The sequence below is a fragment of the Coturnix japonica genome, chromosome 8, assembly GCF_054131305.1.
Source record: "Coturnix japonica strain WE chromosome 8, WE-NBRP24, whole genome shotgun sequence".
NCBI classification, from domain to species: domain Eukaryota; kingdom Metazoa; phylum Chordata; class Aves; order Galliformes; family Phasianidae; genus Coturnix; species Coturnix japonica.
The window spans coordinates 30469134-31567521 of record NC_140670.1 but is presented as its reverse complement, the minus strand read 5'-3'; the positions used below and the strand labels follow the sequence as shown (position 1 = coordinate 31567521).

General features: G+C 43.1%; 16 protein-coding genes and 9 long non-coding RNA genes across 73 annotated transcripts in view; 9 read left to right on the top strand and 16 right to left on the bottom strand.

The window, feature by feature from the left end:
• LOC146760025 (uncharacterized) overlaps window positions 1-24323 on the bottom strand; it is a 47044-nt gene extending 22721 nt beyond the window's left edge. Inside the window, exon 1 of the long non-coding RNA XR_014948993.1 lies at window positions 23890-24323. This is a non-coding gene — a long non-coding RNA (uncharacterized LOC146760025). The remainder of the gene's footprint in view (window positions 1-23889) is intronic.
• Window positions 24324-44580: 20257 nt separating this feature from the next.
• LOC146760024 (uncharacterized) lies at window positions 44581-57116 on the bottom strand. Its single transcript, XR_014948992.1, has 3 exons — window positions 56858-57116; window positions 45877-45965; window positions 44581-44766 (listed from the first exon to the last, which is right to left on the bottom strand). It is a non-coding gene; the product is annotated as an uncharacterized LOC146760024 (long non-coding RNA).
• Window positions 49422-55834, top strand: LOC107316234 (uncharacterized). Its single transcript, XR_001556247.3, has 4 exons — window positions 49422-49589; window positions 51260-51352; window positions 54089-54217; window positions 55578-55834. It is a non-coding gene; the product is annotated as an uncharacterized LOC107316234 (long non-coding RNA).
• Window positions 57117-107473: 50357 nt separating the features above from the next.
• Window positions 107474-127979, bottom strand: MKI67 (marker of proliferation Ki-67). Of its 7 annotated transcripts, none has more exons than XM_085555373.1 (16): window positions 127797-127979; window positions 126459-126572; window positions 125433-125514; window positions 125234-125349; window positions 124881-124950; window positions 124022-124082; window positions 121108-122559; window positions 120562-120800; window positions 119274-119697; window positions 117408-117523; window positions 116444-116615; window positions 116172-116300; window positions 114011-115386; window positions 112805-112880; window positions 109228-112290; window positions 107474-108137 (listed from the first exon to the last, which is right to left on the bottom strand). In XM_085555373.1, the coding sequence occupies exons 2-16, from the start codon at window positions 126548-126550 to the stop codon at window positions 107986-107988; spliced, it is 7620 nt and encodes a 2539-aa protein (XP_085411499.1). In that variant the 5' UTR covers window positions 126551-126572; window positions 127797-127979; the 3' UTR covers window positions 107474-107985. The 7 variants fall into 7 exon arrangements, with proteins under 7 accessions (XP_085411499.1, XP_085411497.1, XP_085411498.1 ...); XM_085555371.1 differs by having other exon boundaries at window positions 124022-124100; window positions 127797-127953; XM_085555372.1 differs by having other exon boundaries at window positions 124022-124085; window positions 127797-127910.
• A 399-nt stretch (window positions 127980-128378) lies between these two features.
• Window positions 128379-193067, bottom strand: PTPRE (protein tyrosine phosphatase receptor type E). Of its 5 annotated transcripts, none has more exons than XM_015867561.3 (20): window positions 192931-193067; window positions 155725-155834; window positions 150774-150876; window positions 150442-150515; window positions 149189-149325; window positions 145273-145363; window positions 144501-144577; window positions 144341-144377; window positions 143893-143990; window positions 143164-143283; window positions 142324-142484; window positions 140187-140322; window positions 139538-139687; window positions 137451-137544; window positions 137094-137170; window positions 136216-136350; window positions 135133-135258; window positions 134447-134607; window positions 132345-132480; window positions 128379-130885 (listed from the first exon to the last, which is right to left on the bottom strand). In XM_015867561.3, the coding sequence occupies exons 2-20, from the start codon at window positions 155825-155827 to the stop codon at window positions 130811-130813; spliced, it is 2091 nt and encodes a 696-aa protein (XP_015723047.2). In that variant the 5' UTR covers window positions 155828-155834; window positions 192931-193067; the 3' UTR covers window positions 128379-130810. The 5 variants fall into 5 exon arrangements, with proteins under 5 accessions (XP_015723047.2, XP_085411501.1, XP_085411500.1 ...); XM_085555375.1 differs by lacking the exon at window positions 192931-193067 and adding an exon at window positions 192581-192603; XM_085555374.1 differs by lacking the exon at window positions 192931-193067 and adding an exon at window positions 175520-175962.
• Window positions 193068-197994: 4927 nt separating this feature from the next.
• On the top strand, window positions 197995-206081 carry CLRN3 (clarin 3). The gene is made up of 3 exons (XM_015867624.3): window positions 197995-198351; window positions 203187-203366; window positions 205369-206081. The coding sequence occupies exons 1-3, from the start codon at window positions 198120-198122 to the stop codon at window positions 205641-205643; spliced, it is 687 nt and encodes a 228-aa protein (XP_015723110.2). The 5' UTR covers window positions 197995-198119; the 3' UTR covers window positions 205644-206081.
• A 14322-nt stretch (window positions 206082-220403) lies between these two features.
• FOXI2 (forkhead box I2) lies at window positions 220404-226788 on the bottom strand. Of its 4 annotated transcripts, none has more exons than XM_085555368.1 (3): window positions 226352-226788; window positions 226114-226275; window positions 220404-221209 (listed from the first exon to the last, which is right to left on the bottom strand). In XM_085555368.1, the coding sequence occupies exons 1-2, from the start codon at window positions 226758-226760 to the stop codon at window positions 226115-226117; spliced, it is 570 nt and encodes a 189-aa protein (XP_085411494.1). In that variant the 5' UTR covers window positions 226761-226788; the 3' UTR covers window positions 220404-221209; window position 226114. The 4 variants fall into 4 exon arrangements, with proteins under 4 accessions (XP_085411494.1, XP_085411496.1, XP_085411493.1 ...); XM_085555370.1 differs by having other exon boundaries at window positions 226151-226275; XM_085555367.1 differs by lacking the exon at window positions 220404-221209 and adding an exon at window positions 225312-225639.
• A 9333-nt stretch (window positions 226789-236121) lies between these two features.
• LOC146760023 (uncharacterized) lies at window positions 236122-247059 on the bottom strand. 3 transcript variants are annotated; one of them, XR_014948990.1, is made up of 3 exons: window positions 246598-247059; window positions 237646-246192; window positions 236122-236440 (listed from the first exon to the last, which is right to left on the bottom strand). It is a non-coding gene; the product is annotated as an uncharacterized LOC146760023 (long non-coding RNA). The 3 variants fall into 3 exon arrangements; XR_014948991.1 differs by having other exon boundaries at window positions 246052-246192; XR_014948989.1 differs by having other exon boundaries at window positions 236122-246192.
• A 965-nt stretch (window positions 247060-248024) lies between these two features.
• On the bottom strand, window positions 248025-262561 carry LOC107316221 (uncharacterized). Its single transcript, XR_004307832.2, has 5 exons — window positions 262210-262561; window positions 259205-259244; window positions 252050-252217; window positions 251373-251447; window positions 248025-250217 (listed from the first exon to the last, which is right to left on the bottom strand). It is a non-coding gene; the product is annotated as an uncharacterized LOC107316221 (long non-coding RNA).
• A 2676-nt stretch (window positions 262562-265237) lies between these two features.
• Window positions 265238-271481, bottom strand: NPS (neuropeptide S). The gene is made up of 3 exons (XM_032445532.2): window positions 271129-271481; window positions 268096-268177; window positions 265238-266332 (listed from the first exon to the last, which is right to left on the bottom strand). The coding sequence occupies exons 1-3, from the start codon at window positions 271368-271370 to the stop codon at window positions 266123-266125; spliced, it is 534 nt and encodes a 177-aa protein (XP_032301423.2). The 5' UTR covers window positions 271371-271481; the 3' UTR covers window positions 265238-266122.
• An 18819-nt stretch (window positions 271482-290300) lies between these two features.
• On the bottom strand, window positions 290301-516224 carry DOCK1 (dedicator of cytokinesis 1). Of its 3 annotated transcripts, none has more exons than XM_015867551.3 (52): window positions 516106-516224; window positions 500375-500458; window positions 498378-498418; window positions 496053-496108; window positions 494508-494604; window positions 491887-492035; window positions 489092-489227; window positions 487965-488122; window positions 487342-487423; window positions 486788-486923; window positions 486561-486633; window positions 484188-484330; window positions 482137-482262; window positions 480835-480959; window positions 480488-480586; window positions 479311-479383; window positions 477813-477916; window positions 477146-477329; window positions 472452-472549; window positions 469874-469963; window positions 469601-469701; window positions 467657-467791; window positions 465246-465354; window positions 457502-457572; window positions 456555-456661; window positions 451725-451852; window positions 449619-449714; window positions 392097-392198; window positions 386765-386859; window positions 360729-360807; window positions 359869-359969; window positions 357614-357672; window positions 352303-352451; window positions 343524-343609; window positions 343174-343330; window positions 340083-340123; window positions 338752-338842; window positions 335658-335777; window positions 328853-328942; window positions 326280-326384; window positions 324849-324990; window positions 324597-324675; window positions 324169-324253; window positions 322572-322658; window positions 318766-318942; window positions 318042-318125; window positions 313605-313742; window positions 312078-312223; window positions 307649-307847; window positions 303204-303357; window positions 299621-299766; window positions 290301-291638 (listed from the first exon to the last, which is right to left on the bottom strand). In XM_015867551.3, the coding sequence occupies exons 1-52, from the start codon at window positions 516149-516151 to the stop codon at window positions 291543-291545; spliced, it is 5655 nt and encodes a 1884-aa protein (XP_015723037.2). In that variant the 5' UTR covers window positions 516152-516224; the 3' UTR covers window positions 290301-291542. The 3 variants fall into 3 exon arrangements, with proteins under 3 accessions (XP_015723037.2, XP_015723038.2, XP_085410995.1); XM_015867552.3 differs by having other exon boundaries at window positions 484188-484267; XM_085554869.1 differs by lacking the exons at window positions 290301-291638; window positions 299621-299766; window positions 303204-303357; ... (20 more) ...; window positions 386765-386859; window positions 392097-392198 and adding an exon at window positions 435802-435917.
• On the top strand, window positions 408899-445853 carry INSYN2A (inhibitory synaptic factor 2A). The gene is made up of 4 exons (XM_015867553.3): window positions 408899-409264; window positions 420649-421753; window positions 436240-436311; window positions 442755-445853. Exons 2-4 carry the CDS (start codon window positions 420654-420656, stop codon window positions 442936-442938), a joined length of 1356 nt encoding a protein of 451 aa, XP_015723039.2. The 5' UTR covers window positions 408899-409264; window positions 420649-420653; the 3' UTR covers window positions 442939-445853.
• Window positions 515596-632889, top strand: C8H10orf90 (chromosome 8 C10orf90 homolog). 4 transcript variants are annotated; one of them, XM_085554871.1, is made up of 10 exons: window positions 515596-515700; window positions 552235-552340; window positions 602904-602992; window positions 605066-606146; window positions 619561-619851; window positions 621792-621985; window positions 622426-622612; window positions 630484-630547; window positions 630964-631063; window positions 631976-632889. In XM_085554871.1, the coding sequence occupies exons 4-10, from the start codon at window positions 605120-605122 to the stop codon at window positions 632012-632014; spliced, it is 1902 nt and encodes a 633-aa protein (XP_085410997.1). In that variant the 5' UTR covers window positions 515596-515700; window positions 552235-552340; window positions 602904-602992; window positions 605066-605119; the 3' UTR covers window positions 632015-632889. The 4 variants fall into 4 exon arrangements, 3 of the variants coding, with proteins under 3 accessions (XP_085410997.1, XP_015723099.3, XP_085410996.1); XR_014948800.1 differs by lacking the exons at window positions 515596-515700; window positions 552235-552340 and adding an exon at window positions 576669-576944 and having other exon boundaries at window positions 619561-619856; XM_015867613.3 differs by lacking the exons at window positions 515596-515700; window positions 552235-552340 and adding an exon at window positions 576679-576944.
• Window positions 632890-642571: 9682 nt separating this feature from the next.
• ADAM12 (ADAM metallopeptidase domain 12) lies at window positions 642572-791681 on the top strand. The gene is made up of 23 exons (XM_015867592.3): window positions 642572-642854; window positions 653042-653175; window positions 680110-680183; window positions 722843-722921; window positions 726307-726383; window positions 735018-735195; window positions 739245-739310; window positions 740179-740250; window positions 741144-741313; window positions 742615-742699; window positions 747286-747434; window positions 764910-765087; window positions 769828-769917; window positions 770451-770646; window positions 777283-777391; window positions 777514-777712; window positions 779099-779176; window positions 781153-781261; window positions 783659-783794; window positions 784448-784556; window positions 784692-784874; window positions 788309-788436; window positions 790360-791681. Exons 1-23 carry the CDS (start codon window positions 642749-642751, stop codon window positions 790421-790423), a joined length of 2769 nt encoding a protein of 922 aa, XP_015723078.2. The 5' UTR covers window positions 642572-642748; the 3' UTR covers window positions 790424-791681.
• Window positions 759468-780782, bottom strand: LOC107316295 (uncharacterized). Of its 2 annotated transcripts, XR_014948803.1 has the most exons (3): window positions 780634-780782; window positions 779871-779996; window positions 759468-762091 (listed from the first exon to the last, which is right to left on the bottom strand). It is a non-coding gene; the product is annotated as an uncharacterized LOC107316295 (long non-coding RNA). The 2 variants fall into 2 exon arrangements; XR_014948802.1 differs by lacking the exon at window positions 759468-762091 and having other exon boundaries at window positions 779451-779996.
• On the bottom strand, window positions 786875-793764 carry LOC146760022 (uncharacterized). The gene is made up of 3 exons (XR_014948801.1): window positions 793592-793764; window positions 789717-789812; window positions 786875-788707 (listed from the first exon to the last, which is right to left on the bottom strand). It is a non-coding gene; the product is annotated as an uncharacterized LOC146760022 (long non-coding RNA).
• Window positions 793765-799357: 5593 nt separating this feature from the next.
• Window positions 799358-810366, bottom strand: LOC107316251 (uncharacterized). Its single transcript, XR_014948817.1, has 3 exons — window positions 810260-810366; window positions 800171-800280; window positions 799358-799781 (listed from the first exon to the last, which is right to left on the bottom strand). It is a non-coding gene; the product is annotated as an uncharacterized LOC107316251 (long non-coding RNA).
• Window positions 810367-812698: 2332 nt separating this feature from the next.
• On the top strand, window positions 812699-828351 carry DHX32 (DEAH-box helicase 32 (putative)). Its single transcript, XM_015867512.3, has 11 exons — window positions 812699-813116; window positions 814796-814989; window positions 816114-816486; window positions 817171-817416; window positions 819352-819451; window positions 819537-819695; window positions 824093-824284; window positions 825019-825168; window positions 826156-826346; window positions 826612-826793; window positions 828021-828351. The coding sequence occupies exons 1-11, from the start codon at window positions 812847-812849 to the stop codon at window positions 828211-828213; spliced, it is 2250 nt and encodes a 749-aa protein (XP_015722998.2). The 5' UTR covers window positions 812699-812846; the 3' UTR covers window positions 828214-828351.
• Window positions 825694-826268, bottom strand: LOC146760021 (uncharacterized). Its single transcript, XR_014948799.1, has 2 exons — window positions 826148-826268; window positions 825694-825834 (listed from the first exon to the last, which is right to left on the bottom strand). It is a non-coding gene; the product is annotated as an uncharacterized LOC146760021 (long non-coding RNA).
• An 87-nt stretch (window positions 828352-828438) lies between the features above and the next one.
• On the bottom strand, window positions 828439-831834 carry BCCIP (BRCA2 and CDKN1A interacting protein). The gene is made up of 7 exons (XM_015867515.3): window positions 831694-831834; window positions 831422-831496; window positions 831227-831307; window positions 830593-830688; window positions 829895-830082; window positions 829277-829451; window positions 828439-828837 (listed from the first exon to the last, which is right to left on the bottom strand). Exons 1-7 carry the CDS (start codon window positions 831808-831810, stop codon window positions 828667-828669), a joined length of 903 nt encoding a protein of 300 aa, XP_015723001.2. The 5' UTR covers window positions 831811-831834; the 3' UTR covers window positions 828439-828666.
• A 4-nt stretch (window positions 831835-831838) lies between these two features.
• On the top strand, window positions 831839-839684 carry UROS (uroporphyrinogen III synthase). 13 transcript variants are annotated; one of them, XR_014948797.1, is made up of 10 exons: window positions 831839-831902; window positions 833785-833874; window positions 834109-834192; window positions 834655-834751; window positions 835101-835175; window positions 835280-835354; window positions 836980-837063; window positions 837603-837788; window positions 838376-838474; window positions 838921-839684. XR_014948797.1 is itself a non-coding variant. In XM_015867517.3 (10 exons), the coding sequence occupies exons 2-10, from the start codon at window positions 833812-833814 to the stop codon at window positions 839065-839067; spliced, it is 810 nt and encodes a 269-aa protein (XP_015723003.2). In that variant the 5' UTR covers window positions 831839-831902; window positions 833785-833811; the 3' UTR covers window positions 839068-839684. The 13 variants fall into 13 exon arrangements, 10 of the variants coding, with proteins under 10 accessions (XP_015723003.2, XP_085410992.1, XP_015723004.2 ...); XR_014948796.1 differs by having other exon boundaries at window positions 831839-831969; XM_015867517.3 differs by having other exon boundaries at window positions 837703-837788.
• A 2374-nt stretch (window positions 839685-842058) lies between these two features.
• On the bottom strand, window positions 842059-862323 carry EDRF1 (erythroid differentiation regulatory factor 1). Of its 8 annotated transcripts, none has more exons than XM_015867505.3 (25): window positions 862183-862323; window positions 861636-861847; window positions 861026-861092; window positions 860196-860321; window positions 859585-859709; window positions 859031-859190; window positions 857739-857840; window positions 857322-857443; window positions 856266-856377; window positions 855466-855613; window positions 855282-855390; window positions 854986-855097; window positions 853387-853647; window positions 852611-852682; window positions 852348-852498; window positions 850865-851053; window positions 849713-849913; window positions 849113-849331; window positions 848598-848821; window positions 847881-848039; window positions 847469-847618; window positions 847049-847202; window positions 846677-846792; window positions 845620-845783; window positions 842059-842894 (listed from the first exon to the last, which is right to left on the bottom strand). In XM_015867505.3, exons 1-25 carry the CDS (start codon window positions 862246-862248, stop codon window positions 842723-842725), a joined length of 3693 nt encoding a protein of 1230 aa, XP_015722991.2. In that variant the 5' UTR covers window positions 862249-862323; the 3' UTR covers window positions 842059-842722. The 8 variants fall into 8 exon arrangements, with proteins under 8 accessions (XP_015722991.2, XP_015722992.2, XP_085410974.1 ...); XM_015867506.3 differs by having other exon boundaries at window positions 861636-861844; XM_085554848.1 differs by lacking the exon at window positions 852611-852682.
• TEX36 (testis expressed 36) lies at window positions 862247-865397 on the top strand. Its single transcript, XM_015867519.2, is given in 7 exon segments — window positions 862247-862370; window positions 862485-862669; window positions 863218-863349; window positions 864533-864613; window positions 865152-865278; window positions 865281-865345; window positions 865347-865397. Coding segments are annotated over 7 exon segments (759 nt in total). The 3' UTR covers window positions 865392-865397.
• A 115777-nt stretch (window positions 865398-981174) lies between these two features.
• Window positions 981175-1068866, top strand: CTBP2 (C-terminal binding protein 2). Of its 3 annotated transcripts, XM_015867513.2 has the most exons (10): window positions 981175-981253; window positions 1030244-1030403; window positions 1062095-1062249; window positions 1063183-1063327; window positions 1064872-1065078; window positions 1065721-1065935; window positions 1066170-1066300; window positions 1066408-1066535; window positions 1067007-1067124; window positions 1067417-1068866. In XM_015867513.2, the coding sequence occupies exons 2-10, from the start codon at window positions 1030346-1030348 to the stop codon at window positions 1067595-1067597; spliced, it is 1338 nt and encodes a 445-aa protein (XP_015722999.2). In that variant the 5' UTR covers window positions 981175-981253; window positions 1030244-1030345; the 3' UTR covers window positions 1067598-1068866. The 3 variants fall into 3 exon arrangements, with proteins under 3 accessions (XP_015722999.2, XP_015723000.2, XP_085410980.1); XM_015867514.2 differs by lacking the exons at window positions 981175-981253; window positions 1030244-1030403 and adding an exon at window positions 1042493-1045426; XM_085554854.1 differs by lacking the exons at window positions 981175-981253; window positions 1030244-1030403 and adding an exon at window positions 1059924-1060109.
• A 1882-nt stretch (window positions 1068867-1070748) lies between these two features.
• ZRANB1 (zinc finger RANBP2-type containing 1) lies at window positions 1070749-1097804 on the bottom strand. Of its 7 annotated transcripts, none has more exons than XM_085554855.1 (13): window positions 1097530-1097804; window positions 1095406-1095560; window positions 1093201-1093312; window positions 1089801-1089898; window positions 1088185-1089035; window positions 1082194-1082381; window positions 1080357-1080510; window positions 1079988-1080059; window positions 1079244-1079442; window positions 1077201-1077321; window positions 1076240-1076369; window positions 1073007-1073236; window positions 1070749-1072308 (listed from the first exon to the last, which is right to left on the bottom strand). In XM_085554855.1, the coding sequence occupies exons 5-13, from the start codon at window positions 1088996-1088998 to the stop codon at window positions 1072090-1072092; spliced, it is 2127 nt and encodes a 708-aa protein (XP_085410981.1). In that variant the 5' UTR covers window positions 1088999-1089035; window positions 1089801-1089898; window positions 1093201-1093312; window positions 1095406-1095560; window positions 1097530-1097804; the 3' UTR covers window positions 1070749-1072089. The 7 variants fall into 7 exon arrangements, with proteins under 7 accessions (XP_085410981.1, XP_085410982.1, XP_085410983.1 ...); XM_085554856.1 differs by lacking the exon at window positions 1095406-1095560 and adding an exon at window positions 1092068-1092132; XM_085554857.1 differs by lacking the exon at window positions 1095406-1095560 and having other exon boundaries at window positions 1088185-1089083.
• Window positions 1097805-1098388: the final 584 nt, after the last annotated feature.

Here is a 1098388-nt window from a genome sequence, read left to right as displayed (position 1 = left end):
CAAGATATAACTTGACGTTTCCACACCTGGGCAAAGAATGGAGCTGACTGAAGAACTGCATTTGATATCCCAGGCAGCAATGGGGCAGCATTCAAGCACTGAACATACCCAGGCAGCCCACCCAGCATAAGACATGGCTCGTGCTGAGGCAACCTCTTCTGAGGTTGGGAAAACGCACCTCTGTGCTCACAGACCATTGCACAGGAGGCTGGAAAGTGTCCCACAGGTGGGTTGGATCAAGAAGCCATCTTCCCCCTGGGGAAAATGGACTTTCTCCCCTGCAGGAACTGTTCCACTTGGGAGCAGCAAGGCGAGCACTGACAGCCAGAAGCAGCTGAAAGCAGACAGAGGCGATAAAGCAAAGTAGCACAAAGCCTTGATGTTCACTGCTGCACAAAAACAAGAGTAATTTACACATGGAGGGGTGGAACTGGACTTATAATGGGAAAAGCAATTAGCAGAAGTATGCAGAGGGAGGAAGAGGCCCTCCTTATATTACAGCCTTGCTGTCACTCGCCTTCCTTGCTTATATACTGCTTCTGGCAAGGCTGGCCTGAGGAGAAAGGGATGTGCTGACAGTGGTTTGTGAGCCAGCTGCTTGAAGTGAAGTTGAGACACTGGAGTTTTCTTTATTCATTCTCTTTTGGTGCAGCTTTCCTTGCTGTTAACTGTTTCAGCTTAGTGGGTCCACAGACAAATACCCTGCACAGCAAGAAACAGTCACAAACCAATCACTGCTCTGTTCCTTTTCCCCTAGTACATGGACATCTACTGAATGATTTCTCCCCGCTAGCCTGCCTTAGCAGCACAAAACCTAAGTGCCTTTTCTCCTTATTTTTCCTAAGGAAATGCCACCATATGAGCAATATTTCCTATGCTTCTTTTTTCCAAGTTTATAAAACTCAATGGCATCAGCCAGGCTAGAAACAGAAGGGAAATGTGTAGAATTCTGCACAAAAAGCATACTTTTAGATAGGAAAGTCTTGCACATCACACCATTACCAAGGGAAATGTCATCGATTCACTAACAAGTTAAATGGATTTTATGTACCTATCCCATGTGTTAAATACCCAGCAGCCCAAGAGGACACTTCTCCTGCGGGGAGGGAGAGTCACACCCTTCAGACAGGCACAAACACACCTGCAAATATTTCATCGTGTTTTAATGTGAAATGCATGTTGTTGTGAGTTATCTACAGGCTGCTGATGCCAACAGAGAACCTATTGCCCACTTTGGCAGCCTTATTGATGGCACAAAACCATCTCCTCAATTCCTCTCGTCCTCTCCATCAGCCCTGCCTCGAAGCAGTGAGCTCCATGCTCAAACCTCATGGTTCAGGAACCCAAGTACTAAGTAACATCCTAACATGCAACTTCCACTGTCCGATGACATGATTTTTTAAGTCACGCCATTGTCAAACTTTTCTGAGCATAGGTGCATCATTTTCATTCTCAAAGTGACTTCCAAGGAAAGAAGAGGTGCTCTGCAGCATCTTCTGATACTTGGTATAGATATAGATGGTATATACCCCAGGAATTCAGGGGGAGTAACTACCCAAATCTGTTCACAATACATTCCCTCTTTCTTAAAATCACCATTTCCAACACACCCCTTGGTCCTTGCAAGCATCTGTAAACATTTGCACCTTGTAACCAAAGCTCTCCAAAATGGTTTCACCACTCTGCATTTGATTTCTACCTCTAGCCGTGCATTTCACTTAAGCCCTGGTCACATGCCAGCACCCATCTGTGTAAATATGCAATTTTTCTAGCTGAATTGCACATCCACCGCCACGACTCAACCACAGAAAGATCATGTAAATAATGGAAGCTGACAGCATAAGTAATTTTTTTCATGTCTCAGACGCCATGGTTGACTGCTGAACTGTGAGATCTGCTGTTTTTAGACAGTGCTAAGTTCTCCCCTTTCACCCCCAAAGGTTCGAGACTAACGGATGAATCTCGAATCACATGGCTCGCGTGTTTTTCTTATCACACAGCTCAGTCAGTGCTCGCTCACACACATCCCATGACCTCCTCCTGCAGGAAGCAGTGTCCTTCTTTACCTTCCATGGCCACTTAGGATAACAGTAGGCAGTGTCACTGGGAGCAAAGGGGGAAACCACCACACACCACAGCACTGGGAGCCAGTGGAAGGAGCAGCTAGCAAATGCCCAAGCCCTTAAAGAAAGAGTTAAGGGAGAGGTAAGTAGCACAGAGCTTTTAGCATTTCTGTTTTCTGATGTTGCAAACATCTCATTAAGCCAAGAAATCTGCCTCGAAAACAAATACAAGAAATTAAAAATAGAGAGGCCAAAACCACAGAGGAGCACGAGGCTCTGCGCTTAAAAGAGAGCGCAGGTCTATAACACAAGGGCCTGTGTAATTGGTTCTTCTGAAGTTTCTAATCACTTTTTGTAAGATCAAGTGGAAGTGACAAGTGAGGCTATCGGAACAGTGACTCCATACAATGGTGGCACATGGGACCCGAACCAGTTTGTGTGGTAATTGTTAATTGTTTGGGGGCTTCCTTTAAGAGCCAAACGTATCTGAAGAGTTACTATTGAAAATAAATATCCTTCCAGCATAAATTATCTGGTCAGTATTTCAGATCTCATACAAATCATTTGCCTGTGAAAATGTTATCAAAATATGAGCTACCCCTTTCAAATATATTTTAAACAATGTTAATGTATTTTCACATGTCATCAGCTGACAGCTCCACCATAGTCGCTCGTCAGCCACCAGGGAAATTTACATGCATTTGAATTCACCCTGCCAAGCACAGGCAGCCCGGACTGACAGCCCATTTAACTAGGTGATAAGTTAATCTGTACAACATTTGATAGATTTCTGTCTTTTACCTAAGCAATAGTTTGTGAAAATGATTCAGCTTCCAAATTTGCAAAGCAGCCGTGTGCCCGTGCTCAGTCTCAACAGGAGGCATTGCATTTCTCCATGTCTAATGAAGAGTCTCCACCCCAGCTGGCCGTATCAAGCCAAACTAAACACTGTCCCAAAAACAGAGATTCATGGTTTCCATTTCTTACTCCACAAATGCAACTTTTTATTTAGTTAAAGCTGACTTTACTCATGGAATTAGAGATGATTTTACAAGGATGGCCAATGGTCTCAGTCTACCATCTCATGCTGACTGCATGCTGTTGTCTTCTTGCTACAACAGCTCTGTTGTAGCAGCATGGCTTGCTTGATTTGTAATAGGTCTATCCTGTTACAATGCACTATGATGTGGCTGTTGCACATTCCAGCACTGAAAATTCAAACAGGAGGTAACTCTTATCAAAGCCACCCACAGAACCCCAAAAACACAGTCCTCTGATTCTCCCAATCAAAACAATTAAGTAATAAGGCAAATAGGTACTGCTAGGCTTTAGACAAATCACTTGCATTAACAGGACTTTGCATTTAAAATGACACACCATCTCCACCAATGATTTACATCTCTTTGCAATATCTATAACTATTGCATTATCTGTGATATTCATTAGCAAGGCCATCTGAACAGAAGTCTCAAGTTTTCTAACGGGGCTGTACATTTAACCACAACATAATGCACAGCACATTTTGCTGCTTGGAAACGCCCAGGAGTTTTCTATTTACTCTCTCTACAGAGTGCATTACCAAAGCCTGGAGAGTCACTAGTCAGCAAGCCATTATTTATTTATTCAAAACATCTTACATCTCCTGTGATGCAGTATGTTATTTACAGGGCACATACTGTCATTACATGAAGTAAACATCACCAGGAAGATTAAAACCAAGATACGCTGCCCATCATGAGAGATCCTGATAATAACACTTTTCAAAGTCTTGCTAAAATGTAAGTAAATATCCTACTGCTGTCAGTAGCAAATGCTCTGAAGGGGCAGTCAGGCCAACAGCGATGCTGCCATTGGTAGGTGAGTTTAGTGAATGAAGTTTCACATATAGAGCCCCTGCACCAAACTTGCTGAAGAGCAAGAGCTACAAAAAGCTTTGGAAACAGAAGTGGTTTACTTGTGCTCAGCCACTTGTTCAGATGCAATTTCAAATAAAAGACATTTGCTGCATTTGGGAAGGATCTTTTCCTCTTCAAGGCAGAGGAGCAGCCTTAAAATATTAATTAAATAGAACTCAAGACTATGTAAACCTTGAAAGCGGATGCCAAGAAACTAAATATATTGAACCTAAAGGTAGGCTAAAGCAGAAATACCCATGGGCAAGCTCCAGTGAAGAAATGTAGGTCAGGAGCCTATTTCACAAAACGCATTGCCCGTAACATTCCCTGCTTAAAGTATGGAGTATTAGGTTAAGAGATGATCAGATTTTACATGCCTTTTGTGTATATAAATCCTTGATGTGAGCAACCAAGCTTTATCCTTCCTGCAGTATTGTCACAAGTCCTTCCTGATCATTGCAAAGATATAAAAGCTGATCCAATCTAGAAAACCTTGCCTGAAGAATTTGCACTCTGGTCCCACAGTATGTGCTTACATCAGTGTTTCCTGCACTGGCATAGAGACGTGAGTTAAACACCCATCTATCCATCCATCCTTCCCAAGTATTGTGATACAAAGCAACAGTCATCGTCACCTCTTGGCCACAAGATCAGACTTCACCTTTGGAGATGCCCAAGGGCCAAAGCTATTTGCAACGCTTCACCCAAAGAGTTTGCCAACAACTCCTGCAGGAAAATAAATACATCAATCAATTCTGCAGGATTTTCACCCAGGACTAAAGGTACAAAGTAAAACAAGCCACAAATGCTATGTTTTGAAAAATATGAGTGATGTATTAGGACAATTAAGGCTTCACTCTCATTTCTTTGAGAGCAAGAAAAACAGTTTCAAAATCCTTCCTTTTTCTCCTAACGCTGTTAAAAGGCAGCACTATAAAAATAACACACATATGCACACACAGTGACATTTATAATATTTTTTCAAACGAATAACCACCTTGATATTCAGGAAGGTGAAGAAAGCCCCTCTCTCCCACCAAACAAAATCCACTATATCAAGCTGTTATCTTCTGAAAGGCAGAGATTGCGTGCACCACATTCCCACATGGGTACAGGAGCACACACCCCCTGCACGGTGACTCCAGGCAGGCACGTGGCCCCGCTCCCATATGGCACAGCCAGCCCTGCCAGCGCAGGTAGCAGAAGGGGCACAAAGAACACAGCCTGACTCAGAAGCACATGAAGCATGGAAGGGTCACACCGTGCCTCATCTGCTCCCTTTGCAAACGGCACAGAACCAGAAGCACTGGCATCTGCAATCCAGAACATCATTTGGCATGGTTTTAAATTTTAAAGTAATTTTCAATTTGTTTCCTTTCTCCTCCCACCCCCCCAGCACCACGTGGTGATTTTTGTCCTTTGGAGAGCCAAAGGCAAACACAGGCATGCTCAACAGACACTGTCAAAGAGAGAGGTTTCCTAGCAACAACACCAATATGAAAGGAGCTGAAGTTTCCTTTCCAATCCCTTACGTGACATTAGAGCAATTTGTACCTTAGAGGGAACTGGAGGAGAAGTATCTAAGAAATTTGGCCTTGCAGCATTACTCAAAGAGATAAGCAAATCAGCTGTCAAGCTTTGCCAGCTCCCATCAGGTTATATCTGCAGCCCCAGTGCAATGCAGCAGGAGTTGAGTGACAGCACTAGCATCTCATTGATGTGGTCTCACCCTAAGCCTGGCCCTGAGCTGGCTCTCCTCCCACACAAGCCCACACAGGCCACACGATGAGATTTGTGATGATACCTGGTAACATCTTTGATACCACTCCTCTTTTCAAGAAGAGGAAAGAACACCCCCTCCACTCAAGGAGCTGCAGTTGAGATACCCACCAGTAGCCTTCAAAACTGGGTTTAATCAATTGTGTGTGATAGGTTCCTAGGTAATCCTCTTTTCACACAATCCAGGAGCTAAAGTGCTCAATGAAGAGATTGATTTTAAACACTTAAATCTGTAGGTCTGAGTGTTGAGCACTGCTCTTGCCAAGGAATCCTTGACCCTGCTTATCTACATCAGGCACAAACATCCCATACCTATATCTGACAGTGTGATCCAGACTGTAAATCAAGGAGAGAACACCCTATACATGTGATTTCTACAAGCAGATTTTGGACAGTGGATGCCCAGCTCCAGAATTAGTGGCCCACAGTGAGCCACTGGAGGCAGCTTATTTACAGGGCACGGCACGTGACATCTGCTCAGTCTGGCTTTGCAGCTAAAAGGGGATTTATCTTTGGCAAATCAGTTTTGTGGGTCAGGAGCTGGTTTCATTACAGTCCAAGCATTTGGCCAGCACTTAGTTTTGTACCTTCTCTCAAGCACTCTACAGCAGAGACCATGAGCAACCATCCAAGGAGATCCGCTGCTAGAAGCAATCTGATTAAATAGAAACAGCTATGTGAGAGGCGCTGATGCTTTTGACAGATGAGTGTTAAAATGCTTTGTATGAATTCAGCAGTGAGCAGGAAATCATCAGAAGTATTGCAGGAGCAAGACCTGACCCCAGTGTCCCACACTTGGCAGACTGGACCATATCACCATTGCTGTGTGTCACCAGCACAAGAGCACATGGGCACAGCACAAGAGCAAACCCAATTGAAAACACTGCTAAACTGGATGGAAATCCTAAAACAAGTCAGAAGGAAATCTGGAGGATTTGTATTTCATCTTTTTCACACAATATATGGCGGTATTCCTCTTTAATGCCTATTTTCTGCACATGTCCCTGAAAGAAGGGACAATAACCCCACTGCCTCATGCACCACTGCACATCAACTCTTCCTCACCATGCCAGGAACCAAATCCAGTCAGATACAAGACCATACCACATGGCACACCATGGCACCAGAATCCCAATAATGGGAATCTTCAGGCATAGAGGCACTTATTTTTAAGTGAAAAACAAACACAGTCAAAGAATCTAAACATTTCCTTTAACGAAACATTCACATTCATTATCAGGAGAGATACTGCAGACAACTCTGAGTGACTGAATTTAGTTGAAGTTCTGAGCTGTGTCGTCTAATTGACTGCGCTGACCAGCTTCAAAACCACATTAAGACTACTGATTATTTGTCATAAAATGCCTGCACAGAGGGAGAGACCTAATTGTCTGATGAAGATCCCCAACCCCTGTGGGTATCACAGCATACTGTACCTGTAAGAGTCAGGGCTCATTAGCCTAATCACAAAGAGTAATACAGGGAACAGAGCTCTGCAAAGCTACCGATTCGTTTTTTAACTTCCTGTGAGTTTCGCAGAAACACCCTTTTTCTTTTTTCCACTTTGGCGGGGTTCTTTTTCTTGCTATTTCCATCTGGCAGCAGCTATCCACAGACACCAGCACGCCCCAGCCCTGCAGGACCGCAAGCGTTCGGCGTCTCCTGCGGTACCTGATTGATCACAGCCTTCCTCCCACTGCACACAGAGCCACGCAGAAGCCTGAGCAGAGGAGGGTGGTCAGCAGATGTGCGGGTGGCAGGGCTGGAGAGAGATCTTTTATTTTGCATTAATCTTCCACCTATAGGCACTGATGCAGCAGGGATTTTGCAGTCCCTGTAATATGCATCACTGATGAGAAGCTTCCCCGTTATGCTGCTTTGGAATACAGATACAAAACCATTCTGCCTGTGCCTCTCTGCATTAACTTCTGAGTTTTGCCTGCAGATTCATCCAGGATTGCATTCATACCCACACGTCTAATTTTTCTGCTCCCCTTTTCTGCTGTCCTTGTTCCCTCGCCTCCACAAGGCACTACTGAACAGAGGTGACAGCGACCTTTCTCAGTAAGAAGTATTGAAAAGATCGTCTAATCAGGCTGACTATGCATGTCTATGTAGGAAAACCAAGATCTCATTTGGCATCCTTTCCCTCCGCCGATTCACACCTTACGAATTAAAAAAAGATCTACTTGCTCATCAGAACCACCAAAAAGAAAGCAAGTCCACCAGATGAGAACAAACCTCTCTCAGTTCACCACTCCCACTTGAAATCCAGTGAGAAGAACCAAGGCTTGAAACCAGACACAATTATGGCACAAGTAGCCAGCAAACACCACAACACTGCTCAGGACACAAAGACACATACAGACACACAGTGTCCTGATCCCAATCCTGTTTCTAGTAACTGAAGACTCCCATCAGTTTGGGCTGAGATCAGTGTGAAAACCACTATGAAAACTAATCAGTGATCAGTACAATGGTTCTAACAAGCAGCTGTTTCTGTTTCCCCAGAAACTCATCCGCATTACAAAATAGGAGATGCAGTCACAGCAGATGTGTGTATCGGTGGGCACCAGCTGGCCCAGCTCAGCCAGGACAGCAGGATGCTGATGGGGCAGACCTCAGTGAGGGCCCATGATCTGCCCTGGGCACAAATGGCCTCGGTCACAACTTGTGCAGAGGGAGCAGATTGCTGCACAGGAGGGGGCACTTTGGGGACAGCCTGGCACTGCCCCAACTACCACGGAAGGTGCGAGCCCAGATCCCCATTTGCTGTAGCGCAGCAGTAAGTGTCCAGTCTGTGGCTTATGCTATTTCTTAGCCACTCACTTCCAAGCGCTGTTTCATATTCAAAAGCAAAGGGAAGAGCTGGTGTGCTATTCATGTGGAATCTGGTGCTGTCATCTCTCTCAAGGCACATATACGTGTGCCAGGAGCACAAGGGCACGCTGTTAGCCCAGCCCCTGGAGATGCAATGAGTACCTCATGCCAATGAGTATTACATTCTTCTAGCAGAACAGAGACCGCATAATGCTTGTTTAACTCCCAGTTAATCCCCAACAACGCTGTTGGTCCAGTTAAGTCCACAAAAATGAAGACGTGTGAAACTATAAAACTGAAGTTCCTTGGCTGGTGGCAGGGTTGGAAAAGGTAGAGAGAGCCCATGTGCTTTTCAAGTTACATGCTTCCTGACCATGCAGTGTTCCCTGCTCACCAGGCTCCTTTGCATAGGAGCCGACCTGGCCTCCCTGAAGCATTAGCACAGAGCCAGCATGCTCCTGCCCTCCCCTCTGAGTGCAGTTTGGCACTGCAACCACCCAGTGAGCCAAACCTCTCCCTGGCTGCATGTGCAGCCACGGCTGTTTCCTTTGACTTGCTCCAGAGCCGTCTCAGAGGCCCTGTACTCTTGCCAACAGTCCATGACATCACTCACATTATTATTAATTACTGTATATATGGACAGATGGACACTCATATCACAGAGTTGGTTTTAACATCAACACCTCTCCTTTCTCATCCCTCCTTCTTACCTTCAATTTTTCCCCTCTTTGCTTATCCATTCCCTCCTAGGGAGGAGCAATCAAGGCTGCTAGTGTAGTGAGTTAAGAGTTCTCTTCCTCTTAAATATACAAAACAAGGTTAACTCAGATGACACTTTATTTCCTGTGCCAAGCTCACGTTTGCTCACTACACTGCCCATATTAAAATAATGTTACTGAGGAAACAACAGATCCTGGTTCCTTGCCCTATCGCCCTGCTTACAGAAGAAAGAATCTCCAGAGAAAGCCTTGCAAAGGGAAGTGCAAAGGAACAGCTACACACAGCCCCAGTCTCTTCCCCTGCTGGTCTGAGATTTTTCCCAGTAGCTAGATGTATGCCAAGTCTTTGCAGAGCAAACAAGCAGAACGAGCTGACTCCTGCTGGGTCATAAAGAGTCTGGTTCCTATTTTTATGATGTGGAAAAACATGGGGAGCAGAGGGTTGGAAGAAGCAGGGAGCAATGGAGTGAACGTTACACCACGATTCACAGAGAGAGTACATGCTTGCTTTGAAAGTTACGTTCTTTTGCTTCCTACTTCTGCTTGGCCAGAAAAACACTGGTTTCTAGGAGAGCCAAGAGCAGTGGGGCTGTGGGTGGTTTCACAAATTGCTCAGAATTTCTTTGCTGGATGTAATAGAGAAATCAGCACAGTTCAGTCTCAGACTGTCACTTCCAGATGCATAAAGGCATTTAGTACAGAGAAGAGCAACAACTGATCCAAGGAGGCTTAATGCATCACCCTGGTGATGTCCTGGATCTGGCTTGGAAGACATGAGCTGAGTTCTGCTCTCCTGAGCACCCAGGAAATGCAGCTCCACTTGTGTCAGGAAAGGAGCTGTTAAGTCAGGTCCCACTCAGTCTTGTGCTGGCTCCTGGAGACCTCCACTTCTAGAAGATGATTAGTGGGAGCACGCAGTGAAGTAATGTCATCACTGCTCATTGATGAAAGAGAGATCCTATAAACCTGTATGAGCTTAGCATAAAACAAATTGTTTTGTTTTGTTTTTCCTCCCCTGAGCAGCTTTTGTTGTCAAAAAATGAAATCTTGCATACCTCAAAAACAAAGAAACAAACATCAGAGTCACCTTGAGTTTTGGGGGTGGGGTTTTTTGCCCTTTAGCTACTGCTATCAGCCTTACAATTTTCCCAAAGCATGAAAACCAAGTAAATATTTTTTGTAAAAAGAAGTGGAGACAACTTCAGATTTGACAAAGCTCTTTTTCTTGGCATCGACAAGCAATCATCATCTATCTTACAAATGGGTACTTGCCTCACAGCACATTTGGGCGATCACTGGATTTCTAATCCTTTGAGAGCCAAGATAACAAACGAATCTTCACCTGCTCCAGCGATTTCAAAGCTAATCAGAAGATAAAAAGGCTGGCAGGACTGCTGACAATACATCAGGAACCAGCAACAGATCTTTGCAGGACATTCATGTATTCAGATTCTAAGCATGGGGAAGCTCAGATACACATTTACAAATACTAGGTAGCTAGAGCCAAGTGAGGCCAAGCAAGCAATGGCACAGCACAGACAGCAGGAAGACACAGATTCTTTGCCCAGACACCATACAGCCACATGAGGCTGTGCCACAAAGATGGGACTCACAGTACAGCACCAAAAAGGCCACATCTGCACCCATATTGGTAGATCTCTCAGTGCAGATTTATGCAGGAAGGCAAGAACAGCAGTAAGGAAGGCAAATCCCAAGAACCTGCTGTAAGGGAGGAAGGATCTTATGTCCAGCATGTTTGCAAGTTGTATCAAAGGAATAAATCATGTAGACCTCCTCGCTGTCTAAGGGAAGATTATGAATAACAGCTTGGATAATAAATTGAGAACTTCTCTGACTTCATGAGACACAAGACACTTCCCTGATCCATAACTTCCTTACACAGACTATTTCTCATCATCTCAGACCCAAAAGTTCCCTGCTTGTTTTCTCCATAGGACACCCAAGATTTGACTTAAATGAGGATGAATGATAAAATCCTGGTTCTTAACCAAGCAATTCTTTGCACTTGTTATGGAAGCACCAAACACCTTAGCATTAAGCCAAATTCCCATCAAACTGGCTCTATGAAAAACAACGTACTGAATCTCAACCTCTCTGCCAACACCAGTATATGGGACTTAATCCAATTTTTCGTGCCAAAATGGTCAAGTTAGATGTTCCAAACAGAATACGATGGACAATGGTATGAGTAGTTAAACCTCTGCATTATTTGGTTCTGTCTCTGTGATGCAGTTGGGAACCATGACAGCAATAGGTCAATAAGCTGATCCAGGACACCTTGAGGAAGTAAATGTACCTTCAAGGTCTTACCAGAAAACCTCTTCAGTCTACTGATAGCTCAGTCTTCAAAAGTTTGCCCTCCAAAGCAAATGCCTACATATGGCTGACCTGAAATATGGTAATCTATATATAGATACCAGCCACTGAAAGTAGTTACTCCAGTCTCCATCCAATAGAGGCACTGCAAAAGAATTGCCCGTATTCCCCAGCAGCAGTGTCAAGAGGCTGATAATAATCCTCTTGACTCAGAAAGGAAGCCCAGAGAGAGGTGGTTAGGGCATTTGACTCTGCCTTTGATGAGGGAGCAGTTGCAGAAGAAGGACGACGATAACCTCCTGACTCCAGAAAAATGTTAAAATGTGGCTCTGCAAGAATCACTGATTGTTTTACTTTACCTCCTGACTCTCTAGTTCAAAGCAGCCAAGTCATTTTGAAGACAGATGAATATATTTAGATTTTGGTGACTGATCACAAGTTTGCAAAAAAGCTTACATATTCATCTCAAGGGAGAAGAGATCACTGAGGGCAACTGTAATTGGTGCGGGGCATTCTGATTATCTGCAGATTACCTGTCTCTTGATGCAAAGAAATAGCTGCCAATTTGCTGTGTGGGGCTTGGGAGGATCTTCGGTGGGAGATCAGATGTCATTATAAGACCTACTGACACAGACCTCCCCATCATGGCTACTCAGAGTCACTCCAAGGTGCTGCCATGGGGCTTCTCTAACTCTACTCTGACTAAATCCCAGCCACTAAAAGGAAAATAAATGGCATATGAGCCATTTATTACCCAGTGCAGCATCCCTGTGGTTCTCCTTGCAAGGGTTGGCACCTCAAAGCTGCCAAAAACATCTCTGAAAGCTGCAAGGGAGATAAGGGGGAAATCAGCCCCATCTTCTACCTAATGGCCACTCCAATCTGTTGCATTTCAGTCTTTGGTCAAGTTTGAGGAAACGACTGAGCAGTGAGTTTCCATTACTACATACATCATCTTATCAACCTTATTTTTTGTGATATTTTGTAAATTACAATAAATTTGCTTTCTTCTGAATATTCAGATGCTTCAAAAGGTACCCAAAGGATGCAATTAGACCCAAGGGAAATATGCTATTATGTGCACATATCATATTTTGCATAGGCTTTCCAGCATCTACATAATTTATGTTTTTCTGCATAATTTCCCCTTTTTATGTTTCCTATGTGTTTGTGAGATAATGCAGAAGTCAGTTCTCTACCACCAAAAATACAGAAAGAACTTAAGTCAGTATTCTTACTTTGCCCAATCTGCTTTACTTCCCTGCAAAACCCTTGGAAAAGCCCCTGGAGAAATCCTTTCATATGCACCAAACATCAATGCCCGAGGAAAAACCCAGAAGGTCGAGGCAGCTCTCTGAAAGGAACCAGAACCTTGTCCACTCCTGTATTCATCTGGGCATTCAGAGGGGCCTCTGATGGATAACATTGAAATGGGAAAGCTTTTAAACTGTTTATAATCCTCGCTTCATGTTTGAACCGTACAGAAATAATTCTCCAAAACTTTCAAGTTGCTTTTTAGCTTTCCATGCCAGTCGTTTGCATGCAAGTTTGCTTTTAATAAAAAAACAGGAATAATAATAAAAAGGAGAGTGCTCAGTTAGGATGTAGTTAGAATTGATGCCTATGGTTCCTTTTCAACTCTGTTGGCTGGAGGGTTTTTTGTTTTTTTTTTAAACTAGTGGATTTCAAATTTCTTTTTCGATACAAGATTAAAACAAGGGTTCAGGGAAGACTTTGTGCAGGTGATCTTCTAGCCTGGCCACTGGCTGAGTCCAAGATTTCCTCAGCTCACGCTCTCCTTTTCCCTGGGATGTGATTAATGCCTGCTGGGCTGGAAGAAGTTGCTGAATGGGTCCAGTTACATTTTTGCTGCCCCATCCCAAACAGCAACCAGGGACACCCCTTCACCTGGAGGAGGTGGGTAGTCAGCAAGGGACCCCTCATACTGTTCTCCCTGAGCCTCACTGCTCCTCTCAGATCCCAGAGTCATGGAGAACAAGAGAAACTTCCTTAGAAATAGTAATAGTAAATAAGAACTTGGCCTTCATCTTTGCACACATGCACTCAAACTCAGAAGAGTGAACCCTTCCAACTCAAAAAAGAATTAAAAACACTTGTGAAACACAAAAACTCATCAACCTATTAAAAGCACCCCTCTTTTTGTAGAGAAGGCAACGAGAGCACTGTCCTGCTCCTGCAGTACACATCCCCACCCGGAGGGGGAAGCAGAATCATAGAACCACCAAGGTTGGAAAAGACCTCCAAGATCATCCAGTCCAACCATCCACCCACCATCAATATTCTCCACTAATGCATGTCTCTAAGTACAACATCCAAATGTTCACTGAACACCCGCATGGTTGGTAACCCCACCACCCCCGGGCAGCCCATTCTAGCACCAGACTGCTCTTTTGGAGGTGAAAATTCTCTCAATGTCCAACCTGAATCAAAATCCCTTTGTTCTCTGAAGAAAATAAGAAACATTATGAAAACTTCCATCAGCACCAGAGGAACCTCCTCATCCCTTCGCCTCCAGAAAACTACACCTGCTGCAAACAGACGCTCCCCAATGCAACACCCACCAGTGAAACTGGCAACCCAGAATATCACAGGGTAATCCACTTCTTTAAAACTCACTCCGAGTCCATGTAAATTCAACCATAGAGCAGCACTGAGACACAGCAAACATGTTTTTCCCTCTGCAGCTCATGACAGACTTTAAACCACCAACAAAAAATACATCTCATGTGAATTAAAAAATATTTATGTTGGGGAACCCGTGGCGTGAAACAGCAGGAATAAAATAATCTGGTAAAATTTAAAGAATAGGATACTTTGTAGAATACATAAGAGAACACCTGCTGCTTTCCTTATTTTTTATTTATTATAATTAATATGCTCAAACTAAGCCGTATGCAGATGTATAAAAACAAACAGTTGGAAAAAAAATAATGAATACTTTTCATTAAAAAGTTCATTTGAAGTAGAGAAAATGTATGATTAATTAATCACAACAGAATCTGCTTACTTAAAAGCCTATTGACATATGTTTTCAAATCATTCGTGCCGTCCAAGCCAACCAGAAGTGAGGAGCCCATTGCGCCCAGCTCTGGGACCAGCTGCAAGCAGGCTCAATTTAAGGTTAGATGCACAGAAAATGAGAAAAAATGGTAAAATGTGAGCCTTAAATATGTGTAATTTAATTGTCAGAATAAAGTCAGCTCCAGGGTAGTTCTCATACTCTAGCTGTACAACGCTGTTGAGCACAGATAACAAATTTATGAACGTTCCAAACGATCAAAGAACAGCCTGGGTTGAAAAGGCCCACAACACTCATCCAACCCCCTGCTGTGTGCAGGGTCACCAACCAGCAGCCCAGGCTGCCCAGAGCCACATCCAGCCTGGCCTTGAATGCCTGCAGGGATGGGGCATCCACAGCCTCCTTGGGCAACCTGTGAACAGTGCGTCACCACCCTCTGGGTGAAAAACTTCCTCCTCATATCCAACCCAAACCTCCCCTGTCTCAGTTTAAAACCATAAAACCATAAACCATGGGAGCATAGAGGAGAGGGGTAGGATGAACTCTCAACCCCTCCAAAGACTTTGTGAAGAAGATACTCACACATCTCCCAGTCAGCATGCAGAAGTAACCAGAGACTAATTTCTCATGACCAATCAGTATCTATAAGAAATACCCTAATGACATGAAGGAGGTCTTGGAAAGGAAGGTTTAGAGGAGAATCTTTAAGAAAGCATGGATTTATTCCAATGGAAACAAAAATGTGTGAGGCAAGGCCTGGGTTTGATTGGGCTACATCAAAGAGAAGAAATAGTAAATAGTTAAAATTAATTTATTAACAAACATGGCAGGCAGGTTGGGTGGAAGCAGGGTGTACAAGCACCTTCAGGCCCTTCTGCCCCCACCTTCACACCCCCAGCCCAGATTTTCTATGCTAGTTTTTAGAATGCCTCTCTTCACACAACATGCAAGAACTGCCTTCCTCACAGCCATGCCCAGCATCTCAGGAGAGCAGAAAGCTGTTTATGCTAAAACTGTTTGGCCTCACCTTTGCACCTCTGTAAGATGCAGTGCCTGCTCATGAAAACATTGATCCCCTCTTGTTTCTATGATATTGCTCTAATCTAAGAACATAAAGGGGCTTGTGTCATACATATATTGTAGCACGTCTCCCAGTGGAGCAGAGAAATTAAAACAGAACCACAAAAACTCTGTGGGATAGAGTATCTGTCCCAGCCTTCACGCAGGGGATGAAGGTGGGTGCCCATCACAGAACCCCCCCCCCACCAACCAGGATAATCTCTGTTCACCATCAGTCCCACAGCAGAGCTCAGCCAATCACAGTCTGACCCCAAAGGTGAATAAATTAGAATTAATTTTATAGAACTGGGCAAAAAATAATAATAATAATAGAAACTACAAAGGAGACCCCAAAAGGATGCTCTTATTTCCATCCCTCCCCTTCTCAGAGCACTTCGTTTCCACTCCTCCTACTGCAGCGTCAGCATTCAAACCCAACCTCAAGCACACCACTGTAATGCAAGAAGACAAACAAAACAACAACAACCCCCCCTTACAAATCCCTTTGCACAAAGTAACATGAATTTCAAAACAAACACTTTTGTCTTGTAAGCACCACCAACTTCACCAGAATGTAAAACATCCCTTGAAGGAAAAAATATAGATGCAGTCAGCCCAGACAAAGCACAGCAGCAGAGCGTATGGTGCTCCCTGCTTCTCCAACACCTGCTCTTCAAGTGCCTGAAGTGGCATTGTTATCCTGCAAACTGAGATGGGATGTTTGGCACCAAAGTCCATCTCAGCCCATTCCAGCACATGGAAGATGTGCAGGATGTGCTTGGGTCTTGCCTGTAAAATGAGTGGGATCTGCTTAAGACTGAATGTGCTATGTGTAGACCACTGTCCTGTCCCTGGAGGCATTCAAGGCCAGGCTGGATGTGGCTCTGGGCAGCCTGGTCTGGTGGTTGGCGACCCTGCACACAGCAGGTGGTTGGAACTGGTTGACCATGATGGTCCTTTTCAACCCAGGCCATTCTATGATTCTGTGATTCCTGGGTTGTTTCATTTCTTATCATCTCAGTGCACCTTATTAGCACCCCCTGCCTGAAACGCAGCCTTAAGTAGCTGCATGTACAGCACAAAACTTAGCAGCAAGAATTAAAAGTCAGTGACCAAGTGCATGTGCTGTTGAAACACCTTTTAATTAACTTTGCTGTACTGAGCACAGCTCAGGAGAAGTTCAGTGCAAAGGGTGCACAGGGCCCTAAAGCAGCGCCCTGCTCCCATAGTACTGCTTTATGCACCATTATGATATTTTCCTAATGCCACAATACCTTTCCCTTGGCAGCTCTTGCTCTATCTGGCATTACTGCCTCCCTCATCTTACCAATTTCGAAGTATTTTTTAGGATAAAGTTGTTTTGAATCCAGAATTATATTGAAACTAAAGAAGAAAAACCTTCGGACAACTCCAATTCTTTCCGTAAGCGAGAAGATTTATCAGAACTGACCTTTCCCTTGAAAAATCCACTTCAATAAACCATAGAGTTTCAATCTAACAAAGCACTTGTCCAAACATTCCCAAGCAAAAAGAGTTAACCTTAAAGCACATATAGAGATACGTCAATGTGAAAATGCGATGGCCAAAAACACTCGTGGACTTTGTTTTTAAATATATATATATATTTAGCATATCATGGTCAACAGAATTTATGATGCATGGAGGAATACTTATGCATAAGTTACAGTATACACATATAAGAGCAGACCCGTTTGTGTTGGGCAGGCAGCAGAGCCATCCTAAGCAGTTCTGACCTCTGCTATTTGCAGAGGCTGTGCTCCCGACTACAGCAAATAGATTGTTTTCTCACTCCAGTTTTTATTTAGAACATTACCAAAATAAATGTGACATGTTTAGGGAATGCATCATGCCTTCGAAAACTCAACCAAGATGTATTTTGGACTTGTTATTTTTAAGGTTTGCACTCTTTAAAACCAATTCCTGAATGGTTTTCTGTTTTCCATATAGAAGAATCTACTCCAGCACTCAGTTTTTATGCAACTTGTGTTGGAATCTTCTTTTATGAACCCTGGGGATCCAAGAACAATGCTGAAGTTCCCTTTTATAGTAAAGAACCATCTCAGCATCTCTGAAACAGACGTGGCCAATGCAGAAAGGTGATGAAGCAGTAAATGAATTACGTTGCAACAGATTCCTGAACACTGCCCCAGTTCTGAGCAGGCAGCAGTCAAAAACAAACCAACACAAAAGAACATATCAGAGCTATTTAAATAAGTACTTTCTGTTCTATAAGACAACGTAGCTGCAACCAATTCCCCTGCTCCATAAGGAAAAGCGTTTCACCCTTAGGTCTCAAGCTCAGCTTCAGCTTGCTGAGATGCAGCAGCTCCTAAAAGGCACAGCAAATATTACCTTCATATTTAGGGCAATTTTTTCCTAGAGTTCTATGTAATGTAATTTATGTTCTAAAATGGATGTAAGGAAACTAGTATCATGGCCTCCTCTGCTCATTCTCACTAGTGACAGGGCGAGGGGATACAGCCACAAGTTGTACCAGGGTAAGTTAGGTTTGATATCAGGAAAAACTTATTCACGTAAAGGGCTGTTAAGTACTGGAATGGGCTCTACAGGGAGGTGTTTGAGTCATCATTCCTAGATTTGTTTAAAAACCACTTGGATATGCTGCTCAGGGACCTGATTTAGTGGAGGACTGTTAGAGTTAGGGTAGGATGGTCAGGTTGCAGTTGGATTTGATGATCTTTAAGGTCTTTTCCAACCTGAGCAATTCTATGATTCCCTCTCAGGGATTCTAAATCATCTGCCACCAAAACCAAGTTTTCCATTGGCTGTTCCCAGCCTCAAAACTTTGGGTCAGGCAGCACAGACTCACCCATCACTATTGGTAATGATGCTACAGCCATGCTCACCACACCCGGTCCTTCAGGAAGAAGTCACCTGCAGTCACCTGGTAACTTCTCATCTATAAATACGAGGTGGTTTGTAGCTGACAATGCAAGTGATGGAGAGTAGCCCCATGCACTTGGGTGCTGGGAAGCACACTGCCCACCGCTGGGCTCAAGGCCTACCCTGCACAGAACAACTCACCCACCTTCAATGTTATCACCAGAACCGCTCACCTGAGCTGGCTGGAATATGGGAGCACATGTGTATGGAAAAAACAAAATCTTATAATTGATTATTTAGCGCAAAAAGGGAGGGAAATTATCACAGGTGGTGATGGCAGATGGGACAGCCCAGGATACTTGGCAAAACACAGAGCATATTTGATTACTGATATGGATGCTTGTATGGTGCTGACAGTCCCGCTCCTGCTAAGCCCTTTCATTACAGATGAGTTGTACATAATACAAAAAAAAAATAACAGTCAAAAAGTTTACTTTTTTTCTCCCCCTTATTTATTTATTTATTCTTAAACCACTGTGATCAATAGCAACTGCTGTGTGATATTAGCTGGCTAAGGAAGGCTATAAAACTCCTTCAGTAAAACACTGTCAGCAATTAAACATTTAAAAGCTGATCATCACTGTCAGAACTCGAAACGGATGCAGAGCCTCATGAAAGACAGCAGCCATACTTACCATGGCATTGGGCCAAAGCTACTATATTTCTAGGCAGTGATTCTAAAGGACAATATTACAGTTAATTAGTGAATGCTAATTAATTATTATGATTCCCCCCCCAATATTCAAATATTTTTGCCTGGTTTGGGAGAAACTGGTAGTGACTCAGTGGGAAGCCACCCCATGCAGCCCATCACCCCAGCCCCTGCATGACATCAGAACTCAGCTCCCAGCATCAGCCCTCTGCAGGACCTGCACTCGCAGAGAGATGCTTTGGCACACAACCTTCCATAATGTGATTCCTACTGCCTATCTGCAAGCCATTCAATACCTGCATTCCTCCTTCTCCTGCAAACACATCAGAGAAAGGGGGTGGATGTGTGGTGCAATAGCTGCAGGGAGAAACCTCAGTCTCCCCAGCATCTCTATTTCCCAGAAGCTTCTACAAAGAAGCTCTGTATTGAACAAGAAAAGATGAGCCAGCCATGCCAACCTCTAAATACAACACAGAGCCCTTCATGATAAGGAGCAAGGTACAGAGACAGAAGCTAAAAGAACATCAGCCTTTTCCCCCACCCCTCTCTTGGACAGACACCTTCATTCATGAGATTCCTCTTTATTGTGATGGACACTTAAAAAAAAAAAAAAAGAAAAAAAAAAAAGAGAAAAAAAGTCAGTATCAACTGAGACTGTTGTTCCACCTTTCATAGGATTCATGGATAAAGAAGAATTATGAGGCAGAACAATGATACAAGTTAATTGCTTTCAGTAACAAGCATTTTTAAGGCTGTTGGTCCAGTCTAATTAATTTATCCTGTGTACTTTTTATGTATCTGCAAGTGAAGAGCATGTAATCATGAAGGATTTGTGTTCATAATGTATATATCATTGAACAACACCAGTGCAGTTGCTCGGAAGGAAGCTTCATTGATGCATGGAGGCAAGAAGAATGGGGCATCCTGCAGTGGGAAAGATTGGAGCAAAGCAGGATGGGAGCTGGAGAGAGGCAGCGGGCTGAGGGATGGGTGCCATGTTTGCTTCCTTCATCTGTCTCTGCCTCTATTAAGAGCAAACAAATTGTTCCTCATACAACCCCAGCCTCACCCTTCACCTCCTGATCAAGAAAGAAATATGCCCCCGGTACCCAGGACAACTCCCATGGTGGTTTATCCATACTAGGTTCAGCATTTTATTTTTCATCTCTGAAATATAGTCCAGATATGAGACCTTTCCTCATACAAATCTTCTACAAATCTCCCTTTGTTCAGAGCCTTTAGACAAAACAGAAAATTTAATACTGTAAATCTCCTGGGAGAAGGGGAAGGTGGAACAGTTGGAAACAGGCAGAAAATAAAGCGATTTCCAGTCCATATTCCCAGGTCTGTGTCCCCTTTAACACAGAGAGCTGCCTACCTGGCCCCAAAGGGCACTACTGGGCAAGATATGTGGACAGGAACAGACAAACAGCACTGCCGCAAACCTACCAATACATAACTGGCCCAAACATCACATAACGCCCAGCACTGGTAACGCTCCTGTTGCAAGAAGTAATAAAATGGCAGTAACATTCTTATTCAGAAGAAATATTAGTTCAATGAGCCATCCTTCCGCCTTCAAGCGATCAGGATGCTTTTTTATGATCCCGTTTTTTCATGCCACAAATTTGCATTCTGTAGCCTGTCTAATTCAAGGGTTCTTCCTGTTTTTAATTTAAAATCTCTGTGGTTGGTGAAGTAGTTGGAAAGGGAAAATACACTTCCCATATTCCACGTGTGTTCAGCATACTTGATTCTCCAAGGGGCAGATACCACACACCTCCTGACTTGCTCTAGTTTTCTCTTTATGGACAGAAATAAAGGCCTGGCTCAAATCCCTTATTCTTACAGCATCACTCATTTGACTCCAGTTGTGCTTTGTTTTACTGGATTTACTCACAAATAGAAACACCCATAACTTCAACCCATCACCCACACTCAGCAAGGAACCTGCTCTTCATTTTTACACCAACGCTTCATCAATGAAGCAATAAAGGACACTTTCAAATCCCAACTCCCCAGATGCTGAATCTCAGTTCCAGAGCGATAGTTGGCCAAGTTTGTCCCCATCCTCAGCCTGGCCCAGCCACCAGCAAAGCCTCACACTTGGTTTGCTATGGTGGTTTTCCCAAGCTGAGGTCACAACAGGTGAGGGGAAGGTGGAAACTGTTCCTATATGCAGGCAATCATCAGTCACATTGCCACCATTTGCTCAGACATCAAATAAACTATAATCAGCCCTTCAGCCACTTCACTGTGTGATTGTTTTCCCCTTATAGCTGAAGCCCATCAATGGTGTAATAAATGAGGCATTTATGTTCCCTTGTGTCTTCTGCATCCAGGGCCTGCGCTGCCTGTCCTGTGGGTTTCAATGTCAATGGGGAGAAGAAGGGACAGGGCAGGGGCTTTCCCACAGAGACATGCTTAGAACTGTAGGAAGGAGAGCCCTCCACCTCCAGCTGCTCCTCTCCCCATCCCCACTGGCATTGGAAGTGAGGTCAGTAAGCAGCTGGATTCACATCTCATCACCAACTGTCCCAGTCCTTACTGGAGGCACTGTACCTCAACAACACCTTCTTTGGATTATGAGGATTAAACCATCCTGAGCATCCTGCAAAGCATGCAGGAGAATACTGAATTCAAAACCTCTGCAGCCCCATTTCCCTGCTTCACTGTGGCAAGCGAGAAAGCATTTTTAGCAAATGCCTTTAATTTCAATTCAATTTGTGCTGAGCAAGCCTTATGACCCCATTCAAAATGCAAGCTGGGAGCACAGATCAGAGCTGCCCACCTCAGAGCAGTAAGCCATCCTGCTTCATGCAGAACTCCTGCTGTCCTTTGGCTCCTTTGTTCAAGCGTCATTCAGAGAGTAACACTGAAACAGTGGCTCTGAACAAAAAAGGTCTTCAACTTAGAATCATGGAATAGAATAATTTACAGTGGAAAAGACCCTTAAGACCATCAAGTGCAACCATCATCCTGACTTACCAGTTCCCAACATTACACCATGTCCCTAAGCACTTCATTCACACATCTTTCCAGTACCTCCAGAAATGGGGACTCTACCACACTCCCAGGCAGCCCATTTCAATGCCTACCACCTTTGCTACAAAGAAATCCAATCTAAACCTCCCGTGCTGCAACACGAGGGCATTTCCTCATGTTCTATCTTTCATCATCTAAGATTCACCCTTGTCACTTGAGAACTTACCCCTATACAATGATCACCTCTAGTTATAGCACCAACCGTAATGAACATTCTTCTGTCCTTTTAGCGCTGGGGATGGGTTCTGGATTGCAGTTATAGGTGATTTTGCAAGTCAGAAAATGAAATATAGCCAAGGATAGAAGTATCTGGAAGTTATTTGCCTGCTGATAGTTGCGTAAGCTAGATACTTCTGCCGTCTTTCAGCAAGTCTAGGTTGTAAACTAATATGGTTGGCACCCCTAGATGGAAGCGGAGAGGTCAGAAATAGGGAATATACCAACGGAGCCCTAAGTCTTCAGAAATGATCACAGCCAAATTCACTCATTCATCTTCAAACATAAGAGGACCAATTGCCAAGCTACAAAAATGAAGTAAACAATTCCTGAGTTGACTACATTTGTATACATGTGCATATAACTCAAAGACCTTCCATTACCAAGTATGACGTTTGTATTCTTGCAGCCAAGAGTTATTGTGGGCAAGTATTTGGAAACACCCCAAGAGATACATAACTGCCTCTCCCAGAGGTGGCCTCCTCAACTCAACTTGGGCCAAGAGTCAGAGGTCCCAGACCAGATGCATCTGATGGAGGCTTTAGGACTTTATGACCTCTCCAATGTGCAAGCATAGCACGCAGCATCTTTGACTTGCATAAAAGAATAAAGCAACGCTTGGAGCAAGTTGTGTATGATGAACACAAGAGAAAACTGACAGTAGTCCAGGAACGTGCAAACAGCACAGAAAAACATTTAACAGTCTCAAAATAATAAAAAAAAAAAAGAAAAAAAGTGAGGTTTAGTACACAGATAACCACCAAGCACTTGAATTTAAGAGTCGAAAAACTGTAATTTTAATTATTACTGAGCTAAGCATTCATTTATTTTCATGCTCATTTAGTATAATAACCCCAAAATGGCATGACACATTTTAATTAAAACACATTTATGTATTGACAATTAGAACTATTCAAACAGTGCCTAATTTTCAGTACCTTGAGCTGTTTTCTTCAGTGGTGAATGACAGATCAGAAACAGAAATCGGAATAGCTCAGATGTGTTGCGTCAATTCTTTCTGATACATGCTATGCAATATTTCCTTTTCTTCGTGAGTTTCCTTTCTTAAAACTGTCTCTTCCTCTATAGCTCCAGAATGATAAAATTTGCTCTGCAGAGTAACGCAGCAATGATCTTCAACAGCCACTAAATAATACATGCTTCTCCTCTACTCTTTGTATAATTTTTGACTTTGTTTCCCTCTCTGCCAGCCACATAAGGGAAATTCACACCAGCCTTTCATTTTTTCATCAAACCAAATACGTGAGCTAAGACAAACTTCCTATAACCCTCATTACCCTTTTCCAGGTCAAGCTCACCATTCACAAACAATACTTACAGGATGAAATGAGCGGAAGGAAAAGCTCTTTCTTCAAAAGACACGTAGCAGCACCCATGAAAAACATGAGCTCTCCTCAGTACAGCCCTGCTTAGAACATCTAATTCATGGGAAGCTTTGGGTAGGTGATGGAAAATATAGGGCCTACAGTCAGACGCCAATCATTAACAAGAGCTCCAGCAACCACAGCAGCCAAAATGACAGAGACACTCACCCACACAGCAGCTGATGCTGTTACTATAGTCAGGGGTTCACACAAACCCTACCCCTCTATCAGCTGTCTGCCTTCAGAGTGTTGGGTATTTTATAACCTCAGTTATACGGAGAATAGCTTCAACCCAAAGCAAAAGAACCAAGCTGAGCCTAGCAAGGAGTTTCTCTAGAGCTGTTCACACAGTCCCTTCTGCTTTCTCCTCCACCAGCTCCTTAGTGAGTTTCTCCCTCTCTCCAGTCAGGAATCTATTCTGAAGTTTCTTTCAGAGCACACAAAGGAATAACTTTGACTTCTAGCAGAAAAGCTAAACAAAGCATTTTTAACAAGATATACAGAAAAAACAGAAGTTCATCATGCCTTAGCTATAAATATGAGAAATGGGAAGATCCAAAAGAATTTTTACAAGGTTTTTCCCAACATGTTATAAAGTGCTTAAAATAACTTCAACAAAAAAAAAAAAAACAAGAGTCCATTTAACTTGAAAGCCAGCACACACACACTCATAAGAATCCTCATTGGTCCCCAAGGAAACAAAAGCTGACCTCAACATTGTCTCCTTTAACTTGAAGCCACAAACCAGATTTTAACAGAAAAAGAAAAAAAAAATAGTAATTAAAAAACAAAGAAACAAAAAAGCAACATTTTCCTGCAAAAAATAAAGAATCGTATATTCCCCTTTTGAACCAGAAAAGGAATAAAAGTAACATCCTTACCTCATACACATCACAGCCACAACACAATCCTCCCATCTCCGTTGGTCCACCTCCACAGGTGTGTTTGGTCTCCTCTAGTTAACTTTTTCCCTTAATTAAGGCACCCGCTAGCTTGCCCTCCTAGGCATTCCTAGCCAATCATGGTAATGAGCAGATCCTATCCCTATGCTTGGATGGTGGTACAAGAGCAGTACTGCTGTAAGACCATCAGCTCTGTGTTGCATTTCATAATGCAACTTTATAATGCAATTTCATAACAGCATGCGTTAGATTTGTAGATCCAGAACAAGCATCTTGGACTCATACATAAATGGCACAGTTAAGGCCTCGTGGGCAAATGAGCTTCTTATGACTAGACCAGCACATCTTGTAGTTACCCTCATCATTAGGAGGTGCTAATTGCAACCCTTGGCCTTCTGGTGTGTGCAAAGATCCTGGACCCAGCAGTTGTGTTCAAGTCTGATGTTAATAAAATTTACTCTCAACTCATAATGTTTTTCTAATAACAAAATTTTGATCACCTCAAAAACTTGCTTTTCTTGCTTTGTTCCATTATTTTCTTTAACGTGTTAAAATGGTAGCCTGACATAATGAATGGGGTAATCATGTCCATGAAAGTTTGACTGTAAAAACTTCTGGTCTTCCTGCTAAAATTCCAGATAAAGTGCATTTGGGTTGCAAACATCTTCATTTTCTTTGGATAACAAGGTTACACCTTGTGTAGTTCTTTGTATCACATGCATTCCACTTTTACATGGTTATTTGCAGGGTGCTTTGGTGGCCCCAATGAAGCCTCCACCCTTTGCCCTCCTCCTTCATGCCTTCCCCAGCAGCAGCAGCAGCAGTTGTGTGACCTTCCATGTAGACTGAAGGTTTATCCTGCAGGGAAAATGCTGATGAAATGATAGAGCTATTCTGGGATAAAAGCTAAAATATAACTTCCCAGTGACTCACATAGTCTCAGCCAAACTTGTCCTAATTAGGAAGCAGGTAATTGTATTTGCTTGAGAGATGATAGCTGTGTCATAAGGCCGGAAATGCAACTTGCTGCAGTAGCTGCAAACAGTTCACCCTTTCTACTCCTGTTCCCCTGGAGAACATTTGGGAAGCCATAAAACAGGCACACATGTGGAACATACACACATTCCCAAGGTCCAAAAGGTGCCTTTCTCCAAGATGATCACAGGTCCACTGTGTACCTGGCAGTGAAAGCATGCAAAAGGAGTGTGATGCTACAGAAGCCTCTAAAGACATCAAGGAGAATAGCAGCAGTTTTCCAGGATGATTGGCAAGAGGTCAGTTCTCTTCAAGCTGTTGCCAAGGACCGGGGCGTAATGAGATGTCAGGCACAATTCTGTGGCTGCCACCCACTCTTTGCTCTGCTCCAGTGCTGGGTGCATTGCTGGGGAGCATCAGGAGCGCAGCATTGGAGTGAGATGGGAAATTCTGCCTCTAGGCACTCATTTCAATCTGCTCTTACTGATCCTGTGTCCTGGGGGTAAATGCACAGAATTTAGAGTAAGGGTAAAAAAAAAAAGAGAGAAAAAAAAGAATGAATAGAACATAGGGGGAGAGGGGCAAGGATATAGAATGTATTAACTCTTGAGCTTTGCAAAGGGGGAAGTGAGAAGGCTGTACCCTGGCTGCTTCTAATGGCACAGCAGTGCTCATCAATAGGTTTGTGAGTCCATTCTCTGCGTATGGCCTCTTGCCAAGGAGCCATAGAGTGAAGCAGGACGATGTGTTTGGGACACTGCATTTCTGAATGGAAGATGTTAATATACGAATGCATGGCAGCCTAGGTCTGGTGACTGGCGACCCTGCACATAGCAGAGGGGTTGAAACTAGATGATCATTGTGGTCCTTTTCAACCCAGGCCATTCTGTGATTCTATGATTCTATGACTCTATTCAAATGTTTCCTTTGAATTATGAATGAAAATTATAATGCAGGACATGCTCTTCTCCAGGGCTTACTTCATGTTAGTGTCTCTGCAGTCACCAATGCAGACTGTCTCCAAACACACTCACAGTGCTGAGCCACTTGGTTGGGACTTGCAGGGTCCTCCCATGCAGGCTCCAACTTCTGGCCCTTCTTCAAGAGCAAAGTCTTCCCATAGCGCTCTTGTGGGAGGTTGAATTTCCTATTCTTCAGGCAACCTCACCCGAGGTTCCTTCATCTTTGCCCTGTTTTAATAGTCATCTGAATTCCAATAAGATATCTGGGGTAATCCCCCCCGCCCTGATCTCTGGAGCTATTGATGGAGGCTGGGGGGCTCCTGTCGTACTGCTCCAGATAATATTAACTCCAGAGTGGATTAGACTCCATTTATATTCAAATGAAGAGGTTATTAAAGACACTGTTCTGCAGGGAAATGGAAACAGGAATTTCAGACCCATCTGAAGATGAGCTTACTGGGATTGCACTGGACACGGAACCACGGTTGCCCAGGGGTTGCTGCCTGGCTCTGTAACCTGGGTCACATGCAATGGACGTCTACCATAGCACAGTGGGCAGGAGGCAGCCTGGGTGCTTGTGTGGTACAGGGACACACATGGATAAAACAGAAGTGCCTGAAAGCACTGTTTTGGTTCCCTACTACTGTACTCTGCACTCCCTTTCAGAGTCAAGCTGTCAGCTATGCAGTTCTGTGCCAGTTGGGGAAGGGACATCACTCCCTTTTGGCCAACGCTCTGCAAACCACTGGGAGCCTTTTACCTTAGTAACATCTTTACCAGAGCTCGGCAAGTATTCATGCTTTTTGTGCTGTGCAAACACAGACTGGAGTGCAGCCCTTCTGCTGGTTAAAAGTTGTCTCCAAGCAACGAGCACTGAAATGTTTTCGAATCTTTTTTTACTTAACCCAAGATTTGTGCTGAGTTAGATGAGTAAATACTGGCATGACGTGACATTCTTGTTATTTATGTTCCATCCAAATAAGTGGAAGATAACCTAGGCAAAATTCCATTATCTAATTATAAAAACCTTCTCATATTCCCATGAAACTAATTTTAATTTGATGAAAAACAGAAATCTTGGAAATGGATTTCCTATGATTTGAGTGATAAGATTCTTTCTCAGTATGTTCTCAGTTTACCAAAGGCTCCAAAATTGGAGATCTCTATTAATAAACACTGCTGGCTGCTCATGCAGTGACATTATGTTATCGCAATAGAAAAAAAAGAAACAAAATAAAGAAGGAGAGAAAGGAAGGGAGGAAGAACAAAAGGAAGAAGGAAAGGAAGGAAAGGAAGGAAGGGAGAAAAGTACAGATTGCTGGATTTAGCATCAGCTGGGGGAAGGATGAAGAGACTTGATTTCTGGGAGAGAGCTGAAGGGTCCTGCAGAAGGAAGGTTGGATATCAAGAGAAATCTCTACTTGGAAAGAGCAGTCAGGTGTTGGCACAGCTGCCCAGGGGGTGGGAGATTCCCCATCCCTGGAGATGTTCACACTCGCAGGGATGTGGCACTGAAGGATGTGGGCAGTGGGCATAGGGGGGATGGCTGGTGTTGGGCTGGGGGATTTCAGAGGTCTTTTCCCTCTTCTTCTGCCATGACACAGTGCGCAAAGTGGCCATAACTATTGAGCAGAAGGAGGAACCTCAGCTCCATAGCTAATGTGCAGCTGTTCAGGCCCAGGTCCGACTGCTTTTCCTGAAATCTAAGCCACGCAACCCCCCGATTTCCTGCGAAATCTAAGAGGAAGATCAATTTAACTAATGATGTGGGGGTTCTGTGTCCCCACAGACCTCGCACATATTATTTATAGAATGCATTAATATTTCATTTTTCCCATCCCTAAACAGTCTTTGAGGACGAAAAAAAAGAGATAGCTTGAGACAGGTAACATTTTAATTGAAATTAATGGGATTGGTTTGATTTCACCTCTGAGAATATAAAAATCATTCATTTTTTTTTGTCATGAAAAGAACCTTAAATCTCTGCGGTACCCTGACAAGCACGACGAATGGTGGGTCACAGAGAGAATCCACCTCCTGCCTCTCCCTAACCTGTTCTATCCAGATCATCACCAATTAATAAGAAACCAGCATGAAGAAAAGAAATTGTGTAGATCGTGAAAACGTACAGCTAAACCTGTGTCTTCCCTTCCGTTTTTAATATTGGTGGTGGTGGTGGTGGGATCAGGTGGCGTGCGGGCAGCTGCACTGCAATCTTTTCAGTGCTGCCTGTCAATGGCTTTACCCTTTGACCGCGAGCAGTACGTATAGGAGGTCTTTATGCCACCTCTGCGTTGAGATAGACCTGGGCAGCTCAATGTGCCAAATTAATGTGGGACACAGATTGCTGCTCTCCAAAGGCCTCACTGAAGTGCCGTTGGACCGTTTACAAGAGGTTTGCCAAATCACTGCAAAACTGAAGTGTTACCAAAAACGAGAGTGCCGGCCAGTGGCAGGAATCATTTCATTATGATCCTTTTATTCGTTCTCCAAACAGTGATGCGCTGCCAAAGTAGGCACATGGATCTCTTTGCTTTAATTTATGTTATCAGTATTTATTTTTTTCTATCAAGCGCTGGAAGGGGGTGGTGTTTCCTGCAGCACCTAAGTTGCTCACGAGCACAAATGCACCGAGATCTTTGCTTTGAACACATCTGTGTGCTTGTAGTCCTGAGTCAATGGAGTGCACTTCAGGGCTACTCAAGAGTCTCCCTAAAATCCTCCCATAAGCTCCTAATGGGAGTCAAATGGATCACCACTAGCAGCGCTGTGCACCCCCAGCTCAGTCCCAGCTCTCCGAGCACCTTCTTTGCTGTCCATTATGAAATAATTGTCCTTTCTTCTTGAAAATCTGCTCTGTGAAAGCTTCTTAGCATATACTTTGTAATAATGTCTAACAGCTCTGATGGCCAGTCTGCCTGGTCCCTTAGCAGAGGTGCATCGCAGATGGGAATTCAGTTCCAATACCGAGGATAGTCTTGGAATTATCTATCTACCAATGTGATGTGCAAATTATAAAATGAGAATGAGAAAAAGCTGCTAGGGGAGAGCAGGCAGGCAAGTCAAATTCAGCATTCTTCTCTTAGGAAGTGTAGAATGCTGCAAGATTTACTCAAAAATTGTTTTTATTGCCAGCAAATGAACTGAGTAAAAGATAGAGTCCTGTAGGGTTTCCTTTAATCCTGCTTCAACCTTTTTCTGTTTGGGAAAGCCCTGGAAACATGCACGAAAGACCTTTCATCCCCTCAGTTACCCTAACGCATCTCAGTCGAGCCAGAGCCAGGGCACACGGCCACCTCAGAAAGCAGGGTCAAATGATGGAACAAAGACACTCTGCATATTTCTTCCAGTTTCAAGCCAGAGGTCAGGTCAGAAGATTTACCTTCAACAAATTAATAGGGTACAACATCAATAAAGTGCCTGCTTCTTAAGAGGAAGCATGACCTATATTCCAGGTAGGGAAATACTCATCACAGTGACGCACTGGAAGATCCCAGCATTGAAGGCTCTGCTAATAGCTGCTTGTATTATTTTTCATATTGGTGCCCAAAGGAACTTCGATTTCTATTCATGCCCTGTACGGGGCCACCTTTTGTTACAACATTAAAACCTACTTAATATATTTTTTTATCATCTCACATCACAGCCGCAGTAATTGTACCCTCAGGAGCAAGCCTTCTTCCTGTGTCTGCCTTTCAATATTATTGGCGTCTTCCTCATTTGGGGACCTGGAACAATCTTTTTTGTATTTTCACCGTGAAATGACAAACAGGGCTGGTGGTGGCTCAAGCACTATTTGGAGCATGACCCCCTCGGCTCCTGGTGTTATCCAAATTAGATTTTGATCTTTGCCAATTAGGCTTTGCCACTGTGGACCTGCTGTGCCATTATCAGGAGAATCACTGCCGGGGTTGCAAAGTCAGTGAACTTTGGAAGCATTTCTGCCACCTTTCGGGGATGCAGCATTTACAATTAGCACCATGGGCTTTTATTGTTATCGTTCCTATTTTTTCTGCCCACATTATTTCTGGCAACACTTGCAGTGCTCGTTCCTACACCAGGAATCCCTTACAGCACAGAGAGCTCTGCTTTTGCATAGCAAAACAAAACAAAACAAAAGCAAATCAAGGAAAACAAAACAAAATAAAACCCACCACTGTTCCCTTTAAGCAATTCAAGCAATTTGTCTTTCCTTTTCCTCCTTTTAATGTTCCTAGCTTTGTAAATCTACCCTGCACTGGATTTGTCCAGAGGCCAGATATGCTACTGGGGAAAGCTATATAAAAAAAGCACCAAACCCAACAAAAAAGAACAACACCAAGAAACCTTCTCCCATTGTCAAGCTGTGACGTTGCAGGCTCACCACCCTGAGACGCAGCGCTCTTCTGTAGAGGCTCCTGCACCCGTGGCCTGGCTGCTGCCCACTGTGCATCACCTCTGCAAGAGGTGCTGCCCTTCACACAGCTGCAGGTCCTGGGCAGCCTGCCTGGCGTCATCAGCATCAAATCTGTACAAAGAATGGACAGAAAGTAAATGCAGTGGGGAAAGAAGAACAATGGAATATGGGTACAAACTAAAGTCTGGTAGGAGAGAAAACAAAAGTGCATGAAGGGATAAAATGAGAGAAAACATATCAAATTGTTTAAAAATAATATGATGGAAAGGTAGCACTGCTAACACAGCAACTAGGAGCAATACAGCACAAAGAAAACATCTCCAGTAAGAAGAAAACAGTCATTTTCTAACTCCAGAAAGATATATGATTTTCCAAATCGATCAAACTTACTGTGAAACACTGGGAAAAATAGAAAGCAGATATAGAAAAGTACATAAAACATTGCAGTATCGCAACCACATAAACCGTATAAAAATAAATATGTCATATTACTGTATTTACTTCCTTGTCCTTCTCATGCTGGCTGGTTGAGTTACACATTGAATATGGATGAGCAAGAAGGTAACATATCCTCAGATTTCACACATAAATATGTAGCTGTAAAACATGAACAGCCCAAGAGCACATATGCCATCCACCTGTCTTGAAGAAGTAAATATGTCCTACAAATATATGCTGCTTTTGCGTGACATTTCTATCTTATGAGGGGAAATGGCCTGAGTCTTTCTTCAGAGCCTGGCTTTGGGGTGTTCAGAGGCAGGACACACACTTTTTCATACACATTCAGATTGTCATCAACTAGTTCTGAAACACCGGAGCTTGAGAAGGTGATATTTAGTATAACAGCAAAGACCATGCCAGGTCACATTTAGAAGGAAGCTAGTTTCTTATTGAGTAGGGTATTAGAATCAGATCCAATGCACTTTCACATTGGAAAGTTTTGGACCAAGAACTTGAAAAAAGTGCTGCTGATAGTCTTCTACTTCTCAGCTTACTGAGCATGTTTAAGAGCATGTACTAAACTGGCCTGACTACAAATCAGCCCCACAGAGAAAGGCGGTATGAGATTTTAAGGATATTTTATTGTAGAGCTTGTCTAAGAAGTGAAGCTCAGATTATGAAGTTCATACATCATTTTTCAAGATTTATGTTTTTTGTTTGTTTTTTTTTTTCTTGGTAACACAGCTCCAAAGTCCAGAGGCCAAATCCTATAGAACTCAAAGTCCATAATTATGCCACTGACTCCAGTGATGTCAGAATTTCAGGCTTGGAAACTAAGTTCTTGTTTGTGGTTTATTTTCTTCTTTTGGCTGCATTTTTAAAGCCCTTCCAAAAAGAAATCTCTATTAAAAAAAGCTATAATGAACATTCACATGAATGGTATTCCCAACACATGAACTATCAAATAGCAATGTATCAAAGAAACTGAACACAAAACACATTCAACCCCAACTTCATCATCTTGGTTTAAACATATTGCACTTCTTTTTTCAAACTGCCAACTTACTTACTTTAATACACAGCCCCATTTTGATGGTTTTATTTGTTACTGACAATCATAAAATCACCAAGGTTGGAAAAGACCTCCAAGATCAATCAGTTCGATCATCCACCTACTGCCAGTATTTCCCACTAACCCAAGTCCAACTAATGTCCAACCTGAACCTGCCCTGGCGCAACTTGAAGCCATAGATATGACACTGTGATATCTATCACACAATGCGTGATATTAAAAATCATTCTGTAAGATCACACTTAAAAATTAAAGTATGTCCTGCCTTCATAGCTAACTTCAGCCAACAAAAGCAGTCACACAGGGTACAACACATGCCTCAAATGTTTATGGAAGGCTATTGGTGCCCCAGATTGTGCTCTGAAGTGAACAGAGTGCCTCTTGGTGGCATTTCCTAAGGACCACAGTAGTCAATGTGCAGTGCAATCCCCACTCAGCATCGCAGCCACAGTGGAATTAATGGGGTAAATGACTTTCCAGATTTAGACATGGATGGATGAAAATAATAAATGCAGCATGTGAGCCATTAAATGTAAAGCTTGTTTTCTCACACACCTGCAAATACTTCCATGGATAAGTTCTGGAGAATAAAGCCAAGTTAAAGGCAGCTTCCAAATAACCAAGTGGAACTAGTTAACACTGAGGCCAAGACTTTGTCAGTGGTATGTAAATTGAAAGACAAGCACCTCATTTAATGGAAATAAAGCTTTATTTTCATTTCACATGTGTTTAAGATATGAGCAGCTGAAAAGAGATTGCACTTCACATAACAGACGCAAGAAAAATGAATGTTAAGAAATTAAGCTTGGGGGTCATTGGCTACCATGCTCCGCACTAAAACCCCTTCTGACCTGCTTTGATAAGTGGTGTAGGAAGTTCTTTTGATGAGTTTTGATCTTAGATATTGAAATAGGCATCATTTTAATCTCCAGAGCATTCTGCTTGCATCGCCATACAGATTGCGGGTGACGGCGATTTGCAAGGACAAACAGGCCTCTCCATGTATGCATTTGTAACTCTGCTGGAGGCCCATGGTGTTGTTACCTAAGTCTGCTGCAACTTGTACACAATTTCACACTGGCTGTGACAACAGCTGAATTTTCCAGGAACAGCAGCTTCTGTCTGAATAAAAACACAGCTTGTTGTGGTAGACTGCTTTGAAATAATACCAGCATAGAACAGTGATGGATGAGTGCAGTAGCACCAGAATCCCCATTTCACCATTGCTGGTTCCACAGGCAATTTCTGTTCTCAGACACTGGCCATTTCCCATTGTCATCAGCCTCTTCTGTCAATTTGCCTCAGTTTTCTCATTGGAAACTGGAAGCTGTAACATCATACTCAAAGAATGCTTTCAATGCTTACTTATTTATTAATATAAAGTGGTGTTTTTAGAAAAAGCCAAATATTAGCCATCTATTTAAGTCCCAAATAGTGTCAATAATACGATTCCTCACAGGGTGTTTATGCACTCAGATATAGATACACGTTTGTGAATGTTTTCTATTCATACATGTATGTATGTGCATGTGTCTACAAGAACATATTCCAGTCTTCATTAACCTAGAAGTACACCAAAACATAGGTGGAAGCTCTAGTTCTAATTCTTGATTAACATTTTGCTGACAAAAAGGGCTGAGTTCACTCACGACCACTCAAACACAATGGCTAATCAGCACCAAAACCAGTTCTGGACCTGCAACACCACCTGCAACAACAAACCTAAAAGGACCCAGTGTTGCTCCCACTCACCTTCTGGCCCATGCTGGGTGAGAGCTGACTGCAACGAAGCCCAAATGTCAGGGTAAGCCCTTGGTCCCACAACTTATTTGTGCGATGTACAGAACAAATTCCTCTTGAGAAGATAAGGAAAGCTCGTGGAATTTGAGACAGCCCAGTTCTGCCTATGCTGACCTGCCAGCCTAATCAAAGCTCTGTAAGAAGAAATGTAATATTATACAAATATATATTTTCTCAAATGACTCTACAAACCCACAGGAAATTCTTTTTCTTAAATAGAGAGGAGAAAATCTATATCTTGGAGAGTGAAAAACAAATTAAAGATTCTTGAAGAGTGTTTCTTAACATTTACCAGTGTTTTTCCCCATGGAAATGATGAAAAATTAGCTTGAACCCTAGAGCTTTTGGTCTTTTGTATTCCTCTTTTTTTTTCCCCCCCACAATGAATATAGATTTTTTAATCCTATATATAGAGATTTCACATATTTAGATCTGAAAGCTCTCTTATCGCTCTATGAGAGTGTTTTAAATTAAAAATGCATACAAGACTCACCTGTGCAACCAAAACATACCAGCACACGGGCATCTGGAAACACCCATGGATCATTCACCCAATTCATTCAAATACGTGTAAACTCCCCTGGGTTTGGTACTTCCTTTTAGCTTGGGTTTTGCAGTGCTCCTATTGCCATTAAATGATCCTTGTTGTGAATTTCACCCAATGGTTCAAATAGTTGAAAAGAGCTACAGTACATCCTCCTCTGACCACCAGACATGTCCTCTGAGCAGCGTGTATGTGCCTGGAGCTGCTCCCCACCACAGTCACCAGGAGCACATCAACACCGATGCTTGGAGTTAATGGACAGTATTTGGGAGCCATTTGGCAATACTGAAAAGAGATGCAAGATGAGACCTGTGCAAAAATAAAGCAGATTTTTTTTTTTCTCATTTTTTTCTTATGCATTATTAAAACTGAGATTTTAAAAATTAAAACTTAGGGGTTTTTTTGTTGGTTTTTTTCCTTTAAAAATGCAACAGATGTGTGCAAAGGGAAAGCCGATGCCCATGCTACCTTGTGGAAGCTGCTTTGTAGCTATGCTGAGCAGTTACCGGAGGAGAGCACAGTGAGATGACTGCATCTATCTGTCATATGTTAATTAGGGGAATCTGTATAGAGCCAAGTTTTATAACCTTGTTCAATTTTAAGAGGTTTTTACAGTTACTGAATGCATTAAAAAACAGAAAATGTTAAGGGGATTGTCCATTGAATTCCACACACTGGAAAGCTCACTTGTTGGGCCTACAGGGAGAGCTGGTTTAGTTTTGCTATATAGCCATATGAGTACAACAAGCAAAACAATGGTATAAAACTGCAAAGCAGAGTCAGCCTAAACCACAAGACACTACGCAATAAACCTTAATTTGACTGCAAAAAGCAATTTATAAAAGAGAGCTCTTGAACATCTCCAGTTCCTCTAATCACATCTAATTAGGGATAGATACATTCTATATGCAGAGCATCGGGAGACACGTTGCAGCTCTTCAAGTTGCAATGATAAAGCCCTCACTTGGGTGAACTTCCCTTGAAAACAGTCTGTGTCCTGCCCAGGAGGGCAGGTCAGGCCCTGAGAAACAGATTTTGCTGAAATGTGATGGATAAGCAGCAAGACTGCCCTGCTAGAGAACAGCAGAGAACAAAATGAGGTATTTTTATTGTAGTATTTAGAGTCTGCAGTAGAAGTGATCCCAGCCACTTTATTTTACTCATAGGAGCTATCCTCTAGTCAATGGGACCACTGCCCCTGCTCACCTGCGAGGCATGCAAGTACCCATTCTCTTCCATCTGAGCAGTTTGTTTTTGTAAAGGGCAGGAGTCCACCAACACCATCACCACCACTACCAACAGCACTATGAACACCACCGGTACCACCATTGGCACCACTATCACCATCATCATTACCACCTTTACCACTGCCACCATCACCAAATAGCATCACTGAATACCTCCCCGAATCACAGCTGAGTCAGTCACACATTCAAAACAAACATTTAACCCCCACCTGGAAACTGGGGCTTTGGAGATCAGGGCAGAGGCAGGAGCTTCTCCCTGGGTGTGAGCACAGGATGCGCTGACAAACTGTTGGGGGACAGCAAAGAGGGACCCTGCTCAGGACCAACAAGGCTGGAGGAGGCAAGAAGAAGCAATCCCAAACCTTGAGACTCACTGCTCACTCCTGGAAGGCCACAGATGTAGGGGACAAGCAGCATCAAGCATTGCTAGCAAGGAAGGAAATGGACGCAGTGTGAATAATCACTGCATAATTCCCAGAGTTAATAAAGCTGTGGCCTAATTAAACCTCATCCTTCGTTCCCTCCCTTCTTCTCAAGACAGTGTGAATCTGTGCAGCTTTTATATCTGGGCAGGGAAACCCACATAATTTTCCCAGAAAAAAAAAATTCCCGTTAAAGTCTTGCTGCATTTCTGCTAGACAGGCCCTGCTCTACCTTCAGGTGAAATACTCTCATTAAGCAGAGAAGATAACAATAGGAAAGCCAACATGGGATCAAATTTTTTTGTCACGCAGTTATTCAGTAATTACATCAGAAACGGGCCAGGTTGCCACGCCTGCATTGTCCAATTAACTCCATTGAAACTGCTCATACCAGAATGACAAACGAGATTTGGCTTAGCATAAATTTAAAAAAAAAAAAAAAAAGAAAGAGCAGGGTTGAATACACAAATCAGGATAGTGATATGTCATGGAAATTTCATATATCTGCATTATATTCACACGACACACACAGCAAATACAACCATGAGATTTGGCGCACAACCTTGATTTCAGAAAATTTAAAACGTAACAGCCACAAATTATGTGTTTTCCACAAGGAAAATGTGAATGAGCAGCACGATCTGTTCCCAGTTTTCACAGGCAAAGTCACATCTATTATAATCTCACTTTTCTCAACCATAAACATAGTGTGAAAAAAAAAAAGAAATGCATGTTGAATATGGTTATAGTTATTATTTCCCTTTTGGGGATTTATTAAGCATGTGTTAGGAGTTTAGGTATAAAATAAAATTGTTTTTTTGCTACATGGATGTCTTCCGTGACTATCTGTAAAATTTCATTAAGGTGGTAGACTTGATATTGCAGATCAAAGTAATCCCAAGAGATTAAGGAGACCCTGCTAATTGACTAAGGTCATGTACTGCACTTCCCACTGGCACTTTGGCCTACACTGACAACAGAGGAGCAGTCCCATCTCAAAGGACCGTTCTATAAAAATACCCTTTTCTTTATCTGTAGTCCAGTTTTCACACTGCTACGATAACAAGGGATTTCGTAACTCCAGGTGGACTGATTAGAGTTTTGAGTATGTAACTTTCTGAGTAAAAAATATACATGATACTTTTGAACAATTTTGACATTTTATCTTACCCTTTAAAACTCACGGGAACATATTGCACATTAGGTGTTTAAGAACAAAAAGTGTCAGCATCTATAGCAAGTTCCATCATTCAAACTTGGCACTAAAGAGGATATTGAAAGTGTTGCTGCAGACCATTAAAACCAGCTAATTTACAACCACGGACTTTGTTGCATGAAGTGCCAACTTGGTCAATAATTAGGCCCTCGAATATATATCCAGCTCTGACAAGAGAAAGTTTCTCAAATCCTTTCCCTGTTGATCAAAACATACAGTCATATATTGCTCTCAATTGGACAGTCAGAGTTAGTTCCATATTGTGACATTATTGAAAATTATGGACTATCAAGGGGGCGTGGTAAGGAATTATTGCTGCTGTCAGCAAGATTTGTGGACCCATTGCTGAGATGCGTGCTCCCTACTGGATCCTACACTTGGAAATGAGAATGTAGGAAAAGTTCGAGGGAATTTAGAAAAGAACGATAGGAATGCAGCGTGATCTGGAAAATATGCCTCTTTTCTGTCAGCATCATGGGAGAACTAAGGAACTCGTAGCCAATTGACCAGAAGATTAAGGGTAAGATTCACAGTTGCGTGGATACAAACAGGGGAGCTCAGATTATGCAGCTCATTAATTTAGCAGACTATGAATAAGGACAACTGACAAGAGCAAGCTGAGTGAGGAAGGTGAATGAGAAATTGGATGTCATTTTCAGCTCCAAAAGTTGTTATATGCCAAATGATTTTGTCAGTGCTCTTCCATGAAATGTCTTAGAATCAAATGATTATTTTTAATTGTTTTTTTCTTCATATTTATATTTTCCCATTTTTTAGAATTTGATTAACTGCTTGTTTTTTCCTCAAGTTTATTCAAGTTCTTCTCGAACAGAAGATTCAAACTTGAGGCAAAGTCATATGCAAAGTGTTTACCGGGTATATTTTAATGATGCTAGTGGATCAGTGGAACAAGCAGCCTTCCATTCACTGGATGAAATCCGCATCTATGCAGAAGGGTAGTAGAAGGCTTATGACATACATAAAATGTGTGTCGTTTGCATGGAGATGAATTTCAGACTTCAGAAGCCAACAGAATCACATTTTCCATTATGTTCACCCAGCAGAACGGATTTCATTAATCAGCCTATCATCAATGGCTAAGTCCTACCACATTACTCATACTAAGTAATACCTAAGATGCAAATAGGTCCACTAAAGCAAAGGACGCATCTGGAGAAGTTGTGTCATTCTGGAAGTAAAGGTACTTTAATGAACTTTGCAATATTCTTAGCTTCAAATCTGAAATTCTCATACCCTTCCAGCTCTACAGAAAGGCCTTGAATAAATAAGCTATTCAACAGAAGTATTTAATCACCTACTGCACTAGAGAACTATTAAAAAGTTAGACTGTTGAATGATGTTTCTGATGAAAACAGATAAAATTTACCATATACTACTTTGTTAGCTCAAAGACATTCTTAATTCCCTTTCATTCAGCAATTGACATTGAACTCTTTAAGCTGCCATTTTGAATAAAGTGCAGGTGACTGAAAGTCCCAGCAATGTGAAAAGGCACGGCTTCCTTGACTTCTGATTCACTGGAATTCAACATGTACCCAATATTTTTAATGCTTCAAATAGCCATATTTCTTACATTGGCTGGCTGTATAGAGTGATAACTGATATCAATTTTAATAGAAAATTAGGTATTTGTTTTCTATCTACCTCATTCAAATTTTCCATTTTGTTTATTGTAAAGTTTGAATGAGCAAACTAACCAAAGGACAAAACACAGGAAACCTTGCCTTTGGTGTCTGCATCCCATCGCCCTTTGGTAAATCCCACCAAGTTTTTCCTCCTGGCTTTTCTCCAAATACAAATCAAAAGTAGCAAAACTTATTCCTCCAAGAGAATTGGGTATTCGTGTATGATTGCTAACAAAATGCCTAATAGATGTTATGTGCCATTTATACCTTTTTGTTTATTAAGTACATTAGCTGTGGCAAGTGAATCTTTGAAAGACTCTTTGGGATAAAATGTGGAAAAATAATGATATATTTGCTAATTGTTGTTGCCTCTCTTGCTGTGATCTTTGGCAACACCTGCTGGTGGCAGCAAGCAGTGCTGTAGTCACTCTACACAAACACCTTCAACGTATAGACCTTCAAATGGCATCACAATTTCTATCCAACCGCAAAGAGCACAGACACTGTGAGCGCGCTTAAAATGATGATGCCAAGCTCGTGAAAGTATTTACACGGGGTTTACAGGCTCAAGCATTATTTCATATTAAAATGCACCTGTTTTGTTTATTAGTGCATCTGCTGTGATTTATGAAAGTTGGAATTTTGCGCTAACTTAATCCAGAGAAAATTTTGTACAGATCTTCTGTGTACCTCCTAGTGATAAGGTGTTCTGAAAGGCAAGATTAATAGCAGACATATGTCTACTAAAAAATTGTATGGTTTGGTTTTGTTTTTGGTCTAAAATCCTCGTTTTTACATAGTCCGGCAGCAAAGCCCTGCATTGTAGGTGAAAGTCTGTAAATCTGCAGTAACTGAAAAATAACAGAAGGCGCAGCAGCATTCTTTATGTTAGTCTATATTGATCGGCTCTAATGAGCACCAGTGGAGCTGTAGCTAATGGTGGTATGTCTGGTGTTAAGGGCAAATGTGGGAGAAGATTATCAACCCAAGGGGTTTAACAGTTGCTGGACTGCCCTCAGCCCTCAGGGCAATGATGCACTTGAGAGGTCACTGTATCAAATGAGGGAAAAGATTCAGCTTGTGCTGCTGGAAGAAATGCAGCAGGAGCTGTATTTTAGCCGAGACTACAGGCATCAACAAAACAGTTACTGCTGCCATTCGCTTTTCCACTCTTCTTTCCCTCGACCACTGCCTACCTTGTGTTGCATCTCTAATTAAAAGCCATAACATCAGCGATCCAGTAATGAACAGCACAGAGCTGCTCCACATTACTGAGGTTTAAGCATGCACATGGGCAAAGTGGGCACCTCAGCACCACCGTCAGCACAGGGGGCATGCACAAACCCAAGGAGAATGACATGTGGCGGTGCTGAGTGCTCCTGCACCTGGAGCCTGTTTATTACCTGAGGGTCACACCACTATTTGATGTGAATTTGCTTGATATTTCATTCACTGTGTTGCTTGCCACCCCCTTCCGAGATCTGAGAAGGGAGAGATGAGTGACCACCGGAGCCGAGGAGGCCACTGGGCTTCAAGGGGAAGTTAACTGGCAGATACGAGAGAGCGCTCGCAGTAAAATGTTAGTGCAGACAGGAAGCTACAGGTATTCAAAAAGATAAAAATGAGCTGAGAAATGCCTTGAGGTGTATGGCGTGTTGCACATTCTATGCTTTAATAGCGTAATGGAATAATTTTAACCGTGTGAGGCTCCAAAACATACCAACAAAGTCTATAGAGAACTGAGCAGTGAGATTTCAAGTATTGATCAGAATAAATACTGCCAAAAAAAAATAAAATAAAAATAAATAAATAAATAAGGAAGAAAGAAAGAAAAGAAGCAAAAGAAGCATAATATTTACTTAATGCTGTAAATAAGCAAATTAAATATTACCTTAGCTCCATGATGCCATGGTACCCCGTGGTTATGGCAAATTATTTATTAGGTCTTTAAAAATTCTAAGACATGGATTCCTGTTGTTCCTTAGAGACATATGATGGGTCAGATTATTAAGAAAATCCTCACAGATCTAATTTTTTTGCAATGTTAATATGCAACACGGGTAAATCCAGCATTCTTTGTTCCAGTCCAGAATTTCAACCAGAGTTCTGCCTCTGTGAGAATGGAGAACGTCAGGATTTGGTCAAAGGTGAAGAATATTTACAAATATCATTAGCAAAAAAGAAAAAAACAAAATAGGCTTTTGGCTGTTAGCAGGATGCTGATGCAAAAATACCTGAAACAAGTGAAGCAGACGCTGCAGCTGGCATGCACACTCACTGGGAGCAGTGATGCTGGAGACGATAGGTAACATTTTCTGCAAGGAAGCAGGAGCTGACAGATCAGACACTGGCTGCTGATGGGCTCCAGCTCAGGGGTTTGCCTACTGCTGGCTCCCACACTATCCTTTAGACAGGCGCCCACGCCAGGGATGCTGCAGCCACAAGTGACACTAATGTGCTCAACTGTCAACACTGGGGAACCCACAGAAAAGTGTGTTCATAGCCGTGGCTGCATACACAGCTGAGAAGTGAGCCCACCTGGCACAAGAGAGCAAGAGAGCTCATGGCCATCCTGTCCTCGCGCCTAGTTAGCACTGAAATTTCCAAATATCTCAGCAAAAAATAACCCACAATATTTGTAATGTACATCCTGCATTCCATCGCCTGCTGTAGCTTGAATTTGCTCTTGGTTCAGGTAACATCATGCTGTTTGTGTACAATATGAGCCTGTGAGTGGATTATGCATGGCAGATTCGTGACAATGTGTTTTCTAGGGATTTGAGTTCATAAGCAGCTTCAGCAGGCTCTCTAAATTCCAGCAACCATTGAGACTTCTTCCAGTCTGAAACACTCTGTTGCTACAAGTAGTATAACACAAGCTGAAGACAGCCACCTGAGCTAAGTAATGTTACATAAATGCTGTTGTCGAACAAGCCAGACTTGTTCTCAGCAAGGCCAAGGCTGGATTTAGATACTGTAGAGAGAAGAAAACGAGATTCCCAACTCAAAATGAAGCAGAGAGACACACAGTGTGTTTCACAGAACCATAGAATCACCAGGGTTGGAAAAGACCCTCCAAGATCATCCAGTTCAACCATCCACCAATATTTCCCACTAACCCACATCCCTCAGTACAACATCTAAATGTTTCTTGAACACCTCCAGGGCTGGTGACTCCACCACCCCCTGAACAGCCCGTTCCAGCACCTGACCACTCTTTTAGAGAAGTAGAATTTCTTGAGATCCAACCTGAATCTTCCCTGGCCCAACTTAAGCCCATTCCCTCTTGTCCTACTGCTTGTTAAGTGGGAGAAGAGGCTGACCCACAACCACACCACAACCTCCCTTCAGATTGGACTTTCATGATACTCACAAGCAACTTTACCCTCTTTGTCATAGACTATATTATAGTTTGGGGCACATTTCATATTAAGAAGAAGTCATCAGAAAACTTACAGACGCCTTTTTCCTTCTAATGACAGAATCTCAATCAATTCCTATCCTTACAGTGGCAAACACCACACACAAGGACCAGTTTTGAATCAATATATTAAGAAACTGCTGCCTACACACGAGTGTAACATTCTGGCAAAACATTTCTCCAAAAGAATACTTTGAATAACAGATTTAGAACAGTTCCATGACGACTTTTTTTCTTTGGCAGACATTGGAGTTTTGTTATGCGTCATTTATTTGTTTCATATGTTGTTCAACCTACTGTGCCTTTGGACAGGCAAAGGTCTGGGACTCTGCAGCAACAATTATTGGTTGATCTAAAATATTAACTAATGCACAGGTAAGGAAGAGATGTTGTTGAATCATTTGTCACTTGTCTTTCAACAGTTCTCTTTCTCTGTATCTCTTTGGTTTTAGACCCCTTGAGCATGAGAGCGCTCCTTCCAGCCCATAGAAGAGTAAAGAGTAAAGCACCTTGCAGCACTGGCAGGACAGTGGGTCTACTTTGGGCTTACCTGCTATATTTTCCCATATTGAGGATATTAATTTCAAACTCTCATTAATCCAAAACGCCCTTGACAGAGCAAATAGAAAAACGTAAACAAACCCAATCATTAGCACTACCAAAAAGCCCAAACGTATGACTGGCTGATCATGACATTTAGCTGGCGGTTTTAGAAGTCATCAGTTCCCTGCGATTTCCTGCAGTGACAGGTGTGTAAGGGTAGGATCTTGCTCTGACATGTCTACAACAAAACTTCCTTGGAGTTTAATGATGTGGGAGCCCAGCTAAGGGACCTAGCTATTTTTTTTTATTAGTCAGTATTGACTAGTCATTTTGAAATGTTTGCTTTGAAAAGGACACGCTATTTATTTTTTCTTTCCATTTAAATATCAAAAATAAAAGACCACACTCTAGCTCTAAACAATAATCCATACAATGAATAACCACCCAGCAGCATAACAAGTTTCTTCATTCAAATGAAGAAATATTTTCAGCTCTGGAGATTAAGTAGCCAAGAAGTCAGACCCTTTATCCATCAATCCTGACAAATCCTACCAAGTCATTATAACCTAGGGAGTAAATAAAAATCTTCTAGTATATATATATTTATTTTTTTTTCCCACAAACATTTCGACCACTTACATGAAATGCAGCTATTTCAGGGGTTTATGGGAAGTGTACCTTATTTTCTTTGCACTGGAGGATTTCACTTTGCAGCATCCTCACCTTCACCCCTTAAACACAACTAAATCCCATAAGTGATCCCACGATGATGCTGTTTAGCACAGTACTATTATTTTCAGTGAAGCAGCAAGTGCAGCTACGTGAGCATTTGAAAATCCAGGAGTCTTGCCAGCTTGTAAGAGGAACCCAGAAATAGAGCCTTGAGCTTTTCAGAGAAAAACAAACAAAAACCAACTCCAAAATAATAATAATAATAAAGTGCTTCTTTAAACTACTTTAGAAATTAACCAGTGTTGTCATAATAAAGACTGCCTCGTTTGCACAGATATAAGGATATCCCTTCCTAAGGAATCAAGCCCTTTGCTACTTACTAATATCCTCTCCGACTGCGTTAGCTCGTCTCTGCATCCTAACTGTCTTCCTGCCACCTCCTGGGGAATCTCTCTGCAAGGACCTTCCCATGCGCTTCCCTTCTGGAATCACATCCATCATCCACGTCAGCCCTGGTGGGGTGAGAAAGCTCCCCGGTCCCAACACTCCTACTTGGAGCATCTTGCTGATGGCTGAAAAAAGTAAGGTGGTAGTTAAGCCATTCAAATGCAAAACAGCGTAACTAGCTGTAGCTTTGCAAAGTGCTTCTGCCATTTACTGCAAGAGGTGCTCGGCTGTATTTACAGCACATCACCCCATCATAAGACTGTGAGTTCCCTGGGTGGTGAAAAGTATTCAGCCCTAAGAAGTTCTCAGAGTTTATTTGAAGAATATTTAGTAGCAAGTTTCTTTGTTTGCTATTAGAATGAAATATCTAAAAAATGCTTGATCTGATCTTCTCTGTGAAACACAACCCAATCAATACTTCTAATTCTTTTGGCTTCATGGATTCTCTCCTCTCTTTTCAGTAATTGTGGGTCTTTAGATCTGTGCAGATCGAGTCCAAGCTCAGCACAGAAAAGGAATCTTCCTAATATGGTATTTCCTAAGAATCTGAATGTATTTATAGGAACTCAGTGAGGTCTTTTCAGCCTTGAGAGCTCCTCTGTGGATGATGGTTTCAGTCCAGGTCTGCTGTGTGTCAGCTCTGCTGATCTGAACAGAGCTTCACCAAATTATATGAGCAAAAGGCCTCTCATTCAAACAACAATCCTGACTTAATTGAGGACAAGATAATCACAGTAGAGAAGATGTATTTGCCTGTCAGGATTCCCTTCCTTTCTTTGGGGTCAAAATGTTAAATATTACCTTATCTGAGGCTGGCAGAGCCTGCACTTTCCACAGACTGTTTTAGGGACCACAGTTTTGGTCAGACAATGTGATACTCCTGTTTTCAGGAATTCTTTCCATTTGGATTTCACTCTCATGGCCAAAAGGACAAGGTTTGGTGTATGTATTAAATCTCATTGTAGACAGCTTCTGTTAACAGCCAGCTAAATGAAACTATCCCTGCTGCATCCCTCCACTTGTTTTGACCAACAGCCTTCTATCTTAAGACTTACTCCTATTGTTATCCTTCCAACCTGTTTCTCCCTGTTCTGTGGATCCATCTCTACAGTGCTTTTGCCTCTGCCTGTATCATCTCAGTTTCTGCCTTTGTCCTCCTTTTGTCCTCCATCACCATTTTTCAGTAAATAACACTAAAATAATGGTGCTCTGTATTATTTACCTGCATTTCTTACCAGTCTCTTAATGTTCAGTCTCCGTTTTCGTGCCCACTGCCAAGTGCTTTGGTCATTGTGCCTCTGAGTTGAAGCAGCTCTTCATTTACCTGCATTTACCAGAGAAAGAGGTTTTTATAAATGAAGTTTCCTTCAAAAAATAACCCCACAGGCTTCAAGCATGTGCTCGACGCTCTTCCAGAATGCATACTTGATTCTCCAATATAGAAATGCAGTGGTACCTAAAACTGAAGTGCGACTGTTTCCTATCTAAAGAATTACCAACAGCGCTATCATTAACAGTGCATCGATGCAGAAAATAGCAATAGCTAATTCAATATGGAGAAAAAGTTTGTCGGTGGAAAAAAACAAAGAAAAATATCTTTTATTTACCTGATCCTATAACATCGTTAGCAGTCAAAGGATGGCAAGGAAAGAAAAATCAAGTGCTGAATCATGAAAAGAGTCAGCAGATCAAGGTCTTTCTTCGAAAAAAAAAAAATCTTTAGCAGGAAAAAGAAGAAACAGTGGATATTATTTCCAATTATTTCTCAAATTGGAACAGGGAAAGGAAAATAAAAAACACACACACACACACAAAAAAATCTCTGACTTGGTGCTACTGGAGTTTGTAGCTGGAAGGAAAGTCCTTGCTTATATTGAAGTAAAGTTCTGAAAATAAGCAAAGAACAGATTTATTGATTTTTGGTGAAGTCTGGGTGTAAAAAAGAGAAAGAATAAAGAAGTGCTCTTTGCCCGCTATGTCCAAATGACATCCCCAGTGGCCTTCTTAATGGTGGGGGAGGGGAGGGGGCAGGTGCCTACCCCGGCACATGGACACAACTGCCCTTAGGCTAGGGCTAATGGTATTGGCTGAGCCTGCTGTAAGCCTCTCTTTTCTAATAGCCAACTTTCTCTGTGCGAGAAGACAGACAGATATTGATTGGTCCAAATGCCCTTGAGTTGACAACATCTGAAATGAAAATCCACAAGGCTAGCACAAACTTTCTGCAAGTTCAATTTCTGGAATCTGATTATGAGCCTGGGCTGCGAAACCGTTCATACATATAAAAGCTCTCCTTTTTGTCGCAGGCTTTATACGTGCCATTATCGGGAGGGAAGCAAAGTCGTCAGATTTGCAAGACAAATGGCAGCTTTAAGAGGCAATTTGTGGGTAATAGCGTTCTCGTTAAAAAGAGAGAGGAAACCATCTCCACTGCCATGTTTACCGACAATGGATCTAATTCGCAAAGACACAGGTCAAATTCCCGAGCTCTAAGTAATAATTAGATATAAATATACAAAATAAGCATTCCCTTTTCATCGGCTGCGACAAAGGAAGCTTTCAAAAGTTCCTCAGCGATGACAGAGAAAGCCTTACCCACCTGAGAGAGTTCACCTTCCAGTTACTTCATGCCAAGGTTCAGACTCATGTGGACTATGAGCAAGTCCCGTTTTATTTTCTAATGATTTTGCTGTCCTGAAATAATATACTGAAGATACAGCTTGCAAACACTAAGGATGGGGACCGGAAAATGCTGGAGGAGTTTATTTGTATCTTATTAAACATTCCTTTTTATTCTGCAAATTCCTCCTAAATCAATACATTGACAACTATTGTCTAAAGCTTAAACAAAGCGTTATTAAACTGGAAGCAGTGCTCATGTCTTAGTGGGCTATTTAGAAGCACAAAAGATACAGTCTTAAGAATCAGGCTGATGCCAGGTAAAGTACAGCTGGAATACGCATTAAATTTATTCAGTCATTGATTTGTTATGTTGATCCTCCATGGCTTCGTGTTTCTTTTCTCATTAATCTTAGTTAACCCTCTCAAAACAATGCCAGCGCTGGTGTTTGATGTATCGAAGATCCAACAGGCAGTGATGCTGCTTTCAAGACTACGATTCCTGCCATCAGTAGGGCTAACATCACAGAACCAGAGAATATTTTTTGCTTATTTTTGTGTTAAACTCAAAAAGGAAAGTCTCCCCTCACATGGAGAAACAAAGAGGTTGCCATGGGACAGGACATCCAAATGATCTGGTTATGGAGTACTAATAGATCTGCAAACTTCCTGGTGTCTTCACCAAAAGCCATCTCCAGAAGAAAACCACCATAAAGGAAGGCAGAAAGCTGCAAAGAACGATCTTAATCTCAACATTAAGAGCTCTGCCTGTAAGCTGCCACACTTTGATTTGAAACAACTCTTGCTAAAATATTTCCACATTCTACCTGCAGATCTTTCCTCTCCACCCCAAAGGAGCACTTCTGTAGAGAAGATGAACAAAGAGGAGAAGAAGAGATTGTTTTTGGAGGAACCAACAGCAAACATGCACCAATGTGCAGAGCCTCGGGAGCACAACCACTCTGCAGGAGGTGGCACTCGCCATGAAACCCCATCTTCTTCCAGGGGCCTGATCCAGGCTTAGCCCAACACTCCCGTAGACTTCAAGTTGGACAGGTAGAAACTGAAGTGCTATCATTACTAGCCATTTCTGGAAACCTTTTCTGGTCCCTCTTGTCTAGTACAATATGTTTGCTACCATATGTCACGAGATGTGACCAATAACAGCTGTTCAAACTAAATGGCCTACCTTGCTGCAAAGTCATAGCTGGGTTCATAGTCGTTCCTGAGGATGCAAACAATTCTTTAGCTGCACATCAGCTCTATGGGCTTTTATTTTTTGGTAACAATGCACTGCCAATACAAGAGAAAAATGAAATAATTTCCTAGGCTTCCATTTTGCTGATAATTATTTACAGACAGTAGGAGATCAGGACACAGATGGAGAATGCATGTCCGCATTCACATCCATGGTAGTTGCTCTTAGCATCAAGGGGGAAGTGTTTTAGCCAAGGATGGACTAAGGAGTAAACATTAGTAGCAAATGTGAGTCTTGTTTCTGTAAATCCATCCCTTGAAACTGTTTCTTCCTTCACTACCAGTCTTTCTCATCTTTTGTCTTTTCAAATAGCTGTGATAATATTAAAACCATGCTTCACGGTAAACAGCATTTCTGGGATTTTCCTAAGAGATGTGGCGTTGGATAAGAAAGTGCAATTGAGTTAAAGCAGTAGGAGAGCCCGGAGTCCGTGGGGTTTGTTGTGATCAGTTGACCACTTCCCAGTAGGCATCTCCGCAGTCGCTGAGAATTACTAAACACCATTTCAGGGAATATAGGTAATTCATTCAAGCAAAAAAAAAACCCAAACAAAATAACCCCAGCATAAAATACATTTTAAAAAACCCTACTGGCTTCTGAAAAGTGGAAATCTGTCGAGCTTGCTTTGAATCCTTCCCGGTGTACTCAGCTAAGAGAAAGTCAGATGGACAACATTTCTTCATGTGTGCGTGGATTACTAAATTAGTGTAACTGCGAGTACTGAAACATTTTCTAGATAAAGAAAAGCTGATTTTATTTCCTCCACATATACATAGAACCTATCACTTCTTTCATGCACATATGTCACAGCACTTTAGGGAGTAAATAAGAATTCACTATTTGACACAACAATTCAGAACAGACACTGCAGCTGAAGCACTTCCTCGCTGCCAGATAGAAGTGTGTCAGGTTTGCCCTGCATTGAGCACAGCTCTCTGAGGCCTGGCGGTGATTTTTGCTGGATTGCCAACAAAAAAAACTTCCTAATCCCTGCCACATTTTCTCCTAATTTTTCACGCTGACTTGAAGGGAGCCGATAGGAGCCAGGACAAACAGCTGAGGAGCCCTCAGGTACAGCTAGAGCCATTCTAACTCCCCTTTCTTTTCACTTAAAGAGTCCCTGAACTAACACCAAAAACAAACAAACAAACAAAAACCTCTTAAAATTTTCTCTACGGGACTTCCATAGCCACTACTGCCTCGTAAATGCATTTATATATGTCCATACAGATGCCACATGCTTTCCTAAAATACCGGGGCATGCAAAATGGACTGAGCACTCTCTGCTCTTATTTTACCATTATTGCACTTCTAAGACAATACCGTGCTACCTCTACAAAGAACGATAGGGCAGGCAGGCTGGAGTAGCTGCAGGGGATCCTATGCCTGTTGACTGCCAAAGCTGCTTACTACTTAACAACTGATCAACTGGCCCCCAAGGCAACAGCTTAACAAGCCCCAGTAGAAGTGGACTCAAGATTTCTTCCTCAGCAAAGAAAATGAAACCATTTACCAGGTATGACCAATATCTAGGAATCAAGGCTAGCCACACCAACAGCACTTCAGGTCCTGAGCTCTTTAGGAACAGCAAGGTATTTTCAGTCTGAATTCCTAAAGCCAAGCGTGGATTACTGCTATCACAGCGGGTTGGGGGGCTGCTGTCCGCACTGTGCCCCTGACCCAGGGCCAGGAGGGCAGCTCGGGGCAGCGCTGTGCCTCTGTGTCTCTCAGCAGAGAGACAGAAAGGGGGGAATTGGGCACTGCAATGCAGCCATTCCTCTGGGGTGAGATGTGGCAGCTGTTTACCAGCGCAAAGCAATTCTGTGCAGCAGTTCTGGAGAGGAAATGAAGAATGCTGTACTCGGCTGGAACTACAGGGGGGATTTTAGGAAGGCAGAATTTAATTACCCAAGCTGGATTTTGGCCAGGACACCAGGGCTCACACCTCTGCTCTCACAAACAGTGCCAAAGGGTCTTTAATAGCAACAAACAGTCAAGATTTGGGGGGTAGTGTTTCACCTCAACGACAGTGGCCTCAATAACAGATTCTCCTTCACAGAGTGCTAACAAAACTTTACCCAAAAGTCTTCGGTTGCGCAGTTCTGAAGCAGACATACAGCGAAGGACAACTTTTCATATGAAATTCCTATTTATCTCAGGGCCTTCTAGGAAAAGCAGCCTTCCAACACTTCTTTAGGGCCACTGCAGGAAATGAAAGCAGTATTTGCCACTTTCAGGCAGGGTAGGCCTCAGAGACTGGCACCTAATATATCCAGATTAGCTGCATCAGCCTTATAATCTACCCATAGCCCAACACATTTCCTATAGCACCTACACCCCGGCTCTTCCACCCCTCAAGTCATCAACATTCATCTTATGAGAATTTTTTTGGGAATGTTTCAAAAGGGAATGTGAAGGTGGATGAGGGTTGGTATTTCTCAATTTATTTCTTTTTATAGTTTTAATCCTGCAACCGTCAGGAGAGGTGTGAAGGAAACCTGCAAGGACAAACTGCATTTGCAAATTGGAGTGATCTGTTGACAGCCCTCCATCCTGCACACAGATTTATTAGCATATGTTACTAAGTACTTTCAGTGCAGTGTTACTGCATGACTAAGCAAGAGTCCTCCACTTCAGATCTGCTCTGTTTTCAACCATTTCTTACTTAGCCCTGCTCTCCAAATCAAGCCTGCAGCTTTTATAATGCAGTTTGATTCATTCTTCCTGCTCTTCATTTCTAGATCATTATTCACCGTCTCCCTTTATGAAGTGAACTAAAGAACTTGACAATAACGAGTCTGCAGACTGCCGAGATGTCTGTATTAAGTTAACCAGTAAGTGTCACATCATTTCTCTCTATTTTCTACTTCTAACAAACCTCTCTGCGCTAAGATAGGAGCAAGAGCTGGTTTCCATTCTGTGCTTCCACGCTGCTTTCTACAGAAATACTCATAAACATTTTTGTGAAAATCAAATCATTACTAACAGTGTTTATAATGAACAAGATACCAATCCTGCAAGCCCAGAAAGCGCCCAGACACTCTTCCATTCATAAAGCCTTCTTTGAAATAGCGAGGTTTTGAAATTCTGGCTAAGTTAAAAATGCCTGTGATGACTTCTGTGATGTTCAGAGTCCTCCAGAAGGGAAAACCACATAGTTTGGGGGCTCTACGCTCTTGGGAAGTGCTGTGCCATGTTTCAGAGGCAGCTTTTGTTGTTCAACAAGCTTCAGCTTTTCTTACATGCGTTCAAACTTACATATCCCAATCAAGTTTGCAAGTAAACCCTATCCCAACACTGAACCTGCAGGGAGATATAAGGATCTTTAAGATCCCTCTGAGTAGGATCTAATAAGCATAAATAGAGCTTTAAAAGCAAAAAACTTGTTTCTGATAATACTTAGTATCACATGAGAAAATGGATGATGTGCTACATACACATGATCTTGGTGAAAACAAAAAATTCGTACTCAACAGAAGCATAAATGAAATCTTTACATTCTAGGCATGACTGCACAGTGATGCTGCACCACCATGTGAAATGTGAGCTGCACGTCTGCCTGCACCAAGAGGATTTCAATATCACAAGTTTTAATGATTTCTATTGCCTCATTGTAGAATCCTCTAAAAGAAAACACAGGACTGGATCAATGTAGTCATTGACCGACTCTGTGTATGTATAACTGATGCACATTAATATGGTCTGTATTCAACTGGAGTGTTCTTCAGAATTGAGACTAGAAGTATAACAATGCAACATTCACCTTAACCTGAGCAACAGCTGAATTGACTTTTCCAGCTCTGTTTTCAGTAAAAACTGCTGACTCCATTGCAAGGCAGAGTTGCAAGCCCCCAAGCACCCGCCCCATAAAATGTAGTGAATCTTTGGGTGAATTAACCCCGCTAAACAAACCTTCATAGAATGCATCTGCACCATTTAAAAGTACTTTGCACTTCTAAAGCACCTCTGCAGAGCATACTGATCTATAGGTGCTTCATATAAACTTTTAAACCTCACAGGAGATGGTATGAGATAAGAATCAATATTCACAGTTTATAGACAAGCAAGCAGATTAAACGACATACCAAAGGCTACAGATTTTTCTACCACGTGGCCATAAACTGCAATGCTATTCCATTGCTGGAATACATACAGGATAGCCTCCTAAGCTATAAAACCCATCCTCCTCTCAGGCAACGTGAACCTGCCTGTAGCATGTAACTACTCTCCAACTTTCCAGCCTGCTTCTTTTCATCTGTTTGTTTTACTGACCCTCTGCCTCACCTCTGTAACATGGAAACCCAGACAGACCATCAAGTCCTGCTTTCTGACATGGCAGAGCATGGGGATTAGAGAATAACAGTTGAGCCTGTAAAAGTAAATTACACATACTGTACACGCCATAGTGCATTTTATGTGCTGCAGAAGAGATCTTGTCAGTGCAGCTGAGGGCTGAACAGGGTCCTAGGTGTTATGCTGTTTATTTCGATGGGAAGGTGACCAGACAGAGGAAATCCCCATGACCAATAAAATTAACACCACAGTTCACTGGCACCCAGAGGGCAGAGCAAGCCTGGGGGATGGATACCTGGCAATACATGCTCCATTAAGCCAAGATAACTACTCAGAGTAAACAAATACAGAATCTCAAACACAACCATGAATAGAAGTGAACTGCTAAGAAGTGAACTGCTAAGTATCTTCCTGAGCGCTCCTCTTGAAGCTAGATTCCTTCATTGTTTGGTCCATTTTTATTTTCTTTGGCACAGAAAAACAAGCAAAAGCTACTTCTGTGCCAGGGGAGTATTTGTAAAGAGCAATAGGAGTAAATCTACAGAGAATGTTTAACCTTTGAACATCTGGAATACAGAAAATAGGAGTGCAAACTGGGCTTCCATGTCATTGAGGCACAGCTTTGGAAGTTAGTTTGGTATGTTTCAATAGCAAACCTTCCTTCCCAATGGGTGGAGGGAGGAAATAGACAGGGTGATGCAAAATGCCGTTACCTGTGGTACAGCTACTAACAAAGGTACTGCTGAATGTAGTCTTTGGTATATTCCTTCTATATTGATCGATGATGTCTTTTAACAAATAATTAATAAGTACGTGCATCAAACTAATGTGAAGCCTTGAATATGAAAAATCTGCACTTTTATTTTTTTGCTTGCTTCTCCTTTATTGAAACTAATAATTCTAGTGTTACCTTTGGAAACCAGATCAATCATGGGAGTCATTTCTGCCATATTGGGTCATTCAGGAATTTAAAGCAGAGATCATTGCTTTTTGGTGCCATGCCACACGAGATCTACCAGGTTTAAACAAATACATAGATAATAGTGGCATCTACAAGCCTGAAACAGAACTAAGAAATATGCATTTAAGATTCGATGTCTAGCTATTTATATGTATGTTTGTGCTTTTGCCTCTGTGTCTTCCTTCAGGATGAAATACTCGCTAGGTTGTCTAGACTGATACCTTGAAACTTTTTGAAGGTTTTAATTCTAGCCACCCAAATGGAGTTCACAAATATTTTCATGTCTAAGGAGTATCCACAATTTTTTCTTTTCCAGTGAAAGAATTTCGCTTAACATCATGGGTCAATCAAGTGTTTTAGTCTCAGGAGAAAGTGGAAGAAATCACTTGAAAATGGCTGGAAAAAATCTTAGTTCCAGAAGGAGTTTTGAAAAGGTGGACTCAAGGTCAGCAAAGTGCTAAATGCTGTTCCCGACTCTTGCCAATCCCTTGGTGCTCCCGTTCATACAGCAAGTTGATTAGAACAAGCAGAGCCGGCTGCCTTAAAGATGCCCTATAATTGGCCACAGTGCATCTGTTAGACTCGTAAAAATAAGGTATATCTTATGGAAAAGGAAGGCATATGTCTTCATGTTTAAGAAGAGGAAGAGCATACGGCCTTGTGTATTAAAAGACATAAATATACAAGCTGTGATTCAAGATTCATAAATATGTGGGGGTTTTTTTGATCCCTCTCAGTTTCCTTTAAATATCTGGAAAATGATGCAACTTATTTGCCTTGTCAAAGTAAATAGAGTCTTTTCTATGACAAATCTATTGTTCCAAAGAGAATTTAATTGTAGAACAGAAACATTTCTGAGTTTTGTTAATCTTATTCTGTTAAGTACGTATGCATAAAGTACAATGATCACATTAATGACTGTCATAGCATTTTGGAGGTGACTCTCCTATCCAGAAAGCAAATACTGCTATTGACCTGAATCCCAATAACTGACATTATTATGTGCCAACCAGTCATTTTTATATTAAGAATTAGCTAGTACATGCAGAATTGATTATAAAAGCCAAATGCTCTTGGGATCCCCTATGCTGAAAATAAACTCAACAAGCTCCCAGGAAAGCTAAACAAACTGCACAATGTATTTGTTACCCTTTGATAACGTTGTCTGAGTTTCACCAGGAACTTATTTTGCCTCAAACAGAAGAAAACCAACAATCTAACGCTCACCCCTTTAGCAGCACTAAAGATCACTGAAACTGCAAATGATTGGGCAATAACTCTGTTCCAAATGTACCTGTGCCAAATTTATTTTTCCATGCTCAATTGGAGCTTCTGTATTTCTATAGATTTTCCATCTAACGAGATTTTAAAAACCACCAAGTTACCTGTAAGCTTTTTAGTTTCTATGGATTTCTTCTGAAGAAGCATGAATTACTGCACTGGAATTCCATGACTGCTCATGCAGAAGGCCAGACTGGGTGACCACAATAGTAGGTCTTAAAATCTGTGAGTCAATTAATACATGAATCTGGTACAGCGTAGAAGCTTGTTTTCATAGATTCACTTGAGATTAAATGTAAATGCTAAATCCTTAATTATTTTAACATCTGATATCTGTCAAGCAAATTACCTCAAAATCAAACCACGACTTTCCATCCTGGTGAAAACATTTAATTACACTAATTGCTAGTAAAATTACACTAACTACTAGTTCAGTGTGGTCTGAAATGCCTTTGGTTAGCGTTAAATACTGACACGTCTACTGATCATCCCTCTGGGCTCCAGCACTCAGTAATGTTTTGCAGTTCTACCAAGGAAAATGCCAACTCATTCACCTGCAACAGAGGTACTACCACCACCAACCTGCGCCTTGTGATCCCAGAAGCATCTCCAAAGAGCTGAAGAGTAATGAACGTGAACATTAAGCATGCAAGAATGCAAGGACCTTTCAGAAGAGCTACCACAGAGTTTAGTTTTAAAAGCTTAAGAAGTTCCCTAAAACGCCCTCAAAAGAAAAACTCTAAATCAATAAAACAGCTGTCAGTGACAATATACCTACAAAGCCTGTGGTTACATTCAAATAAAAGGAAGCAATGCTTCAACACATCACCAACAGAAGGTATTCTGATCAGTGATAAATCCACCTTTCTGCTGATCACCTGACAGGTTTTCGGTACCATGACTCACAAGGAGGTGTTAGGACCAAGAGAACCCCATTTTCTTTAGGTGTCCATTTTCTTATGGCTAGGGTTAGAGTTAATGTTATGGTTAGGCACCAATACTCCTTCAATCTGTTTTCCTAACTGCATCCAATAATTTCTTTAGAAAAATTCTTCTGCAGTGCAAAGAATTTTTTTGGATGTGGTCTCACAGCAAAGTGATCCAAGAAACAGAAGATTGTAATTGTCTGCAAGGATGCAGCGTTGTTCTAAAAAAAGCCATTGCAAACATCAGTGTTAAGTTTCACTTCCAGTTATTAAGGTGAGAGTGATCACAATAAGTTGAGGTAGCATTATGTTGTTCCCATTTGGTTGTGTTCTACATTTTCATCGTGACAGTAAAAACAGTCCTCTGGAATTGTTCTAACTCTGCGTATCTGGGAGTAGTAAGGTGAAAAACAGCAGAAAAAAACCCAACATTCAGCCTCACAATGTGTTACTGAACACTGTGATAAAAACTGGCTCTTACTTCAACAAGTTCACATATTTAAGAATCACACATTCTGCATGCATAACTCATTCTTACACTCTGAGTCTCACTTATGCAGGAAGGCAGCCTGCTAAAGCCCTCTTTTGAACGTACATTGGGATAAAAACAAGTATCTTTGCTTTAACAAGAAGAATTCAACAGTCCCTGGTCCTGCTCAGTCTATTACTACCTGAGTTGCTGTCTCCAGCTAAGGTGAGTAAGATACAGAGATAATTAATTGATACCTGTTCAGAACTGTCTGTGCAAAGAATCTTAAATGTGATTTCACCAAAAGAAAAGAAAGAAAAAAAGTGCATTGTGTTTATCTAAAAATCAGTATGACATGGCTTAGTTAGAATTTAGAAGGGGAGAGCTCAGGCTGCAGATGTAGCCTTACCTGGAGAACTTCTCCCTGCAGAGATTTCAGCAGAAAAACATGCTGGTAGAAAGGTGTAGTCAAATGCAAAGCGTTCTTCAGGCTGGTAGTTCTGATCTCCTCTAATCTCCCCCTCTTGATTAACAGTAAAGGCTTCTGCAAAGGACAATTGACACGGTGCAATAGGTCATTTTCCGGTCCCAACCTTGACAGAGTAATCAGATACATGGCATGCTTAATAGAGGTCAGTTAATGCAAAGATTAAAATTAACTAGAAGTCAATAAGGGAATAATAAAGGGAAATGATCATCCTGTTGCTCCTACTTTGAAAGAGTAAACCTTACATTGCAGGCCAGTAGTAAAAAATGTAGTCACAAGTGATCCGATAGGCCTTCATAAGCCCTCCAGCAAACAATTTAATGATTTCAGGTACCTTTTAAACTAAGTGGCCAATCACTGTTAAATCCTTTGGTATTCGTTGTAATAACATTGATCATGATGAACTCTTTTGGTATTAATGTGGATGTAATATATACCTTTTTAATTATAGAACAAGAAAATCCAATTACCCCTTTGCCTCATCGAAGTTCTTTGCTAGCTGTGACTATTTAAACATACATTATGAAACATTCAAACGGAGAGATTTTTGTGCAAAGCAAGGGCTAGATCCTGCTGGTTACTAATCATGGGCATTTCAGTGCCAAGCACCCCAAAAGGTGCATGGTCCTTGACAGCATCAGGCCTCCATAGCACATGGGAGGATGGAGATAGTAAGGAGCAGCTGCAGGGAGATCCTGATTGAAAGGGCAGAAAGCATTTGTTTATGTAATGGGATGGAAGCTGTTCTGAATAGTTAACACAGCTGGTTAGGATACAATTTGTTCTGCAGGAAAGGATGCTCAGGGACATGATTTAGAAGTGGGTTGTTGGGGTAGCATGGTTGGGTTGCGGTTAGACTCGATGATCTTGAAGTTATTCTCCAACCTGTGCAATTCTGTGACTCTGATTCTAGTCTATGATGTACTGGGCGTATTGGTGTTGTTTTACTCCATGCGCCATGGGCAGAACGCTCCATGTTTTTGAGCTGGCCACAGGAAATGATCTGTGTTCCAGCCCAGGTCAGTGGGAAGCAGCAGCTCACATCTTGAATGACACTAACCCAATACACAGCCCAGCAGCCCACGTGAACTCATCCATCTTCCTGGACAGAGATCTGCTCAGCCACCTACCTTGCTGTGTGGGCAGGGACTGCTTACATGTGTAAGACCTCCAGGACTCTCCACTCAATCAATAACCAGAAAGAAATATCCAGAGAAAAACATAGATATCCCTTCCCAAGAGGACAAGTGCTGTGTTGTTATTCAGTTCCTACTTTTGGGGAAACTGACAAGCTGAGCACAGAGTTCAAAATGGAACTGTTGGGAAACAGGAGCAAAATATATAGAACTCTGGAATTAAATAACTCCTTTTTCAGTTGATACTCTACTGTAAATTAAGCTAGCTTCAGAAATATATAATTACACCGTGTATTACTCAAGTTCCCAAGTTCACAGTGGGAATCAACCCTTTTGAAGCATAAGATCACTCCATGTCTAATGATTACCCTTCATTAGCTGATTAAACAAGCACAGGGGTTTGTTGAAATACATTCAGAATTGTCCCTTCCTAACAACTGGCCAATCAAAACTCAACTTTGAGAATTCATATTCTAATGCTTTGTGACCAACCGATTATTTCAGTCCCATAGAAGCAATATTTACCAGATCAGGTCCAATAGAACTTTTTGCTTCGTGGAGTCCCTAGGGCAGAGTAAGAAATATTGGAGGAATCTGCAATGGAAACCAGCAGTTTGGTATTTTCTCTTTGTTCAGTTCAAACCCAATCCAAAATCAAGCAAACAAGAAAATATCATGGCTGCAGTAGATTAATCTAATGAATATGACAGAACTGCCTCCAAAATGGCAAGTTGTGATGGAGGAGGCAGTAGGTAGGTACTCTGTCTGGCTGGGGATCAAGTGAGTTGCATGCTATGACATAAAAGTACCTGAATATATACAATGCATACCTTAACATACCTAAACAATATATGATTTTACAGCAAAAAGACTTTTAATCGTGTCTGACTGTAATTTGCAACTTATCATTGAACATTTATGAGCTTCTTTGCAGCTAGAACCCACTAATCCCGAAAGCGGCATTCAATACCAGATTTTCACAATGCTTTAGTGCTACATGAGGCAGTATAGGATTAATAAAGATATTTTCAACTTAGAAAGCCTCGCTCCTTCTTTAAAAATTACATTCTATATTCTTTTCCTAAAGATTATTTGAATAAAGCCTCATTACTCACAGTCCAAAGAAGTTCATTAGGAGGAGATCACTTTGGAAAGCATTCAACTAACTAGCCTTTCTTCTCAGCAGTGAATTACATTAGCTACTTCCTAGTTATTTAAATCTTGAAATAAAAGATGTAAACGCTACAGTGACATCTTAAGATCATTGGTAAGGCAGGTCTTGCATGCACAAAAATGCCCAGCTGGTCTGGAGATAAAACAGATTGATAATTAGTTGCAAAATGTAACATTTCATCAGGAATATTTTGAGTAATCCAATTTATCTTTGTCAGATATGCGGCTTTTTCTTTTTTTTTTCTTTTTTTTCTTTCTCTTTTTTCCTTCGGAGACTCTTTGTTCTTTAACATAATATTATAATTCCAGCCTCCTAATTAAAGCGCCGGTTGGCCGGCCCTGCCTTGGTGCCCTGCCGTGGATGGCAGGCTGGCGGCACGGTGTGCAGGGAAGGTGCATGCCCTGAGCCACACGCACCCGCTGCCTCCACCACCCCGCGGAGCCAGAGCCGGTGTGATACCAGGAGATCAAAGCTGGCTGGGTGGCAGGGAGGAGGCCTGGCTCTGCGGCTGGGCTGCACGAGCAGGGCTGGTGTGCAGCAGCTGGGACTGCTGCTTCTTTGCGCTCTCAAAGCCTGGCTATATGGGATCCTTCTGCCACGGGTTTTCTAATTAACTGATGGAAATGCTCTGTCCCTCCCGGCTGCCTGCAGCAATGATGGGGTCCTGTGGGATGTGCCCCAGCAGGGATGTCCCCCTCCAATGGGTGAGGGCTGCCTGGGTCTGCCAATGCCCTCTCCATGTTGCCCGCTGGTCTCACTGCCCCAACCTTTAGCCCCAGCGCAGCAAAGGGTGTTCCCAGAGCAAACACTGCTCTTTGATGCACTGTAGATGCTGCAAAGACATGGCAAGAATCCCGCAGGGGTTCTTGCAGAGCCACCAAGTGCCTGTTGGGAAGCCCTGCCCAGCTCATTTCTCAGCCATGAACAGTGAGTGGCAGAGAACAGCTTGCAAATGCCAGGATGCATTTTCAGCCACATTTTAGCAAAGCTGTTCTCTCAGAAGCAATCCAACAACCAAATATCTCACCCGCTACAAACAAGGCTGAAAGGTTTTCAATTGGCTCTTACAAGCAGCACAAGATTTCCTTCCATGAGTGCCCGTGTAACGCACAATGCTTGTGATCTGCAACAAGAACTCATACCTATCTCGTGTTCTTGGCTATTCCTTGTACAATTCTTGAAACAAACTCTTTTTCACAGACAAGATTTTGACTTTCCTAATTTCAACTCATATTTATGAAAATAAAATTAATCTGGGGACCTAGATTAAAGTTTCTTGCTCATCCTTTCCCAAACTACCTTCAAGAAGCAATGGAAGTCATGTAGCCTTATCAAGCTGCACCTCTGATATGATAATGATAGCTGTACCGCCCAGAAAGTAGGTCACAGTAATTCTTCATAGCAGTTTTTGTAACCTACTCAGGGACTACAAGGCCAGCTATTTTAAAGATAATTCTGAATTTCTTTAATAAGATTTTATTGGATTCAGATAATTGATCCGATTATTGAAACCTGGGGAAAGTGCTATTGACCTGAATATATAAATCAGTAGTTCTATTTCTTAAATGAATGTAGGTCATTAAAAACTTATTGCCTCTGCTTAGTGTTAGGAAAGATGCCCACTGCAGACCCAACAAAGGGGCACAGGTCTCACTCCCAGACAAGTCTCACAGCCCATCCTGTGTCTGCCCGCAGCCTCCCAGTCACACGGGCAGCTCCTTCCACTCAATCCCACCATGGACTGGGGGACTCAATGCCTGAACCTGAAGCTCATTACAACTGGTTTCATTTATGACAGTGAGCATTGTGGATTTTGCTTTCTTTAAATCTTTTTTTATAGTTTTGGTAGGCGATACCAGATGTCCAAGCCTCCACAGCTCCTTGTCATCTCATTTCCAGCACAGCATCTAATTCTGGCAATTCGATGCTAGAAAAACCCTCTTTCTTTTCCACCTTGCTCTTTGCTTACTTTCTGTACTCTTATCTATGAGATTTTTCTTGGTCATTTTTGAAATATTTGTTTCCGCAGAATCTAGCCCTATCGTCCTTCCACTTGCATGATGCTCTGTGGCCTTGAACACACACAGACAAAGGCTTTGCCTAGGCATTGTGGAAGGAAAAAATCCCATTTCTCCACTTCTTGCAGTTTATCAAGCCTCGATGTGGAATGACCGGGTGCTCTGATTGCCAGAGTACGCCCTGCTGGCCAGGCCATTGCTCCTTGCTTTAATGCAGTGCACTTGATTAGATCTCACACACCAGATACAGCACTGATGGCCATGATAGAAATACACACGGAGACAGAAAGCTGGAACATCCTCATTCCCACTGGTCATATATAACGTTACTGAAATTATTTGTACAGCGTGCCAGGGACATGCCTCTATCATCCTGGATCAGTTCCTGATGACTGACCTTCTGCAGGAGAAGTGGACTGCATTCATGAGGAGTCAGAAAAAAGACACTTGGTTTTTTTTTCCAACTATAATCAGCTGTATAGTTGTAGAAACAAAACTTTCTTTAACCTTAATAACCCCACATTTAATTTGGCTATGCAGAGTAACTTTTTTTGTTCAACTTGGATTTTGCTTTTTATGTAATCTTTTCCTCTCTTGCAAACTCCAGGCACCACTTCTGCTGCTCTAAGTGTTTTCTCTTCTGTCCTGAAGCAAAAGCCTATCTCCAAACACTGCCACGTCAGCTCCAAGCCTATGGCAATGCACATCATTGGTCTATGTTCTCAATACGGTGCTAAGGCCTCCTCCATTCCTGGTGACCGGCTTTACTCAAGAATAACCCTAAAGACCACTTGGGAAGAGTGACCATTCTGAACTCACAGCCCTTCTTCTATTCCTCAATAACCAATCTGTTCAACAGTGCTTTGCTGTGATTTCCCCTTTGTTGCCACTGTTTATTTTGTTGTGGAATTACATGCTCTAATTGCGTAAATAAACAGTCAGAAAACCAACCCAAACCGCTGGGCATCCTGAGGGCTTTCCCTTCCCTGCAGACTCACTGCCCATTTCCAGGTTCCCACTATCTTTGCTTTTCTCCTTTTGTTCCTTCTTGTACAGCCTAGAGGGGAAAATTTGTCACCGAGTGTGAGGAACGCTCCAGCTCCTGAGAAAACCATAAACAGGCTGCAGTCCCTCATGAAAGGGAGGAAAACAAATGTGTGAAAGGCAAAATCCAACATCTTTAATTTATTTTTCATTGGAAAGCTGATTGCACTCATCCTCAGAATCATCAAAAATGCCTCAAAGTGTTGCAAAGCACACAGGTGCTCAGGCCAACCCCTAGGACTCACAGGCAGGATCATCAGCTGCATTCAGTGCCAACGGAGATGATGACGCTATCTGCTCCATTCCCAGTGAAGCCCCAGGTAAGGGTGCAGGTCCCCATCCCAAAGGTAGGGAGCAACACACTAACACAGCCCATGTCAGGTAAGATGTGAGAAAAACAACTTCCCACAGGGTCACATTTTTTCTTAAAGCCTTTCAGAAGACAAACAAACAAAAAAGACTTTGGAAGAGCCCTGTAGCATTCAATAAATGCAACTACTTAACGCATCTAAATAAAAGTATGAATAATTCCTATAGACATTGCTTTAAAAACAAACAAGCAAAAAAAATAACCAACAAAAAAACCAAAAAATAACCAACAAAAAACCACTAAATGATAATCTTACCTGGGATTCGTATTAAGAAGTAATAATAATAATAATAATAAAAAAACAACCTGAAAAAAAACCACCAAATTTCTACTGTAAGATAAAACCCTCGATTAAATTTTACAGTCTGGAGTAACAGCACTGCATAAGGGTTGTTATTTTCTATTAACAATCTTCTTTTTCTTTAGGGCTCTCGCTAGCTCAGCAGGGTTTTTCTCAGACCTGATTTAAGACAGCCAGAGCTCAGCCCGAGCCAGAGAGGCAGATCTCCTGAAAGCCAAGGGAAACACCAGGTCAGAGCAGGAGCACCGGCACGGCACGGACGATCGTTTTCCCTTTCCCTATTCCCAGTCGGACAGCACAAGGACACACAGAATCTGGCCCTGGCTGTGGCAGCTCCCAAAGGAAAAAGCAGTACGCCCAACATTAGATCAACTTAGAAAATGCAATAAAATGCTGGTAGCATCTTCTGCAAATAGTGGAGTCCAAATAGGGGACTGTATAGGAAAAAAATAAATGAATACCCAAATGGGAAGATAGATGGGAAAAAACAAGAGTGAGGAATTGCAGAGGATGGCTGAGATGGTGAGGAAGGAGGAGGCAGCAAACATGCAGCCCCTGCCTGCTGCTCCATGGTCATGTCCCAGGGCTTGGTGCCCATTCTACGCCTTCAAGCTCCTGAATGTGAACAAAGACTTCTTGGGTAAATTTCTGTGTTAATTTGCACAGTTTGGTGGTAAAAACACGTTAACAGCATTCTGTATGCCAATCTCAGGCATATTCAGCACAAAAATTAGTTTCTTGTCTGCTTTTGTCTATATATTATTTGGCTGTAGGTTTCTTAGATATTTACAAATATCTGATTCTGAAACATGGGTTTTCCTTTCTTTTTGTCTGTCCTTTCTAGTGAAATAATTGCAAGTATAGTTAAGTGTGTGTGTAATCAATATCCTCCTGCTGAGTTATGGGGAAAGGCGATAGCATGAAGACAGTCCCTCTCCGAAACAAATCACTGACACTCACTATTAATCATTTCTGAAGGCGAACTGTGTTGTTGTTTTTTTACCAAACCCAATACAAGCAAGGAATGTGATTTTTGTACACACCATCATCAGGTGATCATTTGAGAGAGCTGCAGATTCTCTGCGTGTAACACAATCTCTCATCACAGGTTTATGCTGGACGGGCCACAATGTTTTATGCAAACTGTAAATGGTATATAGCTCAGCTGCATGTAGAGATGTATCAGTGAGCTTGAAGATCAGCAAAGTCAGCGCATGAGTGGAGGAAAATACTGCATTCTCGTCAGATAGAAGCCATCATCTTTCCACAGGCTGAGTAAACATGCTATTTCCAATCTGAAAACCACCATTTCAGCAGGAGCGCAAATAACAAGGTGCTGCTAAAAAGGTGTCTGCAGTATTGGGATGTCTCAGCATCCCTTTCAAAGTCCTTTTTCTCCCTGTTCAAGAAACAAAAGAAAACACTGCTTTTGCCCAGTAGAGGTGACGTATAGATTGTAACACATATTAAACTTGCAATCTTGCATTAATCATAAGCCACAAGTAAGATAAAGCCAGGGTAAAAATGAAAAAGTAATAAGGAAAGGAATACCTGAACTGAAGAACCCTTTCTCTCCAGCAACTCGGTCAGCAACTGACTGTCATCAGGGGATAAATCAATTTGCAGCAGCTGTGGATCACTGTTTAAGTGTGAGCCCTGAATAGCTTAAGTGGAGAAGTGTGTTAAAAGTTGAAGGCACAGTCACCTGCAGTTCACATTATACTTACAGGCATCTTGTGTGAGTGTGGTACTCGCATGTGGTCTTCAGAAAGGTTCAGTCCTGCAGTCACGGCACGCTCATCTCTGCTGAGCTGTGAAGACCCCAGATATTGCTGTTAATTTATTTGCAGAACTTTCTCAAACGAGAAGAGAAAAAAAGACGATGCTGAGAGGACTGTGGAACAGATTTAGAAGTGAAATTGTAACTTTCAAGCAGAACTGGTCCTGTTTTGTCCTTTGAAGACAGGGCAGGAGGTGGGAGGGCTGTTGGTGTGGGGCCAGTTCAAGTCAGACAGGCAGACAGACAGCATTGGGAAAGATCCAGGTGATCCTGCGAAGACCCTAGGAAACACCTCCCTCAGTCCAAGAAGCTCATGGACAGTGAGATTTTACACCCATAGCTTATCTAAGGCAAGTATTGTTAGCCAGGTCTCTAATTGCTCACTTCTAAACCCCTTACCCACCAAACTTCAGGACATCTTGTGGCAGCACATCCCACATCCAACCTAAAGAATCATTCTCCTTTCATCAGCCTGAGACATGGTCCCTGTCACCTCCTTTGGCCATTCCTGTGTTCTTCAGCAAAAAGGGAGAATAAAAGGGCATCCTCAACAATTTCCTGAGTGCTACTCATTATTTGATACCTCTTCACCATTTTCATTCTTGTTAGCCATATAACTCTTCTCCCGATCCTGACAGCCTCTCATCATGCATGAATCTCACCCTGTGTCTAATCATTTCCATCAACTGTCTACGAACTTTTATATTTCAGCTGTATGGTTTTTGAAATGGAAATGAATACAGCGTTCAAGGCAAAGGCACATCACCCCTTTATGTAACAGTATTCAAATACTTCAGTGCTATTTTCTCTCCTGTATTTGCATGCATCCTATACATTTTTATCAGCGGGACTACACACAGAAGGTTTGAAGAAAGGGAAGGCAATGTGCAGCCAGCCTCTTGGACTTGGTGGTTCGGAGTCATCTGGTTCTCGCTCTTGTAACCAAGAGGTGGGTCATTCATTTTCTCCATAGCAGATTTGTCCCCAGAATGATAAATACTGATAGAAAAGAATTCTGGGCACTTCAGGGTACACTTATCACCTGTCCTAAAGAGAATTAAGTTGCTTTCTGCAAAACCAGCACCTACCCTGACGTTCTTGAGAGTCCCTCATGGGAAAACAGCGCTTAATGGCGTTAAAAGTTGCTTCTTTACTCATGAATGGAAGTAACAAAACAGTATTATTTCTCCAAATATTGGAATCTCAATAATATATCACACTAATCTCCTAGCCACAAAGGTATTTTATAACTAAAGCAGGGTGTTTTTTATGGGTCAGATGTTGTTGTCCTACTGTACCGCAGCTTGTATCCTCCTGACACCACACATGTTTGTTCTCTACTTAATTTTTAATGTATGAATTTGTTTTTATATTAAAATTCAATAAAATTTTAATTATAAAACATAATATATCATGCTGAAGTATATATATCTGCAGAGACACACATCTGCAGTTTTACAACAGACGGGTGTATCTCTGCAAATATTTAAGATGCAGATTTTGCTAGCAAAACGAGCACTGATCCAGCGTGATTACAGCTGAATATTTCAGGTAGGCCCAGGTTGAAGGCCCCTAAACCATTCCTTTTTGAAATGGTCACAAAGGCACGAAGCAAAAGGAGCCCCACTGTAAAAAATAACACGATGGGAGAAGAATGGGGCCCTGAGGAGAGCAGGAACACAGGATTTTTCAGAGCAGGATGTTTTATCATTAAACCTGTATGTTCCCAGTTTTGCTGGTGCAATTCTGGTGCAGATGGAGTGCTCCAGATTTGCACTGAGTAAGTAGGTGCTAAACTGGGCTCATGACATGCGGGAAGGCTGCATGGGAGGCAACCCAAGCCTGCCCCACGACAGAGCCTGCCCATACCACTGCCACTGGGGCTTGGCCGGGACTGAGAGGCCTCCGAGAGGTCCTTGTTCAGCTCCTTCATCTTCCTTATCTCACAGCCAACTTTCAGCTTCTCAACTTACGCTTTCAAATTAGATCTCGGAATATTTAAATCCTCATCTGAATAATAAATATAAATAAATCCCAATAAATCATCCAGAGGAGCCTACAACAGCGCATGACGGCTTGCTCTGTGGGGCCTCTTAAATTGGCATCTCACACTTTGCTGCTCCAAGCGTTACCAGCCTCTTCTTTAAGGACATATAAAATTCAGTTCCTGAAATGCAGTATTTTCCCATTCATTGCCCACATCATAAGGCTGACCCACAAAATTTTAAGTGAGAAACAGAAATCTTAACCAAACCCCGCAGAGATTACACGCGATATTGTTTTAACTCTTTGCTGAACTCTGCCTATTATTATTTGTGCTTCATTTTGGGGAAATAAAGTGAATAAATAATTGTGTTTCACCTGGGAGCACGAAATTCTAGCAATGAAACCATTTTTTTCGGGAGGGATAAGGGAGAAATTCGAGTCTGTGAGCAAGGTCTGCAGGTTGTCTACATGTTTAAAATATTAATCAGTTGGCAACCTTTCTCCTCAGGAAGAGGGGGAAAAAAAAGGAAAAGAGAAGAGGAATAATAAGGAAAAAAAAGACACATTACATCGAGCCAGTAACACTCACAACTTGAGAAACTGCAAGATGATCCTTTCCTCAGAAAAAAATCCATCACCAGTTTAACTCCTAAAGCGGAGCACGTTCTCAAGATTGCTATTTTCAAACAAATGAAATAGCTGTTCGTTTTCTTACAAGTACGAAACGGCCGATGCTAATGATGAGTTTCTGCCATAATTGCCTCAATCTGTCATCCGCGAGAGCTCGCAGCTCAGAGCCTGCATTGGCAGAGCTGTTGGACAGTGCAGCACAAGAGTAAAGCCTTCCATGGCAAACTTCTGCAGATGATGTGGATTTATGCTGTCTGATAGACTCCAATATCATGCGTCGTCTTTCACCTTTTTCTTCCTTTCTTAAAAAAAAATCCTTACATTAAGAATCTCCTTGGCACAAATTCCTTTTTAAAATGATGACTGAAACTAAGGTATTTAACACCATAAATAAACTTAACCCTTTCTGCTTCAGGAATATCCATGCTGTTGTGAGGAGCTTTCCCTTTCTTCTTGTCTTTTGCTTCCTTCAGAGAGGACCTAAACCCACAATCTTCTTTCAAATATGACACAGAGATAGATCTATTTTTAAGCATCTATTTTCAGATACAGAAATAGTCTCTTTCCTAATTCGTGACCCTTTTCTTTGCAGATATTATGGGAAAAAAGCCCAACATGACATTCTCCTCCTTCTCAAAACTCTCAGCAGTTCATTTGCTGCCCATACTGGAGACAGTGGGAGCTCCAAATGCTCAGCCACAGCTAACTGGGCCCAAAGTTCAGCCTTGCTCTACCATGATGACAAACTGGGCTTTGGCACATTGCTCAGCCGCGCACAGATCACTGTCTGATAGGTGCCACACTTTTGCAAACCATCATTTTTATATTTCTTTTGCTTATAAGAGTGAAAACTGGGCCCTCCAAACCCTTTGTAATTCAGCCTGGCATCCACGCAATACAAATATTTCCGTAATCCAAGTAAGAATTAAAAGTCAAATTACTTTATGGATTTATTTATATTTGTACACCAGGGACATCATCAAAACAGACCTCCAGAGCTGAAAAACAATTTTTTTCTTAAGCACAGTTTTTCTCCTTCAGTGTTAGGTTAACAGGTTCAACTTTGAGATATTGCAAGCCAAGAAGGGAAAAGCAACTGTACTCAGTGAATTTAATGAATCCGATACTTGTGGAACAAGGCATCTAAATGTGTGTGAAAGAAGCGTGAACGTGTTACAACAGAGCTGTAGTGAAAAAGCACTTCTTGGACTCATCGGGACAAGCGCGTTGGTGAGATTTGCATGTGCTGTACCATAGCCCTGGCTCTGCCCAAGCTGGTGGTGATGAGCCCAGTGGGCTCCATCCCTGTGCCATGGGGACTGAGGGGCCTGGATATGTTCCCCTTTGCTACTGCATACCTTCTGCATGAATTTAATCACGGCTTTCTGGTGAGCTTGCTTCTTTTCAGTAGCTCGTCTTTCGTATTTGGGGCCATCTCGTCTTTGTGGCATGTGAAATTTGGGATTCTGTTAGAAAAAAAAAAAAATATATATATATATATAAATTGACCTTTGGATGCAGTCTACAAAGTACTCTCACTAAACAGGCAATAAGTGAATCTAATAGACACCCCAACCCACGCCAAGTCCCATAAAATCAGGGTGTGAAGCATAAGGGAGAGAGGGATTCATATTAATAATTCATTCCAAGCAACCCCCTGGAGCAGTTTTACTATGATATGCTATGCAGAATGCTTCAACACACTAATTAATATTTTCAAAGTGTTCCACGAGCCCCTTTTAAAAGCACTTTTGCCATTCATTGAGCATTCTGCATTTTCTAAAGGAAAGATGAGTTCTGCCCCCCAAACCAACTGATGAACTGCCCCCTTCAACTGAGACTTTCAGAGCAGAGGAAAGCGCTGCAAAGACAAACATCCATGCCAAACCTCTTACATTCACTGGATTAATAGCCTGTGCCTCTTTGCTCTTCAAACCCAAAATTAACTGGAATAAATTATGCTCCCTTTGCAACGCGTGTAACCGAAAATGCAGGTGACCTCAAGAGATACCTCATAATTGCAGTGAAGAGTCCCTGCCGCATTCCCCTCCCTCACTAATATGGAAATAAAAGCTCTGTAAATAAACTTGGTATTGAGACGGCACCAACTTCTTCTTGTGCACAGCGGCGATTGTTTTTTGCAATGAGTTAAAATGTATCTGCTGCTTATTTACAAAGCAGCACAGTTCCCAACTCCAGGTAAAGAGGAAATACATGAAGGTATTATTCTATGACCGAAAGAAAGGAGTTTTGTGAAGAATGGACTTAACCCACTATTTGTACATGAGGAGAAAAATCTGTCCTAACCAGCACAGCAACAGCAGTGCAGGTCTCCTTATCGTATTTCTATTAAATGCACTGTAACACATATAATAATAATAATAATAATAATAATAATAATAATAATAATAATAATAATAATAATAATAATAATAATAATAATAATAAAAAGCTTGGGATGACTCGTGACCTGCTCACGCTAAAAAATCATAACAAAAGAATTTCTTTAGCAAAAACGAGGCAGAGGATGCCATGTGAGTGAACTCTGCCCAAATGGTTTGTTCCCGTTTTGTACAAATAACCTCTGTTTTAATTAAGCGTCAAGGACTCAACGAGGAAATTATTTTTAACCCCTGACATGCCATAGAGTATTTTGAAAAGGTTGGGGGATGATCCTTCTGAAAAATGAGACACTAATCTGGCATTGGGTAAAGTTCCTTCAAAAACTGATTGGCTTTAGATGGACAAAGTTGAGAATTAAGCAGGCCAAGGCACCTAGGGCTGCAGGTAACACATGCACAACTCTCTCACATCCATGCAAAATTCAGGCCCCCTCTGACATTTGAAGATCCAAACGCACAGAATCACAGAATCCTTAAGGTTGGAAAAGACCTCTGAGATCCCCAGGTCCAAACCCAACCCATTCACACCATGTCCGCTGACCACATCCCTCAGTGCCACATCTCCGCAAGAGGCCATCATCTCCCATTCATCCACACAGCCCTTTAGGATGGTGAAGCAGTGACTCACTACTATGTAGGTCTTAGCAAAGGGTTGGTAAGACCTACTGGAGAAGTTTGGAGTTCTGCATCCAGTTGGTAGACGATACCTTCAGGTGAAGAACGGAACAAAGGAGCAAGATCTAGTGCTTTCCCTGCCAGGAAAACACAGCAGGTCAGTGACCTGCACACAAACCCAGGGCAAGCTGCTGGCTGAGCAAGCACTGGGAGGCTGCAGACCCAGAAAATCCCTCCAGCCCCTGACCACAGCCCCAAACCCACCTGGCAGGCAGGGGGAAAGGAGCAGAAATTGCTTCCACGGCTGTGCTGGTGTGCAGTGATGTGCTGACTTTTCAGACAGGCGCACACATACCTCCCAGACAGGGTGATATAGCCATCAGGGTAACTGCGCAGTGCACAACAGGATCTACCCCCACCACCCCTCCACCTCCCTTCCCTCCCACACACACTTTAATATGGAGCAAATTTAGCACTCTGAGAAGTTGCCAGATTGATAGCAATGGATTCTTGTTTATAAAAGACACTTCATAGCTAAAGCTGTGCAAGAAAGCAGCCCATGCTCTGACTTTTGTACAGCTTAGGCAGAGCAGAACAAGCTACAACACAAGCAGCGTGACCTTTTTCCCCCATAAGCATCCAAATAGCAGCCAGCTCTGGGGCTGCTGAGTTTGTGGCCCTTTTGCCACACAGAAGGGTGCTTTTGTTTTTACCAATTCTTTGAGTGCATCCAAACTCACGTTCCTGTCACCTTTCAGCCATGCCAGGGCTGTGTCCCCATGTGGAGCTGTGGGCCCAGCATGAGGGGCTCTGGGGACAGCACAGGACTCCATGCTGTGTGCTGTGTCCTCCCCCCCAGCTCCTTTTTCTTCACTTTTGGCAGAGGAAAAAACCCACTACATTTCACATTAGATGCAGTTAAATGAAATTGTTTGAAAGCTTAAGAGTGCCATCGTGTGGATGCACAGCTGGCAGGGCCGGCAGCAGGGTCATTTGTTCGCCCCCAGCCCCATTCGTGGGGTGCAGCAGTGAGAGCCCTCCTGACATGGCCAGGCTGAGCCCAGGTCCCCATCAGCAGCCATCCCACGTGTAACAAAACTCCTACCAGGGTCCCCCCAGCATCCCCAGGCCGTGCAGCTTAGGGAGGAAGGGATGTGAGCATCAGCAAAATCTCCCCCTGCCAGGAGCAGAAGGATCAGGGCATAAAGTCCTCACAATCTGTCAAAGTGCAAGACGTGATTTGAGAGCACCAGTGCAGCGATTTCCATAGGAGCAGCTGGGCCTAAGGGACACAGAACTGTTCCCAAGCCCCCTCCTTCCCTCACCAAACAGAGCAGTCTTTAATTTCCCAATGAACCTGTTTTGGGGTCCCACTGACTCGCCCTTCCTGCCCTTGTAAATACTCCTCACTTCTTTTTATTCTTATTTTTTTCCTATGTGGTCATCGTTATTTTTTATCGTCATTGCACTTCATTACCAGTTTAACCTTTTCCCTTTTTTCCTTTATAGGACGCACTTCGTCCTGGCACAAATCACATGAAACTAAATAAACCACGTTACAAGGAAGCAAGAAGAAAATAAATGTCTTCATTCCGTGGCCATTTCCTTTGTGCTTTCAGACTACTTTTGCACCACAGAATTCCACATTGTGCTGGATTTTACCACCCAATTAGAAAATAAAAGGATAGGCTGCTATTTGTACCTTTGGTCTTGTTATGTAAGAACAATTATACTTCTGATATCTGTGAGGTTTTAAAGTCCCTACGTCTTTAGGAAATCTTTGTTATTTCCTTCCTGAATGCAGACCACATCTGCACAAAGATACAAAAGAAGCAGAAGGACCTTTTCTCCTTCAGGTTGGAACAGTCAAAGGCAACAAAAGTCTCTTGCTTTTGTCAGAGGGATTGCTATTAATTAATGAAATACCGTTAACAAGATATTGACGAGCATGGGACTGATCCATCACTGAACTTAATGGTCCAATTCCTTCTCTATTCAGTAGGTCCGGGATAAATATCTGTGTTTTTGTGCCAGGGAAGGTTTGAATCCAAGCCCACTGAAGTCATTGTGGTACCTCAGGCTGCCCCGAGGGGCAGGAGAACACACTGTCCTTACAGATCCACTATTAAGCAGCCAGGCCCCATAGTTGACTTACCACAAAATCACTGCATTCTGGCCAAGAGCAGCCCCTGGATTCCAAGTATTTCCTTCTTTCTTAGAGAACTTCCAAACTCAAACACTGTGGGGGGGGGGTTGCTAAAAAGTCAACTCACTGTCATGGGGGCACATAGAAGCAGCGCCATATGGACTTAAGTCCACCTGCTGCCCACCTCCTGGGTGTGATCCCACCTTCTGTGCCTCACCTTAGGGGGAAAAAAAGCAAGGAAAACATGCAGCACTTTGCCCAAAATGCTTCCTGGGGGTCGGCAGGCACCCAGTGGCCTCTCCTCCCTGTCACCTGGTGAGCACTACCCTCCTCCCTGCTCACCTATCTGCTGTCAGCACCCAAACCTTCCTGGTGCCCAACACCTCCATGGTGCCACATCCATCCCCCCCAGCACAGGGAGCAGCACAGCCCAGCACCCAGCCTCAGAGCTGGGGGTCCCCAGAGGCTGAAATCTCAGCTCCCCACCTCCCTGCTCTGAGCTGCAACGACGCCGAGCAGAATGGAAATGGAGAATATCAGGGTGGAAAACTGCATCTAATTTGTTTTAAAATCCACAGAAGCCTTAATCTTTTGGGACGTATTTTTACTTTACATATTTGTTAATGCAAAATGTTCTCGTTGCCAAATACGGTTAATATGCAAGTGGAAACCAATTCTGCCTTCACCTCCTTACTCTTCCTAAAACGAGAATAAATCTGCCCTTGCACTGCACAGATTTCCCTCAACCACCCATCCTTTGGACTGCCAGCTGGGAAAGTATGAGCACGAATGTCACCGGGAGGGTGGGATTTTCCTTTGTTGTCAGCAATGTTGTGTCAGAACATTCCTGCACCCTGCTTTTCTAAACAGATAATGTTGTGGCTTCGGAAGGAACGGTACAAAGCTTTCAGCACGGCACGCGTTTCCTTCGAGTGTTAAATCTCAGCAGCTGAACGTGGCTCCTACAAACTTCATTTTCAAAGCAGCGCAGACGCGGGCCATGGCAGCCCTGACATTGAATAATTCATATTATTTGCCATCATTTAGGCAAGCTGCTGAGCGCCAATGAATAAATATTTTGAGAAGTGCTGAAACCCGTCCTTCAACAAGAGGGGAAGAGAGACGCGCCAGCGGGGAAGGAGAGAAGCATCTCTGCGTCACACAAACACGTTGTGCTGCACAGAGGAACAAGTTGGGGAGCATCTGCCCAACACTGCAAGCTGGAAATCCTCAATTGACAGCAGCACACGAGGCGCCGTCCCAGCAGCACAAATGAACCCACCTGGCATCAAGGCCAGCAGCTGACCCAAAAAGCAGCACCTGAAACTATGGGACTCATCGTGCCCCATCCACAACACAAGGCCTTTTTGGGGGCTGGAAGGAGCCCTGCCTCACCTCCATTGCTGCTCACGCCGCATTTGTCATCAGTCATATGATGGTAATAAAATTTGTAACTGTTTCTCTTACACCAGCGCTGCGATTTACCTAGTCTAATAGACAATGCAAATGCTAAAAGGCACATATACATCTTCATTACATAAGCTGGTGCCTGAGTCATTTGCCTCCAGAGACAGTTTTATTCATTTTTATACAATTTGCCTACTGTACAGTGCAGATGGTTTCTATTAAGTAAAATATCTGTTTGCTTCCAAATTTTTACTTTTTGTGATTAAATTACTTCAAAATGACTGTACATTATTGTATGATCCTCTCCCACCACTTAATTCCGTTGCTTCGGCTCAAGTCAAAACTCCAAAACCCAGCCCAAAAAATGGCTATTTCTGACCACACGCTGAGAATTTCTTAGGCCTGGTTTGCACTTGCTGCAGCCTGAAGTGTTAAGGATTATTTACTGCGTGTGTGTCTTAACAGGGGATTCAAACCAAAGCGTCGGGCAATGTCACAGGGAGAAAAGAAAAAAAAACAAGAGAAAATTAAAAGAAGGAAAAAAGAGAGAAATGAGGGGGAAGCAGGGGGGAAAGAAAATATTAAAGAAAAAGGAAAAAACAAGGAAAGGAGCCGCGGCGTGTGGCGGTGCTGCCACCGGGTGGTCGCGGGGACGCACTGCACGCTGCCCTGTCGCGACAGCCCCAAGTCTGCCACTCACCAACACCGGGGAGCTCCGAGAGCTCCTATCACCTCCACCTCATCTTCTTCTCTTTTATTTTGCACGAATCATTGTCTTCACCAAACCAGTGCCCGTTCCCAGCTGTGGGGCAGGGATGGGGAGCGCTGAGCCTCGGCAGGGGTCCCCTAGTGAACCTGCTGAGATGGCTTTGGGGCAGCAGAAAACCTGCTGGGATGAGAGACTGGCAGGGAGAAATAAATAAAACAAAGTGCAGCATGCCTACAGCCAGCCCTCGGTGCCAAACGTGAGCTAAAAACAAGTTAACAGCGCTTTCAGGCGTGTGTACAGCTCTGCTAAATGCCAGAAGAGTGGGTAAGGCAACCTGGTAAGGGAATAAGTGATCCAATTCCGTGATCTGCAGTGTCAATAAAAGCTCCCTCACAGGGATTGCAGGATGGAAGCAAACCCTAAACAAGTGGCAATCCCCAGGAAAGCTGAAACAGCTCTGGTGGCTCACACAAAGGGCAGCGTAAGCCCATTCTGTTCCCTGCCCAACCCACGTATTCCAGGATGAACAAATTTCTGGAGGAAGATAAAAGGAAGAAACGCACATCTGTAACAAGTCTCCACGACGCCAAGTAAAAATCCATTATCAGTTCAGATAATCTACTGGCAACAGCAACGTGCAGTCATAAATCAGACAAAGCAAAATGTTACTTTCACATCCATTTGAGATGGTCACGGAAATAAGGATCTCATCTCCTTAACTGACACCAGAATTATCTGTTACATCATAGAAGACAGGTTTTGAATGTCAGCAAAAGCAACAAGGATGTCCATTACATTCAGCTTCTCCTCAATAGCGCCCAGAAGTAAAAACCTACAGGAACATATAGCAGCTAATATCCCGGTCAGGGTAGGACACATAACAGCCATTGACTCCCAGTGGGTCTCCGGACAAGCACCCCACACCCCAGACGCCATCTCAAAGGAGCTCAGCAGCACCAGCTCAAAGCTCCACCAGAGTCTGTCTACAGAGCGCCAGAGACGCAAAGCTGGAAGTCCAACACTTCGCTCATGTCTCAAACTGGCACCAAAGAATGGCAACAAACTGCTCCACTGAGCATGGGTAATGTCTGCACATGCACAGAAGAATAGGGAGCAACCACTGGCACAGATTCTTGCTACAGGTTTTAATGTAGCACTGTTTGCTCTCTAAACTTAGAGATTTGTTGAAGATCGGAAGCAGCACATTAACATGTACAACATGCTGGGTATCAATGAAACGTAAGATTCTTGTTTTCCCATCTGCCACTTCTCAGCAGGGTAAAGAAATTCCTCTTACAACATACGAGCGGTCTTCGACTTTATAGCTTTTCTATGGAAAACAAATAAAACCTCTCCAACTTTGGATTTATCGCAACCATCTTGAAGCAGTCCTTGGAAAGCCATCCTTTCTGAGAGCTGCACCAGCTGCACTGAGTGGTGCCAAATCACTCATTCACAGATAGCCAGGAGGTTCAGGAGGTAACCGGAGCACCTGCCATCCAACTCCACACGATGACTACATGCGGTGGATAACACAGGGAAACGCGGTTGCCAACTGAAACAATACTGCAAATGAATTGCAGGTAACCAATTTAAGCAAAGCCAACATTTTTTCAGGATTAAATCCCACCGTATGATAACCACAGAATAAAATCATTTCCTGGCTCCAACATAAAACTTCATTCTCTGCACTGGATTTGTTGTGAGCACCATGCCTAAAATACGTAACCATTAAACTGCCATCAGAAGGATGACATCAGGCTTATAACCAATGTCCAGTGTGAACCACATCACTAAAAAGGAGCAGGCTGTGCTGAAGGAGGATTCATGTGCGGTTAGCAAGAAAAAACTTTGGCCTGAAATTATGAAAATGCCACTCAAAGGTTTTCATACTGTGGGGCCTTTGAATATTTCTGGTCCCCAGAGTCAGCAGCAGGTTGGATTTAAGTTCAGCAGAAGGAACACACAAAAGAACGTATATGTAGACTAAAAGGAACACACTGAGCAAGCTAAGTGTTGAAACAGCACCATAAAGTGTAAACAGGATCAAAATCTTAGTAGATGGAACTCTTGGAGAAACACTCAATAATTTCTTAGGGCAAGAGAAAGGAGAGGAAAGCAATGCAGTACTTGAAAAGATGCACTGACGCAGCTCATAAGCAAAATGATGACAAACAGAAGACAATGTCCCATCAATAAATGCATTATGGTCATCCATAGGGTGTCAGCTCCTCCAGCCCAGGATCACCATTCTCTATGCATAAGGGATACCACAGAAGCCAGATGTGAGAGCACAAAATCAGCAGTGTACATCGAGAACAGAAATATTACATCTCTTCTGGAACCTACTCCTCTATGAAACACGGCATTAGAGAATAAACCCTGATGGCAAAAGGGAATCATGCCATCAGATGCTTCCAAAGGTAGGAAAGGCCAAAAAAGTCAAACACCCCATCATCCCCCTTCCCCAGAGAGAAAAGAGAGGCTCACAGCATGCTGAAATCCGAGCAGAAAGAAGTTCTTACCTTGAAAACGCATTGGGCTTCTGAGCAGAAAGTCAGCAACCCACTGAACTTAACATGGACCAAAGCAGGAATGATTCCTCCTGTTCAGTTCAAAGAGCAGAGAGTAGAATAACTGGCCAAGTGTTAGTGATATAAACCACGGTCACATCAACAAAAACTCTTCCCAACAGAAGCACTTTACCCAGAGTTGCCTCTAACATTACTGTCATTTCACCTCAAGTGTTTTTAACACACAATAGTTACTTCAGCAGGAAGGAGTGCTGTGATTTAATGCCACTCAGAATAGATCACATCAGGGTGACAGCCCATCCTCTAATGAAGACCAACACTTATCCCAAAGAACAGTCGTCATGCTGAAACTGTACCATGAGATGTTGTATCATGATAAAGGTTTGGGGTTATAATGCATAAATTGGAATATAAATCCGATATTCCAGTGGTAGAGGAGAAAAACTGAAGAACAGATGAAGGAAAAAGGAAAATGAATCTCTTTGTGGGGAAACTGAAAAGGAAAAGAAAAAAAAAAGGGTTTCAAAGAACTTTAGTAGAATCCATATCTGAAGTCAGTGGTATCTAACAACATTCCCCTCTGCAGATGGTGAGGCAGTGAGTTAGTCCTCAGTTCAGAAAAACACCTACACCATCACCTCAAAAAGACCATCTGCATTGCCTTTGAGACCGAGTTCTGAAAGGGGAATTAAGTCTTGATCACAAGGCCTTGGAGTGTCAATCCAAACCAATACTCTTCAGGCTCTGCTTCAACATATGTCTCGAGCAAGTACTTAGGCACTCTGTGCATTACAGCCACAAAAAGCAGCTCGCTGCTTCTGTGTTTAAGGTTAAGACTGCCTGATCACTGAGATGGTCTCTCAGTAGGTTTGTAAGGCATCTTAACCATGGAGAACCCTTCTTTGGTTGAGACTGCACTACAGAACAAAGCTGCTCACGGATGTCCCCAGATCAAGGCCTATGACCACATGTGAAAGTAAATACATACCTTTGTTCACTGAGGTTAACCTAGATGTCCATCTCTTGCAATGGGGCTTTGCCTTCAGCCAAGTGGCCAGTCCTGAACAAGGAGCATACTTCTACATGTCAGCAGCAGCCATCAGACCTGATAACAGGCTAACACTTCCAGCAGTCAGGAACTTGCCAAGAAACTCAGGTTCCAGCTAAATGAGTGGATCCATCCTGGCTGTGGGCCAGCTGAGAAGTAGAAAGATTTATGAAAACACTCAAGAAAACATTTCAAACAGCTGCAACAGAAAGGAAATCCATGCAGGCTCTGAATCACAGAGTTATTACCCTGCCGCTCCGTACAGTGTTACCGGGGTCCCTCCAGCAACTACATTATTTAATAGACCATTTAATAGACTATTACAAATCCAGTTGTCTTCATTACAGCAAACAGGCAAAATGCACAGATAGCGGAGCTGTTTTGTGAGGGGAACAACTGCTTGGAACAAAAGGTGAAACAACACCAACAGAGGAAGCTCACAACTGGCAGAAGCCAGAGCGCATTACACAGGCGGAAAAGCATAAAGCTTCAGATGCTAAACAGCTTCATTCTTATGCTATCTTAGAGAGCGAGCAAATATAAATAAATCAATTAATATGAATGGGAAGGGGGAGGCATGTGGTGCTAATTACCTGATATACATCACGTTTTTAAAGTGCTTGCACAGATGTTGACCATTTTTTAGGATGAGTCTGCTTCTTCAGGACAACCCCAACATCTGCAAACAATCAAGGAGGAGACGAGGCTCGGCGCTTCATGTTGCTCTTACCAAACGTGGTGATTTAATATTTGTAGGGTCATGATTCAATCCTGAAACCGAGCGTGGATGAGCCAGGCTGCATCTGATATGAGGCGGTACCAAACGTATGTGGGAGAACAGAGAGAAGCATGTTGGGGAACACGCCGAGCACTCAGCACATGACAGCACCAGCTCCTAAATCAGCCCCACCATGGGCAGGGCTGGAGTTGGCCACACAGAGCTCAACCAAAATGCTTTTCCATGATGCAAAAACTATTGAGATTAAAATAAAGAGTCCTTTTCGGAACTTTCAGCACTTGCCATGTTTGCAGCCTAAATTGCAATGCTTCCCAAGCCTTGGGGTGAAGGCTGGGTTCTACAGCATCTCTCTGGTGGTGAGTGCAGATATCCACCATCCCACACCCGGGCACAGAGGAGGGTTTTTCATTGGCGTTGTTTTTACAAACAGCCTTTCCAAACAGTTCCAGGTGGTTCTGTATTGCTGGGAGAGAAGTAGCCACTAATCTTGCTTTCCTGCTCTCCTTAGTGTAAATTAAAGGTCCTCCAGGACGGTTTGCTCCAGAAAGACAACTTGTGGCAGTAACAAGCCATTTACAGCAATGAACCCGAAATAAACAATTTGGACATTTTGATTCTCCACACACTTCAGCTTGAAAAAGAAGTAAAATAAGCATGTGGACTTGTGGCTCTGCCCATGTGCAAACAGTTTTAAAGACAATTAACCTTTCAGTTGTTAGACTAAAATATAGCACTGTGTTGGAGCCATCTATCGTGCTTCTGCTTACATCCAGCAGCTCTCCCTTCTCAAGGTAACTTAGAGAATAAGTAAATCCACTCCTCCAGAGCTCCTGCTGCGTCCTGAAACAAACAGGAATCTGCTATTATTCGCGTTAAGCATGCTAATGGAATCTGAACAGAAAATTGGATCACTAGGAAAAATAAATTCATCTATGAAAATTTTACCAGAGCCATCATTAACACAGATCAGCATGTCTAATGTAAAGCGTGTGCTCCAGTGGTCTTAAATACAAGAAAAAAGTATGTCTTGGTAAATTAGTTCTCTGGAGGCCAAAGTTGAGAACGGAATAAGAGCATATCTTCATTTTCAGCAAACATCAATTCTTTTTCATGGTAATATCATTAAACAATTCTGTCAGCGCTAAATTTCTCAGGGAGCATTCCAGGCCAAAAGTCCCTTTTCCTCTGGGCTTTTTCCCATACCGAGCAATCGACTTTTCAGCAGTGTTTCACCCATTAAAACGTGAGCCTTGCTGCATTGAGCGGAGGATAACGTGCCCTGGGTTGTTGTCACCTGGTGTGACACCACCTCACAGCAAGGCTTTCACTTTATCCTGGTCACTAGAAGATAAAATCATTAAAGAGGTGTTAAGACTGAATTTGTAACGCTATGTGGGATGTTTTCCTGCAGTCATACTCAGTATTGAATATGGGAAGGATGGGGCTGTGGCAAACAGATTGGCTGGAAGTGTGGGAAAGCAGCACTCATGGCCAGACCTTACTGCATCCATCCAACCAGGAAAGCATGTTCCCATCTGGTCATGAAATAAGGAAGTGAACCTCTGTTCTGAGTGAAACCAACATCCACTGTTTACTATGCTAGCTGCATTAACTGGGTCTTGCATTTTTAATCTCACAGTGCATCAATACAGACACAAAATGCTCAAAACTGGCCTTCCAGTGTTTGAAAGGAGTGTTTAAACAAGAGGGGAAATGGCTGCTTACGAGGGTGATAGGACAAGGGGGAATGGTTTTAAACTGAGACAGGGGAGGTTTAGGTTCGATATGAGGAAGAAGCTTTTCACCCAGAGGGTGGTGACGCACTGCAACAGGTTGCCCAAGGAGGCTGTGGATGCCCCATCCCTGCAGGCATTCAAGGCCAGGCTGGAGCAGCCAGAGCTGATGACAAAGCTCCAAAGATTCTGAGAATAACCACATTTTTTCAGCGAAACTTAAAACCCAGTAAGTGCAACATTTGTACCAGCATTTACAGCAGCACCTGGAGAGGAAAAAGGAGAAAGGGAGGTTCATAGGGGAGATTCAGTCTGCCCTGGTTGTACGAGACTCCTCACCACACAAAAGAACATCAAGAGGTGGGTTCTGAAAAATATATACATTAAAAGGTGTCACCACCTGCATGTAACTAAATGAACTTCCTTACCTTGTGGCGCCCAATAAACGTTGAAACTTTGGCTTTTATTTGTCCCAGTTGCACTCCATGGAGTGCTACCACGTTTCTTGAACATCTGGGACTCATCTTATCTCCGCTAATGACTCACTGGTCTGCAGAAAGGCATGCTGAGGCGCAGATGTGTGGTGTCACACAGGCTTAATGGCATGCAAAGGGAACAAATAAAAAGGTACGTGTTAACGATGAGGGGGGTGAGTGCACTCAGTTCAAGAGGTAGAGGATTTACATGACGAGAGGGAAGCAAGCAGCAAAGCACTGCAATGGGAAGCACTGCGGGCTGCTCCCTCACTTAGGCACGGTTGTTGGGCTGGGGAATGGGCTGCCACCGCCATCCAAAGCAACGGGATGCAAGGACACATCAGTTGAATCCTATTTTTGCTAAAGAAGACGATGACTTTTCACAAGTGGTTCATTAATACAAATTTGACTTTGTCAAAGACGTGCATCTTTAAACCACAGTGCTGAAGAAAAGCTATTTCAGCAAGTACTTCTATGCTAAATACAAGGGGATTCACAACCAGAAAGGAAATTGTATTTTGGAATAAATTCGTGTTAGGATTTTATTACTAATTCATTACATTCTTAATCTGAAAAATCCTGAAGCAGCACAACTACTTTAGAATTATCATTAATAATTACACTGATACTGAATTCTTTTATGCAAATAGTACGGTAGACTTAGAGATAGGACCCTTTGTAAACCTCCTGAGTGTTTGCAGGAAGTTTAATTCATTTCATATCTCCTCCAGTTTGCAAATGAGGTGTGAAACAATTGTCTGTTTCTAGGAGGTGTCAGCATTAGAGTACACACACAGCGCCGTTAAGTTAATGGATCGGTATACACCGCCACCCAATATATCCAATGTCACGCAGCCATTGGGTGAGGTCGGCCAGATACTATTAATTACAATCGTTGATTGAGTGCTGACAGTATGCACAGCACGGTGTGGCACCTTGCAGCGAGCCCAAGCTCTCCAGCTGCCCACTGTCCCCACGGGGACCGGCACTGAGGTGCACATCACCATGGGATGGAGACTGGGACAGTGCCAACGAGACAGGAATCACTCGCTCCCATCATTAGGAACTCCTCCGCTTTCCCCAAGGAGCTCCTGAGCTCATACACATCGGGATGACTGATTAATGAGCGGCTGCAACCAGCCTCCCAGACACCTTCTTTTTTTCTTTCTTAAAGGAAGACATCCTGTTGCCAAATATTTCCGCGAAAGAAACAAAACAATTTTGCTAAAGATATTTCATTTGAATATGTTGCGCCTGAGCCTCATCCTGGAGTATCTCAGCTCTTGCATCAGTCTCTGCTAATGAGTTTAGCTCCCTGGGTAATATGTGTCTGGTAAATTTTTCAAGAACTGATCATTAGCAATGTTTTGTATATTTTATTTTCTTGTTTTCACTGTATATAGAGTTGTCATTTTTAATTCATTGCCCACTGGAATTTTATGAAGGAAAACTTACATTCTTTTAAAAATAATATGAGCGTGCTGGCACAGATTGCAGCAGAAGCGTGCTGTGCTGCAGGTGAAATTGTCTGGTTCTACTGTAAGTCTATGAGAAACCAGGCACCGAAAGCAAGACCGTGCTGAGAAATTGCAGCCATTGCAGAGAGCAGCAACGTGCTCATATTGCCACGCCAGGTCAGGAAAGAGTCCTTACCCTCCTATGGCCACAGCAGCTCCTGAAGCACATTGCTGCTTCTGCCCTTTGCCATCAAATTACCCCCTTCCCCATAAATCAGGTCTCTAACAGTCTTCTTACTGTAGGGTATTTAAAAGCATGTAATAGAATCATCAGGTAGTTTAACCTAATTTAGCTCTTTGTTAAATTTCTAAGTTGAGACTAAATATGCTGCTGTGCATAACGGCTCGAGGAAAACTCAGGCAAAGAGTTACAATGGAGTATTACAGTGCACTACAGAACTCACTGTTAACACATTCCTACTATGCCACCGTGTCAGAGCACTGACATCTTTGTGTATTTCATCACACAGACCCTATGTTTGATTCCCACTGCGTTCTCCCAGGTTGCAGCTGAGTCCCTGCAGTGCGCAATGGGATCAGACCTCCACTGCCACCCAGTGAACTTTCAGTTCAGAACAGGCTGCACGTCCCAGGAGGAAAACTACCTATTAGAATCATAGAATGGCCTGGGTTGAAAAGAAATACAACAGTCATCCAGTTCCAACCCCCTGCTGTGTGCAGGGTCACCAACCAGCAGCCCAGGCTGCCCAGAGCCACATCCAGCCTGGCCTTGAATGCCTCCAGGAATGTGGCATCCACAACCTCCTTGAGCAACCTGTTCCAATTTCCAGCTTTCTTCACCCATTTTTCCCATGGAGAAACACTGAGCTCCATGGGAGCACCAAGCTCTCCAACACCTTGCTGTAACATGGAAGACCAGAGAGGTCCCACCAAGGAATTCTAAGTCTACAACTATGAAGCAGAGCAGCTGGCAGGACTCAGTCAGCTCTTCCTTCCCCCAAATAAACACCACAACCACCCCTATCTCTTCCACAGCCTGGCTTGGGGATTTCACTGTCTCAAGCATTCCAGCAGAGCAATGCAAATCAGCTGCTAACGCATCCACTCCGAGCCTCCTCCACACAGAAAGAATCCAGTATTCACGTCTCGGGATGTGTCACAGATTAGACAGAAAGCAACCAGAGCACCTCTTCTTGTGACGCTCATTGATGGTGAGGCTGAGCATTTAAAACACTGCAGCAAAACATACTGACAACTGCGGTGCCTCTCAAGGAACAGAACAATGTGGACGCGTCGCTGAGAACTGTGCATATTATATGACAGCATATTTATCTGCTTTTGTTCGCCCTTTGAAAACACGTTTTATTGTGATTAAAGAAGATGGATAGTCAGAATAAGTTATTGGGTAACCGAGCCCAGATAGCGGAGGACAAGGAAATATTTGACATCTTAGTGGTAATTTTTAATCAGAAGGCCTGCTCAAAAAAGAAATGAATGCATAATAAAATGATTCCACAAGAGAAAAATGTATGACTTCAGTCTTACCCAAAACATTATAAATGGATTTTGTCAGCCTACAGTCTTACAAAGCTCACTGATAGTAAATTAAATTTGGTCAGTTTATAAAGGTATTGCTTTCATGTTTCTCTCATAAGATCTCACATTCCTCGGAGGTTTGGAATCACCTTGCTTCTCCTAGCTTGTCTCCTGTCTTCTATTCTTCATTACACAACAGATGACCTATCAGATATTCTTCTTCTACTCCAACAGATTTCCCGTTGCCAACCTTCAGTGAGAATAAAGCCTGCAAGCCTTTTTATCTTCATTCTGCTGCTGTTTCCATCCTGGGTTTGTTGTTTTTTTTTCTTCCTAAAGATCATTTGCCAGCAATGCTTTCTCCGTTTTACCCAGTGGAACAAGCAGCGCCTTCTGAACTGACAATCCTGACTTTTTGCAGCTTGTGATTTTTCTAAAGCATGACAACTTCTTGCATGAAGACGCGGCAAACCTTTTCAGATAAGGAACTCTTTAAGAAAAAAAAAAGAAAGAATAAAAAAAAAAGAACAGTCTTTCAAAGAACAGCGGTGGTTACCGCGGAATGAAACGAGTCTCTCATGTATTAATTTAATTCAGTCATACCTTTCCCATGACAAGAACAATTAGAATCGTGGTGTGGGTGTGTTTTGTTTTTTAACACGCTATGTTAAATTGTTTTCTTCTTCTGTTAGGAAAAGTGCATTATGACACACAGTACTTCTTTTTTTTCCTGGGTAAATTATGTAATTCTAATATTGTTTGATACACTTTATTCTGTACAAGAAACATCACAGAATGGCCTGGGTTGAAAGGACCACAGTGCTCATCCAGTTCCAACCCCCTGCTGTGTGCAGGGTCACCAACCAGCAGCCCAGGCTGCCCAGAGCCACATCCAGCCTGGCCTTGAATGCCTGCAGGGATGGGGCATCCACAGCCTCCTTAGGCAACCTGTGAACAGTGCGTCACCACCCTCTGGGGGAAAAACTTCCTCCTAAACCTCCCCTGTCTTTAAAAGGCTCAGGTTTAAAATCTGAACATGCACTGAAATAAATGGGATATGGATTACTGCCACTACATTGCAAGCACAGGCAAGTGTGGGGCAACATTTATTAAAGTATTATTCACTGTGGATATCTCCTCTGCCACTTGGCATGTTAATTATTTGTCCATCAGCTGTCATAGGAGGGCAGGGATGGATGCCACTTTATTTCTGTGCCCTGGCTTTGCTCATGCAGAATGCGTTTACTCCTGATTGCCCACAAGGCCAAATCAGAAAGGCCAGTTTGCAAAGAAATTCCTGTCAGGAATAGCAGAAATAGTGCTTGTTTTGCACGATTCTCAATGCAGTTGATAGAAGTTAGGGGAAAAATGCTAGATTCTTTGTGCAGAAAAGGCATTACCCACACCTTTACCTCTGCTCTTCAGAGGGATTCTCATCGATAGTCTGCCAGGGCGGAACGCTATTAAGACGTATGGAAGTGAGGACAGCAGCTGCTATAAATGCAGCTGAAGGAGGGTAAGTCAATAGATCTTTACCTACAGAAACAAAACTATTTTATCCTTCTTCCATAATGGGCTGGGAGAGCAGCTATCAGATTATATTATCTTATTGTAAATGTGAATGGAGGCAAATAGCCTTCTCCAGCTCTAATTTAACAGGAAGATTGAATCAATGTATGTGAGAAGATGAATCAAGTGTCCATTTCCCCTAACTGATAGCAAAAATAATGCGATAAAACAGGAAAAACCCTACTCAACCAGAACTGACATTTAGCTATGAGGTTTTCACTCAGCACCAGAGGACAGTGAGGCCCTTCTGACGTGGGAAGCCTAAAAATGAGAGCTGATGTAAAAGGAAATGAGCACTGTGATTTCAACTCTTCACCAATAACTTCAGCTTGGTAGCAAATACATTGGCTTGTTTGCTTTTCCCTTCTGCCAGACTGGAAGTAGTTCAAAACAGACACCTTAAAAACATTTATTATCACATCTGCTATTGCCTGTTCACACTGGCAGCATCTCCACCATAAGCACCGGCCCTTTACCAATTCCTAACTGACACAGATTTTCTTCTGACAGCACATTGAAGAACCTTTCCTGAACACACCAACATGTGATATAGTACAGCTATGACCTTTCCCTTGCACTTAAGTTTAGCTTTCCTTAAAAATACAAAGAGAAGAAAAAAATACCTATATGAGTAATCCTTGGAATCCGCTTAGCCTTTCAAATAGCTTTATCACACACTTACTGAGCCCTGCAATGCCACCATGCAAGAACTGAGGTTGGGGGGTACCTCTGGAGGCCGTCTAATTCACCCAGAATAACAGTTCTAAGCTTTCATTCACACTAATACAACTGTACAGTACATTTGCTGCTGGTTACTCTGAAATACTGCCCAGAACATCTCAAGTCAAGTCTATTCTGCCACACATATGAGAGAAGACCTTTTTTGTCTCCAGTTTTCATCTTTCTTTCAACCCCCATCTATAACTTTCCTCTTTTGCCCTCTTCACCCGAGTGCTGAATGTCCCACAATGGACACTGACTTCTCCTGACATTGAGGTTGGTGGCCGAGCAGCCATCCTACAACAACAGTGCAACGTCCATTTTTACACAAATGACTCTCAGAACTACCTCTCTGGTCACATTTTGTCTCTTTCATTGAGCCTTGCCTTCCACTCTCTCTTTTGACACCTATTCATGAACATCTCCATGAAAATTCTAACTTAAAGCGACCAAAATTGGACTCCTGATTTGACCTAGGACAAGCTCCTTCCACAGATTCACGCTATTAATTCATGCTATTAACAAAGAATGAACCAGCAGAAAACTCGAATTTCTTCTAAAACTCACAGACACTGCAGTCCCTCCCAGGTTTTCTGCTTCTTTTCCTTGCTACAACAGTTTTTTCAACATAACAGTTACTGACTTCGACTGCCAGACTCTGTCATGTGGAGAAGCGACATGGCTCTCCTCCCGCCGCACGGCCTGCTGCAGCTCACACATGCCTTCTGGCTGTAGACGCTTTCAAGATCCCCCAAAGGCTTCCTCACTCTGTCAGAAAATAAGTGAGCATCTCCTTCCTGTGCAAGACATTGGTGTTTTTTTTAACTTCTTTCGTGCTTTTTTTTGTTTTGTTTCCCTTTTTAATTTAGGCTCTGGAACAAACAAAGGCATTGTCTTCAAATAGAAAAAGCATGCGCTGCTGTCTGCCAGGTCCTGAAGCTGTTTGAGGAGCAATGAAAGTTGCTCTGGCTGAGTTCAATAGTGATCACTCAGTGCTCACAGTGGGCAGATTCCCCCCATGAAGGCACTAATGGCAGGTTCTCCATATCATTCCTGCAAAGGTATTTATTGTAGATCAGACAAATTAAAGCCTTTCTCAACTGGCTCATTTATTTTGATGTAAATCCATCTAGGATGATCCAACTGATCCCAGAGGATGGAGATGGCCTGGCACTGCTCCCAGAGAGCTGTGCTACCCAATCAATGGAGGTACCAAGGCCAAAGATGGGCTCTGGGAGCCTGAGCTGGCATTCAGCCCATAGCAGGGGCTGAAGGTCATAGAATCATAAGGTTGGAAAGGACCTATAAGATCATCTGTCCAACCATCCTCCCATTACCATTGCTACCACAAGCCACTAAACAGTATCTATAGCTCCTCATCCAGACACCTCTTGAACACTGCCAGAGACGGCAACTCCACCACCTCCCTGGGCAACCATTCCAGTGCCTAACGGAATGGCAGTGCCATTCCAATTCAAGTCATTCCATGATTCTATGATTCCATGACTTGTCATATTTCTTATTAAAGCAAAGAGTGCATCCCACGTTGCCGAATGCTAACTGATCAGGACTCACATCTGGGCACAGGGACTCCAGCCTGCCCCTGTGATCTGTTTGATTCAGATGAAGAAGCACAATGGTGGCATTTGCTAGATAGAGATAAATAATCTGACCACACTGGTGCTCTTGATCTCTCATACCTCGAGTAGAGAAGTTTCAGCAGAACTGGACTTTCCGGCTTTTCTTTCAGGTGGGCCTTTACCACAGGGACAGGGAGGAGGCAGTAAAACAACTTCGGGCAGGTTGGTTTCAGGAGATCTAAATAAAGAAATAAATCCACTTTCAGGCTTAATTGCCTTCTGCCAATATTTGGTCTCCACTACCCCCAGGGCTCATCCCCTTCAGTCCTGCACAGACAGGGGCGAGGATTTGCTTGTTCTGACTTTGCAGGCACCCAGCAGTGCTGTCGGGCTCCCAGCAGCAGAAGCTAAAAGCCAGACACCGAGCCTGTGTGCTAAGGAGCCCTTGTACTGTGTTGCAGTAGGGCTGGTTGCTTGTATGCCCTGGGGTGGGTCTGATGTTGGAGGAGAGCAGCCCATAAATTCACGCTTGCAGTTTGTTCCATATCAAAGCTCTTTGATTTACTTAAGAAATAAAGTATCTTCTGTTGCTCCATTCAAATGTTATATACAGATTTAATCACAAGCCCCATGATACTTTGTGTTATTCACAAAGCTGTGCCTCTGTACATCTCAGATTCCTTTCTTTTTTTTAAGTACCCATAAGATTAAGAAGAAAAAAATAGACCATCAACAGAAAAAAAAATACAGGGATGCCAATGACATTTTCCTTTTTACAGTCTTATTCTTAAGCCAAATGACATGATCTGGGGGACTCACCTCAACTCCTTGGTGCCTGGGATTGCTTGTGCATCATGAGACATGCTCTGTCACTGGCGTACAGCACTTCATAAGGACTAGAACACCACAGGTGGCTTCATGCTGCAGTAACAAAAAGGTACGCAGTCTGCTGGGTAGGGGGGAAGAGTAAAACAAGAAAGAAAGGAACAGAAGCGAGCACCTGGATTCGATTTAGGAGAAGAAAGGGGTCCCTTGAAAGCAGGAAGAGCTTAGGAAAAAGAGTGAGGAGAAAAACCTTGAAAGATTAAGAGGAAAAAAAAAAAAAAGTTGAAATAAAGACTTGAAAGGGTTATACTTGTATAAAGATGCTTATCTAAACCACCAAAGCTTTGTCAAGGCTGAACTTCTCAACCTCCTGGCATAACGAACCCAGAATCCACTTCCCTGTCCCAAGCCACATCCCCACACTCCCCCTCACACTTTCTCAGTTCTCCCTGATCACCTGCTCCCCAAAACATTATGGGTATGGGACCCAGCTTACCCCTAGCCAGTAGGTGTCCTTCTGCACCACAACCGCAGCTGGGCAGCTCTGTTTGGCCAACTCTGCCTCTTTGGACAATGTTCCCAGACACTGGGTCTGGATTTGAGGATGTTCTGTCTGGAGCCAGAAGTTGGACCCAATGGTCCTGGTGCATCCCTTCCAGCTCGGGATGTTCTGTGGTTCTGCAGTTCTATAGTGGAGGCTGGTGAGCAGAAGCAAGACGGACAGTAGCACAATGCAGATAATAGGCTACGATTAAAGAAAGAATTGCTCAGCACCCCACAGAGGGAAAGGCAGACGTACCCTTTGTTCCTAAGTGGAAGTAACACCCATTGTATTTGTTATTTTAAACAGCTTTGTCTTTCTTCGGTGTCTGGCCATAGCCAAATTCAGCCCTGCTCTAATTAGCACATCATTTACCCATACATTTGTTCAACGGTAAGCAATTCTTCCTGCCAAATGTCTATTCCTAATCCAGTAATGACAACCATGAAGAAAGAAAAACAGATTTATGGTATATACCACGTTGTACCGACTTTTCCCAGTGCAGATTTGCAAACCAAAGTCCATTTCCTTTATGTGGCAACAATAATCCTCACCTTCGTGCATTTGGGGAGGGACTGCATCTGGATCAACAAACTTGCAGGTCAACTCTACACCCATTAGAGAGATGGACACCCACACTGCCATCACAAATCAAAGCCAGCAGCAGGCAGGTGGGTGAACAAAGCTGTCTGTGAAGAACAGGAGAAGGGGAGAGGCTGATCTGGTGCCAGAGGGCACTGCTGGGAATTTCCACACTTGCTCTGGAAGCCAGCTGGGTCGAGCATTAGTGACCACGTGCATGGCATGCTCAGCTGCCTCGTGGAGAGCTAAAGCCGAGCTCTGATACAAGGACACAGTCAGCTTTGGAAAAATGAGTAATGAAAACGATTACTGCATCCTTCAGCAAAAGCATCACGGGAGCAAAGTCTGGCTTCTGGGCTTCAGTAACTGTAAAAAGTCAGGGCAGATGCACAACATGGGCTATTAGTGCTTCAGTCTCTTCTCTGTTTCACCTGGAACAACAGCTACACCCCCCTGCATGAAAGCACAGTGCAGAACGAGCAGAAGAGAAGCCAGGAATCCCTCTGTGCTTGCAGAGGGGTCTGGTTAGAACAGGGCCACATGACCGAACCAGGTTCAAGGTATAAAAACCAAGGATTGAAAACTTTGCTCATATATATTCTTCAAGTGGTGTTTAATACAGCTTCTTTTGTTTGTTTTGACAATGGATCTTATCTTTTGGTAAGGGCTGTGTTCAGGGCTATTATTACCCTATATAAAAGCCTCATAGTCTTTCTTTCCACTTGTTCAGCACACCAGAGTGGCATAGCAAATTTAATCGAAGAACGCAGCTCCAGGGAGAGCCTTTTGAGACTCTCCCCTTTTTCATAATGCTGTTATCTCCTCTTCCTTGTGTTGGGGATGCATAAAAATCACAAAAAAGTCATTCTGAGTATATTCTTCCCGATAATTATTGTCAGACTCCGAGATAAGTACCCTACGTGATGTAATGTGTGTTAGAACCGACTCTCTGAATGCAAATCCTGCCACTCTTATAGGCCCAAACAATGGTCGCCCTAAACACTAGGGCCTAGTATTTTGCCACAGACAAGAGAGAGCTTTGATTTTTTGTGTTTTGATAAGGCACAATCTGGGTGCCTTTATCTCAGCTGTTATATTTAAAGATGACATTCTAGCCTTGCCGCCTCGCCTATTGTTTTGACCCTGATTATCTCCAAATGTTGTTGTTTAGTCAAACTCGCCAGTTTAATGAAAGGCCTGCTCCCAATTTAAGGCAAATTATTTAAATGCAGAGTATCCTATACACCGCGGTTTCGAGAAGAACTAGGCGGTTAATCAAAAGTTAATTGTATAATTCTCATGCAGATTAGGGCCTCTTGCAAATGAATCCCAGGTTGTGATTATTAAAAAAAGGGAAAGTGCTGGAGTAATGCACAAGGGTCTTCAGTCTGGTAAACAATCAGCTAAGGTTTAATTTGTGGTAAACAAAGTGCTGATACACTGGGGGTCTCCAAAGGAGACAAAAAGGTGAAAATAAATTAAAAAACAACATACAGATATGATCTTTTTGTTGTTGTGGGCTTTTTTTTTTTAGGCATCTTGCAAAAACACCAGCTAAATGAATAAAAAGTAACCCATTAATATTGACTGGCAGCATCCTGGCAACATACAAATGTTAGCAGTCGTATGATTATATCCCAGCCCTCGGACAGGGATCCTGGCCACAAAATGTTCGTGCCACCTCCAATAAACACCTATGTGGTGCTCCCAGGTACAATAAATAGCTGTAATGAACAGTCTGATTAATCACAAACTGTTTCTCTATATGCCGATGAACAGCGTTGGCAGAAAAGAGCACAAGTGGTGTGTTTACAGCCCACACGTGTGCTCTGAAGGTATCTGCGCTAAGGAATGAGCCAGCAACGCTTACAGCAGCAACAAATCCTTCCTAAGTTAAAAGAAAAAGAGCTGCTGAAGTCAGTCTTTGAAGCCTTTTAGACTGAAGTGGTGAAAAAGATATTGACCGAATGGTTGGATTCATTTGTGACAGAAAGTAACCTAGCATCTCAAGACCATGACACAGAGTTTGAGATCACTGTTTCTTATAACAGAGGAGCTCCAGAATAGCAGAGACCTCTTAAATAGAGCTGCCTGTGTTACAGGTGAGGGTAATGCTGACTTCCCACATGTTTCAATCAGACCATTGCAGTTACCTAATGAATCTTGCATCAGAGGAAGACTCCTGAAACTAAATTGTTTGGTAATAAGCATTTTCAATCTAAACACAGGGGAGGCTTTAAAAATTCACTGTGCGTAAATAAAATACTTGATCTCTCTGACTCTTATTTTCCAAACCCTTACAGACACTTCATCCTAATATTGACATTAAACTTCAGTATTGATGTAGGAATGATGAAATAACATCAGGCTCTTGGGGGCACATGGTTCTTACTCAAGCAAATTAGGTGCCTGCTCAGCACGTGAAGTCAGTCTCCACAGCATGCATTACTTTTTTTCTTGGAAAACATGGAAAAATTTCATGTGGTAGAACTGTCATTAATGGTTGGACTAGATGATCTAGTAGGTCTTTTCCAACCTTGATAATCCTGTGATTCTGTGTCTTTCCAGTCAAAATCCACATTTAAATTTAGGTGTGTTCCCTCTTTGTGGAGGAAAAAGCACACGATCAGTGCCAACGTGACAAAAAAAAAAGTGGTATTTAATCTGCTTTAAAAACAGCAACAAAATCCTTGTAATTAGAGCCAGGTTGCTGGGGAATCATTACAGAAGTCAATATCCAGCACCAGGAAAGCATCTACGAAGTACCAGATGGTCACCAGTATAATAAAGAACACCAGAACTAAAATACTACATATCAGGGAAAAGAAAAAAAAAAAATTAAAGAATAACTTTCCTTAAGGGAAAACAGAACTAATCAGAATTAAATTCTTTCATTTTGTTGTGAGCTTGTTACGCTGCTCAATAGCTGAAAGCAAAGCTCCTCCTGACAAGAGAACAAACTTTGAGCTACACAAACAACGAACCCAAGGTGAGATATCTCAAAATCCAATGTTTGAATGGGACAAGGAAGTACTTGGGGCACCTGGTAGTTTATATCTGTAAAGAACTCCTCGGTCTTATGCAGTTATTTCAAGCGAAGCTTGAGAAGTTTGTTCCCCAATTAACCTGGCATGACAAAATTAACCCAAGAGAACTCCTCCCCATCCTCCTGAGAACCTGCTCTTCACACCATGCCTTTAGGTATCCCACGGCATCCAGCAAAAGACTTGTGTTTTACTGAAGAAACAGGATCCAAGAGCAGCCAAAGAAAAGCAGAGGGTCATTTTGCATCCCCTTATGCCTACTGGTGACATAGGGCTGAGGCCTTTCGCAATCTCTAGCTTCATATACACTGAACCACAAATAAGCGTACTGAGTCAGGCATGAATTTTGCATTGGCTTGGATGGTATCTAGATGTCACCTGAGCAATCAGAAGCAGCCAATACAACTGGTATTTCAGCTAAGGGATAATTTCATTACCTAGTAATTAACAGCTGGACAAACAGGAATACCAAGCACCCTGCACAGTACCAAACGGTTGTACCTATAAAATGATTGGACTAATTGTCATGAATTTATATTTATCTTAGGTTTTAAGGCACTGAAGTCACCTATGCAAACTCCCCCCTATTATTAGCATAAGTGCAGATGTACTGACCTGGTAATTTATACTCTTCCATGAATCAGTCACAGAAACAGTCAACGGCTGCATTGAGAAATGCCAAGTCTGCAAAAAACAGGGGAAACGGCAAATATAAATTAAAATTATAAAGCTTTCAGTGATTAATCTCTCTCTAAGATCCTGTTCTGACTTGTATAATATGTCTGCCATTGATTAGATAGCAGGTCACTATTGCAATGAAACCTGAAACACTTCTAAACTCATACAAAATAAAGTCAGCCGTATTAACATCATGGATGCTCCGTTTTGAGTAACAGCGTACAGAGGAGCCATATTTCATCTTTAATTCATTCAAAGTAAAGTGACTCCATGACATCACGTTGACTTTTCCTGAGACGGTAACAGCCAGCTGATGTCACTCGCGTTCTAAGTAAATACGTTGCAATATATGAGCTACTATTCTTTTTCATCTGGGCAGCGATCAAATTAAGTCAACAGAAAACAAAGTAAGATGGAAGCAAACATTTCCATTTCTTAAAGTCGGTCTCGAAAAGGAAAGAAGAAATTATTTATAACACTGAGAATTTTACATGCAGGTAAGACCTTCTCTTTAGACTGCAGGAAAAAAAAACAAGGAAAGTATTACAAGCAAGCTTATGTTCCAGCCTGCACCAATCCAGATTTCATAGGTGTACGAGCCAAGGGTCCCAGAGGACCACGATTCATAATTCTATCTAGAAATGGACTAAGTATCACTTCTTGTTCCAACGCGAACATCACAAGAGCCTGGGAACAATACCAATAACTTCCTCTGTTGCTGTTTTCACAGAGGCAGACACCGTTCCCTGTCTCTCATCCCAGTCCCACTGTGAATCACATAGACAAATGCTGGCACTTCTCTGAATTGCATTCCACCCAAGCCTAAAAGGCAAATGGCAGTGACTTTGCAAACCTACCGAGACTCGTTCAGCGCTTTGAATCTCTGTCAAACAGCTTGCTGCAGCTTTAAATAATAAATAACATTTTCCACGTTATTGACACATTTGTCACACAAACAAATGGTGGCAGAGCTGTGCCCATCTCCGTCCCCACAGCCTGGAGGTTCCCAGCCCTCACCTGTTGCACAGCAGCGAGGTCAAAAGCCAAACTGGTACTTAGTGGAAAGCTGCTGTGTCTTCATCTCCCTTTTTGTGTTGGCTTCATGCCTAATTTTGCTTACAAAGATGAAGCACACCACAGCCCTCACGCCTTCGCAGCAATAGCTGATGCTGTGCAGATTGCAGTGACAGTGATCGTGGCAGCTCAAGCTGAAGCACAACTGTGATTACAGCCCTCCTAAGTCAGTTGCTCTTCATTTTCTCCAATTCCTGTGGGGCTGAAATGTTCCATGTTTGCTCTCTGCCCAGGGGCAGACAGTTTGTTGCTGAAAGAGTCAACAGAACCTGTTTTGCTTTCTGCAAATGGTTGGGGAAAAAAAGGAGTCGTCTTCAGCTCTGCAACTGGGAGATGCTCCCCTGCAGCTCAGGATGGTGTTTGTGACCATTCCCTGGGTATTAATATGGCCATGAGGAATAAAGAATGTTTGAAGTACATAACGTTCATAGATTGGGGATAACTCTTCTCACAAATAGAAAGTCCATTTGGACTTTTCAGCTGAGATCTTTGTTCAAACCACAGTTGTGAGCTGCAGTTATTTGGAGATCTGCTTTAATTATTGCTGACAACAAAAGGCAGAATACACAGGCCCTTCAGATAACAACCAGAGGAAGGAGAAGTGGGAAGTATTACCACCATTTTATGGTGCCCAAAACAAGTTGCCAAGCATAGAGACCTGGTGGCACAAGGAAGCTCCGTCCTGTGACAGACATCCTAGAACAAGCTGCTGATCGAGATAAGGCGATGCCAAAGCCAAGATCAGAATGACAGCTCTTGGGCAACATCCAGTGTGCTGACCTGGGTCACACCTTCCCATGCACACATTTGCCACCTATAAAATGGATAAAATAACCTACCTTTACTGCTTTCTTGTTAACAGAAGACAACAACCTTCCCTCTGTGTACTCTGCTGCCCAACCTGCAGACAGGGAAAAGGTGGGTGAGCTCTGAGCACCTGTAAAGGCTGATTCCCCATTTTTAGAAGGGTTAACATTTGCAGATGCTAATGATACAAGTGAGCATTCTATGATTCTATGCAGAAGTATATGCTACAAAAACAACGTGTGGGTTGGCAACCACAAGTTTTACAACAGGTGCCAAGTTATCCAGGTATTAAACATGCAGAAATGATGCAGTCCTCACACAGATTAAGAGATATCTTAGAGATTCAGAGACCGGTGACAGGGAACCAAACATCAGAAATATCAAACCAAACAGCTCTGGAAGGTCCAGAGTCAGCTTTTCCTTTGCTCTTAGATCAGAACCAAAAGAAAAATGCTAAGCAAGTGAGCAATTCCATTTGCATTTCGTGTGGCTTCCTGTATTTCTTGCAGTTGCTTGCATTGGACATCTCCAGCGGTGGCTTCTTGCATGGGACAATGCATAGCAATGCTCTGACACATTGCTGTTCTCTATCTAGTCCTGTTTATTAGGATATATCACCAGGATCTCAGTTTACACCAAGGCATGGAGACAGTACGTATGGAAACAATTAGAGTTTAATTTAATGACTGCAATTGTCCATATTTCACAGCCACGCAGAGGAGCAGTGATGACAGCTTCCCTGTAGATACATATTGTTTGAAGGTGGCTACCGCTTCCATCCTGTGTATTCCTTTTGTGTCCCACATCTGCTCTGGTTTTCCTATTTTCTGCATGGTTTTATCACCCAGTGTGCCATACCTTGAGATAACAGCATTTATCTACAGGTCCTACTCCTGCATTAACAACCCTTCTGTTCACAGAAGCCATTTTGGACTTTGTGACTGGACTATTTGAATTGTTATTTTTATTAACTGTAAAGGACATCATCTGCATCAGTAACAGACAGTATTCAAGACCACTATATGGAACGAAGTCATTTAAACTGATGGTGGTGCTCTAGAAGGAATCTGTAGCCTGAAAATACCATACACAACACCATGAGTTCACTTACATTGATGTAACTATTTAAGAAATAAGTACCATGGGTAACAGGATGTAGTTTATATTTAGGTAAACCAATTTGTTTCGCATTCGTACTTTCAAATGTCAAATATTTCAAGATGTTACTGAATAAGAACAGAAAAAGAATGACTGGCTTTGAAAGAGATGAACTAAGAGAACTTAAGTGAATTATCAACTCTTCCTTCCCACTTCCCCAGGGTTATTACCTTGTTCACAGAACTCCTTCCTTCTCTACATGATCCTTTGCCCCCACAACCACAAAGAGATCCATCTCTCTGTGAATGCCCATACCCACCGTGACTGCCACTGATAGTCTTCAGCCATTATTGATTTCTAAAAGCAAGGCTAGGGAGGGGACACCGCAATCATCGTTCAATCCCCTGTTACCAAAATAAAAACCTATCTGCAGAAATCACATTTAAAATACATAAAAGATAGCTAGCAGGAGCTCTATTAGCAATGCCATTCAACTGCAACTCTGGGCTTTCTCTTTCTCTGAACTCTAACCCATCCTGAACTGTAGACAAGGCGCCTAGTTCTTCCCTGGAGGAAAAGAGAACAGCTGCCCCAAAGAGCAGAGCTGGCTTTGACCTGGATGAACCAGGCTTGGAAACAGGCTCGGAGTGTGCCTGGCTTTGTGATGGAGCTCTCAGCCTTTTCCCACCAGTAGACCTGAAAGAAAAGCCTGCTAGGAATATGCAGCGGATGTACTTATATCAGCAAATTGTGTGCCCCTCAAATAAAGCACACGGCCAAACATCAGCGGAGTTACACAGGAAAGCTAAAGATCCATGTAAAAATAAATTAAGAAAGCTTTAATCTACTTGAATCAAAGGTCAGGAAAGACTAAATGCAATCAAGATATCACAAAGGAGATGGAAATAAGCACAGAGGAGGTAATAACAAGGACACGAGCTTAGAAGATAAAAGATAACATAACAAGCTACTCATCGTCCACACTCTCTCTTTCACTGGGCACCTCAGAGGAAGCAGGGCATGAAACACTGGTAATACATCTCCGTTAAATATAAATAGAGGCGATATGTCATCATATTACATGTACAGCAATGATTAAAGAATTACCTAGCAAAAACGCTTATGGCATGCAGAAATTTCAGATCTAAGTTTGCATGTGAACCTGGAACATCTGGGTGGTGGAAAATGAAGGTTTACAGATAGCCAGAAACATATATGACATTTAGATGCACATGCAATAGAATGACACTTAGATACCATTGAACACCATCCTGTCAGTGGTCTCTGCTGACCAAATCAGCACCTTTCAGGGCAGCTGGCAATCCTTACCCTGTGATGCTAAAAGAACTGGAGTTAAATCAAAAACTACTGCTATAGAGTAGGGAATAAACATCAGGAGAGCAGTAATGTAATCCCAAGAGATGATTCCAAAGTAACGCTTCTTTCCACATATGCTTTTATTTGCCCCTCCAATAATACTTCCAGTAAACCAGAATATTTGTTTGAGTTCAATCCCAACCTCTGATTTTACTGCTGCCATGACTTTGGGGTTTGGCTTTAACTGCCGGATATGTACTTGCAGTTAGTAGAAGGACAACTCTCACACCTATCTAAAAATAATTAAAATGCGAATGGTTGGGTATTCACAAGAAGGAGCAGGAGGTGGTATGCAGCAACTATCAATGGCAGAAAATAACCTGCAATGGGAAGAAGGGTCTTGGGAAAAGGTTATGAAAGAGTTCAGTCTGAGAACAGCAACATAAGGCATCCAGTGCTGCACTTTTCAAGGTATTCCCCTACAACAAGATCACCTATTTCACTCCTCACTTCCAGCCCTCTTCACAGAGGGATATTTACTTCCCTGCCTTGACATAACCTCTTTTCACTCAAAAAAGCCATTCACATTCAAACACACAAAAACATTTGTGCCGATAGCACGCAGAGCCACTTGTCCATCAACTGCCTTCCACCCCTACAGTACAGCAGCACCTGTGCTAACAGCATCATCACGGTATTAACCACGAGCAATAACCCAGCTGCCTGCTGCCAGAGCCTGCTACACCCCCAAAGCCACAATGTGAGCAGGCACCAGGAAACAAACTTCCCTTCTGCACCCCTCAGCTCTGCATGCTAATTGTCACGCTTGTGCAGCTGAGCAATTACATCACGCTCCTCCATGCTGCTCTGGCAGCACGCGCCAGCCCTGCCCTCCTGCAGCCCCGCTCCTCCAGCCTTTGCCCTCTCTTGAGCAGACACTGCCAGTTGAGCTAAATTGGGTAGTGGTTTTAGAAGTGAACAAATTGGGACTAAGGAAAGACCCCAAGCTCATTTTCAATTTTGTTCTGAGCTCCTATTTGAACTCGAGTACTTAGGAAAGCAATAAATAGGCCAGGGCCATAGGGGAACAGCACTGGATGTACATGTGGGTCAGGGGTTACCACTAGGACTTTCCTTAGGAATTCAGATGATAATATATTAGAAAATAAAATAAAATTCAAGCCACAAAAAAGTTTTGCAGGGAAAGCTTCGGCTATTCATAGGCACAGGTACTGCAACAACAGCACAATCAGCACCTGAAAACAAATCAGAACAGTATTTAGAGTAACATTTGTTTTACTGTCATTTCCACACTGTAAATGGAGCTTCCCACAACATCCACTTCAAAACAGGCACTGGACACTGATTACACACAGTTGCTATGGAAAGGCTGATGGAGGCCCTATGCTTCAATCTGACTTTAGAAAAACATGTAGTTTAACTTGTAATGCGTCAATAGTTTCTTTATAGCAAAGTTTCAGTCTCTACCATTATAAAATAGATGATTAAACGACGCTTATCTTTATACAGCCCAAAGTTCCTATAGTGACACCATACAACAAACCCACAGATCTGCCCACACACTGTTTGTTCTTCTCCCTGGTCCTCCAGGTGACCAAAAAAACACATGCTGATGTCAATTAGGTGGTTTACTGTCAGTGAACGTGTTATTATACCTGCTCAGTGTTTTTTGTTGGCTATTCAGTTTGATTTTATCATACTATCCTAATGCAGAAGTATCCTCATGACCACACAGGACAACATGCGGTGTGAACTGGTCTCACATATTCCAGAGCTGGAGTCATCCAAAAAAGAGGATTTCTGCTTTAATTGTACCTTTGTAGAGATATCATAATCTAATTATGTTATAGGGCTCCACCTGCTCCTTCTTTAAAGATCCTTAGAGTATAATGCAGAACTAATACTACACGAACCATCTTATGTCCATTGTTGCTATTATTTTGGAATCATGAAGGGGATATTTCAGTTTCCGTATGAATAGTTTTGATTAATGCCAACACTGAGCAATCAGAGTTTGCACTGACATCTCTCTTCTCCAGCATTGGACAATAATTATTACTACTGGTTTCTGAGTGAAAGAAAAAGATAAAATAGTCCTTCCAATGGAAGGAATCATTCAAAGAAATGACCAAAGAATTCAAAATCAAGAAACATCCATCTTTGCTAACACAGAGCAAACCCCCTTTCCCTTTACCCTTGGGGCTACCTGCTACATTTCAATGCATACTGGTTTGCACAACAGTTTGCCACAATAGTTTTTCAGCCCTACTTATTACAGTGAAAAAAAGACCTCAGAAACTTATTCTACTTACTTGGTCAGGAAAGGGAGCCAGAACTATCTGACCGGGTTCTGAGTGGTTCCTGAATGACATATAAAAGCACAACAAAAGTCTTTCAGGTCTACCTCCAACCCAAACCTTCCTATGACTGGATGACTATGGCAATATCTCAGCATTTGGTAAACAGTTCTCCTAAGGAGCCTTCAGGTTAATGTCAACTGCCTCCTACGTGATTTTCACCAGCCACACAGTGTTAATGGCCCTTCCAGATCCCCATCCTAAGCCAAGAAGAGAAATCTGGGGCTTGGAACAGTATGGACAGGCATTCAGCTTATATCACAGCCGCACTGCACTGGAGGTCTGACAGCTAGCAAGGGCTGCCAAAAATAACCTTTATGGCAGTCCTCCTCATAAACTTACTTGGTGTTAAGGGCAGCGTGAGGTACAGAGTCCCAGCAAATAGACAACCAACAACAGAGCAAACGCACAAAGTGTTGGCCATGGTTGGCAGCCAGACGGAGCACGGAAACTTCCCCATGACGATACGGTCTTCTCAGCGATGGTCTTAGAACAGCAGCACAGACACACACCTGCAAAGAGATCCACTGCGAAATATAGAATCATTAAGACTGGAAAAGACCACGAAGATCACCCAGACCAACCCCTACCCACCCCCACCATGCCCACGTCCTTATATGTAAAGTGGAAATACTTCAAAGATGGCACCACTGAACAATTAGGAGCACACAGGATGCATTAAACCCTTTAGAGGCCTGCTACTCCAGATTCAATGACAGGACAAAAACTTGCAGAGGAGAAAAGGACACACCACAACTTTTCTAAGTCTTCCTACAGCTGCTTATTAACTTTGTGTCTTTGCATTTAAGCTTCAGTTGCAGCCAATAAAAAGAATTGGATAAAAATTAGTGGCTGCTTATCAATCTGAATGCAGACATCTGTTATTTGAAACTAATGCACTCACATGCAGGTGATGTCAGTGACCGTCCTGCTCTAATGCAGGTGTTGGGAATTGGAGGGTTTCAGTTTAACAAACCAATGCCCGGAGCACCCGGTGCACGCAGGTACTGCACAACTGGTGCTCACTTCAGCCTCTCATTGACTTGGACAGATTTAGCTCTGGTTATATCTTCAATCTGATATTTGAACAGATTTCTGGATTCTAAACTAATTCAATATACACATGCTTTGTACACCAGAACAGACTTCTCTGTCTCCATTCCCCAAGGCAAACGTACTTCCCTTTTCCTTCTCCTTTTCCCAAGGGTCTTTTCAAAACATTAAAACTGCTTAAAAAAATTGGGAAAAGGATATCAGTTTGAGAGAGGTATCAGAAAGCTCTTCACACACGCACACTGTAACAGCGTGTCCTCATTCCTAGCTCTGCTCTGCCATCGTTTCGCTCTGTGCACCAGGAAAGGTGGGAAAGCACAAAAAAAGGAGAACAAACTAATACAGAACAACTCCAGGAGCACATCAAAAGTGCAGCTCAGGGCATGGGTGTCACCCAGCAGGCAGGGCTGTGGGCAGCCAAGGTGCTCTGCTGTGCTCAGCACCATTGAACTCACCGTCATAAGGGATGGTGATGGCAAATGTGGTTTGGTCGTGCGTCCGATTCTGCCCAACTACTGGTGTGAAATTTTAATCAAATAAAAACCCACAAAAAAAAAAAAAAGCCCCACAAACCAGAGAAGCTCATTCAAAAAAGAAATTAGTGGGGGGGAAAAAAAAAAAACTTTGGTCGTCTCTCATCAGTGAAAACTGATTTAGTTATGCAAATTACTGCTATGAATATTAAACCACTGATGAAAGGTTTTTAATGAAGGGATCTTTTGTTTTGGAAATGCAAGGGTATATGCTTTAATTTCTTGCTAATTTACTGTTCTTTGATAATGTTCGCATTTTCCCCAAAGTGACTTCACTGATGGGTTTAATACTGTGAATAGAACTACAGGCCAACAATACTGGTTTTGACAAGCCTTCCCCTGTGTAACTATAGATCATGATTTGCAGCCCCTTATGCACAATTCTATTAGGGTGAATTTTGTCTACAGGGCTTTCCATGAAATGAATTCTCATTTTAATGTTAGCCTCCTGCAGTTTTTAATTTTTAATCTGTAATATGAAATTGCAAATTTTACAAACATCATTTGAAAAAGCCACTAGGACAGAACCGAATGCCAAAGTTTACATATTGCCTAATTAGACTGTTATGAGAAGCAGCTTATCAATGTCAAGCCAAAGATCATCAAAAAATCCAATTACTAATTTGAAAAACACATATATTTATAGGTTCATTTTGTTTAATTTGCATCCGATTAGCTTAATAATTGTTTAAAAATTGTATTAAGGTTAATGATTGTGGTGCAGCTCGCAGCACACCTGGGCTGGGAAGGCGGCGTAGCAAATTAGCCGGCTGCCCTACCTAAAATAAAACTCAGCTGCAATCTCTTCCATCATAAAGCACAGTGAATTCATTACTCAAATGACAAGGCAGTTTTAAGCATGAGAAGATATTAAAGCACTCGCTAGCTGTCTCTGTACAGCTGCAGTGCTGGTCAGGTGCTAAGGAAGGACGCACCCATCAGTATGGGCACTTCTGAGCCTTGCTGAGGAGTGCATCTTATTTACAACACAGTGTGCCATGCCCTGGGAAGGACAGCTGAGATCAGCTTTGTTATACTAACACAGCATGGGGGGGATCTGGGCTCTTAACAGATGGGATTAAAAGCAGACAGCCACTCGGCTGGGCTTTATGAAGCTGAAGAGAAACTTTACAAGTTTGGAGTTTATTATTATGGCAGTGGATAAGTCTACAGAAAAGAGGCCTGTTTGATACTACGCAGCAGTTTTGATTTGGAGCTCACTCTGCCACTACTGAGTTTGCTTGGGTGAAGTCAACAGCACCCTGAGGACACATGCAATATGCCAAGAGGGAACAGCCACAGGCACCACCAATGCCATACATGGGGTTGGGGGGCTCTGAGCTCCACGGGGTGACGTGAAGGGCCCCATTGCACGACTGCCCACTAACTGCCTTTGCCCTGAAACTCAGAAGTCAAACTCAGCCCACAGCTTCCTTTATTCAAATGGGAGCATGGCTCAGAAGGGCCATCTTTTGCCCGGGGATGCCTGGCTTTCCCTTTAGTTAATGGAAAAGAGGAGGCTTCTCTAGAGGGCGAATGGGAGCTGGAGCCTCATCCAAAGTGCCCTGCAGGCAGAGCTGGGTCTCCACTGACTGTGTGGGGCTGTGGGAGGCAGGTCTCCAGGTGATCAAATTAGTCTTTGTGGCTGCCTCACTCCCTAATTGCCATTAGATACACCAAGTAATGAGCAACGTGTAACGATAACAAAGGGAGCACAGATAGAAACAGGAGAAAAATTAGCCTGCGCTAATTGGTGGTCTTGGCCAACTGTAATCACACACCTTTTAAAAGGAGGGCTACAAAAGAATACCCAGCTCCAAAAGACACTGCAGAACCTCACAGTGAAATGACCTTATCTTGGTAGTGAGCACCAGATGAATGCTGATGGTATTTCACCTGGTCCAGCTCCCAGACCACTGAGAGTCCCAGTGATGGCTGCAGGGGGTTGGCAGATTATGACCTAAGTGCAGTGGTTCAGTTAAAATGAATTTGGCCCATCTTACACATGATTTCTGACTGAACCACCCCTTGTCCTTCTGAGAGGGTTTTGCCATTTCCCTTTATTTAAAAACAGGTCATTTGGAGCTTAATGAGCGTGCACAAAATGTTATTAACCACAAATTTTCTGCAACGTGTGCATCTAGTGAGCTTGTGGAGTAGCTCTCTCAATGAAAAGCAGGGAGTGACAGCAATGTGCTTTGCCTTACACCTCTGCACTGTCAGCGTACCTTTAGGTAGCTAAGAGCCCAACCTTTAAATAGATTTCCCACAGCTTCCCGCAGGCTGCAGAGGACTCTTGAGTTGTAGAACATCCCCATCTCCACTCCACCACAACAGCACTTCTTAAACTGTCTGCTCCTACAAAACATGGTCCCCTCGCAGGAAACAGTAATAAAAGAATGAAATATAAAAGTTTATCACACCTTTACCTTCCTTTCTTGGAAGGGACATGTTGAGGGCAAAGAAAGAAGCATTTTGTAGAAGCACATAGCTGCATAATAGGGCTCAAATTCTATTTGAGCTGGTTAGTTATCAACACAGTTTTTATCTGTTTTCTAGTTAGACGAAATACTTACAGTGATAGACAGCTGAAAGTTTTACTCACACTGCTGCCATCTGAGCTGAAGAATCCCCAAGCATCTGTTTCTATGTTCATTATCATAGAAGAGTCCCCAAGGAGACATGGCAATGATAGCAGCGGTCACAGGCTGGCAGCTATTAGGGACCTGCTGGGTACAGGTGCTCAAGTGAGCCAGAAAAGTGCATTAGTATCTACCTGGAGCGCCATCCAGAGCTATCAGGTGACCCGACATACCTGGCAGCTAATATTCTAGTTGGATTTTCATTACCTTTTTAATCCTACAAAAGGATGTGTTACTTCATGAGACGTTCTTCAACTGTTTCACCTTCCAAGCGCACGTACCTTTAATCACCGCTTGAGAACGTTTACCAGTAAGGACTTCTGGAGCTGCAAATAACCTCATACACAAGTTCTTAAAAAGGGCCTTTTTTTCCCCTCCAGAAAAGAGAAGAAACTATCCCTGTGAGAACAGCAACAGCACATCAAAACTAAACCTCTCTGTTTCCAAGCTCTGAAGACGAAAACTTCAAAACATAAACAAAACACTTTGGTTTAAAATCCTGTATAAAACCTCGAAAGTGATGTGTAGAATTACTGCTCCTATTACATGAAACAGTCACAGGTAACACCTTAAATCTGTCCTGAGATAGACGTAGCCTAGCATGGCATTGCTTCTGTTAGTCAGGACTAAGCTGGTTTTGGAGTAAAAGCAAGGACAAAACCAACAATAATCCTCACAAGGGCATTTCTTGGACTGTCCCCAAAGGCTGATAGGACCTTTTGGTAAGTGACATTGTTTTCTGTTGGCTCTCAACAGACACAGCTAGCTGTTCGTTATGGACTACAGAAGTCAATTTCTTTATGGTGGGTATTAGCTGCTCCACAGAAAACAAACACAAAGCAGTTACTTTGCTGCAGGCTGAAGCTCAAATTAATAAACCTGAGCAGCTGCACATGCAGAAAACTCAGCTAGACATTGTTACAACAACCAGGTACCATTTTTTTCCCACTAACTAAAATATCCCCAGATTTCACTGTCTCACTGATACAAATTCCCTCTGAAGGGAAGTCCCACATCCACTTGTTTCAACTAGTCAAGAACAGGGAAGCAATTTCTCATCCAACTATCACACAAGCAAAGCGTCACTGCAGGATTAGATGAAGACATAACTGAGAGTAAGCAGATTCTGACATTGCTCTACTGTATCTATTGCCACAGAAAGCCTCTTCTCTGGATGTATATCTATCTGCAGGTCTGTTATCTAAGTAACTAAGAGCTCAGCCCTGTTGGTTTCTGTTATTCCAGAAAAAGCAGTGTTGGTGTTTACCTCAGGACTTTGACATATCCCCAGGCCATAAATAACTGCCTTAAGTAACAGTTGAATAATGCTAAAGATGGAAAAGAGGTACAGACACTTATAGGCACAGAATCTTTAAATCAGATGAAAATTTCCAGATAGGAGCACAGAAACCCACAGGACTATGTGGCTCACCTGGAAGGCAAAAGCCTCAAGAGCTTAAAGCATTCTCTCCTTCCTCTTCATTCACATTTCACATTGAAAGCCACCAGGCCAAACCAGTGATCATGCAGTCAGGACAGACAGTAAGAAAAACTTTAAGGTAACTTTAACTAACATACGTGTGAAAGCCAAGCAGCAGCCATGCAGAAATGTGAAGGTCTAAGCAGCAGCATTCCTCCAGATGGATCAATAGCAAGCAGGGTACCACAAGCATGTAAGTGATCTCTGCAGGAGTGTAATGCCAAAGAAAATGAGAGTACTCCACACAAGCGTCCTCTGCAACATAAGACACATACATTAATGCAACAGCACATACATAAGCAGAGCACAGCAGTGCCCTCCAACCTTGCAACCATGTTCAGCATTAAACTCTTTGCACACTGTCATTTATTAACGTGCATCATCTCCCCTCTTCTCTGCTGAGATCTAGTCATCTTCAGCAGAAAACTGAGCCAGAAGATAATCATTCCCATTCGAACATCCAGTACTAGGCAAAACAGGGTAGGAAGTGATATGACATCAACACTATCAAGAAAATCTTCCTTTTAAATAGTATAGCATGTAAACCTACAGCAATGCCCGCAGTACTTCAGTATTTTTCCTTCAAACCTCAAAACATATATCACTATGGTTATGGGTTTTTGACAAACTGATCCAATGTACACAAACTTCAAGGGGTTACAAACATTAAATTACTTTGTATTGTTTCCCTTCTGTGAATAGCTTCATAATAAATAAATAAATAGAGGAATACTTCTAAGCAGCAGCCAGCAGGGGCTGACACAGGATCAGGTTAGTGAAATTCACATTTCCAAGTCTGTTTTGCAGTCAGGTAGACAGAGAGCCACAAACCAAGCAGAAGAGCCAGGACCCAACACAAGATGCTGTCAAATCAGTACGGATCTGAATAACAGATTAGTAGCCCAGATCTAATGCTTCAGTTGGGACAACACAAAGCTGCATGAGTTAGAATTCTGGATGATCACAAACGCTACATCAAAAACCCAGTGACACATTTTGTGAGAGGTTCCTCACACCTGGGAGGCTAAAACTGAAACAGCAAGAAACACATCTCAGTCCTACAGTGACAAACGCAATAGGCAACACATCTCACAAACAAGAACTCACCCAAAGGGTCGTTTTCATCCTCAAAGTGCTACCAAACGTCAGAAGGTGGAATGCATTTGCCCCTCCCATTCCATTTGTCCATAGAAATGCCTGGAACTCCTCAAATACTACATAAAGATGAAGGTTCTCAACTCTGCTCTTAAAAACACAGTTAGATGCTGAAGCTGGATTTCCTTTCTACACATGATATGGTAACAGAAGTAAATACACACTCTTAATTATTTCTAAGGATACAAAGCACAGAAGACTCAAATTGTTTACAAATTTAATGAATTACAAATCTCCAAAAAAAAAACAACCAAATATGAAATTCTTTTAAAAAACATTTCAACATAGCAGTTTTACTAATAAATCTATAGTTCTTTTTTAAGGAATATTTACAGAGCTTCAATGAAAAATAAGACTTAAGCGCATGAAACTACGCAGAAAATAGCTTACAATTAAATGGACAGTAAAGTAGCATGGCTTACTGACTGCTGTACTGATCAGCAGAAGGGGATAAACAATGTTAGAAAGGATTAATTTTTGTATTTGCCATTCTGGACAAGCACCGCACGGTTTAAGAACCGCTACACAGACAGATCTACTAAGAACAGGTATCTATGCTGTATCTGTAAATGCATCGAGAGAATTACTTTTGTAACATCATTATTGTTTTACAAAACCTGAAATGAAAATCCGAGTGCAAATCAGTTCACGTTACAAACTTATTCATTCAATTACTGAATTGTTTTAAAAACTGATTCTGAAACTGCGAAGGCTATTTTCCTGTTCTTGCACTTGCTCTTGTGCTTGATCTTGTTCTTCTGTCTTTTCCTCCAGGATTCTGAGTTGCCTTTATGCCCCCTCTGTCAAGTTCTTCTTTGGCTTTGTTTCTTCTTCCTCTTTTAGGTGATCTATTTTCATCATTATCTATTTGTAGACAGAAATATCAATTGTAAATTTATATCATAAACGAAACATTTCATACAAAGTCAGTCTTCAGTCACGTTGTTTTTTAGGATGTCCCCAGTGACCGCATTCCAAAGATTACATCCATGAATTCGACAAACCAGCTACAAAGCCCACATTTCTGCACATCCAATATCCTTTAAGATACATCCCCAAGGACTTAACAGCTATTTCGGAAAGTAGGTTAGCATTAATGAGAGCACCAAAACCAATTAGCTACCATTTCAGCTATGTAAAACTAAAATACATCCAATGCTGGAGAAAAATCCAGCAAAAATTAATATATAGGAAGAGTTGTATGGTGCAACTTCAGTTAAATCAGGCTTCTAACTATAAACAAAAGGCTGGATACCTATGTAAGAATCCAGGGAGCAGAGAACAACGAAGCTGCTCCAAGAGATGAGCATCAAGCCAAGCAACATGCAAGGAAGCCATCATTAAACCCAGATGGGAAAAGACAAACCTTCCCAGAAGAGAAACTATCCAGGCAGGTAGAAAAGCACCAGAACCAGTCTCTCATTTGGGAAGTATGTATAGCAGTCAAGAAGTGGAAAATAGTAAATACGTATAAGCCAAGAGAGAAAGAAGGCAACACTGATAAGCATGTTACATAAATGTTACCCAAAACCTATAGATGTAGGAGCAGGAGCTCAGGTGGTATTTAGGAGAAAACAAGCATGAACGATGGATCCTAAAGATGCAATGCTCATATTCTGTCATTACCACCTACTCCTGCAGGTCAGTTAATTGCTGTATTACTCTAAATTCTAAGTTGCAGACTGAGAGAGAACGTGCACAAGGGCATTTGAATATCCCAGAGGAGGAATATAAGCATCATGTACCATAAAAATCAATTCATTCCGCTTAGGAAAAGCATCTTGTTTGAATAGGGTAACATAGCTGCTCTTCATTTAAGTATTCTTACTGTATTAAAGAACTCTTTATCTACATTAGCCTATGGCAGCCTACAGTAATAGAACTTTGCACATATTGTTCTATCTATTCCTAACTTACCCATACATACAAAATAGAAAGTAAATTGTTGCCTCACCTGATTTTAACTGTTTGGGTGCTAAGACATCTGCTGGCAACTGACATTTTCTTCGACGAGAAGTGGAGGTTGGCTGCTGAGCAGGGTTAACCTCTTTTCCAGACTGCTTATTTTTTTCAGAACCAGTGGATGCCAAACACTTATTTTGAGTTTCTGAATTGTTATCATGTTTTGACACGTTGCCCTTATCATGGAGAGAAGTAGAAGTAGCTGCCTTTGATTTGAATTCTACTTTTTCCCTCTTATTTCTCAGCTGCCTACGGTTTTCCTGGGATGAATTATTTTCCAGAGATGCACTTTCATCATCATTAAGGTTTCCCTTTTGACCTCTGTTGTTGCAGAAGACGCGTTTTTCCCTGAGAAAACTGGAACTGGTATCCTCAAATTTGAAAGAAACTGTTTTTTTCCTACCCAATCTTGATGGATTCCCTTTTGAAGATGGAGTTGTTTCCAGAAGCGTACTCTGCTGAGATTCATTCTTACCATCTTCTGGCAAACCCTGAAGAGATCCAGAGCTAACAGGCTGAGAAGTGCTATTTTGTTTCCTGGAGTCACCTTTTGAAGGATCTATTTTTTCTTGGGAAGCAGATTTTTCAGAAGTCAGGTTTTTAGCTTCCCTACGATTATTCTTTCGACCACTTTCCTTTGATAAGCTCTGTGTTCCCTGAGCAGAACTTGTGGCTTCCGGCAAGAAGGCCACTTGATTCCTCCTGCCTCTTCTCAGCTGATTTTCTTTCGGAGATGAAGCAACAGTTTCTAATGGAACATTATCCTCTTCAGGAGCATCTTCCTTAACACTGTCTGCTGGCAAGCCACGTTTTCCTCTAAGAGAAATTGAATTAGTTGTGTGTGACGCCAGAGCGGCTTTCCTTCTGCCCCTTCCTAATGGGTTCACTTCTGTGAGGGACACCGGTTCCAAAGGCATATTTTGTTCTTCATTAGCATTCACCTCTTTATCACCATTTTGTGACAAGCCACACTTCCTCTGGAGAGAAGATGAACTTTTTGCCTCTGCTGCTAGATCGATCTTTTTTCTTTTGTCCCTTGCTGATGCATTTGTCTCTGCCTGCAAAGTTTTATTTCCCAAAGCTGGATTTTGATCTTCTTTCGCAGTCATCTTTTTATCATCACCTTCTTGCAACCCACGTTTTTTTCTGATAGAAAGAGAACTCGTCTCTTGTGATGCTACAGCAACCTCTCGTCTTTTTGCCCGTCTCGGTGGATTGTCTTCTGTTGAAGAGGGAGTAGCTTCCAAAGCTGGATCATGGTCTTTTACAGAACTCTCATCTTTACTATGATCTTCAATTAAGGTCTGCTGTTCTGTAAAGGTAGAATCAGCCGCTTGTGGAATGGAATTAACTTGCTTTCTTCTGCTCCTCCTTACTTGAGAAGAAGGATTTTCTAAAGTCTCTTGTTGACCAACTTTGTAAGTCATTCCTTCCTCGTTCCCAGGTGAACTCCTTTTTTGCCCAAGTACTTTGGAACTGGATGGTTCAAGTTCAAAATTAACTTTTCTAATTCTACCTCTCATACGCATAGCTCCATTGTTTTGTGGTTGATTCTCTTGCAGAACTTCAGTTTCCTTTGATTTTAGTACCTGTTTATTTTCTGTCTGCTTTTGATGGTGATGAGCATCACTGTCACTGCTTACAGCTCTAACTGTTGTGGCAGATGTGCTGTTCTGATCTCCCATTATTTTGTCTATCTTCTTTTCATCAACACAGCCTGAAGGCTCTTTGGGAGGAGATTTCTCTATTTCTGTTTCTGACTTGAGTGTTATTAGCTCTGAGCAGTTTACATTTTTAGCAGATTCATCAGTCTTTTGCTCTGAAGAGTCCTTCTTGCCTCTCCTGCTCCTAGTTCTGCTCGTTTCTTGCACTAAGCTGTTTGATTCCAAGACTAGAACAGCAGTTGGCATTTTCTTTGTTTCTCCAGAATTTTCCTGTGATCTTAATCTCCGAGATGCTTCTGTTGTGTTTGCCTGAGTATTTTCAGTTTCATTTCCTAGAGATGCTTCCCTCTCATTTTTGGTGGCTGATCGTGTTTCAGCAACAGTTTCACCCAGAGTTTCCTTGATTTTCTGAACATTCGGTGTATTCTCAGGTTCCATCCCATAAGTCTCTGATTTTACTTCTGTCAATTGTTTTCTAGCATTTCTTGAACACTTAACTCTTTTTTGTGTTATTTTCATTTCAACTGCAGTTCTGTTTCCAGATTCTCCTGCTGGAGCAGTCTCTAAAGTCTGCTCATCCTCTTGTATTATCTTTGCAGATGGTTGTTTACGAAGCCTCCTTGCTGTTGCATGAAGCTCCTCTGTAGAAGCTTGCTTGACTTGGTCATTCTTAGCTCTCCTTTCTCTTTTAGGTGCAATCGGTTCTTCTGTGTTTTCTGCTTTCCCCACTTCTCTAGCCCTCTTCCTAGGCAGTAGAACCACTTCTTTACTGTCTCCTGGACTGGCCTTGTTAGATGTATCTTCAGAGTATTTAAAGTCTGTCTGCAGTTGACAGTTTTCATTTTGATTGTTACTAGATAAACTTTCTGCCTTCACGTTTTGAAGGTCGTCTTTTATTACTATGTCATTGATAATAAAATCCTGCAAAGCCAGTTTCATAGTTGCAGGTTCTTTTTGTAACACTGAAGAATCTTTGCCACAAGACTCAAGGTTCTCATCTGGAAGTTTTAACTCCTTTGCTTCTTTCCTTTTACCTCTTCTTGGTCTTTGAGCAGCAACAGGAATCTCCGAAGTTGAAACAGTTTCAACTTTTTTCTCACCATTATGTTCTGAAATGTTTTCTTCTACCACGCAAGCGTTTGCTCTCCTTCCTCTTCCTAGATTTTTAGCCACCGAAGTTGAAGTTCTGACCTCTCCCATCTCTTCTTGGGAGCTCTTTTTCTCCAAACTTTGTAATTCTTTTAAATTTAAATCCTTTTCAGTCTGCTTTATTGAAGCAGGATGTACAGTCTTCCTCAATCTGCCCCTGGTTGGCCTCTGGGTAGACTGGCCTTCACTAGTTGACTTCCTCTGTTGAGGATCTTCACCTTGTGAAGTATTTCCTTTGTCTTCTAAAACAGTTTTTTCACCCCATACAAAGTTTTTACATAGAAAAGAGCACAAGCAAAAATTACTCATTACTATGCCTGAAAAAAGTATTTGTGAGTTTTCCTAGCAGAGTGATCTTGTACATTTAATATTCTTAATTTTTAAAAAAAAGGAGAGTGTGGTGGTATTTCAATAGATTCTGGCCAGCTTGCTGCAAGAGGTGTTTTATTTGATACTGATAGCATTCATAGCTTTCAGATGAGTTACTGAAAGCCTTTGCTGAGAAAGGTCATTTTAAATGGAGATCTTTTCATCAGTGTTTTTATACGCTGGTGTATGTTTGGAGATGACACCATCACTACATCAGAACAGCACTACACAGTTTCCTTTCCACCAACAGAACTTCAGCACTAGGAATTACTGTACAAATTTCATGAGGTACCTGATCTTTGGAGTTTTTAAAGCACATGCTTAAAACTTCCTAGTACTAACTATATTCAGTACAACTATTTTTAAAATATAAGTATTTATACTTACCATATCCACGACTGCAATTAGTAGAAGGATGTACAGAATCTTCTTGCTTAGGATCCATAACACTTACTGTCTTGTCCTAGGGGAATAAACAATAATCAATAAATTCATGTCTGACAGGATAGGAAATAGTGAAGTTAGCCAATATAAAATTAAAATACTTGGGGGAAAAAAAGTCTTACTGAGTATTCTTCTCATAAAACAAAGTTAATTTAGTTTAACAACTGTATCCATATACAATACCAGCACACAAAACAACCTTAATATTTGTCATCTGAGTTAATGTTGCAGTTTTTAAAGTGGAAGAACAACACTGCACAGTTGTCTGTTTGTTTTTTAATGCATTCACTAACTTGGCTGAAAAGTGTCAAAATAAAATCCCAAAAGAAGGGATATTGAAGCTGAGTCATTCGATGTTTTGTAGTGTTTTATTGCAGTTCAGCACAGACAAACACTCAGCCCAGTGTTACTCAGTGTTTTTTCTATGGATTCAAGAGCTTACACAAAAATCAATGCTAGTAAAATGCACAAACAACAAGAGCCATGAAGCCATGTAAAATCAGAATGGTAGCTCAACATTATTTCAGTAAACACATGGACAGAGCTCCTTTAAACAAAATGCATACTAATACAAGCAAACGTATAGCATTATAGTTTTCTCTATAGAAATAGGTGTCCATTCAACAAGCAATGAATTAAAGACATATGGGAATAATGAGATACCAAACAACCAAGAGGTATCACAGTATTTTGGCAAAAGCTCAATACTATTTCACGTTTAAAGAAAAGAGAGCTTTAATATTTTATCTAGAGGCTACGAGGAAGCTGAAGAACAAACAAAGCAGCATATACACTTCTGAAAACAAAGGTATAGTAAGAACTTGACTATAATTTGTAAGTAATTTAAGGGTGCTATAAAAAGGAAAAAAAAATTACTCCTTCAGATCTGTACTAAGCTACATCTTGTAGAAGGGGGTCATGCACCTGTAAGAAGCTTCCAAGGAAAACATTGGTTGCAATCTTTACTCTTCCCATATCACCAAGGTATTTTTCATCTAGAGGTTGTGTGCACAATATGCTTTTATGAAAACATGATGCAATAAAGCACGAGGTAGTATTAATGGTTCATTTCAGCCACAGACTCCAAGTCTAAATAAATTCCTTTCCCCTTCTCCCCCCCTCCCTAAAAAAAAAACCAAACATCTTTACCTTCATTTTCTCCGGTGTATCAAATATTTCCTTAACTCCAACATAGTCCAATTCATGCTCAGAATTCTTCCGTCTGGGTTCTGCCATAAGTCTGCTCAAACCCACAAAATCATCAACTGGTTGAGATTTCTCTCTGGGAGTCTTCATTAATCTACTGATACCAAATACATCTTCTATGGGTTTAACTTCTTCCTTTGGTGTCTTGAAAATACGGCTGATTCCAACCATGTCTTCTACTGGTTGGGATTTGAATTTTGGAGTTTTCTTGATTAAATTAACTCCTGTAACATCTTTTAATGCCTCTTTTTTTTGTATTGGAATCTCCAGCAACTTTTCAGAGGCATTTTCATCTGTAATGGGTTCTGACTTTTGCGGTGGGCCCAATAGGACCACTGCTGGCTTCAGCTTTTCTTCTGGGGTCTTCATGAGCTGCTTGATACCTGACAAGGGCTCCACAGGCTCTAACTTCTGCTTTGGGGTTTTCATGAGCTGTTTGATGCCTGACAGGACCTCTGTTGGTTCCAGCTTCTGCTTTGGCGTCCTCAAAAGCTGCTTGATGCCTGACAAGGACTCTACAGGCTCCAACTTCTTCCTCGGGGTCTTCATGAGCTGCTTGATGCCTGAAAGGACCTCTGCTGGTTCTGACTTCTGCTTTGGGGTTCTCAAAAGCTGTTTGATGCCCGACAGGACCTCTGCTGGTTCTAACTTCTGCTTTGGGGTCCTCAAAAGTTGCTTGATTCCTGACAAGGACTCCACAGGCTCTAACTTCTGCTTTGGTGTCTTCATGAGCTGTTTGATGCCTGACAGGACCTCTGCTGGTTCCAGCTTCTGCTTTGGTGTCTTCATGAGCTGTTTGATGCCTGACAGGACCTCTGCTGGTTCCAACTTCTGCTTTGGGGTCTTCAAGAGCTGCTTGATGGCCGACAGGACCTCTGAGGGTTCTGAATTTTGCTTCGGTGTCTTCATGAGCTCCTTAATGCCTGACAGGGACTCTACAGGCTCTAACTTCTGCTTCGGCGTCTTCATGAGCTGCTTGATGCCTGACAGGGTGTCTGCTGGTTCTAACTTCTGCTTTGGGGTCTTTAAAGGCTTCTTGATGTTTGATACAACTTCAACTGACTCCAGCTTCTGAGCTGGAGTTTTCCTTTTACTTGATGACCTCACTTGAGATACTTGTTTCTCTGGGTTTACTGACCCACTATCCATGCCAGTATCTTCCTTCAGCACACTTTTCCTCTTTTCAGGAGTTTCTGTGGATACTGCATCAAACGCAGACTTCAGAGACTCTCTCTCTCTCAGAAAGTAAGAGATGTCTTGACAATCCTGTTTCTGTTCTGCAACATCTGAAGCATTTAATGGTGACACCATCATCTCTCCTGAAATGAACAGTAGGTTTATACAATTTAAAAGAAACAAGAACCAAATAACAACAAAAACAATAAATCTAAGCACACTCACTGCTGTATAACTAAGCAGAAAACAGCCTCAGTCAGACCCAGCATTCTAAGAAGCTAAAATCTGACAATATGCATCAACAATCAGTTCGGTAATTAGCAACAAGATAATCAGTTCCTAAAAGGCACAGCATAAATCTAAAACAGTAAGTATAAATTATAAAAAAAGAAACAACAAGGTTTTTCAATCTGATATAAAAAATCATTTTAAAAGTGCCTCTAATATAATATCGAATTATTCATACCTATTTTTTTTTTTCCTTTTCTAGATGCTTGTCTTGACTAAATTCTTAACAAAACAGAATTGAACAGAACTGTAGAAAATACTAAGTTATACAGGAACACGATGACTGCCGTGCAACTATAAAATGCACCTACTTCCTGCTGTAAGATGTTGTCAATGGACAAAGTCCACAAATAACCAACTAAAGAACTGCCATCCTTCAACAAAAGATTTGCCTGAAACTATAGTTTATCATATAGAGACGTCACACCAAATCCAAATGTTAAAAAATTTAATTAAAGCCTACAAAAAATTACTGAAGCTACAAAACGTTTTCTAAAACATTACAGATACTAAAAACCAGTTGCAAGATATTTTCTCTCTACATCAAGCCTGTCTAACTCAAGACTGCTCGCTGTCTCAAATAACTGTAGACACTATTACCTTACATGCACACATAAGTCTTCCATTCCAAACAACATACCAGTTTCTTCAGGAGTATGCAAATCAGAAATCTCCATTGCAGTGAGTGTTGGTGTAAAATCATGAGCAGTGGTCAAAGCTGATGTTTTTCCACCCTTATTATCTGGAGTTTGAAACATCTCGGTCAGTCCTATAAAACACAATTTTAATTAAAACAAAAAAGCAAACATGCATGCTTTGAAAACAGAACACGTGAAACCAAACCAAATCAGTAACAAAAAACCCCACACAGTTGACAGAAGCAGTAACAGGTTTTAAGATTTCACAACTTACCTGTCAAGTCTTCATCCATACTCATGTTTCTTTTCAAGACTGGATTTTTTACCACTTTAGGGACCTTTCCAGCTATTTGGACTGTGGTGGAGTAAGCTCTACCTACAACTATTGTCGCAGGTGACTTTGCATGACCTGTACTAAAATGACCTTTTATTTTTCTTTCTGGTGTCTATAGCAAGGAAAAAAAAAATAAAAAAATTAGTAAATAAAGATTCTTTATATTTAAAAACTAATGAGAATCGTTCAAAACTGCCACACATTTGTTGGTCTTGTTCAGTGAATACATACTGTTCAGCATACAGAAGTGGTTAAATTGCAGATAATTTAAAGGGTTGGCTCTTTGTGAAATACATCGCTTGTATCTTCTTTTAAAATCTGAGGGACTGTGCCCAATGAGCCGTGTGACAATTACTGTTAGCTTTAAGGAATGCTCAGAGATTATCCCAACAGTACTTCAGTCACAATCCTTTCTTAATCTTCACAAAATCATCTATCTAGGCAACCTATTCAAGATCATCAAGTCCAATCATCAATCTCATCAACAAGTGTTAAAACTAAAAGACACTCATTCAAATGGCAGTACAGTTTGACTGTAGGAAACAAATACTTAATCCATCTACCCAAAGCATCTTGTTATTTAGATACACTCTTAAGATGCTTTGACTACACTAAGTTCACTAAGTTTCAATTAATGAAACTGGTTACCTATTTCACATGCTCAACACATCACAGTATCCAGACACTTACCTAGTCCTTAACTACTGCTAGCACCTATTCTTTTCATCAAAAAGAATAACCAGATGTGATTCTTGAGTGCTTCCTACAGGTCACAATATTCTTACACATCATGAAAAAGGCACCGATACCATTTAACATCTTCCTAAAAACTTAAAAGCTTCCAGCTTTTGTAACAAAACACCTACAATCCGTTACCCTCTAAATAGTAGTTTCATATTCATACCTTTGGTGTCCGGATGATTTTCTTTGCTGGTCTTCCTTTTTGAACACATTTTTTGACAGCCTTTGCCTGTGGTCTTGCAACACCTAATTTAACCACTTCTGCCCACGTTTTTGCAACTGGAAAACAAAACAGGAATAACAACCTATATTCTCAGCTGTGTAAATGGGAGTTCATAACAATTCCTTTATGATTCCAGAGGATTCACTACAGTTAACCATCAGAAATTAGTAGCTGCATCATCTGATGGCACCTATAGTCAAATGCATTGTGAAAACACTTCCAAATGAAGATGTTGTTTCAAGCTGAAGCTTAACAAGCATCCAGTATAGTTTTCTTTCTGCAACCAAAGAACAGAAAGACTTACACAATGTCATCACTACCGAACCTGAAACTGAAGGCTGACCCAATTCTGTCTTCACATTTTTTGTCAAGGAAATACTTTCCTCAGTAGAAATTTGCCATCAGCTTCTCAGCCCAGCTCATTATTATAGCTGAACTTTTCTTTGGCAGAACATGAGGTTTAAAGCCAAAGAAATTATTTTTTCAGTAGAAACGTATTGACTTTTTCTTTCATCACCTATCTGAGTAACTGTGTCGTCATGAAATTATGCATTTATACAGCTTAGAGCATTCAGGTATACATAGAAATTCTGAAACCTTTCCTACACCATTTTCATCACATGCCTCTGAAAAGTGCCAGGGTACAGCTATCATTCTGTACACAGTGATCAGGAAATTAATCACAGCTGTGTAATAAAGCTGTCAGCTGACAGGAGACCTGCCTCATTTACTGCAGAAATGACAAGGAGAAGGTGCATAAAATAAATGATTCTTTTTATAAGAAAAGATAAAAAAATGGGAATGCCAGTTCTGAAGATATTCTGAAGCTATTATTATTTTCTTGCCACAGTTACTCTGCAAGTTCTGGAAAGCTGGCAAAACAAAAATCAAAAGCTGTCAATACTGGATGTGCAGAATATAAAAAAGGAAGCCAACCATGCAGGGAAATATCTAAATAAAAGAACCGGGATAACAAAGTTTCCCCAAATCACACATCCAAAACCAAAAAAAGATTGAAGATAATGGTGTTATTTTCATTGTACAAAAGGTACTAAAAACCACTTGCATACCAGAGATGGAGTGAAAAAGCATCAAATGTTTGTGAGGAAATCTTGCTGACAAGTGAATGAAACAGACAAAGCAACTAAAAAAAAAACCATATTTTGCTAAAAAAAAACACAAAAAACAACCACAATGATATGGCTTTCAGCTGCATTAACAAGGAGGGCCTGTGATTATGCCTCTCCATTTAGTGAGACAATCTCTGCTGTACATAAGTGTGTAGCTCAAGCTCTAAAAATGGTGCTATATAAAAATATAGAAGAGAATGAAAACTACCAAGTAAGAGTTGGTGGGAAACTTTAAATTTCACCTTGAAAGAGTCATCTGGACCTACTCCCTTAAATTAAAAGGACATCCTGTCTTAAAAGTGTCTTCACAAAACATTTTAAATGAGTGAGTCTCAGTCTTTCCAATAGCACTAAAACTGTTTCAACCAGCACTCAAATTTGAAGGACTCGAAGGCTCATTACAATTAGCCTATCAAAACCTTAACTCTACCATTTATAAACCTTGGAGTATCACGATTTACATTCTAAAGCATTTACTGCTTTAGTAACTTATTCTTTATATGTAAGGGAATGCACGATTTTGCAATTTTTTGCATGTTTCAAAAAATCCAAAGTCAGAATACATGGCAATTGTTGATGTCATGGGTGTAATGAACTAACAACAGGTCTAATTCAGTCTTGCTACTACTTTCCACAGTACTTAAATTCATATTAAAAAATAACTGCAGAAACAAACCTAGTAAATTGGCACTAGAAGCACCACTCCTTCTTTTTGCACTGAGTACTGCCACTGCCCCACTTCTCCTCTTCATAGGGGTCTTCTTCAAAGAATGCTGTGATCTTCTGGTTAATCTGTTAGGCGTAGTCATCAAAAAGGTTTTCTCATCTTCGTTCACATGAGAAGATTTAGGTGTTTCCACTTGGCCAGCACTTTTCTCCTTCGTATTTATATCTTTCACACCTGTGTTCTGCTCTTCTGCAATGGGGGATGGAGTCGTTACTTGAGAAACAGAGAAACGTCCTTTTGTGTAAGGTGGTGGAGAGCTTAAAGTAAATGTGGGTGTTGCTTTTCCAGAAGCAGGGGATGAGGCAGGTGGGGACTTCTGGGCCAACACGCTTTTTGGTGACATTTTTTCTTTCTGCAAATGAGCACCGAGCTCCTGGTAGGAAAGAATAGAAGGGAAAGACAAGTTACTTGTCATGGTTTAATAATTTTGTAATTTTGCTATCAGTATTCCACATCATAACATCATATAAAGCATGAATAATTTTACTGAATCTGCAACTTACAGAAGAAGACTACATCTCCCAGAGAGCAACACGATAGGTCACGGGACCTGGACTCTATATTAACTCTGTCGCAGAACAGACTGACGTCTTTCGAGTTCTGGCGTTCAGGGGAGTGTGTGGGAGCCTTCAGCCGTTCGCCTAGATTTACAGTAGGCCTCTCGGTTACGGGACTCATTCTCTCTCCTATTTTGCTTGATTCGTTAGCTCAATTTTCAATTATATTATATTATATTGTGTTATCCGGTATTTCGATATAGTATTTAGTAAATAAGTGTGCCTCCTTAGATCGTTGCCGCTGTTTTCTTTTCCTAATTAACTTTTTTTCCTTTCAGCCTAGGGCCCCTCCGGGGCCCACGGCCCCTGTCACGGATGCAGGTGGATTTTTCGTTCAAACCGTGACATTACTGCACAAAGCTTAACTACAAACGCTCCTCTACATAACCAAAAAGTAAGTACAGTCCTACAAAATATCATGAGATCATCTGAAAATCCTTAATGTTACTCTCTAAAAAACAAAACATGTAACAATATTTAAATTTCAGAAGTCCCTTTCAACTTAATCAATTAACCAACGTCATCATTCAATTCAAAGCAGGTTTATTCAAATAAAGCACACTACAGATTTTCACAGTTTTAAAACAGCAGCAAAACTGGCCAAGCCACATGATTTGGCCAGAATTCCATCCGCATGAATTAGCTTAGCAACTTGATTAGCATTAGCATTTGTCATTTACCTGGACTGCAAAGTGTTTCAGTCCCTGCCCCTTTTTCAGTACTGCACGTGGTGAGTTTCCAAACGGTAAACTCAGTCTGGCAGGAATGGCTCCTCTTTTAATGGGTGAGTTGGGAGGCAAGCTTTTATCAAAGAGTTCTGGACTCAGATGACCACCAAAAGACACTCGTTTTCTTTTTCCTAAGGGCTGAGGTAACAAATCACCACTTGTCCTCTTCTGAGATATCCTTTTGGTCTTACCTATAATAAGTAACAATAGCTGAAAATAACCAAGAATCAAGGAAGTCACCCTTTTAAACAGCATAGAAAACAGAGCTCATTTGTGCATTCTGGATTTGGAAACTTATCAGATGGTAAATAATTCAGATACCAAAATTTACCCAGTTGAACAACTTAGTGTGTAATTTTAGGGTCAACTACAACTATGTGATAAACATCTTAGAACTGACATCCCAGCAACTATATATCGCTAAAGCAAAGGCATTCTCACTAACACTAGAATTCCCCCAGTCCAGTTCTAACAAGGCACGAGATTAAACCTGTTTACCTGGTTGCTCTTCAGTTGACGGGCCAGAAGTATTTATTTCTGAAGGAGTCTCATTGTCCACCGGTACAGTAGCACTTCCAGAAGACCTCTTTGATGATAATCTATGAGGTCTTAGAATATGGGTATCTTCCACATCCTGTCTCTTTTGACATCCCTCAGTGGCCAGCTCCCGTTTAGCTTCACTGCCTTTTGTGTTTGCAGTCTCATAGTTGTGTTCTTGAACTGCAATTGTCTCCAATGCTTTTTCAGTTAATTGCCCAGAGGTCCTTTTCCTTCCCCTTTTTCTTCCAGAGCCAGATTTCGGACTAGCAGGTGATGCCAGCTCTGATGTGAACTCTTCTGAAGTCGATGTTTCTGAATGGATGCTTTTGTTTGTTAACTCATTACTTTGCCTGCTTTTTCTTCTGGGACTCTTAGATACGGCTGGAGATCCAGAATCTCTCTTTTTCAAGTCAATGTTTTTCTGATCACAAGTTTCTGTCAACGCTTCTTCTTTCACCGACTTTCCTGGTGTAAGTTGTTTACTATTTCGCCTCTGTTTTAAGCATTTATTTTCTGCCAAAGGCAGTTGTTGGAGGCCACCATTTCCACACACTGCATCTTCTGAAACTGCTGAAAAAGACTCATGTTCCAACAATGCAGCTCCTCGAGTTGCTGGAGTCCCAGTACTTACAGAATCTGTACCATGTGCTTCTTTGGCAGGTGATATGAAACCAGATTGAAGACTCTTCCTCCTGGACCTTGGTGTAGACAGAACACATTTATCACCTTCTGAAACACTCCTCAAGTTAGCTGCCTGTGTTAGCTTCTCCACTACTACTGTACAGCTGTTGATTTTACCTGCATAACTCAAGCACGCCTTCAGAGATGCTGCATTTCCATCGCTCTCCTTGTGGAGCTTGGGTGTAACTTCAGGACCACTCAGTTTCCCTGATGTTCTCAATTCCTTATGATCTTGCAATTGACTTCCCTTAACACTATCTTTTTTCATCTCCTTTGAAACAGAAGCTTGAGGAGTTTTGGTAAGACTCTTCCTGGTAGCACCTCCTACAGTTGAGCTCTTACTCAGCTCTGAGCTGATCACATCTTCATTCATTTTACTTTTTTCAGTAGTTTCATTTATACCCATTTCTTTTTCTTTAGTTGTGATTCCCAGATCATTAGCACAGCTTGATGAAATCTGAGCATTTGGTTCCAGCAAAACACTCTTCCCATCTTCTTTTCCAGTTTTCTGAAGTAAATTTCCGTCTTGTAGAATTTTTCTCCCTTTAACCTCATGTTTCAGCTTTTCATAGAGTTTACTAAAAGGAGACATTTCATTTTCCTTTTTAGTATTTCCTTGTATTTTGCAAGACTTGAGTGTTTGTAGCTTAGCTGGCATGGCTTTGGAAATGCTTTCCTGTGTACTTTGTTTGTTTTCAGCAGTGTTCTTTTCTTTGCACTCGGCATTATCTACAGTTAAAGCAAAGCACAACGAGGAGTTACATAGAAGTTGCAGAAACACAACCACAAGTTTCTTAAACATAGATGATGGTAATCCCCTTCCTTTCCTCCTCCAAGAATATCAACCAGGGTCCAGGACACAGTACTGTAAATAAAGCTCTGTTAACAATAGCAGTTCTCTGATAATGCAAATCACTGTTGAAATGTTTAACAAATTTTCTGCTGTAATCTGGACCTTATTCCATTAAAAGATAAGGTAATCTATATTTTCTCTTTGGTAGTTGATACACACAACATTCAGGGCTGCCATGTGACAAATCTCTGAGTGCAGAATAAAAGCATCATTTTGATAGGCTTAATTCGCTAACTATTCTGTCTTGTGTTGACAAAGGTGTTGTATCACTTTAGCTGTACCAACACTCCTCTGGGGTAAAGCAAGATAATAAAGGAGAGCTAGAAGTTCCCAGATGAGACACAGCAAGCAACTTGCTACTTCAAGACTCCAGCATGTAAGCATGATTCCACAGTGTGTTCCTTTGAACACAGGACATTCTAGATTCTATGAAACCTTCTATCTTCTCATGAAAGTATCTTTACTGAACACAGGGAGAATGGGAGGTTCTGGCATTTGACCCGTTTAAGGGCTATCATTACTCCAAATTATCACATCTAGAATAAAGCTACTTTGTACTACACCTACATAAAATAGACTGTGAGCTGTGACTTAGCAGAGCTAACTGTCTCTCTAGAATTATAAATTTTACAAACTCTTTTTAAGAAAGAATACCTGACAACGTTCTTTTGCAACAACATTCGCTCAAATGCAATCTGTTAACATATCTTAATCACAAAAGTGACTTTGTGGTGTTACAGTTGTCACTGGAAAGTAAATGTAGTAATCAATGAAGTTTCACACATCTGTTCCAAATGTCATTTTGCATTGCAGCTTCAAAAATGGTATAATCTTTATAAACCAAACCTGCAGAAATCATTTAGAGCAATACAAACATATCCTGCTCGTTCCAGTTTAGCTGTTTTGCCTGTTTGTCAGGATGCAACTATGTTATTTCTCCTGATGGGACTCTGTTTTGGTAAATCACAAACTACAATGAAACAGTACACAGGCATACAGAGGCGTACTGTACTCAGACTGAAAAGTCTTTAAGAATAGGTGTGGGTTTCCCTCTTTCCCTTTTTCAGCGTTGCTTTTTCCTCCTGATACTCATAGAGTAAAATTAGGTTGGAAGAATCACAGAAGGATTGAAAAGGACCACAAAGATCAACTTTCAACCCCCTGCTGTGTGCAGGGTCACCAACCAGCAGCCCAGGCTGCCCAGAGCCACATCCAGCCTGGCCTTGAATGCCTGCAGGGATGGGGCATCCACAGCCTCCTTGGGCAACCTGTTCCAGTGCCTCACCACCCTCCTCATGAAAAATAATATAACCACCCCCCTCTAATACAGGTACAAACCTGAAGAACAAAGACTTTTAGATCCTGGAGTTTGTTTGGATAACAGCTCCACTTCTGCCACCTGCTGAACATGAAGAACCTGTAAATTTGTACAATATTACAGCAGAGCAACAAATGTTTATTCTTCACCTTTCTACTACACACAGAAAAACACTGACTTTATAAACATTGTTAAGCACTGTTTACTGAACAGCTTTAAAAGGATTCAGTTGAAATCACTGAGCATTGCCCCAGTTTAGAACACTGATAGTGTATATAGTGAGAGTTCAAGTGCTGTCTTAGCACTATCAGCTCTGAATGCACCTGTAGCAGATGAATATAAACAGCACATTCTAAGCTCACTTCCTTAGCAGATGTCGTGAAATAGTTTCATTCAATCTAATTTTACTCAATTATTTTGTTCAAAAATGGACTTATTCTGACACTTACAAACTCCAGCACTACCGTAATGAAACAGCACAGAGCAACAATGATTGTTGAAGCATGTTTAGGCTCTAAGGCAAACCTCCCCATTTAATGCACAAGGATACTGAACACCACACTCCTCATTTCAGCTCAAGAGCTCCTTGAAAATGCTAAGGATTAATTTTTAATAGCTTACCTGTATTGCTAACATCACAGATCATTATGTATTACCAGAAACTGGCAACTCTACAATTAATAAATCATGTGTATTTTAGGAAGTATTTCTCTAAAGGAGTTCATTCACATTTCCAAACAGAAAGCTTGCCAACAATTGAAAAATGATTCCAACTTACAAAGAACAAACACAAAACCCCTCAACAAAACAAGGACACAGAGTCCAACAGCAATACTAACACTTGTACTTGCAAGAAGCAACCTACTGCCTCAAAATTACCTGCAGCTTTTCATCTTTTGGAGATCTGGATCGTCTCTTCTTCGGAGTTGATTGCAGAGGATATTCAAATCTAGAGAAAGTATTTAAAAGTAAAATAGAATCATAGAATGGCCTGGGTTGAAAAGGCCCACAATGCTCATCCAGTTCTAACTCCCTGTTATGCGCAGGGTCACCAACCAACAGTCCAGGCTGCCCAGAGCCACATCCAGCCTGGCCTTGAATGCCTGCAGGGATGGGGCATCCACAACCCAATGCCCCACCAGCCAGAGCTTGTGCCATAGAGCTCTCAGCACTGCTGGCCTGCAGAGCACCCTTGAGGACCAAGGCATTCACAGCAGGTGCTTGACACTCACCTGAAAGAACGATCGATAATGGTTAACACATCTCCATGTTTCAGAGCCACAGGATGCTGGAAATAATCACCATTCAGCTGCGTGGGATTTACTGTACTTAAATTAGTCAGTATTGCCTAAAAAGAAAGCAAACGCGTCAGAATCGCAGTGAGATGCAACAACACAACGCAAATGTCACTAACACACAGGTGAAACTCACCTCCTTGTTCTCATTTACTTCAATTTTACAATGTTCTTTTGAGACCTGAGGCAAATGGATGCGAATATCACATTCTGTTCTCCTACAAGTTAAAAGGAGAAAAAGAAAAACAGACAGATGGGATTGCTGAGAAATTAGGATGTCCCAAATTCCAGCTCATAATCCAAACAGCACAATGTTTGTGCTTGGCATCCTGCACACAGAACAAGCAAATCCTATATTTAGTGCCGACTTCAGTGATGCAAAGTAGTGTGAAAAACTGAACTAAAAAGGATAGAAAAAGAAATGAAGCAGAAAAATACACAATCTAAAGGTGTCTCAATCATCTTAATAGCAAAACATGACATTTCCAGAATCTATCCAAGTGCCAACAGTACTCAGATAAAAATAAGGGGGCTGAATGTGTCATGGCTAAGCACAAGCCAAGTGTTACCTAACTGGCACAAACATGAAGCCAGAGATTATCATCAGCATCTCAGAATCACAGAATGGCCTGGGTTGAAAGGGCCTACGATGGTCGACCAGTTCCAACCCCCTGCTGTGTGCAGGGTCACCAACCAGCAGCCCAGGCTGCCCAGAGCCACATCCAGCCTGGCCTTGAATGCCTGCAGGGATGGGGCATCCACAGCCTCCTTGGGCAACCTGTGAACAGTGCGTCACCACCCTCCGTGTGAAAAACTTCCTCCTAAGTTCCAACCTAAACCTCCCTTGTCTCAGTTTAAAACCATTCCCCCTTGTCCTATCAGTATCTCTGTTAATAGTGTTCAGTTCATTCATCTGAACTGACACCGGACATTTCACCATAGACTTTCACCAAGGAATCTGATCAGCAGTTTTAGTGAGGAAAAGGCACAGAGAGCAGTGACACGAGTTCAGCCCCAGCCCCACAGCACCGTCCCACCCTCAAACTTCACCCACAAATACATAAACACTGATTTTACATAATAAGCATCAAGGAGATTCCACCAGCAGGAAAGACGCTATTAGTACTATTCCAATGCATTCCAGTACACAAAACGTGCTCACCTTCCAAACAAACACGAGCTGGCAGTGAGCGGAAAATAAATGCCGTCAGTCCCATTCCGTTTGATGATAATAATTTTCCCAAAGAGCGGCATCTTCACACGAAAGGAACCTTACCTACAGGAGAACGCCAAGACAACTCATCTATACCATGCTTTATGTGCTTAGGACAGTGGGTTGAAAAGGACAACAATGATCACAGAATCACAGAATGACCCGGGTTGGAAGGAACCTCAAGGATCATGTAGTTCCAACCCCCCTGCCTGGCAGGGCCACCAAACATACACCTTTCCTAGATCAGGTTGCCCAGAGCCCCGTCCAACCTGGCCTTGAACACCTCCAAGGACGGGGCATCCACAACCTCCCTGGGCAGCCTGTTCCAGGACCTAACCACTCTCCTAGTGAAGAACTTCCCCCTAACATCCAACCTAAATCTTCCCTCTTTTAACTTAAAACCATTTCCCTATGTCCTGCTATTATCAGCCCTTTCCAAGAGTTTACTCCCCTCCTGGGTGTAGGCTCCCTTCAGGTATTGAAAGGCTGCAGTGAGGTCACCCCGCAACCTTCTCCAGGCTGAACAAACCCAACTCCCTCAGCCTGTCCTCATAGGGGAGGTGCTCCAGCCCCCTGATCATCTTCCTGTCCCTCCTCTGGACCCTTTCCAAAATCTCCATGTCTTTTTTGTACTGAGGGCTCCACACCTGGACACAGTACTCCAGATGGGGCCTCACAAGAGCAGAGTAGAGAGGGACGATCACCTCCCTATCCCTGCTGACCACCCCTCTCCTGATGGAGCCCAGGATCCCATTTGCTTTCCGGGCTGCCAGAGCGCACTGCTGGCTCATGTTGAGTTTCTCATCTATCAGGACCCCCAAGTCTTTCTCTGCCGAGCTGCTCTTAAGGACAACTCCTCCCAGCCTGTACAGGTGCCTGGGGTTCTTCTGGCACCATGTTCACCCAGCTCCAACCCTGCTGTGTGCAGGGTCACCAACCAGCAGCCCAGGCTGCCCAGAGCCACATCCAGCCTGGCCTTGAATCCTGCAGGGATGGGGCACCCACAGCCTCCTTGGGAACCTGTTGCAGTTCATCCCCACACCCCGCCCGTCCTGACGCCCCCCCCCCGCTCATCCAGCTCGTACCTGCGGTTCCCGTTTCTCCCCCTCCACCTTCGCGCTGTGACGGACCGACCCGCACTGAGCACGGCCCGTCCGCCGCCACCGCCGCGTCTTCCCGCGCGCGCGCCAGCACGGCCGCATCGCACCCTCGCACAGCCGCGCGTATCACTACGCCGAGCACCAACGAGTACCAAGAGCGGCTCTTAATGCTCTGGAAGCAGCTTACCGCCTCGCCGCATTCACCTGCAGGCAGCCGCCATGTCCGGCTGGACTCACTCAGACCGTTGGGTTGCGGCTGCCACCCCGCTGCTGTGGAACTATTTTCTCTTTCCCCGGCGGAAGGAGAAAAGAAAAACGCGTTTAAACTTCCCGCAACAACTTTCGAAAAGGCGCGCGGCCGCCCGCGATTGGTTGAGCGGAGGTCACGTGGAGGCGCGGAACATCCAATAGGAAGCCAAGGAAGGGTTTGATTTCAAACGGGCCGGGCCGAGCCGTTCCCCGCCTCAGTTTCAGTCAGGACCTGAACCAGAGCAACGCCTCCAAACGAGGGCAGATTATAAGTATTAAGAAGTCACTGATGTAGATAATGGGTTTCAGCCCTTCCATTTAACCGAGCACACACACAGGAATACAATGAAAGGATTTAAAGAGAGTAATGCGGCTGGAGAGTAAAAACAAAGCTCTGCTCTTGCATTGGGATGTATTAGATCCTGTGTTTTGCATATACAAAGAATTCAGCAGCACTCACCAGCATTAAAAACAGCGAGATCTAATTAGAAATGACATGAAATAAAACAATAGCCCAAACTGGATGATATACGGACATATATTATAAAGATTTGACATATTAAATACAGTTAGGTTACACAGAGTTCCAGTAGCTTTACATTACAAATGGTGTCGGGGGGAATGGAAACAGTTTGAGGCTGGTTTTCAAAGTTTAAAAAAAACCAAGAAGTAAAAATAGCCTAAAAAACACTGGTATAATTACAGACAGCATTCGTCATTAAGGCCCAATTCAGCAAAGCACTTAAGGGATTGCTCCGGGTACAAAGAGCCAATGGACGGCGGGTGTATTGGAAGAGATGGCAGCAAGCAAATGCTTAAATGCTCAGTGAACTGGAACCTACCTTAATACATGAGAACAGTCAGTCCAGTCACACAGTGACCAAAACCACGTTACAGATCAGAATGTACGGCTTCTAATCGACTATTTGGCGTTTCCAAGGTCATTCCATGCAATGGAGGAACATTACCAACAAAATGCAGGTGTGTCCGTGTTGAGCCACGGCTCCACAGCGACAGGGATGCTGCAATGGGCAGCCTCGCCATTACTTGTCATGTGAACCAGAAAACAAGCTTCTCAAATCATTAGAAACATAAGAATCACTACGTAGCTCTGTTTGTGACTATATTATTGGTGTGGGTTTCTTCCTGTTAGCAGCTACAATCCCAGTACACATTGAACAGCTGGAACATCAGCTCAGTGCTGCTCCTTGCACCTGCAGCCTAAATGTTTGCAATGGGACCATAAGATACACTACTTTGGAGAGCAGCAAACACTTCTTAGACTTATGTTCTATCATCACTGAATACCTGCAGGCATTCAAGGCCAGGCTGGATGTGGCTCTGGGCAGCCTGGGCTGCTGGTTGGTGACCCTGCACACAGCAGGGGGTTGGAGCTGGATGAACATCGTGGTCCTTTGCAACCCAGGCCATTCTATGATCATTTAACCTCTCTTAACCAAACCTTTTCCATTCAGTATGAAGGTGAGGAGAGGCAGAAGGGGCTGCGGTCTACTTTCAGTGCTGCAATACGTGATGCTCCTTGTTAACAGCAGGGAGAAATGCTCACAGGAGCGGTGAAAGGATCCACTTCAGTCGCTTCATTTTAAGTAAGGCTTTTCCGTTTGCATTGATAAAACCCAGCCAACTGGATGAGACAGGACTATTGCATATTAGTTAGGGAACTCAAGTACATATTCACCTGTTTTGTGCTCATTGGTTCCTATGCATGTTCTAAAGAGTGGAAAATAAAGACTTTTCATTTGTTCAACATTCAGACACCCTGCGAGTTTTGCACTTTCTAACCCCCAAGCACATCCCGTCCAGGGATGCAATAAAGTCTTCTAAAACATATTCCCCCCATTATATTATCAGTAGTACTTTCATTAAAAATACATCTCTATACACAAACGTATCCCCCTTCTGGCTAAAGGAAGCACTTCTTTGCTGATAACACACATGGGAAGATAAGAACATAAAGCAGTTTTTCTTCATGTTGCTTGTGCTACACTGTTCTTCTGTTGTTTCCCAGTCTTGTAACAAATACCCTTGTTGAATCTAAGTCCATCTTTACTACTGTCCTCTGCCTCTTCTCATGGTGGCTGGAGGTTATGCACATGTAGATGGTGAAGCTCTATATCCATGGCCAACCAGGGCTGTAATGCCTCTTGAGTTAGACAAATGCTAGATACACACTCCTGATACGCTAAATCTCCTTCAATAGTGACAAACTGATGTTATTGTACTTACAGATTGATTCAAGCTGGTGTCATATTTAGGAAAGAATAAGTGAACTTACAAAGTCACGTTAATTTAAACAGCATTTCCAATCTGCATTTCGAATGGTTGTGTCCTATTGGCAGCAGGACTCAATACAGAGCTGCCACCCACGGGGAGGTTCATACAACCAGCCTTTAGAAGCAATACAGAGGGCTGTATTGTGATACCTGGGACAGCCCCTTTGCCTTTCAGTGAGGCCTTGAGATCAATCCCAAACACGCAGCAGCAGGTTATCAGAACACAGCCCCAAATAAACACCCCTTTTCATTTTCCTATTGACTTCTGTGAAGGCTTATGGCCGAAACATGGTTCCTTTAAACAGATGTACCACAGCTCGCTACCTCAGTATGAAACGTAAATGTAATGGCACTGCTGATAAATACCTGTAAAGTGGCAAAAGGAAATAATCAAAGAAATAAATCTTCAAGAATTAATTTACTGCTCTTTAGAATAAAGATCTCTTTACCATCTGATAGCGATATACTCTATATGAACATTATACTTTGCTTTAGAAGATATTTATCTTTCAGAAATAACTTTGTACAGCAAATGCAACTTTTAGAGCAAACAGGGTCTTATTTACAGTCCAAAGTCGACAAACCAAACGCCGTGGAATAAATTAATATCATATACAACTCTTTATACAGACAAATTAAAAAATAAGGCAGAAGGTTTTCATTTAAAGTTCGCATAGTCGGAAAATATGTCGATGAAATCTTGTACCACTCTGTAGCAGAATTCATATTGTTCCTGAAAAACAAGAAGACAGCACAATGTACTTGAATTGCATCACATCTTATGAATCACTGTTATGTAAATGGGAGGGGTAAAGGCAACGTGTTCTATCTTGAAGCTCACAGCAACAGCCATCAGTTCAACCTCACCTTCCCCCATGTCTGCTCATTGCCCCACAGTTCCATGGTCTGTTCTCTCTGCATCCAACTTCATCACTGTGAAGAGCTCTGTCACCATGGACAAGTGACCAAGAGACCTCAGCCAGCAGCAGAGCCCAGGTTCAAGCACTGACCTCACTTCTCTCATCTTACGCACAACCAACTTTTTGTACCAGGTCAATGAGAACACCCTGACCCCACAGAACCACGGGCCCGGCAGCACAGCATCCCCCCCTTCAAAGCTGTCAGCTCCCCCTTCATGTGCAGAAGCAGCTGAGGATGAATCCATTCTGATTTGTTTCTTTCATAAAAGCAGTGGTGCCTCTCTCTTGTCAAACAGGCTGATTCTTGCCTGTCACTTAACACGATTTCAGCTTTCTAGGGGATAATTCTTCAAATGAACATCACTTCTTAAACCTGTCTCCTCATTCAGGCTGAGCTGCTGATGGCACCGGGCTGTTCCCATCGCTCTTCCTGGGCACCCCAGGGAGCCTGTCTGCTTAACTCCAGGCTTTAACAGCTTCACAGCAGAAACCGTGTGACAACACAACTTCAAATGGAGAGAACATGAATAAAAACAACTTCCCAGTTCACTTTTTTCCCTCTGAAACGGAGCTCCATTGGTAAACGCTGTGTGTATGTATCCACACACACAGTTATCCATTGGTGACATGAGCCTGCCGCCTAGTGCTGTGCGTCCCAATGATGGGACACAGCCAGAACCCCAAAAGAAAGGTTCCCTCCCTGCTCATAAACCCCAGCCCACAACGAGATTTCAACCTGGGAGAGCTGCTCTCAGATAACTGTTTCTAAAGAAGTTTCTAATGGAAACTGTTACCAACATAGAAAGTATCAGCATTTCTATGTATTCTCCAAAACTATGTATCCAAAGGTGTTCTTTATTCTGTAAGGAAAACCCTCAGACCAAGTCAGCCTTTCTCCCTATGACAATTGCAAACCTATTAAGCCCGGACATTTGGATTTAAGAAAGAAAAAAGCTGAGCTATGGGGAAACAGCTTAAAAGCCATTTACTTCTTGAGCTTTGTCATCCACAACCACAAGATTTTGGTTCATTTAACTGTCACCGGCTCCTAACAAAGCATGGGTTATTTAGCCAAGCTCTATTTTCAGAAAGGCCGTAAAAAAAACCACCCAAACAAACCTGGAAATGATACACATTTCTGATACCTTGTACATACACAGCCGTCATCCATTATTTATTTCAACCCGCAACAAACCCCCTTTGTTCTCCTCCCACAAGGATATTTACAAACACACACCCTTTGAGAAAGATTCCGATTGTTAAATACCATACCAGTGTTTGCACCATATGTGGCCTCTGCAGTCTTAAGCTCTTCACAGCTTGAAATACATCTAAGAGCCCCTCAGCCTTCACTCGCTCCAGAATATTGCTGAGTGCAATGAATGTACCTGTCCTTCCAGCACCGGCACTGCAACACAAACACATGCACATACAGCAGGATAAAAACTGCTAAGACAATATTGATAGAGAATACCCAAATACTAATAGCATCTGATTTTGGTCAGCCATGCTGAAAGGGAGCCACAATGAATCCATATGAATTCTGAGGCAGGCAGGAGCTGGAGTCCCTGTTATAAACAGGAGGGGGAACAGCTGCTCATGAGGGTGGACAGTGATAGGGCAAGGGGGAATGGTTTCAAACTGAGACAGGGGAGGTTTATGTTGGATATGAGGAGGAAGTTTTTCACCCAGAGGGTGGTGATGCACTGTTCACAGGTTGCCCAAGGAGGCTGTGGATGCCCCATCCCTGCAGGCATTCAAGGCCAGGCTGGATGTGGCTCTGGGCAGCCTGGGCTGTTGGTTGGTGACCCTGCACACAGCAGGGGGTTGAAACTGGTAGACCATTGTAGGCCTTTTCAACCCAGGCCATTCTATGATTCTACGGTTCATTCTATGATTCACCATAATTATTATTCCAAAGCAATGTGATGAACAGCGTCCAACCCAACAAAAAGATTGTAACTGCTCACATGAGCTAAATGATTCCTTTTCAAACAGGTAAGCTAATACAAGGAAAATCCATGTAAGTCTGCATGCAGGGTGATACTACATACAACTACATAGAAGTGACTGCTCTGCCTCTAGCCTGATTATAGCAAGCAACCAAATGTAATCCCCTGTTACTGAGGTTCCTTTTGTTCCAGCATGCTTCACCCAGGATATTTTGCCCTTTTCTTCCCTTCAGACCACAATTCCATGTCATCAAAATAGATTTGAGTGACTGCTACCTGACTTACGATACCTAACATCAGAGCCAAAAAAACCCACAAATTAATTGCTTTCTCTAATTGAAATGTGGCTCATGTGATACACACACAAACACAACCAAAACAATCCATCAGCAGTGGCTGTGCACTGCCAGGCCAATGGCTCTGATAGGGAACAGTCCCTAAAAACAGGCTGGAATTCAGCACTCGGTGGTAAGTTGAAGTAGAAGGAAGGTTCACTGGATTGCATAACAAGGAGAAACACAAAATAATTTATTAAATTTAAAAATTTAATGGTTTTTTTTAATAATTTACAAGCAGGTGAAATGTAATCACGTGTCGTTGTTCTACTTTATTACCATCAAATAGAAAAACATCTGATAAGCACAGCGCCGTGAAAAGATTCGGTGCAAGCGCATGTATCCTCAGCTGGAGGAAAAACAAACAGGAATCCTTCCCTTCTGACAATTACTTTTATCAGACTAAGGACAAAGGTGAAATCTGACAGGGCTGAGGTTTATTCATCCTTAGCCAGTCTGTAGTAACCATATGTGGCTTTTAAAGGAACCCACGAGCAATGTCCTTCATCTACTGCTCCAAAAAGAGGAGGAAAAAGATATGGAGTAACCCTGGATGCACAGGGTGCTCAACCACACACTGCTCTCCCTGTGTTTACATTCACACTCCTCATGCTGAACACTCACTTTCTTTCTTCCCAAAGCACATTCTCAGCATCTCTTTAAAGAGTTTGTTTTACGTCGGCTTGAGAATTTTTTGTATTGAGGAATGCATTTGAAATACCACAAAGAAGCAGATTTGTTTCAAGGGAACACTCTTTTCATACCCACTTCTCTCCCTGCACTTCTTCCAACCATTATCTTAAGGAAAGATAACTTTTCACTTTGATTCTCAAGCTTCTCTTCTTGAGACAAGTTCCAAAGCCAAGGAAATGCAGCTGTTCCATTACCTCACCTGTCTCTTGTATCTAATCCATGTATATCAAAGACAACAACTGCTTTTACTTCTTATTTTATTATTATTCTATTTCTTCATTTTGGGGGGATGAAGCCCATTGGCTCACAAAGGAGAGCTGCCCTAACAGCAGCCAGATGGGACAGAAAGAAAGCCTAGCACTTAGCTGACTGTGGGAAGGAGAGGGAGCCTCACCTGCAGTGCACCGTGATTGGGTGATTCCCTGTCTGCTGCTGCTGCTTTTGGACAGCTGCAATCAGGTCAATCATCCCTTTTCCTTCAGCAGGAATTCCGATTTCTGGCCACCCATGGAAGTGGAACTGCCGAACCAGCCTGTTTTGCTTCTCTTGGTTACCCTATGCGAAGAAAAAAGGTAAAAGGGGTTATTTTCAACTTGGTCTGTTGAGAGCTCTGTTTCTACATTCAAAGTGCTGGTAAGCCGCCTCTAATTTTCTTTTCCATTTGCACAGCTGTTTCATTTGGGTAATTCTAAGGATGCACTTAAAGTTTATGCATCCTGAGTGCCAGTGGCTGAAAACTTACTGTGTATCAAAGCCAAAGCGTCCAAAAGTAAGAAGAGCTTAATGAAATTCATTCCTCTTTGCACAACACAATTTCTTAGCTTGAAGCTAACATTATTTGTCTTGCCTTTACGTCTGATGATTAAAAGCAGCCCTGAAAGTTCAAGTGAGCATTACCACCCTGCCAATTTTGCCAGGCAAGCTGAATGTTCTGTCATTATTCTATACGCAATTAAATAGGATGTTTGGGAATAGCACTGCCTCTTTACACCTTATCTACCATTCTCCTATTTAAGTTACATCATCACATTTATGAACTGCTTAGGACAAACAAACAACTCATATAATTAAGAACAGTACCTGATTATACGTAACTACGAAGTCTCTTACACTTATGGCATCTAAAAGGCTGTCATTCTTGATTTCTACAGTTATCTCTCCGTGAGTTACTGAGCCCTCTGATGGCCAGTACTGGCAGCACTTCTCCTGCAAGATGGGAGAGAGAATTATAAGTATTCATTCATTTTTTTTCCAGTTATCTACACCACCATCAACTTCGGATACAGTGACAAAGCATAGAGTGGGGTTCTGGACAATTTGCAATGAAAAAGCTAAAGCCCAAGAACACAGCAGTAAAACATTACTGTAACATACAGAATTAAGATGGAAAGGGAGCAGATGTCATAGCTGATAAATGCTGCTTTATAAATAGACCAGAAGAAAACCAAGTAACTCTTACAAGCAGTGCAGGGTTGTTAAAAACACACAATACAACAACAGAAATCATTTAATGGCACTAAAGTACAAGGTGAACATTGCAGGGCAGGGAGATGCTGTTCTCTTCGCTAATGAATGACAGAGGATGCAGAGAAGAGGTTCAGAAGCTTACAGAGACATACAGGGAGTGAAGTTTTCAAGAAAGCATTGTCTGGCTCTTCTCAAACCCCAGAGAGCTCTTTCAGAGGTATCCACATCAAGCATCCCTAAGAGTTGTGCTTTAAAAAGCAAACTGAGCCCTCTAGAAACCATTTCTGTAGCGTAGGTGTTTTTGCCTGACAAATCAAGCAACAGCAGCAACACTGGCCTACACCTACTAGTAAAGGAAGAGCTCATTTAGAATGGCCTGGGCTGAAAAGGCCCACAATGCTCATCCAGTTCCAACCCCCTGCTGTGTGCAGGGTCACCAACAACCAGAGCACTAGAGCCACATCCAGCCTGGCCTCGAATGCCTGCAGGGATGGGGCATCCACTGCCTCCTTGGGCAACCTGTACTACTGTGTCACCACCCTCTGTGTGAAAAACTTCTTCCCGATACCTATAGAATCACAGAAATTCAAGAAAAGGCAACAAGTCTTATATTGCTGCAATTTGTAGGCAAAGTTTTAATCTTGTGTGAAGACTCATATGTACTGCATTTATAAAATGGAGCCATGGGACACACACCTGCTCCCTCTCCTGCACCTCTGTGAGCATGACAATGGTGTGGCACTTCCACTCCCACACCATCCGCCAGAAATCCTCCACGGTGTGGGGCAGCGGTCCTTGCGTGGCAATGAAGTAATCCTTCTGGCGATAGCCCTGCAGAGAAAGGCCAGGGTGTGTATATTGTATATCATGGCAGCAGAGACAGAAGTCGGTATTTGGAGAGAGCAGCAACAGCCTCATTTCGGCTGCTGTCCACACGAGACATGCTGTTGCACAATATGAGCATCACCCAAATCCTTCACACGCTCTGGGGACACAGAGTCCACTTGGTTCTTTGCTCACCCCCCCAGCACTGAAATGGACACGTGCAGACATGAGATGTGAAATACTTTTGTCTATGGGTCATAGCAGTAACACAGAAGCAGCCCCAGTGACATCAGGGGCCCAAGACAGATTCTGGCTTAAAGACAACCATCAGCTCCTGCTGCTCACTGTCCTCATTAGTTCACCTTGTCTCAGAAATGAAGATTCATGTATTCTTAAGTCTTACTTTATGACTTTTTACAGTCATGGCTGTAGGAATGAAGTTCTGCTGTGAGCCCTGAAGGTTTTCACAAGGAGATTATTTAACAACTGCACTCATTACCTTTACTGTGGAACGAACATTAGACTCATTTTTTGAGATATGGTTCTATTTCCATACTGATGTGATCACACTAAACTGGAGTTCAGAACACTGAAGATCAGGAATTCATTTGGGAACTCCCATAAGCCAAGCCCAAACAAAACTAATGCTCTCCATAAGCCAACTTGGCTGAAGCTCTTCAAGAAGACTTGCAAGAAGCAGTATAATATTTGACTTGTAGCTTAAATACATTGACAACATTTATACTTACATCTATGAAGGAAGCATTGATGTAGTCTGTGTACTCTTGCCCTCTCTTCATTGACAGAATAACTCTGTTAAAATCATCTGGAAGGAAAAAAACACCACAAACATTCACTCATTTTTATTGCCAACCGTATGTTAACCGTTCCACTGTTACACATGTGGGACAAGGACAAACTGCCCATCCAAAAGCTGGACGAGGTGCCTTAAAGTCTGTCCCTGACTTACCCAACACAGCCACATTCTGATACGAGGTACCCAGCCACCAGCATACAGGCATAACTTAACGTGCATGACAACCTCAGGATAACCACACACCTGTTTACAGCACCTGTTTCTATACATACAAAGTCAATCATCTTACACGGGATAATCTGGATGACTCTCGCTTTCTTCATATTTGCTGGAAGATTGCCAGTTCTCATGTTCTCTTTCATTATTCGAACGTTTGTTAATTTCTGTAATGAAGCACACAAACAAGGACGAGGATTAATTAAAACAGAAATGGTTTTTATTTCATTATATTCCTCATAACCTGTACCCAGAGGATCGCTCGTTGGGTATAGACCAGTAGCGCAGTCATAATTAGCTGACCATTTATGAGTGGTGAGGTGCTGGAACAGCTGTCCATAGAGGCTGTGGTTGCCCCGTCCATCCCTGGAGGTGTTCAAGGCCAGGTTGGATGGGGCCCTGGGCAGCCTGGGCTGGTATTAAATGTGGAGGTTGGTGGCCCTGCCTGTGGTGGGGGTTGAAGCTTCATGATCCTTGAAGCCCCTTCCAACCCAAACCATTCTGTGATTCTGTTAAAGCTGCTTTGCTGCCCTGTATGTACAGATATAATACAAAAGACCACTAACATCATCGTGTCCAACCAGCAGCTCCACACGCTCAGCGTGACCCAGCAGCCTGCTCACTCACACGCTCTTCTCAAGTTCTACACCACTTCCCTTTGTAAAACCTCCACTTCCCCTATCACTGAAACACACACTGAACTCATAGGTGCTCATATTCCTCCATTCCTACTAGCAATCTTTTATTTATTTTATTAACAATCTTTTTTTTAGATTATTAGAACTCTGTGACACACCGATGGGCACCAGAAGGCTGAACAAGCTGAGGGGCTGCTCACCGGGCTCCACGTATCTGTGCCTTCACTGCTGCAGTGACCAACACCCTCTGTTTACTCAGTGATGACAGCACACAGTGTACACAGAAGACAAGCACTGCCTTTGCCCCACCAATTTGTAACAGCAGACCTTACACACATGCATGGTTGTGCCAAGTGATCTGACAGCAACCAGCTGCTTGTGCTGGGGGGATTTACCAGGTAACCACCACAGTGACAGGGCTGTGTTTCAGCAGCTATTTCACATAACATCAGTTTACATTAATTTCAATTTAATTTGCCAACTGCAAGCAGTTTTTCAAGCAGTTTTCTATTCACCAGGCGGTTCAGTTTCAGAAGCACATCCTAATTCCTTGGTAAAAACCCAAGTAGCACCAACAAGCCACTAAAAAGAAATTCCCACGTCCCAGAAATGACTTTTCAGTTACCGTGTAACACTGCGGTTAACAGAGCGTGTGTCAGAGTCCCACACAGGTTAAGGCGCTCTTCTGTTCCTCACTGTGGATGAGCTCCATGCCCCTGGGCCATCTTAATGCTTTCAGAACACACAGCAGAACTGGACATTGCTCTGCAAGCTTTCTGCAAAGCCTTTCTAGCACAGTGCACAGCAAAAAACAACACTGAGTATTCTAATCTTTGCAGAATTCCTATGTATTTGCTTGCCTGTTTCCCCTCAGAGTGTCAGACATCTGAACTGTTACTTCATTTTCTTCTCCCACTTCCCAATATCTGATTAAACTGATCCTTTAAAAGTAAAAGAGAAATGCAGCAAACACTGAAATCACTTGACTGAATGGCTGAAGTGATTTAATGCTTTAGATCTACAGTAAATACTTTAGCCATCACATCATTTGTTTCTCCATTAGGGGTTTCTCCATGAAGCACTTCTTTTCTCCTTGTTTCCCCACTTGAAGCTGTGAGTGTTCAGATCAAGATGTGAAAATTCTCCATAATTCACTCTGCCAGCAGCAGTGACTGAGTTAACATTTCTGCTGACACGTCAATTAGGTCAATGTAAATCCAGCTCCATCCTCCAGCTTTATCTGATCTGGCATCCAGTTCAAGACCAAAAGAATAATTCCATTTTTCTTTTTATAAGGAAATCAAACGCATAGAGGAAAATGCCCATCAAATGATGCAGGCCTGAATGTGTCCCCATCACTGAGTCCATTGGACCGATTCACAGCAAGCAGAAAATATAACTGGCATCTCAGTTTGGACAGCCCTCTTCTTTTAAGGCTGCACTTGTTCTGGTTCTGAAGTGTCTTTTTGTTTTGAATATTTTGCCACCTGAAAGTCTCAGAGCAAAGGCCTTTCCTACTTACCTTAAATTCTTCTTCCAGCCCTATTTTGACAAGGTTTGGTGCTGCACTGTGTGATGTTTGTAGATGCTTTTCCAAGGATGACACATCTAGTTCTGTGTCACCGTAGAGGTAGTATTCAAGTAAGGCTTGATAAATGAAGGAATACTGCATCTGGAACAAACAACAGGCATATAAGCATCCTGTGAGGCAATGGAGCAAAACAATCTCACATCTGGCACTGTCATCTGTCTCATTCAGTCCACACAGGCTACTGATGACCAACACACACATAAGACTAAAACTGAGTTCCTGTTACATCATTCATGTTCTTTACAACTCCATTCCATCATGCAAGGAGAGAGCCTGGACATACCATAAGATAACGTGCCTCATGGTGTGATCTTTATTGCTAAGGCCTCCATTTCCTTTCCCAATGCTACCTTCCATAGAATGGTTGGGTTGGAGCAAACTTAAAGATCACCCCCCCATTCTCTCTCTGCTGCAGGCAGGGCTGCTGCCCTCCAGATCAAGGAGACTTTGCTCCTGTTCCAGTTATCCAGGCGTGCAATGGAACAGGGCACACTCACATACACATCACAGTGGAGATGTACATTATTTGTGTTGATGAAGGCTTGAAACTTGGAAAGCTGTAATTCCGATGGCTACTTACGTCAGTCTGAACCATCTGCGGCCGCTGATTACGTATTCTTGAAACAAACTCAAAGACATCAACTTTCTGCTCAGCATGCATCATGTCTATCATGGCATCTATAACGATAAACGTGCCTGTTCGGCCCACGCCAGCGCTTCAAAAGGAAACAGAAGACAAAGAAATCCCTCAGTTGAACAACAAAGTCTGCAGGAATCGCTATACCAACAACAGAGGTAGAACTTGTGCTACTCCCAATGCACTGAAATACTCTTTTTACCTCTTTTCTGCATGGCTGCTATTCCACACCCCTTACCATACAGTAACTTGTTATGACTTCTACCGTTCCTAACACTGCAATTCCAATTTTGATTTTATTCAGACATCCTCCAAAAGCCACAAGAGGGAGCAAGATTCCCACAAATTACATCACTCCAGCGACTTCCAGTTCTTCCTTTCAGAGGAAAAGGGCATGGCATCCTGTGCTAGGCATTCACAGCTCTCCTTTGACCTTCTGCTAGCTTACTTCATACAGCCATTGCTGCAAGGTTCCAGTCGATGACACACATCTCTCCCTCCATCCCCATGTGCCCAAAGATACTGAGCTCAAATCTCAGCAAGGAAAAGTCAGGCTTTAAATAATATCAGGGAGCAAGCAAACAGACAACACCCCACCAATAATCTCTGCCTGTGGCCATTTCCTACCGCCAAGCCTCCCTTCACTCTTGCTTCCTTTCACTCACATGTGACCTCTCCATGCTGCCGACAAGCCCCACATGTACCCACAAAGGCTGCTCACCCTACTGACCCTCATGCTTTAAAGTCCCCTGCTTTTCCCCACATGACCCTCTCTGGGCCGCCCCTCACTCAGTTACATCTTAGGATGACTGGATGGTATTCTTGTAAAAGCTCACTGAAAAAAAAAAAAAAGCACGGTTGCTCACTATCGATGAGTTTCCCTTTCCTTTTCCCAGCAATTCAATAGTGTCATATCCTGGCTGTGATGGAAATCAAGTGTCACCTTCCTCACTCGTCACCTCGAGCACACACTGCAGCTCCGCACTATCGCCCAGCCCACACGTCGTGGTATCACTGTGCTGGACAGGCTGCCTGAAATCTCTGAAGACTTTAATGAGATATTTTACACTTATCTCTATTTTGGCTCAAATTCTGTTGATTAAGTTAAGCACAGGATTTCCTGCTTGTGCAAAGTAATGCTCAAACCCAGCACTGGTCTCCACAGAACATCACTGCAAAGGGGTTTCCCTAAGGAAAGGCTGTGTGACACTACTACAGATCTCACTCCTTCCAAGAGTTTTCCTCAAGACTCCTATGTACGACACATGAGGGAGAAGACAAATTCTAGCCCAGAAAGGTCAATAGAGAAAACCAAGAGAAGCTGAGCCAGGCAGGACAAATGGGCTGCTTCCAACAGCACAGTGACTCTCCAGTGTCCTCTGGACATAAGCAACAGAAAAGAAAGAAATACATCAATCTACAACCATTGCCTTGAAAACAAAACCCAAAAAGACAAAGGCACCATTCTTCCCTTCTTACTTCAATCTCGATATCATAATTGCTCCTAAAAAGACGCTTTTACAACTCTTTTTAATTGTGGTTTCATTAACATCCAATTTCAAACACTTTCCAGAAACTTCTAATGCAACAAGTTCATGTGTTGGCAACTGAAGGAGTGGGAGTATGTTCTGCATTGGTATGTGGTACATTTCTCCCATTTGCAGCATTTAAATCTCCTAAATGCAAGCCTTTATTCCAAGATTTCTCGGCATTTAACAATTTACACAGCAAACTGATTTTGCTGTGGGAAAAGTGGAGGATGAATTCTCAGAGGAGCAGTTAATGGCCAAGGTCACCGACTCGTAATGACGAGGTTGTATTCTGACAAAGGACATATTTATACCAAAGATCACTCATGGATAAAATAAAACCTTCTGTTTGAATATTAGAGTGACAGCAAAGACGGATCTTTTGGAATTGTTCATATCCCCAGCTCTAAGAAAGCTCAGCATAGTATCATATGTACATAAGTGCACACAAACTTCATAGCCTGCTAACAGGAAATACATCTTTAGCTTCCATGCTCTGCCCCCCATCTCCAGGCCAGACAAGCAGAAAAGCCCAAAGAACACTGACCTACCTGCAGTGAACCACAACTGGCCCAGCAAGGGCAGGATTCAACGCTTTGACTTTCTTCAGGAATTTCAGCATCCCAATAGGTGTGAAAGGCACCCCGAAATCAGGCCAGCTGGTGAAGTGAAGCTGCGTCACGAGCCTCAGCGCCTTACAGCCATCGTGGAGCTGAAGGGAACATGTGGGCTCTGAGTTGGACTTCCATTCTCCACTCAGAGGTTTAGAAACAAGTTCTCAGGATTATTTATGACTTACATTCCTGCAACACCTGGATCCTGACTTTACACCGTGCATTCAATATAAACACCCATTAACACACATCATTGTAATGCATCTTGGCAGAGAAAAGGAGTGATCCCAAATTAGGGTATGTGAAAAAAGAGATTCACAATTTATCACACATGAAGAGTGAAATTCAAGTATTACCATAAGGCTGTGTACAGTTTATCACCTCTCACTAGACACACTGGCTGAAATTAACATTATGGTTGAACCTGATGACTTCAATCTGCATCAGATTATCACTACATTAGGAACAGCACAGCCTTTTCTTTAAGGAGCAAGATCTACAGGAACTTGTACACACACAAGGCAAAACTACACAGAATGGCCTGGATTGCAAAGGCCCACAATGCTCATCCAGTTCCAACCCCCTGCTGTGTGCAGGGTCACCAACCAGCAGCTCAGGCTGCCCAGAGCCACATCCAGCCTGGCCTTGAATGCCTGCAGGGATGGGGCATCCACAGCCTCCTTGGGCAAGAACAACACGGAGCAGAGCCTCCTGCAGTTCATCCATTGGCTGCAGACACAAGGCGTGCTAAGATGGAGCACAAGGACTGTATCTTACCGACTGGATGCAGAACTTGCGAATGGTGTAGTCCACGAGCACAATGCAATCTTCCACTGACACACGGATGTTCCCGTAAGTCCAGCACCCTTGATCGGGCCAGTACTGATAACATTTATCCTGCGTAAACAAACTGCATTTTATAATGCTGAGCCTGACTTCATTACTGGTCACATATAGAACAAGGAAGTTACTTGAAAACAGCATACGTAAATATGTACAAGTGTATGTGGAGCTGATCATCTGACAGAAGACAGCTTTAACACTTCGCCAGTGCTACTGATGATTAAATTTATGCACAGAAGGCTGTGAATATGGCTTGGAAACATGTTTTTCTTAAACTATCCAAATCTGAACAGCATGGGAGCAGGGCTTTCTGGTGACAGAGAGGGAACTTGATGTCTCGACCCTTTAATTTTAAGCTTTAGGTGTTCTTGGTGAGAAATGTGAGGGTGTCTTTACATAAGAGTCAGCAGGAGCATTGAGTTTTAACAGTTGTGGCTGCAAGAATGTGCCTGTGGCTAAAGGCTACACAGCACAACATCAGTTATCAGGTTTATTCCTTGAGATCTATTGTACAAAGTCACATTTTTAGAAATTAAAGCTGCATTTATTAACAGGTGCTCATATGTGCTAAGAAGGGCAAGAAAAGAAGGCAGATGCTGAGCAGCCGCGGCTGCTTTTGGAGCACACCTCCACATACCCCCAGCTGTGCTGAAAGCCATTTACCTCTTTCCTTTCTTTCAGGTTTGTTAACATGACAATAACTGCAGACTTCTGCTCCCATATCATCCTCCAGAAGTCGTTGACTGTTTCTTGCTTGGGTCCTGCACACAGAACACAGACCCAGTCAAGAGATGTGGCACGGTGCTTACAACACATTTCTTAACAAGAAAAACAATATTAACTACAAAAGAAACCAACTTATTTCTTTTTATCCAATTAGTTTTCCTCCCCCAGCTCCCCAGAAGAGATAAAAGAAGCAAAGTGAAAATGGAAGTGGTGGAAGCGAGTGTCCAAGCTGAGAGCAGTATTTGTGGGTGGAAAGGCAGCTCGCCTCCCTTTCATTTACATTCTAACCTTCACATTTGGCCACCACCTGCATCTGAAAATAACCCTCAGAATACTTCTAAAATTACTTCTGGCTACAAAATAGAGATGAGAATAAACTGGTTACCTTGTGCAGCTATAAATTTATTCTTTTCTTTATAACCCTGAGGAAATAAATATCACAGTTAAAAAAAAATGAAATGCCAATGTGTGCTAGCATAAAAATAGCTATTTAATATTAATTCACAGGCAAAGTTAGCAGTTTGGCTAGCAGAGAAAAAACTTACGTCTATATATGATGCATTAATGTAGTCTGAAGGTGGAATTCCATCTACTTGGGTCAGAATCACTCTGGAATGATCATCTGAAAGAAGAAGCATTACGAGATCGTTTGCATTTGAATCATGTGCACTAAGTTTCCTCCTTGCAGACACTGGGAGACAGCTGGTGCTAAGCCCATCCTAAAACACAGGCTGGACACCAGCTGGCTCACAGGGGCTCCGATCAGCTCCAGCCAAACCCACTGACAACACGGATGGGTTTTGGTGGCCCTCCCCCTCCTGCTGCCAAAGCCTGGAATGGTGAAAGCTGCAAGGGGCAGCAGCTGCCTAAAGTCTGTGGCTGTGAGACCTGCAGCTGGAGGAGGAGCACAGCACTGCCTGGTCCTGGGCTGTTTCCAGCTCTCATTCAGAAACTTCCCCCACAGAAGCACTGTTCTCATGCTTGAGAGTTACCAGGACTGCATCTCTACAACAGCTGAAGCCCAAACTGAACTGCACTGTCTCACCCAACTCTAACCTGGAATATCAGTTTGATGCATTGTCATTTGGTAGAACACCAACTGCTAAAGGTTCGTGTAACAACACCTGATTAGCATTACACAAAAGCATCATGTAAAATGATCAACAGCTAGAGACACACCATGGCAAAACAAACAGCTTTTACACAGAGATATGAAGAACATCCGCAACCAATGAAATCATATATGAACACCATCAGTGCACTCAATGCCAGACTGATGGTTAAGGGCCTGGCTTAGAAGGAAAGGTAACATCTTACATGGGAGGATGTTGGGATATCTGTTTTTCTCCCTGTTTTCTTCCTTATTTGCCATTTCAAACGTTCCCTGCACGTATCCAGGTGTTAAAGACTGCAAGAAAGAAGAAGACACAAAGAGTCAGTGCATTACATCAGCTAAGGGCTGACAGCACATGGCATAGGACAAAGAGCGTTCATCCATCATGCCTCTCAGCCAACAGAATCAAACACATTTGACTTCTATCAAAAATAACTTTCATTACTCCAAAACAGGAAACCCGGCAGATTTCACATCTGAAAACGAGTTCAGCACTTTTAAAATCTAAGTAATTTTCCCCACCAGCGATGGTGGTTATTTAGAAGACTGTTACAATTTGAGCTGCTGCCTGAAGATGCCATCTGCCGCCATGATTCACAGCACCACGACCCAGCCCTGCCGATACACCACTCTGCTCCGAGAGCTACTTTTAGTAGGAGCAGTTGGTTAATAACAGGAATGGAGTTTGATTGTTAACAGCTCAGTGATGAGAATGTTAAATATCAAATATCTTTCCAAAATCTATAGGTGAGGACCCAATTCTGGCAGGAAGGGAGGAAAATAGCAGTGGTTCCTTTGCTGAAGCTTGCTGTAAGAACACAAGTCAAAATTCTGCTCGTAATCAGTAAGATCTCAGACTGCAGATAAATTTAGTCCAGCTTCAGATAAAAAACAGGCTTGCAGAGCAATCAAACTGAGAAAAGAAATACAGAGGGTGAGGATGAAAGCAAGGAGGAGCCTGAGGTGGGAATGCTGCACATCTATGGGCAGAGCTGCTGAGCTGCACCTGCCAAGAGGTTGTGAGAGAGGGATGCTACTGGGAGGGGGCCATGGAAAAGCAAAGGACTCTGCTCATTCAGAGGCATGGGCTTGTGCTCCATATGCATTGAAATGCCCCACTCACAGCCAAAGGTGTGAATGTGAATGGAGAATCTTCAAGGTTCTTCTACTGAACATCTAGAACAGCATTAAGGTGTTGGGTAAAACCACCGCTCTCTGGGAGTCAGAACTGCCTTCTCCCACCCAGACCTGCTCCATCTGCTCTGAATCACAAAGAGCAATGGAAAATTGGGATATGACTGCATTGTAAGTGGCACCCTAAAGAAACTGCCCCTGCCTCCTGTCAGAAAGCACTGTTCAGTATCTCTCCTTAGAAACAAATTGGTGCTGCCAGCTTAAAAAGGAGGGAAGGGGCGGAGGGGAAGGAAGGAATTCCCCACCACCACCACAGAAAGAACAGCAACTTGCATTCGTGGCTTTTCTTTTCTTTCATTATCACTTAAACTTCTGAATGTAAGCAAGAGAAAGGAGAGATAAGGTTAAAATAAGAGCTAGGAGTCGAAAAATGAAAGCTACTTTCTGTAAGCTGCTTGATTCCTTATTTGATTGAAACCAGCGTCTTGGCTAATTACACTTCTTAAAATGCATTTACAATTAAATAAAACACCCAACACACCTCCCTGCCCCTTCCCCACGTGCCGAAGGGGAACTACCACCTCACTGCTCCCACCCATCCATCCCCAGAGCAGAGGATGTGATTCACCACAGCTGCATTGTGGCCACTCCGTCCCCCTGGGCCCCACGAGGAGCTGACGAGTCAGGGTGGCACTGGGTCAGCTGCCACAGCACACACTGCCTTATCTGCTTCCCCTTCCACTTCCGTGAAGCGATGGAGGGTACGGCCTATCCCAGCATCAAGGTGCTTTCTCAGCTTTCCACCATGCAAACCACAGGGACATCTGACAGCAACATTCAAATTTCCCAAGGAAATTCAGTTCAAAAATCCTTCTTTCATCTATCTGAAGATTGAAGCAATGGCCAGGCCACCTTACAACTCCACAAACAACAGGCTTATTTTACTCTATTGACAATAAGCAGAGCCGAGGCTCATCTGAGGGGCCCATGCTGGAAGGCATGTCTTTGGGTTCTGGCACTGTTTGTTGCTCTGTTTTGCTGTGAAGAAGAACAATGCTCCCCCTAGTGCAACATTTTCACCAGTAAATGAAGAAGTTGCTACTCTGGTTACTGCACAAGTGCAATTTAGGGAAACAGAGGCTTTGAGTGTAAAACAGAAAGTACTGACACCACAGTTGGGACCACAACTCTAAAAGAACTGTCCATCCTATCAACGGGGGTAAAGAGCGGCAGGACAAAGGGGAATGGTTTTAAACTGGGACAGGGGAGGTTTAGGTTGGATCTTAGGAGGAAGTTTTTCACCCAGAGGGTGGTGACGCACTGTTCACAGGTTGCCCAAGGAGGCTGTGGATGCCCCATCCCTGCAGGCATTCAAGGCCAGGCTGGATGTGGCTCTGGGCAGCCTGGGCTGCTGGTTGGTGACCCTGCACACAGCAGGGGGCTGGAACTGGATGAGCACTGTGGGCCTTTGCAACCCAGGCCATTCTGTGATTCTATCAATTGCTGCATGTCTTTGCAGAAAGGTACTTGCTTCGTTTTCCTTTTCTCAGAAACCTCACAGGCCCAGCTTCTCTGAATGGCCAGTGCTGAATCACAGGAGTGCCAAAACACCAATTTCAGCCCAAATCTACTTCAGATCTGTAGGGGAGACCAGGGCAGGGCAGACCCTACCAAGCAGATGTTACAAGCCCTTGGCCACCTCCAGGCCTGCTCTGTGGATGTCTGTCCACTTATGGGCACTGGAGCACGGCCTTCAGACATGGAGCCCGTGTGCAGGCAAGCTCACCCGCTCATAGCATGGTGCAGAAAGCATTCCAAGCAGAGCAGGTTTTAAAACAAAAACAGATTGCTTGTTTCAATCCTGACTGGGGAACATATTAATCAGGAGAGTCAAAATTCACAAGCGTGCATCTTGTCAAATGAATATTCACATTCATTTTGTCGACTTAGATAAATATCTCCACAATCCCCTCCCTCCCGCAAGGAAAAGAAATTACAACTTTTAAATATATCGTCAAATAAATCACAGCTATAAATATGCTCCCAATTAAGAAGGTAACATAACAGACTGTCTAATCAACGCATGTATTGGCTTTCAGAACTCTGTATTTGACATTTAAGCTACCGCTCTGTGCAACTGGCTTCTGCTGCTATGGAAAGTGGGGAGAAATTGAAGTTGTAGGAGTGCAGTTCTATGTCTATCCATGGGCTCTGCAGCAGCTCACCTCAGGCTCTGGGTAAGACTCATCACCACGACCACACGCAGCTGAAGTTGGGTTGAGTGCAGGAAACAAAATCCCCTGTCTGACCAAGGCAGTGCTTCAAAGAAAAGCCCTCACAATTGAGACACTCAATGGAAACGCTAGGGCACCAAGCCTGACTAAAAGGGAAGTGATGGGATGATAAAGTGCAGAAAGTCAAATCACCAGAAAACCCTCAAACCTCATTAGGGTGATATTAAGGCCACTCTCTCCTCCTATCTTAAGTACTTCCCATAGAGGTGAAGCACCCACTTGTAAAAAATGCTCCTTCCACCAAAAGCATGAAAAATCAATGCTAAAGATATTCCACTTTCCTCCCTTTCAGCTTTCAGACAAACATTAAAGATGCCAGTGAGTGGCAAGGAGTCCATATATTCCAACATTTGGCATCACAGTGTCACACAGCTGTTAACCTTCCAGACTACTGCCAGAAAGAGAGAGCACACATGACAGCAGGAGTAGGCATGTAGAGGTGTGTGAGCACTGGGCTGGAACATCTCCCCATCCAAACGCCTCAAGCAACCTAACACAGACAGCAGCTCTGCCTCAAAGCTGACCCAGCTTAAGTGAGTGTTAAAGGATGACACACCGTACCAGGACACTCACATAACACGCGTTAAGGCTCTGAGACAACAGCATCACACACACAGAGTTTTAACAGATCGGTTTTGATTTGCCCCCTCTTTTTCATACGCTGCTCTTCACTCTAAATATGAGGACTTACATTAAACTCTTCCCGGAACAGTTTCCCTTCATCTGCTGATCGTATCCTTATTTCCTCTTCGAGATTTTCTACTGGAATAGGGAAATACTTCTTGGGGCCCGAAGGAGACCTGCTGAGCAGCATCACCCTTTGCTGTTCTGTCAGTTGAAGGAAAAAATCAATGTTAAAACCACGTTCAGAACGTTGCCATAAATTATTTAAAATGGCAAATTCATATGCTGAAAGATGCCAAAAACGCACCTCTCAAATGAAACTCCAATTAGTTATAGAGCTCATTATAAATGAAATAAAGAACAAAACCACAAACTAAACGACCTCTTGACTCTATGATATGCTGGTACAACTTCCAGAAGCCAAAGTCTGACACAGCCACACCAGCAAGTCAGGACCCCGCACTGATGGGGCACAGGAAGCTCCTGGCAGGTTGCCCTGGGCTCATGCACAGAGCAGGAAGTCTGGGCTATGTATGTTTAGCAGCCTGACTTTCTCAATGACTGTCACATTACTTTTAACCAACTCCTCCATTCAGATGCAGCATCACAGAGTTGGCTGAAAGCACCGAAATAATTCTCTCACATTATTTTTTTCCTCTTTGTTTTTTAAAAAGAATTCCTAAGCAAGAAATGAACAGCTCCTACACACATACTAGGCTTGAACTTCCCGAGTCCAACCAGCCCTGAGGGCTCTGTGCTCAAGGAAGTAAAAGCAGCACGTCCAAAGAGGCGAAGGGAACGTGTTGATCAGTTCCTAGGAGCACTTTATTTTGGCACAGCTGCCTCGGACCACTTCTCTATCCCATCCTCTTGCTTCTCTCTGCTTATGCACAGGGACCAGCTGGTACTTTCATGCAGTGAATGAGGGTTTCGTCCTCCTTTTAAGAAGAATCTCTGCAATCCTTTCTCCAAATCCAAAGATCACAGTGCCAGAAACTCAGTCAGCATCCAAACAAAACAATTCTACACAGCTCAAAGAATGTTTACAAAGAAATATTTGCTGCATCACAACATAAAGCGTAAGGCGCTTAAATCCAACAACTGGAAGTTAGCAGATAGATTAATAGATAAGACAGACAAATGGGGACTCCTGGTGTTTCTTGTTGTCTCTTCACCAAAAACACTGGAATTTACATTATGCAATATGCAACAAATACAATTAATGACTGAAAAACTGAATTCTTCATTAACTAAGGAATGTGTGCACACAAACACAACTCCCATAGGAAAGAAGAGCAAATCTCCCCCCCGCCCCCATACCTTGCTCTTCTAAGATTCCATTCGGCATCTTCTTGTCACCAGAGCTCACCACAGCCTTCCTATGTCTTCGGAACCTTAAACACACACACCACGTTAATCCAAGAAACTACATTTAAAGGCAACTGGTGTTTTTCCAGCCCAGCCTTTACCAACCAGGTAAGCCTGGAGAAGCTGCTCCTGTTCATCCTCCCGCTACCAGCAGCCATGAGCAGCACTGCTCGCTCCCTGCTGCTATGAAGGATGTGCACCCCACGCACGCGTGCTTTCACTTCCTCATTAGATCAACCCAATGCGAGGCTGAGCAATGTGAGCACAGCTCCACACAGACATACCTGAAAAAATAGCCGGCCAACAGGATGAAGATGATGAACACCAGGAGCAGGATGAGCATGGAGGTCAGCAGGTCCTTGTGTAAGCTGTTCTCCTCTGTAGAGTCTGCAAATTGAAACAGGGCTGATGTGAAGTGCTGCAGATGCAGGCTGCCTTGAGCAGCACAGGCAGAATCAGCTGGGGATATCAGCCATGTCTGGTTCTACACAATTATGTTCTGCACTTACTAAATGCATCACAAATTATTTAATAGAAGTCAACGGAGCACAAAATGCTGCTGTGTTGTGGAGGTTTCTGGCCAGTAAAATCATGCTCTGGGTTGAAAAGGCCCACAGTGCTCATCCAGATCCAACCCCCTGCTGTGTGCAGGGTCACCAACCAGCAGCCCAGGCTGCCCTTGAATGCCTGCAGGGATGGGGCATCCACAGCCTCCTTTGCAACCTGTTCCTGTGCATCACAAGCTTAAGGAGTGCATGATGCTAAAAGACGCTTCAAGCCCATTCAGGAGGTTTCCCTGTGCAAGCATCCTGTGCACAGCAGCTGCTGCTGTGGGTCCTCCTAAGGACAGCAGCCATGCACACAAAGGTGCTTTTCCACATCCTGAATGAACACCAAAAGGAAGCGGTCAGATTTAAGACATGGGTGAGAGAATGGGAGGCAAGTCAGAGTGTTAAAAAAAGAGGGGGAACGTAAAACCTGGAGAGATGTGAGGTTACACTATAGCAGACAAGGGCCTGGAGTCGCTTGCTTTAAACCCACAGGGCACACAAGGAAAGCCTTTACCTCAGTCAGAGTTACAGGATGAAGAAGAGGAAGGCTACAAAACCTGATGTTTCACTGGTATACAGTGAAACCGAACAGATGCTGGTGACTGAAGTGTCACCAGGAAGCAGCACTTGAGAGCCTTTGTAGCAAGGAGTGCCCAGATGAAGCACAGCACACAGGGCTGTGTGCAGCAATACTGAGCCCTGTACAAAAACAGCACTCCAACAAAGACAGAAACAGAAAGTACAGACCGGTCCATCACAGGCACAACGAGCCGCCTCTGCTGCTTCCGACTGAATATCTCAGATCCTCTCCAGCCAGGGCTCGGGGATTTCATGGGTTCTTATAACCAGTTCAGTTGCAAGGCAGCCGAGATGAAGAGAAATCCAGCACAAAGTCTGAGTCACGGGGAATTACGTTTTCCCTCCATTCCTCACACAATGCAAAACCCCCTGCCTCCTTTCTGAGGAGCTGACACATCTCACACCCTATTTCTGAGGCAATTCAGAGATGTACCTCCAGGCAGCAGAGCCCGGGGCAGCCCTGCCAGCTGTAGGTGCTCAGCACCTTTCCTATGGGGAGCTGAGCTTTGACACCACCACATCATCCTTCCTCCTGGTACACGGGCACATTTGTTGAGGTTCTTTGGCCTTGCAGGGGCACAGAAGGGTCTTTGTGCTGCAGAGGCTGCACATAAGGGATGGAATGTTTTCAAGCAGTTGCATGTATTACTTGTGTTTTCTTCCATATTTGCCTGGACTATCTTATTAGCATAATCCAAAAGTTGTAAGAGGAAGCTCTGATGGAGCTTAGGCCACTATCGATTCACAGACAAAAAGCCCTTTGGCCCACAAAACCCCCTACATATCCAGTCTGATTTTAAAGGGAAACCAACTCACAGACCTGAAATATTTCTTTAATCAGTTCTGCTTCAGAAGCTGACAACTGAAGCATCAGTCAGAACATGGAGGAAAAGCTGACAGCTTCTGAAGCTGCTCCGTCCTACAGCCACCACAAGGGAAACACCCCAACACGAGGACTCAGCAGCCCCAACCCACATGGCTTCCTGCTCACAGCAAATAGTGCTTTCCAGAAATGCACTGAGCTGGGGGATGGCATCCCGGCAAGGGGTGAGATGGGCCACCAGAAGGACAGTGACACCCTCGTGCTCCCCCACCACCCACAGCTCTGCCCCATGCGCCCCCCACCCCGCTGTCACAGTGGCCATGTGTCATTGCTTCCTCCAGGCTTAGGATGTTCCCAGTTTTAATGTGCCAGCCCCGAAAACAAAACCAACCACAACAAAAGGGAACTAACAGCAGCGCCTACACAGCACAAAGCATCCCGCCCTCCTTCCCTGCTCCCCACAGACTTCTCCTTTCCTCATCCCCGGATCAGTTCCCTCACATGTAGCACCGGGGCTGTAAAGTGGCCCTTGAACCTAAGTGGGATTAAAACTCTTATTTTTTTGTTTCCATTCCACAAAGACTCAGCGATGCAACTTGTTCTAGATTAGCAAGTCAGGTATCTGAAATGACTTGGGGATTTGACAAAGAACAAGCAGGACATCATTCATCTGAGAGCAGGCTCCAATTATCCACAGCTCTCAACCTGCAGGCAAGAAAATACAGATACAATCCTCACCTCTCCACAACTCAAAGTTAACCACTCTCAACAGATTGTGTTACATTTCAAGTTCCTCTTCTTGTTGTGTTTCAGGCAGCGTCAGAGATGCACAACACAGATCTTACCCATCCCATGGTGTACAGAGCACACAGCCTGAATAGCGTGCTTGCTCTGTACAATTAGGGATGAAGCCTCTGGTTGAATTTTAACGGAGCTGCTTTGTCACCTGCTCCCACCATTGGCCTCTCAGGAGATTGAATCATGATTGACTCTCAATAATTAATCCTCCTGCATGTTACCGTGTGCTTTACAGACACTGAAAACCATGAAACCTAATGCAATGAAGGGTGAGCTCTAATATTCACATAGTGAGGCTTCACTCTTCCTATACACTAATCATATTACCTTTAGTACAAGAGGAACACACCGTATGTTCTACGTTCAAGAGAAGTCTATCACAACGATCAAGGAACTCAGGCATCCCTCCCAAGAGGCCACAGATCTCAATCTCAAAATATCAGCAGAAAACAGGGCAACAGAAGTTTTATTCACACACATTTATTATCCCTCAAGCTCTGCTCATCTGATAAATTCATTACCCATACATGTTAGTACGTCTCTTTGGATCATTCTGCAAATTCACATGCAAAACAAAAGCCCTTCTCAGTTACCTCTATCCATTCAAGAGTCACGTTAATACTTTAAATAGAGTTATTTTAATTAAAATATGATGTTAATTCAGTGGCTATTAAAAATATTAGATAACCCTACTGTCTTGCAATCCTCTACACAGCAGTGTATTTTCCATGTGCACATATCTGTTTAATCAGACAGCACAGTAAGGAAGGCTCTGAAAGTTCTAAAAAGAAGTTTCATTGTACTGATCATTTCTAACTCGTACCACTCAAATTAAGGTTTAATTAAAACACGGAAGACAGGATTTCTCTTACCCACATTACCATACTCCTAATCAACACGATATTGACTGAAAACATGAATCAAAGAACCATAGAACAGGCTTGGAAGGGATGATGAAGCTCCAACCTCCTGCTGCAGAGGCAGAGCCACCAACCTCCATATAAAATACCAGCCCAGGCAGCCAAGGGCCCCATCCAACCTGACCTTGAAGGTGAACACAGCATCTATGAGGAAACTCCCTTTTAACTCAGTTTATTAAAACATTCTCAGAAGCAGCAGAGCTCACAAGCTGCTCCTTTTCCCCAGTTCCCACATTGTTACATAGTCAGACAAGTACAAGCATCTTGCTCTTACATTGCTCCAAGCGCCAGAGAAGAAGCGAGACAAAGACAACCACTTGACAGCATCACAGCAGAGCTATTTACTAGCAATTTCATATTCAGCCACATTCATATTTATATAAACATTCTACATAATCTCAAAGCTGTAAGCAAACAGCACAGAGGTTTTCTCCACTGCTGCTTGAACCCCTTGCCCTTCTAACCAACCCTAAGCTTTGCTGGTGCTCAAAGCTGATGCTGGTGTGCTGCACTCCTCAACTACTTGCCAATGTGGGTCATCCCATCACCAGCCATGCCTGGCATTGGGCTCCTGTTTGGCTTCCTGGCCACGCAGCCATAAAATTCTCATGCAGAATGAAAAGAACAAAAAGAACACAACACAGAAATGCCCTCCTAGAAAAACCTGGCATCAACAACAAGACACTGAGAAGTCACCACGATTCCACACGCTGTTTAAATGGAACACAGCCAGCTTTATTTTCCTTCAGCCCAGGCCGTAGGGAAGCTACTCATACCCAAATCCACCTCTGATGTGAACACAGTGTCACACACAGCCAAATCCTCAGCACATAACTGCTGTCAGACAACCAACACCCAGCAGAGCATGGGCACATGGAAGGCACCAGGATAGGATTGGGGAGCATAAGGGCAATAAGCAACTGAAATCTGACATCCAAATACAGAACATAACAGTAGCAACAGTGGTCTTTCTAATATATATATCTGTCCTGAGCCAACCCCTCTATGGGACTGCAATGGGTTAGGACAGATACTGGAGGGCTTGAAGGAAAAGGAAGATGTTTTAAGGAGAAAAAGCAGTGAGGTGGAATGGATGTGGTGAACTGGTGAGCAGAAAATCACCCTTAGGCCTTCAAAAAGCCTGTTCTACTTCCACCTAAGCTCATCTTACACAGGGTGCTGCGCTCTTATCCATCTCAAGTCTTTCCTTAGATAGCTCATGTGACTGAAAGCACAGAATACACACAAAAATTAAGAGTTGCTCACGATGTTTAGCTACATCACCTTCTTATTCAACAATTACTTTATTTCATTACATCAGTGTCCAGGTCCTGTCACACTGACCTCATCCGTCAGTGTCACGCTGTGCCCTTCCCTGACATTGGAAACAGAAAGTAAAGTGTACAGCACCAATAAAACACATTAAACTGACGTCAGCAGGCAAGATTGGAGCGTTAGTGGTGTCAAAGTCCTGGAAACACATTCATGATGCCACTGCAGGGACATCACCCAAAGCCCCCTTCAACACCTGTTCCCATCCTTGCAAATTAAATGCTGTCCTTACTTGTGGTGCTGGTGGGTTTTGGTAATTCAGTTCCATTCGGTGGTAAAGCTCGCACGAACAGAAAGCTAACACAGAGCAGCAGGCACGGACAGGGTTGTTCCATCCTGGATCTGAAAGAAAACAAAAGCACACGATAAATGTTGAGGTCAAATTGCTGCTCATTTTTACTTTGTTTCAGAACCACAATTAAAAGGAAACAAATCATTGCTGACTTTGCCCCCTGAGTTGATGTATGTCAACTTATGGCTTTTCCAACCTTAATGACCGTATGATTCCATCAGCAGATCGGACACCTTACACCCCTCACAGCACATCTGGTACCAGGGCTTTATGGATACATGTGCTGTGCCAGACAACTTGCATCTGTTCTCTTGGATGCAATGAAGTGCAACTTGGTTACACACTTAGGGCCCCCAGATTGGTCAGAAATAAATCTATCTACACGACAACGCAATCTGGGATCTCCTCTTTGTCTGAAACCATGATTAAGTGTTCTGCATTGTTGCTTGCTGGAGGAGGAAGGATCAAAGCTGACAGCAAATATAGCAGCAGATGTAAGGGACTGAGATGCGTGTGTCCGGGCACTGGGCTCTGCAGAGCACCCTGGACCTCTTGTTGCACTGCAGTGGATGAGGAGGTCAGCAAGTTGCAGGAATACATAACAATATGGAGCACTGCTGGACCATGCACAACAGAAGCCTCTTGCTGATAAAATCAGAAAGGAAGAAATAGGGAAGCGAGGTGCTCGCTGCCATTAGCACAAGGCTTCCAGGCAGCCCAAGGCTGTCAAGGCACAAAGCTGCCTCCTGCCTGCAAAAAGGAACAAGGGCTGCTTTGGGAACTGCACTTTTGTTTGCTGATGTGCCTCTACACCCAGTCCTTACTTCATGGATATTCAGCTCAGGCGCTTCAGAATCACATTTTTGTATTACAGGATTATGAGCTATTCCTGATGAGCTGAAGCTTCAGAAAGGCGGAAATCTGCCAGCAGCTCCTGCAACAATCACAATTCTCACAGCCTGTACTGTTATAGAAACAGGATTCTAGGTCCCACTCAATAGCATGACAAAAAAGTATAATCACTGTAAAACTGCACAGCAAACACAAACCCTTCATGCTTAACATGAAGATGCCACCCTAACATCAGTCTGGCTCAGAACCCTGCAAGGACACAGAGCACTGCCCAGCACTCAGTCCAACTCAAGGCACCAGGAGCTCAGTGGGTTCTGCCCACAGTTACTGTCTGTTCCACAAAGCCCCAGGCCAGGCCAGTGCTTTGGAGGGCAGAGCACCCACCTGGGGCAGCACCCAGCTACAACTTCAATTCCATACTCACCGTGTGACTTCACTCCTGGTTGGACTTTATTGCTCCATTATGTCATAATGCTGATAAGGGAGTCTGAGCGCTTAGAGCACGGTAAGGATGATTATTCATTGGATTGCATATTATAATAACCTGACAAAGAAGTGCACCTTCCCAGCACAGATGCATATTTACTCTGAGAACCACACCTGAGAGATCGGCACAGAACAGATGAAGGGCTCGCTAAATGGCAGGGTATTCCAAGTGAAGAACAGAGGACTTGCTTTGAAACCCATCACCAGGGATTTGAAGGCAAGGGATGTCCTCCTTGTTTGGGGCATCTTCAAACAACGCTGCTTAACCTGCTGGTTACACCTTAAGCACCAAAGGACAGTTTGATAGCAGGCTGCCTCAAAACTGAAAGCAACATCTGGCTGCCAGCAGCAGCTCGTGCAGATCCCAGCAGAGGGGGCAGGATATATAACACTGGAAATACAAAGAAATGCCTTTAGATACATAAATACAATAACATCTCTACAGTGCGCACACACAGGCACACAGCTCCTCACACAGGCAGTGCTTGCTAAGTTCTGCATGAGCCGATGGGGCCGGATCCTCTCTCTTGCTGTAAATAACACCCGGAAGCAAAAAAGCACAATTAAAGACTGCACTATGAACCAAAATTAGCAACCTGAGCTACTCAGAACGCCTTCAATTTCCCTCCCAGCCCTCACTTCACATGACTAAGCTCATTTCTGAAGTGCCAAATGAAGCTGTGATGGATCAGCATCCAGCACAGCACAGCAAGGCTCTGCCACAGCCCCAGTGCTGAGGGAGCACACAGCCACACTCCCTCCCTCTGCTGCTCCTCAGTGCCAGCTTACAAACAATTTCACCCTAAAAGCCCATCTGTTCTAGGACGGGGCTGCCTAGAGCACACTCATCATCATTTGTGTTGTATATAATATATAAATACAGGTATTGCTACAGAGCTCTTCAGAAATAGCACAAGAATGGAGGGAATAAATACCTAACATGTCGTATCAGATATAATACAACTGCTCACAAAATCACATATGACCATAACAACTCCTGATGTGTATAGAATAGGTGCAATAAAGGGCTTTTAAAGCAGACTGAAAGAATCAGATTAAAGACTACAAATTAAAGTAAAGCCCTAAGTGTGGAAGTTATGATATATTCAAGCCATTTATTACCTTCATGGTAATAATTAATACATGAGGTATCACTAATCAGCATGAAGTCAGCAAACAGTTACAGCCTATAAGACAGTGCCATACGATGACACAGCAGCTAACACAGTTTGTAGCTGTGACACTTACAGCTGTGATAAGCATTTATGCTGTCTCCCAAAGCTCTAAAACTATCCCAAGCTGGAAGGGACCCATAAGGAGCACCAAGTCCAACTCCTGGCTCCACACAAGAGCACCCAACCATTAAACCATACACCTGCTGACCCAACGTTAACACAGTGATATCACCTTGCTTACCTGATAGACAAACAAGTGTTTAACAGCCTCCAGCAAATAAAACTCCTGTAGATCCCCCCATTATAAGGAATCAACCAACCAAGCAAAACAAAAAGCTCACCATACCCATGTCAACTAAGGATCCTCTAATAGTTCTTCAATATTCGCACCCATTAAGTCACAAACAGAGGTTTTAAACACAAAGGAGGAAGTTTGAGCAACTCCTATCTCAGACTAAGTGTAAAGTCCCACAATTTCAGTGCAATTAACGCAATGAGTCATTTCTTATATAGGTTTGCAAGAGGATTAGAATCTAAATATAACTGTGCTAGCTGCGAAAGGGTTGAATAGTACAGCTGCAAAAGGTTGAATAGTACAGCTGAGCTTCTCTGCAGGAGATCCATGGCAGATCACCTCTGACACTCATGACAAGTGCATCAGAATCCCAGCAGCACCACACAGCCCTCAGCTCTGCAGCTCAGCCCTTCACCTGTCTGGTTTTCCATATAGGGTTAATTGCTGCTCTCAAAGCACGGTGCCATCAGGCTATTATTCCCTGTCTTGCTTCTGAGAAAGCAAATGCCTGAGGCCAGGCTGAAAACCCCACTACAGCACCTATGGGAGCTGCAGGACTGATTGCCACACTGCACATCATGGTGTTTCGTGAGGCTGCAACGTCAGCTCTGCAAAAACAGAAGTCTCTCAGAAACCAGAAACTTCACGAGAAGTCTCTTCTTCTCACTTCAGAAATAGGGAGAAATGCTGTTCCTCTCCTGAGCTGGAATTCACAGTCCTTCCCTCTAAGCAGCAATTCAGCACAGATGCTCCATACAGCAGCAATAACTCCATACCAGGCCATGCTCTCCTGCATTACAGCTGCAGACAGAGGCAGAGAGGCAGGGGCTGGGTAGTCAACTAGCAGGTCCGTCCATGCCATCACTGCATCCCCTGTGCACACCCCAGCAGCCACCCAGGACTGAACTAAGCAGCACACTGGGTTCATACAGAAATGCCTTACCAAGAGCAACTTTATATACAGAAAAGCCAAGAGGCAGCCCTCCCTTGTCCTGTGTTTGCTTGCAAAAGGAGCATTCTATCAGCATTTTGATGAATATTTCAATAACCTCAGCTTTTGGAGTGGACAGAGAGGAGTGAACCTACCCAAAGACAGCGTGGGAGGAAAGGTCGGGTCTTATTTTTAACAGAGAAGGTTTAGAAAAACCCCTGAGACATCACTTGTGCCATCATTCCCCCTGCTACCAATAGAAGTTCTCCACCCTTTAGAGGCCAAACCCTAAGAGACCAGTTCAAGTGTTGGGACAGATACTCAACAAGGCACAAACCATAGGCAGATAAATGAGTTTTCAAGTGAAAACCCCAGGCAGGCCGAGGGTGAGGAGCAGCCATAACCCTGGCCAACAGTGCCATTGGTACCAGAATAGCCTGGTACCAGAGCGGGGCCCTACCATGGAGTTCTGAATTGACATTCAGAAAATGCAACAGTAATGAAAAGTACTGAAAGCAAAAGAAGAAGCACTGGATTATTTCAAACAGTAGATGCTGTCTACCATTAGGTCCACGCCATGGCCATTTCACAGCCCTATTTCATATCCAAATGCATGTCTCCTGCTGCATCAATATTCACTATCTATCCTTCTGGGTCTAAATTTAGATAAATAAAGATCTCTGCAGCAAGGCTCTGATTTGAATATTCACTGTTTTACCTGCAAAGCTCACAAGAGGAGTAAGCTCATGAGCACACAGAGACGGAGAAGGAAAGGAGACCACTCCAGCAGAACAGGCCCATCAGAGCACCAAGCAAACAGGCAACATCGGCCAGCAAAGGCTGATGTCTGTATAAAATCTTACAAGCACAAATACTGCAGGATAAACACTCTGACCCACTTTAAACTCTCACTAATACCTCCAATAACACTAAGCAGTTGCTACCCACAGCCCAAATTCATTGTGCTTTATTAAATACACATACAGACCCTTTGCAACAAGCACCAAAAATTCTGCATTATCCATTTCTGCAGCTTCTAGTATCTCTTTCTTCCCCATAGGCTTGTACAGGAGCTTGAAGTGACAAATTAGGGTCACCTTTCCCCACGCATTGTCAGCAAATCAATTTGCAATGCCTTTCAGACGGAGTTCATCCATAAATTAGGCAGTGTGCAATTGATTCACAGAAGAAACCCCGGAGCAGCGGAGTGAAACACCAATAAAATCTTACAATTAACTTGAGAAGTTGCCTTTTGTTCCATCCCAGTGGCCCTTTTATTCTTCAGATGCAGAAAACATATCATCATACAGACGCTCCCTTGTACCAGATCCATATGAATATTTAAAATCAGTCCTTGAGAACCGAAACTAATTACATACAATGGGAAACGGGTAGAGGAGAATTATATGCAGCGCAATGGTCAGATGAAACCCTTGTGTTTCAACAGCAAAGCGTTTTATTTTGGAGGAAAGGAGAGGAGGAAGAAAGAAAACAACCCACAAAAGCAGAAGTGTTTGCTCAGATGCAGGAAGGTCCCCCAGTGCAGGATGCAGCACTCACTGCTCAGACCCGAACTCCAACACTCCCCAGCAGCACTGTCTGCCAAATGAGATGCATAAGGAACAGTGACAAAGCCAATGGAGCAGGCTGTGCCAGATGTTGAACTTGTGATACAGACAGTTCCACCTAACACCTGTTTTGTGACTGCTGTCATACCTTAACAAGGCAGCAGCGTGCACAGGGATTCAGCCAACAGCTGCTGCTGTAGTTAGGTGCTGGCTGGGCATGTAGACAACCTGCTCCTCCAATTGTTTACATGAAAGACACAGCTGTAATGGGACAGACAGCTGCAATGGGGGCAGGTTGTAGCTTGGGGTCCTTCAGCTCCCACGTTTTAAGTCACAGCAATGGCTGGGCTGCTCCCTTGGCACTGGGGCAGCTGCAGGCAGCATTGAGCACTTCTCTTTCCCTGCACCGTTCCCTAAGTTAGCAGATGTATTTACTTTATGTAGCTTAATTTATAACAAACAGCAGCATCCTTGATTTAAAAATCAGGCTTTGGGACATTAAACACATCTGAATTTCTCATCCGTTACTAAGTCCTTTGCCTGCTAATAGGCCATTTCTCCCAGAGAGATCATCCCCAATGCAAATATCTAGGGATGCTCAAGTCCTCTACAGACTGGAGCCTCAAAAACAAACAGAACCACACATCTACAATTTAAACTAGCAAGTCTCTGAGATGCTTGAAACGTTAAACCCACGACCCAAGCCTGCAGCTTAGTCTGTGTGCTGCACTCAGGGATAATAAGCACTGCAGTGCAGGAATCACTTCTCAGGGCAAGTGAAGGTTTCCTGGGAAGGAAGGACTTTGCTCTAGTACTAAAAAGAAGAATCTGTATGATAAAAGAGGATCAAGAAATAAAAGTTAACTCGAGAGCAAAATAGAGTGGGAAAGCCACCAGGCAGACAGGGGCAGCAGCTCTGCAGTGCTGCAGCAGAAGGGTCCGGTGCTGCAGGAGCTTCTCCTCCTTCCTGCCTTATCACCAGTGATGCAAAGCCCCAGTGCTGTGCCACATTAACCCCTCCAGCCCCCCAGGTTGAGAAACACCCAGGGCAATGCTGATGCAACACTTCCCCTCTTCTAGACACACGGCTATGCAAGGAGATGGCAAAGAACTGCAATGCATCAATGGGATTTCTCTGTTTATGTAGGTAACCCAGATGCAAAGTTTAAGTAAGCATCACCACAACGTTTCAATAGGTTGTGCAATGCTTCAGCAAAATGCTGTGACCCTGCTTCCTGCACAGATGCACCCATGCCACAAAGCACACTGCTCACTAATTGCCCTTAGAAGACTCAGAGAGCAGCGGGGGCAGGAGCAGCTTTCTGTCCTGTTAGCAAAGAGTCTGCATGATAGAGCCATGACTTAGGATGACAGCAAATACGACCCCAAAGCTGCTTCCCTAGTGATTCAGAAACGTGCTTCAGCCACATCTATTTGTGCTGCTGCTCACAAGGAGGGATGCAGGACATCCAGCAAGCTTGCTTGCAGGACCAATCTGACCACTGGGCTGTTCCAGATGCAGGATGTCACTGCATAGCAATGCTTCTGCCCCAGGAGCACCCGAGAGCCACACAGACAACTCTTCCCCCATAACTTCTACCTAATTTCAGCTGGATTCCAATTTTTTCTTCCAAGTAGAAACATAAATTACATTACTGGAACATTATTAAACTTCTCATTTCTTAACCTCTTCTGAACGACAATAATTCACTCTGAAAACAGAAACGACTTCCATCCAGGCTCACATCTGCCTAGACGTGCAAGTGGAGAGGAGCTCCCACAGCACGAAGCACAGACAACTGGTTACTCCAAGCATCTTCCAGGTGCTCCCGTCCTTGCCTCTTGAACAGCCAGATTTACACCTGTCCTTAATAACAGCTTGCAGCAAACAGCATGTGGGTCACCATCGGACCCAAAGCAGCTTCCCATACATCCCCACCTTCCATCCATCCAAAAACACAGCAGCAGCATCTGAGCATCCCACACACCACCTCCACCTCTTATCTGCAAGAACTTCAGCAGGCAGTAATTAATCAGAGACAAAGCAGAGCAGTAAAACACAAGCTACGCAGTGTGCTGTGAGTACTGGAGAACCACCTGAAGTTTATGATTTATTATGCAAGTAAACAGGAAGCTTTCCTTAAATAACTGCTGTCAACTGCCCTGTTTTTACTTTTTCTCCTTAAAGTGAAAGGACAAAATGTATGTTCCCAGATATACGCCTCTGCTCCGCTAACATCTGTACAATGATGGATTAACTCCCACACTATTAGAGATAGAAGTACACTTCTCCTTTACGTGCCCCCCAAGAATGCTGCCTATGTGCTCTGTGGTACCTACCAGGGTGCACGTCTGTAGCCTCTTTAGCATGCCAGAGATGCAACTTGCAATAGTGAGAAAGCCAGGAAATTCTATATACTCTTCACAGTATATAGAATTATCAATTGCACTTGTTAGCAAGAAAAAAATGATCTAAATTTGCTGATCTGGCACTTCGGAGCCTTAAAAAAAACATTTGAACTGATTCACACAGATAACGTTCTCCTCTGAAATATAGAAGTGGTGAAAATGAGGTAAAAGTCTGACAGAGCACTCCTTAAATTGGTTCTGTACCCACATGCCGCTACCCGCACGCTAACAGAAAAGACAATGATAAATTGCAAGAGAATTAAAGGCGATAAAAAACTGTGTAATAAAGGAAGTCCGTGCAAATTTTATCAGGTGCTATAACCCCTAAAATCACCACAGCCCTCCTGAGGCCGAGCACTGCGATGAAGAAGGCTTTGATTTAAAGGCTTCCCTGTAACGCAATAGCTCTGGGATAAACACGTATGTAGGTCAGGGCTTCCCCGTGCTCTCCAACACACGTTGCTCATCCCAACTGCACCAATATCTCTGTAAGAGCTGCTGCAGCTTCTGGGACATCACCCACAGACACTTCATTCACTTCACTGTTGTTGTTGGTCTAAAGATTTCTATCAGGATTTTTCTGTCTTTGGTGCCACATAGAGAGTGGTCTGTAATACAGAAATAAGTTTCCTGGTCAACTGTGGTGTTGATTACGAACTAATAACAAGGCAACTTCTGCAGCAAGATTCTTTTGGTAAACCTTAAGGAAAAATCATCAAGACTGCTTAGAAATATATATAGAAACGAGCACATATTTATGGGATTTCACAAACAAAATCTGCAGCATTAGGCGCCTGCAGCTTCAGGGCTGCGCAAGTCCCACATTGCACTGCTTTAGCGAAAGCAGGCTGCGTCCTCATAAATATGCAAGATAACTGCAGAGCCTTCCCAAGACTTCAGTTGTCTGCAGAGTCTGAGAAAACAACCTGGTTCAGGCTTTCTTCCAAAAACCTTGTTTTGTACGCTACGCTGACTTTTACCCATTTAATGTTTCCTATTGCCATGACAGCGCGCTGTACGACGCATCCATAAAGGACAAAACTGTGTCAAGAGATGCAAATCGTCTGAAAAGCACATATCTATGAAGGAAAAGGTGAGGAAGAGCAATTACAAGCACCGACAGCATGGCCAGCCTATAGGTACCTTCACATTTACCTTCATCTTCATGTGACTGCAATCCCGCAATGCTGCCGGACCAACCCATCCAAGAGATTTAAATAGCAATAACAGTAAAAACAAAGGTGCTCCTGGGGGGGGGGCTTGAAGGTCTGCTGTGCAACAGCTGCTGCTGCAGCCTATTACTGCTATCCTCCTGCAGCTCCCACTCCCAGCTCCATCACAGACACAGAGCACTGCACGCACCCCTTCTGCTGGCAGGCATTAAACACTGCTAAAGATCCTGATTTGATTTATGCAAAAGGAGCACAATGAGCATTTGCATACGCACGTGGCCAAATTTTAAGTGACAGCCATTTCTGCAAGTGCTGCTGCTTATAGAAAGCTATGGGTAAAACACTAACGCTCAACGCGGGACTGAAGCCAAGCTTGCAGGATGCTGGCCATGCAAAGGCTGAACTCCAAAAGAGAGGTACAGCTGCAGAGCTGGGTAGATAGGGGCATGTCCCCACCCTTGTTCAGGCCACCTCACTGCCCATGAAGCCTCAGTTCATCCTCACAACCTTTCAGTAGTGCAGAACAGTGTTAAGTACATAAAACGTATTCACAGCCTCCACAGCCACAAATTAGTTCCATCGCTGCCTACGCACTCCGCAGTCACATTCACCACTTCAGAAACACGAACACAAATCGAGCTTTTCTTGCCCCAAAAGCGAGAAGAGAATTATAAATCAAATATCACCACTATAGTTAGAAAATAAGCTCTCTCTCCACTGTGGTTATAATTACGGAAGTGTCAAAACAGCTTGAGCTTCCTGGGATAAATAAGTATTATCTGCAGCAAAAACATTTAAGCAAGGCATATTCTCACCTACATTAACAGCTGGTGCAGGTCAAAAAAGCCCCTCCCATGAAAAGCCTGTGTAAGCACACGGCATCAGCCCCAGCTCTCACCCCTGGGCTGCTCCTCCAGCGTCCCGGCACACTCCTGAACCCAGCCATTTCATACCATCACAGAACCCTTCAGTTAGAAAAGCCCCCTGAGATCCCTAACCCACTCCCCCACCACGCCCAATGCCCATGTCCATAAATGGAACCAAGGGGTCATTAGGGTTGGAAAGACCTCTCAGATCCCTCAGCCCACCCTCACCATGCCCACATCCCTCAGTGCCACATCTCCACTGCTCTTGATCACCTCCAGGGATGGCAATCCCACCACCTCCAGGGACCGCAACCCCACCACCTCCCAGCTCCCCACGCTGCCAGCCCCAGTGAATCCAGAGAACTGTGTGTGTGTGTGTGTGATGGCCCCATTCGATCTGACAGGTTTACAGTTGACTTTTTATTTTCCTTCCTGGGTATTTACATCCTGTTGGCTCCGAATGCTGAGCAGTAAGATGTGCATAACTATCCCCTCAAGGGAGGCCCAGACCCTTCTGGATGCACACCTGTGATGTGCAGTGTGCAATTTTCCCCTTTAATCAGAATGACAGCGATCAGAGATAACTGCCAGCATCTCTGCTAAGCCACCGTTCCAAGCAACATTCATCACTTTCCGTACTTGACTATTTATCAAAAGGATTCGTAGCTCAAACACACCAACAAAAATCGATCCCAAAGAAATTAAACAGAATCCCAAATGTAACAGCTGCGAAATGTAGAGCACTAAAGATGTGAATCTCAACGTAAGTTACCCAGGAAAAAGCAGGATGCTTACATGTCATACATGGATCTCACAGCACAGATCTGTGGCTCAGTTCTTCACAAAAATGAAAACTACACACAAAACAAGCAGCGTTTATATACAAACAACTGTCAAAGAACACAAGCCGTGAGGCAGGAACAGTCAGTTCTGAGATCTTCAGGTCTTTTCCTTCTCTTTACATACTCCTACCACCTCTCATTCCTTTAATCAACATGAAACACACTGCTCATCTGAAAGCAAGCGGGTCCTTATTTGGCAGTAAGGGAGGCATCACCCATACCAGAATGCATGGCACCAAGGCAATCCATCAGGCAGTGCTCAGAGCAGAGCAGGAGGCTTGGCATCCTCTAATACAGTCACCTTCATTGTGACCACACGTAAACTTTTCAGCTATTTTTATTGTGACTTGAGGAAACTGGCAGATGTCTTCATTTTGGAACGTTATCTGCTGGAATGCAATTAGACATACCCCAAAGCAGGCATTGCCTATGTGCAACAGGTCCTTAATGGAAGTCTTTGCTTATGGCAATGGAAATGGTAAGCCTGTAATACTTTCTGCTCTGCTCTTGTTAACCAAGGGATTACAATCCATTCACATCGCTGTTTTCCCAGCCACTTAAGCTCAAACAGCCGATTCACATTTATTGAAATTCCTCAAGCCAACTCAGCAAAGCCCTTCAAATTCAACTCCACAGCATTTAAAATAGCTTTAAGTATTAGTTGGGGCTGTTTTAGCTGCGTGTTTAATATAGGCTCGTCCGTAATACTATAATCCACAATACTTAGGAGGACTTAGTGGCGAATTCACAGAGCATTCCCTGATATGTCCAAAAAGATCTAAAAATGTTCCATTTTGATGTCAACTCGGGAGCTGTTCTTTGGAACAAAAACAATACTTCAAACACTCGAGTGAAGTTTGAAACATACCGCTAACACACTCGTTAAACGCCCTTGGAGCCCTGAGCAGATGCAGCACAACCCAAGATCACAGCAATCATGAGGCAGCTCTCCTTTACAAGTGCAGACAGAGGTTCTCTATGCATTAACACAGGAATGCATACAGCAACACCAGGTAGGGTCCTTCTTCTAATATCACAGTAGTGATGAGAGTATTTAAAATAACATATTTGACTGAAATGATGTATAGATAATACTTGGCCTATCTGCACAGTTAGAAAAGCCAGGAAGGAAATGGAGCTAACCTAACCAAGCGCAATATTTTTTCCCTGCATAAACAGAGGAAAGCTATTGCAGCCCTCAAACGTCAATAGTGGGAGGAAAGGAGGAGAGATCAGCAAATCATTGCAAACTCCAAGTTCTCCACCCTAGGGAAGACAGACGTATTGGACCAAAATACATCTCCCAGAACAAACAATTCCAGGATTGCAGTTAGAAGACGTTATTACGCCTTTTCCAAATAAAGAGTGTTCATTATTTCCCTGAATTCTTGGTTAATCTTGGAAATTGGATTTACACACTACTGTATATGACGTAGAAGGTAAAAATATTTCGGTAAACTCCCTCCAACTTAAAAGATCCTATGAGAAAAGAAGTTTTCCCATAGATGAGCATCCACACCTACAACTTAAATCCGGCTCATATTCACTTCTAGATACCTTAAGCATGAGCAGAACAGTACACAGAATCACAGAATGGCTTGGGTTGGAAGGGATCTCAAGGATCATCAAGCTCCAACCTCCCCACCACATGCAGGGCCACCAACCTTCATATCTAATACCAGACCAGGCTGCCCAGGGCCACATTCAACCTGGCCTTGACCACCTCTAGGGATGGGGCATCCACAGCCTCTCAGGACAGCAGGTCTTGGAATCAGATATAAAGGGAATTGGGAAAGGGTAACAGTCCTTCATTGTAGGTGTGAAGTTTGGTACCGCTGTACTTAGGAAATTTTTAATCTGGAAATTTTTGCCTCCTTTAAGAGCCTCAATATTGACAGACTTAGGGTTTCAAGTAAAAACACTCCAGTATTCTGCATAAAGCCAGAGATCAATTCAAACACCAGCAACTCAGAGAAGCAGTGCTATGACTTGAAGAAAAATAAAAATCACTTTAAAAAGAGTAAAATATCCAAATTAAAATACATAAGACTTAATTTGTAATAGATCACAGAATTGTAGGGGTTGGAAGGGACCTCTAGAGATTATCGAGTCCAACCCCCCTTAGATAAGTCAAACAGAGTCTTCATACATCACAGCCTGCAGACCCACTGCCACAGCCAGCAGCCTGAATACAGCCAACTCAATGAGAACTGTGCATGGAAAAATCACTCACCTTCCCTTCAACCAGCGCTTAATAAGGCAGCAGTCTCAAACCAGATCAAGGAGAAAAGCAGCACTGGATGCCAACCAGAGCCACTGACCGCATGCACACCTGGCTCCCTGCAGGTGGAGACTGACGAGCCAACCCAGCTTTTAATTAGAAATGGGAAGCCTGCTTTGAAATTCTACATTTTGCACTTAGTGCTTCAGCGAAAGCGAAGTAAAACAGGCGCTATTAAAGCGCCATATGTAATATCATATGGTATTTTCTTAAATAGTTCGGTTTCTTAGCTAAAGAGGACATGAAATGTAAATTCAGTGCAAAACATGCTCTGCCTTAACAGCACGCTGCTTGCCTAATTATCAAATTTACATTTTTATTTACATCTTTTTAAAGGTTTTTTCTCGATAGTTTTAATAATTCAGTAACTTCCTGACAGATTACTAATTTTATACAGATTCTATGCGTAAAGAACCAGAGTGAACCGATGCCCTGAGGAACAGCAGAGGAGCTCAGTATTAAGAACACATTTCTCACTTCAGATCAATGTACAATGGGTCAATGTACAGAACTGAAGATTGGAGCAGAACTCTTATACCTTCTCATCCTGAACTTCTCAGCTTTGTGAAGTGTGGACACTGTCATTGGGTATTAGTGACTTTCAGATATTAATTACATATTACTAATAATTCTTGGCTGTTGCTAGACTTGAGCTTTCTGGCTCCCCAACAAGGGCCCATATTTCCCTTGGTTGCCATAGAGCTCTGGAAGACACAGCTGGGCCGTGGCACAAACCCATTGCTCCAAGGCAGCAGCTGTCCCACAGCAGCAAGCCATGCTCCGGGCAGCAGCAATGCTGAGCAGCAGCTTCTGACCTTGCAGCACAGAGCAGAGCTCTCACCAGATAGGAACAACCTCATAAACCTCCAAACAGATGAAACTAAAACACCTTTATTTGTTAGCCTTTAGTTTCCTACATGTAAGGATGCTTCATCCCCTGTGGAAGAGGGGTAGAATGTCGTCTGATTCACTGCCACATTTCGATGCTCTTTAATGGCAACACCAAGCAATAGCAGCAGAGTGCAGGTACCAAAGGTCACATCACTGCATCCCCACCACAATGTGTCCCAAGTGCCCAAATGTGTGTGTTGAAGCACATAAACCAAAAGAATCCAAAATGAAAAATAACAGTTTTAAAAAGCAATGAAAAGCCCCCAACAAGCTGCATTCTCGTTTTGTTCTTTCCCTTTCATAACAATGCAAAGCCATACGATAGCAACAGAGTAATCCGGAGAATAATTAACTGTCTTAAACCTGATTACATATTCCTAATGAGCTGTTTTGCACATGCAGCTCTTTGCAGCAACATGTCCCTTCCATCAATCTGCCACCCAACAGCCAAACGGACAGCAAACACCCTTTGGATACGAATGCGATGGGAGCCGAGCAGACAGACAAAGAATAAAAATGAAGAAAGCTGCTTCCCTCCCATTACTGCTCATACTTCAGAGAAAAACAGGGGTCAAAGCAATTTAGCTGAAGCTGCACATTGTGGTTACCCAGCAAACCTCACATTGGCAGTGTGATGAGAAGAGCGAAGATTTCCAACAGGAATCCCAACTGAATGAGGTATTAATGCAGAAAAAGCGATAATCAAACTTCAAAGCTTTTCAAAACATACTTTTTTCTTGAGTTCAGAGCAACCAGAAGCATTTCAGTGATGGTGCACAAGGCACAGACGACGGGAGCTGACCATCTGCTGGAGGATGTTCCCTTTCCACCCAAACAGGAACGGTGCTGCCAGTACCTGCTGAGACAGACACCCAACTGACCTCCGAGTCACGGGGTGTAACATATGGCAATGGAGGAAAAGCCATAAAAACATCACAAAAGCCATGAAAGGAGCTAAAGGAAAAGGAATCACCAGCACGGAAACAAAGCAAATGCTGAATCAGCCCAAGGGAAGGCTCCGGGGCCGCTGCCCCACTGCCAGCACACAGCAGCCAGCTGGAAATCATTGAGGTTTCCACCTGCAAGCCAAGCTGACAGCAAACGCATGCTCCAACACTGCCAGCCCTGACAGTTAAAGCCCAATGAGCTATTTTCTAATAGCTGAAATATCTCTGCTCGCTGCTTTTAGCCTTCACAGGAAGCTCTTGCTTTCCACAGTTCATGACACTTCTTCCTTCCTTTTGCTACAGTCCCTTTTTTGCCTGACCAGATTGCTCTGAACAACCACCGCCTCGCTGGTTTCAAATTAGGTTTGAAGAGACTGAGCTAAAACTACAGCATAGCATTCAATTAACAGATAAATTCTAACAGTAATTTTCAAGCAGTGAAGTAAAGATGAAAGCATTGCTTCAAATGGAAGGAAGAGGAACTGGCAGATACGTGGTAACTGAGAAAACATGATGAGAAATAAATCAAGAGGTGATGAGGTGTCTCCTCCAAAGCAGAAGTGGAGGCTTGCAGTCAGGATGGCAAAGCTTTCCGGAACACCAACTGCAATGCACTGGGATTTGATACCCCACTGATCCTGCAATTGCAGGGCTGGAAGTGACCTCAAGAGAAACCTGTAATTCCTTCAGGCTTTACTGCTGATATGATATAGAATCATAATCATAGAATCACAGAATGGCCTGGGTTGATAAGGACCACAGTGCACACCCACTTCAACCCCCTGCTATGTGCAGGGTCGCCAGCCACCAGCCCAGGCTGCCCAGAGCCACATCCAGCCTGGCCTTGAATGCCTGCAGGGATGGGGCATCCACATGTAGTGGGGATTTAAGCCCCTGACAAGGCACTGAACATCCACCCCCAGTCAGCACTCCGATTTTTATACATTCCTTTCAAGAAGTGATACTTTTAAAAGCTGTTACGTTCAAACACTCTTACTAAGGAACAGAAGAAAAGGACTTGTCCATGATTAACAGTACAATAACTGTAATAATACAGAACGTTCTCCTGGGATACATTTATCACAAGTGCTTCTCTTAGTACTTACAGCAGAATTTGCAATAGCTCACAAAAACATGGCTTTGGAAGGATTTCTTAAAGCACTTATTTCTCTTCCTTACACTCCAAGATAACGAAATGCTTTTCTTTAAGGAAGGGGATAAAACAAAAGTCACTGTGCTCTCCCATCAATCCTTGACAGCTGTCTATAAAAGACAGCACATGCAGAACATCCCAACTGCAGTCCTGGTTGGAACCCTCTCAATGTGTAATGCACAGCAAGTCGGAGATACGACCATTATGTTCTGAGATGTTGGGCTATTTCATCCAAAAATACATTTTGGTGGAAAACGCCTGCTGGTCAAATCTGGGTCGTTACTATGGGGATAACAGTTTGGACTGAAACTGTATCCCGGACCTACGATCAAATAGAGTTGTATTTCTAATCTGGAAATAAAATAGTTTATTCGTTTAAAAATAAGAACCCAGCACTGGGACAGGACAATCAGTTCCCAGACTGCAAGCTTCATTTCCACAAACACAGGAGCAGAAAACAGCAAGAGCAGCACCTGCAACTTTGCATGGGGGAATTGGGAGGTGGGCACATCCCCCCTTTCATAGAATCATAGAATGGCCTGGGGCTGGAAGGGACCTCAAGGACCATCAAGCTCCAACCCCACCCCACCACAGGCAGGGCCACCAACCTCCACATTTAATCCTATACCAGGCTGCACACAGAGCACCATCCAACCCGGCCTTGAATACCTCCAGGGATGGGGAATCCACAGCCTCTCAGGGCAGCTGTTCCAGCACCTCACCATTCTCCTACCAAAGAACTTCCCCCCAACATCCAACCTAAATCTTCCCTCATTCAACTTAAAACCACATCTCCTTGGCAGCACCCGTTGAAAAACCCACTGCTTTCTGAAGGACAGGAATTATTTATATTTATTTTTTTAAGATTCCTTTCTTTTTTGCCCTAACGTTTATTATGGCAATCCATGAAGAAAGAAGCTGGCCCATGTGCCCACCCAAACCATCTGCTGGGCACAGAACCACCCCACACACTCAAGGCTCATGGGCCATCTCCTCCCTACATATTCAGCTCCCTTATTTCACGTGGCCCATTAAATAGAGCATGGTGAAGAACGTGATGCTTTCACAGCAAGCCTCATTTGATAAGAATTTAGATGGGTTTATATGTATCAGAATAGTGTGCTCCCGTTACTTCTGACATAAAAATAGAGACTGCCAGGATGACACAGCTAATTAAACAGCTACTTTTTAATAAGGCAACTATAAAACCTGCAGATGAGATGAGATTCCCTTAGACTACAGAAGCACTTAATTGACATCTGTCAGATACAGAACCACCCCAGAATTACTGAAATGCCACTCCCAGCTTCAGAGATGAAACAACAGCGGCCGACCTTTCTTCTTTTTATAACACTTTCTGATGAAACAAGTTTAAAACAGCATGTCAGAAGCCTTCAATATGAAAGCAGTACCATTTACACACACTCTGGCACTAATATTTTACTTGGATTTTTTTTTACTTTTAATTTTCATCTTGCATTTTGAGTCATTTATTACACCGCTGTAACAAATGGGTGGCCAACAACATCTCCCGTACTTCCCTTCTGAAGCCCCAGAGGGGGCACAAATCTAATCTACATACACATACAAACTGATTTTATACATTACAACTGATTTCTTTTTAATCTTCCTTTTATTTACCTGTTTTGCAGCCAACTCAGAACCGCTCGAGATCCACCACTGCTGCCCCACGGGACCCATTTTGCCAGCTCTCCTAATGCCAATGTGCGTGAAGTTCTTATCTCCAAATAAACCAGCCAAAGGAAGGACGAGCTTTTTTATAGGCAGCACGCTCTTGTAGTCCCACCCTGGCCTTGGAAATTTGGTTACTGAATATTTGGCTTGCAGCTGTAGCATGTGATAACTGCTCATCCCAGGGATTCAATGGAACAACCCAAAAGGCTGTGGCCATGCTAAACCATTAACATTTTCCCCCTGTGACTGGAAAAGGGAATTCCAGGCAGATTGAACACTGCCTAAAGGTACAACAGACTGAAATCCCCTTTTTTTTTGCAGAGCAGCCCTACTGAGAGCCTGGGAATGAGCACACACAGTTCTACACTGGGAAACAATGAGCTGGACTAGATGACCCATATGGATCCTCTCCACTTGGGATGTCCTCTGATACCCCTAATCCAATCAAGGGCATCTACTTGTGTCAGAAGGAAAGGAAATATTCGATATCAAGTCCTCACCACATCCCACCCTCTTTACACAGAGAAAGGAAGGGGAAGCTGCAGAATCATTCCCAACTCCTCTTCCCTGTACCACTGCCTAGTGCTACAGGGGAAACCTGGCTTGTAGAACCAGGACACAACTCCCTCACGCTGGGTTAGCAACTGCTCACACTGCTCGTGTGTCCCCTTCCTTCCCCTCCAATAATAATAATAATAATAATAATAATAATAATAATAATAATAATAATAATAATAATAATAATAATAATAATAATAATAATAATAATAATAATAATGAATTGGGGTTCTCTGCATGCCTGAGACACAACCACCAGCCTGTCCCTATTTCACACACTCTTCAACAGCAAATTATTACACACACAGCACTCCGCAGTGACGGAACCAGGCTACATTTATGAGCAGCTCTGCAGATGTGTCTGAAGCGCATCCCTTTCTTCCCTATCACATTAGACATTCAGCACAGCAACCTGCCCCGTGGCATGCATATTTTGCGCTTATGATCGTATTTTCCAGCTGAAGTCATTAATGTACAACTTAATGCAAGTTAGCCGTCTCGTAAGACATATCTTACCCTTATCAGAAGTAGCACCAGGGCAATTCTCTAAAGAAATCACACACTAAATTCTTCTCCCTTATACTCAGATACATCACATATGTTTCCTGCAAGGTGGCCAAAGAGCCATGGTTACTGTACGGGGAACAGAGACAGAACAATCAGGTTGTAACTCACTTCCAGCTGGTTTTGTGCCCGTTTCACCTTTGTATTTTTTATTCCATACCATAGGAATAAGCAATGTGAAGATTTAAAATAATATTTTAAAACATCTATAAAACAAATTACCAAGAAACGCAATCAAAGCTAAACTTGGGTCAATTTCTGAACGCTTCCCATTCTTGCCTTGTTATTTCTACTCTTACAAAACCCAACATACACAGTCAAAAGGCAGTGGCTTCCAAGGGACCTTTGTGCCACAGGCTGAATAGGTCAACTCAGAAGGAAAGAGAAAGCATATCTGTGGGAAAGCGTATCAAGTTATAAACGTCCTATGAAACAGAACCCTACCATGTTTGAAAACAAAGTTTCAGGCACCCCCAAAACTGCCATGAAAGCTTTGAAACTGCACAGAAGCATGCATGAAGCAGTAAGCCCAACTCCCCATTTCTCTGGGTCTCATGGACACCATGCCTTGGTCAGGTCACTGATCCAAAAGTCCTGCTGCTCATTGCAGATTCAACAGCAAAGTGGTGCTGTCCCTGGCAATGCAGGTCTGACCACAGCAGGGCTGACAGAGCTACACAAAATCCTGAGCTACGCTCAAGAGTTCTGTTCTATGACAAATCCTCACTGTTTCAATGATTGACCTCCCATAACTTTGCTCTCTCTCACAAGCACAGATACAAAAAGAGCTTTGATTCCTCCCAGGAACCAACCGAAGGCATCAACTAAAAACAAAAACAGATCGGGTTAAGCATCTTCCTTCAAAAAAAATAATAATATTCCTATTCCACAGTACGCTAATTAATAAAACAGAACCAATATTTTCATATCAAGATGAAGAACCATTCATTTTCAGCGTTTTTCTAAAGAGCAGATCAATTTAAGATGCAATTACCACCAGTGCAATTATCTGGCAATTTGCTCGCTAAATGACTTCCCAACACGCGTTACCTCGATAAGGCAATGCCTCCTTTCAAGTGACTTTGAGCTGCTGAAAGATGAGCCCGCGGGGAACGTCTTCCAAAGAAAGTACGTCTTGATTCTTCAACAACAAAGCAGAACTTCCCACTTCAAGGAGTAACATACAGGCACACAAAATGTACGGATCAGCGGGATGGGATTTTTTCATCCTTATTGCATAAGCAGCAATAACTATGAATGCTGCAATGGAAAATACATCAAAAGGATCTTCTTAGAATCCAATTATGCCCAATGCAAGCTGGTAAAACACCCAGAACGTGACCTGTACACCCAACCAGCCGCCTCCAATCTGACCAGGTAGAAAAGAGCTCACAGACATTCTGCAATCTCTATGACCCTGAAACAGGATGCAGAGAACTTGACCCTCAGGAGAAAGCCTGGAAGAACTAAAGCTTTGAGCCCTCCTGGACCCCAAAAAGCAGCAGCTCTCGGCTCAGATCTGGAGGCCAACTCACAGCGCCCAGGGCTCAGCATAGCACTGAACATAATTATCTGCCTATCTTCACGTAGTTTCCCAATCTCCTCTTTCTATTAATACTGAAACCCACATAAAATCGTGCTGACACTTGAAGCTTGCAGAGCTTCCTCCTGTTCTGCAGAGGGGAACCCTTTTCTGCTTCAACCGAAGAAAGTCATTAATGATCCACAACTTTTAACAGACTGTGACTTTTAATTAGTGCATCCTCATTCAGATATGCAAAATACAGTACATCTACTTTTGTGGTTTCAGAAACGTAAGGCAAAACATACCAGCTTAACCAAAGCCAACCACCTCTCTTTCAATACAGAAAATCCTAAACAGAGCAGAATTACTGTTAGCTACAATATATGTATCTTACCTCATTTACAAACTGGTCTGGGTTTAAAGGGGGCTGGAAAAGCACTATTTTATAAATACAAATAGTGTCAAATGGCATTGATCAAGATGAGCTCTTCCCAGAGAACAGGGGGGGGTGACTGACCAGTATCCTCACGTGTTATCTTTCTATCACAGATTTACTTCTGCATTTCTTTAATTATTGTAAACTACAGACTGCCACGATGCCTTCAGCAAATAATTATCAGGTTTGCATTACAGGAAGACCCCCTTTCCGGGGCTAAACAGTGCTCCCATTTTGCCCTCCAGACTGCTATAAGATGGATATATTTTGATCATTACATAGACACAAAATCTTGCTTTCCTCTGAATTGGTAGAACTGGTTTTGATTTCCAGAAGTATACCAGCTGACAGCACAGCTTAAAATAGGAGCACGGCAGTACATCCAATCCATGAAAATTAATTTAAAATCATGTATTTCTATATGCAGCAAACGTTTTAAAGCCGTGCATTCCCACAGAACAGCACGCACATCTGCAGTGATAAGATGAACTGCTCCATCAGTACAAACTCTGCACATAAATGATAAACACTCTCTTGAAGTGGTCACAATTATCAGCAATAGCAGACCTCAGTGGGACAGGCACTGGTGGCATTCCAACCAAGGGATGCTGAAGCCTGGCAGGAGCCCTGCTCCACGCTGCACCCACTCTCACATGGGATTTTCCTCCCACCATACAACCAGCTGCAATTTCTCTTGCCCCTGCACTGGACAAGCTTGGCTTCTTTCACTGCTGCCCTATAGGCACCTGAAGGCACCTCAGGCCAACCCTGCAGCCACCCATCTCTTCTCCAGCCTTTCCTCTGTGTCCTCACACTTAGCATTAGCCAACACCAGGAGGTTCTCCAAGACTCTCCATGCCCTGCACAGCATCCCTGCCCTCCCAGCCAGCCCATCTACCAACCTGCTGAGCTTTCACTTCACCCCATCAGCCAGGTCACCCACAGGGAGGCTGCATGTAAACCCACAGCTGACTATCACACAGCAGAAAGTGACATATACAGAACTTTGCTTTCCTGTTTGTTCAGATTAAGTGAGGAACAGCTGCTGTGCAAGTGTGATTTCAGCACTTGCTCTCTGCTAGAATGGCAGCAGTCATTTCATTCTGATTCCATGTGGCTGCAGTGATAAGAAGATGCTATCACACAAAAGCCTGAATGATCCCCTGGAAGGCCTGGCCTAATCCAAACATGCAGAGCATACCAAGTTCTACTACCTGCCTTCCATGAGCTTCCACAGATGTTAACTTATTTGGTAGTTTTCTTCATGACAGAATAAATAGTTTTTCTAAGGGTCCCAGCCAACATAAACAGGAAAAAGCTCTGCGTTCAAAGGTCAGGCTGTGCATGACTTCTGTGTTTTTGATGTACAGAGGATGTTTGTGAGGATGTTTTGGATGTATACAGAATACAAAATCAGGAGGATGTTAACTAACATCCAACTCATCTTAAAAAGCCAGCAGAACTGTTTCTTGACGAATATGCAATGCTTTAAGAGCAGCATTTACCTTAGCAGACCTCAATCGCCAGCATTTGGACCATTTGCCACAAGCACTCAAGAAAGACAAACTCACAAATGTCACTGCATCTCAATGCAGTCAGAGCACAAGCAGCTCAACCAAGGCGTCTGCTGACAGCTGTGCAAGCACACCTATCCCAACGTGCTGCTTCCTCTCCCTGCGCTTCTGGATGTGGTAACAGGGCTCTCCACCCCCTCTTCCTCTGTCTCCCAAAAATAGGTTTGCATTGGCCCCCCAGAGGCTTCCCCTAAGCACACCAACCCACGTGAAATCAATTAATTAACTGCTAGCCCTGAAAGCAAAATACAAGTGCTTTTAAAACTGACCACAAAAGCTGACCGTGTCAGACAATAGCTGATTTCTGTGGCCAAGTCTTTCTCAGACAGAGATAGAATGATTTCCAAGGTGAAACAGCTCATTAAGGTTGGCTCTGTGGGATGCTGATAAAGCTGACCTCTTGGTCTGTGCACTGTACTGCCATTTCATAGGATCACAGAATGGCCTGGGTTGTAAAGGCCCACAGTGCTCATCCAGTTCCAACCCCCTGCTGTGTGCAGGGTCACCAACCAGCAGCCCAGGCTGCCCAGAGCCACATCCAGCCTGGCCTTGAATGCAGGGATGGGGCATCCACAGCCTCCTTGGGCAACCTGTTCCAGTGCATCACCACCCTCTGGGTGAATTCTGTCTACACCTTTCATCCTGAAGCAGCACATGAGGGCGTTACAGTTCATCTCTTCATTCCAGCCTCTAGCCCTGTGACCTCCCTGCAGCCAAAGCAAGAAGGGCTCATTCTAATTTCAAACAGAGCAACAATCTGCATATTTACGTAACTCCATTCAGTCTTTTCTCTAACATCTGTGCCTCAGTGGAACAATGAAACATAGTAGATGCAATACAGATGGCAGGCAAAGTCCTTTAAAATACACAATTCACATGGTTTCGCCCTAAATGCATAAGCTGGCACGAAGTCCATCACCTCAACATCCCCAAGTGCCACAAGGAATCACCCTGCAGCATGTTTCTTGGCCTCAGATGAATGCAATCCCAAAGAAGTCATTTATTATAATCTGTTTACAATGCAACAGAGAGCGGCAGTTTCACAAGACGGCCACAACCACCTTTCGCAATACAGCCCCATGTCTAACTCAAGGTTAAAACAAGTCAACCAAACACAAGAAAAAGAAAAAGGAAGGATTTTTTTTGCCATTACTTGACAGCTTTCTTATTGCCTAACCTATGCTTGTAGGAGCCCAAGGAACCTCAGGCCCACCTTAGTGAGCTGTTTCATCTCAGAAATCAGCCAATCCTCGCCTAAAAGAAAAGACTCAACCCCCAGAAATTGGCTGTCCCATAAAAAAAAGAGGGGGAACAGGACTCAAACCTGCCCTCGGGAAGCAGGTATGCTGTCTTCGTCACTGCTTTCCCATATAGAAGACTTCACACCTTCAGTCGCTTGTATTGACCAGCTCTACCAGAAAACATGACCAATGGATGGAGAAGAGGTTTGGGAAATAATGGTGGACAAAACACAAACAACAACAAAAAGCCCATAATTATTGAATCACTCAACTGTTAAGAAGGGAAATCCTGGAAGCCAAAGTGCTCTGGTCACTGGGATCACTCCATCCTCAACATGCAACTGCAGCCTCCACCAGCAGTGCCTGGGATTGTACTATAGGCAGCAAATGGGCACTTGCATCAGACTCTTAATGCTACCCACCAAATAGTGTTTGGGAGCTCGGAATGCTGGTGTAGCTTAAGCAAAAGAGAAAAACCCCCTCAAAGTGCTGAGCGCAGCCCTGTCCTCGCCTGCCAGATCCTGGGAAAGTTGCTCATGAATAACTCCTCCATGCAGACGAACACTGCTGTATTCATTTAGAAAACAAAAAATGCTTTATATGAAAATATGCTGCTCACAATTTGGGTGTAATATCCTCGAACAACAGCGTAATGTTAAAAGTGACATTTTGCTTACCCTAATTTGAGCAGTGAAGTTTCCCACTCTCTACAAACCAGCAGCATTCTCCAGTATTCTTCTACCATAGGAGACTCATTTCTTCAAGACCCAATTTTATTATAAAGACATCCACATCGCTTTTACTGACTTTCTGCTATTTTTCCACTTTAATCACTGCGTCTCAAAGTCCTCGTACAGTCAGAGAATGTGTACAACCACATTGAGCAACGCATCACAAACTTCTGCCTCCAGCAAACTGCAGTTCCACTATGAAATGTCACCATGTTCACTTAGAGCTGCCTGAACTCAGCAACACAAAAAGAAGCCCCACTATCTCTGCCATCACAGCCTTCCAAAACACAATGAGCAAACCCAAGACAAGCTCTTGGTTTCCATGAAGATCCCACAGGTGCCTCATGCTTCTGCCAGTTCCCAGTTTAATATAGTGCTTCACTGCATTTTGTTTGGGATTCTCTGTATCAGATGCAGATTTCATTTTTATTTTTATTTTAAATAAGGTATTTTCATGACTTTTTTTCCCTCCAACTTAGTGAGGCTACTAAAATTGAGCCATTTAAATACATGATTTGTATATATAGATAAGACATATATATGGATATATATATATATATATGGATATAGATAAATTATTATTGATGATTATAGATAAAATACTTCACAGAAGGTCAATGCTTGCATTTTGGACAGCAGTGCTATAAAGCTTGTGCTATAAAGGTGAACTGAGGCTTTAAAAATACTAAGAGGAAAAAGGAAAGTAAAACTCATTTTCATCCTTCAACATGGAACCTCGGCACCGCATGAATATGCATTTTGCATTTTCTGTATATAATCACAAGTTTGTGAGGTGCGTTGGGACTTTTGAAGAAGGCACAGAATAAATGAAAATCACTTTAATTAAAAGCAAATTAAAGGGCCTCCTAATCCAAGCAGCAGCACCAAATCCACAGAGACTTCTTGAAGAATATAGATCCTTGAAACTGCATTGCTTATAACCCTCCCTAATTCCAGTCTCCTTCCCTCACTTCCCCCTAAAGAGGCTCTGAATCTGTAGGAGATCAGGTTTATTATGAAAATTCTGCTCTAGTTTCTAAAAAAAGGTTTTGCTCTACTTTCTGAGTGGCCAGAAGCATCAGAATCCACACGGAGCAAATAAAAACAAAGACGTTTTTCCCAGTACAAGGGGAAAAAAAAGAGACACGATCTTATTTTATACTTCCAAAAAGTCATTTCAGCACTGATTTTAAAAGACGGGGTTCTCTTCTTTGAGAGAAAGCTCTTTAAGTACACCTCAAAAACAAACCAAACAAGCCATATGCTAATATGCTATCACAGCAATGGCCTCATGCTAGAAATCACAAGGTAGAAGAATGTGCAGATACAAAGTAGATATCATAATGGTACACTCATTTGCTACTCCTAGAGCAGGAAGGCATTACCCATTAAGCAGAACCATAGAATCACGAAGGCTGGAAAAGTCCTCCAAGATCCAACCATCTTCCTACCATCCATGTTCGCCACTAAATCACATCCCTGCTCTTGCTGGCAGGACTATTTCTGACACAAGCCAGGATGCCATGGGCCTTCTTGGCCACCTGGGCACACTGCTGGCTCATGTTCAACCAATGACCCCAGGTCCATTTCCCCTACACAGCCTTCCACCCACTCTGCCCTAAGGCTGTAGCGTTGCTTGAGGTTACTGCAGCCAAAGTGCTTCTTTTGTGCTGTATTGCATTTCTAGCATATATCAGGGAAGTTGAAGTCCCCCATGAGAACAAGGGCTGGTGATCACGCTGCCTCTACCAGCTGCTCATAGAACATCTCATCTGTCTCTTCATCCTGGTTAGGTAGTCTGTAACAGACCCACATCAGGATGTCTGCCTTGTTGGCCCTCCCCCAATCCCTACCCATCAGGATTCAATGTTATCAACTCCAGCTACAAGCTCAATAACATCAAAACACTTTCTAACATAAAGCCACACCACCGCTCCTCCTTCCTTGCCCATCTTTTCTGAAACCATCCAATGCAGCACTCCAGTCATGGGAACAACCCCACCATGTTTCTGTAATGGCAATTAATTCATAGCTTCCCTGCTACACAACAGCCTCCAGCTCCTCCTGTTTGTTGCCCATGTTGAGTGCACTGGTGTAGATGCACTTCAGCTGAGCCCCTTGCCTCATCCCAACCCCATCATCAGTCCTCTAGGCTCATTTCTAGCAGGTCTGGTTTACCCCCTTCCCACCTCATATCCAGTTTAAAGCCCTCTCCACAAGCCCTACCAGTTCCCGGGCTAGGATCCATTTCCCCCTGTGAGGCAGGTGAGACCCATCAGCATCCATCAAACCAAGTGCTCAGTAAACTGCCCCACCATCAAATAAAAACCCAACTCTTGCAATTGCACCAGCCTCTCAGCCATGCGTTTAGGAGCAGGAGAACCCATCTCATAACTCTCACAGGTCTCTGGCTCACCCCTACTTTAAATAAATAAAAGAATGTATTTATAAATGCCACTGAAAAGGAAGGGAAATCTAAAGCCAGTGATAATTATCTTCATTCCCATCTGAAAGGCACTTTACACATATTTGTGTCTTTAAGCTATTAAATGCCTCCATTAAGAGAGAAGTATAAATACATCCCAACCTTAAGGGGAAAAAAAACCCTTAGAAACTAATGAAGAAGAACAAAACAAAACAAAAAGAAAAGGAAGTGGGCAAAATGCCTGGAGAAACACTTCTTTGATTCTGACACATGGGAATAAATGGCAGAGATATTCAGCTAACCCTTCTGAATCAAAACATCTCCCATCTCGTGTGCAAATTTCAACAGCTGAGAAAGCATCCTACTCAATCTCCCCAACCTGGTGTCAGCATGTTTTATGTAAATACCAGCTAACGAGGGGTGTGTGTTTGAGGGAAACATTTTCGGGTTCTATTTAGCAAGTTTGGGGTTTACTCCAATTGGAGGAAAAATGGGGATGCTGAAGATCACAACAGGACGCAGGACACAGAGGACACAGGACATTTTCCACACTGTTTTTAAACAGACCAGAAGATTTACTTGCTATCGAAGAGTTTTAAGCAGTTATTTAGGAAATGAACAGGAGGAAAGGCTTGATGACTAAGCCCCACATCAATATGCAGCAATGTATGTCTTGGAAAACAGCTTTGTCCAGAAATAACGCTAGTGTTTGAGAACAGAATGGATCGCTATGATGATGATAACATCCCCACGGGACAACCAGAGAAGTGCCAAATGAAGCTAAACAAGAGCACGCTCTCAAACATGGCAATCAATAAGAAACAACCAACTGAAGCCATAGGTTTGGGTTATTAAGCACCACCAGCTCCAAGGGCAGGATGGGCAGCACCTCAGATCACTGCCAGGGAAGGGGCAGCTCCTGCACAGCCATCCCTGCTTCTAAAGACACACAGCTCCCCAGCACGTGTTCCACACTGACGTGCCAATGAGGCTATTACTCTTATTGCTCAGTTCCTCTGCTTTTCCCTTTGCGTGGCATCCTTAAGACGTGACCACCAGCTGCGATGCAGCCATCTAAGCAGCATACGGTCACAGGGGATCTGCTTTCCCAAGCTATGCTGAAAGGAAGCCCAGCTCACAGCACTGGGAAAACAAGCATGCAGCATGTAAATGAATGCAGAAAGCGTGACAAACAAATGTCCAAGGCCACATGTGAAAAAGGAGGCTTGAAGAGTATTGGGTAATAGTACAGTGCTTCTGGGTATCACAGTGGGGTTCAGGCGATGCGATTCATTTTCTGGGTTCACCAACTCATTTTTATTTCTGAATTTATTTTTACTCTGTAGATCTATTAAACCACCAAGTGCTTCATAGTGTGGGTACACACACGAGCTTCAGTTTGGACAGAAAACAAGAGAGAACCATCGCAACCACTCCACAGCACTTCACTGCTTGTGTTGGCACTGCTCTGTGCTGTAAAACCAACCAAGAAACCATCCAGGTTACAAAGAAGGACGATACGAAAGCAGGATCCTTCCAGAAGGAAGCACTTCCCTGATGTGACTCACAGCCCAGAAACAACAACGTTATACATCACAGTGAGTGGCAGCTCAGGGGCATCCATCAGAAGTCGGGGATGGGCAGAAACCTATTCACAAACCTACGCTCAAAGATGACATTCATAGAACCACAACATATTTCATTCAAAATGACAGAACAGGAATATTCTTAATTCATTGACTTCAGCCTTTGTTTGCCTTCTGTATTTAGTTTATAACTTTTCCTGTCCAAAAACTCCTTCACATAACAGCTTCCTGGAGGCAAAAGCAAAGACAAACAGACCGGACTCCTCTGCGGGAAGCAAACCCCCAGCTGAGCTGTGCAAACAGCCTCCACTCGCAGGTCCTGCAGTCACCTGCAAGTGGTGCTCAGGTAGATGCTGAATCACTGCTGCAGAGTACAGTACAATAACTGTATTGGCAGCAGAAGAAACCCACATGCTAACAGAGACCCATCCCAAAGCACTGCTGCTCCTGGAAGCAGAGCAATGCTGCCAGATCACTGATAGGAGTTAACAACTTACTTCCTTCCATTCCCTCTTCCACCGCCTGTTTAATTCGACTCCACTTCACCAACTTGACAAATTGCACTAAATATTGTCTAAAGAACGTGTTAGTTCCACTGGAGTGCCTCAGAAACACTATTCCAAGTGAGACAGCACAAGCCAAGGGATGAGGATTTCTATTTTTCTTCTCCTCTGAAATCCAGATAAGTGCAACAGTGCAACACAGAGTCTGCAGAGCTCCTGCTGCTGAAGCACTGCCCTCAGGGAGCATTTTGTGTTTGCATTCATACAAAGTTTCCCCTGCTCTGGGCAGCATGGGCTGCTGGTTGGATACCCTGCACATAGCAAGGGGTTGGAACTGGATGAGCATTGTGGGCCTTTGCAACCCAGGCCATTCTATGATTGCATTATTTAAACATGCTGGATAGGTCCTACAGGGACCTGACCTTTTTGCTTGGCTGCTGCCATCCCAAGGCCTTCTTGCAGAAGCTCAGAACTGCTATTTGCTTCACACAGGTGATGAAAAACAAAAGACTGGTATACAATTCATTTACTTGAGTTCTTTTTCCATAGAGTTAACCAAAAAGCAACAGCAAACACCGTTCCTCCTTAAGCATTATCACCAGTTCCAGAAGCAGGTCAGATGTTCATGTTTCAAGCTTGGACAAACAAGTAGAAATCCAGATGCAAAGCAAAAACTACCAGTGGGAGAGCAAAATGAAAACAGATAAACCTCCTTTCAACAACAAGAGATTGCATATGGAGCCTCGCTGCTCTGCAAACTTTACAGGATGGAGTTATACAGCTCCAAGCCAAAACACATAATAAATACACACATGGGACCTCTGGGACTTGCTCATGGCTGAGGACAATGATGGGTACTCTTGACTTGTCCAGAGTCCCATAGCTTTCACTGTGTACACTATACACATTTCTTCAGAGTGAAGTCTACAGGACTGGTTTTTTGTTTGACCGCTTAAGTCAAGAGGCCTTGTAACTGCATGGCTCTCCAAGGCTTCTATCAACACACCAATGTATGAGTAAATACATCATATGCATCAGATGCTTCTGAACTTTCCTTGTTCGAGGAGGGTGGGGGTTAGAAATGACAGATAAGAAGATTCTACACAGGCTCTCCTGCTCCTCATCTCCTTCACTCCTTAAGCAGCAGACCAACACATCCAACCACTGGCAGAAGCCATCTACCCCAAACAAACCATAGGGATGAAAAGAGAATAACCCTCAGAACAGCACCCCAGAGCCTTCAAACTGAAATGATGGCACAAAAGCTGAGGACAATTAGCAAGTCAAACCCCCCTAATCATTACAGTTTTTTTTATGTCCTTTGGAGATGTTCCACAAAACATCCAAGTCCCCTTTCTGATAGCAGTGAGTACACCTGAGTGTTAACAAAATGCAGCAGCAGCGAGTTTCCTTTCTCTCTCTCATTCTTCCTGCACTTACTGCCAAGGCCAGGACCTTTCTGCAGCTCTCACACAAAGCCTATGCTTGCCAACAAGATTGCTTCAGCTACGTGGCAAATTATGCATGCGACCATGAGAAAGGATGTCGTCATTTCCTATGTGACAACCATCCTTGTCCTTCTGGCACTTGAGCTATGTACACATACCTTGGTTACCACACTGTGCTTCACTCCAAACTGAAGGAAGCTCCTGCACGAGCTGACCTTGTAGGGCTGCAACACCAACAGCAAGGTAGCAAGAAGCAACACATTCCATATAGTATTATCCAAGGGTGGAAGGAGAAACAGTCTGGATGCAATGGGCCACAAGGCAGTGCCAATGCAATGCAAAACTATCAAGCCTCCTCATTCATTCAGAGGCAAGTGAAAGACTTGAAACTGGTTATGAAAAGCTTTATCTTATCTGCTCTTATCAGGACACTCTGAACGAGGTTTATCATCTAATGCCATACTCCTGTAATGCCATTTATTTGCAGAGCTTATTTTCCCTTCTCACTTTCTGTTTTACCTTCTGACAGGACATTAAATCAGCATTAGTTGCTTTGATCCACGTTCAGAACTAAGCTCTCGTCTGGAATTTTCCTTTCCTGCTCAGGATATCGGGTCAGAAATAGTAAAAGCTCTTTCCAAAATAAAATGCAGTGCTGAAGTCCCAGAGGGCCAACACCAATATCCCCCCCCATTGTCCTGACTCCGTGTGCTTGGAAACAAAGAACACAAATGATTCTGGCACTCAATAAACTTTATAAGCAGGCAATGTCTCACATGTCCATTACTACTGCGGGAAGACACAACAACACAAACCTCTCCCATACCTGCTGGCACACCTTGGAAAACAAGCAGACCAAAACCAACTGCAGCTACCAGGCAATGCAGAAGCAAAAGGGGCTGTGGGGATTCAGTGCAGAGAAATCTCTCGTTTGGGGTCCAGCAGCTCTGGGGAATCACTGCCACAAAAAACATCCTTGCCCAATCACTTTGTTTAGCCATAGTTAAATAGACTTGAGGCCCTTCCTCAAGTCTATTTAACTAAGCACATCCCTGCCCTGCTGCCTGGCTGCAGCAGGATGAAGCAAAGTGCTGCCACACATGGCCATTTTCCTCCTGCTTTGTTGTTTCTGACCCAGAGGAAGATCCCAGGCTCTATGTGCACAGCCTGCTGCCAGCCCCCTGCATGGTGCCCTGAATAGCCCCAGTGTCAGGCTCTGCATGAACAACAGGGTTTTGTGGTCCTGTGATCAGGGCTGAGCACGACGACAGATGTGCTTCCATCACATCTGCTTTAACCAACCCAAATAAACACAACAGTTCTTGGAACAATTCAGCTTTCTTCGCTCTCAAAACCTGCAATCGCAACCATTGCAGCCATAGAGAGCCCCAAAGCAAAGCACCAGCAGGGAACTTTTTCCACATCAATTCTTACATACCGTAAGGATACATTTACATTTGCAAGGTGGTTTCTGGATTCAGGTCTTTCAATGTCAAATGCTAACCAGGAAGGCCCAGCTTGTTGGGTGATGGGTACAATGCTGGGTGGTGCACATACCAAAGTTTATACACTGGGAAATACAAGCTCTTAAAATTCCAGTAGTACTAAAATAGCAACAGAACTACATTCCTGGAGGCTTTATTTTTGCAGCGTTCACAAACAATTTGCCTTTGAAAACACATGAATACATGAAATTAATCTTGGGAAAGCGCAGTAACGAGCAGAGTGTTGAATTCTGATGAATGCTTTAGCAGGAGCACACAGATATAGGAGTGAGAACCTTTCTCCAACCACATTTCCATCCTGATCGTGGCAAAAGCAGCACCCTCAGAACACAACCAATGCAACTCATGCTTCTTGTAAGGAAAGCAGGAGCTCTGCATGCATAAAACACAAACACAAGCCAAACAGAGCTGGGCCAGAGCTGGGCTCTCTCAACTTGCAAGCCCAGGGGGGGCAACAAGGCACAGCTTCTCACTTGTGGGCTGGCTGCCTGTATTGTAGGGGAAACAGCTATCACACCTGTGACTCACTGACTTGGGATCAGTATGGGAGAGCCCCATTCAGCAGCAGGCTGAATGAATAAGTGGAGATCCACCAAATTCCTTGCTTACCCGTGAGCCATACCACAGAATCATAGAAAAGGACCTCAAAGATCATCAGAGGAAGGCAAAAGAAAGCCTAACAGCCAGAGCTGTGCTGTCCCATCCCTGGGGATCCATGGCCATGACTGGGCCCTGGGCAGCCTGAGCCGGGGGAGGGGGACAGAGAGGCTGTAAGGTCCTTTCCAACCTATGCCATTCTTCTACGATTAGATGAAAAAGCAGAGTTTTCTCTTGCTCAGCTACTGCTGGAAGATCCAGTGCCGTGTGCCTTTTATCTCATTTTGCAAGCAGAATAATTCCCACTATAAAAAAACTACAGCCCTCCCACCAGAGGGAATTTCCTAATAGAATCTTCTCTCTGCTTTCAGTATTTCGTAACCAGCTGCTTTAAGTCCCATTTAAATACGAGTGCTCCGAGCAAAACCATTCTCAAAAAACCTGCTGAGAGCCTGAGAACACGGGCAGCACCATGCAGCATCCCTGCACTGCTCCTCTTGAGCCCCCCACCTCTGCTCTAGGAGGACCAGGAGGTCTCCCCACCACCAACAAGGGGGGACAGCCAGGAAAACACCACCTGAACAGCACAGAGTACATGAGGAAAGGAGCTCACTCCTGCAGGTGTGAAAGAGACTGGGAGGTGAAGCTGGAATGAGTAGCAAAGCGTTCAGAAAGAAGCAAGCACAGAATCTGAGTGCCTGGAGCTGCATTCCCAGGATCAATCCCCCCCAGCATCAACATGGGGGCTGGGAGGAGCTGTGAGCAGCTTAGGCTTCTGTTTGGGACCAGGCAGTAGGTTGTGACTGAAAAGCAATTGGGGACAGTGAGCAAAGAAGTTTAACCTGAAATTAATGAGCTTTTGACAACTGCAAACAAAACACTAATGAGGGTCCATTTACACTAATCCCAGTACTTAGCAGGGAAAGCATATATCATTTTAACTTGGTTATACAAAGGCTTTCCTTCTGCTGTTTTGCCACCATCCAGCTTCCAGCAGCAAACTTTGCCCAACTGTACCAAGTGAGCAGAACGTATCACAGCAGATGCATTAATGCTGTTGAATGATCAAATATTTAAGCAACCTCATGTATACGTTCATGGAATGCAGATCTAACCTACAGAACTTGAGAAGTGTGCAAGATACCTGGATGCTCAGTGCCATGAACATGCAGTGCTCACTGCCTGCTGAAATCCAAAGCTCATGGGAGCAGAGCTGCAGTGCCAGCAGCAACTGCAGCACAGAACAACTAGAGAAAGTTGGTTGAAAAGGGAAACGGCCCCTCCAAGAAGCAATTTAAAATGTACCCATGAATGAGTGAGGGCAGCACTGAAGCTGAATAACTACAGCCCTCTGCTAAGCCCACGTATGGAAACCTCAAGAACCACAACAATTAAAACTCATTTGTATTGAAAGAATGAGATTATCGTGATAGTGTAGTTGTAGGTTCCTTTCTGAATTATGTTCCAATGACTCGTACAGCAAGGAAATCCAGGAGGAAACCTCTTAATTCCCAGGTGAATTTTGCATCTCACCCTGCCTCCAGCTGATTTGCAGCTTTGTTTTATGCCTTTCCCTGCTCCTCTTACTGATAATTTCTCCTCTTACCGATAATCATTACTCAGCACTCAAAGAAGAAAATCTATTGTAATATGAATCAAAAAAGTTTGAGTTGGAAGGGACCTCTGAAAGCCATCAGGTCCCACTCCCTGCAGTGAGTGGGGACACCCACAGCTCCATCAGGTGCTCAGAGCTCATTCCCTGACCTTGGGAATCTCTTGGTGCCTCACTGCCATTATTACAAACAACTTTATTCCTTACACCAGGTCTGAATCTCCCCTCTTTTCATTTGAAACCATTCTCCCTTGTCCTATCAGTTTCAAGGACTGAATGTTTGTTGCTGCTGGCATAAAGGGGACAGCCAAGTCCACGGCTGAGTCATGCCACACTTCCCTGTGACAATAAACTTCCACCTGAAGCAGTAACCTACCCCAACAGATTTACTTCCAGTTTTGTTTTGTCCCTTTGCCAGAAGTCACCACTGATACCAGATCTGTGACTGCTGCACTCCAAGCCTTATGTCGGTGCCCAGACCCTTTCACTTCGCTGCTTCAGCAGTGAGCCAACAACAGACAAAAGGCAAAAGGGCATTTTTAGGGCACTGCTGCATCCCCTAATAGCACACAGGGCTTTGCTTCTCTGGTACAAAGCACATCAAACCAGCCCCAAATCAGGCCCTGCGCACAGAGCTCTCTCGCTGTAGGTAATCAGTTGGTGGCTCACTGTGAAAGCAAAACCTCAGCACACTGCAAATCCAATCACAGTCCAAAGGTATCCCCTTCTCCTATCAGCAAGGCAATCTCCCACTCATTCTTCCAGTCCCTGAAGGCACCCATCCTCTGTGGATATCAACACAACACGTTCTGGCAGCCAAAAGGATTCATTAATGGAAATATTACACCTGCACAAAGTAAATGGAAGTAGAAAGCACAATATTGGTCATGTATCTTAAAAATACACCCCACACTTAGAAAACAAATCCTGGACAAATGCTTTAGTAAACTGCTGATGCAGGTTCTCTCCTAATCTCTGCCACAGCAGCATCTCACTGCAGCTCTGACTCACACTATTCTTCCAATCTGTTGTATGCATTTATTTAAACAATACCTACAGCTTAGCAAAGAGTTTGGAATAAGTACAGGCCACTTTAAAAATAATAGTAACCCTCCCAGGATTTGAGACCAGGATAAAATAGTTATTGGAGAGGACAAAGACTACACGCAGATGGAGTGTTTGCAGGGCAATGCAAGAGTGCTGTGAGCAGCGCTGCAGGGAGCCTGCAGGCAGCAGCCGGGTGGTCACAGCCACTTCTCCTTGCGCTGGAATTCTGCTGCATCACATCAGCCACAGCCACATCTGAATCACTCCCTGGGACCACACCGAGCCCACACAGCGAGCATCGCAGGCAGACGCTCAGAAACTCAGCTCCACGCAGAACAGGCCATTAGAACTCTTTAATAATGCATCGGTTTAATTTGTGACACGTTCAATTGTGGGGCACCACGTCATGTTTCTGATTAGTTTTCCTTTATACTGTGTCCAGAGAGCAGTAAAATAAAACCAGGTGCCAAAAGCAGCGGCGATGCTGGGGGCTGGATCTGCTGCAGACCCCCACACGCTGCTCAGGCAGCAACTTGCAAGCAGGTGCTTCCCTGACACACAGCCCAGCATCCAGAGCAGGGCCAGGCCATGCGGTCAGCCCTGAACTCAGCACAACACCCACCTTCTGTTCTAAACAAGCACTGATTTCTTTCCCATCTCCCCATCCGCTCTGAGCGCATCGCTCTTGTAACCCTGACAGAGCTCCCAAGGGCCCTGTGCAGTTTGACTTTATTAATAACACATAACAGGACACGGCACAGCCTCCTCTCCAGGCCCAGCAGTAATGATGGAAGATACATCCCCCACACAACTTCCAGCTGATGTTAAACCCACCCTGAAGATTATTTTGGAAACAGAGCTTCACATGAGGAATAAGGTTTACAAAACATCAGGAACATTCAAAGGGGATACAGCCATAACCCTCCCACACTTCAAGGAGTTCAACAGCTGCCCTGCAGAGCAACTCAAAGGAGGAAGGCGAGGCAGGTGTCTTGCAATCAACAGCAATGGCTTAATGAGCACAGCTCTCACTGTAATGATGCTCAGACCACCCTGTAAGAAAGATGGTGAGAAAACACAACCTCTCCCAGCCCCCCTTCTCCCTTAAAGCACATAAAGGTATCATATAGAAATGGGGAAAAGAAAGTGAGATGCAGACCCAAATGTGCTAAAATAACAGCTGTGCTTCACAGGCTCGGGATAGATTACAACAGCCTAAACATCACAGATGTGCTGATTGAGGTATACAGAGATCTATGGATCTGTTAAAGGTGTCTAGGAAGCTTTTAAACAAGGAATCCAGCGCCTATTTCTTAACTTGGTAAAACACACTGCATGCATTTACTGATACAGCATCTGTTACCCAGAGCGCAGCCAGCACAGATGGCCGGTGCAACAGAACACAGCACCTGTGCTGTTCCTCTATTAACAGGCAAAGACAAAGCAAAGGGAAGGAATCAGGTAGCACAGCCATGGTCCACAGCAACACCAGGAGCCCCAGGTCAGCCCCAGCAGGAACAGTGACCCCGAGGCCATAGTGATGCAAATGGAGCTCCCAGTGACCCCCATGGAGATCTATCCAAGATGACACCGTGAGCTTCCAGCTGAACATCACTCATTTCCATCCAACTTCACCTCCGCATTCATGTTTACGTTCCCCCAAGCTCATCATGCCCATGCAAATAACAGCACTTCCCACCATAGAGCATTTCTCAATCCTCAGCCTTTATCTCCGCTTCCAGCACCTGGGAACGCAGCCGGGCCATCGCTTTCAGCATCACCCCGTTACCAACCGCTATCACGGGAGGAGAGCACACACTCAGAGCCATCAGCTCCCCGTGCTATCACAGCTCTGTCTGTCAGACCAGCAGCACATCTCACCGAAGTTATCCTTGCTGATGAGCGCTCGGGCATTATTTTCTCCCAATTTTAAGCAAAACCCGCAAGCGGGGTGTGGAGTTCCCACCAAGGGCCCGTTCCCACCGAAGCCCCGTGTTATTTTCTGCCATCAGCCCCACGTAAAACACGAAGTTCGCGGCGGCTCAGAACCCACCGAGCAGCCCAAGGGCCGCTACCGGCACGGACGGAGCGCTGCGCTCCGAGCCGCATCCCAACCGCGACCACCGCGCTATGGGGGCTCCGTACGGCCGCTATGGGAGCCCCGCCCCGCTCCCACCCGGCTCCCCGCGACGCCCACCTACTCCCACGGTCGCAGCCCACTCCCCACTTACCACCGATGCTCCTGCCGGCTCTCAGCCCTCCCGCCGGGGCTGCCGGGCCCCGGGCGCCGGACCGCGGGACGCCCTGCCGGTCTCCGGCGCTGGGCAGAGGCGGCGGCCAGGCAGGAAATTTCGCTCCGCCGCCTCCTCCTCCTCCTCCTCCTCCTCCTCTCAGCGGAGCCGCCTGGCGGATGCTGCCCGCATCGGCCGCTCCGATCCGCTCCGCTCACCTGGCGGAGGGCGCTGTCAGCGGGACCGAGGGACCCCAGCACCCAAACCAACGACCCACCTTCATTTCAGCACTCCCCACCATCAGCTGCAAGGCAGGGCTGGGGAAATCAGAATAGAAACATCAGTGAATGTCCGTGTCTCCTGCACAACGTGGTCTCATAATCAACGTCCCTTTGGCACCACGTTGAGTGGGAAGCAGCGATTTCAGCTGTGCAAATGGGCACAGCACCAGGAAGGCGCTGGTTTTAATGAGCCCTTTGGTAGATCGAGTGGTGCGAGTCAGCAATTTGCTCACGAGGAAATGTTTGCAAGAAATGGTGTATTCATTTGAATGGCTGCTTTTATCCAGGCGCTCAAATAGGTGGAATTATGATGGTTTTAAACTGAGACAGGGGAGGTTCAGGTTGGATATTAGGAGGAAGTTTTTCAGCCAGAGGGTGGTGACGCACTGTTCACAGGTTGCCCAAGGAGGCTGTGGATGCCCCATCCCTGCAGGCATTCAAGGCCAGGCTGGATGTGGCTCTGGGCAGCCTGGGCTGCTAGTTGTCATAATAATAATTCTACCTTTTGACCCTGAGGGTTAAAGAAAAATGACAAACATCTGTATGCTTTCTAAGTGTTTTTAACTTCTTATTTTACCCTAATGGGCTGCACTATTTATTTTCCCAAGGGTTTCAAGAAGCAAGCCCAGCCCTGGGCCTGAGCATATGGCAAATCCCATGTGGGCACAGCAAGTGGGGACACTGCTGAGCATCACTTCTCCACTGAGATGAAGTGAGTTCAATCATGAGGCCTTTTGGAATCTGGGTAGCAAATACATGACAATGATATTTGGGAGCAGCACAGCTTGTGCATGAGGATATCAGAGGAAACACCAAACAGTGAAACTGAAGGATGCTCTTACAGCAGGTGAGCATTTTAAAACAGAGTTTCCCATCATATTTGTGTTGATACCAACGCAGTGGCTTTGGGACCTTCCTTCCTTCCTTCCCTTACCAAAGAGAGTGGTGAGGTGCTGGAACAGCTGCCCAGAGAAGCTGTGGATGCCCCATCCCTGGAGGTGTTCAAGGCCAGGTTGGGTGGGGCCCTGGGCAGCCTGGGCTGGTATGAAATGTAGAGGTTGGCAGCTCTGTGTGCTGTGGGGGGGTTGGAGCTTTGTGATCCTTGAGGTCCTGTGTGATTTATGATTCCTCCTTTTTCTCTGTCCAGGTGGAAGCCAACATTCACTGCTTCTGGTGGCTGCTGCTCTGCAGGCTTGAGGGGCAGTGCTTACCGATACCCAGAGCCAAAAGTCAATACCTGTCCAGTGAGGAGATTTAGCCATTTTATATGAAGAAATCCAATCAGTACTTGAAACCTGTTTCTTTTTTCTTGCAGCAGCATTCTGAAAAGGATCGGAGCAATAGAAGAACGAAGCTGTAAGATGCAAGAGCACAAATCCACTGCACAGCAGCGCTGGGAGCAGATACACAAAATGTTGTGATCACATCCAAGTTTCCCAGGCAGCTGTTGCAATAATTTGGCAGTTCAGCTGAGCTCTGGATTTCCATCTCCACCTACAACAAAATTCACTATGCTTTACCTGGTTTCCTTCAGGCAGCCCAAAGGACATCAGCAGATTTGCATTTCCATCCCCACTCAGAACACTGGCTGCAAAGCTACCAGGGAGAAAAAATCAATCTCATTCTTAGTATTCTCTATTACACTTCCAGCAAGTTGTTTCAATTACCTTCTATCCAGCTTAGAAAAGGTAGAGATAATTAGTAATGCACAGCCTCCTCCTGCAATGCTGTGCACACGTGGATGATTATTGACCCCTTTTTGGAGCCAAGAGCAGCTCAAGGACTTTGCCTTTTTAGCTCTCCTCTGTGACTAGATGTGGAAAATGGAAAATAGAAAGGATGTAAAGGCTTTGTGAGATCTGCAAGGGCTCATCGCAACGGTGGGCTCCCAGGAAAACAGCATATACCTGCCAGCCAAGCACGATGCTAAGCTAACTTACCTCCTGGTGTTTTTCTAAGAGAAAGGTTTTAACTAAATATGGGATCTTGTAAACTGCTGGTAACCATTGCTAAATGCAGATAATTTCACCTTGAATTTTCCCTGGCTGCAGGGCATGGGTGAGCACATTGCCTGCAAGCTGCTGCGCTGTGTCTGCATGGCTGGGTTCTTCCTTCCAGAGCATGCGTGCAACACAGGAAGAGAAATCCATGTGAAATGTCATAACCCACCATAGGAGAATGACTTTGGACCAGCTGTGAGGCCATTCAGTGGTCAGTAGCAGCACAGGATGTGGCCTGTCTGAATCAGCAGCAGGCTGGGACGTTCCGTTTGCAAATAAAACTTTCATTATATACATATTTATATATATATATATGTTTGTTTTACAGCAGATCTAGTTGCCTAGAGCAAACTTGTACATAAATATGAGATAAATACATATTCCTCCTTTAAAAATACGAGGCTACGAGTGATTTTATTCCACACCTCTCTGCTGTCTGGGTCCCAGTGAGTTGCTCTGATTATCCATTTTGACTGCTGTGTAAGGACTGCAGCATCACTAGCTGGAGCAGAGCTGGTAAATTACTGATGGAGACACATTTTATCACAGCTGGATGAAACCCATCTCTCCTCTTCTCCCTGAAGCGATGAGGTGTGTTGTGTCAGACCGGATTTCCATTGAGTGCCTGATCTGGAGCAAGGCATGGAAATGCTGCTGTTGCAGAAGGGAGCTTGACACATAGGGCTCCAGTTTAATCATTAGGATTTAGCAGGAGAAACATATTGGACAGTGACGGCTGTGCTCTGGAAATGCTTTTCCAAATACAGGAGATGCGGTGGTTTTTTAGGCAGCTATGGGAAGAAAAGACACAAACAATCGTGCTATCAACAGAGAATGGATTATCTTCAAGGTAACAAGGAAGAAAAGGGCAAATTATGGGCTCGTTTACAGGGCCACTCCTTTGGCCTCAGGAGAGTTTCAACAATTTGAGCCACAAAAATTTGAGCCCAGTCACTGAAAACTGAGAATAATTGAATAAGATCGCTTAGAAAGGAACTACAAATTACACCCTGTAGCTCTCAGTCTCTGCTATTTAGAGGTTTTTCAAGGTACAAATGCTTGGCTCGCTTTATATTGGATTCTCTCAAGTCTGCCAAAGGAGATCCACTGAGCAGCTGCTGAAAAAGTGCTCCCTCAAATTCAGTATCAGGACAAATATTAATATTTCAATGTATATCTTGTAAATGTATTTCACAGTGGGTCAAGTGGCACAGCTGAACCAGGGCAGAAACCTTTTACTGCCTGTACTTCACCCAGTAAAGGGAGAAGCTCTCTGGGAGAGGATCACTGACTCCTCCCCAGCAGCGTGGAACTAAAGGGTGGACAGACATAGCGGTGATCATAAGGAAGTTTATCCATCCTTCTGTGGTTAAAATTTAACTGAAGGTCCGGAAGGGAAATGGAAGGCAGGTCTCCTGTTCCTCATTTGTTTAGAGAGGCTGAAATCTTCCCTTGGGTCTCCAGTGCTTAAAGCATGCATGCATTCAAACTGTCTATGAAGTATATGCAAGGTACATAAACAAAATGTATACATTCATAAAAGCAATGGCATCAAAAATATCTTTTTAATCCCATATAAAATGAAAAGAAACATGAGATTGTATCACACAAAATACCAGCAATACATCTCAGAAATAAGATGCACTGATTTCAAACATGATTTCTACTGTAACATTTCTCCTGCTCAATCGCCCAGGGCAGATTTCCTTCTGTATTGCCTCCTTTACACATTCACCAGCCCACTGAAATGAATCCCTCTTTAAGGTGTTTGTTTCCTCCCTGTAGAGCAGTTAGGCAACCAGCAAATAATGCATATTTCATGTCTGAGCTGAACAAGAGCTGAAGGCTGAAAGCCCCATTGGTGAAGTGCAATCAAAGATCATTACACATCTAAAGCAAGTGATGCTTAGAGAAATTGACTGGAACTTAACAGAGCCCAAACAAGCAAAAAAAGGAGGAAGAGGGAATAGGCATTGTGCGCAAATGTATGGAAGTTAATAAAGATTTATAGCATTTCCTTAGAAAAAAATAACTTTTTGATACTAGATGGAAAGTCTTTAACCCTGAAATGGCTCAGAGTAGCCCAGTCCTGTCACAGACAGCATCAAGAATTTGAGAGGGCCCAAAAGTGGAATGCAGCTGTTAAGAAAGATGGGAGTCAGCAGAGCAAAAGAACACCCATCCATCTTCACTGTGAGAAATCAGAATCTACCACTTGCTTCCAAAGGGGGCTGGGTGTGGAGATAGCAAAAACTGTTTCCAGGCTAAGTACCAACCTTCCAGAAGAAAACACATGAATAGATTCAGAGAGAGATTAGAGTTGGAAACCACCTCTCAGATCCCAAAGCCCAACCCCAGGCCACTCCAGATCCACAGTGCCACATCCCCATGGCTCTGGAACGCCCCCAGGACAGTGACCCCACCACTCCCTGGGCATCCTGTGCCGGTGCAAGAATAACTTTTCCTGATGCCCAAGATGAACCCCCCTTGGTGCTAGTTGAGGCCGTGACCTCTCATCCTATCAGTAGTTACCTGGGAGAAGAGAAACCCAGAAAAGTTAGTCAGGGAGCTTTATTTGGGCTCCAGAATTGCTCAGGAGTCGGGAGGGGAGCCGTGGGAATCTCCTCCTTGGGCACAGCTGCATTAACAGTAAGTTTTGTGCTGGCAGTGGCTGCTCCCTCCCCTCTGTGTCAGGGCTGTGTGGGTACAGCCATGGTAACGCCTCTTCTCCAGATCAAAGTTCAGTTATTTTACGTTTTTATGATTGCTGCTGCCTGCTTAAAGTTTACCAGGATAACTTGAAGCTTGCACACAGAGCAGGTTCCAGGGAGCAAAGGGAGGAACAACCTTATACCCAACAGGGCCGAAGGAAAGAAAACCTGAAACTGTAGAAAATCCACCAGCCAAAATGCCAACCAGACAGAAAACACTGATGTATGGAGGTGCTTTTTTGACCAGCGTTGCATCCTTTGTCATCATTTGTGCCGTTCTGGGAACGCAGGGGTGGATGGACAGCGAGGTCAGCTTCTCTGGAGGAGAGAACTCAACCACTACTGTCAGCCTCACATATGGGCTCTTCCAAGTGACCTGCGCTCAGGTCATCAATGAGGGGCTGCAGATCTCAGATAGCAATTTCCAAGGTAAGGAGCAGTGCATGGTGGTGGGTGACAGCCTGGGTGGCACCAGGAGTACAGGGGTTGACTGTGGGATCTGAGAGGTCTTTCCAACCCTTATGACCCCATGGTTCCATTTAATGACATGGTCAGTGTGCGTGGTATGGGATGGGGTTGGACATGGGGATCCTAGAGGCCTTTTGCAACCTTAATGAAAATTTCCATGAAAATATCTATAAACCATCTCAAGGATTTGAAGTGGTGTGAAATAAGACCCAAGATAGGCAGTCAAATGCTGGAGTGTTGCTACCAATGGCAACTCCTGGTGATCTGTGGCCTCAGCCAATGCCTCCAAAGGAGGAAAGGATACAGGATCAGAATTTGTGTCACACAGATTTTAATTTCCAGAAGCTTTCAGCGACAAACAGGAAAGCAACACTCTATTAGCGTTTCATTAAAAGCATACAAAACTAATTTGGCTTCCTTTAAATTTCATTACATTGAATTAATCATTTGATTTAAAACATTTTGCCTGCCTATGATCAAATTAACATCATTTTTATAGAGATAGGTTCTGAAATCGCTCAAGGGAGAAGGGCAAAACACATAAAGCTAATTTAGACAGAGACGGTGTATATGTATCTGCCAGGCCTGAACTTGAAGGAAAATACTTGTTTCTTTCAAGAGAACCCCATCCCATTCCTAAGTGATATTATTGAACTGAATATCCTCGCTCATTTCTTTTAAACACTCATGTGTGAAGTATGCGTTATGACGTAGCTTGTCACCTTTTATAAGTTCCCCACCAAAGGCACAGGTGACCACACCTTTTCCAGGTGGCTCTTTGGCTCCGCGATTTTAGACTGAGAATCCTAAATAGTACTTCAGCAAAAAGCTGTTGGCTGGTCATAATTTGTTGTTATGTAGCCTTGCTTAATATTTGCTGTTCTTGGTATTTATCCTCAGTGGTAAAATTAAGACCAGAAAGAGAAAAATAATAAAAATGGTTGAAAAGTTACATAGAGAACAATTGAGAGACAAGGGAAAAGAGATGCTACACGGGAAAAAATAAAGGCAAAAAATTAGGGGAAAAAAAGAATAGGGCTTACCTAGCAAGGCCTTGGAGAAAGTTATTACTCAAGTGTGGAAAACTTTAGTATGAGAAAGGAAGCATGAGAAAAAGCAGAACAGCAACAAGAAGTGATGCATACCAAATGCAACCACAGGCTGCATACTGATCTCAGTTCAGCACAACTACCTCTATGCTCAAGGAGCTCTGCTGACATTAAGGGGAGGTTCAGGCTGGATGTTAGGAAATACTACTGGGCTGCCCAGAGAGGTAGTGGAGTCACTGATCCTGGAGGTGTTCAATGAATGTTTGGACATTGTGTTGAGAGATATGGGTTAGAGAGAACTATTGGTGATGGGTGGATGGTTAGACTGGATGATCTTGTAGGTCCTTTTCAGTTCTGGTGATTCTGTGATTAATATTAATATTCATAAAAGCCCAATTGAGCTAAGCCTGGATGCTGCTCTGGAGTACAAGGATTTGCACTCAGTTTCTGGGTTTTAAGCCACAACACTCACACAAGCACACGTGAGAGAGCAGAGAAGGCAGTCAGAAGAAACACTGCTGTCTTTTGGAAGAGTAGGTCAAATAGCTTTGAAACCTGAAGAAGGCTTTCTGTCTTTTGGTAGGCTGTGAGATGTCCCACCACCACCAGCAGACAAACCCTCCCAGGCAGAGCACAGCTGATCTAAACATCCAGACAGTTCCCAGTTCTCTCCCACCTGAACTTAGTATAAAAATCACACCTGAGGCACCCAAATTAGCAATGTGACAGAGCTATACTGTGGAATTCAGTTCACACTGCAATTATTGTGTTGTAATGAAAGAGGTGAGTGCAGCAGCATTCCATGCAGGCAGGCTCTTTTTGACTTCTATAGGGTGCTGCATAAAGCAGGACTCTGCCCATGGGAGCTTGGCAGGGCCAGCAGAAGGTGCAGGCTGGCAGGAGTTTGGGGCATGTTTTGCCTTTGCCTGCAAAGCAATGGATGCAACCAAACCCCAGGACCTGGGCACTGCCAAGCAGCCCTGTGGGATTTCAGTTTTTTGCACAGTCCATATAGGTTTAGTTGTCAGTGTTGTTTGTCTTCCTTCAGATTTAAATCTTTGTGCTCATCATTTAGGAAATGTCATCGGAGTTCTCACATATACACCATTTATAGATGGGTAAATCAAGTTTGCTTCAGGAGCTGCTCGTTGTTTTCAACAGCTGCTGGGAAGATGCTTCCTGAGTGCTCTAAATATGGACATGCCTGCATCCCTCACTAGCTACGTTGGGCACGTCTCCAAGATAAAATGAGCTCATTTAGAATTAATTCTTAGGTTCTATACTAGACATGATTGCCATGTTTTGTATTAAGTAGGATTCTGTGCATTCCTAAAACAGGAGAGATGCTTCACAGACCTGCATACATACTAATTTTAAATTTAAATCACAGAATGGCCTGGGTTGAAAAGAAGCACAATTATCATCCAGTTCCAACCCCCTGCTCTGTGCAGGGTCACCAGCCACCAGACCAGGCTGCACAGGGCCACATCCAGCCTGGCCTTGAATGCCTGCAGGGATGGGGCATCCACAACGTCCTTGGGCAACCAGCTCCTATAGGACCATAGGAAATAGGTTGTCCCAAGACAGTAGGATGCCTCTCATTTGACACTGAGCCTTTGCAAAGACAATATTACCATTCAGATACCACACCATCAAAAGGAAATTCAAAGCCTGAAGATGAAAGACAAACAAATATGGATTCTACAAGCACAAAGTGCATGATGGATAAACTCAACAAAGCAATGAAATATCAGGGCTCATCCAGCGGCTCTGGGGATGCTCAGAATGTGGCCAAACACAGATATTATATCTAACAACTTCAATCCTTAGAGTCTCCATCAGTTGCTTTAAAGATTAACCTCAGAAAGGAGCCACCTTTTCACACAACACAGTGACAACCGTGCTTGTTTCCAAGTCAGACCCACAGAGCAGTGAGCAAGGTGCAGAGGCACACCCAGAGCCCAGCAATGAGCAACCAGCAGCACTCCAGGAAGTCTCTGAAGTTCACTATGAGACAGAGGAATTTATTCATTTTCTACCTTTTAAAATACAGACCAAACACTTGAAAGCTGCTGGCACTTGGTTATTCAGCAAAGTTCCCATCAGCTTCCAGGGCTCTGGTGGGACCCTGTGCCAAGTGGAAAGTTAGGCTGAATTCCTTTTTTCTTCTTTCTTTTTTTTTTTTTAAGTGAACAATTCATTCTGTGTTGTGATGATAGAGCTGTGAAAGCTGCCAGATCAGCTCTGCTTGGAACGGGCCTCAGGGCTGGCGTGGAGCCTTGAGGCCATTCACACACAGCTCTGTAAAAGTTTGGGAAATTCAATCTGACCATACTAGATTTACAGGAAACGGGGTTGAGGAAAAGGAGGTACAGGGAAATCTGAAGGGCTTTTTGGAGGCACAGCCCTGCGCTTTCGCTCTGCACTCAGGCTGTTTTACCCTGATACAGAGGGTACCTCTGTCACATTCAACCAGATCAGCCACTGGGAAGTCCTCTAGTTTGCACAGTCTTGTTTGGAACAACGTCTGCAGCCACAAAAGTTGCATTTTATTTCAAACCTCCTGCAGCTCTGTGCTGCTGCAGGAATGCTTGCAACAGGTGAAGCCTGGCAGAAGTACATCTCCTGAATGGTGGCTTACCATCAGAATGAAGGAGCGCAATGAGAGGGTGCAGCCATCAGCTCTGGAGATCTTCCCAGGGATAAATTTAAGGGATGCTGCCAGAGGGAAATCATACACAGCTGTCTGCTTCTGGCCCAGCCGTGTTTCTCATGGTAGGCAACAGCCAGCAGCAGTAAGGCTGCTTCAGCACACGCACCAGTACAGCTGCACTGCGCTCACCTCCATTTCCTTGAGTGATGCCTCCTGAATGCCTGTCTTTCCTTTTCTTCTAGCAGAACTGCTTAAATTTGCATCTCATTTCCACAACGCATGCTTACCTGCCATTTGTTCAAACCGAAATTAACTTCTACTAAGAATAAAACACTAAACGAGTTGAAAGCTCTCCTTTTAATTTATTTCCAGCAGCTCTTCTTTTTGCTCCGAATGTTTATTTCCTTTTTATGGCTGTTTATTACGGTTTTGTTCTTTTTACTGCTATGATTCCCCCAGTCTACGTGGTAGCTGAACACTGTAGTAATGGCTTTGCATGAAGAGCAGCACAAAGGGAAGTTTCCCTGCAGATGGCCGTCTATCACAACGCCTCTTTGAGCAGAGCATGACAGCGCTGATGTCAGATCTGTTATAGGTTCAGGCAGCCTCAGGCGCATTACAGTTGCCTTCTCAAGCTTTAAATTGAAAGGAGGATACTATGCTTCAGTGTAGCTCTACTGCAATTACACTTTGAGTGTGCTGCATTATCAGCATAGGTACCAAATAACTGGAAGGATGTAGGCAAAACAATAAAACTAATTACAGTCCTGAAGAGACTGACTGCATGTACCAAGGGCATTTGGCCAGCTACAGAAACAGCAACAACCTGCACAGAAGGACTGCAGCAATCTGGAGCTTGCTACCTAACCCAGGTTAGGTTTGTGTGCCAGATGGACTAGTAGGCATAGACTAAGATACCTCCATCCCATTGCAGATTTGGGCTCATATGCTATAGCCAAACCTATTGCTCCTGCTGTATCTCTACAGCTCAGCCAAACCTCTGGTTATTAGCTTTTAATTTCAATTAGCTTGGTGTCAATAACCCTTGATTTGCTGGGCACATTTAAACACCCTGGGCACCTCCTCTTTCCCAGTTGTGGATGCTCTGAGAAGCAGTGGAACAAAAGGCATCAACACAGCCATCATTGTGCTTCTGGTTCTCATCTTGCTGAGCTCCCTCCTGAGCGCCGGCTTTACGTGCACCAACACTGTGAGCAACCCCTACCAGACCTTCCTGGGACCCATCGGAGTCTACACCTGGAACTCTATAAGTGGTGAGTAATGTGCCCACGCTGACTACTTTGTGCTCACCATGCAGATAACTCTGTATTCTCATTAAGAACTACTTATAAAATGAAACAATTGAAAATGTGCTCATAGGACTGAGTTGGAAGGGACCTCTGAAGGCCATCTGGTCCAACCTCCCTGCACACACCAAGGAGAACAGAAAAAACTAACAAATCACGGACTCATTGAATGGTCTGGGTTGAAAAGGGCCACGATGCTCATCCAGTTCCAACCCCCTGCTGTGTGCAGGGTCACCAACCACCAGCCCAGGCTGCCCAGAGCCACATCCAGCCTGGCCTTGAATGCCTGCAGGGATGGGGCATCCACAGCCTCCTTGGGCAACCTGTGAACAGTGCGTCACCACCCTCTGGGTGAATGCAGAATTAAAGCAGAACTGAGAAGTGTCCCTGCTGGATGTGACTACAGAGCAATTCGTAAAGCCTTAAAGGCTCTGTGCCACTGCTTCATGGTATTTACAGCATAACAGTTCCTGTGTTACCTGCCTAGTGAAATAGGCCTCTAAGGTCTCATCAATAGGATGGACTGCAGCTTTGTGTCTGAAACCTGTGTTGAACCAAATACATCTAAAACAACATTAACATCAAAGGGAAGATGGACAGAGGGGTTGAGTCACAGTAAAATGCATTTCATTCTCTAAAAAAGCACTTGCAGAGATCAAAATTAGCTTCAATGTTCCCTAAGAAGAAAGAAATAATAACGGTGGAGATGCTGAGTTTCAGAGCCATGAACTCTGCCAAACAGCTCCTGGGGGGCACAGCCCCCAGTTCCCTGCAGCTGGCTCCTAACACACCTTTCTGCAGTTGCAGGCTGTAAGCCTTAACCCAAAATGGAAGAATTATGGGATTGCCAAACTAAGTATTAATGAGAAAGTAACCCACATGCAGGCTGAGGATCGCAGTTACTTCTGACTGCACTCTAAGAGCTACGACCTAGAAGCTGATTTTGCCACAGGCATTTTTTGATGAAAAATCACGCATCGTTTGTTGTGTGTCTTGAAGGCTCTTAATCTTTGCACCAGATGGTCTGAAATCCCAGTGCCCTCCCTGTTAAATCCCGACCCAATGTCAGCAGGAGCATTGGTAATATGTGATACCTGGAGGGAAGGGTGGGAATGCTTTCACCAATGGACATTTGTTATATCTCTGCTAGCACTACAAAAGCAAAGAAATAAAAGCAGCATTTGGTTAAATGTCAAAGTGGCAGAACTCAACATACATTAAGGAGGCTGTGGGAAACAGACATAGATCCAGTAAGAGATCTCATTTTGGCTCATCGCAGTCATTGAAAAAGCTGGGTAGGAAAGAACCATAGGTTGCTAAGCCCAAGGTCTTGCACGGAGCACTGCCAACACTGAGCCCATAGCAGGTTGCTCAGGGTCTCATCCACTTGTTGCACCATATATCCCATGAATTTGGGGTCATACCAAGTAAGCCACCTGCAAGTCACCTGAGGAATGAACATATTACACGCATCAATACTAAATTCAGTGAAAAAATGACATTCACTGACCTTAGCTAAGGATTGCCAGCATGAATCCATTAATTTTAGCTACCAACAGCACCGGGTTCTTTCATCAGATAGTACAGATGTTTTTTAAACACCCTCAGATTTTAATAACAGAAAAATACTGGATTCATATTTATATGAACACAGGCATTCACACCAACATAGGGAGAATAGCAGTCCTGGAACAGGCTGCCCAGGGAGGTTGTGGATGCCCCGTCCTTGGAGGTGTTCAAGACCAGGTTGGACGGGGCTCTGGGCAACCTGATCTAGTAAAGGTGTATGTTTGGTGGCCCTGCCGGGCAGGGGGGTTGGAACTACATGATCCTTGAGGTCCCTTCCAACCTGGGTCACTCTGTGATTCTGAGAATATTCCTAAGTAGCAACTTACAGAGCTGCTCAATGCAAGTATTTCTAACATAATCCTACAGATCCACCTCTAACAGTTGTGCTTTTCTTTCCCAGGAATCCTCACTCTTTTGGTTATGATACTTTTTCCCATCAACGTAGAAGGCAATGGCATGTCTCGGGAGCTGGCCATCAAATGCATTTCTCTGGAGCTGGGTGACGTCGGATCTAAACACAGGTACTCCTACTCCTACTGGATCCTGCTGCTTAGCATCATTTTCAACATCGTTACTATCGTTATCATCTATTTCTATGACCATGCAAGATATTCTAAGAAGAAGGAACAGGAAAGGCCAATTGAAAACGCATCAAAAGACGTCATTCTGTTTTAAGGACATCGCCAAAATGATGGTCTAAAATAAAATGACTGTTTAATATGGACAATCCCGACCGATCTTTTGTGTTCAGATTGAAGTTATGTGCAGTGCTGCAGCAGCAAGGCAATGGCCCATGCAAGGCAGCAGAGCGGCCCCACATCTACCTTTTTAATTTGCAACATTCTGCTCTGTGCACACAGTCCTGGAGATGAGCACCATGCAGAGCAGCCAGCACTTTCTGCTCCTTCTCTCCTACCTCTGCAGCTACAAGAACAATGTTTTATTGCACAGTTTTCCTTTGCAATAGGACTGTCACAGCCGTACTTGGCATCTGGCCTATGATGCAAGAGATGCTCACACGTGAAGAAAAGCATCTCTAGGAGGAGATGCAATGCAAGAGGCGACTTCTCACTATTTAAGTCAAAAGAATAAAGCTCCGGGATTAAAGCATTATGCTTTTTTACTGCTTTGCTCTTTCAAAGTAACCAAAGAGGAGGATCTTCAGCTTTTATCCAAAAGCATTATGAGGGCAGAGCAGAGAAACACAAAACAGGGATTGTAGGACCTGGGGAATGGGGACAGGTCAGTGCCATGAGAGCCATTATCTGCTCTCTCTGACAAGAACCATGCCTAGAACGGCTTTCCCTGCTGTAAACATTTCAGTTCAAGTATCAGATGTTTTGCACCCACGAGCTGAGCTGGCAGAGAGTCAAACATTTGCCAGTTTTGCTTTGGCTGCAAAATGTTTCACACGGTTTCAGCATGCATCTGTCAGTGCTGCACCACGCCAGCGCCCATCAGGCAGCGCACTTAGGCTGCCATCAGGCACTTGGCTCGAGGAGAAATGAAGTCGGTGGAATAGAGCAATGTCAGAGGTGACTCCTGCTGGGAAAAGGAAAGGATCTGCAACACTTCGGGGCTCCTGTTGTGCAGAGCTGCTGCCTGCAGGGTGCTGGGGCGTGGGAAGGAGCGCTGCTGTCTGCATAGAGCCAGGCAGATCAGGTGTCCATTACCTGAAGAAAAGCTTAATAAGAGGAGATGATGCGGGGGCTGACACTGCACTGTTAGACGGGAAGGAAAAAGAGAGTGCAACACAAGCCAGCCTTGTGTTTTGCTTTTAGGATATAAAGAAGGAATGGGTCTGGCTCTTGCCAGCCAGAATGGGAATGAATGGAGCTGTTTGGCACATTCCTTCTCCTCACAAGAGCAGATTCTGGCACTTACCCTTAGGTTAAGAAGCAAAGGGCAAGCACTGTCAGCACCAAGCTCCCACCTTATCTGAACAGAGTAGCTTTACCCATTCATCACCTGCCAGCAGTGGAGGTGCAGTGCCAGGCCAAGGGAAGGAGTGGGGCAAATCCCAGCCCTGCAGCCAGGGTGATTTGGTAGCAGGTGATCACCTGAGCAGCTCTGTTTCCTGCTTCTCCCAAATCTCTTTTAGTCCCATGTTTCACTTAAAAGTTTCACCCTATGGAGAAGTTCTGCTGCAAAACTGCCAAAAAAGCAGCAGCTTTTTCCTTGGAAAGCACACAAGATCCTTGACATGCAGTAAATTACCAACCACCTTAACAATTAGCAGCAACAGAAAAGAGTTAATAACACACAGTATAACGCCTGATGCTGACATCTCTTAGTGACAGCGTGGTCAGAGCCCTCAGCAGCAGAAAGCAGAGCACAGCACCGCTGTTCAGCACTGCTACCAGCCACAGCACAGCCCATAAAACCAATTCCTGTCCCCCAGGAGCAGTTCTGCTAAAGAACCATCCAGCTTGTGCTATTTAAAACTGCTGCACGTGGGGGAGCTGCAAGAATTAACCACCACCATTCTAAATCAAGAGCCACCGATGCGGTAATGGCTTTTATTACAGAAGTGTCAGCATTGAAAGTCAGTATCAGCCTTTTGGCCATATGGGGCAGAGCTCCAAACCAGCACAGGGAGAGGTGGCAGCGTATCCCCAGAACATCAGCTCTGGTCACACCAATGGGGATAAATGCACAACCTCTGTGTGTCCTCTGCAAATGAGACCTGTGAAGTCTATTTGAGTATAAAGGCAGCTTGGGATCTGTGTGGTGACAGACACTCCTATGAGTAACACTGATGTTCCACAGGGAGCTGAGCTGTGGGCAGCAAATGCTGCTGGAGAACACACTGTGACAGCAGCAGCCGAGCAGTGCCAAAGCAGGGCTCACTGATAACATGCAGAACCCTTCCATATTCTTGCTTTTAGAAGAAAACTCGCCCTTTAGGACTCCTAAAATCTGGGTGAACTGGCTCATCTCTGAGCCCCTCATACCTTTGGAGGGGGCTCAGCCCCTTCCCCTGCTGTGCACCTCGGAAGCCATAAGAGGGCAGCAGTCCCCTTCCCAGCCTTAAAAACTGCTTTTTTTTCTCCCCTCTTCTGTAGAACGAAATAGAAAACCTGGATGAGACTCTGCTTGGCAGAGCTCAGAGGGTTCTCTAATGGCCCCATCCACCACCACATCACCTCCAGCATTGCCAGAGCTCTCCGAGTTGCACCTTCTTGAGCCTTTTCCCAAATCTTAACACAGCTTTCACTCTTTCTGATAGAGAAGGCTGTTAAAACCCCATGACAGAGGTCTGAACTGCTGTGCTTGCACTGGGAAAATCATTTCTGCCCGTTTTATGCAAGCAGTTGGAAAGAACAGGAACTTTCATTGACTTTAGGGAGCTTTGGATCAAGCAGTGAACCAATTAACGTGACAATGGCGTGGAAACTCTCTGTGTTTACCCTGCAAGCTGAAGCTGGTGGGGATCGAAATATCCTCACTAATCTCTTCCTTCCCCCAGCAGCCTCCTCTGAAGAAGAGAGAGAATAGATTAGAGACTCCAGAGCAACAGTTGCTTCAACCTCTATATTCTCCTGGGCACTTGTGCATGTTCTGAAGTGTGTGTGGGGGAGAAAGCAACGGAGCTAATTCCTACATTACAGTCATCTAAACATTAAGCACCTCTTTGTAGATATTATATCTAATACCAGACCAGGCTGCCCAGAGCCCCATCCAACCTGGTCTTGAACACCTCGAGGGATGGGTTATGTGCTACGTTCTGATGGTGTGACTGAGCCCTCAGCCAGCAAGAGGGAACAAAACAGAAACCACACTAAACATGCACTGGGATAAAAGTGCTGCTCAGTAACACCCGTCAAAGCAGAGCAGGCTGGCAAAACACACTTCTCAAGTAACACTTTAATTGGTAAATGTTGCTCGGGTCATAAATTACCATTTTCCTGGCATGACATCCGACCTGCTACATTGCTGTAGAAGCTGATGAGAAGAAAACTGATAATTCATATTCATCCATCTTCATTTGTCTTTTGTGAGCAGTGGAACACCATTAGGGGCCCGGTTTCAGAGCATCAGCCTTTAGTACCTGATACCATCTTGGAGGTGACTCACCTCCATCCTTCCCCTCACCCCTCAGCCCCCACTCTTGGCATCATGCTCCAGTGACCCAAGTTCCTTCAAAATAAGGCATATTTAGTCATAGAATCACAGAATGGCCTGGGTTGAAAAGGGCCACAATGCTCACCCAGTTCCAACCCCCTGCTGTGTGCAGGGTCACCAACCACCAGCCCAGGCTGCCCAGAGCCACATCCAGCCTGGCCTTGAATGGCTGCAGGGATGGGGCATCCACAGCCTCCTTGGGCAACCTGTTCGAACCTATTCCTCCAACAGACGTATTTCACGTAAGAAGAGAGAAATAACAACACAAGGGGACAGCATCCAAAACAAAGCCTAAATGGGTATACATGTTAAGTTTTAAATGCAATTTGCATCCTCTTGTTACCAATGCCACAGTTGTCCCTGCAGATCAAAACCGCTGCATGGTATATTGGATTTTAAAAGAGTCTCTAGCTTTAATATGAGACAATGAATGAAATATGCCCACAGAAATCAAAGGGGCCTGCAAGCAGGTGTGCACTCAAATTATTTCACTGCAGCCAGAGGGTGAATATTTCTAATCTGGAAATTATTTCTATAATTGGAACCAAAGAGGAAGAGTTGCTCCTGGTTAAGTCTAGGAAGCTTTTCTATGATGGAAACCAGGCTGACAGTACTTCTAGGCAGTACATGACTGAGCAGCATGACCAGTGCCAGGGAAGGCTGATAAGAAATGAGATGTAAGAGTCAATCAGTCCTTTATCAGAGCAGAGTGCAGATGGTGAAAGAAATTGAGGTATAAAAGAGCTGCACTGGGTTGCAATGTTTGTTACTCAAAACTCCTTTAATAAAACAAAGAAGTGAGGGAGCAGGGCACTGACTTGCTCTGTAGATACCACTCTTCATCCTCACTATAGAAAGAAGGATGCTGCGAGTCACAGTCCATGGCACAGGCTTGAAAGAGTAAGGCCTGGAGTCCTTACACATGGCTGCATGGTGCAGCCTGGGCAGGGCAGCTGGCATCCTCCTCTTCCTCCTCCTCCTCTTCCCTCCCTGTCAGGTGCTTTGCTGATCAATGGGAGTGAATTTGCCTGAAGGGCCATTGCTGCCCCAAATCCTTTTCGGAGGTGGATATTGAAGCCAGCACATTCCTTTATAGAAACAGCAGGCCAGCCTTAGTTTGAAAGCATAACAAATGGAAGGGCTCCATTTGTCAGTGTCAGGATGGGGCAGCGATCTCTTCCCTGGGAGCAGCAAAAGCCCCCCAGCAGCTCATGATGCTCAACAGAGGGGGATCATACAGAGAGACTCACCATTAAAACAAGAGCCACTTCAAAAAAGTCACTGTGTTCAGAGAGAATATGGCAAAGATACTATTAATATATGATATAATAACATAATAACCTTATATCTCACAGCACTTTTATTGGGCTGTTCACAACACTTCCTGTGTCACTTCCCACACATCCAGCACTTCTGACACCTGTACTGACTACGTTTTCCTACAGACAGGTTACAAAACTGAACAGCCCTAAAATCACTACAGCGTTCACCAATGGATGTATGCTTCAGGTACCTCCCTGCCTACAGGAGTCTGTGATGAATGCAAGAGAAGTGATGTGAAACAAAGAATAAAGAGATCACAGAGGTCACCAAGGTCTGGAGAAGAGGTGAAGGAGCACAGGAAATTATAGAAGGGAGTAGAAGCATGGAGGAATGCCAGAAGGTCAAGACTTGAGGATCCCTGTGGTAAGTGCTGCCCAGCAGAGCTCTGCTTGCAAAAGGATGGATGAAGTATTTTAACTATGCACTGCCAGAGGCTGTAACAAGGATTTGAAGTTTCATTAACCTATAGGCCCTCCTTTTCTTTCTTGCTCCCCAGCCTGTCCTAACTCAAAGGAAGACACCTGCAATGCATTTATGATCACGTGGAAAGCTAGATCATCTCTGCAACGACCAGAAAGCCACATTTTGTGCCAACAGCTATGCTCTGCTGTTGCCTCAGGTATCATGAGGGACATCTGCAGTGCACCCAGGGAAGGTGGCTCCCATGAGTTGCTGTGCACACCCAGTGGCTGCAGCCAGCGCTTGCTCCTTGCAAAGGTCCATGTGATGTTCATATGGAGAAGAGCAGCTCACTTCTTTCCACTGCCCCAATGTATCATCTCCTTTTACATAACTCTCCATCATACCTCAGCTTTTGAGCTCAGCAGGAGGTGGGCTTCCTTGGTCCCAGCCAGGCAGCTCTGTACCAGAAAGAATGGGGATAAATTTTACCTTTTCCCATTCCTGCTCTTGACTCAGATCCTTCAGTTTGCCCAATCTCTGCAGGTGTAGGGGGAAACCACCTGCCTTGGTGAAGTGGGGGATGGTAAGAGCTGAGTCTTTAAGGCAGGAGCAGTGATTCTGGTGCCTCAGTTTCTGGCATGTGAGCCAGAATGAGGGAGATCCTGTGTGGAGCCAGGAGTTGGACATTCTGTGATTGTGGTTGAGACTCTGTTCTGGGTCTAGGCTTGGTCTTTGCATAAGACCTTTCTATTGATGGGACTCAGTAATTTCTTGCTCTTGGACAATTATTGGTTGCCTGAGGAACTTTCTTGGATTTGTACTTATCGAGACAGTTATATTTTTCAACTCCTTACAAATACACATTCATGCTCTGCACTATAATCCAACTTATTAAAATACCCACTGTGTCAGTGTCTGCCATGGACTGCTGAGCGGTCACTGGCAGAAAAAAGCAAACCAGACCTCACATGCTAAACTAGAACCACAAGTACATGCACAGCTGTCTCCCTCCAGCTAAAAAGTCACAAAGGCTTCAGGAAAAAGAGTAAGGCTTCCCATCCTATTCACTCATTGCTGATAAAATTAGAAAATGGGAGCAAATACAAATGGTTGTGGAAAAAAGCAAGACAAGGAAAGCATGCAACTCAGCTGTGTGAAGGAAACTGTTTGAAATATGGGGTTTCTAAACAAATAAGGTTGTTCCTCTGACCTTCAGTGACACCAACGAGCTGCTAATTACTGGGCTGTTAACTCAACCTGGCAAAGGATTAATTAAGTGGGAAACTGACTGGAGAAAGAACTCTGCTAAGGAAGTTAGAAACTGAAGTGGCTTGCAAGAGAAATGTAGATTCTGTAATAGAAGATATGCAGTTCTTTAGGCAGCTGAGATAAGGAAACTTACAAGCTATTTTAAGATTAGGAGTTCAGAATGGAAGAAATCAGTGGGGCTGGAGAAGGCTGCTTCTTGGTCAGGACTCAGCCAGGTTGGCTGTGATTTTGGGAAGCAGATCTCAAGCCAAAAGAGGCAGTTTCTCCTGCCAGCTCAAGGGTTTCTTTGTGCTCTGAGATGAGGGGACACCAAAGCAAGAAGCTGGAAGAAGCTGAGAATAAAGTCTTATTTGGAAGGATTGGGCATGGGTGTTCAAGTTGACATTGAAAAGGAGAAGAGTCCTTTACCCTGAAGCAGAGGAGAGGGTGGGACCACAATAATGTAATGGGGTTACCATAGCTTATGTGGTTAGAGCCTGCCAGGCAAAGATATCCTTCCAAACATCCATCCACTAATGCAACCACTGGACATGAACTGCAAGGACTGGGAACACAATGGGCAGCAACACAGATACTTCTGCTCCGAGATGAAGATTTGGCCCTATCACCTCTTAGTGTTACTCTTTGGCTTTGTGGGTGTTGGGCCTTGTCCTTGACTGATCTCCAAGTGACAAAAATAAAATGTAAGGGCTTCATTGTAGCAGGTAACCTCTTCTCCACTTCCCTGAGATCAGCACTGCTGTTCGGATGCTCCCATGGTGATGAGGAAATAACACCTCAAGCTGGCACAGGTACAGCAGCATTGCATGGCAAAAACAAAGACAGGGGAAACAAGAAAACAAGCAGAGGTTCTTGTAAGAGTTCTGGATGGGGCAGAGGACTAAAAGTCTAAAACACATGGACTTATGGAGCACAGCTCCCAGAACAGAGGTTTCCCTTCCCATTCCTAACATGCATTTCACCTCCTGGTTACCAGGTATGAAATTATACACTCTGTGCAGAAACTCATTTTTCAGCCCATGTGGGAAACGTTTGGACAAATGTATTTTCTGCAAGAAAAGAAAACATTTTAAGAGCCACAAGTATTTCGCCTCAGGTGATTTCCCCTTAATCTTCCCAGTGACTCCTCTCCCAGACGCTTCCCAGCACTGTGAGCTGCACAGCAGCAGCTATTCCCAAGGTATTTAGTTTCTCCCCACAGGTTTTTGCAGCGTTTGATCTGAAAGGCTGCTCTTCTCCTTAAGTGACAGATAATTGAGCAGCATGAGGCTGAGCGAAGCTGCTTCCTCCATAGCAGCTCTTTGTGCCCACAGAGACAGCAGAGGTGAGCGCTTCTTTCCTCCAACCTGGGTGCAAATCTCAGCCACATTAAAAAGAATATTAAGCAATAAAAGTACAGCCCAGTCCAAATCTTTCCTTAGACCAATAGACACAGCAAAGAGCATTGCAAACACACACAGCAAAGTGCTAAGTGTGCAGCACAACACTGACTTCTTGGGACCAGTCCATTTGCATGGGATCATAGCAAGGTGTGGGGGTAAATGTGTGGGAACAAGGTTTGCTTTTGCTGATCAGCCCTGCATGCCACTAACTTTCCAGTGTGCCACAGATATCTGCAGGCTCCTAGGACAAAGGTCAGTTCTCTTAGTACCGGATTCTAAAAGCACTTCTCATACTTGCATTCACTCTGGCTTTAGCTAATCCAGTTCAACATCACATCATGGCTGTGTTAGTTTTATCCCCAAGTGAGAAATGAGAATGATGCTTCTATCACAGCCTGGTAGCATACACAGACCACTGCCTGTTCTCAGCTCCACACCTATCAGATGAACAAACCCAAATCATGTAAGGAGACAGCAACCCTGGAGTGGAAGCTTTATGGAAATAAGAAGATAGGCTTCTAAAATAGGAAATTAAAAATATATAAAGAAAAATCTCTTTTTAACACATTTTCTCATGTTCCTTTCCCCAAATTAGCCTCTGTACCAAAAAACTATCTTCACCTCTTCCAAATTTCACCTTAACAGCTGAATTAAAAGACCAAAAGATTTCTGGGCATTGCTGTGTTCTGATAGTGAGGGAAGGTCCTGATCTCAGTATCACTGCACTCAATTCATGTGGGCCATCAGAAACGCTCTACTTTTTCTAATCAGTCCCAAAGTCCCCAGCACAGGAGACTGTCTGTTTCTAAGGAGATAGGAAAGCCAGAAGACAGTGAAAGTCTCTGCATTGAGGTAAATTAAACAGCTCTTTTATGACAGTCATTTATCAGAGCTTTGATCGACCTGCACCCTATGAGTTACTGCTTGAACTGATCACATCAACAGTAAGAACTGCAAAAACAAAGTAAGGCAGGAGGGAGGGCACAATCTGGGGCACAGACACAGCACGCTATGCAGATAGTGCACTCCATAGCTGAGTGCCTGAAGAGCAGAACTAATACAGAGGTGTTTAAATAGCATTTGGCACAGCCAAACCTGCCAGTGAAGGGCCATTTGGGAAGGATTATTGAGTGCCCAAGGGGCCTTTTGTAGCCTGCTTGCTTTAAACTGCGAGGAGCAAGCACCAGTACTTCCTTACATTGACAGAAGTGCAACTTAATCACAACATCTTATTCTGAAGAGAGCAGGAAACAGAACTGTTTACACTGTGTGATCAATAGGAGCCATGAAATAGTGCTGCGGGACACATTTAATCAAACACTGGGATACGTCAGGCAGGATGGATTGCAGGCTTTACATCATTCTGGAGAACCACAGGGTGAGAAGAGCTGTCAGGATCTCACCTGAAGTCTTCCAGCTCAGCGATGTGTTGGAGGGGCAGAGCTTTGCTTGAGGCTCTGCAGTGGATGGTACCTTGTCTCTTCGCAAGGTTGTCTTTTATCCCGTACAGATGGTGACAACATCTACTTTGACATATTGCTTCCATGATGACAGCAAGTTGGCATTTGCTCAGGGTTTACATTTAAAATAAGCAAGACATAAATTCTGCCTAAGACAACTCACAGGTGCCTTCTTTTAAAATCAGAACAGCAAGGGGGCAAAATATAAGTGTGTCCAAGTATAAGGAGCAATCCATTAAACAGAACCTTACAGCATCTCCACAAGAGATTTTCCAACAATTCCATGCAACTTAAATTGATTTTCCCTTTGACTTTTTTATTGCCATTAAGTTTCAATGTATTTATGCAAAAATGAGAACCAAGAAAACAAGAAATTGATGTGTGTAGTCTATTGGTCTAGACACCAACATGTACTCAGGAGGGCAGCCATGAGTGTGCTCCAAACACAGGAGTTTTGGAATCCTTAGTTTAGGTCACTCAGAAGGGATATAGGCAAAATGAAGCCCTTGGCTTGGGTGGAACAACACTGATCCCAAAACTTAAGACTTAGAAGGATCTATGGAAGCCTACTACTAATACAGGTATTGTTCAAAGCTCTTCCACCAGTTAACAGCACAGAAGCAGCGTTAAGTCAGTTCTATCTCAGCAAAAAAGTAGCCACTGCCCAGCTGTGACCAATCAATAGTAAGAAATGTGATAGAAACTATATTGAGAACACCAGAAAATGCAGCTCCCTCACAAAGAGCAGCTTCTAGCACTGTCTTTCAAACCAGCAGAGCTACCTTTTCCCATCAGTTCTTTCCCACAAGCAGACAGATGACAAATCACCTTCCCTCGCAGTCAGTGGAAATGAAAGGGGCTCAGTACTTTACAGCCAGACTCCAATTGCCCAATGGGTGCTGTATTATACTCTATTTGACTACTCCATACTCACACTGCTCTGATCCTGCCTCCCAAATGTACTTTCTTGAGGAAATAATGCAGTTCTGATTTATTCTTAGGGCAGCAGAAAACTGATGTACTGAATTACTCATGGGTAGGCTGCAGCATTATTAGCATTCATTAAAAGCCCAGAGAACAAATTAAGTTGTCCCCATACAGCAGGAGCAGACCCAGAGCCTGAAATCAAGTCCCAGCCTCATGGTCTGCGTGCATCACTGCAAAACACGTGGGCAGTTCTGCAATGTCCCATCACAGGTTTTTTCTGCTGTAAACTCCCAAGCTAAGAACAGGAGGAGAACATATTTCAGCTTCCTTCTGGAGGCAGCTACAGAAGGACTGCAAGGTTTCTATAGTAATAAATAAAACACAGTAAATTAATTTTTAGGGCCCTGAACTACCGTAACACACCAGGCATTTCATAAGCAACATTAGAACCATAAAACATCCAACAAAAAGCACAGGGAATCAGGGGAACATAAATACTTAACATTTTATCACTGTGCCTTTGCCAAAAAGGTATTAGAGGCTCACAAAGAGAACTTGGCACTCATCTCCAGGTATGTAATCCTCTCCACTGCCACGTGAGCAGTGCTGAGATGCTGCAGCACTCACAGCTGCTTTTCCATCAGACCAAACCTGAGGAGCAATTTTCTCACCTCAGAAGGGATGAGGATGCTCAGGAGGACACTGGGATGACAACACATTTTCCAGAAGTTATGCAATTGCCAAGATTTTGCCACAAATAAATAATTCACCATAAAGCATCAAACTAGAAAATCCACCTCTTTCCGTGCCTGGTCTGAAGGCTGACACAAGCATAACACGCCAGTTATTCTGCACCAAAAACTGCCCATCAGGTGCTCAGAGAAGTGCTTTAACTCATTTTACACCATTCCTCTTATCACTATAATGAGAGTTTTGCAAATACAGGAAAGAAGAATCATAGAATGGCTTGGGTTGGAAGGGACCTCAAGGATCATGAAATCCCAACCACCCCATCACAGGCAGAGCCAACAACTACCATATCTAATACTAGACCAGGCTGCCCAGGACCCCATCGAACCAGGTCTTGAACATCTCCATGGATGGGGCATCCACAGCCTCTCTGGGCAGGTGTTCCATCTCCTCACCACTCTCACAGGAAAGAGCTTCCCTCTGATATCCAACCAAAACCTTCCTTCAACTTAAAACCATTTCCCCTCATCCTGCTATTAATTACCCTTTCAAAGAAGGAAGGCACAAATACAACAGAGCACATGTACTCACCTTCCCCAAAGGTTTTGATTCCCATAGTGAGACCACAGCAACACCACATTCCACAGCAGCATGGTTTAGTTTGGTCATGGAACTCCATCACAAAGAACCCCACTACCATTCCCCAAAGCAGCCAGCCCAGGCTGATTATTAACACTAATTAGTACTTGATTGGCAGCATTGGATTTGAGGGAAACAGAACTGTAGCCACTCTCCTGGCAGGTGGGAGAAGGCTCATCATTAATGGTGGGATGAGCACAGGTTGCAGGGAAAAACAAATTGCATTGAATCACAGCTGGCCCTGAGCTTAGAGCTTACTTTTACACCTGAATCCTAATTCACATTTTTGGGTTTGTAACATTTACTCCAGAGCTCAACCAGCAACAGGAACCTAACAAGTAAAATAAAGCTTTATGAAAGCAGTGGAGGTGACTGTTGTCCAACTTGGTGATCTCAATGCACATCTGTGATGGAACTAGCGATGCTGCAGGTCCTTTATAAGCCTGCCATGCACAGGCAAGTTAAAACAATGTGGATAAAGTCCAAATGAATTTGTCTTTTGAGTTCAATTTATTTAGGAATAAATCTTTGCATCGATGTATGCTGCACAGCAATTGTGCAGGCTCCAGCTGCATTTGCAACTTAGCAACTTTGCAACATGCAACCTAGCATCCTTGTGTAGAATAAGTAAATGCAAATGATACCACGTTCCATCAAGACAGGACATGAACAGAGAGGCAATAATTTACCCTTCAGAGACAGCACAGGCTATTAAGGAAAGCAACATACATGGAAAGGTGGTGCTGAGCTTAATTAACAATGCAAACTCAGGAAGCTAATTTAACTCAAAGTATGGCCATTAGAAGTCTTTGGTGAGTGTAATTTATCCACAGCAATTACTGGTGTGTGCTCATGGAGATAACTCAATGAAGCATTGCTTCATCAGTGGCGATGGGATGCTTTCAAGGGCAGTATTTATTTTAAGACCAGAAGCTGTGCAGAGGGAATGCCTTTACCTCGGTTATCTTTAACCCCCATCCAACTACGAGCACAATTCTGCTGTTGAGATGAACTTGGCCTGAAGCACAGACACAGCTTCCTATTCAGGTAGATCTGAAAATGACTGGACATCGAAGATCCTCTGGGGACAAGGAAAGTTAATTAACAGTGTATTATCTTGAGAGTGTCTTTCCTAAGCCCCGGAGGTGCCAGCTAATGCCATTACTGCCTCATTTATAGTGACAGCCCTCTCGACTCTGCTGTTGCTCCCTTAATTTTGAGGGCAGAAGGAGTCACTTCCTCATTAAATATTTGTATTTTCTTCCGAGTTCCTTTGTTTTCCAATCCCTTTCATTAAGAGGCCTTCATGACACACTTACCCTGTGAAGAATTCAATCCCTGCTGCTGGATAATTTTTCTTCCACCAAAATACATCAAGATGAAAACATTACATTCCTATTGGGACCACCGTAATACCACAGCCACTAATCAGCCTTTAGCTGACTTGCTTTTTTTTTTTTTAATACAGCCAAATGCTTTAGGGATATTCTTCTCATTGCCTCTTCTCCACTCCCAGTGCTAATTTTTCCTCTTTTTTATTCTTTTTTCCCTGTTTTTAGGACACTCATTTTACTCTTCCCTCCCAGTTTCCTCATTCTCGGTTTCACTGGTGCCCACCAGCCACATCTCCTGTGCAAGGCATAACCATCCAGGTCTCTAAAAAGAATGGCATTGCCATAAGCTGTGTGACACAAAAGACCTTGCTCTCAATTGTAGCATCTTGGCACTGCTATGGGTATAACAGCAAGGGAAACTCAGCTGAGAGACTTATGTCAATAAAACATAAATACAACAAAACATACCATGGATTTCAGGAGTTATTCCTCTCTCCTACATCACATCACCTCACTGAGCGAAAGGCGCGAGGAACGAATATAATTTCCACCTGTATTTCTTTATGAGATGAATTAATGAGTTTCTGCTGTCATTTGCGGTGAGAAATATGGAGAGCGCATATTATTTTCAGGATCTCAAGAGTGTGAGAAAACTTCAGAAGCATGAAATATCTCCCCCCTCCTACCCCCCTTAGCAAACCCTTTTGTGCAGTTGTTTTATAGCCAGCAGGAGGAAACTGTTGGAACTTTCTCTGAGAATTGATGACTGCTGGTAAAAGAGATCCTAATGATTTGGGTCACTTTGAATTATAAAAGTCATCACTGTACTTTTGACTGTGAGCTTCTTGCGGAGAGCAACGTTGGAGTCGCCATCCTTGGAGATGTCCAAAGATTGTCTGAACACTGTCCTGGATAAACAGCTCATGGTTGGCAACACTGAACATAGCAGGGTGGTTGGGACTAGATGAGCATTGTGGTCCTTTACAACCCAGGCCATTCTGTGATCCTATGGTTCTTTATGCGGTGCTCATTGTGCAGGATGGTTGGAGGAGATGGCCTCCAGAGGTCCCTTCCAAGTGCACATCACACTAAAGTAAAGGGGGAGGCACCCCAGGATTTTCCCAGAGCCGTGTGATGCAGAGGGCTGAGGCATTTACACTGACTATTCACACATTAGCTGGAGGGAACAGCCCCAGATACCAGCCAAAAAGAGGGCAAAATGTTTATACAAAGTCACTGCCTTCCTTTCAGCACAGAGCAGCGCTTACGTGTAACAGGAGGGAGTGCCAGGGGAGCCCTGCTTTGTGCATCTTAATTATACTCAGTTTCTTCATTATTTCTTTGAAAGCTCTCACTTCCAATTACACATCAAGAGAACGAGTTCTGTGTCCTCCTGGCAAGATGTTGCTAAAACCAAAACCCACCACCTCTCCTGCAAACAAACAAACAAACAAAGCACGCAAACCAGCTTAATTGGGGGAAGGCAGCTTTCCACACACACAGCTAGAACTGTTGATGCAGAGCTGGGCAGCCCCCAGCCATGGCCAGGACCCTGCTGGCTTTGCCGCATTTTCTTCATCAAATATATTCATAGAATATAACTTTGTTGTGACTTTATGAAGGAGAGGAGTTATAAGCTTAAACATCTTGGCAGCATTGGGCAGAAGAGGTCATTTGTACAGCACAGACCACAGTGGTGTAAGAAAACAAAGTATGGAACAATGGTAATAGTTGCTAGTGGAAAAAAAGTCCCCATTTTGAAGAACACAGCAAGGAAATTGGAGGAAATTGGACACAGAGATGTCCATGGAGCAACACGGATCTCCCTGCTGCACAACTCTGAATGGACAAAGTGTAACAGCGGTGAGAAAACCACAGGTGTGGTGCTTGGCATGGAAGAAGTTTTATTTAAAGTAAATAGGATTACAAACACCTTCAGTCCATTTTCCTTCTCTTAGCACATAACACTGTGTGCCAGAATGTGTTTTATCAGCAACTTGTATCAATACAGGAACAAAGGGAAGTGATGTGATGTCAGAAAGCCTAACCTAGATTGCACCTGTTAGCAGGGATGTATTCAATCTTTTTCAGCCTTTGTCCAAAGTCCCTTTCTTTTGGATTAAAAATGACTAACCTGGATGTATCTACAGTCAGGATTTATAGGATTAAGCACACCCAATGGACATGTTTGCACCCAAAGAGTCACTGACCATGAGCAGAGTCTTTAAAGTCTTTTCCAACCTGAGCAGTTCTATGATGCTATGGTTCTATGATAAAGATGAGAGCTAGCAGGGGACACCAGAGGAGTTCAGGCTATTAACATTTGCAGACAAAAAAATTCCTGCTGCCTTGCTTGTGCCTTTCCATTAATGAATTTTGACATATGGAGGTCGAGTTTTCATTACCATGGTGTAATTTAAGGAGATCTCAGCAAGCAGCTTGCTAGAGCCCCCACTCCGACGTTCCTTTTGCTGCAGGCAGACTTTTCTCCTGCACGTGCAGTGTTTTCTTTAAAAGGGAGAACGAACCAGCAGTTCTTTGAATGGCCAGTCAGTGAACAACATCCAGTGCCAATGAGACCTCGCGCTGCCTGGTGCTTGTGTCCTGTTCCCCTGGTTGGATCCGAGCTGTTTTATAGCTCTGTTCTGCAATCATCACATGGGTTCCAGCTCAGCCACCTACCACTGCACCTAGTCACAATAAAAGCCCAGTTGAGGTAAAGCTTAGAGCAACTCCTTGACTTTAAATATTGAAATCTAACCACCTCAGTGGGAATTAAATTAAGCACACGCTGTTCTTAATAGGTATGATTTTCTGAACAATTTCTTCCACTAAAAAAGGACAAAATCTCTCCTGTAAGGTTGTATCAAGTAGTCAGAAACCATGATTACCTGGTTTGCCGTCCTGAATCACCAGCTTCAAAACCTGCTTTCATCTATTGTATCTTAACAAACCGTGGGCTGTTTAATCATCTTATTATAGAAGCAGAAGAGTGAAAAAGAAACACAAGGGAAAGCCATGAGCCTGGTCAGGATTACAAGGGGAACCTGAAGGGTTGACTCCAATGAATGTGAAACCTTTAATTAAAGTATTAAAAGTCTTCATTCTGAAGGCTGTTTCTGTCTTCATGGCAACCAGAACCCATCAGCCCCAAGGCTTCCCATGTGCTGGGTTAACACACAGCTTGGGCAGCCCGGCCATTGGCTCTGAGCCGTGGCAATGCTCACCTACACACCTGGGCACCATAAAGAACTTTTAAAGAGCCATTAATTATATTCAGGCTTGAGGAAAATTGTCTTTATGCAAATGAGAAGCTCCAGAGTCGAGTTGTAGGACATTTCATGAAATCTCAGATAAAATTTATTGATCTTATGGAAAAAGCTTCAAGGGAAAAACCACCTCTGAGCAAACAGAAAAGGACTCTGCTTAGTGTAAAATATGTAACTAAAGGGAGTTTTAGATTGGATATAGAAAAGGAACTCTTCACTATGAGCACAGCACTGGCACAGTGTGAACGTGGAATGGTGGGAGGTGTCCCTGGTTGGGTACTGAGTAGCCTTTAACATCCCTTCCGACCTGAACCTTTCTGTGATCCTGCCATCAGTGAAGGATCTGTGCATATCATCCACTGTATAGTGATCAAATAAGCTTGCTACTGTGATTATTAGAGGGCTGGAGCACCTCTCCTGTAAAGAAAGACTGAGGGAACAGGTTGCCCAAGGAGGCTGTGGATGCCCCATCCCTGCAGGCATTCAAGGCCAGGCTGGATGTGGCTCTGGGCAGCCTGGGCTGCTGGTTGGCGACCCTGCACACAGCAGGGGGTTGGAACTGGGTGAGCACTGTGGGCCTTTGCATCCCAGGCCATTCTGTGATTCTATGATTCTACCAACCAGCTGTCAGCAGCTGATACATCTGTATTGACTTTTGTGAGGCTGAAGAAAAATTAATGAGTTAATCTTAGCAAAACACTGGAAAATGCAGAAGCTTAACATGTGTTTGGACCCTGCCTGAACATCAGCACTGTGCAAGCTAAGATCTCAGTGAAAATAAAACAAAATGTACCAATTCTGTCAAAATCAGACATTCATAAACAAACTAAGATGTTGACAGAGACAGCAGTGTGAAATCACTCAGCAAGCACAGCAGTAATCGCGCTCAAGTGAAAAATCTTCCCTTCTCCTGTCTGAGTATCTGGGTGAGAAAGAAGTGCTGTCTCTAAACAAACAAACAAACTATATGATAAATAGCTTAGTCATGTATTGTCATTTTGAAAGAAAAATGTTACTATGAGCTGCTGAAAAGATCAGATTCATGCTTTTAGGTAGATGAGGACTGGCACACATGAAGGTTACACACTGTTGTAACATTCACACACCGCAGCAGAAAGGACTAAGGAGACTGCAGTCCCCATTGAGACCATATCACCACAACCAACACCATTCTCATCTTCCCTTCTGCTCTTATCTGACTAAGGGGAAGGCAGTGGCTAGAATATGTAAACTCAAATTCAATGTAAAGATTTATTTGTGAGGAAGGTATCTTTATCATAGAATCATAGAATCATAGAATGGCTTGGGCTGAATGGGACCTCAAAGATCATGAAGCTCCACCCCCAGCCCCCCCACCACCCCTGCAGGCAGGGCCAAAAATCTTCACATTTAATACCAGAGCAGGCTGCCCAGGGAAAGCCCACCCAGTGCTCTTTAATCATAGGAGAGGTAAGAAACCCTGAACGTGTAGTTGCAGAGCCTGGATTTAGAACAGAATAAAATCTAGTTTGATAAGTGTTGATTTCACCTATACAGTCCAGCTGTACAGAACCTGACAGTACCCACTCTGTTTTGCCAAAAAGCACTGGGAAGTTGTAATGCAGTAAAGCATAGGGGAATCGTAATGGTTAGTAACGATGGGTTGCACGCAAGTGCAAGATCTGATGGAAAAGGGAATAAAAAGTAGAAATAAACTTGATTTACCACTTTCGGGTTGTGTTCATTATGGACTTCTCTTGGTAAGCAACAGCCCCTCTAAGAATAGAGAATTATTGCCTTTGGTAGAACTAATATTAAAACACAAGGAATCAGACTCAGTAAATCAACACCACAGCTGAGGATTTGGAAATATTCATAGGAAATGAAAGCTTTCTCTCCAGCTCCTGCTCTGCCCTGCTCAGACAGCACAGGCTGCAGGGCCAGCTCCGATAGTGTTGGCAGCTCACCAGGCTTTTCCATTCCTCCCATTAATTCAGCAGACACCCCACAGGCACTGCTTGCACACAACTGAAATTGCTTGCACCCCTGGGAGAGGGAGGGAGGTCACTGTGCCCTCCCAGCCTTGCCCAGTGCCTTTCATCAGGGAGAACTGCCAGGGATGAGAAGCAGATCACACTGAGCTGTTCTTTGTGAAGATGGCCATTGCTGCCAGGAGCAGCTCCTTCTTCTACACTGACCAATGTGCTGGCCAAGGGTAAAGAAATGGTGTCCCAAAGTTGGCTGGATAAAGCCTAACCCCTTGGTTTTATCTCTCAATAGCACATCAAAGCTGTTGTCACTTGTTGCCAGTGCTAAAGCACCCTCTGTGAAAAGCACAAGATAGGAAGCATAACACAAACTGGATGAATAATTATTTCAAGCCACCAAGTATGTAAATTCCTAACATCTCCATTGCACATTAATGTAAGTCCAGGTCTCCAGTGTGCTCTGGTTTAACTGCACCACAAACACTCAGTCTTGTTCTGTGTGGGTCATCCTGTGTGGGCTGCCTTGTTGAGAGCACTGGAACAGGTTGCCCAAGGAGGCTGTGGATGCCCCATCCCTGCAGGCATTCAAGGCCAGGCTGGATGTGGCTCTGGGCAGCCTGGGCTGCTGGTTGGTGACCCTGCACACAGCAGGGGGTTGGAACTGGATGAGCACTGTGGGCCTTTGCAACCCAGGCCATACTATGATTCTATAATTAAGCACAGCCTTGCCACCTGATGCTTTTGCTTTAAGGCACTGCTACTTCTCCTCCCCAAGCAGACTGAAACCTATTCTTATTTTCACCAAGAAATTCACAGATTTATAACATCCTTTTCAGTTGCAAAGACAAAAGGTTCCTTCCTTTTTGCTCTCTGCATGACCTGCTCAGCACAACCCTCAGCCACCTGGAAAAAAGGAACCTGAAATGCAGCTGATCACCAAACTAACATCCCTTGCTCCCTCTCATGCAGGAGCTGGAGGTTACCCAGCTGAAATGGGGGCTTCAAGTCTCAAGCATCATTCTCCAAAGAATATAGGAGTCACAACTTAAATGTCTTCTTACTGGATAGCCCTGGAAAACAACGACATAAACAAGGGAGTTATACCTGGAATGCCTTAATGTCATGGCTGGTGAGTTCAGTTTGCTATTTCCTTTAGTGCAGGTGTACAGAATTTGGGTATTTGTAAACCAGAGGTTTTGGAATCCCATTTATTACCAAACGAACCAGCCAAAACTCTGCTCACACACCCAACTGCATCCACTGCAGCTGCAGACCACGTCGTATTGTGCTGAGGCTTCATACAAATACAGAAGTTCTGTGTATGTGTGACAAAGTGGGTAAACCAGAGGCATTTTAAACAAACAGCCTGGTCTGCATGGGGACACGCACAGCACAGGCTGCCAGCACCCTGCAAGGACTCGACGTGGGGGCCAGCAGCAAACTCAGCAATTAAAGGGCTCCTCAGCAGGGATCCGGCTTCATTTTGGATGCTCGATTAAATGTGAAATTCTTCGGATAAATTATCATCAGCTCCACGGGCTGACACAAAGATGATCTTTTGTGGTTGGGAAAATAAAGGGGTTTTATTCAGAAACGCCACAGAGGATTGGGGGGGTGGGGGCCATGCCCAGCTCCAGGGTCATGTCCCGCTGTCCCTCCCCACTCAGGGAGCCCATCACCACCCCAACATATCCGAGAGCTGTGCCTTGCAGTGAGGTCATCCCAGCTGCACACCTGGACAGAGGAGAGGAAGGCACCTTGGGCATCCATGGGGCAGGAGGTCAGCAGGAAAGCTGGGACAGGCTACTCTTGCAAGGGGGAGGGAAAGCCACCGTCCCCACCCAGCTTGTCCCGTGGTGATTCCTTTCAGCACCTAATAGGGGGCTGTTAGAAAGAAGGGGACAGACTCTTCAGCAGCAGTGTCTGTTGTGACAGGTCAAGGGGAAGAGGTTTCAAACTAAAAGAAGGGAAATTTAGACTGGATATGAGAAAAAAGTTGCATACAGTGAGGGTAGTGAGGCACTGCATGGGCCACCCAGAGAGGTGGGGGTGGTCCCTGTAGACACACAAGGTCAGGGATGGGCTCACAGCACCTGATGGAGCTGTGGGTGTCCCTGAGCATTGCAGAGGGCGGCAGCAGCCGGCCTTTAGAGGTTCCTTCCAACTCAAACCATTCTATGAATGCTCCGCCATTCCTTGTGCATTGGATGCTTTCAAATCCCAACGGGGAGCGCCTCCCACAGCCCTCCCACCTTCACTTCACCCTAAGCACACACATCCCACTCTTTCTCTCATCTCTCTATTTATAGGCCTATAAAATTGTACAGTTACACATTACAAAAATACTCCTTCCTCCACCTCAGTGCATCTCGCCGTGCCCGGGGGCTGCACTCACACAGGGACCCCCAGCGGCTTCTCCGCTGTCTCCGACCTCCAGCCGCCTCTTCCTCTTCCTCCTGAAGTTGCCATTGTCGAACATTTTCTCGCAGTTTGGGTCCAGCGTCCAGTAGTTGCCTTTACCTGCGGGGAGATGGATGGTGCAGCGCACATCGCTCCGGCCCCGACCCACCCGCCCCGACCCCACTATCCAACTTACCCGGATCATCCTCATCCCTCGGGACCTTCCTAAAGCAGTCGTTGAGGGACAGGTTGTGTCGGATGGAGTTCTGCCAACCCGCCTTGCTCTTCTTATAGAAGGGGAAGTTCTCGGCCACATATTGGTAGATTTGGCTGAGGGTCCGCCGCCTGCCCGGCGCGCTGTGGATGGCCATAGCGATGAGCGCTGAGTACGAGTAGGGCGGCCGTGCCGGACGCGGCCCCTCGTGCTGCGGGACCGGGGACCCCCAGCCCCGCTCGGTGCACGGCGATGGGAACGGAGCAGCGGGAGGGTACGGGGCGGCGGGGCCGCCGAGCCACGCGTAGGGGCTGCCGGCGGGCGGTCGGAGAGCCGCGTCCAGCAGCTCCCGAGCGAGGGGCGGCTCTGCGGGCGGCCCGAAGGGGTGCATGCTCCGGAGGCACCGAGCTGCCTGCCCCGACGGCGCGGCCGCCCCCCGCCCGCTTTAAATAGCGCCCGCGGCCCCTCCGGCAGCACCGCGCTGCCCCGCGCCCGGCTACGGGAGGGCCGCCCCCGCCCCACGCGTGTCCGCTCCCCCGGCCTCGCAGAGACCCCTCCTCCCTCCGCTCCCGGCCCGCAGGTGCGATGGGGATGAGCCCGGAGCGCCGCACCCGGCCGTGCTCCTGCAAGGACTACCACGAAGGCACAAGCGGTCCGGCATCCACATGTGCGCTCCAAGTACTGAACGCTGCCGAATTGGAGCGAACTCCTTTTCCCACTTAGAGAAAGCCGCAGGTGCCCAACACACCAATGAACCTGTCTGCTCACCCTGCTGGGAGAGAAGGAACGGACGGACCGCTTTCCTTTTGTACTGCCGGTATTAAACTTCGGGTAGAATTTGTGCTCTGCTTTGGTCGATATCAATCCACACGTCTGACAACCTATAAACACTTCGCTTCTGCATCTCTTATGCTCCTGTGAAAACATCCTTTTGGGTTATGCTTTTCCTACCGATGTTAAAGCAGTGAGAAGGAAATAATCTGCATTTGTTTATCATTGACAGAAGATGAAAACTGATGAAAACCCGGTTTTCAGTTGCTTTTCTGAACATTCTCTCATGCTAGCATTATAGCCCACTTTAAGCACATATACAGGTATGTAGGGTTATGCCAAGCCTATCTGCAAAGTAAAGGACCTGCTGGTTGATCCCACAGAGATGCACAGCTCCAAAAGGCTCTCAGGGCTGCTCTCATTTCTCAGGCCCTGTGTTCCATATCACTGCTACAGAAGCTCATTACCTTCTGCCTTTCATGCTAAAGCTGACACCACAGAACATGAAAATCCCAGTGTGTTTGGTGGCACTGACTTCTTGTTTCACAAAAACTCTATATCAGGAAGCAGCAGCCTTTGCCAAACACCCAAATGTAACTTCTTCACTGCTTCATGATACAGAACCCATAGGGAAGAAATAGTTCTTGTTATGAAAAGTGTTTCATTTTACAGCTTTGGCTCTTTGATTTCTCCAGATTTTCACCAAAATCACACGATAAAAAGTGCATGATGACAAGTGACCAAGGAGCATCCTTGGCTGTTTTGTGGTTATAGTCAATCTCGGCTCTAAATCAACCCCCAGTTCCAGCCCTGGCCCCATTCCGGTCCCCATTCCCATCTCCAGCCTCAGTCCCATTCCGATCCTCCGTCCCATTCCCGTCCCCATCCTCACGTCCCCCCCTTCCCGTCCGGTTCTCTCGCTGGGGCTGGTAACGGTGTGGTTGCAATGCCATCTAGCGACCACGGTGGCTGATGAACATCAGGAGCTGTTTTTCCCCTCGATACTCCCTGCTTTCCTCTCTGTTGCCGCCTCCGTAACATCCAATTAGGCGGCTTAAAGCCCGAGAAATGAGGTGGGCTAACAAGCAAGCGTGAGAGACAGGAGTAGTGCTGACCTCGTGTCGCTTGCAAGCTGTGTAGTACGTCCTCATCAAGTAGCACGGCTTAATTGGCTTCCTAAAGGCATCGCTACTGCCAGGTGCAGCCTGCTCTCAGGTGCGTGGGGTGGTGGGTGACAAGTGCTTGTGGCCACCTGGTCACCTGCACTTCCATAGTCACTGTTGTACGTGGGCACCACTTGCCCCTTATTCTCTTAGTAAGGTGGCTTGAAAGGTCGCACATGTGGGGAGACTGAAACAGGGATTCACTCAAAGCATTCCTTCATTTTCTGACATCTCCCTTTTCCATCACTCACCTGGTCTAAACAGGAGATGGGTGTCAAACATGGGCTGTCCTGTAGCTGCTCGGCTGCAGAAGGGCCAGTACATTGGGAGCATCTTGTTCTGCTGCAATCAAGTGTGAAGAAACCCTTTAAGAAGCCCTTCCTATTTTTTTGCTTCCATTACTAAGTAGGCTATTAATTACTGCAAAACTCATGTTTAATGGAAAGACATTGCAGAGCATGTCTCCTTGAGGACCTGCTTTGTTTTTGAAAGCCTAAGTGTTTACATCATGCTCTGTGATTTATTCTCAGATTGGCTGAGACTCGCTGTGCTGGACTGTGGACAAAGCCCATTTATTTCCCATGCTGGGAAGGCCATCCATCAAAGAGAACATGGGGCGTGTTGCCAGCCAGGAACCTGACACTAGGTGGTGAGGGGAGCTGCAGGCTGCTCAACCATCCCCCTTCTGATTTCATCCCAAAGCTCAGCAAAATAATGGGAAACTTCTACTTGCAGGGGACTGGGAGAAGCATCCTTGGCTCTCTGTCCTTTCCAAAAGAGCAGTTGGGCATTGGCACAGCTGCCCAGGGACTGGTGGGGTCACTGCCCCCACCTGGAGCTATTCTAGAGCCATGGGCATGTGGCACTGAGGGATGTGGGCACAGTGGGGTGGGCTGCAGATCTCAGCACACACTTCCAGCTTTGATGACTCTAAGATTCAATGGAAGGGCACTGATGGGAGACTTGCAGGCTCCTGTCCTGTAAGACAGCTTCATTTCCTGCTGGCTGTTTATGTTTCCTTGAAACATACAGGCACTTTAGTACCAAGCAATTGCTTTCAAATGGCTGTGGATGTTGCTTGGAGCCCAAGCTCACCTGCTTTCAGTAGGCAGTATCAAGTTTTATGCTGGTCCTTTTACTGACAGATTTGCTTGACAGTGTTTGTACTTGTAACTGCTCACCTTTAAGTCTTCATTTCCAAGCTGTTATATAAACAAATCAACATTTAAAGAGTATCCAACCCCACTGACACAGAGTAATGCCAGCACTTACAAGTTCTCAACCTTCCACTACCAGCTGCCCTGTCTCTTAATACATCACTAAGGGGGATTTGTTGCCTTGCAAAACCCAGCCTGCTCCCATACAAAGGTATCTGACCCTGAGCAAAGCCTCAATTAAAGGAGATTTTTGATACTGCACTTTGCACTTGTTTGGCACATTGTGAACAGCTATAACTCGCCAGCCAAAGCACAGGGAAGGGATGACCAGGCACCTGAAACTCAGCTGTGTTTTAGAAGGTGGGCAGCTGTTGGATGGTTAGAAGCTGTGCACAAGTGAAAGCAAGCAAGGGGCTAATCAGACTTGCTTAGGGCTTCAGTATGTTTTTAGGTGCTCTATTACACTTTTCAATGCGATAAAAATACAAGTTTAAATTGAAAAATAAAAATGAAAAGGATGAATAAAAAATTTACAGTCCCACAGGGCAAAGTAAATTAATATAATGCATTCTGCATTTACTGTACCCACAAAGATTCCAGTCATAGAAAATCACAGAGTTGCAGGGGTTGAAAGGGACCTAAAGACTCTTGTCCCTCTTCTTCTCCTACACCAGATACTTGCAGCGCTGGAGCCTGAGAGAAAGATGGATGGAGAAAGGCTCGGGATGTCGGCACGCTGCTGCTCCCAGTCACTACAAGCAGACTCAAAGTCACAGGTCCTACGTCCCATTTACTTTAATGGGTTTTGTTCAGCCAATTAGGCTCTTTTTCCTTCAGATCTCATCCACACAAAGGACAGCGTTAATACTTAGAGCCTCGTGGGACTAATTGCCTGTGAAGTCACTTTGAGACCTTGGAGAGAAGCGCTGGCGATATTAATTATTATTATAGGTATTATAACATTAAACATAAGTTCATGCATCTATTTGGAAAAAATATATATAATAGATCAGAGTCAAAGGACCTAAAGCCTCCCCCAGGCTGTTCCATTATATTATCACCCTCCGTTTGAAAGGAGGTGCCTCAGCTCATAGAGAAAGCTCATAGAGAACAGTGGATACCTGGGCCTAGAAAGAAGCTGCTCTGTACTAAGAGTGTTCCCTATGGTAACTAACCACTAAGTGACCAGCACAGATTTAAAATGACTCACTGCAGATAAGGAGAACATTCACCACTAAATGAACAGAAAGCCCATTTCTATACTGGTGATCCCAACCCCAACTGGAAAAGCAGCTCCCGCTGTATCCTGGGTACATTGGCTGACTTTCTTGCCACTAGAAGTCAGCCAGCAGCCTGTAATTAAACTGAATATCTTCCTGGAACTTTGCTTCCATAAACGGTGCCATCTTTTGAGTAATATATCATTGGTATGCCCTGCTCGGATTATTACACTAATATATCATTAGAGCAACATCTTGCTTCAGTGATGGATTGGTGTAACACGGTGTGAGAGCTGCAGCTCGCTCAGGTAATATACGATGCTTTTGTACTGATGTATGGCCAATGTATCTCAGAGAGGAGCTGCTGGGATGATGCATTCCCCAGTGGCAGCTCAGCCCCACAGTGAACAACATGGGCACACTGCAGGAGGATCCTCCATCTCAGAAAATCTTTGCTTTACAAGCATAAGGGCTGATTTATCCTGCTGACAAGGCAGGTAGATGGGGATAGCCCTGATGAGTTTTGATGTCCTACAGGACCAAGGGGCCTGCAGGGGAGGGAAGACTTGGCACATGCTTGTGCCAGAGAATATGTCAAATTGAATACAGGTCAGAAAACACCCTTGCTGTGATTACCCTCAGCATCACACCGTCTTGAGCCCAGAGAAATCCATGGGCAGGTAGCTATTTACCCACAGAGATGATGAAAAGCTTTGAGATTACTAACAGAGCTTAAAACACCTCTCAGTTTACAGAAGAGAGAGAGCTAAATCTAATGCATCCAACCCTTATTTTGCAATCAGTGTGTGATGGAAACCCAGTTGGACGTGGGGGCTTCCAAGTCCAGTAGTGTACTGCATATTACCACTGTAAAGTTCTACATAGAATCCTAGAACAGCCTGGGTTGCAAAGGCCCACAGTGCTCATCCAGTTCCAACCCCCTGCTGTGTGCAGGGTCACCAACCAGCAGCCCAGGCTGCCCAGAGCCACATCCAGCCTGGCCTTGAATGCCTGCAGGGATGGGGCATCCACAGCCTCCTTGGGCAACCTGTTCCAGCGCATACATAAGGAGTAGTTACTGCTCTACCACCTTCCTGAGAGCACCAAGGGGTGAAAAACGTGACAGCTGACTTCTGAACTGGGAAATATAAATCTTTACATGTGAAAAAGTGAAAATGTCTTCCTAGATTTCAAACCCCCCCCCCCCAACAGATTTTGAGCAACTCCTCAAAAGAAAAACACGCCCCCAATTGCGCTGTTTTCCCTCACACAAACCCAAGCAATCACCACCCATAACAAAAGCACACAAAACAGCTTTCTGGCAGAGCCCGAACTCATGCTAGCTAGAGCTCAAAAGGAAAATATTTGCATGATATGACTCAGTGCAAATGGTTTACCTACTGTTCTTTTTCCAGCTTTAATTACTGTGGTTGTCACCAAGAAACCACTGAAATTCTACAAGGACACGCAGAGGTTGTGTTATGTTTCTCTTTCATCATGACAGCAGTTCTGTTATTCCAACAATGTGAAAACATCTAAAATCATCAACAGTCACTTCAGAAGGTATTTCTTTTATAAACAAGATGATACAAGCTGTAATAAAGCAATCAGCGATCTCTGTAATTTGTTTTGTTTCCAGACATTCACCTGACCTCCACCTGGTCCTCCTGCCAGCCTCTGGCACGGGAATAATGCTGTATCCCATCCATTACATGCATGGAAATTAAATTGAGTAGTGGGTGGAAAAGAGAATTAGATTTAGTAAGTTAAACAATGCATGGAAATTGATCTACGCGTATTATGCATAACCTTCCTGACGCTGTTCTATTCAGTGCTACTAAACGCATTTCAAGGGGCAGCACTAAGTGAAATGATTGCTATTTACCACACGGGATGCTTCTCCTTCCTCCCCCCCTCTCCCACCTGCTGAAGCTTTGCACAGTTAAGATAAAGTCCTATTGTTCATCCTTCTCCATGCCACAAGGAACAATGTCCACTAACTTTGGCCCCAAGTGCCCTGGCCAGGGCCTGCAGAAGACAACTTCAGAGCACCTACAGGGCTTGCAAAAGCTCAAAGGGAGTTTTGTGCATGGTTATTGTAGGAACTGATATGTTTGGAAGTGCTGCAATGTAATACTATAACAGGATGATGATAGCAAATGAAAACAAGCCCAAATGCAGCAGCCACAAATACAAACATGAAAGAAAAAAGCTTCTTACCTTTAGAAGGCCACAGGTAGACAGAGACCTCCAACAAGAGATACCTTCACCTCCACTGCCAAGCCTTAAATGAGGTCTGGAAAGAGGTGAATCCCGGCTCCAGCTCTTCCAGTGACTCAGGTGCACTGTATTGCATTGCATGCACCTGAGCTCCCCTGGGCTGGCCCTGCCTTCCCACCAGGTGCTCCATCACTGCTTCAGGCTGTGACTCAGCATTGCCACTACATGTGATTTGATGTTTCGTATTAACTAAGTTCCCCTATTTCATCCTCTCCTATCTGTCATACGAAAAGGGAGTTCTCTATGGTGAGTAGTAGCAGTAGAAGCAGTAGTAGTCCAGTTTGTTTTGTGGCTGCCTGTACACACCAGTGACTGCTGGCACCCAGAACACATACCCTAAGAGTTATAGAGGCACAAAGGAAATAATGAAGTGATACTGGGAAAAAAAGGGAGTTACTTATCGATATCCCAGAAAATGAGATAGAAAGGGGAAGTACAGAGGGCAGCGAGGTGATTTTGCAGCAGAGAACAGAGCTAGTTTAAGGACATTCAGCAGCAGCAGCCAAGGTTGGCACCGTTGACTGGATGAGTGCAGGCACTATGGCCCCATGCTGTGACAGAAATGATAGGCATATGGATGGAACTAGGCCAGAAAGGCCTTGAAATGAAGATATATTGTTCATGTTTGCTGTGCATACAAGATAAAAGCAGTACATGTATTCAGAGTAGTAAGACACAGGTAATGTAATAAGAAAATGCAGGAGGAGTTTAAGTGGTTGGATCATGCTGAAACAGCCAAGGACTACAAGCAAAAGCCTCCCAGCTGATGGATACCCAGAAAGGCTGAATACATAATGTTATAGAATTCCTGCTAGATTGTGGCTATAATCCACCCTCACAAAACAGTATCCCAATGTATTGAGCTAGCTGAAACACAAGCAAAAAACCTTAATATTAGACCAGCTGAATGGAGGCACAGTTAAGGCAGTGGGATGCCTGCCTCTGATCACATTGGATCTCTTTTTTTTTCCCTTAAATTCTTCAGGACTTTTAAAACCAGTGAGAAGTTAATACAAATTTGGGGCAGAATATTTGAACTTTGGTGTACTGATCCCCTTAATTTCGTCATTAGCAATTCCAAGGTAATGTGACCTCTAATTGTTAGCAGAATGTGATGCTGGAAACCTGAAGGTGAAAACACAGAGTCTCAGGGTTGCACTTTGTCTGGTTTTGTCCCCGTTAGTTGCCATAAAAATCTTCTTAAAAGTGATTAGAAGTTTGCTTATGCAGGGCAATTATGTTGCAGATTGCTTCTTCTTATTATGGAGCTAATAAAAATAACAGCAATGTATATCTTGGCCCAAAGAGGTTGGGAGTTTATTAAAGTTGTAAATTATGGATTCCACTAAAGCGGGATAATAAGATCAAGCAGCACAGCGTGTGCAGTAATCATTCTCCTATTTTCATCTAATATTGTGCCGTTATTAGACATTTTGTCCGTTATTAATCTTCCTTGACCTTTCCCCCCCCCCCCCACAAATTCTCCTTCCTAAAAAACTGAATAACTGCTGAGTTATTGCTCTGTTTCACTGCAATGCTCTACGACTCACGTGCTGCAGCAGCAGAGGTCGCTGGTCCCACAGCCCAACGGGAAAGGCTGATCCTCGTCCCCAGGTGACAGCATCGTGTTCTTAGCCAGGCAGCAGGCAGGGAAAGGTGCCCTGACACCAGCACTGCACTCACAGAGCTGCCATCTCCTGCTGCTCTGCACCCCAGTGGCAAAATCCAGTGCTTGGAGCCTGCAGAGCCCCACGGTGTGCGGTCATGAACAAGGGCAGGCACAGCAGGTGGCTGCCAACACCTACTGAGCACCAAGGGTGACTATTTGTAATAAAAATGCTCCATTTGGAACACACTTTTTACAGCAGGTGGCTAAAGAGTGTTTTCCCAGCATGGGGAATAACAGCTTTTAAGGACTATTATGATTCTTTTATGCATGCAACAAAACAAACAGACAAAAAAACCCCAAAGAAAAACCAACGGCAGCAAAACACCCAAATCCACCATTTGTGTCACCTAATGGGCTCCGTGTGAACACTAAACAGAAGGAAGTCACACAAAGAAATAAAATGCATGCACTGTAAGCAGCAGCAAACCATTATCCCTCCATGGTGTCTGCTGCAATCCAGCAGGCAACAAGTAGCGATCCCAGCACAGAGCTGAGGAGATCACAGAATCATATCATGGAATGGCCTGGGTTGAAAAGGACCACAGTGATCATCCACTTTGAACCTCCCTGCTATGTGAAGGGTTGCCAACCATCAGACTAGGCTGACTAGAGATCTTTAGGACCTTGAGTTTTTGCTCTGAGCTGGTTGGGTATTTAGTGCAGGTATTTCTGCATGCAGCAGGAGGCTGTGAGCCTCAGCCACACCAATGGGCACATGGACTTCAGTGCTAGTGCCACTGGGAGGCCAGGTAGGGCAGGAACTTCCTTGGCTTCATGCTTGGCCAAAGAGCTTATATTTCATCTGTGTGTTTTGAATTTAACTCCCTCTGTGAAGCTTTATTTACTTTGGACACATCCTGTGATGCTTCTGCTCTTACAGTCAGCACATTTTAAACCTTGCTGGAAGATAGACTTGATTTCTGCACAGAGAAAGGGGATGGCAAAGACAGTGAGCTAACCATGCTGTTAAGCCACACCACTCTACACTTACCACCATTATGGCACACTGTTCACCAGCAGTGCTCCTCCATTTGATCATTCTGGGCCTGTTTTTATTCCCTCCTGAACAGTGGATGGTGCTGTATTCCACTGATCAAAGCAGGGGCCATTCAGGAAGCCAGGCCGAGGGCAGGGATGCTGAAACCAAGTTTTCACATATTTTTTTATGCTCTGGGACAGATTCAGTCAGGATGAATAGAGAGCTCCTGGTGTAGAGGCCATGCAAGAGGTGTGGGAGAGGAGCAGCCCTGCTGAGATGCCTGGCTGCATGCTGCTCAATGGGGTGCTTTCCCAAAGACTCACCTCATCTCCATGAACAATTCCTCTGCTTTTTCTATAAATAAAAAAATGTTTGTTTTGTTTTTGAATTAAAATCTAAAGCGCTTTGAAGTGCAGAAATCATTAACTTCAATATCCAAGCCGCTGCTCTGCAGGAGAATGCCTAAGGGTAACAGCGGTGAATGCTAACATAAAGATTTACATTACTGTAATATTAATGTGTTAAAAGCTTTTAATTAATACGAAATAATCAGAAATAAGCAAGTTTCCTTCAAGCTGCTTCACTACCCATGAAGCTTCTTTCTCACAGACTTCAATAATGTCATCTGCAGGACAACAGAATACTCATCATCGTATCTAATTAAGAGGCTCGAAAGACATTCTTATCACAACTTTCCATATGTTGCAAACGATGGCTATTGTGGACTGCTTTCACAGTGGTGATGCTTCAAGAGAAGGTCCCACCATGCTGGATGCTGTCCAAATACACATCCTTGTCCAAAGAGTTTACAATCATCCGAGGCCAATGGAGCCTGTAGCAAAAAAAAAGGGGACGACAAGACAGTGATGGAGGGATAAGCAGTTTATGCTCACGAATGGTGCTCAGAGAACCCAATGCGTGCTATGAAATTAATGAGATAAATATATGAAACAAAATTGCAGCACATCCTCATCTACAGAATATTTTCCAGCCCATTTACATAATTTTAAAGGCTTGTTGGTCTATTAGCAACCAGCACAAACAACTTCTGGGTGTTGACTTTTCCCAGCCTGACTTGTATGTTTTATGCAGGCCAAGACCCCCAGTGTTAACAAGTGTGTTAACTCAGGGGCGGTCCTGCTCTGCATGTCACATCAATTCCAAGATAATAAGGCAATGCCCGCTATAAATTCTGCAGGGTTTTGTCATCTGGATTTCACATGCTCCAGTTTGTTCGTGGCAGTAAGGAAATCAGGATATAAAAAGGGTTGTATTTGTCCCGGGGTTATGTAGCAGGGAAAAGTGTTAGGAATTAAAATTGGTTATCCAGGTGGGCCAGGCACAACTCTCCATGCTGGTGTTGTACTGTCCTGTTGTTGTACACACCCATGTACACTACCTACCTGCACCTTTCTTTGGCCTTTCTACATGTATTTGTTCAAGGTATCAGATGTGCGATAGCATCTGTTTAATCATTCTAAACTTTAACATTCTGTAGTACTTTCTTATATCATAGAATCATAGAATCACAAGGTTGGAAAGGACCTACGAGATCATCTAGTCCAGCCATCCTCCTGTCACCATTACTAGGCACTAAGCTATTAAACCACATCTCGTGGCACCTCATCCAGACACCTCTTGAACATCACCAGGGATGGTGACTCTACCACCTCCCTGGGCAGCCATCCAGTGCCTGAGCACTCTTTGAGAGAAGAAGTTTTTCCTTATATCTAATGTAAATCTCTGTGGAGAACCTGGGAAAAGAGGCAAAGAACCTCCTCATCACAGCCTCCTATCAGGTTGTAGAGTGCAATGAGGTCTCCCCTGAGCCTCCTCCTCTCCAGTCTAAACAACCCCAGCTCCCTTAGTCACTCCTCATAAGACTTGTGCTCCAGACCCCTCACCAGTATCATTACTACTCAATATAGAATTTAGATAGTCAGTGCCAAATTTTAGCTGCCATTGGTATCATCCCCTCCAAAACCAAAACAAAACAAAGACAAATACAACAAAAAAATATTATTTTGCCCTTCTTACCTTTTCATCTATTGTGCATTTATCACCAAAGTCACCTGGCAGATTCCAGTATGCAAAGAGGAAATCTCAGATTTCAGTTGTATGTGAAGAGTAATTCTCCATGAACACTGACTCCTAAATGACATTTACGTTAGTGCAAGACAAAAGAATATGCAAACTATTAAGAGCCTATTTGTGTAAGATGAAGCATAGAAAGATTCTACATCAAAGTTGACTGCACTGGAAAGTTATCCAAGTAAATCCATAACTTGGACCATATTGGTCATTGCCAACTGTGACAATTAGTAGACACACGTTTTGCAAAGGAACTTGGGGTAGAAATCAATGAAGGGTATTGGTAAGACACTGGTAGGACAGCCCAGTGCATTTCAGTTCTGCTTCCTGATTTCAATGGCTTTATTTATTCATTATCTATTTTTACGTATCGCTAAGATGGTAAATGGAAATGCATGGACAGAGTTACTAACAGCGAATGCACTGGCAAAAAAAAATCTTTAAATAAAGGTTCTTTTATTTCAATAATTAGGCTGACGTGACTTTATTAAAAAAGAATTTTTATTAAAAAAGAAGATTGAAAACTTTGTGATGTGAAACAGTTTTAAATGGAAACACGTTAAATTATTTACTATGGTAAAATAAGTATTTAATGGAGAAGCGTTTAAAATTTAATTGACTGCTGAGATTATCAGTTGAATTATGTGAGGCACTGACATGATGTACAGCTTTCTCTTGTAATTGAAAACACCAAGGAAAGCATTTTTATAAATCTATTTTGAAACACAGAAAAGTTAATGGAAGATTTGTTGTAAAATGTTGTGCCGTGTTATTACTCAAGTCGCTGGAGATAACCAAAACTGAGTGATTTAGGGGGAGTAAGGGACAAGTGGGGCAGTGCTTATATTTAGATGACTATGACTACAGTTTGTGTCTGGAATTTTAGATGGATAATTAAATAACTTAATCAAGTCCTGGTATGCAAAGTAAGTTTAACTGACTTAATAAAAACTCTTAATAACACAGACTCCCTTTTTGTCTTTGTATTTACCACCCACTCGTACCCAATACCATCAGCCATGGCATTGCAGAATGAGAAAATATGTTCTAAAGAAGGACAAGACACCAAGGAGAGGTTCTGCTGCAGCTCGCCGTGCTCCCAGAACCCAAGACATGAGGTAGCAGGAAGAAACCAGCTCATCCCCTCTCCCTGCAGTTTCCATGTGCCATATTATGGAGCTCTGTCCTTACCTTGTCCTTCCTTCTTCACGTGCCCAGAGGAAGGCAATGGCAGGAACAGAGCCAGAGTCTGAAAAGTCATTGTGTGGACCTAAAGGTCTTCCTCCACATCCCACCAATAACGTGAGCCAAAAGCAGCATCGGGACTCCAAGCTTCTACACATCTTCCACACACACCCGAGGTAAGGGCTGCTCCTGAGCTGGAGAACTCACTGTACACCGTGTATTCACATAATAACCATCTCTAATGGCAGACACCATTGACTCAGAGAGCTCCCCATGCATCCGCATTCTTCTCTGGATGAGATATTTCACATTGTCTTTCTTACCCATTAGCAATGGTTCCCAGTGGATCCATGCGGCACTACCTTAACAGTGGATGTCTCCTGCTTTATAAGAATTAATGCTGTTTCAAAATTATAAGAAATAATGGCAAGTTTTAAAAAAATGACTGTGTAGTCTTGTATTGATGAAAAATCACCTAGGAAGCACCAGCTGAGTCCGCCATTAAATGATAATTCCAGGCTATTTCTGGATTATTTATAACACTTGACAAAATATTACTAATATTAGGCATTGCCAAGCAATGTGTCAGATTGCCACTCTAATTACTCCACCAGCAACAGAAATCCTTTAGCAGCCGATCGCATTTGGATATGTTTGTAGCAACCCAATAAATTCTTTGTGTTATTTTTAAATTGTTGTAATTTCATTTTAAACTCCCTGGCAGTCGAACGCCAGCACAGGGCTGTAACTATTCTTTTCATCACAGCACACATCTCACTGACATTTCCATCTATCCAGAGACTTCTCAAAAACATTATTATTATTATTATTTTAGATGAGCATGTTTAATACATTCACACTGAAAAACCTTTTGGCTCACAGCTTAACTGGTGATCTGTGCTTAGGATGCACAGCATGAAAACAATGCGTTATTCTAGAAATTTCTGGTTTTTTTTCTTCTTTCCTTTCTTTCATGCATTTGTGGGAGAAGGAAAACTCACTCAGAGCAATTAAAGGCTTTAATGTTTTTAACTTCTTAGCGCTGTGTAAGAACCGACTACATGTACCACAAATGAACATAAGGACATGGAGAGGTATTGTGTTATTACCCCACGAAGGACGGAGCAGCAATGAGTGTATATTGGAACAATTAGTCACCAATAATAGGACCTTAAGATCTGTGGTGATGTATTAATTCTCAATGTGCAGTGGGAGCTGGACTATTTCAGTTAACATCTGTGCTACAACAGCCACTGTCAGTTTGGCATCATCTCCATTGGACGCCAAGGCGCGCTGTTCGCCTATAGCACTCAATGGCAATTTGTGCACCAAGCCACTGCAAGGAAGCAGAAGCTGTCCCTGCTGCTCACCCTGCTCTGCTCCACTGAGAAACAGGCTGCAGACACAGCCCATGCATAAACCAGGCTTCCCTGCAATGCTCTCTTGAGCTGTGCCTGCCTTCTGGACTTGATGATCCCTTCCAAACTGTGAGATTGGATGACTCTATGATTCCATGCTCAGGCTTATGCGCACATCTAACTGCTATCTGCACCTCTGATCTTAAAAACCTCTGCCTTAAGGAAGTCTTCTTTCCAAAGCAAACAGGAAAGGCACTGAAAGATATTGGCTCCCACAGTGCTATACAAATACTACCGCGGGATCCAGTAATATGAACCATCCACAGTGTTTTTTTCTTTTAAATGTAGTAATTAAACTCAGTCTCAGCTGAGAATCAGGATGTCAGATTTCAGCCCAAGTGAAAACAAATGATTGAATTATAAATCCCTAAAAATAGAAATTCAGAACGCAATCACTGACACAACCTTCATTTGGGCCCCTATAGTATTATAAAAGACATTTAGTAAACAACAAGGTAGCTAATGATGCAGTAAGCATTTTCATACAGCACTTAGAGACAACTCACTACACATAATTAGAGCATTACTAGAGTCATCAACTGTCTAGTACCTCTGATAAGGAAATGTCACCTGCCTCAAAATACGGCAGCATTTCCAGCTGCCTTCTGTGCAAAGCTTTAAAAATCAGAGAAAGAAGACGAGAGAAACAAAGCTAATGACACGGCTCACATCTTGCTGTTTTGAAGCAGCACGGAAAATTGGAAGTGAAAATCCTTTTAATCAGCGTCATTTGCTGAACTTTGTAATAAGCTCTTCCTTTGAGATTAATCAACCATCTAAACCAAATCTTCTGTCCATCAGTAAGCAAAGCTGATGGCCTGAGCTGAGGGATGGGTCAAGTTCCTGCATGGTGTGTACAGGGCTGAGCAATTGGTTGGATTTGTCTTGCTCCAGGTTGACTGCCCAAACATGGAGCATATTTGTAACTCAGGCTTTTCTTACATGATGCGGTGATGGATGTGATGCCAGAGGATAATTCATCCTCTTGAGACATGACTAAGGTGGGTTGAAACACCCTTAGGCACGTTGGCCTCTACCTCCATTGTGGAGGAAGTGAGACTGTTTAATCAGACATCCAGCTCTTAAATTATTGGAGTAGCAAATGCTGTTTGTTCATGAGCCTGTAAGCCTGGAGCTTCCACCACCAATCAATAACACAACCAGAAAAAAAACCATGTTAGCATCTTGTCTTGGGGTGCAGTCAGGCTGCCGACCGAAATGCTACTTCTGTAGAGTTTTCTATGAAGATAGATGTGTCCAAGTGCTGAGATCAGCACAGCACCGCTTCCATGTATTTTTAAACAGTCATGAAGGCGACAGGAACTCAGCAGGCAGATTAGCATCAGTGATGTGGAACCACAACATGAACATAAATAAAGTATTGAGTGAACAGCGAATAACTCCAGCACTCCAGGAAAACAGGATCTTTGGTAGTAATTGAAGGGTTTTAGTTGTTGGAAACAAGCATTTTCTACCCTCCTAAATTAATTCACTGATCACTTTTAGACATGGGGATAATTTAGTGTGGATCCAAAAGAATCTTTTTTTGGTCTGATCTTACTCAGTGTTTTCATTTGGATACAGGGATAGAGAATGTCAGAAAACAGGAGGAAAAACAACAAAAAAGAATACAACTGAACTTAGATAAGGCAGGAAATGGTATGAATTCAGACAGGAGCTATTGAGACAGAGAGCATCCTTCATCACAGCGAGACACGAAGGTGTGGTGGGAGTGGGAGAATGACGCATCGAACGTGAACCAGCATTCTGATTGACCGACCAAACCTTCAAAGAAACAAACAAACAAACAGAAAAAAAACCCCAACCCAACCACAAAAGACTTTTCTTTAAAAAGCTTAAAGATCTGATATTAATCAATAGCAGGAAGAGGAGACTGAGGGAGGCTGTTTCAAAGGAGGAAACCAGCAGCCAGCCCAGCTGCTCTTTTTGGACACTGAAAATGAGGCAAAATGAGATCGACACAATGGAAACAAAAGACAAGTGAAGAATTCCTAATTGATCTTCCAGGAGCAGTCTAGACAGACCAGACCTTCACATTTCCAGTGGCACCACTGGTGCTTTTTGCTGCTCCCACAGCAGGACGCTTACCTCGCTTGCTGTTGAAAGGAACATGGTTTTGCTCAGAGGCTACACAAGATTAGGGGCTGAACCACCTCTTGAGTCTCTTTCAGCTTTACATCCACAGGGTAATTTCTTTCTCCTGACTCCTAACATCAAAACTCCCCATGTTTGTTCATTTGGTACTGTTGCAAGTCAGGCAAGAGCCACTTGGGAGAAGGAGAAACCTCTTTTGATGCACAGTGTGCTAATGGCACAATGAAGACTGCAGATGTCCCCTTGGCAAGACTGGCCTGGATTAGAAGGATGTAATGAAAACACACCCTGTGTTTAGTCATTGGGAAACAAGTGGTTTCATAAGCCTGTATTTTCCTTTCTTCTCGTTATTTTTTTCCCCTCAGGGTAGTTCTTTCCCTCTTTTCTGAAAGGCTCGTGTTACCATGGGAAACATGACAGAAAGCAGCAGGCTCTGTTAGCCTGGGAGGTCTTGAATAATTTTTATGTGAAAACCTTTTAATTCCTAAGGTATAATTTTAAGGCGCTGATACAAATCCCATTGTAGCCCACAAAAGGTTTTCCTCACAGTTAAATACGTAAGAGTTAACTGATTATTCCTGCACTAATCCCTGCAACGGGAACAAAAATAATGCTCTGAAGAACACAGAAATAAACTCTCCAGAAGGGCGAAAGAACTGACTCCATTAACAATGTAGAAAACCTTTGATTGAGTCAACACAAAGCATTTTTCAATGTGCTTGGCTTATACAATCCAGAAGTCAATTCACTGTCAGAATATTTGTTCTGGACTTGTCAGGAATCTATTGTACAAGTACCAGCTCTGTTTGCAGAAGCCTCTGCTAAATGCTATCACCATTTCTAATGCCCTCTCACAAGCACGTGTAACCCCTCATTCCTCCTAAACACGGAGATATTTCCTTGTTCCACTTCTGAAGCTGACTGCGGGTGTTTTAAAGCTGACTTGGGGAGATAAGTCAACTTAATAACGTGATGCTTAGCTGGTAACCTGCTAAAGTGCAACACAGAACTTCAGTGAGCACCGCTCTCATTTTTTTGCATGAGAAGGTTTCGCAACTGTGTAATGTATGCAAACATTTTTAAGAGAGCCAGTTTCATCTTTTATTCTATTAATTCATTTACCAAAAGGGAATCAGAGCCTTTGGGTTTATTTACATCTTATCATCAAGAAAACAGTGCAATCTAAAGTAATCCTGAGCAGAAATCTGCCAAGAGCACTGGGGAAACAGCTTTTCTTGCAGGTGTTAATGTGCTGAATCAGAAGTGAGGCTCCAGAAACAGATATAGAGAAAATAAAGATATTTGTAATGCCTGACATGCTACAATCTTCTTTTTTTTCCAGGATGAGCTTTCCAAATTGTACCCTAAAGTATCTGTTTGAATTTAACTGAAGGTCAACATATTCTCTTTGCAAAATGAAAACTATCCAATTATTCAGTACATCAGGGAGCTAATGCAAGGACAGTTAATGAGGTCTGTACAGAAAGATGAATATTAAACAGTCAATATTGCATAACTTGTGTTACTGCCGTGGGAATGGATCCAAAGCCCACTGGGATCAGCCAGAGGATCAGTCCACTCAACCCAAAGGGCTTTGGTTCAGCCCCGTGCATGCACACACTCTCTGGGCAGACTCACAATTACAGTGAATGGAAGGATACAGAGGGAGGAGGAGGATGTTAGCATGATGATGCAGAAGAGCCCAGAGGTGCTTCCAAGTCTTCAGACTAGGATGTGGTCTTCCTGGAGAGAAAAGTGGGGCTGGAGATGGCTGTTCCAGCCCAGCCCACATGAGCATGTTCCCACCAGCGCATTGCCTTTGCTGTGGCACAACATCTGACTCTTCTCATCAACTATCTGCATGTGCAGAGCAACCACAATCCATCCCCCCATATCCCACATCCATCTAAGGATGCTCTATTTCTTCTGGCAGACTTTCTGATAATTGTAAGTGTAATTAGCATTACTAGGTAGCTCATAATAAACTACTGTACAGCGTAGAATTCTCAATGCAGATTACATGTGATCTGTAGTTTAGAAGATATATATACACAGACAGTCAAGAGACTCATGCAAGCAAGCACTTAAAAGTATAATTACCCTCAGCCATTTCACAAGCTATCGAATAGCTCAGAGCCAGCCTAGCTGTCAGTATCCAGCAAAATAAAGCAGTCCACAACATCAAAATGCACATATCTGCCCCAGTCTTACAGCTGGTTGCATACACACACACCTTCAGCTGAGATTCAGCCATTTCATATCTTGTGTTAGACTTTGGCTGATTAACTGAATTCAAATATTCAATTATTTTTTGTTGATAAGGAAAGCTCTAATTGAATTGTAAATTCGGAATCCAGAATGACCTCTGCAGATGCTGGGAATAGGTGGGTGTCTAAATAACTCTGTGCAGTGACTTCTACATTGAACATCCTTTTTGTGTGTGTGTTTTCTTATTGTGTAATTATGAAATACATTTTCTTTGCCAAATCAGACATGGATCCTTATTTGAAATCTTTATCTGCCAGTTCTCAGTAAAACTATTCATCTGCACCCATGCCCCCAGTGCAGCTCCAACCAGCCTCAGTGAGCAGTGATAGATGGGAGCAATACTGTCTCCAGGGCAGCCAGAAGACACGTTCATGATCCTGTGGCCATCCCAAGGTTTTCCAACACTCATAGAGAATAGAAAATGGAAATATCCCCCCCTATAGATCTGCCTCCCCTAATCCCCAGTGCTACGGCCATGTCCGCTCAGGCAGTCTCAGGGAAATCACACGGCTGCTCAAAGTCAACAGTATTTTCCAAATTATACTAAATCTCTGTGTGAAGTCTGTCACTCGGGAATAGAGTGACCTTGGTTCACTGTAGCTTAATCCTCCTCTAATCCTCCCCTCGAAGGCAGGATTACAGCACAGCAAGCTGAGATGTCTCCTCCTGGACAAGAGCCTCCAGGCAGGGTGAACGTGCCTGCACCCTGCAGTGCCTCTGGTGGGCACCTACAGCATCCCCAGAGCCACGGGACTGGAGCCAACATCTCTGGGCTGCCTTCTTCAAGAGGGCTACAGAAACTAATGGGACTATTGAACAAACATGGCTTCCTCTTGATTAGCAAGTAAAACTTAATCCCAGAGGAAAATTGTCAATGACACCAACTAATCTGCTCGTATTGTGATGTCCATCTATAAGAAGGGATGGTTCAGTTTGGAGAAGAGGAGGCTCGGGGGAGACCCCATTGCTCTAACTCCCTGAAAGGAGGTTGTACCAAGGGGGTTATGCCTCTGCTCCCAGGTAACAGCAATAGGATGGGGAGTCACGGCCTCCAGTTGAGCCAGGGAAGGGTCAGGTTGGGTATTAGGAACAATCTTCTCTGAAAGAGCCATCAGGTGCTGGCACAGCTACACAGGGAGTGGTGGGCTCACCATCCCTGGAGGTGCACAGGGAAAGGGTGGATGCAGTACTTTGGGACATGGCTTAGTGAGCAGCATTGGCAGGTAGGTGGGCAGTTGGACTAGATGATCTTTGGCATCCCTTCCCACTTTAATTACTCCATGGTTCTATTTATTATGCTGTTATTACCAAACTGCAATAGTCTACTTTGGCATTTTAATAGATATGAAGAATAGCAAACACTTACTTAGGTGTAGAAGGTGCACATAGTTATAATTCTGGGATGTTTTAAGGTACCATGCCTGCTGTCAGCTCACAACAAATCAGGTGCCAAGGAGGTCCTCCATGGGCAAACCGCTCTTTAGCAACAACAGTGTTTTAGTGCTGCCTAATGAGATATTGGATCATTAGAGAAATGTTAGTTTCCAAGGAACAACAGGAGCAATTAATTTGGTCTCACATCACGGAAGGTTGCAGCACATGCTTGTTTGGGGAGAATAATACATCACGAGAAGCCCTGAGCAGGACTTGTAGGCTGTTGGTTTGAAACCATAATGCTTGTAGAATACTTGGGATCGCTTAATAATTTATCACTACCTCTTGTTAAAACCAATAACATGAATTATTTTAAGCCTTGGTACTGTTAAGGTAAGAGGAAAAGCTTGGCAAAAACTTTGAGTCTATGCAGAAAATACTGAACTATCCTTTTATTTCTCCCCCAACAAATGGCTCATGTATCTAATTAATTTTAAAGGTGTTGAGTTTTACATTGGTTTATGCTCTTAGTACTTACCCCCTCTAAGGGAAGATCAGTCTCAGACTCACCTGTAATAAGAACATATAGACAGAACATAAAGATCCCAGTCTATGAGTATGAGTAGTAAATATTTTTAATGTAAACATGGAATTACTTTTAAGTGAAGAGAAGTAAGAAGTTGACTCATGCTGAATTTCTCCCTTAGGGTACTTAAAGGGGGGAGAGCTCCTTTTGTAGGTGCCTCCCTTTCAAGCCAGGATATCTGCAATATCTGTATATTACTTATATGGTTCAAAGTCTGGCCTGGTCCTTAGCTGATTCAGCTTTCTGCTGCCTACAAGTGGTATGAGATTAGGCTTAATGAGCTCTCAAGACAATCATGTACAGCTCAGATATTAAGAACAAACTTGAGCTCTGGTACAGACCAACATGCTTATCGCCAACTTGTTTTTAGACATCGCAGTCAGTGATCTGCTCCTCATTAAGGCTGCCCCTATGGGGTAACTGCATTTTAATGATTGATGAACTGACTTGGAGGGAATTTCAGTCCTTAGCCTATAGGTGGGTAGTGATACCTGAGCCCCAGGTGTGCCGGATCCTCAGTCCTTTGCTTTGAGAGACCTCATCTACAGCTTTCATCCTTGGGCAGAACATTGCTTTATCTACAGGAGAATTTACAGGTTTAGATCAAATTGCTGAAAGATCCATCTCAAGACAGGAGGGGTTTTCATTTGTTTTTGTTTACTTGTTTCAAATCGTTGCTCTGCTTGTATGCATGTTAAGAAGAAAAGGCTGTTTCTATTGCAGTGTTTCTACTGTGATATTGACATGCAGAAGAAATCGATAAAAGACTCTTCCACTGCTGGCTGTATAAAAGAAGGAGTTTCTGTTTTGCTCGTGAAGGGGATGCAGCATCTCCCCTTCGTCTGCCAACACAGCTGGGAAGTGGAGCATCACACCGACCCACACCCAGGCTGTGTTCCAGTACCCACATCCAGTTAAGCAGTAAATAAATGCTCCATGGGTAAGCTTTATAGATCATTCCAAACATGCTCAACATACAGAAGGGGCTGGTTTTCTTCCTGCTCTGGAAATGATGCCTCCTTTCACAAACTAAAACCATCACCGGCCCTTAGTTCTAAATGAAATATGCCTGGAATATGGGAAAACTGAGTGGAAGCAGAAATCATTTGTAGTTGCAGGCCTAGGGAAAGGAAAGGTGCAGGAGATGGGAAGGTGCTGCTGCTATCCCATTTCTGAGACCAGTGCAGGCTGTGTTGCCCAGCCTATCTCCTCCCTTCCCACCCAGCTGCAGCCTCAAAAAGCCTTTAAGCACAGAGGACAACCTCCTGCAGGCACCAGCAGTACCTGAGGTCTGGAATTCCTCATGGCCTCAAAGAGCTGAAAGAATTGGAATAATAAAAAACGACTGCCTGAAGCCTGGAGCCAAAAGAGATCATAAGTCAAAGTGTTGTGCTGCAATATGAAGCACATCTCCTGCAGGAGCGGTGGCTGAGCCTGCAGTGTGTTCCCTTTCTTGGACACAATATCGATTGGGAATCCCACTGGAGCACAGAGCTGTGTCCGCAAACCACAGCCTCTATTTACCAGATATCTCTTCTCCAAGATTGTTATGGCAGCTCTACAAACGTGACATGCATTCTGTCTGCAGAGAACCTGAAATGATTGCTTAGGGTACATGAATCGTCTCAAGCAGAGGTATAAAAACCAACATGGTAACTGAAACATCAGCACGGCTGCCATCTCTGAGCCAGCACGGATATTATAGGAAAATAACAAGGAAAGAGCTGATGACATTTAGGGCATCATCCAAAAGTCCTGGTGCCAAATGTTGTAACAGCACTATATGCAGCTGTGATGACATTCAGCCATCAGACCTTCCAGCCCCTGTGAGCCACCACCACCAGGGACAAGATCCCCGAACCTGAGAAAGCAGAGCAAACTGATTTCCATCCATTTAAACACCTCAGTTATTCCTATTTCTTTTACTCCTGATTTTGAATTAATCCCTTACAAACCCTGCAGTTTGTGACCTAAGATACCCCACCCATCTCAGCTGTGGATTTTTCCTGCATAAAACCCCAATCAAAGCCATGGATTAGCCAGCTGGTGGCAGTGTTTTCATTAGGAAAAGATAAAAGGTTTCGTGCTCGCTTCCCACACAGTCCACTCCATCAGCTATTAAAGTGAAAGAATCTGACTTGTTACTTGGTTTCTTCCATTAAAATTCTAGGAAAATCCGTACAATAAAAGCACTCAGTCACTGCAGCAAAGTGCTTTGCTTTTAATAGGTTACATAATGGTAGGAGAGCACGGATATGGGGGTTTCATTCCCTTTTGAGCTCGGCTGTTGTTTATGCTGCCAGAATGCTGCTTTGTTAGAGGGATCTTTGCTTTTCTGAGTAAGTTTGTTTGGATTTCAAGCCGAGATGTTAAGAACAAGATAAAAGCACGACAGATTTAATACCGGTCTCTACCCACTACGGTGAGCTGTGTTTTGGAAGAAAGCAATAGGAATTGTTTCTCGCAAATGAGAGCCCTGCAATATTTCCCTGCTCTCCCCACACATTCAGCAATGGCGTGTTCCCATCACTCTCCTGAATTTTAATTTAAAGCAGGTTATGGCTGTGTGGAGGAGAGCTTCATCTCTCCCCGTGATATTTATTAAAAAGATATAGCAATTAATCAGCATTTATCAGAAATAACTTCCAGGATATTGAATGCCTCATCTCCAAATACCACTCAAACACCGGTCCCACCCAAGCTTCCAGTAATGAGCCACGACATGTAATATTTGCAGCTTTTTCTGTCCTGAAATAGCAGGTACCAAGAATGCTAAGTGATAAGTGAGAGCACTTCTGACCCTCAGATCGAGAATAACATTGCACTCCCACTCGAAGGAATCAAACACTCCTTCCCATATGTGATAGCCATGCCATCTGCACAGGCTCCATCTGCTAGCAGGCATCTTAAGCCTACACATATGTACCCCAAACGGATGCCAATGCATAGCAGAACACCTCCTTTACGTCTGGGAAATCACACCATACTATAGCTAAGATGTGAAAAAAAAATAGAACAACCCAAGAAAGAAATACTTACAATAATGCACAAGCACCTTGAGCTTTATTCAGCCCCTTGGGTGCAGAGCCAGCATGACCATCAGCTGCAGACCCCAAACCTTGTGCCCCTGTGCTCACACTGGCCCTGGATACCCCACCAGTGCACCATGTTAGAACAGCTGCAGGGTTAACAGGACATGAAGAGACATAGGCCAGACTTACAAGCCACCATCAGTACCTGCACTGACATCTGCGAGCAGTCCATCGAGGAGGAAGTTTCTCACCCAGAGGGTGGTGACGCACTGGCACAGGTTGCCCAAGGAGGCTGTGGATGCCCCATCCCTGCAGGCATTCAAGGCCAGGCTGGATGTGGCTCTGGGCAGCCTGGGCTGCTGGTTGGTGACCCTGCACACAGCAGGGGGTTGGAGCTGGATGAGCACTGTGGGCCTTTACAACCCAGGCCATTCTGTGATTCTATGAGGCAGCAGCCCTCCAAGGCTGGGCACTTTGTTCTCTTTTTATGGTATCTTAGCAGCTTGAGAGCCCAGCTTGCTTTGGATTATCTCGGAATCACTGAAATAAAAAGAATAAATACTTTTATTAACTTAAATAAGTGCACCAATCTTTTAGACACAGGAACTTGTGTGCATCGTTACACTGGGACAACCTGCCTATAAATCACAGTCATTAGCTTTCAGCTTGCTTGGCTGCTCTTCTCTTTTACGGATGACCAGAAACTTCAGTGCAATGAATTTTGAACCTAGAAAGTACTGTTAAGTGGCAAAACAGAAGAAAGATGCATAGGATGGGTATCTGAAGTTCAGTTCCTTGTTGCATAGAGGGTTCCACGCCAACATGGGGGCTCAGATGGGCGGTCAGCATGGATCCCTAACCTGAGGGAGCAAAGGAGGGCCTGACAGGCTGGCTTCTCCCTTATGACCGCATTGAGATTGATTAATTCTTCTCAGATCACTTCATATTTTATGATCTGGAATTTCCAATGGAAAAACAAAGGTTTCTGGTTAGCCTCTCTGAAACCCCTTTGGGCCTTTGTTTCATTTCTGGCCTTTTTCAGTTCTTGACGAGCGCACAGTTTTTGCATAGAGTGCAAATGTTTGGCATCAAATTTCCCCGCAAAACCCCCTTAGGATACACGATTCATTAAATTATTCCTTTCTCAACTTACAAAACACTGTAAATATTTTTTTCCGTGAGTCAGTGATTGATGTTTCAATCATGTCTGAATTTGCATCCACCTTGGTGATCTTTCCCTGTGAATATTCCTACGAGCTGGATGAATGATCAGAAAATTAAGCACCGCAGCCAGGAGTGCAGAGGGAAACACGTTTTATGTCAGTTCCCCAGATACCCCTGCATGGTTTGGTACCCATGGTCCCAGGTTAAGGACCAGCATTGGTCCTCACCCCCATCAGCCAGCAACACAAAACCAACTCAGAAACATGGGAGCAGACAGCTCTCAAGAAGGCAGAAATGATGATGTGGATGTAAAGAGAGCTGGAGTTCCAACTGTGATTCATGCCTTGTCTTTAGTAATGATTCACTGGCATGTATTAATTCAAATGCTGGTTAGTATTGTTTTTTAAATAATGTTCTTAGGGTAAACTTGGTGAAGTAGGAAGCTGTATCAGATCCAACAGGCGTTCACTTTGATCTGTGCATTGAAAAAGCTGGCACCACAATAGAAAATATTTGGTATTTGGAGCCTACCTTCTCAGGGATCCCACCTTTTCAAACACCCACGTAGTAACACAATGAGCTCTGTTTGGCATTCTGAAGGGTTTTCTGTAGGAATACAAGGAGATACAGCAGCTTGCAGCAACGGGATAGTTGCAGAACTTAGCAAATCTCTCTAAAAGACCTTCTGACATTGTCCGCCAAGCCCTTGCTAGACCCTGCCAAGACTGAGCCAGCTCCTGTTTCCCAAACACAGGGTTGTGTTGTGGTAATCGTGATACGCCAGGGTAAGTTTAGGTTGGATATCAGGAAGGACTTCCTTACAGAAAGGGTTGTTAAGCACTGCAATGGGCTCCCCAGGGAGATGGTTGAGTCACCATCCCTGGATGTGTTTAAAAACTGTTTGGATGTGGTGCTCAGTGACCTGATTTAGCGGAGGGCTGTTAGAGGTAGGGTAGGATGGTCAGGTTGTTGGTTGGACTCAATGATCCTGAAGGTCTTTTTGAACCTGAGAGGTACTATGATTCTGCTGAGATATCTGCACAATCACAGACCTTTTTTCAACACCAGAAAGTCCCGGGGGGGCCTTTATTCAAACTGTTTTCACCCTAGTGCTGGCACAGAGCAGTGCAGTTCTGGCTGCATGCCCTTCAGTGCCCGCTGACTGTACTGCTACAACGTGCTGCTTCCCTCCCCAAAATACCACCCACCTGCAGAAGTTGAGGCCCATTTCAATCCTCCTCCACATCCCTTCGCTGCATTTCAGCCCCTCTGGTGGCTCTGTTGACGTTAGAGGGCAGTCTTCCATTTTGCTGCTTCTTCAGACGCATTTTAAACAGCGCTTATTGTAACGCACCGGACTGAAGCACTTGGGCAGGCTGGGGGTGAGAGGAGAAACGCATTCTAAACAAAACGATGCCGTTTTCGTTTAAAAACTACAATTCTGCAAATATATTCTTTTAAATACCACATTTGCATGATCTTTGTATAGCAAGCAGGATGCACGCATATAATGCATGTGAGCTGCTTCCCATTGCAGCAGCTATCTCCGAGGATGGTGATTTCCCAGCAGGAGCTGCAGTGCAAGGAATATGCTCTGTGGCATCACAGGGCACGAGCCTAGAGGGGGGAAGGGGCTCCTCTGTGTCTAAGTGTGGGGATTCATAGCTCTAAAATCCTACGCTCTTTTAAATTCACTTCAAGGAGCAGCCTGAAATCAAAGGCAAGCCAAAAAGAAGGGGGAAATAAAAAAAGTCAGAGACCAAAAGTCGCTATAAAATTCATAGGAAATGTATTTCTGAATCAGAGACTAAGAAATGTCTCACAGTCATAAAGCCATAAAGCATCGATAATGCCATTCCCACATTCAAAGCAGTAATATTCATATATCAAAGCTGCGGCGCCGTCAGCTTCCAACTCTTTTAGGATGGCATTCATCTTTATGACAAAAATAATTACGGAATGCTAACCTGCAGCAACTTCAGGCTTTGCAAGAAATCAGAGCCACGTCTTCCCTCTCCAGCCCCACGCAATTAAAACAGCGAACCCTGTGAACCCAAAAATGAAGAAAGGGCAGAATATCCATATATCACCCGCTTTGATCTCTTGGATAACTTCATGTATTATTATTTGGGCTTGAGTGAGTCGAAAAGAAAGAAAATCTGAAATGGCTCATGGATCCAAGTGGAGCCTGACCTCAAGGACAACGTTATATCTTCTGGATGTACAGCCCATGTGCCTGCCCATGAGGGTGCAAGAGGTGATGGGAGCTTGCTGTAGGGGGCAGGTGAAGAGTGAGCAAAGCCTCAAAATGGTGGTAAGGTAACATTTTGCTATAGAAAGGGAAAGGGGAACTTCACAGAAACCAAGACAAAGGGTAACTGTACATTTAAATGTGCAGGGAAAGGGGGAATTACAGACACTTAGTCAAAATAAAGCCAGAGAAGAGGGCAATAAAGATAAGAAGAAACTGTCCGGAGACCTCTGACAAGAAGGATTAGATCCCCCCCCCCCGGGGAAGATGATGCCGACATGGGAGAACAATAACAGCAGATAACACCAAGAAGAAAACAGAAGAAGAATTTCACCCCAAAACATCGGCAAGGGTCACGGGGAATGGTGTCAGGGGGAATGAGGGAATGGGGTCGCAGGGAACGGGGCCATAGGGAATGTAATGAATATGTAATCAAACTGAGGAGGAGACTATTGATTATGTATTAGCTTAACCTATATCTGTAACACACTTTTCTCTTTACGGTGTGCAAGTTTGGAGGAGCTATCCCCCTTGCACCCGGCGCTGCGCAACGCTGGAATAAACATACCTGCTTTATAACCCATCTCTGGATTATAGAGTTTGATTCCGCAAGTCAATTTGGCACCCCAGATGGGACCCTCTCTGTTCGGCTGCAGGACCAGCTGAGAAGGGGGACGCCTTTGGCGCGCCCCGAGATTTCTCGGAAGGACTCCCCTCCCTCATCTGATCACTGCAGGAGCAGACAAGAACCATCTATCGGCGGACCAGGTATGTGAAATGGGGGACCCATAAGTCGTGAGGAGACGTCCTACGCAGGGCACAGTGGAGTCGGCGTGCTCCCCCCCAAGGGACGTGAGCTCACGGGTTAGGTTAGGTTGCCGGCTGGGTTAGGACTCCCTAGGGAGTGCCTACAAAGGGGCCAGTAAGTCGTACGCATGGTAAAAGAGCTATTGCTCACATTCAGGTGATTGCTAATTGGGCAGAGCTTGTCTGCTCTCTGGTACAGGGTGATTTGGGTAATCCTGGGATAATTGGTATCGTACAGCGCTGTTTATATAGGTGACCTAAGTCAACAACTAGCACCGGTGTTCTTAACATCTTTGGTTAAGCTTAACAAATGATATATTGTAATTCTGTTTGAATTGTCGTGTGAGTGTGGTGTGAGTGAGACGCAGCACAGCTGCGGGGCGAGTGCGGAGTCCCGACCCGCGGTTCCGTCCTCCCGCGAGGGAAACGGCCGGGGACGGACGAAGCGAAAGTTGTCTCCAATACTTGTTTATCTATGTTTTAATACGTGTTTATTTTGTATTATTAATTACTGGTTTTTGTAAAGTATGTGGTCATAAGTCATAACAATGCTGTCGTGTCAGAAGTGGTTTTACTTATAAAAGAATACGGTGGTTTATATTAAGTTACAATGGGAAAATCACAGAGCAAAGAGGTCCCTGCGCGCTCACCCCTGGGGTGTATACTGGCACATTGGCGAGATATCGCTGGGGAACCAGGAGGAACCCTGAGCCGAAAAAAAAAAAAAATTCTGATTAAATATTGTAATCAGTGGTGGTTGATTTATAAGCTAGAGGACAGGGACAATGAACATATAGAGGAATGTCTGTGTGGAATGAGCATCAAGCCATTTATGTGATACTGTGTTCTGCCTGCGAAGAGGTGTAAGGGAGGTGGGTCAGTCAGTGCTGGCTCTGTGGCGAGAGGTGTATAACTGAACGATATGGATTGCTAAGGGAAAGTTATAAGGTAGTAAGAGTGTTTATGGAAACTGAAGAACTGTGTTGTTTGATTTGTGGGTTTTGAAGGGAATGGGACAAACTGTTTGGCTGGTATAAGAAAGTGTAGTTGTTAATGTCATACGGAAGTATTGTTGAGGGTACGTGGAAGTGTAAATGAGGGTACAAATAGTGGAATAGTGTACAGAGGAAAAAGGGTTAAAGAGAAAGTGAGTTTATCTGTGCTGGCATGAGAACAACCCCCCCGCACCGTTCCCCTGCAATCAGAACTCTCAGAGTGGGAGAGGGAGCCAGGGTCAGAGACTGCTGCTGTAAACAGCAAAGGGGAAGGTGGAGAGGACAGGGCACTGGAAGTGAGAATAGCCTTCATGTGCAGAGATCTGGGAAATCTGAAATCTGGGCAGCACTGGATGGCTCTGGAGAGGAGGTGAAATGTAATGATTAGAGTTTGGAAAGTGAGAAAGTTTGGGAAGGACAAAAGTTGAGGAAGGCAAAGATAAAAACAGGGATGTCAGGTCTGAAGAGAGGTGTACAATAAGAAGAAAACAAACAAACAACAACAACAAATAACAAAACAAACACCTGATTGAGAATCAGAGATGTTCAGGGAATTGAGAATAATAACAGCTGTTACTGTTGTGGTGCTAGAGTAGGGCCATAGGACCCAGGGATCCCCCACGAGGAAAGGGGGGGGAGGGAGGCTTGAGGAGCCCAGGGAGGGCTCTGCCCCGCTGGAATGAAAGCAGTGTGCAAATGCAGTGGGACACTGGTAGAGAAATCCGACCAAGCTGAGTGAGAAGGAATTGCCTCTGATTGCAGAACTGAACAATGAGAACTTGGGAAGTTAACCCTAGCAGATACACCGATGAAACTGCAGCTAAGGAAGCAGGATAAAGTAGTTCATTTTCTGATGGATATGGGAGCTTCTTACTACCCATAGATGGTTTTGTAACAGTAGTAGGTGCTACTGCCCAACAAGAAAAGGCTTACTTTTGGAATTAATTAAATATAAGCTAAGAAAACAAGTAGGAATACAGAAATTCTTGTACCTGTCAGGTTACCCTGGCAAGAAATTTAATAAAACTGGAGCTAAGGGTCAAACAATATTGGCTGATTAAGAATTGTAAGTCTGACTATTAACACAAACTGGGAAAAACAATGTTATACCCCCAGGAGCCACAGCAATCTCAATTAAGACACACTTAGGGGTGTGGGCATCAGGGCCAAAAATTAAGCCCTAAATACAAGTTAAAAGCAAGAGCTCACCCACTCAGGGTAAAGTGGTGCCCTTTGAGGATATGTGACTGTAGAAGGACAAAAGAAATAATAGATAATTTTTTGAGTTTGAATTACTAATTGAATGGGAATCCAAGTACAAAACTCCAATTTTGCCAATTTGCTAGCTTTTCGGATAGCAAGTGCTTTAGTTTGGTAGAAGACATGAGGACAAGTAATGGAATTGTTGAATGGATACACTCAGTGATGGAAAATCCATGCACTTTATCAACCAAGTTAAGGAATGAATAGGTGGAGTTTGCCTTCTGGATTTGAGGGATGTCTCTTCTGCCTGGTTTGACTAAAGGAAGCCTAAGGTTATTTGCCTTTGAATAGGAAAACCCTAATAGAGGGAGAAGAGACTCAGTTAACCTGGACAGTGTTACCCAGGGTTGTGAGAACAGCTTAATGATCTTTGAGAACTGGTCAACTCATGAGCCTGAGACCTGGGATCCTCCATCCTAGGGTGGAACTTTACTGGAGCATGTGGATGCCACAGCAACAAAAGGACTGTGTACAATAGACTGAGAGTTTGCTGAGTTTCTTGGTTTACAGAAAGCACAAATAACTCAGAAATTACAGCTGGACTTTGGACCTTAAGGACTGCCAGGAAAGAAGCCATCTGCTAAGCCCCTGAGCTGCAAACTGCCAAGGAACTCCATACGTTCCCAGGAATGACAGGAGGGTGCTGACCATGGATACACAGCTACGGACTGATGGTAAACCTCAAACAGCTTGAAGTGAGTAAGGGATGGTGCCTGAGGGCAGTGGCTGCACTGGTGTTCAATATTCAAGAAGCCTATAAATCTACACTGGGCCAAAGGACACCAGTTTTAATATCTCATACAGTGTTTACTGTATTGGAGGCAAAAGGGGGACATTAGTTCATTGGCTCTCACCCCAAAGATTCCTGAAATACCAGGCCATCCTGGTAGAGCAAGATGATGTAGAAATAATTGTGACTAATACTGTCAACCCAGTATCTTTCCTTAGCGGAACTCCCGGAGAACCAGTATTACATGACTGCTTTGAATCAACTGAAGCTGCACATTCCAGCCGGTCAGTCGAACCTGAAGGACGAACCCTTAGAAGATGCAGAAGACACCTGGGTTACCAGCAGCTGCAGTTTTATGAGACAAGGAGACTGTAAGGCAGGACATGCAGTAACTGCTACTGACCAGGTAATCGAAGCACAACCACCAGCTGTGGGGACTTCCCCTCAGAAGGCTGAAATAACTGCCTTGACAAGAGCTTCAATCATATGGACAGATGCTAAATATGTGCCACACGCTCATAGTACCATCTGAAAAGAGCAAGGATTGCTCACACACAAGGAAAACAGCCTGATTTAAATCTACCAATGGTTATTATATGTTGTAAAAGACATCAGAAATGTAACACTGTACAGGAAACAGAAAATAAGATAATAGATCAGGTGGCAGAACAGGCAGTTGAAGAGGGCTTCAATTCCAGACGGTAAACTTAAAATCTCTGAAGCCAAGTCAAAACCTGTAAAATATTCTAAAGAGAACAGGAGTCCAATTAATGATTTAGAAAGGAATAGAGCAAGTTGACAGATGGGTGCATGCCCAAATGGACATTGTTATGCCCTTTAGTATTTTATGGAAATTGGTTATAAAGGAAGATAAGAGAATATATTGGGCAAACTAACACCACAAAGTACAGTCCCAGTACCAGGAACAGGGCACAAGTGGGCCTCACGGGAGAGGGCCTTCCAGGGCAACAATGGCAAATTGATTTCACAGAACTCCCAAGAAAAGGGGGGTATTGCTGTATGAAAATTTCTGTAACCTTAGAAACAATTGAGGATGCTGCTGCAGATGCCTGATGGACAATCCAAAAGGAGGTATCCTGTTTATCCAAAGATGCATTGCAACATGGAGTAGGCAGGGATAACACCGATTGGGGAATAGTTTTCTCTGGACCATGGGATAAACTTACTAGTTGCCAAATTTAGGATGACTGAAACAGTTTTTCTTAGCCTGCGTCACCTTGCTATTCTTGGTGTGTTTTACTTGTGTTGTTATAAGATGCCTTTTGTGTCTGCACCAAGGTACTGGAAGGGAATACGAGGTTTGGAAGAGACATGAGCTGAGACAAAAGGTAGAGAGCGGAGCCTATTTTGAGACCCATTAAGAATCTAGCAGGTAAAAGACTGCTAGATTAAAGAAAAGGGGGGAATTGAAGAGTGAGCAAAGCCTCAAAATGGTGGTAAGGTAACATTTTGCTATAGAAAGGGAAAGGGGAACTTCACAGAAACCAAGACAAAGGGTAACTGTACATTTAAATGTGCAGGGAAAGGGGGAATTACAGACACTTAGTCAAAATAAAGCCAGAGAAGAGGGCAATAAAGATAAGAAGAAACTGTCCGGAGACCTCTGACAAGAAGGATTAGATCCCCCCCCCCCGGGGAAGATGATGCCGACATGGGAGAACAATAACAGCAGATAACACCAAGAAGAAAACAGAAGAAGAATTTCACCCCAAAACATCGGCAAGGGTCACGGGGAATGGTGTCAGGGGGAATGAGGGAATGGGGTCGCAGGGAACGGGGCCATAGGGAATGTAATGAATATGTAATCAAACTGAGGAGGAGACTATTGATTATGTATTAGCTTAACCTATATCTGTAACACACTTTTCTCTTTACGGTGTGCAAGTTTGGAGGAGCTATCCCCCTTGCACCCGGCGCTGCGCAACGCTGGAATAAACATACCTGCTTTATAACCCATCTCTGGATTATAGAGTTTGATTCCGCAAGTCACAGGGGTGGCCCCATTTATTGCTGCAGGACCCCACGCCGGGCTCTGCATCGCCAGCTTCTGCCTCCGCCGCTCAGCAGCAGAGAAATATTCACAGAGAGAGAACAATCTCTTCACTCTCCCCCACTGACATGTGAAAGTCATTGCTTATTTATGGGGAAATTGAACCATTTCCTGAAGGTCAAGAATTTTAGAAGTAACTCTCAGAAATAAAGAGTTTTTCATGCACTCCAAGCCAGATCCCTGGAGAGCGGCGGTGTTTGCTGTTTCTTGCCAGTGATGTTTTGTTAGTCATGAACAAGTGCTTACCTTGCTGTTGTTTCCGACCATTGCTGTATTTAACACGGCACTGCAAGAAACATAAAAGTGAACTGGGGTCATTCCAAATAAACCCAAAGGAGGGACACAAAGCTACTGAAATATCAGTCACTACGACCGCTGGTAAAAGCCCTCCATGCTTCCTTATGGCAAATATAGACATCTTCAGACAGGAGACCCTTAAAATGGCATTCTTTAAAGAGGACTTGGCAAGCTCGCCTATATGACAAAATATTTTCCATCATTAAAAAAGGAAATAATTGACTATGTCTTCCCAAAACATCTACATCAGTACCTAAAACTCTGTTTCTCATTTGAAGGACTTCGTGCCTATGACAACTATTGACGAAGCAACGCTGCAGGCTGAGATACAGAGTGTGAATGCCAAAGATGCAGGGTGTGCCAAAACACCTGAGTTCATCTTGAGAGCACGCTGATGATAAATGTTACTCATTTCCTTAACACAAGTATGTAAATGGCACCTTAATTGTTGTTCCTAAGGAGCGATTTGTAAAGTTCATATACCTGAATATGCCAGTTGACACAGCGCTTCACATGCAAAAGAGCAAACTGTCCCACCTGGCTGTCACTGAGCAAACCTGGCCATGCTGCACTGCTGCCATGTGCTGGGAAGAATATGCTGTGTGAAGGCAGCACCGTGTGTCAAAGGCAGTGGGACAATGGTAGAAATTTGGAGCAGGATTAGGACAAGAGGGAATGGCCTCAAGTTGCACCAGGGGAGGTTCAGGATGGACACTAGGAATAATTTCTCCTCAGAAAGAGCAGTGATGCAGTGGCACAGCTGCCCAGGGAGGTGGTGGGGTCACTGTCCCTGGATCTGCTCAGAGCTGTGGGGATGTGGCACTGAAGGATGTGGGCAAAGGGAATGGTGGGGATGGGCAGGGGTTGGGCTTGGGGTCTGAGGGGTCATTTCCAGCCTGAACAATTCTATGATGCTACAAATTGCCATCTTGACACAGAAATAGAGAAGCTGGTTGGGCTTTTTGCTTGGTGCATCCCCTTGAAATGGGGACTGTGCCCTGGCAGTGATGTGCCCAGGCATCGACAGAAGAGCCCAGCTGTAACATCATATTCTGTATGTACACAAGAAAGGAAAATATTATCATCATCCCACCTTCCCAAGAAGGAAAAGAACATTTTTGGGGTTTCTAAGTATCTTTTCATACACCGATTGCATCAATTCCACCCACACAGGTCATTTATCTTCTTTCATTTAAGGTTGTTTAAAGTAATCAACAGGATCTCCATGCGTCAGTTAGCATACTTCATTATGTTCTGCAATCAGGACTTGGCCTTAAATTGCTCCGTGAGCTCCTCCAGTCAATTTTCCTACGTTGCCTGAAGTGGCTATAAGGAACCTCATTAATAAATGGACATGGTTAGATCACATAGCCAAAGGTAATCAAAGATAAGAGAGAATACAAATAGTGAATCAAGGAAAGTTTGTGCTCTCCTAACTGTGCTATTTCATTTAAAGGTATAGAAATACAGCACTTGTCATTCTGCTGCTCATCAGGAGGGCAGAGCAGGGCAGCGGGGCCCAACTTGGATACCTACATTTGAGACTGAGCCAACACAAAGCAGCCGAGCAGCTCATCCCCTTGACTTCCACACTGCTGCTTTGCACTGCAGCGCACTCCAGCCAGCACCAATTGCAGCCTAATTAAGTGAATGACTTAGCATCCTCCCCAGCGCGCCCCAGTGTCTGGTGCAACAAGAATTTTGCCATATTTTTGGCAAAATTCAGAACTGAGAAACGTGAAATGAAGTGGCATTTCACGGGATGAGCTTTGCTAGGCATCACTGGACAGCAAAAAATACACTTGTGACTGCGCCTCTCCCATCACACAGGAAGCTAACAAGATACACATTGCCAGCAGGAAGGAATAATTTGCAGAGCTGGCTATAACTAAAAAGCAAAAAGACCAGCAGAGTTAAATACATCCCTTGCCATAGCACAGGGAAACCAAGAGGCACGTCTGGCTGAGAAGCCTTTTACAGAGCAGATTCTCTTATCCAAAACAGAAGTGTAGCAAAAGCCCTCGTGACTTCAAACTGAGAGCATCTGATATCTTTAACACATCTCTGCAAACTGGGGACTCTTCCCATAAATACCATTATTATTTTCCCAAAGTCATTTAAGAAGGGCTTCAAGAAAATCATTAGCAGAAACAGTGGGACCCGGTTCAAAATTAAGACAGCTATATTTATGGCCAGAGAGTAAATGTCTAAATGTGAATTGAGTGCTTCTCCTCCCACCACAGCCAGCTGGGCTCTGCTCAGCACGCCCAATGCACTGATGGATGCTCACAAAGAAGCACACAGTGCTGGGAAAGGCCTCAAACACTGCTGTTGTGGTGAGCATGAAGCCCTGGTGCAGGCAAAGAGCCCCATCACAGCAGGCTCACACTGAAAGGTTTCACTGCTCCAGGCTTCTGTTTGCTGCAAACATACTCTGAAACAGCACTGCAGAGGATTATCAATGAAGTCATCACCAAGGGGGAACAAATACTACTACCAACATTCTTATTTTCAGTTTGCATAATTACCAAATATACATATTTCAATCAAGTTGAGTTCCATTTTCCCTTTCATTTACTTTGCGATATTGCTTGAAAACAAATGAAACTCCCAAAACACACACAGAAAACCATCGCCCACTTGCTAAGAGAAAAAGGTGAGGATGGAAACCACTGCAATAATATTCACTCTTACATTTACATCTCTGTGCTGGATGCTAACCAAGATGAGGAGCCAGGTGCAGCACCCAGTGTTTATCTGGTTGTGGTTTTGAAATGCTTGCAATGGTATGGTCCCCAGATTGAGATATGGTGGGTTAAGGCAGATGGGAAGAACAAGCCACCCAAATCAATGAGAACGCTTCCTGGCAAGAAAACTCTATTAGAGCACACAGCTCTTGTGAGGTGCTCCAGGGTTGCCATAGAGACTCACCGGGTGAACGCAAATACTCTTACCGTTAATACGCCGAACGTCTGATCCAAAGCCCACTGAAGACTCTCAGTAGCTTTCTGTTGACTTCAAGGAGTTGGGGATGATGTCTCAAGAGCAGCACTCGATAGCTCATTTCTTATCGCATCGAGCCCTTTTATGTCCTCTGGAAGAAGATTCGTGCTGAAGACGTTCAGAAGCCAGGTCTCAGTCGATCAAGCTTTTAAGATATGTTTAATTTTAAGCTTAATCAACTCAATGACTTCAGATCCTGTAGGGTATTAGGGGAAAAAAATAAAAGTCTTTCAATCACCACACGGCAGAAAAATCTCCCCTGACTCGAAGCATCTTACGAAGCCAAACAGAAAAGTGAACAGCCTGATGGACAGCTCTGCCATTTTCTCAGCCAACAAGCTTTGGTTTGACTTGGATCAGGTCAGGTCAGGACAAAGAGCCCCCACCTCACCCTGTTAAAAACGCACTGTTTTACTCCTAAATATAAATTCAAATATAGTGAGATCATCAGTCAAACTAATGAAAAAACCCATCTTTGGCATTTTTTTACCTCTTCTTCCAAACTCTTCAAACACTTCAGCAGACAGCTCATCGGTGACATATTGCATCAACGCTTCGCTGTTAGAAGTATTTTTTCATGACAAATCTTTAAAGTGTCAGAATATCTGATAAGTTTTTATTTTCTTTATATGGCAAATGCTTAGTAGTTGTCTTACAGTCTTTCTGCACTATGATTTTTATCTGCATTTTATTACGGTAATAACAACATCTAATATACTCTCTCGTATCTGTCTTGTTCTTTGTTAAGGTCAAAACTATATCCAGGCCTAAAGCATCAAGACAGTCCCTCTTCCCAGTATTCTAAGGTAATAAATTATCATCTACAGGCAAATAATAGCAAATTAGGAAATCTAAATGGGATATATATACTTTAATATACGCTTGGTAATTGGAAAGCCAAATATTGGTATGTCATTACAACATATAATTTCCAATCTCACAAGGAAATTAGATGCTATTACATCAGGTGATCTAAATGCCTTTTTTGCCAATAATCTGTGAAGAAGAATAGATGTTAATTCCTCCTTCAGTCTCCAGATAGATTTTCCACCTCCAGTTTTTATTGGGTCTACTCTGTTCATTTTCACCCGGCGGAGAACATCAACCACCTTGTTCAAAGGCACAGATCACTTGCAGGGGGCAGAGAAGCAGTGGCCAATCTACATGGCTATCTGCCTGTCCAACCCATGGTCATCCCTGCTGCTCCACACAAGGGCGTTGAGAAATCAGCATAGTTCATTAGCAAGAGCAGCCCTGTGCCAGCCCTCGAGGTACCCACACCTCTTTTCTCCCCACTTCCATGATGCACACAGAAGATAGGAACATTGTGCACGGTAGCTTTGCAATCAGAGCACAAAGGGCACAACCAGGATGTTGCAAGGAACTTAGATGTTTTTATACCAGGTGATCCAATTGTCCAAGTCTCCCATTGATGGACACTTATGTCCAAGGCCTCCAAACATTAGAAGAAAGCAGGGTAAAACTCCCTCTGATTAGCTAGCAATGCTATGTTTCAGCTGGAGAACTGGAAGAGAAATGAAGTGGCTCACCTGAGGTCCCAGCCATCAATGCCTGGTATGGAGTGAAGCATTTCAGCTCCTCAGCCTGGTCCTCAGTCCTAGATGTCACATCACCCTGCCTGCCCTCTGGTCTGCTCTGTGCTTTCTCTTAGTTTAACAAAGAAAAAAGTAAAGAAAAATGTCAACAAAATGCCTTTTCAAAGCAATGACAGAGAGCACTGAGGTCTCTCTCGTTTCTTATAATATAAAACCACCTTTAAAGTTCAGAAAGGAGTTTAGCATTTTGTGCTGAAGGCAGCACCAGTACTGGATGAGGTGAGAACAGACCACTGACAGCAGAACACTGCTACAGGGCAGCAGGATAATCCACATTTTTGAGCACCCTCTGCTCAAAGGCAATCACCAAACACTGCGTAGGTCGGTTGCAGACCTGCACCAAAAAAGAAAAGTCAGTTGATTTTCAGAGCTGTATGTATGGCTATGGAGGATCAGACAACCAGGTTTACCACGTTACCAAGGCAGGAACATACTTTGTTATATAGAAATGAAGTTTACTATAATGGATGTGAAAGCCTGACAGAAAGCTAAATCTGGAATTTTTTATTATTACTTTCTGTCTCCCTGCAAAAGAAGCCAGGTGGTGTTGGGAGCTGCAGGGTCAGAGCCCCTGGTGTCTACACTGCAGCAGGACTGTGCTGCTGAATGCAGGCATGCACAGATACAGAGTACACTCCTAACATCTGCACAAGGGAATAATTCCACCCCAGTAACTTCCTTAATTAAAAGGCCCTGAAGTAGTGCTGAGCAGGGGAGCACCTCTCCTCTTGGCACCTACTTGTCATAGGCCAGGATACCCACCTCACCTTCATGTTCATGTGGCCAAATCACTGCCATGCAGCTTCCCAGGCTGGGAGAGCGTGGAGTAAAGGGTCTGCACCAGCAGGGCATTTGCAGCCTCTGAAATCACAGCAGCCAGCATGGGAGAGGGCAAAAGAAGTTCAAGTGCTTAAGCAGGTTGTAAACGTGTGATGTTTCACTACTTCAATACGGACATGGGCAGAAAGGAGTGGTTTTTAAATTAGAAGTGGGGAGATTTAGGTCAGATGTGAGGAGGAGGGCTGTGGGCTTTACTCAAAGGCCAGTGAGGTGCTGGCACTGCTGCCCAGAGCTGCGGCTGCCCATCCCTGGATGGCCATGCATGGATGGGCCCTGGGCAGCCTGTGTTTGGGGGGGGGGTGGAACCCAGACCACAGCAGGGTGTGGGGCTCAATGAACTTGAAGATCTCTTCCAACCCAAACATGCTGGGATTCTCTGATTGTACGACAAAGCTCCATAGGCTCATGGTGTAAAATGCAGGAGCGGAGCTGCTGGCATTGGAAGGGGGTGATGTGCCACCCAGCCTTATTTTGATGGAACAGCAACCTCCCGCATTACAATATTTAATAGGGAAATATTAGAAAGGGTCCACACACTTATTTATTTGGATTTCAGCTCAAAATGCACCGCACAGATAATTTACAACATTTTCCAAGCAAGGTTACAGCCTGGAACATTGCATTTAGAAGATACAGCCACAAGGGAAACCTTATACAGCAGACAGCCATTCCTACACACAGTGCTTACATATTTACAGACCAAATGAATCTTATATGAAATTCTTTACAGGGAACTAAGGAGAAGGTTGTTAGTTACTGTGCCACACCTGCAGCCACAAGCAGAAACACACTGCATCAGATGTGCGTTTTCTACACAAGTCAATTTGCTGAGGCAATGGGAGCTGCTGGTACCCTGCCTCAGTGTGACTTCCCAGGACTCCTCTGGAAATGAGATCACACATCTGAAGGCATTATTTCCCAGCAAAGTTATGTTAAATAACGACATTACAAAGAAAGCAGGAGCTGCAAGCAGGGCCAGACTCTGTTTCAGCCGTGGCCCTTCACGCCTTTCAGAAATGAGAAATTAAATGCCCTGTAGATCTGTGTGAATGCTGCCACAGCAGCTGGCAGCAATGAGAGGGGTTGGGACAGGACGGCTGCCTTTGTGCTAATCAGGAGCCGGCTGATTGAATCTGTATCTTTAGAAAGCAGGGGAATTAACCAAATGAAAACATTCATTTCCATACAAAACTTTATGATACTGTAACTCCAGAAAACAAAGCCCGTTCTGAGCGCTTCCATCTGCTCCACTTGGCTTGTGCTCTTTGAAATAAACATCTGTTTACAAGATGAAGACACGGGGATATTTGTCTCTGACAGTTTTATCAGAGAGAAGCATGAAGGTGATTTTGAAGCACAAAGTTAGGCACGGGATGCTAAAAGCGAGAGAAGGGTTTGGAACATTTGCTTATGACTTTGCTCTTCGAAAGGAAGTTTTTTTAATACCCGATCCCACACCGTTGCGAAAGGACCTCTTGTTGAAAGGCATCTCCAGGTAGGGCTTCAGGAGAGCCAGCTCTTCGCTCCTGCCCACCTTGGCTAAGCAGCTATTCAGCAGCACCAGGCAGTAATCAGATTTTCCGTACAGCTGGCAATTCAAATAGAAAGGATTGCTGCTCTGAAGAGAGGGAAAAAGAAAAAGAGAGAGATAAGGGAAGGTAAAATTATGGTTTTGTGCGGCTGACGGGGTTTGTTCGGTATGAAAAGCAAAGCAGAAACACACAAACAATTTATGCTTAGAATGACAAGTACGAACTGCTGTTTGCTAAGGATTTGTTGTACTCAAAACCAGATGTTCTTCATGGCTTTACAGAACACATAACTGATGCATCTCAGGTTTAAAACACTGATGCTGCTCAAATGATGGTTAGGAAATGAACTGTTTCCTGTGATGCCGGCCTGCTGTGACATGCAGCATGGTTTCCCTAGAGCATCGTGAATATTATTGCCATAAAATGAGATTTCTTTCAGTTAGCAACGTAACAGCATCTTGTTAGCACCTGTGTGAAGTCATTCCAGCTCCAACAACAGATAAGAGAAAATGAAAGTAGCTGTAAAGCAGAGGTCTGAGGGAGGAAGCTTTCTAGTAGTTACGACCAGTTATGATGGTAGTTGCATTTAATAATGACAACATGGTAATAGGAACTGTAAAAAGCCTGGATTACATTCCACATAGGCTTAAGTACAAGTTCCTTTTACTGCACTTCACATCATAGAATGCAAACAACCTAAAAACCTTAACAAACTCAAACTGCATTTAAATTAACATTGAAATTAAATGGAAATATTTCTTGGTGTGTCTCTAGAGGTTGTGAGCATCTTTCATCATGCCATGATTTACACACTCATTGATGAGCTGCTGAAAATCTGTGTGCTCTGTGCCATCCCTTTAAACCTCTCACTACTGCATTCTTGTTTGGGAGATGGTTGCATGATCAGAAATGAGAGGTGATTCAGCACTGACACAAGTCAAACATACAGAAGAAGCAGGCGATAGATAGATAGATAAAATCTAACAGGAACGTCACAGCAATAAAATAATCCACTGCAAGAGCAGCCAGTGTTCCTACCAGAGACAGATCTCCTTAATGAAAAGGCAGTGATGCACAGCACAGTGCAAGGAAACCAGAAATGGGAGCTGTGACTCCAAGAGCTGTTTCACAGCACTAAAGAAACAAGTCTTTGTCCAAGGCAGGAATACTGGACATCATTTGAAATAAAACTCTGCATTCCACATTGGCAAAGCCTGATTGAAATGGTGTATATCTAGTTTGACCAACAGCCTGTCACACTGCCTTGGTTGAGATAGGAAGGGTTATTAGCACTGCTCCCTTTAAACAGCACACTCACTTTGATTTCACCATTTAGGAAAGTTAAACAGTCCATAATATCAAAATGCTGTCACCGATTCCATAGAATAATTCCCTAACTTGCTATTGCCCCTTTACCTGCACACATGAATAGCAGTGACTAACAAACTTACACGTTCATAATTTGCCTTTCAACAACTGAAATAAACACACGTTATTCTACCTACTGGACGTCAATGAGGAACTGAAATGAAATGGGGGGAGACGGATGATTCCCTCTTATCTGTGTGATATTTCAACACCAGCAAAAGTTCTTCATGCCCAACATCCAGCAGATGCAGCAGATTTCTTACACGACAATTTTAGAGGCGTGCAGACTTTACTTGTAACTAAGGCAAAAACAAGCTTTGTTCCAGATATTAACCAGCTATTATTAGATAATACTTATTCAGTAGCCTCAATAGAAGTTCCTTTTGTTTAATAAAAAAAATTAAAATCAAACAACAACAACAACAGCTACATAAAATAAATGAAGCATCTGATCTTCCAGTGACCAGGGAGCTTGACTTACCATGGAAGGGCCAACTGGGTAACCCGAGCACACAAACATCGCTGAGATCCAAAGGATGAACAGAAGGTTTAACCTGCATAGACTTCAAAGACAAATTGCAACCAGTTAAAATGTGGAACAGAAATCAAGCAAAGCTCTACGTGTATGTTTAAACACAGAAACAGCATTTCTTCCCCAAATAGCAATTAAATTGCTGCAGCTTTACCCGATCATTTTTTGCTCCGCGGTGTGTATGTATGTATGTGCAGTTATACCACCAAATTCCTCACATATCCTTTCAGTTCTTTCTTAGATGACCATTTTATACCAGAGTTCAGGAGTGAAAATGTCATCAAAGCTGATTTTATTGTGACTAATTGGTTCTTGTTTGGCCTTTTCTTCTTGTTAAATGGGAAAATGGCAAGAACGCACCTTCAGCTGCCATTATGAAAGCACCAATTGATTTCATTTAAGGTGTTCCATGGAAATGTCTTTCAAGTGGGTTTACTGTTAAGTCTGTATCATCACAGCAAATGTGGTCAAAGGTCTAAAGATTTCAAAAATACACTTGGAGAATTTTTTACCTCCTCCAATATGTCGTATTTAGATCTTTAAAGCCTGTCCTGCCAGGGAAAATGAGTAAAAGTGGATTTGAAGCAGAAATGTTCTTCAAAGAAGCTTGTTATAATCCAAGAAGATACAATGCCCAGCACAATACATTACAAAATACATAGCTTTCTTATTCTACGTGCTTAGCTTTTAATTTTTCATTTTAGCCAATTTTAAATGTTCTTCTTACAACTGAAGTCAGGCTTATCCAATAAAGTCTTCTGTAGTATTAATACATTCCACTGACATACATCAAAACATGATTTGTTGTCTAAGAGCACTGCTTTTTGCTGCTACAAAACTACAGGTAGTGCAGCATTTTAAGGGATCTGTTGGTTCAGATCTGCAGAGTGCTGTTAAAATAGTATGGGCTCTGCAGGTTCCTTCAATGTTAAACCACACCACTGAGGCAGCGCTGAAAAACAGTATTAAATGAGTTTCTTTTCCCTTAGAATGAAAATGCTAGAAATCTTTCTTTGACTTCCATGCGGTGGCAGAGAGGTATGTGCCAGTGACTCAGCAGCCTCCAGTGTTGCCTTTCTTTTGGTGCATACACTGAAAAATCAATGTACAAGGGCTCCAGATGGGAACTCTGCGAGAGCCTTTGGGGAGACCTAAGCTTTTATAAATTATGGCAGCTTTACCTCGAACACTGGGTTTCCTGATGCAGTTGCATTTGATTCTAGGAGGCACAAAGTAATAAAGTCCACAGATAAAGCTGGAAGAAAAGCCTTCTCACATCACTGTTATGAAGAGAAGGAACGAGAACAGCTTGTGATTAAAGCTCAGGATTTCTAGGTTCAGCGTGGATCTGTACCTCAGATATCGCTAGGTAACCTTTGGTGCATTACTGAGTCTGTATTCTCTATGCCCACCTTTCTCACTTATCTGTAAGTGTATAAAGTGGGTTTGGTCACATTTCTACCTGACAAGCTTTCTCCATAGGGAAAAGGGAAGTAAAGTTTGGGTTTTTCACACTTGCACCTAACTTTGAGTTTATTTTTTTTTTCCCTAGGTATTCTGGATGCAATGTAATGCACCACAGCTGTGATTTGCATGCATAAAGCATATGTGGAAATTTAGATACATTCAAGATACTCCCACTTCAGGTTCCAATGAATCAGGTTTAACAGAACAAGTGGCAATTGACATTTCCATCTTCCACTCAGTCTGCAAAGCACCCAGCCTGAGGCCTTGTCCCCAGGTAAGGTTCGCCGATAGATACCACAGGTTGTATGAATCATTAAGAAACATAATACACTTTCAGCACCCTTAAAATTTGCATTTTGTGAGAATAAATTAGCAGCAATAGCTTCTGCTTCCTGCAAGGCCAACAACAATCATCTGTTGATCTATTAATGGGATAATGTATCGCATCTAGTCGTTCCCCTTCTGCTTCTCTCTGAAAAGCAGATGAAACACAATGCAAAGCTTTCAGGTAAAGCCATCATGCTTATACAGTTAATGAGATTAATCGGCCTATGAGAAACTGATATTTCTCTCCTCCATCACAATAATAAATCTGAAGTGTTTAAGCTGGCACTTCACGCCTCTGCTAAGGGATCAAAATAATAGAAGTGAAAGCATACACGGCCCATTAATACAACCCCAAACATTGTAAAACCAGACTAGGTTCTTCTTCCCAGAAGAAGCATGTGCCAAGCTGACACCTTGTAGGGTGAGACCTGTAAGGCAAGTCCCCATCTCTGCTGGAGCAAACTGCAAAGGGAGAGTCTCCATGTTGAGCACTGCAGCCCCTGCTTAAAAGATGCACAGCTCCTCTTTAAAACGTTATTGTCCACACAATTTGACTAGGACTAAGCCCATGTTAGCAGTGGGTAAGCAGCTCACCTTCTGACACTCAGGTTTGATCTATGAGGAGAAAGATCAAAAAGGCTTTACAGTCTCCCACTCCTCACGAGTATTTTGATCTGCTGGCGTTGTGTGGCAAGATGCTCACCAGTGAGGAGGTATATAGAGAACATGGGGTGGTGAACTACATGAGGAGATCATAGAGTCACAGAATGGCCTGGGTTGAAAAGGACCTCAAAGATCATCTAATTTCAGCCCCCCTGCCATGGGCAGAGTTGCCAACCACCAGACCAGGCTGCCCAGAGCCACATCCAGCCTGGTGCAGGATTTACAGGCAAGCAGTGATGGGCACCTCAGGTCCAGGTGGCCAAATGACTTCAGAGAGCTTCTGCATCATCAGAGCCAGGCATGTCACAGCTAAAGGGATGGAGCTGCTGCCTGATCTCCTGTGCCAGAAGTAGAAATTAGCTTTAAAGTCACATTTTCAATCCTACCTCCGACAGGAACTCTTGGCTGCGTCATCGTCACCATCCTCAGCATTTTAAAGTTTAAATCACCATCTATATTTATATTCCTTTTCCTGGTTGAAGTACACAGAGATGATGTGGGCAGAGACAGCATGAGTTTTCTTACCCCAATCCCATTTCCCAACACAGGGCAGATCCGACGATGACATCAAATTGTGCAGTGATGCGCCAAACGTCACCGCCACCCATGGGTGGCTGCACATGGCACCTCGCAGGTGATCCACAAACATCCCCTCCCCGTCTCCAGACACCACCACCTTCACGCTTTGTATGGGAAACGACAAGAACAGCGCTTTTGGCAAAAACATCTTTAAGCATGGCAGAAAGTATTTTGGGTTTATAAATCATATTGCGTTTTTTTTGTCAGCTCCCTTAGCGTGCCTTCAGAAATAGGATCTGCATGAAGAGCAACAACATGAAAAACAAGCTCTCATTATTCTGAGCTCACCATCGCCAAATGTTAAAGTCATTTGATAATTAATCTGGAGAAGCAAAGAAAAAAAGAGGGGGGAAAAAAATAAAAGCAAAAAGCACACCAGACAAAACTTGCTCAACCCATTAAGGAGAGACTAGGCAACTAAAAAGTGGCAGTAATTAACATTTCTGCTGTTCTTCTTTGTGCGTGCCAACGTAATTTATGCGTTCGGAAACTTCTCAAATAGATCCTGCAGGAAGTTGCAGCCTAAGAAAAGATGTCAATGCTGAGCTAAAAAGACACCTGTCAAAGCTGGAGCTCCATTTCTGCTCAGATGCAACAAAGATTTCAGTGATCTAAGAGAGTATGAATAGTTGTTGAAGTGGAAGCAAGAATGAGAAACGGGCCCAGAACGACCAGAAAAAGGCAATGTTTTCTGGTAGCGGTGAGGAAAGGACATAGGAAATTCTGATGTGATTTAAGAAGAAGGGATCAAACTTTAAAGAGTTCAAACTTTAAAGGAAACAAGGAAAGCAACTATAAATAGTATAAATAGTACTGAATAAAGAGAAAGGGTTAGGCAGCTTTAAAGGCCATCATTTTTATATATTTTATTCACTCTGTCCCAGGGTTCTCCAGTTGGTAAGGCTGAGAAAGACAAGGAAAACATTCCAGGTTTTTGTATTCATTTAAGATATCAAATGTAAGCTCACCAGGACAGGAGGGGCTGGACGGCTCACACCTGGGCAGATTTTACTCTGGAGTGGCCTTTGTGATGGAAACAGGTCAGCTGGATGTGAAACATCTGACAGTGGTCTCATTTCCTCTACAAACAGTCCTGGTCCTCCTTTTGTTGGGAAGGCTTGGAATTTACTTCCGTTTTGGCACACAATTATGAGAAAATCTCAAAGTCACAACTCAGGAGCACCTCTTTTCCTTCTGAACAGGCAGTATTTGTGATGGAGAAATCTCAGCTGCTCCACAGATCGGCTCTTGGCACTTGTGAGAAGGGCCGCAAGGCAAAGCTGTGACACAAGACCTGAAACACCATTAGGGAATAAATGGTGACATCTGGAACAACAGCAGGATGCAAGGAACACCTTTTCTTCAAAATTCAGAGCGTTTCCCATCTGCTCTTCTAATTCACCACTATTCTCCTTCTACTTGTTTGTGCCACTTAAATAAAGACGTACATTACAGCCTCTTTTGAGGAGCTGCCCTTTTCTGCAAAAGCCTTTTGATATGGTCTTCTCTGTAATGACCTACTGAACAGAATTCAAAGCCAAGCCTTTCACTGTGAGCACAATGGTGCTTTCAGATTTCTTGGTAAGAAAATAAAACCCAACTAGCATGCTGGCTTGCTCAAGAAGGGGAAGGGCAGTGAGAGGCAGAAGCCTGAGACCTCCCCAAGTGCCAGGCACTACTTCATACCTCTTACTCCATGGATGAAGGGATGGAGCTTCACTGCTTGCTCTGTGCAGCAATAATTGGTGACAGTCATTGCCCATAAAGGTTCTCAGGTAGGACAGGGTTGGAGCTGCTGTCATGCAGCTGGTTCCCACAGTGATATGCCTTTTGTCAGTGCATAAGCCACCAACAAGCATGATTTCCCCTTGTGTTCTCTCCTTCTTATCACTGATTTCATCTGAAAATATCACAAGCCAAAAGGCAGAAGATATTTCAGTTTTCTTGTTCAAAACTTGTTGCAGATGGCTGTCTGAGCCCATGATACAACTCTCTGAAAAGTTGCATCAGCCTCCTTTATTCTTCTATTGCTTGCAGATAGTACCAAGCCTATCAAACCCTCTCTTTTAACATCAGGGTCTTCAAATTTGTTTTGCATGTGTTCCTCCCACCACAGCTGCTAATTTTAGAAGTAATCAACTGCTAACTGTTAATCAAGAGCAAACACAACATCCAGTAATTGGAGAGGAGATACAACCTTGCTCTTCAGAAAATAGGAAAGGCCATGAATGATGAGGATTGGGATTACTCTCTGAGGACAAGATATGGGATGTTCTCCAGATACTCCACACAGAAAAGAGTGTGGAAGACACAGGGCATTAATAGGACCATCACTCAGTTCAGCGTGATGCTGTGTTGACTCTCAGAAGCAACCCGGCAGTCCACAGAAGATCCCTATGACTCTTTTCCTTCCAAAGAGTCTGCCTGCTGACAGCCAGTTCTTTCATTTGAGTAGTTCTACTTCATGCTTTTAAGCCCAATTCCCATCACACGAGTACACTGAAAAAATTCTCTGACAGACTTCAGTATTGCACTTTCAGTAAAGAGTGAGTGAGTCCTAACCATGAAGAGTGAAGATACGTGGGGTGTAACTTTCAAAGGGGCTTAAAACCTCTTTTTAAGAGCAGAAAGCAAAGGGCAGCTTAAGGACTCAACTACACGACAGGAAGAAGCACAACCAAGCCAACACTTCATGGGCATTACTCACCTCGTCCTGAACACTGGGACAATAACATGAGTGCAAAAGGGCAGCTGAGATGCCATCTCATCAGGGTTTATGGAAGAAAGGTGGTGCCAAGGGATGAGGTGATACTTCTATCAGCACAGGGATGCAGCACTGTGCTCCAGAGCCCAGCCCAGACCTGCACCTCTCCATCACTTCAAGAGAACTGAGGTTCTCCACACTTGTACAGCAAATTACAAACAGGTGACAAAGAAAGAGAAGTTCACACAGTTCCCAGTCTCTTTGTAACAGCAGGACTTCAATACATGTAAAAGATCCCTTGAAACTCAAATAACCCTACTGTTCTCTGCATTGCCAAACTTCATAAGATCAGTATCATCTAAGCCAACAGGACAGGAGCTAAAAATACCATGATTCTGCTCCTTGCAAGGTTCTGATATAAGGGCAGAGGCTCTCAACACATGCTCTTTGAAAGTGCTGAAGCTCCTGGCCTTAGGGCACATCTACACTACGGGCATACCAGGCTAGCTTGGATACTGATAACTGCACATCAAAGACGTGACCAGGAGTGCAACCCAAAGATTTCCCTTATCTGGAATGATTCACAGTTCAGCACTACTGTGCCTACTTGGTGCACGTCTGAGTTTCTAAACAAAATTACACACCGTGATCTTAAGCCACGCCAAACTGCTTTACAATCCCTGCAGATCTCACAAGGCATAATCTGGCTATTTCTGTTCCAAAAGTCAGAGATGGGAAACACAGCACCTGATAGCTTTGAATTTCCCAGGGCTATTTTCTGATCTACAGCCTCTGCCATAGACCCACTGACAGGGGTTGAGATGGGTTTTGAAGAAGAGCACACACTGTTCATGCACACTTCAGATAGTTGCTCTCCAACATCCTTCTGAGGTCAGTCCCATTCTACAAGAATAAAAGCAGCACAAAGAAAAATGTATTTACTATGGTTATTGCTCTGTATAAAGTGGTCTTCTGACTCTCATGGTTCTGACTTCAGCCATGGAGGAATCCTCATCTCTTGCACCACCAGCATTTCTCCTTGGACAGGGGCAGCTCCTGGCTCACCCATCCTCACTGAGTTGGGGTGCACATTGCATGGTGTTCCCTGAAGCTATCGCCTATTTGGTGTGACATGACAGCTTGCAACCGCACTGTGCATCTTTCCAACCCAAGCAGCCATATTGAAGGATATCAGGCCCACAAGTGTGTGGGGGGGTCACCTTCCTTGGAGGTGTTGAGGTGTTCCAGAGCTATGGGAGATGTGGCAGTGAGGGATGTGGGCAGTGCAAGTGGTGGGGGTAGGGATCTGAGTCATTTTTTGCAGCCTATAAGATTCTGTGACTGTATGCTGCGTCTAACCATTGTGGGGGCTTGGAAGAGAAAGAGCAAAGATGAGGAACAGACTATCTCTCACAACTTCATACTTCTGGCAGCAGTTTAAATAAAGAATCCAGTATAATTTCACTGCTTGCTTACCTTCGGTGGAAAAACAACACTGTGCTTTAATTTGTCCTGTGGGTGTAGTCAGCTCTTAAGTTAAAATCCAGCCTTAATATCTTCTGCTCATAATTTAGGTCACAGGCTGGGAAGCAACACAGGAAATACAGAGAAATGTCAAGCTCTGCAATAGATGCTAAAATTCCATTCTGTGCTCGAGGCTCCCAGGGCATCAATTGCACACAGTCCTCTTTGCTGAAAGAGCCAATTCTTGCAGCCAAAAAGGAGGATGAAATCCCTACAGGATTTAAAACCCGAGTTACCAGGCCCTGCTAAGGTCTGCCTTCAATCTCTGAGGCTGCTCAACAAGCTCAGGTCAGCAAAGCATCTGTTCTCCTCTTACCTTGGAACGCTCCGTACCCTGTAGGCAGCTTATAAAGCTGCAGAAAAGGAGAGGAGCACAGCTTGGAGCTGCACAGCAGCATTCAGCGCTGCTCTCACATGCTTTTGCTGTTGCACGAGGGTCAAACGGCTGCAAGTAGAGACATTAAAGGAATTACTGGGATCACACAATTAATGCACACAGAAAATGGAAGAGGGGATGTTTAAGCAGCAGACAACATCATTACTTTGGGTGCATCCTGGTGTTGTTTTTGGTTGTTTTTTTTCCCAAGTCTTTGGCAAGCATTCCAGCCCTTCACTTAATAAACAGCAAACACACAGCAAAGCAAAGCAAACCCCCTCCGCTCCTGCTTCTGTTACACAAACTGCAAGGTTATGTTACATTCAGCATTTCAGCTGTGGCACTGTATATCATCAGAGTTACATGCACCGTTATCATTCACTGCTCTGTGACTTTCTACAGCTTATTATGCTCATATTCACATAAACTTAATTACATTGCACAAGGCAATAAACTCCACATGCCGGAGGATGTAAGTATCTTTCCTCTTATATTTATTAAATGGTGTTTATATGCATTTTCACTAATTTATATTACGTCTTTCTTGTTAAATATAACAGTAAAGTATAATTGAATCTTCCATCCCTAATGCTGATTTTTATTGCCAGCATATATACATGTAAATCTGCGTACATCACAGAATCACTGGGAGTCTGAGGAGAATGCAGTGCTAATCCGAGAGAGACCTCTAAGTTTGTATCTTGGTTGCCATCAGGCCTATGCAGAAATTGTTACCTGTAACATAACTAAACCTTTAATGAATAAACCCATCAGTGGAGGTGCCCAATGGGCCCTTTGGCACCAAGGGAGGGGTGAGCAGGGAACTGATGAGTGCAACCCAGGGAGACACAGACATCGACCTTGCAGCCCTTCAGCCTTGTGAAAGGGCCACAGTGGGGCTTCCAAGCTTAGAAAGACTGAGCCTGGAGGTACAGGCTTCTGTCACGCTGTAGGAATCCTCTTTCAGGCTGGGCATCAGCTGCTGGCATGGCTGGGAGGGCTGCAGCCAGCCAGCCTGCGCCAAAGGCACATTTCTAAAGCAAACACGGCTTCAGGATATTGTCATGATGCAAGGATGCCAATGATGCTGCCTAACCAGCAACCCGGGGGCTTTTTTTCCTGTCCAATTCCACACTCCCAAAATCCCACGTAGCACCACTGCCAAAATACCAGTGAGGGGAACCTACCCCCTTCTGCTCACACTTTACAAGCGCTGCTCCAGAAGCACAGCCACAGCTGTGCACAGCAGTTCATTTTCTTACCTCTGATTCTCCCAAAGGCGAGAGCTGAAACATGCTGCAAGAGCTCCATTCCTCCAGAAGACAAAAAATCACCCAAAAGCACCATGAAAATGCTTTTCCAATGCCGGAGAGATAATGACTTCTTCCCCAGGAGTATCATATCCCAAGTCAGAGAGTGAAAAAAACCATCCGGGAAGTTGGATAGAAATTCTCTATTTTCACTATGAAACATTTTGTGATGAAGCTCAGCCAGCCGATGACCAGAATGTCAAATAACCAGATAAAAGACAACCACGCATTGTTGGCCAAACGCTATTTTCTTTTTATATAACCATTTTTCCTTCTCAGCCTTCCTGCAAATAAACTTCTCCACACATTTATCAGAGGGAGAGAGGCACTGAATTGTAAAGCAATCATACAGAAGCAATCCATGCCAATTTGTAGGCAGCTCGGGCTACCAGGTCAACAGCATCAGGAGCTTCTGGAGATAATTCTGGATGCCAGCTAAAAACCAGAAAACATCACAGGTTTCTTTTGCACCACATCAGTTGTTCCTCTCTCCTGCCTGGAGAGAAGGAAAGTGCTTGGGTTGAAATGCCCTTGAAAAGACTTGGTGATGCTCCTGCCCTGGGGGATGCTGAAGGAAATCTCTGTGTTCCCTTGTCTGCCTTTGCTTGTAGTAAAATCTATCAGCAATTAAGATTTCAGAACTTTGCACAGTTCTTTTATTCTGGGTTAAGCCAAAAAAAATAAGAACTGATACTGAGTTTAGCCCTCAGGAAGTATTTATGTTCCATGGCAGAGAGACTGTATAGCAACAAACATATGGACTACGTATGCTATACATACAATATGAAGCCAATGATTTTGTGAAATAGCGAAGAACTTCAGGCATTTCTGGAAGTGCCCGAAAACAGCAAACATTTATAAATTAAGTGCCTAAACGCCTGGATATTATCATTTCAAACAGTTTTTCTGTAGTATAGAGTTCTTTGTGTTCGCTTCTGACTGCGATTTGTAGTGCACTCTCTCATTCATTTTGCAGCAGTACATCACTCTTTGCAGAGCTTTCATTTATTTCCATAATTAGGATCATTGCAGTGTTTTGATTTTGTTTGTAACATTTGCATCTGTGTACTTGAAAATTCTTTGAGCCAGTAAAACTACGTCTTATACAACCCTGTCCTACGGTGGCAGAGAACCGGGAAATAGTCTTCAGAAGACTCCAGCTCATTAGTTTTAATATTAGGATGTCCTGAGAGAACCAAATTAAGTGTGTTCTTAGGATAAGGCCCATGCAGGACTCCATTCACCTGTTGTATGCAAGTATGGACCATTCATATCTGTTCACAATGAGTTACTTGCCTGACCAAAGCAATGGAGACAGTCATCTTTGCTGCCTATTGAGACTGAAGTCTACATACTGAAGTGCTTACCTTAAAAAGCAGTTTTACACTTTTCATCCTGTTTTCTTCTTGAACAGACGGTAGGCAGCTCCTGGTGCGGGAATGCCAGGTAGTCATTGGTAGCCATGACTTCTCAGGTGACTTTTGATGGGCTCCAGGTTCACTGTCCGCAAAAAAATTTGAGGATTTCAGCAGCAACCACAGGAATCCTGATTTTCATAGAATCACAGAATGGCCTGGGTTGCAAAGGCCCACAGTGCTCATCCAGTTCCAACCCCCTGCTGTGTGCAGGGTCACCAACCAGCAGCCCAGGCTGCCCAGAGCCACATCCAGCCTGGCCTTGAATGCCTGCAGGGATGGGGCATCCACAGCCTCCTTGGGCAACCTGTGCCAGTGCGTCACCACCCCCTGAGTGAAAAACTTCCTCCTAATATCCTAAACCTCCCCTGTCTCAGTTTAAAACTATTCCCCCTTGTCCTATCACTGTCCACCCTCATAAACAGCTGTGCACTTCCCACTGAATAAAAGAAGGGAAATCATAATAAAGTCAATTAGAAAAGATAAGAAGTGAAGGAAGAGTACTTTGTCTTAACCTGGTGTGAAGTGGGTGGAATTGGGGTCCTTTTATGTATTTACATTACTTTGGTTCATATGGCTTCACGCAGCTTATTGTTATCAACATGCCAAGCGTGGCAATGAGCTGAGTGCGCTAATTACAAGAAAAAGAACGCAAAAGAGCAACAGAATGTCCATAGTGATTGATTACAAAATACACCAGCAACAATAATGTCAATTATTTTAGGAAATAACATTGGCGCCTGCTGTGGCGGCGGAAGGCAGCAGTCAAACAGCACAATAAGATACCTGTGGTGACAGACAAGGGAACGCTGCAGCTTTTAATTACTTTGCTGACCGACAGCTTTCAAAGTATATGCAATGAGTGTGCGTGTATGGGAGGCTGCTGACATGGCTGTCCATGGCCATTCACAGAGATGAAAATGAGAGCTGCTGGTGCCCAGCTCGTCCTGTTTATATGCTCACTTCAAATACTGGAAGGCCACAATGAGGTCTCCCCAGAGCCTTCCCCAAGCTAAACAAGCCCAGTTCCATTAACCTTTCTTCACAGGAGAGGTGCTCCAACCCTCTGATAATCTTAGTGGCCCACCTATGGACCTGCTCCAAGAGCTCCACATCCTTCCTGTGCTGAGGTCCCCAAGCCTGGATGCTGTACTGCAAATGGGACCTCAGAAAAGCTGAGCAGAGAGGGACAATCACCACCCGCTCTCTGCTGGTCACCCCTTATTTAATGCAGACCAAAGGGAAGGGGAAAGTCAGGTGCTGCTGTTATTCATCATCTGCTTTGAGGGCCCACAGCACACTGTGAGCTGTAGGAAAGATGCCATATAACAAAGCATCCTGAGCTGTACCCGGTATTTCTGGAGGATGTGGAGGACAGCTGAAGCTGTCCCTGTCAGACAGGAGCTGTCACAAAACAGATGTCCCCAGAAATGAAGCGTCGCACAAACGTTGGTCATCACGGTAATTATATGGCAGTTTGAAGAGGAACGTTCTTAAGATCAGAGAACTGCGAGTAATGCTCTTTTCCTGTCAGCCACCAGCAAAGGGCACAGCAAACCCACAGCAGCACGCGTCTGTGTGACGGGACCTCCCTCGCTGGGAAATGTTCCTCAGCAGCAACAAGGAAAATGCCATGGGACATCAGGAGGGAAAAGGAACAAAACCTCACTGGAGAGATGGATCTTTTCCACACAGTGCCCCTCAGCAAGGAACAGACCTGTCAGTCAGAATGTGTCCATTGGGGTTTCTGATGCCCACCCGGTCCCTGCAGCCCCTGCACCTCACCTGGTGCCACCAGCAACATCTGCCCTTTGCCCAGCAATGACACTGTGGTTCACGTATACAATTTTCTTGGCAAACTGTACAACAGGAGAAGCTCTGTGCTATGAACGTGCCAACAAGATCCATGCCAATGAAAGGCAAGAAAGCAATACAATCAATGAAGAATCTGGGTGTTGAGAGGGTGGAAATGCTTATTTTCAAACCATATTTATGTCCAAAATGACAACAAACAATTTTAGCTGTTATTATTATCATTATTACTTTTTCTTTTGCATCCGAAGAATTAAAAAGTGCTCTTCCATTCAACTGGGATAAAAACACATTTAGTACAGATGCTATAAGAAAGCATATCAGTGAACTGCAAAGTGATTATGTTGTACCCCTGGGCAATAAGGCTGTCAGAAAATTCCAAAACAAGATGTGAGAATCTAGGACAGTTCTGCGGTTGGGTCACAATGTTTGCTTTGCAGTCACATCTTCTGTTTTCTAGTTATAAATTAAAATGCAACGTTTTTAGTAGCAGCTCAAGTGCTGCCATTGGAAATATGCACAGGAGAATGAGCAGATGGGAAGGAGAGCACGGGACGTAGCAGCAGGTGTCAATACTGCTCAAACAGAATCATAGAACATAATCATAGAATGGCCAGGGTTAAAAAGGACCATGATATCATCTCGTTTCAATCTCCCTGCTGTGTGCAGGGTCACCAACCACCAGACCAGGATGCCCAGGGAGTGGGGGGAATGGGGAACGTGAGCTCTGATGGCTTTAAATCAGTGCAGGGCAACTCGGAATCAGCCAGAAACAAAATCTGAAGTGCAGTGTGCACGACCCACCCGGACCTCATAGAAGCATTATAAATAATTTAAGGTGTGGGATATGCAAGGAAAAAGGCAATTTTAAACATCGAAACCTGTACCACACCCTGGAGAAACCCCTCGGTTTCTATACTGATCCCTTTATCTTTACTGTATCTTTTTGGAAAGGGAAAAACAAATAAAGAAACAACACAAGACGGAACAACAACCAATCAACCAACAATAATTGACAGGGTCTTGGTTCCATTCTAATGGCGCAGAGAAAGCTTTGAAGCCATAACGAACACCTATGCAACAGGAAATCAATTTTCTGCATCTACAGAGTAGCAGCGCACTTCGGTGCTAATTCAACATTTATGTTTTTAACAGGATAAATCCAATTCCAATATGACAAAATGAGAGGCTACATGCCTTCCAAGAGCAGAGCAGCAGCAGCCCCATGTGGGCAGGTTGGTCTCAGTTCCAAGCCGTGGCATCAGCATCCTGGCCACCAAACCCCGCTGTGCAACCAGCACGTGGTGTCAGCAGAAACGCAGCTCATCCCACAGCGAGGGGGGTCATTTCTAAAGGTAACTGAAGTCTTTTTAGTCTGCAACTGTCAAAGTGCTTTGAGAATAATAGACCTTGACACGCTGAAAGTTGAAGGAGATCAGGAGATTGATCCACCCCAGCATTTGATTTCCAACTCTAAGTTTTGCACTGCACTTTTATCAGGATAGTATTGAATAAATACTTCCCACCACATAAAGGAACAAAGGGAAAATGCTCTAACGTGTGGAGCAAGAACAGAATATTCAGCATCTGGACTTGTCCCCTTACCTCTGTCAGAATGGTTGAGTCTCATTTCTCTTAGCAGCTACAATGCACCTGATAACAGCAATGTGTTGGAGTGTTGAGGTCATCTAGAATGATAAAATCAAACCCATTTAGCTGAAAACACTTCTAAATCCACCTTATACATATGCTGCTGCACTGCCAACTTCCCTGTACTGCAGAGGCAGATGGAGCGAACTGCACTGAGAATTTAAAAGCTGAGGTGGTTGAGAGCTCTGGTGCAATACATAAGGGGCAGGAAAGGCCACGGGAAAGGCTACGAGGAAAGGGAAAGGATCATTAATGGAATTTCTTAATGAAAATATCCATAACCCGAGAGAACCCCTCCTTCTCCATTAGATATAACAGTTGCTATTCTAAACACAATTATTTATAGAGGAGCTGCCATTTCAACACTTTCATTTGTAAAGAGAAACACCTTGTTTGCTCACTCCTACTGAAGTCCCAGCAGTTTGTGCTGCCCACCTCGAGGTCGGAAACCAGGAATGTGACACCAGGTGGGCACCAGTCAGGTCAGAAGAGCTCCTCAGCTAATCAAAGGCACAGTCATTGACCCTCATGGATCCTAGATGCTGCTGAGCTCTCATCACTGATGGATGCACCAACTCTTGGCTGGCATCAAATGTTTTTCTTTTATGATTTCTACCTTTCCATGCAAATGCTGTTCCTCTTGATCTCTTCTTGTTTGACCTCACTCCAGAAATCCTGCCCTAGGTTAAAGCATGGCTCCCTGGGCTGCAGCAGCAGAGCCCAAGCAGGGACAGGAGGCTGGTAGAGATGGGGCTACCCAGCAGAAGAAGTGGACAGAATATGTGTAAACTATTTCATAACATGCATAATCCATTGAACTGCCCAAACTAGTCTTGATGGAGAAAGAAAAAATAACATTTTTAGTGCAACACATGATGCACTGATTATGCTATAGATAATTTCTGACCCATCATTACAATGGCTGAGTGCTTGACAGACCATGATGAGTTCTGGTGATTAAATGCTTTGGATAATGCACTGATGCTTTTTTTTTTTTTTTTCAGTCCATTATCAATGAGAGAATCAGCTCTTCAGCAGAAATCCTGCAAAACAAATGAAACTGTAAACTAAAAGAACAGGCTGCACAGCCCCATCCCTGCTGCCCTGCACACAGGGACTGCCGAGTGCTCACATCCCTCCTCGCAGCTTCTGCTCTGCTTTGATTTTCCACTCGCTCTGCTCTTGCCTGAAGGTGCCTTCCTCTGCTCCATCGTTTTGTTTTAAGGGAGAAGAGAAATGCAAGTGACATTCCTTTTATAGCTCCACTACAGGTGAATTATCTGGTAAAATGGGTAAGTGCCTGGCTTTTTTCCCTTTGAGTTTTCTTACAGCAAAAATAAAACACAGTGCGTGTACTGATTATTATCAGCACAGTGTAATATAAGCAACATTTGACACCGTGCCAGCATCAATATTCATTTGCAGAACAAAACAAGCTCTTCAACCCACTAGGCAGCTCCAGGTTACCCCAAAACTCAGCCCCTACTTAGACCAGAAGATTCCCACAGCCCCACATCTGCATTAGCAAAGCTCCCATGTCCGCAGCTGGGGGTGCCACTGCCAAACTGGGGGAAGGATGCAGCGCGAAGCTGTTCTGTTCTAATAATGCTGCCTCGCTAATTAATAGAAGTCAAGGGGGAGGGCAGAAGGAGAAAGAGGAGGGAAAAAAGAAAAGAACATCTAAAATGTAGACGTCAGTGTTTAAAAAAAAAGAGGAAGCTGAGCATTTGCTCACACACGGGGCTTTGCGGTCACTGGTCACTTCCAATTAGATTGTACCCTCGGCTAATGCTCGCTGTCAGCCAGGAACAAGGAGCACTGGGGGAAAACAACTTCCACACAGATAACGTTCTTTGCATGGGTACTACCATGGCCTCCAGGTGAGGACAGCATCCTCACTGCACTGGGAGAGCATGTCAGGTCCTGCTGGCAGAGCACAGCTACATCCTCCTGCCCTGCTGTGCCCTGGTGCTGTGGTGCTGCTCCTCCAAGTGGGATACTGTGGGTCCAGCCTGAACGGGAACCTGGTGTTAGCTGACTTGGAGGGAGGGAAATATAATGAAGATTTTCAGAGCACTGAAATAAGAATGTATTGCTGGAAGAGGGGGATGAAGCTGCTGAATGCAGCTGTAGCATCACGGAGCCACAGAATGGTTGAGTTGGATGGGACCTCAAAGCCCACCCACTTCCAACCCATGAGCAGGGATCCACATCAGCTCAGGCTGCACAGGGCCCATCCATGGCTGTGGGCACTGGCAGGGATGGGGCACCTACAGCTCAGGAGAGCAGTGCCAGGGCCTCACCACCCTTGTGGTGAACAACTCTTCCAACATCTCATCTAAATCTTTTAGCTTTAAGACATTACCCCTGCTTTATCACTACATTCCCTGGTGAAGTATCCCTCCTAGCCTTCCTGGCACTTCACGGCACTGAAAGGCCTCCCCTGAGCCTTCCCCAGGCCCCTAGCTGTGGCTTTGCCCACTGATGCTCAGTCTCATGGCTTCAGGCTCTATGCTGGCATCTAAACTTCTCCAACGCTCACCTTCTTCCAATCCAACATGCATGTTGAGTTAAATTCTACTTACGCTCATATCTCTCCCACCAGGGCTCACATCAGGCTCACATTGATTTTGTTGCCTGGCGTGAACAACTCCTCAAAGAAAATTTCTCACCAGCATGCAGGAATCTCCCTGCATTACTACAGTCCAGGCTGAAAAAAACACAGATGTTATGGCATCTCCTTAATGCTACCAGAGCTTCAGAAAAGCAACCTCACCCCCAGCAGCAGAAGTATTACCAGGATAATTAGTAAAGTAATACAGAAACAAAGCATGCAGGTGCGGTGGGCGCTCCTAGCCTTGTGGTTCCTCCAACCCAAGGACATCAGGTGCCTTGGTCCAAGTCTGAGACGCACTTCATCCCTTTTGGAGGGTTATGCCATTTGTATGGTTACAAACACTCTTGGCTGCTCATGTCAGGTACTGTGTGTGACATGGAAGGTCTGGCACAAGCCCTGCACAGCCCTCACCTCGTTATGGTCAACAATTCAATATACAGGTTGATCTCTTAAACCAAAACAACACACAAAACCACCTATTTCTAGCTATTTACTATCATTTTCCTCTAAGGAATGAGTTAACAATAACTTGCTACAGAGAACAACGCCAACAAATACATTTTCCAGCTGTACAGAGTGATAAATCCACGGACTGGAGTTTACAGCCAGCACACGAAGGCAGTGCTGACAACCAGATCTCAACACAGGTATAAAGAGCAGGACAGGTCTCCTTGTGACGCTTGTAGGGAGAATAAAGCTATCTCACCTCATGCAAGGATGCATTTTCTTCACATGAATGTTTTTAATTCATGGTTGCTGTAGGGTCTTTTCCTCTGCTATTCTGAGCACAATTCAGGAAAATAAATGTAATTTTCAGAGAAACAGTAATTACAGCTCAAGTGAACTCTGTGTATTCTGCAATGACTTCTCTGCCTACAAGAACGCACTTCCCAAGCCAACGTTCATAACGCTACATTTAATGTTAATAAGCATCTTTAAATTGCATAATTTATGCTAATCTAAAAAGTATTTTAGGCTGGTGGGGTTTCTTTACCTTGCAAATTGTTCCACTTCTACACTGGTCATTTTTGATTCAACACAGCGCGCGTCAAACTGTTTTAAAATGGTGTCTGGATACCTATTAATTTCCATAGGCTCTTTAATATTCTCTTACATCCTTTTTTTGTTAGTTGAGTCATTTTTGTAGTTGCTTTTCTCCTGTTTGCCGCCGCTGCCGAAGTGATCCATCATTGTTTGTAGGAATGATGGCGAAAGAAAAGCCAGTTTAAATTGGGATTACAGTGCTGAGGGAGTGAGAGCACAGCCATAGGAAAACCAACGCGGAGAATAAACACAGAACTTGGAAGAGCAGCAAACAACAGGAGCATGCACAGAAATGCCTTATCTATAGGAAAACAGTGTCACATTTGATTTTGTCTGTGCTCTCCCTCTGTGAAAGACTCCCTCAAACGCCGATGACGCCCTCTGTTTCCCTCTGATGGAAACTGGCAGGAGGCCACAGCTCTCAATAATAGCACAACAAGCATCTTTCCAAGCATCTGTTAAGCAGCCAGACCTCCTGGTCTGGAAATGTGTATGAGAGTGATGATGCTTATTCTGGGTGATATAATTAATTACGAGTACAGTCAGAGGCCCTCGAGCTTTGCTGTATGGTGCAATGCAAGGAACTGGGCTCTGCTTGTGGTGAAGGCACTTCAGCCATGACCGGTGAGGATCAGGGCACACTCACAACCTTTGGGGACCAAGCAGCCTCAAAGCCTTTTCAGAGGCATTTGATAGGAATCATCTGAGAAAGAAAATTCCAACACAATTTCAGTTTCTTGCACTTAAAGGAGAAAAAAAACCCCCAAAACATTGGAAGAACCTCATGGAAACCTCAAGGCCAGGCTGGATGGGGCCATGGGCAGCCTGAGCTGGCACCTCATTTAGTGGTTGGCAGCCTGAACTGGGTGACCTTTGAGGTCCTTTCCAAGCCAAGCCTTTCTATGACCCTATGAAATAGTGTCCATCAAGGAGCCTAAAGGTCTGGAAAAAATGCTGATATGGGCGGCTTATTGAAATCTGCCCTGGGCTCCAACTCAGCGGAAGCTCATAAACATAATTAGCAATTTATGCAAATGAAAAATAACCTGTTGGTAAGGAAAGCAAAGCTCTTCCACTGAATCCAAAGCATTAATATGCTACGCTCGGCATCCCTCCATTTATGTTCTGCAGCTCTGCAACACAGTTTGGGCTGCAAATATTTAAGTTCAACAACACAAGTGCCAAACCATGCAGTGAAAATCTGAGTGAATGGCCCTAACAATACAGATTCAAACCAAAGCAGCAATGTTTCACCATCCATAAAATCTCTGCAAGTCTGTGATGGCAGACTGAGAGTTTGGGTGGCAATGAATCTTGGATGGTCAGCTTGGATTTTGAAAGCCATCCATCACCACGTCACTGCAGCAGGATGGCGTGAAGGCTCAATGCAAAATGGGGCCATGCAGAGCCCGAACCCCATGGGGGGGCTCAGCACACGTCCTCGCAACGCACTGGTTCAAAACCAGCTCATTCCAATGGGAAATTAGTTATTTGATTCAGCAGTTTTGTTGGAATACAGCACTGTCACCCTGGAAATAAATAAATATAAAGGTCTGTTTTTTGCTAGAGAAACCTAATTTTTGTTAATTATTTGTGCCTGCAGAAGGCATATGACAAAACCAGGGGAAATTACAAACCCTATAAATCGCCCCTGTCAGCAGCTGGTCAGTTCCCATACAAGAAACAAGTATTTATACCGAGCCACACATCTCTGCATTACCAAGAACAGGTCAATTGCAAGCCTGAAATTCAGTTTAGATCCGTGAAAAGTACAAAAGCAGAATGAAAGGAAATTGAAATATTCGAGTAGCTCGACCTCACAGTTCCCATAACCACATTAATGCTGAAAGCCAGAGATACAGGAAAACCCTCAGCGTTTCGGTGTTCCACCTCACACCTGCACGTATTTAGCCCTTTTTGCACAGCCGTACACTGCATGTACTACAATTTATTGCTTCATCACAAGGCAGGGTGGAGAAATTGAAAAATGCCTTATTTGGTTTGTGCGGGGGGTGGTGGGCAATCACAGCAGAGAGGTGAGCAGGGCTGAAGCGTGGTGACTTTCACGGCTGATCCTGCGTATAAGTGAGTGCTTTTCACTGAATATAAATAAGTTGAGCAAAATGCAGGTAATTTATCAATGCAGTATGTCAAAGGACATATTAACAGTAAGCAAACAGCCAGAAAGATGTTCTGAGTTTACTTAAAAATATCACACTTTTTTTTTTTTTTCTTGCGAGAATACACACAATTTAACCAAGAGATTCATGATGGGGAGGAGGCAGTGAGAAGCTGGAAAGGGCATCCTGCTCACTTCCAGCAATGCAGCTGAAAGGCAGCAGGGGAAAAGGCTGCAGCCCAGCATAACATGCTGCTAACACAAAGACCACATCCACCACCATCCTCACCTCTGTGACACCTAACGTCACACAGCTGGAAAAAGCTACTTCTGCCACACCTTCCTCTGCTTTCAGACTGAGGATAAAGTGCTTTTTCCAAACAGCTCTAAAAGATATTTCAAAGTCCAACGCAATACGACAATCTCCAGATGGAGCAAATGATGACTACAGTTAGATACTAAAACTGGCATACATACACTTATATCTAAAACAGTTAGCTATGCAAGAAGTCTCTTTGCTTACTTCACCTGATTATGTCCAGCATTCACACAAAACAACAGTTTAGCCAACGGAACCTTTCTAAAAAGAGGTAATTTGTGAGCATCCATCATGGGACAAATGGCTTCAACGTTACATTGGCTTCTTGCACGGGATGGACCCCAGGAATTTCACAGCAACTAACACGAGAGAAGTGAGAAACTGGGCACCTCAACAAGTCAATGAAATAAGCCATTTTGCATTAAAAAACGCGTGTTTTGAATATATGCATCTGTATGTACAAATGTATACACATGTATTCATATAAATGTGTAACACAGAAACAACACCTGACTCAGGTTTGGAGACGATCCTGCTCCTCCCCAGCACCAGCCATCCAACTTGTTGTCTTCAGGAATGGGAGTTCAGCCTTTAGTCTAATTCATCCATATTCACTTTCAATCCCTTTTCTCTGCAAACAAAGACACACATCACAGATAACACTGGTGAAGAATAAGACATGCATTAAGACACAACTGAAGTTAAGGACATGCTGCAGTCAGAAATCTGCGGTATCACCAGAGACATCTTCAGTAATCAAAAATGTCAATTAGAAAAAGTGGCTTAAGAACTGACCTTTGCATTGAGCTTCCCGCTGAAAATAAATCTGATTAAAAAACAAACAACTGCCTCCCAGCAAAGCTTTTGTGGTACTGCATGGGACTGATGAGAATTGACATGTACGCCTGTGGAAATTATCCTCTCAGTCATAAGCGAAGACTTAGAGAATGAGAATTAAAGGCTCCTCAACGTTATTAAAGGACCGTAAGTTAACTTTAAGTGAGTAACTATAGGTCAACTTTCAAGAGCCTCTTGTCCTTACTATCACTGTAACCAACAGTAGGCAGTTTCTTGGACAAACACGCCTCAAATTTTGTGAGTACATGAGAATGGCAAAGAAACTGGGAGAGACACTACTCTGGGTAACATTAAATCATCTTATTTTCCTGTATTTTCTCATATCAAGCTCATTGACATGAGCTGAGCTTTGCTGCTGTGTCACAAGAAATTCATACCGCATTTGGATGTTCTGCTGCAGCACCACTGGAGGATAAAGGAAGACAATATACTGTAGGAAAAATAACAGCCTTTGCAGGATTGTTCATTGCTTAGAGACTGTAACTGAATTAGGTTCTGGATTTGCTGAAGTGCGTTTTTACAACACTTTGAGGAGGGTAATGATTCGTTCTGGCTGGGTTTTATACCACTAGAAGCCTAGAAGCTGTTAGATTGAAAAAAATGGAGACAATTTGGGCCTGAAAGTGAAGCTGAGAATCTGATTTTCAAGCCCTAATCTCAGCTTGTGAATTTGTAAAACATACATACGTAACAGATTTAAAGTGTGTAGTGCAAGGCCGATTTAAAACTGCAGCTCTTGTTTGAGAAGTGTTGCAGGGCCAAACTGTAACAGCTGCATGAGCACAGGAATTTGTTAAAGACGTGTGAAAACAAACACATAATCAGAAATACAGCTCATAACCATTCAATTAAAGGTCCATGTGAAAATCTCTTGTTGACTTCAGGATGTGAATGGAACAGGAAGGAGGAAAACTCACCAGCATCCCAACACAGTCTTCAGCACAGTAACAATATCAGCATTTAAACTGATTTTCAATTAAATTAATGACTTACAGAATTAATGTTGTAGTACACCGTTGATCATCAACAGAAAGAATCCTTCTCAGCTTGCTTCTCTTGAAAGGAGATTATACCAGTCCCAAAACAACTAGGAAAGGTAGGATCTGTAGCAGTTAATTCTGATAGCTCTCTCATTGCAAGAAAAGCATTTGTTTAGCCCAGAGTTCCAAGAAGTTTACAAGCAATATTATGAGCACATAGTTAACTAATTGAGCCACTCACAACCATTACAACATTATCACTTTGCTGCTGTGTAAATCACGCTTCTGCCTGTTAACCTACAAAAAAGAAGCAGAAGTCGGCACTTCAGTAGCCCTGCACCAAGCACAACAGTGCAGGAAGAATGGAGAACCCCAAGGAAAGGCACTCAGTTTCTTAAGACAAGTTAAAATAGTATTTTATTTCTTTTTGAGTCAGTGGTATATTTAAAACAATCTACATTAAGAGTATAAAGATTGTAGATAGCAAAAAAACCAAAAGTGTGATGACAATAAAAAAACTACAGTATAAAGTTAGTTTCCTTCCTCCCTCCCGACGCCCCTCCCCAGCACTGCCCTGTATTTTTCAGAGGCCAATAACTGCAAAAAAAAAATTAGCTTTTTTTTTTTGTTTGTTTTTACATTTTCAGCAATTAAGAAATTAAAAATACGTAAGACATTTTTTGTAGGTACATTAATTCATTATTACGTGAAAAGCAGGCAGCATAAAAATTAAAACACTCTAAAACCCCATCATATATACACATTCTGTACAGAATGATGGCACAAGGACAAAGAGATTCCATCCAGTTCACCCTAATCCACATGAAATATTACACATTCAAATGAAAACAAAAGCTCTTCTCTTACTGAGGATTAGAATGACCACAAATCTATCTGTGTACTTTGATTCTTTTCCTATACGCTCGTGCTCACTCACGGCTAAGAGGCTGTCTTGGGTTACCAGCTGATCACACAGAGGACAGCCAACTGAATGAAAATGTAAACGACTGGTTTTAAAAAGGCCATCAGCTCTCAGCTTATTTATAACACGGAAGAAATGAAAACAGGAATGACACAAATAAGCTGTGTCTGATTGCAGGGCCTGGAGATAACTGTTATTCGGGGAAACCCTACCACAGCTTCTCATTATCACAAAGCCTAATCCAACGTGCATTAAATTCACTGTGAATATTGCCATTGATTCCTATATACACTGAGATTAGGTACAAAATAACTCAGTTCATTTTAAACTCCACAGCTACCTAAATGCCTTAGGTACAAAATATTCAGTTCCTACCTTAATCTCCACAGCTACCTGCGGGCCTGAAGTTATGCAGAATAAGAACGAGGGAGGTTTAGGAAGAGGGTGCTGTCAGTTGGTGAATGCCTCCCGGGCTCAAGTAGAAATGCAGAATCCTTTCAAGTTATGGGAGGAAATATCCCCGGCAAGGGGGTTAATGTAGTGGTGTTTCCGAAACACTGCTAGAAGCAGATTCTTACCGAGTTAGAGTCATTGCACTAAATGTTAGATACTGCATGCCTGAACGAGGTAAACATGATATGCCTTAAAATACTTAGGGAAACAAATTGTTACAGCTTTATCTTTGGAAAACAAAAAAAAAGCTTCTTTATTCACTGGACAATCCCCGAGTCAACAGATGTTTGCTTCCGAGTTGTCTTTGGAGGTGGAGGTGGGGGGGTCTTGCTGGGCAGCGGAGGAGGCAGGTGCTGGAAGAAACCAATTTTGAACAAGCCATGTTATCAAACAGTGGATTTCAGAGACACTTCTCGGTTCATCTAAAACTGAGGGGGTAAATCTGTAACCCTCTGATTTGTGAAAACTTCTCAGAACTCGCTGCTATGAATACTGAATGTGCTTGGCCATTAGCTTAAAATCTACCTTTTACTTTTGACAATGAAAAATCTCTCAAGGGTTCATGATTAATTAGCTCGGTATTTCAGGGAAAAAAAGTCTCTTGAAAGCATTTTGCAGGAGTTTATAAATCCCCACTTAATAACATGATAGAATATTGATTTCTTGGCCCATGTTGATTGTCCTCGGCCCCTACGCACCACAAAGCTTCAAAGTTATGGCAAAGAAACAGCTTCATTAATTCTCCGTTATTTTTGTATTTTGCACATTTAGAACCCAAATCATTCTTAAAAACATCTCCCTTAAACTGATCCGGAATTTGCAGCTTGCTATTATGGCGTCATATTTTAAGTGTTCAAAATAGAAAACCGGGCTGTTCCGACATAAATATTTAAAATCACTTCATATATTATACAACAGAACCAGAACACCCTCGGTACGACTCACCGCCTAACTGAGCAAATAATGAAAGAAATATTCATGGAAATTAAGACTTTTTTCATCAAGTTCAGACAAGAGAAAATCTGTTTAAAAAAAGCTTGAGAACACTGCGATTTGCTCACACACTTTCATACACCTACTTCGACTTCAGTTAATGTCTTGAGCAAAATAACTGATGATATCCAACGCACTGTAAGTGGTATCTGAGCAATGGATAAGCCATGTCAGAGTGCATAAAAAATAGTCTTGTTTATAGAATCATAGAATGCTTTGGGTTGGAATGAACCTCAAGGATCATGAAGCTCCAACCCCCCAGCACAGGCAGGGCCACCAGCCTCCACACTGAATAGCAGCCCAGGGCCCCATCCAACCTGGCCTTGAACACCTCCAGGGATGGACAGAGCATCCACAGCCTCTCTGGGCAGCTGTGCCAGCACCTCACCACTCTCTGAATAAAGAACTTCCCCCTGATATCCAATCTAAATCTTTCCTCCTTCAACTTCAAACCATTTCCTGTTGTCCTGACATTATCTACCCCTGCAAAGAGTTGCCTTAGTTCCTTTACAAGATACCCAGAGTTGCTATCCCAAAAGATGAATGGTTCTGGGTGATGCCAGGACATCTCTCTTTTCTCTGTAGCAAGGCAGAATAAGTACAGACAGTCTCACAAGGCCCCTGCCATGTACTGACTGTGAAACGTCACAAAAGTGCAAGAATAGATAGAAAGAAGCATCTTCAAGGCAAATGAATGCCTTCTTCAAAGTCATCTTATAACACAGCATGAAGTTACAAATCTATATCAACTACCATTTAGACATAGGCTAAATAGAAAGAGAAGGCTGCACACTGGCAGCCAAGAAGACTGGACTTCTGTTGGAATATATATTTTTTCCTATCCTGACTGAAAGGAAACGTTTTCCATACTTTTTCTTGCAGTTTTCCATATTCTTCTGGCAAACAGGGATCACAAACTGCTGCAGGGCAATTGTGCCCAAACTCTTTCCTTCCATAGCGGTATCGCCCAGATGAGCAGCACAGAGCACATCAGGGTGCAGACACACAACACAACAGCGTGCAGACCATCTTTCTCTCCATTTCTGTGGCCTCTACAACTGTGGTAAAGCCAGTACAACAGAGTGAATGCTCTCACCTTCATCCCTGAATACAAAATGCTTCTTTATCAGCATGGCAAGCAATCCATTTCCATCTGCTGCTGGATCATGACCAAGAGCAAGGAGCTCTCTGCATGTCACCTGCTACCTGGCATGTTGCTTTTGCTGTCCCAAAGGATAAAAACATCAGAAGAGACTGTTTGCTTTGGCCTTTGGCTCCCTGTTGATCAAGGGAAACTTCCTCCTCATCAACAAAGACAGGAATTAATCTATTTGGTGATGCAGACTTTTGCATTCGCAGCCCAGCTGAGGTTTACACTCTCTCTTTTGAAGAAACAACCAGATTATTAGAAGCAGAGCTGAGCATGAAAAGGGCACCATGCAATGAAGGAAAGCCCTGCTGAGTAAGGGTTTTGAAGAGCAGACTCAAAGACATACACAATTTACTTCTGACTTGCAGTGAGGAGAGGGCACAACGCTGTCTGAGACAGAGAAGCAAGTAAACAGACTAACGTGAAAATCAGACCAAATGAGAATATTATATCAATAAAAGAAATACTGAACTTTTTTTTCTTGAAGGCATAACCCCGCTGCTGGTCTCACCATGGTCAGATGGTGAAATATTGCCTCTACTTGACCAAATATTCTTCAGCTGGTACATTAAGTTAGCTTAGAATTCCTGCTGAGACGCTCTTTTTGAGTCTGACCGCTTATGCTATTTAACCTCATACATTTAACTGAGACCTGAGCATCTCAATATCTGTAAAGAAGTGCTCGGCTGGAACTGTGTATCCAGGCATTGGCTGTGGACAAGCTGTATGACAGTTCTGATGGTCTGCAAAACATCAGCGTGCAACATGCAAGAGCTCCCTGCAGAGAAGACAGTCATTTCAGAACGAAATAAACCAGCTGCCCCTCTAAAATATATGATAAAACATAAAAATATCATCAGCCCTCTTTTCTACTTTCTTATTTATCACCAGAAAGAACTAACTTTGCTGATAGCATCATTTGTGAAAATCCATTTTGAATTTAACTAAGAGTATATTGGCAATAATTCTCAATTCAATTAGATCACGGGCATTTCTCAAACAAATGAGTTCTTCTTATTGATCACAGAACAATCAAATTACCCCTGAAAACTTGCTTCAGAAGAATATATACAAAGCAAATACAATGAGAGTAAGCTAAATATATATGCTATAAATAACAAGCACAAAGTCTACAAGAGCTTAGATTCTGCAAGCAAATTAGGCAGAAAGAAATAACAGAGATAGGTAGATAATTATTATAATTGAATTTACAATTTCCATTAGAAAGTAGGATAAATTTAGCACATGTTCATTTATATTATAAGCTACCAAGGAATATATTAAGTAGGACGTGTAATGCTCATCAGGGCAACATTTGGGGAAATTAGCACCACTAAACTTGCCAGTGTGGAATTGGTGCACTCCAAGTGCCAACAGATGCTTCCTTTTACCCACCGCAGTCATAAATGTCAGCACGTTTCCCCCCTACCATTAATGCAGAGCTCAGAAAGCCATCACTGACCTCGTGAAGTCCATTCTGCCACCTTTCCACCTAGAAACTTTGAGATACAAAATGAAGTTTCCCTTGATTTCACATTTAATTAAGAACCGCTGAGCCGAGTTCACATTTATACTACAGTTGTTAATTGTGAACCCTCCCCTTCCTAAAACACGCCTTTACTTTCTGACAGGGACAGAGACTGCGAGCTCACGTTCAAACCTATTTCGGTCAGACTCCTTGGCTCACGTGTACCTCAGGGCAAACTCAAACCTTATGTAAAAGGCACATCTGCAACACAGAAACAAGCTGTTCCTTCTGCTCCCAAAGCTGAATCGCTCCCATTTGTTTGTTTTTTCTTCCAGCTACAGGGAAAGATTGGGTTTAAAAACATTTGTCTCCGTTCTCCTCCAGAAACAGAGGACGTTACATGTCCAGAATGCCATAAGAATCAATTAAGAAAGATGAAAATACATCTGTATATATATATATACACACACATATATGTGTGTATATACATATACATATATATATGTATATATACACACACATATATACACACACACATATATATGCATATATACACAGTATTATATATATGTATGTATGTATGTATGTGTATATATATATATATATATATATATAAAAAATACTGTGAAAAGGCAATGAAAAATATACGAATGTGTTCTATTCTTTTTTCCAATCAGAAAATATTGTTATAAAGCCAACAAACAACATTTGAGTCCCACAGACAGCCCTTGCAATGCTGGGAAAGAGATGCTTCTTGCCTAACTCTTCTGCTTTGCAATCAAAAGGCCATTGCTATGCTGAGCTGTGAGATGCAACCAAAGACACTTTACTTCGAAGGAACAAAAGACCTAATCGGGCCATAAGCAGCATAAACGAGATGTAAATAGGCAACAGGGGGCTGTGCAAACACTTTCATATACTGATTTCCAAACAGCTCCTTCATGCTGACATCGCTGCATACAGGATGGAGCTGAGTCACCTGACAGCAGCAACTTGCTTATTTAACATCTGCAGTGAGAAGTAACACAACGTAAGCTCTTGCAGGAATAACACTCCCATTCTAAAAGATTAATAATGTGCTGGCTAAGGGAGAATCAGCATTAACTCCACTAATTTAAACTGAATTATAGACTCTTTAAGTTAATTGACTGCTTGAGAGCAAACTGCTGCAGAAAATACCACAGGTAACAATGTAAAATGACTGTTTAAACTCTGCTGTCATATTTCATCTATGGCTGCTTCGTTTGACTTTGAATCACTGCCCTAACCCACCCCTGATGAAGAAAGCAATTCATAGAATCACAGCATGGCCTGGGTTGAAATGATCATCTCATTTCACCCCCCTGCTGTGTGCAGGGTTGCCAACCATCAGACCAGGCTGCCCAGAGCCACATCCAGCCTGGCCCTGAATGCATCCAAATGTCCCTCTGCAGAGGGAGGCCCTGGTACCTGCTGAACATCCCACTGGAGGATGGGCTTGAAATGGCTCTCATCTCCAGCAGCCAAAAATAACCATCACATGGCAAGTCAAAAACAAGTTAAAGAAAGACTTGTTCTTCTTTTGTGAGCACATGAGATTATCCCATAGGAAAATAACTTCGTGGTATACCTGGTGTAGTTTGCTTTGCTTCAATGCATCATGTTCTATCCATCATGATCTGACAGTGACAGAACAAGCGAGAATGGCCTTAAACTAAAAGAGGGGAGACCAGTAAAATGTTAGGGGGAAACTCTTTACTCAGAAGGCAGAGAGGCCCAGGTACAGGCTGCCTAGAGAAGCGTGGGTGCCCCATTCCTATAGGAGCTCAAGGCCAGACTGGATGGATGGGTAGCCCTGATGCAGTTGTTGGGATTGGATGGGTTTTGAGGTCCCTTCAAAACCATCCTGTGATTCATTCTATGACTCTGTGATCATAGAATCATGGAATGGCTTAGGTTAGAAGGGATCTTAACAATCATCCAGTTTCAACCCCCATGCAATGGGCCTCACACTGGACCAACTTGCCCAAAGGCCCATCCACCCATCCAGCCCCTTGAGCTCTGACAAGGATGGGACAGCCTGTCCCAGTGCCCCTCATAGTAAATAATTTATTCCTAAGATCTATTCTAAATCTAAATAACGAAAAGGCTTTGGTCAGAGTGTCTGTTACTTTCACTCCTTCCAACTTCTCCAAAGGAGAATGCCAGCAGTTGCCCTTCCACTGCCCTGGGTCCAATTCCTGGCCCACTTTTAACCAGCGCTGGGGCTCCCAGGTGGGATTTGAGTTCCCCTGCAGACTCCACCAGCCCCTGCTGCTCTGGGGAAGCAAGTAAGAGGGGAGGCATTAAGGAAAGAAAGGGGACCTCTCAGAAAGCTGATGGCAACCAACTGCACACATTGCTTCGTCACCCCCACCCTCATCACATGTACTGCCAGGCTGGTGGAGGTCACCCCATCCAAACCACCAGCTGATGCTCAGTATGTCTTACAGCTGGTATCACAAATGTAAGAGCTGCTTTGTCTATTTTCTTTGAGTTTCCCTTTTTGCTGTGAATACTAAGCAGGCAGTTGATTTATATGCAAGGGTATGGATGAACCCATAAAGAATGAGAAGTGCCTAAAGGAATCCCTTGATGTAATAATAATCCTTGCAGGAGTTGCAGGCTTCTTTTTTATGTTCCCATATATTATTAAGAACATTTTTAGCAGAACAAATCATACAGTGCAAGAAAATGTATATATGGGTATCATCGTTAACAATGAATAAGAGGACAATCTGATAATCATAATTAGATGATTACTGGGATAAAAGACTTAAACAGACTAAGCTATGAGTAGACTCCAAATAATCTAAGCCTACAATCTCAGGCACTACGTGACACTCTGGCCTGAAGTTTTAAGTATTTCTTGATGAATTTATCAATGCAAGTTTCGGTTCACTAAAGCGCTTTTTTGTTTCCTCCTTCTGGACTGCAAGGCATCTAAAGCAAAGCATGTAATCATTTCTTATGCAAAGAAGGAAATCCAATCCAAATGCTGCTGATATAATATTATCTACCACATTTTTGTTTTTTTAACTCATTTTTCTTCACTGATAAAAACGAGTCTCGTTTAAAAGATCATCAGTTTACTGGGCAGAGAATCATAAAGTTATGAAGGATGTAGTTATTTGAGCCCTGAAACACAAAGCATTGAGAACTGCCCACTGGGATTTAATCACAGCAGTTATAAGAATTTACTCATCCGGTCTTTCAAGTCCAGCACTGTCGTTTTCTTTGTGTTCTTTATAGCTTCTGTCCTACAAGCTTGATGAAATAAATGTGCAGAGTAATATAGACCTAGAAACTTCTTCTAAACTTAATTCTAACACTTTTACCTGTGCTTTTGTGACAGATGTGCTTTACATTCAATTTCCAGACTTGGAAACTCTGTTATGACCTTGTCTTGGAAAGTTTCTAAGAATGCAGATGCTGAAATCTTGGACACCTGTCTAAGGAGATACCACCTTTATTTGATTAGGTTTCTAAGGATGCTCAAATCCAGAGCTCCTCCATCAGTGTGTGTTAATTGGTGGTGACTACGAGGGAGCTGGGCTTGTTCAGCCTGGAGAAGAGAAGGCTGCAGGGTGACCTTATTGCAGCCTTCCAGTACCTAAAGGGAGCTTATAAACAGGAGGGGAGCCAACTCTTTACAAGATGAGATAACAGCAGGACAAGAGGAAATTGTTTTAAGTTGAATATTATGGGGAAGTTCTTTACTGCAAGAGTGGTGAGGTGCTGGAACAGCTGCCCAGAGGGGCTGTGTTTTTTCCCCTTTTAGCCTGAAAATACTAAATTCCTGCTAGTACACAGCTATGGTTTTAAACAAGGAGAAGGCCAGAGTAGTGCTCTGTGATGCACTGTGATACTGAACATAACTGATTTCTGCAGATTTAACACTAAATTCCTGGCTTTATTTTCTGTTGAGATTAGAAGTGGTTTCCCTAATCAAACCATTTCCTGAAAAGCAAATTACTCAAACCAATGATGAACAGCAGAGAAATCCTCAAAGACAACTCTACAAAGAACAGTTATTACCACTGAGAAGCTTTGAGCAAAAGAACAGCTTGGCCAAAGTTACACGTTTCAAAGTCAAAGAAAGGAACAGCTCTTTAAACATATTTCTATCTTCAGAAAGAAAATTAGCAGCCCTTCTCAAAAGTGCAGCTTAAAAAAAAGACTGGATTGTTTCTAAAAGCTTCCAGGATGCAGGAAAACTGCACTGAAAAACAGCGTATTTTGTTCAGAAAGCTGAGATACCGTGCTCATGATGAAGAACGTTTCTGAGCTCTTTCCTCAAAGGGAGCGTGCATGTTTGCCTCTAGGAAACAAGTGGCAATTGAATGCTGACAAAACACAGCTCCAAAAGGGAAAGATGTCAGCTACATATTTTATTTCCTTCTCTGAGACAGGATTGAAAGGCTATAAAAACTAACTTGCTGCTGAGACTATATCCTGTCAGTTTAAGCTCCCTTACCAACATATCTAAGGACAGTTTGCTGAATCTTCTCCACCAGAATGAACCCAACTTTGCACCTCAAATCTATCCCAATGAGGAACATTGCTCCTCCCTACTCCAGACACCTGTTTTTAGCTGCAGAAACCTTTGGCTCTGCTGCTGTCCACTCACAGTTACACTTTGTGTGCCATTAAAAGGAACAAAGCAAAGAAAATGGCAGAAAATGATCGCTGCCTTTGTGACTCACCCGTTGATGAGGGGGAGGGGATGTTGTCGGGCTGATCAAGTCTTGACTTTCCATGAGGTTCCCATAGTCAGCCATGCTTCCTTTGAGAGGCAGAGGAGGAGGGATGTCGGCCAGGTCGGCACTAGACATGCCATTCAGCTCCAGATCTGCAAAAAACACCATTTGGTTAACTCTTCAATAACTGCAGAATCCAAAGATCCAGACTATGTCTGTTCTAACAGCACTGCTAAAAAGAAAATGATGAGGTTGATTCCCCATTCCTGGAGACTCTTAGGGCGAGGCTGGATCAAGCCCTGGGCAGTGTGATTTAGCTCTGGTGTCCCTGTTCATTGCATGGAGTTGGACTAGATGTCCTTTAAAGGTCCCTTCCGACCCTATGGATTCTTGGATGGGGCCCTGGGCAGCCTTATCTAGTATTGAATGTGGGAGTTGGTGGCCCTGCCCATGGTGAGGGGTTTGGAGCTTGATGATCCTTGAGGTCCCTTCCAACCCGGGCCATACTGTGATAGTGCTGCACAGAGAATATCTTCCTCTGCTCTGTGTTGCCTCCATAATTCTCTTCAGTTTGTGAAATGAGGGACTTCAAAGGAAAAAAGAACAAGTGAACCAAGTGCCCGATGAGGGGGATGTATGCACTGTGGAGTCAGTGTTGGGCTCATTTTTAGGGTACACTCAAAATACTTAAACAATTCCCTCTTTTTAACAAACAATGACAACAGATTTCCATTCAGATGGAAGTCACACTGAAATATACACAACTTGGCAAATATCGTTTTCCCAGCTGTAAGTTCTGCTCTTACACATTGTACTTTAATAAACAGCAGAAGTTTGGTAAGTGCAGTGAAAGAATAATTGAGCTAAGCTTTATTTACTTTCCAACAGTAAAATAAAAGCTTCTTGTTAACAGAATGCACAAATGAAAGCCTGTAATTAACTACATCTCTCTCAAAAAAAATTCAAACTCCAGGTAACTGTAATAAATGAGAAGTCATTAGTTGTTGAGTAAATAAACGCACGCAAGAAAAGGCACAAAACATTTATTAGTACTGTTTGCTTGTAGAAAATTCCCTTTTCTTAGCTGATAAATCCTAGCAGGTATGTGCTGTAAAGGGGAACAGCCTGAGGGATGATAAAGTTTATTGAAGCCTGAGTGATACATATGTTCCTGTGTAGAAATCCACCCACGGAGTATTCCAGGGTAATTCAGTCATTTGAACGCAGGCAAAACCCAGTGCGAGCTCTACGAGATGAGAAACTTCATTTATCTTTTGATCAATTAGGGTGAGCGTTTTCATTTAAGGAACGAAGAAAATATCATTTTTATTTTGCTGGAATGATTTGTAAAACCACTGGAGGACGTATTTATTCAGATATGTTTATTGCAAGGTTTCTATTGATATCTTATAAAAGTGCCCTTTTATTATTCTCTAACACGGCCTCTCACCAACACAATTTAACAGCAAGGCTGTATTGATTTGTCACTGAAAACTGTAATTTTCATCCTCCCTTTCACTCAAACTCTCACATCAGGAACAAGAATATTTTTCATCCTGGGACTGCAAACTTACAGAGGTTTCTCTTATATCAGGCTGAACAGCTGTGTTTGTCCTCCAGGCCCTACACTTCTCATCTCTTTTTCCACTGCTTCTGTTTCTCATCCTTCCTTTCCTACACAGAGGAATTCTCCACTCCACTTCATTTCTATCCATACGACTCATTCAAAATACACGTTAACAACCACCAGGGAGGTGGTTGAATCACCATCCCTGGTTATGTTTAAGAGCGGTTTGGATGTGGTACTCGGGGATATGATTTAGTGTAGGGTTTTTAGAGTCAGGGTACTGGTTAGGCTGCGGTTGGACTTGATGATCTTCAAGGTCTTTTCCAACCTGGGTAATTCTATGATTCTATGAATGCAAACAGCAGTAATTTTCACTGTTAAGCTTTAAGAGGATCTACTTGCTCAAAACCTGTTAATTCTCTCTCTGGAAGTTCTCAGCCATGGTTTCTGTTTTGCTTTCATTATTCAAGGCGTTTCATCAGACTTCGATGGTCTGAATATTTATTCTTTACTGGACAGGTGCCACTGAGAATCTCTTGGAGCTGGCAGGAGATCAGCTGGATGACTTCTTTTCATCTTAACCTAATGACCAAATTTTACACTCCATTCTCCTAAACTGCCTGCTAACAAGCAAGCAATATTACTTAGCAACCCATTAACTGCTTTTAGCCAATTTGTGCACCCAAGTAACTTTTTTATCCTCGGAATTCCACAGAATTTCATTGCTGAAACTCCTCCAGCAATTACGGACAAGTCTCATGGATTCTGCACTAACTGACTTTATGTAATGCACCTAAAACTCAAGTAAATAGATGTAAATATTCTCAGACACACACAAAAGTTTCAGGTACCTTTTTAAAGGAAGAGATTAAGTTGGTGTTAATGAATTATGTATGACAAGAAACAATCTCAACCAAGGAGTATTTTTGTGACAGGAACGCAGGGATTTTAATTCTCTGCCTTTTTGGTTTACTGACAGTTTTCAGCTACTGACGATATAAAGAGAGTGATGCAAACACCTGTTTGGGGTGTTTGGCTGAGCAAAGGTTGCACCGATTTCCATTTGCTTACCCCTCTTTCACAATATCTTTGTAACCAACAGCTTCAAACCATTTAAGCAGAGCCAGGCGCCATTTAGAGGACAGTTCTGTTGCTACAGGCATGTGGAACACACACATTCCTGCTCACAGGACATCCATCTGCAATTGGCAACAGGAACTTTCCAAAACATTTCTTATTCAAGAGAAAAGGATTCAAGTATCAGAAAAGCACAAAAAGATAAAATGACCTTCATTAAACAAGAACCTTTTTCTTGTCATCTTTTGTCCTCTTTGCTAACATTTAACCTGCTGTATTAGAATGTGGGTACACACACCAAATAGATCATTCATTTTTCACATACCAGCAAAAGAAAAGACTCCGATTTTGGAGAACAACACTATGAAAGAAATACGTGTTTCATTACACTCAGATTTGCCACAGGGTTTCCTGAGTGTGGAAGCAAAGGTATGATCTTCTACAGAAAACCTAAGAGATAGATGTCAATGTCAAAAAAAACCCACCCAAACATTAGAAAAGACCTTTATTTCCCTTGGCTTATACTTAATAAATACTAAATAAATGCTCCTTAAAGGTGCAGTTACATCAGAAGGCTATTTTTCTGATTTTACGCTATAAAATATCAAAAATCCAATACAGAACTGAGTTCAATGCTGATTTCTGACAATTATTAAAAATATAGGTAATTTTAAATGAATGACATCAGTAAATGAAAGTGAATGTTCCCAATGCAATCAATTTTGCTTTTGTAAAATGCTTAAATAACTTTTACTGGCAGCAAATGGAAAGAATGGGAGGTTAAGAGCTAAGCTGTCCTTGCTCCTGCGTGCCATGTTCCACAGTGATGCTAAAAAGAACTGGAAGAACTCGGCTCCAAGTGTGATGCTCAATGTGATGCTCAGGAAAAGCAATTCCCCAAAGGCAATTATTGTGCAAGACAATAAGATTTAATTAAAGACTTACTTGACTGTACGCTGAAGGAGAGTTTTGTCCGTGGAGTTATGGGAGGTGGTGTCACTTGGGAGCTGGAAGGTGAAGGGGAAACGGAGAAACGCCTTTCACTTGACATGACATTTAGGACCTGGCTTTTTGGTCTCTGTGGTCTCAGTGGGCTGATCTGCATGGGGACAAAATATGACAATATCAGTAGTTTCACTATAGCATGGCACACATTCTTTTTGAATGATTTTGTCATTCCACCCATGACAACAGTGAAGGAGAAGAGCACTGCAGTACTTCCTTCTGTTTCCAGAAAACAAACCCTAGAAGGGTTTGCACTGGCTGTGTCACTGAGACCCTTCTGAGAGAAATGGCCAGAAACAGGCAACTTCTCTCATTAACCTCAGTTTAACCTTTCAGAAGTTTTCCTGATACTAAAATTCAACTCCCAAAGACTCCAGAGGTTTCTTTCAAGATCCTTTCAAGTGTATTTTTAGTGGTAATTGCTTTCTCAGAAGTATAAACCTGTAGAAAAGCAATTAAGAGAAATGTATCAGCTAATCAGGAAACCCACAATGAGAGAATCAAGACAAAAAATTAATTATAACACAAAATCAAGTGTACAGGTTAACTTGCTTTATGTCTATGGTGAGGTGCTGGCATAGCTGCCCATAGAGGCTGTGGATGCCCTGTCCATCCCTGGAGGTGTTCAAGGCCGGGTTGGATGGGGCCCTGGGCAGCCTGGTCTGGTATTAGATATGGAGGTTGGTGGCCCTGCCAGTGCTGGGTGGGTTGGAGCTTCGTGATCCTTGAGGTCCCTTCCAACCCAAGCCATTCTGTGATTCTATGATGACTTTTAACTTGTATATGACTGACCAGCTTGGCTCCCTTCTTTAAGGTTCGCAGTTCTGCTAGGAAATATGAACTCTTTGGAGACAACGGATCCATAATGAACCCACTGCTATTTCTCTCTTTTTTTTTTTTCTTTTTTTTTTTCAGTCTAACAAAAGCAAGATCAATGGTGAGCAATGTTAGATGTCACTAAATCAATAAATGTACAGCCTATTATTCTGATTACAAACATAAGCTTTCAAGTGGTCTGTTAAATACCTGGCTTCAGTGTTAGATTTGCTATCAGCCTGCAGAATCAAAGAACTAACAAAGAGAATTTATGTTAAAGAAGTTCATGCGATACTTAAAAGAAGATATAAATCTCTAGAAAACTATAAAGACATTACTGATGATCTTCACATACCAAAGGCGTTTAATTTATCTTCTGATAAGATCAGAGTACTACAAGATCTCTGTAATTAGGGTTTGGGTTTTGATCAGTCAGAAAATTCATTCCAAGTACAGGAAAAAAAGTATTTAAGCCACATGACTACACAAAACGGTTCCAAATGCTGCTGCTTAAGGAAAAGGTAAAAGCTTGATGAGGTAATTCTGCACAATTGTATAATCTTCTCATGCTCTTGCAGCGAAGATTCATTTAATTGGATAGAAGTCAGTTCCTACATAAGAATGTCTACCATAGCGATAGAAATACTCATGGCATTGGACAGCACCGTATTGAGGAGAGCAGCTGATTACTGCAATCAGTCCTACATCCAAACTCACTACAGGTTCTCACTTTGCTTCAGCTGTGTCAGTGCTGAGTGTGGTTTCCCAGGTGGATATGTATCCTTCAGCATCACCTCAAGCTTCCTGCTTCCAAGGTCCTAACAGAGGAACCCAAATGCCTTTACCTCTCTAAAGCACAGCAGTACCATTGCTTTGGGAGCAATTTCAACGTCAAAAGAGGGAACTTGCACAAAGCACAGCTCATAGGAGTAGAACAATGGAAAAGTTGAGTTCTTACTTATAAAAGATAATGATTTCTCTCCTATATTATTAATAGGGAACATCTGTCTCCTGAGTGCAACAGTTTTAACAGCAGACAAATTCTGTCTTTAAGTTACTTGACGTTATCTGTCAAAAATTCCTGGTGACAGCGAGGGGAATTGTCCAATCACCATAAACCAATTTCAAACGAGTTTCTTCTATCTGCCTCTCTAGAGAAAATGATCCACATTGACACCGATTAAAATTTGACGTGGTCATTTAGGAACTCTTCTAGTCTGCAGATACTTAAAGAGCAATGCAAACTCTGGTTCATATTACAGGTCTGTGGATTTTAAGAACCTCAAAGTAACTGTGAGTAACTAATTATGGCATCTGATTTCCCTTCAGCTTTATAACCAGGGGAAAACTGCATGTAGTCATGCACTGAGGGCTCTTGACTAGAGAAGGAGAGGAAAATTCATGCTGGACTTTGCCCATTTCTTTCCTCAGATGACAGACTGGAGAGTCTGTGAGAAGCAAGCAGTGTAACTCAGATCCTTGTAGGACCATTCCAACTTAGGATATTCTGTGATTCTAAGCAAACAAACCTGCCCTTGGTAAACTGGTTGCTTCCAGTCACTTTCTTGTCTCTCATGTGCTTGTAAATGGCTTCCAGGTGGGATGCTCTGCGACAAGGGTCAGAGATAAGGTGTTTGGCCAGAATGCAGTTGCCCTAATCACCTTGCTTTGCCCTTCCCAAATCCAGATGCAGTCAGCATTTGTATTTTCTCAGTCATAAGCAACTTAATGCAACGCACAAGACATTTCAGAGATGACAGTGACCTTGCAGAGACATCAGCTGGCTTTTTCACCATCCTTGGATGCCTCCCATCTGGTCTCATGCACCTGTGCAGATCTAGCTGAGATGCTTCAAAACAAAACCTTCTACTGTGGCTTGTGCTCTTTTCCCACAGACTCTGCTAGTCTGTGCAGGGATCTGGGGGGAGTGAATGTGCTGCTGCTGCAATCACAGAACAGCTTGGGCTGGAAGGGGCCTCAAGGATCATCAAGCTCTAAAGCCCCTGCTGCAGGCAGGGCTGCCAGCCTCCACATTTAATACCAGTCCAGGCTGCCCAGGGCCCCATCCAACCTGGCCTTGAACACCTCCAGGGATGGACGGGGCATCCGCAGCCTCTCTGGGCAGCTGTGCCAGCACCTCATCACTCTCTTGGTAAAGAATCTCCCATTGATATCCAACCTAAATCTTCTCTCCTTCAACTTAAAACCATTCCACTTGCCCTGCCATTATGTACCCTTGTAAAGAGTTGACTCATCTCCAATGTGCAGGTTTAGTCAAAATATGACTGCTTCAATGTTCCTAATATCTCTAGAGTAGAATACATCGTGTCTTACAGAAACTTACAGAAACTTACAGAAACTGATGCAAAACTTATTTGCTCTCTGCAAACAGGCTAGTAATTATAGCAGAAATATCCACTTAAACAAAAGAACTGACCCAGAATTTACAGAAGTCAATGGGAAAAGTGTCACTGACTTCAAGGAAGTTTGGGCAAAAAGCCTGTGGGATTCACAGGGATTTTATGAGGTTCTGTTAAGCTAGCAGAGAACCTATGGCCATATCAAACAGAATCAGACTGGAGTCTTCTATGACATCAGGACACGTATCTGAGAAATGAAATCATTTATGGATGGAGAAGGAGTAAAATGCAGGAAACAAACAGAGGAGCTATGGCTGAGCTTCTAAGCAACACTCAGCTATAAAACCAAGCAGACGGACTCAGAGGATCCAGTAATCGGAGGCAGAGAGACAGTGTTCCCAAAGACCAACATAAATGACAGAGCCCCCCAATAAAAGACTCAGAGGAATCAAAAGTTGGCTCTACAACTACATGTGCAAGTCTTTAAAAGAGCATTACATTTATTTCTTGAGGGCATGTTTTAAACTATTGGCCTCCAAAGAGGTGCCCAGGCAGAGATTCTGAGGTTACGGGTAGTTCATGAAATCCCTGCTCCAGCTTAGAGCAGACTTGCTTTCCATTTCAGAACTAAAACTTCTCAAGTTCCCTAAGCCTTCAGGACAGTTGCAGTGAATTAAATATACGCCAAGAAGAGAAGGCTTAAAAGAGATATGCCCTGTAGTTAATATACTTATACACAGCTACCGGTGGAACTGCTTACGATTTTCTGCTTAAAATAGCCTTTCAAGAGCACGTAATTCCATGCACGAAATGACCTTGTAACATCTCCACCAAAAACCATCTTGCTGTGGTTGGCTGAAATATGAGAAAACCCATCGCAATCTACTGGGATACATCAATTCAAAAGGTTGCTACGAAGGTAGCATTATTTTCCTTCAGATGTAGCATCCGAATCTCTCACCAAATGGTCACACGTAGCTTTTGGGAAGATTTTTATAGTGCAAACCTTGATTTCTTTCAATGCTGTAAATAAAGTCTGTATGTTTGATTCACTATCAAACACATCAGCCTCAGAGCACATTCCGTTACAGTCATTTTTTGTTTGAACGTTAAAACTAAATTAAAACTAAATTGGAAATATCGACATTTTTACTTAAAACCAGAAGGAACAGCGCTCAATATTGGGTAAAGCTCCATGTTTTACATTACCGTTTCTGAGAGGATCACTGCTTCAGACTGCTGCAGAGAAATATCAGTAGACTTAAATTCTTTATCGAATATTTCCTGATGCTTGCTGTTCCGTTTCTCCTTCTTCTTTTCTTTCTTGTCTTTTTCTAGGTCATCCTTGTCCAATTTATCTTGAGATCTGGAATGCATCTTTTTTGGCAAGAGGGGCTCGAGCACAAACCTAAGGAAAAATTGTAGCTTGGATCAATAAAAAGCAATTTTTAAAAAAGCTCATTTTAATTTTCATAGTCCCAACAGTCTCACTTTGGTTACAGATGATTCCCTAATCCAGTAAACGTCAACTGAGAGAAAAGGTGTGGGCAGAAGGTCACAATAATCATAACTGTCTCCGTTTACAATTGACAGCAGAGCTGCTCCAGGACCAATAACAACAACTTCCCTGCCCTGTGGTGTATTTACTGGTCCACAGGGACACAAGCTCCTGAGTTCTGCTGCATGAGGTTTGTATGAAAATGAGCTCTGAATTCAGCACACCCATGATATGCATAGTGGCACAGCCACAGGAGTGCTAACAGAGCCCAGGAATGCCAGTGGAGATCAGCACTGCGCAAGGAAGGGTGGAAACACCACTCCTGCTACCTGAGCTCCTTGGACAGTCTGTGTGACTACAAATAGCGTTAAGGATTTATTTTAAAATAATTAAAAAAATAATAAATGGCCAAGTCCTCAAATTCCTCCTGGACAAGCTTTGTTGTTGTTATTAAAGGTATTTTTATTCCCTAGAAGAAGGTTAACATTTGAGACACCGTTTTGCAGTGATGTAGTGAGAACACGCACAACACAAAAAGCTTTCCAATGCTTGTAACTCATCCAAATTACAGCCTGTTTTCATGGAAGAGCAAAAAGCATCACACCATTCACTGCACTGAAGTATGAAATGTAGAGGTATAATTACACAAACAATAACCATTCCTGTCTGTAATAAAATAGTGTTAGGATATATACTGACAGAGGTATGCACAGACAGACTCACCAACGACACACACCGATGGGGATGAGATCATAGAATGGCCTGGGTTGCAAAGGCCCACAGTGATCATCCAATTCCCACCCCCTGCTGTGTGCAGGGTCACCAACCAGCAGCCCAGGCTGCCCAGAGCCACATCCAGCCTGGCCTTGAATGCCTGCAGGGATGGGGCATCCACAGCCTCCTTGGGCAACCTGTGAACAGTGCGTCACCACCCCCAAACATTATAGAGAACCTCAACTGTGATCATGCAGGCAGACAGCAGAAGCCAGACTACTTTCCAAGGAGTGGCTGCTCCACACCTGCAGCCGTGTGCTCCGAGTGTGCAAACACATGCAAGGCTGACACACCACGACCTCCATCTCTGCAATCTCTACAATACACAACTTATTCACTTCAAAGATAAAGAAAATCCTTAGGGGCTTCATGAATTTTTCAAGTAAAACCTCTTGTATTTAAATAGCTTTTATATTATAGTGGAAGACTTCTAAATCATATCGGAGCTCTTTTCAGTTAATTTTTTGCTCAGTAATTTAAAGGCAGCTTACTTTAATTTCAACTTTTAAAGACTAGCTTCAATAAAAGGCAAAAAAGACATTTTGCTCTTAACTAGCTAAAATATTCCTAGCTAAAGCTTTCTAAAATTCATACTAAGTAAAAACGGTATTAAAAGCACAACCCAGTTAAAGTTACACCAATGGACTTTAAGAGCACGCCACAAATCATCACATGAGAAAAAACCTTAAGAACAACAACTGAGGAAAGTTAAAAACTTGTTAAAACTTGGTGCTTATTAATTGATATCAGGAAAAAAGTGGTTACAGAAAGGGTTGTTAAGCACTGCAATGGGCTCCCTGGGGAGGTGGTTGAGTCACCAGCCCTGGATGTATTTAAAAACCATTTGGATGTGGTGCTCATGGGCAGGATTTAGAAGAGGGCTGTTAGACGTAGGGTAGGATGGTCAGGTTGTGGTTGGACTTGATAATCTTTAAGTTCTTTTACAACCTGAGCAATTATATGATTCTATGATTAATACTGGAGCATTGGGGTGCAACAACAGCCCCTGAGCTGCTACTCATATAACCAAAATCACAGGAGCTGGGAGAGAAAGCTTCAAGCTTAGCTGTTAGAGCTCCTTATCTCACAGTGTCAAAGCGCTCCAACAAACACCTTCTGTCTCAGTCTACAGGAAGGGGAACAACTTGCCCAGGGCTGCAAAGCATGTCAGTGGCAAAGCCTGGATCTGAGAGCAGCCATCCCAGCACAGTGCAGTTATTTTAGCTGCCTGATTTGTGCACCCGGGCTGTTCCTGCAGTGCTGGATTGCAGTGACAGCCACCCACGTGTGCCCCTGCCTTGCGGGCAGCTTGCAGGTTTACAAGAAGAATTGCCATTCTTCACACAATGATTAATTGCTTCCCTTCTAGGCATTACTATTATTAGTACTATTAATTATTTGTACGCAGTGTATCAGTGACAAAAATGGGCCAGCATGCCATGCTCGTACTGGAAGTATATGAGAACTTTCAAAACACTTGGGTGGAATGCGACTCCCCTTTGCCCAGCTGGTGCTGTGAGTGCCTGCATCCACGCTCCAGCAGTCCCACTTTGAGCAGTGGTTAAACCAAAGGTCTCTCTTTAAAGTAAGAGGTTTATTTATACGTAGAGCTGGGAGTTGTAGAACACATACTATGTCAATGTCTGCTTTGAGTTCTTATTGTTAAAAGGCTCTGAAATCTGGGCCAGCTGGGAGAAGGCATAAAATACAAGTTGGGTGGGTGATATGGGCAAGGCACTGTCAGCTCCATTTTTAATTACTTTTCTTAGATCTATCTCCAATCTAGGAAGAATGTATCTTGAAGAATGGGCCAATGGAAGGTAGGAAAGGCCTGATTATACACCCAGTCAACTTTGGGTAGGGACACCACGTAACTCTTTCCAAGTGAGGAGTGACAAACTACCCACAGCATTTTGATTGTCATTTGCATTTTAGAGCTCTTTCATTACCATTATTTAACTGATGATTTTTCTTCTCCTGCTCCACTGATCAAACAAATGAGCATTTTTTTCATGTCTTCTAAGTGATGATCTGTGTTAGCTACATATTCTCTACATGTATTACAGCTGCATTACCCAGGCGATCAGAGCAGGAGCTGAGCTGAACTGTGATCCTTGAGTTTTGGTTTTATGCATGTATTGAGTGGACTCATGAGATCCTCAAAATCCCCTAATTGACACCTACTTAAACTGGGATGGAGATGAAAAAATTATGAAAGAAGCATTCAGTGGAGAAAAAAAATACACAGGTAATGATTTTGAAGGGAAAAAGGGAAAGAGGCAGGAAGGAAAAGAAGTAAAGATGAGGAACAGAAGAGGAAAAAACAATTTCCTCCTGAGACAAGATGAAGCTGCCCAGTAACACAGGATGGTAGGCATGCCAGAGTTCCAGAAAGGCAACTTCCAAAGCTGAATAAGTGAAAATGCATTACTGGCTCTGCTGTCCTAAGCTTATATAAACATGATTCACTGTGCATGTGTTACAGAGGGTAATGTAATGAGATCTGAACCTCACTCTGTTTGCAGTTCATTCCCAATGTGTACATAAACTGTTTGTAATCAAGGTAAGTATCGTGTTGGTCCTTGGGTGATGTACTTAATTTTACTTGATACTTTCACTCTCTAGTCAGGTAATAACTTCCTCTGAAGGTACACGAGAGGCACTGATGTTTCCAGCACATCTCTGCAAGTTAGCAGCCCTTCAGGAGGCTTTTACAACACTGCTGCCTTGGTCAAATATTGAGTTTCTGGATTGTGAATATTCCTGGGGGGAGGAGGAGAGAGAAGGAAGTTCTGAGGCTGTGTGGAAAGCTCAGGAAGAAAACAGATTATTTCTTCTCAGGGATGTGACTGCGAGACAGGGCTTATCAACAGAATTCCCAGTTCTCATGTGAAATATCTTGATAACTCTTGAAGTACAATCTTGCCATAAGCAGCTTTCCCTCTGGCAGCATGGGGGAGAAGAAATGACTGAGCAGGCAGCTAATCCCTTCCTTCTCCTGAGCCTCACCTGTTTACTGCTACAAGACAGGCTGATCTCACCTCATCAGGTACTTTGCAAGCGATTGGTTCCAAACAATTACATTCCCAATAGTTCAAAACGAGATAACTTACCTCTTGTTCTGTTGGTGATTTTTGTTGAATGCCTGGGGGCTTTCTTTGAAAAAGTACCAAAAGCAGCATTACATTTATTTTTGTTTATATACATATAAATATATATGTATATGGAGAGAGAGAGAGAGAGAGAAACATTTCTATCTTTTTCTGTTGGCATTCTGCCTGTGGGGCGGTGACAACCCTAAAGCCTAAGGGTTGCACACCAAATCTTACTTTACAAGACAGCCCTGCATGGTTGATCCTTACTCACCCATCTGAGCCTGGCCGAGAAGGAGTGCTGTCCGAGGAGATGGATGACACTGAGGCAACTGACAGCGGTCTTGAAGATGATGGCATCGTGAAAGACCTCACCATGGACCTCGGCCGACTGCCTCGTCTGTCATCTAGGCTGGGAGGCTACGATAAAGGAGTATATGAGAGATGTGAGTTTACATTTAAAGTCATGGTGTAGCTGACATCTGGCTCCTAAAGTAATGAAGAAAGGTTCAAGGGTTTTATTTCCATGTTATATTAATTACGCATTATGTTTCACAACAAGGAGATCAATCCTAAGGAAAACTCCAGATGAAATTTTCTTGGTTTTTTTGCTTTTCAATATTAAACAAAAAACCCAACCACACCAGTAAGAGGAGCTTTAAGTCAAGAGAGCCAGCTGACAGAGTGACATTCAGGTGAAGAAGAAAATACATGGAAGGCCTATTTTTTTCACGCAGACAATTTCAGCATTCTGAATATTTATACAAGCTTTGTTAGTCATTAATAACTGATATATGCATAAAATAATTGAACTCTTTCAGTCAACAAATACAAATCTCACGCTGTTTAATTACAGGTAGATTTTCCACCTTGTCAACTACTGGCAAATTGACACTGTACAAAGAAGACAGAAGCGATAAAGCTCCATCAATCCTGACAATTCTTACTGGTGGGCAGAGCGAAATGAGGAAGATAACACCACCTGTGTGTGAATTTCCAGTCATCTCTCTGATGATGTAAACGTGTATTACTGAAGTGACTGACATGGAAGTATCATTAATGCCAGTTACTTCTGCTCTCCTAGGGAATAAATGATTGCTTGATCTTTTCTCTCCCTAAGCGTATTAGGAAGAAGTGACCTAAAGGACTACTAATGGAACAGCACGTAGGACACTATAAAGGCTGGCAAGCTCCACGTAAGATCTCAGTGTTCCAAAAGTCATTGCTATGGAAAAATGAAATCAATCTCTGAAGGAGACATTGTCAGTTCTTCCATTAGATGAAGATAAAACTAAGTCCAGCAGTCTTCAGTGCACTGCTAGGATGGAGCTCTGCACACTCAAGACTTAAAGCAACTCTAACCATTTGCTTGTTGTGTCCTGCTTATTCAAACTGATTCATACAACAGCATGCAAACTGTGTGGCTTTTGACAGAATTATCAATTACTTTCTCAGTTAGGAAGCTGTATGTTGGCTTTTGGCCTTCTTTCTCTATGGGTAACAATCAAAAGTGAAACAACACATCATTGGAAACAGGATTAACCTTGGTTTTCAAGGAGCCTATCCAGGCAATTCAGAAGTCATTCGCATGCTTGGAAATGAAAGTACCAAGGCATTCCATACATCTCATACAGCATCCATTCATTATTTAATGGACTGATGGGCTCAAGTGACGACCACAGAGAACAACCACGCAACCCTGCAACTACACTGCTTTCTTAATCAGTGAAAACGATGACTGAGAAATACAAAGTTGCCTACAGTGCAGAGAAATGCCCAATCTGTTTGAAGTGTGACTTACCACAGCTCGGACACCATACTGCTTCTCAACTTTGTCCTTCAGCTGCCTGAAACAAGCCTCCATCCGCTCATGGAACGGCCGCAGAGCCTCCGTCACCTTCTCACCATGAATGCGGATGCCCTCTGCCAGGAATGGGATCTGCAAAGCACAACACACAGCCCTTAGTGCACAGAGCCCTTCCCTCTGGTAGGTACAGGCAAAAGATTCACGTTTGTTTCAAAAGGAGGGAAAGATCTTGTGGAATAGCAGCGATAGTGTGCATGAAGCTCAACCAAGAAGTATGTCATATACGACTTCCTTTTGGATTGTTACCTGCAGTCCTTCGGAATGAATATACCCACAGTTCTGCCCCATACTCATACACTGGAGGAACAGCTGAATTTACCTGGCAGCACAACTATTCCTATTAGGCCACATTCATGAGCTCGTGTACATGCTGCACTTCCAAATGGCAAACAGATGAACGACGACATGCTGGGTTATTAAAACCCCTCCTCTCCCAGGTTCAAAGAGAATAAAACCTTGAAGGGGAAGATATTTGTGTGCTTTCTTTAGGAAATGCTACTTCTAAAGCTGCAAACAAGCAGCGTCCCTGGACAAGTATATATTGCAGAGTAATATTTATTAATAAATTATATAGTTTTATATACTGAAAGCTACATTTATCCTCAGGAAAAAATATATATGTATATATTTGATTTTATTTGGGAACAAAACAGAAGAGGAAAAATTAAATTAGATCTTTTTTGTAACTGAAAACAATCGTTTATATGCAAGGCTTCTGTCACAAAATACCCATGCCAACATGGGTTTATATAATTAGTTCACAGTGTGGAGGTGTAGCTGACCTTTTAAAATGTTTTAAGAGAGACATCTTCATTCCCACAGCAAGCCAGATATACCATTAGAGTTCTCTATCTGCAGCTTAGGAAAAATATTTCCTCTTCCAGGTCCGCTGCAGCCCACACAGTGCTCTGACTCTGAGTTAGGTATCCTCTGCAGCAATCAAGCTAAGAGGCTGCTTCTTAATAATTCATAATTAAATCAAAATACTGATTAAAAACAGATTTTTTCTCATAAGACTGAGCAGCAATCAGAACAAGTAGCTTTATTAGTAAGGAGAATAATAAAGACGGACAAACTGCAGATGAACAAACTCAAGAACTGTTACTGAGATGGCTCGCTCTGTTTGGGCACCATTTAAATGGACACCATCTTCTTTCCTAAAATACACCCAAGACAAGTCCCAGCACCGACAGTATTTTTTGCTGCTGCCACTTTGTTCATGGCTGCATGGATTGGCAGTCCACTGAATTTAAGTCATAACTTGGAAAACTTCTCTGCTCAAAATAAGTAAATGAATTTCAAGTCGCTCAGCGTCACCAGGCCCTATTCGGACCCTGCTGTTTTGAAAGGGTGAGTGGCCTCAGTGCGCATTTATTTAAGGGAACCCGCTGACTTTTCCAATGGTATTTGTTTTAGAAAATCAAATGGCCAAGATGAAGCCCAGGCGGGGTGCGAGGCTCTGGCTAGGAGCTGATTTTTATGAGCATTAATGAGCTTGTCCCAGCATCTCAGATTTAAAAAATCAAGGGATACGAAGCTGAGGTCATGGGTTGTAGTAGGGGAAAGTCCCATCCAAGGATAAACTGTAAAGGTAGTAAGCAGGGCTGCTCCTCCAGTGTACAGCAGGCTGAGGAACAACAGAGGGGAAGGAAGCAGCAAAGGTTGCACTGTGTAGCTGGACTGGAAAACAAGGAGGCAAATAAAAAGGGAAACCAGCTCAAAATCACATTTCTGCCACCAGTCTCCATTTGTAGACTTGAAAATTGCATTGCAACTGAATATTAGACCCTGATCTTTTTTTTTCTTTTTTTGTTTCTTTTCCCTTTAAAATCTTGATCTGCTGCCAAAAACCTCGCACAAGGTACATACATTTTCATTAATTAACAGCTTAAAATCTCTCATAATCTCAAATATCACACAATAACAGAATGGCCTGGATTGAAAAGGCCCACAGTGCTCATCCAATTCCAACCCCCTGCTGTGTGCAGGGTCACCAACCAGTAAGACCAGGCTGCCCAGAGCCACAACCAGCCTGGCCTTGAAACATTAAGTATGCTTGTGAAGTTCAGGCTGTGAATGCAAGATTCTTTTAGCAATATAGAAGGAGCATCGAATCTTTATGACATTGTTTTTTTACGCTGTAAACACATCAGTTAAACACTGAGTGACCAACGTCAGTTATTCATTTCATTATCATAAGCAGCTTGAAATGATACAGTTACACGGGAAATAATTTTTCAAGGGAGAAAGGACTGAGATGGGTACAAATGAACTCAGCTTTAGTAGGGATATTTATATGAAAACACAGCGGAGAGAAACAATGATTTTAATTAAAATCATGACTGTGTAATTAAAATTTATGGGAATTATAAGAGGACAGTGCATGAAATGCAAAGCACAACTGAGACAAAGGCAGGGGAAAGGCTAGAAAAACTAAATTTAAACAGTCAGCTGATAATATGACTGTCAGACTATTTCATATACCCAGATTGATTTATAGAGCATAAAGAAAATCTCTGTGTGATTATAAAACTCCAAGAACCAACATTATTGAAAAATGAAAACTCATTTTGGCTTTCAATCACTGTCAAGTCATCGATGAAAACAAACCGCTGCCTTCGTTTGGAATGTTTCCATAACAACTCGCTCATTACACCAGCTCCCCACCCTGCTCCCATCAAGTTATGATGTGTTCTGAGCACTGACATTATGTTGGAGGTATCTAAGCCTTGGGATACATTGAACGCATCCAAGACTTCCACTCAGAAATGACTGCACCTTTGCAGATAAATAAAATAGTTTCTTCTGATCATTTTGCTCCATATTGCTGCTTCTTTTTTCCCCCACAGCACTGATGGGATATTACACACTTAAAACTAGGGTTTAATTAAAAAACAAGGTGATTAGGCTTGATGTGTATTTTCAAATAGTAATACTACTTGCACCGTCACCAAAGTGAATCTGCACTGAGCGTGTGCGGAATTCATTTGAAGTGGCGCTATCAGAGGCAAAGGGAGAAGGCTGACATGAAGTCAGTCTTCTGGGATCAAATTATTTTCCTCTATAGAACTTAAAGCTCCTCAAATCTAATCTTCTGTAAAAGCTCAGAGGAAAATGAATAAATAAATATCTTTTCTTCAGACCCAAAGAGTTTCTATTCAGCGGCAGTTTTCTGGCCTTCAGAGGGTATTTTCTCCTCTTTCTTTCTTTCCTTTTTAAAATGTATCTGTTTTTTTTTTTTTCTGAATTCTCTATCTTTGGTTCTGCTACCTTTAAAATTGAATCCTATAGAAATGTAAATTATTGCCTCTATTATAAAAATAAAATTGAATATAAAAAGGCAACGATGTACTTTGTTCTTCTAAGGGAAAAAACAGTACCAGCCATATTGGTACCTCTTCTTGTTATCATAAAATTACCTTGAGACCACTGGAAAATGTCCAGCATATGACTTTGGAATATAACAGGAATTGCTTCCTGTTTGCCTTGCAAAATATCCTTCAGTACATACAAGTGCTGTTCTTTATGCAAGAGGGTTCCTGCTTTGTTTAAGGCACTGAACTGGAAATCTGCGTTCTCTTGCTGGTTCAAGAAAACATTCATCTGTGTGATCTTATATTTAAATCATTTCTACTCCATGATCACCAAGAAAACATCAGGTAATTTCACTCTATGATGTGGCATTTGTGAATCATGAATATTCTTGTATCTATATCTATCTATATTTATCATGTTATTGAATATTATGTGAAGTTATACAGCTAATGAAGCGATGACACCAGCACGTCCACATTAGTTTTACCATACTAAACATAAATCATTCTCTTTTATTCTCATATATAATATTCTGTGCTAAAAGGTACTGTGGATGTACATAAAAAGGTTTACAAACATAGAAAGATTTACAAGTAGAGAACATCTTATTGGAAGAAAGAAGTGAACTTGTGAAGAAATGCTCTACTAAAGCACGTGCATAGGAGGGATTCAGTGTTAAACTTTTAACCTGAATGTTTGAGAAAATGTTTTTAAAATCAGGCTTGGAAACCCAAAATGCAAAACCTAATTGCCATGAATGGCAACCAACGTTATTACCAAATGTTTTCTTGTTTGAGCAACATGAGACTGTATTTTGGTTGGAAAAAAAATACTAAGAAAAAAAGGGGAAATAAAAAGAGTTAAATCGTATTGGTTCCTTGTGGGTTGATCTAATGGCTAAATCTAAATCTAATCTAATTCTAAAGATGAACTTCAGCTCAAATTCTAAGTCAGTTCTACATGACAAAGAAGCAGAACAAACAGTTTGATGCCTGAATTTTCTCAACAGTGACACTAAATTGCCTTTGTATGGCCAATGAGACTTGGAATTCTTACCTGCCAAGCTATCAGGTCCTTCAGTTTTTCAATCTTGTCGTGATCTTCCGGATGCTCATGCATATATCTTTCAGTAAAAAAAGCCTGGCCAAGAGAGAAGAATGAAGCATTTTATCTCAGAAAATGAATCAACATCTACAACCATGGCAAGATTACCTGCAGCAAAGATAAATGAGTCAACCCAAAAGTTCTGCAAGAGAGCAGCAGTAGCTATAAATACAAATGGAAAACCTAGGAAAGGATGCATAATTTATTAAAGTTTTAGGAGTAAAGCATCAGTCTTTCACAATCAGCAAAGCAGGTGGATGAGCACATGGTAGACAACAGCAAATCTCATGGGCAACACCACAGAGGACTCTTGCTCAGCACAGCTGAAGTTCACACAGAAATTCCTGCTTCAGGTCTGATGTCCAAGTGCTTGAGAGCACACACTGGAAATGCCATCAATCTCACTTTGTAGTTCTAGCAAGCAATTGTCTGCCTCATCCCTATGTAAGCACTCCTGAAGCCAAACGTATCATCCTTCACTTCAAATTTAGAAAGGCCAAAAAATATATCCACAAATATCAGAAAATCATAACAAAGATAAGTTTTAAGCAATGTTCTCCAGAGCACTTAGAAGGGGAGACTCACAAAGTGTGTTTATACACGTAGACAGTGCTAAAGAAGAGGTGCAGAGCTTCCAAGAGGTGAACTGCTGCAGGACAGTTCAGTTTGATGTTACCTTCTCATAGTTGGCGAAACCTCCCATGACTGCAGGATCCACAATGCCGTTCAGTAGCATAGAGAGAGGGTTAATGGGTAGATTTGGATCATTTAAATGCTGTTGGACCATATTATTGATCTTATCATTTGTGAGCTGCATGGTTTCTATTGCATTTTCCAGTGGACTAATTTCAACCTAAAATAAAAACAAAAGGATGCTTTAATTAATGAGCAGAGTTTTTAACCTGCCATGGAACTGGTTGTCCATCAAATCACTGCATTTAGAAACACTCCCAGAAAGGTATTTCAACAGATAATTAACATTAAGGGTGGCTTCAGACACTGTCAGAATCATGAAGGTTGGAAAAGGCCACTAAGATCATTCAGTCCAACCACCGACCCATCACCTCTATTGCCTACTAACCACATCCCCACTTAAATGTTTGGTGTCTATACAGTACGTAAAATACTATCTCTGGAGATACTGAGATAACTGATAAAATAATATCTGTAGAAAAAGTTAAATGCATTTTGTTGCTGTAGTACAGATTACATCTCAAAGCACAACACAGCAAAACATTTAGAAAGGCTCTGACAAGAATCATGTGAGGTTTTGGGAGGATTATGGAGAACATCACAGATTATGGATCAGTGAGTTTTAGCAGCACGAAGAATCCAGCTTAATGTAACAGTAAGAAAGAAATGATGACTTAATGTGGATTTTCTGATGGAAAATGTAATCCTAAGAAGCTCAAAAATCAAGAAGGTATTTTTGCAGTGATTATTTTGGTACGTATCCAAGGAAATGGAGATTAACATGCTGAAGAGATGGCTTCTGCGCTATCTATGGGGTTTTTTCTCCACAGTGTTCCATTTTCTTCTCCCTAACTTAGATAATGGGAGTAAGAAATTTTCTTTTTCATTTAAGTCTACACGTTGTTAAGATGGATCCTCAGATGTCTTAATGAGGGTGAATTAGCTCTTATACTGAACAAAACTTGCTTTATTTTAATTGATGCATCTCCAACAATTATTTAAGAGATCGCTCCATCTTTCCGAATGACAGGTGAAAGAAAACGTATTAAAATATTTAAAATGTTGCTAAAATAGGCAGATTTTGTGAATAAGCTTAAAATGACTAATTAGCAGAGACCAACAATGCAGAATGTCCTCACTGGAAGCCTTAAGTCATAGCCTACTTACATTAAAAAAAATGTATGTGGTAGGAATAGAAAAGGAAGGTTAATTGAGGCCTACAAGGAAAATGCAAGTGTATATTTGATTACAGCCTCATTTACATAAATGCTACATAAACAAAGCAGCACTTCTACCTGGCTATCAGTTGCTAACCCGGTTTTGAGAAGCACTTATAATCAAATCTCTTTCGTTGTTACTCTTACACCTGCCATGTGATTACATCAAGGGTGTCTCAATTAGCATTTTTAGAGGTCTGCATGGTGGATAGTTCTGGAAGGCGGGCAGCAAACTGGGTTCCTCTGCCACAGCCACAACCCAGAGCTGAGACAGCAGCAGCTGACCACCTCTCAGAGCTGAGTCTGCCATCAGCAGCATTTGGACAGGGACAATAGAGAACCATTATGAACATTGTATGCTAAATTTAGGATTCTATCATTTTTATTAATGGGCTTACAAGGAGGAAATAATTTGTTGATGAACCATTGCTTTCAAAGCTCTTCAATATCTACAGAAATCAGCACTCATTGAGCTGACTGACATCTTTTTTAACTTATCTGTATCAGTAATCATGGCTTTCTTTCCAAGCCTTCCTTCTCTCCATGCTCCCCTCTACTTTTCCAATGCAGAGCTGCAGCTCCCAGCCTATTTCTATGGTGCTTCTGGGCACTGGACCCTCTTGAGAGCTGCTCATTAAAATATACACATACTTGTGAACTATGAGTTTTGTAGTAAAGGTAGTTTGCTATCTCTGTACATTACACCATCTATTTATGGCAAAGAAAAATGATATACTCATACACTGCAACACTTTAAAAGTTAAACATAAAAACACAGAGATTAATGCTTGTGCTTTTTAACTACGCATAATTCAAAGTACAGCTATAACTCAGTGGCTGCCTCAGCAGTTTTTTTCCCTATGACTATCTGTGTCCAGCTAAACCAAATCAGACGCGGAAGAATGAATGCATACAATGAATTCCTTGTTGGCAGCCAGCAGACTGAGATGGTTCAGTTATGAGTTCTCAGAAGTAATTAAAAAACAAAAAACGACCCACAAACAGACTAAGGGAAATTCTGCACGTTTCCATTGTTGGCGTAACACAACAAACTGCTTTTAATAAACGACTCGGTTCCCCCTTAGCGCTGATATGATCTCACCTCTTCCTTTAAAGATACTCTGGTTTGATCAATAAAATGCGAGATGTGCAAAAGCTGCTCTAATTCACTGCACTTAGTAAAACATCGATAATACTCGTATCCGTAATCCAAATGTAGCATTACAGGCATGTGCATTCAGTGGCCGTGCTTCCAGCATCTCAGCTGACAGGAATCTTGAAGGAAGTCAATACCAATTCTATAGCAGCTATGGCAGAGTTAGGTCAAAAGTCACCCCTTGCTGTCTTCCCATGTATTATTAAGGCCTATTCTGGTATCATTTTCCAACTACGTGACTAATGTGATCCATGCTTACAGAAAGTACGTAGAAAGCTCTCACATGGGGTTTATGTACACGACAGTGACAAGCACAGTGCTCAAGGTGCACATACACTAAATGCACATACACTATCAGCCTGTGCTCCTGCCTCATAAGGAAAAGAGACTTCCATCATATTTACCAGCCTCTATAAGCAACACTCTTTGCAAGGACAAAGATAAACACTGTCCTCCCTATCAGGATTATACTGAAAATACAAAATATATAAAAAATTCAGCACGTTTTATTCAGATGCCCATGACTGTCAAACATCACATTCATATTCTGTTACTATAGATACCATAGTAATTTTCTGCCTTACTTCTGATCATCTAAACACAACTGTCCAACATAACCTCAATGGAGCAATGAAAAAGGTTTTAATTAATCGTATGCAAATTGTTCTTTTCCTTTAAAAATAAGCCTCACGAGAGAGAATTTAAAACTGTGGTAACAATGCTTTTATTGCTACTTAAAAATTACAGTTGCATGAGAATAATTTAATCTTTAAGGCACTTAATGGATACATCTTATCTAAACAGTCTAAATGGTAGAAACAGAGGAACGCCTATTTTTGAGCTGCTTGGTGAGGTTGCTAGGGTGTATTTTAGCCAACTATGGAAATGAAACAAAAACAATATTTAATTGCAAATGCTAAGAACAGAAGTAACGCAGCCACATACAAAGCACTCAGTTGGTGGCCTATTTTGAATCTATCACAATAAGAATGCCAAAATTCCCCTTTCCAAAATTCAGATTGGTTTCATTTACATGTAGCAGGGTTCTCCTGCAACACCTCCATTCCCTCTTTATTTGAGGCATGTAGCTTAAGCCACAGGCTGCAATGGCTCACCTGCTGAAAGCTGGAAATGCTTTATAGAAGTACTTCAAGTACTTTATCAGACCTTACCCTAAAGGTCCGGAAGGTTTAGCATGCGCTACCCTTGTATCAGGAGTGGAAATCATTACTTTAGTCACCCCTAGTCAATAATCAGCATCCTCTGCAAGCAGGTTCCCCTTGTCTTAGGATGTCAGATACAGTCACATTGATTGCTCATTCACACAAGCACTGTCACACAGAAACATAAATGCTCCCCGGCTGTATAAAAGCCCCACTCTCCCATGTAATCTCAATAAAGCCAAATTGATCTCACCATGAAAACTGATTTGACTTCAAACCACCTCAGAATCCCTGGTAATTTGTATGCTGTCACATAGATGGTTCTCTCAATCCACATATTCTGCAATTAAAATGCACACATTGCGTTATCAGACTGATAGCCGTTATCTTAAGAAAGACTTAGAGCATCATTACCAGGCAAAAGACCTGCAATATGACAGACATTACAAAGCCAGAGGGAAACTTCAGATGAAGTCCACACATCACTTTGATGCGAGGAAAGTGGAGCAGAGGGACAGCATCCCCAGAGAGGCTGTGCCCTCCCTGTCATTGGGGCTTTCAAGATCCCCAGGGGGAAACCCTTGGGCACCTGAGCCTGACCTGGGAGCTGATCAAAATACCTCGATGTGATTTGTAGCAACTGGAATAACTGGTAGCTCCTCTCACTTAAAAATCTGAACTGTTTACTCCATCTTCTGTTAACAGAAAAGTTTTCAAAGTGAGTTAGATATACCTGATTTTTTTATATATACTCAAATCATACTGTAAATAGTGGAACTGAGGTCTGGCATTGCAGTTTCATAAAAAGAAGGTTTCTTAATCAGCTAAATCCACATAGATTACCAAATAATTGATTTTTGATAGAAAAGCCAGTGAAAGAGGCCAGGGACATTGAAGGAGTGTCTCAATGAATGCTCAGTCTGTGAGAAACCAAGTACTCAGTGCAACTTAGAAAAAACCAAGTTCTTCCCTTAAAATAATAAGTTAATGTGTCACTTCTTAAATACTGCTATTACTACTTGACTACTAACTACACCTACTGGTACTGTGAATAAATTGGTGTCCATAAAAAAGGGCAATCAAATTGATGTAGCCTGTTCTAAGCATTGTGATGAATACAAGCTGTGCTCAAAGGGAGTTTTATTGACCATTAGCTGAAACATATGGTTTTGTAAAAAACTGCATTGCTGCAAAAAGATTGTTTTCAGTAGATGCCCCGGTAGGATTTTCATAGCATAGTTTTGGCAAGAGATAGCTATTTTTTCAGCTGCATCATGGAGCTCCAACCCCCCTGGTGCAGGCAGGGCCACCAACCTCCATAACTAATACTAGACCAGGCTGCCCAGGGCCCCATCCAACCTGGCCTTGAACACCTCCAGGGATGGATGAGGCATCCACAGCCTCTCTGGGCAGTTGTTCCAGCACCTCACCACTCTCATAGTAAAGAATTTCCCCCTGATATCCAATCTAAATCTTCCCTCCTTCAACTTAAAACCGTTTCCCCTTGTTCTGCTGTTATCTCCCCTTGTAAAGAGTTGGCTCCCCTCCTGTTTATAGGCTCCCTTCAGGTACTGAAAGGCTGCAACAAGGTCACCCCGCAGCCTTCTTTGCTCTGGGCTGAACAAGCCCAGCTCCCTCAACCTGTCTTTGTAACAAACTAAATACAGCTTTGTCTGTTTTTTCTACTGCTATAAAACAAGATGTTTCTTTAAGAATTGAACTCCTATGAAACTTAATCAAATGTGAACTCTGACTATACATTTAAGTAAACAAACCATAACAAATACTTCAGATTATCAAAACACAGGGGAATAAACAAACAAAATGCTCAAATTAGGTTTTTCTTTTACCGCAAATTCATTGTCTGGGTTTTTCTCTCCCTTTCGAACGGGCCGTGAGTACTCAAACCGCTGGACTTCATTCACTCGATAGAAACTGGAAAAGGGGAAGAGCGCAATGAAAATCAGTTGGTATCTGTTTAGGATTTGCTACTTGACTCTACTAGTATATGCTCAAAATACAACCAGAAGAATCACAGAATTGCTCAGGTTGGAAAAGACCTTCAAGACCATCGGGTCCAACCAACAACCTGACCATCCTACCCTACCTCTAACAGCCCTCTGCTAAATCAGGTCCCTCAGCACCATCCAAATGGTTTTTAAACACATCCAGGGCTGGTGACTCAACCACCTCCCTGGGCAGCCCATTCCAGTGCTTAAAAACTGGTCTTAGTGCTACAAAGAAGGCCGATTAACTTGACAAAACCATCAGAACTCACCTCACGATTTGTTCCGACACCGGCTTGTGGAATTTGGGTGGCAAATCAAGCTTTGGCTTCACAGTAAAGCACTGGATATCTGAAAGGATGGGTTAAGAACTGAAAAGACAGTCTCCAAGCTGCAGCACAGGTAGTTCAACAGGACCACAGTGAAAGAGCAAGATTAACATCATGCACCAATGAAAGCGAATTGCAGCAACCTGCTGCCCACAAACACCCCTCTGCAGGAGCTGCCCTGCAACCCAAGGATACACTGGCCAGAGGAGCTTTTGATCTCATCACCCGGTGGAGACGTTGTCTTCATTTTCTCTGCATTGGGAAACTGAGTTAAAAGCCTCGCTTCAAAGTCTTCTCGCCGCTCGTACTCTTTTCCCCGGTAAATGAACACTTTGTTCTGCAAACAAATAGAGAGGTGAAGCCCCCATACCACAAGTGAACTAGGGTTTCAGATGCTTTGCCTCCAATGATGGTCAGAGAGACACTTTAACACTGTGGTATAATCAATACATTACAAATATTTCACATCTATTCAAGAAAGCACAGGTGTTTCTCCATAACTGTCTTGGTGTTGAGATTCCCCCAAGCACAGGCTTATCTTTAGGTTTGGGTAGAGTGAATTCAATGGGACCCAAACACATTATGCATATGTTACACTACACGTACTTCCAGCACCACAACCATTCTCACTTTTTTCCCATCACATCTCTTTAGCATCAGCCTTTTGATCCCATACCCACATCAGCTTACACAGCATCATGCATTTGCATCTGCTGCTGACATATGGTTGTGTCAGTTTGCAGCACTGCACTCCATACGCTGCTGGGCATTGCTGACCCTGCCACTTCCCTGCGCCCCGACTCCCTTTGGTAAGGGCTGTCTAACAGTGTTACCAGCCAAGCTCAGCTCCCACTTTTTTGTCTGACAGCCTGCACACAATCAATGCTGCACAATATGACCTTAGCCTGGGCAGCTTAGCTGAGAATTTGTTGCACTTCACAGCATCTATGAGTGGTAAAGTACACCTGCATTACAGCAACCCTGGGTATATGAAAAGCCATGGGCGTTTTCAGCTTCATGAGATGATTCAAGAACTTCATCACTGGAGTAAGTTAACCTGGAGCCAACACAGCCACAACCAGGAACTCCTCTCTTGGACAGGAAGCCTGCTGCCAGCCCTGGCCAAAGACAACATCTCTCTGAGACTATCCTGGAGCATAAGAAATCTTATCTTCAGTTTCATGAACAGTCTTTATCAACTGGAACTCTTCCACAGGTGTTTGGAGAGAGACTCTTTCCAGGCCCCAATTCCTCATGTTTAAAGAAAGATATGAGCAGAACAATAGACAGACAGTGTGTTATTTCCGTATCACAGACTGAAAAATGCCAGAGTCCAGAGACTCATTGCAGAGATGAAACTCAAAGGTGTTAACAAACACTTAAGGAACACTTACGAAGTATAAAGTATTGGGTATTTTGGAAGAAAAAGCTACTCTACTAAAATCCTACTATTCCTGGAAATAGGAAATGAAAAGCAGATGATTGTTTTATATACCTAGGAAACAACCACCAAGGTTAGGCAGACAGTAAATAACACACTGACAGCAGTGCACTTTGGGCACAGCACGGTGAAATTTCCAATGGAAGAAATCAGGCTACTGCCTGTGGATGAAGATGTGCACTTACCCTTATGAAAGTTGGAAATCCCTGGCCATAATATCCAACAGCAAAATAATCTGGTTTTGGTCTTATCACTTTCACAATGTTTTCATAGAACTGAGCTTGTTTTCTCTGGAAAATAAACAGGAAAGACTTTAATGTTATAAACTTGAAGAAGATTACCTGTACATGTCTTATTTGTAGCTCTAACTTGAAGACAAATCTCACTTGCCCTTTTCTTCACTGTTTTAAACAGACATAGAGTAATATTTTGAGATACAAAACTCTGTATCCAGTGTTTTCAAGCTCATCTGGGTGAGCCTCATTATCCCACTCTGATAATGAAATTTTGATGAAGGCCATGAATCTGCACATCAACTTGAATTCATGGCTGCGACACAGCCCATGTTGAAAGGCTGGAATGGAGAAATGCACACTGTAAAGCTGCCTTTCGATGATGCTGACTTCTGGCTTTTCTGCTGTTACATTTCATTACATTTTCCTACTAGTTCTCTTTCATATTTACAACTGTTTATTTGCACCAGAAAGCACGTGGTTGAGGACTGCAGGAAATGTAACTTTTGGAATAAATACACGCATGTCAGACACCATCTGTTTTCAAAGTGGAATCCTTCTTTATCTCAAATGATGAAATAGTAACAAATGTGCTGCTTTGGACGATCTGTTCATTAGCTTATTTTTAGTCTATTCCTTTTCATAAGAGAACAAATTCTGACTTTTGGAGAGGTTTATTACTGATCCCATTTGACAGATAACAGTAAGTGGCAAGAAGACTACAAAGACCCAGATCTGCCATACACTTCTCAGTTCAGCTGTAGCAGAACTATTTTGCCATTTGTGAATTGTCTTAGAGCCTAATATCTCCTATTGCTTGAACAAAGAAGCCAATAGGGATAACAGAAACAAACAAAAACTTGTTTATTTTCATTCTGGAACATCCCCCCACCACCTAAGGCCGGCTCACTGTTATTCAGTAGCACCAATAAGAAAAGCCTATGGGATATGCAAGACCTGAATCATATTAGAGCTTGAGTTTTCATCCTTCCCTAACCAGGGATGGATGCCTAATGTACGACTTTGTTAATTTCTCCCTACAGTTTCTCCTGTCTGACAAACAGACAGCAGATAAAGTTGCACTGGGCAGTTCTGGATTTTCCCTATTACAAGTGGGGGGAAATGTCATTTCCATACACAGATGAAACTCACTTTCCACCGCTGCCTCTCTTGTAATTACATCCCTTTATGTAATTATTGATGTATTTACTCTGAGAGAGAAGTGGTAAAAAACACCTAGCAGTATTTTTGACCATCAGCTACGCCATACAAAGTGCAAATTCAAACTGCAAAAAGTGGATGAAGGATGGTAAAGTATGGCTGCCTTCGTGACAAAAGCTGATCACATTCCCATGTGCAAGCAGAAAGGAAGGAGATAGAAAATTAAAAACAAGGGACTCAGAGCAGTTATCTACTGATGAATGATCATACCTGACACAAGAGAGTCATTTCCAGCTCAGGAGCAATCTTTACCAGATTCCTTTTATATTGAAATGCAGAATATTCTCTATTGGATACAGCCTCACTGTCAGCAGGCTGAGGAAAACTCTTCTTACCTCTCAAAGCACCTTAGAAATGCTTTCTGTTTTAATTCTCTACAACTTGGGAGTAAAAAGCAACATGGAGCCACGCTCCAGATCTGTTAGGCAGATGACTACACTCAGCTTGGCACTAAAAATAGTTTAAAGGCCACAGAAAAAGGACCATGCAAAAAGGATAAAAATTCAGGCTCGGAGAGCTGGAGGACAGAATGATGGACTGCACAAAAGAGAAGAACTGATGAAGGACTGAAGAAACTGCAGAGCTGAGAAGAGCAGCATTTGGGCTTTATCCTTTTCTCCTCACCAAATTCTCCTGGGGAGATGGCTCCCAGCCAGTCTCAAACCAAGCACTGTTGTCAGCTGATGAACAGGGCACAAATGGTGCCGTATAAATGACCAGCTAAGGTGGAATGGGATGAAGCCGAAACAATTGAATAAAAAATGGTGTGCAAAGGAAAAACGTATCAAAAATCTGATAGTCAAAAATCTTCCAAACATAAGTTTATACCGGCTCCTGTGAGCGTGGCTGAGAAGTTGGGAGGGAAAGTGACAGCTGCCATTTATCTTGTTGGGGAAGAGCAAGAGAAAAATGGTGCAGGCATAATGAATGGGTAGTGTCGGGGCAAAAATAACTGACTCTAGACATGAATGCCTGGGGATTATTCATACCTAAAAAAAGGAACGTGAATGTGGAAAGACACTTGAATGAGAAAAGCGATTTTGCCTTGTTCCCATTTATATTTAAATTCCGAATTTCCTTTTATGTTCCAAATACATCAGCTTAACACGATGGCAACATTTTTCTTTCGGCTAATTAGTAGCCATTAGTAGCCAGTTATTTAACATTTATCCCCAAAAAAGCCAAAAGCAGGCATCTGTTTTGGTATTTGACTCTCACATGAAAGATCTTCAATATCATTTTAAAACCTTAAGAACTGTATTCTGAAGAGACCATTGGATGTCCATGTTACTTAATAAACTTACCAGCAGTTCGCTGAGTTGTTCGTAATCAAACATTTCATTTTCATACTGTTCTGCGAGTTCCTTACCCAAGGCAATGGCCTCCTCCCACATCTGTTGGAACAAAGAAAAACACCCACAAAACAACAAAACTCAATTACACACCTTGGTTAAACAACAGCATTGGAATAAAATAAATCTTTATAAAACACCACAAAACGCATTGCGTCCCATGCTTGGAAACACTGTGCATCAGATGCGCCAAATAGCTGGGACAGCATTACCCATATGTCTCTGATGCAAATCAAGTACAATGATCGTATTACTTCAGAAATGAAATGATTGTTGCCAGCCCAACCAGATACGCAGCAATGTATAAACATGGCTTGGCCACAGAGCCACCCAGAACCCAGATCTACTGATAAACACTGTTAATTGATTCTAGTTCATCATCACCTCTCTCCTCCTCCATTATCTATAATCTGCATTAAACAGGTCGGGCATCTTGCAGATAATGCTTTGGACAAATACTCATTACACTTCCATTGGTTCTTTCCCTTCTCTTGTTCTCCAACCATAAAATTCAGCAGCTGTCTCAACTGACCCAAAGTAATTTAACAATACCCTTCAGCTCTTCAGAAGCCAACAGTCTTAACGAGTAGAGCACCAAACATGCTTTTAAGCGTGTATTTTTCATTTTTTCCTACTTTAAATGTAAAGAACCACTCAAACCCTGAAAGATGTTTAAATTAGCACACCAGGAGACCTAGGATCAAACCTGATGATTTGTCCCTGCTGCAGAAATTTGGCTGGCCATGCTGACCTCACTTTATTAAGAAAATGAGAGCTGGAACAAGTTATATATCAATTTGCCTCATATTACCCTTCATCTTAATTCACAACTCTTGTCCATGTCCCCTAATTCTCCTCTCTGTAGCAGGCCATGTGAAACACAGAGATGGCTGCAGCTCTACACAGCAGCAGGATGGAGGAGGACTGAGCAAAAGGACAGGACATATAGTTCCCCTTGCTCCAAAAAGACATCAGCCCTACAGGCAAGAAGAGGTTCAGTCAGAGCATCCAGCCTCCCACTGATCCATCAGTTTTCATTTCTTTTCCTAGGAAGTGGCAATTAGGAGACCAGGCAGGATGAATACTCAGCAAGTCTTCCACCTGTCACAGAAAAGCCAATTCCCAAAAGGAAGGTTCCTGCCCTGCAAACCCAAGGCTGGACTGAAAAGCTGCCCAAGCAGATTAAGGGAAGGAAGGGTTGGAAAGCAGCAACCTGAAGAGTTGCTGTTGATGTCAGAGGAGGAGAGCATCATGAGGATGCTGTAGCTGCTAGCAGGAAAAATAATTATGGGAGATGACAGGCTCTTAAAGTAAGGGTGAAATATGGGCCAGAAACTTCACAAGCAGTCGCTGGTATATCTGAGCAAAGGAAAAGGAGCTCTTGAATCCTAGAGAAAAAAAAGCCCTTGCTCCTAGGAGGAAACAGGATCCTTGGGCAAACAGGGACCGAGTGGTGATTGACTTCTGGCAATTCACACAATATTTAATCTCTTCTCTGATTTTTCTCATTTCTACAACAAGTTCCACTGTATTATTTATCTAAGAGAGAGGGCTGGAATGAGCATGAGTTACTAATGCTTGTCAAGTGCCTTGAAGATCAAAACCACATTGGAACACTAATTACAATCACCATAATGAGGGACCCATGTCTGCAAGAAATCAGAAGGCAGTTTCTACACCCTGCAACACAGCTTTTGCAAATGGAAGGCTCGCAATGTTTAATCTAATCTAGAATGATGATACAGAGCATACTTTTATCTCTAGACAAAAATTAATGTGGGCTAAATAGCAGAGGCGTATTTGCAGACATGAAGCATGCTCTCACATACTAGGTCTTAATTTTGGCTCAGAGGAGCAACACACTACCAGTGCATAGAAACTAAACTAACATTTGGCTGTTCAATAAGTCAGCAAGTGAAACCTTTCAAAACCATTTAACCTCTCTCCATTTTGACTGCTGTCGGCTTCTTGACTTCAGTCATCCAGAACTACTTCTGCACATTTTTATTTCACAGAAAATGGTGTTAAAGTTGCTCTCCTTGCCTCGGCTCTCTGCATGCCTCATATTTAACCAGTTGCTCACCAAAACTGAAGCACTTCTACTGTATTTTCCATCTTGAAAAATAGGTATATAGATGACCTCAGGCAAACAGCTTTGTAGCTGAATGAGATTTGAAACAAATGGCAATCTAAATTGTGTTAGATTTGCATCAATGCTGTACACAAACTCATTCAGTTCTTCCTTTGAATCCTGAATAAGTTCCACACATCCAAAACCCACCTGGCAAATGGATACTAACATGGCACGCCATTCAGTGCAAATTAATTGCACTGGGCCCATTTTTTTCCCCCTTCCCTCCCCTATCAGTCAGACCACAACTTCTCCAGAGCAGGGGCTGTGCTTCTATGGCTCTTACCATGAGGCAGCTCCTCCAGCCCAACCAAACCCTTCTGAGTTAGGGAATACGAACATAAGGAATGAATTGTAGAAATGCTACTAGTTAGAGAGCCTGAAGAATGAATTCTCAAATTAAATACCATATAGATTTAGCCTGTATCTTATAGATTTAGTCTGTATCTAGTATCTTTAATATACAAGCTGTAACCACACGATACTAGCATTCTTCCATTTTAATAACCATTTCCTAACGTATAAATGAAGATGAATAGGAAAAAACAGGTATTATGAACAACTGTTTCTCACTTAAATTACTGGAATTACTCCAAACATTCTCTGTAAGTTAGTTCACTAGTTACAACACTCATATTTTGTCTAGTTATTTTTAACGTAACACTTCCAAGTGCCGCAAAGAAGCAAAGCCATTCTCTATTCCACAGCAGATGCACGATAAAACTGCCCAACTATGAGAAAAGATTGCTTCAGTTTGTGCCAATACCTGGCACCTCTCCAGCCAAGGAATCCGCCTGCATCAACAGGACTCACTTTTTGTTGCTCCTGTCTCTTAAAAACCTCACTCTGCTCCAGCATCTCTATTCCGAAATCCAATTGTCCGGCTCAAACCTCCAAAGGAATGGCGAGGAGTTGTGTTATAAGACTCAATTTGTTAAATGTCAACTGCCCCGAACTCCAGAGGTCCACGAGTCAATTAACCACTTGGCTTTTCTCTCCACTGTTTGTGCAGCTGGACTACAACATCTGCAACGCCGCTGAAAATAAAACTGAAATCTGGTAATTTTTAATACGTTGTAGCAGCAGTATATTGTATAACTGTATATTTAAAATACCCTGTGAAATAGACTGAAAATGTCCTGTTTGGTACGGAGCAGATTTATTCAGGTGAGCACTGCATGGCTGTGACAAAGGATTCTGATAAATGAAATCTATACTCTTGAAGGTCAATAACTCCCCATCTGCTGCCTGACAGATTTCCTGCATTGGAAGTTTTCCCAGGTTTGCCCAGGACATGGCAGGTCTTCTGGAGGAATGAGCCGTACTGGGAGCTACTACACAGGATCTGTACGATATACAACTCATTAACACAAGAAACAATTTATCTGCAGAGTGTACCAGAGAGAGAGGTTTGCGACAGTGGGAGGAAAATGGTTTTTATACTAAAGGAATAAGAAAAATGCATACGGACTAAACTAACATGTAGACATGAGCTGCAAATTTTTATGCGAAGGACTCTGAGAATTCGGGAGGAGACCTTAGGGAAAAAGGAGCAATTTAATTTACTTCTGAAGTCCAGATTGCTTGTTGCGCCCGAAGAACTGCAGCATTCAATTCAGTTATTGAGGTTCTTCAATAACAGCAAAGGAGAATCTTAGGATATTTCTTAGCTCATGCTGAGTTAATGGTCAGTAGAAATAAAACAGTCTAGGAGAAGCATATTATCATGCAACACTGAGAGGTATGAGGGACATTCCCAGCACTGTTTATATTTCAGACAGCATTAATTAACCATCAAGAAAGCTTAAAATTTTAAATACACTATTAAAACAATATTTCTCTATTGCTAGCGTAGCATTCAAGAGGCGTAAGATATCCCATTTACTGGGGCATTTCAAGTATCTTGTTCTCTGTGCCTCCAGTAAAACAGTAAAAAGCCTTTTCCTGTGGGCTTAAGAGGTGGGAAGGATGAAGGAGAAGAAACAGGTGAGGAGTGTGCATGTACCTATTTTTTCCTCTAGAGGACCAATGCTTTCACTTTACAAAGGAGCAGCAGAAAACATTTACTCGTTTATAGACTGTGGCATCCACCAGCAAACTGCAATCACGATGTGGTTTGTACATCTTAGCGTGCAGGGGTAAGAATGCTGCAGCTTCCTATATGGCTACAGACACCACATAATCCTTCTTCAAGATGATATCTTTGTCAACAACACCAGAGAATTTCTTGGCTTCAGAAGTACATTAGCACTGACTAACATCAACTGCCCCACAAAGGTAAAATTTCATCTTGTTCCATCTTCCTTTTATTTCTGCCTCTGCTTTTCGTTCTCACTGTGATACGCTCTTGCCAAGCAATTTTCAGTAAAACCCCTGGATTAAGGGCTTTGTTGAAAATTGCCAGACTTCAACAAAACACAGAAAGAGCAAACACTTGAAGAGCAGTTCAAAGGACAGGTTAGACTGCTGTGATAGGAGCAAAGATGAAACGTCTAAGGGCAAAGGCCAAGAGAAATGGAGATGAGACTGGGAAGTACAACATACAACACAGTAAAGGCAAATAGTCCAGGAAAGAGAAAAATATACACATGCCCAACACTTGGAAGGAACAACTTTTCATTCTGGAAAGGAGGGCCTTGGAAGAGTAACAAAAAGCATTACTGATGAGCAATAAAATCCATGATGTCAAAGAACAGAAATTGCACCTGATAGCCCTAATTTCCTAATGAGGATACTTGTGGTGAACACTATTATTTTGTTCACAGACAAATGACGTTCAGTACAAGCTCATATTTGGTCCTATTATATTACAAACTTCTCAGGCACCTCTGGTCTAGAAGTGATATGTTTCTCTGCATAGTAAATACATAAAATTACAACTTTCCTCTACATACACCTCAACATACATGCTAATATTTAAGGAGTAAGCTTCATGGTTGTTCTACACTTGAAAAGTGCCTTGAGATTTCCCCTGGGGAAAACCCTGATTAAGAGAATGGGATCGTGATTGTTGAGAGGCTGAACTACATCAGCCTTTATCATGAAAATGCCAGCGTTTTAAAACCAAGGGTTATCTTTGGAGAAATCCTAGAATCACAAGGTTGGAAAAGGCCTACAAGATCATCTAGTCCAACTGTCCTCCCATTACTGTAGCTATAACAAACCACTAAGCACTAAACTACACCTCGTAGCTGATCCTACTACGCTACATGCCTCTAAGCATGGGTATATCAAGGCAGCCTGGAGTAGAAGAGGAATGTTCTCACAATAGCAGTAAAACACAACTACCAAGCTTCTTTAAGAGCCTGAAAGTAGTTCTACAATTATCCAGGATAAAAAGGGGCCATCGGTGGACATTTCTTGTTAACTTCATGGGAGAAGCAAAGTAGCAGGATCAACACAGAGCAAACTGCCGGACAGAGGCAGAAATTGTTAGTTTATCAGTACACGATTCTAAAAACACACTTAAATAATGCTCCAGATGAGCTACTGATCACAGAATTACACAGTTAAAGCAGCTGCTAAATTTGCAAACTGCACAGGTAAATTCAAGAAGTTAATTTACCCTAATGTCAGAACACCTCAGCTGAGAGGATCACCTTAATTCTTCTGCAGAAACCTGCCATTTGAAACTTCATGTCATATTTTCATATTCTCTTTGTATACTGATTTTTTTTCCTCACCGCTGCATGATACAAAGCCTTATCACCAACTCAGGGGACCAGAAAACAAGTGAGCAAAGATCTGCAGAGGGGAAAGAGATCTTTGAAAATAAATCCTCTGCTCACCAAAATAAATTAAGCAGGAATCCCAGTTATGCAAAGAAATATGAACAGGTGGTCACAGTGCTCCCCTTCAATATCGTACTTCACCAATACATTTTAAAGTGATGAAGATTCAGCTGTTTAACTGCAAGGAAATGGAGTAAATGTAGAATTTTCAGTGCTACTTCCTTTCATTTCATGACAATGTTTCTGGGACATCCCGATGAAGAGAATTTCACCTCTCCATTTTCACCCTTCAGGCATGCTGTTTCCAGGCTCCAATATGTCCCTGCATCCCTCCCTGCCTTCTATGCCAGAACCAGCATCTCTGTGGACAGGTAATGCCAACAGCCAGGTAATGCCAGCTTCCCACCTCACAACATCAAATTCCTCTTGGAAAAACAAGAGCAACAACATCTCTCAGTCTCTCCATTAACCTCTTATGGTACTAACCACACATCCCCTCTCTGACACAGTTCTTTTTGGGTGTGTACATGAGATAAAACAAGAGTAACTGAAGTACTGTATCAGTTGTTGCAATTGCTGGAAAACCAAAGGCCTGCAAGTTCCACGTATCACTCCCTTTTTATTTTCTCCATGGCACCATAGGCACATACGTTTACCTTTAACAGAGCAGTTATAAATGTAGCATTGATTTTTTTTTTACTACGATTTTTCTTTTTTAAAGTATTATTATCTTCCAAGTGCTGGCAAGGTGTTCACATAAAGCACTCCATATAACAGCTTACAAATTTAAAGCTCCCTGAAGGTCAGTTGATGCAAACAATGTTTACAATTCAACTTCTAAGTAAGTTAAAGAAAAGCAACAAAATATTTGGACTTTTTTCCCCCCTCTTTTTACCTTGCCCTTGTCAAAGTAATGGATAATTTCTTGATATAGCTGATCTTTCAGCTGTCCTTGAGTAGCAGCCTGGTATCCATCCCGCTGGGTAAGATGTGCTGCACACGCTTCTTCTGACCACTAAATCACACAGAAAGAAAAAGAGGAAAAATGGAGGCAAATCAGAATTTATGAAACATGTCAGTAAATTTGGGCTAAATGAAATATACATTCTTGATTTAAAGAAGTGGTATCACAGCTAGCAAATATTTTATTACGGTTGTGTAACTTGATTCCCTGGGTACAAGGGCCATTTATTTGCATGCCATTTCTATAATTGGAGGCTAATTACATATATCAGCTGGAAGGAAACTTCTCGAGGTGGCTTCCTCTCCTCAGTGAGTTTGATGAGCCTGACCTTGGCCTGCTGATGGTGCAACCTGCTGGATGCATAATGAACGCTAGTAGGTTTATGTTCAGAGATGCCCCAGAGCCTAGATTCATCAGCACATATGGAAATGACTAGAGGCACAGAAATTAAAGAGCTGAAATGCATTGAGAACGTTTGGAGGTGTGGAAAAGCGCAACTAGCTTTATACAGACTGCTTGCAAATAGCTGCTTGTCTGACAAATGCCTAACAGATAAACAAGGCAAAGATATTAAATGGGTCTTACCATATTAAATGGGTCTTCCCCTAGTCCCAAGATAACCATGTAATTTCTGATGGATTTCTTTATACCTCCATATTCTGGTGCCCAGTAAGGGATAGACACAGCTGAAACCTCTGGACTCCAGTATTCGTATCGCTTCTACATCTCCCTTCCCTCCTCCCCCCCGGTATGCCCTAGGACCCATCTGCAGCTGAGACAATACTGGAGCCTTCTCCCTAGACAGGATACTAATACTATATCCTACCTCTCCAATGCTATCTATTTTCATGAGGCTGGCAGGAAATTAATACCTAAGAGAACTCACAAAACTCCATCAAATCAAATCGCACATCTCCATTAAATCAAATGAAACTTCATAGATTGAAAAAGAGACAGGGACAGGTGCTCCAATATGGCTTGTTGCCTTAAGAAATGAAGTTAAAAAAAAATCTCTGAAAAAAAATTGAAGCCACTACAGAAGGAGGGCTGGCCAGAAAAATAACTTTTGGAATAGAAGAAATCTGTACAAGATTGTGCTGATGGCTCTCTTAAAGCCTTCCCGTTTTTACATCATTCCTAAAAAACACACAGTGGAACTCTCCATCTACTAATGACAGGGCAGCTCTGTACTGTATTGCCATGTTTATGAAAGAGATCTACTTCAGCAAGTCTCCACCACAAAGGCATTTTTTCCAGTTAACTAAGAGCCACCACCTTGTGTTACTGGGGTTGAAAATTAAAACTATATTATTTCATGTCATAAAGTCTCTTTTCCAAAGATGACATCATCAGCTTGCAGTAATCTGGAGAAAACAGAGTTCTTGCAAATCTACAGGGGAAATTCTTCAAAGCTCTCAGTCTTGACCTAAGACCGATCCCATTAAAATCAGTCTGATGCAACACATGAGAATGATGAGTGCCACTGAAAATCCTGTCCTCCAGGTTTGAAAGAATAGCTCAACTACTTGAAATTACACGGTGTGATACAGCTGCGTCCCAAGTAGCACCAAGCTGCTCCACCCACGGCTAACTGGTATGATATTATAGGAGACAGATCAATACACTTCTACAAGACAGTATTTCCAACCTATAAAGTGTATTTATAAACAAACATCTGCTTAGCGATGAAAGCCTGTAATAAAGATTACCCTCATATTTACCATCTTCTATTGATCCACATTATAATAAAACAAAACCAGATATTTCTTTCAAGTACATTAAAAGAGTATATTAAGATACTCATCCAGACTCTGAAGATTTTCTGTAAGAAAAAATGGAATTGGCTAAGCTCTCATTTAAGGTCACATAAAGCACACTGACCAATGAGGTAAAGACATAAAGGGCAAAAGCTGGAATGACTTTTTTGACACCATTCATTTCATCATTTTTCCAGGAAATGCAGCACGTGGGAAAGGCCATGCAGTACCTTCTCTAAGAGGTTTGCTCCTGTAAGGCCTCATAAGCAAATACCACACAATTTGGTAGTTGTGTTTTAGATCCGTAGTAGGAAGATGAGAGATCTTTATTGCTACAGACTCAGTCAGTTACATGCTCCAACTTCTACCCTCAGGTGAGAGCCTACACCTGGCTGTGTGAATGAAGATGCCAAAGCTTTCCCTCAGCTCCTCACCCCTCTGAGATGTGTCTCAGCCCAGAATATTTCACTACCAAAGTAACTGCATCCAATGGGCTGTGTCCAACAACTGTCCCCGCTTTTAATAATGCATAAAGCTTCTGCTACTGTGCTTTTACTCTCCAGACCAATTTTACTCATTTTCTCTGAGTAACAACGCTCTATCTGATTTAAAATATAGTAAATATATCTCAAAGTGTCTTAATTCAAATTGCACAAGTATGCTCTGCATCATACTTAGTCTTCTTATAGCTCGGATGCAGTTTACTCAGTTTTGAGGCACAAATAATTCCTCATACATCCTTCAGAAGAGCTTGATTTAACGTCCTCCACTTCTCAAAACAGACATTTTACACCACCAGTTCTCTTGAGATTGCTCGGATTAAATGAAAGATTGCTAAGAACAATTCACAGCATGGAATGAGATACACTGCCATTACAAAAGGGGTTACTATTAGCACACTTTCTGTAATAATACCTATGGCTTACTCAAGGTTGTCATAAGAAACAAATGCCTCCACACACTGCATAATTTTGATATTTAAAGGAAATGTATATTACAGCTTTTACAGTTTTTGATGTGTGGTCTTTACTTGACTGTGCTTCCATTCATACGCACACATCTATACATACACATATACTAACGGCAGAGGGTTTTTTTTCCTGCATGTTGAGGAATTAATTAGACATGTAAAACATTAAACTGAAACAAGAAACAGTGCACAGATGTTAATTGGTTTTAAATACAGATTGCACGACTGACAAAAATTACTACTACTTTTATTACTGGTAGCATGAGTTCCAGACCTTGCAATGTATGTCAGTGTTTACCTTAAGAAGCTTTGCATGCAGAAGTAACGTGTAGGCAGCTTCTGTGTAGTTATCACATTCTTTGTGCAGGTCACATAGTTTGTACAGGTATCTGAAAGTAATAAAAGCATTCCTTCTTAGAACAGGTTGGCTATCAAAAGTTACAAGTTAATTCAAAAGAACTTGTTCTGGAGAATACAACAGTTCATCCCTGTTTAAACATACAAGTGCATCTGGGATTACTTCTCATTGCTCATATTTCTGTGTTCAGAACCATTTAGGACCACCTGCATTCCCACTGAGCTTTTCTCCCAGTGACTCGTGAAGAGCAATGAGTTCCATACAGAGGACACTGCTCTAATTGATCAGTTATAGAAACAAGCAAGTCCGATTCCTCAACTTCAATATCATTGAACCTCTGAAAGGGGATTATCTTAATTTGTTTGTCAGCTGTTTTAAATGAGAAATTTAAAAATATCTAGATATCTTTGATAGAAGTTTGTTAACAGAATTATGAGAGAATTTGAGTGGGAGATGGACAGTGAGAGCTCATCATCACATCGATGCCAAGGAGGGCAACCTGCTGTTCAAGACAGACTCATGACTTAAGGTGCACGCCCAGTTCCCAATCCTGCCTTCTGCTAGATATTATTCATTTTTGCACTTTATTAAAAGCAATAATTAAAACCATTTAAACAATAGGAAGCGAGTTTACTAGAGACAAGTCTTCCAAATAGATAACAAGCATCTGAGAATGAATTCATGAATAATACTTAGCTACCTAAAATAGCAGTCAAAGAAAAGCTTCATCACTGCAGCACAACAGTCTAGCCAATTTTAAGCTAAAGCACAAATAGAGGACTAGGAACCCTGAGGTTTACAAAAAGCACAACAACATATTACCATTTTCACTTTCTGTGAGAATAGATTTTGAAGGATTCCTAAAAGCTTTAAAGTAAGTATCAGTCATCATTATTATTTAATAGCCCATTTTACTCAAGTCACATACTTTCTACCTTACTAGGAAGGAAAATTGTTTCTTCAGTCAGTTTTCTTTTGACTTACTTATGTTCCTCGTGCGATAACATTCATGCCTATTGACGTGTTCATCATAATAAAACTGAAGAAGTTGGAAGAGGGATACAAAAAACAATCTCATGCATTTAACTACAAATGCTCACTGTTCTCAGTGAGGATAAGCTTCTGAATGTCCTGATGGTTCAGACAAAGGATGTTTTCCATTACATCTTTCCACTGCATCCCTCCATTCAGCCCCCAAGTGACTGCTTAATAAGATCTTAATTTTCTTCAATTTTGCTACAGACAAGCAGATTTTTGTCATGTTTACAAACCTTATGTACATTTCTTCTCTCTCAATTTCCTTGTAGAAATTCTGAAAAAAAATTAAATTAAATAAAATTGTTACAAAGTTTTTGATTTCACAGTAAGAAATACATAAGGAACACAAGATGAATAAAAAGTTCATTATTGGACGGCATCAACCTCCAAACAGCAAAACAAAATCTGCCTCTAGTGATAGAACCCAAGTTATTTAACTTACGAAATCCAACCCTGATGCTTTATGATGTACCATATCAGGGCTTCTGCCTTACTGCAAAGGTTAAGAATTTGCAAGAGCATTACCATTACATATTTGCTTCCGGCATTTGTGAGCCACACATCATTATCCATTTCAGTTGAAATTCTGTAATATATAAAACCCTAATTTTTAAGAAACAGTTGTTCTACAGATTTTAAATTCTAAACCTTAGCTGAGCAATACATCACCTGCCCTTGGATTCTAATAGCTTCCTTTGAAATAAAATGTTAGATTAGTGTTATTTATCTGCCTTCATTCTCATCATTCCCTTCAGAAATGTCTGAATGCCTCCGGTCTTGAGATAAACTAGTTAACACTACAAATATTGTAAACACAGGATATGATAAATTGGGCGAGATATTAAAGGCTTTTCTGAATCTAATTTAAAGTTTGCCTTCAAAAGTTAGAAAAATATCTAAGAAAACAAATTACAAAGAAATTTATGCCCTCCACTGAATTACTGTGTATTTCAGTGCTAAATTAAGCCAGTGTAAGCAGGCACTAAAACATTCACAAGCCCAACAACAGTACATGCATAAGCCTGATACAAACTCATCCCCTTCAAGGAGATCCAAAATATGTAAAGGAATCAACACTGTTGCAAAAGAGCAGGTTTTTAGTGCATGTATAATTTCAGATGAGTCAACTCTCCATTTTCAGGTTGAACTCAAAAAGACAAACTGAACCAAATGAAACGATGCTCCCCAGAAAGTCCTCCTCTCCTGCTCTGCTTATCACTTTGTCTTCTCACCATCCCTCCTCTGGCCTGCCCGCTCCCTTGGCTGCACACATGCTTTGCCAGGGCTGGCAGAGGTAGGAACAAGCAGCCGAGGGAAAAGAGAGGTCTTTTATTTTTCCTTAACATCAGCATTGGCTTAAACGCATATCAAAACCTCTGACTTAAACTATAGTCGATACAGGCAAACCTAATCCTGTGAAAGCCTGTGTATTATTAAAGGCCCAATTAAGAACTCTTTTGAGACCTCAACTGGGAATTACGCTGAGCGCTGGCCCTGGGTCAGATTTTGCAAAGGCATAAATTTCACTTCAGGTGCATGGAGAATGATGAAAAGACTGTATTGGCCCTGGAGGGCAAACAGGACTTTCAAATCAACCTCAGGTTTTAAATCATGCCTACTGAAAGCTAAGTGAAGTTCTGCCCCACGACGCTTTCATCCATTTTCTGCAGACTTGGGTGGCAGGGCTGTGTGTGGGTAACTCACTGTGATTTAACTCGACAGCAGTACATCACACACAGGATTTATCACCTGCAACCACCTGAAGAAGAATTCCAATGGCAGAATCACCATCAAGAGACAGAGAAAACAAAACCAAACCCTACATGTGCCATCGGTTCCCCTGTGGCCGCTACAGCAGGAATTACTGGGAAGGCTCTCATGAGAATTACAATGAAAGGAAAGATGAATCCATTCACCTTCCTTAGGAAATTTCCCTCGTTTTTTACATTGTCGTCGTGCTTCAGAGCATGTAGAGCGCGTGATATTTTATTTCCTATCTTGCCTGGTGCTAACTGCAGCTTTCTGTAACTCCAGTTCTGCTCAGGAGGACACTGTGCCTTTCTGCAGCAACCCAAGGGCACTCGCTGCATCAACAGCCGGTGACATCTCTCCGAGTTCCCCCTCCCTCCCCATTTACTAAACATTCTGATGCTTTTTGATGTGCACAGAGAGGAAAAACAAACTAAAAATAAAATCCCAATCCCCGACTTGATGTCTCTATACTCTCTCTCATTTCGTTTACAGCTTGCACGACACTGCAGCACAAAGGCTGTGCTGCATGAGCTGAGCCCGTTTGCAGCAATCCCAAGTGCTAAAGCTACAAACTATTTACTGAGATCTTTCCAGCCCAGCCTGTATGAAATCTATCAGCCACAGTGCATTAGGCAATAAGCACTGTCTGTACCCCACACACTGAAATGAAGCATGTGTTGATAACGTTACGCAGATAGTGGCTGTGTTTCCCTAACTGCTTGCAGTTTAGTACTGAGCCCTAATGAAAAACATCAAATCTAACCGGCAGTATGTTAGAGGTCTCTAAACTTTAACACAATTTTTTTGGATGTGCTGATTTCGTGCTAATAAAATCTCATACCCCAATGCTTCCAGCAACAGGCACAAGCAGTGTACAATGAACCAAATCCTGCTCTTCCAGCTCTGACCTCAACAGACCAAGGTTTGTAGCACAGACCAGACACAGCAGAATTTCTCAAATGAAGAGAAGGAAAGTTTTGTATCCATAAAAAAAACAAGCTGCTTCTGTTTCCCATGAACTAATAACACTCACTCAGCAGGTGGCGACACACTGGAACAAGTTGCCCAAGGAGGCTGTGGATGCCCCATCCCTGCAGGCATTCAAGGCCAGGCTGGATGTGGCTCTGGGCAGCCTGGGCTGCTGGTTGGTGACCCTGCACACAGCAGGGGGTTGGAACTGGGTGAGCACTGTGGGCCTTTGCAACCCAGGCCATTCTATGAGTCTATGATTCAAGACTGTTCAAAATTTCTGAATATAGGAGCAGAATACAAATGGGACTGCAAATACATGCATTCAATAGAAAACCGCATATGACTCCTTTGTTCCTTATGTCAAGGGCTCTTTTCCATGAAGTTATTCATGCACAAATAGTAAATATCAATGAGTAGCCCCACAAAGACCAATCCTGGAACACTCCTCCTTCAAAGTCGCTCAAGACATCACCCATGTTAGCTCTCATTAAGTATAAAAAGAAACTAAACTTGAATGAAAATCTAAACACAACGAAACAAACTGTTTTGCTAAAGGGGCACAACTGAAGTCATCAATTCAGGCAGGACGTTCCTGCTTACCAGCACGTTGACGGTGCAGCTCATGCGGTTCTCCTTGTTCTCGTCGTGCATGATGGTCCTGTAGTCCAACAAACGCTCCATCAGGCGGACAACAAGTTTGACAAAAGTTTCTCCGCTCTTAGCGAGGTATTTGTGCTTCCTGCAGTGCTCCAAGAGACTAAAAAAAAAGCCAATTACACACACCTTGTTAACCAGGCATAGAAAAAAAAACCTCGACTCAGGTGCGACTTGAAATATCGCGCACCATTAACAGATTTTAATTATTTCTGGGCTACAAAGTTCATTGTAGTCTAATTGCCCTCTCTCCTGACTTCGCCATGACATCAATCTCGCCGCTGATCAACACTTACATTTTGTCAAATAACACTTTGTACTGCTCATCTCCTCTGCCTCCTTCCACTTCGTGATCCAGTTTTGTGATGATCTCATTTTCAAACTATAATTAAACAAAGCAAGCGTAAATAATCAGATGGCAAATATTTCACTTTATGGCTGCAGTCTCAATGGTTCACAGATTGGTTGGGCATCTCAGTGAGATGTTTCGCCTCTATTTTAAAGCTTGATTGACTTCAAGAGTTTGCAGTCTCTGGTATTAGACCATCCATGATGATCCGCTGCCCTACAAGGATTTTTTTTTTTTATTGAAGAAATCATTGGTCAGGTTGTTAAATGAAGCTTAAATATTTGCATTAGGTAAAACTAAATAAGGAGCTTAATGACAAGGAAGGGAAATAAGGAAGGAAAAAAAAGACACCATGTCCCTCGCAATAATGACAACAGAAACAATGGCAAAATAAGGGAGCTGAGAAAGCTCCAGTGGAGATGACTGATAACACCAAAGGCTGCTCAGGCTGTTGGCTCTGCCAGCTGAACTCCCCAGCACTGGGGACATCCCGTCCCTTGGTAGCATACAGGAATTGATCCTACTGTGGCACGACTCAATAAACCCATTAATAAGGCATTGCAGAGCAGGACGGATCTGTTTCAAACAACTTAAGAGTAAATATCCTGATTGGGGAAATAACGCAAACTTAAGCAGGCATTAGAAACCATTTTAAATGCAATCTGGGTAATTCACAGTTTTAATGACTACAGAGGGTTTGACTGCTGCTGCTCTTTTGCTAGGGCTCAGATTAGGAATGAGTTCAAACTATGAGCAGAGGAAGGATCACTCCAGGTCTATTGCAATGTGACAAGTCAATCTCATCATCTAAATCGTACCCCTGCATTAAAGAAGTACAGACATCCACATCAGCAGTGATTCAACTCATTGCCAAGAAACCTCAGCACAAGAGCCAGGGTGAAAAGAAGAACCTTCTGCAGGTGACTGTGACCCCATTAGTCAGAGCAGGGATGTATTGACAGAGCTGTTGGCTTCAGGTTTTTCATTGTCACTTGTTTCAGGAATACCTGACTACTCAGAGGAGAAGCAAAGGGCCACCTGTGCAAGAACAAAGTGTACTAACATTTGGTAAATGTCAAGAGATGTACTTTGCATCTCCAGTTAATATTAACAGCATATCATGCACAGATGAAAACAGAAGACTGCCCAGCGCCACAGCCTTCCAAACTAAGGATGCACTACCACAATTCCAGCCATGAGCTCTCCTTCCCTGTGCCACAGGTCTCCAGCACCCTAACCGCATTTCTTGCTCTTCATAAAGTGTTTCCACCTCACAGGACATCTACCTTATAGTGCCAAGAGTCCTAGCTCCTCTGCTAAAGCCACTTCCCACTGTTCATCAGAATGGAGCTTTCTGTAACAGTGAAAACAGGCTGCTGCTACAAGTCTGAAGGTAAAATTTGACTTTTCTTTCACCAGGGACACAAGCAAGGAGGCAACAAGCACAGCTTCGAGAAGCTCTGCAATGGAGGTCACATGCAGAAGATTTAGCTGAAATCTATGCTGAAAGATAAAATCAAAAGCCATGTGCCAAGAGGAAAAATCTCTGTGGAGCTTCCTGCCAGCCCAGCAGTCTCTGCAGAGGGCTGGTAACTAACAAAAGGGCAGCAGAGACAGCAGGGGATGGATATTTTCCTTAGGGTCAGACCCAAGGGAAGCTGGGGAAGACGAATTGTCATCTGCAGCCAGCAGCTGGGTTTGGTTTGATTTTAGAGGATGCTGCATTTTTCCAGCCCACGATACAAAGTTCTGATGGCATATTAATTTCAGCAAGGAGTGTGAGACCACACACCCCTTGCCAAAAGACTTGTGTCACGATGAAACTCTGATGACATTAGAGCACTTTTATACCACCTTAATTTATATCACTTTGAGGAGGTGCACCTCCATCCACCGCCAGCCCTTCTGCCAACACACTGAATCCTGCGCTCTGCCCACGCAGCCCTTCCTCTGCCAGCAGAGGTTATCATAACATCTCTGTCAAATATCAAGCAGTCGCTTGACCTTAGCTCTGCCACAGCACCTTGGTCCCAAAACAACTGCTGTATGTACATGGTGAGGTAACTGTGAGCCTCCATTTCAAAACCCTCCACAGTTTCCTCATCATCAGCCTCACCGACATTCAGAGCCTCCTACCTTCACAGACCACCCCAGAGTTTTTATCCTCTGCATTTAAGCTGGGAAAGTTATTTTTCCATTCTGAATGGCAGCCTGCCAGAATTGTCTTAAGAACAGAGAAATAACAATCTCTGCTGTGAGTTCGGCGGCTATGAGCTATCATGATGAGTAACTGCAGAGAACGTCCTGCTCACCTACTGCTCAGAGCAAATCTGGGATCCAGGCTAACAATGTGCACAATTCAGCCTAACTGCGAGCTGTCAGGAAATCCTACCTTGAGACTGCATTGTGCACATAGAGATAAAATCAACTAAGTACCCAAACAACAGATATTCTACCCTAAACAGTGTTTATTATTACACTTGACTGTTTTGGAGATGAAAAACCAAAAGGTCAGATTATTTAATCTCAAAGGTGCTCTCTCTACACCCCAAATCATCCCCAAAAAGCCTCGTAGGAACGCTGACTGGAACGGATCTCAAAGGTCATCTAGTCCAAACTCCCAGGTGATGCAAAATCATTTCCAATACAGAACAGGCCAACTGTAACTCAGCCAAGTCCTGAAGATCTCCTTGGATGGCTGATTACAGCCTCTCCGGGTAACCTGTTCCACTGTTGCACTACTTTATTTGTGAAGGAATGAATGGAAAGTGAAGTGAAATAAGGTTTTTAATACCATGAATCCATAATTCAAAAATGACAGGAAAATGAGAACGGGAAGAATAATGCAATCCACCTCCTCTAAGAGGCAACCCCAAGCTGAAACACGTTCCCACAGTAAAAGGATGTGTCAAATAAAACAGTGAAGCAATGCGCCGATGAAACAGAGAAGTCACAAAATTCATGTTCTCTAATGAGACCAGAAAGAAATTGACTTTCCATACCGATGTGAAAAATGACACTTGCTGCCAGCAGGAGCCCTGTAGGTGATGTATTTTTTAGGAAGAGATTACTCATATGAAGAAGAGCAATTACATTTGTCACGCAGGACCATGACTATTCTTCTGATATCAATTTTACTTAAATCTCTGTAAACCTGGGCTCTGTTGTGCCAGCCCTCTTGGGTTGAACTGAGCTGTGGTGTTTTGAGGTTTTTAAGGGAAAGGACCATTAACAGCATCCCTTACTCTGCAATCATTCCTCACACCTATCAAGGAGATGATGTAGCTCAGATCACTCAACCCAGATGACTAAACGTTGCTTAACACTGTCAGGATCCCTTCTTCTCTCCACAAAAGAAGGCGTCGCTGGCACACAGCATGGTTCACACAGCTATTATCTTCCACAACAGGGAAAGAATGGGGCTATGGAGTCACATGAGCACATGGCTCTGGGATGCTGCATCTGGCCTATGATGAAAAAATCTCCAACTTCCCTTTTCTTATAACACAAGATAACACAAGTTAGGGCTGCAATTATAACAAAGGAATTTACTGGCCTGGGTTGCAAAGGCCCACAATGCTCATCCAGCTCCAACCCCCTGCTGTGTGCAGGGTCACCAACCAGCAGCCCAGGCTGCCCAGAACCACATCCAGCCTGGCCTTGAATGCCTGCAGGGATGGGGCATCCACAGCCTCCTTGGGCAACCTGTGAACAGTGAAGAAGCACTATATTCTCCATGTTCCTGTTAAAGACAGTGACACTTGCTGAGGTTCCTTCTGGAGACTTAAGGGATATAACTGGTACTATCGATGAGCTGGATTTCTATCTTTCTGTTGGCAGCGAAAGCTTGAGGGGTGATGCTAGGAAGATTATAGGAAATTATTATCAACTTTTCCTTGTAGCTGATCGAGATCTCAGCTTCCCTTTAGGATACGTGCATGAACTTTAGCATAGAGTATATCCACTGCTTATCTATCTGTTACAATCTCTCATATTGAGAAAACAGTGCTTACAAATCAATGTAAGTTATCAAGCATCTTCAAGTGTCTGCTCAGCTAATAATTTTGGGCTCAGGTTTACCTAAACCTAAAGTGTGGGCAGGCTGTAACTGCAGCACCAGCTGACAATTTAATCTAGCTGTAGATGAGGAGGTCTTTCAATCCTCCAAGCTGCTATAAATTTGTTTAGATACGGGATAATAATGAATCTGCCATATAAGATTCAAAGGACAGATAACACCACTGGGAATTAGTCCTAGCTCAGAAATAACACAAAGACCCTTTGAAACTGTTAAAAGGCCACTATGAAGGTTGTGGAAATTCCCATAAGCTTTGCCTGTTCCATTTCCCATTTTCCCAGAGCATCATGGTCAGCAAACAGGTCCAGCGGCCATTTAATACAAAGGAATTTGGGATGTTCCTGGACTCGCTGTATCAGATTTTTCCCTTGCTTTTAGATGAATAACAATATCCTGAAAGAGCAGAAAATAAATAAAACTGAAACATTTACACTTCAATCACTTCTGTTCTGTCCTCAACTCCATAGCATGGAGAGGGTGAGGCTAAAGCAGGGTTCAGAGCTGGTATAAAGAAGACCTACAAGGGAACTACAGGTTGTAAAATGCGATAGATACTCGAGTAAACCAGCTAACTAAGAAGAATTATATCAATTTGAAACTCATTGATAACCAACAAGAAATTACAGAGCAAATTAAAATGCTGGTATCACTGCCTTGATGACACTAAGATTTATTGTTAAATGCTGGAAATGAATTAAAAGGGTTTTCCCCTCATTTCTTCCCATCTTTCCTCATTTAATTCTCTTCACAACAGAACATTAGCTCGAGGTACTTTAGATGCAGCCGTAGTTTTATTTTAGCAATCATCTGTATTATGCATTCATTGATTATGCATTTCTATATGATTTTGCATTATGCATTCATTCATTATGCATTTCTCTATCATTTTTCTATCTTTTTGGCAATGGCTCTATTATGCTAAGTGGCTTTCCAATTTGTATCAAATGGAACAGATGTGTTGTTCTGGTTTTGGGGCTCTTTCCTCAGACCATTACTTTCACAAAGCTCCTTATTCTTACAGCAGAAGAACACAAGCTGTATCTTGCATGCTTATAACTCTGACGGTAACACCACTGGACACTTTGACAATCCTCCTTAATAATGCTACTCAGCCTGAAAACCAGACATATGGGACTTGTAACTTCAGCATGTTCACTACAGCAGAGTGGGGGGGTTATTTTGGATGTGAGGGCTGTTCCTTTGTTATTCAATATGTCATAACACTGGAGAATAAAGAGAAGGGCTTCTGACTTAACTCCTTACCTTATTAATTAGATACTTTTGCATCTTCAAATAATTACTTCTACTCATTTATACGCATCTGAACAATGAAAAGTAATCATATGGTGATGCAGCGCTATGAGATGTAATCATATTGTGATGCAGTGCTATGAGATGTAATCATATTGTTGTGCAGTGCCATGAGATTGGGAGAACCTGTTGAACGCCTCCCTTTGCCAAAGACAAGCACCTCCCTCTGCCTCCTGCTTTCTCCATGGCGTGCTTTTCACCACATCCTACACTTGCACCTCTCTACAAACCAGCTCAGCTCAAAATGAGAATTAAATCAGCCACGACGGGTTTATAAAAGGCAAGTTAAAGTCTTGGATAGGCAAACAAAGAGGAACGTTCATAAGAAATGGAACTAGAGGAAGTGACAGATGGAAGGAACAGGCAGCCAAAGGAAGGGGTTGAGGCTTTCAATGCTTCAGATTCCATACTTCAGTGAAATGACTGTATCATGACAAACCTCCTCCCCTGCTGTCACCACGGGATCCATCACGCTCACCTGACCAGGCCTTGAACAATCAAAGCAACATTCCTTCATGGCTTCTGCAGCTCTGACATATTCCCTTTGATCTGGAAGGCTTACTAGTAAAACAAGCAAAGGGGAAATAGAATAGTGGAGAAGGAGGCATTTTCTTCTACAGGAAAGCTTCGGTCTCACACAGACTTTAGTATCAGACTCATGCTTTGAGGTACAGGCTACTTTGAAGCCTATATAATGCTTCAAAGCACCATGAAAGGGAGAGGACAGAGATGGGTAACTCCAGCTTTTAATTCAGTCAGCCTTTAATTTAGAGGAATTTATCTTCTGCTTCTTCTCAGGGCTATATATAGCGGAAGAGCAAAATCCCCGTCCTGCCTGTTACTGGTTTTACCAATTCATACAGAAATTAAAACAGCCATGGGGAAAGCTGTCTGTTCAAAAACACGAGCCATCACGGCATCATAGAACTTCTGCAAATTCCTCCCACACGCATCATGAGGTTTGCACATCTGCTGGAGAAGTGGAGCCAATTTAAACCCTTGCTGATGTGACTAATAAGGTTAGATAATTGGATTTCTGGCAGATTAGTTTAACAGCAGCCAACCATTCGGTTTTGAACTTCTCTTTAAAAGCAAGACTAGACAGTAATAATTGGTAGTTGCACACACATACTGAAACACTGTATGTTACATTGGCAGATTAAGTATGAAAGCTTGCCTAGGTACTAGTAATACTTAAATTATTTTACATCTATTTCCATCATTCAGAAGATATCAAACACTACTGTTGACAAACAAGTTATTGCCTGAAAGACAGATGAAACAATCAAAGTTTGGGAAGCTGAAGGGAATTGCATTTGTTTGGTTCTCTGGATCAGTTCCAGTCATACCTCAACCTCCATATGGCTGCAGCCAACTTGGATTGACACCGACTTGTGATGTTCACAGTTCCAGACCTTCAGCACTAAGCCTTACCAGGGTCTGTAAATGGATGCTATAGGGAATCTCTTAGCAGACAGACAACTCTTATGGGGTTTATACGGCATTTTGGACACATCCTCTGCTGGCTGCATGCAGGTGGCTTAGAGACATCAGACAAGGTCTGATGCTGAACCGAGCTGACAAGTTACACCTAACGAAAAGACTGAAGGACCAAATGCCTTTTCTGCCTCGCAGATAAGGTCAGCCCCCCTGCCCTTGTTTGGAGAAGCAATGAGGATGTAAACAGTGACCCAGTAACAGCGCACCAGGGATGACTGCCTGCAGAAAAAGGATGGATGCAAGTTTGTGAGAGCTGGAAGGGTGCAACCCTGAAAACAAAGGAAATTGCTGGTATCTTCATTCCCCAAACACCCATCTCAGAGCCCCAGCACGTATACAACTTCATTACCTGCAAAATTATAAATGGATAGACTGATTATTCCATCTGACATCAGGGTTCACTCCAAATGCAATAAGAAAAGGCTTAATACCGCTGTACCTGTCACATCAATGTTACGTCCATAAAGAAAGCAGCAGTACTGACACAAGAAATACATGTTGACTATCTATAATCCAGGACAGCTCTGACTTTAGCACCAGGCATTTTTCTTCTCAAAAGGCAAAAACAATTGTGTGAAACATTTAAGAAGCTCATTTCTTAAAATCACCCAAACATTCCACACAGAGCTGGTTTTCTTCCATCAAGAAAACACGGGGCCATAAATTTAGCCATAAAGTTACCCTCGGATTATTCATGATCCATATAATTGTACAAATAAAACACGGCATGTAACAAAGTGAGTGTCTGACAGGAAACAGTTTAAATGGCATCCCAGCGAGCATTTCAATCTTTACAGTATCATCAGAGTCAAACATAAGAAAGAATGATTATGCAGTAATTGGAGGGATCCAAAACACAGTTTTCAACCTTTCCATACAGCATCCAGCGTAAAACAAATCAAAGTAATAAAGCTGATGCAATTTCCCCATGTTTAAATCTCTTCACGCAGGCATTCATTTATTTTGGCTACAGATTAAGAGCTGGTTATGAATAACTGCTCACGAAAAAATACAGAAAAAGATAAGAATTCCCATCCAAGAAAGAAAAATGCTAAGAGAATGGAAAAAAAGAACCTAAGCGATGCATCAAACTGTACTGCAAAGTTTTCAAAGTCATCCTGAATGGACACAAATTTCCCTGTCTAAAGTAGCTGTGATGGTTTATGTTACAAAACTAAGTGGCTTAACCAGTTTTACACTCAATCTATAAGTTCAGGTTTCAAGGGAAAGAAGGTAAAATGAAGAATCTCAAGAAACTCCCCTTCATCTTATTTGTCTCTCAAAACCTTCTGCTATCAGCATGTGCTTACTCAAGGACTTCCTTTAGTGTGTGAAATGAGAATAGGATAAAATACTCCACCAGTAGTTTGGATGTTGCATTAACTATCTAGCAGGAGGATAAGCTGCTACTGGTTGGTCAGCCCCTTTTCCTCTTCAGAACAGTAAAAATGAGGTTAATACAGTCAAAATTGCACGATACTAGAGATGATGAATTTGTATGCATTATAGCTTCTTTTGTCACGTTATCAGGCTTCTCTTCACGTCCAACTCAACTGAGAAGCAAACCCTTTCCCTAAGTCACAGTGAAATTTAAGACATCTGTCTTTGCTCTCCTGCTGTAGCATAAAGAAAGGTTTCATTTACCTCGTGCAAATGTTGCCTTCAGTGAGAATTTAAAACCTTCAGATTAAAATTCTATAGCTATTCAGAGTTATAGAAAACAAACAAATCCATAATTATATTTTTCTTGCAAAACAAATAACGAAGCAACAAAAGTTCATACAACGAACAGCTAAATCTGTCTTCTGCCTTCCAATAGTCGTTGCCTACTGCTTACCATCTGGAAGCTTCTGGTGGAATGAAATTCACACTGCATCATATCGAAGAAGATGGGGATCGTAGCTTTTCGAAGCTCCGTTTCGGGGATAAGCGTCATTTCCAAGATAGGTCCCACCATTTCTGGGATGAACTTGATTTTATGCTGACCTTTAAAAGGAAGAAGAAACACCACATGTCAGAGCTAATGAATGGCCACCGACTTGGTAGGAGATAATTGTTCTAAAAGCCATAACCATAAACTGTCATACAGTTCACATGCAAGATGGCATTTCTCAAGATCAGGCTTTCCTGAAATATGTGTTGTAATTTATCTCTCAAGAGGTTAAGTACGGGATATTAGAATCCCAAACTAATGAAGAGCTGCTGAACCAATAATCAAGCTGAAACTTGCTGTGTTTTCCACAGATCACCAACACTTACACACACATGAAATTTTAGGGTTTTCTTTCTATTTTACAGAGAAGGCAGCTAAAAGGCACATTGCTTGTATTAACTTATTTAGACTTCTGTATCTTCCACAGCGTACAAAATGTTCCCTGTGTCACTCTATCAAAATGTCACCACGAGTTCATGCTTGCACAGCCCCGAGACACGAAGCTACATCTTACCTAAGCTGACAATACGTCTCCCATCTCCAGGAGCTGATCTGACTGGCTAACTTTATTTCACATTTACCTTCCCAACAGAAAAGCACACCTCCCCCAGTGCTCCCTGCTACGTGCTCTGCACACAGAGCAGGAAGGAACACTTAACAGCAACACACAGCCTAATAAATACTGGACTTGTTAGGAGCACGTAGTTCCTGTTCTTTTGTTGGATGAAGTGTATAGGATGGAGATTATACAATCTGCAAATGACCTGCTCAGCTTCACCATAGAAAGATGCCTGCACAGGGCAGTGTGAGGGCACTGGGGAGTTCTAGGCACAGGACTCAGCGGTGGAAGTTCAGAAAACACAAAGATTCCGACCAAGACTTTGTAAAAGCCAAATAACCCCTCTGGGCATTCGTTTTCTCTCAGCTGTAGCAGATGACACTGCCTAAAACAGAGCAGCAGGAACAGATTTATTCTATCACAAAATGCAAAGATTAATATGTGGAAGACATTAGAAGTCCAATACCTTAAAGCTCTGCATTGAACCTGGAACGTTATGGAGCTCATTTGGTTTTGTAATAATAATAAAAGAGTAGAAATTCACACTGGCCTGTGCACCTTGCAGGGCATTCAAGTTTCAGTGGGTGAAGTTTCTTACAAATAAGAGGTTAATGGCTGCAGGTAACAGAGTGCTTTAGGAACACCTCTATGCTCCCACTGCTGGTGGGCTGGGCTGCTTAGAGCTGAGCTAACTGCAGGAGCCCCCAGCCCACCCAGCTTTAACACTCTCGTATGTCACTGCAGCTTATCGGTGGGGTACACAACACAAACACATCTTAATTCATTTAGATTCCATTGCACTATGCTGGCATGGCAGTAACTGTGGAAGTATTTAATTAGCAGTTTCACTTTTGACCAGAAGTAACATAAATCTGAACAAATGCAATCAAGAAAAAATCCTTTAAAGATAAAACAAAGCTGCTGCCTCTTTTTATTTTATTATTAGAGATATAATTTATGTTACTTGATTTGGCAGACTTCAGAATCCCATTAGAATTAACAATGCTATTAGGGTGAAGTCGACCAAACTCACTCCACCACGTGATGCCCCAATGCTGGCTGTTCTCTGCCTTCCTCAGAGCAGCATCACACTCAGCATCCCAGGTGCCAGTTTTCTTGCATCATGCCTGAGCAATGTCAGAGCTGAGACTTCAGGAAACAAACAATAGTGACACAAGGTATTTGTCAGGCATGAATTCAGTGTCCCAAGGTTCTCTGTAGGCCGCAGTGGTTTTTCACTGCTTCATGTGCAGGGCCCCTCCTCAGAGAATTAACAAACCTCTGTTGAAATTTCAATGTGAAAAATGGAGAATTTGTAAAGGATTATTATTTTCATATATTTTTTTAAATCTCTGCCTCCCCCTTTTCCTCTTCTGAAGTGAAACATGTGCAGTTCCCCATCAAAAACAAACAATTGAGTAGCACAGCACCTCAAGGAGGAAGGGATGATCCGAATGGTGATCACTGACCCCATATGCTGAAGCACCCACAGGATGTGCTCAAGGCCCAAAGGACCTTCCACCTCACACAGACCTAACAGCAGCGAGCCCCACTTGAGAGAGCCAATATGCAAGTGCTTTCTTTAGCCGCATGATTCTCATTTCCCAGCTTCTTCTAACCTTCCTTTGGACCACTGAATAATTTGCCAGCAACGTTACCTCTGACTTGGGTCAGCTGTGCACACACACAACAAGTTTAGAGTGTTATTAGTAAAGACTCCTTATATAATGCTCAAAGTTCAGGTCTATTTTTAACCCTGGCCTTCCCTTCAACATTAACATCTTTGTCCAGTCCATTCTTGGTGTCAGGACTGTGAAGGGAGAGCTGGGCTGGTGATCAGCCCACTGCATAACAGCACCACTGGTTTATTTCACCTTCAGGACCTTCACTGTTTCTTCAACTTTTTCCTGTTGGAAACATTAACCATTGAAAACTGGTACACGTGACCCAGCACCACACTCTGTTTTGTATATGCTGAATTGCTACCTAATGCTTTTCAGTGCGTGCTGTTTGATTCCCTGTATTTACATCAAGACAGCCCCCTCTATGTTCCCACCATATTCATCCAGGTCTGAGGTGCCTCAGTCCTACCCAAACAGTGACACAAATTAATGTATTGTTTTAAAGTTCAGGCTGTGATTTGGAAGGAAATAAGCCTACAGCTACTAATATGCATCGCTACTGGTGCATGCAGGAAAATAAAAACCTCACAGCACTTTCAGAAAGCCAGCACAGCAGGGGCTCTGCATGCTGGGACTACACTCCTCAAAGCCATTCTCACTGCTACTGCATCACAGCGCTCAAACCTAAAGCCTTCATGATCAAATTGAGCAAGGTATCAGACAGGACAGCTACAGCAAGGGTTTATGTGGGAAAGCTGTCAGTCTGGATCTCTCATACAGGGCTCCCTGTTTAAAAAGAAAACCTTTACTCCTAAATCACATTATTTAAAGTGTGTATGCACAGTTACCTATTATACATGGTCCTTTTTCTTTCTTTCTTTTAAATACAGCCACTACCGCACCAGAAAAACACAAGCAAAAATAACCTTTTAGAGTTTGTATTTTACTATCTAATTTCAGACAATAAATTATACTTTTAAATGTGCATCACAACTGAAGGTCTGTCTTGTTCCCAAGTTTTAACTCCACAAGTATTATGTAATAAATTTCTAAACAAAAAGTGGTAATTTGAGGTTTATCCACTCCAATACGTAAATCAAAAGTCAAAGTTATTTGTCTTTATCGATTCCTATATACAATGGCAGATAGTCATAAAAAATTATATGCTCAATCATATGCAAGAATTACAGCTTTCTGCTTTGGGTTTTGTTTCTGAGCATAGATATTAATAATTTGACTAATGTAGTGAAACTCCTAAGATAAAAGTGTCAAACGCTCTACAATCAATTCCTCTGCAGTGGTAAGTCAGTATTCTTTCCTAATTGATGCTGTGACATACATGAGATTGGTGGAGAGCCAGAAGTTAAACACGATCAGCATTGACTATCTGTATCACAAAGAAGTTGAGAGAAAGAAAGATTCTCATTAGGAAAAATACAAAGGCCTTGTTGGATTGGGGTCCTGGCTCCGATTTGCTTTTCTACTGCAGCTTTTGTTACCAAGTGCAACAATTTACCAACTTCCCCAGTGCTTCAAATCTCAGAATTAATGATCCCAGTCACTAAGGGAATGCAGAGACATCAGAACTACAAGAGGTCACAGAGTCACCTTCCTGAGTGATAATGGTCTGTAAAGAAGAAACCTAAATCCTATCTACAACTCTATCATAAATACAATGGCTTTCATGATAGCACAGAAAGAAAGACTGAAGAAAACACTGCCCCTCCACACATGGTGGTCAATTCACAAAACACCAGTGGAGATGGTTAGCGTCTCCCTTGTAATGGTAAAAAACAGAACTCAAAGGCAGATAAATAGCCTGCACAAGAGCAGTCGGTAAAGCAGTAAAAACACAATGCACTCCACTGTCCCATGGCTGAATAAAATGGCCACATGTAAGAAAAGCCACCTCTACTTCCAGTCTGCTAAATGGCAGGGAAAATACACCAGGTTTAAGAATCCAAAGGTGCCAAAAAAAGTAGGAAAAGTAACAGATATGTGACTGTAAGCATAAAGCAGTGAAGGATTTAGCTAATAACCAACAAGGAGGCTGCCAGCATCCTGAGCCGGCTGACCCAGCATCTGTTATGGGGCCGGAACCATCACCTGCCTGTCATTTCCCACATCAGGTGAACATTACTGTGTGCAAATCTGTTCTCCAGATTTATGAAAGATGCTTCTAATAAAAAGTGAAATCAGCTGCTCTTGGAAGGCTTTTTTTTCATCATTCCAGCAGAGTGGATGATACTTCTGTGATATCAAATAATTGTGTGCCCCGGTAGCCCCTTCCTTTATATATGCTTATATATTTTTTCAAGCTTGAGCAACAACAGTTCAGCTAGAGATAGAAGTCAAGTGGCAGGTGCATTTATTTCTGATAATTTAAGGAACTTTTGATAAAACTCAGAACAGCTGAAGTGTCTCCGCTCTTAAGCTCAAGAAAATGAAATCTGGCAGATGAGTACACTCAGTTCACAGTAAATACTCCACTGCTCACAAAATTTAATCCCCATATAGCTAAATTATACCCACAGGATATACCTGGAGCTGAGAAAGATGTGCCTAATTTACCCACAAACTCCGAGGCTGTCCGAGTTCCCATTCTTTGCTGATCACCCCGAGTCATTCTGATACAGCCAAACAAGACTAAAAATCAGGCATGAAGCTGAATTTCCAGGTAAGGCTACTGGTAGCCTTCAGATATGTTCATTTTGCTACAGAACACTGGATTCTATGTAAACATTTATTTTTATATCTGTATATTTACAGAGAAAAAGCGAGAGCGCAACCTCTCACTAGAGTTGTTCCTATTTAAAATGAGGTTGAATGCCATGAAACAAAACAAAGATACATAAACATTGACTGGTTATGTATCTTCCCAGATGGTGAATCAAGTATGAAGAAGAGGCTTTATTTCTTACATCACTTGCTTCCTAGGTGCCTATTTCAGGAGAAAGTAACCTTGTTTCATCTGAACCTCCTTTAAACAAACACTGGCTGAAAGCATTAAGCAACAGGTGTAGATGCTACTTACCCAGATTATACCACATGTCCCTGATCTCAAAACCAATCTGCCTTCTCATATCACCGTATCTTAAAAAGAGAACAGAAAACAGTATTAAAAAAACCCCAAATCACATATATGACCTATCAATAAGCAGAGAAATTTGGTCTGAATATCTGACCAGCATGCAGCCCCCAAAGGCCGCAGCTCACCCCATACTCTGTGATGCCCCTTGGAGACCACTGAGTTTCCATTATGGGTTTCTACTTATTTTAAAGGGAGAACACCAAACATGTGCCATGTTTTTGGATTACCTAACTGTCCTCTGGGACACGTGGGTGTTTGCAGAGATTAATTGTGAGCGTTTCCTACTTTTCAAACAGCGATGGCTGGAGGAAGCGCGGCAGAGAGCTGCACGGCCTAAGGCTCTGTGTTATTTTTACACACACTCTTAGCATAACGTTGTCCTAGAAAATAAAACCAGGAGCACCAGGTGACATCTTGTGTGAAATCAGAAAGGAAGAGCTTCTGTGTTGCGCATTATGGGGATGAGGGGTCAAAGCAGCACAGACGTGGATGCTCCTTTGCCTGGCGGCCCAATGTCCCCCGTTCAGCTCTGGTGGCACCTTTGCCACACGTCCTCCAGCAGCGTTGATGCCAGGAAGGCTTAATGAACACAAAACCCCCCCACTGACTTCATGAATTACCAGACCAGCACCACAACCCATCCTCCAAGCCCACGTAAGGAGCTCAGACAACCTATCTGCTACACAGATTATATATTGAAGACCATTAATTAAATCACAGGATGGGAAGTGTGTGGCAACTTGTGGGGTTTTTGTGGGTTAACAGCAAGATACCCTGTCATTAATAAGGATTAATGATATTTCTCTGTATCGTTCACTCTGTAATTACCTAATGTTTCAATGCAACTTGTAGTAAAAACTGCAAATTACAATAATTAAATTAAAAAAACACATTGGAATATGTACTTAAAAAAGAAGGCAAGTGAAATTGAATGAAGGCATTATTTGCATTCCTTTGGCATTGAAGTGATAGTTGTTTCCCTGCAGCAATGAAAGTCAGTGCTTCCAAACACTTACTGCATCTGAAGAATTTACTGTCTTGATTTTTGTCCCCCCAAACATGATTAAACTGAAAATAACAACTTGTAAAATCATTATAAACAGAGATTTACAATTCAGCAAACCTCATTAAGTATCCACTTCAAATGACTCGCTCTGTTTACTGATCTCAGTAGTGAGTAATGTCTGCATTTCTCCAGCTCAGTCAGTGAAACAGGCTGCCCCACTTGATGCCAAAACCACTTCACCACCATAGAATCATAGAATCACAAAGTTGGAAAGGACCTATAAGATCATCTAGTCCATCCGTCCCTATTCTATGATTCTACCCATCCTCGCTGCGGTATCTCGCATCACAGTAACACACAAAAAGGCTTCAATTTAGAAATACAAAATACACCGTATCTCTCTATAGATAGAATATATATTACACATAGAAGAGGTTTGCTCAGGGACTCAGAGCTTTGAAACTTTTTTTGTGCATTAACTGTGGAAACCCAATTGAATATGGAAACAAAATGTTTTTTGCAGGCATTCTTTACAGATACAACAACACCAAAAGTGAACCTGCACATATAGTCTCAAAATATTCAACTGGCTTTGTCAATGCTTAATCAAGGACTGGGCTTCCAGTGCAGAGGACCCTAAGAACTTGGGGGAAAATGCACATATTAAAGTATTCACACTGAAGCGTTTTTTTTTTTTTTCTTTCTATCTGCTGTGGGATTCTGAAGTGAAATCACAGCCGGTCAGAGGTAGGCAAAGCACCCCCTTCTATAAGGGGAGAACAACACAGCTGCAGCTTGACAAAGCCAGTCCTTAGGGATAACACAGGGAAGTCCACCCTAAAAGGCTGTTGGGGATTAAGGAATAAGGAATGCCCACAGAATGAGAACGATCACAAAGCTGAAGCTATTTAAGAATGCAGCTTTATAATATGTTAATACCTCTGAGAAGTCTTGACTTCATGAATATCCTGCAGTATAAAATACTGTCTTCATCAGTAATGAATCATGTAATTTAGATCTTGATTCAAGGGTAGAAACACACGCAATGCTTGATTCATGTTTTTAAAAACCAGCCTTTCATTATACCACGACCGTGTCTCAACTTGAGTAGACTTAGCTAAGAAATTAAACTAAAACTACGCTAACAGACCTCAAGTTCTTGTCCATGATTTAGATGACAAATAGGACTTACTTGTTAAGTATTTTTGCTCTCTTAGCACTTGAAAAGTTCTCCAGTTGTAAAGACTCTTGTGTGAGAAAAGCAACGGCGAGGTGGAAGTAGTTGTTCCAAAGCTGAAAGGCCCCAGAACAACAAGAACAGGTACCATTAATTCTCTGAAATGTTTTTCTGCACGTCTACAAAACACCTTAGAAGAATCGAAGTTATTCACATAAATATTTAAAGGTGAAAATAACAGACACTACACAGACATTGTTTCTTGATGTATTTAGTACATCTCCTCACTGTGTTCACACTCCCATGAAACATTTCCCGTCTACAAATCCTCATTGATTGCATTTGATTATTCAAGTAAAATAAAATATGACCACATAGAAACAGGGAAGAGGATCCACACTCAGGGCCCACATTCAAGTCAATAGATCTACTAAAGCATCTCGTAATGGCTGTTTACATGGGTGAATAGTGATAGGACAAAGGGGGAACGGTGTTAAACTGAGACAGGGGAGGTTTGGGTTGGATGTTAGGAGGAAGTTTTTCACCCAGAGGGTGGTGACGCACTGTTCACAGGTTGCCCAAGGAGGCTGTGGATGCCCCATCCCTGCAGGCATTCAAGGCCAGGCTGGATGTGGCTCTGGGCAGCCTGGGCTGCTGGTTGGTGACCCTGCACACAGCAGGGGGTTGGAGCTGGATGGGCATTGTGGGCCTTTGCAACCCAGGCCATTCTATGATTCTATGACCTGTCTGAGAAAGGGAAGGACACCCCCTTCTGCAAGTGCTGAGGACAGAATGACTGAATGGAGCTAACTTGGATTCCAGGGTTTGTATTACATCCCAAGACACTGTTTGGTATTTTGATACATTTCTCTTACCTGCAACTCAAAGTTGGCTTGATCAAGAAATTTTTTGTTGAGCATATCTGCATACTGATTAATTGCTCGCAGGAAGACTCTGAAAGATCAAGAGAAAATTACATAATTACACACTCTTCAGTGGCACCTTTGTACGTTTGGCATTCCAATTAGACGGAAACCGGAGTCTGTCTGGGAAGCGAGATTTGTAGCTGTTAGTTGAGGAGCAGCGCGATCTCAGCACTGTCGAGCATACGGAATTATATGCAGATGTTCTCAAAAATTAATCAAGCAAATTCGCAGACACGGAGTAAAGAAACATAAGGGATGTTTTGGATAAAATCACTTGTCTTTAAAATATCTCATGATAATCAGGAGATCATTAAACATTCAGTTTATTAGAAAAAAATAAAGTTGCTTCTCCCCCCCCCCCCCCACCTTCCTTTAAAGTGACAGTGCCTTAATGCTGGAGCTCTCCAGAACTGAAACTGGCTCTATTTAAACTTGCAGGTGAAGCAAAACGTGTTTTCAAACACAAGAGACAGGCACTATTTTACTTATGGAACAAAAACACATTAAAAAGCTGTTGAAGGACAGTCTTCAAAATGTTGTGCAATGTTCTACTTCTAAAATGCTAATTTAATACCCAGTACAGTTTATTGCTTCCCTAAAAAGGTTGCTTGTTAAATTGCAATAGGAGTTGGCTTGACAAGCTTTAAAAATAAAACCAAATGGTACAGTATAAGTAGGTCACTACATATTCATGGTGCTGAAAAGTAAACATATTATTCTCCGGTATTCTAATCTCTATTTCCAAAATAAACATTAGATTCCTCCTGAAAACTTTAAATTTATGCTATGGAACTGCCAGCTAATGCTCAGACAAATGAGCCTGTCTTTGGAGGAGGCTGTGATACAGATTTATGTTCCCTTAAAGCTCCAGTAACGATGAAGACCAATCATAACAAGCAAAACCTTCCTTTCCTTTTCCCCAAAAGCAATCTTTAAGAAGAGATCGGCCCTATTGGATACAAATAAGGAGGTTAATCTTTCTACAGGCTGGCAAAAAACAAATCAGTTGAAGAAGTTAGAACCTTTATTTGAATTTAAGATACTTACTGATCTGTCCTGAGAAGAAAAAAACATCTACCTGAATGCATGGCTGCCCAAATGAAATCAAACCTCACACCGAGATCAAGATGGGAGCAGAGGTTATTCGCATGTATTATATTAAACAAAACAAGGCACTAATTGCCACACAGCTGGGATGTAACCATGCTATAGAATCATATCACTCCCACATCAGGAGAAGGCAAGTATCCAAACATGAACAGAAAAATTATTATTTTCTGGTAAAGGTACCAAAGAAAACATAGATCATGAAAGAATATGTTAAATAGGAATGAATATGTAAAAAAGAAAGATATATACATGCACACATAGATAGGTTTAAGTGTTTAAACACATAAGAAAATACACATAACCATATGTGCATACATATGTTTCATAACATTGCGCTTTGCACCTAAAAAATCTCATATGCATCCCTGTACTCGTACCCAGCACATGCAGAGATGCATTTCAAGAACAGCACTTCCATGCATTATTCACCATATCTTTGTCACTGTGTATATTTGGAAACAACTTCATTAAGAGATTTCATAAATGAGATGAATTCAGTGTACACCATAACACGCTGTGGACGTGCTTTAGATCTATGATTCAATTACTGAGTTGCAGCACATACAAAGATTGAATCCAAAGTTATCCCTGTAACCAGAACACCACCAATTCCATATGTAGATTTATGTCCTGTTTTGTTTTGTGCTTTTTAAGGTCTGACAATGCTCTGAGATCCATAACTCTTCCCAGAAGGATCAGCAACGTACCAGTAGGAAGAGCTCACTGACATTCCTCATGCTACCAAGATAAAATCAGTTCCAATACAGGGAGGATTATGCCTCCAATTTAATTATGTTGCCTCAAGACATCACTGTAATGTATTCAATCTGCTCCATCTAATTAAGCTTTGGAACAATCTCATTACTTTATATACCATTATTTTTCTTCAAATCGTAGCTCTCATTTTTCCCCATGTTCATTCAAGTGGCTACAAATAAACAACAAACAGTGCAGAATCTACTGTACATAGCAAGAGAAAAAAGGACCAAACCACAACACATCTATAAAACTGTAATTGTAAATAAATACCACCACTCACTCGCAGCCCATATGCTATCATGTAACTAGAGTGCTTTGGGAACGTAGGCATCCTCCCAACCTCCTACAGAAGAGCACAGAAAAAATAAAGAAAAGAAAAAAGTGGAGACTGAAGTGCTGATTTTTTAATTATTCAAGCCCCATTTTGGTTTTCATTTAATTTGATGTTACACTCAATCCTATTACCATAAAAAGAGAAGTCATAAAGCGGAATAATCACAGACCAGTTCAACTACTAATACCTCCTGGCACCCTTAACGTCACCAAAATGGTTTCTGAGCTCGTAGCGTGTTCCAACTTCCCTATTACAGGATCTCCTAATGTCAAGAGAAAACGAGATGTTGATGACTTCACCTCATGAAGATGATTTTAAGAACATGACCATCAAGAAGAAGCACGTCACACAGCACACCTGGATAACAAGGTCAGATAGATTTCATCCCACCTGCACCATGGATTGAAGTTTGATGGTCCTGAAGCTCACAAAAGAAATGCTGAATGTAAGCAATGACGTAGGTCAATATTGCTTTCTGGTGTCATCGTTGACTCATGACCACCTTAAGTTCATTATGACATTACGACCTTATGACACACTCACACAGGAGTGAGGAGCAACGTCATCCTGAAAACAGTATAGAACAAATGCTATGATTTGGTTGCTCTGGGCCAAGAGAAGTCACCAAAAGCATCTCCCACATTCGGATGAAGAACATCAATCCACAGGGGCACAGCTTATCTCGGTGTAATTAATAACAAAGATTAGCGCTTGGTGCTTGTGCATAAAAAGGAGTGCTTCTCTCCAAGTTCAGCTTCTACTAACAAAAGAATGCATTATCCACATCAGGAGGAGCCATGAAAGTTAAAACCTTGAGAAACAGAGAAGTTGAAAGTTGGCTGGAACTGCTCTCAATGTACTTAGTTATGATACTGAGAACGGTGCATGCAGCAACAAAATCTAACGCTAATGTATTGCAAAAGATTTGTTAGACAAAAGACTTTATCAACCCAATTAAAAGAAGGAAATTAACATTTTTCCACAATGTGATCAGAATAGAAAGGATACGATTACAGAGGAAAATCACTTCAGGAGATGTGAAGGGAAGAAAGAATGGTGCTGAAGGGCAAGTAACCAAACTAACTTCTTAGAGAGATGAGGTTTGACACCCTGTTCATTTATTTCTTGATAAGACACCTTATCAGTTCTTCATACGTCAGGTGGAATAACCACTTGCACCAGCACATAGCAAGTCAAACACCTATGCTGCAGCTGGGTACCACTCACCTTGCTCTCCCTGCCCTGGGCACAAGGACAGGTAAGTCCTCATCCCTCCCATAATTTCTCCTCCCTTACAGCCCTCCACCCAGAGTCAATAAGCCCACCCAATATGATGCCCGCTCAAGTTGTAAACATAACTTCAATTGCAACCACTGCGTATTTTTATCACTGCTAATTCTTAATCACATCCAGTGATCTCACAGGGGGTCGAATGGTTTGTGGAAACACACCTAGAGATTGCTAGAGCAAATAACACCACAGATACTACTGCTTTCATTCTCTCATTTTACCTTTGCAGAGAAGCCCTACAAACAATCTCACTGAATCCAGGAGGCTGGTGCTACTTGTCACATCCAGGCCTCCACTAGCAACAATAAACGAAGGAAAGACAAAGAGTGTGCAAGTGGAACAGCAGTCACTGTGCTAAACAACACCTTTTTTCTTCCCTTTCTCAGGTACAGCTGGTTCTCCATTCTCTCTTATAATTAATCACATGCCCTGATTTGCTTGTTCTCTCTGCTGAATGTATCTGTGCCCTGTGTTCACTCAGCCTCTCCCACCACTAGAAGGCATTCGCAAAAGCTAAAGGAGATGAGCAGAGCTGCATCACACCCAACTCACCAAGTAACACACATGTGAAGATCAAACTGACTCTGCACAAAGTCTTTTTCTTTACTGGAGAATGATACTCCTGAAGTAGAACCTCTCCTGCAGTATATCCTGTTGTGCACAGTATCTTGTCAGCTTTCATGTCAGGTTTATATTATAAGCACTTGCACAAAACACAAGAAAACCTGAAAACAGTGCAAGCTACAAATGTAGTCCCCAAAGCTCTGAAGAGAACATGAAAGAATAAGTGCAGAAGAACCAAGGAACCAAAGGATGAATGGTTTCTGTAATGACAGCGTAACGACCTAAACAAGAACATACACACACAGCTTAAAATAATTTCAGTTTAGCTGCTAATTCAATAAAAGAGAGAATTTGAGAGACGTTATAAAAGGGCCTATTACGCCATTTCAGTTAATTTAGATGGAGGGATAATGAATGCTTTATTACAGCTGATCGGCCTTCCTGCACATTACCATGCTCCACATGCTTGTGATTTTGCTGCTCAGGGAGACAAACTTGCTGTGCATATATGAGACAGACCACTCTTATCTTGTCAGACTGTGTACGAAACAACAGACCTAGACCTTGAAATCCCCATGCCAAACCCAGACCTGAACAAATGCTCGCTAACACATGAATACCAAAGTCTTCTTTTAAAGAGCAATCGCATCAAATACCTTCACAGTATTTCTCAACTTGTCATCTGCAGAGCAAAGTTTTAAACAACTTTTCACTTGCATATAAATTAGAATGCTTATTTTAATCCATCCCTGTAACAGCTTTTCTCTTGGCATCACACACAGGATGACGATTCTCCAGTTATTACGACCCCTGAACACAGAGAATATGTGACACTCTGATACACCTCCTGTGTATGTCAAATAAAAGGCAAAATCATGGCAATGTATGAGCACGAAGGCACGTGTCCTCCTCCCATCTCCCCCCAGTTGTCTCCCATCCCAAATTCTCTATTCCTTCCTTGTGATATTATTACTATTAACTTCTTTTCACACCTCCCAACCTGACAGCTGCTCAGCCCACATCAAGGTTTCCAAAATCCTTTTCATTTTACACTTCTCTATGCGATAGTTCTCTGCCCAGCCTACTTCTCACTTATTCTTTTCTGTTGCTGTTGTCGTTGAATAATACCTTAAAAAGAGTCCTTGTAATATATTCCTTCTAATTCGTCAGGCTAAAGAGCAGCCAAAACTTGGGAAGAAAAAAAAAAGACAAGAAAGAAAAGAAACAAAACCCTTGATCATTTGCTTTCTGTTGAATTACAATTCCTGGGCTGACCGCGATAATAGCACAGAGTAATCCCAATGAAGACTTGCTGCTAAATACTTACATTAGCATAATCTTCTCATAACGTCTACTTCACACCAGCACAGGTGCGTGGTGTCACTTTATTAACCTATTTTCTAATAAATATTTCAGAAACAGTTTTAGCATATTATCTATAATCACTGACACCTCCTTCCTCATTTATATTCCGTGCTGTGCGCCCTCTAAAACAACGGGGACGGATGGATGAAAAATAACTGCAAGTTACAACGTTCTGAAGGACAAACTTGCGCTCTGACTATCAACGACCACATCCACAATGCTCTGCTTCACAAACCGCCCCTGCAGCGCTGCTGTCTCACACCTTAAGGCCTATTATTGGGACAGAGAAGTGCTCTGACGCCGGGCAATCAAACAATAAATGTTAACAGAAAGAAACAACACAAAGGAAAGAAGAAAGTTGGGATTTCTTCTTCAAAAGCATTCTGTCTCAAGTAATTCCAACTGCCATTTAGCTCCAGCCATGGATTGAACCTCATGCGCTACATTTCACCTCCTAGAGACTTTCCTGACAGAGAAATAAAAGCTTTAAGTGGTGTTTTCTAAGGGAAATGCTAAAAGACAATGCAAAGGCTACAACACTGGGAAGCCAACATCTATTGCAGGTAGACAGCATCAGTGCTCCACTCCCCAAAACCTACAAGGAAAGTACAACCACTGAACTCAAACCTGACTATTCCCATAATGACAGTCAGCAAAAACTTGGGACGGATCTTGTAATTTAGAACAAAAGTAATTTCTTGAAGCACCGCTATAAGAAATCTCCATGTTCAGCTGCATTAATAAGTAAGCAGATTTCATCTAAAGCAGCGCTCAACAAACTTTGCTATGGAGCAGGTATCACCACCTTCCCTTGCTGAGTTTATGTGCTGAAGAACATCACTTCCAAGCAGTTGCATTTCCAAACCAAGAAGGAAGAGCATGTTTGCAATAGTCCCTCTATACAAGATGCCTAAAGGTCACTCAGCAACACAAAAACGCGGTGTCTTATAAGAAGTAAATCTTGGCCTTAGAAGGGAATACTCCCTCAGTATTTTACATTTGCTGCAGTATAAGACATCAACATCTGCATGGAAACACAGCAACAAGGAAGTTTTTAAAGAGATAGTTGCTACAGAGCAATCTATGACCACCCACACAAGCCATCCAAACAGCCCCAGCCATCCCAGCCCTTGGATTCTGTTGGTACCAGCAACAAGATTCAGCTCCCAGGAATGACCAACCCCAGGGCAATTCAGTTCAGCTCCCCACTATGTTATACAAAGGAAGCAAAATACAGAACCACCTTTAGGATGGTGTGTTGAACTCTGACAAATAGAAAAACCACTGTTTATCTCCTTACCATGCTGCTTTTGAAGGAATCTGGCCTGGAAATAACAGTTAAAAAGAGGGACTGAAGCCACGTAAAGCACAGCAAAGGACACCAGGTAAATTGTCCTGTAGAGTGTGAATCTTCTGATTATGAATTTGGAAAAAAATCTATGTTTCAAACACATGACAGCACTGCACCAGCAAGGGAACCTCTATCCTTTCCAGCCGACAGCACCGTCCTGTGCAACACATGCATTTCTGCAGATACCTTGATGTGAATACAGATTAAGGCTACTTGGGGTAATTATGGATAAATCAATAGAATTGATTCACTGCATTTCATATTCTTTGACATTTCCATCAATTGTGCAATCAATTGTTTAGACAATTGCAGCTGGATAAATTCATCTCCTAATGTCTGGAAAATAATCCTAATTTTTCCTGTGGATATTTGATCAAAGTCCATCACGGGATACAAGTGGGGAAAAAGCAAGTAACCCGCAGAGCAAGGTGCCAAGAGATGCACCACAGGTTAGTCCAGCAGCAGACCAGTATATTATAATACACACACATATTAGATATATTTATATATACCAGAATCATAGAACAGCCTGGATTGAAAAGGACCATAGGGATCATCCAGTTCCAACCCTCTGCTACATGCAGGGTCACCAACCAGCAGCCCAGGCTGCCCAGAGCCACATCCAGCCTGGCCTTGAATGTCTCCATGAGGCAACTATAACAGCTGCTCCTCTTTGCTGTTTTCATGCACTGATGGGGTTGGCAGCCTTGTGAAGAGATCACTAATGCTGGGAAAGAATTGAAAAACCACCACAACAATATAACCACTTTTCTGGAGCTTTAGGTAAGGCTGCATTTGATCTTAAAAGTTGCTCTCAGATATTGCTGTCATACAGTGTTTCAAGAAGGCAGTGGGGTATGCAAGGGGAGAGCGAAGTGAGACAAGAACACTGCTGGTCCCTTGCACAGACAATTGCTCACACAACCCAGCTATTAACCTCTGGACAAGATCAGTGCTTTGCTCTTCTTTTAATTTCTCTTGCAGGCTCCTGTCTGCTATGGTTTGCAGCAAGACAACGGGACTGGAATGAAGGCCTTGATGTGATGCTTCAGTACCTCCAAGTCCCAGGGATCTTCCCAGCAAGTGCCCACCAGGAGCCCAACCCCTCTGCAGCCAGCAGTGGGATTTTTGGTTCATGTATAAAGAGGTAAACTGCATGAGAAGTCTGCATTGCAGGGGACATGATAGCAAAAAGCAGTGGTGTAAAGTTAAGGAGAAGGAAGGGCTCAAACATGGAGGGATCAGGTGGTTAAGGTACACAGGGGGAGAAGAAAGGATAAGGGAAAAACCATCTCCTAAAGCCAAGAACAACATGAAGGTGCCCATGGATCAGAGGGGAAGCTGAGCCTGGAGCTGGCCCATAAGCTCAACCCACCATCCATCTGGTGCTTGGTTCTGTTGGTGATGTTTGGCTTTGGTTTTATTCTTTTTAGTTTTTATTTTCTATGGTGACTTCTTCTATATCTCCCCAGAGCAGTCATTAAGCTGACAGGTTAGCGGGGAATTACGTGCATGGCTGGGCTCTGTAGCTCAGTGAGAACCCAGGTCTCCAAGTTATGCAGCAAACACTGGCCAACATCTGACCTTTCAGGGTAAGGCAGGGATCTCTGCTCCCTGCAGTGGATCCATATTGGAGCCACTGCTCTCAGCCCCCTGGGTTGGTTATCAGCACGGAGCAACCCCACACCATTCCCCTCATGCACATCCCCATACATCTATAACACTCTTTTCAGCTCTGCTCTATCCCTTCTTCTGGGGAAGCCCAGAGACGCTGATTACCTTTGACTGCCTTCAGCATTAATTTCATCCTCACCAGGCATGTGCTTTCTCCAATTTAGAAGAGCTAAATAAGGCTGCAGATAGAAATGAACCGCATTATAAGGAATCGCAATGGAATTGCCCAATCAAAACCATTTTTGTTCATGTTCGTAATGAGCGTGCAGCATGTGAGGAGAGCTCTGGGTCAGCAGAGGGGCATTTCTGACACCACAAACAGCTGCTTCTGCAGAAAGCAATGTGCTGTGACACAGCATGGCTGCACTGCCTGAATGTGCTCAGTGCCCTGGAGGACCAGGCCTTTGCTGTGCCCATCCTCCTGCAGCTGCCCAGCAGCTTCTGACTGCTGAGGGCAAAGCCTGAAAGGCAAATGCAATGCAGGACACTGAAAAGAAAGGGAGGGAATCCTTCAGCATGGAATCCAGTTTGGTATAACTTCTTTTCGGCACAGTGTGCTCAGAGCAGAGCTCCTCACCTCTCCAGGCAGCACAGATGGGCATCGCTTCCCACATCAGCACAGCTGGAGTCATTGTCCCGGGCTGCCTCAAAGTGCAGCTGGCATAAATGCAAGCCTTTTGCCCATGTACATTTATGTACCATTCATGCTCCTTTTATGTTCTCCTCTGGCCTGAATTACACACTCTGGCTATCTCTATAGACTGATAATTTATAAAGCCAATGGCCCTGAAGCTGAGCAGCTTCCCTATGAGCAGACTGTAATTATTTTATGGGCTCGTATGGGTGGTAGGAACAAAGAGAAGAGAAATCCATATTAGCCCCAGAGCCAGCAGCTTCACCCACCGAGATAAAGCTCAGCAAAACATGGTCAAGTTGATTTTTTGTTTTTAAACCAAGAAAACCACATTTGTCAAGGGTTTATATAAGGTAAGAAGGATGGTTTTCTGCGTTGTTTCCATACCCTAATGGACAAAACCAGAATGGCACACACTTTGTTCAAATATTACGTATTCCCATCTTGAAAACCAGTAATACACAAACTGTGATGGCTGAGAATTGATGCCCTAAAACGGTGCTTTCAGTCAGAAGTTCTCACATGACAGACAAAAGCTATAAGGGTTCTGTCTGATCACACCAACAGGCCAAAAAGACAACGGAACAAAGGTGCTAAAGACACAGGAGATGTTAAAATAGAACCCAGGCTGTTAGAGCTTTCCTCCAGGTCTCTGGTAGAAAACAGCATTTTAAAGGACAAAAAGCAACACGTTGCTCGTGTGTTATTGCTAAAACAACACCCCTTTTTTCCCCCTAAACATATTAACTCAGAGATTAAGAGCTTCTCCCCCCATGTTTTAGGAAGCTTCTTCCTTGAGTTTTATTAGACGGAATAACACCTCCCCACCACGCTATTCAGGCCACATAATTCAAATTTTACTGGGGGAAATAATGAATATATTTTTATGATTTTTTTTTTTTTTTAAGCTCTATCTACATTAATATTTCATTTGCTACGCTGCAGTTGTGAAATTCTCCTTGTATGCATATTTAAAAGTTATGTATTTCCTATTGCCCATGCACTGTATGTATGTAAGGAGCCTCAGCTCTTGGCATACAACCTGCTGTACAGAACGAAAACAGAATCACAGCACAGTTGGGTTGGAAGGGCACCCACAGCCCTCAGTCCTCCCATGTGCAGTAGCCCCAGCTCAGGCCCAGCCATGGCCATGGGCACCTCCAGGGATGGACATCATGCCTATGGGAGCAGTACCAGGGTTGCACCACCTCCAGTAAAGGGTTTTCCTCCTCACATCTCCCTTCATTTAAAACCACTCTCCCTTATCGCTATCCCACAGTTATAAAGTGTCTCCTTCCTGTTTATGAGCTCCTACACACAGTCACAATGAAGCTCCCCCCCAAACCCAAACACAACACCCAGCTGCCACCACCATCACCAATACTCACCCACCACATTCTAACAGAGCACTGCAGACACTTTTACACTTGCATTAAAAACTCTGCATTTCAGCTCAGATACAAGTAATTATTGCATTGATTATTTGCTCCGTGCCACACTCGGAGAACATAATTGTGCAGACATGCAAAGAGGAAAAAACAATTTCAAGTCCAAATTAACCCTACACACACAACTCGTGCAGGAGAGTGCCTTAATTGCAATTACCCATTCAAAGACCAACGCAACGCTTTGATCAGTATTTTTATGTAGTGTGATGAATAGGTTTTAAATTAGTCAAAAAAGTAAACATTCGTCTGTGACAAATCACAATTAGTGCATGATCACAGCTGTATAATTACTGGCTGCTAAGAAGTTTTCAGCTGCAATAGATACAGACTTCTTTAAGTCACTTTGTAAGCATGAGAAGTTGCGGCTCACCTTCTCTCACTCAAAGTACTTAAACAGGTGTTTAAAAAGGACTTTAATAGGTCAATGAGGTCAGGCCTAGACAAAAGCAATCCTGAGGAGCAAATGACTTTCTGCCTTGAAAGACCAACCCATGGCCTTTCCATGGTGTTCATGTGTTGTCTTTGGCTCAGAGTTGGAGAATAAGTAAACACTGTGTGAAAACCTTCTACATTAGTGGTTAAAGCTCCAGTAGCCTGTTTTCCCCTCCGAACAGGATCTTACAGTTGATAAATCAGTTCCCAAGTTTCAGGCATTATGGAACTGCAGAGAAATGCTCTGCTAGGGCAGCAAGGTCTCCAGCACTCTGTTCTGCAACAAGTGGGGCACTGAAGAGCCTTAAATCACCAGGCTGCCCCTTTCTCAGCTATGTGACCACTCCTGTGGCTTTGAGACTTCAGCATGAGAAATCTTTCTCTATGGCAAACTCAGTAGCTGCAAGCAAAGCAATTTAAACACTTTAGGAGAGTGGTTCCTACACATGGCTTCTGTTACAAATGACTTGGCTCCAGCATTCACAAAACATGCAGTTTAAATAATACAAATAGGTTATGAAATTATTGTGATGCAAACAGCCAGAAAAGTTGTTTCCTATCAACAGATCTATTATAAAAGAATGGTAATGCAGGGTTATTTATCACAGAATTATGATAGAATCACACAATGGCCTGGGTTGTAAAGGCCCACAATTGCTCATCCAGTTCCAGCCCCCTGCTGTGTGCAGGGTCACCAACCAGCAGCCCAGGCTGCCCAGAGCCACATCCAGCCTGGCCTTGAATGCCTGCAGGGATGGGGCATCCACAGCCTCCTTGGGCAACCTGTGAACAGTGCGTCACCACCCTCTGGGTGAAAAACTTCCTCCTAATACCCAACCAAAACCTCCCGTCTCAGTTTAAAACCATTCCCCCATTATAATATCACTGTCCAAAATCTTCTTAATTCAGCAGAACTAACCTTACTGTTGTCTTGAACCCAATGAGGGAACGACAAGGTGTGATGCAGAACTATCCCAGAGGTGATAACCTCAAGCACAAATATGGGAAACCAGACATGTTGCTTGGGCAAGACTTCCCAGAAGCACAGAACTCAATGGGCTGTTGGTTGAATGTTTGTCTGTACCTACGCTGTGTTTGAAAACAAGGTATTGCACCAATGTTCTTCACTGTGTACGGATCTGAATTACACTCCCCATTTACACACTGGAGATGGGAATTGTTCTACTTTGATTAGACATCAAAATGGAACATGAAAATAATATATGATACAAACTCCACTCTTCGCTGCTGGTTACTCACTGCATGAGCACAGAGAAATTACTTAATCCCACTATGAATCAACTCAAACATCTGTAATGTCAAGAGAACACAGATGATCTTCCCCAGATACTCCGAGTTTCTCACAAAAATAATTCAGATCACTATTATTGCAGCTACATAAAACTGACACTGTAAGTCTTACTTTAGGGCAAAGAAGGCAGCTTCGACAGAGGCACCCCTTCAGCAAAGATGAGCTAAAGAAGTTGCTGAAGTTTAATTCACCCACAATACTCAGCTGCTTGAGTGATGGATCTAAAACATCTCTTCTCAGATTAAAATGGAAGATCTATATGGGTGGGCACCTGAATATGGGATCCAGTTGGGCCAGTCTGCTAATAATACACACATACTTTGATGAGGCCCAGTGGCTGTTATCTCAGAACCACTTTTGGTTTAGGTTCCCATCAGCCACTCTCAGAGGTGTGGGAGTTTAATGGCCCCACAGCCACACATTGCTGGGTACCCATCACACAGCAGGAAGAGCACATTCTTTTCCCCTCTCCACCCATATCTGGAGTCACACGTTGTGTACAAACTGCCTCCGCTCTTTTGAAAAGCTGCCCTTTAATTTCCTTTTTAATATACGAACTGTCTCCAATAAGATATAAATAATCAAAATGCATATGCCAGGTGTTTCTCCCTTAAATCAATGAGAATGAGTTGCACTTTTTGCAGCTCCCCGCACAGTTTCACAATGCCCAGCAGATCCTCAGCCTCTATTTCCCAGACAGCACTCATGGAGCCAGACAATTTACGATACGGGGATAGAAGGAAACGTTCAAGGGAACTGCTTTATAAGTTGACAGTGGTCAAAGCAATCGCAGCCAAGGAGAGCTGAAGGGCACTCCATGATGCCCTGGGAGACAGGAACCATTTCTCCCAACTGAAACGTGAGGCAGACTTGCCAAAAAGCATCATTTTCATACCCGTAAATGCTTAATTACTCTGTCATTTAAATCTCAGTTGAATTATGTGGGAGGAAAAGAATACCTTAAAAGTCTGTGTTTGAACGTTAAGTCTGTGCAAACATCAACAAATAAAGATTAACCACGGGAAAAAGTGGCATGACAAAGCTTTAACTCATGATATACTTTTTGCATTTTACAACTCGAGACCAAATATAAATACATATAAAAAAAAACCAGCATTAAAAGTTAGCAATGAGCCAAGAAATCCTGCCCTCAGAGAGTTCCACATTCAGACCAGATGCAGCCTTGCCCCTTTGCTCCTAACAAACCCGAGCTGATGGCATCCTGTATTGGAAAAGCTTTCCTGCTTCTGGTGCATCCTCAGCCCACAGGACTCCGCTGCCCACAGCCCGTCCTAATGAGAAGCCTTTCCATTTGTCAGCATTAACAGAATGATCCCAGCGTCCCCGTTAAATCAAGGCAACTGCTGGATTTCATCTATCAGCCTCACGCAGGTAAGGGCTCTATGTCAGAACAAGAGAGCAACTTCCACACAAACACCTAAGTAAAAGAGATTAGATATTTTACAGCAGAGAGAACAGCATGCTCCAATTCAAAACTCCCCGCATGGAATTGTGCAAGTTTACAAATTCAGACCAAGCCCTGATCAAACAGGGAACAGAGGAGTCGGTGCTGTCAGGAAACCAAAGCAAAACACACGGGGCTGCAATGCAGGAGTGGCTTTGCCACCAACCTCAGTCGGGTCACTTTTTCTCCCTAACTTTCCAAACTAATTAGCAATTCACGTTACAAATGTTGCAGGTTACAAAGTTCTTTACTGTGAGAGTGGTGAGGTGCTGGAACAGCTGCCCAGAGAGGCTGTGATGCTCCATCCCTGGAGGTGTTCAAGGCCAGGTTGGATGGGGCTCTGGGCAGCCTGGTCTAGTAAATGGGGAGGTTGGCAGCCCTGCCTGGCAGGGGGGTTGGAGATTCATGATCCTTGAGGTTCCTTCCAACCCAGGCCATTCTGTGATTGTGATTTGTTTTTCTTACACAAATAATTAGCTTAAAATCCTGACTCGCAATGAATGAAATCCTTCTGAGTTAGGATGTCTAACATGTTAACACCATTGTGGGTCAAATCTAGAGCACTCTGTTGGGTCAAAACACACACCAAGCTACCAACAGCTTCAGTCTATTTTCAGACTTATTAGCCGCACTGATGTTGGAATTTGAAGTACATTTTATATGCAGGATGAATAGATCACATATGCCAGCATAAATTTTTCATGATTTCTTCATAAAGTCCTCGTTTCTTGTCATCAGTTGTCTTGGCAGAAACTAAAACGCATGAAGCTGTAAAAACATCACTCTAATTAAGACAACTGTCTACTTCCAGTAAGACCTGACAGCAGCCCTGTCATGCATCACCCAGCACACACCACTGCCAAATGACCTCTTTCAAACGCAAAGATTGGAACTAGTGTGCATCACTTTGTGTGCATCACCTGTGTGCAGCAGGCTATCAGCTGAGCAACACCCACCTGCACCTCGTGAGGCCCTGAGGGTTCACATTTTAATGCTTCTTTCCCATTGATAAATTCACACTGGTTATAAGCTGTCTTGTTTCACTTCAGCACTGAACGAGAGACTGAGATATTCAACTTCTTTGAAAGAAAGAAGTTTACTGGAGGTTACTGGGATTTTTCTATGGGTGTTTATTGGTGGGTTGTCAGCTGCACTTTGTTTCTTGGACAAAAGGAGGGACTTAAGGCAAAACACCTGAAGGAAACGAGTCCTTGACCTGTAAGGGGAACAACATTAAAGCTGAGCCCATGTTTTCCAAAAAGAATCAAGCTCTTATTTCCTTCCTTGGCAACCTGACTGCATCAAATCACAGTCATGGGGGGAGACAACCCAGGAAGGTTTGCTCTGCACTAGTGGAAGTGTTATTTGAAGGAAAGCCAAACTCAGCACACATTTGCATAATGTCACTGCTATGCTTAATACTCCAGCACTGCATTTGGCACTGAACCCTCCACACACCTCTGATCAGTATTCACCTGCACAAGCGTATTCACTTCTCAGCACCGCTCCCAACAGTTGCACAACTGGGTGAGGGATAACTCCTAACAATAAGTGAGGGAATAAAACCTTTAGATGCCATTGAAAACACTAAAAATTACAGGTCTAGGAAAACTCAGTGGCTAAAAAGCTGTAACTTCTGGGTCACAGCGGCAGGTGTTGAATGCATGCGTGGAAAACCCAGGAAGCACTTGTTAATTTACAAAGTAAGGAAGGTAAATCCCAGGTTCCTTATGAAAACTTTTCCCAGATAAAAATATGACTTAGATGGTTGTGGGAGAAGCCCAACATAAAACACAGTCTGATAAATGAGAAAGCAGTCAGTGCTGAAGAAGAACTCACATAAAACACTCCCGGCCGTGACACTTGGCAATTTTACTTTGATTTTTAAAAATTAAACATGGTTGCTGGCTGAAAAGATGTGAAACAGCCTGGCAAGAACATGAAACAAGAGTGTGGGAGGGAGAGGGAATACTTCAAAACCACAGCATTGCACTGTGCTGACGAACCACACCGCTCAAATTCAGTCCAGAAATGTTTGTTTGGATATCTTTGTAAGTCAATTGTAAGAAAACCATCAAATATCTTTTTTCTGTATCTTCCTCCTTTTCTCAGCCTTGTATTTTTTCCTATGCCTCATATACTTGCAGATACGATTGAGCTTGCAAAGGGTAAATCACAAAGTAATTCATTTTATCAGTCAAACATGGAAGGGAACAGAAACAGTGATTATTGAACACCTGAGTTCTCAGAAGGAGCATTTCAGCATTAAGAAATAAGTACTGTCACAAGGGTACATAATTTTCCAAGTCTCATTTTTAATATGGGATCACCTGTTCTTTCCATAGAGCCATACCAGTTGGACAGCTACAAATATATATATATGTAATTTTCAGATGCAGTGTGAGAACTACTGAAGAGAGAAATAAACATCATGGAAGGGGATGCTCCTGTTGCAGCCTCCTGCCTTTCATAGTGCATGCCCTTGGTGCACCAAATCAACAAGCAATGATTTCCATGAGCCTGAGGAGCTCCCACTATGCAGATAACTACCTGGTGGGTTAAATTCCTCATGTGTTTGAGAATAAAATGCCTCACCACATGTAGCAATGCATCTAAAAGGCTATATGTTAGCAGATTAACAGGAAACTTCTCCATTCCCATAGTATGCCTTCCCTATCAAAGCACAGAGCAGCTGCTGGCCACAAACTTACCTTGTAATGTCACAATGGATTTGACAAGAACCTGGATCAGAATCAGAGCTGATGTCCTACAAGCACTGGGTACCCCAGTGATGCCCCATGGCTGATGAACACAGCACATAACTTACACATGGCAGTAACACCAGAGAGAAAACTCTGTGCTCTGTGCTGGCACCTCTTATTAACCACTCCTGGCTCCCACACTGCCAAACCACAGCCCCTGTGAGCACCTGGGCTGCAGCACAATTAGCCTCAACAGCTTTAACAACCCACCAGCTGTAGCTCTTGACTGTAATATCCCCTCCATCCAGAAGGCCATAATGCATGTTACTAACAGAGCCCCTGCTCTGCTGTGACTTACCCAACACATATGTGCAGTGGTGAGCCATCCCCATGGACAGCAGCTGGAGAAGATGGGCCACGTTTGCAGCATGCCCAAACATTGCATGTGTTTTAGGGATATGAGATCAATGCTGGGATACACAGAGCAAGGTTCACCCCTACCAGCATCTTACTTGAGGCCATGCTGCCCATCACTTATGTATCCTACACCATCAGAACCCATTGGTATGGGTCAGGGAGGCAAGCACAGAGCTGGAGGTACCCCAGCACATAGCATACAGCACCGACACCAGCCTGAGAGCAGCCAGCTGCCAGCTGCATGAGGCCAGATGACACCTGAGCCAGCATAAAGCCTGCCAATATCAATTAAGCTGTCAAAGAATTAACTAATTTAATCAGGCAGGTGATTTTGTGGCAAATCAGTGCTTTGTGTTCCATAGGTGTGGTGGTTCCCACCCTGTAGCAGTAGCTCTAAAGTGAACTTCAGTCAAGCAGTCTCAGTGCAGCCTGATAGGTGTCCTAGGGATCTGAAGCTCCACAGGCATTGGATGCATGTATACAGAGAGTGAATTTAAAGAAGGAAAACGTTTACGTTTAATATCTTTTAAACTATTGTTTTAAGGGCCTCAAATGAAAAAGATCCAAGGAGACCACTCCAGAACTGTCAGCACATTGCTGTGCCTACCTGTAACTCAAAACCTCATAATGAAAAAGGAGGAACACCTGCTAACAACAGCCTGTTATGCTATGTAGGTGCACAAGCAGCTTCTTAGTTCTCTTATCTAGTACTACCAACTTTCACACAGGTGGCAGCCAGTGACCTGGTACTTCTTTTCCTTCTAAATATACTTGTAGTACTCACTGTTCTACAATCATGCATGACCACGCAATCTGTTATGTCACAGTATTAATAGTTTTCCATTCTTTTAGCCCTGGTTAATGACTAACATTGGGTAAAGTAGCAAATCCCACTGAAATGGTGACTTACTGACCCCCAAAGACTTTTGTCACGAAGAAAACCTCATAAGGATGGCTGTCAAAGGGTTTGGCATCCAGAGAGGTTGAAATTACCCTACCAGAATTCACGTGGCACTCACTCAGACCCTATGGCTCTATACAAACCCAATGGACCACCAGCACCATTCATTTTTGTTCCTGTATCTCAAAAACCCGATTGATGAACGCAGCCAGGAAAGATAACCTGGGATGTTAAGGACGCTGCTTTGACTATGGGAAGTACAATGACTGGAAATCATGCAGTCACTTGAAAGCCAAAGCCATGGAGCTCACCATCCGGTTTCATAACAAACCTCAGGAATCTATGTTAGAGAATAAGAGCCAAGGGAAGCAGTTAAGTCTGAACTTCCATTCATGAGATCATATTTTCTTGCTCCTGAAGGACGAAACGTTTTGGTGCTTTGTTTTAAATGATATTACAGGAAAAGATTAACAAAACTCAGCTGTGGAAAAGCAGCACGTCTTTCACTCACTGACTATTTTAAGACGTGTAACAGCATTAACCTAAATGAAGCGGATACAGAAAAATAACAATTATAAGTGAAAATTGCTACACCTTCAGTTTTAAAAATAGGCGTCACATGGCACCAACTTCTCTGGTTAGCAAAAAATGGAGAACTGCTAACGTGCCTTTTGATTCAACACCTTCAGCTTCATTTAATTGCCCGCTTCATGCTGCTGCTTCCACAAGGATCCAGCATTCACGCATTCTTGTTCACGCTGGGCATTTCGTGCCAGAAAAATGAAGGAGCTTTGCAGTTTTAGCTGCGATGTGGGCAGTGTCTCATTGTTTCAGTATGCAGAACGCATCGATCCAGGCAGCTGACCCCGAGCTGCCCTGCTGGGGTACCAGGATTTAAGGCAATAAACAAATCAGCACATCAAGGTGGGTTTAGTATCCTTGTCCACACGCACCATGAAGCTGTTTGCAGGATGGGAAGGCAGCACTTAGACTTGCAAATTCAAGAGCACAAAATGTAGCAAATACCAGACCTGAGGTTAACCAGGCATGTGCAACTGATGACTCAACATGAGCACAAATGCATCCCCAACAGGTTTCGCTGGGTGCACAGACTGGCTGCTGCTTGAACCAAGGAGCTCCTTGGTGACACCCAGCACCTCTTGTTCCTTGTGTTACCTGACTCCTCTTGTTCCTTGCATACTAACCAGTCAGTAGTGGCCATGACTAACACACTTACCATCACAGAATGGATCAGGTTGGAACTTAAAGACCATCCAGTTCCAACACCTCCCAGTAGCACCGGCTGCCCAGAGCCCAACTTCTTAATGTTGTATGTAATCAAGTCATTGAAAAATACGTGCAAGTACACAAAATAATTAGTTTATCTTGTTAAAAGCAAAAGAAAACAGACATTTATAGCATACTCTGATAATGGCTCCAGAAAGGGAAGCAGAAAAACCTATTTGAGATGTTCTCTTGCTTTTGTTTATTGTAACCACCGAGCAAAGCTGCTACTTTCGCTCGGTTGCATATAGCTCAATGCCTTATTTTCCTTCTAAAGAATCGCATTTGTGAGCCACTTCTGAAAACGACAGACTGTGAGGGGCCTCTCAATTGCTCATTATGCTTTGCAGAACAAATATTTAAGAGCTGGTAAAATATATCAAAGAAGATGACCAGCAGGGCAAACTTTTGGCTTAGCAGCTACCCAGCAGTGACATCCCATGCACCATCTTGTATGTAAAACCCACATCAGAAGTGCTGGATGCCCACTGGATGAAGCATTACCCTAAATACTCACATCTCTTTACAGCTTTCCAGCATCATAAGGTAGCAGTAAGTACTGGAAATGTCTTGAAGGGATTAAATCTGCCACCACCCCAAGGGGGACAGGCAGTTAATGAACTGGATCATTTCCAGGTCTAAACCTGAAGATCGCTCTGTTACTTAAAACTCTGCAAGGAGCCAACAATAGCGAGGCCTGGGCACAGAAGGAAATGGATATAAATCTAAGAAAGCCCTTCTTCACTTTCTGTCCCTTTCATATACAAAACTCCCACTCGAGAACATTAGCAGTCAGGTCCCTTTATCCCTGTGTGCTCCTTCCTAGTTCAGGAGGAGATGTTCCCCAACACACAATTCCTTTCTTTCAAGTTGCTGTAATTTTCTCATGGCAAACAGAAGGTTGAAATGTCACGGAAAACATTACAAGTATTTTTCTGAAGACATTAGCTACTGCTGAACAAAGAACATCTGCATATTGGTCTCATGCTCCGCACTGCTATTTCTGAACGAGCACTGAAAAAGGATCGTTCTTCACCAGCAAAATGAAACGCAGAGCCTCCCCTGTGCTTCAGGGTGAAATACGGCCACAACAGCCTTCACCTGATTTGATAGAGATGGCAGGGGACAGAGATCTATGCTCCCAGGAGGGCAGCAAATCCCATCCACACTTTAGGGACAGAAAAATAAGTTTGTCAAGGGATGCATAATAATAAAACATGTAACAAACAGAGTCACAGCGGATGCGTGGCACAGTCCCACAGCCCAAGCCCACCTTCAGTGATTAACACACACCTCCCAGCACGTGAAACCCATAACTCAGACCACGTAATAACAACTCCAATGGCAACTGTTTTAGTCCCAGCCATCCTTACGCCACCTGTAGACCCCAGAAGTGATTCATCATGGGCCCGAGCAGACAGGGGAGTCCCCAGGGGAGCAGCAGATGATTGTGGGGACCTGGCAGGGTACGCGCCATCTCACCCTACACCTGCAGTACAGCACCAGCACCAGCACAAGGGCTGCTATGGAGCTTCTCCATCACAAGTTATCGCAGATTACAGAAACAGAGGAGAAAAGGCAGATCCATTAAAAGCAGCAGACTGCCAAGAAACCGACTGTTCATAAATTCTCACAACGGTGCTGTTATCAATACAGCACCTCTGCCAGGCACAACATTTCTACCTCGGAACGGCTGGGCTAAAATAACCCACTGCAGAGGATGCTTCTGCCCTCCCACCAGGAAAGCAGCGAGTGCAAAGAGCACCTCCTGGAGCACTTTCCTTCTTGGTCTCTGAAGCAAGAAAAAAAGCCTCTGTTATTTTCGACCTAGCCGAGTGCATTTGTTTCATTCCCAGATCCAGTTAATTTGACAGGTGCAACACTAAACCAAAAATCCTGCAAGGTCTTTGCTGAAAAGGTCAGTACGTTATGCAAGGAGGTTTTATGGACAATAAAAAGGTCCCCTCCTTATGCAGAAACGAGTCTGCAGTATCTTTATGTCATTTATCAATGTGCACCCATCTGTTTTATTTATAAATGCAGAACGAGTTTCTGGACACACCAGCTCATTCTGAAGAGTAGATCCTGAAATGTTCATCCTCAGTCCATACTTTGCCCATAGAGTTCTTTGCCACTCCTTTGCCTCTATAGAAAAAAAAAACAACAAAATAGCTCATATTGGAAGGGTTGTTTCATTGCATCCCCAAATGGGCTTTAGTTGTTAAAGTTGCATGACCGATGCCCAAAACTTTCTAAACAAGTCAGTCAATTTTAAGCCAGTCAGATTTTAAGCACAGGCTTTTTCCCTGCACCTCGTCTGACAGATGTGACTTGACTGCTCCATTACGTAAGGGCAGAAGCGGATTTCCATCCAGTCACTGCAAAACACACGTGTTTTCTTTCTATATGTCTGCACAAAGCACAGCAGATGATGGCGTAGCTTCAATAATTAAGCATCGCTTTAAGAATCTACGCAATGATTTTATTTTAGCTGCAGCTCACTTGCCAGTAAGAACGATCTCAGGCCACTGAAACCCACAATACGCATCAGGGGTCACAGCTACATGTGACATTCTTCAGTTCACAGCCTCACCTGAGCTGTCACACTATGGATGGACAGCCACACACACGGCCAAGTGAATTCTGAAGGCGCAGTGTGGATCTGACAGGTACTGCTATGACAACCATGTAGCATACAGCCTACATTTCCCAGCAAGTTCCAAAAATACACACGTACGATCCATGCCAGCAATGGCAAAAAGGTACACGTTTACCAGCCATCCCTCCCTGATCTCTTCCTCCTCCTCCCAAGGCTTTTGTTGCTGCTGATGTGGAAAACCAGCCCTGGTTTTCAGGAGGAATCACCTTCCCCTGCTGGGCAGGGAGGTGTGGAGCAGAGCAGGGCACAGCCTCCGTGCTGCATCATCGATGCCAGATGTGTTTCCTCTGCAAGAAACACGTAGGCACGAGGAAGCTCACTCACACTGAGAAACATCTCATCCCCCTCTCTGACTTCAAAAGAGAAGAAAAAACCCACTGGATTTTATGTAAATACAGACATGAGACACACACACACAAAACAGAACAGAAAACAGCAAATTCATTTTTCATAGGCAACGCAGCTTCCACTGGAACAGCTGCAGATGAAAGTACCAGCTACAAATGAATATATCATAAGGTCTACCAGAGGAACTGAGCGTCTCAAATGTCGAAGTAAGAGCAGAGATTACTTCCATTTACAAAATGGTGAGGAGGTGCTGTTTACATGCTCTGAGTTACCTGCTTAAGAGGTAACCTAAATTTAAGTTGTCAGCTTACAACAAAGTTAAAAGAATTCCTAAAACAATCCCAAATCATTTCTAAGCAAATCTTAGAGGGGAAAAAAAAACTTCCCCTCCAAGTTACAGCCCAGAATCTGCCAACAAACACAGGCAGAGCCAAGCTCCGACAGCTCTCAGTCCATCATTTGGGCCATTCTCCCCTCCCTAAATCACAACCAGTGTCTTAACAGATGCTCGTCACACTGTGTTTCAATACTTGTGCTGCTGGAGACCTTGCAGCCGCCCCGAGCAATCCATGCAGTGCTTGGATTGCTTGAGTGCTTCCCCAGCCTCAACCTGCACGTTCCTGGCCAGCTGATGACCAATATTTCTTAGCAATTCAATGTGGCTGAGAGAAGACTGCTCCCATCTGCTCCACTGTATGATTATATGTAACTGACGAATATTTATCTACTTCCAGCCCCTCTGTCTCATCCCTTTCTTAAATGTAACTGAGAGCAATGGCCATTTCAATTCAATAAATGGATTAAGACTTAATAATTAAATACCATTTGGGTATTCTTTATAACCAGTCACCATCAAGCACCGTCCTGGTATGGGTAAGGCTGGTGCCAGTATGTACTGGCCTGTGAGGCTGCCTGTGTGTCTTGGTTGGAGAACAGCCTCTTGCTCTCCTCTTAGAAGCAGCTGTTTCAATCAAATGTGCTATGCTCTATTATTCACTTCTGCCACCCTGTCTTCAGTTCCCCTTTTCGTCTCTGTTGCTTGGATATTGTTGTTTACCACTGAACAGCAGCTGATCCGGACCTAAATTTGACAGTGAAAGGAAAAGCTGTGTTATCAGTTTGGATATTCTCTCCTTTTCCTCCCTCTGACACCTTCCTCAGCACAGCACCTGAGGAAGCTGAGCTGTGATTACCACAGACACCGGGTGGCAACTGAAGAACTGCACGGTGACAGCACATCAGCACCACTCCAACCTCTGACACCTGATTAACAGGTTTTGCTAAAGCAATAAACACTGTTTTGACTTAAATTAAAGAGGCCCATAAACGAAGCATTAAGCGACACATCTAAGAACAAAAATTAACCGTCTCTTTGGATATGAAGGCTAATGTTCATTCCAGCACAACAGGTGGTAACACACAGCTACCTGAAATGAAGGCTGAGCACAGAAGTAGCCCTGTGTATGGCACAGCATGGGGACAGGAAAAGCAAAGCACAGAACCAAAAACATAACAGCAGATGTGGCATAAGAGCAATTTATGTGATTGGGTGCATAGCTATTAATGTACAGTATGGTTGAACAACTTTGTTTCATACTACATACATACCTGAAGCAGAGGAACCGATGGACTCACAACCATCCTGTGCATAGCTACGAATTACTTTGCTTAATTTGGCTCGTGCCACCAAAATAACGTGCAGAAGTATTATGCCAGAATGAAACCAAACCGCCTGCTCCGAGTCCTTCCTACTGAAAGGAGCATCAGAAACACAAAACCTGCTCTGATTTTTCTCCTAGTTAAAAGTTTTCTCCTAGGTAAAAGTTCATAGGTGTGAAAATAAACAGAGCAGATGGGCAGAAGTTCGTTAATAACGCTGCTTCTCGTTTTCAGAAGCCGTATTAATCAAAGAGAAAAGAAAAATGAAAAGCACTCAAATCAATTCAGAAGCATTTACAAATGAACCGGTGTAATGGCAATTAACTTGTAAATTAAGAGATGAACAAACCCCTGGCACTGCTGCAGATATTCATCAACACGAGAAAGACTTGAAAAAAATTAAAAGCAATGACAACAAAAGGTTTTACATACTAATGAGATATGTAGGGTACTGCAGGCACCCGGGAAGGGGCATGGAGGGCACCACTGCCAGTCCTGCTCCTTTGGGCCTTGCAGTTTGGCATGGGAGGAGTCACAGAACTGTATGGGCTGGAAGGGATCTCTAGAGATCATCGAGTCCAACCCCCCTGCAGAGCAGGCCCCCTACAGCAGGATGCACAGGTAGGCGTCCAGGTGGGTCTTTGAGTATCTCCATACAAGGAGACTCCACCACCTCCCTGGGCAGCCTGTTCCAGTGCTCCGTCACCTCACCACGAAGAAGGTCCTTAAGAACATTTGTGTGGAACTTCTTATGCTCCAGGAAGGAAAGAAAGACCAGACAGTACTTTAAGAAGCATAAAACCAAAGTGCTGACCCTAACTGAGGGCCTGTGTGCCATACCAGGCTTTCAGATGAGAACTGCCTGATTGGAGTCCCTTTGTGCTTTAAGGAAAAATAAACACGGAGCAGGGAAAGGCTCTTTGCCTTCACACATGCATTTCTATGACCAAAATTCCTCAATTAAAAAACAAACAACTACAAAAACGCCATGGAGGTTAAAACTGCACCCAACTGAACACTGTGAAGTTACCTGGCAATACTGCAAAGACAATCTAAGGAATACCCATCTCCATTAGACCTGTGGATAGAGCCGCTGTGCCCGCGCTCAGTCACAGCGTGATGCATCGCTGGCACTGCCAGCAGCCAAGCACAGACCTGCCTGCTCCTCTTCCAATCTCCAGCGAGGCACAGAGGTGCTCTCTGTTTTGAAAGGATGCCGATAACATCCGCTGCGAGGGTTTCCAAAGCACCTGCAACAAATCTCTCCAGAGAGCTGGGAGTTCTTGAAGCAAAACCACTTTCAAAATTAAAAAGAAAGAAAGAAAGAAAGAGAAAAAGAAAAAAGAAAACCAACGGGCTTTAGATCTTCCTCACCAACCAACCTGGAAAGCCTTCTTCATTTAGAGCAGCAAGTGCTTTGCAAGCTGCAGCCTCATGGAGCGTGCATCCGCAGCTGATGGATCCGAGAGCAGGCGGCCCCTAACTCATATTTATTAGGAGTGGGTTTTATATGGTGGTTACGGCAAGTTCAGAAGCCAGGATTAAAGTTATGGCCAATTTTTATAACGAAAGTAGGAACTGTAGTAGAGGGTTTTATGTAAGTAAACAGTGACAACTTTACAGCCACGGTACCTACCAGTAAGCACAGAAGAGATTTCTCCAGGCAACCAGTAAATAAAATGCTTTTACTCATACTTCCATCATAGTACAAATAAAAGCATTTGACATGTTTAATAAATGTCACGAACACAAAATATTACATCAAGGCACGTTAAATAATGACAGTGCTGCAATTATTGAGCAAAAAAACGGGGATTAGAAATACTGGCAGCTTGTTTCTTCATTACCAGGCTGCTGGAACCTGGCTCTAAAACGCCCTCTCAGTTCTGTCTGATTAATCCCACTGACAACTTTTGAGCACACAACTCCCCGTCAGCACACCATAACCACCGGTTTTTGTGGTCAAACACAAAACATATCATTGATCTCCGGAGAAATAAATTCGTCATCACAAGATACGTACAGACCCCTCCTGCAGCCTGTTCCAAATTACAGCTCTTTGGATGATGCCACCCATCATTTGCTGTGTCCCAAAACAGGTCCCTGAAACACAGCACTGAAAACTCCAAAGCCCATATTTAAATAATTATTTGCATCACAGAAGAAGAAAAACTCCGAGCTGCCGCATTGTGTTTTACTGTTTCCAAGCAACACTGTTGTTTCAGATCAAACATGAAACAGCCATCTCTGAGCTGCAGTGCTTTCCTCTGTACTTACTTATTCTGCATCATGTTCATTATAACCCAGTCGAAGGGATAGACATTCTTCCCAATGAGATTCTTGAACATGATGAATGTTTCCATTAGGAAATCCTAAAACAAGAGAAAATATTTGGAAAAGACTGCTCTTATAGATGAAAAACCACAAGTGATAGTGTCAGTTATCTACGACTAGATTCAAAAGGTACTTTATTGGCCCGCTTCATAAAAAAGCAATTATTCATATAAAACATACATAAGTGCTACTAAGTCATATTTACATATGATGTACGCAAGTGCTACAACGATTCTATTTAAGCCTTTCAGAAGCAGGATCAAGAGCAATCCTACAGCATAAACAACTCACTGCATCGCTCAGGATTGCCAGCTATGAAAAGGGAGCTTCTTTAGAACAAAATGCTTTCTTTCCTACAGCAGAGGATGATGGACCAAGGCCCTTTTTGTGCACACTATATTCCAGCACACAGATCAACACATTGCTTGCCCCAAAACAAGACAAAGTTCAAAAGGAATAACAAATAAAAGTAATAAGAAGCTAAATATATATGTAATAATGGGATTCAGGTAGGCGTTGAGGTACGCAGTAGCCATGACCTCGAGTAGGTGGCAACGTTGGCTCTTTTTTGGCTACCATGAAACTCCAAAAGACTTTCTCTCTCCCTGAAGGGAGCAGCAGTAATTGCTTCTGCCAGCGAAAACCTGACCCAGAACAAAGTTAATTTAGTAGCACAAACCAATTTATTTCTACACAGATATAAACAAACATCTTTTTGGAACAGAAACCTGATGTAGTTTGCAATGTAAATCATCTACAATTTGGGAATCTGTAATTGCTATCTAACAATTTAAGTAATATCAAATGCTCAGAGAAAGACAGAGAGAGGGGAAAAAAGACAATGTAATGCACAAAGTCCTTGATCCACTTCCCATGGAGATCAAAGTGAACTTTTATTCTTGACACAGGTAAGAATACTTTGCTACAGCTCTTCCATATCTGCATGTATGTTGGCTATCTTTAAAATGTCAGATGTTTTTTCGGTAGCAAAAAAGACTGAGATAGGCTTTGGTAGACTTCAGACTAAGGTTGTTGTTTATGTAACCTTTCCAGTGAGAAACAAATACAAAGTTATTGCACTCCCAAGTATTTCTCAATGTGTGAGAGCCAGCACCTCGGCCAGATTTTATCTTAGGATCCGTTGTTCTTTTGCAAGAGTTCCCTTGGCTCAGACATTTATTACTGGTTCGAAGCAGGGAGCTGCAGAGATCCTGAAAACTAGGAGAGTGGTGAGGCCCTGGAACAGGCTGCCCAGGGAGGTTGTGGATGCCCCGTCCTTGGAGGTGTTCAAGACCAGGTTGGACGGGGCCCTGGGCAACCTGATCTAGTAAAGGTGTATGTTCAGTGGCCCTGCCAGGCAGGGGGGTTGGAACTACATGATCCTTGAGGTCCCTTCCAACCCGGGTCATTCTGTGATTCTGTGAGGACGCAGCATGGAGAGAAGCGATGTGAGCTTCCAGCTCTGCCCTGTGTGCGCCATGAGGGCCTCCTGGGGCTGCCTGAGCATCCTCACTCCTCAGGCAAAAAGGGCCAATAAAGCATCGACTGCCACTGGGCATGTTCTCACCCCAAAATCTATGGTATCCGTAAAGCAACCCGTGTGCTCATTCTCTAAAGCCATTCCCAACAAAACAACACCAAAAAAAAAAAAAAAAAAAAGACATTTTGACACTACTAGTACTGGGATAAAACTTAGAACTGCTTGTGGTTAATGAGATGTTGCTGTTGCATAAAGCAAAATGCATCCCAGACACACACAGTAAAACGTGTCTTCATTTCAGGGCTCAAACCACATCCTTCCCTGCCCATTTTCCATGCACTTTGCTGAAAGGGTTACATAATCCCTAATAATCACGCTGCGTATCTTGCAGCCCAAGCACTGCACCGCATTTATTTCATGGAGCACATGCTTTTTTCCTGCTGCACATATCGAGTGATTTTCTTACGGATGCTCCTTCACAGCTCAATAACTGAAAATTTCAGTGGAAGCGGCACCATGGGAAGGGTCATCACCCAGCCAAGAGAACAGATTTGAGCTCACAGTGCTTTCTTTCTCCCTTAATATTTTATGGATACAGATGTATACTCTCTTTTAGCTGTCACTGGTCTCAGCTGTTGAACCTCGGTATACTTTGCTGATCGAGCTGCATGTGACAGCAGATGAATTTCCATACACTTTGTTGATGATTCACGTTTGTTAGTGACCCTGAAGGTTGTGCCAATACAGCTCCACATTTTAATCTACTGACACTTACATTTTAATAGTTCTGGTTTCACAAAGGTACTTTAAATAACGCACCATAGCAACTAAAGTAATTATTGATCAACTGAAAGTGCACGGTGCTCACCTGTATGCGTTTACGATATTAGTGCAGTTTAAATTCTGCTTTTCCTACAGAGAAGGCAATGGTTTGTAGGGCTTATATGGAGCAAAATGTGGCTTTTTGATGGGGAATGGGAACGGCGGGGGGAGCGATCTGTTCATGCTGTGCTGCTGTAGAACCTGTTTATTTTCAGTACACCCACAACCGGAACAAACTACTCTGAACATCTGAAAAATGATTTTTAAAGTGTTCTGAAGGAACAAGGCATTAAAGTCCTGACCTGTCCCCAACTACAGCTATAGGTTATGTTCACTGTCCCAAGGAAGCACAGCTCAAAATAGAGGGGACCCCTTTACCATCCCCATCCGACTACAGGAAGAAACCAAAGCAAGCTCAGCATTGGAGCTGAGCAGGCTGTGAGAGGCTCCCCCACACTGCTAAGACTCCCACACCAATACCACTAATTATATTTTTCATAACTTTGAGTAAGAGTTCAAGATTTTATGAATAAAAATAGCTAGCTAGCTAAAATATATAGGAACTTGAAATGGAAGGGAGGAAAAGCAATTAAAAAATAAGCATTTCTTGCGCCTCTTTAGGCCAAGCTGATGAAAATTTCAGCTTTATTGAGTTCTGAGTTATAGTCCTAAATCAAATATGCTCAGCTACAGCTTTTCATTGCAACAACTCAACCCCCACTGAGCCCTGAAGCTGAGGCTGCCTTGTGAAGTCCAGCATCCAGCACCACAGCGGGCTCTGGCTCTGCGGGGTCCTGCACTGCAGGCATCCATCTCCTACAACTCCAGTGGCACACACACCCTGCAAAGACTGCTTCAGCTGCACAGTCACAGTACTAAGCTTCATGGAATCACAGAATGGCTTGGGTTGGAAGGGGCCTCAAGGATCACGAATCTCCAACCCCCTGCTGCAGGCAGGGTCCCCAACCTGCACATCTAATACCAAGCAAAAACTAAGTTAAATCAGTTAGCTCCAGAAGTAACCTCGGTGATCTTGGATGAGGTCTCATCTCAGGATGACAGGAGGTTTGACAATAACAAACTCCTTTTTGAAAGAGATACCTTAATCTGAACAGTTTCTAAAATTGAACTAGACAATATATTCTGCTGGGAGAGATAAGACTTAGTTTTATCACATTCCTCCTCATCTTTCCTACATTTTAAGGTCAAGAAAGACCATTATAATATCTAACACAGGCTTCATCTAGCAGTTCCAGAACCAAGCTTGTAACTTCTAGCTGAGATAGAGCACATGGTGAAGGAAGGGCAATGAAGCAAACACAACCTCCATTACATTCTTCACATAATTATAATTTAGTTATTATTATATGTAAGGGGACTTGGGATTCAAATGAAATCACTTTAGATCTAAACCCTCAAGAGCAAGACAAACAGGAGGCGATGCTTTTGGGAGAGCTAGTAAATACTATACTGGACTGGGGTTCCAGTTAACACTGAAATCTCACAAATGAAGAAATACCTATGAGAACACTAACTTTCTACACCAAAAAAGTGACTTTTAAATAAATGCAGTTAGAGTAATCACAGATTCTCTAAACAATTTTCTCTCTTCATTTTGTCATTAAGAGTTGCAAGAGCAAATTGCTTTTACCTTTTTCCAGATAAAACTCTGTAATCAGTTTGTCTTTTCCAGAGCTACGTGCTTTGAGCTTGTTTTAAACCATAAAAACATTTGCTATATTTAACCTGGAATGTTTTTTTAAGCCTCTTCTATAGGCTAAAACCACTATTTCCCTGAGCTAGCTGCATTTAACTAGGGAATGTCTCAGTATTGCTGCAAAACCAAGTGGGGGAAAAAAAACACCCTATCAAAGGGAAGGCTCCAAGAACTCAGAGCTGACTGACTGGGAAGCAACCACTTAACATCACTATGTCCTTCTGCAGATCTTTGCAGTGGACTTTGTCTTCACTGTCCTGAATCATCAGCATTGTACTTAGTTCTTCCAGATCAGGTGCAAATACGTTGAGTAACAGAGTCAAGCATCTTAGCTGAAAACTGGCACAGGGCAAAGAGCTCAAATCTCACAGAACGAGAGCAGAGATAAAGAGAACAAAACCTAAGACAATAGTTTTTGTTCCGCTGGGCACAGAAGGAAGAAGAAAATCTAAATAAAGGGCCCTGTGAAGATTAAAGCACAGATGAAAGCTGCCTAAAATGCCTGACAGAATCCCCAGCAGCAGAGTGGGCCACGTAACGCTGCTGATCAGACTTCAGGTCATCCGCTAATTGATGGATCTCAGCCAACAAGTTTGGTAGCTACTTTGCAGCATGCACTTGCCATATGGCAATGATAGTTTCAGGTCATTAGAGAGTTTTCTCCTTAGCTATAAACTCTCTTCTATTATGCTCTAATTAAGTTGTGCTGTAGGATTAGCTAGGCTACCGAACGGCTCCGAGAAGACGAATTTCAATTATTATTGCTTATTTAACAACTAAGGGCATCTTTAAGGTTAAAATGCTTTGTATAAATTTTAAAACTAGCAGGTCTGCAAGTAAAAGCTATTTAAACAAATGAACAAAATTGGGACATCTGGGAGATTTAATGATGGAAGTTCTTTTCCTCAAGCTTTTTTTCCTTCTCTCCCTTTAAACAAAACAGATTTTTAGTAATGACTTTGAATTGCTATTTCCTAATACTTTCTTTTAATTACTTTAAATCCAAGTCCCAGAGCTTGCTTTGATAATATTGAACAGCTCCACAGCTGAGCTGCATTCCTGCATATGGCAGGAAGGTTAATTTGGTCCTTTGCAAATTCCAAAAACATCATACTGCTTTATTAATTATTGTAGATTACATTTGGAACTTGAGACGTTTTGTCTCATTTCATAAATACATTTAAGAAATAGTAACAGGGGGGAAAAAAAAACACACAACAAACTAACTGTGGATAGCTGAAAGTCGTTACACTTACCACAACATCTGACCTCATCTTGCCAAAAGTCTTGATTAAATGAGCGTAGTGATAGTCTTCCATTTGCCTTAAAATGGCCGTCATGCAGGCAACAAAACTTCCCTATGGAAACAAAAGTGTAAGCAATTATTGCCGATGGGGCAACATACCACTTGTTATCAGAACACAGCAATAGCAGCCCTAAATCATACAGCCGATAGAATTCTATCATTTAAATTCATGACTGGATATGCAAAAACCTGGCAAGGAAACTGACAAAACCCTTGCAATATCTCTCTGTCCAGTTTCATGGCTTTATTACCATCTCCACTGAAGATTTTGCAACATACTCTCCATATAAAAATTGCTCAGGCATTAAAGGCTTTGGAAGGTAATAAGCACTGCCAAAAATATCACGCGATATCAGTATTTGCATTTGAGAAGTCAATACTACGCTCAAGGAAGAAATCTCTCCAAATCATTATGCTGAGAATCACAGCCTAACCCTGAGTTCTGATTTATTGAGTGGTATTCTGAGATACTGACAAAAAACCAGTAACTTCCACAGAAATGGGACAGCGATGCCAAACCCTTCTCTCTCAAGCCACAGCAAACCTAAGAAGTGAAGAGGAAAGCTTAATCTTTTTTCCCTGGCACATAAAACTATCATATCAGGGCTCAAAAGCCTATTTCTATGAAAAACCACTTCTCTTGCTACTGGAAACTCCAACCCCTAAGTGACATTTCTGCTGGTCCCTCCTGCTAAAAACACATTGGCTGGTTATGGTAATAGCAGCCACCCTTTTTCTGATCTTTAATGAAGAAAAACATTGTTGGGAAAAAAAAATAATAATCAAGAGAACCGTTCAGAAAACAAATAATGGTCTTTATGGTTCGCTGGAACTGTAAATTCACCTTTCCGTGCCCTATTCAAGGTTATTCTACGTCACACACAGCGGGACAGAACACACAGTACATTTTGATTCTTTCTAAGCACAGCACGGACTTTTTATTGTTTATTTTTAAGATCTTTATTATTTTCAATTTAGAATATTTATTGCTACATCAGCCCAAGTAATTGAGATCAAACACAAAATGACATTAGGTTACCTGTGTGCATTATGAGCCCTCTTATTTACTCTCCAATCCCCCGAACTCCACCAGATAAGCACTCCTTCAATATGCTTTCCTCCTATGTCCTCCAGTTTATGGCTAAACTCCTACGTAACTAATTTTTCCATGTGCAAACATTATTTTTTCTAGACAAAGCAACCATCTCTGATGAGAGTTCTTTAGGCACATGCAAATGGATACATCTGAAAGTAAAGGGCCGCCAAAGCTATTGTTCTATGACATCAAAAGGACTTTATGTAACACCACAGCAGGAATAGAAGCAGTGGATGTATAAAAGATAATGTTTACTACTATGAAATGTAAATCAGACTGGATCACCTCAAAAGAAAAACATTAGTTGTCAAAATGCTGTATAACCAGCACGCTACGTAACTGACACTGTGAAAGAGCTTATGCCTGCAAGGAGATGTTCAACTGCCAAAATTAAGGCCTCCTTCCCTTAATAAGGTCATCGCCAAAGTGAGGTTCTGCTGAATCTTATTTGTTTTTGACTACTTAAGCCTAATTGTAATTGACTACTTAAGCCTACAGCCCAGCTGTAACTCAGCCCATGGCTCCCTACCAGGTTCCGGAGATGGTCCCTAAGAGCTCAGCCTTGGTTTTGCTCCCTGTGCCTTTTTATGGATGCCCATTCACCCAATGAATCCATAAAATCCATTGCTTTGCAAACACATAAGCATAGATTTCTTCCACGTGGAAACATTATCCACACACTCACAAATGCAACCTCTGCTTTTTCACAGGGAAGTACTTTCCATGGCCATCTAGCACCATTGATCATATTTCTGTGTTTATCTACTCTTTTGATGTGTAATGTAATACGTGCATCTATAACAGCCAAAAGACTAATTTTGTACCCAAGCAAATTATAATGGTAGCCTTGCAGAAGAATAAAGTGGAAGTGGAGCAAGCACAGAACTTCCATCTCTATCTTAACATCCATTTTCAGCCACAGCAGCAGCCAGAGACAGCTTTCACCATCATTCCTGAATGGTGAGAATTGCAAAGGACACCTGAAAGTTTGATGTCAGGTCAGTCAACACCCCGCATCTACTGTGAGTGTGAAAATGGAAACAGGAGAGCGTGCCGATCACCTGGAATGTTTGCAGCAGGATAAACACGGAAAGATAAATGAGGTTGGCATTACAAATCAAACACGAAGGTGGGGGAATTCTGTAACACGTTAAAATGATGGTTCAAGAAAGAAAACAACAAACCAAATACTAAATCAACCACAGAATCTTGTTAAACGTTGTCATGTCAGAAGTGATTCCTACCAGAACGCCTCGAGGTCCTCAGCAATTTAATCACTGTTATTTCTGATTCCCATGCATAAAACAATGTAGCTTTCTCCTCTTCTTAGTACTACCTTGCTAACACAAAACCTTCCTTCTGTAGTATGGAACTGTTCTGTTCACTGGAGCACAACTCTTATGAATAACAGCTGAGGGAACTGGGATTGCTTAGTCTGGAGAAGAAGAGGCTCAGGGTTGATCTTATCACTCTCCACATCTACAATGAATGGTGATTCCATGATTCACACACAGAGTCCATTCACACATTTCCCTCTTGGATCCCTACCTGCTAAAATGGGACAAAGGACTTTCTGGTTAGGAAAACCTGCTTATTACCAGGAAAAGTACATGACTCATATTGTTTTGAGGTATCAGGTGCAGCCAGCATGCTCTTAATTACAACACTAATAAAAACTTGTAATTATTTATAGGCAATATTTGTATTGTGGGTGTTGTTTAATGCTGCTTATTAACTATTCAGCAATAGCTAACAACGTCTTCAATTTTCATCTTTAGTTGACTTTTAATTTTCACATGGACCCAACGACCACTGCCATCTCCTGCTGCTCAGCACTCCAAGCAATGCAAAGACAGAAACCCGAAAAACTAATTCCCCCAAAAAATCAATTTCAATTTTAACTTTAGAAGTAATTGCAAACCTACATTAATACAGCAAGTACTGCAAGGGCAACGCAGGGCTTGCCATCGCCCCGCGTGATTATTAGCTATTTATTCACTGAATTGGTGTCAGAGCTCAGACTGAAGACCCTTTCACATCCTTCCTTAGTTTGTTAGAAACAAACACTGGAGATGAAATATTCGGGAAGAAAAGAAAGAGGGATAAAAAGACCAAAGGTGCTGATTCTTCTTCAGAAAGAATGCATTATCATTCAGACAACAGAGTGTACATAAGATGATGTCATTCCAAAACACAAACTTACTTCTAAGTGCAGAAAATACACTTCCAAATGAAAATCTGAAGATGGTCACGCATACTCAAAAAGTAGTTATTTTCTTATATTATTTTCATAATAAAGTATGCAAACGTTCAAAGGGCTCTTTATTATATGTAGAAGGGAAAATTTTAATGTAAAATAATCCTCGCAAGTAATAATAACACCGAAAAAATTTATTTACTCCCTATAGTAGATGCAGCACATGTCAATGCTTGCTTTCTGCAGGGGGAAAACATCTCATTTTAAAAAGCCTGGTCCCTTTTCTTCCTGGAAACATAAAGCTCTTTACACACGGGGAGAAAAATCAAAACTTGTTCAGAGATTTTTCATTATTATTTCTTTGTTGCAATCCAGGCTGGATGTGGCTCTGGGCAGCCTGGTCTGCTGGTTGGTGACCCTGCCCATAGCAGGGGGCTTGGAATTGGATGAGCATTGCAGTCCTTTCCAACCCCGGCCACTCTGTGATTCTATGATCAAATGAAAGAAAACCACAAGTGGTTAAGCCATAAATAAAACTGTTACCAGTTCAGGACTATGAAGATATGCACCTACTCTTATCAGGTTCCAGTTCTTTTTTCCAAGGCTCCACCCAGGTGCCTGCAAGAGCTCTGCAGTGCAGCTCCTGCCTGGCAAAGCAACCAAAGCAGTAAGCAAGCACATCCTAAGATACATTTTCAGTGGACCAACACTCATGAAACTAATAAAAAATAGACTCTGTGGATGCAAAGCAAATGTAACAAAGGAATGTATTGCACAGTAAAAAAACTATCCCTATTGAAGTGCCTTAATTATGTGTGTTTATTTGGGAAGGCACCCCACCTGGGAAGGCTGGTTCTTAGCAGTATTTTGCTTCCAAAGAAAGCCAGGTCCCAAACTCTCCAAATCTACCAAGCAACACAGTGACAGCAAGGAGAACTGAGCCCCCAGGCACCTGCCCTGGGTGGATGCTGAGCCTCTGATCCTACTTTAAAATCAATTCTGGATGAACAAAATCATCCCAATTACTGTTTCGTTTAAAGGAGAGGAAGATCCATGCAGACTGGAGAGGAATGGAGGAAAAGAAATAAACCCTGCAGAGAAACCTCTTTGCCAAGGGAAGCAAAAAGGATCGTCACACAGATCAAAACCCAAACACGAGATCACGTTGGCTTGGCTGGAATTCATTTTGCAAAAGGATTATTTATTAGAACCTTGGTGACACACACAATGAGAATATACACAAAACGCTCTCTCGTCTGAAAGTGCTTCGTGCTAACTTTTGTAGAAGGCAAGCAAAAAATTAATGAGATATTTTAGCAGCACCATTTATCATTTTTTTTCTAAGGCCCTTTTTCAAAGAAGTCCATTTCAGCCCCAAAAATGTTTCATTTCAAAAAAAAAACTCTAAAGAGTCTCGGTGTTAAATAGTTTGCCCTTCAATTGAAATCACAGTGCTTAAGATTTCTGAAGGTCAGCCCACTTATTTTTGGTTTTCTAACTGCAATTGCCTTTCCCCACACTACATTACAAATGATTTCACTGAAAGTCTACAGAACTGCCCACAGATCCGGTTGAGGCGTCTTATCTTATGCTTCTATTAATGCTAGAGAAAATAGATAAAGGAACAGTATTTATGGGCAAGGTTAATATTCAAGAAGAAAGAAAAATTAAGGAAGAGACACAGAAAAATCAATTTTTATGGAATTCTGCAGACACAGCACTTAGCACAGCCTATAAAATCCAAACAGAACCATCATGGGATTTAGAATTACTCATTTTTAACGTAGCCAATGCTGTTGCACAATGCCTTCCATCCCACTCGGGTGCAAGCAGGATGGAGCTGCAAAGCAAGGCACAGCAAACAAGACCTGATCTGTCTGCGCATCCCCCCTCTGTTTTAGGAACTGCTTCTGTGCAGGAGCAACCTCTGAAGAAGGCCTCAGAGTTGTGATGGATACCTACGCCAACAGGTATGGGGTGCACACCTGAACACATGAATACAAATTACACCGCAGAAAGTCAGCCCTATGGCTACAGTCATGGGAAGAGTACGGGAAGATTCCCTATTAGCTTCTAAATGAAGACAGGCAATCCTGCTTGATGAATATATGCCTAAAAGAAACAGCCATTTCTAAGCCAAGTTATTCTATTTTTGGTGCTTTTCATTTGACTGTTGTGGTATAAAATATTTAACAGCTGGTTTATTGAGGGACTCAAAAAGCTTGAAAGAAAGATCAGAAAAATATGCAATCAAAATTTAATTGATAGAAACATGCAGATTAGATATCCTTGGGTTAAAAAGGAACTTGCATGAAGGGGTCTCTGGGGAAGCTTTTGGAATTTCTGAACTAATTTCTGCCTTTGGTTCATAACCACATAAACCACCACACTGTGCTACAACACTGGCAGGACAGGAACAGGCAGAGGATATGGGAGGAGGTTGTACAGGGAGGAAATGTGGTGGGGACTCGTTTTGGTTCATCTGAGGGAGATACAGACCTTGAAGATAGAAACTACAGCAATCCTCCTCAGTGTTTAAAAGAGGACAGGGCTCTCTTTACATGTAGATGTTGTACTGATGGACGTGGCTTAGTGTGGAAATATTGGTGATAGGTGGATGGTTGGATTGGATGATCTTAGAGGTCTTCTCCAACTTTGGTGATTCTTGATTTGTAGGGTCCATGCTCTCATTCCCGTTCCCCAAAAGCACAAAAACTGATTCAATAGACAAAAACAGCACTGTTGAAGCAGTCAGGCCCTTGATTAAAGCTTTCTGATTTTAACTTTCTGCAGTATTATTTATACAAAACCAGAGGCCATTACGGGAAATAAGGAAAATACAATTACAGAAGTGTTTGCATTTCTACTGGACAGTTTTCTCTTTGCCATACATCCTTTAGGCTGTCTCTCATGCAGGCTATCTCGCTTCATCTATAATTCCTTCAGTTTGCTCTGTTTTGTAAATGCATGCCAAGTTTTTGAGCAGCAGCAGACAAATTCCTATTAGACAATGAAAAGCAAGAAGTTCAGATTGCAATATTTTGCTACAGGCGGTGCTGGAGGCTGTCTACAGGTATTTACAGAAGCCAACATATTTAATAAGGATACACTATCAAATAGCACAGAACGATGGAGCACTTTGCATTTAATTAAAGAATCCAAGAAACAACAACAGTTCAATGAGGACTTGATTTAAAGCAGGGAGGGACTCATGTGCAGCACCTGAAAAAGTTGACATGAAGCTTTGTGTCCAAGAACGATACAATTCTTCCTCATAATAAGATTAAATGTGTTATTTCTTACTAAACTCAGAGTAACGCAGAATACCCGGTGGGATTATGTCAGATACTGCTAAACAACACGCAGTATCAAGGAGATCTTCAAAGCTCAGGGACACACCAATAAAAGAATACAAAATCAATCAAAAACACGCAACCTAAGAAAAAAAAGGCTGAAAATCTATAACAGCTGAACATCTATATGGAGAAAAACTCAATTAATTTAAGTTCTTTTTCCTTGCTGTTTGGAATGATGACCCATCAGGGTCATCCCCAGCAGGATGTTACAGATGAACAGTCCCAACACATTACCTGCTGCAGGAAGTAAGGCACCTGAATGCAGCAGAGATCCAACACCAGGGGCTTATAGCACAATATCAGCTTGGTGAAGGACAAACTGGGCGTTATGTCTGAGCTGGAGCCAGTCACTGCATTCAGTAGCACAGGAGGAAACAGTGAACTGCTGGTGGAGCACAACCAAGTGTGTGCAGGGTCACAAAGCCTGAGCTGAGCAATCCTCCACAGACCTGCCCTGCTGCCAGGTTTGCAAGCACCCTCGTCCTTCCAGGGCCAAAGGAGCCACGCTGTGTTGTTGGAGCAGAAAGCAGGGCAGAAAATAAGGCAGCGTGCAGCAAGCATCATTGCAAAAACAGCACTTGCTCAGTTCTGGGCACAGGGTAATGGAAGGTGATTTCTGCTTTACTGGCCTTCTTGACAATTCCCAGGGTAAGAACCAACAGTAAATGGGAGCAGCACTAACTTGTAAATACAAGGGGTGAGTTAAAAGTGTTAAACTGAAATACATTTCCTGTACTCTAAGTACTTTTTAAAACAGAAGGATGACAACTTGAAGAAGCAATCAGTTGGAATAATCAAAACTTTAAAAGCTTTTCTTTTTATTCCTTCAAGAAAGTCAAACGAGAGAACTGAAGCAAGTAACCGGGCAGCGCAATGCTGACATCCTTCTGAGTAATTAAACCAGCTTACGGCCACTAGAGTTGCTTTTGCAGGCACACAGTTTTATACCAATCTTCAATTCAATTTATTCCCTTTATTTCAGATTGGTAACTTACAGGGAATGTTTCTGTACTGAATAACTCAGAGCGACTCAGGTAGAGAACAAGTTGTGATAATTTTTCCTTGCGATACCCAACACGCTCAATATCTTCAAGTAATAACAATGCATTTGTAAATGCTAGATTTCCACCGCCGAAATAAATTTCCATTTCTAATTGAATTCCATTTTCATTCCAACACCATCCTGGCAGAAATCATGAGGGAAAAAAAGTAAATCCCCTCACTACGAAGAAGTCATTTATCATTTCCTAACGCGGTAACACTTACAAACTCAGAATAGGATTAGATGTATATTCAACTATGTAATTGCTTTAATACACATACAGCGTATGCGCGCGGTTAACAACAGCAACTTAAGTTTGGAGATCTTTTTTAATCACTTACCCGCACCTAAATGAGAATTAATCTCTCTTTGAAAATGCAATTACAATTAAATCCGAAATGAGATTAAAATCAGTGATTTAAAACATTCCAGGGCCAAGTTCAGCTCTGTTTTTCTTTTCATACACATCCATACAGCACTACTGAAAGCTGTGGGTCTGATTCTGACCTCTCTCCACTCACCTGCATGGCTGCTCCAGATGAACAGCTGAGTCTGAGATCAATGCTAACAAATCTGGCCATTAAGCCCACATCAGCACTGATGCACTTGTGCTAAAACTAAGATGGTTCAGCTGTTAAACAAATTGGGAAGAACAACAAGAAAAGGGTGTGGATAAATGTTTACAAACGTGGTGTTTTTAAGTGGAAAGTCTAAAGACTTTTGTAGCTCTTTAAAACATACAAAAGCTACCAAAATGGAAACAACAGTAAACGTCACTTAAAGTAAAGAGCAGGAGGTTCTAAATGGAAGAGTTTCTCTACTGAGACAGAAAATACATGAGTAATCTGAGCATGCATTCAGCTCATGTGCATGTATACAGCCGTCAGGTCCCCAAGTCCATTCAAAGACAAAAATTAGCTTGAGTTTGGAACATTTTTCTCTGCACTGAATGTTAAAAAGTCGCTTCGTATTACCACAGAAATCTCATGAGATGCATAAAGAGTTAGACACAAATCATACTCTTCTGCCTTTATGTGCTCAGATCTGTGCAAAATACTGAGTAGCCTTTGCTGGTTAAAGGAAGCACAAGTTTATTTCTTCTTCATGTTTTTAGCAAATAACTCCCCAGAAGTAAATTGCAAACAGGGGCAACTGAATCGTCCCACTCAGCACACACATGTCAAAGAAGGCTTATCTACTCCCCCTTCTCAAATCAGAAGCTTGCAAACTGCAGTCTGACCCAACACTGGATTACTTAAGAAAGCTCATATCGTGCTAGAGTTTGCATAATGATAACACTGTGTAGCAGATTAACTCATCTCTTTGCAAGGAACAGCCCTGAACACAGCTGGACGGCGGGGATGTGTGAGGGGAGAAGGCTGCACTGAGGCGAGATGTTCACTCCTGTATCTGAACTCCATTTTATCCTAATCATCCACAAACAGTTACAGGAAGCTAATGTTAAGAAAACACTGGTTTTATGTTCGGCTCAAAACACTGCTCAATCTGGTATATCACCATAAGCAACTTCTTCATAATACAGGCAACAGAACTCCTTCCTTTTGGGGCAGAACATATGAAACCATAGCAGAAAAGTAAACTGACCCTGATTTACGGTGCAGCCTACAACATTCACACCCACTCTTCCAATTTGGCAAAAGCAAGTCTTGAAATCGCCACAAAACTTTGTCTGGAATGGCTGAATATGACTCATTATATATCGAGATGGTAAATGTAAGGATATATATTCTGAATAGCTTTAAAAACGTCTTAGGAAACGTATAGAGTAAGACAAAATGTATTTCAGGGCTAAGGAAGTCAACTCGATTAGGCCTATTCCTATAAGGACTATACCATAGGGTATATGGACAATTTCTGCACAGAGAAAGCACAAACAATACCCAGAGTCATTAGCCAGAAGGCAAAAATTAACATGTTTGCAATTCAAACCAAGTGATAAATATACATAAATAAAAGGAAAATACTCATCGTATCCTTGTGAGTTATTAAATTGTATTTTGCTCCCTACTACATGAACAGACCAACAGGCACAAGCTTTATGCTTTTCCCAGTACCTGGCAGTTCCCTATTAATTAAAGTAATTAATTAATTAATTAAAACTCTATGAGGGCAGCACAAGCCGGGATTATCCCCCTGTCCCTGATGGGGCCGCACTGCCACCCACTCGGCATCCCTCTCAGCCACCAGGACCTTCCCCAGGTAATCAATTGCTACAGAGCTTATCTGTCACCTTCTAATTGGTGTGAAGTAACAAAATTACTCATCAAAACAAACCTCATTAGCTCGGCCTCCCAAGTTAGAACTCAGCTCACAAATAAAGCTCTGGTGACGTTCATTATGAATCAAAGATCCAAGATTATCTCGCAGAGAAAGAAAAATGACTTTGGTAAATGAGCGCGGCCCCAAAACTCGAGGGAGACACAACAGAGAGTACAAGAGGAGCGGATGGAGGAACTGCTCCTAAGAAACACTAAGGATTTCCTGAGCAAGTGACGAAGGGACTCACCTCACCTCTGCTCCAGCCCCCAGCAGCACAACACCAAACCTGCTGCTCCCTTTGTCACACGGGCTTACCAAAAAGGAGCTTCCTCAGATGTAAGGAGCACGTTTCAACTGAGACCTTCAGATTTTAAGTGACCTTGTCTCTACCCGGTTGTATAAAGAGAAGAAACGTGGAGTAATTACCCTTAGGTTAACATTGACATTCTCTCCTGTTGGAGTTCTCTGGAAGAAAATGAAAAACCCTGTAGTCGTTGGCTGCATTCCAGTGGCATCTCCAGCATCTGCCCACCTTGCTGCTGTGCCTCACCAGTGCTCTGCTCCAACAAAACCTGTGCCCCTCGTGCTGCAGCTCTGCGGGAGGATTCCCCCTAACAGTAATTAATTCCCCTCCCTGTTTCAGCTGTTAGTGCTGAAACACAAACACTGAGCTCCTTGGGCACACAGAACCTCAGAGGCTACAAAATGAAGCACTCCAGATGGTCACGGGAACACAGCAGGGCTGAATCTCCAAGAGAACTATTCTGAAAGTACCAATCTCTGCGTGTTATCCTGCATCACCAGCTGAGCCCATGGCTGGGCTCCTCCTGCCCCACCAACCCAGCACTGGGCTCAGCACTGACTGATACCTCCCCAATTTAATACATGTGCCTATCACACTCCTCAACTCTTGCTAAGTATCAATATTTCAAGTGCTGAACTTGATTAAAAATTTAAGGAAATCAAAATGTGGTGCTACTTTCAATGGTTTTTAATGTAGTATCCCAGAGATCATTTTTCATAATGGACAGAGCCATTTTTATTATGCTGTATTTGAGGGACTGACTATTGGGACTAACAAGGACCTCACTTTGCCCCTGCTGTCAACTGCATGCTCATTTAGCATCGTTAGTGAGCTTCCCATATTTATAATCAGATAATCACAGAATCACAGAATGGCTTGGGTTGAAAGGGACCTCAAGGATCACAAAGCTCCAACCCCCCACCACAGGCAGGGCCACCAACCTCCACATCTAACACCAGACCAGGCTGCCCAGGGCCCCATCCAACTTAACACTGAACACCTCAAAGTTCTTAAGTTCTTTTCAGTGCTCAAATGCGACCTGCTCCTATAGGACACTGCATTTATAAGTAATGTTTCCATAAGGTTTTGGACTGAAAATGACCAAAACCTGCTTCTTCCTATCCACTTACAAACACTGCCATTACCCCTCTGCCATGCACCCAAATTACTGAGGCTCTGGTGCCCACATATGGATTTTGGAGGCAGTATTAAAGAGTTCATTTCTGAACACTGCAGCCCAAACAGTTTTGTTTTAGACTCGTGGAACCAACAGAGATGGAGCACCTGATTTACTTCAGGCTGTTTGCACTGCTCACTTCTTACTTCCCTCGCATCATTCTGTATGATTTTCATTTCTCATCCGTTTTATTTTAGCTGGTTTTCTCTGTTAAGCACCATGCATTAACACCAAGGTGCTATCTGGGCTTCTAATGCTAAAGGAATATGTAAAAGCATGCAAAAGCATGTATTTTTATGCTTTATTGAAATATTGAACTATTCCAAATTTGAATCAAGAAAACCTTACCGAGGGCTTGAGATTTTACAGTACCTTATAACATTTAATGGGTCTCCAGCTTGACAGAAAAGTTACATCAAATCCTCCTTCTAATGAAATCAATGTTGTATAAATAATATATTGCTCCACCAAAGAGGAAATACGAAGCAGACGAAAGTAATCCCATTATTTGTTACATTCACCTTCCTTTCGTCAGTAACTTGAATTCTAAGATGGAATTCAAGCTCATTCCAGATTTCATTAGGTGCTTAAATCTGAAGCCATTTGTTTGAAAGCAATCAAAAGTATGATAGGATTTCTTTTCACACCTTTTCCTTTTAAACAGGGCAGTATTTCTCCCTTTGCCATAAAGCGGTTGGAGACAGATCCCCGCGATGTGAAAAGATAAGAAAATAAACAAGACCAAGCAAAATATTAGCAAACTTGGCATGAAACTCCTTTAGAAAATGCCACCCGCACTTAGGGTTTCTCAAGACATCTTAATAAGAATATAATTCCACATTTGTTCTTACTGAGCAAATCAAACTTGGTGATTCATTATTCGGATGGGCACAGAGGATTTCTGAAACGCAAAAGGAAGGCCCATAAAAGCACAAATCATCAGTAATGAAGACAAGCTAAACTGCCTTTCAAATATGAACAAAATGTAGCCATTTAGGGCATCATACATCACGGTCTCCCGGACCCTCATTTATTTCCCAACCATACAGGCTGAATGATAACTCAACCAGCGCAGGATTCTGCATCCATGGAGTACATCTTGATGAGGTGGTGGTTCACAACTCCTACAAACCACAGGAGAATGATTATCTCAGGAGTTTGAAGGTGGGTCCTCTGCGTTGTCTGGGTCATGGCGGAGGTGTGACTTTGGAAACAGCCGGTAACTGGCACCGTCGCATCTCTTCTGCTGTAGAAGTAGAACTCTACACCTGCACTCTCATGCGCTAACAGAGGTAGAGCTAATGAACGCGAATGATGCACAGCAGATTCTATCACGTGCCCTTTCTTGTAATCTCAGCACAAGAGAGTAAGATTAATGGTAGTGAAAGAACAAAGTGCAAAACTTCCTTCGTGGTATTTTCTACCAAGCTTCATTTAGGGAATTCTGTTTAGTTAGGTCTATGTTTGAGCAACCTGGTCTAGTGGGGAGTGTCCCTGCCTACAGCAGAGAGTTGGAACTGGATGATCCTTGAGGTCCCTTGCAGCCCAATCCATCCTGTTATTCCTTAATTTCCAATTACCAGTTTACTCCCCTTCCTAAAAACATTCATATCCTGGACAGGAACTTTCCTGAACTACAGACACGGTGAAAAAAAAATCCTACCCCAACAAATTGGGGTCCTCCTTCCTCATCTGAAGGATAAACTAACATCCATGGCAATCTGGATTCCTAATGAGACAGCGTTCAACCTGAAGTTGAAATCTGAGCTATAGATGCTAAGATTTATTGTGCTTTTCTCTCAAAGGGAAATTACGAGGGGTCCAAACCCTGCTCATATTTATACCAAAGAAGTACAGAAATTACCATGACAGCTAATGATGTTACTCAGCATTTTCGTTCTTCAAGCACAACACCCACAAACAGCAGTTCAATTCATCAGCTATTTAATATTTCAGCTGCACGCAGGTATTATGGGTACTATAATCTTAAATCCCCTTTATCTTCAAAATGTTCCCCTAAGTTAACAGATGTGCAATTACTTGCGCTTCAGAGATAAAGAACCGACATAAGCATTGTCTCCGATTGAATTGTCCAAGCTCATGGAATAAAAGTTACCCTGGAGTAAGACACCCAATTAAATGCCTTGAATTGTGCCAAATGAGAAGGCTCTGAGAGACCTGATTTCTTTGTCACCGCGGCCATATCCTTCCTCAAAGCAGGGAGCACCTCTCAGGATGGGATTGCAGGAGGATCTGCTTGAAATTCCAGCCAAGTGTGCATTCGCCTCAGCTGGAGGAGAGCAGCATATTTAACGCTCCTCCATTTTAATTCCCCTGGCAGGTTCAAGTAAATAAATAAATAACGGGTTCAGTATAGAACACATCACAGCTCTCATACACAGGCTTGGAAGTAACAACCTCCTTCACACAAACTGAAGCCTCGGTGATATGAACACGTGTGCTTTTGCAATGATGGAATGACGGTGTTGGTCCCAAACCACTCAGAGTCAAAAGGCAAAATGCTGTTCATGCCTATCTGCCTCGAGTCAAACAAAACTCACCCATCTTTTAACCAAAAAGAAGGCTGAAGGGTCCTGTGATAGATTAACTATCCTGCTGCAGGGCCAAATCCCCTCCATCATGGGCAGCACCACAGATCCACAGCAACAGAACCCAGAGCACCGGGCTGATACCCTCAGCCACAGCCAGCACCAAAGTGTCCCATGTGAAATGGGAAGTCCTGCACGAAAGGAGCAGGCTATGGCACTCTCACTCTGTGCCAGCAGCTGCTCTCCCGTCACGCACTTGTGCATTTGGCACTGGATTATTTTCATCTTTTCCCCTTCTGATGGGACTCTGAACTCCTTCCAGGATCCGGACCTCAGCATATGATACACATTTATCCTAGGGGAAGTCTAAACACTGGCTTTAAAAATGCCTTTGGTGTGGGTGATCACCTTTTCCATGCTGGCATCTGCTGAAATACCTGGCAGATAACTAGGGCTGGCCACCGCTCACTTCTCCCTGAGCTGGGTTCAAGCTCATTTCCTCAAGGACTGACAAGAACTACACGGACTGTTCCAGAAAATCCCATCTTAGCACTGCAGTGTGCAGCTGGAATGAGCGCAAGGAGCCTCTGCTCCAAATGCTGGCAGCCAAAAGGGCACGTGCTGAAATCTTTGAAGGCTTTGAAGGCACATCCACATGTTAGGACACTGGGAAGCACTCAGTTTTTCCTGCCAAGCGCCCAAAGAAAAAGGCAATATGTGAAGATTGGACACTCCATTAAAACAAAATGAATTTGTACTTTAAAGAACAGCAATAAATCGTCTTTTTTCTTTGTGCCTTTATGGTTTGAAGTTACAACTCCCTCTGCCTATTCAAGAATAATTTTGACACCTTTCATTACAGCACGGTTGCACTCAGCATCTTTTAAAGGCTGAAAAATTGGCAAATGGGATGACGAAGCATCTCCATTTTCCCAGCACATTTACTTCTATCCACACCTACAGTGACGCGGAGCATGATAATCAGGGAATCACGTCATTTTTCACAAAGCATGATTAATTGGAACCCGTGTACAACTTAGCGATGCTTACACCAATAGTGCAGGCAGTACGCACACAGCACTAACAGGAATATGAACTGCAGCTGCAAAGACCCTCCTGATCCTCACAACATCTACCCAGGAAGAAAGAAAGTCATTCAGTTGCCTACCTTTATAAATGAGACATACAGGTAATGCGTAATGCTGTGCAAGAACAACCAGCACATTTAGAGGCACAAAAGCCTCTAAATGTGATGGTGGAGAAGATAATAATGCTCTTTTAACTGACAGATCAGAGGGGTTTCCCCTTCCAGCTGCTAAGGTTACACAGCCACAGCATCTTCAGCATTCCCAGTCTGTGGGATGCAGGCTGTGCTGCTCACGTGCCCAGCTGGTGAATAAGTGACAGTGTCTGCTCCATTTAAAAGGTGGCCACCACACCACTTAATTTTACCCAAGCTTATATACTGGCTACAGTCAAAGCCAATTGTATTTCAGAAAGCTGCGGAGGTCTTGGAATAAAGCATATCAGTGCTGATAAAAAGCAAAACAAAAAAGCACAGTGTTTGTTGCTCTTTCAAGCAAGCTGGTATTGAAGTTCTTCCCACCTATCTCTTCTGGATAAGATCCCTTTTGAGAAACACAGGGAGATCCCAAACCTCAATCTTTGCTGTGCTATGAGCTCCAGGCCCTGTGGTGTGGCTGCAGAGCTGTAAACTTGCAGAGCTGAGGCACAGAGGGAGGAGGGCTGAGCAGCACCGGGGCAGGTAGAGGATAAGGAGCAACAGAACTGCCCTCTGCTGACTGTGTGCTGCGTTAGACCTTCCTCTGCTCCGGCCCTGAGCAGCTAAATCCTGATTGAAAAGGCGAGGGTTTCTGCGAATCCACCTCCACACTGATGTTTATGTGACAAATGGGGCTGTGAGGATTTCTGCACCCACTGCCGGGCTCTGTCCCTGTGCAGAGATAGCAGAGCTGGCACAAATACGGCGCTACAGCAGCATCGTGCGCTCACTGGTGCAATGGTCTGCTCCAGCTAATTAACTCTAAAAAGATGTCCAGGACTTGAGCCAGTGCTTCTGCTGCATCGCACTGTGCGGCTGCACCGCCTCGCTGGGCACTGAGGTTCATGCTGTGCTAAAAGGAGAGAAAAGAAATGAGTAGGGAACAGCTATAGGGATGCTCCAGAAGGGAAAGCGCTGCTGCCCAGGCTGGGGAATGCTGTGGCATCCTCTGATGGGCAGACCTGCCTCCGTGCACCTGACCCCTTTCCTTTCAACGCGGTTTTCTCGTGTCTCTGATAAGGCCTCTGCAAGGCAATAGTGATGTTTGAGGGCAGAGGAAGAGAGATGGGACTGAAGTTGTAAGAACCCTGTCGTAATTGCCTTTAGCTCACCTTTAGAAATCACCTTTAGCTCGTACCCCATTTATCCGCGGTATTAAAGCAGACAGAAGCCCAGCCCTCGATGCCCCACGGGCACAGACAGCGGCAGCCCCGCGTCTCCCCGGCGCTCCAAGTGCCACCGCTACGGGGGACCCGACCAACCATGGCGGCACCGTACGTCGCTCCCGGCCCCATCCGTCACCGCTGAATCCGGCCCCAATTACGGATTTCCGAGCGCACCCCCATCCCCACCGCCCCCCCTCCCTGCTCCCCGCCTCCCTCCTCCCCCGCTCCCTCCCCGCACCGAGGTGACTCCCCGCCGCCGGCCCGGCCCCCGGCTCCTCCCTCCCTCTGTCCGTCCCTCCGTCCGCCCATCCCCGCGCATCCCGGCCGGTCGCTCCGCGGTCCCGCTCAACAAGTTCCCCCGCCGCCGCCGCCGCGGGCACCTGCCGGAGCGGCCCCCCCCGAGCCCCGTCCCCGCAGCGCGGAGCAGCGCCGGGCTCCGATGAGGGCAGCGGGCGACAGCGCGGCGGCGGCGGCTGCCTCTAGCGAGCGCTCCGGCGGCCGCAGCTGAGCCGTGCCGAGAGCCGCTCGGGGCGGGCGGAGCGCGGCCAGCCGGGGGCAGCCTGCGGCCCCAGCCGCGCTGCTGCTCGCCGCCAGCCCGCCCCGGAGCACGGACGGAGATGCGGCGCCCAGCGAGCGCCCAGACCCGCGCCCGGCTGTAAGGAGCACGAGGTAAGGAACCCGCGGACAGACCGAGCCCGGCGTGGGGCTGCCCCGAGATCGGGCAGCGCCGAGGACGCCGCGTGTCCTCGATTCTGGCAGAGAAACTTCCTCGGCTGAGCGCGGAGCCCCGGCGTTACGCAATACGGAGCCGCCTGAAAGCTGCTGAGCGCCCCGAACTTTCACGGCGGAGAAGGGGAGATGGGCACCGAGCGTGCCCGTACCAACGCTATCCGCCGGGAAACAGAGCGGGGACAGCCGGCTGCACGGCGCGGAGCAAGGCATAGGAAGGGATGCGATGCGATCAGATGCGATGAGATGCCGCTGCTCCTTCGCTCAGCGCCGAGAGGTCCCCGCGACCGTAGCGCCCAACTTGCGGTGTGGCTGTTTGGGGCAAGCAGCCCTAAAGCCGCCTCACTTCAAGGCCAGAACGTGCCCTTAACGCTTCGAGCCCCCGGCACCGCTCGGTGGGAGACGGGGTGGGAACGCAGCGGGCAGACGGGACTGCGAGCACCAGGGTCAGGAGCTGCCAGCAGCGAGGGATGGAGGTGGCAGGGGGGGATGCAGAGAGCGCAGCCTGAGCTCGCACTGCCGCACCCCAGGGCCTGGCCCCGGGTCCCCGCATCGCCATGGGACCTGGAGGTGGTGGAGCGCTGGGTTTGACCTTGGGGGACTCAGCAGCTACGGGCAGGGTTTCACTCATGAGGTCTGTGGTCAGGAAGTTTGCACCGAGCTGGTTTTCCAACCCCTGAGTAGCATTATTTTTGCTGTGAAACATTGCAAAGTAGTGAGAAAAGACAAAACGGGTCATGCCTAATAGACAGAGGAGATTTATCCCCCTGCTTAAGTGCACGGTGGTGATTACTGCCCGTAGTCACGGTGCTGACAGCAGTGCTGTATATATCAAGGTTAAAATCTCGCTGCTGGATGAAGAACTCCTCACTGAAATCACATGGCTGTCACCGTCCGAACCATGCGCTGCATTTAATGCAACCCTGCAAACAAACACCTCTAGTAGAAACAGCTGGCGTGGAAGAGAAGGAGCATATTCCAGAGGCCGAGGGGTGTCCGACCAGCATATGCCTGTGCTGCCTTCTCACTACAGCCATTCTGTTCCCCAAGTCCTAAAAGCAGGTGCAAGTTAAAGGCTGCATTTTGTTCTGGCATTCCCAGTGCACACAAGCAGCTGGGATGGAGATCTGTCAGAGCTCAGACATCGCTACTTTGTCACCCACAGCCTTGTGCCATACAGTGGTGGCACAGTCCTTGGCTTGGGTGGATATACACGCTGTACATTGCTAATCTGAGTGCTCCTAATGAGCAGCTGTAAAATAAAATTACCGCCCTCGAGTTTAAGGTGCTGTTGCACTGCATTTAAAGCACGGTGCTGCCCAGGATGAGCTCACTGGAGAAGGCTGACACTAAATAAGCTGCTTTTTTTTTCCCTCTGTTGGTAAGGACATCACAATGCCCTTGATGGGAGATGGGTTCTCTAGGGCTCTGTAATTATTAATGCTGTATATATATTTAGGAGGATGCTCTGAACGTTTGTAATGTGGAGTGAAAGCGGTGCCTTTCCCCAGCCTGACCGCACACAGACAGAGCCAAAAGGCAGCGGGGAGCAGCACCATGGCTCAGTTACTTACCGAGGGACAGCACTGCACCCTTCCCACTAATAAAGCACATGAACAAGTAGCTCCTGAGATCACTGCTGAGCTTCTTTCCCAGTTAACTATTGCAATGTCAGAAGTCTTTCCAGATGCAGAGCATTCATAATGAATTTGGAGGCAAACAAGCAGCTAAGTTGATGCAGATGAACATGTAAGGAGAGTAGAGCTGAGAGCTCCGGAGCCTACACAAGCAGCAACACAGCATGAGAGCTGGCTCCTGGTGTGCACTACCAGGGACTGAACACTACTGGTCAGCACAACACTTCTGTGCCAGAGACCCACCAACAACACAGGGAGACGTTAATGTTTTGTTTCTCCCGTGCTGGAGAATTTCAGAGCATCCAAGCAGGGCTGTGAAACACCAGCTCCGTGCTGAGGCCGATGGGGGAGTGAGAGCTGGGGAAACCTATCAGCTTGCCAAGAGCCTGTGCTAAGTGTAAGGATACCTCTGCAAAGCAACGGAGCTGCATATCGCACGGCAGCTCCTCACCCAGCTCCAGTCAACTTGGCAGGGAGAACTTAGGATGTTACGGTCACAACATTCACAGTGCTTGAGGAAATTAAACACAAAGAAAACTTGCTTCGATCAGATATTGAAAAGGAATTGTTTCACGTCTCGTGACAGCCGCTATTTGAAGCACTGCTGAAAATCTGTGCAAGGTTAAAAAACAAGCTAGCAACCAATCTGTACCTGTTTCACAGCCCAGTACTGCCTTACGTCTTGTCTATCTTTGTGGATTCAGAAGGCTTGAAGGAAATGAGACAGCAAACATTTTAAGTAAGAATAAACCACCTCAGCGTGGTGACTGCGGTGGGAGTTCCACATCCAGCCTGTTGAAAAGCAGTGTTTGCTTTTGTTCTGCTCAGAGCAATGCTGTGTAACCTATGGCTGTACACAGGTGTGACTCCCTGGGTACCAACAGTCTTAAATGATTATTGACTACACGGAAGATGATCTCAGAGCATTCTCTTATTTTAGTGGCACATCACTGCTTTGAAGTCAATTTACTACAAGGCTACTACTTTCAGGCAGAAAATAGGTTCTCTGCTGGATGATCCCGTAATACCTCAGAGCAGTTCCCCTTGTTTGCAGATCTGCAATGCCCTCTGCCTTAAGTCACCTGCTTTCAAGTTATAGATAGGACTGGCAGCCCCACAAAGAAAGATATCTGTTGTAACAGTAACAATGCAATGTTGCATCAGCTCCTTCTGATGTCCTCCTCTTTACCTACTTCTTTTCTTTCAGTGGCAGAAGAGCATGGGCTGATTTTAGTCTAGCAATAATTAATGTAGCCAAATCCATGCTTTAAATACAGAAGCATAGAAGGGAGTAAGGGACATTTTCATTGCCTGAACAACATAGGATGGATGTAAAAGCCCTGGCTCTGGAGGCCTCCAGGTCCTGCAGCACTTGGATGCAGATCTGAACTTCTTAAACTCTCATTACAAGAGGAGATCCTTGTCCTAACAGGGAGGTGCTGAGGTTCCACCACATTCCCAGCTCTGGGCACCTTGCTGGCAATGGTCTCAAACTCAGCCCACACCAAACTGCTGTATTAAACATCTCTGTAATGCCACCAAGATAAGGCTGCATCTCTCATGCTGCAGCCACCAGAACTACGAGCTGGAGCAGCCCACCTGTAACCAGTTATATGCTGTCAGGGATTTAAATGTATGGCTTAGTGTGGACAGGCTGTATATGAAACTAGACTTTGGTATTCATTGCCAATACAAGAGTCACTGCATTATCTATGCCTGCAGAACAACTCCAGCTTGGTTTCTAAAATCCCCTCCTAACAAACTCCAGTTTCAATGAACGGGTTGGAAAAACCTGCAGTCAGATGATGGACCCAGGAACACAAATGCACTTCTGCAACCAATTTACCAAACACAAAGAGGTCATCTTCCTCTGTGTGCATTTACTTTTACTTTCATTTGCCCTGGTGCAGTGATTCCTTATTATTGGTACTGAAATACTACGAACTGAATCCCAGCTTGATCTCAATGATATCCATGGGGGAGAGAAGCAAGTGGCTCCTGTTATTTTGTTGCCACCCATGATCGCTGTGACACATTTGTTACAAAACTAAACAGTTTTACAAACAAAAGCAAAGGCAGGTGAGCCTGTATGGCATGGAGAGAGGAAGAGGCAGCAGTTAACAAGAAGCAGAGCACAGAGCTGCCACCAAAGCTCAGCAGCAAAGAGCTCGCACCTGAGCAGCTCTGGCTTGTCAATGAGTCCATGAGGTCAGAACTGCAACCCAACCAAAAGCCCCTCATGTTTGAACCATGGTGTGACTTAAAATAAGAGCCTCTATTCTGCTTAATATAAAACTACGTAAGCATGTTTGTGGTTTCAGGACTGCGCTGTAAAGTTAGAATGTGGAAAGTGGTTTGGGGCTTGTTAGCTTCTGCTCTCCTTGGGAAAAGGAGGAAGAAGAGAGAATTCAATCAGATCAATAGCATTTGTGATTTATATGTAAATAAGAAACATTTACTGCAAGCCCATTCTCCTTCAAATCATTAGTAATTGGTTGTTCGTGCCCGTTTTGTTGTTACATTCATTATTCCTTTCTGCAAATACAGTCAGAATTGAGAGAGCTGCAAGTAAAGACATTTAAGTTGTGGATCAGTTTAATACATTTTTGTGTATCGAGGCCATCAGGAAATAAAATACTGCAGTATCTCTGAGGGCTGACAAAGGAACAGACAAAACATCCCAATGCTGAAGAGAATAATTCAGCAAGAAATTCTGCTTGAACTGCCTGTTAACACGGAGCACACAGATCCCTTCTATAGGCTGGGCCTAAGTTGCTCCATTCAAGGTGAATGTGTGTCTTTTAGCCGTCCTAGCTGCGCAGACTGGTGAGAAAAATGTGTGATATTCCTGCATTCACACTTTGTGTGAGTATAAAAACACACAAAGCCCCGATAAAAATGATGCAAATTATCTGACTAGTAGGCAATTCTGGTGCCTAGAGCGGTATTCAGGCAATTCCGATTAATAATAGGGGACTTCACAGCCGCAATCCCACAGTTCTAGATAAGCAGAATATATAACTCAAACTGACAAAGGGGCCAAATAAATATCCCTAAGAGGATCTTTAATTATTATTTTAGTGCACTTCCTAATCATCCATACCACAAACAACCCATCCTACAACACCAGGATGTTTTGAAAGCTCTTCCTCCATGTTGTCTCACAGGTTCATGAAGCCTGGAGGCAATTTACATCTCCACACCATCCACGCGTGCCCACATTGCTTTCCCCTTCATTCTCCAGCCAGTTCTCCCCATACTGAACCAAACTCAGTTTTTCTTGTGATCTGGAACACCTGTGCTGCCCACAGGCTCCACTCGTTCCACATTACTCATGTCTGAGGAGAATTTGAGACTCTGGGATTTGAGATTTGGGGCTTTTGCGCTCACGTTTGAATTTAACGCAGCTTCACCTCACATCAGAGTTGAGCTCTTCCCTCAGGTTATTTCAGAAGCATTGTAGAACCAGCTTTCATGAAAGCAAATTTATGCAGCTCAGCAATTAAGTATCACTCTTCATGTAGCCAGTGTTCATTTTCGCACCATCCTTTCCTGCTGCAGAAGTCAGACTGATTTGTGCCCCTCTCTCCTTTCCCACCGTCAGCACACTTGGCTCTAACTGCATGCTGACAATTTACAGCTACAGCAGAGCCAGAACCAGAACCTGCTTGAAACTAAAAGCTGCTCACAAGTGTCCTGCTCGAGAAGGTGAAAATTACATGGCATGTATTTCCCAGTGACAGCACTGGAGTGCAAGTACAAATCTCCTAGACTGATGTTATTCATCAATTAATACCCTGCTAAAGGTGTCAGGTTTTAGCCCTAAATTACCCAACCACATCCTCCAGCACCGCTTCACACCCTCCTTACACTTGTCTGCATGCAACCGTAATCCAACCAGAAGGAGCTGACAGTGTCCTGATGCCTTGCAACTGCTGACCTCTGTCTGTCATCTCCCATTCGTATGGGAATACACAACTGATCTGCCATGCATTGAGGTTCCCATTGCGTGGCACCCAACCCTCACCCTGCAGAAGGGAGGAGGTAAGGCTCAAGTATGGAGATGGAATCCACTTCCCTCTTTCCATCTTTATGTATCCAGCAACCTTTGAAAAGCTAATATGAGAAAGAAGACAAACTGTATTTGGTGTCGATGCTTGCAGCCAAGGCGTTCCCAGTGCCCTGGACCCAGATGGCTCTCTGGAGGTCTGACCATTTTGCAGACCCATGGGCTGGAGCTGAGGAACAGAACTGCTTTTTCCTGTCATCATTTGATGCATTTTATCTTTTTCTTTTCTTTTTTTTATCCTCTGAACACCCACAGAAACTACTGATGTTTACTGAGAACAATTAAAGGTTTGTATTAAACAATAATGCAGATAAGGAACTGTCCTTAAGTTCCTATTTTAACAGCTTGCTGCTTAAATTATTGAACAGAAACTGCCATAGAAATGAAAAAGCCTTGCGGTGAGAGCACACTGGCTTTTGGACTCCTGGAAGACAGTACTGTATAAGCAGAACTATTTGCAATTCTCCTAGCAACACATCCTCAGCAACATCCTTGTACTACGAACATCAGCTGTAACGCTGAAAGAGTCACAGATTTACATGGCAAAATAATGCTAATAAACCTTTCCTCAGATTTTTATAGTAGCAGTAGCTGCATAATAGATGAAGAAAAATAAGCATCATTCTTGTAATAGTGCTGTTATTCTTTCCAGTACAGTAAATTCTAGCAAATGTTTGATATTGGAACAACTCTAAGAATGCTGTGAATTGACAGGGAATATCTTTGGACATTGAATTTGTTCCAATATGAAGTAAATAGTTATTAACTAAGGCCACGGGGGTCTGCATTATGTAAGTGCAAATCTCCCATTAGCATTAATATTCATTGCACAAACATCTTAGGGGTAAATCCTGTACATCTTATTGTACAGAATTCTATCACCGTGCACAGATAACTCGATCTTATGCATGTAACAACACAGGAAGCATCAAAAAGTATCATTAATGAGCTGTCTTCAGAACTGGTAGCAGACATCAGAATTGCAGGAGATAACACACATCAGTTTGAGCACTTTGTCAGGACATCTGCAATAGTTTATCCTGCAATATGGAACTTTTCTATCTAAAATTCCACAGGCTTCTTATATCATGTGTTTTATTTGTAGCCACTTAGCTGTAAAACTGAAGCCCACAAGAGCATTTAAAGGCATTTGCAGTCTACTTCAGCCATTAGGTGGGATATTATTTTTACACGCCATTCGTACAGAGCCTGCCAGTGAGTGGGAGAAAAAAGGGAAAATCAAATGCCACGTGATGCTGCTTACACCAAAGGATGACTTTCAAGGCAATTAAGAAGCCGTCACATGTCATCACTGAAACGAGATGATCGATAGATAGAACAGTTCAGTTGGAACAGACCTGCAAAGATCAGAGTCCAACTGCCTGCTCTGCACTGTGCTAACAGCCATCACAGCGCTACCAAACATCAGCTCAAAGCTCCTTCCAAGAGAATGCAGCTAAAAAATAAAGCATCACTTTAATGCAGTGCAGTCTCAACTCTGTTTCGGTACAACCTTCAAATCTACAAACTAATTCTGCTATGAGCACACATAAGGTTTCTCATCAGTCACATAGGTGGAAAGTCTCAAAGCATCTCCAGACCACAGAGTAAAAAACCCGAGTTAGGCAATAGTTGGTAATGCTCTGTAATTCACTGAAGTGGTACAAACTTCTCCAAACAGGAAGATTATAAGGCTACGGCAACGTGCCCTCTACTTGATAACATACGGAATATATGAAAGCAGCACTAAGGCTGCATTCAGCACTGAGCAATGACTAAGGAAGTTCAAGAGAGAAAATTCAAGTTCAATGCTTAAGGGGGTTCAGAACAGAGTTTAAAAAAAAAACAATATTAGTTTGACATTTAGCAGCATTGCTAACTCTATTATTCTACATGAACTATTCTGATAAAGGGAAGACAGACTGCACTGCCACGTCACTTCTCTATGTCATAAGGCGGAGCGGTTTTTTCCCTAATAGCCACTTGTACTTTTTAAACCACAAAAATGGGTCAGGCCTTCAATGTATCTGGAAGTCATGTTTTATCCTCATACCTGGAGATCAAACCTCCATACAAATTGTAACGTGGAAAACATTTCTGCAAACAGCTTCTAATTGCTAAGGTGGTTAATATTTCCCCACACATTTCTTCTTTATCAGCCCAGTTTTGCTCATCAGACTGTACTCATGTAGCATTCAGGTCATTGTCATTGTATTTCTTAAGCTTGTATCATAACAATGTGGTCGGTTAATAACAACCAGATTCCTTTGAAAAGAGTGGAAATGCTCCTGAAAAAGCTGAAAGTTGTAATGTGTGACAGTGAGAGAAGTAAAAACATACCAGCAGAGGTAGTCTATTAAAGTCCAAATTGCTGCAGTATTCTGATTACACATACAATATCTCGCTATCGCCGGTCTACACAATGCTGCGTTTACAAGCTACCATGAAAACAGGCTTCCATCTTGCATCATAGTTACAGGAAGTCAATCCAAGTTTCTTTCTGATGTCCATTTTAACGATGGAAATAAATTAGAGACCATGTCTATACTTAAAAACAACTTACAAAATAATTATTTAAAACCAATTATATACTATTGAATTTTATGACAATATTTACATGCATAAAAACAGTACATAGGGCAGGATTTCTCATGAGGAGACACCACCTTCAGAAGCCTGAACATGCTGTGTATCACCAATGAGCTTTCCTATACACAGTAAAGTCCGATCATTTGCAACCCCTTGAGTTATTTTTTCTTTTAAGCTGATAAATACATCCACATAAACCTTTGTGCTCTTCATATGTAAGAAAGTGTCAGAGTTAGGGTACTATGGTTAGGCTGTGGTTGGACTTGATGATCTTCAAGGTCTTTTCTAACCTGGGTAATTCTATGATTTCTATGAATATATAAACTTTTCTGTGTTAAATGACCAACTCACAATCAACTCTTTGCTCAGTCGTTTTGCTTTTCAATGTTCACCTTGGAAACGGACACAAAACTGAGCAAAAACGTAGTTCTTTTGGTTGCTATAATTCTTAGTCACAGATATTGATGAAATTATTAGTCCAAGATACCAGAGCTCTAGATTAGCTAAATCAATCAGGCCTGTGCTACTGAGAAACAAGCATTTTTGAAGAGTCAATTATTGGTTGTTGAAGACATGCTTAAAATGAACTGCAGCACGAATAAAGTGCCCTCTTTATCTATTTCTATGCTGTAGAATATCACCAGACTCTTGGTGTTGTCTGGGTTAGAGACCCCATTAATTCTGCCTTGGGATCCACCGTTCACCAAGACAAAGGGGTAAAGTAATAATCTGAACATGGAGACAGTTTGGATGTGTAATGAAATACAAAACTAGTACTTTACAATATATTGTGTGTTATTTTACAGTAGGACCCAGTAACAAAGTGCCAGCAAACCATCTGCTCCAAGAATGCCATATTACTTGAAGGTATCTAAGTTATGTCTGCTGTAAATGACTTCCAGATCTAACAACCAATTTTTGTAAGCTTCTTTTCTAGGTAAAAACGTGTCCTCTTTTCAGCCACAATTCCTGTACTTCACATGTATTTCACACCTTTCTATTACATCATCTTAACAGTGCAAAAAGTCACCAAAAAACTACTGGATACAATGGTTCTTGCATTACTGTATTCATAAAAATAGGCGTATAACTTCAAACATTAACATAATAACTTCTGCAAGCATAATATAATTAAAAGAGACCCCTAAACAGTTAGTACTGGATGCTAACATTCTACATACAGCACGACTGCACCCTTATTTAGAGTTTAAGCTGGAACTAAAAATCCCTAACATTCATATATAGTTCACTTTTTTCCTGCAAAAATGTCTCCATCTTTGTATATCATTTATTACAGGCATAAGGACAGCTGACCTTATGCTCAGATACCCCAGCACAAAGTAACAGATCACTGTGACACCAGAATCAGCTTCAGTTTCATCTTCAGGCCTCCCTCCAGCAGTTCCACTTTATAATCCCATAACAAGAAGGGCTTGGCCATGCTGGTATCATATGTTATGCTTACACATATGTATGTATTTGCTTTGAAAACTCACATATATCAATCTAAGATCCCATTATTTGAATGGCTGTGTTCTGAATGTTCTCCCTTTTTGTCCTCTTTAAGGACTTTCCTCTGCCTCGCTCAGATTCAAATAGAAACCTACCCTTCTAAAAGGAGCACTTCTCACTCACTGCCACCTGAATGTGACAAATGAGGTAGCGAAATGCAAACCACAGAGAATGCCTCCTACTTGTTTGCAAATGGCATAAACCGGGGAAGCAAAATAATGATGAAAGCTTAACTAATGACATGTTTGCAGGAGACTTTTGCAGGCAATTAGATAACCCAGAAGCCCAGCCTTGCAGTATGCAGGTTGTCTGCCATGCATTCTTGAGTGTCTTAGTAACTCCTAGGGTTACAATTACTTTAAAACAAACAAAGAAACCATCAACATTCAATTTACCATTGAGAATGGCCTCTCTATTATGCTTTCTTATATTAAAACTAATATAGCCTAGTCATAAGGATTCACTCGAGAGCCGATTTTGTAAAGCACACCCCATTGCGGCAATTAGCTCTTCAAGTTTCAGGCTTTTTATTTAAAAGAGTAATTGAAATCAAAAGTGTATTTCAGATACCATACCTGAAAGTCCCTATATTTGTTTTATATTTTAATCTGGGTCCCTCTGAAGGTACATCAGCGTTGAAACAGGAGATACGTGCAGAATATTTGGATTAAGTGAGAATTTGCTAATTCAGTAAATCTCAGCGTAAGGGAGAAATTTGTGCAATAGGAGACTAAAAATGACAACTTCAAATGAAGTGTAAAAATGAGGTCTTAACCATCCAGTGACTACAGATCCCACATGATCTGTGCAGAGATAGAGCTGTTGGGCTTTTTTACTCTGTGCTGTATGAAGCAGTTGAAATCTTTTCATCCTTGAGGTGCTCATATTTCAATAGAAGATTAAGTCATTGCTGTGACTCATCACAGGGTTTGTTGTCGTTGTTTGTTTCTTATTTTTTAGTGCTTTAGGATCTTTGGGGATAAGAAGTTCTATTATAAAGGTATATTAGTGCTTCTGGTTAAAGCAGGTTGTTTTGCATTTGAAGCTAAATTAATTTACACGCTGCTGACTTCTTCCACCAACTTCCTGAGATCATAAAGTTTACACATGCAGCAATACCAACCACTTGCTGATAATTCATCTACACCCAGGCTGTAGGTTTAGCTATGAGGTTAGACTTAATGACTTAAAGAAGATCCAGATAATGACACGTGGGATGAGAATTTAAAGAACCCCCTTGCAAAGATGCAGATGGTATCACACAGACGAACCGAGAACAACTCACCTTGTAAGCGAGCACACTGTAAAAAGCAATGCCAGTTCAATGCTTCTAGCGAACAACCAATATCTAATGTGAAAAGATGTGACTTAATTAAGGGAATGGAGCTAAAAGGGTTGTGGGTGCCGGTCATCCCAATCAGAACACGGGGACACAGCTCACATATTGGAAGCTTTGTGAGTAACTGGTATTTCTGTTGTAACAGAGAGCTTTTCTTTTTGAACTGTTTTTAATGCAGGCATCATGGTGAGTAAGGAGCCCAGCAAATGCTTACTCACCACCTCGGAAAGCGAAGTTGAGCCTGCAGCTTCGCTCGCTTTGGAGATGAAATATGCACTGGATCCCAACCGGCAGATAAAGAAACGCAACAAAGCCCTGCAGGTGAGATTTAAGGATATCTGCGAGGCCCAGAACGAGCAGCGGGACAAGCAGCTCTCCACCACCCAGGATACAGACAAAAGAGAAGCCAAAACCGTTTCCTACAAAACGGCGTATCGCAAATACATGACGGTGCCTGCCCGGAGGTCCATCCCCAACGTCACCAAGAGCACAGGAGTTCAGACATCCCCCGATCTCAAGAAGTGTTATCAGACCTTTCCTTTAGACCGAAAAAAAGGGAATATCATTAAAAGCGCCTCAGCTGTTGACACCTTTAAGAGTGAAAACAACGGCTTCCTGATAGATATTAAGGAAAAGGACAGCAGGAGCTCGGAGGACGGCAGCCGTTGGGGTAAGAAGGCCGGCAGCCTGCAGACGGCCGAGTTCATCTCCCACGTGGGTGAGCGGGCGAGCACGGGGCCCGGCGCGGCCTGGACCTGGCAGAGCGCTGAGCTGCACGGCTGCGGCCTCCTCAACGCGGCCGAGTCCGGCAAGGGAAAGCCGGGAGCTGAGGAGACGAGCCAGCCCCTCCACGGGAGGGTGTTTAAGACAGAAGTGGCCACTGTGTACCTACCGGCGGGCGGCCCGGACGCCTCGCAGCCTGAGCCTGACTGGTCACTGTGCCCAGCAGGCGAGGAGGACAAAAAGAGGACCGTGCACCTGAATGGCGTGCAGGCCCAGGCGGGAGACACGGCCGCCTGCCCGTCGCAGGCGCAGTGCCGGGCAAGTGAATGTAGTGAGCGGGGCCTGCAGGTGAACGCGGCGCCCATGGAGGCTGCGCAGCCCTGCCAGGCCACCGTCGCACTGAGCGAGGAATGCCAACAAATCGTGCCTCACACGGAAGTTGTGGACTTGAAAGCGCAGCTTCAGATGATGGAGAATTTGATCAGCTCGAGTCAGGAAACCATCAAAGTGTTGTTGGGTGTTATACAGGAGCTAGAGAAAGGAGAAGCTCACAGAGAAGGGTGAGTACAAACTGCTTTAAATGCCTTCTCCTGTATGTGCTGTGGTGGATTTTGCTCGTGTCGGTTCCCATCAGCATTCCCGAGCCCTTCCTCATAGCACAAGGTTCCTATCGCTCAGCTGTACATGCTGGAAGTCCTAAAGAGCCTGCCAGCTGCAGGAGCAGATTTGCTATCTGCACATCACAGCAGAATGTCCATAGGTAGTCATGTAGGGAAAGGCTTACACTGTATCTCTTCTGCTCAGAATACTTGGGGATGTAATGAGATGAGGCATAGACTGGCACCGAGCTCCTGCACAGCTTTCTCACAAGCTCAGAAGCAGCCCTTCATAAGCCAGGATTTAAGGCAGCAACATGATGTGGCATGAGGAACAGGAGGGAGAATCCTCACTGTGTAAGAACTTACATTTCTACCAGACAGGGAGAGTATTACAACTCCTGATATAATTCCATTAATAGTGTATGAATTCTGTTTGCTTTGCTTTCACTTCTGGAAATGTTTACGGAAACAGAATAAGAACTTGGAGTATCAAGTCTTTGTAGCATTAGTATTATTCTATACATGATAAACTCTTAAGGACAAAAGACAAAGTTCTGTTTACCCCTAACTTATGTAACTTCCATCAACTCTGAATGCATCACAAGCACTAGTTCCTGTAACACTGCGCAGTCCTTACCAAGAGCTCAGCCTGTCTCTTGCATTCTCTAAAACACTTTTCAGACTTAGCTGCTAATAAGAGGTCTTGCTCAAATTAAAATGGTTGCTGACATCTTCAAACCATCCCTCAGCAGCTGCTAACCAGACAAAGCTGTAGCCTGTACTAGCTCTAAAACAGTGGGACTACCTGCGAAACCCAGTTCTTCACCATACAGTATTGCCTCTTACATACAGATTTCAGTGTAAGAGCTTGCAAGGCTGTATTATATTTGATCAAAAAGCCTATTTAGTAGCACTCCTTTACTTTTTCCCCATTGGTTACTTGGCAGTGGTGAAATGGTCCTTCCCCACCACCCAAAGATACATCATGTTTTGAACTCATTTCTGATGTGTGGAAAAGGCAATTAAGATGTTTTACTGATTCTTTGATGTTAACTGCAAATCACAACCAGTGGCAGTTACACCAGCAGCGGAGGTTAATTATAAAAACTGGAGGCAAAATATCTACAAATCAAAGTAAGCCTTCAGATGGAGGTTTGTTTTAAATAGAAGGGCATTCAAACGTATTGCCTCAAAACTTACAAAGAGCAGCAAAGGCTTCTAGCTCCCCCTGTGCATGCCCTGGGCTTGTCCCAGATGTGCCTCCTCACAGCCAGACACCCAAAGGGTGTGGGGATGGTGAAGGAGGAAAGGAGAGAGATGCATACTCGTACATTTTCTCCTGCTTTAGGAATCCCTGTATTTTGGATCTATTTAACTTCTTAGCACCTGGGAGGCCTACAAGGAGCTGCAAAAAGGAGCCCAGCACTATGTCTGGGATGCTTCTGTTTCCCACTGAACGTATTCCAGAGCTGAAAGAACCGTCTGTTCTCACACAAAGAACCAGTGCATTATTAACTCAAAGAGTATCTTTATCCTTATTTCCCTCAAATTAGGCAGCCATTTCAATAAGAGGTACTCTGCCCTTTTTTGCCAATAATTCTTGCCTATTACCACATTCACTTCTACAATGTTTTGCCACCAAGACCAACCGCTGTGAATACAAACCATCTCACATCTACTCAATTTCAGAGTGTTGACATTTCTTCCTTTAATAGCCCCTCGCTCCTGTTAGGTCAGTTTATAACAAGAAAATGAAAGAATTACTACAGCTTCATCTCTGCTTCCCTGGCAGACACATATATGTCTGCCAGGAACTAAAACAAAAAGCAGTGTTCTGTGTTTATGGCTCTCTACTTGTTTTCTTATGTATATTAAATACCTTACAACACACAGCAAGAAACATGTGCAAATAATGCACTGCTGACCAAAAAGAAGGAAAGAAAGAAGAGGGAAAATATATACAGGATATAGTTAATTCTCTCAATCAGATTTTTCTCCCTTCAAGAAAATCAGTGTTCTTTAAGTGCTGTTGTGCCATGGGACTGGTGCTCAGTAGATTCATTTTCACTAATATGCTGTAGGTCTTGAACTGCTATTACTGCAATTCATCACTAAACGAGTCTATGCCAGCAAAAGTGTATCAGCATCTCTGAAGATAGCGGTATCATCCTTTGGGTGAACATCATCCATGTATACTTTTCTAAATGTCAGTATTATCTGCAATTAGCAGCAACATACAGCACTTAACTCTGATGAAAAACAGGTAAAAAAACAGGAGGAAGAAAGGAACATCTTGTCTTAACACTTGACAAGAGGCAGAGGGCTCCTGCTGCCCAAACCTGATGCTTCGAGCAGGCATCATGGCCTCTCTTGTCTGAGGATCACGCTCCAATTTATTGGTCACAGAATGCAAAGTTGGAGCTGTCAGGAAACACAGCTCTTACCATCATCTGCAATGTAACTTTGATGCATTAAATCTACCTGAACAGCACGGCACAGACTGAAGACAGGTTAGAAATCATTATGGCTGGCTTGTGACATCCACACACCCCAATCAGAGATGATTATTCAAACTGTACGTTTCTTGCATGCATCATTATTTAATAACATCCTGGCAAAACGGTGATTCTGTCTGGGAGGTCTCAACAACAACAAAAATACATCATAACCAAAGGCATTAAACAACCTTTGGCTTAAGTCATGCATGAACAGAAGCTACAGCTTCCTTCAGGCTTCCAGCTCCAGGTGGGAGAAAAGAACTATTACATGATGCACTGTGCAGCTCCAAGACCCCAAACAAGTCACTGGCTCTGAATTATGCTTGCTTTCTCTTTTAGTCAACTGTTAGCACTCTATAACAGCTGTAGACATGCCTGTATTCAGACACACTGCATTCAATTAAGGCAACCAAAATTCTGCTCTGTTTACCTGTATGGAGCTGCACTAAGTCAAGAGGAGTAAGAACAAAATACAAGGCACTAATTTCAAAACTTGGCTGATGATGGTACTGCATACAAAATATGTAACAAGGGAAGGACTCAGAAGATGAACAGATAACTGAAAATATCTTACAGCTGGAGAACTCCAATGACCTACCCATTAAATCCTCACTGTGAGAAGGAACAGTAATCAAGGCCCTTCTTATTATGCAATAAATCAGTAATTTTAATAAACAAAGCACTCAATTTGCCATACAAAAATGAACCACAGTGTTTTGACTCCGCCAGGCCAAATGCTACATATTAGACAAGAGTTAAATGAACCTGTTTCAGCGATCATTTATATTCATTTGTTAGTACGCAGTGGTTCAGGAATTTAAAGAGCTCTCAACAAACATGAAAGCAGCAGTCCCAGACAACACCAGCAGTTCAGAGAGCTCATTCAAAGAGGCTTTGAAAGAATATCATCTCATGGACGGATTTTAAATGTCATTCCTTCCAATGAATACAGGATATTTGGGTGTCCTATTATCATTTCTAAGCAGCAAAGCAAAGCGAAACTGTGTGTGTTTGCATGGATGTTAAAGCAGAGAGGAGAGGAGGGCTTCATCCAGCACAGAAAAACAGCAGCCTTACCCCAATACTTTTGTTCTCACAAATACTGCAAGCGATCACCCTCAGGATCACAAGAGCTGAACATAAACTTATCCTGACTCAAGAACGATGAAAAATGAAAGTCAGATAGCCAAAGCAATTATTGCCCAGTTTGTTTGCTTTTCTCCCTTTTCAGAAGCTACTCCAAGCATAGTCCGGCTATTCAGCTCAGGCAAAGGGGAGAGAGCAAATAAAGGCAGTAACAACCTCTGCTGTCTAACTCAATCCACCCACGCACAACGCCAATACTCTTACAGGAGAGTTCTTTATTTCACCTAAGGAGAACGGTAAGCTCAGAAAGCTTACAAATATCCAACCTCTTTGGTTTGCGCAGCCTTTGGAAGTAACGCGCGGGCTGCAGCAGTGATATGACACGGTTTTGTTTGAGATTGGGATGGTTTTTTTTAACCTCTTTGGTTTCATTTTGCTTTTTCAATTACAAACATAGCATGGGTAAAGTTTAAGAAAATTGTTTCTAAGAGAAAGCCTGGAAATGGAGGGAAGCAATCTGTTGATAAGCTTCAAAGAAGGCAACAGCTGCACTGCAAACAAAGATAGGGAAACCAGAAAGAATGCAGCCAGCTTTATCTGTGATGCACTAATTACATCATATTGTGCACCATGTTAATACAGCCAAGCTTCAGGATGCAATAGCAACAGCCCTTTGGAACGTGGAGCTGTGATGGCCAGACACAGCTTCACCTATAGATCTTCACGTATATCTGTTCTGTTTGTCCACTGGAGCTGTCAGAGCTGTTCTCGCTGCTACTCTGCCTGAGAGCATCCCCTAAATTTCCTTCTGATCTCTTCAGCATGGCTGCATTTGTCGTATTTCAGAGTTTATAAAGCTTTCCTGAGCTAGATGGACCACAGCGTCTTGCAGGTTGTAGCAATTCACCTCTCTTCAGGCTCTTCAGAAGCATTTTCCATAGTTAAGGAAAATAACTAATTTCTGTCACATGGGTGCTTTGCAGATCTTGCAATTCGAAACAGTAGTTTTCAATATTTTAATATATATGTTATAAATGCATAGAGGAAGTGTGTTATATATATAGGTATAACTTATTTTCTCTTGTTGTTTCCACAATGTCTTAAAGTGAAGCATCCTATTACTGCCATGCCAGCGCACAGTACAGGGAGGAGCAGTCTGTGCTTCCTAGTCCCAACACCTTTCTTTTCTTCCTCTTCCTTTTCTTACAGGCACCCATGTCACTACTCCCCCCTTTGTAAGCATGCAGCTTATTCTAATTATGAGCTTCTGTCATTGCCCCAATGGTGTATCACTATAAACTCTGAGCCACATTCAAAGTGCTTTCCATGAAAACTCAAGACTTTCCCAGTGTCAGCTTGCTGAAGGAGTTTTAAGACTAATTCTTTGCATGCATTACTGGTTCTCTCTCCTCAGCTCTGTGCTCATTTCATCATTGCAGCTCATCACTCTGACGCTCACTTAGCCTTCCTTGAAAGCCAGATAAGCACCAGAACCCCACAGAAGTCCATTTTCCTCCCTTCATAGTCGTGGTGCAGCTGTAGAGCTGCAGTGCAGCCTTCCCCTGTGCTGTGCTGTGCTGTATGCAGACACAGCTCACAGCTCCACTGCTCACAGGACAAATTTCCTTATAGGTCAGAGCTGCAGATTTCCTAGATGAGGCTGTTTCAGTGCTTGCTTCCACCCACACAAGCGTCCTTAAGCCCTCCATAGCTCCAAATGAAAACAAACAGAAGCCTGACCATCACATGGAGTGATCATTCAAGGAGTAACCTCACATTACACTTCCGAATTACATCACTGAAACCAATCTGAAGCTGTTACCTGCAAGGGCACGTAGCGTGTATTTCATGAACAGCATGACTGCATTTCACTGATCTTCCAAACTTGATGGAAGTCTTATTTTGCGTAGGATTTTTTTTTGGAAGAGCTGGATGACTTCATTCTATTGCTCATAACCAGAGCTTCAGATCACGTTGTCAAGGTGGATATAAAGCAAGGTCAAATGGATCACACACACCATGGATGCTTATGGAGCGCTGCATTAAGTAGCCCAACCATAATAACCGCCTTATGGCAACTAAACATCCTTCATTAGAAATACAGCAACAGCAGATTTTCGTCAGGCAAACAGTGACGAACCAAAATGAAAAATGAACTGTTAGGAACATTCACTATGTAGGATAGACATAAAGCTAAAATAAAAACACACAACAAGAAACCAACAGAAATACCTTCAGAACAGAGTTATTCAAACTTAACGCTTATACTCTGCTCTCTGCAGAAATGACAGTGGGAACATTTGAGTTTCAGAACACATGCATCGTTTTGCTAAAAGTACCAGCTGTTAGTTGCACATACTGCTGCTCTTCCCAACTGTGCCTGTGCATTTCAAGTGTTCACGATGGCTGCATGACGTCTGTCTGCTCGCTGCTCACCCTGCTTTTAGAACAAGACAAAGTCTCACTTGCCACCTCACCTCCCCATGTCAGCGGGGCTCTGCAGCTCTGACCTTACAAAGGAGGTTCAAATGGCTGTACTGAGTGCCACCAAACAAACTTCCACAAGTCACACGTGGAATCAATCTTACAGTGAATGATTTTGTTTAAGTGTAAGCAGACTATAATGTTCTCACTCAGTATATCCACATGAATTACTGCAGATCTAAGGGAAGCTTTTCCAACTGTCACCGAGCTGTCCAAACTGCATACCTGCAAGGAGAGTTTTTCAGCTAAATTAGTCTTTAGAAGAGGATGCTGTTTAGGTAGTGAATTACCAGTTTTCACTTCACACAATTAGAATAATCCTTTAATAACAGCATTTTCAATATCAGTAGTATCAAAATCCAGAGAGAGAGCAGTGAGCAACAGATCTATCCAGTCATGTAAGAACGAGACAAAATGAGCTTTATCGTGTCAAATTTGTCACTGCTGTCAGTTCTCCAAGAGATTAATCCCCAGATTTCTAATTGACACCTACTTGTGAGCCTTCATGCTTTACCCAGCGCTATGGTTATCTTTCATCCTGATTGGAGAAAAATGCCTTCTGACTACAGTCAGTTCCAGCAGAAAGGCTCGTCCAAAGAGAGGTGCTTCATTTTTATCTTTGGAGCCTCCTGGCCGCCCAGTTCACTGTGGTTGTTTGGTTTTGCCTCCCACTGGGGACAGGGCCTGGCTGTGTCATGGGGCAACTGAAGGAAAGCTGTTCTCCTTCCTACATGACACTGAAACCCCTTTAACCCCCCAGCTCTCTGTATGCATAAAACAGGTGCAGATTTTTTCGCCACGTTACTTGTTGCACAAATAGACTAGAAGAGAACAGAGCACTCTATTGGGTATAGCACTTTTTTTTCCCCCTATGAAGATGGAACAGAAGCTGAGTGTGGTGTAATAATTCATCAGAAAGACCAAACTGCAGAGATGAGCAGAGGTATTTGACATTAACAAGGCAATTTACACTCCACAATAGTTCAACCTGGCACGACTGCGGTCATTCCTTTGGTAAATGAGATTTGTTTACTTCACCGTCGTCTGTGTGAGCTCAGAGAATATTCCTAGGGATGGGATCTTGCTGAGCATCCGTGCACAAAGCTCAGGCAAGTGCAGAACTGCTTCTCTATTGATTCTGCTGTACTGCAGTGAAATCTGAAACTACTGTTATTTAGGGAAATGGAAAAAAAACAAAGCACTGCGAACCTGCAAAGACTTCTCTGAGTTAAAACAGAAAGAGTTCTGTGCTTCCAAGGTCCTTCCTTCTGTTTTTCCCAGCCTGTAAGATCCCCCATCTTTCTCACAAGCACTACACAAATAGCAACAACACTGGCCAGCCACTGTACTCTGTCTTTTTTGTGTTATACTGCTGTGCAATACACTGAATTTTAAACAAGCCTTCAGTTTGCAGCCAGTATGGCTCGTTGCAATACTGTAAGCCAGCACTGGTTTATACCTGTAATGCACACAAAGTATTTGAGCTTGCACTGAAATCTCAGCCACTTTGAAATTATGACGGAATACCAGAGATTCATTTCTCCTGTGTTCCCTCCTGCATGGAAACACTGCATGTTAGCATCCTTCCTCATTGAAAACTATGAGTCAAGCAAAATCCGAGGTGCTGTTTTAATAGCTGTTCACCCAGAACCATAAGATCAGCTGCTCCCCATGGGATTCCCTTTGCTCCGAGTTGAGCCTGCTGACATGAAGTCTGTGCTGTGATGGTCTGTGCATGAGGGCTGATGATGGGCCACAATGCAGGGAGCTCAGTGAACACCCAGCAGGGATGTGTGCAGGTACAAGCTACAGGCATGGAATAATAACAGGGAGCTCAGGCAAATCACAGAGGGGAGATGCAGAGTGCAAGGGGCAGAATCCCAGACCTCAGCGTGGTGTCAGGGCTGGAGGGACGGGCACTCAGAAACCTGTGGGAAGCATCTGGCTGGATGCTCAGCCCCAGCAAACAAACTCCCTCAACTATTCTTAATGCACAGCTGACATTTCAATGATCCCTCTTGTTTTTTGATGACATGACAGGGGCACAAAGATATCCAAGGGACAGGCCTCAAATGCCTCTGGTTCTTTCTAGATTTTCTGATTTCACTTGAAATAACTTCAGTTCCTTTGATTCTCAGGTGTTGGGCTTTTTAATATTTTAATCATAAGGCAAACCCTGGTAAAATACATTCATTAAAAAAACAAAACCCCACAACAACTCTCCGTTTCCTGACTAACCTGAGGATAATATAAAAATGTATTTACGGGGTGAAAGCGCTTGAATTGCTGTCTCGGGAGTTCTGCCATACGCCCACAGTGCAAATACCTCAAAAAGAAAATTAGTCATCTGCTTCCAACTGTCAGGATCCAGTAAAAAACAACAAACTACTGTCTTGGAAACAGCCTAAAAATCTCACTATTGAGCTCCGGTACATTTCCAAGTACTTTCAGAGACCAACTGAATAATGCGAGCCCTGTAATACTAAGACCTAAACATGTAAAGAAAACTAAAGTAGAAAATGATTCTGATATTCCCCATCAGTTAAAAACAGCTTTCAAAAATGAGTTACTGGAATTGGGCATGGTTTCTTTGGCTTTGTTTTTCTTGTTACTGCTTTTTTTCATGTTAGAACATTGGTACCCAGCGTAACCATGGCCTTCCCCAGCATTCCTATGGCAGCCAGAAGCAGCAGGCTGCAATCTGGTCTCCCTTCCTGCACTGAAAGGCCGCAGTGAGGTCTCCCTGGAGCTTTCTCTTTGCCAGGCTGAACACTCCCAGCTCCCTTTCTTCACAGCACAGGGGCTTCAGCCTTCTGAGCATCTTCATGGCTCCCCTCTGGACCTATTCCAACAGCTGCCATGTCCTGCTTGTGGTGGACGTCTGGCTGGGGTCTCACAGAGGCAAATCAGAAGGAGATAATCCCCTCCCTGCCCTGCAGTCACCTGTGTGTCATCCTATGCTATGGGCACAGGATGGCCACAGCCCTTTGGGGGGCTCTGCATGGAGCTACATGGAAAAGCTGGCCTTTACTCATAGCACATCCAAACTACTGCAAACAAACTTAAACTCAACACAAATCAACCCCCCCAAAAAAGCATCTCTTTTTTCTAGCTGCTCTAAACGTTCCAAGAGCTCCCACACTGCTGGTGAGACTAACCTCTACTTTGTCACACCTGGCTGCACCTCAAGCACTGTGAATGGCTTAGGGCCCCTCGCTACAAGAAAGACATGGAGGCAATGGAGTGTTTCCAAAGAGCTGTGCGGGGTCTGGAGCACAAAGCTCATGTATGGGGAGCAGCTGAAGGAACTCAGTGCAGATCTGATTCCAGAAGAAATGTGACTTTGCTGACATTAGTGTGTTTAGATGAGAAAGCTTCCCAACCCGACATCATGCCAAGTCTTTCCTACTTTAGACTAAGACTCCATGGCTAAGCAAGATATATTTTCATCTGCAAAACATATCAAGTAGTTTGCATTGCTAGAACATGGTTATTCAAGTCATGAGGACAATACTTAGAACACAGTGAAGCCATCTATTCAGCCAAAAGCAAACTGTATCGCTATTAAGTACGGGTGATGCTCTCCTGAAGCACAGTTATTAGCCGTATTAGTGCTTTACAATAGGAAACACCACGTTTGAGAAGTTCACTACTAGACTATTTATTTTGAAACCATCATTCTGCACACAGAGGTAACATCAGTGTGCTTAACTATATGCTGGGCAGTGCATGGGAACACAATACCCATTCATACAAAGACTTAAGGAGGATGGTGGTCCACGCTTCCCCAGCTATTCAGTGCTGCCCAGACCTGTCACTCAGAACAACTTCAAAGGCCCGCTGCCTTCTTATCATCATTTGTTGCAGTGTATTTTAACATAAGCATCAACAACAGCAAAAATAATCCTTGAGGTCTGTTCATCCTCCTCGTTGGCAGTAGTACATAAAAGCATGATGAGCATCAGTATCATCTAACGAGCAGAGCCATCAGAGCATAAACTCACTCTGAAGCACAGCCACTTCGCTAAAATCATGCCATTAAGTAACTCAATTAATATGAAGCATTCCCTGCATCCCTGAGGATAATGGAAGACATCCAGACGTAACAGAACTACCCTCACAAATTGTTCTGTGAGATTTTCTGTTTGTTTTTAATAGTTGCTCAGCACACGTGAATTAGTGCTTTCTCACTACCAAACAACAGAAGGAATCCAGCACATACGGTTCTAAGCTTCTCTCTCTCAGCTCAGGGTAGTCTATAATCTATACCAGCAAAGACTTACTCCCATGCAAAGACGGTTTTGATGTGTTACAGTTGGTATTTGAAAGGGTGCCTCAAGCGGGTGCCCAAATTCTGCATTTCACAGGGATTTAGGAGGTGTAATTCCCTTTGGCTCCTCTGAGAAAGGCAGCCTATTATTAGTTTCTGCCAGTCCGTGTCAGCAAAATGGCTGCTCTTCATTAGAATATTTTAATACTTGGAAGTGTTAATTGAGGTTAAGTCCTGCTTCTGCCAAGAATGCTGAAAGAAATGCAATAAACGAAAGCCTCCTGCATGTAAGACGCAATGGAGATAACAACCACGTGTGAAAAGCTAAGCACGGAGATGAGATACCCTTTGCTAGGTTACTCAGCTAATCAGATGCAGCCACAGCAGTGCAATGAGCCTACATCCATGGCTCCCCAAGTATCTGGACCATACTGCACCACTTAATGCACGAGGCTAACCAGGCCCGCTCGCTTACACCCATACAAAAACGGAATACAAGATGTAAGGTGCCCAAGAATGAAGCTTTGGGAATAACAACTTCCTGTTGGTGTGTATGAAAAAGGAGAAATTGGCTGTTCAGCACCCACAAAGGATGAGAATACCTGAGCATCAGCAACGGTACGCAGATGAGCTCCAGTCACAGACATTATAGAATCATAGAATTACCCAGGTTGGAAAAGACCTTGAAGATCATCAAGTCCAACCGTAACCTAACCAGAACCCTAACTCTAACAACCCTACACTAAATCATATCCCTGAATACCACATCCAAACGCCTCTTAAACACAAGCAGGGATGGCAATTCAACCACCTCCCTGGGGAGCCTATTCCAGTACATAACTACCCTTTCTGTAAAGAAGTTCTTCCTAAGAAGGTAACAATCCTATCACAGGAACCATAATCATGGAATGGCTTGGGTTGGAAGGGACCTCAAGGGTCATCAGCTTCCCCAGGAGGCCAAGTTTGGAGTCTGCCCACATGAGGTACAGGGCCTTCATCTCCAGCCAGTAGGGCACATTTACACAATGAAATCCTTGGGATAAAAATGTCCCTACGATTATATTTTCAAATGGGTTTTCAAATGAATGTAATGATCAATCAACCTGTGCCTACCACTGTTTCATTTCTCTTGCTATTTTTTTTTTTTCTATAAGAAAGGATGAAAAAAAGGGAGACTAAAGCATGTTATGAAATGTTCTGCTTCTTAAGCTTAAACCAATGCAGCAGTCCCAAAATCACAGCATTATAACTGCAGAACGAGCTGCAAGGCTGAACACTGAGTGACTCTTGAAGTAAAGCACATCGCCAACGGGAGCTCCCGGCTCCCAGGCATCTCACTCAGCGCACAGTGAAGGGCTCTGCTTTGAGCCTAGAGCAGACCAAAGCCAACCTTCAGTTCTCTACAAAGAAAACAAATGTTCTGTAGCAATCTTTATGTTCTGGGAAAACCTCACATTTTACAGGCTTCAATAAATACTGAAAAATACCCGTGAGTTTACCAATGAAGGAAAAGCTGATTGGTCTGTAGCCTGAGCTCCTTCAGATTGGAAGAAGGGGTTCAAAATACTCCATCTCCCACAGCACAACATTGCTCTCCTCACCCCGACACCAGCCTGTGTTCAAACACTGCTGCACCACTCAGCACTGAGGATAACCACCTTTACCAGATCTATTTTTCACTAAGTCTGCACTTAAAATCCAACCTCGCTGCATGGGATCGACATACAAAAGCACTATTCTCATGGTAAAATCTCTGCTGGCACAAGGTAGATGAATTCTGTGCATGTGTTTATGTAGATAATTACATAAAAACAAGTAAAAGTCCAAAGCCCCGGGGTAAAAACAACTGAATTATTTTATAAGCAGTTTAGTTTATACGTAATTGAATTCATGCTGGAGTGACACTTGTACAACACAGAACTGGCTGCAGAGCTGTCACACTGCCTCACAGAAACCAAGTGCTATGAGGCCAGGCAGGGAGGGCTCCCTATGAAGAAATGTAAGGCAACATCACATCATCTGCTGTGTGAAAGGAAAATCATCTCTGAAAAAGCCGAACGTATTCCATAAGGAAAACGATGCTTTAAGAAAAGTTTATCATAAATCATATCAGAGGAGGAAAAAATGATTGTACGCAGTGTAGCTGGTGAATGGCAATGAGGCTAAAAGCAAGCAGAGCCAAACACGCCAGCTGAGAACTCAGGGTTTCAAAATGATCATCCAAAAGTCAAATCATGTTTAATACTTATATCCAAGTATCATTTCTACCAGGTTGAGCCTGCCAAATACCATCAATTAAGACAGGTTTTTAAGTACTTGCATGGCTGGGATTACTGTGCATTTAAGGATCAGCACATTCAAGAACCATGGAGACGTGGGACATGCTCAGAGGACATGGTGGGGATGGGCTGGGGTTGGACATGGGGATCTTAAGATTTTCTCCAAACTTCTGCTAAATAAGCAACCAGCCTGCAAACGCCATTTTATGTCTACGAAACCAGCTCAGTAATTAAGGCAGTGATCATACGCATACGTCTTTATTACAGAGCAAACGAAGGGTAACGATTCAGAGACATGTTGTATGATTTTTAATATGGCAATACATTTATTTGAGACTGATTCCATGATGCTGAAGCGTTTCTAAGCCCTGTGCTAAAAGCCAGACTTTGAGAAACTTCTTAAGCTCCTTGTTCCCCAGCCCAGCAGCACAGCGCAGGAACAGCAGAGCGGTGCAGAGCAGGAGGTAGTTAGGCTCTGAAGCAGCTAATTACCTGTATATTAAAGGGTACTTTGCAGGCTTACAAAGAGGAATTAAAACGTCCCAACTGACATCTAATGAAAAAAAACTGGCACCCTACGCAGCATGTTTATGTCTTTATCTATAAAGAGGCATTCAGACAACAGTGCTGTATTCCTCTGAAGGCGATTATTAACTACCATTTATGTCCCCGGTAAATAAAGGCTTTCAACAGCTTATCTGTAAACTTGAGGTGTCGTGTCCTTGCTAAGAGTTTTTAGGATTTGATCAATAGCTTGAAAAAATAATTGTACAAGTCCAAGTTTAACGCCGCAGTGACAACCTGAATGTCTGCCTCCAAGTAATCAAAGCACAACTGAAAAACAGAAATGGCTTCACCCCTGAGAGCACAAAAAAGTACAAGCAAATGCAAAGCAGCGCTGCTTTTTCCCCCATAAGGAATGGTAGCTCACAGAGTTCTACTTGCAGTTCTTTTGCTGGTCTGCCTTTGTAGTTGTGTTCAAATCTAGCAGTGCAGTTAATTTCAGCGTATTCCTCTGGATCAAAATCATTTCCAAGGGCACATTATTCCTTGGTATCATGTCTTAAATCCAGATTGTTCATAAAAGAGAAGGGGAAACAAAAACTGAACCACCAACAACTGGAACAGCAACAACTCTACTTTGCATTTTTCTTTCACAGGGAAAAAAATAAGCCTATCTTACAGAAGCAGTGGATTCACCCTATTAACTGCTGTGTGCAGCACTGCTGAGCAGCTCCATTCCCATGGCAGAGCGCTCTGCCACGATGCTGCCCCACGCCATTTATAAACCCCAGTGCTCCCAGTGGCCAGCAGTGCCTCATCTAAGCCAACCCCACATCCACTCTCTGCCTTCAAGGTCACACTGATACGTTTCTTGCCGCTTAAAAACATCTTGACGGGATGTCAGCTGATGGGATGATGTGGCCCCAGGACCAGAATCAGGCTTTCACCCTCAGGTGGTGACACACTGGATCAGGTTGCCCAAGGAGTTTGTGGATGCGCCATCCCTGCAGGCATTCAAAGATGCAGGACGGTGATTTTTAAATGCAAGATTTCCTTGTTGTATCCCATCAATGTACAAAAATATAAGTGAAATGAAGCTTATTTCCTCCTTCCAACCATCAACCACTTGTTGTGCAAAACAATCATCCGCCCCAGCAAAGATGAGTACTGTTATCCCATTTTCCTTATAGCTTGATTTTGATATTAAGTAGTAAAGTTAAAAGAATAATAATCATCCCTGAAGTTCTCATTTCTACAAAAAGCACCCACTGAGGGCAAAAACACGCTGAATGCCATTTTAAAGACCTCTTGTTCTTATCTTTGCAGGCTTTCATATCGGACCGGTCAAGACACGGCCAACTGCGACACGTGCAGGAACAGCGCGTGCATCATCTACAGGTGGGTCAGAAACACCCCCATCCTGTTTCCTATGGGACGAGAGGTAACGATTTATTTTCACATCAGAGCTGCAGATGATTACGGTCAGCACCACTGCTGCAGGCCTTACGTGTGAAGCACTGCAAGTCGCCAGCCTCATTTTCACATCGCTACAAATCCTTAGCATTTTCTGTTCAACAACTCAACATAAATTGACGTTTATAGCAGTAAGCACTGGACTGGGGAAGCAATTCCACGAGATTTTATAGCAAACATAACCAGACACAGATTCAATCCAGGCAGTTTAACCAGTGAGATGATATTACTACCCAGCCTTTTACATACTTCCACATTTATAATGCAGGAATTTTATCCTACTGGCCAATAACCAACACAAACAGCAGCTCTAAGTTCTTTACATCAGACATCCTCGGTCTTCAAACAACACACAGACCTGCTGCATTCATACAAACACTCATTCTGAAGGTGCATGATTCTGTTACATGAACACAGGTCTGCTCATTGCTGTCAAACCAACAAGCAATTACAAACGGCTCAAAGCTGGAAGGTTTAGTACAGACTGTTTATACCTGCTAGAATTTCTTCTGTAGAAGGAAAGACTTGGAGTTCACTCACTAGAAACTGATCAGGTGCCAAAGGTAAAAGGACCCGCTTCATTTAGCTCTAAAGCAGAGGTTCCTCTCCTCAAGTTTATCAGCCAAGAGGCTTCTTTTTGCCATGTATTATGTAAGGGAGGAATAGCAGATAATCAGTGGGCACGACTTGAAGCCATCAGGAGCCTGATGATGTGTTTCATACTGACAGCTTAATTGCCCTCCTCCATTACATAGAGGCTTAAAGAAAAGCAACTGCGTATTTACATATGTTGCAGGTAAGACGAAAACAAATGTAACTCAGATTATCATTTCAGCAGGGATTTCTTCTCTTTGTTATACAATAGAATAAAATGTTCTGAAAAGGAAACACGTCAGGAAAGTACTGAAGAACATTAGGCAGTATAGTACAAAAGAAAACACATAAAGATGGCTATTAACTACAGATACAAACTACAATGAACGTACTATTGCTGACCAGGTCTGAAAAACACAAGATTTTCCCTTCCTCCTCCACGTTGCTGCACTAGATCTCTGATTTAGGTACATCTGCACCTATTCATACAGTAGCTCCTGGCTTCCTGGCAGTGAAGGAACAAAGGACGGAGAATTTCAACTCCACCTTTTCTCCTTGCCGACTAACTTGGAAAGAGACAGATGCTGTTCTGTGCAGGGGAAGGAACCAATTGATTTATTTCTCCTTTACAGCAGTATTTAGAAGCACGTCAATACTAAAGGCCAACCCTGCCTCCCTGCCTGCTCATCCCCAGCAATTTCTTTCTCAGGACAGGCTGGAAAATTGCCACAGAGCACGCTGCCATCAGAGATGCTCTTTTTTGTCTCGTTAACTAGAATCCAAATCCAAATTGAATTATTATTTTAAGGTCTTGATTTCTAGTCAGCACAATTTAAATTAAGGAACTTCCCAGTTCTTACCTCTTAGATTCACTGCAAACGATGCAGACTGGAAGTGTTTCCCTGCATTCACATTACAGCATTTCCCACCTGAACAGCCGCTCGGGCTGCAGTTATCCATGCTGGGCATTTGCCTACAGCAGTGTTTCCAGGGGAAGTTTTAGCAAAACTCAGCTCAGCTTTTTGTCAGAGCAGGAGAATACACGCTGCAGGCAAGAAGTCTAAATGCAGAAGACGGTGCGAAACAGGGGAACTATGAGAAGCCTGAATTACTCTGACAAGATAAGTAGTCAGAAGGGATAGGAGAGAAACTCTCTGATAAAACTACCACTAAGACAGATTGCCTTGTACGATCCTCTTCTCCTCCACAAGTCATACTGCAGTGCTGGAACCTCTGAGAGAAATGAAGCCTTTCACAGAATCACAGAGCCATAAGGATCAGAAGGGAGCTCTGAAGATCCCCCAGTCCAACACCTGCTAATGCAGCTTCCCCACAGCAATCACACATGGGCATCCAGGTGGGTCTGGAATCTCTCCACACAAGGAGACCCCATCACCTCTCTGGGCAGCCTGTTCCAATGCTCAGTTTGTACCCATTGCCCTTCCAGTTGCTGGGGACCACCAACAGGAGCCCGGCCCCATCCACTTGTCAAAATCATCCATCATTTACCAACTAAAGAGCAAAATTAATAGACAAAGAAAGTTTGCACGTATCTTTCACAAACTAATGCAGATTCACCTCTGATATTTTTAAAAGCAGACGAATCCTATTAAGGTACATTATCAGCACAAAACCAACTGAAATACAAGCACAGCCTGAGCAAAACCTTCTTATTAAAAAGGAATGGCACTGATCTGCAGAAACTGGACCAAACCCATCACAGCCAAACCCACGTGCACTAAAAATCTGCACGGGTGGTTTTCATCTGTGATTACCTTCTAGTGGAACTGCCCTTCCTGCTTCTGTTCAATCTCAATACACCATTACAGGTTAAAATCATGGCTACGTACATCAGGGAGGCAACACAGCAACACATGGAAACCATTCTCATGAAGAGGTTACATACAGTGATTAGGAGAACATAAAGACAGCATGCAAAGTAAGCTAAGTAGACATAAATTCCTAAGATATTATCAATACAGCAAAGGCAGGTAACCAAATGACCAGAAGAGCAATATTCACCATCTTTTTATTTCCTACCCACATCAATGGATTTGTGCTCTTCCTCATAGAATTCTTATCTCTAGACTCTAAGATTCTTTGTTGGGAAATGGATCTTAGTGGCTTGCCAGCACTGACAATGCTTTGGATTCTGGGCATTTGTAATATTCAGGTTAATATGGGAGTTTTTAAAGAGATTGTTTAAAAGTGTATTAAGCTAATTTTCAAGTTATTAGTGCTTATCTGGATCCCGTTCTTCCAAGATGCAGCATGCACTAATTCCATGTCATCCTATTAATGCAACCAGGAGGAGACACAATGATACTCCTTAATTCCTGCATCACCTAGCCTACTTCAATGCAAAGAGTTAAGCTGCTCTACAGACGCTTGTAGGATTTGGGCCTTAACACTGCAAACTAGGTAGTAACAAGGTAAGCAGAGGCAATGCCAACTGAAATGAGGAAGGTTTAGGTTGAAGAGAGAGAAAAAGGTTTTCACCTTGAAGGGGAAAGCGGAGGGACCAGGTGCCCAGAGCCTGGACAAACTCTGTCCTTGGTGCTTTCAAGAAGTGACCGGATAAAGGCCCCAAGCAACACAGTCCTGAATCTGAGTTATTCTGATTCTGCAGTCTGACAAATAAGCAACTCATCAGATTGTTGGTTATCCAGCATCTTAAAATGATGCATATTAATAACGTGTGACTACGTTAAAAAAGCCCATCCAAACTCCTGAGCTTGTTGCCAGATATCCTCCCACATTCCATATGTTTAAAACCAAGTGGTTATGACTCCTCAAACTGTTTTCAATCCCGTATACAGCAACAGAATTAGAAAGAGCTCACTCTAATGCCAGCATGCAAAAAATAAACATGCTCATTAACATATACTCTCAAATCATTAAAAAAAAAACCCCACGAAGCCAAAAGCAGAAAATCCAGTACAGCGATCCCTAATGCACAGCGCTGAGATTCAGAAAATGGGATTAAGCAGAGAATAAAAGTCTGAGGGAGCTCTTGGCTGTGATGTGTGTGTGCCTGGAGCCAGGTGGGACATCCAAACTGCCCAACTGGCTGCAGCTGGGAAGGCTCTGTATTGGTTCCTTTATCCTGCAGTGGGCCGTATATACAGACATAGCCCTAACACCTCTGAAAGCACTGAGTTTAACCCACACGTGCCATACGTGGCTGAGCAGCTGTTCAGGATAGTTGGTGTTCTAACTCTGTACAGAAAAGCACTCCGAGTTTATCCTGCATGACTCGGATTGAGTCCACGCTGCTTTCAGAATGCACAGCTTCCATTTCACAAAGAGAAAGCAGAGGCTGGAGAACACCGAGCCCAAAGCAAAAACAAACACGGAAACCCCACAGAGGTTCCCGCTGACTACAATACTGAAATTAACACCACGGAGTGAGAATAATTTTCAAGGCAACGCTGCCTCGCTCGCTGCAAACCAAACTTGCACAGCAAGGGAATGGTGCTTCCTATGGACAGAGCAGACCCTGACTCACGTTACTGCTGGGCTCCAGTGCCCACAGACGCTGTGCAGTAAATAACAGCAGAGCCCAGGAAACAGGGAAGGAGAAAAGAAAGAATGTGATCACACGTTGGGTTCTGTCTGTGCCAATATCAGCCCTTGTTTTCCTAGGGTTTATTCATAATCGCCAATCTAACTATTGAAAAATACATATTCTGACATCTCAATATGGAAAAGCACTTCTGAAACCAGTAACCTCCATAGTGAATAATGCCAGAAGAACACACGGCCCTCACTAATTCAGTTGATGGAGTTATCACGAGGGCACTCGAAACGAGGAAAACAGACGGTTTGAAAGTGGAAGGAGCCACACGGCACAGAGAGCGTCTCAGGGAAAGGTCATTGGGAGAGGAAACCTACAGCTACATGGGATATAAAAATATCAGCCAGCAGAGCGAAGCTGTCAGAGCTGTGACAGGTGACACAAACAAGTTCATGAATGCAAGAATTGGGAAGACAGGGGGAACGGTCTGTAGGGAACACCCAGCACTACGTAACAGAGCCACGCAGGGGGCACACAAAGACATAACAGCAACCCGTATGTATGAGAGAGTGTTAAAACCAAAAGTGAAATCAGCAACAACTGGGTCAGGAAGAGATGAAAAACTACAGAGTAAGGAGGCTTTGGTCTTATTTCTGCAGCACAAACAGCACACTTGCATCCCAAGCTCACAAGCAGGCAAATCATTTGCCTCAAAGGAACAGTTCCATTAGAACACCTACAAAGCTAAATAAATTGATCCTGATAGATAACAATCAATTCTTCCACTAAATTTACGCAGCTGTAAAATAATACGGCTTTCTTTCATCCTCTCTCTACTTCTCAGAAGAAAGATTTTTATGTAAATGGATGGGGGGAAAAAAACAGCCTCCAATGAGCTGCAAATACAGAATGATGCAGCAGAGGATTTGTCTGGACTAGAACTGAGAGTTCTCCTCTTGAAGTCTGCCTTCAATAGAAATCCATGCTGAAGGAAGTTACTCTGTTCCAAAAGTTGTGGGCTTTTTGTTTGTTGGCTTCCTTCAGGTATTTCTCACACCAACTTCGTGCAGCTCTTCAGAGACCCTCCCAGCTGAATGTAAGAATAACACTGTGAATTGACCACTATCAAAGCCAGGATCTATTTCATGATGGGGGTCCTGCACTGCATTACTGGGAGCATTAATGCGCTGGGATGTTTACAATTGACTGATGCCCCAATCATCCCACAGAGTTCACATCACAGTTCTCTAACCAAAGGCTTTTTGTGAGCTAAACTGGAAATAGGAACGTGTTCTTCAGTTGGAGGTTGCACTGTTCCTTCATTAGCACAAACACGACATTCAGTGGTCTTAGAACTGACTTTGTACTAACAGGACATTCAACTACTGCAAAATTCAGTACTTATAGACGCTGCTCTAACATGTGCAATGTCCAGGCAGGATGAAGAGTCACACTCAGCCAGAGGTTGACAAACCAAATGCAACTGAAACTGTGACATTTCATGCTATATAAGTAGATTAGATTTGGGTTTTAAGTATCAGCCAGATGTAATGTTTTAATTAAAGTTCACATTGTGTTTTGTTTTATTAGCTAAACTTGAATCTCTAGCTCTGCCGATTGAAATAAGAGTTATAATTTCACCCTTATGACATTCCTTAATTGCTAATAGGTTTTTGTAGTCGAGATTGCTTAGAATTCAGGAGTAGTCTGGTTCTGAAGTACACATTTTGAATCCAAACTTAGGATTAAATGAGTACTTCCCTTATTTCTGTGTTTAATAGCACATCAAAGAAAACAAGTACACACCAGCTAATACTGAAATGGGTTCTACCCATTTTACCTATGGATCTAATCTAAATAAACAGACATACACCCATAGATATTTCTGTCCCAGCAGTGGCTACGTAGGTTTAATGTCACTATCCTTCCTACAGGGCTATCAGCATAAGGAGAAGGTTTACAGCATACAGAATTAAGTTCTTAATGTATCAGTTTTCCATAGAGGGAAACACAACTGTGACAGACACGTAGTTAAAGAGTTAGTTTGGTGAAATTAACTCATGGTAAAGCTTGAACGAGGGCAGAGCTCAGGAGCATCAGCAGAGCCCTCCTGTACAGGGAGGACTGAGAACAATCAAGTGTTTATTTTCTATTCTATTATATTAAGCCTTTCCATAGTGTTGTCAGATGTTGCTTTAATTGAAGTAATGCTGCCATCCCCATGCAGTAGCTGATTGCCTTTTCTTCTCGTTTTTAGTGTGGAATTGGATTTTAAGCAGCAAGAAGATAAACTACAGCCAGTTTTGAGAAAACTTCATCCCATTGAGGAAACTCAGGTTGCACCTTTGCCTTATTCTCAGGAGAGCTACTCCTCCACTCCCAAGCAAAAATCCAAAACTGAATCAAAAAAGCATGGAAGATGGAAACTCTGGTTCCTTTAACCAAGTCTGTTACCTGTGGAGTTCAAGGCCTTCTCTGAAATACATTTGGAGTTCTGTCAATCATCTGCAAGGGATCTCGGTACATTGCTCCGTGTCACCGACCCACCTTGTTCTGACTACTCTGGCAACGTTCAGTTCTCACCCTATGTACCAAAAAGGCCTTTGTACCTACAAACTCATGTTCAGAACCAAGGGGTTGTGTGACACCTCGTCAGCTTTTATTTGCGGTTCACCAATGTGGGATGTAAAACCTGAATGGGAATTTATACAAAGGTGGAAAGGAAAACGATTCCCTCCCCCTCCCTTAGATCTGAGAGCATCACATTCTAACCTGTTAAATTGTAGGCTGTCATCCTGCACACAGCTAAATATCACTCTTGTTTTAAAGCCTTTTGGGGGTTTGGTTTATTGTCTTTAAATAACGAGGTTGGGGGGGGGGGTGGAAGCAAGCAAGCCTTATGTTTGCAGGTCTTCAGTTTTACAGATCCATGTTGATCGGGGAGTGCAGTTTTCAGCACATCTATCCTGGACAAAGCACAATTTTTCATGTGGTCCAAGACCATGAATACTCTCTGAGATGTGACTGTCTGTATATTTGCCTTCATGTGTTGTAGACTTCAGCCAAGCTATCACATTTTGACAGTGCACCATCAGTTCTAATTTAGCTGTGTCCTCACCACCGGGCAAACAAGGCTGCTGCCCATCACCAGCAGGTGGGCAGTGAGAAATGTCCCAAGTCAGGACAAGCCTTTAACCTCACCAAGCTGACAGGGTCAAGGCTACGGGACCATAAGCCGTCCTAAATCTCACTTTTAATCTTTTGCTGCCCCAAAGCTCTAAGTGACACCTTCTGGCACAGGAAAAACCCAAAAAAATACAAAATGAACAATAAAAAGTTCTACGGATCGCTGGCACTTGCCATGATTTAATATCTTTTTCTAAGGCAGGCTTTGGAAAACCTCTACATTACTGCAGAAGGCACCATAAATTTTATAGCACGCGTTATGCTGTGAAACCTGTCTGGAAGGAACAGCAATTTGAGAAGCTGTTTATTTACCAAGCTTCTCAGATGGGTTTCCCAACCAACACATTGCAGTTTATACCCATATCTATTAATTGTCCTAACCAACCAGCACTCTCCTAGGGAGGAAATCTTTGATTATTTCTCCTATTTATTTATTTATTTATTTTTATGTTGCTCTGAATTATAAACTGAAAACGTTTCCTTTAAGTACCTGTTGCTGTCATTAAGTTCATATCTAGAACGACCGCATCTCACACTGGAAGTGGGCAGGGACTGGGTTCGCTGCTGTGTTGAGGCCTTGTTAAGGAGTCATACGGAGCTACATGGCGGTCTGGTTTACTAAGGCTTGAGATTTCACACCCTGCAGCATCACTGAGATAGGAATTCCTCAGTCTTTAGGTGGTAGAAACACCACAAGCAGCAGATGAGTTCGCTCATACAACCAAACTTGAGATGTCCTCACTGACAGCTTTTCTCTGAGCTCAACATCCAACCCGTAACTACAAGAAAACCTGAGGAGAAACACATGCAGTTTGCTATGGGGAAAAGGTAAGAAAAGGAAGTTAGAATGGGAACAGATGTGCAGAAGATGTCAGTGTCCACCTCAAAATGACCTTCAGCTGATAAAGTCACTTAGTAGGAAACTTTAAGAGGGCTCAGAGTTCCTGTACATACACAGACAGCACCCTGCAACACTCTGAGAGCCAAAGGATCAGTGCAGTGCCCGGACCCTGCGTACCAGGAAGGAAGTGCAATTGTTTCATGAGGAAGAAACGTGTTTTGTGTATTTAATACCGTTTTTAATTAAAGATCCCATCTCATATGCTCTAGAAACCCACCCAAAGAAAATCTATTTCTTTCCCCCCCCTAAAATGAAATATCAAACATGGGTATAACGAGGAGATACAACAATATTCAGTATTTCAAAATAGTGGCAATCATTTACTAATTTATATATGCTAACACGCCATTTAATTAAAGGAATTAAATCAAGCATCTCTCGGTGGCAACCAATTACAAACCGTTAGCGTCACCTCATCAGCAGCTTTCCCCATCAATCAACCCTAAACGTTCTCATGCACAGGGATGGACACAAAGCTCAGCTGCTCTGTGTGTGGTTCCGACCCATCCAGAGCCCAAAGTTCTGCATGTACGTCACACCACAGGGGAAATCTCACGGGAGGAAGACGTGAGAGCTGCAGGTCCACGTCCTCACGGCGCGTTCTGGACACGTTCAGGCTATTTTCTTAAAGAGTTGCAGATTTTTAATTTTTTACATTTTTTTAACCAAAGGACAAGCCGACATACATGTAGTCCTGCTTCAACTCTCATATCGCGTCCGAGCGTTCCATACGATGTAATTTGTAATAAAACGTTTTTGCAAGTGTGTAACAAGTATCATATTGTATTGCATTTAGAACCGCTCAGGCTCAGCCTAGGAACCCAGAGAGAGCCCTCGATCTGTAGAGCTTTGGTTCAATGTGACACGATGCTCTTTTCACCCTCGTGCAAAAAACCTTCCAACACTCAGCTCCGAGGGGACAGCAAAGTTCACCTTCACTTTCAATATCACATGGCATCACTCTGCCAAACTCACCCACAGCATCACACCCTACACGCTGATTTGCTACATGCACTTCTATCATATCACGCTGAAACTCATTCTTAGTCAATAGATACTGCAGTGACTTTATATTACTTGCTATTTCCCAGGTCCGTACCATTCCCATTAAGCAGCAGTTCTTTGTTTTAGAACTCCCAGGATCCACTATCCATGTACTTGTTTTCTTAAAGGAGGGGAAAAAAATCAAATCACTGTAAAAATAGTTGAACCATCAGGATAAACTGAGGAAAAATTCATGATTAAAACTGACAAATCCTACCATCAGAACCAAGTGTTTGCTTTTTCTTGCTTCAGGTGCAAAACCGTCTGTGCTGGTCATTTCCCTCTGTGTGTTAATGGTTCATCACCTATTTAGGATCTGATAGATTGGTTTCTCAGGAACCCTCCCAACCCCAAACCACTGTCAGCCTGCCCCATCCCTGCGCCCCGCACACACTGTGTATTGCTCCTGGGATCCATTAACCAGGTTACCTCCATGAGTTACCACACAATTCTGTTCTTAAAGAGATTGCACCAAACAATCAAAGGGATTTTTCAGCAGCCCTAACACAGAAGTGGGGCTCATTAGAGTCAATGGAGAGCTGGAAATGAGCTGCTGAGCAGTACAGGTGCATGCACCTGGTTCAGATAAGCACTGGCACTGGACAGCCCAGACCCACTGGCTGCAGGAAAGCAGCTCGATATCAATGACAGAACAAAACCATTACCACTATCTGCTTCAGTTTGCATCACAGAATCCTTTGAGGTGGAAGGGACCTTTTAAAAGTCACCTAGTCCAACTCCCCTTAAATGAACAGAGACAACACAGCTCCAGCAGGTTACCCAGGGCCTGGCCCAGCCTGGCTTCAAAAGCCTCCAGGGCTGGGGGATCCACCGCATCTGTGGTACTCCAAACACTGGAATAGGCTCCACAGGGAGGTGGCTGAGTCACCATCCCTGGATGTGTTTAAGAGCTGTTTGGATGTGGTGCTCAGGGATATGATTTAGCAGAGGGTTGTTAGAGTTAGGGCACTATGGATAGGGCACTATGGATAGGGCACTATGGATAGGGTGCCGTTGGACTTGATGATCTCTGCAGTCTTTTCCAACCTGAGTAATTCCATGGTTCTATGACCTCTGGGCAGCCTGTGCCAGTGGAGCAGGTTTTGTGACAGAAGTTTGCAACACCATTTCAAATGTTTCCACAAGAAAAATACACAGTTCAATAAAGCAAAATACTGTGGGTTTTTTTACTCCCTAATAGTCCAGTGAAGAAAACAAAGTTTCCTGCTTAACATCTTGGGATGCCAAGCATTGTTATCTGTGAAGTTTGGGTTTAGAAAGGTAGCTTACATCCTCTAGCTTCAACTCATAAACAAGGTAAGCTTCAGAACGCTCTTGTGACCATCAGTAACTCAAATTTCACTTCTGGAAAGGCATCCCCGTCTTGAAAAGACAACAGCCAGCATCCACTGCTGCCTTTCATCTATTATTTGCATCTTCCCTCCTCACATCAGTGCTGTGCTCTGCTGTTTTACACCTCTTGCTCCCATGCTGTCATCAGTTCCACTCCTTCCCTTTGCCCGGTGTCATTTCCACCCTGCAGAGATTCTCTCCCACCTTATCTGTGCAACACCTCTGAACCTTCCATTAACATCAGATGGCTGCAGTCCTTCACATTGAAACCTCTACTTTCTGATCACTTCTGGAGCTCTTTAGTTTTTTGTTTCACTGCATTCTTTTCCAAAATACAGCAGGAAAGAGAAGCTCCATGGGAAACACTCCACCCACTGCTAGAGCCACAAAGTCCCCTCCTGCCCACTGCTACCCCATCACACAGCCCAAGGGAATTTAGAGGCTCAGCTGATTTCTCACCAGAGACCCAATGATGTTCAAAGCTCCTCAGACCCCCTCACAGCCACTTCTTACCACCTCCAATCTACATCTTTACTCTAGCAAAATGGGACAGGGCTTGTTCCACAACGTAAAGGAACTCAGACTGTCTGCTCAATAGACAACAACCCTACATCTGCACACATCTGCCATCTGAGGTGTCTTTCCAAAACTGCCCAGGCACTGATCCAAAAAACCCCATCTGGGTGACCTCTCTGAAACCAGAGTTTGGCTTTCTAAGCTCTTCTGGGCTTTGTAAGCGAGCAGTGCTCCGAGCTGCTGACCACATGGAAGCTGAGAGCAGTTGTGATTCATCCTGCACCTACCGTGGTCAGTGCTGATTTACTGGAGGCCACAAAACACTGACTCACACGGAGCGCTGCGTTTTTGGGAAAGGCAAGAGATGATTTAAAATCACACTCACAGAAAGAGCCAAGGAAATACGCTCGGTTTCCCTTCCTAAGGCAACATGTGTTGGAGGAGGAAAGGCTTCCTGATCTTGCTGATGAGTTCCCAGCGCCCTGCAGGCTGTGCACACAAAGGATGGGGCAGCCCAAAGCTCACAACAAACAGCTCAGGGCTGCTGCTGTGCTTCCACCCTTGGCACAGATTGCACTGCACTGCTCTCCAGAGCCAGAGATTATTAAAGAGTGGGGCAAGAATGGTGCCAGAAGGGACGAGACATTGTACAGGAGGCAAAGTTCTGCTCCTTCCGATACCCAGGTCACTTAACAAGGCCAAAATTACCTTTTCAAACTCTAACTGAGTAACCAGCTGTAGTTTTGATGGGAATTGTGACAAGTTGAGCCTCACCTTTACTGAGAACAACTTACTCAGCAGCTCTGCTTCTGTTAGCAAACAGACCGAGCAGAATCACCCACGTGAGACTCCAGAACAAAAACCACACTCAAGAAATAACAAGCACTAAAATGGCGACCTGACTTTCCTCATCTTGAAATCCATTTGATGTGGCCAGTGGGGAACAAACACTAATTTCCAAGCCCTAAAATTCCCTGCTTTCACCAAACCAACCTGTGCAGGTGGCCAGAAGCACGAAAACCTTTAAGAGCTTTGTACCCGTATTCGCATCGAAACATAGCAAAGGTTTCCTGGACCAATGAGGAATGCTGGTAAATCATACAGAGAAACAAATCTCACCACGTTTCCATGTGGGTTTCCAAGCAAACGCCTTCAGAATTTACCCCTAGTGACCACACAGTCCACACTACTTATGAAAAAGTTATTATATCAGATGTGTATCACATGTCAATATATCAATATGATATATTCAGTATGTCATGTGCCTCTGTGATATCACTCATCTTTAAACTCCTTCCTTCTCCTCATCCTGTTGGGGCAATGCTGCAATACGAACTCTGGGTACAACTATTGTGGTAGTGATAAAAGAAAGACAATTTCAACCTGACTCTAACCTGGGAAGGCTCAGGTTTCCACTTGCTCATTATTGGCTGCATTTAACTCTGCCTTCACAAAACTGAATTATCAGTTGATCACGGGAGGATTCCTGCAGCAAGGCTGGATTTTAAGCTCAATACTTTGTGCAAGCACCCAGGCCTGCTAAAACTCATTGCATAATTACAGTGTGCGGAGATAGAAACTGCAAGCTGCATTCATGATCACTGCCCATACTTCTAACACAACTGCACTTAGCTGAAGCATGCAGAGGAGAAATTTCAAGTACTGTTCATTAAAAGCACAAGGAATAATCAGCATTTCAATACAACTCAGCCACGTCCATCAAAACAATAATTCACAAGAGAGATCAGAAGAAAAGAAGGTGCCAGTGGACTCCCCCTGGAATAGCAGATGGGTGCTTTGTTGTTTTAAAGAACAAATCATGTCTCCAAGTGGGCTTAATGACAGCAACAAATCAATGCACTGTACTGAATCCAAGCAGCTCCAATGCAGAACACGGGGTGAGCCGCTCAGACAGATGGGAAACTCAGTCTGGTTGGACCAGAGCTCTTCCTCTCCCCTTACACATGCTACAAACTACAAGCCAACGCTCTATTGCTTACTGAACACACACAGTTCCAGAAGGTTTTGATTGCTTTGGCTCACTTGGGATTCAAATCCTATTACATTCAGGTTCGGAAAGATGTGACAAAGGTATTTAAGTTTACATCAGCAGACACTTACGATGAGCTCTGAATCGCGTCCCATGGAAATGACTGTTCTATTTACTGTCCTCAGAAGCTTCTCCATGATTATCTGGACGTGTCGTTGTGTTGGTCCCTATGGAAAAAAGAATGAACCAGTTTCACCTATGTACGCCAACAGAAAAGCAAACATGTGAGTTCCAACGACCTCTCTTGTGAAAGACAGATAAAGCAGTACTTCCATTGAGCAAAAGCAGAATATTCAGCTCTGCTTGCAAAGTCTTATTAACATATTTTATTAATAAATGTATTAGTAGCACTGTTACAGTTTTCTAAATGGAAAGTAAGTCCCTGGAAGCAATGACCAGGATATTTAGTTACCTGATTTTATTGGCCTAAGTCATTTTCCCACAGTTACCCAAACAAAGCAGCATCTTTGTGTTGCTTCTTGACTACTATTCAAACAGTCTGATGATCCATTTTCTTTCTTGCCCTTGGATCCTATCATTTGACTATGCTTAATTACCAAAGGTAAGCTTGCACATATGAAGAATGTATTTGCATAGTCAAAGAGTAATTCATCATCTGTACATCCACACAATGACTGCTCCAATACGATTTTTCTTCCACTGCTGACAGATAATGTCTTTGGGATAGAGCTTATAATTCTGGTACAAAGAGCATAAAATCATAGAATGGCTCAGGTTGGAAAAGACCTTAAAGATCATTGAGTCCAACTGCAATGACCATCCTACCCTACCTCTGCCAAATCCTGTCCCTGAGCACCACATCCAAATGGATTTTAAACACATCCAGGGATGGTGACTCAACCACCTCCCTGAGGAGCCCATTGTGGTGCTATTCCTATTCCAGATGCCACTCCAGCATCTCCTGAGACACGTGCATCTCAGGAGCCTGCTCTACCTTTCGGCTCTCCCTGGTCTCAAAGATCCTCCTCCTCTCCACACGCCTTGCACTTGTGCTGTTCCCATCTATTTCTTGTTTCACTTTGTGTTTCTCTTTGCTTGCAGTTTGCTTCCTTTCCCTTCTCCCTTAGCAGCCATGTGGGGCAGCTCCGGGCTCAGCTCCAGAGACAGGAGGGCTGCAGTTTGGCTGCTGCCATGGGAAGAAAGGCAGTCAACAAGGACTGATGGGAAGCAGCCAGGCTGTCAAAAACAAACCCACTTTTGAAAATAACCCACCCTACGAAGCACTCACACAGCAATGCTTCAAAAAGAAGAAATAAAATCAGTTTTTGTTTCTTTTTTTGCTTCCCAAAAACCAGTCAAACAAGATGCTATGTATGTGATCAGGTGAGCCCAGTGGGCCTTTCCAGCCAAAGGAGTGAATGCTTCCACACAGGGTTGAAGATTCAGGCAGCAGCCTCAGCTCCTTTAAGACAGCATCAAATGATTACAGCTCTCCAGCAAAGGAGAGAAATCTGCATATTCGTGCAAAGTCAGGAAGAGACAGAAGGGCTGTTATGCAAGCTGGCACATCTGCACGCCTGCCCGCAGCACTCACAGGTCTGCAGGTGCAGCTGCCTGACATTCCTGTTCTAAATGGATAAGAGCACCCCATTAGCTACAGCACTCATGCAAAAGCAGTCACCTACCCATAGAATAACCAAATACCCTGAGCTGGAAGGGATGGCACAAGGATCAGTGAGTACTAACCCAGATTATTTCTTATGAAGGTGTAGAACTCTACTGTGTAACTCTGAACATCGCTTTAAGACATTAAATAAGTTTGCTAAATTCATTAAACTAAGTGTTCATGTATGTATATATGCACCTTCAGGGCCACCTTCCATATCATTCAAATGTGCATTACCCAAAATGCTTGGGTGGATGGGGGTTTCAAGTACTTCCCACCAGGCACCCTGTAAGAGAGGTGTAGCTCTCAATCACATGTATCCTACAAGTGTTCTTTGGCTGCAGTGGTGATTGGAGTTGCTTCAGAAACAACACAAAACCTCACAAGATGTCAGGGCAAACATCGTCATTGCATAGCTAAAAAGAAGTCTTGAAGAGATTGGTAAGGGGACAGAAAAGAATTTAAGTCATCAGGAGTTACCTGCTGAATCAGTTCTGCTAAGATTCACTTCTTTTAAATGCTAATCTTCACAGAAACATGAGATACTAACCACATCTTTCTTGTAAAGCACTTCCAGGATGTTACTCAGCAATTGGCAACAAGCCTCCAAATCTTCCTGTCTTTCCAAGTGATACTTGAGCTGATCTGTCATCGTTGGCAGCAAGATTTCCCTGCAGTCTGCACACAAGACATAAGATGACATACACAGCAGTAAATAAATGCACCGTGTTACCTATACAGCCAACCCGCTCCTGTAATTGCTTAAGACAAAAGAAAAGTTAGGAAGGAGATATATTTCAGCTGCATTTCAATCCAAAGCATAAAAAACCTGAGGAAAAGAATATATTGACAGCAATATTACAAAAGCATGCCATATATATATATATAAGCAAATGAAAGTTAAGCTAAGAAGGCTCAGACAAATGCTTCCTTCCCATTTCTGCCACAGCTGAGCAAAGGGCTTGAACAGCCCCATGGCCTTTAACTGCCCCATGGAGTTTAAATGCCCATGCTCAAAACCAGCAACTACCCAGAGTCACAAAACCCCAGACAACATTTCATACAACTAATGAAAGTATAACTTGCAGACATTGGGACATTGCATCTATTCACTACAGCCTGCTCTTTCCTTAAGGAAAGGCATGTACCCTTCATGCTCACAGGAGCTCCCTTCATCCCCAGCCCAGCACTTCCATGACCAAAGGAGGAGAACCTGGAGCAACTACCAGGAGCCCATTAATCCAGCGAGACCCCAAAGAAAGGACAGAATTCTGCTCTCACAAACTGCACAATGGGGAAAAATAATAGTCAGTGGCGTAAATAAGTAATCAGAGAAACACGCTACAATGCAGCACAGAGAGCACTTCATCTCAAGGAGATGTTAGAGAGGAACTAAAACAGCAACATCTTTATCCTGCCTTGTAGGCTCGTGCTTGCAGAATGAGAACGAATGGAGTACAAGCACATCCAGCTTCAGCAGTTCAAGAGAAATATTCTTCAGCCTCAAGTGACTGCAGCACAGAGGTGTTCACTAGGGATGCACAAGTGGGCTCTCATTCTAAGAAAGGACACTTCCAAGAGTCAGTTTCTTCAGTGTGGAATTTTTCCGTCTAATTACTTCTCTGTCATTTAATCACCAGCTTCGTAACTCAAAAAGAGCAAAACCATCGCGTGTTGAGTTAAATTTTTCCCTCAAGAAACAGGCACTAAAGCCTGTAATGTACTTACATGAAGAAACCCATCTAGCCAAAGCATCACATCATCTCATATTCATTTCCATTATGACTTACCCATTCCAGAGAAGAAAACTGGATTATAAGAGGAACAAATCTAATTTTAGAGAAACATCATCAGTTCCCATTATGTTTACAGCTTTATTATTCATAAATCCATAGAGATATTAAAAGCAAGGAGGTGGTGACCTCTGTGGCTGAACAGAACTGACCCACACAGCACTGGGAACTGAGATAAACCCTTAAGATTCCACCGGTAGCTAAAGGCATAAAAGCACAACAAATGGCATTGAGTGAGATTATTTACCAGGATGTTTATTAAAGAATCACATCTACAGCTACTTAAACAAGCACGAAGTCTCTAAACCATCCTAATAAGACAGACAACGAAATACAGGCATTAAACTGAAAGGGATGCTGAAGAAGAACGAAACTTCTGCCTCAGATGGAAGCTGCTGCAGCCCCTGACCATTCCCCCCAACCCTAAAGCCATTCCCTTCCTTGTTTCAGTACCTGAGCCACTCTTCAGTGACATAAATCACCAGACAGACTCAGAAAGAAGCAAAGGCAGATTTATGCTGCCCACTGCAGGAGAGTTGCAACTTGACATCTCTAAGATCCCCTCCAACCTGAGCCATTCTGTGATTAATTCTGTGCTTCTAAGAAAAAACAAGAAAAACACAGTGGTGTAGCACTCTGCTTCCACCAAACACAAGGGAAAGACAACGTTCTGCCACCCAGTTGCTAAACATCCCAGCAAAGGCACACTAATGGGGCTTGGAAAAGCCTACAAGGTCAGTCAACATTTAATAATTTACTCATATCAATAATTAAGACATTCATGTTCCTGCTACATCCCACTAGTAGAGAATGGTCAAAGATCAATTCAATATCTACAAGCAGATTCTTCTCAGATTAAGAAAAATAAACACCCAAGAGATGTGTAAAGCACCAAGACTGTGAAACCTTCCTTGAGTTTATTGGCCCTCTAACTACAGGCACTAAAATCCTGAGGGAACTCACCAACACACAGCTCTATTTATGTACATGCACACACAGGTAAATATTTCAACAAATCCACTACTACGGTAATTCGCTCCACGCTGAGACAAGATTTTAAGTACCTCCTTTGCCATAAACAACTTTGAAAAACACCATGTTGACCAACTACTTCGAGATTATTTACAAGCAGAGCAGAGGAGAAGTTAACCTTCCTCACCCCGCTGGTCACAAACACCTCCTGGCACTGATTAATGGCGAGGCCGGAGAAATCCGGAGCCTGCAGCATTAGTCTCCTGCTCAAAAGCCAGCTGTGAAGATAGCTCACAAGTATGATGCACAATGATTACAGACAGCGGTAATTCGACATCTGTTCATTCTCTGCTGCACAAGTCCAACCCCCAGTGATTAATGACACAGGAGCATGTGGCGAGAATGAAATATTAATCTTTATAAAAGGATGCTCAGGAGGCAACATCAACTTAGGAGCATCCAAGCAAAGCTCCAGCGAAACACAAGCATGGAACAGTGAAACACTCTGCTGAAGCTAAATACACACAATAAATTGTTGTCAATATAAAATATTTCATTTAGAGGGATGCTGATAAATGTATTTCTTTGCTTTATGGTTCGTTTAGTTTACGTGGCCATCCCCCCCCTCTGCTCAATAACCACGCTTCCAGTGGAGCGTAACCAGCATGGAGTGGAAGACTGTAAGTGTAGTCATAATTAAAGGGTAAGAACTTTTATAAATGCTAGACGCTCTCCACTAATATTTAGCAGCCAAACAATTTCCTAATGGAGAAATCACTCGATTTCCTGGCTATTTAATACAGCAGCCACACAGCTCACTCGGTAATTAGCTGCAAGTCATTTGTAAAACAAAGCAATTGAGAATACAAACATCTCTACAGGACAGAACAAATCAGATAAATCATTATTTACACAAAACCAAAAGTTTGACATTTCCAAGGATAAGACACTTCATTAAGCTGCAAACTAACTAGTTTTAGTCATTTAGAACTGAGAACATGCATTCGGTTGTTAGGAAAGTTCTGTGCTCTGGATTATACATTCACACATGCATTTAAACATACATTTAAGTTCTTTGAACTACATTTTTAGTTACAAAAACTCAGATCCACAGAGGAAGGAGAGTCCAGATTTAACCACTGTGACTATTGGCTTAATTTATTCTCAAGTGTTTACGAAAGGTTTCTGGTCCAATCCATTCTCCAGGCGTAAGTGTTAGACAGAATTATCTGTGGCACAAGGAGCATTAAAGATAATGCTTTGTTTATTGATGCAGGAGACTACATGAGGACATGAAGAAGCACCTGGGAGAAGGGCAGTGCACAGACATACGCTGCTGGATGGTGGAGATGGCACAGCCTCACTGTAAGACCCAAAAGCCATTCAGAAGTGCTGTTCCATCAGTAGAACCAGACTGGGTTCAGACGTGATACCCTTCTATTACAGCTGAACCACCCACCTTCCCTATGAGCTCTACCAGCTATTCACGCTGGACAACACCATTCCCTGCAGATGGCTGAGTCTGAGAGCTGCATATAATAAACCTTCTTCTAATCATTGCTTTTTATCTGTTTTCTCCTATCCGGAATGGTCAGGTGTAACACCTCCTGTCACTGACTTCGACTCTGAAGATTTTATATTCCAAAAGCAGCCAGAATTAAGAAAAATTACTACAGAAAGCTGAGAACGAATGGCAGAAATGATGCACATTTTATATTAACACTTGATGCACACATAAGGAAGAACAAACATTAAAATGGTACTGAAGAGATGTACCATTTCATGCAACACCAGCAATTCCATCTGCTTTCTGCCTTATTACCCTTGCAATTCAAAACAGATACAGTTGTGTCACACTTTTGTTGTGGCAAATAAGAACAGAAAAGATCTAAAATGCGAAGATCAAGCTGCAATGCATTTGGAGCTGCTGGTGCAGCTGTGGTGATACTGCCAGCAATTCTAGTTCACAGAAGAGTCCTTTCATATCTCCCTTATGGTTGAACCATTGCCTCTTTGCTCCCTTATTACCCCCTCCTGACAGTACAAACCACTCGGTTTATGGTAGTTTAACCTGCAGTCATCTAGAAAGGAATAAAATGCTTCACTGAAAATGAAGAACTCTATAATAGACACCAGTCAAAGTTATCTTCCACTGTGTATAAGGAGAAGAGGAGAAAGCATGGAGGAAAGGTTTGTGCTGCTTTACTTCCACTAAGGTTCAGCTTACAGGGAAAGAAAAGTGCTTCAGAATGGATGGACACTGAGAACAGCCACTGCTTCTGTAAAACTTCTCTGAGCACAAAAGCTGAATTAATAGATTTTGATAAAATCAATGTAGTTAAAGTCGTAACACACACCAGTAACACCGGATGCTTAGTGCCCTCTTAAATGAAAAATTACAAGTGTTTGCTTTCACTTCTTTATGATCTCTAACCTGCAGTACGTGTCAATTAGCATTTCCTCACTTACTTCAAATCTTCTCATCCCGCTAATGGAACAACCTTAATTGGGTGCAACCTCCGCTGCGTTTCGCAGCAAGGACAGAACTTCCAGCAGCACAACTCTGGAGGCAACGAGTAACGTGACAATTTCAGAGTCACAAAGCTGCTGCTTACCGTGTTGTGTGAAGAGGTCACTGTGAACTATTTCGATCAAGCAGTAGAGCTTCTGAATGGTCAGCCGGCTCACGGGGACGTTGAGGATGAATTCAGTAAAAAGTTTGCTAGATAGAAAGGGACAAGTAAAAAAACATGGCAAAACTCGCCCAAAAACATGTAAAACAAAGCAAACAGCACGACTAGACAGCACAAAACTGCACAGACAACTGCACACCTCAAGATTAACTTTTTTACCCCAAACAATGAAGTCTGAAATTGCAAAGGCAGTTCACATTTCTCTGTTCATTCTTTTCATCTTTTCCTTTTGCCCTCCCCTTTCATCCCAGTTTTGTGCTGTTTTCCCATCTTTCATTTCGGATTCTGTATTTCAAGTTTCAGTTGTTTGTGCCGTGGCCTCTTCAATTCAATCATCACACATTTGGTTTCCCTATGGTCTTTTTGTTCCCAAACAATTTTCTATTACAGGAATGCTCTAAATTGTAAATAGAAAAGCGTATTTATAAGCCACTGAAATGTCCATCCATAAATAAGGCTCAGTGAACAAAAGCAGAGTTATTATTTACATCAACTTTGTAATTCAAACAGCGATGCATCAAGCTTAGAGTTTGGAGTGTTCTGTTGTCAGTTATTGACTGATAATTCTTGATGTCTTGTTATATGGCTTTAGTAGTCAGGACTGCAGAATTTGTCAAGACGTGTCAAACCTCAATGCCACACATTACTACCAATGGGATTCTCTGCACAGCCCAGCAACTACTTGTAGGAAAATGGTGATAAAACGTCTCAGGCCATCATATTTCATTGCCTCCATGCTTCAAGCCAACAGAATAGTGACAAAATAATGCATTAAGAACTACACATTTATATATATATATATATATGCATTATTACACAAACTAGTCCTACACAAACTGTGCTACACACTCAATTAATACAATACTTACCTAAGTTCTTTTGGATCAAATACTAATTTCACATCATTGACAATAGCTGGCAAGTATTTAAGTGCTGCTCCCTGAAAAAGAAAAAAAAAAGAGAAAAGGAAAACTGAAATTCATGCCTCATTCCATCTGATGGGAAGACAGCAAGAAGAGAATCACATGTGTGTAATTGCTTTGGCTTAACCATACCCTGTGCCTTCAGCTGAGCCCCGTAACTCGCTCTCAGCCTGTTCTTCCAGAGATAAGTCACTCAACCTCACAACTCAAGGAAAATGAAAATGTTAGGATTGAATCAGCCTAGAAGAGGGAAGGAGCAGGAGAAGAGCTGGGAAGACTGATAGCATGTATCAAACTGAAGATGGGTGAGCTCTCAGCAGCCCATTAAGGAAACTCCTCAGCATGCTCGGACTCAACATTTGTGTTACATTCCCTTCATCGCTTCTCCCCATCCTCTATGGAGCTGGACATCCCGCTCAATAGCCATGCTGTATTTGTTTGGGTTTAACTTTCCTGCCAGTGCTTAAAAATCAAACAAAATCACATCACTGCCATTCTTCCCTTCTTTGTCATCACTAAGGAATCTGGAGGTCGTTAACTTCCCCTTGATCTTGCAGTAGTTGTTCCATCTCTCCTAAGACACAATGCCAACCAACACAGATATTAAATACTTTCACTATTCACAGTCATTCCAACCCATTTTGTTCCAGGATTTTTTCAGAAGAAGTCAGTAGTCAATAACTTATTCCTATTGCAAACGTTCTCTTGAGCCCATCAAGAGCAGAAACCTAGTCAGGAAAAATTAGAGCCCAGCAATGGAACATAACCATAGCAGAGCATGTTTTTGGTTAGACAGCAGTAAGCTGCCCTCCAGTAACACCAGAGCCAAAATTCACATTATCTAAATAATGATTAAAAAAAGAAGAATTTAGTTTTGCTTCACTTGCAAATTATTTCATCCTGCTCCCCTCTTCTCACATGCACCATGAGATGCATTTCAGCCTTTCTTTAATATTAAAGATGAAAAAATATTCTACCTGGTTTTTGGTTTTAGTCCTAACAGCTTATCCACGTGCACTATGCTAACCAAGGCTCCCCAGCTCTTGCACCAGGCCAGAAGGAAACACAGTAATTCCAATACGACCCACAACTGCCAGGCTGCCTTTGCTTTGCGTTTTATTGATAACATGAAGAGTGATTGCAGATGTGCTGTTGCCACAAAAGGGGGAACCATTAATTCCTCATCAGGCATTTCTGTGCTTACTGCTCAGCATTAACAGTTTCCATCCATGACAGCACCATGTAATCCCTCCTATCCTTTTGCATTAGGAAGGAAGCCTTTATGCATTTCCCTACCAACTCTTTTTTACTCTTGAGGATGCGACGTGATTATGGCATATAACCCCAAGGTCAGACAAATGCAAGAAACAGAATACTTGTGTTTAATCAACAGTGCTTGATGGTAGGAAGAAGAGCACGAGAAAACAAACTTGAGGAGAACTGCCCTATAGGTGCACACAAAGCTACCTGTGTTTTCAAACTACTTCGCTTTTCTGCTGCAACATTAGTAAGTAAAGCAAATTATACTGTCCTTGTTTGCAGGTCAACTGATTATAGTCAGGAGAGGCAGCTCAGTCCCAGCTGCTCAGCAGAAAGGGGAAAAACTGTTTAGAACCCGCTATCAATCAAATATCTTAATCGTCTTTCCAACTAAAAATACGAACAAGTACCATTAATGATTAATACGTACTATTAAAGAGTGAAGTTCAGGTATATTATACTGTATAATTATTTTAATTAAATCATTTGCATATCTTTAGATAAGATTAGAAAGAGGTATCACTGATACAAAATGTCATCTCTTGAATATTGTATGAAGCAGTTGTTCATTTACATATTTCCCAATAAAAATGCAGACTAAAAGGATTTTGGTTAGATGGTGAAAGGAGGCCTTAAACCCGCATACCTGGAACACAAGGACAGGCAACCTTTCCTCTTTGGTAATTAAGCATTATCAGGTTCCTTAGGAATTTCTAGACATTGCTGTTCCAAAACGTGGCCACGTGGCTGCAGGTGACCACAGAACATGGCCTTGGCAATGGCAATAGCAGACATGGGGAGCAACATACCTGGTAGTAGTGGCTACATACAAACCAGGCTAAAATACTGCATTATGTACGCTTAAGTGTTTGCTATGCTCATCTTCTGATCAGCTCATAGCTTCTGCAATGTGAATATACAGATCTGATTTCCACTTAGAGTTCACTGTCGAAGAAATACTGACAGCAGGGCAAAAAAAATTACAGAGTGAAGATTTTATGGCCCGTGCTCAATTGCGTCCTCACATCCAGTCCATCAAGCAGGACTGAGTCAGCAGCCAGCACTGCCCACCATCAACCCGCACCTACAGAACCAGCTCTTCACGAAGGGATGACATCTGTCAGACCGTCCCAAGTGACAAACAAGGGATGTAATTTCAATGCCTGCTGACTGGTTTTACATCAACAAAGAACACTGCGCAGGTTTGGACACAGATCTCAAAACGTTCCCCTTCCTATTCACAGCCCGTTCAAACTGCTGAGCTCGATTGTCAAACACTTCCACGTAAGCTTAAAGGACTACTTACATGCTCAGAAATCAAGCTCATAACTGTAATTATGCAAATAGTCCCATTATGTACAGGCTTATGTGTTTTGATGGATGAGGGCTCTAATGACCAGTTATAAACCGCAGCCATCGCTCTGTTTTTATTTGCTTATCATTCAAATGCATGTAGCAATAAATGTTTAGTAACACACTAAAAAAAAAAAAAAAGAGCTTTCATTTTATATCTTCAATTAAAACTGCACACTGTGCGGGCACAACCATTAAAATTAACACTTCAATGACTTAAACGGAGCACCGTTAGGTGAAGCTGTTTAAAACGTCAACTAAAAGCCTTTAGTTACAACAATCATCGGCCCCTTTGTTCTGCTTTGTGGACAAACTGATTGAAGTTCAGCAACTCCAAAACTTAGGAAAACCAAGCAAACCAGCAAACCATGAAGGACACATGAACAGAAGCACATGCACTGAGATACATGTTTAAGAAGTACAAGACTAGAGCAGCTACAGCCCATTTTGCATGCCGTGTGGAAAAATACCCTAAATACCTCAGCTCCAAGCTGATGCATTAACACCAATACACTAACAGGACCAAAAGCACGGCACTGCTTTGCCTCACAGCATCCTTCTGCCTCTTGGCATGACACAGTCTGCATAAACACTCTGTCCTCTCAAAGCACGCTAATATGAGAAGTGGTAGTTTTGCTGAGGACCTGAAAGTCGCTTCTGATTTCATTTTGGGTAATAGATAAAAACAGATGGAAGTTTTATTAACTTACTTTCATTTTGAAGTTGGGAGTGCTGAACAATCCAGTCATTAAGACTAAGCAGAAACGACTGCTGCAATAACAAAACCAGCCTGTGATATACAAATAAAAACAAAGCAAATCCCATCTTTCATCCCACTCTGGGGCTTATACTGACACAGCATTTAAAATCAATTTAAGAATATAGTAACAAGAGCCTCTTTACAGTAGCAGGTAAGGAAACTGCAGCGCTAACTTTACGATGCCATTAGACTGAACAAATGGTATTTGCAAAGTTTTAAACCAAAGGCATTCAGAGCAGTGTACTACAGGCTCCTGTCTTGGCTATATCTCTCTGTACTATATAAAAGCAAAAATACCTGATATAGAAGTGCCATTTGTAAAGTCATTCATTTCAAACAGTGCAGCTATTGTCAGCTATTCTCAAAATTAAGCATAAAATTTCTTTGCCAAATACAGTATAACTTTATGAACTCTTCTGTTTGACGAAGTAATAAATTTCTTTTATCTATGCAATCTGTACATGACTTTAATGTTAATTTTCCATCTATCCTGTCACTGAACAGAAAGCGTATACCTTCTCCACAAGCATTATCCCTGCCTGCAGATCTCATAAATGCAGCCAAATTAAGCCTGGTCAGCAGCTGGATGAAACCATTTCCAGCAATGCCTGAAATCTACTTTTGGATTTGCCTGAGTCTGTTCGTTCCAAGCCACAAGTGAACCCACGCCTCTGGCACAGTGTAAAACAGCATAAAGCACCATCATGAGATCAGCGCATCAGTTACCAGAGGAACAACAGACATCCCCATACAGGTCCCTAAGAAAAGAGAAACCTTTGTCCACGGATGCATTTTGGCACTCAATTCATTTTAAATGATGGTCATACAGTATTGAACCTGTTGGAAAAGCCCTGCAGCTCAGCGCAGCCTGTTTTGTTTTATCCTGATGATGAGCACAACCTGAGCAGCCTGGAATGTATTTCTCCATTTAAATATTTTTCTGTGGTTTTTGCTTATTATCATGGAAAAATAAACCATGGATGCTAAGAAACATGTACTATTTGTTGAAAGCGACAAGCGTTATAGAAACCACACACGCACAATAGAATTCTCATTAGAGAAAAGCTATCATCTTCTGCTCCGGTTCTCTGTGGTCACATTAGTGGATAATTTTTATATACACACCCACTTTATCAATATCATTTAAAGCACAGAACTAACTTGCCTGCCCGCCTGCATTTTAAATCCTAAAGCACAGCACAAAGCCACCAAGAACAGGGCAAATATTCAAGCAAAGTGCAAGACCCCTCAGCCAAACACTGCCTACAGCAGACAGTGCCCATAAATCCAACGCAGCTGATTCGACTGCTCTTGTTTCAAAGAGATGCAAGAACAAATTGCTAGGAAACATTTGCATATTTATCTGAACTTACAACATCGTGTTAGGCTTCGGCTGAGCTCACACTTAAACAGCTAAAGGTTAAAGAAATAATTATCATGCACCAATTAGCAGAAAACAGGAACAAAAATCAGGAAAGCTCTCTACACGTGTAACCATTAGAGGTACATATAAGCATCCAGATCCCAATACATTCAGCAAATAGTTCCTAAAGATCAAACTGATACGTGAGAAAGCAAACAGCTCAATGTACAGGGTGAGTATTACTGCAGCCCACTGTCACTCAGTGTGCCAGAAAGGCTGCAGTGAGATGATGGCCTGGAACATCTGTCAGCTCAGATCAGTGTTTTCATTTCCCTTTCCAGTTTGGACAACTGCACACCTAAAAAAACAAGGAGGAAAGAGAAGGAAAGGTGGCCCCTGAATGACTGCCTCAGCTATGGCCAACGCTGACACTAAAGAAAAGAAACAGTCTACTCTGGTAACTGACTATAATAAGATTCATAATAAACACGAACTTATACCATACTTGGATCAATCACTCATAGCCTAGGATGAAATATTTTCTTTTAATTCATTCTTACCTCCTAGTGTTTTAATTGCAACATATTTGAGGACTGGGGATCTGATAAGTGTTTATAGATATCTAAAAGGAGACAAGAGGCTAATGGATGAGGCCAGGCTCTTCTCCTCACTGATGTGTGGCAATAGGACAAGGAGTAACAGTCTCAAACTGGAACACAGTAAGCTAAAGACCCACAACTCAATTTAAATCATTGGCAATGCTTCTAAAACACTATTTTGCCATAGAAACTATTAAGGAACTGAAGAGCTGAGCAACAGTCAGGAACAGCTCATCAGCTTCCACAAGGACATAAATATTTCAATAGATAAAGAGTAATTCTTCCCAGGAACATTAAGGCTCTGGTCATTCATTCTCCCCCATACAATGTCAGCCTGAAGGCTGCTCCCTTCATTTATACACTGGGGAGAAACAAAATATAACAACAAAAAGAGATCAGTACAGTCAATCCAAAGATAAAAGTTGTAACCATCTCATAAAAACACTGCAGTGGAATTTCTGCTTCGTGTCGATAAACTATTGAGAAGCATTAAAAGGAGAAACTGAAATATTCAAGTCTGGGAATTAAGTACCTGCGATGCACTGCGATACATCTGCCTACCCTGAAGCTCACCTCGGTGTGCCCTCAGTTCCACGAGGTGCTCCTGATGTGCCTCATTGCTGCCACAGTACTTACCTCCCCAGCCCAGGTCACTGATAGCAGTACAGAATGAAACCTGCTTTCCATGCTTACTGACACTCTCCTTGGGCTCCAGCATGTTTGTCCAGCAGCAGACTGCTTTGCAGAAGCCATACTCACTCCCTTTCAAATACACCACCCAACAAAGCAACCACGTTATACACCTATTATTTGTAATGGAAACACAAAGTTCTAGCTGCTGAAAGAACTGCAGCGCTTCAGTGGATACTCAAACATAATAAGAGCAATCTCGCAAGCTGCAAAAAGTCAATACTAACAATTACATATTTTAAGAGCCAGGTAATTAGAGTCCCAAGGAGATGAAAGCAGTGAATGAATAATAAGTGAAGGGCTGTGGAGGATGCTGAAAGGCACCCACAAGTACTCTTCTCCCTCAGCCACTGATCTGTGGCTGCCTGTGGTGTAAGCACCTTCATGCTTACACCATCAGCTGCAGAGTGGGTGCACCCTGCACAAGCCTGCGGCAACCTGGGTGCAAAGCACAGACTGGGTTGGACTCTGATGCAGTGTGATTTCTGTCCCTTTTGCTAAGAAGCCTGTCATCCTTCCCCCCCAGGTGAGCACAACAAAGTTGACTTGGGGAGCACCTCTACTTCTAATACTTCATGCAGCTAACTCGAATAATGTCACAACCCTATTTTGTTATCAGATATCAGTCTGAGTTCTCACTTGCAAACCAACATATTCCAACTCACAGGCCTTATTTCCCACTGTCTGTTTTTGCCATGTCCTCTGCATTATACCACAAGCCTGAGAGCAGCTATAAAGGACCAAGTGTTGAACCAAGTGTTTTCCCACTCCACACTTCACAGCTCCCTCTTGCACAGGCACTGTGCTTTGACACTGTTTTCTTTGCCTCCTGGCTGCTATATTAAATTCTTCTAATATACAGCTACTACACACCTGAGCAGGAAAAGTCACTTTATTCCCACATTCAGTCCCAGTTCTTAGCTCCTTTCTGATCATCTTCTAACTGATTCAGCACAGTTGGGTCAAGAGGTCCATCCTTTTATACCTTCTGTTAGGGCTCACAAGGAGAACTTCAAGGTGCAGCTCATCAAACGTGTTTACTACAGTCACGAAACTTATCCAAAGTGAAAGAAATTCACTGAAAAAATGCAAGACTGGTTTTGACTCACTGACCTCTGACTGCTCTAAATTACAGGACTGGAGGATTTACCTATTAATGGTTCTGCAACATTAATAGCCTTCCCATTAAAGGTCAGAGACCACATGCCCAATTCCATGAGCCAGCCAACTACTCTACCACAAGTAGGCACCATATTAAAGGGAAAAGGTGGAACCAGAGGCAGAGTTTGTGATCTGACTCGTTCCTGATTTGCCACATCTGAAGATGCACCAAGGCTTTCAAATGCTATGTTCCTGAACAGCCCAGGATATAAATAAGGGGCATAAGGATACATCAGTACCTGAAAAACAATGACTTAAAAATACCTTAAAGATAAGGCTATCCATTTTACCTGATTTAAACTGAAAGTGACGTATTTGCAGCAATGTAAGTAAACTTGTTAGAAACGCATTCTTTATGCAGTCACAAACCCTCCATTAGAAGCACTAAGCATTAATTAAGTTAGAAGTAAATACTTTTGGGCACAATTACAACACACACTTTATCAACTGTCTAATTACAGCTGAGGATACAAAAGCCAAGATGGAGAGCCGGATCCCACATACCTTCACTATGACAGTCTGATCAGAGATGCTGCTCATCATCTCATTGATGGACTTGAAGAGCTGCAGCAAAGACTCCCTGAAGTCTGCTTCTCCTTTGTTTTCATAAAGTCTGAAAAACAATTGTGCGTGTCATAAACCAGAAATGGAAACGCATGGAAATCTGTTCCAGGGACTGGTAAAGTCCTCACATCACCTTATTTTCATTTACTTGAGTTTGCGAATGTTTCCACATCGTCACACTGCACCAACAGAAGAAGCAACCAGACTGGGGCAGCCATTTGGTTCAGATGCAGGATGAGATCCTCACAAAGCAGAAAGGGGAGAGAAGACCACTTGCTCCACACCATTCCTTAGTAGTTTTTATTCTTTTTCCCCTCTTTGACAATAACTCACTTCTATTTCATACAGAGTATCCGGTTTCACAAAACTCAGCTTAATGAATTATACATACAGAGTTACCATGACCAAAAACCAACAATGAGCACTTTTCCATTCACATCCAACCTTTACAGCTGTGTCTGAACACATCAGATGGATGCTCTCCCCTAACTCACTCCATGTATGCCCATACATCTCTGCTTGCCCCCAAGAACCCCTATCATCAGCCAGCAGCTTTCGAAGCTGCCTGTGGTCACACAAACTCCGTCCCTGAGCTCATTTTGCACCAAGACCCCTTAGAGCAGCACTCAACAACACCTCACCTTTATTTTCCTGTTTAATTCTGCAAAACCCAGCAAGAAAAGAGCCCTGAGCATGGAGTGCAGCTCAGAAGGAGCAGCACACCCAGGCTCTTTCTCTGCACAGTCTCAGGGTGATTGTTCACACATGAAGATAAGCAAGCTGTACTAAGAGTTCATTATGAACTTCTATTAGAAGAGAAGGAGGGCAGTATCATCTTAAAATGCATATGGAGATCAAGGTGTTTTTGCTGCTTTGCCCTGAAATTAATGCGTATCATTTTTAATACTGTGTTCATAACCCTTTGGGAACCACGGGCATTATTAAATGCCGTGTAACAAATACACAGAGGAAACAAATACTACAGAAAAATTATTAAGTCGCGCTATTTTGTTGTGCAAGCCTTTATTCCACTTTCAGGTTAAAACCGGGGGCTATACAGGACAAATTACGTGTTAACTCCCAATTTCAATTATGCATTTCAGTGTCCCCTTGAACGTATTAGAGAGGTGCAATGTATACTAATATAAGGAGTAACTAAACTTGGCAGTCCAATAAATCAAATTGCTTCAGACAAAAAGCTTTGCATTTCCGAAAGGAAAGCGTAATAAAAACAAACAAGTCAGAGTCACAAATACGTTTCTATTGCCAGCTATTTAACATACCTCTCTTTAATACACCTGGTAATACACAAAAGCACAGCAGCTCTGAGAAGAACATTATTACACCACGGCAGCATTTCCTCCGCTGCCTTCAAAGTTTAAAGGCTTTCCTACACTGAGCATTACAATGGTGTCTGTACTGAGTAAACCAAGTAATGATTTTACTGAAGTTCACTCAATCCTTTGCCCTTACAGACACTGATATACTGCACAACAGGACTTGCCATGCTTTAGTTAGATGAACCAAGCTTCTACACATTATCCAGCCCCGAAGCTTGCCTGATATTACATTCCCCAAATGCTATGTATATTGTCTACCATATTCCTATTTTAAAGTTAAGAATAGGCTTTTTGTTCAATAAAAGGTCCTGCTTCCTCGCTGAAATTTCTCTGTAAAATGCTACAACATTACCATCATTTCAATTGCACATTTCAGGCGGGATTTCAGTCCCATGGCAGAACAAATTATGGTGTCATTCAGCATTCAGAGGCTTTTCCAATTAATCCCCAGTCACTGAGAATTGCAGCTCCACAATGCTGAAGTACTTCAAATTACTGCTTAGCATGAGAAAACCCAGCGGCCACTACTGAAGGGTCAGACTGTCTGTAAATCCAATCTGCAGCAAGATGATTATTTTTCCCCCCCATTTTAAAATGATTTGTAGGAGCTGTAACGGTATAAATGACATTCAGTATTTTATGGGTATCACAGTGAGATCCCTAAATGAGTAAATTGCACTTTGTCATTCACAGAAAGGTTGATGGAGCCAGTGACTTCACAGCTCCACATAAATCCCTTGCAATACGTTTCAGTCCTTTCACTCTTGGTCACAGACTGTATCTTAATTGAGATGAACACATTGACTTGCTAGTAGCGTTTTTCATATTTGGGGTAGAAAATGAAGTTCTAATGCCAAAATTCATTTTAAATGATTATTTGTACTTTATGGACAGACAGCACCATTGAGCTGTGGTGCATGTCATGGCTTTTGAGGGTACCCAAGTGATCCCTTATAGACAATCCTACCCATTTAAAGGATGGGGATTCCCTACCACCACTACCACACTTACTGATTGAACAGTATCCTGGACCGGACTATGAATTTGAAGATGTACTCCAGCGCTTTCATGGCTTTGAAGAGCTGGTCAGTGATACCACATTTCTCAGCGTTATCCACGTATGTTTTTAAAACTTTAGTCAGTTTGCTGTTTCAAAAACAGAAACACAGAGAAGTTATAAACATATTCACAGCAAAGAACTTCAATGCGGAGAGAGTGAAGGAAAAATGGCATTTCAAGTAGAGCCCTCCACAGTACCAAATTAATTATGCAACTAATAAATACACATTATGAACTCGCTTGTGCTGATTAAGTAGCTGCAACCTGTTCTTGGAAAACACAGACGGCATCACTCAGCACACAGGCAATGCTGAATGTCTTGGTAAGATTCTTGTTATGCTGGATATTCAAGGATGCCCCAGTTAATAGGTCATCATGAAGGTACATCTACCACTAGTAGTCAAAAAAGAATTAAACACAGGTACCTTATTAAAATTAATGCACTCAAAATGGGAGCGTCTTGCTCCGTTAAGGTCTCCCCTTTATGTAGCTTTGCCTGTCAATTTTGGGCTAGAATTTGGGAAATGTATCTCTTAAAAATGCAGGAGATGGCAGCCAAGAATGTGGAATAATGGAATTTCCAAGTGTGTCAGATTTGGAAGTAACACCATTTTAAAAATAGCACCATTCTGACTCCCTCATTTTGAATGAATATAAACCACTTACATAAACACAACTACAAGCAATTCTCTATTAAAATGTCCTAGCTACAGTGCATGCTTTAACATGCACATTAGAAGTGAGAATGTATAAGCACAGAGTCATAGAATGGCCTGGGTTGAAAAGGCCCACAGTGTTCATCCAGTTTCAACCCCCTGATGTGTGCAGAGTTGCCAACCACCAGACCAGGCTGCCCAGAGCCACTACATACAAACACTATATGCCACTAACAGACAATGGCATTGTATAGATAGACATCTTGATGTACAAGCATCTCTTTTAATAGGAATTAACCATTTGAGGATTTCAGTAGCCACATAAATATTCCTAAGAACTTCCCTTAACGTAGCCTGGTGCAATAAAAGCAGAGAGGCAGCAGGGATCTGTCACAAATAAAGCCACCCCTGCCAGGTCTTCCCAGCACCCAGAGCTGAAACCTGCTTCTACATCTCCCCATTTAAAGAAGGGATGGATGGTTTCCCTGCCTAACAGCAGAAAGGCCAGCTCCAGCTCCAGCAACAAAGGCAGCTGCTGCAGGATGCTCCATCCTTTGTGTGCTTCCACCAAGGCAGCAGAAGTGGCAGCAGCTCAGCACAGTGAATGTAATATCAAAGTTGTGACTAAAGGCATCACTTCTTCACTATTTTAAATCAATACTCCTCAAACCTTTTCTGCTCACAAAACAGAGTCTATACAACAGCAAAGCATACAGCCAGTCTGCCTGCCTCAATTTTTTGCTTCCTAACACCAAGAAGGTATCCATTATGTATTTTTCTCCAACAAGAACAGTCTGAAGCAGCAACAGTGGACCTAATGGCCAAGAAATACCCAAAAAAGCAATGGATCTTTCTTTGTTCTTCCCAAAAACGACAGTAGTACACATAATATAAAAGACATTAATTTAATACACCAAACAACACGTATTTGAAGAATCTTAAATAGATTTTACTTTTCAAGTATGACTCAGAAATGCTTCCAAATATTTTCTCCACAAAACAACAACTGAAATAGTCAATTATCCCCTCATTCAATACAACAAAGTCAAAATTTTCTCCTTGTAAATACTTTTATCGCTGCTGTTTCAGAAGGGAAAGACATATTATATTCAGCCTTCCACACACCAAATTCTATGATCAAATTCCTAATGAAACAAATAACTAAATAACGTTACCTGGAATAAAACATGTGCAAGTCACATTATATCCCCAGTTCAAAAAAGGAGTCTTGAAGACTTACGTGTAGGCTAATGTAGCACTGAAATGCTTCTTAATGTACGTTTCCAGGACTGGATTAAAATGTTGAAATTTTCTGTCAGCAATCAGCCCAATGATAAACACCTGGAAAAAGAGAATAATGACAAATCAAACATTTTTAACCAAAGATGCAAACTAGTTCAATGCTTATAATGTCTGCACCGATAGCAAACTGCATTCTAATACATCAGGGTCACTTTGAATAAAGCATAATTACAATACCTATAATTTTAGTCCATGAAGGACACAAACTTACCAAAGCATCAAACACCAGCGTGTCAAAGGTCTCACTCTCTGAGTTCTCCATCATTATGTTAAAAAGTGCATCTAATGTGTCTTGAAGGAACTGCAAATGAATACACAAACCAACACATTAAAGAGGAACAATAAAAATCAGGTTTCACATAGGCTTATGCAGACACGTTTGCTTTCGTTTATGTAAGACGTCTTTGAAAGTTAGCTGAGAAAGGGCAAATTTAACATTGTTTTTCTGCAAATTCTTTTTAGTTCATTACTGTAAATCCATGTCACTCAAAAATAGGGGAAAAAAAAATCATATTTGGTACTTGAAGAAAACATTTAATCTATTTATAGTAGACAAACAAAATATATTCCAAAACTCCATATCAACATACAGCCAACAGGGTCATGCAGTTTCTGAAGACTGATGTTTCATAGCACAAACCAGACAAGCAACTCAGGCTCATGCCAAACCAGTCACCCTGAGCAATATGAGAAGTGCACAGCGTATGGCTTTTCACAGCTGCACAATTCCAAATGACAGCATACATGCAGGCATGGGACACAGAGCACACAACCTCCTGCCCCAGCCCAAAACCTACAGGTCTATCCCTGTACAGAGGAAGTCTTCACTAGCCAGCTGGCTGGACACCCTGATCTGCACAACACGAAAGTAAAAGCAGATTAGTGTCAGGGGACGCGAGTTGAACAGAGTGATAAAAGCTGTTTTACACGTATTTAATTACAGCATTCCTTCCCACTGACAGCAAGCACCGCATTGGTAAACCAGAGATAAATACATCCAGTCCTGTCAACACAGGATTCTGCATCTGTGTATCCTCTGCCATCAGATGACAAAAGCAACATGGGGTTCTCCAAGGCAGAACTGTGCTGCCCACCAGTTGTTTTGGTTGATAGAGAAGAGGTTTAACCTCAGATTGCTCTTGCAAATTTGTCTCAAGACAGTTAAAATAATAAAAGGAAATGTGTGTGCACATCTCTTTATGAAATCATACCTGCTTCATATTCTAACAGGCTATAGAGTTTGATTCTGCACATCACCTGGGCCACAAGTGATTCACTTGAACTACCTGATAAACCCAGAGGTAAACCTTGGGAGCTGACCTCCATCCAGAAGCTCGCTAAATACTAATGAATACCCAGAATTTCAGCATTTAAGCACCAGCAGCTCAAGGAAACAGCACAGCATTGTTAGAAGAAGTCTGCTTTGATCTGAAGAGTTCTAGCAGGCCTAAAGCACTGCCTGCTTAGGTCTTAAGTCTTCAAAAGAAACGATGGTCAGAAGCCTGGGCCACAACTGAGGAAGCCTTGGTTTCACACTGAGACATCATACATGGCATTGGTACAGTTCAAGTTTTACATCTGTGTGCAAGGACTCCACGTAGCAGCACAAGGGATGCAGAATCAGTGCTGCTGCTCCCAACAAGGAAACAATTCTCAGGCAGGGAGACAGCCTACACAGAGACTTTCTGAGCCTCGCTGTAACAAATAAAGCATATCAGTGGTCTACAAAATAATGGAAAAGGTTTAAAGAGCAGCATGAAGCATTCGCTCTTCTGTACCACGTGCAAATCAAGTTGTGCCCCAGTTCCCACATGGGAAGATGCGAGTAAGGCTTTGTCCAAGTCCCGCAGCAGTGCAGGGAGATGGAGTGCAGGAGAACTAATATTGCTGTTAGTGGAACGGCGTTTGCACAGCATTCTGATGCTTCTAAAATCACCAGTATCCATCAGGCGCTGATCTGTCGTGCGCCCTCTGATGCTGTTTGGAGAAGAGTGAAAATTACAAATGACAGCACTATGACAACGCTCGTCAGAACCAAGTGCCGGTGTCAAGTTTTGAGCTGTCCAATGATCCATAACAACACAGCAGGAAGGAAAACCTTCCCAAAAAACAGATCGCATCTGAGATGCTATTCTCCCCACACTCAATAAAGAGAACAAGATCAGCAGCCTCATATATTTTAAGTCACTTTAAGATAGGCATTCTTTAATATTTCTATTAAAAGCATTAAAATCCAAATGAAGCTCAAACACTCCAGGCCCTTAAGGGTCATCTGTCCCCAGTACGGTGCATCTTTTGACACGTTATTATATTTGATTTAGTAGAACACATTCAATAATGTCTCAGCCTACTCTTTTCCATAAATAAATCTGTCTTTATGTAGGTCTGTGCAATCACTCAGTGGCCTTGGCAAATGTAAATAACTTGGCTCAGCTCAGTATTTTCAGGAGAAAAAACTTCACATCCATCTATTAAAAATATATTAAATAACACAATGTGATGATTCCAAGATCTTGCAAAGAAAAACAACCTTTGCCTTACTGTGTCCATATATAAAAGTCACAGGAGTAACTACAGGACACCAACAGAAATCTGTACATTAATATAAATGTGCAGGTTACATCTACTTTTAACACCTGAAGTGTGCTTGGAGGGAAAGAAGAGCAGCATCTCAAAGGTAAAGAAACACCTGGCTACCATTCCATGTGTACATACACGTGGTAGGGTTAAGGGGGGGAAAGAATAAGGAAAAAAACATCAAATGACCAGTTTTGAAATCCACTTGTTACCTTCACAACTTCACCACCATCAACTTTCATCAACTGCTTCAAATTCTGCTGCAACAGGTTCGTGTTCGATCTCCATTTCAGAAGTCCCAAGAGATCAACTAGAGATTGAAAAAGAAATACATTGTGATATTATGTGGGACATTAACTTTCACTCATACACTGTAACCGGATTCAGAACAAACAGGTTTATTGCGATATGTGAGCCATTTTCAATGGACAGTAACACATGTCTAACGTACCTCTGATGCTGTAGAAACCCAGTAGCACATCTCTGCTCTGAAATAACAGTGAAAGGCTCTAAATAAAAGCAGCCTGATTGATTTTGAAATGTCACCGGTAAAATCTGGGCCGAGGAAGCCCGATCCCTCATTTCTAATTTGCTGTATACAGCAGTTGTGCGTTTAAAAAAAGATGCCAACATATAATTAGTCATCCACCAACACAGTGATATCCACGCAGCTGTGATTCTTCCAGCGTGAACATTTCTAGCTTCTCTGCTCTCTCTGAATACCATGAAAGCAAAATACGACAGCACAAGCCAAACAGTAGCAAACTAAGTTAATTCAGGGGGAACGCTGTCTGCTTAGTAACTCATAACACCCAAACCTGCCTGCTTTCCAGGGATGGATTGGGGCATAGGTTGGATCATGAGAAGAATCAACTGTAAGCAGTCATGTCCCCATATTCTACATCCCACTGTTAAGATGGTGTCACTCCATCCTTCACTGGTAACTAGAAAACACAGCAGTCGTGCCCTCTCTCTTACTAGTCATGAAGAACCACAGCACCATTTTTCAATGAGACAACTCACAATCATGTTCCATCTGCAAAACGAGCCATAACAACCACAGTGCAGCACCAGCAAGCTATACCCACTGCTGCACCTTTCTGAGATGCAACCTGGAGCTGCAAACCAACCCAGAAGTCCAAGCTCATCATCATGCCTTTGCCAAACTAACACCGGGGAAAACTTCCTTCCAGTTTCACTAAGTCAGTTTTCAGCACCGAACAAACCATCTGTAAGTCATCCTTGGTAGAAGAGACCAAAGATAAAACTACGAGATTTTAAGATTGCCTTCAGTTTAGTGACTGAATTATGAATGCATACCACTAAATACCATAAAACGTGGCTGACATTATGTGACTTCTGCCAGGGTAACTCTTAAAACAAAAAGACAGCATCCCCAAACCAATCTCCCTCGTGCTTTAATCAACCTCTCAAAGCAACCAACAGAATATTTGCCAAGACAGGCATCTGTAGAGTCTACGGTGCAAATTACACAGAGACCCAGAGCAGCTGCTTGATGTTCCCAAAATCTTTCACTCTATAAAAGGAATAAAACTGTCTCCAGCGCAATTTTGGTTGAGTAATTTCCCCTCTTAGCAGGGCACAGACTAAAACAAGCTTTCTCTTTCTTTGGAGAGCGTTCCTATAGCTGAAGTGATGTACTACAATAGCTGTAGACCTCCATTTTCTTATTTTTAATGTATTCTTTGGGTAGTCTACAGGTCAAAACCAAAGTCCCAAAAATTCAACATCAACAGAAAAAGTGTTCCTGGAAGCAAGTTGAAGATGTCTCTAGGAGTTAAGCAAAGCATTTCATGAATACGTTTATATCAGGTTTCTAACACTGAGCTGAGTTTCACTCGGACTTCTAAAAAGGCACCAGCTTGACGAAAGAAATGAGCTGGACAAAAGCCAACCCACATCTTCGGAATGGAGTCGTGCAGTGCCCCAAGAAAACAAACTCGTGCACTCTCAGTGTGATGGCATAGCAAATGCATTATGAATATACATGTGTGAACTGAAAATGTCAATGTAGTCCGACACCGAGAAAGAGGAAAATAAGTTACAGTGTACAGAAAGAATGCGCCTTCACTCTGTGACCGCGAGCATTAACCCCAGCAAAGCACCAGTCAGCCACTTCATCCCACTCTCTCAGTAAGCGCAGGCATGAAATAATACAGTAAGTAGAACAGGGTAAGTATGTAAACTGCACTTATCCTATAGAAAATAGTAATTACTATAGGTTCTCTAGATCAAGTGAAATGTGTAGGATCAGGAAACACCAGAGGAAGAAGAGGATTTTTGATTGCAAAGCATTAGAATAAGTACCTAGCCTGCTTGTAGCCAGTAACAACTTCAACAGCTTAGCACATTTGATGCTGTAAGTTAAACACAAAGATCATCTTTTACATCTTAATTAACAATAAGAAGCAAATGGCCCAGTGTCCTGATTATATTCTTCCCTTGACTCATATGCATGCAAAGGTTTCCCTTCACTGATGCATCAACAATACATCAAGTGACAATGGTGATGTAGGACATCACCTGAAAACACCTCAATAGTTCAAGGATCTCACACTGCCTTAAATTTCACATTTTTAATATAGATGCTCCATTTTCTTACACCAAAATGACTTTGATATTTATGTCCAAGTTCAACTCATAAAGGACATATTTGTTACCAAACCATCTTCAGAGCAGAATAAAAGTAGAGGTATATGGCAGCTGAATCCTCCATGTCTGGGAAGGACATTATTTTCTTCCTCAGATGGAAGAGGAATAGAACATGTGGTCAAGAGGCAAAGCCATGACAAGCAGCAGCATCTGATGCCTCCAAGAGCTCACTCACCCCCAAGGCAGCTGTGCCTTTGCTTGGTGTTGCCCTCCATTATTATTATTTTAAACAGACTGTTCACCTTATATTTCTCTTCTTCCTAAAAATTAAACTCAAAATCTAAGGAAAACATTGTTCCTACCAATGTGTTTTGCTAATAATGCTGGTTGCAAAAAGCCACATCACCACTTTGCAGTTCATAAAGAGCAGAAATCCTATGAGTTTTAAGAGGAGCTATACACAGCCCGCAACATCAAACATAGCGCAGAAAGAACCCTATGATTTATTAGCACAACTTCACAATTATTTAAAATGAGTTTTAAAGCCAATTTTGGGAGAGCAGAGAAAAAATATTACAGATGACCAAAAGGAGAAAATTACTTTGGCTTTGGTAGCTGAGAATAATTGCAGACTTTTATTTATTGCTAATTAAGGAAGTTAAAGAAGCAGTACTATCTCATGGTTGTACAGAAGTTAATATCAGCTTCAGAAACTATATGCTGAAGGGCACAACCGACTTGTAGATGAAAAAATGATATTTGAGGAGTTCAGAAGTTGTACGCTTCCTTCATAAATTGTCTAAGAATACACAGCGATCTCCTTGAATATTTTAATACCTTCAAGAAGCAGCTCTGGCAACTTTGGGAAGTTGCACAGATAATAATATTACCTGCAACATGAAGTGAAAATCAAAGTTCAAGGCATACTGTATGTGAATGAAGCATGAAGTGATGCTGAGTCCCAACTTTAGTAATTTCAGTAAGAGCTGTTCTTTGAAAGCAGTCAACATACTGACCACTATAAAATATTTCCAAATACTACCAAGGTCTATGAAAGACTGAGAAAGAAAACAAGCAAACAAAAACAAGTCTAACATTACCAATCACAAACCAAAAGCAGCAAGTAGTTGCATTTCACATGCTGGTTTCTGTATTCTACAACATCCCCAAATCACCGTGTTACTGCTGAGCTCTGATCCTGTATTCGCGATCAAATTCCAAAAGTCATTTCTGCATTTCTTTGCTAAGCATCCTCTCAGGCTATAAGACTGCCAGACTGCAGTGAGTCTGATGTGCTCTGAATATAAAACACTTAGGATGTGCTTGGAGAGAGATGTCCCTGGAAAAGACCGCAATAGAACTGTGAGTTGACTAGGAAGTCGCAGAGTAGTAACTTTCCCCTTGGACAGAGGGGTGACCAAAGAATTAATTAACGTGACAACTCCAAGCACAGTTCCCCCATCCCCACCCTCAGCTCCTGGTGACTCAGGGAGGAAGGATGCCACTGCCCGGCATGACTCACACCCAGTGACCCACCCACACTCCCAGCCCACCATCGCAGTGAGGGGAAGCCATGGCAACCAAGCACAAAACCTAAAGAGAGGGCACAGTCTGGGAGTGTGAAATATTTGCTTCAGTGGCTGCCACCAGACCTGGTTGCTGCAGCCTCTGGATGCGGCCAGGCAGCTGACAAAAATATATATAAGGTGGTTTTGAAAAGAGCAAAATACACCGACTCCATTCCTGGCTTTCCACAAGAATATGTCAACAGGACAGCGGCCTCCACGCAACACATCCTCATGTACAAAACTGTGTGTCCAATACTAAAGAACGACAGAGCTCTCTTTGGGCACAGCATACAGAAAATACTGGATGCTACACCTTGAAAACAACACAAAATAGATTATTTTGGAGCACAGCCATGATATTATCTCCCCCTGAAAACAAACTCACCCTCTCTCTTAGAGGCACTGAAATGTCACAGGGCCTGTTTTCAGTGTATTTCAATAGAAAAGTCTCAACTAAGTGGCAAAAAGAGGTACCCTGGGTTAAATGGATGCAGATATATTCTGTTTACTTGCAGACATATTCCTCTAAAATAGCATGGAGAGTGCATAGTTGAGATACTAAACGGTGAGTGGATGCTTTCAGAGCACCCTGGCAACTTAATCCAAAATAGGGTGTCAAGCCATCCACCATCCCACTAAGAAGACTGAGAAGACTGCATGCAGGTCAGTGCATACAGCTCCACTCAAGCTGCAACACAGAAACTCCAGCATTTCTATGAACTCACCATTCTGGGTAAGCTTTGTGGAACAGACCAAAGTAGAAATCTGGAAAGAGTCTTTGCTGATGGTGCAGCTACCAAGGTTTTGCATGCTCTTCCCCGTTGCAGAGTGTCCCTTTTCCTCCAGCTCTATTTTAGTGGAAGGCAGACTTAAATATGTGGAGGCATCTTCCAGCTTCTTTGCTTCTGCCTGCAGCGGAGTTTTACATGCAACATGAAGAACAATTTTAAGAAAAATAAGCAAGAAATGCTCATAACAGTAAAATTTTATTATTTACCCTGGAATTTCTTAAGAGTTGGCTTCAGAATTGGAGTTATCCAATGAGCCGTTAACAATTGCACTAACCCATCTACAGCTCAGAGCCAAGATCTGATATTTAAAGAGCCAGACAAGTAGCTTGCCCCCCAGCCATGAAAATCCACAGAAATAAAATTACAAGCCTAAGAAATTCAACAATTAAAACATGCCTGAGAAAACAGATCCCAAGTTTAACCATCAGTCTGCCATACTGGAAAGCCACACAGTGCTTGCTAATTAGTTGCTTGATCTACTGTAACATTCCACAACAAGATGCTTGTTGTGTATATCATTATGTAACAAAGTAGTGCACTGGAAGTAAGCAGGCTTACGCTTAGCCACCAACTATGGGAAGAGTATCTCAAACTTCTGTACCTTATAAACTATAAGGTCATGTTCTCCATCTCTCAGCGTTGTTCCATCGTATCTCATGAGCTTCACAAAGGCAAGGGCAAATATTTTTTCAGATTTATCTTTGGCTGTTAAAAAAGAAGAATCACCCATCATTAAGCATTCAACATTAGTAGTGACACTTCATTTAAAGCATAAAAAAAAAGGACAACCTGTATGTGAGTGACATCCTAAGAAAGGCTCTCAGATGTAGAAAAAGGTAAGAAAAAAATCCAAGTCTTTTATGTGTAACAAAGAATCAAAAACAGGGGGAAAAAAACACATCAGTGTCTGGCCATGCTAACCCACTGTATATTCAATATATACTAACTAATGCATTAAGTATTCTCTCATTGTTCAACACCTGGTATCGAAAAAATAACAACAAGGCAGCCATGATTAACAGCAAATACAAAGTAAATTACAAAATAAAACCAGAAGGAAAGTGCAACCAACTTGAGATGGTCCAATGAGCCTATGAAGAAGCACTGAGGCCCTAAAGCACAGGCTGTAATTAATATTTAAACCACGGCTGACTTAAATGTTTGTACCACCACATACTATTTACTTTTTCACTCTAGTAGTCTGCAGTTCACAACTGTAATGTGGACACCAGTGACACTGATTCTCTGCACACTGTTTTCATTAGTAGGTACTAGATCTCGAAACAGAGAATCTCTTATTAATGACCATATTACAAAGCATACTGCTTTAACTAAATAACCATTATGGGATAGTGAACTCCACACTACACAGATGAGTATACATAAAAAGTACTGCATACCTTAAAATGCATCCAGTGGATGCCACCTGATTAACACTTTGGTCAACACATGTATGGTCAACACAACTTAGAAAGGTGTTCTTGTCCAGTGAGGCAGCCACTGTCATTACTACAGGGAATGAATGTTATCATAACCCACATTTTACTGGAGATCAACTGGTGACAAATGGAAGATGTCAAGAAGGATTGGCTGGATGCTCAGCCTATGAAAGCATCTGAGCTGCCAACGTTACCCAAAAGCTGAGGAGAACCACAAACCCTCAAGTATCACTTACTTCAAAAGAACCACAAGTCAGCTTGAAAACCAGAAACGGAAACCAAGTTTCTTAATAGCTTCTACTACTGATCCTAAGCCTCCTGTCACTTCTCTTTCACATTCTTATTTCATATGTGAGGTGCTATTAAGCATCTCACTACCAACTCTCAGTTCCTAACTGAAGGATTTACCCACTAGCCCTTCAATATGGTGTGGAGAAATGACTGGACAGGAAAAGAAAAGGCAATGCCGAAGGTAAAATCTATAAGTTGCAAAGAGAAAAGAAGTTGAAAAGCTAACATAAAGCAAGCAGGCAAAAAGCTTACCCCCACAGCAAAACCAATTGTAACAGTCAATTATGGATAAGACATTTTATGCCTGTTTCAGCAGATATTGGCACCAGACACTGACAAGAATCACAATGAAAAGGCCAAATTACTCACAGTCCTGTGATGATCTGTGTCGGAACGTGAACCTCAAATGACTCCGGTTCACATCTTCAATGGGGATTGCGACCTTCACGTATTGTGGGAGAGGATGGAGAAAGGAAACAGTCAGGGCAGCATCTTCAAACATATCTCATCTAGACATTACCAAATCTCATCTAGACATTTTCAACACCAGTCCTGGCTCTTTACAAAGCATTAATGCTAAGGACAAGTTTCAGTTGGCCACCAAAGACCAACAGTCACAGATTCCCTAGGAAAATCAACAATTTACCCAGCAAGTTACCCAGCAAGACATGGAGATGCTAAGGCTGACACAGCCACAATGGTTGAAACCTCAAAGCATTCCCTGTCAATCCTCCCAGCTCAGGAACGAGCCCCCCTTGACTATGACTGGCAGAGGTGAACTCTGTAAGATATTTATTACCTATGCACCACTTGCACTACACAAACTATTAGTGCGTCACTGATCCAGACATAACCAACATGCACAGATGTAACTACTCTTTGCCCCTGATATTTTCACTCCAGTTGCTGTATTTCCTCAGCTGTGTGCACCAGCAAGCTCTGTGCTGCCTGCTGCTCCCTACCACATCTGGGGTTCTGAGACCCCCCAACAACAACTTTCTGCTGCCACATGCATTGAGAGCTCCTTTGACTTGAAACCACGGTGCAGAGAGATCCGAAGAGCCTCTTTTCTTTGATATGCATCTACTGTTCCCACTGACTACAGAATATTTCATTAAGCTAACGCTGGCCTCCTACACAAAAATCAGCATTTAAGCTAAAATGTTATTATCCAAGCAGCTCCAGCAAGCTTGCAGTACAATCAGCCAAGTCCCAAAACAACGATGAGTTCAACAGTATAGCAATTATGTTTTAATCTCAATATTCTGCTTTTGCAGGTCAGTTTCATGGAAAGAGTAAAAATTGTTCCCAAACAGATGGTGCAGTGCCCCCAAAACAGCCATCTTGACCAGAAGGATGAAATACAATTTTTATGCAATGAAAGACTAATCCATTTTCCAGCCATCTTTGAAATGCCTCCTTTTGTTCTACTGAGAATGGCTACAAGCATTCATGTTTCTAGATTTGCTTCTCAAGACTTTCCACTGAAATCTATATTAACTTTGTATGAACACCGATGGATGAAATTATTATAACATGTTCGTACCTTGACAGTCTCAAACCAGCGAGGCTGCTTTACTTGGTAATATATTACTGATTTGTACTCTGAGATGGCTTCATCACCAGCACCAGGAAAAATAACACTCTAGGAAACACAAGCAGGAGAGAAAATGGTTATGTCCATCTTCACCTCTACTTTTCAATTCGACAAATAAAAGATAAATCAGCAAGTAGATCAAAATATGACAGAACACATGCACTGATAAAGGAACTGCGAGAAGGAGAACGTTCTGTTGTAAACAAAAATAGGGACTGAAGTTGAAAATATCTAAAAAGATGTTGAAGAAACGTATACATATATATAAAAAAATAGAAATGTTCGCTAAATAATACCTCTAATCTTTTCCCATCTTCATCATAAACAGACACTGTAACTTCTACATTTTTTGCTGTTGTTTTACTGCCTTTGTCAAAATCTCCCTGAACCAACGTCACATAGATATCATTGCGAACATCTCCTACAAGAAAAGGAGCACAAAGTTTGAAGCAACGCATAGAATCAATGACCAACATCACTAGTAACAAACACACACATATATACATGCAGGACAATGTTTGAAAGCCAGCATATTTTCAAGACTGAAAACCAGCAGTGCTGAAAGCAGTTATGATTAGCTAAAATTGACTTATGGTTTGTAAACTTGAACTACCAACTCATAGAGTTGAAGCTAACAAATAAACAGAACAACCAACCACACAATTACTCCTGGACTGAAAGAATACATCCTCATCATTAAGATTATGTACCGTATCATTCCAGAAACACCTCAGTTCTCTTGTTGGCTCTATCCTTTATTTTCTTTATTAATTTGAAAGGATACATTTCAATTCCTTCAACTTATCTCACATAGTTGTTTTTACATGACGGTCTATGGAGGTCTGCTATAACATTGCAAGGGGAGATTTCTGATGTTTTTGTTGCCGCAGGTTTCAGGGGAGGACTACATTTAGCTTTAGGTCTCAAAACGCTCTTCAGCCTCACCCCCACTGAAGTAAAACTTTGAAATGAACTGGGAAACAGGATTTCCAGTAATTCCAAGAGGCAGATGGTCTACGTGCCAACATACCATCATAACAAGCAGAGGTGCTGAGGCACTCAGAACATATTGGCTATATCATAAAATATCTGATAAATGCAGTCTGCAGCCACAGGGTGAGAGCTGGAACCAGCTCGTTTCTAAAAGTATCTGATGGCTCGAAGTTAGCACAAACCCTGATAGACCTGCTATCTCTAGATCAAAAGCCTTTTGCTCTGAAAAATCTTACCTGCTTTCAGGTTTGGATTTACCTCAGGAGATAAAAGTTTTACATCTGCCCATGCTAAGAAGACAATATGAACAGTGCATTTTGTATATATATTCCTTCACTGGAAACAGGGGAATTTCCATTGCCATCTCAATATAATGTCTCTGTTTGTGGTGGGCATTATCATTAATTTCTGCAGCATGTGTGGCAAGTATATGCTTATCTCCAATCTATATTTAGGGACAAGATCATCAAGGTTGGAAAAGACCCCCAAGATCCTTTGATGATGTCCTATTTGCAGGTTCTTTGATCCCCAAAGCATCTTCGCATACAGGTACTTAAGGGTGGTTAAAAATTAACAAAGCAGAGTGCATTCACACAATGGCTTACCAGGCATAATAATCTCTGGAAACCCCATTTTCCGAGCCACAGCTGTTGACCTATCCACTAAGTGTGGAAACTCTTTTCTAATCTGATGAATATCTCCTGGAAGAAGTTTCAAAGTCACCCACAAACCTGTTGGGTAAAAATCACTATTATTAAACTTGTGGTTTTTCTAGTTATTGAAGACATTTATCCATTTAGGGGACACATCAAGGAACAACTGCATACAGCTTCTCACAGACAGGCTGACAAAGCCCAGTTCTCAGTCATGACTTTGAACCTTCACTACAACACGTCTTTACTGGGGCAGCATCCAGACACACTGGATCCCTTCACATGCCACCATTAACACCATTAGTCCTCCTGGCAGCATCCTGAGAACCAGACTTGACTCACTGCTCTTGTCTTACACACAGGGCCTTGTAGAAAGGCAATTATTAAGCTATTAACAGAACAGCCTCAAGCTTTAAGCTCTCAAAAGTTCTTTCTAAGGGAATGTTTATCTTCCACAGGAAGAAAGAGAAGCAGCACATCTCTCCATTCAAAGCAAGGCTGCATTTCACAGCCAAGCATTATGGATACACCAAGGCAGCCAGCACCAACAGCTGACAAATACCCTGAAATGGTTCAGGCCCACCACCCCCATCAGCTGTTTTCAAGGCACTGAATACCCAAATCTACAGCACCAGCTTTACACAGTCAACATTTTCCTCTCTCTTCAGCAGCAGAAGCAGCCACTAAAGCCAATGCTTGCCAACTAACATCAGGCATGCTTGTTATAGGGGGGAAAAAAAGATACTAAAAAGAAAGCATTCCATACTTGGTGAAGTGACTGCCAATTACACTGAAACATGAAATAATTGCAGCAACGATTTTCATAAAATTCCAAAATTAAAAACCATGAAAAGAATACCCCAAAAATATTCATTTCTAAAACAACTGTGTGAGTAACGGGATAACCCACAATTTAACTATGCATTTGTTTTGTATATATCTGGCAGCTTTCTTTTTCTTTTACTCAAATCTCTCACAAATGGCTCTGATCTGACCGGTTGCCAAAGGCAGCCCTACCAGCTGCTATTTCATTAAACAGTAATGTACCCATAAGGACTGGCCAAGCCACAACTCTTTGTCCTCTCTGGTTTGCTGAGGGTGGGCAGGGCCTGGCTTAGGGAAAGCACTTGGAATGAATCAGTTTCCTCCTTTCTGATATGCATAAGTGAAAACTGGAGATGGGAGGAAATCAGATTCAAGTTTTAGTTAAAAAGAATTTATATATACATGAAAATTTATTTTTACTTACTGTAAGTCAATTTTAAAAAATCAATTAAAAAACAAACAAACAAAAAAACAGCAAAACAGCACATAATTTGTCCTGGGCCAGGCCTATTTTTCATATACTCAAAAGCCAACTGTAAGCAGTGAGCTCTGTACCAGCCTGTCTGGAAATACATTAATTCAGACTGAAGAAAGATAACAGCTAATACTATAAACCAGAGCCACACAATTCACTTTTTAGCTGGCAGATACATTGTAAGTGTTGCACACAACAAAGGCAACCCAGAGGAAACAAGAGTTATCACTGGGGCTGCTTTCTCCTGCAGAGGCATCCCTGTGGGTTCTGATGGGAGAAATCCCTTTTGCCTGCTTGATGGGAAGGCGACTGCTGCAAATGCGACTGCAAAGCAAGGAGAAGGAGGGGAAGGAAAGGACTATTCCTTCCTTCAGCACGAGGAAGACAACATCTGCAGCTCTGGGGCACAAGGGCAGACTTCCTGAAGCAGTTTTCAGCACAGAAATACAGAGATATCCCAGCAAGGGACACTGAAGATAAAAGACAGAGGGTCTGCAGGGCTGACAATAGGGGCAAAAGATGCTGAGCAGAAATAGCAAAATCAGCCTTGAAGGAGAGGAAACGTAGCACAGTTGTATCCTCTGGTGCCAAACAGCAGAGTTGGTGATATTACGCCCCCTTGACTCCATGGTTATAACAATCCCATGCTGAAAATCAATGAGCGTTTTTACATACACCAGTGTATAGAAAGAACGGTACGTACCCTGACCCTTGTGGTTAACTTCTTTAGCAGCAATCACTTTGTTTATAACAGTCTGAAGGAAATCATTCTCCCCTGCCACCCTGGGTGAAAAACGGGATGATATGTTCAGCTGCTTGTGTCGAATGGCGTCATCCAACGCTAGCCTGGAGGATGCACATGACGACCAACACCAGGAAACAAAGGGTCACAGAAAACCAGAAGTCACAGTAACAAGGAAACACAAAAGATCATATCATAGTTGTGACAAAGAGTATTTATTAGTCAACGCAAGACAAAGGACAGGAAAGGTAACAAGAAAGAGGAAGACCATTAATCAGAAGAACGCTGATCTACCAAAGAGAAGTACAGCAAACTCGTGTTGTTACTTCTTCCTTCAGGAACATGCACAGCCCCCGTAATTCTTTATTAGGATTGGAAGGGCATCTCCCGCCCGAGAACCCCCAGTTAAGCAGTGAAAACCTACACAGGTAGGTTCTTGTTTTAAATGGGAAGCCACAGAATGGCCCCGCTCCACCTCCAGGGTCACTGCTGGGGTTCCGTAAAGGAAGCAGCAGTGCATACGGCCTGAGGGAAAAGCTTCTACCCATCTCACAGAAATGGCAGAGGACAAGGAAAGCAGATAATCCAAACATTCTGTTAAACTCGATGAATAAATGAAAAGATGAAACCTATAAATAAACACCAGCATTAAGTGTCATTTAAGCAATCCTGCCAAGTGCTTTTGACAGCCATTGTGTTGGTGGCTAGTGAATGAATACAAACAAACAAAGATATGAAAACAGAGTTGCATGTGGTACAACAGAAGCGAAGCATGGGATGAGAAGAAAAATGTGCCTCATATAGACAGCCTAAGTCTCCATTAGGAATAATGACACCAACATTCATCGTGTGCTTTCACATTATTCGTGCTGTTTGAAATACACTTTTTCTGAAGCACGTTTTAATTTAGTGCAGCAAAAAGAAAAAAAATCACATTCTGTATCTTTTCAAGTACCTGATTTATACACACAGAAAAAAAAAACAGATCCATTTTAATGGAACTAGATGAAAACTAGATGTGCCATTAGCATCCACTTTGACACACACAGATTCATTTTCACTGCACATTTCCACACTTGCTACTGTTTGCCATACAATAAACATATCATGAAAGCGCTCTTCCCTAACGAAGTCTGTTTCCCTTGAAAAACAGAGTTACACTTATGATTTTCACAGCAACGGATGCTGCTTCATACAAACAAAACCATTTTAGACATTAGGCATACGTCCATTCCTAGCAGCACCATGGTATTCTATCTATACCGCTTCATCTTCAAACATGAGGACTTCCAAAATAAAGCCTTTTTACCAAAATGAAGTTTAATTTGTGACCACATCATTTCAAGTTCTTTTGTTTGGTTGGTTTTCTCCATTACTAAAACCCCTCTGAATACCCATTAGCGTATTAATCAAGGAATTTTTGGTTAACGTTACTTTATCTTTCACAGTATTGAACAGATGGCAGCATAACATTTCTTAGAAAGAATAAGCCAAGCACTGCAGCTCTACACACACGCATTTGACTTATATCTTCTATCCCTTCTACCTTTCTACACTTCACATAATAAAAAATAGAGACCTCCATGAACTGCGGATAGAAGTGAACTTTTGCCACAGTTCTCCCCTGTTAAAATGGAAAAGGTCTGCAGGTTCAGGAGACTGAAACCAAGACCAGGACCAAGCAGGATGATAATCTCCATGGTCCCACATCGACTATAACATGCACAGCAGGCAGATCTCCTTCAGCATCCAACCATTTAATGGCTCTGGTGAAGGGTCATATGAAGGCCAAAGAATAAGAAATATCCCAAGACATCTATCAAGCCATCTTTCAAATTCTCAACGTTTATTTTTACAACTGCTTTTACAACAATTTTGTTTACTGTGCCATTTCATCTCCTACCAAGAAAAAGATGCGTGCTGTCATTAACTCCTTTCACAGAGGTCACCTGGATTGGATGCCTTTTTCAGTCTTAGCCAGCACTGAACCAGCAATATAACTACTTCAAGCACTGCGCTTCTGAAGTGTGATAACCCTGACATCTTCATGTTTAAAATAAAGAAATAAATAAAAGGAAAACAGGACAAAACCAAGAATGTACCCTCAAAACTCAACTGAAAAAATTTAAAGCAAGTTTTTGGTGCTGACGGTACCATAACTATTGGGAAATTGCCAAGAACAAAAATTAAAGTAATGCTTATGATAGGCTATCAGACTGAAATAAGTCAACTTCAGAATACTATAGAACACACCTTGCAATCAACATTTAAACCTGTAATAAAAAATCACAATCTTGAAACTTCCGCTTATTCTTTAAGCAATTCGTTACTTACGGTTGAAATGGTATGAAGTGCTGTTTGTCCTCATCATCAACTTTTCCATTAATTATGTCGGTAACATCCATTACTGAAAACAAAAACAAAGTACGTTGAATTTAAGGATAAGTGCAGGAAGAAGAGTGGTGAGGAGACACCCTGAGGGGCAGGAAACAACAGTTATTAAGCACAGGCTCAGGCAACCATGCGATGTGACACCTAGGGATGCTGCACACAAGAATTACCTGCTACTCCAAAAGGCCGCCGGAGCCCCGAGGTCAGCTTCCTCGTGTTGTTGTCCCTCAGCTCCATTCTGCCCACCCGCACAATCTGACAGACAAAACTGATTTTCTCTCTTTTCAGGTCTTTGCTGCCCAGGTCCTAGAAATATAAAGTTTTGTCAGACTGTTTTGTCATGGTGGAATGAATTACAAGTTCCATTCAGTACATTTAGAACATTTGCCTTCGTCATCGTAGCACAAGAACAAATCGTTCCCAGAATTTTAAGCATGTTTCTAACGGTAGTTACGCCTTATCTTGACTTCTGTGTGAATTAGTTGCTTAGGAAGTCAAGTCATTTCTAGTAAATTAAACCTTCACGGAGCAACTTCACCCTTGTGTTTAAAAGTTTTTAAAGAGACATTTATGAGAAATGTCTCATAGGAGCCTTCAGCAGGACTGTGACTGGCAGAGCCAACTCCACCATTCACACTGAGGTTAATAACTCCTCAGTTATTCACAGAACGTGAGAGAAATCCTTTAGGCTCCGCAAACTGAACCAACCCCAACCCAGACTTACAGTGAACACTGCTCGGAGGTTGTGCAACCTGTCGATGTCCTTGGGGAGCCCAGAGCTTGACCACCTCACCAAATAGTTTTCACTGAAAAAAAACAGCATTTTGAAGAATCTTTTTCTTTAAATGGCTTCACTGAATGTACGGTTATAAAATCAACTTACAGAAGAATATCTTAAGCCCAATCTATCTACTAATCAAATTAATATTTACTTAGTAGGCAGCTGCCATTTTCCTTTGCATGTATCACTCAACAAGAAAAGCAGCTCTTCTGCAAGGAAGCGGGGGGTGCAGGAACAGCTCACAGTGATGTCAGCGCTGCTGCCAAGAGAGCACACACAGCCTTGCAGGTGCGTTCATGTCTCATTTAAGCTCTGCACTTGAGGAACCAAAGACATGGTGTGATAAGGAAGAGCACGACCCTGAAATGTACCCAGGGTGAAGGGACTTGCCAGATGCTGTGCTGAATACGACTGAAGTGCTGCTGCATCATTACTTCCCAGATAAGCCTGTCCTGCACATTTCACAGAAATTTGACTTTCATAAGCCCTGCACCATCCTGCAGAACTACCACACTGCTGTGACTGAGGAAGAACAGAGAAGGGAGTGGACTCAGGAGTACACTAACCTGATGAATTTTGATTCATGGGGATCATAGAGAGACATGAGGACTTCAGCATCTTCCCCTATTTTGCAGACTACATTCTTTAAATTTACAAACAAAGCAAATGAAGGAGTGGCAGCAAACTTGGCTTGTCTGTTGATATCGATGTTCTGTTTCTGGGACTGTAATTCAAGAACAGAAGAAACTTAAATTTAATTCAACCTAACAAACAGCCAACTGTTACAGAATCTTCCTGAAACCTTTAAGACAGTAAAAGGAGTTATCTGCTGTGTGCCTGCTCTTGCTGTCTTTGTTTATATTTGATCAAGAAAATGCAGTTTGTTGTAAATTCTATCTTAAAGCAGGACTCCATAAGGAATAACAAAATGAAATAAATTAAGATGCCTTGATGCACTCACTTATTAAATAAAAGGAAGCGAGTCAGATGGAGAAAAGAGCCTACGCTGCTCCTAGCAAAAAAGCAAACTTTTCTGTGTCTCCCATGGCACGTTCAGAGCACCAGGACAGACAGGAGAGCCAGCAGTGCTGCTCTACAGCCAACCTGCCCACCCTCCATCCATTAGCTCCACAGGACTTTCCATGAACGCCTCATCTAGGCTGGAGGGAGAAGCACACATAGGACAAAATGGAGATGGGAGGGAGGGCGCTGGAAGCAGACTCTTCTCATTGGCATCAAGCTGCAAAGTGGCCCCAGTCCATCCCACTCCGGGTCCCGCTGGAGTCGCAGCATCATTCAGCCAAGTTTCTGCACGACAGCTGATGTTCAACAGCAAACTACAAACTTCAACAAATTTTCCACTCTTGGTAAACATAAACCCCACAGACACGAGGGTACCATTCTATGCGACACTCCAAAATAAACCCTCAGTAAAACCCAGCACATACTAATGTGCTACCTCTGCATCTCCACCATTAGGCTACAAGCACAGCTGATTTACTGATGCAAACTTTGGTAAGTCTTTTAAAGGAAGAAAAAACACAACAGTTACTTCTTATAAAATATTTAAGCCAGATAACTCCTCATAAACATATCAAATTCTTCATTACCAATGCCACCAGTAGCAATAATCTAGTTAAGATATAGTCTTATGTTTCAAAGGGAAAAGGCACAGCTGCACAGCAGTTCTTACTTTTTCCTCCAGCAGCCTCTCTTCCACTTGCTTGGAAGCTATTTCATGTGCCCTAAAAAGGCTGATTGTGCTCGTCTGCTCTGGGTCCAAAATATTGCCATCTTCATCTCTAACGACCAGATCTAAATCAAGAATCCTGAACAGAAACAGAACATGCTTGTGAATATACTCAAACAAATCCTTAAATAACACCTTGAACATGGTTACTGTTAACGGCACTTGCTCCTGATGTGTGATACTAATAATCATTAGATACTTGGTAGAAGTATTTATCATGTTACCAGCCCAGGAGATAACCATCCCTAATTTGAGGACACTTTTTCCCACCAGCACAGGAAGAATTGATGCACGTGAAATAGCAGAACAGCTGGGGAAGCAGCTTCTTAAACAACTGAATTTGCAGGAGATGTTTGTTGGAAGCATCAGATGAATCAGAACAGACATCTACATTCACACCACACGCAAACTGGTCAGTTCTTCCCACTCTATATTCTCCTCCAAAGCATATTAATCACGGTTTAGTGAAAATCTGCAGAACACACAAAGGCACAAAATGTCTCTATTTAAGGCAGAAGCCAGGTTTCTGTCAGCAGGGGAGTTAACATCCATGTTTATCTTCTGCAGTAAGGAAGGCTTTTGCCATAACCATGCTTCTGCGGAACTGCAGTGCTGACACTGGAACCAAGGATAAGGAAAACTGGAGTCTAAGTTGACCTTATTTCTCTATTTGTCTTCTCTAAGACTTATCTCCCCATCTCCCTGTCAATACAAGTGGACCCAAGCATTACCATCTCTAATTATGTAGTCATCTCTCATGATAGAGCTGCTGGAACTTTGCCCTTGACATGTTTGATCACTAAGCTTAAATCAAGCCTGCGGGACCTGAGAAGCCACAGAGAGGTTCAGTGTCTGAGTAAATCCCCTTTGGACAGGACCCAGAGTCACTTGAAGGCTTGAGCTGTAGAGAACTCCTTGCCCTCCTGACAAGGGGGAACCCAAAGGTTTGGAACAAACCCCTGAGCTTCCTGAGTCATTAAAGAAACCTTCTAATTAATTACTCCGAGTCACCTCAAAGGGGGACACATCACTCAAACAAGCCACAGAGTGCAGGTCATTAATAAACACCTCCTAAGCTTCACTCCAAAGTGCACCTAAATATCTTAAGCACTCCAAGCAACACACAGGTGAACTTGGTCCAATGAACAGAGGTGAAGACCATTTTGGTTTAATTCTTTGGTCTTATCCATTAACTTGCATTTGATGCACAGGAAAAAAAAGAAACAAATTTCTCCTTAAATGTCCCAGTTACAGATTTTTGCAACTGAACAAGAAGGATGTTTTTGCAACAAAATTATCTGACCCAATTTCAGACAAACAATATAAATACAACTTCATAAGAGGACTTTTTCACTTTCTCGGTTATTTTGACAACACGCAGCAAAACTGTCATCTTTATTTATAGGAATATCTTATTTACAAATCAGTATTTCACAAAACAGGAAAAGTTAGAATACGATTAGATCAGAAAACACTTATAAAATGCATAACAAAGTCTGACTGTCTGGATGCGACCTTCCAGTACTTGAAGGGAGAGGGTGGATAGTAATATGACAAGGGGGAATGGTTTTAAACTGAGACAGGGGAGGTTTATGTTGGATATGAGGAGGAAGTTTTTCACCCAGAGGGTGGTGATGCACTGTTCACAGGTTGCCCAAGGAGGCTGTGGATGCCCCATCCCTGCAGGCATTCAAGGCCAGGCTGGATGTGGCTCTGGGCAGCCTGGGCTGGTGGTGCACATAGCAGGGGGCTGGAATTGGATGAGCACTGAGGTCCTTTTCAACCCTGGCCATTCTGTGATACCAAAATTATTGCTTTCACAGGACAACAATAAGAAGCATATAGGATCCGTTCAGTTGTGAGCATTTACTCAGAAATTCCAATTCACTTTCCTCCCATATTCTACAAAGAATGTTCTGATCACTTAATTAGTCCATCAGAACATTATGAATATAAAGCATGGCACAAGATGTTCCATTGTGTTTGAACACTGAGCATCTGGAGGTTATTCAGAGTAACTTTAACCATCTCCTCAGACAGATGGTAAAATACAGTAGCCAAACAAACAGTATCAACAACATCTGGGCAATTGTCTATTGGGGTACAGCAGTCCACGTCTTGGATGATACATGCAGAAGCAATGACTGAATGGGCTTATTGGTTTATTGTTTCATTTCGAATTGTGGCTTTTGCTGATCAAGGGCATGAAGAGGAATACTGCAAGTTTGACAGCTCTCAAAGAATGAATCACACCGAGCTGAACTACGATGAGTTATTTACATCAAGGGGGATTCAAATACTGGTTTGCTCAACACTTTTTCAGTCTCTGGTGCACAGACAGTACTACAATGTTCTCTTGGTACTCAAAATACTCCCTTGCATTTTTTATGCTGCAGAATAGAGTTTAAACGTCATCTTGAACAGAGGAAATACTTGTGATTTTAAATTGACTTTAATAAAGACACACAAACCTTCATACTAATCTCAAATTGATTGCATCAGCAAGCAAGGAAGAGTTGTATAAGGATTCCTTTTTATATTGCAGTTTGCTCTGTACTAAAGAGATGCTGTACCAACTTCATTCTTTATGATGCTATAATAGGACTTTTAATATACCACTATTCCATCTGCATAAACACAGGAATAAAGATACTACAAGACATCATTGACAGCTAACGTGTAATACAAAGCTGATTTGTTTTTATGTCTCAAACACTTGGAAAATACTGTTCACAAACCTGTTTCCATAGTCAATTTTGGCAGTCACCTTCTTTTTCAGTTCTTTGAGCTCATCTTGGGGGAGAGTCCCAGATAGTATTTGAGATCTCCACTCAATAAGATCATATATCATGTGCCGTACGCTGCGAAACATCTCCCTGTTATCTTGCTGTTTGGAGGGAAAAAAATGAGTACAAGTTAACTCTGAAGTCTATTGAATATCTTTTAAGTACAGAAAATGAATTATAATTGTAAGACAGGAATTTAAAAGTATACAAGTCTACAATTAGCTCTCACATAGAGCCTAACTATCTACAGCATACTGCTACAGATAGAACAGAGAATACATATGTACACACATATATAAATTCACATATATTCACATGTATATGCTCTCTCTATATATCTAGAACATTGAATACAAGGAGTTGTACACTCTGCTTTGGGTACCTAAAGAAATACAAATGTTTGTGCTTATTCCATCTGAAAGACTTAATGGTTTTGATAATGGCTTTGAGTTGATGTTTTTTCTAGCCCTCAAAATAATCCTCTTCCTAGCCCATAAAATCTAGCCAAGCCATTAACTCATTACAGAAGAAGACACCTTCCTAAACACCCTATACCACCAAATTATTTAGGCTATGCATACCTGCCCTTCATTCAGACTTCACTCAGGTCTTATTGGACTGAAACCAACCAGAATAATTAAATAATTACTATGAAGTTAAACCAGGCTGCTATGTCTGGAAAATGAAAACCTGCAGAATGTGCAGAAAAATAAAACAACGTCTGAGAGGCTCAGGGAATAAATATATCTAACTGTGAAATGTAAAGGCTTCAGTCTGTTCAGATCATGGAAAAGCTGACTTGATTACAGTGCGAGAACTTCCACAGAGAAAATACCAGTTATTAAAAGCTCTTTAATGTAGCAGAGAAAAACACAACACGCTCCTGTGGCTGGAAGCTAAATGCAGACAAATTCAAATGAGAAAGAGGCTTATGATTTTCAGTGCTGCAGGCAATCATAAACCAGTGAGACAAAGATCATGCCACTTCCTCCACCATCTGCAAATCAAAACCAAATGCCTATTCAATACCCAAAAACACTAATTATGGGCTGAATAAAGGGATAAGTGTGGTCATTTAATGAGCTTTGATATGCATCATGTGGATAACACACATCTCTCCAGCCTGAAAACTGAGTGTTTTGAAACCCGTTACCTCCAGACAACATAACCCCCTTGAAAAGAAGGGATCCCAGAGCACCAGCCCTCTTAGCACCAGACAAACACATGCATTCAATCTAACCTTTACTTCCATGGACATGATTTGAAACATCTTAAGACTTAAAATCCCTACAATGGGCTTTAGGACAGTTGCTCAGAAATTCTGTTTTCTATCCCACCTTCGAATATCCTTTAACTGTACACCAAGTATAAACCATGCACATAAAGACAAGAACTTCATTTCCTGCCACATTCAATTTTCCTGTATTAAGAGCAGTTGTCTTTAGCAATAGCTTGTGTTCTCAGTAATATCGCAGTATTCATTCCTCATTATACAGCCTCCCCTTCCTGTTACAACTGAAGATTTCAAAGGAACATTTATAAGGGATAAACATTCCTCATTAAATCCTACTTTAAAAGTAACACTTGCATTTTCATACAACTTAGTCCTAATGCTCTCATACAGTGAAAGCATGAGAAGTCAGTGCAAGGGTATCTAAAACCAAACACCGCAGTGCTGGTTTACATTGGAATTGCTTTTTCAGCTTTATGTTTGAATGTTACTTGCACCCTACTTACAAATACTTTCCTCTGCTGTTTCACAGATGGTGTATCTGTCTATTATTACATTTCTCTATTTCTCTGGGCAGCCTCGTCTGGTGGTTGGTGACCCTACACAAAGCAGGGGGACTGAAACGAGATGATCACTGTGGTCCTTTTCAACCCAGGCCATGCTGTGATCCTATGATTTACCCATTTGTGAAACTTATTTACTGCTGTAAAGTTACCAGCAATGTATTCTTAAGTGCTTAGAACTCCAGCATACAAGAAAGAAAGCAAAAAAGTGATTTAAGGCACAGAATGTAAGGTCAATACATTTGAAGCAATCAATCAAGTACAAGAGCACTGACAAGCACAAGGCCTACACTGATGAATCTCCATAAGGTTGAGGTTTACACCAAGGAATTTGACATCGAATATAAGAATTTCCCCAAGACAAGTAGCCTAAAAAATTTTTCTCTGTTAAACACAGTTGCCTGCAGATTGGGAAAGCCTAATATATATCTATAAAAACAGTGTATTCTGGATAATAACGCTTCATAAAAAAAGGATTTTCTGTCTAGTTAGTCACAATTGCTCAACAAGTTATTACTAGAACAAGGTATCACTCCACAAAGCTGTCTCTGCACAAGAAATACAAAGTATTTTATAAAATATACAGGCACACTTCTGAGTTTCCAGCCTTAACACAGAGGATGCTGAAGAGCTATTCCACATAAAGCAGCCTTCAGAAACCTTAAGAGGGGGAAATCCATTACCATTTTTTCCATACTTCTCACTGTACCTGTCATAGCATCCCTTTTTTCCCCACAAACCTCACAATATTGTCACTGTTTTATGAAACTGGTACTTACAACGTATAATTGCCGCCATATTATAGACCATTCCCGTAGCGTTGTGGTAACCTCCTGAATCAGGGGCAGCTCGTTGGGTATAACAGTTTCATGTTGCCTTAAAAGAAAAAAAGCTTGAGTTAAGTAATATGGGGTATGACAGCAGAGCTGTTTCTAAAAGGAACCAGTGGCCATTTCCAAAACCAGCCCAGCAAGGACAGGCTTCAAAAGAACACCACTTACTGCATATTGAGAAGTTAACAAAGAATATATCATCCCAAACACAGGGAGCAGTGCACACCAATACCACTACATGAGGTAAAGAATATCTCTAAGAGAGCTGAGGCTACGCTATTATTGAGCTCATGCATTTCTCCCTGATTCTGTCTACACTCATAAGTTATCAATACATACCTCACAGCACCATTTGTTATTGAGAGGCTGATTGTACAGCAAGCAACCAAGACGAAAGCCAGATACAAAGCCCATGCAGTGCCACGATACCAATGTCTAACTGCTTTTCGAATTATTGATCATACAAAGAAAATGGAGCACGCAGGTCATTACCACTTCGTTTCTGTCTGGTTTTAAAACTGTGCCATCCAAGTACAAAACAGCAGCCAGACCTTTTAATATTTCAAAAGTAGTGCACTTAAAAGTAGTTTTCTAATCAGCAAGAAAGTTGTCATTATGCAGCAATCATATGATTAGTCGTTTTATCATTTACATATTTAATAGTGTATAAAAATAAATCAGGCACAAAGGAATAAAATAGCTTAATCCTGTTACACTCCGTTTCATACCTAGCTAATCATTTATTAATTTCATTTCGAGTTTTTATCATTTCCTGTTTTTCTCCCCAGCTTTTTAATTTTTTATACCAATGTTATGAATTTTAACAGGCACAGCCAGCAATACTGGTCTGATACGTAAGGATCTGAGTTTTAACAGCAGCGCCAGCTATTTACAGCCGCATCAGACAAGGGAAACAGGAGCACCATAATACAAACCATCTCTCACTGCACAACAGTGCTCCAGGAGGGCAGGAAACTTCACAAGGAGGTTAGAAATGATGTCTGAGCAATAGCTACAGTGAGGGGTCCAGTTTACAGGACTTACTGCAGGGGTAATTCAGTGCCTGAAATTTCATCTGTCTAAAGAGGAAGGTATCTCATATCAAAAGCCTCTTAATAGATTAGACAGAAGCGTTAAGATTTGAAGGTCAAATGATAAACAAAGCTGAAATCAGGAATTAAAACAGAGATGGACTGGAAGAAGTTCATGTAAGTAGGTATGTGTCAGGGGATCCACAAAAGCTATAAAGAAAATAGATCAATAATGAGTTCTTCCAGCTTTCACATCCACACAGAGCAGCTCAGCTTTGTGAAGATGCAGTCAGGGATGGCACCACTGGCAGCAGCCCCTCTGCTGCTGCACTAACACACACTGCTGGCACGAGCTCCTTAAATAGCAGAAAACAAGTGCAATGTATCTGATAATGCATTGAAATTACATCCACACAAATATAAAAAAGGATTTTTTGTGGTCTTTTCAAATGAAACTCACCCTTTTCCTTCAACTATTGCTTCCTTAAGGTGAATATAGGAGGCAGGAAATATACCCTTTGAGAGGGAGAGAGAGGAAAAAAATTAGCGTTGCACATAATATATTTATCACCTAATAACTAAGATACACTGCCAGGTCTGCATGGAGCCATTCATGACCTTTTAAGCATCAGAGTATTTTATTTTAAACATACATTTAAATGTTTTAACTCATGACCTGAAGTGTTACTGATCTCAAATAGGTAACTCAGTGTTGTGGAGCACCAAGTTCTTACAAGCTGGATATTCTATGCAACAGAGAAATCATGGTTGAAAGATTATACCACTGAACCCATCCACATCACATGATGGAGACTAAGAGATGCTGCTTCATTTAGTGAGTATAGTGGTGATGGGTTCATAGTTGGACCATGCATCACACTGGGCTGCCTGGTTCAAGTGTGTGACATACATACAAGTGCATGCACACGCAGAACGCAGCCATCCCACATCACAACCAGAGCTTACATACCATACTGTCGTTTATCATCAACATACTGTTATTATAACAAGCCAAAACACTCTTCAGCAGACAGCACTGCAAAAGAACAGTGCTGCTTTTCTTATAATAACAGTTCTAAATTAATCTCAAGATGTTAAATGTAATAATTGGAAAATAAAATTAAATCATATTTTAAAATATAATTCAAGTCAAGTTGAGCAAATAACTTCCTACCAACTCATTCATAGTGCTAGTAGTTCCATTTTCTGTTTGGGAATGCAAAGCAGTTCTTAGAAAGCTGAGTAATTCCTTCCTCAATCTGTGCTTTGCTTCCTACATCCTTCTCAGCAGAGCATAGCAGAAGTCTCTCAAATGACACTCAACAGCAGTGCTCTTTTTGTGTCATAAAATTATGTCTACTCCAAATTAACTTAAAACAAAGCTGTTTCTTGCAAAGATAGATGAAAAACAACCTCTGCAGGAGTCACTGTAAGTACCCGAGCTCTCAGCTGCATTCCCTGTTTGAATGTGTGGAGAGTGAGGTCAGGGAGGGAGCAAGTAAGAAGTAAAAGGAAACAGAAAGCACCACCAAAACCAACCCACCCAGCAAGGGGGGGGAGAACAGCTTCAAGGGAGAAAGAAGGTGGCACAGGTCATTCAGGTCACCACAGCAGGAACACACTGCTGACCAGAAGGTCTGTTGTGTGAGCAAGATCAGCTGTATCAGCAATCTGGATGATACCTGCTGCCCGTCCTTCTTAATTTCTATGTGCAAGCATATCTTCCATTGCTTTTCAAAAGTATTCTACCAAAGCTTCACATTTTAAGGGTTGAGACTCACTACGATATCACGGGACTAGTTAACTTTCATAAGTTTCTACATTTAGCTGCAGTTGGACAAACACAGCAACACCAGGAATCGATTTAAGCCAAGAAGAATGCATCGTTTCTGCATAGGCTGAATGGGGCACGCTCACAAAATATGGTTTGTAAGAAATTTAGCACATCTCTGAAAAAAGCAAGTTTTAAAATAGAGTAGAACTAAACACAGAGCAGGCCTGGATAAAAAATGGGTGGGATGAACCACAGAGCTAACTCGGTACTTTAAGGCATTCAGAAACAGCAACACTGCATGCAAACATGCAAATTTTAAGTGTTTTAATTTAAAACTTAAAGAAAAAAAACACATAGATAAAAGCTGTGTAATTTTGGTTAATGACTGCAATAAAATAAAGCTAAAAAATAAAAACAGAATGCAACGTTACAAGCAGCATTTGTGTTGTTTCCTTTTTATTTCAGAAAAGCTGCTATAAACAGCAGCCCTTCATGCATGCTTCAAGCCGAACAACCAGGCTAAATTGCACTGCAGGAGATCACTGCCCCTCTCATAGAGAATGACTGAAAAATCACAATGTAGATCTCATCGCTTTCCAAGATGCAATTGCACACTGTACAAGTAATGTGTTATTTAACAGACAGCAGAGCAAACTGTCAGCCTGGAAGCAGATCAGCTGGGATGTGAAGCTCTTAACTTTCACAGAGGTGAAGGCTCTGGCACACACGTTATTGCAGAACACAAGGCTAATGCACATCAAACTATCTGGAGTAACTGCGAATGCATACACTTAAATTGAGAAAAAAAGAAACAGATACACAAGTTTCTAGGTCTCATTACAGTAAGGTCCAGTTAACTTGAAATACTCCCACTGAGTCCAGGGTTGGCAGTACCCCAGTTCTCAGAGATCACTACCATACAGCAACATAACATGGCCAAGATCCCTGTTCAGAGCAGACCCCCATAGGCACCACCAGGCCATGTCATATAGAAAAGCGAGCAGCACTCACCTTCTTGGATTTCTTCCTCAGGGTATAACCCCTGTACCAACCTGGGTGAAAAAGAGGAGAGAGCATTAAAACCTTACGGCTCCCAGCAGTGACTCCTTCCCAGCTCAGCAGCCCCTGCCTTGTTTGCACCAAAACACAGTGAGCATCCCAGCTAAAAGAAAGCCTTTGAAAGTGGTAAAGCTGGAGATGATGGGAAAACTGAAGGAGAAGGCTGTGTGGCACAGCATAGTATTCCACACAATGTGTTTAATTGAGATTCATTTCACTTTAATTTATAATATACCAACGTGAACAAAATCAACTTACAAACATCAACTTCATGATACCTACAGTTTGTCCAGTTTGATTTTAACACCAGACTGGACAGAGCCATAAGCTCTTCTTTATGACAAAGAGGGTTTAGAGAAGGAAGCAGTTACAGCCCCACAGCTTTCCAAACCCTACCACAGCCCCATAGCCAGCAGCCCTCCAGGCAGGTGTGTGAGCACAGCTGGACATGGGGCACCTGCAGACACCAAGGCACCTCCTGGGGCAATCCTTCCAAAGGGCCTGAGAAGGAACCTGAAGATCAAAGAGCTCAAATAATTACCCAATAATGGCAGCTCTGTGAAGAAGAGAGGTAAGAATTACAGCAGCTCATTTCTCATCTCAGCGGGGAAGTAATGAGTAACCACTGTACAAAATGCTTGGAAGAACATTAATTTATTTGCATTTATTTTAATGTAAACTCATCCCTGTCCAACAAGGATGCCAAAAGCCCAAAACCATGAGTGGAAAGCACAAAAGTCTTTCTGTTATTTGAGTCAAGGGGAAAAGCAAGTTATCTCCACCACCCCTCTAAGTTACCAGCAGCCATGATTTGACATGGTTTCATGCATCCTGTGCAGGATTCAATGCTTCTCCCACATTCATGAAATAAACCAATTTCAATACACAAATCTGCTTAATATTTAAATCTTTCTACTTGCTTTTATTTGTTATTAATTTTTACTTTTTGCATTACGTTGTTATTAAATCATATAACTTCAGATAACAGAAGAGTTACTTTGCATAGCCCAACTTGACATTCCACCGACAACCTGAACCTTACAGGAAATGCCAACCTAAAAACAAAGAGAAAATTAATTTGCATGCAGTGATGAATCAAGCTCGTTACGCCTGTTGAAATAACACTGTTTAAGTAGCTGTAACTATAAAGAAAAGTCTGATTAACCCAATATCTAAACCTAAATTAGCCCTCAGATGGACCAAAAGATCTATGTCTACAAAGTCATTCAAAACACTAAAGCAAAGGCATTTTCAAAAGTTGAGTTATATGTTGCTCATACCCCTCCAGTCTGCAGCAGGCCAGACAATTTACAATCTAGGACATAATACATTTTATTTGGCTTGCTACTGGATCAAGGAAGAGGAGAAAAGTGTTCTGACAACTTTCACATTCTGTTGATCATCAAACTCAGCATCCTGATTCCCCTTTTCACAGATCAAGGGGGAAGGATTTTGCTACACGTAGTGTTTGTACGGTTTCATATCAAAATAAGGAAAGCATCTGAAAGCCTGAAATCGGTCCACAGCACTGTAGCACATGTATCCATCTTACAAGAGAGACATAAATAATTTAGGGCCCCAGTGACTTTCAAATTCAGATTAAACTTCTTTTAGCAGCAGGTTCCTTCGCATTACCCAAGGGTATCCAAAAGCATCTATCATCTCTCTAAACGTAGGACAGATACCACAATCGATCCATACAAATAAAGCTGTGAGAGCATCCATCTTTCATAGACAAGGAAACGGTTATTCACCAGGTATTGACCACACGCTTCTTCATTCACATTTAGCATTGCTTAATTCTGTGCTCATTAAAAATAATGTGTTCTGTCCAATTGCAGGAAAGCAAGTAATTCATCACCTGATAATATGGGATGATAAAGCCACAAACAGGAAGGCAATGCGATTGCAAAAACGAGCTTTGGATGGTTCAAGTTTTGCGAGCTTACCTTCATACGTTTCTAATATGTGCACAGTGTCTCCTATTTGTAAGGAAAGTTCATCTGGTCCCCTCGCATCGTAATTGTAAAGAGCTGGACAGAGAAAACACTGCAGTTAGCACATGTAAGGCAGCACAGCTTTCAACACTGTTACTTCTCCACACAGCTGATATTATCATTCATTCTTCCTACATTCAGTCTCTCTGTGCAGCTTCTGACTACAATTGGTCAAGTTGTTTGATCCAACAGTGTGTTCCCTTAGAGCAAATCTCAACAGGCACAAACCTGCTGTGCAAAGTTAGACTGTGAACCTACTCGCAATGCTTTGCTTCTTCATAGCAATGCATTCAAGAACATCTGCAAAGGAAAAGGAAAGGCCGTTTCTCCCCATGCTTGAAAAAAGAAGTGCTGAAATTAGGAATGGCTTGAAGAATACCAGACATTCATCTCACTGCAAACCAGGTTTGATTAGGAAAAAGACATTTAACAATAACTAGGAACCAAAACAGATTCGGCCCCTAAAGCTACTTTTTGGTTTTATTTGTTTTTATGTTCCCTGTAAAAGATGCAAAGCCTTCTGATACCTGGGAGGATCTTCACAACCAAAGGCTACAGGCCCAGTGTTTCATGAGACTGAAGTTAATGAAAGCAGCCCAATGAAAGGTTCATTCATACTCCACTTGGAGATGCTACGGATTTCTTATCCTTGTATTTCCAGTACACAAAAGGCTGAGCTCCTCTGAGCGGAGATCTCTCCTTTACAATGGGAGCTTTCAGAGCACAGCATTGAAGGAAAGCTAGTTCTTTGAGAACCGAGATTTTGTTCATCATTTGCCGTAATGATCAGATTCCAATAATTCTGTTTCACTTCCACTCAAGTTATCTCTAAACTTTCAGCCATCCCTTGTGTAATCAGTGATTTCTGCCTCCCCATCGTTTCCCAGGGATACGAGCTGTGCAGCACTGCCCAGACAGGCTCCAGCTGCTCTCTGCCATTATCACTATCAGAACAGAAAGATGCAGATGCATCCCTAGTGTAAGTGAGAGCAGCCCAGCCCCTCTCACAGGAGGCCTTCACAGATGGTTAGCCCAAAACAATTCATAGGACATTAACTACAGGTAACACGCTCATTACAGGTCACCGAGCACTACCACAAAACCCTCAAAGCAAAAACCTACAGCAGAAGGCACAAAGCCACCCTTACACAGCAGCCAGGTATCAGACAGGGCACAACCTCTGCTCCCTCCAGGCCATTTATTCCAGGTGAGCCCAGCAGGGCAGCCATGCTAACAGCAACACAAGTGCCACAGGTCAAACGTGCTCAGAAGGTACTGAATCCCACCATGCACCATAACTGGCATCAGACACACGAGGCAGGTCCTCGGTTCTTTTCTGGGTGGTATATGGAACAAAAAAGGAACAAAAAAAAGCAACTGAAATAGGAGAGAGAAAACGTATGCAGCAGAGGATCCTATGGAGTTTAGGAAAGGACACTTGAAGGTAAAAAGGTATAAAGATCAAGCGGATTGCAGAGACTAATAATCACTGGTAATTAATGAAGGCTTTAGAAAGAGATACAGTTTTATTGACATCAAAACAAGCCAAGCTAGCTGTGCCCGTTTAAAATGTTTTTTTGTTAACTTTCTCATTATTAAAACAAGATAAATCCTTGCTGCCAGGTATCTGGAGCACAGTATTTCACTGCCATAATTGCTATTCTACAGGAGGAGAGCGTTCTGTGAAAAACATTAACAAAAATTAACATTTTGAACTGTTCCGAGCAGAGGAATGTTAACAGCCATGAATACATGGCACGCTTCCTAAACAGAGGCACAAGGGACGGTCTGTTTGATAACACTGAGCAGGAATTTGGTTCTGGTGAGTTTTTGGGAGTACCAGAAAGATGAAATTAATCAGTTTGCATCAAGTCTGCTGAGTTTGGATGGTTAAATCCAAACTTCTGGACTTTATATTTCTTGAATGTCACAGCTGTCACCAGCCTCAAGAGAACCTGAAGGGTGCTCCAAGTGCAGAATGAGCCCATCTGAGTCTTTGAGACCCTGATGAGTAACCTCACCATGTAGGACCAAACGCCCAAAGCATTACGACAGATTCAAAACAGTTCTGTAGCAAGTTCGCACTTCAGCAAACCGTTTCTCCAACACTTAAACTGAATAACATTAAGGATCAAAGGCAACTGTGAATAAAAGACATTAAAATTTATATCTGAGAGCGCTAACCGGTGTCTGTCACAATGAGGAGGGTCATGTAACATGAACTTCACTGTAATGACCGATTCTCTTGACTGAGGATGACAAGCAGCCATCGAGCAGTAATTACTACCCATGACAGCTCCCACTGACCCCAGCCGAGCAATGAGTGGTGGCCTAAGATGGAAGGCTTATATCAAAATAAAAAGAAAATCTGGCTTGCAGCAGCATTCATAGATGATGAAACTAACAACTGGAATAACTATAAAGCACATCCCACCCCTGTGATTATGAAACAAGGCTCGAGCTGTGCCACACACTCCTATGAAAGCCAGCAGCTAACCCCACCATGGCATACTATTTACAATGCAGTCTCTCCTTAAGTGATATACGCATGCTTGAGAAATGTTTAGAAGTGATGTCCAAAAGACACCACAAGCAACAAACTCCAGAAGGATGCTGCTTTCTGGGTCAACCAGCACGGTGCCCATCCACAGACACACCAACATTTGCTTAAAGCACTTGAGCCACTTCCCCCAGTCTGGAGAATGCTCTGCAGCAGAGATGAAGGATCAGATTCCTCATGCTCAGTACATAGGAATCAGCTTCAGGAGAGCAAAGGAGCACTCTACAAAGGGACTTCCTTCCAGAGGGCAGCTCTCCCTGTTAATACCTTCAAAAGATGAAGGGAGAAGGTTTCAGTGCTCCAGAAAGAGCTGCATCCTTCCCAGACATCTGTATCAGACCATCATTTCCTAATTACATTTATAAGGTCACTGTATAGAACAGAACAACGTCTTCTCAAAATTAAAGAGAAAGAACTAACGAGCATTCTTTTCCAGTTCCAGGCATCGTTAGCTATGATTCCATCTGGAGTTGAAGGAATCTACTGTATTTGCACAATGATACCTATGGACACATCTCCTTGACCACCCCATGATGGACATTCTTGTACTGGCTCATAAACAGACCATTTCAGCTGCATCCTTACACCTACCCTGTTTATAAAAGCCAAAGTAAACCTCAATGTGACAGGAAAGCAGGGATTTCAGAGCACACGCTGACAATAAGTAAGGTACAACTGTGGCTCTGGAAATCTGAAGTGAGCAAAACAAGCAGTGGATGGATTCAGTATGATCTGTTACTAGGCTGACATGGACGCGGAGCAGCATTCAGCAAATGAGTTAAATTTGTCAGCCAATTTGGAGTTCTGGCTCTGAGATTCAATAACCAGAACCAAAGTGGCAGGAAAAGTGCAAGCAAAAAGAATGCAAAGTTAGAAGTGACAGAAAGCATCCCAATGGCACCTCTCCTTCATACACTGCCATTCTCTGCTTAGGACAGCTATGTTTCAGCAGCAGAGATATTTCTGCTCATCAGCCGAGCTCCCATCCCAGCCATGATGACCAAGCAGCTGGTAGCAATCACTGCCTTCACACCTCCTCCTAACAGGGCAACAAAGAAGCAGATCTCCACAAAAGTACTGAAATGTCAAAAGCAAAGGATTAGTGTGGGCACAGAATGCACACATTTTCCACTCTAGGAGGTGATAAAGAGAAGAACAACGAATAGGGCATTACAGTAATTGCATTAAAACCCATTTGTTACTATAGAATATAAAACAAACACCTCTGCAGGACTGCACTCATTAATCCACGCGCATTAGAAAAATGAAGAGTGCTGAACCAGAGGAATGAAAGAGAGGTGAAAGAGGAAAATGGTAAAAAGCAAAGAAAGGTAACATCACCATGGACTGAGAAAGCTTTTCTCTGTATGAAAGCTGAGAGTGCTTAAGATGGCATCAAAATGTTACCGGGTAATATTCCCTGGAATTATTTTGCATTAAAGCCTGCATTAAACATATTACACTCTGGAAAGAAAAAAAACCAACATATTTAATATATTATCAGCTTTATTTGGTCATGTAAAAAAAAATCCAATACACACAATAATGCTTTTTCATAAAAGCAAACTGAAACCAGTGAAAAAATGATGCCTACTGCAAATCTTTACCATTGGATACACATAAGAAACCTGTAGATTCTCCTCCTTTTTATCTACACAAAAGTGTTGGATTTCCCTGCTGTAGATCTCCATTACCCACCCTGAGATGTTTCCAGTTATCACAGCTGAGGGTAATGAAGAAACAAAACAATGATTTCACAGATGAGGATTTGCAGCTAAGCTTTGCTAAGGATCACTGCCTCATCTGTAAGGCAGCCAAGCGCAGACCTTCCCACGTTACCGAAGTCACCCTCTGCTTCCTCATCCCTGGTTTCTCCAAGCTGAGATCATAGTTCAGTTGTTTTGTCATCTAAACTGCAACAAGCCGATCAATGTGCATAAGAACACACTGAATTTAGAGGTGAATCCGAGCGTGCTGGCTGAGCGAGCCAAGGGCCACCCAAGCTGTAAGCATCACTAAGTCAGGTTGTGGAACAGATGGCAGCACAGGGGAGCAAGATGTTTTGCAACACATCTGGTCTCTCATCACTACCCAGCACGAATTAGTAAGCTGAAAAGACTTTGTAAATGCAGGAAAAAAAATATAGAAGAAAAAACCAAAGTGAAGTTATTTTGCCTTCCAGAAGTTTAAGTACTGTGCTGCTGCATCCTCCAGGCAGAGCTCACGTAGGAGAGAACACGATGCTCACTTCTTTCTACATGAATAAAAATAAGATAAAGTCAAGTTCTAGACCTGTCTAAGAGTCATTCAAGTTCTGGTTTTTTCTCTGCTCACCGTTTAAGACAGACACTTGTTCTTAGGGAGCTGATGAAGATGCCAACTCCTACCAGCCTTCTCCCTCCTCCTTTTTACCTATTGATCTGCACTCTGAGTGCTTCAACCAGTAAAAGCCAAGGATATGAAGTCAAAAATAGTGTTGAAAAGAAGAGAGATCACCACTGACTGTAACATTAATCACGTGGCACATGGCATAGGTAACATAAAGGACAATCGAGAACATTTAAATTAAGTTTTAGCATTAAAAAGTCCCTTAACTGAAACACATTGTATGCTATAATCACATCAACCCAAATTCATCTGTAGTCAGGAATACTCTGACTTCAACAAGCACTAAAGATGGCCAAGGGGCAGATGCCTTGGCATGTGTCTTCTGCTAACCCAGAATCACAGTTTTGATGTTCCCGATTTTCCTATTGCTAAAAGCAATAGTGTGGCTCTCGCTATGGTGGTCAACAGGCCATGTCCTTAAAGAAGGCAAAATGGTGCCACAGCGCACCTGAAGGACCTCGGTGCTTTGAACAGCTGAAACCTGAAATGGGCTCTACCCAAAATCTATGATGTTGCTGTGCATAAAACACATCAAAATACACGCTGGGCATGAGGAAGGAGGAAATGAGTTAAACATATCCTGAGGAAACACCGGATGGAAGAACTCGTGCAGCTTACGGTCAGTGCTGGCACAGGATGCAGTCAACAGGGGCCAGTTAATGAGACTGAGGCTGCATAAGAGATCAGTGACCCAAGCAGGCATTTCTTCAGTGATAACCAATAAAAATAATAATACAGCAAAGAGAAAACAGAGAAAGCAAGAACTTGTGGCCAAGCACAAGAGGGCAACAGCATCAACTTCAGCCAACAGCGCCCACAGCCTTGGAGAAGGTCCCAAATAGAGCAGCACAGTTCACAATTACCTTTCCAATCACTGAGGCAGGTGCAAACATCCCACAGACTCCATTTTAAAGCCAGTTTACAAGAGGGATTGTATCAGAGTGAGGTGCAAAGCCCTGGTAAACCCTTTTGTCCTTTCCAGGCCAAAACAACACAAACTCCCATTGCCAAAGCCTGCAGACACTGAACCCCAAGCTACCAATCTGGTGCTCAGGCAGGACATGTAACTGCTGGGCACTAAGCTGGGTATGGGGCTGGCAGTGGCTGCTGGACACAGGCAGTTCCACAGCACCTGCTGCTTATGGGATGAAGCAGAGATTTTTATGAAAATACCTTTTTTCAGCTCTCTGCTGGTGCTGCACAAAATCCAGACTGAAGGACGTTTTATCTGCGTGAGGATTCTGACAAACAGCCCACACAACACTCCTGTAGCACCAATAGAGGCTGCCTGAAGCGTCAGGCCCATTTCCCCGTGTTTTTCCCCTTGCTATTGCAGGTCTCTATCTCACCAAACATATTTTTGTGAACAGGGTGTCTTTTCCTGAGCATTTCTGCAGCAGCGAGCTTAATGTCACGGCTATATTTTAATAGTCATTTCAATGGCCTATAAAAATCAAGTTCAACGCAATAAAACTTCTATCGCACTACTGAGGAAACAGTTAGCAAAAAAATGGCCCCTGCAAGACACTCTTCACTGCAATACGGAGCTGATGATGCAGAGCAAAGAGCCTGGAGCAAGGCGACGGTGGGGTGATGGGAAGAACTACCATTTCCTACTGTGCTTCCTCCTCTGTATTTCTACCTGGAAAAGCAAAACAACAAAATCAAGATCTCTGTGTTGTGCTCTCAGAAAAGCTTGTGGACGGGGAAGGGCACTGTAAGATTTTTACACATCAGACCTCACTCTGTTTCTGTTTACTATCAGCTTATTTGTCTCTCAGCCTTTCAAGCTGCCTCCAACAGCAAGAACTACAGGGGAAGAGCAGGGATCCACAGGCAAATAATCCCTGAGGAGCTCGCTCTGCTTTCTTAGAAACAGCAGCCAGAGAGGCAGAATTACCTGCTAAGAGCAGTTTGATCCACCAACACCTCTTTTCCACTGCAGAAATAGGAAACGTGTGGCACTTCAACTGAAGTTGCATGTAGGAATGGATGTAAAAATGCAACCGAGGACACCGATCAAACAGTGCTGAATGCATCAGAAGAGCAGCGTTTTGCAAAAACAGGGGAAAAATTGTTTTTCTCCACACCAATAAGAAACCACATGACTCATGCAGCTTTCAGAAAAGCAAGAGAACTGGCTTGGCAGCTAACGCTAACAAAGAGGTTCTGTCTGAATCACTCGGGGCTTTGGAGGCCAGGCTCTGGGCTCAGCCCCATCTGGAGCACCACGCTGCCTCATGCATCCCTGCTGAGTGGTGCTGCTCAGCCACCGTCCCCCCTTGCTGCCCAGGGACGGTGGTTTCAGCTCACACACTGATGGATGTTTGCACTGGAAGAAGCAGGGAGAAGAAAATGTAACTGAGAGGGGATTCCCATTCTTTAAAACTCTGAATCGCATTTTACTCTCTCCATAAATCAAATACACACCTCTCCTGGAAGTACAAAACAGCAGAGGAACAAAATAATCTGCTTGCTCTCCCACCTTGCTAATCAATAGGATCCCAGATTTACAGCTGTAAAGCATAACTTTACTACAGGCTAATTTGATTGTTCTTCAGCTTTTTCCAGCCTAGTCCAGCAAGTCAATCCAGCTCAATTCCATCTCAAGTGAGGTGCCTGGGCAGGTCAGAAGCAGCTCCCAGCCCACACACCTGGGAAGCCCCAGCCTCCAGCAGTGCTAGCCTGCACCTGGAACCTCAGGGTCAAGAGGAAAACTCAATGATACTCTGCACTTGTTACTCATTTGCTGCTTGGAAGGTTTTCAGTGGGCGTGTAGAAGGCAGCAGGAAGATGGACCCCCTTTGTGAGAGGTCACCCCACCTTAGGGATCAGAGCAGCCTTTTGATGGCCACCGACTTTCAGCATACCCAATTACATCCCAAAAGCCATCAATTGAGTGCTACTATACCCACAAACATTCAGTCCCTGTGTACCTAGCCCCCCATTTCATTCAGGGTTCAGCAAGAGCCAGCACAGACACAGGAAGCACCAGCAAGACTGTCAGATCAACCTGCAGCAGAGAAGCATGCAATGAATGAAGCAACGTTCACTGTTATTCCAACCAGCTGCTATAAGAAAAGAGCAAACTATTCTGGCTTTCTTTTTGGCACGTTATGTCCCCAACACCCTTCCAACTACTGGCTCCCTTTGCCAGGAACAGAGTGTGCAGCTGCCAGCAGCGCCAATGGCCAATGCAGGCTGAAGGACAACCATCCCACTCTGATGGTTTCCAAAGCAGCCTAGAAGACATTGAAGCTGCTTAAATGATGAAACTTGGTAAGCTCCAACTGTCAGCGCACCTTTGTGGTGAACTGGACTGCAAATGCTTTCTGCATTTGCTCAAGTGAGTCACCAATCCGAACCATTTAAATCAAGGGTTACCACAGCTCTGTAAATACAGAGGCCTCCTTCCTTTGCAGCAAGTTATTGATAAAAATCTGCTCATAAATCACTTCAAGAATACTTGCAACTGGAAACTCAAACACAAGCTGAACCCACACAAAACTTCTAAAAATGTAAACAATACCACAACTGAGTAATTCTGCTTGCTCTGTTTGAGAATGTGCTTACCTGGCTATATCCAAGTCACTGCCTTGATTTCTTTAATAAATAAGACTCATCACACAGAGCTCAGAGCAAATCACTTCAGGCACTCCTCGAGGCCTCACTTCTCAAAGATGTTTCAACAGGCTGCTAATGAAACACCTTCCATAAGCTGCAGCCAAAGGGCTCAATGCCCCCAGAGCACACATTACCTGCACCAGCACCTCAAGAGTGAGATAAAAGATGGACAGACTGCATCGGAACAGAGTCCAAAAGCCCAAAGCCACAACCACAGAAGTAGCCCCTAAACCCCCCTCTTGAGTTCTTAGGACAGCAGCGACAAGCATTGAAGCCACCCAGTCTAAAGTAACTGCAGCTGTTACGCTACCCACGGCAACGTCATCTTCCTTTAATCCCTACAGACTCTTAGTGACAGTAAAACGCTAAGAACAAAAACCAATGAACAAAATGTAATATTAAATACCATAAGAATATTTGGCTCTCCATCAAAACTCCAGGGTTTGTTGTTTATCCCCCTTGGAGTCACACATGATGGAAACTGCTGCCTCACAAATACCTCCGTGCCACACAAATATCTGCCCTCTACTCCCACCAGGATATCTCAGCAGCAGAATGTCCTGGGAAAAGAGCCTTCACCTACAGCTCCCAGCCCCCTGCGCTCTGTCACATCTCTGAGCTCACCCTACAAAGGAGCCAATTCCCACAAACACAGCAGCTGTCAAAGCCTTACAACAATTCTGAGCTGGTTGAGGGCACGCTGCTCCCATCACCCGGGAAGGCAGAGAACACGGTCTGTCTGTGCCCGGTGAACAGTGAACAGTGTCAGAAGAGACACAGAAGTACAGCAAAACCTTGACCAAAGTCACACGTGGACAAAAGATGGACAGCCAGCAGCAAAAGGCATCTCTGACAGGCCCAGAGCCGCACACTGCAACCAGAACAGCAGCTCTTACTGGAGGTAGAAGCCCAGATAATGCCAAAACTAAACTAAAAACACGCAGCACTTGTATTTATTCTTTGCTTTAGGTCACTTTACTGATAGCAGTAAGTGTCTCAGTTACACCATTTAGTCTCTGCACTGCAAATCTGAGAGATGGGTCTGCAGAAATAAAACAATCAACTTCTAAAGGGGGATAAAGCAAAGGAAGAAAAAAGAAAAGACCATCTCAGGTCTGATCCATCTACATCTCCCAGTCAAAGAACCGACAAGGAAGACAACCAGCATCTAGTCATGGTAACATGAAACATAAGCAGTAGCTCTGCTGGCACAATGATTCCGCCTTTGCCTGCTGTGATAAAGCAAAAAAGGCAACAAGAGTTTACAGCTGGCTACTGGAACAGAAGCAAACAGCTCAATGCAAGTGCCATTATTTTCCCCTAACTATAAATCTTGAAGGATAAACACTTCTCCTCACCAACGACAAGGGTGAAGCGGTGGTAGCTCATAAGCATTACTTTCCAGAGCATTGAATTATAAGCGAGCCAGAGACTGCTTGAAACAAACAGCAAAAATGGGAACGTTTTCCATTGCGACCACAAATAAGTAGGAACAAAAATAGAGAAATCAAGCTTGTCCTATCTCCTATTTTGGGAGAACAGCCTAAGGTTTAGTCATGACAAAGCTTAAAGGATCACCCATCCCTTTATCTATAGCTTCCCTGACCTAAACAATATGCTCAACCGTATTTCTACGTAGTCATCCAAACCGAAGCACAACCTCTCCTTTAGAGGACAGCATTTGTAAGGACCTCAATCAGCTGCAGCCATTTCAGGGTCACGATCTGTACACTGGACTCATATGCACAGCACATTTTTGAAAGCACGCGTACTTTTAAATCGTTCACCATCTGTGTCAGGACTTGGAAACTCAAATATCATCAGCTACTTCCATCTGGCTCAGCGCTGAGATATTTCCTGTCCCAAAGTCCACTACAGGAATACTTTTTACATTACCAGTTGCTTTCATTTCGCTTGGTTTCTGATACACCAAATGCTACAAGAGCAGAGACAACTTAATTCCCCAATAAAAGCACCCAGCTACATTCCCTGAGCCCACTCTGTGCTGCCAACATCTCTGCCTGCAGACCAGCTGCCACAGTGATGGCTGTGTTACAGGATGAAGCATCAGCTGGGAGGCAGGCGGGCTGCTAGAAAGGCAGGTACCAACTAAGCTCCCTTCCACTTTGCCCCTTAAACCAACTAAAGTATCAGCATCAAGAGGCAACTTATTTCTTTTGCAATTCTTTTTCTTAATTATTTTTTATTATCAACCCAGAAATCAGAGAAAACCTCTAAAACCATGTGTTCTCAATGTGGGCATGCTCAGCTCCTGGCCTGGCATCAGCACCCTTCCCTGGGAACTGGGCAGTCCCAGGGCTCAGCCACGCTTCCCATCATGTGCTGCTTTGACATGCAGGACTTCAAATCTAGAGCTGTCAGTACTTCCGTGCTTTGTTTGGAGAAGGAGGAAGATGAACACAGAGCATTTCAGAGCCGTGAGGGGCTCAGGTGCCCCGCAGCACTCAGTCCCTCTGCGTGCTGTGGTCTGTACACTCCTCACCTCCCACCTGGACTTCCAGACATCACGTGTCCAAGTGGTTCAGGAGCCATGTTCCACGCAGCTCTGCTGGCAATCAATGAGGAATTTACCATCTCCAGCACTGCATCCATTATCCAAGGAGAACAATGCAGTTTGCTGCTGCCAGCACGCAGCATTTCCCCAGCACTCCCACTTTGTGCTCCTCAAAATGCTGCGTGCGGCTTCACGTGGGATCTGATCAAGGTCTCTCCAAGCTCAATGAAGTTGTGAAGCTGGTCAGAACACAGCGCCCAGGAGCCGAGCTCCTACAAGCACACGCTGGTCATGCACACCTTTACTTTCTTCATGTCCCTAAATTACAGAGCAAACCCTCCACAGCTCACTCGTTTCTTCTTCAGGGTAACACAAAGGCTTTTTGCTATTCCAGCTCCCCTCGGTGAAATCAATTACAAGAAACCTCTGTAAACATTTTATACAAAGGTTTGTGCTAAAATAACACAAACAGCACCCTAAAAGAGCAGCGCCGCTAGGAAATACTAGACACGTTAGGAATATAGTGCAAGTGTGGTGGCCAACAGTTACTCCAGTTATCCATCTGTCTCCTTTGTTATGTGCACGGTTATATAATTGCACATAATAGTTCTCAATGTAATTATTTCATGTTAGTTACAGAGCTATATGGAGCAGAAAAAATATTTCAAGAGATAGTTCGTATTTTGCAGATAAAGCTGGAATTCCGTAACTGCTGCTCCCTGTGTCACAAGTCTTTATATCCATAATCATATTTAAGGTACCAATTACATAAACACAAGACTAATAATGCTCTAAATGTATAGAGAACACAGAGAAAGTTTCACAACCACAAACATTTATCTTTTCAAACACTCTTTTGGTTTAGATACAGCACCGTTTCCATTTGCCTCCAAGCTCAATGAAGTATTTCATTAACTCATTGAGGAACATATTAAAAATAAACCCCAAAACCCTACAGTTCGAATGCAGCTGAGGTCAGCCATCCTTGCATGTCTTCAGCTTTGAGGTGAGTACAGACATGAGATGGTTATTGCTAACGGAGTAAATGCTTTCCAACTGGATTAGCACTGGATCCTCACTGGAGCTTCGATTCATTCATCTAAGTTGGCTTCCAGCTATTTATCTTGAGTTAGACACATCCACAGGTGTTTAACAAGATGTATTGGATTTCAGTCCTCGAGGATTACTAAAGAGCTGGGAAAGGCATGTGGTCAGCAGCCAACACGGGACAGTCTCCAGAAACACAAGTATATCCCAAATATGCTTAAGCCTGTAGCTGCAAGCTGAGGGACAAGCTCCCTGAAGACGCTGTTTTGGCTTTAAATTGCATTCAGTTTACTTCCCCTATTCCTGAAAATTTGGCCCATACATAATATGTATTTATTTTACATCAATAAACACTAAATAATAATAACAACCTAAACCAAGCAGTCATCGCAAGCAATAGACAAACAGGAAAACCAAATAAACTGATAAGGTATGTACTACTTCTTCCCGTAAAACCTCGGACCAGAACCTTGTCCTACTGTTACTTCCATACCTGTGTATGATGTGAAGTGTAAAACCCCACTGTATGAAAATTTCCCCTCCTCTTCTCTCTTCTAGGACCAGAAGTGTTAATTCACAGTGGATAAACTCCCAAAGCAACCCAAAACTCAGCAGAGTCCAACCAATGCTCAGCATCGTGCCTGCAGGCAGCTGTTAGTGATGTGCTGCTCCATGCCTACAGCAGAGCCATAGCACAGAGCTACACGGTACCATCCAGCACTTAAATACAGCACATATTTAAAAGCTCTTATAAAAACTCCACGAACCTTTCAGATCACAGGTGACACGCATGAAAGGTCTGGGGTAGTTTACCATCCCTATAACATCGCATTGCTCGTTAACTCATCCCACTGCAAACCCTAAAGGTTTTTCACCTGCAGCTGTGAAGCAGAGAAATGATTAGCAATAAAGACAAACAGCTGAAGCTCACAACTGTCACAACACCTTTTCATTAGGCTGGAATAGAGGCTGGTACCTCCCTTATCTCGGGATATTTCAAATGAGGGCCAAAAGCCAAGGTGCTACAGCTAAAAATAAATGCCCCCAGTCACCACACCAGCAACCCACAAATACTGGATATTTTTTGGCACTACAACATCCTGACTTGAAAATCCGGCTAAGTCCATCCTATTTCAAAGCATCCCAAATTAGGCAGGTTTTCATTTGCCTGTTGTAACAAACCAAACTGACCAGTAACAAGGAAAAAAGTCCCAAATGAGGCAGCTTGCAGCAAAATTGGTTTCCTTCCTGGGTTGGTTTGTTGTTGTTACAGTTGTTTGTTTTCAAAAAGCACGTGTGGAAACACAAATCTTACTCAGGACATTGCTTATCTGGGCTTATCAGGTGCTGGTTGAGGACTGAGAACTGCAGACACCACCTCAAGCACCTGCACTACCCTGTCTACATGGGGAAAACCAGAGAGCAACCAGGTGAGCCACAGAAGTGCATCCACACTACATAGACAATCACAGATAGGGAAATTACTCAAGCAATGCTGGTATCTTTGATATACTTAGCATTACCATTGGCCTACTACCTGACATTGCACTTCCAGGCATCAGGTGCCATCCTGAAGTAATGCATTCAATACAGCTCTACAGCTCCAACAGGGACAGGCAGCAGATACACACAGCTCCTGGACTTCCTGATGGTCCTGCTGAGAAAGCCATGCACCCACACAGCTACCTCCATTCCCAAGCATGCCACATCCCAACAATGAGATGAGAGCCAAAAACACAGAGCTGCAATGGTGAAAGAAAACGATGAGCGGCATCAGGAGTGCAGAAAAGCTGCTGCAATTCAGCTGTTCATTTTCCTCTTTCAGGCTCCCTGTGTGTTCATCTCATACATCCCTCATGCTATTCCATCCCCACCCATTCCTCATCCCGCCTCCCCACGCTCACAGCCCCACCAGGAAGCAGAGCTGAGTCACGCTCACGGCTGCCCTCGGAGATAAGTCTCATGTGCTGCTCCCTGCGTGAATCCTGGGCATGAAGGAGCTGCTGGAACCCGGCACTGTGGGATGGGATGGGGGAGCTGAGCAGAAAGAGCATCTCCTGAAGCATCTGCATCCAATGTCTCCATAATTTACTCCCCATGCATCGCCACCAGCAGCCTTTAGGACTTGAGAAGTTAAGAGTTGTGCACAGGAACATGCTAATCTAATGGGGGGAAAAAGCTACATATGCATTACATATAAACATTTGGCTTTTACAGACACATACACTTCTGCTCTCCCCCAAGGTAAGCAGCATAACCCACAACCAACGACACCCTCCTGCTGATTGCTGCTTCTCTTCAGAGCAATGCCCACACACTCCATCAGCTCAGCCCTGCAGAGATGGATGGCAGCTCCATTAGCAGCCCTGCTTGGAGGATGCAAGCATTGCTGGTTTGCTGTCATACACCACTGTTCTGCTGTCATTCTCCAGCACTGGCTGTGGCAAACAGTTGAGAAGACAACATTCCTTTATTAGGATGTTCACCTTAACAGAGTTTTCTCCATTGCACGACTTCTGAATTGCAGGAGGAGCCTCTGCTGAGCACCCTGAGCCCCTTCAAGAGTTACTGCTCCAGCACACTCCCAACACAAACCTGTGCTCTATGAAGCCACGGCACAAATCAAAGACTTTAGTTTTTAATTATACCTACATTCACTCTCTACAAATGCACCTTCCCACACTGGATACCCAAAGCTTTTATCTCAACACATTCAGCTGCCTCCATAACGCCTTGTTCTCACACAGCAAAGCATCTCTAGGATATTATTGCCCTAAAAAGCACCTCCAGCATGAGGCATCACCCTCCAACACACACTGCATGCCCTGCAGTGTGCTCAGCTTTCCAACACCAGCTCACAATGTGGGTATGCACAACTGATATCAGCATCAGTGCAACACTGCACTGGAGTGCAAACACTCCATCTCTTATTTCCCAATGGAACACTCGGGTTTGTTATTCCCTCCTGCCGCTTTTCTCCTCCTCAGTCCCTACAAAACACTTTCAATCCCAACGAAACACCCTCCGGGCCTCAGCCCGAGAACAATCCCCCTCTGTGCAGGGGACGGAAACAGCCGAGGGCGACATGGATCCTCTGCAGCAGCGGGGAAACCTCAGCACATCGAGGGGCACGGGGAGAGGCCGGTAAGAGAAACCCGTCTAAACCAAAGAGAGTGGTGCTCGTGGCGGGGTGAGGGGAGAGGAAAAAGCACACAAAGCTGGAACTTTTTGCTCCAGGATGACTCGAGTACGGGCTGAGCCGCGCTCCCGCACTAACTCCTCAACTCCACCGGCCGGCAGCTGCGGGAAGGGCCGGGATAGAAGCTCTGGGGAGCAGCCCTATGGAGCAGCCCTATGGAGCGGCCCTATGGAGCAGCCCCGGGGCTCCGCTCTCGCCCCGCAGATCCCACCTGGAAGCTGCGGCCCCGCCGGGCCCAGCGCAGCCCCCGGCCCGGAGCAGAGCGTGGGGGGGATCCCCGCTTAGTTCGCGGAGCGCCGCAGCGCAACAGGCGGGCACGGAGCCCGAGGGGAGGCGGGGAGGGTCCTCACCTACGCCGTATTTCTCCTCCCTTTTGGTGGGAACCCAGCGGGTCATGGCGCTGGGGCGGCCGGAGCGGGCGGGGATGCGAGAACCCCGCTCCTACGCCGCCATTTTCCAACCGCGGGACGGGAAAAGTTTCTACCGACGGCAGTCATGTGGTGCGGGCGGAGCCAGCGGCACGGCCCGGCCGGGGGGAGCCGGCACTGGGCAGCCCCTGCACGGCGGAGCCGGCCCCGCCTTCGTGGCCGAGAACCGGGGGGGTGCAGAGCGCTGATCCCATCCCGGACGGGACCCAGCGGCACCGCTATGGAAAGCCGGGCAGCTCCGGAGCTGAGCGTATCCCGGCCTCACTGTGCAGGAAAGCGTCTGTCCCACTCAGAACCGGCTCTGTATAAAGCAGCGTGTTCCTCTTTATCACGCCGGACCGCTTCCCAACTCTTCCAAACAACGTCGAAGTGTTGGTTACTTTGGTTTCTGCCGTGTTCCCCGCCTGGTCAGTGCCCAGAGATGCTGCACTAACGCCTGGTATCACAGGGCATGTAGGGTCACTTTATACAACAGCACTCGTTATCGCCAGGTTTGGAGCCAAATACTTCATCCCCAACATCTGAATGAGGCTACACCTCATTCTACAAACCTTCCCTTTTCCCATCTTTGGGATCCATTGCCCAGGTCACTACCTACAAGTTCAAACTAACCTGAATTTCATTGCTCTTATCCTACTGAACTCCAGGGCTGCTGTGATAAATCCAACCTTTGCACTTTCCCACATTATGTCCTGGAGTGAAGAGATCAAAAGATTCTCCAAGTCAGCTGCCTGGCTTATCATCTTTATCCTGCATTAATGAGTAAATGATGAGAGTCTTACCAAAGACAACTTACAACAGAGCTCTTTGATTTAACAGGTTTATTTTTCATAAGATAAATCAAAGTGAATTAACTGGGATAATGGGCATACTCGTCCTGTTGCTGTAGTCATCTTTATAACTTCTTTGTAAGGCAAGCAAAAGGGGAGTGAAATGGAAAATCAGTGCAGAAATAGTAGTTATTTCTAGTGACAAGTCCTGTATGGCCACAAACTGCACCAGGGGAGGTTCAGATTGGATATCAGGAGGAATTTCTTCATAGAAAGAATTGGGTTTTGGAACAGGCTGCCCAGAGAGGTGGAGTCCCTATCCCTGGACATGGCACTTAGGGATGTAGTTTAGGGGTAGGCAGTAATGGGACTTGATGATCTTAGGGGTCTTTCCCAACCTCAGTGATTCTTTTAGTACTGATATATTCTTTTCTGAGGTGCCAGCAAGTACCTGTAGCAAAAGTGGAGAATCTGAAGGAGCTCAGACATTAAATGGTTTAAAGACCTTTAAGACTATTAATATAATAATCTGCTACAGAGAACTTGATTTACTTTCATTTAAGTTACTGATAAAGAAGAATCACTTCCATGGACACCATGCTAGCTTTACAGATACAGACAGTGAAAAAAAAAATGATACAAAGCAGCTCCGATGTTAATTTTAACCTGGACATAGTTGTAATTAGCTTGTGTGTGGCAAAAGAAGGTGGTGACGGTGTCTACTAATGAGTTACAGGCACTATAGAACAACAGCAAGTAACAAAGAAGGAAAAGTAGCTCACCTCCTCCAACAAGTAGCTATGGCTCAAGAAGAATGCAATCTCTGTCCAGGGAAAAGCTGTTTCTATGGCTGCAAACCCTTAAATGAGGATGAGAAGGGCTGGATCCTCACCCTTCCATTCATTCAGATGTATTGCTTGCACCTGAGCTCCCTGGGTTAGCTATGCTTGCTCACTTGGGGTTCACCTGTTGGTTCAGTCTGTGACCTGGCTGTTCTGCTGCAGCTTGTAAAGTGGCCTTGTGCTGTTTGCTGCCCTTCCTGGGCCCCAACATTCAAATCTGAAATTTAAGCTAGACGAGAATATTTTCCTGCATGAAAAATGCACTGCTGACACCTTTCTTCGGGTGTTAATCAAGGTTAAATTTGATTCTTCCATAGATAAGTGAGACTTAATGGAAGCATACGCCTTCACTATATGGGAATTAGGAATGCTGTGGTTCCTAAGGTAGGAAGAGCCCTGTCAGTGAGGTTGGTTTTTTTGGTTGTGTTCTGTAATTGCCTATAGCACAAACAACACAAGCAATCCCACAGCCAACATAAAGACACACATAAGGTTCTATATTCATTTTATTACTTTCCACATTTTCATTTTAATGAAAACCTGTTACGAATGCCATTGAAATTCTGATACCCAGTAAAAAATCCTCCTCCTTGTTCACAACGCATAAATATTCCAATAGTAGATTTTACAGCTAGGAACAACAACAAAAAATGGTAATAGGATAGAGCTGTAATATGGAGAGAGTAGAAGGTTTTTATTTTTGCTCCAGCAAATGTAATGTAAAGTATGCTTGTGAAGAATATTTTTCATTAACTGTAAAGTGCTGTAGCTGACATAGTTTACATACTTGGGCATAATATGTTTCTTCACACTGTGTGTGTATGCTTTTCATTTGTGAAGAGGAAACTGAAAAATGTTCCTTTCCATAAAATAGGAAAGTTTGATCACATCGCTATGTCAGCTCTTTGGATTCTCACCTTATTGTGTAATGCATCCCATGGAATTGGAGTCGCTTCTCCTGGAGCAGAGAAACATTCCTTTTCCTCAGAGTAACTCCAAGGGATCCAAATGCAGCGTTTGGCCCCAGATGAGATTTGAAAATCACGTCAGAGAGATTAGGAGTGTCTTTGGGAAGGGATGGGTGGAAAAAGAATTGCTGCTCTGAATTAAATCTATTTGCGATGGATAAGACTCTATAGACGTATAGATGCAGTTGAGTTGTATTTCATTCTTGCTGAGTATAGCTACACAAGAGGAATCTTTGTTCCATCTCTGTTCAAAATCACTTTTTAAGGAATATTAATATTCCCCTTTTTTTATTACTGTCAAACCATGTAGGTAAACTCCAAATTTACACATACCGTGCAAATTCCTCTTGGAAATATCCTTCCCTGGAGATGATGTTGAGGACTTATAAAATCTTACAATAAATGACTGTTTCGCTTTCCTATCTCTGCTGCAGATATTCTGTTGGAAATGCTATTGTTTCCTCTACAGATCCTCGTCATCTCTTATGCTGTACAACTTTCATTTGGGGTGAATGACCTCCATGCTCTCAGATCATCTTTGCAGTGAACAGCTCCCTATATTTGGGTATACATGGAGTTCTTTATACCCGACATAAAGTCACTTTTAAAGTACAGTTTTGTTACGGCGCATTGCTCTTGGTCAGAATGGAAATAAAATTAGTTTTATGGGTGTGGGCGACTAAAATGACTTCAGCCTTTTAGCCTGGTGTTATATATGCCCAATATATATATATAATTACCTAGGGAATCTCCTCCAGATGAATATGGGAGAATTAAGAAATAACATTTTTACGTATCAACTTACTGATATTTTTGGTTGAACAGCCTAGATTTTAGCCTAAAAAATGAGGTTTGGTTGTTGGTAACGAAAGCGATTTGGCTCCATTGGAAACTGCACAAAGTGTTCTTGCTATATTATGCAGAAAGTGGTATAATGAATAAGACATCTTCACATGGTTTGATGTTTAAATGCAAATGTGTGACCACCTAGTTACTCTTTATGAATACACAAGAGTTTCCGAAGTGATGTATTTTAGGAAGGGTATGATTATCATAGATAGAGCTTGGTTTATACCCTGGTATTTTATTTTGTGCTCGAGAATAAAAAGAAATCAGATGAGTTTTACAGCGCTGCAGTAAATGGCTTCATTTCTACTCAAGGGGAAAATCTGTTTTCTGATCATACCAGAGTGTAAGATTTTACATTCTTCGGAGAAAAAGCACAGGGAGGTTTTATGAGGGGTCAGCCTCTTCTATCCCCCTGCACTTGGCACAAATGCCATTTACGCTAGTAGTACATCTTGTTCTGCAAAAAGAATAGCAAGCAGCATGTCCCAGGTAATGTGTTTGTTAGACTGACAGCAAGTATTTTGGATGCTGTAGTTGTCTTGGGACAGAATGGATGCTCTGCCAATGGGAACCTTCTCAGCAGGTGTCAGGAGTGCTTATTGCATCCCTGCTTTCCAGCCTTTGCAAATCATGTTGGGAGCACGAGGAGCCGAAGCGGTGCAGTTTCTGTCCTGCCACACTGGGTTTATTCTGCAGGACCAGGGGAGCTGATGGAGCTTGGCTATAATGTTAGCAATTGCAGGTTTATCCAGCTTCATGGTTTTATACTGAGACTGGGAAGGTTTAGGTTGGATATGAGGAGGAAGTTTTTCACCCAGAGGGTGGCGACACACTGTTCACAGGTTGCCCAAGGAGGCTGTGGATGCCCCATCCCTGCAGGCATTCAAGGCCAGGCTGGATGTGGCTCTGGGCAGCCTGGGCTGCTGGTTGGTGACCCTGCACACAGCAGGGGGTTGGAACTGGATGAGCACTGTGGACCTTTGCAACCCAGGCCATTCTGTGATTCTATGATTTCCTAGTACCCAAATTTCCATTTAACCCAGCTTTAATTTTTGTCTTTCCAACTGAAATCCTGAGCAACTGCATTAGGGGCATATTGCAAGTTCCAAAACTTGATGCTTCATTCATTCCTTATAAGAACAGGACTTTAACCCAATTCTTAATAGCAATGTGCTCTTCCCAAGGAAGTGCTCAGGAACATCACTGCAAATTTTACAGTCAAGCCCAAAGCAGTTAGAGGAAAAAGTAGTACAAATCACTGTGAAATAAAGGCTAAAATATAGTTTACTGTTGCTTAGTGGCAACCTGATCCTCTTTGCAGTAACTTTAAATAACCGACAGTATAGGTTTTATGTGTGGGTGGGTTTTTTTCCTGTTCAGTGGTAGTTTTTTCATATATTTGATATTTATACACTATAAGAGGTTATGAACTCTATTTACGTACCCTTAAGCAAACTCGAAGCTAACGGGCAAAACAAAATGTTTTATGTAACAACTTAGGGAAGAATTGCTCCCAGAGACCAGTTGGTTTGCTTTATGCATCCCAGCAGATGTATGGCTTAAAATATAATGCGTTATGTTCACAGTAGTTAAGAACGTTTTTCTGAAAAAAACAGTGAAAAAGACGTATTCTGATAACCATATTCTGCTAGATTCATTTTTCTTATTGTAAGACAGATAATGATCAGATAGAGAGGAGTGTGAGCTCGAGATGAAAACATACATTATTTCTGTTAAAAATGCACTTAAGGAGCACTTAACATTTTGAAAGCACTGAACAAATATTAACTCTTTCTTGCGGGACAGCGCCCTTATCTGTATTTACAGTGGAGAGGCAGCTATGCTAAGGCCACCTTTTTAAATGTGACAGGCATTCAGGAATTGAGAACTCAAAATATCAGACCACTTCTGTCACACCTCTTGATTAGGTGATTTTCCTGAGGCCAGAAGCGACACATTAGCTGGGGCAGGGTTAGATTTTATAATTTCCTCGGTCTGCAGGCAATGTTCTCTCTCGCCTTTTGATGAGCGATATGAGACGACAATGAGAAATGACAATGTAAGAACACGATGTACTCCCACCAGCTATAAGGTCTGAGAAACTAGTTACTGAAATACGAATTAGTCGGCTCAATAATGAAAATGGTTTTTGCAGGAAGAATGCCTGTTCCTGGGGCCGGTTCACAAACACGAGGTATATGCCACACGTATACAAAAAGGTGTTAATGTTGAAAGAAAAAATGAAAACATGCTATTAACTTTTCATCCTTTTTGCCTACCCATGGGTGTTCATCCCATACCAGCTTTCCCAGTTGGACTGGTGGGTTTTCCTGCTGTACCATAACAGGGGTAGGATTGGCTTATTAAATACCCTTTTCAAAAGCTTTCTGAGATGTACCAGCTGCCCCCTTGCTTTCACTTGAGTCCCACAGCCAAACTGCTTCCGAACTGGGATGTGATGATTTTTATTTGTCTATGTTACTAATATATTCTTAGGAATTCGGATGTAGTTTTTAACAGTGAAGGTTAGCTGGCAGAGAGACAAGATAGATTGTGACCTGGTTCAATAGCACAATTCTGAACCTTACTTTGCTGTAAATATTCCTTTCTGAAATCAGCAGTGCTTTTCTTCCCATTGTGTATGACCCAGAATCCCAGGAAAATGTTGGATGTTAGGGGGAAGTTCTTCACTAGGAGAGTGGTGAGGTCCTGGAACAGGCTGCCCAGGGATGTTGTGGATGCCCCGTCTTGGAGGTGTTCAAGGCCAGGTTGGACGGGGCCCTGGGCAACCTGATCTAGTAAATGTGTATGTTTGGTGGCCCTGCCAGGCAGGGGGGGTTGGAACAGGATGATCCTTGAGGTCCCTTCCAGCCCAGGTCATTCTGTGATTCTGTGATTCTGAAAAGGAGCCATGTGCTACCTGTGCTTTGCTTCATTCCCATATGGGCGGCAGCTCCACTTACCCACACTGAGCACGGAGCTGTTTTCCAACTAAATGTTCATTGCCACTCCTAGAAAATAAAGGGAAAATTGCTTTCCTCGTGTCTAAGTTAGAAAAACATCTTTGAATTCTCTCCTGTCATTCTGGGAATATGTCACTTTTCTATTTTCACAAGGACACTTCACTAGGATGACTCAAATAGAGTGAGGGTGCTTTTTGTATTCATGAGCATGCTCCGCTCGGCCAAAACTTCAGCTTGCAAACTACTCTGAGTTGTTTGGAAACAAAGAGCTGCGAGCTTTGTTCCTCCCTCTGTGCGCTGTTTGTGTCACTCCGAGTCACCGCAGGGACGTGGACAGGCGGTGGTTGCAGAGGAAATGCAGTCTGAAAGTGAGGAAATCCTCTTCTGCAACAGAAGCCTCCGCCTGGAGAGCAGCGGTGTTCAGTTCTGAGAGCACTTCTGATAAAATCTGCCACTGTCCAGTTCCATTCTGCGTGCTCTTCATCTAACACTGTGTATGAGTATGTACGTACATCTATAAAACACATATATATCACCATAAACTGCTAGAAAATATTAATATTCTGGACAGGAATCCAATTTTATTTTTAAGCAGCACTTGCAGGAGATTGTTAAATCGAGATTGTTAAATCTTGTAATGGAATCATTGTCTAGACAGTTTTCTTGCTGGCCAACTGAATTTTTTACTTTGATTGTTTTTAATGTATTTCCTGGAACAAAAAGTCCCAATCATTTGTTTACAAGCTTTTCTGGAAACTGTGTTGGATTTATAAGACTCAGAACTGATAATAATTATTCTAAACCAAACAATATATTTCTGGAGCCTGACCATTCCCAGGGAGAACGGCTAAAACTCTCTCAGATAAAAAAGTTACTGTTGTTTTTTTCTCAAGTGAAACGTTATCAAGTGTGTTATTTGGAAAGGGGCAAAGCTTCCTCTCAATGACCGTGAGCTGTTTCCATCGGGTGATTATTATCATGCATTCCTATGTATGAAATGAGTCAGTGTATCCTATAGTGGAAAATCTCAATTATTGCCCCTATTAGACTCATTCTTGCTACAGAAGCCTCAGCATCCAGGCAGAGATCGTGGCCTTCATCCCAGCTTGCTGACACTCATATTGGCTTTGGTGGGCTGTAGCTCTGGATTTGCTCTTCCATTAGTGGTTTTCAGTCATAAATCTCAAACCAACCCATATATCACTGGTTTGAACAGCAGGCATTATGAACAGCACCTATGGCTCTTATGACTCTTCTGTTTTCGTTCGTTTTTTAATGTGCTTTAATGATGAAGCATTACAGTCTTCCACTTTCAGGGAGTGTAACTTTGAATCACATCAAAGGCATAACAAGAACAGTAGGGCACTTTAAAAGACTGTTAAAATCAATGAATGAAGCTGAGTTATCAGTGAAGGCCACAGGTTCGTTAACAACATCTTTTTTTGGTTTGATTGTGTTTTAAAGGAATTTTCCTTAACCTCCCTCCCCCTTCCATTTTTTTCCTCTTGCTCCCATCCTTTTGTTATTAATATCAATCTTTTTCGCTTCAACCCCACTGCTTTCTAAGAACCTCGGCATTGCTCACCAAGGAGGAAGTGCAACCGATCAGAGTCTGAATGACACAGAATGAGCCCTTCCAGGAAGCTGAACTTCCTACCCTGCAGGGCTGCTGTTGATTATGCTACTATCTGTCTGTCTGTCTGTCCTGCTTCCTTATGCCATGCTGAGGATGAGCCCTACCTGCAGCAGGACATCAGATGGAGCTCTATATGACTGTGGTCCTTATAGGAGATGCGCGCTCTGGGAGCTTTCCTTGCAACAGATTTATCAACTGGGAGGTATCATACATAGAATCCCAATAGCCATTAAGGTTGGAAAAGATCTCTAAGATCACCAAGTCCAACCATCACCCCATCCCTTCCATGCCCACAAAAGAATATCACAAATAGCACTGCTACACACAACATGGGCTTGTTGAGGGATGCATCACAAGGTACCACTGCTCACCTGGGGTCATGGTTTCCACGGCCACCTCCCATCTTCTCCATCTGCCTGCCTCTATGTACAACCCCAAAATGGAAAGAAATAACTTTCCAACTTAGAAAAGCCTGCTCTGAGTGTGTGACAACAATTGTCTCATTTTGATGTTTCTTGTAATGCTATGAAAACCAAACTTCTAATTCAACTTCGGAGCAAGAAATATCTTTTCTCAAAACTCTTTATATTTATATAGCTATCTGTCTTTAGATTAGACAAGTAGATACATGAATTGTCTTGTAAAGTTGTAGTTTCCCTTTAATAAGCCGCTCTGACAGGCAATTATTCATGCAGTCTGCTCTGTGCTAAATGTTTCTTCATGCTGTGCATCCCTGTCTCTTGATTGCAGGGATGTGCTCTTGTGAATTACAATTATAAGTAAATATGAACTGGTATGTATGAAATTATTTAGTAGAGCTGCTCTTGTTACATGATATTGATTCTGGGCTTCTGCTTTACAATGATACAGTTCTAGTGGATGCCATGTATTTTTTCATCGAGTTCATAGGATTGCCATTAGTATTTACAGAAATTGAAGATTCTAAGTGTAAAGATTTTCTTCTGTGGAAAATAGTTTGCTAATGTTTATATTTTGGGGGTGAAGTGTTAAAATTGGATCCTGTAAAGGTGAAGGTGTCACACATACATAAGAAGGTAAGCCCAGCCCACTTCCCCAGTGACTCTGTTTTCAGTAGGTACACATGGAGGCATTGTGGTACTGAATGTTGTCTCCACATTTGCCAGCTTTCAAAGAGAAATTCAAATTATTGATCTAACAGTTATTATCTTAATTAGATATGAAGTTTGGGTGGAGCTTCTCTGACTGTAAAAGTCTGGAGCCTACCTGGAGCTCGTCATTCAGGACAGCAGAAAGTGCAGGGAGAAGAAATCTGCAGAAAGCACTCATTTATCTCAGATGTATCAGGATGGGTTAAATCATCTCCTAATGGTGCCTATCCTTCTCCTTAACTAGACAGCCCATACAGGCTGTATAGACTGTAGACCAGACAGCTCTTCTGATCCTAACACTTAAACTACACTTACCAGTAATTGAAAATTATATGGGATGAATATATATGTATAAAATTGAAAGATTTTCTGCTGGGGAGAGATTTACGCAACCAGCACGAGTCATATTTAACTTAATAAAACCAACATCCACTCACGATAAAAGAAAATTCTGATCTCACTCCGTGTAGATCCTTACACATTTGGACCATACAGAGTAAAAATCTAAAACCATGTAACAAATGGATGGCATGGCAGTGCAATTAGGAGGGCCAGCAACTGGTGCTAAGAAGTCATTGATAAACAGCAAAATGCTGGACCCACATAGGACTTCATTAGGGTTTGGGCAGGCGGTGTGGCAGGAGGTTTCCAGCAGTACATTGCAGGTACAGTCTAACTTATTCTGTGATGCATTTGGTGTAAAAGAGAGTCCACACACAGCTTTCTGCCCAGTGTCTCCCTGCAGACTGCCTGATGGGAATCACGGAGGAGAAGAGCATTTTATTGCCCTAAGAGCTGCATGGCTAGATGAAAAATAAATGCAAGTCTCTGTGTGTCAGCTTAATGATTGCCTTCAGAGGGAACAGCAAACCTGGGTAAAATACGAGTTTGAATTACATATCAAGGAAGCAACAGGCTGTGGTGGGAATAATAATTGGCTTATTTTGCCATTTCACCTTCTGTGTTCAGTTATATCACCACAAATATTCCAGTTTGGGGTTGTGGTCCTAGTTTTCATTTTATACCGTTTTGCTCCAGTGTAAATGATTACGCAGGTGCAGAGGTGCTGAATTTGGCTCAGCAAATAAAATGCAGTTTTGATGAGCGTGATTGGATATGGAAAAAAAAAAGGGCAACCACAAAACAGGTCAGCTCTCTGGAATATAAATTAATGAAAATGAATCAAGAGCCATCTCTTCTTGCTCGGGCTGCAGCATCACTGGTCTATCGAGCAGTACAGAAAATTGTGAATATTTACCAATGTGCTCCATCAGTTATAATGGACTAAGAAAATATGGCATCTGGTAGAGGATGGAGCATGGAGACCAGAGACTGTGTGCTGCTACGAGGACTGAATGTTCTGTTTAAGCAGACTGAACCATCTCAGGGGAAGAGCTGGGATCCTTCTCACCACTGCTGTCACAGCAGTTTGGCTGAGATATGGCAGTTCCTATGGTAGTGTTTAGCCCAGGTTTCCATCTAACCTCTCCCAGAGATCACTGAAGGGAAGATAATCCATCTCATCTTAAAACAAGCTCAAAATAGGTCACATAGGTAGTAGAAGTCAACCCAGCTTTTCCTATTGCTTGGAGTTAGCCTGAACATTTACATGTAGCAGAGCTCTGCTCCAGCCAGTAGAGTTGGGTGCAATGCTTATAAGCTGGCAGTTTTGTAAGCTATCTCAGTTCTAGTTTCCATCCTAAGTGGCACCTGCTATTCTGAGGTATTGTTTCCTGTGTGTTTTTCATGCTTGGAAACAAGTGCTTTGTTTAAAGAGCTGTTGTACAGTTGTTTTCTGATTCCCAAGAGCAAAACTGTTCCACCTGCACCCAAGTTTGAGTGGGAAGGCAAAGCCCAGAGATGAGGCCTGAGCTGATGAGCAGAGATGGCAATTTCCAATTGCGGTTCTTCTAAAGAATTAACTGTCTCAGTGTGTGATAATCAAACAGCATAGGGATCTCTAATGATCTCATGTTCTTCTTTTTTATTTCTAGATCAAATAGGCACCGGCGCTGAGCAGTGTATTGTCACTGTTATGAGGAATGGCTCTGAAAAGTAGACGCTTTCCTAATTTGCTAAAAATAAGATTTTACACCTTGGTGTCTTTTTCCTTTGGATGGTTAAATATGCACCGAGATGTCAGCGTAGAGCCTGGAAAATTCTCTGTTTAAACAGTGTAGATATACATTCTGAAGTTTGGTCTTTAATCCCATTTCATATATGGTGGTCTCATAGGGAGAGTATAAAACATGAATAGTAGGGTTGTGGTCATAAAATAAAGGAAGGAAAAGGGCTTAACACTGGGACTATGAAAGCAGTTTCCAAGCAGTCGTTAGTGAAATCGGGCTTTAATCTGGTCAAAGTACAACATACATTTCCAGGAGTCTATTTCAATGGACAGAAAATAGTGTGAAATTGAAAGCTCCATCGTTTATCTGGTGCATTATTGTTTGGCTTTACGAGAATTTTGTCATTGACAGAACAAATACAGTATGCACACAAAAAAAAAAACCAAACAAATCCAGAAATAACACAATTTTTCCTCTGCCTGTCCAACCCGACAGAGCTCTGTATCTCTGCAAGTTATTTCTCTTCAGTCACAGTGATAAATGGCACTTTGCAGGGAGCAGTCATAAACCTCTCATCGTTGGCTTGTTATGCGTTGTTTATATGCGTTTTAAAGGAATATTGTATCACAGTAAATGCTCGTGAAAAATTATCTATACCAATCAGTTGTGCTAACAAGAATTTGTAGGATAAATCTCAAAATTCAGGTTCAGTAAGTGCTTTCAGTGGGTTCTGTTTGCCAGACTGTTGTGTAAGGGTGCTATTTTTTTTCCCTGTAATATTTCTTTACTTATAGTTGGGTTTTTTTTCGTACTTACTTTCCCATGCAGCATAAAACCAGATCACCCGTTGACCCATGCATCTGTCCCTCCATCCCTCCCTGCTTCCAACAGCACCAGGAGGGGCTCATTGACTCCCAGGGCTGCTCAGGTCCTTTCCACAGCAGACAAGATGGCAGGAAGGTCTGCTTGCTTGGAGAACTCACACAAGATGTGTTCGAGTTCTATGTTCTCTCTAATGAAAGTTAATCTCCATTTTCCAATTAGGCTTTTCTTTTTTATCAGTTCATACAGTTAATAATATCTACAATTACTAATATAAATTTTAGTTAATAGTGTCTATTAACAACTGACTTTATAAGAATTTATCTCCCATTTAAGTATCTGTGGTCATAATAACTGAAATAATTTAGGACTAAATGAGTTTTCAGCCTTGAGCATTTGATAGATTGCATCATTTCCTTTTTGTTATTTATACAGAACCATAGGTGTGGATGGTACTTTATCAGGAGCTCAGCCTTTAAATTACACCTAATGCACGAGTGTTTTATGGGGATCATAAACAACATCTCAGAGAGAGACAGTGTTTTTCATTCTAGTGTTCTTTCCTTTTCCTTTTTAATTTAATCACCTGGGCTGAGCTCTGAGATGATGGTCAGTACTGGAGTGCTGCCCAAGAACAGTCACTCTGCAGCATCACTTGTGTGCATGAACACCTACAGTGCTCAGATTTGAAACCTACCTATATGTCCAAATTGTGTCATTCTGTTTTGAGTGCATATCCAAAAGTCAAAGTGTTTTCTCCTGCAGCTGTTTATACTTCAGTTTCAAAGGACACTGCACATGTAAGCTTTAAAGAGGCAAATGGAAGATCTTTGACAGGACACAAACCATCCTACAGTTTGCTAAAAGTTTACAGAACTTACAAAATAAATACCCAACGAGAAGTCACATTTAATAGACATGCAAAAGTCTTTTCCATGTGGCTCTGCAGGTTCATGTCATCCTTCTTAATCTGAAATATTGTCCTTTTCCACCACCAAGTGACCCAAAGTCAGCACTGGGTGTTACATGATGATGAGATTTCAGTGGAGGATGAGGATCTCTTTTGAGTTCCTTCCTTTGGAGCATCTATGTATCTAATACATCCTATTTCTCTTTTATTTTACTTTCCATAGGAAAACCTATATGCTTACCACCCATATTCTTTGGTTGATTAAGTAAATGACTCAGGAAATGAAGTATAAAAGAGTGCCACACAGGACAGCCCCCTGAGTGCTGACACAGGCTGGCTGCTTCCACTGCCAAAATTCCCATAACCATCATTTTTAAGGGACAAAAAGAAACATACAGTGCAGCCATATGAATGCCATAATCGATCAGAAGACGGTCCATTGCAGTTAATATTTTTTGCTTTGTTGCTCCCCGTGATGGCTGGTCCCAAGCAGCACAGCCCTCCAGCTCTGGGTTGCTGATGGAGCTGTGCTGCCTTGTACTCAATGAGCATCTTCCATCTGCTTTCTGTCTAAAAGTGGGAAGAAAAAAAAACAAGGCCAAAAACTGGTGTAGAATCTGTCCTCCAGAACAGGTTGCTATGCTGAGCTCTTACCTCAGCTGGACGTGCTAAGCACCTTCAGAATGTTCTGATAGGTGCTAGATGGTTGGACTAGATGATCTTGGAGGTCCTTTCCAACCTTGTGATTCTATGATTTTATGATTTGGGTGGGTTTTTCTTCCTCTCCCCATTTTCTCTCCCCTTTATCTCAGCATTTCTTACTTTTTGCTCATTCATTACACTCCTGTTTTCACATTAGCAGTAAATGTAAACTAGATTCTTTTACATTTTCCACAATCATTCTTTCCTTTTTTTCATTGTTTATTTTTACTCTTTTTGCCAGTTTCCTCTTTTTTACCCTTTGTATGAAGATTACATTAAGCGACAAGAATAATGTCAAATAAATGAGATTATATTAATGAACAGATCTTGTCGCATTTCTGTGATTCACAGGAAAAATATTCACACTGGCTGATTTTTCAATTAAATCATTTGCTGTGTTATCTATTCAGCGTATCTCTATGAATATGCATAACTGTAATGCATTTAAATTGTCTCAGAGTCTTTGTTAACCTCGAGAAGCCACAAGCTGCCTACCAGCAAAATATGGGATTTTTTGCTTCTTATGTAAAAATCAGAATACTTTGTCTCAGCCTTGATATCTTTTTCAAGGAAGTACAGAGGATTAGATGTTTCAGAAAGCGTCTTGATTCCTTCCAGAGATAACAGACTTCTTCCTTTGTTGTCCAACCTATTTCATCTTTAAAGTATTATCTTTCTTTCCCCTTTTTTTCTTAATATTTTGTATAATATCGCTTTTTTCCCCCCATGAGGACTCTTAGCACCAGCAAATACATCCAAAAATGCCAGTGAAGAGTTTGTAGAAAATTAGCTGTAGCTTCAAAGGTACAGAAGTATTAATTTTGAAGTGAAAAGGTTGCCGTTACCCAAATATAAAGGGAGAATCTGGGAAGAGAAAGTCGGGTTTCTTGAACATCTCTTTCCTCTGTCGATGAAAGAATTGCAGTGTCTGGTGGATGGGTAATGGCATGTGCCAAGGTCTCTCGTTTCAAAGCCTGTAACAAAATATTGTGCTGTTGCTGTTCTAAAATGAAAGACTTCTATCATCACCTGTAAAAACTGTACTTTCACAGACACATTCCCGGATGACTGAAATGGCTGGAATTGCTTCTCCAGTGAGATTTAACTGCAAACAAGACAGCAGTGCAGCCTGCCAGGTGTATAAGGGGGGCCTCTTCCCTTGAGACAGGAGGCTTCTAATGCAAGGCAGTTGGGAATTACAAGAGAGATAACTTGGGCTGCTTGCTGTTGACCAAGAGGACCCACGTGATCCAGTTGTATCTCTTCTCACATGTTCACCACTCTGTTTCTTTCTTTGAGGTCTCTGGAAGCTTATCCCTATTAGGAACCACAGTAAAATGAGAAAACAAAGACGGGATTAAAATACTGCAACAGCACATCTTTAACTCAGCACGTCATTTTTAACTTTTTTTGCACTCACATGTAATATATGCTCCAATTTCATAAAGCACAGAGGGTACTGTAATAATGCACATATCTTATTAAGCTTAACGTCCTTCCAAACTTACTCTTATCTTTCCGAAGGTAAAATAAGACCAACTGCTAATGTGGGAGATGTTAATTTTTCAGGGTAAAATACGGTGCTCAAGATACTTGGACCATTCCAGCCTCAGGTATGAACTGTTCCTGTGGATCACTTTGGTTCAAATTGTTCTCAGCATTCCTCTGCCCATCGCTGACTCTTCTCATTTGATCAGAAATAAATGCAGCTCATCAATATCCTTTATTCAGCAAAATTCATTAGCCATTAATTGCTCTCCTGCAGTGCTTTCTGTGGAGCTGGAATCCAAACAGCGCTCATGCAGCACTGCTGGATGGACAGATCCCAGTCCTTTCCTAAAACGTGCTCAAATTCACTCCCTCGAGGGTTCAAACAAATAAGGTAATTAAAGGGAGAAAGACCTCCTTTTACCCAGGCTAAACACTGGAGCTATGGACTTAAAAAAACATGTTGGGAGATGCCTAACCATTGCTGGCATGCAACATAGGCAGATCTAGGTGGTTTGTTAGCTCTGTGCCTGCTTCTTGCTCAGCTTATGCCCACATGATGCATGAAAGAATCTAAGGCAGAGGAAGAAAACCACTCCTGGAAGTCCTATTACCAACACATTGGGGAAAAAAAAGTTGAGTTAGAAATTAAAATATGACAAAATATTGAGACTTACATGAAAGGAGTAAGAGAAAGTGTGCCAAAAAAAAGGAGAAAGTTGCAAGTTTGCTGCAATTTAAAGTAGCTACCTTTGAAGATTTCTGTGTTCCACTCATCTTTCCTAGTGCAGCCCGTTGGGAATCTGTACATGAGGGTTCAGATCTTCATCTTCACAGGAGATGAAAGGCACGTTGATCAGTGGTGGGAGCTGGTTTCTGGGAAGTGCATCAACCCCACGTAAGTGCAATTAAGTGACAGTACATACCATCATTGGGAACAGGGCAGCACAGTGCTCAGTGCTTTGCAAGGTAGAACGGGTAATAAATTCTGAGAACAGCCACACATCACATAACCGTGTAATGCTGGTGCTGTTACTGAGTTGTTAGTGATTAATTGGGATAGCATGCTGCTGTAAATTAAAGAGCCACGTGGTAAAGATCAGCAGCAGAGGTTAAAAAAGGGCACTTTAAAACAGCTTTCTGATTGATCAGGAGAAGTTCTGGGAAAAGATAAGAAAGTATTTGAGCAGCAAAAGTCTGTAAGCACATTCTGGATCTTGAGTCTTGGTCTTCTTCATAATTGAAGAGGTGTGCAGAATATATCTCAAACTCTGACTCACCTCGCCGTATTTTGGCTGGCAGGGAAGAAGTCGATGAGTCAAGAAATGGAAAAGTTAACTCACCCAACTGGTGCTGACAAGAAGTTTTCCTTTCTTTATGGTAAATATTATGGAATAAAAATAATGCAATAGCTTTTGTGCCACTTCTGCTCACTCACAAAGCCAAACTTCTGTAGGAACCGAGGCTATTTATTGCCCCAAAATAGCTATATGACTGCTATTTGTATCTGAGCTTCTTAAAGCTTCTTTTTCTGTTTGTTTTGAGTTCATCTTCTTCCCAATTCAGCTGCCACTGATTCCCAAATGTGGGCACTTTTCAACTCCCCATCAGCTGTGCAACATCTTGTGGTTAACTGTAGGAACTCATTGTCTGTTCAACATAAACAGGTGAAGATAAATAGAAGGAGCAAGCCTCAGCGGACATGTGAGCTGTTCTGTCTGCCTTCTGAGATCCTGCCATTGTGCTGAAATTTAAGGGCAATTTTAATAGGGATCGTATTTGGGACTTCTGGCAAATGAGGATGTGAAGATTCACACCTCCCTGCCTGCCTCGAGGTGGCATTAAGAAGTGTCACAGGCAGGGTTTGTCTTCTTTATTCCCTGCTGCAGACTCCTCAACCTTTCCTGCCACTGACAGCATTTTCAGACATCATTAATGTTGTGGTAGAAGTTCTCTCTGCATAGATCTCACAGTAACTTCTGTTAGCTTGTTACAGTGGGCTTCTCAGAGGTCAAATGAGAAAAGGAGATGAAAGAGCCAGCATTAAGGATGACTTTTCTGAAAGGGCTCTCCTGTCTCCTGATGTCCTGCCATCACATATTGTTGCCTGGGAGAACAGAGAAAAGTGATAAACCCCAAATGGGAAAACCACCACATACCTCCTGATGGCTCCCGGGAATCATTAAGTGCTGCTTAAGCATAGGTTCACTGTTTCTGGCTTTAAAGTAAAGTTTAAACACAACTTGCTTTGATTAAATATAGGGTCTGCACTCATTCATCTCTTTAGCCATCAGTCGGTCAGATGGGTTGGCACCTGGGCTGCCTACGGAAACTTGGTCAGCAGTTGAAGTGCTGAAGAGTTCAATAATTTAGAAATGGAAAAGAAGTCCTAAATTATCGAGGTAATTTCCTGAATACAAGCGTAGCTTCATTTTCTACGCCTGAAGCAAATCAGTGCCCAACATTTCCTTTGGGACTCATCCTCATGAATCTCATTACCAGAGAATTTTCCCTCATCTTCGGCCCAATTTTTCCCAGTCTTAATTTAATCCCATTACTTCTGCTTATGCTCCCTCTTGCTAGACTAACTAATTCCGTGTCAGTCATTAAATACAATTACAGATGCATCAATTAACATCTGTTGGTGGGGCTGCAGTGCGGTAGGAAGGTCTGTAAGACCTGGTCGAATGTGTGGGGTTGCACAGCTGGTGAACCAGGATGGAGAGATCCACTCATGTGGTCCTTTCAGGACCACCAACTCCTCCCCACCTCTGCTCTCCATGCACTGACTGGGCTGGATATGGCACCAGAGGCACCTGGAATGGCTTCTCAGTATCCCATGATCACCCAGCACGGTAAGTACTTAGGCTAATAATTAGTAAGACACATCACTGAAGGGTATGCGTAGATAAAAACACAGACATAAAATCATTATCTGTAAGAAATGCTATAGTTTGTAATAACGGGACTAAATGTATCACTGTGTTAACGAGAGCAGCAGGGCGAACTGAGCCAACATCATTATAGTATATATTGGTGAATTTTTACTGTTTTTAGCTTCAGCAGGATGTGATACCAGTTTGTTTATTTAATGTGATACTATTATTTTTTTTAAGTCACGGCTCTTCCTTTCATTAAATGACAACACAACGTTTCTCTTGTTTGTACTAACATTGACTGTAACACTCTGTATATTTCAACTGCTGTACAGTCAACTGGAAGAGATTGGCTCAAGTGGTTTTTATAAATATACTTGGTGCACAGATGTTCTCAGAACCTATTTTGCATGCTTGCCTGACCCGCTTTCCTTTCTGTTTTTAAGGGGGATTCCGCCTATTTTATCTATTTACAATTCTTCTACTCTCTTGCCCGTGATGAAAATAATGAAATAATGAAATTATAGGTAATGTGAGCTGATGGGGACAGAGGGAATTCAGCTGTGTCACTGGTAGTTCATTTAAGACCCCTCACAGAATCACAGAATGGCCTGGGTTCAAAGGGACCTCAAGGATCATGAAGCTCCAATGCCCCAGTGCCTTCAGGGCCACCAACCTCCATATCTAATACTAGACCAGGCTGTCCAGGGCCTCATCCAACCTGGCCTCGAACACCTCCAGGGATGGGGCATCCACAGCCTCTCTGGGCAGAGATATCAGATCCCTTCTGAGATTGGATGTGTCCCAGTCAGTGTAACAGCAGATTGGAAACGGTGGGAGCTCCTGGCCAGCACAGTGGCAGTGCTCATTGGTGTCTTCCCTGGTTTCAGAGCCCAAATCCCAGCACCATCCCTCCCTGCTGTCCTTCTCTCCATGATTGCTTTGGCAGGACTTTGTTCACCACCTGAAGTGGGTGGAAGGGAAACAGACAACAGTGCTAAGGGCTGTCCTTGCTGATGGTGTCCTGTACGCTACCAACAACATGGCAGACATCCTTCCTGATCTTAGAAGGAAGTTGCTTAAACATAATGCATTTAAAATAATTAATCATCTATTACATATGGTGAAGTTTAAGAAACAGCAAAGGGCTTTGTGTCTTCTAGCAATGAAAGGGTATTTTAAGTTCTGGGAACCTTTATATCTAATGGCTGGATTTTCCTTTGAATTCTTTGACATTTGACTAAATTAGGAAAACTGGGGGCTATGAGAGGTCAAAACAGGCATAACAGTTGAAAATCTGGGATCACACAGTCAAATCCTTTGTATTGTGCACTTGAATCAGACAAGAAATCTTACCTGATGCTTCATATGACCTTCAGCTAAAGAAAGCAGAAGGAAATGTAGCTACAGGCTGAGGAGGAGCAGGAGAAGAGAGTGCTTGGAAGATTTTACCCAGTTCCGTCACAGTCGTCCTTGCCAGAGATAGCTCAGCTATGTTTGGTTTTATGATAGAAACCAGTCTTGTTGTCATCTGCAGCTGACAGGTTCTCTTCAGGCACCCGCCACCTTTTCGAAGAACCCATTAGCTCAACGTGTTGTTTTGATTATTATAGGAGCTGTTAAAAAAGCCATTCCTCAACATCAAAAACACTGATTTCCTTGTTTTCCTGCTACCAGATCCAAACAAAAAGACCTCAGAGCACTTCTCGGCTTGATGAAAGCTTTTTCCTTCCCTGACCAGCCCTACGTCCTAAAAGCCCCAGCAACCCAGACATCCTATGGAGTCATAGCTTAAGGAGGTTGGAATATGTCATTCCTCACGCACTCCTCCATGTGAGGTGTATCGGAGCATTCTCCACCTTGCCCCAAATAGCAAAGAGCAGAACTTTGACTGAGCTTTAATATTCATCTGTGTACTTTCAAAGCTCCTTTCTTCATTAAACTGGAGTAAAACAAGAACGGAGCCAAAGTTTCCCACAAACTCACAAACTAATTTCGAATGAAGCTGGGTTTTGTAATTTTAAGACAGATTTCCTGGGAATCCCTAAAGGCAAACCTTATCCAAGCAAAAGCAGAATGATGGATGTGCTATCTAGGACACGCAGATTCACATCTGTGGATATTTTAGGGAAATCAGATGAAATGAGGAGAAACTCTGTTCTTTTTAATTTCCCTTGGGTTTGGTTAAACCTCCAGAGACAGAAGCTTCCCTAAAGGTAGAAGACAATTTACCATCTGGGAAACCAAAACAGAGCATCCACCTGTAGATGGTCCCTTTGTGGGACACCGAGTGTTGTCACAGGGTGGACCCAACACCCACACAAAGGCAACTCTGCCACCTCAGCTCCACAACAGCGTTTATCCCAACACCAGCCCCACAGGGCAGCGTGCCCGTGATGTCCCCAGCTGTCCCCTGGCTGTTCATTTACAGCTTTCTGGCACAGGAGACACAGCCGCTGTGCCATGGGGCTTTTTGCAGCTCTAGTGGTGCCGGGCAGCCCGCGCAGTGAGGCTCGGGGTGAGGAGTACAGCGGAGCCTGCTGGAAAAAAAGGCTGTAGTCATTAATATGGATTCTCGGGTAATTTTATTTTTCATGAGCTTCTTTTCTCTTTCTCCATCAGCCCCCAGGAGATGGCAGATGTTTTCGAGCATCACATGGAGAGCAATGTGTCTTTTTGGGGTTTTTTTTTTTTGTTGTTGTGAAGATTCCTTCTCACTTGAAAGGATGAAAAGAGAGGAAAATCCTTTTTCTTTTTTTTCCCCCTTTTATTTTTGTGTGTGTGTAACTCAGATTCTCTCCACCAAATGCAATCAGCATTTCTGAATAGTCTGCAGTACTTCTGCCTTGTAGAGCGTTTGCCCTTTCAAAGGTATGAACTTGTCCATTAAAGCCTGCTGCAGAGAAAGCGTGGATCTCTTATCCCCTGTAGGGGTACAGCTCATATGCAATAAAATACCAGGATCAGCGAGGATAGAAAACATTGGTGCTTTTCTCAGGTCGTACATTTATTCTATATACATTATTGTCTACTTTTCAACCTAATTCAGAGCCAAAGAGCTTATAAATCAAATCTACACTTAATATTTGAAAAATGGGGTCTAATCTTGCTGCCTGTTACTAAAGGAGGATATTGCAAATAGAATTGTTGCAACAGCCGCATTGAACTCCTCCTGGCTGAATCCAACATTAGCAATAAAACACTGTAACAATGTGCAAGATGTCAGATGAAAAGTAACGGAACATAAAATCTCCATTTTCCTTGCTATGGCATTACTCCATCCCAGTATTGCATGTACATATATACTGAAGTCGTCTGTAATTGCCCCTTCAGTTCTCCCCTGTTCATTGCTTGCTTTCCCTAAACTGCTGCTAAACTAGGGTTACTTCCCTAAACCTCCTGCATTCAGATAGAAGGGTTGCAAAAGGGACTGATTTTTTTATTCCTCTGAAGAACTGTAAAAACATCAGTGTATTAATTCATGGTACCTGTCAGGTGCCTTAATGCAGGGACACCTTCAGGGAGGTGTTTCCATGACCGACAGCCGATGGGCTCTGAGCACTCAGGGCTCTTTGCTGTGGGTTGCTCCCTGCTCCTTCCTCCCACACCTGGATTTGGCCAGAAAACACTGCTCCCTCCCAGCACGCACATGGATGGAGTCAACCAACAAGAGCAAGACAAGTGGTTGTGCAGGCCGGACTCTTGTTGGGTATTGTGTTGTTTCATGGATTGAGCTGGGAGAGAATCTTCTACTACTGGAAATGTCTGTGTGTCCTCTTGGAGCTATTATAGCATGGTGACAGTGAGTCAATATAAGTACAGGATGGTAGTGCTGGAAGAAATGTCAAAGTTCTGCCAACTCTGCTCCCTCACTCAACTTTCATTTTAGCTTAAGATGTGAGAAATAATTTACTTCTTAGCAAATATGAAGGCTGATTCATGAAGTATTCATTTCCCTCTACCTTGGTGTTTAAGGTGGCTCTGTTTTTTTCTCCTGTTCCCACAGAGGAGAACAGACAGCAAGCAGTACTGAATGAAAGATATATGAACCATAAAATTGCTGGAGAATCTCTGATGTACACGTTCAAGTCATTGGGCTCCGGTGCTTTTACAGTATGAGCAAGGACTCTGACTATTCTTGCACTTCCCTGTCAGTAGAGGGGCTTTTATTTTAAAAGACAAAAGATAAAATATCTTTTATACATTTCAATCAAAGTAAGTGAAAATGATTTATTATATTTCCTGAATCTAGTGGGAAGGCTGCCCCAAACTGGACTTGGTAATATTGGTTGCACAGAGGGAAAGATTATTAATTTTAATGCCCTTTCACATCTAACAGCGCCTTATCAGCTGCACTTGATGCTCACCAAAATAAAATCATTATGGATGCAGCAAAAAAATCCTTTTTGCCTTTCTCATACAATGAGATGCATTAGGGCCTATCAAAGTCTCCCAACGGCTGCAATAGAAGCCCCAGACTAATTTAGCAATTGATGTGTTATACAATGAGCAGATGAAACAAAGAGCTGGAAGGAGGATAAGGTGATGATGGAGCCCTTCCTCAGTATGTGATGTTCCTTTGCTCATTCCCTGGAAACAAGGGAGAAAAGTCTTGTGAAAACTGTCAGCAATATGAAAGTACATTATCTGGGGCACCAAAGAACAAAACATCTTCACTTTTGCTCAGTATCCTCTCTATTCCCTCGGTGGAAAAGGAGATAACCCTTTTTTTTCTGTTGTTTTATCGCTTGCAAAAGCAGAACAAAGTGACAAAACTGAAGCTCCCAAAAACCAGATTTTAAAATAAACTTATACTAATGATGCTTTTTGCTTTTAAGTGACCTGATGTGCAGTACTGTGTCCCCTCCCTGCTCCCATGGGGTGAATATGGGCTCCTGGGGCTCTTGGGGTCTCAGCCAGTGCTGAGCTTCTGTAAATAGGTGAGGGGAAGTTATTTAAGCAAACAGTGCAAATGAAATATATAAACTACAGGCCCCTAAACTCCTCAGTGAGAATAATTGCAGAATCAGTGGTGAATTCAGTCAGGTGAACTGCTGGAAGTGGGAGAGTGGCAGGGAGATCTCTCAAAGAGTGAAAAGCATGAAATACAGGTATGAGTGTAAGAACCGAGCTGTGTGTAAGCTCTATGATATCACAGAGCTGAGTATACTTCACCCTCCAAATAATTCAATTAAATCATTTAACCTTTTTATTTTTTACCCCCTCCAGTGGTCAGTATTCCAAAGCTTTGCACTGTGGAGGAGAAAACTCAAAGCTGTTCCCATCAGCTGACACAGATTTCCTTTGCATTGTGCCTGTTAGGGATAATATGCAACTAATAAACTTTGTGCAGTAGCTCAAAGCCTGAACGGGAAAGCTGGGCTGGGTTTCACAGGGAATCAGGCATGGCACTCCAAGGGGAAGCAGGGAATGGGGCCATGCAGCTGATCATAGTCTTGCTCACATTGTGCACAATTGGCCACACAGGAGCTCAAGGCACAATTCTCTGCAGATGGAAGGCAGCAGGACAGGAGCAGGAGGTTCCCCGTGTGCTTGTGTGCAGTTTGGTTATGGGCTGTTAAAGGTATCCCTTTGTCACTCTGAGCACTATTTATACAACTCCTGAATGATGTAGAGTGTTCCTGAATACTGAACTAAGAGAAACATCTCAGTCAGGATAAAAGTTCCCCCGGAATCTGGTTCTTGAAATGTTTTTTTTCTTGTGCAAACAGCTTCTAGGAAAGGAATAATCCCCAGAAGGGGTTTACTTTTATTCCTGCGTTGATTTAAGAGAAGGGACAAGAATTCTTCAAAATACAGTTCTTCATTTCCATAACCATTGCTCTGACATCTCTCTTGAGAAAGCATACACCCATTCCATCATATCATATCAAGGCTGACACTTCCAAGTCACACTTGGCTGTTACCCATTTTGACCCAGCGCACAGCACTGCAGGCTTGCAGTCCATAAGCTTAGCTCATTCTTCATCATATTCCCTTCCTTTGGTTATTCTTATCCTATGTGAGCTTGCAATGGGCCCGGATCAATGTTTTTAGAGCCACATTGTCATTCTGCACAGACAGAAGTTCCCCCACACTGTGTGGCAATGCAGAGATATTTCAGCCTTCGTTCTGCCTTTCAAACAACCAAGAAGCATTTTGTGAACAGGTTTCTTTGCATGGGAAGAAAAAACATTAAAGACGGGGAAGAACAAAATAGAAAGCTTGTGTTCCAGTGTTATTTTCCTCTGCTAGAACACTGCTAAACAAACAAACACGCTGCGCTGTGTCTATAATAAGCCAAAGCTCTCAATGTAAAAAGCACCAACCAGCTTTTTAGAAGGCAGTTAATTATTAAACGACCCATGAAGATTTTGAACGCATGACCGGCTCTTATGCACTTATCTGATAAGCTGAATTTCTCTGGATAGTGTATGCAGATAACGTCCATTTCTTCTCTTTTCTTAAAATATGTATGTTAAGGATTGATGTGGACAGGCGCTCATTTTGAGGGCAGCGTGCTTTGATGAGTCGTGACAGAGAAATGAGATCTCTGGAGTGACTGGATTGCAGATAATTCCACTTTGGGCACTAAATAGAGGTCAAATTCAATTATTATTAGAGGTTATTATGAAAACGCTGCAGGCAAAGTAAACACATTGGCTGGCAAATGAAGGAAAACCAGGTGCAGAACCAGACAGCCCATAAAACTGAAGCAAATTTCCACTAATGGGTTAAAAAAAGATGGCACTTGCGTGTATACATTCTCCAACTTGCTAAGCACATTTTTGAGAACTCTGGGTGGGTTTATCGCCTCTGCTTGGTGCACTGGGTCAGTTCTCCAAGCTTTTCACTGCTCTTACAAATAGAAGTGATGATACAGAGAATTTGTCTGTGTATGGTATCGCCTTATTGCGTATTGGATGATGATATGCATGAGTCTCGTGCAACTGCAAGCCTGTGTTCCTGGATATCAGCTGCCACATGCTCTGAAAACAGTGTAAACATGCTCCTTTGTATGATATCCTAACATGAAACTGGTAATTGGTTACAGTTGAGAATGAACGTCTCATTTTTGATCTTAGAGTTTACTGGTCCAAACAAGTGATTCTCTGTTCGTCTTTCTAGGCGTCTGCATTCCCTTCAAGCAAAAGTTAAAGCTGCAGTTCTAACAGGAACAAAGCCCCAGTGCATTTTTACTATGTCACTGTAAATAAAACACTGGCACTTTAATGCTCTTTAAACACTGATCTTCCTTTTAATTGCCCATTGATCCTAATGCCTAAATCCATAGCTGCTTCACTGAGGTATATCTTACTGTATATTGATCAATCTATACTTTTATGATCCGTTATCCCAAAGAAGTCCAAGTTTAATGTGAAGCATAGATTTATGCTGTAGTTGTATTTTTGCATAAATAAGACAGTCTGCTTAGCCCGCTCCTATGCTGTCACTTTGCAACCCCCTGCAGGGGTTGGAGCCTGCAACCCAGAGCACCAAGAGCTCTGCAATAGATGCTTCAATCCCTTGATCATCTTGGTGGCCCCCCATTGGACACCTAATGTTGCTGAGAGGGCACTCCACAGCCCCATGCTTGTGGTATTTAGAGCCCAGTGATGCTCTATGGGCTTTGTGCTCATCAACCCTTGGCTCCCAGATCCAGCCCTTGTGTCCTGTTTAGGTACATATCCAACTTATGAACAATATAGAGATCCTGTGATTTGCAACAAAGCCCAGTATTGGAAGTATAGTTTAAAGTGCAAAGCAGTACTCCATGCGTATTAGAGAAATGCAATTTCAGAGTAACACATGATAAAACAGCACTCGAAATCGTGGGCCATATATTCAGAATGGGAAAAATAGGCTATTTACCCCAAGGGAAAACAGTTTTCCTAATTGCAAATGGTACATACAGGACAAATTTCTAGCACAGCCATTATGAGCACCTTATATGATCAGCATCGATCCTCTAGTGTATGCTGTCCAATAATTCAGTCTTCCTGTAACTTCCCATTATTGTCCAATTTCCTGCTAGAATGACCTACCATAGCTGCATTTTATATCTTATTCTTCCAGTCAGTGGATCTATGCTTCTCCTCATGTTGTTTTTTTAATCTGATTAATAGGTCCAAGCTCTACATTTATATTATCTTGTCTAACACTTGCTTTTGTCGTATCAATCAAGACACTTAAAATAAGGTAGTCTAACAGAGTCGCTGATTCTTCTCAGCATTATTTCCTTCTACCATTTTTCATCCTTGCTGCTCTTTACACCTTATTTTCCTTTAAGGCTTATGTGGATAGCTTGTTTTAAGAAGAAGTGTTTTAAGAGCTAAATCAGGATGCCAGCTGAGTAATATTTTATACCAGCATTGCTGCTCACGGTGGAGAGCTGGCTCTCCCTCCCTGGGTGACAGGAACACCCGCACGTGGATTCTGCTGTAACCCTCTCAGGGACCTCCCTGTATGCAAACATGGAGATGAGGCAGGCAATTATGATACCACAGATGAGAATTAGAAAGGGACATTTGCAGAAGTCAGATATTCCTCTGCAAATTGGGCCTAGAAAGGCATTAACTTCTGTGATGCAAACCACTAAAATATACCCTAAGTAAAACATATGATGGATAGAATATACCAAAAATTTCAAGGAATTGGCATTAAAATGTCAAGATACCTTTTGACTGGGTATGTATTTTAGGATTTCTCCTTTCCTTGCCCAAATGGGTCACATACAACTTTTCAACACAGTGCAACATCCAATGCCATAAATAAAAACAATTTGGAACGCTGGTGCTTAAAATCATGCCTAAATTAAATGGAATTAAAGTGAATCTAGTCATCCTACCTTTTTTTTATTACAAATAAAGCCACTGTGTCCAGTGTTAATACACACAGTTCCAGATTAATCTTTAATTATATCGCTCTTGCAAGATCTAATTCTGAAAATGATAATTCTGAAATGACACGTGGGCTGAAAGATCACCAAAGCCTCTGACAGCAGACAAGGTGCAACACCAGGGCGAGGGGCAGAGCCTGGGCAGAAAGCTTGAGCCACCTCAGCTTCAGTTAATTGGCAGTGGAAATTTCCAGATCTGTATGTATATTTTTAATGAGATTGGTTGAACTGAGAGCACACACATCTGACTGAACTAACAGATTACTGCAGTTCTTACTTTGCCTCTTCATCCTTGTTCTGTTTGTTTTTTCTGCACTGTCAGGCCTGCCATTTTCCTGCATTCAGTTGCAGGACTACAAACTATTTTATTTACAATTTCTAGCTTTTGAGGTGGGCAAAGTCCATACTTATGGATATGCCATATCTCCACAGCTCAACAGTGAAAGAGGGTGGATTGTTTGGGTTTGGTTTTGGCTTTGCTTTCTTTACAGCAAACAACAGAATGCATTGCACGACTACATGTGGGTCTGTGGCAGTGGGACGCCATCTTCAGCCCCTACTTGCTGTAACTTGCTTCCTCCCATGCTGTAGTGCTGCTCACTGTGCATGGTCTTATTTTGATTAAATGTGGTACTTTTGCAGAGTGCTTTCAATCAGCTTGGAGCAACTAAGCCATTGGGAAGCCCTAATTTAGAACCTATTTTGCTCTGGAAGCAAGGTCCTTGCTGCGAGTTGGTTGTGGGGCCCTCTGAGGCCTCCAGCGGCTGCAGCCTGCTCCTGCTGCCTGCCATGCACCCCAAATGCCCCTCTGAAACCACCACAATGTTGCATTAAGTCAGAACAAACACACAGTTCTTGCAAAAACCAAGAAGTCATTGTATCCCAGCAGGCTCTGGGCAGCTTAAAGAGCTTTTTTGGCTCCAGCAGCAATTAAATGACTACAGCTGAAGGCATCCTGGTATCACAAAAAGCAGCGCTGGTAGCATTTCCTCCCTCAAGGATTCCATTTCCAACAAGGTGACAAACTATGGGAAGCCACACACCCGACCATGCCCATGAAGAACCCAGGAGTATAAAAACTGCATGTCATCAGCATTTCAAAAGAGACTAAGTTATCACTTCATGAATTCAGGGTAATCTGTTTTACTGCTGCTTAATGCTGTATTGGATCCATGCGGCCCCCTGCAGATAAGCCCAGAAATGCTGCATCACCTGCAGGGGGACATCTCTTGTAGCAGTAAATGTTAATCTCATTATAAAACAGGTTAAGAATTCACTGGCATAAATATGTGGCATGGGGCACCTGTAGCCATTTTGCCTTTTTAAATAATTCATTCTTTAAATACTTAAACGCATATTAGATATTACAAGATCTGCTGCGTTCCAAGAGAAAAAGAAGAGGTTAATTCCCAGTCAGCGGAGTTTATGTGCATTGATTATGCACGAGGAGATACATTTACTTAAATGTCATCCTTGCACAGAGAGTCCTAGGGAATGGCTGGGAAACCCAAGTGGTTCTTTGGTCCCACACAGGTGCAGGAGGGCTGGGAGGCATCACAGTGCCCTCAGCTCCCTTGGCAGCACCACGATGCACACAGGGCACTGTGATGCTGACACAGATTTCCTGAGGTAGAAGTGCAGAGGAAAAGATGATCCTATCCCCCCCGTGCCCTGATCAGAGCGTATTGAACTTGGTGAGAGGTGCATGGTTAGTGGTGAAAATGAAGCTCTGCTTTATCCTGAAGCTGCTCTTGCAGTGTCAGTGCCCATTGCATGTGGCTGTGCTGTACCAGGGCAACGCCTTTCTTCATTACAAAGTAAAACCAATCAGTGATTCGATTGATTTACTTCGCTCTTGTCCAGTATTAGCACTTGGCAGGTTTCCTGGGACAGTAGGAACATACAGATGGAGCCCGGAAACACCACCCAGGATCCGGGACATAATTAGAGCAGAACAAAGCGCTGCATTTCACGGCTAGTAAGGAAAGCCTGTCCATGAGATCAGGGAAAGCTGCAGGCTGGGAGCTCAGCATCCTCAGAGCTGAGACATCTGAGTATGCACAGCTCTTGGGGGGCACAGGAGCTCATTGACCCACACCACAGGGCTGGATAGCATGCTCAGGAACTGCCCATGCACTTCCCAGCAGACATAAGTATGATACACAGAAATCCATTTTCTCCATCTGAATGATTTTTTTTGACTGGTAAGTTCTATTTTCCATCAGTTTTCCTGGTTTTCCCAGGCTGATTTCATCGCTAGTGTGGAAAATATCCCGGAGCAGCCTGCATCCATCCCAACAGCAGCGTGCACCTGCAGCACACAGAGCATGCAGCAGGGCTGTGCTGAGTGCCAGCCTGCAGCCTGCTGCTGAATATGCTCATTGTGGAAAAACTTGTTCTGCTGCTTCATTGTATTATCCCTAATGTTTTCGCTGACTTCAACTGCTCCGATGACTCACTCACACAGAGGCAATTGGCCTCCCGGAATAAAACACTCTTGTGGCAGGGTGTTGGGTTTTTTTTTTTCCCCACATAAAAGGCAAGAGTTTCAGGGATGCTGCTTCAACAGGATTCTGCTTTTTAATTTATATAATGCATGTTCAGTGTGATCTGGAATGCATTATCCAAAAGACCTGTGTTTATACATGAGCTAGCAAGGATGGTCTCCCACTGAAGCAGTTAGGAGGAGGAGGCCACGCACATTAATAGGCCATCTAAATTTGGATGAGATATAACCGTGTCTCCTGAGACAGTATTATCTCTGTGCAGTTTCTATGGTTGCTAGTTAGGGTCATTCTACTCCTCCTCACAAAGTCTGCCTCTGTGAAAAAATGATCTTTTTCTTTTCTTTTTAATGAAATATTAGTGACACATTCATAGAAGCATTTGACGTGAAGACTGAAACTGCTCAAGCCGTGGGGCTAAATTAGCTGGATGCATCCAAACTGTGAGAATTCAGAAAGTGATGAGGAAATGTTGTTCATTCCCCTTCCTGGGGATATACTTCTGTATCTGGGTGAGTCCATGCCCTACAGCAAGCCAAAGCCCCCTTCTAAATGAGGAGATTAACTGCCAACCGTGACAGCAGGCAGCGTTGACCAGTGTCCCATTTGTCCTTAGTGCTGCACCCTCTCTGCTGGGGCACATAAGCTAAGAAAAGAGATTTTGCTCCAGTAAATCAAAGTAAGGTGTAAGAAATGTCGATGAATCCAGGTCTGGGTTTGTAGGAATACAGCTGGCCTAAAATCATGCAGGACTGTGCAGAACTAGTTATTGAAGCTTTGTTCACATGAGGCTCTTTTGTTGAAGAATCATTTTACAAAATGTACTCTGTGTAGGAAGTTGTTTTTTACCCAGATGTATATCATATTGTCTAGCAGTAGGGACGCTGCACCTACTCCATGCACACTCATCAGTCATGTTAAGGAAAAACGATGCTGCTTTTTTTCATCACAAGTTCTCTAAGACTCCAGAGAGACTCTCTGGAAGATATTCAAACATTACTGAAAAACAAGGCTGGAAAACACAGCTACTTTCTTTGCCATTAGATACCAGTTTCTTTGAAATGGGAGCACTGAGACACCTGATAGCCGTGGGACGGAGCGGTGACCCCACCAGGTAGTGGGCAATGCAGGACTGGCTGTGGTGCCACAGTGAGTGTAACAAAGAATTGATGGATTTGCTGGAGTACTTCACACTGATCACTAGTGGGGGGCAGCCCTGCCCATGGCAGCGAGTGGAACTGGGTGATCTTAAAGGACCCTTCTAACGAAACCATTCCATGATGCTATTTGCCACTATGAAGAACCCAAGCAAGGAAGCAGCCTTGCAGCTGTGTGTCATCAGGGCACTGCAGCACGAGCTTCTGCCCACTGTCACCTAGAGGTGAAACAAGGAGTTCTGCTCAAAGTTCAGCATGTCATTGCAGGAGTACATCAGATAGCATTAATTTTCACATCCTTTAAACTTTCAGAGAGAAAGTAAACAGGATCAGGAGCATAGATGCTTTTAGTACAGGCCTTTTGTTTCACTTCTACATATCTAATAGACTTTGGAATCCATTGTATGTCCCAGACAATGCAAGTCCTCTCATGTTTGGGAGAGATTATTCTCACAAAGGAGAATCGTTTTGTCAAAACAATGAGAATAAGAAAGTTTTCAAGATTAAAATGTCAAGGAGATAAACACATTACTTTGAACCCTATTTGTATTCTGCAGCTCCTTCAAACACTCAGGCGGTTATCATTCAAAAAGTAAACATGCATGAAATCTGATCAGCTCTTTATTGTACATGGAATAAATTATGCAGGGCATTGTAATAGACTCCTATATAGCTCATTTACACATCTTTTGATAAATGTAATATGCAGATTCCTCGTCCTCTGTGAGACATTAACCTCTGTGCATATTGATGCTGTTATTCTGGGAGGTGACAGGCATGCAAGGACCTCTCTGTCTCCTTGGAAGCATCAAGCCCCTTAGAGGGGAGGGACCTGCTCAGCAACGTGCAAATGAGCTTCCTTTCGACTTCACTCTCATACATTTTCTTCTCAATGTCAAAGACTTGAAGTTCTCAACTGATTTGAATAGCAGTATAAAGTGGTTGGACTGGAAGATCCGTACTTAGCGCCCACTCCCAACACCATGTGGAAGGAAGCTGAGCCTAACTCAGCAGCTGCAGGTATCACTGAGAAGTTATTTTTCTGGTGCAGAATGATAGAAATTCCCTCCTATTGAATGGATAAAATCTTGGAAGAGAAATGATTTGGGATGCTTATCTCAGTTTCAGGCACCCCGAGCAGCAATTTTACAGAATCATAGAATTACCCAGGTTGGAAAAGACTTTGAAGATCATCAAGTCCAACAGCAGCCTAACCAGTACCCTAACTCTAACAACCCTCCACTAAATCATATCCCTAAGTACCACATCCAAACGGCTCTTAAATACATCCAGGGATGGCGATTCAACTACCTCCCTGGGGAGCCTATTCCAGTACTTAACTACCCTTTCTGTAAAGAAGTTCTTCCTAATATCCAACCTAAACTGAAACTGAAGAAAATGAATTCTCTTTAAGTGTCTCAATTTTGCGCCCTGGGTGTGAGGTCACAACCTATGCTGGCAAAGGAAGCCTTGCACAAGTACCTGTGTAACAGCACTTCTTGCTATCCTTCATCTGGTGCAGCCTCAAAGCAATACGGGCAACATCCAGCTATGGGATGTTTCAGTAGCTTTCAGTTGTGCTCTTATTTAAAGTCAAAACCAGAAAAAGAAGGTGTCTATTGGAAAAGAAAATAAACTCACAATGTTTCATAACATATGTCATTCTTTGCCTGCGTTAATTGTAAGGTCAAAACACTTCCCAACATCAGCACCCTGCAGGCCGTGTTGTGTCAATGCTGAAAGGTTTGTCCCAGCTCCAAGTATCTCCAGCATCTGATGCCCCAGGTTGGATAACCTGCCCACAGAGGTCCTACCTGGGGAGTGATGCTGCAGCCTCCACCTAGGGCTGGGAGCAGCACTGTGCTCTGCTGCCACGTTATGCAGATGAAGCAGTAGGATGGCAACCCCAGCAGCACACTAAATACTTATTAAACACCATCAGCTGACCCTCTGAGCCATTTGCTCTCATTTAACCTATCGGATGGGATGAGCCCTGCATGTGTGGGCTGGGGAGTGCAAGGAGAGCAGCAGTTTGCTGCATTACATGAGCGTCCTGAAAAATTAAACAGCTGTGGGACTCCTGGAACAGAGGGTATCTTCGGCATGACAATACAATGATTATTTCACTCAATAAGATAATAGCCACAAGCCCAGGCATCTCCTCTTGGATTCAGGATTCTAGTTTGAGTCTGGGCAGGAGGAATTAGGAGGGAACCGAAGAGCTGGGGAGGGAGGAAAAGAGTAAATGATTTTTTCTCTTAAATCCTCAGAAATGCCAATAACAAAACAGAAATGTTCCAAATAAGCTAGAAATTCAAAGAGAAGAAATGTAACGGTGCTTTGTAGTAAAGGAGCATCTTAAAAGCCACAGTGTCACCAGAGCTTCATTGGCTCTGTCCTTATGCAAGCGTTGCAGGAGTTCATTACTCCACCAAAGAGCTTTTCTGCCTCATTAATTCTCATTCAAACCGCCAGGACCTTGAAGTCCTCTCAGTGCTGTAATGCGAAATAACTTCTAAGAAGCTTCTCCAAAAAGCTTTAGAAATTGATGACCACATGAAGTTCTCCTTTTAAGTCTGCAGAAATAGAGATGGCGGCCAGCTCTGCCGTGCTGTTTGATGGGAAGGAGCAATGCCTCTTTGCTCCATTTGTATGCAGCCGGTATACAGGGTCAGAGCAGTAATTCCATTACAATCATGATCAGGCCAACAAAAACAGTTACGGGTTCAAAAATCATGAGATTAGGTGTGGACAGATGAATAATAAATGAGATGATGCTAATTGCTTCCTGGCTTGGGGTGTGTAGGATGCATTTAGAAGTGCATGCAGAGCAGCAGCAGCTTGGAAGCAGCTCCTGTGGTAAAACAAAAAGAGGAAAATACAAGAAGAGGAAGGCAGAGCACAACCCTTTGGAGTGTCAACATTAGGACATATCCAACCCATGAGACGCAGCCATGCCACGGGGCTGTGCAGTCAGATCAGTGCCTGCTGGATAGAAATGCTTAAAGACTGCTGTCAATGGGAAAGGATGGACCCATGTGAAAAACAATTAAACAAACCCGCTGTTTTCCCATCCCCTGTATGTCACATTCTGGATTAATGAGGCAGATCAGCCTGCGAGCCCCCTGCCTTGGTAGGGCATTTGATAACTGCACATTTTCAGTTAAACCTACAGCTCTGTGGATGTGTTTGGTGCTTGTCTCTGAAGGGAAGAATTACTCACTCTCAAAATGACTTGCTGGCTGCTAGCGTGGAAAAATGCTCTTTGTATTTCTCTGCCTCGGACAAGAAGGCTTTCACATGTTTATTTTAGGTAGCAATATTTCCCTGTTAAATGATATATGAAGATCTGACAATCTTTTTATGGATGCGTTTTCACAGCATACAGTGAGATGAGTAAATGCGATTAATCTGTTTTACAGCAGGGAGCTGGAGCAGATTGAAACCAAGGCTCAGGTCTGTGGAGGTGCAAAAATGCCCACTGGCAATGCCAGAGAGCTCAGCTGTGGTTTTTCTTTTATTGTTTGTTAAAATAAAGAAATGAAAACAAAACCCCACTAACTCGATCTCCTATTGAAATCAAGCAGCATCCCCCTTGGTAGCTCCATCAGCAGACTGACTTTATGGAAAAGGGAGAAGAAGAATCTCCAGTAAAGGTTAAACCTCCCACAGCTGCTGGTAGATCTGATCAGAAAACCCAAACCAGCTCCAAGAAAGGCAGACCAAAACAGAGAACAAATTCATCTAATCCATGTAAACTTCCATCATCTGTACCACCACAGCTCCAGAGCAGGCAGCTGAACCCCATAATTAACTTTACACTCTTAGTTAACATCCTTCTGTATGTAATGGTATGGCCAATGAGATCTTCAGAAACCTGGAACCAAATCAGGGTATATCACCTGTTCTGGAAAGATACTTGATTTCCTTATGCAGCTCTATCCTGACCTACTTTGAAAGGTGCTTCCAAAATAGGTTATTTTGTACAGCAGTAGTTGAGTAAGCAGGCCAAAAAATAACACAGTGGTTCCTGTTTGCTTCAGCTGTGCAAACACTCTGGAAATGTGCTTACAGATAGGAAGAAATAAATTAACCCTTCCTCTCAGACAGATAAAATGCTCCATAAGAACCAAAGAACAGAACAATGCTTGATAGTCTTCACTGCTAAAGGTACCTATGACTGCTTTGAATTATAAAACAGGGCCAAAGGTATAGTCTAGGAAGAGGAAAGGGGGATGTTTGTTCTTCTGCTGATTCTTTTGGTGTAAAGTGCTCTGTTGGTAAAACCCTATGCAGATTTTGGGGTAGAGTTTTAGTAGATGCTCATTGTGTGTGTGCCTTGTGTATCTTACCCATTAAGCATTCCCACAGCGTGTGTTTTCTGCCTTCGACACGGCAGCCAGATGGGATTCCTTGCTTTTAGTTGTCTCATTCTTAGGTTTAAGATGCATCAGATACAAAAATGAGAAGCTGTGCTATCACGGTGACTAATAACTTAAGGGGAAATAAAGATACTGAAGTCCAGTTCCAGATCTGATACAACAGTTTGCAGCTCTTTTGTGAAGATTAAACCAAATGTTGTATACTGGTCCTGTTTTCTCTCCTACTCCACAAGTCTGAAGTAAAAAACACACTCATTACTTGTGGCTCCTTGCAGGCAGAGGTACAGCCTTGAATTAGGACTTCCTGTTGATAATTGATCCGTGCAGATAAGCAGACAGAGTGGCACGCTAAAGATGTACTGACAGCCAGCCTAAAATTATCACAGGGAGCAGGAAAGAAATCAATGGCCAGAACCCAGATCTACTGGTCTTGCTGACTGCCCTGGAGCTGTTTGTGTGGTGGCTCATGATGTATACAGCAATGTGAAGGTTATTCTCCAGGTGCCGAGCAGCCACTTAGTTGGAGGGTGGGCTATGGTGTGCTCTGACCTTCATGAATCACTGGAAGCTGTAAATAGGTGGAGAAGAGGGGAGCTTTATTCCAGTTCTTCAGTCAGCGTTTTCCACAATGAGCAAAAATCAATAAGGTGCCCAATCTACATGGGGGTTTGGATGGGTGAGCTGTAATAACCAAACTGAAAGGTCAAGTACAATATAAAGAGCCAAGACCACCTGGCAAGAACACACTGACTTCCACAGAGAGCATCCCTTCACTCTTCACACTGCTTTGATGACTGTAGCACGTCTATGGTAGCTTCACATGCACTGCTTGGCAGAGGGATAGTCCTTTATGCAAAACTCATAATGTAATACTTGGGGAAAATTTTTACAGCCATTTGCTCTGCTCCTGATAAAGGTGGATCTGCTGGCTTGTATCTCATCTGGTTAATTAGTAGTATCCTGCTCCATTAACTACATGACAAATTGTACCTCATTGGCATAGCATAAAGTACAGGAGATTCTCTAATGAAAAATGGAGAGCTCGTGTTTTTACAAACTGATTTCCCCCTTCTCTGCATAACAGAATCACCTGAGTTGGAAGAGACCTCTGAAGGCCGTCTGGTCCCACAGGGATACCCACAGCTCCATCACAGCTCAGAGCCCATCCCCTGACACAAGCTGAGGATAATGTAAGTGCCTACAGCAAGAATTATGAGAGAGGCAAAGATTTTCTTATCTGTTCTATTGATCTGTTATCATAGAAATATTGCAAATTATTTAAATGACCACCTGTGAAACGTGTGATTTGGAGTAGCACGGGACTGTGCTCTGCCAGAGGGCTGCTGGGATAGATGGATGCACAATGAATCTCATGGGTGATGTGAGACCAAAGAAAGACTTCTGGCTGCACTCAGACTGGCAGGAAGGCAGCCCAGGAGGAGCTCTGGCCCAAGGCTCTGTGCCTGTATCTCCCACTGCCACGCAGAGTGGCCAGGAGGGGCTTTTCCTCTAGGAGCTGTCAGGCAGCTGTCAGCTCCTTGCTGCAGAGTCTCTTCCCTATGTGAAATGCATGCACCCTCATAGTGAGGTGTAAAGCCAGCGTGGTCTGGATACACAGCCACTGGCAAACCCAGCAAAGCAGTTCCTTGCTGTGCAGCAGCAGCTTTAAATACTGATTTTCGGTCTGGCACTCATGGCTTAAAACCAAATATTGTTTTTAATAGGGACAACATTACAGTGTACATTCATAAGCAACTACAGAAAGGTGAAACTACATTGAAGTGCTGCACTGTATTGAAATAACATTCAATTATCTCACTTATAATAGAAATAGCCCCAATTTGCTTGTATTTTATTTTTATTTTTTTTAAAAGGGCAAATAAAATTTGGCTTAGTTGCAACAACTCTGAAGTGACAACATATTTACTCGTTATTATTAACCTAACAGTTCTACCATTTAAAATCAGACAAGGGATATTATCTTTGTAATAGAAGGCAATTGAGAATCTAAATGAGAAATCAAATGCTTTTTCAAGCTGATTTATTCTAGATTAGAAAAACTTAAACCAGATGTAAACATGAATTGATGAAGCATGAAAAGGGAATCACAACAGAGTGATAAATATCTGACTCGTGTTGTTATAGGTGCAGATCTGCATTAGCTAGAATAAATTGATCTGTAAGCTTTTCTAAAACTTAATTAATGCTGCAGAACAAAGCTGGAGATCAATTATCAGCATGGTATCTTGGCACAGACAAATTTGAACTAAATGAACCATCCAAAAAGGTATGTTATCAATATCATATTGAGATGACTATTGTCATAGGATAGAAAGCAATCCTGGTGCAGCCTGAACACTCTTTATACGCTGATATTGGAAAAGCACAAAGTACATCCACAGACTCGCGTTGTGCCTTTGCAAAGTGTGTGTGTTCTACTGACATAAACGAGCAGCAGAAGTCTGATGATGCATGGACTGAAGTCTTCTCCCAATCTAACAGGAGCAGGCGTGACTCTTCATACTTTCTTTTCCAGCTTAAAGTAATTTATTCTTGACCTGGTGAACAACGATCAGGTCATTTTTAGTTACTGCCACAAACATTGTGCAAGTGCTGAAATAATGAGAGAAAAATGCTGTTCCCTTATATCTGGTAACGCTACAGGTAATGTCTGCTGGCTCTTTATTTCCCCTTTTACTTCTTTAGGGTAACCATCTGATTAAGTCTGCAGAGTAATTATAATATAGAAGGTAGTGCAGTTAAATGTGTTCCATTATGTGAAAGGGATGTAGAAATACTGATTTCTTGGTTAGGAGGTTCACACACATGGGGAAAAAAAATCAGACATGCCACAAGGTGAAAAACTGTCCTGCAAGACATCCTAGAAATTAAACTCCTTATTGTACTGCAATCTCTACTTTATTTGTAATGAGGACAAGGATGAAGTCCTTTCATTCCAAATGAGATTCACAACTCCAAGACCGCGCTCTGCATAAGAAATATAAATAAGTAGCACATCAAACCCATTGCATCTGAATGTGTGCGGATCTTCACACGTTAACATGCTAGACCTGGATTTCCTGTTGCTGTTACAGCTAAAACAGATCGATTCTCTTTCCAGTTCAGTCAGAGCACAATTTGGTACACAGGAATGGATGGGAGAATGGGCGGACAGATGGTGGGTGGATGAAAGGTTCTGTTTTCTTCTTGTAGATAAACTACATCTTGTAGAAGATAAAAATACAAGAGAGGGCATCTTGTCGTCGAAGTCATCTTCTCCGTGATCCCTAATCTTTCTAAAAGCCTGACAGGTTCACCACCTCTCTTTCACACAGTTTTATTTAAAGGCAATGGATCCATTCAGAGGTGTGTTTTCTAGTGCTCTTTGTCCCCATTTTAAGAGTGCCTGGATGGCGGTGCAGGATGTTGTTGTGTGTCTCAGCCTCTGCATAAGCAAAGCAGCCCAATGGTTCTGGAACAGAAAATATCCCAGAGACGGTTTTAGATCTCTTCAATCAATTGTATTGATCAAACAGCACTCAGGTATAAATTCTGAGCCAGAGAACCCTAATTTGTTTATAAAAGTGTGTCTTTGAAGATAGTCTTAATTAAGTAGGAAAAAATAGCATATAATTAAAGTGAAGAGAGCAACATAGACAGCTAAACAAATAGCCCATCATTGGAGACAACTGGTGGAGTTAAACCTTTTCAAGCGAATGATTAGGGAATCGCTAGATATAAAGGTATTTGTCCTTTGATCAAGGACTTCTGCTTGAGTCCCAACCAGATAACAGACAGCATCCTCATTTGGAGTATTCACTGAATAGAAATGAGTGCTTGCACACAGTACACAGGAGAATTCAGGCTCCAAAGTGTAATTTAAACAAATGTTGGCATATTGCCCCACACCAGGGGCTCTGTTCCCAGCAGGGCTTCAAGTTGCTGCTTTCACTCAGAGGTCCCAGGGCCAAAAGTTCACTCTGATCCCCTGCCTGCAGCTAATACCTGCACCAAGTTAGGTTACAAATAAAACTGTATGAACATGAACGTGAATAAATAGCATTTCACCTCTCCTGTGCTGCTGCACTGGGTGCTGTATGTACACAGCCCAACCAGCTCTGTTACACCCTGTAGGAAAATATTATGGGCTCCAATTGCCCACTAACAGTTTCTTTCTGTCACAGAGCATTTAAGTCTGTTGGCTGATCTTGCCTTGTTATTTAGTTTTTACAGTTCCTTTGAAGTCATCGATATCCCAGCTTCATTTGGTGGCTGAGTTAGCTCACAGGAGAGAAGAAATGCCTCATGCATCCATTTCCACAGCTAACTGCTTATTTGGAGTCGAATCCTGTAACCTTTAATCAAGCAAAACTGCTGTCCTTAGTGGGAGAGTGTGAAAATGCTCCAAGACATTTCTTTTCCTTGTTTTCATCCTGATACTTGTTATTTGAAGATTACATATCCAGTAAGTGCAAAAATAAGGGTTTGTTTTTGTGTCTCTGCAAGAGTCATCTCATCCCAGGAAAGTAACTAAGTGGAGTGAATGCTTTTCCCATTGAGTGCACTGAGTGGTGCCCTGGCTGTGAGACTATGTTGTGGGGCTTGCATTTCCATTCTTCTTATTAACTATTAATAATGACACATGCATTTTGAAGTATGCTCAGTTTAGACATTAAAGAGCATAATGTAATGGCAATGACAATGTATAAGGTAAATCTGGATTTGTAAACACAAGTATTCTAAATGATGAAGAAGTTACAAGTGAAGCAATGCAAGAAACGACTTGGTCTCTTGGGGTGTCTCTGCTGACTTCTGGGATTACTGGAAGATTCTTAGCTAATTAGATTAACATCATAACCCACAATTAAATTGTCATTAAAAAAAGAAATCTAAGAATCATAGAACCACTGAACAGCTTAGATTGGAGGGGACCTCAAAAGCCATTCAGTTCCAACCCTCTGCCATGAGCAGGGCTGCCAACCACCAAATCAGGCGAAATTAGGATGTATTTTCATAAACAACTTTGAAAAAGATGATTGTAGTAGTGCTGTAGCATCACAGAAGTACAGCAGCACAAGTGAGATTTAAAAGACCAATGCTATCCATTCAGTCTGTCAGTGTAAATTGTTTTCAAATCAAACTTCATGCCTGTAATGAAATCGGCGCTGTGATGTGTGGGCCAAGCTGTCTAACGTGTTCACACTTTGCTATTAGGATAATGGGAAGCTTCAGTTCAGGGATTATGTCAAGAATAGATAAGGAACAAGTTTTGCTGCACAGAGCAGTGGGATTTAATGAGAACCTCTCTCCTGGCTCCATTTCTGTGCCTTCCAAGTGGGAAGTTGTTGGCCTCACATGGGAGGATATGCAGGCCCTGAAGTCTGGGTAGGGGACATCAGTCACTCTTCCTTTGTCTGCTGATTGAGTGATCAGTTACTCTCTGGGATCATTCTGCCCCTCTTGCTGCCTACCTTTTCCCTTTCACACCCCTTACCTGAGCCTCCAAGGAGCCAATATAGACAAACAAACATGCAAAAAATAAGAATTGGCAACTTCAAGTTACAAATGCCCAGGGAAGTGGTGGAGTCACCATCCCTGGAGGTGTTCCAGAGCCATGGAGATATAGTCAGTGGGCATGGTGGGGGTGGGCTTGAGGCTCTTGGTGGTCTTTTCCAGCCTTAGTGATTCTGTGATGCTAAGAATAAGAGCCTCTGCCCTGTTAATGTTCCCACAGCTGCAGCCCTGTTCTGCCAGATTCTGATTCAACAGACAGTGAGTGGATTAGGGGCAGAGAGGTTACCTGCCAGGAAGGAACTGTAGGTAGTAATGCTTTTTCTGTGTGTTTTCCTCTTTTAAAAGCTTCAGAAGCCACAAATGCTTCAAACTCGAATTTCTTAGGACAGATCAGAAAGGCAAAAAAAGCAACATCACATTAACTTCTAAGTACAGTGTAAGAAAAAAATACACATATAGTGTTGTCATGTACAATTATTTAGCATGCAATGCAAAGAGTAAACAAGAAAGCAAGCAGGGGAATACTGCAGCGAAGGAAGGAGAAAAAGAAAGAAATGGAGATGATTGTAAGCATATGCAAAGGATTTTGCTGAATTCTGTGCCACTCCACAGCTCCTAATTTTGGAAGTTTCTCAGGAATGAGCTTCATGAAAACCACCAGAATAAGTGTATGGGAACTGCTGAGACTGAGCACCTGGGGAAAGGACCCAGCAGCCCTAGGAGCACAGGTGAAGGCAATTCAGCTGTGTGATGAGAGGGGCAGAGCCTGGCTGCACCTCTCCTAGACCCCAGTTAAGGGCTGACTGCCACCAGGGAAGGTTCTCTTTCTAAAGATCCCTCCCTTGTGGAGTTTCCTGTTGTGAGCCTAAATCTTCAGAGATGAGTGAGCAGTCTTTTTTTTCCCTTCCCTTATAGCACCTTTCTATTGTGTATTGTGTTAGTTCCTCTGTTTTTCCACCTCTTGTATCACCTTTCTATTGTGTTGATCTTTCTGATTGTTACAATAAGTAAAGTTAAATTCTATTGTAAAATGTATGGATTGGGGGGAAATACCAGCATGATCCCAAACAGCATTGGTGTGAATGGTATAGAGACCATTGAGGATGCTTGGAGGAGAATTCTGAGCTGAAACCTGTAGGTATTATCCCTTCAGTAGGACTCGAGGATACCTCTGCTTCAATGCATTTAGGCAGCGATGAGCCAGAACAGGTGCAGGCTTTCTGTAGGGTTACAGTCATCCTTGTGAGTAATGGGCATGATAAGAACTTGCACAAGTAATTCAGTGAGGTCAAGATGGAAATGAACTTGGTATCCCAGTCTGGAAAGATAAATAAATCTAGAACAATGCACACACAGAGCTCACAGCACAAGAATTGTTCCTTACCATCAAACTCTGCTGTCAATGGTGAGCCTGCTTTGTACAGGGCAATTAACAGAGCATTCTCTTTAAGGTTTCATCTGTGGCTCAGCTGAAGGATCACACATGATTACTTTTTTTCTTTCATTGAGGTTAACTATGCCTAAGTCAAGTAACTCAGGAATAAATAATCTAGCACTGCTATTCCTTTCTCTATATGTGGTTTTGTTAGTGTTCGCTGCAAAATAGAGGTGGTTCTTGTTTTCTGTTGCTATGGAGGTCTTGTCTTAAGGCTCACCAGAGGAAATAGACTTATTGAAAAACGAGTAGTATTTTCTATTTGTAGATTTTGTACTGATTAAATAAGCAGTTTTAGAACAAGTGCGCAAGGAACCTCATTCTTTACATGCTGCATCTACAGCTCATTGCTTTCTTCTTCTTGTTTTTCCAACCAGTAACTGTCCTAGTCCCAGGAGAAAAACACAGAGCTCTGAACAGGCTATGAAATTATATAATAGTAATCTCCAGGACACAACAGCTATGCATCTCTCCATGCAGTCTGCCAGCTGCTTGAAGGCAGGTAGGCAGACGGATCTATCGACCAGTGTAGGAGTTGGAAACCAGTTTGGAATATTGCCTTGTGCTGCACTTGAAGCACAGCAAACTGTTCGCTCAGAACATTCTAAGGGACTATGACTAGACTTTATAATCTTCCAGCAGAAAATCTAAAGACTTTTAGCTGCTGAGATGTGTGGACCATTTGTGGCAATTAAATTTCTGTGTTATTCTTGATTAGATCAGAGTGCTGGGGTAAGTGTTGAGAAAAATGCAATTCTGGAGTCCCTCTGGTACTCAATCAGATTTATGCTCTTAAGATGCTCAGCATCTTTTATAAACGGGTTATAAGTTCCTTGGTCACTCAGGTAATGCAGCTGTTTCTTAAGAAACAGCTTAAGTCTGTTCACAGCAATGTATCCTGGTTGTTCTGAGCAGCTAGAGCCAGGCAGCAACGCAGCATGGCCTGTTTGTATGTACCTGCTGGGTGAAGCTCCTCTGCTTTCCTGCTCTGCTCCTGCCTCTGTTCTTTACTTTCCTTTCAAACTTGCATTTTTCAGTCTCCTTCAGCTCCTTGTCTGGTAGTAGAACCAATGCCACATCCATTTCAGTGAGGGAGATACCTGCTACAATGCTCTAAAACATTCTCCATGCTTTAACATGGCTTTTGAAGCTACCTACATTACCATAGACTCATTGAATCGTGGAATGGATGACTTGGAGAGACCTCACAGCTCCCAGCCCCCACTCTTGCTCAAGCTGGCCAAGGCTCATGTATGGCCATGGGCACCTCCAGGAATGGAGCACCACAGCTCTCAGCCTTCAGCTGATGCTTCTCTCAGAATCTTTTTGCTTTCTCTTGCTTATTTAGACAGGACATCAGGCCTGCAACCTTATTTTGTTCAATCACCAACATAACAAACAAGTTTTTATGCATGATTTGCTCATTAGCGGCTGCTTCAAACACCCCATCTCCCTGTATATAATCCAATTTTAAAAATAATTGGGGAAGTGATGTAGCATAATTAGCATTCAGAAATCTGTTTTAATCCATATGGCTCGAGGTCAGCTTAGGAGAAGTAATTTCAATTAGTCATTAATTGCAGGGGCCAGGGGAGCCTGCAGGTTGCACAGCCCTGTGGTGTCACTGCCCACTGTAGCCAGGCCATGCACAGGGAATGTGGTCTGCCAGAGAACACAGGTTTGACAACAATCCACTTGGCAGAGCCTTTATCTTTGATTTATTTCAGGTGGAAGGATCTGATCTTGCAGCTTTTTAAAGTTGAAGCAAGTTTAACAGTCTACTTCAATGAAGGCAAGATTAGAGCTTAAATGCTGGGTTAATGCGGACTGACACGGTTGCTGGAACTGGGCTCATTAGGGTCTCTGTGGCTCTTCCATGTGTGCAAGCATGTGTGAAAGCGGAGTGCTAATGTTAATACCTTGGCCATATACCAACTGCAGTAATGCCACATAAGTAAAATTCACCCCGAAGCCTCAGCTGGGAGAGCTCTTCACAGCCGTGACCATAATGCAGTTGATAAGTGACTCATTTGTTGCATTGCAGAAGTGGATACTCCTCCATAGGAGCTGCTATTTGTTTTATTGGGATAAGCATCTGGCAAAGAAGGACCGTTCAAAAGAAACTTCTGAGGAAACAAATCAGAGCAGACATCGTTGAGGTTAGAATTATCTTTATAAAACTGTCCTGTGCAGATGCATGGAGATTTTTATTGCTATGCAAATGATTGTAATGTGTAAGTCTAACGGGTTGCAGTGGAGATGAATCACTCAAATTAACTTAATCGCTATGTATTCTGTTAAGGGGTTATCTGAGAGTCTCGTTCGGTATCGTTGCTGATGGCTGACAAGTTCAGAGCATTGTTTTGAGATTTGGAAGTCACGGAGTTTACATCAGACAGAGAAGTAAAATCCTAAAAGCCCAACAGCCTGACGTTTTATTTTGGATCTTTCACTTAATAACTCCTTAGAGAAAAGGAATGACAGCGTTGGGATTTATCTTCTCACTTCAAGGTATTCTGCAATTCATCTTGAGAAACCGAGTGTTTTCTTAATGTGAAATAGAACGACTTAGGATTTATAAGTAAATCCATTTCTAATTTGTTCCGTGTGTACTTTTCAAGGAACATGAGGATGTTATAATTATCATGCAGTGTTGAGTTGGCCAATGTAGTAATGTTCTTCATTCGTGCCATTTAAATTTAACAAAAACCTTTGCTGAGATAGAGTGATGTTGCATAGCTGTATGGAGCAGATGAGGGAACTTGAGATGGTTCTATGTGGAGAAGAAGAGGCTCAGAGGAGACCTCATTGCTCTCTACAACCTCCGAACAGAAGTTGTAGGGAGGTGGGAGTTGGCCTCTGCTCCCAGGTGACAGCAATAAGAGGTGATGGCCTTCAGCTGCACCAGGGGAGGTTCAGTTTGGGTATTAGGGATGATTTATTCTCCAAAATAGTGGTGAGGCACTGGAACAGGCTGCCCAGGGAGTCACCATCCCTGGAGGTGTTCAAGAACAGCAAGGATTTGGCAGCAACAGTCCTTCCAACAAGCTCCCATTTGCACCTCTGCGTTGGATTTAATTGTACTGGGTGTTAGATGGATTTATTGGATCAGCTGAGCAATATTCCTTAATGATGTAAAGTAGTGTAGGAGGGCAGAGCTTGAAAGCAGGGGGTTGAGTTTTCACACTTAATGAGACAGCATGCTTCAGAATATCTATTTGAGCAGGGAGGGTTGTTGATACAATGAGCACAACTGCAAGGTCTGGGAATACAGCAGGAGATCAGGGGGTGCAAGGTAAGCCCCAAATGCAGCAGAGAGGATGTGAAAGCTGGTCACATAAGGGTTTTCCTTGCTGGTGATCACTTTGTGCTTTAAAACCTATCAAGACGTTCTCAAGTACTACAGCTGTGCTTCTTTATGGCATTAAAGCGGATGTAAATTTACATGCAAATTAGCTGTGGCCCTCCATCTCTTGGCAATTTGCCACTGCAGCCTTAAGTATTGCCCCTGAGCAGATCATTTATGAGAAAGCCATCACTCATCCCACAACTGTAGGAGGGTGATTTCCCCGCAGGAGGTGCATGAAGAGGAGGAGCACAGCTCATAGTGCTTCGCTGCTGTAAGTGGGGAGAGGGAACAAGGCTGTTTCTGGGGTCTGGTTGGGTGGCTGTTTTATTTCTAGGCCACTGAGCAACTGTAGGAATTGGATTAAAAGGGTTAAAACCAATAGTTTTTTTGGAACTGAAATTCAGCATTCTTATGTATGAGCAAGGGATTGAGATCCTTGGACAAAATATACCGTCTAATTGTGTTGCGTGCAGTCCCTAATACAAATAGTCTGATTCTTCCCACTTTGCTTGCTGGTTGAATTTACCAATCTGGAGAGAATGACACAGAAAAAGGAACTCCTGGTGCTGAGACCCTCAGAAGAAATGTTTGTCCCCACAATGGTATTTTTGAGAGGCGTTTCTATATAAGAGCAGTAAGCAATTGAAATTACTCTAAATTCCCAGTGTTTACTGCGTGTTTGCTTGTTTTGGTGAGATGTTAATAATGCAGCAGCGCCTAGGAAGAGTCGATAATGAGGTAATGGGTATTTATGGGATAGATGTCCAAGTGATCCTTAGTGCATGGTTATTTGAAAATAAATAGTGTATTGATTGAAGCAGCCATGGAACTAAATGGTATTCCAACACGTGGTGATAGCTGATAATTACTTAGAAGCCATTTTTTGTTGTTAATACAGCAACTATTCTATTTTTATTTCCTTTGCATAGAAAAGCAAGTCCATTTAGGGAAATATAATAATGATTTCCACAGGTTTCTGTGTCCTTCTGATAATTCTCCCTCTGATGAAAATACAATATTCATACATATTTCCTGTCACAGGGATATCTGCGTAGTCTCATTATAACACAGTCAATACCAATCCGAAGGAGGTTTTAAACAGCATTTAATGTTGCCCTATTATTAATACTCTATTAGTAGCACATCATCTTTTGTCTTGGGACAAATCAAGAGAACCCATCTTCAAGAGTATTTCAAAGGTAAAAACTGTTCATTGGGAACCTTAAATTTGGTATTGAAAATTCCTGCACAGGGGAAGAGCTGATATACATTATGGCAAGAACAGCAAATGGGAGGTGAAAACATAACAAAGATTAAGCTAAGATTAAGGGGGAGTTGGAGTTTACCAAAGAATTGGGGCTGCAACTGGGGGAGCTGAGGTTCACTGAGTATTCGGGGATGCAGTCAGGGGAGTTGAGGTTTACCCAAGATTTGCGATGCTGGGATGTTGTGGTTTTTTGTTGTTTTTTTTTTAGTGAAATATTTGGCATTGGTGTAAATCATCAGAATGGTAAAATGCCAAATATTTGCTATTGACTCTTTGTGATAGGATGTAACTATCGACATCCAAATCTGTTCTCAGCATGAAGATAATGATTTGCATCTCTCTGTCCTGCCTTAGAATCAGTGCTTCTATGTTATTAACACCGCTGCCTCCTAATCTGATGTTGGAGTTTAGAAAATGCCAAGTAAAGAAATCTGGGGATGTTCTCAGTCTCCAAAGCGTGGCATACCCAAGTGTAATGCAAAGCCTCCTCTACCTGCCTTTCCCCTTAGGCTTAATAGCATTTGCCAATAGGTCACAGCTAAGAAGACCACAGTATCTTCTCTCATTGGTGTTTCTTTTAAGTGCAATTGGAGGCATAAAATCTATAGTGATCTGTGCCCCTAACTCTTTTATTATTCATCAGATCGTTTGTAGTTGCTGTTCTCTACATTGCGAGCTTCCAAGCTACTGAATCATGAAGTTAAATCACATTTAATTGCCTGCCTGCAGCATCAGAAAGCAAAAAGTTGAATCATTTATTCACTTACAAACACTCCATACACAGCACTCCCACCTTGCTATGTTTAAGAACAGCTACCTTAATACCTCTTTGGGTAAAACAGCAAGGAGCCTAACACAGACTTGGAAGCATTTCTCAAACAGCAGGAGTAGGAAGGCAGGAGGGAGCCCACAGGTGAATGCTGTTGGTAATCTGAAGGGCATTTGAGTTTTTGCATAGGAAGAACCAGAGTGATAGGGCAATTGTTGGAGCAGTTGTAAAGCCAGCCCAGTTTCTGTAATTGCCAGCACAGGTCTGGCAGCACTGCCCGCAGTGGGTGCACCATCTCTGCTGTTTATTGATCCCCGTGATTCACTGGTTTTTGCTCGTAGGCATAAGTCAGAGCTTTCAGCAGATCAGCACAACGGTGGAAGGATCAATTTCTGCTTTCCCTCTCCTGATCCATTTTAATCGTGATATCAAAGATGGAGTAATCCTATCTCAAGCTAGAAAATGCATTTGAAGCTGGGACAGAACTGCCCCTATAGAAGCAAAGAGGCTCTGCTATGCAGATCAGGGGGAAAACCTCCCAGTTCCATGACTGGCCTGAAAGCAGCAGCCAGCAATGCTGAGCATAGCTTAAACTATTACAACAACCAACTCAATAAATGAAGCGGTTCACTTCTCTCACCTCTCCCTCGGCAGCAGCTGAGAGCAAACCTTCTCTGCAGGACAACGGTGCTCCAGGGAAATTATTAAGCTCAGACTCACAGCCTTTATTTTGACGTTCGAGAACAACCCAGAGTGCAGACATGTGAGGGCTGATCTCATCTGAACATTAGCTGTTGTCTTCTTTGTATTTCTTTCTTTATTATTGGCTTGTTTTTGCTGTTTTGGTATCCCCCCCTCATGTCTGTCAGAGTGTTTAGAGAAATAATTCCTTTAAAAAGAAAAGGAAAAGTAGTCTTCAGAGCACAGCTGCTGGTTGTTGTGATTAATGGAGAGGTGTAATTAGAGGCAGCAGAGAGCTGTGATAGCAGCTTGCCAGCATGCAGGAGTGCTGCCTATAGAAGAGTTGGTCTTTTTTTGCTCTTCTTTTTTGTTGTTGTTTTATTTCTTCCTCCCTTGGAGTATTGTTCTCCCTGTTTTAGCAGTGCTGGATATTAAGGTTTTCATCCTTGCCACGTGAGAGGTTGCTCTGTATTCTCTGAGGCTTTTCTGGCTGCCCTCCTATTGAGGGAGCCACTATGGGAGTCACCATATTATGATGATGATACCATACTTATCTACTATCTCACTATGGGAGATCATCATCTGGAAATCAGCTGCATTAATACAAGAGCTACAATAGAAGCATTTCCCAAGAGCAATGCAGAACTTGCCCCAAAGCCCTGACCCAGCATGGAGGACAGATGCTGTGGGCAGGAGGAGTTGGGTACATAAGGAGGAGAACACGAGCAGTTGCAACACAAGCACTTGTGTCCTGCAGCTGATGGGAAGGTGAGGCGAAGGTTCCCTGCCCTAATTAATTTGGAGTGACCTGGAGATAAATCAAGGCTGAATGCATGCAGCTTGTCTGAGCTCTGAAATTACATTCCAGGCACGTAGCTACTCAATAGCTTTTAAATGGGGCTCCAGCAGCACAGCTTTGCAGCAGAAGCACACTCCCCTGGCTGCTGCTGAGCTGCTGCTTGACACAGGTGGCACACCTGCAAGGTCTGGGACCAGCTGCCAGGTTAAATCACTGCTTACTCATGGGAACTTAGTTATCTTGATGGAAAGCCTTCCAGGGAGCCTTTGTATTTTGGTTGTTGCAGGGTGGTTTCATGCTGTGCTATGGAAACACTGGGAGATGCCAACCAAAGGTAAACCACGCCGTGGGTCTGTGGCGTGGGACCTCATTTTGGCCTGTCGTCTGAACCCAATGGCTTCATGTTGCACAGCATAAGTACAGAGAGTTCTGGGCACTTTGATTTCTCACGTTGTCCTTCAAAACTGGCAAAATGTCCTCATTTAGTTTGGTATTTAACTGAAATCACAACAGTTGGCTCTTTGGTGTTAGGGTTATTAAATTAAAAAGGCCTCTGTGTACACAAATTGGGTAACACATCCTGCCACCTCATTTACATCCACAGATGGGCAAAAATCCCAAATCCTCACACGTATGTTTAAAGGTGGCAGATCTGTGGCTGAGGTAATGTGGAGATGGGAGCACTGAGATGTAAAAGGAAGATGTGTAAATAAAGTAATTAGGAAAGAATTATCAGTGTATAAATGGGAGATGGGGGAGAGTATAGGAGAAGCAAAGCAAAAGGCAGATTCCCTGAGTTGGGAACTCTCAACAGGTGCTTGAATGGCAATAGTAGATGACTTTATGGGTCTTAGAGTGAAATGATGTCATGCTGCAGACAGAGGTAATCTAGTGGACAAAGATAGGTGCCTTTAAAAATTAAGATGTACAGAATGAGGTTATTGGAGGTGGAGCTGGCATGAAACCACAGAGATAGATGGGGGCGTATCAACAAAGAGGGAACATGTAGGAGAAAATGGTGGCACGTCATGTGCTCCCTGTGGAGAAAACTATTATGACTTTTAGATAACTTCAATAGTCCAAATACTTGAGATACTGTTATCAGGAGAAGAAGCTTGAAATACAGCACAAGATAAAGGCAAATCAGAGCTGTGACACAACTTCTGTAATAGCATCTCACCTCTGTAAGGCAATGCTGAGAAATTTAAGATTTTGATCTCTTTCCTTGTGCTGGGTTTGTTCCATCGTGCTGGGAGTCAACACGCTTTGATCCTCAGTTGCAATTGGGATTGTGTTTTACATCTAAAGCGAGGCAGCTTCTTGGATTAACGTGGTTTGTTTTTCTTTTTTTCCTTGTGGAAACAGAAATATGGGTGGATAAACTGGAAGTGGAGAGAAATGGAGTATTTTTGTTCTGATTTCTATGAAGCTCTTCTCTCTGCCAGCCTCATCTATTTTGTGCTTCTGCAGATTGTATTTCCGTGTTGTTACGGAATTATATAAACTACTTTAATGTATGGTATACTTTGCTACTTCTGCCCTTCTCCTCTCACCTAGAGGTCTTTTCCATCCTCAGTGATACTTTGATTAACTTATCTACTTCCAATTTCTCTGTCTCTTGAGAACTAAATCCTATTGTGGGTTCTTCCGTAAGTAAGGTGGCAAATTGGTCTTGCTTGTTGTGGCTGAGTCTGTAATAAATATAATCACAGAACGGTTTGAGTTGGAAGTGACCCTCACAGGCCATGTGGTCCAACACCCCTGCAGTGAGAAAGAACACCCATAGCTCAGCCAGGTGATCAGAGCCCTGTGCAGCCTGACACTGAGTATCTGCATCACTTAGCTGGAACAATAGTTGTGTCTCCCTTCTCACATTATGGCTGGATTACTCTGTAGATTTGATAGTGCTTCCTTTGGGCTGTGTTTTGATAAAGGTAGCAAGGGAAAACCAGCTTGAAGAGATGGGTGTTTTACAGCTCTAAGTGGGATGAGGTCATCCTCCCCTCCCTGTGGCATGTGCCACTCGCTGGCTGTGATTTCTATCTGTTGGGTCTGTCTCCCATTTTCATGGTGGGGATAAAATCCTGAAAAAAAGCAATGCTGAGTAACTGTTAAATGTTCATTTTTAAAGTAGTGGTTCATGTTTATTGTATAATTAATATGTAAAAGTCCTTTAATTAACATTACGAATTGAGAGAAGATTAGAGGAAAAATACCAGGAAAAATACCCTATTACTGCTTTCTCTAATCCACCCGTAATTGTGTACCAAGCTATCAGCAAAGCACTTAAAACCTAAAAAAGCCTCAGTAAGAAGCAGAAGGCAATTGTCCGCTTCAGCATCTCAGGCATTTGGGCACGGACACGATCCAGATATGGATGTCTCTTATGCTGTGCTCGCAGTGTTCTTGGCAGCCCTGAGCAGTTTGGTGGCCGCACAGCTTGAGCTCTCCAAGCCAGGATGAAATGCAGGAACCTCCGCTGAGGATGGAGGACGTTTGTTCCCCTGTGATAGCCATAAGGTTGTCCTTGGTTGCCAACAATCATCTGCCCCTCCGTATTAGGAAGGGGATAAATTTCAGCTGGTTTGCATCACTTTTTACTTAAGTTCGGAGAAGGCGAAGCTCTCCAGTGAATTAATTAATTTCACTCAGTTTTGACAGACTGCTTAAATCAGCTTAGAAGTGCTACAGCTGAGTAAACCCATCTAGGAGTTTATGATTGCTTCTTTTGGAAGGACCTGCTCAATCCCACCAGCCGCAGTAACAGTGCAGCAAGGAGAACTGCTTAATTAAATACCAGTTATGAGAGCAGACAATATATACAGCTCCTACAAGGAAACTGAGACGAAGTTTTAAAGAGTGATACGGATCCTTTTGTTTGCCCCTTTTTTTTTTGCTTAGATGTTTCTTTAAGAGCAGTAACATTTTAGAAAGCAAAGCAGCTTTTACATCTTAACAGATCCCTCGGCCTTTAAACTCTCACAGAATAAATTTTCATCTGCTGTATTTTTATTACAACAAAAAGAAAACCTGAAATGGGAATAGCACTTGCATTCTCCTTTCAATTACTCTCATGTTTTCCTGAATCTCAGTACGTAATTGTAGCAGCCAACCTCATTGACCTGTTCAGGTTTTAATTGACCTGATGCCTGCTGATGGTGTGAGCTCATCATAAACCCCCCCAGTCCTGCCAACAGAGAAACTCTTGCCATCGTCTGGTTGCTTTTCCATCTCGGATCATTTGAAAAAGGTCATGAATTTCTTAGAAAATCAGGTGACAAACCATTGACAAGTGAAGAAAGCCCTTTGTGTGCTTATATATGGGAAAGGGTGCTGTAGCCAAATAGAAAAAGTGAATCCCAACACGCTACACAATGAAATTACTTCTTGTTGCTCGTTTTTTTCAGGTCGAGCAGGTTACTATGCCTGTGAATTTCTGTCACTATGAGGCAGAGTTGATGCAGGTGACAAAGCAATCCAAACCTGCACAGCTTAGGGGAGCCTTGGCAATTTGCATGGCAAAGCAAAGATAAGACCGGATCTGTGCCTCCCAGCTGCTGGTAGGGGACGTTTCCATCAGCCCCGCTGGAGCCCAGATTTCATCCAGGGTGATTCTGAAAATCTTTTAACTAAAACAGGCCTAAAGAAAAGGTACAGAAAGAGGCCACAAATGAGAGTGCAGAATGAGGCCCCAGGCTTACGCTGATGCTTTGCATTGCCATGAGTGTTTTATTTTATTTGGGGGAAAAAAAATAATTCCTGGTTTTAGGCTATAGTGAGAACTGAAAAGCATAGGTAGCAGTAATCTGATGCTATTCTTTTATCCAGTAATTATCGAATAGATCCAAAAATAATGAGCTGGATGTGCTGCTTTGCCAGCAGCAGAGAGATGGGTTCTGCAGAGGCTCTGCCCTCCTTGGTGGTTTCAAAGCCCATTGGGGTATTGCCCTGAGCAGTGTGGGCTGTATGAAGAAGGCAATCTACTAAACCCCAACTGAAGAACTTTATGGATATTTTGAAGTCTCGCTCCTGCTTTGCATATACTACATTAATTTTTTTTCACTTACACCTGACCTCTATTGTTAGACCTGAGTAGGGCCATGGAAATATGAAGGAAAGACATTAAACTGTTATGGTCCAAAATGATCTATTTATTTTGGTGAGGCTGCCAAGCTGCAAATCGTGGCCCCATCTGTGCTGCAGCCCCAGCCAGGCATCTCAGCTCATTGGGATGGGTGTTTAATGAGAGCTGAAAGGGTGGTCATGATGCCAGAGGACTCACAGGGAAAACATGGGAGGCTCTCAAAAACTGGGAGAAACACAGTGTTACAGCGAGGCTTGGGAGCATCTTGCTTCACCAGTTCCTTACACACTGTGGGTTTGCATTTCAAACAGATGCAAAGCAGAGGTGACCTTCAAGGAAGGGTTTGGAGGTGGAAAGTCTACTCATATTGTAGAGGGAAGTTCTTTCCATCCACTGAAAGTGGCACAAATGCAGTTTGTTGCTGGGAGGTATGACACAGCAGCAGCTGGGGATGTGTTGGTAGCAGAGCAGAGGCAGAGTCCAACATCTCTGTAATAGTTTGTGTTTGAAGCAATAGGGCACAGCAGTCAGCGGAGGGCTGCGAGCAGAGGAGTCGTTTGGCTGAAGCAATGAGCCAGAAAAATGCTCTGCAAAGAGGGATGGCTGCAAGTGAGGTGGCAGGGGATTTGTGAGGGTCAGAGAGATGCTTCTGCTAGTCCGAGGCAGAGATCAATCAAGAGCAATAGGAGCGTTTTGCAGAGAGGTTAAAAAACAAAACCCTTAGATCTGTTGTCTGAGGAAAATGTTAGTAATGTTGTGCAGGGAAAGGCATGGGGCTGTCCCTACCTGCAGCAGGACTAAGGAGAGGACTTGTCTCTTCACATCTTGGTTCAGGGAAGCTAATGCAATATTAAATGGCCGTATCTGTGTAAGAGATCATAGCTTCATCTCCCTTTGTTTATCCTCACCTAACTCTTTGGGATTCTTTAGAGCTGTAATAGTATTCTGCAAGTGATGCAGTGCTGAAGATACAACCGAGTCCATCTGTATTGCTGATCAGGGTTATGAACAGCACAGCTGCACTGAATAGATTTGTTTAACTACCTTGAGCCCAATTAATACCTAATTGTTCATTAGAAATTAAATAACTTGTGTTTAAAATTTAAAAATATTTGGGAATTAAATATTTAATGAAACAGAGGCGACTACAAGTGCTCTGTCAAATTAGATACTTGGTGTGCCAATATATATTTCTATTTATTGCGAGAAAATGAAATGAGTCAAAGGAGTGAATGCTTCCTCTATGTATGATTTGCCAACAAAGTGAATCAGTGAGTGGCATCGGTGTCTGCTGTACAGAAGAGTTGCTAACACAGCTGCTAGCTGTGTTCCAGGCTGTGCAATAAAGACAGTTCTTCATAATAGTCTCTGCTACAATAAAGAAGTATGATGAAGAATTTAGGGTGCATTATTTTTAATAACAAAAAGGAAGGGATTTTTTTCACTCCATACAAAGCCTTTTGTTTCTCTCCTGTCTGTGAATATGAGGTCCCTTAGCAGTGCCCACAGTAGCGAGTCTCTGAGTAATGAATGGTTGGCAATAAAGTGATGAGGCGAACAAGGCAATGTAATCTGGTATTATCTGGTCACTTATAGAGGTGGGAGCAGGTCTGATGCTGTCTCTAAAAGAGCCACATCCAGCCTGGCCTTGAATGCCTGCAGGGATGGGGCATCCACAGCCTCCTTGGGCAACATGTGCCAGTGCGTCACCACCTGTGGGTGAAAAACTTCCTCCTAAGATCCAACCTAAACCTCCGCTGTCTCAGTTTGAAACCATTCCCCCTTGTCCTATCACTGTCTACCCTCATAAACAGCCGTTCCCCCTCCTGTTTATATGCTCCCTTCAAGTACTGGAAGGCCACAATGAGGTCTCCCTGGAGCCTTCTCTTCCCCAAGCTAAACAAGCCCCATTCCCTCAACCTTTCTTCATAAGAGAGGTGCTCCTGCCCTGTGACCATCTTAGGGACCTTCCTCTGGACTCATTCCAAGAGCTCTGCACCTTTCTTGTACTGGGGGCTGATCACTCTTTATATTCTTAAAAGAAAAAATGACATTCATCAGAAGGTATGAAATTGAAATTTAAAAGCACAGGCTGATGAATACTGATGAGAGAAAGAAGTGGGAATAATGGTTATAGAATGGCTGGAGTCCCCCAGCATGCACTTAGTTCCCTATTGCTCCATCAGCGTTTATCAGGGCATTGTTTCCTCCCCAAGCTTTTAGACAATTCTGCAAAGTTTCACTGCCACCTCCTTCTCCCTTTGCCATCAGTCCCATTTTAAATCGTCTCTTGATAAGTCAGGAAACTTCTCCTGGAACGGCTACAAAAGGCCATGGGAATTCCACAGCTGGGTCAGCAATGTGCGTTCTGAACCCCTGGTCACCTCCTGAAACTGCTCTGTTTCTGCCTATGATGAAGTGGGCTTGTGAGGGATCCAAGCCTGCAGCCAGGAGCAGCTGAGAGAGGGGCTGCCTCCCTTCATTTCCCACCAATTTTAGTGCCAATGAATGTATTCGGCATATTGTAACACCATGTTCTACTACAGAAGAAAAGAAGTTAATGGCACCGAGCAAATATTTAGTTGCTTGATGTAATGCATCTGAATTTTGAGCCAGCAAAGCTATCCCTTCAATTCACTTAATGGTATTTTTCTCTGTCTTCATAGCTACAATTATTTTCTCATCATTTCATTGGTCTTCCTTAATTTCCTGGATTACATGGCGGAACAGAAAGCACGTTCTTGTTTATTCAAGAGAAAAATTACACTAGCACTTTTATTGCGTGTCTCTATAAGCAAAACTTAAGAGGATGTGATTTCTGAAGTGTCTTCATACATAAAGGAATTATACAAAAAAAAGTACCATATATTCCTTAGCAGATTATATTTCTTCGTCTTGATTCAGTGCTGACACAAAAACAGACTTGCTCTTAGGTTTAAATTATGCTTTAATTAGGTTGTTATAAACTCACCTGTGACTTTATTAATCTTGCAAAAATAATGGTTGTTTTATGTACACGGTGGCTGGGGAATAGTAGTTTGTGTTTGTTTGAAATGCCTGTTTCATTAAATTAAGCGCTTAAAGTAATTAAAGACGTTTTTGGGGATGTCTCAAGCTTTAGCCCATTAGAGAGGAGAGGCATGAGAAGGTACACATAGATACTTCCTTATTGCTCATAAATCTGCTCTTATTACAGCTGTAAACTCTGGGATGTAGTTTTATGATTCCCATTTCATTGAAAACTGTATAGGCTATTACTGATGCTGGAAGCAGATATTTGAATAAGAGCAATTTGGAATCTTGGGTTTGATTGCATTTGATTGTGAATTATGTTGAAGCTACTGTCCTCATTATCTTAAAAAGTATTTAATTAAATACAAGCATCCAACTGTGTGTCTTTTCAAAGAGCCAAAATGTTCAAAGACCTTGAACAGAAGGGCTCTCTCTATATATGCAAGTATCACAGGGTTTGCAAAATCCTCCTCAGTTTTCTTAGAATTTTCTTCCTTTCAAGTGTTTAAGTTGCAGCTTTAATGATTGTTTTATTTGCCTTTTCTTGTGTGTATTTTGAATCCTTGAAATAATAAGCAGCAATTCCAGAATCCCAGCACAGAGAATTGTATTTGCCATGTGATCTTTGGAAGGTCCACCTTCCGAAACACTTGAACTAACAAGTGATGCAAATGAGCATCAAGGACAGGGCTCAGCTATGCAAACATCCTGGGCAGAGAGGAACATGGAGACCTGAGTCCTGTCCCACCACAGAAGGGGAACCAATCCAATACGCCCAGACTCTTCTGTCCTTTGCCACCAAGTCTGAGCTCTTTCTCTCTTCATTTTTCTTCTCTAGTCTCTCGCTCTCCTAATTACTTTTCCCTCCCTCAGAGAAATTGTCCTCCTTCCATTTTCCCTGCTGTCCCTATCTTTGCACCAAATTGCTATCAGATCCCTATCCAAATCTCTCTCCAATCACTCTCTGCAGTTTTTCACAATTATTCCCCATCTCTCCTGTCCAAACTTCTTTCTTTTTCCCTTGCTGCCTTTTAACTCACATCTTCTCTCTTGGGTTTCTCATTTGTCAGTGTCCCTAATCTTGCCACTTCTGCCAGTCTCCAGAATGAGCTTCTCTCTTCTTTCCCTACCCAATTTCTCTGGAAATCTGTCTCTTGATTGCACTTCCCTTCCCCAGTAACAGCGACTCCCAGTCTCTTAGCCATGTGTTCACAGACCATGTGAGTCTGTGCCCCCTCGGATGCACCAACACTGATCCAGTTACACAAACCAGCGAGAGCTCAGCTCCTGCCCCAGACTTCAGACGTGCCTCCAAGTTAATGACTTGAGTTAAAGAACCAGCATTAACGTTGAATTTTCTGGCTTTCGACTTTTCTTCACACAGCTTGACATTTTTGTAATGCTTTGTTTTTCTGGTACTTCAGGAAAAAAAAACAGATGGGGAATAATGTCAGAGCAGAATGCATATCCCTCGCTTTGCCATGCCTGGCACCCTGTTTCCAGCTCTTGGGGTTCATTAACAGTGCTGTCCCCAGTCTCCTGGAGCCCCTCCTGACATCATGTTCCATGAGCACCACCTCTGAGCACCATAGGACTGCCAGCTGTGGATGGATCGTCTTGGGAGGTGTCACCTTGAGTATGTGGTAGCCATGGACAAACTGCTTTGCAAAGGTGCCATTTTGGGTCACTGGACGCCATGGATGGGCCACCTTGGAGTGCTGACACCATCGTTAGGTGGCAGCCGTGGCCCCTCTGATGCTGCCTCCCAGCTGTGTGAAAGAACAGAAGTCAAACAACTGAGCTGACACTGAACGACAGCCAACAGGGAGGGGACAGCCCATGGGGAAAAGCAGAGAATTGATTCCCTGACCTCCTAGATGCATCTCACTGATTTTTTGCAGTACCTTGACAGAAACCAGATAGTACAGTGATAGCTAATTTAAAGGTATCAATAGACAGTCACATCCCAGTCTCCCGAATCTCAAATCTTTTCCTCAGTCACACACACTGTGTCCATCCTCAGCTACCCAATATGCTTAATCTCTGTAATATTATACACATCTGCTTTGAACTGTGACAGATTGAGGCCATGCAAACTGTTTCAAAGGTGTGATCCAAGTTGGTCTTTTCTAGGAATGATTTCAAGTAATTACATACATGGATGCAACTTGGCCCAAAGACATTTTCTATCTGCAGTGATTATTTGCTGAAGGGATGGAGGCTCTGCTAGCCCCCAGTGGAACATGCTGTGCTGTATCTCGCTGGTCAGGGCAAGGCTGCTTAGCTCCTCCACATCCCATCTCAAATGCCCAGAGGAAGCAAATGGAATTGAAAATGCTTTATTTGAAACTGAACTGAACACCATCATCTGTACGTTTAAAGGGAGTGAAATCAACTTGATCTGAAAAAATGGCAATAATGTAATTGGGGGTAAAAGTATTATCAAGTCCTCATCAAATGCAATTAGAGAGAGAATATTCACGTTGTGAATAGCACACCTTTAATCTTAAAGTATTTCAAAGGCTCGATATGGTTTTTCCCCTGCATTTGCAGGAATGTTCCAGCCTAGGTTAATAATATAGTGGCAGTACTTCACAATGCGCTCCAGTGTACAGAAGTAGCTATTAAACTGTCAACAGCACTAAAAGATGATATTTTGATGGCAATGGATAGGAACCCCATCTTCCTGCTTGTGCTACTCAACATTTCTGTAGCTTTCAAGCACAGTCAACCACAATTTGTCACTGACTTGCATACGTGACATTGGCTGAATAGGTAGTTTGAGCTACAACTGTGTCAATCAATTTTTCAGGCAAAACTTGCATAGCATCAATAGACAGCTGTTCCCTTTTCCTCCTCTGTAGCTCTTGATTGCTCTCATTCCTGTTCATCATCTACCTGGAGACCTCTAGAGAAGGTGCAGGACATGCCAGCTTCCTTGCTGAAGCTGTTCACTGTTATTGACCTGAATAATCCCCTCCACAGCTGCAGCCTGAGATATCATTATATACACAGGATGAAGATCAAATTCAGTCTTGGTACATCCCGAGGGGAAATGTTTCAGAGGTCTGAGTTGAACAATATCTGGTTATCTTCTCCTTTTCTGCCCCACCATTCCCTTAGCATTGCACATATCCTGAAGGACGTTTTCAACACAGGGAAGTAACGTTATTTAGGATGAAAATGTTTTATGTTCATGGTTAAAAATCCATCATGGGAAAATGTGACCTCAGCAGCGATCTCTGGATGTGCTGCCTTGAAACTCCACTGCACCTGCAATCTGGATCAAATTCCAGTTCATGCCAGCATCCATCCAGCCAATCACCGTAAGTTCTTCTGTCTCTGCCATAGTCTTAAGCTTGTGATCAAAGTCTTCAAATCCCTGTGTCACTGTATCCTACCTATGTCAGAAACCGAATAAAGTTGAGCTTTTCTCAGCCTGGAATAATAATGTAAGAGGCAAAAATAAGTTTTAGTTATCAGATTTCAGGCAAAACCCAACAGTTTCTTCTATACCAAGTTGGTTTTCATTCCCATCTTAACCAGCATGAGAATATGGTGGGAGGAACGTGTGTGCAGCTGCATTACTCCAGAAAGGCCCATCAGCAAACATTGCAAAGGCTGCCATCAAATGTTCACCATTCGGATCATCGTTGCAATGTAATGGCTGAAATCAGTGCAAAACTCTTTGATTTAAAGATTATCAAAATCACTACGCTCACCTGATAGGAAAATATGTGCTGTAGAACTACTTGAACACGATACAATGCAAAGAGCTTAAGGAATTTGTTCTTTTGCTCTCCAGATCTCAAACCTTTGCTGCTTTGAGTCTAATAACTTTGTGTTCTCTGTTTGGTGAAAGCATATCTTCTAGAAAGGCATCTGGGTAATGTGGAGGTCACGAATGCACTCAGCTGATTCTGTAGTAAGTAATCTCCCTCTCCATTAGAAGCACGTACCTCAGAAATACTTCCACTAGAGGTATTTTTTCTCTGTAAAACCCTTTGTAGCTCAGTTAACTCTCAGTGTCCTCTTTTTTTGAGGAATAAAACAGCGCTACAAACCTTAAACTACAAACTTAAAAGTCAAACTGAAGTATATCACCTTCAAACTCTGTTTCAAACATGATGCTTCTTTAAGAAGCAGTTTATGCATTGAAGTTTTTTTTCCCCCCCTTATCTCATATTTGGAACAAGGACGTTTGCAAAGCCAGGTGTTGGATATTGAGCGGTGCAATGGGTCATTGCTGAAATATGATCACATATGAATGTGAGCACTTGGAGATCTCCTCTTAACTTTGCTTGAGAAGCACTCAGGAACAAAGAGCCCAGCTTCAATATTTAAGTCAAGAGAATGAAACATTCATGTGATATTGTTGCTGGAGCCGAACGGCCGGTGCCTGCCTGAGCCTGGGAACGCGCAGCAGAATTTATGTGCCGGCTGTAAAACCTGCGTTTAGGGACACAAATTCCCACCAATCGGACTAAATAAATCAGCAGGCCCAGGTTTTATCATCACAGATAACCCTCATTAATCCAGCCAGCTTTTCCCGAAGACAAAAGGACAAAATGAATTGCTCCATTTGCTCTGCCTGAGCCGCATGCTAATGCGGGAGGTGGAGGCATGAATAATGCAGGGCACGCAGCCCGGCTCGCAGCTCCCGGCTGCTCCTGGCACCAAGCAACAAGTGGCGGCCACCGCTCGGCCATCACCATCGGCACCCGATGTTATCCGGAGGGAGCAAAGCTTTGTGCCCGCCCTGTGCCCGGCACAGCCGGGGGGAGCCCGAGCATCAGCCCCGTGCAGCACGGACCCGGGGATGGTTTGTAACTCACGTGTACGTGACCCTGAATGAGCGCTCTTGGCAGAGAGCAGCACGCTTGGGTAAGTTTGTGCCACTTGCGTTGTCCTCAGTTCTTCCCCGTTTATGGGAACTTTAGCATGCGGCGTTTTGCCGATCTGCCTGAAAACGGCGTTTGAAATGAGTTCGAGCAGCCCAGGAAGGCGTGCACTGACTTCACTTTTACCTATAGGAAATACACCAACAGCAGAGCTGATTGCCGATGGGGCAACCGAGCCTTCCAAAATTAACTCGTGTTACTTACATTTTCAAGTCCTCGTGACATGCTGTTAAATGTGTTTGTGATCCAAATTGGATTTCTTGCCACCCAAACTGAGACTGATGTAACTTAGTGAGTGTCAAAGTGGGAAACCTGAAAGAATGTTAGTTTCTCTTCGTAAGAAATGTTGGTTCCTTGTTCTTAAGGTGTGTGGTTGCTCTCTTATTCCCAGCTGAATGCTTTCCTAATTGGTTTGGGAACAGGAACTGGGACTTCTATGCCATCCTTACCAAGCATTAACTATTCTGTTGTATCATAGGAAGGGGGTGTATATTGCAGATATTGGCAGTGATGGAGTAAAGCAAGAGTCGCTGGTACTATCAATAGTTTCTGCTTTATTAATCATGATCAGCCCATCTACCTGTCATATTCACCTCAATTGTCTGCTGGAGTTTTGTTGATAGCGATGCCATGAGCAGTGCCTGGGAGCTCTCAGGTAACTCATAGTTTGGCACAGTTAGAAAATAGATATAAATAGCCAGTTCCCAGGAGGAGAGGCTGTGAACAGGGGGTATGAATACGAAATGAATCGTAAATATGTTTTGATTGTGGATAATCAGCTCTTCCCCTTTATTTCTTGGATTCTAATTAAATAGTCCAGATTCTTTTGCTGCTACTTTATTTCCTTTGTTTTGATCATAAAAGCATTTTACCCGACATCAAAAAGACAGCCAGATTTTGAAGGGAATAGAAAGTGCAGCACGGTGCTATCTGGCGCCGGCAGTAATTAAGTGCTGTACCTGTGTTTGAAGAGGTACCAAAAAAGAGGTGGAAACAGGGATGTGTAAACAACAGGAGGTATGCAAACAATGGATGTAATCCTGCACTCCTTCATCGTGGCAGTAATCCATATTCACGTAGGTAACCCTATTGGTTTCAACAGACTCACATCAGTAAGCGCTGTAGCATGAGGCCCATACTTGTCGAGGAGATAACAGTGTCTGTCCTACCTGGGTGTTCTGTAAGGTAATTTTAGCAATACGGCTTTTAGTGGTGTGTTTGAATGCATTAAAGTAATCATATTAAATTACACTTTACCAAATGGCGCTTTAGCTTCTAAAAGTATATGAGAGAAAAGTGGAATCATGTATTGGAGGTGTCAGTAAGACAGTGCAAACCCAATGTATTTTAATAGAGATGTGCTCACAGTGGAATAGCACTGCTTATCCCAGCGGCTGTAGTTGTAGGCTGCTTTGGTACGTGAGGTTTTGCTTCCTTTTGGACAGGATACAACTTTAGCATAAGGCCACTGTGACATCTAATTACTTAAAAGCTTTCAGTGCAGTGGGGTTGAGAAGTATAAATAGTCATGAAGCTCTGTGCCACCGACCTGCATTCGGTTTGTGCTGGATGCCAGTGGTGGCAGCGTGGCTCTGAATGTTACCCTACAACCACTGAGATATGATGCTCTGTGAATATTCTCTTGTCCTTACCCCGAATGGACCGAAACAGAAATGAAACAAGTATATAATGGATGATGTTTCCAGCTGATACGCAGAGTTTGCACTTAAGTGAAGCTGTTATTAAGTGCCTGTTGGCTTTTTGTTGGTTGCACTGAGATATCAAAAATGAATTGATTCTTCTCTATTTAGCTTCATTCCGCAGCATGGCACGTGGCTTTGATGCTTTATATTTGCAAATTAGGTACAATATGATTTTAGTATCTATAGGTGTACTGTACACACTGCAGGTGATAGTACAAACAGAAAGCAGAAGTTCTCTGCTGCTGAAAATGGAAATGTTCTAGCTGTTGTTTTGCAGCCGGCTGGGAGCTGATGGCAGAGAAAGCAGAAAGACTGGAAAAGCCAGCGTGTGGCCTGCACCATGTGCAGGCTGAGCAAGGCTGGGAGGGTGGCCCTGGAAAAGACAAGTGTTGGCTACAACACCTGCTTTACCAGCCCCTCGGGTCTGAGCCCCATAGCAAACTCTGTTTGGTGTTTCCTTGGGGTGGGACTTGGGTTGCATGGGAGTGGGGAGCCTTCCCTGGTGGAAGGGTAGAACAGCCCCTGCAATGTCTCAGTTTGATCTTGATCCTTATCAAAACAACAGAACCACCCTAATGATTGGCTTATAGCTGACCAGCAGTTTCCAAGTGGAAAAGCTGAGCTGGTAAGACCATATACATACTAAATGGGACAACAGCATAGATAAAACTACAGTGCATACCAACTCTAAAAGGTATTTAGTTGTCCTCCATCTGTTGTGTTGCTGTAAACCCAGTTCTGTGACTGAAGCAGAACTTGAAGAGCAGCAGCACTTACTCTGTCTGTGGTCCCGTCCAACCCAAGCTGATATCCCCCCAGGGCATGTTTCAAAGCTGTTCTCATACAACACTGCTGTGGTTTCACGTGCCCATTTGGTCTCTGTCTCTCTAGAGAGGGAGAGGTGGGCAGAGGACAACCGTAATCAAAGCCATGCGTGTGGTCCCCAGCCCAAACCTGCCTTAGATTACAATGGGTAATGTGTAACCTGCATTAATCACAGTCGTGTACGATGGTGTAATGCTTCAGACCCACTTCCCATGGCATGTGGAATTAATGAGGTGAAAGACTGATCCTCAGCTGCATAGTTCTTGGGGAATGTGTGCTTCTTCCTCCCAGCGGACTAATCAGTTAAGGAACTAACCAGGCTCCTGAGCAGTTTGTTTTGTGTGCACCCAGTTGTGACACCTGGTGGTGTCGGAGGCAGACTGGATTTATTAAGCAGCAGAGCAGGCAGGGGGCAAAAGAAGAGAGCCACAAAGTCTCTCCTGCTTGACTGCGGGTGATGAAATCATTGCAAGCTACAGAAAGGAAAGTTCTGAACCTGGATGTCAACCTTGATGTGCTTAAATGACAACTACGAAAGGTCACACTTAGAGAACTTTTTATTTCACAGCCTTCAAGAACGCATACGAGCTGGTCTGTAGTACGCATCGCAGCGCTGTGCTGTGAGTGCAATGAGCTGGAAGAGTGTGTTCATTTTCACTCATTAGTTGACAGTGGTGCCTTTCAAAACGCTCTGTGGCATCATCAGCAGTCAGTGATGGTATGCTTTCAAAGGTTAAACTATTTGATTTTTATTCTCATTTGCTTATGCTCAGAGAAGCTGTATGAGGAGCGTTATTAGTCTCCCTCTAACTATTACAGTAATGAACGACTGCTGGAAACTGTTTGATGTTTCCACGGTTTGAGGCATCAGCAGCTCCATAGAGAGAAATATCTTAACACTAAGTCTGTAGTTGTTCCCTGAGTTGATGAAAGAGTTAATCTATTACTGGCAAGATATTCACTGCACTTGTGAGTGAATCTTAAAAAGCCTTTTTAGTTGCAGTGAGAATTGAGCAATTGGTGTGAATTCCTCTGAGTAAAACTATGGTGTTCCTCTGTAGCGACCACTTTGTCATTTTTGGTGCTTTCCCATCTCTTGGCAGCACATTTCAGAGAGCTTCGTTCTTGCTGTGGAATTACAGTTACCATCCTCAATTCTGGCAGGTCTGGCACATGGGAGCCCACCAGGTGTAACCAGCAGGGAAAATCCTGCACAACTGCAGCAATGATAGGATCACAGAACGGCCTGGGTTGAAAAGGACCACAATGATCATCTGGTTTCAACCCCTGCTATGTGCAGGGTCACCAACCAGCAGCCCAGGCTGCCCAGAGCCACATCCAGCCTGGCTATTTTTCCCATCTACTTAAAATGCCTTTTTGGATTTATTTCTCCATGTTAATATCATGCTTTTACATGCAAAGTTCTCTGAATACTTTCTTTCTGCATAGTCAGTTCTTGTTAACAGATCTCTTTTCAGTCCAAACTGTTCCCAAAGGAAGGTTTAATCAACAGCCACATGGCTGATTTTTGCTTTGCTAAAATGTGGTTCAGGTGTCATTCTGCTCATGTGACTGACTGAATGAAAACGAGACACCCATTGAAATGAAGGCGGGCCATCACCTTTGTTAATAATGCTGGGTAGCACAGCGAAACCACCTGAGAACCAGTCTGCAGTGAGGGTCAGTGAAACCTGCAATAGATAGTACAGCATTTCCAAGCACCATTTAAAAAAAGACTTAGAGCAAAGAGATTTCATTGTGGTTCCTACATCTAGAATTGGACATGTATAATACAACATATTATACGCTCACGCTGGGTACGATGTGCCATTGAGTGCTCTGTGGATCTCTCTCCCATACAATTCTTTCTGTATAGGGTATAATAGCTGTGGAGAGATACAGAACTTAATGGGCGAAAAGAAGAGGCTGCATACCAGAATGGACACAGCAAATTGCTAACTGCGGCTCCAGAAGATTTAGGAGGGTTGCTATGGTTTCTGCTGAAACCTTCCAGCCGCAGAGCAGCCTCTTGCAAGCAGTGCTGATCAGAGGTGTAAGGAAGCACATTGCATGTGCAGCCCTGGTGAGTCCTCTGCTTGGAACTCAGTCGGTGTAATGAGCATTGAGAACTGCCCAGAGCTACCGGCCTTTGCTTGGTGAATAGTTCAGTGCACAGCAGGGGTTGCTAAAACACCCAAACTGCTTTTTTTCCCTCTCATGTTCTCCTCTTTTTCTTATCTTGCATTTCTGGATTTCCTAACGCTGAAGTTTTTAGGACAGGCGCTGCTTGCTGCTTCTTTTTTTCCCCTTCTTTACCCACACAGTGCCTAGAACAACAGCTCATGACCTAGTTCTGTCTTTTAATTGCTGCTGCAATATGAATTTTAATTCCAGCTAGAGTCCAGATGTATTGAGGATATGGAGCACATGTCAGAGCCGCTGCCATTTATCTTGTAGGCCAGTGTTTCTCAACCCTTTGAATTCAAGGAGCCCTTAACCTTTCTGAAGAATTCTTAAACCATCATCGTATATTTCAGTATTGTCTGGTGATGAGAAATTGAGATCACAACTGTTAATCTAAATGCTAATATGTATTTTCTTTTACAGCTTTGTTTTCCTGTTCCTTAGCTTTCCACTATAAAAATCAACGTAGATGAACATAAGCATTGGCATTGCATTCTTCATTGCCTAAGCGAGCCTGGTGACAGGTACTGACAATTGCTAGGAACCCATCTTATAGCTGGGGAACCCATCTTATACATACTTAATATTTGTTGGCATCCTGTCATAACCATTTGTAATGACTTTTGGACATCAGTGGTACAAGAAGAGTGGGTCAGTTCTGCAGGATTTTTGATCTCACAGAAATCACAACTTTATGAACAAGGCAATGGTTTAGGGTGCTCAAAAGGAATATTTTTTGGAGCAATTTCAACTTAGTTCACTTAAAGGATCTCAGCTGTTATGTACTTCTCTATGTTTTAGAACAAACACTGGCTGCACTTAGTACTTTCTAAATATCCCACGGATTTCCTCTATCAGCTGACATTTAACTGTTGTACTCAGTGAAGATTTCCCTCCTCTGCTGAGATGCATAGAGAAGGCAAGTTATCAATATGCCTTCCACAGATTGCTCCAGAAAAGGTTTAATTTTAATCATTCAGTGATTGCAGCTTGTGACAGATGTGGGAATCCTTTGGGAGGCACATATGAAAACATACGCTGTTTTATGTTAGATTATATCTCGAAATGCTGGGATACACTGTATTCAATCAGCACATAACTTTAATTGTTCCTATTAAGGAAATGGCAAAATGGAAAAATATCAGCAGCTTCTGATGTACGTGTAAGGATGCATGACCCTAAACTTGCACACAGCAGGCATAGAGGAGCATTTATTTGCATTATGACAGTGGATGTAGAATGCGGAGGAGACTAAGTGATACCTAGAAGAGGCAGAGGAGGAGCAAAAGGCACAAACAGGCACAGAAAACATGGCTGGAACAAGCCTAAGGATGGGTAATGCATGCACATCTGGGCTCAGCATCACCTTTGAGATGACAGGGAGGAGAGTCCTCACCTTCATCATCACAGTATCCATTTACCCCAAATCCACCTGCCAGACACCGATATTCTCTGTCTGCTGCCAAGCACAGGTTTAAAAGAAGCACAGCCACTTCAAATTGTTACCAGAGCAATGTATTGTAGGCACCATGTGTAATGCAACTTATTCTCATAGTGGATATAACATTGCTGCCATATGTTATCAGTGATTTTTGATACACAATGCAGCTATATTTAATAAGCAAACTAAAATGCATTTCCTGCCAAGCAGATCATAGAATGGCCTGGGTTGAAAAGGATCACAATGTTCATCCAATTCCAACCCCCTGCTGTGTGCAGGGTTGCCAAACACCAGCCCAGGCTGCCCAGAGCCACATCCAGCCTGGCCTTGAATGCCTGCAGGGATGGGGCATCCACAGCCTCCTTGGGCAAAGGATGGGATGGTGAGTAGGAAGGGAAATCACCTTCTTGAAGAAATGCCTTATATCAGAGTGAATAAAAAAAAGCAAATAGTACAAATGAGACTGCCCTTCCAAACATCCCAGCTGGTAGGTGGTTACCACAGAACAGCTTGGCCTTAACCACACATGTTCCTGTACTGCCTGGGTCTCCAGCTTGCTCTCTGCCTTGCATCTGAATTCTCTTTCATTACTTCTAATGTTGCTTCCCTTCCCCTTCGTGCTCCTCATGTAGCAGCAGTGTTGTAGCTTGTTTTCAGAACCCAGCAATAATATTCTTTTAATTTGTTGTTGTTCTGGTGCCCAACACTTCCTGTACATACAGAGCTCCCCCTGGACTCGAGAGCCTCTCTGCAGTACATGCATCTTCAACAGTTTATTTTAATCAGGGCCCCTGGAATTCTGTAATACTTCAGGCCAATTTCTACAGTAAATTGAGCGCATTCAGCACAACCAAGTGCAGCCAGCGATCAGACAGAACTGCCAACAGTTTCACACCTTCACTACGGAATCCTTGCTTGACTCCATGTTCCTGGAAACCCACTTTTGCTGTCACTGTTTCCAGCAGGAATCTCTCAGTTGCTAGGGGATGGAATTTTCTATGCACTTCCACATGAAATATTTTTAGCTTGTAGTGGAGAATTACCCATCCAGTGTTCTGGTTAATATTTTCTCTATTAAAATGGAAGGACCAGAGTGAGTGCAGTGAGAAGCAAATCTCCAGAGGCCCAGAGCCCAGGTTTGATACAGGCACTATCCAGGCATTCAGAATATGACTTGGGTCTGTGTCTGCTGCATTTATTTGGAGCTCTGACAATTACAGGCTGTCACAGGAGACTTTCACTTCTACTCCTGACTCAATTACCAAGTCTTATGCTTCTTGTAATATTACCATTGCTGTAAATAAAGTCAAATTCATTCTCTTTTTTTCTTCATTCTTGTAAAGCAAAAAAGAAGTGGCTGACTTCTAGAATCAAATTGAACCCAAACCTCCAAGGACCTCTTGGCTACATAAGAACCAAATATGTTTTTAGTAAATTTGTGGTTATTAATGCAATGAGTTCAAAAACCAAAACCTCCTGTAATTACTATTGTTTGGCAACAATAACAAAAAGATAGTAGTAAATATCCAAAAGGTTATTTACAGGAAAAACTCACCCATATGGAAGATTTCAGTCTGCTGGGAAACACAAAGGCAATCTCCACCAAGGAGCAATCTCCAAGAGATGCTGCCTTAGTGGTGGTCAGCCCTTAAATGAGGTCTAGAGGAGATGGAGTCAAGCTCCACCCCTTTCTGTAGCACAGCTGAATTACCCTCACCTGTGCTCCCGCAGCTGACCCAACACTTGCCTCAGCTGATTAATCGGAGGTTCAGGCTGTGATTACCAATTCCCCATACAACTGTTCATTCCCAAATTCTCACTAGATCACCTAGATACCCTTAAAATGTTACAGATGAGAATCCATAGCAAATGCAGTACTTTAGCATACCTTCAAATCACGTAGAATGTTACTGTGCTTTCCATAATGCATTCTTCTTTGCATGCAGTCTCGCACTTGTCTTCCTTTTTGGCTGTTACTGCATGCTAAAAAGATGTTTACATTAAGCCACTCGTGACTCCTGGTCTTTTTCTTAAGTGATTAGTTGATTGCAGCCCAATAATGTTCGAGTAGTTCAAATTAGTTCTTGCACTTCATGTTTGCAGTGATCTGATCCTGTCTATATACAACTTCTGAATTGCACCCAATTCCAGGACTCATTAAGATTGCACGTGTCAGGCAGGCCACAATTCCAGTGTAAGCGCTTGTGTTTCCAGCTGGGACTGCAAAAGCTGACTGCAGAAGGAGCTCCCCTATGTCTTTGTCTTGTCCTTACCATATCCCTATGGTTATAGCAGCAAACCCCTTCCAGCTCAGCTGTGCTTCCCTATCTCAGGCACTTAACCTGACCATCTGCAGGGCATTAGAGTTGATATATAAAGAGGCAGGACGGGGTTCCACTTCTTGATGTCAAGGAAGTTTCAAAGACTGAGGTATAGGAGTGGAGATAAGAAGGCAGGGAGGTAGGAAATGTTTTGAGGTTTTAGGTGGGAGGTATGCATACAGGTAGACTTGAGCTTCTGGGTCATGGAGCCTTTATCTTCTTTTATTTAGTTAACGTTGGGTGATAATGCGATGTTTGCCAACAAGATGGAATCCCCATACAAAAAATATGGTTTTCCAAGGCAGGATTTATTTGGTGTTATGAGACTTGGTCCCACCAGCCTAGACTGCTGCTCTAGACTTTTATTTTTCTTAATCTACTTTATTGCATTTTGTAGTGCAAAATGCATAAGCAATCCTTGGAGCAAAGACGTTCTTTTAACAGTGGACTGCCTCTCCTACTCCTTTATATTCTTTATTTTGCCCTTTGAACCTGGTGTTGCTTTATCTGGTCCAACCTCCAGCCTGGCTGTGGGTTTATTCTGGGAACAGGGAAAATATACTTCTGAAGCTCAGATCAAGAGTCCATCTGCTGTTTGTTTAGCCCCTTTAATGAATCATTTACTTTAAAACAGTGAAACTATCTGAGACACCAGGCATGAAGGAGCTGTTTTGGGCTGTGGATCCATGGCTGCAGCTCACAGGTCAGGTAGGGCTAGAAACTGGGGGAAAAGCTTCAGCATGGCACTGGGATATAAAATTGATGTATGATGATGAGAGGGAGCTGTGCAAGAGGACAGCTGCTACGTGAAGATGAACCTTCTTCAAAGGCAATGGTTCTACATAGACATCCAGCTCTGCTATGGGCTGCTGTGGGCTACGTGTTGATGTGCCAAGATACACCAAGATCCACCGAAATTCAAATAGAAAATTCTGCATTTATATGGAGATTTCACCCAGGTTCTGCTGCTTCACGGTAGGTGCTGGTGGGGAAGAGGTGAAGTCTGTGGGCAAGCGGGGCTATCGTTGATGCTTCATACTAAGAGGGCTCATTAACTCCACAGTGCCATTTGTGAAGATGAAAAGTCTTCTTTTCACAGTGTGGAAATTTTAACTGTGCCCTGGCTAAAGATTACCTTAACCTGCTATAAATTGAGCTGTTTCACTAATTGGTTTCTTGGTTCATTAACCAAATTGCGTGTATGAGGGAAATGGAAAAAGCTCAGAATGAATTTCCCTTGCAATTCTTAATTTAAATGGTGAATAATAATCACATGTTGAACAAAATACATTATGTGAGTTGCGGCGATGGAGTTAATTTTGTTACTTTGAGATGTTTTGCCACCCATAAAGCTTCCTGGGAAAATGATCCTCAGCTCATTCTGCACTGTGTGATACCAGCAAGTCACTACAGTATAATGTAGTTATGTCCAATTTCATATAGAAACACTTTGTCATGAGAAGTTCCTCCTCATATATTGTTTGAAGTAATGAGATAACAGAGATAAGCAGTAATAAACTTAAAGTCAGCTTTACTGTAATTAGTGCTAGTTCTGTATTTCCACTGTCAGTATTGAAGTAAGGAAGATAGGATGTGTCCTTGGTTTGCTCTTTCCAATGCAGTGCACACAGCTAAAAATCAAAGATTAACTCTGAGCAGCTAAAGCGAACAAATCCTACTAATTCATCAAAGCAAACACTGCAGAATTTAATCTGTTTTATGAATTTTCTGCCATTGATTGTTATGGCACGGTTGGGGCACAGGAGGTCATTTGTGAGCACTGAATTGCTAGTTGTGTGACAGTAGAAAAAGAGAAAGGTTACATTACAGAAGATGCTAGAAGCAATTTTTGGAAGACAAATGTATATCATCTAAATTAATGACAGCAAACCTCCAATTAGCTGAATGTTGATGCAGAATTACAGCTTTATAAGGTAAATACATGTTTTTGCAAGCCAAAGGGTTGAGTAAGAAAATATTTAGCTTGCAAACTGTAATAGGGTTATAGGTAGATGAACGTTTTCTGTGACTCAGGGCATGGTGACCTCATTGCTGACAAATCTTTACAATAACTGCATTACTGCTTCCAAGCAGCCATAGAGACAATGCCATTATGACCCTGTTCTCTGGAGTATCCCCCTGTTATAGGGGAGGGCAAAAATCCTGAATGTGCTGCTTTGTTTTTCAACAAACAGCTTTTGTGGTAGGACAGAAGTTTCTTCTTCTTGGCTCAGTTTATGCAGTTCTGGCACAAACACATTTAAGGTGGGACCTCTAGACTTATTTTATGTAGTTTACTTTATTGAATGCTACTGAAAATGTATGTCAAGGCTGCCCTCACTCCTTTTGCAATTTACACTACTAGAATGCTGGAATTATGGAGTTATTGGGACAATTTACTCTGTGCAGATGTTAAAATTTTCATTCAGGATGCTTTTATGTGAAAGGTGGGGTAGTTTCTCAAATGCTTCCTCCCGCAGTAAAACACTGCATTTGCTGGCATTCATGAATGCTTGCAGTTTACCTTTTGGCTGTGTGTAGGAGTCTGAAGTCTTTGTGACCTTGAATATTAGCAGGAAAAGATCTCGCTTGAAAACCAACCAACAGAAAAAGCCACTTTGGCATTTTCTGTTAAGGTCTTCTCCACTTCCTATGCTGGAGAGTACAGTTCAGCCCCTTGGTTATTTCTAAACAGCATCCATAGCATCTCGTATAGAGGCGCGGTGATGGGAACATACCCAATGCGAGGTCAGATCCAGTTACATCTTGATCCTAATTCTAGCCAAAAAACTGAGGGCAGAGAATACTGCGTCCTTCTTGGCAGACCATCCTGGCTTCCTCAGCCAGGGATCTTCCTGAGCTCGGAGCAGCCACTCCGCAGTCTTGATTAATGCCAAGGCTGGACTTACCCTCCATAAACTTGCCTAATTGCTTTTTGGAATCTGTGCTCTACAACATTGGGTTTGTCTCATTTAGGTTCACGATTTAATGGTGTTGTGCAGGGAAAAAAAGATATCTTCCAATGTTCATGTTAAACAATCTGCCTCTTCCCGAGCATCTTTGGAAAGCTGTTTGTGATCTTTATCATTTTTGATTTTAGATCTCTATCATATCACTGTCAAGGTCCAACTTATTTGTCTCTTAAGGTTTTTCAGCAGTGGTCCCTTTCCTGGGCCATTCTAGGTCAGTATTGTTCTTAACATACTTCTGTTTTAGCATGGAAATTGAGTTGAAGGAGTTGTTGAAGTACATTTTGCTTATTTATGTTGCTTACTGTATATTTTCCATGTTCTTGGCTCTGCTCCTTTATCAGCCTGGTCTTCTGCCATTTCTCTATAATTCATACTGTGTTGTTGTTTGTTTTTTTTTTTTTCCCACAGTGTCCTCTGATTAATCTTAATCCCATCATATTTCTGAGGTGGCCATGATATCATTACCTCCCCACCCCTCTTTTTAAAAATAAACAGGCATTCTGGATAATTCAGTTCTTCTATACCAAATAGAACTTGCAGAGTATTGCTTTGCTTGCTGTTTTTGTGCTGCATGTGTTGACTATTTTTTACAACTTTTCTTGTTTGAACCCATGGAATTCAATGACACACCTTTGCTTCCTATGCCCTTCCATGTCAGATGCCATTGTGTCAAACTGCTCCTCTGCTTTCATCTGTCACACAGCAACCTGTAACAGAATATTGGCTGGAAAGCCTTTGCCATACCACCAACATCCACCTCTGATACTGTGGGCCAAGGTAGTAACACAGGAGGTATTACAGCCCTTGTATACATATCAACCTTTCTGCAGGTTTTGCTGGGAGGAGGAGGGAAGGAGAGGCATTCATTGAATGGAAGCTCTTACCTTTAGGGGCGTTAGGTGTGCTGTTCTATTCTGTTGTGAATGGAGCCGTGTGTTCCTTGCAGATCTCCTTGGTCCCTGAAGTTTTCTCAGTAAAGCTTTCATCTTTCTGCTGCATTTCCCTGCACAGGGACTGCTCTGTTGGGGAGGGATTATTTTTATTATTATTTTTTGTTTAATGAAGACTTTTGTCCCGCTCTGTACCCCATAATCTCCCATCCTGTTTCTGTGATCACTCTCATTCTGAAGACTCTGAGTTGTATTTTCAACCCACGTAACCCAAGACAAATAGCTATATACGTTTCTTGACCCAGATCGGAGGCTAGACACCAACCTGCCTTTTCCTTAATACGTTTTTTCCTTGCTTTGATCCCCACTGATGTTTATTTTACATTTATAGCAATCTCCAAGACATTTAGCAAAGGCTTTGGATATAAGGTGAATTCCAAAATCCATAGCTTCTCCTCATAACGTGGTTTTGAACTGAAATCCTCTTGAAAGGTCACCTGAAGTTTTGAAATGCTTGAGCATTTAGATTGTTGTTGACTTTTCTAATGGTGATTGACTGGCCAGCAAGCTCTTCTACTGGAAACAGCATAAGTGTATTTTGTATTTTCTTTTCTTGCAAAACCCACTGAAATTCACACAGTGTGGTGATGCACTGGGACAGGTTGCCCAAGGAGGCTGTGGATGCCCCATCCCTGCAGGCATTCAAGGCCAGGCTGGATGTGGCTCTGGGCAGCCTGGGCTGCTGGTTGATGACCCTGCACACAGCAGGGGGTTGGAACTGGATGAGCACCGTGGGCCTTTGCAACCCAGGCCATTCTATGATTCTATTAAATTCTGTAATATTGGTGCTGGTGCAGCTACAGTATATGCAGATGGGTGCTCATGGAGATGACATGTATGAGTATAAATAGTTTAGAAACAATTGTGTATGGAAGAAATGACTTTGTATGCATGCATTGTAGTTAAACCACTATATCTAAATGTTTGATGACTGATTCATTTTTATAGAAGACAGGCATGGCAGCATTTAAGTTACAATAGCTGTGTGCATCCCCAGTGTCATCCCGTAGTGACTTTATCATTGGCAGCTTGTTTGTATGCAGCTTTCAAGTGAATTCGCTTGCTCATCATACTAATTACGTGGTTCTTAGTTGTGCAGTTGACTGTGGATGTGTTGTATGGGATAATTAATTCATAGCTCCAGTCTTGGTTTGATATCCTTTCACCAAATCTGGCTGAAATAAGGATCACCCGATTCATGGTTCTACTGGTAATCCCAAATAACACATAATTTTACAGGCATTGTTGATAGATTAAAACACTGAATTGACTTGAGGAGTGGTTGGGGGGGGAGAGGGAGAAGTATTACCATGTAGCTAAATCCTTCAGTATTATTCTTGTTTCAATGTTGATCTATGTGTGCATTTGATACAGTTCTAATTAGTCTCCTTTAAGCAGCATGATGAAGTGTGTGAATTTTCATGTGCCATCTTGGTTAGTGTTTTCTCTTTGAAATCAGTACATCTCTGCTGCTCTGCTTGTCCTTAAAATACTTTCCCATTTAGCTTCCAGGCTTTGCATTGAAAAAAATGCAGAGAATTGAGTTATGGTAGGAAAATGTTAATATTGGGTGGTGACTTTTTTCTTGGGAGGAGATAAATCGTGTAACTAAAGCAGTCATTGCTCAAAAGGTAACTTCAGGTTTCTGGTTTCTCCAGTACCAAATGCAAAGTCTGGTCATGAAAATGGACCATCAGAAGCACTTTTGGGAACTCTGAAGCAAAAGTGAAACAGCTCTGTGTGCCCCTATTAGAAACACCTCGAGTCTGGGTTTTGTAATGAGTGATTTTAAAGAATTCTGTGTCCTTTCTGGCAGTGAATTATCTTTATCCAAAGCAATCAGCGTTTATTATGATTTCTGCATTCAGAGAAGCAGATTTTAAGAAACCCACTATTTTGAACTTTCTGGTGTTGGCCGCAATTAAATAAAGCCTAATCTTTTGAAGAACATTTAATAGCTCTTTTTATGTTCATATTAAATGTGCTGCGGTACTGTGTAGTTTTGTACCATCTTCTACTTGGCAGCTACAGAGAAGCTGTTTACTCACTGTCTTCTGATTAATTCTCTTGCTATTCCAGCATGTAATATACCTCATTTGTTTAGAGAAAGGGAATACATTTCATATTTAAAAACCCTTTTAGTGCAGTTACTGCATCTTTGCGGATTTAATTAGGTCTCAGTCCCTTCCAAATCACGCAAGTCAAAGGTCCCGTCTTACTTGTCCCTGGGGCATCGTTACAAAATGTCCCCAGATGGAGTCTAGTTTCTAACTGATGACTTTACCATATAGGGGCTAATTATTTCTAATCTTACACATTGATGGGACTGTATTTTATATCTCTGAGCCACTGGAACTGTTAACTGCCAAATTATCCTCCACTGTAATATGAGGGTTATGTCTCCATAAAATGGACCGACTTCACAAATGACAATCCCTTCCTACCAGGCTCTTGCATTTTGAGCCGTAATTATTTCTGGCACACGGCTCCATCCGATGAGCCCTTGCTAATCGACATTATTATCTGGGATAAGCCGTTAGTGGCTGGCTGCAGGCACAGACCTGGGTCCTGCTCTATGGGGCAGCCGCCTGGCTGTGCTCAGCCCAGTCTCCAACTGCTGCCTTTCCTATTTATGAGCAAGAAGCTCCATCGGGTCTTTCAAAGAAATGACTTAACACTTTCACCTTCTGGAAGGAAAAAACTGTATTTTGAAGTCTATAATGTGTGAAGGTGTCGGAAGCCTTGGTTTGTATAAGCTGCCTTCAGTCAGCCCTCTTAAGCACTGGGGAAGAGAAATGAATATCTAAAAAGCATCAAATAGCTACAATTGCACTTGGATTTCATAGCTGTGTGTGATAGAGGTCAGTAACATAAAGCTGTTTATTTCATCACAGAAAGCAGTGCCTGCTATCAGAACTTGCTGTAGGCGAAGGTATTGGGAACTCCTCATTTAAACCACCTGCTCCATTACATCTCTTTACATGCATGGGATTCCTGCCCTGCTTCTCTCTGTTGCTTCTGCCCAAGCCCATCAGGCTGGTTTTGGGGTTGGCAACAGGGCATGAAATGATGATAATTTGGGTTTAGTATCTTCTAAGCCTTAATCCAGTAACAGCAAACCACAAGCTGCATTGGAAAAGCAGGGGCCTTGGAAGATTGGACTTTGGAAATATTGGGCCTCTGTCTCAGTTGGTTTCAGGGAAGTCAATAACACCTTATTGATTTAGAAATAACTTTTTAAAGCAATGGAGAACTAAATGACAGTGCATTCTGAGGGGGACTGAGCCTTGCAAAGCCTGGTGGTACCCAAGTTCTGCCACCTCCAGAGGCACTGACTGGTAACCAAGGGATGGAGGCATCGGTGCTTGGTCTGGGGGCTTGTTTTAGTAAAGGAAGATTGAAATGCAAAACCCCACCATGCAAATGTGGATTGATAAACTTTCCTTAAATGCTGAATGAAGTAGATAATGCTGTATTTATGTACCTATCAGCATTAATATTATGGCCAATGTGTTAATACCAATATTACTGTAACTAATGTGCTAATACATTTAGAGTAGTAGGATAGTACTAAATCACTGTGACAGATACTAGACTGACCTTCCAAAATAATCCTTTAAGCCTGGAGTATGAGCAACATCTTTGCCCTTTCATTTCAGATAACATAAATCACCTGCTGGTATTTTTGTTCATTTTCATGATAGATCACAGTCACGCCACTAATCATCCAAGCAGTGTATTTATTCATTTTTAACTGTATCTTAACTTCTTTTTTTTCTTTAAGAGAAGGTCAATATCTTGAAAGTGTGTGATTTGACTTAAGAGTGCTGAGATGTTTAACCCTAATGAGCATGATCTTGAGCATGCTGTTATCTGCTGCTCCAGGTATCTCTTCAGTGCGTTCATGTGTAGTGTTGGTGTGTGCTATAGGGTTGCACATAGGGTTTCTTTCCTGTATTTGAACTTAGTGTTTTGAGCGGTTAAAGCAGAACATGAATCTTGTACTGATCTAATGCTGGATTCAGGTGGTGGGATTTCAATAATACTTGGTAATTACTTTGTAAATACTTCAGTTGTAAAAATTGACCTTTTACTCCCAGTTCTCCTGAATAATGCAGCACTCTATAGAATCAATACCTGTGTATACACACCTGTCTATCATTCTCACTAACCAAATTACATGAATGTATCATGGTGAACAAACCACAAGATCTTTAAGCTCCAACAGGAGAATAGATGTCTGTGGCTTAAAACAAATGGAGCAGGAGAATAGATGTCTGTGGCTTAAATGGTGCTCGCCTCCTCATTGCAGGGCTGCTGTCGTTGTGCTCTCAGCACAATCCATGTGTGCCCTAGCAAAGGGTAAACTGTTCTTTGTTTTTCCTTTGGACTAAAACGTCAAATCAAGATGACTTTTTAGAGTAGAAATGGAAAAAATGTCTAATAATAGATTAAACCACTCCCTGCCCTATAAAACAATGGAAAGCAATAGAAGTAACATCAAATAATCCAATAAGGACATCTACCTGAGCCTGTCAGCCCCCAAAATTAAGAAATAAAGATTCTGTTGTTGCCCTGTTGGAAAGGAAAACATAGGGCACGTGCTTCTTGGAGAAGTGCAATCTTTTATTGCTAGAAAGAGTTATAGTACGGTCTGGTTAAAAGTGAAATGCTTCACTCTCACATCTACCTGCAGTGGTTTTGTAGTGTCTGGGCAAGGGGCAGAGAGGGCAGAGAGCTGTATTTTCTAAAGGATTCAGATTCCAGGTAGAAGGTACATATATTAACTGAGTCAACATGACTGGCAGTGAGTAACCCATGGGTACAAGGTATGTGCAGTTCCTTCACAGGAAGGTCATGTTAATCATTGCAACTTACTAACGGAAAACACAGACTGTTCCAAAGGATTTGATTTTTCCCCGTAGTGCTTTCACTTAGGCTTAGAGAAGGCAAGGGAGGGTCATGCTGTGATGGATCCACAAGGAGCCAGCCCAAAACAGAGCATGGAAACCCTGAAATACAATTTACATGAGGACCTGGGGGCAACACCTGGTACACAAGAGCCATCCAAACTGAACATCGCACTGAGCAAAGGGTGTGGGAGCTCTTAGCATCCCTTTTGCTAAGCTTGAAAATGCTCTTTAATGTCCTGTAGCTCATTCTGCAGCTTCTAGTGGGAGAGTTTAATGGTAGCTAATGTTGGAGAGGATGATAATGGTGACCAAGAGGTTTTTGAAAGCGTATTCAGCACAGTCTGCCTTCTTTAACTGCTGAGTGTGAAGAGACTCTTGGGATCAATTCTCATCCCAGAGCACCCGGCAGAAAGACTGAATTTGAGAGGGGCCAGGATTTGGCTCGGGAGATGCGATGGATGCAGAGTGCTGCTGAATTATGTAATGGCTTATGTACTGGCTACAGATCAGAGATTGTTGCTGAACGGAACAACTATAGGACAAACAAAGTGGTGGTGGTAATCATCCATGACAACTTAATTTTGCCCTTGGTAGATGGTTACTTCAACGTTTTGTTGTACCAGCTGAAGCTGTTCAGTTATTACTTCACACCACATCGTTCCATGTAATCTGCAGTAAAATGTAGCTTCCAATGCCATGTCTGTAGGTGAATTTAGGAAGACAGCTACTCCAGTTATGATGTGCTACATGACTTTAGCAGGGCAGATATTGTATGTATGTGATTATGCCTAAGGTACAGAAGTACTGAGGTCAAACAGTTGCAGTATGGTTAGGTCAGTCTTCAGTATTTAACTTTTATAGTTTTGAAAATCTTCTCAGATTCCATAATCTTAGTGTGAGCTTTCTGTATTATTATTATTTTATTATTATTTTTTTAAAGAGAATGGAAACAAAAAGATGAAATTGACAAGAAATACAAGAAAGAAGTAGTTTTGTGAGGAGCAGAGCTGATGAAGGCCATGAGTCAGTACTCAGAGTCTCCCCTTGGTGCTGCTCTCTCCTCCTTGCAGCTCCTCGCTATCCCATTTTATCAGTCTCTAATGTTTCCTTGATGCTCCTGGACAGGATTTGTGGTTCCTCTGGCACTGTGGGCGACCTCAGTGGCCAGCAGGAATGTTTGTCAGTCAGTTGTGAGTCAAAGAGAGGAGAACCAGCAGGCTTCTCACCTCTTGTTTCTGCAAAACCATTTCTTCTGTTCATTTACTTACTTTTACAGTGAGATAAGCTGTTGACCCTCCTGTTATGCTGGTTGAAGCAGCCCACGGGATCCAAAGTCCGAGGTCGGACAGATGGAAGGACTGAACGTAAATCGAGTTTGTTCTGCAAATCAAGTTCAAATTGGGTGCACATAGAGAGCACAGTAGAAAAATGATTTGTTTTTGTTTTGTCAGTTTTGTTTATGTTTTTGTTATTTTTAATCGATTCACTGGTAGTAATTCATTAGGATAGAAGACGGTTCTTCTAAAACATAGGGACAAATTTCCTGCAAGCATAAGTGTACCTTGCTATCCAGATATGCATTTATGGATGTAGGTATGTGAATGACTTTATTCATAGGAGTAGCTCCTGGGAGACAACTACAGTGAATATAACTACTCACATTTTGAAATATTTCCCAGATTGGTTTTGCATCAAAAGGTGTCGGGGAGTTCATGTGCGTGTTATGAATGTAACACCACAGCACAGGGTGTTATTGCTGCAAATAAAGCAAAATGCATTTTCTTACCCATCTGTTGCAGATCTGATGTTGCTGAACAGAATGATTTGGTAGAAAAGCTTTTAGTCGTGCACACACACAAAAAAATAAAAAATAAAAAAAAATGGCATATACAAACAATCAGGAGTTTTGGGTTGTTGCTAGGCAGCAGGTTGTTTCTTCTTAGGAAAGCAGCCAGGACCACTGGGTCTGGCTGGGCTGCTGGGGCTGTGCTGGTGCTGCTGGATCCCAGTCCCATGTGTTCCCATGCAGGCAATGCCAGCCACCAAAAGAGTCTGAAAACTCTTGAGGTCTTTCCTTGCCAACCGGTACTTAGGAAAGTTAAGGTTCAATATCTTCCAACTATGTTTCTGTTTGAATCTCTAGAATAATCTGCATTTCTAAACCTATTACAGAGGAACTCTGGAAGGGTGATGTTCATGATCAAACAAAGCGCGGCTGCATGGTAAACACACTCTATAAACAAAGATTTGTTTTACTGTCCCCTCGAAAGGCAAACTGTAGGTATTATCTCACCAACTGGAAAGTTTTATGGGGTAGAATAATTACCACCATCAGTTGTGTGAAGCCTGGTTAGATTTAGAGTTGAGGCAAGTCCAATGGCGACTGAAAACAGTGGGAGCTGTGTACTCTTAAATTATGTAAAAGAAAACTGTTTCCTTCATCAGTGAGCTAGAGCCTTGTAAGTCTAATTTTTTAGGCTTTGCACTTATATAAATCCTGGCTATTGTGTTTTTACCCTGTGAGCACTGAATTTTTCTTCTGGTTTTAGCCTACTGCATCCAGTATAATCAAGCAGTTTCTGGTGTCTGCAATCACATCAGTTAATGTGAATGACTTTCCAGAAAGAAATAATATCTCAAGTATTATACAGAACTGAATGCTTCTATTATACGAAAGTAACATGAAAAGTCTGTATTAAATCTGGCATGACTGGTGCTGCACTGAGTTTAGTTCCATTGTACAAACCTTTTAGTGTCAAATTTGGCTCATGCAAACTTCCTCTCTTATTTTTAGTTTTGTTTTTGTTTTGGAAACAGAATTGGACTCATATAGATGTCTATTGGAATCAACTATCTTGATATCTTGACAAAAGTATCTGTACCCGCAGCATCTATCACCACCGTATTAAGAGTATTAACAGGAAAGAAAATCAATAAAGCAAAGTCCCTGCAGCGAGGATATATATAAAGTCACAAAATGCATGCATAGCAGACAGAGCACAGGTTTTCTCTTGTCATCTTTACAGTTTCTTATCTTAAAATTATGCTCTTGCAAAAGCAGGTGAGATGTAAGAAATACTGAGTTAGCTCTAGCTCCTATTATGCATAAGCAGCTTTAGGCAAATGAACACAGTTTATAATTGCTACCAGTTCTGAGTAACACTGATGGAATTTTTATTTAGAAAACTCATTTCTACCATCAGATTTTGTGTGTGTTATGACCTCTATGTGAATACACATAGTAATGCTAGAATGACTGCTCATAAATATACTTTTTGGCTACAGTACTGCTTTTCCTTTGTTTGCTTATGCATATTATTTGTTATGCTTACAGTCACTGAAGAATTTTTTGGCTATCTTAAACATTCTTGTGCCTTCACAAATGGATGTGGTCACTAAAATATGGATGGCTCTATAAAACACTGGGAAAGTGACTTTGGGAATGGCAGAGGGTCCCTTCTCATACCTCTTTCTGTGTGAAATGTTTATTACTTGTGTCTTTATATTGACACACACAGAACAGTGGTACAGCAGATTCTGTGGGAAGGCTTCTCTTGGGTGGAGGAGGCCAGGGTTTCTTGTAGAGTGTCCTCATCCCCTAAGAGATGTATCTCTGTATCTCAGGTTCTTCCTTATGCTCCCATAGGAATGAATACCTGCGACGTTTATGACATCTCTTCCATTTCTACAATGCAAGTACTGAAGAAAAATAATGGAAGACTATGATTTTGCTATTATGTGATATTATCCTTCATCATCATCCAATTCTCTGTGCCTAAGATATCCTCCCCCTAATAACTTCTTTGAGCTTCCCCATTCTATTCCTTACTATATTTTATACAGATCTCTGAAGAGCTCCAGTAGGGAGCTCCAATGCTAGACCATGTTATTCAGACTAAAGAAATGGTATCTGCATCAGTTTAAATCTTCCTGTGTGCTCCCGTTTGAGTCTTTGACCTGAGTTATGCCCACACAGCTGGTCTTCAGCAGGCTTGGTGAGTTAGCTGCTGCTTCCAGGAACTGAGGTTTGTTAATGTGAGCTTGTGCTGCCAAGAGAAACCTAGAAATGCTTTTATTCCCATAGTACTGAAATTAAAACATGCCACCATCACCATCCCTCTGAAAAAAAAAAGACAACCAACAAATATAAACAAACAAAAAATCTTGGTGGAGGAGGACAAAACAGAAATGGAAAAGTGAAGAATCTGCTCCGTTAGTGTGTGTGTTTGTGTGATGGATACGCTGGGGGAGATTCCTCACTTTATTAGGTGAAGATAAAGAGTAATAGCAGTGTATAATGAAAACACGCTATTTTTCTCTTATGCATAGGTGTCGAGATATAATTCCTGTGCTCTTTCTAGCCCCCCGATGAGCACCTTGCTTCTAATGGCGTGGATAATGAGAGATTTATGACTTCTGGCTTTTTGATAGCAGACCAGAACTCATTTGTCCGTTCCATGGTGGATCCTGTAATCATCTCTGCAGGCAATCAGCTACAGCTTCAAGGTGTGCAAGCAGGGAAAGATAATTCAGTTAACAAATCTCATGATGCTGCTTCTAATAGAAGACAATCCATCCTGACATCTTAAAAAAAAATATTTCTCTGTTTTGTTTACATAATGAATCCTGTTCGAACCAAAGTGATTTCAGGCAGTGTTGCTTAGTCTGATTTGAAAACCTTCCCGGCTCAGCTACCTTAAAATACTGTTATCTTTGTACAGCTGTGTTGAAATGCTTTCTTTTGTGGCAGTGTACTTGTTTGTATTGGGCTTGGCTTTTTTCACTGCAAGAAAGATTTCAAGGAAAGAGCTGGCAGCTCCTTTCTCTCCCCTTTAAATCTCTATTGCATTTTGACCTCCATTGTGAGTAGGTGCCTGGTACTTGTAGGAAGAGTGCAGCAAAAATACTGTAACGGGACTGATGTACTCTCCCTCTGCCATTCTCTCTTGATGGGTGAGTACAGCGTGGTTTCTAGCTTTGTTTGAGCTTTCAGGATGACAACACGTGCTCCTAAAGTATCTTCACTTAGGAAAAAATTGCTGTCTATTCTCACATGAAGGTATGTCAGATCCTGAGGAGATGAGAATCAGGTGTATTTTTATGAGAACACATGAAGGAAGTAAAATCCATATGTGGTTATGAGGTCACCTTCCTTCCTGTCCATGCCTGTGCCCCATTTCACTGGGATGCTGCTTTTAGACCATCATCAACACACCACCTCGCCTCTTCCTAGGACTTGACATCACTTCTGAAGCCTTAGGATAATGGTCCTCAAAGATGGCACGACTGTGCCTATGCCAGCACCTTCTGGAGATGCATCATGCTCTCCACTTACAACCAAACTCAACATTCTCCAGCAGATCCCCTATAAACCAATTTAATATCAGCAGGGACATAAGTACAATGAGGGATTTTCAACACTTATCCATCTCTACTTTTAGTGCTGTGCCTGTGAGCTGGAGCTCGGTTGTTGGAGATTTATTTTAGAGTTGACATCTTTCTGCAGTTTTATGATATTGTTTCTTTATGACACATGAAGAAGACCGGGAGAAGCGGATTTGGTTCTGGTGTTTATTCTGACTTAGCTTTCATCTTAGGCATTTCTATAATGTCTGGATAGTTTTCTGGATGACTCACTTCAGATTTCAGGAAGTGAATAATGATCTCTTCCAGCCCTTATGGTGAAGGAAAGCAGTGAATCTTTAATGATGACTTTGTTTTCCTCGTGGCTTCCTCAGGTATTTGAATTAAATAAGCCGTAGAAAATTCAAATAAATACAGTGTTTTAAACAGAATGTAGTATAAATGAATGCCTCCAAGTAGGTTTTAACAATATGGTTTATCTGAAGATAGTTTGACGTAGGAATAATATGTACCAGGAAAAAAAAATAGGCTTAACAATGTTTTAAGTGATGCTAAAGACGTGGTATTAACTGAGTGATTGCTCTTGTGCTTGGCCCTACATTCAAGCCATCAATGTCTTTTGGCTCCCAGGTTCTGAGGGAGAAACTTGAGTCTATTTGGGTGACTGCTCAACCAGGGAGGAAGTCCAAGACTCACTGGAGGTCTTTTAGATGATGGGATAAAGATCTAGAAAAACAATAATTTTTCAGTTCTCCCCTTCTTGTACCACTGTGTATGTTCTGCAGAGCTGTTTTGTGGCATTTTTGAGGGAAGTTCAAGGAGTTCATTTTGAGGTGATGCTGGTGGCACAGATGGGTCCTCAGACGTGATCAGCATGGGGCTTTGAGCAGAGAAGAAGAGATCAGAAGTGCTGACATGAGTTTGAAATTTGTCAGCATATGAAAAGTAAATGAATAAAATATGCAACTTTCATGACAAAAGCTGGAGAGGAGGCCAGGACCAGCGCTCTAAAGTGATTCCAGCCCTTCTTGGTGTCACTCTGGCTGTCACCAAAGGCCACCCCAGCACAGCAGTCAGTGGCAAAATAGTATTATCTGTTGCTTGTTTTTGTGTATGTCTTGAAGTTTGTGCAAAATCTTTTTTGGCTGCAGACCACACTGTCCTGTGTGTGCTAAATAATGGCAGTGCACTATTTTTCACCAGCACCCTCACCTTAGCAATTTATCTGCAAGCTGAGTTCTGAGTACATATTTTCTGAATCATTATCTGAGCTGGCTGCCAGTTGGCCTGAGGCAGACATCCAGGCACTCGAGACTGGGAGAATTGGTTCCAGCTGCACTCTGTAATTAGGAAAACCCTGGTCTGTAGCCGGATGTCCAGATGCCTTGCCAAGGAGCTTATCATTAGGTTCAACAAAGAGTACTGGGGGCAGGGGACAAAAAGCTGTGAGGGTGCAATGGGACAAAGTTTGTATGCCAGTGTTTGTTCCTTCGTTCCTCATCACGTCCCTCGTTTGCAAGCTGGAGAGGTGGGTCGCAGTGGGAAGGGAAGGTCTGGGGAGGTTAAGCAAATCCTCAGGATTTCAACTCAGAAATAAGTTTCTCATGCTCCCCACAGAGATTGAAAGTATTTGAAATGCTGTTTCTTTCATGCTTTTGCATCAAGGCAAGACTGAACTTTGCATTCTTTGTGCAACAAGAGTTACAGTGCAATATGTTTTGTCAGCAATGAGAATTTCCATGAATGTTCTGCTTGGGACACATCTCATCTAAACCTTTGTGCTCCCTGAAGAGTTGTCATTACAGACACAGATCCAGGCTCTTTTGTAAGAGCTTTCTTTCTATTTTGCTGATGTTGGTTAACAAATGTAAAGCTTCCAAGATTATACTTAATATTGGGAAAATGACTGGACCTTTTGCCACCACTACCATTTATTTAGTCTCTCCCAGCAATCGCGTTGAATGGCTCACCAGAAGTCTGAGAATTTTGAAGGAGCAGAATATCTGTAGTAATACCAGAATGTTATTGCACAGGATAGGGTACAAAAGGCAATGTGAAACTCCCCTCTTGATGATTTAGCAAAGGCAATATGTATTTCCTTCCCATCTCCAGAAAAGAAGAAGCCATCACAGGAGCTTACTTTGATAGGAATAATTTCCAGTTTATACATAATAAACTGTGTGGACTTTGACAACTCGTTCTTGTTTGACCCTGTAGAATTTAGGAATTTCTCTTGTGCTGAAAATGCATTTGAATGAAGTTCATGAAAGACCATCTGGCAAAACATGGTTTTCTGGGTCTGATTTATCTCCAGCCAGCCTTGTGGATCTCTCTGTACACTATTTGATGTCCACAAGTTGATATTCTCCTGTTGTAGCTTTGCAGCTCTGTCTGAGACAACTATGGTTTTCTTACCACAGAGTATTTGAGGAACATGGTTGATAGCAAAGTTTTTGCTTTAATTACATCTGCTTTGTTTGCGAAACCTCTAGGTTCCTCAATGTCTTGGTTTAACTCAGTCTGACAACTTCTTCCTTATCCTTCTCTGCAAGTTATTTCCTATTTAGTTGTTTATAGATGTAAGGCAGCATATGTTTTCATATGCAGGTTGACACTGTGAACGTATCCTCATGTATTCACCACGGTGTTGACATGCTGGCAGTTCTCTTTCCGTAGGGGTTACCTAGCAGTTACCATCTCTGCTGCAGCACCTCCTTTTCACCATAGGAAACAGTACTAATCACATGCTTAGGGGTTGATACTACAAATATCTGAACTGGAAATGGCATAATGATATTTGTGAGCATCATTCACAATTACTGCGGTTCTTTAAATGTTAGAACAACTTAGTCCATAATAAAGGAGTCATATAGCATCCAGTCCATTAGCATGCTTGATTGTGCTCTCAGGTTCTGCAGACCAGGCAGAAGGGAAGTTTGTGAAGCCAGTTCCCATCTCTCCTGCTTATTCCATGCACTCGCCTTATACACAGGTGAACCAGTGGCTGAGAGATACAAGCTGTGCTCTGACCTATACAGGTTGTGCAGCTGTCCTCAAATATGCCTCTGCAACAGCATCCTGGCAGTGCCCAAACCCCTCTCCTGGGAATGAGAGAAACGTGATCCTTCCTGTAACCAGCTCCCAGGGCAGGCAGATCACTTACCAGAACACTCTCCCTCCTGCTTGCACTCTGCTTAAAGCCATGCTTTATCATCCATCTCCTCTAGGACACAGGTGATAACGTTTCTTTCCCTGTGTTTGTTTCCTAGGAGCAGCATGGAAGCAATGGGGCACTAACAGGACACGCACAGGCCAAGAGCAGGAGAGTGCTGTGGAGAGAAAACCAAGCTCTGCAGAGGTAGGATGAATAAATAATAGGTAGATAAGAGCCAACAGAAGGCGTTTAGATTTAAAAACAGATGCTGGATACTGAACAGTGCATTTAGACTTGATTTTGTTTCCCTGCACTCGGCTTACATAGCCAAAAAGCCAAATAAAATGATGGCTAAAGATGTTGTGAGTCAGTGTGCTGTTGTTGAGGTAGAAACCCACACGTTTTGTTGGGAAAGAAATGTAGTTAAAAACCTCGCGGGAGTTGAAATCAAGTGGTATCCCAATTACCAGGACGCTGTCTCAGATGTTCTCAGGATAATGCCTGAGGTTTTCTGTTCACCACAATTACTTGGTGTAAGTGCATGATTTTTCCACAAGATGCAGTGAGGCTTGAAAACTCCCAAAGAACATAGGATCAGTTGATCAAACCTTAAAGATTCACTTCTTTGCCAGAGGTTGGGAAGAGTATGTTTACTCAAGCAGCAATAGAAGTGAATTACCTAAACTTTGTATTTGAAGCTAATAGAGATAAGTTTTGACATGCTTTTGGACTCTTGCACGAAGCCTCCATCTGTACAGTCCTTAACAGAATAAATAAATGTCATATCAGCTGCAACAGCAAGAAATCCACAGAATAAAGTGTATCAAGGAACCTTCTTCAGGGCTCATAACAATCCTGGGGAAGCTGAGAGTTTTAGAAGTCATGCAAAGGTCTTAAACCTATAGGTAGAAGGAAATGCAGTGCAGAAAACATAAGGCAAATGTGTTTACAAAGAAGGAAGAAAATGCTTTCCCTGGGGCTGGGAAATTATTGAATTGTCAAAACCACAGGCAGCTGGTTTAAAGAGTAGATAAAATTTACCTGACGTTTCACCTCGTTAATAAACTCTTGATCCAACTCTACTTATTTGGGCTCCCAAAACAGCCTTCCTAAGAGCTACAAAAGGAGCCATTATTCTGTGTTATTTCCATGCACGGGGGACAGGAGCTCAGCTATGGTTTTTCCCTTGGGCTTCAGAGCAGGGTGAAATACTGGTTAAGCGCTGGCATTGATTAGCAGATGATATGGATGCCAAAGGGTGGCTGAGATGAATGCACAATAAGCAGGAACAGTACAGGCTAGCAAATGGGACCTATACTCTAAATTAAATTGAATGAACTTCCATTACAGAGCAAATCCTCAGATTTTGCATGACAATTCAGTGGGCTTTTTATCTGTCAGGACTGAAAAATCTAGGAACCTGTGGCAGAAGCAATGTAATCAGCCAATTTAGAGCAGCAAAGAGATGCCTTATTGCGTATCACCTATGTGACAAGCTTGGTGGATGATAATGGCAGGGGATTTAAAACTCGTGTTTATCCCTGTTAAATAGTTTTAACATAAAAGCACCACTTCTGTCCCATCAGATGAAGCAACATATGGTCTGTCAAGATGTTTACTGCCATGGTCAGAAACGTGAATGTGGGCCACGGTCAGTCCAACCTGGACAGTGTGGTTTTGCATTTGATGAGCAAGAAGGAATTGATGAATTGAAATTGTGCTTGTAGCACTGGTAGGAAATAATATCACATCAAACAGAGGGACCATGGGGAAGTTTTTCCATGCATTTATTTCTACTGGTGAGGTCGTAAAGCATCAGTGACTGATGCCCATGTGCTCTCTGCAGCACGTGATGGCACACGAGAAACTTCAGGCTAATGATCTGTAACTCACTTGAATGCATTTAAACCCTAGCAGGTCATAATGAAAGAGCAGACTTTGAAATTTGTCAGTGCCTTCGATGTGTCTGTTTTTTAAAATCACAGCAGCCCCAAATCCCACTTACAGCAGTGGATTAAATACTGCAATTAATAGTATAGGATACACATTTTTAATTCAAATATATTTATACACTGGGTAAAATACACAGCAATATATTGCCATATATCTCCGTGGCAATTCAGAGCTGACTTTAAGAGTGTGTGCTTTAAGATTTGGGGGGAGAAAGTAGTATAAATAGAAATTGAACAAGGGTTCTTGAACAAAACAGTCTAGATGAGAAGTAGTTACATATGTTGTGATAGAATATGTTGATAATTTGAATCTCTTCATTTTCAGGAATCTCTGTCATCAACTGATAGAAAATTGATTGCACCAATAGTCATTTCACAGATGATGGAGGAGAGTAAATTGAAAGAAAATCGGTCTGCTTTGCGGTTGCGGGCTGTGACCCCCCAGCCCAGCATGTGCTGCCCAAAGCAATCTTTGGCTAATGATGGTTCAGTCAACATTAACAGCACATCTGCGCTACTTGCCAGCCGATTAGAAATTCAGTCATCCTTATGTGATGCCACCTCTCCACCAGGCTGTCCCATTGCAGATGGAAAACAGTGTCAAAAGCGGAAGGGTTTTGCCTCCATAACTATTACAGCCCGGCGTGTCACTGTGGGCTCCACTGACCCAACCTGGGCACCCAGGGCTGTGCCAGAGCCCCATGTTGTGTCCTCCACCTTGAGTGAGATCCCTGCTGCCCTCCGCCACCGACTTTCTCCTGACCAAGCAAACCCCAAAGTTGCTCCATCGAGGGTTTCTGGTTATTGCCCAAAATTAAGTAAGGAGCTGCGTGAGAGGTTTTTCAGCTGCAGAAACAAGGAGAACAATGTGGGTCTTCAAAGCAGCGATGGGAGAGAGAAAGCACCACCTTCATTCATCTCATCTGTCCGCCTTCAGGTTTCTCAGCAGTGTCCAAATACCATCTATTACATAGACAAGTCGCTCAACGTGTGCCTTGACCGACCTCGAATTAAATGCCAAAAAATTTATAGATCAGTGTTGTCCTTCAATATAAATTGTAGTTCATCGAGATTAACAGCAGATGGAGTAGATGGTATAGGTAATGGAGAGTCAATAGAGGAGATACTTCAGATAAAGCTCCTGAGACAAAACAAGACTCCGCACAGAACAAATAGGAGTGCACGTTTAACAGAACATAATGTAATTAATAAACAGACAACAAACAAAGGCTATTTGGTTACTAAACGCCCTTTGACAAGAGTCTGTGCTTCTGAACTTCCAGCATCTGGGCATGTACCCAAAGGACCTTACAGCACAGCAACAACAAAGCGAGATGATGATAAGCAGCCTGGCGGTTATCGCACTACATTTTCTCTCCATCTTTCTAATTCAAGTGGTGAGGCAGGTAAGTCATTTCCATAAGCCTCAGTCTGGTGGAGCAGCAGTTCAGGCTGGAACAGACCCACCACAATGATTTCATGTGAGCAGATGACAGTAATCTTTGCTTCTGCAAAGGTGTGCTGAGTTGGAACACAACACTGACATTAACAGTTCCAGGACTACCATGAATATATCTGCCATGCTAGTGATGCATGCTGCTCACCAGGTGACACAGAAAACTTTGCCCATGTTCACAATAGGAAAGCTCTATTTAAACCTTTTCTAAGTGTAAATTATTTATTTTTCTCTCTGCAACATGCAAGTGTTTAGCCCAGAAAAGATTTCTTTCTTTGCAGAAGGGCTGAATTTTATGATGTGAGGTTAACAATGAGATGGCTGCACTGAGCTTGTTTTTGTTCTCCTTATGACTGAAAATGACCAGATTTATTATTCAGAAAGGCCATAGTCATAAACCTTGGCCTCTATGAGCAAAGTGAATGTTTAGCAAAACTTTAGCAGGACTGTTCCAAATAACTGAGTGTTTTGCAGACTCAGTATTTTCTTCACAATGTTGCTCTAGGGAAATTGACTGTAGGGATTGCTCTGTGCACAGAATGGTGTAGCTTCCACTGTGTTGGGCTGCAGCATCTACATTACAGTGCAGTTGAATAACCACAGCTGAGCTTATTGACTCACCAGGAAGGCAGCATGGATGGGAAGAAAGTCAATGAGCAAGTCTGGTTATTATCAAGCGTGCTAAGGTTAGAACTTAGCTCCCTTATATCCTGTGACCTTGGGCTATGTTTAATTGCAATTACCTTGTACTTCTACTTCCTTTTTGATCTAAGGGCACGTATATGACATAAGCTGTTTCCTAAGCTTCATTTGTACCTTTATCTTCCCAGTTTATAAATGGAGAGGGGAAAAAAAGAGAAAGATGAGGAACTGCATGGTCTCTGATGGGTGAGAGCAAGGTGCAAAACATGTTCTGCTCCATCCCTCTGCACCTTGCTGTTATCTCTGCACTTGCTGCTCTTGCAATTGTCAAGGCACAAATGGTGAGAAGGCTCTGCTTTACTCAGCCCTGCTTTACCAGTAAGAAAACTTATCAGCAGGGCCAAGGTTTTCCACAGAGAAACTTCATTGTATAATAGCCTATTATAGGCATATTCATAGGCAGTGCTGTGTATTCAGGGCTTTATTCAGTGCCATACAAGGTCTCAGTTACGTCACCAAAAACAAGGGTTAGAATAGTACTGAGATTTCATGGGCTTGGCAATGCAGTGGTGGCCATGAAAGGATGACTTTTACTAGGAGTAATTAGAAAGTGAAACAAGAGATTGCTCATGGCTCCCTAGTTTTACTGGAAAAAGGAAGTGAGGTAACTGGCTGAGAAATATTGCTTTTTTAAAAGCAACTTCCACCATTTGTATGCACAAGAATACAGGTGTTAATAAACATGGGAAGTGGTACCTTTTAAACTGCTTCCACCATTTGTATAAGCAATGATGTAGAATGTAAAGATATGTATTTCTCTTGATCAGACCTCTTGTAATGTATAAGAAGGTGTTTATCTGCTTACTACAACCTTCCTGTGTGAAATACTATAAACAGGCAGTATTATGCTTAATAACGGCAGTCTTTCTCATCGGCATCCCAAAAGTAACAAGCTCTTGTGTGGCTGTTTAGCTATTAAATGTGACATATCATAAGAAACCCAGTAGAATTCATGAGACATCCACGTTACTCATTAAAATGAAAGGCATTTGGTTTGACTTGAACCTGGGAGCAAATGAAAAATGGAATTTGCCATGGTTCCAAAGTCTATGAAGTGAGGGATAGAAGGGATCTACTGGATCCAATGTTCCATTCCAGTGCAGATCTGGTACAGTCTTACTGTCATGTTTGCTTGTTGGCTTTTTTTTCCTAGACCAGTTTTATAATGGGGCACTTGTCTTCCCATTCTGTGCTGTGGAACTTCTGCATATTCAGCTTAAAACTGCAGGACCTGTACTTCATGGTGATACTTTATGATTACATTGAAGTAACAACCCCATCAGCAAAGTCCTCTATACCACTGCAGACTCCTAACTCTTTTAATACATTTTTCCTCCAATATTTACTAGCTCATATCTATTTGTATTAAAGTCTATCATGTGTTTATGCAATTAAATATCTGTGAAATGAAATGCTTAAGAAGAAGGAAAGCTGGAAAAGAAGAGGCAACAAACAACTATTGACACCATGTTAATACTTTAATGTAATTATCTCGTGGATGAAGGGACTGCAGAGAACTCTTTGTCACATTTCTGGTGACCCAGAAAGTTTGACTTTATATTAGTTTGCAGCTGTAGGCAACAGATTCCTGCCAGCAGAAATAAAAGTAGTACTAATATCTCTGTGGCCAAAGAATAGAACAGTTACATTCAAGGCTAGACTTTTCTATATGAAGTCTGTAAATGTAGTTTCAAGAATATGTAGGCTGTCTCGCCAATACCTGTGGAGGGATCAGTACCCACATACTTCTTTTTTACAGGGCCCAGCATTGCACTTCCCTGTAGAGCCAGTTGAGTCACGGCTTCTTTGTTGTGCCTCTTCCTAATTCTTTATGTGACTTCACTAAAGCAATGGTGACTCCTCCTATGGTGACTCATACCATTTCATGTTCTAATCCTGGCATTCTGGTCTTGGCTTTACATGGCCCTGGATAACCTAATCCAAGGCCATACTTTCAGTAGGAGATTGAGCCAGGTAGTCTCTAGAGGTATATATTTTCACAGTTTGCCACATATGAAAAGGATATTTTAGCCATATTAAGAAATATAAATCTTGGATTTTGCTCATGGATGGTAGTTTTACTTAGAAATCCAAAAGTCCTCGTCTCAGTTAACATTCAAAGCCATGTCTCGTGCTACGTCATCCCAAGGACTGATTATGGCCTTGTGATTTCATCACTATGGATTGTATCTTCTACTGGCTCGATTGCTTTGGATACTTTGCTTCTGGCAAGAAATTGGACTGTAAGTGCTGGAAAATCCATATTTTGTGTGAAGTCAGTCTTCAGATGTAGAAATACATGCAGTCATAAGATGTGATTGCATTCACTTTTAGTGAGGGCTCAAGATCTAAATCTCTTGGGTAGCTTAAAGAAAGTGTACATACTAATGTGGAATGTCCCCACTAACAGCCACAAGGGCCACCTCTGAGAGATACAACTCAGCATAAGCCTTAGCCAGGCTCTATGAGGTCCGTGTCACAGGCAATCAATATGGATCTCCCAGCCTTCAGTCACAGCTTTTAACAAGCTGTCAGAACTTGCTAACACTGCTTTTAGGTCAATGTGGCAATTTCCTTTACTGTCTGCAGCTGATGTCTCATAAATACAAGGTAAGTTAAAAATGAAAAGATTAGTCTTGTTTCTGTGAAAGACGTGAGCATTTTTAATCTTAATTTCTTACCTGTCCTTCATGTAGAACGTGTTCCGCGTGAATATCTACTTTTCTATTCATCCTTTACAGTATATTACCTACTTGATGCTTGGCTGAATTATTAAAAGGGGGCAAAGAGAAGGAAAAAGGATGCATTCAAATTCATTTCGACCTCTTGATTAGACAAAACCATCATTTTACTGTGTAAGATTGTAAAATCCAACATCTAAATTTATCTATTTAAGCTTAGATCAAACGTCTTGATGCCTAAGCACCTTTATAAACCTCAGCTTTGTTATAAAATGGAATGATTTCTGATGGTACTTCAACTCTTACAACATCTGCACCTGTGTTTTAATTCTGTTGGTGCAGAGTTATTGAGGAAGAATGGCTGTGGTGGAGATGAGTTTAAATCCAGTTGAGTCAATAGGTGCTGAGCTGGCTGTCACACCCTATGCTGAGATGTCAAAAACATGGAGAATACAGCACTCATCGTACACGAAAGTTACCCCAAAGTAGGGAAATTTGGATTGTGATGTGCTCATGACTCAGCACTTGGAGGTGAGTGTGATGCAATGGGGTGTTATGACAGCAGCACTAAGTGTTGGGCACGGAGGGATCTCACAGGGGCTGCGCTACCAGCATCTCTTCTGCAAGGTTCAGAAATTGAATAGTGGTGACAGATAGCACTCAGGATGGAGAAAATGCATTTAAATCGGTGAACAAGACAAAAGTGAGTGCTGCCATTGTACTGTATTGTAGTTGTTGATGTTTTTTCACCAAAGTGACCAAGAGGTGACTTGAAAGCATAATCTAATTAAAGTAATGCAAGACAATGGATGGGTAAACTGAGATGGGATCTGGCATGTTGCATTGTTGAAGGGCCCAGACAGTTGTAAAGTTGTTTCTTCTTAAGTAGGAGTTTTATTAACAATTACTGAAGGCAGCAGCATATGCGATAAGGAGGAAGTAAGGAGATTTTAATTAGTTTCAGGAGTTTCTTTAAACTTTTCATATTGTGTCCATGTCTGTGTGCGTGTACGTATATGCTTCTATTAGAGTAAAATCAGAACGGTGGATACTGTGGGATTTTAACATGGTACTGCCTGCAAAATAATGTTTTAGTTTGAAAAATACATTGAAATCCTCTGGTATTTGAGGCATTTGTATATTGGGAAAATATTTGGAGGTCATCTTTAAACTAATGTGCACTCACAGTAATCAGAATGGGCTAACGTAAGCAGTCTTAAAACTAAAGAGTATTAGAAGCATTTACTTTCAACTATTAAATATTAATTGAAATGCTGAATTGAATCGTACCTAGTGTTCTCACCTGACCTGTTTATAGGCAAGCTAACATACAGTAGCTTAGAATATGAGATCAGCATGCATGCATGGATATATGTATTATATATATAAAACATGATATAGTTAGATGAGAGCTGTTGAGTACATTATGGAATTTATTGTGTAGAAACTTGAGGAGCTACACAGATGATGCTAATTAATTCTTCAGCCTGAGAATATGTGCAGCAGTAGCGACGGTAAGGACAGGAGACATGTGAAATATGGCACAGCAGATTTGACTTTGGCACGCACCTGCTAAACATGAGGAGTCGGATCTTTGGCTGATGTCAACCAATAGAAAAAGCTGCCTTCAGAGCAGCTATGCTGATTTACATCAGCCGAGAATCTGGCCAGGGACATTACTGACTTGGCATTATGGACACAGCAGCTGGTGCTGACTTGTTAAGAACAAAGGACCACATGCCAAAAAGCCCATTAGAAAGGGTTCCTTTGATGTTTCACTTCATCTGGTATCCATTTAAAACGGTGGAGGTTGTCAATTTTCTTCAGTCTAGACGTTTTGTGTCACTGGATCTGTGTCACACTGCAGTGTGACCTTCACATACTGTATCAGACACTGAGAAATTGAGGACTCGGTCAGTTCCATAAGGAATTGGCAGTCCTCAATTATCAGTGAGTGTAGGAAGTGCATCAGGCCTTGAGCACAGCACCCAGTCTGTGTCAAGGGCCAATAGCAGCTGCCCCTTCTTACCTTAGAGATTCTTTATTCATGTTTAGGAGGGTATACTCCTAAGCATAGTGCCTGAGTATATACCCCTGTACTTGTCTTCAGTCCTTGTTTCAAGCATCAGTTGCCACATCATCTGATGTGACAAAAGGAGGGATGATGATGCTTGTTGAGTCTGGGAGGTAAAACAAGGGAACAGTAGGTGGATATTCCTTCTTGCTCCGCTTATTTAGGGTAACTCAAGTGTTCAGAGGAGTGATGTGGCCTTCTGCCCTGTTGCATGGAAACGTAGCTGTTGTTGGAGACACAGACCATGGATGCAAGCAAGAGGGCAAGAGGAGGCTCAGAGCTGTGTAAGCCCAAGCTGCCTTGAGCTTGCCTGCAGTGCCAGGACTGACACTTCAGTGGCAGTTCATTAGACATCACAGTGACACTGGCTATGATTAGAGCACTTACAGTTTTCTATGGAGCAAATTATTCTTTAATTTTATTTTTTTTTTTCCTGTGGTTTTAGTCAACACATAGCCATTGTCTTTTAGGAGTCGTTTTTTACTATTGCTATTACTATTGTTGTTTTTTCTTGTGGCTCTTATTTTATTGTGGCTTCTCCACCCTACTCGTTTGAATGCATGACCATAAGTTAATTTGACAGGAGTTGGAGCTGCCCACCTACAGGAAGCATGTCTTTTGCTGATGAAAGGCTCAGTTGTATATTATGGGGGGTATCAGTCAACCTATTGGACAGAAATGACATCATTTCCCTTGAAAACAGGAGGACACCTGCCCTATTAATGATATTATGAACAGAATTTCCAGAGATGAAAATGATAAATTAACATTATTTTCCCAAAGGCAATCAAGCTGTTTGCTGATAACTCAAATTGAAGTTAAGCTCTCCTCGTTTAGGTACATGAAAGTTAAAGATTTGCTTTTTCCCCACTGTTCCGGGTAGACAGAAAGGAATTATTTCTGTCTTTGAGCTGTCACACTTGGTAAAAGCATGGGACACTTAGAAGTGAAAGAATTTAGAGTGGGCAAGTCCCATATCAGTGCTCAGGACAGCCACAGCCAACAGAGGTTTAGATACTAAAAGCATTAAAAATAATAACTTATTTAAAAAAGAAAGAGGTGGGCTACATGGATTCGGTGCTTGCATTACACCACCAGAGTAAAGGGCCTAATTTTCCCCTTCTTTGTGCTTGTTTTAAAGTAGGTTCAACTCTTCTGCAGTCTGTGAAATGAATGCTTGGCTCAGACTGGCTGTGGTAAATTATCAGAAGGAGCTCAACAACTAGGTGTCTTTGACATGATGAGAATACCAAGTGGTTGATACATTTCTCACCCTGCAAATCACCATTTAAATGTTGTGAATCGGCCTGAATATATTTCTTTAAAGTGACAGTGCAACAGATTACTTATGGAGTCACTACAGTGGACTCAATACAATCTCATGATGGCTTCTAAGATGACGTCCTTGAAATCCAAATGTGCATGTCTACCTCTGAGAATTTCTTGTGTGGATTTTACAGAGAATATCTCATAAGCACAGCAGCAAATTTTGAAGTATTTTCAATAAGCGTCTCCCCTGATTATTAACAGTGTGAACAGAGATCCTCTCCATCTAAGGACCCGTTGTCTGGAAGTGTTTGGTGTAGCATGGCCAAAAAGACATGACAAGAATAATGATGATTCATTGCGTGAGTGTAAGAATCTAAGACTGATTTTCTTAAATGAGAAAATAATTATCAGGTTCTTGACTAGCCTCCAATTTATGAATGATTTAATGAAAAGGGAACATTTTTCTTCTAATCCTGCCCCAGCACATAGGAAGCAAAGGGGAAAAAATGTTACCAAAGTGTACAAACTCTGTTCTCGAGCAGCTGGGTATTGGTAACACACTGGTGCAAGTGGTTGAATTAAAAAATGTGGGTGGATTATTTCCTGGCCGCTAAAATATTCTGCAGCAATCACACACTCTCATGATTCAGAGTGTAAGATGATCTCCTGCAGGTGCCAGGCAGGAACGTTTCCTTTTGGCTGCTGTAGTCATTACAAATTACGCTCTTGTTCCACCAAGCTTCTCCATGCGCCGTAGGAATCAGTGCGTCACATCCTGTCCCAAACACCACGTCGCTGTGCGTTAGCTCCATGTTTAAAGTGACATCCCCTTACCTAACACTGAGAGTGAATATTATTGGGATACTTGTGAAGCGTTTTGTGAAAATAATTTGGAGGTCACCAGAGAGGGGCTTCTTGCCAGGTGCCATCAATGAGCTGCATTTTGGGATACTTTGCTTCAAAGCCAAGTGTCACACTGCACTAATTTTGCCAAAAGCCTTCCATAAACAAGGTGCTTCTTGACATCAAGAGACTCTGCTTACTTGGAATTGATTATAGATTGGAAGCCTAATAGCTCTTAGGCACATTTGATATACTTTCTCTTTCTTCATTCTCCAGACTAAACAATCCCACTTGAAGCAACTGATAACCTTGTTTGTTAGTGATCATTTTTTTATTTATCCTCTTAGCTACCAATATAGCTGAGGTAATGAAGCCTCATCCCAGTTGGATGGGGCTGTTTGAAGATACTTTAATACAGGTACAGTGATGTTAACAGAGAATGACAGTGTGGCTGATTCTCTTCGGTTCAGCTTGCAAAGTTGTCTTGACTTCAGGTCTTGACAGTTCTGGTACTGCTGCTGAGGACAAGGGCCAGCCCTGTCCTTCAGTATCCAGCCTCAGTTCACTACTGAATGGTAATCCAAGACCTTGTTAAGTGCTACATTTTGATTAGGGAGCATGGGCACGGCTACAGTTTTGTCAGGATTTTTTACAACTCAGATTGTTTCCATGAATGTTAATGCTGAACGGTCCTGACACTGCCTCTTGCAAACAAGTCCTTTAATAAACATCTCAAGGCAGTTTGGGACATAGGTCTCACTGCTGGTCAGCAGAAATTTTGGTCAAAATATCTGAATTTGTAGCATTCCTTGCTGACTGCATCTTGTTGACTGATTAAAAGTGATGTCCCTTCCTCAGCAGTGATCTGAACGATAAATTATTCTCCCTATCTTCCATGTCTTGACAAACAGTGAAATAACTAATAATACTGTCATTGCTCTCACTGTTTCCATTTTTCTGTGTTAGGAGCCCGTTGAGATGATGCAGTCTGTTTACTTATATCTGAGATCGTACAACTTAGCAATGGTAACACTTGATACATGGCAGGAATTGAGTCATCAGTCCTTGTCATCAGGAGTCTTGGTTATTTGGATTATTGCTTGTACAGCCTATGCCTATTCATCCCTGGACTGATCTTAGAAATGGTATAAGTTTCTTCAGTTTGAGATACACTTCTGCTCTCTGCTTGGGTTGTTGGCGTTGTCAGCTCCCATCATAGGGCTCAGGGATTTCTCAGCAGCCCAGGGTTGTGGGGATTTTATATATAAAAGAATAAAACAGTAGGTGGTCTATAATGCAGAGCTTGCAGGTAGTGGTGACGTCTGAGCTCATTAAAGACACGTAGGGAATCATCACTGTGAGTCTCCTTTGGCAACCGCCTCTTGTCAGGCTTGCTTGGTGGTCATGGAGGGTTTGTGGCGTTGTGCATCTGCTAAAATGAGCTATGGCCATTTCAAATAAGTACTTTGTCATGAACTGTTAAAAATCCACAGTGAAACACTAGGACGAGTGTTATATGAAAGTATGAAAAGCTGCTTTATCCCACGGTAAAGCGAAAGGAGAAAAAAGTACGTAGTAACAATGGAAAAGTGTATGTTTGCCTGAATTGACAATGCTTCCAAGGAAAGGCAAGTTTAACCTGCTGTAATACGAGGTCACTTCCTGTTAGTGAAACCCCCCGAAGGGAGGAAAATGTAAAGAGATACTGTACAGTAAAACAATATGCTCATTTTATTCAGAGGTCAAAGATTCGTAAAAAATAAAAGTCAAAAAGTTGCACCACCAGCAAAAAAACCTGGGTTTTATACAATATTTCTTAACTCCTCCAAGATCATGTGATTTGCACAAAGTTGTTGTCTAAGAATTGAACTGTTGCCTCTTTGTTTCTTGCACGGAGGCAAAAATGACTTTCCTCCAAATGCAGTCCTGATTTGGTCCTATAAGCAGCTGAACTTTTTGAACTAGGATATGTATTCGCAGAGCTTTGCTAATGCAGTCGTGCTGCTTTCCCTTTCTTCAAGTTCTGTTCCCTTGTATCTCCCACAGCATTACACTCGCATGTCTTTGTTCATCAGTTTTAAAGTCTTTCTTCAGTTGGGATAATAGAAAAAACATATATTGCTAGTCATCCAGTTGCAATTCTAGCTATCCTCGGAGGGGAAGATATATTTCCAGTTTGCTGCGTGGGGATTTAGATATATGATTCCAGATAGTCTTAATGAGAGTAACAGCCCTAATTCCCCACACAGTATATTAAAAACGGATCCCGAATGTACAGAGTGAAATTCTGTGATCTTACCTTTCACTACCTTCGCCTTTTTCTTTTCTTTTTTTTCTTTTTCCTAAATATGATTCGCTTCTGCATTTGTTAGTTCAGGTCATTGGCAGCTGCTTTGAGGAGGGGGAGCTGGTCCTCAGGGCCCACGTCTGTGTTGCTCTGCTGTGTTTTCCTGGGAATTGAGGGCACCTGGGTGCAACTTTTGAACTGAAAGGTTAATTCAAGAGAGACTTAGAGGGAAGGTTTTACCAAACTGGCTCTGTTATTTATCTGATTATCTTCAATGTCAAACAAGAACAAGCAGCACCTTTTCTGATTGCCTTAATTAACCACAAAAAACCTAACTGTGAATCTAATGATGATTAAGATTTAGCTGTAATATTTGTACAAGATCCAAGGTAGGCTATTTTCATTCAGAAAGCGATATGCTTTTTATAATAGAATTTCTTAAGGAGTCTTTCTAAATTCATTTTTAGACATCCTTTGGTTACCACAAAATACTCAGAAGCAGCCGTCACCTCTGTGTAATTTCTGACCACGTTCCTGTGTGTTCATACCTGCATTTCCTAATCCAAGCCTGTGCAGAGAACCCCCAGACCTTGAGGGCAGAGTGCCACTGGTGGCATTTCCTTTAGCAGGGAGGGGGTGCAGTACAGAAGAGAAGGCTGCCTCCACTTGCACTGTATGTAAGAAAATTCCTGGGGCTTAATTCCCTGTTCCTGAAAGTTACAGAGCTTGCACCTGGCAGCCAACACACGCAAGCAGCTACTCTGGTAGTTAGGGATAAATGACAAATGAGTACTCCGGGCAAAAGAAAGTGTTGCTCAGATCTGTGTTCTAAGATGTCACATAGGAGAGGTGGCCAGCTTTTGGCCCTGCTCTGTTTTTTGGCACCTTGCAGCCCATCCTCACCACCCCAACGATCCACCCTGGTATTTTGGATAGCGGTGCCCAGTAGCAGCAAATGGCGAATACAGGGAACACAACTGTGCTTGCTGAACAGCCTCAGTGATGAAGCTGCTTGGGTTCACAGCACACACATTTATTGTACAGACCATCGCTAGATATGAAAGCAAATGATCACCTACTGCGATGCTGTTTTGGATGAGCAGAAACTCTTTTCTGCTTCCCTCTTTTTTCCCCTTCTCCTCTCTGCTTTCTGCTGGCCAATAAACAATTTTAATTTAAAAGATGATTTAAAGAGATAATCTGTTTTCCATTCAAGTTCTTTCTGTGGCTCAGCTGCCCTCTCCACCCCCCTATTTCTGGTATCTTGGCTGCCTTTGTGAAAAGACTTCCTTCTCTGCTGCTCTGCAGTTACTTAATGCTACCTGCTGCTTTCTTCATCTTCTCCTGCCGTGCTGCCTGCTTCTACCTCTTGCCACAAATGCTCCTGGGTGCCCATCACACCATTAATCTGTCTCAATGTCTTTTCCCTCTGTATGTCACGAAACATTTGCAGAAGCACAGTTTGTAACTGCAGGTACAGGGTCAGTCAGGGAACAGGAGAAGAAAGCGCTGTGTAAGTGTGAGCTCCAGCTGAGGGTCTGTACAGGGCTGAGTGCTTTTGGTTCGTTGTATCTGCATCAAAACTATTTTCGTCTGAGAGAAGAGAGATGAGGTTTGACAAAAGAGAAGGCAAATACTTGCAATGTGTGAAAAGCAAGGAGAAAAATCAGTTGTACCAGCAAGAAGGAGACCTTAGATGTTAGAGTCTGGGTGTGCACTTCCTTGCTTTGACCAGCTTTTCTGTTTGACTGTGAAATTGATTAGGATGGAGCTCATCTCAACGAATTTAATTAGAAAAAAGTTAATTTTTCTGCCCATACTTGTCTTCTGGGATCCCCCACTGGAGACTCCCTTAAGAAGTTGGCTCTTCCCTGTACTGGCATTTGAGTTGACAGAAGGAAATGTAAAATTACATCAAAGACTTTTCTGATCTTCATGGTGAGGGAAAGGATGAGCTGCTGTACCATAACGGCTTCGATTTTCCTCCAAAATGCAGGAAGACAAGAATGTAGTGTGAGTTATTCAGACCACTGCAGTTAATTTATTAACTACTAGAATTAGATGAAGGATAGAGAAATGGTTTGAAAACACCCTGCTTCTTCTGGCATGATTTGATATTACTTAATGATGATAAGGAATGGTCTAACATAATGTGCCACTTCATCCCTTCTCGTGGGATGGATCAGAGGACAAAGACAGAAGTAATCTTCCTTCTGTCCTCAGTCAAGACATAAGGAAGGAAAGAACATTTAGAGAGTAGAAGCTGTTGAGAATGAGTCAGAGGTGGAAGGAATTATGTAGCCACTTTAATAAAACTATTTGTCCCTGTACACCAGAAATTTACTGCCTAAAGACCATACAACCCCTCCCTGATTGGTTTGTTTTTATGGTTAGACCTGAAAGCAGTTGGTTGTCGGGCTTTGTTGCTTTCACTTCCCAAACCTCTCAGTTGCCTCAATTCACTAATTTTTTAATAACTATCAGTCTAATTCCTTCTGCATAAATCTTTGTCTCCAGCCTGCATGTGATTAGGACAGACCACAAGCAATTTTTGCACAGCATTAAAAAACAAGAGTGCTTATGCTACGTGCACAGTTGTGTGGGTGCTGGCCATTCAGGGTCCTCTGAGAATAATCTGTAAGAACATAGAGCAGCTCCCATCTGCTTTTTTTTTAATCTTCCTCCCACTTGTTGACTCTGTTGCCCTTTCCAAGCTGTCCCCAATTCTTTGCATTTCCTTTCCCAAATTCTGGGATTTTTTTCCTATTCTGGACACTTCTGTTTGTTCATGTGCCCATGCTTTTGGTTTTCTAGGGTTCTGCTGGCAGTAGTACTGGTCTGTTTGAATAATCTTTTAGGGTATGTGGAGCGTAGAACTTACCTAATGAATGCTGTTGCTTTAGGCATGGCAGCGTCCTGCAGTTGTTGCTGCCATTCGACATCCTCCTCATGAAAACTACTGCAGGATAAAGCATGTCTTGTACAAATTGGATCTTTCTGCTGCTAGTTTCCGCCATGGCTTTGTATAGAGTAGAAGGTGGACTTGAACATGTGGGAGACAGGTGGTGCTTGTGGGGCAGCCACCACACAATGGAGGCCTGAAAACACTTGGACCTTTGCTCTCTTCACCAGCCGTAACTGGACCCATAGTTTTAATTTTGACCAGGTATAACAAAGCTCTTTCTGTCCAGTGAATAAGAGACAGGAGAAAGTCAGGTGTCATACGTTTGTATTAGAAATGCCTTCACTCCTTCCACACCGTCCATCAGAGTGAATATATATTGCTTAGAAGAGCAGCTTAGTTTTATGGGGTATCTTCTGATTATGTCTATCAGTAACGTTTGGTTGCGGTGCAGCTGCATGGCAGTCACAACAACGTTTATATCAGTTACAGCATTTAAAATATATGTCTGAAAACCATTTTGCTGGAAATAAAAATGATGAGGAACAGAAGGCTGAAAATAATAATGTTCCCATGCTATAGATATTTTTTTCTTGTTTTTCACAGGAAAGCAAATGCTGTCTGGAAGCCAGAAGAAGCAGTGCATCATGGACAAGAGAAGTAAAACAGCCTCTGCTTCTTTACTGGGCACAACACTGGATGAAGCAACCACAGCTGCTACTGATGGCTCACCAAAAAAGAGTGATCCCTCCAAGGACACCTCTGCATCCAAAGAGATCCAAGCCCAGGGCGTCCTGAAACCAAAAATGTCCACCTCCAACTGTACGTGCAATGTAAAAGCTTCATCAGGAGTCCTCTTAGAAGAAAAAGTTCACAGGCAAAACCAGCTCCTAAAAAGTAAGGTACAAATCCTACTGTGGTTTTTAGGAATATGGTTTCAATAATAAGATGAGATCAGTCTCAAAGAAAAAAAGTGAAATAATGGAAAGTCAGCCCATTTTTGTCCAGCTTTAAGTACCGAGTATGAGTCATCTAGCAAGAGATCACATCAACTAATCAAACTGTGTACATTGCTATGGTTAATAGAAAACAAAATGAAAAGGAGAAAGATGGGTTTACTTTGTGAGTAGATTCAAGAAAATCCCGAGGAAACGTTACAACTGCTGTGTCACTCAATCTCAGCCCAATGGAGAAACACCGTGAGGTTATTTTACAACCTTGTTTAGTTTTACTTCTGCAATCTTCTTTTTTTCCCTGTGATATGACAGCCTGAACTATCTGGGGCACAGTCATAGCGTGAAATGTCTTATTTGGAGAGATTTTCATGGAAAGATAAAGGTTTCACAATTGCTTATCAGCAAGTTTCCAGCATTTAAAACATAATTCCTTCGAATTCAGCACTGTGTGGATGCCTTCTCATGTTTACTCAAAGAGCTAAAATGGAGATGGCGCGAGTAGTTGAATTCAGGCGTGGAGTTTTGTAGAAGACAACTGATGCAGGTTATATATAGATTTGTGTTGTTCTTGTTGGCGGTGGTTGTTTCATAGGCAGGTAGGGAAACCACGTCATTGTTGACTATAAAGGTACTAAATGTGACACCTATTTAGGTGAGAGCAGCTGATGCTCTGCTTTTGGTGCCAAAAGTTAAACCATGCCATTTCATTAGCTAGAAGTGACTGTTTTATGTGAAAGTGAAGCTTCCACTCAAGTCTGTTAGAGTCTGAAAACCAGACTTATTGGGGAGCTTAATTTTTATGTCACAGGTTTCAACTTTTTTTTTCCACGATGAGTTATGTTAACGAGAACAATCTTAGAGAGGAGGAGCAGCTCCAGCTTTTATAAGGCGGACGTACCCCAAACAGATTATTATTACATTATTTTTTTAAAGTACAATATAATATGTACAATATGTCATAAAGAGGAAAATACTTGAAGCTTATTGTAACCAAAAATTGAAATAAAACAGTAATGGGCTTTATTCCCAGATGTTTAGTTCTAGAAATCAAGTTATTTGGCAAGGAAGAACTAACTCCAGTGTGACTTTTCAGAATAGTGCATGTGGGCCTTTTCTGAAGTTAATTTATTATTTTTGATTATGCCTAATTCTGTCACTTTTTAAAGACTTGTCGACCGTCTGATTTTTTGGTTCATTCCCTCTTTTGGCCCTGACTTGTGCAAAAAATATCAGTCGTAGAGCAATAAGGCGTGATTCTAAGAGTGGAAAATCAATGTTTTTCTCAATTCGGGACTTTGCAAATGGACAGCTTTCATAATAATGTTCTATAATGCATATTAAGCCTTGGTTTATTAGTTTTCTTCATGGAGTCATTCCACTAGCTAATGAAAATGTAGAAGTGATAGAAAGCAAACCACATTATCAGCGATGTAAAAACAAGAGTAGGGTTTATGAAAACCTCGGTACGGCCCAAGAAAAATGATACGTGATTAAGGCCTACAACAATGCATTATTTCATGCCGTTTGTGCAGTATTTTGAAGTAAACTCTGAGCTGCAGAGTGATATCCTCTGCTGTCTGTGATGTAACTGTGTTAGAAGTGTCTTGCTTTTGGGAGGTGACTAACAGCAAATGGAGCTGAGCATCAGAGCGCTGCAATTACACCTCTGTGCAATGTCTGGCTTAATGTGAAAGATACTCTGGGTGTCACAGGGCAGCGAGTAGCACCTATAACCATAGATTTGATCTATTCTGCTTAATGAGGCCTATTAATAACACCTCAGCATTCTTATTTCTGAAATTGCCCCCTCTCTCTAATGAGGTGGAGAATTCAATGAAAAATTAACCGTGCACTCTTAATGAACTTTTAAATCTCTTGAAGGTGATTGCCAGTCCTGTGGTTCAAGTGGCAAAATGGAACAGCATGAGGAAGAGGAGGAGCAGGCACCAGCTAGCCAGGAAGCCCTGTCCTTAGTTTGCTGGCCAGGTATCACTCATGGGACACACAGCATCCTCCTGGAGCCAGATGTTGGCTCTGAGCCTCAGAAGGGTTCACCAGCCCCACTGACGCTGCAGGTAAAACACCCATTTGTTTTTAGCATTGGTGTTAATGCTGGGTTTGAGATTTTTATTTTTTTTTTCCTGGATGATTGTTGCTTCCTGGGAACTGGCTGTGGGCAGAAGTTGGCATTTCCTTCATCGTTCTGGGTCACTTTCACTAGTTGCTGAGACTAGTTGGGGCTGCCTTACTCATGGCTGAGATCCAGGACTGCACTAAGCCCCAGCAGCAGTCATACTTTCCTCTTGGTCCAGTGCATGTTGCAGACGAAGAAAGGTGTATGCACCTTTCTAACAGTGGAAGGGAGCAAAGGCAGATAGGAAGGCAGTTAGTGAACGTTTGTACAGACAAGGGATGATATTCATCGGGAATCTCTTGCTGAACCCAATTAGATGAATAGCGCTTTTTTTTTTTCCTTCCTTTTTCTAAAACAAAGCGGTTTCTCTGTTTTATTTAGGAAGCACTCGAAATCCATAAGCCTCAGTTCATTTCCCGTTCGCAAGAAAGGCTGAAGAAACTGGAACATATGGTGCAGCAGAGGAAAGCCCAGCAGAGCGACACACCCGTCAGCACACCCCGCAAGCTTTCCTCGGCGTCCACTTCAAACAAGAAAAAGCAATACACTGTTCCTGACCCACTCAGTGGTGAGTTGTGTTGTGACCAGTAATGGGTCTGTAGCTGTTCTTGAAACCTTGATAATATTTAATACCTAATGTTTCTGTATTGATGGGAGCAACAAAGCGTGTGTCGTGGTGCTCAGGGAATGACGTCTCTGGTTAGTGGATGTTATCTCAGGTCCATGGCGGCCTTCCTTGGCCATGTTTTGTCATTATCACCAACAGTTGTGTTCTTCAGCATGACACAAGTTGCTACTCATTGTAGACAAGCATCTTTGGCATCACTGTACCTATCATAGCTCACAAGAAGGCTGATCTGGGGAGTGGTGTTTGGGTCTTAGCAGCATTGTGTATAGTCTCACCGCTTGACTCATGAAGCCCTCAGCAGTGAGCTGGTGAAGGTGGGCTCATCTGCCCAGCAGCTGGACGCAAGGCACAAATTGATGCATCTAAACCCTGCAATTTCCTAATGATTAGGCTGCTTTATTGCCCTCAATATCCAGCAGCTCCCTTACAATAGCATCCCTGTAAATCTTCCCTAAGCACAACGTGGTAAACAAATCGCACACACTTGCTTTCTCTTTATTTTAATTGCCATCTGGATTTTCCTTAATTCAGTTAACTAACAAAAAAAAAACAACATTATTTAAACTGCTTTTTGGATTTAAACTTGTGGCTCTTTGAAGCCATGTTATTCTACTGAAAAACAAAGCATTTGTAAACATTAAATAGCCATACTGCATCTCTTCTTCCGACAAAGCATAATAGAGCAAAAGCCCACCTGAATGATCTAAAAGATGACGATAGGCAAACGATTTGCAATGACTGGTAACACCTGCCAAGTCTTTCAATGAGAAAGTGATGGAACTCCACAACGTTGTAGTCTTTAAGACTACATCAGCTCTGCTTGTACCCCTCAAAACTATTTTATTTCCCTTGGCGTGCTTTATATTGGGGAATATTATTTTCTATCACTACATGTATGCTGTTTGCTGTCACATGATGGAATCTATCTTACATACATAATGGGATTTATAGTAAGAGCTAAATAAGCACATGTAAACAAAGCAAAGATGAAGTACATTTTAAAGAGTTGATAGAATTCATTCAGCTCTTCAGTTATCCAAGGTAATTACTTTGGATTCGAATGGCTTGGGGATGCACTGCTCAGCTGCAGTCAGTTTGAGTCTCTGTGCCAGCCCAGCCCAGCCCAGCCCCTTCACTGGGAAGAGTTTGTCATTCTTCTCATGAGAAGTGGCAAGTATCTCTTTCTTTGTTGTCATCTTAAAAAGCCCCCCCCCAAACGGCTCTGTAAACACTTTGTGAAACAAAAAGTTGAAAGGTTAAACCTCGTTCTTCTTAAACGATGATTAATTTTTATGCTCATTTAATGAGCAATAAAAGCATAATATTGAAATATATTCATTAATCATTCAAGTAAATTACTATTTCCCTCTCTTAGTGGTTGGTCATTAAAGATAAATTTGTCTAAAGAGAATCTGTAGTTTCCATAACTCATCTGCCTTCCCGTAGCCAAGTGTAATTTCCTATTTGTAAGATCTTAATATTTTTGTAATGACAGAAGTGTCACAAGTCTGTTGTTGGAGCATAACTGTAATTAATGCTGTAAATCCTAGATTGCTGATAAAGCACAACTGTGTGGGCTGCAGTTCAGAGGGCTGTGTAGGAGTGTTAGGAGTATATTTAATTTGCTCTGAGTCCTGACAGCTGGTATTTTAGGACTTCTCCTCATGGACGCTATTGTGCAGAAGGATTAGTATCACTAATGAGTCCCAGAGTATGGGGTCTTTGTTTAGTACAGATGTTCCTGAACTTTTTTGGCCATGCTCCCTCTCATAGTAGTGCCAAGGGATTCCCTTTATGCTCACCAAGGTTGCTGGCTGCCTGTGACCTGCTGGTGTCTCTGCTGATGACAATCTGTCCCACTGGGTTCATGGCCCTCATGTTCCCTTCTGCCTATCCTGCAGGTAGAAAGGAATAGTCATCGTTTGTTATCATCCTTATTCTGTATTATTTGAAAGGCCATTTGAGCGTGTAAAATGTGCTTTTAAAGCAATGAAGGGCAAAAAGGCACGAGCTTCAGAAATATTCCTCTGATAGATTGTTCCATCAGCCCAAAATGTCTTTATTAATAATGTGAAATTATTAGATATCGCAGTTTTCCAATGTTTTGGCAGCATTTTTACAACTTAGAGTTTCTTAAAGGAGCTGGCATTCAGCTTCATTTCCATATGAATACCAACATCTGTGCAGCTTGCATGTACCTTCTCATCCTCAAAATAACACCGAAATCCAAGTTGTTTACCATTTTTAACTGTAATCCATGAACAAGACCTTACAAAATGCTGAAGGTATCTTAGAAAAGCAGAAATATTTATCCCTCAGAAGGCATTTCTGTCACAAGAGCACTTTGAAGGCAAAGAACCTGCAACTCTCGTGTTAGCCTTTGTGCTGGGTAATGTGTACTGCTACATTTCAAGTGTGCTAATTAGTCCAAGATAGACTACTCTACTGTTGACTATGTCGAACAAATTAGAGATCCCACTGTGACGAACTGAATAGAAACAATGTTCAAATAACTGGATTTAAATCTCAAAAACCGTAATGTAATTACTTCAGTGACAGGACTACCAGCTGTTTATAGGCCTTTAAATCTGCATAATGAACAGCCTTCTGATCTTAGAGCACACAAGCACTTCCAGAGGTTTAAAAACATTTCTCAGGCATGTATGGTTTTTTTTTTTCATACCTTCCATTTTGCTTTCCTTTGGGAGCGTGATGGTTCATTGGAAATGGCATCATAAGTGGAAAGTCAACATTCAAACCCTACTGATGTGCCTGCTGTGTTTCTTTGGATTTGCATCCAATATTATTCCAAATCCTGTATCTTTAGTAATGTGTTGGAAGCAAGTTTATACCTCCTTAACCAAGCTTCTAAACCTTTCAAAGAGGCCTTATTGTAATGGCAGAAGCCTGGAGGGTGAGGATTGCTGTTTGTGTTTTCAAAGTGCAGGATCCTCAAGCAGCTCTGCACCAAGATGGTTCTTATTTGGGCTGCGTGATCAGTGGGGAGAGAAGATGGCAATGGGAGAACTTGCACTAAGTGTACAGCTGGCAAGTCCTGCAGCTGTAAAAGTGCATCCTTGTGGCCTTCAGATGCCGTTGGTTGCTGATAAGATGTCAGCATCCACCTGCCCAGCTCTGCTTGTGTATGACTTCAGCTGTGCCATTTCTCAGGTTTCTTTTCCCTGTCGGTATTCATAGCTGCTGATCCTGTTGGCACCTGGCCACTTGGTTAAGGCTGACAGTTGTGAATAAAGATTAAGCTGCAGTCAGGTAATTGAATTAGGAAGAGGAATGACCTATTTTTATGATATTATTATTCATCATATTGATTGCGGCAGTGCCTGTGAGTCAGATTATAGACACAGGCAGCGCTTTGCAGGGTAGACATGGGTTCGGGGGACATGGGACCATCTGTGACAGCAGGGGAGGACAGAGGGGCAGTGAGTGGGGTACGTTCCCTCTATGCCCTCATCCTTGTGAACGGTGGGGAGAGAACCAGCATCTGTGCAAGGTGATAATAACAGGAGAGGAGGAGGGAAGGAGATGGGAGAGCTCAGGGAGATGAGCAAAAAGGGCAATTATAAGCAAGACTGAGGTCAAAAGCCTTTCAAAGTGTGTTAGAGCACATTGCCAATTAGTATCGAGTAGAGGAAGTCCGGGCAGTTCTTCAGAAAGCTTTTCAGGCAGATAAAAGCCCATTTTTGTGGATTTCTGGAGCTGCTTGCAATAGGGGGAGCATCTGAGAGAGGCCCCTGTGCAGAAAGGGTCCATCTCCCAAGGTCTGGTGTCAAAGAATGTGGAGATAAATTGGGAAATCTTTAAATATGAAGTTTTCTGTGTGGATAATTACAGTGTTGAAACTGTGTGCATTGTAGCGGGTGACTTACAAAGTTCAGTCAGTTTGCTGGGGGATAATTTCATTAAGGTCCTGAAGTAGCCAAATTGAAAAGTGAATTTTCAATGATGGATTTTTTAATCGAGGAGTAGAAGGTCAAATTTGATCCATGATTAGAAATTGAAACTGAAGAAGTCAAGATTGAGAAGCTGTTGCATGCTTAACCAAAGATGAAATAAACCTCTTGGTTCAGTTTACATAGTCCTGTCATACATTCTTATTAATGATGTGGCTTTTCAGTGCTACGTGAACTAGTCAAACAAGAGTGAATGAATTAGGAAAGCCAAGATGGGGTGCTAATTCATATATTTGATTCTGAAGTACATGAATGCTCAAGTATCATTTGGACGGAGCAGAATGAGATGTTGTCCTGAGGGATATGGCTAGTGGGGCAATATTTGTGGTAGGTGGATGGATGGAATGCATGATCTGGGAGGTCTTTTCCAACCTTGGTGATTCTCCCATATCGTGCCCAAAATGAATTTAGTATGAAAACTTATCATAAACCTGTAGATTTTAGTATGGGTTTTTTGTTGTTTTTTTGTTTGTTTTTAGAGATCCTAGTAGCATTTTCCACTGTTAAGACTAAAATAGTAAGGAGGATCAGAAGTCCTGACAGCTGTAGTGTAGCCCAGACATGGAGAGTTGGAAAACCCACGAACCACCTGCCTATGGCTCCTCTTGGGAGAAGGATCATTGTTCAGCTTTAGCAGTTGACAGAGATGAGCATAAAGTCCAGGCACTCTTGCCATCAAACCTTTAACTAATGGCTTATTACATTTCCTTATGAAGAATACCAGAAACTCATCTGTTGACGGCAGATGAAGTCATTTATTTCATGAAGTCATTGACACACAACATGCAAAACTCTGGGCAGTGCTTCTGGGTGTAGGCACTAGTTCATTTCTCTGGATGAATTCACAGCCAAATGCTATGGGCATGCTGAGCTGAATACATGAAGTATCTTAGAACTTCTCTGGGCAAATGGGTTTTAGGTGACTTATTTTTTTTAGTTCAGTGAAAATCAGTTTAAGTAGAGAATCACCATTATCATTCCCTGGCTTTTCAGGAGCTGCCAATATGTCCTCAGAGGATATATTTCAGCTCCTAACACATAGAGAATTCACATTTATACTAGGGGACATATATATGTATGTATGTATTCTGATAAGCAGAGTTTAGCCCTTGATGAATTTTGTCACTGTTAATAATTCCCCAAGCAGGTATGTTGCTCATCCTGTCTGTGGTGCAGTTTAGTATGAGGTAAAATATACTACACCGTTGACCCATTTATTCATTTATTTACATCCTGCTGAAGTAGCTTCTTTCTCCTGCTCTGGAGACCTTGCAGACCACTGTAGCACATTGCAACATTGGTATAAATGCTGGAAGTTCACTATTTTGACAGGGTTTGGCTAAAACACCAGTGAAATGTTTCATGCCCATCTGTCTCTACTGTTATTCTTTCTTTTAAACTGTGATGCATCACTGGAAATACCAAATGCCTGTTTTGAAAGCTCTTCTTGTTTATCCTTCAGCATAGTTTTCTCCCAAAGCATTACAGGGCTATGAGATCTGATAAGGAACTGTGATAAAATACAGCCTAGAAGGCTCTCAACTTGGGGAATTTTCGACTTTATGTCTAACTTAGGCCTTCATTCAGTAAGAAGGAAGTTAATTCAGATCTTCATGGTGTTCTTGGCAGGTTGTTATAGCTCTGAATCTCTGCTGCTCCTCCAGATGGAAATATGCGTTCAGAATTGAACACAAAAACAGCAGACACATTTAAACATGGGTTAATTTTCTCATTTAAAACAGTTTTATTAACTGTTCAGTTATTTTTAGAATTCTTATCCTAAAATCCCTCAAGGGTCAGCACCGATTTTTTCCTTGTACATGATTTTCTTTCTATTATATAGAGACCTGGGAGTGAGATGAGATACCACACAAACATTTACATATGTGTAAACTTTCTGACTCTGTACTGCTTCACAAGGGGCATATTTATGACCAAGGTAGATTTCTAATTTTTCTTGGTTTTTTTTTCCCCATGATCTCTTTTAAATCTTTCTTTCGAAACCTTTGGCATGGCCATGCATGGGCTTCCCATCCAGATTGCAGGCAGAGATGAGTCTGATGCCCTTCAGCACATTTCTGTATCATCTGGAGAGTGTTATACTGCAACTGCTAATGTGCCATTAACAGCTTTTATTCAGAAGAAAAGTAAATGGAGACAAATAACACCCATAGCAGGTTTTTGGTTTTTTGGGTTTGTTTTTTCCTGGAAATCATAGAATCATAGGATGGCTTGAGTTGAAAGGACCTCAAAGATCATCCAGTTCCAACTCCCTGCCGTGATCCTGTGCCATTGTCTGGGTTAGAGGATGCCTTGGGGAAGGGATGTGTCCTGCAATCCTGAGCTGCCAAATGAGGTTTGCAGCCTTGAGCAGCAGGGCACCGCGCTGGGATCCACACAGGTCTCAGTAAGCTGGTGCCACCAAGTCCCTGCTATTCCACCATGTCTGTCTGGGTCACAGCAGCAGTCTGCTCCCCTGTGTGTAAGGATTATTTCAGCTGCTGTAGCATCCAAGTGTTCATTCCTTTTAAATGAATGAGCATAAAAATGAGCATAAAAACAGTACTAAGTAAAAGGCAAATTATATTTTCCCAGTCAGTCGAGCACGTTGCTCATAGACATGGAGTATTAATGACTAAGTGCAGATAACCACCAAAATCCGTGTCCTGAAAATGGTGCTGGAACAGAATGGAGGCTGCTGCACATCTCCCTTTTCTTTTTGCAGAGATGCAGCAGCAGTTTCCGAGGGCACTCAGCGTTTTCCTGAGCAAGGCGGTAATCCGAGCACAGCTTTGCCTCTGGGTGTAGCCCCATCCCCTGCTTGAGGCTGTTTGGTTGCTAGGACAACTTCCATAAATATCCCCGAAACATTTGGTGTCTTCAGCAGCGGGGAAGCAGACCTGCTGGGGAAGGGGGCTTTTTTGGGTAGCGGTGGCTGGCTTTGCTCTGGGCCAGCGTCTGAACCGGGCAGCTCTGGAACAAATTATTCTCTGTATTTATTTCCTTGCCTTGATTACTGTATTTTGTCTCTACAGTGAGATGGCAGAAAGAGGCCGACGTGGTGCCTGCTGTGATATATATTATGTCTTCTAAACTTCCTTGGCAAATGGAAGTGCTTAAAGCTTTGCACACATATTTATCTTATACATATGTTCCGCGAAGGCTCTTGCAAATACCTTTGCCTCTCAGCTCACTGAGACTTGCAGGGCATCACACCCTGTCCTCTGTGCCATTAGTGTCCTGCCCAGACATACCTTCCCATTCAGAGACCATGCTAAAATTACCTATTCCTGGGATGCACCAACTATGAAGATCAGTAATTATTTCCCTGCATCCAGGGAAATGCTGATTGGAATTATCTTGGATATCCTCATATCTGATCAGCAAACAGTAATACAATTTTCTTCCTCTTAGCACTTGGCATAATTACACACCGCCCCGCAAACTAAGTGTAAATTGAAATGGAAATGCTCCTGCTCCTGGCAGACATCAGCAGGGGGTATGGTTTGCTGGATGCATGCAGTTGCCTGCCTGGGTCCTTTGGTACAGCTGCTGCCTGGCTGAACATCAGTGTACACCACTGCATGTGGCAATGACAGAAGTTGTATGCATTTAAAATAAAGGAACAATGCAGGTTGCTGTTGGCTTATCCATCCTTCCACAGGGAAGTTCTGGGATCCAGTTCAGCTCCAGATGAAGTTTTTCAGTGCCTTTCCACCAACTTACGGAGATACGGATCTGAGCTTAAGCCAAGAGAAGACTAGTCAGGAATTTCATATCACGACTGAGTGAGGTGTGAGACTTACAGGTTCCTGACTAACTTTGTTTTCCCTCTGCTAGATAACCTCTTCAAACCAAAGGAAAGATTCATTCCGGAGAAGGAGATGCACATGAGATCCAAAAGGTACAAACTCACAGAGTTCAAACTTCACTGCTACTTGCTGCTGGCCCACACTGGAGGCAGGGGATTGCCTCGTCACCTCATGGGCTATGAGGGCTAGTGTGCAGGCCACATTCTGCTTTGAACCGCGCTGCTATACATCAAATCTATTGAGCCCATTAGAAGCTTCCCCAGAATTGTGGAGCTGCATGGAGATAACCCGATCCCATCTCTCCTTATTCCTTAGTCCAAAATGAGCAGTGTTTTTCAGGTTTTTATACCATTATTGTCAATAATTTACAATACTTGTTCCGTGTTATGGATCTAACTTGAATACTTGGAGATACTCATTAATGCCATGAATTGCATTGGAGGAATTTCCCAGTTATTTGCAAGTCCCAGGGATGGTGTGTGAAGTAAACTTTCTAACTTCATTCCAGGATTTATGACAATTTACCTGAAGTAAAAAAGAAACAAGAGGAAAAACAGAAGCGGATAATCATTCAGAGCAACAGGATGCGCGTGGAGATCTTTAAAAAGGTAATGGTGCACCATGAGTGCACAGTGTGGGTCCAGAAGCCTTCTTTGCTGTATTACAAGATGAATGTCTGACCACTGATCTATAGATCATAGAATGGCTTGGGTTGGAAGGGGCCTCAAGGATCATGAAGCTGCAATCCCCTGCCACATGCAGGTCCGCCAACCTCCATATCTGATACTAAACCAGGCTGCCCAGGGCCCCATCCAACCTGGCCTTGAACACCTCCAGGGATGGATGGGGCATCCACAGCCTCTCTGGGCCGCTCTGCCTGCACCTCACCACTCTCTTGGTAAAGAGTGTCCCACTGATATCCAAACTAAATCCTCCCTCTTTCAACTGTGATGAGATGAAGAGCTCTCAGACACCAAGCCTTGCTGTTTTGCAGTGGTTGGCATGATAGTTTTTCTCTAGTGAAACCCACAGCCCTGTAGCAGTGCAGGGGCAGGTTCCTGGGGGAGGTCCATGAAGCTTAGGGAGTAACTGTGCTAGCATGTGCAAACCCTGAGAGCTGATGGTCTTGTTCTTAGCATTACAGACTGCTTAAGATGTAGAATTAACAGCTGAGCCTTGTGCACCTGAGACCTTTTGTTTTTTAAAAATGAGTAATTTATCCTAGCAGAAATCCACCTGAGCACATAATCTAGGTGCAGGTCTGAGGCACTTCCAGGTAATCCTGCTCCATGACATCTACATGTAATGGCTCTTCCTTGTTGAAGTGCTCTGTGCTCCTCCATGTAACCACACGGCTCCTGCCTGAGATGGGAAAGCTATCAGTGCTTTCATTGTGAGTAACATAGCTGGTAGATCTGAGCTCTGAGGAGTCTTCTGCCACCTCACAGCATCACTGAAGGTTTCTACTTCACCTCGTGATGTTTAACCCAATCTTAAAGCTGTTTTTCTTTCTTTCCCAGCAATTACTGGACCAGCTCCTTCAAAGGAACACCGAGTGACAAAGGGTTCTCTTGCCTGTCATCGTAATTGGATCTCCAATGCCTTTGACCGTTAGATAAGCCATAAAACTTGCTGTTATATTAATTACCTGGAGGTATTTTTCTTATTTTTGGCTCTTTTTATAAAAAGAAAGATCATTTATATTTCAGTTGAAATTTTAAGGCAACTTTCAGGTAAGCAAAGGCAGTCTGAAAAGGAGCACAGCTGTTTCAGAGCATCAACTTATGGTCAGTGCACCCAGAGGAAATAATTTTAAGAATTCTTAATGCAAATACTGAATTACAGTGGTGTTATTTATCTTCATCTGTTTCAAAGTATACATCTCTGTAGCAATAGAGCTGGGTTTATAAGACCTGGGAAACTTATTTCTCTGAAGTATTCTATTAATTGATTTCCTGTGAGTTAAATCCTTGAACTAAAGAAAAACGAATATCATTATTTGTTATGTTTAGAAACTAGCTGAAATAGCATTACCACATAATCATAGCAGCAGCAGTTTCACATTAATACTTAACATACCAAAAGGGACCAATCTTGGAGCTCTCTGAAGGACTCTATTCCTGTTTATGTAGTAAATTCGCATAGCAAGTTTACCTGGTAAGAAGCAATATTTAAAACTTCGGTCTTAACTCTTTTGTTGTTGTTGTTGTTTCTCAGTTTAATATGTAATTTACTCCACTTCTGCAAGCATTAAGTATTTATAGAAATGGCATATTAAGGAGCCGTGCCAAGAAGTGTGTTTGCATCAGAACGGCAGAACTAAAACCATCTGCAATGCTTCCTTCAGAAATATTTAAATCTTTGTTTGTACATTTTGGAAGTAAAAACAACCAATGGAATTTATTTATGGAATAAAATATGAATATAATATTTATCCAACCGTCATGTTTTTATTTGGTACTGTTAAAAATAACACAATTATTGAAAGTGCCTGAGAAGTCGCGCCACAAATCCTATGCTAAAAAATCATTGCAAGCGTTAACCTCTGTTGCACAAACACTTCGTTGAGTGTGTTCAAACAAGGCTGGGAGTCGGCCTTTGCTATCTGTGCTTTATTTGCTAATCCAGCCCAAGATGCAAGGTCAGCTTTTCTGGAAGAGCGATGTTTTGTGAGCAAAGTGCTGGCTGCCCCCTCCAGCTCCATGACTTGTGCTGGCCCCCAAGAGCCTCTCTATTGCATTGCTTTACCTCTTTGTGTTTCAGCTTCCTGGTTTGCAAGGTGGGATTAATGATGTTAATTTTTGCTCATGGAGAAGATATTTATTGAATAAATACACTCTATTCCGAATAGATTGTTTGAAGTAGCCAGCAATTGGTTCGATACATTTCAAGAGGACACATGAGGTAAGGCAGTGCTTGCTATGAGAGAGGAACTGCCAGGACTCTTCCCCAGAGGAAGTCTTCAACCAAGCCAGTAGTGCAGCACTGGGGACTGAAGTCAGGCCTGGACCACACACGGCTCCAAGCAGAGGAACTCGCAAAAAGAACTGCAAAAAGGACATCCCTCAGTGTTCTCAGCTCACCTGCATGTTGTTCTGCTCCCCTCTGGGTTCACCAATCCCTCTGCTGCCCTCCATAAGGAACGCATGGCCTGCCTCAGACAGGAGGGCCTCCACCCCACAGCGATGGGTTTTAGTAGTGAATGCACCTACACGTGTAACCTCCTAGCCTGGACCAGAAGGGTTACCTTACCATCTTTCTTCCAGTTAGAGCTCACTACAACAGCTGCAGACATTTCCTGGTGCCCAAATCCCCTCGGAGCTCAGTAGGAACCTGGTGTTTTTCCCCCCTTGGTTCTTTAACATCCAGTTTCTTGATTTCTTCAGAGAAATGCAGCTTGGTTTCATCGAGTTTGATGAATTGTGAGAAACGCTTCTTGCATGCAACCATAGGGGAATATTATATACATTTACACCTGCTTTACAGTATACATTTAAAGATGCTTGTAGTCCTGACAGCCAGAGGAAACCATCTAAAAGCAGGTAGGCTGTTGGTAAAATCTTTTGACTTCATAGAACGGTTACTTTGAAATGCTTTTATTTTCCTTCAAATGCAGTTTTTTACATGACCAATATGTAGCAATGTGAGGTGGAAATTTTCTCCTATAAATAAGCTTGGAGGCATATCCAGTGAGCAAAATGCCTGACACAAATCACTGTCTGGGAATGCTTTATGTGATATGAAACCTTTGCTTCCAAATAACAGAAGTGATCTCTGTTGTAAGCTTAATTTCTCTTTCTGGGCCTTAGAAAAGAAGGTATCTGATAATGTATCCAGAAAACAATCCTGGCTCTCATTTCAGCTCTACAATTAAGTCATTGTAATAGAAAATAGATTATACAGGAAAATATTACTTCAGAAAAACACGAGCCTCACAGGCTTAGCCCTGTACCAAGTAGGCACCAACTTAATAAACTTTAGAGCTAGGGACAAAATTGGCATCATTTTGCTTTGGACTTGCAGGCATTTCAAAATAAAGAATGCATTCACCACTGGATAGCACGCTGCACAGACAGCTCCCAGCCTGTGCTGGAGATCGCCCATGCAGGCTGAGTGTTGGAATTTTCCTTCTCTTCAGATGCAGCTCCTCTGGCTGTTGGCACACACCCCATAGCTGCAGGAGGGGCACGTTTTCCTGTGGGTACAACTATATGAGGATTAGCACCGCTGACGGTAGGCACTGCTGGTTGTTCCTCAGCTCCTTGGTGAGTTGTTTTCTCACTCCTGGTGCGTATGCGAGTGCAGAACAGCATTTGATGAGTGTTGGTAAGGGTGAGATGGTTTTGGGGTGCTCAGGCTCAACAACTCTGCCTTTTCCTTCTAAATACAAGCCTCTAAGTAGAGTTAGGCTTGGGATAGGCTAAATTTTGCACTGTTATAAATGGAGTCCACCTGTGGAACACAAGCTGTGTTGGGTGTGCAAGGCACAGCATTGGTTTGCATGTTGGCATCATTAATTTAATCTGTCAGGCATCATAGGATCATGGAATCACCAAGGTTGGGAAAGACCACCAATATCATCCAGCCCAACTGCCACCAACAGAACACATCTTAAGGGGCTGAAAGTCACTGCAATGTAAAGTGCTGATGGTTACAGTATTCTGGGGATTTATCTTAAACCCAAATATTTTCCTGTGTACGTGTGTGCAAACCAATAGTTGCTTCAGGTTTACTCAGCTGCTCAGATAGGAGACTGTCTGGGATGACTTGTTTGGCGTTTTGTTGCTTAGGATCTGAGATTGGCCGTGTCAGTGTAATGCTTTTTGTGAGAGGGCTGATTTACAAGGAAAACGGCACAGGAAAGCAGGGATAAAATTTCTGGCAGCTCTCTCTGGAGGAATCCATTCCCAATACATCTCACACAGCACGAGCTTCATGGCCAAAAATACCCCAACTTGCCTCTGCTGCGGGGCTGTTTGCTCCTTTGACTTCGGGGGCAGGAATTCCTGTGTGCTTAATGGGCAGCTAATTGTCTTTCTGGGAGCGCTGACTGGTCTCTTGTTCACTGGCAGATCGGATCAGTGCATGGGGTTGTCCCACAGGGTCAGATTTCATACGTCTTCAGCCTGTGTGATTTATTTCTCAGTGTGTTTCTTGCTGAGCAGGGCTGTGGGTTGGATGCCAGGGAGATGCCCTCCCTGTGCTGCCATCCACATTACCCATCCACATTACCCATATACCCGTTACAGGCAGTGAGGTTGTGAGGTCCCAACATTCCCAATTTGCAAACTTCTTAATGAAGACCAATTAGAAAGCGTTGCCACAAATTAAACACAAGGACACCACAGCATAAGAAAAGATTAGGATAAAATAAGGTGCTAGGATACGCTGCAGGTAGAGAAACTCAGTATAGAGATGAAAATACTTCCAAGCTTTGACGTATCTTCAACCAAGATCAAAATGACAACAATCGTTTCCCCAGGTCCTTGATCAGAGAGGAGCCCACGCTGCTTGCTGAGCAGTGCTGTCTTGCCTGCTGGTAGGGCCATGGGGCGAGTTTGCCTCTGGAAGTGAAACTTGTTTCCCCACTGAGCTAATTGGGAGTGTTTTGGGAGGTCCTGTTTTTTTCCTCCAGCAGCCTGTTTGGTTACGACAGACCTGCCAAAAGCAGCACGCCAAATGAAAACACATTTCTAGGTTGGAAATAAAAAGCATATTCTAATTTCATTCCTTTATTTCTTTATTTAAATTTGGTCAGGCATCTTATCCTACTTCTCCTTGGCTCCTTCCCAAAGCTGCAGGAGGTAGAATTACTTCATATCCATTTTAGATGACCCACAGAACAAGATAATGAGGTGTATCATCTCTCTGGCAGCTGCAAAATGATTAAAAAAGGAGAAGAAATGGTACAAATTTGGGCTGTCTAATAATACGCTATCTAACATGTTTTAAAAGGAAAGCCTTTGCAGTTCATGAAGCTGTGCCTGAGTAATGTGGAGACTTCCCATTGTATTCGATGTTTTCATGGTTCTTAGAGCTTCTGATTCCCTAAAAGAAGGGAGCTCCCCATATCTCCTTCTGGGATGACATGATGTACATCAGGTGCTCAGGGCTAGGTGGGATGGGGCCCTGGATCTGGTGTGTGATTTAGTGGCTGGCAGTTCTATTCATAGTGGGGGTTGGATCTGGATGATCTTTGAGGTCCCTTCCATATGATTCTATGATTTGGTAAAGTTTGTGATCAAACTTGAGTCAGACTCAGTGATCCTTACGAGTCTCTTCCAACTCAGGATGCTGTATGCGTCTATGAAAAGGAGGTCATGGGATTGGTGTCCTCCTGAATTCAGCTAGAAACTGAATCAGGAGATGTGAGGGGATCAGAGGACGTGGGGGGAATGATGAGGAAAGGATGCTCTACTCCATGGGTCAATCTCAAGCTGGAGACTTATCATGGCAGCAAGGCAGTGACAACAGGACCACCTCCCCTGAGTACTGCACTTCAGCACTGCAGTTATGTCCCGGAGAGGGAATTCCCTGTTATTCTGCAATGTGACTTACAGACAGATACACCACACATTAGATCCACATGAGTTCTCCGTGACTAATGTTACTGCAGTGAGGGATTGGTAATGAATGCCCGCTTACTGCAAAGTGTCACCAAGTCTATACTTAACTCGTAATGCTACTGGGAGCACATATATAATTTTTGTGTTAGTTATTATGGAAAAAGATAACTTTGAGGGCTCGATGGTCTAAATTTAATTATATAATGGCATAAGCTAAACTGCATGAAAGATATATAATTATGGGCTGGCTGTTCCATCTAATACTATTAGCTGATGTTCCAAAACCAACACTTGCTTCTATTTGTTTTAGTTCTGAGATTTCACTTGCTGTGTTTGTGAGCTGAAGCAAGTTTTGAAGGAAGTTACAATCAGAGAATGCCTATAAAAGCAGCTCTGCTTCGCCCTTCCATCCCTAAAAGATACGAGATTAGAAGCTAATTGATTTCATTCTGCCAGGATGCAAACCTCAATACTTTTGAATGATTTCTCTTAGATTTCCCATTAGAAACACTTCATTCTTTAAAAACCATCCAAAAAAATACGCTGTCCTTCTAATTTACTGCCCCAGCATTTATGATGATGGATGTTGCATTGTTTTGTGGCTAGACAGGAATGCTAAAAATATATGACTTCATAATTTTGGTCTGAGTTGAATACTGTCCTCTTGTGAGACGTGTAAAAATCTGTGGGATTCTTTTCCTTTTGTTTTCAGGGAGACACTGAAATCTGCAGCAATGGATCAAAGCGTTTATTCTCCAAGTCTGGTCTGGAGTCAGAAAAAACTTATGTAGAAAGTTGTTGTATCTGAAGGGTTTGTAGCTCAGGAAACCCTCCTGCTTACAGTCTGCTCTGTCTGATACGAGGATTCAGGCTGGATGTGGCTCTGGGCAGCCTGGTCTGGAGGTTGATGACCCTGCACATAGCAGAGGGGTTGAAACTGGATGAGCCTTTTCAACCCAGGCCATTCTGTGATCCCACTGCAGAGCCACATCCCTCTGCTTTGGGCTTTGGGGAGCACGGTCACCACTGTCTGCAGTGTTGCAGGGCAGGAACGTGGCAGCACCCCAGGGACATGCAGAGCTCTGGGGCTGCACAGCCACACCAGAGCCTGGTGATTTATGGAGATGAGAGGAGGGGAACAGGGAGGCTCCGTGGCTTGGGGGGCTGCTCTCAGAGCTCTGTGTTTGCATGACCGAGGGTTTATGCTACAGGAAAAGAATGTAACGAGGGAGAGCCTGAGGTTTGGGTCTTTGTGTTTTAACTGCTGAAGAATTCAGGGGGTTGCTGTTGTTGTGGTGAAGGTCCTGTATCCTTGGAGCGGTGGGTTTCTTTGTTTGCCCTTGCTTGAGCTCCTCGTGGCTTTTTCACCCTTGGCCCTGTTACAGCAGGCTGCAACAGGCTGTGTAGTTTCCCTATAAAGCACTATAGAGAGCTTAATCAGCACTACAGCTGACCCTCCTCCCCCGTTTTGCTGGAGAGAAGAAGCTGTTTTCCAACACGGTGTTGCAGAGCAGTGGGGCAGGGCAGGAGGGTGATGTGCTCATGTCCCTCCTGTGATACTTGAATATCAATTCCAGAATGGCTTTGGTTGGAAGGGATCTTAAAGCTCATCCACTTCCCACCCCTTCTGTGGGCTGGCTGTACCCCCAGCTCAGGCTGCACAGAACACATCCATGGCCATGGGCACCTCCAGGGATGGGGGGGGATGGATCACCAACCCCAGAGGTGTTCCAGAGCCATGGGGATGTGGCACTAGGCATAATGGGGGTGGGCTGGGGTTGAGCTTGGGGATCTGAGAGGTCCTTCCTAGCCTTAATGATCCTGTGATTCTTTCAATTCAGTGTTACAGCCTCCATGGGCTGCAGCCATCCTTGGCTCCCTACAAGGGCTCTGCTCCTTCCTGCACCCACAAGGACATCTCATAAAGAAGCAAGCTCTGCTCAACCAAACTCAACTTTGTAAGCATCCCTTGCATATGTGCAACCAAGGAGGCTCTCCATGGAATTAGGGACACCAGGTGGGTACTGGGATGGAGGTGCGGGTCAGTGATGGCAGCGGGGTGCTGGGTGGTGCTGCCTCTGCTCAGAGGTCGGAGCAATGGTGGGTGAATTCAGCATCATGGGACTTTTGGGACAGGATGTGGACAAGGCTGAGAGCAAAGCAGGGAGCTGCAAAGGGGAAGGAAGGGAGGGGCTTATCTATTGATAGCACAGGGGGAAACTTGCTGAGCTTGCATTGCATTTCATGGGCTTAACACCTCGCTTCGGGCACTCAGCACAGCTTGAGGCAGCGTGACAGCCCAGCAGGGTGTGCACACGCAGTGAGATACGCAGAATGGAAACTTGCCCTCATAGATCAGGAAATCTAGAGAATGCAACTTCTCCCAAGTATGCGCAGTATAACTACCCGGATCCATGTAACACAGCAAGTATTTCACCCCAGAGCACAGAGCGGATGGATGCTATTCCTGGGAGCTGTTGAAGCAATGGGACGGGTCTGCAGCAGAGCTCTGTGGCGAAGGGTCATGCCATAACATGCTCCATCTCCGCCTGTTAATTACAGAGCGCTGCAATCTGCCCCTGCAGTCACCATTCAGCAGGATCTAGATTCTGCAGAGAGTTAATGAAGTGAGGGAGGGCTGGAGACACAAAGTCTCAGAGGCTGGCGGGGGGGGGACGCGCAGCTTTCAAAGGGAAAAGGAATGTTTTTTGTTTTGTTTTGTTTATAATACCGAAGCAAAAAACTTCAGTCTGGAGGCCCCAAAAGTGCAGATGCCTGTAGCTAAGCCCAGGCAAGTCTTCGTGCCTTTGGGCACGTATGGGAATAGAAAGGCTTGCATTTCTGGATTGCACTCGATGCTGCAGTTATGGGATATCCGAAAGCAGATGGGTCTACAGAAGCAGCTGACTCCTCAAAACTCTTTCTGCCAATGGGAGTTGATGCTTCCCTCAGTGCATCTCCTGTTGTCTGCACTAACCCTCATGTCATGCTGTTTCCAGGTTAGTTATTCCATACTGGTCTTTTCCATACATCTCTCTTCTGAACTGACCTTTCTGGTGCCATATGAAAAAGAGCTTCTGCATGAACAAGTAATTTGATGACCGGAGTCCAAACTTATTGCCTGCATCCTGATACAGTCAGATGTGAGCTGTTAAAAAACACGTGGACTTTCTACATGGATTTTAGATGCAAGCTGAACATTAAGCTCCTCTGAGCTGCCCTTTCCAAGTGGCAAAGCGGCAGTGTGGAGGGAAAAGCCCTCTCAGATCTCTAAGTCCAATCCCAACCCATCCCCCCTGTGCCCATCACTGTGTTGCTCAGTGCCACATATCCACAGTTCCTGAATGCCTCCAGGGATGGTGACCCCCACTGCTCCATGGGCAGTCTGTTGCAATGCCTTTCAGAGACAAAACTGTTCCTGATATCCCCTTGATAACCAGGGGGAAGTGATGGAAGAATAAAGGGAAGCGATGCAGTGGGAGGCTGAGCCTTGAGCATTTGCCACCCTCTGCCTGTCCTAACAGAGGGGAATGGCCATGAGTTTGGTGATGGGCTGTAAAGATGGAGTGAAAAGATCTCTGAGCTGTTCACACCCCGCTGCTACTGTGGGGCAGCCCTAAGCCAGCACCGAGGGAAGCGCATCTGGGAGAGAATAGTTACACAGGGTTGAAGTGAAGGAAAAATAAATACAGCAAAGGAAAATACGGCCAGGCAGGAAGACAAGGAGGAAAAGAAAAAAATGAAGAAGAAAAAATGTGTAAGTAGCAAAAAGACAAAGGTAAATAGGAGCTGGGAAGTGGTGCCCCCCCGGCAGCACTGAGAACAAAGCTGCAGGAGGCAGGGAGCGACCTGCCTGCTGGGGCTGTGCCCCTTTGAAGCAGCCCCACAACCTGGATGCAATTTTCATTTCCTGCAGGGAAACTCGCCCTTGTTCTTGGTAAGGGGATAAGCCAGGCCTCGTAAAACTAATTGTGGGAGGTGGTTTGACATGAGAAAGGAAAAGTCAAGGCTCAGCCTCTCCTGGGCGCAGAGCGGTGAAGCAGGGGCACTGCAGGTTAACTTTGCTTTTCCCTGTTGGGTTGGTGTTGGTTTGTGTTTTACAGAAGGGTTCTGAGGAGGCTGTGAATATTACTGTTGTTCACCAGAGCTGTCACAATTTGGTAGGGTTCCTTTCAGTCTGTCGCTCAGCAAATATCTGGGGCCTTTTTGTGATGAACTATCAATGTATCAACTCCAACCCCATGAAATTAGTGCAGTACAATGCAAGCAACGCTTCCTTCCTTGTTATGATTTGGAGGAGGAACTGGATTATATCTGCTTCATTCATGCTGGAGAATGAAGCCACCCTGGTTGTGTTTAAGAGCCATTTGGACGTGGTACTCAGGGATATGATTCAGTGTAGGGTTTTTAGAGTTAGGGTACTGGTTAGGCTGCAGTTCGACTTGATGATCTTGGACTGCGCATCTACTTAATAAGCAATGGAGATGGTTAGTTTTGGCTGTAAGGGATGAAACCACGCTGAGCCTACCTGCTACCATGTAATTGATAATGGTGAAGCAGGGATCATTTTGCACTTAGGGACTTGAAGCCGTACATAAAATCACAGAATCTCTAAGGCTGGAAAAGATCCCCCAGTGCAACCCATGCCCGCCATGCCCACTGCCCATGTACCTACAAGGAACCATGGGGCCATCAGGGTTGGAAAGACCTCTGAGATCCCCAACCCGTCCCATCATGGAATCATAGAGTCACAGAATTGCCTGGGTTGAAAAGGACCACAAAGATCATCTGGTTCCAACCCCTGCAATGTGCAGGGCTGCCAACCAGCAGCCCAGGCTGCCCAGAGCCACATCCAGCCTGGCCTTGAATGCCTGCAGGGATGGGGCATCCACAGCCTCTTTGGGCAACCTGTGAACAGTGCGTCACCACCCTCTGGGTGAAAAACTTCCTCCCAATATCCAACCTAAACCTCCCATGCCCACTGCCCACATCCTTTCAGTGCCACATCCCCATGGATCTGGAGCACCTCCAGGGACAGTGCCCTCCCCCCCCCCCCCTCCCCCAGTCCCTGGGCAGCTGTGCCAGCCCCTCACTTTTCTTTTGAAGAAGAAATAGTTCCTAATATCCAATCTGATGCCCACCTCCCCCCGTGTACCAGTCAACATCCAAACTGCAAGACTGGGAAAAACCGACCCCAAAATAAAACTGCACTATGAAGTTCTGCGTTGGTTTGTAGGACCGGGAACTTTCTGTTGCTCTGCAGCACCGTGCAACGCGTGGGCACTCCGTGTGCTTTGGTGGCAAACCAAGGATTAGATAATCCGTGTTAGGTTATTCTCCCAGTTAGTAACGATCGTTTGAAGGTTTGAACAAATGCATCTGGCAGCTCTGCCCGTGTGTTGTTGGGTACTTAGAGCAAAGAGCTGCGGGAATGGGGCAGCAGCCTCGCCAAAAGAGAGGGAAGGGAGGGAGGGAGCGGGGGGGGGGAGGGGAGGAAATCTTGAAACAGAAGAGAAAAAAAAAAACACCAAACTTTTTTTTTCCCCTAAGAAAGCAGAGCCCAACTCATCAGCGGCTGATGCAGGAGCAGGAGGGGTTTGGAGTTAACTGCATGCAGGAAATCTCTCACATCCTGAGTCCCGGCTCGCTCCTCTCTGTAACTGTATATGATGGTGCTGCTCTCCAGCCCCAGCTGATGAAAGTTTGTCTCCCTCAGTCCGGGTTAAGATGTCAAAGCGTCTCCGTGCGGAGCGGCAGCGCTCCCCGGCTCCGCGTCCCTCCGTGCTGCTGCTGATCCTCAGCGCAATGCTCCTCGCATCACCCCGAGCGGGAGGTAAGTCCCCGAGATCCGCAGGCGGACACGGGGAGGGTTTGCAGCCCTTCCTCAGCCCCAGCTCCATTTCCAGGCTCCGCTCCCCCCGCCCGTAGCCCCGCGGTGCCGGGCGCTGTGTGTGCGGATCTCCCGCATCCCCCCCCAACACTTCGCTCCGCATTTCGCGCCCCGGGCAGGGGGTGGGTAAATGCAGAGCAGGGAACGGCTTTGGGTTCGGTGCTTCCCAACTCAGAGCTCGGGCAGGATTTTGCTTCATGCCGACTGAGCTGCGGCTGCTGGGCGACCTGCGTGGGTCGCTGCCCCGTCCTCCTCCTGCCGTTCAGCAGCAGCTGACAGTGCAGATTTCGTGTGGCAATAGAGAAGGGAGGGAGATCCTCTCGTTGGAAACGCACGGAGCACCGCTCAGCTGCGCGTGGGGCTCTGAGCGTCGGTACAAACTTTTGGTGTTTGTAAATTTAAGCTCTGTAAACTTTTGGTTGTCTCCAAGTTTATGCACGGCGACTGTTTGCTAAGTGAAGGATATGGGGACGGGGCAGGCTGAGGAAGTTAATGCATTGAATTGAGTACTTAGGATGAGAGGTGGTTGCTCGGGGGGGTCAAGTCGGGTATTAGGAACGATTTCTTCTCCAATAGAGCAGTGAGGCACTGGCACAGCTGCCCATGGAGCGGGGAGGTCATCATCATCCCTGGAGGTGCTCAGGAGCAGAGATGTGGCACTGAGGCATGTGGGCAGTGCGGGGGGGATGGGCTGGGGTCGGGGATCCTAGAAGTGTTTTCTAACCTTCATGATTCATGTTGTGGATTAAGGGGATGTGAAGCTTTGCTTTGCCTTGGTGTGGAACTGAGCTTGTGTTCACTGCTTGTATTTCTCACCTTGCACCAAAGCATTGTTGTGGGTGCACAACGGAGATATGAGCATACCCCAAAGAGGATGACCCTGCAGTGAAATTAAAGGGCAGGAGGTGGGTGGCTTGGATCTAACACTAAGATAAGAGAGAGAAACAGTGAGTGGTGTAGAAACCCCACGACCTTCATTATGGAATTCCCAAAGAGCCGAGCTGAGTTTCTAAAGCTGCATTTGCACTGATGCTCTGTGGGAAGTGTCCATCAGCTTCATGTCCTCATGGCAGGTGTTGAGCAGCAGTGATGTCTTCTGTCTGTTGTAGCTCAGCTGGATTTAGGCATCCTCTCCTTTCATAACTCTTCTTTTTTCTTTCTTTTTTCCCTTGTGGAAGTAGAGAACAGCTTCAGCCTTGCTGCTTTCTTGGTGGCAGATGTGCTGAAAGTCGTAGCCACCTGCTGCTGGGTCCAGGACACCGCCCAGCCTTTTTTATCCTTCTTCTGCCAACGTGGCATTCCTGGGCACCTCGGTAAGAGTCACGTCTAGCACCTCTGAGATCGTTACCTCCCTCGAGATGAGCCCACACAAAAGGCTGCTTCCCGGCCATTAAGCTGCTACTTCTCTCACCCTATCGTTGCCCCTGGCCTGCAAACCTTCAGACAAAAGACCTGGCCAACTTCGACCAGCAGTTGCCTGGTCTTGTCTGTCTGTGTCCTTTAGACAAAGGATTGCTCAGCCCTTGACCAGGATTTGTCCATCAGTTCTCCTCAGCAAGCTCGGAGACAAAGCTGCCAAAGAATAATCCCTTACACGTAGTGATAAGTCGAGCAGTCTGCATTGTGAAATGCCTCGAAAATCAGTTTTGAGATGTGATTGTTGGAAAAGGCAAGAGGCACAAATCCCCTGGGGCTGCCCTGGTGGCCGTTCCAATCTTGGACAGGAATAACCGAGTTACAGCCAGAAAACTTACAGTAGCCTCGCCTTTCACTTTCAGACTGAATTCCTTTTCCAAATATCCCAGCTTTACAGTTGTGTTTTCCAGCTGCCAGAATTGCCAGCTCTTGGTTATTGTTGTCCTCATGGAGAGCTCACTGCAGTGTTGGCCTCGGCAAGAGAGCAAAGCCGATTCTGCTTTGTTACCCTGATGGAGGGTATCTGGAAGGATAAGATCTAATCTCATAGGTTTAGTCAGATGCCTAAATTTCAATCTCTGTGTAATCTTCTGCAGAATCGAGGCCTTTGTTTATCTGCAGGGCAGGCAATGGAAGTGATGGTGTATGAAGGTGAGCTCCAAATCAGTGCACGTTGGGAGACCTCCTAAATCTCTTTAAGGTGTTGGGTATTAGCTGGCAGAGCAGCGGGAGGAGAGAAAAGCCTAAAATTGCAGTCTGAAATTCTTTACCTGCCATTAAAGTAACTTTTTCTGCCTGGTTTCTTGTAGTTTTGCTTCTGATCTCAACCGCATTGACCATAACGGGAACAAATTACAGATGCATCTTTCCCTGTCTCTCACTTCAGGACTGATCTCTCCGACACACTTTGAGCTCATTTCAAACACTGTCTTCTTTCACACCATCCGAGTGTGTGTGGTGGATATTTACGGTCTGTGTATAATCACCTCCTTGTCTGACGATTATCCCTATCTGCTCCCCTGCAGACAGCCTGGCACGGGCTGCCCCTGCCCGCGGGGCTCCATAGATTCCTGCCAAAATACACCAGCTGAGGACATTATGCCCGCTCTCCCCATCGTGTTCGCATCATTAGCTCTCCACTCCCTGGCGAGCTGCCGGCTTGCTGCTGGTGTTTTCTCACCTCTTGCTTTCCTTGAGATTTTTGGGAAGGTCGCCATCCAGACGCACCGAGCATCCCCGATCTCAAGGCTCCATTTTGGGCTGCTTTCCATGCAGAAGCGGGGCTGTGTTTATCTGTTGCTTCCACTGTCAGCTGCCAGAGATGCTTTTGATCATGAAATTCTGTTTTGAAAAAGCTGAATTCATGTGAGGGCCGATTTGGTCCTCCACCAGCCTTGGTCAGACCTCTCACATCCTAATCCTGACTGATTTATCACTGTGCTCTTAACACATCTCATGCTGCCAGTGCACATTTCTCAGATCCCAGCTGAGCTTCCTTTTGTCACTCTTCACATGTGTTGCCTCTCCAACATTTTACAGTGCCAATGACCTAAGTCACACCTGCAGAGGCAGATCTTAGCCCCTGCATAGTGTCAAGGGCAACTCTATGGCAAACCTGAGTGAAAAATACATGGCTTGGGTTGGTTGGTGTGTTTTAGGGCTGCTGCTGGTTCTGGAGATGATAGTGCAGCACCGAGGACAATCTGTTGTTTCTGGAGGAACAAAACACAGCAGCAGGGCTGGACTTGGTGAGAAGCTGTAGGTGCCCCATTCCTGGAAGAGCACAAGGTCAGGCTGGATGGGACCCTGGGCAGCCTGATCTCCTGAGGGGCAACTCTGCCTGTGTCTGGGGGGGTTTGGAATTGGGTGATCTTTGAGGTCCCATCCAACCCAAGCCATCCGATGTTCTTGCATTCCTGCCAACCCAAAGGCCTCTGTGATTTTCTGGACTGTATTAAATCCATACCCTTTGATAAAAGGATGACATAATAACCAAGGAGAGGTGGTGTTTTTCAGTAGACTCCTGATCCTGGAGGTTTTGTTTATCCCCAGGGTGATTTTGATGACCATAAGAAGGGACTGGTGATGCTTGTAACTCTGACCAGTCTTATATCTATCACTGTTGTTACCTCAAAATAATACTTGTATGCCTTTTTTGGTATTTTGCTTTCTTACCTGCATTTTTAAGCTTGTGATTCTATGGTGTGTAAGCTGGTGAACTTACTATTAGGAGATTCATTACTGATCTGAGTGCTAACATTATCAGGAGAATCCTCTTCTAATTCTGATATTAAATTGCAGAGTCACCTTAATGCCTGTGAATTCACACCTGGCAGCGGTACAGCAGCACCACAAGGACTGGAGGTGAACATACAGTTTGAGTTAGCAATGTGCAGCCAAAGTACACACAAAGCATTTTCTTAAGGAAAAGACATCAAATCTTGTTATTTGGCTGTTGTATAAACTGTGAAGAGCATGCATTCTCCTATCAGTAGTGGCATGACTTAAGCAGCCCTGTGGACACAGAACACCCGCTAACTGTGGGCATGTGGATGATAAAATTCAGCGACAGCTTAGTACGAGTGCACTTCATTTTCCTTTGTCCTGTATTGTATAACGCAAGGAGCAGGTATTTCCCTTACAGACCAAAACTCATGATGGATATGAGCTCCCCAGCTCAGTAGCCCCTTTGCTTGAAAAGAACCACAGATGGTTTCCCGTGAACGTTTACCTAAATTAGCACTGAAATTTGCTTCAGCTGGGTTTGCTCTGCTTTCAGTGCCATTTCCCAGAGAACATCTGAATGAGCAATTTGTGTGCATGTGATGGGCAAAACTGAAACTCCCACTCAATAATTTTATTCACTGGTGATTGTATATTGTATGCAGGATAGAACGCTCCTCAATACGGTTCCACTAAGGATTCCTTGTGTTCAGTGGGGGAGGCTATTAAATCATTGGAAAGAAAGGATTGTCCAGTACCTTCTAAAAGACTGAGAGGAAATAGTATTTTGGGGAGTAATTTTGAACTTAATTCAATGGCAAGCAGCCTTTCTTTGGAAGGGAGCAGCTGGAGAGGAATGCTGGATCTGGATTTTCTTGCAATGATGTGGACTCATCGCTGAGAAGTGAATATGTTTTCTTTGATATCAGAGCTCTGTGGCTTGGTTGCATCTGTTCTCATAAAGCACAGGTTATTATTTCTCTACCCGAAGAGGTGATACTTTAGGCACTGCCTCTCTGATGCTGAAGGGTGTGAGGCTGAGTTTGTAACTGGAGTGAGAATCTCTAAGACTGGGATCCTTTGGGGAAGGAGCAGCAGTTCAGGAAGAAGATGAAGTGTCCCAGTAATGTTATGGGGATGCTGAGTTGAGAAAGGGCATCCGTCATTGTGGCATCGTGGACAAACTTGTGGGAGAGGCAGGGTGCAACCCAAAGTATTTTTTACCTCTTGTAAGTCCTTTCCTGTTTGTTTCTATCAGAGAGGATGACCAGGTCATTTTTAATGGTGCGCATCATGACTTGGAAACGAAGTGCACTTAAGATGCGATTTCCAGTAAGAGGACAAAAGTTCCCTGAAGCCATTATCATCATACAATCATCATAGGTTATATCGCTTCCTTTTAAAAGTTGCTTTGGGTCTGAATCTAACATTTATGATTTGCCCTTTGCTGCAAACACTCAGCGCTGAGCTCTTCCATGGAGACCTCTGGTTCCCACCCATCACCTGGTGTGCCAAAATGCCCTCCAGGTCAGTGATTCTCTGCTTTTATTTCCCAAATTTCAGAATATTCTGCTCTATTAATAAAAGACAGCTCTTTTTTCAGACTGATCCTGAATAGTAATTCTTCAGTCAAACAAAATAACATCTCCAATGAGGCTGGACGGCTGTTTCCCAAATCAAGTATATGGATGTATTCTATGCACAGCAATGAAGCTTGGTTTTCACCATCCAAAATGCCCTGCAGCCTCTTTGCCCTTTTCTGTAGTCAAGGGCAAATGTTGTTCTCATGAGCCCTATTTGTCACGTTTAGTTCTGGAGGACATTGAGATATACAGGCTTCTCTCCTCGAGTACATTTCAATATGTATTTTGTGTAACGAGAACCCAAATCCTCCCCACGTTATTTCTGCTTTAATCACTCTGTGCTCTCCCAAGATTGCTTTAATCTCATTTGCATCAGCTGGAGTGACTGTGGGTGATGAGGAGTATTTCATCTGCAAACAGAGCCCGGGTGCTCGCCTGGGAAGGAACTGCCTGTCCTGGCTTTGTTACAGCAGAGAGTGGTGCAGCATCCCGATGTGGGGAGCAGACAATCAAGAATTAGAATGAACAAAAGCTATTTCTAAGGTTTTCTTGAGGACCTGTCAAGTGTGATCGTTCCCTTTTAATTTGCCAGCAAATGGCTTTTTGACATGTGCTAACTCCAGAGGAGCAAGATGCCGAGTGCAGCAGACATCATTTTGTAGTTTAGCCATGACATTGCTGTATATGAGAACTGAAAAGTTATATAGATATTACACCAATATATAAACCATGTGTGTTAGAAAGACAAGTTCAGCTCTGAAATATTTGACTTAGCTATGCTTTTCACTTTCAATTCGTGCCAAACATGTGCTGGAATGACTGATGGAGTCATACGGTTCCCCGAATAAAGCACTTTATTGTGCACAGACTTAGAGCCTCCCAACAGTTGTATTACAGAAGCTTGAAGATTAAGATGATCCAACTGCTTAGGGGGTATGTTCCACAATGAACATTTTGTTTTGCCTTTTTTTTTTATTCCCCCCTTCCATCTCTCTCTCTTTTTTTGCCTTAAACTGTGTCATTGGTTTGCTCAGCTGGTCACACGGTGATGCTGACCATGCTGCTAAGCAGCAAGTGCCCTTGGAAGCACTTATTGCTATGTTCAGGTTGCACTGATGGCTTTCCCCAGTCATTGGGGTGTCGTGGGGGAGGGGGCTGCATCTTGTTGCAGATCATTTCATTGGCAGAATGGGGTTTAGGAAGGGAATATCTCCTGCAAGAACAAGTGATGACAGGAGACAGTTCTTCAGCTTATAAAGCTGAAATGTGAAAAAGCACGTTTGTGGTGCTGTATGTTAGAGGGGTCAGTGTGTCTCAAGCTCCTGTTTCTCAGCTGAGCCATCAGTGTGAAGGATCAGGTGGGCACAGTGTGGGTACATCGCACAGCTGCACCCAACCAGCTGGACACAGAGCTGCAGAGAGTGTTGGATACAGAACAAGCTCCACACCTCGAGCACTGCCTGTTGTTTGGAGCCCCTCATTACAAGAAAGACATTGAGGTCCTGGAGTGTGTCCAGAGAAGGACAGCAAAGCTGGTGAGGAGTCTGGAGCACAAGGTTTATTAGGAGCAGCTGAGGGAGCTGGGATTGTTTAGTGTGGAGAAGGGGAGGCTCAGTTGCTTTCTGTAACTCCTGAAGGGCAGCTGCAGTGAGGTGGGGGTCAACATCTCCTTTGTATGTAGCCCTAGTGGAAATGAGTCACAGCCTGAAGCACTGATTGAGCACCTGGTGGAAGGCAGGGCCAACCCAGGGGAGCTCAGGTGCAGCTGAGTGAACAGAAGGGCTGGAGTCAGGATCCACCCCTTCCCAGCCCTCATTTAAGGGTTGGCAGTGGAGCTGAGGGTGTTTTGCTGGAGGTTCTGCCTGAGGTCTTCCACAGGTAAGCAGGTTTTTTTTCCCCCCATGGTTTCTGTGTCTGTGGTTGCTGCAATTTGCTGCATCTTCATTTTCTGCAGCCTAGGACTTTGCTACCCCACTATCATTGCTTTCCATCACATTATAGAGTTACACCAGCAATAGGATGAGAGGTTGCTCCAGGGGAGGTTCAAGTTGGACCCTAGGAGAAACTATTCGGAGTCTGAGAAAAACAGTTGATTTTAAGGCGAATTGCTCCTTCTTATATCCCATGCAAGGCTTCCTTTCTTTAACCTTTACGCACTGGAGTTCCCAGTGTGTTTTCATATTTATTGTGATATATTAGTCTAATTAGACTTACTGTTATATTAATGAGTGGCTGTTCGTTGTTAATCCCATTTCAAATGGAGCAGCTGCCATTCTTAAGGATGAGGTCAGCAGAAACTGTGAGCTGTGTCTGGACAATGTTTGGCTTCAGTAATGTCATCCCCCTCTTCCACCCTCTGGCTGTTACTTTGATTATGTGGTGGATGACATGAAGGGTGGCAGAGAGTGGGGCTGCAGGTGGGCACCGTTTGGCACTGGGGTGGGTGAGGACAGCAATGAGGTTGTGGGACCCCTTGGGGTCTTGTGGGCATTGTGTGATAGTGATGGGGATGAGAAGCATAGGTGCTGTTCCCAATGCCTGCACAGGAAGGAGGCAAATTGCCATGAGTGGGTTTTGTTGTGGTAAATCTGAACAGCTGAAGAGATGGATCAGCTCATCTCATCCAGTCCTGCCTGCACTGGGGAGTGCTCGTCTCTTTGTTTATCATAAGGAGAAATACACTGTGCAGCCTGACTAAAAGCTTATTAATTTTAAGTAGAGGGAAACTTGAAGTGTGTCTGGGCTTCTTCAGGAGGCAGTGGCCCTTAAACCGCGATGTCACGTCGCATGCATGGAGTTTGTTTTGCACAGAGCTTGAGGGAGCTGACATAGAAATAAAAAGGATGACAAGTCTTTTAACTGCTTGGCCAACGAGTCCTCGCGTGATAAAGTGCAAGGAGGAGTTGTAGATGTACACTGCAGATGAAAAATACGTAGGCAGCACAGAAGTCTCTGACAGATCACATCTACTCAACTTGCTGTTTGTACAAACTGTCTTTTATATTATCGAGAAGAAGAATGAAGGGCACTGTGCAATCTTATGGGCTGCTCCTGTTGGTGTCCTGATCTTAAAACAGGGCAAAACAAACAAACAAGAAACCCAACTGGTTTTTTTCTTTGCAATATAAGATCACCTGCAATAATTTAAACAAAAGCAGCATCCGGATAAGCAGCAAAACATTTTGCTGAAGGAAAGAATCTAGGCAGAAATTGATCTTGCATTTTATGAATGCTATGGCTTCACAAGGTTCTGCAAGCCCTAAAGCATGTCTGTTCTGCTTCCCCCAAATAAATTATCCTTCCCAATAAAGATAGAGCTGTTGCCCATAAACCTGTCTTGACGTCTGTCTCCAGACTATCAACACTTGTATGCTATGTGCGTTTTCCAGCGTGCAGATAAATAAACACGTGTGTAAGATTAAATTTGCTCATTGTAACCTTGTTCTTCATGCACCACAGGCATCGCCCTGTTGTGTAAGTGTTCCCAAGTAATAGAAGTAGGAGGGGCAACACTAAACCATACTTTGTGTAGATGTGGTTCACTTTTCACGTGGTATTTTCATTGCAGTTGTGCTTTTTGTACCCTTGTATAAGGAGGAAATAATGTATCTGTGCGCCTGCAAATGCTGTCTCCCTTTCTTCTTCTGTTTTGGATGGTGCTGTGATGTTAATGATTTGTAGAGTTAATAGGAAAGGCAATGTGGGAATAGCAGGAGGACTTTGAAGCCTCCTGATATCTAGCTGCAGCCCATGGCATAGTAGGGCTATGTGCTATGTGGAAGCGATGCAGACAGTGTGTCTGTGGAAGGGGAATTGTGCTCATAGGGTTTCTTAAAGCCTCAGCTGCACAGAGCGTGCAGAGTGCAAATCCTGTAAAATAATGGAAGGGCCTGAGTCACTCGATTCATAGAGCTGAGTCTGCTCCAGTGAGCCAAGAAAGCAAAAAGAAACTGGGGCTACAGCCAAACTTTTCTCATTTCTCTGAGATATGCTTCATCAATTTCTGCTCTGTGAGGGAGCTTCATGGCTGATCATCACAATAAGGGGCTGTGAGGATCTGTGCAGTCCAGATAGACTTAATTAGTAATAATAAGACCCTCCTGGGCTGGTGGGTTGATATCCTCTACCCCTCTGCAGGGTCAGCCTTATCTGCAGGGTTTGGGTCATCACTCCCATCCTTGATGTTACGGGTTTCTTGATATTTCGTGACCTCTTTGCATGTCTGTATAGAAACACTGAAGCCATGAAGACAAGTGAATGCTGAAGTCTTTGGCTGTATGTGGCTCAGGCTTGTTGAAATGGAGCGCAATCACACCTTGCCACATTTAGTGGAGTAAGATGACACATGAAGTGTTTGGGGGGATAATGAAATGCCTACGATTAAACCTGGTTATACTGCCAAGTGGAGTCAACCTGGAACATTCAGGCACCTGGAACAGGCTTGTTCCCTTTGTGCTCTGTGGCTCAGACTCACAAAGCACATGGACCAAGCAACTCCACTGCTGAAATAGGAAGGGTATAGGGGAAGTCTGAGATCATTATCTGTTCTTTGGAGCTTGTGTTGTACCAAAGCCAGGTTTGCTCCTGTATAGTTTTAAAGCTGGATTTCAGGTGCTGCATGGGTTGGTTTGCTGTTCCCTCTTCAGCTACTCTATGGTTTTTCTGTATCAGCCATTCAACATCTAATTGAAAATGGAAACCATCTCCACTCCTCTCTCCCTGAACCCCAGCTCTCCTATGACACTGTATAAGTTTGGACAGTAGCTGCACGGATGTGCAATGTTTTAATGCCTCATGCTTTTCCTGAATTATTTCCTTTTGAAATGGGCTGCCAGGTCCCTTCAATAACAATGTTCCGGTCATCACACCCTGCTCCCTCCTAATGTGAAGTGCTTCTCCCTCTCCTAGGTCAGAATGTGGACAACAAGTTGGAGTCCTTGAGACAGCAGATGCTGAAGGACCAGTCAAAAGATTATGAGATAACAGTTCCCTTCCTTTTGAATGGAGAACAGTGGAGACCAGCAAACAGCATTTATTCCAAGGTTAGTCTTTGTTTGGCTGTTATTTTGCTCTAAGTTGTTCAGCTGCAAGGGGGAATGAAGTGTGCTTACATCATCATAGCTGTTGTTAAGTACATGTATCTTAGTAGAGGGTCTGCAGTCTATGATTTTTACTTCCCAAGCTGAGAAATTGAATGCTACTGTAAAGTAGCATTCATATTTCTAATGGCAGAAATGGAAGGGCAATAGAACTTCTAATGAACTTAACATACATGCCTTAAGATTGCCTCATACAACAGCAAAGCAGCTCCAAAATGAGGGTGGAATACTGAACAGAGGTTGTTCTATCTTGACAGACCCTGATAAGCTTTTCTCCTCCTTTTCCTCAGCCATTGGCTGATGAAATGGGAAGCTGTTTTGAGGAGGAGAGGTCTGTTTTCTGTCTCTGAAGCTCCAGATTGTAAGACAAGCTGCTGTTGCCTTTGTTATCACCAAAGATGTCATGAGAGTCTCTTTCCCGACCTTTCTAACCCAGGTTTTTTAGGTCCGCTGTTGTTCCACTTTCTTTTTGACACTGTTCTTTTAATCATCAATGTGAGCAGAAGGAAAGTTAAACTTTTTAATTGTGAAAATAACTAAAACGCACTGACAGTAAGCATGAAAACAGCCCCAGTGACCCATTAGAAGTGACTTTCTGTACTGCTTTGGGAAGGTGTTTGGTGGAGAAGTCCTCCTTGGCTACTGCTTTGTGTCGTGCAGCTGACTGACAGAAACAGATATGAGAAGAGATTTCAGAACAACAGACCTGACATTCAGATGGATTGTCTGGGTGAAAATGTTGCTTTCATGCTCCTCTTTCCTCCCTCCTAAATTGGAGAGAAAGGCCAGTCCTCAGTCTGCATATCTGCAGTGATGAAAGGGATATCATTGTGGGTGTATAATGGCTTATCTTAGAGAGATAACACAGATGGCTTGGTCCTAGATGTATGCAACTCTATTTTTGGATCATTTAATTAGTAACAGGCGTTCTCCATACTGAGTTCTTTCAGCTACTCGCTGTAGCTCTCTGAAGGGGTTACAACAGAGTATCTTTACGTGAGTAATGATAATATGATTTATATCATTAATTTGTTTCCCAGAATTGCCTTCAGTTTAAGATGAACATTAGGGAAGATTTGTGGTTTGCTAGAAAGATCCACGTGCTGTATCAGCACTTTTTTTTTCCCCCTTTGAATACTTCTTTTCCATAGAAACTGTTATAAATTAAATACATAAAAGTGCAGATCGGGCTGTGGGAAGAACAACAGCCTTAAACTGGTAGAGGAGAAGAGTAATGAATAGCTTGTCACATAAATATTGATCAAAAGCATAAAAGCCAAATCCTGTTGTGTTCGATGGTTAAATAGGACCTATTGTTCTTCAGCTTATTTCAAAGTGTTCCTCTATTTTATTTTAATTCTAATGGAGTAAAAAAAAAAAAAGAGTACCAAGTACTGCGTACTTGTAACCAGGGGAATGGTATTTCAATAGAATATATAGGAAAATAAATAATGGAGTGGCTATAAAAATGCCAAAGTATTAAAGTTATTTGTGTATAGATAATTGCCTTGCAATGAAAGCCCCATTCTCCAGTCCTCTGATCATAAATACTCTTTCTTAACAATTAGTCCCTCAGAAACCACGCTAGTATTTAATGTAGCGTACCCATTTGTTCCTATCTTAAGGATAAAACCAGCCTTTTATTTACCCCAGGAGTCACGGTGCTATCTGCTGGAATAGCTCATTCAGAGCTTGTCAGGAATTATTATTAAGCTACTGACTTTCTTCTTGAGGGTCGTCTATGCTGTACGCTGTGCAGAACAGAAGCAAAATGGCCAGTGGTGTCTCTGCTATCACCAGTCCTGCTGACTGCCCACACAGACACCATCCTGCTCACCAGCACTGCTGAAAGATGTTACTTAGCTGTAACCTACTTCTATTTTAATACACTTAGGGCATAATTTTTCAAGGACATCTAATGATATAGGTACTTCCTAAGCATTAGGCTTCATCTTAATCACAGGAATAGCCCAGTTTTAAAATCAGGCATGTCATAGAATTGTACTTAATGGATTTGGGTTTTCTTTAGTGTAAATGTAGTGTTTTGTTTCTTTGGAGAGCCTATCATCATCAGGGCAGATCCCTTCTCTTTCTTTTTTTTGTCTCCCTAAATTGAAGTGACCAGAGACCAATACAAACACACACACACGCACTGAAACAGGCTGCCCAAGGAGGCTGTGGATGCCCCATCCCTGCAGGCATTCAAGGCCAGGCTGGTTGTGGCTCTGGGCTGCTGGTTGGCAGCCCTGCACATTGCAAGGGTTGGAACCAGATGATCTTTGTGGTCCTTTTCAACCCAGGCCATTCTATGATATATGCTTAACGTACACTCATTTCTATAGTTAAGTGTATGTTGTTTTATTTCTTTATCAAGTTGATGATTCTTAATTTTTCTGCTGAGTTTGGAAAGTACTTTTCAGCTGGACTATTTGAGTGGTGCTTGGTCACATTCCTTTATTATCTGGATATAATATTGTGTTACTAATTCTGCACGTGCTGCTAAGATTAGTGGCTGCTAATTTGAGTACCCAGTTGCTGCTGGTTGGATCTACTGATGAGTAACTCGATTTGTGCCTATCTGATGGCAAAATGCAAGGTCTGTATGTCCTTTCAAACAATAGCTGCCCATATTCTATGCAGATGTGATTTCCGCCTGTGAGGCTGTGTGTGCATTATAGGAGGTGTTGATAGGTCATTATACTTAATGGCTAGTTCCAGTTCGCTTTCCATTTCTCCTTCTTTCTGTCATTTGTTCATAATTCTGCATTTGGTGTCAGCTCTTTTCACGGTGTTTGGTCCAAACCCAAAAGAGTTGGGTTCTATTTTTCTTATTTTTTTCCAAGTTTGGAACAATTATATTTTTTTAATTGTATATTATTCAAGTACAGGAAAAAGACTCTCTTCCCCACTTGTTCCCAGCTGAATATTTTTCTTCAAACTTGGCTTGGTTTTTGAGTCTCAAGCCAAGTTTGATGAGACTCGGGTAAGTGATGTTTTAGTACACAGAACACTTTAGGGAAGATTTTCAGAGGACCATCTGTTTGGCTTCGGTTTTTATCCTCACACTCTGTTAGGGACACACAGTGGTTAATGTGTGCCAGATCCTTGCATCACAGGAGCTGAGGGGTCAGATAATGCTGCTGCCTTAGGCTGGAGTTCCGAGATCGTTCTTTGTAGGGGCACAAGTGTTAGGTGGGCATTCAGGGTTTCTTGGATCCCTTTCTGCATTTGAAAGGTTTGAATGATGGGGAAATGCTGTCTGCTGGGTGCCTCACCTTCAAGGGTAGATATGAGGTGGTTGTAATGCTTGGATGCATCCCAGTGTGATGCTGCCTTGAGCTGGCGTTTGTTCTCATGGTCTGACAACTCATTAATGAACTCAGCTCTTTCCTCTAACTGGGGCTCGGTCCAGAACATAAAATGCATGGATTTTCTGGGAAATTGAAGGCTTTTTGTGCAGATATGATATGATGAATTATGCAGGTAAATGCGGAGTCTTGAGGTCATGCTAAATGAGCACAGGTTTTCTTTCCTCGGTCTGGTGGCAGCCATCACTCAAGTGTGGCTTTGTTTTTTCTCTGGTAATGGCCGTACAGTGTCTGTAATGTCATCACCAGCATCTGCAGTGGCTCAAATATGACCACAGGCTGAGCACCTTGCACTATTTAGTCACCTGGGGTTTCCAAAAGCTTACAAGAAAGTGGGGCACAACTTTTCCTACTGGGTGATGCTCTGTGTCTTCAGTGCTCATGAGTGTAACTTTGTGAGTTTGGTCTTTGTGTCCATCTGAGTACAGTATCAGACTGCTCAATACGTGTGTATGCTCCAATCAGGCTACGATTACAATTCATTTAGATTTTAGTGTAAATTTGAGTGTAGCTGAACATGGGCAGGTGTTGAAGGGCCATGCAGAGTGAGTGAAGCTGTGTGTGGTTTCTGAAAGGCCATATACAAAGCTTGAAAGCCCTGAAGTCCATCAGGTTGCTTTGAGTTTGCAGCCTGTCAGTCCAGGCTGCTTTTGAATGATGCAGAAGGCATTGCTTCTCATTAAGCTTGGGTCATGCAAAGGGGATAATGAGCAAATTTTGCTCTGTTATTTCTTAAAAATGATGAGCGGGTGTGACTTGGAGTGAGTGTGACTCAGTTTCCTTCCTTTGGCTGCTGTAAGTCAGGTTTGCTAATTGTAATCTTAAAGAAATGATTAAAAAATAAATAAATGGAGAAGAGAAAGATGAGAAGGCAGAGTTCCTTATTTTGTAGCAATGCTCTGTGTTATATTACACTTTGAATATTAACTCTAGCAAAGAAATTCAAAGCTGAAGATGAAGGCCATCTATAAATATATACTTCGAGCATATTTCTTCTGTTTTTTAACTGTATGGTTGTCACAGCTCAAAGGATTCTGCATGTAAAGTGGCAGAATATTACCATTTTTACTGCTTAGCATGCACTGCGTCCCATTGAGCTTGCAGAGAAGCAGCTTTTCTGCCTACCTTTCTCATGAAGCATCGTGCATGGATTGCTGTCATAAACAAACATCAGAAGTCTGATTATTGATATGTCATTTTGGACACTGCTTGCTTGAATCTAATGTGAAATTCACCACTATCTTCAAAGGCATTGTGTCCTCAGATGGCTGTTAGTCAACTTTGTGATTCTCCAGATTATCAGATGTTGTGCTGGTTCTTTCATATATTTTTGTTATGACTTCACAGTAAGGGCCTAACCCAACACCTACTGAAAGTTTGTATCGCCATTGAAACAAAAACTAATTGCAAGGAACTAGTAGGAAACTTTGAATTAAAAAGTAAGAGAGTCATGCAGGAGATTTGGGAATCTACTGTAAACTGCCAAGAAAGGGCGAGCCTTACTTGTTAGTTCCCATCTTTTCTGCTCACAGGACTCTGTTTTGCCTTGCAAGCTAATGAGGCAGGTCTGCTGGTACAATCATGGATAGGTATAGAACGGCTTAGGTTAGAACAGACCTTGATCCTCCAGTTTTAAGTCCAACCTGGCCTTGGGCATCTCCAAGGATGGGGAATTCTCAGCTTCTTTGGGCAACCTGTGCCAGCCTTGCTACCCTGAGCTCTGCATGCAGGCTCCTTTCCAGCATTGCTATGAAGTTACCCAGCAGAACACCCCAGGGTAGTGGGGATTCTCCTCTTGCTGCACCTTCATGACTCCAGCACAGCGTTTGATGCATGAAGCACAGCTGAGAGCCCTGCTATGTTGGATCAGTCATGTAGTATTCGGGCTTTACAAGAGCAGACCCATTCAAGTTTATTTCATAACTGGCATAGCCTTCGTGCAAGTGATAATTGTTTATATTCCCTCCAACAGAGCCTCCTGCTGTTCTTTTTCATTTGAAATAATTACCAAAGTTTAGACTTCCAGACAATTGTATTAAGGGGAATCATACAGCGCTGCTTAAACAAGGCTTTGAAGGCTGAGAGGACAGCTTTCAGAGCTCTTTTACATGGCTGTTTTACATATCTTAAGAGAGAGAGGCATAAACAGAATTTATAGTGCTCTCCATAATTTTATGACTCATGAGTACCGAATACGAGAGGCAGCGCTGTGCATGCTGTTGGGGCTGTGTCATCAGCTGGGAATGCAGCTTGGCACAGCCATTCACATCAGTGTGAGACACTGCACTGATCCTCAGTGAAGTTCTCCAGGAGATCTGCCCCTGGGCTTTTAATTAGTAACCTGGCAGTCATTAATTCAACAGCCAGTAAACAATGTGTTATTTCTTTGGCTTTTTATTGTACATACGGCCCTGTGTTATAGGGCTGCTGTGAGGATTAATTAGTTGAGAAATGCACCATTATTTAATAACTCTTCTGCGTTTGTTTAATTCAGTAGTAGTGTGTGGAATCTATTGGGGTGGAGATGCCCAGGTTCTCCCCAACACTGAGTGATCAAATCAGCCTAGAGCTGCCCCTCTCCATTTGCCTGATGCAAGAGGGGTCATTGGAAAGGGAAACACATCCTCTTAACCAGTCCTCTCCCATCTTCATTTTCTTTAGGGGGTCTTGCTCCATCTGTACAGCGGCCACAAGTCTGGTGAATTCCTGGATCTGAGACCACCAATAAGAGCGTTTTGTTGCTGATCGAGTAGGGGAAATTCTTTTCTCTGTCTGCACTGAATCAGTGCCCTAGTTTCAACAAGATACACCAGTGTTCATTTCCTGCCTGAGACGCCTGGGCATCCTGGGACGTGTTAAGCAATTGGGATTCGTCCCAGAAAACGGTCCATTTCATTTTTAGCTTAAGTGATACAGTGTGTGAAGTTTTGTGGGATAGTTCAATCGCAGGATAAAGAGCAGATAGCGTGGAGACATGGAAAGGGGAGTCTGCAATACACAGAAAACTTGGAGCTTTCTGTTAACCGTCTGCCCCACCTCAACCCCCTCGGCATTTTGGAGCCTTCTGTAGGGTGAAATTCCCCTCTATGAGGCTGCATCACACCGGGCTGTCGGGAGGGATTTTGTCATACTTGGCCAGTGAGGATTGCTGTGATGTAACGGCCCTGGGTGAGCTGTCTCCCATACCAGCCCAGCTCCACTGCCAGCAATTGTGTGCACCGTGGGCTCTGCAGAACCATTTTCCTTGCTTGCTGCCCGTGGCCCACCAGCAATGAGGTAGTGTCTGAGATCAGGGCTTGAGGAATCTGCCTCCGTAAGGTGATGGGGCTGAGGTTCTTTGGGGGGAAAACAAATAAAGCGAAGGTTTTGATGTTAATGGTGCAGTAACCCTTTAAAGTGGTGCTGAAATCCCAAATTAAGTCCTTGCAATTAAGCAGCGTTACACTGGTTTTGTAAAGTGCTTGTACTGAGGCACTTTCATATTGAATTAATTTAGCTTATGCTTGGCTATTTCATCTCTCTTGCAACAGATCTTGTGAGAGTAAGGTATGAATTTCAGCGTTGGAGTAAAACAATGCTTTACTTTCCAGCTGTGAGCACGTGATCGTTCTCTTACAGGAAAAAGGAGAATCTCCCTTGTTCTCAGTTCTCATTGTGATTGCCCTGAGTAGAGCTGAACGCAGTGCAATCCCTGCAGCAGGCTCTCTCCCACAAAATGGGGCCCTCTGGGTGGTGGCAATAGGATCTGGGGTGTTTTCAAGGGCTAAAGAGGACCACCATGGTAAATAAGAACCATTGGCATATGCTGTGATGAAGACCCTTATCTCGGGGAGCCAAAGTAAATTGAATTGTCCTCAATGTATGTGTATGTTAGGGATGAAGAGGTAAATGTAGCCGGTAGATCTGCAAAGTCCCATTGTTACGAGCTTGATGCTTTTGTTGTTGAATTATAATTCTATTTGAATGTGATTTATCTCAAGCCCCGAGTGATTTACTTTTTCTATAGGGAATTTCTCATTCCTCAGAATTGTAACAAAAAATCGTAGAGGTAATATGCAGCTTAAAGCTTGATAAGAAAAATATAATTAGCATCGATAATAAGCTTTTTAAAGGTGGCCGTGATATGTTGACAATGAAAAGGGTTTTAAAGTGTTGCCATTTTTCAAGAGAGAGAATGGCTTCCAAAAATCCTGATAGTTATAATTGAAAAGCTACCAGAGTCTGCAGATGTGTTACTGGACTCGAATTCATCCCCACACAAGGATGTGCTGGTGATGTTTCTGGTCAGTGTAACATCAAGTCTACTGGTGATACTGGTGGTACAGGAGCATGTGTTTGCCCAGCCAGTAGAGCATCAGGGTGCTCAATAGTGACTCTGGGGATGCTGTCTGAGGAGAGGTCTCGCCACCACTCTTGTTTCACAGCAAAGCAAAACGCATTGAGCTCAGATGAGATCTGCACCCCCTGCTTTGTGATGGACCTTCCCTTCCTTGCCTCAGGTCCCAGGATGTGAGTCCGTTCTTTCCTCTGAGGTCTGAATCGTGCTCAGGAAGCTGAGCTACCTTAGGGTCAGTGTTATTTTCCTTCTGTAAAATGAACTCATTCCCTCTTCAACTCTGGCCATCTCCCTCCACCAGGAGCTACTGGGCGGCTCCTTGGCAGGCGTCTTCTTCCCCTTTGCTCTCCCCATTGACCACAGCCTTTGTGGAGCTCTTGAGCAATGCAGTGCTAAAATGGCTTTTTTTTCCTGGGTCAACCTGCCAAACCCTTCCTGGCAGCCATCACCCTCTGGAGTCATTTGTCTCCTTCTGGTGCTCAAAAATGGTGTCTCGGAATAGAAGCCCATATATAATTTCGATATTCAGGAGAACAGTATTTATAACCTGAGCCCACTTAACTGCACACAGGAGCAAATGTTTCATGTCAGAGCTGCTGTTGAGCTAGGGGAGGATCAGGTCTTCATTGAGATGCCTAATTTTTGCACACTGGTGGATGCTGTTTTCCGGTACACTTCATTTGTGTGAGTGTTGGAGATGGCAGGCTCTTTTGGGCAGCGATCTTGGATGAAATCCTACACTGGTGTCTCTCAGATGACATTATTTACTTTAGTTTCACCCATTCCATCATCTTTCCCTGGATGTTTTCACATTAAGTACATCTTGTACTGAAAAAGAGACGCTGCTAAAGGAGGTCTGCTTCGACTCCTGGCAAATGACAATGAGACAAAAGCTCAGGGATGTGTTAATGTAAACAGCCGTAGTATCCCTGCCCCAAAAAGGGCCGTTTCCTTGGCAGATCCTGCATCAGCCTTTTTCAAGTGAGAAGGGAGTTTCTGGAAATGAATCTGTTGCAGGAAAAGCCAATAAGAGGAACTGTGTGTAATTTTGTCCTCAGTTACTTCTAGAATGTTGCTGTTTTAGCCCTGCACGCTCCTTCCAGCCCACACTGACATGGTCAGGGTACAGGGGAAAAAAAGAAGTGGGATTCCTAAAGTGAGTATCTGCAACAGAAAGTGCCTTTCTCTTGGTTGCAACAGACAGAAACATTGTTTAAACCAGACTTTTTTGGCATTTACTGGCATTACTAAGAAAGAGTTGGCCAGGAAAGTTGGCAGAAGGAGATGAGTTGGATAAGCTTTAAAGATTTTTTTTTCTCCCCTATAAAATGAATATCCAGAAGCTGTGTAAATGTATTTTTCTTTTTCACTTTAAAAAGCATATAGAAAGACAACATGCGCTCTTCTTTGACTGAAATGGCATCTAAGCCGTCGGTGCCCTCCAATTCCTATTCTCTCCATTAAAACGATGAGCAACTAGAAAGAAAGAAAAGACAAAACACCTCAGGAAATCCCTAGAATGTTTATTCAGGAACAGACCAGCCTGTTACAGTCATTAGCTTGCAAAGGTATTTCTGCTATAGTCAGAGGGCAAAGTGAATTTTAACCTTTTATTGCCAAGCTGTGTCATGTTTGGTAGGGAAGGAATTATTGAGATACATCAAGGCCTATAAATTACTGTAAATTAAGTGAATGGCTTATATAAAAAACAGAATCACTGGAGTACTTCCCTTAGAGAGAAATTTGAATCAATTTAAGTGCTTGTAATGGAATACAAAGTTCTGTTGCTTACTTTCCTGAGTACCTATTTATTACTTTAACATTTCTGATTGTAAAAGGCCCTAATTGCAACAAGAAAAAGATGCTTTGAAACGTTGACCTCCATTTTTATTGTAAGTTTAATGCAGAATTGCTTGCAGACGTGGTATGTTGATTATAAAAGGAAGAAAGGGAGTAGTGCTGGACTGGTTTAAGCTCTGATCTGTGGGAGCCCTCCAAGCACAACTGGTTGTTTCCCAGGATCCCCATAGGAGGGGAGAGGAAAGGAAAATGCTGCTCAATGGAGACAAAGCCTCAAGAGCCTGGGAAAAGAATGAGTTGCAGAGGGCAACTTGAAGATGTGGATAAAACGTTTCCTTTTTCTTTCTTTTTTTAGGATAGAAACCTAAATTGCTTGCTTTGTACAGTTAAGCATCTCTCCTTTTACTGTCTTGCCCTTTTACATCTGTAAAATAGGAATGAAGTTTAACCCAAGCCATGGGACATCAATTTGATTTCAGCAATGGCCTTTTCAGATTAAAAAATGTTATTTGTGCTCATACTTGCACACTGTGCAACTTCTAGGGAGCAAGGATTTGCTGTTCTGGGGGAGAGATGGATGTCTTGCACGTGTGGATAAATCATGCATGTGTTGTCGGAACAAGGGAACAAATATTTTCAAGACTGTGTTTTCCAAAGAACAAGTGAGGAGGAGAGTTTGCAGTGCTGAGTACAGGGGTTTCAGTGTTGTAGTCTTGGAGGCAGTTTAAGAGCAGCTTGTAAGAGCTATGAAGAACATTAATTGGGATTTTTACAGCGTATGATGAGCTCCATAAATCAGTCCAAGTCCCCTTTAGCACAGTCACCTTTCTTTGATGGAGGTGACACTGACATGAAAACACTTTATTTTAGGGAACGTTTGAGAAATAGCTTTTTAGAGTATTATGTATTTTTCTTTCACGTTCACATTTTTACTGCTCTCATATGTACAATTAAGTAATCAAGCATCAATTTGTTTTTAAAACACCACTTAATAGTTGTAATACACTCGTGTGTGTTTAGAAGGAAACTTCAATGATCGAAGCTAACTCCCATTTCAGCCTTTGCCTTTGAACATCCAGAATTTAGTAATTCCTCCAAACCTGTACATTTGAGATAGGAGAGAATGATGTATGGATTTTGGTCGTTCCTTTAAAGGGGATTTCTCACTGCATTACTGAATTTCATATCATAGAATCATAGAAAGGCCTGGGTTGAAAAGGAGCATCATGTCCTTCTATATCTGTACCTTCCATGCTGTCCCATTCTGAACACAAAGTTTGCTGACACTTTGCAATGCAGAGGTACCCCTATCTGCAAACACTTGCTGTTTGTAGAGGTGCTCATGAACCTTTTCAGATGCTCCCCTCTCTGTAGTCTGCTCATAGGACCAGATCTGGTGCAATATATTATGTTTAAATAGTGCTCTGGTAAGATTATTTTTTTAAGGAATATAATGGAGTTGTAATTCAGTGTATTTAGATGCATATTTCAGAGAAAGCTTGGGCTTCTTGCTTGCTAGGGGAGAAAAAACGAGCTGAGTGTCTCAAGAGGAGCTATTGGGATGTGCTGTCCATTACTAATTCAGTGGCTGGTGTACTCCTAAGTGCAGTTGGGAGGCTCTGGATGTGTCTCACAGACCTTCAAGGCACTGAATCCATTAAATCTCACAGGAGATTGCAGCCCTGGAGACTTGTATGTGTTTCGTACTAGATCCTCATTGAATCGCTACTGGGAAGGAGAGGAGTTATTAAAATAAGTGACCGCAGGGAGCAATAAAGTGAAAGGGAATTGCTTAAATAAAGGGACGAATGATGATCTTTAAGTTATCAGTCAGTGAGGGCACATTATCACCTTTCTTCATGTTGTGCAATGCAGTTGATGAGAGACTGCTATTAGTTTTAGTAGGAGTGATAAGGGGAACAAGTAAAAAACACATAATGTTGGAAATATCCTCAATAATTTTTGGTCAGGACGGTATCTCTGATAAAAGCAGTTTTTATTCGCGATTGCAATGGCGGGCGCCCTGATGGCAGAAGCGCACTTATGGACATGATGTTACAGTTTTTATACCTTTTCTCCCAGATGTTTTCCCCTCCCATCTCCCCTTTGGTTGGGTATTACAATTTTACCCGAGGTTTGCATTTGTTAAATTTGTTAGTTCACTTGCTATCTTGTCAGTCGCCATCCTGCTGTTTCTGTCTCCAAGATGTCTCGGTACTCTTATCGTATTGATATGTTGATTGGCTTCAAAGCTTCTTCCATTCTGTCCTAGAGGCCTTTGTTAAACAAAGAGCCCGGGGAGGGGGTGATTCCAGTCCTTCCCGATATCTCTTCAGGCACATCCTAAGGTATGTCACGACTTGTATATTTTTACAATGCGTACAACAAAACACTAAAACATACATTGTTGCTAGTTTATACGGGCATATTGTTAGTTCTATTTCAGACAGCTGGACAGACAGGAGCTGCAGTCTTTGTACATAATAACTTCTACCTAATAACTACAAACTGCTTCACTTATATAATGAGACCTTGAAATAAAATATTCTTATCTTATTCTAAATGCAGAAACAACATTTGATTCCCACAATAACAAGTCTGACGGAGTGTAAGGCTGCCAGCAGCCACCACAAACCTCTCCTTCCCTGGGAGAGACCAAGTGGTCCATCAGCTCTGGAGCATCTTATTGGCTGCTGCTGAGCTCCCTATGGTTTGTGATGTTGTTCCTTTGGAAGTTAAGGCCACTGGTTATATGAATTAGTCTTCTGTAAATGAATGCCTCTATAGCTTCTGCTGCTGCATTACATGTAATATGGGGCAGTTCTCCTGGCAGATGAGATAGGTCTGCTGGATGGAGTGTGGGGAATGGCTGAAAGGCATGGCCTGTGGTGAGGAGCAGAGAAGTGGGATGTCAGCATAGATGGGAAGAGGCTGGGCAAGACATGATGGATCTTCAGGTGTGCAGAAGGCTGCAGGAAAGTCAGAGGCAGTAATTCATTTCAGTGGCACTGTCAGTTACACTCCCTGTCTAGCAGCAATGAGAAGAATGGCCTTACAAGGCAGCAAATAGGAGCTCGGTAATGAAGATAATGAGAAAAGGATGTACATACGGTGAGGAAGGGAAGCTTTGAAGTCTCAGATTGCACTTGGTTTTCAGAAACACCAGAAAAACAGCTGCTAATGAGAGAGGTGTAGTTGGTCCTGACACAGGGCAGGAATATCTTAATTCCCTTAAAGCACATTTTCTGTGGTTCAGCGTGAAGCAAAAATCATTCTTCCTCTTTTATCCAAACCTGCCCTGTGTGTTTTCACCATCTTGAGGTTTCAATGAGATTTGGGTGTTTTTACTTTTTAGATGCATGAAGCTTCATAGAAAAGACTTCAGCTTTTTTTCTGAAGATGAAGACTTTGTCGACTTTGTTGATTTTCTTTGTTGGCTTTTCTTTCTCTTCCAATTATTAGTTTGGTACAGCTTAGAACTGGGCTCTAAATAATACACAGACAACTGAAACATTAATTACAATGCTGTCCGAACTGGTTGAAGAAAGAATGTTCCAGCAGAAGTTGAACCTTTTGTTCTTTTAAGTCTTTTTCATTAACTCAAGGATGTACATTCAAATCACGGAAGCGGGTCAGGATGCCAGGGAGGTTGGGTTATTTATAACCAGAGGAGTTTGGTGTAGGGAGAAATGAGGGTCCTGGCAGAGCTTGTTATGTTTTGTGTTGTGCTTCAGAGCTCCGTTGTAATCATGATTGAGGCAATTAGCCTCTCCATGCTGCAGTGGATCATCCGTAAAATGGAGGTGGTGTTACATCTCTGTCTTGCAAATTGGTGCCATCTTACACATGGTGAGGTGCTCACAGCAGTGATAGAGGCTGCTATAAACAAGAAAGACACTTAGGAAAAAGAGCTGTATACAGCCTAAGGAAATCCTTTTCTTTGAGGCGTTTTGAGGTACTGCAAAGAGATGGATGGGCCGTTATGCTGAGACAGGTTACACAGGAACACAATGTCCATATGAACTGTTGACTATGTCATGCAGTAGCACTTTCCTGATTGCTGCTTTCCAAAGTATATGGTATAAAATACCACGAACAGAACTGGAGGGGGAAGGTTCATCTTTTGAAGGCTGGGTGAAGTCTCTTTTGTATATCTTTCTGGATTCCATAGAAAATGTGTTACGCAGAGATATTCAGGCTTCACCAGGAACCCTTCAATGGCTTTCTGGGAGTCCAGTGCCATTAAACAATGCTGGGTGGCTCCTATCTCTATCATCTGTTACTGGGAGAAGCATCGAAACTTCAAAAGATTTTCAGAAAGGGGGAAGGGAGGAGAGGATTTAACTGCAATGCATCATAAATAGACCAAATCCTGAGATGACAATTTCAACTGTTTACAATAAGCACTCAGTAACTCAAAACACGTGTCAAGTCCTTCTATTAACTCACATGGGTTGTGTTGCAGAGCTGTTTTATTTTCAATTAGCAGTGAACAGAGACATGGTGTTGGGTTTGGGGTTTGGTTGGTTTTTGGTGGGTTATTGAAGGATTATCAGAATAGAAACAGTCCAGAGCAGATTGTTAGTCTTTATTTTTCATTCCTTTCAGCATCTTTTCTGCAGCTCTGTGTTGGTAGCTATGAAACAAGCAAGCTGGGTGCCTGCAGGGGTGGGTTCCACCACCTCTCTGGGCATGCAGTGCTTCACTACCCTTATTGTGAAGGATTTTTAAATCTAGTCTTTCCTTTTTGTTTTTCCACGTAGGATAGTTGGCTTGTCATTCAAGGTCTGATGGGAAGACCCCTCTTGTGTCTAAGTGGAAGTATTATCCTTCAGTGGACAATAAGTCTGTAGTGCTGATGAGAAGTCAGTAGCATGTGGCATATTAATTGTAGAATCATAGAATGGCTTGGGTTGGAAGGGACCTCAAGGATCATCATGTTCCAGTCTCCCTGATGCATGCAGGTCCACCAACCTCCATATCTAATACTAGATCCATCTAATAATTCATCCACTGATATTAGATCTGTCTTCTACAAATGCCAAAATGCTGTGTATTATGGCCCAGCCCTGGGCACACTGACGTACTCAAGTTTCTGTAGGTTTAATATTGGAAAGAAAAATGTCTAAAATAGGAAGCAGAGAATTTGAGAGTTTCACCTTTAAACCTTGATCGGTGTGTTGTGTTTGCTGCAGATCTTTACTGCATTTGCTCAGGCAAACCTGCATCCAGTATATGGTACCTGATGATCTTTGTTATTCTGTTAGCTGTGTTAATTCACTGACTTTTGGGGCAGGCTGGCAAAGGCGAAGAAGAACTGATATTTAAAAGAAAAGGGGTTACAGGAGGAGTTGATCCAGAAGCCTGGATTTTGCACAGGCAGATCCTCAGCTGAGCTCCTGTTACATGGATAATCCAAACAGCTTGCAGCTCACAGCTGCCCATGTTCCTCTCTTTCAACCACACTGACAACTGCTGCTTTCTCCCATCCTCAGTTCATCCTACTCTTAGCTCCATTTCCCCACACCTCCTATGGGTGTTCAGCTCCCATGTCCACAGACCAGGTTGAAAAGCATTGCTATTCTTCTATTTTGTTGCTTTGGTCCATATAATTGAAGTGTTCTATGAGAGCCTTCTGCAGAGCTGACTCTTTTCTTAGCTTTCCCACCCCGTGCAGTCAGTGCAGTGGATACAGGAGCCTTTTTGCCCCCATGGCGCAGCATCTGAAGGTGACAGCAAACTTTTCTGCATGTTTTTATCACACACTGCAAATGCCTTTGAGACGCTTCTTTGTTATCTTCAGATGCTGTGCTATATTGATTTTTTGCTTTTTTTCTATAAAGGGCTGAAAATTCTGGCAGTAACCCTGAAGCCGACTGAAATCGTTGATTATCTGGTTTTGCCTCCACTTATTTACCTCATGCCCTTCAGTAGAGAGAGGGTGTGCTATTTCCAGCTGATTTAGTGTAAAGGAGAGTTGTGCTGAGCTGCAATATCAATGCATATAACCTTGATTCAGGGGTTAATTTTTAGACCTACAAGTTTATCTAACGCATCGTAATGGAGTTTGCTCTAGAAGTATCCTTTAATGGCTTTGCTTATTGAACCTATGAGCAGTAATGAATGGAACAGATTTTCTGTAAGCTCATTTAGCAATTGAAAATACTTAAGGATGTTCTCTACAGGAGGGATTAGATGCATATTCTGCATCCTCCCAGGTATCCTAGATACCACCCTAGTTATTTTACGAAATGTATTTTATCATTAATGGAAACTTTATGGTTGCGGGTTTTTTTACTAATGGTTACAGTATTTTTGCCTTTGTAGCAATAAATAGACTGGCCATCAATACTTTAAGTCTCTGGGCTATCATTCAGAACAAAACATATTTTTGTTCTATGATCTGCTTCTTAGGTGGGTTTTCAGAGCTCTCCCTGCTGCTTTACATCTTTTCTACTACTTCTTTGTACAGAAGTGGCATCCGATAGTTAATTCTCTTTCTAATTATGTAGGAAAAAAATGTGAGATGCTGCACACAGGTTGGCAATATTGTGTGCTTTACCAGGAAATCTCCAGATCATTCTTTCTCTTAGGGCACATTCCAGGATATAAAAGTGATTAATGTGTCTTGGAAGCACAGCTTTGGAAAGTTCATCAAGTTACCTTGAGTAGCTTGAGATTGGGGTGAAATCTCCCCTTCCATTAGTTTAAACAATATTAATATTTGATCTGTTCCCACATAACTCGTTCATCATCTTCAAAAGATCATCAGAGACAAATTACTGTTTGAAAGAGTAGAAATCAGACACCAACCTCTCAGTTCTGGTTCACATTCCAGTATCTGTGATGCTAAAGGGAACTCGAATCCAGAAGCACATCTGTGATTGCAATAACAAATTAGCAGAGAAGATTTAATCTGAGCCACATAATATGAAAAGATGTTTAGAGAGAATGAAGCCTGAGTTAAGGGTCTTGGCATGGGCCTGGTGCAGTCTGATTGGAGGGGAGCAAGAGGAATCCCAAAGTGAGGGAACAGCATGTGAATTAAGCCAAGTAATTAAGTGATTTAAGCACTAATGGGCCAACCTTCTGAGTTCATTCAGAGGAGGGAAATACATATCAGTGCTTCTCTGGAGACTGCTGCATTGTCAAGGCTTCTGTTTAGCCAGGATACTTACGCCTACCTATACTTGCATTTAAATAAATCACATTTTTCGTTGGCTGAAACTGATTGTATCTTATTGCCTTTCAGTAGGCTTCCTTTGCTTACAATTACTCTGGCTTCAGAATCTTGAAATCAAATAAATTAATGAAAATGGAAAATCAGACCTCTTTCCTAATTAAGAACTGAGCATTTCAAGGAATATGAAAGGATCTAATTTAGAGGAAAGATGTTTGGAGAGCATGAAATGTGGCTTGAAGGAGATACATGTGCATTTAATATAACTCACTGAGCACAGCCAGATTTGTATTGACGGGAGACAAAAAGCATCTGAAACCCTCTTTTGGAGATGGAATAATTGATGGCTTTTCTTGGAGCACTCAGAGTTGACTTTCAGTTCAGTGAAATGAGTGGCTGTTGCACTTTGGTTTTCAGTGGATGTGGTTATTTCTGTGCTTGTTGTTATATTTTTCCATATGCATTACCTGAACTGTGGAAATACAAGGAGGGATCTGTCTGAGCCCTTGGTTCCTCCCCCTCAGTGATGTTGTATGTCACCTGTATGAAAAAAGAGAGAGTTCCATCCTGGAGCTGTTGCAGGCTGTTGGGATGTGGTTGTTACAGAAGGGATGCAAAGAGTGGTCAGGTAACTCAGATAATGTCCATGATGAATGGGACAATTCCAGCCTGCTCAGCCACTCCCCGTAAACCTTGTGCACCAGACCCCTGGCCAATTTCATTACCCTTCTCTGGACACGCTTTAGGGCCTCTGCCTTTCTTGTAGAGAGGAGCCCAAAACTGAGCACAGCTCAGTACAGATGATCACTTCCCTACTCCTGCTGGCCTCACTGTTTCTGATCCAAGCAAGGATACCATTGGCCTTCTCGGCCACCTGAGCACACTGCTGACTTCATTTTCTATGAACTGAAACAGATTTCTCTTCATCTGCTTTTTCTGCAACATACATGAATCCATTGTGGCTGTGGTACCCATCTGTAATACAGCATCTCCATAAGGCATCTCCTCTACTTTTGTCTTCCTCAGCGTGCTGGAAAGCTCCTACAATGGAGAAATAATCTGAAGCTTGTATCATTTCTTATCATTGCAAACTTAAAGGTAAAGGGTGTGTTAATTCTTTTCCCCACAGTGCAAGAGGAAATGGTCTCAATTTGCATCAGGGAGGTTCAGGTTTAGATACGAGGGGAAATTTCTTGTCAGGGAGAGCACAGAAGCACTGGCACAGGCTGCCCAGGGAAGTGGAAGTGTCCCAATCCCTGGACACATTCAAGAACTGTGGAGATGTAACATGGTTGTAGGGCATCGTGGGGATGTGTTGTGATTGGAGTTAGGGATCATAGAGCTCTTTGCCAACTGTAATGGTTCCGTGATTCTAAGGTTGCAATAATTACATGTGTAGATGTGGAAAGGAGATGTTTTAAGGTTTGCTCTTCTACTCCAGCTCTAGTGAGGGCACCATGGGTGTGTGGGTGGTAAAATGGAGAGTTATTAGATGGAAATATGCATAGAGAGCATGTCAGGACAAGATGCATAAAATATGATTACAGTGGGAGCTGGTTGATGTATAGTCTTCGACAGAGTCTGTACTTGACCTTGGTTTTTTGAGCAAGTTGCAAGACCTTGATGTTGGAATAAAGTCACCAGTAAAAGGAGGTCACCTCCCCGTTGTTTTTACAGAGAGGGATTTTACTTTTAGAACTGTGCAGTGGAACAACCTACTAAACCCAAATCCACACGGCATAGTCCACAAAGGTCACTTACATTTAGAACTGGCAAATATCAACAGCTGTTCATTCACATTATAATTACCCAAATTGCAAAGGACTGTCTGCAAAATGTTCTGTTTAGTAACTCGGACTACCCAGACCCACTGCAATTACTTTCTAGCTGCCAGCTCTATTAAGTTTTGTTTTGTAACAGTTTACTATGGAAAAGACATGTTTGTTTTCTCTGCACAGCCTTCCACAAAGCATTGTTTAAGCAGCACATAATGTATTCCAACAATGAGGTACTTTTTGCTCCCATCTGTTTGATAGCAAAATGAACAGTTGTGATTCCTGCGTACAGTGTAAATATTGTATAATGACTATGGGTTTACTTTGAGCAAAGTCCAGGTTATTTCATTCCTCTGCCAGGCTTTAGTCTTTTTTTGAGTCGGGGAAGGACTTCTGATCTTTTTAGGTGCTAAGCCTACCTCTACCAGAACAACCCATCGCTGCCCAGGGCTGAAGGTAAAAGCACAGTGGATACCAGGAGGATGGGGTGCCATAGAATCCTAGCAATGAGTGGGAAGGGACCTCCAAAGGTCATATGGACCAACCTTACTGCAATGAACAGGAGGGTTGGCTGGGTCAGGTCGCGCCATCACCTCTCTGGGCAACTTGTGCCACTTCATCACTGCTTTTATCATAAAAATCTTGTGTGTCTACCCACTATCCCAGTGCTCTGAGTAGAAGTTTTTCTGCTCCATGAAGTGAAGTCAGTACCTGGATGATAACATTTGGTGGCACCTGATAGCTTTATGGAGATGATCCTTCAGAGTCTGGCCATGCAGCACTGCAGGGGGCTCTGGTTGGGATGCATGCAATAAATGAGGGCTGGCTATGAGCAGATGTGCTTTTCATTTTTGTTTTTATTAGTTGTTCTTAATACAGAATTGAGTTCACAGTTTGATGCAGTCATCTCCATTCAGTCAAAAACATATGTTGTTTCCTTTTCCTTTCTTCCTTCCTCTGTGAATCACGAGCCCAACGAATTGCCTGCTCCCAGATGCTGAGCAGACTCCTTGCAGGTCATCAGGCACGCAGGGAAGTGCAATAAATACACGCTGTGCGTTAGCTTGTGTTGGTCTGCATCCATCCTGCTGCAAAGATACAGGAAGGGCTTCAATCCCTCGCCTTGGCTGCTCTGTGCTACAGCGGGCGTCCTGCTCCCAAACCACATCCTGGAGCAGAGGATAGCACAGCTCGATCCCAATCGGCTCTTTGAAAGGATTGGCAGCACCGGCCCCGTTCTCATAACTCACTGATGTTTGTTCTCTGAGTTTTGTTTTTTAGGAATCTTTGAAAGATTTTCTTTCAAATTTTGCCCCGTAAAGAGAGCATCGATTTTTTTTGACCTATTTTTAACTGACATATTTCAGCGGATAATTGGATAACTGCTTTAAAAGCCAAGGCTGCCCTATTTGCCCTGCTTGCTTAGATGTAATTTCATAGGAGAAGAAATATTTGACTTCTTTTTTAATACAGAAAGCTGTGTAGCGCCTGCTAATCCCTATATCACTGGCCATATGCATCTAAATATGTTTTAGTGCGACTTCTGTGCCTGATAATGAAAATATGGTATAAACGTTGAACTCTGCTTTCACACTTGGCTTTCTACGGACACTGAATGCATTCATAGCATAATGAGTCAGCCTCAGAAGATGCAGGTTTCAAACTGGTTGTTTTGGATTTGCTCCTGGAATATTTGACCCATAATGTTATGACGTTTTGAACGTGTTTTAGTTAGTTTGTTCTTGAATTCAAGAAGAAATGTGAATCAGGAATACCTCACAAAAGGACTGCAGCTAAACTTTAAGCAAGCTTTCCTTCTCCCAGAGCGGTCATTAACCCTGTATTGCTGCACAGAAACCAGGAAGCTGTGTATTAGAGCTCGGCTGTTGTACTGATCTTGGTCTGGCACAATTAACTTCTCAGCTTCCTTTTTCTAGAGTGTTGTTTGCTTGAATATTTAACTCTACATTGGAATCCTGGGACAACAGCAATGGGCAGGAATGTGTTAATTTAGAAAGCTCTTTATAGAGGTTATATATAGAGGGTATAACCTGAGGCTGACTGTAGGGTAGAGGCAGTGCACCTAAACTTTACTTGTTTGTTTGTGTTTTTTTTTTTAAATTATTATTTTAACTGAATTTAACTGGTTTTTGTTTATGAAGAGAAACTGACTGGATTTGGGTTGTTTCTCAGTGCTGTTCATATTCTATGCGCATCAAGTGAGCTGCATGGTAAAATCCCATAGAGAAGCCTTAAAGAATGCCTAGGAATTTCTGGATAAAGGCATGTGAGGCCTTATCCTGTCCTTGCCTTCATGTGCAATGGCTTTTGCTGTGCCTTCTGGTGGCCAGCTGTGCACGTGGAGCTGGCTGGCAGTGCGAGAAGCAACCAAAGAATCACAGAATCATAGAATGGTTTGAGTTGGAAGGGTCCTTGAAGACCATCTAGGAGAGGATTGATAAAATTGTACTGCCATCATCAACAGGTTGGTTTGCTCTGGAAGGAAATAAAAAAATAAATAAATAGGGGGAAAAAAATATACATGTATTTTAGAAATTATGCCTTCCAGATAGAAGGATCTCGTATCTATTTGCATTGCTAGCAAGAAAGCAAATAGTACGGTCTGTATGCAAAGAGTAACTGTGTTTTAAAGTTGGGAACAAAGTCCGAGTTCTTTGCTTTTGTGCATTACTGGAGTGGCTCAACCAATTTGTTAAGGGGCTGTGATTTGTTGCTACTCAGTTAAAAATAATCTGCTGCAAACCCCTCTGCTCTCTGTGCTACCACTCATTATATACAGCCACAGGGATACACGCTTGTCATTTGACAGTAAGGAAAGCACAGCTGAGTTCACTGCCCTGAGGAACCTGCAAAAGAATATGAATTAAATGTTTATACTTTTCATGTCTGTGTGAAATATCACTTGCTTTTGGAGGTGTTTACAAGAAACATAGTGTTCATTTCTGAAGAAAAGCCAAAAGAAAGGAAGAAATATTTATTGATTTAAAACCAAAGCATGCAATCTACCATGCTCTTTGCTGTTTGCAATTAGCTTAAATGTATATACTTTGTAGGCAGCTTGCATTGCAGCTTATTGGACTGAATTCCCATTATCAAGGTAAGATCCCCCAGGTGGCTTTATTTCTTATATATTTCCCAGCTTTTCCTTCCTTGCGTATTGCAGATAGTGGAGAAGTAACATCAGCTCCAGGATCTCATCCCTATAAGCATACTCTGCAGCTTGTGGAGGCACAAGGCAGAATATCGGTGTGTGACAAATAATGGACAAAAACATATTTTCATGCAGATAGCACAAAACGCTATGGAATTTATCTCTACTGGAAATAATGTGCTCTTTTCTTGGTTATGAAATTTCTAATTCCTTGTGCTAGCTATTCAGATACAAGTCAAGGCATCTAGATTTGTGCAGAGAGTAACTATCCGATGCATCTCAACTGTCCATCGTTTCCAGAGGGATGCTTAAGAGATAACATAAACTTATTACCCTCACTTTTTGCTTATGTGTGTGTATGGGTGCTGGAATTCATCTTTTCAGAAACATAGAGGATAAAATAAATGTGATCTTATTCTTGTATTAAATCTTGGCACCTTCTGATCAGGTTAAGACTCCCTGTATTAAACAAATATCCTCATTTTTTCTCTGGGTGGAGTACTTGAGCTATTGCATCATCTACTCTCACATGACACGTGTCAAATACAACAGTCTCCAATGGCAGTCTTTGGCCAATAGGTGATATCTGCATGAATGAGCAATGTAGTTAGCTTAAGTCTAAATACATACTGAAGGCTCAGAAGTGCACTCAGGTTTCTCTGTACTTTGGAGATGTCTCTTCATTATTCATCTGTTTTTACAAACAAATGCTGATTTGCTTCTGCATCCGACTGCCTTGTTTAACACTGTGTTAAACCACCGTCCATGACAGCATTCATGGCACAACTGGGCTACTTTGGTGGGAGCTGGTCAGAACAAATCTTGATCACCTCTTGCATCCTTAAAGGGCCCGGAGCATTTCTGGCATTAGGAAAGGCTAAGTAACCTGGTTCAACCTGGAGAAGGTTGAGAGGGGATCTGATAAATGTTTATAAATATCTAAAGGGAGTTGGAGGCAAATGGATGAGGCCAGGCTCTTCTCAGTGGTTTGTGGCAATGGGACAAGGAGTAATGGCCTCAAACTGGAACATAGGAAGTTCTGCACTAACATCCAGAAGTACTTCTTTATGGTAAGGGTGTTGGAGCACTGGAAAAGGCTGCTCAGAGAGACTGTGGAGTCTCCTTCTATGGAGATATTCAGAAGCCTACCCGTGTGACCTCTTTGGCAGGGGGGTTGGACTTGATGGTCTCTTAAGGTCCCTTTCGATTCCTGTGATTCTGTGAGAATTTGGAAGGTGTTTCCTTCCAATCTTGCCTATTTCAACCCATTTCAGTCTAGGAATGACCCACTAGTGAGGAGTTGGGACAATTCATGCGAACAGTGTCCTAATGTATGACATGGGTCAGGCTACAGATGTAGGTCAACTTGCTGGCACATACAAAGTCATCCTCATTGTGAGGTTGGCTTTAGCATAGTTAGCAGCAGTTCTGGAGGGAGTGGAAACCACTTGGTTGGATTAAGCAAATCCGCCTGTTTCAATCTAGCATGTAAGGACATTATTTAAAACTTTATTTGAAATCAGAGAAACAAAACAATCCCTTTTAGTTCTATTTCTTATGCTGATCCCTATTCTCAAATACTGGATTTGGACATCTGAGACAGCTGAAAATGCATTCGCCTTTCCAAAAGAATTAATGCTTCTGCCTTGAGTTTATTTACATGCTTTGTCTTGTCTTGAGGTATTTCCTTTTATTTCTATCATGTGGTTGCTAGAGTATTTTTTTCTCTTCAATGTTGCATGTACTACTTGAACTCATGTATCCTAATCCAGTGAAACCCATTATAGAGAGGAAGGTGTAAAATCATATGCACCACGATTGTCCACTTCATCAGTTTTCCCTCTCTGCAGATGTAATGAGAAGTGACTCAAAATATTCTATCTCGATCTCAACTGTCGGTGTCAAGGGAAAAGCTAACAACACTGCAGCATGATTGCAGTGCGTGCCAAATCCACAGCCCAAAGGAAGAGATGATCCAGCAGTGATTAAGACTTTTTCCTAGATTAATGTGCAGAAAAATATGCTCAGTGACATCTACTTTGAATTGAAATTCCAGAATGGGCATCCCACCAAGGTGAATGAATCTACTCCAAGTTCGTTGCTACTAGTCTTTCAGGCATAAAAATTGAACATTTTTTGGTGGTTATTATATCAATGTTATTAGAAAGTAATCCATGAAGGCATTAAAAGTTCAAGACCTGCTGCTGAGATTCTGGGTTGATATTCATACTGATGCGATAAAACCTGAGCAGCTAAGGAAAAAACTTTATTACTATATTGCTATTTTTGAGCTACTGTTCCTGTAATGCCTTGATGCCTTCACCAGAGGGAAGGTGCTTATCTGCTCACCAGTGTGTTCAGGCAGCATGCTTTTAAAACATAGAATAACCCAACTTAAAAGAGACCCATTAGGATCACCAAGTCTGATTCCCAGCTCTACAACAGTCTACATAGCAAATAGAGAAAGACAGGAGGGTTAAAACTTGTCTATTTTGTAGAGGCCTGTTGGAAGAAAGTGGCAGAAAGGGTAAGCAAAGTCCTGTTTGCTAAGCAGCTCCACTCATCTGGAAGTTGCCTGCTCCCACAATATAGTGTGGGTGCCTCAACAGGACCATTGGGACACCATCACCGGGTGTCCACAGACCATCCCTTCTCTTCTTTTTCTAATTAAAGATCCTAGAGATGGATGTGAATTGAAGAAGGGTGGGAACACTTAAAAGTGCTTAAAGACAGTTTAATTAATATATGCTTTTACTTGTGTGTATTGATTTGTGTTTGTTGTGAGACAACAAGCAAACAGCCCCGATTCAAATAGGCTACGGCCTCACTGGGCTCCTGTTGTCCAAGAAAGCATTTATTAAAGCATTTATTATGTGCTTTATCAGAGAGAGCTTTTGGCTTTAGCTAGAATTGTATCACTAATTTATTTCAGAACATTGAGCAAACCTCACTTAATGGCAATTCAAATCAGCATCCCTTAGTGAGGAGCACATTAATGGGGGAAGTATCTTTATTTCTCCACTGATAAAATTTGGTGAGGACTGTGGAAGTAAATGCTCTAAATAAGACCAGAAGTATTACTCCAATCATCCTCAAGTCTGTTCTGCCTCTCAAGGATATCAAGGAACAACTTGTGTGCTCTGAACCACTTCCTTGAACCTTATTTCTAGTATAAAAAAGGGATCCAAACCTGGATCTCATGCAGTGCAGTCCAGCATCCCTGGGGCATTGTGCTGGATAATGAGAAGTGTCAGCTTTGGGAATAGTTTTGGTCCTGTAACAGTCTGCCTTATTCTATTCCTTTCTAACTTTACAACTTGGTAGCATCAATAGACTGTCAGTGAGTACCAGTGAGGATTCATGAATAAACATAGTTATCATTTACATGCTAACAGAGGGCCTTCAACTGAAAGGAACCCATTTGTGCTCCTACAATATCTTAATTATTTACTGTGTTATATTGTAATTAATTGTATCCTACTCTCTCAATATCCTACTCAAACTCAATAGTGTGTATATCTTACGGGGTTTGGAACCAATGCACTATAATATTAAAGTGGTAATCAACATCGCCTCTAAATATTCATGCCAATAAATGGCTCCCATGTGTTTGCTGCATGCCAAGCATCGTCTGAAGCTTTTATTTAGCATTCTAGTGGGATCTCGTTGCTGCAAAGCTTACGGAGATGCGGAATTTCAATACTGTTGTTGTTTTGTGTGGGGGAAGGAAAATGTGATTTTGCACGAGCAGCAGAGTAGGACACTTGGAAGAAAGAGACGGTATTTCAGTCTCAATCTGTGCTTAGGAGTGGTCAGGTCCTGGCACAGCTGCCCAGGGAATGGTGGGGTCACTGTCCCTGGAGGTGTTGTAGAGCCATGGGGACGTGGCACTGAGGGGCATGGTGGGGGTAGGTTGGGGCTGGGCTTGGAGGTCTCAGAGGTCTTGTCCAACCTTAATGATTCTGTGACTATGATTAATAACGCTTGAGAAGCACTGGGGAGTTGTCAGCTATTTTTTATTGTAATTTACCATTTTGTTTAGTCTGTGGTAGCCCCCTCATCATTTCACTTTTTAATAAACACTGATAGTTTTTCAAACCGCTTTCAAACCCTGGCATTGCATGGGCTGGTGCTCCAGCAGCTCCACAGCTGGGGCTCCATCACGGCACTGCTGCAGCAGTCGCAGATTCCAACGCATTTCTCAATAAATCAACTAAACACAACCCCCTAAAGACTGGACAGCCTCAGTTCTGCAACCGGCTGGCGTAGATACTCATAGAAGTGTACTGAGCTTGCAGAGGAACAACTGATTTATTGAGCTACTGTAGGATTTCAAAACAAGGAAATACTGTCTCGCAATCCAGTAAGTTTGTTTAATGAAATGGAAGTTAAATGTAAACAGTCTTAACGTGTATGCGAGCGGAGACTTCTGGATGAAGGGTAACACATATGGTAAACTGTGCCTTCTTGTTTCGTGCATGAAGGGCCTGTGTAGGTACACGGAGGGGTGGCCCCTCTGCCCGGGCTCTGCCGCTCTGCCCCAAGTGAATCCACCTTCAGACAGTGGAGATGAAAAACAACTTGTTTGATGGTCAGAGTGCAGTGATATGAAGATTGCATGTGGTTGTGTTGGGGCTGGAAATGCAATCCAGATGTCCTGACCCTGCCTTGTACAGCGTGAACTGGGATTTGCGTGTGCTCTGCTGCTGACGGCTTGTTTAGATGACTCTCTTGCATGTCGTGTATATGCAAGTACCTTGTGTGTTGTCCTCACAGTGATACTTGATATTTTTAGCCATAATTCTGACTTCTCTAACACCAATTCTTTTAGGTTTTACAAAATATGAGTTATTCCTTCTGAAAAGTTATGCAACACATATCAAAATCTGTAGGTGTGCATAGGGAACAAGTAGTTCAGTATGAGTGTGCTTGTTGTTTGGTTTCCAGGAGGGTCTCAGATCTGTGTTGCTTATGGGTCCCTACAGGACATACTAGGAGCCATCAACTCCCAGCCTGGTCACTTAAACCAGAGACGGGCAGGCAAAGTGCAAGCCTGATTACTTCTGCCTTACTTTAAAAAGAGTCACAGAAAAACTTAGCATTACTAAGAGTTTATATCAATGTTTAATCTCGTGTTGTTATATGGAGAGAAAAAAAGAGAGGATTCCCAAACTGTTTCAGATACCTTGTGGAAATGGAAGTGGACTCTCAGCTTGGGCTCAGCCAGCTCTGTTTTATTCTTGCAGGACCACCCATCCCTGCTGCAGTTGGTGGTACAAGCTGAAGGGGAACGTCTGGTCATCCACCTAGAGAGAAACGAGTGAGTACCTCTGGTGCATGTTCATTCTGTACTGGCATTTCTAGAGAGGGATTGTAATGCTTACAGTAATGTTTTAAAACCAGCCCCCAGCCAAGTTTGCTCCTTGTCCCTAAACTGAATGTTGTTTTGCAGTTTGGGTTGTGTGTATTCGCATTAGGACCAAACCATGAGCTTTCTTAACGTTCTTTTCAGTATTTCTTTATCATTCGTTTCCTATCCTTGAAGGGAGCGTAGATCCCCGATGCCTAAATTGCTCTGCTTCGGCAACTAGAAGAGGATTTAATTCATTTAGTAAACAGGGATTTAACTTTATATTCTTGTAATCTTTGTCAGAGGGTGTGCCTTCCTTCAGGAATGTGAAGTATGCAGCAATTGAGGAAACTATTTGCATTCCATGTCAGCGATTAAAAGAACATAAAACTGCTAATATGGGCCTTGCTGAACACACCAAATTCTCTTGTACCTATAATAAATCAGATCTAGAAAATTGTAACATGCAGTCTCCATCTCTTTTAAAAGTAGGGGATGACAGGACTGTAAATTAGCTCTTATGAACATCTGTTAGACTAATCTAATTTGGAGATTTCTGAGCTCTACTACTTAAGAAATACAATATCTCTGAATGGCTATTTTCTAGTTTACCTATCTCTGTGATGGGATGCCCCTCGAAAGGCTTGTGTTCTAGAAGAGCTCTATATGGTGATGTCAACATGAGGTTCAGCATGCTATTATAAGACACTGAGGTTAGCCTTGTCTGTGCGCACGAGGCAGTTTACAAATCCCAAACCATGGAAGCCGGTCCTGGCTTTGCAGAATCATCATTCCCTTTTCTCCAGTTAGTATTACCTATCCTTGTTTTCAAGACAAATAACTTTGCAGAGCTTGCACATCAAAGCAAGGCAGGAGCTGCTGTGCTGCAACCTGCTCCATCTTCCTGACATTGGAACGAGCTCAAATATCTTGAAAGCCACGATGCTGAGCATTGGAGCAGCCATTGCTTTAAGTGCAAGTAGTGTGCTAAACACAAGCATGTTTTCTTGAGTAGTTAGTAGACAGCACACATGAAGCTCTGAGATGTGTGCTGTTTTTTTACTATAGTTTCACGTAAAGCTTGTTATTCCTTGGAGGGTGGTAGGGGTGGAGGTAGATGAGACCCCTAAATTACATTATTTCTGCATTGGATCATGCAAAAAAACACACACACACACAAAAAACTGGATATGTTTTTACATACTTAGTAGAAACAGCTGCTTTGAGTAGCCTCGACATTAAAATCCATTTATTGAAAACCTTAGAGATTTTCCCAAACCTTCAGTTATATTTCAAAACATGATTCAGATGTATTAGGCAACCCCAAGTGAAGACCGATGTGTTAAACCATCTGTTATCTATGGAAATATTTAATGTCAGTTTGGTGTTCTGGTTTTTAGACTCAGCAAGATGTGTTTGTAGTTGTAGGGCAACATGTTTGTTCTGGGGGGAGGTTCCTAGTGCCTAACTTCAGCTTAAGGTTTGAAAACCTCTCAACGTTTTCCAGCTGTTAAGTTGACTTTTGTTTTTAATCGTTAAATAATCCAGTGATTAATGTTCAGGCGCTGCACGTTTGTAATTGCAAAACCTGAATTATTTGCTTGGAATTTAGCTTGTCAATCGTCGAAAACGGACCAGCGAGCTTATGTTGCAAGCACACTTCTTACTATGATTTATTTGCAAAATACGATTGCACTCTTGAGAACCTCGAGCTCTGTAGTACCTAAACTGTTTTAGAAACACTTGTCTTATGGAGAGATTTCCAGAATCAGCAAGTCATCTATCAGCTGCAAAGCAAACCACCCCTAGCAGCAGCTGGCTGACTGGCGTGCATCGCAGCCATGATACCGATGTGCTTCTGTGGTGCAGGGCAGGGGAATGTCTGCTCAGGGCAATTCCCTTCAGGTTGGTGGCAGCATATGGGCCTTAGAAAAAAGTTGTCCTAATAGCGTGTAAGTGAAATGAAACCCCCGTGAGATTAAATCTGAGTTGGAGAGGAGAACAGCGTGTGACTACTGGCTGCTCTTTGCAACTGGAAATGTTTTGCACTGTCAGAAGTGGGTCTGCATGCAGCAAGGCACTTAAGTGTTCTTTTAACTTTAACCATATGAGTAATCCAGGTAAAGTCAGCGGAATTACTGATTTTCAAAATTAATTTCACGCTTTAATGATTTGCTGACAAAGGTCGTAGTTATGGATGTCAAAGGAATATAACTTTGAACAGATGTTAGCGAGCTCTTCCAGAGCCACGTAGGCTTGCTTGAAGGGCAAGGAGGAAAAGCTGTGATACTCTGAGGGTGCGCAAGAGGCAGCTTGGAGGTGGGATGGGTTGGCTCCAGGGCTGTCGGCAGTAGTGCATCCTTCAGTGCATCCCGGTTCCTTCTGGTGGGAGGCAGCAGTGGGATGAGGGCTGGGCTGGTGCTGTCAGAGCCCAGGCAACCCCAAGTGGAACCCAAGGTATCTTCATGCACAGTGCTAAGCTGAGCTGTCTCCAGTCAGGCCATCATGTTCAGAAATGGTTGTATTTCATTTGATTGGAAAAAAAAAAAAGAGAGGGGAAAAAATACTCTCTCTTTTCTTCCTGCCTGACCTTTTTGAATAAGAATGCTGACTGGCATGCAAGTGACATTCTAGCTTCATTAATTTAGCAGGAAAACAACCCATTTCTACTGCTGAAGAAAATAGCTGACAAAATCTGTTAATGAATTGACTTGCTTATATACAATCAATGGCTACAAGTACAGATAGAGGAAACAAAGCTAAACAAACACAACTAGGGAAGTAGGACCTCTCTGGATGTTCTATCTGTGCTGTAACTTAGCCAAAAAACACTGACCCCTGACTGTGTTATCTACCAACATGGGGCCAGCAGTGTACTGCAGCACTCCATTGCCTGCTGACAGTTGGGGATTGTCATTAATTGATGCAAATGTTTCAGTTCAATGGCAGTATCAGTTCTTCCTTTATGACCCGGCAACAGCTTTCTCCACACCAAAATGCAAAGATTCAGCCACTGCAGCTCTGGTGATGTTGGTATTGAACTGTGAGACTAAGGGAGAGGCATTCAGCGTAGCTTTGTGGTATAAGGATGGCGTAATAATGGCACTGAGATTTGCTCAGGCTGGTTTCTGTAGTGGGAATCAGTGTTGTGTGGTTGGGGTGAACTTTTGCAGTGTGTTTTTGGAGCTGTGTGTTACAGTGAAAGGGTTCGGATCCACCAGGGGAGAAACTATTGTTTTCTCGAGCTGTTTTTCCTCTCCTTATACAAATATACCAAAAGAAAGGAAAACAAGAGATGTTTATATACTGATACAATATGCTGGAAGTAGAGAGGTTGGAACTTTGTATTCTTTGTTGAGGTTGAATGTCATCATCTCCAGCATCACTAACTTCTCTGACATGTCCTGGAAAACAGTGGGCAATGGGAATCGCCCCCTTTCTCAGATGGAAAATCAAGGTGCAGTAGAATAGCAGCAGTAGAATGTGAACCGTTTTAATCTCCCCGTGTACTGAAGCATGTGAGGATCTCAGCATTTCATTCCAGCACCACTCAGCTGAGATAGGGGTGAGGGCAATGGGACCAGTGCTGCCTGCTGGAGGTGGCTCCATTGCAATTGTACTGAAAACACAGGCAGAATGTAATCATCTGTGACAGCAAAATAAAACATTAGGAGGGAGACAAGAGAGAAAACAGCTTTCTAGAAAGCCTGTCATCTCCCACTGATGGTCATCAGCCAGCCCATGTGGCACAATTGAACCATCACTGCCCATGGAGCGATGGCCAAGTTGCCTTGCTGGCTGGCAGGCAAAGCAGGGCTGTGTCCAGCTGGACCTGGGCTTTGCTCAAAAAGCTCCTGGTGTTCCTCACACATTTCTGCTATCTGCTGTTCAGGAATGTTTCGCACCACTTCTGTTTCCTGGGTTTCTGTATGTGTTCCTAACAGGAGTAAGCAACGTGTCAATAGCAGTGAAGAGCAGATCATTGCGTTCTTCTGAGCAGCATCATGTGGCTCATCATTACCCAGGATGTCTGGTCTTCTTTTCACAACGTGTGCTATGAAAACCAAGAGGATTCTCCTGCATTTCAGAAACATTTATGAAAATGGCTTCAGAAGGACAGGGAGGACTGGGGGTTGGAAGTGGGTGATCTTTGAGGTCCCTTCCAATGTAAGCCATGCTGTGAGCCTATGATTCTATGACTGTAAATGGGTTTTCAAGTCAAAACTGACACTGAGCCTCCTCTTACTGAATTCTCTAATGGACATTTTTACTTTGATGCTCAGTCCCAGGGGTCTGGTGCCTTTGGATAAGCACAGGTATGTGATGGTATGTCTAATGTCTCAATAATTAGTTTTATTTTCTCATCTGGTGGCATTTTGCTGTCTGTGTAGGCCGCCGTCCCATCCCTTTGTTTGCCCTCTGGGTGTTAGCTGGTCGGTGGAGGAGGCAAAATGGAGTTACCATAAGGAGGGGATGAGCCATGTCCTGGCTGTGCATGTCCATGTCACTGCAAACTGGGAAAAAAATCACCGTGGTAAAAAAGTGCAAGTATTGGAGAGACTTCTTAGTATTCTTTTTTTGTGGTACTTAAGGCTTCTATCACAGAGTCGTAGAATAGCCAAGGTTAGAAAGATGTACAAGATCATCCAGTCCAACCATCCACCTCTCACTACTAGGTCTCAATACAGTGTTCCTTAAACACCTCAAGGGTCAGATACTTCAAATTTCCATCAACGGGGCATGGCAACCTTCAGTGTTCTGAGCTTTCCCTTTGTGTCCAGGGTGCAGGGGCAGGTATCTGAGTCCTCACTTCTCAGCAGCTACAGGGAAACAGGAGGGCTGGTGGGAAGGAGAACTGAGTGCCCCTTGTTGGCAGGAGCAGAGTGCTATGGGGATGCTTCCTGGGGCAGCTCCGGCTCAGCCCCACTGATGTCACAGTTCTGTGGCACTTTCAGAGCGATGCTGGTGAGTCAGGCTGCAGGCATGTCTGCAGGGCCTCTGCACTGCCTGGCTTTCCTCTTCGGGATAACAGAGGAGAAGAGAGAGAAAAAATGCTGGGGGGGGGGGGGAAGAAAGAAAAAGTTGAGAAAGAAAGGAAAAACCCAGACACACGAGGTATTTAAGGACAAGAATCTCCTGCATGGAGCTGGATTCGGAGAAGCAGATACTTTCCTGGACGTGAAAGCCCAGACTCTTTCCAGAAAATGTCAGTTCCTGTCCAAGTGACAGCGCAGATTCTCGGGGCGGCAGAGGACGGCTGAAAGCACTGCAGGAGATGGTAGGCCCAGCTCAGTGCTGTGGGCAGCAGCAGGACATGCAGCCCTGGCATTGCATCGTGCCCTGCTGAGCTGTGAGGGGTCACCCATCCTCATTCTGTAGGTGAAAAACGGTGTGCAAACACTGAGTACGGCTGTATTGGCCAAGTGGGATGATTCAAAAAGCAGAGCCTATATGAAGAGTCATACTGTGGAGGAAATACATATATGGAAACATGAGCTTGGCAATACGAGGCTTTTCTTTTTTTCCCCTCCTTTGATGTCTAGCCTCAGTAATCCAGACAGATTCCTTCAAAATTTGGTCCAACTTATTTCTGTGCTTTTATCTCACTACCTGCTACTTGCTCGTTGAAGGAGCTGTGAAAAAAAAGCTTGCATACCTGGCTGCAGTGTAGAACTGTGCTTTTTGCATGAATAAGGTAACTTGAGTACACTGCAGCACTCCCCATAAATGGGACGGCTCTTGGCAATTCACACTTCCCAAGTCCTCTTGGGATGAGAGCAGAGCCTGCCTGTTCCTCCATCTGACCCACATATTTGCACTCTCTCAGTGTGGTTCAGTCCAGTAAAAGCACACACTGCCCTCCTCCTATCTGATGCTCTTTTTTTTTTCCCCTGGGGGAAAGAATAAAGAGTTATGTTCGGTTACAGCTCTACTTCAGGGTCAATTTCAGTGCTGTCTCTATTGTGGTACGTATTTTATCAGACCAGTGCTCTGGAATCTGCACTTTTCTAGTGCTTGTGATGAAATGGTCATATCTGATTACAGTTTCTCTGTAAGAAGGAGGGAAAAGAAGAGGCGTGCATCTCCAGCTTTCAGATCTAAATAAGTAAACTTCTGGCTTCAGAAAAGTTGTACGTGGCACTTATAAAGATGTTAAAGCACACTGCCCTGTACAGCTCAATCAGAAATGCCGGTATACAGCCTGCTGACTTCAGGGGATGGCTGTGTGGATTGAGGAGAAGGATATGATAGATACGAACGTTCTTTTCTTGTAGGTGGTAGAAAACAAAACCAAGAATTGGAATTAGAGAGTGGAAGTGGAGCTATTCTTACAATTCAGCCTTGACTGCATCTCTGAGGACGATGGAAATAACAGCACTCTTTGCGTTTAACACAGCTCCTCAAATACAGGCTAGAATGTTTCTCCACTTTGTGATATATGGTTTGCAGACAGGTTCTGCCTTTTCTTAGCATGAGTCCTTGCCTTTTGTACTCCCCATCTCTTCTCTTCCAAGAGATTGGTAAAGCAAACTCTATTTCTCTCCTCCTACCCCCAAAATCATTTATTCTTGCTCTAATATACTACTAAGGCAGCAAATGCCTTATCAGTTTTGAAACAGCGATCTGGATAATTCTAAGCAGATGCCTCTCTTTCTCTAATCACGTCGGATATTTCTTGGTCAGTCTTGATTAGCTGATTCTTACATAATGAGAAAGTACAGTTAATGGCCACTTGTGTGTAGGGTGAACATGCTGAAAAGAACAGCTTAGCCCCTTGAGAACAAGAGGCTGATGAGCCAGTAAAATCAAGCTACATGGAATGAGTCTTCATTATGAGTCATTAGAAAAGATGACGCTTTGGCTAACAGATGAAATATCTTTGATGAAGACCAGTTGTAAAAGCACAACTTAATGCTTAATAAATGTATTGGGGTGACTCATAAATTCAACGTACACATTTGTTTCTTTGCAGTACGTGTCAAGTCCGGTGCAACACCATTTCCTGTGTTAGATGTGTCCCTTGCCTGGATACAGGCCTTAAAAAAGACACTCTTAGAATCTCTGGGCGAAAGACTGAGCAATAACTTGGCGGAGGATTCAGAATGAAAATAAGAGTGATCAGGCCCACTGCATTTGGCTGGAGATCCGGCATATCTCCCATCATAGACTGGCTAATGCCTGTTAGGTGTATCATAATTTGATTAGACTCGTAACTCATCTGTATTGAGATTGGTCTGGATTGGAGGAAGCTATAGCAGTTTAACTTGTTCCATTAATCCGTTGGGTAGCTTATGCAGTTTTTGATGAACAAATAAAAGTTTAATTTAACATAGAATCATCTAGGTTGGGAAAGACTTTAAGATTACCATTCCATCCTTCAATGTGGCCTACTGAATTCCAGCACTAAGCCCATCTCCCTTAGTTCCACATCCATACCACCAGGGATGTGGACTCCTCCTCCTCCTTGGGCAGCCCATTCCAGTGCTGGAAACACTCAAGATTCGAAGTGCCACTTGGGAGGTGAAAAGCAGAACACATCTCCTAACTGGATATTAGCAACATCTCCATTCTTCTCAAAATGTAAAGTGGATAAAGCCATGTTGTTGGCCTTGAGGTAGCGCTGGGGAAGCGTGAGATGGCACTCAGAATCAGAATTGGTTCCCAGAATATTTGGGGAGGAACGTGGAAGGAATTTTCTGTTCTTTGTTTATTTTTGTGCCTTGTTTAAGAAACTGGTAGTTCTTAGTGCCTGCTGAAAGCGCAGCATCCGAAAGCGTGGAGCTGCTGTTCTCATTTGTCCTTTGGTTTAAATTGAGGTGCCATCTCTGCTCATAAAGGAGTTGCAGCATCTTTTAAAACCCTCGTCGCTTTATTTAGTGAATGTAAATTGCAGCAGATCGATGTTTTTCCAAACTGTTTGCAGGAACGCTGCTCAAATACAACAAGCACTTGACATTTTTGAGCTCAGAGCTGATGAGCCCCACTGCTTTTGGGGTCCAGCACTGAGAGCCGTAAGGCCGGCAGCAAGTAAATAAGTGGAATAAGTGATGAATTCACTTAGTGGGAAAGGGCAGGGTAGAGAATAAATTGTTAAATAGATTAATGTGAATGTCTTTTATATTTTATAAACCTCCCAAGTCCCTCGTGTGCTGAGCCAGGTTTTGTTTATGTGCATGGAAACGTGAAATCTTTTCCAGTCCCTGTGCAAATAACATAGAATTGGACTTCATTACCTCGGCTAATTTAACAAGTCCTATGGGGCTTTTTGTTACTCGGTAATAGAGGAGGAGCCACGAAGCCCAGAACTGCTGCACCAGCACAATCTCTTTGAATGAAATAATCCTCCTTACTTTGTGAACTGCTGGTGAAGGGTTTGCTTGGGAGGCCCGGGTTCACAGCAAGCACAGATTGGGTCTTGGGGTCCTTTGGGGCCACCTGGAGCAGCAGGTGGGAGCCCTGGTGGCCAGCTCCAGCCCAGCTGTAGCGTGCTCTGATAGTGGCTTCCCAACACATAGTTGGCAACAGCCAATCTTGGTGGAGCTGGGAGCTTTAATCAAGGATTTAGAGATCTTGTCTTCAGAATAAAAAGCCTTAATGTTCTAAACTAGGGAATTTCTTTATCTCTTGTAACTAGTGGATAATGATGCGGTGCTGAGAAACGAAGCATTGCAAACTGCTGATATTATTTCTGTTATGCCTGTTAAATAGAACTAATGCAAACACTGCATAAATATTTTAATAGCTCTTTACTGTATTTCTTTAGAAAATGTTTGAAGAATCACCTAGTGTCAGACAGAGACACTTCTTGTGTAAACCCCTGTTAATTCTCCTTTAATGGCTTTATTAACAGTATTTAATTGAATATTGATGCGTTTAGCAGCCCTTTAAGCAACCCGATCTATTGAAGTTTTACCCTCACGTATTGATGAGTGGCACAATGTTAAGATCACTGATTAATTGCGTCTTTGTTTAATTCTGTTTGAACTATTTCAACATGAAAGATAGAATGTAGGTACAGCAGGGCTCTCATTTTCAATGAACTTTCTGTATCTCATCTTCATAGTTTGTACCACTTAATTTAACTCGTTTTGAATCCCAATATGACCAGTTAGTTATGTTTGTGATCACACTCACAGTGCTGGGGGGAGCCTAAATCTTTTACTCTGTCTGATATGTTCTGTCTTTTATCTCTCCAGTCATGAATAATTTACTTGTTGGTACATCCTCAGAATGGAATCCTGTTCTGCAAAAGCATAGGTGTTTTACTTGAAAACAGGAAGCATTGGAGGGATATTAGCTTTCTCCTTGGAAACTGTACTTAGAATATGAGAAGTCTGCAGAGATGGTGGATACTGGAAAGCTGTGTACTACACAAACACTTCACTACCATACATATTTAATCACAGCGTGGTTGCTTTTCTCATCTCAAATATTCTTCTTTATGCGTTATTCTTATGAAGTTCAAGCAGGGTGAAAATCTGGAGTAAAGGGACTGTATCAGACCGCGAGCTGTACTGAAAACACATCTCCAGGGTTTTGGCAGTGTGGGATTTCCACGTGGGCTTTCTGCAGTGGGGTGAATTTTGCATATAATATAGATAGTCTATATGTAATATAGACTAATGTTTTGGTAAGACAGCTGGAGGGGTAGTTGTTTTATTCAGTTCTTTTTTCATGCTTACGCCCATTCTGAGTTAGCTGAAGTCATAGTTTCCTCGCACATAGTTTCACTGGATAGGCTTTGAGCAGTCTGTCAGTGTTTGAGAGTTAAAAGAGAGGCTTTATCCTTACCTAGTCTCAGTTCAGCAGGAAAACATCCCCAGTTTTGGCAACAGAGCTGAAGGAGAAAATCTCTCTTTTGTTGGCTTTCCCATAATCCTCTTATTAAAAAAGGTATGGATTTTCTATACGGGTAGACTATGGGGAGAGTTATCAACATGCAGAGCTACATGTTTTGCAAGAGACTCCGACCCCAAGGTCTGATCCCAGCTCTGTGGCTTTTGCTCCATTTCCTGAAGATCATGCAAGGGCAGCACGTGATGGTGGATATCTCCAAGAGCTGCAGGTCCCTACAATTTCACATTACTGTTTTTTTCCCTTGTCTTTTTTTATTTTTCTTTATTTTCTGTTTGTTTGTTGAGAAATCAATGAGTTCTGGTTCATGAGTTTGCATTCTACAACCTGATCTCTTCCTTTCCCTTAAGAAGGAAATAAATCTTAAACCTCCTAACTTCTTGGGAGCATCTTTCTTGTGCAGACAGGTGGCACAGAAGTTCTTTTGGTGGAGGCAGTGTCACCATGTGAGCCTTTCAAGTCAGAAGATCACGGATGCATTCAACCAGGCTGCTGAAACTGGCTTTGGTTTTCACTCCCAGAGGTGTTCTAAGAACAGAATTTATTAAGAAAGGATTACTGCAATCCAGAGATAAGGAGAAATTAAGATAACACCTTGGCCCAAGCAAATGAATAACGGTAAATGTGTGATTGACGGACTGGTTTTGTTTCTTGAAGGGGAAGCATCTCCGTTTTTTGTGTAAAAATAGACTAGAAACATAAGATTTAGGATAGGATTCTGTCCAATGGAGCATACTCAGGAGCCCTAGTATCCAATAGCAGTTGAACAAATAATGATACAGAGATCCGGTCATGGAGAAATTAAGAGCCTTCACGCTTAAAAAAAAGAATTATAGGATGCAACATAATGTTAACTACTAAAGTAGCCCAGTTTGGAGCTTGGGTACGTTGGTGCTTTGTATTAACTGCATGAATTTGGGTCAGAGAACAAGAGCTCCACTCAGACACACTCCGAGAAGAGCTAATGTACTATTCAGATATTTTAGCAAAAGTCAATTCTAATTTATTTCTGTGTATTACTAATGTCATTGCATGAATCACTGCGAAAGATATGGAGATGGGAATCATAAAAAAAGGTTAAATTAGAAAGGCCTAGTATTTTTCATATCTTGTCAGTTATGACATTTAATCTTAATTGTTTCTGAATCTGACTGATTTTCCAATTGCCTGAGTTTAGCGAGAGTATGTTGTTGCTAGGACACAGCTAATTGATGTGGTACATCTATCATCAACCTCAAAGAAAACTTTTTAAAGGCTGATTCTTACATTTATGCTTACGAATATATTTTGAGCAGTGTTGTCCTAAATGCAGAAGGTCCATAACACTCTTAATTTGAAATAAAGGCATCAAGAGACACTTAAGAAATGTTTTGAGTCCTCCCAATGGATCAGTAGGAAAGAGGGTCGTGCCTGACCCTTACTCTTATCTCCCTTGATCCCTTAGCTGTGATTTGTTTATCATTTTAATGTTCTCAGAGGTGAATGTGATGTGTTCTGTTTCTATTCTGTTGCACGCGAGAAACATAATAGCACCATTTGTTTCCTCCACTGATTTGTCTTACAGTTTAGAAAACAACCCATTACTGTTTAATAATGGTCACAGATACTCTTGGTTCTGTATTCCTGAATCTTTGTATCTCTGAAAGTCTTTTTTTTGCACGGAGTAGTTCATTGTATGTGTTTATGTGGAGTCCAAACTATAAATGTAGTGATTTTATCCTATGTTTTATGTTCTAATTGTATAGTGGTGACTTCCAAGGCCCACTTTTGTAAGAGTTTCAGTTGAGTCTGTGGTTTTCAATGGGAAAAAAGAAAGCTGAACGCCTGTGTCAACAGCACTGAGTTCATTTCTGACTCTATTACCCCTGAAAGACCACAATAAAGCTTATATAATGATGTTGGAGTTACATATACTGTATACTGATCAGACTTGTGACATCCTTGTCATATTTGATTATATCCCAGAAGTAACCTGTAGCTCAGCAGGGAGCATGTGTTTGTCCTTGATAATGTGGAACAGTAGGCAGTGAATGGCTTCAGGTTGCTCTAGGAGAAATTCAGGATGGATGGTAGGAATAACTACTCCCAAAGAGTGATCAGGTGCTGGAATAGGGAGTCTAACTGTAAGGAGTTTGAAATTTACAATAGAAGGAGACAGTGATTGTTTTACTGGAGCCATTTAGAACTGTCGTTTGCATGAAATTAAAGATGTTCTCTTATAAATTTATGTATGAAGCTCTGACAATCCACATCATTTTAGAGGCAAAGATTTAGAACATGATACCAGAATAATGTTTGGTAGATATATCGCCAGATCAAAGTCTGCTGATATTAATGTGAAATCTCAGTTTTCTTTATCTTTTTCTCTTTTCCTGGAGCAGCCTTCAGTTATCAGTTCAGCAGGATTGTAGTGTACCCATTTGGAAGGGTAATGCACTGTTGTAGCGTGCTTTGGTGCTGGATGTGCTTAAAAGGTTTCTTCAAGTGGGAAAAAAGCAGCTTCTCTATCCACTGTGAAAGTTTGATATGTCAAAAGAACAGATAGACATTTGAAGACGTACAGAGAAGCTCTTGTGCCTGAAGGGTGGAGCAGTATCTAAGAACATGATTTAAATTCGGTTGCTGTGAAAGTATGTAAGCAGTAATATTGCGAGCCAGGAAAAATACATGGATTATGTTCTACTACTAAAAAATGCTCGTGTTATCACTCTTGGCTCGTGTTGCTGACTTAGCTCGGTTCTTATATTAATTATTGAGAAATTTGGTTTAGTGCTCCCCAGAAGAATGCTTTATTATTACAAGTACAGCTGACATCTCGCAGCTGCCATCACTCTTTTTAACAAATTCCATTTTCTTCCACTCTACTATAAGGTAAGCTTCAGCTTGACAGTGTGACACTGTATTACAGTCTTGGACAGCATGGCGGGGGCAGACAAAGTATGTAGCACAGGTTGGACAGAGCTGGAAAATAAGACCAATTAAGCCAATAGAGAATATCTGTGATTGACATAATTTGGTGTAGGGCCACTGGTTTTGACTGAGCTATGTTACAGTAGATGGTAATCTCATGCAACACATATTAGAAAAAGCAAATTAGAGTGAACAGCTGTAATTGCTTAGCATTCAACATTAACTAAGTGATTAATTGCCCACCTTTGCTTAATAAATTTATAATCATGATTTCCAAAGATGTCCATCATATCACGGTCCGTAGCCATGACAGGCAGTGTCCCACTGACTGCAGCATTGCAGTGTGAGTGCTTTCTTCATGCCTATGGCTGTTATTCTGGTCACATTTGAAGATTGTTGCATCGTGACATCACCACAAAGAACATGTTTTAAACATCGAGTTTCACTCCTATAGCAATTAAAAGCACAATAAATTATAGGGTGTTTACAGGATGTAACTATCGCTATGGTTATGGAATGTAAGTATAGTGAATGATTTCCAGAACATCTGGATGGACGTGGGTAATGATACACAACTGTACACTTATCTGGGTGGAACTGTACTTAATTTATGAGGAATATTATACCTAGAAGGCCATTATCTAGATTGTTTGAACATAATATTTTTTTATTATCTTATTAAGCTCTATTGATTTCGGTAGCCAGTAACACGAGTTCTCCTTTATAATACAGAAGTAGATAAGTACAAATGTCTGCAGGCAGATCTGGTTGTTTTCAGCCAGAAAACGTGCTGCTGATGGAAGGATGTAAGATGGCAGTGGTAAAGCTTTGATCCCTCTTGCTGTTAAGTGGCACGAGAGGAGTTGTATGGCCTGAGGTTTGGAGGCTTTTGGTTTATTATGAGATTCTGGGAGTTTTTCAGTCTGAGATGAATCAAACTGAAGTTACGTGCCCTCTTCTGAAGTCAGTATTTGATACCAAATGGTTCCTTCCAGTCCTTCATTACTGTGATTCTTTCGTGATATAGTATGTCATGTGTCTTTATGAAGCAACAGCATTACTTCATTTATTTGAGAAGAAAAAATAAGTCAATATTAGCTCATGTACCCAGGATGTTGGGTGAACTTTTGTCATCTCTGGTGAGGGACATCATGGGCTGCATGGTCAGGAAGTGGCAACTCAGACCTTCAGGCTATTGAATTTGAGTGGAGTCAAAGCACATAAATATGTTGAGGTCCCTGAAAGCAAAGCTACGATCCATTTGTAATAATTAATGAGGAGGTCTTATCAGCTCACTAGAAAACAATACTTTATCAATTTCGAATTATCTGGAGGCGATGTTTTATAATATCTCTGCTACAAATGGTTTGGTTTTATCAACTTGCCTTAAACTTTTCAGAATCTAAGGACCTCTACTTGCAAGAAAAGCTGTGTACAAATCTGATTAGTATTCCAATGTGGATCAGTACTAATTGTGTTTGTACAGGAAGAGAAGTCAAAATAAGCATTAAATTGTTCTTGCATTTGTGTGCATGCAAGTCTTGTGTAGCACAGTGACTGATTTCTTCAGGGGAAAATCTTTGAAGATAGCGTTGGGCCAGTTCCCTGCAATCTGTCTAAGTCAACCCTCTAACATCGTTTTCAAACATGTTTCTTTGAAGAAAACACTTGACCTCATAAATCATCATATTTCACTGTCACAGTGATCATTCCCTTGATAATTAGCCAAGTTTATTCGATTTCAGGCATTCTGCTGTGCTATTTGTCATTTGTAGGAAGCTTGGAAATGCAGATCCAGCAGGGGATTTTGTGACCTCTGAGGCAGACCTGCAGTCCAAGTCTACCTGCTCTTTCTCCAGAGGCCTCTTCAGAGGTGGGTTTGATGGAATGAGAAATCACCCTGAGGGACCACGTGGAGATAGAGCAGGGAAAGCAACCTACAGTGCAAAGCATGCTCAACAAATCACAGCATTGGAGAGCCCTCCCCATGCTGGTTAAGTCTGAATTAGAATGATGCACTGTGTGGTATGGCTTTATTGACAGGACACTGGGAGTGACACTTCACTGCCTATCAGCAATGTGACCAGCTGGGCTGGGGTGGACAACTTCTATAAAGGTTTTGAAAATAGGCATCTGATCTCCATGACAGCTTTGTGATGGCTTAAGGAGATTTCAGCAGTTGCATTCAGATGCCAGTCTAAAGTGGTATGGATTCCAGTGTTTTAATTTGTTCCTTTAGCTGAAGAGTTTGTATAACTAAGCTCCGGCTGGACTCTGGAGCATGAGAGAAGGCATAGCGTGAAAAGGGCTTGGAAGGAGACCCAGCTGTTTAGCAAGCAGTCGGAATCATCAGCTGTGAATCCTACAGAGGAAATAATATCAGATTAATAAATGAAGCATTCAGGGTCTGGCTGGGAGGCGTGCAGGATCGAATAACACACATTCTAGGCAAAGACAAACTCGGACTGTAAATGGAGCTAAGAAGCACTCCAAGTCTGAGCAGCGTGGGCTGTGTTATAACCTGATTTGGTCAGGGAATTAAGAATTGATCCTTTTAGGGACTGACACCGAACCGCTGGGGCTCTTATGTGTCTTCCAGCAGCTCTTATACCTATGTGAGATGTTGCTTTGCGCACTCAGAAACCTTCATCTAAAAGCCTCTCACCATAATGTGGGGCTCTTCATTTTCTTTAAAGGAAAAGTATTACAGTGAGACGGTCTGAAAGGCTGGAACGGTAGCAAAGATGCAGTTGCTGTTTATTTTCAAGTATCAGTCAAGCTCCAACGCTGTAAGATTCTAGAGATTCTTTAAAAGCCCAGGGAGGGCAGTAAAACTGGCTTTCCTGTCTTCCTCGTGGAGACTCGGAATTATTCGTCTTTCTCTGGGGATCACAGGGAATCAGTGACAGAATACAAAGGCAGTGCATGAGATTTTCCAGCGCTGACCTACTTCTTTTCTCATTAAAATCACTTTGAGTTCTGCCATGGACTTTTCAAGCAGAGTCAGGCCAATACTGTGTGCTGATGAAATTGCTTTCCAGAAAGCTTCTCCAGTAGTTGTGTCTGACTACTCGAAGCTGTGGGTTTCAGTGTGATTTCAGCAGTACTCAGGAGCCCGTCAGCATTGTCAGATGTGTTTCCTGCCCCTGGAAGGCTCAAATTTGTACCTTATAGGTTGTGGTAGGAGGCACAAAGCACACAGAGGGCTCAGTTCAGAAACATCTGCTTGTGCATTCACCTCTGTGGTCTCCCTCTTTGGATCTTGATTTGGAACTGGGCAGAAAGATGTAGTGGAGCTGCTCTGTTATAAACCGTCCTACATGCTGGAGGGGGGTAGTACATAAGACAGATAGTCTGGGACTATTGACTATTGCTGACTATCAGGTCAGCACTAAATATTTAAGAGGACTTGTTCAGTGCATACCCTTACATAGGAGCATTACCTGGATCAGGATTTTCCTTGAGTATCTAGAGGAAATGCTGAGTAAGCATAAGAGCCTGAATGGATGCAAGCCCCATTTTCCTAATATTGAAGGTAGAGACAGAGCCAGGGATTTGGTTTTGCTCTACATGAACTTCAGAATATAAAGCTGAGACCAAAAGAAAAACAAAGTGTTAAGCTGTATGCTTTAAAGTTAATGAATAGTTACACTGTCTGGAACTCTATACAGGAAATAAAACCTCTGTTTCTTTTCGTCTTTTTATTTTTAGCAGTTCAGGGTTGGGTTTTTTCTCACACAATTTAGTAGTCAGAGGTCTCTAAAAAGAAGACTTGTGTTTTCAGGTAATCTGGGGGGAGAAAATGCCATTTTTCCAAACGATAAAATGATTCCCTTTCCAAAATATGTGATGAGCAATAGTGGAAGCCTGTGAAAGCAGCAACAGTGTGCCCTCCAGTGACAGGAGCTGCTACAGCAGCACTGATGACAGTCTCTTGCAAGCTCCCCGGGGACCTCTGTGCACAGGGAAGCTGGAGATGTTAAGATGCATTAATCAAAAATACAAAGTTAATACAGTCTAAGTGAAAATATCTACATTCCTATCGCACCACCCAGCCTCCTGGACATAGTTTCATTCAGATGTGAAGTGCCCTTAATTTACTGTAATCTTCATACCCTTGGACATTTACAGTGCTGTTTTTGGCTTGCAGACTAAAATATAGCAGAAGAAAAAATGTAGTTTCCGTATACATCTGTAGCTGCAGTGTACTCATTTGGTTTTCTTTCCCCCATTGAGGCAGTGTTGTGAGTGTCGTTATAAACTTTATTGCAAGTGTCATTAGAAATATGTCTTCATTTAGGTTTTTAGCACTCGAGTGCCCTCAGGGTATTCCCAAAAGATGGGCAGTCAAAAGGTGAATAGAGATGTATTTGGTTAAAACTCTTGTGGCTTCAAAGTGAAATCTCATTCTGTATGGAGGGAATATAACCACTGAGATGTTACTGAGAAGGCAGTCAGGCACTGGGAGAGGCTTCTCAAGGAGGTGGCCACAGAGATGCGTGGTTTGACTCTTAGATTGCCCTGTGTGGAGATAGGAGTTGGTTGCACTGGAGGATCCTCATGGGGGTCCCTTCCAACTCAGAAGGCTGCAGCTGTGTGATGCAGCCAACCTTTGCAATACTTACTTACCTCCTCCAGTTCTCCTCCAAAACTTGTTGCTCTGCAAGAGGGGCAGGTCAGAGGTGGCAATTCTTTTCTGAACCTTATTTTCTATATTATGGGGGTTGATGTGAGAGTCCCTTGGCTGTGCTTTCTCCTTTTCTCATGCACATACATCTGTATGCAAAGAGAGAGAAATCCCAGAACAAACAGGAAACCAAGGAAAGAGAATGAAACCAAGAAAGCAGAACTGAGGGCAGTGCTTTCGAGAGTTGTGTTTTGTTGATTTGGGTGATACAAACAGAGATTTATAGGGTTGTTTGAGCAAGAGTTGAACGGTGTGTCATCTCTCACTGCTGAATAATCACATTACACACAGTTACTGTCTCAAGCACATGAGGAGGGAAATCCTTTCTCTCCAGTGAAGTGAACCGATCATATGGAAAACAGATGGAACTGAATTTGATGTTGAATTAATAAAATAGTATTTGTAGAGACACCACCTTACACTGCAATGGCACCACTTTGGAGTGGCACTCAAAGTAGTCATCAGGGAAGAATCACCAGATTCACTTGGGTGCCTGGATTTTACCAGTGTTTTTATGGGAGGCTTCAAGGATAAAGAGACTGAGATTTTTAGGATTCTTAATTTAAGTTTTTTGTAGCATCCAGGAGAAAATTACTTTATGTGTACCACTTTTCCTTGACCAAATTGGTTGATGTCATCAGCACATACAACCCACTGAGCTCAGAGGATCTGCGGTTGTGCTTATCTATACGTTCAGTGCACCTCGCGTTATGTAGTTCTTAATTCACATTCCCAACTTTGCAGTCTGATTGATTCATAGCAGTTTTTCACTCTTTATAATGTCATTGCGTTGACCAAAGTTCAGGGCTGATCTCAAGGTGTGTGGGTGAGGCCATAGAAGCGGAGGCATTTGAATGCATCTGTAAGAGAAATGGCTCTAAAATCTTAAAACTTTCTAAATAGGGAAAAATTTTGCTAGAGAAATGGATTTCTGCTTCAGTAGCATTTCCAAAGTGAAAATGTCCTATTCCATGTTCGCTTTAAATTGATTGAGCCACAGGACAGTTCTCTCATTTTAATTTTATATATATATATATATATATATATATATATATATATATATATAATTGCTTTAAAAGGATGATAAAAGAAAAACATAAAACTAAGATTGTACCAGACATGATAGGGCTAGTAATTCCTGATTAGAAATCTCAGCTGCAGTTGTTACTGCTGTAGATCAAATTTACAGCTGTCTGAAGGTGTTATATTTAGTCCAATTTCAATTGGATGCCGTTATCGAACTTTGAATATACTTTGGTCTGGGTTGTTTTTTTCTTGCTTTTATTCTTTTTAAACCTTATTTACAATCACCGTGTTGAAGCAGCTCCTCTTCCTGCTTTCCTTGTCTCCTTCCTTTTTTACGTTGTTAGGGCTGCAGACTTTTTAAAGCAAATTTATTCATTACAGGGGAGGACCGTGCATAATGTAGAGTTCATGCTATTTATCTAAGCCTGAAAAATAATTATGGAATTTGTGCATGGAGAAATAGAATTTACACATGTTAGTAGGATGATATTGTTGTTTACCCACCAGAAAAAATTTGTTTGCCTAAGGCTAAAATAGTGTAGTATTTTGCAAGACTCGCTTATCAGAAGCCTACACTAACCTTGTCTGGATCCTGTGGATTTGACTGCTGGCCATGCTCTTCTCTGAAAGAAAACAAAGTAAAAATAAAAGAAGAGCCTTTGGTAAAACATGTCTTCTTTTCAGTGGTTTTTGAGGTAAGCCGTCTCATTCTGACCTCTCAAATAATTGCAGGGATCTTTCCAAGAGGAGCTCATCCTCGTGGCTGTGCAACTCAGCCGGCCTGGCAGGGCACCGAGCAGCTGCTTTGGTTTGATGGGGCTGTCCTGAAGAGAAATGGCTCCGTCTTTGGTACATGAAAATTTTAAATGCACGTTAGACTGAATTCAGTGGAGGTTTTGTTATGAAGATTTAACTACAGCTCTAATTATGTTGCCTTCGTGAATCTGCCTTCTGAAAGTTGCCGTTTGAAATCAAGTCTTTTCGACTTGGTTGCAATTGTGCTGTGTTTTATTTGGATTTGTAAATATTTCAGAAACTGAGAGTATTCCTAATTTAGCTAATTCCCAAATTATACAGCAGAAGGTTTTAGGCCAGATCCTCCCCTCCCTCACAAAACACGAGCATTCCCAAACAATGAAGCAAACAACAAACCGGCAGCCCATGGTTAGCATTGGATGGGTGCTGCAGACATTACATTTTGCCTTTGTAAATGAGCACAGTTTTCAGCGGTGTTCATTCAGTAGGAACAAGTAGAAAGAGAGAAAAGAGTCATATATAAAACCCCTCACCCCACCTGAATAACTTCCATCTGAATTAAATCTCTGTAGACTTTGGTTGCAGTGGACATCATCCCACATGCATCTCCAAAAGCATGAAAATTAATCACCAGATACTCTTCCTTCAGTTGCTGTCACTGGGGAGGAAGCTTCGATCCAAGTGTTTGCATTTCTTTGAGACAAAACATACATACAGCCTTCTAGTTGCACGACAGCTAAACTGAAAACGAATACAAAATGGTATTTTATGGCTTATGTAACCTCCGGCTGTTTAGCTGAAAAATATATGCTATTTTATGCAAGAGCAATTTGGAATGCCATAAAAATAATTACTTTTAAAATCCATACTGCACATATGCAGATGGTTAACAAACTCTGGCTCGCTCACCAGATGAAAATGATATTGGGAAAGTCCTTACTCTAGAGATAGTGCCATTTCATTATAAACGTGCAAAGTATGCAGAAACATTACATATATACTGCTTTTCGGAACAGAGTGTATTTTAATGCCAGATGCTTTATTCTTTGCACATCTTGTTATAACTTCTCAATTACTGTATTTTGAGTTTGTCCAGGCTAGGAAAGGAAATGTGGATTCTAGATGTCCTAGCTGAGGGCTCATCTGGTGCAGACAGAAGGAGTTTTATCTGGTCAATATATCCGCCAGCTCTCTCCTGGTCCTTTGTATTGCCTAAATAACACTCCTTTTTATTTTTTATTTTATTTTTTGGCCCATGCAAGTGCATGAGTGCTATTAGTAGCACCGCAGTGACCAAGCTTCTGAGGACAGCCATGGGTAGAAAGTGACTTAGGTACTAGTTAGTTACGTGATGTGCTTCTGCTGGCTTCACTAGTCCTGTTGGTTCTTGATGCAATATTTACCTGAATGAAAGTTGTCAGTGCTAGCAAAGACCGCTGAAACATTTGCCTTTTGTTATAGGGACCCAAGCTTTAGACGTTACTGAAATTTGTATCGTTTTATTTTAATCGATGAGATGTGATTTTAGAGAAGATTAGTATCCATATTCCACAGAACTACTCAGTCCTTTGGAGCCCTCTTTATATCTTCCCTTTATATGGGATCATTGCCAAAGGGAGCAATAGTGTTTCGCTCTTCCTATGTGCAGCGTCGCATATCAGACGTTTGCAGCTATCCCAACAGTCACATTTTTCAGTGAAATCAAGGTTTAAAAAAATCATTTGTTCTTTTAAGGCCGAATGATAAGCAGTAAATTTCCCATCCTTCTCTCCTGGAGACGGCCTTTCCCAAAGTTTATATAGAGCACAAGTCAATTCTGTGGCATACAGAGGGATTTTTTTTTTACCACGAGTTTAAATCTGTTTCAGTTGTCATCATTTACACATTGAGTTACTCAATTAGTAATTTCTGATGGCAGCCATAATAGCTGTCGCAGGTATTCTAGAAGAGTCATTAAAACTCTCCGTGTTAATGCAGTTTGGGAGTTTGGTTAGTTTTCCAAGCGTTCCTGTTAAGCTCCGGTGTTTTGCCCACAGTATTTCATAATTGAAGGAAATCTTTCTTTAAGCAAGTGAGGACTGCAATTGTAGGAGCCTTCTCAACTGCAATACGTATTCTGCATAAGTATGCGTTAGGGAAAGAATCTAAAATATGGTTTAACAAGCATGTGACAATAAATTAAAGAAATACATTTTGATATGTGAGAAAAATTGGTTTCCACAAAAATATTCATCTCCTCCTAGTCACAGCTGTGACTTTTGAATATGTATTAAGCTCCGCAAGGATAGCTAAGCTAGGAATTTGGCAGTAATAGTATATTCATAAATATACATGAAAAGTGAAAAAATAGTTTACAGAATTGAAAGTGAACATTGGAAAAGAGGAAGCATACATACCTTGCGATAAAAATTGAGATTCATTGCCAGCATATGATGCCTTTGCTTTTAACTTATAAGCGTTATAGTATCATTGGATTTTCTCATATATACTGCATTACTTGTAATTGAATAGCGCATTAACAATTGAATGGTAGTTTAAAGGAAGAGAAAGAACCCTCTACAAAGGCACTTTAAGTTTAATATCTACTCTCCAACAGAAACAACTCATTTAACATTCAAAGAGAGGTCTTGGCTTTTTCTGTCAACTCGCTTTACCTCAGTGAACCAGATGGCAGATGTCTCACCGAAAGGGCCAGGGAGAACAGTGTCTGCATCTGCCCACCCTCAGATTTCTTTCCACAGTAAATGGGAAATCACATTAAATTTTGGGTCTTCGATTAGATACTTTTAGCTACATTTGTAGTTTTCCCTTTTTGCATTCTGCCACTTCCTTGGGCCAACCTACAGAGAGCTTTTACTTTCTCTGATGGACGGTAGGGAATTAAATGTATTTATTGACATTTTATTTCATGTGACATCCTCCAACAGTGAACAAAAATGCCTTTGGCCGGCATTTGAGGAGGCATTAGAGACCAGGCTGGATGTGGCTCTGGACAGCCTGGTCTGGTGGTTGGTGACCCTGCCATGTGAAGGGAGGTTGAAATGAGATGATTGATTGTTGTGGTCCTTTTCAACTTATGCCATTCTATGATTGTAAAAGCAGCTTTGTATGTGGCCTTCTGATTTTTAGAGTTTTAATGCGTTCTGTCAGCTGGTAAGGGTCAAGAAACAGGAATAATGGAGCATATGGAAGTTGTTTCGATCTTTCTTCCCATGAAATCTGCTTGGCATTGATATTATGATATTAAGAATTTGATTATTAGCTGATGAAATAAAAAGTGAGGTAATAAATCATGTCTTCATGGAAGAGTAGGTGTGTTTTAAAAGACACATTAAATTATGACAAAACTTATAATGATACAGGAGTTTATGGTCCACATCAGCTGTAAAGGGGGAAGACTTTTGGAAAGGGGGAATAATGGAAGGGAGAAGGTAAAATACCAAGACAGTACATGAAATTGATGAGTTGGATTGTATTTAGTAAGAACTTGTGATTTCATCTTACTTGAATGGTATACAGATATTTTCTTTATTATTATTATTTTTCTTAATTTGCTGATAGCAGAAATGCTAAGTCACAGCCTGAAGCAGTGATGGAGCACCTGGTGGGAAGGCAGGGCCAACCCAGGGGAGCTCAGCTGCGTTCAATGCAATACAGTGCACCTGAGTGAATGGAAGGGCTGCAGCCAGAAACCACCCCTTCCCAGCCTTCATTTAAGGGCTGGCAGTGGAGCTGAGGGGTGTTTGCTGGTGATCCCTGTATACCTTCTGAGGGTGAGGAGATTTTTCTTCTTTTACCTTTTGTTTCTGCATCCATGGCTGTTGTATTTAAGCATATCCAGGCTTTTCGTAGCCTGGGACTTTGCTACTTTGCTATCATTGCTGTGTTTTTCCGTTGTGTTACAGCACTGCACTTGCTCCTTAGTGAATTTTGCAGTGGAGTGATGCTACAACAGGGATCAGTGGCTTTAAAGTATTTCAAAACCCAGACAAGAAATTCACTGTCAGACTAGGCATCATTGAAAATAAGTGTTTTCCTGAAAAGCACCATCCCTGTTTTCAGTACAAGCGATGGTGGCCAAGCCTCAGAAAATCTACTGGTGCACTGTCAGTGCACTGTACTGTACTAGGTCAAATGCTTTAGAATGGTTTAAACTGAGTAATCATATTTATAAAAACAAACACGTGATCATATCAAAGAATGAAATCGGGTCTGTACAACATGACCTGTTTTCCTCAAACAATGCTGACAGACTCAGTTACAAAATGTCCTTTTGCTTGTAATTATTTTATAGGTCTCAGAGTTTTTGAAATGCTAGTTTGGTGGCGTTCTGCCTGAATCCGGGTTAAGCTCTTACATTCTTGATAGGAAGAACAGCTTGCAGTGAAAGCTCTGCAGGCATAATGCTATTATATTGCTTTGTAAGGGGAGGGTAGGTGAGCTTGAAGTCATGCTTGGTGCAATGCCTTCTACAGCCATCAGATAATGGAGAAAAGAAGGGAAGGGCAATTAGAAATGTGAAGTATGACCTGGTACAAAAATAAAGCAGATGGAAGCCTCTGTGATACTACTTTAAGAAATGATCTGCAAAGATATGATCTTGAATTATTGAAGGCTTAGATATTAAACAGTCTGGGTTTAATTTAGGCCTATCAAAATTGCTCTTGCCAGTTGAATTAGCCTCATTAATTGCTTTCTTGTTTTGTTCTGAAATAGTTGCTCTATGGTTATTATTTCCCTGTAACTTTTAACCTGTTGAACGAGGCCTGAGTGGTTTGGTTTAGGGTTTTAAGTTGTATTCAGTAGTTGGTACAACTCTGAGCCCCTTGGTATCAGTGACAGAACTTTCATCGCATGTTCCCTTTTAGAATCTCAGTTCCTTAATACAGGAAGCAAATGGGTATCATTCAGATAGACACAATAGCAAGTACATGTGTAGAAGAAAGGCTGGAATAGAGCAGCGAAGAATAAAGTGCTGAAGGTATGAGACAGAGTACAATAGGGAGTTGAAAAAAGTCTTTTGGGGAAGATACACCCATGATGATAAGATCACAAAGTCTTTAAGAAGAGACAAAGAGTCTTTCTGTAGAATCGTTGCAAAATTTGGAGCTGGAGAAATAGCCATTAAAGAATGTCAGAATCAAGGTCTGTCTGCTTTTCCTTTGTATTGAATGTCTGCACCTTACAAATGACTTGAAAGTCCTCCAAAGAACAGGGTACGATTTTTAACATATATTAAAAACATGCACTGCAATGCTGAGATACAGAGAAGTTATGAGTTTAATGTATTTTAGCTGGTAATGCAGAAATTTCTCATCCAGCCTTTGAATAGATTTTAAAACTTAGAAGTAATTTGAGAATCTTCTCTGAAGAAAAAGTGGTTTGAAAGAATCCCCTTTCGAAAGAGAATTTATACAGATAGTAGAAATGGTAGTAACTCATCCTGTGAATCTGAGCTTTGTGTTTCAATTAAGTGGGACTGGGACCAGGGTGCTGGATAAGAATTGAACATGTAATAATAATCTTTGCAGTTTAGTATTTGGAATTTTTTAGTGACTGAGAACAAAATGGAGGCCATTTGCTTCTAGCTCTTTTTTACTGTCCAAATAACATCTGTGGAAGGTGATGATTGCTTATCTATTTTAATAGATTATTATAGATGTTGAAGGTTGTTTAATGGTGCTGCAGCATTGAATACCTTACAGCAGAACATTGTGTTAGTTTGAAGACAAATGTCTAAAGGGTTACATTCACATTTCTTTGGAAAGGTTAAGGCAGAGGCATTGATGCAATATTACAATGAATCAACGGTAAAAAAGATGTGTATCTTTATACAGCAGTAAATACATTCAAATTCATCAATTAGGTCACTTGCAGTTGCATTCATTAAAATTGTTTTGGTTTGGTTTTGGTTTTTAAGTTACAGAAAGAAAAGGTCTCTCTTACCTGGTAATACAGTTCAGTTCATTTAATGAAGAGCATGCAAGAGTCATAGACTCTTTTTCTACCAATGACTTAACGCAAGCTATGGTTAGTATTTATAATTGGTAGCGATTGGTAGAAACTCTTCACTATGTGTTGTAAATGGTTAAGACCTGCAGGGCTGGGGCATGAGAGCAGAAGTCCATTTCACTAATGAAAAAACTGAGGAACAGAACATATAAGAAAAGCTTCCGAAAATAAAGGTGTCAGAGTAGGTCCAATGTTCTTATCTGCTTGTTTTTCCCTCTTGTCTGCTTCATTACTGACTATTCTCAAGTATTATTTCAGCTGTTTCTCTCCTAGTTGACCTTTAAATATCAGGTGTAAAATTCGTTTCTTTCCTTTGTTGTAAAGAAACTTCAGTGCATGTTTCAAAGATGGAGGATAAATAGCTACTTTTGTGAGGGATAGTAAGTTGAAGTCTGACATAGCAGTTCCTTGCATATCTAAACCTCAGCAAGGACAGAGAGTAATGCCAGAAGATGTACCCTTCAATTTCCTTAACAGTCTTCAGGTAAAACAGCAAAACTCATTCACCTTCACGCAGTGAGATACTATTGTAGCACAGACAGTCGCATAAATGAAAGGCTGCTGGTAGCTCTTTAACCCTTGACTTATTTGATTTTGCAGTGATGGATTGGTACCTGTACAAAAGCCTTCACCAGGCATCAACAGCCACCTCAGTCCGTAGCAATTAAACTAAAGACCTTTCTTGACAATTATGTTTTTTCTTTTCCTCGTGCTTATGTTGAAAATTCTGTTATCAGATGATGTTTTAAATCCATTTGTATTGACTCAGCACTTTACAAACCCACACACAGTCTGCATACTGTGCCAGATGTTATTGAAGCTTGAGATACTAACTTCACAGTGCAAAGCAGCAAGAAATAGGGAACTATAGTGTTTAATAAGTCATAGTGGTTGGCTTGAACTGGCTATGAACATTCAGAAGGCCACATGGAAAAGACACATGTAATCTGCAAATAGTGTAACTACTCACTCCTTGGAGAACCATTTGGACCACTTACATATGATAATGATCCTCTCTTGCACAGTACCACAGTTCCTATCAGTGCTCTGCACTACTTGGCTGAAGGCAGTGGAGGATCTGAATGTTACAGAGATCGCTGCCACCACAGACTGCTGGGCTGGGCAGCGTGTGGGGCTGACCTGGAAAAGACAGAAAATTAAGGGTCTGTGGGAGCAGTCCAACAATTTCCATGGTATTTCTTCATCCTGTTGACCCATCAGCCTGGCATTCAGCAGCTCAGGGCCTGCCTGGTCCTTGGGAGGCAGGAGACAAGCAGTCATAGGACGCTGTTCTTCATCCACTTAGGCACACTGTTAGGTGCCTGATGATGGTTTTATGGAGAGAATAGGTAAAACTGTAAGAATTGAGAAGCCTGACCATTTTTTGTTTTGTTTTTAAATGACCAACGCTTTTTTTTCTTGCCTGTGCCTGCAGATAGAGTATCTTGGCCATGTTTCCTTATGATAGGTTGGGTGGCACTTGTCATACTCTCTTCTTATGTTTCTTTTGCTTTCATGCTCTGAGGATTCAGAGCTTTACTGTCTTCTCTGATGTGTAGATGCAGTAGCTGTTGCAGTCCAAGTGATGCTCTCACATCTCATACATGCACTGAAAACTCGTACTCCATGTCTGTGACTTGCGGAATCAAACTCTATAATCCAGAGATGGGTTATAAAGCAGGTATGTTTATTCCAGCGTTGCGCAGCGCCGGGTGCAAGGGGGATAGCTCCTCCAAACTTGCACACCGTAAGGAGAAAAGTGTGTTACAGATATAGGTTAAGCTAATACATAATCAATAGTCTCCTCCTCAGTTTGATTACATATTCATTACATTCCCTATGGCCCCGTTCCCTGCGACCCCATTCCCTCATTCCCCCTGACCCCATTCCCCGCGACCCTTGCCGATGTTTTGGGGTGAAATTCTTCTTCTGTTTTCTTCTTGGTGTTATCTGCTGTTATTGTTCTTCCATGTCAGCATCATCTTGCCCGGGGGGGGGGGTATCTAATCCTTCTTGTCAGAGGTCTCTGGACAGTTTCTTCTTATCTTTATTGCCCTCTTCTCTGGCTTTATTTTGACTAAGTGTCTGCAATTCCCCCTTTCCCTGCACTTTTAAATGTACAGTTACCCTTTGTCTTGGTTTCTGTGAAGTTCCCCTTTCCCTTTCTATAGCAAAGTGTTACCTTACCACCATTTTGAGGCTTTGCTCACTCTTCATCTGAAGGTTGATTCTTTTGTTTGTTAGATGGGCCACTGTTGCGAACCACTTTAAAAGCTTCAGCCATGTCCTTAATGCCATGTCATTAATGCCTTCTCTGAAGAAAGCTGGAAATGAGCACGTGTTTCTGCTTATACGGGTGCTGAAATCTCAGTTGGATACCGGCCACGATTCTGCAGTTTCTCATTTAGTTTTGTTAGACTTTACCCGTTGGGAAGAGGAGATGTTTTTCAAAACAGGAAAATGAAATTGTACCCCCATACACACATTTGGCAGGAGAATAAAGGGAAAAGAGTCAAAAATGAAAATACCCTAACTGCAATTCAAATTGACTGGATTTCATTTTGTTGGCTTCAGTTCACTGTTGGGGTATTTTGATGAATGCCCACCTCTGCACAGAGACAGTTCAGCTCTCCTATGTATTATCTGATATGACGTGTTTCTGGATATCTGTCTCAAATTCAGTCCTGTCTGGCTTACCCCTTTCCACTACTGCCTACAGATATGCCAGATTTGCTGTAATGCTGTGAGTGAAATACTGACCCTGATGAAGACAGCTTGGGTTTTGACTCCAGCAAACAGGTTTTTATCTCAAGTGTCAGAAAGCGACTGCGCAACCTGTAGCATCATCTGCAGCAGCCAAGTGTGAAATCAGCCACACAGAGCAGTTAGCATGTTATCACAAGGGAAATAATTTTTCGCTGTGGAAATAAAACATTCACGCTGTGGCACACCTGCTTTTTAACATAGAGGCATGCAACAAGGCAGAGGATTTGTCAGCCTTTCTTCTTCACCACCACCCCCAGCTGACACCTTCCAGTAAATGTGTGATGGGATCGAGGCTCCATTACAGCAAGAGCCGTGTCTTTGTGAAGGAATGGGATTCTGAAGCATTGTTATTTGCACAGGGACAGAAAGCATCAGAATGCAGGCTGACCTGTGATGAGTTTGTTACACATTGGAGCTTTCTCTGATTTTAATGCCTTTAAAATGATAGGTTCCTGTCCTCCTCCAATGTAGACAGTCTTGTTTGTAGACAAATCTCTACGGCTGTAAAAAGCATTGCTTTCTTGAAGATCTCTCTATAAACCATTATGTTGTTCACATCTATGAATCTAGAAGCAGGTAGTTATTGGAAAGACGTGGAGCTTGAGAAGAGCATGGCGCAATCTTAATTTTGCTGGTGGGTGAAAATGCGTAGGTGGTTGATCATTATGGATTGCAGAGTGTGTCTTCCTGTTACCCTGGTATAGATGCCAAAAGCTGAAGGTTTTCTTCCTGTAGCTGGGAAGTTTTCCATAGAAAATCAGCCAATAACTGCTATGATTTAGCAGTTTTACATGAATTTGCCTTTCAGGTTCATCTTTGACATCTTGAATTTGGCACTTTATGGACAAGTTATGCTGAGGTAGAGAATTAGCTTTAGAATTGCACTGACTGGAGTTGAGAAAATAGACTTGTGTCTTCAAGAGGCCAGAAGAGGAATAATCCAAGGAATAATTTGAACTGATATTGTTGGGAGGGTAATATTGCTTGACGTATCTGTTATGACAGCTTGAAGATACGCTGAAGCATGAAACAGAAAAGAAAAAGACAGTTGTTAGGCCAATGACAGGATGAAATCGTACTACTTATGACAGCTGTTGGCAGTGCGATATCGCTGTCCCCAACCCTTCTACTGATCTGGAGTATTGGGAACTTTAAGATCATGTTCATTGTGTGTTTCTAGGGATCTTGTTAGGGGTAATACTCTCTGACAGCAGCCAACTGTAGTTGGCAATGGGAATTCCTCAAATAGAAGCAAACATACAGAATGTCACCATTTCCTTGCTCTTGCTTCCGTAGCATGTTTGGTCCTTACTTTCATAATGGAACCACTTGCATCTCAAAAAATTGTAGGGCTTTTTTTCTAGACCATCAAAACAAACAAAAATGCAGATCCGTACAGACTAAAACAACCCACCCTCTGTGAGATGCAGAGGGAGCCTTCAATTTATATAGCACAGAGGTACAGCCAAAGCCACTCTGATGTTTACGTGGAAGTTTATTATGAATCTGCCAAGGAAACATCTTTTTTAGTCTGTAGATATCAGCAAGCTTTCCAGTGGGGCACAACCTCATGGAAAACTGATGTGCCTGTGTCCTCCCCCCTTCCAGACACGCTTCTCTCTGTTTTTCTGCCACCTAGACTTTCAAGGTATTCTTACTGAGGTTCTGCAGCCTTTCCAGCTTTCAACCATCAGGAAGCTGAGACAAGCCAAAGACTTTCTGGTCAGGTCTTGTTAAAATTTTAAATGCCTTTTTTGGCAGCTCTCCCCGTATCTTGGCAGATCTGAGTCTCTGTAGCTGCTCTTTCTCTCCTGTTTCAGTGACACTGTACTTTGAGACTCTCATCTATCAGAAAGGATAAGAAAAAAATTCCTCTTAGGAGAGCAGATTGCTGGAATTCTAGTGTGCTGTGATGTTGTTTCTTCTTTGAAACGCCACAATAACTGTCTTGCCTTGAGTTCAAAACTCAGCTTCTTTTGTTTGCTGCCTGATTTTAATCCAAGGATTCAGTCTCTCCTGCATTTTATTTATTGTCATATCTATTTAGGCTGATGTGAGTCACCGTAGCTCAGTAGGAGATGGTGAGGTTCTGCTGATGTGCGCTAATGTTTCTGAAGTATTGCTTCCTGTGCACTTTCTAGGTGTGTCAGAAAGTACGCTTATGAATCTAAGTATCTGCATTCATCAGTCGATGCGCTCTTTTAAGAGCGAAGAGATCTTTTAGATCAAGATAAAGAACCTTGAGGACTGCCTTGCAAGGAAAACTTCCTCATAGTTCTCTGTGCTGAGAAAACACGTATCTTGGGCTACACACCGGGCCAAAGCAGATAAGCCTTGTTACAGCGTGGGGAAACATGGCCAGAAGGTCATGCAAATCACATGCTGTTGAGCTTTCCAAAGTGTGGTTGGAGTATCCATCCTCTTTGGAACATGGCAAACTGGAGCAGATCAAGGGGAAATCTAGGACCGAGCAGCTTGGCCTTAAAGGGCAGAGTCAAGTAGAGGTATTTCATTAATGGTGTCTGAAAATTGTGGGGTTAAGATAACAGCAGCTCCCATAAAGGCTCCTACCTTGCCTAAAAGCCATGGCAAAGTACACATGGTTTATTACTGAAATGCAGGGCCTGACTCCCATGTGGAAAATTAGGCCAAAATGTAAATGCGACGAAGGTGCAGTGAAAATTAAATTAAGTAAAAACAGCACTTTATATAAGAAATGGGCAAAAAGCAGTGCAGAAAAACATTTCAAGCAGTAGAAGGGTGTCTCAACCCATTAGTGACACATAGGAGATAATCACAAGCAGTAAAGAGAAATTCAATGTACTACTTTTGTAGTTGTTGCTTTGATTTTTTTCCAGGTGTTTCTCTGTCTTTCTTTTGTTTCTTTTACTGCATTAGTTAGCTGTCTGATCTGCTGAACTACCAGCCCTGGAACTGTTGAGGTTGGCACACAGACTGTAGAAGCCAACATTCTAGTACCCGTCTATACTCTGCCCTGCCTCCTTTCTCCTAATACCATGGGAATAGCTGGGAATATGTTCAGTATCTCCTTCCTGCTCAGACTGATAACAAAATGGCAGACTGACAGTTGGCAGAAGTGAGGGGGGAAAGGGGAATGTGGCTAGATTGAGTGCATTATACTGTGATATCACTGTCTAATCTGCAACCAGCTCATTTATTTATTTATTTATTTATTTATTTTGCAATCTACGCATCAGCCATCAGTTGCTGAAAAAGCTTTCCATTATTTCAGACAAGGATCTAATTAAAGCCAGAAGTCTAGAGGGGAAAGGCTCAATATACCGTTACATGTTTCCCAAACTTAAATTCCCTGCTATTTTGTTAGTAGCCCTGGTTGTCTTCTGTTCCCTTACCTAAGGGAGCTGGGTTAAAGCCTTTTGTGTTCGTTATCTGGCTCTCCCTGACAGCCTAGCATCCCCTCTCTAGTGCCGGCTTCCTCTTTAACCTTTGCCAACAATGCTGTTGTAGACTTGTCTGGCTTTGGGTAGCAGACAGACACACAAACAGTGGAAAGCCTCACACCTTCAGCGTGTGCTTCGTTGTTTGGGCAGCTGGCACAGTGCTGATAAAATTTTATCTCTTGCTTTTTGCTATTGGAAGCATTATTGCAAATTCATGCAGTGGAACACGGCCTAACATCTCTAATCGAACCAGATAGTGCCAAAACTCAGTAATCTACAGGAAAAGCAAATGTAATTTTGTCTGTTTCTATAATACAGTAGACAGTGACACATTGATTACCTTGAGCCTCTTGCTGTGACTTGGCAGTTCTCCTTCAGAGACCTCTTTCAGAGGGGCTTACTCTTGGGATTTTGCCTTTTTTGCCTCTCTGTTGTCAAGAGGGGTTTCTTGCTTGATCTGATACTATCCAGCACTGTTTGGCTATAGACAGGCATTGATATATGGCTTTGGGTACCACTAGCATGGCCTAGCCCAGGGTGCTTCTCCTGTGGTCAGGAGGAGGCTAATGTAAGAGGCAGGATAGCAGGATCTTGCCTTTTCCAACTGTGAGCTGCAAATGCAACAGCTTACCATTAAGGCTGTTGGCAGAACTCCTACCCATACGAGTTGCTTAGTGATGAGTGCTGTTTCTTTGACTGATGCACATAGGCAGGGGAATGCTTTCAAATTGCAGCCTGGACTTTCTAAAACACGCTTAAATAATTTACATAAAATCCAAATCTGCATGTGAAATATCCTCATGAGTCAAGGGCTTATTCACTGCAGATTCTTTATGTGAGTGGGAGGAAACCTAAGCTGACTTGAGTAAAATGGCCTTTATAAAATACAGATCCATTTCCTAATATTTACATCATGTTCTACTAATTATGGGTTTTTTCCTTTTGCTTACCTCAGTCTGAAAGTACCTCACTGAGCCCTTGTTAGCTCTGCTTCATATGGATGTTAATGCTAAATTACAGAGGGTTTTTTTTTGTGTCTGTGTTCTTAAATGGACTCTCTCTGATTTAACAGAATATGCATTATAACAGAGGCATTAAAAGGCATGTATCTGTAATTGCTTTTTAATGACATTGCTATTCATGGGTAATTTTAGTTTCAAAGTAACCTGAAAATCCTGTAAAACATAAAGCATTCGATGATAAAGGTGTGCCAAGGAAAATTCATCATACCTGACACTGCTTAACTGAAGTACTGCTAAGGATCCTGGAGTGAAGCAGGTTTCTCCCTGTAGCTCCTCATACCTGTGTATATTAAAGTCAGTGCCATGTTAATTATTGCAAACTGCCCAGAGAGGCTGTGGATGCCCCATCCCTGGAGGTGCTCAAGGCCAGGTTGGATGGGGCCCTGGGCAGCCTGGGCTGGTATTAGATATGGAGGCTGGTGGCCCTGCTTGTGGTGGAGAGGGTTGGAGCTTCATCATCCTTGAGGTCCCTTCTCATCTGGGCCATTCTGTGAGTGCCCCACATAATGCCTCAAAATATTTCCCTGTGTGTATCTACATTCACTTAGTATATCTGCATGTCTTACTCTTACATCTCTATATAGGAGTAGTTTGTGTCTAGTCCTTTGGTTCTTTATTTTATGAGGATGAATCTACATTTATTCCTAAAACCCCAAGCAACAAGAGAATTGCTTTGCAGTGTTAGAGAGGAAAACATTACAATAAAATTGAAGCATACTTTTAATTATCTGGAGTCATTTGGATGAAATCTATAATGAGTTGGATAAATGCTGATGCTCTAGGCATCAATTTTTCAAATGACAGTAGAACCAAAAATATCTGGGAAGGCATTGTTAGCTTAAACTACACAATATTTTTGAGGTCTTGGTTAGTAGAAATAATTAAAATGACTTATGTAAGATAAGTGTCATATCTCTGTCAGCAACTAAATGTTAAATGTTATCGTAAACTAATTACTTCCTTGAATTGAAAAGAAAATGAGAGTTTTGTGTCTTAACTGCTGACAGATAACGTCTGATCCTTCTTTTGCCCAAGCTCACTGCTAGCGACTTCGCTAACTGTTGCAATGAGACGCTCTCAATATGGGTGAGAAGCAAACTGGGCCAGCAACAACAATAAATCATCAACCTTTGTTGTAGCAAGAAGTCATTATTTGACACATGCGCTAATCTCCTCTTGAACATGTAGAAGTGGTAACAGCTGATGGTGTAGGGTTTTTGTTTGCTTCTTCTCTATGTTTCTGGTTGTAGACTTGCTGCTGGAACAGGAAGGAGGGATGTTTCTGTGTCTCTCTGCTGTAGTCTTGGTGAGCCACTTGCCTTGCTAAGCCACAGCCATTAATCTGGTTTTACCTGATATATTGCAAGGCTAAGCAATTAGATACAGTATACATGCAGTAGAGTGGTTAGAGGAAGAAAAAGCAAGCTATAAACTTAAAAACTAGTATTCTCTTACCCTTGTGTCCTGATGTTGCTGACTGTTCTTTCTCCATTGTTCAAATAACATAAATGTGGAGCCTGAGTCAGAGTAGCCCTGGGTTGGAGGTTTGTTTAATGAAAAACAATGACCTGGTTGTGTTGATTTTTATGTGTCTTTCTTACTTGATTAACAGTGTAATAACAAATGTGGTATGCAAGAGGAGATGAAAGGAGGACTATGGAGAAATAATGTGGGGAACAGCAGGGGGGAATGGAAAGGTGGTGAAGAGCAGCTGAGGTGGAATACAAGGATTGTAGGAAAAGTAATTTAAATGAATAAGAAAGGGGAAAGAGAAGAGAAATATTCCAACTCTCATTCTTTTTCTCATAAGCCTCCACCCTATAAACTTACTGGTAGCTTGATTATTCTGGCCCATGCTTTGGTCCTGCAAACACCCAAATTACCTCATCTCAGTTCCAAGTCATGTTGTAGCGGAGGTAGTTGGAAAGGAGCCATCATCCTATGAGAGTATAACTTTATAGTGCTTTAAAAATCACCCAGGGCTTTCCCAAGTCAACTGCAGTGCACATACCAGCTGCTGATGGGGATGGGTCAGTAAGGGCAGGGGCAGCCCCCAGTCCTCAGGTCTGGCAATGGAAGGTGTGCTCGCAGCAGAAGTGCCTCATAAAACATGAAGTTACACCATTGTGCAAGAAAAACTGAAGCTGGGAGGAGTTAGTTGGGTTGGAGGAGTGTCATCCTGAATTTGAAGGAGGCAGTGAGGTGTAGTGCAAGATGAGCATGTACCCATAATAGTTAATGGTGCTGGGCAACTGAAGTCTGAGCAAAGCATACTCGGGCAAATGGTTAATTCTTGTGGCAAGGAGAAAAATGTGGGTTGAATAAAATGAAACTAATACTTCCAGTTTCAGCAAGCTGGCAGAAATTGAAATCAGAAATGCAAATGCAAGCCTGCAGGCATGCACTCAAAAGCAAGGAGGCAGTTACAAGGTGGTTGTGATTTTCACTCAGTCTACTAACAAACCTGGGCAACGTGACTTTTCACTAATGGTAGAGCCAAGCTTTCCAATAGCATTGGAGATACTTGCATAGAACCTCTACTAATCCTGTGGTGCTGTTTGCATCTTGTTAGTGAGTTTTTAATACATGCTGGCTTATTTTTCTTAGCTGGTGTTTCTTAATTTTCCACGTTGACAACAATTTCTACGTTGACTACCTTTTCTTGGTGCTGTAAGCAGATTTCTCTGCTATTCTGGAAATATTCAGATGAAAGCATAGTTAAACAATGTACCCGATGACATCTGTTTAGCAGCATAATCTCACTTGGCTACCAGTGACATTTAATTGAATGAGACGTTTCAAATCGACTTTGACAGCCTTCCAGGCCAGCATCTCCAAACTTACTGTTTAATGAAAATATGCCATCCTAGAAGTGCCACGGGGACTGCAGAGAATTTTTACTGTCAAAGACAGCGCTGATGTTAGAAAAGAATGCATTAAAGTATTGTCTGCCACTTGTTATATATAGTGAATCTTCTATATAAGCGTATGTATATACATGCTTCTGAAATGTCTCAGTGTTTTCCAGTGAATCTTTTTGAGCCACAGTTTTTCTGGTGTTGCCTGAATCTGTAATTCAAGTGGTGTGTTCTGTGTGCAAGATTAGCACGTTAAGAAGGCCCCTACATCATCTAGTACAAGTTTTAGTGGAAGGAAAATAATAGGAAGTATGCATTTCATGGGAAACCACAATATTGTCATCTGAGAACTAGATCTTGTAGAACGGGAGCCAGAGTTTCAGAGCTGTGTTAGTCTTTAGTCTAGCCAAAGCCAATTGTGAGCACTCAGGGCTGTGTAAATCTGCTTGGGTTCAACCTGCAGCGCAGCAGTGCACATTGCTTTTGATCTTTGCCACAGATAGTTCAGAGCTGTAGTAGTTTAGTAGTGACTCCCAAAATATTTCTTTAACTTCTGGCATCTTGCTTCAGGGCTTTGCAGGCACTGCCATTACTCTAAATTAAAGGTACTCAGTGCAGCTAGCGATAAGATATCTCTAAAGCAGCCAAACTACGTTGTTTCCCTAAGTGTACGAAATTGTGTTTTTCCATCAAAAATCAGTTAGCCAATAAGCCCTGTCGTCTCTCCTTAGCTGACAGCAATTTGTGGCTGATGGTATTCTGGAGCCTTTACCAAAGGGCTTTGCTCTCCATGGCGTGTTGCCCAGCTGAGCTGATAACATGATTTCTGTTATGCTGCTGCACAGGGAGACTCAAGGAGGTAATAGAAAATATTCCTCATGAGGAGTTCTCCTAGGATAAATCTGGGGGAGAAATGCTGAAAACTGTCAAATGTTGCTCAGGTGTATTGGAGTTGGTCAAGTTGGATTTTAATGTGGACTCTGGTAGGCGCAGGATTATATGAATTTCTGCATCCAAAGAACTCATTAGAGGTACAAAGATCTGTTTTTTGAATGTAGTGTATGACCAACTGATATTGTCTATCCAAAGATGAAGTCAAATAGGCCAGAGTCTATTGCCATAGACTTAATATTGAAATGTTGACTGCTCGGTTGATTCCCTGGCTATTATAGTTTTCTTTTGCTCCCCTTTTCAGAACTGTTGTGCTAATTAAGCTCTGTGAATTTTAATCTCTTGGGTTCTGCAGTTATGACACTGCAGTTCCTCCATGGCAGCACATTGGAGTGTAGCAGATAGGAGGGTATCATGAAGTGGAGACGTTCAGTGGGAAAATGTCCAAAAGCATTTCAAGTCACTTAAGATAATTAAACAAGGGGAAGGAATGCGACACGTTTAAAGACTATGTGGTGGTTTTATGAATAGGATGATGTTAGGTGCTTATGCATGGGGAACTCATTACCCATGCTTCACTCATTCGTTATGTTGTAATGAGAGAGAAGAATTGAAAAATGCCACTGCTGAGCTGGCTGTAGTGAATATCAGGAGGTGCTTGTACTGAGATAACCGCTGCAGAAGCATCAGGCTTAACAAACGTGTTTATTCCTTTGAAGAAATACACCAATTGAAGAAATAACAGCTAATTCCAGTATGAAGGTCAAGATGGCCTGAACTGAGATGAAGAATTAATGGAGTGTGCTGGTGTCAGTAGGCAGGGAAGTAGAATACTTCTCTTTTTTCCCCCCTTATGTTTCATCCTGTTTCCCTCTCCTCTCCTCCCCCATTTGTTGGTGTGGTTTAAAATGCAGGAAGGTTTCTAATAAGAATTTGTATGACAGTGAGGCAGTACTTGGATGGGGAGGAAAACGGGCATTTCATCATTCAGAAGGAAGGGAGAGAGAGAAACAAGTATAAGTAAAGGTCAGATGTGTGAGCTGCAGGCAGCATGTCAGTGGGAAGGGAAGCATTGGGTTTGAGACAGCCTTGTGTTACCAGTGACTTAATATGATCTATGCTTCCACAGAGTAGCAGCTGACTCTCCATTTAAGTCATAGGAATACTTGAAGTTTTTCCTAAAACACCAGTTCTTGGGGTGGAGTTACTGCATTGGGGTGTTAGTCAAAATAAAATGAAGCAGAAAAGCAAAATGAAGAGCATGAACCCCAGAAGTGCAAACACACACGTAGGTTACTAAGATTCAACAGATTCACAGCACATTAACTTATTCCTTTGACCCTGATTCCACCCTAAGGCAGATTCCGAGCTTTATGTTTTATACCATGCCAGAACAAGGCACGTTCCTTCTAAAATGTGCAATAAAGAGCCAAACCTTGAGCAGCACTTGGAGGAAACATCTACCAGAGCATCCAGACATCACCTTGTCTGGCTGTAAGACAGTGCTGTTGAATCAGTTCAGTCTCATACAGCAGCTTTGAGAGGCAGAGGCTGCTGCCCATAGATCTGTTTTGCTGGGTGGTTACATTGGTGCCTTTCCCTTATCACCAGGGGACATCCTCCTACAGAGTGGGCAACCAAAGTAGTTTCATCCTAGGAGATAGACTGAGGAATAATTGTGTTCTTTGGTGCTTCTGGAAAGAGATTTATTCTTTAGAGTTTCACCTATGTTTTTCTCCTATATAACCCTGGTGTGTGCTCCTGCTGTGATAATGCTGAGGTTTTTTCCTGAGTAGCACTAGTATGAGAAGTGCACACTTCTTGTCTTTTTATATAGCCTGTCATGCTTTGCTTGGCATGTGGATGGCTAAGGGAGAATGTGATAATAATCTGTATCTATCTGAATGATGCATGTACCAAGAAGGAAAAGCAATTGTTCCAGAGAGTGAAAGAAGCGTAGCTAGGAAAAACTAGAAAAGACTGAACGTCAGGAAATGCATCGTGACAGTAACATCTGTTGGAGAGCAGAGTAATCTCCCTTTGAAAGCAGTGGGATCAGCACTGCTTTTGACATTGGAAGCTCAGTGAGACAGAACCCAGTTTGGTCTATGAGACACTTGGCTTCCAGGGAGGCCGCCTGTATGATCCAGTGGGTTTTTTTCCACCTCTAACTTTGGCGACTCCATCTTTCTGACGCTCCCTGGGTGATGAAATATCATTATAACCTTTTGAAATAATATATCGGTGCCTGGAGAGCAGAGGGTGATTTTTCTCATTTACAAGCGAGAGTCGGTGTGTTAAATTACTGTGCCTGTTATTAAATGGTTTGAGGAAAGAGTTTCCTGTGTTTAAAACAGGACGTTTTTTCCCCTTCTCAAACAAACCACCCGGGACTCCACTTGGGTAAGGGGTGGAAAAGGTGAGGGTTAGAAGTTTAAACAGTCTTGTTCGTGTTCCCTGAGGCTCAGGTCAGTGAAGCTGCTTGGCACCTGAAAGCATTTTGGCAAACACAGTGTGTAACATTAATGCTGATTTACAGAGGATGAGGAAGGCTGTGCTGTGTCTGCTATAGATCAGGAGAGACAAAATTAGCCCTTCTGGGCCATCAAGGCTTCTATTTGTTAATTCAGCTCTGGGAAACGTGGAAATATCCACAATACTGACAAATGCGTAACTTATTTAACTTGAGTCATACTTTTGCTTCTTAGAATTAATTAGAAAGTTGTGATGCTCCTTTAATTGTTATTTTTTAAATCATATCCAGCGGTTGGTGCTATTCTTGATAACAATAGTTTCTGCCTCTTCATGCAGTGCAAGAAACTGATAATTGTCTGTTACTGCTGAGCATTGTAGCTGGCAACATTTGAGACTCCAGACATGGTGATGAATTGTACTATGATATATTAATGTTATTTTGATCCCTGCTCTTTCAGAATTACATTGATCCAATTAGGTTAAGTAGCTTGCCATCTAAATTAATTTATTTTACTCAATTAATCTCCTTTACTGTGGGTCAGAAACAGAAATGTAAATCAGTCTGTTACGTTGCATATCTTTTTTGAGAGAGGTAATTAAATTACTGAGTAGATACACATGTTGAATTTGTTGTTCAGTGTGTTAAACACTATTGCCATAATTGCAGAGTGAAGTGGTGCACGCTCAGTAGTGGAATTGGAGTGCTTGTTACACTTAGTTTTGATAAGCTTTCAAGAAATGCCAGTACATGACTTGCTGTCCCTGGATACTAATGTCTTGTGCTTATTCTGCGGTAGAGCTTTTAGGATATTAGGCATTTCTGGAAGGGGGGATAACAGCTTCTTCCCCTACTAGAAATTATTGGGCTCCCTGGTGACATGTCTTATATAGGTCCCTACCCTCTACAGTGCAGAGGTACCTTTCCCCTGGCTCGCTCTCAAGCACTGTGCATGGCAGGAAGACAGATGTCTTAGTAATGATGTCTTAGTTACCAAACTAAAGGTGTTAATGCAGTCTCCAGAAAAACTTCCTCATTTTCTTTAAAAGGCTCTTCAGCTGTACTTGAAATTTCCATGATATGAATTCCTTCTTTGGCTGCTACATGAAGACGTACTTCAGTTTTTATTTGGTTAGTCAAACAGCAGGACTCTATCATGTTGCTGGTTCCTGCCAGCCTTTAACTACTCACACAGGGAGTTCTTAATGTTCAGTTGGCATTTCCATTGGTCTAGATACGGATCTCATCCTGATCCTAATAGGGAGACTGATGACAGGGAGACCAGGAGTTTGTTCACCTGCTGTAGTTCCTCACTTTAGTAAGGAGAAATGTTTAAGAGAGATTCACAGACTGCATTGATGCAAAGGAATGAGACCCAGTGACTGGAAATTGAACATCAACAAAGCCAAGTGAGGAGGTACAAAGTGTGCTGCATTTTACTCTGGGCATAATTAACAGTTAGAAAATTAATAACCTCATCATGGCTTCTTCATCGTGGGAGATCTATGCAGTAAGGGAATGAACAGTCTGGTTCCATCGCAGTTATTGTATCAGAAGGCTAATTCACATCAAATGAGCTATGTAATGTGACAGGTCAGCCTGCTGATCACAGCGCTCCCTCTTGGTATTAAAATCTATGACCCCATGAAATATTTTCTAAACCTGTGCCCGAGGATAGAGCAAGCAGAAGCAGAAAGGTCATCTTTATCAGTGCTGCTGTCAAACACTTTGGAAATAGCAGAGCACAAGGTGAGTTTATTGCTCAGCCGCTGTCCTTATGCTACATCTGTTACCCTGTACCTTGCCTGCATTTTGTCCCATTAAATAAAAATTGCTCTGGTACCCAATGTGAAATCCCATGTCCAAAAAGTGCACAACAGAAGTGTTGGCTTCAGCAGGAATGGGATCTGAACCTTTTGCCTTTACAAAATTTATGAATGCCCTCTAAGCGAAAAGAAACCTGTAGTGGTGTTATATAAATAATAACGATAATTAAGAAAGCAGCTGCTCTTCATGATAATGAGAACAGCGGTAGGAAATGTAGTTAGAGCACACTTCATTTCAGGCAGACCATCCAGAGACTGCAGGCACAAGGGCTGAGATAAGTGGGTGCCAAGTGCCATCTGGAACAGCTTGGCTGAGGTGTCCTGGGCTGCTTGGTGAAATCTATAGAGCACCTAAAGTGGTGTTAGGAGCTCAGTTAGGCAACCAAATCCTGCTGTGGGTACAGGGGTTGGCTGAGGTACAGAGCAGGTCCTGTACAACCCACCTAACACTGCGGTGCTGTTACATTCGTTATACATTAATATGCTGATATTTCCCACAAGCTGAAAAGTTCAAATAGAGAATCTGTGCTTGAATGCTTGCTGTGTGTGTTAAGCTTTGCTGTCTTCATGCTTTTATACTGATATTTGTCTCTTCATCATGTTTAATTCACCTTTTTTTCCTCCTACCTTAAAATATGAGCTTATAAAAGTTAACTCTCTAATGAGTGCCAATGCAGTTCCTAGCAAAACCAGATCCTGAAAGTCCCGATTTTGACTGAGCTGTTGGATATTAACATAATGCAGATAAGTCATTAGAATAATGAATATTAAAAATTCATGTTCTAATTGTAATGCTTATACATACTACAAGAAATATGTGCATGAGTTCACAAAATATAGATGTGTGCAACATTAACCAGGTTTCAATTTTAAAAGGGTCTGGCTTGTTCAAATGACCATTGCGAAGGACAGTTGCATATTTGGAATAGAACAGAACTTTATGGACTACTTCTCAGGCTTTTTTTTTCAGACTACTGAAAATCTTTAGCAAAACTCTTGAGTCCTTTGCAGGTCGTGGTGGCATTTAGAGTCATTGAATCATTTGAGGTGGAAGGGACCTTTAAAGGCCATCTTGTCCAACATCCTGCAGCAAACAGGGACACCTATAGCTCCATCAGATGCTCAGAGCCCCATCCATCTCTAACCTTGGTTGTCTCTCAGGACACTTAGTTTTGGTTTCTTCTATATTGTGCTTTTGCATTTCAATAAGATGTTTTTCAGTACTCCAGCGTCATAGCCTAAGGCCCATCCTGAGTCAACATGAGTACATACCCTTCCTCCTGGCCTTGTTAGAAATGCTCTTTAGATGAAGAGTTGAAAAACAGATCAATAGCAGGACTATTACAAAGGCAGAGGCTGCTTTCCCTGTTCCACATGCTTATTACAGAAAGGTTCTTTTCATAGTTGTCACATGCATGCTCCTTTCCGGGCATTTCTGAAAAGCAGTCATTGCAAGTCAGTATTCTTGTTAGTATTGTCAAAGGCAGGAGGGGAAGCATGGAGTGAATGAGAACAAAATGTCTCATCGTGGATGTGGTCTATCACCATCTCCTGAGACATTATTTCAAGTCGTTAGATTTCTATTCATGAATATCCTTTTCAGATGATGACAATAAACCCAGTGCTCTGACTTCTGAAGTGTTTTTCCTTCAGTGTCAACGGAAGCTTATTTCATTTACCGAGTGCTGACCTGGTCTTTGGGTTGCAATAATGAATTATTACTTTATATACTATAGTAATGTAGGAAAAACACTTTCCTTTTCCAAAACCTACCACTAGTTAACAATAGACCCATGTCTAGGTTACAGATTTAAAGTGAAATATGGTGAAAAACATATGAATGACGCAGTACCAAGATGCGCAGCACGCAGACCTCATTTGGAAGAGAAAGCAGTCTGGAAACCTTTATGCTTTTCACAGTTAACAGAGGAAGAGCTCATACACTGCAGCTTTCACTACTCAGAGCTGCATTTTCTCCTGTTCCACACTCAGCCCCTGGTAGTCACTGCGTCATTAATGTTCGCCTTTGATTGCTCTCTCCAATGGAACCACTAAAGGACAGAGTCAAGGTGACGTGGCATCAGTGTGACCGGTGTGCTCTGTTGTTTTGTGTTTTGTTTTCCAGGGGCCTGTTAGCCAGCAGCTTCACAGAAACACATTATTTGAAGGATGGGACTGATGTGGTTCTCTCACGCAATTACACGGTAAGGCTGTGCTGCGTGGCTAGACGATGCTTCATCGTTAAAGCTCAAAGTGCTCTCTGCTGGGATCTGAGCCGCGGGATGAAACAGCAACATGAGTGATCTTTTCTTATGGTTGCCTTCAGTACCTTTTGGACTGCTGTGATCCTACGCATGAATTTTCAGAGAGTGACTATAAAGGGAAACTGTTGGGTTTTAACTGTGAGGGGTTTTTAAAAATTATTATTTTTTATTATTTTCCCCCCACATCTGTAAGATTTACTCAGCTTCTTGGAAATACAGCCATTAAGATTTTGTAATAAGGCATCCGTTGCTGTGGGGCTAAGGAGGAAAGGCCTTGGCTACTGGGGGGGAGGAAGCGCTCTCTGATTGCTGTTGTGCAGAAGCTGACACCAATGGGCTCAAAGGGCTGGCTGGGTTTCTGTGCTGGGAACCCAGGGCTGGGTTTGGGGAGGTGAGTTGTTTGGGTTTGTTTTTTAAACCAGATCCCGCAGCTGTTGTGGTTATATCTGTGTGTGGGTATGGCTCATCTGCTCCTGGTTAAAGTCAGCACAAAATGCTTTTTATCATGAATAGTTTAAACTGCTTTTTCTTTAATAAATACAAGGCGCTTTAAGGCAGTAACGTTATAGTCCTCTAAGCAGTATCAACGCCTTGATTAGAAACAATGCAGCGAGTGATTTTAATTAGGAAGTTTATCTTTTATCTGCCTGAGTACTCCCAGCTCCTGTAAAGTATTTGTTATGTGATGTTATTTATTTATTGACGTTGCTGGAAGAAGCATTGAGCTCACTGTTCCCATCCATAATGGGCTTTGCTGGTGTCAGTGGAAGGCATTATTTCTGTGCATAACGTTTTACTTCTGAAGAAGCATCTTCATTACTGCCCCAGACCTCCCAAGTAAAGCAATCACTGTGAAAGCTTTCAGTGCTTTCCTGTTTGCTGGATGCTCGTATCTTCTTCCAGATCTGCTCAGCAGAAAAGTCATTTGTTTTAGGAAGAGGAAAGCTGTACAGGCCCTCTAAGGAAGTAAAAAGCACACAGCACATGATCAGAGTAGCAAACATTACGTGAACATAAGCGTGGCTAATGATAGCTAGGCTTTCTCTTCCAAAATAACCACAAAACCTACATTCATATAGTCTGCCTAAGGAAGCTGTGGATGCCCCATCCCTGCAGGCATTCCAGGCCAGGCTGGATGTGGCTCTTGGGAGCCTGGTCTGGTGGTTGGTGACCCTGCACACAGCAGGGGGTATCCCTGGCATGTGTACTGGAGCCCAACCTGTTCTGCTGTGTAGCACTTGGGGGGGGAAAAATGGCAGTTGTCAAAAACTGGTCACTATGAAATGATGTCAAGTAAGGATAGAGTATTAATTCAAGTGTGACAAATCCATTGTGGCTATTATTTGTTTTTAGAGAGTCATCCATTTCATAGACTAGGGTACAGGAATAAAGAGCTTTTGGCAGGAGTGGAGGAAAAAAACAACCTCTTGCAGTTTGGTGCAGTTACTGAACTAGAAATCAATTTTCTACCAGTCCCATTGCAGGACATGCTCTGGTAAGTTTACATTTTCAGTATGGACCTTGGAGCGTAGCATGTGGGTCTTGGAGTACCTGTGAAATGGGCCACAACGAGAAGCTCAAATTTAATAAAATAGCAGTTTGTGGTGCCGAGATGGGAAGAAATCAGGAGTTTTGCCGTACTTCACTCTTTGATAAAGACAACTGGCTGCATGGGTTGAGATATCAGCTCACCCTTCCTATTTTGCTGGGTGCGTTGGTTGACACCAGTGGCTGGTTTCCTCAGAGCTCTGTTTTAGACTTGGTTTAAGTGACACAAGTAAAGTGACTTTGTGTTTGTTTTTACATGTGTCAGGGAATACTGTATAAGTCCCTATTTGTTCAGAGGGCTCTTATTTCCTCACTCTTATCAGCCAAATGAGTCTAATATTAAAATAGAGTGTAATAGCTTACTGGTGCTGAAAGACTTGATGTCCACAGCTATTGTTACTGAAGCCATCACCCCCCAAAAATTCAGCCTATGTCTTCCTTCCTCTCTTTCATTGTGGCTTTATCCTCACTAACAAGCTACCAGCTCTTTCTGAGTACTGATGATAACAATACCAGAGAGTAAAATACTATTACCCTGCTACTGTCATTTTGATCACAGATAAAAGCTATCCTGACTTTCTGAATGCAAGCCTCATGTTGTTTTGCTGTGTTCTGTTGCTTATGTTGGAAGCACAAATGCTTTAAACAAATATCTTTCAAGATATATCCTTATTTGTGGAAATTTTTTGTCTGAATCATTCCATCTTGCCCAATGTTTTCATAGTTATTGCTTCATATGACAAAATCAAGGCGTTCTTTAGAAGTCTCTGTGAAGCTTTGTAAGTGAAAACTATGCCCCAATGCTGAAAAGGTTAATTAATGCAGCCAGATAGATGTGGATGAACTGAGCAATAAAAGGCACAGTAAGATGACTGTCAGGTTGGAGCATGAGTGATAACTTTCCCTCGCACTAATAAGATAGAAACCTTTTACAACGGTATTTTTGGTTTCCATGTGGCATTCAAAGGAGCCATGAGAAAAGAAATGCTGGATGTGACACAATCGTTGCTTTCCAGTCAGTCACATAATTGGCAGTGTAATATAACCTTTAGTCAACAATAAAATTAACCTTGATTCCAGACAGATACGTCTGTGCTGAGAAAGTATCTCTGTTGTGGGTGCTTTTTGCAAGCAGTGAATTATTAAGGAAATACAATAACCTGGCTGCAAAATGAAATTGGATTTTTGCCTCTCAAAATAGAAGACCCTCTTAGTCGTGGTTGCTTTTAATAATGTGCAGCCAGTCGGTTGGGTAATTCAATAAAAGCTTTCCTTTCCAACCTGCTTCCTTTCCCCTTCACTTGCTTTTCTTTGTTCCCCAACTCTGTTTGGCGTTGTCTTTTTTTATACCTGCCTTTGTATGTGACTATCTCCTGTAGGCATACATGGATGTAGGAGGTCTTGAAGACAAATATGAGTGTTTAAAGCAAGTATGAGAATATGCCAGTTGATTTGTAACTTTGTAAGGTATTCTATACTGTAGCTTTAAATTAAATATCAGAAAAAATAAGGTTATCACAGTCATGCAATTTAAACTCTGGTGGTCTTCTTTAAAAACAAAAATAACCCCAATCTTCTATCACCTAAATGCAGTCAAGATTTCAATTGAGGATCACCTTGAACTGTTCAGTGAATATTTAGTGGAGAAGGAAAGGTGCTGTCAGTGGACTTCTGCATTCTGTAATCTGAAACTGAAAACAGCTTTGAAACAAAGGAGGTGGGAGAGAAAACAAGATTGCTAAGAGTGCTGAAATATTTTCTCTTTTCTTACAATCAGGGTCACTGCTATTACCACGGCAATGTACGAGGGTACCCCAGTTCGTCAGTCAGTCTCAGTACCTGCTCGGGACTCAGGTGAGCCAATGTTTTAGTAACACTTTAGCTCTTTAATAAGTCATCTTTCTACTCCTTAAGTTTTGGTTTGCCATTACCTGCTTTTCAAATGGTTCTGCTTATTCACCTTGTTGCTCTGAAGAGAAAAATGGAATAGAAAATGCAGTGCTGGGGATGTCCTTTGAGGGGGGTCTTACAGCAATGAGGTGCCTGGTGTGTTTTGGGACTGGCAGTGCAACCCTGCTTGTAAGAGCTATTTCACCAGCAACGCAGAACTGCTTTGCAGATGCAACTGGTGCATTGGGCAGCAGTGTAGTCACTAGGAGTTTGCTTTGTAAGTGAGGCTGTGGAGCTCAATAAACAGCAGTGGCTGCAGGTATGATGCTCACTGGTCAGATTTTAGCTACTCGTTAACAGCAAAGTAGCAGATTGATCTTGCTGAAAAGAAAATCTCTTCTGATTTGGAGGAAGGAGCAAGCTGACAACATTTTAAGTATACAATGGACACAGTTCAGGAAACAATTATCTTCCTTACTTGGACAATCAGAGGCTGGTATTTACTCACAGAGCTGTTCCAAATCACTGTAATTAACTGTAAATTGGCTCTAGTGTTCTCCCTGGAAAACCTAGTTTTCCTGTCAGGTTTCCAGCTGTCTCAACCTTTTTCTGGGTTTGTTTAATTTATCTACAAACAGCACGAGGATCTGGACTCTTTCTTTTCCCTTTGCATTTTGTGCAATAGTAAGTAGTATTAGCATAGCTATTATACTGGAGCTGTGGAATGGAGAGGAGCAGAGCACGGTTTGCCACCAGGACAGCTCTCCCTGTTGTTCTCTGCAGTGTGTTGGCTTACCGGGGCTCATTCCCACATAGAGAGGGATTTTCAGGGTGCTTCAGTACGTATCTGGCATCTTCCACAGGTTTGCTTTGACAAACCCTTTGTGTGAGCCATGGCAGCCTGTGTTCAGCAGTTGTTCTCACTGCCTGCAATAATACAGCTCTCAGTGCTTGAATCACTTGCATCACTGAAGGGGATTGGGTTGCTGCTGCACCCATGTAACTGCTGTGTTCACTGCTGAGGTTGTTCAAGACAGCATCCATGAGCGATGACAGCATGTGATAAGGATGCCTGTGGAATTACTCTACAAAATTCATCTCACAGCCCGTAGCCAACAGTAGTAATTTCTAGTCATCATCTATGCTTGATTTGAGCCAGGGGCGTCTGGTTGTAAGGCTTCATAATGTACTGCCAGCTTCTTGAAACATCCAGGCCCTCATTAAAACTGGTTGGGAACAAAGAGCCCAAATGGCCACGCTGAGGCCCTGGGAGCACCAAGCATCTTTCAGAGCCATGGCCGCAGGTTATAAAGTGCTTCCCTCAACAAAACATTACAGTAGCACTGCGTCCCTCGAGAACGTGGGTGGATAGTTTTACTGCGTGTGATCCAGTCCAAAATAACATCAGGGGAAATGGAAGAGCTGAGAACTGCTCTGTAGCTCAGGCCATGTGAGTGCTGTCCCTGGGGCAGCCCTTCCACCGGCAGCAGCGTTGGCAGGAAATGCAGCTCTCCTTGGAGAGGCTGTTTCTGGCTCTGTGGCAGCTCCTGGCTGGATCTGGACGTATCTCTCTGTCTCGGTTCTCTCCATCTGTGAAATTCATTTAATGATTCTTACCTACCACACGCGGCTGTGGCTGGAGTGCCTGAGAGACATATACTGAAACAAAGTGAGAGCTGAGCACCCAGATCCCCCCATGCCCACTGGGAACGCACCTTGGGTGGTGTTCCAGGTATGGAGGGTTAGGAACAGTGTCTCTTCCCCCCTGACTTCATTAAAAGACAAGAAGATAATCATAAAGGAGAGACTGCCGATAAATTATAGCATGAAACCTGAGTGTTTTGTGGTAGTCAAAGAAGCAAAATGGCGTAACAGGAATTACTGAGACAGAAATAGGGGATAAAACAAAATCCTTCGTTACCGCTTTATATATATCTGTAGTGCACCCGCTTCTTGAATTCCTCATGCAGTTCTTGTTCCTGCCTCCTTTACCCCCATTTCAGAAATGGAATCATTATCTCCAGAAGATACATATAGAGAGGGGCAAAAATGGTGATCAAAGGTATGGAACAGCTTTTGTTCAAAAAATAGACCAGGACTTGTCAGTTCTGAGAGGAGATGACAGAGAATAGGGGTATGATGAAGTTAGACTGAATGTCATGCTGGAGAGGGGACAATTACTGAATATTCTCTGAAACCCTAAAATTAGAAGGGATCAAACAAAATTTTCGAGCAAAGGAAAGCACTTCTTTTTTTATTCAACACAATGTGAAGCTTTGAAACTCATGATCACAGGTGGTGTCAGTGGGAAAAGTGTCAGTAGATCCAGAAGATGATGAGAAAACATGGGGAAGGGAGCAGTGGGAGCCTCTCTGGGCCTGTTAAACCCCAAGATGTCCCATGCAGTTACACTGTCAGAGCTGGGACAACAGTCTGTTAAGTTCTTTCTATGGTCTTATATCTTACTCCTAAACATTTGCTGTTGGCCAGAGCCTGGGGCAGGACGCTAGTCTGGAGGAACCTTGGTCTAATATGGCCACTAAGTGCCAATGGGGTATGGTTGCACATTTGAGAAGCATTGTTAGCTTATAAATATGCTATGATAAGTCTGCCAATAGTCAGATACAGAATGAAGTGTGAGATCTGCAGGCTAAGACAGGTTTGACTAGTTTGCATTTTTCAGGGAGGTAGAGGAGAGCAATACAAAGGTAGCTGAGGGGCAGACAATGTTCTTATATTCACAGGCACTCCTATGTTACATCCTCTCAGACTTAACATTTGAGTAGCTCATTTTGCATAAGATTACCATGGCATAAATAGTTGAATTGACACCAGCAGGAGCCTAAAACACAGGTTAAAGGAGAGTATAGCCATGCTGCAGTCTGTCCTGCTGCCTCCTTCAGAGGAGGAGGCGCTGAGTGCTGGAAAGGAGATATATCTGCTGAATGTGCTGAATGGAAACAATGGGCAATCGGGATTTCCAGTGCTTTTGTCTAGATGAGAAAGCCAATTAGATTGTCAGAGCTTCTGGGCAGGTGAACATCCGACCAAACACAGTCGTTTCCTTCCTGTCCTGTGGAAATACCCTTCTGTTTATCTAGCTCACAGGTTCTTCGAGGTTTTAGCAGATAATTTTGGCCTGCAGCCACAACACAACTCTGCTCTGATAAAACTGTACACTCGAGTGATTTCTTTTTAGTTTTTTTTCCCCTGTTACTTTCTCTGCAAGTGCAGAAGCTGGTATATAGACAAAAATGAAGCCTGAAGACAAGCACAGCCTCTATGGTCTGTGCTGAAGTGCAGGAGCTGGCAGGGAGATGTGCAGGACCAGGAGCATCTGCCGTGACCTCAGTGACTGGAAGCTTTCACAAAAGCCTTAGTACTTTAGGGATGCAAATCTCATGGGAAGCCTTTTTGTTCTAAAACACCAAGATGCTCCTGAAAATCCTGAGAATCTCTCTTACTTGCCTGGTAATTCATGTGTATGAAGTATTCAGTCATTATCCATCCCCACCAGTAACTGGATGATACTGTGCCCACAGTGATAGACACAGAAGTAGGGTTGTATTAGGCAGTAATTCTTAATGGGGTTACATGGTTATGTGGCATGAGGCTGACAGTGCTACAACCATCCATTTGTCATATGGGCTGGCCAAACTCACTGCATCCCAGACAGCTGAAAGAGACAGTTGTGTGCCTGTTGTCCCTGGGTATGCATTAATGTCCCCAGGCTTCGTTGCTACTGCTGGCACAACCATAAGGATGATCCCTACCAATAGGCTGAGCCTAATCCTCCTCCCTCCTGTCCTGTCTAACAGCATTTATTAAAAATAGAATGTAATACATTTTGTGTCTTGAAGAAACATCTTACGAGCCTTAATGCGATGTGCAAGTTTCAAGCAAGCTTTCTTTTATTGCTATACCATTTGCTGCACGGTGCTATTAAATGTGTTCATTAGACAGGCACTCATGGCAGCTTCTCTTTACTCATTCACCTTTCTTTGCTTTCACTGGTCAGCCTGGTCACACTCCCCATTGAGCTCATAAGAGACACTTATTCTGATAACACAATTACTGTTTCTTGCCACGCAAATGTTGGACATGGAATTGCATTATCACTTTTGATTCAAGTATCTCCTTGCTTAAATTCCAGGCATCAGAGTTGCAGACCCATATGCATTCACTCTGGGCATGTCTGTCTTGTGCTGAGGAAGGATTAAGTGCATGCTACAGTATTCTCTGGGTATGACTACATTTTTGACACTGTGCTCTAGAATATATTTTCAGGTTAATGAAAAGCATTGGCTGGAATAAAACATGTATTTGACTAACGATGTGTCTGAGCAAGAGCACCTCTACCACTGCTGCAGTATGTAAAGCAGTAATGCTACTGCTCTGACCTCCCTTTGAGATGCTGCCCTTTGTTGATGTGGGTCAGGCCTGCTATTTTAATAGAATTCTGATGTGCAGTGTAACAGTATTACTGGAGCCTCATGTGATGCGCTCCCTCAGCAGATCATTACTGTGTGTGGTTACTGAAATTTACCCTGTTTGCAGCTGGGTTGCTGCACAGAAAGAGGTGAATTGCCTGGCCAAGGCTGCCTGCAAAGCAGTGGCGGATACAGGAGTTTCTGTCTCTGGAGTCCAGCTCCCATTCTCTGTATTTCCCAGTCTTTTAAAGCTAAAAAATGGCCAAGCCTTTTGGAGTATATTTAAAGACCACTTAACCTATTAGAAAAACAGTCTACTTTATTCAGTTATCCCAATTGTGCTCATCCGCAACTAATTAAACCGAACTAAAAGTGAGGTTTTTATCCGCTACTTCCATTTTTCTTCCACCTTTTATTTGTTTGCCTGCTTACATGCCTGGAAACTCATTAGACAAAGTCTTGGGAATGTAGGAAAAACAAATAGAAGTTTCCCATCCCTTCACAGATCACCTTCTGGTATCACACATGTTGACACGCATCATTGCCACATCTCCATCACAGGTATCAGCACAATATTCTGGGACCAGAAGGCTCTGTGTGGCTAAAACTCATTGAACTCTGTGGCACAGCAGTGGGATCTGACCCTTTACATTTGAATCTGCAGTATTAATTACGAAGTAAAGGACCTGTAGGATTTTAAGTAGCACAGGAATCCTGCATAGTCTTTCAGTGTGGATGGAGGCAAACTCAGTGTCAATATGTGGTGTGGAGCACAACAGCCCTCCAGTCTAATTAATTTCTTACAGGCTGAAAACATCTACATTCCAGTGGTAATAGGGCTTTTTATTATTATTGTTTAGCAATGAGCATAACTTTGAGCTTCATTAAAACCAAATGTTTAATTGCACTCATGGATATCAGATTTATTGATTTACTTAACTTTCTCCTAACACTGCAGCAGAATAATCTATCACGGTTTCATGTAATGCTGTCCTAGCCAAGTTTTACTTCAGCATCACAATTTCTCAGACAAGTATGCATTGATGGTTTATGTTGGCTGGGCCTTTGCTTCTGCTGACAAGTTGGGAAAGAAAAATCCCATTTATATTTTGAGATTTCCTAAAGCCTGTTGATTTATGAAACACGACTGGCCTTGCGTTAGGTTTTGTTTTGGTTTGGGGTTTTTTTCCCCTACTTTTTAAGAGGGGTGAAAAAAAATCCCATTTGCATTTATTGCTGATTTAAGTAGAGGATTTATTCCATCAAATTACGTTTCCCTAAATGAGATATTCTTCGCAAGGTAAGCAGCACTTAATAACATATTAGTTACTGAAGGTATGTTTTAATTTCTTTTGCCTTGAGACGGAGTGAGAGCTCCCATCGTAACCCATCCCCACGTGTCCATTTGTCATATAATGGCATGTAATAGGCAAATACCAATGAGTAGTTCATAACATGAGCTGATTTGCAGCAGTGAGGATGTGGTTTGTTTGGTGCTGAGCTCCAGACGTGAGCAGGGCTCAAATCCTGCTCAGAAGCAGAGTGAAATATCAGCTTGGGCTCAGCATTGCACTGGAGCTGCTTCCAGTTGGCTTGAAGCCCATGAACTATGTCTGGACGTGCTGCACAATATAGATTTTATTTTCCCCCCTCTCTGCTACCGGTGGTGGAAAGCCTGTTTGTTTAGATGGGAGCTGAATTGACTCATCTTTTCTGCTCAACTGTTCATGAAGATCTGTCTGAGTTTTCAGTATCGCTATCATATAAGACTAGAGCAAACGCAGTACTATGGGTTAGATGACTGGAGACCCAAAATTCAGGAAAATATCAGGGGGAAAAAGGGTATTACTGATTTATTTTCAATTGAAATCAAATTCTCAGTAATTGAAGACTGGTGTGAGTGTCCTTTATCAGATCTTGCCACACCAAAAGAGAAATAAACCAACTTTTTTTTGACTAGTTACAGTTATAAGTGCTGTGCTTGGCAATGATCAAGGGGGAAAATGTGATTATAGGAAAAGAAAATTAGCAATAAAAACAGAACTGGCCAAGAGAATTCATATTTGATATTTGTTGTCTTATTACAGATGGTCACAAGCTGGGTGCAGGTGTCCCACAGGCACTACTCAAAGGAAAAACATGCATTAAATTAAAGCTATTCTTTCCTTCGTGCCAAAACTGCAGATTTCTTTTTTTTTTTTACCGTGGAATTGCTTCATATGCAAAGGATGACACTGTTCTTAGAGGAATGGGAGTTTCCTTTTCTTAAAGGAATGGCAGGTTGAATAGGCTGTCCTAGCACTTATTTGCTTTGGTTCATGTGTTTGTATGCCCTCCACTGAGAGAAAACGAGGGGTTATGAGTTACTTTAGACAGTACCTGAGATGCTATTACGTCTCTCCATCTTCAATGCAAACAGTTAAAGAAAATTACATGTGTGTATATATTTTTAAAGTTAAGGTTCTAGGAGGAATGAAATTTAACGTTAAAAAACCTTTGTGATTTCACGCTGTTTAGGAGTTGTTAATAAAGGGAGATGGTCAGGCTGGCCCATTTCAAGCAGTGACTAATGGATTTCTGCCTTCACTGCTGGTTCCAGAAGCCTCCAGAACTGAATGATTTATGGCACAAGGGAAAAACAACAACCCTCACTTGATTATGCTGATTACGGAGTTGCTGATTATTGGAGTAAAGAGAATATGTTGTCCTAGTTTCCTAAATTCTTCAAGGAATAAGGCAGATCTTAAAATAATTTCTTAGAACTGCAGATTGTAAGGTTAGTGAATCACAGCACAACCTGCTTGGAGGTCCTCGTATGTCATTCGTGCTATCGTGATCCTAGCTATTGCTACAGGGGTCTCTGTAATAAATCAGTCTTGCATTTCCAGCTCTCATCCATCACACACAGCATGCCTGTGTGATGGGTAAATCATACATCTTACCTGATTTACCAAGGGTACTAAGAAAGCTGCAGATGGATGACCAGAGCCTGACTCCTGGCTCAAGTCAGTCTGTTGGAGGTGTTACTGTGAATGCTTTTGCACAGCCTCTTCAATATCATGGATTGCCAGTCTTGTTTTTACCTTGGACATCTAGATATTGTAGTTCACATGAAATGGTTGTTGGCTTGGGTGAACCAGTGCTAAAGGTGTTTGGTAACAATTGGACCGTCCACTTGAAACCAAAGTTTGAGTTAATTGACTGGGACTTTGTTCATTCTATCTTTCAATATAAGAAGTTGAAAATAAAAGGATTTTAAAGGATGCCTTTTTTTGGTCATGTAACTGCTCAAAAAACTGGATATTCAGTGTGATACAGGAGCAAAGACCATCTTGAGTTGACAATATGTGCTTAGGATACAAGTTAGACAATTCTAAGTCAGACCTTGAATACTAAATGCTTTCATCTTGCAGACAGAACTCAAATAGAGATGACTGTAAAGTTAGTCTGTGCCTTCCTATAGTATTATGCCATCCTGATGTCCTCATTGCACACGGCAGCTGATAGTAATGTGATAGGAGCGCAGTAGGAGACCTTTGGGTTCCTCACACAACAGATGGTATTGTGGTAAAAATTACGTTTTTGGAAAATAAGTTATTTTAAACAGGAATCCTTTAGTTAATATTTCTAAACTTCATTTTACTGCCCCACGATTGCAGCACTTAATAACCCATTTTCATACTCCAGTGCCTCTTTCGTCTGGCAGGTTTGATGCTTGCATCGGCGTTTGGTTTAACAGGTATCTGCAGATCATAACAACTTCTTTTGCTCTGTACCTTCTCTTATAAAACCCATTTCACCACGCTTTTGTTCACTCCTGTTTGCAGCAGGCCCTCAGAAGCACGCACGTCGTTACTCTAGTCAGCAATGGCAATGCATCACTGGGAGAATGGAAAACACATAAAACACAAATGTAATTTTGTTCTACAGCACGACACTTCAGAAGAGGAAAATTTTCTTTGAGCCATAGCTTCTCGTAAGGTGTAGTGTGCTGTAATGACAAATATACAGCTTTGATGTTTCCTGCTCCACCCGACCATGATATTGTAAATCAGCGTTTTGCTTTCTCGTATTCCTTTGTTATTAAAGCTTGTTGTAACCTTGTTGAAGATAAACATAGGTTTGTTCTTGAAAGCAGTGCCTCTTACTCTGCTGTCTTATGTAACAGGGGAATTATTGTGCTTGGAAACAAAAGCTACGTTCTGGAGCCGATAGAAGGTGCTACAAGTGAACACAAGATCTACCGAGCGGAGAACTTGGAAATAATTCCAGGGTCTTGTGGCCACCAGCTGGACATCTCTGCCATGAGGGCTGCTGATGCATCACACCGCTCTCAAGCTGGCAGGGTAGGTGCATGCTGTGGTTTGATGTTTCTGGTTTGCTAAGAACCTTCCTGGTAGCATCTCCATAACCTTGTCTGTCTTTCCCAGACTCATTTCCTATAGTCTTACTGAGCAGACTACTAAACCACACAGTCAGCTTCTGTTGATGACACATGCTTAAGAACATGTCTAAAGCTGAGCATATGCTTATAAGATTTGCTTAAGCTTCATTACTTTTTCTCGCTCCTTTATTGCTTTTTCTCATTCTTTTTGGTAATGAGATAGCACAGGATAAGTTTCATACTACCATGGTAATGTATTTTGGTTCATGTATGATTATAGCAACAGTTTAGGACCCCATAAGAACGCTGAGCAATGTCTGGAAAAGTTCTTGGCCAGCCAAGGTGGAAAAGAACACGAGACCTGTGATGCTTTGAGAATAGTGTTTTAAAACCAAATTGAACCTATACGTTATTACAGGAAAGTATCCTGTGCAGACAAAACAAATTCTCACAATATTATCTTACAGATGTGTTATTGCAGTTGTTTTTATGTAAGGAGTGCGCTTAACGTGAAATGCATCTCACTAATGGAAACAGTAGAAGATGAACTGAAAACCAGGGAGAAGAAATAATGTAACAAATTAATGTGCCGATTGGATGGAGATTGTAGAAAAGACTGTTTTAGGTGTCCAGAAATCATACAGTGATACAATTCTGACCTCATAATTCATTAAATGTCACATTCTGTTTCATAGTTACAGGTACTCCTAAGTCCATATATCAAGTTAATTGTGAAGGAAAGCAACATAAATGGCAGTACCAGATTTTAGTTATGTAGTGGAGTTAAATTGTTTTATATTTTGGGAATATCAAGCATGATCTGTCCAAGTTTCTTTCTGTTAAAAGGAATATATATATTGTGTTACCTGTTACAGATGCAACTTCATGGGCTAAGCATTTTTCTGTGTGTGTGACGTGTAGGTTGGAAGTGTTGACGTTAATCTGCGTAAGCTTAGTTTATGGTTTCTTCTTAAGTATTCCCCATCAAAGCTCGTTAATATCATTAATGTATCTGTGACATGAGCTTTGTGTTCTTTCTGCCTTTCTGTAGGTGCAGCTCTACCAAAACGAGCTTCATTACAATGAAGCTTCAAATATAGGTTCCTATGCTAAGCTAGAGTGTTTCACACCCTAAAAACTGTATTTTCAAATGATTTAATGCGTGTGGAAATGCACTTTTTGCATCTTTAAGGTTTCCCAAAATGTTTGAGTCACGAAAGTGAAGTTTGCAGAGGCAATCAGCGTAATGCCAGGCAACTGTAATGAAAAGCATACATATAACTATCTGATACATTCAAAACAATTTCATTATTACCCTCCTGGTTCTCCCATTCTGTTGATGGCTTCAACTACGTGTTAGAATTCACCTTGCATATCTAAAAGATATTGTTGCAATGGTTCACCGGACATAAATATGAAACCTGTCACCAACCACATCACAGGGTTGGGTAAAATGCTTGTAATGAGTCTGCTGGATACACTTTTAATGTATGAATTCTGGAAGTTGTCAAATGTAATATGCGGACTGAGTTTTCATATTTCAGTGTTGTCATCAACTAAGCAGACTGTCAGGATACACTGAATAATGATGAATTGCAAATTATTGAGGCACGAAGCCGCTCCACATTATACTGGGTCATGGAAGTAAGCGCAAATCCAGTGTTGGGTTTAGGGCATAATGAAAATTTCAGGTTTCTTGGCAGGCTTGAGGTAGTTTTTAGTTTATTTCGCTGACCTTTCACACATCTGGATACACGAAATGCTTATTGAGCTGAGCTGAAATGCTGGATCAATGTAGCACAAATTTAGACTCGCCTTTGGGTTAGATTTACGTACGAATAAATGATGGAGCAAACAATAGACTCAGCTTCCCGGATCCAAATGTGAGGTTTGATAGATCAAGTCAGATGGTACAGCAGGTGTGGGCAGACACGTTTTTCTCCATTAGGGCTGTGAATCTGTAAATGTTGAGACATTTTATAATGCAGGGGGCTCTCAAAATGCAGCAGGGAGTGTACCATCCAGATAAGCTCCATCAGTATAGGATCCTACAGAAAGCAATCCCTGAATGCAATATAGTCCCTATATTATGGCTTTTCTTTGTAGCCCTTTCAGTGGTCCTGGTGGATTACAGATCAGCAGATCTGTGAATTGGATCACAGAGAAAGGGTAAGGCTGCAACATTGCACCGTGTGTCCAAGCTAAGCCAGTTCCCAGTCAGGGAAGGACTGAAAATATATGGTGTTATGGGACAGCAGTTTTGCAGCAAGATCAGGAATTGAAGAAGCAGGACAGCAATCAGCTGAAAAAAGTGTCTTGTCTCCCCTCGTGTATTTCTGTCACGGCTGTATTATTGACTCTTCATTTTAATTCTGAGTGATTAAATCAGGCAGTGAATTGTGTGTTGATGCAGTTGGCTGCAGAAAGCAGAGTGAAAGAAGCGATAATTAGGTACATCTTATAAATAAATATCACTTCCAAGGAATACACATAGCCTTTGGGCACATTGCAGGGATGGATTCGTTATGCAAATCAGCCATCAGAGGCTCATATTATTGTACCCTGCTAGTCAATTTCTCTCAGGCTAACTCTCTTCAGTCCAAATAATTTTACTTTTCAGTGAAAAATGAATAGCTTCCTGACTTGGGATAGTGGGGCCCTTCTTATATCTTTGCACCTGGGTGACATCTCAGTTTTCACTCTTCATTTAGAAGACCAAAGGCATCTTAGGGTTATGTCTCTAATCAGGTCTGAATAATAAACTTTGGGTTTGTGTTTGGTATTCAGTGTCTGAGGGACCAGCCTGTCACAAATGAAAGCCACATAAGTCATTTGCCTTCCATAACATCTCACTCATGTCTGATGCGTAGTGGAGAGGTGAATTAACATTAAGCATTAGAACACTAGAATTACTAACAGCTATATCTTCTACTTTCCTCTAAATATTCAAAGTCAATCTGCAGATAGTAGGGAGAAATGTTTTGGGTGCATCAAGAGAACTGTGAAATATGGCAGAATGATGGTGACATCCAGTACTGACAGAGTTTTAAAGGGGATTGTGCAGTTTGCCTGGAAAGACCATTTGCTTTGCAAAGTTCAGTGGTGTTTTAGGTTAAAGAGCATCATGGCCATTAGAAGGTCATACAACTGCTGAAGTTGCTTAAATTCTGGCGTGGAGACTAGGTGTGCTGCTAGGACCTCTGTTCCCTAACTGTCTTATTTCGGGGACATGGGAGAAATCATACAACAGATGCTCAGTGGTGTAAATCACAGGACTTCTTTGGCCTTTAGTATGTCTCTTAAATTAGAGTATCAGAGAAGTTCTATGATTAGTAATATTGCAATATCTTATCTTTTTAACCTAAGCATTGGATGTCAGGCCTGCATTTAGAACTGCAGGTAACACAACCAGCTCTTCTATTTGAATATACAGATACAAACTTAAAAGTAAGCCATCTCTTTTTGAGCTTTATAGTTTTCTACTCCAGACACTGATGGCTCATTTCAATAGATTTGTTTTTCTGCCGTTTTGGTCTTGTTTTATTTTCTTTTTAATTTTCTCATTTGGCCACTTGACCTCTCCTTTTCTTGACTCAATATCCCTTCATGGCTCATTTTCCCTAGTAATGTTTGTGCAGAATGTTTACATAAAGTCAGTTCATCATTTCTTTAAGTGTACCTTGGAGAGTTCTTTCCATTGGAGACGATATTTTCCTTTAAGGAAAGATAACTCAAAGATCGCAACTGCAGCAACCCCAAGGGTTGATCAATCCTTTGCATCATTTTTCTCCTTGTGACCCAATCTCAGTTGTTTGCTTTTAGGTTTTATGTCTTTTTTTCTACAAGCACCACACAGACTATTTCTGTTGTGGTGGATAAAAGGAAGGCCGGAAATCTGAGTTGTTTTGAATCTCCTCTTACAAGCACTGTGTTGAACAGGGGAAGAGCTGATTCCAAGGGTCACTTATTACAAAAACCCAACAGAATGCTGTTTTCATCTTGTTTTGACAGTACAAGAGGGAGACTCTGAAGACGACAAAGTATGTGGAGCTTGTTATTGTGGCGGATAATCGTGAGGTAAGAGACTTAAAAGAATATGGGAAACACAGGTGGGAAGTGAGTAACTATTTTGGTTTCTATGGAATTACAAGGAATGAGCTTCCAATAAAAATACTGGGGCTTTCACATATCATGCTTCTATAGAGCTAAGCAATGGAAGGCCCTTGAAGGTAGGGCAATGCTGATAGTTCTTTGTACATCTCTCTTGCAATATTTCATAAGGAATGTGACACCCACAGGTAATTGGGGTATCTGTTGGTAATTCAAGATGGGACAAATGAAAATTCACAGCCCATGAACTGGTTGTACCTTGACAGGGCTGTCACTGTTTGGAGGATGCTGTGTGATCCTGCATTTCCCTTTGAAGTAGTGCTTTACCATCACATTTCACAAAGCCTTCCTGACAGTTTGGAAACAGGGCTTCATTGTAAGGAGCCAGGACAGGCTGTGGAAATGTTCCAGTCAGTTGAATGGCAACCAAAGATGTGAAGTCTTGGATTGAATTATTTTGCTGCTTGCATTTGATTTTTGCTTGCAAATGTGATGGTCTCTCACTCTCCTTGAACACAGCTAGTTTGGGAATAACAATCGCTCTGCTGCCAAAGCAGTGTGCAGGAAAGCCTTTTCATTTTCACAAAACATCAGCCCCAGACAGATTGCATTATAAGACTTGGGGATTTTAAAGTCCTTATGTGAAAAAGCAAAATCCCATTCCATAGCCTGTGCATGTTCTGAGGCACATCCTGGTTGCCCCATGAAATCCAACAGGAACGTGCCAGTGGCCCTCGCCTCTGTAATCCCCAGACATCACTAATAGTAGAGTGGCTGCCATGGGAAAACACTACCCTGTCTGTGCTGCTAGAACATTGATCTTCTATGTTCCAAGTTTCAGAGGCAAGGCAAGGATGTGGAAAAAATTAAGCAGAGGCTGATAGAAATTGCAAACTATGTCGATAAGGTAAGAACATGAGAATGATTTCTCTTTTCTCAGAAATTATTGTACTTTCTGAAGGAAAAGTTCATCTCCAGCACTTGTTGGAAAATCTTTGTCTGTATTCACCCAGAGGGTGGTGATGTACTGGAACAAGTTGTCCAAGGAGGCTGTGGATGTGGCATTCAAGGCCAGGCTGGATGTGGCTCTGGGCAGCCTGGGCTGGTGGTTGGTGACCCTGCACACAGCAGGAGGATTGAAATGAGATGATCATTGTGAGCCTTTTCAACCCAGGCTATTCTAGGATTCAATGATTAGTACAAATTAAGCTTCTAAAACTTATATTTATACCTTATATGAAAAGAAAAATAGCTTGAAGCTAAAATTCACAGGTAAGAGCAAGTCATATGCTTCCTTCCTACAGTGGTTGTTGTCCCCAGTCCATGCTCCCCATGTGCTGGTAGTGAAATAATGACAGCGGAAGTGTAATTTAGACCAGAACTTAACGAGTTCTCAAGGATACTAACTCAAGGAGAAGCATTTGTGATTAAAAACAAGCTGCTAAAGACACCTCCACCTCTTCCATAATTGTCTGGCTGGCTTATTACTGCAGGACAGGTGTTTATATGTTACCTGCTCAGAATTAATTTTGCATGTTATGATGTATTTCTGTTTCATGCTTAAATTATGCTCAGAAAATGGCAGCATTATCCAAATGGCTATAATGCATATAAACAAGACAATGATCTAGTATATGCTTTTCTCAGATTGTCAGCCAGATTCTGACTTGATCGATTCCTGAGTCCTTCTCCACTTTATGCCTACCTTAAAATTGCTATCTGCTTCATCCCTAATGCTGCACCTGCTCCCCCCTTGTGGCAACTTCAGTATTTACTGCTCTGTTTCTGTTTTCTCTTTAGTTCTATAGGCCGCTAAACATTCGAGTAGCCCTGGTGGGAGTGGAGGTGTGGAACGACATGGATAAGTGCTCTATTTCTCAAGACCCTTTCACCAGCCTCCATGAGTTTCTGGACTGGAGAAAGCTAAAACTACTACCTCGTAAACCCCATGACAATGCACAGCTAATAAGGTAGAGTTTATACCATGAATAACGTTGGTTGGGATTTCAGCAGTTCTCCTTAGGTTTTCTAAACTATCAGGATGGCCACTTGTGCTCCCTCGGGGCTGCTTTTCCTCTCTGCTATCATCAAAGTGTTTTTCAGGGCTCTTCAGATGCTCCAGACAAATCTGCTTTCTCAGCTCTGCAATAACAATTACTTCTAGAGCTTTCCTGGATACAACAGACATGGAAGTCTGGATACATAATATGCCAATAAATATTTCAGGTGTGAATTTACAGTCAGTTTAAGGCAATCTCTGTGTAAACTGTTACTGAAGAAGGCAGTCCTGCCCTCCCCACTACAGCAGATCTGAGGGGCATATTGTTGTCAAGATGGTATAGACATCTCAGGGTTGGGTTGAGTGGAGCTTTGGGCAACCTAGTCTGGTGGAAGTGTCCCTGACCATGGCAGGAGGGCTGTACTAGGTGATCCTAAAGGGCCCTTCCAACCCAAATCATTCCATTACTCTGTCATCTGAATCCTCTTCCTTAGTAGAATGACCTCACTAAAAATTCAGAATGCATTCATAGAATCATAGAATAATAGAATGGACTGCCCAGGGAGGTGGTGGACCGACCCTGGGGGTGTTCAAGGAATGATTTGAGGGACATAGGTGAACGGTTGGACTGGATGATCTTTTAGGTCTTTTCTAACCGTGGTGATTCTATGATTCTAAGAGAAGCACCTCAATCTTGAATCTGTCTTGATCCAGGTATCATTTCAACCAGTGAACCATCCTCTCTGCTATAAGCAGACTTAGTAGTCAAAAGGAGCTGTCTTTACAAATTGTATCTATATTCTGACATTATGCAAACTGCCACAAATCATTTGGTTACTCTCTATGTGTATTAATACTTGGCTTGGAAAAACTAAATTCTCTGCTGTGTATTACAGCAAGTAGCATATAAACTTCCCACTGCATTAAAGTAACCCTTCCTTGAGTGAGTGACAGTACTTTAATGTTTGCATTTCTATTCCCAACTTCAATCAAGGGGGGAAAAGGAAGAAAATGGTCACATTATGGAACTGAATCCAAAGGACGGTGATCAAATGGATCTCATAGCAGGGATTCTGTCGCTGTCAGTTTAGCAAGTTGGCAAAGCTAATCTGCGCATTTAATTGTTTGCAACCTGCAAATGCCTGGAGCTGACACATTTGAAATGGGATACATGAGGCTGGCAGAAACACAAGACTTGAAATAATAAGGGCGATATCTTGGCACTGAGCGGTGATTCTGCAATTCTCCTTTTCCTTCTCCTCCCTCCTGCAGCGGGGTGTACTTCCAGGGGACAACCATTGGCATGGCTCCCATCATGAGCATGTGCACTGCAGAGCAGTCTGGAGGGGTCGTCATGGTAAGTGGCAAAAGCACAGTGCTGGAACCTGTCCCAGCTGCTGCAATGTGATCTCAAGTGTTGTAGCGCTGCATGCAGTACCAAAGCGTCAGATCCTTTTAGTCACATTTTCAGTCTCGATAATATCCATATCAACAAGCAGCTTGAGCGTAAGTATTTTAACTCATAGTTTGCATAGTGGGAAACATAAAACTGAAATGTGGCATGAAAACGTAGCATGACCTCCTTTCAAGAATCCTCTGCTTCTGGTCATCATCAAGTCAGATGAAGAGGTGCTACGAAGGAAGAGAACCAGAGGATCTATTTGTTATGCACCGGAGTATACTAGTGTTACAGGCAACAACAGTCTGTCCTGAATCTTTTATTATATTGATTTTATTCTGTATTTACAGAGCTCATTATGTAAGGTATTACTTTCCATCTTTGTAGCACAGTGTTTTTGTTACGTTGCCAGATGAGTATAAACAATAGCAGTACTTATTCCACCTAAATCTCTCTTAAAGAGTATAACAGGTAGTGTTGTTAGATGCTGGATGTGATGAACAAACAAGCAGCCATCCTAGCCAGTATCTGCTAGTAGTTCTGGGATACTTCCTTTATGGGGAAAAAAAGAGTAAAAGAATGGTTTGAGTTTTGAGCAGTGTTTTGTGCAAGGGAGGGGAAAGCAGTTTTGAATTAAGTAAACTTTTCAGTGTAAATACTTGAAATTAGATGTGTACTCGAAAGCTTGCAGGCCACTAATAGGCTCCGCTGGTAGCCTCAGTTCAGCTCTAGAACTGAAAGCCAGAAAGTCCTGAAAACCTCCAAGATATTCTCTAATATTGAGTTCAGGCTGGAAGTGCCTGAAGATCTTTGGTTTTTTTCTGTGTCTTAGTCTAGACTTCCCTCGCATGAGTTGATTTAGTCATTGTCTCCTGCATCAGTGAGGAATGCACCATGCACTGTGTTTGCATGGTCTCAGACCTCCCAGATCTTCATAGCACCATGGGGCCAACCTGGAGCTCAAGACACCAAGCTCTTTGCCTCAGGATGATCCACACAGCAGAGTGGCCCTAGAGATACAGCCCCTCGAAGCCTCTGCATTTCTTCTTAGCTAACATCCAGGCTGAGTCTGGCCTGTATGCAGGGCTCCTTTGTGGTGTCTGAGAAAATCAGGCAAGATGCCATTCATGGAATATGATACATTGATGATCCAGACTGAGAGGATTTATGAGGTGAGCAGGAGAGATGAGGAGTAGGAAAGACTGGGGAAAGCAGTGAAATCAGGTGGAGAAAGTTGCATCAAAATTGTAGAAAATATGAAGGCTTCAGTCTGTTGTTGGCTTTAGAAACCAAGTCTCCAGTCTGTGTTTGTTCCAGCTTTCTGTTGAGTATCTCGGGGTTAGGAATGAGAGGAGAAAGAGACAGAGAGGAGGGGAAAGCTGCAGGAGTCTCCAGATACACTTCCAACTCTTGGCAAAGGCACCTATGAGCCACCCAGCCCCATTTTCCCCATTCCTCCCTCTGGGTAACAGTCACTGCTTTGGCTTTATCTGCACTTGGTCATACTCTTAACAATGACTGTTTGTTCTTTCAACTTATAGCATAAACTTTAAAATACGCTGCAGTATTTTACAGCCAATCCCTTCCTCCTCACTCTGGAAACTAATGTTTAAACAAAAACAAAATAGGAAAAAAACCCAAACCCATTTCATTCCAGTAACCAAAAAAGAGGAATCAGTATTTCTTTCAAGTGTTCCCAGGGCTCTGACAGAGAAGAGACTGATTCATGTGTCCAGGAGAAACTCGGGGTCTGTGGGGAAATGGTAACCAGGCTGCAGCTTCAGTGGAACGCGTTGTTTCCCAGAGACTCCCACCCTGGTGAATAGAAATGTTTGAGGTGCAAATGAACCTGAGGCTTGCACAGCAAAGCTGGGGATGTTTGCCTTTTTCCAGCAAGTCGTCAATAAGGAGCCGAATCCAAACCGAGCAAATTCTCACCCTGAAACCCAGGCAGGCAGCTTCCAACCTTACCCTGCCCGATTAACAAAGGTTGCTTCAGGTGTGCACAGAAAGGTCTTGATACATACATACAGACAAAAAGCTCCAAGTCTGGAAGATGTGCAAATGAAATGGCTTTTAATGTGGGAGGCTGTGGTGTTATGAACAGCCTTGATAATTCGATAATACCCATCCCACCCCAAACATCCAAACTCAGAGGGTTCCCAGCTTTGAAAACAGTTCAGGAAGAGGCAATGGAGGAAGTGCATGAGAAACACAAATGGGAGGCTTTGGAATGTAAATTTGGGAAGGACGGACTATGGGTGGTCTGTCTGCCCTGACCCTTTTTGCAGTTACCCAGGTCTACCGTAAGATCTAAATTCTGCTTGAATTCCGTACCCAAGTTCTATTGACCTTAGCAAGCAGTTAAGCTAAACAAGTGTGGAACAGAGGCAATGAATGGCTTAATTGGAATTAAAGCTGTATTTTTGGAAACCTATGCTCTTACAATGGAGTGAACATGCACGGAAAGTACAGGGATTGGGGCGTGAAACTGTTCTAGCTGTAGGTGACAGTATTTTGGTATTGAGGTTTCAACTGAATCCCACTGGAATGGAGCAGAGTTCAGCTTGAAAGCAGCTGTGTTTTATGCAACGTCTTTTAATGTCTTAACAATGGTTGTGAAACTGCTTGGTAATGACTTTTACTACTCAAGTTCACTTTAAAAGAGCTTGGTGGGATAAGTCAGACTGCTATTCATTTCTCTAGTAGTTGCAATACTTAAGTGGTCTCAGTATCAAGTGGGGGACATGTTACTGTTTGTTTTGACAATCTCCATCTATGCTGTCTTCAAATAACCTCTGTTGCTGAGACATCACATTCCTTGTTTTAAAAACCCACTCCAGAAACTGATAAAATTGCATTCCAAGTGGATCTGAGCTAGTAATGAGAACCGCATGGGATGGAATAATTGTTTGCTTATTCAAGTCCCAAATTACATTTCAGATCATTTATTGCTGTAGTTCTGAAGCGGACCACGTGAGCTCTTAGTTTTATTTTTAATTGCCAGCGCTGGAGGTGCTCAGATGAGCAGAGTCCCTTTGCAATATGCAGAACTGAGCCTATAGCAGAAAGAGGAGCTGATCTGTGTTGTCCGTGTGGTTGGTTCACAGCTCAGAGGGATTTCTAAGGCTGGACAACACAGCAATAATTTCAAGGCATCCATCCATTGCTTTGCCAGTAAATTATGTGGAATTATGTAATTGTTTTCTTAATCTCCAGTCCTGGATTGTTTTCCAGTTGTGTGAGAGGTTGTGTTCTTTTTAGGACACCAGATTCAATTGTGAACTGAATTCTCTAAGTATTTCATAAGTTACTGTAAGAACATCAATCTGTATGTGACCAGTATCTAGATAAGACATCTTAAGCTGAAAGGAGAAGCTCTTAAGTCATGGAATCACAGAATGGCTTAGGTTGGAGGGGATCATCTTGTTCCAACCCCCTACCATGGGCAGGGCTGCCAACCACCAGGCCCCTACCCCAAGTCATATATGAAGAGCTTCATTTGTATATGGTTGATGTCACAGACGCTTTTACCTTTCACTTCTTTTTAGTCTGAAGATTGGCTTAGATGATACTGAGAGTTATTTAAACTGAATATATTCATATATGCTTTTAGAGCAGGCAGCTGTACACAGTAATTCCATTTACTGACTGATAAATAGTGGATCATGCATTTATATTACATGTTTATGCCTTTGGGGAAAGATTTTATGAGAGTACAGTGGATATTTTTTTCCCTCAAGGAAAGTGATCGATGTGGAAATGTCTCTTACTTGTGGTTCAGCCACAGTATCAGTCTGATCAGCAGCCTTTAATCAGACCGTGCAGGGAATTTCTCAGAAGTAGTTGTCCAAAAAATCCAGCATTTCAACAGGGATTAATGTGAATATTTCCATCTTGACACTTGCAGCATTTTGAATATTCATAGGTGTTAACTGGAGGGCATTGAAGATGTCATCTTGCTTTGTTCTTTAATTAAAAGCAAAAAAAAGCATTAAAACTGGTTTTAAGGATCCTCTGTCTTTCCTACAAGGCTTGAAAATTCTTCATGGACTTTCTGGCATTAAAGAAGCAGTATGATGAAGATTGAACAGAAATCTCTTGCTTCCTTTGTAATTTACCTCCTGACAGGATGGATCTTCTTGTTTTTCCTTCATCACACTCATCCTCTCCTATAAACGATTGCCCTTTCCCGTGCTCCAAATCTAAGTTACTATTTTCTGCCACTGCTGTGTCTGAGCTGGGGGATGTAAAGCCCTCACTAAAGAGATGGCCCACATGTTCAATGCTGCCCGATGGCCTTTGAATATCTGATGTGCTGAGAAAGTTGGGTGGCTGGGATGGGTAGGATGCTCTGAAAGCCCCAGTCTGCTTCTGATATACATGAATGGATATTAAATTCAGTGCATTTTAAAATAGTATTACCACATCTTGTAAGCTCATAGAGCATTATGAGGAGCAGGCAACAGGACCTTGGAATGGGACTGTGTATTTTGAGATGCTTTCATACCTTGACCGCTCTTTTTTCTTGTTATTTGTTTAAGGATCATTCAGAAAACCCTCTTGGTGCAGCAGTCACCCTGGCTCATGAGCTGGGCCACAACTTTGGGATGAATCACGATACGTTGGAGAGGGGCTGCAACTGCAAAGCATCTACTGACAAAGGGGGTTGCATCATGAATCCTTCTACGGGGTAAGTGTGAGGGTGTGTTGTTGCACTTCGAATTAGAAACAGTTTGGGTTTGTGTCTCAGGTACTTCTAAAGGAAAGATGAAAAACTTCAAGACCTGTCAGATCTCTTTGCAGTTATCCCCCTCAAGCTGAAACAATTATGCTTGTTATCGGTGCAAGACATGTACCCTTGTACTTGTCTATTTCCATGTTACCAGTCTGAGAGACAAAAATGATATAAGCAGCTGGTTAAGCTTTCCTTGAAAACCAAACTGCATTGCAAGTGATGAATCAGAATTTCAGCCTCTCTCTTCTTGCCAGCAGATTATCGGAGTTGTAATAGGAAATGAACGATGTCTCAAGGCCAAGACTAAGATGACTGTTGTAGGAAATAAAGCAGTGCAGGAAATATATTATTATTATTAGACTGTCTGTAAAGTCTCTGTGTTGTGCTGAGAAGGCTTTTAGTTTTTGCACGAACTTTGGCGTTTGACCCTTCGTTGATATGCAGTGGTATTAATGTATGAGCAGATATGTTGACAGTGAAGTCTGGTGTTTTGGTAGATGTGAAAAGCACAGGCACCTTAACCAGGTAACTTAATTACAACTTGCTCCTCTGCACTTTAAAATACGACTTGAAAGTGAGCAATATAACTAATGAGTTCTACGTGTCCACGTTCGGACAAGAACCAATAACATTAAGCTGAAGTAACAAAGATGAGGTTTACCAAAGCTTTCTGCTGGGCTGGATAGCCCTCAGAAATGTCAGTTTGTGACTGGAAGCTGGTAAGAACCACTCAGGCAAATACCTGTCAGCAGCATCTGGTAGGTACAGTTAGATTTGCCATGGGGTGAGTGGATGGTCTAGATTGATCTTCTGATGTGTCTTCTAATTCCAGCACTCTCTGCGTGTGCTTAAACTTTATATATACATTGCTTAGAAAACCTCTTCTGTGATTTTTTTGATCAGCTCAGCTTGCTTTGATACTGCATGTTTCTGGGACAGGAGGAGAGCAATATGGGAGAGGGCAGGGAGTGTTGGGTAGGATTGCTCCCTGCTGGTCAGCCAAACAACAGCTTTGGCACTTCTTCAAAGGCAAGCTGTCACTCTCCTTCAAGGCAGAAAAAGGGATTCTGGCCAGAGGCCAAACACAGCAAGTTAAGAGGCAAACAATGAAAAGAGAGTTGTGTGCTTAGAGGAGAATGAGAGTGGTTTGGGAGAGAAAAATAGCTTGGCTCTCCTGAAACAATAGGTAGTAAATATCCCCATGGAATTGCATTCTGCAGCAAGTCAGGGCTATTAAACACACTGTGAAAACAAACTGAAGGTGGCTCTGAAGTGAGGTGATGTGATGGTGGGCTCTAAGCTGCAGAAAGAGGCATGCAAGATTTTGTCATCTCAGCTGAGCATCCAGCTGCTCTGCTTTTGGGAATGAATACTGGATGCAATCAGGACAGAAGTTTCTAGATGTTTTCTGAATTCAGCTCGTGGACATATCTTTAACATGGGGTTCCTCCAAGCAACTCAGCTCGCTTTATCCCAGGGTTTCAGCAGCACCCTGGTGGGTTACCAGCTGTGCTACCTTAGCAGTATCATACTCAATACCAGCACTTCATAGGTATGGCAGCTCTGGGAGGTGAACCATGAGGGGCACCAAAGCTTTGTTGCTCTCTTTGGATTTTCACCACGCTTTTCTGCAATTTATGCCCAAGGAAGAGTTGTGACATTCAGAGAAAAGAGTAGACTGGTGTGTTTGCAGTGATTATTGAATTATAAATGGATATTTTAACATTGGGTTTATAGCCTTAGGCTTTACCTTCATGCTGTGCTGTCGATATGTAATAAGTATTCCAGGAGAATACTTCATGCCTTAAGCCAAAGTGCATTTTACCAATTTAAAATTAACACTTTCAGTATTTACCCAACATCTGACCAGCAGTAGTATTCCTCTGAGCTCCATTATTCAAGGAACATCGAACAGTTCTCAACTCTTCAAGCATCAGTTAAAAGAAGGTCAAATTAATATTCAGACATTTTTGTCAGTGGTACAGCTGGTGTGATTGAATGCACCTCCAGCAACTTTGCAGAGGACAGTAAAGCCTTTGCAGTAAGACAGCAAGCAGGGTTTGGTGCATGCAACACACAGATGGGATGGGATGGGATGCCATCAACAAGGCCAAGCTGCAAGGGCACTCTCAAGCACAAACACAGTCTGGGCAGAAGATGGAATGAGAGTGGCCCTGAGGAGGACTCAGGGTTTTGGTTGATGAGATCTCAGCATGAACCAGCACTTTTAGCCCAGAAATCCATTTGTATCCTGTGCTGTATCAAAAGAGAGGGGTGGCAGCAGGGCAAGGGAGGTGATTGTCCTCCTCTGTTTTCCCCTTGTGAGAACCCAGATGGAGAACTGGGCTCAGGGCCCCCCAGCATAAGAGGATATGAACCTATAGGGGTGAGTCCAGGGAAAGCTTTGAAGATGATCAGAGTGCTGGAACACTTCTCCTGTGAAGAAGGGTCAAGGGAACTAGACTTGTTCAGCCTGGAGATGAGAAGGCTTTGGGTATGTCTCATTGAAGCCTTCCAGAGCCTGTAAAGGGACATCAAAAAAGGTGGAGAGGGACTTTATTCAAGGGTGGGTAGTAACCGGACAAGAGGTAATGGCTTTATAATAAAAGAAGATAGATTCAAATTTGGCTTAATGAAGAAAATCTACATGATGAGGGTGTAGAGGCACCAGAACAGGTTGCCCAGTGGTGCTCTGGAGGAACCCATCCCTGGAAATATTTAAAACCAGGTTTGAGCAACCTATCTAGCGGGTCTACCCTGTACACCTCACGGGATTGGAACTAGGTGGTTTTTAAGGTCCCTTATGCCCCCCAAACAGTTCTGATTATCTATGATATTCCCTACCTGAAAAACATCAAAACACAGAACATGTCAAGGAAGTAAAATACATTTGAAGAGAAGTTTGTTCCCTCGGTGTACACGCTGACACTCGCACTGTGCTCTTCCAATTTCTGTTGGTTTAAGCTAAATTTAATAAGTAAAAGAAAAAGGGGGGAAGAAAAGTCCTTGGGCTCAAGTAAAAAAGTATGAGCTGCTGAGAAGCCCTTATCTAATCTCTAAAAAGGGTAGGAAATATCTGGGCTATAACAAAAATGCCTCTGCAGACTTGACTTTACAGTGGTGTGGTTCCTCAGCAAAAGGGAATGTTTGAAGACTTTTTACTTAAAAGCGATTTCATTAATTATTGCCATCTTCTTTCAGTTCTTACGTTTCAGTCTTTGAAGAGGTTAGCATGAAAAAGTCATCTTGGAAATTACTTCTTGGTTGAAAAAAATCTCCAGGGATCAGTGTGGAATTTAAACCCTGTTGGATCTATCCTTTAATGAGCTTCTTAAAGCTTTCACTCCTAAAAGATACCAGCAAGACGTGTACCTCTGTTGTGTGAGCAACAAATGCCTTAAGGACCCAATACTAAAGCAGAATATGTATTGTGTGGCATTGAATTAAGCATATGAAACCAAGCCCGAATTTGTGGCACTCCAGATCTTTTGGAGACTCAAATATCTCCTATTTAAACCACAAAAATCCCGTTGTAGAATGGTGTGGGTTTTTGCTGCAAAAATAGTATCAGCAAGGAAATGTTTAATATTATCACGTTGCTCCCTTTTTATGCGTATGTTTTAACAATATTCTTTCATTTCTCTTAGTTGTTTTGGCCGTGAACTGTTTCAAGTGAAAAGAAGGCAATGAGTCTAAAAGAGATTTGCAGATCTTTTTATTGTGATTGCAGGATCTGAAAACAAAGGGACTTTGCTGAGTCAGCAAGGCCGCCTCGCCATTCTGCTTGTTTTCCAAGCATCTCCCTAAATTCTCCACTCTTAGGAATGCAGATATTCTTCCCGACAGCTACATAAAACCAGGAGAGTTATAGTGAAATCCAAAGCATTACTCCAGATTTATATCACTGCAACTAAACAGAATTTATCATGAGCTGCGGAGCGAAATTATGCCAACTAACTGTGATAAGTTCTTTAATAATTCTGAAAATGTTCTCTTTATGTGCTGCCTCATCAAAATGACACACAGTTCTCTCCCTAGTGGTTGAAACCAGGTGGGTTTCCCCATACAGTTGAAACTTCTAGTGTAGCCTTTAGGGGACCCAAGCGTTTTTAGCTATCCATCTTCCCTCCAATAAACATAATGGTTTATGCTTCACCTCACCCATGTCTGGATCCTTGCCGAGACCACACTCTTCTAATTTATATGGTAGACTTACACAGCCAACTACTATTCAGAGCAAATGAGTGTATTGTAAATGTGATCTTCATTACTGTTAACAGAAGGTATTCCTTGATGCTTCTCCTTGTTTCTCCTATAGCTTAGGTGTTAACAAGAGCCCAGGAATCCACAAAGGAGAACTAAGCACATTCAGATGCTGATCCTACTGTAGTTTCCAACCCTTTCCAGAGCCCCGTGACAAGGAAAGCTGCTTTTTCCTTGTCATCTCCCAGAAATGTGTTGCTTTTATCAGGATCAGGAAAATTCTTGTTGCTGTTTCATCTCAACCAAAGGTAATTGAAATGCCAGGCAGGCTTCTAGGGTAGAGCAGTTTGTTTCATCTCTTTTTGAGCTTCCCCATACAGTAGAAGGTTTTCACCATGCAGACAGGAAAGGGGATGACTGGAGAGGGGCTGCTCTGCTCCCCTCCAGCCCCCTTGCATCTCGCTATGGGAATGTTGTGCCTTTTAACACAAGGATCAAGAAACAGCACTGTGTGTCCAGCCTCCCAGGCTCTACTGCACACCAAGCATAACCTGGCAGCAGGTCTTGTAAGTCTACTCTGACTCTTATTTTTACCTTGGCTCTGTGCTGCTTCTCTTCAGTGGCCGTGATGAAGAGATGAAATGCAAAATAACTGCAAATAGCAGAACGTGAGGAAAATGAAAATACTGTATTGTTGGAACAGTTTATTTCAAGACATGGATTCAAGTTTGTGTCCTTCAGGAATTGCAAAACCTGATGTGTTGAGAGAGGGCTTGGCCGTGACTGTTTGCCTGACAGACTTTTAAGTAAAAGAATATCTCTTCATCGACATTTGTCTCAATCTAAGCTCCTCTGTGGCCCTGCTTTTCCTCTGTACTAATAATTGCCTTGTCCAGGACGTGTGCTGGTTTGCATCCCAGTGATGACATGTATGTAGCGATAGGGATGGGGAGACGTTTGGTGCCATGCAGGAAGGTCTGCACCAGTAACATAAACAAGGAAGCAGCTCCTCTGTGATAACTCCTCTGCACAGCATCTCCACTCTGTCATGTTCCTTTTAGTGTGATGTTGCTTTAGAAAAATCAAAGAATGAGATGAATCCCTCTATGCCTGGCTCTTTTTTTTTCCCCAGTTCTTATCTTGGATCTTGTGTTACCATTTTCGTTTTCGCAGCTAGAATTTAAAGGCAGTATATCTTTCTGATTTGGTCAGGTTTTAAATTCAATTTGCTCGGATAAATACGACTGCATTTGTTACAGGGAAGTGGAGCTCAGACTGTGGCCGTGCTGGTGGAAATGCCCGTGTTTTGCCTTTGCTGCAGGATGCCTTGGGGCTCTACTGCAGCCAGGGACTGAGGTTTTGTGTTGTGATCATAAGGGAGGGAGGAGGAGAAATGCAATTTCAATCAATTCTTTGACCTCTCAGATAGTGGTCATAATTTTAGAGGATTTTTGTGGAACTGTGGCTTTCAGTTGAAAAGAAAAAGTAATTTTGAGTAATTGCTTTTCAGTGTGCAATTTCACATTAATTACTGAGCTTTGGAGGCAGGGTCTGGGGGAGGAGGACAGTCAAGAGCACACAGCAGTAGAACTGGGGAGGTAGAAAACAGTGGTTTGTTTACTGTAGGAATTTGGAGAAGACTTTAACAAATCCACAATGCACACGCTGTTACACCATTGTGTTTTTAGGTAACATTTATATCTTTATGGTCAGAAGTAAAATAAAAACCAGCAGAAAGGTTCGGATTTTTGAATGGGATTGAGAGCAGAACATGATTTGTGAGTGACGTCCTCAAATTAAGCTAATTGAAGTACTGTCTGAGGAGAGATGGAGAAAAGTTAAAGATAAGAAGGGCCATCAGGAGAGTTTCTTTAAGATACTATTGAAAAAGAGCATCAGTACGTACAATATTTTAGTCCCCCCTGGGAACAATTAGATACTCTGCACTGAACACTGAGTATATTAGCTAAAATCAAGCCTAAATGAAATATTTAAGTGCAAACGTAGAGTTCTTTCCTTAGTAATAGTATCAGATGTCTACTGCTTCATGATTGACTAAAAGGTGATGCCAAGCAAGACCCTAGGTAGCACAGAAGATGCCATAAATTAAAGTGTTCTCACTTGCCCCTGATGATAAGTTAGTCCTTGGGTTCTCTGTGCAAGTGTTCTAATAAGCAACACAAGCTTTAGGTTAGGAAGCATTTGTTCTTTAAGCCATTTCCCAGCTGGTTTGAAACTGTAGCTCTGTATGGACTGGGAGATGCAGCTGTCCTTGAAAGGCAGCTTTCCTGCAAGTGAGGAACTGACGGTAACATTTGATACTTTATTTTCATGCATAAACTTTTGATGCAGATTTTTTGTGTTCATACCTCCAAGGATTTTCCAGTGTTTCCCATCTGTGTAAGAGCAGAATTTTCTGTGTGTAACTGGATCTTGGGGAGTTCCAGCCATTGTTTTGCATCTTCTTACCCAAGCTATGTGGGTCCAAGGGTGCTCTGGAAGTGCTCTCCAGTGCCACTGATGTGTCAAAGCTTGGGCTGATGGGGCTGGGTGTTAAAGCAAATCTGTTAAAGTAAATCTCAGGTCATGGTGTGTTGATTATGGAATTGTACCTACAGCAAGCACAGTGAGATAGTGGTTTGGGCAATATGGCCCATGGATCTAAGCACCAACCTGTCTTATTGCTGTGTGATGGTTTATTTCCACCTCTAGTCAATTGGACTAGAGCTTTGTGGGGCTGTGTGGTTATCCAGGTCATGGAAACCATCCAAGTTAAGTGTAGGCCTTGTCAGGGCAGAAATAATGATGACTATTACGTAGTGATCTGTTTGGTAGCTGAGGCGCATAGTTATCCTGGTGTAGCTGGGATAGCTGTGAACAGCAGGATTGGGGCAGGATCAGAACATGCTCAGCAGCTTCATTTCCCTTCATCACCAAGGGAGCAGCACCCTATCTCTAAAGCCTGTTGTGTAGTTCCTGTCCTTTGATGATGCTGAAGGTCTATTCTTCCCTCATGTATCACCCATTACCATTAATGAGACTTAGGACTGCACATCAAAAGCCTAGCGACAGTAATGATGGTTTTATAATGCATACATATATATTTGCATGATAGATAGGTGGTTGGTGTCTCTTGGAGAGCCATTCTGCCCAGAACATTCCACTCTCAGAGGCTTCTGTGGGGAATTTGTGTTTTGTCATTTGCTTTTCTTTGTTGTTCTCAAATGAGCATACAGCAAAATGCATTTAACTACATTACAAGCATAAATACATAAAACAAGAAGTTAAGATTTACTAAGGACAAGATGGAAAAGAACTAACCATACACGTAGCCTACTACGTTCAGTATTAGTTTCAATCACAGTTCTTTTATGGAAAATCACCTGGAGAAAGCAGGTTGATGGGTTCTCTTGATTTTCACTGCTGAAATGCAGTTTCTGCTGTATACAGAGCTGTACATGAGAACGTACACTCTTTAGAGATCCATAGTAGCTTGAGGAGCCGGCCAGGCATGCCATGAACTCAGCATCTTGGCTTTGGTGCCAAACACAACTTGAAGCAAAAAGCATCGATTCCAACACGTCTGTTGGAGTCAATGTACACACATAGTTGAAGTGCTAAAAAACAAAATGAGAAGGCAGACGGTCGTGTGATGAATGGGATGGAGACCAGAAATACAGTGTGGGAAAGGGCTTTTTAATTTACTGACTGGTGCTCTTTTGTCCTTGCTCGGCATCTCACAGTACCTTGTTAAACATTAGCTAATCAAGCCATCATTAGTTGCACAGTGTTTCCTGACCCCTCTCAGTTTGTTTGCAGTTGTGCAGACCTTGCTTTGCATTTTTCAGTCTGGCAGCTTAGAGACTTCAATCTGTGGAGTCAGCAGAACTATCTGCAATTACCTCTGTTGCAAGCTGAAGAAAATGAAATTATCTTTAAGATATAAACAGTTTCTAATTAAACTCTGAAGCTGCTTATGTTTCCAAACTGGTCTGAGCTCAGCCCGAGTAATTTGGCAGATTGCATTCTGGTCCTTCCTTTAGTAGGAAACAGCCGCAAGATTGCAAACCAGATTTATGTCAGTCCTTTCCTTAACTCCAAGTAGCCTCATGTCTGCAGCCCATTTGGCATCCCCTCTTGGTTAATAATTTCCATACATTACACATATATTTAATTGTTTTAGTAAATAAGATCTGTAGCACGGGTTAAAATTCTTTGCCTGTTTCTTAGCCCTCTGCAGGAGAGGATCACTGTTAGCAATTAGCACACAGAGCTACAGGGCAGCTCCTTTAAAAAAGGAAAACAGAATAGATTTTGCTTTTTAGTTAAGCTTCATCTCTGACATCTCAGGAGATGTGCTGTTAGAAATGAAAATATTTTTCTTCTTTGGTGTGTTCTAGAGGAGGACTCATAGAGATTTACAGCATGCACTTTCTGTAAGTGAAGCTGACAAGGAGAGAGGTTACTTCTCAAATGAAAACACATTTTACTTCTGGTCTGATTATTTATAGCAGATACTTAAGGACAAGTCATGTTGTCTACACTGAGATGTGTCCAGAATGGGCACGGCTTTACTGGTGTGGATGCTGGCACGAGAGAGTTCAGCCACATTTTGTCTTGTCAGTGTAATATCCATACGAAATATAGCTCTGTAAGGGACATTTGTCTTCTGTACTGCTTCTGTTGCCATGACCCGTAAGAAGAAATCATGTAAGGACATTTTGCTTTATCTTGGCTTTCTCTTTCAAGAAAAGAAAACAACAACAAAATACCACATATCAGACTGCAAGGATAAACCAGTGGTGCGGTGCCCGGAGAATTAAGTGTGCAGTGTCCAGCTGTAATTGGTGTTAATGAATTCCAAATTCCCAGGATATAAATGGAAACATACCTTAAAGGGCATATTCTTAAGGTCACATTAATGTTTTTGGGTGTTTTTTTTTTTTGTTTTGTTTTGGGGTTTTTTTTTTTTTTTTTTTTTGGAACATGTGTTGTATGCCCTGAAGTGCTGTAAGGAATTGATGTTGATTTGGAAGTCTGAATCACTGTAATTAAATGATGCCTGCAGCTGCATTTGCCACAGTTGTCATGGGAATCACAGAGTCTTTTTTGTCTGAGATGGATGTGCAAAAAGTTGAGCATTCAGAGAATGAAGATGTCTGTTTTACCCCAACAATGACTCTTCAGAACTGAATGCTGCAGTTGCAGTTGTGGGATGGAGATAAGCAACCACCAGGTTTAATGGGGAGTCACTGTAAATAGAGATGTAAAATAACTCGGGCTCCTAAGGAGCTTTTCAGGCTTATTCTAAAGTAGCGTGGAATTTGTTTTCGTCTTCGTCACTGACTTTCTCCTGGCAGCCAGTTTGCTTTAGATGCGAAATCCAGGCTCCATCAAAGTTGACAGGAGAGCTTCTATAGACTTCAGCATGCTCTGGATTTCATCAGGATCCTATGGATCCCTTCAGTATTTTTCACTTGCTTGCTTAAGGATTCCTAAGGCACAAATCACAAGTAGATCTATTCTTTTCTGTTGGTTTGATATAGTGATTACATGCAATGCTTATACTACTTAGCTTATTTTCACTTCTATTTGCCTGATGTTGATATAGATGATGCGAGAAAAAGATGCTTTTTCTTTAGCACTTGTCTTGCAAAATGCACATTAGGAAGGTGGAAATGCTGGGAGATTGCAGCCTGATTTCTTGCTTCACTTATCTTTCCTCTGGATCTTCTACAAGAGATAACATTGAGGTGAGGTGCTTGCAAGTCAGATACTCCTGTCTTGGAGTCCTGATTTATTAAGAGACTGGGTAGTACAGCCATTAGATGAAATCAATGCCAGTCTGTCCCCCAGGTATATATTCATTCTGGTGTTTTGCAGAGCTCAGCCATTTTTCTCTAGGACCCTTGTCTTTCCAGCTGGAATTTCTGTAAGGTTCTTTCTGTTAATGCTTCTGCTGCTGCCTTTCCCAGTGAGCTGCTTCCTTGCGAGTTTTGTTCAGAGATGCTTCCCAAATCTCTTCTTGGCCTGGCTTCTTCCTCCCAAGGGTTTTGTGCTTCCCTGAGTCTTCTTCCCTTAACCTGTCATGTGAATCTATACCTGATGTGCAGGCTTATCCTAATCCAAACCCATGTGTCGAAGCCAAGTTGGTACCAAAAGTATGTCAGGTCTTTAAATCAAAGAATCGTGAAGTCATTAAATTTGGAAGAGACCATTAAGATCATCAAGTCTAAGCTGTCAGCCTACTCCCACCATGCCCACTAAGCCATGTCAATAAGGGATACACCTCCATGGTTCTTGAAGACCTCCTTGAGCAGTCAGACTGTCCTATTACCACCTGGGAGGATAACTGTGCTTCCTTTGTTCTTCTGAGTTTAGGTGCTTGGTGGCAGAACAGGAGCTTGAAAAGGTGAAATGGGTAAATGTGCATAAATGAGTATTACGGGTTGATTTCCCTCTATTAGCACTTTGGTTTGCTGCTTCTCTTGGTTTGGTTTGACTGGCTTTTTGACAAATGATTTTGTTCTGCTCCTTCACCTGAACATATGTGCTATGAAGTGATCCTCTCAAATTCTTGTTCCCAATGTCAGATTTAAATATATATATATATATATATTCAGCTATTCCTGACCTGTTTAAAAAACAATTCCAAGGTTTTTCAAAGGACAAAAGTCAGAATAGAACTGCCTACAACAAAAGCTGATTATAAATCACATTGGGAATATATGAAATGTCACAGGGGCACAGGTGCTGTCCTTAGCATTTCAAGCAGGGTCAAGCAGTGCCTCTTATGCAGCCAGAAATGGCTGGGAAGGTGACCTTCAGCCAGGTATTTTGAGCAGTGAGATGGATCCCTTATCTTTATTTGCTTATCACATCCTGAGGATGCTGCATTCTCTGTGGCAAACACTAATGCAGGGTGGTGGAGCTTCTTACCTCCAGTTTCCTTCAGGGCTGACAGAGGTTGGAGGCACGGGGTACCCGCTGCCCTGCTTTCCTTTAGCCTGGGACCAGACCTGACCTGGCCTTTTATCCCTCCCTCCGTTATTTGTTGCATTGGATTAACCTCAAATTGTAAGCAGTAGATTGTGAAACCTGAACTCTCAGCAAATCCAGCAAATTTTTATTAATGATGCAGCAGTCTAAAAGGAAACAGAGCAAAAGATGAGCCAGAGGCAAATTCAGACTGATTATAGCTACTTTCCTTGGCTGTCTGGTTTCCAACAGGAAGAACAGTTGTCTGAGTTCAATTCCCATAGAGCTTTAGCAATGCAGATAACTCCGGCGTATCGTCAGAGTACTGTCAAGATTGATAAATCGGTTCGGTATTGCTTCACCCCAGAACAGAAATGAAAGTCACAACAGGCCTCTCAACGAGGAAAAAAAACTTCTCTGTCTGTACATTCATCAAAGTAAAAGTAACTGCTAATAATGTTTTATTTGGCAGTTTTGTGGCTGCAGAAATATCAGGCCATGACAGTGTATACTGTATAAAACCATTAAGTCTTGTTCCTTTGCAGAAAGTGGGGGTTTTTTCTGGACCATTCAGCCATTTGTTTCACCACTGCCTTCTGCCCTGAAGTCCCACATTCAATACTATAAATCTGCCTTTCCAAGTATTTCAGGGAGTTAAATTTTCACCTTCGGTTTAATGGGAGAGGTCAAATCTCAGCTGGGGCTGACAGTCCTGTCTGGGCATCTGAAGTAATATTGCTTGAATGAAGTCTGGAAATCTGCATTATTCCCAAGGCTAAATGACAATGAGCCCAAAGCATTTGTGAGTCAAGCTTAAACATTTATTTGGAAAGACTTTATTTCAATAACCAAGGCAATTTCATTGCAGCACAACAGGCAATTGCCACTACATATCAATTAATGTAATCACTGGTGTGACGTTCATGGTTATTTATTGGAAGTGTAAAAACTACCGTAGAGTGAACATGACAGCAGCTGTGGGAGAGATCCAGGCTTGCTTTTAAATCACTGACCATGAACTCAGACAGCAAGAGCTTTGATGTCATGTATAGCTACATGGCCCAATTCTTTGCTCTACTTTATTGATGCTTTAGGGATTAAAACTATAAAAGAGGAGCTATATAGTGAAAAATAGGCTAGGAAAAAAAGAAGCATGAGTTGCCAGACATCTAATTTCTTTTGAAGCAAACTTCCTCCTTCAATACTTTATGTAGATTAAAATAAAATTGCTTTTTGCAGAATTCCTTTTTTCAGGGAGGGAATCTGCAGCTACTGTTAGGATCTTGTTTGGCTTCAATGTGCTTGAGATCTGCTTTAAAACTATGTGGCTTTCTCCCTCAAAAGTACTTACAGACGAGGCCACTATTTAAATAATAGATTAACACGACCTCCATTCTGTGGCAGTTGCCTGATTTTAAACAATTGCAGCTGAAACGTGAGGGGTATGAAATAGTGGGAAATGACAGAACTTTATACACTGAGAGATCTACAGCATTTGAAAACCTATTTCAATATCAAAGGAAACAGGACTTATCTCTTGCTCAATACCCTGTTCAGTGAGGTTCTCTATGATTACTAATTCATTAACGTAAGACACGGCATAGAACAGCTGAAGCATCTAAAATGTCATCTAATAGCAAATTCCGTTTTGTTCTACTAGGCTCATATCTCTTAGGAGACCTGAAAAGTTGTTTTCAAGAGATGGAGAGCAATAATTGTGTCTAGAAGGTTAAAACCAAAGAGGAAGCCTTTGTGTGGGAAACAATTATGTCAATTAGATCAGGAGATGGAGGAGGCTGGCAAATTGTCATGGCTCCTTGAGATCAACACCTCAGTGGGTCTGAAACCACTGCTTTCTCTTTAGTTTCTGCCTTCTTAGAGTGTAACTTTTGTTTCACTTTCTCTGCTGCTGACAGTGTGTTGGTACAAAAAATCAGTTGTACGTGAATTAACAGAAGCAAAACTATCTCTATATTTTAAGTTTAAAAAGTTGGGTTTAGTTTCATAGGTAAAACTGGGGTTTGCAATAGGAAACTGACACATTGGTTCTGAATTCACTCTGTAGAGCCCAGAGGTTTGTATTCAATAGGAAGGTGAAAGCCTCCCCCTTCTCGACTGAGCATTGTTGTTGATGTGGGCCCTTGCTTAAGAGAAGAAACGGGATCATTGCAGCTGTGTATCTCAAGGAGTCCTGGGGCCGATGGGTGACACAGAGGTATTCATTTAAGACATGGAGTTATCATGAAGAATGTTGGAAATTCAGGTGCTTGACTAGTGAAATTTCTGACTCGGGGCTGGAGCTCTTGTCTTTGAGCACCTTCATGCTTACAAAAACATTGCTGATGCCTGAGCTGTTCCAAGCAGAGCCTCTCAGGCATGATTTTTCTATCTTTCTGGACAAATCCAAGTCCCATTTTTCTGCACCTTTGGACATTAGTGAGTCAACAGTGATTTCAAGAGGAGTGTGCAGGAAAATCAGAATGCCCTTTTAAAATTAATATAATCTCCAATTATCATATTACCTCAGGGAAGAAGGGCCCAGTGGTACTTAATAGAGCTCTTTGGGGCTGTTGTGCATTTTAATTGAGTGAATAATTGTAAAACACTTCAGGGCCTTAGGTAAAAGGCTCTGTATAAACATTGCTATAATGCTGAATAATCAGATTGTGCTATGAACTGGAATGAATGAGCCCTATAAATAGATATATAATGTATGCATTTGTATAATATGTGTGTGTATATATATATGTATACACCAACATTTTGGAGAGAAGTTACTTTATAAATGCCCTACTGTTCTTGAATAAGAAAATCATCTGAGATTGGATAGGATACCAATATTCATAGCAATCATTATGTTCATTTCCAAGACATAGTGAGCCCACAGCTGTGCAATACACAGAGAATTGCCAGAAGTATTGATGGAGATGCTGCTCCAGTGGTTCTTGAGAAGCAGCAAAATGTGGCCCAAAGGGTCTTTTGTTTGATGGTAGAGGAACGTGGAGGAAGCAGACCCAAGGTGTGAAATGTTCAGGCACCAGTAGGTGTAGATGGACATCCAGAAGTTTAGGAGAGCAAAGGGGGGGTCCCACTTCTGATGGCTTTCCCGAGGTTTTTCTGTAGTCCTGTAGTGGGATTTTTAGGTTGGAGCAGGAATCTGCTCCAGCACGAGTCAGTGCCACTCCTGTTGTGTTCAAGCTAGAGATAGGAATGACACTGACAGCGATGACAAACACTGCTCCTCAGCAGGACCTGTGCCAGGGCTGTAGCTGACCTACTGTGCTACCATACATCAATCAGCAGCCACTGTCTTCCTCCTGAATGCTGTGGCTGTCTTATCTCTGAAAACTGTAATTTTCTGGGGCAGTGATTCTGTCTTTTTCTGCGCTTGTACTCTCTTGTTCTTCAGTCCATTAGGAGGGGGAATGCCTCTGAAAAGGAGATGATGGAGATGAACTTTTAGAGCTCATGCAAAAAAAGGAACTGTGCTGGGCAATGCAGTGCTAATACAAAGAATTCTCTTTTCTTAAAAGGGACTTGACACTTCCCGTGATGATGCTGCTTCACTTAGTTAATGAAAGGAGCCATCTAATACAGGCTAAATGCAAAAGTAGATAGAGAAAGCTGGCGTTTGAATGGCTTGAGTGCTCAAAATATAAATGAGTGGGACAAGACCAGACTCTGTTTATAAAGGAATCAATTACCAGCCATCATTTTACCCCTGTGAATCTCTCATTTGCAGGAGCAGTCAGAGCTGTTTTTGCTGGGAACTAGGACAGACATTGCTTGATATTACATGCATCTTTGAAGCACTGAGGAGACACTGAGGAATTCTACAGGTTCAATAGGGGTAGAAAGACTCTATAGTGACTTTTTTTCTTACTGTATTCAAGATATCGGAGTAGGAATAGGTTGGACTAAATTGCTATTTAATTTCAGTTCAGAGCAGTAATATGGGTCTGTAGAAAGAAGTGTTGTGAGTGAGTGATAATGGCCGGTCCTTCCAGATGAGGTCTGAAGCTTATTCAGAAGGTTGCATAGGCACTTTTTAGAGGATGAATGTCCTTTATGTGATTCTTCATCATTTTTCATAAACTCTAGATTCATTTAAATGGCACGCCTAATGCTACCAACATCTGATAACCCTTCCCATCTACTAGAATCTGCACGCTCCTGATGAACCAGCTTAAAAAAAGAAGCATAGTTGTGTGTCATATCATGGTATTAAATACCAATAATGTTTCCAGTGAAATACCAAGTGGCATCCATTGATGTGGTATCTTGTCTTGCGCTATATTTACCTTTCACTGACCCTCTGTTTCCACTTGTTGGGCTCCTCTCTGTTTTTTACCTTGTATTATTTTGAGCTTACTCAGTAAAGAAAAGATATTCAGAAAATTTCATCAAGTAACATGTGCTGCACTGATGTCAGCTGAGGAAATCAGTGTCAAGAGCAGGAAAAGCCAGAAGATGAATGGATCTCTTAGTTCAAAATAGGAAACAGCTTGAAGTTCCTTTGAGGGGAAACAGAAACCTCATTCATTAACGATGACATTATTTCACCTCTGGTTAAGAGTCGGGATTCTATTCCCCCCTGATGGACAGGCACATCTCACATTCATGCAAATGACCCTGAACATTCATGGGTACAAAGGAGCAGCCCTAATATACTGATGGTTTTGACCAGCAAGCTGTTCTCATGACCCGCATGTGGCTCAGACATCTGGCACAGGGCAAAATGCATTATTTGTATTCCTGAATTGACTTCAGACAGTGTAAGGTCTGTACGTCTCCCTGTGTTCATCTCTGGATATCAAAGTAAATCTGTTCTGCTGAGGTGAAGGAAGTTGTCTGGATGATGCAATATTCATTTCTTCGCACTTTGATATGAGGATCAAGTCTGATCGAGCACTTGTATGCTTTGTTCAGGATTAATCACTTAGGCATGTTGGTGGTTCTTGAGTTTGTGTCAGTGTTTGACAGTAGTGTGCATCCATCTCCGTAAGCTGTATCATGCCTGAAATTGTTGAGCGTTTCTTTTTGTAATAGGAGTTATCCCTTTTTAATAGTGATCAGCATCACCATCCATGAAGCAAGCGTTTCATTTTGGAATATTAGAAATAACAGTTGATTCATCGAAGTCTGAAGCTCAGCAGTGCTGAACTTCCATCTGTTATCTGGCTTGTTGGCAAGGCTTATGCCCTGTCCTTAATAATACATGATTGATACAAAGCGTTTAGTGAATAAAGTCCAGTCATTAGCAGGTTGTCTCCCTGTGCTCCTGTAATGTTAAATTACTGCTTGGCTCTGGAGCAGCAGTGAGGAAGGTCTTGGGTCTTAGGGGAGATAAGGCAGCTTGAAAGCTGTTTTTCTGCTTGGTGGTGATCCAGGTTCAGTGTAATTGTGTGCACAGCTCAGTGCAGAGAGGGCATGGCAGATTTCTTTAGGATATGATATTGATGGCTGGACCCTGGTGCTACTTGTCTCACTTCCTCAACTCCAACTGCAATTGTTCATGAATGAGAAGGGAGTAAAGTTCTCCAGCAGAACAATGCAGAGTATTTGGAGATGTTTTACTGCACTGAATCATTTTGCAAATGAGACTTCCAAAATAAATCGCAGGCTCAATGTGCCGGGACAGCAGGGCCAAATTCTGCTCCCAGCAATGTGAAATCATAACAGGAGGATTTTCAGTAGTCTTTAGAGTCATCCAGATTTAAAATAAGAATTGCATTTGCTTTAATGACGCGGTTTCTAAGCTGGACTTACAGGTGCAGGTTCTAGTCAAATAACGTGATGTTTTCCCTGTTTTGTTTTCTTTTTCCTGATATAGCACAGGAAGTTTGCCATGCTGCCAAGAGAGGTGAATGAACACATCATCTGATGTTAAATTTTCCAAGAAAGCTTAGGATGTTTTGCAGTCCTCTGAATAATAGAATCCACCTTGCAAACCCAGCACTCCTTTGGGATCTTGATCAGAATTTGCTCTGTAGTTACACATGCAGAAGTGGGAGAAGGAATCCCAAATATGAAAGCTCCCACTCCTTTCCAGTCATCTCCTTACAGTCAGAAATTGCTATCGACACGCAGTGCAACGCTGTGTCTCAGTGCAGTGTTAAAGTGTTAAAAATTTGAGTGCCATCTTCTTGTATGTGCACAGATGTGACGAAAGGTCACCGGTTTGGGAAGAGATGTTTTCTTCTGATAATACTTCTTTTTTATAATTCTTTTCATGTATTTTTCTTCCAGCTATCCGTTTCCCATGGTGTTCAGCAGCTGCAGTAGAAAGGACCTGGAAAACAGCCTGGAGAAAGGAGTGGGGATGTGTCTGTTTAACTTGCCTGAAGTCAAGGAGTCCTTTGGTGGACAGAAGTGTGGGAATGGCTACGTGGAAGATGGAGAGGAGTGCGACTGTGGGGAGCCTGATGTAAGACACTGCCTGAGAGTTACGACTCACCTCCTGTCCGTGGGGATTTAACAATGGTTAATGTTAATGGTTAAGTTCTAGAGTTGGTTTGATGTGTCTAAGGCCACTTGGTTTGAAACAGAACTTCCCCTTCTCCACTTTCTATCTTATCTATAAGCTTAAGCCTCAGCAATGCAGGGAGTTTCTGTTTGGCTTCTTGCTGAAGGTCAGACAGGGCGTTAATTTAATGGCTCAGTTTGGCATTGTGGAACAAAGTCTCTTATGGTCTGTCCAGCAGACCAGCTATGGGCAACTGTCATGTTCCTAATAACAGAAATGCCATTCCGTACTAGCTAATAAGATAAATCCAAAATTAATTTGTTAACATTGCTTAGATTTCTCAGGATGCCATACGTTAATAGCAGTTTTACTTCTATACGTGGGAAGCCACTTAATTAACATTGCTTAGGTGTTCTTTTGTTGTGGTTAGCTTCAGGTTTTAGGTACAATACCATTCCTTCTTCTGCTATGAGATTTTTCTTTGCTATTAGACAATTACCCCGCTAACAAAATAGCCTTTAGTGTCTCCCAGAAAGATTGCTACTACTTCAGAGATCATTTTATTTAGTTTAGTGAGTGTGTCAGACAACTGCTCAGATCAGGAGGAGATAGGCAAAGTCAGGGGGTCAAATAATACATAAGCATGCATTCATATCCCTCTGGCTTCCCACATTCATTGGCTGTATTGAACTTTTCCTAGATTATCTGAATTAAATACATCAGTAGATGAGGGATTTGTTTCCTGTGATAAATATGGCTCCACAGACAAAATAGATTGGGGCAGTTAAAACAGCAAGGTATTGCTGTATCCTGTCTATACAGTGTATTGGATTTACACAAGCCATAAGGATTTCCTGACAGTTCACTCATTCTTCAGGGTAACAAGGTTGGAGGAAACAGGCTTATCTTCTAGTTTAAAGTCAATAGAGTGCAAGCAGCTTGCAAATGTCTTTCTAACCCAGTTATCTTTCTCATTTTCAGTTTTGAATGATAGCGATACCTTTCCAAGTCAAAGTCAGTTAATGTCAGCAAGCACTGACTTGATTTGCCTCTTCTTTCTGTGATTTTCTCTCTTAGTTATATTGGAAAACTGCACCTTGAGCCCAATTAAATTAATTTGGGTTTTACTGCTATAAATTGAGTTGTGCCGAAAAACCACCAGAGCGTTTAATAATTCACTATCCGGTCGTTTATATCAGCTGAGTTTTGTCAACAGCAGTGCAGTACTTATGGCATGGGAAGCTGTACGATGGCATGGTAGCTGTGTTTTCTCATTGTTCGGAATTAAGTGTATCTGAAGATGTAGGTATAGGTGGTTGGTAAGAATACTTCCCAAAGGAGGATGTTTTACCCTTGGGATTTTGGTGAGGTGTTGAAGTGTATTATTTGCCAAGCAAACAACAGCTTTGCTATATTCCCCAGGCAAAACATCAGCAGGACAGCAGTGTGCTCGTAAGGGTGGAGAGCCATGACTGTAGCACAGCTCTCACCCTTTGGACAACCCTGAAAATGCTGAAGGGATTTTCTGGTCACCTCTACTCACACTGTGACCTCATGCATCAGGTACTGATGCAACTGATTGTACTCAGCAGGCATCTTGTTGAGTATATTGGGTGTTGGCATGCCCGCCACAAGGCCAAGAGCCTTGACCAAGGGATGATCTTGCCAACCTAGCTTTGGATTATAGTACCAAAAACATCCAATGTGCTCCAGTGGAAGGAGAATTAATGCAGAGTATGACTGCAAAGACAGAGGAAAGCAAGTATCTGCATCTGTCTATCTTTATATACATCTATATCCTTGGTCCCTGAGAAATCAGAGGTGACCAATGTGGCTAATTTTATAACAAGCTGCAAGGGACGTCAGGAAACTGCAAATCAGTAAATGAGAAGTCAGTTCCAAACAAATTACTGGCAAATGTAATAAAGAGCTGCTGTCTGAGTAGCTGTGACATGCCAGGGAAGAGTCGACAAAGCTTTTGTGCCAGGATGTCCTGCTTTACAACCTTATCACAGTGCTCTGAATAACTTAACAAGTTGGTGAGAAGGGAAAATCCAGCTATTACAGCCTGCTGGAACTTCAAAGGAGCTTTAGAGCAAAGCCTCAATGGAAGACTAAGCATCCTTAGGATTTGGGCAAAAATGGGTTAAAGGAAAGGAAATACTGGGCACATATAAATAATCAGTTTCAGCAGTTGAAGGAGATCTACAGTGATGTGTCCATGAGATGTGTCCTGGAAGACTACACAGTTTGTCATATTGGTAAACAGCTTGGGAAGAGGAATGGCCTTGAACTCGTTGATGATATTAGCAAGGATGGTAGAGCTGAGAGCTGGCTGTGAAGAACTGCAGGAGAACCTTCTGAGACAGCTTGACTGGGCATTGAGGTGACAAATGGGATTCAGTGCAGAGTGATGCGTAATCCAAACATCACATATAGGATGATGGACTCTGAACTGACTCTGACCGTAGAGGAACAAGACTTCTTATTGCAATAAATAGTCTCATGAAAATGTCAGCTCAGTGCTCACGAGCAGTCTGAAGGGTAAATAGGCTGTTAGAAATTACTAGGGAAGAAATAGGAAAGCAAAACAAAGCACCGGTAGGCCGCTATAAATCTACAGCGTGTTGTGGGCTGAAACTGCATGTACAGTTTTTTCCTACCTCCCCATGCTTTCAATAAGGATGAAGCAGAATGAAAAGACTGAAAGAAAAGCAACAAAGATGTTCAAATTTTTGGGAGCTGTCTGGCTGGAAAGGTAGAAAATAAAGGAATATTTGACAGAAGCTGATAAAATCATGAATGAGTTGGGAAGAATGAATAGGGAGCGATTGCCTCTGGCAACAACTGTGCAAATGAAGTTAGCAAATGTCAGGTTGCAGACAAGCAGAAGGAGCTGCTCCCCAGACTGTCACCTACTTGTGAGTTCCTTCCCACCAAATGTTGCAGGTGCTAAAAATGCGTGAGGATCCAAGTGAGCCCAGGAGATGGGGGAGGCATCACACATCTGTGTTTATATGGTTGTCTGTGAGCATTTTCTGGTGGCTGTTGTCAGGGGATGACAATGTCTGGCCTGATGTGTGGGGTGAAATCAGGATATCCTGTCCAAAGCCGCTCTAGGGGACGCCAGGACAGTTGTTGGTTTTGTCTGTTTGAGGAGACCTACGCCAAGAAACCCACCTCCCTTCACTGCTGCTGTTACTAACAATGACTGATAATAATGGACTACTTGAGGGCAGTAGTTTCAGCTTGTGGGCTCCCATTTCTCTTCCAGCCTCCAGAAACCTGAATGTTTTCTGCTTGTTTGTGTTAAAACCATCCCTGACAATTTAATAGCCTAGGTACAAAAACTATTTACCAAGCTCATCCCCTGCAATGAGTAATAAGTGAGAGAGCAATTGGAAATCTGAAAGGCTGCAGTAACATCATTGAAAGAAACAGTGTCTTTATCCCACGCTGTCTGTGGAATGCCAATTGCTTTCCTTGGGCTGCTCTGTGGACCGCCTGATGGTGGGGTGCAGGAGCTGACTCTTTCAGAAGCACTTTAATTGGATTGACATTGCTTTCCTCCACTCTGCTTTTCTCAGATTGCCGTTGAGATGAATTTATAAGACGTGCTTCTGTGCAGAGGAACATTCCTTCTGAAATACAGCAGCTGCACAGAAATATTTGCGTAGCCTGCTGCCTTCCAGCGTGATCAAAAATAGGTGCAGGAAGTTGTTGTGCTGCTTCAGAGCAGCGCAGATATCTTTGTATATTCAGGCAGAAAACAGGGAAAGGCTGAGAATTATTTCACTGGTTATTTGGGAGTGCAGCAGTAACCCCATCTTCCAGCTGGAAAGCTTTGAAAAAGTCAAGAAAGTACTTGAGCTGTGAACATCATTCTCACCCATTTATTTTCTCTTGCGTTCCCTGTATTGTTAGTGATCCCTTGTTAAGTCGAATCAACTTAACACAGCTGAAGAGCAATTTTATCTGCTGCTATTTTTGTTAGAGAGCTGAGATTCCAGCACAGCTGATGCAGCTTGTGAGTATCAGCTTGGAAAAGCAGCTCCATTATTTACTGAAACTTCTTATTAGGTTGTTCTACTGACAATGAGGCCTGTAAAAGCCCATGTGCAACTGTCTAATCCAGAAGTGTGAAATTGGGATGTAACCATAATAATGGAATTCATATTTCTCTCCAAGCTCTGTTACTGGATTCCCCCAAGAGGAGATTACGTGGAGTGGTGTCATTGTCTTTCTTTGTGGCAGACATCAGCTTCCACACAAGACAAAAAATGTGCTGAGCAAATAGCACAGCGCAGAGAGCTGCAGTGTTGATGCTCAGTGTTGGGATCCTCAGGCCCTGAAGGCAATGAATTCATTCCACTGGTTTCCTGGAAGTAAAATGCCATATTACTGGGCAGGGATTGGTAGCAGCATACTTGTGTTGTTTGTGATATTTGGGACTACATCCATAGCTAGGATAAACCAGACTTCTTCAATGTCTTCTCTGGTTTTACTACAATTACTGCAGTTGTAGGATCTAAGGACAGACGAGGCTGCTTGAATCAGGTTCTTGAACTTCATGCATAATTCATGAATTCATGGCTAACTTTTCTTGGCAGGGCTATTGCACCTCTCAGAGATAAGCAGCCTCTCTTGATTTACAGCTCATTGCAATTGAAAGTTGTCTGCTTTCAATTTATCCCCATCCAGGAATGTACAAACCGGTGCTGCAATGCAACTACCTGCACTTTGAGGCCAGGAGCAGTGTGCGCACATGGACTGTGCTGCGAAGACTGCAAGGTGAGCTGATGGAAATGGTCACTGGTGTGGGGGAGGCAAAATGTCATAACCTTCTCAGCTGCAGACTAGTAAGCAAGGGTGCAGAACCAACAAATTATGCCATTAACCATTAAGACATTTACATTTCTTCTAAGCAGTTTGAAAAAACACATCAAACTCTTATAAAGGGCAGAGCAACAGACTTCTCTAAGGAGGCCTGTGCTACTTGTGGTCACCTCTTTTTCATGAACTTCTATACGTCGGTGCTTTTCATGCTTACATGGGTGTTGGTCTCTGTGAGCTGGGGGTGGGGAGGTTCAGTGCTGCTGTATGAATGACAGAATGGCTTAGGTTGGAAGTGACCTTAAATATCTGTTCCAGTCTGGGGACCTCCAAGGATGGGGCAACACAGCTTCTTTGGGCAACCTGTCCAGTAATCTTTTCACCATCCACTGCAGTCAATTGATGCAGAGCCAATGGCTACAATGGGTTACACCACCACACAGCTCCTATTGATTGACGTGACAGCAGCCAAGGTTTTGTTTGTTTTGCAGTTAAAACCAGCGGGGATTTCTTGTAGAGAGTCGAGCAATTCCTGCGACCTGCCAGAGTTCTGCACCGGAGCCAGCCCTCACTGCCCAGCTAACGTCTACCTGCACGACGGGCACGCGTGCCATGGGGTGGATGGCTACTGCTACAACGGCATCTGCCAGACCCACGAGCAGCAGTGCATCACCCTCTGGGGCCAGGGTGAGTTTGAGCACCAGGAGTGCTGCTCATCAGGCAGACTTGAGGAAAAGTTGTGTGTGATTATGAATGGATTTGGGGGAATTTGATACAGAACCAATCTGTGCCTATTCTTCTCTGAAACAGAGAACTGAACAATGAGGGAATCAGTTTGTGATTCATTTTCCCCTTGATTTGCAGTCGTGTTCATTCTTTGCAGCAGGAGGTAGAGAGAGGCAGTAAGTAGGTTCATTCTGCAGCACCAGCACGTGTGGCCAGGTGAGATGAGGCAAATCATTCAGTGACTTTGACATGCCCTCGTCTCACCCCCTGAAGTGCTGAATGCCCCTGACACAGGTGGAAACCACATCCTTTGTCAGTAGGTGAGTTTCTACCTGTGCTCTGAATTGCTCCATCCGTAGAACATACGTGTCTGCTGACCTCCTAAAATAGAGTTCAGCTCTTAACATTAACACAGGTTTCTTGTGGCACTGAGTGCACACTGTCTATTGGTGTCACCCTGTAAACCTACCCCCTAACTATTCTCTTAGCAGAGGATGCTTTGAAGCAGAAAGAGGTCTTATCTGCCATGGAATTTCACTCTTTGCACATATCTAATTCAGCGAGCACTTGGATTATCCTGAGCAGGTAGCCAGGAAAGCTGCTCACCTTTCTTCCTCTGTCCTGACACACCAGTATTAGCTCTGCGCTTTGTTGCTGCCTTGCTGGGGACAAGTCACATCTTCAGCATCTCACTCAGCCTCTCTATCAGGTGGAAAACACTCCCTGAACTGCCAAAGAGTTCAGCTCTTTAGTGCTTGATTCTTTTAAAGTAGTATTTTCTGTTCCTTTAACCTCCTTCAGTTCAGTATCTTGCTGCATTTTGCTCTATTTCAAAACTTAAGTGTCAGTCTAATTAATGACACACCGATATTTCCCTCAGTCAGAGCCCCCATCAGAAGCCCATGAAGGATTTATCTGTTATCTGTGTAAGAGCTCAGACAATTTGCAAACTTGTAAAAGTGCATTACAGCATCTCAGGAGATGATGCCATAGATAAGGAAAGCAGGAGAGGTACAAAGCACTCTTGTATCCACATGAGCATGCTAGCAAGAGTTCCAGCTTATAACTAAAACTGCCTACGTGGAGCAAACTGTGCATCTGATGTACTCCCCCAAATCCCACTCGTGTCACAGAGGTAATAAGAGCTGATACAGGCATGTACAGTTATAGCCTCCAGCCTGAGTCATGCTGGGATTTGTATTCCCCCGGATACGGAGACATTCTCTCTTGTATGAAGCAAAACTTCCTTGTGAACCAGTTTCCCATGCCATGGAAAGTTCCTCAGTTGGACTGTTAGTAATTTCAGCCGCTGAGAAAAATCCAGCTAAAGGTCAGAAGCTGAATTACTGCAGCTCTCTTGCCAGGTCTGTTTCCTAACAAAGCACGTCCTCCAGCACCCCTGGGCTCCCCCAGATCTTTCTTGTCTTCCTTCTCAATACTACTGAGCAGTCACTGCCGTGCCTGGAGCCTCAGCAGACATGGCTGTGGGGGGGTGTCCTTATGAGAAAAACAACTTTATTATGAGCAGAGCTCAAATGGTCACAACAGACTTCAACCAAATGCCTGAACCTTAACGAAAAGTCATACTTCTGACCTCAGTGGTGCAGGTATGAATTAGAAACCATGTCAGCAAACCTTCCAACTTGAAGCAAACTAGATTATACGTGAAAAAAACAAGGCCTGTGTTTGACTATCTGTGAATATCCCCACCCGCTCCCACTTCTGTTTAGCTGGAGCTGATAAAGAGTGAGAAAAGGGGGAGATGGGAGATGAAACAGCAGTTGTGTGTTCTTAAAGGAAATTTTCATACCATAAGGAGAAAATGTTCATTCTGTTTTTCTTCTTCTCAGCTGGAAAAAGCCATGCAGGACAAAATTCAATAACTTTTCTTAAAACTATATTCAGCACATTGAATTCCTTATCGGTGCGTTCTCTTATTTATCTTTCTTTATTCATAGGCTTACAGATGCCCAATGATGCACATCAACCTTGATATTTTTTTAGCACTGAAGTAAGATAATGAGCTTTGTTGGAGCTCGCACGTTAGGTTGAGCAGCAGGGATCTGTTTCCAGGGTGGAGTACTTGCATTTCATCAGGTTTCTTTGTTACTTTCAGCAGATAATTTCAGTTCAAATGGAGGAAAACTTCTTGCTGCTCCCTATCTACAACAGGCCAGAGAGCTCAGGGTACCTAGGATAGGCCCTGACCTTTCCTGTTTCCTGTTATATGTTGGCATTGCAATGATCTGACCCATTGGTAGCGGCGTAAGTGAGCAACGCATCAACAAGAATGCATTTCTGTAATGTCTCGTAGTCCACTGGCATTTTCAAGGAGCAAACAGCAACGCAGATTAAGTTCTTTAAGAGAGAGAAATTATTGATTACCAAGAAGTAGGAGATTAGCAGTGTTAAACTCTTGGCATTTTCTCCATGGACAAGAAAGTGATTGTTGGGGAAAGAAAAGGAAGGGTTTCTCCATGTGTTTTCCTGCTTTTCCCCACGAGGCAAAAAAAGCAATGATTTGGGGCAGCATTGACTTAATAATTAGAACATGCTTAAATTTGTTGTGCAGACATGGCCATTTGTTTAGGCAGAAACAATCTTAATTTTGTTGTCAATATTTGTAAGAAAGGCCTGTCAGTTATGCATTTTTTTCCAAGTACAGCCCTATAAGCAGAACAGATGGGTTCCCCATCCCACTTAACTGACCAACCTGTAGCTGTTTTTCTTTGCAAGAATGCAGATTTTCACTTAACGAGATCCAGATTTTACAGTGTTTTAGTATAACCAGTGAAATCAAACAGTTTGGATCATCATAGACTTATGGCAGTGCCTTTGCTTGCTTGTAGGGACGGGAAAGGGAATCATATTCTCAGGGAATAGTGAGAGCTCGCGTCCTCCTTAAATGCAAAAGCAACTGCTCAGCCCCATCTCACTCTTCACAGACTTAACAGCAGGGATCACCAAGATGAAGAGAAAGGCCGAGGGGAGCTTGAGGAAGTTTGCTTTGCGTCACTGGTGCAGTAAAACAGACTTAATGAGATATAGAATCCAGGTGCAAACCGCATGACACACAGAGCTGTGTTTTTACGCTTGTATTTATTTATACAGTTGGTCACGGTGCTTGTGAGTAACAAAGCTCCCATCTGAGTGAGGTTTTCTTTCCCTCCTCACCTATACACGCTGTATAATTTGTTTTTTAATAAGACAGTGTTGGCACCTGAGTCTGCATCTCGGTTTCCACTTACAGCCTGGTAAATGGTGTTTCTCCACTCTTGCAATCAGCACCACAGGAGTTTTCTCTCTTCTTTTCTGGGAGATGATGTTGGCTCCTTGCGGCAGGTCTTGCACTGATCCGAAATGACAGAGCATTTCTGCACCGCTTCCGAGAGAGCAGAACATCTCTGTTTATGAAATCTGATGGTGGAAGGAGTGCACTCATCAATACACACGTTTGGAGGGGAAGAAAAGTCTCTAGGATGACAGTTGAGGTGCCAAGCTCTGACCCGCTGCAGTTTCAAATGACTGATTTAATCCCCTGAATAAGGCTTGGTGTACAAAGGCCAACAGAACCATCATTACCGTGCAGTGATACTGTAATTATCAGCTGCAAAGTGAAATAAACTCTGTTCATCAAGTTCAAGGCACTTAATATCCACTGGAAATCTTTTGCAAACCATTTTGTCTTTGCCCATAGAGGCAGCGAAATAGAGAAAGACGGGACTTTCTGCTGCAGTTTATGTACTGCAATCATGATAAATGGGTTTCCTCCAGAAACACAACATTACAATTTTCTTCCTTAAGCATCCTCTGAAATTCTCCTTTTAACTCGGTAGCTCCATCTGTTCAGTTTCTTACAGTCTATGTTTTCATTTATAACTATGTCCAAATATTGTGAGAAACCAGTCAGGAAGAAGGAGCAGCCGCCTGAGTCCCAAGCTGCCATGTGTTTTGATTTGATAGAGATGAAATTGAATTGAAGCTAGACTTCTGTTTCCAGGCCCCAGCTGATCATTGGGTACCAGGTGTTTCATACCCAGACTGCTCTCAGCCTGGCAGGGGAGCGTTTCCTTGTGCTCCATGAAGCCCATTTCCTTGTCAAGTAATATTGGTTGGAGTTCAAGCTTGCTGGCTGAGCTCTGCAAGGATGCTGCAGATGTGTTGTTCCTGTGGGCTGTGTTCCATCACGCGAATGTTTTGCCAGGTGAAAGAGAAGGCAAATACCTTAAAATCTCAATATTTCCCCATTTTTAATAAGTACTTTATTGGTCTCTTACAGTCAAAAAGCAGGATTGTGAGTATGTGTTTCCCTTTTGAAAGCATGTGGCTCATCCCAGCCAGGTAAAAGGAGACCCATAGCACTTGTGGTAGATGAGTGGTTTACTCCTTTGGTGATGTGAGGTGGGTCTGAGGAGGTCAATCATTGCAGATGTTGGAGGGAAAAAAGCAATTTGTTTTACTCGGGCTTTCACTTACAGCATATTTTTCTTTCCTTCCCTTTGCATTCTGAAGCTGGCGTTGTGTATGCGCATGTTAATGTTCACATCGTGCTGAATAGTTAATGTGCCTGCCCTGGAAAGATGAGGAGGCTTCTACATGCTGAAAATGTAAATTTCGCTGCTGCTTTTCGCACAGTGCCTTGTCTGGATGCTTTTGTTGATATATTTTTTGGGGTATTGCTTGTGGTCTAATGAAAAGAAGTGAAAGAATCCTGTGCGAGTCCCTTTAACAGTTCCAGATTGGAGAAAAATTCAGAACTCAGCAAGCTTGATAATAATCTTCCGAGGAATTTCAGGCTCTTCTCCTTCTCTCCGGGGAAGCAGCAGCTCACATTCTGGTCCTTGTGTGCCCTCCTTTTGGGGTTTTCCAGTTTCAGTGTGTACAAATCTCAGACTGAAAAGAGGGTGCCATCTTAAGCCTCTCCACATGTTAATATTTTTGTCCTTAATAGCATTAGATTGCTGCTTGGCAGTATGGAGTATTAGTCAAGCTTCTGACTGTGAAATGCAGATAATTAATTGAGGCTTTAATCTCCAAGTTATTAGTGAAAAGAGCCGCACTAACTGGGAGTTTTACAACCATATTTGTATGTTCTTCAGGAATTGGACCCCCCCCTTTTTTTTAAGCTTCCTGCAATGAGATCTTTAGGATGCTTTAAATGGATTCTATATTGCATCCTCAGTTTCAGGCACACACACCTGCCTCAAAATGCCTGAAAATGGAACATTAATTCTGCCTCTGTTCAAGATTGGGGAGCACTGTGACAATGGTATTCTCTCAGCCCTTTAGGCTATCACAAGATTTGCAGCTAGTTCTTGCTTCAGTTTGGCTGATCTATCAAAAGTACCAAATGTATCCAGCAGATAAGTGTTAAGATTTTTAGCTAATATATGTACATCCTCACCACTTTGGGCTCCTCAGATGAAAATCTGTGCATTGAAGTAGATGGCAATTTTTGGCAATGAACCAGTTGTGAAATGAATTATTTCATGGATAGAAAATACAGGGTAGTCAAGGGCCCTCTAATGCATTAAAGAGCAGCAATTATTTGATGGAAACAAAAGCTACCGTTCATGTTAAAGGAATGGAATTCTAATGCAGGGACTAATTAAACACTGCACAGTCAAAGCATGAAGATAGATCCTTGATCCTTCACCTCTTAGACATTTCAGATACATGAACGGATGCTTCCCAGGAAGATGTCCCGTAGTTGGTGACAATGTGGGGGGAGGAAATAGGAAAAGTAAAAGATGGACAGGAGAATCTCTGCTTAAGAGATTAGAGCACGTTGTCTAATAGGCACCTTTTGACATCTGAAATGTAGGGATGAGTAATCTGTCTGCACAAACATTTCCAGTACTACTCCCATCAGGGAAGTTCCTTTGCTGCTTGGATATGTCTCTGTTACAAAGGGCTGCAATAGATAAGAACCAGATGCTGCCTGTCTTCCCAAATATATTCCCAAATTCCTAGTTCTACCACCATGGCAGGAAGGATCCTCCCTTCAGGTCGGTCTTTCCTCTCAGGCATGGATTCCTTCCTCCTCCCAACACATCAGCTCGAGCTGGCATGTCAAGCATCATGGTTTTATGGCCTTGCAGTCCACATAGCACTCTTGTTAGCAACTAGATTTGTTTTCTGATTTCTTGTTGTTCTGAGCTGCGGTTAAAAAGGCTTTTCTTGACAACTATTTCCATTGGCCTCAGCTTCTGGGCCGTTGCTTGAATCACAAGGACTCCTGTAAAACAGAGGGAGTTCGCTTCCCAGCTGGCCTGTGTCTTTCTTCACTAGGTTTGGCATTTGCTGAAAGTTTTTGTGTCCTAGGAGGATTCACTAGAGGGCCATCATCTAGAAACTCAGAAAGAGAATCAGTCCTGCACTGTCTGCTGCTCAGCACTGCCAAGAGAGACAAAGAGCCATGGAAAAGCCTCGTGTCCGGGCCCTTCCATTAGCATGCTGATCCACCACAAGGGCTCTGCTGCTCTTCATCAGCATGCAGATCACATCCTTCCTTCCCCTAAAACGTCGGTGGAGCTCAAAGAAAATTATTAAAAACACCTCGTATGAGATGAAAGTTCTGATTAGGTTTTGTTTCAGGTGCCAAACCCGCTCCTGGGATCTGCTTTGAGAGAGTCAATTCTGCAGGTGATCCATATGGCAACTGTGGCAAAGACTCCAAGAGCAGCTTTGCCAAGTGTGAGCCCAGGTAAGGACTCTCCTCACCAGCACAGGAACTGGTGTGATAGTGGTGGGAATGGGTTCGTGCCTTCTACAAATATGTAGAATACAAACATGTAACTGGTGTTTGGTTTTGTCTTTTTCCTTCAGAGATGCTAAATGTGGCAAAATTCAGTGTCAAGGAGGTGCCAATCGACCCGTAATTGGTACCAATGCTGTTTCCATTGAAACCAATATCCCTCTTCAGGAAGGTGGCAAGATCCTGTGTCGTGGCACCCACGTGTACCTGGGGGATGACATGCCTGACCCTGGTCTCGTGCTGTCAGGAACCAAGTGTGAGGATGGAAAAGTAAGGACCTGAAATACGTTTGGACAAGGAGAACATCACTGCCTCAAGTATTCTGTACTAAATTGATAGAGTTTTGCTTTGGGATTTCATTTTAATGTTTCTTTTTCACAAAAGAATTGGTGGGCTCTTCTTTTTTCTCCCATTCTCATTGCATCAGATGATTATGCTCTTTTTCTGGCTGCTTTTCTGGCTTACAGATTTACAGATGCATTGCAAGTTGCTTAACTTTATAACTGATTTTCGTTAGGACAGCCCCAAGTATCTGTCCAGTTAAGTTAGAGTCCAGGAGCCATTGAAATTGAGAACATTTCTTCACCCCAAATGGCAAAGAGGAGAAAGTGCTTTGATAATCTGTGGTAGATTCAAACAAGCCATTGAGTTTCTGACTGCTTCTGAATAACGTTGGAGCACCACACTGCTTCGAGTGCGCATCCCTCCTGCAACTCCAGTTCTGTTGCAGGAAAACAACCCTTACACAACATTTCTAAGCCAGTCTGTTACAGATCTTATTTTCAAAGAGAATTCAGTGCTGGGAAAGCACCCCATTCTGTTTTACTAATGAGTATTTAATCTTTCTAATCTATCTAATCATACACATACACACCATAGAATGCACAGGCTAATACTTAGGAAATTGTATGTTTTACTCTGAGGACATTAGTGCATTTGTATTATGGATTAAGAATGTGAATTTAAGTATTCTTGAGTTTTCTAAGCTGAAGATGCACCATTTGCAATGCAGCCATTTTTATGTGATCAGAATTCTGTGTGCTGCTGCTCTCTGAATACTTGAATGGTGAATGCTGCTGTAATCAGCCCATATTCTCTCCATGCCTTCATGTTGATGCCAATTCACTCTAATTTCTTTTCCACTTTTTCCTTCTCCCCAGGGGATGAGTGCCCTGATTAAGCATCCCTGTCGTCTCCCTCAACACTTTTTCCCTGCTTAATGCTAATTATTGTGACTGACTTTTAGTACTACTGAACTGAGCTGCAGTTAAAGAGGAACAGAACTGTGAAGTGATTTTTGTTTTATTTTATTTTAATTCTTTTTTACTTGAAGTCGATATAGGATAGTAGCAGTCATTCCAGACCTAACTTCTTCTTTGTTTATGGTTTGAAGTAGGATAACTTCTCATTACTGACATCCTCATCAGTCATCTGACTGCTTTGGTGATGCTAATCTTGCTTTGCCCTAGTTTTCATCCGTATTGACAGAGTAACATTTTCCAGATTGGAAAGCAAAAAAAATGTGGGCAGCGGGCATGGTAGGGTGGGCTGGGGTTGGGTTTGAGGATCCCTAGTGGTCTTTTCCAACCTTAAGGTTTCTTTGATGACCACCAGCAGTTCTGCTCCTTGTAAAATTCCTCTTTTCTTACTTTGCAGATTTGCCTTAATCGCCGGTGCCAGAATACAAGTGTTTTTGGTGTGCATAAGTGTGCAACAAAGTGCCATGGACGTGGAGTAAGCATTATAAGAACCCTCCCCCCTCTTTTATTTTTGTGTCGGTGAACACTGGATGAGAAATGATTTTATGTAATGCCTTTGAGATCTATGATTCTTTGTAATTATAGGCTAGAATCATAAAGTCCTTAGAGTTGGAAGGGACCTTTAAAGGTCATCTGGTCCAGCTCCCCTGCGATGAACAGGGACACCCACAGTTAGACCAGGATGCCCAGGTCTGATCCAGCCTTGCCTTGAAAGTCTCCAGGAAATAATAATACATCAGTCAAAGTCATTGCAGTTCTTTTTTCTTATGTATTTCAATTTTCAGTGTCCCTCATATGAACTAATAGAAGTGAAATTATTTTTATTTAACAAAGGATTATTTATCAGTTAGTAATTATCTTGCTCTTAATTAACAGTCTGTGATAAAAAAAAAAAAAAAAAAAAAGGAATTTTGTCATCTTCAAAGAAATTTTGCCTAACCTTCCTTCATGAAGAGTTTCCATTAACATTTCAAAAAGGACAGCATCTATGTGGGCCCAGCAAAGCTAAAATATGCATTTGAATTAAGATATTTGAAAGAAACTATTTCCAAAAGTACTGAAGTAAAAACATACTGATGAGTTGAATGGTGTGGTGAGAGAGTGTGAAAAATCAACTCGTAAGAGCAAAGTCTTCTGAAAGCTGCAGTATTGATGGTGCTGCATCTTACCATTATGCTGGGGTAACCATCGGCTTAGGGGGAGGCATCTTTATGCCTGCATGATGGAGAGCCTACAGGGACTCCCAAGTAGCCAGAGAGGACCTTGTGGAACTGTGGAGGGGAACTCCCGTAGATCTGTAATTTAAAAACAAAATACTTAACAAATGATATTTTCAACTATCTTGCTGTTTTTGAAAAGTAAATCATTTCTGTTTGCAGTTCGCATGACCATAGCAAAGCTAAGCTATGTGAATGATGGTTTAATACTCTGCAGACGCAGCCAGTATGGTCTTTCTGACAGCCTGCCAGCTGACCTTGCCAGAAAATGCGTATCCGTGAGCTCCCATGAACTAAGTGGTGTCTTATAAATCTGTCTGTTGTGTTTTCCCCGTGGTGGTAGCAGATCATAAGGGCCATAAAGAAAGAAGGGGACAGGCCCCATAGCAGGGTCTGTTGTGACAGGACAAGGAGAAATGGTTTCAAACTAAAGAAGGGGAGAATTAGATTGGATATAAGGAAGAGGTTTTGTACTGTAATGATGGCGAGGCACTGCACAGGCTGCTCAGAGAGGTGGAGGTGCCCATCCCTGCAGACACCCAAGGTCAAGGGATGGGCTCTGAGCACATGATGGAGCTGTGGGTTCCCCCATTAATTGCAGGCCTTTAGAAGTCCCTTCCAACTCCAATCATTCTGTAATTCTATATGTCTGTATAGGTCATGGAAATGTGATACCAAAGGGAGGGTTTCCTCTGCCCTGCATTGGGTTTCATACCTTCTTCCAGCAACTGTTGCATCTCAGAGCTGGGGTCTGAGCAGCAGAGAAATCAGTGTGTGGTCTGACATGAGACCTTGATGGATAGAAGGGATCAGGTTGAGCTGACAAAGCTTTATGGTGTTAAGAACACGGAGCAGCTCCTCTTCCTGTGAAGGCAGAAGGAACAGAAGTTAGAAAACAGATAATGTTGCTGCTGGAGGCAAAGAGAGAATAAGATTTAAGAGGTGTCTGATTATCCTTATTGTGGTTATTGAAGTTGTCAGCTGATGCGACTCAAACTATTACCTGCTACATAAATAATAACGCTGTTTTTTTTCCTCCCCCTTGTATTTGGAGTCGCTTTGTGCCATCCTAGTTGTGACAAGGAGCAAAATACCAGTACATCCCTTTTGTGTCATGAGCTTTATTTTGCTCAGATGTGTCAGCAGCTGATTAAGAGGCACTGTTGGCCAGTGCTGTTCCCAGTTATACAGCAGAATCCTTTTCATGTTAGGCCGTCTGTCTTTTCTTTTGAAGGTTTGCAACAACAAAAAGAACTGTCACTGTGAGGCTGACTGGGCCCCCCCATACTGCGACAAGCCGGGCTTTGGTGGCAGCGTGGACAGTGGGCCCATCAGGCAAGCAGGTGGGTAATAATTCACGCTTTACCTCTTGCTTCCAAGATAAAGAATGAAAATGCAAAATGTCACCTTGTGAGCAGTGAGCGATGGGAAGTCAGGAAAACAGCTTTTAATAAGTGCATTGGTAGCAACTTGCAAATCTGGTGAAGCAAAGCCAAAGGCAGCTGAGTGCGTCACTCCTCTTGCTTAACTAAAGGCACGGTATCGTGGTGAGTCTTATCTTTTCTTTTTTCAAGATGTATGATCAAGTTGAGTTAGATCATAGAATCACAGAATGGCCTGGGTTGCAAAGGTCCACAGTGCTCGTCCAGTTCCAACACCCTGCTATGTGCAGGGTCACCAGCCACCAGACAAGGCTGCCCAGAGCCACATCCAGCCTTCCCAAAATGACCAGGACATGGCACTGGCCTAAGCCGAGAGCAGGGAGCTGGCTCCCATGCATGGGCCCTGTTGTCATGGTTGGGGAACTGTTGTGCCCTGGGTTCACCCACAGCTGTGCCGTGCTTTGGTACATTCCCCTGAAGGCATCAGGATGGAACAGCACTGCTGTGGTTTGTGCCTACAGACAGCTGCAGACCGCAAAGATGAGACACGCAACATTTCTGTGCATGGAAGAATCAGAACTATACCCGATACTGTGCTTCTAGAAGGATTTCATTATTGTTTCTATATTTCTGCACTGTGGAACAAAGATGGTTTGTGATTGTATCGGCCTTTAACTACATTTTGTAGAAGGCTTCTGCAGGTTAAGCAGAAATTCCCTTCCCATATGATAGCAATAGGACAAGTGATTGTTCTGTAATTTGTATTTCAGCTTCCCCTTGTTCAGTCTGCAGAACATTGGCATCAGTATCTCCCTCCATCTCTGGCTGGCCTCGGAAGGAATTATTTCTACACGTAGTGCAGTTTTATAGGATTTGATAATCATCACTCGCCAATTTTTCTCCACAGTACTGTAACTTTAGTGACTTCCATAGAGATATTTCTGATTTATGTCTGAGCAAGTGACAGGGCCAGCAGCATGCTCACATATCCATATATAACCTCAGACTTGCTGGAAAGTGATCTGCCCATTTTCACATGAATATATGCCGTCCAAAACCAAAATGGATTGTATTCTCTCCACGCCAGATCCTGCACTGAATTGCAATGTTGGATTTATGACATCACTGTCATTTCCATGACAAAGCAGCACATTGTGATTCCTCTGCTGAAAGGTATTTCTTTTAATACCTACCAGCTGGTAAGATAGCAAAGGAGCGGTGCTCAGGCACTGAACAAGTGTGACTACCCATGTGTTAGATGTTCTTCTGCTCAGATTTGCTCTAAAGCATTATATTCCCTTTTCAGCTTATCTTGTATCAAAGCATCTAGGGAGCTACAAATACATTATAATAACGTGCTGCATAGGCAATGCTAACTGAAGACAAATACAGGTTATCTTTTAGTTTGTGTTTTAGAAGGCAATGCTTCAATTTAACAGAAAGCTGTTTTCACAGCGTGGTATTTTAACCATTTTTCTCTAAAGACAGCACTGCATTTAATAATACAGGAATAAACTAATACGGAAATTGCTAGAGGACCTAATTCTCTACCCCTTGACATTTAGATTTCAATATGAGCTCCTGACAGGGTGGTTGGGATGATCTGAGTAGTTTGCACATCTCCAAATCAAATTACTAAAGAATTAGCTCAATAAAATGCATTTATCTTCGTCAAATGCAGCACGTGGTCTCATTAGCATTTAGTAGTAACTGATTTCTCCCAGCTGACTCGGAGTAAACCCAGGTGTTTGACCGAGTATTTTTCTTATTGAGAAGCCTTAAATATTGAATTGCTAAGTAGAGAAGCTAATTAATTTAAATTGCATAATCTAAATGTAATAATTTTATCCATCTTCTAGAAATGGTGGGGGATGCGTTGCTCTGCAGCACTTTACACCCACCAGGTCCCACGTTGTTGCTGACCGCGTTTCCTTGCCCTGGTGCAGGGTGAGCGCCAGCTGGCCGAAATTCCACCAGGATAAGGCGGAGACAGTGATGACTGGTTACCAGAGCAAAGTTTAAAGATGCATCTCTTGCTGTGGGAGGGTGCACTTTTAGGTCAGCAGTCCTGCAGAACCATAACATCCCCTCCTCCAGGCGACGATCATATCAGTATGATATCATCCATCAGTATCAGAGCTGCTGTTTACCTCTTCCTAAAAACAAGGCTTGCTTCCAGCTGGAAGTCATCCAGCCAGGGACTGCATCTCTTCTAAGCCTCACTTAGGTCCCAGCAATGCACTTCACAGCTTAAAGCAAGCTGGAACAGCAGTCACCAGGGCTGGGCCGCAGCAGTACAGGGTACATTTCAATACAGATGGTTCTTGGTAGAAGTTAACAAGCTGTGTTTTGTTGCAGATAATAAGAGTTTAACCGTAGGAGTGTTGATCACCATTCTGTGCCTTACCTTTGCTGGGTCAGTCATGTATCTGAAAAGGAAGACTCTCATGAGACTGCTGTTTACAAGTAAGAAGACGACAATAGAGAAATTAAGGTATGATTGGTTTCTGTAATTATGCTCCCTGTTATTATTATCTTTAAAAATAGGAGTAGCAAATAACTGTGAGCACAGCAAATCTCATCTCAGTGTTCATCTGAGAATGGTCTGTCTGTGCTTTACGCAGATCCAGCCTTAAAAACATTCACCCAGTGTCATCAGCAGTGCTTTTCTGATTCAGTTAAACATCACCGATTGTTGTTAATAATGTGGGGTTTGGTTTGACTGTGCACCTCTTTTATGTGACAAAAATATTTGGAACTGAAGGAAGTCTTACCTAGATTTATTTCCATTTGCATCAAACAGTTTCATTACATCGCATGGCCTTTTATCTACGCTCAGTCAAGTGAGCCGATACTTTCATATTTGAGGTCATTACTGTTTAAATGCTAGATTCATTAGAAGAGTCTCTTGGGCGTTACAAAGCTGCATTGCCACAGATTGCAGAAGCTAATTTAACAGACTACTGGTTTCCAAAAAATCAATATTTATTTTTATTCTTGCAGGAGCGCTAGAGAATCTTTACTTTCCTTGTTTACTGTAAAAAGTCAGCCAGTCCTTGTGAAATCTCATTCTGAAAAGAGATTGCTGTTTAATAGAACACCACGAAGCAGACTGTTGTGTTCAATACATATACGCTCGTATTGCAGGTCTGTGAGCCCAGCGAGATCTTCTAGATCATCTAAGCCCAATCACATTCGTACCGCATCTCTCAGTAAAAACCTCATCATGAAGCCACAAAATACAAACATGCAAAAAGTAAGTCGTCTTTAAGTAAGCGCTTAAATGAGATTCATAACTTCTAAGTAACATATGTCATAAATAGCACAGATTTTTAGAGCTGTAATTCTTGTATCAGCTCCCAGTGTTTACAACTGTTGGTTGTTTCTGCAGAGAGACGGCCCAAGGCGCCCGCTGCCCTATCAGATTGTTGACATCAGTGACCCAGTGAAGACACACCATGTGCCACAGCCAAAGACCCCACAGCGTGTCCTGCCGCCCCTTCCCCAGCCACCTTGCCACCAAGCTGGGCCTGAAAGGCCCCTTCCTGCCAACCCCACGCTCAGGCTGTCCCAGGTAACCACAGATTTCCTTTGAGTGTGTGAATATTCACATATAATGAATAGGAATGAAGTAGTTCTCTCATCTTTCCCATTTGCCTTTAACCATAGTCTTTTCTTTGTACTTTTTGCAGTGTAGGAATAGGGTGCAGATAATAATAATGCCTTTAGATCCCATTGTACTTAGGAGGGCAATATTGGTTTCTGCCAATGGAGGCACCAATCCCAACGTTCCACCACTGGGAAGACACAGCAATACAAACAAGTTCTGTGTCACAGCCAGACTTGTCCTGCCTAACCAGGAGGGGAAGCTATACAGACTGTTAGGAAGGTGACAGAAGTAATAATATAGTTGCAGAAGTCAAATGACAAATTCCTTGCACAGGAACAAAACATATATATTAGCTTGCAGTTCAGTTCTTCTAAAGGGCATGGGATTTGTTGGGTTATTACAGAGCACAGATCTCAAAAGAAAGACTTCTGATTGTCCACACTTATTCTATGTAGACCTACCTTTCTGTCCAAAGTTTAAGGAGAGTTGGTTTGTAATAAGATGCATCTCAAGGCAGTGTTCAGGGTAGATGGAGTTGTCTGTGCGGCTGTCTATATCACATTGCCCTTTCCTTGTCTTTAACTTCTCTCTTTTGGTCACATTTGTAGCAAGTCTGTTTCTTAGGAAAGGAATCAGGCATTATAGAGCTAGAAAGAGTGTAGAAGGTTTTAATTTAATTTGCATGTCTGAACATTGAATCACTTGTGTTCAATCAACTTTTAGAAGTAGAGACAGTTTATTAATCTTTTTCAAGGTATTCAAGCTTTTCTTCTTCCTTTTTCCACCCTGTTAGTCATTCATTTATTTTATAATATTGCTTATTTCAAAAATGGGGTTTATGGGAGATCTGGACTGGTACTGGTTGGTGTTGTTTGTGTCTTTAGCTCTGACAGTTTTGCTTTTTGCTTCCTTGCATTTCTTAGAATACTGCATATTTCACATTGGTTAAAATTGGTATTCTAAGTACAAATGCTTTTCAATTCCTTAATCAAATGGTTTGCTAATAAGAACACCTCATCTAGCACTGTAGAAGCCAGCCCTCGCTAGCAGAGGACAGATAGAGAAAGGGCTTTCCAGGGAACAGGAACTGGTTCTCATTGTGACAGGACATCTGCCCCAGCCAGCCACAGCAAATGCAGTCACTAAATTCCTCTCCCTATGTACATGCCCTCTCCTACACATCCCACAAAGCAGAATACCAAAGTCTGACAGAGCCGAAGCTGCAAAAGCAGCTTTACAGCTTAGCAGCTGAAATTAATTGCAACTCCATCAAGCAAAATAACAATGTTTTCAATTTTCAGTTGCTGTATGAAACAGAAGCATGACAAACATGGAATCAACTCAAGGCAACTTTAGAGAACGAGCAGGAGTACATTCTTTCAAAAATTATAATTCAAGATTGTCAGAAATAACTGCTTTTTATACTCTGGGGATACAGAAATGACTGCATGGGAAGAAAACATTTTCTTCCCAAGTTAGTTATTTACCCCCTCAAAGTTTAGAGGATGTAAATTAGCTTTAGAATAGTTTGGGTCTAATTTATGTAGATGCTATCAGAAGTATTGTATTGCATCTGAACCGATTGCTTGGAACCACATCCAGCAGGGCAAGAGGAAATACTTTAAAAATCATTGCTACACCATTTATATCGATCATCCAGGTGCCTGGTGTTGCAATGCACCGCTGAAGAAGAGTACCCCAAACCATTCAGTGTTTCTGTTGCTTATATCAGCCTTCTTCAGCTTCTCTCCTCTGAGAGCTGTGTTTGCACACAGGCTCCTTTCCTTCTGCCTCTGGCTGAGAGCAGTGGGTAGATAAGGTACAATGTACAAGGTGAGCTGTAAGACGAGTCTCTTCCCTTCTAGTGGCCATCGAGAAAGCAATGAATTGTTTACTTCTAAGTAAAAATCCCTTTAAGATTTAATTAAAATAGTTTTAATAATAAACAAACGAAGCAGCAAATGAACAGTTGCCAAGTTTAATATTTAACAATATTTAATATTTAACTAAACTAATAAACAGCTGCTTCTTTCAGGTGCTTTCACAACACAAGCATACTTAATTGAGGGGCCAGGTTCACAGTCAGTATTAATCTCCTAGCCCCATTTGGTCGGTCAGGAATGAAATCAGGTGTTCAGCTAAGAGAACCCAAAGAATACACTTGGGTAAGGCACTCAGGGTTACCTTTGTGTTCAGCCATGGAAGATGCTCACTCCATGGCCAAGTCCAGACAGTGAGATGTCCAAACTCAGCAGACATGGGTTAGCCATTCCAGCCAGCTTTCTTCCAAAGAAATGGTTGAAAAAAAGCACCCAACATGGCACAGAGGGGTCTGGTTTAGTGGGTATGGCAGTGATGGGTCAGTGGTTGGAATAGATGATCTTCATGATCTTCTCCAACCTTAAGATCATAGAGTCTTGTTAGTCCTTGGTTGCTCTGTGCTGCTCAGAAAGTTTCATTCCCCACTTTCTTTTGGTTTAATTTATTCTTAGAATGCCTACTGATAGTCACCCTGTGTTCCCTTTCTGAAGGAGTAAAACACAAAGTAAGAAAACAAAGGGATGTTCAAAACAAATGGTGAAAAGTGGTGTTTTATTCATGAGTAATTCATGCCTCTAAGGATCTGTTTTGATTACATTTTTCAAGGGATCTTTAAATTATGCCTGTAAGCTTTTGTTTCTTCCTGGTCGACCACTTACAGCAAACTAACAGGGAATAGTACCATTACCCTGTGCATTGTTCTTAGAGAAAGCGTGGTGAGATCCATAGCAGCTGGATCTGGAGATTTGGGGTACGTTGGAGAGTCTTTGTGTGACCTGAACAAGTCAGTTAATCTATCCCAGTTCTTCTTAATGAAGACCACAAGTAGACACCCTGCCCTGTTTGCATGGCTTCAGGGACCACACAGAAGAGACATGAGCTCATGTCTGTCAGCACATGACTTCTGTTCCCTATTAATGAATCATATAATTCCACTGAATGGAAAGAAAGCACAGCAGCATCTCTAAACAACAACAACGAAAGAATCACAGATGTTCCCAGTTCAAACTGGAATTGAGCAGTTTGCATCCATGCTCATCTAAATCTGTATTTTAATGTCACTGCTAGTCCCGCTGCTTTTCCCTATATCTTCTTGTATGTATTCAGTCTACGCTGTTCTTCCTTTGCCACCAAGTAATCTGAAATTCCAATTTTGATGCACACAGCATCTCTAATATAAATAATAAAAACCCCAAATCCCTAAAATAGAAAGATTTCTATGCCTCCTTATTAGAAATACGCTACAATATGCTCACCTAAATGTGTCTACAACCACGCTGAACTTAACCACTGAGCTAGAGCAAGGATATGATATATCTGTAACACCGGCTTTAATATAAGTTTCTGTTTTATTATAGGAAAACCACAAGCCAAGCCCTCCTCGGAAGCCTCTACCAGCAGATCCCCTGAACAAAGCTCGTTATAACAGCATGTGCACTCCAGGGCTTGGACTCACAAAAGCGCCGCCTCACGTTGCTCCTGCAAGGTTGGTTCTCCTCCTCCGCATGGCTTGATTTGTAGCACAGCACTGACAGGTCTGAAATATCTTAGAGCAGATCCTCCATGCTCTGAGGAGCTGTAGCTGTTGCTGAGTGGTACACACAAAACATCTGTTTGCTCATAGGAAAGCCAGGGATTAGTCTGATTTCCACCCGGAGTATATTGGCACAGTTGCATTGACTTCTGCAGGACTGAAAGCATTTATGATACAGATATGATACAGAATGGCTTGACTGACCATTTTCTTCTTTCTATTCCTTGTAAGAGAAAGCAGTCAGTAAGTTCAGTTTCTAGAAGAAATAACCTCTTGCAGAGAAGTCCTGTTGAGCCATCCCACCTACAGAATTAGGCTGAGAACTCAACATTGCTCTTAAAGTCAGACACCAATAAAAGCAGTTTTCTGCTTGCGCATTTTACAGCAGAACATTATATCATCCAAAAATAGTATCCCAAATATTCACCAAAAGATTCGTATGCATGCAAAACCTGGCATTTAAAAATAATAAAAATCAATCTAGAAGTGAAATGATTATCCCTACCAGAGCTGCAGAGGGAAAAAAGTATAATCAAGATTTAAAGGCTCAACAATGCATGCAAGTTTGCAAGTTCTGTATATGGATTATTTCACTAAATCAAATATATTTTACAGGCAGGCACTGCTTGTAAAGAGATTTTGTTGTTCTTTTATATTTCACAGCTATCAGAAGGTAATCCATTCCATAATGGTAATGAAGTGTAGTATCACTCAACATGAAAGGATGAGCAATGCAGGAGGTTCCATTATGTAGGAAAAAGCATATTGGTATATTTACAAATATCTAAGTATACATGTAAATAAAAGGACACATAGTAGTCAGCAGCACAGGAAGCTCTCACAATCCTTCTGTATTTCTCCTACAGCATGCTTTCCTATTCCCAACTGCCCAAAGTTACCATACAGAATAACCATACACAATACCATGTGCCACGGTATTGCTCTATGAGGAAGACAGAATTACCACGTTATCTGAGCACTATCTAGTTAACACCTTTACAGTTTTTCCTCCAACTGGAGATTATTTACCACCTTCTAACAGAGTATTTCATAAGTATCTTCATTTTCTCCATCTCTCAAAATCAGTATCTAGTCTTGGATGGCTTCCCCTTACAGCTTGTATACAACTCTCTCTGTACCCAGAATTTCTGACTTTACTGATATTAACTGTTGTTCATACAGCAATTCCAATTGCTTTTGGACAAAAATAAAAGTAATTGTTACTTCCTTACCCCAAATTTCCTACAAATACTTGTAGCTGGACTGGATGATCTCCAGAGGTTCCTCCCAACCCCTACAATTCTGAGACTCCTGTGTGATTTGGTGATCTGTAAGGAAGATAAAAGTATTATTTTAAGCCTCTACTGAGGCATTTTACATTGCTCAGAAAAGAGAGTCAAGTTAGTTTTCTAATACTTCTAGCAAAATGACTTCAAGAGTGTGTGCTTTGATTAAGCTTCCTGGCTGTGTCTTCCAGTAGGGTAACCTGGAAGTAACAGCATCTCCAGATGACTGCTGCCATTGTTTCAGACTCTGTGAAGTAGCATTTTTGAAGGCGTGCAAAGTTGAAAAGCACCCAAAGAAATGAAGGACAATACCTGAAACACTGAACCTGGCCAGGCAGCATTTAAAACCTGTGCTCTGAGGAGGAGGCTGCTGTGCCACTTCTGTATCATGATGGCATGTGTGCGTCTGTAGGCTATGTGTGGTGGTACATAGGGTGACTGTCTCAGCAGTGCAGCCTCACAGTATTGCCCAAAGTCAGCTTGGATATCTCTCACCATGAGGTGCTGCCATTGTCATGACTCAAGCACAGTGCTGGCACGGAGACCTAACAAAAGGTTGAACAACAATTTGCTGTTCTCTTCCCCACAGACCAGCTCCCAAGCATCCACCGCCGGTACCCAGGTCCAGCAATGCAGCTGCTGATGTGAAATGATGAGGAAATCGGACAGCTTTATTATAAAAAGTGAAGACAGAAGTTTGCACTATCTTTCAACTCCAGCTGGAGTTCATTTTTATGACAATACTTAGACTTTTTAATGTTTAAAACAGCATTATTTTTTAAGAGTTCTGAGCTACTGCCTTTTGGTGCTGTGCTGTGCTATGGTGCTCTGTATACTTGCTCAGGTACTTGTAAATTATTAATTTATGTTGAATATTTATTACAGTGCAGTGCACTGTAGTAGATATTTTTACCATAGCTGAGTTTTCCTAAAAAGGAAGCCTTTTTTTGTAATATTTCAGTGAACTTGAATAATTCTGCTCTATCGGTCCTATAGAGGGTGTTTAGTTTCCATCTATAAGGAATGCTGATACTCATGGATAAATCAAACACGTGGAAAATTCAATCTCAGTAGGTCATAGCAAACTCTTGACAACACGTGTCAGGGGAAAGCAGCTGGAACATGGTGAAACGCCTGATATCTGCACCCAGCGGTACTTACCAAAGTGTCTCTCAGCGTTAGCAGTTGTACTGTAATCTCATTTTTCATGTTACTGTTTGAAATCGTCGAGAAATCTGTGCTGAAAGAGGACGTCTGTCTTTTGGACAAGTTCTCTTCGTGAAGAAGTACTGTACATATCTCTCATAACTGTGTTTTTGACCTCATTTTCCTCAGACACAACATGACTAGCACATACCGATGCAGATATCAGGCCTTCCAGTGTCATTACCTTTTTGATTACTTAATTCAACCTATGCCATGCAAGGTAGTACCATCTCACTATGTTGCATACCTGTACCGCTTAGACTGAAGACACACTACATGTAAGGGGTGGGGGGATGCCGAGCATGACAAAGAATTAACGTGTTTCTTTAAAAATCAACTATTATACTTAGTTTCTTTTGCCTCATCGCTCTGCTTATCAACTGTATTTTTCCCTATCTACTACTGTTATGTATTTAACTTCTTAAAATGTTGCTCTGGGTTTCTTAACTTTGAAATCAAAATACGTATTTTAGAACATTGCCTTTGGTTTGCTTAAGACATGGAGACAGAATTTCATCTCTTTGGTACCTTTCTCAGTAGCACTGCTGAACACCGTTGTTTCACATACGCTGTAATAGAAACAACTTACAAATACCAGTTGGAACAGAGGAGGAAGAAGGTCTTACCTTACACTTACTAGTTCACTCATTGCCTGGAGTTGTTTTGTTTTTTAAGCAAAAATAAAAGCATTAATAGAAACTTGGATAGCATTTCAGTAATCGTATTTAATTTTCCCACTTATACCCAATTATAGCAACATGGCACTTACAAATAAACCAAAAAATCAAAAATAAACCAGGTTCATCTGTTAACGAATAGCAAAATAAAGCACAAGAGAACACAAGCAGCCACACCATTGCCACAGGTGCTCTGTAGATGGAGAGCTGCTACAGCAGGAGGATGTTGGCTGATCCTGGGCTTGGAAATGCAGTTGAAAACAAAATTTCCAGGTAATATTGAGAACATTTAGATGAACATTAAGTAGTTGAGACATTTTGTATTTAAAATGCTTTGACTCATTCACAACAACAGTAATGTGTGCATGAAATGGGAAGGGATGCACGCAGCAGACACATGACCTGAATTCCCTTGTTGGAACACTCCATTTTTAGAATAGCAAGTGATCGTGCTGCATCAAAGTCTTTCTGATAACCACTGGAAAGGTGAAATTGTAAATAGCCAAAGGTAATGACTTAATTAAATGACTGAAAATTACTTAGTAGCTATTTGCACCAGGAATTCATAAGTTTAATGGCACCACTTAGCGCGTGTACATTAGAGTAATAATTAGGAGTCTGTGAAGTGCAACCTATGGCATTATGGTGTAAAGAACAAAATAAAGCATGTGCAGGGAAACAGTCACAAGATTTTTCTGAAATTAGAATATATTTTGTATATGCAATAGCAATGTTATTACCTGATGCAGCAGAAGAAATAAAGAAAGGTACGTGTCATTATGCTGCAACTGAGATGTTATAGAAGAGCATTCAGGTAACAACATCCCTATAATCTGGGGATGCTGCAAACAAGTGTGGTTTTTAGATTAAAACACCTGGATGTTCTCATTGACTTGTGCCCCATACCTGTGCTGCATTCATAAGTCAACAGAAAGCAGAACACACCCTGACCAGTTCCACCTCTGCTGCTGGAAGGAGATGGCAAAGTCCATCCACTGACCATGGATTGGGTGGGAGGGGATATCCTCAGCTCCTGCAGTAGAGCTGTCTGGGATCAACTGGGCATCAGCGACCAAAAATACCCCCTGCTTTCTTTAATACTTGATCTTTCTCAAAGCAATAGCAATCCAAAAAAGTAGATGCATTTAAACATGCTGCAAATTAGCTACTAAAAGCCAATCACCACCTAGAAGGAATCCACCTAATTTTTTAACTCTCAATGCTATTCTAAAATAAGCTTAGATATTCAGTTAGCAGTATATGGTTACGTGTACATACTATCTAAAGGAATTACTGCCTTATGTTATACATGGCCAACACCTGGGAGTTCTGCTTTTTGGGTAGAGAAATCCCGGTTTTCTGTTTGAAACAGACAAACAAAACCAAACATCCCATAAAAAGAACCACGGTGCCCTGGAACCAACAACATGTAGTTACTGACACAATGCAAGGTGAGTAAAAGTGAGGAGAAAGAACACAAAAAGTAGCAGTATAATCTGGAATCCTTGCAAGCAGCAGATATGCAATTACATTCATGTATATTCAAGCACAAAATACTACAGGCCAATAAGAAAGAAAGCAAAGCCAAGCTATCGAAACGTCTCCTTTGTTAGGTGCAGATTACCCCATAGGATGTGAGCAGGAGCTGACTGGCATCTTTTCATACTAAATTAGTGTCTTCCGGATGAGACATGCAGATGTACAACTCCACTGTGAAAAACCAGATGAATGGTTTCACATTCTTACAGTCAGTGCAAGCAAACAAATCACCACAGATAAACCAATGTGGGCTATTCAACGTTTGCTGCTCTCTGATGGCCGTTCAGTGTGTGGACCCATAGCATCTGGTTTCAAGTACTGTCAGCACAGGCTTTAAGCCCTGTTGTAATGCATTCGTCTATCTGAGCACTGTAAGCTTCTTCCATTTTTTCCTTTTACCTTCAAAAACAACAGCATCCTCCAAGCCCTCAGGTTTTTGAGGTGATCCATTTCTCTTCTTGGGCAATGAACAGAGCATGCCGATGTCTCCTCATCCATAGGCATATTTCAGCCTCCTCCATGCCCAGCAGGAGACACAGCGTTCCTGATCCAGAGAACACAACGTGCTGTCCCTAAAGCAGCACACAACAATGCTGCCATTATGCTAATGAATGGAACAGTAAGTACAAAACACCACAACAGAAAAATGAATAAAGACTCAGCAAACAACAAGAAAATGGTATGTTTACCCTCTCCCTCACCATCACATCTCTCAGTTTCAGTATTCATAGATATTTTTTAATGCTATCAATTATCACTGCAGCAAGATTTTTTTTTTCCCCAATTCCACAGTATATTCAAAGAGCTTTTCCAAACAGAAATGTGGCTTTTTGCTTAGTTTCAATTTCGTTGACTTCTGATCATTTCAGCACACAGCATTAATTACTTTTGAATAGCATCCAATCAAATAATGGCACTGTTTAGTTTAACAACTCACCTTGCGGCAGGAAAGAAATTCATTTTCTGAAATGCAGTTTTACAAACTCAGGAACACTAACACAGCCCAGACTTCCAGATAAATGTACCATTCCCTATGCAGAGATGTAAGCCATCCCAAGCATCGCAGGCAGCTGCCCCTTCAACAGAATCCCTTCAGAGAGAAGTGTTAAAGAAAACACGTTGACATCAAGTTTTGAGCTCTTTGAATTAAGCCAGATCAGAAGTAGAATTCCAATGGCATTCTCACAACAAAGATTTGTTCCATTTCCAGCATCTTCTCTTTTTCCTTCCCCTCTAGAAGTAAAAATAAGTAGAGTTTGTCTGAAAACACAAAGCATCCTTTAGTTTCAAAAGGCGCAGTGGTAAGAACTGCAAATAACTTTAATGTTCAACGTGCTGTGACAGAACGTGTGGCTCTGTGGGAATACCAGCACACTGCTTCTACAAGCCATTCATTTACAACAAACCCTTCAGCCAACCTTAGTTGGCTTCTCACCATCTTTGCCCTGGTTTTCACCAATGCTGTGTGTTTTAACTATGGTACATGTGTTTTCCTTGTGTGATCTTCCAGTTGAAGTTACTTCAAGCAAACACAATCTGAGAATGCAGTAGCTGAGCTGTCTGCTTATTATTAAGTATTCTCTCTCCAGAAGCACATTCTTAATTACGCTGGTGCTCTGCCTACATAATCACCCATATAGTTAAGAAAATGCAAGAGTTTTCACAAGAATACAACACGCTAAGAGAAAAAGGACATCTTCTTTCATGTAAGTTCTCCCCGCTTCAAATTCATCTACCAAAGAAAGAAAAAGCAACAGATTGCCTTTGCTTTCACATGCTTTACACTGGCATGTTGCTGCTGTTTGCATATGCAGATACAGCAAGAGTATTTTCCTTCTGTTTAACAGCACTGAAAAAGGGTTGATGTTGCCCTTAGCACATCATATTAAACCAATGCAAACACCTCATTCAGAAAGCCACTGGCTGCACTGACTGTCCTGCAAACACAGGCAGAGCTGAGAACAAATAAAGAACACATCATGGCAACACAGTATTAAACATTATTTTCTGCTACAGTATGAAGGAAACCATCAAATACATAACGATGCTTTAGATGAGTCAACTCAACATTCAGACATCCTGTTCCCAAAGCTGTGTGTCCTTCTATGACCTTCTAAGCTGCCTTCCCACTGTGCAAATTTAATGCAATTTGATAATGACACGACGACTCTGTAACAGTTATTCACCGTTTCTCTATTTCCATGCAATCTATATGGTCTGCTATTAAGATTGTCTCGACATAAAAATATTACTCCCTCTACTTAATGAGTTGCCTTATGAGTTAGAACGAGTGCGCTACACAGAAAAATATTCTATGTACAACAGTACAATATTTTAAAGTAGATTAAGATATTATTTAATACTAGGCTAAGCTAAAAGAAAAGAAATAATGTTTTTACTTTAAAATGAACGGTGCCTTTTTCTGAGTAGAATTCAATAGTGGGAACTCATTTCACCTCCCCATCAGTGTCACTGGCAGACAGAGCAAAGTGATATTTTGCCTTGGATGACCCCAGGTAATTTATATCCAATTGTTTTTCTGGTAGAGTTGCAAATGACTTTTTCCATTCTGAAAGCCAAAAAGATGAACACTTTTTTTGCCCCCAGAGATAAATCAAGTTAATTGGAGTCTACTATGCTTTCCTGAAGGAATACTCGATGCCCTGATACAGTGGATATCCTTTGATCCCACAGCAGAACACTTTGCTGCACCAGGATTGTGCTCATGATTTGAGCTGAAGAAATGACTCCCTGAAAAACCTGAAGATGAGCGTTAATGCCACGTTGGATAAGAAATGCTGATTTTTGGTTTACTAGAGGGGCAACCATGAAAGAAATGAGAAGCCCTGAAGATCAGAGTGAAGCAACAGAGAAGAAAAAAAAGAATGCAGCATTTCATGTGTAGCAGCTTAAATACAGTTTGCAGTGCTCTCAAGGGAATGTCAAATCTCCATAGAACAGAGATTCTGATTGACACCTACACTATTACAACACTTCCCAAATCCATATTATCCCAACTACTTAAGAAAGCAGTTGGGCAAAATTTAAGCTTATCCAACACACTCTCTTCTCTTGCCCTGTGCTTTGCCTGCAGGAGCTTTTATCAACCTGATTTTTTCTTCATCTAAGCTTGTTTTACAGGTCATCAATTTAATTTCTCAGTGCTTTACGTTCTCTACTATTCCCAATTATAATAACATTATGTCCATCAATCCTTATCTCCAAATCTTCAGCTTTTCATTTAGCCTCCCAGCAGTCTCAATCAGAGCTTTTCAGCACCTTATCAACTGCAACCACTCTGATTAAATTGTGCCACCCATTTGCTAATATTTATTGAGCCATTACTAAATATGTCCAATTTCATTCACTTATGCATGTTTGTGTCTCTAATGTTAAACCAAAACAAGACAATTCTGCCCATCTCTTGTTTCATAGATGCCTGCAGGTAAAAGCAAATACCATACTTTTACAGTTCCAGTTTTAGACTCCCTCTCAAATCCATTATCAGCTACTAATACGACAAATTCCCTTATCCCTTGTTCTCTATTAAAAAACTACTATTTTCCCATTAATGAAATAAAGCTAAAGAGAAGAGGTCTAATTACAGAACCACTGCAATGAAAGGCAATGCTGTCTTAGAGGTTATTCTGTTTGTTCCCATAAAACTGGCAGGGTTTCACATAAATCCCCATTTTTCAGACATTTTCACTGTTCTTTAGTCTTCTGAAACCACATCACTGTCACTGTTCTTTCAGGCAATAAGTGCCCAATAAGCAGCAACAATACTTTTATCCAGAGGATTCAGAAACGTACCATTGCAGGACATTCAAGGCCAGGCAGGATGTGGAGTTGGGCAACCTGGTCTAGAGGTTGGTGACCCTGCCTGTGTAACAGGGTTGAAACCAAATGATCTTTGTGTTCCTTTTTAACTCAGGGCATTCTGTGATTCTAACACAAATGTAAAAGACTAAGACTAACCTCTTAGCATTCAGGACAATGCAAAATGTACAGATAAACACCTACCTTACAGCCACCATTCATTATCCATTCAGTAAAGAGACAGTGTCCTCCATCTGCAGCCAGTGGGAGCTACAGGACCTGCAGACCTCCAGCTTCCTGAGAAGAACCTTGTGATCTCGGGGACTTACCTACCACGAGGCTGAAACATCAAAAACACAGAAGAAAAAGAAACCAGCCTGCTGCAAACCCAGGACATCATTGTCTCTGCTCAGAGAATATTAAATGTATTCACTACCGTGTAAACTTCTGACGAGTAAAAATGTACCAGTGGCAGCCTGATGGCAGAATGTGAGGGATATGAAGATACCTGACATTGAAAAGACAGGGAATAACACTGTGAACATACTTCAAAAGCTTAATGTACTGCTCATAGCTTTCTGAAATCCCTCAGAGGGTCACCTCACTTCAAAGGACAGAAAGACAAGTGATAAGAGCACAAAAACAAATGCCAAGAGATCCATGCTCCGCTCTTGACTTTCTATTGCCTTAACTACTCAGCAGTTCCAGAAGGGGATGTCATTACAACACCCAAATTTACACCAGACACCAGCCTTCTTCCTACTGAATTCTCATCTCCTGATCTGGTGCAAGGACATTATCTTTATGTCTCCAGATGTCAGCTGGAAACTATCAAAACCTTAAGGACCTGGAGTCAGATCTCTATCTCAAAAGATACAAACTGTGGCTCTGAAAATAGGTTTCTTTCTGCTTGGGTACATTCTTAAAACACCCTTTACATACTTAAATAGCAAACATATTTAAGATGCTTTTGCTCCCCAGAGGCTTATTCCTACATCTCTGTACTGCCTATTGCTGGAGGTTAGTGGCACTAAAATAAAACCAGCAGACAGGATTCCATGATAGTTCTTTGCTTGCCTCAATTTAGTCAAGAGTGTGAGTGTGGAACAGCTCTCACCAGCTGTTTAATGTCTCCATCAGCTCTCCCATCAAGCATTATCTTGATCCCTGGTGATTCTATGATTCTATAAAGCAATAGAGTAATAATATTGTATAAGACAGTATATATTATTAATATAATAATGCTAAGGAAATATCCATAATATAATAACGCTAAGGAAATATTCTATTTCTTATTTTCTTAATTAGGAAAAGAATCAGATATTGTGTCAACTTTGCTACTATCACCCTTTATTCTGCTGCACATTTCACATGATACTATATGTTCATATATATGTATATATGACTTAAAGTGAACCTTAAGCTTGTTGAGTCACACCTCCTGCTATTACAGGGCACACTTTGATGCCTTTCTCACGCAGAGTCCTCAATTTAATGGGGATTTCTCTCCTATTAGCTGAACAGATGCTCCAAAAACCTCACTATGTTGATGCAGAAACCCTTCTTTTTTCTGAGAGAAGTATCCTTTCTGGTCCCGTGTATTATAGAAAGACCCAACGCTGATTGGTGCTTGATTATCTGCAGTTCTCTCTCAGAAGTTACAATTAACAAAACCATAGGACTCTCTCAACTAATGAATCTTCAATGCACTGCTTGGACAAACAAAATTCCTGTGTCAATCACTTCAAAACCAAGCCCCAGTTACCCGTGGTTGTAGTTTTCTGTTTACTCTTCAAATGAGAAATAATTTGTATTTATCACAGTGCTTTTCCCAGCGCGAGGGTATATTTATCCCACCAGGAAGCAGACCAACCACCATGGAAATGAATATGCAAAGCATCAGCTACATTACGGTTAAAATCCCATGAAAAGGCTTGTTGTCTTGGATATACCAAAGCACAATGTGACTCAAAATACAATATTACACCGGCTTAGCCTGTCACTGATACAAATCATTCTGCACCAAGTCAATACATACACAAAATATGAAGAAAAGAAAGTAAATAAAGGGAATTAAGCTACAAGTATGATTTGTCCAGCAGCATGGATGGCACTCAACAGCAAGTAGTCAAAAGATGCATTCTCCATGGAAAGCCCTACAGAAGCAGTCCCACTAGAATATGAGAGATGAGGACTGTACAAGAACATGAGAACGTATTACTGAGAAGCACCAAGCTGCACAAAGGACAAATGACTCCTATGGGTGAGCAGAGCCCTGGGGAAAGAAAAAAAGAAAGCCAAAATAAGAAAAAAAAAGTAATCAGAAGGAATATGGATTTCAAATATAGGTTATCAGGTTTGTCAGGCTCCCCACAGTCATCAGTTCTGTGATTGCCAACCATTAGGGGTGAATGGGTGTCAAACAATGCAGCAATCAGTATCTCTTTGGGTTTATAGAGTAAGAGACAACTGCGATGCCAGAAGCCGAGAGTCTGCAGTTAAAGGCATAGGGCCAGCAGCCAATGCTATTTCATGTACAGGATGGTGATGACCTTTAGTAATAGCCCAGAAACTGTTACCAAACCCCAGTTTCCTCCACAACAGAGACATGAAGCACAGGCACGCAATTTTCTCATGCACGTTTTCATTCCTCAACTCCTCGTTACCTGTCTACAAATCACCGTCCTCTCCAAGCAGCCTACAAGCCAATGCCAACCAACTTCACTGTCAGTTCGAGCAGCTCCAGCCAGGTTGGAGGGAACTAGAAGACCTGAAGTGACAAATATATGCGTTGTATAGTGTCTATGCAGCAAACATGCATTACAAATACAATATACCTTCCCACTTCCACTCTTCTGATGGACATCTGTTTGCTTTCCCTTCAGTGTTTTCACAAGTGGATAATAAAACTCATTAAGAAAAAACAGAGTATGTTTCAGATAAGTCTGCAGATAGCAGCTGAATACATAAAAGAATATACAGCCTCAGAGTATACTGCTAAATGAAATTTGAAAGAGTACAGTAACACGTCATTTATAGTATTAAAACATTATTGTGGCAATTACAATGTAAATAACAGAGATATTATATTAATATTAAAGCTGTAACACTAATTATAGTGCAAATAACATAAATTGACACTATATATTTAACACTAACCTGCTACAGTAGACCTGAGCATCTCCTGTCCTTTCTGCTAAGTATTCCAGGCCGCCAACTCATCCTGCACACCAACAGCTGAAGGAGCTGTTCTCTATTCATCAGTTCTCCTATAGAATACAAAGTTGGGCAAATTCATTTCAGCAGCACAGCAATAACCTACCACCGGTAGCACGCCAGTCTTTGTATTTCACAATACCGTATTCTAATATTTAGTGGTTTCCAGCTTGCTTACACAAACAACAGGACCTATATCACAGTGATCAGTCAGCAGTCCTTTATATCACACAGCACTCACACTAAGGGCTTGTACTACAAATAAGTGAAAATACTTCACGTATTGTCTTCTTCAGTGGCTTTGAAATGGCTTCAGCAACTCTTAAAATACTCTAAAAAGACAACAGATGATCAAATAAAGCACTTACATCCTGGAAATGGACAATTACTTCTGACTTTGCTTTGCTCAGCTAAATCAGACCCTACGTTTGGGCTTTTCATTTTATAGTTATCAGTGTTTCCTAGCTAGACAACTCAAAGCAGGTACCTTTCAGCAAAATACCCAACACTGGCACATTCCTGGAGTCACCTGGAGAGGCCCACAACTGCCTAAATTATAAATACGATGAGATGAAGAGGTATGGAAAAGAAAAGGGAGAAAAGGCTAAAGATGGGAATGGCATGTTCTGATTGAGTAAAACACAAAAGATTGAAGGTGAAGACAGGGTCAGACAGATTACAGGTATGGAACACTTATATGTCTTTTCCTTCTTGATTTCTAATATGAAAGGTGACCAGTAACATACCAAGTCAGTAGATGAACAAGTTGAACCAAACAAACTGCATTTTACAGTCTGAAATCACTGCTAATGGGCCAATCAAGCACAATGATTGTTACCTACTTCTGCTCACTATTGTGATGTGCCTATTTATACCAAATTATGTGAGCTTAAAAACGACTTTCAAGTCTAATATTTTCCTTGAAACATCTCTGAAGAACTTCCTTATAAAGGTTACCCAGGGAGCCATCTAGCTCCCAGAGCCACCAGTGTGCATTCATTGAGGCAATTCATGTAAAAACCCAAACTAAGGGATGGATACAGAACTGCTGATTAAAGACATCAGAACTGAGAAAATAAATTAATTACAAGTATCTTGATATGCTGCAGTTAGCCTTGTAGAGGCTCACCAAGCTTGCCAAGGGCCAGAGCAGCTGGGACATGGGCTTTTTGCGGGCAGAGGGGGTTATCTGTGGCATCTCCATCCTCAGAGAGCTTCAGAGGTGAAAAAAACAACCTTGAGCAACCTGCTTCACCTGGATGATGGGCTCTGAGCAGAAGGCTGGGCTGGGTGGCCTGGAAGTCCCTTCCAACCCACATGGGCCCACAGTTCTATAAAAGAAGCTTTTACAGCGGGAAAACTTCACAGTTTGGTATAATTGTCACCAAGAAATTCAGCTTTCAGCTAGGAATATTAAATATGCTTTTCTCTTGGTTTCATAAAATCTGACCTTTCTCAGGAAACCTGATCATTAGATGAAAACAATGAATCTGTGAGGGTGAAGGTTATTGTCTTTTGAAATAAATTCTCCATGTATTATCCGAGCTGCTTTGTTGCAAATGCACAAGCAGTCACACAGCATGGCAATAGCACCTTCACTTACAGAATTTAAGGCTGCACTGAAAGCAGCGAATAAATGATGAGTCCATTGGTGAAGACATTCAGTAATTAACAAGCAGCAGCTGTTTGTCTTATTTATTTTAGGGTACAATTGATTAAAATTGCATGCTTCATTTAAACAGAATTCTCTTGTACTTTACCAAAGAGGGAGAGAAAACTTCCTTCAAACAGAGCAGTTGTTTTCTGATTTATTGGACCTCTTCCCAGCTGAATACAAACTAAAACCTCCTGTTTTATTGCATAGGATATGTGGGCAATATCTTAAAAAACAAGAGTTGAAATACTTTGAATGTCAATCAGAAACAACAACAAAAAAAATCCAACAGGTGGAACTACAAATTATTTCAAGCTTGAATTATCCTTCCTATGCTATTTAATTCTTCCATATATACACATGCGTATGTATACACATACAGAAACACATACATAGTCTATAGGTAGATATTAGTGGAGAACAACATGTTGGTATGAAGACTTTCTGGAATTTAAACCAAGCAAAGGATTGCTATGAACTGACACAGTGCAACCTGCAATGCAACAACCCACAGCAAAACTACTCAAAGAGATTTTTGCTTTATGCTTCAAAGAAATTTAAATATGGTTAGAAAGAATCTAACGAGAGACTAAACAAGAGCTGAAGATGTCCCTGCTCACTGTAGGGTCATTGGACCAGATGGTCTTCAAAGCTCTCTTCCAACTCAAATGATTCTCTCGTTCTATAACTCTACTCATGATGAGATCTCAGTTCTTCAGTGCAGAATGCACTCAGATGCAAAGGTTGGAAAAGAAAGCTAATGAACTACGCACCAGAAATAAGGCACATGTTTTAACTAGAGCAAAATCTCTGCAACAATTTACCTAGTAGCACAGTAGCTATCCCATAGTTATTCCAGCCCAGCCACGATTAAGAATTTGTAAGGGAAATCTGTTACTTAGGCGATGCCTGGGGTCAGATGTTGCCTGTAATGATCTGGATAAAGGGTACAACTTGTGCTGTAATACTTCAAAAGTAGTTATATTACTATTTTTTAAGCAATCTCTGGTTTCATGGCAATATGCAGAATTAGAGAATTATTCTTCTGGAGAACTTGAAAATGAGTTGCCTAATTCCAAGCAGACATCACTCAAGCCTCAGAGCATTAATTATAAAAGAAAACCATTTATTATTTTCATCGCTAATGAATTTAATATTATTCTCCTGATAGCTGAACAGCTGCCACTTGCAGAAGTTTCTCTTGCTTCTATTTGTTTAACACTGCTTCCGTAGTTGGTGTCTTCTCACTGAGCACCTTCTCAACTGCATTTTTAACACTCCATAAGTATGCATTTGAGGTAAGGTTTTCATTGAGCAGCGTCTTAGACACCTGAAAAGTGATAGAAATGCTTTCTAACACAGTCCCAGGAAAGGGCACACATGTCTGTATCTTCCATTGATGGAAACATTTCTGCTGTCATCATTAAATTCTTCTTCTAAAGCATCTAAAATAGCTGCATAAAAAGTTCAGAGCTTCCTTTGCACCCGCATCCTTTGAACTTCCACCAATATACCAAAACAATTAGGGAAAAAAATAGAAGGGAAGGAAGGAGCAGAAACAAAATCAAGTAAGAGTTTATTTTTCACCTTTAAAATTATGCTGCAGAGCCCTTTAGAGACTGCTGTAATCTACACAGTAATTATAGTCCATATTAATCTGAGTATTAAATAAAATTATGTGATTTCCATCACGTCTGCTTGGAAAAACATTAAATTCTTTGAGCCTTCCTATTTTTTAAATCTGCCCAAGGAATCCTGGAGTTAAGGATGTTCTTGTAAATTAAAACCTGTACTATTCACTAGCAAGGAACACAGAGATAACAGGACAATAAGCGTAAGCTCCTTGAGTGACCTTAAATCAAACTCCATAGGACCTTCTTGGCTCACAACCAATTACTACATGACACTTAAACGTCCTCTAAAGCAGAAAAGAACATCTCATATGAACATGAAATATCCCAAATGCTTCAGAAATCAGTTTCTGCAAAGCTTTCAAAACACAACCATTCTCCTTCCAAATCACATACCCTCAAGTTCTGCACCACTGCTCCCTTACCGACGCATCTGTCAAACCTATGCTGGAACATGATGATCTTTCTCAATAGAAGCTAAGTCACAAATTAAAGCCAGAACATGCATATTACCATAGCCACCATCCCCAGTCAGGGCAGGGCACGTTCACTTCTGCTCACGCCCCTCACAGAAGGGTTCAGCTAACGAGGCAGAAGCTGTTCTTACACCATTGCAGCAGAGGTCACACTGGTACAAATAAGTAACCTCAACTTTCCTATGTATTAGACATTTTTGCATGAAAAATGGCAGTTGGACATGAAGAGACATTTGTGCATATTAATGCCTCTGTAAACGTACTTAAAGCAATAGCTGAATATTATATATCTTTGGAAAATGCCAAAGAAGAACAAACATGCCTCCTTTTAGAGGTCATCTACAAATCTGAGCACTCAGATGCTTCCAAAATGCAGAAGCAAAGAGCAGAGTAATCACAAATTCAAAGCGAAACATGGCTCACACTTCTATAAACACACATCCAAGAGGCTATACCTGCTATTCCACAAAATCGCTCCTCTGAAAGAGCTGTGTTTATTAGAAATTGTTTTAAAATAGAGATATTTTGGAATGCTTGATACAGTCATAGAGACATTTACAGACTATAAAGAAGCCAAGTGGAGAAAACATAAAAAAATGGTGGTACTAATACAGTCTGATTCTGCCACCTAGTGACAAATTCCCCCACATAAATTCTCTGAAAGACTAATCTAAAGTCAGCGCTGTATGCATGGGAAAAACAGTTGCAGTGGGCAGAAAACACCAGAGAGTCAGCCATACGGTGCCACAGGCTTCAGTCCCTCTCTATTCCTGATGAGAACAGGGGAAACAAGACTGGTTGGTAATATTTATCTAGATCTCTACCACTGGATATGCTTTAACAGCAGCAAATACTGCCCTGTAAGTAGTGCTGTGCTTTATACAAGACAACTTTCATAATTAGTATTAAGCATTATTAAAATCTGTAAAGCAATAGAAAACCTCTTGCCATTTTGACCAAGGAAATCACATTTTCCATGGACAGTGAAAGTCTCCCCACAATTTGCTGTTTGCCATTGACCAACAAGGCACACAGGAGAAAGAAGGCAATTTTCTATCTGATACTCAGCTATTCCTCCTCTTTCAGACCTCTGTCCCCCACATTCTGAGCACACTCCTCAGCCTCTGCAAGCACAGTTAAAATTTAACCCAACTTTCCAAACTGAAGCAGAACGGATGCAGTGCTGAACTCATACATTAGGGCAGGTTGAAGGATGAGTATCAGGTTTGGTTTTATCCCAAATTAGAACATAAACTGGTCACTACATTCCCCACTTACATGCAGATGTCTATGAGCTTGTACCACTGTGCAACAGAATAATGAGTGATTCTCACCATATTCAGGTGGACTGGAGCAGATCCCCACCAGCCATCACACACTGCCAGGGCTGGGACTGTTGCTCTGCTTGCATAAAACTTCATGACTTATTCAATAAAGGACACAACTGAAAGTAACCAAGAGTGTAGAAATAACTATTAAGTAAACATCGATATTCAGTAGTTCGACTGTGTGTAATTTGTAAATATAAGCAACAGCTCAGACCATGCAATGTTTTTCTGATCTCTAAAACAAGATGCTACCTTTTATGCACATACAGTGCTGTCATACTAAATTCACCTCTTGTTTCAGAGGTCCTAAAAAATTTAATTGAAGTAATTATTATGGTAATAGATACTGGATTTTATTGCCATAATCATACTGTCCTTCCGAACACACTGCAAAATGGTTCCAAAAGGTGCAGTCTGCTTCACCACTATCAAAGGAAAGAGCTTAAGTTATCCTTCTGGAAACTTTCAAAGTTAAGGTGAAATTATCTCAGTAGGAGGAACAGTTAATGAGAACATAGGAAAAATAATAAAGCAGTTATTTCACTTAATCAACACGTAAAATTGCATTTGCTTTCTTCAACAGAGGCAAACAGAAATTCAGGATCAAGAGATCACTCATTATCTAACATTTACTCTTCTGCTTGCCTCTGGAAACCGTAAGCAGGCCTGACCCCACAGGAGGGGTTACTCTGCTTTTGGAAAACAAGCTATTTCCATAATTCTTCCAACCACAGATGTCTCACAGATACATTATCAACATTTCCTGGAAGAAAATTTGGCTTGCTTGATATCAATGGCAAAACTCCCATTAAATTCAAAGGCCAAGCATTTAGTTCTGCATCTGTAATGAAGCTGACATTCACACTAAATATTATCTGTACATGCAGTAACAAGGAGCCTTGATTTGGCAGACCATAACCACACCAACCCACACGGCCTTCCTTAACCTTTTGGCTCCAATAGCGGCTGCCAGGCAAAAGCCAAAGAATGAAGTCTGACCCCGCTTCAGTTTGTAACAAAACTCCCATTGACCTGATTATGGTAAAAACATTTGCAACAGCTTGGGCAAAATGGCAGCCAAAGCAGAGAAATGGGATTTCCCAGATCTCAGCAGATGACCGCAACACAACCGCTGTTACAACAGCTCTGTAACAAAGCACAACAGTGACAGTGACCAAATGCAGCCCAGAGGCACTAAGCCAAAGCGGTGTCACATGAGTGAAGCCTCCTAATGCCAGAACAAAACAAATTTCTCTTTTCAGAGCACAGGGACCCCCGCCAGCTCCCCGTGTCTGAGCAGAGGAAAAAGCCACGTCAACAGCAGCCCAGACAAAGCTCGGCCTCAGCGCACAAGCTGCTTTCCCATCACTAGCCCCACTTCTATCATTGGCAGCATCGTGTTTAGTGGCACTGCAGAATGCATTTAACACAAAACATCTTCAATGTGCAACATTTATGTTTTTACCTCTAGTGCTGCATTCACCAGGTTTATTAAGCTGTAAGCTCTAAGCTTTTGAGAGGTAAGCAAGCACAAATAAATGAGCATTTTCAGAGTTCTCGTGAAGAAAAATCAATCACATTTGTCCTCACAAAAAAAAAGTAGGTATGAAATATTTTTATATTAAGAAGTAAATTAGATTAACATTATACACACTCTTTCCACTCTGCTTGATCTATGACTTCAGAAATCCATAACCACAGAGTAATGAATAAACCTCATAGAAAAAGGTGAGCACCTGTGGCATAAAAATGCTCAGAGAGGGGCTGACGTTTCACTGGGGAAATATAAAAACAAACCACTTCAACTGCATCCTAAAGAGGAGGCTGGAATATCTTAAAACACAGAAAATTCATTCTGAAGAGTCTTCTCTGCCTATCAGCCACCATGAGAGCAATGACCAGTCCAAAAGTTTCACACCAGCTGCCAAAAGTTGAAGAGAAAACTGAAGCCAGTCTTCAAGCAGCTGCCAGCCACACAGCTGTGCTCCTCTCTGCAAATCTCTTTGTCATCCCAAAGCATTGTTGGGTTTGAATTAAGGCAATTGGGGAAGCCTCCATAGCTCCTCCTCAGACTTCTGGGTGAAATGATGGCTCCTTTGCCCCAGCCTGATGGAATTCTGCCCACCATGTGGTCCCTTCTCTGCCCATAAGCACATTGCTGCTGCTATTTACCACAATCCATGAATGCAGGTGCCTTGCTGAATTTGTGTTTCACTGCGTTACACACCTTCTGCTCTCACTGCTCCACATCCCCTCCATATGTCCCATTTTATCTCCCCAAAAGTCATGTTTCAGGCCACGAACATATTTCAACCCTTGCATTCAAAGAAAAACACAACCTTGCCACTCCAATGTTCACAACCAGTCCCCTCCAAGAGACTTTGTCCAGCATTTCCCAGTAGTGCACAAAGCTGAATCCCCATCAAGCAGCCCTGCATCCCTCCAGCCCCACCAGGTTTGTCACCACCATCAGATGGCCTGGCCCCTGCCCAGGCTCCTCTGTTGTCATTTGGAACAAGCCGTGCTAACACTGCCTCGCTGACTCCTCATCTCAATTCAGTTCCAAGTGCAAAATACCCTTTATTCTCTTCCTGATGAATTATCTTTATTTCTTCCTCCTCCTCCTCCTGCTGTTCCAGCTCTGGAAGGCGTGAAGCCTAAAAAACGCCTGGCTGTTAGGCTAACAGCTTGAAAAGAAAATGCTAGCTTTGCTTTTTCTACAACATAAGGAGAATAGAAAGCAGATGAAGATATCCGATTACATAGAAAAACATTGATGAATTAGAATAAAATTCCATTTAGACCTCCTATCATCGGTCTTCTTAAGATGCCCTGGTGTTTAAACAACACTTACAGCCATTCTCTAAAACAGCTTAGGATAAAAAAGTACTTGCTAAAGATCAGCATAGCCACCAGCTTACATCTTATGCCAACAGTCAAACAAAGAGCAAACAAACAGCTCTGATGGCTGGCTGATAGCTCCGGGGATAATGTCCTAACACTGCTATACAGAAAGTAATGAGACAGCCAAGGGTTTTACTAAGCACACATTGGTAATACCTATAGTAAAACACAAGAACGTTATGAACTTCCTTTCTTGTTCCAAAAGTTTGTGACATTCAGCCTCTGCCTCAAACCAAGCCAGTCCTCACAGTCCCATTTTGGAGGCGACATGGGGATGGGGTGGTTCTGGCAGAGGTTTCCAACCTCCCTCATCTTCTCCTTTACCTGACTCCCAGGCACAGAAGGAAGCCTGGTTCCATACACTGATCTCATGGGACAGTGTCTACAAAAGCACACTGATTTTCTCCAGTTAAAATGGCCCACGTTGCTGATTTGGGGAGAGGAGGGAAATAAATGATTAATAAACTTCAGAATCTGTACAAGTTCTCTTTTCAAAAATAAAACATACTTCAAATGCATCTCCAAACAACCTGTATTAAGACCTGAACTCACTGTGACCCATTGGCAGCATTTATTCCCACAGCTGAGCTCAGAAAAGTGACTACATTGTACCAGAGTCTGCTGGAATGACAAAGCAGCCTCTGGCCATTAAAGACTACACAGGACAAGAGAATGTTTTCGTGGTTTGAATCTAATTCAAGTCAATAATTAACTTATTTGAGGTGGGGAGAAGAATAACAAGAAGTATCTTTCATAGCTTTACCCTAGTAAATGTGCGAAGGAAGCCTCAGAATCAAGCAAGTATTCCGTGCGCGCACGTAAACAGCAAAGTTCCAGGTCAAAAAACGTAACGTTCTCATTCAAAAACTGGGCAACCACTGAGCTAAAGGTTGGCTTTTTGGTTGCTGACTTGAAACACTTTGTTCTGAACCAATCTGTCAATATTTCAGGAGCAAAAATAATACAAAACTAATAATATTTTGCCAGCCAACAGAATCGTAAGTGGAAATTAAAACACAATAGAAGAGTGACTCAGAACTATTGGACAGGAGGGAGATGCTCTATTTTAGTTTTACAGTGTACTCCATAAACAACGTAATACAGTTACAGCATAAGCAAGGTTAAACGCTGCTGCCAGTAGGCCAACAGAAATACTAACACACACTTCCAATGAGAGGGATCTTTTTCCACATTTACTTGCTGCCTGTTGGCCAAGCACCGAACTTTCATATTCATATGAGCATAAAAAGCAACAAAAAAAATATTCCTGCAGAGACTATTAAAGTGTCATTTTTAGTAATAGGACTCCATAAATCACAGTGATGTCCTCAATTCCAGGATCTATGAGTGCTTGGCACTGCTCCCCCTGCAATCAAATCCAGAGGGTTTGCGCGTACAGGTTCCACATGTGTTGTATACAAGGACACTCATCCTGTCCTGCCCCATTTTATCATGGAAAAGCTCTGAAATGGGGACTTAATATCATCTAAAATTTAATCTGAAGCCCCGTATTTAAATGATATTTTTGGGAAAGAAGTCACCTCCTTAAACTTTCATTACTGTTGTAAACTACTGCTGCCAAAACCAGGGAAGAAAAATGGAAGAAAGAAAGAGCATCATATTACCACTGATACTACTAATTTATATCGTTTATGTGCAGAAAATCCTCCTCCTCTCAAAGATTTAATGGGAGAGCTCTGAAGAGTCCCCATATTAGCACGGCTTTGTTAAGGACAAAGAATATGTAACATGGTATTTGCTGCTCTGCTACAACACGTTATCATAAGCACTGAACACAACGTGTAATTTAAACCAATAGCAAAGTTCTTATTGCTGTATTTGACAGCAGCTCATCCCCCCATTTACTGCAAGCACTCATCTGCAGCGGGCATCCCTGTTATTTATTATAATTAACTAAATCCCACCTTATTATGTTAAAAAGTACATCTGACAAATCCCAAAGGGCCTGCTAGAATTGCATGAAGGTTAGAAAAGCTCTCAAAGGTCTCCAAGCCCAACCCCAGCCCATCCCAACATACCTGCTGCTCAAGGCCTTCAATGCCAAATCTCTGCTGGTCTGGAACATCTCTAGGGACGGTGACCTCACCATTCCCTGGGCAGACTGTGCCAATAAAGATGGAATGGCAGCAATCTGAGGAGACAAACAAGAAGCCCTCTCAGAAAACAGTGCAACACTATGAGGAAGAAAACACCTCATCCAACAGCAAAGCCAAAGCCAGGAGCACACATGGTGTCCCTCATGACACATGAAGTGGACCTACAGGAGACACACAATGAGAAGGTTCAGAGCAGGTGACACAGAAGGACAACAGGGAGCAAGACAGGGCAGGTGGGCATCCTGAGGTCACTGTGAAGGACTAGAAATGCAAGTTGAGAGACTTGCTCTGGATTAACATGGCTGAGTTGCAGCAACAAGGCACACTGAGCAGCAAAGAGCTGCTGCTTGGATGCCTGTATGAACAAAGGCAATGCTCAATCACGCTCCCAGCCCAGCCCTTGGCTGTGTTCTTTGGCCTCCTCAGTTGCCAGGGATGCTGGCTGCAGAGAGCTGCTGGGCTGGTGCTTCACGACGAGGCTCAAAGTGTACCATTGGTACCTGGCTGCAGATCAGGATAAAGCTTGTCCACAGCCCATTTCAGCACAGACAAATCATTTAAATCAGTTACCAACATGTTCTACTGCAACCTGCACAATCATGACAAGAACGTTAGTTTTGCTGTATCTGGGTTCCAAATAGCACAAATTCTTTCTGACTTGGTAACCTACTTAAGCTTTTTCCCTTCCATTGAAGGTATGAAAAAGTAAAAACAACAACAAAACAAAGCTTGAGGTACATTAAGAAATTCAAACTTGTTCAATCATAGCAAAGACTGGCACGGGTTGCAAGTGACTGCAGTGATCATTTAGCCTCATCACCAGTGAGCAAAGAATAATTGCCCTCCTACATTTTGAAAGCAACAGACCTATGCTGCAGCTGCAGAAGTTAAAGAGAACAAGCTTCTACTGCACGTGAGAAAATGAGTAGCAAAGAATGCAGGATAGTAGCAATTCACCTCTTTGAGTTATGTCATTTAAGCTGGGTTTTGAGGAGAAACAGCCTCAAAAAACACCCTGTTAGTTCCTGCAGAACATTTATGTGCTATTGACCGATTTCAACCACATTTGGGAGAGGCAGAGATCTCAACAGTAGCAAGCTCACAAGGTTTTCATGCAATTAAACAGGGAAGGAAGTAACAGAAAATCAGATACATCATCAAGTGCCCAGGGACTCACCAAGGTCACAGCAGGAAGAGAAGCTCCATCCCCAGCTGAACATGAACCTAACTCAGTGTCACCAAGCATGAAATGTAGACCTCCTGTCACCTCCATGAGGATGGCCATCAATCAGCAGTGTCCCCACGGATGGCTCACCTGAGGCACGTTGTGCAGCACAGATCAATCACCCGTCCCTCTGCCTTCCAGGGCTGTTCCTCCAGCTTGCATTTGGCTTTCGCCCCCCACACTGGGCAGTCAGTCAGCCTTCACTGCCAGCCACGCTGAGTGCCAGCAACAGCCTACACTGGGAGCAGCACGTAACTCATCTCACTCATATTGAGCTATTCCGGATGCTGAACAAAGGTATTTTCTCCTACTTTGTTGGTTCTCTATGCTGCTATAGTGAAAGCAGCATCAGCAGCGCTGCATCCCAAAACAATGAGACAAAAATCAGTTAAAATAATAATAACAACAACTTTTTATTATAGTACTTAATACAGAGAAACCTTGATACAGGAAAAGAATTAGAGCATTGTGCTCATAGTGTGCCTGCCAAGGCATTATCAACATGTCGTTCAACAAAAGGCTTTCCTCTGCAAATAGAAAAATTGTTTAATATTTGTGTCATGGGGCAGACAGTCAAGATTAGGAGCCTCTGTTTTGTTACCTTTGAGTCCTAAGAGGCAGAGTTACTTTACATCAGTGCTTCCCTAATCTTTCCTGTATACTTGAAGTGTTAGAATCAGCATCTTTCTGCCTTCTTTTTTTTCAATGCATTAAACACAGTTTAGATTTCTAATTACAGCCTTACAGGACTCCCAGAGTTAACACACTCAGGGCATGAAAAGATACTTTGCTGCTTTTTTAAACCAACAAACCCAAGCCGCTGGCTGTTCCCAGCAGTGCAATGCCAGCTCTGCTCCCAGGATGAAGCCTTTGTGCTGGGATTAGCAGTACTGAGCAGCCCAGGGACAACAACACGCCCCGTCAGCTCCATGTTCCTTTCCCGTTATCCCACAGCAGCAGAGATGCTGCCTGTGCTACTTTAAGAGGTTGCTTAAGCACAAGGAGTGCTACTGCTAGATATCAGCTGGGTCAATCAATGCTGTTTTGAAGTCTGGAGTACATTTGGGATATGTATTTCATGAGGTTTGGAGTGCTATGATGAGAGAAGCTGGACCCCAAGGCGGAGAATCAGGTGAGCCTTTCATCTGAAAAGCTGGGGAACACTGATCCCAAAACAAGCAGGAATGGATTTCCCCAGGTTTAGAGAGCCCGCGTGACCCATCAGTACAAAGTTCCACCTCCACTGCTTATGTGGTTTTGCTGGGAGAGGCACAAGTAAGAAAAATGGAGTTTTTAAACACTCCTCCAGACAGCCACTGCATTTCAGAGTTACTTGACAGCAGTGACGGTGAGGAAGACAACATACAGATGTATGGAGAAGACTTAGAGCTCAATCCTTTTGACGGTTTGCCTTACTCTTCCCGTTACTATAAGCTGATGAAAGAAAGACAAGAACTGCCAGTATGGAAAGTGAGATGTGCCTTCATGGAGAGTTTGCTTCATCATCAAATTGTGATCGTGTCAGGAGATGCGAAGACTGGAAAGAGCTCCCAGGTGAGTATTACAAAACGCGTTGCTGGGTTTTTATCTTTAGAACATTGACTATTGCACAATGCTCAGGGTTACAACTAAGCAGCAACACTGTTAAATAAGTCTATTAATGCTACTAGAACAGATTTTGAAACAGAAAAAGAAATGTGTTCAGCTTACTACTCACTGCTACCACCCTTCATTTACACCAGACGTACCAGATTTATGTTATACTGGTGCCTGGTTTTGGTTAGTAGTGAGCTGCTGCTATTCCAGAAGATGCAGGCACTCAAATAGAGATGCAGAAATTTATATAAATGCACAATAACTTTTCAGGAGCACTTGCAAGCAATCCATGCTTGCTTCTGTTGGCCCCTTACAACCTGTTTTACTCACCAAATGTCCTTCAGGCTCCATGGCACTGAAGATCAACACATTTCAGTCACTGACTGCCTAAAGCAGTGTCATAAACAATAAACTGCAATCTCAAATGACAACTTCCTACATTTTAAACACTAGATCTCAAAACACTGAGCCCTTTCTAAACACCGACTGAGGAATGCTTGTACAGGAGCCTGTCATACAAAGTTCAGAACCAAATACACAAATAACGTTGGGAAAATTATGTATAAAATACTATTATAAACATCAGTACATGCACTGTAAAATTTTGTTTGTGGAATACATCACATCTCAGCTTCAAAACCTATCAACTACACACTCTCACTGTGCTGAAGAGCACATCAGACATGACCCTTCCCTACTGAAGTTACAGTACATTTCTACTCTCTTCAGAGAGGCCAAAGCTAAAATACTTCAGGTCTTACTACTCAGCGATAAACCATTCCTTTGATGCTGGCTGCTATTCTATTCAGCTGGAGACTTTTATCCTCCTCTGTATTGACTCAACTCACCACTTTATCCTCTTCTTTGTCCACTAGCACACTGAACTCTTAGTGGGAACTGTAAACTCTGCAGGACCTGTGCTGGATTCAGTGCATATTCTTACTTGGAAAACATGGTTTGACTTTGATTAATGTTATATCAGGAAAGACAGAGAAGGTTTGCAGGAAGGGCACAAAGGAAGGTAGAGTTCTCAGGAAGGCCCACAATCCTTCTCTCACTCCAGCTAAGAGCAAATGCTTTTGCAAGAATGCACAGTTTAGAGAACTAATGGTAAAACGCATCACTGGAGCCCAATATCCAATAGGAGTATTCAAGTCTACTGCCATAATAATATATCATAGAATACCTTGGGTTGAAAAGGACCATAATGATCATTTAGTTTCAACCTCCCTGTTATATGCAGGGTCACCAACCACCAGACCAGGCTGCCCAAACCCTGGTCTATATATAACAACTGAAACCTGTTGCCCCAGATAGCAGAGAAGAAGTTTCAAGCAAAAATAAGCCATAGGAAATGCACACATGGCTTGAAGCCTGGGATATTTCTTGGAGTGAAGAGCCTCTGTCCCATTTAATTGACTGCAACTTAGATAAAACCAACAAACTACTTACTAACAAGTATCAGCTCTTCCCGCTGTCCTAAAAAGAGGCTAACAAGATGTAACACAAATATAAGCCTAGTATTTTACCTAAAATGATTCTTACCTGATACTCAGGTGGGCTATGCTCTCCCACGCTTCTCCTTTTGCATTTCAGTCCCCATTAGAGGTGTTAAGCACTGTCCTTGCCCACCGCAGGTCCCACAATGGTGTGCTGAGCACTGCCTGGCTGCTGGCTGCAGGCATGGTGCAGCTGTGTGCTCCCAGGCACACGGGCAGGTAGCGGTGCAGCTGGCCCTGCGTGCAGCTGATGAGATGGATGTCAACGTGGGCCATGAAGTGGGGTACTTTGTCCCCTTTGAGAGCTGCTGTACAACAGAAACCATCCTCAGGTTGGTGCATTTCTCATCCCTAATGCTCATCTTCTTTGTAGACCTGCAGAGTGGTTGGGTTGGAAGGGACCTCAAGGCCCATGCAGCTCCAACATTAGTGATGGAGACTGAAAAAGGTGTTTCATACTTAGCTGTTGTAGAGATGTGAGGCAATGCAAGCACCTGTGCAACACTTCATGTCAGCAAAGTCTGTACCATTCTGCTCTTTCAGCAGCACAGGGATTCAGATTCTGAGCCACTCAAAGTTCTTCAATACATCAGGAGTGATCCACAAAGTTCCAGCCACTTTTTCAGCCACAAAAGCATTTCCAGTACAAACCACAGCACTCCCCACCTCCAAAAAACTCAAGCTGAGCCTCTCTTCCCTTTGCATGCCCTTAATCTTTATGCAGACTGTGTGACCCTCACCCTGCATCACCTCCTCCCAAATCTGATGGGAAAGGGAGATGAGCCCTATTCTCATCCAACACCCATGTGTCAAAACCTTGATCGAGAAGATTCAATGTCCTATTGAGCAACAAAGCAGAAAATAATGTACTTGAAAAAAACCAACCTCTGAGCAGCCATAATAGAATCACAGAATGGCACGGGTTGGCAGGGACCTGGAAGGTCTCCCAGTCCTACCTCCCTCATCTAGTTCCACCTTCCCAAATCATCATAGGAATAGCAGTGGGGCAGACGTCATGGTATGAATCAGTCCCTCATCTTCATTCTAGCAGTGCTCTGTGTGTGTGCATACCTTCATTCCCTTATCTGAAAGTACTACTTCACAGCACAAGGATTTGTTACGGCACGCAATGTGCTTAGAAAGTTTGGAAGATGAAAAGAAAGGTAAGTTATGATCTTAGGGGGGAATTATTTCTTCTTTTGCCTTGAGCATCCTGTCCTTTCAACTATAATGCCATTTAGCATCACTGACTTTCACTGAGTTTTCAGACACTTAAAAAAGAATTTAGGGTGTTGAGGCTGAAGCAGCTTACAAAAGAGATAGTATCTGTTCTTATCAAATCTTTCCTGTTAGAGCAGAAAGAGCAAAGCTGTCCTCAAGACCCTGAATTAATTTTGTACAGTCAAACCTGAATATTCTGTGAAACTCTGCACGGTTCTCCATTTGTATGGCACAGATACTGCACAGACGATATGCTGCAGAGGGAAATGATGTCTGCTCCTCTTCTGAACTCTTACGGAGTTATCATTCTGGATGATGTGCATGAAAGAACCGTTCCCACTGATGTGCTCCTTGGTGTTCTTAAACATGTCTTGAGAGCAAGACCAGCCCTGAGGCTGGTGATACTCACTGCCCCCCACATGTCCAGCAAGCTGCAGGACTTCTGTGGCAGCGTGCCCCTCATCCAGGTGGAAAATGAGCACCGGGCAGAGGTGGTGTACGCCTGCAGCATGCCCAAAGACCATTTTCTGTCTGCACTGAGGCTGCTCTTTGAGCTGCACCATACGAAGGAGAAGGGTGACATCGTCATCTTCCTGGCATGCGAACAAGTGAGTGATTGACCGGCTACAGTATTTATAGTTCCAATCAAGAAATGATTCTCATCTGTGTTTTCATATAACCTATAAATAACTTGTTGCGACCCAAGTAAGAGCTCTGCCCAAGCACTGTGCACAGAGGCAGCCACCCCTGGGGACACAACCACGTCCACAGCTTTGGGTCCAGCTAAAAGGGGACACCAATGGGGCACTGGAGTATCTGCTACAGAATTCCAACGCCTGCACACATGACAATTTTTTAAGCAAATTCTTTAGAGTTTTCTCTTTAGACCTAAATTATGAATGTGGATGCATCCTACACGTCCCATATACATAAAGTTTAGGGGCAATTTCATAACTTCCCACGCTCAGTGTTCCCATATAACACTGATGCTCATCTGTCTTGCCCTGGAGGTTGGTTTGGATACAGTTAAATCTAGAGATAAGCATTTAGAAAATAGCACAGGAAAAAGCACAGCTATTCCCTGCTCTGCAGTTGGTACAGTTGTCAAACTCCCACATGTAGTTATGATCAATTTTGGCTTTATGCTATAATAGCTATTCTAGTAAGATTAAAGTGTTATAGTTTGATACGTGGTTCAAGTTGATTTTAGAAATGAGTGCTTCATAATTAAATGATTATATTTATTTTTCATATTAACGAGTAAAAAAGTTAAATCTCTCTCTTGGTTACAGGACATTGAGAAAGCCTACCATATGATCAGACAGGAACAGTCTAATTCAAACCCTGACCTCGGAGAGCTCATCCCAGTTCCTTTATACCCCACAAGAAACGACTTCATTCCCAAACCAAAGCAAGACAAACAGAAATGCTACCAGCAATACAGAAGAAAAGTGCTGCTTACCACGAGCTTTGGGGAATCTTTGATTCGGATTAAGAACGTAACATTTGTCATTGATGTTGGTGTGGAAAGAAGAAAGGTTGGTAACATTGAGCAAAGCCAGGATGCCCAAAATGAGCCGTGTAACAAACTGTTTCTCAGGGGAAGGTGCAGATTGGTGCAAACAGCTTCTAAAGAATCACATATTTTGTCATGAGCCAGATTCTATAAGTCTTTTAATGTTTCAGTCACTAAAATTTAAATAACTTTGATAGTGTATCTTCAGTATCTTACACGTGGAGCAAAATATCATCATTTCTCACGTACCTGTTGGTTTGGGAGATTAACCTCACTCCTTGTTTTATTAATCTCGGCACCAGCAGCATAACTCTACAGATCATGTAGCACTGAAGGATGCTCAGACAGAACCATGGCTTTTTAAAGCTGCCTCTGTTCCTTTGGCACATCTCCTTCCCTCCAAGTATCTCAAAATGCTGCAATTTACTGAATGAATGAATTCATTCTGTGTCCTCAGTTCTTGTTTTCCACCCTATTCTGGAAGGAACTGGTGCAGCTGCAAAACTGGAGTTTATTTATTTCATTTATAAAAAACTGATACGGAGTCCTAAAGAATGAGCAACTACACAGGAATAAATCACTTTGTATGTTGGAAAGCTGCACTTTGGCTTCATAGCTGCCCTACTGGGCAAATCAGATATCCCATTAATAGGCCAAAGGAACAAAATGAGGGTATATTTTAATAACCCACTACTGAATCACCCAAATCGAATTTAAATGTTCCTACCATTTTCAAGCAGGGATTGTTAATTCTGATGAGTCTTAAGGGTTAGTCCAGGATTGGGAACTGACACCACCATTATCATCACAAAAACAAACAAACCCAAGTCTAACACTGTCATTTTAAAGGCTCTCATTCAGGGGTTATAAAATAACTCAGCCTTAAGTCAAGGGAAAAGAACTGCCATACACAGGGAAGGAACAAAGGCTGAAGCACAGTTTTCAATTAGGTTGAGCATAACGCAGTCATTTCTGAAACTACAGCTGTTGTTCCGGGTGATGACTGAAATGAATCTCACTTCCTCTTTGGTCTGAAGCCTGAAGCAGAATCCAGAGATTGGGATGGGAACAAATCAGTTTCAGCACAGCCCTGATGGCTGTCACATTACCTTTATCAATTACACCATTTTTACCCCTACAACTCAATTACTTTGTCATAACAGCAGAAGCTCAGTCCTTTAATATTCATTTCTCAGCAAATCAAATGTGCATTCAGTCCACGTGGCTGGAAGTCAGCTCAATGCAGGCAAGGTTTTGTACAGAAGGAAATCCCACTGAAGTCTGGCAGGTGGCATAGATGATGAACGCACCCAGTGGAAGACAGATTTGTCCCTGGCACTGAAACACACTTTCTCTTTTTGATTAAAATTCTCCTTAAAGCAGACAAGATCCAATTAGATGACTTGATTAGCAAACTGCCTCACCCAGCCATTATCTGTACAGAAGCTTCCGGCCATCACCTGGTGGCTGGAAAAGTGAGTGAATCAGCTCCTTAGTTCTATCAAAATAAAAGAATAAGGGGAAAAATAGAATGGGCCTCATATGCCTTGATGACAATCCTTGTGTCCCAGGCTTCAGTATAAAGACAAAACTACAGAATTATAGTACAAAGCGTTATCAGGTAGAGCTGGGATTCTGTCACAGGAAGAAATAAATAAGCTTTTCTGATGCTTTTCTTGGTGATACCATTAGATACAAGCTTTCACAGGTGTCCTTTCTGAAGAAGCATACCCCATCTTAAGATTACATCACAGAGCTACTGCAGAACTTAAGCATCTGTCAGTTTACTAGAGGATTGACTACTCTCATTCCCACACTAATAATTATGCACTATAAGGAGGAATGGAACTATTACTACACACTGCGTACAATAACCTAGACAAAAAAACTCAGTCCAGATCATTAATACATTTGTAGTCCTCACTCATCTAATGCTCAATGTCTCTTTTGTTTAAAGGTGTACAATCCTAGAATCAGAGCAGACTCTGTTACAACGCAGCCAATCAGCAAAGCCCAGGCAGAGATGCACAAACAAATTCTGAGCACGTCCCCATCAGGTACAGTTACCAGCACTCCATTGCAACCCATCAGCCTAAACTATTAATAGAATTAAAAATGTAACATTCCTGAAAACTCTTCCAGGGAAACTCTTCTGTTTGTATCCTGAAGAATTTACATACAAAGAAATGAAACCAGATTTCCCAGCCAGAATACAGGAATCCAACCTAACCAGCATGGTTCTCTTCCTGAAGAGGATGGATATAGCTGGCTTCAGACACTGCGAGTTCCTTAGCAGGCCAGGTAACGATGCATCAATTTTTCCATATAGTTTATATTCCCTTTCTGGTTATTTTAGGATTAATTTTGTCCTGTTATTCACAGGACATTTCTTATTGAAGTCCTTGCAATATCCCTGCCACTACTTTTACCACTGACTGCTGGGATGGCTCATAGCGCAATAACTGCCCTCTGAAAAACATTTCCCAGAACAAACCGGGTGCTCTGAGAAAGACCATAATGTAGCTGAATGGAATTTGAATTTCCTATTTCCTTTAAATCAATACTCCAAGTACCTTCCCACCCAGGTTTCACACTATTTTCCTAAAGCCCACAAAGAAAATTTGTGTCCCATTGTGCAAGTCGTTGCACAGACACCAAACAAAACATATTCCTTTAATCAAGAGTTTACAACCCAATAAACCACCATCGCTACCTCAGAGATGCATTCAAAGGAAATCAGACTTTATCCTCCAGCATCTCCCACGGCAAACTTCCAGTGCTAAATGACATTACAGATAAAATAAACCCAAGTAAACTTCCAATACTTGGCAGGGCACATTCAGTTTTAAGGCAAGACTGCATGGAAAGCAGTTGCTGATCTTCTGTTTTATTTTACTAACTTCACATTTTGGATCCGTTTCCCACAGAAGGGTATTCTCCATTCTGACCTACTGATATAATTGCTTTAGGGATCACATGACCTATTGCCTTCTCATTTATGACAGTTTTCTAGTGCCAAACTGTTCTCCCCTTTCTTACACACACGTGGAATTAGAACCACCATATGTCCTTCACACGCTGTGCACCCTATTTAACCACAGCAAAGCTTAATTCCCAGCATTGGGCACAGTGCTACATTGTAAGTGGAATTCTCAATTGGATTGTTTTTTTCATCTTCTCTTTTTTGAGACAAAGAAACAAGTCTACACATAAGGGTATTTGCAAAGAGACTCAGCTGTCTTATGACATCAGCCAACACAGCTCAAGTAAATGACGTGCACCTGTGGTCAATAAGTTAAAAGGGACTTCTATAGAAAAGGAGAAGGGAATGACCACTGAAGATGGAAAGTATGGTTTCTTGCACAACAGCTTCTAGCTTCCACAGAAGGCTTTGTTACTTTCACAGCAGTTCACATGGGTTTATAGAAGCCAGTGGTTTCTACTAGTTTGCCCACCCTCAGCTAAACACAGAAACATGGAAAAAACACAATGAACAAAAAGACAGGGCATTATTTCAGCACACTCCTATTTATCTCAGCTGAGCCAAGTTCAGAGCGTGCAGATACTAAGACAGACTAGCCATCCTACTGCTCCACAGCATGGTTTGTCCTGGGGCCTATGGCTCTTTAGAGCCTCAGTTTCCTTCACGCACGTGATTTAGCTCTCAGCTAATTCAGTTTCTAAAACCAATGAAAAATGGAAAAATAAACACCCTACCAAGATGCACAGTTAAAGAGCAGCACATCTCCAGCCCATTCCTTGCATGTGGAGCAGAGAACACAGAGCAGATAAGCAAAGAAATGACATCAGTAAAACATTTTATTCCTGTTCAACAACAATGTGCACAAGATTATTATTTTTTCCCCCTCCTGCTCTTCCAGGAAAAATAAAAAGCTGGGATTAACTCTGACTCATTACTGCATTATGAGAGCAACAAACATGTCAGGCTTACAGCTGCTGCCTTTAATTCATGCTATAATCGAGATGAGCAAATGCAGCAGGCTCGTTACCCTTCTTAGGATTCATGAGCCATACAAACGTGTATTTGGCAGTGCAGGTCTGAAGTGCATTACACGCGTTCCTGTGCCACTGTAGTAGTGATGTCCATGCATTCTTATCAGTTAATCAGGCCTAGCTGACAATGGCATTATAGAATGGAAGAAAAGAACTCTTTTCCCATAAATTGCTGCAATATTACACAGGTTTTCCCATATAGCTGGAAAAAACCTTATTGAAACTATGGAAATCAACATCATCACAATAGCACACCATCATCATCAACTTCCATCTTAAAACACTTGATGGCCATGGATGCCTTGACATTTGAGAGCTGTGCATTGTAATTAGAATGTATTTCTAGAACATCCATCATACTGAGCGCTGTATAAATGTGGCTAATTTCATCTTGTTTCAGAGACAAAGCATGTTGCTTTCATTAGGAACAGTCTAACATGTTTTTTAAAGACAAACCATGAAGGTTAGGAGAGCACTTAGAGGCAGATTTATGCTCCTCAGTTCAGTTCTTGATTCTTTGACGCTTTTACTTCCGCATTTGATGGATTAAATAACATTATACATTGAATAATGAAAAGCTTTGTTGGCCCCTGCGCTGGGTGTCCTGCAGGAGCCATCACCAGCCTGCACACTGGGACAAAAAGAGCAGAAGGCGAAAATGGAGCACCTTGAATGACCAATTACAGTGTAAAGAAACCACTATGGAACTGATAGCATAAGAGCATCTCAGTCTGAGCTCCAACTATCTACCTGTTACCCCGGCACTCGTTTCAGCTTTAACTTCCTACCAGTTACTTCTCTGGAAATGAAGAGCTATCAAGAAAACTGTAATACTGTAAAGTAACTGAAAACACTGCAATAAAAGCAGAGTGGCACCATTCTAGGCTGCAGCAAATGAGAACAAACTGCAGTGCAACAGACACAGAAACAAAGGAAGAAAAACTACTTACCTTTAGAAGGTCTCAGGCCCACAAGGAACTCCACTAAGATACCCTCACCTCTACTACCAGCCATTAAATGAGGTCTGGGAGGGGGTGGATCCTGGCTCCAGCCCTTCCAATCACTCAGGGTGATTGCATGCACCTGAGCTCCCCTGGGTTGGCCCTGCCTTCCACCAGGTGCTCCATCACTGCTTCAAGGCCACGACTCAACATTTCCACTAGAAAACCTCATCTTAAATCCTCTCCTCAATATTCATTCTTTGTAGAACTTAAGGCAAATTGCTCGATCTGCCACTTCCTGGTGCATTAAGAGTAATAGTTTTGTATTCCTTTTATCACACAGTAAGGGCTTCAGGTTCTGACCTGAAGGAGGAGATACAGCGGAGACTGAAGCTGCAGCTGCCTTTAGAAACAATCCTGCTCGTGTTAAAGTTGTGAAAAGCCTGAGGAACTGGGAGCATCAGTTACAGTCAGCTTGGAACCCTAGATGAATGATTCCAATGTTGTTGATAACATTCAGCTACTTCTTTGCTTTGAAAAGCCCAAGTATGATGGGGAGGAGGTGCATAATTAATAGTGAGCCTGGATTCCTTGAGACAAGCCCTGAGCAGCCCAACCTTAAGCCTTAAGAAACTTTAAGAACACAGGCAAGGGAGAAAAAACATGGGATAAAGAAATACCTTTCTCACTTGCAGGGCTGGGCAGCTGCTTATGTGATGGCTTAGCAAATGCAGCAGCTGGGGAAGCCTCTCTGTAGGCCTTGATGACAGCAGCTGCCCTAAAAATGACAATGCCTGCTGCTCTGCTGCCATTGTAAGACAATACAGGCATCCATTTTTTAAAGGACTGTCCTCCATCTTTAAACATTTATATTAACTCTATTTAGCTTGCATTTTGCTATACCACGTATCGTAGAATGAGGAACTTTCAGGCAAGCTTTTGCTTCCTTAGTGATGGTTTTTTATTGATTGAGAGTGTGCCTCAAAATGCAGACTAAGCTCTACTCTATTATGCACTTTATTGCCATTCCTTCACCTGCTTTATCTACCTTTACTACCTCGTCCTTTCTAGCACAATAAAACCCAAGAGTTATTTTATTTCTTTATTTTTTTAAACGCTGATAGCAAAACTGGGAAGTAATTTGTGCTTTCGCATCTCAAGGCAGCTAATTCCTGGGCATAAAAATGTGAGTTACTGATGCTATCAAGGGATCGAAACTGACTGCCATGTAACCGTACACTTCGTAACCTATGGCACCAATATGTTCAGATATGAACATATTATATGAAAAAGGGATGATGCAAAGGGATGAAAAAGGATCTCTGTGTCTGTGCATCAGCCATTTTCTCTACCTGCTCATCTTGTGGGTTGTTGATTTCGTTCACCCTCATGCCTATGAGGAAGATACAGCCATGGCTTGGAGGGGTTCTCACGCTCAGAGTGAGCATTGTACGCCACTGACCAAAGCTGGTGGAGCTGATCCTCCATCAGTCTCATACACCTGCTCCCTTCTCATGTCAGTAGTCAGTATTGACTTTTGATAAGAACTGCTCTGATAGCCAAAAGATAAAGCTATTTCCAGCCCTATAATCATTACCTGCTATCAAATGATAGAGGCTGAGTTCTAGGAAAAATACAACTGAAAAATTATTTCTCGTTCTAAAGCTTTCCCTAAGAAATATACAAGTGAAATAATATTTAATCCACTCTCAGGAATTTGAATTGTCTTTCCCTTTTTATTAGCTCCTGAAAGCCTGATGCAAGCTTTGGAGGACCTTGATTACCTCGCAGCCCTGGATAACAATGGAAACCTCTCTGAATTTGGAATCATTATGTCAGAATTTCCCCTGGATCCACAGCTGTCAAAATCAATTCTGGCTTCTTGTGAATTTGAGTGTGTTGATGAAATGCTCACCATCGCAGCCATGGTAACAGGTACTCTCAACTCATGTCTTGCTCCATGGCTTCTGCCACCTCCAAATCCACACAGACTCTTCCCAAGGCTGTTCGCAGGGGCAACCCAAAGGCAAACTTGTGTTATTCATATTCTACTTCTTCAACTGAATGAGTATCTTCAGCTGTTTAAGTCCAGGCTTTGAGCATGCAATGAAACACAACAGATTTATCAGTAGCACTCCACTTCCATGCTTCAGATGTCCCATTAGCATCCAGCCTTTTGTCAAAGAATCACAGAATGGCCTGGGTTGCAAAGGCCCACAGTGCTCATCCAGTTCCAACCCCCTGCTGTGTGCAGGGTCACCAACCAGCAGCCCAGGCTGCCCAGAGCCACATCCAGCCTGTTAAATAACACAGTACCACAGCAGAATTAAAACTTTAGCATAGGACAACTCAGGCATTACATAAGTGCATTCCCTTCCTTTCTAAATTAAAACCACACACTCAGATTGTGGATAGATTAGACCAGGCCATTACAAAGCAATTTGGTACCAGTGTGGGTGAAGGCCGCTCACCTTTGGTGCTCACAGTGAAGATTTACTAAACGAGAGATTGAAGGAAACACCACATAAATATGAATGCAGTGTATTCAGCTCAGCCATAATCCAACACAGGAAACTAAAAACACAAACACTACTGCAGCTGCTGACTAAGGGCCTTGTTGGTGCATGAGTTTTAATAATTGCTGGCTTTTGTGTTGTTTTCTTCCTAAGCACCTAATTGCTTCCTGCACGCGCCTTCTGGAACAGAAGAGATTGCTCTTACTTGCTGGAGAAAATTCTCACACCCTGCAGGAGATCACTTCACTCTTATCAACGTCTTCAATGCCTTCAGGGAAGCCAGCACAAACTCTGCAGGCCAGTGTAAGTGCACCCATTGCAGAGCAAGCAAAGCACACTGGTAACGGTTTGTTTTTAATGGAACAGTCATTGCTGGCCATTGATTCAGCCTACCTTATCCAACATGCATATGTAAGCAGCTGATTACACTCGTCATTTGATGTGCCACTGTACAAAACCAGAAAGATGCTTCCTCCTCCAAGCGCACATAACCCAGGTTTAAGGCACGACATGACTTCCCAGCAGCCTAATGATCACTAGATTTTATACCTAATGAATAAAGAAAGGCTTAAGGGAAGGAATTAAAGGTACAGCAGACAGGTGGTCTTCAGAACATTTACCTGTACTCACGTATCTTGGTCAGGTTTACTCAGCTTAGGCACCAGAGTGGTAGATTTGCATGTACTAAATAAAAGCTGAAGATGATGAGACCCACCCATACTGTCAGGCCAGTTCATTTATCAACTGTAAGTATGAGAAAATGCTATATATGAAAAAGAAAAGATTGTGGGGGACTCTTCAAGAGAAGGAAGTACAGCTTCTCTGCTCACGGTGCCTTTGTGATGCAGGACATGGGCCGCTCTGTGGTCAGTAATGCTGAAATGGTGGAGAGGTCAAAGAGAAACTGTCCTTTAACAGCAAACGATGCTCAGCAGAAAAACCAATCTGATTTCAGATCCATGTCCTGGCCTGAAACCAGAAAAACAGAAAACACAGTTGCTACTCATTCTGTGCAAAACCATTACTTGCTACAGACCAAAAAAGAGATCTTGATGTCTTGATTCAGAAAGAGTTAAAATCTGATATTACATAGAGATGTATTGCCCACTCTCTTCGCAAACAAGAGCAACGAGCCTAAGTGGTCCGTATGGCTCTCGATAACAGCAAAAAAGCCCCCAAATGCTTTTAATCCGCTGCACCAGTCAGTGAGCATTTTACAGAGCAATCTCTCTGTTAGCAGCACCCATCAGGACTGTGCTTTAAGCCAAAATACTGTTCTTACCTCCACAGATTGCGGTAATGAAAAATGGTGCCGTAATTATTTTCTAAGCTGTTCTGCACTGAGGATGGCAGAAATCATCAGAGCTGAACTAGTAGAGATTATGAAGCGCATTGAACTTCCCATTTCACAACCGGACTTTGGATCACCAGAAAATACACTGAGCATTAAGAAAGCTCTCTTATCCGGTTACTTTATGCAAGTAAGGAAATACGTCGTGCTTTCATCTTCCTGCACTGTTAACTCATGATAGAATTGTTGGCTGATATAGAATCATTTCACAGAACTATTTGATGCAGATGGTTTCCCTTCAAATACACAGGCTGACGTTTCCTCAGCAGTCCCCAGCTTCCCATAGAAATCTGGGAAGAGGTTTGGCTCTCCCCGTACAACTACCTGAACACAAGTTTAGTTTCTATGCATCCTGTACATTCAGTTAAGTAATGGATAACTCTCTGTGCTTTCAGATTGCTCGTGATGTAGATGGCTCGGGTAACTACTTAATGCTAACACACAGACAAGTAGCCCAGCTTCATCCTTTTTCATCCTATTATAACACCAGGAGGAGTCCCGAGTGGGTTTTATTCCACGAGTTCAGTATCTCAGAAGACAATTCCATCAGAGTGGTCTCTGAAATATCACCCCATCTGTAAGTTAACAAAGGTGAAACCATTTCTTCACTCATCTCTCTGCCAGAAAAGCAGTACTTAAGTCATAAACAGGGTAAGGACACAAGTGCATATTGAGAGCAATGCTTGGAGAAGCCAATTTGTGTCTTCTCTCCCTTTCCTTTATCATAACAACATCCATCTCCTAGTTCTGCTCAGAAATCATCCCTTGCATACCTGATTCTCTCTGGGTAAGGGTAATAAAAACCAAGTAAAATTTTAAGTGGGGATAAGAGAGAAGGACAATCTTCACACACAGTCAAGCAGGAGGAGTTGGCATCATTGAAGTGCTGAAGAAAGCCGTGTTAGTCTTCACACAAACTAGTAAATATAGGTGGAATAAATTTTCTGTCTTCATTGCCAGTATTCTTCTGTCACTGTTTCTTGTTGCTTCATTCCTTTGCTTCTATTCAGAGCACTGACTACATTAGAGCTCAAAGTCCTCCCCATTCCCTCTACCCTTTTAATACAAAACAAAACATTTCTCCATCAGTCTTTTGTTTATCCTTAAGTGAGCCAAACTGTTGAAGTACTGAGCGAGTCTCAATGGCTGCTTCTGTAACTGTTATCAACTTATCCATTAAAAGAACACCATACAAGATGCAGAAGTTGCTTAAAAGGCAAAACACAGAGCAAAAGTCAAGCAGAAGTTAACACGTTTGTGTACTTATAGGTTAATTTAGTTGGGAAGTTTCGTTCCCTGAAAGCTGTTTTCCAGCAGATCTTCTTTCTTGCCACGTTAACGCACCCAGACAGTCAAATCATTCCATACCAAGTGTTTACAAATTCAGAACAAGGTTACAGTCTTTCATCTGCAAAAACCTATTTGTACTGAGAATAAACATTCCACCATCCTTGCTATTCTATTTCTTTGCTATTCTATTTCTAATGGTTCTCAGAAAGCCTTTTTCCTACTCACACCAAACCAAAAACATGTTCGGATCCAGACAGATTACTACTTAATGCAATCTGCAGCACTGGGAGCTGAGCTACAAGTAGTTCACCTGAAATATAATAAAGAGGACAACAGGTCCAACAACCCTCCTGAAAACATAAATCACTACTACATCTCGGAGATGGTTTTTGGTTTTGAGTTGAAACATCCATTTTGTAGCTGCTGGTGTTTTCTTTTGTGTGAGCCTGATAAAAGCCATACAAACGTTTCAACATTAAAAACATAATAATGTTTTCTCTTACTTCCTCAACAGGTTCGTGGAGCTGGCACCTCAGTATTACTTTAGCAATCTTCCTCCTAGTGAAAGTAAGGAGATTCTGCAGGAGGCGATCGATCACCTGTCACTTGTCCCAGCCATCAAGGAGAAACAAAAAACTGAAGGTGACAACAAAGAAAATGAAACTCCCCCCCAAACTCCCGCTGAGCAGAGATGTATTATTCAGTGATTTCAGACTGAAGTATCATATATCCGATACATATGGATAGGAGCAGTACATGCCGTGTGCATTCCCACCTTAACTCAGGTCATTGCTTTGAACTTCCAGAATAAATGTTTTTTTTTCCTGGAAGAAACAGAAAAGCAGCACTTTCATTAACAAAAGAAGTTGCAAGAGTCATACGTAACAACATATGATTTCAATGCAGTTAAAAACATAAGGAGATCCTTCAAGTTTTCTCGTAACGCTGGATTTTTATTGACTGCTTAACGACGATACCAAAGTATCCTAAAATACAATGCATTAAAACAGCCATCTGATAGGTATTTTGAGTCATCCACTTGTCTTTTAAGTGTACAGAGGAGGCGACTGGGCAGTAGAAAACCATTAACTCCTTGGCAGGCTTCTGAAAATATACAGCACTGTGTGCCTGCTTTAGAAAAACACCATTGAAGGGAAAGTTCACAGTGAGAGATAGTCTTTGAGTTTGTCCATAATTACACTCATTCCATCAGCTGGAACTACCATGACAGTCCGCCAGGGTTTCATTGGTACATCGTCAAAGGACCATCTGCCACCCAAACAGGTGTCACTTTCCTCTTGCACGGAGTAGCTGAACTTCAGAAGAGCATTCTAAGCAACAGAAATAAATGCATTAGAATTAAGCATTTTGATTAGCATAAAGATAATACATAATCTGAGCAAAGCAAACCCAATGAAGTCTTATGAGGAAGATAGTTACTTTCTCCCATGCAAGAGGCCCACTAAAACAACCTACAATTAAACCAACTATTAAACCAAAACAACCGAATACTAAGAGCCGTAAACTATTTGCTTCTCATCTGATTTGTAAAATTCATATTAAATACTAAAATGATCGCCATTGTTACAGCTTAATGGCATCAGAATAAAAAGCAAAAGGAGAAACCAGTGCCCCTCTGATTCGCTTTGAAACAGCACCTCATTTTGTGGTATTTTTGGAAGTAACCTTGGAAGTTTAGGTGAAACACCTTTTTTGCAAGTGTTGCAATGAAAAATAAACACCTTAAAGTAATAGAATTGTGTACATTACCTCATAAAAGAATTCCTCCTCTGCATTTGCAAACATTAATTCCTCCTTCTGCTGATTTCTCCCTTCTTTCCTCTTAGAATTCTTTGTGGCTTCTGTAAAGGTTTTGCTGATAAGAAGGTAATAGTGACACTTCCCACAAGGTTTGTTTGTTCTCTGCGCCTCCTTTAATTCTTTCCTGAAGATAAATAAATATTCAGGTGTACCATTTAATCATGAGTGTCCATAATTAAAAGCCTCAGCAAGTGTAAATCCCACAGTGTGTTAGTTTAGAAAGTCCATTTGTACTACACCCTTAAGTCCCTTAACTTCTCCCAGCTGAAAGTAAAAACAGACTGTAATACAAAGTTGAACTATAACATAGCTGGTTTTCTCTAAGGAACTAGCTAAGACAGTATTACAGCACATTATTTGTAAGAGCATAGTTTGAAAACCCAAGGGTGTTTAAAAAACTAAATGAAACCATAGACCTTACAGATGAAAATCACCTTTTTGTTTTTACGTCTTACTGAGAGCATCAGTTCTCTTACCACAGTACTATACAAGAGATATGAAGTATTGATCATCTTCATGTTAAACACGAAATAAAACATGAAATAAAACACAGCGAAAACCACTTACTGAAGCTGCTGGTGCATGGGCAAAGCAATCTGTGGTGGTACATTAATGAACCTCTCACTCAGCAGCAAACCCACGGGCTTCGTATCATCCTTCAGGAGCTCATCCAGCTGTTCAACCACGCGCTGTTCACAGCTTTGCTCACACCGACTTAGAATCAGCTCTTTGATTTGTTCAGCACATTGTGTACCCTAGAATCGAAAGGCACACGTTCTTTATGTTACACAAGAACTGTTTACACAAGAAAATCACCAGCTTCAAGGGAGGATCCAACAGTCCTATAGACAGACTCCTTTAGTGGTTCCTGAAGCAATGCACAATTCCGCAACCCTGAAGAAGAGTGAAACCAAAAGTTCTTAGCTGACAGGAGCAGAGTGAGGAGCTACGACACCACAACATTTAATAGCAAAACTCAACAGCTGCTCAAGATGGAAGTAAAGAAATGGAAGAGGCTGGCAGCTCAGCCGCCCTGGAAATACTGGTCAGATCAGTCTTAATTCTCTGTTTCAATTCTCTGATCTTCAGCAAGTTATGCAGGACTAGATCCAAAAGAAACCGAAGTGATGCAGAACTTCTAAGCCCATAATCCTCCGCAGCAAGATTCAGAATCCTCATCCAACTATCTCAACATGCTGTTCCAAGCAGAAAAGCAGAACACAGCCACACTTACATCAGCCCAGAAGTTAATCAGGAATACCAACCTTCCTTTCAGTTAAGTTTAGGAAGCTTATAAAACCAAAGACTTCATCATCATCAACATCATCATCATCACTGCTGTCTTCTTGTACTTCTGCTTGCTGTTTGATGAAAGAAAGAGAAATAATTCACACTGACATTCTATTTCCACTCCTTGCACCGGAATATGTTTGTTTGCTTTCCAGAAGATACATTTGTTACCTAAGAATCATATTCATGCTGGGCAGAAAAACTCAGGACTCATTCCAGGGTCCTTTCTAAAGCCCACAAGAGGAAACTCGAGGCTGTGGATGCCCCATCCCTGCAGGCATTCAAGGCCAGGCTGGATGTGGCTCTGGGCAGCCTGGGCTGCTGGTTGGTGACCCTGCACACAGCAGGGGGTTGGAACTGGATGAGCACTGTGGGCCTTTGCAACCCAGGCCATTCTGTGATTCTATGACTCTATAAATTGCACATAACAATAAACCAATTTCACTGTTTGGCATGGAAAATATCAGGTCCAACAGGAGAATTAATCCCCAAACAAAGTCAAGCAAGTTACAAACAGCACTGAAGACACGACTCACTTCCAGAAATGCAATGCTGCATTTCAAAGCAAGCAACGTTGTACTTAATTTACAACAGCCACTTCTGCCTTACCTTGATGATACTTCCAATATGATTCTGTTGTATCAATATATCGGTTAACTCAGCGGTGTTAACGGGAGCTTTTAGAAACAGCTGGAAAACAAAAAGCAAGGCTGGTTTAGATGCAGTACGGACAATGTGAGCTGCTGCCTGCTTGCAGCTGTTTATCCACATAAGCATCATCCCTGCTGACATGATGCACAGTACCTGCTGCAGCAGCTTCTTTATCCCGTTGTAGTCACTGTCTGATATTGAATGCGCTTCAAATTCAACATTCACTTCCTACAGAAAAGCACAATAGGGAAAATTAAGCGAGCAGGAAGCCGGGGCTTTAAAGAGACGATAAGGTTTGCTACCATCAGCCTGTCCCCACCCCCACTTTAGTAGGGAAACTTCTACCTACCGGCCAAACGGAACCCCCTGCTCACCCCATCCCCCTGCCCACCCCGTCCCCCTGCCCACCCCGTCCCCCTGCTCACCTCGTCCACCTGCTCGTCCTCCTCGGACTCCGAATCTCCCGATTCCGGCTCCGAATCCGATCCCGAGTCCCGTTCCGGGGTTGCAGGCCTTGCCCTGCGCTTGGCCGGCGTGGCCATATTGGCGCTGTGCGCATGCGAGGCGGACACGGAAGGGAGAGCGGAGGGAGGGGAGGAGCCGGGCCGGGGCGGCCGGGAGCGGAGCGGGGCAGGTGAGAGGGGGAGATCAATGCCCATAAGTGCCATTAATGGGTGAGCCTCCGTCGCACCGTGTTTCATGTAAGGCCCTGTGTGTCGTTACTGACGGGGACGAATGCTAATAAAGTCGCTAGGAGGGGCCTGAGCCATGATGCAGTGTGTGCACAGGGGGATGTCAGCTGTGTGTGTGCTACATGGATGGGGGCTGCCTTCCCTTGGAGGGGCAGGTTGGGTTGGATTGGGACAAGTTGGGCTGGGTCATGTTGGGTTGATGCAGGTTGGGTTGGTTGGGTCGGGCTGGTGGGGTTGGATCACATTGGGTTGGTTGAATTAAATTGGATCAGGTTGGGTTGGGTCATGTTGGGTTGGTTGGGGTGATTCAGGTTGGGTTGGTTGAGTCGGGCTGGTGGGTTTGGATCACATTGGGTTGGTTGAGTTGGATTGGAACAGGTTGGGTTGGGTCATGTTGGGTAGGTTGGGTTGATTCGAGTTGGGTCAGTTGGGTTGAGTCACATTGGGTTGGGTTGGTTGAGTTGGATTGGATCAGTTTGGGTTGGGTCATGTTGGGTTGGTTGGGTTGGGTTGGGTTGGATTGGATCAGTTTGGGTCGGGTCATGTTGGGTTGGTTGGGTTGGGTTGGGTTGGATTGGATCAGTTTGGGTCGGGTCATGTTGGGTTGGTTGGGTTGGGTTGGGTCAGGTCAGTTTGGGTTGATTTGGTTCAAATTGGCCTGGGGGATCTGAGTGGTCATTTTCAGCTTGAATGATTCTATAAGAGGTCCGAGTCCTGCAGCCCCAGGGGATTGCCAGGTCAGGGTTGGGTTTTGGGATGTAGACACCTGAATGGCAGGAATTATTATTCAGAAAAGTTGCTTGTGTTTAATGGTGTATATACAATGTTATCTCACAGGTAATCTTTCTTTCCTTCTCTGGTTATTGAACTCAGCTATTTGCTAGGAAAAAATAGTGGTAAAAAATACATAACATCAGAAAAGGGTTGTTTTCAGAGCATATGTCAGCAGTGTTTTGTAATTCACCTCCATTTCAGTTTATGACATTCCTGTTACGCTTGGCAATCAATCCTTGCTGTGTGACCTATGCAGTTTCTTACAATAAAAGAGGAGCTGGAGTTATATTAAAGCTTGATGTATTTTGCAGCTCTCAGTGTCACTCAGAAGCAGAAACAGCAGGACACATTTCTTTCTTTCTGGAAGCCATCCTCCCTCATAGAAATAGTTTGCAATTAGTTTGGAGGCAGCTTTTCAGATGGGAGGGAGTGGGGAATTGGAGATACGCACTGTAATCGCTGTTACTGAAGCTGCCACATGTCTTGTGTGCTTTCCCTTAATGATTCATTGGCGATGCTTGTTGGGGTTCTTGACCCCTTAAGCGTGTTGAGCTGCAAGCTGCTGTTGTAATGTGCTGTGTTGGACAGCCATCCGTGTTCCTTTGCTGCTTGTTGTATTTGCCCAAGTGTTGGGATCAGTCATTGAATTCAGCACCAGTCAGCACGTAAGGAACAAAGAACCTCCTTCCCTTCTGTGTATGAGCAACAGGTGTGAGCCCTGAAACAGGATAGAGCAGCATGGGATAAAGCTGTTACAGCCAGAAGCACATTTCATTGCTGAACATGACTGCCTTGTAGGGGTTGTTCCTTCCTTTGCAGCTTTCTCCTTGATGACTTTCCTTGTCGCTTCTCCCTTAAGCAGCATTATCTGAAGCCAGCATGTTATTTGCTGCTCTTATCAGGGTGGGTATTCATTCCCAGAGAACGTGTGTTAGCTGCTTACTCATTGTACAGGGAGCCCTGCTCCGACTCAGGCTGAGCTATTAAGGGCACTGCTCAGCAAAAAGGCTTCTAGATCTAATTTAGATACATTCTTTTCTCGTGTTTCAGAGTTCTTCTGCAATTATTTGATAAACGATGAAGGTTCTGTTACTGAAGGACCCCAAAGACAAAGAGTCGGGACCAGATCCGTACGTTAAAGTGAGTAAACTCAAAAAACTACATGGTCATGTCATTTTGCTATTAAATAACAGTATCGTTTTGTTCACCAAGGTAGGTGAACCTAAGCAGATTCACTAAGGAAAACAAGGAAGATGCCCTTGTATTTTAGCTTAGGAAAAATATACTTGTGCTGACCTCATTGCTTCTTTGAAATAAATACTGCTGGAAGTGTATTTATAGAATTGTATCTACATGTTTTTTTTTTTTCCATAGGAATTAGGATTATATGGATTCGAAGCAACTTTGATTCCAGTGTTGTCCTTTGAATTTGTGTCTCTTGAAGCCTTGTTTGAAAAGGTACGTTTGGAGGGATTCCTGTTGCCTTGTTTTCAGGCCATGGTTGCCAAGGTGCAGCGTCTTACACTGAGTTAATAACACTGCTGCCCTTTGTAGTACCTCATGTTGTTTTTCCACAAGCAGAAGTCTGTCCTGCGATGTAACATACAATGAGAGGGCTGCTGTCTGCACTCCCTAATGACAAAGGTTGTTAGATCAAATGGTAAAGCTACCAGCAGTAGTCACAGGCATCATAGCCAATAAAATACCAGACTGTTGTACCAACTAAAGCTCACCTGAGGTTCACCTTTCCATTGCACCAAAGCTGTGTACCTCATCTCCTAGGGTCAAACTATGTAATGTATTGCCCACTTCATTTTTCTGTTGGTGCTGCTTTGCTGTTCACAATGTTAGAAGGAACTGATTTTTTACCATATTTGCTGGATTCTTGATGTGTTTCCTACATTTCCTATTTCCAAGCAGCTTTCTCATCCAGAGCATTACAGAGGCCTCGTTTTTACCAGTCCAAGAGCATTGGAAGCCATTAAGATATGTTTAAAACAGAATAGTAAAAGTGAAGGTAAGTGCCCATCCATATTTCTTGTTTTTTCTCTTCTGGTGTTTTATGAAGTTTGTCTTTTTGTTTCACCCATCAGCAGTGTTTGGAGAATGCCTTTCAAAAAAAATAAATATATATATTCCAAAATATATACATATATTATTCTATTTCATTTGACATCTTTTCCAGTCCTTTTATTTTGCTCTCTGTTACATTTTACTTCAGAGCTGAGAACTTATTTATGTTTGTTTAACGTACAATCAGATCTACTTTTCTCCTGTGTCAGTTTCTTTATAGAGTACTGAAGTGAGCACCAGTCGAGTTTACCCCCTTATTATCATATTTTATTGCCACATTTAATGTTTTACAGCATGGTCAAAAACTCTTAAACAACAATGGAATACCAAACCAACATACGTGGTAGGAAAGGCTACGGCTTCTCTTGGTAAGCTTCAGTTTAAGGTGGGTCGAGTCGGGACCCCCATTTCAGTTCATGTTTCTGTGACTCCGAATTATTCAGTGGAGTTTTCTTATTGCCTTTGCTTATAGTGGAAGAAATTGGCCTTTCTCCACAAGGAGAAAAGAGTGGAAATGCTGAAAAATTAGCTGAATATATTTGCTCAAGTAAGTATCTGAAATCTCCTACTTACATTAAGCTCATGTACCTTGTTGTTTCTTATATACACAGTCGAGTGTATGCTGAAGCAGAGCAGTGTATGCAGTCTGTGTCATCTTCTGTCTCTGGATTCAGATTCTGGGAATAGCAGAGGTAGCTCTAAAAGGCCATAAGCAATGTTTGGAAATCCCTGTGTGGGATATTAATTCACCTGCCATCACAGACCCCGCAGCTGGATACTGAATAACCCAGCAGACAAATGGTGTTGGTTGTTTGTTTTAATTAAAGGTCAGAGCTGTAACGATTTGAAATTGCTGCTTGGTCATAACATGGAGCTGCTTCTGTTTGTCTGAGCATGCAGATTGTCAGTGAGCATGGGATGACCTGGGCTCCCTTGCTTTAGTGCAGCTGGTGCTGGAGATGTCTCACCATCACAGAACTCAGAGTGGATGAGGGGAACTAACAAAGGGTTTCAGAGGACTCTGTTTTTCTTTACCCAAAGAGAGTGGCTTGGAAGAAGCAGCAGCTTCTGATAGTCACCAGTGGGGAAGAAAATTGTATGTTTTACAGCTTTCTATATAGAATATGTTATGCTGAAGGCAGTTTCATGCCAGAACACCAGCAGGCTGTTTAAATTAACACAGAGCTGTAGCACTGCCATTATCCTTGTGAGAATGACTGCCTTTGAATACCCTTCAGTTTTAATAACCATCCAGCACATTTCAATCATTGGAGTCTGCTTGTTGATAGATGTAATCACACTCGGTGATGTATTGGAGGCTGCGTAGCGATGCTCTTGGCCTTTACCAAGTGGTTTGTAAGAACCTCCATCTTCTTTTATTGTTATTTATTTAAACATGATGGGCAAATGAAAGGAACAGCTCTGGGTTTTTTGGTCATTAGAATTTGTTGTCAGAATACAAATAAAACCTGCAGCAGTGATACTCCTTTTGTTACTCACTTGCTTTAATACCACCCGAAGTGGTATTCCCTTATCTGTAGAACAGGCAAACTGCACAGAAAGGTCCTTCTTCCCAGATAGGCAAGGAGCATCCACAGGCAGGTTATATAACAGCAACTGAGGTTGGAAGCCAGTTCCTTTTGAAAGGATATGAGGATGTGTGGACACCCACTTCCAGTCTCCCAGCCTTGGAATTAGAACCTTGTGTCCTTGGGCAAGCAAGAAAACACACATGTAGATAGCCTAAAATTTCCAGCAGAGTATTTCTGTCCTCTGTCTGCCTGAATGTTCTTTCCCTTATGAGAAAGCTTAAGTTTTAAATACAAAAATCGAGAAGATTGTGTTTCTGAGAAGGAAAAGATAACTTGCACAGTCCTTGTTTTTCTTTGCAGGATGGCACAGAGAATAGAAATGCAGTTTATCTTTCATAAGATCTTTTTGGTCGGTGCATTCGTATTACAGTTGTGGAATATTGTTTAATTTAGATGCTAAGTAGCTCTGTGCTCTGAATTGGGGATGCAGTTGCCTTGGGAGTGCTTTCAGGTACCCCAGGGCTGCGTTGGGGTAGAAGCATGCAGAGTTCAGCATTTGATACCTTTACAGTGGATTAAATGCATCATTTAGTCTTTAATAAAAACATGAAGTTAACGACAAGGTTTTGTGTATTTACAGGTGAGAAACCTCATTCATCATCCCTTCTTTTTCCTTGCGGAGCCCTGAAAAGAGAAGTACTTCCTACAGCACTTAAAGAAAAAGGTTGAACCTCCCTTAGAGCCTCAATGCACTCAGTCTGTTAGGAGACAAGTTGTACCTGTTTTGAACCAAATGTGAATGAAAATGGAATTTGCTGTGATGTCATTTGGAGGATGGGAGTGCAGTCTTTCATAGAATCAGAGAATGGCCTGGGTTGCAAAGGCCCACAGTGCTCACCCAGTTCCAACCCCCTGCTGTGTGCAGGGTCACCAACCAGCAGCCCAGGCTGCCCAGAGCCACATCCAGCCTGGCCTTGAATGCCTGCAGGGATGGGGCATCCACAGCCTCCTTGGGCAATCTCTGAAGCTGGATGCTGCTCACAGCTCCAGGATTTGGTGTAGTACAGCTTAAGCAGGGTTACTTGCTTTTATTCATCACCTTTGATGTTATCCATGAGAAGGAAGTTACTGACAGAAGTGCTGTGAGACATGACAGTTGTCTTAACATGCTTCAAGATAGAAAAGTTCTGTTAGATCTTGTGTAATACACATAGAAAGAATAACATATGAATCCTTCCTGTCCTTCTTCCTGTATCTTTTTAGCCTGAAATAGTACTTTAAAGTGGTACGATAAGAACATTTTCCTGAAATAATAGAAATCAATGAAATCCTGTTTGGTTCTGAATGCCTCTTGTGATCCCAGGCATAGCGCTGGAGAGCCTGACTGTGTACCAGACTGCCCAACACGAGCACCTCCAGCAGTCACTGAGCAGCTATTTCACACAGCAGGTACTGGGTGCAATTGGAATTTCAGTATTTTTGAGGTCCGTGTCGTAACCAAAATACACCTTTCACTTCCCAAGGATGAAAATCACGATAAAGAAGGCACGTGCTTTGGGTCTGGATCTTGCAGAATTGCCTTTTGGTTCTCTTAAGGCCTTATTGCAGGAGGGAAAGCCCTCTGTGTGATCTGCATTGCCTCATCTTTGTCACAGCATCTCTGGGTGGGCAGAACTTAGGGTAAACCACGTGAGCTGGGGAACTGAATATGGCGACAACTGACATAGAAGGGAATGGATTTAGTGAAATAACTTGCTGAGTTTTCTTGCTAAACAGTGAAATAAGAAAAACTGCAGTACATTTATCACCAAATGGGTATGTGACACTGTTTGGTTAAAGCCACACCTGAATTTCAGCATTGTGTGGAGGTTTGGCACACTGCACCAGAGAGCCCTCTGTTGGCTTAGCATCTGTTTCTCATTAAAGAAACAACCACTTTGTGTCCATACAGAGACATTTAAAGGGGTTGCTGTGAAAGAACTGATGTGCTGCTGGAACTGAGAAACCTCTGCCAACCTCTGCTTACTTTCACACAGGGAATTCCAGCCAGCATCGTGTTCTTCAGCCCATCTGGTGTCAAGTTTTGCCTCCAGCACATTCAGAAGCTTTCTGGTGATTTTGCCAACCATGTAAAGGTACCTTTTCTTTTAAAATGGTGCAATATATCCTATCCTAATATATAGCTGAGAAAAAAGGAGTTGACAGAGCTCCTTCACCCCCCACACACTTGCTCAGCCTTCACTGGGTAAAGGCTGTATTTTCTCTAAGTGATGTGAAGGTGTGAATAGATCTTGAGTCAGCAATTGCAGGCTGAAGCATACTGAAATCCCTCTCACTTCTCCTGTTCTTTGAAGTACAAGCTATAAAGGTTTGTAATGGTGGGGGAAATAGTAATCAAGTACTTTCTAAACAGCCCCACTGGTAGCTGACTTGTACTGAAAGTCTTCAGTGCGAAATGGTACAACTCAGTGAGCTCAGACCTGCAAACTGATTTCTGACTCTGTTAGCAAAGGAAGCAACTAATAAGAGCTCATCCCATACCTGCTCACAGTAACTCCAGCTGTAAACAATGTCATTGCAGTTTGCTGCCATCGGTCCAACAACTGCCGAAGCCATGGAAGCAGCAGGAATCCCAGTAAGCTGCACTGCAGAGAGTCCCACTCCTCAAGACCTCGCTGCTGGGATCCAAAAAGCACTGCACTCACAGAACTGCATTGTACCGGAGTGACAGCACAGCATGTGTTTGAGGCAGACTGGTTCTCTACAGGAAGGCTTTTTCACTTTGCAGACCTGTTGTCCTGCAGTGAAGTCACAGCACTCTCCCAGCAGCAGCTTGTGTGACACATAAGCATCTAAGGAAATCTAGAATTCATCCAGCACGTCCTGAAGCCCCTTTTTACGTGTGCAGTGTAAATATTTTACCTGGGCATTCCCAGCAAACAAACTGTGAGAAGCCACGCTGAATGAGAGTAATATATTGTCATTTCATGTTCCATGTGTCGCCTCAGGTACCTCTTAGTGCACAGGTTGAGGTTTCCCCTTCTTTGTGTACAGTTTCTACATGCACATCTTCTGTTGTAAAAGAAGATTATAAGTATGTTGAAGTATTTTCTGTTGCAAAGATTATTCCTTGTTCTTTCCTTGTTCTCCTTCTGAAATATTAAGATGCTGATTGTAGATTCTAAGTGGAGCAGGATAATTATTGTGCTGTTGCACCAAGTGAAGCTAACAGCAGGTCAGTTATTGACACATCCTTTCAGCATGGAGTCTTCAAAAAATAGGTTTTCATTTCTATTTCTGTAATGAAGGATTCCTAAACAGAGAAATAAACTGGCGTATCATTAATAATGGTGTTAGAGTTGTCTGGTTTGGATGTGGTTTATTCTTTAGTTGTTTAACTGTGAAAGGAGAAGTAATCCTATTTAGCACTCATGCTACCTTCAGCCAACGCTGTGAAATCCATAGAAGATTTGAATCATAATACACTCAATTATAATCCTTATGCAAGTCACTCATGTTGTTAGCATAGCACTAAAGTTCATGGAATGACACAGAAACCCTCCTTTGCTGTAAGTTTCTATTAGCTTAATTCTAAGTGTATGACCTGAATTTCCAATTAGGTAAGAAGCTTTGTACCTAGGATAAGAGTTAATCTGAACCCAATTATCTTAATATAAATGGAAATAGCTTCAAGTTGTATATGTGGATTCATCAGTCAGCCCAGGCACAGTAATACAACTATTGTGCTTTATGGAGCAGTTCTATTTCTTGAGATGAAACAGGATCTCAGAAACCAACTAATTGCTGGAAGATACTGCTAAGCAGTGGGTGGAATATTTCATCATTAAAAAAGAACCTGCTGAAGGCTACTAGAATCACTATGGTAACTGGATGTAGCTGCAGGACTCTGCATGGATGTGCTCCCAAGGAGAGAAGGAAGAGGATGAGTAAGAAGCTATTGTTGACTTTCTCCGCCACTATTTTTCCCCCCACCCCCTTTATAGACAACTGAAGTTAATTCCTCAGTTTCTTGTGGAGACACCTACAGAAATAGGCCTGAACTATCAGCTTCTGTCACCTCCACATAATACGTACTTATCACATTTAATGGGACACGGAGACCATGCAAACCATTGTGTGACCCAGGCACCATCACAGCTGCATTTTGGATTCAGATATATTTACCATGTGTTAACAAACAGGAAATACGAGCTGTATAGCTTGGTTCAGTGTGCAGCACTTGGGCCTAGATAATATTCTTTGCAATGGGCCCTTGGTTCCCAGCCTGTCTTTAGAGCACCACACAAGCCTGTTCCCTGCAGACAAGTGTTCACCTATGAAACAAACTACTCACCCAGCTGCTGGCTTTGTGATGCAAGTCTGCCTGTGGTATCAAGAAGCAGGAAATGTTCTGTCTTATCCAACCACTGTAGCATTCTTAAACCAGAGAGGGCTTAGCACTTCCATCAGTAAGCTATTTGGCAGACTGCAGACCTGATCCATGCGCCTTGCTGACACTCTCCCATTCTGTTTTGTTACAGGAAAGCAAGAAGAGCTCACAGAGATCACAGTATCAGACTTTATACAGTAAGAGTTGCAGGGCTTACACTGCAGCCATGTTCTTAATCTGGCTGACAGTCACAATGCAAATACTTAAAGCCCACAGAAGAGAAGCACACATTTACATGAGCAGCTGCTTCTCCTGGATGCAGAAATGTGTAAACGATACTCTGGAGAAAGCACCGTGTTTGAGCATGGATCTGTGTGGTACAACACCAATAAAACACAATCAAAGCCTCCTCTGAAACAGCCCATTTCATCACCTGTCTGAGCTACAAGGCAACCAGAGACTGTTCTCTGGGACAGACCTTTGGGACTCATCCTCTAGAAGTGAAAATCACACTGGGACAGCCGCTGTATTGGATGCAATCAGTGAGTTTCAGCATGACTTCCCCTTAGCAGGGGGAACCTGCCACGTGCAGCTGCAGGAAATCCTCTGGCCAAAACCATCTCCGCTCCCTGTACCTGAGACTCACTGATCTCAGCAAATCCTGCTTAGTTACCCCTCAGCTCTGAAGAAAAGATTGTCATGAACATGCTTCTCACACCCCTCCACCACTGCCAGATTTTCTGACAACCTCAATTTCAAGCACAGTGCTTTTTTACCTTGCTTCAGAAACCTGCTGTTCAATTCCCTGCAGCTTTCAGCTCTGGAGAAGCAAGGACAGCACAAGGGGTGGTAGATGTAGTCGAGCCCCAGGTGAAAAGCAGGCAAAGACACCAGAACGAAAGCACCTGCTGTGCACCACTTCATACAACTCACTCAGTCTAAAGCAGAAGCAGCAGAAATCAGGGACACACTAAGCCTCATTTTTCACCCCTTTCACAAGTCGTATTTCCTCCTTTCAGGTGAGGCAGGTTTTGTGCTGCATCTGAAAGCTCAGCTTCCTCCTGAAAACAGACTTAAAGATACAAATGTAAAACCACACCAATAACGTAAGGCTAAAGGCTTTGGTAAACCATTTTCCCTTGGGTGAAAACAACACACCCCATACAAAAACAACCAAAACCTCCATCTCTGTGCCATTAAGAATCACTGCCTCCAAACAAACAGCTTAAATATTTAATTCAGTCTGTGTCTGAGTGTGGGGGGCGGCTTCTGCTCAACAGCCCACCTCACTGGTGGGAGCATAACAAACAGTGCAACAAGATTCACGGGTTTATTTAATAAATATTTATTTAAAAATATGCTTTTATTCACAGTTTCAAGTCTGAAAAAAGATAACACTATTGTGGATCAATTCCAACACAGCAAAGATCATTCACCTCCTGTTGCAAATGAAACACCAGCAATGGCAAATGCAAGAACCTTGCATCAAAGCAAGGAAGGCACACATTTTGTGCAGAATAGTGACTGTAATGAGAGAAATGTATCCATGCATCCAACAGAAACCTCCTTGGACTGCTTTGTTTCCTGTTCCTGGTTAAAGTATTCCAATAAAGCTTTGCTTACAAAGTCTATCTTGTTAAATATCAAACAGAGCAACTATGAGGTTATATTCCTATGCAAAATGTTTGCATTGCTGCAAAGCCTTAAAGAGAAACATTGTGCTTTTCTCCCAAGATAAAAAAAAAAGAACACCATACATAGTTTGTATCCAGAACCCCAACTTTGCATTTCAAACAAAGAAACGCTAATAACCAAACCATGCCAAAGTTATCACAGCTTCACAGGGAATTCCTACTCTTCCCCAGGTGTCCTGTGTTAACCACATAGGCAGTACGCTTATCACCTTTGATAAATACAAATACCACATGGGAAAAAATACCACTGATCCCATGCATTCACAAGGCACTGTTACTGCTCTTCTGCAGCACTGAAGTTACTGAATTCCACCATTACTGGCTTCACTATTCTGAGTCAGCTGCTCCAGCAGGTTTAAGATTACCTCTGTTCTCTCTAGCAGGGTCAGATTTTTGTTAGCAGTTGCACGCAACAGAAGAGAGTAAACTTGTTTGTTTGTCTTAAGAGTGACCTCTTCTTCATTAATGCTCCTAAAAAATAAACAGATAATAAAAGTTATTAACCTGACCACAATATTTTATTCTATAATTATCAAACAATAATGTTATTTCTTTGAAACCACGTGGCTGATGCTTTGATTCGTTAAGTCTCACTTCCTTAGCTCCCATTTCCTGGCATTTCACAGCACTGCAGTCAGAGCCTCTATTCCTACTGCAGGAAGGATAAGGAGTGGAGTTCCAAGCTTCTTCAACTTCAGTCTGGCCATTTTATTAACTTCACGTTGTAAACCCTCCAGTCAGTGTCTCTGTGCCAAATCCCAGTACTTCTGTCAGAGTCTGTCTCATCTGATCAGGCCAAAAGCCAGCAGACATCAGACCTTTCCTGAGATACTATTTGCTCCAGTTGCCTGCTGCTGTATTTGTCAGATCCCAACCCTGCTTACCCACTATGTACGTTTTCCTGTCCAAGTCTGAAGTCCATAACTTTACCATCCTTTTCTTAAGCTCCAGACGTCTACATTATCTCTGTATTTTGGAGACTTTTCCACACCCAACAGCTTTACACAGAAGAGCTTCTTGCCTGTCTGCAGTTTAATGTCCCATCCTTTTTTTCCATTCGACAGACATCACTGAAAATAATTTATCAAACAAGAGCTAGTCTATGGCAGCACTGTCACCCTGCATTTAACATCCAAGACCAATAAATAAATGACTTGAATCAGAAAAAAAATGCTGCCATTAGCATTATAACTAAATGAAGTGTGCATGCATGCAAGCAGCAGTCAGTTTAATTGTGAATACTCAGGGAGTTACAAAAAAGGTAAAGCAAATTAAATTTATGACATTTGGCAGAAATCAGACAGATTTAATTATAAAACAGAACAGGTAGTCAATAAAAAGCCACTGAAATGCAAAGTATTTCCAGGATAAGCTACAAGAATTCCCAGAGCAAAGTATTAATTTCAATTACTTCTCCCTCTGATTTATGCAGCCCAGTTCAGTTCGGTTTATGCATTTAACTTCTGGAAGGTAAAACTGATTTCATTCAGTTTTATTGCTGGTCTGCAAGTCTCACTATCAACCATCAGCTTTTCCACATGTTCTGCTCTCTGCCAAAGCACATCTAAGGCCCTGCAATAGCATCCATGGCTGCTCATTTCCTCCCTTTTCAGTTTGCCTGTTATTAAAACAGAAGACAGACGTTTTCTCCTTCTGTAAAGCAGAACTAAGGAAACACACGCTCAATCTGCACAAGGTACCAGAAAGGTTCAACAGAAGGTTAAACAAAAACAGTGCTATGGTGAGCCTCAATCCACCGTTGTTTAAAGAAGTTTAAGATGTTACAGCAGCACTCCCATTTCACCTTACTGTAACCTATTCCCTGTATGAAGTCTTCAGCAAAAAACCTCATTCATGAGAGACTCCATGAGAAGCACAGGAGAAGAGTTTGTTACACAACACCTGGCCAGGTCACAAAGTGATGAGAAGTGCTGAGTCAGCTACTTGGGACAGCTGCATGGTTACATACAAGTCGTACTTCAATCCTCTGCATTCTACATATTCAGATTGCCACCTTGTGGAAGCTTTTCTGGAAGTGAACACACCTAACAAGGCACATAAGCCACTGCTAGAAAGGCAGAGAGGCTTTCTTTCAGTCTCATCATTTCCCACTTACCAGGCCCCTAACAGCAAGCAACTTACTGTACAAGATTATTCCAGTTCACAACTTCATATAACAAACATCAGCATCAGCACTGCTTCAAAGTGACAAATAATTAACTTCTAAAAATCCCCTAATCCCCCATTTCCATTAATTAACTTTGCTACAGTAGAAATAACTGTATGCCATGTATCTGCCACTAAGGGGGGGAGTGTTCCCTGGATCCTAAAAACAACATCAAACACATCTGTATTTAACCAGTGGCAATTCAAGGAATTAGACTGCTACAGATCACAGCAGTATTGAGACAGAAGACTGCTTCATAGCTCACTCCATCAGGCATTAGAAAGCTAATGACAGCAGGCACCTTCTCCATTTACATCCTTCTGTCTGCAGCACTACCGGTCTGCATATGTTTATAATGAAGAACTGTATGTGCTTACCTATGCTGTCACTGGTGTATTTTATTATCATGATCTAATCTCAGTAGTACTGTGATTCATACTGTACACTGCTAGTACACAGCAGTTTTCCCCCTCACTAACTTTCAAGCATCCTGCCACAGATGAAGACTGATGCCAGTAAGACAAAGGACCCCTAATGTAGAGAACAAGTAATTACATTTTAAATAAGTGAATAAATAGAGTCAGGATAGCAACAAGTATGACAACTGGTTACAACAGTACAAGTCAAGCCGTTCTGTTCAATTTATGCTCATGAAAGTATATCCTATGAAGGATAAGCTATCACAGAGAGTGATAAAGAATCCATGATTCATAACTGTATTGTGCTTCTCAGATTACTAGAAGCTTATTTCTTATTGGAAAAGAATTAGTCTGCTTTTGTCTGCTCAGTCCTGGAATCCTATCAGAAAGTGAGAGGAAAAACCTTCCACAAAGTGAAGGTCACTCCCTCAATTACACCTAAAACCCACCAGCTTCAGACGACCAATGGACACCCCAACTCCTTCTCCACACAAAAGTCTGCTCCAGAAGGAAACAAACATCACACACCCTTGCATTCATAAGAGTATTGTTTGTGCAGATTTATGTATCCAAACCATATTTTATGTATACATATGAAGATTTAGCTTACCCAGTTTTCTTTTTTGTCGAAGTTAACAACTTAATAGATTGGAGAAGAAGGAATGACATTCTAGACTCAAAAATACTGAGCAGCTTCATTACTTCTTCCTTGTTAAGGGCAGTGGAGGACTCATTAGGTGATACACTCTCAGCATTACCCTCACCCTTGTTTATCTACAAAAAGAGAAACAAAGGAAAACACATCACTCAACTCCACAATTAGAAGTAGTACTCAGGCCAGATGACCATACTTTGCAGGTTAGCTTATACTTTACAGGAGTGGCACCAACATCACAATTACTATGACTTCATGGTTATGAGTTATGAGACCTCAGTAATTACTTTGTAGTCAGACTGCACACAAGTTATGACAAGTGCTTTTGTTAAATCTCTGTACTGTAATACTGAATTATGAAACTACCAGGCAAATACAAATGTCAATAGTCAATCTGTTGCTCAAACTGTCAGTAAAGGATTTGTACATCAGCAAATATGAGTAGTTAGTTATTTAGGCATCAAGAACAGTGGCTGCAGACACCCTCCCACACTTCAATACTGAAATACTAAAAAGGAATTCTCTCTATAGTGGTTTATATTGTACAGGTCTTAAAGTAACGTATTTAAGGGGTAATGCACAGTTACACAGTCTCATTCACTCGAAGACTGAGTCTGTATAGGGCCACATGCAGGCATGTTTTAATCCATTCAGCACCTCAAGAAATTCCTAGAACTAAAGAGGGACAAAAAGGCTCAGAAGCCAGAGATCTGTGCATTAAAAAAATAAATAAAAGGAAGACAATTGTTGGAGCAATTTCTAATTCTGAAGTGCTGGGGGAAAAGGTGAAACTTTTGACACCACTCAGATAAAGGCAAGTTCTAGATTAAGTTATTTCATCCACTTCCACATAAAGGCTGAAAGTGAATTGCAGAAGGTTCCATTCCTGTTCAATTTAAACTAAGCTGACTGAGAAGTAGACAAGCAAAAGCTTAATTGCCAATTGACCACTTATGTATGAATGCACAAGATCGGTGGGAGCAGTCAATCAGATAACTTGATTTTCATTTACCTGCTCACTCTCTGCTGCAAGCTCTTTTCTGATAAGCTGGAACGCACACTTGGTTTTAGCCATTATATCCAGGGCCCCAAACAACGTCTTTAATTTCCCAGCACTGCTGTTCTGACCTGAAAAAGGGAAAAAAATAATAATCAAGGACACTATTAACAACTCATTCTGGATTGCACTTTTATCTCCACCCAATGATTACAGGAGTTCACATGAAGTGTATACCATCAAAGGCAACTGAGGAACAGTATGACAAAAATGCCTTTCTTCCCAAGTGGGCTGCATCCTCACAAGTATGTTACTTCTATTCGAAGTTATTCAGAAAGGAAATAAAACAGTTAACACAGCATCTCTGTTGTAGAAAGACAAACTTACTTGCCATCTGGAATTCTGCAAATGCCACTCTTTCCAATTGCACGCGAAGGAGTTCGCAGGGTGCATCCTTCAAGAGCTGGAAGAGTCTTACAGCTTTACTGTAATGAAGATCAGCAAGTACACGATGTTGTTTCCTCAAATGCTCATCGCCAACCTGTGCTCAGAGTAGGATACATGCAAATGCCAGACAATTAATATGTTATGAAAGCACCCACTAACAAAAATGCAGAAAACAAGAGGTACAAACAGTGGTTCCTCATCTCACTTCAAAATAACTGCACTTCACACTGACTTAAATACAGGTCTGCTCATATTTCCCCAAGCATATTCCAGCTACAGTTAGAAGGATAATCATCTGCCTTTACAATCATTACATGTTAAACATGGAACTTACACAAAACAGCCTAGGGGTGCTAGTACCTGGTTTCTGAGGCAACTGTGATACATTGAAGCAAGTCTGTGGTGGATGGTTGCAGCGCGATACTGGCAGAGAGGCTGCCGTGGAGACACTGTATCAACATCACAGTACTTCAAAGACTTCATCATGGCTTCACTGACCTCCTTCTCTATCTACAGGAAGGAAAGAAAATCAGGCAGTGGTGTTCCAGTTGGAAAGTAATCACATAAGATGGACTTTTAAGGGTTAAATGTGTTTTTACAATGCAAAACTGAAGATCTTCATATAGCTATTTTATGATTTGCAATAGCTACTTCAAACTTCTATTAGATTACAAAGCTTTTCTACAAGCTATTCCAGCATCAACTTGCCTTGCTGCTCCGTTTCTCAAGAAAATAGCTTCTTTGAGTAGATGCCACAAATCCACTGCATTACCTGTTCCTGAGCCTTCCTGGATAACGGGGCGTAATCCTGCTGTAGAGTTGCCATAGTGAAATAAGTGGTAGACAGCTCCCAGTTCACAGAATCCCAAACAGCCGGATGCATCTCCCTCTTGCCAAGAGATCTTAGTGCTTTCAGATAGTAGTCAATAGCCTATAGATTATAAAATAAATTTAAGCAGTAACTATACATTCATAGCAACTACAAATTCATTTCTTTCTACTTGCACTGAAAAAGAAGCATTTCAAAATACCTTTGCTCCTTCACCAGTATTTTTCTTAGACTTATTGTGATCACAATATTAGTCCTGACTTACCCATCAGAATAAAGCCAAGTTACTTCCAAAGGACACTCTGGCCCTAGGTAACTTTTTATACCCCATATGTACCAACACAGAAGAAATCACTGACTTCAAGTGTCTGCTTTATCCCACATAATCAACATGATTGGAAACCATTACCTTGGGGCAAAAGTCCAGTGCCAGCTACTTTGCTTCTTATTTTTACACACTCAAAAGGAAACATTCACTACATTTAACTAACACAAAGTCAGAACCTGACAACCCCTTATCAGTCTTTCCAATTGCGGTATCTAGGTAAGCCACCGCCTTGTCCATACCAACACTTGATTTAAATGATTCTAAGCTGTTTATGTAACTTCTGCATTATAAGGTAGAATAGAGTATGGGCCATTGTAAAAGTAGAGTGCTACCTTATTATAATAAAGGGCCTCTTCTGGAGAAAATTCTCTTTTGAAGTCACCTTCAGCTGCACAATGAGCTTGAGCACAGATTCGCATGAGCCTTCCCGTGTTGCACAGCAGTAGAGCAGCGTTGGTGGCATCATCAATTGACTCAAAGTTCTGAATGCCTTTTTCAAAGCAAGAGAAGCTTTTCTTCCAGAGCTGCTGCTCTGTTGTTGATACGTTCTTACTCACTGAAGTTAAAACACAAGGCTTTCCATTAATGCAAATTCTTTGGAGCATGAATTCTTCAACCATTTCCCTTTGTCCTGCTGTTATCTACCCTTACAAAGAATTGATGCTTTTGAAGTTATTTAAGTGTCACCTTAATAATCAGAAATGGACAAGATAATAGACAAAATAATAATGAAGTTATTTAAGTGTCACCTTAATAATCAGAAATGGACAAGATTTCCTTCACAATTAGTGACTAAACGTTTTTAAAATGAACAGTATACAGTAAGAAGCAAAACAAGAATGCTTACCCACTCTCTCTGTCTGCACTGCAGCAGCCTGATTCATGTAAAAGACTCCAATTTCATTCCTGATGTTACCCATCCTCTTCAGCACCTGTACATGCTGCTCAGGATTTTGCTTCTTTAAGTTACTGAAAAGTAAGATTTCATAAGCTGCTTCGTAACATTTGCAGCTGACTGAAAGTTGGCATTCCAAGTCTGTAGATAAGTCAGTAGCCCAGGCAAACACTAAAAAACAAAACAATGTCTCCACGTCAAAAAGCATTTCCAAGTAAATACAAACCTCTGACAGTACAGAGAAAAATCACCCAGTAAGATGTCCAAGGGTAAGATCCAGGTCAGAATGATCACACAAACAGAATCTACTCAGGACATAAACAACTAATGGGCCTTCAGCCTTCAGCCCATTACAACTTCAGGCACGCCATACAATATTTTGATAACTTATTGTGTCTGCCATAAGGTGTTTTCTCTGATTAAAACAGAATGAGACATAGCTAGCTCTCCTCTGGAAGTGATACTGCTGCATGGACTGGACGAAGCACAGCAAAGTGATTTCTGTCATAATCTATCCACATAACAGACATTTATCTTACACCTGTGCCATACCTTGACAGCTGGATTCTCTATGAAGACTGTGCAGTATTTCCTGGTCTTCCTTTGTCTGGTAGTTGTATTCTTCAAGGTATGCTGCTCTGTTGTTTGCATTTTGAGCGAGCATTAATTGGATATCACCACAAAGCGTTAAGCACTGACAAAGAAATACTAACACCTCAGGAAGCATGCTGGCAGAGAGACAACAGTAGGTATCTGAAAGAAAAGAATCCCATGGGTGAAGGAGAAGGAAGGAGAGAATCACAATTCCTAAGTTTTGACACACACTGACAGCGTAATTGGTTTTATGTTACTTCCCACATTCATTCCCTGTATCCAGACAACACACGCTCTTCAGAGAGTAACTAACCTGTTTTAAAATCACACTTACTCTACGCAGCTGAGGAATAGTGACTACTTCCTTGAATATGTGCATCAACGCTGATGATTACAAATGCTGTTCTCAGATTTTAAACTTCAACCAGGGAAAACTGCATTTCAGGATTAACTTGAGTCAGTTATAGTCTGAAATGATTTTTCAAGCAGTGCAGCTAAACTTAAGCCCTCCCAGGACTGAAAATCTACACATACTGATGCTTTGAATTGAGATCAAGCGCTCTTGCTTTGTAAGTGTTTTACCACCCCATCACATCACATCCTACAAACATGGAAGCAAAACAGCAGTACTAAAGTTTTACATGTATGCCATTTTCTGATTACTTGATACCCTAAACAGCCCAATTCTCTCTCCTCCACCCCCCTCACTTTGCTTGAATCAAATTCATTTTAGAGGCGTATCTAAGGTGAACATTTAAATGAAAAGGGAACCACCAGAGCATCAACAACTGCTTGCTGTGACAGTACTAAGAACCCAGGTTACCTCTGTGCTGCTACTAGGACTGAACACTCCCAGCTTCAGTGCTCAGAAGTGTCAAGTCTGATCTAAGTTTTCCCACCACATCAAAATGGCAGCACCCTTCTAACCAAACGGTGATGAGCAATTACTCTTACTACCTCCTTCTCTCCAGAAGGATGAGCTAGACACTTAGTTTAACAAAACACACAGGCATATGATTTGTCACTGCATGCCACTAAGCTAAATCATGCATACAAGTATTTGATATTGTGAAGTGTGTCAATATAGAGGTGACAACTCCAATAACTTACCGTGGCACTGTAAAGCCAGTTTGATGTATCGTAATGCCCTCCCGTACTTCTGCAGAATCATAGCAGCATCAGACAAGACATAATAAGCCTTTGATGACTTCAGAATGAGCTGGAGTTTCATTTTATATTGCCACGATCCAGGAATCATTCCTGACTGACTGGAATGCTTATCCTTTTGAAACGAGCCCACTGTAACAAACAGAAATTCCTCAGTAAATCTCATTTCCCTACAATACACCAGAGGTCTGACCTTACTTCAACATACAGACAGAATGTAAATTGCCACATTAGAGTATGCACACTAGAATATATGCTGATTTGCATGGTACTGTGTTTTTCATCTACAAAACAGACACAACATTTGGAACCTCTCCACTTCTCTCACCTCAAAGCTTTGTATCTGAATACAAAGAGTACAGTGCCAATGCAGTTGAACTCCAACATACTCAAAGCTTTTGAAATGCTGGTGCAATGACTGAGACTACTCCTTCTGGTAGCAGGCATGATTTGTGATGAGTTCTGCCAAATCTTTATGATATTTGCTTTATTTCTGTATTAACTGCCTCAAATTAAGGAATTGTCCAGCACTACAGAAACCAGATAATCTAATTGTTCCTGCAAATAAGACCAAAGACTTTCCCACACCAGATCCAAGATAATCATCAGTGTAAGATCATGGTTCTGCCTCTGATGCTGCAGTGATTATGGAAGCACAAAGCAGCAGATAGAGAATTCAAGCACGTTAGGAGTCCTGATGCCAAAGGACACCATTGCTATTTCAGTGCAGCTCCAGAAATCAAATAAAGTCTTTGAGATCTTTGCAATATTTATCTCCCACACTTTCCAAGAAACTCATGCTTCTAAATAAAAAAAGGAAGCAGCTGCAATGTGTCACCAGCTCCAAAGAGCAAAGGCAGAAGACAAAGCCTGGCTGCAGTACAGCTGAAATCAGCACACTGTTCTTGTTGAGCTGACCTCAGTACAATTTTGCAGTAGATCTCCATACAAACAAATCACACAGTCCATATTAGCAGCACTGTGCAGAACTTCTGGGAGCTTCCTTCCACAATTTAAAGCTACAGGAAAAAATTAACGCTGAAATCCTGTTTAACTTTATAGTATCTATGATCTATAACTGTAATGCATTTGTAAACGTAATATCCATCAGTAAACATGGGGGGGTAAACAAACTCCTCAGCCCTTGTGGAAATCACGTGAAAGGTACAACTAAATAAGGAACAGTAGCATTATGTGTTTATGAACAAAAGATATTCTGATATGCAGAATATCCCAAATACACCACTCATATTTAAATAGGAACAGACTATCATCTCCAATTTTGTTTTTATGCTCTGTATTTTCTCTTGCTAATACAACAGCATAAATAGCAACACACAAGTACACTGTTTCCTCAACCAAAATGAAGTGGCAGCAGTTTGTGTTGGTACTGGAAAGGTCTTATTTACACAACAATACAACTTACTTTTGTCTAAAAATAAGGCCATCTGTTTTTCCAAACACTCTGGACCACCACTGGTGGATTCATCCTCATATTTCAGTGGGATTGGTGTGCTGGGGTCAGCAGCAGGAAGGTCACTCTCTTTTTTAACACTGCTGTCAACAGACTTTAAGCCCTGCAAGAAGAACCGTCTTAATTCACTTTGAAATCAATACTTCATAAATACCTAACACATGAAGAACTGTATGTTAGCTGAAGTACCATTACAGATCTGGTAGTGAACTCACCTCCAGGACGTAGCTAAGCACAAGCCTGCACCGCTCTTCAGCACCATGGCAGACAGGAAATGCACAGCTAGGCTTGATTGAGGGTGTAACAGGGAAAAATAACAAAAACAGAAGAAAGAGAAGTTCAAAGTACAAAATATCAACACTACTGGCTATAAGAAACAAAAGACTGCATGAAAAAAAGCTTGATAAAACATTTGATCTCCACATTGAAAAGCATCATGGTAATTGTTGTTTCAGACAGCAATTCATACCTGGTCATCACTACAGGATTTAAGTTAACATCTATACTTGGTCTCTCAGTGAACTTAAGGAGAGGGAGGAAGAATAGATATTTCTATATCATAACAGTAATTACAGAAGCTGTTTGCAATTGCAGACCCACAATTCAAAAAGCTATTTAGGCAGCCTTTAAGTCAAAGCAGCACTTCACCTTTGAAGGGCTCAGCAGTTAAAGGCTAGGTTTATGTTTGTTTTGTGTTTGTGGTCATTCGCAGTTCTTAAACATGGCTACAGTGGACACAATTATATATATATGCTGCTGTGACAGGAATATTTTTGCAGAGGATCTCTAATTCTATGAGCAGCTAATGAAAAAGCTAACTGAAGCATGAGGCAGAGGGAAACAAAAACCAAACAAACCAAAGAAATGAAGAACTAAATAAGAGAAAACATACAATGACACCTTATGATTAAACTAACAGGTAACAGAACTCTGCAGTATCCATGGAAGCTTTGAAGAAATTCCTTAAACAAAACCCCATAACTTTACTTACACGTATTCGATGAACGGACTTGTATTTTTCTGGTACTGATAACTCTCCTACAGATTTTATTATAGCCACTGCTTTGTTGTCATCTGGTGGATCAGAACTGTTACTGTAAGAACCATTTTCATCACTGTCTGGCATTTCTTCCTCTTCTTCACTGTAACTTTCATCAGAATTTCCGTTTATAGGGAAGTCTGTATTGTCTTCTTTTTTAGGCTCATCCAACTGGAAGAGCTCTGACAGCATGTAGTTTGCTGAAGCAATAATCTTTTCAGAAAAGGAAAAAAGCAAAACCAGCAATTCATTTCCATGTAAGAATTCTCTTTTGAAAGGCAACAGCAATATACTTTCACTTAGGAACGAGGAGTAAACAGTACATAGAAATAGATATTCAATATCAAGTACAGCCTGTATTCTCACCTTGTCTGAGCACTGAGTGTGCTGCCCTCCAGAGCAGCTCCCACCTGCACTTGTTTTTTTCCCCAGCAAAGTAAAGCATTCAGAGGTCTGCATTTCATTGCTGCTGCTCTTGTTTATTCATTTGCATTAATGTTGTTTATATTATAAATACATATGCATTATATATATCATTGATATTACTTTGCTTTAATAATAATGTATTTCGAAACTCTGACCACGTATAGTTATGAAATACTAAATACTGGGCACTTAAAAGCTACTCTACAGCAGCAACAAGATCTGGCTACATGGCACATCAGCAGAAATCCAAGGCACACTGGTCATGACCTAAGATTCCATGACTCTACGATCTAAAACTAGCACTGTTTCCTCACCCTTAGGTTTATTTTTAACACAAAAATAACCCATTTCTTCCTTAAGTGTGCCACAGCACTCAGGCCTGCATACTTCACTTCATAACCTCCTACCTCTCCCCTCAATACAGAGATACATGAACACCTGAAATGCAATGTGGTCAAGACTGCTTCACTGAACTTCTCTGCAATGACACCTAAGATTAATTCAGCAAGATGAGAAACTTATGTATTTATTCTATACAAACATTTTTTCCTCCCACTTCAAGTAGTATTTGCAGAAAGGCTTATTAATGAACAATCATATCTGATAATTATGCTAGCAAAAATAACATTCCTTACATCAAGATGTAGGATTTCTACCTCAAGTTTACTCAAAGCCTGAAATCTTGCTCAGAGAGCAGTCACATTCCTATCACAAGAGGAATTGTGAGTCTCAGGGATGAGTCATACTGCATCAAATCTGCTAGGAAATCTGGGTCAGATCTAGTGAAAATAAACTAAAGCAGACCACATACCACATTAAAGTGACCTGCTTTTAGGCATCTGGCTCTTGAACTGGAATCAGCAGCTTTAAGTCGGAACTAGTTGGAACTCATCTATGGAACTAGATGATCCTAAAGATCCTCACCAACTCGAACCATTCTATGTTGAGTGTTGATGCTCCACTTCAAATGACTGACTCCACATGTCTCTATGATTATACAAAAACTAAGTAGTAGCTTTAAGGCTTCAAATTATAGATGTAGGTGCCTAAGTAGGAAGGGTTCTGACCACCAAGAAAAGTTCTCCATTGCCTTTACACAAAGATACAAGAACATAATGCACTTACTTGAGGATGTCTGCCATTGTCCAGTAACTTAAGACAATTCAGAAGCAACGTTCTGATGGTGCCATAGTGTTTCTTGTTCTGGTTTTTCTTCAGCATCATATTGCAAGCAACTCTAAGAGGAAAAAGTCAAAAAGAGACCAGTGAATTTCTTTGTGCTATAAGAAAAAAAAGCTTTAAGCAACATCACTACAAGTGTAGACTTTTCAAATGTTTTAACAAGTCTACTAGACTTAGTGAGAACACAGTTTACACAAAGAAATAACAGAAGTTACAACAGAAGTTATTTGAAAACTCACTTGTACAGAAGAATTGCCACTGGCATTGTAAAAGGGTTTTGGTATTTGTCTTCTGTTTCTTCACAAAGGGTTGTTAGGTCATAGAGTTTTACTATATCACTCCCACTTGCTGAAAGGCAAGACTTTTTATTAAGCAGCATGACATAAACTGAGAAAAGATTTATGCTAATCTAAGTTTACTTACCCTTAAATAACCAGTATGTATGTCCTTCTTTGGTGCAATTTGATTTCAAAAAGGATAAGATATTTTGAGCAATATCTTTTATCACTTTGGTAGAGAAATTGGAGTTCTCCAAATTGGGAATATCTTCAGTCTTGATCATTTCATATTTCTGCAAGGAATATATTTTAAAACAAGATTAGACAGGTTTCTTTTGCCACTACCACACACATCTACAGACCAGAATCTATTATCTGCTTAAAGAAACCATCTACCATTACAAGTGTCAAAGTTCAGTTATTTCTATGATCTACTTTAAAATGTTTTATTGAAGTGTTATCAAATCATGCTTGCTTTAAAAGATCCACTGCTAAGAGAAACTTACGACTGAGTAAATAGAGAACAAAAGGTTAAACAGTGCAACATCTTCCTACAACATCAACGAAACTCAGTCAGCAACCATATGCTGCCAAGTGCAACTGATAAACTCAGCTGGTATCTGCAGGCTCTTGTATTATTTCTTAATTGAAACACTAAGAAACAGGCACCACAGATTTTAAGATGCAAGAAACTGATGCATTTCTGCAGTCATATTCTTTTGTTTTTTGTCCTGGTACATCTGAGAAAATGGGAATTTTACATGCAAGGGAGGCAGAAAAAAGAACAGATATTTTTAGATGACTCCTGCAAGCTGTGCAGATATTTCTCATTTTGTAACAAAGATTTTGTCATCTTTTTGTCAGCACAGTAAGATTTGAAAGAGCTGCTACAGCTGTAACAGTTTTAGAAACAATGATTGATGGACTAGGCACAGTCAGGCTTACCTGAACAATTCCATTAACATGAAAGCACATCACAAGCTCCGGTACGTTGCATATTAAGTTGTCCAGCCAATAGTCAATTCCTGTTAACACATTTATTGGCTTGTTGTTATCCCTAAAAACAAGTATTTCTAGTGTTATTATTTAAGCCTTTGTTTACTCTCCAGAAAATAAGCAATGTTTACTAAAGGGGTTTAGACTTAAGTCACCTTAGTGGATGGCACTGAAACACTTAATTGCTGTATGTAGAGGCAAACAGTGGAATACATTCACCTTCCCTCAGCAGTTTGAGTTTTTGCTTACACTGACACCGAAACTTCAACAAGATTTACACCTCGTGCTATTACCAAAATAGTAAGTGCTGTTCTAAAGGAATATTCTGAAGTTCTAAAGGAATGGCAGCACTGGCAGCACCTAGTTATAGCACAAGCCTTCTCATAGACTTTCCTAACCTCCTTTCAAAGCAAAGCACTGTTAATTTCTAGATGAACGTAAAGATGATAAATACGTCAAACAAGTTTCAAGTTTTTGCTCCTTCTCTGTCAGCGCATAGGCAGGAACAGAGAGACCAGTAGCCAAGTAATCAGCAAAGTACTAATAAACAGAAAAGAGCACAGAAGTTCTATAGAACTAAGTTTTATAAGTACTTATGCAGTGCCTAACAAGCAGTTAGAGACATTCAAAATTGACTTCAGTGAAATACAACTGCCATCCTTCATTAAAATATAAATACAAAAAAGTTACAGGCTAAATTAATAGGATTTTAAACACTTAAATGCACATTAAAGACTCATGAAAGGCTGCAGACAGCCACTGCTATCAAATAAAGATTCAGACAGATAGAAAAAGCAGCAGAACATCTCAAGTTCCAATGCAGGAGGACTGCGGGACTTAGCTACTGGACTTCCTGAGTTCCAGGATGCCATTGCCATTCAAGTCTGAAGCATGAATTTGATTGTTTAAACTGAATCTAAGTATTAAGTGTTGACTAAAAATTTGCAGATAACTGAATAGGAAAGCAAAACAACAAGTAAATGCTGGCACATGCAATCGATTCACCTGAGACGTAAGCTCACAGCAGGGTATCTGCCACCTCCAAATATAGGCATATTTGATCCTACTAACATGTGAATATCTTCAAAGGTCCACAAGATGTTACGAACAAAGTCATTTTTAAGTCCCTTTATTAAGAGGAAAAAAAACTGGTCAATAAATCAGTTATGAACACATTTCTCCGTGACTATCTGCAGAATTATGAGAAAGCAAGATGCAAAAGCAGCAAATAAACGACAGCACAAAATGAACTATGCTATGCATTTGTGTCAACTCAAAGGACTGAAATCACAGATGCCACAACAACTACTTCTATAGGAGATTTAAGTTTTTCTCTTGGCTCCAATTTAGACCAAATTTTGAAGTATCTGATTAAATTGGGGAAGTTGTGTTTGAGCTCAAATTTGACAGATAGCATCATACCTGACTGTTTTCCCCGTCACTGAACAAAGGAGTCAGGTTTTGTTCTTTGGGGGCTGAGGCCACATGCCCCACTATATATGAGGGTTCAAGAGGCACATTTCCCTGTGAAGAGCACAAGGATAAGGAGTGATTCCACTGCTGAGGTAACTTAAGCCATAGAAATAAAGTTGTATGTTCATACTCTGAACAACAAAAGCATAGAAGACAAGAACTTTTACCCTCATTATATTAAAATATACATATAAAATTGCATACGCCTCCAGTCTTATATCCTCGTAATCTTCAGGAAGAATGATTTTCCATGAACACTTTATTCCCCATGGGTCAGGACCAGATTATCAACCTGTGGTAGACTTATGCTCCATGTCTTATTTCATTTATAAATAAGTAAAAACCAACACCTGAACAAATGCACAACAGCTTCTCTGCAGTGTGATTTGGCAGTAATCCCTCAAGAAAGTGGAGAATTCTTTTCCTAAGAGCTTTCAAGTACTGAATTATCCCTCCACTTTAAAATGTTACTGTATCAGAACACATGAAGTTATGAACTGATGGTCAACATAGGTAAGAACCATCATAACTTGGCTATTCAAGGAATTTGGCATACTAAGTACCACTAGCATTTAGCATAATAAAGATAATCCAGACTGTATGAATACAGTTTTTTCCATCCCCTCATAAACTTCATCAATTCCTGTACTGCTTTACTTCAAGATCACTAGAATTAATATTCATGAACAAGACTAGCCACACAGAAACCCTGGATTAGAGCCTAATACTAATAGCAGTTTGTTGTATAATTAACATTGCTCCCTTTTATTTGTGTTACCCCAAAGCAAGCATTTGCACATATTACCTAATCGTTTTACAAACATTTTCATAGATTCTTATCTCCCTCTTCACCAATAAATTCAAGGCCACGATAGAACTTTCACAGTAGTCTAAAAAAGCAGCTCAAAACCATGAGCTTCTTGCACACCAGCCAAATATCAAGTTTGCCTCCTTTCAGGCGAAGTCAATGATTGCTTCTCTTAGCTATAAATTTTCTCTCTCAAAAAATACATGTGTATTTTGTATTACAGAGACCAAAAATAAGACAATTTCTTTTCAAGTTCTGAGCATGGAAACGCTGGCATGAGCTAAAATGCACATACTGCCAAGTTACTATAATTCATGTCTTTCTGACATAACGAGTATAACGGCAGCACCTTTAAAAACCTAATACAGACAACATTTTATTTGGAATATGTATATTCCCTACAAAAACTGATGTACCATTTAAATACACTAACCTGATTAGAGGCACCTGGATCTTCAGATAACGAAGAAGGCATCTCAAAAGGAGCTGGCCAGGAGGCCCTTCCTGCTTCATCGCTCTCACCTGGAACAGCACCCTCCTCATGCTGTTTTGAACTGGAAGGAACAGGCTGAGCAGCTCCATCACCATTAATGCTGACAAAACATTAAGAAGTTTACAATATAGAATCCTCTACAGAATTTTTAAGTTTGCTTTGATGCATCAGTCTCAGAGAACAGCTTTGCTAATATGCTGGAAGAATGCTACAAAGACTGATTTTACTGTATTGTGGGAGGCATCGCTATACTTTGCACATAACTGAAATCCATTTTTGGGAAGGAATACCGAGAGAAGTTAAGCTATGCTACTTAATTTTATACTTTCATATACCACAACTCATAATAAGAACACATTCACATTATTTCATGATGTCACCTCTCAGATTCCTCCATGTAAAGATAAAAAGTAAGATGGACAAACTCTAATGTTCAATTCAAAATAATAAGCTGGTCAAAAATTAGTGTATAACTCATGCAGACATAAGGTTACCTGTAATACAGAAATTTGGAAAGGATGGCCTTCTGGTACCAGTGCTCTTTACTTTTCTTTTTCCTTTGCCACTTCTGATCAATTAGTCTTTGATAAAACTCTTTCAGCCACGTCCAGTCCCCTGTCTAATCAATATAAGATGAAATTAACATCAAGATGCACTTAGAAACTAAGCAAAGTACCTCATTACCTTATGAATATCAACTATATCAACTACAACATCCAAAATCCAAACTCCAATGCTAAATTCTTGGTTATTTATTGAAAAAATATCACCTAAAAGCAGCTAGATTTCAACAAAGTCAACTTTTCATTAAAGAAAGTCATGTGCATGATAAGAGAATGCACAGTAACAATAATAAAGTTGCAAAATGGAGGCAATTACAGAAAAAACAGATGCAGAGCTTCAATCTTACAATACCATGAATACAAGGACATCAGATTCTCTGTCACAGTTCGTAGTTAAACCAATTGCTGCAGCATATGCTTCATGCAGATCATCTACACTAACATACTGGTGTCAGGAACTTTGATATATGCTTTCTTGCTGGCTACACTCACAAAATAACGCATGTTGACCATACGGAATATGTCACAAAAAGGAAGTTAACCTGAGATGATCTCATGAAGAGTTCTTGAATATCTAATTCATCCAACAAGAGTGTCCTCCCAATGCGATGTACTGCCATGCTCACATGTGACTTGCTGTAAGGGATCTTCAGAAGTTTCTTAATATTCTTATAGGAGAAAAGAGAACAGAGATTACCTTCCATATAATTATACATCACTGTAAGAGAGAACACATAGGAAAGTGGACACAAAGAATACATTCTTAACACTGGGATGGCATGGTCAGAAAAATAAAAGCTCTGCCTTTATAAGGTTTTAAAACCATCTCTCAAGAAGATTTGCTGAGGTCAGGTATGAGAATGTGATCAACAAAAATCAATGGCAAATGATGGTGGTAAGTCGTCAGTATAAGCTGTGCACAGTGTTTAAACATTATCTCTTGGATCATCATAACCAAGTACCACCAGAAGTGACTAATAAAAAGGAAATTTAAGGTGTAGAGTTGATCCTTGCCAAAGAAAGAACAATTTGTCAGGTACCCAAAGGACATCTGGACAGAGTTCTAAGTTGAAGCAGTCATCTATCCAAAATAAACACATATGAGAATATGCATATGTTAATATCTTAATGCATGTATTAATGCATAAATTAATATGATTACACATATATTAACATCTTCATTTCCAATATATTATGTTAATTCATATATTAATATCCTCGTTTTTCTGAATCATCTTATGTGAATTATGCAGAGCTGTTTCAGTAGCATTTCCTCAATAAACTCATAGATAACAAAAGACAGGACAGTAGTTTATGGTAAGGTTTACATAACACATACGTTTGAATGATAAAACTTAAAAGTTATACAAACCTCTGAATCAGACACAACATCCACATCATTTCCAATGGAGTCAATGAAGTCATACGCCATTCCAAAGCTAGAAAGAAAACAGTTCAAGCCATTAAGCACAGAGGGACTTTTAGGTTGGATGTTAGGGGGGAGTTCTTTACTAGGAGAGTGGTTAGACCCTGGAACAGGCTGCCCAGGGAGGTTGTGGATGTCCCGTCCTTGGAGGTGTTCAAGGCCAGGTTGGACGGGGCCATGGGCAACCTGATCTAGTAAAGGTGTATATTTGGTGGCACTGCTAGGCAGGGGGGTTGGAACTACATGATTCTTGAGGTCCCTTCCAACCCGGGTCATTCTGTGTGATTCTGTGTGACATCAAAGACCTTCCTCTGCAAAGCAAGGAAACACTGAAAGCTTCTTCTGCCCAAGGAAACCACACCTGTTCTATTTTCACCCCCTACCACTAAGGGCATCAATTAATCATTTATAAAGGAGACAGCATGAAGGCAGAAACCAAGGATAGAAAAGTAGGAGCGATACCTGACTGGAAAACATATGGTGAACTTTGGCCTTTTGTTGGATTTAGTCTTAAAGATGTCACCAAAACAACAACAGCAGAACCTGCTGCACATACCTTGAGAACGGGGTGCTCTTCTTGTTGTTGCCCAGCACGGTGGTGCCCGCAGGTCCCAGCTTGGCGCTCTCCCGTAACCAATTTGCAGGCGGCAGCTTCAGATCCGTCTTCTCCTGCAGCCAGGCAAAGGCGGCTTGTGGTGGAGCTGAGGAGTATTTCACCACAGCGCTGCTCTTCACCTCATTGCCTCCAAGGAACAGCACCGAGCCCTGCTTTATAAAGGAGAAATCAGACGGTGTTTCTGTGGCTTTAAAGGCTTAACAGGACGAGTCTCCTGTGCCCTTTCACGGTGAGTGCTACAAGCAGCAAAACACGCCGTTATAGCCAGACGGAAAGCTTTGAACTCACACACTTAAAAGGAGAAACGGACCCACGGCATAGAATTTAGGTAATTAAAACACACAAAGCAACTCACTTAAGCTTAATGATGACAACACTGCCTGCAATTACAGCTTCATCATAACCAGCGCATTCCTGGCACTCGCCAGGCCGGCAGCGGCACTCCCTCCCTCACACACACAGCTGTGGGGTCGCCCCAACCACTGACCTGCTTGTGTTCCTCCGTGTCCCCCCTCATGGAGGCGCTGGCCCCGAGGCCGCACAGCTCCGCCATGTTCCGCCCGGCCCCGGCTGAGGCGCCGCTCAACGGCAACAGCGGGCACGGGCATCACGTGACGCGACGTGACGTAAAGATGGCGGCGCCGGTGACGTCAAGATGGCGGCGCCGCTTCTCTTGTGCTTTCCCATGAAGGCCACGGGGGGGCGGGGAGGAATGGAAGCGGGCAATGAGAGGCCTGTGGGCGTTTCTTCATTGCTGTGTGCAGGATAGCGTGGAGCAGAGATTATAAGGTGTGAGCTTCTTCCCTGCAAGGAACTCTGGGGCTTCAGGGGGTGACACCTGTGTGAGGGGGACAAACACCTTCCATGGCAACCAGCGTTCTGGGGGGGGCTCAGAGCTGCTGGGAGCGGACCGGCACGGAGCCATGCCCAAGGGGAGGTGGCCAAACCGCAACACCGAGCCGGCAGGGGGATGGGTAAGGGATGGGAGGGCAGCAGGGGGAGCTGCTGTCTGTCCTTCAGTGATACATCACACAGGGATCCTTTATCCTTAATGTGTGAGATGGTGAATCACACACAGGGATCCTTTATCCTTAATGTGTGAGATGGTGAATCACACACAGGGATCCTTTATCCTTAATCTATGAGATGGTGAATCACACACAGGGATCCTTTATCCTTAATCTGTGGGATGGTGAATCGCACACAGGGATCCTTAATCTGTGAGAACAGTGGTGTGATGAAGGTGAAGTTGCCCTGTAGTCAGCGAGCTCTCGGGCTGCCCTCAGCCCTACCAGCGTTTGCAGTGGAATTGAGGCTTGTTGGACAAGTCGTGGTGTTTGTTATATGTGGAAGGGTTGTGCTGTGCGTGGGATGCTCCCTGTGCTTCTTCCAAGGGCCGCTAGGGGCTGCTCCAATACAAATAATACAAAAAACCCCCCCAAAAACCGGGAAAATAGAATTTCACCCACATTTCTGATGGCATTGCTCTTTAACAACCATCGCCGTTGCCGTTCTCGTGCAGTTTGCTCATGTTGGAGAATGCCAGGGCCAGCTGGAGTCCACCACACACTCTGCACAGAGGCAGGGCCAGGACCTGCAGGCAGCACAGAGCGCTGAGGATCATCTACCACCCACGTTCCGGGCAAGGGAACAGGTGGGTGGCTGCGCACACATGGCCCGTGACAGGCAGGCTGTTTGCAAGGCACCATTTGCTAAGTTATAAAGAAGAGACTTGTATTTGTGGTAGTTACAACAGGCTGGCAGACTTTGTGCCTCAGGGGGTGAAATGATGGCCAGCTGTGCTAAGGAAGAAATGTATTTTGCTGTTACACGGTTATAATATGGGATACTCAAAGTCCTGCCGCTCTCCAGCATTAGTTACTTTTCCCTCATGTTAGTTATTATAGCTACTTGAGACATGCCTGTATGCCAGGATGTATTGTGGCTGACTTCAGTCCCAAATCTGTGTGTAAGGTAGCGCTCTAAAAGCGTTTCAGTCACATTTATCTGTTTGGATCCTTTCAGATTTTGTATGAAATTAAAACTTCCTCTTCTGTTTGGAGGTGAATATCACAGTGAGGAAAATGAAAACCACATTCCTCAGTGTTAAAAATAAAAATCACTATAGAATTTACAGAAAAAAAACATCAGATTCCCAACGTGACAGGAAAATAACATTTGAGGAAGGGCAGGGGTCATCTGTCCTTCATAAGGCCCAGAAGAGTGTTTGGTGTTTCAGTTTTTAGCTCTTTTAAACATATTACAATTACATATAATAAACTTGAATAAATAAATATGTTACATTTTGCATTTGTCCTTTTTTTTTTGTTTGGTTTGGTTTTGATCTTTAATAAACCTTATTTCATTTTACAGTCTGGACGAACACTGTTTAAAAATGAGATTATGAATTAGTTATGTGATTAATACCTCTCCCACTTCCCCTGCAACAAGCAGTTTACATGACATTCAGTACATAAATCACAGATTAATTCAGTTTTGAGGTCTCTTTTGTAGTTCATTTTAATTAGCTTTGAGCTTGCTAGTGAATAAAACAAGGTGATCCTGACACATATCTTATATTTTGCTGTCTGTATGTAGCATTTCTCATCCTCTTCATGATTTCATAAGGAATAGTAGAACCGACAGGGGGTCAGGTCCATTTTGTCCCAATAAAATTATGTGCAAATTAAGATCTAACATATGAGAATGACTTCCGTGTTAGAGTGTAGACAGCTGCAATTTCAGTATCTGCCAGGATATAAGAACTAAGATTAACAGAATTCCAAACAAGTCAGTAAAATTCATGTTTTTTCCTATCATTTCTTTCTGTGTTTCAGAGTGCGGTGAACAACAACTTCCCATTTTCTTCTCATGACAACAGACACTGTCTACAGAATGTAGGAGAGTATTTTGATTTTGTAAGTATCCAGCACTGACAAGGATCAGAAAGTTCTGTGTACTCATCAAGCATTATTTCAATAAATGTCCTGCAAACTGCAGAGAGTAAAAGTCAGGCTCCATCTCTCTGTGTTTGGACACACAAGGGATAGTCCTGAAGATTTAGATTTTGTAGTCTCAATTTCCTTGTTGAAGTTTAAACATCAGATTATTAACCTAATTGTTTGGGTTTCTCTGAAGATTAGTTTAGCCAAGTGCAGCTGAATAGCATTGGGTAGATAGTATGCTGGAGAAGTGCAAAGAGTAAGTGGTTTATTAGTAGTGATGGATGGTAAGTCAACATATTTCCTGTTATATATGCAACCAGAAATGTTTGTACAGGCAAGTCTGGCAATATTATTTTTAACTTGCTAAAGATCAACCATGAGTTCTTGAAATCACTGTGGTAACAGCTTCGTTAACTTCCCAGTGGGGTACTGACTGTTACAAGCTTCATCTGTGAAGCTGTGATCATAAGTCATATGTTTACATGGCTTTTTCTTTCAATCTTTTTTCTAGGGTTTGGGCCGAAGGAAGGTGGAACCTGAGAGAAGGCAGCAGAACTCACAGAACTTCTTCCAGTGGGCTTCTGAATCAATTAAAAGGAATGGAGATAGCTTAACCATTTATCAGACATCATTTATGAAGGACACAGCCTGTTCTCTAGGCAGTTCCCAAAGCACTTCTCAGAAGAATCTCGCTCTGACAAAGCCTGTTCCTCAGAATGAAAACAACGTGCAGCCAAATAAAGCATCTTAATCATAATACCATCTTTGTAGCACTGATTTATCATCATCAGAGCCTTTTCTGGAGATCTCAACTACTTGTCACTCACATGATGAAATAAACACATGTAAAGTGAATAAAGTGGTAATACAGCTGAGAGTTCGTTAAGTCAGGATTCCTGTGTTACTCTGAAGACGTGCTTTGCTCAAAAAATGCAGTGAAGAAGAGCATTAGGAAGAAAAGCATGATGGTAAATACTTTGAGAAATACCTGTATTACCAAACAGAGGTAGTGACTATAGTTGTGTTATTTGATACTGGTTGATGGTGATCTTCATACAAAAGCCCCTTCAACTTCAGGATCAATGGTATCACTGTACCTCATGCAGCTGACAGCATCTGTGTTGACAGGAGTGTATAATGGAACTGAATCTTTGAGGGTTCACTGCAGCAGGGAACCAAAACTGCATCTTCAGGTAAGAGTTAACTTTTCTGAAAGGCTGTATGGATATGAATGTGTGTTACTTGCCATTAGGGAAACTAGATAACAAAGAATTAGAGTGCTAGATTGCAGTGAAGAATAATTGTAATTCTTGCTCGTAACACAGCAGTTGCATAAGTAAACAAACAAAGGGTGTTGCAAACAATGTTTGCCTGCCTGTCTGGTAATTCTGGAAAATAATAAGTGTATGCATGTATGTATGCATGTATGTATGCATGTATGTATGTATACATGTGTCATTCGTGCCAGTAAGGCAAAAAACAAAAGCTCAAGCTGAAAGTGGCAGTCTCTCTAATGTTGAGTTTGAGGTGAGCTCTGAAAAGGACTGCTGGTTTTGTAGTTACGTGTCCCTCAGGAAGTGAATTCAGAACCAATCCTTCAAACTCTCTATTCCCAAGATACTGACTGGCTTTAGGGTATGGGAGGGATTGGAGTCAGACCTCCAAATAATGTATTTTTTTCTTTTTTGGATCATTTCCATTAATATCAATGAAAGAATAAACAGAACTGTGTATCTTAAAATGTGCTATAAATAAGCCTGTTGCTATGCAAAATGTTTTCTTTGTTTATGAGATAAATGGAAGAATAAACCCTAAATGCTTAGAATTTCCTGCCCTGTAAGAGGTGCCATGAAAATGAGCCCCATTAAGAAATGATTTCTGCTCTTCAGTGGAGACTTTTCATATACGAAGTTCCCTTTAGTTCTTGGGGTGCTGCAAAACACGCAGAAGTGAAGGACCTCATTGAACAATGTAAAAATAGATTAAAAAGCTGAGTAGCGTAGTATTATTACAAGGAATTATTTGTTCTCAAAGTAAAGGCAGCCTGCCTGACAACACTTAGAGTCAGAATTTCCAGAGCTTAAGCCAACAATTTCATCTCCAAAGTGATTCAAAACTAAAGCGCGTGCCAATCACGTGGTAAATGAAGTACCCCATGCTGTCTGGCATACTCAAGAGGGCAATCTTGGACCTCCATCAGAAGGAAGAAACACATTCTTGCTGCACTGGTAATGTTTATCCATGGTTTAACATTACAACTGGATACGGTGAAATAAATTGCTGTAGTTTGTTATGTCTTAAAACACCGGTAGGAAGATTCCAGATTACTTTTATTTTTCCCTGTTTTTTTCTCATGCTTTGAGTCTAACATGGATTTTTTTAAAAGAATGAAGTACAGACTCATTTTTTTACATGTTTTTGGTGATATTGTGATCAAGATTTTGGAGGAGAAACTGTAGGACTTAGAAACCTCTCTACAAATGGAAGAGCAGTGTGCTGGGTTGAACAGCATTGGCAATTCCCACATGCCAAACACTCTGGCTGCATTTCTCCAGTAAATAACATGAAATGTAACACATCACATTCTGAGCTGAATGATAAAAGCCTCAGATAAGTTCCGAGAAAGTCACAGCCTTGCATAGTTTGGGTAAAATCACTCATTTTATTTCACCTTGTCATAATAGCGTCTCTGAGAAGAAATCCCTACTGAGTTCAAATATGTTTTCAGCATGATTTCTTTGCTTCTTGGGGGATGGGGGAGAGTGTAGGAGGGCTGCTAACTCCCATAAAGGTTTCCTAGTCAGCACAGGAAAGCCCTGGCTGGTCGCTAATTAGGATCAGATGGGCGGAGGTAGGCTCAGCACAATGAGCACACTATAGGTTAGCTCAGCCAGATCCTATTTTGGAGAAGCAGAGGGTATGCTTGAAATGATGCTGATAAATACAGGCTTTTTTATTCCTCTTTAGGAGGAAAACAAGAAAAGTCAGTTTCATGTAAAATATTCAACAAGGCGTAACCCCTGTGCAGAAACATCAGGCTTTGTACTACAGCCCTTTCAAATAAGCAGCTGTCCTAACCCATTTTTGTTGTTGTTTCTCAGCCAGCATCAGATTAGGGGCTGTCTGTATAACTTTCTTAAAGCATCTCTTTCACATCAATTTAGAGGTTATTTCAGTATGTTAGCTAATACACACAATTCAAGTGAAATTTATCCAAGAAATTTAAACCAAGGGGATGGGCAGATGGCTCCAAGTTCCTTTAGCTGAATGAGCTGATGCTTGCCTGAACCTGGCAATGGCCAAGTATTGATGAACTAATAGGTCTGAGCTGAAAAACAGCAACTTTGTCCCCTACCCTTTTCCATGTCCATGTACAAAGGAGTCTGTTTCTCAAATAGCATCAGTTCAACTGTATTGGAATATGGTCCTATGCTTGTATCTGGATGGTTATGTCCACATGATTAAGTGTTTTTCTCTTTTTCTTTCCTGCCCTGTTTGCTGATTGCTAGATCTGAGAAATGCTGCTTTCACTTGGACTGCACGGCCTTCTGGTAAGCTTGATACCAGCCTTCCTTCTATCATTATTTCACTTAGAAAATGCATGCTGTAGCCTGTGAGATATGGTCATTTTGATTCTGATGTGTGAGCTACTGATGTGCTGTGACAGCAGATGAGTTTGTGTTTGGTATAGTTTGAGGCAATATAGAAATGTGGTGTATTTGTTTACTTGCTGCCTAGAGAAGCTCAAAGAAAGCAGATTCCTGAATCTCTGACCCTGTGTGACAGGGCAGATAGGTGGAGAGGTGCTGCTGGTGGAGTTGGTAATTCAGTGGGGATGCAGCAGCTTGGCTTCTAAGTCATCAGCTGCTAATCCAGTCACACTGTGTTCATCATCCAGTCACTTCATGTGGCTCAAATGGGGTTGATATTTGTGGGTGATGTGGATGATATTGAACTACTGTAAATGTTCTTACACTGGTTTAACTTTTCCCTGGCCAAGCAGAACACTGGTCTATCTGTAATGATGATGTTAATGTTGAACTAAAACTATAGATCTCTTGTCGAGTAGAACAGTGCTGGCTGATGAGCATTAATATTTGGGAGCTTTGGATTAGGTATCTCTATATTTAATAAGGTCTTTGCAAATTTATGTTTTGTTCTGTGTCTTGTCTAATACCAGTTTGCTGAATTAACAGATAGTCTCCTGAAAGTGAAATATCTCGGATTATCCTTTCTGAAATGTTGCGTATAGAAGGGATTCTGGTTTGAGAGTATTGGTCTGAAATTGCCCAAGAGGTGTTTCTTAGAGGAGACCCAAGGGAGATGTCTAGTCCAGCCTCCAATTCAGGCCAAACTGATGCCAGCAGAGGATTAGCTCAGCTGTGGCTTCGTGGGTCTGAGCCCAGAAAGGGGGAAGCTGGCTTTTCTCTCAGTCTCCCCTTGCAAGTCATGCACCTCTGACCATCTCAGTTTCCTTTTGCTGGATCCTGCTCTATTTGTCTGCAGCCCGAAACAGTGCTCTGCGTTCAGCCTTCCTTGCTCAGGGAATAATAATATTTCTCAGCCTGCTAATGGGAAGTGGTTCTTGAAGCCTTTGAATTGAAATCATCTTTGAGAAGCCTGTAAAGCAGGTCTTTTGTTTTTGAAATGTGAACTCGTGATGTCTTTTCTTTCTATAGAGAATATGTAGCTATTTCTGCACACACCAAAAGTGGAAATTATGTAGCACTTTCAGGGAGTATATATTTAAACTTCCATTAATCTACTGGTGGATGCCAGACACTGAAGTCCCAAAAGACTTCTGCAGATACTTAAAATGCTGCATCTGGAGAAGCCCAACATGACTTCGTCTTGACAGCACCAAGCACAAACCTTTGCGAGGGAACAGCCACAAATTAATTGTTCTCATGTCAACCCATCAAGAGGAATGCTCAAACACATCACGTTTTATAGTAGGTGCATAAAGAGCGGCTATTATCACATCCTTTTTGTAAGAGCTTAATTACTGTGACACCCATTTGAAATAAGTAAGTTCTATTCTTTCCTCTGTTGTTGCACTGTTTGAGGCAGCGAGTTGTGGCTTAATATGAGGTGGTGCAAGTTTTCTTTGCATTCCCCTTGCTGAACCTTTCTCAGGTGTATCCCATGTTTAGCCATCCGTTAGATCAACACAAGAACATCCACGTGTGCACACGGATGAGCGCAGTGATCCAACCCCAGGGTCTGGACATCCCCAGGGAGAGGGGTTGCCGGTGTCAAGGTCCTTGTATGGATTTGAAATTGGAAATAAACATCGATTGAAGGAAGGACTGCAACTTGGGTCAGTCTCCTTGCAGATGGGTGACCTAGCGAAAGCCTATGTTTTCTTTCAAGCCCAATCAATATTTAACTATTTAGTTCAAAATATAGCAGGCTTGGTAAGAGGGGTATAGAATGATCTCCTCTCCAGACTACCCAAAACAGTTTATAAATACTGAACAATTATAGGATTTTTTTCTTGTTACTGAATGTGTAGAAACAGTAAAATGCCAATCGTAAACCAATACACTGATAGTAATGAATTAATCCTTACAGAAGCACCCCAAAGTATTTAAGTAGCAGCGCTCATTTTACAGATGACCTAATTACTGTGCTGAGGTTGATGTCTCAAAGTCAGCAGCAAGGCCATGGCTATGAACACCCAGAACTCAACTCAGGCTCTTGCTGTGAGCAGCCCTCCTTTCCCTGTGCACGGGTTGGCTGTGCTGTGCTGTTGGTCCATGTATTATTTTAAGAAACGAGTGGCTGACCATATGCTTTTATGATCACTTTGAATATTCTATGTAATGAGACAAACTGCATCACTTGAAGGATGCTATTTCCAAACAGAGCTGTATTCTAAATTTAAATGAACACGCTTTCCCTCTCTTATTCCTCCCTTGTCCCTGCCAATAAAGATTACATTTAGATTGTCCAGAATGTTCTGCTACTTACAAATGGAGGTGCCTCCTGTGTGAACAGGCCAGCAAAAGTAGCGAGTACTGTGCTCAGAAGTAAATTCTTGTGGGATCGGGGTCTATAATGCTAACCAGACATGAGGGCCTCAAATGGCATTTTAGGCATGCATTAATGACCCTAAGCGACAGACCTTCTCATCTTATTGCTTAATTAATCAATGGCCCAGTGGCACATTGGCAGTGCTCTTTTTCAAGCTGTGCCTCCCCTCAGATGGTAATCAGATGGTATATGGCTGTATCTACTTATGGGAAAGTCAAAACCCAATAAATAAAGTTTAATTTCCTGATTCCCCTGGGATATAACAATTCTTTGCAACAATGCTTCTTCAGTTGAGTTGAAATTAAAAAACAGCATGATCAACATATTGTGTAATATTTCATGGATGGAGTTAAGTACCAGGTTTAAAGACTTTGTTGTTGTAAAAAAAAAAGGCCTGGAGGGGGGGAAAGACTGTTGATAGAGAAGCAAAATATTTGCCGTCAAATTGCCTAATCCTGGCTTTGTTAGTGGTGTTAAAGTTTACACTGGCAGCTTTGAAGCATTGCTGTGAAGGTCTTCTGTGCATGGGATGTATTAATTTTCGTTCTAAATTAATATTACTATCATTTGAATAGAATCAAAGTTTCATCTTAAAAAGATTCCTGTAGCATGCGATGCAGTTGGGAGCCATGGGAGGGCAGATGTGTTGAATAGCTTTATTTCAAAATGTAAGTTTTACTTCAGTTTTAAGATCTTTAGTTTCAGATCTACTGGAGTGAATTTAATTAGTGCATTTCTACTGGTCTCTCTGGGCTCTGAATCACGTCAGCGAAATGCAACTGCTTGATTCCTACACAGACTGAGACAACTCAGTCTCCTGCCTTTATGGATTTAAACACCCTTTTCTAGTTCTTTTTTGATGCTTCTGAATTCCAAGTTTATTTAATCTGTGGTTATTTTGTTTTGCCTTTGAAAGCCAATTATGTGACTACAGCAACCTACTTTAACGAGAATGACAATATTCAAACAAAATTAGTTCTTTAATTTACTACTATGATGTAATTCAACTTTTTGTGACCATTTTAGCTCAAAGCTTTCAATAGGCACTAATTTCTGCTAGTTTTCTTTACACTTGAAGTTAAATTCAGCCTTAAATACAGAAGAGCTTTTTTATCTATCTTGTATTAAAGAGTCCCTGAAGCAGAGGCAGGGTTGTTAAACAGCAAAGACATTAAGAAGCACTATTTCTGCATGCAAACTAAGACAGGTACAGGAAGAGTGGTGGCATCCTGACCCTTCTGGCTGTTCTGCTGACTCCAGCTCTTCCCTCTGGGAATGACCAAATCTCTCTCCAAATGCAGCCCAGCATCTGCAGCTGGGATGCAGACAGATTTGCTTTGATGTTGGTTGAGAGCTGCTTCATGCTGCAGCAAATATTCTTAGCTCATAGGATGTGGCACAATGATATTCTGTTGTCCCCAGACCCACAAACCAGAGAAGGCAAACCCTGCTGAGCTGTGAATGATAATTTGTCACAGAGTCTATGGCATTTTTCAGTGAGAAGCCTTTGCTTACAATTGTTCCAAGCTCTTATACTCCAACACTGTTTCAGCCTACCAGGTTGTCCCAAAAATATGCTTTGTGATTGTGATTGCACCTTCAAGAGGAAACTCCTCACCTTCCTTCTCATCTGTTCTCTCGCTGCTGTTGTATTTTATGTAGATTTTGTTCTTACAGCCAGAGTAGAAATGAGAAGTTAATGGGGCAGCTGTTACAGGGGTGAAGGTGCTGCTGAAATCCCAAAGAATAATTCCTAGCAGGATGCTGGCTGTTCAATTAGTTTACTTTTCTTGTTGTGCAAGTGTCTCCTTGGGTCAATTCAGAATAGCCTCATCCTGCTCTCCAGCATATGATCCAAATATTGGTATCTAACACAGAGAAAATCTATCTGACTCCTGATTTCCTTAGTGAGCTGTGCCTAAGAAGCTTGTCTTCAGATTTTCTTTGCACTGTTTATGTATCTAAAGCTTTTTTCTGTATAATGAAAGCTTCTCTCTCATTTTTCTGAAAGGCGTTACTGTTGGTAAACATGCCAACAAGGAAGCAAACACTTTTCTAGCCAGCTAATTTCTCCACTTCTTCCCTTTTTCTCCCCACTCCCTTTTACTCCCCCCAGTAGGATTTTTGCAGCACACTTCTAGAAATAACATATGCACTCTGACACAAAACCGTAACAATAAATTAGACACTGTGGGAATTTAAGCTTCTTTTGTCCACAGTGAGACAGTGAAGTCATTGGTAATGAAGAATAAAACAATTGCTATGCAGCATTTTTGCGTTAAGCACTGCTCCCCACGTTACCCCCTGTATAAAAGAGGGTGTTTGGGGAGCTTTGTTACTATCACACTTGGACAAAACACATGAGAATATCCCCTTATTTGCATAACAGGGATTTCCTGAAGTACAAACCATTCAGATGTGCCTTGCTGCCTCACAAGGCTTAGTTTGATCGTTAATCAAAATAAAGCCCAAATCAATAAACATGCATAATCAAGGCTCTCTGATTCCAGCATGTAAATACACTGCGTATTGATGAAATGTTTCTGAATCTAAAATGGTTTTGCTTTTTTCCTCCTCTCGGAAGTCCCTGAGCCTTTTAATTTTAATATTTTATGCATTGCTATACAAACAATGTAAGACTTCACCTTACATCAGAGATAACAAGTTAGAAGATGAATGCTCCAAATACTTCTCATTCACTTTGTTGACCTGACAGCACTTTATGCATTTGCATGGCTGGTAATGACTTGACCTGTAAAGGCCCAACTTTGTACATGGTGAAAGCAATCTCTCTTCCATGCTCTTTCTTGCGATAGTATCAGAGCTCAGGCTGTCAGGATGGCAGTGCCAGGGCCCATGGTTACTGTGTGAAAATCAGTTGTTTCTTATGTGCAAGGCAATGGAGATGTTGGAGAAGGAGGGGACAGAAATGCTGCTCAATCAGGACAGGTTTGTGCCCTTGGGGTTTGACAGGGAGCGATGCCAGGGTGCTGCTGTTGAGTCTTTCAGTAGCTGACACCCCAAATCCTTCTCCTCAGGGCTGCTCTCAATGCCATTCTCTGGCCAACCTGTATTTGTTCCTGTTTGTTCACATTCTTGTATGCGGAACCTTGCACTTGGCCTTGTTAAACATCATGAGGCTGGCATGGACCTGTCCAGATCCCTCTGGATGGCATCCCTTCCCTTTAGCACCTCAACTGTTCCACTCAGCTCGGTGTCATCTGCGAACCTGCTGAGGGTGAACTGCTGTAGTTAAGTTTCAATTCATGGCTCACATTAATTCTGCAAGTTCCCTTAATCTGAATTAAGTGAGCTGAAATGGTGTGAATCATATCAGCAACTCTGCTTATATATTATGAAGCTGCTTGTACCCATACCAAGTGTAAAACAGACCCAAGGAACAAGAACAGCAGCAACGAAAGAATTAAAATAAAATTCTGTGGAGGCCAAAGTTAAAGGAAACGAAGGACAAAAAAGATCAGTGGTGGAGAAGCCAGGCTGCAATTAAGTTGAAAAAGTTCCTTGTTTGCTAGTCAAATAATAAGCCGTGACAGAGCTTAGAATTGGCTATTCTGGTGTAATTGCATCTCTTGTGTATCTGTGGGACTCTGCTAAGCACAGACACGATCCTCTCGTGAGTCATCTCTCCAGAGCTGATTTATTAACAATGTGAAAAGTTTAAAGGTGTGATGTTTATTTTATATCATAATAAAATAAACGTGGCGGTGATGGTAGATGCTGAAGCATGGTTGCATACTGTGAGAGTCTTTAAGGCCTGTTAATTTGCTGTGGATGAGTTTCACAATGGACGTGCATTTTTGCCAAGTCATGCTACTTTACATTTGCTTAGTGCTTGTTTTCACAACAAAGGTGTTAAAAAGTGTTTCCTACACCTTTGAAAGGAGTGGGTGCTCACATGGAATGAAGAGATGGGTCTCCTACCTCTCTAGCTGTTGTCCCTATGCATGGAAGGAGCCCCATAGAAGTCAGCAGGATGATTTCATATTGATAATGTAGGTAGATAGATTTAGATATAACATGTATCTATACAGTACATAGAGCTTCATCTAGATCTATCTCTGTATTTAAGGCTGAGGGATGTAGTGAGCTCCTCAGAAAGTCAGGTTCTTGCTGGTGTGAGTTTGCCACAGGGATGGTTTTAGTGAAGCGCTGTTATGCTTTTTAACTGATTCTTCAGTGATCTGCTCTGAAACTTTTCCTTTAGTCACAATATAGAGTTTTATGTGCTATGGCAATTGCCTGTGCTAAGGGATGAATTTGGCAGAGGGAAGAACAAGGGTTTCTGCAGCAATGAGTTGATGATCAAGAGGAGCCAGTGTTCGAAGCCAGAACATCTTCTGATGTAGGGAAGCTTGCTTTCTTACTTAAAATGCTTTCCTGCTGCTTTACAGTGCTTGATTCGTATTTACCTGCCTGTCTGTGTTTTAACCATGCCATTTTTCAGAGGACAGCAGTCTGGCAGCAAGCAGTGCCCTTGGCCAGGATCACTGTGCTCTGGAGTGTGGTGAGGTTGTCCTCAGTATCTCCTTCCCTGCTCAGTTTCCTGAGACAGAAAAGAGTGAGGGCTGTTTATCTTTCTTTTGACCTTGGCTCACACAGTCTGGGCTGGGACTTTAACCCCTGCCCTTTTCCTTCCTCCTCTTGGTAATGACTGTGCATAGTGGCCTGTTTGCTTCATCCAGCGTTTTATATTACCTTCTGTGTAATCTTCTAAGCGCGTTTGTTGTTTATTGTAACTCTAATTCATTATTCTGGTAAGTCTAAGGATAATGAGTAATTGTGACCTGATGTGTTCTATGTCTCTATACCTCAACTATTCACACTCGGTTATTTTCAAGAGTCAGAAAGAAAAAATCATCAACTAAACTGGGAAAAACAAACTGCGCAGCCTGTCTGGTTTTGGCAGGGATGGCAGAGAATAATAAAACCGAGGTCGTTTTCTTATTGCTTGTGGAAGGTGTTCAAATAAATAAGAAACTGGAGTGGTGATGTGAGTGATTAATATTTGTAATGCTCTTGGGTTTCTTTGGCTCAAACTTTCTGAAAAAGGGTGGAGTATTTGCATTAATCACAAGCAAGGATATTCATCTGCAGGGCTGTCAGCCAGCCAAGCACCTCTTCTCATCGTTTCATTTGAAAAGGAAAGAATAAAAACAAATTACCTGGTGGCCCTCGGGCACAGGGGATAACAAACTGTAGGGTGAAGGAGAAGTGATCTTCTCGTCTACCTAGTCCAGGTATGAGGACCAGAAGCTTTTAGCATCAGCACACTGCAGCTCAATGGACTAATGTTCAGGAGATTTATTAACCTCCAGCTACATGGAACACCACTTACACTGAGACTAACACAACATTTTATGTTTTTAAAATATTTCCCACATGAGAGTCCTGAAGTGCATGGGGGAGAGTAAACAGACCTCTCACCACCCTGGTGAGGTATAACTTAACTTCATGGTGCAGAAAGGATTGGAAAGAAGGAATCCCCATTGCCTTTATCTTCTTACCCCACTCTAAGCATCTTCTTGCCTTTTTTTGGGAGAGGTTTTGCAAAAGTTCTATTGAACAGAGGATATTTTTTTCCTGTGTTCTCCGTTCTATTGCACAGCATTAGTCTGTTTTAAATAAGCTCTGCAGTGCAGTCATTTAAGGAAATGAAGATATTTCATAGCACGCTTCGCATTTGCATTTGAATATAGGCCACCCTGCTGTTTGATTAAACTGGAGTTTAAGAAAACTATAAGAATTGAGGTTCATAGGCAGTGCAGTACTTCACACTCAGATTGCAAAGGTTGTTGGAGGAAGAAAAAATGATAATATCCTTGGAAGTACATGACTAATGAGAATATATATAGCGCTTCTGAGACAGCTCAAATATATAATTATTGTGAGGATTTCACAGACACATAAATATAATGATCTTCAGCTAAGTAAATTACTACCTACCAATGAAATAAATATGGTCCCTTCAGAATTTGAAGTAATTCAGTACTGTAGGTGGTGGGAAATGATTCACCTTAGCTGTTATCTCTGGAACAGTAATATAGAAATATATCTGCCAGTACGGTTACATTTACATTGTTCTTCATATCCTGTGGAGCTTGTCAGAAGATCTGTGGTCCCCGCTGGCTTCCACCCCCTTATTTTGATAAGGCTCCGCACAGCATGGCTCAACAATGGCTTGGAGCAGCTAATATTGTTTACCACAGTAGGCATCTCAGCCATAATATTTTTCCAAGAAACACTGATGTGTTTAAAGGTCAGGTTGATACTGATTTGACTGCTTAACATGAATTCATTTCTCCGGGAGTAGAAGGGTGCACATGCCTTGGGATAAAGGTTAAACTGTTGTTTTTGCACTCAATAGGTAGAAATCTCAGGGCTTTAATACATAAACCCTAATAGCCTATTCTGGTCAGTCAGGGAAATGTGGTGCTATACATTTAAATGCAAGCTGAGAGTGCACAGGCTCTGCTAACCATTGCTATGGAAGAAAACTTACCAAAAAGTTCAGGAAGATTGGGCAGCTGCAGCCAGTTTGTTTCTGGTTGCTCTGGTCCAGACTGCAACCAACCATCCAGCATCACTGCTGCAATGGAATCTGGCTGCCGATGGAGAGAGGCCACTGCCCAGCCGCTCCTGCTGTGCTAAAGGGGAGCAGGAGGAAGGAGCAGGGGGTGCCAGGCCTCTGCAATTAGCTTTGCTGCTCTGGCCATCCTTGCTGTGCTGTGCTGTGCTGTGCTGTGCTGTGCTGCGGGGGGCTGCTGCCCTCCTCACCCCCTGAGCCAACTGTAGCCCTGTGGAAGATTAATGTGCTTCCCAAAGTCAGAACTGGGACAGTTGGATGGCTCTGCAGCAGAGCAGCACCAGCAGTGAAAGATGTGTTTAAGGAACTCAGGTTTACTAATCAGCTCTGATAAGCACGCAACTTCTGCCTTTAAATTTGCCTTATAAAATCATTAGTTCATTTCACTAATGAACTTTACTTCTGCTGATCCATGTGGGCTGCAAACTGCTTGACTGCCTCAGAGCCAACCCAGAATTATTCTCACTGCAGAATCATGTAAAGGTTTGTGTCTGCAAAGACTCCAGTCCTTGCATGGCAACTCAGATCACTTCTTTGAGTGTGTTACCAGCAGGGTGTTCTGACACCTTGACCATCCTGGCATTGGCTTTGAGAACAGATGGAGAAGGTGGTCCACGATACTCCTGTTGGCCCCAAAGCAGAGAATCTAGCAGTGCCACGAGCTGCTTGTTGGCTGAAATCAACGGCACAGGATGCTGCATTTGATTAGCTTTGCTTTCACAAGAAAGACCCACTGTATTGTTTTGAAGAATGTGTTTGGTTGTTTCAGCAAACTTCAAAATCCCCCATGGCTACGGAAATAGAACATCCAAGCGTAATGGCTGCGATGTCAGGGATGAAAAACCTCACCAAACTTTCTGTCTACTGATCACATTCAATACTAAAGCTCTATTAGTTCGGAAAAACTTCTGGATTTATTTCTTCTTTTTTTTTCTTCCTAATACAGACATCTCTGGAAATCCCACAAGTGCGATTTCTTCCTTAGCGAACAGAGCTCGACTGCATTTTAGTTTGATATTTTAGCTTACAAACACTTGTGTGAAAGATTCTGGCTTGAATCCTGGAATTATTTCAGATGTGATGGTGTGATAACAAGAAAAAAAAGCACCACCTCTCCAGGATTTCCTGCCTGCCTCCTACTTCTGCCAGGCTGCTGTTGCTGAACAGGGAAAGTTGAAAAGGGAACACTGCATTCCTGGGGCTCCTTATAGGAAAGCCATTGTCATGGATGTTGTGTAAGGGGTATTAAAAAGAAATGCATGGCAAACACACAAATAAGGATCACATGAGGAAAAATGGCACAGGACTGGCAATGAGAACTTCAGTTTTCTCTCTCTGTAGCATGTTTTTCTTCTTCCAGCCCTGCTCCCCGCAGCAAGGCCAAGTCCCACCCATTTCCTCAGTATTAATCATTCCTCCGCATTGGTATCTTTAAACTGCTTTCTTGGAAAAGCATCTTTCTGACTTCCTGGTAAGTGGTGCCTTACCACTAACACGTTGAGCTCTTGTGACAGCCTTGTTAGATTCATTCCAGATATGTGTTTAACAAGGGGAAGTCCACGTTTCTTAAGCATTTTAATGAGTATTTTAAAACACTGTCGAGAAAAGATATTGTGTCTAATATCTCCTGTTGTTGGCCTTTAAAGAATCAAAATGAGCCGTGACATTTGGTTGTTATTTTACAAGTATAATCCTACAGATTTCTGATTGAAAAATGATAGAAACACCATTCCATGTTAATACATTCCATGTAATTCCATGTTTCAAAACAGGAAGAAAAGCTTAATCAGTTAGAGAGATCCCAGGTTTTCTTCTCTTGCTCAATAGTAACAGATATTCACCAGTAAATGTTAGTTTCACATGCTGGTTGAACAAGGTAAAGGACACAATTAGATTCTCCTTCTGTTAGTGACACCATGGCAAGCATTCTCAAGTCATACATTAAGTGAAATAACCGACACCTGTCAGACTTTTCTTGTCTCTTCTTATGGAAATTTGTTCATCGCCTCCACAATTTGAATTGATATAGTCTTGCTTAGGTGATTATATATATATATATATATATATAAACATGAAATATAGTCACCAGGCAAACAAATCACATAATGTGTACTGAAAGAAGGCCATGACATGTGTGATGCATTTTTGGATATGGAATTAATGATGAAAACAGTAGGCTGAGTAATACCTTGAATGTGAATACCACCTAGCTTTGCATCTCTTTCTAATAGGAGTATATAACATTGCTTGACAGACTTTCTCTTCAATAGAAACTTAGCAAGCATAATGGGTGATGAAGATGTGCAATGGGGTGTTCTCTTGTATTTTTATAGGTTGAGACATAATATAGTACAGCTACATTGGAAATGCCTCAAAATGAACTAAAAAATTTTGTGCTTTCTCAATAATAGCACAGTACAAACTGTTACAAGCTGGGCAAGTTTAAGGCCTGTTTAATAGTAAAAGGAAAACAAACATTGGAGATTAAATGCAAGTAAAAAGAAAGTGATTCTTAATAATAGAATCAGGCAGGAGCTGTAGACACCTTCACATTAAAAAAGGCAATTAATATTTATTTCATATCAAAGCAGAGCTCTAATTAGGGCTATGCTTTTCCCACCCCCCAGGGAAATAATCAGATGAGTGAATCTCATCTGGAAAGTTCACATATGGCAATGAGAAGCTCATCATGAAGATAAAACCAGGAGAGAACCTGGGCGACCTGATGAGATGTTCAGCCTATCTCATAGACTTTGCTCTCTAATGGGGTTTGAAAGACCTAGTATTAGTGAATTTATTTTCCTGGATTTCTGATGACACTTTCTAAAAGGCCATGATTATATATAGCTCAGTCACTTGTCAGTGTCCTTTCATTAACATGCCTAAAGAATGTTAATTGCTCAATCAGAATAGCAGATTTTTCCTCTGATGGTAAAGTTTAAGAGGTTATTCAAGCCAAAGAGAGAAAATGGAAATCCTGCCCAAATTGATCCGATAGAAGGAGCAAACTATTACAGGAAAAGTCAAGCGGGATGAGGAAGGAAATTGAAAAGTAAATAACTGAAGATAGAAAGATACACGAGAAATGATTTCAAATATACCAAAAGTAAGGGTAGCAGGGAGTAGGGAACTACAGCAGTGCTGGGTGCGGGTGACAGTAAAATGGTTCTGTTGAGATAAACCCAAATACTGAAAACCAACAGGTAAGGTCAGCTAAATGGCCTTCAACATTTAAGTGTTGGAAATGCGAAATAAGACGTGATCTCTTGTGCGGCTTCCAGCGCTGTATTATGAGAGTCCAGTAAAAATTCCATTTGGCTTTAAGTAAAATATCCAAGTGATTAAGTAAGCCTTTGGTATGGGGAAATAACTTGAAATGATAAGTGATAAAGATAAGATATGAATTTTTCTGCTAATGGAAAATCGCTTTCCCTCTTTCCCACTCGCTCCCTTTTGTTTTTGACCAAGTCTTGTCTGCATGTGTGCCAAAGCAGTTTGTTTTCCATTGGAAAACACCAACGCTTGTCAGACCTTCCAGTAGCACCACCAAGGTCCTCTCCATGGAAAAATGAATCTTCGGGTTATTGAGGAAAGATTCACATTTCTATCTTAAAAGAATTCAAAGACTTTCTTGGGAAAAATTCCTATTTCCAAGCAGAAATAATCCTAACTGCACTGGAAGGTATCTGTGGGAAAATCCAGCTGCTTTGGAGATTATTCCTTTCTGGTGTAGCAGAGGTTTGGGTTTTATTATTATTATTATGATTATTGCTAATTATTATGTTCTGGTTAACTTACTGAGAGAGTGAAGTCAGGCTTTGAGATGTCTGCGATCAGTTGACAGAACAATGACATTTTCATGGAGAAAACGACATTTCATTGTTATAACTCCTTCCTAAGCTGAAAACAAAATCACAGTTGTCAGCTTTATTTTTTGTTGTTTCTCAAGGCAAATATGTCTCCCAAAGACCCACATTGCATCTCATTCAGTCTCTTAACATTCAGAGTAAGGTGCAAATGAAAAGCATAGGGATGAAACCAGCTGGTTAATTGCTGTAGGCTGGAGAGGCTGATGAGACTTTGAGGAAACCCACATACATCAGTGTTGGGCATCATAAAAGAGCTGCAATCAGGTGCTGCATTAAAGCGCATTTAAAGGAGTCGTTAGAAATAACCTCAGAGATATAACACACAGATTGTTTCTGCATTAATTCCAGATGCTCCAGAGAAAGAAGAGCAGATAACCCTTCAGAAGTTTAACTTCCAGTGGTTAAATGGTAGACTGTTCAAAGCAATGAGCCATTTGAATGCCTTATCCTGTGCTCAGCATCTCCTGAATTGCTTTACTTGTTTCTGTTCAACCTCTATCAGAAAAGGTTTTGTGGAAACAGAAGTTTGCATATTGTTACAGCTCTGGGAAAACCTCCCCAGAGAATTCCAATAATAAATAACTAAACTCGAGTAAACAAAAAGTCTTCAAAAGAAATCAAACAAAACTTGGTAAATTTAGTAAAAGAACCACGTGATTCTCTTGGCATTTTCCTATGTGGGTGTGCGTGTTTAAACTTCTTTGGTCTGCTATAGATTGCATTGTGCTTCGAGGTATTTGTGTGAGGAAAGTCCAGTTGCTGCAGTTTTTTCTTTCTTTAAATGCTCTGTTTGCTATTTCAGCTGTAACTGGAAGATGCAGGTTTACTTCTAGAAGTGTAATGCTATTAAATCAGCAGTGAGAAGTCTGACGTGGTTTGCCTCTGTTCTTAGAAATAATTAGGCTGTGTAGTGGAGTCAGCCTCAGTGGAATACAGGTATCTCTGCTTTGTAACCTTGAAGGCTTCAGTCTTAATTACACAGTGGCAGTAGCCACTTCAGCACTTCAGTCCATTCTGCCGGATGTTGACATTACTAAATTATCTCATCTTCTAAATGCAAAGTAGCTGATTTTTCCTAAATGTATTTCTTGGCAACTGAAAGACAAATTGGTCTGGTTCCATTTTTAAGAAGGGTTTTGTCCTTTAATGGTGCTTAACATTAATCCTGCTAATTCCACCTGAGAGGACAACGCTTTTAGAAAGCATAGAACCAAATCAGGCATGGTACTGCTTGCATGCATTTACAAACATTCTGCTCCTACTTGCAGAGAAAAGAGATTTCTACAGTTATTGAAGACCAGAGATATAAATAGATTAATGCCATTAAGGAGCAGCCTTCCTGCAGCTGAATTTAATGGTAGAGATTTAGATGAAATGAAGGACATTTTGGCCTAGAAGGATGCAAGTTCATTTCCAGAAGAGCTCAGCTCCTTAAATTAGGTAATGGGGGTTTATTTACAGAGATAGATCTTAAGACGTTTTAATATATATCTATATATCCATATATCTATATATCCACCCACGTTCTTTAGTCTATCTTAATTCTTAGACAGATCCTTTGGAACCAGAGACTGTTTGCAACTTGTTTTATCTAGTAACCTGTGTGGTGTTTGGGGACCTACATCCTTTTGTCTCTCTTCCTTTGTGTATGGCAAATATGCAGGCTCAGTGTTTCAGTGACCAAGCTCAACAGGTGCTCTGTTTAGGGGGAGGTAGAGCAGAGCCCAGGTCTCCTCAGAAGACTTCCCCTGCTCCAAACCAACCATCGCATGGTATTTTACAAATATTACTTTGGAGAAAAGTGGATAATATATTCCTTTAAAGAAAGGGAAACAATAGCACAAGACCTCTTAGGAACCAAAGCTACAAGGTGCCAGCAGCTGGATTGGGTGCTCCCACACCATCTGATGCGTCACTTTCTCCCCTCTTCCTGCGAACACACAGGTACCACACCTACTTCAGCCTACACCAGCCTGTAGTTTATTAAAGCAAGGGTTCTCACCCACTCTGCTTGCAGGAAAAGGAGGCAGCGTAGTACGAAGTTTAGCAAGTTTCCCAGTAGATGGTGCTGCAGTAAACTTTTGTTTAACAACCCATCCGTTGGGAGGTACAAAGAGGGCAGTTCGGACGTGTACACAGTCTTAAGATGTGGATGTTTATTACAGTTTTCCCAAGGAGGGCTTTCAAACTGAAATAAATTCAGCCAAAGAAAATCAGCCTTTGTGTAGCATAGCATTGAGTGCATTCAGTGCTATAATTTTAGCCTCTCATGCCAATTAATTGATAAAACAGTGCAAAAAGGTACAACTTTTCTTTGATTCCAAGCTAAGACAATGAGGTCCGTGGCACTGGAACAATCTCCCTTCCTGAGTTCTCTTTTTTCCCTGGAAATTTACTTGGAAATTAAGATGTTCGTCTTGGCCACAGAAATAATAAAGAAGAAAGGGGTTCTAAAATCCTGGCTCAGGAATTGTACTTTCAGTTCAGTATTTGAATCTCTCGCTTAAAATCCAGGATAGTCAATGGACATATTAACACCTGCACCATCAGGGGCACATCACATTTAAGGTTTAGTTGTTTAGGTTGTGGACATCCCATCCTTAGAGGCATTCAAGGCCAGGCTGGATGTGGCTCTGGGCAGCCTGGTCTGGTGGCTGGCGACCCTGTACATAAAAGGGGCTGAAATGAGATGAGCACTGTGGGCCTTCTCAACCCAAGACATTCTGTGATTCTGTGATCCTATCCAGCTCCTCATTGTGGCTTTCAAGAATTATGGATTTGGAACAGAAAGGTACGTAACAGTTGATATTAGTGACACTTCCATCTGACTTTAATAATTATTGTAGATAACGTCAACATAATATCCTAATTTTAATTGAAAATTGCTAAGATCCCATCGTACCTCTCTTTGAACAGACCTAACAGAAACTGAGCTCGACATCCCAAAATCCCAAATACAATGTATTGACTAACTCCAAAACGGAGTTTGCAGAAGATTTTTTCTGTCTATATGAGCCTGAAGGTATCCAAGTCTTTAAATGCTTGTTTCTTATCTTCGCTTGTAAACTGATGAGAATCCTCCTTGATCTGAATATGAGCTTTGGCAAGACCGAGTAAAAGCTCCAAGCATAACTAAGATCTGTCCCTCAGAAAGATTTAGATCTGTAGCTGAGGAAGGATGGAGAGGCAGCAGAAGGAAGGAAGTGGTCTGAACCCAGAATGTCTTGTAAATAGCTGTGATCGGAGTACTTGTACAAATAAATGGTGCTTGTATAAATAAATGTTATGTGCTACATAAATAGCGAGTGATGTATGTTCCATTTCCTCCTTTGGATAGAGATATTCAGATCTCATCTCTCAAGTGACTTATTTGAGTTACAGAGGGATGGGTCAGGAACATTATTCAGCTTTCCTGTTCAAAAGCTGTTCATCCCACGGACACTAGTAAAAGTGGGAGTCTTTAACCCCAAATGTAGGGCACTTGCTGGAAAGTGCTGGATAGGATCTATGTTCAGTCCAGTGACTGGCTTGATACACAGAAGAAAGATAATCTAAAGGCAATCTAAACCTATTAGATATTGAGTTGCTCTATCTCTGAAAAGATATCAAATCCTATTAATCCCCAATTCAGATCTTAACGCATTTATCAAGGAATCTCTACTTATGCATGTATCTGATTCCTGTACTATTTTCAGTGTAGAACTCTGTCTTCTTATGGTCCTCTGTTGCAGTTTGATCAGACCAAGAACACAGCAAGTCCTTGGACCAGATGAAAGCTGGCAGATAACTTCTCACTGTTGTATGTGTTTGCAGCACAGTTGAATTAATCACCTACCAGTGGTAGTAGGCAGCTTGAAAGCACCAGTTTCAGGCAATCCCATGTGAGAAGTGCATAGACAGAAACAGCTTTGGTTTATTCCATGGAAAGACCACGTGGCTTAATCTGAACAGGGATTTTTTAACAACAGATGTGTTTTGGAAGCATTGCGTGAAAGGTGGAAAGTAGAGGGCTGGCTGTTACCGTTTGTGTGGGGTGTGGATAGGGGAGACTTTGACTGAATGTATTTTACATTGCTTTTATTGCAACTGGCAAGTGAGCGAGTCACTAATAGTTACAGAGCTGTTGTGTAATCAAAGCTAATCCTTACCCATGGTAAGAATCAGAGTCAAAAGCTTATAATCCTACTGTAGGCTACATTCCTCTGAAGGTTCCCTCTTAATATTTCTTGTTTTGTTGCTCCTTGTGAACTGTTCTCTTTATTTTTAGATGGAGTTCTTGACCTAAAATTTGTATTGTTGTTTTTTGTGGAGTTTTTCCCACAGGGAATGTGTTCTCTGAGTTTGCCTTGGTGCCCTCTTGATTGCCTAGCAGCCTGCCGTAGTGTCTTCAAAGACAATCACGCTGCTGGCAGTGCTAACATTTCATTGCAAGCTTCACTCTGTTTGCTGCATTGCTCACATTCCAGGTTTTTAGATTCCTGCTTTATTTCTGAGAGTCTTGGCTTTTATTTAACAAAGCAAGAGGAAGTAAAATCTTCGTGGCTGTGGAGAAAATTCTACTGCAAAGGTCTATAAAACAGAGGTGGGGAGTGAGGAGGGGAGAACTTCAGACTCACTCCTGTGTTGTTGCAGACCTGTTCCAGAGGTTTTGAACAGCTGGGTATCATAGCAAAGTCTTGCCTAATAGCCCTCTGCTAAGTCATGTCACTGAGCAATAGCTCTAGACAGCATTGAAAGACCAATGTCAGGCTTTAGGAAATCCCCTGGAGACAATGTATTGTTTTTCTTTCCTGTCTTCCATCCTCCCATCTGTTTTTCCACCAAACTTCTCAGCTGCTCATTTTCAGGTATTTTTTCATTCTGAAATTTCATGTGTTTCCTGGAAATACAATATTGGGTGTTGAACAACACTGAGAGGAATCATAGCTGATTAGTGATTAATTTGATCAGAAACAAACATTTATGACCAGTTTTCAATTTACTCATATTTGTTTCGACTGTTTTAAAATGATTGAACTGGTTTAAAATGATTTCATTGTATATTAAAGTTATTCCATGCTGATGGAACTGAGATCAGTATCTGCTTGGAGCTGGTTTCTTTTCCAGTTGTTCTAAGCGGAGAATAGAAAATTATCTATGACGTTTTGAGCTCATTAGAGCTTCAGGTGCAAAACATTCAGTGCCAGACTCATTCTTTCACCTGCGACAGTCCACATTTCATAAACATTTGCCTCACGGTCTGGAAATTTAATTACAACCATTAATTGTTACCACTGAGCAACAATTTCCCACCGCTTGCCCTTCCCTAACACAGCACATGTACTAAACTCTGCGTTTAGTATAGAAATTAAGTAGGAAACTTCCTATGGAGTTTCAAATAGGTAACTTGGATTCATCTGTTCATTAGAAACCTCCTGAAATACTGCATGCCATTATATGCTGCCTCTTCTGTTCCCAAATCAACTATGGTAGTGAGGTGTGAAGCCAAAATCACTTGACGTGCTGTATCTGAAGTCACAGGGAATTGAAATAAAAAGCAGTGTTGTTTAGCAAATAGTGCCCATTTCTCATCAGCAGCAACAATAGATTCTTGCTTTTAGAATTTCGAATGGCTTCCAGTAGACAACCTTGAATGAAGAGTTTCTACACAATGCAAAGTATTTATTTATTTATTTTTAATTAGTAGGAATTTCGTCTGTTTTGGAATACATAGAATCACAGAATCGTAAAGGTTGGAAAAGGGCACTATGATGGTCAAGTCCAACTATCAACCCATCAGTACTGTGCTCACTGTACCATGCCCAACTCAGTTTCACTTTAAGCTTTATTTTAAACCATTTTTAAATATGAAGAACTCCACAGGGTGAGACACTCAAGGTGGTAGGATTGCCTTTATGGAGAGATCCTGGTGTATCCAGGTGTTGGAAGCTATTAGCTATTGCTATTCTGTTCATGGTTTGGAATGAACAAAATGGCCATTGAGGGTTCCTCAAAATGCTGTTATTTTGTGATGAAGTTTGATCTCACACAAACGCAGGCTCATACCACACTAGTAAAATATCATTCATACCAGGATGTCTCATCAGACTCAGTAGGCTCAGCAGCACTGACTTCAGAGGGAAGATGCCATGGATGAGTACAACCAAAGGGAAAAGATGACCGAACAGGAAGATCATGTCAGCATGTATTACATACACGGGGACAAATGGCTTTCTAAAGTCAATAGTTTACTTTGCAGGATTTTGTATCCCACAGGTATGTGTGTGTAAGGACCAAAAAGAGTTAAGACGCACTTGGTCTCTGGTAGCATCAGATAAATAAGACTGAATCATTGAATGGGATGGTGAGTTTCCACCATAGCAATTAATTGCCTCATCTTTCACATGCATACATTTTCTAAATTGCAATAGGTAATACCTGTGGTTTGGATTTGCCCCCTTAATGTAAATAGATATATATTTTTAAATCTAAAGCTGAGTTGCCTATAATTCACACCTTTTGCCAGCAGAGGTGCTTTGATGCAATAAACATCCTCTTCCTGCTATCAGGAACACGGCCTTGTGATCTGTGTTCAGCTTGTAGCTGCCTTGCTCTCATGTAGCTTGTGATAGAATTGGTATTTACTCACTTCATGCCAAGGGAAACACAGCCATCCAGCAGGAAAGGACAGAAGCTCTGCCTGAGACTTCGTAGCCTTTTGCACACATTTTGTGGTTCAGAGAAGCCTCTTCCTCTCCCCCAGCTTTCAAGAACCGACTGAAGAGCAATTTTGTATTTAAACTCAGTAGGCATTTTAAACTGGCTGGGCCACTTTATCTGTCAACATTTGTGCCTCCTGTCAAACCTCGCCCTCCGACAAATTCCTTTTAACCATTGCATTTACAGAAAGGAGACGGCCCATATGCTGCTCCCAGCAAATCTGTTGCTCTGTTGAAGCCAGAAAGGGTCATTAGATATAGGTTAGTCTCGCATGGGACAAACACTCCAGGATTTCACCTGGCTATCTTGTTTTGGAGTGCAATCATTTTTCTTTTTCATTTAGGAGGAAGAATCTGAGTTCCATTTATTAAAACAGCCTTTGTTCTCGTGTAGGAGGAGAATACAGTCACAGATAATCTTTATCTCTCAGTCTCTTGGTATTTCAGAAAAGCAGTTATCTGGAGGGTTAGCTTTCAACTAGGAAAGGGAAAAAAAACAACAGTGTTCTTTTCATTTTTATTTCTCAGAGAATTAGAAAAGATGGAGAAATATTAATTGAAAGAGGTTGTGTGTTTGTGCAAATAATCTTTAAGTAAATTACAGGTGTTTTTTATTAACAAAACATTCAAAGTGCCTCAGTTGACAATTATATTTAGCTGGGATGTATGATTAAGTGAACAAGACAACAAAGCAACAAATGAAGAATAAGAGGTTGTTCTTTTTGCAGAGGATGCACACAAACTACAGCTACTGATAGAAGTGCGTGGCTGTCAGAACTAGCAGATGAATCTGTGCAGGACCAGAGCTGTGCTCAGTGCAGGAGGAAAAGTTTCAGTAACAATGACAGCAGAATCCCATCTGCTGAGGACGTGTGGCTGAGTCACACACCGACATCCACAGGAGAACTGTGCATCCTGTAGAGCAATCTGGTATTCAGCTGAGAGGAGGTCCGAGCTTGCGACAGGCTGAACCTGCCTTCTGAACACCTTTAAAATGGGGGAAAAGGGAAAAAAAACCAAAGCATTTAAGGAATATTTTCAAATAAAAAGTTCCCACTTGTTCAGCTGATGGGGTGACCTTTCCAGAGACTCTTACAAATTTCTACCCTCTGAGTCTTTGGTTTGAAATATGAATTTGAAAAGGAGGGGAGGTGGGAGTGGAGTGTGTCATTTCTTCTGGTATTTTGTTTCCAGCTCTGTCCTTTGATCTGTGCAGCGCTGTAGTTCAGACAATCTGTAGGAATATTGCTAAACCGAGTTATTTTGTTATATTTTACTTCAGCCATTTGTCAGCATATGCCATAAAAATTATAGTTTTCTCTCTTGATCTTTATCAGAGATTGCTGTTTCTCTTTGATGTCTCCCTCCTTATTTGACATTTGGGTCTGGTTTCCCATTTAATTATCTAACTCTCTATTGCTATTCTAGTTTAAAAGTTCACTGCAGTATTTTACTCCTCCTGTTTCTGTCCATTCCTTTGTGCTCCAGCTGAGACACAAGTAAGGACGAGGGCAGTCACCACATCAAGAGCTCAGTGCCCAAACCAGCCTGTGAACGGAGAGGAGAATGCCCTAGGCTGCAAACTTAAGTCTCATTTTGGGGCCTTCTGCATCAAGATTTCCAGGGGAAATTACAGTTTCCGCTCTTTAATTAAATGAAAAACTTAGAGCATTTCAGGTACATTTTAAAGTCTGGCTCTCACGGCTGTTTATGAGGGTGGACAGTGATAGGACAAAGGGGAATAGGTTTGAACTGAGACAAGGGAGGTTTAGATTGGATCTTAGATTGGAGGAAGTTTTTGACCCAGAGGGTGGTGACACACTGGAACAGGTTGCCCAAGGAGGCTGTGGATGCCCCATCCCTGCAGGCATTCAAGGTCAGGCTGGTTGTGGCTCTGGGCAGCCTGGGCTGCTGGTTGGTGACCCTGCACACAGCAGGGGGTTGGAACTGGGTGAGCATTTTGGTCCTTTTCAACCCATTCAACCAGAATCACAGCCATCACCACCCCCGAGTAGCCCATCCTGATCCCAAACCACTCTTTCCATGAATAAATCCTTCCTGATAGCCAATCTAAACCTTCTATGGTACAACTTGAGGCTATTTGCTTGTGACCCGTTACTTGTCACCTGAAACAGCAACTCCAGCCAAAAAGTATTTTCTGTTCTTTGTATTGGAATGGCTTATTTTCGTGTACCAGGCAAGGCACTTCCCAGAAGATGGTGCTGGGAAATACAATCCTTTGGAGACAAGTGAAAAACATTCTCTTGCCTTTGGCTTCCCTGGCCATGTTGAAGGTAATGAACTGGAGCAGCCTCCTAAGGGAAGAGAAGGAAGCCTTGCTGACAGCAAGCCACTTAGCATTAGGCTGGACAAAGCTGTATGAGATATCCTTCAGGGAGCTTGTTTTCAGTAATATGTTCTTTTCCATGGTGTAATTCTGTTTGTGTTGTAACTTTCTGCACGTATAAGAGGCCTCATTTCTAATGGACAGGGACAATAATACACTGATGGTGTAGGCAAACACATTTATTACTTAGCACCTCAAAAGGCAGGGAATTTAAGCATTGGGGATCTCCAAGTACTGTGCACTCTGTTCTCCCACTTAGGGTCGAATTTAACATCAGCACAGTGGCGAGTTCTTTATTCCTTGGGTCTCTTGCACACGAATCCTTTGCAGTTGGATCTTTTTTTGGGGGGAAGAGGGTGCTTGTGGTGACACCCAGATCCCTACGCTGTGTTCTCGTGGGTCTCTCAGCTTGCTCGAACAGCCCTTGCATCTCAAGCACAGAAGAGAAGGAGTCTGTATCTGATTTGTCGCCGTCCTTCTCTCTGAAAGGCCGTTGCTAATATCTTTGTAAGTTTCTTTTCAAATTTATCACGGGGAGAAAAAAGAGAGCTAAAGCACTAATTACTTGACATGCTCAGAAGAACAGCGGCACAAAAACAAAGAAACTTAATCTGGGGTACACAAAGAAGAAGTGCTGGGGGAGGTTCGGTGTAGCTGTAATGAGAAACGGCAAGATTGACGGGAAAAAGATGGGACAGGCAGCGGAGTATAAATAGTAGCTGCAGTTTATTTGTAACTTTCATTTTTAGGTGGGGATGATTGACACATGGATGGGCTGGATGAAGGTAACCTCCCTGATCTTTAACTTGCAGGTCACATGGAGAAAACTTTGAGAAAATACTCCAACATGTAGATGTCAAATTGAGTGACAGCCGCGTGTGAGGTGAATTGCATTTACTGGCTTTTTTACATGCATCACTTCACAGAAATGATGGCTGCCATTTGAACAAAAAGACATCCTTCCCAACCGGGGTCAACAAACTGACAGTGCCCACCCATTAATAGAAAACACTGTCATTTAAAATAAAATGCTACGGAGAAAACTTCAAAAATCTATTAGCAACACAGCGAATAGTATCGGTTTATGGCCATGAATTACTGTATACCGTTCCAGTGTTAATGTACAGCGCAGTGTGTGGTACAATTTTCATCTGTAACAATATATATAGAATGCCATATGGCTGACAGCATGTACTACACATGTCAGCCTCTTCTGTTTTCTAGCTCTGTACTTCTTACTCACTTCTGTCTAATTATCTTGTTCTGTTGCGGGAAGGGAGAGGAAATAATAGAAGTCAATGAGGATTCAAAAACCAAGAGCAACAAATAGTGCCAGTTACTTAATTCCAGTGTTAATGTGTTCCTACAGTATTTCCTAAAAGATGCAAATGGACATCAGTTGTGAAGGGGGGAGTGTGGTGCTGGAATAAAGGCTCTATCTGCGGCACTTCAAAGGAGGGGGAAAAAAAGATAAAGGAAAAAAAGAACCCAAATGAGAAAGAACAGCCCATGCTTTACATTGTCCACTTAGGTTATTTAATTACAAGCATCATTTTTTTCCAGCATTGCCCACATTGCTGCCTATTTGGATCTCAATAAAAGTACGACCTGGATTTTTATGTTCCAGAAGCAAAACAGCGCTGAAAAGACATGCTGTAAAATTGAACCCCAAGATCAGAAATGGTCTGAGCAGCTTCTCATAAGTTAAAGCCTGAATTAAAGTTTATCGGAGGCTTTTCATATTGTTTAAAGGTCAAAGCACCAAGATTTGAGATTTGTCTTCAGGGATTTACTCTTGCCTTGTCTGTCAGTCATCCTCCCTCCCTCAAAGGCCAGAGGCAATTGCCTGGGCCCCCTCCTCACCATGCTTGCTTTTTATTGAGCAGTTCTGTCCAGAGAAAGATAGAGAGAAAGGGAGAGCTTTCACCCAGTTACAGCACGCAGGAGTGTATTTGCCTTCGAATCTCAGGCTGCAAAAAGCTGTGGGGTTTTTAAACAGATGCTGAGGAAATCCCTTGCAGTAGCCCTTGAAGAAAGACAGGTTCTACTTAGGCAGTGAGATGAGCTTGTGTTTCACCTGGAAAGGTTGACTTGTCAAGGTTACCTATTGTCCTGCCCAGGGGTGACAATGGATGGGGTGGTTGGGACACGGGACTGCTGCAGCCCCAGGCATTGCGTTTCTTGCAGGGCTATAAAGCAAACCCATTTCCTTCCTGGTTAGAAGTGATTGGTTGGTCCAATGCGGGCTTAAAATAGTAACATTTTTGGATCATTAACTTTTAGTAGCTGCTGCTATTGAAATGAAGCTCAGTGCCGTGCTGAAAAGTCAATATAGTTAGAAATGAATTATAAATTTTGTTGGAAAAAGCAAATGGCAGAAACAACTGGCTTGGTGCACTGATTTTAGGGTGGCAGACGCTAAATCGCACTAGTTAACATTGGTCTGTGCGTATAATACCTTCCTGAGTTACAGAGATAAAGTGAACTCAGTTTTTAACGCACACAGCATGGGCTTCCAAGCAGGTGTAAAGTGCTGTGCCAGTGAATGGGGTGCCCAGAGCTGCCCTGAGGAGGTACCTGCAGGCTGTACACTTGGGATGTTCCAAAAGGGGGCATTCTTTGACCAGGAAGGCAATTTTTCCTTAATGTTTTCAACAACAAAATGGTTTTTATTGTAGAGATCTCATTGAAAATTCAGGAAGCAGCCAAAGTTAACAGCACTCTGCTCTGCTGTGTGAGGATCCCTTGCCATATTTTCTCTTAGACCTAATTAAACATGACTATCCATTTAGGAATAGAACCCTTAGTATCATTTTCCAAAAGTTTTCTTTAATTCAGTGCATTATCACTCCATGCTGTGACATTTTCCTCAGTGCCAGCATCATTTCTGCTTAGCTTACAGCAAAACTGCAGCTGGAACTTCCTACTCCCAGTGGTGTTGGTGCCTCCTTTGAGTTGTCTTGGAATCTGTATCACTTCCGAGTACACGATATTTCATTAGCACACACTTCTTTTTCATTCCTAATTCTGTTGATTGTGTCAGATTCCTTCTGTACAAATTCCATGGTAATTATGAGGAAGAAGCGCATTCCACGCTCCTGTTTTGGTCTGAAACCTGTTTCAGCAAATGGCACGCAATTCCTCTCTCCCAGCTTTAAAGCAGAGATTTAATTTCACACCAGAGGTGTCTGAAATTCCAAAATAGGGCTGTAGTGAAGCGAGGCAGAAATAGGAAGCTTTTTGCATAGAAAATAAGAATGTTTAATACAACTGAAAGCAGAAGTTGAAACTCTTTAGCAAGCACTCCAGATTGGTTTCCCCATTGAAAGTGGCTTTGGTGGGATTGGAAGTTGTTCCTGGAGCACTTCAGAGGCTGCAGCCCCTGTCTCAGACTCTGCTCAACAGGGTTCTCCTGCATGCTGCAGTCTCCTGTGTGCGCTCCCTCGACGACACAAGCACCTCATCCTTGGCTCGATTTTCCTATCTTCATCACTGACGACTTAGAAGAGCCAAAGCTCAAGTCTGAGCGTTTTATTGAATAACCACACTGTTACATAGATGGTTTTAAAAATGTTTCCAATGAGTTAAATTCGCCTCTTTCACCCCCAGCTATGGAGATTCAGCCCTCCCAGAGTGGACAGTTGACAAAGATGAAGTATGAATGGAAAAAATAGTTAACTTGCCCATGACAAATTACAGGATCAAGTTCTACTGTGTTTCATTAGTACAATCCAGAGTGCTTCAGTTATTTGATCATCATTTCTCTGGCTTCCTACCAGGGCAACGTACGCAGCAGAGTACACTATGCTCTAATGTCTGTCAGACTGATCAGACCGAGTAGTACCGTGGTATTGAATCAATTATTTTTATGACATCTTGAAAGTACTTCCGATCCAGGCTCCCCGCGAGGCAGGAGGACGAGGCAGCTGTCTTGAGCAGAGATGGGCAGGCACAGCCCCTACACCTCCCAGTGCAAGATCCTCTGTGAAGACTAAGGGAGGAGGAGCAGGGTGAGGGGAATTACAACAGGCTCTGCAGGACCCCTGCTTCCTGTTCTTCTGGTCCAGATGTTTGTTGCCTATTTTTCTTTCTGCTCCTCATAGAGTTGTCTCAGATGCAGCTCTGGCTGCAGACGTTGCTCCAGTTTCCAGGACATCCACATTCAATGTTTTCTGTACTGCTGGGCAACCTGTGTTGGTTAGGATGACATCTACAGCCATTGCATAGCTATTTTATGGCCGTAATATCACAATAAACTGGGCTGACAAAACGAGCATCTCCAGCGCCTCTCCTGAAGCTCACATGTCCACCTCTTGTAGCTAGAGCACAATGTTACCTACTCAAGCACTCCCTCCTTGCTGATGGGTCTCCCAGTTTTCTCCTTCCCTCTACTCTTTGCTGAAGGCAGGCATTGCAGAACATCTCTCTTTCTGTATGATGAAATGACCATACACATTGAGGCTGGGTCTAGGGCTTGCTTCTGGGTAATAGTAATCATTAATTCTAATGATGTTAGTGGTTTGGGTCCCATTTCTGAGTTGTAGTTTTGCAAACACTTATATTCTTAGCATGAAAGGCTCAGAATAAATGTGAGACATCATCTGTAATGGGTATGAATGGCTCACTTATTGAAAATGGTGTGAGTGATTAGCTTTGGCTGTCTGGTCATTAATTTTGGTCACAAACACTTAGAAGAAAGCAGAAAGCCTGCAGGGAAATCACAGCAAGCCTCAGCCAGTAAAGACATTCCCACTTCCTCTGCTCTGCTCTCTGATTGCTGTGGTTTTTCTCACTCCACTTACTTGCAGTGAGCTTCCATATGGACAGATTGTAGTAAAGTGGCCTTTGTGCACTTGTTATTTGTACATGAATATAGATGTATAGAGCATGTATAGATCTCAGTGGCCTCCTCTGCTACTGCCAAGACATTTTCCTAGTGTCTGTATTTCTATTTCACTCCTTGAAGGACATAAGGACACACATCTCTTATAGGACAGCTGTTGTCTTTGTGCTTCCAGTTCCCTATACCCCAAAGCCACCATATTTCTGTCTTTTCCCTTAGCTTTAAATCTGCTATTGCAGTTACCTATGGTCGTGTTTCCAGCTTTGTGTGTCTGCTTGCACAGTGGGAAAGACAGTTCCCAGAGCAAGTGCTGCATTAAATGCTTTCTGGCATCCAGATGTGTATTCGTTCCTTTCCAGTGTCATGCATGTGCTGTCTCACAGCCATGCATCAACAAGTGTGGGCAGGTAGACTGCCATATGGTGATGTTGTTTCATTGCTGGCACTGAAAAGAGGCTTTCCAGTGAGAAGGAACCAACATGGCTACTACAACTGCAGCATTATAGAGAAGACCTCTGTAAAGCTGTTGGTGGTTCTGTTCACAAGGATGTGCTGTCCTCCGTCCTCCTCTCTGCTGGATTGCTCTTCCAAAATGGCCTTGGGCTGCGGAGAGGGAACACGGAGATCTCTGCTTCCTGGCCATGCTTTATTCTGCATTCTTAAGACTTCAGAAAACATTTAATCCATTTTATTCAAGTGAAATGAAATTTAGATATGCAATTAAGAAAAATGTCTCCCATGGGGTTTCCTGCAGCTTAACACACCTACCTGCAGATGAATCACCTATAAAACCCGCTGTCCATTGCCAAGACTTCCATGGTAGTGATGAGTATTTATGCCATGAATATAGAGTGGAAGGTGGCATCTGCCTCCATCTGCCTCCATCAACTGGAGGCTAGATGCTTTGACTGTGTTATTTGGACTGCTCTATTGTAAGGTGTGTCAATTTTGATTGCCTGTTGCAAAGCAGATAGATATAGTAGACCTTCCCAAAGATCAAAGTGTGTCTCTAGGGCAGCCAGTAAATTAGTGGAGATTATAAATGAGGGCACAGTCATTGATGTCTTGAGAGCTCAGCTCAAGAGATCAGAGAGCGTTCTTTCCCCTTTTCTGTTTGTCTCATTCTAGAATAGATTACTTTTTTTTTTAACACTTAAAAGCAATATTCATGGACTTCATAAGAGCAAGTATTTCAGTAGGACATGCTCTGATCACATCACTCCCTGTTGTATATGGTCCTATTATGGACTGATGCCTCCCTTTAATACAGAGTCATGGAGACTGATGTCGGTGATGTGTGTTTGGGGAATCGTATCACTTAACTAATCTCATCATATTTTATAGCAAGTACAGCCTCCGTAGGAACTTTTTTGGTAGAATGGGAGCTCTTTGAAGCTCTTTTATGAGGTGCAATGAGTGTATGATGCAGAATAAAAGCAAATTAGAGAACGCTTTACTATCTTGAAAGAGGAAATTATAGCTATGGTGGGGAAAAGTAAATATAAAACAAATAACCCACTGCCAAACATTGCAAATAAAAAAAACAGGAATAAACATCCATTTTGTGAAGGGATTTGAAGTTAACTTTTAATATCCAAGCTGGGAGATAAGTCAGAATTGTGTCTTTGTGCAGCGAATGAAACAGAGCTCACATTTACTATAACAAATCCGGTCTGTGTGTTGTAAGAACAATCTCAATCTGAAACACTTGAAAACTTGTTTTAGAAGTTTCTTTGTATTCTGTGAAAGGGAAAACAAACAAAAGAAGATGAACAAAAATCACAAAACAAACAAAAACCCCACAGAGTTTTCTGAACCACTCCACTTGAGAGAAATGCTTGGTCTGGAAGTGTAGGAATAACTGATGAGGATTACATTAGGAAACACTGAGAGGGCTGCCTGGTGTCAGCAGATCTGTGCTGAGGGTCTCAAACAAGATTGCTGTGACTCATGAGACTGCCCTTGGTCAGCAAAGGTAGAGACACGCTGCCTTTTCCCTCAAGGCTGCTCTGTACCAAGTTACCCTCTGTTCAGTAAAACAGATTTTACCTTTCCAAGGGCAGAAAGGGCAGCTCCATTGGTCTTAATTCTCACTTGACTGAGGACTGGCCATCAAGATAATACCCCACAGGCTGCCAGGTAGGGGAAACACACTTTTGATCTCCTACATAACATGGCCACCTGCTGAAGCCCATGGATACACAACCTAAGGTGTCACCAGCCCTCAGCTCTCTTTCCACGTGAGTGTGGATTCATTTTTCTTACTTCATCCATGCCATTGACTTAAAGGAAGCCAAAGATGTCACAAAGATGCCAAAAAGCCCAATTGGATTGAAAAGTGCTAGCTGAAACACCATGCCAGAAGCAACTCCTTGCCAATGAACAGCTTTGCCAAAATGGGATGCATCACTGTGCTGCACTGCTGGAATGCTTCACTCCTCACAGGAGGGCCTTGCAATGTGCTTTGACTTTTGTTGCTTCTTGCTATGACTGGAAGCACTAAGCAGAACTGGCAGTACCAGCAAGGCAGTGGATGTGGTTCTGTAGGTCAGCATGTTTTGGGCTGTATCCAAGTCACATATGCCTGTAATTGGTACAGCACTACAAGTTTTAGGTGTCTGTTGACTATTCTAGCTGAAAAATTGATGTGAAAGTTGACAGAGCAGCGTTGTGCCACTGAGGACATGAACGTGCTGAAAATCCAATCTGTTAGAAATCCTCACTGATACCCATTGCCCTGGTGGGTTGCATAAAGTAAATAGCCAGCCATAAATAAAATGGTGTGGGCTTTGTTTGCCATGCACTATCACCCAGCTTAGATGAGTGATATATCACAACGTGACATGTACCATGCTGTCCAGAGTGCATCGCTCGTGCAACATTTTCCTAAGGGCTTAGCACTAACAGCTTCATTTTGGTGAGCATTTGAAGCTGTAACATCTGCTGAGAACTACAGCAGAAGTGATGTTATTAGTTTGTACAGAAGGAAACTCCTACCACTCCTGTGAATTCCTTTGGAATTTGTTTTCTCTGTCTGGATGCAGAGGATTTAATGAGTGATAGAATATCTAAAGCAGGTCTGATTACTGATGTTTTTTCATACAGAGAGATGTGGGCTGTTTGGGGCTTTTTTCATTTCAAATGTAGAACCTATTTCCAAGGAGCATTCTCAGTTTTGTCATTAGAGTGCTGTGCTTTCCTACCTTTCCTTACAAAATATTTATACTGTTTCCAACTTGGACAACATCTGCTGCTGCTTTCTGAGCTGCTTACACCCTGAGCACCTTAATTTCCTCTGCCTTTGTTCAGGGGTCTTGATTACCCACTCTGGTAGTTACACAGTGTGACTGTTTGCTTTATTGTTAAGACCCAGCTGAAGACAAGCCAGGGTGAATAGCTGATGCAGTGTAAACACGTGTGACTAATCCGTCTGATATGGTTCTGTTTTGTCTTTAATATTCTGGGCTGAAAGATAATGTCTGAGTGTGCCTGGGATAAAAAGGGGTGGGGAAGGGGCAGGAAGCAGTTTCCTTTGGGTGTGAAGACACTGATCATAAAAGACCATTGGGTGATAAGCTGGGGTCTGAGCCACTCCTTAAAATGGGTTCAGCTCTTGGGTTTGGGGGAGTGACTGTCTCAGAGGTCTCTTCCAACTCAAAGCATCCTGTGGTTCTGTCCCTATGTGCTGCAGTGTAACTGTGAGACAATCCTACCTGAGATAGGCGCATTGACTTGGTTTCTCCATCACTGCTTGTCTTGTACTCGGTGTTTAGTTTGGTCAGGAAGATGTGTGTGTGAAAGGCAGATTGCACATGGTTGTTTGCACTGAGGAAGTGCACTGACTCAGTGACAAAACTTAGCCACAGAAACATAGATACTCCATTCTAATAATATGCTGTGGGAAGTGATGAGAATTTACGGCTGAGTCAACCCTGAAAGAACTACTTTCTTTTGGAGAATGCCATTTCACATAAGTTTCCCTTGGTACTTGGGGGAGAACTTGAGTCAGAGAGGGAATAAAAAACACAACTACAGACATGTAGCCATGAGACCCAGCAGAGTGCAGGCAGCCCATCACCCTGCAGGCCTGTGACAGCCCTCAGGCCTTGTCCCTCTTGTTGAAGGCAATCCTACAATTGCCATGGCTACCAACAGGCCACATTTGGGGTCCTCATTACTGGGTCCAGGCCAGCAGCTGGGCTGCCATGCACTGTGCTGACAGCCGGGTGTGCTTTTACGATGCTCAGGTGATTTTTGGCCCTCTCCAGGCTGAGCTGTAGAAAACGTGGGGGTAGCAGGACAGATGGCAGCATAAATAAATATTGCCAATATGTTTAATGTGCACACGTCTCCTGAAAGGTGCAAACCAACAGCGCTCTTGGCGTTATCAGCTCTGGTGATTTTAAACAAAGCATAAATAAAGGATAAAAGAGTACCACCGAGCTGATGAGGGTGTTTAAAAATATATATATTTAAGGAGCTGATTTTAAGAGCAAATAGAATCATAGGATCATAGAATCGTAGATTGAACTCGAGGCTTATAGCAGACCTCATAAAACGTCGCATAGGTCTTAAGTAATTGAAGTTCTCTTATCTTGATAGATAGTCATTAAAATTCAACAAAGCGGGGCCCAGATGGCTCTGCCCCCCCACACCAGGCTCTGCAGCAGGTAACATCAGCAGCATGATCCCTGGTAATTCATAGGCAGCAGTGCAGTGCTCCAGCCACCCTCCAGTTTGGCTCTCAGCACAGTTCCCTGAGCTGGGGTTTTGCTTTAGTAGTATAAATGGGCCTAAGCTAAAGTTAAACTTGGCCCCCAAACCACTCTAGAATAACATACAGTATGCTTGATGTGATAATGATTGCAAGTATTTCGTGTTCATCATAGTTCACCTGTTTTGAGTTAGGGTGGAAGAAAGCAATGAAGTCCGAATGTAATTACACGCTTTCTATGATAATATTTTGCATAAGTTTGTGTTGGTTTTGTTTCTTCCATTATTGCCTACTTAGAGGTAGAAAAGCAGCATTGTGTGGCTCTCATTCTTGTTTTTAAAGTAAACAGAACAGGTTATGTCACTGGTGAATGATTGCCCCTGTGGCAGGTGGTTACCTGGGGTATATTCATGGTTCTAATCGTTTTAAAAGGACAAAGAGAACAAGGAAAATTCTGAGCAGCATAGAGTAAGCATGTTACAGACCCTGAGAGATCAAAGCTGGTGTGTTTCAACAGGAGCTGAAAACAGTGATACTGTCATCCAGGTGCTTTACTCTCACTGTGAAAGGAAATGACAGATGCCTCGGACTCCATATTATAATTTGTAGATATTAAACAAAGAACCTCAATTAACCACTAGTAAAGCAATTATTAATATTGGCCGGAGTCCATTCTGCCGAGGGTCACAGACAGCAATCCAGTCCAGTTGGCTTCCCAGAGCTCTCTGACCTGCGAGGCATTTAAATTCATTCAGTAATTCCCCACATCATTTGAAATCGCTCTGGGCCCTTAACCTTATATCCAGGATTGGATTCTTTGTTCTGTGTTATGAGGTTTTCGTGGGCATTGATGGTGTCATGTAAAATGGGCTTGTGCTGTAGGATGTGTGGACCAAAATCCAACGGTTTCTGCCTGCCCAACTGGTGCAAGATGCTGGGCAGCACTGACATTTTGTCTGAGCTCCCCTGGCTGCCTTGTGAACCATGTGTGCCTGCCTGCAGCGTAGGAAGAAAGGCAAAGTGCTTTTAGTCTGGTTATTTCCTGGAGGGACTATTTTCTTGGGAGGTCAATTCAATTGCCCTTAATGCCTACAACACAGAATCACCCACTTTAAAGTGCGCTTTTTCATTCGTAGATCAGCATGCAGAAGCAGAGCCCACTACTGCTTATCTGTTTGATGAGCACACCAGAGATGGAGGCACGGAGATGGCCTGGGACCATGGTGGATAGTAGCACCTGATGTTTCTTGTTTCTTCCCTATAGCCTCTAAGAAACACACAGCCTCCCTGTAGCCTCTAAAAAACCCACTGAGATCCTAAGAAATATTTAAAAAACACCTCTTCCTCAAGAAAAGCTTCATTTGCAAATAGCTGGAGAATGGGGTTACTGGTCTGACTACCCTAGAAGAGACACTATCCAGGTTAGAGCTGGGATGAGGCCATTCTTATGTTAAACTTCATCAGATTGGATTACTCTCTAGGGGCACTTAAATTTTGTATATAGCCACTGGGAACAAGGACATGCATCCATAAAATGGATTGATCTCTGTGATTCTTCAGCTTTTTTGTTAACTACCTTAAAGATGAGGCCATTCCACGAGATGAACCTCACTGCCCTTCAGTGCAGGTACCCGGATCCTCCATCAGACAGTGGTTGAGATGAGCAGTCATAGGGACTGTCAGGTTATCCCAGCCATTTTAAGAATACAATCTGTACTACGCATGGAAAACTGGACCCTTTCCTTTTTTTTTTTTTTTTTTGACAGGTTTATTTTCTCATTCACCATCTTATTTCTTTTGTGCATCTAGAATTCAAAATAAATAAATGGTTTTATATTGTTCCTGATTGAGGACACTTGTTATGCATCTAATTTTATTTTATCCTTTGGAAAGAAAAATGGTACAAATACCTTTTTTGAATGTGGGAATAAGATGAGCGTAAAAGATCTAAATTTAATGTCCAAATCTGGGTTGCCTTTCTGCTGTAGTAAGCTCAAGGGAATCTGCCTAAGTAACTCATGTGCACAGAATCAAGCTTTAAATGTGGCTATTTTACCTGCGAGAGCCAAAGGACTTCCTTAATGGCACTCACCATGAATCCTGCACAGGAGAGAGATAATGTTGTTACATATGCAGATAATATGTGATCATAAACTGCAAGTAACTATGTGATAAAAATGACTTTTGGTTGCCAGCACAACCCATAAGAGCTCCAGGATAGCTACTGGGGCATTCCTATAGCCAGAGCGCTGCAGAGCATCCCCAATAAACTGCCTCTCTTGGGCCAAGTCTTGTTTTTTCCAAGTAGAGCACAAACTGTTTGTGACACATCCTTGTCAGGACTGCTCACCTCTGCTTTGCAAGTAATCTGTGACAGTGTAGGTGGTGAGTGTGAAAAGATGCACTGCAGCCTTGACTCTGATAGGGCAGAGTTACACTCTGAGCCACAGGTTGAATATCCTAATTGCTGGTCTGTACAACAAATACACAAAACAACGTTACGTAAGAAAAGGAGAAATCTTATTTCTAATCACTCATTAGTCATTGCTGTGATTAGAATAGTGACAGAGGCTGCCCGATCCTCATGTAACTCCTACTGATGTTTAATAACTGATAATACCATTATTCATTTCCTATGTTATGGGCCCTCGCCTAACATAAATATTTGTTTTGTGTAATTAAAATGAATTAATGTATTCCCCCCAAAAACATGTATTAATTTAAAACAACTCTTAGTAAAACCAATTAAACAAGTAATTGTTTTGCTTTGTATCGGTAGTTTTAAATTGACTTTTTAAATCGAGAAGCAAAATATAGGACAGCGAACGCACCTGTGTTACTAATTAAGCAGTCCACATTGAAAGCTAACAAACAAGCAAGAGCACTTTGAAATAATAAGGAGTGAATTGCAATTCAGTGCGTGTGTTGGTATTTGTTGCGCCCACAGATAATGCCTAAATCTCATCATCTTCAGCCAGACTTCAGCAGTCACAGAATATCAGCACGTACTGCCAGGCTGTGCTGAAGCATTAAGGCCCACAATGGGAATTCTATGGGAGTCAGCGGTTACATTAGCACAGAAGAAAGTAAACTGCTGGGATCATCTTTTATTTCTTCTCCCACACCCCAACACAGATTCCCTTTTGCCACGTGCTCTGAAGCAGGTAGTCAGACAGGTGTGACTAATTCAGACACCCAGAATACCCCAGCAATTACCCGGATTGTGTTTTAAGGTGAAACTCCCAAACTGCTTTGGGAATAATGGGGGATGGGAGCCGGGAAAGGATCAAGCTACGCAGGAGGTCTATGCCAGATCATGTGCTGGTTTGAGCATCTGCTCCCTACTCTCATTTTGTGCTGCAGTGATTTTGCCGTGGGTAGAAAGGAGTTAAAGCCAGATTCAGGCTGAATTTAGTCTTCTGCAGAACTTGTGTGACTGTTCATTTCTGTACTGGCCTAAGGCTAACCTTGATCCGCTTGCACATCCCTTGGGAAAGGTGTCAGCCTCTTGGCCAAGTCCCTTTGTGAGCCAGTGCGCTATCAAATGGACTGTGACTATCAAAACCTCATTAGCAGCATCACTTGGAGTTGTCTGTATATAAATACTGGTGAACTGGGAGGTAAATGTATTCTTCAGCAACCGCGTAATTTTACAGATTCATTTCCAAGCAGTAGCATACTTTAAAAATTAATCTCTTTTAAATGAAATGTTCATTTAAAAATGGTGTTTAATGAGATCTAATGCATCCTGAGATGCTGGCAGGAGAAGGTTTGTGCTGCAGCTGATTCTAACAAAGGAGGGTGGGGAGGTAATTAACTAAGATGATCAAACTTTCATTAGTACTAATAAAGCCTGCAAGTTAAAATGTTTTGATGCAAACAACTGCTACTTATGTTTCAAAACACCATTCTTTTCTCTCAGCACATCTTTTAAAGGTACTTTCTTGTGTGGGTTTCTAGTTGACACTACACGTAATAGATTTCTTGGAAACAGAGTTTAGCCATTAAACACGAGGACATATGTCATTATTTTCTTCGGTTAAGTGCCTGAAGGTGAAGCTGAGTGAATTCATTGCATTAAGAAAGGTAATTATCAGATAATCTTGATTGCCAATATTCTTCCAGCTCCAACAAAAACTGATGGCGGCACAATCTGCGTACGCAAACATCTCATTTGTTTCCTTTATGACTTTGATTTAAGTTTGACAGCAGACTATAGCAACGCTGGTTTTGCATTTTCCTCACAGTATTTCTGCTGCACTTATCTTCTTTTTTTCTTTTTCTTTCTCATTCCCACAAATTACACTTCTTTTACCAACTCTTTTTCCTTAAGTAATAATTTTACGGTCAAACGGATTGCTGTGCATTAAAGGCTGGAGGGAGAAAAATTGGCAAATTTTCCAGTAACAGATTTTTTTTTGCTTCTTTTCTGAAAGCCGAGGTGTAAGTTTGTCCCAGCTTTCACAAATCTTCTTTCTCAGCAGTCATGCATCAAAGGCTTAGAACTGCAAATGAATTATTTTGATTACTGCTGCCCTGGGATGATCTCCAGGGATGGGAGGTGGAAGGCTTAGCTGCTGTCCAGTCTTGCTGGGCTAAATCCTGCTCCCAAGGAGTAAAGCATTGTGATGTGTGCTGCTGCTTTCAGTGCACATAGTAGTTGACTCCCCCACTTTTATAGAACTTAATGTTCTTCCTCCTTATACGATGCCAATGTTTAGGTAAATGGAGAAGACAAAATGAAGAATGCCTATGGAGAAATAAGAAAAAAATGCAGTAAAAAAAATATTTCATGGTACATTTACATCATCAGAGCCACCTTTTCCTTCCCCTTCTGCTATTGTCTGATCCTTACAAGACTGACTGCCACCTCACCAAGGGAAAGACCTAAAGATGATGGTAGGGATAAAACTAGCCTGAACCTCCCCAGAATAGTCTAAACTGGACAGACTCTCAATTTTCTGTGGCAGTTTTAAATCAGTTTAATAAATTCCATGCTAGAAGGCACACATTTTTATTTAATTACAGATTTTCCATGGTGTTTCACAACTGATGGGAATGAAGGTTGGGATAGGAGTAGCTTCTGTCACTGAAAGACTCTCTGCGCATCCATCTCCATTTTCCATCCAGTAGATGTTCTAACCAACAGAGGTTACCTTTCTTATGCTTGTCCTCCAGCCCTCAAGGAGGCTCCTTCCTCTCTTTCAAAGCCATATTCCAACAAACCAGTGTCTTTTTATCCCAGAAGTATCCATTTTGGCAAACAACCTCATCAGTAGCTGGTGTTTGGAACCAGGCTTTGTGTCGCTGTTAGAGTATGGCTCTCAGAGTATGCTCCCCAAAACCACTCTTACATTTCATGCCCTTCTGTGCTCCTTCTGTTGAGGTTTGGGAAGGCTCAGACAAATTCAAGGAGCTGGGAATCCCCAAGGGAGGTTGTGTCTTAACTCACAGTGCATTGATGGAAAATGTAAGTGTTGCTTTGTTTACACTGCAGCAGCAGCAAACTTGCCAGACAGCGTGAAGGCAAAGTTTCTTCCAAAAAGGGCATATAAAATAGGTATTTTATTTTAATTAGGGTAATTATTCCTTTCGATTCCATGTGCTGTTAAAAAAGAAAGGAAAAACACCCCCTCTGCCTGACAATGAACGGCAGCCTAAATTGTCTGTGTCAGAAGCACGGGATAGATGCACTGATCAATATATCTCTCCAGTTTTATCAGATAATGTTAATAGCTATTGCTGTCAATACTCCCATGGAAATAACGTAATAAAAGATTATTGTCTTTCTATGACTTTAAAAAAAAACCTATGCGTTAGAATTATAACCTTCTGAAAGTTGCCTGAAAAAAAAAGACTGCTCTGAAAAGGACTTCCTGCTGTACTGAATTCTATAGGCTCTAGAGGAAATTCCACAGGGCTGTATTACATTTCTATAGCTTGTTTCTATGGGAGTATTATTTTTTTCCTGAGAGGACATATGTGAGAGATACAGTGTTCTATATGTATGTGCATTAGTATTCAGCAGTTTTCATTCTGGTTTTGTTTGTGGGCTGCCTAAGAGTTTTCCACTGGCACATATGGGCTCTCGTACCTTGAGCTGAAGCTGGGTGACCTCAGACCTGGCTGCCTTATGCGGGAGTTAGGAGTCAGCAGAGCCCAGTGGGTCTCTGGGCAGCTCAATGAGAACCACTGCTTGCTTTCTTTGCCCTACACCAACCACCACTCACCATGTTGTAAGTGGTTGAGGATAGCTGCCTCCATGTTCTACACTTCTAACACATTACTGCCATCAACACCACCGTCATTTATTAATTTACACAGATTCACATCTGCTTTTCCATAGTGAACATTGGGCTAGAATTATTCCCTGAAGTATGAAAGCAGGAGCAGCTTTAAACCATAAGCAGGATCACTGCCATGGTTTGATCAGCGTTGGATTCATTAAAATATGAGAATCAATGGAACTTGATTTTTCAAAGACTAACATTTAGCCCACGTTTGGGTTTTGGAAAGCAGAAGAGCTGCTATGATGCTGCCTGCAATTAGATTTGCTTAACTGTCAGTGACTGTTGTTGTCTCCTTCTCTGTGAGTAACCCAGACAACTCAGATACGAAAGTGCTATTGCTGGCTGTGAGAAAACCCACCCGTGAGTTATATATATATAGGTGAAGGAGCAGAGGCTTTGAATTATCCTGACGCAGAACAATTCTCGAGGCGGGACAGACTTTGTTATGGTGTAGGAACTTTGCAAGTCCCCATGAATCAGAGCAGTTGAAATCTTATGGAACGGGTTCAAAACTGTCAACAAGGTCTATTCAATATTGAATATGCTTGCACGTTCAATAGCGGAGAGGAAAATCCAGTGTTTGCCAAAAGAATGTGAAAAGGACTGATAAAACAAATAGAAATCAGTTCTTTCAACTCCAGGAGTTTTTTGTTCCTTTTTTTTTCTTCTTTAATTTTTTTAAAAAGCAAAAAAGAAACAAACACAAAAGCTGCAGTTGACAGTGTCTCTGTGACAGCACTTTTGTAACCATTTAAGCAAAACAATGCAAAGCAGCTTGCTGGAGGATGCTGGCAGAACATACTGTAGCTTTCAAACTTTGCACAGACTGCTGAGAAATGAAATGTTTGACTGAGAAGCTGATGTGGGTTTGGCAACACTGCTAAACTGATAGCGCACAAAAAGGATTCTGCTTCGGCCATCTGCAGCAGGAACCGGGATCAGCTCTTTGTCTTATAGCGTCTGCAGCCATTGGTCCACCTCTGTTTCACTAGAGCACATTAATTACAGGGAAGTGGCCCAGCTCATATACCTAGAAGGAGCAAGAGTGTGAATTTCCCTGCAGGCTTAATTATGAATATGAAGTTCCTCTTTGGTCTTGCCTTGTTCTGGTTGGGAGAAAAGCCACTTAGTGGTTGGGCTTGGGTTGGGGGCTGCTGTAATGGGACTGTAATGGCTTGGGTTTTTGTATACCACACCAAGGAAGAGATAGGAGAGGTTTTAAGATATGGCTTCTAGGGCTGCTTGGGCATTTGGTCACAAAGTTGGGATTTCCTGCTATTTATGAACTGAAAATGAGGCTGATGTTCTCGTGTGGCCTTTGACAATGTACTCAGACCTCCTGCTCAGACTCAGAGTTTCTTCCTGTCTGCACAAATGCTGGAGCTCCATGGTGTGCCAGAGCCTCTTTATCCCTACATCCTGTTACATCCAATGGCCAGCACAGGGAAAATGCAAGAAATGCCAGCATGGCACCTGATGGATCAACCAGGCCAATTCTGAGCATTTCTTCCCATCACTCCCACATCATGAGTGAGATTAAGCCCTATAGTAGAAAGCCACAAATCAACAAATAGAATGAACAAAAAAACCCCCACACTTATTTCCAGATAGCCATGGAGTGATCTCTTGTGGAGTTTTCCTTCCTTACCTTAGCTCCATCATTTTCAATATGAGAAGGGGCAGATTTAGTGCTGATGCTGGACAGCTTAAGCAGAGAGGAAGTTTCCCAGCCCAAAGACTTGAGCATCTGTGTTATGAGGTTGAGGCACTGAACCATTTCGTTGGCAGACTTTGATATGAAATGCAGGAAGCCTCTGGTAAGCCGAAAAGTTTTGTCACACCAGCGTTTCAGCTCCATAATGCACAGAAGAGAAACTGGGGGACAGTCCCCAATGTTCTGTAAATATCATCTGTGAAAATAACTTCATGTGATGAGTGTCTGTGGCTGTGGAGACGTTGCATTATACATTGCCATTATCAGCTTAATCCTCCTCTGTGTCCATCCATTTGAATTCCATTCCCAGTCTGCCTTCAGGCATGTTACACACAATTAATAAATCATCTTCAGCGATTCCATTTTTTCCATATAAGTAATTTTGGCTGAATGATGTTCAAACAGGGGGGCGGTGCTATTGTGCTAATGGAAGACATTTGTAGTGTGCTGGACATACAAAGCCTGTATTTCTAACTTGGACTAAGCGGTAATGGTGATAAACCTGTGCCTGGAAGAAGAGAGCCATGCCTTGATCTAGTAGATCTCAAGTAATGAATGTGTCTGCAGTGCGGATGGGGACTGCAATGCTGGTTCTCCAGCACGGGCAGCCTGAAGGCTGCATCACATCGTAAATCTCTTCCAGCTCACCCCTTTGTCTGTTGGCTGCAGGTGGGAGCTGGGTGTGGGTGGGAGGCAGGGGGTGTGCAGCTCCCTGCCCTCACAGCCCCACCAGGGGCTCAGTGAGAAGGTGGGGTTCTGCCAGGGCCCCGCACCATCAAGCCATGGTGGGAGCATTTGAGCTTAGCAGCTGTGATGAGGTGACATGATTTTATGCATAGCTCCTCAATCTTGAGTCCTTAATGCTAACAAATACCCTTCATTTTTACCCATATTAACTAGAATTTGGGCTATGTGTCTATATAAACAGCTCTGATGAGTCCAAGCTGCAGTCATAACTTGCAACGAATTATACCTTAAGAAATCCAGGGATGCTGTTTGCTGATTTTACCTTTTTTAAAACCCTAAATAAGGAAATACATTCTCTTGATATGGCGTGACCCCAAGGGAGGCATATAAATGCACTGGGCTCAAAGGAGGTGACCCTGACTCTTGTGACTTGTAATTAAGAGCCTCTCATCGAAATTGCCATGAGTGTCTGTTCATTCTGGCTGTCACTTGTTTTTACTCCAGCTGGCTAACAAGAAAAAAAAGCATTTTGCTTGCAGTTTTTTGTCTGGAAAAGTCACAGCAACCTGTTGTGACTTGTATGGATTTGTGAGAGAAATTACAGCAACGTTTCGATACGGCGCACAAGTGGTAATACTTCTGTCATTGGCATCCAGCGGAGAAGGCAGTGATAACTTCACCAGGAGAGGAATTAGATAAAGTAATCAGCAATAAATAAATTTGCTCTGGGCTGTAAATCATTTCAGCATTCTTTGCAGCATTTTGTCTTCCTTGCTGGCCTTTGGAGGCTCAGCTTGTATGCTTGGCGCACGGCTGTGTCTCTTCCCTAATGAGCAGTCCAAGCAGGAGAGCGGGTGGGAAGGTCCTGAAATTCAGCTCTGAGTTTTAAACTGAGACAGAGGAGGTTTAGGTTGTATATTAGGAGGAAGTTTTTGACCCAGAGGGTGGTGACGCACTGGCACAGGTTGCCCAAGGAGGCTGTGGATGCCCCATCCCTGCAGGCATTCAAGGCCAGGCTGGATGTGGCTCTGGGCAGCCTGGGCTGCTGGTTGGTGACCCTGCACACAGCAGGGGGTTGGAGCTGGGTGAGCATTTTGGTTGTTTTCAATCCAAGCCATTCTGTGATTCTATGAAAAGAGACCCCTCCTATACAAATAAGAGTATTTCAGGACATTTCACATTGTCTGCCTTTTTTTCTTGTGACCAACAAGTTGTGCTTGGCTGGTTGTTTCAGCAGCAGAGCTCCTCGGGTAGAGCGGAAGCAGCCCCACCTTGCAAGATCAGTGGTGTAAGGCCCAGCCAGCTGTACAGAGCCATACAGGAAAAGCACTGCATCCCCTGCCAACATGCTGCAGGTGTGTGGAGAGCTTCCCGTGGGCAGCTCTCGTTATTTGAGGCAGCATGTTCAGTGTGAGCCTGGCTGCACTGCTGCCCATTGGCCTGGGCCCACCATGCCCCGCAGCGCTGCCCAGGCTCCTGCCCTGCCCTCGGCACTTGCTTCTCCGTAGATACGTTATGTGCTTCACACTTGGCTACACCTCCCCTGGATACGAGCGTGAAGCTGTACGTTGTCCAACTCCTCATGTGGCACGCCTTGCCGTTAGCTCATTCTTTCTGCTGGATAGAACTTCAGTACATTAAAAAAAGGATTAGTATGTGCAAGCACAAAAAAAATCGGAATACTGGAGAGCACTTAATTGGCCAACTGCCGTCAAGCATTTCAACCCGCATCTTCCCAGCGACTTGCACCGCATTGTTAGAGGAGAATAAATCGTTTGACACAACCAGGTTTTAGAAAAATATGTGAAAACCACTCAGGCAAAAAATCAGTGGAGATGTATGAAATTTTCCATCTGAGCGCTCTCTGCTAAGAGAAAATATTTCAGCCAGGTGCGATATTTAATCTCGTTTTAAAATGAGGAGTTTACTGTATCAAATCACTCAGGGTGTGATTTCTTAAAACGCTGTGTAATTTTCTTTCTGTTTTAAGGTTTGCATCAAGAAGAACCAGCACGTTACAATTAAGGTCTGGGCAAACTTTTATGTTAGGGATAATCCTGCTGCGGTCGGGTTGTATAAAGCACGTGCACAAGTTTAAATCTCCAAAGCAAACCCATGCAATCCATAACTCATACGAGATGCTTTTCCTTGTTTGTAGTGCAGGCAGCTGAAGGTTTGCCCCACAGAAGGGAGCAAGGCACTGCTGGGGGCTTATGGGGCACATCAGCAGGGGCACATGAGACCCCTCTGAGCATCTCACTGCTGGGGGTGGATGTGGGATCACTACTGCAGAAGGTCAGTGTGTGTAGAGTTTTTCTTACAGACTGCTTCTTGGGCAGAGATTTAACTATAAAGAAAGCAGCACATCCTACCTGAAGGATAAAGCAATTTGCTAATTAAGTAATTAAAACTCTAGGGGTTTTGCAGCTCATACAGGCATGTACCACAAGTTATGGCTCATTAAAGTCCTAATCCTGAAAGCTGCTGAGAACAGGAGACATTTCTGTGAGCGGAGCGATCTTTTGCTCTGAACTTTTATGATCTATAGGAAAACAGTACTGTATCTGACATCTGTATGTGGCCAATACAATGAAACAGTAAGTGGCTCCACAGGCATTCTCTTAATTGTTAGCTGTCATATTGTGACTAAATTGGGCATTAAATTAAGGTTCAAGAGAGATTAAATTGTGACCTGAGGTGTACTAAAGCCATACTAAGCAATTAAATATAAAACCCGTTGTTTATGGGAATAAAAATAAGAACTCGTGTTGCTTTATTTGTAGAATTCAATTTGTTCTTCTTAGGATAGATTAAGAAAATACAGAAGTTACTTCTGAATGTGTATGGTCTGTTTATTCTCTCGAAGGTGCATTAAATGGAGGAGCTTCTGGGTTCCCAAAGCTCTCCCATGACCCTCCAGCTGCTTCTGCAATGCTTCCCTCTGGCCCCAGGTAGCAATCAGGGGCCTCATTAAGAAAATCCCTGTGCACAGCTGGCTGTCTTCAGTTCTGTGGATCTTAGAAGCTGTATTGTATTTGTTTGGTTCTTACCCCCCTCCCCATGTGCGGGATAATGTTTGTTTTCTTTTGTTTGGGGGTTTTATTTTGTTGGGTTTCATCATTGCTTTGAGGACTTTCAGTGTTGCAGCTGAAGATCCAACGCCTTCCATTTTCTGTTCTTCTGAGGCTGAAAATGACGCAGCTAAGGAATGCAACATGAGCTTCAATGATCAAAACACATAGTGGAGTTTAAGCCTTTAAATGCTGAGAACTGGACAGCTGTGGATGAAGTTGGTACCTACATGAGCAATGTCTACTCTGAAATAGATCTGGAAGGTTTCTGGTTCCCTGTCTGTGCTCAGCTCATTGGGCTGTGCTTCCTCACTGCTTCAAATAAGCAGTTCTACAACTTGTTTAAAGCCCTTTTGTTCCTCTATTTCTTATTTCTAACAACATTAAATTAAGCATTTGCTTTAAATTAAATCAAGTAACTCTGTAGTATATTTTCCACTTCAGCAAGCATTATTAAATAAACCTTGTCATGTAAACAATTAAGGGGTGAATTCAGGAATATTATAGACATTGAGCACTGAACGTATGCAACCGAATGTAATTGTATACATTGCAAAATAAATGATGAAATCAGATCATTAAAGACCATACCCAAGCACAGGGCCATCACACAAGAGCTGATACATAAGAAATCCATGAGATCAGTTCTCAAACTGCAGACCTACTGAGCAGATGATGCAATGCCTCGCACGGCAAAAACCTCCTACAGTGGGGCTTGAGCTATAGGCATGAATTAGTGTAATTACAATTCATTTAGGAAAATTACTCATAGATGTGAAAGCAGTATGGGCGTTTGAGGAGTACAGGCATCAATCCCATCCTCAGTAGATTGGGGAGAGCTGTGGGGGTCTGATGGGGGGATGCTGACCATGGCTATGGGTCCTCAGGGCTTGGCATGAGAATCTGGTAATATTTGTCAGCTTCTGAGTCCTACCTTGGGCTCATCTGTTCTTTTTGCAAATCCAGACGGCATGCTGCACCCTTTCTTTTGCTTCTACATCGTGGCTGCTTCCCAGCAGCCCAATGCTGGGAGCTGGTTCCTTTTGGCATGTAAATAAAGCTACAGTTCTCCCAGTAAGGAGCTCTGTCTGGCATTGTGTGCCAGTAACGCTCATCCACACAGAGATGAGTTCAAGTTCCACATTGTGTGCACGGTACTTTCTTTTGCAGTAGGGAAGGTGCTCACGCTGCAATTAGTCCTTCCCTCCTTCCCAGCCTTTTGTAACTCGGTCTTTGCTAGTTTCTCATCTCTCCAGACCAAAACTCAAGGTAACTTTTTGGAATCCATTTAATGCGACTGTCCTCCCACCATCCAGCTCTGCATAAAATTAGCCTGTCCTGCAGCTGCCACAGTAAATGATGTGGCATTAGAGCAATATTTGGAAAGATGTGCCTGGAGTTCACTATTCTGGTCTGATGAGTGGAGAACATGCTTTTGCATTTTAATTCGAAATTCAGTGAATATTTTGAATGCCACAGCATGTCTATAACATTATTTAAAAGATCCCGTGCACTCAGGCGCGTAATGATTGACATTGGCTGTAACTTGATGCAATGTTGCACTGTTTTAATTCTTTTCGGGGCAGTGTTATCTTTGATCACTTCGCATTCACTGGAAAAATCCCACAATTGCAATCCCACATTATGTTTCAGTGAGGATGCCAAGTTCTCTCTGGTACGTAGCTATTCAAGGCACTTTGTCCACCCTCAGGCTGCTCATTAAAGTGATGGCAGTTTCTATTTTAATGAATAAGGTAGAGTGCAAATTCCCAACTTCATTCACAGACCTTGAATGGTAAAAAGGAGTGGGCTCTTTTTTCAGTTCCCAACTGCTTTGTTTTCTTGGCAATTGTGTAAATGTGTTCATAACCATGGCCGTCACTCCGTGTGCATGCAAAAAACATCCAAGTTACAAACTTTCAGCTTGTGTCTATGATTCCAAACACTTAAAACTTCATTCTGCAGCTGATTCCTCATTCCATATTTCATTTCTAGACACAGTTCTGTGACCAGATTGCGAGATGTAAGAGTAGGAAGATGCCTGACTTGGGAGGCTTAGTTCTCTCTTTGATTCTCTTATTCCTCGACTAGTGCTCGGTACTGTGCCAGAAAGTCTCAATGCAGAAATATCGTTTCTTGCTAGCAGTGACTGCCATTTAAGAGACTGCAGTTGCCCAGAGTTGCACAGCAGGAACATGAAAGCCGCTGCATGTTTCTTCCGTGGCAAAAATATAGCACTTTAAGGTAAAGTGACGTAGTGTGTGAACCAGATGTGTTTCCCCACACCAACCAGAACCGACAGCCTGCAGCCCTTCCTTTGAGCTCTGCTGCTGCTTGCTTTGCCATGAACTCCCTTCTGAGGACCAACCACCTGCCCATTGCCCAGAGGCTGGGAAGAGATATGGCTGCCAAAGGTGGCTGCCCCTACAATTAGTATTTCCAACATGTATTTGTTGTTTTCATGGATCTGGGTGGTACACAGAGGATATTATCCAGAAAGGAAAACCCTTCTTATTTCCAGCTCCATTAAATCACCTTGAAAGCCTTCACCTCCATCCTGAGGGCTTGGGGCTCCCCAGGTACTAAGAGATTCTCCTAATCATGGTGTGAAACCTGTGCTCTAAATGCCTTGGCCACGTTCTGTTTCTCGGTCTTTTTACTGTGGAGTTATATGTGCCTTGTTTCTATTTGATTTGGTTTGCTTTGTTTCCCTACATTCTCCACTGGCTTTTAGTACGACAGAATAATTTTAGTTGTACTTTCTTGCCATGCTCTGTGCTAATCTGCTGATTTTTGCAGCCACGGCTTTGCCAGTCAACACTGCAGCCTACAGCCTTTCTCCTCTACAGGGTTTTTACCAGGGTGTTTTATTGCCTGTCGTTACCATTCATTGTGGCTTTACACGCTGTGCTCTCTGCTCGTGCCTCCTCCTGGGCTGTGTCACCAGGAGCTCGTGAGCATCCCATCCACTCAGCTCTGCCTGCTTCTCCGAACACCACTGGCCATGAAATGTTGAGTTCCCAGCAAAACTGCTGTGATGCTTGGGGAGCTTTGAGACCTGCCAAGCGTTTTGTGTTGTGATAATGGAAAGCTGGAGGAACTTTCAGTGTTTCATTCAAATGGCAGTTAAAGTAATGATTATTTACTAAGATTGTATTAAATTTCTTATAGCCTGTTTATGAGCATTTCTCTATTTTTACTTACTTGTCAATGCCCCCTCCCTGGAAGCATTCAAGGCCAGGCTGGATGGGGATTTCATCAACCTTGTCTACAGCAAGGTGACCCTGCCTATAGCAGGGGCTGGCACTGGGTGATCTTCATGGTCCCTTCCAACCCAAACCATTCTGTGATTGTATAATTAACAGCACGTGGATATGGGCCAACCCCAAACCTTTACCTGCATTTCCCCAAAGCAGAACTTGACTCTCAATAGAATTACAGTGACCCTGGGAGATTTCTTCTGTTTTAGTAGCTCGCATAATTGTGGATACTTCAAATCTGAGGCAATTTTGGGGATGGTTAAATCAAGCCCTTGGGAAAATATTTAAGCTATATCAAGGTATATACTTTAAAATTCAGTGTTGTTCTGAAGCAAGCCAATGTGCTGAATAGGGAGCGTGGGAGCAGCCTGATGAGTGCCCCCCTCCCTGCACTGCCCTGTCTGCACTGAGCTCACCTGCAAGCCAGCAAACAGACATCCTACACAGCCTGACCTCTGTGGGTGCTGAGTGCTCAACTGGACCTGGAGTACTCATCTTTCTGAGCTTCCCGTTATTCATCCTACAAATGAAACCAGTTGTAATGTAAATTGTACAATGAATCTTTCTGTGGCTTAAGATCCTGTAACTTAAACCTCCTAGGCTGCTTATCTGCCTTCTGCCACCTACCTACAGTTTATCCAGTGCACTCGGCATTCTTGATTGTTCCCTGCATATAAATTTCAATCATACCCACAGGGTACCTCTGTTCTATAATAGCTCGCATTGTGAGCAATTTAGCAGGAGAACCGTTCTGCCCAAACAGTGAGTGAGACATTTGCTATTGGGAAAAGCAAAACCCTTGGGAAGTGCCATGCATATTCCTATCATAACTCTGTAATAAGGCAATTGTATTGAAATTAAAATAGAGATTGAGAGATTTATCTCCCCTTTCAGTCACACGGTATCGCAGAGCTGTCCGGGAGCTCTAAGCAAAGCAATCCAACGTATGCAAAATCAGCTGTCTCAGGAAGTCAGGCGGATTGGCTAACGATCGCTTGATACCTTCTACAAAAGTCATTAAAATTCTTCCTTATCTCAACAGAATAACTTTGCACTGTACTAATCTTATTACACCCCAGTCATTCTGTCTCTCTGCCAGTCAGGTTGCGCACAACGGCTGCTCTGTGATTCTGTGGCTGCCTCATCCCACTGATGCATGGCCCCGAGGCAGCGCCTTGCACAGCTTTCTGAGCATTGCAAGTGCTGCTGCTGCAGCTCCCCTGCAAGAGGAAGAATTGGAAGTGGTCACTGGCAGGGTGTTCACACACACCACAGACCTCAGGTTAACTGAAGACCTGAGTAAGATGTCTGTGTGGTAGTAATGCTTTGAAAGGGAGGGAACAGTAAACTCTGTCTTCCACTTGCGCTTACGTTTTCTGTCCTTGATATTAGAGAAAACACGGACAATGGCAGAATCATAGACTCACCAAGGTTGGAAAAGACCTCCAAGACCATCCAGTCCAACCATCCATCTACCACCAGTATTTCCCACTAACCCATGTCCCTCAGCACAACTACGTGTTCCTCGAGCACCTCCAGGGTTGGTGACTCCACCATTACCTGGGCAGCCCATTCCAGCACCCAATTACTCTCTTGGAGAAAAAATATTTCCTGACATCCAACCTGAATGAAAGTCTTTCCCAAAACCTGAGAGATGTATTCACTGGTTCCTACTGCTATTAGAAATCAGCAAGAAGGATTATGCTTAAAATCTATTGCTAGTGATTTCCTTTAATAAAGTTAAGGAGATTTCTCTCCGTAATACTCATCCTGTGCTTCCTGAAGTTCATTCTATTATTGTCCTCTCTAGTACTTCCACAATGTCTTCCTATTATTTATGGAAAAGGGAGTTTTGGTCTGACATGCATCAGAGAGCATTTAGGGAGGAAGTCGAGCTCTTTGTGGAGGCTGGGATACCCTGCTAGGGCAGGGGGAGAGCATGACAGATGTCCTGGGCAGGTCAGCAAAAAAAAGAGGGACAGAGCACAGCTGACTTGTTGGAATGGTCCTTTCCACTGTGGCCTGTTTTCATATCAAAATAAAAATCGAAGCAAAACATGAAATATGTCTTCATATGTCTTCCTGTGAGGATCTGCAGCTGCCCCTGCAGGCATCCTGCAGTGCTCCAGGCCTGCTTGTTTCTTTCCCTAACACATAGAACAGTTGATATTTCTCTATCTCTGCGTTTAACCAGCTCTAACCTGCTTCTGTGGAAATCAGTGGCAAAACCCCTGGCTTCAGTGAAGCACAAGCACAGCCAAAGTGTGCTATAAACACAAGGCGGCTGTAATTACATTTGCTTGCTCACTGCACAGCGTCTGTGCAGAACTTTCCCTTTGTCCCAGGAGCGACACTATGTCCTCAAATCAATACAGTCGATACCTTTATAAAAGATCTGTTGATGTTTGGACGACACATCAAATGAGATCCTGTGGTGAATACCACTGTGATGTGTCAGCGGTGCTGCAATACCCTGCGTGAGGCCCTTCCTTGTTCGCCCACTCACAAGTAACTGTAGCTGGCAATAATAAAGTCTAAAAATTACAGTTAAAAGAAAAGTTAATGTCTTCCAGAAATAAACTCTAAACTTCTCCTACTGTGCTCCCATCTAAGCACTAGGTGTCATTTCCAAATGCTCTTCTCATTGTCCTCCTGTCCTGCTGGGGGCTGGCGATGTGGCACAGGGATTGCTTGGGGAGCTCCTGCAAGGAGCCATGCTCAGGGCTTTGTCCCAGCAGAAGGGATCTGGCTTTGTTTTCCCTTCTCTTGTAAATTGGAGTGGAAGATCCTTATCACGACTTCATAGCTAGAACTGCAGGCCAGCATGGCCGTGTGAAACCCTGCTTAGTTTGGCTTTGAGTATACTTGCACATAATTAAATCTCTGACCTGAAGCAGTCCTTTTGTTTTGAAAGAACTAAGTGTTTCTCTAAGAACTATGTCATATTTAATTTCATCTCATCACGGCAGCGCCCCACTGAGTGAAAACAAGAAAGAAAGAAGGCAATTTCATTTGCTTCTGCTCTCTATGAAAATGAATTGAATGGAAGAAAATTGAGGGTTTTTTTGTTTGTTTGTTTGCTTTTAATTCAATTCTGTAACATCAGAAGAAACAAATAGACCTGTGAAATGTGTTCTGACCCTCAGTGGAAAAAGTCAGTTCTTATAGAAAACATACATGTGTTTGTATTTGTGCATCTTTCTATATAGACATGTGAACTTCTGCATCCTTCCTGATAGGAGACTTGGAGGCAGAAGCAGGGGGAAAAGCTGTAAGAGGGATTTGCTGTAAGAAGGCTGCAGACCAACCCCTGTATGGGTGGTACTCAGCAGGTTCTGTTCATCAGATTTAGGAAGGAATATGGATCTTTGAAGTAAAATTCTCACTGCTGTTCTTGGTACAGGGGGCAGCAGGTAGGGCACTGTTCACTCCTTTCATTATCCTACATGAATGTCAGTAAGGACAGGGATACTTCATTTAGCAAAACTCAGTGCTTAACAAAACTCTGAGTTCCTCCATAAGATATTTTTGTCTTGTTAAGCACTTATTTCACCCTTCCTACCTGTGAATGGCACAGATAGACTCAGAGAACTCAATATCCTTATGGTTCCTATGACAATGGAATACCTCCTCTTGTTACGTCTGGGCTCAATTAGCATTTTTGTCTTCTTACTGCCTGAGATGAGGGTTCAGCTAATGAAGTAATTAGGAAATACCCACCTCTTTCTTTGACTGCCTTGGGGGAAATTGCTGACACACCACAGTGCAGTGCCCCTGTCTGCACTGTCACCTGCTGGGTGCTATGGACAGAGTGAAGGCTGAGCTGTGTATGGAGCTAGCAGTGATACACGTGCTGCAGAAAGCACTCTGCTGCTTCAGTGTCATATAGACGTGTCAGTGTGAGGAACTGCTTTGGGAGGAACTAATGTGTCATCCTTTCTGCTCCATTAAGGCCATGGCTGGATGAAGGTGCATGCCCAAAGCAGGTGAGAAGCAGCATGTCAGTGAGGTTTCCCACATTAAGGGCTCTCACACAACACCATTCCCACCTTCAAACCCAGAGTGGGAGGAATGGATCCATCCTAAGAATGGTGTCTGGGTCGCTCTATGAGACGGAGCCTCACTGCCATCCCTTCCAACCAGCACGCAGCCGTGGCACATTTCATACCTCACTGCAAACACTGGAATTACACGCTTTAGCTGAAAGACAGCCAAAATGCCTGAAAGGCTCATTGTTTCCCAAGTAATATTTTCAATACAAATTGAGCTGAATGGTTCTTGAAAACAATTGTGTATTAAACTCCAGCAAATACAGACGCAGCCCCGGCCCACGCAGGCTAGAATGAGCAGCAGCGTGACCCCAGGAAAGCACAATGAAAGGCTCTATTTTTGTTAGCGCCGCTGACCTTGCGTGTCTGTTGGAGAACTGTTCAATCTCCTGTTCAGGATGTATAAAATTAATATACCTAAGGGGGAGGATGTTATTAGGAGTTAGCTCGGAAATGCTACAGGAAATGCTGCGGATAGATGGCTGAAATTACCCTGTAGACATTGTTCAAACAGATCTGTGTTTAAAATGAAACTTACAAGAAAACCTTCCTACCAGTTAGTCACCAACAAAATAAGTATCTATTGATTGTATCTCCATTTGTTACATCTTAATAAAAGAACGGGTTTTAAAACTACATAAAAGAACAAGGGGGGAAGAGCGTTAGAAGTGTTATTAACATATTAAAAGATAACCACAATGGATATAATAAAATGCATTATTCACGAGGCATGATAGCAAAACTCAGTGAGAGTGTCTTTGCCCCTGTAAGTTCTTAACATCACTGAAAAGAATTATCTCTCTTCATCTATTTTCTGCTGCACGGCTTTACCTCAAAAGCCATACATTATTCCCCCAATCTATTTCATTGAGCGAGATAATTATCTATGCATGGATGCTTTAGCATGAAAGACATCTCCCAGGAAGTACAACTTTCTCGTTTATTTATTTCTTTTAAACAAAAAAGGCTCAAATAAAGGTGTGGGGGGAAGGAAATCAGGATCGGTGCCTAAAACATAGCTAATGACATGCTAATGTGCACAAATGAATATTGAAAGAACTCAAACATCGCTTTGAAATTAATTATACCACTCCCTTTGTCCTGTAGAAATGGGAGATTAAAACCTGTACGGCGATGTTTACTATGTTTAATTTTCAATTGTTTCTTTGATGTAACAGATAGAAAGGTTTGCACCTGCGAAGTAAAAAGGCTGTGAACAGATTGCAAACATTCTGCAAACACTTCATCAAGAATTTCAGTTGTCAGCCTTCCCGAGCACAAGGGAGCCTTGATGATATCTTTGTGTGCCTTTGACTCCTTTTGATTAATAAATGCAAACAAATTTCGCTCAGTAACCTCTGGTTGCAATCTATGCATGACAATTAGGGACAACCTCTGGCGGAGGGATGCGCTGAAGGCTGCTCCCCCTTCCTCTCCCACACAATAAATAGTTGACGTTTAATGCTTTTTGACAATTAGAGAATGAAATCTTTTGTACTTGTGCAGCCCTGGCTACTGTTCATTAGGCTGTTCCCAGCGATGAAAGATCAGTGTTTGTTGGGGTATTACAGCACTTTGGGTGAACGAGCTGGTTTGTTTTTTTTTTACCTCCTTTCCTTTTGCTGATGCTGCTTCATCACGTTATGGAAACTTGGAGTGCAGATACTGCTTTCTTTGCTGAACAATGATCAGTATGACAGATCTCAGAGGGAACAATCAGAAACTTGCACGCAGCACTGAGTATTGGTTCACCTTGTGGGTCCACCTCACAAATAGGACTAAAACTGCTAGAGTGAAAAGTGCCTGCAAGCCTGTGCAAGCACCTGTCTACATTCACTCCTGTGCTTTTGGAATGAGAAATAACAACTGTACAGGTGGGGAAGGTTAATATGATCCAAGCACGACCCCAAAAATGAGCGGCTCTACAGCCAAAACTCTTGGAAACCAACCTATAAAAGCTGCTCTGGCCTCACGTAGCAGCAATGCTTCAGCTGCTCCTATGGGCAGGATGAACATGGGTGTCCAATTGGAGACTGTGCTGTGCATCTGGAAGTGGCACATGCAATACCTGTGCTTGGGATCCAGGGGACAAGGGATGGATGAAGTCCTGCCTGGCTGGATGGTCTCAGCTGCAGGCAGGACTTCACATGCTATTTGTAGAGAAATTGTAATTAAAAGCTTTTATTAAAATTATTAAGTCATTTTTAAACAGGATATAAATGGGAAATATAATAAAATACCATTTCTTGTCCTCTGGTGCTGCACGCCTTGCTAATCCGATATCTCTCTCTGATAGGATAACTGATTTTCTTGACAAAGAAAATGCAATAGGTCTCATCTTTATGGACATCAGTGAAGCATTTGATATAGCGCCACATGGGAAATTATCAGTGGCTCTGGAGGCAGCAGAGATTAGTAGGAAAACGGAAAGGTTGATAAGGAACAAGCAACAGGTGGAATGAAAACGGATAGCATTAAAAGGAAAGGCATCGAGTCGGAAGGAGGTCACCCGCAGAAGTCCCCAAAGACCAGACCTGACTCTGCCTTGCTTCATATTTCCACAAATGACCTTGGGCAGGAGGCAGAGTTTGCAGATGGAACAGTATTAGAAGCATCGTCAGCACAGGATCTTGTTAGGTTGCATGCAAGGAATTTAGGAATTTAGGGGCAGGTGCTGCGTCCCACGTGCTGTGCAGTCTGCCCTCCCAACTTCTGTGCTTTCCTTTCTATTTCCTTTTTTTTTTTTGATGGAAGCATGAGTTAGGACGATTGGTGCCTGTAACATTTGCCAGACGTCGCATGGAAGCAGTAACACATGCTGAGAGCCTTGTATATCTCACAGATGTTTAAAATAATCCCAGCTCTAATAACTCACCATGTTTCCTTGCCTTCCAGTACCGTCCAGGTGAAAATAGCTCTATTCTCTTGTACTTGGTAAGGATGAAGAGCTCATTTTAGTTGCCCCTTTAGCTGTTACTGACCCCCCTCAGCTTCCACCCTTAGCCTTTGTGTCGTAGCATCTCCTGTTCACATCAGAAAGGCGCTGATAGGAGCTGCTGGTGTGTGGACACCACAAGGAGCAGAGCATGGACCAGGAGCAGTGCTCAGCATGACACAGCAATGGGCCAGGGGCTGCAGGACCACCATAGGGTTTGCCTTCATGCAGTTTGTGTGTACGGTCCTTATATGCAGCTCTTAATAATACACAGGCTAGTAGGGTTGGGGCAGGTCTATTTATTCACTGTGTTATTCAATACCCAAGTAACTACAGCTGGGGCATTTAATGAGTCCTTTAGAAAAACTCTGCCGTGAGCCACACATTCTCGCATATCTCAAGCTTTATTTCATTCGCTTAATGGACTCCAGCCTATGCTGTGGTAGTTAAAAATCTTCCATTACTATCACTCCAGCATTTTTACTGCCTTTTTTTTCTTTTTTTATTTGCTCAATCATTTCACAGTCCAGTTGCTCAGTTGTGGTCAGGTGGGCTATAAAACATTCCTGTAACAAGTTCAATCTCTGCACCATCTCCGGCCTCCGTCTATAATGACTTTGCACCACTGTGAGTTTCTCCCAAATCACCGCTTCCAAAACTAACAAATCTTCCTCTCCACATCCCAAACACATCCCTCACTGTCCCAGCAACCCTGAAACAGCAGAAGCACTTAATACTCTTGGTTGTTCTGTCCCACTTGGAAAGATTTCATTTAAAATTATATAAATTAGAGTAAATGAGAATTTTGCGGTGGCTGAGCACCAATCCACCCAGCTACATGCCTGTACTCTTGGCTGTTCTCAGGACTGTTGTTCAACAATCCTATTTTCCCTTGCATCTCTTCAGGCCCATTTAGAGTGGCTGGGAGGTGGTACTGCTGGTGCTGGGCATCCTTGAGCATCCTTATGGGGAGCTCGTGCTGTGCAGGGGTGTGAGCTGTTGGCTCCAGTCCTGCCCCAGCCCCTGCCAAGCCTGCTCTGTGGAATAACTCAAGTCCAAGACATGCATAAGGAGGGCTTTAGGGGAGGTTCAGATTGGATGTTAGGAGGGATTTCTCCTCAGAAAGAGTGGTGAGGTATTGGCACATGCTGCCCAGAGTGTGGTGGGGTCACCGTCCCTGGAGGTGTTCAAGAAATGCTTAGACGTGGTACTAAGGGACACAGTTTAGTGGAGAAATGTTGGTAGTAGGAGAGTGGTTGGACTGAGTGATCTTGGAGATCTTTCCCAACCTTGGAAATCCAAGGGAGTCCAACCTTGGATTCCATGAGGTGGGGGAGTCCCTGTCCCTGAGATGTTCAAGAACCATGGAGATGAGGCACTGAGGGAGATGTGGACGTGGTGGGGGTGGGTTGAAGTTGAACTTGGGGATCATAGAGGTCTTTTCCATCCTTCATGATTCTATGAGGGTTATCATTCATGAGACAACCCAGAGGTATGGAGCTGACAGCAGTTCTGAGGGCTTTTATGAGGTTCTTGTTTGCTTTGTGAGCTCTGAGGTTCTGGGTATTCCCTGCTGAGGTGTGAGAAGTCATTTCTTTTAATGGAAACAGATTCCCACGTATTCATATGACATAAGAAGCAGGAGATTTATAAACCATATACTGAGGAGCGTGGTGAAGCTGTGGCTGTGGGTTACTGCCATGAAGCTCATGATGGGAAGCAATGCCCTGGAAGCTGAGGGACGTGGCATAGTTGCTTGCTCCTGCCCAGCTGACACAAGAAGGATGGCTGCAAGGCTGCATCTTTCTGCAGCAGCTGCAATCCCACTGAGGAAGGCAGTGGAGAAACTGAGTCTCTAAGCCTGCAGAAATCTCGAATAAGGCAAGTTACTTTGCTCCGTGCCTTGCATTCAGATACTCCCCTGAGCCAGACCCTGCAGCAGGTTGGCAGCTCCTGCAGGTCTGCCTCAATAATTTACCTGGGGCTGCAATTTGGTGTGAGGTTACCGTACCCATGGGGTTAGTTGGTTCGCTGCCCCTGCCTGGCTCACCTGGCTGTCTCCGAGCTGCTCTCTGTGGCTCTTTCCAGCCCTGTCCCACAGGCAAACGTCCTCCTTGCTCTGTTATGCATCTTGTACCTCTCCTGGAAGCAATACCTATAGAAGTCAGCACTTTGGTGATTTATGTAATTAAAATAATATGAATCAAGCCATTAACATTCACCAGCGTTGGTACACATGTTCACAAGCACACAACTTGTCTCCACCTGCGCCTGCCCCATCATCCTGCAATGACCTTGTTTTATTGCTTCAGCTTTTACTCTGTATCAGAAAATTATGAATAGCGGAACAAACCGAAGAGTGGAATTAAAAACAAGAGAGCCCGGTATATTTTTTCTGCTTGTATTTACTTTGTCACTTCAAAATGACAGCCTTGAAATTCCTGCGTGATCTTCAGCGTGTTCTGAAAATGACAGCTACCATAATTCAAATTTACTGCCGTGGTTTGGCTTTTTTTTTTTTTACTAGTAATGAAGTTGTAAATGCAGCATTTCTTTCATTACCTATTCATTAAAGATATGACATGAAAACAGAGTTACCATGGAAATGGCTCTGTGAATTCTGAGTACATAATAAGAATTTCATTGTTTACACTACAGCATAGATAACTGATGGGTGTTGTTGTTGCTGCTAAAGTCTTATTTAGCCTCGGGAATGCTTGTAAGGGGAAAAAGGTTATGCAATTGGTCTTCTGCTAAGTGCCTGCATGCAGGCAGAGCTCTGTGAAACCATCAGTGCAAAAGAGTTCAGTGATGAAAAGGAGTGAGTATGCGGCGAGCTTTACATCTCTGAGCATCATTTGGAGCTGAATATCTAAACATTCAGAACGGAGATGGCCTCATTTTGTTAATGGTCTCATTGCAGGTCTAATGCATACCTCGATGGTATTGATAAATTAGCATAGGTAAAATTTAGGAGTTTTCACACCTAAAGTGAAAACAATAGGTTTCAGTAGCAGAAAAGTGTCAGATTTGCTAAATAACATTGTCAACAGCTTGGAAAATTGGGAAGGTGCTATGGGTCTTGTTTTTGTAGCAAGACCTGCAAGTTAAAATGAACTAATGGACATCAGTAGCAGTGTCCTCTGCCTCTGAAACATGGGCTGCACTTTGGGCTGGACTGCCCCTGTGAAAAGCATTAGTTCTATGCATGGTTCTATACATCACAGGGCTGGGCATGCCCTGACTTCAGCATAGATTCCTGGTGGCAATGAAGGCCCCGAATGGAGCTGTTTGATTTACACCAGCACTCCGCAGCCCTGGAGTCATTTAGACGAGGCAGCACTAATCACTCCTTGTTGCAGCTGATTGGCAGAATCACACTAATGACATCCCTGAAGCCATCTGCATGCTCATCCTGCAGGATCCTTCGCAGGAGAAGCAGTTCCTCCAATCCCTCCCCATGCTGGTGGTGAGTGTTCCATTTCCCTGCTCCCAGCAGCCCACGCTGGCTCTGATTTCAGTATATTTGGTAAGTTCAGGGAAAAATCAGAGATGGCAGCTGTCAGACATAAGCACTTAAAGCAATGAGGCTGCAAAGAGCATCAGATGGGTCACCTGTGTGCCCACAGCAGCTCACAGTGTCTCCCACGAGCTTCCCCCTGTAGAGCAGCGATAACCCCATTAAATCTGTCTTTATGAATAATTTGATACTGCCAGCAGTCTGAGGGGCAGCCACAGACCCCAGTTATTGCATAGTATTAATAATAATTTTCTAGACAAGGATTAGAGTGTTATTCCTCAACGTATCTGAAACTACTTTAGGAGAGATTCAGGCAGCGTGATTCACAATAACTCAGGACTGCCCTGGAGACTACTATGGTCTCGATAGTGTTTTAACTTTGCAGAGCCTCTGCACCCCGGGTGAGCCCGCTGTGCTTTGCTGGTTGAGTCACTGCTGCGATGGAGCAGAGGAGGAACATTCTGGTCATACCTTCTGCTGGAAGCATCAGCCTGTGTTCTCATAAAGTCTTATGAGACACAGTGCTAACAGGAAGATGAAAAAGGGGATATACTTTAACAATCAGTGGACTGCTTATCATATTCAATGCAAAGCCTTGTGCAGCAGGCTTCATTTCAGACCTAATTTGCTTGTTCAGCTCTTGTTTTATTTTAACATACAGTTTTTCCAAGCCACTTTTACTGGTTTTACACACCAAATTCTTCCGATTAGAAACAAAACCAGATAGGCAAAGCATTCTTTATCCACCTCCTGAGAGGACCAGAGTGCCCTGCACACTCCTCATTGCAGAAAACTTACCCTGGGATGGACAGATGAGACCAGAGCTGTATGAATAACATTTCACATTTCACTGTATGTTGCAGTTTGGGCTTTCCAGGCTCATTTTCTACACAGCAGGGACCATTTGCACGTAATATCCTTGCTGCTGGACTGCGACCATTTATGCTACATAAAGTTAAGCAGCTGTTAGAGAGCCCCCAGCAATGGAGTTTTATGAAAGAAGTGCTGACACACTTTTAATTGGAGCCTCGGATGCCACGGGAGCAGAGGTAGTTTGTGTATCTTATTTTGCAGCTTGCAGTATCCAACATATAAGGAACGAAGAGCTTTATTTTTAATGCATATTACAGCTTATTTCCAACTGTTGAATTGCAGGCTCTGGGAGCCTTGCTTGTTCTTAAAGATGTTATTAGAAATTTGAGGAAATTGATCATTTAAAGAGCTGGCAGGTCTTTGCAGCTGGGGGATAAACACAATTCCTTGCTGCCAGGATGGTTTGGGTGCTTTTTTAATAACATCTATTAAACCTGCAAGGAAAGGTGCTGGCTAAAAGCAGTGTTGGCATATCTCCTTCAGAAAAAATCATTATAATAACAGAGTGATTGGGCTGACTGTATTTGTGTAAGACAACGCTCTCTGGAGATACCGGAGGGGTAACACAATAAATGCACGATGTCCTGATAGAAATAAAGGTATTGATCTGATGGATGTTGCAGCCAAAGGACTACATGTTGTTGGGGTGTAATGAAATCTTGTTGTTCGGGCTTCAGAGCCATTGCCCTGCTGATCACTGAGCGCCGAATCATATTGAGAAATTACATCTGATGCTTTAGAAGATGCCATCAGCTTCCTTATTTCTTTCTTTTCTTTCTTGCTCATCCAAGTGTTTATTTCTGTCTCAAAATATTCCACAGATGCTTGAAATTAAGGTTTTCCCTCCCGCTTTTGCCCTGTTTGACAGGAGCTGAGGTGTTCATCAGTACAGAAAATCTGGCATGAAAACTCCTGAATCCAGAATGCCACAGGCAAATGATGCAAAGTGCTGATCCAATACAAACTGGCTCTTACTGTTGAATGTTGTTGATAGATTATAGCATAACGTTTGTTTTTTGCTGAATCAGGTATTATCTGTACTCCCGCTGCTTCGATAAAGCTGGCATTAAATAGCACAAAGACAGCACAAACTTCATCTCGTCTAGTTTGGCTCCTTCAAGAGAAGTGTGGCCATGAGCCCGCTGTTGTTGCAGGGCAGCTGTACAGGAGAACCTCAGCCTCAACCAAAATATATGGCAGAGAGAAGGGGTTGTGGAGGGACACCAGGTGCCCCCTCCATTCCTGCACAGCCTCTCAGATGATGCCCATGGTGTTGTGCAGCTCCCATCGGCCCAAGCAGCATCACTTCCCCTGGCTTCTCTCCCTCACTCCTACACATGAGGTTGGTTTCTATGTGGCTCTATCTGCAGCTATACCCAATTGCATGGTTTGGACATAGATGAATGACTGCCTGCAAGTTTCAGAGGGAAAAGACCATCCTTTGCTGCTGCTGATGTCTTCCTCCCCTTCCAGCCTTGCTTTATTAGCACGTGAGTGTCCTTCGCTGCTATTTCACTTGAAATCAATCTCCTCAGCACTGATTGCTGTGTCAGATTCCCTTCTGTAGCCAAGCTTGCCGAACACTTTTATCACACTGCCCGCAGGCAGACAGTCCCACAAAGAACTCTCTGGATTGATCTCAAGGTCACAGGTCCTAATAGCTTCCTCAGGATGGCTGCACACTCTGTCACACATTTACTTTGAACTCAGTCTTGCTTTGGAATTAAAGCTCGTTCGGCTTTAGCACTGGGTCTTTGGTAAGAAATGCTGTTGCTTGTAAAGGACTTCTCTGCAGGTTCCTCTGGAGCTCTTTGCTTGCTTGAGGGGCAGAGTGCTGGCACCAGGAAAATTCTGAAATCAAGCACCTGTGTCAGCCTTCTGGAAGCAAGAAAACAAACAATGTGGTTTTCATCAGTCAGCATAAATAAATGTGAACTTGTCTTCTCCTGAGTTCCATCCTGAATCCCAGATTGGCTGAGGTTGGCAGGACCAGAGGAGCCTCTCTGGGCGGTGCTCATGATCATCACTTGATTGTGATTGTCAGTTAATGCTGTACTGCTTCTGTGTGTAGAATCTGACTGTCCTTGGGTCAATTCACTTCTGCAGAGCGCAGAATTTTTTGGAGGAAACACCACAGTTTTAAATATAGGGAGTGTTTAAACCTCTTACATGACCTGGAGTGGATTAAAAGATCAAGGCCTGGTGCAGATTTGCCAATGAGCTTCACATGGATGCATGGACTTTTTGCATGGTCCTTCTCCACATCCCATGGTTCACAGATGGCAGGGCCTTCACTAGAGCCAATCTCACACATGGGCATCTGGGCACTGCTGGCATCCCCAGGGGAGGTGGTGGCTTACTGGGGTGTCCCTCTATTGTTCCCTTTACCCCCCGCCCCTATTCTAATTTGGCATAATTTGTTTCTCTGTGTCCTACGTGCCTTTGCTCAAGCCCACTTGTGGTTATCTCAATACACGTAACAGTAGGTTGTCCATCTGCTTTATCATACATCTTTGTTATTACTTGTTACGTGTGTAACTGTCAGATAAAGGAAAATAGGAAACATTTATCTCTGGAGTCCTTTAAGATACTCTTATTGTTTTATTATACATAGAGCATTATCTTCTTGTTGTTTGGGGTCATTTTAAGATGCAGCGCACTTCACCTTCATGTTCCGCACAGTGCAGGCTTTTGTGTGTGACCTTTCAACAGTAACGAAGAGAGAAGTTTCAAGAACACTTCCACTTCTGCTGTGTATTGTTCAGCTTGAGCCCCGCTCTTCCCATTTATGCCTTGATAATTTTCACAGCAACCACTTTTCATACAACATAATGCAAATGAATTCTGTACTGCATCGTCCCCATACAGCTCTCACCACGCTGAGTAGTAGCCGTAATGGAAATGTTGCAAGAAGGACGTGTGAGACTGAGGATGGGGAAGGAGAGGCTGCCGGGGTGTGAGAGAAGAGAGATGTTGTTCAGCAAGGCAGAAGAATGACAGATGGCTGCAAGTGGTGTAGAAAGCAAGTGGTAAATGGAGACTTTGAACATCACATGTTCTGGGTTTGCTGACCAAGATATAGGAAACACTCTACTAGTTTAAGGCATTACCAAGGCATAACCCACAGCCTGGGGATGGCTCAGAATAACAGGAAAGTGCCTTTTCCCCAGCACACTGCTGCATGTCAGCTAGCCTGGGTAACTATCTGTGGAGGCCCTCCTGATCTATGTTCTTTCCAAGGCTGCATCTTGCTGTTGGTTAGTGTAAAGCCAATGACGGCTAAGTTAACTCAAATTACGGTGTATTTGCTGTGCACTTGGAGTGTGTGGATAGACCAGCTGATGTATGGTAACTTACTTACCTGATGTAATTTGTTGTTCGTGTGCCTGAGCCCTTGTAGTCTACAGTAATGAGGTTTTAAGAAGATGGATTCTTCCTCGGCTCCAAGGTCTCTTGGAAAAGTTGTGTATTTATTTCTGATGTCTCTTTCCACAGTGGAGTCTGTGTTTATCAACAAGTCATCATCACTGCTCACCAGGTCTCAGCTGAGCTCGGCTGCATTTGGCCCACATACAGCAACCACCATTTTATTCCCGAATGACTCTGATGTATTTGAGGGGAGAACTCCAAATGTTAGGAATCAGAGCATTCTAGTGCTTGTATATATGCCAGATTTTGCATGTTTTATTGACACAAAGTGTGCTGCTATTAGGAGGCAGGTAGTTCACAGAATGTCAGACCCGAGCACCTGTAACTGACCTGGTTTGCTCTTTGGATGTTTGTCTTGGTGCTCCGTATGCACATCCCAGTGCTCGGTGAATGGCCTGTCCCAGCATTAGGTACAGTGTGTCCTTCAGAGGGCTCTCCAAGGAAGATGAAGTAATCCAAATCCCACATCTATCTTCATCCTAAGCTCAAACCTCCTGAAGGTTGAAATGTACTCCACTGTGATCACATAACACCCATTCGTGGATTGTAAGGGCAGGCCATCCAAACTAGTTCCTCTTAGAACAGTTTCCACAAGTGGAATGAGCAGTTACAATGAGTGGTCTTCTATAATTTACCTAGAAGCATGTGGTTCTTCACTGTTCCTTAAGCTCAGCCCTTCTGCTTCTGCAGTAAGAAGGAGTCGAAGTGACTGCGCACTGGGTTGGACACGTTGCTTTGGGTTGCTTCATTCCACAAACCTGGGTGAGGTGAAATTATTTACACTTCAGATTGAAAAAATAGCAACATTACTATAGCATTAGATTAAATTTCCCCAGGTTAATGGGCTCAGTGTCAGGAATGAATAATCACAAGCGCGTTGCCAATGGAGAGACCATAAAGGCACGTTCCTTTCACAATATATTGTACCGCATGAATATATTAAAATATTTTCCCAGCATAAAAAGAACGGAAATAGCCTTTTGTTTTCCCCTTTTCACAGCAAATGCTCCCGTCAGTCCTGGCATAATGAATTTCTTGAATCTGCACCAGCCAGTTTTTATCCTTTCTTCAAGACCCAGAGGCCACTGGAAAAAATCTTTCACATGGCTACACTTGCTGAATATATTTAGCCAGTAAATTATTTGTCTTCTGAACTAGAAGAACCACTACTCATTTATGTCCTAAAAATGGTTTGTTTAAGTTACTTTATGAGTTAGGTCTGCAATAGTAGCAAAGCCAAGGGACGTTTAATTAAGTTATATTTGCTTTTTCGTGATCTTTTAGCTTTAGATTATAAATCTCAAATCAATGAGTACTTAATTTCCTCATATAGCATTAAAAGTAATTGCTTCATAAATTCGTTTTAGTAATCCAAATATTTGCACAGAATGCAGCAGAGAGAAGTTGTTTCGTTGATGAGGCTTCTCAGTTCCCTTATCCCTGTTGGAAACAATCGGAGTTTGCTCATTTGCGGTCCAGTTCTTTACGCTGCAGAAGGCTCTGAATACCAGTGGTGGTGTTGCTATTAAATATCGATGCAGATTTAGTTTTTGGCCATTGATTTCCTTGGCACTTGAATTACAGAGAACTTCCCTCTAAACTTATGGCGCAGAATCCAGCGAGTGTGTCCATAATCCAGTGCAGAGCCCTACGACAGCCAGTCATTGCAGATCCTTCTGCTTCCTTTCCAAAATGCAAGCACAGATGTGAATGTGTGCTTAGATCTTTGTGCATTAGATATTGTCTTCTTGGCCTTGAGATTCCATTTAGCAGCATGGAGCAGAGAAATTCTTCCTGCATCACTCACTGTGGCAATGTACCATTTGTGTAGGGAACCAGATGTTCAAGAACTTACTTAGGAACCGTCTCACATTGAGGAGTACAAATAGTGCATGTATGCATTGAGTCCAGCTTGATTATAATTACTTGTTAGCCAGCACTGTCATTTTTCCCATGTAGGTGATTATTTTACTGCGTTGTGGGCAGTACACTGAAAATCATGGCCATTTAGAAAAAAAAACCACCACAACAGAAAACGTTGCAATGATCTGACCCATATGCAGCTCCACGTGAGTGCTTTTCAATTAAAGGCTTCTGATTGCTTTTGCTGATTGAAAGAGGAAAAAGCTGCCAGCAGCTGCTGTCAGGAAAGGGGTCATCTTTCCAAGTTGCTGCAAGGCTGGAGAGCTGCTTGGTGCTACACCTTGAGCACCTCCTAGATGGGCTGCGCTGCACTTTGCATTGCTTCTGCAGCCACGGGGGTGAAAGTTGTGGAGGTAACACTGCAGAGGACTGGAGCCTGTGAGATACAGCTGAACTCCAGCATCATCTGCTTTGTGGTGATCCTCTGGCATGAGAAGATGGAGAGCATCCCAAAAGGCAGCTGAGCAGTGGGAGGAACAGCTGAGATCCACCCTGCGGGATCCACTTGGAGCTGATGCAGCACTTCCCGGGTTGTGCACAGTGTCACACAGTTTTATCTGCCTGGGCTTGCAGGAGCTGGTGCAGTTATCCCTGCACAATTGGGAATCAGACAAAATCTCCAGCAGAACGAGCAGCAATCTGGTCAAAGCGAAGGGGAACGGAGGAGGAGGATGCAGGGGAGGAGGAAGGTGAGAGCAGCGTGGCCATCATTTCCTCGTGCCTGGAAAAGGCATTACAGAGGCAGTGCTTTATTTCTTTAACACAGACGTGGGTGGTTAGGAGGGGTTGGAGAAAGAGGCCTGGGGTTAGAAGCAACTGTTATATTGGAGGAAGATCTCCATTGGAGTGCAATGGAATAATCAAGATTTATTTATAAAATATTGCTATTAAATAAACATTACAGAAACTTTCGAATATCAAGCTTATTTATAGCTTTAGGCGTGAAAACCCACATTAGTATGTTGAATTATACGAGTTCACTACTGCCTGCTAGCTGACAGCACGTCAAATTATTTGCAAATATTTTCTGGAACAGTAACCTTGAAGGATGCCAGCACCATTCAGCGTAACCTTATCATGAGACGGGATCCGAGTGATGAGATGAGGACTGAGGATACAGAGTTTTTAGCAGCGAGCGACCTCTGACTCGCTGCCTAAAAACAGAGCGCACGTGGTACCTCCCTCGGCAGAAGAAGATGCTTTTTTGTCTCTGACATTTGCTCTGATGCTGTGCACGAGGTTTGGAAGATGGTGTGAGTGATGTCTAGATGAGAAAGTGCTCTGGGCACGAATTTGAGAGTACATTAGTCACATTTAAGTGGGTTTATCTCCTCCAGCCTGCAATACCAGGCTTCTGTGAAAATTATGTAATCATTTTAACAAAGTGTTCTGTAATTGACATGAAAAAGGCAAAGGAAAATAAAAATGAATTTCTCTGTAAGCAGGAAGGTTCATTCATTTTAACTGCAATCTGCAAGAGGGAAAAGGGGAAAAAAACATCCCAAATGCAGGCTTTTTATGGAAATTGTGGCCTCGTTGAAATTATAAGCTTTCTGCTATTTAAATGAATAATGTTCCCTAACACAGACTATTTTCTCATTTAAAAGTCTGTTGGGGTATAATTTCATCCTTTTACTGTCTGCTGTGTTTTAACTTACAGCAGCCTGACTAAATATTGTATTTTCCATCCATCAAAAATCCTCGGTCTAGTTTGTGCAACAAGCATTTGTTGCTCAATTAGAGGGCTCTGACGCTGAAGTGCAGCGTTCTCCACCAAAGCATAGAAGGCACTTGTCACATGCAGAGCAGGTGGCACAAAAATGCCCATTTTGTTGCCTGGCAATATCCAGCGGCGCTGACGCCCACTTTGGTGCATAGGGAGGATGGGAGGGCAGATGGGAGCCCAATGCCTTGCTTGTGTCTGCTGGGTGGAATCCAGGGAGGCTGCTCAGGTGCCAGGATACCCATCCTCCCCACAAGGAAGGGGCCGAAGGGATGGCAGGATGCATCAGACTTGTCATCACTTTATTGCTGTTGTTAAAACAAGTGCTGAGGTTCTCATGTTCTCACATGGCCAGGTGCTGGGTCTCTGAGGAGCATACCATGGGATTCATGGTAACATCATGGGAGCAGCGACTTGCAGCATAAATTACCTGCAATCAACTAATCTGCTGAGGGCATCTTCATTAAGCAGAAGGACAGAGTCATGAAAGATATTTTACAACAAACAAAAACTGTCTTGCCTCAAAGATGGAGTCAACCTTGACGATTTAGTGTGAGTCTTCTAAGGAGCAAATAAAAGTGCTCGCCTACTTTATGTTGGTCTGTCTGTGGTTTAGATGCTGGTGCTGATGCACACTCTGTCCATTCTGATGATGTTACCAGTGATGAGCTGGAGAAACCCTGCTGCTGTTCTTGCCCCTGAGGTCCTGGTTTCACTTTGCTGAGCAGACACAGTGGGTGGCTCACCTCGTTAGCTTGGCCTTGTCTAATTGCTCATGTTTTGGTATGACAGTGGCCTCATCTTGCCAATGCCCTCAGTGTGACCAATGTCATCTGGGTGCTCCTCAGATGTGGGGAGGTACTTGCCTTTAAATGGCCACAACACAAAGCTTAATGGTACTTACTGAGTTCCAGCCTGAAATCTTCCTCTGCTTTTGCTTATTGTCATTTCTCCCAGCAGTTTGTTTCACCTCTTATCTCACTGATGTGAAGTTTGAATAGAGCCTCTTAAGAAGCAGCCCAAGTACATGATGAATGGCAGCCTTAGGAGGCCGCAACCAAGTCCTTTCATTTTTGCCTTCTTTATTTTCTATTGTTTGTACTTAAGGATACATTATAGTGTTTATGGGCCAAATTCATCCTATTCAAATGAAGTTACCTCAGAGACACACTTGGCTCTGTTGCTTTAAAAAAAAATAGATAATCCCAAACAGCAGGATAATTTTATGACCGCTAATTACATTTGTTGCTATGCAAGCTAAGATAATGATAAGAGTAATCGTATCTCATGCTTCAGGGCATACGCTCATCACCTGTGGACGTCAGGAAGGAATTTTTCTCCCCATGTAGAGAACTGTTCAATTAACGAGATGCATTGTGGTGGGTTTGTTTTCTTTCTGTTTTCTTCCTCTGAAGCATCATCTATTTGCTGCAGCCGGAACAGGTACACCAGATTAGATTAACCAGCAGTCTGATCCAATATGTGTATTCTTAAATCCCCACCCTGGAAGGTGAAATCAGCTGAGGAAAAAGAATATGCGATATTCTGTGATTTGGAAACAGGCAGTGTTTGAAACTTCTGAATTTCCAGCTGTAACCAAAGTCACAAACACAGAAGCAATGAGTTTCCAGCTACAGGTCACATACAAACTGGTGCCATGAGCATCCCTATGTGAGCAAACTTGGAGCCCTGCTCCTCTCTTTTGACTTCTGTGAGTAGCATCTGCATTCGACACCACTGTGTCCTGAGGATTATGTTTGTGGCTACCCGTCACGTTGCATTAGAATAGCCAGCCTCAGCCAGAAAAGCAATTGAAAGGCATTGGAAATCTGCCTCGCTGCCCACATCCAGGGAATAAGCTCTCTGATAATCCTAATAGAGAAGATCAAATTTGCCAAGAAAACAGAAGAGATTGTTTTTATTTTGCTCCATTCTGTTGAACTATCTTTCTGCTCCTTACAAGACTTAATCAACAGCTAATAAACCTCAGCTTCTCTGTGCACAACAGAGTATTGTCTTTCTTGCACTTGTGTTGGGACTGGGATTTATCTGTTATTGACTTCATCCCTTTCCTGGCCTTCCCTTTTGTTTGGGCCCCATTCCCCTTTTCTCACTAGTGCCTGCTTTATTTTTATCTCCAGTAAAGCAGCTCTGCCATTTAATTAGTACATTGGGCTCTACCTGAAGCCAAATGAAATGTAATCTCCCGTCGACCTGCGTGCGAGGTGGCAAATCCATGTCTGAATGGTTTTGACGTTTGTCTTTGCTCATTCTGGGACAAAATGGAAAACTTCTTGTTTCGTTTCACAGAGAATATTCTGGAAACAAAACGGTTTGGGATCTGTCAAAACTTGTTGGGTTTTTATTTTATGCTTGAAGCATGGAAATGAACCGAACAAAAAGATATCATTTCAAAGCAAGTCACAGCTCTGCTTTAATTCCAGTGGCTTGGGGAGCAAAAAACCCAATATACAGTGTGCAGATAGAGCTTTTGATGGCAGATGAACTCCTCAAAACCTAAAGCAGGTCTGCTTTATGGTACCACACCTCAAGACTGCACCAGTGAGAAGCTCCTTCCCACGGTGCTCAGCATCCCTATGCTCTGCATCAGCATCACCTGGATAAGTCCCCTTGAATCCTTTGGAGAAGAAAAGCATCACCTCCTAATTGAATAGCACAGGTCAGTGTAAGCTGTGACAGCTTATTTTCATCGACGATCCTGCACTGCACAAACACTTATCTGTCAGCATTCAGCTGCTTTCATTCCAGGCAAAATGACTTGCTTACTGTCCAATCTGGCGTGCTGGCAGTGCAGGAATGCTAACAGCCAGCTCTTTGTGTTCACCTGCAGCTTTATTCCCTTCATCAGTAATTGCTAGAAAGACAAGGGGAATTCTTTATATGTTGATTCTGGAATTATATCACAGCAGTGCTTTTCTTTGATCAATATTGCTAAATGTTTTCTGTAGCTTGGAACAGCATAAAAATTAAGCTCTCGAAAATTATACGTATACTGCATCCTAACTCGACTAATTCCAAAGACTACTGGCATGACACGTCATGCTCACCATATTCCTTGCTAGTAGTCCAAAAATAGTTGATGAAACTACTCTTATTCCATCAAAAACAGTGACAAAATTCTCACTGCCATTAGGAACTTAACACTGCAGGGTGCCATCAACGAAGACTTATTAGGACATTGAAGGAAATTTGTCCTTGGCTGAGACTTTTCCATCTAAAAACTCTTGTACAAAGAAACCATTTGGATGAGTCAATGCAAGCATTGACCCAATGGTTCTTATCCATGTAGTTTCAGATCCACAAGATCATAAATGCCGTTGTTCAAAGGGGTTTTGCCATGGGAAGATGCTGACCCGAGCTGTAGGCTGCTGAGGCTGAGTGTGGCCAGGAATGCAATTCATCCTAAAGAGCTTGGCTACAAAGGATGAGTGCCCATCTCTTTGGGTTGTTCTCTAAGCTCCAAACAAGATCAGGTCCATACGGTTCCTCTTACCTTTTGCAGTAATTCTGATTAAAAAACATTGTATTTGACCCAGCTCTACTTTCTGGGATTGCACTGCAAGTAGAGAACGTGGAGTTAGTTGTGGCACATGGAGGAAGAGAAGCAAATAGGACAGTTAGGAGGGAAGAGTGAAAATGGGCCTGGGAGTGAGGTGACTGATAGAAAACACATAAGAAAAATGACTCTAACAAGAGATAAGAGATCAGGAGAGACTTCGAGGAAGTGGAAGGTGGCATGAACAGCAGGAGCAGTTAACTTCAGTACAAGAATTTAAGCAGGATTTCAGAAGAGGAATGGAAGGCAAAGAGGAGAAAGACAGCTCACAGACTTTGGTTTCAAAGGGGGAGGGAAAAGAGTGAATTTAGCACTAGAAAGAGAAAATAAAAGAGCCAGGTGGGAGAGCCAAAGTGCAGGAGAAGTAGAGGAGTCCCAGACTAAGGTGACACTGAAGTTACAGGTCTTTGAAATGGGAAGGCCAGTACAGCTACCAGCCCTGACAAAGAAAGTCTGTTAGGAGGAAGGAAAGCAGCTTTGTTGCAGAGAAACCAGATCTGAGATAACAGCAAGACATGCAGGATGAAAAGAGAGCCAAGGGAGAGCTGGAGCTGGGAGAGAAAAGAGTAAATTGGACAATGTAGAAGGAGGCTTTGGGATTGTTAGCATTAAACCCCAGCTTCTCAGGAGAGTTCACACTGAAGTAGTGACTGTGTCCTTTTAATTTAATTTAGTTTTATTTTGTTTTATTTTATTTGGTGATGAAGAGCAAAGATAGGATGAGGGATAAGGCTACTTATCTACTCTAACCACAAAGGAAAGCTGTTCTGTTTGTCCAGTTACATCATCAGACACTGAAGAGCAGCAAAAAATGCTGGAACAGCACCTAGATTGAGCAGAAGGGGGAAATCATATAAAATAAAACATAATCTGTTTCCATGCAGCAACATACAAACACCTGAAGAGCAGCTGGGAGCATCCGCTCCCTTCTTTTCCTACATGGGAAGTGCCAGCACCCAGATTCAGGCGGCACTGTGGATGCTGACATGCCAAATGGCAATTGTTGGGCACTGGGTTCCTGCATACACCCACATGTATTACATTCTGATGTTTAATGTTCACAAACCATTAGATACATGTATATTTATGGTTTGATAATCAGCTGTCATTAACAGATGAGTAAACAACATAATGTTCATATTTAGGAGGAATATGCAAACTAAAGAGAAATTGCCAACTCCTAGGAACATTTATTTTCTCTACACTTAATGGGGGGGGGGGGGGGAAGGAGGAGGAAATACTCTGTCTGTAAATTAATTATGGGATATTGGCAATGCCTCCACTACTGTGCGACTGTAATTATCTCATCTCTGTGCATGGGACTGTCCTCATGCACCCCCAGCCATTCACATCCATGGGAATTAAGAATCAGTGCACAAATCCAAAGTCAGATTCCTGTCTCTCTGAGCTGGAGGAGCGCAGCGCTCACCAGCTTCCCAACCTCTGCTGAGCTCAGGTGGTGAGGCAAATGTATTTCAAGCTTGAAGAGAGAATGGGAGCTTCTCCTGTGCAAGTGTTAGTGTAAGCAAAGCTCTTTGACTTAGGTAGGGCTTTTATGCTATTATGTTACCTTATAGTTTTGTTAAGGGTGGAAAAGACCATAAAAAGAAATTCTCAGCCTCTCCACTGATGTCCCAGAGGTGAATATGGTCCAATCACTCCCTGGTGATGTCCTTAGCAATCCCTGACAGTGATTTTCATCCAAATCATCCATCATTGAGTTAAAGCTATCGTCCTATTTGTACAGGTGAGAGAAACTGAGGCACACAGCGGGATGGGACTGACCAAAGAGAGAGGTGAAAGAAATAGGGAAATTTAGGAAAGGTGAGGTATGGACAAACCTGCAACAAGGAGGCACTTGGCAGGGCGTCCTGCTGGAGGTGGAACTGGGAACAGTCCAGTTTCTGACTGTTGTTTCCCTGCTCTCCTACCAGTCAGGCCACATGCTTGCAGAATGGTGCACACATTCACGGTGCATGGGAAGATGTGACAAATAGCAGATTAGCATTAACAGTAGTTTCCTGGACAATGTAACCCACTTTCCCCTTAGCTGATTCTTCCTCCGCTTTATAAAATTAGAACATTTTGCAATCCATTTTGTAGATGAATGCAGATCTTGTACAGATGCAACACTTTGGCATGTTATCGCGCTGTGTTTCGGCGTGGGACAGCAGAGCTGCTCCAGCTGCTCAGCATCAGCGCCTGCAGCAGAACCAAACCCACTAAGCTGGTGCTTCCTCCTGCCCACAGCCAGGCTTATTGGGGAGGATTATCTCCTTGTCCAGGGGTAATTTTCTCAAATAAATGGGTCAAAGCCTGGGCTGGCTCCTCTCCTGCAGCCCCGCTGAGTTCAGTGGCTGAGCTCAGAGCACAGCCTGCTTCCTTGTTCCCAGCTCAATCCTTGGGCTGTGGCTGAATAACGAGAAGTGGCAGGTGAAGCCGAAGGTTTTGGCTTTGTTTTTTCGAGGGAAGGGATGAGTGCAGCAGAACAACATATGGTGTGTTGCTCGGCTAAAAATGAGCTGGTGGGAAACTCTCACTTCGTTTCTGGCTCTGTGCAACCACACGCACTAACATAGTGGTATAACTATTAATCTAATAAACTGCTAATATTTATTATTAATTGAAGCGTTTAATCTAACAGTGGATTAGGGGAAGGAAAATGTAGGATTTAATGACTGCTGATTGATATAAATTTTAACAGTGAGCACAGGCTGCGTAATGTAAATTGTGTTTCTGCTGCTGATAAATACCTTGTGAATGGGAGAAACGGAGCTCAAGCAAATCTTGCCCTGGCTACTGAGAGGTAATTTTTTGCTGTTGTTTTAGTGACTGCTGTAAGACTTAACTCCAAAAGATGAGGTCACTGTTTATCACCGGTGGTTTATTATACTAACTGCAAAGAAAGTGGATGTTAGTAATGTCTGCTTAATGTTAGAGGTCATCTTACATCCAAAGTAGACCGCTGAACGGATGGTATAGCGCTGCTGTGATAAACTAAAGTGCAGGATAATAAACCGTAATTGTTGTGCACCTCTAACCAAATCCCTTGCGTTGCCTGCAAATCCATCTTGGCCAGGGCTGCCTCCAGCCCACCCACTGCTCAGAGCAGCTCCAAATTCCTTGTTTTCTGTTGCAAAAAGCCAGTGTGCACCAAAATCTTACAGGAGACAGACATCTGTTTAGTGCTAAGTCTTCTTTCCCAGACACCGTCAGACTTCGGGGACATTCCTGTTTGGATGAGAGATGCGTCAGCTCTGTTACCTTTCAAGCCTTTGCAGTCAAGCAGTTTTCCCACGAGGAAATTACTGGAAGAGCCCAAACTTCCTAATGGGACACAGTCTTGCTCTAAGCTCTTGGAGGACCTAAGATCTTGGACTTTATCACTGTGACATTATGGCTTTAGAGAAGATATTTTTAGAGGCTTCTTTAAAATTTGATCAGTTATAATTTTCCTTTCCATACGGGCTCTGTAGTTAATACAGTAACTCTTGGAAGCATGGCAGGTCACTTTCTAAGTGGAGGATACATAGAATACTTCTAATTAAATTTGCAGAATAATGTTTGATTTTCTTGCTGTTGTTACACATGGGGTTGTGGTGAGGCTCACAGGGATGTGTCCTGCCTATGTCAGAGTAGCAGTTGCAAATGTCATGCTGACAAAATGCTGATTCCATCTTACAGGTATGATGTAACGTGTGCATTGTTACTCCCAGCTATCCTACCTTACGCCTCTGTGGGGCTCCTTTTTAAAGGAAGAGTCTGGTTCAGACTATGGCTGGTGGTTGGCAGCCCTGCCCAAGGCAGAGCAGGGCCATAAAAATTTACTTCCTCCTTTACATCCACTCAGCAATTTTAAGAAGGAAAGTGGGGGGAAAAAAAAGCCCAAACAACTAATGAATCAATGCTTGCGTTTAATAGTTAAGCATAAAAGTTATTCTTAAGCAATATTTTTATTTCACCTTTAATGAGAGGCCAGAAATACCAGCGCTGTGTTTCTGAGGCCCATAAGGTGTTGGTGCTCTCGTTATCTCTGGTGTTCATGGTCTCTCTAACACCATTTATGCTGGGCATTGTTTTTTTTTGACAGTACAGAATGGCAAATGCCTGGACTGGGATTCCTTGGGATGAATAAAAGATTTATAGGGGAAATTCTACAAGCAATATCTTGTTATAATACATTTCTGTGCTAACTGCAGGTGACAAGTGATTGCTCAAACTTGTTCCTGCAGCAACCAGGTTTTCCTCTTTAATTCTGTATTAGTTCTACAGGAAAAAAAAATAACAAATGAAGTACAAGGAGAGCTGTCCTTTCATTTATTTTATCTTGCCTCTATAGGACTATTTTCATGGTAAATTCAATATACTTTGTTCAAAATGTAAATGGAATGTTCAATATATTTTTAACTCGAGCACTGTTTAAACATTAAAATCCTCTCTTGCAAATGCCATTGTGATCGAGGTTCAAGACTTTGGTGCTGCTTAATGATTTACTGAGAGGAAAAGGGGACAGTTTTGTACAATCATAGAATCATAGAATTACCCAAGTTGGAAAAGACCTTGAAGATCATCAAGTCCAACTGCAGCCTACTCCTAACTCTAAAAACCCTACACTAAATCATATCCCTGAGTACCACATCCAAACGGCTCTTAAACACAACCAGGGACAGGGTTTTGATAGGGTAGATAGGGTTTGGATTCAGAGGACTGCACCACTCTGGGCATAGCAAGGAGAGCCATGGGTGGGCATTAAAACAGGCAGGATGGTGCTATCTAAAAGAGTTTGAACTGGTTTTTGTACAGAATGTTTTTGGTGTTGGCTGTATTTTGGAACAACGAGGAGAGGGGCTGGGAGTGTCTGTGTGGATTCATGCAGCTATTGCCCATGTGAAGCTTTGAGGCAGCATGTGGGCTAGGAATTAAAAAATCTTTAAGTGAAAGAGGAAACGGCAATGCAGCCTGAGACTGCTGATGTGTTGCTCCATGTCTGCATTTCCATTACAAACCAGGACGGACCGCTGCATGCAAACAGTGCAGATAAATGACCGCAATGCACCCAAGTTCAGTATTTCACTCTGAGCAGAGCTGACTACCAAACGTTCCCAAGAACCTCCACAGGAGTCCATTTATAGTGATCTCTATCCAGACCAGATTTTCATCTAGTCCAACTCTACTTTGGCAGTTTATGACCTGAAGGATGACTATGCATCCCCCCCAGCCCTTTTTGCACTCAAACGTAAACACAGGATGTTAGCTTTATTACATCTTTTCCAAACTCACACAGGATTTTATTTAGCTCCTGTATGGGAAGAAAAGGAGAGAGGAAGAGAGAAGCCAGCTTGGTTCCGTGGGATAAAAACAACTTGGAAAAGGACATGGAATGGGCTGAGGGGATCCCAGCTCTGTGCTCTGCCGGCTCCAGGGAGCCTCTCTGCTGTGTGCTGGAAAAACACTTTCCAATTCAATATAGAGGTTCTTTGCTGAGGTTGCCAAAGGTGCCTGATTGGGTATCCATGATGGTCTATGTGTGAATGGCTGCTTACCAAAATCTGCATTGATAACACCTGCTGTGTCTGTCAGCTTTTATTGCTACCAGATGTAATTGGATTTAAGCGGTGGCACAGGAGGATGAGGCAATCTGCCTCTTAAAATGTGAGCAGCAGCGACTCCTGAGCCTTGGTCCAGCCTTTGTTAATTGTCCTGCCTGCTTTGAGATTCCTGGCTTTCTTTTGGCTGTCTCCTTCTCATTTAGCCCCACCTGCTTGGTTCACAGACACAACTTGCATCCCCATTTGTTTGCATTTTCTCTTCTTTTTCATTTTTCTTCCCAGACTCCATACCAAAATGTTCTCTGAGCACAAGTACTCCAAGAGCCATTAGCTTTTCCGTGCTAACCTGGTGTAGGCACAGCAGCTTCAGTTGTAATTCCGCCTTGTAATCCCTAAAAGCTGGGCTCACTGGCTGTACATATTCATTGGTTCATAGCCAGAATCAACCTCTGCATATGTTTATTGTGCTGTGACAGTCACTGATTGTTAAAGCAGTGGGTTCCGTGGCAGCTTGGCTCAGTGTCCTCTGGATGATGGATTTGCTGTAGGTAGACTCAAACAAGGACTCAGACTCTCGGTTTCCACACTGCACTGCATCTCCTAAGTCTGAATTTGGGGATGAGAAGCAGGCAAAGAGCAGTGGGTTGGTAGTGCTCACTTGGCTCACCAACTGCATTGAACTACATCCACAGGCAGCACCTTTAGGCAGCTCAGCTGAGGTCTTGAGCAGCTCTGTCTTGCCATTCAGTGAGATATCAACCCTCTTTCTCCTCAGGCAGGTGATTCGGAATAGATCACTATAACTTCATGGTGGATATTTCTCTATTTGTCTGACTTCAAATTGAGGCTGAAAGTGCTGCTGGAAATACATTTGAGCCAAAGATTGTTTAGGTCAATTGTTCCTTCTGGTATTAAAGTTATGAATCATCTTGGCACTAAGGTGTGACCTTTCCTCTCCACACTGTTATGTCACCAAAAAGAAGGCAGAAATGGAAATGGGAAGATGATTGCAATAAATTTCTTACCCCTGATATAATGTCTCACGCACTGGAGCATCGTACTCATAAACCTCATCTTTGCTGGCACAGATCCACATACAACTTTGTTTCCACTAACAAAATCCTTCACTTTTTTTTCCCTCCAGCACAACTTTCTCAGCATCACAGACCACCTGCTGGAATGAGCCCTCCAAAATGACAGAGCAGAGGTTTCCACCCAAAACCCATCCAGGCTGTCCAAACACACTGTGCTCCCAACAGTGCACGGTCCCCATGGGAGCAGCCCATCCAAACATAACGTTTGGATGTTGTTTGGCCAGGGCTGATAGGGAAGAAAAGCATTTGAAAAATCTAAGTGTAGGTAGCAGCGAGGGAATAAATGTCAATTCTTGATCTGTATCTACCTTGGAAACAGTTAAATTCACAGAGCAGCATCTCAGTGCCGGTTATTTACTACATTTCTAATCTCTCACTAAAAAAAAAAAAAAAAAAAAAAAAAAGATTTTCCCTTACAATAAAAACTCTTGAAATTAAATTTGACACATTTGAGTCTGAAATAAACTCTATTTCAAATAGAATTGTATCTTTGGAACAATATACATCAAAATACAGAAGAAAATTGCAGGGAGATTATGATAGGATTAAGCTATTTCCTGTGCAGAGCGATAGCACGGCAGCGCTGTCAGGAGCACTTCTCCCAGCTAATGCATTTGTTCCCCATAAAGCACAGCTCGTGGAGGATGCTGTTCCCTCTTTAACCTGCCAAGTGGAGTGCTGTTAAAAAAATATGTGGCTGATAGGAGTTTGGCACTTGCTGTTTCAGCTTATTAGAGTTTCATTGAGTTCAGGTGGACTGCATTACTCTGGGCTGGGCCCCACAGCTGAAGAGCAGCCCCAGAGACAGCTGTGGGCTTTTGGAGAGGGAAAGGTGCCTTAGCCAGCTCTGCGAGAGCACTGTGCTTGGTGTGAAGGGTAAGGGAGGGCTGTGGGGCTTAGGGTTGTGGAATCACAGAGTATCCCAGGTTGGGAAGGGTGCGTAAGGGTCATCAAGTCATTACCCCATGATTCATCACATTCAGATCCTCTACTAAGGAGAACATGCCATCACCTTCTTCCCATGCTTCTTCTCAGGTATGCTTTGTGCAGATCTGGTGTGTCCTGGGGTTTTGTACAGTACAGGTGCCTCCTCCATCTTGCTAAACACAAGGGATTGTACAGCATCCCACTCCTGATGCCTGTCCATCAGCAAAGCATGTATACAAATGGTAACAGGTAGCTTGATTTTAAAAGAATCTCGTAGACTTCATGCAGTCCAACACCTTATCTGTAACTCATGGCACGCAGGGAATGGCCAGCTTTGTAACAGCAACTCTCATCAGTGTTTCAGAGCTCAGCATTATTTCCCCTTAACCTTTCTAAATGAAGACAAACTTCAGGGTTTCTTGTCCACAGGAGAGCTGGCCATATGAAGGTGTGCTGCCCCCAGCCTGTGCTGCTGTGCTGATAAAGGATGTGGGCATTGGTGCATGGGAGGTTCCCCATTGTGACTGCATTGGTGCACAGTGTGCTCTGCCCACAGTGGCAGTGTTCCATCACGAGCCCAGCTTTCAGTTATTAATAAGAATTGGACTTTCTTCTCAGAAGTGAATTATGTGATTCATGTGGAAGTGTTGAAATCCCTATGCCGTCTTTGCTCTCAAAACGTCAATATTTTGTGATGTTTTATTTTCTGATAGCATTATACATATGGCGCACCATTCCGCTACGATCAAAACCAGAGAACTGCAGCTTTTTCTGATAAAAGGAAAAGAACCAAAGCATGTTTACCATCATTCCTTCTGAGCTGCTTTTAGGGGGCACTGAATTCTTGTATCGAGTTTCATGTACTTTTTTCTTCTTTTTTTTCTTTTAATGCTTATTTATCATCCTGTGTTTTACCTAATAAAAATAAATAAATGCAGTCATTAGTTTTCAGGGTTAACATTGGAATTAATTCCAGCTGACGCCACATTGCATTGCTCAGTGTGGCACAACTAATGGACCTCTCTGGTAGCACTTCCAGGCCCTGTTTCCAACAGCTCTGATCCAGCACGTGGTTCTGCTATGCCCAGCCAGCAGGGTGGGAGTTGGTCCCAGGGCTCTGTTCTCAGCCCAATGGTGGCCCTGGCAGCAATATTGGGAGGTAGAAACGCCATCCAACTGCTTGTGGATGGGGGTGGTCAGCATCCTTCCCAGTGAGGACTGGCATGCCTATGGTAGGCAGTGTCCAGGGGGTGTTGATGCCAGCAGGCACAAGCTGTTCTGCAGACACAGGGTGGGGATGAGGGAGCACGGTCAGATCTGCATCAGCTACAGCCAGCTCTTGGTTTCACTGTAGGTCAGAGCACCTCTCTTGCTATACACTGAGCATTGCTTTGATGTGTGAGTGCATCTCAGCGTGCTTCTGCAGCATGTAAATAGGAGGAGGACCAGGGACGCTGTGGCTCAATTAAAAATGAAGCCTGCTCTTGGCATACCCCAAAGGTCACCCTAACCAGCACACCTGTAAATGGGCACCTGAGTGCTCCGACTGGGGAATCAATCACAACTGACTGTAAAAGCTGAGCTTATCGGTCCCTTACTGGCAGTGAAAGCTGTCGTGTTTAAGCCATTCTGAGCCCTTCTAAAAGGCTAGTGGGTCTTGTAAACTCTACCACAGTGCAATGGGTGGATTACAAGAACAGGGACCTGGGAGCACTTTGTGCTCTTTGTTGGATTCTTTGTTATTTTTTAACAGTAAAATTGAGGCTAACTCATATTTACCAATATAGTCACACTATGTAATTGGACTATGTCCTCAGATTAAAACACTGCTGAATTCCACCACAGTTCAGCACCTGACAGCCTGGGTCCCTGTTGCTGTTGATATACTCAACTGGCTTTACCTAACATCTATCCCAAAGGAAAGCAATGCCTGTCCCATGGAGTTTGCTTTCTGAGGAAGGCTGTGCTTTGAATGTAACATTTGCTGAACTGATTAAATCCTGTTTTAGATTTGATCAAATAATCTTCCAGTTGCAATAAGTAGTGAAAATAGTTATGGTGCTTTGGGGGCAAAATCCAGCCTTCTAAATCTGGCTCACCTGAAGGCAGTGGTGAGGTAGATGAGTCTTTCAAGAGGCACCAAATATCTTCTCTGTAACACCAGTCAGCAGAGGATGTTTAGAAGGAGAAGGACTAGAATAAGAACAAGTACAGACTCATGCACCCACTGGAATATGCTCCCAGCTTCTAAGCCATTGTAGGGCCTTCTGCAGCACTACCATTACAAGTTATAATCCTACATCAATTATCTTCATAACCTGCAGGCAAGAAGTGATCTGTTTTCCATTTCTTTGTTATGTTTTTACCATCCTGCAGACAGAAGGTGCTATAGGACTGCTGTGCTGTGCAGACACCTGGTGCATGTTGCAGCTGCAAATGCTCCAAAGAAACGAGCTCTGCAGCCCTTGCAGGGCAGCAGGTGTTTATTGCCTCCATCTTTACACAGAAGTGCAGCACTGCTGGCCATTAGCATGTGCCCTGAGCCCTGTGTGTGCTTGTCAGATTGTCATTTCTCGTGCCATTCACATCCCAGTAGTATTGATGTACTCAGGAGCAGTGTATTAAAAGGCATGACTAATCTTTCTGATGCTTTCTTTGTCCTGTCCTCCCCTGTGTAAGCAGAGCGGTGTTTTATTTGGAAAGGCTTTGTTTCTGTTGCTGATGTAAGGCTGCCCAGCCTGTCTGGCTGAGATGTGAGCTCAGAAACACGCCTTGTACTTTGAGCAGAAGGTGTTTGGCTTTGCGATTGTTGTTGTGTTTCCTGCGGGAGCTGCCTGTCAGAATTATCTATCACAGCATTATGTAGTGACTTGAAAAGATACTGTACATGGGGCTGGAGGTGTTACCAGGCTGGAACCTCAGTGGCCTTTCAGCAGAAATCGTTTGGGAAAAGATCACGATTAAATACCTGAGTGCAAATCAGAGCGAGCTGCTTATCTTCTTCCATACAAATCACTGCTGTGTAATTAGGTGGAATTAAGCTTCACCAATTCCAGGAGCAGGTTAGGAATCGGTATCCCACATTTACATATGGAAATCCAAAGCTGTGGAGAATCCGTTATCCAACATCTTATGGGAAAAAATAATACTTATTTCCTAATGTCCTCAAAGTTGCCTGCTCAGCCAATTACACAACCCCAAGTAATAGGAGTGTATTAATGAAGTCAGTGACAGATCAGGATGGAGAGCAAAGTCACCAGCTGATGTTGTAAAGGATTCCCATCAATACACAGAGGAGCACCAAGCAGTTTGCTCAACACCTGTGCAAAGCAGGAGATTGTGGGCAGTGATGAGTGACCAGGAGCAGAGCCTTACCTTAAAGTCATACATTTACCTAATCAGTTATTAACAGATCCATCCTAATTTTCAGCTCTGTTCCCTCTGAGTTGGTTTGTGTGGATGCACGCTTGCAGTGAGTGTAAGAAGGCTGAAGATGAAGCTTTTACACTCATGGACAGAGGAAAGAAGAAGCACTGACCAAGTGTGGTGTCAGCCCCTGTGGGCTGCACAGAGGAGATATCAGAGCAAGGCTTAATCCCAAGCAAAATACCTGCAGTTATCAGCTATTTATTTAACAGGCCCAGCAGCTGGATGAAAGTGAGACAAAGCAGAAGAACGGCAAGGATAAAAACCACGAGCACTGATAAGGCAAGTAGGGTGATGAATGCTGGAGGAGCACCTTCCCATATGCTGGGGCTCACAACAGCAGCAGGAGTAAAGCAGAGAGGGAGAGTGATCATCTGAAGGAACAGAGATGATTGAAAGTATAGCTCCCTTGTCACACACTGTGATACGGTTAACACGGCTCCTCAAAGCCCTTGTGCAAAGACTCGAGGCTGGGAGGCTGCCTCCTGTAAGAGAGCCAGCTTGTTAATACAGAGATCTATAAATGCTGGCAGATTCAGTCAGTTTTCTAGTGGAGTGATGTCTACATCCTAAAATCCATGGCAGTTCCGGGCTGGCAGCAAAATGGATGAGGAGATGAATGTGGAGCTGATGCTGAGGCAGCTCCTGTCCCAACTGGCTGCTCAGTAAGGAGGTGGGAGGAAGCCTTTGTCCTGCTGAGTGATCACCTGTGTGTAACAACAGGCTTCGGACTCCAGAGCTATCAGTCTGCACTCTTTCACCAGCATTAAATTAACCGGGGAGGAATCTGAGAGTGCATCTGGAGAATATAGAGGGAAAGTTCAAAAGTTGAGCACGCTGCTGAGCTGCCTGTTTGCTGCAGTGAGAAGGAGAATAGCTGGGGTAGGAGCACAGCCTGTGGGAGCCACCTGTTGCAAAGGAGTTAAGGAAGCAAAATGCTGCTGCTTCTTTTTGAAGGTAGTTTAGTTGTTTTTAACCTGACTACCAATACAGCAATGTACAAGCTAAGTGCTAATACAAAACTTGTCCAATTTCTACGTCTTAGCGACAACATAGCTCATAGGGGAGATGTTTCACGTCTAAATTTGTAATAGATGCTAAAGCAGAAGAAAGGCACAGAAAATTCAGTAGAATCTCTGCTCTTGATTTGCTGAATTGGGGTAAAATGTTGTACTGGCAAAGTGTTGGTTTTGTTAGTTAAATACGAGCTCCAATCCCTTCTGGAGGATTTGCTTCTGCTTTGCAACAAACACAAAGAAAGTCATTGGAAACATGTGATGGGCTCTGCTGGCCATTGATAGCCCTCCATCAACTGGAGCCCAACAATCCCATACTATATATGCAAAAATTCCAATGAAATGGGTCTTTACAAATGAGTCTGGTGAGCCTAATTTTACACCAATTTCCTTATCTTGAAAGTAATTCTGTTTTAATTAAAGATGCTATGAGGTTGCACTCTGCAAATAGAGAATGAACACATACATTATTTTGCATAGGTTTTCACAGATACGCGAAAGCTTTCTTATATTCTGTCATACCAAGGGTATCCATATTGGACATACAGTACAGACACTGGAGCAGTGCACGCCCCCATTAACTACTTAGCAAGGTGAAGGATGCTTTGGAGATCCTGCAGTCTAGACAACTGGAAGAGCAAATCAAACCCACGCAGGATGAGGAGACGTAGCTGTGGTTTGTGGTTGGTCTGAGAATGGATGCAAGGTGCTGCCCTCCTGCTCTGCACTGCTGTGTGCTGGGCTGCATGAGCAGCACCTCAGCCCTTTGGGGAAGTACTTCTCTTGTAATTCTTAACTTGTACATCAGCTCTTTGTCCATTTGGGGTCCTGTGGGGAGCAAAAAAAGGAGCAACTCTTAGAGGTGTGGTTTTGTAATATCAGGAAAAGCCATAAAACAGTTCTTTCATTCTAACATTACTGTTGATAAATGTGTTCTGATGGACTACGCGGTTTCTCATTCATGGAGATATTCAGTCCATTCCTTTAATGGCTGGTGCCATGCAAATCGGTTTTAATATCAATAATGAACAATTTGGATGGCATTCAGATTCCAGATCTGCCAAAAAAAATTTCACTACACGTCAGGATTTATTGAGTACAATGCCGGGAGGTTGCCAAAGAGGCTGGAGTTCCTTCAGCAGAAAAGTAAACAGATGGTCCCAGGAAAGTGAACACATTCTTAAACACTGAATTGCATTTGGACGGAACGAAGTCACATCTGCCAAAGCTTGCTGGCCAGAAGTATGGCGGAAGGGAGCCATCAGCAACTAATGTGACATTCTTCAAGCTCTTTCACTTAATATTGATGTTACTAATCTGATAGGAATGTTCCAGAACTGCCAGGTGTCCTTTTGGTTGGCCAGTTTGGGGAAGGAGACATGATTAACAGTTAGTAACTGGATACACATATGCACCACAGTCTGTAGTGTTCATTGCTAAACTAATCCTTTTAGGTCTTCTATGTCCACCTGGCCCGGAGCTAAAATGGTAGATGCTCCTCATTGCAAATAATCTGGTTCTGATTTCTGCCACCAGAAGTCAAAAGATAATCTTGCAAATACAGACATCCCACTGAAGGACTGGATTTGAGAGGAAGCACCAGGCCTGGGCACTCATTGCACAAAGGTTCTGGACTTCTTCTCAGGAGCTCAGGATCAGGGTTCAGGAGATGTAAGGAGTGGGATATGTTAGGAAGTACATAGATTAGATTTCATGAATGTTAATGTATTTGTGTGGCACTTTGTAAAAATAGTCTGCAGTGTAAGGGAAAAGACTGCCTTGTTCTTTAGCTGCTTTAACCAGCAGGGTGGGAAATCACTCCAGGCAGTACTGTGTGTGGGGAAGGCTAATCCTCTGACTCAAACCAAGGTTCCAGAGGTGCAGGGGGAGGTTGTAGCTCTTGGTCTAGCTTAGTGATGGTTTTGCTCTTTGCTAAATGTGCTCTGTGGCTCAGATTCCCATTGTAAAACTCACCTTGCAGGGCTCTTACAGAACTTAATTCAGCTGAAGTATGAAACATGTGCTGTAGGAGTGAACTATATGGACATCAGTGCAAACGACAGGAAGAAATTGCATCCTTGCTTTAGCCCTTAGCACAGTATTGTTTGGGATCAAGTGTCTCCACCAGGTTCCTTACCTGGCTCTTCTGGAAGGGTCCCTGCTGCCCAGCAGGAATCTCAGCCTTACACATCTCACCCTCATTTAACCTCTCTCATCAACCTAGGGAGGAGCAGCATCTACACTGTGGTCAAAACACAAGAGTTTCCAAGTGGAACCTCTCACAAACTGGGCTCAATGAAGCCTTTCATCCTTTACTTCCAGACTCTACAGGGACAAATGCAGCTTAAACTGATGGAGCAAAAGCTCCTGCTGCTGTTACACGGGGTGTCTGGCATGGTGCTCATCACCTTCCCCCATTGGTACCCAAGCAACTCCCTGCCAATGGCCAAGGGATGAAATCTTTTGGTTGATCATCTGTGTGCATACTGGGAGACAGGTGAGATTGACCAGCTCCTGTTTGCCCAGGAAGTCAGATAAGATCACAGCGGTCCCTTCTGGCTGCAAAACCTGTGAATACCCCTCTGTGCTTATTGGTGTGTTTCGTGTGCACGTGGTGAACCTATTTCATCTCTGCTTTAATTCTGCCATCATCAGTGAGTTACACCGAAGATAAATTTGGCCCTGTCGCTGTGTTTTGTGCTGTAATTCACTTCCTCCTTTGTTTAACACTTTTGGCAGCTTAATGTATTATAAGTGCTGCGTACGTTTAAAACGCATCTCTTTGAGTAAAGGAAAATATGCTAATATGCATATTCCTACTTTGTCTCTTTCTTGTTACCCGCTCATCAATCACAAAGAATGTTTGTGACACTTATTAAAGGGAATGAGTAGATAAAAGCACATGACTTTCATTTATGAGACCCTGATAAGTTGGGAATACAAAGGATCTTACCAAAGGGAGTCAGTGTGTACTAATGGGGAGAACAAAGAGCCGAGAATGAAAAAGATGTTGAATGTGTATCCCAGCTCTATTAACTCCCTTTGTGATCTTGGGCAACGGAGCTCTTCCCTGTACTTTCTACATGCGACTGGCTCCAATCTGGAGGCTGTGCTTCACAGAATATCATTAAGCCAATCGTTCTTTTAAATGCAATTCTGTGCTGTCAGCTTTTAATTGCTATCAGCCCAAAAGCCAGATTAAAATCCTATAACCTGGATCTGGAATATTATGGGGTTTTTTTCAGTCAGTTGCAGTTTTGAAAGAGAAGCAAATCCCAAAGGCTGTGAGTATCACTGATCTGTGGTCAGTTTTTTCCCTCCTTTCCTTGTGTGTTTGGATTGAGTGGCAAATGCAAACCTTTCTTCCACCTGGTCGCATTGTATAAACGAAGCAGTCTGTTCTCTGGCTGAAAACTCCACAGCCTGAACCAAAGAGAACCTGGAAATACCCAGAGAAGGAGCATCGATCCAGCAGGAGGAGATTGTCAGAACAGATGAGTTCCTTCCTCCCTGGGAGCATCCTTCAGTGCGTTGCAGAGAGGCAGCCTCAAACAGGGTTCTCAGGTGGCCACGTGAAGCTCCTGCTGTGCTTAGTTCAACTTGTCTGTTTCTTATTTCCTAAACTCTTCCCTTCTGGTAAGGAAAAAGAAATGTATTTTAAAGGTAGGAAGTTAGAGAGAAGCCTGCAGTGAACATACTCAGGAATGGCTGATTTTGAGAGGTTTTTTAAATATAACAAACAAGTTGAAATTCTATCTAAAGATCTGATTGTTAATGAATGAAAAAAGTAATTTCTGTGCTTACCAGCAGTGCAGGAGGTACCTTTATGGGGTAAGAGCAAAGCAAAGGTTTGGCATGGGTTCAGTAGTAGTAAAAGAGCAACTATAAAGAGTTAATTATCTCTGATCCCTAAAGGAAGTATATCTTTCCTATCATCATTGAGGGCCCTTTGTAGTGCAGTGTTGGGAAAAACACAACATTTTGGCTGAAAGCCCAACACCTGGCCTGGGAATCATGTTTTACAGTGGCCAAAGATCATCAGCTTCTACTAGATAGAGTGCTAATAACGTGAAATCAGTGCTGAAGTTACCTCATTAGTGGTGCCACAAGTAAACTTTGTAGCAGTCTTCTATGGAAAAAAGAAAGACAAGGGGCTCAGAGTCATGATGTTTGCCTTGCTTTGATCTTTAAATAAAGGTGACAGTGTTGTTTCCTATAGCAGAAGAGAGATGGCTGTTGTTGGCATGAGCCCTCCTTGCCAATCCCATTCTCTCTGCAAAAATAATGATTAAAAAGCCCATGGACTTGTATCTGGGTTAAAAAGAGGAAAATTAGGAAAATGTATTTGTTTGTTTGTTGATATTGGTGAAATGTTTTGACTCCCACATAGCATTCCAAGGGTCTTTCTCAATGGTACCACAAAGGCTCCCCAATTCCACACTCAGCAGACCAGGCAGGGATGGTTTTAATGCTCTGATTGTTGGAGGCAGGGACAGAGAGCTCAGTGGTAGAGTGTGGTAGCACTGTGATATTTTTGTTTGTTTTGTTTTGCAGGGCTTTGGCTTACCCTCATTCAGATATTCACGTCAGAGAGCAGGGCTGCCGTTTATTATGTATGCCATCCAACAAGTCCCTTCCATCCCTTAATAAGTGTGTCACAGCACCTCTTTGAGATGCTTGATGGTGTGACGCCAGAGGTTAATTGGTTATGGAAATGGCTGCTAATGTTAGAAGGAGGAGGGTAATGTCTTCCCCGAGAGGGAGGAAGATGTGGCAGTGGCACCTGAGCAGCCACATCCCCAGGGGATGGTCCCCCCACCTCACCACAGGATGCTCTCCATCCACACTGAGTGATGCCAGGGCTGGGTGAGTTCTGTGTGAGGGCAGGGCAGAGCTTCGTGCCAGGTTTTCTGGCCTCATATTCTTTCTATACTCCACTCCTGCCTGGCATCACATTCCCATACTTAGGAGATGATGGAGCCACTTGCATGGTGTCTGGCGAGGATGTGTGTTTAGGATCTGCTCTGCATGACTTCCAGAGCCAGTTCAAAATCCTACTAATGGCCACAAACAGCAGCCAGGGGTGAATGTTTAGGCCATGGAAGGGTTTGGAAGTGTTTCTGTTTCTTTGGTACTTGTGTTTCCTAGGGGATGTGCTCCCTGTGCCAGGATGCTTGTTGGAGTAAGATAGTGCTGCAACTTCTTCATTAGGGACGGAATACAAGTATATATTGCTAAGACCTTTCTCTTATATTCACCTGTTGATGTTTAAATCAGCACCCAAAGTACAGCAAGTACCAGTGTAACAACATGGTGATTCAGTATTTTCAAGTTTCCCCTCATAATGGGCATTTTAATTCAGCAAAGGAAGAGTTAACAATCTCCATAGGCATAAACTCTTATGTTTATAACACTCACCAAAAGCTTTTAACCCAGGATAAGATTTACACATAGGCTCCTGGGCTGCATCATGATGCTAATGCTTGCAAGGTTTCCCTAACTACTTTTCCAGCAGCTCTTGTGATGGAGAGCCCAGAGGGAATACTGGAGCTGAGCCTACAGTGCTGCCCCTGATGTAGCAGTGATGCTGCAGGGTCTCCTCACTGTCCTGCCAGGCATCCAGGACTGAAATCAATGGAGCCAATTGGTTTTGCATCAGCCGAGGATCAGGCCCCCATTATTCATCCCATGCACCAGTAAGTTCTTACCTGGAGGCACCAGCACCTTTAGTCCTGGCACCACAAGAACATTACCTACCTGTAGCAGCTCAATTTATGCACTCCCCAATACCTTTGAGTTGCTTTACAACCTCGAAAATCCCCTGACAACAAATAATCCCCGTTAGCAAACGCTGGCAAGAAAACCGTGCCATGTCGCCACACCAATTAAGATCGAACATTTCATGCCTCTACAGTATTTCCTTTAATTGAGGTACTGTCTGTCTTTGTATCCAGCTTTGTTTTTATTGAAGCACAAACCTACCCTTTCAGATGAGCCGGCTGGTCTATCAGAACTGACATTTAGTGGAAAAACAAAGTGTAGGCATGAGAAGGTTACGAGAACTGGCACACGCTTTAGCCCAGATTAGCCCATAACAGAACTCGACTTGTCTAGTTTTACTTCCAGAAGAAAATCCTTCTGTCAGTAAATTCTGTGCTGCTTGTAAGCAGAGCAGGAGGCCAGAGCTGTGCTGTTACTCGACAGCTGCAGAAAATACAGGCTTGGGAGTTGCACTCTCACATCCCCTCCAGAACTGATGTAACAGGCCAGGACTGGCTGTGTCTACAAGCTCGGTGCTTAAACCTGATGCAGTTTCACGTCTTTGTGCTGAAGTGTGTTGTGCTTCTTGTTGGGTTTGATGCTGGCAGCTTCCTGCTGGCCCTACTCCATTTCCAAGTGCAGTTCCTATTGTTGTCCCCACTGTGGGAGGATCCTTTCAGCCTCCCCTGCTCTGGCTGAAACAAACCAGAGGTCCTCAGCTCCTCCTCATGCTTCTTGCCTTCTATACCCCTCCCCATCTTTGTTGCCCTCTGTTGGATGCTCTCTAATAGTTGACGTCCTTTGCATATTGTGACACCCAAGAGTGCACACAGCGCAGATGTCCAAATAGTACTAAATTAATTTGCAACTTAGCCTTGTGCAGTAGCTATCTGATCACAATCCAGACTAACCCCTAAGGAAGAGACTTTTTCTGGCACACGTTATTTATATCATGCCACAAGCTGAAGGCCAAGGCTCAGCACTGCCCAAAGACAAAGAGGCTGTCCTGACCCCAAGCAAGCCATGGCATGGCTTTGTGTTGAGCTAAAGCAGGCAGGAGTCAAACAGAATTAACGGGGTGGAAACCAAGGGGTAAGGGAGGCAGGAGGCATTGCACAGAGTGGAGACTGGGGAGAAAATGGAAAAGAGCTGATGGATGTTTTTTCTGCAAATGAAGGAGTCATAATCCCATGGGTTCAACGCTATCATCACTAAGCAGCTTAGTATTTCTGTGTCTGAAAGGGATGGCAGCAGCTGATCTCGGTTGCCTGAAGAGTGAGGTATGGTGGGCTTTGAGCATCCGCAGTCCTGGTAGGTATGGCCAGTGTTGGCCTGCAGGCATCAGGGAAGGAGGCAGAATGGCCTGGTTTGCTCAGCCAGGGAGCACAGGTACGGTCACATCAGTTCAGAAAAGGTTTTTAGAACATTTTGCTTCTGTAAAAGCTAAAGTTGGAATGTTTGGTTTTCATACATTCATAATTGTTTTGAGGTCAGCTTTTTAGTGGCTGAGATATTTATGACAAATATTTGGATCGAAAGCTTTTCTCTGCAGCTCGGTGCCTTTATCTCAGTGTTCACAGACCCAACTCAAAATTCTTTACTCTTAACATCATCATCTGTTGTCATAGAAACTATTGCAATTCATAAGTACTCTAAATGACTGCAACTTCATTGAATGGCGAGGGATCAAGATGGACCGTGATGGGGGAACACTCTAAACAGGTTGATCTATCAACAGTGACTGAGAGGGAGAAGTATTTAGTACCTCAACAATGTGATGTGTGCAGCATTCATTTTTAGGCTAACAAATTCATAGAAAACCATGTACTGAACCTTCTGTTTATTTGGTGTACTCTTTGCAAGGAGGTATTCAGGCCGTCATCTCATTGGCAATCGTGCCATCACAGATCTTCACACCAGTGGAACAGCATTCACCAAACCCTGGATGCTTCAGCAGCTCACACGCTTCCAGTCAGTTTGCATACGTCTTTCTGAAGCATGTACTGTTCCCAAAAAGCAGAACAGAAGGTCAGTTACAAGTTACCGGCTTCTTTTTTTTTTCCCCCTTTGCTATAGCCACAAAATGCCAGAAGAGCTTCAACTTGAAGCCTGAAGAAACTGTTATTCCTGCATCATCTCAGTGGAACGCAAAGCTCAGACAGGTCCTTAGGATGTGTAAATGTCACAGAGATTCCGTTTTGCAGAGAAGCCATTGACACTCCAGTGACAGCGCAGCAGTATTTTGCTTCTGGTTCAGTACAAATTACAGACAACTTGACATTAGAGACCTTAGAATGCAAAAGCAGACTGAAATCTTACACGATCAACTGACTTTCCCTATTTACAAAAACATAGCTTTCGTTTATACATCTCTGCAGGGACAAATGGATGGAATGGAAGTGGAATGGGGAGCAAGCTGGGGAAGTTTTTGAGTTTTATGTTACTGCCCTGTGCTGAAACCTCTGAAAAATGGCTGTGATTTGCCCTTGCAAGCAGCTGCATGGAGATGTTCCTGGCATGTTCTTAGAGCTCTACTGTTCAGCCTTCACTCTCTGAATCCCCCTGAATAAAGCACAGAGGGTAAAACTGCTTCAATCAGAGGAGATCTCAGCAGCATTTCCAGTCCTTGTTTTTGTTTGGTTCTGATAATTGCCCGACTTTATGTATGTCATCTGGTGACTTTGCAGTTATCCTTTGATCTGTGTTTTTGCATGTGATAACAGCATGGTGACCGTTCTGTTGGGATGGATGCATGCAGCTTGGTTCTGCATTTTAAAGAGGCTGTTTGCTGAATATAAGACAAGGGAGATCACAGCTCTGCTAGGAATTACTGTTAGCCAAGGGGAAAAAGAGCAATCCATAGACAAAGAGCACAACACAGGCTGCTTTGTGTGTGCTGTGCAAAGATACCGTTGAGAGTTGGGTGCAAAAGTCTGGAGCAAAGGCTTTACCTGCTTGCGAAGTGAAACTATCGTGGCTTACTCTGAGCTGAGTCTCCTGGAGACTGAGAGACCTTGCAAGCATTGCTTTCAACAGCATGGGAGGAAAGGAATTAATAAGAAAAAAGCAGCAGAACAAGTAATGCGTGCTCTTGGCCCAACAGAGACTCCATGACCTCAGTTCCTACCAGCAAACGAAGACCAAATTGAAAATGCAGGACTTGTTTTCCTGACCACCCTGCTCATCTCTGGATCCCGTGCAGCTGGGTGTTTTTACCTTTGTCTGCTCTGAGCTGTGGCTGCTGGCTGCCTGCAAAGGGAACAACCCCATGCCTCGGTGGGAGCTGCTCAGTCCTGCTCCCACAAACCAGGGTAGGAACTGAGGTGACATCAAATCCCAACCTTCTGATGCTACTTAGTGAGGAACGGCACTGCAAACCTCAGCAGCAGCAGAGCACAGCTTGGGGCCCTGGGCCAATTGGAAGGCTGGCTTTATATTGCCTAATTAATGCAACTGTCATGAAATTAAACTATCATGTACTTTGATATCTGTCTGTTTTCTCAGGTGCAGTTATATTTGAAGAGACCCCACGCCTGTTTAGCTGTGATCCCTTTTGGAAATAATTGGTGCGGTTTTGATTGATAATGTGTATTCCTCTTTAAAAGAAAACACACTATTTTTCATAATCAGAGGCTGAATGCATAATGAGTGCTCTGGTGCTGCCTTTAGCATCAGGTCTGTCAAACTGCACAGTTATTTCCATATTGATGCAAACTAAGATATTACACTCCCTCATTACATTGACATGGCACATCTTTCAACAGTCAGCTTCCAATCATACGTTCCTTGCAAACAAAATTACCTTCATTTTCTCTTTTGCTACAGAAGGAACCAGCAGTGGAAATGTGCCCTAACAAGCTAATCAACTAATTTTTAGAATATGTTTGAACCATTTAATATTCTAAAAGAAAACAAGAAAAAGTTGCTAATGGGTATGCTGGCATAAACAGAAATAAATAGACAACTGGTTGAGTGAACATTAGCATACTTAAGTTTTATCGAAGTCACAGTGGAATTCATTTTGCAAGTCAAAAAAGCAAGTATCTATTTGTATCCATAAGCCAAACAACCTCATTTTCTCAGTACGTTTTTGAGCAGATAACCCTGGTGATGAAGGTAAAAGGAAAAGCAGAAACCATCCATTTAGAGCCAAAGACTTGATTTGGAAAAGCAAACTGTTGGGCTGATCCTGCATTTAGCCAAACCTCCAACATCTCCTCAGGGTCCGAGCGGGGGAACAACAACATCCCGTCCCATGTCGGTGTGTGATTGCAAAGCCCTCAGTCCAGGTGGGCCCTGGTGCCACCATGGCTGCTGGTGCCTGCAGACAGCCCTGGGCAGCCCTTGCTCCTCAGCAAGGCAGAGATTCACAGCCACATCCCAGGTGTGCATAACAGCTCCAGACAGAGCACAGATACATGTGACAGCTCATCTCTTGCATTGTGTTGCACCACTGGTTATCCCCAGATCTCATCTTGAAGCTTCCAAATTGATCTGGAATATTTAGATGTCCGCATCATGTGCAGTCACCGTAAGGAGTGTAATGGGTGATTCACACATCTGAAGCCATAACAAATAGCAGAATACAGTCCTGCAAGCTGTAAATGTTTGGGCACTATGATTTGCATTTCTTCTCCTGTTTTAAGTTTGAGATTCTGACCCCGAAGACAGTGAGGTTAGAGCTGCTGTAAAACCTAATGTTATTGTCAGCTGCATTTCCTTCCATATCCAGGGGAAAGTACCTTCCAAAGCTGACAGTTGCATGGGAATGCACCAGACTGTTCCCTGACGTGGGATTAAACAACATACTGTGTAGCAAGAGAAACATCTGTTTGTTCTTGAGCTGAGCAGCGACTGTCTCACATGAGGGTCCGGAAGAGGAGAGCTGCTCGAGATGAAAGCTTGCAGTTCAGCTGTTTGGAGAAGGGAGACATCCACGCTCCTGCAGAATATTTCCGCTGGGTCATAAAAATCAAGGCAGTGACTATTCCAAATGCCCCTGCACTGCTGCAGCGTGACAGCCAGCAAAAGGAACTGGAACCGTTGCCGACAGAAAATCGTATCCTACAAAGCGAAAAGCAGGGCTAAAAAACAGATGTCCCAAGATCTGTGAGTGTATCTTATCCATTATGGATGTCTTTCAGTCTGGAAAGCAAAAAAAAAGGATGAAAGTAGCTACAGGAAACAGAAGGATGCAAGAAACTCTCATCTATTGCTCCAGCTAAAGCAGCCTTTATCCCACCAAATGGAGCATGCAGATGTGGATGGCAATGGCACAGAAAAACAGAGGCTCTGGGCAGCAAACTGTGGGAGGGCTCACAGTACAGCCGCATGGTGTGTAGTTCAGTGCTGTATTCTAACAGTGGGGTGAGGAGAGTGGCCATCCCGTCATGCCACGTCTTAAGAGGTTTTGGATACGCATCTTGGTTTGCAGATTTAGACACAAATTTGTCCAAAGTGTGATAACTCCCTTTGAAACTTGATTTGCTTTTCTCCTTTTGCTATTTTATCTGGCGTGGGGGAGATTGAAGCCACACCAGATTACAGAGCATTATCCTTTGTGCTCAGTCAGACTTCCAGGGCTGAGCTCCAGGTTGCCTCTGACTGTACATTTATGTTCTGAAAGTACTTTTCATCCCATCATAGGCTCAAAAGGTACAAATGCTGAATCCTAGGCTTGGTAATTTCTTCAACAACAATCCTGCAAAAGAACCTTTTCATGATATCAATGATACATAACTAAGCACGCTTTGAAGACTGATTTCTTTTTTTAGGGGGCTGTTTTGAAGCATCTTTGAATTCATTACGAGTAATTTTCTCTTTACAAACTAAAAAGCAAGTTTCCCACAGAAGCTCACCCCCTGTCAGGTACATTGTGCCACTTCCAGGTCTCGTTATTTAATTACCGCGTGTACCAGACATAGAGCCATGAGAAGCTGCACAGCTATAAAGCCTCACAGCTGAACCTTCCTCCTCCTCCCAGGCAGTACCATGCCCTGCTGTGGGATGGCAAGGGGTGTGCACTGGGGCTGCCCTGATGCTGGGGGCTGCACTTGGCCTGAGCTGCTTACACTGGGCAGGAGGAAGCAGTGATGCTACTGCATGGGCTGCCCAGAGAGCTGATGGTGCCCCAGCTCTACAGGCAGCCCAGGCCAGGGGATGGGCTCTGAGCACCTGATGGAGCTGTGGGTGTCCCTGTGCATTGTGAGGAGCTGGACCAGATGGCCTTTAGAGGTCCCTTCTGACTCAAACAGTTCTATGATTCTAGGAAGGAAAGAACTGAAATTGCTCCATGTGGAGCTTAGATAAATAAAGGTGTGAGGGTCAAAGGCTATGTACTCACTGACTGCTATGAGCCACACATGCCAACACCAGACCTTTGGGAGAGATCTGTAACCTTTCCAAGACCACCTGATAACACAGCAGCAGGAGTACGAATTTCCAGTAATATTCCACACTGCTTTTGCAAACCTACCAGAGCTTTGTCTGATGGATCCATCCTCCCTCCCCACATCTTCCAGCAGCACCAGCAGGTCCTGTTCACACCGAGGGGCAGAGGGAAAGAAACCCTTCTCATGCAAAGCTTCATTCTTGGCCGAAGATCCACACTAAGTGTTTGCACTGCACTGTGGGAGGTTGTTTAATGTTTCCCCCACTCACCATCACTCTGTGCAGGCAACAGGGACAGTCATAGGTATCAGCTCACAGAGACATGCAAGCATCAAAGCCACGAGGCACTCAGCCCTTACAGTCATGTGGATATCCACAGGAGGAAGAGAAGACCCCACTCATATCATCCCCTCTGCCATGTGAGCTGCTGTTTCAGCTTAAAACTTCACTGACAATATAGAAAAATGCCACTCAGGGCCAGCGGCGTGCCAATGGATTGGGGATTGCTGGAGAGTATAATGCAACATCCAGCCGGCAGCTGATAATCTGCTTGTAAACTCCTGTTTGAAAATAAAGACAATCCCATTTTACAGTAACCAGATGTTTAACAGAATATTAGTATCTACAAGTGCCTTAGGCTGTTGTTTTATGGAGGTCTGAAGAGGACTTACAAACGTGAAATCGCAAGCGAGTCTGCAGTTCAAAGGCTTTGCAAAGCTGTGAAATTTCATGTAGTGTGGGCTGGAGAGCCCTTTGTTTGGGTTTGGTCCATCAGATGGGATTGATCATGGGGTGTTCCTCTCTAACTTACCTAACCAAGTTCCTCTCTGCTCAGATTTTCCCTGTTCTTTATTATCTGTAATTGGATAACTTCTCTCCAATTTTCTCCTTGGAACACTGAAGATAAGGTTTCTGTTTAATCATCCCACTTTAAGTACTTGCAATCAGACAGGATATTGCTGCTTTTAAAATAAGACAATGACATTTAATGACTTTCATTTCTTCCTATACAAAAGATTAATTTATGTGCTGGAGTCATCTGTTTCATTGGAAAACCCTCCCGTACTCTTTGAAACGATTCAACCTGATTAACAACTTAATTCTTCTTTTATATTTCTGATGTTGTGGCTTTCACTCCAAGCCTTTGCTTGCTGTCTCCTTCCCACAGCCTGATGTGGCTGTTGTTCCTAAGTTAGTCTGCAGTCAAGGAGCTGCAAGGTGTGGGAAGGCAAACACTGCAGCTCTGGCAGGGAGAGCTGGGCCCTCTCTTGTACGGCAAATGCACTTGAGCAATGCCCAGCTGAACAGATTTGGAAAGAAGAAGCCTGGCTCAAGACATTCAGCCCGGAGCATTGCATCTCCCGTGGCACTGGTTTAGCTGGCTTTGCTGCTATTGGTACTCGGAGCGTAGTTTGTGCATGGTAATTTCCTTTAAGAACAAAATACAGTGAAGGGAATGAGAGTTGACGTGACAGATTGTATCTGCTGTGCCTGTTGGCCCCAAAGGCGGTCGGTTGTGTTTTAAAATGCAGTAATTATGTATGTACACAAATGTTTCTAATGGGCCCCAAACCGTTAGCGATGTCGGCCGCCATCCCTGAGCGCTGCGCAGCAAAGGAGGGAAAGATTGAACTGAAAGAAGGTGGCGTGGAAGGGGAGAAGGTGGGGAGAAGGGCCTCAAAGGGAAACCAGAAACTGGCAGCAGCTCTGGGTTCTCTGGTCATGGTGAAGTCATACAGAGTAGTCCGACCTCTATGACAGAGCAGCATGACCTTGGAGCCTTGGGCAGAAGAAATGCACCTCTGTGGCCTGGTACCCAGGAGGGATGCTCAGCAGAAATGACTTTTATCGTTGATAGCAATAAGACAAGGGGCAATGGCTTTAAGCTCAGAGAGGGGAGATGTAGGTTAGGTGTGAGGAAGAAATTCTTTGCTCAGATGGCGATGAGGTGCTGGCAGTGCTCCTAGAGCTGTGGAGTCCATCCCTGGAAGTGCCCATGGCCAAGGACGGGCCACGGGTAGACTGAGCTGAGGAGACAGCCATCCCACGGCAGAGCTGGGGCTGGGGAGGCTGAGAGGTCCCTTCCAACCCAACCATTCTGTGAATCTATGGTTTCGTGGTTCTCCAGTTCAGTGATTCTGTAAGTCTGCAAATGGCCTGGGGACAGCCCGCATCCTTGGAGGGCTCCAGTCCTCTGGGCAAACAGTGTGTGCCCTTCTGCTGGCTTCACACAAGCCGTGGCTGTGCAGGAGGTGTGGGCTGGCTCCAGCACTGCTCCCATCTCTATTTTTCTTCTTATTTCAGTGGCCCATTCATCTCCTGCCTCCTGGCAGAGACCCTTGGCCATGCAGAAGGGGCAGTTCCTGGTTAATGAACCACCTCCGCACCTTTGTTCCCCTGGCTGCCTGGTGCCCTGCTCTCACTTGTACAGTTATTACAAAAATCAGAGCGTTGCCTTGAGATATGATTTTCATAGCGGGATAGATTTTATTATACCAGCCGTACAATACCCACCATTATCATTTTGATTATACGCTCCTCTCATTTGCACTATTGGAACATTATCTGTGGTACATTCATTATTACTTTATAAGAAACTGAAACTACATCCTTAAGATGAATTGTAAGGAAGGTTTTCTATTTCCTCAGATATATACTTTGGCTGAGAACATTAAGTGGCAAACATTATTTGTAAAAGTTTATTTTATTTTATTTACGTAAACTCTAAAAGGAAGAAATAACACAGATATTTCTAACAGACAGCAGAGCCCGCGGCTAGTTGCAACAAATGACTGCAATTTAGAATTCATGTACTATTAAGAAGTTCTGATTAAATTGTACGTTCCTGCACAGGGAGGAAGTGGGATAAATGAGAGCTGGGTGCTGGCCCCAGATGGGCTGCGGGGTGAGGGATTGGTGCCCCCAACTCTTCACTGCCCTCAGCCCCAGGTCTCTGCAGATCAGCTCCATCAGGATGTGATGGGAGGGGGCAGGAGGTCAGAAAGATGTTTGTGTTTAAGAGTCCCTTGGCTATGAACTTCTTCCCTGTGATCAGCTGTGCAGCTGGTGAGGGTCCATCACGGAGCACAGGATGTGCCCATGGCCCATTGCTGCTACCAAATGAAAGCATTCCGATTCTGCCCACATACAATAGGGTCTCCTGACCCTATTCAAGACCTAAACCTTCTATGGCCACGAGACCAGCATGTTTTCCAGGGTGCCCTGGCTGAGCAGTGCTGAGATCGCCCAACTCCTGCCCTTCATGGTCAATGGAAGTCAGCACATGGGCTTACAGAGCATCCCCAGCACTCCAAAACCCAAATGTGGTCCATAGGAAGAACCCACACTGTGTGAAACCCATGGTCGATTGAAAAGAGATCCTTGATGATCTCACAGGAAGAAATCACACTGTGCTGTGCAGATAAGGGATCATTTTTAGATTGATTGCAAATCATCAATATTTTATGCACTGTAATTTACTGTTTCTTAGGTATCATTTTCGAAATTATTATTATTTCTATTAAATGCATAGAAACTTGGGGTAGAAGAGTGAGTTACCGCAGTTACACTTCACTGCTGAAGATCTGGGCTTGTGGAAGGTCGGAAGTGGAATTGCCTTTTATTTCTTCCCACTACTTTCATCACAGACCAAGCAAAAAAGAGACCTAGTGCTCAGATGACCCCAAACACAGCCCAAACCACAAGCCCAGAAGATCTGGGCTGCTGGTGCTTTGCTGTTTTCTGCCTGACCCCTCGTGCTATCTCCATGCACCTATCCCGCGCCTCAATTATTACTTACAAGTTGGTAAACAGAAGGAAAATATTCCGTCTAATCTAGAATAAGTCAGATATACTTTTTTTCACCTCTGGGGAGGTTTTCAACTATAACAATGTAGCTTTGAGCTTCTGACAGATGCTAATGAATTGTTGTTTACATGTTTGATTTACTGCCTAAACAAAGATAAGACATGCTCTTGAAAACACATTGAATGCACAATCCAAACACATCCATTAAATCTGTCACAATAAACATGACAGCTTTCTTCTAACCTAACAACTGGCATGCCTCATTTACATATTAATGAGAAAACTGGGATCAGTCTGCACAAATTGCTTCTATCTTGCAAAGGGGAAGCACTGACTGACAGTGCAGCTCTCCGCGGTGTAAATACAACAAGTAAATACCTCTGCCATCTTAATGGATTTTATTTCTATTTGCCTATTTGGTTCCGCTGTTATTGATTAGTTGTCTCCCATGAACAGACTTTGTAAGTGCGAGGACAGGCGTGGAAAGGGATCCCAGAACTACCTGGGTGCGTGAGGCTGGGCTTTGCAATGGCATGATGGAAGGTCGAGGCTGCCTCAAGCAGCTCTGGAGCACCTCTCTGTTCATTATTCTCCTTAAATACACCGTATTGTCCTTGAGATATTTAATAGAATCATAGAGTGATGGAATGGTTTGGTTGAAAGGAACGTTGAAGATCATCCAGTTCCAGTGTTTCTGGAGAATGAGCCATTCTGCAGGTGGGAAATCAAGGCAGAAGGGAAACTGTTCAAAATTCACCACTTCTGTCCCACTTGTCACTTCTTGGAGCCTCTTGGGTTCCTATTTCTGCCATTAGCAGAATGGTGACATCTAACTAGCACAGGAACATGAGTTTTGGGCATAACTATGACCTATAAACAAGTTTTCTGCAGACCCTGGGAGCTCTGAAGTCAGATGAGTGTGGAGTTATGCATCATCTATTTGTTCTCATATTATTAACTGCAGAATACTAAAAACTCCCTTCATGCATGGGCCCATGAGTACCTGCCCCTGTCTGGCTGTGCAGGAAGCCCAAGCCCTCCAAGAGCAAACCATGCACAGCAGGCTCAGGAACACTGCTCTGCACCCAGGGAGGAATCCCAGGAAGCTTCCTACTGCTTTTGGACAGCTAAGGGAGATAAGACGAATTGCACCTTAAATGTCACTGACTTTCAATCAGGTTTACACTCTGAAGTGCTTAAATTACCTGCTAGAGTGACACTTAGTTTTCTAAATCACCGAGCTACTTTGGGAAAATCGATGTTGAGGATGTATCAACTCAGCTCTGCTGAGCTGTAGCACGCAGAGCCTTGTGCTGTGCAGATGTGCTTGAGAAGAGCGTGTGGGTTCTGCAGGGGATGCTCAGAGGGACCCGAGGGACCACATCATGATGCATTTCTATAGTAAGGGATCATACCACTGTCATATGCTGCAGAGAGCCCAATTTTCTGCAGAGCCTGAGGCTGTGGCAGCAGGGACAGGGAAGTTGCATGCTCCAGGTCCCAGGGAGCACGTTTGAGATGAAGCAGATGCAGCCCTCAAATCCAGCCAAATCCTCACTAGATCAGGGAGAGCAATACAGATTTAGAATCCATATATTTTTTTCCAATAGAATAAGCTTTCAGGCATCCAAATGCAGCACTTCTGACCATGATGGGTCCATTACGAAGGCACTGGAGAGCCATTTGCAAAATTCTGATCTCCCTCTAGTTGTACATTTAAGACGCAGCTTGGGCTTTGGATTCAGGCAAGTTTCCTGTCGTAATAGTTTGCTCTAACAGGCTGTATGAATAACACCAGAAACAACCCAAACTGTTCCAGAAGACTCGGGGGAAATTAATGCACTCCTATGCTTTTGTTTTTCTTTCTTTTTTTTTCCCCTTCTGTCTCACGGCACTATTTCTTCCCTGCAAATCTTTGCATGCTGCTTTATTCTTCCCAGGCCCACACAACCAAACATTTCAGGAGGCTAATTTTATCCCGAAACACACAGTCCTATTTCTAGATCGAAGGGGATGTGCTCAGTTACCCTCAGATACAGATTTCTCCTCCTCTCTCCCAGGCTCCTCTCCCTGGCTCACATCTCCAGACGTTGGTGCTTCACCCCTGAAGAAGTCTTTCATCTGCTTGTGGCTGAGCAGCGCGTGCTGCTGGGGCACGGCATTAGAACCGCATTTGTATTAAATAATTAACATCAAAGGCAACAGATTTTGCTGTAAATACTATTCCAGTCCAGCATTACAGAACTATGTTCAAATGAATGAGCTCACCCCCAAGAAACCCAGGTGATCTCCCTTAAAATGCAAGAAACTCCCCCACCCCCCTATTTTCCCTATTACAGCAATGGCCATCCCAGTAGTGGCTGATCCCCTGCTGGTGAGTGCTCTGGGGAAGCTGCTCGGGTGTGCGGTAGAATAAGCTCAGCCATGCTGAGCAGAATGAGTTGCGTGCAGCATACAAGCAATGAACTGATTTAATTTCACTGTCAATCAACACAGAAAAAGGGCCAGCATCGTGCAGATAGTAGCTTCCTTCAATCTGAGAAGAGCTTTCGGGGAAATATTGTAAATGTCATAATACAATATGTGAAATATAGTAGTTAAAATACTGTTCCGCAGCCAAATTCACTTCTGAGTCGCACACAGAACTCCTGCTGGCAGGAATGGGGATTGAGCAGGGCAGCCCCAGGCATTTTGGGGGAGGAAAGAGGGGCTGGTCAGTGTGTCCTCTGCACTGAGAGCAGGGGGGACTTCGGGATCTCCAGATACTCAGGATAACTTTGGCTGCTAATGAGAAGAAGTTTGGGCACAGATTTCTGACCTCGTGCTCCAGGACACTGGTCCAAATCCTAGGTCAAAACTGGTCTTCCTGCCCTTCTGCTAATGGGGCAGGAGTGAAGCCAAGAAGACTCCACTCCTAATCCTGATTTTAACAGCACGTGTTGGTTGGTGGCTGCATGCAGATGACTTAAAGCTGCTTATCCCACACTGTGCAAAACCTTGAACACAACTGTGCTGATAAGGGCAGCAGCTGTAGGAGATCCGAGCACAAGGACTGCACTTTGTGGTCACTCTTCCTACCTTAAAATGACACGATGGAGAAGGCTGACAAACAGGGCTAAGCTCTGCTATGGAGGTTGTTCATAAGTAAACACAGATAAAGGTTGTTTTACCGGTAGTGGTGGTTCCAGGTGGTGGCTGATTTGGTAATTAGGGTGTTTGTGAGGAAGATGAGGATGGTGATGAAGCACGGATCTGATGATCCTGTGACACCAGGATCGCCTGGCTGGAGCAGATGGCTGAATTAAAATGTTCTGATGTCAGATGTGTCACCTCCTATACTTGCCATTCACTGTGCCTTTCCCTGTGAGAAGCTAGACAAGTCCAGTAGACATTACGTTACCTTCTTTGTACTTAATCATATTCTTCTGTTGGCCAGCAAAAGTTGTATAAAATAGAAGAGCAGAGCAATGAGTGTTACATGTCACCATTCATCACAGATCAATGCAATGTACCCAGATGGGGAAGAACACAACTGGGTAAGAAGCACCAAGAAGTCGAGCAAAAAGAAAGAGGCAGATTCCATCCCTTGGACCTTTCCTACATAAATTTGAATACTACCATTGAAATCCATTAATTTATTTCTAACATCAGCCCATCCAATGCAAGTGAGTTCCAAAGTAGGCTTTGTGCAAACAGGGTGTTTGAAGGTTCATTTGGCATACTCTTGAACTGAGCAACACACAATCACTATTACTCCTCCTCCATGCCTCTCTGGCTATGACCCATCTTTATCACATCCCCCCTCTGCCACCTCATTCCCTGAGCCATGGGGGGACAGGGGAGCTGCAGGCAGCATTCAAGAGATGAGCACACAAGAAGTTATATAGCGGTGTAATGATGTTGTCTGGTTTAGTAGTATTTTGTGGCAAGCTAAAGACACCGATGGAACAAAGTTCACAGACAGAGATAATGCCTTTTATTACCAACCGACAGAGCTGGAAGAATTAAATGAGCTTTCAGGCACACATGTCTATAATATCCCGGTTGCCTTTTTGGCTGCCTATGAGCTTTGACTGATGCTCCTTCAAACTATCAGCAGTGGCTCTCAGATCTCCTTTCTAAGTGGTAATAGCAGAAGAGCTCATCAGCAATACACAGAGTGAAGGCTTTTTTTCCCCCATGAGCACATCAGAACTGGATTTGATCTGTGGTTTCACCACAGAGCTGTTTGGCATTGCGGGACCCTCCTCAGAGGGCTTTGCATTTTACTCCCTTGCATCACTTTGTATCACCTTTTCATTATCGATCTGTTTTCAGGAGATTTGTAAAAAGGAGATGAATAAAACACGGGGGTCAAATTAGTATCTGCATTCCTTGCGAAGCAGCCTGCAGGTATCGATGGGTTCAAATGATCAGTCCCTCCAGCTGAAGGGTTCTTTCACAGCCATCAGCAGCTCTTTCAGATCACGGCTCCTGCATCCCTCCCTCACGCTGAGCCCCAGCCATTACAGTTTCCAGCTGAGCTGCTGATTGGAGCTCACCTCGCCTGGAGGGTCTCAATTGGGAAAGCCACATCAAACTCTCCTGTTGCATTGCAATCAAACACCTTTATTTGTTTGTTTGTTTAGAGATGATTTATGCTGCGATCAGGCACTTGGTGGCACATTGGTTAGGGGAAGATGGAAGCCACCTCTTGAAACAGTGCCAGCACTAAGTCAATATTTCATTACAGCTCATTTATGAGAGCAGCTAAAGTCCTCCAGTAGGGCCTCTGCATATAGTGGGCATAGAGCTGTGTCAAGGGAGGGTCAGGTGGGGATTAGGAAGAGGTTCTTCACCAGAGCGTGGTGGGGATGGAACAGCTCTCCAGGACAGTGGGCACAGCACTGGGCCTGCTGGTGCTTAGGAAGCATTTGGATATCACTCTCAGACATGGAGTTTGGGTTTTGGGTGTCCCTGTGTGGAGCCGGGGGTGGGACTCGATGACCCTTGTGGGTCCCTTCCAACTTGGGACGTTCTGTGGTTCTGATTGGGTGAGTCACCTTGGTTTTTTAAAATACATTTAAAATATATTTGGATATCAGTGCTGCACCCATAGCAGGACCAAGAAATTGCAGCTTTCAAAGCAATGGCAGCTGCCAAAAAGGAGGTGGAAAAACCAATGGAGAACCAAGCAAGTGAGAAGAGCAGGAGCACAGGCTCATTGCAGGAGCATCATTACAGGTGGGGTCTTCTGCAGGAACCCTGCTGGGTTTGAGCCCCCAGAGGACCCCTCCAACCTCAACCATTCTGTAATCCTTATGCTGAAGGGAGCACACTGTCCTGGAGACTCAATGGAGAACACAATGATGGCCTGATGTGGCCAGGGAAGTTTGCTGACAACCCCAGCCCCCACCACCTCTGCTCTCAGGGCTAAGTGTAGGGACCAAGAGGAATGAATTGTCACCCTGAATTAAAATGTCATCACAGAAGTGGTCTGTGGTGACGTGGAGGTCACCAGGCACGTCTGGCATGGTGCTTGTGCATCTGCAGATGGCCAGCCGTGGTCATGGTGTGTGATTTCCTGTACCGGGGGATTATAAAGTGAGGTCAATGCACTCAAGCGAGATGCTGCCAAAATATGTATTTCCTTTCTGAAAACCTTTTTTGAAGAAAAGCCTTATGCTGGAGACTATAATTAATAAAGGAAATATTTATACAGTGTCACAAAATTTACCCGTCACTTTATAAACACAGATGATCCATGTTCCCTGTCCCAAAGCACTTAGAGTCTAAAAAAGGCAAGAGGCAGAGAGCAGTTTAGATGAGGGAGGGCACAGGGATTATTAATGAGGAGGAGGAGGACGACGACGGGCTGTTGGGAAGGTGTTGTGGGAAGCGTCACTGGGGAAGCCCAGGTTGCTCCAAGGCAAGGATGGAAAATATGGAAGATTAAGTTGTTTGAATGATGAGAAGTGACCACTGTGCAGGCTGAGGAAGGGCTGGAGGAGGGAGAGGGGAGGACCAGGAGGTAGTGGGGAAGGAAAGGCAAGGAGTCCCTGCAGCAGAGGTTGGAGGAGTGTGTGGCTAAGAGGAGTGGGAAGGCAAGGCATCAAGAGTGAGAGGAAGCTAGATAAGGGAAAGGAAGTTCAGGCAGCAAGAGTTAAGAACTTTGCCATTGATTTTGGAGACAAAGGAGGAAAATAAGTAAGAATGATAGAGAAGTGAATGGGATGGAGGGGAAGTGCATGAAGATAAGCAAGGCAAAGGAGGGCGGGTAACTGGAGACTGAGCAAGTGGAGGGGATGGTGAAGCAACCAAGGAGCCTGACCTGCTAAATGTAGAGCTCAGGCAACTCAAACGTAGTGGTTTCTAATATTCCCTTGGAAAGATACGATCGATGGATGTCTGAGTTAAAGTAGTAAAATGCCACGGTGTATTTTCTTGTCTTTGTTTGATCAAAGACATACAAACCAGACAGAAAAATACAAAATTGCCCAGGAGCTGAAGTCACTGGTGCTGTCTTTCATTGCGCTATCATACAAATAGGAAGGATGTTCTTTTCGTCTGATATAATGAAAAATGTATACCCTTTTCAGACCCACTGGTATTAATTCTGAAGTTAGCCCCAAAAAAACCCCAAGACGTCAGCTAGAACTTGATGACTTCGGATTAATTTAATAGGAAAAAGTCCCTGGATAGTGAATACCAGTAGCGTTCAGGAGAAAGAAGAGAGAATATGAATTTTATTTGAAACCCATCTATTACATATAAGCAACAATTAGGAACAATTTTCCGAATTTTCTCATACTGATAATTATTGTTCACATTAGATTAATGGGGATGGAAGTGCTAGTGTAAGAGGTGGGGACAGCTCGCTCCTAACGAGGTGCAGCTCAGAGCTGTCCAATCAAATACGCAAACCAAGAATTCCCTTTGCTACACTGAGTTACTTTGAGGTCTTTTCCAAACTTCCTAAAGCCAATGGAAGAAGTGCTACTGAACTGAATGGCTATCATCAAGCGCTGGGGTGCTTTCATGATAACGATGTATTTAATTTCTTTTTGCATGCTGTCAGTGCATTCCTAGCACTCAGCCCATTGCATCCAGCAACAGCCACATCTGTCCTTGCTTTTGTACCTTCTTGGTGCATCTTTACTCTTCAGCACTGAAGAGTTCAAGAGGTAATGCATGTACACTTTGTATTTTATAGTTGGTTTGGTGATATATCACACCTTCTTACTTTTGCATGCAGTCACCATTGGTCAGATATACATGAACCAGGAGCTGAATGCTTTTGCTGCAGTGGGTAAGTAATCACATTTGTAATTTCATATCCAAGAGAACCATAGGATAAAAAAACCCAGCAGCCCTCCTGGCCTTTTGTGGTTCTGAGATGCACGGGAACAGAGGGAAAGATCACTTGAGGTCTTGTTTTCATCTTAGATTTGCATCAGGAATCACAATTTGTTTTAGAATTAGCTTTGGAAGACTTCATATGAAGCTCTCCTTGGTGACCCCCTCCTTATCTCCTGAAATAAGAAGCAAACAAAGAAGGAGATCTTTCTGAAGGAATTAAACATCACGGACCTGCCCACACCTGGCTTTACCAGCACACCATGACTCCTGCCAGTCCCTGGGACATACATGGGCTGTACCCCCCATTTCTGCACCCCTGCCCATCTCCAAGCTCTGGGCATAATATCTTCATGCTTCAATATTTTTCTTTTCCAGCAGTTTGTTGCATAATAACAACCCCCACCGCTGTGCAGGATACTTGTTGTAAAAGACGACTGGGATGGATTAAACTCCTTGGCACCTCCTCAGCGATTAATCAATCTCAATAGGCATTTATTGCTTTGTTCACTGCAGTGCGGGAGAGATTATCCCTTAAATATACTTGACTCTTCTGGTACCGTTCAATTACACCAAAAAGAGCCCCAACACATACACAATTATTTTGAACTACTTCTCCAGCAAGGAGCAATTGATCTCTGAGAGTCTCTTCCTCTTCTTGTTATGCTGATTAATAGCCTTGGAGTTAGTCCCCGAGAGGAAAACATTTCCAAAAATAGATGACAAGTCTCCTTGTTCATGTTTTAATCCCTCGAGGGCCCTTTACATCCATAACGAAGCCTTGAGGAACTTCCTCATTCCTCCCATCGTGTTTAACCTCACCAGAGGTTGGCACAGAGATGCGGATGGGTGCTAACACATGGAGGGAGCTCTCCTCCATGGACTGATGGAGGAACCAGGTAGAGCCTGGGGGTCCCTGCCAGACAGCTGAAGGAGTTTATCCCTGAGGGCTTGATTTTTAATGCTGCTGAATTGCATTATTTATCTCGTTAGGAAAGAAAGGAACTGAGTGGTGCGCAACAGCTCGCATGGACACAAGCCGTGGAGGTGCTTCAGGGCACCCTTAGAGCGTTTGGTTGGGAAGAACTTGGGTGATTTTGCAAGTGGGGGGATGAGCCTCAGAGCGCGCCGAGGGCTCTGCTTCCTGCTGCACACAGGCTCTTGCAATTTCCTACTTTTAACCATGAGTCTTGTATCTAATTGTGCATTTTATAGCTGCTCTCCTGGCAAGCAGATGAGCCTGTTATTCATTTTGGAACTGCATGTCATCGTTACTCTTATCCTACAATTTTACTATTATTTTTTTTTAACGATATCCCATATCAAATGAAAATAGCCCAGTGCAGCCAGCTGGGTCCCGGGGTCCCCTCTGTCACTCTGAGCTGTGGTTGCCACCAGGAACCGGCTGCATGGATGGGGTGATGCCCATGGAGCCCTCTGCACAAGGGCTGGTGCTGTGCAGGCACAGTGTGCACATTTTGCCTTTAAAAGAAGAGCACGGTATCGGTTTGCAAACAGAATAATGATCTTCTGGTACTTTTCAGGAAATGATTTTTAATATACTTTATTGAAGCGAGGGAAAAACAATTTAATTGTGAGAGCTGCTATGAACCATATTTAACCTCCGAAGTACTAAAAGGAGCGCTTTCAGATAAGTTATGGTTTTTAATCTAAGTTAAACCATTATGTACATAAACAGTATGTTTTTGCTATTCTAATAACTGCCAGCTTGGACTTATCAATTCTTCTTTTTATCATCTTTTTTTGTCTCCCAAGACAGAGTGCTCCATTTGAACTTTAAGCAATATTTTATGTTTTATTCTTCTTCATTTCTTTTCCGTAATACACGGCGCATTACTGAGCATGATTTCCCTCATCTGTAACTTACTGGCTTTGGTAGGAGTTCTGAAATATCTGGATATAATCCCAGCTTTAGAGGAGTGCATGCAAAGTGTTTGTATTTCATTTCTCTTGGATGGCATCCAGTGGGCTGTTACCAGTTCAACACTCTGATTAATATTTTACATATACTTTGCTAGCACTTGAAATAAAGTTTCTTTCCTGCAAAGATTAATTACTGAGTGAATGGTATCGAAACCATATTATTCGCACGATTCATTTGTGGAGATAATCTTGGTAAAACGTAGCATGCACGCGGAGTTAATTAAGTGACAGCAGTGGAGATGGTTTAAGATTTACACTCTTTTCCCTGCCCCTTAAATAACTGTCCTTAGGCTGCAACAAAACACTGCGCAATAACAACTTCATGGGTAAGAGAAGCAATGAATATCTGTGCAAAGGATGCTCACAGGGGCAAGGGATGGGCTTGCATGTCTACCAGCCTCTCCCATCCAGAGATGGGCAAAGGTGGAGCAACTTTGCTCCCATCCCTTCGTGGAGTTCCCTCCTGTTAACAACAGGAGGACAACCACCTTCCTTGGGATGGCTTCCTTTAGCACTTTTACCTGTCCCAGTTCTCTCCCAAACACATATAAAGCGTTCTTCATCTGTAAGAGCTCAGATTTGGGGTTGAGATCTGGCTGGAGAAAAGTTGGCATGAAAAGTCACACGAGCAGCACTGCAAGGTCATCAGCATCGCAGGGCTGGGTCCAGCTTCACACTGAGCGATCTTAGCCCAAATCAGCCACATCCTTTAGCATGTGAGTAGCCTTAATGAAATCAGCAGGATTACTCCTGTGCTTAAAGTTAAACGCATACACGAGCGCTTTGCTGGACTGCAGCCAGGTGCCCTGACATCTGGGACAAGACACTACGCCACTCACCAGCATCTGATAGAGCTGCTGCCCACCCCAAGCCCCAGTTCATGGTTGGAGCCCCCTCCACCATACAGTGCCCCCAAAGAAGTGACACACTGCTGGCTGCATGTGTGCCCTGAGTAGCCGAGTGCTACCCCAGGACCTCACCGAAGCAAACTCTTTGTGCACAGCTTGTCACTCCCGCTGTCAGATAGGCTCTGAGTGCAGTGTATTCACATTTTTCCCTGCCTGACCCTCAACATCTCAATTTTCTGTCTGCCTTTGAAATCTTGGCTAATTAGGAGGCTACATGTTCCCTGTGAGACTGGCCTTTTGTGCAGAGTTTGTAATTAGAGTGACTGTGCAGTGCTCTATTAATTGCAAGAATTGTGATTTTTAGATTAATGAGTTAATTGCTAATATCTGCATACGACATTCCCTCAAGATGTATTACATTACAGTAAATAAACCTTGTGTCTGGAATGGCAGACATTAAAGGAAACTGCCGTGATTAGTTTGAATGCTTTAGATAGCTGAAATAATATTTACTCAAAACACAACGTGTGTAAAACCAGATTTTAAAGCTGCTTCTTCCCCTCCAGACTCCCGCAGTAGAAAACAAGAGTGTTTGCTCCAGCACCTTCAGTATCTCATGGAAAGGAGCAGCCATAGAGAGCCTTACACTGCTCAGTGTACCTCTCCAGTGCCACTTTGCACCGCTGCTGCAGGGCACAGCGACCCACCATGCAGCTCCCGGGAGGCTCCTGCTCAGCTGCTGAAGAGAAAAGCATTGGAAATGGAACATGCAGAGCCGGCCAAGGCCTTGGTAACAGCTGAGTGATTTTCATCAGACAAGTAGCTGTGAGCTGAGAAGTGTAATTTGGGGACAGCTGAAACTATTTGCAAATTCATCATGATTTCAGGAAGCAGTGTCATGGTAGGGGGGAAAAAAAAAAAGCTCAGGATGAATAAGTTTCACAGGTTTCCACCTTGAGATTTTCTAGATGAAAGGCCCCTTTTTGTTTTGGAAATGAGATTTGATTTAGAGATTTATCTAAATTAAACAAAAACCCACTGAGAATGAACGCAAATGCTGCTTTGCACGACCGTAAGCCTTCTGGGTTGGCTCAGAACAGTCCTTTCCTTTTTGTACTTTCTGGTTTCTTTGTTTAAACAAAACCCAAGCCCTATCTGAAACAGTTCCCCTGTATTTGAGTTTAGACTACAGCTTGACTTCTTCATATCCTCCCAGTCTATAATGCATAGAAATAAAGGGAGGACGGATTAATTCTGGTAATAAGTGACTTTCTTTCTGCTCATCCTCTTGTCAATATCCAATATATGGATGCTTAGAGAAGATGTTACATGGGAGTATGTCCTCATTGCCTTCGTGCTTTTCAGAGCTCTTGTTCCAAGGGAAACTCACTGAGCTAACATGGCACACAACATAGGCGTCATCCCCGTGCTCATGCAGCTAAAGTGGTTTCCACCACCACCTCCACGTCACCAGGCTGGGGCTCTCTGGTGCCCACTGACACAGGGAATGAGCTGAGAGGGCCCATGGCTGGTTGTTCTCCTGCTCCTCTAAGAGCCAGCCATCTATTTCAACTATTTGGTTTTGGTTTTGTTCACATTGCTGTGAAATGGCTGGGCTGGATGGGTGAGGAGGGCCTGATCCAGCGGATGGCAACCAGCCCATGGCACATGGATGATCTTATGGTCCCTTCCAAGCCAAGCCATTCTGTGACTCTGGGATTCTATGATTCGATGACTGGTGCTCACCAGCTTCCTTGACAAGAATCACATCTGACTTTGCCTCTCTAGCTTTAGACACCTGGTTGTTAAAACAGTACTACTGAGAAAGCAGCAGTGTTAATGACAACTGAAAATACTCTTTACATGTCAAAGCCATCGTTGGCTCTGGTTCTGCTCACCTGGGATGCGATGCTAGATAGGAACAGGGGGAGAAGTTTCTTCTGTCTGCATTCCCCAGCAACGTGTGCTCACTGAAATCTACAAGTTCTCTGTGCTGAAGTTCCTGGCATCCCTGATAGCCTTCTAAAGATACACAAACAGCACCACATGAAAGCACAAAATGGAGAGGAGCGGTGTGAGCTGGGACAGCTGCCCAGGCAGATGTGAGGGCTGCGCTGGCTCCGTGTCCTATCACTGCTGAGAGCACAGTCCTTGTCAAAACAAAGCAGTGAAAAGGGTTGGAAACATTTTGTACTGAGCTTCCCCAAAGCTGGGAGAGCAGCAATGTACCAAAAGGCAGGGACCAGCAGGTCAGCTGCACCCTGTGACCTGCAGAGATGCTCAGACAAGCAGGAACATCCATCCGGCTCCTGCCATCTGAACATGGGGCATTATCCCAGACCAGGAGCTGTCATGTCTTCCATGGAAAGCATTTCTCTGACTGCCCCTGTCTGAGGTCTGACCAGGAGACAAGAAGAGAACAGACTTCTCTGCATTGTGTCTCTCTTCCAGATTCCCACTGCTTACTTATTGCAGAGCAAAGATTAAAACTGCTTACTTAAAAACTAAGGACTGGTCATTACTGGTCTGTAAAGCACTGCTTCAGCACATGCAATCTGGCAGCGAGCAGCATCAGGAGGGGTTGGCTGAGATGGGGCTGAGAGATTTGGCTGTCAGTGACTCCTTGGAAATAAGAGGGAGGGTGGGTGCAGGTGGTGGAGCTGCTGTTGCCTGATGGGCCTGATGGACCTCACCCTGCCCTCAGTGCCACATGAGCACTGTGCATCTGCACTTGCTCCATCCTGGAGCTGGCACAGGGCTTGATGCACCTCTGGTGACCAGCTGGGCTTCCTCCCCGTATCTCCTGTCTTCAGTGGCTCAATATGGGCACTGCAGAACAAACTCTGAGCAAGCACAGATATCCTTCCTGCTTGGCTTATGAAGCAACAACAAATGCAGAAGCAGAGCTTACGTGCTGCAGAATTCCTCATTACGATATTAAAGCACTTCAAGTGTGGGCAATAGAGGTAGGGCAGCATTTATGGGAGATGAACATTGAGGAAGAACGGCGCAGGGAGCAGAAGGGCCCCGTGTATCTTTATCTAACAGCTATTTGTTTGGAACCACTTGGCACATACATCACATCAGGGCATCCAAGTGCCCTTCAAACTTTAAACCAGACGGATTGAACCTTTCATTAAACTTTCCAAGAAAGATTAAACATCAGCCCCGTGTTCTATCAGCAGAACGACTCTGTGCAGGCAGCCATGGCATTCAGACGTGTTACAGGACGGGCACACAAACGTGCTGGTGCTTTTCTCTGGCCTGATAATTCCTTGCTTAGGAACAAGAAGTGAATGTTGCAAAGTACCCCAGCATTCTGCCTAATGATTTCACACGTACGCAGGGTAAAACAAAAAGGGGGAGAGAGGGGAGGGAAGCAGATTATCAAAAGAGAAATTGATTGTATGTTTGCAGGGTTTTGCTCATGTTTGCAAAGGGAAATGGATTTGCAAATTTCCCACCGACGCTGAACTCGGCACTGTAGCAGAGCAGAGGCAATGCTATCGCCTCCTTCCAATCATTGATTCAAGAGTTCTCAGCATGAGACTTCTTTTCTTTCTCAATGGGAATAAATTCACCGAGAAGGGATAACACCAACACGTTATGAAAAGCATCAGTCGCCCCCTGCATTGTGCAGCTTGGTGGAAATCAGTCAAAATCTCTGTTTAATTTAATGGGAGAGAAGTACGATACTGAGGCTGCAGTAAACAACTGTTACCATTACGTCTAACACACGACCGAATTCTATACTATCTTAAAGTCTCCTTTGCATTGTGTGGCTGTCACTGTGCTTTTCCCTGCAGCTGATGGTATTGGGGTGCTCTGAGCCTACTTGGTTCGCAGCAAAGAAACATCTCCCACTGCTGCAGACCCAGCCAAGTGCAGGCGATGGCTCTGGCAGGGGCACACATTGCTGTGACCCCGTGGCATGGGGAGCTGCCAGAACCCAGCCCCAACCTCACTGACCCCACAGCTCCTTCCCACTGTCAGCACGTGGCATCCCACAACCAAACCAAAGAGCTGGGCTGGGAAATAGATCCAGCCCCAAATCACTTTGGTGTTTGCCCCCCTGTTTTCTTTCCCTGGGCTCCATGCTCAGCTGGAGCTGTTCCCTGATGCACTTCACCTTGCAGCTGCACAAGCTGTTGGCCCAAAGCAGCACCGCTTCTGGGTGCTCATGGGCACAGGGCTGCGGAGCTGCTGTGTTTCAATAGGGTTGGGTTAGAAATTAAGGATGAAAGAAAGAGCCTCGCAAACACTGCGAATAACCTGCACCTTCTGAACCACAAGCACAGAGCATTGCACGGCCTTCCACATCTAGTGGGTTCTGCCAGTGCTTTTTGCATCGGTAAATCAGACACAAAGGGTCCCCAGTCCATCTCAGAGCTAAACTACAAACACGAGAAGGGGAATAAGAAGTAAAATGAGCCAATTCATTTCTCAAGGCTCCAGATGTACCCGCAGCACGTTCTGTAAGGAGAATTTCACAGTCCTCCTTATTGTTACACCTCAACTATAGGCTTGAGTTTCTAGATGAAGAGAACTAGTAGGAAACCAATGTTTGCTGCCACTGATCTGCATGAACTGTGCTCTGGGCAGGTGGAGCACCTTGTGCAGCTTCTGAGGGTCAGAATGTGGGGCAGGAAGCTGGACCTGGGCATCAAGGCTCTTGCAGACAGACATCTATGGGTTTTCTGCTCCATTACAGCAAGCAGATACGTGGTAGGGCTGGACCTGATGTGAGCAGTGGTGGTTTGGCCAGCACAGTCGGACTGCTGGAGCAGCTCAGGCACCTCCAGGGCTGAGAAGCCATGGGATGGACGTTCCTACAGCTGCCACCTGAAGTTCAGTACCCAGTGCTTCGACCCGTCCGAACCCACCACGTCCTCCTTCCCTGTGTCTAATGATGGATATTTCACTCCTGATGGACGTTCAGTCACAATCCACATAATTGGATGGAAAATCACAGAATGGTTGGAGTTGGAAGGGACCTTCAAAGACCACCTGGTCCCATCCCCTGCACTGCACTGAAGCAGGTGTGGGTGATGGACGTGGTGCAAACACCCAGCAAGGGCCCAACACGTGCGTATGGAAACGGAGATCTTTAGGCTCCTCACCATGTAATTTCACAGACAAAACAGTGAAGCTTGCTTATTAATTCTGATGGACAATTGATCTGGTTCAAGGGGTTTATTTGCCTAGAAAAGGAGCGTGATTTTCTGCCGGCTGATTGAGAAGCACGGAACGCATCGAAGGCAGAAGGCTCCATGATTAGACAACAAAAAGATCGGATCACCACCTGCCCACATTCGTGTGATAAGCAGATGAACAATGTCTGTCAAAACATTAATTCCCCAATCTAAGGAGGAGGGGGGGGGGGGCACACACAACACACACACAGACCCGTTGGCTGTGTGCTGTCACATCGCTGGGTGTGCGGTGGGCATATATACATCCCCTCCATCCTTTGGCTGTCCTGGTGGCCTTTATTCCCCATCCACCCATCCCAAAGTGCTGGAGCCGCACACGGGGCGATGCTGGGGGCGGTGAGCAGCATACAAAGAGCGGGATGGCCGCAATGGGAGCCCCCAAACCCCGGGGCAACACCGGGACCGGGCAGCGGAACAAAGGCAGCCGGATCGGGGCGCAACAGGCTCCGAACCCCGCGGAGCTCCGGGGGCGGTGCGGGTCCGGGTCCCCCCCCCTCCTGCAGGCGGCTCCCGCCCCCCCCCGCTCTCGCTGCGTCTGTTTGTACTTTAGCTGATCCACTAATCCCCCGAGAGAGCCTATTTGTAGTGAAGAGTATCTATAGGGGGCGAGGCTGGTCCATGTGGGTTTGTGTCATTGGTTTGCGAGGAGAGACCCCGCCTATTGCCAAAAAAAAAAAAAAAAAAGAAAAAAAAAAAAAAAAAGGGAAAAAAAAAAGAAAAAAAAAAAGGGAAAAAAAAGAAGGGAGGAAAAAAAAAAGGCAAGAAAAAAAGCAGCGCTGTCCCCTTCCTCTCCCTTCCTGCGCGCACCCATCGCGGAGCGCTCCGCCCAGCGCCGCCCGGCACTTTTTCGTTTGGAGAGGGAAAAAAAAAAGAGAAAAGCAGAAAAAAAAAACCCAGAAGGGAAAGAAGCTGCCGACCCTCCCCCCAAGTTACGATTCACATCGTGCCGCTGCCGCTGGGCGCCGCGCCGGGATCCGCTGCCCCCGTCCGCTCCCGGCGCGGCGGCGGCGGGCGGAGCGGAGCGGGGGGAGGATTAAGTTTGTGTGCGGAGCTCGAGGCCGGCACCGAACGTGGAGGAGGACGGCAGGGATGCGGCGGTGAGGCGAGGCGCTGCGGGGCGGCCGGGCCGGGCCGGGCGGCAGGTACGGGCTGTATGTACGGGCTGTATGTACGGGCTGTAAGGGATGTAAGGGCTGCGGGGAACTGGGGGGGGGAGCAGGGAGAGCGGCGCTCCGGCCGCGTCCCCACAACCTTCTCTCTCCGCCGGGCCGAGCTCGGGGCCGTCCCCGCGGAGCCGCCGCCCGTCCGGCACAGCCCGGCACAGCCCGGCACGGCTCGGCCATACCCGGCCATACCCGGCCATAGCCTCGTTCCGCGGCCCCGCGAGTCGGGCGGGGTGAAGCCGAGTCTTTTGTTGTGCCGGGCCCGCATTGTTTACCGGGGGCCGAGCGGCGCGGGGCGCATCTGGGGCGGGAGGAAAGTTTGGGTCGGGGGGACGGAACGGAACAGAACGGAACAAAACGGAACAGAACGGAACAGAGCGGAACAGAACGGAACCCGCGTGTGTGCGGGGCACATCTCCGGGCTGAGCTCCGCGCTCCGCTTCGCCCCTTCCCATTCCCGTTTGTTGTTGTTATTTTTTTTGTACGGCTCGTTTTCGTTTCTTTTCATTTATTTTTTTATTTTTCCCTTCCCGTGATTTATTTATTTAGTTTAAAATCTCTTTTCATTCTCCCCCCCTCTCGCTCCGTTTTATTCCCACTCTCACTTTTATTATTTCATTATTTCACCTCTCGGCGCGCTCTCCCCATCTTCATTTATTTCCTTCCACCTCCCCCTCCTCCTTCCCCCTCCCACCCCCCCGTACTTCCCGTTGGCAGCACGTTGGCTGCTCGGTGCCCGCAGGCAGCGCCGGGCACTGCGGGGCCGCGCCTCTCCCCGCTCCCATCCCTTGTAGGATCCCCCCCCTTATTCCCACCCCTCCCGGCTCCCCAGGGATCCCCGCTCCGAGCCGCTGCTTGGCACAAAAAACTTCGTGCGAGGGGCAGCTCGGCCTTTGTGCGGGTCCGGGAGTGCGAGATGGAGAGCTGCGAGTGTTAGAAGTGATCGCTGCTCCCCGTGAGTCCGGAGCTGTGATTGTAAATCGCTTCCACTCGGTTAAACGTACCGTGGGTAGAGAGATGAAACCCCCCACGGCTGCGGCACGGGGGGATGGATGCGTGGCGTGACGCTTTAATCCCGTGCCTTGAAAGCTACGAGAGAAGCAGGAGGAACCGAGAGCCGGTGGCTGCCGGGTATAAAGAACTGTTGTTTTTGTACAGATGGTTGGACTGCCCGGATCGGGGGGGAAAGGAGCATCGTTTGGAGTTTGTTTAAGCGGAGCCAATGAAATAATGACGGCCGAGATGCCGGCTGACAAAATGCTTTTGTTCCCGGTTTGCGGCCGTGCGTGAGGGCGCAGACCTGCTTTAGCATTCCTTGAAGGTCTCTTTAGCGAGGAAAATTGGAGATGGGCTCATTATGGGAGAGTGTGTGCGGAATGCGAGGAGGGCTCTGTGGATTCAGAGGGGGTTGGTGAGTCGCAGACGTTCCCATTGCACATCTGGCAGTACAAAAAAACACCCACCCGCAATGATTGTGCTCTGAGCTTCCCACGAGGGAGGTTTGTCCCCGTGCTTTGGGGCGGGTTTGTCCACAGGGCTCAGAGATCAGGCTGAGATGGTTTGCACGGCAAAACTTTGTGCTGCTGCTGTCGGCTGGTTGCGGTGCAGGAGGAGCTGCTGGAGCTCTGCCTGCTCTGGGATACACACAGCAGCATCAGGCTGGGGGGGATGGAGCAGAGCTGCTGTGAGGAGCTCCTCGGATCACATCATTTGCACCTGCGGTGGAAGTTTGGGGGCTTTCAGCATACAGAGCTATTAGAGCCCCTCTGAACTCACCCACACTGTGACCCAGCACATTGCACAGGGCTGAGGGCTTGCCCTGCTCCTCTCACCCCTGTGCCCCCTCCTTCTGCCCCATGTTTGGGAAAATAAAGACCAGTTGTAGGTGTAAGGGTGAATAACGGCACACGCATCCCTTGCCTGCTTAGGGTGGGGATGCCAGACCTCACAGCACTCTCTGCTTTTGCTCACCCATCCCAGTGAGCAGCTCCAGCCCTTGTCACCTTGCAGCCCATAACTACATCCACATGTACATGTCCCACACCAGGGATGGGTGCAGGGGGAGGTGTGGGGACAGAGGAAGGAGGTTTCCTTTCCATCACAGCAGAACATCTCTGGGAGCACGTGGTGATGCTAAGCCTGCTTTCTGGCTGGGAAGTGGCTTTGGGTAGTTCTGCCTCGCTCTGCAGATGCATCGTGGTCAGGGCGGATCTTGGCACGGGTGAGAGCAAGAGCTGCTCTGGGACTTCACAGCAAAGTGCCGATAAAAACCCAGTGAACTCAAAGAGATCAGTAGCAGGTTTTAATTATTAATGACTTCTGCTCCTGCAGCTCTATCAGGCAGTAATTCGGTGAATTCTTTAAGCCAATGAAACCCAGCAGCTCCCTCCTGGGCTTTCCTGCTCGTCGTTTTACATGGGGCACAAAGGGTTGGAGTGCTGGAAGTTGCACTTAAGTTGTGAGACTCAGTGAGTTCTGGGTGAAACTATTTCAATTCAGTGCATGGGGAAGAAAAATTGCCAGCTTTCGTGATCTGAAGTTGCCTGAAGTTTCATGATCATAGAGAATCACAGAATCACTCAGCTTGGAAAAGACCTTCAAGATCATTGAGTCCAACAACAACCTGACCATCCTGCCCTTCCTCTAACAGCCCTCGGCTAAATCAGGTCCTTGAGCACGGCATCCAAATGGTTTTTAAACACATCCAGGGCTGGTGACTCAACCACCTCCCTGTGCAGCCCATTGCAGTGCTTAACAACCCTTTATGTAAAGCACTTTGTCTTGATATCCAACCTAAACTTACCCTGGTGGTGTCCCTGTCCCCATCCCAGTGTGCCAGGACACAGTGGCCATCTCGAAGGCCTTCATAGTGCTGCCAGGTGAGGCTTTGCAGTGAGGAGTCCAAGAGCTCGATCTGCTTCACTTAGCCTGAGTGTTGGAAGGTAAATTGATTAAGGCAATTAGCGTTGTCATGGGGAAAACAAATTGAATAAAAAAGGAGCTCTTGGGTCTGGCAGGTGGAGTTTTAACAAGATCCAATAGCTGGAAGGTGGAGCGAGGGAAGGGCTGGAATGAAGGTCCACAGCTTGTTGCTGAAGGTGACGGATGCTGCAAGGGCCCGATGGAGGTGCTGGTAGTTGTATTTGTAAAGGCTGAATTCAGGAGTGCTCATTTATTGAAGTGAAGGAAGCTCAAGCAGGGATTAATTAGCAAGTTACCATGCAGTGTGCCGAGCGGGGATTAATTTAGGTAAGCTGCCACACCGTGTGTTAGGCTGGAAAATCTCAGCAGTTTCTTTTGGCCTCAAAATCAGTGCAATCCATGGAAGCCCACCATTTAAATAAGAGTGCCCAGGGGTTCGCAGATCCCAGGGGCCAGTGTTTTGGGAGGATGGGTTGCAGAGATGAGGCCTCTGTCTGAAGGTGGAGTTCTCAGGCTGTGCCCTTTGGAGTGTTGAGTCTTAGGATCGTTGAATGGTTTGGGTTGGAAGGGGGCCTTGAAGGTCACGTTGTTCAACCCCCTGCAGGGGATTTATGTCTCACTGTGTCTTTAAAAGCAGTGAGCATCTGCTGTGCCAGCACCAGGTGCATTGCACTTAGGGAGGAGGTGAGCCATGTTAGCCCCAGCTGTGGCTGGTAGTTGGGTCAGGTGTGGATGCACTGAGGCAGAGGAGGGAGATGAAGGAGGTTTCCTTGTTTTCATTGTGTGCTTTATCTGCTCGTACAGAACTCATTCAAACTCTCCATCTCCTCCGGGTGGCTGTGGCACTTCAGGAATAAGCTCCCAGCCAGTTCATCCACCCATGGTGCTGTGCCCGCATCTCTGCCCGTGTTTGGCTTTGTATGATGCGGTGTAAGCAGACCGACAGGGCGTTAATCCCATTACTTGAACAAATGAAGTAAACCTTTAAGGCACTTAAAACACTCCTGTGTGTGTTGGTCGGTGCAGAGCTGTAGGGCAGAGGCACGGAGGTGGATGCACTGGAGCTTTCTATTGGCTTCCCATTGCTTTTGGCTCTTGGGTAGGAGCAGAAAGGACCGAGCAACGTCTGTAACAGCGAGAGCACCTGGCTATTTTCACACAGATCTCTTAATGGAGATTAAACACAAAATAAAGCAGGATGCATCAACAGCGATATTCCCATAAGCAATATTGTAACTTGCAGGCAGTGTAATTATATTTTGTACACTTGCCAATTAAGCAGTAATGCTTTAGAGAAAAATTACTTTCAAGAGATGGAAGGAAAGTATCGCAGTAAATCAAATAAAATATACATGTATTGAAGTGTTTTGTGCACGCTGTTGAAATCTGAAGGTTTCGTGCTGTGCTCCAGGAACACCTCGTTGGTGTGTTGGTGCTGCAGGGATTGCTGCTTTATGGGGCTGGAAAGGGGCAGAGGGTGTAATGAACCAGCTGCTTTTGGGATGGCCATGTAGAACTGAATGCAAGGCATTGCTGTCTACCTGGCCAGGCACCTACCTGTCCTTGGGTAGCCTGGGTTCTTTCTGCTGCTCTCCCTCCCACCTGCCCACACCTCAGCGGTGCTTTTAATTGGAGAAGAAATAAACAAGAGGTTTGTTGTGAGTGTAAGGAGGTGATTATCACAATGGGGTGATTGCATTTTAGTCCTCAATTTGATTTGTTAGCCTAAGTGCAGAGAAGGAAATGAATGCATTGTTGACTGCAGGAAGTTACTTATGAGGTTTTTCCTTATGTTTGAAGGAATTCCCCCCGTGACTGAAGCAGCAGTGAGATTTAAGGCCTTTTGCATCAGATAGCTAAATAGATAAACAGAATAAAGACAGAAACAATGAAAAGAAACAGTGTTGGGTTTGTAGGTGTTAAGTTTCTGTTGTGGAACGCAAGAAGCAGTTGCTTTCCAAGGCTGGAGCAAACAGATCCATGGCAATAAGGTGTGTTTTGCATAGGGCAGGGAATGCCATCATGTTAATTCTGTTATAGCAGAAGTGCAGGTGCTGTGTGCATGTTGGTGTTGTTTCTGTGCATCTCTATCTCAGCGTCTTCACGTAAGTCACTAAGGTGACTTATTTTGCATCCTTGAGAAACCCACCAACAGTGATGCGCTCAACTGCGGCTGTATTAAACTTCCAGTGGTTTTATTTAAAGTGCATTCATTACACCCATCATCAGCGTTGTGTCAGCAGAGTGCATTGGAAGAGCTCGACCCTCCGTAGATCCATAAAACGAAGAGTAGCTGTTCAGTGGGAGATTACACATTGATATTTATAGATCCTTCAGACTGAGAGATGATTCTGGCTCCACTCCAGCGCGCGTGGAGATGTTTTGTCAAGCAGCACCGTGCCCAGCACTCTGCAGCATCAGAGCCTGGCAATAGTGCTGACTGAGGGGAGCTGCAGCCATCATTCAGCGTGAGGATGGCTGTGTTAAGGCGGTAGGGCAGCAGAGCCGTGCTTCAGTATTAAGGTGTTGGCAGGGGAAGCTCCTGGAAGTCTTGAGCCTGTTGTGATGGGTGGTTGAAGGAAGGGTGGGGCGGGGGGCAGCTTGGTTTGTTGGGCCTCAAGGCTGGATTCACGTGGTGGAGGGGAGAGCATCACTTTGCTCCTGCAGTGTTGGGATGGCTGTGCTCTGTCCTTCATTGCATTGCCTTCATTGATAGCCTGATTATGAATGACTTGTATGAATCTACCTAAAAATGCTGGTTGCTATCCTGGCTATTTTCAGTCAGGCTTCATTTGGATGGGCTCTGTTTGCAGTGTGGTCAGCACTGACCTCTACCAGCAGGTTTGTGTGCCCATTGCCTGGCACTGACGTGCCTTCTGCAGTACTAATGCTCCCATCAGTAATTTCTTGGTGTTAAGTACAGAGTGTGAGCTGTAAGCAAGCCCGTATTGGTAGTGACCGTGATTGATGCTGCGATGGCCGTGCTATAATTTGCTGTGTTATGCACCAGAAAGTTGAGAGCATTAGGATAAAGTCTTTCAATAACGTGCGACAAATTCTCATCATCAAGGAGCAGCCGTTGTATACGTTCTGTTGAGTAATTATAGAGTACAAAGAAGATTTGATATAGGAGCTGTGCCTTAATCTCCTGCACTTCATTACATTTTCCCGGTGGTGGTAGCGAGGAATGGGAGGTATATTTTATTTTCCAATTTGAGTATGCTTGCTCAGGATGGCCTCGCTCTTAATGTTGCTTCACGGGGGAGAATTTACAGTGGGGGTTTCCATTAACGCTAATGAGAGTTATGCCCATGCAATTCACTGGCCTGGTGACAGGGGAGGAGAAAGAATAAATAAATTCTATGCCTTCTGAAGAAATAAGATGACCCTAAAATGTCTGATGTGTCAGCGGGAAGTGACCGAGAGCGGGAGCTGCTGTGGTTGCTGCTCTTTAACATCCACCAGTAGCTGAGGGGGTTTTCCACTGTTCTCTGTTCTTCAAAAGAAGAGTAATAGGGGGAAAAAATGTATTTTAATTGTGAAGAATAGGACAAGGGGGAATGGTTTTAAGGTGGAACAGGGGAGGTTTAGGTTGGATTTTAGGAGGAAGTTTCTCACCCAGAGGGTGGTGACGCACTGTTCACAGGTTGCCCAAGGAGGCTGTGGATGCCCCATCCCTGCAGGCATTCAAGGCCAGGCTGGATGTGGCTCTGGGCAGCCTGGGCTGCTGGTTGGTGACCCTGCACACAGCAGGGGGTTGAATGTAGGTGGTCATTGTGGTCCTTTGCAAACCAGGCCATTCTGTGATTCTTTGAATAACTGACCTCAGGATGGATGCTGTGATTATAAAACAAGGCATACAGGTCACTAACGTGACGTTGTCTGAAATGAGTTGCAGGAGGCTTTTCTTTAGGCTTATGATTAACACACTCTTCCATTCAAAGCCATTAGGTGCAGCTCTGTGCTTGATTTAAAGTAAGTGCAGTTAATATTTTGGGTTATAAATCTCAGGCGTAAGGAATCATCCAAAAGTGCAATCCCTGCTGTAAGACAAGCTCGGGTTCCTGCCTGTCTCCCTGCAAAGCAGGGCAGGTCCTTTCCTGGTTGTGTGCAGTGGAATTAGAGGCAGCGCGGAGTTAATGTGAGCTGTTGTGACACATCTTTTGTACGGGAGCCTCTCGGAAGGGAGCGCGGAGAGGGCTATACTTAATCAGTATAAATGTCAGTAGCATATTTTAATAAATTCTTGATTTTGCTTGGACTGTTTGCAATTGCATATTTAAAAGGAATCTGCCATCCCCTTTCGAAGGTATGTGACATTTAAAAGATCTGTAAAGAAGATTGGTTTGACAGCTTCAAATTACATTTGAAAGAGTTTTTTCCTTTCAAAACAGAAAATGAATACTTCCTATTCTAAATGTCACCGCAAAGGCATAAACATGTTTAATCAAATTATATATTTAATTTATGTAAAATGTAATTTTTTATTCATGCGAGAGGCTCACTTGTTACGTTTTTTGCCATCTCCAAAGCTTAGCAAAGTTGGTTGAACTGCTGAATCTCCTGAATAAATCATTGCTCTTTGGATTCTTGCAGGGTTAGCCCTCGGCTTAATGTTGGCTCTCCTCGTTGCCAGGTCTTTGTGCTTTGGGGTGAGCTGGTTGGGTGCTGGGCAGTGGGGCTGCTGGTGGAGGAGCACTGGAGGTGAATGCCTGCAGTATTGCTGTGTGGGTAGGGATGCTGCTGACTATGGCTGATGTCCTCTTGGGTGCTCGTCTTGCAGTGAGCCCAAGCTCATGTAATGGAGCTGCTGGGCCAAACCCATGAAAGCTCTCCTGGGGAAGAGAAAAGCTTGTTGGATTTGGCTCGTTGGCCACCGGCTCTCATGGCATTACATCAAGGGCAGCCTGGTCTGATGGTTGGCGACCTTGCACGTAGCTGAAGCTGAATGATCATTCAGGTCCTTTTCAACCCAGGCCATTTTATGGTCCTACAATTCTATGTCTGAAACAGCCCAGAGGGTCAGGAGCTCCCAGCAGGGCTGCTGCCATCCCAGTGCTTTCTGTGCAAGCTCTATGGGGTTCCCTCAGCTGCTCGTCTCTGTCTCCACCACCAGCCCTCGCTGCTGGAGCTGCCAGCCGTCGCACTCAGCTGCCTTCGAGGGCAGGCTGCTTTTCAAGAAAGAACATTGAGCAGTGATGCTGGGTGAGCCCCGAGAGCAAAAGCCTGCTTTGTGCAGACGGATGGCATCAGGCCGTGTCACTTGGCCAGGATAGATGGGTGTCTGGGGGCTTGGGCTTTCTCGCTGAAAGAGGAAGCAATGAAAAAGGAATCGATGTCAATAAAGCAAAAGCATGGAATCCAGCAGTTTCACCTTATTTCTCTTTTAGTGCCTGCAAGTTTTATGTATTTGCTGAGCAAATGCAGGTGCGAAAGTTGTGCTTGTCCCCATCAGGACCAGAAGCATTAGGTTGTATCTGCCCGGGTGTGAACATGGAAGGGCTTGGCAAACCTTTGAGCATGTCCTTTCCGTGTGCATCTGTTGCAGGATGACTGGGCAGCCTGTGGAATAGCTCTGGCAGATTGCAGGATGTTGTCAGGGCTCTGAGAGCCAAGGAGCAGCAAAGAGCACGGCCGTGTTCTGCAGGTTCCCTGGGAGGGAGGGAGGGAAGAGCTGCTCCTGGAGGTCACAGCCTCCTTGGCTCCATCCCATGCTGACAGCGGGGCATCTTGTGCTGATTGAAGAGAACTGGTTTGTTTTCTGCAGTGCCTTACACAGTCCCCTCCTTAACATGCTTTAACCTCATCGGTGACAGTGATTGGTAATTGTGATTTAAGTGCTCACTTACCAGGAAGAAGTCATGACACCAGGAGTTAAAGGCAGTTTAGGGTGCTCCTGTATAACAGGTCCTGGTTAGAGCAGTCCTTATGTAAATCCACCATCAGAAGGGCTTCATATGGGGTAGGTCAAGATCTCACAGTCTCCTGAACTTTCTCCTTCCTCTACACGTTCCTCTGAAGCAGGTTTGCTTTGTATACATTTACTCTTGCAGGGAATGGCCAAGCCAAAGCAATATAGGAGGGGATCTTGTATGCAAAGACCCCAGTCCTGGAGCCATACAGGATCTGCTCCATGTAGAAGTGGTGAATGTGGTACTCTGGCCATCAGGCTCCCTTCCAGAAGAGCTCTCCTTGGGTTATTCTGGAAGAGTTTGGGTCTTTCAGCTGCGTGGTGTTGTTTTTGCTTATAGAGAGGCTGAGCGAATGAACTGATATTGACAGAGCTATAATTTAGGCAATTAGCCAGCTGACGTGTGAACTGGAAAGGACAGAGACTATTTCCATCTTGGTTTGCAGTTTCCTTAAGAGGGAGAATGTATCTGAACATGAAGAACCATGGGAACCTGGGGATCACATGTAGCTTAAAGCATCGTATAGGGCAAACTCACTGGAGACAGAGAGAATCATAGAGTCATTAAGGTTGGAAAAGCTCTCTAAGATCATCTAGTCCAACCATCAACCCAATACATCTTCATTGACCTCACAGGGTGTCTTTAAACCCTCCTTACTCAGTGTACGCCCTGTGTTGGCCTGATACTGAGATAGCATCAGAGAAAGGAGAAATCTGTTTTCTTATCTTGACTCACTCCTGCCATGGGCTTGAAAGCATCTCCTGCAGGCTGGTGGACCTGTGTGGTGACGTCCAAAAGTGATGGAAGGGTTTGTCCTCCAGCTTTATGCCAGGCTCCAACTGTGGCTTGAGCTGTGCAGAACAATCTGAGCCAGGGGTACAGCTCATATTTGTGGGTTTTTTTCTTCTTAAGAAGGAAGGTCTTGAAAATATTCCCTGCCATATTCAAGTTCAAGAACAGTAGATTGTGCTCTAACTATAGTGGATTCTGCTGTAGCAGATTGGTGTAGAGATTGTGAAAGACAGAAAGTAGTAAACAGCGCAGATTTGCAGCGTATTCCTCCTTTATGGTTTAGGAGAATGCACAATCTATAGTTTTTTTATTATCCATTTCAGCATGAAATACACTGCAACGCTAAGTTGTGTATTTCCATTGAAATATATGGCAGGAATATAAGCGCAGACAAAAGGTAACTTATTTGATGTTCTGTGTAGATGTTGTCGTGCTGTTAAAATAACACTGAGTGCTAAGCTGATATGAGACCAAAAGGAAGTGGTGTCAGTGGGATTTTCCAAGGAGCCCTACACCCCAAACTGCAAGAGCAGGGGCTGTCCCAGGCTGTCACCATCCCCAGAGCTTCATTTTCTGGCTTAAAGAAGCCACCCTGCTCCTCCCCATGGAAAATCTCCTTGCAGTGCATGTCAGCAAAGCATAACACTGAATATTTGTTTTCAGACCCTGCATGTGCTCTGCTGTGGAGAGTTTACATCTAAAATTAGAAGTAAGTGGAGGCAAACTGCAGTTAGTTAGATGAGCTAACGAGATTGCAGTAGATTGCTGTTCCACGCTGTACACTGGCCAAACCCTTCACGTAGTGAGGTGTGGGATGGTCTCAATTGAGCCAGCCAGAATTATTTTAACTGTTATATTATGTAATTTGCCCATTAGTCCTAATTGCTGTCTTTCCTTTAAGCTTCCACTGACCCAGTGTCTACTATTAGTGGTCTCTTTTCCCTGTCAGGATAAGCTCCTACAATTGCCATACTCGGTACAGAGCAGCTGAAATGCAGCTCTCATATCGTAGAGTACAAAATAGCTGAAGGCGAAGGAGTCAAAAATGAGCAAAACCAGCACAAGTTTTCTCAGCAGTTTGATGTATTTCACTGTTCATAGAGTCATAAAATGGCCTGGGTTGAAAAGGCCCACAATAATCATGCAGTTCCAACCCCCTGCTGTGTGCAGGGTCACCAACCAGCAGCCCAGGCTGCCCAGAGCCACATCCAGCCTGGCCTTGAATCCTGCAGGGATGGGGCATCCACAGCGGGGTCCCAGGGCAGAGCACAGTGACCCATCCCTGCTCCTGGGGATGTCACCGTGAGGCTCAGCCCAAACATCCATCCTGCAGCGCCGTGCTGTAGCTACAAGCTGTTATTAAAAGGTGCTGGAGATAACAGCTGCAGCAATCCCACAGCAACGTGAGACGACTTGACAGTAAATTACATTTTTAGTCAAACAGAAAAATTGTTCATTTTTCCATCCGTGATGACAAATTCAGTTGGTTGGTTTTTTTCTTCTTCTCAATGTTATTTCCTCACTTTTCACCCTCATATTTTCCTCGCTGTTTCTAACGTTACGTGTGTGCAACTTGAGAGCAGCCAGTTTGGGATGTTTTCATCTCAGATGTTCCATAAACATTCCTTCCTGCAGTGAGACCCCTGAGCACCGAGTGCAAGAAAACAGCCCCCTCTGGGCACTGGTTTTTCTAATACCCTGAATGTGAGGGGGAGAAGTTTATAATGAAGTGTTGACTGGTCCTTCAGTGTTGTGAGTCTGGCTATCTACAAACACAGTGAGAATTAGTTCCCAGGCATTTCACCAAACAGAGGGTAATTTTGCATTCCTGCTTACTGTTTCTATAGCTTGTTTTCAAAGAAAACCTGCTTTTGAATATTCAGATAGTTCTGCTGTGATAATGCCCGCTTTCCAATTTTAAAACACCTCTTTCAGCGTGAAGAATTACTGCAAAATAATGGATTCTGCTCAGATGTCTTCTATTAACCAGGTTTAATGTTTGCTGCAAGAGGCCTTACGGAGTGATATTTCAGATGCACGCGCAATAATGTGAAGCTATTAGGCATTTCCCCCATATGTTAATACTTAAAGGGTAGCCTGACAGGCATTAATGTTATTAAGGGGTTTGCAGGGGTGGGCATTGTATTATTGCTGGATATTGCTGCAATTACAGCAGTTTGGGGGCTGAGCAGCCTGCTGGCCCTGCGCTGCTGCAGGGCTGGGGTGGGTTTGTGTTGCCCAACGGGTGGGTGAGATTTGGGATGCTCTGCCCCTGGGAATGCTCCTTCCCTTCCCTTCCCTTCCCTTCCCTTCCCTTCCCTTCCCTTCCCTTCCCTTCCCTTCCCTTCCCTTCCCTTCCCTTCCCTTCCCTTCCCTTCCCTTCCCTTCCCTTCCCTTCCCTTCCCTTCCCTTCCCTTCCCTTCCCTTCCCTTCCCTTCCCTTCCCTTCCCTTCCCTTCCCTTCCCTTCCCTTCCCTTCCCTTCCCTTCCCTTCCCTTCCCTTCCCTTCCCTTCCCTTCCCTTCCCTTCCCTTCCCTTCCCTTCCCTTCCCTTCCCTTCCCTTCCCTTCCCTTCCCTTCCCTTCCCTTCCCTTCCCTTCCCTTCCCTTCCCTTCCCTTCCCTTCCCTTCCCTTCCCTTCCCTTCCCTTCCCTTCCCTTCCCTTCCCTTCCCTTCCCCTCCCCTCCCCTCCCCTCCCCTCCCCTCCCCTCCCCTCCCCTCCCCTCCCCTCCCCTCCCCTCCCCTCCCCTCCCCTCTATGGTAATGCCTGGCAGGATGCAGAGGGCTGAGAAGTACACATAGGTTTGCATGGATGGGCTATGCTCATGGGCTTTTATCATTGCATTTGATGACGTTATGGTTGATGTGATGGGTGGACTCAATGATCTGGAAGGTCTTTTCCATTGTAAGTGATTCTGTGGTTCTGCATGTGTTACTGAAGTGTGGGCATCCTGCAGGTGCCTGTTTGCCAGCAGCAGTTGGTGATGGGTTTGCATCATTGCTGGGTTGCATCCCACCTGCCTCTGAGCCCACTTTGGGTCAGCTGTGACACCAGCAGGGAGAACCACATGGGCAGAGATCCCAGACTCACCTGAATACGGTGTTAATGCTGCTTCCACCTCCATTGAATTACCTTGTGAGGCTGCAGTTGTTGGAACAGGACCACAGCTCGGTCAGCCCAGTCCCTCATCTCTTCAGTCTGCTTTCAGCAGTGCTTTAAAAAACATTAACTGAGAACAGCATAAGGCCAAGGGGCTTTGCCCACCTGGGTACTGGCAGCAAGCACTCATCATTCATCCCTTCCACGCTGCTGCTTCCCCCTGGCCTCACCTCCTTGTCATTCCATGAGCTGCCAGGCTGGAGGTGCAGCCCACAACTTGATGGTTGGGTGCAGATCACAAGCTTCCAGCATGGGAAGTATCCATGGTAAAGGACCCCCTGGAAGGAAGAGATTGCAGCAGGAGCTCGGAAAGATCTGTAGCTATGGTGCTGCAAACAGCACTGTGCAGCCCTAATGCTGTGTGAAATACTGTACCCTCCGATTATGTTTTAAGGAACAAAGAGTTGCAGCAAGATGACACTTCCCCCTTGGTGTTTGCTCGTCCCTTCTGAGCGTGGTGGACTGGGGTTAGCGCTGTGGTGGTTGGTTGGTGCAGTGTGGGTCACACCCCATGTAATGTATGGGAGCGCTGCTAAATGCATCGCCCCGTTTCATATCGCATTTGCTGAGAAAGTGCAGTTTTATTGAACGTTAGGATTGAATTCTTAACTGACAAATCAATTTTAGTAGTAAGTTAAAACGCCCGGTATTAATGAACAAACGCAACCATTAATCAGGGTTACAGTAGATTAACAGTTGTCAGCATTTATGCTAATAGTACTTACATACCGTGCACTTCCCAATGGCGCTCCTCACCTCCATCTTTCTCTAAACCACGTGCAGCAGTTCTGCTTCACACTTGGCATCATTTTGTCCATTTCATGGCTCATCTTTGGAGGTTCGGACCTGGCCGAGTTGCACAGCAGTGACCCAATGTTGTGTATGACTTTTTTGCACGCTCGGTTTCATGTCAAAGGAGATGGAATGGGTTCGTTTGTTCTACTGCTTGACTGTTTAATTTGAGCTGGTGTGCGACGAAACCAAGACAAATGGAGTGTCTTCATTGAAACCATTTAACACAACCTTTGGCAGCTCCAGAAATACAGTCAGAGGAGTTTGGGAGGATGTGAAGGAAACTCCCTTCAGGATTCTCTTACCAAATTCATTTCGCTTTCAGTCTTTTATCCCAGTAAGGGGTTTTAAGCCGGCGAAGCAAAATTATTGGTTCAAAACCAGCCAGAATAGAAAAAGGCCTTAAACCTTCATGGGTCTTTGGAATGTCTTCCTCCATCCATTTTATTGGGATATGATTCAGTTTAAAGCTGGGATTTCCTAAAATCTTTTTAGCTCACAGTCTTCAATTAGCTGATTACTATAGATTACAGGCGTACTTTGGATACCTCATCAAGCTGTCTAATAGCTGGATCGTATTGATTGTCCTTCAATTAATCACGTCCCATATTTTCATTTCTCAAAACCAAAATACATGTAATTAACTCTGAAGTGATGCAGCTCACCGTAAAGTGGTTTTGCTGCTGCTGCAGAGATAGCTCAGTAAATGATACTAACGGGAAATGCAAGTTGGAATTAAATTAATGGTGTCACGTCCGTCACAGAATAATAGTTAGAAACTAAAAGTGAACGATGGTTGAAGGGAATCCTTTGCCATGGCAAAGGTGTTTGTGTGTGCTTCCTTTCCATCCTGCAAGCTTCCATTCTCCTTTCTGAATAATGCCATTCAATGGAGGTGCAAGAAGCTCCCTTGGTTTCTTGCAGGTGGGGAAGGAGGATCGGGAGGGATTGGGATGGGGAATGGTGGATTTATTTGTTTTCATATCAGCGTGCGAGTTTATAAACAGACTGTACTGAATGACATTGTTTTGCTCTAAGAGCAACTTCATTAATTTGAATGTAATCTCTCCTTCCCCTGACGTTTGTATTGAAATTGGCTCAATGCACTTAATTCCGTGACAGACTGAATAGGGATAAATAATATACAATATCCCTGAACCAGCCTGTTTCAATTGGCATGATATTTATGAGCAGTGAGTTTCTGAATTGCTCATCATGGCTGAGACTTTAAGCTGCAATTTTATTCATAAACACAACTGTGTGTAAACAAGGGGAGCGTGGAGTGTTTGCGTATGGGGCCATTCATCCTTCCAGCTAAAATGGACATGTTGTGTAAATGGAGGCTGGGGTGGGTTTTTTTGGTGCGTTGGCTGTAATTAATGAGGAACTCGTGGGTTTTTTTCCATTGAACCCTATGGCAAGGAATGGGTTTGTTTCTGGAGCAGAGAAGATCCCTGGGTTATCTCAGGACCTGTCACTGATCCTTTGATAGATCTCGTGGCCCAACATGGTGCTTGGAATTATCTCCCGTTATTTTATGACAGCAGGGAGAAAATAGAAACCCAGAGTTTCCAACGTGGTTCATTCAAGTAATGGAACACGACGATAGAAACTAAAAGAAATACTCTTTGAGTTGGTTTTCTTGATCCCCTCTGAGAGCAGTTCTGCTCTGTCAGTAGTGCTGTTTCACCACCACTTCAGATTTTCTGCCTTGGGCGCTTTGTTATCAGACATTAATATCTGCAACAGCAACCAATTATCTTGTAATTTTAACAAAGGCGTCGGAAAAGGGAAAGCGCTTGTTGGTTAGATGGTCATAAATACACGGATCACAAGAAAGAGCGTTTACTTTTATTATGCAAAATAATGACTGTGTAACTGTTAATGGAATTTACTTCATAAGATGACAATTTATACTTCTGCATGTCTATGGGAGAGCTTTCCCACCAGGCTGTTTTGACAGCTCTCTGTAATAATATGGGAGAGTGATGTGTCTAACGAAGTCTCTGAGAAAAATACCTGGTTTGCATTTCAGGGCTTGTCACTCAGTTTGCTTTGCAGTAGGAGATACCTCCAGCTCTCCCATCTCTCCCCATCCTGATGGAGCACATGGGTGCTGGAGCAGGAGCCCTTCTGCACCCTCCCAGCACAGAATTCACCCTGGTACCTACAGGCATCTCGCTGCATCTTTGTACTGGGCTCACGGAGCAGCGGAGTTAAAGTGTGAAGTTCCTCTTTGTTGTTGTTTGTCTCTTCCTTTTTCTAAGCGAGCTTTTCTTCTCGGCTAATCCTCAGAAGCAGCCCAAGAAATGACATTTATGCATATTTCATAATGTGATTTCTGTAGGCATACGGAGCAAACAAATCAATTTCTCAGCAGCACGCTGTTTAAAAGAAACAGCAACAACCTGTGGGATAAGTTGCAGAAGCTGTTAAAATTAATTATAAATGGCAGAAGATATAACATTTTGGGGGAAAAGTGCTAATGTGTGAAGAATAATAAACATTCAGTAGATGAAAAGGAGCTCTCTGTCATCTGATTATTTAAACTTCGTATATTTATAAATATCGTAGCGCGTTTAAACAATGTACAGCTCGCTACCAGCAGCACATTACCATTTTATTCTGGTATTGCAAACAGCCTCGTCTGCCGTCTCACGTTGGCTTGCTCCTTGCTGTGCGGGTTCCCTGTAGCTTTGTTATGACTCACTAAGCACCCTTGGGAGTGTTCTCTTTTCTATTCCGGAGTATTCTGGGTGCTCAGACCTCAGGAAGCCGTGACCTTTATTTTGTGGCAATTCAGAAGCATCTTAACTTCATCCTTTTGGGATGGTCAGAAGGAAATCCTGATGCTGTTGCTCCCATCACATCTCAGGTTCTCGATTGCGTGCGTTATTCCATATTTCCAACCAGCCAGCACTGGTTCAGTGGTGACAATGGCCATTGCTTCCCACCTTGCAGGGACTGTTGGCTGATGGGGGCTGTTCTGGTGGCTGCTGAAGGACCAAGAAAATGGAAGATCTGCTGAAGTGAATGTTGGGTGGATTATGCCCAGTCTCTCAGAACTGCTGTAGCTATATGAATGTTGGTTGGGGTGCGGTTATTTATTTCCCTTCTGTCTTTTTACATCAGCAGAAATGCTGCAGTAGGTGTGGTCAGGCTAAAATACCTTAATTTTGTTGGGTGATTGGTAGAAATCTACTAAAATAAACCATATATATACAGGATGAACTTTCCTAAAGCTGCCTCTCCAATGGAGAAGTCGGATCATCAGCCAAAGAAAAGTTCTCAAAAGAGAAATAAATAGTTAATTTTCAGCTCTCTTTGCCCAAATGAAAGGGAACATGCAATAGGGAGGCAGCTCCTGCCTGGGACATCTCCTCCTCATGGGCTTGGAAGCCTGGAAGTGCTCCAGGGCTGCAGTTCAGTTTGCTGGATGGTTTGGTTTGAGTGGATTTGGGTTATGCAGTTGGCTGCGATGGCACTGGGCAGGATCCCCACCATCCCCATCAGCCTCCCCGTGGCTTCGGCAGCTTCACAGCTCCTCCATGCGACCCTTCCACAACCGAGCCTTTCGTTTCTTCCCTTCTCCCGAAGGTGCTGACCTGATAACACAGCGTCAGAACCACTTTGTCCTCATCACCCCCCTGCCCATCCAATGCGATGTGACATCATGTCACTAACATATGTCACGCTGAGCTGCCGCCTTCTCACTCCATCCCAGCTTGCCAGAGGCTGCGTTGCCTCATGGGGAGTGATGAGCCCCGTCTGTGGGTCTCCACCTCATCACCAGCCCCTTCTCAGGTGCCACCATGAAGCTCGGTGTGTCCCCACAGGACCTTGGGGGTGGCAGCTGGAGCACGCTGTGGGCGGCCAGATGCTGGTGGGGTTGGCAGGGCCAGGCATCCTCTGTGTGACCCGGTCGGGGTGGTGAGGCTTTATCCCACACCAAAAAGATGCAGGGTAAGGGAGCGGGGCCGATTGGGCTGAAAGGCAGTTAGATCCAGGTCACTGAGTTTGGGCCGGCTGTGTTTTCTGACAAAGTCTAAAAATGCAGATTTGCAGCAACCCTACGTTAATGGATTCCGACTGCTTGAGTTTCACACTGAATAATGGCCGGAATTATCAGCGATGCTGACTTATGAGATGTGATTGAATATCATCCTTTTCCTCGAAATTAAATTGATAAAATGATGTAATATCCCATTATTTTTATTCTCGTGCTCGGGTACAAAAAACTTCCATGGAGCTGAAGGGTTTTCTTACAATAAAACAAAAGTACTACGACAATGAGAGAACACTCAATAGATCTTAAAAACGTGGTATCCCATTTTAAATGCAATTCTGTGCATATGGCGAGCGAACGCAATACCTCCGTACCCTCAGGCCGCCCACTTTCATACATTAAAATATTCTATTTAAATGCAGATTTTGATTTGCTGTCTGGCGTGGCGTTCAAGTAGAATAGACAGGAGAAAAGGAAGATGGTCCGTGTACCTTAATTTAATTACATGTTTCTTTTGGCGTGCAGAGGTGCCAGCAGGAGTTGTTAGGTACGAAGGCACGCGTGTTTGATAATATAAAAGCGTGAGGTTGGCTTTCTAAAATCTATAAAGGTAAGTGCTGGAAATAGAATCTGTTGTAGGCTTACAGTGAGTGTGGTGTAGGGTGGTACGGAGGTGGGATCCTGCCATAGCGTGCTTGGGTCAGGAAGGCTAATTTTGGCCAAGGTCTGTCCAGTGATCTGGACTGTATGTGGATCTGCCTGCTGTGGTGCTGGGAGTGCTGAGGATGGAGGGGCTCTTTTAGTGCCGTCTGAGTAGATGAGCTGCGGATTCTCGATGTGGAAACCAAAATGGTTTATATCCACCTTAGAGGTCAACTTCAAGAGGCAAATGTTGCAACAGCAAAATGCTCTGAGTGCCACCGAAGTGCTTTTGCTGTTTGATTTTCTGAAAAGCGGGGAAGTTGTGTTTGATTTTGGTACACTTTATCTTTGTTTGTATATCATCCCAGTTAAAGCCTATTTCCAGAACTCAAAGAATATTTGAATTTCAGTGCCCTGGAGCAAATGGGTTGAGTGGTATCAGAGATTATCAGATTTAATTCATTTATTTTAAATGTAAATTGATTTGAAACCACTGGGAGCTGTTAAATTGTGGCAGTTGGCCTTGGTGCTTTGCAGTGTTCTCTCGCATAGAGTCTACCTCTGCCATCCCCATAACCTCTTCCATCCTTTGGTTAGGCTGCTTTGTTCATCTGGTCTCAAAAGGTCTGAAGTCTGATTTTGGGTGCTTCTTAATGTGTCAGCCTTGGGTGCCAGTTGGCACTGGAGGTTACTGCCTATTCCTCTAACAAATGAAATGTTGGCTTTGCTGTCAATGCATCATGGCCACGTCCCACACTGTACCTCTTGGAGAATCTGAATCTCCCTGTGTCCACTTCTGTTTCACACCCTTGATTGTAGCATGCTAATAATGTCATCACTTATGTATTAATAGGAGAGCCTTCTTCCATTGGTAGCAGTGATTATTCACAGTCCCACCATGGGACTGGGCTCTGGACGCTGTGTGTCTCCATGCTCTGCCACCCATCACTTTGGTGCAAAATACATGTTTTAAGGGCCACCGTTAAATAATTTTCAGTTTCCTGTAAATAGAACTTCAGGACTGTGCCAAATAATGCCAAATGCATATTTTTAAGCCTATGTATAAAATTATTTGATCTCTAAGAGTGTAATGTTTGCCAATTTTTCTCTCGGGCAGACAGATATTAAAACCATATTATGCACAGTACGCAGTAGTAAAATTGAAGTGACAATGGAAAGCAATATTGTAATTTTTTTTCTTTAATTTTCGTCTCAAGGAATGTGTCTTTCTAAAGAAAAGGTTATTTGTCTAATATGCCGGAGAGCAGTTTGCAGAATTAGATAAGAGGTATCCCTATAAAACGTGGTGCAAAGAGAAAGAAAAGCCACAGAAGAGAAGAAGAAGAGAAAGAAGAGCCACAGATGGGACTCAGAACCCATCTTGGTTTCCCACACAGTTGGAATCTCCTAATTTCCTAATGGCTATGAGTGTGAGGACAGCTGATGGGGTGTATTACAAGGCAGTTGATACAAGGCAGGTACCACTCCTGCAGTTTGAAGCCTCGTGGAGGATGTTTGATAGGTAGCCCATGTGCAGATGGTGGTGATGGAAATGGGCTGGGCCACATGGATGTGTGTCTTCTGCAGGGTAAAAATGAAAAGAATCTATTTAAATAGGGACTTCAAAATTAAAAGCATTTAGAGATGCCCTACCATTAAATACATTTGAATAGGTAGGGTATAAACAGCTGATTTAAAGCATCCAGGAGAGCTTTGCAACATCATCTTGAGTGCTTAACTTGGGACTCCTCAATTTCAGACCGATCTGTTTGGCTGTTTTCTGTTCTCTTTTCCCCAGAAGATGGAGGGAGGAGGAAGAAAATGAGTGGAATTGGTTTACATATTGCTTTAACTACTCTCACAATAGTGAAAAGCTCTCATCAAGTATGTATCAGATTATTTTATTATGCCAACATTAATATTGGAAGCACACACGTAATCTGGAGTCAGCAGGTTCATACACTACTATCTCATTAAATTTTCAGGCAAAAGCTGCAAAAATTAATTGGAGGCGTGTAATAGTTTAGAATGTGAGCTGGCTTATGGTAATATAAATTACATGAGGAGAAGACAGTTTTATATACTGAGAGAGGGAAAACTGGTTTACTTTAATGAGAAGAGATAGAAATGTGGTGCTATTTTTTCATTACAGATGCACTCTAAACTGTTTGGACTTACTTGATGAATAGAGTTAATTCTCTGCTACAGTTCCAATAATTCATGTTGCACAGTTTAATGACTTCTAGATAAAAACAGGATTGAAATGTTAATTTCTGTGAAGAAATTGGAGCACTCTCATTCATCAAGCTTTTTTTTTTTCCTATTAAACTGCTAGTTAATTTCACTAAACAAGTCTCTTAGAGATATTTCATGCTACATAGATTCTGGTGTTTCTCACCTGCTTTATTTGACTTCATTACCCATGAGCATCAGCTACTGCCTTGAAGTGCCTCTGAGATGTGGAAGAATTTCTGTTGTACTTAGTCTACCATTATAATAATTATTTTTTCTACAATACACACAGCAGAGGTTGGGCCTTTGCATGTGTTTTCTGGTATAGGCTGATACTGGTGTTTCTGGTTTGACTACCCATTACCCCTTGTCCTGTAGCTACATCCAGTGGTGAAGAGTCACTCCCCATCTTTCTTGTAGGCCCATTTAGGTATTGAAAGGCTGCAACGCGGCTTCCTTGGATCCTTTCCTTCTCCATGCTGAGCAACCCCATTTCTCTCATCATTTTTTGACAGAAGAGGTACCCCAACCCTCTGGTCAGCCTTGTGGCCTCCTTTGGACCCGCACCAGCAGCTCCATGTCTTGTTATCCCGTTGTGCTGTGCTGGGTATGCACCGCACGTTGAAGGTGTCCTTCCTGCTCTTCAAGCCGGAGAGTTCCTTGTTGTTTTTTCTTTCACAATTTTCTCCCATATGGTCGATGATGGGAAATGGCAAGTGCTGGAGCTTTTGACAGTTTTGCCCGAAGGCAGAGCAGTTTTCTGCCCAGTGACATCAGCTCAGCAAACTCAGGGTCTAAAAGCCAAGGGGGCCTCTCTCGGGCCCCTGGGTGGGTGTCGGGGCCAGGCGAGCTGGCCTGGCTTTCTCATATGGTGCCTGGAGTTGTTTGTCCTGCAAGGCACTTTTGTAAATGGACATTGTGCCGTATTGTGTGACTTCGGTATTTGACACTGGATTAAACAAAGTGTCGCGTGTGCGAGGTGTACGGTACAATTATTTTAACCCATTTTCCTTCCTGGTGTGGAAAATCTGCTTGAAATAGGACTTGCTAAAGTCATTGTACCATATACAAAGGGGGTTATTAAAATGCACTCTGGAAATAGAAAATAGGATTAGAAGAGACACTTTGGCTTTGAGGCCTTCTCCAGCCGAAAGAAGGCCTCGTGGCCAAAATGTCTCCTTTAATCTCATTTTCTGTTTTCTGGTAGGAATTTAACTAACTCTCCTCCCCCTTTATGCCCCCTGTCTTGATGCCTGCATGCTTGTGGCACACCGGTTGTCTTCCATCTCGCAACTGGGAGAGGAAGGAAGGATTTACCCTTGTGGTCGGGGCGGTGGCTTTTATCTGTAGTCCAAAAATCCCCACACCCAGTACATCTCTGTATGTCCATTCTGCCATGTATTAGTTGGAAATGCAAAAACTGTGATATTCTGTAAACTCAATGTGCAGAACGTTTTCTATAATTGATAATTGGAATTTCCTGGTTAATGTAATTGTATTAATCTGGTGTCTGATTGCTTTACGGCCGCCTTCTGCCATGCTGGTTCCTCAACAAAGCTTAATATGTAAAAAATTGTGCCCCACATTATAAAAAGGAACCCAAATTTTGTTGTAATTCTTATTCACAGATAATTACTGTATTTCTTAATTAGAGTCTTAATTTTCAACGATTTGGCGAAACAAACCAGGCAGTCCAGAGAGAACCTGCCTACAAGAAGCAGTCGTGCTGTTTTTCGTATTTCCTTATTTTGAGGGAATCCTGAATGCATTCGATTTAATTTCTTTGATTGGGAAGGACAGAATCCTTTGGCCATGATTGCAGTGGGAAAATAATCATCTGTTTCACAAGTGGGAAGGATCTGCATGGGGTTTGCAGGCTGGCGGGGGAGGAGAGGCTCTGAGAACTGAAAAGCAGGGAAACGTTTGCAGATGGTGAACCTGCGACATCTCCTGTAGGTTACTCACCAGGTTGAGTAATAACATTCTGTATCTGGAAAACTTGCCAGCGACCGGATCTTAAATGTGAAAACAGTGTGAGTGTTTTACATGGGGAGACTCAAAAGCGTTTCCATCAGGACCATTTGCCACACTTGCACCTGAGCGCTAACCTGGGCATCCAGCAGCGCCATTTGGGCTTCCTTGTGAGATGTGTGCTCAGAAATGTCACTTGGATGTCAGCGAGGTAACTCACACAGCCCTGCTCCCCGGAGCGCGGGGACTCACGCTGACACGGTGATTCACTCCAGAAGGGTTTGGTTTTTTTTCCCCCCAATCAAAAGTTAATGTTCCCCAGACCCTGAGATGTCGGCTCAGAGCGCCGTGCTCAGAAAGGACACGAGCGGTCAGCCTGAAGCCCTGTAACAAAAGGTTAATTTTTCTCCCCTGACGTATTGCTGACTAAGTCAAACCCCGACCACGAGCCCGTTTGCTGTTCTGTGCCTTTCCAGCGACTGCTTCAGACATCCGTGATATCAGTTTTGTGTCTCTTGGCAACAGATTGGTTCTGGCACCCCGAGGACAGGGTGAGCTGGCATTCTTGAACTGCCAAGAGACACAAAGCAGATACGCGGGGCTGCTCGGTGCCTTTCTGAAAACGCTTTAAAACGCATTTTGGTGCGCTATCATCTCTTTCTGAAGAGCGACCTTCCGTCTGCGTGTGGTTTTGTTGTTGCTGAGGCCGCCCTCCCCAGTGCCCACTCCTCGCTTTGTTTGCAGCATGGCCGCTCCCGCTGCCCTTTGCGGATGGCCGCGTCCTGCTGGCCTGCTGCTCACCCAGGGGCAATGCTTCCTCGTGGAGCTGCACGCGTCCCCTTTTCCCTCTGTGCAGACAGGGAGAGCTGCTGGAAGCACGAGATGAAAGCGTTTCTCTCTTCCTTCCTTCTGCATCCACCTTAGAAAGAGGTGGCAGTCCGGTGCTTTGTTGATGTGTTTTCCTCTGAGAAGAAATATATATATAAAGAGATGTTCTCTTAAAATCCTCAGGCTGGTATCTGTTAGATGATCTTGGCAGAGTCTTAAGTACCTTCTGTGCGTAGCCAGGACAAGTGATGAAGCCATTTACGATAATTTATAATGCACAGCCCAGCCAAAAATCTGTTGTCGTTCAATCACCAAATTAAATGAGCGTCATCCTACCTAGCTCAGAAATCAACATTTTCTTATCCCAAATCAGAGAATCATGAGGGCTGGAAAGGACCCTCAGCGTCACATCCTGACGGCTCTGGAACACCTCAAGGGATGAGGACCCCACCACCTCCCTGGGCAGCTGTGCCAATCCCGTCATCCAGTTTAAGTGTCCAGACTTGTAGTGCTGGCATTTGACAAATAAATAAGGAGAGATCCCATCTTCTCCATGATATCAGTGCAATTGCAGGTCTGAACTTTTGCAGAGAGGACAGAAGAAAGCAATGGGAAGCTACATCTCCGCACCTCGAGATGCTGACCAGTGGATGCCCTTTGTGCTTTATTCCTCTCCAGTATATTATATGCTGAAGACTGTTTAGAAGGGTATGTAGGCAGTGGTAATTTCAAGGAGCCAGAGTTTTAAAAATACATACACTTCAATGGTGATGGAACCCATAAAAAAAATCTATTTAAAATCAATTGTATGCGTGAAGAAGTCAACAAACAAAAGGGCAGAGACAAGCACATCAGCTTTAATTTAGTACTGGATTTCCTTTGACAGGAGCCATTTAGATAGAGGGCAAAAAATTATCTCACTGAAAAAGGCAATGATTGATCACATGTTGGTAACTGAATCAAGTCTGCGAAAAAGAGAGGCGATTAAGGGACAAAGAGGAATTATCATATTACAATGTTGCTGCCTGTCAAGCCTCCCTTGTGTTGTGCATTCATGTGTCACGTTGTGACATTCGATCAGCGCTTAACTCCCTGGGACAAAGGAATGGTAGTTAGAAATCTTTAAGTGCTGCTGGGAATTCTGCTGGGAGTGTAAATCTGTGGTCTGACCGCTGGTGGGGATCTTTGTGCTGGTGAGGAGGGATGTGCAGGGCCTGGCTGGCAGCTCATGAGCAGATCTCCCTGCAGTGTGTTCCTGGCACACGCTTGTCGTGGCTTTGCTGGCCAAGGCTGTGCTGCTCTGAAGGCAGGAGGCATCCATAGACCTTCCTGAAAAATGAGTGGTGTTGTTAATGTGTTTGCTGCAGCTCCAAGCTATAACTGATGACCGGGTGACCTTTAAAGGTCCCTTCCAACTCAAACAGTTCCATGATTCTATGACTCTGTGCTCAGTTTTGGCTATGGGAGGGGCTGCCAGTGGGCCCACCCATCCCCTGCATGCAGCCGCTGCTCCCCGTGGCACAAATCTGTGTGTATTATAATGATGCATTGGCAGAGCAGTGGATTTACAGCCACCTGGCTGCACTGAGGCAGGTGGATCTGCGTGAGGAGCATGGCAGAGCTGGAGCTGAGCAGATGAGGACCACAGGGGCAGATGAAAGTCAGCACTGACAAATGCAGGGGAAGGAGAGGTCTGGGCTCCCCGTGCTCATTGCTGGCTTTTCAATGAACTGAAACCACTTGGGAAAAAGACCTGAGGGTCACTGCGGACAGCTCAATGAAGACATCTGCTCAGTGTGCAGGCGCAGTCACAAAAGATCAAACAAGATGTTAGGCCATCTGAAGAATGGGTGAGAAAATACCGAAAATATTATAATGCTCTTAGGTCCGCAGCATCCTGATCTGGATATTGTGCTGAGACGGGCACGGGAAACCCCCTGAGCTTTGAGAGGCGGGAGGCTGAAATGGCAAAGGAATAGAGTAACTTGTGCGTAGGGAGAATTGGAAAGATTGGGAGCATTTAGAAAGATCATGTGAGTAAGAGGATTCATCCGAGAGGTTTTATAAACTAATGCTTGACATGTTTAACCTTTCCCAAAATACAAGAGGAAAGGAAAATCCAATAAAACCAGAAGCGTGCATTTAGCAAGGGCGTGTTTTTAGTGCAGCACTTGCAGCAGTGTGCAAGGAGCTGGTGCTGGCTCTGTCTGCAGTGACCCTGCTGATGCCATCGGATGTGGCATTTCGATATCTCACTGCCAATGAGCCCGTTTCAGTCCGTTTGACACCTTCTGACAGTGAGGACTGAAAGTGCTCTTATACCACTTCAGAAATACGCTCCATCACAACGTGTTCCCCCTGCTGCCACTGTCCTGCTGCGAAACCAAAGTGCTTTTAAGTCAAGGTCAGTTTGTCTCACTTCTGGAGCACACGACTTCACTCAGTCATGTTTTCACCAAACTCATCTTTGCCATTTGACCTGGAGAAATGCTTGGTACTGTCCAGCCTTGATGCGGGTGCTAGGAATCCTTATGTGGTCAGATGGGTTGGGTTTAGTGTTGGGCTTGGGGTTAGGGTTGGTGCTGGGGTTGAGGTTCGTGTTGGGATTAGGGTTGGTGTTGAGGTTAGGGTTAAGGTTGGTGTTGGGGTTAGCATTGAGGTTGATGTTCATGTTGGGGTTAACATTGAGGTTGAGGTTTGTGTTGGGATTAGTGTTGAGTTTGAGGTTTGTGTTGGAATTAGTGTTGGTGTTGAGGTTAGGGTTAAGGTTGGTGTTAAGGTTAGCATTAACGTTGAGGTTCGTGTTGGAGTAAGGGTTGGTGTTGAGGTTAGGGTTAAGGTTAATGTTGAGGTTAGCATTGACGTTGAGGTTCGTGTTGGGGTAAGGGTTGGTGTTGAGGTTAGGGTTAAGGTTGGTGTTGGGGTTAGCATTGAGGTTAGCATTGAGTTAGGGTTAGGGTTGGATGGTATGTGTGTTCCAAGCAGTACTGGCTGTTCTTGCACCCTTACTGGGGGGAGCACATCGCACACACATCCATCATGCTCACACTTCTTCCCTTTCACTCAGAATGGAGTTCCTGAACCAGGAGAGATGATTAATGCACAGAGAATGAAAAGTGTTGTTGGCTTTTAAGAATTTCAGTTCCTCAGGAACGTGGGCTGGCTGCCATGAGAAGAGGCTACTGTGGGAGTGTATGGGAATACAGAATGCTGGAAAGAGTCACATTTTACATTTTAATTTGTCCAGTGTTTTTCAAATAAGGATACAAAATGGTTATATTTAAAACCGTGTTACCTCGGGAGGAATATTTATTTGACAGGGTCACTGTGAGTTCAGTGGTACAGTCCTGGGACAGCATAATATTGTCTGAAGTGAAGATGGAGAGAACACCTGCTGGGTTTAAAGCCCTGTAAAGCTGTTCCAAATCCCAGCATGGCTGCTGCGGTCCTGTGCAGCTCTGGTGTGAGGTGGCTTCTTGTGCAGACACACCTTTGGTAGCTGCGTTTTGCTGAGGTGTTTTAGAAATAGCTCTTTTTTTTGTTAATGCTTTTTAATAGATGCAGAGGTGTGAGCAGAGTGCTGGTGCTGCTCTTCTGGTGTGACCCTGGTGTGTCAACACAGCGAGATGTGGTCTGGGAGCCATTGAGGAGAGGGCAGGTGCTGATGCACTGGCTGTATAATCACATCGGAGAGTTAATCAGTAAAAGATTAATTAACGCCATCTAATACATATCAAACCTGTAGAAGCAGAGTGCAGAATGTGATGCTTGGCCAGCAGCGACAGGTTTGCTTGGAGGCAAACAGCCCCTGGTACCCTGCAGCTAATGGCTTTGTGTGCTGCTCCTTCCAAAGCACTGCTTATCCTTGGGAATGGGCTGGAAGTGCAGAGAGCTGTGCTGTGCATGGAGCCAAGCAGCAGAGCCCAGGCTGGATTTCAGCCCGATGCTTTGTGCTCAGGAGCTGGATGCTGCCGGCTCAGTAAGCAGGTTAATGCTTGCTGGACTCCAGTGAGTAAATGGCTTGGTCAGTTCGAACAGAATTCCAGTTTGAGCTGTCCCCAGATGGTGCCTCTTGTGGTTTTCCTCCCAGAGCTTTGGGTGCACATCGTCTGCATGAGGTGTCATGGTTGGCTGGAGCTGTGTGCTTGCAAAGTGAGAGAGCTCCAGGTGACAAGAGACAAATATGTCAATGTCAAGGCATCTTGCATAGGGGGGTTTGCATGTAGAATGTCCTCTGGATGGAGGTTTGGATGCTTCATCTTGGTCCAGGATTTTTTCACGTTTCCATCCTGTAATCTGTGGACCCATGCAGGTCTGTGCTGCCTCGGCCAGCAGGTTTGGCTCACACTTCCAACATTAAGTTCTCAGAGGAAGAGTTTGTAAAGAAGGAAATAAAGAACCAGGAATGGCTGGTAGGGAGGCAGAGGGAGAGAGGATGTTGCTTGTTTGGTTGCTCCTGTCTCATGGTGGACATGGCTCTTCCAGTTGCTCTGCTCATCAACCTTAAAGATGCTAATGATGTGTTTGATTGTGGTTCAGTCATCACTGTTTTCCAGTGATAGGTGTAAAAAAGAAACTAGTTGTATTGTGGGCATGCAGAGGTGATGTGTGTGGATATACCTATCAAGTATCACTGAATTTGGTTCTAAAACACGCTGAAATGAAGGCTACAGGAATGTGAAGACCACAGAGATTCAGCTGGTGTTTTCCTTCAGAGTTGCTGAGCCTGGGACTCATGTTAAGCAGACCAAGGGGGTGGGCATTAAAGGTGAACGTCTGTGAAGATAGAAGAAACCAACCATGGAAGTGTTGGCATTGAAGGGAAGCCTGCAACACTGCATGGGTGAGGTAGCTTTAAAATGCCCCCCTGCTTTGGTTGGTGTGGTCCAGAAGACCTGGAACATGATGAGCTGCTGTGCTTATGGACTTGGTTGGTGTCCACAGCTCCTGGTGCTCAGGTTTTGGTCTTCTGCATTACCTGTTACTTCCAGGTGAAGTGTAGATGTTCAGCCTGGCCCTAGGAGTCATTCATGTGCACTGAGCACAGCTTAGCCCTGTCTGCTGCTGCACATTAGTGGGCAGGGGTAGAAAATTCCCACCAGCGTTGGCCTGGGAATTGTTTTTTACAGAAATCTCTGGAGCTTTCGAACCACTCTGCCCCTTCGTTCTCAAGTCTCTATCTTTTATCATGAGAGCTCTGGCGTGTGGATAACTATTGGGGAAACTCCCCGAGGCTGCTGAGCAGGAATCTGTTTTAATGACAGAGATGCGTCCAATTTTTTAAGCAAAACAGCCTGTAAACTGTGCCATCAGCTAACAAGTACAGGATCCCTGCTGTGTCCTGTGTGGGATCCTGTGGTATTTTTATTTCCAGGGTGATGCCCTCCTGATAGCATGTGGAGCTACATCTGGGCCGTCAAGGAGCATCCTGCTTTGGGAAGATGAGCAGAGAATATGTTCCTCAGGATTGCCATGCCTAATTAGCCTTGAGTTCTGGTATTAGGAGATGTTAATGAGCTGGAGCATATAAACTAACCACAGGAAAAAGAAATCCTTGCAATGGCTACACCAGTGGTAAAGGAGCGGTGCTGCATGGGGTTGGAGGAGCCACTGGGACGTGGCCATGGCCACAGTGACCCAGCAAAGCACTGTGTGATACCCACACTGAGGAGCAGCCATTTGCTATGGAGTTACCTAATTAGCAGTTATCTAATTTCTTTGGGTGTGAATGAACGCGCTAATACAGCATATAACTTCCATTATGCATTGCCTGCTTGTATTGGTATGTTGTGCCCCGTTTCCCTTTGGGTTTTTGCTGGTCAGAGATGTCTGTTCTTCCTCCTTCATTTTGGCCCACTTAGCATATTTTGTTACAGGCAGGTGGGCAATTTGCACCTCTGTTCTCTCTCCTCCATCCTGATGCTGCTTTTCCATACCAGCCCGGTGCTTTGTTTGTGGCTAAGCTGAGGTGTGGCAATGTAAGATGTGGGGGAAAAAAAAAACTACCCCTGTTTTGTTTCTTCTCGCCACTTCGAAACTGCTTAAAACAGAGTGGGAAACAAACAAACCAACAACAGCAACAAAACAGCTTGCCAGGCTCTTAAGTGAATTGGTAGTATTGAAGAGGGAGGTTGGAGAGGAGCCAGCGTAGAACCCCTGGGTAGGCAAGGGAAGGGCTAATGTGGAATCACAGAATGATTTCTGTTGGAAGAAACCTTTAAAGGCTCTCTGGTCCAATCCCCTGCAGTACACAGGGGCACCCACAGCTCTGTCAGAGAGCCCTGATGGAAACTTCTGAGCTCAGGGGGTGCAGGGCAAACCTGGGGTCTCAGCCATGGGATTATTGTAACCTGGCAGGCGTGAAAGGAGCTGAAACATCAGCATAGACTCACGCTGTGGCACAGGGGTGCTGGAAGGAGCCTGCTTGGTTCCCAGTGACACCTTGGGGTGGTTGGTCTGGTGAGACATCTCAGTAGGAGCACAGAAGAGCTGCTTCCAAAAATGGCAGCGTAAGGGCAGGAGGGGAGCACGTCCCTTTGTTGAAGGGGAGTGATTTTCATGCTCCTTTCCATGCAGGGATAACTTGAGGATGGGGACCACTTGGGAAACCATCTTGGCTTCTTCCAGCAGCAGATCAGAAGGGGGTCCTGACAGTCCCAAACACCTGACTTGTCCTCCCAGAGGGGCACAAGAGTCCTGAGAGTTCTTTACAACCTGTTGGAGGAGTGTGCTCCTGCCATGGGGAGAACAGTGCTGCCCGTCTCTTCCCCATGCGATCAGGATGGGGCTGGGTACAAGCAGGCACGTTTCCTTGTTGCTGCAGCTCCTGATGTGCTGGGCAGGGCTGGCATAGGTTCCTCACTTTGCTTTGTCTGTTTAGGTTTTCGGCTCAGGAGCTTGGCACAACACAGCTCCCATCTCAGCGGCAGATGCCAGATGCTGCCAGAATACAAAGAAATAATGAAAGTAACCCAAAATGTGTGAGTCAGCAGTAGGTGTGATGGGGGAGCCTCTTTCCATGCTGCATCCACTCAGCTTCCAGCTTCTCCTTTCTCCCCCTCTGTTCTTCTTCCAGCTGCATTCCCTTTGTCTTTATTTTCTGCCTCCTGCCACCTTCCTGCCAGGTGCTGCAGCCACGTGGTGGGAGAACATGGTAGAAGAACCCTATGGCTCTGATAACCTGCGATCTCTTTCTGTTTTGCTTCTGCACAGAAATTCCCCGATACCCTCAGCACCATTAGTGCCCTCCTGGCAGCTTATGTTTCTTCCAGTGAAATTCGGAGCCATTCTTCTTTCTATTTTCTAAACACAAAGCCGAGCGCCGGTGTCACTGCAGAAGTGCTAACTGCAGTCAGAGCCTCTTTGAGGAATGCTGAATTGCTTTAGTTCTGTATTGTGAGGCACTAATTTTATTTCCTCCTACCACTACGTACAGTTTCTATAGTTGTGGAGGTCACTGGAGCTTTGTAAGCGCAGCCAAAAGTGTTGGAAATAGTCATTCCATAGCACAGTAGCGCCATCAATCTTCCATGCCATTATTCCATCTAGAAGGTTGGGTTTGATATCCATTTTCAGATTTAAAGTGAAATTAGTGGCAGGCCACCACATCCCGTAATGCACAGAGTGGGAGAAGGTTTGCGTGAGTGTGATGGCGTTACCTGTTGGTTTGGGATGTTTCTGAGCAAATCAAGAGCTGCTGGCAGCCCAGTGGTTCCTGGAGAGGGTCTTTCATCCTTAACTGCTATTATTTTATTGTTTCATTTCCAAGGCTACTCTGTAGTTGGGCTCTAATAACGATTAGATCTTTTTAATTGGAGTCTCTTAAGCTCCAGTTACCAGCTTGCCCAGAAATCCTTTGCTTTTTGGCTCATATATGTACATGTATGTATATGTATATAGGGGAATAAAAAAAACACCATGGAAAATAATAGCGGAATGTAAGTCTGCGGCATATTGAATTAATTTCCTGTTCCACTTCTGCATCAGCTAACCAGACAAATAACCAATTTGTTAAGGGCTCTGCTGCTTCCTCCCATCACTTGCTCACAATGCGCTCCTTACATTTTATTTCCTGGTTTTTCCATTTCAGTTCCTTGACTCCCCCTGGGCCCCTGGTGCTGCTGCCATCCCTGCTCACTCCACTACCAGCTCCCAGCCCAAGGATGCTGCTGTGTCTCATTAGCCAAACTGTCCCTTGTAAATGCACGGACCTATAGGAAAATCTGTAAGGAAAATGAAGATGTGTAGTTGGAGACTTCTCGAGTAGAAGTTGCAGAGGGCTTTGCGAGTGCTCTGATGGGTAGGGATGGAAGCGCATCAATTCAACTGCAGTATTGTATGGTGTGTGATAAATATTTGATGAGTGCAGCCCATCATTTAGTTAATACACAGCACGGGGCAGATTCTGCTCTTGGATGCTGTGTACACAGAAAGGGAATGAGCAGCTGGGAGGAACCATGTCTAAATGTTTTCTTTACAGAGAGAGCAGTGAGTTGCTGGAACAGCTGCCCAGAGAGGCTGTGGATGCCCCATCCCTGGAGGTGTTGAGGACCAGGTTAGATGAAGCCATGGGCAGCCTGGTGTAGTACCAGATCTGGGTGTTGTGACCCTGCCTGTGGCAGGGGGATGGAACTTGATGATCCTCTTGGGATGTTTTTGGGGTGATGTCTGGTACAGAACTGTTGGGTTCTGTGAGTTATGGGATAATAGAGTTTTAAATGCAGTCGCTTCTGGAGGAATCTGTCTAATACTGAATATGTGGGAGTCATTTGTCGAAACACAGCCATGTGGTCACTCCTGAGACCAGGTATTTCTACCTAACATTAATATCAAGGTGGTTGTTCTTTATAATTAGCTGCTTGCAGTAATGGTGAGAAACACTTGCCTGATAGTATATGTCCATATTCGTTCTTACTTTAAATTCTTTCCGATGCAAAACTCAACATGGTCAATGCCAGTAATGCCTGATCAGTTGGGGTCTGCACTGGGAGTGTCTCCAGTTGGGCCTTGTTGGCTTTGCACAGAATAAAATCCCTCTGTTACTGTTGTATTCATGTATGTGTCGCACTTAGTACTGCAGCTTTCTGAGCACGTGGATCAGTCCCAAGACTTCATCCTGCTCAGCTCTGAGGACACCACGGCTCCAGATGGTTCGTGGTGATAATATGGTGAAGGTGTATTAGGGCCATTTGGCATCCCTGCCACCTCTTGCATCTCTTTTAGCAAATAAATCAGTTCAAAGTCTCTGAAGAAAACCAGCGAGGCTGCGACTCTGGAAATAAGTTGCAGTGCCTCCCATTGTTACCCCCCTTTGTTGTTTTTATTTAAAAGAAGAATCACTCTTTTTACAGATTTATTGCCCCAGCCTGGCTTAAAAGAGAAGGGGACAGAACAATCAGCGGTGATTTATTTCTTTAATGCATTTTAAATAAGTAGACCCCCAAGAATGAAGCAATGGTGCATAATTACACTGCGCCGGTCGCAAAACCAGGGCTGTGCCTGCCGCCAGCTCTTAATTTAACACCTGGCCAGCCTAACTGAGTGTGCTGCTGGGGCTGGGAGCTGCAGCTCGCTCCGAGCTGTGCAAAGACTGTTCTCTGGTGGCAATTTCTCTCCTTGTGAGCAGGGTCAGCTCATCTCAGTGCCCTGCTCCTGCCTTGGCACTGTGCTTCAGGAGCATCTGGAGCTCCCGTGTCCGCCCGCTGCCCCCACCCTGTGCTCAGCCCCGAGGAGCTCCTGCCCACATTGCTGTCTCCTCAATTAAAGCAAGCACAATCAGTTTGAATATTACATTTCCCCTGCACGGACCTCCTGGTGAGTTCAGTGTTTTTTACGTTTGCGTTTTCCTGTTTTTGTTTAGCTTCTTCAGCTTTATCACTTCCCCGCTGCTGACTGAAGGAGCTGCACAACAGGGGAAAGTGTGACTAACTCACTGCCTGCACGGGGGAAAGAGTGAGACTGGCTCTGCACATGCTGCTGATAAATGCACAGAGTAAACAGAACAGAAAAGTGGAGAAAAACAGCTTTTTTTCCCCCTACATTCTCTCTTTTTTTTTATAGCAGTGTTAGTCACTTCTTCCAGCAAATACAGGTTAAAGCAACTTCCATCACAGTGAGGTTTCTTGCAGTAGCAGCAGTACCCCCTTCAAACGTATGCTTCCTTCTGAGATACTTTGCTGTAAGTTGGGAGGAAGACCAAAAGATGTTCTGCCTCTCTTCTCTGCATCCTGCTTTGTTTTGCAGCACGTCCTGTAGATGCTGTAGTGCTGCTTCCCCCATGTCATAGAATCACAGAATGCCCTGGGTTGCAAAGGACCACAGTGCTCATCCAGTTCCAACCCCCTGCTGTATGCAGGTCACCAACCAGCAGCCCAGGCTGCCCAGAGCCACATCCAGCCTGGCCTTGAATGCCTGCAGGGATGGGGCATCCACAGCCTCCTTGGGCAACCTGTCCCAGTGCGTCACTACCCTCTGGATGAAAACCTGGCCCTGGTCCTGCAGCCACATCATCCCTTCACAAAGTGCCCCCATAGAGCTGCTGTTGTATTTTTTCTCTGAGCACCCCAGCGAGGCGTCGGGAGGAAGGGGAAATCTATTTGTGTGTAAATACAGCGCCGCGGTGTTTATTTAGTGTCTTTGTTTACTTTGAAAGTTAGTCCCATGCTAATGAATTTATAAAACCTACATTATCCATAAAACTGTCACTGGAACAAAATTTAGTAATAACTCAGGTAATGTATTTAAACCACCAGTGAGTTTGCTCTATCCTTGAGTTGATAAATCGTACGGCTTCATTTGCTAGGAATCAGCAATTTTATGTGGCAATTAATTTTAATGGCAACGGGGAGCCAGAGGACTACATCTTTTTTTTTTTTTTTACCCTTGCTTTTCTGCACGTTGATGGGAATATCCTGGTGGTTAACATTCAGGCTGCGGAATGAGGAAGCAATGAGTGCGCAGTGCTTGCTATGCACAGTGCTGGCTGAGCCCCGCTGTGGGTGTCTGGGTACAAGGCATGTCCAAGCAGCAGCCCCTGATGTCTGTCCCCAGGATGTGTGTGCAGGAACTTGCTGCTTCTTGCTTTTGGTTGTGTACATCACTGTCTGAAGCCATGGACTCAGCCATGGACTGGGAGCCGAGTGCTGCTGAAGTGCTTTGGGGCCAATTTTAACCCTCTTAGTGTCTTGGTGATGGGTTCCCAGCAGCGTACAGAGTCCAGTGTAGTTCCCCTGATGCTGAGATATGTCTTGTCACAGTAAAAACCAGCGAGGGTGGTAATTTTAAGGGGATTTAGCTGTGATGTGGTCAGGTAACATCCGTGTCTTGGTTTATACCCTCTGTGAAGAGCAAGCAGAGCTGTGGGGAGGATTTTGGTTTAAGTGACCTTAGAGTCACCATTAGTGGCCCATCGGTGCGCTTTGGACATCATCTGTATTAGAACTTTGTCAGTTCCCAGAGAGGACGATGGCCCCAAGACGAGGTTGGTTGAAGTTATGAACAAGGTCGTGAACCTGGTGGAAATTTCATTTTGTCCAATATTTATTCTGCTGTTTGGGGTTGCACGGAGTTACCGGGCTGTAAAATGAGGTCGCAGCCAGAAAAGAAAGTTTGGGAGCTGCTGCTTCGGTGCCTGGGTTGAAATTAATTATTTGTATACCTTGGAGGGTTGCGCTGGTTTTTAAACAAGACAGCTGGGTTAGAAAAACAGTCTGAATTTGTTGTGAAATACGTTGTGCGATGGCCAGCTTTTGATCCTTGCACTCCCTTTGGTGCTCTACCAACCAGAAATTCCAAATTGGCTGCTTAAAATTGACCGCGTGGTCACCCAGATATATATTTCATCGTGTTATTGCAGAAATTGCAGCAGCCCCAGATGCCGTGGGGACGGGGAGCAGCTCATTGCAGCCACGTTTGGAAAAGCCGGTCTGGTTTTGTTACTTGCATTGTGGCCATGGATACTCAAGCTTCAGAAGTGCTGGTGTAGAAGGAGGGCTGGGCTGGCAGAAAACAGCTCATGGGTATTTAAGTGAAGGAAATCATAGGAACCACCAAGGCTGGAAAAGGCTTCCAAGATCATCCAGTCCAACTGTCCACCTACCATCAGTATTTCCCCACTAAACCATGTCCCTTAGAAGCCCAAGTGTCAGCTTTGTGGCTTCAAAGGAGAATATTCTCTTAATTTCTCTAAGATCAGAATGCTTATAAAATCTCACCCTTGGAAACTAAAAAGTATATTCCTCCAAGAGGAGGTTGGAACAAGTACGATCTTTGAGCTGCCTTCCAATTTAAGCCATTCTATGATTCCATCATACATCAATTCAAAATGCCAACAATTCCCAGTTGCCCTGGACAAAGGTGCAGTGCTTAGGTTTGAATTGCTCATTAATGGCTTGGCTTCTGCTCTTGGGAATATTAAGCTGGGGAGTGGTCCAGGGCTGTGTGTTGTCTGCTGGGATGCAGGGGAGCACCCCGATGTCAGTGCCCAAAGGACACTGCGTGGGCAGCCTCGGGATGCAGACTCAGCATCCGGCAGACGAATTCTCATCACCTCATTATTATTGTTTGACTTGTGACTTTGTTCCTGCGTGGTCTGAGTTGCAAGCAGAGCAAAAAAGAAAGGAAAGCAAGGTTTGGGTCCTCTTCCTGTGCCATGGGGAGCCACACTTTGTTGACTGCTGATTAAGAGAGCTTCAAAACCACAGAAGCCCATAACACACAATGGCACTCATGATCCTACTTGCTGTCCTTAGGTCCACACTCACAACGTTTTAAGACCCACAGCCCACAGGCCCGTTCCTCCCTTATGGTGCTTGAGATGGTGTCTCAGAGTGTTGGCAGACACGGCTTCAGCCCTGCTGCGGGCTGCCCCAGAGCAGCGATGCTATTTGCGTGCTCCATAGCAACTTTGAGTGTTGGTTCAATTACAAAGGACTCTAGAAACACACTCCATCTGGTTTTCCAACCCCAGATGCGACCACCCCAAAGAGTGATCTAATTCTTCTGCATTTAGACTCGAAAACTTCTCACCAGTTGGTGGTGCGGGAAATCAAATGAGAGTCCTTAGGAGCAATAAGATCCACATGCTGCCCTAATTGCACATGGAGCTACACCGCTGCTCTTGCTCAAGCGTATTAGCAGCGCTGCTCTCAAAGGCGTATTGTTAGGTGAGGGGAAAGCCCACAAATCTTAATTTGAGTAATAATTCAATGCGTTCCAATAATTAGCTGCTCATGATGGGGGCCCCTCGGTGTCTGCTGCGGGATGTTGTGTGGTGTGATGCATTCTGTGGGGGGAGGCGGGCAGGTCAGTATGGGCTGGAGGTATGGAGCAGATGGGCAGCACTTGACAGCCCAGAGAGCTGGAGTAGAGCTCTCCCCTCCCTTGCCATCACTGGGGAGCAGAGCCACATTGTTTTAACTTGCTGTTAGACGCCGGTGGTTCATCCTGCCTGCATGTTGGTGGGTGAGCGAGGGCAGGTCGTAAACCCTGCATACTCAAAGCTTCAGGCTGAGTTTTAAAAACAAACGAGGGGCGACCGGCCTTCAGCATTGGCTGCGATTAGAGCTTCATGCTGCTGGTTGTTTCCAGTGAAGGTTTCCTGTGGGAGCCCCATGTGCCTCACAGGAAGCGTGGTGGGGTTGTAGGCCGTGGGCCGTCCCCTGCTCTCACCTCCATGGGGCTGTGATGCACAGCCATGTGGGAAGGGTGGCTGTCCTCAGGGCTGCCCCAAAGGTACAGTGGCCCCGGGAGTCCCGGCTTATGTCAACAAACCCAGTAGGCACTATTTTAAGCTGCTATGTACCTAACGCTTCCTGTTTTTCAGGAGAAACTTCTTGTTTTCTTGCTTTTATGTTGATGGATTTATTTTAACGGCTTGTTCCTGAAGAAGGGTGTGGGGTTTGTTTTTCCCCCCCAGCTCTCCCGAAGCATTGCGGGTTGGTGGCCCATGGGGCAGGAGGACTCCCTGGTGGTGGGCTGCCCTTGGTGCTCAGCCTGGGCACCGGGGCTGCCTGTGGTCCTGGGGGCAGTGAGGGGTCCTGCTGCAGGCTAGGCAGCCGCCCTGAAGAGAGCTGTGAGGGTTTTGAACTTTGGTTAATGCTAAGCTATGCCATGTGTGGTTCTCTTTCGAGGAGTGTTGGCCTAACCAGTAAGGACAAAGTAAATAGCGTTCATTTCCTGCTGACCTTTTAACACCAACAGATGTTTTCTCTTACAAGTACCATAGGCCACTTCAGTCACTGACCTCATCAAGTGAGCTGCTGCCATTTTCTTACTCGGCAGTCTCTCTAGTGCTGCTTTTTTAACCCATTTTGCTGAGGCCCGCCTGCAGAAGGGGGTCTCCCGCCATGGTCAGAACCTGTGCACCATTCGATATCTTCGGCTTTTTTGACTCTGGATGAACCAACCACATCCTCCTCCTTTTTGTCCTCCGTGGAGGATGGCAGATGTTTCCTCTGATGGGCTCCATCGGGCTGTCTGAGGGAAACGAGTTTCCCTTTGTGATATGTTCCCTAGCAATGCTCTCACAGGTTGGACTTGCAGGCCCGTGGCTGGAGCAGAAAGTCTTGTCGGCCTTGTCTGTGTTTGCAGTTGTTGAGGTGAATGAATGGGGTCCTGAATCAGTTTCAGGCTCAAAAAATGAACGGGTTGCCATGCCAGCAATGAGGCTTCTACCAGTAACATTCCCATCAGTGCTGACTGCAGTACTGGTGCCTGCTTTTCTGCAGCCTCTTGGGTCTTTATCCAGCCCAAAGAGTCCAGAAGATCTCAGTCCCATCCCCAGGCTGCCCTGCTGGGGGATCATCTGGGTGTTGCTTTTTTTGCCATGCAGTCTTTCCTCCTGCATCTCTAGATCTGCTGCTGCAGATGGTGCTGGGTGGGAATCTGTGCAGGAACTGATGCTGTTGGGGAAGCAAATGTGGTAGTAGTGAGCAGTAAAGCTTGCTCATTCCTGCTGCCTTTTAATTTGCTTTTGGCCAAGGGATGTTCAAGTCTGAGCATGACTTGTGTGTCTAAGACTGTCAGAGATGCTGAGTTCATCCAGGAGTCAGCTGAGAGAAGTTTCTCTGCTGTCGGTCCTGTCCAGAACCTGCCTTCTTCTTCCAGTCCTGGTGTTCCTGAGATAGTGGCATTCACTTTGAAGCCTTCAGTCTTCTTTTGGCTTCAGGTAGGGGGAATGATGGAGGGGGAGATACAGTGTGGTGATCAGTTATTGAGTTATTCCATCTGGAAAGGGACACGTGTTAATTTGAGGTTTATGAAATTAGCCTCATAGACTTTCTTTTTAATACCACGTTGAAATTAGGTTGATGGAGATCCCCAGGTTGCCTCTTTGTGTTCTGTTTTCATTTTAGTGGTCCCCATACATTTTACTTCATGAGTTGTGATTTCTATGCTGAGCGTTGGGTTTATGCGGGTCAAATAAGGAGAAAAGAAAAACTGTGGCTCAGATTCCCCTTTTCCTATTTAATTAAAAAGAGAAGTATGCAGAATCTTAAAAATTCCTGAGTATTACTCAAACATTACCAATAGCTTCAGGTTTCAAGAAAAATGACTCACGGGCATTTTTAATACAGGATTGCTCAAAATAGTGTTGAGTATGATTCACGTTAGCAAGTGAAGACAACAGAGGCAAGCAAAAAGCCTTTAACCTGGCATTTGCCCTTTGTGATGGATATGTTGTAGAAGGGATGGCTGAGCTTTCCTGTCTGCTGATGGTGTCCAGTGGTGTGGGGAACAGCAGGCAGGGCAGGGAGCACTGTCAGCCCCAGCTCAGTCTATATAGCAGGTTATCTGCTGGGGGCTTCCTGAGCAGGCTGGATAAAAGGATTACATCTCTGAATGGTGGGAATGCTGCCCGCCTTGTGTATTAATTTTTATTGGTCAGTATCATTAGACTATGCCTAATTGTTGTAGGCAGTCATGAAGATCAAACTTTAGAGTCTGAAGTAGGGGAAAGCAAAGTTGCAAAGCCTTTCATTCTCCAGCATTCAGACTCGAGCTTGTGTCCAGCACTGGGCTGGTCTAAATTCTGTGGTCAGTGTGGCAAGAGAGATGTCACATCTTCTGCAATGTGCTGCCTGGACAGACTCTAATAATAAAGAGGAGCCAACTCTTCTGGCTCTACCTGAAAGCGAAGGGGTGTTCACAAAGCACACTTGTAATACAACCCTTGTGAGAAGAATTGTTTAACAAATAGCCAGATAATCCAGTTTGCCTTTTCTGCGGTGTTTTAGTTTGCCCTGCACTGGCAGTCGGCCTTTCCCAGGTTTAACCTTGCACAGAAGATTTTATCTCACGAGCCAGCGGAGACGGCTGCTGATTGTGGAAAACATCACCAACTTAGCGAGTGGATTACTGAGCAAAATCGATTTTATTTGGTACGTTTATAGGCTGGAAGGCAACACAATAGCGTCTGCTTTGCTTCCATGCCAGTGAGAAGGGAGTGCTCCAACCCATGTTGGAGCCCCTGTTTGTGCCTGAGAGGCACCCGCGTGTTTTGGACCACGTTCATTGCCGACGTAATTCTGATGGCATCGTTCTGGCTGACTGAGCAGGACCTGCAGAAACGCCTTAGGTATACGTGCTGATGTCTGTTATGTGGCTGTTTCTACTTACGTGTTCAAGATTCTCTGTGAGCGATGGGAACGGAGACCTTCCCCATGCTCCTTGCTGCTCCTCGGATTGATGTATGGTGCCTTCCCTCCTGTTTTGTCAAAGTGTCCTCTGCTTCAGAGATAATGCAATTGCTATGCAGTGCTGTGCAAATACTCTTCTGTATTTGTATCTCTTTCCTATTTAATTATACTGTATAAATGTCCTCAGTAAATTTGATAAGTTGGGTGAAGGATATTGATTTTTGAGTCTCTCTCATGCAGGGCTCCTTGCAGCAGCAGCAGCTGTTCCCCAGGCCTATTTCCTGGGTGAAGGTTCAGTATTTAAGTATTTTTAGGATAACAAAAGAATTTCTCTCCTCTCCCAGTTGAGCTGCTGATTGGGGGAAGAGAAAACATTCGTGTTGAGTGGTGTTTTTTTAAGCCTTAGACTCACGTCGTCTCTAAATGCAGGTGGGAAGGGAGGTGGAGGTGCACAACAGACCCGGTGCCTTCATTGCTGTGGATAAAACCTGCTGTCAGCTCTGGGGAGGAATGAGAGAGGGATGCTCTGGGGCTGGGCCAGGCCTGGGGGCAGCAGTGGGGTCCCCACTCGCCCTGTATCACCCGCAGTGGGGTGGGGAGGCAGAGCTGACAAGCACGGGGGTGGGAGGAAAAGGAAGAGTGCATTCAGAGGGTTAAAGCAGGAGGACCAACAGCCTATTTTTAACTGCAGTTTCGAATGTGAAGTGTCACCGATATTAAAAAAAGCTCGGTGAATAGCGGGGAAGATGTGTGCAATAGTGGAAAGCCAGCTGCAGCTCTTTGAGCCGGCCGCTGCTGTTCGGGGGAGGCTGCGAACACTTGGGTAGTGTTAATGTTTTAATTTTTCTTTTCTCAGCCTGAGGTCTCCCTGCACAAGGGAATTCCTTTAAACCGTGCTTAGCTTTCAGCCTCTTAAGATATTTTTGTTCTTCAAGAGGAAAGGAAGGGAGAAATGTAGATATTTGTGCACTTTCCTATCGTGCTCACTCGCTTTTCATTCTCTTGGAACATAAAATGTTTTCCTTTCCCTCTCTTTTTTTCCCCCTGAAAGTTAGACCCTGTTTTTTCTTATGGCTAATTTCCATGTATTCCTCATACAGGATTTCAGCCTTGATCTGCAATGCAAGCCTCTGGCTGTTCTTCCTAAAAGTTTGGTCCCACAGGGACGTTCATTACAAATCCTTATTTTCAGTAGCAACTTGTCTTCTGCAGACATCCCCCCTTAGAGCCAGCTGGGTCAGCGGCTGTATCACCCCATGTCTCACCCCCAGAACAGGGATGTGGGGCTGCCACGTGTTCTCTGCTCTCTGCATGGACGTGGGAGGTTGAGGCTCCGCGGTCCCTCGAGTCAGCGATCTGCAGAGCAGTGCATCCCGAGCAGCGGCCGTGTCTGCCCATTGTGTCACTGATCTGAGCGTTAAAGGGACCCCAAGTAGGTGTTGCGACAATAAACCATAACAGCTCTATAGGAGCTGTCACAGTTCATTGCATCAATAATCTGTGCATTAAGGAGTCCCGAGCAGGCCCTGGTACACAATGGGCCGTTACGGCTCCAGATGAGGCTGTGTAGATTTAGGTCAATAACCCAAGTGTTGTTAAGTCCCAAAATAGCTGCGACAAAGCAAATTGCCTCCTAAGAAAGATGCGTAGATTATGCAGACCTGTGGTGGTGGCAGAGGATGCTCTGACTTAGTGCTAAAGGTTAGTGGCAGGAGAATTATTTCGTTTTATTTATGGCTGTTATCTAAACCTCTCTCCACTCCCTTCAGTCCCTCCTTCCCTCTCCTTTCACCCCTCTGGAAATTAAACCGTGTGAGCGATGCCGTGGGAGCAGCAGAGGTGAGAGGTAAAGGAGGGAGGGGAGGATGGCTGGGGGGTCCGAACCCTTCCTTCTCACAGAGCCATCCCCATCCTCATCTCCAGCGCTAGTGAATGCTGCCCATCACTTCCTTAGCTGAGGCCCTTTTGTGTGCGGGCGGTGAGGAGAGGAGCGCCTCCAGCACAGGAAGGAGGGCCAGCTCGTATTGTGGGAACATGCCTGAATGGAGACGTGGCCTTGAACTATTGAACTCTCTTTTTTTCTGTAGAGTACAACAACTGCGTACCTGAAAACACACACAGGACTTACTCAGGTGGAAAGCGGTTGTGCAGGGGGAGCAGATCCCACATCACAACAAACAGGGTTTCCCACATTTCCATTCGGAGATGTTCCGTTTCAGGTTCCTCTAGCAGTCAGGCAGCAAAAGATGAATTAGCCGAGCTGCTGAAGGTATTACACGTGTTTCCCCCTTCAGAGACTGGTGAGAGCACATTTTCTTTGCTGATAGTAGTGAGTGTTGCAAACAAAACACGGTTTTCCCCTTTGAATATTTCTTTACGAAGAGCATCATCTACATAATAAAAAAAAAAGAGTGTGTTAAGCAACACGAATAGCTTCAGGCTATTTTGTTTCATGTTGCTAAATAAGTCAATGCAGATGAGGACTTTCTGTGTAAGAGTGACTTGTAAATATAAGCTTTCAGATAAGAGCAAATTACGGCTCTGAAAATCTCCTGGAGACGGCGGAGTGTTGCTGCTCCTCCTGCTGCTCCCAGACCAGGCGGTGTTGGAAAAGAGCTCGAGATGCACTGAGGAACGCAGGCTGTTCCATGCAGGGCAGCTGGGTGCTGGTGGGGTCTGCTGGCGTGTGATGTGCCTGCAGGGCATCGTCCTGGCTCTCCTGATGATCCAGGTCCTGAGTGAGTGGTTGGGAATAGCAGGGGAATGACATCTCCATGGGGTGGGCCCAAGGAAGGCATCCCATGTCACTGCTCATCTTCATGTAGGCTGTAAATGATCTGCTTGGAGTATGAGAGAACGGAGAAGTTGTGAGTAAGGGGCAGTATTGCAGACTTTGAGGCACTTTGGTTGTGAGTCCTTACGTGGTGATGGGGAATCAGGGAGCTCCACAGGGGGTGTGTGTGTGAGGCATGGAGGCTGGAAGGATGTGGCTCTTGGCCACATGAAGATTTTGGTATGCAGCTCATGCTCAGGAAGTTTGGCCACCCTGATTACAAACATACGTGTGTTTGGAGATGGATGCTGAGATATCTGTCTCTTTCCTAATTCGATTTGTATTTAGATGGAGGGAGGAAAAACACCAGAGCGGGGAAGTGGGTGGCTTCGTGTGGTTTCCTAGCCAGCAGAAGCTGAAAACGACTTAAAGCTCACATTTAGGAGCACGGTGGGATCTAGAAGGAGGCATCAGAAGGTAAGTGGCCTTGCCCTGCCTCTTGGCAGCGGGGAAGTTGTGTTTGCCTTTGTTCAGCTCGGCAGAGGGAAGAGCCCTCTGCTCCAGCTCCAGAGGTGGATAGTCGTGCTGAGACACAGCCTGCAGTTTTTATCCATTAATCATTTTTAGAACATCAGAAAACACGAAGTGCTGCGTGTGAGAGCAAAAAGGGATGGATTTACTGTGTTGGAATTAGGGAGGGGAATGAAGAGAACTGAACAAAACCAAACCTTGGAGGCAACAATAGCTGTGCACCAAAGTGTTTGTATAGCCAGGACTTTTTATCGTAGCTATTTCTTCTTCTTTTCCTCTTGTCCTTGCTCTTGCTTGCTCATCTATATACAGCATATGGAAAGGTTGAAAAGTGGCAATTACTAAATGAGAGCAGACAGAAGCGGTTCTCCAGCAGCTCCAGATGGGGGTTAGCAGTGCTGTTCCCAAGCCCTGTGCTTCACTCCGCAGTATGAAATGCCCTCTAACGGCCAAATAACCACATAACTCATCTGGCAATGGGCAAATAGGCTTTTTTTCTAGGGGATTCCAGTCTGGCCGTGCTGATTTTGTTGTGGTACCAAATAACTGCTGGAATAGAGGAGAGTTTTTGGTTATCGAGATTAAAACAGATGAAGGCTCACCTCCGTCCTGCAGGTTGGTGAAATACAAGCAACCCAAGAAGGCTGGCAGGACATGGGGTGAGGTTTTGTTTTGTAGCATGGCAGGGACCTTTGGAGACTGTCAGATTATTTCTGTATCTTTTTCTCCTTTTAACTTGATAAGCTGAAGGCAGTTTCCCAGGCCACGATGTGCCACTATGTGCTGTGGTATCGGAGTGTGTGTTATTGGTGGCAGATACTTAGAAAAACAAGATAAGAGATGCTGAAGGAGGCCCGTGATTAATTAGCAGATGGATTAGGCCCTCTCGAAGCTAAGTGGATAATTCAGTTTCAGCTCCTGGTTATTGCTTTGCCCAGCGCCGGGTCCCTGCAGGCTGTCAATGAGGGATGGGCAGAGCATCAACCTGCTTCCTGATGGCAGCAGGAGAGGTGACAGTTGTCCTTACAGCAGAGCTGTGTGTTTGTGCTGCAGCTGTAGGAGTGTCAGAACCACCTGACTCATGGTTTAAGTATCATTAACATGGACACAGAATGCTGCAAAGCCATGTGTTCTTTTTAACATATACACCTGTAATTGCAATTCTCCTACTGAGACAACAGGTTGGCACAGAGCGGGGGTCCTCGCCATGTCTTCAGGGCTCAGAGCAGTGCAGGATCAGGCCCTCTGTGTCATCTTCGAAACATTCTTATTTTAGCCCAGTCTGTATCTCGTTGCATAATGTTTTAAGATGTGGTCTCCATCTCTATGCAGCGTGTTTAATTTAGCAGCAGATGTGCAGGCTCATATGCCGTTATGGTACATTTTGTTCACTCATATAATAGTGAGTTTCTTAAAATTGTTACCAGTTCTTCAGCACTCCTACGGCGTGATATTCTCCTCTCTGTATGGTGAAAAGCAGAAGAGCTCTTTATTTCTCCATCTGCAGGTGCTAACGTGGGAGTGTCGGCTCATTGCAGAGCACGCCTGACCTGCTGCATTGCTTTTTTGGGGACAAGGCAGCAAGCTGTCAGAGGAGGACAAGGCTTCAGCCCTTACATTTCTGGGCACTAAACAAGCAAGGTACCAGACAGAAACTGCTTCTTGCCACCCACGGAGGCGTGCAGGCATTCCCATGGAGAGGCCTTAATGCAAAACATCGCTGAACGCTTTGCGGCAGCAGAATCATACTAATAACTAATAAAGGCACTCAAGCTAATTAGCAATGGTTTTATAGCAAGAGACCGGCCCTGGCTGTTCTGAGGGTGCCGAAGGCTTCACGGCTAGATTGTTTTCCCACAAACTGGGAAGAATCCTTTTTCTTCATGTCCTGTTTCCCAGGAGATGGACAAGGGCATTTAATGGAGCAGGAGAAGCCCAAACGTCGGCCACACAGAAACTGTGTGATTCCTCTTCCCAAGTGCATAGGGCGACATCCCTCAGGCATTAAATAATAATAATTATGATAACCTATTAGTTTTCTGTCCTTCCTAATGAAAATCTATGTCCTTTTCTCATCACCCATATAAATGTTTAATCCGTTTTTGGTTCCTGCTGAGCTATTGTGCTTAATGGTACCTTGACACCGGGAACTCCACGTGCTGTTTTGCTGTTGCTTTTCTAAAGAAAGCATCCAAAAGGAGGATCTGGGCAGGGACTGAGTGGTGTCTGTCTTTCCTGGCATCCTTCTCCTCCCTGTGGCTCTTAGAGCTGGGTACCCCCCTCAAGGATGCAGTGCTGAAGCGGGGAGGAAGGATGACTCAGAGTGTCCCTCCTGCATTGTGCCGGCTGCTTTGTCTGTTCCCCACCCCTGCCATTATCTCAGTCTCCTTTCTTTTCTCCATGTTTCCTTTCTTGCACTGAGCCAGGCTGCCCTGCTGACATCTGAAGCCTTGGGCACAGCCCTGCTGCAGTCATAGCCCTGGATGGAAGCTTGGGCACTTCACAGCCCTGAGAGCTGAAACCTTGGATTGGGTGAGATCCAGCTTTTGGGCAGTGGATCTTAATGTAAAGGTGGCAGGGAGAGCTCACTGTAGCTCATTTCAGTGTTACATAGAACAGCTCAGGTTGGAAGGGACCTTGAAGCCCCTCCAGTTCCATATATCTGGGATTGTCCCTACCTGAGTGCATCACCTTGCACTTGGCCTTGTTGAACCTCACTGGATTGATGTGGGCCCACTTGTCAGGCCTGTCAGGGCTCTCTGAATGGGAGTCCCACATTAAAACAAATCTTACCCCTGTTTGTGCAGCGTACACCTGATGTTAAAGCAGCACTCGGTGAGAGGGACCACGAGCGAGGAAATCACCTCTCTAAATACTTCTGTCCAACAGAGCATTTTAGTTTGGAAAATTGCCTTTTCTTTCTTTTCATTTCCCATCGGAAGCAAGAAAAGTAAGCCCTGGTACAGCTCCTCTCTCATTTTCTGGCTCATGGACTGTGGTATTTGACGGGCAGTATTAAGAAGCTATCTAAATGTGTTACATCGGGATGAATATTTTCTTCCTAAAACATTACATTTAAGTACATTGCTTCTTTAAATAACTAACTAACTGCTGGCTATCATCATGTCCGAGGGTTTGCAGGGAAATTTACATTTTGAAAGACACTGTTGGAGGCTACCATGGACATGCAATTACTGTATGTAAATCACTTCACTTGTTTCCTAATCTCGCTAAAGATGAAGTACAGTTTTTCTGTGCGTGCCTCTCTCTCTCGCGTTCCCTTATACAATGAGGTTTTCTTGTCTTTTAATTGCTGCCCGTGATTCCTGTCCTGCCTTGCCTGACTGTGTTTGTTTTATTTCGGAGGACATTTAGCCCTGCGGTCTGTTCCCGGTTGGGTTGGTTGGAGAAATGGCTGAGGGGAGGTTGGAGTTGGGAGCACAGCTAATTGCATCCTCACTGCTGCAAATGGAAGAGCTCTTTTCTTTTAGAGCTCCACGGGAAGGCTGGGAAGCACCCACTCGTTTTGCTTCCTTTCATCCAGCCCTGCCATAGACAGCTTGTGAGCTCCTGACACAGTTCTAATAAGGCTTTGGAGCTGTGCTTTTCTTGCTGGCCGGTATCTCAGACGCCTGTCATGTAAGGATGGAGCAGTTAGAATCGTTAGGAGGGAGCTCGTTCATGACCACTGTGTTAAGCTGTGTGGGATTCTGCTAATACAAGCAGCGACCTCTGCACTGTTACCAATTCCTTTGTAGGAAGTTTTCTTTCCAGGAGCAATACAGTGAGTTAAGATGGCTGGAAGAAAACTTCACTGGAAGCGTTTGTCCATCAGGAAATGCACCCTGTCAAAACTATGCACCCTTTGCATATCGATTTTGTTTGGGAGTCCCAGACACAACACAGTCATCCCTGTGAGCATTTTCAGAGCAAAACAGGAACTTTTTTCTTCTGAAGGGAACTTTTTATAACCCGTTGTTTCTCCCTAAAGGTGAGCTGGGATTTAATAAGCCTCGAAAGCCACGTGTCTCCATCTAACACTGGACATGGACACGCTGCCCTTGTGTTAGCTGCACCGACAGCATCATTCCTGTTGTACAAAACGTTTTGTCTGTTGCAAGCTTCTGCCTCCAGAATGGAAGTTTTCTGCTTCTTTTAAAGTGTGGCATTAATTATTAATGGCAGTGGGAACCGTGCTCTTTAGCATCCCTATGTTTAAAAAAAAAATCAATTAATTATTGCTATAAATCTCAGAGATTACGCTGCAGTTGTGCTGCTGGGAAATTGGCCATTAACTACCAGGAAATCGCCCATCTTCCCTGAGTCAGAATTCAGTTGTACCAACACAACCGTTTTCCTTTTATAAATTAACTATCAATGTGATGCATAATTGATAACCATTTATAATAATGACAATAATCTCCATGAAATTGTCATCTCGCTCTGCAGCAGCTTTGTTAGAGCCCTCACCCCGACATGCACAGCCCAGCCCATGGGTTGGTTAACCCACAGGCTTTCACTTGCTCAGTGCAGAAGCTGCTGCAGAGGGATAAACCCACCGAGGGGGCTGTATGACTGTGCTGCAGGGATGAGTTGAGTGCTGCTGGTTGTGCTTTGCAGAGGAGGAAGCAGGAGCCAGTGTTTCCAATGAGGACATCCTTTGACTTAGCTGCATGCAGAGCGGCCGGGGCTTGCAGCTGGGTGCAGATGGCCACTCGGGAAAGGATTTCTCACTCCTTGTGCCCACCTTCCCTTTCCTATTCTGTCCCGGTAAGGCCTTTGTTTCCACTAGTTCTGCTCTTTTGGCAATGTGAAATGGACTTAAAAGGGTGGTGCTGGAGGCAGGGTGCATCCCTGGAGGGCTTATAGTTCATATCTGGGAACCTGTCTTAAAACATCCGAGAGGATAGCTCAGTATTGAGTTGCTGGCTGTATAATGTAAGTCGGTAAATGATCAGTGCATGCTGTGTTGGGCTGTTGGAATTCAGCTGTCAGCATGAAGCCTCTTCACCTTATGTCTTCATTCATTGACGTGACTGCAGAAGTTCTGTGAAGGGCTCAGCCCTGAGCCTTGCAATGCAGCTGCTGGGGCACATGCTGTGCTGGCACCTTCAGGACCACAGCCTGAGCCCGGCTTCAGGCACTGGGAACCTTCTGGAGAAGCCAAAGCGACCCAGCTGAGCTAAGAGGTTCAGGTTCTTCCTCTGTGTTATCACAGTGCAGAAGACCCTGCAGCTGTTGTCCCTTTGTGTGGCATTTCTTGCAGATGTCAGGGTGCACGGATTACCTTATTTCATTGCATTTAAATGTGTTCTCAGTGTGAGGGTCAGGCCACAGTAGCAGCTGGAACTTGCATCACGGTCTGGTTGCAAAGTCAGGGGCCATTGATGACTTCTGCTGGGCCGGGCTGTGTGTATGTCTGTGTGTGTGAAAGCACTGGCAAAGCAAAAGCTGCTTTCCTTTTTTTATGTACTCTCTAATAATCTTTCAGTATCCGTGAGCCTACAAAATAGCTTAATGGATTTTGTCTGCTAGGAATAGATTTTTAAGGCAGAAATAAAACTGGGGAAGCCAGGCAGCGCTTTGGCAATTCTCTTGTACAACGCTGGGTTTTCTGATCCCAGGGAAGATAAGGGGGCTGCATGCTTGGTTGGTGGTGTAGGATCTGGAAGGACGCAGGGCTGGAAGTGCTAAACCCACAGCCTTGGCTGTAGAAAGCCTGCAGAGCTGGGTGGGTTGGAAATCCTATTTACCAGCTCCTCTCCTCTTGACAGGATCGATACTGGCGGTATGCATGCCGACTCCTGTGAGTTTTCCTGAGTTCCTGGGGGACTGCTTTGCTTTTTGAATCAGAAAGTTGGAAACTACCATCAAGAATGGCACTTGTAGATAAACACAAAGTCAAGCGACAGCGACTGGACAGAATTTGTGAAGGTAAGAGGATATTCCAGCATTTCTGTGACAGACTGTTAAGGTGGAATTACCTCACTTGTTTTTTACAGCGCTCAGAAACTGAGATCTGGGTCCATGGCCAGGTCTCCCATCTTCTGGGTTGGCACAAACTACATTTGTATTGGTGTTAAGTATTGGCAAGGGACACACTGGTTCCACTCATTCCTCCCCACAGTCCTGTTCTCAGACTGGTTAATTCCCAGTGTCATGTCCCACACTGCTGGCATGAGCCCTGCCCTGCTGCCCTTGGGTAAAGCTCAGAGCCATCCACTCCCACACAGCCACCGCTCTCCTTAAGGCTTTGTCAAGGCAGAGAAAGCAGAGATGTGGTTGTCTCACAGCTGCTGCTTCATGGATATGGAAGTTGACCGTGTCTCGTAACAATGAACATCTTCTAAAAATGGATGGAAATTCCTAAATAGTTCTTAAAGTATATTGGAGCTGAAACTTGATGATCCTTGAGGTCCCTTCCAACCCAAGCCATTCTACATTTCATACGCTTTGGAACCAATTGTTAGAATGGCTTTTGTTTTGTTGGCGTGTGATGATAAGACAGATTTGCTGTAAATTGTTCTTTATTCATTGTGTGTTACAGTGGCACAGCTGACTCTTACCTTCTATTTATTCCACTTTCCAGCAGCAGAAGTCTGTAGCTAACCTTTTCCTATTCTAGCTCACATGAAGTTACTTATGATGGGAGTCAAGTGATGGCAAACAACCTCTGGCTTTCAGGTGCACACTCTGATACTTCTCTTATGCAGACTGACACTTGTGGAAGTTTTACCATCAGTAGCTAAAGCTGAGCAGAGCATTATTTTAGGGAAGATATCACAAGTCATATCTCTTAAAGAGCTCCAGTTTTTTATCTGCTCTTAAGATGAACAGCAGCCTGCAGGGTAACAGTTTGCTGTACTTGAATGCCAACCAAGTGACATAGGTTTTGCTCTTGGATGAAAGCACAGAGCTCACATAAGAGTTGTACTCCACCCGTTAAAGCAAAGTGTGTGGGGTTTGTGTACCTTCCAGGAAGCCTAAAAAGCTCAGCATTGGGACAAGGTGGGTTATGGATGGATATTTGTGTTACGTATTGCTTGCTCCAGCATGCCAGAGCTGCTGCTCTCCACGTCATGAGTTGTTTAGCTTTAGATCAAGGTGAGCCACGAGCCCTCCTGCACACACAGCCCCTTGAACACACTGGGTATTGCCCAGAAAGTGGCAGCATCGATGGGGAGCTGAATGCTAAGCTCAGAGAACAGCTGACAGGAACAGAAAATCAGCTCTTCGTTTAATCATGTCATACAAAAAGGTGGAGAAGCAACCCTGCCTCTTTGTTTAATCAACCCATCCCAAATGGGATTTGCATGTGAGCAGCACTGTGTCCCTGGGCAGGGTATGAAGCCCTGTAGATTTTGGAGAGGTGGAAGCAAGGCAGATAGAGGTGAGAAGCCAGGAAGGGGTATCCAAAGCATGCTGCAGAGTGGAGCTGCATACTTCTCCTTTTGAATGTCATAAACACTCAGGTGTAGTACAGTATCTCATCTTCAAAATTTACTTTGAACTCAACTTAAAAGAGTTGTGTCAGCTGAGCCTGGATGTTCAAAAGCTGCCTTCCCGGTTTGATGTTTACTATCAGATCGAGTTGCTGAGTGTACAAGAAATTCAAAAGGATTGTATGACAAACCTGCTAACAGAGCTTTAGATGTGATTGAAGTTTAGATTATTTTCCTCTGATATAAGAGCTTTCTTCTTGGTTCTCGGTCAGAAGATATTCTTTCTTAATCTGTAAACGTCCAGAAGACGTAACTATTTAAAGTATACTTTGTCATTTGCCAGCTGTGTTGTGATTTGATTTGAGGGGTGGGATTCATGTTGTAAGACACTTGTATTTATAAGCAGCAGATCATGACAGTGTGCTGTAAGCAGCATTATAAAAGCTACCTTGGAACTGTACATAATACCAGGCTCATAGGACTGTGGTATTCCATGCTGACATCTCTAATGGCTATTTTTCATTATAGTCACCTACTTGGATTGTAGCACAGAGGAGCAGATGTTCCAGCTGCTGAAAACACACCTTGAAACAACAAGCTTTATCTTGGTGTTGTCTTGGAAGGCACAGAGCACATGGTGAAATACCATGAGAAATTAGGCGGCTGTTGTCCACAAAAGTCACTTGAAGGGTTCCTATTGGGTTGGTGGCTGGGCTTGATGATCTCAGAGGTCTTTTTCAACCTGAGTCTTTGCTCGGTGGAAGCACTCACGTGACTTTTGTCTTCAAACAAATGGATGGAATGCAGAGCTGTGTTGAACTGATGGAAGCTAACTGCTGGTATTACACAGGGGATTTCTGTGCTTGTTGGTATGCTGTGCCATCCCTTTTACAGCAAGCACAGGAAGGGATGTCAATCACTGCAGCAGGGTGATGGCTCCTCTGGAGCTGAACCATCCTTGTGCTCCCTGCTGCATGCTGTAAGCTCTGTGCAAGGAGCAGTACTTAGTGCCCCAGGTCTGTGCCGTGCTGCACAACCTGCCGCTGAGCAATGGTTCTTAACAGGGGGCTGCTGGAAACAGAACAGGCACATGTTGAGGGAAATAGCTTACAAACTGCCACGGTACTAAAAGAGCGTTGTAAGAAGCTGCAGTGTTTCTGTGTCTCTGTTAAATGTGCATCTGGCATGGAAAAGTAATCCAAGCTGTGCAGAGGGTGGTGGTATCTTTGAAAGTGCCTTTATGTGCAGGTTTATGAGTCTTCCAGGAAGTAAGGGAGTTTGGTCTCATTGCATTACACAGTGCCTCCGTGCTTTTTATGTTATGAGGTCTTTATATGACAGAGCTCCCTTTCCTGTTAAGCAGGAGCAGCCTGCTAGGAATTAAACGGGTTGTGGTGCCCATCAGAACGAAGCGAAGCCTTGGCTTATCCGCTTCTTTTCTGGTTGTCCCATAGAGTTTGGGTGCCGATGCCATAATTGGATCCATGTGGGTGGAAACATGGATCCAGTGCAGGGCTGGGGATTCGGAAAATAATGTGTGGAGTGGTTTACAGAGTTCCTGTTTGTGGAATGGTGGCTGATTACGTAGCGAGTCCAAATATGCCTTAGAGGTGGAGCTGCTGCTGCTGCATCTAGTTAGAGTTGTCCACCATCCCTTAGTTCAATTCTCTTCCCATTCGCTTGTAATTTTGACACTTTTTTTTTTTTTAACATTTGTTTGAGCTGAATTTTTCCATTTCATGATGAGGTTTTTTGTTTTTTTTTTACCTCAGGGTGAATTTAAATAATAAAAAAAAGAAAGTTCCAGTAAAAAACTCTTGAGCTGCATCTAAGCGGGAGATGGTGAGGAATGTTGGTTTTGCTGTGTTGGAAACAAAGCAGAGCCCCCAGCGTGGAAGCCACAGTGCCTTCCTGCTCTGCTTGGGAAAAAAGAGTCTAAGTTGTGCAGCGGGGTGGCTGTGGTGCCAGGAGCGTGCCTGCTATTGTTCCCAAATTTGGGGCTATTTCTTGGCCTTTGGGCGCAGTGAAGCTCACACACGTCCTCGTTGGACACTGGTGGACACTCGGGTGTGCTGTCATTGCGGGGGACTCCTCTGCATCCCCTTAGAGACGTGTGGTGCTTTGGGTACTCAACAGGGACGAGGCAGTAGTGGTGGCACAGCCAGGATGCTGATGGCAGTGTCTTGTCGCTGTGTAAAGCTCAGGTTTCCCAACCCCACTGAATTCCTCTCCGATGATCCCCAGTGCTGCCTCTGCTCCATAGCAGAACATAGACGAACAAGAAGCAAAGAGGGAAAATAACAGCAAGGCCAAGTGAGCCCAGGCATTTCCTGATGGGGTTCTCGCTTTAGGATTTGTTGTTATCTAATGGGGAATCATGTCCTTACACATCAGTTTGTGCAACCAGAGCTGTCGGCACCTTGTACAACAGCACAACCATTGGGAGTGCCACACAAGCTCCTTGTGGCTTTTGTTTGCTTTTAGGGCCTTTGGTGTGTTCTGTGGCTGATGAATGCCAACACACACAGTAACATCGTACTTCCAGTGCTCTTGGCTCTTGGCTCTTGGAGCTACAGGTTTCCATTCCCCAGGTGTTTGCCTTCCAGCTCTATAGTTTCAAGGTGGGATGGAGCACTCTCATGTTTCCTCACCAGTTTTGTGACTGTTCGCAGGAAAAGAGCTTAAGAATCCTGCAAAATCAAGGCAGGCTGAGCAACACTTTGTTCCTGGCTGGACCAGTGGCTCCTTATTTCTTTGGCTGCAGTGGTGGTGCTGGTTGTGGGTTTTGACCATGGCCTCATTAAGGAGGGTTTCTGCAGGGGACACCTTGTGGTTGAAACGAGGCAAAATAAAAGCTGTACAAGGGAGCTGAATTCCAGTGGTCTCTTGTTTCCCACCTTAGTATTTTGTTAGCGTGGCACCGTGTAGGAAACAGCCAGTTATTAGGCACTGTGATACATATAATGCCATAAAGTCGAGTTGTTTCAGTGCTTGGCATCCCTGTTCCAGAGCACTGCCTGTCTGCAGGTCTGGACAGTGACTGGGCAAACTGGAAAACTGCTTGCTTCTGGATAATGTGACTGTGGCCAAAATGAGTGTGCTTGATATTTGGGTGGAGGAATTTTCTTCCATTCTTGGAAATCTGAATGCCAAGTAGCATCTGATAATACTTATTTTTACGGCTTAGGAATAGAATCCTATTATCTCAGGAAATTCTTATCACCACTAGTCATTTGATGAGAAACAATGAGTTAAAGATGATATCAAACGTGGAAGAAACTGCTTGTCCTGAGTAAAACTGACATATTTAGAACAAATACAGACCTTTATTTTTGTCTGGTGGGTTTGGCTTTCTTTGTTCCATGATTATAAAACACAGTACCAGGATTTCCCTCCCATATATAAAGCTTTTTATGGATCTTTTTTTTCCCAAGTTTCCACCTCAAAGCACATAAACCATCAGGCTTGTGAGGAAGGCTCGCTTGCCACATTTTGCCTAGAGAAAAGAAGTTCCTTTGTCAGATGCTCTGCCATTGCACCCAGTGCTGATTTGATTCCTCTGAAGTTCTCTTTGGCTGCTCTTAACTCCTCACCAAGAGTGTCCATATGAAGTCCATCAGCCTTTAGGCATTGGGAAGTGTGTCATTCAGCATTGTTCTTAGCTACCCATTTGTTAAGATTAGTATCTGTTACAACTTTAAGATGTTTTTTTTTTCCCTCTTAATTAAGACAACCCTATGGGTGAAGAGAATCTTACCAGCCTCAGTGGATTCACAGACGTTATACAGACTTATTGGCATTCCTCCATGATTTTCAGCTCTTTGGCTGGGCTGCATCAACAATTTGCTCTATGTGTGAGTGGGCATTTTCAGTGCTATGACATATCTCCTATTTCCCAGGAGGCCGTTGTCCTTACAGCAGTGAGGAAGGGGCTGCTCGAGTGGTTTTCCAGCTTCATGTAGATTTTTTTCTCTACGCATTCACTCCTGTGCAGTCTATCTCCAGTGACACGCCACAGGGGGATACGCACGACAAGATGTAGGACTTGAGCCAGATATGAAACCAGCCTGACAAAATCCCCCGGGCAACTGGTAGAGAGTAAGACACATTGAGATAAGGTTACAGGAAGAAAAAAATCATGAATTTGGTATGCAACCGCTTTGTAATAGATATGTGACTCAAGCTGTTGCAAGATGTAGAGCTCCCCTTTCCTGTGACTTGAGTGCTATGTGCACATAGGTAAAGAAAAATAGTTCTGTTGTGTTGTCCTTGCATTTAAGCCCACATTTACAACAGTTTAATATGCATCTAACTCTTAAGCCCACCTTGTATTTTTCCATTTCCTCCGGCCTTAAGACAAGGGTTCGTGTAACAAGCTTTCTGACTTCATGTCATTAATTAAAAAACAATTATAGCTGATGACTTCAATACCGTCAACTTAATTTCATCCTTACCGCATTTCCCATTTAAATTAACCGGTTTATGGATTAACACGTTGTCATCGTATCTGGCTTTCTTCTCTTACTCTAAATCGTCTTCCTTGTCTGGAGATTACTCAGAGAGATGGCAGTATCTTTGGACTATGCGAGGAGATGTGTGTTGGGTGTTGTGAGAGGGGCAGCCCTATTGCTCTGTTTGGGAGTGCTACTGAAGCCACCTCCAGCATTCCAGGCTGGAAGTTGGCTGCTTCCCCTTTCCATATATGTGATGGGAAAGGATCAGTCCTCAAGGCCAGATGAGAACGGGACGGATTTTCCTCCCAAACACCAGGAAAGACTCATATCTGTCTCCTGAGGATTGACGATGTCTGGATCCAGACCAAATTTCTTGGTCTGATACTGACTGTACTGACTATTTACCAGTAAATATTTTGACAGGAGTGGGACATCTGGCTATATAGTAAAATAAAGCTGCAGAGAAATGCATTACACAACTTTTCTTTTATATTTTTTGCTATCCACAAACAGATGTAATGGATCTCTGCCAGAACAGTGAAGGTTTTCATTATGTGTGTCATATCTGAGAGCTTTCTTCAGAGTGCAAGTTTTCTAGAGTTGCTTGTGCATTTTTTGCTTTGCCTTAAGCTTAAATGGCATTGATAATTTCTTAATAACACTTTCATGTAGCTCGCTAGCTTAGCACCATTAACTGCTGTCTTTTCCTTTAGGTTGTCTTTTACACTCTCTACTGCCACCTAGCACCTCAAAACTTACTAATGAATAGCTTTGGTTCACAAAATAGTGGATGGTTACAGCTTGGCCTCTGTTTTGGGGAGAAAATAGTGTCACTGCCTGCCTATGTTGACAGCTTTTGGACTGAATCAGCCAGTCAGCCAAAGCAAGGGGAGTGGGGCTGCCAGCTTCAGCCTTGGGGTCATCCCTGCCATGCAGGAGCTGTCCCTATGGAGGGTTGGGGTGAGCAGTAAGATTTGCCTGCCAGGATGGTCCCTCCACAGTGAAATCTTTCATTATTGCAATGTCATAATAAAATATGTTAATCTTTAAAAAAAATAAATCATTTATAGCCAAAATAATGCACGTAAATGAACACACACACACATATATATACATATTTAATTGTGTTGAGTCTGCAAGGAAGGTACATGTTTCAAGCCCTTGACATCATCAGTGAAAGTAAGGCAGGGAGGCAGCCTGCACTCCAGCCTGTTTATCTCCTCAGGACCGTGTTACAACCTAGTAATTAATTATTTTTTATGCAAAGCCCAGACATGCATGGCAGAGTTCAGAATTACAATATATATCCATTTAACAATGGATTTCTGTGCTGCTTTCTGGGACAGATATAATTCCCGTGCTTTTCATTGCATGTGCTATTTAAATCTTGATCCCAAATTCTTATTAAAAATGATGAATTTTGACCTAGAGGTCTGATACCTAGTTTAGGAGACAAGGTGCTTGATGTGATTTCCAGGGGATTATTTTGAAGAGCATTCCTAGATTAGATCTTTGCAAATTGTTGAGCGATGCGCCCGATGAACCTTGTCTGCTGGCTTTTCGACAGCATCCAGATTGATTTCAGGTTTGTAGTCCTTGGCAGGGTGCAGTTGCATGGTATAGAGATACAGCTGATGTATTTATTATCCCTTTGTTGAACCAGGAATGTTGCAATACTTTTTATGCTAACTTGTACTGGTCTCTCCCAATACTTTAAGGCAAAATTGTTTCCCACTGAAGATTCAAGGGCCTGTAGGGTTCATTCTGACAACTCAAAGTATGTTTTGCAGCTGGGCTCCTAGTTTTGAAACGCAAATGCCTTTTGGAAGCTCCATAGCTTCTCACATTTGTTAACCACAACACACTTTTCAAGCCCTGGGGTAAATCAACTAAGCTTTGCAGAGGGCTGGGCAGCACGGGGTAATGAGTTCCCATCCCTGGAGGTGTTCAAGTCCAGGTTGGATGGGGCTCTGGGCAGCCTGGTCTGGTATTAAATGTGGAGGTTGGTGGCCTTGCCTGTGCTGGGGTGGTTGGGTAGGAGATTGATGATCCTTGAGGTCTGTTTCAACCCAAGCCATCCTGTGATTCTGTGTGCCCCTTGAGGTGCTTGTACCCTCATCCTGCAATAAATGTGGTGTAATTTGAGGTAGGTGTATCCTTCAAATAAGTCATTGGCTTACACATGGCATAATGTGAAACATGGCGCTGGCTGCCAATGGCGAAGGTGACTGTGGTTTCCTTATGTGAAATAACCTATATGCTAATTGTTCTCACGATACTAACTGGTGGGAGCTGCCCATTTTTGGAAGGTGATCCCAGTTCCAAATCCCAGTTGGGCACAGCGTGAGCACATCGCTGGGCTCAACATGCATGTGAGCCAGCAGTTACTTCCACTCATCCCTGGCTGGGTTATGCACCAACGTCAGCTTTTGTTTCATGCTCTCAAGTCATTAAAATGCAGAGTTACAGGAGGCAGTGATTGTTTAATAATCAGCTGATCTTTAGCGTGTTCTGTTGTAGCGCACTGAGTTGGTGTTTGAGGGGGGTTCTGTTGAGCTTACAAAGCATCTACGCTTTTGGTTTGGAAATTGGTAAAAGCATGTGGCATGGCTTCAAGAGCTGAGTGCTTTCAGATGCTGTTCTGTTCCTTTGATTATTGAAAATGATTCCTGCACAATCCTGCTAATTTTCTCTTTGTACGCCTCTAATTTCGGGAGACCATTAGAAAGTCCATCTACGCAGAGTGCTTATTGCTGCTGAGAGAGAGATTCCTGCAGAGCCAAATTTTAGCAAATGCAGTCATTTCTCAGGATTTGGAACATTTTCTTCCTGCGTTTCTTCCCCCAGTTCTTTCTTAAGATTTGTCCATGTGTGCACATCACTCGGAGCTCGCGCTGCTCCTTTTCCTCTCTGTCACATCTGTTGTTTGGCACCATGTAGCTCAACTCCAGCCCAGTTCTGCTTCCCAGTGCCCTGCAAACTGCACACAAAGAGCAGACACCCCAAATGGCTCCTGAGCCCCGGGGCCATTGGACACCATCACACGTGGTCCTTCAAGTGCAGGCAGTGAGGGCAGAGCCACTTATCCCCCCGTTAGCTTTCTGGTGCTTTGTACCTTGTCACCTGAAGCGTATTACGAACACGGATTAATCTTAACACCATCTGAATGTGATAGGGCTGTGTTATTATATCCCTCTTGATGGAAGGGAAACCTGTGACTAAGAAATCTAGCAATTTGCTTGCTGACAGTGGCAGAGCAAAGTATAAAGCCTGGGTTTTCTGGTACCTGCTCTCTCCATTAACATGAGATGTAGTTATTCTCTGGAGCATTCCTCACTAGTGCAGGTTTCTCTGCCTCAGAGGGGGAAATAGCTTTTCCAATACTGATTTACCTTAGTTTTAGCCACAAACCTGGCAAATTGACACTTGGCAAATGTTGTTTCAGTTCTGCCTTCTGCCACAAGAAAATAATTCAGGAGAAAACATCAACACTTCACTGTGCTTAAAAAAGAGATCACGTTTCCAGCAGAAACAACATTTAAACTTGTACTTGAAAAGTATTTTAACATAATAAAAAGCAAAACGAATAGAAAATGTACTGTTTTGTTACCCAGGGTGATTTTTCCAGCAGCTTGCTCTCAGAATTCAAAATGCAATGTTTTATATCATTGTGAATTACATTTCACATCCATTCTCCCTCGAGTCAGCGCTGCAGACACCAAAAGATGTTGTTTACAAATTTGTGTTGCAGATTTAGCATCCCGATTTCTTATCATGGTTTTTACATGTATAACAGGCTTTCTCCTCTCTGGAAGAAAGCTGAGCTCTTTACCACTGTGGAAGATGCTTGTTCCAGACCCAGTGGGAATGATTTCCAGAAGCAGATTTCATTGCATTCATTTAGACTGTGGTGTTTGAGTGGTGGGCTCACCTTTCTTCTCATCTGTTACCTTTTTTTTTTCAGAGGAGGCTTCTGAGTTGTTTGCAAAATGTACTATATGTTATACCAACACTAAATTGAAACCCAGTGTACCAAGTCACAACTGTGCATTTTTCACGTGGTCTGAAATACCAGAGCATTTAATCTCTTGATCAGCTTTTTTCTTTTCCTTTTGCTTCTGCATGCTGTTGTTTTTTTCCCCTAAATACCTCTAGAATTAAAAGATAAAGGGGAAAATACGTTTTTTGCCTGTCCAGCAGTCCTTGTCTCCCCCTCATGGCAGCACTGCCAGTGCCCGCTTCCGTAGTTGCAACTGGGATCATTGAGGTTGTGTTGTGTTGGGTTGTGTTGGGTTGGGTTGGGTTGGGTTGTGCCCTCATGCCCCCCCACCCTCTCCTGGCAATTGCCACCTGGTTCTGAGCTCAGAAATAGCTACAGAGCACTGGTATTTGTGCAAGGAGCTGCTGCTATGAATGCAAAAGGAAAACAAAAGAACCTTGCTGCCCATCTGTAAATACTTCATATACTTCATACACATACATTTCTTGACTCAGAACGCATGTACCATCCTACTGTGGCTGCAGGGAGAAGGACAAGACCCACAGCCCCTGATCCTTCAGGCCTTTACCCGTGCTTAGCACAGAGCCCAGGAATTGGTGATCTGATCCTTGGAGGGCCATGTACGTACAGTAAATCATCCCTTATTTAAGAATGCTCCTGGCATTGGTTCAAAGTTGAAGTTTCCTTGCTTGTGCTGGGCAAGCATGATCCAAGCACATCCTGCTGCCCCAGCTCTTGCATGTGGAGGGACTGATGCAGTGGTACTTCTGGTGTGTGAGCTGCTCCTGGGCTGGGGGGATCTTAGAGATGGGTCTTTGGCTCCTGCTGAACCCACACAGGAATAGGGCACCCTGATCTGTTGGGATGGGTGAAGTTTCTTCATGTGTCCATCTTAGAATCATAGAATGGCCTGGGTCAATGATCATGATCATCTAGTTTCAACCCTCTTGCTACATGCAGTGTCGCCAGCCACCAGACCAAGCTGCCCATGGGCAGCAACCCAAGAACTTATGGAAGCCGTTGGTTTTTTTCAGAGGCAGTAAATGCTCAGAGCTCCCTTCTGACTTCCCTTGCAGTTGTTCAAGATCAACACTTATAGAGTTTAATTTCTCTGTGACATGTTTGTTTTTTTCCCATTGCCAACTAGGGCTTAGCATGGTGGCTAAGTTCATTACCAGTTTCTTTGAAAACAATGATGGAAGATGCCCTTGATCTATAGACGAGTATTTTATTATTCTTGCATATACATTTTTAGGACTTTTCTTCTGCCGCTTCAGAGCAAACAAATGGAACAGATCTCTCTGTATCCAGTGGGGAATACATTTTATTCTTTACCAAAATGTTGTTGTAATAAAATGTTTTTGTTTGTTAGAATGTTCTCTGTTTTATTTCTAAGCCACAAATGTGTCTTCCCATTTTGATTCTCACAAAAGAAGAAATTTTCCAGTGTGCCTTAAGTTCATTAGTTAATTCAATATGATGCCAATCAGATACTCTCTGTGAATTGCATAAATAATCTTTTGGGGCCCATGTTTTGCATGTCTGTGTAATATCCAACTTAATTTTAAAGGCTGTGGTTCTCGGGGACAGAATTGGAGGAGAGAATGTTTGAAGAGGATTTGTAATATTTACTGCAATAAAGAAATTTAGGGATTACTCAAAGATCCTGTCAGTATTTGGGTCAGAAATATAGCCCAGAGGCATTAGTATGATAGGCAAGTAGAAGCATTAGACTGTATTAGTGATTTAGCTATCATAATAGCACAATAGTCTACCATGTGATGGCCAGTGCACCAAACATTTGTTGTGGATTAGCAGTGAAGACACACAAGCTGTCTTGCAAACAGACCAAAGGTGGTTGTTCTGCCTTTGCTGAGTCCATCCTGGACGGCACGTATTTGAGGTGAAGAAATTTGTTACTGCTGCAGAGAAGGACAAAATTGTTTCCTTCTAAGTGTTTTAATTAGAGAAGGAAAATGTTGCTTCGCTCACAGTGATTTGCTGCGTAAGTTCTGGACCTGTTTCTTTGGGAAGAGGAATGTGTGAGCAAAAGCAGCGTTTGATGAGTTAGAAATGTGTTTTGGGGAGCCATTCTAATGGCTTTTCTGAAAACGGTAACTATATATGGAAATCTTTATTATGTTTCCAAATAACAGTTTTCTGTGGTGTGATTCCAGCTGAATCCTTCTGCGTACTCTAACTGTAAAAAAAAATACTGTGTGTGAATACTGAAAGACCACGAGGTACAAATTGAGTTTAGTCTGATGTCTTTGAGTGTTTTCCAATCTCATAAACATTTATTTATTTATTTATTTCCTGAAGGAAATAGGAGATAATAGGCAGAGGTCTCTTACGCCTTTTTGCTTTGCAGGGCCGGGGTTTAGATCCTTTGATCCTCCCCTCCTCGCCCATGACCTCTGGTAGGGTCTTAGAATTATACATTCCATATTGCACCTCCACAGTTTTCTGTCCTGGGATGATGAGAGGTTTTGCGTGTTGTGATAATAATGTAAAGAACCCTTTTGGTGCCTTGTTAGTGCAGCTAATTTAAAACTACAACCAAAAAAAAAAACATTTCCAAAGCAAATGACAATATCCATAAAGCGTTAAACAGATACCTAACTAATTTCTAATCGCTCTTGTATTCCTGAGTATCCAGCACTGGTCTTTTTATAGGCCTGCCTACTTGCTCCCATTTAATTTGTCCTTAGCTGTGTGCAGCGGATTAGCATTTCATCAGAGCGGATTAAGATTGAGCTGACATTGGAGCTTTCCTTTTTATTTCTGTACGTGTGCGTGGGGCCGTGCGGATGCGCGCACGTTCTGTTATCTCACCGCCCATTCTCTGCAGGAGCTGCTGCAGGTAGGAGCTGTGAATTTACGAGGAAGGAGACAACTGAAACACATGAAAAATGTGTCAAAAGCAACATGCAAAAATAAATAAATAAAATCACTGGGGGGAGAAATTGCACTGAGATTGAAGGCTGGGTTGGTGCAGGAGATTTCATCGGGCTAAAATGATGTCACATGGAGGAAAGGCTTTAGCGGTTTTATTTAGCCCCTAATCCCCACGCTGCTCGGCCAGTTGTCCATGTGAGCACACTGTCCCGAGCGGCAGAGGATAAAGCATTGGAGCTGAGTGCAGCAGCCCTCTCCTACGGCTGTGCTGCACAGGAACGTCCTTCCCCCACCGCCGTGCAGCCAGGCCGGGTTACATGCTTCGCCTTCTAAAGTTTCGAAGGATTAATAATTCAGGTGACACTTGGAAAGATAAAGCCACCAGTCAGCTTGTGAAGGGAGGGCTCGGGCCGGGCACGGTCTGCTGTTGATGCTGGCCGGGGAAGCGGTGAGAAGGAAGGTGCCTCTACTTCTCCGTCCCAGTTGGAGCAAGCGGTGCGGTGGTGATGCCCATCCCCAGCAAGCACCCCAACATCAGCCGCTCGCAGAGCTGGGATGCTGCCGGTTGGTACGAGGGCGCCTGGGAGGGTGAGAATGCTTTCGAGTACCAGAGGCCGCCGGGCCGGAGGAGCTCCCTGACCTACGGCGGTGAGGGCGGCTGGTATGAACCACCAGGCCTCCGTGCCAACGATATCATCTTGCAGGGCGGTGCGGAGCTGAAGCAAGAGGCGTACCCCTACCAGGATGCTGCCTTCGCCCCGGGGCCCCTCAGGAAGGGCTCTGTGCCTGACTTCACCTACTGTGACCGGCAGGCAGTCATGGCGGGACGGGGCACCCAGGATTACTACAGCGACCCGTCCTTGGCTGCTAGGTCACCCAAGGACCCTCGTTGCTACCAGGCGATGAGTCGGCCGCCAGCAAGCTACGGAGCACCAGGCAGCCGGCTGTCCTGGGACCAGGCTCCGGGCCGCCCACCTGCACCCCCAGAGGCTGCCCGACTCTACAGAGACCCCAAAATGGCCATGGATGGGCAGCGAATGCGCAACAGGGACGTCTCTCCGGCACGGTACGGCACGGAGCCCCCCGGTCTGCGGTATGGAGCAGAGCCACCGAACTTCCCCGGCCGTCCAGCCTACGGCGATGGAGCTGAGCGGCCTCCTGAGGCGGCAGGCAGCAGACAGGCTGTCCCTACGTGCCTAGTGGTGGATCCCACTGGTGGCTATGGGCCAGGCCGGGAAAGCACCGGCACCAAGGGCCCCTATGACAGCTATGAGACAATGGCAGTTGCACCGACCCACCCGCCGGTGTCCACAGCCTTCCCTGGGCAGGAGGGGAAGAGGAGCTTTGACCCCGAGTTCGTGGCATTGCTGCGTGCCGAGGGTGTCTCGGAGAGCACCTTTGCTGCTCTGCTGCAGCAGGGCTTTGACTCGCCCAACCTGCTGGCCATGATGGAGGAGAACGACATCAAGTCGGTGGCTCCCAACCTGGGGCAGGCACGTGTGCTGTCACGCATCGCCCACAACTACAAGGCCGAAATGCAGCTGCAGCGGCAGGAGCGGAGGAGCGGAACGCTGCGCCCCAGGACCCGCTCCAACAGCTTCAGCCACCGCGGCGAGCTGCCAGGAGACTACGGGCTGAGCGTGGGATCAGGACCGGCTGCCGATGGCCTCACCGCCCCACAGCCTCCATTGCAGCCACCCTCCCCGAGGGCTGGGGAGATGCACCGGCGGCCATCCAGCGCCCCAACCCAGCACCTACTGGAGACCACCTACCCCACCGGCACTCCGCAGGGGCCGCAATTCCTCTCCAATTCTGGATACAGCACACCCCTGCCTTGCAACGTGCACCCACGGCCGATGTCCACCTATTCCGCTCCTTCTGGCACACCCGTGGCCACGGCCAACCCACATGCCAGCCCCAAAACGGCGTACCCAACAACCTACACCGTGCCCATGGAGCTGATGAAGAGAGAGCGGACGGCAGCATCCCCAGCCCCCAGCCCACATGGCAGCCCACAGCTCCTCCGCCGGCCGGGTGCACCCGGGGACAGCAGCCTGGCCCCCACCGGCCCCACGTTCCCCGCACAGCTCTCCCCGTACCCGAAGCTCAGCAGGCGCACGGGGCCTCCTGTCATTGTCTCCACGATGGCATCGCCCGAACCAAGTAATCTTCTAAGGATCTTTGTGTGTGTGGTAGTTTAGAGTCACTTTGTTGTTGTTTATATGAATTCCCAAGAAATGTGGGCGGGCGTAGTTGGGTTTTGTGCCAAAATATTAGGTGCCTCTCCTATTTAGAAAAGGGTTTCTTTATAAGGCCACACACAGCTAGAGATGCTGGTTTTCCCCGTGGTGGTTAAATCCTAAATATTTTATTTGCTCAGCTAACTTCAGCTAGCAGCACGTCAGGTAACACAGCCATGGGTAAGCTTTCCATCCTGTTGTTTGTGGAGAATGGGAGATTAGATACGGCTCTCACTGAGCAATTAGGACCACGGGGTTTGCTGCAGATCGACTTCTTACTGCTGTTATCAGGCACAGATGCGTTCCTCAAGGAAATAGTTAGCATTGTTTTGACTGAATTCATCAGATAGCTGATGGCATTACTCGGGAATCGACTTACCTTTGGCTATTACCTGAGTCTTTTCTTCTTATTAATTTGCTGTTTTATCAGGCATATAAAATAATCCCCCTGATTTCCTTCTGGAGATGGCCTATAAGGGAAGTGATATAGCTGTTAAAGTAATAGGGCTGTGCTTAAAACTAAAAGCTCATCGTTAAGCTCTAGAACAATAAAAATGAATGGTGGCTCCTCTTCTCCCTTCCCCTTTCAGAAGCTGCGATATGCAACTGGGTGGTTTGGGCAGGCTTAGGAGATAGTAGCCCCAAAAATATGCCACCAAGTAAGGGGAAAATCAGGAAATCTGTTCATTTGTGGCTTGACTTGCTTGAAAAATGCACAGAAAAACCCTTGAAATGTTATTTCCTGGCAGTGTGTCTGTGGGCAGGGAATTTTCTCTCTGCATAGTTTATCTGAGCGGCCATACAGGCAAGTCTCAAACAACGTACCCTGCAAACACACGCACACAAAGCCTTAATAAAAGTCTACCATTTATAGGCGTGGAAACAGTGCCAAACCAGTGATGGCATTCCACAGGAATCTAAATAAAGAAGGATTTTGTGAGTGGAAGTGATAAAGTTGTCAAAACGCAGCCGGTTGGCGCAGCCCTTGCCCTGGCTTACTGTAATTACACAGCTCGAGAGGGGATGCCCTTTCTTTCATGCTCAGGCATCCTTTGTGCAGCTGACGTAAGGTATTGATTTATAGCAATACTTAAATATTAGGCAACGCGCTTTGTGTTGACACGGTTCAGAGGCAAAAGCAGTACATCCAGGCAGTGCTTTTAAATCACCAATTCCCCAAAGCCCGAGAGAAGGACAGAGTGGCACAATGCGGGAGCACAAGCATGTTAGCGTATCCACAGCGCGATCAATGCAAGGGGCCGCAGTAATGCATGCATGGGAGCAGCCTCCTTTGGAACCAGCAGCCGTTCCCTCCTGCCATTTGTCTCCTATATAAACCACAAACCTTACTCTCTAAAAATCTATGTTTTATCTGTTTTGTTTAAAAGAATTACCGGCGCACAGCAAGAGGAAGCCAGCAGCGTTTCAGTGCTTCTGAGCTCTTTCTCACTACTCAAACCTTCCCCCCTACAACCAACTCATTTGCATGAGGATGACATTTGTTGCTCCAGTAATTTCATCTGATAATGGCCAGCTTGCAAAGCGGATCTGAAAACATATTCCTTAATTATGTGTTGCTAAGCAACCAGAGGGTTTGGACATAATCACAGAAAGATTATCTTCTCATTGAAGTCCCTGAAAGGTTTAGCTGAAGTAGGACCTGTAAAATTGTCTTCATTTTTGTTTATCTCCCCCTTTTTATTTTCCAAATAGCCGGAGAGGTTTTCTTCCCGTTAAACTGTATTTTAGAAGTAGAAGCCAAGGTAAGACCTGCTGCAGAGGGAAGGCTGAGGCTGAGGAATGGAAGGTGTGGCGGTTCTGCATCCTCGAGTGGTGCTGAGGAATTACTGTTTAAGGAGCACCATTGCTTGCAGGCGAGGTGATAAACAAGCCTTACAAGTACATTACAGTGTTTGTACAATATCGGGTGGATGGCAGAAACTTGACTAAACCCAGGAACATCGTATTGACCAGCAGGAAGAGAGAGGATGCGTGTCTGGGAGCCACGAGCTCTCTCCTGGCTGTAGCTTTTGCTGTGGATCCGTGAGTCACGAGGTGAAAGCAGGTTCAGTGTTTGACTCTAAATGGCTGCACATATTTTGTGTCGGTGTAGGTTAATGTCGGCTTGGTCAGCAGAGAGTTGTAAAATGTCTGCTGTAGTCCATGGATGTGTTGAAGGTTGGTAAACGAATAGAGGTTTGAAACGGATCATTTTGTTGGAGTTTTTTGTTGTTGTAGTTATTTGTTTGTTTTTAAAGTCTTAAACTGAGTGTCTTTTAAACTGAGTGTGTTTCCAGGTACCCAACTGGTGATTGTGTGCCAAGCTTTGATGCTCTGCGTTTCATCCTTTGGTATGAACAGTGGGATCCATTGACGCAGCTTTTGGGGTTTGATAAAGTATACAGGAAAAGTTAGACGGATTGTCCCTGGTAATGGCAATCCCTGCTCCAGGCCACAGCAGTGGCAAGCAGAAAAAGAGCCTGCAACGTGTGTAGATCGTGTTGCACAAGAGGAGAAGTGAGGCCACTTGGCATCCAACCCAAGTAAGAGCTGGTAAAACCCAGACCTTCTCCTGCATAGGGAAAGCCAGGCTGAGGATGGCTGCATTCCCTGGGCAAATAATGCTCTCCAGTGTGAAAGGGATTCATCTTTTGGTTTATCAGCTTAGAGCCCAGAGCTCGGAACGCCTTTCTCTGCGATTAGCTTAGCTCTGCTGATACTGTTTAACACCTGATGGTGATTCTCTTTATTGGCATTTTCCACCCTGTGACAGACAGAAATGGTGTTAACCGTGTATTAGTTGCAGGCTGAGAGGGCACAGTCAGGGGCAAAAGCCTCGACATTTGTTCAGGGGTGGTTGAAAGAGCTAAATTTACACATTCTTTTAAGAGTAGAGTGTTGAAATTGTAATCACTTTTTATGGGCAGGGAGAGTGTAGCAATGATATTTGATGCACAATATAAATTTCACGAGCATTTGTTGATGTTGGTTTGTTCTGTGCCCAATGTACCATATAGCGAATAGTTCAGAAATCAGCTGCAGGTTTTCTTCACTGCATTTTCTGTACAGATTGTACCGTGTAATCACAATGTATACATGTAAAGCAGCTCAATTAACAATCCAGACTGAAGGAGCACCACAGCAAGCTCCATGCACTGAATAAATCTGATTTAATTTGCACATTGACCTGACAGACCATAGCGAGTCCTTGGAGCCATTCCCAAGGACTGTGTTCCTCCAGGTGAAGTATGTCTGCATGGCGTGCACTGGCAAAACCACGGGTTAATTATTTTAACTGGGATTGTAACTTCCATGCAAAAACATTTGGTTGAAATCAGCAGATGCATCTTGCCAGGGCCCGCTGTCCTGTTGGCCACGTTATCATTTGTGGTGTGGTATGGGTACAAGGTGGGAGTAACTCACACTGAGTTTGGGCTCACAAAGACCTGGCTTAGCATCGTTTGTGCATGCAAACTCTCACCAGCCTCACTGTGGCAGATGAGTGTGCAGATGTGTGTCGTGTATGGGACTTCAGATTGGTGTGACTAGAGCTGCTCTCATTAGTGGGTGCATAGCTGGAGCACAGAGCATGCAGGAGAGGAGCTGCAATCTGACTTGATGAAACACTATCGTGGCCAACATGAACACAGGATTCACTGATGGCAGAGAATACGCTTCTAAAATACTGTTTAAAAGTTGAAGTGTGCTTTTTTATAATGGCTTTATCAAAAGCAATAGAAAGTGTCAAACTCATTCCAGGTGCAATTCATTGACTTCAGTGCCACAGCAATAAAAATGAGTTTGGCCTGTCAGAAGAGAACGTGTTGTTGATGCTCAAGTGTTGTCATCTTCAATTTACACTTCCCTCTTACCCTGTAGATCTCTATCATTGCTAGGACTTCCATATACCCACAGCATTCTTTGGCTATATTTGCTGACAATTTTTTTTGTAGCTTTCTCATAAGTCATTTCCATAGCTACAAACTTAGCCTTCATGGAGGGGGAAAAATGTTAAAGGTTTCTGATCATTATTATATTACACAGTTTTACATTCCTTCTTGTCTCTCGCATCGCACTGTACCGCAGAGTGCTTTAATGAAAATGCTGCAGCATCGAATGGTCCGCTGTTCTGAGAAGTAAAGTGGGAGCTGAGGTGAATCCTTAAAAAGCAGGAATCATTAAGCTGCTGATTTAGAATAAATGCTGCAGATGCAGGACATGTATTGGTGATGTTTATGCATTGCACCTTGCAGATGAGCCTTTGACTCCTGCACTTAAATAAAACCTAACATTAACAGCATTCCACTGGCTTTTGGTGAAGGAAGGTAATTTATAATCTCTTCTGCTTTCGGTCTCTAGGGCTTTGTTACAGATGAAATGTTGATGTTTTTATTCACATGCTTTTTTCTGATGCAGTGGTGCTCTCACCTCGTCAGGAGCAGCACCTGGCTGTGTGGCAGGACCCTCACCCCATGCACCAGAGCAGCTTGGTGCAGTACAGCAGCAGGTTTGGGAGCATGCAGGGGCCTCGCCTTCTGCACTCGCAATCCAATTAGCTGCTGCAGAGCAGATGGAGCGGATTAGTGCTTGGCTTGCCTTCTTCCACCCTCTACCCCAGTGTGAAGGGTGTTGAGGCCAGCAATCAGCTTACATGTGAGTCCCCTGGCACTTGGAGATGTGGCTCCTGCCCTGCCTGCCTGCCTGGGATTACCCTGTGCCCAGTGGGCTGGATCCAGGTCTCAGGTAGCTGGGAGAGTCTTGACCTGGCCTTGGACATCGGGAGGCCAGTGGCAAATAGAAAGCAGAGGCAGCCAAAGAGGGGGTTGAGAGAAGGGGCAGATAGTGACAGGCCAAGGCTTTGAACTAAAAGAAGGGAGATTTAGGTTGGATTTGAGAAGGAAATGGTTTACTCAGAGGATGATGAAGCCCTGGCACAAGACCCCATCCAGCCTGGCCTTGTGGACCTCTGGGGATGCCCAGAGATTCTACAGCATCGCCAAAGGTCTGCAATGCCAGGCTGAACTGGTGGGTGGCAACCAGCCCACAGCAGGGATTGGAACTGGATGGGCTTTAAGGTTCCTTTCAACCCAAACCTTTCTGTGATTGTAGGGCTTGTAGGTTGGAACTGATGAGAATCTGTAGCAGAAATGCTGTCACAGCCTGAAGCAGTGATGGAGCACCTGGTGGGAAGGCAGGTCCAACCCAGGGGAGCTCAGGTGTATGTACTTCAGCTGAGTGACCATAAGGGCTGGAGCCAGGATCCACCCCTTCCCAGCCCTCATTTAAGGTTTGGCAGTGGAAATGAGAGTATCTCCTGAGAGATCCCTGCCTACCTGAGTCCTTTGAAAGGTTAGTAGCTTCTCTCACCTTCTCCTTCTCTGTCTACAGCTGTTGTATTTGGGTTTCTTCTTATTTGCTGCAGCTGAGTACTTTGCCACCCTGCTGTTACTGCTGTACTTTCCATCACATTGTAGTGTTACAGTGTCCTTGATAAATACTGACTGGTACAGCCAGGGTGGCAGCCTGACATTTTATTTATACATGTGGGTATGTATGCATGTGAAAATAGGAAGAAAAACTCACAAAAGTATAACGTGTGCATTAGTCAGTATCTGTTTGGATCAGCATTTCTGCACAGTTAGAAGTGTTCTGCCAGTAGTGATTTGTTTGGTTTTCAAGCAGTTTGTTGTTTCCTAGGTTGTTGTATGGACTTAGTAAGTAAATAAACAGGAGGGACTTTGCTTAGACAGCAAACACAATGAGAAGTAGCAAGTTAGGATATACTTTCAACCAAAAAGGAGTCAGAAAAAAAGAATATGAAGAGGTTCCATTGAAACATTTGGGATGTGTGCTTTTGGATGTTAAGATGGTACCACAGGTGCAGGGCCAGGGGGTGCAACAACCTGATGTTGCACCCTTAGCACCTATGCAGGTCTTCTTACCCCTGCACGTGTACTGACACTTGCTCTAACACTCCAAATCCCTGCACAGTTTCAAGCTGCCTCCTACGCGCTCCTCTGCTGACCGTAGGGATTATCATCAGCCTTTTCTTATGGTGGCTCTTGTTGGAGTCTCTCACCATTAGCCACCGAGTGAGAAAAGAACAGGGATGGAAATGTCACACGCAATCATCTGTAATGTTCCCTGCCTCCCTCTGAATGCTTTATGATAAAGTTCTAAATGAATATTCAGAAAGTACAATAGTTCGTGCAAGTGCATGTATTTTGCTTTGATGATGAAAGAAGTCTTGATTAGTATGTGTTCTGAAAGATAAAAGGAAGTATTCAGTGTGGACAGCAGAGAGCTTATCTGCATCTCGACTGTCCCTTTGGGACAATGAAGTAATTGGAAAAACCCAACCGTAGCTTTCATTGTCCAACCTATCAGCCTCTCACTTGTTCTGTCATTGAATTCTTGGTCACGTTGGGTGGACCTGACTAAGAGTGGAAGTTGTCAGCTTAAGGACTGAAGGATTCGGTTTAAGGATGTTCTGTGTCCTACTACATTCAGATGGCTGTGGTGCTGTTTCATCAGCAGCTGTGACCAGGAAGCCCCAGCCATGTATTGCTGCGCTATCATTAGTGGATCATGGTGGTGCTGAGCAGCCTGTTGCACTCTGTCAGCTGGTTTTTATCCATCAATGATCAGTCCATGACCTGATGTTATTCTTTACAGCCATGGAGCTCATGCACTAACAGCCCCACATGCTGCCTTTTACTTCCTTAAGTCCAGGTTTCTGGTTTTGAAGCTTGCACGAGAAGAGCCAAAGAAATGAATATTTCTAATTTTTTGAGAATTCCTTTCTGGAAAAGCAGTTTCCAAAAGAGAGCAATGAGTGAAGCTGTACTTCCAGCTGAATAAATGGCCATTTTGCCATTCATTGCAGCAGAAGAAAGACTTTTCCCCTCTCCTGCAGAAGCAATCAGCTCCACATAACTTACTTTTATTTCATTTCTTCAAATTAGATCCACAGAACCAATGGTTTCTTTAAGCAAGAGGAGCTGTATGTTTCATGCATTGGATGCCTGTGCATTATTAACAGTAATAGGTTATATTCGTCAGATGGGTAATGAGTAGGTTCCTTTCTCTGTTTTTCAGTATTTTAATGAGTACAGGAAATGTTTGCTATTTATCTGCTTTCAGGATTTACCAAGGAGCTCTGGAGATAATTGTCCAGTTTCCAAACGCGTATCAATATTTCATGAAGTGCTGTTTTTCCTCTGCACATTAAAGAGTTGGGCTATTAGCACTAGAAACACTCCTGCAATGCCACAGCCCCATGTCCTGCCACATCCCCCCCTTGGCCCCATGCCTGGGCTGTGCAGGTCGGGGTGTGCCTTACACAGATACTGGATCCATCCAGGTCGTGCTATGGAACAAAAAATTCCACCTTTCTTACCAGCAGCCAATTAAATGCTCTTGAATTATTAAAGCTCAGATTGCTTTTAAATATAGTTGTGTTGTTAATGTTGTGTATGGGTGTTGGCTGCCCACTTTTCAGTTGGTTCTGTGTGGTCGGCTTGACTGGGACGTGCGGTGCTGGCTGTGTGTTAGCAGCTATTGTTCTGGTTTGGATGCTTGCCATTGAGAAGTGGTTTGGTTGTGCACACAGTGGAGTGCTTCCTTCTTTGCTTCTGATATTCCAGTTTCATGTGAAATTCCTGTTCTTGCTATTAGGCTGCTTAACATGTTTCTGGTTTACTCACCCTAAAACTCAGGCCCGTCAGATTCTGCTCCTGTTAATGAATGAGAAGCCTGTTGAGCTCATTGCAATGCTCTTGAGAAACAAATATAACTCAAAAGGTGAAAATGATTCATAGAAGTTGCCTTGAAGTGGCCAAAGATATTGGAACTGGCATATGAGCCTGGCTATATTTTGGGTTAATTCTAAGATGAATAACAACATGTTGCTGTCTCTGGAGGTGTTGTCTAAAGGACAATATGTAGATGTGGGTGATATTGGTGTTGGTTGGGTGGTTTGACTGGGTGATCTTAGAGGTCTTCTCCAACCTCAGTGATCCTGTGGTTCTGTTCTGTGCTTTCTAAAGTCAACCAGAGCAGGTCAGTTGGGAGGAGTTATGGCTATACAAGTCGTGATATCGGGTGAGGAGGAGAAGGATAAATGGCAATTCTACAGTGTTGGCATGACAGGAGTGTGTGGAAATAGTGAATTTCTTGTGGCTCAATATATCATAACATTCCATATGTGTATGGTGTGCAGGCAGCTGAGCAGGGCAGGATCAGTGGAGGTGAGAAGGAAGAGGTGTTGGGTGCCAGTAAGGAAGAGTGATGCTGTAACTCCTTCTAAAAAGCCTCTGTTGCTCCTCCAGAGGCCTCAGGCTCCAGAGCAGCAGCTGGCCTCCAGAAGATAAGCAGTTTGCAATGCAATCTCTGCCTTGGCTGCACTCATCGGTGGTTCAGCCATGAGTTGCCTTCACCAGATGCCAGGAGTGCTAATTCCCTTCCATGATGCCCCTCTAATGGGTGGAATTTGGCCATCCACCACACTCCAGGACACTTTCCTGGGGGATCTCCAATTTCCTTTACTCCCACTCTGGGAAAATATTAGGCTCACTGTGTTAATATGCCTCTTGCCTATTTGTTTGTTTAATCTGTTCCTAAGGCATCTAGCCAAGGCACTGACCAATGAGTACATACCAAACAGTGCTGGGCAGCTGGCTGCAAGCACAGCAAGGCAAGAGAGCAAAAGAAAGGGGCAAATACTGGAACTAGCAAGGGCAAGCCAACCAAAATACTGCAGCTGGACAGGCAGTACCATAAAGGTGGACAGTTTCTAAGAAGCTGTTCCATGCTTGCAAACAGCTCTGCTGGTAACATTGACAAAACGTTTGTGATTCGGATTTTTTTGCAAGCTCCTTCTCCTAAATTCATGTAGTTGCGTTGTTTGTTTGTTTGCTTTCAGCTTCTAGCCTTAATAGTTTCAGAATATCTCTGACTTGAGTCCATGCAGAGCCCTGTGTGCTGCAGCAGGGCAGTGTTTGGTGAGTTCGGCTGATGTGCTGCTTTTTTCCTTGTTCTCTGCCTCGATTGCAGCAACGTTGTTTTCCTCCTCCTTACGAATGCAGCCAACTTTGTAATTAAGCAAAGCACTGCGCGGCCATTGTGGAGCTCTTTCTCCATACCATTGCTTCCCATTCCCCAAAAGGTTTTGTTCAAGTCCCCACAGCTGAGGGAAGGTTGGAAGCTGGGCTCCGCATCCGATACCTCTGGCGATGACAAATACTGTAGGGGTTATTTTTTCTGTTGCATTCTTACATGAGAAAAATAGTTATGAGAAATAAATATCACTCTGTGCTGGGCTTTACTGCTTACTGGGCTTCGAGCCTGGAAGGATTTAAAAGTCATCATGCTTTCAGGGAAAGCTGCAGCGAGTGAGAGGAGGAGGGGGCTGCTGCTGCCAGCTGTTGTGGTTTGGGAAATGCTCATCCTGGGCAATGGAAGGGAGATGGGGAGGCAGCCAGCACCGAGCAGTGACACCCAGTGTGACAGGGCAGCACAGAGCCCCGGCTTCATCCTTCCCTTCACATCGTGACATTGTATGTGCAACCTGTTTTTAATCACAGTTGTTATCTTGTGTTGCTGGGCATTGCCCTTAGCTCAGAGCTGCATCAACAGGATGGGAGGTGTCTTCTTTAGCATTACTGGCTCTGTGTCCCCATAAGTCCTCTTTCTATCCTGCATCTGTCCCGTATTGAAAGCAGCATTCTGCTGGAAAGACTTGGAGCAATCTGCCAGGGCTGGTTACAGTATCTTGTCCATTAGAAGCAGAAAGAAATACCACTGGGGATAGAAGATAGGAAATCCATTTGCAAAGCATCTGAGTCTGATGCTAAGACACGCTTTCTTTCAATGTGGGTGTTGCCAATAGCTCCTCTTGTGCTCAGACCAAAACTATTCTGGGTGGAACATTTGCTCCCTACTTTCTAGCAAGCCTGGTTGTAGGAACGAAGAATGGATTCTTTTCACTTACCACAGCTGGTTTGAATGATTTCCACACTGAAGCCATTGACTCCAGGCGCTTCTCATGTGAATCACAAGGAAGTCGCCACAGGGTTTTTGTTCATGTGCCTGGCAAGGACAGGAGCAGCAGAGGGGTCTGGAGCTGGCTGGGTACTTGCATGTAAGTGCGTGGCAGGGAAGAGCCCAGCTGCGTGCTCTGCACACACCACTAGTTGCATGCATCCCCTCCAGCAGTAAGGAGGCAGAGGAGGGTGAGATGGGCTGGTGAGATGGGCTGCTGACCTGGGCGCCTGTGTGTGCTGCAGAGCACAGCAGCGTGACTGCCTTGGGTGCTGCAGGCCCATTGTGCTCACTTAGTGGAGCTCAGAGAGGAGTCCTTCAAGAATTGTGACCCTCACGTTACAAGTAATGCAAAAAAAAAACAATCACCTTGAAAGCCATCGGTATCAGTCGGGTGGTCCTTGAATGAGGCATTGAGAGGGATGTGCTTCAATGCACTGATTTCAAGGTCTGCTGCTCCAAAGGAGAGGCAAAACCGTGTGCTTCAAAGACCTCGACTGCTGATGCCATGTCGGGGTGTAGAGGGGCTTTGGGACCCATAGGACACAAGCACTACGTATGATCATTATTGTAGCACTTCATTTCGAATCATAGAACCATTAAGGTTGGAAAAGGCCTTTAAATCATCCAGTCCAACCACCAGCTCATCTGTCTGATGGAGTGAAGCGCACCGACAAACACTTGCTTCCCTTTACCTCACTCCTAAGGAAGAAGTGAGATTTGGTTGGTTCACTTTGCTGTACCTTGTTATTCTGGTGGGTTTCTGTCATGACTTTGCAATGAAAAATCATCTTGGTTTTTGTTTAAATCGAGAGTAACCGGAGGGTATGTAGCTACAGCTCGTGGGCGGGTAGGTGAAGGGTTTTATTGAAGCAGTAAAGTATAGAGAGCTGTTAAAAGAAAATGGCTTACGACAGTGATACTGTTCAGTGTGATTTATAGTTGTATAACTGCAGGCAACTTGGAAATATTTTCCCCATCCTCGGTGTACGTATTAGATAAACATACAGCCTGTGCTTACCTGCATTGACTTTCTTTTCTGTGATGCTGGGAAGTCATAAAAAAATGAAGATGTTTTCAGCCCGTTACAGCTTGATGCTGTTTGGAGAGCAGACAGTTCTGGTACAGCTTTGGGTTTTTTCTCCTTCCTTTGGAGAATGCCTGTAAGAAACGGCTCCTGGCAGCTGTGGGAGTTGCAGGGCGGTGATCCTCTGCATGTACAACGGAACGAGACACCTGACATGTGAAGGTAATTAATTGGTCAGAGCTTCAGCTTGTTTCAAACAGAGAGAAAACACAGATCCTGGCTTGGGTGCTTTACTCCATCATCCCCATCCCCTCCTCTGGTTTCTGTGGCCATCTACAGCCTCCTTGGGCAACCTGTCCCAGTGCATCCCCACTTAATAGGTTCATCTTGGAAAAGTTAAATGTGCAGCCTCAGATTGGTGGAATTTCCTTTGGAAAAGCTTTGGGTTTGGGTCTCAGGGGTTGTGACAGATGTCCCACTGCCTGCAGCCCCCAGACCTTATTGGTTTTCAGCCAGGAAGACTGAAGCTAAGCAGGGTTCACAGGGAGAGATAATATCTTTCAGGAGAGCAATTTGTACAGTTAGAAAAACATGTGTGCTTTTGGGACCGTATGCTTTTCTTCAGATCCCTCCGGTTGCGCATTACATGAAAAATAAAATGGGTTCAAGCTTTGAAAGGTTTAATGGATATTTGAGAGAAAGGAATTCAAGAGCAGCTCACAGAAATGTTTCTCACTGTTTGATTTGAAGATTTGAAGAAAGATTCAATAGCCCTGAATAACAAAAGATCCTTCTGGTTTGCAGCTTCATGCTTACAACCCAGCATCTGTGCACGTGGAGTTGATGGTTCTGTGTGCACACTCCTAAGACTGCACTGTTGTACACCTGGGTGTGCAGACACCTTCTTGTGCCCTTCTGCATCTTCAGGGTGCTCTTAGCAACTGTTTCAGCTTGTCAGTGGGAGCCTAAATCCACAGATAACCCTTGTAAAGAATTAATTGTGGAAGTATTGACTTTAATAGCACATGGGCTGTAGGTAAGTTCTTTCCAGTGTTGGTATTTAGGGTTTTTTTTTCGCTGTGATGCCGTGCTGTGAGGAAGTGTGTGTGTTTATCTTAGGGAAATTGGTGGGATTTGCAGGTATTCGGTACCTCCTGCAGTTATGCCCTGCTTTGTGCATTTTGCAGTGGGGATCTGAGTGCAGAGATGCGGCTGGGGATGGTGTTGGGAAGGGAGGAAGCAGCAGAGGGTGCAGCAGTCCTGGCAGGAGCACTTGGGTCACACAGTGACAGCTGTCGCTCTGCAGCAGGGATGACCTTGCAGCTGGGTCACCCAGCAGACTGCAGCCTTGGCTGGCACGCCTGGCTGATGCCCAGGAGCTATTTTAGTAGGTCTTGCAAGGGACGGGGCCTTGGCGGGACCTATGGGTTTTGAAGTGAGCTCACAGCCCTTTTCCCTTTGGTAGCCGGCCAGCTCCAGCACAGCCCAGGGCCCACGTTTGTGTGCGTCACCCCAAATGGCACCGCTCAGCTTCGCATCCCTGCACAGGTCGCTCCCAGCAGAGCAGTGCTGTCTCCCCAACCCTCTCATCTGTGCACCAGGGGCATCGTGAGCCAACAAGTGCCAACCTCTGCCTTCTTTCTGTCCCCAGCCCAGAGCTCCGTAACTGCATCCCTGCTCTGGAGGGTCTGCAGGAAACCTCTGTCGGGTCTCAGGAATGTTGGCCCCAGAACAAAGCAGCATAGAGAAACCTTTGTGTGCACCTTCATTCAAAGATTTGTAGCACTTTCTGTCTAGTGTAATTAAAAGGCCTAATACCAGCATCATATAATTCTTACAACTGCATCACAATGGGGCGTTTGCTTTGTTTTCTGCTCATGACCAGTGTACAAACACAGGTTTAGGAGGTGCACGTGGCACAGGCACTGTCAGTCAGTTTGAGCCCCTCTGCTAAGGCCGGGGGCTGTGTGTGATGGATGGTGCTTCTTTCAGAGCAGGGGAATCTCCGACCCCAGCCATACGGCTGTCACTTCCCCCCCTGCATAACACCAGCTTTGCATCCCGCGCGCTGTCACACCGTGTCAATGAAAATCCTGAGTTGTTTTTCTCTCTCTCTATCTCTCTGTGATGATATAATTAGAACGGCTGCCTTTTCCCAAAATGGCCAGGCTGTGCTATTTTCTGCCCCACGATGCTTGCTAAGGAGGCAGTCTTGGTTTCAGGAGGAAGGCACCCCATATTGCTGCAGGCAGATGGACTTCCCCAGAGTTTATGGGATTTACACATGGAGTTGTTTCACAGCCCGCTCTCTTTTCCTGCACAACAATACAGAGGAGCAGTAAGACTTGGGACCAGGCTGGGGTGGCAGTGCTGAGTGTTTCTGGCCAAGCAGTGGTGATGGCAGCTGGGAGGAGAGCATCCAGCTGGTCTAAGTGGGCAGTGGTGACGCACTGGGACAGGTTGCCCAAGGAGGCTGTGGATGCCCCATCCCTGCAGGCATTCAGGGCCAGGCTGGATGTGGCTCTGGGCAGCCTGGGCTGCTGGTTGGTGACCCTGCACACAGCAGGGGGTTGGAGCTGGATGAGCACTGTGGGCCTTTGCAACCCAGACCATTCTGTGATACAAAATGAGTGGCATGGGCTGCAGCAGTGATGCTGTGGGGCTGCTTCCAGGTCCTCCCTGCTCCCAGCACATGGGGCAGGAGCAGGAGATGGGCACCTCACGGAGGACCTGTGGGACGAGCCCTGCTGGCAGGTTGAGGGATGGACATGTGCAGAACGATCCCTTGGTTTGTGGGTGCTCAGTGAGGTCGCCATGGCCTGGCCTTCCCCAGTGCTTTGTGCTGCTTTTCTTGCAGCCGCTGAAGGCTTTTGGTTTGTTCCTGGAGCCTTGCTCAATGCGCTCCATGTGGATAGGCATGTTTCATTTTTAAGCTTTGAGGGGAAGAAAAGAAGGAGGAAAGAAAAAAAAGAAAACAAACATAAAACGCAGCATGGCACAGATTAAATCCATTTGAGGCAACTGGAAAAAAAAAAAAGACGTATGTGCAAGTCAAGTCAATAGGAGGAGGGGAGTGGAAGGGGGAAAAAGAAACTGTGACATATACAAACCCTTTAGTGTGCATAGCATAAGATTTTTTGGCTGGCACTCACATGATTTTATTCAAGGGCTGGGAAAGAACCACGATTAGTTAAAAGCTTCGGCAAAGTCTGGAGGGAGCGCTCTGAAGAGTTGGGAGCCGCGCAGAGGTGGCTGTAACTCCTCTGGCAATTGCAGACCATTCTTCCGAGGCTCAGGACAAAAGGCTTTTCTTCTCCCTCCGTGTTCAAAGAGACATTTGTCTTGAGATGGTGCAGCTGTGGGCCGCGGGACCGCCTGTTTGAAGATACCCCCTCGTAGAGGAAAGGAGAGCCTGCGCCCTGCAAAGTGGTGGTAGTATTTTCTCGTGTGTGGGTCCCCCCTCCTCCTCCCTCCCTCCTCCTCCACTGCCATGTGTGGTTTTTAATAAGAAGAAGAATGTGGAGGCAACATTTTCCAGGCAAGGGGAAATTTCCTGTTTCTTTTCTGTTTGTTTAATAAAGTGTGTAGTTGACTGTAAAGCTGTAGCTACTCAGTTGTGAATGAGTAATTCGGCCGATAGTCGGGCTGGCTTCTCAATGCACTTTGATATACTGCAAAGTGAACGTGTTTAATGCTCCCTTTTTTTTCCCCTTTTATTTATTATGATTTTTTAAGTGCTGCGTGGCGTAGGGAACTGAGATTAATAAGAATTAGGCAAATGGCTCCGGCTTTTGTTTCTGTCAGATAGCACCCGCCGTCTGGCGGCCGCACAAAGGCTGCCATTGAGCAGGAGCGCTCCCTAATTCTCCTGGCAGGGGTGCCATTGGGATCGGATACAAGTGGGTGGCAGAGGGGAGGAGCGGTGCAGAGGACAAGCAGGCTTTGTGCCTTCCAAATGGAACAAAAGCACTTTATGCGCCGGGCTGCGTGCAACAAGCGAGCCGGCTGGACTTGGAGTTCTGAGCCTGGCCGCAAAGCCTTGCTGCTTCTCCTCCTTCCCCTTGTCCACAAAGCCTTCCTCCCCTCTCTCTTCCTCATAGAGCTGCACGCCACGCAATGCCAGCAGCCCCCAGGGGATGGTGTGGGGCTGTGGTTGGCGCTGGTGGGAGGCAGAAGCTGGGCACGGGATGCACATGGAGAGGCTGGGGGTTAACAGTGGTGTTAAGCATGGGGTCATGGAGTCATGTGATGGCCTGGGTTGGGAGGGACCTAAAGGCTTCTCTTGTTCCAGCCCCCACAGCGGGCAGTGCTGATGGCTGGTGTGCAGTGCTACAGGGTGAGGCTGGGAGGTGACGCTCCTCATCTCGGTGATGCTGTTCTGCGCTGTGCTTTAAGGCCGTGTTGTAATTCACTTGCTTGTTAAACAGAGAAAAGAATCCAGCTGGGTCTAGTGCTTCCCTTCAGGCTTGTGTAAGCCTTCTGCGCTCTGTGCATGTTTTTATCCTCGCTGATCTGCTTATGGCAAGCTCCTTTTGGTTATCCACATCATCTCGGCCCTGTACCCCGCCTACAGACACAGCCAAGCTTCCATCTGGAGGGTGTGTGTGCAAACAGTGCACGCTCCTCCTGGTGTGATGGAGAGCTCCAGGAACACTCGTGTAACGTTACGCTGGACGTTGTGGGTTGGCTGTGCCGGGTGGGTTCACTTTTGGCTTTGCTTTTTCCCAAGGAGAGGGAATGTGCTGCTCCCCATCTTGATGGCTGTGTGGCCACACGGGTCCCTCCTGGTGCTGCCCCCATAGCATCGCTGTGGCCCCTGCTGTCCCATCCTGCTTGACAACAAACGGGACAAACAGGCACATTTCATTTTCCCCTTAAAAAAGAAAGGCCCCGTGTTGCTCTTCTTTGTGAGTTTCCTCCCCTCATTGTCATTTTCCTGGCAGGAGGGTGCTGTGATTCCCTGCAAAGCGGCCCCTGCTCCTGGCTGATGCTGGCACACAATAGCATTTGTTCTGCAGAGAAACCCCAGCCCCAAACCAAACCTTCACCCCTCTGTAGCTAATTACAGCCCTCTGGCTCCTAAAGGAACGGCTACAAGACGTGGTTGTTGACAGGGCAATGATGGCACTGAGTTCCCCCAGCAGAACAACCCAAACACCCACCACCAATGCCCAAAAATGACTCAGTTAATCCCAAGCTGAGCAGCTAATAGGATAGAAGCAAGGGGCTTCCTGCAGCCTTTGCTGATTATCACTTGTTTCCTAACCTCACCTTGAAGAGCCTGCGATTGGAAAATGAGCCCAGAGCAGCTCACAGCTGGATGTGGCCATGCCCAAGGAAACAGCCATGGGCACAAGGGTGGCACTGGTGTGTGTGTGAGTGTGTCCACAGCAGGACAGAGTCTGCATTGGTTTTGTGTCCTTTGGTTTTGTGTCCTTCACATTGTGTGCTCTCCACTCCACAGGAATGCTTGGGCAGAGCTGTTGCCATGGGTGTAAAGGTTTGTGCTCCTTCTGCTTGCAGGTATCCGTCCTCAGATCATGAACGGCCCCATGCACCCCCGGCCCCTGGTGGCACTGCTGGACGGCAGGGACTGCACGGTGGAGATGCCCATTTTGAAGGACTTGGCGACCGTGGCGTTCTGTGATGCACAATCAACTCAGGAGATCCACGAGAAGGTACGGAGCAGTGAATCTGGGGCACGTGGAGACGGGCAGGGATGCTCTGCTTCCTTCCCAGCCCTCAAGAAGATTTGTTCAGAGCTCTGCTGCAAGTTGGCCCAGATAGCATCAGCAGAAGTCGCCGCTGATTAAAATTCAGCGAGGCTGTTTGAAAAGCCAGATGTTATTTTGGAACAAAAAGGCACCTTATCTCTTAGCATCAGCTTTTGAACATCAATATTATGAAGGTTTCTCCCTTTCATTGAGCCTACAGTAACACACAGCGCTCCATGCCCAGCACTCAGCACCAGCACGGAACCGGGTGGCTGTGGGCAGAGATCAGAAATCACATCCAGGGGCTGGGAAAAGGAACTGAAAAGAACCCCAAATGTTTGAATATAAAGTGCACCTCTTTATGAGGTGTCCATTGATGAATGAGCTCAGGTTCCCAGAGCACAAAGGTGGCTTAAGGGGAGCACCAGGGAGGGTTTGAATCTCCATTGAAGGATGGAGTACAGCCTTACATGGGCATACAGCCTCACACAGATGGTCTTAGGTACACCAGGAATGGTGAGCAGTGTGACAGGTACTGCCCATCTAACACATAAAAGTCCACGGAGTGGCACATGGTTGTCTTCAGAATCAGCAGATGCAGCTGTAGAACCAAATTGCTTCTTAAAAGAAGAATTAGCCTTGCTTGGAAGAGGAGGATCTCATAGATCCTTGAGTGTCCATGCAGTTCATCCCTGATTCCATGGGGTGGCTGTGGTTTCGGTGGGGTGCACTGCTGCTGGGTTTGGTGGCACCGTGGCAGGTCAGCCAACAGGTTGGTGGTAAAGCTGGGTAACTCCCCATGTAACTCTACATCCCAGAGGTCAGTGGCACTGAGGAGCTGCAGGTGTTCCCTCTGAGTGTCCTGCTGGCTCCTGACATCCCTGTGCTCTGTTCCAGGTATTAAACGAAGCTGTTGGGGCGATGATGTACCACACCATCACGCTGACTCGAGAAGACCTGGAGAAGTTCAAGGCCTTGCGGGTCATTGTTCGAATAGGCAGCGGTTACGACAACATCGACATCAAGGCAGCGGGGGAGCTCGGTAGGTCTCATTCCTGCACCTCAGTTCCCTCTCATGTCCTTCTGAGCCTTTAAAATCAGCACAGGGGACTCTGCTCCCCATGTCACAGGGGTCACAGGGACCTCTGGCGAGCTGCACACCCCAGCCTGGGAGCCCACCATTGTGTCAGTGATCTCAGCAGCTGTGACAGCCATTGTGGGCCACCTGATCCAAGGACTCAGGCTGTCACCAAGCCCTATGCTGGTGTTTAGGGCTATCTCTGGGGAAGTTAGGGATAACAGCTGCTCCACGTGAGCCATTCTGCGAGGATAATTGCGACAAGAGAGTTTCAGATAGGCATTCCTAAAAAGCAATTCTCAGTATAGTGAGTTATTTTTTTCTAGAGAAGAGGAGCATCTTCTCAGTTTAATGGTTTCTTCGTGTTTTTAACTCTTATTGTTATTATCCATTATAACGGCGTTCTGAGGCTCTGAACATCAAGAAACGAAAAACATAACGAATAAAATAATGGGATGCTGCAGCATAATCCTTCTTTTTATACGTAGCAAATTGGATGGCCAAATGATGTGGTTTAGAGTAGGAAATGTAATGACTACCCACAAATGTAGCGTAAAGTTTAATTGGTATTGCTTTCCATAAGGTAGTTCTTAAACCGTGCAGGCAGCACAACGTCCAGTGTCTGCACACAGCGCCTGCTGGGGTGATGGGATGGAAAAACACCCCCAGCAGGTGTAACTACCACTGCAGCAAAAGGGCAGGAGCCCATCAGACAGGGATGGAGGCCACGGGGCTGGTTGTGGGGCCTGAAGCAGGATGAGAGGCAGAAGGTGCTGGGAGCTTGAGTTGGGGTGGCTGCAAACCTTGTAGGGCCAGACAGGTGTCTCCATGTCAGCAGAGGGTTTGCAAAGAGGGAGGAAGGAAGGAGCAGCAAAGCGTGCTCCTGGAGGCAGGGGGTTGGTACAGGGCTCAGGAGGTGCTTTCATGGCCCGAAATATTCTCATTTTCTAACTGAGTCAGTGGTCCTTAAAGTGGAAGGGGATTTTCTGGATGTTATTCTCTCTTCGTCTCCTGCTTTTTTCATGGTTTCTACTCCAAGGCCCCAGTACAGTAAAGCATTTAGATACATATTCATCTCAAATTGTGTGTTTAAATTGTGTTGAAGCCAGTGGGATATAAGCATGTGCTTAACTGCTTTGCTGAATAGACGTGAAATTAAGCACCCTCTTACATGCTTTGCTGGATCAGAGCTTTAACAGGGTAATGGCCGGGGAGACATTCTCGGTTAACTTAATACCCGCAGCTCCGAGCAGAGAGGCACAGTTTCAAATGACCCCTTTGTGACAAAGGAACAAAAGCCCCGTTATGGGGATGTGTGTGGGGGGCAGCCGTGGTGCCAGGCGGGGAGAGCTGTGCCAGCATGGCCAGGCCCCCAAAAGCAGCACCCAAAAAAGCCTCAGCACCACAGGGAGCACCAAACTAAACAAGAATGGGACTTGCTCTTACCAAATAAGCGTTTCCTCCTGGAGTTATTCCTGCATGGCTTTCACACCCGTGTCCTCCTGCAGGGATCGCTGTCTGTAACATCCCCTCGGCCGCCGTGGAGGAGACGGCCGACTCCACCGTGTGCCACGTGCTCAACCTCTACCGGCGGAACACGTGGCTGTACCAGGCGCTGCGGGAGGGCACGCGGGTGCAGAGCGTGGAGCAGATCCGGGAGGTGGCCTCTGGTGCTGCACGGATCCGGGGAGAGACGCTCGGCCTCATCGGCTTCGGTACGTGGGCTGAGTTTGTACAGCCAGAGCTACTGGGCTGTGATGGGGCCATGTCCCACCAGGTTGGTGACATGCAGTCATCAGATCACAGAATGGTTCGGTTGGAAGAGACCTTAAAGCCCATCTGGTCCCAACCTCTGTGATGGTCAGGGACACCACCCACCAGGTTAGATTGTGTGGGGCTCCATCCATCGTGTTCTTGGGCACCTCTAGAGATGGGGCAGCCACAGCTCTGGGGGCTGCCGTTCCCCCTTGTCCTATCCCTATCTCCCCAACTAAAACACCACATTTCTCCTCTTTATAAGTTCCCCCCAAGTACTGGGCATAGTCATAGACTCTTTGATGTTGATATTTAGGAGAAGGAGCCTCACTTAAGTCCCTGAGGGAGTGCTGTCAAAACCCAGCAGTGTCCTCAGAGTGACCAGAACCAACAGTGCTGCCTTGACACACAGCTACATCACATCCTTTTTGAGCCCTTCTGCCCAGCATAAAACAGTGCTTGTCTTCAGTTCACCCACAGCAATAGATGGGACAGAGCTTGGACACCCACCTGCCGAGAGCTGATGCTCACACCCAGAGGAGCACAGTGTGCACACCTGGCAGCTGTGCCTGGTTGCATTCATTCTCCTTCCCCTCACGCAGGTCGCACGGCGCAGGCGGTTGCGGTCCGAGCCAAAGCGTTCGGCTTCAACGTGATATTCTACGACCCGTACCTGCAGGATGGGATAGAGCGGTCCCTGGGGGTGCAGCGGGTGTACACGCTCCAGGACCTGCTCTATCAGAGCGACTGCGTCTCGTTGCACTGCAACCTTAACGAACACAACCACCACCTCATCAACGACTTCACGATTAAGCAGGTAATTGCCTCAACGACAGCCAAAGCGAGCGCCCTCTGCTCAGCACCCAAACCCAGGTGCTGCAGTAAGGCCCTGTGCTCATGCCCAGTGCCTTTGGGCTCCAACACAGCTCCTTACACCATTTATCCCTGTTTTTAATGGACAAATTGCCGTGTAAGCAGGCAGTGCACCAGGGGCCAGGATGGGGTTTGCCCTCTCACACCCAGCTCTCTTGTTTCTCCCTGCTGCCCCCAGATGAGGCAGGGAGCGTTCCTGGTGAACACAGCACGTGGTGGGCTGGTGGATGAGAAGGCCTTAACTCAAGCCCTGAAGGAGGGTCGGATACGAGGGGCTGCCCTCGACGTGCACGAGTCGGAACCCTTCAGGTAAAGCTCCGTGCGGTCCCTTCCTCAGCATCACACACACCTGCAGGCACCCAGGGCAGCCCAGGAGCCCTTTGCCATTCTTAACACCTTTTATTCTCTGTATCCAGTTTTGCTCAAGGCCCGTTGAAAGATGCTCCTAATTTAATCTGCACCCCGCACACAGCCTGGTACAGCGAGCAGGCGTCGCTGGAGATGAGAGAAGCTGCTGCTACTGAAATCCGGCGTGCGATCACAGGTACAGCCCCTATATGGGGGCCCTGAGCTGCAGCTTCAGGGGGGTCCCGACCCTAATTTTCTTCCACTTTTCTGTCACTGGGATGCATTAGAAGCCGAGGATGATTGGGATGGAGGGGACATTAAAGAGCATGTCCAAATGGTGCAGGAACACAGCTTGCTCCATGGTGATGCTCCAGCAGATGGGTGGTTCTCTTGTCCTAAAACTTATCCCTATCCTTCACCCCATGGCAGTGCTTCACTCTGGGCTGCCCTGTGCTTTGAAATGGGGCTGAAGGGAGCAGCTACTCCGAAGGCAGCTCAGGAGAGGTCTCCAACCGTGACCTTTGGGATACCCAGCTCATCTTCTGGGGCCCTCATATCTCCCTCTTTCCACTAACAAATAGAGGGAAAAAGAATAATTGTAGCTTTACTATAGGGTAATACAGCAACAGGGTGCCTGACACGTGCTTATCTTTAATACCGACTCCAGGGCGCATCCCAGAAAGCCTAAGGAACTGCGTGAACAAGGAATTCTTTGTCACAACAGCTCCGTGGTCAGTAATAGATCAGCAGGCGATCCATCCAGAGCTCAATGGTGCCACATACAGGTAAGCCAGAGAAAAGGACAGTCACGGGCAGGGCTGGCCCTGCAGAGCTACTGTCAGGGGGTTGCAGGCACGTTTCATTATGCTGCTGCAGGCTTTAAACTGAGACGGGGAGGTTTAGGTTGGATCTTAGGAGGAAGTTTTTCACCCAGAGGGTGGTGAGGCACTGGCACAGGTTGCCCAAGGAGGCTGTGGATGCCCCATCCCTGCAGGCATTCAAGGCCAGGCTGGATGTGGCTCTGGGCAGCCTGGGCTGCTGGTTGGTGACAGCGGCTGCTTCTCTTCCTCACACCAGGTACCCGCCCGGGATGGTCAGCGTGGCTCCAGGAGGGATCCCAGCAGCCATGGAGGGCATCATGCCCGGGGGAATCCCTGTGACTCACAACCTCCCCACGGTGGCACATCCTTCCCAAGCTCCATCTCCAAACCAGCCCACAAAACACGGCGACAACAGGGAACATCCCAACGAGCAATAGCAGCTAATTTACAACAACAAAACCCTTCAATAAACTCGGGACCAAGAGACGTTGGGATAAAAAAAAAGAAGTTCCACAAGAACTAAAGTTGAAATTTGATACAAAATTGGTAACGTTGATTTTTGGCCAGATGCATCGTTGATGTTCCAGTGTTACCGACACAGTGACAGCAGCCAAGACTGGGGGGAAGCCCTGAAGGCGGCACCTGCTCACTGAAGAGCTGAAAACTGAGATGTGATACGTTAAGGATGGAAGTGCTCGACTTCTGTTGTTGTGTGTTCAGTTTCCTTCATCTGTGCATCACCCACATGAATAAATGAACGTTTGTTTTCCCCCTCGGCTCCTTGGGATGTGAGCACCGGTTCCCATACTATTGCATTAAGCAAATCCTTAACATAGAAATGGAAGAGGAAACCACGACGCGGCTTCATGCCTTCCCTTACTCTTGTTTGTGGCTCCCTCTGACAGCAGGAGGCACCAACACTGGCTTAGAAAGCAATGGAATCCTTCGTGCTGCCTCTCGATATGAGCCAGGAGCGCCCCTGCCAGGCTGGGGGCAGAAGAACAAAGAGCTGTCAGTGATGGGAGCTGCACTCACATCCATACCCTGCAATGATGCGATGGAGGGGGGGAAAAAAAGAAGAAAATAATAAAAAGGAAAAAAAAAAGAAAAAAAAAAAAGAAGAAAGTATTACGTTTCACACACTATTTGTACTCAGATATATTTTCTCAGTTTTAAATCTGCAGCTATTTTATCAAGTGGAAAAAAAAAAAAAGTCTTGAGCTGGAAAAGGGTTCAAGAGTAACGTTGCATTTCCTTATGTCTCAGGAAACACTTTTTATGGTAACTTGTCGGACTGTCTATGAACAAAACCCACTTTTTTAGACGTTGATAAAAATCTTCTTTTCTTCACGTGCTATTTTATACAAGAACACTGCAAGACGTGCTATTAGACGTGACTGATTTTAACAGGTCCTGTTAGGTTTGTATCAGCTAGTTACATGTTATATTCATAGTCTTTTGTGAACCATCGCCTTTTTGTTTCGATAACGATGGCCTCTTTGGAGCCTTCCCATGGGTACCTTCCTGTTTCTGTGACAAAGGAACCTTAAAGCTGCCCCAAACAGAAGAGAAACAAACCAACCCAGTGGCTGTCAGCGGTATGTTTTGGTTTTAGTGTGTTACCGTTCCTGTATTTGTTTCTTGTAAAGGTGGACATTTAGCGTTCAGTGCAGTTTTCAATAAAAAAAGTGATAAAATTTCTATAATTTCTGGGAGGTGGGAGCTCAATGCACTGTCCCAGCACATCACACCAGCCATTGAGCAGCACAGCGTGGTTATGCTCTGGGGGCTGATGTTCAGGTTTGGAAGTGCATTACAAAGAACCCAGCTATGGGAGCTTTCCTTTGGCTGTGGGTTGTGTTGCTCCCCTGGCAGCAGCTCACGGTGCAGCTCTCCAGCCGACCCAGCACAGTAGAGATGAAGCGATGCTGGTTAAAAGCAGCATCCTAAGGTTCAGTGTTACTGGGCTGTGAGCAGCAGTGCATGCAAAGCTGCTGCTCTTCCCTTCCTGGAAAGGCATCATCACAGCTGGGATGTGCATGGGCAGCCCACAACAAGCAGCGTGAAGGTGGCAAACAGTCCAAATAAAGCCAGCAACCATTAAAAGGGGGGCGGGGGGGGGGAAGGTGCTGAGCAAGGAAGCGAGCAGGTCTTTTAAGGCCACACAAACCTGCTTTGTTGGCTGTGTCCAACCAGTTCTAAGTCATACCCTAAGCCATGCAGCGGGACGCGGCAAGAACCCAGGATTACTAAATTTTAATATATTAAAACCAAAAGAAATACAGGGATTGTCCATTGAGCCGTTCATAAACAGAACCAGAAAACCAACCAGGTGTGAAGGAGGGAGCAAGGAAAGCCGAGTTCTGCGCCAGGAAAGCGTTTGCTACTGTGAGCAACACGGAGGGACGTAACATGAGAAATAAAGGTGGTGTGCTCGGCTGGAGGAGCAGAGCAACGAGCTGCAGGTAACATGAGCAAGTTCATCTCAGTATCTGTCAGCTTTCAAGTACGTAATTCAACAACACCCACGAACATACATCGAGTACCGTGCTATAGCACAAAGCAGGGTTTGCATCTCTTTAATCTACAAGTACATGAGGTTTGGATTCACTTTGATTTTGAAAGGATACTCCCCCAGTTCAGGATGGACCAGGGAAGCTCGTTAACCTGAACATACCATTGAACAGCACATGGGAACAAAACAATAGTGAGAAAGAAAGCCAGGAGCTCTGAAGTACCAGGACTGCCCTCACAGAGCTACACACATTGGAGTGCAGTGCTCACCTTAATGGCTGGCACTCATTGATGCTGCAGGCTGCCCACATGAAGCTCAGGGGAGGGACAGGCGTGTGCAGAGAGCAGGGCTCAGGGCAGGTTTCACATCAGTTGTTCTCCCTATGGTAAATGGAAGCTTTACTTCCTTTAGCAGAGCGTTACTGTGAACATAAGGGGCAGGGGGCACAGGGAAGGGTGCTCAGGACACTGCACAGCTCTCATCCCAGCACACGCTGCCTGCAGCTCCCTGACAGCCCAACTATGGCCATCAATGAGACGAGGGGTAAAAGGGCTTCGCTGCAAGAAAAAGAATTAAAATAAAACCAACTTAGAAAGCAAACTCAAAACGGGGCCAAAAACCTCTTCGGTATCAGCAGCTCCCTGTCAGTTCAGGCCAATCATTCACACACTGCAGTTAAACCCACACTCTTCCAGCTGCTGCTTTGCTCATGCACCAACCAGAGGAGCCTGAATGGCCAAAACCAATAACCATGTGAAGGTGTTTCCTAAGGAACCTCAGTGGGATCTGATGGGAAAACTGCTCCATCAATGCAGCACCTGGTTCTGTCTGCACTGTCGGCGCCATCACCACGTAGATGGAGCTGTGCGCATTTCAAGCAGCATTTGGAAGGGAAAATAAAACAAGCAGCAAATTCCTCAGGGGTTCCCCAGCTCTCCTCTATGTAACAGTATGTGCTATGGGGCTTCTTGCCAAACCCTAATTCAAACAATTGCATCTACTGCTAAATTCCTTATGGAACCTCCACGCCATCCAAAGTGCTTTTCAAGAACACCTGAATTGCACTCACTGCATGTGTAAAAACCAGCATCAACCTTTAGTGTTCATAGATCAGCTTCAACCATCGCAGGTTACACGGCTACAGTCATCAAAGAGAATTAAATCGCTACTGGAGAATAATACTCTGAGCTTAACAATCTTAGGAACTTACATAAGTTTAAAGTATGGCCACATCAATCGACATGCAAGGAATTCCCAGGGTTACAGACCGAGAGATACATAACACGGTGCTTCGAATAACAACTGCAGCACAGACGCTTCTTGTTTTTAATCAGAACTGCTGAGTGGATCCTCGCTAGGCTGACCGACCGACCGACCCTTCACACAGATGCTTTTCCATTGGCAGCAACGTTTTAAGTTGACGAAGGAATAAATGATGGAACGACGTGTCGTTTGTGTCACAGCAAGAAGGGAGCTGTGACAGCGCAAAGCTCCCCGTCACATCTCGAGTTCTCAGGTTTCACACAATCCCATTTAGCATTTACGTACTGGAATCAAATCCCGATACTTCAGGTCACAGCTCGGAATAAATATCCTTAAGTATAATGAAAGGAATCTAACTAGGAAAGGAAGGGGGGGGAAAGGGGGAAAAAACAAACCCAAAAGCAAAAAGACTTGTTCAGGAAAACAAATCATTTCACTCCATGAAAAATTCAGCTTCTCTTCCAGTTTGTTCCATAGAGTTCAGGTTTTATTGGTGGGCACAGCAGTAACTGAAATAGAAGTAAAATGAACGTGGGTTTGCTTACGACTTGCTGTGGGTATTTTGTGCAAAGAAAAAGAGAAACCTCACTGCCTTACATGGGCACTGCTGAGCTTTCACATGGAAGGGCCTTTCACAGGAACCTGCCAGAGTATCAATAGCAGGTGATGGAGGATGGAGGATGCCAGGCTCTACTGCAAAAGAATCTCAAAGGGAAGAGAGATCCGTCTAACGTGTGCTTTGTAAGTGCCCTTAACTGAAAAACTTCTTTGCAATCATTAAGATGCTGGTATGCTTCTCCTATTACACAATCTCTTACACAACCACATGCGGTACATTTATAGACAGATTTACAATCAGAAAGAAAAAGTGTTTTGTTTTTTGTGGGGTTGTTGGTTTTTGTTTTTTCCTGTCTCGATAATAAAATTAGGTGTTCTGTTTCTCTTTTGTTTTATACAAACTGTAGTCCGGCCCATTGAGCGCTCTCCATGCAGCAGATGAGCTTCTAGACTCTCCCCATGCTGGTTAGAACAATCCCCTTTGCAGCATGTTTCTTCTAGAATTAGGTTGTTCCACAACAAACAGCTATAGCACAACTCTAACTCCAGGTCAGACACTACGCGCTGGTCATTTGCTATTCCAAATTCACCCATCATTCATCATCATCATCCTCATCTTCCTCGCCATCAGAAAGGGACGTACAAGGGCGGATCTGTCGGTAGCGATCGAGCCACTTCTCCACCATCTGGGTGACCAGAGGATGGTTGCGCCTGCGAGAGCTCTTCTGCATGGCCACCAGGACCCCTCCTTCCGTCACACAGCAGTCCAGCCACTCCCGAAGCAGCTTTTCTTGCTGCTCCTCGTTACCTATCTTTGGGAGGGGAGAAAGAACAGATTGAGAATGAGGTGGGTAGCAGCAGGACAAGGGGGAATGGTTTTAAACTGGGACATGGGAGGTTCAGGTTGGATATGAGGAGGAAGTTTTTCACCCACAGGTGGTGACACACTGTTCACAGGTTGCCCAAGGAGGCTGTGGATGCCCCATCCCTGCAGGCATTCAAGGCCAGGCTGGATGTGGCTCTGGGCAGCCTGGGCTGCTGGTTGGTGACCCTGCACACAGCAGGGGGTTGGAACTAGATGAGCACTGTGGGCCTTCCCCCACATACACAGTTAATTCTAGTGGCTCCTTGTCACTATCATAGTTATTAAAGAAGTAAAGCTGCATTTCACTCAGACCATGCTGTAAATACTGGCCAATAATTATGCTGCATCCATAACAAAAACATTCAGCCTGGCATTAGTGTCAGACTGTTTATTTGCTGGTCCTCCCAAGGTACACCTGTACCCTGCACAGTTATTTACATTCAACTTACAGACCTACAAATAAACACCAAATAGATGGAAAAAAACACACCTGAGAACCACCTCAGGTGATGAGGAGGGGAGCAGCATTAATACACCCCAACGGCCTATTCCTGACCACTCTCTGAGCTGCAGGAACACGGATGCTGAGGCCACAAGTCAGAAGGAGCTGTGAAAAAGGCTGGCAGCTCCTGGGTCATTTCTTACCTCTTGAGCAGAAAGGAAGTGAATGTGCAATAATTTCCTCTCGCTATCCACCAAGGGTAGAAATGTAACAGTAACGTCATCGTCAGTGTTCAAGTTAGCACCAGCACCTCGATTGCCATATCCATCGTTCTCCATGGCAACCAGAGCAGAGAAATGGCCCCTCGTGTAGCCCAGAGCAATAGGACTTTTCCAACAAAAACTCTGTTCCCATAACAAAGGCAAATACACACCTACAGCAACAGGGAATAAAGGATGAGCCAGTTAAGTGTCTATTTTTACCAGGACAAGAATCCTGCCATCTGCTTGCAAAAGCCTATTATTAAAAGAACGTTCTGTGTTAAGCATTATTCAGCATCTAAGCACGCGGCCCATTCCAGAGACAACTCGACCTCTCATCAACATCATCTAAATAAATTAACCCGCATCAATTATGCGCATGGAGGCTCCAAAAGCAGCAGGACCAACCACCAGAACCTGACACCACTTTGCTCACATATGGAGAAAGGAGAAAGAAGAGAAAGCACTGACAGCACAGGATCCAAAGGGAATAAGCAGTTTTACCTCCCTTCCATTTTTAGCAATAAGGAGAGTAATTTGTTTGGGGAACAGCGAGTCTCAACAACAAGAGCAGAACCCTTTTCTAGGAAGAGAACTAAGCCTTTGGTGTGTATTGCTGTGAGACAACTTGGGCTGAAGCAGCCCTTACCTTGTGACAGCTTAAAAATAGCCGTGCATAAACTTAAGTGCACATGTAGCATAGCAACCTTTCATAGTACAGCTGCTGCCAGCGAGTTGGGGACAGACGCTGCAGCAAAACAAGGCACTTGGTTCCTCCTCCAGCATCCATGGGCACTGCAGGGCAGCGGTAACGTGGCAATGTGAGGCAGGGGGGGCTTTAGCTAAGCTTAAGATAAGCTTAAGGGGGTTTTTATTTAAGCTTAAAACTCATCTTTTCTACAAAGAACTAACAAGCTCTCAGTATTTGGCCTTCTCCCACAACCTGCATTCTTAAATTGGAAAGAAAAACGAGATCAGAAAGAACTGGAACAGCTCACAGATGAGAGTCACAACTCGATTATAGAATCTAGATTTGAGGAGAAATCCTTTGGAATATCTCAGCTCTATGTTCCTCCCACTCCCTGCTTTATAACAAAGCCCTGCTACAATTCCCTGCTCAACCCAAAAGATGCAGAACAAGCGCTAAGTGTGAACCTGAGGACGGGTGAAGCACTAACATTTGGGCAAGGAAGGACCCTTCCTTTTTCTTTTTTTGGTCAATGTGATCTTAAACACAGACCAAGGGGCAATTACTGAGTCACAGAGCTCTGAGCGTGGCTCAAAGCTTCTGAGAAGGGAACACGTGCCAGGCAGAGCTCACAGGCACTGAACAGTCTTGTACCACTCACACGAGACACGTCTTGCTGGCCCATGTTGCTCTGCATGTGAGGGCTGTGCAGCCACTTGGTCTCAGCTGTGCTGCCAGCATTTAATTAGCAGACATTAACCACAAAAATGCAGCTGGACAGGGCAAGAAGTGACTGCAGGTAATTTGACACGGGAGTCCCGAGTTCACCTGCTGAAGCTCACCGCCCATTAACATCAGCCTGCCTGCATTCCTGGAAGCACATGTTTAACAAGAGGCTGTCCCGTGCACCTGGGTACCTCCTGGATCAACCATTTCAGCTCGTTTAGGTCTCACACCTGCTTGCCTTAATGCCCAATTACAGAACAAAAAACATTTGGCAGCCACTCAGCCTTTAAGTCAGAAGCAACTGAAACCCCAAAGGATGGTGTCTGTGTATGAATAGCTGCTCTTTCCCAGCCTGTACTTCCATCATCTGAAATGAAACACACAGCTACAAAGAGCAGCAGATTTTATGCTCTCTGAAGTACTCCCCCATTCCTTGGGCAAGATGTTTTGTCACTGCCCAAGTTCATTTTTGCTTATAAAGAGCAGGATCTAGAGCAGGCTCAGGAAGTTCTCTACTAGGCTCTAAACAAACAAACAACACACACAGGTATAAATAATGCTGGGTAGGAGTCAGGCAGAGATTCACGAGCCAGGAAGATGAACCATGGGCTGAAGGAATGCCCTGACACCCTGTCACACAGCTGCAGGGCTGGACTGACCACTTCTTTCCAAGCCTGTTATGTTTATTGCTGAGCATGATGCTTCCAATCCCCTTTCCTGCCAACAGGGAAATGCTGAAGTGTCAGTGAGTCACCCAAAAACACTTGACTTCTAAAATAGAAGGAATTCTTAAGGAATCTACACACACCTAAGCAGCACAGAACCCATTAGGTTTATCTTAAAGATGGCTAGGCTGTTTGCCCAGAGAATCCAACCCAGCTACACAAAGCCACAGCACTAGCTGAGAAGCAGGCCAATATTTACATCACACTTAGGTTTCAGCCATTTAACACCCTGCAGCATCACAGAGAATTTAAGAATCGCCTTTCAACCTTATCATGGAATTTCCCTTTGCAGAAGATGATTGGCCTTATCAGTTGACCAATATTTGGTAATCACGTGTAACCAAGTTACCTAATCTTACAGCTCACACAACAGACTGCCAGTAGAGCACGTGTAAAGAGCTCCTTTTCCAGCTTCATACATTCAAGCAAGCAGCCACTTCTTTAAGTGCTAAAAGAACATGGTCATTCTCCTCCCTGCTTTACATTTCTCTACCTTCCCTCACACGCGCTGGCTTTGAGGACGATTCCTCTTCACCTCTGTTAGGGCTGCTTCAATCCACCTGCCTTGTGCTGCCCACTTCTCCCCACGTTTATCAAGTACGCTGCTGTGAAGTCTCCTGCAGGCAATGCTAAGTGCAATTCAAGTTAAAACAAACATTCACAGCCACTAATAGCACAGACAGACTGAGTTTCAAATGCCATTTATGAAGCCCGTGCCTTACAGCAATAGGAACCATACAACTTTGGGAAAGCTTTTGCTAAGCAGAACGTTTCAGATAAATTACAGGCTGAGAGCACATTGAATGGAGGCAAAAATGGTTTGTTTTGAAACTGTGGTTATAGGCAGCGTGCCCACCATACACTGAAGAATTGGAAGCTTTGAGTGGTTTCTTCTGTTCTCTTTAACAGCAGAAGAGTTTACCTACAACACAACTCCACCCCTTTCCATCTATGTAGTAGTTGGTGTCACTCCTTGAACTATTAGTATTAATAGCTGAACGTTAGTTAAGACTGAACTTGAAAAAATACAGGCTTACCTTGAAAGCGGGTATATCCTAACGTTTCTCCTCGGAAACTCTTATAATATTTTACTCCATAAACTATAATTGGTCTTCTAAGAATATGTGCAAGTACAAAAATGTGTGTCTGCTCCAAACTTGCTCCAGGCTGAAACAAAGACAATGCAGACAGCATTTGAAAGAGAACTTATTCTCTCTACTTTGGAATTTGAAAGTTATTCTCCTAATAAGTGAGGCAGAAAATGCTTTTAAGGGCTGTCTAGAATAGAAATGAAGGAGTGTAAGACTGTTGCCTATCAGTTGGAGATAAGCAAAACCACTTCAGTGTGCAAAAGAACTTAATCTGTTTGTAATAATTCTTTGTCCTGTCTTCCAAGTTCAGTCCAACACATCTCATTGTTCAGTTAGACGTGAAGGACCACAGAATATTTAGCCTCAAATAATTCCCTCATCTGGGGAAAGCTTAAGGTAAGTGCGTTCTGCTGACAGGAAAAGAGCACGTCCAAAACAAATGGCTGGAAAACAGCTACAAATACCATGTATGTCATTTAAAAGGGGAGCTAAAAATATTCCTGTAGTTGGAAGCACAGCAAAACATCAACCTCATTTCAAAGTATCAGTTTGCCAAGGTTCCACCAGTGTAACTTGGAGATGTAGGGCTGTGTTCTAGGAGGTGTGCAGTGCAGGGTCTAGGAGGCAGAGCATTAAGCAATCATGTATTACTTTACAGACTGTGCTTTGATACCAATGGAACCAAGATTTTCCCCACACTATACTGTTTTAATGGCAAGTTCAACAATTACCTTTATAAATTCACTTGCCAGGAAGAACCCACTCAATAATAATGGTAGCTTAAGAGGAATGTTTTTCTTTGTAACAAAAAATCTCATTCCTCAAGAACAGTCTGAGTTGTGGTAATTTCACTTCAGAAAGATCAAACCCTTTCAAACAGCAAAAGCTTATGAAGAATTTCTCTTACCTGGCTTGCGAGAGAGAGTATGAATGCCCAATCTTCCTGCCACTGTTCCTCTCGCAGTGAGAAATGTAAACCAAAGCTTTGGGAATACCAAGATTCCCATTCTTTCCAGCGTGTATAGAACCTAAAATATTGGGGGTAGGGGAGGAGGGAAGAGAGAAAGAGAAAGGTAAAGGCCGCTGTGTGCCTGGTAGCAGCCCTTGTAATCCATTATCCCAACTGTGTAATGAATGGGAGAGAAAAAAAAGGAGCATCCATAAGGAAATAATACATATTTTTAGATTGGCATGAGACTCTACTTTGCCAATCCTCATATAAGAAATCACTTGAGATCACAATACCAACAGCAAACACCTTGTAGTAGATACAAGCTGAGTTGAGATTAGTGATTGCAGTTAGGAGCCTATTCCTTCAGCAACTACCATTAAAGCAAGTGACAGCAGCAGCGCTTCCTATCTGCTACATGTCCCAGCCCAAGAATTTTGAAGTTAACTGGATCTTCCCCACACAATATAGCACATATGGGATGTGCTGAATGATTTGGTCACAACAGAATTTATCTATGAGGTCTCAGAACCTCGATCTGGACTTTTGGAAAGGAATTATGACTCAGTCTGACATGTTACCACAAAAACACCAGCTGATTCCTCAAGAACTTCCACTCAGAGGCAGATTGTGTCCTATTAAGGATATAGCTCTGCAGAGGTCTGTCCTAAAACCAGTACTAACTTCTCTAGCAACCAACCAGCAAATAGCATTACGTAGATTAAAAGCAGGCAACAGCATTTAAACAGCTATGAGGGTGCATATATTATATTTCAATCTGATTTACACTGGTCCTCATTGAAAGCACCACTAAGTAAATTCAGGGGAGAATCCAGCTTCAGCACAGAACACCATCTAGGAAGATTAACCAGATCTAGTATATTCTAAACAACGAGCATTATGTTTGACACAACAGCCAACAGAAGTTAGCATTCACAGTGTGAAAGATTGGTTTAAAACTCAGTTGTCTGCAGCGTGTGTTTAGATACCATGCTTTGTCTTGTTACCATAAAGAACAAAACCTGATCTATCACAAGTTGCTGTTCTGGCCTTAGAGGAACTGCTTGTGATGCCAGGGACATTCCTACATGGTTGATATGTGCATTCCACTATAAACAACTCTCAAGTAGTGACAGAGCTATTTGGGAGGCAGGATCTAGGGAAAACAGCTTGAGAAGCACATTACTGAATGCAGCTCTAGATACTAACTCAAAACAACATGTAGCTGGGGGCAGCAATCACAAAATCTTCTTACAAATACCCCCAAAATTAGCCTTTGTGCCCTGAGAAAGGGGACAGGCTTCATCCCTACTCTGCCAGCTGACAGAGTTTCTCTTGTCCTTGATGACAAGAACATATGAAATCTAATCTCCCGTGTCTTACGTTAGCCTTTATCAATATCCTGCTTTAGTCCCACTGCACACTTGAGAGCTGGCAAAGACCAGTTGGGTTCTGACTACAAATATTTTTCTTCCAACAGTGGCAAAGCACAGTACTGGATTAAAGAGGGCAGCCAGTGTAAAACAGCAAACGTTAACTCAGGAAGATAAATTATTTCCACAGCCAAGTGACAGCACTAGCAAAGTGTCAGTGCTTTACTGCCATTGCTTTAGCAGACAGCTATTTTCTAACAGTCTCCTGCAAACTATTCCCCAATAACAGGAAGATGGAGCATGTGCATGATTTACACTGTATGTACAGAGAAATCTCAGTTCTAACTGTGGTCAGCACACTCCAGAGAAGCACACAGCATCGAGTATTTCACTTTATGTGCTGTTTGGTGATGACTGCAATCACTAAGGACAGGATGCCCAACTTTCCAGTGCTTTGCATTTGAAAGAAGCTAGAATAGATTACCATGTGAATCACACTGACTCAACATTCTGGATCCAGGCAGTTGTGTTTATGTTGTTCGGTTTTGCTTTGTTGCTTTTTTAAATACAACTACGGTGGTGCTACATGGAAAGCTAATCTTTAAGGGTGCCATAGGAACTAACTCACCAATGTGAGCAGTCATGTAAACTGTCGTGAAGAGCTTTCCGCAGCACTGAATCCTTGTCATAAATGCCCCACGTGGCTTGCAGGACCGAATCGAGCAGGCAGTCCCCTGCAGTCCGATTCCAAAGTGCATACAATCTGCTGTCCAAGCGCGTACCCAATTCCAGTGACCAGTTAATAATAGGAGATTCCTCTTCGAGCTCTGTAACAAGAGGATGGCTTGAAACTGAATTCGCATTTGAAGCCTCAAACTGAACAGCATGTTAATAGCATGACCTCATCCATCTATTTGCATGAACAAAGCTGCTTTTTCATCACACTACAAGTAGAGGTGAAGTACAGCAGCTAAAGGCACTCGCTTCCTTGGGCCATATACTGTCAAGAAAGAAAAACGTACACAAGCCTTAAAGAAAAATTGCATCAATTACTTTAGGATCACTATTGGAGCAGAAAAATTGTAAGGCTTTCTGTGAAGAGCTTGTGACTCGAGCTGTAAAGCTTTAAAAATACCCAGAAAACTTCAATCCAAAGATGAATATAATTCCTAAGACTCCATTCCCCTTGAATAAAATGGAAATGTTAATCTCCACCCTGTAATTTTAACTCAAAATTATCTAATCTATATTTAAAACACAACTTCAGGCAACAAAGCTGCATATGCACACAAATCTCCATTTTAAAATGTATTTACTGAGATAAATATTCATTAATGACAAGTAAGGGGAGACAGCAGCCAGGAGCGTTTACCTTTCTGAACATCTCTATCAAGCACTTCATCAAATAGCTTTTCTTGGACTGTGGGTGGTAAGTCTTCAATATCTGAAGAAATAGGAAGACAGTGTGAAAATCACTTATTGCCTTAAAAAGAGACATTACCAGCTGCTATTTAAGAGAATATACTGAAGTGTGCAAAACCAAGAATTAGTTTGCAAATTCAACTACTTGGTCTAACATAAATTACTGAAGAAATAAAGCACAAAAATAAAGCCTATGTGGACACTACTGCTCCCAGAAAGTCAACATATAGAGCCCAAAGCAGCAGTTCTCAAGTAGCAGACAAGAATTAACCAGAAAAGTAAAGGTAAGATGAAGCAGCAATAAGAGCTGTATAACTACCTGCAGGTAACGTAAACGTTACAAGGTCAGTCAGGAAATAGCAAGCAAAGTCTCCTTTCCGCTGATGAAGAGATGCAGCAATTTCACGACGAATTTGTTCCGTGACCTCTGGACACACCATGGCAGGAATGCACTTTGCTGCATGTTGTGATACCTGCAATGCAACACAGTTACTGCACTCAGTTTCCAATTAAGTATTGAGGCTTAACAGCGATAACTATCAGTAGGAAGTATTTTGTTAGGAAGTGATGCAATGAAAGTGTAAGTATTGGTGCTCTGAAAGATGGAACACAGTCACATACAATGATTAGTATCTCTCATTTAGCACGAAGCTGATAATAAACCTGGTTAAAATCTGTTTTAAATCATAGCAATGAATTAACAGACAACCACTTCCAGCAGGAAAACGGAGGCAAAAAAGTAACAGAGAGAAATATTGCTCAAAATTGATACATGAGCCCAGCCTGCGCTTTGCATTAAACCTCATTACCATCACACAACGGTATCCTACAGAGAAATTTCCCAAAAGCTATTAATGTAAGACACTCATATTTCTCTGTATTCTAATTGGTGGCAGAAGGAGCTCATTCAGTGATGTACAGCAAACAACATTGGGATGACTGGATATTTAAACAAAGCTTTGTACGACACATTTTCACTTGTTAATATCCTAGCAAAAGAGGACATACACAGCTCAAACGCAACTAAATACTTCCACAAATGCTACATTGAGTAACTATTTCTAGCAACTGAAACAGGCAGCATTTCAACAAGTCAGCTTTTTAAAGATAAGGTTTAACTCCATTTGCACAGATAACTATGAGCCACACAGCAAGCACTGCTATTAGCCATATAGAAGCACGCATCCTTCTCAAGACTTCTGCTCCATTTGTCTTGCTTCATCTGCTCTGTTTAATTACTCAACCCCACGCATTCCATCAGCCTCACGCACTTCGCAGGCAGGCCACTCTCCTCAAGAATGCGTGCTTCAAAATTGCAGCAAGCACCAAATTAGGGAGGCAGAATGGAGGCAGAGACAGAATAAAAACTGCTCTCATCAAGCAAGAAAACAACTCTGAGATGACAGAAAAGATAACGAAGATAGCTGTGGGCCTTCTAAGAGGGAAGGATTACCAGAAGTGATGCGCTACACACAAAAACACAGGAGAAAATGAACTGTGTAAGAGCACGGGGATAGAGGAACCAATCATAGGATCATAGAATTACCCAGGTTGGAAAAGACCTTGAAGATCATCAAGTCCAACCACAACCTAACCAGTACCCTAACTCCAAAAACCCTACACTAAATCATATCCCTGTGTAAACGAGTCTATGCATCAGGGAAGAGTGGGAAAACGTCACTATATTGCAAAGCAAGGGATTTGCTTTTCTCCTAGAAGCTCCCAGGAATCTCAGGGAAGAAAGGAAAGGGCAAACCATTGCCAGGTAGATGTATTCGTTAACAAAGCCCTGACAAAACTAAGCTGTCACTGAGCTCGCTGTTCTGCCCTCGGGGCATTTCCTCTCCCCCACCCAAAGCACAGGAAGCCCCACAATAGCTCACTTCCACCACCAGTGAGGTCAGAACTTTTGCCAGGGCTGCATGATTTAATAGGAAAACCCCAACATGCTCAGGACCACCACATACATACAGCCTTACAGTCAACTCACCTCTTAGGGAGAAGCCACAACTGCAGAAAGGCGCAATGCAGCAGTTCATACATTCTAACAATGTCAGTGTCAACCAGCAAATGAAGTTACATGTCACTGGCTGCAAACAATGGCGCGGTTACATAAGGTTCCTATTCAGTCTGTGCAACAGCCAAAAGCAGCTCACCTCTGTAAGCAGAATTGCCAGCATGTCTTGTCTCTGGAAGCGTATTGCCAGATGTACAAGCGTGTACCCCACATCGAAAGCAGACGGGCGATTTAGCAGGCGCACTTCATCAGCACTCAGCTGGCGGGCAATATCTCCTCCTGATGACTTGTAGGCTTCAACAGCAGCTAAGTCACCTTCTACAACTCCTGAAGAAAAGAATGAAATACTTCATTTTAGACAGCAATTAGACTGCTGTAGAGAAAACTACTTTAACTTATACAGCTTCTCAGTATGTATCTAACATGATCATTGCACACCAACAAACATTTGAGTGATTCTGTTTTAAACAAGAACAGAACCATACTCACACTTACCTCTTGGACTATTTCCACTACCCAGAATAGCTGGAAGGTGTGGCAGACTGAAAGCCAGCTACCAAGAGGTGCTAAGGACCCTTCTGCTAGGAAACACCCCACGTAACATACTTACTTGTTGAACAGCACTGACCAAAACTCATTCATTGATACTACAGAGCCTCCTTTACTATACTTTCCCTTCTTATCTTCAAAACACAGGACCAGGCGTAAGAAATAGTTTCACTGAAGTGCTGTTCAAATAAGTATGGGTTAGAACAGTGCTGGAAGAGGATACAATTTATCTTCAGCTCACTCTGTTACTGACTGAACCTACTTATCTATCATTCCGTTATATTTACTCTTATAGTAAAGAACTAAAGAGAAACCACACACGGTGCATCAGCTCTGTGTTGCTCAGGTTTCTATAGTGAGATGGGTGCAAAATCCCTACTACCTTTCACAGTCCCCACGAAACTTAAGTGCTGGACCACACTTCACATCAGGACCATTCATGCAGAATGAATTCCTTGGCTGCAATGAGCAGGATACAACATCAAGGTGTGGTGGTGTTATATTTAACGATACCAGTTCCAATTCAACACGCTGCATTCCAAGTGACTTTGAAACTTGTGAAGATCTTTTAGATAGCTTACACTGTTTTCTTTTACAAAGCACAAATGGAAGAAAGAGAAAAGTAACCTTAAAGCCATCTGTAATAATAGAGGAGCAAAGAAAATGCTAGCAAGAAGCAATGCTGGGAGGCAGCCATTGGGGGCTGTGCAATGTTTCAAGCACTAACTGCTGTGAGCAGCAATAAGGATCCCAACCAGCAACGTGTGCTGGGCACAGCACTGCCAGTACTTGCAGTGCACTCTCAAGTCCTGCAATATTCGGCCTTCCAAGAAGTCCCAGTTTTCATTTAAAGAGCACGTTTCTAATCTCACTGATGAGATTTAGGCAAGCCATCAAGACACATATCAAACTGGCAAACGATATATGCTTTCTAGGCCTTGTTTTAAAAAAGGGGAGGGTTAGGGGGAGGAAGGATTGTAAATGTGTTATAGGTTGGCAGCGCTTGAACAGAAGAACAGTGTCGTGTCCTATATGCCACCTCAAGCTGGCACTGATGTCTGTGGAGGAGTGGTGATGCGCAAGCACCAAGTCTGGCTGTGCTCCGTTCTTCCATCCAGTCAGCCAAGTGACTATAGAATAAAGGGAAAAAGCTGCAGCAGCTCTTTTTTAGCGCCAATCCAAGCAAGCTGTTCCATGAGATTACTAGCTATGCTGTAACACAGTCCCCACAGATAAACATGGCACGCAAGCTGTGCAGAGCTTGCTTCACAGTGCTTTTCCTACAGAGCCCATAGGGGCGTGTTCAAGACCAGGTTGGACGGGGCCCTGGGCGACCTGATCTAGTAAATGTGTATGTTTGGTGGCCCTGCCAGGCAGGGGGGTTGGAACTACATGATCCTTGAGGTCCCTTCCAACCCGGGTCATTCTGTGACTCTGTGAGGGGCCTCTCCTTATAAGAAGGATGCTCTTGGAAACCTGCTGTGTGCCCCAATGCCCAGTACTCCACCAAAATACTGCAATCTAAATGCCCTGAGCATTGCTGCAGCACAGCCTGCTCTACGGCCATTACAAACCTCTTACCCCAATACCTGCTCCTTTCCAGCTGTCCAGAACAGGGAAAATGGCTGACAGCTCACCAGGTGCCAGTCACAGCAATCCAAGGCTGCACTGAACCCCAAGCGAAGAAGCAGCAGCTTCCAAACCAGACTGATAAATCTGAATTAGGAAGCACTGATCTCAACCCAAAACCAAGGGGCAAACCTGCCTACATGCAACACTCAACAGAACCAGCTGCAGATCTTTAAGTCTGCACTGCCACAGCAAAACAAGCCCTTAATGCCAGTAGGAAGCACTTTCCTATGAGGGTTTTGGTCTCTCAGATGGATGATAGCCTCCAATTCATTACACCATTTCCATACAGCTCAACAAAACATTCTTTACAAGAAATAGCAGAGAAGTAATTACTGATGTTCTAATTCGCTCCTTCTCATAAAGCACAAGCTCCCATTGCTTACACAAGCACTCTTTGAACTGAGCCCTGATGCGGTGCCACGCCAGTTGGACTGTTCCCCACTGACACCCACTGCATTCCTCATACTGCTCAAATGTCACAAGGAAGAGTGGCATTTGCCTTAATGCTGTACACACAGCCATCCCTGAGCCACCCTTCTTGCTCTGATTATTCACAAGAGCAAGCTGATCCTTACAACTCAATGTATCCTGAAATGCAACGAGAGCAGCTTCTCTTTAAAGTGCATCCCAGGAGAGGCAGTGTGATATTACATATTGCAGACACCGAGCTGTGTCCCACCATGCTCCCCTCTGACCTAAATCCAGACTGCCTTAACTGCACGGCCTCAGTGACCTCAGAACCACAGCTGTAAGAGCTTCCAAGACAGAAACTATAGCAGCTGCCTTCATTCACCTCAGTACCTTTGTGGACAACACCAGCTGGCACAGAGTGCAAATATATTCCATCATTTGGGGCAGCAAAAGCTTTCAGGCAGAGAGGAATTCTCTCTTCTTAGAGGCAGGACTCCTTCACAGGGACATATGGAGCTTCACACAGATTAATACAAAGAAAACAGAGGGATTGTTTGAAAAGCCTTGAAGGGCCTCTAACCACATCCTTCTGCTCATTCTCCTCTCTCCTTGTTTCCAGGACCTCCCTCCTCAGCGCTGGCACACAATCAGCAGCAGAACGCATTCTCTTAATGACAGTTTGAGACACAACCCTCCATACAGTGCATTTTCTTGAGTTTCTCAAGCTCTGCGACTTGTATCAGCTTCAATAATTACCTTCCAAAAAGGCACATACTTCAAACCTGATGCCAGCCAACACCAGAACGCATGGAAAGAGCGATGATACAGTCGAACAGCTCTCCATCTCCAAGCAGGCCACACACTGTGCTTCCAACACCTCACAGCATGCACAAAGGTGGGAGCTGCTGGAAGAGATCCCTGCCATCCCCTCTCCTACCTGCCAGCTGTAGCCAACCCCATGCTGCCTTAATGGCCAATCCCTCACTGGGGCATTTGGGCCCTAAAAACAGAGAAGTGTGAGCATACATGATTTTAAAGATAACAACTGGTGTTTCCAAGGCAAATTTAAGCAAGTATTTTTAACTTCATTACTTATTCAAATACTTTTAGCATCAAACACCACAGAGTGTTTAAAAGGAGGAGTCAAGAGACTGAAACAGACATACTTCAGGAGATGAGGTTTACAAGCAAGAAGGAACAAGGAGTTTAACACTCAAGGATAAATGTGTACGCACACACACAACCAGTTAGAACATATATATGCAAAATGCAGATGAAAACACACCAGGGAGCTCCTTCCCCAGGTGCCAGTGGCACGCTTACATCACCGTACCCTGGCACAGCAGTATGCCAAGTCATGCTTCCCAGCAGTACACATAGTGGGGAATGAGGACAGGCTGTACAGCTCACAGCGGGGCCTTCCCCCTCATTCACTCCACAGCACTGCTTGCCACATTTAGCTGCAGCCAGCACAGCAGGTAATCACCTGAATTAGTCACTAACTCATGCTACACTTCCCCCAGACACTTCAAGAGAGCCTAAGCTGACACAAGCAAAGCACAAGGCATGACCTGTCCCCACCTCCAGCAGTCTGTTTCCACCCATATGCTTTTCACCTCCTTGTTCCAGGGCTGACAACCCACACACAGCAAGGTTTAGCTGCACAGCAGCTGCTGCAGGATGCTGGGCTGGAGGCAGCTCTGTCCTGCAGCTTGGCACTGCCCTATAAACACCACTCAAATCCAAAGAGAGCCACTCTCCTTTCCAGCAGGGCTGGGGGATGCCTGGCTAACACACCTGGCATCATTTCAGAGAACAGGAGAATGACAGAGGGCAAAAAAGGCCCCGTAAGAGAGATAAAGTAGTTGACCAAGAAAAAACTAAGCAGACCTATGTAGGAATATCAGGAACAAGCCAGCAGTCCTTTTAAGGATATACTGCAAAACAAGATTCATTACAGGCAGCTCTAAGTATTTTTGGATTTGTTTAGGAAACAAGCTCAGTTTTTTTCCCTTCAGGCAGCTCAGAACACACGCCTGGTTGGTTCTGGAGCCATCCTACAGCAAAACCTGCCTGTGACAGCAGCTACCTTCCCAACCTGAGCATGGAAAGCAGGCTCTCTTGCAGCAGTTAGCAAGCAGGACTGGGGGAGAAAGAGAAAGAATAGTTTACCCCAATCTGTGAGCTACAGGGAAAACCATTCCATCAAGAGTGACGTTGTTTTAAGCACGTCACACTAAGGTAACTAAACAACTACCATAAATGTGACTCACCGCATTTAAAACTACTAGGTGAACTGGCACGGCTGCCCTACAAAACACCCAGAGATGGCAGCAGAAAAGCTGCAGAGCTCTAATGGTGTTCTTAAGGTTATTTCCACTGCCACAGAATCACAGAATGACCCGGGTTGGAAGGGACCTCAAGGATCATGTAGTTCCAACCCCCCTGCCTGGCAGGGCCACCAAACATACACCTTTACTAGATCAGGTTGCCCAGGGCCCCGTCCAACCTGGTTTTGAACACCTCCAAGGACGGGGCATCCACAACCTCACTGGGCAGCCTGTTCCAGGGCCTAACCACTCTCCTAGTGAAGAACTTCCCCCTAACATCCAACCTAAACCTTCCCTCTTTCAACTTAAAACTATTTCCCCTTGTCCTGCTTATTGTCAGCCAATATGAATGTGCATTAATTTATTAGCCACAATCATCTCCACACAGACTAAGCTTGAAAAATCAAGATACTTTCTTAGTAACATTGAAACAGACAGGAAAGAAAAGGTCTGTTTACCTAACAGTTGATAGAATCAATATTAGAATACAAGGTGGGTGCTGGTGAGCCCCAGGAATGACCTACAACTGATGTTGGGTATTCCATCATTAACAAAAGGTCACACAGCATTTTAGTTGCTTCTGCTTTGGGGAGAAAAAGTGTTTTACTGAGATACAAAACCAGTTTAGATTTGATTTTATTTTTATATTGGCTGACCATGAAAACACTTCCAACAGTATCTGTACCAATGCAACATTATTACTCTCAAGGTCAGTGTTACACATGCAGTTACTTGGAGCTACATATTTTAGTGTTATTTTTAACATCTGACAGAGCATCTTGTACTGTTGTGAGCTCTACACTGTTTACAAATACTCCCAAGCTGCAGCTGCTGCTTCTACCAGCATAACTCACCATTGCAAAAAGAAGAGTGCTTACAAATACCCAGTAAAGGCTTTCTTAATGTTGTTCTCCTTTTAACACAGTACTACACTGATTGGTTTTGTAGTTTATCCACAACAGAACACCAGCATTCTGCTACAAGGATATCAATTCATATAGAAGGAGCCACAGAACACATCCAGCTCTGCTCAGTTTATGCATTAATTCCACAGCCTCTCTTAGCAACTGCTATTTGATGCTTTCTCTTTAAAATTAAAACAAAGATCTACAAAAGCTGTTCCCAAACCAAATGACACCTTGGTTCTTAATTCTTCATTCTCCCAGACCACAGGCACTAACTGTGTAAGGTAGTAAGGAACAACTTACCAACGCATGCATTTAGAAACAGCCAGTCAGTCTTTTTCATCCTATTCTTTATTTGCTTTAGCTTCTTGAAGTCAACTTCAAGTTCCTCCTTGCTGCCAACAGCTCCAGCCAGTTCAATTCTTTGGAAGTCCATTTTCACATCCGACTCACGTTTGGTTGTAGGTGGGGATCTTCTTTGGCTATTACCACTACTACAGCTTCCCCTCCACCGAGCTCTGTCTTGCTCGTTTATGATTGAAGAAGCCTCTTCAGTGTCTGCCAGTTCTATTGCTTCTATGTTGTTAGGTCTGGGATGATCACACACAACGCATTTCCTGGCCTTTGCCCAGTTTTCGTATGTACAAACAGAACAAGTCCAGTGCTGAGCCCTTGTGTTCAGTTTATTTCTGTCATTATATTCCTCACACGGATCGACGGAAAAAGGAACCGGTCTCGAACCAGACCCTGAAGACTGAGGAGACTCTGTGGGACTCCGGGTCCTACGTTGAGACAAGCACTGAGTACATCTTATCGCTCTTGGCCAGTTCAAGTACGTGCACATGTGGCACGACCATTTATTTGCACTTTCCATACTGTAAGATGATTTAACCCTTGGTCTTGCACTGGAATCCGGACATATCAAAGGACTGCTCCCTCCTTCGGTACTCGTAGGATCCCAGTCTCGACCAATATCGCTTGAACCACTTTTAAACGGATCTTCTGTGATAATTGTTCCACTAGGCCTCTGAGCACGGCACATGGTACATTTGATTGCAGATGGCCAGTTTTCATACGTACAATACTCACAAGCCCATTTAATTCCACGCTCTGTCATCGTGCACTCCTTGAAATGAACTGCGTCAGGCAGAAAGCTAAGTGATCACAACACATCATTAGTACACAATAACTGCATACAAGCCCTGTTTAGAAAACACACACACAAAAAAAACAAACAAAAAAACACCTCAAAATGTAACCCAACTGATGTGTATTGCACCAACAAGTATGAAAGTCAAGCTGGGCAAGGGGACAATCTGTTTCTCCTTCATACTATTAAGACGCTGGCAGGAAGCACTAGAAGAAGGTCTAACAAGGGTAGGACTTGAGAGCCAAATGACTAATACTCAAGCCACTTAAATGCATAATCGAGTGCTTCCTAAATGCAGAAAAAGCAACTTAGTCATGCATTTCGGGAATTTCTTAACTTTGAGCACTGGCAACTAAAATAATAACTAATAAAATAGACAGACATCGAGCACAGAGAATACCAAGATAGAGACCGGTGAGTCTGCAGAAAGAAGTCATAAATGTTAACTGCTGAAATAAAGCAGTGAGTGCAGCAGTACAAGGAACACGAGGGCTGAGATCTCTACTGCAGCAGGCACAGGACTTGGAAGGAAGAGGCACATCAGACAGTCAGTCACACAAACAAGTGGTTCTTCTGTAGTAGTAAGGTATAGGTTTCAACTTCAACATTTCACATGTGCTTAACCAAGACTAGGGCTTGATTTGACACACTCATAACAGCAGTGCTATGAGGTTAAAGCCACGCTCAAAAGTAAAGCACAAGCTATGTGTGATAAGCCAATCCAGTGCTTTCGTTTTACAACCCAGGTTTCAATCCAATTCCAACTCACTTTTTCTCTACTGAAGAGGAGATCCTGTCTTCATGCTGGCTCAGACCCTCTCCTCGGATTGCCAAATATGAAGGATGAGACTAAGCAGATAACTATTCCTGTAAACAAAATGAAAACAGACTCATTATAGGTTTCCTACCGGACTTGAGTAACCATAAAGTTAATTATTAAATGCCACACCTATTCTGATCCCAATTCACATGTTTGAACTCAGTCATGGCCTGCTAAGGCTAAGCTACAGACTAGCATAAATAAATCAATATTTAAAAGAACTGGTCACTAGGAAAACGATCAGTTAATCTCCTAAGGAACCAGATCCAAGCAACATCAAATTCACATCAAGATGTCTGTAAACACTCTCAGTGGAATATGAAGCTTAGGATGGAAAGGAAGAAATCTCAGTCCCCTCCAGTTTGCATTGAGGGCAAATGGGATAAAGGTTGCACAGCAGGTAGATAGGGAATAAACAGAAATGCATACAGTCTATTCCCTCTCTTACTACAGCATGACTATGTAACATGAACAACTCAGTTACATAAAATTAAAGGAGCAATAAGATCATACTATAGCCCCAATATCTGTAATAAAATAAGGTGGGAAGAGGAGGGTGTTATCGTAACAATATGAAGTCAGCGCTACTGAAGGCAACTAATCAGCAACTTTTCAGAAGCTTGGAGAGGAAAAAAGAGATGCCACAACCTGTTTCTCTACTCCTCAGAAGCCAGTGAATTTTGAGGCATCTTCCTCCTTTCTATCCCCCAAGTTGGATTGGTGCACTACATGAGATAAAGCTATAGAGGGAACTGCAGATGCCAACAGCCCCTCATTTAGCCTGGTCTGTAAAGCCTTAACCCTACACCTCCCACTGCAAACAAATCCCAACTGAGAACAAACAGTGCTGACAGTGAGACTGGGGAGAAGGGACTGGCCACAAAAGTGATGCAGAATATATTACTTTATGATACCAAACAGCACAGTTCACACCGCGCTACAGAAAAGCTTCCATGAGTACAACGAGATTAGAGAATAAGCAGAGCTAAAAACCTAAAGTCAGCTTTTCTTTGAAGATTTTCACGTCGCTTGGATGGATGCTACGTTAAGGAGTGTTATCTATTAATACCAATACAGAAAGCTCCATGTTTTCAGATGCAGCTCTTAAGAAGGCTGAGCGTCTGCAGCCTCAAAAGCTTTTGATACCAACCCCTACAGCACAGACAGAAGAGAAAACGAGCACTTCCACAGGTTGGCTCTTACTTGTACATCTCGGTATGACCTTCAGCTGCACCTCCATGCCAAGAATACCAGAACCATCTGCTCTGCTGGGAATACTGGAATACCAGCCAGTCACCGAGCAGTCTGAGCACTATTGCATTTTTTCAGAGTTACTTCTTTACCACCCTGCCTTCAATTCAGCTTGTTATTTCAGGTTCTTCTCAGAGGAGAAGCTGAATCACACAGCACAGAGAAACAGCACAGCAGTGACTGTGAGGTCCATGTGCATGCCTCCATGTCCAAAAAGCATGAGCACACATCCATCCACAGAGAAGAGTGGGGAGAAACGGGGCTGTGAGTCAAGAGATCAAACTGCACTTTCCCTGCCTGTACCCTTTATATGTTATGAAATACGGCATTTAAATGCACGTCTGCTAAGGAGGCCTCAATCTGATGGCTGTAATTGTTAACTAACAGCTGGAAAACATTGCTGTGAAGTTTATACATAAACACATGCTAACGTATGAAGGAAAAAACAGCTTTTCAAGAAGAATTGCCTACAATTAACTCTGCATAGTTTGACACACGGAAATATTCTCCTTTTCTTACATCATTGCCTCCAATTCTTTCCTGGTTACCAATCAAACAACAGCTACACTTCCTAGATGGCTGAAGTTCATTCATACACAGGTAAGATTTTCAATTAAAGCTTCCTTGTGAAAAATGACTGTCCACACACTTAGAGAAAATACATTTGGAAATGGACTATGTATCAGGAATCATTTTTCACATGAGATTTGCCTCTGGTTGACGTCCTAAGGTGGCATTTTTCTCTTACTTTCCCACTTACTGTTGTGTTTTTCTTTCCACCTTCAGCTATCTGCTATTCCTGCATGAGTTTTCCCATGTGTTCACAATGAGGCTCAACAAATCAGCGCTCCACAACTACCCTGAACTGAAGCTTCTGCATGAAGAATGAACAGTGGGTTCTATTGTAGTCTCTGCAAATTAGTTTATAGAAAAAAAGAAAGGCAAAACAGAACCAGCAGACTGACCTTGTCAATGGGATAACCAAATCAGATCGGCATTGAATATGGAAGCTTAGCAATGAAGGCAACGACTGTATGTTATAATAAAGAACAAAAGAATTACTGCAAAGTCATAAATGCAGAAGCACTTTCTCTATTAGCCTGAGTACACTCACACAAGTACTTCAAGTATAGTTTCTTTTGGTTGTTAGCACGGTTCTTTAAGATGTTGTCTCAAACACATCAGCAAAAAGGAAAACTCCACCATCTTAGGACAAGAGCAGCACAACGCTTTTCTGCTGCCTGCTCCAGGGCTGCTTTAGTTTACAACACATCTGTATTGCACTACAGAACACAAGCGGGCTATTGGCAGCACAGGCAATCAGAACAGGTCTTGTGCTACCAAAGCAGAAAGTCCATTCTGATATACATGGATACCAATTAAGTGTTGGGACACAAAAAGGCAGAAGTTCACCAAAGGCTTTCGGCATTATCCCTCCCACCCTCACCCCAGGCACAGCTCTGCTTTGGAAGGCACTTCCAAGAGTTACAGCTGTTTGTTGGCTCCTGCAAACACAAAGTGCTGTCTTAAAAGAGGCATCGTGAAATAAGAACCAGCACAAACCTTGGTTCTATTAAACAACATCAAATCACCGCTACGCAAACGCCAACACCATCCATAAAGTACATCAGCAGCAGTGCAAAATACACTAGAAGAAGTCTTCCATTTACAACTGAAGAACTGCTTGTAATCTAGTACGTGAAAACTCTTCTGTTCTGATAGTCCAAGTGTGCAGCTAATATCCTAGACTGGAAGCCTTCAGTGTGACCTGCAGACCGTTTCTCATCTACTCCTACAGAGGCACACAGTTAAAATCCAGAAGGTCCTGATCTTTCACAAGGAAACATCACAAGAAAGGCAGATCTCAGCCAATTAAGATCCGTGATTAAGCAGGACATCTTGAAAAAAAAAGTCTGCTCTGATAACAAGCTTCAGTTACAGTCTATCAAAAGCCGCATCCATGTGGATGGATGGATTCATGTATTGTTTCTAAACATCATTAAGACTAATTGGTTAGATAGATATTCACTGTGCTCAGAATTCAGCTCTCAATATTCTATTCTCACGTCCAATACAAGCGTGACCATCTCAAACACACCTTAAAGCTTCACGTCAGCCAAATAATTTCCTGTTACATGACACCTAATTCTGCAAACGTTCTGTGCGGTATGAAGTCAAACATCCAGGAGATGACAGATCTCAGGAGACATCTGAAATACAAGAATACAAGAGGACTTGGTTAGCACACAGACCTACCTATACATAGACTGAGCTGGAAGCCTCCACCCAGAACAGATGTATTAACAGATTCAACATTCCCTTTTCCTGATGTTTGTTTTTCATGTCCATCCCCTGTGTCCTCAGCCACTGCAGTTAATCCCGCTGCAGAAAGCGCAGAGCTTCCATCTGATTTGTACTGATCTCAAACCAAAGTACGTCTCCCCCTTATTAAATCTCTGACTAAATACTAAAAGCAGCATTAACTGCTGAAAACAAAGCTATAAAGGACAATAGCAGCGGGTCACAATTCAGTGCTTTCTTATTACGGGAGAGTTACACTTCCATTTTGTTGGCAGACTCTTTTTTTGTGGGTTTGTTTTTCTCTTTTTAATCACCATTAGAAGTTAACAACCGCTGAAATGAGATGTTACGACACATTAGGAGGGACTAAATACAACCACTTACTTAGAAACCAATACCATTTGGTAAAACGAGAGTAAGCAGATCAACAGTTACATAATAGACGGCATCTCCCACACAACACTAATCAAAACCAAGCAAACAAGCCCAAAATAATGAGCTCCAAAGGAAAACTCACATGAATACAGCCAGCAAATTTAATTAATCCGAACTCTATGATCATCAGTCGAAGGCAAATACCAACTCCAGATAAACACAGTAATATATGTGATAGAAATTCAGTTAATTTCTTGATGACCAAAGTTGAAGGTTTCTTTCTAAAAAGGCCGAACACAAACACGCAGTTTATCTGTGTTTGGACTCGATGCCTAAAACACGAGGCTTGTTTCTGTTTAGATCTCAGCCACCCTTGCAGAAGATGAGGAAAACCAGATGTCACGCTCTGAATAAAAACATACCGCTGAGTCAGACATCAGAACTTAAAAACACTTAAACCTGTCCAGCAACCGAGGAATATTACATTAAAATTTGTACGTTTGACATTCAGTTCTAGTAATTATCCCCTGGACCTCCCTAATAGTGGTTGACCATAAATTAGATCGTGGCTAGATGCAGACATTCACCGTTTGGTGGAGAAAAACCATCTGCCTGCGAATGAAACAAGGAAACACGCTCTGCACATCAGCTATTGAGCAGCTTCCCTCTCATTAATGGGGAGCCACTTTGGGATGGAGTTAAGGATGCCTTTGGTAGACGTGCGTGCAACTGGGTACGACTTCAAGCACAAAGAAGCCATACAAGCTATGGTGGCTTCATCCGGCTCTTCCTGAGATACTGGCTAGACAGCAAAGTGTCATGGGGGAAAAAAGCCAAAGTGATGGCACACAGCACTGCTCAACACAGCGCAAAGGACTGTGTGTGTATATACACAAGTTACCAGCAACTCAAGCTAACCACAGAATCACAGAATGGCCTGTGTTGCAAAGGACCATGATGATCATCCAGTTCCAACCCCCTGCTGTGTGCAGGGTCACCAACCAGCAGCCCAGGCTGCCCAGAGCCACATCCAGCCTGGCCTTGAATGCCTGCAGGGATGGGGCATCCACAGCCTCCTTGGGCAAATATTATTGTTCCTATAAAGGCTACTCAAAACTCAAACCAAATGATGCCAAACCAAAGCATCAGAACTTGAAATTTCAGTATCTGGTAACAAAGCAATGGTAAGCACGACCCAAATGTCACTGCACGCTGGCTTCTATGCTGATGGGGAACTGCAGGCTCTTTGCTCACTGACAGCTTCAGAAAGTCCTATTTACACTTCAAAAATAGACACAAGTTCATCCTTGCAGCCCCCCCACCCCCAGCCAGCAGGCATCACACCTGCCATTTGTTTTGTCCCTAGCCCTCATTACTTCCAGCATCTGCAACTCAGCCTCAAAGTATCCTTGTCTTAAGAACCAGCAGGCCAGATGATATCAGGAAAAATTCAAATACCCAAAGGGAAAAATGCCAACTTAATTATACCTGCTGCATAGCAGGAGATGCAAAGAGCTGCAATCTCGTCTGGTTTGCAGACAAGATGCTACATACCAGGAACTCCATTCTGTATTAACACACACTGTATCAACCTCTCACATTTCTTGATTAAATAAATGCAACCTACAACTGTTTCCGCATTCTTGAGCCCATCCTGAAGTCTGGTCCTTCTCTGGATTTCATTGCGTGCATCCACGTGGTTTCAGAATAGTAGCAATGCAGTTTTTCTTCTGAAGCATTGGGCTGTTAGACACCAAAGGGACGAGTCCTGTTTGCAACCTCCTGTTCCAAAGAGGTTCCATGAGAATCAAATCCATCCGTGAGAGCAACTGATGCAAATGAATTAAAGCCTCCCGAAGTTGACAAGTGTTACAGGCACAAAAATCAATCAAACCCTCTGCAGTCTGCAGCGCTGTCAGCTGTGTAAGAAGCGCCACGAAAAAGCAAAGAGCCTGAATTACAAGTGTTTGAAATCTCCATTAGGAGATGAAAGCTCCTTTTGGAGGTGGAACAAATTGCATTCGACTGACGTGTTAGAATTAGAATTGTGGTCTTTAATTGACGTTGGGGGTGTTCAAGGAAAGGCTGGATGTTGTGTTGAGGGACACGGGTTAGTGGGAGCTATTAAATAGGTGAACGGTTGGACTGGATGATCTTTTAGGTCTTTTCTAACCTTAGCAGTTGTTCCATCTTAGTACCAGGAGACTTGGATTCTAATTCATACAGTCAAAACGAGGATTACTTGTTGACATCAATTTTGAACAGCTCGAAATAACCCAGTCTTCAAGTTTGGGCAGCTGGGATGAAGGGGCAGGAGATTGCTAACAGAACTGCCAGCAGCGGTTGAACAGCTTTGCTGTCATTTGTAGCTGCACGTCATGCTGAAGGCTGCATTAATCTGAAATTCTACTTAATCTCAACTCTGTGCAAGCCCGATAGAGCAAAGAGAAAGCTTAATGCCGAGGTTAATGCCACATGAACGAGTCGTTACACTGATGTTTCTGAACATACATTGAGCAATTAAAGTGAAAAAATAAGCTTCCTATACAATAACTATTTTCTGCTTACGTTACTGAGTTTATTTATGGACCTATCTTGCAAAGACAGATGGAAACACGGATTTACCTGCCTCTAAACAATCTACACACTGACATGTAATTAATATGTCCACGCACATCTAAACAAGACTTAAAACGCTGCCTTGACCAAGTTCAGCTGGTCTCCAATTTAAGTCATGCTTCCACGATGAATCCCACTGATGCTTTTATGCTACCCAGTACTGCAATGGAATTCATACTTTCAATTATGCTTCTGAGAAAATCCTAATAGTACACCTGCTCCCCCAGTGAGATTTACACCACATAATCCTATCCTATACAACCCTAACCCCTATCCTATACAAGGCAGTGCATCCAAAATCATTGCCTTTTAATGCTGTGATGGGTATAAATCAGAAGTGATGCTCACATATGAAGTCACAATGAGACACCACACCAGCCGGCCTTGGGATAGAGGCAAATAAGAGACTATAAGAACACTTCTATCATCACCTGCATCCCCCCTATATGGTCAACCACTTAAAGCACAACCAGCCTTCACAAACCTCTCCCACAGGACACAACAGGAACCCCCAAGGATTCCAGAACAACTTTCCAGCATTGTTAGCCCTGAATGTCGCCGCTGTGACACAAAGTTCTCAGCACCCACCATGGAGGAGCCCAGGCTTCAACCACCTACTATGGGCAACCCGGGGGGGGCTCCATATCACAGTGGGGGTGTACCTGAGCCTGGTGGGAGCTGCTGTAAGGTGGGAGTGTGAAGGCACAGCCCTAAATGGTCGAGGTTTAGAGCTACTGACTGTACTTATAATAATATGAAGAAGCCAAGCACTGGCTCAGCTCAAAGGAACGAGCTGTGTTTGTGATGTACGCCCAGCCGAGTGCCAGCAATAGGCGGTATGATATGAGACCTCCAACACAGCACACGGAGCCAGGCAGCACCCCCCCAAAATATAAATTTAATTAATTAATTACTTAATTAAACCACAAAATATGAAGAAAATAACTGAGGTAACTCCAGCAGCCCCCAGTACCGCAGCACAACAGATAGGAGCTCACCATAGCAGCCCGGCCGTGCTGCCTTTGTACACCAGCCCCACGACCCCCGGGCCCGCTCCTCCCCCCTCCCTCAATAGGAGCCGAGCCCCATCCCGTGGTCAGCCCCCTCCCCCCATTACCGGAGCTGGGTTTACCTGTCCGCCCCACGGGAGCCGTCCGTCCTTCACTCCGCGCCGCCCCCCCCGACCCGCTGGCTGAGTTGCGCTCCCCCCGCTCACGACATGGTACGTCCCAAGGCGGCGGGTTGCCGCGGCCGCGGGCGCTCCCACTCGGCACGGCCGCGGGGGGGGGAGGGGAAGGGGGGGGGGTAAATCCCTTGGCCCCGCTCCCGGCCTCCTCTAATGGCGGCGGCTGGAGCGGCCCAAAGCAAAATAAACCCCCATACGGCCAGCGGACCGCACGTCAGCACGGCATGCCGGCATGCCCCGCGCCCATTGGACGACAGAACGACTCCCGCTCCGCCAATCGCCGCGCGCCTCTTTGGAGAGAACGGATGACGTCATCCCTAAGACAAGTGGGCGGGGCTAAGGGTGAGGGGGCGGGGCTATCTTTGGCCACGCCCCCCGCTGCTCACCTTGGTGCTCCTGTATCCCGTTATTCTGTGCTTTTTTTGACACAAAAAGCCAAATAAAGCACAGTTTGTGGAGGATATCTGAAGTTTCCATCCTTACATCACACATCTGAGTCAGCACCAGCCCTCGCAGCCACTAATTTCATGCTCTTGTTCCCATTTTGGGGTGAAATGTATAAATATCCAAGTGCAGCTCTGTCACTGATATAGCTCTTATATAGCACCATATAGACATCATATAGCTAACATATAGCTCTCATATAGCCATCATATAGCTCTCACATAGCTACCATATAGCTCTCATACAGCTCTCATATAGCCACCATATAGCTCTCATATAGCTATCACATAGCTATCATACAGACATCATATAGCTCTCATATAGCCATCATATAGCTATCATATGGCTCTCATATAGCTAT

What these genes read in the sequence shown, in the direction of transcription:
- MKI67 (XM_085555371.1), bottom strand. Translation starts at nt 126,550, where the DNA reads ATGCCGCTCTTTGGGAAAATTATTATCATCAAACGGAATGGGACTGAC. An exon ending in CAAAAGATGAAAAGCTGCAG is followed by an intron (nt 124,101 to 124,880) that starts GTAATTTTGAGG and finishes ACAAATTTACAG; the next exon opens with GTTCTTCATGTTCAGCAGGT. An exon ending in GTCAACTGAAGAGCAACCAG is followed by an intron (nt 120,801 to 121,107) that starts GTAAACAGGTTT and finishes TACTTATTATAG; the next exon opens with GTAAGACCAAAAGGATATCT.
- PTPRE (XM_015867561.3), bottom strand. Translation starts at nt 155,827, where the DNA reads ATGGAACAACCCTGTCCGTGCCTGCTGCTCTGTGTTAGCTTTCTGTTC. An exon ending in AAAACCCACCAGCACCACAA is followed by an intron (nt 150,877 to 155,724) that starts GTAAGGACAGCA and finishes TTCAATTTGCAG; the next exon opens with ACTCTACAGAGGAGAACAGC. An exon ending in AGTCATCCAGATTATCCCGT is followed by an intron (nt 137,171 to 137,450) that starts GTAAGATGATTG and finishes TTTTCCTTCCAG; the next exon opens with ATGATTTTAACAGAGTTATT.
- CLRN3 (XM_015867624.3), top strand. Translation starts at nt 198,120, where the DNA reads ATGCCAACCAGACAGAAAACACTGATGTATGGAGGTGCTTTTTTGACC. An exon ending in CTCAGATAGCAATTTCCAAG is followed by an intron (nt 198,352 to 203,186) that starts GTAAGGAGCAGT and finishes CCTCTTTCCCAG; the next exon opens with TTGTGGATGCTCTGAGAAGC. An exon ending in CACCTGGAACTCTATAAGTG is followed by an intron (nt 203,367 to 205,368) that starts GTGAGTAATGTG and finishes TTTCTTTCCCAG; the next exon opens with GAATCCTCACTCTTTTGGTT.
- FOXI2 (XM_085555368.1), bottom strand. Translation starts at nt 226,760, where the DNA reads ATGCACCCCTTCGGGCCGCCCGCAGAGCCGCCCCTCGCTCGGGAGCTG. An exon ending in GAGGGATGAGGATGATCCGG is followed by an intron (nt 226,276 to 226,351) that starts GTAAGTTGGATA and finishes ATCTCCCCGCAG; the next exon opens with GTAAAGGCAACTACTGGACG.
- NPS (XM_032445532.2), bottom strand. Translation starts at nt 271,370, where the DNA reads ATGATTTATAAACCCAAAATACTTTCTGCCATGCTTAAAGATGTTTTT. An exon ending in TGTTGGGAAATGGGATTGGG is followed by an intron (nt 268,178 to 271,128) that starts GTAAGAAAACTC and finishes TTGTCTTTGAAG; the next exon opens with TCTATGCAGGTTAAACCTTC. An exon ending in ACCCAGTTGGCCCTTCCATG is followed by an intron (nt 266,333 to 268,095) that starts GTAAGTCAAGCT and finishes CCCTCTCTTCAG; the next exon opens with AGCAGCAATCCTTTCTATTT.
- INSYN2A (XM_015867553.3), top strand. Translation starts at nt 420,654, where the DNA reads ATGGTGAGTAAGGAGCCCAGCAAATGCTTACTCACCACCTCGGAAAGC. An exon ending in GGAGAAGCTCACAGAGAAGG is followed by an intron (nt 421,754 to 436,239) that starts GTGAGTACAAAC and finishes TTATCTTTGCAG; the next exon opens with GCTTTCATATCGGACCGGTC. An exon ending in AGCGCGTGCATCATCTACAG is followed by an intron (nt 436,312 to 442,754) that starts GTGGGTCAGAAA and finishes TCTCGTTTTTAG; the next exon opens with TGTGGAATTGGATTTTAAGC.
- DOCK1 (XM_015867551.3), bottom strand. Translation starts at nt 516,151, where the DNA reads ATGACCCGCTGGGTTCCCACCAAAAGGGAGGAGAAATACGGCGTAG. An exon ending in CCACCAGAAGCTTCCAGATG is followed by an intron (nt 343,610 to 352,302) that starts GTAAGCAGTAGG and finishes GTTTAATTATAG; the next exon opens with TTTGAAAATGAGATCATCAC. An exon ending in AGTATGGTGTCCGAGCTGTG is followed by an intron (nt 312,224 to 313,604) that starts GTAAGTCACACT and finishes CCTTTATCGTAG; the next exon opens with CCTCCCAGCCTAGATGACAG.
- C8H10orf90 (XM_015867613.3), top strand. Translation starts at nt 576,785, where the DNA reads ATGTTATCCGGAGGGAGCAAAGCTTTGTGCCCGCCCTGTGCCCGGCAC. An exon ending in TGTTCCTGACCCACTCAGTG is followed by an intron (nt 622,613 to 630,483) that starts GTGAGTTGTGTT and finishes TCCCTCTGCTAG; the next exon opens with ATAACCTCTTCAAACCAAAG. An exon ending in ATGCACATGAGATCCAAAAG is followed by an intron (nt 630,548 to 630,963) that starts GTACAAACTCAC and finishes ACTTCATTCCAG; the next exon opens with GATTTATGACAATTTACCTG.
- ADAM12 (XM_015867592.3), top strand. Translation starts at nt 642,749, where the DNA reads ATGTCAAAGCGTCTCCGTGCGGAGCGGCAGCGCTCCCCGGCTCCGCGT. An exon ending in CAAACAGCATTTATTCCAAG is followed by an intron (nt 653,176 to 680,109) that starts GTTAGTCTTTGT and finishes TTATTCTTGCAG; the next exon opens with GACCACCCATCCCTGCTGCA. An exon ending in TTCTCTCACGCAATTACACG is followed by an intron (nt 722,922 to 726,306) that starts GTAAGGCTGTGC and finishes TCTTACAATCAG; the next exon opens with GGTCACTGCTATTACCACGG.
- DHX32 (XM_015867512.3), top strand. Translation starts at nt 812,847, where the DNA reads ATGGAGTTTTTAAACACTCCTCCAGACAGCCACTGCATTTCAGAGTTA. An exon ending in ACAACAGAAACCATCCTCAG is followed by an intron (nt 814,990 to 816,113) that starts GTTGGTGCATTT and finishes TGTATGGCACAG; the next exon opens with ATACTGCACAGACGATATGC. An exon ending in TTGGTGTGGAAAGAAGAAAG is followed by an intron (nt 817,417 to 819,351) that starts GTTGGTAACATT and finishes TTTTGTTTAAAG; the next exon opens with GTGTACAATCCTAGAATCAG.
- BCCIP (XM_015867515.3), bottom strand. Translation starts at nt 831,810, where the DNA reads ATGGCCACGCCGGCCAAGCGCAGGGCAAGGCCTGCAACCCCGGAACGG. An exon ending in TAAACTTAACTGAAAGGAAG is followed by an intron (nt 830,083 to 830,592) that starts GTTGGTATTCCT and finishes TTTCGATTCTAG; the next exon opens with GGTACACAATGTGCTGAACA. An exon ending in AGGAGGAATTCTTTTATGAG is followed by an intron (nt 828,838 to 829,276) that starts GTAATGTACACA and finishes TCTGTTGCTTAG; the next exon opens with AATGCTCTTCTGAAGTTCAG.
- UROS (XM_015867517.3), top strand. Translation starts at nt 833,812, where the DNA reads ATGAAGGTTCTGTTACTGAAGGACCCCAAAGACAAAGAGTCGGGACCA. An exon ending in GACCAGATCCGTACGTTAAA is followed by an intron (nt 833,875 to 834,108) that starts GTGAGTAAACTC and finishes TTTTTTCCATAG; the next exon opens with GAATTAGGATTATATGGATT. An exon ending in AAAGGCTACGGCTTCTCTTG is followed by an intron (nt 835,176 to 835,279) that starts GTAAGCTTCAGT and finishes CTTTGCTTATAG; the next exon opens with TGGAAGAAATTGGCCTTTCT.
- EDRF1 (XM_015867505.3), bottom strand. Translation starts at nt 862,248, where the DNA reads ATGGCGGAGCTGTGCGGCCTCGGGGCCAGCGCCTCCATGAGGGGGGAC. An exon ending in AGTCCGTTCATCGAATACGT is followed by an intron (nt 852,683 to 853,386) that starts GTAAGTAAAGTT and finishes CCCTCAATCAAG; the next exon opens with CCTAGCTGTGCATTTCCTGT. An exon ending in ACAGTTGCCTCAGAAACCAG is followed by an intron (nt 847,203 to 847,468) that starts GTACTAGCACCC and finishes CTCTGAGCACAG; the next exon opens with GTTGGCGATGAGCATTTGAG.
- CTBP2 (XM_015867514.2), top strand. Translation starts at nt 1,043,770, where the DNA reads ATGCCCATCCCCAGCAAGCACCCCAACATCAGCCGCTCGCAGAGCTGG. An exon ending in CTCAGGAGATCCACGAGAAG is followed by an intron (nt 1,062,250 to 1,063,182) that starts GTACGGAGCAGT and finishes GCTCTGTTCCAG; the next exon opens with GTATTAAACGAAGCTGTTGG. An exon ending in GCTCGGCCTCATCGGCTTCG is followed by an intron (nt 1,065,079 to 1,065,720) that starts GTACGTGGGCTG and finishes CCCCTCACGCAG; the next exon opens with GTCGCACGGCGCAGGCGGTT.
- ZRANB1 (XM_085554855.1), bottom strand. Translation starts at nt 1,088,998, where the DNA reads ATGACAGAGCGTGGAATTAAATGGGCTTGTGAGTATTGTACGTATGAA. An exon ending in TGGCAATTCTGCTTACAGAG is followed by an intron (nt 1,080,511 to 1,082,193) that starts GTGAGCTGCTTT and finishes GTTGCATTGCAG; the next exon opens with GTATCACAACATGCAGCAAA. An exon ending in AGGATATACCCGCTTTCAAG is followed by an intron (nt 1,073,237 to 1,076,239) that starts GTAAGCCTGTAT and finishes CTGTTGCTGTAG; the next exon opens with GTGTGTATTTGCCTTTGTTA.